The sequence below is a fragment of the Grampus griseus genome (assembly GCF_964374135.1).
Source record: "Grampus griseus genome assembly, chromosome: 14".
NCBI lineage: Eukaryota > Metazoa > Chordata > Mammalia > Artiodactyla > Delphinidae > Grampus > Grampus griseus.
The window spans coordinates 41,479,069-42,632,501 of record NC_139008.1 but is presented as its reverse complement, the minus strand read 5'-3'; the positions used below and the strand labels follow the sequence as shown (position 1 = coordinate 42,632,501).

At 45.2% G+C, this 1,153,433-nt stretch overlaps 7 protein-coding genes and 2 pseudogenes across 12 annotated transcripts; 4 read left to right on the top strand and 5 right to left on the bottom strand.

The window, feature by feature from the left end:
- The first annotated feature begins 274,786 nt into the window (after positions 1 to 274,786).
- RALGAPA2 (Ral GTPase activating protein catalytic subunit alpha 2) lies at positions 274,787 to 556,245 on the top strand. Of its 2 annotated transcripts, XM_082670095.1 has the most exons (40): positions 274,787 to 274,911; positions 297,266 to 297,376; positions 302,548 to 302,600; positions 321,736 to 321,793; positions 331,569 to 331,612; positions 334,142 to 334,319; positions 335,178 to 335,293; positions 338,470 to 338,608; positions 340,269 to 340,468; positions 347,534 to 347,764; positions 355,439 to 355,606; positions 356,605 to 356,742; positions 360,066 to 360,214; positions 364,360 to 364,471; positions 371,050 to 371,287; positions 374,506 to 374,670; positions 384,865 to 385,002; positions 386,477 to 386,574; positions 391,349 to 391,439; positions 392,785 to 392,961; positions 402,036 to 402,229; positions 403,037 to 403,135; positions 403,366 to 403,521; positions 425,558 to 425,686; positions 429,432 to 429,560; positions 430,658 to 430,716; positions 435,929 to 436,037; positions 440,201 to 440,311; positions 441,610 to 441,678; positions 442,453 to 442,590; positions 443,070 to 443,253; positions 447,915 to 448,686; positions 449,523 to 449,594; positions 454,110 to 454,233; positions 456,576 to 456,731; positions 462,245 to 462,403; positions 479,957 to 480,084; positions 534,812 to 534,933; positions 550,042 to 550,075; positions 553,017 to 556,245. In XM_082670095.1, the coding sequence occupies exons 1-39, from the start codon at positions 274,806 to 274,808 to the stop codon at positions 550,047 to 550,049; spliced, it is 5,628 nt and encodes a 1,875-aa protein (XP_082526221.1). In that variant the 5' UTR covers positions 274,787 to 274,805; the 3' UTR covers positions 550,050 to 550,075; positions 553,017 to 556,245. The 2 variants fall into 2 exon arrangements, with proteins under 2 accessions (XP_082526221.1, XP_082526222.1); XM_082670096.1 differs by lacking the exon at positions 384,865 to 385,002.
- A 17,264-nt stretch (positions 556,246 to 573,509) lies between these two features.
- On the bottom strand, positions 573,510 to 575,054 carry INSM1 (INSM transcriptional repressor 1; the record flags this gene model as incomplete). The annotated part of the gene is made up of 1 exon (XM_082670636.1): positions 573,510 to 575,054. One exon carries the CDS (start codon positions 575,052 to 575,054, stop codon positions 573,510 to 573,512), a length of 1,545 nt encoding a protein of 514 aa, XP_082526762.1.
- A 7,723-nt stretch (positions 575,055 to 582,777) lies between these two features.
- Positions 582,778 to 835,202, bottom strand: CFAP61 (cilia and flagella associated protein 61; the record flags this gene model as incomplete). The annotated part of the gene is made up of 26 exons (XM_082670561.1): positions 582,778 to 582,978; positions 590,289 to 590,379; positions 628,237 to 628,442; positions 634,297 to 634,388; positions 635,727 to 636,054; positions 640,588 to 640,880; positions 651,335 to 651,509; positions 660,872 to 661,040; positions 666,598 to 666,696; positions 680,935 to 681,062; positions 718,410 to 718,544; positions 721,405 to 721,611; positions 723,756 to 723,833; positions 728,236 to 728,362; positions 754,182 to 754,321; positions 758,011 to 758,050; positions 759,504 to 759,682; positions 762,006 to 762,080; positions 767,846 to 767,937; positions 796,379 to 796,538; positions 810,047 to 810,179; positions 823,498 to 823,624; positions 823,861 to 823,928; positions 824,724 to 824,800; positions 827,750 to 827,900; positions 835,060 to 835,202. The coding sequence occupies 26 exons, from the start codon at positions 835,200 to 835,202 to the stop codon at positions 582,778 to 582,780; spliced, it is 3,714 nt and encodes a 1,237-aa protein (XP_082526687.1).
- Positions 773,120 to 773,422, top strand: LOC309832615 (apoptosis inducing factor BLCAP-like; the record flags this gene model as incomplete). Its single annotated transcript, XM_082670562.1, has 1 exon — positions 773,120 to 773,422. One exon carries the CDS (start codon positions 773,120 to 773,122, stop codon positions 773,381 to 773,383), a length of 264 nt encoding a protein of 87 aa, XP_082526688.1. The 3' UTR covers positions 773,384 to 773,422.
- On the top strand, positions 814,311 to 815,280 carry LOC309832212 (3-hydroxyisobutyrate dehydrogenase, mitochondrial-like; annotated as a pseudogene). Its single transcript has one exon. The product of its transcript is annotated as a 3-hydroxyisobutyrate dehydrogenase, mitochondrial-like (transcript).
- A 3,730-nt stretch (positions 835,203 to 838,932) lies between the features above and the next one.
- CRNKL1 (crooked neck pre-mRNA splicing factor 1) lies at positions 838,933 to 863,515 on the top strand. The gene is made up of 14 exons (XM_082669763.1): positions 838,933 to 839,069; positions 840,662 to 840,814; positions 841,658 to 841,749; positions 842,570 to 842,728; positions 843,190 to 843,356; positions 852,135 to 852,313; positions 853,474 to 853,644; positions 855,047 to 855,238; positions 856,222 to 856,281; positions 856,944 to 857,024; positions 857,769 to 858,008; positions 859,409 to 859,510; positions 859,966 to 860,214; positions 861,115 to 863,515. The coding sequence occupies exons 1-14, from the start codon at positions 839,019 to 839,021 to the stop codon at positions 861,298 to 861,300; spliced, it is 2,082 nt and encodes a 693-aa protein (XP_082525889.1). The 5' UTR covers positions 838,933 to 839,018; the 3' UTR covers positions 861,301 to 863,515.
- Positions 863,516 to 863,655: 140 nt separating this feature from the next.
- Positions 863,656 to 889,636, bottom strand: NAA20 (N-alpha-acetyltransferase 20, NatB catalytic subunit). Its single transcript, XM_082669764.1, has 6 exons — positions 889,528 to 889,636; positions 885,124 to 885,148; positions 870,094 to 870,184; positions 869,475 to 869,610; positions 864,609 to 864,754; positions 863,656 to 864,178 (listed from the first exon to the last, which is right to left on the bottom strand). The coding sequence occupies exons 1-6, from the start codon at positions 889,578 to 889,580 to the stop codon at positions 864,093 to 864,095; spliced, it is 537 nt and encodes a 178-aa protein (XP_082525890.1). The 5' UTR covers positions 889,581 to 889,636; the 3' UTR covers positions 863,656 to 864,092.
- Positions 889,637 to 903,518: 13,882 nt separating this feature from the next.
- RIN2 (Ras and Rab interactor 2) lies at positions 903,519 to 1,123,173 on the bottom strand. Of its 3 annotated transcripts, XM_082670024.1 has the most exons (13): positions 1,123,048 to 1,123,173; positions 1,081,925 to 1,082,034; positions 1,001,271 to 1,001,363; positions 965,841 to 965,941; positions 944,478 to 944,670; positions 940,916 to 941,027; positions 937,531 to 937,603; positions 933,400 to 933,491; positions 928,941 to 930,095; positions 914,335 to 914,640; positions 912,439 to 912,570; positions 908,166 to 908,329; positions 903,519 to 905,375 (listed from the first exon to the last, which is right to left on the bottom strand). In XM_082670024.1, exons 3-13 carry the CDS (start codon positions 1,001,325 to 1,001,327, stop codon positions 905,052 to 905,054), a joined length of 2,709 nt encoding a protein of 902 aa, XP_082526150.1. In that variant the 5' UTR covers positions 1,001,328 to 1,001,363; positions 1,081,925 to 1,082,034; positions 1,123,048 to 1,123,173; the 3' UTR covers positions 903,519 to 905,051. The 3 variants fall into 3 exon arrangements, with proteins under 3 accessions (XP_082526150.1, XP_082526151.1, XP_082526152.1); XM_082670025.1 differs by lacking the exons at positions 1,081,925 to 1,082,034; positions 1,123,048 to 1,123,173 and adding an exon at positions 1,003,807 to 1,003,930; XM_082670026.1 differs by lacking the exons at positions 1,081,925 to 1,082,034; positions 1,123,048 to 1,123,173 and adding an exon at positions 1,001,495 to 1,001,512.
- Positions 981,722 to 981,967, bottom strand: LOC309832353 (short coiled-coil protein-like; annotated as a pseudogene). The gene has a single exon. The product of its transcript is annotated as a short coiled-coil protein-like (transcript).
- Positions 1,123,174 to 1,153,433: the final 30,260 nt, after the last annotated feature.

Here is a 1,153,433-nt window from a genome sequence, read left to right as displayed (position 1 = left end):
CACAAAGTTATATTTAATAAATGACTTTTAAAACAAGGTTCTTTTTTGTCACTTACCATCTGATCATTTCGCCACGCCACTGTGCTTGCAGCCTGTGTCTGCATTTTCTATTAACCATCAGAAAATATATGTAGGCATGTGTGATTCCTAAAGATGGGGGAAATATTCAGAGGATCTAGGATTACTGGCCATTCTGTTAACTGAAGAGAATCTTTTGATGCCCACTTGAGGGATTCATAAAGATGATGAGGGGTTAAAACCGTAACAGGAAGGAATTCTTTTTTATGGTGGAAATAAGAAATGAACTGATTATAAAAACTGGCAGAAGCCCCTGGATGGAACTGTTCCATCTGTCTAAGAACATTCAACCCCCAATTGCCCATTGACTGGGCACTCACACTGCTTCCTTGTTACAACCTCATCTAAGTGAGCAAAGAAACCCTTTCCTTGTGGATAACCCCTGGTTATTGAGAGCCATCCTTTCCGGCATTCTCTGAATCCCAACCACACTGAGGTTTGCTCTTCAGATGGGAACCTTGGTAAACAGCCCTGCTTGTTACCTTTATCCCTTCACCAAACTCCTCCACACACAATCACGTCTCCAAAAATAAATCCAGAGAAATCCTTCCCATCATCTTCTTCTCTTCCAAAGGCTATTTGTTGGTTGATGACTCTACAGAATTTGCAGTGTCCTTAAACACTTGGTGGAGCAAACATCTCTCCATTGACTCTTTGAGCTAAAGCACCCTGACCAGGGGCCTTTGCTCAGCCTTTTCAGTTACTCTTTGTCAGGAAGCCAGGACCCAGAGGTTTCAGAAAGAAAACAAAGAACTTGATAACTTTCCCAAAAGCCTTTCCACAGATTTGAAAGAGGGAAAAAATGTAGGAAATATATTTAAAGACAAATACCAGAGAAATCTGGGAAACTGCTGGAAATGAACGGATTTACAGATGTCACCTTTCTGAAGGCAGTTGGATCCTTGAGTTTCATTTCACTCATTGTAGTCTGTGCCCATTGCCAAGGATTTATTCTTCCAGGAAATGGGAAGGCAAATTTCTTGGCATTTGTTTTGCTATATTCCCCGGACTAGAAAACTCATTAAGTAGCCATTCCTGATGGCAACTGGAGATGTAAATGAAATGCCCTCCCTGCTCACTTTAGTATTTGGTTGAGACAGCCCAAATGTTTGGCAGTCATTAAAACTTTCCCAAGCAATATGCATAGCGATAAACCAAAGTTGTCAATACACGACATCATTAAAGGGAAGACAGTAGTCACCATCGGGGGGGGGGGCGGGGGGGAAAGGAAATCAAGTTTGCATGGTGGAATACACTCCATTCCAAACTAGGGCTTCGTCTCCACTTTTTGGGGCGGAGGGAGGTTGCACAATCTTCTTATGGAGTTTTTAATCGAGTTGCTATTCCACTCTTTCTTTTATGGAGCCATAGAAGTGCCTGTAATGAAAGATAACAATGGTGGTTTGCAGTGGCTATGCCCAAATAAAATATGACAGGTCTCTCGTAGGGCCTGTATGTACAAGCAGAGGGAGCTCCGTAACAAGCCGCATTATGCTCTCTGTCGTGCATGCTGGTTGCAAATTGTGTGGGTTATCCTCGATGCCATAAGAAAAAGGTGTGTGTGTGTGTTAGAGAGAGAGAATTTCTTTCTCCCAACTAATTATGAACCTCGTGCATAGCAAGCATCGGAGAAACGACACTCAGATTTCCTACAGCAGAGTGTGCGGGTGCGCGCGCGCGCGCGCACACACACACACACACACACACACACTCTTATACACTGACAGGCTAATGGCTACTTTCCCAAAGAGTGGTTAGAAAGAAGTAGTAAATGGGACTGTGTTGATGCTGGGAGAAGACCCGGGCAAAGATCAAGATACCCTGCAACGTATCGGATAACACATAATTGGCGGGTCACAGCCAAATGAGTGCAGTCACGCATCACCGGGCGGCCTTTGCCGGTGATAAAGACACTTGTAAACAATTCAGTCGCAGAACATGGCAATAATATGTTGATCCGGCGTGTAATGAGGTGTCCCTGGAATCAGTAAGCAGTCCTGGAGAGCAGGGAGCAAGGGCAGTGGCTGTCTTTTTGATGACCTTTCCTCACCACCGAGGACCCCAGCTCCCCTGAAGAGGACTTTTCTCATTTTGCAGTCGGCTCCGAGTGTCAGAACTTCCATTCGCAGCCAGCAAATGAACAGCCGGGCCCTGCATGCTAATGAAGTCCAGGCTATTTTGCACCTTTTCATCCGCACATTATGCTCTTGACTCTGGAGAAGGTGGGAATTAGGCCGGACCCCGGTGTCAGACTGCCTGATGGCTCGGCTCCGGAAAACTGGTAATTGAAGCTGATGAGTGATGCGAGGGAAGCCGGAATTTGGAAATAAACAGTTTCAAGCACTGCATGTCATTTCTAGAGAGACTGCTGAGAGAATGGAAATGAGCTCCGTTTCTTGAATCTCATGCAGTTTCTCAGCAGGAAAAACATCGTCTTTTAGACAACAATGCCAGTCATTAAGATTTAAATGTTCTGGCGATAATAGAACTGGCCTCCTGGTTCACAAACAGCACTTTTGTAAATGTCTTTCAACACCCAGATCTACATTTAATCCACGCCCAAGAAGATAACTGTGTCGGAAAGCGGAACCAACTGCGATTCTTAGTCTATAAATATCATTCATAAGGAGAGAGAGGAAAACAGTCAAATTGTTTGCCAACCTGTCACATAGCATTGCCTATCAGCACCAGCAAAAATGGCAACTCCCTGTTCAAACAATGAAAGGACATTCAGAAGTCTGCAATAAAACACCCGGAAGCCACAATTTTCATGCTTATTTTTGCACTGCTGTATTTCTTTGCAGCAGAAATATACCAGATAATATACCATGCTAGCCTTTTATGCAGAAATGGCACGAACGTTCCCTCCCTTATATGCAGGATCTCTGCTTGGAGAATGATCTGTATATTTAATGTTGCAACACAAGGTCAAATCTGGACGCATTCGCTTTTAGTCTTTTAAAAGAAGTTCAGTCATTGCATGTTTATTTCACCTTCTTTTACATTACTAGGCTGTCACAGAACCTGGGACCAAACATGACATACTGTGTTGGTGTCCTCTCCTCAATCTGCCGAGATGATTTGGACCCCATGTTGATGTACGCAAAAAGAAGGGCTTGTAGCCCATACACAGACTTCTGCGGTTTAAGAGGCTTTAAAAATCAGGTTTACTAGACATCTCCCCCAGCCCAGTTCTTCCTGGGCAGGTGAAACACCTTCAGGGAGAGAATTACGAGCCTGGAGAAGAAGAGAACAAGGCGAGTGGTATTTATCATGGCAGGCCCGAGTGATTCATGAATAACCATCACTTTGCCCTTTTCTCGTTTCTCTTTCCTACCAGAAGTGAGAGTTCGCTATTTCGGGCCTTTTTCAATTTAATGGTGACATGCAGGATTCTCACAGGCAGTCTCTGGTTTGTTAGCGACATCAAGGATATCAGCACAACTCGAGAGAAACCGAAGACAGCTGGGGTGTTATTGTCACTTCAGTTTAAAGGTAGCAAACCTATCTTGCAAAGGATCAACAATGAATTACTTCAACATTTCAAAAATATAGATAAGCAATGCATTTCTAATAGCGTACTTGTGGATCCTGGATAGATCAATGAATATTCAGCAATCCTTTGCACGAAATGTATGAAAGAGAAAAGGGATAAATCTTTAACACACACACGCACGCGCACACACACGCAGGCACACACACCCCTCACTGTGACAATGTCACCCCATTCTGTCATTATTTCTGTGTCTCGTGGGGTCTCCCACGACATAATGTAAAAGACAGGGAGAAAATTGGGGTCACTGCAATGCAATGATGATAACTACAAAGCTCTCCGTGCTCGGTGTACACGTACGCTGGGAATTCAATATTTATACGGTGATTCCTCTGTGTCCAGAGCAGTGTTGGTTTTTTGAAAAGCTTTTATGTGTATTTCCTCACTGGACTCTCATTGCAAGCCTATGGCACTAAAGCCCATTTTATTAACATGTAAGAAAAGGGAAGTGAGAGAAATGATGTGATTTTCTAAGGTCACACAGCAAATCCAGTGGTGAAGCTAGATTCGGAGCGTTCTGTTTTAAACATTTGCTTTGTTCTTGTCTATAAATCTGCGCTCTCCTGTGTAGGTATTCTCAATAAAGAAAGTTATGCAGTATTAGGCTATTTCTACTTTTATCTTTCACAAGCACCATGTCTCCGGTTGGTGTTATGAAGTTGAAATTGTTGTGACTTGGAAGGGGGATGGGCAACTCCAACTGCTCTGAGGGAGAATAGCAAAAGCAGGATTTTTCCAGGCTCTCCTGGCCACTGTTGGTGACTACTATAGTAATAGCATCCCTTTTGTGTGGATAAGAGTGATTCAGCATTGTTTGAGGGTCAAATACATGGGTTTGGCTTTGGTTCAAATCCTGGCTCCATCACGGTCTCAGTAGTCACAGAAAAGCAGAGTGGGTTGTTTTTCGATCATGTAACAGGAATTGCAGAAGTAGGTAGTCTAGGGAGGAACTGAATGGGCCCCATGATGCTGTCAATGTCCCAGGTTCCTTTTGTCTTTCTACTCCACCTTTTTTAGAACATTGTTTCCATCTCAAGGATGCCTCATGCTCATACCGCACAGCTGCAGCCATCTCATCTGAAGGAGGGCAAGGCAAAGGGCCCTATTAGTAGGTCCTTCCAAGGAGCTTTGCAGGAGGCGGCTCTACCTTGTGTTTGTAGCTCTTTGCTAGGGTATGTTGCTGTATACTGTACTCCAGATCACTTTCTCTGTCTCTCTCTCTCTGTCTCTCTCTGTTTCTGTCCTCTGTGTCTCTGTCTCTCTGTTTCTCTCTGTCTCTCTCTCTCTGTATATATATTTGTAATTGTACAGCTGACGGTCTGGAAAGGAATGCACCCAACAAATAATGATCGCTCAGAGCAGAAGAACTGTCAAAGGAACTTAATCTTTGACCTCTGTAATGATTTATTTAATGATTTTATAAATGTACATCTTTATTGCCATATTGTGATGAGGCAATTCTCTGTGGGTATCTCATATTGATACTGCATGTCTTATGAGGAGAGGCACTGACGTCTTTTGTTCCAGACTATCTGTTCAAGGATGTCTGTACAGCAAATAGCCTTGGAAGACAGAGAGAGGGTTTTCCTCTGAGGCCAGGGCAGGTTTGTTTGCTGCCCAGTATAATAAAGATGATGGTTGCCTCTGGGACAAAAGTTGAGCAGTGTTTGCTTGCGGCTCCTTTCAAAGACTGAGATTTCCTAAGCTCGGTGTTCCTTGGGTCTGATGCCAACCCAGTGTGTGTACAGCACCCACCTGGGCCCCCCTCCATGTCACCCCATGATACTTGGGGGTCAAAGGCAGCTGATGTAAACATGAACCTCATGGTTCCTGTGAATAATAAAGTCCTTTGTCTCTGACCCTGGAGTCTCATATCTTCTGCTGGCATCCATGAGATCAAGGCAGGCTAAAATCTCAGCCCCTTCACAGTTCTCATAAATGTAACGTAAGTATTGAAAAGCACGCATATCACAAGTGCACAGTTTGATAAATTTTCACAAAGTAGATTCACATGTGTAACTGACACCAGATCTGGAAAAAGAACGTTACCAGCATCACAGAATCTCCTTCATGCCCCGTCAGCCAATACCCTCCCAAAGGTAACGCACGTCTATCTATCAGCACAGATTAGTTTTGCCTGTTTTTGAACTTTACATAAATTGAAACATATGATATGTATGTACTTTTTTGTGTCTAGATTCGTTCTTGCAACATTATGTTTATAAGATTCATCCATATTATTACAGGTATTTGTAGTTCATCATAATAGTTGTGGTATCAATAAACCATAATTTATAGATCTGTTCTATTGGTTATGGACATTTGCATTATTCCTAGATTGTTTGCTATGTAATTATTTCTTTTTTCATTTTTATTGAGGTATAATTGACATATATCCTGTATAACTTTAAGGTGTACAGCATAATGGTTTGACTTACATATATTGTGAAATGATTACTGCAATAAATTTAGTTAGCATCCATCATCTTATATAGATACAATAAAAAGAAAAAGAAAAAGATTTTTCTTGTGATGAGAACTCTTAGGATCTTCTCTCTTAACTTTTCTACATATCATAGAGCAGGGTTAACTACAGTCATCATGTATATTCACAGAGTTGTGCAACCATTAGTGCTATTTAATTCCAGAACATTTTCATCACCCCAAAAAGAAACCCTCCACCATTAGCAGTCACTCTCCATTCTTCCCTTCCCCAGTCTCTGGTAACAACTAATCTACTTTCTGTCTCTGTGGATTTGCCTTTTCTGGAAATGGAATACAATATGTGGCCTTCTGGGTCTGACTTTTTTCACTTACCATAATGTTTTCAAGGTTCATCATGTTACAGCCTTTTTATGGCCAGATATTATTTTAGTGTATGGATATATCACAGCTTGTTTAGCCATTCATCAGTTGGTAGACATTTGGGTTATTTTCACGTTTTGAATTATGAATAATGTTGCTACGGACATTTGTGTGCAGATATTTTGTACGGACATATATTTTCATTTCTCTTGGATATATACCTAGGAGTAGAATTGATGGTCATATAGTAATTCTATGTTAACTTTTCCAGAAATTGCCAGATTGATTTCCAACTTGGAAATGTACTATTACCATTATTTTACATTACCATTTTGTGAATGGTATGAGGTAGGGGTCAAAGTTCATTTTTAAAAATAGATTTCTTGGGGTGATATATTCAAACTTCTGCGAGAAAGAAACTGCTAACCAAGAACAATTTACCCAGCAAATGTGTACTTCAAAAATTAAGGAGATAAAGATTTTCCCAGACAAACAAAAGCTGAGGGAGCTCATCACTGCTAGACTTGCTTTATAAGAAACACTGAAAGAAGTGTTTCAAGTTGAAAATGAAAGGATCCTAACCAGTAACAAAAAAACATATAAAAATAAACAACACACTGGTAAAGGCAAGTGTGCAGACAGATTCAGAATACTGCAATACTGCAATACAGTGAAGTGTTAACCATTTAACTTTAGTATAAAAGTTGAGAGACAAAATAATTAAAAATAACTATCACTATAATAATTTGTTAATAAATACACAACATAAAAAGATGTAAAGTGTGACATCAGAGCATAAAATGTGTATGTTGTGGGGGGAATAAAAGGTTAGATTTTTTTGTGTGATCAAACTTAAGATGTTATTAGCTTAAAATAGACTGCTATATCTATAAGATGTTTCAAATAAGCCTCAGGACAACTACAAAATCAAAACCTATAATAGATATGCACAAGATTAAGAAAAGGAATAAAAGTATACCACTATGAAAAATCACCAGTTCACAAAGGAAGACAGTAAGAGAGGAAGAAAGGAAAACAACAACAAAACAACCAGAAAAGAATGAATGGGATGACAATAGTAAGTCCTTACCTATCAATAATTGCTTTAAGTGTGAATAGATTAAATGCTCCAAACAAAAGACATAGAGTGGCTGAATGAATAACAAACAAACAAGACCCAACTATATGCTGCCTACAAGAGACTCACTTCAGTTTGAAGGACACATATACCTTCAAAGTGTAGGGATGGAAAAAGATATTCCAAGCAAATGGAAACCAAAAGAGAGCAGAGGTAGCTATATTTATATCAGCAAAATAGACTTTAAGTAAAAAAGAGACAAAGAAGGACATTATATAACGATAAAGGGGTCAATTCATTGAGAGGATATATAATTGTAAATATATACGCACCCAACATTGGAGCACCTAAATATGTTAAGCAAATACTAATGGATCTGAAGGGAGAAATAGACAATAAAATAATAGTAGGGAACTTCAATGCTGCGCTTTCAACAATGAATAGATCATCCAGATAGAAAATCAATAAGGAAACATTGAACTTAAATGATACTTTAGACCAAAAGAATCTAACAGACATATATAGAACATTCCATCTACCAACAGTAGACTACATATTCTTTTTATGTGCACATGGAACATTCTCCAGGATAGATTGTATGTTAGGTCACAAAAGAAGTTTCAGCCAATTTAAAAAGATTAAAATTATACCAAGTATCTTTTCTGATCACAATGGTATGAACCTAGAAATCAATAACAGGAGGAAAACTGTAAAATTCTCAAATATGGGGGTACTAAACAACATACTCCTGAATAACCAATGGGTCAAAGAATTTTAAAACAATTTTCTGTCTTCCAGTAATTTCCTCTATAACTCTAATTAACATGGCCTCCCAATGTTCTTGATTTTTTTTTTTTTTTTTGCGGTACGCGGGCCTCTCACTGCTGTGGCTTTTCCCGTTGCGGAACAACAGGCTCCGGACGCGCAGGTCCAGTGGCCATGGCTCACGGGCCCAGCCGCTCCGCGGCATGTGGGATCTTCCCGGACTGGGGCACGAACCCGTGTCGCCTGCATCAGCAGGCGGACGCTCAACCACTGTGCCACCAGGGAAGCCCTGTCCTTGATTTTTTATCTTCCCATATTTTCTGCTGAACTTCTATCACATCACATGAGGATCTGACTGATGTCTATCCTTTTCTATCTTGCCCTCCTTAGTGTTGGTAGGTAGATCTTTTGTACTCGTCTGCTGATTGTCTTTACCAACCTTTCTTTGCCTTGTATTTTCTAATTTAAGCCACTCTACCATGTATTGCTGATACTACGTACACGAAAAAATGTTTTCTTAATGTATATGAGGCCAGACACTTTTATGTCACTTTTCTGGCTGTAAATATTTTCTCCCTTTTGGATCGGAATGCATTTTTGTCTTTGATTCAATCTGCATCACTTCAATTAAAGGACAGGAAAATAAAACTCACATGGGAATCCTTGTGTATGTGAAATGGAAGCTTCATCAAATATTAAACCACACACACACACACACACACACACACAAACACACACACAACCGAACTCAACACCTGACTCTTCCTTTTATCTGAGCAACAAGGGTGAGAGACTCTGAAATCCTCCCTGGGATCCATGTAAACTACCAAGGCAGTTAGGTAGCAAATGATCCTCAAAGTGGGCATCCTTCCAACAAATGTTTGCATTGATTTCGTTATTTCTAAAGGCTGACTGAGCCAGAGAGAGCAAAAGAATAAGGCAAAACCCATCTCTTTTACTGCCCCCTGTCCTGTATTTCAGGATGAGAATGTGATATTGGATGAATTCTGTGATCATTTGGGGAATTGTAGATGGTCTTTCTTGGAGGTGAGACATGCTGGTGGCTGGGTAAGACCAAACTGAGCCATGGAGTCAGGCGTCCAGAAGTTCCGTCTGCTGCCTGTTAGTTGTTCTTTACGACATTTGGGGATTAAGCTGCTTAAAATGGGTTAGAGACAACCAACCCACTTACGTTGACATAGTATCAAACATTTATTTTGTTTGAATTTTTAACTTGTAATTCTTCCACTTTTCATGCTGTGAAATGCAGTATGTCTCTTCCATATTTCAGATGAAGAAATGAGAGTGGGTTTTCAGCGTGTGTTAAATAGAAATAAGGAAAGAATGCCTTATCTAAGAATTTCCTGGTGACTGAGGGAGGAGGACAGAAAAAAAGGGTGAGAAGAATCGGGGGATGAATGCAGTCAGGGTGTCCTGAGAAAAAGCCAGAGGCACAAGGAGACCAGGATGAACTCATAAGGAAGCACCTTTTCATTATGAAGAGAATTACTCTTGACTCCTAAATGTAGGTAGCTATGTGTTAACAAGATTTTAATGTTGAAAATATTATTGAAAAAACTTACAAATATGGCTAGTAATGGGAGATTTAATAATATATTATCCAAGAAGAAATGGTTGATTTTGCTTATCTTAATCTTAGTAAAAGAAGACACAAAGGACCTGGAACTTTAATCATTTTGGCAAAAGGAATTAATCTTTTTGTTTACCTAGGGACTTTGGTGAGCAATGGGATACTGGGGGATGAAAATTTTAACCTGATGCTGTCTGATAGAAATAGGGTGCCAACCAGACACGTAATTTAAAATTTTATTGTACCCACATTATAAAAAGTAGAAAGAAACAGGTGAAATTAAGTTTTTTAATTTTTTTCTTCCAGTTTTATTGAGGTATAATTGACGTATACCTTAATATATATACAGTGCTGTATAGTTTAAGGTGTACAGCATAATGATTAGACTTACATACATCATGAAATTATCACAGTGAGTTTAGTAAACATGCACCGTCTCATATACATACAAAATTAAAGAATAGAAAAAAATACTTTTCCTCGTGATGAGAACTCTCAGGACTTATTCTCTTAACAACTTTCATATATAACATACAGCAGTGTTAACTATATGTGTCATGTTGTACATCACATCTCTAGTACTTATTTATCTTATAACTGAAAATTTGTACTTTTGACCACTTTCTTCTGATTCCCCATACCCACACCCACCTTCACTAACCACAAATTCGATCTCTTATTCTGTTTGTTTGTTTTTGAAGTATAATTGACCTACAACACTGTTAGTCCCCATTACACAAGACAGTGATTTGATATTTCTATACATTTCAAAAGGATCACCAGGATAAATCTAGCCACAATACGTCAGTGTAAAGACATTACATAGTTATTGACTGTATTCCCCACACTGTACACATCATACCGGTGACATTTACTTTGCAACTGCAAGTTTGTACCTCTTAATCTCCCTCACCCATTTCTTTCCTCCCCCCGAGTCCTCCCCCCTTCTCTGTATCTATAACTCTGTTTCTGAAACAGGTAACTTAATTTTAATAATGTATTTCATTTAACCTAATGTATTTTAAATGGCCTCATTTCAAACATAATCAACATATGTTTTGTTGATTATCAACATAAAAATTATTAAAGAGATAGTGTACATATTTTTCATTCTAAGTTTTGAATGTCAGTGTATTTTTCACACTGATCAGCCATCACATTTGAGACACAACATTTTTCATAGTTCAAGTGATTTGCAGACAATTAACCTGACCATGCTCTTTTCCCCATGGGGGCCTGATGTGCAATGGCTGCAAACAGTAGCCTCGTCGGTAGTGTATGCAGCCTGTTGCCTGTGTGGGTTGCCCTAAGGGGCCTTGGAGAGAGCCCTTGCCCGTGGACATCGTGACTGGCATGCTGTCCCCAATCTAGGCTCAAGACAGGTATGCACGGCGCCTTTGGAAAGCCCCAGGGCACAGTGGCCAGGGTCCACATTGGCCAAGTCATAATGTCCATCCGCAGCAGGCTGCAGAACAAGGAGCATGTGATCGAGGCCCTCCACAGGGCCAAGATCAAGTTCCCTGGCAGCCAGAAGATCCACATCTCCAAGAAGTGGGGATTTACTAAGCTTAATGCAGATGAATTTGAAGACATGGTGGCAGAAAAGCATCATCCTGGATAGCTCTGGAGTCAAATACATCCCTAATCGTGTTCCTTGGACAGATGGTGGACAGTGCAGTTCCCTGAACTCATGAGAGCCTTGGTGCTGTCCCTTCTTTACACACACCCACCAATAAATTCTACTTTCCTGTCCAAAAAAAAAAAAAAAGTTCAAGTGAAAGGTATCTCTACTCAAACAATAAAGTTGTGTTTCACAGGAAAACATATTTACTCTCCTTTAGTTTGAAGACTAAAGGAGAGTAAATATGTTTTCCTGTGAAACACAAATTGAAATGAAACAAAATTAAGGTTTCACTTCCTCAGTGGCAGTAGCCCTATTTCAAGTACTCAGCAGTCACACGTGGCCGTGGCCTGCTGTTATGGACTGGACAGCTCTCACCCAAGGGGGCCCCTGGGATGTTCATGCAGTCCAAGTCTGCTGCCAATCTTCCAGCAAGAACTTATTGGGTTAGAATAGACATAGTTTGTGCACATCCTGGCTTTATGGGCTGAATTGTGTGCCTCCAAATTCATGCATTGAAGCCCTAACTCTGAGGTAATCACGTTACAATGAGGTCACTAAGGTGGGCCCTAATCCAATATGACTGGTGTCCTCATAAGGGGAGGGGAGGGAATTTGGGCACAAGGAGAGACATGATACCAGCACGCACACAGAGGAAAGGCCACGCAAGGACACAGCGAGAAGGTGGCCATCTGCAAACGAGGGAGCTGGGCTTCAGAAAAACCAACCCTACCAACACCTCGATCTTGGACTTCCAGCCTCCAGAAGTGAGAAAATAAATTACCTCCACTAATATTTGCTATTATCTAGAACACTGCACATATTTTCAATAACTTAAAAATGAATGCCTAGGGCTTCCCTGGTGGCGCAGTGGTTGAGAGTCCGCCTGCCAATGCAGGGGACACGGGTTCGTGCCCCGGTCCGGGAGGATCCCACATGCCGTGGAGCGGCTGGGCCCATGAGCCATGGCCGCTGAGTCTGCACGTCTGGAGCCTGTGCTTCGCAACGGGAGAGGCCACAACAGTGAGAGGCCCGCGTAACGCAAAAAAAAAAAAAAAAAGAATGCCTATTCTTCACATCTACTAATCCCCCTAGGAAGTACAACTTTTTCCCACTAGATTTAAATAATAAATCCACTCATGGTAGGAGATTCTGAAGCTGCCCAGTCTGTGGTATTTTGTTACGGGAGCCCAAGCAGCTAATAAGGCCCAACACACAGAGGGTTAAGAAAAATCTGGTAAGGTCTTCACCATTTCAGATGTGCTCTTCCCATTTTGTCACAGGCTTCATACTTGAATGTCCCACAAATCCTTAGAGCTTGGATCTCTGAAAATCAATTTAAGAAACACACACGTCCAAGGGTGTGTGTGTGTGTGTGTGTCTTTAGCTGGCTTTGTGCACAAGTTTTTTAGTGGCTGTTTGGCCAGGATGTTGCGTGTGTTTTCCATTTGGAAGGTGGGAAGTGAATAAGTCACACTGACAAACCACAGACACGTGGCTTTGAGGTTCAAAATGAAGTGTTGGTGGCCATCCTCTTGCCTTTGTCCATCACAGACGTGGAGCCTCTTCATCATCACCCACGTTCGTTAACAGCGTCTGTGTCTATGCTAATACAATCAGGAAACGAGGCAGCCCATCTCTTCCTTCCCAGAGAGAACAGGGTGCTCAGCCATTAGTGATTCACACTGATGAGCCTCCACTAATTGAGCAGAATGTAATTAGTGATTACATAATATTTGAGCTCTTGCAACTGTCATTAATGTCCACGATTCACCAGAGATGAGCCCTCCTGAATGGAGTGTGATTGCCGCGGCTAAATCTAGTTAATCTGGGGTATCTTAATCAACACAGGATGCACTTTAGGCAGCAGTTAAAAGCCCTGGTGACCTCGGAGAAAACCCTGCCATCCACCAAGGTCTGGACTGCTTGCGATAGGGATCCCTTTCCAAAGAGAAATTTAATAATTAAATGGCCTGGAAAACTTGAGGGCAGAGTTATTGGATGATATTAACACATTTAGATTTTTCTGTAACAGATATGGTGACCAAAACGTACTGGTGCTGGCATTAATTTATGACACATCTGATATTGACTCAGGGTATTATCTGCTGAAGTTATAGTAGTTTTTGTAATGTGGCTAGGAGAACAGGATTAAGAAATAGTTCTTTATAAGAGGAAAGGTAACTATTTATAATGGCCCTCTCAGAGCACACTTTTGAAAGTTCGTTTTATGGAACAAAACTTTAGAAGCAATAACATTAGAGTGATATTTTGCTTCCTGTAATAAGGAAAAGTTGGGTTCATGAGATATTACATTTCACTGTGTCCTGAAGTCAAGATGGATTTTCAAGGCATTTGTAGCAGGAGCTCTTGGTGCCCGACCCCGTGTTCCTCAGTCAATGAGTTCACCTGCAGCTGCATTGGACAGCTCTCACGTATACTGTAAACGTCCTACCCCAAGCATCTTTATCACCTTGTTTTTCTTCTCAAAGGCTTTCTTCAGCACCCCGTGAAATTGGTCAACCCACTTGTAGGACAACCTGTAAGTGTCAAGGATTCAACAACTCTGGGGTAAGTCTCAACAAAAGGGGGCTGGGAGTTGGTGGATCAATACCCCAGCTCCCCACTCTGAGGATGTGTTCCACAGGGTTTCTCAGAGGGCTTCCAGCACCATGGAGTCTATAGTGATAACCTGCTTGTAAGTACTGTTCTCCCTCCCCTGCCTCACTTCCTGACTCCCTCCCTGTGTTTCCTGGGGTCACCTCCCGTGATGGTTAATTTTATGTGTCAACTGGGCTGGCCGTGCGGTGCCCAGATTAAACATTACTTCTGTGTGATCTGTAAGGGTGTTTCCAGAGATTAGCATTTGAACTTGTAGACTCAGTAAAGTAGATTGCCTTTCCCAGTGTGGGTAGGCATCATCCAATCCAGAGAGGGCCTGAAGAGAACAAAATGCAGAAAAAGAAATTTGCCCCCTTTTTTTCCTGCCTCACTGTTGCGCTGGGAGCCTTCCTAAGTCTCCAGGAAGGAGACAGCAGATCATGGGAATTTTCAGTCTCCATAATTGTGTGAGCCAATTCCTCATTATGTATAATCTCCTATTGAATCTGTTCCTCTGGGGAACCTTGACTAATCACCTCGCAAATAAACTACATGCACTCAAGCCCTTGCGCAGGGTCTGCTTTTGAAGAAACCCAACTAAAAAATCCTTCCCTTCTTACCCTCCTCCCAATCCCAATACGTCATCACCCTAAGAGAATGTAACCAACTGTGATAACTTCCAGTAGCCTCACTGTAGGTGTGGCAAGCCCTCTTGGTATGAAGTTTTTACCACTGAATTTATGTGAATTAAAACCTTTTATACCAACCATAATTTGTGCTTTAAGTGACAGTACACATAAATGGTTGTTTCCAATGTGAAATTTACACAGGTTTACAAATTTCAAAGGTCCGAGCAACTTAATATGGTCCAGTTTTTCATAAAATAATACGACTATTGAAGATCCAAGGAAAACAGCAACTCATGATTTATGGGATTTTCTCCTGTTTACATATTTTATATAAATAATAAATATACTGGCATCTTTGCTTTGTAAGGTGCTTTCTGGTGGTTGTTTAAACAGCTCAGCCTTTCAGATATTGTTTTAGAAAAGTTCTGCTGAGTAATCATCATTGACACGAACTTAGATCACCACTTACTCTGTGCCAGGCACTGTGCTAAGCTTTCTGCTATAAGAGCTATTATCATCCCCACTTACAGGTGAGGAAAATGTGGCTTAAAAAGGTAGTGATGTCTTGCCTAAGGCCACATGACCTCTAAGCGGAGCAGGCAAGAGTCAGCCTAGGCACTCCTTACCTTAAAGGCCGTCATTAATTTTGAGATTAGAAAACTGCCCTTAGGGCTCTTCTACTCTGAGGGGCAGCAGGGGTGCTGGGATTTATGGCTCCTTGGGAAGAGACGTTATGGATTTATGTCTCTTTGAATGGCCCACACAATGTTAGATGGGAGCAGCATCTTGCCCTGGTCAGGACATGCACAGGAGGGACCTGTACTGTCCCCATAACTCCCCTGTTAGATCAAACCAAAGTCATTTCCCAGCTGATTTGCTAGATACTGCACCTGGCCTGGCCTCCTTTCCTGTCCTTCTTCCCCACTCTCCCATGGGTTTTTCCTGGGCTGAGGACTCAGTAAGCCATTTCACAGGAATGCTCATCTCAGGGACCATTTCTGGAAAACCCAGTCTAAGACAGAACTTAAGAAAGAGTCTATCAGTTCTAGGAGCCAACATCACCCAGGAAGGTAAACCTGCAAGACCAACTTGAATTGGGAAGCATGAACAAGGTTTTTCATTATTTGAAATAAAATATGATTGAAATACAGTTGGAAAAGATTTGAATAAATTACAGCACATTCATACAATGGAATAATATGCAACCATAAAAAAGAATGAAGAGACTTCATTTTAAATTAGTAGAAGTAAATTCTATCTACTGAATAGGAGGGAAAAAAAAGAAAAAAAATGCACTGAAGAGAAAATGTAAAATAAGAAGGTAGAGTAACATCTAGTATATTACTAATTGTAATAAATATATGTGGCTTAAAAACCAGACTCTTGGACTGTATTTTATTTTATTTATTTTATATTTATTTTTTATTTATTTTATTTATTTGGTTGTGCTGGGTCCTAGTTGCATCGGGCAGGCTCCTTAGTTGTGGCCGGTGGGCTCCTTAGTTGTGGTTGGTGGGCTCCTTTATTGTGGCATGTGAACTCTTAGTTGTGGCAGGCATGTGGGATCTAGTTCCCTGACCAGGGATCAAACACAGGTCCCCTGCACTGGGAGCGTGGAGTCTTAACCACTGCGTCACCAGGAAAGTCCCCAGACTGAATTTTAAAATCCAATGATATATGCAAGAGACACTCTTAAAGTGGAAAGGTAAAGAAAATTTGAAACTAATGGGATGAAAATGCTACACCAGGAAAATACAAATCAAAGTAAAGCTGGTGTAGCAAACTTAACATTCAACAAAATAAAATTCAAGGCAAAATATCGTTAATAACGAAATGTTATTTAACTGCAGAGGAAAAGTAAGACAAAAAATATATATCTGTCCTAACTACATATAGCCCTTCTATACCAAGCAACAGCTGATAGAACAGCAGGGAGAATTGGATAAAGCATTAGTTGTTTTTGAGGCTTTAATATAGCCCTTTCAGAAACTATTAGACCAAGTAGATTAGAAATAAGATATAAAAACCAGAATAGTACAGTATAGCTTGAGCTCAGACATATATAGAGCTCTATATTGAGAAACAGAGAGATTGATTTTTCTTGATCACCAAGGAACTTTTTAATTTAAATTTATTTATTTATTTATGGCTGCGTTGGGTCTTCCTTGCCGCGCAAAGGCTTTCTCTAGTTGCGGTGAGCAGGGGCTACTCCTTGTTGCGGTGCGTGGGTTTCTCATTGCGGTAGCTTCTCTTGTTGTGGACCATGGCCTCTAGGTACGTGGGCTTCAGTGGTTGTGGTACACGGGCTCAGTAGCTGTGGCTCGCAGGCTCTAGAGTGCAGGCTCAGTAGTTGTGGTGCACAGGCTTAGTTGCTCCACGGCATGTGGGATCTTCCTGGACCAGGGATCAAACCCATGTCCCCTGCATTGGCAGGCGGATTCCTAACCACTGCACCACCAGGGAAGTCCCCACCAAGGAACATTGTTGAAAAAAAATGTTGTACTAGGCCTAAAAGTAAACCTCAGTACATTCCAAATAACCAAATATTATATTTTCTCTATTTGGCTATTTTCTCTGACATAATGGGATCAATTAGAAATGAATACCATTTTTAGAAATTATAGCTAAAAACCTGATATATTTATAAATTAAAATATATATTACTAATTAACCCCTGAGCTAAAAATGAAATAAATAAGGAACAAAGGAATATTTAGAACTGAATGATAATTAAGCCCTCCTTTTCAAAATTTATGGTTCATAGCTAAATATAGCACTTACAAGGAATTTTTTTCACCTTGAAATATTATTTAGGAAACCAGAAATATTAATAATAAATATTCAACAAAAAAAATCTGGAAAAAGCATAACAAGGTAAGTACAAAAGAAGAAAGGAATAAAGAGCAGACATTCATGAAAGAGAGAAAAAATAAATGAGTTCTGAAACCAAAAATGCATTCTTTGAAAAGATGGAAAAGATAGTCTGACTTCTGACCTCTGCAAATAATGACAAAGAGTAAACAACTACAGACACACCAGAAACTTAAAGGAAAATAATATTATTATATACGTATGCAAGTGATTAAAAATCCTACATGAAATGGTTAAATTCCTAGATAATGATATAAAATCCCCAAATTTGTATACAAATAATAGATAACTTGAATAACTAATAACTATTAAATAAGTTGAAATTATGGTCAAAGACCTGTTTTTCTCCAAACCTCACATGCCTAGATGGTTCAGATAAATTCTTAAAAAGGTTTTGAAGGAGCAGCTAATTCTTGTCTTAAATAAGGTGTTCCAGAAGATAGTGGAAAAAATGTCTGCTTGAACGCTTTTATGGCATCATCTTGGGTCTAAGACTTGATGAGAACAATACAAAGACAGAAGATCTTAGGTCCATTTCATTAATGAACATAAATACAGAAACCCTATATAAAATATCAGTTAACTGAACCCAACAGCATATAGAAATATTTCAGATTCAAGTAAGATTTATCCCAGGAAAGTAAGAATGGTACATTCTCCATAATAATTAACTGAAGGAGAAAGTCATGGGATTTTCTTAATTAACACAGAAAAAGTATTTGATATGGTTCAATACCTATTCATGACCAATTTAGCAAATCAAGAACAGAAGGGAACTTCTTTTAGTTGATAAAAGTTTTATACCAAAAGTTGCAGAAATAATTATACTTAATCGAAAATTCATTCCTTTTAATATAAAGACATTGTTTGAAAGTGTATAATGGGGTCATTGGCTGGAGGACACCAGGTAGAATTAATACAATAACACAATAATGAAAGCAGAGGGACTAACTGACCAAATGCCTAGATGAACACTACTGCTGAAATTCTCATTCCTTTTTTGGAGATTCCCAGAAAGCTAGAATTCTCTTCCATCCAGATACAAGACCGGAAGACTCCATTCCTGGAAATCTGAACATCCCCAAAGGAAAAATCCAAAAACTTTTTTCTTCTTCAATATTGCCTTGGCTATTCTTGGCTCTTTTCATTTCCATATGAATTTCAGAATCAATTTTTGTTAGTCATTATTAGGAATATAATGGTTTAGTGGCTCATAAAAAATGGCCCTTGGTGTATTTTGTTATTCAAATTGAATCTAGCGAACAACAGAGTGAGACAAGTAGGAAATATCCGTACTTTCATTCAGCTCAACGGCAAAGCTCTGTAAAGCATAATTTGTTCTAATGCATATATCTTTAAATCTTCGGCATTGCTGGCTATGCATTTGCAGTCGTGTCGCTCATAAAGGGAGGCGTTTCACCTTCAAGTTCTCTTCATGTTACTGTAGCCACCTCTACTTGGCGTATAGAAAAGGGCTTGCCCAACAACTGTTGGTAGCTTTTGGTTTTTCTTTATTGAGAAACTTCAATATTTTTCTTAAGCTGAGTGAAACTTTGATAACTTACCGGGTTGAGTATTTTAAAACTTCAAACACTACTGAAAAAAACTGTAGACGCTTTGCTTTTACACCCTGGATGCTGGCTGTATCCACATCCTGGTTATCACCGGGGCTTCATGCTACCATCTGCTGCTGTTTTCAAACCACAACATAAACATAGGGTCAGGTTCATTGTCATCGATAATGATTGTATATCCTCATTTCCAGTACTTTTTCTTTTTTGCGGTATGCGGGCCTCTCACTGTTGTGGCCTCTCCAGTTGCGGAGCACAGGCTCCGGATGCGCAGGCTCATGGGCCATGGCTCACGGGCCCAGCCGCTCCGCGGCATGTGGGATCTTCCCAGACCGGGGCACAAACCCATGTCCCCTGCATCGGCAGGCGGGCTCTCAACCACTGCGCCACCAGGGAAACCCTATAAGCATCTTTTAAAACTTTTTCTCAGTTACAAAAAACTCTATATAATGTTGAAAATGCCAGTATCTTTCTTTATATTTGGTTAATTTAACTAATGTTGTCGTGAGGAAGTCTTCCCCTCATGACTTAGAAGTTTCCAAACAGGTGATCACTACACCAGCTGAAGCACCAACTGTGCATCTTGGATAAATCAAATCTCAGCCTTAGGATATGTATTCAATGCACAGAGATGAGCAAAAGGTTAACTATTGAGAAATCTGAGTATTTTTCTAAAGGTATTTATTTAGGATTTTAAATGGACTTTCAACTGTGTTTCTGAAAGGATCTGCAAAAATATCCTCACCATTTTCTACACTGGCTCAGCTCACTTTCCTTTCCTTACATGAAAACCTGGTGTCATTGGCTCATTCCTAGAGTTTTTCTACCTGTCAGATGAGACACTGTTGATCTCAGTCTCATGACTTTCTGCTAAATTGAGTTGGCTTGACTGCTTGACGCTAACTCAGGAAGTTTTATACAATGGAATATGACTCAGCCATAAAAAGAATCAAATACTGCCATTTGCAGCAATGCAGATGGACCTAGAGAATATCATGCTTAGTGAAACATCAGACAGAGAAAGATATACTGTACGATATCACTTATATGTGGAATCTAAAAAATAACGTACGTGAATGTATATGCAAAACAGAAACGTTTTCCTTTTCCTTCTCGCGCCCTCCAGGGACTTGCGCGTGGCTCGCCATGGTTGCAGACCCTGCATTGCAATTCTCTTCTGATCCTCAATAAACCTATCTTTCCTGGAGAAATATCTGACAGTCTGTTTGCTTCATGTCAACAAAGAACATTCAGCTGTCTCAGACTTCAAGAGAAAAGATATAGCTGTGAACGGAAGAAATGCCAGGAACTGTGGCAGCCATCCCAAGACCTGGAACGCTAAGGCCTGAGAACCAATATCCTGAGGATGGTCGTACAGAAAGATGGTGTGAAAGATGTACCCAGTGAGAACTGCTGTGTGCAGACCTCCTGGCTGAGAGTGTCTCGGGCACTCAAGAAACATTCTCTCAATCAGAAATATCCCTTCCTGGCAGAGTCAAGATGGCGAACGAGGAGGATGCAGAATTCTCATCTCCTCACAACTAGGGCCCCTACCAGGCACCGGTGGGGGACCACAGACACCTAAGGGGACAGGAGGAACCCCCAGCGACCAGGTAGGATGTGGGGTGTGGGGGGAGAGTGAAGGGGGAGGAGAAGTGGAGGCGGGACGGTACTGGTGCCCCTGAGGGGCAGCTAGGGGAGGGGAAGGGATCCCACGCCCAAATGGGGAAAATTGGGGAGCCACTGGGAGGGCAGAGGATCAAAAGGGAGCCCACTTGGGCCCCCAGGAACCTGCTGAGATCCTGGGCCTGATCCTCTGCCCACCGAGGCCCCCTCCAGCCACGCGGGTCCTAAGGGAGTGGGAGGGAGGGAAGGGGGAGCAAAAGTAAAGGCCAGACCTCCGGTAGGGGACCCCTGAGGGGTGGCTGGGGGAGGGGAGGAGTTCCTCCACCCAGAGGGACCCACCCACGGTTAGGGGTCCAGCGGCAACTGGGGAGACCCTGGGGGAGATGGTGGGGGAGGGGCACTAAGGAGCGGAAGGGAACGTGGCCAGTGCCTCCTTCCCTGTCCACGTAGGCATCGGGGAGCCTGCTGGGCTCCCGGGCCTAATCTTCTGCCCTTGGATCCTCCCTCCTGCCACTCTGAACCCAAGCCCTGTCCCTACATCCCGACCCAGGGCCCCACCTCTACACTCGGAGAGCCCCTCTGAGACCCCCTCCAACTGCACTGGGCCTAAACCCCACCCACATACCCTCACTCAGAGCCCTACAGCTAAACTCTGGAACTCCACACTTCAGAGGCCTACCTTTTGGCCTCTCCCCTTCCACGCAGGTCCTAAGTAGAGGCCCCGCCCCACGCTCAAACGCAACCCCACACCCGCCTAGGTCCCACCCCACCCGAAACCCTGCCCCCGTCTAAGTTCCACACGTGCCTAAACTCCGCCCCCAGAGCCAAGGCTTTTTCTTTTTCCTCTTTTAGATTGGGGTTCTGTTTTACCTTGTTGATTCATTGCTGTTGATTCTTTTATATTTTTATTTTTCCTAATAAATCTTTTATTTTTCTAATTTTATTTTATTCTTTGTACTTTGTTATTGTTCTCTCCTTTTGGTTTGTTACCTCGACCCATTTTTTTTTCTTTTTTCTGTTGTGGTTTTATTTTACCTTGCTGCAATTGTTTCAAGTATAGTTTTATTATTCCTAATATATTTTTTGTCTTTCTAATTTTATTTTGTTTTTTATTCTTTGATATTGTACTGCTCCTTTTTTTCTTTCTTTCTTCCTTTTTTTTTTTTAACTTTGCCATGAAGTTTGCAGGATCTTGGTTCCCAGCCCAGAGGTCAGGCCTGAGCTCCTGTGGTGGGAGCCAGGAGTCCAAACTGCAGGACTAACAGAGAACCTCAGACCCCCAAGGGAATATCAATTGGAGTGAGGCCTCCTGGAGGTCCTCATCTCAGCACCAAGACCCGGCTCTATCCAACTGCGTGCAAACTCCAGTGCTGGACGTCTCGGGCCAAGCAACCAGTAAGACAGGAATACAGCAGCACCCATTAAAAAAAAAAAAAAAAGAAACGACAAAAAAATATGTTACAGACGAAGGAGCAAGGTAAAAACCTACAAGACCAAATAAATGAGGACGAAATAGGCAACCTACCTGAAGAAGAATTCAGAGTAATGATAGTAAAGATGATCCAAAATCTCAGAAACAGAATGGAGAAAATACAAGAAACATTTAACAAGGATCTAGAAGAACTAAAGAACAAACAAACAGTGATGAACAACACAATTACTGAAATTAAAAATACTCTAGAAGGAATCAATAGCAGAATAACTGAGGAAGAAGAACGGATAAGTGACCTGGAAGATATAATGGTGGAAATAACTGCCAGGGAGCAGAATAAGGAAAAAAGAAAGAAAAGAATTGAGGACTGTCTCAGAGACCTCTGGGACAACATAAATGCACCAACATTCAAATTATAGGGGTCCCAGAAGAAGAAAAGAAAAAGGGGCTGAGAAAATATTTGAGAAGATTATAGTTGAAAACTTCCCTAACATAGGAAAGGAAATAGTCAATCAAGTCCAGGAAGCACAGAGAGTCCCATACAGGATAAACTCAAAGAGAAACACACCAAGACACGTATTAATGAAACTATCAAAAATTAAATACCAAGAAAAAATATTAAAAGCATCAAGAGAAAAGCAACAAATAACATACAAGGGAATCCCCATAAGGTTAACAGCTGATCTATCAGCAGAAACTCTGCAAGCCAGAATGGAGTGGCAGGACATATTTAAAGTGAGGAAAGGGAAAAACCTACAACCAAGATTACTCTACCCAGCAAGGATCTCATTCAGATTCGATGGAGAAATTAAAAACTTTACCGACAAGCAAAAGCAAAGAGAATTCAGCACCATCAAACCAGTTTTACAACAATTGCTAAAGGAACTTCTCTAGGCAGGAAACTCAAGAGAAGGAAAAGACCTACAATAACAAACGAAAAACAATTAAGAAAATGGTAATAGGAACATACATATCGATAATTACCTTAAATGTAAATGGATTAAATGCTCCAGCCAAAGACATAGACTAGCTGAATGGATACAAAAACGAGACCCATATATATGCTGTCTACAAGAGACCCAGTTCAGACCTAGGGACACATACAGACTGAAAGTGAGGGGATGGAAAAAGATAGTCCATGCAAATGGAAATCAAAAGAAAGCTGGAAGAGCAATTCTCATATCAGACAAAATAGACTTTATTAAAATAAAATAAAGACTATTACAAGAGACAAAGAAGGACACTACATAATGATCAAGGGGTCTTTCTAAGAAGAAGATATAACAGTTGTAAATATTTATGCACCCAGCATAGGAGCACCTCAATACTTAAGGCAAATGCTAACAGCCATAAAAGGGGAAATCAACAGTAACACAATCATAGTAGGGGACTTTAACACCCCACTTTCACCAATGGACAGATCATCCAAAATGAAAATAAATAAGGAAACATAAGTTTTAAATGACACGTTAAACAAGATGGACTTAACTGATATAGGACATTCCATCCCAAAACAACAGAATAGATTTTGTTTTGAGCCTGGGTCAGCACAAATGCCTTGACTAATGAGCTATGCAGAACTGTCCAAGTTTGGTGCATGTCTGAGGCTGCCCACGTGAAGCCACTGCCCCGAGCTGTCAGTGGAGCTGTTATGCTTCTCAGCCAGCTGGAGTGTGTGTGTGTGTTTGTGTACATGCATGTGCATCCTTAGATGAGGCGGTATTGGCTAATGATTATCAGCAACTGCAGAAATGAAGGAAATCAGTGACACAATAAAAACTCTAATTGCTTGGCAACAGTTTTTAGGCCTCATTAGGTAGATTTGTAACAGCTTCAAGAGAAATAAACTCCTGTGTCATTAGATAACAAGGCAAGAAATAGGTTATTTCCTTTTTGAAAGGTATGAAAGCTTCCAATTGCCTGATATATTCACTTAGTAGATTATTTTCTGTCATCTCAGTAAATTGAATTTTATCCCTTGCTCTTAAAATGCTTTCCTTTAAAATAAGGTTACAAAGTTCAGAAAAGGCATATTTTAAATTATAGTCATCGAAAGCAGAAATCAACCTTGTCTAGAAGAAGTGCTCCAGGAGGAAATAAAAAACCCAAACCTGGGCTTCCCTGGTGGTGCAGTGGTTAAGAATCCGCCTGCCAATGCAGGGGACATGGGTTTGAGCCCTGGTCTGGGAAGATCCCATATGCCACAGAGCAGCTAAGCCCGTGTGCCACAACTACTAAGCCTGCACTCTAGAGCCCGCGAACCACAACTACTGAGCCGGCGAGCCACAGCTACTGAGCCCACGTGCAGCAGCTACTGAAGCTCGCGCACCTAGAGCCTGTGCTCTGCAACAAGAGAAGCCCCTGCTCGCTGCAACTAGAGAAAGCCTGCGTGCAGCAACGAAGACACAACACAGCCAAAAAGAAAATAAGTAAAAGAAATAAATTTTTAAAATACTTAAAAAATACTTAAAACCCCCCCAAAACCCAAACCTTTAGAAGATCATCTTTCTCCCATATTCTTGGGTGACTTGGCATTCAAATACTATTTTGTAGAACACATCTTTGCAATATAGTGCCCAATTTAGATTTTAAAAGAAAACCCCAAATTATATATGGTTCCATATACGTTCTTTCTATGGAAATTCCATCAAAGCTTTCCTTGTTGAAAAGTTTTAATTTCAGTTAAAAAGGACAAAAGCAGAACTCAGGCTTGGCTCCAATATAAATTTGGCTTTCAATATGTTTGGTAATATCATGCTTTCAATCTGTCTGTGACATATTTCAAGCCTGTCCTTTTGTTCCTTGTAAACTCTCGAATCTTTCCAGATAATACACACCATACAGGCACACCCCCCTTCACACACATGGTCAGGTACAATATGGTACATTAGCAAGGTCAGTCATCTTTTCCTTGTAGATGCTTGAAAGTGGACCAAATCAATGTAGCAAAAATATTCACAGTGTCTCACATCTGATTTCCAAGGCTTAACTGTCCTTGCCTATACTGTTTATCACTTTTACTCATTCACTACCAATTTTAAAATCCATTCTCCCTTAGGCAAAAGGCATTTGGGTGTTTAACAGTTTCCCTGGTTTGTTCTACTCAAAGCCCCAGTCCCTCGGAACGTTCAGACCACGGATGGGAGAAGCAGGCAGAAGTCAGTGCTTTGGAAATTCTCCAGCGTATTCTTTGGTGCCAAATAATGTCTCATAGGGGGGATGGTGTCTAATATCTTCCCTCTCTCACAGTGAAAACCTGGAAGGGTCTAGGAAAAGAATATTCTATCCTCAGCCGTCATAATTCTAAGCCCTGGGCCAGAACAGTTTTCTTAGAATCATGCCCCTGTGAGAAGAAGTGATTGTAAGTTTCAGCTAAGAATATCCTTGGCTGGAGAAACATACATGAGGTCAACACTGTCGGTGCCCACCCGCATCCCCGTCCCCTGGCCCTCACCACTCCGTCCATGCCAATGCCTGGGTCAGTCCTGGAACCTGCCCAGCTCAGACGAAGAACAGGCCAAAGTGCCAGAAATGGATGCTTCGGGAGGAGCCCTCAACCAATGTCAGTTAGGAGTTGGTGGACACAGAGCCCAGCCTCCTTGGCCCCTGTGTGGGACAACTCTGGAGAAGTCCACATAGTCACCCAGATGTCCCCTGTGGGATTGGGTCCCAGCTGCCCACCGCGGTGACACACTCACCTCAGATTGGCTTCCCTCTCTCACTTCCCCATCCCCCCCCACCATCCTTCCTGGAATCACCTCCCACATAACATACTTGTCCCCAGATTCTTGTCTCAGGGTCTGTTTTGGGGGGCTCCTAGTGTAATTCCAGCGGCCAGGGCAGTGAAGTCTAATATTAGATGCTTCCACTGGACACAGGTGAGGCTGGTCCACGTGGCACTGACTAGGGTTGGCCGTGCAATTCCTAGTCTCTCACTCCCCACCATGCACTGGACCCACCTGGTTCCTCCGTGTGCCAAGAGTCCATACTCTGAAGTGAGATCATCGTGTGCTTGATCCAGCCCCAGCTACCTGTTGCTGGGTAACCCTGCCCAAGTTACTTACCCTCTCTGGTCCCAGCTTCCTCACCTGGGACTGGAGATCAAACTAGTTCTTACATCAGTGGGTTGTTGTACGGAACGGATGAGAAAATGTTCATCAAGGGATTAGTACAGTGCCGGGTACACAGAAAGGGCTTAATAAATGTTAACTATCATGACTATTATTATCGCTACCACTGTTATTGTTACTATTAGGTCTAACTTACTTCCTAGAATGCGCTTCTGCATGTAATTTAGAAGTTTGCCATCTATTTCTTTGGCTCTGTGTTAAGGTAGATATGAGACAAAGAATCCACATTGGTCATGAATTTTGATTCAAGACATTTCTATGGCATAAAATGCCTGAATTCCGGAGCTTGGCGTTCGCAGATGCTAAATTGTATAGTGACAAGCTGCTTACTGTATCTTGAAAGGAGAAAGCTTCATCCGACATTCTCTCTAGATTTTCTCTCCCTCATTGCAACTTCATCTCCTGGAATGTTTCTAATTGTGTTTACAATTTGGTAGGAGTATAATTTGGAAAAACTACCCATTGAAAAGGTATTTTAGCTTAAAAATCTTCTTCAACTACAACTTTTCTCTCTTCTACCTCCAAATTATGTTCTCATCTAACACAGTTCAGGGCAACTGTTCCAGAAAGTGACAAGGTACTGCATCTTAGGGTGGAAAATTGACTACATTGATTTTACCATGACCCAGACAAGTAACTGTATAAAAAAGAAAAGCAGAATTATCTGGGGAGCCCCTCTGTGTCCTCCCCAGCCGAACATTTCTAACCTCCTCTGTCTTTCTTCCTAAGAAACTTTTCCTTCCTCAACCTTTTCCTCTCCTGCCCACCAAATATCCTGGGTCTCTTAACAGGTTTCAACGTGGAAGCTTCCATCAATGAGAATTCTTTAATGAGGGATTTCTAGCCTCCCCCGAGAAAGGGGACTCTCTGGTGATCTCATCACAGGACAGAGTGTGCAAGGCTGGAGGGAGCGTTCCTGTCGCCGGTGATCACACGAGGTGGGTGGCACATGAAACGTGCAGCGGCCTGAGGCTTTGCCGGCGGTCTCTGTCTGGATGTGGCCTTCAATGTCACCTCACCCTTTCAGGTGCTTGATCTCTTCCTTATTGTTTCTTCCATTTTGGCCCCCTCTCGGCCCCCAAAGTTCAGGGAGCCTCTGTGATAGGTTGTTGACACCCTAATGCTGTTAAGCAGAATGATGGGGTTGGAGCATACTTTAGGATGGCCTAGGGGACCGGATAGCAGGCATTTCTCAATCCGACCCTGGGCTACAGCTGTTTCCCCTCAAGGATTCCAGTAGAGGTAGAGACAGGGATGGCTGTCAGTCATGTTGAGCTGCCAACATGCAGAGCCCAGGGCTCTGGGAGCTGAGCTGGGGAGATGGCCCCGCCCAGCACTGACCCCCCAGAGCAGACCCCTGGCCTTGAAATGCTTCACACACTGGTGAGCCCCCCGGAGGGCCGGGGACCCACAGAAGGACACCAGAACGCCTTAGGGAGAAAAGGATGGAACGCAAGACATCCATGCCTCCTCCCAAATGTGAAAAAAACCTTGGCCCTTTCCCATGCTGGCTCTGTGGAAGGAAGAAGCAGAGAAAGAGATGGAGAGGAAGATGGACAGAGAGACAGAGACGGACCGAGAGACAGAGACAGACCAGCAAGATGAAGCAAGAGGGTCAGGCCTCCTCCTTGTGGGCAAGGCCTTGGGCTGGCTTCCGGCTGAAAGAGGACCACACGAATAAACTTGTCCTAACTGATGTCTTGGAAACTGACCAATTTTAGTGGGGTCCCCCCTTTGGGGGAAGAAGATGTAGAGCCAGGAGGGATTGGGGTGAAAACTCCCCATCTTTGGAGAGCTCAATGAATATAAATTCCTGAATTCCCTTTCACAAGATTATTTGTGTTTCTGAGCCTCTGTTAAAGGAATTTCAGGCATCACTACAGAGGTAAGGAGGAGGAATTTGGGCGCGTTTGGTAGAGACTTCCACTCCGTCCTGGGAGCGTAACCCAGCTTGAGTGGATAAGGCCCCTTTAGTGACTCACAAAGTGGTGTCAGCCCGGAATGGCCTGGGAGGCTGGAGAGATTAGCGCCTCTTATCTCAGCCTTGAATTGAAGGTCAATACCCTGGATTCTCCTGCAGTAAGCAGGTGTCTAGAGAGCATAGATTTTCTGCTCTGTGAGCTCAACTCTCCCTTATTGTTGGCCCCTATCAGGCCAATTTCAAACCCATCAAAACACATGATGGAGACGCCAGCCTCTAACAAACGCTGTGTGAGGTGTTTCTGGAATTCAGGGCTGGGGCTGTGCAGCATTTCCCCTCCTCCCCAGTCTTCAGCACCTGTGCCCCCCCAACCCCCGCCACGCCTTGTTTCCAGATGACAGTGGACCCTGCCTGGAAGCCGCAGGGCCAAGATGCCACGCTCTAGAACAGTTCACACTTAGGTTTTGTGTTCATCCATTGGTAGAGCTGTTCTGGGAAACGATGGATGGTGGGTGAGCCATCTCCGCCCTGGGGACTTGCCACATGAAGTGAGTACATTTAAAGCACGTTGATGAGCCCAAAACCAGTGTGACGGTTAGTCTTTTGTGTCAACTTGACTGGGCCACAGGGTCCCAGATATTTGGCAAAAATTATTCCAAGAGTTTCTGTGAGGGTGTTTTTTGATGAGATTAACATGGAAGTCAGTAGATTGCGTAAAGCAGATGGCCCTCCCCCGGAGTGGGTGGGTCTCATGCAATCTGCTGCAGGCTTGAATAGAACGAAAAAGGCTGACCCTCCTCTGAGTAGAGAGAATTCCTCCTGCCCAATGGCCTTTGAACCGGGGCATCAGCTTTTTCCTGCCTGTGGACTGGAACTGAAAACATTGGCTTTTCCTGAGTCTTGAGACTGTGGGCCTTTGGGCTGGAACTGCACCATTGGGTCTCCTGGTTCTAAGGCCTTTGGACTCAGACCGAAACCAAACCATTGGCTCTCCTGGGCCTCCAGCTTCCTGACTCACCTGCAGACCGTGTGTGAGCCAGTTCCTTATAGTAAATCTCTTTATACAGACATACCTCGGAGATATTGTGGGTTTAGTTGCAGACTACCATAATAAAGCAAATATCATAATAAAGTGAGTCAAGTCATGTTTTTTTGGTTTCCCAATGCATTTAAAGTTATGTTTATACTATACTGCAGTCTATTAATTGTGCGATAGCATTATGTCTAAGGAAACAATGTACATACCTTAAGTCAAAAATACTTTATTGTTGGTACAAATGAACTTATTCACAAAATAGAAATAGAGTCACAGACATAGAAAGCAAACTTATGGTCACCAGGGGGGAAGTGGGGGAGGGATAAATTAGGAGATTGGGAGTGACATATATACACTACTATATATAAAATAAGACCTCATGAGACCTACTGTATAGCACAGGGAACTCAACTCAATAATCTGTAATGGCCTATATGGGAAAAGAATCTAAAAAAGAGTGGATATAGGTATACGTATAACTGATTCACTTTGCTGTACACCTGAAACTAACACAATGTTATAAATCAACTATACTCCCATAAAAATTATTAAAAAAACACTTTATTGCTAAAAAAAAAACCTTCAGCAAGTCCTGAGAGTAACATCAAAGATCTCTGATCACAGATCACTATAACAAACATAATAATAATGGAAAAGTTTGAAATATTGTAAGAAATAGCGAAATATGATACAGAGACATGAAACAAGGGAATGCTGTTGGAAAAATGACACTGATATATTTGCTTGATGCAGGGTTGCTACAAACCTTCAATTTGTAAAAGACACAATATCTGCAAAGCACAATAAAGCAAAGTGCAATAAAATGAGCTATGCCTGCGTATAGAGTTGGCCTTCCCTACCTGTAGGTTTTGCATCCGCAGACTCAACTAACCGCAAATTAAAAATATTCGGAAAAAAAATCCCAGAAATTTCCAAAAGGCAAAACTTGAATTTGCTGTGCATACACAGCATTTACATTGTATTTACAATTTATATAGCACTGACATTGTATTAGGTACTATTAGCAATCTAGAGACGATTTAAAGTTTATGGGAGGATGTGTGTAGCTTACATGCAAATATTTCACTATTCTATATGAGACTTGAACATCTGTGGATTTTGATATCCCCTGGGGGGGCAGCGTAGGGTGGGCAGGGGTCCTGGAACCAATTCCCTGCAGATACCGAGGGACGGCAATATATACGTTCTACTGGTTTTGTTTCTCTGGAGAAAACCCTGACTAATACAACCAGCAACTCAGAATAGGCATTGCATGCTAGTTCTTCCAGTGTTTTCCCTTAGTTTTCATGCATTCATTAATTTATTCATTTTTCTGTTCACTCAACAATTACTCCTTAAGCAGCAGCATCTGGCAGACATTAATCACCCCACCATGTAGGCCAGGCTGAGAACCACAGCTTCCGTCCCCCCTGCTCACCCACTTCTCACCCCTGCCCTGCCAGGCCCGCCATCTCCCGTCCCAGCCTTGTCTGTCAGGCGTGGGGGGGGGGGCCTCCACCTCAGCCCCACCTGCAGGGTTTTTGCCTGCTTCCTTTCTTTCACTAACCCTCTTCCACCTTTTCCTGTCTTCTGGAAATGTCTTGAAGTCTCCCTGGCTGCGAATGCCTCCTTTATTCCATTTGTTTTGCTCTTACTGGGTTTTATCTTTTTAATCCATTATTACGATTTTAACAGGGTCTCAGATGGATGTAGAGGCAAAAAGCACGTGCTCAATTCACCATCTTGAACTTCAAAAGCCCAGGATATTTAAAAAGATTTTTAATAGTTTTTTTGTTTGTTTTTTGTTTTTTAAACTATCCGTATGATAGTAACTCACAGCCATGAGCACACTTGTAACCATTAGGGAACAATGGATACAGTTAATTTCTTTTTTAAGCCCCAGTTATATGGCAGTGTATTTGACATATAACATTGTGTAAGTTTAAGGGGTACAACAAACTGATTTGATACATGTATATATTGTAAAATGATCACCACAGTAGGTTAACATCCATTGCCTCTCATGGTTACACATTTTTATTTTTCTTGTGATGAGAACTTTTAGGATCTACGCTCTCTGCGACTTTCAAATATACGATATAGGACTGTTGACTGTGGTCATTGTGTTCTATAGTACATCCCCAGGACTTATTTACCTTATAATTGGAAGTTTGTGCCTTTTGACCATCTTCACCCAGTTCTCCTACCTCCTATTCCCTGCTTCTGGCAACCACTAACCTTACAACGGATTTCTTGAGAAATTTGTTGATGGTACCTGGTATCTACCTGATGGCTCAAGTGGTTATTTAATCACAGGGTGCTGTAGTAAGAATACGGTCTTGGAATCACATAGATGTGGGTCCCAATGCCTTATCTAACTTTTCCAAGGCTCAGTTGCATTCTCTCTAAACGGGATAATTACACTTGCCTTGCAGGGCTGGTGTGAGAATTTAATTTAATCTCCCATGTGGATGCTCCTGGTACAGTGCCTGAAACAGGTTATTTTCCTTCCTACTCCAAAACTGCCCCTCAGATTGTGCAAGGGGACCTGGGCTTTCTGCCTAAATCAAATGTCTCCCTATTTTATTCTGTGATGATGCCAGGTATACCAATGCAGGAAGCTGTCTGCATTTTTCAGAGGAATTTAATGGGCAGATGCAAATGTAAGAAGAAGTTGTTATTTCTTCATGGGAGGATCCGAACAGCCCTCTCCTGTTTTAAGGTATGCTCGGTCATGCACCAATTTTGTTAGCAATGTGATTTCTTTCCTTCGCGGGCAGACCTGAGCAGCTGTTTTTACCTTCTTGGTTATCTCCAGCATATGTCGCTTCTTCTATTATTTGGTCTTCAGCTATTCTAAAGCATTCTCTCCCCCATCGCACATCATTATAAAGAAAAGGCTCGAAGCAAACTTAAGGGAATTTCTAACTGACTTCCATATTTCATGAGGACTCAGCTATTGCTCCTTGGTGATACGTTGATGAGAGCAGTGAAAGTTTCACAGGAGAAATGACGCTGAGATTTCAACCTAAGCAAGTTGACGTCTGTCTATTCTTTCAGCGAGGGTCCGTCTAGCTAGGACAGTGAGGCAGGGGTTGGGGCTTACGCAGACAGACCAAACTTTACTTTTCCTATCCTCCTTCCTCTTTTGCTACCTGGTAGCATTGCAGAGTGTTTTGGCCCAAAGTCTTTGGAGAAACAAATGTTGATTTCAAGCCAGATGGGCTTCTTAGGGCCAGGTGCATCTGAGCCTCCGTCCCCACCTCTGCAGCCTGGACAAGGGCATCCTTGTCTCGCACAGGTGAATGAGGATTACAGCCCAGGGCATCACACATAGTACTGGGCAGTGGCCAGCATCACTACATTGCTGAGTGGGGCCAGAGATGAAAAGGAGAGGGAAACGCGCATCAGATCACTTTCCCATTAGTGATGCTGGAGAAATGGCTGAAGGAGAAGATGGGACGTAACAGTCAGCATGAGGTGTGGGCATGGTCTGCTAGTTTTGGGAGCTGTGTAAGTGCGGTGTACGGGAAGATGGTAGCACGTCATATCTGTAATTAATGATGCTGTGAACTTTCTTGTATACGGTGCCACTTAATCCTTGCCCATCCCCACAGAGCCAGGATGGCAGGTCCTCTCTGTATTGGCTTCAGAATTTTACTGGTGTCAATGGCAGCTGACCTCGCCCTTGGAAAATGCAGAGCCGCAGAGAACTGGAATCCTCGTGTCGGAATCAAATACAACTTACATCCAAGTCGATCTTCACAGCTAATGAAATGCATTGTCATCGTCCCCGGGCTAGGTGGGGATCAGGCCCAGGGTAAGTCATGGGGACAATTTTGGTGGATATTGAGTTTCATAGTATGTAGTTGGTGAAACTATTTGTCCTGGAAGATGTCTCTGCTCATGGAGGAAGGGGGATCAGACAGGGCAGTTGAGACTAAGAGCTATTGAGTGGCTGCCTCATGCATTCAGTAGGGGAAAGAGTTTGTTGGGGAAATAAGTGTGTGTGTGTATATGTGTGTATGTGTGTTTGTGGTGGTGAACCCTTCCTATTCAGACCAAAGGGAAGCTGAGTGTCGTGAATTGTGGAGAGATTACTGACAGTGTACACAGACCCTTTCCTTCCATGGCTTGAGATACTACTGATTAAAAATTCATTTTAGCCAACACGTATCTCTCTGTGAAAAGATAATGGCTGTAGCAAGTCATTCCCTACCTAGTATGAATTAGTTTAATGAACTTGTTTTCCCAGAGCCTCACAGAAACACAGAAAGGGAGCCGGGGTTTTTTGAAGCCTGCAGCAGAAGCAGGACCATGAGGTTGGTACCTGTGAGGAGCTGTGGGACCTGCCAGGACAGGGCTGCTGGGTGGATGCCACATGTGACCGCAGGCGTCTCAAGCCAAGACAGGGAGGTTGAATTGTTGCTAACGTGTCTGTGTGTGTGAGATGTGCGTGTGCTTGCATGTGTGCCTGATGACTGCTGGTGGAAGTGGAAGCCTTGGGGAGTGGCAGAGATGAGTAAGCAAGTAGAGAAGACCAGGAAGCAGAAGTAAGGGAAGACAAAAAAGAGATGGGAAGGAAGCCCATTTATTCAAGACATTAATCGTCTTCTACCATCCACTATGTGCCAAAGAGCATTTCAGGTCCTGTAGGGAAGTGGTGCTCACACTTTTTAGGTAAAGGCATCTCTTTTGTATGAAAATATGTTACATAACCAAGAAGGACCTACTGTATAGCACAGGGAACTATATTCAATATCTTGTAATAATCTATAAGGGAAAAGAATCTGAAAAAAATATATGTATAACTGAATCACCTTGCTGTACACCTGAAACTAACACAACATTGTAAATCAACTATACTACAATATAAAACAAAAATTAAATTAAAAAAAAAGAATTATGGAGTTGGTCCATAACATACTTTTTTTACTTTTTTCCCCTTTAATTTTTTAGTTATTGTAGGGTGGGGCTGGCTGCCTAAGTCCCTTCACTTGGCAGGATGCAAGCTGCCTTATTTGTTAAGTCGGGAGAAGAATGGAGCTAGGAACAGCAGGAGGAGGTCTGGACTAGCACATCTGAGGACCAGACCCAGCTCCACCACGTAGAAGCTGTGGGATGATTGACAAACCACGTGGACTCTGAATTTCCATTCTCTCATCCGTGAGAGAGAGAAATGGGCACATTACTGACAGCACGAGTAAGTTCATGGATGTGAATGCATCGTATAAACCAGGACACCTCTTACACATATGAGGAGTTTCTCCTATTAAGGAAGTGAGGTGAAGGATGAGTGTGATTTGCCCAGGGCCCCAGCATCCCTTTGGAGAAATCCAGATTGTCAAAAGAAGCAACCAAGAGAAAGAATCGGAAAGACTCCTTTTCCCCCTCCCTCTTCCAGATCCACGTGGTCCATTTGTCTCTCAGGCAGCAGTGGAATGAAGCCTGTCTTCTTGGGCGTGTGGTTAGGGGTTTCGGTCCAGAATATCAACAGGAAACCCGGGGCCTGCAGCTGCCCTTGGAGGCTTCCTGAGGCCTTCCGGCTGCCATGGCACTGCAGGGCGCTGGTCACCCAGAGCCCAGGCTGGCTGGCTTTGGTGTCCCGCGGAGGTGGCCGGCCTTCCTCCCTGTCAGGGTTCTGACTTCTCCCCCATCGGCCCACCACGCTCCACAGGCTGCCGCACAAGGTCAGACGCACCATCGCCTGAGCGTCAGGGCTTGGTAATCTCCCTGGGCTCTGGGGCTGCACAATGGGGACCACCAGGGAGAAGGCCAGCCTGGCCTCCAGGGCTGACCCCAAAGGCCTTCTCAGCAGGATCAGGCCATATGTCCTTGTTAATGCAACATTTGGGTCACAGGGTGGAGAAGCCTATAGAGCCTGGCTAACCCCGCGGCTTCCCTCCCTTCCCAAATTCTAATTCTCAGATCCAACGACAGAGGAAACTTAGTTATTGAGAGATGGCTTCGGGGAAGGCAGAAACAAAGCAGATTTTGGAAAACAAACACATTTAATTTGCATGTGGAGTTCTTGAGAGCATAATGAGTTAAGTTTTAACATCTCTCCCTTCCCTCCCCCTTCCAAAGATTAAACTGGAAGTAGTGGGGGTGGGGAGAGAGAGGACAGAGTTCTTTATGGAACTTCAGACTGTGATGTGGGATTTTGCTGCTTTCTCATTAACCTTTCTTGAACCCAAGTTACACGCACGCCCCACTCCCAGTTGTATTTTTTTCTTGTTTCGAAAGTGAAATTTAAGCTTGACATCGTTAAACACCCTCCCAATGTTCACAACACAGCCCTGGGGAGCTGGTACACTCAAGGGACTCCAAAAAAATCTGTCCGTGCAAATTAAAAAGATAATCAGGAGGACAAATAAGAGGACAAGTGATTGAGTGAGGGTTTTCAGATCTAGTAATTTTAATCATGTAGTCACCCTCCATCATCACATTTTCAAGTTCATTTTACATTTTACTTTCCAGAAAGGACACTTTCCTCCCTTGATTTAACAGACATAGGTGAACTGGCCAAAAACCAGTTGGTGTTTTTTACTCCCAGATTTTTTTTACACGCATCATGCGTGTAAACATCTGAGTGTAAACACATATTGCTCTCTGTGTCTGCCCTGAAATCACAAGAAAACAAGCTTTGAGCTACTTGGGCGTGTATCTCTATTTAAACCCCAGGATTTCCACTTAATTATAATGACCACTGTTCCATCGTAAGAAAGGCAGCATCCCCTTTGTGGCCCAGGAGGCTGCTTTGCAGAACTGCCTGGTGGTCCCCGAAGGCTCCCACTGGGCCACCCAAGATTCCTGGGGACCCCAGATGGCTTGGGAGTGGGGAAGTTTCCCCACTTTTGAAAAGGCAAGCTCGATTTTCTGCTTTGGTGACTAACAATTGTCCACCAGGCACCTTAGAATAAATCGCACAGCAGGTATGACATGGTTACAAAGTTCCCAACTATTACAGAATAGTATCTGCCCGGGTACTTTTTCTACACCACCCTCCCCCCGGCCCATGGGGTGGAAAGATGTGGAAAAAACACTGTGGGGGGGTGGTCATAAGCAGCCTCCTGGCTTCGTGCCCGCCGTGGCGGCGGCTCAAGTTTATGCGGGTAACTTCGGGGCCTGTGTTTAAAGGATGAAAAGGGAAAAGCATTCAAAGGTGGTTAGAGACACCACCACACTGAAAGCCAGGGAAGCGGCTGAACAGTGGGAAAAGACATCTTCACCCCCCGCTGAAGTTTGCCCAATTATAGGGGGAAAGGCTTAGCCGGTGGCACTTTTAAAACATCCTCTCTGAGAACATGTTGGATGTTGGTTCTTCTGTGTCTGAAATGTCAGATTGGTAGCTTTGGGTCCTTATTAAAAAATTCTGAGCCACAAAGTGGCTCACATACTAGTGTGAACAAACACATCGACTAAAAGAATCATTAAAGGAGCATCCTTAGAACTAAGCTGATGTGCCAAACATTTCATGAAATAGGATAAGGTGACTTGGGAGGAAGATTTAATTGGGAGAAAAACTTGGCTACCCACCAAACTAGCGTGGGGTGCAGGCGAGGGTCTCCCTCTATCTGAGGGAGAACACTCCTGCCTTTAGACATGTAACTATCATTGGAAAGGCCATGGCAAGAAACACAACTTAATTTATTATTCATTTGTTTGCTTTTCTGAGGGCTCACCATGTGGCATAAGGTACCACGTGATACCCAGATTAAAACATGGCCTTGATGGTTGGGGCTTGTCAGTAAGAATAGAAAATCCATCATTGTCATCATACAGAACGATTATCGGCCATTCGTATGTGGAGTGCGGTTTGCACCACTTTATTTGTTTTAATTCAGTTGATTCTCACAGCAAGCCTCTGAGGCAGGCACTGTTACTGATCCCATTTCCGAGATGGGGAAAATGAGACCTAGAGAGGGGCCTTGCCCAAAGGTACAGAGCGAGCGGGCGGCAGAGCTCGGATATGTAGATACATGTCCACAAATCTCTAGGCAGGCTGTGGCAGGGACTGTTGGAGACCCATGTGTCGAATGCACTGCTGGTGGAGAAGGGACAGGTCACATGTGGTGAAGGACCAGTGCAGGCTTCAAGGAGGAGGTGGCTGTTCAATGAGGCTTGGGAAGGTAAGAGGGATTTCATCAGGTGGAGACCAGGGGCTGGAAATAGGAGGGCATTCATGGGAGGGAGACACTTGCCAGGGTGAACACTCAGGCTGGGAGTTCAGCTCCTGTAACTGAGGTCGTGTCCCAATGCTCAGGGTTGGGGCTTTTGTACCATATGTCCTTATGTTACCAAACAGGGATCACTCGATCCAAAAAGAGTGGGTTTCTGTAACTTAAAAAATGTTCATCAGACAATGTGTACAATGTGTACATGAAAGAAAAGGTAAGCAGAAAGTTCCAGGGATGGCAGGGTTGGGGAAAGGGGGGCATAAGTTTCTCTGTGGGTGAATAGCTGACAATAAGGATGGAAAGCGAGAGGGAACCAGCAATGCTGGGGGCCTGTGGGGCAGACCTACCGCGTGCCAAGCATCTTTACACATCTTACCTCCTTTGGTCCTAAAACCACCCTACAAGATCGGTATCAGTATCAGCTCTTTACTGGTGAACACATTCAGTATCTAAAGAGGAGGTAGCTTACTCAAGACCACATGGCTGGTCCAGTACAAGCACCGGAACATTTGAGTCCAGGCTTCTGTGATTTCGAAGACTGAACTCATTTCATTGCACCAGAGAAGGCTAAAGCCACTCACAGAGGATCTCAAATGTCTGGCCACGGTTGTTTTTAGGTGGAGCAGTACAGTGGTGTGCTTTAGAAGAGTAACCCAGCAGAGATGGTGGGACGGATTGAGGAGGTGCAGGGAGAGGGGAGTCAGGTAGGACAGGGGGGAGTCTGATGTCAGGAGAAAGAAAAGAAGAGGTCTAATTCTAGGCAGAGTTTAGACTGAAGATCAATAGGTCAATGATTCTCAAAGAGTGTTCCCAGCATTAGCAGCTCCTGGGAACTTGCTAGAAATACAAATCTACCTACTGAATCAGAAATTTTAGTGGTGGGGCCCAGAAATCTGTGTGTTAACAAGATCCCCAGGGAATTCTGATGCTTCTTTATGTTTGAGAGACTCTGTCACAGACCAAATTGGTGGACTGGATCTGAGAGGTTAAGAGGGGACTCATGAGTGTAGACTAGGGGTAGATATATAATCTCTAAACCAGTTATTTTCCTGTGGTACTCCCCACCCCACCCCCAGCCCCTGGCACCTGACATGTACTTTCTGTCTCTATGAATTTGACTGTTCTAGGGACCACATATAAGTGGGATCTTACAGTATCTGCCCATTTGTGACTGGCTTATTTCACTTAGCAGAATGACCTCAAGTTTATCCATATTGTAGCATGTGTCAGAATCTCCTTCCTTTTAAAGGCTGAATAATATTCCATTGTATGTATACACCACATTTTGTTTATCCATTCATCTGCCAGTGGACACTTGGGCTGCTTCCACCTTTTGGCTGTTATGAATAAACGCACTATAAACATGGGTGTACAAATATCTCTTCGAGACTCTGCTTTCAATTCTTTTGGTTATTTACCCAGAAGTGGGATTGCTGGATCATACAGTAACTCTATTTTTAATTTTTTTTGTGTTATTGCCATACTAGTTTCCACTGCGTTTGCTCATTTTACATTCCCAACAGTGCACAAGGGTTCCCGTTTCTCCACGTCCTCCCCAACACTTGTTCTTTTCTTTTCTTCCGTTGATTTTTTTTTTTTTTGTGATAGAGGCCATCTTAAAGGATATGAGGTGGTATATCATGGTGATTGGCTTTTCCCTAATGGTTAGTGATGTTAAGTATCTTTTCATGTACTTGTTGGCCATTCGTATATCTTTTTTGGAGAAATGCCTATTCAGGTCCTTGGCCATTTTTGATTGGGTTCTTTGGAGAGTTCTTGTTTTTAACCCTCTTTCAAAGACAATGATCAGAGAGGTCTGGAAGGGACCCAGGTGTCCGTAGGTTATAGAAGCTTCACAGGTGTTTCTGAAGCAAGTCAGGCTTGGAACACACTCTGTTACACGGCAAGATCTTACCCTCTGTCAACTTAATTAAACCTGCCGACGTTCATTTGAATGATCCAAAGAAAAGTCTAGAACTCCCCCAAGTTGTCCAATTTCTCTCTATGTCAAATAGAGTCACTGTGATTTTATTGTGACTCATGAATGACCTAGCTCCCTTCCTCCTTTACCTTTAGATAAACTCAAGGAGGTTAAGGCTGGCCACCAGTGCCTGAGGAGCATGAGGAAAGAAGAGGGAAGCAAAGTCTAACAACGCGAGCGGTCTGGCTGGGGACGAGGCCGAAGCCGTCCTCCGTGGTGCAGTGAATTTCCTCGTTTTGTTCTTCTCTGGATCACACTCCACCAGCAAACAAAGAACAGACTTTGATAACCCCCAAGAGGAAACACCACACCCAACATGTGACCAAGAAGGATCAGCCAGAGTGTGGCTCTCTTGGGTGGGTTCTGCCACTGGATTTCACCCAGGACCGTGGGTGATGGGAAGCTTGAGATATGCTGTATGTTGGTTGCAAGTGACAGAAACACACCTCAAACTGACATGGGGTAAAAGGACACATTGGTGTCTCATGTAGGGACACCCCATGACACATTGTCTATTCGTCTCTTTTCTCTCTGAATATCAGACTGGAAGGAAACACAGACGCTGAGAGGTTCCTGGTCTAACCACCTGTCTTTCTTCAGGTCCAGGCTGAAAAATTCCAGGATAAGTTTCCAACTGGTCTGATGGGTCACTGCCTATGGATGGACCAGTCAACTGTGGCTGGGATAGGGATAGCTAAGACTGTCAGTCCATGAGCATTCCATGCTTGGGTTGGGTGAGGAACAGTTTCTCCTAAAGAAGGGAATCTGCCTGCAGAAGGAAGGATGGCTACAGGGAAAATAAGAGAGAGAGAGAGAGAGAGAGAGCGAGAGAGAGAGCTGTCAATTCTCTCCCATCAGACCTGGGCTGAGGAGTCTGTATTTTTGGTTAGTAATGCGCCAGGATTGGACATGGGCAGGAGAGCGTGGGTGTCAGGACATCTTGTCCAAGCAGAGAACACCCTCAACACCCATGGAGTTCCCAGGCCAGCTAGAAGCTTCTCTCAGGGACTGGAGGGGGATAATTTTGGCCTGGAGGAGAAAGCAGCTAAGTTAGATTGGTTTTCTGGAAGAAGTCTCTGAAGCAAAATATAAGAGATTCATTAAAAAGTGATTCCAGGAAAATTCAGTCCAGGAGTGGGGAAGCAGGGCCAGAAAGGCTGAGCAAAGACTTGGTATCCAGCAGAACCTCATGTAGGATAACTTCGGCTCAGTCCTCCGGGAGCTCGGGGGTCAGGGTCACACCGCAAATTTGCTCTGCTCACGGGATGGGATGTAAGCTCCTCAGTCACCTCCTGCTCTCTGTGGTCTCAAGCAAAGCCGGCTCTAGCAGCTCAAGTGCCATTTTCCAGCAAACAGATGCAGAAGATGGTGTTGGGAGTGAATGCACACGGGGGGCGGTTGCATAAAAGTGACAAGGAATTGTAGGGGACCCGGGCAGAGCACCGACAGCATCTGCTATCCTCACACGCTGTCATTCCCTCTTCAAAATATTAAAAAGGGTCATTTCTAATACAGCTGCATATATGGTTAGGGGCCAGTTTTGTCAGATGATCTGCTGTAATTGGTGACAGGAACACCAAGAGAGTCATAAATATGACATCAAGACTCAGTGGCACCCATAACAGTGTGCTTACTACAGTTTGGATGGTTCTTGAAAACGGGCGTAGGTCACATACTTTGCACGTATATCATGTATCATACTTAGCTGGTGACTTTGCAGGTTGGTGGGTGGCTCTTCTGGGCTGGGCTGGCTTGGCTGACCCCTGCTGGACTCTTGCATAGGTCTGTGGCTGTCTGGCGACTGGATGATGGAAGATGGCCTCATGCACAGGTCAGATGGTTGGCAGATGTCGGGTCTTCTCCGTGTGTGTCTCTTCCTCCAACAGGATAGCTCAGGCTTCTTCACATGGTCTCCAAGTGCAGCAAGAGGGTGGGTGCTAAATGCTTTTCAAGTTTTCTGTGTATGTCACATTTTTTGATGTTCATTGGCCAAAGCAAGTCAATCAAAGCAATGGACAATCTCAGAATCAGGTTCGGAGGCCACTATCAAAGGCCAAGTGTGGGTGGAGGGAGGGGAAGAATGTGCCACCTATCTTGGTCATATTTTGTGGGTGCTTGTACTTGTACATAGTTTCTCAGAAAACTTACCGAATTTTCAAGAAATAGAAAAAAGGGAAAAGCCTACATCCCTTTAGGTAAAATTATTTATTTGGAGCCTTGAAATATACGTGCTATTTTAAAATTGTAAATGCATAAATAGATTGTCAGGATTTTGAGACCTAAATGCAGGTGAATATGTATGTTAAAAGGGCAGATTTAAAAATGGCTTTGGACATTAGAGCCTTTCTAGACACATCAGTGTTTATATATTTCTAAAAAGGATAACAATTAGCTAAGACACTGGAAATCCTTTTTCAATACTCCTCTGTGTGTACGTGTGTGTGTGCACATGTGCATGTGAGCCACTGGTGAGAATAAATCCATAACTTCATAAGGGCTTTATAACCTCCCTTAATATAGGCGGTCATGGCCCATATTCAACAACCTTTCTCCACTTTTCCATTTGACTTTTGATTCAGTTATGGGATTAACTGATTTGAGGAATTTATTTGTTTATTTAGTTATATTAAAAAAAATAATGTTGGCAACATTCGGATACCAACTGGATTAAGGACCCTTTTCTCACCTGGCATCTGGTCCCCCCATTCTCCACTCAGGGGGGTCCTTGGCGAGGCATTTCCTTTCTCTCCTCCTTGCCTGGGGATGTGTGAAGTGCTCACCTTTCATGAGCTTTGCTCATCGCTTGTGGCAAATCCGTGTGCTTCTTGTTCTGTCAATGAACGAACCACAGGCTGCAAAACAAAACCTTCGGGAAGCAAGGTCATCGGCATTTGGGAACGTTGCTTCACTCTCTTGGGTGTCCCCTGTATTTCCCCTGATTACTCCTAAATTTTTTTGATCAAAAAATAATCTGCACATTTCAACAAATGTGTGACCGGCAACATTCAATAGAAAAGTGACCCCCCTCCCAAAAGCTCTTTATGATGCCAAACGCAAACCTCGAGTAATAGCGATCTTCCTTCATTTCTCCCTGATTTAGCACGAATATTTTTCAAGTCTCCTCTTGGGGCCTAGCAATGTTCTGGTACCTTCTTCATGCTGGGAGCAACCGTTTCTACCTAGTTGCCCTAGTCCCAAACTGGAGCACACAGTTTTAAAATGAGATACCCCCTTCCCCCCCGCCCCAAACCCTCAGAACCTACCTTTTTCCATTTTGTTTCTCTGTGTTGAACTGAGTCACCTGCCATCGGTGGAACCTGTGTCCAGGAAGGGTTGACACCCGGGCGGTATCCTCAGCCAGCCTGGGTCAGAACCGATTCAGGCTGCCCAGCCTCAGCAGTGAGGATCCCGGGGTGGGGTGGGCCCAGGCCACCTGCACACAGTGACACAGTTATCCCAGTTTGGTTCTGCCTGGAGCAGGACTCCACCTGGTTCTGGAAAGATGGCCCGACATGGGAGCCCTGTCTATACTGAAGGCCTCACTTGGAAGTCGGGAAAAAGCTGAAGCGATGCTAGGACGACGGAGAGGCGGGGCGGGGGCGGGGGAACGTGGACCAGATCGCCCTCAGCTGTCCTAGCAGAAATGCTGGCGTAGACTGCAGCCCGTGACAGACAGCTCCTTATTTGTAAGTAGTTAATGTTTCTTAGCAAGCACTTCTGAAAAAAATAGGTATGTAATGACTGCACTCACTGGAAAACAGGCCGATTAGAAAATGCACTAACTTATCTGGTATTCATTTGAAAAGTAAATGGCTGCGCGGCAAGGTGAGAGTTCACTATCAATTCAAATATTTTCCCCGTCACAGGCTCTAGCACTCCTGCTTTAATTCAAGCAGAAACAGAAGTATGAATAATCAAACTAGATGACGCTCATCAAGAACCTTTGTGCCTTGCACCATTTCAAATGGTCATTGAAGCTTAATGGCAAAAAATTTACATTCTTCCTTTAATTTGTATTCTATTCCTTCCTTCTGAGTGATGTGATTGTGGCTTGCCGCTGCCCCTCGTATTATTTTGATGCAAATGCCTGTTGTGTGTGCCTGGGTCCAATTTCCTGGTTTTTGCCGGGAAGGGGAGTGCCTGCGAGAATAGTTCAAAATCAGGGTTATTTAAAGAGTTTATAACTACTGCTCCTAATGAGTGAAACAAGACAATTGATGAGCCGCCATCTGGAGACATCTTGATGGCCCCAGGTGCACAGATGCCCACAAATGGAAATAAAATCAACAGGAAAATCACTGTTTTCTTGTCTCCCTGTCTTCGGCTCGAAAATTGACTTTATTCTGGTTGCCATCTACAAAAGAATTAAAAAATTTGTAATTCAAGCAAAACTCCCTTTGCTGCGCCAAGCTCGCTGGGGAGGAACGCTTTACGCAGACACTGGGCGTTGTTGGCCAAACACTGCAAACGGAGGGCCCCCAGGGCTATCCTGGAATGTAATGTATGCACTGACTAATTTATGATGCGGTGACTAATTTCCATGTCTTGTGCTTAGAGTTGCCTGGCTAATTACATGGATGTTTTCTTAACTTTGGTAATTACGCTCTGTGCCTTCACCGGGCGCCCAGTGAATGAGCAAGGGCGGATCACGGTCCTCCGAGCCAGGCGGGTCCAGGCTTGTCGGGAGCGCGCGCCCGCGCCGCGGGGCCATCATCCCTGATCAGAAGCCTCGTCAGCTTTGACCAGCGCCCACAGGCTGCCAAGTAAGCATCTGGAGAAATATTTGATGGAACGCTCCGTAATTAGATGGACTGGCTTCATTAGGAGAACTTTGCGGGCAAAGGGAAGCCGGCGTGTCTGTGCGGGGATCTGAAGGTTTGCAGCCTCCTCCCGGGAGGCCCGAGCACAAAGCTCTGCCCGCTGTGCGCGCCCACGCTAGGGCGGCTGTGCTTCCAAAGCGGCTCCGTGGGGTCTGCGAGTCCAGGGCTGGGGTCCAGAGGCCAGCCCCCCTGCAGCAGCCTTGCCAGGACGACCTCAGTCCCACTCATCTGGTCCCCTCCAGCCCCCTCCAGCCCCGATAAGACAAACAGGAGAACTCAGATGCGGTGGCCCTGTGCGAGCTGGCCCTTGGAAGCATTTCTGGAGGTTGGGAGGAGGCTGGGGACTGTGGACCACTGTATTTCTCGCATTCCAGGGCCTGCTACCCCAGCACAAAATTCAAACATCCCAAGCAAACACTTAGCTCTTTAGGAACCAAGGTCTTAATTGTCCAATCCCATCAGTCAGAGCTTTCAAATGAAAACTGGCCCTGGTCATTAGCATTAGGCTGCCCGGCATGGCAGAGGGATGATGTGGGGCTGGAATGTGGGCACAGCACACATCTGGGAGGCATGTACCCCCCACCAGACGGAACCTTTCCATAATCAGGGACCATGGTGGGCAAAAGGAGAAAGGAGGGGTAATAGTCACCAATGCATCACAAACTCATCATTTCACTCACTCTGCTCGCAGCTGGGGGACATCTCATCTTTCTCCCGCATGGGGAAGCAAGGGAGAGGCTGAGGTATATGTGGGTTTGTTTGTGCGCGTGGTAGCTCAGTCATTTTGGGCTTTCTGCGACTTTAATTTTGACATACGATCAGAAAAACGTGAAAAGATTCCAATAATCTGTTCCCAGTCTACCAAATTAAAATGGTTCCCTCTGCTTTATAGAAATGATTTGTGCATCAGACCAGTCAAGATATAAAAAATGATCTGTCCCCGAAATATCTCATTAGATACAAACATTCGGTGAAATGCACTTCAAGCCACTCATGATATCAATTTTAAACCCAGCCAACCAGGTAACCTCACTCAAAACAGACCACGCTGAGGATATGTTGCTGTTGAATTTTTAACAGACCATTGAAAAGCATCAACAGGCTTTATTTTGAAATTCTAAAAATGGATTTCAAATGCATTGGAAAAGACTTCTTTGCAGAATGATGAAATCTATATTGGAGCTACTACTTTTTTTTTAAAGTTTAGCCTCCCAGTTAAAGAATTTTTTAAAGTTTAGCCTCCCAGTTAAAGAATTAACGTTGCAATGGACATTACCTTCAGTTGCATAAAAAGCAAAAGAAATGAGTAGAGAGAACGCTGGAGATATTCACATCTCAGACATCAAACAGGACATTTGTGGGGTAAATGTTCCTGCCAGCATGGCTTCCCAATCAACCAAGAAAGGAGACGCACAAACAAATCCCAAACATTGGGTAGAATCAACTCGCGCCGTGTCTGGAATCCCAGGCAGCCCTGATGGGAGGAACCCTTCCTTGCCTGGGTATGTTTTGCTGTCAGAACAGCCCTCTCTGAAAAAAAATAGTCCTCCTTTCATCCATTCAAGGGAGGCCGATGTGCTTGCTCATGTGATGTCGAAGAAAGGAAAGCAACAAGAAATGTAATTATTTTGGCACATTCTTTTTTAAAAGGTTATTATTCTTACTTAATGCAAAGTGGTTTACACCGCCATTATGAAAGGGGGCCCACGTCCTTGGTCTCTAAACTGTGACCACTCTGAAGATTCAATGCCAGACACGGAGGCGGGAGGCACAGAGGCCGTCACGAAGAGTTGGATGACAAACTGCAGGGAGGAATCATCTCAGAGCTGTGAGAAATGCAGAGCTTTCCCTCTTCTTTCCAGCATTTTCTCTGCCCTACATTTCACTCCATTTTACCTTGTGAGAAGGAGAAAACAGTTTTGGGGGGTGTCCCTCATTCATCCATCGTTTTCTCCCCCAGATGACTTTGATTTATCCTGAAATTCTGTGTACAGACACATGACCTGGACTGTGTCATTCCTCTGCAATGAGTTCTGGAGAATTATCCATTTGAATCATCATCACGCTGCCCTGCCTGCTGGGAGAGCAGTTCTGGGTACCTGTTAATTGTTGTGCGTGAACAGTCCCTGGTTTGGGGGAGAAGTGTGCCCGTTCCTGTCCCCGCTCCATTGTGTCTTAAGGACGGTTTGATGCCAGGAAATGGAAAGAACCCCCAAACTCTGCTCTCTTTCCATCCACACTGCGGCTACGGAGGGGGCCGAGATGTTCCACCACAAAATGTCATTTGCAAGCAGATCAAAGCCCCCCCCCCCCCCATAACTCACGGGCCTTATCATGCTCCTTGTGGCATCCAGGGGAAGGAAAGGATCAAAGTCATAAATAGAGGCCGAATCACTGAGGAATAATTTACATGCACAGTAGGTGGGAGTGAGTTAGTACATAAAGGTCTCTTTGAAGAGGAAAAAAATTGCTGCCTTTCTAGCAAATTTGGGAGAAGCTCAAGAGAGGAAGCCTTTCCACGGGAGGGCTTGGCTTTGCTTTGACAGTGACCACGGTGCTCTGACAGTCACACGTGTGCTCGAGGGCAGACCTTAAAGGCTGCAGAGGGTTTGTAAACACACGGTTGTTCATTCACTGCCCGCGTGGCAAAAGGGCTCAAACTTAGCATCGGAGTTAATAACTCCAACCAGAAGCCTGCCTTGAAAGAATTTCACCATGCCCTGGCTTTTCTTATCATGAAAACTACGTTTCCCTACTGTGTCCACTCCTATCACTGATAAATTTATCTGAAATTAAAGATAGGCTTAAAACTCCACCAGACTGAGAGATTTGCACCATATTTTCCTGCAGAGTAATAATTATATTGGAAAGAAAAGTGCTTTTATGTACATGTGTGTGTCTCTGGATTAAGTGAGGTGCTGGTATTCTACTACAAATGGAAGTGTCTTCTCTCTTTTCAGGATGTAGGCAAAAGAGCTGGCTTTTTTTTTTTTTTTTTGTGGTACACAGGCCTCTCACTGTTGGGGCCTCTCCCGTTGCGGAGCACAGGCTCCGGATGCGCAGGCTCAGCGGCCATGGCTCACGGGCCCAGCCACTCCGCGGCATGTGGGATCTTCCTGGATCGGGGCATGAACCCGTGTCCCCTGCATCGGCAGGCGGACTCTCAACCTCTGTGCCACCAGGGAAGCCCAAGAACTGGCTTTTGAAAGCAGCCAAATTCATGTTTGTGAAAAGAAAAAAAAAAAAAAAAACCTCAGAAAGAAATAAAGATGAATTTAGCCTTTTATTTAAGACCAAGCATGGGGTTCTCTCACTCTGTCTGAATTTTAGATGCTGACATCATTCATGTGATTTAAATAATTAGGCTGATCATCACTTCCTTAAAATAATTTCAGCACTCAACTAAAAAAAAAAAAAGATTTCTTTCAAAGCCCCCTTCCTTAAATGTGCTCAGTGCTTTCTGTATCATGCAGGCCAGTTTAATTCGGCTCTGCTCTGTCTGCCCAGCTAAACAATTTCCCCCAAATTGCTTTTCAGTTTCTGGAGAGTGTGGTCAATGCAGCAAAGAATACCCATCTAGAGACAGAGATGGCCTTGGACGCTTTTGCTCAGCAAGACTTGACATCTGAAGTCTCACTCTTTATTAATCTCTTGTCAAAGAGTGAGTCAAGATTTCTGAAAAAAGGTCAGTGTGGTATAAATCATTATTAATGATTCAATAATGAGTGAGATTAAAAATGGAAGAATGAAACATTTAAGAATGGTGACCAGGCATCCCGTTTATAAATAGTCCATCTCTCGATGGCCATGCCTCTCCACCTGCAGCCTGCTTTTCTCTGCAGTTCCGGACCCTGTGGACAACTCTTGTACTTGACGGTTTAAGAGAGTGACCTGAGATTACAACCTCATGTAGTAGAGACTAGTATTATCTATTTTAACAGATTAGAAGCAGAAGCATGGAGAGATTAAGTCACTTGCCCAGGATGACACAGCTAGTACCAGGTGCAGCCAGGGTTGAACCCATCTACGAGTTCAGGGAAGTCTGTTGTTCGTGTCGATTCACCTCGGCTGAGGGCCCCAGGCCTCACTACACTCAGAACAGGTCCCAGTCAACAGCGTTTTTTGAACAGGGGCCTCAGCAGACTGAGTCACACCAGCTTGGACTCTGAATTTGTCCTGTTGTATTCACATGGTTACAGGTTGCAAAAACAACACCCTCTAAGTATGTGCACGGAGGCCCAGCACCATTTCCATGCCTAGCCTTAGAGTTCCATTTGACTGTATTCCTCTGCTGCTCCGTGCTTATTCTAACAGAAAGTTGCCCTCTGCATCCCTCTAATTGGAGACAGCCTCACTGGGTCCCGTTCCTTGTAATCAAAGAGCAAAAGTGAAACACAAACCAGAGATGCACTGAATATGAGGTCTCCGCAACCGTCTTCCAGCTCTTTGCCTACGTCTGGCCTTGACCCTGTGGGCACCATCCCCAGATGGTGTTGTCCCACTGTCGAATGGCATTTGCTGGATACATTCTGAGACAGTCACCAGGAACCCAGTCACTCATTTGCCTTGGGTGGGCTGGTTATCTTCTGCTGCAGATCAAACCATTGCAAGCCTTAGTGGCTCAAAACAGTTACATCTGTTTTGCTCAAGAATCTGTACTTCGAGCAGGTTTGGCAGATGTCATGGGGTGCGCAGTGTTCCCCCAAATAAATTCATGTTGGAATCTTACCTCCAGTAGCTCAGAATATGACTGAGGGTCTTTTTAGTGATGAAGTTAAAACAAGGTCATTAGGGTGCACCCTTATTCCATATGACTGGTGTCCTTATAAGAAGAGGAAATTTGGTTGCAGACACGGACAGAGGAGAGGTGATGGGAAGGTCCAGCAGGGAGAAGACACCCTTTCAAGTCAGGGAGAGAGACCTGGTACACATCCTTCCTTCTAGCCCTCAGAAAGAACCAACCCTGCGGACGCCTTGATCGTGGACCTCCAGCCTCCAGAACTTTGAGAAAATAAATCTCTGTTGTTTAAGCCACCTGGTCTGTGATACTTTGTTCTTGCAGACTAATAGGGCAGGGCTCACCCATCCATGCTCTACATGGTGTTGACTGGGCATCTTGAAGGCTGGGGGCTGGATTCACCCCAAGGCTCTTCACTCATATATCTGACGGTTGATGCTGGTTTTTGGCTAGACCTCAGCCTGGGGCTGTGACACCTCCACGTGGCCTCCCTGCCTGCCTGGGCTTCCTCATGACATGGTGTTTGAGTTCTGAGCCAGCCAGGTAGAAGCTACTCCTTTTATGACTTAGGTCACAAGTCACTCAGAGACACGTCTGCTGCATCCTGTCCATTAGAAGTGAGTCATAAAGCCCATATCATATTCCACAGGAGGGGAACTAGACACCCTACCTTTTGGTGAGATGACAGCAAAAACATTTGTAGACATGTTTTAAATCACGACATCAGGCAAACCAATCAACAACCTTGTTTGAACAAGGGCTTCAGCAGACTGAGTCACACCAGCTTGGACTCTGAATTTGTCCTGTTGTATTCACATGAGTAAAGTTTGTAGAAGTGACACACTCTAAGTGTGTGCGTGGGGGCCTCACTGTATGTGGTCAGCAGAATTCATTGAACTGGACATTGTCAGATACTTAAAGCTAATACCAACTACAGAAAACACAAAAGTCTTAGCACCGTCCTTTCATTGAATACTGGTTACCCTACCCTGCCCTGTTGTAAAAGTGCATCCCCATGTGGCGCTTGAACTAAAGGGCCACAGGAAATTTAGCCAGGCAGAGGTTGGAAGTACTCTGATCCCACCCCAGTGGATTGGTTGTTGATTTCTGCTGTCATACAGTGATAATTAAATCAAAGATTGAAGTAGATGTGGCATTTTATAGCCACTAGGGATGATGACTAATGATATTTTCACTAAGGTTTTATGCATTGAAGAAAAGTTTATGAGTAGGAGACAACACATCAGGGGCAGAGAATGGAATCTGGGTGTGCAAGGAGGCCAAATCAGACCTGGGGTTTGTGCAACTTGCCACCGGGAGAACTTCTGTCTCTGACCTCACAGCAATAGGGAAACTTCCAGCTGGGGAAAGACAAAGGAACTCTCTTCTCTCCACTGGGAGCATCAGCTACCTCTCCACCATTTCTCTAAACTTTTCCACAAGAGTAGCCCAAGTTAGCCAATTGGATAGTTGGAGATTACGACAGGAAGGCTGTGGCTATTTCTTTCACCAACCCAAATTCTTCTTTTCTATTACAGGAAGACTGAAAGCTGCTGTCCCCCAAGAAAAGACTCTTACTTAGTCATCCATTAGGGGCACCTGCTCATGCCTGCAAATCACCGGGACACCCCATCACTCTCAGGAAGCATAAATATTAATGGGTGCATGGCCTGGGCACTGAGGGCCACATAGCATTTACTATAACAGAGAGGAGGTTGCAGCATGACCAGGGGAAACATCATTAGTGAGGCAGGTGGTGTGTGCATTAAGCAGTGTCTTCACCATAGAGATAGATGCCTGGGAGGGCAAGCTTGAGAGCTGAGAGCCTCGTAGGCATTCAACTGGCTTTGGACCCATGATTCCCAGTTGCAAAAATCTTTCACCTGGTGCAACTGTGACCTCTCTGATCAACTTAGCAGTGGCATAAAAATGGTAGCATCTTTGCTCTCTCCCACGTTTGAACTCCATCTAAATTAGCAAAAGTGAAAAAAGATAGAAGGAACACAAACCATCGTCGATGAAGTAGGAACCTGTAACCACATCACACCACAAACTATGAAACATTCCTGGCAAATGCCGAGAAATCTAGATTGAGATCAGGGAGTAAGCACACTGCTGACACATGCGGCCTCAAACTCTCATAAGGGTCTGTATTTCTTTAAAAGTATCTGTTAACACCAAGAAGAACACACCCAAGGATTCTTACAGAGTTGAGATACAGTTTCATGGGCAGCCCAAGTAGGGAATGTCTTTATTTCTACCAGAAGGTATCCACTGCTCACAGTGAGGTCAGGGGTGAAGGGGTAGCTAAAAAAGATATTGGTATGATGGTAGTCTGTTTCTGTTGCCTGTGACCTGGACTTCTACCCAGGGAAACCCCCCAGAGAGAGAGCTAGGGGAGGGGTGGGAAGTGGACAGCCAGAACCTGACCACAACCCAGAGGGCGGGTGCCCTAATGAGCTTGCCATGAGTGACGCCAGCCCAGGAACATAAGACTTGAGGAAAGATGTACCCTTAAGGCAAGGAACTTAAAAGTACAGGGAAAAAACACTAGAAAATAGAGAGATGGTATGTAGGCTTGAGATCACTGCACAAAATGAAATGGAAAAGTCAACTATAAATAATGATTACAAATAAGATGATAGACATGGAGACAAAAGAGACCTACATATCCATAATTACTGTTTCTGAAGAAGAAAATAGGAAAATGGAACAATAGACTCAAGAATATAATAGAAGAAAACTTTATTAAGATAAGAAAACGTTGGGACTTCCCTGGTGGTACAGTGGTTAAGAATCTGCCTGCCAATGCAGGGGACAGGGGTTCGATTCCTGGTCTGGGAAGATCTCACATGTTGCAGAGCAACTAAACCCATGTGCCACAACTACTGAAGCCCAAGCGTCTAGAGCCCATGTTCCGCAAAAAGAGAAGCCACCGCAATGAGAAGCCCGTGCACCGCAACGGAGTAGCCCCCGCTCACTGCAACTAGAGAAAGCCCACGCACAGCAATGAAGACCCAACACAACAACAACAACAACAAAAAGTGTTAATAGAACAAAATGTCCCAGAATAAAGGATGTGCAATGATCAACCTAAGGTACATGCTGGGGAAGCCACTGACCTCCAAGGTGAAAGAATCATAAAGACATCCATGTAGAAATATTTCAACATTCAACATAAATTTTGAGTCTACCATGTGCCAGACACTGTACTTTGAGGATTCCGTGGTGAACAAGATAATCGAAGTTCCTGCCCTCATGGACTTTTCCAGTTTAGGCTGTGGGGTGGGAGGGTTAGAAAACAGAAAATAAATATGTAAACAAATAGAATATTCCATATAATCTCCCCCCCCAATAGACCACCTCTCCTATTTTTTTTGACAATTTATAAAATTTTATAATAAAGGAACATCTGAGACCACAGTCTTCCACTTTTGCATACATCGTTTCTTTGTATTTCATTACCTTAACTGCTCTTCCTGATAATGTAGACTTTATTTATAAATAAATTTTATTTATTTATTTATTTATTTATTTTTGGCTGTGTTGGGTCTTCACTGTTGCACGCAGGCTTTCTCTAGTTGCGGCGAGCGGGAGTTCCTCTTCATTGCAGTGCTCGGGCTTTTCATTGTGGTGTCTTCTTTTGTTGTGGAGCACAGGCTGTAGATGCATGGGTTTCAGTAGCTGTGGCACACGGGCTCAGTACTTCTCCTACTTTGAACGTTTGAGTTGCATAAATGTTTGGAGAGATGTCCAGGATGGTGTTCACCAAATGTTGAAAATTTCATTGAAAATGTTCAATGAAATGTTGAAAGTCAGGCTCCCTGACTTCAGACTATACTACAAAGCTACAGTAATCAAGACAGTATGGTACTGGCACAAAAACACAAATATAGATCAATGGAACAGGATAGAAAGCCCAAAGATAAACCCACACACATATGGTCAACTTATCTTTGATAAAGGAGGCAAGCATATACAATGGAGAAAAGACAGCTTCTTCAATAAGTGGTGCTGGGAAAACTGGACAGCTACATGTAAAAGAATGAAATTAGAACACTCCCTAACACTGTATACAAAAATAAACTCAAAATGGATTAAAGACCTAAATGTAAGGTCAGACACTATAAAACTCTTAGAGGAAAACATAGGCAGAACACTCTATGACATAAATCACAGCAAGATCCTTTTTGACCCACCTCCTAGAGAAATGGAACTAAAAACAAAAATAAACAAATGGGACCTAATGAAACTTAAAAGCTTTTGCACAACAAAGGAAACCATAAACAAGATGAAAAGACAACCCTCAGAATGGGAAAAATATTTGCAAATGAAGCAACTGACAAAGGATTAATCTCCAAAATATACAAGCAGCTCTTGCAGCTCAATATCAAAAAAACAAACAACCCAATCCAAAAATAGGCAGAAGACCTAAATAGACATTTCTCCAAAGAAGATATACAGATTGCCAACAAACACATGAAGGGTTGTTCAACATCGTTAATCAGTATGAGGTATCACCTCATACCGGTCAGAATGGCCATCATCAAAAAATCTACAAACAATAAATGCTGGAGAGGGTGTGGACAAAAGGGAACCCTCTTGCACTGTTGGTGGGAATGTAAATTGATACAGCCACTATGGAAAACAGTGTGGAGGTTCCTTAAAAAACTAAAAATAGAACTACCATATGACCCAGCAATCCCACTACGAGGCATATACCCTGAGAAAACCATAATTCAAAAAGTGTCATGTACCACAATGTTCATCGCAGCACTATTTACAATACCCAGGACATGGAAGTAACCTAAGTGTCCATCAACAGATGAATGGATAAAGAAGCTGTGGCACATATATATAATGGAATATTACTCAGCCATAAAAGAAACAAACTTGAGTTATTTATAGTGAGGTGGATGGACCTAGAGTCTGTCATACAGAGTGAAGTAAGTCAGAAAGAGAAAAACAAATACTGTATGCTAACACATATATATGGAATCTAAAAAAAAAGAAAATGGTTCTGAAGAACCTAGGGGCAGGACAGGAATAAAGACGCAGACATAGAGAATGGACTTGAGGACACAGGGAGGGGGAGGGGGAAGGGTAAGCTGGGATGAAGTGAGAGAGTGGCATGGACATATACACACTACCAGATGTAAAATAGATAGCTAGTGGGAAGCAGCTACATAGCACAGGGAGATCAGCTCGGTGCTTTGCAACCACCTAGAGGGGTGGGATAGGGAGGGTGGGAGGCAGGTGCAAGAGGGAGGGGATATGGGGATATATGTGTATATATAGCTGATTCACTTTGTTATACAGCAGAAACTAACACACCATCGTAAAGCAATTATACTCCAATAAAGATGTTAAAAAAATAATAAAATAAAATAAAAATAAAAAGGAGAAACATTTCCCAATGAATCTTAAAAGAGCATTACAAGAGATGAAAATTGCAGGCCAATCTCACTCTCATGAACATAGGTGCAAAAACACTAAACAAAATATTAGAAAATCAAATCCAGTGATATGCAAAATGGATAGTGCATCACAACATAATATGGCTCATTGCAGAAAGGCAATAGTGATAAAAAAATTCTAATGTGAGAATTGAAGTATATTTACTCTTTAATTTTGAGAATATTTTAAGCAAGAAGGATCATTTAACCAAAGCATGTCCCACTTTACTGACGATGGGAACAGATGGTTAAAATGGAAGGAGGAAGCCAACTCTGCATATACCTGCCTCTCTCCTTTAGTTATCCCTCTCCTGTGGTATGAACCTCTTCCAACCCTCTGATTTTTTTTTTGAAAGAAGAAGATATGATGCACGATGACCATCAACACTACCCACACTGTCCAAACAGACCTCCGAGAGAAAATATGGTTTTGATTCAGTGATTTTGTTGGATCATAAAGATGATCCTATGGCTCAATTATGTCAGCTGATAAATTCATCTCTTGAGAATGTTTGGTCATCACAGAAAGGCTGGGATACTTTTAACATAAATGAAGGCGACTTCAGAAGCATAGCTATCCTCAGATAGAATTCTAGCCCTGGAAAGGATAGTAGCAATGGTGGATTAATTACGGTAATTGTCCCAGTTTGATCCTGTCTCCCTATTACCTGCCTTTTGGTAGTTTTTATCACACTGACTCTAGGTTTGGTTGTGTAACTTGCTTTGGCCAATGGGACGGTAGTAAACATGATGTAAGTAGAGACAGGAAAGGCACTTGAGCTCTGGTCCATGTTCTGCTCCTGAGGTCCTGCTGAGCTGCCATGTTGAATAAGCTGGAGGTTGAGAGACCACGTGGGGCTGAGATGAGCACCCCCAGCTGAGCCACCTCATACCAGGCAGACCCCAGCAGACCCGGCAGCGGACAGCAGACACGTGAGTGCGCCCAGCCAACGTCAACTGCATCCAGTCCAGAGAGGCAGAGTCACCCAGCTGAGCCCAGTCCCAACTACGATTCTTTAGAATCATGATTAAATAAATAAATGATGGTTGTTTTAAGCCATTATATCCTGGGACACTTTATTATATAAAAATATCCATCTTTTAAAATATTTGAGATCAAAAATACAAAAAAAATAGACTTCTTTTTATCTCCCCAGAAGTGACGTTTTACTTAATCCAGCCAACTCTTGAATATCTAAATAAACGAGGGATAGGGACATGATGGAAAACCCCAATTCACAGACAATCCCGAAGTCTACCATGTGTTGAAAAAGTTCTGGTGATAGATGGTGGTGACGGTTGCACAACGATGTGAATGTACTTAATGCTACTGAGCTGCACTCTTAAAAATAGTTGAAGGGGAAAGTTTATGTGATGTATATTTTACTACAATAAAAAAAAAAGAAAAAAAATGATAGCATCTGTTACTAGGTTCAACTTTGTTCTTCATTTTGGCCTGAATCAAGGGGGAAAAAAGGAGGCCTCCTGTGGTTCTGATCTCACCCAAGGCTCCTCTGCCACCAGACGCTAATGAGCCCTGAAACGAAACAAGGCAGGTGGCTGGGGAACGGGGGTGGGGGTGGGGTGCGGGGTGGGGGGGAGTTGGTGATCTGGGTAATCAGCTTCTGGTAACGAGTCAGCCGCCCCAGGGGTCTGTAGGTGAGCACTTTTCTCTCCATCCTCTTTTGATCAGCGTGAATCGTAATCAGCCAGGTCATGCTGTGGCTCCCCACTGATGCGCGTCCGAAGCTCGCGTGGTCCCCACACTCCAGAATAATAGGTGACCGACCCTAATGCATGAATCTCGTGTTTGAAAAATAACGTGTACTCTGCCTACTTCTAAAAGAGAATTTGATGCAGTGACAAGTCTGCTATGTTTATAACAGGAGCTGGTTGTTAGGCTCCCGCGGGCCTGCGCTCCCCTGCCTACCGTGGAGGGTTCCTCTGCACAGTGCCTGGACCGGCCTGTGGCTTTCTGTGTCTCTCCAGAGTGGGCAGCCCACAGGTTAGGGAGTCAGCGTCCCCAGAAGTCACCTCCAACCCATGAGGGACAGGAGATGGTGGACCAAGACCCAAGTTCCTTGACCCTTAGTGGGGCAGCTAGTCATGGCTCTGCACGGTCCATTGGGGGCCCTCAGCTGTCCTCGGTGAAAACCGTTCATTGCCACATTTCCTGCTGGCTTTTCTCTCTTCCCTGTCTCCCTTCCCTGCTCCCTCACGGGGCTTCCTGGGGATCACAAATAGGGCAACTGCACCCAGTTCCTCATTTCACTGTATGCTTTCTGGAGGGGGAACCCAAATTCAATAGAGTTACCGCAACCGGTATTTGTGAATGAAAAGTATTGTATGCCATCAGGAGACAAAGCCAAGCATCACATTATCCCCGATGGTGCTGTAGGAACTCAGGATACTGGCCCCAGGTAGCTGAGGTGCATATCAAAGGAACGATTTTGGTGAGCCCAGACTCTTTAATCTTCCCATATACAGAAAAGTGCTAAATTCCTTAACTTGAGATGTCTGGTTTTCTTTAATTAACAGTAATCTTTTGATGTTTTGACTGCCTGGTCTTTATTGCAAAAACTCCTGTGTATCCTGACTTCCTCCCATTCCCCCTTGCCTCTTTGGAACAGTCCCTCAGAGCATCTGAAAGTCCTGTCTCCCGGGCTTGAAGTCCTCAGAATGTTTGCCAAATAAAATGTAACCCTCAACTTTTAAGTTGTGCATTTTTTTCAGTCGACATATTCAATATAAATTTTAGCTTCTTAGCAAGTAAGGTTAAGAAAAACACAAACCCTACTCTTCAACAGAGCCACGTAAAATATTCTGCCTTTTCAATTCATCACCATTATAGGGACTGTTCATTCCTCCTCCAGGTAACTGTCTAGGAAGACGTATCCCGCTACCTGGAGTGAGTCACCCCAGGGTCGGGGCCCATCTTGGCTCTGGAGGAACTTAATAAGGGTTGTTAAGGATAGAATGGTTGATAAGTGTTCTGAGGGACCAGTTTTCCCAACAAGGATGGTGTGAGAAGTCTTGGGAGTTTCCCTCCCAGGTGGTCCCACAGAAGGATGAACAGAGATACTGTACTTCTCTGGAGTCATCAGTGGAACCCAGATGTACCAGTTAGGGTAGTTTTGGCAGTTTGAAAACACATCTGAAAGTTACTTGAAGCTTCTCCCATCAGGAGGTGGAGTCTGTGCCTCCTCCCCTTGAATTAAGGGCCTGCCGCTGTGACTCTGTGATGAGTAGAATGTGATGAAAACAAGTAGAATGTGTGAGCTGCGAGGCTGGGTTAGAAAAGGCTTTACTTTCCTCTTGGTTTCTCTTGGAACATTCTCCACGGGCCTTGGGCTACCATGTAAGAGATCTGACCTGACTACTCTGAGGCCACCAGATAGAGAGAAAGAGAGAGAGAGAGAAAGGGGGAGAGAGAGAGGGATAGAAAGAGAGAGAGAGACAGAGAGAGAAGGATGCATGGGGAGCCCCAGCCCCAGCTGTTAAGTCTTTCAGCCCAGGGGCCAGACATAGAAGTAAAAATACCTTCAAAACGACCCCAGCCTCAGCCCCCAACAAACCCACTGGATCCGTGAGCCAAATCCTTGTTTTTCTTTTAAGTCACAATTTGTGGATGTCTTTGCTACGTAGCATCAGATTGAATTTGTGGCACGTAGCAGAATACCCAGCTAAAACACTGAGCCTCGTTTTCTTACTGACATGAAGTGTGGAGGTAGTTGGTTCTGGGGTTCATTCCTTCACGTGCTCAGTGAGGTCAGGGATCTGAGTGAGTTTCTTTCTTTTTTTATTTTAATTAATTAATTAATTAATTTTTGGCTGTGTTGGGTCTTCGTTTCTGTGCGAGGGCTTTCTCTAGTTGTGGCAAGCGGGGGCCACTCTTCATCGCGGTGCGCAGGCCTCTCACTATCGCGGCCTCTCTTGTTATGGAGCACAGGCTCCAGACACGCAGGCTCAGTAGTTGTGGCTCACAGACCTAGTTGCTCCGCGGCATGTGGGATGTTCCCAGACCAGGGCTCGAACCCGTGTCCCCTGCATTAGCAGGCAGATTCTCAACCACTGTGCCACCGGGGAAGCCCCCTGAGTGAGTTTCTTCGTGAACATTTTGGCTTTATCCTCAATACAGCAATACTGTGGCTGCAGATCCAAGTAACAAATTCTCACACAAGATCTAAAGGTGGGCAGGAAGGGGCATTTCTGCCCTGTGTGTCTTTCTTTTTATGGAAGACCTTTCCAAAAATCTCTTCTGCAGAATGCCTTGGGTCCCATTGGCTGAGACCCAGCTGCCAGGGAGGCTGGGAAAGTGCGTATCTCATCACTGTAGCCTCTGAGTGGCTCTGCCACCATGGAAAAGAGGGTTGAGGTGGCCGTTGAGTAGAGAACCAAAAGGCTTCTCTAAAAATGAGTTTCCACAGGCTTCCCTGGTGGCGCAGTGGTTGAGAGTCCGCCTGCCGATGCAGGGGTCGCAGGTTCAGTGCTCCGGTCCGGGAAGATCTCACATGCCGCGGAGCGGCTGGGCCCGTGAGCCATGGCCGCTGAGCCTGACCGTCCGGAGCCTGTGCTCCGCAGCGGGAGAGGCCACAACAGTGAGAGGCCCGCGTACCGCAAAATAAATAAATAAATGAGTTTCCACAGAACTGAAGTTTCCTTGCTGGGTGGAAAAGTTTTATTTTATTTTAATCATGACGAAAATCATTCTAACATACTCCTGTGATACCTTTCCTTCTGGCTCCTTTACCGGGAACTTGCTCTTGTCCGCGTTCGAGGCACTGATTCTAAATCTGGAGCAGCGATTTGTCACCAGCGTGGGAGAGGCGCCTCGTCCCCTCAAAGCTGCTTTGCTGTCATTGCCATCCATGGGGACCACTGTGTTCTTACCCTGGCCCAGTTCTGGACTCTCCTCTTGGTTTGGTGTCTGGAGGTGTTTGCATTTGGTACCACCCGTAAGGGCACAGAGCATGCTTTGAATATATGCTTCACGTGTTAGTTGTCTATTGCTATGTAACAAACTACTCCCAGACGTAGCAGTTTAAAACAGCCAACATTTATCATCTCACGCAGTTTTTGAAGACCAGGGATTTAGGAGCGGCTGAGATGGGTAATTCTGGCTCAGGGTCTCTCGGAGATTGCGGTCCAGATGTCGGCAAGGGCTGCAGCCATGTGAAGGCTGGAGAGGGGGGGTCTTTCCCACAGCTTCATCTCGTGGCTTCTCCACAGGGCTCCTGGGTTCCTCTGTGTGGCAGCTGGCTTCCCACAGAGCAGGTGGCCCAGGAGAGAACCAGTGTGTCTTGTATAGCCTAGTGGAGTGACATACCATCACTTCTCTGTATTCTATTGGTCACACGGACCAGCCACGATCCAGTGTGGGAGGGGCTGCACCAGGGCTTGAAAACCAGGAGGGGAGGCTCTTTGGGGGCCACTTTGGAGGCTGACAACCATGCTTCTTTTTTTAAAATTGAAATATAGTTGAAGTACAATATTATATATAAATTACATGTGTACAATATAGCGATTCACAATTTTTAAAGGTTATACTCCTTTTATACTTATTATAAAATACTTGATATATTTCCCATGTTGTACAACATATCCTTGTAGCTTATTTTATTTACTTTATTTTATTTTTGGCCACACCTCGCTGCTTGCAGGATCTTAGTTCCCCGACCAGGAATCGAACCCGGGTCGTGGCAGTGGAAGCACTGAGTCCTAACCACTGGACCGCCAGGGAATCCCCTTGCAGCTTATTTTATACCTAATAGTGTGTACCTCTTTATCACCTATGCCTGTATTGCCCCTCCCCCTTCCCTCTCCCCACTGGTAACCACTAGTTTGTTCTCTAGATCTGTGAGTCTGCCTCTTTTTTGTTAGTCACTAGTGTTGTATTTTTTAGATTCCACATATAAGTGATATCACACAGTATTTGTCTTTCTCTGACTTATTTCACTCAGCGTAATGCCCTCCGCACCCATCTACACAACCACACTTCATAAACTGTGCCGTTCTGAGTTTCTGCTCTGATTTGTGAAGAGAACATCTAATTGTTTTTTTCCCACTCCCACTTTCTCCCATTTTTCGATAACTATACCCCCTCAGATGCCTTTTTACCTTTACCGTGTGGGCTTCCCCAGGTTTGGGTGCTCTGAACACCTGCCCCAGGCTGGGATAACCTGTGCTCCTGAGCACCCTGCGAGGTCGGCCCTTGCTGTCCTCTGCGGGCCTCTGCCTGCGACCACACCTGGGCTTGGCGTCCTTGCTTCCTTTTCCAGCTTCTCCGAGCCCTTCTCTGTTTCCCCTGAGAGCACCTGCTTAAGAAAACATGTGCTTCAGAATCCTCGTCCCAGGATCTGCTTCTGGGGACGTGCCTGAGAGCTGGGGTTACTAGAGTTGATGACATCTTCAATTTTTTTTCCTTTTTTTTTTTGTGTTACACGGGCCTCTCACTGTTGTGGCCTATCCCGTTGTGGAGCACAGGCTCCAGATGCACAGGCTCAGCAGCCATGGCTCATGGGCCCAGCCGCTCCGCGGCATGTGGGATCTTCCCAGACCGGGGCATGAACCCATGTCCCCTGCATCGGCAGGTGGACTCTCAACCACTGTGCCACCAGGGAAGCCCAACATCCTCAATTTTGAAGCTATGCCCGTGCTTGCAAACTCCCTCTGAAAAGGAATAAGAGAGAATTTCCTCTTAAGATTACTCAAGATTTTAAAATCAATAAAGAAACATTTAAAATAGACATAGCTGTATGATAAAATACTAAAAAGTTTACCCAACTTATATCCAGACAAAACTATAATTCAAAAAGATACATGCACCCCTATGTTCATAGCAGCACTATTTACTATAGCCAAGACATGGAAACAACCTAAATGTCCATTGACAAATGAATGGATAAAGAAGATGTGGTACATATACACAATGGAATATTACTCAGCCATAAAAAAGAATGAAATAATGCCATTTGCAGCTACATGGTTGCAACTAGAGATTATCATACTAAGCAGAGTAAGTCAGATAAAGAAAGACAAATAGCATATGATATCACTTATATGTGGAATCTAAAATATGACACAAATGAACCTATCTATGAAACAAACAGAACCATGAACATAGAGAACAGACTGGTGGTTGCCAAGGGGGAGGATGTTGGAGGAGGGATCGACTGGAAGGTTGGGGTTAGTAGATGTAAGCTATTATATATAGAATGGATAAACAACAAGGTTCTACAGTATAGCACAGAGAACTATACACAATATCCCATGATAAACCATAATGGAAAAGTATATATAAAAAAAGAATGTATATATATGTATAACTGAATCACTTCGCTGTACAGCAGTAATTAACACAACATTGTAAATCAATTAAACGTCAATAAAATAAATAAAAGGAAAAAGTGTGCCCAAATAACAGAAAATGTGCTGTACATTAATTTTCCTGTTAAACCACCCTTTCCTCTCTGCTTTGTTTGGGCTCCCACGACCCTGAGAACCTAGAGAGTCAGAGAGCCCGACATCATATGTCAAGGACATGTCTGGGGGCTCTGGCTTTTGAAGGGCATGTGTTGAACCCACTCTGCCATAAGGAGCTATTAAGCTCACTTCAAACCTTTCTCTAGGAGGCTCTTGGCTGTTCCCAAGTCTCTGGAAATGTGAAGAAGTCAAAACAACTTCCTCCGAAAATAGCCATGCATTTGGCTGACGATGGAGGAGCCTTGATTATGTAGCACATGTTGATACTGAGCTCCCAGCTTCTCATCCAAGCGAGGCACAAGGTAAGGCTCAGAAGACATCCTCATTAGCTCCAGAACGGAGTAGAACTGAGCTCTGTTCCCTCTTCAGATACCTGCAGTTTCTAGTGTTTCCATCATGATCCTGAATCATTTGTGGGCTGTTTAAGGAGCAGCAACCTCATAGACACCCCGTTCACCAGCCGCCAGCCCAACCTGCTGCCTTGGCCCATGGTTGGTTTACAGCCATTTCTAGTCTGCAAAGACACGAGTCCCACTCCTGCAGTGACCACTGTGGACTTTGTGGTGTGTATCTCTTAATCTTGTGGTTTGTTCTGGGAGCCATATTTTCTCCATGGACTCTCGGGAACTCCCTTTGGGACCCATTTAGAACCCCAGACTGGGGAACTTCCCCCAGCAATGGGGCAGTTCATCTGGAATGCATGTCTATGCAGAAGCGGCTGCCTGACACCTTGGCATCATTTATTCCCAACGGAGCTCTTCTCTGCAAAGGTGTGGAGAAACCTGGAAACAACAGGCTTTTATTCAGCCCTGCTGTGGAAACCCCTCTATGCAAACCTCCTGGGAAACCCCTTTCTCCTCGTTCAGAATTGACCCCGCACTATTCTCCCCACCCTCTTGAATCCCCTGTCCCACCTTTCATAGTAAATGTCAGAATGCACGAAATCCTCACAAACGCTTGTTTCTTCTGTGTTGATTGCTTCAGTGATATCTGGAAATTTAAGTTCCCGGGCCCAGCATCTTTTTATGTTTGTCTCATCTCTTTTTTTCCCTAAGACCTTTCCCAAGACCTTTCTTTAGTGTCTTGTTCAAACTAAATCTCTTTGAATTTTGCCAAATTAATGCCTTGTTTTCTTTAGGAGTTTCTTAGACCAAGATTTTGACTGGATCCACAGTTTGTCCACAAAATAAATAAATTTACCGTCAATTCAGTCAAACTGGGGCATTTTCTTTTCTATTTTTCATTTTTTCCTTTGTCAAGTGAGACAAAATGATCAGACTAGAGTAGGGCTGTCTAAAGACTCTGAAACATTCTCACTGGATTGTTTTGAAATTTAAATGAAAGCCTGGTTATCATTACAGGTGATTATTTTATGTATAAAGAGGTTAGTAGTTGCGAGCGGTAAAGAACAGATTTAAATAAAGCAAAGGTACACAAGTGTCTCCTGTGTTGCAGGAATTTCCCTTGCTTTCTTTGAATCACCTGCACAAAGAGGTGGTAGCTCCATGGCCCCAACGTCAGGGCGCCATGATGCTATGGGCTCTGATAGAAATCCATCATCTGTACACATTTAACCAGCATACATGTTGATTCACTAATGAAGGGAATTACACACACACACACACACACACACACACACACACACACAGCTATTCCAGGGAGGGCTGCTTTCAGAGAAACATGCCGCCATTTGCCTATTCAAATTCACAAACATGCCACAAACCATTGTCCTTGGTGACTTCCAGCTCAACCAGTGAGGCTGGGAACAGTCTCTGATGAGAAGGAGACTGGTACCTCGTGGAACTGTGATGATGCTTCACATCAAAATGGCTTGGAACCCTCTTGGTGGGGTGGGGTGGGGGTTCTTTTATTGAAAAGGAAGATGTCCCCCAAGTGGGAGAATGATCATTTACTACTATGTTTAGGGAAAAATGTCCTCACTTAAAGCTGTGCCTTTGACCCATTTGGACTTTGTCTTAATTCAGAAATAAAGGGAAGCATGATGAATTCAACAAATATTTCTGAATGTGTTCTATGTTCCAGCACCTGGTAGGCACCATAGGATAGTCAAAGATGAAGCTGACTTGACCTCTGAATTCCAGGAGGGCACCGCCTTCCAGGAAGAAATTTCATGTGTGTATATGCGTGCGCGCACACACACACACACACACACACCCCCAGTACCATACAATGCCTGTTAAGATATAGATTCTGAGGATCTAAGAGCACAGAGGAGGAAGACACAGCAGCAAACTACCTTCCGCAGTTCACACAACAAAGGTCTGGGTATCCCATCCTGGGTCCTGGCGAGCTGTCCTCACTCACTCAGGGGCTGGGCTGCTGGAATTGCCCGTCTTCTGTAGCTGCCTCCTCTGGATCATGTGGCTTCTGAGGTTGCTGTGGTGGGAGGAGGGAAGGACTTGAGAGCTGTGCTCTTCCTGGAAGTGTCCCCATCACTTCCATTCACCATCACTTCATTGTCAGAGCAAGGTACGCTGGGAGGGAGGCTGGAGAGTGACAGGGATCGCACGGATAACAGCAGAGCGGTAACTGCTCTGCCCCAAAACTAAAACTCGTGAGGTCCTGCTGTGTTGTCTGCCTCCCGACCCCCCGAAGGAAAGTGCTTCTTGTCTGTGCCTTGAAGAAACAGTAGGTTCTAAAGTGGAAAAAATACATGAAGAGAAAGGAAGAAATTCTATCACAGATGCTTGTGGGGAAAGGGTTGGAAAGAAAGAATAGGGCCGCAGCAGGTACAAACTTCCAGTAATAAGACAGAGGAATCCTGGGGATGGAATATACAGCACGGTGACTATCGTTAACAATACTGTATTGTAGACTTGAAATTTGCCAACAGTAGATCTTTTTAAAAAATTAATTTATTTTTAAAAGTTTATTTATTTTTATTTTATTGGAGTATAGTTGATTTGCAATGTTGTGTTAGTTTTAGGTGTATAGCAAAGTGATTCATTTATACATATACATATATTCATTCTTTTTTAGATTCTTTTCTCACATAGGTTATCACAGAATATTGACTAGAGTTCCCTGTGCTATAGAGTAGGTCCTTGTTGGTTATCTATCTTATATATAGTAGTGTCTGTATGCTCACCTCAAGCTCCTGATTTATTCCGTCTTCCTACATTTCCCCTTTGGTAACCATAAGTTTGTTTTTTATGTCTGTAAGTCTGCTTACAGTACATCTTAAAAGTCCTCATCACAAGAAAAAAAAATTGTGACAATGTGTGATGATGGATGTTAACTAGGCTTATTGTGGTGAGCTTATTGCAAAATATGTTTAAATATTGAATTATTATGTTGTACACCTGAAACTAATAATGTTATATGTCAATTACATCTCAGTTGAAGAAAAAATGAAAGAAACTCAGAGCAGGTTTGGGAAATGGGGAGGGATCCAATCTTTAGAGACGTCAGGGCTGAGCAGCAGGTTAGAGCCGGGCCGTGAAGGGCTTGGGTGCCATAGTCAACTGTAGGTTTTGTCTTCCAGGCAATGGAAGCCTGTTGATGAGCTTCGCTCAAGTAAAGAGCATCTTAATTGTCATCGTTACAGGGGCCGCCATTTATCCAGACCGTCCAATGCAGGGGGCACCATGCTACATGCATTATCTACGTGTATTATCTACATGCATTATCTCATTTGATTCTCATCGTAACCCTGAGGGGCAGGTGCTTTTCTTATCCCTACTGTACAGGTGAGGAAACTGAAGTTCAGAGAGGATAAAGAACTTTCCCAAGATGTCACATTGCAAGCAGGTGGTCGAGAAAACCCTATTTTCTTGAAAATAATTTAAAACTGGGTGGAATCATTGCTATTATTATGATTATAGGTATTTTAAAAAAACCACTGTTCTAGTTCCAATTTTAAGAAAGACCAAGAGCCTGCTAAGAGTCTTGTGTAATAAGATTAAAATGTGTATGCAGTTTACTTTTATTGCAACCATCAACCAGTGACCAGTAACTTAAATGAACCCTGCATCTGGACAGAGGAGATGAACAAAACGGACTGCCAGGAGAAACACATGAAGGTAGAGAGTGAATGTGGAGACTATTTAATCAGCCAGGGGCACCTCCATTTCACTCTGGAAACAAGCCAAGCAATTTACATTACAAAGCCCTGTCCAATAGCACGTGATTTTGCTTACTGAATTATGGCTCCTTCTTGCAAACCTTTTTTTTTTTTTTCACTTTAACAGGGAGCTTGGGAGCTGCCCTTCTAGAAGGATCAGCGTTCCTTGTGCTGCTACCCCTCTGGGATATGATTACCAGAGATAAGAATGCTTTGCTTGAGCTTTATTGTCCAAATAGGGAAGTCACGTATAAGCAGTAGTTCCAAAAGGGAGCACTTTTCGTTTACATGACTTATAGGTGGTGGCTGCGTCAGAAAGGCTATGATTTGAAGCAGGGCAGGAAGAGTTTGTAGGGGACGTAGCTAGGAAGCAGCCCTGGGCTCCTGATTGATTCTCCACCCTATGGACTGCCTACTGTTCCGCCTCCTGAAGAGTATAGCAGACACACGTCCTGTGGCTTCCAGTACCTTCTCCGTGCTCTTGACCAAAGACAAGGGATCCACAGGGGACCACTTTGGCAAGGTGGCTCAGCACTTTCCCCCTCCAGTTTTCAGTAACCAGCCTTTGAGACAGGACTACTCTTGCTTCTCATCAGTAAGCCCCCTTCCCAGATCCCATCCATGCAGAGCAGGTGTTTGGTGAGGGAGGCTGGGGGCAAGCTACAAAGTAGTGTTTCTGTCCTTGTTCCCCTTATGCTATAGAGGCAGAGAGAATGCACAGGTGCCTCCTACGTTACCTTAAAAATGTTCAATTAAAATGACACCTTATTAAAATCGTACTGTACATACAGAGGCGTACACAAATGAAGCTCCCCCTGGTGTCCTCTTCCAGTTATTGCTGCCACCCAGGCAACCATGATCTCAACTTCTCATACCGTAGAGCAATTTTTCCTGCCTCCAAATGCTTAACAATGGAATCCTTTTTGTACTGACCCTTGGAGTTTGGCTTCTTTCACTCAGCATCCTGTTTGTGAGATTCACCTGCATAGTTGTGGTTCAGTCGTTCTGATGGCTGTATACTATTCCACTGTAAACCAATTCCCAACCGCTTTATCCATTCTACTGTTGATGGGTATTTGATGATTTTCAGCTGGGCGCCACTCAGAACGGATGATGCTATGAATGTTCTAGTTCACGTCTTTTGTTAAACACATACGTGCATGTCTGTTGAGAATCTACCTAGGGGTAAAATTGCTGGTGTGTACATGTCTGGTTTTCCAAAGTGGTTTTAGAAATTGACACCAGCAGTGGTTAAGGATTCTGGTTGCTCTAGATTTCATTAACACCTGGTATTTTCCAAATTATATATTTTGGCTCTGCAGCAGAATTACTCTCAAAGAGCAAGGATCTTTGATCTCAAAGAACAAGGCCTGGGGTAAGAATGATTTGGTTAATGTCCTGGAGAAGTACTCAACAACCCATCTCTGGCTGCCCTGCTCAGACCCAGCCAATGGTGCTGGTAGTGTGACCGTGATGATTTCTAAGCTCCAGCCCTCCCTGCTTCCTTGAACACCACAGAGGGTCCTGGAGAATCCTTGTAGAGGCAAATTTGTGCGGATAACTGAGAGACTAGTCAATGGCTCTGCTTCTGCCAGAGTGGTCCCACCTCTTCCCCTCCCTGTCCTTCCCTCCAAGGCCAGCCCAGAAGGCTCTCGAGGAAGCCAACGGCTACGCCTCTCTTCCAATAACTCAGCATCTCCACTACCTGCCCGAAAGCCAGAGCCTGCTCTCCTGGCGTGCTCTGTGCCCCGGCTTGCTCGTCAAGACAGAGCACGGCGAAGCCGCCACATAATCATTTCCAAACATTAAAATGGTCCCATTGTCATTATAGCAGGGAGATTGAATTCGTCTCATCAAAGCGGAGTGTGACAGGTGACTCAATAGGACAGTGCCAAGCGCGGAGGCAAGAAGATTAACAGGGCACTGATATCATTATTTCCGCCTATCACAGATTCGGCAGGGAGGCAATTGTAATTTCTGGGCTTATTAGTCTACATTCGGAGGGAAAAACCGAGTGATAAAACTCACGGTGACAGCCAGGCATTTGTGCAGCAAGTACCATTAGAAAATGCCAGTGTGCCTACGTCCTCATAATCCTCACTAATAGAGGTTAAAGCCGGGCACAAAGGTACCTTTATCAGCCATCAGTCCACTGATAGCATTTGCATTTTTAAGTTAAATATAGTAAGTAAAGGAGTAAAGTCGTTCTTTGCAGTTGGGACAGTTAATTTCACACTGGAATTAGAAAGCAAAGCGAAAAATTTCCAGTGTCTTCTATCTCTTCCATCGCTTGCAGGAATCCTCCAAGTAAAGAGATGAGTGAACGGCATTGAGAACAATGTTACCAGTGGTATCTGTTGCCCGTGAAACCGTGGATATGAGCACATCACTAAACTCCTGAAATTAGATCTCTGTCCCCCCACTCCAGTCAACAGACAATGCAGCTCAAGGACTTAAAAACTAACAAATGCAGTGGAAAATATCTTCCCATGTTTAACAAACTCCCGTCTTAACCCTCTTGATGCCATCCAGAGCTATATTAAATCACATAAGGAGACTCCAAAGAGCTGGGGCCGGCGGGGAGCGGGGGAGACGGTATAACTATTGGTGACGACATGCAGTACCGCCTATTCTGAGGGCCACTTCCCAGAAAAACCTTCCTAGCCCCGCTGATTTCCAGAAATCTCCTCTAATTAACACGTTTCTATATCAGCATTTTTCAGGGCTTTGGCAATGAAAGAGAAAATTAAGAGATTCTTTTTGGAGATAGTAGCAGAACTAGAGTTTCATAGCTAAATATATATTCATAGCTAGATGATTGAAAACATCATCTAGGTTGGGGGAAAATATTCGAATTCTGATTTTATTTTGTTGGAAAAATATTACAGGTGGCAAGCCATTACTTTTTCACATTTAAATAAATGAGACCAATTAAGAAGACTATGTAATTCAATTCTTGAATGAGTGCCACTGAATTCAATTTGTTTCAGGTCAATGAATATAATGCAAAGTTATTAATAAAAAGGTCAGGGGCTGCGTAGAAAGCCCTGTACATCAGGGGTAATTAGTACACATTTCCAGTGTACTGTTGTGCTGGTATATTGTGGAGAAAATCTTAGCAGGATTAGATGTTGATACATTTTCAAGTCCGTTTTTCCTCCCTTACCCCTCTTTAATAAAAAAGCCTTAAATTGCTCTCTCCAGCCATCTCTGTCTCTGTCTGTTCTTTCATCGTGCCCTGGAGACGGTTTAGGAAACCACCCATACCAGCGGGCAGGGCTGAGCGCACGCTCTGAGGAACCCCCTGGGCGGAGCGGCGTCTGACTCGGGAGAATGCAGGCACCCACTCGCCCCCATCCTGAGTTACAGAATCTGATCCAAGTTCACCGAACGAGACGAATGGGAGGAGCGGGCCAGGCACTTTCCTATCTTGTTTCGCGAAGGAGGAAGGAGAAACGTGGGGAGGAAGATTTGCGGCCCCAGACATTCAGGATATTGCTCAAATACCTCTGGGAGGGGGACGCACCTCATCTTCCATCCAACGTAATGCGAGGCCGCGCCCTCGTCACACACCTGAGCCCTGAGCCTGGCGGTGCTCTCCCGAGCTTCCGGAATCCACTGTGGCTTCAGAGGCAGATGCGGACAAGTTCTCACAAGTCCCCACCTTGGCCCAAAGCCATTCCTGCTCAGCACTCTGCAGGCAGGGAGAGCCTGACTCTGGCTGAGTCCGGTGGGCCCGCTGTGGGCAGGTGGCGTCCAGTAGAATCTGATGTTCATTTTCCCAAGTCACCTTCCTTAGGAATAAGGTAGAAGAGGACGCTGGGGAGCCCACCACCGCGGTCCAACATCGCGCCAGCCCCGAAAGGGCTGACGGAGTTGACATCTGCCTTCCACAGCAAGTCAGGGGAGCTGAACACACCCGAGGGTCCCCCCTGGGCCCTGGCCTGCCTCACTGCCAGGACTGCCTGGCCTCACCTCCCACATAGCCCCCTGCGCTTTCCTTGTCTCGGGGTTTACTTCTGGGGGAAACCAATCCCAGACAAGGGACGAGCAGCAAGTGGAGGGAAGGGGGGCAAGGTTGTGCTGACCCTCAGCCTGGGGGGGGGCTTGCTGGCCTGAGTACAGCATGTGCTCAACCCACAGTGACTGCATCTGACGGCCTGTCGCCCGAAAGCTCCAGGGGTCCTCAGCGGTAACTGCCTTGACGGCCCATGGGCTGCCCTGCATGGGCTGTATCCCTTCCCTGTGTCCCCGCCCCCTCCTCTGCTGGGGTTTCCTGGGGTCCCCTGCCAAGGGATCATCTGCTTGCACCTGACTCCCCATCTCAGGATCTGCTTCTGGGAGAAGGCAACCCAAGACAGCCGTCAAGACACGGTCTGCAGTGTAGCCTCAAGAACTAGAACACTCCATGTCCTTCCCTGGAATATGCCAGTAGGCGCTTTTTATAACAGTTTCATAAACCAGTGTCGCATACAGGTATGAAATATTAATCGGCCTCAGTGTGTGAATAATGAAAAATAAAAACAAGCCCAGCCCATTTTCCCTCCCAGAGATAGTAGAGGGAAGCAGAATAACAGGAACAGAAATTCCCCGTCCCCTCTGACAAGATGCAAATAGGAAACCAGAATATGAGGCTGGCGCTGCTGCTGACACATGGCTGAGACATTACTTTAGAAAAATGACTTGCTTTTCGTGCTTTTAGAGAATATTTAAAGATATCCTGTCACTCAAGATTGCTTTAATAAAATGGCTAACATTTTATTTAAAAATTTGTAAAAAACTGCATATTTGAAAGTAAATGAAACTGCCTTTTTTTAATGTTTAAATTTTTAATGTTTAAAAATTTTAGGATTTAAATTTTTTTTAATTTTCTTTTCTTTTTTTTTTAACATCTTTATTGGAGTATAATTGCTTTACAGTGGTGTGTTAGTTTCTGCTTTATAACAAAGTGAATCAGTTATACATATACATATGTTCCCATATCTCTTCCCTCTTGCATCTCCCTCCCTCCCACCTTCTCTATCCCACCCCTCTAGGTGGTCACAGAGCACCGAGCTGATCTCCCTGTGCTATGCGGCTGCTTCCCACTAGCTATCTATTTTACGTTTGTTTAGTAGCGTATATATGTCCATGCCACTCCCTCACTTTGTCCCAGCTTACCCTTCCCCCTCCCCAGGTCCTCAAACTCCCTTCTTAAGTGTTTTTAAGCAAGAACTTAAAAGTTTGAGTTCTTTTTTTTTCTCCTCTCGGTTTCCATTCTCATTGTGGCCTGTTTATACGTCAATAATTTGAAGGGTATGTATGTTTTATAGGTGGTTTATATCCTTTGTAAGTGTGGTAGAGGTAGCTAGCTGTTGACCAAAATCAATACTTTCTGCCCATAAGATTTTGTTGTAGTTGGGAAGTGGCTGCCCAGGAAGGGACTATGTTTCTCAGTTTTCCTTGCAAACAAGTGTGAGCATGTGACTGGCTTCACAATGGAATGTGGGTGGAGGTGATGTGTGCAACTTCCCTGCTAAGGCTGTGAAGAGAGGGGGCTGCTCCCACTGGGCTCTCTCTCTCCGGCTGTCGACTTAGTAAAAACAGGTGAGGTCTTAGGAGATGATGGGGCCACAGGTGGAAGGAACCAGAGTCCTTGGTTCCTTGGTTCCTATGACATGGAGTGGAGGTGTCAGCCAACCGCCAGATGAATAAGAAACAGTTTCCTATCGCATTTCAGTCCTAATATACATTTTTGGAGTGTGTGTGTTATAGTAGTTTGACTTACCCTAAGTAATACAGTAAGGAAAGTTGCAAGGATAATTAAAATCTGACATGAGAAACGCACGATTCCTTGCAGCAGAATTCCTCGTCAGGTAACTGGTTTGATGATGTCCTTGGTGAGATGCCTCTGATTTTTGGGAAACCCCATTAATGTGATCGGTTTTGATGTATCTCTTCTTCTGTGTTACCCTGGGAAACTCCTTATTCCTATAGAACTGCTTCAAGTATCACCTCCCTGATGAATTCTTCTCTGAGTCTCCTCCCTCTTTTTTTCAGTATAGTTAATAATTCTCTTAATTTTTAAAATTATTGCTCATCACTCTGTTTTTGCATCTTTAATATACTATTACAAATACTTGCCTACATCTGTTTCTCTAACAGACGTGCTATGGATTGAATGTCTCCCCTAAATGTGTACGTTAAAACCCTAATCCCCAGTGTGATAGTATTTGGAGAAGGGGCCCTTGGGAGCTAACAAGGCCATGAAGGTTGATCCTGCGTGATGGAATTAGTACTCTTTTAAGAAGAGACATGGGAGAGCTTGCTTTCTCTCTATCTCCCTCTCTCTCCACCATGAGCAGAATCCAGGAAGAGGGCTATCACCAGAACCTGACTTTGCTGGTACCCTCATCTCAAACTTCTAGCCTCCAGAAATGTGAGAAATAAATAAACATTCATTGTTTCAGCTCCCGAGTCTAGAATATTTTTGTCACAGCAGCCTGAACTGACTGAGACAAGATGTAAAGAGACAAATGAGTTCCATGAATGCAGAAATGACACAGTATTCAGTTTTGTACCACTTCAATCTATATGGTGCCTTGCCCATAGTAGGGATGTAATATAGACTTTTAGAATGAATAAATAAATGGATCCAATATTTGCTAAAAATTGTTGATTTGATAATAATCAGAAGGTAAAGAGGATAATTCTGCAGTGGTGACTTGGAGTTTTAAATACTCTTGACCCCCATGATTCCTTGCTTGGGGGCACTGGTTTCTGACTCAGGCAGGCTATTCAGTTGGGTATCACAATGTACCCAAGCCGAGATGTGTAAGGGCTCACAGAACGGAAGGCCCAGGGACAGAAGGGACCTGGCAGGATTGGTAACTGGGGATGCTTTCATCTCCATGACAGCAGGTTCAGCCCTTGGCTAGAGCAGATTTCCACCTTTGTTTGAGAAACACACAATCATGGGCTCCCTTGAATTGAGAGTCTGCTTAAGTCAAGCAGAGAATGCAAAGCGGGCTATTAATGCTGGAAAGACCCTTAGGAATCGTTGGGTCCAACCCCTTTGCTAAGAGAGAATTATGGTTTGGCAATCTCTCATCTCTTTTCTGAGGTGTCTCTCTACAGTCCCCGCAGTTATAGAGGGATCTGTCCTGTTACTTGTGAATGGAATCTTGACTATAGTTGATTGGTGCAAAGTGAGCCAATTAGAGTCTTTCTCTGGGAATTTTGGAGCTGAAGTGTGTGTCTTCCTCTTGGGGTCTGGGTTTTATGACATACTAGTTGGAAATTATCCAGAGCTGTACAGTTTTACCTCCTGGGCCAGAGGGACGGAAGAAGTAAATCCGTATCTATAGAGAGAAGAATGCTGCGGATGTAGAGAGGGACGTATCCAGGAGATGCAGAGAGTCTCCTGGGACTGAGCTATTGCTCCTGAAGCCAGGAGTATTCCTCTCACAGCTCTAGATGGTGGCCCTTGTTCCTGCAGAACAGGGGTCGCTCTGTATTTATGCCAGTTCCAGTTGGAACTGGAATAGGGGCCGCTCTGTATTTATGCCAGTTCCAGTTGAGTTTCTGTCCCTTGCAATCAAAACAGTCCTAACAAATAGGCTCCAAGTTTTAAAGAGGAGGAAGAAGAGCTGAGGAGGAAGGATGTATTTCATCACGTGACATTGGCTGTAGATTCCATCCTGAGAAAAAGAGCATTCTTTAAATTACAAAAGTCTGTACCAAGCCACGGCTCAGAATATTAATGGCTTCTTCAAAGGGACTTTACAATAGAAAAATTTCCATCTCTTTTGTCTTTTTTTGAGGGAGAAGGTGATCATGGGGAACCTCGGCTGACATGGAGGCCTCAACCTCCTATCTGTCCATCAGTCTTCCATGGTCATCCCACAGACCCAGGCTTCCAAGGAAGTGGTGTGGACTCATGGCATTGTGTAGGGTCACCAGGAAGCTGACAGCCAATCCCCAGACACCTCCTTCACCTCTTGAGGTGTGAGCCCAAGCCAAAGAGTGATTATAATTCTCTCCAACATCTATTGAAAGAAAGCCGTTTCCATTGTACATGGGCCCAAAATGGGAAATTGGAAAGAGTTCTGAGGTACAGCCAAGTGAATTTTCACATAAGCTTTGGAGTATATTCATATAATACAAGGCACCTTCTTATCAGCTACAGGAAAGTAGGCACAGCTCTCCTCTTAAAATAAAGAGAAATTTATGGACAAAGGATTATAGCTGCCCAAGCTGCCAAAAATGCTATGTTTGTAGAATCCAAGTCCTTTAGACACTCTTCCAAATCCAAGAACTAAATTTTGCTTTTGATATTTGTGTTGGACCTGTTACCCTATGCTTCCTGCCATGTGTGGTGACTGTGCATCAGGAAAGACCATAACGTTAAAAGATGCTCGAGGAATTTCTTCTCTGTACTTCTACTTCTGAGGTCGGCATCCTCAGAAATAAATGCCGTATAACACATGAAAATCATGGTGGTCTTCCATGAGACCACTGTAGGTGGGTAAACAAGTTAATGAAAAATGAAACAAAACACCTCAGTGGCTTAGCCATGGAATAATGGAGCAATCTGAAGCTGTAGAGTACATGAGCCCATTTTCTACCCTGAAATACACGCCCTAAGCCTGCCTCTCATTTTAGCTAAGGTAGGTTTCTCCTAAGTACGTTTCAGTGTCTTGTGTCAAGGGCCAATCAAACAGCTCTGCATGCCTCGTTAGGGTTCTTAGAGCCATGGGAGCTCGCTCAGCCATGGGTGCCCCCAAGTAGGCTAGAACCAGGGATAACCCTCCAGCGGTGGCTGATAGGACTTAAAAGATAAATTTCTCAACTTCTAGTCTTTAGAAAAGACAATACAGAAGTACAATCTGCATGATTCCCCGGCAGAACTGAGCCTCAGTGGCCTGCAGCAATAACAATCTCAGCACACAATTTACAGAATTTTTCTCTCCTATAAGGTTCTCCCCTTTCCCTCCCTGGAATCACCTCCCAAATAAACTACCAGCACCCAAGTCCCTAACTCAGGCTCTGCTTTTGCAGGAGCCAAACTAAGGCAGTGTATAAATCTATCTCCTTGTTTTCATTATCATATTGTCTCAGGCTAAATTCCTGCTCCTTGGTAAAATCGAGCTGCCCCAAAGACACATGGTCTTTATTATATGCTGGTGCTCTTTATTCTTCTGCCCCAGAGTTTCAGGTGAAACCATTCCATTCTCATAAAGCTCTCAAAATCCGAGTTGCTAAGACTGTGCCACATGGACTTTCATGGGCCGTATGAACTATGAACCATGGCCAGTGGGACATCCCATTGGTAACATTAATAGAAATGGCTACTTATTTAACGGCAGCCTGCTCTGTGTCATGCCCTTCTGCTCTGTGTATTTATTTGGAATGTTTTTGCAATGTAGGCATTAACAATCCCACCGCACAGAAGATGTTGAGCCTTGCCCCACCCAGATATGTGTGGATCCAAAGTCCATGTTCTTTCTATGGGTCTGTAATGTTTGAGTTTCCTCCACATTCTTCTACAAATTTTCCTGTGTCCTATTTGGTTTTCAGTCAATTAGACCACATTGGCCATTTGCCATAATAACATGCACTAGAGAAAAGGAAATATCCAGAACTTTAGATTGATAGAAATCTGAGCTGACATGCACACCAAGGGATCCCACCCCTATTGGAGTGGGATTTATGCAGATCAGGTGACCATATGAATTCTGGCCCACAGCCTTAACACTATGTTTCCAGTGGGTCCTCCCACGCATCTTAAGGTTATTTTCCCAGTACTCACGTGCATAATCAGGATGGAGATCCTTACCAGCTGGCAGAATCTTAATTGATTCCCCATTACACAGATGGAAATATTATGAAATGGTGGACCAAGTGGAAGGCCCTGAAATGATTCCTCCCCTGTCCTGGCCAAGATAGTGAATCAGAACACACCCCAGGAGGAATTGCATCAACTCTCAGAGACTTAAGAATACAGGGGTGGTTGTCCCCACCAAATCCTCATCTAATTTACCTATATGAGCTTCTGCAAAAACCAGGTGTATTATGGCAAATGACAATGAATACCGTGAACTTAACCAAATGATAGCTCTGATCACAGCTGCAGTGCTGAACATGGTATCTATGGGAACAGATAAATGTAGCCTTTGGTACTTGGTATGAATTGATTGCACTTGAGTATGTGTTATTTTCAATCCCCATCAGGAAGGAGCTTCAAAAGCAGTTCACTTTTACACGGGAAGGACAGCAGTACACATTTCCCTGTATTAGTCTAGTTATTAACTTCTTATAACTGAGGCTGGATAAATGATTTTTTTGAGAGAATGAATGGAAATACTGAACCCAGGAAGCATCCAGATTTCTAAAACTCAGGTCACTAGGTTTGCTCTTATCCTCAGGATCTATTTTTTCATTTATTAGCTCAGTTTAAGTGAAAGCTAGGACCTTCCCCAGAGTCCTTCATTACCAAGTAATTATGGTACAGAACATTTTTCTTTTAATTTTTTATCTTGATGTAATTTTAGACTTATAGGAAAGTTTTAAGATTAGTGCAAAGAATCAAAACTACAGTGAGCTACCGCTTCACATCTACTAGGATGGCTAGGATAAAAAAAGACAGAAAGTAACAAGTGTTGGTAAGGATGTGGAGAAATTGGAACCCTCATATGCGGTTGGTGGGAATGGGAAATGGTGCAGCCATTTTTGGAAAACAGATTGACAACACCTCAAAAGGTTAAACAAAGAGTTAGCATACGACCCAGCAATTCCACTCCTAGGTATACACCCAGGGGGAATGAAAGCTTTGTCCATGCAAAAACTTGTATATGGAGGTTTATAGCAGGATTAATCATAAGAGCCAAAAAGTGGAAATAATCCAAATGCCCATCAAATGAAGAATGGCTAAACAAAGTGTGGTATATCCATGTAACAGAGTATTTGGCAATAAAAAGAAGCGAAGAACTGATATATGCTACAAGCCTTGAAAACATCATGCTAAGGACAGAAGCTAGTCACAAAAGACTACATATTGTGTGATCCCATTTATATCAAATATCCAGAATCAGCAACTCTATAGAGACAAAAAGCAGATTTATATTTTGTGATATTAATACTTTTGAAGGATGCTGATCAGCTGTATTGTAGAAAGTCCCTTGCCCTTTTTAGGAAATAACACAAACATTGAGGCACACTCAGAACAGGGACCCGGACTTTGACCCCAGCAGAATAAAACTCATTGTCACTGCAATCAAATGCTTCTCCTCTACATTGACCATTATTTGAGGCTCGGATGGTCATTTAGTCTTTGTGGTTTTCTCACCTTTCCCCAGCCTCTCCCCTTAGTGAATTCCTACACCTCCCTCAGCTCCTGGCTTAAACGTCATTTTCTCAGGGAAGACTTTCAGGACACCAGGTGCCACCCTGGCTGGATTAGCTCTAGCTGCCCCACTGTCTGATCCCTGAACTGTTCCTTTCCTAATCACACCCCAACACTAATGAACTGACATTCGGTGTGATCGTTCTGTGGATGGTGAGCTCACTCCCTAGATCTCAGGCTCCACTGTCCTGTCCCCGCTGCAGCCCTGGTGCCCCCAGCACGGTGCCCACGAATCAAGATTGTCGATGGACAAACGAGTGAACAAATGGGTGATTGACAAGCGCTTTGCCAGAATGTCCTGCATGTTGTGATAGCTGAATCACGGCCCCTCTATGGATGCCTGAGTCCTAATCCCCGGAACCTGTGTATGTTACTTTATACAGCAAAAGGGACTTTTCAGATGGGATCAAGTTAAGGATCTTGAGATGGGGAGATTATCGTGGATTGTCTGGGTGGGCCCTGTGTATTCACAAGGATCGTTAAAAGAGGGAGAGATGGGGCCATGAGGACAGAAGCAGAGTGGGAGTGAGACAGCCTGTTGTCACTAAAAACTGCAGGAGGCATGGAATGGGTTCTCCCCTGGAGCATCCAGAAGGAGCCAGCTAAGCTGACCCCTTGATTTTAGCCCGTTAAGCTATGTTTTGGATTCTGACCTCCAGAACTGCAAAAGAATAAATTTGTACCATTTTAAGCCACTAAGTTTGTGGTAATTAGTTACAGCAGCAATAGGAAACTGATCCACCTGTCGAATATAACTGAGCATTTCACGGGCATTCACAAGTATTGAGATAGATGCTAATGTTGATGACCCTCACCTCTGTCTCTGAGATGCTCTTACTGGAGATTCCGAAAATATGTTTGGCATTGCGATGACACATCACATTATTTGAGACTCAATGAGCCCAGTAGAATTGCTGGAAAGAGACAATTATCTGCTAGTGAATAAATATAGAATTCAAAGAAACATTGTTTTTTAAAAAAGAATCTGTTGCAGCTTTCTTACCTCTGCTATTCATAGGGAAGGTAGGTCTAATTTACTAAAAGATAATATCAGGAATTCATAACTGTAGGTTTGTTAACACTCCCACACAGGTACAGTGATCCTGTGATATAAAGCGATACAAAGACGCCTGGCATTGCCTGGGAGAGGAAGGAGCCAGATAACTCGGCGCCATGGGCTAGAGCTCTGGACTAGGACGGCTCTGTGTCTATGCTGTGCTCCGTGATTGGCTCCATCTGCTCCTTCTGGGAATGAATCGGGAGCCACAGCTCATTTCGGGGACCCAGGGGAGGTTGCCTTTCAGCAGAGCGAGGGTTAGGGGTCCATTCGTGGGCATTGTCTGCCATCCAGATAAGTTGCAGGGATGTGACTCCTGGGGGTGACCCTTGGGGGCTCGAGGCTCAAGTGTTGCAGTGGTCGGAGGGCCAAGAGGAGGCTTGGATGATGGAAATTTCTGTCCCTCCTTCTGTGAAAAGCTGCCATGAGGATGGAATGGATGGTGCTATTGAAAACACTAGATCAGTGGGGCCGTGTGCAGGGGACGCACACACCACTTCTGCATTGTCGTGGACGTGGGCTTTTTGGGATGGGGGACAGCAGTCATCCGCCGGAAAGAAGGACTCTGGTGGGCACTTAGGCAAGGAGGTGCGTAGGGGCAACGTTTCAGGAGGCACTGCCCTGGCTGTCTGGCCCAGGCCTGGACTCTGGGGCCCAGCCGTGATGAAGAGCTAGAGGCAGATGCCCGGATTCCAGGCGTGGCTCTGCAGCCACAGGCTGAGTGACCTTGGGCGAGTTCTTTTCGGGGTCTCGTGAGAGCCGCTATCTCAGGGGATCTGGGGGAAATCAAACGTCAGATGCTTAGAACAATATCTGGTGTGTAGCGATGCTCACATCCTGTTAGCTGTGATGACTTTGATGATCACGACCGTTCAAGGCCATCTGAGAGTGTTTCAGATGTTGAACCTTTGCAACCAATGATAGGCAACAAAAGCAAGAGAAGACCCACACCCTCCCCACCCCCGCAACCAGGATTGTAACCAGTGGAGCTTCCTGGGAAACTGGAGGAGGAAGACCCTGGCGGAAAGGACGGCCTATCTCTCCATCCTTTTGTTCTACATTTTCCCATATTTGAAACCCGGTCACAAATGCCTTGTGATTCGATGGGCTTCCTCCCGGGCCACCAAGGGTTCTCCTTGGCTCTCCTGTCCAGTGACCTTAGACCTTTAAAAGCCCTTGACTCTCCAGCCAGTGCTCTGGCCTCTGAGATGCCAATTCCCCTGCCGACGGCGACTACGGCGCCTGCCCTTGCGAGAAGCGGTCCAGAGCTCACGGGCGCACAGGGCTGCCAACTCCGTGCGCTCAACAGGTCCTCTCTGCGGACTATTAGGGCCAAAGGATAAATATTGACACATTAGACTATTTCCTCATTTATATTCTGTTGATTGTCTGGGCAATCTGATGGGGCAAAATTCCACTTTTCTGATAACCGATTCTCGACTAATAGAAACAAATAAAGTAAAAGCTTCTGTCCACAATGGGTTGGGCAGACCCATTGTGCAGAACTGCTAATCGGATTAAAGCAACTCCTAGCTCTGTTTGCAGCCACCAGACTCCCCGGAACATTTGCCACTTCCCAAGCCTACCCATCATGGTGGTTCTCTTGCCCTTGAAACCAAATGGAAAGAGGCAAGCAAAGGCTTGACATTGCAGCAAATCCTCTCTTTAAGCAAACAAAGTGCAGGATGAGGAAATATACGTGCCTACCCCTTGCCATTAAGTGGACAGGCAGAGAGAGTGGATCTGGCCAACGAGCACAAACCAGTTTTCATTCTTGTAAAAAATTGATTTTTTTCTAATTTTCTTAAAAAAAAAGCGAACAAGAAGGAGAGGAGTGAACATGGTCTGTGCATCTACAAGAAAACTAGAAGGCTTGCAAGAGTCCTTCTGATCCAGCATTCGGGGGCAATGCATCTTTCTGATTTTGCCAATTTATCTAGAAAATATTACAATTTAATCTGTGTTAATGAAAGACCAACAGAGTAACAACGCCTGGGGTTTTATGTGTCTGGCTGGCTTCTATTAGCATTTAAATCTGCATCCGTTACATTAGTCCCTTAAAATAAACACAAACATTTATGCGAGTGACGATTCGAGTTAGCCTTAGTCAGTCTTAAATAATGTCACTCAACTCGGCATTTGGACCGAAGCCTGTGAATCATGAGGTATATTTTTGCCTACAGTCTGATAATTTTCAAAGCTATTGGCAACCTGGGAATTTTCCTTCCTTATCACCAGGGCTCAGCTAACTTCACTAAGACTAATCAGGCCGGGAATCATTCATTCAAGGATTGCGTGATCATGTTTTTCTTTAGCTGTGACAGCTGCCTCGGCCCTATTAGCAATGCAGATTAGGCAGCCTAATAGGTTAATGCAGAGCACGCGAAAATTAGGTTTAATCCCCAGTGAAATAATCTAACATTTTCACATTTCTTGATGTTGGGATAGAGACATTGCTGGTGACTCAATTAGGTGTAATGTAGATCAAAGCAAATTTACCTTCTGGCTGAACCCTCCCAATAGTTTAGACAGAAGAATGTAGCAAGGGCCCTTTACTAATTGGTGAATAGCCGTAGGGAAAATTGCACGGGGAACATGGAGGACGTGAGCCGAACTCTTCGAGCCTGGGACAGACGAGGGATGCATTTTGCAAGCATCCGCATTTATCCCTTGACTAGGCCTCCAAATGATGCTGCAGCTCGGCGCCCATGCAAGCACCTTGGACCAACCCATTCATCCTTCAGGCATAACTGCCAAACGTGGGACCACACACTCTCTCTTCCTCTGCACCTTTTGCATGGCCTGTCTAGGAGCATCACGACCGTGTTCTGAGTGGGCCTGCATTGTGAGGGGCACAGAAAGAGAAGGAGTGTGTCTAATGTTTCCATTCTGTCACATAGCACATCAAATGCTCATCTCTTTCCATCATAAAGGGAAGGAAACAAAAAATTACATGCCCTCAGTTGACAAATTATTTTTTTGCCCTGACATCTTAATTCTTAATCCTTGTGTGTGGTCAAATCAGTCTACTATAAGCAACCAATCAAGCAATTATTTCTAAATTATATTTGCCCAACTCACATTGATTGGCCATTCTTTTCTTATTGGGTTAGCTCATTAATTCTGAGCAGCTTACTTATTATGCCTTCCACATCATTTTCCTCCTGAGCCTATCTGCTCCAACCAGCCTGCTGATGTTTCAAGATGCCATACAGGGGGGAAAAAAAAAAAACAAAAACCCGACCAGTGATCTATGCATTGTCTCCTCTAGCAATTACAATTCACATTGCTGATTAACTTTGATGTGAGAACTAATGAGATAAGACAAGTTATCAAGGCGGGCCTGATCGTCATTTCATTTATGCAGCATTTGCCATCGGTGAGTGACAAAAAACTAATGAAGACGTATCTGACAGCAGGCTGAGCCCAGGCGGATTTCGGTTCCCCATCAGCAAGAGTTGTGTTCCCTTCTCCTGGTCTATCTGAGACACGTTGGAATTAGCTTAATAATGAAAACACTTCATCTAAATAGACACATGTTTACATTAAAATAACTACATGATAAATAGATGGCAGAGATTTTATGCCTTCTTGAGTCTAAACAACAAAGTAAAAATGTGTTCTAGGATTCACTAAATCATTCGGAGGGAAATTCAATTTCAGCTATTATACTTATCACTGAGTGAGTGTCCCCCTGTTTATGGGTAACAAATGTTGTTTTTCGGAGGGTTGGGGGGAAGGGATGCGATCTAGGCAGAATAGGAATGATTTACTTTTGTTAAGATGGTAATGGGCAGATAAACAGAAGCATAATATTAGTAAAGCTAATGAACGATGTTGACATGGTAATAACTTAGGGTTGAGAAGATCCCAAGGAATGACATTTCCAGCTGGACATTTTTATACTTTGTCTTCATTTTCTGAACCGAGACCTCGGGGTCTCTGCTTTTTTACACATGTAAATGTAGTTCCAACGTTCTCTACATGTAACATGTATGACTTTAGGAGAATAAATCCAAAGCATTTCTCTGGATATATTCATGTGTTTTTTTTTGTTTGTTTGTTTTTGTTTTTACTAACAAATACAAGGAAAGGCAGATACTAGGCAGGAAATGTAAATTTTCCTTGGACACAATTTTTTGGGCTGAGCATTAAATAATATGAGAAAACACACACTTTATTAAATTGGTTAAATAAAGTGGTTACATGTGAACTTCAATAAAATTCACAAGTATTCATATGGTGAAAAGGATTCCAGTGCATTTTTTTGTCTCTGTAATATTTTACCTTGTAAGTATGAAAGGAAGTAAAACGCTGTTTTTACAGATGACACGGCTTTCCCAATGAGTCTTTTGTTATTTTGATAAATCAATTCTAAAAATGGAAAAAAAGGAAAAATGTTCACTTTCCTAGAAAAAGGCTTTCTTCCCTAAAACATGAATACAGAATACATGCAAGTGTATTCTGGTTTTCACATATAAACATCATGGCATAATATTACACACAAATATCATGGGAAAAGCCGGAATAAAAAAGCAAAAACAAATTGTGGCATGTTAAAACATATTTTTAAAGTCTCCTTTTTAAAAAATTGGTGGTAGTTCTTATTTCCTTTAGTCAAATATGATCCAGAATATTTGCAGGCTACTGCTCATAAATATCATTTCCAGTTATATTTTTTTGGACTTAAAAAAAGAAGAAATACATGAATGATGTTGGCATCTATACTCAAAATTTCTCCCCCTCCCCCAGCCACTGTCCCCATCCCCAGTCATCACAGACAACAACAACAGCAACAAAACAAAACCCGGCAGGAACACAACCCTATGTTTCTTGAGGGGCTATACTAAAAATCTACCGAATCTGATGAAAATTAATCGCAAGTACTGTTTTAAGGGCGAAAAACAAATTAGGGCTCCAGTGAGGGATTAAGTGTAACAGCTCTTCTCAGAACCGCAGATAAATCCTATATATTAGAAGACACTATAAAAGTACTTTCGTAAGAGCTAAAGGCACAAGTGGAAAGTTGACCCCCAAGATGGTTTGATGATGGTGTGTGCTCAGTTTATAAAATTCTCCCTCTATAAAAGGAGCCTGTAAGTACAGTGCCCACTAAACACAGAAGCAATTGTCCTAGAAAAAGGGTTTCCAATTGTGACTCAAGTGACAAAATTAAACGCATCTGAACAAGGGCTGACAGATTTCTTCTCTGGAACCCGCCTCCTCGCCCTCCCCCCCATACACTAGCTTCTCTGGTAGCCCATCTCTCTCTCTCTCTCTCTCTCTCTCTCTCTCTCTCTCTCTCTCTCTCTCTCTCTCTCTCTCTCTCTCTCGAATTCTCCCCTGGTTGTGTTTACCACTCAATTCTAATGTTAATTAGAGACACACATCCGTATTAGTAACCCCCGTTTTCATCGGCACAGCCCAGCCTGAGGAATGAAAGCCCCGGAGTGTGTCTTCCTGGGAGCCAACAATGCAGGGGAGGCTGTATTCTTGCACACATATATGTGACATTCTTTCCTCCTTGGTGTTAATTTTCCCTTTCTGTGTACTCTTATTATGCTATCTCTAACATGAGTGGCGGATTCCTTTTTAGCCTATTTCTTTAATCTATTTTAATAAATAATTACAGGCTGCAACAGAATTTATTCATTCCAGAGGGCCACCTCCTTCACATTTTTTCCTGGAGGCTCAGCTCAAGGAGACGTGGTGATAATCAAGGGGGCCTGGAATTCCTTCTATACAATGTCGCTGGGAGCTCCCATTTAAAATGAAAACTGTATATTACACTTAAAAGCCACACAAGGTGAGCGCCTCTTCCCTGGGGATACGTAATAACAAGGGATGCTCTGGTCCCGTCCTCAGGAAAGGAACCGAAGGGAAAAAAATGAAAGAGAACAGAAATCACTACAAAATATTTTAAAGCTATGAAACAAACCCCCTCCTTGAGTGGAAGAAAAAGACTCACACCCTTTGTCTTTCTTACAATCGGGACTCTTTCCCTGGGTTGTTTGAGAATTTTATTCTTAAATTAATCTGTTTTGTTAGTGTAATATTTGGGTTTTATTTTTTTCCTTTTATTCAAAATAAAAAGAGATCTTCTATTTTTTCACAATGTCTTCCATGTTCCCTAAGATGTATTGATTTAAATGCTCACAAAATAGGGTTTCCATCCCAGGGCTGGAGTCCCAGTCACCCAGCCTTTGTGACCCTCATACTACAAACTGGGTTTTATGGTGCTGAGCCCAGAGCTGAGCGTTTTTCTTCATTCCTTCAAAATGCCCCCGCAGACAAACACACTGGGTACATTTCTCTGATCAACTTCACTTCTTCAAAATCAAGCTTTCCCCCGTCTTGTTCATGCATACTTAGGAGTGTCTGAAATAGGAAACTAACTTCATCGTTTTGCTGCTTAGCTGTCGAGTGGATTTGTAATATTTATCTTTGGAGGATTGAAAGTAAATTCCTTTATTAAGTGCCTGCTTGAAGTGTGTTGCTAAACAGTTCCCCCAGTATGTATCCTAAAATTTGCTAACTGTGCTCCCTTCCCATAAATGATTTGATAACGGGAAAAAAAGCCTTGCTTTGAATTTATATATATTTCAGTCCTGACAAATGTTTTATTTAAAACCATTACGGTGCACCTTTTGATTTGGCGTTTAAAGTAAATAATATTTGTACATCTGAAACATACTTAAGACAAATGAAAAGCCTCTAGATGCTTTTGTGTGAGGTGTTGAAGGGGCTCTACAAACTTAAAAGGACAACCTCGGTGAAGCTCATCTTCATCTGGAAAAAAGTAGCAACTGAAAGCTGAATATATTAGATAATACACACTTGCCGAAGAGCATTCTCTTAGTGATTTAAAAAAAATTTTTTTTAAAGGAAAAAAAGAGAGAGAGAGAGAAATATTCTTGATAACCAACCCGAAGCTGGCCCGAGGGTCGCTCCATGCTAATTTTGTTTGAAACTGTTCAACTAACTCTGAATAGAGATCCATATTCAACAAAGACATAATTAATGGCAACATTTTCTTCAGCCCTGAGACATCATAACAAGATGCAAAGTACAAAAAGATTTTTATGGGAACTAATTTAAGGACAAAGGGTTGACCTCTCCCATTTCATTAACCAACTGAGAGAGGAAGAGAGAAGGCAGTGCTCATCCGCGGTTATTTCAAGCAGCCAATTTCAAAATGCAAATCGCAATCTGCAGATGTTGGAGGCTGATACAGATATTTTAAAATATCATTTGTTCAATTTAAGGACATCAGACATTTGAATTTTAAATAAAAATCAAAACCAATTTTAGGATTCATTTTTAGCCGGGGAATGAATGTATTCATGGTGCGTCCAAGGTCTTTAGGTTAGCTATGTTTTCAAGTGTCTAAAACTATTCTTGTAAACCATTAATTTTATATATTATTTCCAAAACCTTTTAATGGAGAAGCTCCATTAAACTACACATTATTTCTGATTATTGTACCCAGTGAGAAGTAGTGTATTTTGAGTACAGAGTTGAGAAGGATGAAAGCCACCGTCCTAATCAGACACTTAATTCATGGATGTATTAAATAAAAAGCAAAGCTGTGCTCTGGACTCTACAGTTTGCTTTAGGCGGGACCTAAAATAAAATCTGAGAGATTAGCCTTTACAAAACATGCCTTGGGCATGAAAAATGGTTAAGTGCGTTACTCTTTTTAGAATTTTGACCTTTCCTAACTCCATTTTGGCTTTGATTTTTTTCTACAGCACTTTTCACTATCTGACTTACTATGTGTTTTGCTTGTCTATCTTTTTGTGTGTTCTCACTCCACTCACTGGGGTGTAAGTGTCAAGAAAGCAGGAACTTTTCGCTGTCCTGTTCATTGCTGAATCTCCAGTGTCTAGGCTTGCCCTGTCCAATATAGTAGCTGCTGGTCACATGCTGCCATTAAAATTTTTTTTCTTCCAGTTTTATTAAGATACAATTGACATCCAGCACTGTATAAGTTTAAGGTGTACAACATAATGATCTGACTTACATACATCATGAAATGATGACCACAAAGTTTAATGAACATCCATCTTCTCATATAGATACAGCATTAAAAAAAAATTTTTTTCCCCTGTGATAACTCTTAAGATTTATATTTTAGCAATTTTCGTTTATAATGTACACCAGTGTGAATTATATTTCTTGTGTTGTACATTACGTCCCTAGTACTTATTTATCTTCCAACTGAAAGTTTGTACCTTTTGACTAACTTCATCCATTTGTCCCTTGGCCATTTAAACGTAATTTAAAATTCGCTAATATTAAACAAAATTAAAAATTCAGTTCCTCAGTCACACTAGCCACATTTTATGCACTCAATAATTGCACGGGCCAGCAGGTCCCATATCGGACCCTGCAGATACACAGTGCTCTCATTGTCCATAATTCTATTGGAATGTGCTGGTCTAACAGTGCTTGGCACATAGCAGGCACTTAATAAATATTTGTTGAAATTGAATCTGAAGGTCTAGAAAAGGCTATTTCCAGGGATAAGGGATGTCTGATAACGTTCCCCTTGTGGTCATGTGCTTAGACCGAGCGAGGAAAGCATGGTTTACCAGCAAGCTCTTCCCGTGTTGTCCTATATAGTTTCATATATTCCATCAGTGAAGGTAGATGCCTGCTTCATGACCTCGCTTTTTTTCGTTTAGATTAGAAAAGACCATTCAATTCCTTTTTCATTTCTTCATGTAGGGCTTATGAGGTTGATTAGGGAAGATATTGTCCATCCCATTTTCAGATGGGAACAAGGGTTCCAGGGGGTTAACCCCCCTCCCTGCGAGACAGTGACCACTGTGGGGCTCATGCCTCCTCCAGAGTTTTCCCAATAGTGCATCCTCCGCATGTGCACCCACAGGAGTTTTGGGGAGGAACTTAATAAATGCTTCGGGACTTCCCTGGTGGCGCAGTGGTTAAGAATCGCCTGCCAGTGCAGGGGCCATGGGTTTGATCCCTGGTCCGGGAAGATCCCACATGCTGCGGAGCAACAAAGTCCGTGCGCCACAACTACTGAGCCTGTGCTCTACAGCCTGTGAGCCACAACTACTGAAGCACATGCACCTAGAGCCCATGCTCCTCAACAACAGAAGCCACCACAATGAGAAGCCTGCGCACTGCAACGAAGAGTAGCCCTGGCTTGCAGCAAGTAGAGAAAGCCTGTGCGCAGCAACGAAGACCCAGTGCAGCCAAAACCAAATAAATAATAAATAAATAAATAAAAAAGTGCTTCATTGAGTTGAATTAAGCAATAACAGTAAAAATAATGAAAATGGGTTTCCACTCATTAATTATCATCACCACCACAACCATGTATTAAATTTGACTAACTGGTGAGCACTGAGTGAGAACACATATTCTCTCATTAATCCTGACAGTAGTCAAATAATGTAGATAACGCTTTCTCAGACTGACCCCGGAGGAAGTGGAGATTGTAGGGAGGGAGGGGTGAGATGCAGGGAAGCATCTAGAAGAACAGTCCCGGGACTTGGACCAGAACCGTTGGAGCTGTTAGTCACTTTCTGCATGAGTGTTGAGGATCTGAGGTCAGATTTACTCTGGTTGACATTTTCACTTCCTTTCACCTTAGAACATCTTGTCTTCCTTTCCCCTCATAGATGGGGCCATGTTAGGGTGCAATCAGTCCTCCTGATATTGGGTATGAGGAAAGACAACATAGACTTTTTGGTGCCAAGATAGGGAGAAGAGTGTGTATTCATTGGGACCCGCCAAGGTCGGGGGGTGGTGCTGTCCAGAGTGATGCTGAGAGCACAGGAGAAGGGGGACCACGTGGGAAGGACCGTGTCCTCCAGTCCTACCTGCACCCCTGCTGCTCATCAGTGCAGCTGGTTGTTATGATGATGGGGGACCCTGAACGGGGACAGTGGCCCTGGCAATGGGAGAGGGCTTTTTGTTTATATAACCCTGGACAAAATATGTTCCCTTTGAGCCAGGCTCAAACTGTCCACACTGCCTCATGCTGGAAGGCATTCTCACACCACTGGCCCGATGAGTCTCTTGTTTCTCTGTTTTCTTCACCTTATCCTTGGTACCACAGGGAAATGGCTATAAAAATGGGGGAGGGTAAAAATACGGTTGGAACCCATGTAGAAATAGAACTCTGAGGTCTTGAACATATCAATACACAATCTTGACCAATGAACTGGCCTTTTGGAGAGATGTGGACTAAATATATATCTATGGATAGATTTGGAATGAATGTAGTAAAAATTACTAAGGAATGCTTTCTACTTATACTGCAAGGGAAGATTCTATCAGCAAAGGACAAGGGCTTGTGAATTCATGGGAATTCATGATTCTGGGGACCAAATCTCACCACCTGGAGATATTAGCCTTTGGGATTGTTTCCAAGTAAGGGGAAGTAGGAGGCTGAAAGATTCTTGAAGACTCACAAAGAGGACAAACTCTACAGTGAACAAACATCTCTCTCCATGGCCACATATTTTAAGCCCCAAATTAGGACATCTGGTCACAACTGGTTAGCAACCAATTTCCAGGCCGCTTGAGTGACAGGCTGGGAGATAAAGTTTGAATTTCTAGGTTGTAATAATGTTGCTGGGAGCACAATTTTTAAATCAAGGCGATCCCCGAAAATTGGGGATTTACGGATTTCGCAGATCCTATCCGTTTTGGGGTTTATTTATACCCTGTTTTATTTCTAATGAACTTGTTGTGACTTCATAAATAGAGCAACCGACCACATTTTGCCAAGAAAACATCTTAATAAGAAGTATAGTTAATACGAAGTGTAATGACCCAATGGTCAAAATGAAATAAGCCTGAAAAAAGAAAAATAAAATTTAAAAGGTATCACAAGAGGTAGACTGAGCCCTGGAGACAGTCAGCTGTAAAATACAATCCAATCGGGCTTCCCTGGTGGCGCAGTGGTTGAGGGTCCGCCTGCCGATGCAGGGGACACGGGTTCATGCCCCGGTCTGGGAGGATCCCACATGCCGCGGAGCGGCTGCGCCCGTGAGCCATGGCCGCTGGGCCTGCGCGTCCGGAGCCTGTGCTCTGCAACGGGAGAGGCCGCGACAGTGAGAGGCCCGCGTATCGCAAAAAAAAAAAAATACAATCCAATCAGTAAGCAACAGAAACAAAACAGCCCGGTATCGAAAGACTCATTTGGGGATTGATTTGGGTGACATTCTGAAGTGGAAGGAATCTGCTTTGCTTGAGGGTCCCACTGCTGTCCTTGTCAGCTTGTCACATGCTTCTGTCTCGTTCTGTTTTGATCACCATCAGGGCTTCCTCAGCCTCCCTCTGGCCGTGTGCTGGGTTGTCCGAAGGTGGTGGCTGTCACATAATGGGTACTGGAGGACCGAAGAGAATCGGGGGGACGCAGGCAAGTTTCGTTCCAAGGTAGGCCGTGGATGGCTGTCTAGTGGAAACACGGCTGTCGCTGGACAGCCGTGAGGACCCGAGAGGGACACACCTGGCCCATCCCCTGACTCTTTCATGTCTTGAGTGCAACCTGGCTTAGTGGTCACTGTCACGGTGCCAATTATGACTCCCAACCCACTTCGGTCTCTCCGCTCGCCCTACTTGTCTTTTATTCTTGGCATGTTTTACCCTCTACGGGACTGTGTGCTTGATTTATTTCGGTTTACTGTTTACTGTCTGCTTTCCCTGCTGGGATGGAAGCTTTATGGGGGTAGAGATTGTTTTCTGTTTGGTTCGTAGAGACATCCTAAGTGCCTAGAACTGTAGCTGGCATATCCTAGGTACTCAGTAAATATCTGTGGAATGAACGGTTGAATGGATTCCTTATGACTCCCCAGCTTGGCTGTGGACAGCAGTCTGTTCTGGACTTCTCTCTTGGCTTCTGGGTCTCACCATGGCTTGTCCTTCCCTTCCTCGTGTGATCGGATCAAGGCAACTTTCATCTTTTCTCCTAGAGCGGGAAAACTCTGCGAGTTATGCCTCTGAATCTTCTGCCACAGACCACACCCGTCAGCTCCCATCTCTCCCTTCCTTCCTGTTACCCAGGAGGCAATATTAGTAGATCTGGTTTCTGATTTAGAAAGACATGAGGCCCCCCTAGAAGCTGGAAAAAGCCCCTGGGTTTCAAGTAAAAGATTTCAGTTATTGATATTACAGACTATGATCTCATCGCATGAGCTTCAGGCCAAGACGCCCTCCTTGCTGGGGGGCCCAGGCTCAGCGTCTCGCCCTTTGTCTCCCCAGGGTGCTACCTTCTCCTGGGTGCCTCTCCTTGATCCCCATCATAATCATCCTCCACCCCACTATCATCATTGCATCCCTACTGCATATTTCAACAGGCTGTTTCTCTATCCCCCATCCCCTCCCTTGAGTGTGCTCTGTAAAAGCCTGAACGGATCCAGCTCTATTGGGCATGATTCTCGTGCCATACTCCAGTTCTTCCTCCTCAGCCATTCAAACACCTCCCCTGGGTCCTCAGCAGGGCTGGTCCCTGTTACAACTATACAGGAGGCCAAGCCAGGCTTCCGAGTTCTCTTGCCAACATCCAGCCCTAGATGACATTCTCATGCTTTTTCTTCCTTCCTTCCTATCAAGCTGCTATGGTGACCAGAGATGCCCGCTGAACTCTAAGCAACTCCAAGAGTATCTGGATGCCCAATAAGCCTGCTAGGAAAGGGCATTGCTTACCACCCCCTAAGTTCTAAGGTTGGCATTGCAGGGCGTGGGATGATGGTGGGGGGTCAGAGGGGCTTTCCTACATCCTTCATTCCGTATCTGGAGCACCGGTGCCCATTCTCAGCAAGGCACAGTGCAACAGTTTAGCCTGTGACCTAGGGGCGTGACCTAGTCTCAGATGTTCTCTTTCTTTGTGAAAACAGAGGAAGAATCTCTCGCTGGCATCGTTTACGGATGCTCTTTGCCTCCCCAAAGCGCCCAGCTCTGTGCTCCCGATACGTTCTCCCCAGGGTGTGCTGAAATACGGGAAAAGAATCTGAAAAAAAAAAGAAGTGGGTCTATGTATATATATAACTGATTCACTTTGCTGTACACCTGAAACTAACACAACATTGTAAATCAATGTTTTGTAAATCAACTATACTCCAATAAAAATAAAAAAAACAAACAAACAGACCCAAAGGTGTGCTGGAGGTGGATTCCCAAGCGCTTCTTCTGACCAATGAGAATACAAAGGGGCCGAGCAGCCAGCACATGGAGTCATTTTAAAATGATAACTTTGTCGATGTTACATATCTCCTCACCCATACATATATACATACCCACCTACAAAAAGACATCTTGTGTTCAGGCCCATTAGAATGAAATCCCATTAGAAAGAGAGCTGAGCCAGACGTTTTCCTTTTAGGTCTCAAAATGAAACGTTCATTTTAGCAACATAAATTCCTTTTTCTCCGTGAAGGCATTTTAAGCATTATTTGTCTGGCTCTTTAATTGGTAAACGAGCCCGCATCACCCAGTGGGAAGGCGAGTTCTGCTCTTGCCTCCAACAAAGCCAGGCCTCACGGGGAGCGAGGATGGCCACGGTCTGGCCAGGTTGCCAGCGCCCCTGTCTCTGTCATATGTCAGCAGCTCCTGCAGATGTCTCAGAGCAAAATAAATGACTTCCAGATGTGCAGAAAAGAACTGAACGCATTCACGCAGAAGTGAAGGGGGCATTGTTTTCCCCATGTTGGGGTCTCTTGGAAGGTATCAATGAACAACCGCTTCATTCTTAATATGTCACAGGAAATCTAAAATGGAATGCATTAGCCAGCAAATAATTTCCTATTTTCCATGCTGAGAACCCCAAACTCAATTTCTTGTGAAGTATGAAGACTTATATTCTCCAGGAAAACATTTGACGGCTTACCCACTAGCCTGATTTAACAGCTCATTATTCCAATTTAAATTTCAAAACAAATGCAAAGGTTGGCAGGAATGGCTTTATATGAATTTCATAAACCGATATCCCTTTTTTAGGTCTGCTGAATTCATGGAGGAAGGTCTGTTACCTTCTTGAAAAGACTTTCAAAGTGGAAGTCCAGATACACACCATCTGCCTGTGTCATAAATAGATCATGTAATTTTCAGCGTTCGGGAGAAAACAAATGACTTTTTCTTCCTTCCAAGGTGCTACCATCTACAAGTTTTCATTTGGAGATGTGTGTGTGTGTGATGACGACAATGATGATGATGACGGATGTGTATTTTTAAAGTAGAAATCATGAGAACAACCAGGAAGCAAGACACAGTGAGGACGAAGCCAGCCCCAAGACAAGGTACCCAATCGTTGGCTTACGATCCATTATCTCTATAGACAGCACCAGACTCTCTTACACACACTTCCTCAGGATGGGATGATAATTAGATTCTGAAGGGCTTGTATTTCATGTGTCTAAACGAGGCATCTGAACTTGGCCTTATCCAGGTCCCCTCCGAAGTCAGAGCTCCGCTGTGCGCCTGTGGGCAGCACTGCTGGATCTTCTTTTCCTCAAGAGTCAGGGCAGGAGGATGAAAAGCCAAGTGAAATACTGGCTGGAGGACAGCCCTCTGTGGTCCTCAAACCAGTTCCTGGTCTGAAATGAATTTGTTTATTGCTTCCTTACTCTCGGTGTCCCCACCTTCCATGGGATTGGAAACCCGGGGCAGCTGGGTCTTCCTTTCCTTCACAAATGTGTCCCTGGTTCCTGAAGTGGTTTCGGGCGCATTGTAGGTACTTCATATCTTTGCAGAATGAACGGATGTGGGCGGGTGTGACCCCTTCCTTGTGGACATCTGGAAAATCCAGGTGTCCTTTGAAAACATTATTTGGCACAAATATTTGGAAATATTGGCCAACATATATTGGGATGGGCGTGGTGCGTTCACTCATATCGATTTAGTGGACTAGAGAAGAAATTAATGTCTTCTTAAATAGAGACACAGACATAGAGGACAAATGTATGGATACCAAGGGGGGAAGGGGAGGTGGGATGGATTGGAAGATGGGAATTGACATATATACACTATTGATACTATGTATAAAATAGATTGCTAATGAGAACCTACTGTATTGCACAGGGAACTCTACTCAGTGCTCTGTGGTGACCTCAATGGGAAGGAAATCCAAAGAAGACGGGATACATGTATACGTGTGGCTGATTCACTCTGCTGTACACCAGAAACTCACACAACATTGTAAAGCAACTCTACTCCAATTAAAAAAAAAGAAATTAATGTCTTCTCGCAAAGGACATCCTCAAAAGATAAGGTGGGGGAACCCTAGCATGTGCCACGTTATTAATACTGGAACGCTCACACAAATAAATGTTCTTTAAAACCAACTGGGCCCTTTAAAGACAACAACATCTAACTATGTTCTGCAAATTAATTCCGATCACATCTTGAGGTCCATTGACAGCCAAGCTCAGAGTCCTCCCCTTCCGTCAGCTGTTGACTTTCTAAGTGTCCCGGGCAGCTGCGTGTCTGTCTGTGGTTCCCTGTGATGACTGGCAAACCTCGCTTTCTTAAGTCTGCTGGCTTCTACGGGACACCTTGACAAAGCCTCTGCTCTGTGGACGCCTCGAGGCCCCGGCATCCAGTCAGCCGGCTGCAGGGGTTCAGGGAGTCCCGAAGGCCTCTTTGAAACCACGTCACGCTCGTGGGATCACTGATCCTCTGTGCGTATTTGAACTGTCCCTCCCAATTAGTGGTAATAAGTGACTCTGTAAAGATGAGCCACCACAGCGGCTTCATTAGTCCGCACCAGCTCTGCACGCCCCCTCCCAAGCCTGCATTCCCTGCCCCGTGCCAATCAGCCCCAGAAAATCCCCAGAGCGTTCCTCCAATAGTGTTTGGAGAAAGCTAAACGCATCTTATTCCGAGAGAAACACGGACCGGCAAAAGGCAAATTAATGACAACCCATTTGAAGAGTTTGCTTGCAATTATTGTGTTCTGCCCATCCACCGCAAAATTGATTACTCCCAGGGTAGGGGGAGAAAAGCCAAATCAATAGACTACAGCAAAATGGTCCAAAGCCATGCACCGAGCCCATTTGTTTTATCTGTTTACTGTTCCTCACTGCCCCCCTTTCCTGGTCTCCTCCCAGGCATCTGTCTGCCCCTTCTCCATCCACACACATTTTTTAAAGAAATGAGATACAATTTCCAGGGCAGGAGCTGTTTGGCCTTTCCAGATAAAGCGCTAATGGCAGACCAGGGAGAGCTGCGTGGTTGTACATCTCCCAGATGGACTGGGGCCTCTGAATTCCTCCACCCCAACTCTGCCAGAATGGAGTCTGGGTGACGTGGATGCCTCTCTCCGTGCCGGCCAGAGAGATGCGCAGATGAGCCTTTGCCTTGGGATTCCAGGCAGTGCGTGGTGCTAGCCATCCTCTTCCCCAGGCACCTGCCCAACAGGAACAGAAGAGCAGTCCCCTCGTGCCCAAGGGGGCCGGAAGCAGGTATGGCTTCTCCACGCCGGTTTCAATTGCCCCGTGATCTTGGGCGATGTCTCTGAATCTCACCTTCCTTAATGAAAAAACAAGAACGATGATAACAAATTTGGATTTTGTGCCCCCTTCCCATCTCATTAAAGAGCAGAGGGTCTCTCCAACTCTATTTCAGAATAGAGTGCCACCTCCCTTACCTGGGATTCTAGCCCTCACAGTGACCTGGTGGCTTACGGCCTTCTGCACCCTCTACCCTCCTCACTCCAGCATCTCCGGCTGGCCATCCCCCTGCCTGGGCTCGCCGAGCCCTTGACCTGGCAGGTCCTCACCCCACTTCTCTCTCTCTTAAGATCTTTGCAATCATTTAAGGCCCAACTCATATTTAATAGTATCAGATGCTTCTCTGCCTGTCCTTGAATCGTCCATCAGCCCCGTCACCTGCTTGCACCCACATCTCTGTTATATCTTCCAACCTGCTTGAGCTCTCGACACATCCAAAACCTGTGATGGTATTTCTGCCCCTACCCCCAGCTCCATCTTGCGGGCTAGGGGACTGTGGGGTCAGCGCTACTGGACTCCCTGGACGGAAGTCAGATCACATCTTCCTTTTCATCAGTTGGAGCAATGCCCGAACCCATTTTAAAGGGAAACATATCTTTTTTTTTTTTTTTTTTTTTTTCCTGGTACGCGGGCCTCTCACCGTTGTGGCCTCTCCCGTTGCGGAGCACAGGCTCCGGATGTGCAGGCTCAGCGGCCATGGCTCACGGGCCAGCCTCTCCGCGGCATGTGGGATCTTCCCGGACCGGGGCGTGAACCCGTGTCCCCTGCATCGGCAGGCAGACTCTCAACCACTGCGCCACCAGGGAAGCCCAAAGGGAAACATAACTTGAGGACCCTCAGAAGTCACTTATTTTTATTAAAATGAAATTACTTAAGTCTGTATGGATACATATTAATTAACCTTCTTGGATTATAGCTCTTGTGCAACTATTAAATATTTCGCAAATTCAAAGCAAAAGAAGCCCTGCAAAGCCAATACTGTTCAAATTGTCAAGGCTAATTTCACATCAAGGATTGTTTGGCAAAAATCTAAATCTCCACTCACAGTGCGAGCGGGGTCCTGGCCACTGGAACATTCCTTCTTCCAGTTCCAGAACGGCTGCAAATCCTCTCCCCACCGCATACTCTTCCCCGATGGAATTACTCTCAGTCCTTCATCGGTCCTGCATTTGGGTGTCACTTGGGGCAGTGAGGATGGAGGATGCATTGGAAAATGAAGAGTGCAAAGGGACTGCTTAGGAAACCAGTGCATGCGATCTTGTCTCTCAGTGCCAAGCTGCTCCTTTCCACTCTGCTCTGTGATGCGAGGGCTGAGAATCGCAAAGCTCATTTCTGCTTCTCCTGGGCTCTGACAATTTGGGGGGGCTCAGAGGAGCCTGCCAGGCTAAGCAAGAAGGGACTTGCTCCTTCTGTCTTCTCACATGAACAGCACCTTCGCCACACTTCCTGTCTTCCATTCCTGATTACTTCCTGTTCTTTTTTTTTAAATTGAAGTATAGTTGATTTACAATGTTGTGTTAATTTCTGCAGTACAGAAAAGTGACTCAGTTATACATATATATATGTATATATATATTCTTTTCCATTATGGTTTATTCCAGGATATTGAATAGAGTTCCCTGTGCTCTACAGTAGGAACTTATTGTCTGATTACTTCCTGTTCTTGACAGCATCTCCCAGCCTCACGTCATCCCAGCAGTGGTCGCTCACCTTCCACTCAAGCAATTTGCAGATGACGTGACATTTGCAGAGCCACTCTCCTTGCTTCTGCTGGGAGACACCACCCCAAGCAGCTCTGCAGCCCCGTGGAGCCCCTTCTCCATGCTTCTAAGGTTTGGTATTTCCACCTCTTCTCTTGTATCCCTCAGCCCCAGAATGGTAGCTGTTTCTTGTGGTTGCTACTTCAGAGACTCCTTAGAGTTTACTTTTTATTGTTTCCGTTACAGAATTTATAACTATTTCATTCCATTTCCACGAAAATATTACGTGAAGTTTCTGTCTTCTAACCACGACTGAAGCCAAGGGGGTGTCCTGGGCGAAGGAAAGAATTAGCAAGGGGAATGGTGGGAGGTGGGTGGATTGGAAGAATATTCAGGAGGCTGATGAATAAAAAGCTCGTGGAAATTGGGGGATAGAGAAGAAAAGAAGACGAAGGCCTCAAGCTGAGCACTGTGGACTGAGCACCGGCTGGAAGAAAGTGTCAGAAACTACGGCAGGTGAGGGCTACTCTCTCCGGTACATTCATTTCCCTTTGCTTGCAAGTTGCACCCCTACTTTTGTTCCCGTATCCATCTTTAAGCTTCATTAAGATGGCACAGTCATCCTGAGGGTGGGGTGGGTGGTCCTGTCATTAGCTGGTCAGCACTTTCCTTCCCCTCAGCCATTGATTGGCTCAGGGATGAGTGGGTGGACTACATTGGTCCAATCAGGATAAAGCCCAGGAATTGATTTCATGTGGAAGAGATCCCACTGGCACCCGGCAGGAATGACCGTGTATTCAGTACTGGCCCACGAGGGTGTATCTGCCACAAATGAGACCAGCACTGAGAAGGCAGAGCCAGGAAATGGAAAGAATTATCCCGGATGCAAAGGTGGCATCAGTTTCCAGCCCATCAGGGAACAGCCGGCTTAGCCCGACTGTTATCTCTGGGGCGGAAGCACAGCTTTCACCGTTAGCCCAGTCCAGCCATCCCCTTGCACCCCAAACTCGCTCTCCTCTGTATAGACTTGTGGTTGGATTGGAGGGTGGTGGTGAGGGAAGAGCATCTTTCACTGAATGACTTTTATCACACTCCTGCAGCTATAATAGTGTGGATCATGGGCTCAAATTAGGAACCAGTGGTCTACATGAGGCAAAGCGCCAAAGTGTTTCCAAGCTTATTTGAATGTTTTCATTTACAAGATACAAACGTATGATATTTCACACTATTGGTATGTTTTCCCCCTTTCTTCCTTTTACATCCGGACATTTTCATCCTCAGTGGCTAAGCCACAGCTCCCCCACTGAGCCAATTCTCACTCTTGGTATTTTCTCTCTAAAGGAACATGCATGGCGCAAATTGTACTTCCCCAAATTGGCCAAAGCGATATTTTTGGTCCCATGCACTTTTCCTGAACTTTGCCACTCTCACACCAAGAGATGGTGTCCATTTCCCCTCCCCTCCAAACCGGGCACAAAGAGACAGCAGGTAGGTTGTGGGGAAGTGACACCGTGTGACTTCTGAGGCCAGGTCATAGAAGACCATTGAGCTTCCACTGGCTCTGTCTGAGTCCCAACACTGGCCTTTGGAACCCGGCTACCATGCTGTGAGGAAACCCAGGCCATGGGAGGGGCCATGAGGAAGCGTTTGGGTCACATCTCCGGCTGAGGTCTCAGCTGACAGCCGGCATCGAATGCCGTGTGTGGGTGACCAAGCTGTTAAATCTTCCAGCCCCCAGCCTTGGGGTCTTCCAGCAGAGGCTGTAGACCTTTGGGGTAGAGGCAAGCTGGCCCTGCTCTGCTCTCTCTGAATGTGTCACCCACAGAATCCATGAGTAAATTCAACGATTGTTTCATGCCTCTGAGATTTGGGGTCGTTTTTTATGCAGCTGGGCAGCAAGTCTTTCCTTGAAGGGGAGCTGGGTGGTGGATCTCTGCTCTCTACCACATCTCTGCAGGTTGAAGTCTCTAAAGTTACGGTAGGGATTTATGGCCTTTTGACCTTTTCTCTTTCTGAATAATGTGCCAGAGAAAATCAATCAGGGACCTTGAATCAAAGACAAAGATTGCAGTGTTCCCAGTGTTGCGGGGTTGGCCGGGCTGCTTTGTTTATAAACAATGGAAACAGATCTGAGTAACTCAGCAAACAGGGAGGTGCTGGAAGGCCATGGGACCTCTCCTGGGGCCCAAAGGGGGAACCAGAGCGCCTGGTCTTGGGAAGGACGGGGACCCAGACATCCAGGGAGTGGGGAGGTAATCACCGTGGGCAGCATCCTCACGCATCCTGGGGGACGGTGACTCCATGAATTTCTCTGTCCTTTTGCCTGGTTCAAGAATCAAATTCCCAGGAGAAAGGGTCTGACTGGCCAAGTGTGGGTCACACGCCCATCCCCTGGAATGGTCAGGACACATGGACTTACGTTCCTACCAGGACTACAAGGACGGGGTGCGTGGTACTGCTCAGTTCTAACCCCAATTCAGCCCTGAGTGTGTGCCAGGCACATAGACTCAGTCACTTAACACTCAGCAGGAAGCAGTGTGTTATTATCTTTATTTTGTAGACGAGGAAACTCCAGCTCAGAGAGGGTAAGCGGCTTACCCAAGGCCGCTCAGCTGGGAAGTGGTATCGCCAGGGCTCAAACACAGAAGCTTCATCTCCTGGACTCAGAATTCCTCATTCACAGCCTCTGTATAGGCCTTGTAGCTATAACACTGCTCATCGCCACAGTTCCCCAAGATAAATCAAGGAGGTACTTACTGCAGAAAGAGGAATGGGTGCTGGGTCAAGAAAAGGTACCACCGTAGACCCTAACTGCCCAGTGAGGGAGAGGAGGAGGTTTGGAGCCAAGGTCTGCGACTTAGGGCAGAGCCAGGACAGACCCCGTCCTGAAGATGTGTGTGTTTATTTCACGTAGATTTCCTGAGTAATTCCTCACAAAGGGATGCCTACTCACCTTAGGGCCATAGGCATGAGAACTGTAGGTGGGTTGGTGTCCGTGGCTACCTGGGACCCCTGGCCTGACTCCTACACACAGCTGGATTCATCCAGATCCCCACACGTGCTGCTCTGCCTGTATCTCTTTGTCCGCTAGATTTGCACATCCTCAGCAGTTCAACGGCTTTTCTTCCAACGGCCTTGGAAAGCACTTACAGGTGAATTCCTCCTTCAGTAGACATTAAAAGCATGTCTGGCACACAATTCAGTGAGACACGTAACACATGCTCGATGCTCGATTCAGTGAGACACGTAACACATGCTCGATGCTCGATTCAGTGAGACACGTAACACATGCTCGATGCTCTATAGAGGGGGTGTCTCACCCCCTCAATTTATAAAGTGATTTCACCGAGAAGGGTCCTTCCAGTAGAACTTGCTGCTTTAAGCTACGCCTGTGCCACTCAGCTTAATTACAATGGGATTCAAGAATTCGTTCTAATCCAAATGAAAGAGAATTTTGTTTTAAAAATGATAATCTCGACTCTCTATGTGCTGGTGGCACCCCTAACTCTGCATGCCCACCTGCCCGTCCTTGTTCCAAAAGGACCAGACTTGAGAGATCCTGAGAAGAGGTCCTCATCTGAATGGGTGTGAAGATAATTATGAGTGATTTTCTGATATTCCATACAGGCATCTTTTTATCAAAGACCAATGAAAACACGTTTTAAATACCTTTTTAATTTAATAAGAGGCAAGCGTTAAAACATTTTAAGTATATACAGAAATTCCCCCATCCCCCATTTTTCTTTTTCCTTCTTAAAGTTTTGGGGCACCTGGCAAATGCTTTGTGATCCCGCACAGAGGCTCTGCCTTCTGAGCCAGACCAGGGAGACACATCTGTGAATCTTCCTGCAAAGGTGGTGCCTCTGGATTCCCAGTCTTGCCTGCTCAACCCCTGTAAATCGTCTACTCATGGAATTATGGGATTTTATAACCAAAATATGCCACAGTGGTTTCAAAAATGTCAATCGGGCCTTTTTCTGTGGACAGGATAAGGCGTTGGACCACGTTTGATCCACCTTCCACATAGGTGCGAGTGCTTTTGTTCAGATCCTTTGTTTTATGAACTGAAAACTAAAATCTGAAGGAGTGAAGGGAGGATGCTCATTCTAGATGTGCTTGTCCTGGATCTGAAAGTGGTGCATGTCAGGAACTAAGGCAGTTCTGGGGCTGTGTGCTTTTCCCCCAAGATCAAACCAGCGACCATGCTTTGTCAAGCTTGCTCTCCCACGGTCCACACTGCCCCCATCCCTCCACACTCCCCTGTTGGATAAGTACCTGTGATCCCTACATCCTACAGAGATTTACCTTACTTGGCACCTGTTGCCCACCCTGCTTGCTTCCACACCCACTTATTCTGCCTTATGTCTGGTTCCCTAGAGGGCGACTCGGAAATCAAGACGTGTGCAGGTGGTTGATTACGAACATGTTGCTGAGGGATCCTGGGGCGTGGGGGGATGCAGGATGGGGACAGGACAAAATCCCGGGGATGCTCCTCAGGCAAAGTCATGCGAAGGGCACTGTGAGCCTGTGAGTGTTATCATAAAGCGTATGTATAATTGATCTTGGCCTTGTTTCTGGCACAGAGCTCCTAAAACCCTGGGAATTTCCTAAATGATGAAAGGGATACCGGTGTCTTCTGTTATGTTAAGGAGGTGATTTTTGGACCCCACCTAAGGATGGGGCTGGTTGCCATGTGATTAGAGGGCTGGAACTTTCATCCCTACCCCTGACCTCCGGGGAGGGGAGAACGGCTGGAGACTAAGTTCAACAGACAATGGCCAATGATTGAATCCATTAGACCTTTGTAATGAAGCCTCCAAAAAACCCCCGAAGTTCTGGGTTGATAATCATGTGACGATTTGGAAAGAGGGGTGTCCTGGGAGAGAGCACGGAAGCTCCGCGCCCTTTCCCCACACCTCGCCTTGTGCATCTCCTCCATCTGGCCGTTTCTGAGTTGTATCCTTTTATAATAAACAGGTCATCTGGTAAGTAAAATATTTCTCTGAGTTCTGTGAACCGCTCTAGCAAATTAATAAAACCCGCGGAGGCGTCGTTGGCGCCTCCGATATCCCGCCAGTTGGTGGAAGCACAGGTGACCACCTGGACTTGTGACTGGTGTGGGCAGCCGTGTAGCACCAAGCCCCTAACCCCTGAGATCTGACCCCGTCTCCAGGTAGACAGTGTCAGAATTGAGTTTGATGGTAGGACACCCAGCTCGTGTCAGAGAACCGCTTGGTGGTGGATACTGCCCATCCCCCCAACACACACACACACACACACACACACACACACACACACACACTCTGGAATGGGGTGCAAAATCTTGGGTCCATTTCTAGACACTCCCAAAGCAGGGTCCAGTAGCCAGAGGGCAGTTGTCTGAGAAAGAGACAAGGGTGCAAGCTCTTGTTAGGAAAAGCACATCAAAGCCAGGAACCCCGCCTTCCCCCCAAAATGGTAAACAGTGATCTGAGGGGACCTGGGAGAAGCACCAGAGTTGCCACCACCCATTCTCAATGGAGAGAGAGAAGCTTGTGTGAGGGCGGGTGGGTGAGTGGCGGGGGCTCTAAAGTGGGAAGTCTTCAGGAAAAGGGTAAGGTGCAAGGGCTCTCCAAATCTTTGGGTGTCTTCCAGATAGCCCCATACTTACTGGCAAAGTCTCATTCTCTACCAATCAGATACTTAGCCTGGATCGTGGAAAATGTTAATACTGGGAATTTGGCCCATGCTGCAATTCAGCAGTGCATACGACATTTTCAGGCTTACTCTTCAATGGACCCGTTGTGTCACCTCCAGGCAGGAAGGGCATCGTTCAGTAGGGTCACAATGTGTTCCCAAACAGCTGCACAACCCAGAGGCAGAACTCACTCTTCAGTGACTGGCAATACCTCACTGCTCTTTTGAGCACTCCTCTGACACCTGCAGCCCTGCACAGTGTATCCCCAAACCCCCAAAGCCTCACCTGCAAGGTGGTCTGAGTTATAAGAAACCACAAACTGTAGCCTGATGTACCATTGCATTGCTGTTTGAAATGGCATCTTCCCCTTCTGCCCCAGGTTATGAAGAATTTCTCACAGCCCTGGTTGCCTGTTTCAAATACCCTGCATTTCTTATGAGTGTCTGGCTCCAACAAACCCCCTCCCAGCACTAATTCTTTTTATAGCAAATCTCTTTGGTTACAGGGAACAGAGGTTCACTTGAGTGACTTAGGAATAAGGGAACTTACTGTAATTTATTATAATGTAAAGTTGAACTTGGCATGATACTGAAAGCTGCCAGGACTTCTTGAACTCTCTTGGAATCCCCGCTCTTTTTTATTATCTCTCCTCTGTTTTTCTCCGGTTGGTTGCTTCTGCTTGTTTATTTTCTCTATATTTTTCTCAGTCTCACTGGTTTCTGCCTATTCACACTTTCTGCTCTCTTATGACTTCAGCTTGAATTGGACCATCATGACCGCAAATTTTCTGTTTCCACTGGTGTCTGGCAAATTCTTGCCATTCTTTTACAGAGATGAGCAGAGGTTTGAAAAGTGCTTGCATATTAGGACTTGTCTTTTTTTGTTGCTCTTGGAACTCTTTGACCACCCTGACGTGAGTTAGCCTCCTGGAGAGGCATGTGGAAGATAACCAAGGTGCCTTTGTAATGGCCTGCCAACCTATGTCATGGGAGCGAGGCCATCCCCTATCACCCAGAACAGCTGAGCCCCAGCTGACTACAGTCATAAGAGTGAGCTCAGGCGGGAGTAGCCGGAGAACCACACGGCTGAGCTCAGCTCAGAGGACCAACCCACAGAACCATGAGCTGATACGTGATTACTGTCTTAAGCCGCTAAGTTTTGGAGTTACTTGTTATGCTGCAGGAGCAAACTGATACACCAAGCAAGTCAATGGATCAAGCCTAGTGTCAGTGGATATAATCCTATTACAGGAAGGGGAAACACGTGGTGAAGCTTGTGTCTTGGTTTTTTAATAGTCCCATCACCCCGCACAATATTGGCATCTAGTGTGTGTGATCAAATATTGGCAAGTAAGTGTACAACACAATGAACAAAGGACATTCTCTGCCCTCAAGTTTCTTATTGTCTAGATAAGGAGATAAGGCACACATTCAAATAATGATCTCGGGAAGTTGAGAATCAATGGTGCCATGGAAATTCTGTAGGAGACTCGTTTGCCCTCCGACTTCTCTGTGAAGGCTACTCCCTTGGCTTGAGATGAACAGGGGGACACCCAGCTCTTTCTCGACTGCGGGAGTGCAGGACTCAAAGCAGCAACTACTCTTCAAACTTCCTCTCCTTCCTTCTTCAGTAGCCTCCAACCCCTTTATTCTACTTCTGTGGGTGAACAATTAAGAGTCACATAACCAGCGTCAACCACCTCTTTTGTAAAACCTACATCATGGTCTTGCAACTCACTTAGAATGAGCATCGATTGTCTTGAGCTGAGACCCACCTGAATATCTTGTGACCCCATGTTAAAGTTGAGGCGCCAGTGGCAGAGAAGGATGAAGTAGCTTCTTAAAAGTAAGTGGTAGAAGTGGAATCCAATCAGGAAAGACTGGCGTCAGATCCCAGACTCTAAATTCCTCTACTGAACCATCTCATACACGTTTGCAGGAAAAGGACAAGTCTGGGAATAAACTCACCAAGATATTAAATAGATATTTTTAAGCAGAGGGATTAATTTTTATTTACTTCTGAGTGTTTGTGCATTATACCTTTTTTCAAAATATGTGTATGTATATCTCTCTGTATTTATAATAAGTTATTTTTAAAGATTAGTAAAAGCATTCAGAGGCAGTTTGGTGTGATAGGAAATTGGAGACAAAGATAGTAGCTAAGACGATGTTGAAATAGTCAAGAAATAAGATCTACAACAAAATCAATTATAATAAAGCTCACCGAGTGTTTGCTGAGGACCAGACACTCTATTTACGTCATTCTAACTTGATCCCTCAACAGGCCATCATGCAGATACTCCTGTTATTACAAATTCATAGTGAGAACAGAGATGTAAGTACCTAATCCCTGTCCAATCTCCTCAATTGATTGCAAGTCCCTTGAGGGCAAGAGCCAACCATGTTCATATTTTTTTCTCAGTGCCTGGGATAGAGTTGGCACATCGTGTGTGCTCAGCACATTTGCTGAGCTAAAGAGGACAAAGTGTTTTCAATAGCCAAGACATGGAAGCAACCTAAGTGTCTATCGACAGAGGAATGGATATAGAAGGTGTGATACATATATACAATGGAATATTACTCAACCATAAAAAAGAATGAAATAATACCATTTGCAGCAACATGGATGGGCCTAGAGATTATCATAGTAAGTGAAGTAAGTCAGAGAAAGGCAAATATCATATCATATCACTTACATGTAGAATCTAAAAAAAATGATACAATGAAGTTATTTACAAAACAGAAACAGACTCACAGACTTCGAAAACAAACTTATGGTCACCAAAGGGGAAACATGGGGGAGGGATAAACTGGGAGCTTGGAATGAACAAATACACACTACTATATGTAAAATAGATACCAATGACGACCTACTGTATAGCACAGGGAACTCTACTCAATATTCTGTAATAACCTATATGGGAAAAGAATTTGAAAAAGAATGGATATATCAATATGTATATGTATGACTGAATCACTTTGTTGTATACCTGAAACTAACACGACATTGTAAATCAACTATACTATAATATAGAATAAAAAATTAAATTAAAAAAATAAATTAATTAAAAAAATAAGAAAAATAAAGAAGACAAAGTGATGGAACTTGGAAGTGAAGTAGATGAGAGTAATGAAGTGGGAGGACCCATCATGAAAACAGGCAGTTGGGTGGCTGGCAGAAGCAGGGATGGACACCACAACATTCTGTAACCAAATCCCGTCATACAGAGGACTAAACACAATTTTAAATTACTTGAGTGAGAATATTAGAGAGTAGCCAAGAGCGAAGATAATCTTTAAAATGCATGTTCAAAGGTTAAGTACAGTGGGCCACAAATCTGACCTGAATTTTCTGATGGCCAGTGCAAGGAGAACAACTGGACCAGGCTCATGATTTGTGTTGTAATACAAACTCGGAGTTCTTCAGGAGATTCCAGATGTCCCAGGTATTGAAACTAGAAATGATTTCCCACTCCTGGCATTTCATACAGCAATGTCCTTACAGCAGATACAAGCACACCTGTCATAAAGTTTAACATGTAATTGTCTCCAAGATACCTTGATGGGGTAACACCAAAGCATGATCTTGTAGCAACTGCCCTGGGAGAATGAAAACAATCCAGTCTTAGGATACAGCTCTGCCACCTGGGATTAATGCACAGACATCTTAGAGAATTCGGGCAATGGATGGCATAACTTTCAGGGAGTCCTCTGTAAATATTTTAATCAAGCTTTTGTTAAATATTGAGTGGCGGGAGTTCAAGGTTGCCTGGAATAATTAGAATGCAGCCATTCACTAGCCTGGCTCAATTCAGACTTTAGCAGTGAGTTTAGCTGCGAGCAGGACAGCTATGCTTCTAGGAAGTTTGACGAGCTTGACAAGGACGCCTGTCTCTATGGTGGCAATCCATCACTGCCATGGTAATGCCATGTAACAAGGCTTCCCACCACCCAGTGGCCTAAAACAGCGCTCGTTGATTCTCCACGTGTCCAAGGTGGCTGCTTCACGCTGTGTTCAGCTCCGAGAGCAGGTTGGGTCTCACTCTTCTCCACATCTCCCCTCCTTATTGCATCAGTGGATCAGCTAAGACACGTTCTTCTCAGGGTGCTGGCAGAAGTGCCGGAAGGCAAGGCTCAGGGCATGAGGACGTTACATGCTTTTGCTTCTATCACGTCCATTAACCGTCCATTGGCCCAATCGTTTCACCTGGCTGATGGGCGGGGACATGTACGCAGTGCACCATGAGAGGGAAGCTGGTAATGGTCAAGCCAAGTAATAATCTAAACAGCCATCTTCTCCTTAAAAAGCAATTAGGCCACCCTGGTGAGAGTGGTCAAAATTACAAAGGCTGATAAAACCAGATATTGGCAGGGAAGTGGGCTACCTACCTCTTGCACAGATGTAAAATGGGGCAACCACTTTGGAAAACAGGGTTTGTTTGTTTGTTTGTATATAATGCGTATTTGTAGTTCTAGAACACCTTTAATACATCAGAATATGTTAATAAATGTTGTCACAATTAGTTTCTATGTGAGAGAGTATGAAAAAAATTTCTGGATTATTTTATGTATTCTCCTCTCTCTTACCATCTCCCTATTGAGAAACCCAATCTCCCCCTCTTCACTCTCCTTCCACAACTTGAATATTGATGGTCATCACCCATTCAAAGTACTCCAGAGGCCAACATTCTTCATACACTTTACTTTTTGAACCATTTCAGCACTCTACCACTTTCTGTGATCTCCAGCTAAATGAAGTATGCTTAATGTCGTAGTTTAAGGCATTGTTTATTTCCAGAAATCTCTTGAGATCTTTACACAGAAACACGGCTACCCTCATTCTCCATCTTTGAAATCGACTCCAAGTCTCTTCTTTAGAGGGTTTATTATTAAGATATTTGTCTGCATGATGTAGTCACCTAAAGACAAAATAATTTCCCGTTCCCTTTTTCCCTTTGCTTGTCCCTTAAAAGTTCCTCTTGTTTTCTTTCGATTCTCCTCTTTTCAGGCTTTACTTTTTGGAAAAGAGTTTTTAAAAGTTAAGCTATCGGCCATCCACTCCTAGGTATTTACCCAAGAGAAATGAAGATGTATATCCACGCAAAGACTTGTGCATGAATGTTCATAGCAGCTTAGTCATAAGAGCCCCCAAATATCTATCAGCAGGTGAATGCGTATCAAATTGTGGTAGATTCATCCAATGAGATACCACTCAACCATGAAAGAAACAAACTCTTGATACAGCCAACGAAATGGATACGTCTCAAAACATATTATGTTGAGCAAAAAACAAAACAAAACAAAACTAGACACGAAAGATACATACTATGTGAATACGTTTATATCAAGTTCAAGAACAGACAGAACTCATCCAAAGCAATGAAACCAGCTCAGTGGTTGCCTTTGACTGAAAGTGATATAAAGGAACTCTTTGGGGTATGGAAAATGCTCTATAGCTTGACTGGGTTGCTGGTTATATGGGTGTATATATTTGTCAATATTCATTTAAAACTAAGCATTGCACTGTATGTACATTTACCTCACTTAAAAGAAACCCCTTCCCCCAGTTTTGTGTTGATCTGGCACATGCAGAAGATTGGACTACCAAGGTCACATTTTTCATGTCACTGAGCCCGGCTAACCCGTATGTCAGCCACGTGGGAACTTCTCAGAAGGCACCCAATGGCTGGTGGACCTTGAGTAAGATACACTCTTCCAAGAAAACTGCTGTAGAACGTCCTTGTTGGCAGCTGTCTTACGGTGGGGTTCTGCAAAAGTTGAGCCTGAGACAAGGACTTGGATGCAGGTGGTTTATCTGGGAGGTGTGCCCAGGGAGCTGGGAGAGTGGGCAGGGAAGGAGGGGATGCCAGCACAGCAAGACCACGCCAGAGTTGGCCAGGCCTGGATTCCATCAGGAGCTCTGAAAAGGACACAGTGTTCCTCCCAGAACTGTCCAGAAAGGAAGAGTGGCTGGCACTCTACCACCAACTCCTGTCTGCGTTAGTTGGAATCCTCCCTCCCCTGGAAGTGCGTTTCCAGGCTGCGCTTGTGGATTTGGATGGAGCTCTCCTGCCATTTTAGGCTCCAGGACACAAAGCAGACAGTCATGGAGCACGTTCTTGAAGGCGAGATGCTGTCAGCGTGACTCTGAGCTCACAAGGGGATGGTCCATCCTGGCTGCAGCTGACATGGGGGTAGGCTCAGGGGATGAGACGTGGGGCACCAAAGTGTCTGCCATTGTCACTGCATGGGCTGGATTGCTGCAAGGATCTGTCAGGTAAACTTGGGGGACCCACTGGTGTATTCACTTTGTGAAAATTCACTGAGCCATTTCTAATTTGTACACTTTTCTCCATATTTTTTAAATCAATTAAAAGTTTCCCCAAAAAGCAAGTGGAATTTTTTTATCCTACTTTTGAACACACACACATGCGTGTGCACACACACACACAGATCTTTATATGACTGTAAAACATGCTGGAAGTGATTTAAAGAATACAAGTCAATATCTTCTAACTTCCCATCTTTCACAAAAGAATTACAAATGCAAGCTGGGAAATACACCTGCATTCAAATTGTTACATTACACTCTGATTCAGTACCAAGTCTCAGAATAATCTGGCAGATTTTTTCTTCCAGTAGATGTTATAAACCTTTGTCCCCACTTAAAAAATCACCTCCAAAACAGAAGCAGCAGAAAAACATCTAACTTTATCATTTAAGGATATTTAGAAAGCTGAACCAGAGAGGAATCTCAGATTGACTTTCTTAAGAGTTTGATATTATCTGATATTATCCTTGAGGTTTGCAGAGCAAAGTCATCTACCTTAAGAGCAAAAGGGAGTTTTTTTTTGTTTTTTTTTGCGGTACGCGGGACTCTCACTGTTGTGGCCTCTCCCGTTGCGGTGCTCCGGACGCGCAGGCTCAGCAGCCATGGCTCACGGGCGCAGCCGCTCCGCAGCATGTGGGATCTTCCCGGACCGGGGCACGAACCCGTGCCCCCTGCATCGGCAGGCGGACTCTCAACCACTGCGCCACCAGGAAAGCCCAAAAGGGAGTTTTATACTTATTCTTTTGATGAGGATTTTGATGGTAAAATAGACAAATTCTGAAAACTCACATCAAACGAATTTTCCATTCCCCAAAACCAACAGGCATGCCTTCTATTCCCTCATCGCATCTCAACAATTACCTGCTTTAGACCCTGCTGAGTATCAGCTAAGGTTTGCCAAACTATTTGACCCGCAGAGGGGTTGGAGAGGACCTTATTGGCTAATGCTCCCTGCTCTAGCTGTGAGTGTCTCACACTCAGAAGGCAGACTGCTCTGTGAAATGGACATACAAATAAAATATCAAAACTATGATTCTTTGCATCAAGGAAAAGCAGAATGCATTCCACAAAGAACGAAATGTCTCTGGTTTCTAGGTATGGAAGTCTAAGGAAGCTGTAGGGAAGATGTTCTAGAAACCCGGTCAGAAAAATGAGATAAATCCCCAGGAATGAAAAAGTAAAAAATGTAAATAAAACAAAAGCTGGGAAACAGCGAGGAGTGTCTCGTGCCAAGCTGGTGGTGGCAAATCTTCCTAACAGGATGTTCCGTCCAGGGCGTTTCTTGTCCCTGTATTCCTTGCTGTCGTCATGGTCAAAGTTCCTTTTCAGGGAGCTGACCTTAGCAGAGCTTCTAAACCTCCTGCACAGATTTCGTTCAGCCAGGTGTCCTACCCACCCAAGACCACGCAGCTAGTTGGCAACTCAGCAGAGCACGCAGTGAAGTCAAAGGGACTTTCCTTCCACGTTCCTTTTGTCACCTTATGCTCTCAATGTCCTTCCATGAGTGGCCCTAAGTCAGTTCCTGGTGAGGAACTGGATTTCTCTTACAAATGGTGTTTGACCGTCAATTCTGAGGGTTTAAAAAGACACTTTCTTTAGTTATGTTTTCAAAAACCCTTTTTCTTAGCCAAGGAAAACCTACCTAAAGAGCCCACAGCACTGTATCGATCTGATGAATTTGTCCAAAATGAAGGCTGCCATGCGACCAGCTTCCAGGTGGAGAAGTAAAACATGACCACCCTCTTGTGCGCCCTCCCAGGCATCAGCCCCTGCCCAGGGGAGCCACTATCCGGGTTTCTGACACCAGAGACAGCTTTCCTGTTCCTGACCTTTCGGTGGACACATACAGTGCATGTTCTTTTCTGTTGGCCATCCCTCTCTCCACACCTGATCTGTGGTTCACCCCTGGGCATAAGTTGTGCTGAATCTCCTGCTGTTGAATATGCCTCCATCTGTCCACTTTCCGGTTGATGGAGGTGTAGGTGAGCTCCAGTTCGGGGTTATTACGGAATAGTGCCGCTGTTACGAACAGTCTGGGGCACGATACGCTTCTGAAAGGAAGGTCCTTAATGTTCAAATCTTGGTTGGTGTGAAATCAAGGTCCCTGGGAGACTGGACTTGTAGTGGTCAAAGATGTAATTTCTGAGCCCAACTGGCTTGGTTTGACTCCTGGATGTGTTGTCTGCTGTCCGATACTGGACATTTCACTTACCCATCCTGTGCCTCAGTCTCCACGTTTGTAATAGGGAATAATAACAGCTGCTCATAGGGTTTTCGTGAGGACTGGGTGAGTCAGTGCCAGAGAAGGCCGGACACATCCCAGGCACCTGCTGAGAGTTTTCTAATGAGTTTTCAGTTATCCTGATGCTGCCAACTTGACCTCTCATCCACCGATGTGGGATGGTCCCGGGTAGAAAGTGATGTGAAGTAAGGGGATTGGAAAGGACCACAGTAGCGCGTGTCTCAGAGCTCGGCTGGGCACCACGACTGCTTGCACGTGGGCGCCAGCCTGTGGAAGTCATCCAAGCTCCCAGCTTGCCGCCTTCCTGGGGGCGCATCTGGGGTCCAGCATCCTCCCCTCCACTGCCTGCTGCCGCTGCCTGGGACCCTTCTAATGTTCTCCTAATTCCTTACCCACTGGGGAGGTTTCCACCCTGCCTAGAATACAGATTCTTTCCGGCATGACGCCATTAGCAGAAAGCAAGCCAGACCTGTAATAACTGACTGATTAAACCAGCCCAGCTGCTTCCATCGGGGGTCATAACACAGACCAAAAAACAAGGCAGCCGTTTTCTAAAATATAGTTTTATTTGAATAAGACCCGTCCACATGGGATTAATTAAATACATCCACAGTGAGTGAGTGGATGCATGCTGGTGGATTTGCTTGTCCGCCTTTCCTATCACGGCTCTGGACGGTTTAGCTTCTACTGCTTTTGTCTGCACGAGATTAAGAAGGAAGAGGTTGCACGGGGTTATTAAAAGAAAAAAGAGCATGCCTAGTGACCTAATTCCCTTCTGCATCTTTATCATGTACCGAGATGTACAAATCCCCATACGGGACAGCAATGCAAATGAGTTTTACTGGAGAATAAAACATTTGAGACAAAAAAGAAACATGAGTTTGTCATACAACATCACCACAACTCACAACGCTCAGACTTTTAAAAAATGACATTCTATTATGGCGTTTTATTTCCTGTCCCAGTGGGCGGCCAACCATGTATAGCAATTCAGAATTCAAATACTGTACGAGGATATACAGTAACTACGGTTCTCTGAGGATTTGAGCAAATGTCAGAAATCCAAGCCTGAAGTGAAATTTATTAGTTGGTGCTGATACCTAACAATTTTACGTAGCGGCTGATAAGGCCATCTGGGAATCCCTCACGCCATTAAGTGATTTAGGGGCTCTGCGGAAATTTCCTCGTCTGCTGCATTTCACGAAGCGTCACATCCCCCGTCCTGCACTGGCAAACCAGGCAAAATCAACAGCTCTAGTTATCGAGTCTTTCCAACGGACGTATTTTTATTTAAATGCTTATTTCTATAAGACCCACAGATAGAGGGATTTCTCATGAAATCAGCCAAACCCAGAACGAATACAATTTTTCAATTTCACCACAGGGCTGAAAAAGAACGGTTCTGTGTCAGACCTACCTTCCTCCCCAGCTCACGTTTCCTGTTCGTTCCTAGGGTTCTGCCAGAAAGAAGTTGTTCCTGGTGGATGGAGGTTTCTGGCTTCATCTGGACTAGGCTTAGCTCTTGAAGGCAGCAGGAAAAAAGGCTGGGTGTCGGTGATCAGGGTTCTAGTCTGGACTGACCACTGACAGGTGAATGTACTCAGGCCAGGGGCGAATCCGCGCAGGCCTTCAAGCTCTCAGCATGCAATTAATGCCTGGACCACCTGAGCCATGACATCTCCTTCTGGGTCTGAAACAGGGTTTCTAACCTGCGGTCCACTGTTCCACCCCCGTGCTCTCGATTTCTCGTCTCCCTCCGGCTGTCATCCCCACCCCTCTTGCTTCCTTCAGAGAAATCGTCCACTCTATCATGACTCTACAATTATCTCCACCCTATAACTGCCAAAGTGTTCCTCAACGCACCCCGGTCACGTCAAGTAAACGACGAAATGTGGGGCTTTTTTCTGCTCTACATGCCTTGCATATTTGTTGAACTCGGAAACGATCTCAGAACTTAGGAATAAGTTTGAAAAGTCGGTTCAACAGCCTTTGGATTGGCAGGAGGGACAGAATAGGTTCTGGAATGTAAAGCAGAGATCTCCGCCTTCAGGACGCAGGGTGGGCAGGGAGAGGGATCAGGAAGTAGGTGGTTCCACGCCTCATGGACAGAAGCCCCCGAGGAAGGTTCTAGTGCAGCCTGGGGGGCGTCCAGAGGTGGCTTCTTGTCCAAGCTAAGTCTTAAAGGACCAGTAGGAACCATTGAGACAAATGCAAGAAAGGACTGGGCAGGCGTGAGTAAAAGAGAAGATGCTTTCATGGAGATATAAGTAGGCAGGCACTTCTGGAGAGGAAATTACAAGGCCAAAACTGGTGGGAGAGGAAATAACAGTCATGGGGCTCTCTTATGATGCCAGGGAACTTGACCTTTATTCTGTACTTAACAGGGCATGGGTCGGCTCAAGAACTTTAAAGAGCAGAGGATGTGCAGGGTGGGATTTTCATTTCCATTAGGTTGCTGTATTCAGGTGAACAGGTAAAGAGCAGATGTGTGAGGGGTTTGGAGGATGGAGGCCAGGTCAGGAACTAATGCAGTAATAGCAGAGATGAGCCCCACAGGATCTGTGTAATAATCAAGGGCACACTGGCAGCCATAACAAATAACCCCCCAAATTTCAGTGGGCTTTGTACCAGGAAAGCTTATTTCTTACTCATGTCACAGTTCAACAGGGTGTGTCCTGGTCAGCTGGAGGGCTTTCCAGGTCCTTTCCCTCCTGGAGCTCCACAGTCCTGAGGACCTCAGGGTCCTCTGCACCGAGGCAGGGGGAGCAAGGGAGGATCGAAGTGGCCCACCTGCTTCTTGGAAACCTGGGTCTGGAAGAGACTCGTCACTTCTGTTTCCACAGTTGAGAACGGGTCACATGACCCCCTGAGATGCAGGGAAGGACTGTGGTCGTGACTGTGCTGCTGCCTATCAGGGCTGGAAAGTATGAAGTCTTAGAGGACAGTTAGGTGTCCCTGAGACAAATGGAGGGGGAGGCGTGGTGACGAGACACATGAACGAGTTGTCTCATCAGGATTTGGGGAGCATTTCTGTTTGGCTGAAATAGCACATAAATGGGGAAGGATATGACATCTTCTTTTCTGACCTAGACAGGTGAAATGATACCAATTGCGAATTGAAATATGAAAGGAGGAACTATGGTTTTTGTTGGGGGGAGAGGGTGCATTTTGCTGGGTGTCTGTCTTAGGACAGGTTTGCCGGAAATGGACCTTGAGAAGAGGCTTCCTGTGCACGTGACTCATTAAGGATGGGCTCCCAGGGGCGAGGGGAGGAAGAGGCAGGACAGTGAAGGCAGTAGGTAAGCAGGGGCAAGACTCCAGGTCAGGTCCCAGCCTCAGCCTGGTCCCTCCTACAGCTCTCCGGGTGTGGAGGCAAAGTTCTAGCAGCCGGTTGTGGGCAGGCAGAGTCTGAACCACACAGAAACTGGAGAAGGAGAACCCAGAAATAATACAAGGGATCCAAGGGTGTCTGGGCAGAGCAGCAAATAATGTCTGCTACAAATTCCCCATGGGTTGGTCCAGTAGGAAACGTGAGCAGACAATGGGATGTTTGAGGCCGGAGCCTGAAGGTTCAGGACCTGGGACGCAGACCCAAGACTCTGCACGCAGGTGGAGGTTAAAGCCGCTGCTCGGAGGAGACTGTCATGGGCCAGAATGTGTGATACGAGAAGGTGAAAGGGCTAGACGTCTGGGGAGCACCAACACTTGAGAGTTGGGAGAGAGATGAGACAATGAGCAAAATCAAGAATGAGCATCCGGGCTTCCCTGGTGGGGCAGTGGTTGAGAGTCCGCCTGCCGATGCAGGGGACACAGGTTCGTGCCCCGGTCTGGGAAGATCCCACATGCCGCGGAGCGGCTGGGCCCGTGAGCCATGGCCGCTGAGCCTGCGCGTCCGGAGCCTGTGCTCCGCAACGGGAGAGGTCACAACAGTGAGAGGCCCATGTACCGCAAAAAACAAAAAAAAAGAATGAGTATCCAAAGAAGCAGAAGAACCAGGAAAACAGGAGTCGCCTGTCTCAGAGGCGTTTTAGAAAGACAAGGACCAAAATTAAATCTGGGCATCAGGAACCTGTTCCCTGTTTGGGCAAGAGAAGATTTCCTTTCATTCTGCCAAACATCTCCTGTTCCTTTATTTAAAAAAAATTTTTAGTTTTTGGTTCTGATGAACCTAGGGGCAGGACAGGAATAAAGACGCAGATGTAGAGAATGGACTTGAGGACATGGGGGTGGGGAAGGGTAAGCTGGGACGAAGTTAGAGCAGCATGGACATATATACACTACCAAATGTAAAATAGCTAGCTAGTGGGAAGCAGCCGCATAGCACAGGGAGATCAGCTCGGTGCTCTGTGACCACCTAGAGGGGTGGGATAAGGAGGGTGGGAGGGAGACACAAGAGGGAGGGACATGGGGATATATGTATACATAGAGCTGATTCACTTTGTTATACAGCAGAAACTAACACAACACTGTAAAGCAATTATACTCCAATAAAGATGTTAAATAAAAAAATAAAATAAAATGTTAAAAAAATTTTTTTTATAACTTTGTATTTTATTTGGCAATGAATACCAACTTTGTTGTGACTTTGTAGGAAAATACCCTAAGGAAAGGGTTAAATAAATATTTTGGCTTATTATTAATACTCAAAGGAGCTCACTCTCTTGCACACCTAAGATATTTTATCATCCCGCAAGATAAGGGCTCCTCATTTCAATTAGTGGAAAGCTCGCCATTAGCTAACTAATTAATGCTATTCCCTTACATCTATTTTCTAATTACAGTCACCACTGAGACTTTTTTACCCAAGTGGCCAGTGATGCTGTGGATTTATTTTAAATTTAGTTTGACAATAACAAACACCTAATTAATGTTTATAAATATAATACAATCCCTCCTGACGAGTTGTGGGTATTGCATACACTAGCAACTGGTTTATTAAAACATTAATTGCATTTGGATTTGTTTTGGGATTCACACATAATCCATTTAATACATAGCGGGACTAACTCATTTTGAAGGGATTATGAATGAAATCCTCCACAAAGTCTATCGTTTAATTCACATTGTAGTCAAGGAAGGGGAAAGTTTGCCTTCAGAAAATTCTGTGGCTCTTCTGGGATCTTCAGTGTGGTCCTCCCTCCCTTCCCTCCTTTCTTCCTTCCTTCTTTCCTTCCTTCCTCCACTCAGTATTTATCCAGCATCTGTTGTGTACATAACTCTAGGAAGGTAGCCAAAATGTGTTCATGCGGTGTACAGATGAAAACTGCAAAACTCAATCAAACTTACACTCCTGGTTGTATTGGAAATTGGCACCCCCATGTTGGAAAAGTGAAAGCATTTCTTAAAGCCGAATACATGCCTACCTTATGACAGCAATTCTACTGCCAGGTACACACAGAAACGTGCCCACATGTTCACCCACAAGACACTTATTAGAATGTTGGTTGCAGCACTATTTGTAATAGCACTAAAGTGGAAACTACCTGAATACCCACCACCAGTTGAATGGGTAAGTAAATTATAGCATATTCCCATAAAGGAATACTGTATGGTATAGCAACGAGAAGGAACAATCCACAAAGCTCAGAAACAAGCAAGACCAATGCACGATGCTAGAGTTCAGAAGAGCAGCTATCCTTGGGATGGCGAGTGAATGGAGCTTTTGGGGTCTGGTAATGTTGCCTCGATCTGGCTTCTGGTTATGTAAGTGTGCTCAGTTCGTGAAAATTCATTGATTGATTATGATGGATGCATTTTTACACGTGTTATATACATTTTTTAAAATTAATTAATTAATTTTTGGCCGCTTTGGATCTCTGTAGCTGCACACCGGCTTCCTTTAGTTGCGGCAAGCAGGGGCTACTCTTCATTGCGGTGCTCGGGCTTCTCATTGTGGTGGCTTCTCTTGTTGCAGAGCGCGGGCTCTAGGTACGCAGGCTTCAGTAGTTGTGGCACGCAGGCTCAGTAGTTGTGGTGCATGGGCTTAGTTGCTCTGCGGCATGTGGGGTCTTCCCGGACCAGGGATTGAACCTGTGTCCCCTGCATTGGCAGGCGGATTCTTAACCACTGAGCCACCAAGGAAGACCCACACGTGTTACATTTTAATAAAATTTGCAAAACAAACGAAAACTCAACACATTAGCTAGAGACTAGCCTTTGTTTTTGTGTGTTTGTGCTTATCCTAAAATAAGTGGCTACATGGTATTTTAAGTCTGATTATTCATTCATTCCACAAGCATTGATGGAGTACTTAATTATTTGTAATGCTGGTGGGGGGGATGTGTGAAGATACAAAAGCACATCAATCATGGTCTCTGTCCCCAAGGTTTTTACAAGGCATTGGAGGAGACAATCATGTCATCAACTATAACCACACAATGTGGTGAATGCTAAGGTCACAGTGGAAGGGCATTTAGTCCAAGCTGGGTGGGTGTAGGTGAGATGGCTAGGACAGGAGTAGAGGATGCTTCTGCCTGAGTCTCTCAGCATCCCCTGGCTCTGTTTAGGCAGCAGCCCTGAGTTTTACCTGTGGCCCAATCCATCCCATCAGCCATTGTTTCAGATGAAGCCCAAGCCCCAGGCTCCAGGGCCAAAGCATATGACCCAGGCCAAAGGCAGTGGAATATTCCTTCCTCTGGCTACACTTATTGGTTCAGAGATGAGCATGTAACCTAAGCTGGTTTGATGCTAGCAAATTGCAGGAACTGTTTGAGAGCTGCTGGGAAAAATACCTCTTTGTTCTCCCTTGAAACTGAGAAGAGGGTAGTAGGTTAGAGCAGTAGCAGCCATCTGCCATTATCTGGAGCCTGAGAATGAAGTCAGTACATGGAGGTGAGCAGGGCTGAATCCAGAGGCCAAGAGAAATTACCGTCTGGTGACATCAACTGAGCCTTGATCAAGCTGAGCCTGAAGCCTGAAAACTACAGGACTTTGCACTTTAATGAGTCATAATTTCTCTTCTGTTCAAGCCCATTATTGTAGTCTTGTGTGTGTGTGTGTGTGTGTGTGTGTGTGCGTGTTTTAATGTGTAACTGAAAGGGATTTAACTGATACTGAGAGTTTCCAGTAGGAGGTAATGTTCAAGCTGATCTTAGAAGGTAAGAGGAGTTAGAATGATGAAAGGGGAAGCAGTACCCCCCCAAAATGCTACACTATGCCAGAAGGAAAGGGAAAAAACCAAGAAATTTGATACGGTTGTGGGTTTGATCAGAGAAAAGCATTAGGAGCTGCACACTGGGGCTGGAACACGTAGCCTGTGGCTACTGCTGTCCTGCTCAGAGCCCCGGGCGTCACCTTTCCTGTGCACGTGACAACTTCCTCCGACGAGCACCAGCCAGTCTGGCTGTGGGCGCAGCACTGCTCTCACGCGGGGATGGAGTTCACACCCCAAGGAGCAGCCCTTCACCCAGGATGATGGCTGTTAATGAATAAACACCTCTCAAGTCAGACCACTCCCGGTCAAATTCGACCACCTCCTAGAGGCCCCGACGGACTGATCCCAGGTACCCAAACAGGACCTGCTCATCCGTGCATCTGGAGCTGAATCCTTTAGCCAGCGATCTCCGTACAAGTGCACCGCCTCCGAACGCCGGGGCTTCCAACAACGCTTAGGCACTATTTCTCCCGATTCTGGGCTCGGGAATGTGTGGACTCAACTGGTTCTGCAACAGCAGGCGGGTTGGCTGGGGTCCTCACGGGGCTGTGCTCTGCTGAGCTGGAAGGTCCAGCGGGTTTCAGTCCTGCCCGGCTCTGCCGCCCTGCTGCTCCACGTGGCCTCTCGCCCCTGTGATGCTGCGTTGTCAGTGGTCCAGCCAGAGGGGCCTTAGAGCTGGGCGGCAAGACTCCCCAGGTGGAGAGGAAGCAGACACTGCCAGACCTCTACACCCTTGGCTGGGTGGCATTCCTGCCATATCAGGTGGCTGGGCAGTTACAGAGCCCGCCCAGGTCCAGAAGCGGGGCACAGACTCCACCAGTGAGAGGAGCGGCGTGCTGCCCAGGCAGGGGAGCGTGGTGGTGGCCGTCCTTGGAGATGACACAAAGGCCTCTGCCACAACCCACCCCCGACTCCTCCGCCAGCACTACGTGGGGCTTCCTTCCAACCCACTAAAAGCGTTGCCTCGGGGGACCCCAACCTAAGGTAGCCCAGTGTTGGTTTTAGACCTAATCTTTATTTTGCATCTTTAATCTCAACCTTGGAAGGCATGTGTTTATATATAAAACTGATTCTAGTGTGATGTCGGAACTCTAAGGTGGAGAATTTGCCATGAATAGTCACCAGTCACCAGGAGGCTGGTGGGATGACAGGTCGCCTCTGGGCTCCTGACCACTGACCTGCCTGAAATGTCTCTCTAAGGCAGCTCCCCTGCCAAGAGCATTTAACACAGTCTAACTTCCTTTTTTTTTAGGCCACACTGCGCAGCATGCAGTATCTTAGTTCCCCAGCCAGTGATCTTAACCACTGGGCTGCCAGGGGATTCCGTCGTCTAACTTCCTGATGGTGGCAATGCATCTTCACTTCTCTTTTTCTTGATCAGTTTTGCTCAAGGTTAATGAATTTATTCAGTCTTCAAATAGCCCCCTTTTGGCTTTATGGATTTTCTCTACTGTACATTTATTTCCTGTTTCGTTGATTACTGCGCTTTTATTTCTTTTCCTGTACTTTGTGGTTCTTCTGGCTTCTAGACGTGGTAGCTTAAATCATGGAGTTTCAGCCTTTCTTCTTTTCTAATCTATGAACTAAAGCCTTCAGCTGCATCCTCCAAGTTTGATATTTCTTGGCTTATCTTAAATGCCACCAAAAGGTATCTCAGTTTCCCCCAAGTATTGATATTTCGTGGCATAATTTTACCCACACGTAGTCCTACAGGCTCAGATCTGGAGGACCTCAGAGGAGGTCTCCTTGCTTTCAGAATGGTGGTGTGTGGTCTAGACCACAGCTCACTCGTGAGACCCACTTACTTGAACAGAAACGATACCACAGAACTTCAGTTTTCAGGTTGTTTTCCTGCTGACTTATTTGATTCTATTCCAATTGTTCTTTTTTTAAAAAACACCTTTATTGGAATATAATTGCTTTCCGGTGGTGTGTTAGTTTCTGCTGTATAGCAAAGTGACTCAGCTATATGCATAAGTATATCCCCATATCCCCTCCCTCTTGGGTCTCCTTCCCACCCTCCTTATCCCACCCCTCTAGGTGGTGGCAAAGCGCCGAGCTGATCTCCCTGTGCTATGCAGCTGCTCTTTTTGATGGTCTGGCCCAGCCTGACCACCAACCAACCGCCTGGTTCATGCCTCAGCTGAGCTACTCTCTTGGAGGGTTTTGTTCCACCCTCTCGGGCCCTTATAACTTGGGTGTGTCATAACCTCACCTCCGACTACAGCTGGCTTGTGTCCACTCTTGACTTCTTTCCTTGGCAACAACCCCTCTTTACTTGGGATGACTTGAGCCCCACTGCCCTTTCAATACCCTGCCTGGCCCCGCCCCGCCCAGCCCCGCGGCCCCCGGCCCCCCCGCAAAGGTCGCCGTGGCTCACAGCAGGACTCAGTTCAACCTGGTCTTGCTAGCTGGTCTCAAACAATGGCAACCCTGTAAAACTGACAGACCAGGAAGGAAAACTCTCTTTTAAACTGGGTCCTCCAGAAGCGGAGCCCAGGGATGCTGGTACACGTGAATTGTTGAGGGAGGGGGTGAAGCAGGATGGGGCAGAGGGAGGAGGCCCCAAGGACGTGGTCCCAGCGGTAGCCTGATCCATGTGGTAGCAATGGGGTATTCAAACACGAGCTAGGCTGCACAGTTGCCCTCCCCCGGGGCCAGGAATCCAGCCTTTTCTATGGCAGTCTGTCATAGCGGGGGCTGTGTGGGGTGGGCGAAAGGGGGCTGTAACTTCCCAGGTGAGGCAGAGCCGTAGCTGAGGGCTGGTCCCCGCTTCCAACAGCGCTAAGGATGGGTGGGCTGGGCCAGCGCCGGGATCTCATCTACTGCTTGAGCCTGTTTTGCTGAAGACAAATCCAAGGTTCAACAACTGTCGTGATCACAAGGCTAGTAACTTCTGAGGCAGAACCCATGCCTTCCAGTTCATGTTGTATCGCACTGCTCTTCCCATAACACCTTGTCAGCACCATGGGACTGTGGGTCCCTCAGCTGGTCTCATCTGCTCTGAAAACATAGCCTCACCCTCCTACTGGTATGCATTTCAAGCTAGTTTGGTATTTGTGATGCAAAATATCACCCTCAATCCATCATTAACTGTAACCCGGATGTCCCTAGGTCTCGGAGGCTGTAGGTACAAATGAGGTCACGCTGACGTTAGCAGCCAATGAAAGCAGCTCCTTAGGCCTGTGTCTTTAGTGGCACCACTCTCCCTGGGGCTCCCGGTGGAGGGGGGCGGGTCTCATACGTGCTTGTCAAAAACTCCAGCTCACTCTGTGACTTATGGTCAATGACCCCACTGCCATTGGTACCACCATCCGTGGGTTGCTGTGGATTAAAGTGTTGATATTTGAGGGTAATTCAAGATGAGAGTGAAACAACTTATGTTGGGACTTTGCTCATTCGTCAGGGACACGAGCGACTTCTTCCTGAGTCAGATAATAGTTTTTGAACGATGGAAGGATACCTCCTCAAGTTTTTACCCAATGTCATGGCTACAGACACAGAAGAAGTTCCATGTGCGTTATTCACATTTTCTCGACCACTTTTCAAAGTTTAAGCCCCAATATGAGCCGCAAACATTTTTTTCCCTTTTGACTTATTTTGTCATGCAGATGTTTTTCATTATGGTCATTTCAGTCTTTTCCTTTATAGCATCTGGGTGTTGCGTCACCATTAGAAATGTCTCATCTCTTCTAAGTTTATTTTAAAAATCCTCTAGTGTTTTTTTTTAGTATTTGAAGGTAAAAGTTTTTTCAAAACGTTTACATCTTTGACCCATTTGGAATGAATGCTGTTGTAGGCAAGGTGAGGGATGGATTAAGCTTTATTTATTTTCAGATGGCTACTTGGATAGCCCAGCTATAGAATAGTCTGCCTATTCTCCACTGATTTGAAGTGCCTCCCTTACCGTAGGTCTCTTTCTTTTACATTTTGGGGTCTAGTACTAGATTTTATATTCTGTTCTATTGGTCTGTGTGCCAGTGCCACACAACTTTAATCATTGAGGCTTCATAAGATATCATCTTTGGCTCTAATCCCCCACTAATACAATACTTTATAAGATTCTTCCAATTTTAAAGCTGTCTTTCCATGTAAACTTAAGAATTAGCAGGATAATCCAGTTTTTAAAACCTGAATATTTTGATTTGCTTAGTGTTAAATTTCTAAATTAATTTGAACAGAAATGACATCTTTATAATATTGACATTTCCTGCCCAATGACATGGTGTGTCTTTCTTTAAGTTTTCTGCAGTGATATTTTAGGGTTTTCTTCATATAGGTCATGCACAGTTCCTGTGTAGGTGCTTCACCTGTACTGATGTTTTCACAAGCAGGGCCTGCTGTCATGTCTTTGATCTGGTTGGTATTTGTATTTATGAAAGTTGTTGGTTTCTATGTAGTATCAATTTTGCATCGCACTCCTTTGCTGAATTTTTGTATTGTTTGTTGTAATTTTTCAAGTGGTTCTCTTAAGTCCCTTAGGGAAACAATAATGTCATCGGCTAAAGAGTTTTACATAAGAGTAAAAGCAAAGCCGCTTGGAAATGGCAGCAGGGAGCTGCGTAAAGCCCCAGCCACCTCCCAGGTCCCAGCCTGGGGATGCTGGGAGAAAGCTTGGTGGTAGGCAGTATCTTTGGAGGAAAAGCAGTTATCTGTTCAGGCAGGAGGTGGGGCTGCCTTGGGGCGGTAGTCAGAGTTTCTCTGGGGGAGACTGAGGTTATAGGAGAGTTTCCTTAAAATCGAAGGGACATTTAAGGGGTCCAGGGAAGTTGTCAGCGGACAGTGGCTGTGGGCTTGGGAAGCCTGGAGCATCATGGGAATGAGAAGATGGGCACCTGGGGAGCTTGTGTCTTGGCTGCGGACACAGTGGATGAAGCGCAAAGATTCAGCTGGTCCCAGAGCGTTGAACAAAATGTTCGCTTAAGTGCGTCCTCATTTTTTCTCTAAGTTTTTTGGTTAATCTACTGTTTGTCTCCACTGTCATCCGGTAGTCAGCTGTGAGGTTAAAACATCTGGCAAATACCACCCTCCTCTGCTTCTCTCTCAGAGGTGTTTCATCACTGGGTGAGTTCAAGAGAGGTCAAACAAAGACAAGTCTTTTGAGTGGGGTCTTCCAGTGAAACACTAAAACATATGATGACAGTTACTTGGAACTGAGGCCCATTCTTCTCCCTCTTTTATTTTTCAAGGCTACCATTGAAAGCAAGAAATTGGACTAAAGTACTAGAAATGCCACAAGCTTTCTGTTTTTACCAAGTTTCAGCCACATTTCTAAATGCTCCCAAGGATGCTAGAAGCATTTGGTTAATTTTCAGAGTTCTGAAAAAGTTGGTTCTGACCATTTTGGGCCATTTTCCACGCTTTAATGGAGGGCTGAATTTTCAGAGGTCCTCGCTCCACCATTTTCACTGATGTCATTCTTGTCTCTACTTCCCAGTATACATCTGCCCACTTTCCTGTTGTATGTGCCCACGTTACTGTCATGATTTTATAATTCTCAGGCCAGTCATTCCCTGAACGGACTCTCTGAGTCTCTTAGTTCAAATTCCTGTGGGAGAAAATCTGATTGGATCCAGCAGCCAACAGAATGATGCACCCTGCACCAGCCATCTGGATCTGGGCTGGAAGACCAGGTGGCGTAGACATGGCCACCTGGCACCTTCTCCTAAGCAGGGGCTGTGTTGGGAGAAAATGCAAGAGAAAGGGAGACAAGTAGCTTTGTATCGATATTTCTAGAACAGACTTCACAGTAAATTTCTCCCTCTGTGCCAGTGACCCCGTTCTCTCCTGCCTACTCTGGAAACTTGTTTCCAGCAATGCGACTCTCAAAGGCACTGCCCTCAGGGCTAGGCCGGCTCTCCTCTCCCATCTTTCCATCTTCCCCCAGGCCTCAGAAATGTGGCTTTTCCCTTCTTTTATTCTGCCTCCCTGCAGACCTGCTGAGGACCAAGAGAAGCACTTCCCCCTTCACTGTAGGGCTGCTTCTGAAACAAGCATACAAAGCCCTCCTTATTTATTTTTTTTGCGGTATGCGGGCCTCTCACTGTTGTGGCCTCTCCCGCTGCGGAGCACAGGCTCTGGACGCGCAGGCTCAGCGGCCATGGCTCACGGGCCCAGCCGCTCCGCGGCATGTGGGATCTTCCCGGACCGGGGCACGAACCCGTGTCCCCTGCATCGGCAGGCGGACTCTCAACCACTGCGCCACCAGGGAAGCCCCGCCCTCCTTATTTTTTAAGAATGTTTACGCTTTTCAGCAGAAGGAGACAGTTTAATAAAAATTAAAAATTCAGGCAATTTTCTTCTCCACCTGCATGTTTCTTCCCCAGTGTTGTCCTGATCTTTGGGTGCTGGATACACTTTCGCTCCCATCTGCTTTGTGTCTTATTTTTCACCTTGGTCTTCGATTCATGTGGCCTCCCAGCTCTCCAGTGGGTGGTCGATTCCTTTTGGCTTTGCATCATGTCCTCGTTTTTCTAAAGTTCTGTTCTAAGGGTAACATCTGCTGCTGCCTCCAGGGTCTAAGGTTACACATTGACGCATCCAATCTTTCACAATCAAGCCATTCAGTTATCAGAAGGGTCATCTGAGAGGCAAAGTGAACGGTTATCTCAGTGTTGGCTGTTGGTTTGTATAGCATGTGATGTCACATCCCACTGGCCCACAGCAGAAGTCACCTGTATCTTGAGTAAACTCTTCCTGTACAAGTGGATGGCTTTCTACTTCAAACACCTGAGTTTCTCTCTTCCTGAGGCTGATGTCTGATCATAGGACATGCTTGGCTACCAGATGGCCAGGCTGGAAGTGCTGGGGAGCGAATGCTCCCAGGAGCGGCACCCACCAATGATAGATGGAGGTTGATGAAAAAGTGCCGCGGCTTCCTCTGCTGGAAAGGTCAACTCTGAAGTGTGTGTTGGAGACAGTCTCCCAGAGATCCCCCCGGGACTGAGCCCCCATTGCTCACAGCATTATCCTCCTCATGAATACCCTGAATTGGTGCTTTCCCCTCCCTCCCTTCTTTGCTTCCTCACAGTATTTCTTGGAATTGCCTCCCAGGTAAGTTACTTGTTCCTAAGTTCTTGTTCCTGGGTTGGCTTTTGGAAGAACCCAAACAAAGACAGTTGGGTAAATGGCTTCACTCAAAGTCACTGAAGACCTGATGCTTGTCAAGAGAGCCATGGTGGAGAAAAGGAGGCTGTGATTACGCCTTTGCCCAGGTACAACTCTGTCTGAAAGTGTTGCCCATATTCTAGTATGGGACTGAGTTGGGGAGAAAACCCGAAGTTTGGAGAGAACTCAGGGGACCAAGATGGAGCTCTAAGTGCCTCATGAAGCCACGAAGATCTTGGCAGGGGAGGACTGCATCTCATCCAAGCCTGCAAAGGGGTTTTCACAAGGCATAAACTGCAGGCGTGCCAACCTCATGCAAGAACCCTGCTGTACAAAGAGAAAATATGTCTCTCCTTTTAGGACAACGTAAGGGACACTGATGTGGTCTCACCATAAGCCAATAATTATCACATTCAAGTCAACAGCCACTGAAGAGTCCCATGTTTTTGTAAGAGCTTGAAGTTTGGAAGGTGTTGATGAGAACAACTCTTACTGCCATGGTGAGTTGTAAGTCCAGTCGGGGGTGCCCCCTTGGACACGATGGCTGATTAAGTAGTTGAAGAGGGAAGAGTATCATGGGTGCCCATCCAGGTGGATAATGGGGTTAGAACAAGCACCAGCTGCTGGGGAGTTAGAGACGCTTTGGAGGAAATGATCTGGGCCCTCAGACACACTCGTGGAGGAGCAAATGGAAAGTTACTGACGCATTTATGGGTTCGGCTCCTTCCTGCTATCTTTAAAGGAGAGATTCTGCAAGCACATGCTGGTGTTTCTGGAGAAAGAACCATGGGTAGGACTGAAAAGAGAAAAGGCACTGCAGTGCTACAACTAGTGTCCAAGAAGTAGAGAAATACATAACAAGAAGAGAAACTCTTTTGTCGTATGTCTTACGTACAACCCTGATTTTGAAATTTCAACCAGTTATTGCCTCATGTCAGGAAGGCACCCTATTAGAGAAGATAGAGGGTGATCTGATATGCAGTTTCACATGGGTTTTCTCTAATATAATGAGTATAAGCTATTATCCCCTATTTATTGATAAGGGAATTGAGGCTCAGAGAGAAGGCATGACAGCCAAGATGTGAGGAGTAACAAGTACTGGTCCCCTCTGGTTCTATCCAGTCCTGAAGTGCACTATAATTTCCCAGAGCTTGGATTTCCTGGTAAAGCAAGAAGACATGTGGCCTGTTCAGGAGTGGCTGACTTCACAGGTGTGATGGTGATGATGGAGGTCAGCGCTGGCCTCCCGGCTCCAGTGCTGAGTCCTCCTCTCAGCCGGGGTCCCCAGTCTCCATTTCAGCCCAGCTATCTCACCCAGTCCTGGTTCTGCCTGTGCTCTCACAACACAGATTGACTGATCTTCATGCCCTGTGTTACCTCCATCTCCTCTAAAATGAAAATTTGCTTATTTTCTAAAGGAGATTTGGAACAAAGTGTTTCAATTTGTAGATATGAAAACGGAAAACCTGAATTAATCTGGTCCTCCTCCCACCTCCAAGAGGAGAAGGAACTCCCTTCCTCCAAGTTTTTGACTTTAGTCTAATTCTATGTCCCACCTTCCACCGTATTATAGAAACTAGAAGTATAAAGACTAGACTCCCTTGCCTTTCCCGGCTTCCTTGCAGCTAGGATCCTAGACTCAGGTATTACCAGTCAAATGTGTTCATGCAGAATTTGGAGGATGGAAGGGAAGTAGAGGCCACCTTTCTGCACAGGTGGTGGCTGACGGACAGCCTCTGATTGGCCTCTGTGTTTGCAGTGATGTGTCTAAGAGGGCCGTCCTGGTGGCACTTGTGAGTACAAAGCCAACATAATTTCCTGACCTGCTGCTGCAGTGGTTTGGTGCAGCCGCAGCCCCTGACTCCTGTGCTTCCAGCTCCTCCCGAGATTTTGTAGGCACTAAAGTCCCTTTATTAAATGTATTTTTACTTAAAGTACCTGGAGTGCTGTCCAGCACAGAAAGTGGCCTAGGGAAGGAATGGGGTGGTCACGGAATAGCAGATTCACAGTCTGTGTCTGGGAGTTCTTCAGCTACCTATGAATTAATTAGCTTGCTGGTATACCTTCCCTCACCTCCCTCAACCCCAGGCTCAGCCCTACCCCTCTCAGCACTTCTAGGAATATCTGTTTACCAGTCCTCCTACTGGCCCTCTGTCCTGGTTGCTGTTTCTTTATAACAAACCACACCCAAACTTAGTGTCATGAGATAATTTTATTATGCCCACAATCAAGGCATAGTGAGTATGCCCTGTCTCTGCTCCACGATGTCTGGAGTTCTACCTGCAAAGACATAATGGACAAGGGTGACCTCACAGCTGGGGGTGTGGGAATCATCTAGAAGCCTCATTGCTCACAGGTTTGGGAGTTGATGCGGGGTTGGAATGTCAGCTGGGATTTTCCATCAAAGCACCTACAGGGGCTACCCCACAGAGTCAGGGCTTCCTCACAGCTCAGCCATGCAGGGCTCCCAAAGTGAACTCCCCAGAGAAACAGGGGAAACTGCTTGGCCTTTTCTGAGCCTAGAAGTCACGCATCGCCACTTCCACTGTATTCTTTAGATTGAATCAGTCACAAGCTGGCCCAGAATCAAGAGAAGGGAACATCTCGGGGTACGAGGCACTTCAAAGAATAAATAGACATAATGTAAAATCCCTTGACCCTCTCTTCACAAGGTATTTTAGTAATTGTTTAATGATGGTGTGGATATATTCAGACACTGAGGTTTTATTAGGATAATGACATCCTTGGATCTGCGTCTGTTTCCCACTCAAACCAACAAATTTCAAGTTAGAAAGGAAGATAAGCACCTCTAGAAGTAAGAAGAAAAATACACCTGCATAGTATTATATCTTTGAAGAGTTTTCTACCAAAAAAAAAAAAAAAAGAAAAATGGCTTTAATAATGCATTGCCAAAAACGATATTTTAAGTAAAAATAATCAATACAAAAAAGTATACACCCTTCAAGGAAGTGGAGAAAAAGGAACCCTGATACACTGTTGGTGGGAATATAAATTGGTGCAACCACTGTGGAAAACTGTGGAAAACAGTATGGAGGTTTCTCAAAAAATTAAAAATAGGGCTGCCCTGCCGATGCAGGGGACACGGGTTTGTGCCCCGGTCCGGGAAGATCCCACATGCCGCGGAGCGGCTGGGCCCGTGAGCCATGGCCGCTGAGCCTGCGCGTTCAGAGCCTGTGCTCCGCAGCGGGAGAGGCCACAACAGTGAGAGGCCCGCGTACCGCAAACAAACAAACAAACAAAAAAACCCCTAAAAGTAGAACTACTGTATGACCCAGAAATTCCACTCCTGGGAATATACCTGAAAAAAATGAAAACACTAATTTGAAAAGGTACACGCACCTCAATGTTCATAGCAACATTATTACAAATGCCAAGATATAGAACCAACTTCAGTGCCCGTTGACAGATGAATGAATAAAGATGTGGCATGTAAATATACACACACACACACACACACACACACACACACACAATGGAATATTACTCAGCCATAAATAGAATGAAATTTTGCCATTTGCAGCAACATGGATGGACTTGGAGGGCATTATGCTAAGTGAAATAAGTCAGAGAAAGACAAATACTATATGATATCATTTCTTTGTGGAATCTAAAAAACACAACAAACTAGTGAATATAACAAAAAAGGAACAAACTCACAAATACAGAGAACAAACTAGTGGTTACCAGTGGGGAGAGGGAAGGGGGGAGGGGGTTACAGGTGTACAATACAGTAGTGATTCACAATTTTTAAAGGTTATACTCCACTATAGTTATTATAAGATATTGGTTCTATTCCTTGTGTTGTACAATAGATCCTTGTAGCTTATTTTATACAAACTAGTTTGTACTTCTTAATCAGCTGATTTCTCAGATAACAACAATCTGGAAGGGTCCCCAGTGGCCTGTGGAAGCACAGCAGCCGTTTGTGACAGCTGAGGGAGACCTTGGGGTCACTTCAACCTGGATTAGGGTCCTAATGCCATCATTGGCTGACTGAGTGACCCTGGGCAGGTAGTTTAAACTCTCATAGACTCAGTTCCCTCATCTGTGAAATGGGATCCCACTGCTGGCTCTGTGGGGATGGTGTGAGGGTGTGGCCGACTCTTTTGGTGCTCTGATCCTTTCACCTTAGCCTGTTCCTGTGTCTTTCTGTCTGAGGGCTTTGTCTGGCCCAGCTAAGATGCAGACCTACAGTGCTAAAGGTCTGACCTCCACCCTCCCAGCTGCAAGAATCCTCAAACAGGGGACACAAGAAGGATACTAGTTGGTGAATAAATCCTCTCAGTAGGACAGTAATAAGGTGTGTTCCCCACTGTGTCTCCAAGGGTCCTGATGAGATACCGAGTTCCCATTGCCCATACATCCTGCTGCTCTATTTTCCCTCCCTCCTTCCACACACCCTCACTCTGCTTCTGGGGACCACCTCCCAGGGAACCATGTTCACCCAGCACTGTACTCGGGCTCCACTTTGAGATGGAGCGTCAAATGAAATGAGGGATGAACAGTATTCAGGAGACAGGGCAAGGGCCAATAGGTATATTATTTATAAAGGATGGCCAAAGTGAGAGACGTGGCAGACATTTGCAAATTAGAAAGGAATTCAGAATCACCAAGATTGGTGAAGATGCAAAGTCGAGGCAAACTTCCCCAGATGGGGGGCTGAAATAAGTCACAACTCCAGAACTGTACTCAGAACTATAGCCAGAGCTGCACTCCAAGTCATCAGGAATTGCTTGTATTATGATCACTGTATTTTCTTTGAGAAGGAGGAGATTGTGAAATCCATTTAGGAAAGAGTTCTCTCAAAAATGGTTACATCTTTTTTTTTTTTTTTTTTAAGTGGGCCCTTGAAACAGATGGTGAGCTCCTATTATTTTGGAAAATTCACCAGTGCGGATGGGCTCCTTTCTGGACAATGGCAGATAAATGAGCCGTGGTTGTTTCAGCACCTGTGCGGTTTGTCTTGCCTCTGACGCAGCGTGGAAGCATTGTCAATGAAGTGGGTTCCTCATTATCCTGGCTATTGTTCCCGGAATCAAAGCTATTATCAGTGCCCACGCTTCATCCTGCATAGCTCAGCCACAATAAGGGGAGAAGTGAGAAAATAGGTGATGGAGTGAGTAACACATTCTCAGGACCACATTTCCTGCGAACCACCGCCTTCCCCAGCTGATTCTTTTTATTTTAACGTTTTCATTACCAAGGTAATACATGATCATCATACAACCGTGAACAATGAGAAGTGTATCAGGTGACAGCCCCTCTCCCGTTCTCCAGCCCCACTTCTGGGATGAACCACGATTTCATTGTGTGAAACAGCCAGAGAGCTGTACCTGGGCACACACGTGTATTTAAAAATGACACTCGAGCATCTTGTTTTGCCTTTTCCACTCTCTCATCTATCCCTGCACTCTTCCTGTCACCAACATTCTATTCTTTGGAGGGTCTCCCAGAATTCCATTGTCTGGATGTCTCATATATTATCCATTCCCCTTTCAGAGAGTTCGCCTGTACAGGTATTTAAACAGTGGACATCTTTGTACATAACTGTGCATTTGTGACACAATCACTGCAAAAATGAATTGCTAGGATAGGAATGACCAGGTGCAAGGGCATGCACGTTCTTCCCTTTGGCTTAAATATTTTCAAACCGCCCTCCAAATCAAGCCAAAAAATATATTTCATTGTTATTTTAATTTGCATTTCTTTTAGAATTAGTTAGTTAAGCTTTTCCCCTCCCACATTTATTGGTGCTTTGTATGTCTCTATGGACTATGTGGAAATAAACAAAAACTAGCTGAATGAGAACAAGTAAAGCCTATTTATTCAGAGCTTTCAATAGCAAGGGAGTTGGCCACCATTATTTGCATTTGTCAGAGACTTGAAGGCAGGTAAGAAGATGGGAAAACATTACAGTGAAGAGAAGAGCCAGCTTCAGTTCAGGTGTGCCCGGACCAGGGCTGCTGGGCTGGGGAAGCAGGAGACGGGCTGACTAGCCATGAGCATCCTGTGTGGCTTGTTCGGTAGTGTGTTCAACTCCTCTGCTTGGTCCCGTGTTGGATTCAGGGGCATAAATCAGGGAAGCTGTCTGTCAGTGACTTGCTCTTTCTTCCCGGCAGTTTGTAAACTGCGAGCAGGGATGCCAGCGTGTGGCTTCAGTCTTTGGGATTTTGCTGTATAATTAAAGCAAAGCCCATTTCTGTTGGCTCAGGGGAGACTTTTCAACCCTAGGGAGCACGTGTCACTCCTGCAAGGCAGTTCTGCGTTACTCGGGAGGAAAGGGGGAATTTCAACCCTGTAAAATGAAATGCTCTGCAGAACGAAGCCAAGCTGCCTGGTGCTCCTAGGAGGTGTGTGTAAGGTTGGGGTGGGACTAGGGACGGTTTATGATGGCTTTACGAATTGGGACAGGATGGAATCCCCAGAACACTGTGCCTTGTGGTGACTCCAGGATGAAGATGCCACATGACCTTTCTTCTTGTCGTTGATTCTGCTGTGCACAAGGCTTGGAGGTGGAGGTCTGGGAACACTCATCACGCCTTCAGACTAGAATTGAACATAAATATCACACATCCATGAATCTTTCATCTTGGAATAGTGAGCACTGAGTCATTCACTGAAAAATCTACGTGCATCTCTTTTTTGGGGCAGCAGCAAGGGGTCAGAAAGGGTTGGGTCTGTCACATCAGCTGCCTTCTACCTGGCAGCCTGGAAAGTCCCCTTTGACCAACATCTGCTGTTCTTTTGTTTGTTTTTTTTTGGAGGACTGCCTTTGGGCGACTGGTTTCTGGGAGTTCACTGCCCCATCCCTCTCAACTAACGGTGAAGGGTGTGCAGATATGGAAGCTGCCAACCCGCTCTTCGGGTGGGGCTTAACTCCAGGTCCCTGTGGAATCCCCCCACAGGTGTCTGCCTGAGAGGACACCCCGCTTGACCCCCTCCTCTTCTCTTTCCTGCCACCTCCACTCCCTTCTGATACCCCTGGGATCACCTCCTTCTTACGTCACCTTCCCACCTATCATTGTTCAGGGTCAGCTTCTGATGAAGTAGACATCGATACCATCCAAATCCCTAACTCTGTCACAAATTTGTTGCGTGGCTTTCGGCAAGTATTACTGTCTCCTGACCTCTGCCCGCATCTAGAAAATGAGAGTGAGGACTAAATTATTTCTAAGGACTTTTAAAGAGTTAAAACACCACAATTTCCTTTAAATCATGACTCCATGTTATATTTCCTGTAGGGAAGGGCTTCTTAATGCGGGACTCATGCATAACTTTCAGATGGTCAGTGAACCCCTGGAAAGTGTATGCAAAATTGTGGATGTGATTTTTTTTCTGGGGAGAGGGTTCACAGCTTTCGTTAGATTTCTAAAGAGTCCATACCCCCCACCAAACGTTGGCGAGCACTCTTTACAGTTTGTTGTTTATAAACATCAGAAGGGATACGGCAAGAGCATTGTCACATGAATCTGTTCAGAGGAATAATGATCTCATTAAGACCACTTAATTCTTATTTTAAAAGGGTATGAAGAAGTATGTGCTAAGTGTATTTTTACGACTAACTCCATCCCCCTTGCTCAGTCTTCAACAGCTTTGTCTCTCAAGCCCAGTCTTTTGTAGGTTCAGGCTTTTTTGACCTTGCAGCGGGGATTTAATATAAACCACAACTTTTTTTTTTTTTTCAGACAGTGTTGAAGCAACCAGCTGGGCTTTGCTAGAGAAGAAAATATGTTTTGTCTGTGATTAGCAAAGACTATGAAATGCACTTACTTGAGTTTCTCCCCACGTTCCTCTCTTTTCATTGACAGACAGACAGGTACACACACAATCTTGTGTGTCAGAAAATCATCCTTGAAGCTTTCCCCAAGGGCAGGACTCCATATCTGATAGCAACAAAAATACTCCCAGCTGATCATAGCTCTGTCCCACTTGTTACGCACACAGTAGGTCAGTAAATTATGAGCCGAGCAGCTGCTTCGGTTTTTAGAACCATCAGGTCCCACGAGTAAAGCACACGGAGGAGGGAGGTGTCAGGAGGCACAGACGGCTTTTCTTGAGAAATGAAACATTTCCTCTTGTGCATCTGGGTCAGCCATGGGTAGTTTCTCTCATAAAGGATATTTTATGAATCCGAATGATAAGAATTTATATAAATAAACACACACAAACTCACACAATGTATATGGAGGTCAAAAAGAACAAGTAAGTAATGGGGAATTAGATGCATTGAAGGGTTCAGCCAGACTTATCATAAACCAAGAGAGAGGAAGGCTTGAGTATGTGTTATGTCCCCTTGATACTGAAGGGTATTTATGTGTTTCAACAAGCTTCTATGGGCTGGACGTAAGAGTTGAAAGCTTTGGAAGGGGGCCGGACCCTAACACTCTGCTATAGCCGAACTGCATACATACCTTCGTGATTTCACTCACCCTCTCTTGAGTTTGTTCATTAATTTATTGAATATGTATTAAGTAGATGCCAGGACCCAGACTCGCTGCTGTTCAAATGCTGATTACTGCCTCATGGGACTTACAGTTCGGAAATGAGGACTGAAATAAACCAGTATTTATTTCTCATGAATATCTAACTACTGATTGTGAAGAGAGTGATTTATGAGGGTGGTGGTGCCTGGAGAAATCAGCAAGGATGAGAGAAGTAGGACAGGGAGGGAGAGGGAGCCACCACGGGGCCGTCAGGTAAAGTCTCCCAGAGGATGGCTGTGCCCCATCCCGCCAGGGACTCCGGAGTGTTAGCTGTGGCTGGAGTTTGTGCTGCCCAGGGAGAGGGGCTGGGCTTTCACACAGGTCCATGCGGATGTCAATTCCCAGGCACACTGGCTCTTGGGGGACAAAGTGCTCCCGTAGCTCGATGGTTATCCTCTGAAGAAGAGTCCCAGGCATGAGCCATGGGTAGAAGAGCTCATCCAGGCTGGGGAGAGACATACGGACACCGTGGAAGGGCTGGAGGGAATCTGTTGTGAGTGCTGACTGTGTCCACCCCAGGAGTGAGTGATGCTCAGATACGAAGGTGGTGAGAATCAAACATATAAGGCAATGCTGTAGGTTGAGGGTGGGGTGGGTAAGAGCATTTGAAGTGGAGAATAAAGCCTGTGCTGGTGCCTGAGGCAGGAGGAGACCCAAGCAGCCCTGGAACGGGTGGCTGGGTGAAGAACAGGCACTGACGGAGGTGAAGTGAGGTTGACGATGCAGGTGAGTCTTCTGTTCAAGTTGGGCATGGAGTCCCAGCTTCAGTAATCCCCCTTCCTGCATATACAAGGCAGTGATGCACGAGGTATGAGGAAACAAGCCATTGGCTGGGCTCAGAAAGGGATCGTCATCTCTGCAAACAAGAAATGGAAACAGAAAACAGCACACATAGAGAGCGAGCCTCCGGCTTGCTGGGCTGCTGTCCTGACAAAGGCAGCGACAGCTGGGACTCCAGTTCCTGGGAGGCCTATAAGTGGCCCCTTGAACGACCCAGACCTGATGCAGGCTCACTGCTTGAATAGAGAATTCTATATCCCGAGAAATAAGGGCAGGAACCAAATAAGACAAAAATCTGAGTGGTTACGTTGTATGCCAGGCAGAAATCAACAAAGTTACAAACATCTGGCTTCCTCCTGGCAAGCATTTTGCACCACAGGGAAGGGAAGGCACTGTAGTCAGTGAGCCTGTGCTGTGGGTAGGCACGTTTATTGTTTAATACTCACAGAGACGGTGTGAAGTAGATTTTCATATGAGATCACTGAGGCTCGGAGAAGTGAAGTAACTTGCCCGAGGTCAGAAGTCATAACTGGAATCTTCCAGAACCCATGTTGTTAATCGCTTTGTGATCTCCTTCAACCATCCAGACGGGGAGCAAAAGACCTCGTGCCAGAGAGGTTCTACCAAAGGTTGAGGGAATAAGCTGTGATTCACTCACGTCTTCCTTCACAAGGAAGTCAAAGAAAGGGACTGTCCACCACACGTGCAAGGATAAGAACAAGTCCAATGTCCTCTTCTCCAAGGACTACTTGAAAAAATGTGCTGTGGGCAACGAAGAGAGGGAAGGTAGAAAAGGAAGAAAACGGAAGGGAGGGAGGTTGGTGGGTTTCAGGATTTAATTTGTGTCTTTCACTAGATTCTCAGGTTGAAGCAGTTTTCTCAACCAGGGCACTATCAAATACTTATCAATCAACTTGTAAGATGCACTTTCTCGCTTTCTAGACACCCGTCACGTGAACATGTACACCGTGACTCAGAAAGCCAAATTCTCATGCTTGGTGTCATCTGCGACCCTAGCATCACCTTATTCTCTCTACCAAAATGATCTATTAACTTAACAAATATGTATTTTTAAGTGAATAATACGGTTGATTTCAGGAAGATTATTGAGCACCCGCTCCAGCTTGGGTGTTGTACTAGGTGCTGGGAATTTCACAGCGAAGAAGCCAAAGTCCCTGCCCTCATAGAAATCACATGCCTGCAGGGAATAGGTCAACAATGGACAAACAGGCACATTGATCACAAGATCCTTGTTGGTTTCAGCAACTTGGTGGCTGGCAGTGCCATTTACTAAGATGAAAAAGACCTGGAAATTCTCAAATTAGGGAAGCCAGAAGTTTCTCATTGGACATGTTGAGTAGGTAGGAATAGATGCATCTAGAGCTCCAGGGAGAGGGGTCTGTTTGAGCTGGAAACAAAATGGGAGGAGCATCAACATATACTTGGTGTTGGGATTTGTGGGCGATATTATACTGAAGCTATATAAGATGTCACCATTGCAAGAAACAGGGTAAAGGGTCCATGGGACTCGCTACTGTTTTTGCAACTGCCTGTAACCCTATAATTATTTCAAAACTAAAAGTTAAAAATAAAACCACAGGGCCGGATAAGATTCCCTAGGGATAAATAAAGAAGGGATCACATGATAAAAGACTTAAAATCTACCCCATCCTGGAGTATCCAGAAATGTAGATACACAGTATCTCTGGTCTGTGTTAGCTCAGGTCTTCCAAGAAGTGGACGCCAAGATGACATGAGATGAGCAGGACATCTGGGGAGAACACCTGAGAAGGATGAAGGGGAGCCAGCCCAGGATGCGGAGAGCGGGTTTGGACCCCGATACAGGTCTGAGGGGTGAATGAGGTGGGGGAGGGAGGAGGGCCGGCCAGGAGAGGTTCAGACTGAAGCATGCGGCTCAGGAAATGTCAGCCATGCCCATGGGGAGGCCTTGAGCCAACATTACGGTGAAACACATCTCACTGGAAGGAGCCTGAATTAGCACCCCACAGTGCTCTGTCTTTGGGAGAAGCCCTGGGAAGCATGGCGTCTTGGGGATGTGCCTGGAGCCTTCCCCCAAGACCATGCTCAGGATAACAGGATTCCAGAATTTGCTGTCTACACAGCCCCGAGTCTGCTTCCAGGGTCTGTGCAGGCCCATACCAGTCCTGTCCTGCTGAGGGGACACTGGGCTGTGATGCACCACTCAGGACTCAGAGGTACCCAAGGAGCAGCTGTTTTCAGGGGGTCCATGTCCACATCTGGGCATTTCTCAGTGAAGGGAGGTTGGAGGCAGAAAGAGGAGATGGCCTGGTACTGAGACTGGGGACCAGCTCCCCCTGCATCACCATGTGCCTGGGGGAACGCAGAGGGTCAAGGATCCTACATGCAAACCTGGCCTTCCAGGTCATTTCACAAAGAATATTTTCAAGGTAGGAGGATAAACATGTTTTATCAAAAACCTGATGGGTAAGTTTTAAATATTTAGACAATGATACTGGCTTTCATTTGTACCTTGAGTTCGGCCCAGCCAATGTTAGGACCACTTAACAGATGCCCTGGTTATACTTTCCTGAAAAATCCATATATAGACAGAAGATGACGTTCAAAAGATTTAAGAATTTTAAGAAATGGCAAGTAACAAAAGTGTGTGTGCATATATATATACACACACATAATACACATACATAAATCTTTTTAAAGTTCTAAATAAGATATATATGTGTACCTTATATATATCATATATAATTATATAATATATTCTATATCTTATAATAAAATTGCTCACCAAGTAACATAATTGTCATTAGTCAAGTTATTCTAATAATTCTGGATTAATTTTAGAAATGGTTAATATGACCTTTTGTCTAACTCAGCTGTCACGAGCTAGGTGACGCCTTGACTGCGTGGCTTAACACAGGAGAGCTCATCAAACTCTCCTTATTAAATTGGAGGTCATTAGGTTCCCAGCTCCTGGGCCATTTTCTTCAGCTACAAGGAGCACCGCATTGTAGCCTGCATATCCGGCATGGCAAGGACCTGGAGCTGCAGCTCCTGACAATGAGACTACTGACTTCTGAATCCCCCAGGATAAAAACCCCAGTAGAAAGAGTCAGTGACAAGCTAGTCCGTATGGGGCATGGGTGGAACTCATCTGTGCTGTCCGAGTTGCCCTGATTTCCACAGCCTGGCATGGCACTGGTGCTCAACACACGTTGACTGATTGACACAGCTCTCGCTCTACCAATTCAATGGCATCAAAAGGATGATTTAGCTACAGGTCTGCCCAAATCCTCAAGTTCACCCAGCTCTGGGAACATAAACAAAAGGACTTCATGTGGGTGAGGCTGCCAATACTCAATGGATTGGATTATACTTCTCTTTTTTCCTTTTGGACGCCCCCCCTTCTTTTAAAAATTCTTGCGTTTGTTGGATTAAAACTTTCAAGTTCCAATGAAAGCTCTAGAGATGCAGACTGAAAGGAAGTAATACAGCTGAGTTTACAATTTCAGAAAGGAATGGAGCTGAGATGGGGATTTGATACAAATATTTCTTCCCCCTCTCTTTGTCAGAGAGCACCATCTTGGCAAAATCCTCAGGTTAGGTGGGTTTGGGTCTTAGCTTGTCTCGAATGTGGCCCGTAGCCCTATGAGTTGAATGTTTTCGGTAATCTATCCTACTCACAAATTAGATGCAATAATGTTAAGGTTGGTGGATCAACTAATCAAGCATGAGAAACGGTTCCTAGTTAGGCAAAAAAAAAATTAAAGAAAGGAGAGATCATAAGGATGCTTCAAAAGCTCAGGGACAATGAATTTTCAGCTGAGGTGTCGTAAATGTATCAGACGTTGGGACCCAGGGAGGCCCAAGATGGGAGGGGTGGGAGAGAGCAGAGCGTCCGTCCACTACAGCAAAGCCCAGAGACCTCTTCCAAATCAAAGGCGGCAGATCAGATAACACACAAAGGAGGATAGGAAAGCAAACGACCCCTTCTATTGTTCACTGCTCAGCCTGCATTATTCAAAGACAGAGTTTTAAATATGTATCAGCATTCCAGTAAACAGGGTAAGCTTGCTAATAACACTGCAATTCAGCCATCCATCGCTAACCCAAATAAATACATTATAAATGTCGCTACTCTAATCAGATTAACCGTTGTCCTTCATGTTATGCTTTGAATAATCACCAAGATTATTCTTAGTGAATTTGGTAAGTACATTGTCTGGAAATGAACTGAAGAAATAGTGTTTCTCTAGTATTTTTCCTCCTTAAATACATTTCTTAAGCGCTTTTAAATGCATTGATTTTTCTTCCTGTAAAGGCGACTTAATTTGGTAAGACCAACTGTGTTCAGTTTCACAATTTCTAGCACCAAGATGTAATTTTTATGCTGGTTTTATTATTCATTACAGTAGTTCATGCCTTTTATGAGAACAATTGCTATGATAGGTTAAATGCCATTATTTTCAAAACTACCCTCAGAGATTAGCTGCAATGTCACCTTCTGGACACTTATACTTGAATATCTGAACCATAGCCCATAATTGTATTATTCACTAGACTGATTCTTCCTGCTAATAACGCCTGTAAATGCTTTTTTCAATAGCTAAGGATCCACTCCTGTGAAGCAAAACGTCTCTACCCATTTTGGCTTTGGGTGACAGCTGGGATCTTTTATAAGTAAATTGAGATCTAGTGATGAGTTTATTTTCTATTGCAGTTAATTCGTGATGTGAAGGCCATTAAAATTCAGACTTGTGCTGTCAGATGTTCAACATTTTTTAACTCATAGGATTTAAGAGGGAGAAGTACTGTAATCATTCATTAAAATAATTTTTCTTACCAAAAAGAAAGTGCTCTTTTATGCTAAGAAAATGTTAAGGAGCATTGATACTTAATAAATAGTTATATTGAACTAAGCTTCAACAAACATCTAATGAATTCTTACCCTCTTCCAGAGTGGAGGTAGGAACTTGCACACATGCTAATAATCCGTCTAAGAGGTGGACCTTTAGCTCTAACTTGACTTTTATTTATTGGGCTGGCCAAAAATTTCTTTCAGGTTTTCCTGTAACATCTTATGGAAAAAACCCCAACGAACTTTTTGGCCAACCCAATATTTCGCTTTGTCTGTTTGTTTCTTTCTTTCTTACGCAGGCCTCTCACTGCTGTGGCCTCTCCCATTGTGGAGCACAAGCTCCGGACATGCAGGCTCAGTGGCCATGGCTCACGGGCCCAGCCGCTCCGCAGCATGTGGGATCTTCCCGGACCGGGGCACGAACTCGAGTCCCCTGCATCGGCTGACATCCTCTCAACCACTAGCGCCACCAGGGAAGCCCCTGTTTCTTTCTTTTTTTGTAATCACTTGACCTTTTTTTCCATCATTCTTTTCTATCCTGAAAATATCAAAAGTCATGATCTATCTATATATATCTATATATGGGGAAATGGAAGGAAATAGTTGGATATTCAGCCAATAGCAGTTGCCCCAAAGTAGCGATAGAACAAATCACACAGTCCTGCATGGATTGTCTATTTCCTTCTGCCTCCTTCACCTCTCTCCCCCATGCACTGTCTATTCCTCAGCTTCAATGATGCCATTTCTTAGTAACTGACTTTCTCAGGTACTTTTGCCTCTGGTGGTCACACCTGTTCCCAATAGGAGTTCCTGCCATCCCACAATGTCTTGAAATGCATAGGCTTTTCAAGGACAGGCTTCTCTTTCAAGAGAAACTGGTGTGGATTTAGAACCAAAGCTGTGGCCAAATTTGCAAAATGAAGTGGGGGAGCACAACTTGGTCCCTAGCGTGAGTTTCTGACTGTGGAAATGTGCAGAGAAGCATAGAGCCATACCTTACTTTTTGTAACTTACAGCGCCATAAAAAGGAAACATTGACTCTGCTTTTTGGAATGTTTAAGATTTCTTTGAATGGACTATCCATTTTCCCAGATTGGCTAAGATAAAAGAATTATAGGTGGGAAGGAAAATTTTAGTTCATCCAGTTCCTTAATTTTGCACATAAGACAGTGCCACATAGGGACTTCCCTGGTGGCCCAGTGGTAAAGAATCCGCCTTCCAATGCAGGGGATGCGGGTTCGATCCCTGGTCAGGGAACTAAGATTCCCACATGCTGCAGGGCAACTAAGCCCACGCACCACAACTACTGAGCTCGTGCGCCTCAGTGAGAGAGCCTGCGTGCTGCAAACTACAGTGCCCACGCGCCCTGGAGCCTGCACACCACAACTAGAGAAGAGAAAAAACCCGCACACCACACTAGAGAGAAGCTCGCACGCTGCAACGAAGAACCCGTGATACAACGAAAGATCCCGTATGCCTCAACGAAGATCCCACATGCTGCAACTGAGACCCAACGCAGCCAAAAATAAAAATAAATGAATAAATATTTAAAAGAAAAAAATAAAGTGCTGCATGGTTCAGCAGAGGCAGACCTCAACCAAAACCAGGTGCATCCTTGAATGCAGTTCTGTGCTCTTCATCCCACTATTGTCTGTGATTCTCTACTACATCAACTCCCCCATTCTCTCTTCCTCTTGAAGTCTGCAAAAATGTACCCTCAAAACATAATTAACACATCCCAGGCGGGTTTCCTAAGTGGTTGGGCCCCCCAAGCAGACGGCCCAAGCTCTCAGCAGCCGGAGCCAGGAAGTCAAACGGAATTAAAGTGGAGGCAAGGGCCACGCCGGCCACAATCTGTGCTGCTCCGGCCACTTCCCAACGAGAGGGTGGCAGACCTCCATTCCTCGTCTTTCCCTGCCAAGCCAATCGAGTTTGTTGCTCCTTTTCTTAATTGGAGGCAAGCAGCAGCATTCCTGGATTCCTTAAGCTTGTTCCTGGAATGCATTCTTTCCTTTTCCGGGATTGTCTAGTCAAGTGGGTTCTCATAGCTGCCAAAAGCAACTTTTCCGAAACACTGGTCTCAGGCGATGTTTGTATTCCCCTTATTTTCAAGGCAAGTATTTCCTGCTCCTAAGGGGTAGCCTCCCACTTTTCCCAAAGCTTTGAGTTTTCCTAATTGATTCTCCCAGGCTCTAAAGCCAGGCTCTGTCCATCCAATCCTCATTCCATGACCTTAGAACAAAGAGGAATCGTTGAACCAGAATTGCAACTCTGTCAAACCAGGATGTTCAACTAAATCTAAAGACATACTCTGCATGTGAGCTAAACTAGCATATATGTGTCATTTATATATATATATACACTACTGTATGTAAAACGTGGTGTCCTCTGGTTGAAGTATTCTTATGTTCAGTGGCAATTTATAGACCATCCATTACTTGGGGCTCTGAGCCGCGAGCTAGGGCTGCAGCAGGGAAGACCGTGGTCTCTGACCTCCCAGAGCTCACAGTCCAGCAGAAAAGTGGGTATAAACCTCAAGAATCCTGCTGAGTAGAAACTATCCACGCAGTAAATAACTGATGTTAAAAGTACTTCATTGGTCAAAATGTCAACTCCTCTGAATTCAGTGGAAGCCACTCAAAGAAGGACTTTCTTGAAGTGTGTTTATTGCCATGAAAAAAGAAATAGCATATAGAATTAGCATGGGATTCATTTTATTGCTTTGTGTTGAATTCAAAGACTGTGTATGGGGAGAGTCAAATGATAAGATGAAAACCAGGAGAATTGTAAATTATCTAAGAGAACAAGGTGGACTCAACATATACAGGAAAACGAACATAAACAGCATTTATTTGCAACTAATTATTGCGAGATTGGGAGATTCATCAGAACTAGCTACAAAGATCACCTTGTGGGCTTCCCTGGTGGCACAGTGGTTGAGAGTCCGCCTGCCGATGCACGGGACACGGGTTCGTGCCCCGGTCCGGGAGGATCCCACATGCCGCGGAGCGGCTGGGCCCGTGAGCCATGGCCGCTGAGCCTGCGCATCCGGAGCCTGTGCTCCGCAGCGGAAGAGGCCACAACAGTGAGAGGCCCGCGTACCACAAAAAAAAAAAAAAAAATCACCTCTCATATTTTAACCTTGGACCTCAGTACATGAATTTTGCTGAAGGCCCACTTTGAGCATGACCCCGTCATGCTGACACCGCCGACGTGACCCTCAACTCAGTTTGTAATAAATGGCATCATATCACACCTGTGAAAGGCCATCCTGGTGTGATTCCTCTTACAAAGTAGAGAATCCTTTTTGAAAGTAAATCTGCAGCCCTGTCTCGGTTAGAGGAGGCTCTCTGCTGCAACAAACCATCCTCACATTTCAGCAGCTTAACCAGTGGAATTGCTTTCTCGCTCAGGTAATGGTTCCATGTGGTTATTCTGAGGCCAGTCTTCTCCAGCTGGAGGTCCCACCATCTCTTGGAACCTGGAGGTCCTTCCTGAGACCTCTGTTCCCACTGGCACGTGTGGGGAGGGAGAGATCATGCGACGGACCCAGCAGGCTGGGAGGTATGGTCCAGCTACTTGTCAGAGAGAGGGAAACTGAGTCAGTGAAAAACTCACCTGTCTGCCAGAAGTCCTGAATGTCTCTGGTATGGCTTTCATAAGAGGAGAAAATGTATCTGCATATTAAAATCATAACAGGACAGATTTGTTTATTAAGTATGTGCTATTGAATGTTATCTTAATCTTTAAAGGTCTTCATTGATTTGATCTTCAAACCAATAAACCAGCTAATAAAAATAGAAAGATTGGGAAATAATTTTGGCCAAATTACTTTTGCATCATTTAGTTGACAGCCCAAGTCCATCAGCAAGTATTGCTGGTACTGAACTTTGATCCATGAAACATAACCTTCTTTAGAAAAGAACTCAATGGATCAAACATCGAATAGTGTTCATAAGCAGGGCTAAAGGGGACATACTGATTTAGAGTTATCTCCAAGATGGACATTTAAGTGGAAAAAAGCTACAAAGCAGTATATATAGTACACGACTTGCATTAGTTGTTGTTTTTTTTTAAAAAATATAGTTGATTTACAATGTTGTGTTAGTTTCAGGTATACAGCAAAGTGATTCAGTTATACATATATATATATATTTTCTTTTTCAGATTCTTTTCCATTATAGGTTATTACAAGATATTGAATGTCATTCCCTGTACTATACAGTAGGTTCTTGTTTATTTTATATACAGTAGTGTTGCATTAGCTTTCCATCACTGTGTAATAAATGACCACAAATGTAGTGGCTTAAAACAACACAACTTTATTATTTCACAGTTTCTGGGGTCAGGAGTCCAGATACTGGCCAGCTGGCTTCTCTGCTCAGGGTCCCACAAGACTGAGATCAGGGGCTCAGGGCAGGGGTTGCGGATCTCACCCGAGGTTGGGGGCTCACTGGTTGTTGGCTGAGCCCGGTTCCTTGCTGACTCTCAGCCTGGAATCGCCCTTGGCCCCTGTGGACCACACTCAGCCTTAGCAGCGTGGCCCTCCCACGCACGGCAGCACTTCTTCAAAGCCAGCAGGGGCACCTTCCTCCAGCCCGTGGTGGCGAGTCTTAGGTGAGGAGACTTACCTAATCACGGGAGTGACACCCCAGCGTCTTCACTGTCCGCCACACTCCAGGGGGCATTTCAGAGGAAGCAGGAATCTCAGGGACCTCCCACACTGCTGGTGATTTTTAACAAATAGGACAAGCAGACGTGAGTGCAGGAGGAACTCACCCCGGGCGTGGCTCTTTGTATTATGCTTGTTTGAATAGTTGTATCTACTGATTAGTTGTATGTTGTATCATATTCATGAATTACCTGTTCCCTTGAAGCAGTCAGTGAGAATAAGAATAGCTGGCTGGTGCTTCTCTGGAGGAAAGCTGTCCTCCCTGGAGCCCACAAAGCAACATCAAACTGCCCCAGAGAAGATATTGCAGGAGGCTGGCCTGGCCTCGGCCTCTCCCGGTGGAGGGACTCCTGCCTGAGCCTGGAAACGCCAGCCCCCGGGGAAAGGAAGGAAGCCTCTTGTCAGGTGAAGGCTCCCCTCTGAAAAGTCCTTCCGAGTCCTCACATGTGGAGCCTTCAATACAGACCGAAGTAGTAAACTATACGTCCATATGCCTCAGCTCACCAAAGCTGGCTGGGAGATACCTTAGATGATCAGGTGACTCATTTAAAAGAGACCATCTTGCAAGACACCCATCGTTTCATCCAGTTCTTTTTTCAGTATCTATTTTAAAAATGTTAAGGTCCTTGATCCAACTAGGGTACACCTAGGAAACTATATACTGACGATGCTCTGCCGCTGTTTATTCAGTTTCACCTCTGGCCTTACAGTGGTTTTGCCGACGATGAGGTGAGCCAGAACATGGTCATGCAGGTAATGCCACCCTTGGGTGTCTTTCTGTAGCTCAAAAATCGCCCACAAAGTAGGAGCGTAGTCTCCCTACATTGTAAATCTAATCACTCTTAAGAAACAAGGATTTCTAACAACTCTGCCCTAAAAGGCCTGTAGGCATTCTCATCTCAGTAAATTAGCATCCGATAGAAGGATCTAACATTATTGGAGGATGGGTGCCATGTGTCTGAGGATACCTAGTCAAGAAGCACATGTGACTCTGCTTTTGGTTTCCATCATATGTGGTGGGAGATGGGATCCAGCAAACAGAAATGCTCACCTGCGTCTGCTTTCCTCCCAGATGCTGATGGGAGTGGGAGACGGTCATTGGCAGTGAATGAAAGAAACATTGGGAGACGCTGTGAACCAAGGAAAGGAAAGGATTCGACAAAGGGAGCCTTAACAAGCAGGTTCCCCCCGTGGGCAATGGATCTTCATCCCCCGGGGGCCCTGGGGGACAGGGCAGATCACACGGAGCCCCTGCCCCGGGGACGTGGAGCTGGCATTCCTGTACCAACACCTCTCAGCCATTATTTGAGGGCTGATCCCCGAGAAGGGGTGCTGGCTTCCTAGTGTTTCTGCCTGCCCCCCAACTGTGGACCAGAAAATGCCCCAGCAAAGTGGAGAAGTCACAGGGTGGGCGGGTAAGCTGTGGAGAACGCAGGGGTGGGGTGGGGTGGGGATTACAGGCAGATGGTAGTGGTGTGCGCTGCACCTGTGTCTACAAATTAAAAACAAATGCTCCACCTTGGCTGCAATTCAACCCCATGCTTTTTGTTTGTTTGCTTTTATTTATTTTAACTGGATTCGCTTTATGTATTTATTTATTTTTGGCCATGCTGCGTGTAGCATCTTAGTTCCCCAACCAGGGATTGAACCTGTGCCCGCTGCAGTGGAAACACAGAGTCTTAACCACTGGACGACCACCACCACCAGGGAAGTCCCTCTTTGCATTTAAATTAATAGATTTATTTTTAAAGAGACTTTTACAGACAGGTTTACAGAATCTTTACAGAAATTTAGCAAGCTTATAGAAAAAAATACTATACTTCCGAAAGTATTATTACTGTATCCTACAGAGTTCCCAATGCTTTTTAAAAACCTGTCGTTTTTAGCAATTCATGAAGGAAAACCCCCATGCACATTTGAAAGCCTTATTACAAATTCAATTCTGATTTGTCAAAGAAGAAATCAATAAGGCAATTATTTTGGTTGAAGAAGATGAAAGTACCCTCAATTCTTCTAGGATTGCCAGGATGTGCCTGGTTCAAACCTTTGTGGACAAGGGTCTGTTATGGATGGAATTGTCCCCCCTCACCCGCTCCCCTGCCCAAATGTATATATTGAAGCCCTAACCCCCAATGTGACTGTATTTGGAAATGAAGCCTTTAAGGAGGTAATTATGGTTAAATGAGGTCATAAGGGTGGGCATGACAGTTGGATGGTGTCCTTAAAAGAAGAGGAAGGGGCACCAGAGCTCTCTCTCCCCAGGTACCCACAGAGGAAAGGTCACGTGGGAACCCAGTAAAAAGGCAGCGTTTACAAGACAAGGAGAGAGGCCTCACTGGAACACAACCCTGCTGGCACCTTGATCATGGACATCCAGCCTCCAGAACCGTGAGAAGATTAATTTTTGTTGTTTAAGCCCCCAGTCCATTATGGCAGCCCGAGCTTTGGGAAAAAACTCCAAGCAAAAGTTGGGGGGCTGCACATCCTGCTTTTCTGTTTGAATCAGGAGGAGATTGCCAGGGGCCCAAGGCGAGGCCTAGAGCTAGGCATTTCTGAAGTGACATGGAGACACTGAGAGCACCGCACAGGCCCCTGGGCTCTCTGCAGCTGCCGGTCCTGGAGGCGGCCCATCAACCAGTTGTCATGACAAATCCGCAGCTGCGAAGTGAATCGCGGAATAAGGCTGTCAGTCATCCTGACTGGATGACACGTGGCCCCAAAAGTACGACATTGGAGAAATGTCACCGTGCGATGGCCAATGAGCCCCACCGAGCCCCCTGTCAAGTCCCCGCACCTCCTCCCGCGCCCCCATCACCGGCACTGCTCTGGTCTCCGTCCCGGTGTGGGTGCTGTTCTTTTACAGACATGTTACCTAAGCAACAATTTGGGTGACAAGAGCTCACCCCCCCTGCACCTCCTCACCAGAGCACCCTGTGGTGTGGGGTTCCTCCCCACCCAGAGCTCGTCCCTCCCCCTCTCCACGGTTTCACTGCAAACACGCTCTATGAACCCCAGACCCATTTTGCAAACTCCCGAGAGGAATTTTGTGGGGCTCTGTTTTTAAAGTGAAAAGACATTTGCGAGAAGAAACCGTGGGCCGTCTGGCTTGGAAGCAGCATTATTGACTAGTTAGGGGTGAAGTAAGATTAACAATATGCCAGGAGCTGCTTGCAAGGGGCGTTGAGGTTTTTTACCTGAATCAGTCGAGGGGGCAGAAATCAGCATCGTCTAAGTAAAAACTGGACCAGGAGATTCAGGTTCAGACATAGAGCTTACAAGCGGCTGGGAACACATCCCACCCAGGCAATTCTCAGTTTATTTCGTCATTTCCTAGGGTCTTGGTCAGTCATTAAGTGTCTCCGAATCAAACAAGTCTCCCCATCATGATGGTCCCGTAAAACCAACCTCCTGCTGCTCTGAGAACGGTGGAGAATGGCCCCATACTCGGAAGTCTGAATACACGCTGATAAAAATCAGAGTTTCCGCATTTGATGGATATTAAAAATACCAAACTTTTATGACGTTTGAATGTTAAACAGCGTCCACGGGGCCAAGGTGACCCCGAGGTGTGCAATACGGTAAGAAGAAAGACGGGGCAGACGGCCTCGCATCTCTCATATCGAATAATTTCCCTGTTCAGCCTCCAACCACTATGGTGTCTGAATACAGAGGCTGCCTGGCCACAGCTGTTTTTTTGTAAATATTCCTTAAAGCCGCTGCTTTCCTGGGGCCTCGTGGAGCCCAGTCAACTTGCCTGCATCACAGAGGCCCAGCCAGACCACCTTCCATTCTGGTTTCCCTCCTGACACCAAGTTAATCTAAATTCAAGGAGACCAAAGCCTTCCTAGTGGTCCTGGTACGTTAAGGATTACCACCACTGAAAGGGTTTTCTATGATCAGCTTGTTACTGTCTTTGCTACTTAATCTCTTTCTTTCTGTAGCTCAATGGCATCTTCGTACTTTCTCTCTGACTGAAGAAACAGGAGGGTTTTTTTGTTTTTTGTTTTTAATCTCTCTCTCTTCCCTTTTTAACAACTTAGGAAGTTAAAAGCCCAGCTCAGCCTGACCACCTGGCAGGGCGGGAGGTGCCAGCAGCCAGCTGTGACATTGTGCCCGGCCAGCTGTGTTAGGGCCCAGCCCGTGCGATTGTCCCGGCTCCCTCAGCAACCCCCCAGCCAGGGTCCCATCCCCATTGTCCTCAGCATCCCTTGTTTAATGCTGTTTTGCATATTATGGACACTGGAGTCCGTTAATCAAGTTCACGTCCCGTGTAAGGCCACACAGGAGAGGCCGCGCTGGGTGGACAGCCCACTGGCAGGGCCGACTGTCTTGGCCGTGGCCCTTTCACATGCCTAATGAGATCATCGTGGATCACTAAATACAAGCCCAACCTCGTGACCCTCTGCGGAATCACAGACCCGTGTAGGACACCAGTATTGTCCCTCAGCCCCTGCTCCGCTGCCTTCACACCCCAGAAGCTCAACCTGTGCTCAAAGGCCTCTAAACCTGCTCTGGTCCCCAGTCCCCAAGCCTCAGGCACCCAAGTGAGACCCCCCCACCCAGCCTCAAGCGCTTGGGAACCGGCAGGGCAGCACATCGGCCAACCTGACCACCACCTATCCAGCCCACGTTCTCCTCGCCCTCCCGTGAATTTAAGCCCACATCCTCTGAGCATCTCACTGCCAACGCTGGCTCTGACCATAAAAAGGAGAGGGGGAAGCTCATGCCCAAAATGTCTCTGGGGTCTACCCTCTGGGAGGAGAACGGCAGAGGGCCAGGCCTTCCCACCTGAAACATTGGATGGTGGCGGATGGAACCGCTGTCCCTTCAGGCCCCGGAAGGTCCCCAGCACCGCTCACCCATTTACCCTCGCACCTCGCCTCCCACGCCGCCCACACCGCACGGTTTTCACGCGGATGACCAAACTGGACAGAACCTAAAACTGAAACCCTTCCTTCCCAGAACTTGAGCAAATGAGCCTCACTCTCTCAGGTTACGACAGGGCCTTCTCGGCAGCTCAGACCATGAAATCGCCCTGTCGCCTGGGCCTCTCCACTCTGCCGTGTGGGATCGCAGGAAGCCTCTCCCAGCAGAGAGTCACACGTGCTTTATATCATTATTTCTTAAGTAAAAACCAAGGTTTTCACCACCCAAGAGCAGCTTTCCCCCCATGACTTAGCAAAGCAGTGTCCCTCTTCCCAGAGACCTGACGTTTTTAAAACATTAGTTTTGCTTCCCCTGCTTGCCTGACAACTCCGAGGGCACGACTAAACCTGGACAGATAAGGAAAGCAGGAAAGGTTTTTCATTAGATCCTTTTCAACTTTTATCTCAGGAGCAGGAAGTTTCATGAAACACCGATTTCAGGTTCAGGGAGCCGGAATATTTGGGTCTGTCTTTGAAGAATGTGGCTTCGTCTAAGAGGCTTTACTGTTTGTTGATGACATATTCCTGCTTAGTACTGGGCTCTTCCTCGTTCATTTTGCTGTAGCCACACAGCCTTCCTTCGGGCTCCTAAACACCCCAGGGCTGATCCCGCCCCAGGCCCCTTGCACATGCTGCTTCCGCTGCCTGGCTCTCTTTTCCCTGTGCCTCTTTCTCTCCCTCAGATCTCAGCTCAAATGCCTTCTATTTGAAAAGGGCTCTGACTATCTTAGTACAAGCAGTTCCTAAACCCACTCTGTTGTCTTAGAGGCGTCTTTTCCTCTTTGCATTTGTCTCATCTGACTGTCTTCTGTTTGATTGCCTGCCTGTATGTGGACCTTGCCCCTTGCTCTCCTGGAACAAAAGGCCTGGTACACAGTAGGCACTCAATGAATGTCTATTGGAGGAATTCTGCTTGGAAGATAAGGGAAAGCCACATGATATTCTTGTTGGGACCCATTTGGATATTTCTTGCTTCTCTTATTTTTTTTTAATTAAAAAAAATTATTTACTTAATTGAAGTATAGTTGATTTATAATGTTCCAGGTGTACAGCAAAGTGATTCAGAATATATATATATATATATATATATTCTTTTTCAGATTCTTTTCCATTATAGGTTATTACAAGATATTGAATATAGTTCCCTGTGCTATACAGTAGGTCCTTGTTGTTTATCTATTTTATATATAGCAGTATGTACCTGTTAATCTCAAATTCCCAATTGATCCCTCCCTCCCCCGTCTTTCCCTTTGGTATAACCATAAGTTTGTTTTCTATGTCTGCGAGTCTATTTCTATTTTGTAAATAAATTCATTTGTATCTTGCTTCTCTTTTAAGGTTATATTTTATGATAGCACCAAGCAAACTGGTCCACTGGATTTGCCCCCATTAAAAAAAATATACATATACATATAGATCTTGTTATCACTCACCTTTAGTAACCAAATGTCGGCTGTGATCTTTATCCTCATGGTTATTATCTATAAAACTAAATCCACTTCAAATTGCTACTACGTGGAGAAACCATGAAAACATGTGCTATAAGAGCTTTGAAGGATCATTTCAAAAATCCATTCTACCAAGTTTCCCCTTCTCTCCTTCAGAGCTCTTTTTGCACAGAAGCACCATCTCCCGAACTGCGGAGGCTTCTTGGGAAGAAAACACTTCAGACCATAAGATGTTTGGACCAACACTTTCCTCCTTCACTGTGGTTATTCTATTCATAAAATACAGTAAAGTTTACTCATCTCTGTTTATATTTTGATGGGGTCCAGGGCAGGCCACCCCCAAATATGCCACATTGGCATGTTGATTATTTTGAATTAAAGTTACTTAAGAAGCAGCCGGTGCAGAAAGGGCACGCTGACCTTCCTCTGTCCCCATGAAAGGGAGAAATATTTCTCCCAGGTGAAAGGTGCCCTCCTGCACCAGGAGGTGGAGAGACACCCTTGTCACCAGAGACGGGGTTCGCAGGCACTAGAGGCTACATAAACTAACCTTGTTACTTCTTTGCTAATTTTTCACTGCCCCAGCCCAAACATCTCTGTCTGGTCAATTCCTCACAAATTTATTGTTTCTTTGTCTAAGAGGTATAAAAGCTGCCTGCTTTGGTCACTTCTTTGAGTCATATTTCTGTGAGCGCCTGTACATGTGAAATTAAATTGTTTTTTTTTTTCTCCTGTTAATCTTTTTTGTGTCAACTTAATTATTTGGCCAGCCAAAGAACCAAGAAGGGAAGAAGGAAACGTCTTCCTCCCCTACAATTTCATGGTACTGTTTTTCCATATTGTTGTTCATTTAATTTTTTCTGAGTATGTGAAAATTAACATGGTTCAAGACCTGTGGTTGCCAAAGGGGATGGGGGGGCGGTGGGAGAGGGAAGGATTGGGAGTATGGGATTAGCAGATGTAAGCTAGTATATATAGGATGGATAAACAACAAGATCCTACTGTATAGCACAGGGAACTATATTCAATATCTTGTGATGAACCATAATGGAAAAGAATTTGAAAAAGAATGTACATAGATGGATAATGGAATCATTTTGCTATACAGTAGAAATGAACACACTATAAATCAACTATATTTCAATAAAATAAATTAAAAAAAAAAGAAAAGTCACACGGTTCACAAGTCAAATCTACACCAAAAGGTGTTCTAAGAAAAGTGGTTCCCCCCCCCGCCCCCATCCTCACCTCTCCATTTTCACCCCACTTTCTCTCCACCCTGTTCTAACACGTTCCCTATAGTAACTAATCTTGTTACTTTCTGGTTTACCCTCCCTGTATTTCTTCCTAAAAAAAAAAAAAAGTTGCCCATAAATGCACACTTTCTTATTTTCCACTTTTTCTTACACCAAAGGAGGGAGGCTGCAGAGACTCCTTTGCACTTGTCTTTCTTCACTCAACAGCATATCCTGGAAATTGCTCCATGGCAGGTCACAGGCATCTTCCTCAATGTTTTCTATAGCTGCTCCTCTGCAGAGACGTATATCCTTTATTCAAATACTCTCCTGTGATTGGGCCCCCAGGAAGGTTTCAGCACTTTGCAACGCTAAACAATGCTGCAGTGAGTAATCTCACGTACGTGTGGTTTTGCATTGTTCAAGCTGCGTCTTTAGCGTAAATTCCTTGAATTGGTGTTGCTGGGTCAAAGGCAGGTGCCTGTGTAGTTTTGTTCGCCGTTGCCAGGTTCCCCTCCTCCAGAGCGGCAGCAACTCGGATTCTCCCTGGCGTGTCTCAGAGGGTCTATTTGCACCACAGCCTCATTAACAGAGCGTGCCGTGGAGCTATTTAATGTTCTCCGATTTCACAGATGAGAAATGGGGTCAGCGTCATTTTAACTTGCATTTCTCTTTGTATGAATAAGATTGAGCATCTCTTCTCATATTTAAGGGTCTTTTTTATATCCTCTCGTTGTGAGTTGTCTGTTCATATCTTTTGTCCATTTTTCTATTCAATTTTTGCTCTTTTTTCCTTTATGTGTGAAGAAGCCTCCCTATGTGAGTGACATTAGCCCTTTGTCTTGATATATGTTGAAAATATTTTCTCCCAGTTTATCTTTTGACTTTGCTGCTGGTACATTCTGTCAGGCAAACTTCAAAATTTCTTTTACATAGTCACACTTGTCAATCTTTTCCTTTATCACCTTTGGATCATGAGGCACAGTTAGCCTTTTCAAAATTGCAGGTTATATAGGAATTCACCGCATTTTCTGCAAATGCTTGTATAGCTTCATTGTTTTACATTCAGATCTCTAATTCTTTTGGATATTATTCTTGTATACAGTGTGAGATCCCCAAACTATTCAGTTGTCAGAGCATCATTGATTAAAAGTCCCATCTTGAGAGGAGCCCTTGGGAGCGAGGAGGGATAAGAAAAAGGAGGGCAGGAAGGGGCAGGAGGACGCACCTTTACATCTGTCCTCTGCACGTTTCTCATCGCAGACAAACCCAATGCCCAGCACACCCAGCAAGGGTGTGTCTGATTCTCAAGGGGCCTGGGCTCTGCCCCCACCACTGAGCTGTTCCTACGCAGGCCTGAGCTTGAGTCCAGGACCTGGAGGTGGCTAAAACCCAAGTTCAAGTGTCCAGTTGTTTGTGGGGAAGAGAGGCCTGGGGGCAGCGGCTCAGAAGTGACAAAGTTCCCTGCAGACTCTGTAATGTCCGGCCTGTCAGAGCCCGCATGTCTGATTTGCTGGCCCCAGCTGGTCGCCAGTTTTACCCACACAATTGGAAGAGTCAGAAAAAGCCCCCGGGCCCCCAGACTCTGGGCTGGAAGGCTGCGGACGATGAGACGCTGCTGATGAAGAGATGGTAGGAGGCAGTGGGTCCCCTGTCCTTCTTGGTGCCTCTTCTCTCTTCCTCTCTCTCTCTGATCCGTTTTGGCATGGAAGTCTCTGCAAGCTTTGACAGTGGGGGCTTCCACACTGAACTGTCCTCCAGAACAATAACAGTGCCAAGAGCATCCCCCTGCCCTGGGGACTCGCCCTGGTCTCATATTTTGACACTGCCTCCTGGGTCTTCCCACAGCCTCCTGAGGTTTGATTTATTATTATAACCATGTTGCAGATGGGGAAACTGAGGCTCAGACAGGTTGTCGTTCTTGCTGAGGTCATTCAGTGGCCAGTAAAGTCGACGGAGAAGCTGGATTTAAATCCAGCTCCCACCTTCGCAATGCCCGAGACTGCTCCTAGGGAGACCGGTTTCTCATTGTCACCGTGGTTTTTTTTTAAAAATAAATTTATTTATTTATTTTTGGCTGCATTGGGTCTTCGTTGCTGTGCGCAGGCTTTCTCTAGTTGCGGCAAATGGGGGCTACTCTTCATTGCGGTGCACGGGCTTCTCATTGCGGTGGCTTCTCTTGTTGCAGAGCACAGGCTCGAGGCGTGTGGGCTCAGTAGCTGTGGCACATGGGCTTCGGTAGTTGTGGCTCGCGGGCTCTAGAGCACAGGCTCAGTAGTTGTGGTGTACGGGATTAGTGGCTCTGCTGCATGTGGGATCTTCCCAGACCAGGGCTCGAGCCCGTGTCCCTTGCATTGGCAGGTGGATTCTTAACCACTGCACCACCAGGGAAGCCCCATGTCACTGTGTTTAATAAGCAAAAAAATATCTCATGGGTTTAAGATGCTGACCTTTTCATTGCTCATTTCACTACGTGCAAGAAGTCAATTATGTCCCAATTTGCACCCCAGCTCTGGGTTGTTACAACCAACCCCAGGCCCAGCCAGCAGGAAAGTCTAAAAGAAATTGACAGGCTGAACTGTCCAAATGACATCTTCAAAATAACTAAGTGCTTTCCAAAGGTGATACAATATTAAGTAAAAAAAAAAAGATTTCCTGGGTAGACCAGGTGCCAGTTGTACATTTAAAATGCAAATGGTCTGAGCTAGGCACACTTAAAAAGTCCAGAGGTACGACTGACTAACGTCAAATACAGAATGTCCTCCCATCCTCGGCATTCATCTGCCGGTCACATTGTCGGTTAAAAGTAGTCATTTTGAAAGCAGTAATTCACTCTCTACAGTCCTTCCTTAACACAATTTCAGCCTGCAATTTAGATGATAGGAAAATTACAACCTCTGTGCACTATATTATGTGGTATAAATGTTATTACAATTAAGCCTGCTATGAACACACACATACACACACACACACACACACACGCACACACACAGACCCCAAAACAACTGGTATTTGATTTAGTCTAAATAACCATTTCCTATAAACCAAGGGGTTTCTGTTAGTTCAGTGGAAAATGGGGCCCAAAGAGGTCTCAAACAAGAGACCAAGTGTCCTGGTTTGGATAAAAACTGGACTGGAATGGGACCAAGCAGGAGATGATCTGAGAAGGTCTGAGTTTTACCTTTGTTGGTCAGGAAATGAGTATTGGTCTCACCTAACATGGTGAGTGTTACCAGCCAGCATTAATGCCAGAACTTCAGGGTGATCCAAGAACCTTCTCCTTCAGCTCCAAAGCCACTCGGGAGCGGTGATTTCAACCTCCCAGATCTCTTGATCCTGCCCTGTCATTTACACCCCAGAGCCACTTTATTGGAATCAGCAGGTCACATTTTGTTCTAGATTATCACAGCTGCTCCCTAACTGTCCTCTTAGCCAATGATATATTTGCTCCCCAGTTTATCCTTAAGACTGTTGTTCAAATGATGACTATCAATTGCAAATCGAGTTAAGTTACTCTGTTCTAAATCCTCGAAGGCTCTCCGAATACTGTTCCATGCCACAGCGTCGTTCTTTGTCAGGAATGCCACTCCCCGACTCCCCTCCCACCTTGGACGTTCCTTGTCATCCCTGACAGCTGGGTCAGGACCCTCCCTTCCAGGAGATCTACTCCACTAACCTCCCCAATGGAATACATCTCTCTCTTCACCCATCTGTGCTCCTTCTGTATCTGTGATATACATTTATTGTAGCACTTAATGGAACTGTGTGTGTTCATGGCTGGACACTTCTTGGGAGCAGCGACTGTGAGACAATCAGTACTATTCCATTTCCGGGCCTTCCTCATATGGTTAAAAAATGAAAATAAATTAGGGAGTATCAATACAAGGTTTCAAAGCCTGTTGGGTGTTGTATGGTTACCGTCTTCTTTTAATCTTGTTGGGTTAATTCTGTGATTGTGTGCAGAGCCTCATTTGGAGTTAACCTCACGGGGCCAAATCTAAAGCTTTGTAACATGTGAGTTTCGGCCAAATGGTCTCCCGCTGCCTACCTGGATTTCCCATATACGATAGGTGCTATTCATCCTCCATGTACTTCGTCCCACCTCCGAAGAGCAGAAGCCATCAATAAATGTTGTTGAAATTGAATTTGAAAGAGCAAAGATTCCTTCAAATTCAGGTAAATGAAAAGGAGCTGTTCTTTTCATACATTTTAAAAAATATATATTTTTATCACGGCTTTTCTCTCTAGACAAATTAGACAAACCTAGCTGCTATAATAAGGAAATTAAAAGATGAAAAGTGGCTCAAAGACTACAGGAGTTTGTCCCCCTCATGCACAAAGTCCAAAGAGAGTCTCTGACCATCAAGGCATCTCTCCTTCAAGCATTAATCCTAAGGCCCAGGATCCTTCAATCCCTTGGCTTTGCTATCTTCCACACGTGGCTTCCAAAGTTTCACCAAGTTAGAAAAAGAAGAAAAAGCATGGCTGTTTATAGTGGGAGGTTTCCACTCTCATCCCGTTGGCAGAATGTGTGCATGTAACTGCAAGGGATGCTGGGAAATGAAGGATAGCTGTGCTCAGGAAGAAGAAAAAACTGGCTTAGTGAGCTTGCAGTTAGCCTTACCAGTGTTTTTACATAAGATTTGTACAGTTAGGGCAAAAGGCAATGGCAAGTCTTAGCCAAGAAAATAATAACAATAGTAATACCTATGATCTCCTGAGTGTTTACTACATACAAGGCACTGATCTTTACATACATTGCCCCATTTTTGTTCTTGAATAAACTGCAAGGTAGATATTATTATCTCTTTCCTGAAGAGGAAAAAACTGAAGCTCAGAGTGGGACAGTAATTTGCTTGAGGTCACACAGCAGAGTAGGAATTCAAATTTGTGTCTGACTGAGCTCAGAGTTCAGGGTTTTTATTTGCTATCATGTAGTGCTTCCTTTAAAAGATTAGCCTTCAAAATGGAGGAGAAGTTTCAACCTACAACAGAGTGAATTTTAGAGAGCAACAACGTGTAACTTGTTAGAGAGAAAAGGAACTTTGGGAAGACATTGACTTAACCTCCTTACTTTACAGGTGAGAAAATTATGGTTCAGAGAGATCAGACATTTAATTAGTGGTAGAAGCATGGCCAGCCCCCAGAGTTCCTGATTCCCAAGCTTTACAAGCCCAGGGTCTTGTCCAAAAGAATCATGAGACCAGGAGATTAAGCAATAAATGTACTGTTTGTGGTGATTCTCAGCACCACCTTTTGAATCGGCAGGTGCGTATATCTTGGTAGACATGAAACAAGGTGTCCCTTCTAGTATTGGATCCTAATATAAACTACCATCAAGAACGGCTAAAAGAGGGCTTCCCTGTGGCGCAGTGGTTGAGAGTCCATCTGCCGATGCAGGAGACACGGGTTCGTGCCCCGGTCCGGGAAGATCCCACATGCCGCGGAGCGGCTGGGAGCGTGAGCCATGGCCACTGAGCCTGCGCGTCTGGAGCCTGTGCTCCGCAACGGGAGAGAGGCCACAACAGTGAGAGGCCCGCGTACCGCAAAAAAAAAAAAAAAAAAAAAAAAAAAAGAACGGCTAAGAGAAGATGATGTGGAATGGCCTCAAATTCTCAGGCTCCTTGATTACAGTTGTTCAACTAAGGGACAACCAGAACCTCTGTTTTCTAAGATTGCAATGAGCTTGGATCTCTTTGTTTGAGTTTCGGAAGCAGATGTGTCTTAACCTACCAAGGAACATGGCGGCTTGATTCCCTGGGATGCCTTCAGTTTCTTGTGCCTGGAGGGCAGAGAACAGGAGTTTTCCCTGCTCGGCTGCTTCTTACCACCCACCCTCAACCCTCCACCAAAACACACGATATTAGATACTTCATGCAGGTGACTGAGTTTGAGAGGAGGGAATAGAGAGGCCGGTGCTGAGCCACAAGTGAACCAGAACTTCTGGCATAAATACAAGAGTCTCTAAATTTTTTCAGTGTCTCCGTACCCAAATACATACATTTCTTATTCTTCTGATACAGATGAAATGGTATTTCCCTGCCCCAATTTGCTTGTAATGTTGTCAGCTCTGCTTCACTGTGTTTGCAAAAATAATAGCTAGTTTTGATGATCTTTTTCTAACTCTTTGAGTTTTATTACTTTTTCAGCCTGATGTATTAAGGAACACATTTTTATTGTGGCCAAATATGAAAGTTCAATACCTTTCGCTCTGCATTCTATATGTTATATAAATAGAACGTATTTAAATAGGAAAATGGCAACAAAGAAAAAATCGTGGCATCAGAGAGGATTCTACTTTGTGTCCTGTCTTACTGTCTTCTCCTGACCCAAGAACCACTTTTGACCTGACTTAAAGTTAAGGAGATTTCCAAAGCTGTAAGAAAGGCTGCTGATTCAGAAAATCAATCCTGACTTACCTGGTTTTCAATTAGTCCTTAGGAACTGAGCTAATTTGCATTCTGTTCAGACTTGTAAACGTTTCGCTGCAAATAGAGCCCCAGCACACCGCTGGAAGGACAGCCGTGCTGAGGTTTACTAGTCACCTAGGAAAGGTTTTCTAAGCGAGCCTAGGGTGTGAGAAGGCCTAATTTTGATAGTGGATGTGCCCTTCTGGGCTTTTAATTCTGTGTTTAATTGGGCACAAAATTCAGGCTCTCAGATTGAGCGTGGGTGCTGGCCACGCTGGTCAAACGGCATGGCAAGGGACTACCAACTTTGATTCAACAGCACCAAGAGAGCTCTCAAGTGAAGTCTGTGATGTTAAAGTCTCTAAGGACCAGAAGACTGAGAGAGATCGTCCTGACTGGGCTAAGAGCCTCGCTGACATGAAGAAGGTTCAATAATAAACAAGGAACTTTCCGACTCTGACTGTGGCAACAGCTGCCACATCCCAGGCCACCAAATGCGGCCAATAGTGCTCGCCTAGCTGGACCCGCATGAGCAAACCAGGCCGGTGCCAGAGCCGCCAGCCTCCCTGCCCTCCACCTTTACCTGAGATCTTGACATCATGACAGGTGAGAGGCGGTCCGCCTACAACGTGGGCTCAGCACAACTTCTTTCTGATTGAACAAACTGAAATGTTGTCCGTTTTGAAAAGACACTGTTAGTGGTTTGAACATGTGTTTTTAAATAAAGTGTTTATCATAAACCATCGGTGGGTAACCAAAATTTCCATAGAAAAATGAGTCATTTTCTGTTTTCTTCCGTTTTATTAATCGCTCTTTCTACTGTAATTCTTTACCTTCATGCCGTTCTTTCTCTTACGACTTACGTCTTCCTCCCTTCTTTCCTTCTTACGTCTTCCTCCCTTCTTCCTTTCTTCCTCCCTTCTTTCCTTCCTCCCTAAAACAACAAAATTTTATTTCTCACAGTTCCAGAGGCTGGGAAGTCCAAGAGCCAGACAACAGCATGGTTGTGTTCTGGTGGGAGCCCTTTTCCTAGTTCTTAGTTGGTGTCTTCTCACTGTGTCCTCACATGGTGGACTTACTTCCTCATTTTCTTTTTTATTTAAAAAATATTTATTTATTTGGCTGCACCGGGTCTTAGTTACGGCATGTGGAATCTTTAGCTGTGGCGTGTGGGATCTAGTACCCTGACCAGGGTTTGAACCCGGGCCCCCTGCATTGGGAGTGCAGAGTCTTAGCCACTGGACCACCAGGGAAGTCCCCCTCATTTTCTAATAACTGCATTGAAGATTACAATTTTTCTTCTCAGTATAATTTAGCTCTGCCACACATATGTTGACCTGTAGTGTTTTGGTCATTTGGGTCTAGATATTTTTGGGAAATTTTTCACTATTTTTTTTTCTTTAACCCATGAATTTTTCAGGTGGGTGTTTTCAGTTTCCAAAAAGTGTAAGGTGTTTTGGCTGTCTTTTTAGTATTAATTTCTAACTAAGTTTCATTTTAATCAGAGAACAGGCTTCTAACCTATCAACTCTTTGAGGTTAGCTAAGAATTTCTTCACTTAAATATTTTGTGAATGGGGCTTCCCTGGTGGCACAGTGGTTAAGAATCCACCTGCCGATGCAGGGGGCGTGGGTTCGTGCCCCGGTCCGGGAAGATCCCACATGCCGCGGAGCAGCTAGGCCCATGCACCACAACTACTGAGCCTGCGCATCTGGAGCCTGTGCTCTGCAAGGGGAGAGGCCGAGACAGTGAGAGGCCTGCGCACCGCGATGAAGAGTGGCCCCCCCGCTCACCACAACTGGAGATAGCCCTTGCACAGAAACGAAGACCCAACACAGCCAAAAATAAATATAAAAAATAAACAAATAAATTAAAAAAAGAAAATATTCTGTGAATGTTTTTTTAAAAAAATCTTCTCCATAGGATCAAGGTCAAGACATCTAAATACATCTCTTAGATCAAGTGGATGGGCACTATTCTTCTGTGTTATCCTGAAGAATTTTCAGTTTGCTTTAATTTCTCTGCTTCTGAGACTTGGGTTACAATCTCCCATTATATTTGTAAATTTATTTACCCATGCTCCTTGGTCAGCCTCTGCTTATATACATCAAGGTGAAATGGTTAGGTTTATGAATGCTTTATCATACGTAAGGATATTTCCTTTACGAAATCTGTCATGTCTCTTTTCCTGTATTACCTCTTTTTACCCTAAATTCTACTTTTGTCCGCTATGAATACAGCTACCAGCTCTCTTTGGCTTAGTACTTACCCAGAATATCTTTTCCAGTCCTTTATTTTCAACCTTTCTGTGTCGTTTTGGAGCAATTTATAAGTACTCTTGGACTTATTTTGTTTTTCAAAAAACACAAAGAGCTTTAAGATCACTCAGTAATAAATCTAGCCTAAGGCTCAGAGATAAAAAGAACTGTCCTCAGAACGAGGTTCTTCAAATACTTAAAACAACTTGAAAATCTATAGGAATTACAGAAACAAAATTAGTTCCCTTCTTTATTTGTCCATCTCGACTTGGGAGTTTTTGAAACCTGAAGCTGCTGGCTTTTTTTTTTTCCCTCCTCATCTTTCAGGGAAATCTTGGACAACAGCCCTCGGAAGCTGAATCCTAAAGATCATTTCCCCAATAGGAAGGCAATAATGGTGAAACAGCCCTCCACGCCCTTTGGGGAGTGTTATGTTTAGAAGAGAAAAACATCCCTAGAAGCATTTGTGAGAGATGACTGAGTGTTTTTATCATCAGTGATAGGGACTTTTTCCCCATAAATATACGGCATTCAGTAACACAATCTCCTTTCGCAGCTATATGCACTCGTCCTTCAAAGCCACTCTTCCTTCAACCATGTGACCATTCAGCAGAGAAAAATCAGCCCGTTTACATAACAGCTGTTAGTGCGAGAGTTGACATATTACTTCAGGGCCTTCTGCCTATAATGGGTTTTTCAAATGTGCTGCCATGTTCAGTTGATTAGTTGTGGGTGATCTGAAATGTCAAACTATTAGCCTTGACAACTACTGCCAAGGTTACTATCTTCGGAAAATATCTTTTTAATAATATAACTGTTTGTAAGTGGAAAAGGTGGTGCTCAAAATACAAAATAACAATAAGTGTGGATTACCGAACCACTGATGGCTTCGGTTTTTCATTCTCCTTGGTGAGGCATGGTCTGGGGGCTTCTTTTTAATGAGAGAGCACCACCAACCCAGCCCTGAGCTGCACACATGGGGATTGCAGGATGGGAAATAGACCACAGGGAAGAAAGGGAGAGCAGACAAAAACAAAAATTCTGGATTAAAGAGTTCTACCTTCTCCTGTGGGAACGACATCTGTAAAGTCACTTCCAAGCCCACCCACAGGTGAAGGTTTGCAAATTCTGGCTCCAGTATGGAAGGGGGTCTTAAAATCAGAGTTTGCACATTTCGATCATCAAGGTGGTCCTGGCCGTCAGGGAACCTGGGAGGGAGTCCAGTTAGTTTTGGTCCCTCCTCTTTTTTTGTCCTTCACTCTCACCTGAACGGCACCCACCCAAGGGCACCCGGCGTTTTTATCAACTGTCTTCTAATCAGTGATACCTCTAATTATAGTCAACTCTTTCCTGGCCCTTTGCTCCACATGCACTAAGTTTCTGTCACTGTCCACTTCTGTTCCATCCTTAAACTGGCCTGCGTGACAGTCATTACCAACAACTGAACATACGACACAGGGACATCGAGTGGGCTGTGACTCTGCCAGGCATCCAGGATGTACCGTCACCCTGTCAGTAAGGGATCAATGCATCTGCCCCTCTTGGGAAAGATATTTCCATTATAATCCAGGCTTCCTGGAAATTGCACATTAGCCCAGGGATCTCTGCTGGGCTGGGAAATGCTGGTAGAATAAACCAACAAACCATTCTGATCTTCCTTTCTGATCAGAGTGACACCGAAACTTACCCAGGAAGAGGAAATCCACAAGGAGAATGACCACCACCAGGAGTTCATAGGCTGGGGCCTGGACTGAGCCACAGAATCAGGGATTCAGCAAAAGGAGAAAAAAAAACCCACACATCACGACATCGCCATGTGAACGAGCACAGAGAAGCTGTGATGTTTTCTATTTCTTGCTCTTCACAGCAAGGCCGATTGACCTCTTCCGCAGGAATCTGTCTTACTCAGTGGGTGAAGGGGGGAAGGATTTATACAAGAAGAGAGGAGGATTGAAGAAGCATTTTATAATCTATAAAAATACGAGAAACAGTACATCTTTCCTGCGTTTGGTTTTTTGAAGCCAAGGCTCTAAAACCACGATACCTGGATCCCAAGTCAGATTGATAGTGGAGATTTCAGGCAATGTGTCAGGCTGGTGGGGAGGCTATTTGGGGGTTATTTTGGGGATCACTTGCTATTACAGTTTGAGGGACCCTAAAGAAGGATGCCAGCTCTCCAGGAGGGCTGGGATCACAACATCGCGTGAAGACCCGCGCAGGGTAACTCTGCCTCAGCACGACTCTGCCTTTTCACGTGTGCCCCGCACCCCAGCCCTCTTTCCAGAATACCTGGAGATGTGGAGAACTCACTGTGACAAAGAAAATTTTTTCTGTAAGATAGATGCAAATGTCAAAATGTTGTTTATTTAATCATCACAATACAAAATAGTGATTAATGAAAAAAATTTAATGGACACAGATTCTGAAATTTGTTACAGATTTTAGTTAAAACAGGTACATGGGTGGAACTTGAAGAAATGCTGAGTTAAAATGAATGCAGTCCAAAGATGGCCAAACAAATTGTGTCAAGGGAGTTATTTTAAACGTGTATTTTTGTTACTTGTTTCTAAAGCTGAGATCTCTACTTCATTTTATTGAAAACCATCTCATTTAAAACATGAAAACTATGTTTTAAATGCATAAAATAAAACTCAGAGAATTAGGAAGGGATCCAATACCTTAAAATACAGTATCAAAATATTTTAAAAACCAAATGTGTTTTATGATCATGCGTGAAAGTAATGCTTAGGGCATTCAATCACGGGATCTAGGGTTGATCTGTAATCCCTGTAATTTTAAGGTAGTCATGAGCATAAATGGTAGTTTGTTATCTCTGCAACAAGTGTAACATGGTGTGAAAATATCTGATTTCTATTGATGACAAAGTCATGGTTACTATTGATACCATTGTGGTTTGTTGTCTGTATTCGGAAATGCCAAATTTTAGTCAGAGATTTGCAAAAAATGATAGAATTTTTTTTCTCATTCAAGTTCATAGATGCTCTGAATTCCAACTGTGGACCTCACGGGGGTCCACAGACCCCTGATCGCGGACCAACATAATTCTAATAAGTCACATCACTTACTGCGTTCAGGGTCTAGCTTTTTTAAGAAAGGCACCGCCCCCTTCCTGTTCCAGCACAAACCCAAGCCCTGCCCTTTAAGGCTCACAGAGGTCGTCTTGGAAACACTGCCCTTGCCGTCACGGGCCCTCGGTGTCCAATCACAGACCTTGAGACACTTCTTCGAGTCACAGATGGCTTACCTACGGGAAATCTCAAACGTTTAACCATTTCACTGTGACAGTGGAGTGAAACATTGTTCACATCTACAATTCCTTCTGGAATAACTGTTGAGCCTGGAAGTTCCACAATTTCCCCACTCCTGATCAGAAGCTCCAGCAGAAAAGACTTCTTGGCTGCTGAGTTACTGAAAGAGAAAGAAATGGATATTTTTTTTCTCAAAATTTCTTTGACTCAAAAAATTTTAATTAATGCCATTAATTAAACCATCCAATAATATCCAATATCTAGTAAATATCCAATTAAACCCAAATTGGACTATACGAGAGGTAATGTAACATGGTGGATGTGTCTTCAGGGTCAAACCGATCTGGGTTCAAATTCCAGTCAGATGTTTAATAAATATGACCCCGAGTATTTAATCTCCCTGAGCCTCAATTTCCATAGAAGTAAACTATAGAGAGTAGCACATACCCCAGAGCAGCGTTGGGAGCACGAAATGAAGTAGTGAGATGCATGCAGACACTTAGAGCCTTAAACATCAAGGTCAATAAAGCAAATGTCGTTATCACTCTCTCCAAACACGATTATTCCTGCCACCTCCCTTTTTTGTTGTGTGGCTCCTTCTAACAACGGTATAGGTGTCAATTTCCTTATCAGAAAATGCTGTGCTCTACTCCTGAGATTTTTTATGAAAAGGTTAATTGGAGAAACATATTTTTATAGCATATGTCAACTCCCCCACAAGGAATAAATGCCAAGTTTCTGGCACAGAGAAAGAATTGCAAATATGGGGGTGGAAGAGGAATTGGAGCAAGAAACTTTCAAAACACACAAATATTACATTGATGGTCTAATAACAAAATTGCAAGGAGGTAAACTGCGTTCTGAATACCAGACAAAAAGTTGGCTCTACATGGGAACAGGGCTATTGATTCAAATAACAAAGAGCGCTATGTAAATTGCTGTTTCTCTTTTATTTTCAGTCTGGTAAAATCAATTCCTTTAAACATTGCCTCAAATCCACGGCAGCTGCCGATTTAAATGCAACCCACTATTTTAAGCTCCCTCAATTTTAAAAAATTCAGTTTTGGGTACCTATTTGAGCCAATGATTAAAATATAACCTAAAAGGATCGATGCTGGTGAGAGACCAAAAGAGTTGTACCACATCATGGGTCGTTCTTGCTGTTTCTCAGGTCCATTTAGGAAATTTGGGTCAAATCGTGAGAATTTAAATGTAAGGTGATCACCTATAAAGTAAGCAACGAAAAGTAACCTCCTTCAGAAAGGATGCTTCTTTCCTGCAACTGTTGTTCAGTATCAAACCCCCCTAAATCGATAGTAATGATAACAACCAACATTTCTTGAGCATTTACTTACTACATGCTGGTCACATGAATTGCCTCATTTATCCTCCACAAAACCCTAGCAGGCAGGTCCCATTATCATCTCATTTTACAGATCTGAAACTGGCTTATGGAGGTGCAGTTAATGCAGAACAGAAAGCAGAAGGGAAAGTTAATGTATATGTTAAGGTGTGTCCGTGGGCAAAGACCATTCAACACAGGCTTATTCTTGCATCACCAACTAAACATGTCACAACTAGCCATCTTTCCACAGCTCTTCTTCTTTTTTTTAAATTAATTAATTAATTTTATTTTTGTCTGTGCTGGGTCTTCGTTGCTGCACGTGGGCTTTCTCTAGTTGCAGCGAGCGGGGGCTACTCTTCGTTGCGGTGTGCGGGCTTCTCATTGCGGTGGCTTCTCTTGTTGCGGAGCACGGGCTCTAGGCGTGTGGGCTCAGCAGTTGTGGCTCGGGGGCTCTAGAGCTCAGGCTCAGTAGTTGTGGTGCACGAGCTTAGTTGTTCTGCAGCATGCGGAACCTTATTGGACCAGGGCTCAAACCCGTGTCCCCTCATTGGCAGGCAGATTCTTAACCACTGTGCCACCAGGGAAGTCCCTCTATAGCTCTTCTTTAATGAAACTGCAAACTCCCCCAAATAGAGTGGTCCATCAGCTTTGCCCATCCCTGGCAATATTTGTGTGGAAATCTTCAGTCCAGGAGATGGAATTTCTGGCATCAGAACTTGCCTAACAGACCCAGAAGATGAGGGCTCCGTGGCTCCCCGAGGAAATGGGGAGGATCCACGGGGGCCAGGGCATGGGAGGAAAAACCCCAGCGATAAATAGCTGGACATCTCCCCTCCCCCTTAGCAACACTGAAATGACGGTAAATCATTTTGCTCTTCAAAATGTTTGCTGTGAGGGGTGTGAGCACTGCCACAGAAAGACTTCTGGAAGAGATGCAAAGTAACAAGCATTGTCGGAACGTTGACTATGACAGCGCGAAAGCACTTTTCCCAGAGACGCCTAGAGGTTCTGGGGCTCGTTACTCCTCCTCTCCCCACATGTGATCTCCTACACAGTTTTTCTCCTAGAAATGCTGGTATCCGGTGAAAAATCTAGCTTTGGAATCCTGGCATTCTCACCAAGAGGCAAGGTGCTTGCCGGACAATGCTACCAAAGACAGGTCTCTCTTCTAGATTATTGAGTGTAAGAGTTTCATTTTTAAAATCGTGTCTCTTTGCTGAGATGAAGCATTCAGGACATTGCTATTGTTTTTTCCTCTGGATTAAATCAGGCTTAGATATGTAAATTGATGAAATTGAGGAGTTTTAAATCAACGTCCTACCCCGGTTGTCTTTATTTTGGCTTTGTGATGTTAACAACGAAGAGAGCAAAGTTTAATATTTAATTTACCAAGAATCTTCCCAACCCACTAAAGAAAACTATACATTTTCATTATACACTTTCATCCACCTTACTTTATAGAAATGGGCACAAAGGTCAATGAAGGAAAGATCAAGGTTGTTAACGCCATGGAAGGACCATTGTACTCAAATCACTAAGCATTGCTTGTTACCTTCCAAGTTCCTGGTGTTTCTATAGGCACCGAGGAATGAACGAGAAAGGAAATTCATAGTTACCTTTACTGAGTACTTTTACACGCCAGGCACTGTACTGCTCACGTTGCACAGACATTGATTTGATTCTTACTTTTTCTCCGGGAGGTAAGCATAGTAATTTCTATTTGAGACACAAGGACACTTCAAGTCAGAGAGGTGAGTGACTTTCCAAGCTCCCACAGCTGGTAAGTGGTTGGGCATCCCATAACCTCTGCCCTGAAGAAACGTATGTGCAACCTAGGGAATAAAACGCAAGTGCGCAAAGGCAGGCCATGCAACCTACTTGGGAAAACACTTAGGCGAAGGTCTGGAGGTATAGGAAATCCGCTGGCTACAAAATAGGCAGATCTGTTATATGGCTTGCGTTCAGGATCATCTCAGCAGGATTGTAAAGCCCAAATTTCTCACATTCTGCCAAATCCCCAACGTATGGGGTAACGACGGTAACGACGTATGTATTAGAGTTATACTAATTTATTGGGGCAGCTTTTCCCATGTAGACCATAACAAATAGGCTTTAAAAACTTCCAAAGTAATGGCACTCCTTTTATATTCAGATGAACTTCTTACAGTATTCTGGGGAATTACTCAATAATAACTCATACAGCATCTTGATGAAAAGATAATGGTATATCCATTGCATATGGGTTTTTTTGGGGCCATGGATGAAAAATGAAGGCATCTGAAGGCTAATCACGTTATCTAAGGTCTAACAGCAAATCAAATGAAATTACACTGGCGTGAAAGAGTTTGCCGGAGTGGAGAGCACGACCAAATATAAGGTGTTATCATGAAGAAGCCCGATCCTCCGTAACGTCTGGACCACCACACTCGACATGCATTTTCCTGACTATGATCTGGGACTTGCTGTCAGTGTGATCTTCTAGTTCTTTCACTTCTTTAACAAATACTCAAATGCCAGACACCATGCTCTTGAACTAGGAAGCAGAGGACACCTCGGGGAAAGGAGAGAAGAAGAGAGGAGCTTTTCTAAGTGCGAGGAAGAATCAGAGTTTAGGCTATCGGAGATTTTATACCCATGACATCCTGAGCTGAGAAACATTGGTTCCATTTGGCATCTACCAGGCACTCAATAAAGGGGTATTGATTAATTGCCTAGCTGAACCAGAGTCCATGAGGCAAATTGGAAGAGCTAGATCATTTAAAGCGGCCAAAGGAAGTTTTGGCTATAAATCACTCATGATTTTCTAATGCAATGTATCAAGAGGTGTAAATCGTTTATAAAACAGATTTTTGCCAAATAGCTTCTTTATAACTCTCCCCTCAGAGCAATGTCTCCATCATCTTGGAATGTGGTTTATCCATTCTAAGAATTTGAATGAGTACTTTTTTAAAGAAAGTGTTACCTACCGCTATCTCACGATCCAGCCAGCAACACAGGGCCTTTCTATCTTTACTTGGGAGATTGAATTTATGGAAAGGCTGGGCCTCCCCTGATCACAGCCACGGAGCCCATCCAAGCTCCAACATCTCCACCTTCAGGAAATAATGCAAAACTCAGCTCGGTTCCCAGCCCTTTTTGGATATAGGATCAAACGGTACATCTTACAGCACCCTCATCTGTATTTCTTTTTTCCTTTTTTCCATTCCCAACCCTCCACCTCACTCCCCATAGAAACACCCTGATTCTTAAGGCCGATCTCAGACACCTGCTCCCCACCAGTCATGAGAAGACAGTGGGACGAAGGGAACATTCCAGCCTCCTCCTTGTCTAAACAGCAGGCCTCCTTCAAGGGTCCTTCCAGACGACTCAGCAGACACTCAACACCCGAGTCAGAGACATCCCTCCAACCACGGTTCTGGAGGAAAAGGGGAACACAAAGAAACATTCCAGGATTCCACCCGTTTCTCTGACTGTGTACAAAGTATTGGCTAGAGTTTCCGAGAGTTGGGAAATTAACAACTGAACGATCTCAGAAGAGCGCAGGCCAGCAGAGGTGTTCCCATGGTGCACATTTCTTTCTGTCCCATAATCGAGGGCTGTTGGCTTCAGCTGGAACCAGAGCACGATTCTCCCCTGACGCTAAGCTCCACCAAGGTCGGGAACAACCATCACTTCAGAGATGTCACACTGCCAGGGCGCCCTGTTCCTCCTCCCAGCACTTACATCCACGCCAGACAGTGCTGTCCAATAGAATTTTCTGTCAGGATGGAAATGTCCTTTACCTGCTTGTTCAATGCAGTAGCCACTGATGACGTGGCTCAGGGAGTACTTGAAATGTGGCGGGTGGAACCGAGCAACCAAATTTGCAGTTTCCTTTCATTTAAATTAATTTACATTTCAATAGCCTCCTGAGACCAGCTGTTAGTGTCTGGGCCAAAATACTTGAAGCAAAGTACAGTTAGAGTTAGGAATTTGTCAGGGTGAAGCCTGAGATGGTTTCTACCAGCTGTATCTCGACACCCACGGCTTCTCTCCTTCCCTCTCTCTGCTTCCACGTGCGGGTCCATTTTTGATTTTCATTTTCTCAAATGGTCATCCTTCACCAACGGCCCCCTTGCCAAAAACCAGTCTCCAGCAGAAAAGTAGGCAAACTTCCCAGAGAGAATCTTGGGCTTTGCAATGAAAGTTTGTTTGTTTGTTTTTTTCAGAAGTTACACTTCGTTTCCACACCTTCTACGTTATAGAACTAGAGTCAAGCTAGATAAATACTCCATGATATAATTTGTCACTTGGGCCTCTACTGCCAGGTGGCAGGTTTTCCAGAGCTGCAGACACTCCGTCTACAGCTGCAGCCTAGAGCCCTTCTAGGGGATGTGGGCAAAGCCATCACCTGTGGCTTCCCGAATTGCCTGATGGTCAGAGCCCCCCGTGAGCTCCTTCCGGGAACTTTCCAGGGCCCCTTCTGGACCCGAGGAGTCAGAATACACAGAGGTGGCTCCCCCCTTTAGATTTTATGAGTTCTCCAGCGCCTGGGCAGCTCTGGGGAAACCCTGGCCTGTCCAATACTGAGCATGAAACCCTCAATGGCATTGTCCACCCCACTCCATCCCCCAGCAGGTCCAGTCGGGGGTTGAGCGGAAGAGAATTTCTATGGTGTTACATTGAAAATGCTGTGATTTCAGGGGAGAAAACCATTTTCAACCTAAACTTTTATCAGGAAGTTCTTTCACCCCTAAGGATTTTGAAATACCCATCTTTCCATGGAGGTGCAGCAGCAATTGCTGCAGAGACAACCAAGGAGCACAGACAGATGCTTACCCGGGATGCAAGGTAGCAGAAAACCAGCTACCACACTGGCCGCCATTCCTAGGGTTGTAAGTAGAGCAAGAAGCCAGCTGCGCAGGAGACCAAGAAGAGAACAACACAGGCCCTCGGAAGACACCAGGAGAAGAATTCCTCCAAGCCTCTACAATTCTGCCAATTCCTTTATGAGGAGGAACTAGCTGTATATAATCAAAATCTTTTAGTTTGTTATATTTCCAGTTTAGTTTCCGTGCGGTAAAATGCACATAGCGCTGACTTTCTGGGCGTGGGTCCAGTGATCTACGAGTGCATTTGTCATCTTCATAGAGACTCCAAGCTAATCAGTCTTGCAAGAGGGGACTAGGTGTGGTGGCCAGAACTACATGGACCACGTCCTGTCGATACAGTCAGGATTCTGGGGTGCAAACAGCTGCCCACACGGAATGGTGCCCTCGCTCAGGATCATTTCTATGATGGGATTTGAAGGCATAATCTTAACATTTTGAGGACTAGAGTCCGAACGTTTTTCTATTGCGCCTTCCCTTTCCTCCCCATTATATTTCTACGCCCCAAACTAAAATATCTGCCCAAATTGTGGGTCCATCTTTCCCCTCCTCTTCAAGAACTCTCTGGAGGGAGTGCTGAGCTGAGTTTTCCAGAGCTTTCTCCTACAAGTGTGGACAGGGAGAAAATGCATGACATCAGCCACATCGACGGAGCGGGAGGGGACACACAAGCTAGTTCGATGGGGCCATGCTGTAAGCCACACCTATCTGGTTTAGATTTTCTTTGGTCTCTAAGAATTGAGGCTGAAATAGATAAATGTGTCATTTCCCCTGAATTTGGGTAGATATTAGGGCCTCACTCTCCAGATGCCTTTCAGTGCCCTAGAATTCAAGAGCTTTCTCTGTATGCCTCCACTAGAAATTTCTTGGGGTTTTCTGGAAGTGGAGGCCTGAAACCCAAGAAGGTTTCCCTTTCACTGGTTGTGACTCTGACCTTTGGAAGAGTTGGCTGCGCCGGACATGGCAATGTGGGCAAGACGGTCAGATGGCTGCATCCTTTCCCTGCATGACCACACACTAACTGCTCATCGAGATGCCCTGGGCTCTTGTTTTCTACTGTTGAACATTTCTGTTCCTGCCATATTATGCCTCTATGCCTCTGTTATTAGCTGCATCTGCTCAGACAAGTTTGCTTTCATTTATCTTATTTACAGTAACATCGAGCGCACCATTAGTATAACTGAGAATTACCCTGGCTCCATGAAGATGCCCTAATAGTTTTGAAGGAAAGCCACCCAAATTACAGTTTGTAGGGGAGAGAGTTCACACCAGTCTATAAACGTGAAGATCTTCAAGCACTGTGCTGGATTCTTTTTTAGCTGTTTTCCCTGGAGTAGGTTAAACCTCTTGAATTAAGAGCCACACTCAGATGCCAACGGGGAACGGAGTGTGTACCAAAACAGATACGTTTACTTGAAAGTGTTTATTGCTTAAGTGCCATTTTTGCCTTCTCATCTCTTTCATTGCCTTTTCAAGCGTTCAGAAAGGAATCTGGTATTTACGATTATTTTATCATCTCTCCCAAATGTGTGCTCTTTGAGTCGGCTGGGAGCCATAGCAAATATTTTCTTTCTTTTTTTTCTTTCTTCCTTTTTAAAGTTATTTCTCTGGTCAACTTGTAAAATAGTGGTTCTGGAAGCTTTAGGTGATTTCTGATTTTTTTTTTTTTAACAATTAAGAGGTGCTATATTATTGCGTTCAGTTCCAAGAGTGAAAAGGACTTGTATTGCTTTTTAGGATTCTGTACATTTTGCTAAGTCCATGTACAACCTAACTCCACTGTCCTTCTCCCCTGAATTTGTATCTTGCAGAGGCGGGAGAGAATTGTGGCCAAAAGTGAAATTGCAAGCGGTATGTTTACCTGCGCGATGGTTGCGCTTGTGTGCCCCCTGCTGGCCTAGTTTATGGCAACCGCTGTTGAAGAACCAGGTCTTTGGAAACAGGTGCTTGGGTAGAAAAGTAGATGAAAATGAAGACGACGAAAATATCTTCTGTTATCTAAACATGGAGGGGCTTAGGCTCTCCCCCAAGTGGATAAGAATAAATATTTCTAGAAACTTTCTGACTTTCAATGGACCGTCCCAGGAGATTAGGTTCCCATGCTTTTAAAGCAACTGTTGAGTGCTATTTAATTAATTAATTAATTAATTTTATTTGTCATTTTTATTAATTATCTGTTTTATACATATTAGTGTATATATGTCAATACCAGTCTCCTAATTCATCCCACCTCCCCTCCCCCACTTCCCCCTTGGTGTCCGTACGTTTCAGAGAGCTATTTTAGCATTTATTATCATAGGGTCCCAGGCAGGACGACTGGGCACGGGGAAGGGGTGTGTGTGTGTGTGTGTGTGTGTGTGTGTGTGTGTGTATGCGCCCGTGTTTCAGTCCAGCTCCGGCATTTCCATCAGCTTCTCCATTTAAAAAAATAATATGGGCAACTGGCATTTCCTCAAACTTCTATATAAAGTGTTACACAAATATACCATCAGACCCTTCCAGCCAGATGACTGCTTCCAGGCAGAAACTGTGGGCCACCACCCCACTTGTAGTGTCCTGCAATGTATCTGCTTAACTGTCTAGTTATATGTAATGGAAAGGTTACCAAATGGTGATTCTGAAATTTTCTTGTGCCCCCAAAACATGGCTTATTTTCCCTCACAGTCACTCTCTGGTAACAGCCAATTCCTTAAGTATGAGCATCCCACCTGGAGGGAGCTGGCTGAAGCCCGGACTCTGTTCATGTCTGGATCCCAGCCTTCCTGGGCACATCTGGAGGCTGGTGGGCTGGAAGGCACACACTGGAATGAGACGTTTGTAGTGGAGGTCAGAGCTCCTTTGGGGCTGAGACCTCAGACAACAAAATGGCGACAACAGGGAAATAGAATCTCCTTGGATTGGGACCGAACATATGTGGCTTCTGGTGCTTGGTCAACATGGGCTCCACTGAAGTGCTTGCTGCCCTGGCAGGGGTGGCCTCCTGCCTCCCCATCATGGCCACAGTCCCGTCCCTGCCCCCACTGTGTCTCCTGCACCCCGCAACAGCCTCCCTACCGCTCTCTCCATTTCCATTTGTCTTTCTTGTAACCTGCAATTCCGCTCTGAGTCAGAATGTCATTTACACGTCATGCCAGAGTGTTCATCTAAAACTCCAAACTGGTCACCTCACCCTCTGGATTAAAACTTTCCAAAGATTTCCACTGCTTTTAGAATAAAGACTAAAATCTTCCATGCAGCTTGTGGAGCCCCTTATCTATCTTTCCAATCAACCCCAATTCCAAAAATCTTCTTTTGTTCGCATTGCTTACTTCCGGAGAACATCTAACGTCAGAGTCTAAGCTCCATAAGGGCGAGGTGAGAGCCAGAGTTTGAACCAATCACTGTATCCCAGTGCCCAGCACAGAGCCTGGTATAGAGTCGGTTATCAGTGATTATAGCTATTCACTGAATAAACAAATGAATAACTAACTCAGATGTTGGCATGGAGAGCTTCAGCAGTGCCAGGAACAAGCGGCACCAGCCCCTCTAGGAAAGAGCTCCGTTGGCAGGAATATTGGTGACAGCAGCCAGGCTTCCCACTCTCGTGTCTTCACTGGCAACACAACAATCAACCCCAGACATCGCCCAGTAGGGTCAGAGCAGACAGGAAGGAAGATGGCAGGCACCACGCTTTAACTGGGAGAACTTGGTGGGGAGCAGAGCTGAGATGCCTTCTGGCCACGTGTTGACAAATGTTGGGAGGACTGGGGTTCCAGAAACTTCTCTGGCAAGGGACCCCCGAACTCCAAGAAATATGTGTTCTCTTCTTGTTATCACTTGCCAAGATTTCAGAAGCAGGCATCTCAAGTTACCAAGCAACAGGTATCTTCCTGGTACTGGGACGTAAGGAGATGAGTAGAGTAGCTCAAAGAAAGAACAACAAAGACTCGATGAACTTCAAGGGTTTTAGCCAACACTGAACCACGGGATCCCACCACAGAAGCCCGCTTTGGTCGTTGAGATGTGGTCTCATCTGACTGCACTGCCTCTAATCACATACCAGAGGCATAAAAATGCTCACAACTTCAAAACACGATCTAAATGTATCTCAACACTCTTTATAAACCTATGTTTCTGGCCTATTATGGGGTCTTTAAAATGTGTTTTCTTAGATCTCTTTTGTCACTTAATTGTCACGTCAACCTTGGGGGGTGGGGAGACCTCTGGATTCACGTCACATAGGTCATGGCAGCAATAACTCACTTGTGCCCCTAGTAACCTTGTAAAAGTCAAGTGTACACGGTTAAATCATATTAAGCTCATTCAGATTGCCTAGAGTTATTGAGTCTCTGTGACATAATCGGAGGCAACAGAAAGAGGGTGATCTGGATTCCTCCAACTGCAAACACCACCAGTGTAGACACTAGACAATACCAGGTCTCTGCTCCTAGAACATCCCTGGGTGAACCCCTGGGAACGGGACCTGCTGGAGCCTTTCCTTCTTCTCCTCGGCAAAGCTGACGGCCTCAGTATCCTCTCCTGCACTGCTTAGAGCCTCTTAGAGAGAGTAGCCACCTCTCTAATCCTGCTTCCAACTCCAGTGATTTTCCAAAATAGCTTGAGTCAGTAAGTGTGCTCTGGGCACCAAAGGTCCATTTATCTGCACCCACAGAAAACTCTAGATGACCGTGAAGCTCCAGGCTCTCGCACCAATCTAAACAAACTAAGAGAAAAACAGAAAGAGAAACAAAAGATGAACAATCAGAAGGTCCTTTCAATCTTAGGGAGGAGGGTTCTGTACACTCTAAAGTGTTATAGTGATATTGTTTCTATTAACAAGCACCCCTGTGAGACAACAGTAATAAAAATAATAATTTATAAACATTACATATTTTATATCCATAAATTTATATGTACTTATGTATTTTACACATACATGAAATGATTTATAAACATTATAAATATTCCCTTAGAACATCACATTCAACATGTCCAAACACTCATGACCTTCCTCTTCCAAACACAGGCTCCACCCTCACCTCTCTGATTTCGGTCAATGGCAAGAAGGTTGGAAAATTATATTTGATTTGTTTCTTGCCTCATTCATCCCATCAGTCCTCTGGATAATTCCTGCAGGTTCACTCACATCCACTTCCTTTGCCCCATTCCCACTGCTACCTCCTGGGAATGTGAAGGAGGAGGTGGAATTTAAAGCAAATCTGTTAAAAACACACCCCAATGGATCTTTGAATTCAGCCCTCCCCCTCTTGCAATGTGTCTGCACAAAACCAGCACATTAATTTAGCACAGCTCCTCGGGGCTGGGTCAGGACCCCAGCTCAAAAACTTTCAGCACCTGCCCATTGTCGACTCATTCAACTCCAATCCCTTTGCAGATGGGGTTGCAGGACTCTGCAGACTGGCCACAACCTGTCTTTCTAATCCCCACTCTCAGAATGAGTCTTGTTATTTCCCATTTGTACCCCTTGCCCTCTGCACACCCGTCTCCCCCGATGGTGGACACCATGGTGTAACTGCGGGCACTATGCTTGAGCGCCTCCGTATACCTCCTGGCCGGGAGGTTCTTTCAATTCAGCTAAAGGAACCAGTCCAAGCAGCTCCCCTGGTGTCTCAGCACGAATCGCTCTCTTTGGCTTCCTCCCCCAACTCCTCCGCGGTGCCTTCTGAGGGTCTTTGTGTACCTGCCTTAGAGGGGAGTCACCTTCCCCTCTAAGGTTAGGGGCCACGTTTTTATATATTCCCACCCCTCCCCCATAGCATCTTACTTGGGAGGCACTCGCACAGATATGGAGCTGAGCAAAATGGTTGAATTAAGTTAAAAAAAGTAAAGAAAAACAAAATATATATACCTATAAAGAGAGAGGCAGAAAGAATATGAGGGACGTTGAGACTTACAGATCTGTGCAGCTGTGAACGCTAAGCAAAGTCAATCTGTGACGAAGAAACCCACCCACCCAGACAAAACCTTTAGGCTATAGCGTTTCTCAAACTGGAATCCCCGGGAACTCTCGTTTGAATACAGATTCTGACTCAGGACATATAGGGGGGAAATGCCCCCAAATCTGCATTTCCAACCAGGTTGGAGGACGTTGCTATTGCTGGTCTGTGGACCACATTTGGAGTAGTGAGGGAGTGGACAACCAAACGATATTTCAAATAACCGAATCCCTTATTTTGTCATGAGGGCAGAACACTGACCAGATAACAAAGTTGGGACTTGCTTATTTTTGTTCTTTTTGCCAGATATCCTAACCCCAGAAAGTACACAAACATATTATCACAACAGAAATGAATTCCAAATAGGAAGTAAGCAGCTTGGTAGTTGGCAGGCTACTTCATACACTGGGGAAAAAGTCGGGTTTGAAAAATTATATGGAAGCAATTTCATTCCCATTAGATGTTTTAACTGATTTCTTTATGACTGCTGATGTAAAACAAATATACTCAGATGGATCCGGGAGCAATCTTGAGTCTTCACACATATTATTTCATTGCTTCACAGATGATGGAAGAAGGGGAGGAAAGCAATCCGTAAACCAGGGATAACTGCTCCAGATTCAGTCTGCACAGAGATGCTCCAGTTCCTCCGTGGGTGCAGCCCGAGCACCATTTTGCCTCTTCGTGGGGAAATATAAGATGTATTCTTCCTTCAAGCTATTGACTATGGCTCAGATGTTACTCGGCCCTCCAGATGTTTACGGAACAGAGCGCTAAAGACAGACAGACAGAAGGAGGGTAGTTGTGCATCAGAGACACCGAGGGCTCCGTTCATCTGAGAAGACCCGCTGCCATCCCGTCCAGCCTGGAGATTTGTGTTAAAGTCACCCAGCTGCTGAAGGTTGTTTCCCCACTGCGGGATGGTCCAGGCAGGAGACATCAGAACGGAAGTGGAGGTACACCTCTTGCCAGGATGCAGAAGCCACACTCCTGAATCTGCAGTCACTCAACGCTCAGGCTCAATTTTTGAGCCTGAACCCCTGATGGCCATGGTCCTATTTGCTTCCCCTGCGCAGCCCCTTTTTCTGAAGGATGGAGACCCTCACTCTCCCAGGGTCTTGAAAACTCAGAAGCCCCAGAAGGATGAAAACAAATGCAAAACCTCTTCTTGTTTCCCTCTCTGGAGCATTCTGTTCAGAATGAAGAAAGTTATTTTGTCAGAGCTCACCTATCAGTTTCATCTGGCAGGTGGAAATTGAAGATGGTTGGTAGCTTCTGAGAAAATGAAAGTGGCCTCCAATCCCTGTCTGATAAGCACAGGCTACCGCTGGATGTCACACGTGGGGTTATTGCTCCAAAGAGGGACACCTAAGCCACTCCTTCACGTTTACACACACACACACACTCACAGCCCTGCAAACACACATTCCTTACACATTCACACACAGACTGTGGAGTAACAATCACCCCGTACTTTTAAATCCAATAATGTCCTACCAGGGGCCCCAACACAAAAATGCCCTGACTGGTTCCCCATGTCCGATTCCCCACGTCCGGGGTCTGCCGTTTTCATATTTAGGACCACACAATAGGCCTTCCTAGGATGGAAACTTAAGAAGCCTGAGGAAACTCTGAAACAACTCCATAGTTCCGCAGCACTTAAGCTACCCTGGCTTCTGTTTGCCCTCAAGAATCCTGTGCCACCTGCAGCCCAAATTCACATCCAAGTTCATGCCCTTGCACCCGCATCTATTTCCCCTGTGTCCGCCTCCTTCTTGGTAACTGTCACGTTCTGGGGACACCGCCTCACACTTGCTCTGCCCGTGGACTGGCGCCTGGTCTCTGCAGCGGGCGGAGGTCCCCAGTGCTGACCCCCTGCCAGCTCCCTGCCCCAGTGTCTGAATAGAGCCTGCCTGCATGGCCTGTCTCTGTGTGCACAACAGTCCCATCCTCTGGACCCACGGTCTCCCCTAGGTGGACGTCCCCCAGCCCCACTCGTTGCCTGGGTGACCCCTGGTTGCCTAGCATTGTATTTGATCAGCCAGATGGGCTTCCTGTCATTGGGGATCTGGGTCCATCACTACCCTTCAACATATGGATCACCAAGCTCTATCTCCCAGCCACCCCAAGCCCCATTCTAGCATCGATCTAAGTCAAGAGATAAAATTCTTAGATAAAGAAAAATAAGACAATCCATTCTAACAACCTACTCAGCTATGTACAATAACACTGCCGTGTTATTTGAACCAAATGACACCACCTACCCAGAGATGGGTCACAAAAGGTGCCCCTCAATCTCCTTTTGCAAATTTGTATTCTTTCCCCAATATCCACCTGCATCAGAGCTCATAGGCCTCACCTTGACAACGTGGATGTGACAAAAGGCACACAGGGTGTTCCCAAGGAAATAAAAAGAATTCAAACTTCTTAACTAAGCAAACGGAGAACATGTTTTAAATCAATCTGATAGTGTTCAAGGAAACAACCCTCAAAACCCAAGTTATGTCACATCACGAAACAGATGGTAGCCGCTAAAAATAAACGTTTATTGGAGGAAAAGTGTATATTTACAAAGTAGAAAAACAAAACTAGCAACAGCTTCTACTGGGAGACACTCGGTTTGTGGGTCTGTGTCTGTGAATTTGAGCTGTTTCCTGAAGCGGATGGTTTGAAATTTCTACAGAATCCTTTGTTTTTTTAAAAGATAATACTTAACATTTATTGAAGGTCTTTTTTTTTTTTTTTAGGGAAGGATTATTTATTTATTTATTTATATTGGGTCTTTGTTTTGTGCGAGGGCTTTCTCTAGTTGCGGCAAGCGGGGGCCACTCTTCATCGCGGTGCGCGGGCCTCTCACTGTCGCGGCCTCTCTTGTTGCGGAGCACAGGCTCCAGACGCGCAGGCTCAGTAGTTGTGGCTCACGGGTCTAGTTGCTCCGCGGCATGGGAGATCCTCCCAGACCGGGGCTCGAACCTGTGTCCGCTGCATTGGCAGGCGGATTCTCAACCATTGCGCCACCAGGGAAGCCCCATCTACAGAATCCTTTGAATCCACACTTTATCTTCACCACGAAAAGGACAAGTTCGGGTCCCCAGAAAGGATGTGCATGTTTGGGTCACTTGCATCAGAAAGAAGTGACTTCTTTGGAGAGAAGGAAGGGAGCTGGGTGATGTCAACAACTTGAGACCTGGAGGAGAGGGAGAAACCGCAGTGGGAAAGAGAGAGGAGCTTCTCCCTATGACACTGGGGGCTTCTCCTCCCCAGCTCCTTCCTCCTGCTCCGGGCTGGGAGGTCACTGAATACACAGCCGTGAATCAAGAATGTCAGCCCCACCGGGGCAGGCAGTACAAGCTGTCAAGGAATTTTACATGTAAGACATTATAAATGTACATTCTCCTGTGAAACGCTTCACTATTTCTAGACTGAGTAGAGAGACTACTGCACTAAACGTTGTTTAAACAAAAAAACCTCTGAACTCCCTGGCCCTGGTGGACATTGACCAGGCAGCAGATATGGTTACAGTCATGACTGCTCTTCCCCGCCAGCTGTTCTCACCCCTCTCGACCCCCTGCTGCCCGCAGCCCAGAAAGCACAGAAACTGTCAGAGGAAAGGGGCGTGTGTCTGTCCATGATAAAACAGAAATGAGGTTTATTCCTTTAAGGTGCAAAATGGACATGAAATGTAAGCTGTAACCCACATCCTCAGAGTCCGCTGACACCCCTGCTCCACCTGCAAAGATCCTGGGTGAGCCCACCCTTCCCTGCCCACCCGAAAGTATGACACTAGCCTCCCAGGGGGCATGGGGCTGTGCACTCCTTAGCTCACCACTCAACTGTTTCCACTGTACGCATCTTCCCTCCGAGCCACGGCATAAGCCCCTCAGACGGAGGGGCTCTCTTTTGTCTTTTCTTATATCTTCGGAGCATTAGGCATTGTTTTCGTCTGTCATAATATAGTCTCATCCTTAGTGATATGTTCTTGTAAGATGGTTCTACTCGGAGATGACCGTGCTCTGACTGTGGAACCCCACCCCTGCAGGTGGGTTTGAAGGGGAAAAAATGAGAGTTTGGGACCACGCCCCCTCTGCCAGGGGTTCGCATTCTTCTCTCTCTCCAAGGAAGATGGGTTTGGAATCAGAAGAGCCGAGTTCAGTTCGCAGATCTATTGCCTACAAGTTGTGTGATCTCAGGCCTCAGTTTGCCCACCTGTGGGATGGAAATATTGATCACAGTTCTATGAACCTCTTAGGACTATAGCAAAACTCAGATAATTTCACATGAAAAGTGCTCTGTTATGGTGACACTGCCCACCCATCACCCATTTTTATTTACCAAGAGGAAATAAAGCGCCCTGGGCTGTGAGAGCCTTATAGGGTGATTTGAATGAGCTCGTCTCCACCTTGCTCATCATGGACTCTCCGTGGGTGAACTATTTAATATCCCAAACATTAACCACTGAAGAGCCAGGGAGGAGGGAGCAAGGTGCTCCCTGGAAGGTGGAGCTCAACGTCAGGACTCCAGGAAGGTCTGGATTCCCACCCTGGAGGGACTTGGGTGTGAAGTTTGGATTTAAGTCTAGTCCACTAGCTGGATTGGTGACGAGAAAGGAGACCTGTGTTGGGGCAACGGGTGCCCTAACCCTGTCGCTTAGGGATCCTTGTTCCTGAGTCACTGGTATCGACGGGGCCTTGGGGACCAGGGTCTGATGGGGGAGGGGGGACTTTACACAGAACTCAGATGATTAAGGCAGCTCATCATACCTGCTTCCCAGAGGGTTTGGTCTGGGACTGAAGGCAGGGCTGGACACTTTGGACTGGGGGGTGGGTTGAGAAGTAGATTTATTGAAGAAACTCGAGACAGGGCATCTGACGAGTGACGTTAACAAGAAATTGTCCACTAGAAATTTCCAAGCAACGTGCATTTCCCAAGAGGATGCAATGATTTAAAGATCACTTGAGGGCTTCCCTGGTGGCGCAGTGGTTGAGAGTCCGCCTGCCGATGCAGGGGACACGGGTTCGTGCCTCGGTCCGGGAAGATCCCACATGCCGCAGAGCGGCTGGGCCCGTGAGCCATGGCCGCTGAGCCTGTGCGTCCGGAGCCTGTGCTCCACAACGGGAGAGGCCACAACAGTGAGAGGCCCGCGTACCTCAAAAAAAAAAAAAAAAAAGATCACTTGACCACAGAAACTGAACTGCAGCCTTGCACTGCGAAATCTTTGATCCTGAGAGCTCCCAGCAAGTGAAAGATGCTATTAAGGGTAAGGAAACTATGTTAATTTTTTATTTGCATATGAATGTAATTGTGCCAATTTGTTTCATAACGGTTAATGGTACTGAATGGACTGCACGTCCATCCACTGGAGCTATTCCCATCAGCGTGGTTCTAGGTGAAGAACGCTCTCGCCAGAACTGTAGGTCAGCCACATCCTGCTTCTGCCACCTAACAAGTCATCCCTAACTTGGTGGTGAGCACAGCCTCGGGGGTACCTGGACCACACATCCCTTACCCTTCAGTGGCTGCACCAGGCTTTCCTGTGGAGGTTGGGCTCCAGGAGGGAGAAGAGAGGCAGGCAAGACCTCCTGAGACTTAGGCTCTGCCACATTCTATTGACCAGAGCAAGTCACAAGGCCAGTCAGACTTCAGGGGTGGGAAAACAGACCCCACATTTTGAAGGGGGAGCAGCAAAGTCACATTGAAAAGGACTTGGATACAGTGGGGGGGTGGTGGAGAATTGCAGCCATTTGGGGAAGCACTTGACGAGATCCTCATCCCAGGGCAGATCCCAAGTTCCAGTCCAGACTCCGGACTCTGCTCCCACCCTGTAATGAAGAACTCCACCTCCCTCGCCCACACTTCCCCGAGCCCTCCAGGGGCTGGGTTGGAAGCTTCTGGCCCAACTAGCCTTCCTGTGGCATTCAGTGGGTCACGGTCCTCTGCAGGCGGACTTCTGGCTTGGGACACTTTATCAGAGGAGAGGACCATGAGCTGGGGGGCCTTCTACTCCCCAAAGCCACACCCGTGGCCGATCTCCCAGCCCAGTGTCCTGTGCTCTCTGCCATGTTGTTCTGGGCAAAGTCTCCTGCCTGATGTGAGCGAATACGGAAAGTGCCTACTCATCCCAAGCTCGCTCTGTGCATTCAGGAAATGCTTTCAGGAGGAAAAAATTAGAGGTTCTGATGGTTCATTTTATGGGTCAACTTGGCAGGGCCACAGCGTCCAGGTGTTTGGTCAGACATTATCCTGGATGTTTCTGAGAAGGTGTTTTTTGGATGAGATTGACATTTAAATCAGTGGACTTTGAGTCAAGCAGATTGCACCCCATAATGTGGGTGAGCCCCATCCAATCAGGTGTCTTAAAAGAAAAGACTCACCTTCTCATAAAAGAGGGAATTCCTCCAACAGAGCACCTTCGGACAAAAACTGCAACTCTTCCTTGGTCCACCCTGCAGATTTTGGATTTTCCAAGGCTCCATAACCATGGGAGCCAATTTCTGGAAATCAATCCATCTCTCTGTCTCTCCACATCCTGTTGGTGCTGTTTCTCTGGAGAACCCTAGGCTAGAGATGAAAACACTCCTCGAAAGAGCCAACCCCAACCTGGTACTCAAGATTCTGAATTACATGAGAAGTTTAACAACCGAAACTAAAAACTGGAACATTTATAGTATCCTGGGTTAAATATCAATACTATTTTGTTTTATCAGTGGGTTAAGGGGAGAAAGAAAATTTGCACATGAAAGGAAGGAGGGAAGGAAGAAAGCATTTGTAAATCCTCTTCTCATATTATTCCAGGGAAATTACTAGAGTGAATTGAAGTGAATTACACTGATGGTCACGCAGATAGGCCCTACTTATATTTTCCCTTTTTTTTTCTTTTTTTTTGCGGTATGCAGGCCTCTCACTGCTGTGGCCTCTCCCTTCGCGGAGCACAGGCTCCGGACGCACAGGCTCAGCGGCCATGGCTCACGGGCCCAGCCGCTCCGTGGCACGTGGGATCCTCCCGGACTGGGGCACGAACCCGCATCCGCAGGCGGACTCCCAACCACTGCGCCACCAGAGAAGCCCCTATTTTCACTTTTATTTCCATTATTTTCTGTTTGCTTCATTATGACTGGAAGATTGTTTAAAGAGGATTCCTTATGACATGTCCCCCAAAGGTCTCAAGCGTCTTTTACTTACATCTAAGTCAGCTGTTTTGCCAAGAACGGGGAGCCAAAGATGAATATTTTAAAAAACAATATGACCTTTTTTTTCATTTTAACCATCCTGGGAACAAGATTTAGAAACAAATGCTTTTAAAAAAATAATGTAAACTGGCCCTTAAATTGAAGATTTTTTTTTCCCCATTGGGTTGCAGTAAAGTTGCCAAAAATCTTTGGGTTTAGACAAAGTACAACAAGGCTGTCCGAAAGGAAGAAGCAGAACCCAGAACGAGCTACCTAAGTCCAGTGAAGTTAAGGAACTCGGGGAGATCACCCTGGTAACACCAGGCCTTCTGAGCAGAGCATCTCCCCGGAGCTTCTGGGCTGGTTGGTCTTTCCAGACGGGAGAGCCTCACATATAACGCGACTCTCTTGAGCCCCTTATCAGAGGCCTTCTGCTAGAGAACTGGAAGGCGTTTTACCCCAAAAAGCCTGAGCTCTGGAAAGACACATTTATTTTCTGGTCCACACTGCCACCTGCTGGTCTGACCATCTCACTACATTAAGCATTTGCTGTTTCTGGGTAGATGCCGCGGTTGACATTTTATTCTAAAATTCATGTACTTGACATGTTACGTCACTCTATTTCCAACACAGTCAAGGGAAGCACTTGATTAAACCAACTCATCAAACAGAAGTTACTCATGTTGACCACGACGTGAAGCAAAACAACAGTCAAGAAGTGAATAATAACTTCCCCGTCTCATTTGGATAATTAGTACCTACACGTGTCGGTGGTTAGATGGCCCGGTAATTATAGTGTGAGTTAAACAGGTAAATCTGATGAATCCACAAACGCCGTTGATGAAGCATCTCCTCGGCACCCTGTCAGAGCCCCATGGCAATTAGTGAGCTGTTACGGGGTTTTTATATATGCAAATAAGTATTTAACAAGAAAATGTCTCTAGAAGACAGACAGCAGGTTCATGAGAAGTGGCGATTTACCACCAGCGTGGACTTCAGTGATGCAGGTAGTCAGGAAACTGTCAACATGCATTTGGAAAGCCATTTCAGGGGGGTTTCAGAACCGGGATATTCATTTAACTGCCACACACATAACAAGTTTGCAGAGTCCTTCAGAGGTTAATCATTCTCGTCCTCCCCCTTTAGCCTGAATTTTATTCTCTTCTCATCACCTCTCACCGATACATAAATAAAAGGAAAGGAAAAGAAGGAAGGGTGAGGGGCTGGAAGAAGAGAGAAAAGGGGATGAAGAAAAACACACAGGAAGTTCCCAAGGAACAGTCATACAGCTGATGCATTTAGGTGAAACTCCTATTCCCTCTATAATATATTCTGAGACAAAGGGAGAAGCCTGCATTTTCTCTTCTCAAAAAAGAAAAACCGCAGGAAATGTTTGCAATAAATGTCTGCAATAAATGGAGAGCGTCTCCAACCTGGCCCAGCGAACCTGGACCCTCCCCCGCTCCTACTAAGGTGATCGACAGGCCACCACAAGGTTCTGAAATAGCACGACTTCAGCAGTGGCCTCGTCCCGCTGTCTCAAACTCCCAGCCCCGCTGGGCAGCAGGATGCCGTGTGCAGTATAGTCCCCTCCCAGCTCAGACTCCCAGGAGTGTGTGACTTTGCAGCGGCCGTGCAGGCCAATCGGCTGGAATTATTACCACGTCCTTTGCTCTCAAGCCTAAGGAGCTTCGCCGCCTTTTAAATGCCAGAAGCTTATGAAGAGGACCATTTTGATATTTCTTTTTTCTTTCCCAAAGATAAAAGAAATGCATGAGGATGGGAAAAGAAAGGAGAGAAGAAAAGAGGGAAAAAAAGTGGAAACACCACGACTCGTCTTCCACCTCCCCATCCAGTGGCAGCCACGCCCCTCAGCCACAGAGGCCCCCCCATGGCCTCTGGTTTCCTCTTGCTCTTCCGGCCACCTCTCCATCCTTATTTGGAAGGCTCGTCCCTCTCCACCTGGCCTTCATCTGGTGGACCATTTTCTTCTCATGTGATACTTTCTCCCTAGGCCTGAAGTTCCAACCCTGTCCGTAGTTACACTTGCCTGGGGGCTTTTGTTATCTACCAATCCCTGGGCTCCATCCCAGGCCAGGTAAACCCAAATCTCTGAAGAGGGGGTCTGGGGAACCCAATAGTTTTAAAGGTGTCCCAGGTGATTCTTCCATTCAGCCAGGATGAACTCCTGGATCCTTCCCCACTTAAACTAAGATGATCAGCAGACCCCTGTCAGTTTCTGAAATAAGCAGGACTTCAGTAGTGGCCAGGTGTGGCATCCAGCAGGGGAACCAAAGTCACAGCTCCTTTGGGCAGGGCCACTGGTTCTCAGATTTGGCCGCACAGGTGGAATCGGGGGGGGATGGTAAAAGCTTCTGAGGGCTGGATCCAGAGTGCCCAGGTCTGACAGGTCTCCGGGGATGCAAGACTTTCAGTATAAAACCAGGAAAGTCCTAGACATCTTGGGCAAACTGGGACAAATCACCCTACCTGGATCCTGGCCCCAGAGATTCTGAAGTAATGGTATGGGACGGACGTTGAGGATTTTGAAAGCTCCCAGAGCGATTCTAGTGTGCAGCAAAGCTTGAACCTTCCTGTGCATCGGAATCCCCTGGAGGGCGTATTAAAACACAGACCCCCAGCCTCCCTGACAGCGTTTCTGACTCAGTAGGTCTGGGATGGGACCAGAGATTCTGCTTTTCTAACGAGCTTCCAGACATTGCCGCCACTGTCCAAAGACCACCCCTGGGGGCTCTCGAGTTACCAGCCTCACGGGCACAGGGGCAGCATCTCTGTCCAGCCCCTTCCTCCAGCTCCGCAAACGCGTAACCAGCTGTGCACTTGGCGTCTCCCCCCCACCCGGACGGCACCTCCAATTCAAAATGACCACAGTGGGGTTCGTGGTCGTCTTCCCCGAGCCTGGTTTCTTCTGACGGTCTTCATCTGCCACAACTCAGAACTAGGAGTTTCCCGGGGCAGAAATCACCCTGCCCTCTGTCCATCTCCACACCCGAGTCATCTCCAAATTCTGTTGGTTTTACTACTTCAGGACTCTGCGATTCCACCTATTTCTCTCTTTCTGCCCCTCTTACCCCTCACCCCTGCCCTGTCTAAGCCCCAGCACGGCCTTCTCCCTTGGGTGCTGGGTTTCCTAATCTCCCCCTCGTCCTGCAGGTGCGCCCTCCCCCCTGTTGTCCACACCTCTTTCCAACAGCCAGATTCAGTCGTGCCCTCCCCTGCGCAGACCCCTTCCAGGCACCCTTCTCTCCGGGCCCTTCCGCGGGGCCCCTGCCCTCCCTGCTCTCAGGCCAGGTTGCCCCACGCACTGGCTCATTCTCACTCCGCCTTGTCCCACACCCCCATGGCCCCTGTCTTCTCTCCTGGTCCTCAGATGTTCCCTCCTCATGGTGGATGTGAAGCTGGAAGGCTCGCGTCCACCTGGCCGAGCCGAGTGGGGGCGGGGTTCTGCGCCCCCAAAGCCCTTCCGTGCGGAGCCAGGTCAGCGCCCCCAGGGAGGGGAGGGGGTGGCCGTGCAGGTGATCGCCGTGGGAGCCTCCTTCCTCTGTTGGCCCTCACCTGCTGACCAGCTACTCCGCAGGGGAGCCCTGCCGGGACCCGGCTCCCCACGCGCTCCCCAGCGACCACCACGGCCTCCCAAGCCCCCACCACCACGAACCCCCCCAGGAGCCTCCCCACGGCCCCGCCTTCTCCCCGAGATGCCACCTGAGACCCTCCGCAGGAGCTCCCCTTAAGGACGCCACAGCCCGAGGCTCCACGTGAACCGGGCGGTGTCTGCGTGGCTCCTCCCACGCCGCCTTCGTGCCCCTGCGTGCCCGGCTCCCCATCTGTGAAGCTGTTACCCCCTTATCTACCTCTTGGTCCCCTTGGCTCGCGGGGCTCTGCTTCCTTACGTGAGCCCGACTGATACGGCACTGGGCCCAGTTCCCGTACATGCTGGTCTCTCAGGCATGCGGCCATCACTACAGTTTAGTTGACCTTGGGGGTCAGATAACTGTTTGTTGGGAGAGCTGTCCTTTGTGTCAGCTGCATCCCTGGCTCTACCTACTAGATGCCAGCAGCACCCCCTTCCCCAATCATGACAACCAAAGACATCTCCAGGCACTGCCAGGTGGCCCCTGGGGCACAGCCTGCCCTGTTGAGAGCCAGTGCCTGGACTGTAAGCTCTGAGCAGGCGGGACCCAAATATGTGTCCTGGGAGCTCCTGGTGATGATGCAAAAGGACAAAAGGGGTCCTTTGGTGTGCAGAGAACACGGCACAGGAAAGGTGAGGAAGGGAGATAGGGTGGGAGTTTGGCAAATAAAAGGTACAGTTATTAGGTCACATCACTTTGGACCCCAGAGTGCCGTGCTGTGGGGCAGCATAGCGACTGTCCCCAGAACGATGCCACCAGCAGGGCAGGCGGTGGGAGGAGGCCAGTTAACTCCCTGGCATTTCCATCCTGCTGGGTGAGCACAGAGATGCCCGCTGAGGCTCTAAGGAAAGTCCCCCCGGGGCTGGGGTGCCCTGACCCGCAGGATGTGGACCACTGGCCCAGCAGTGTCTGCTGCAACCTGCTCCCAAACTCTCGAATATCTGGTTCCCAACCCAGGTGAGCTTTCTCATAAATGCCTGTCACCAGCCACCAGAGGGACCAGACAGAAGAAGACAGGTGGCTCCAGGTAAAACCATCCACCCCGGTGAAAAACAGGCCAGCAATGAAATATCGCTCTGCTTTCCCCATAGATGGATTAGGTAGACCTCACTGGGTATCACCTAACGGTCCTGAGATTTTTCTCTGTAAGTGGAAATTCTTGCAAATCCAGTACTTTCCTTAGAGGTTTTTGAAAGGACTCCCTTGTGACAACTTTTGACAAGCAAATGGCCCTGCCTGTTGTTCTGGGGTGGGTGGGACAGCATTTGGGTTTTGCATAGAGTTACAGGCAGACCGATTAAGTAAAAGTCCATTAACTTCGAAGAATGACAGGTGCAGAGCAGAATGTGGGTTCCTGGAAGTGCAGGCTCTGGAGAGAAGGGACACAGTGTGTGAGGGACCAGGGCGTGCTGAGGGGACACTTAGCATGGAGTCTGCGTCCCCGGCTGAGATAAAGGCCATCCCAGCTCCAGGGAGACTGCGGTTCAGCGGTTCACTTTCAGGGCGCCCTGACTCCATGTCCATACCCCCACCTCCCAGTCGCCTGGGACGGGCCGACTGCCCCACCATGGGGCATTTCCTGAGGCTCTTCCGCTCTGCCCCACTGGATGACAGCTCTCCAGCGGCCCTCTCAGGTTCAGACTCTCTTCTGTAGGACCTGACCCAGCGTGAGAGCTGTTTACCTAACATCGGCCGTCGACCCTTGTTCGTAACGAGAGCACGCGTAAACTGCTTTTTCTAGCGGGAAACGCTCCTAAGAGGACCATGCTCCACGTACCTCCCCTTCCCTCGGCCCCCTCTCAAATTCCCACAATTCAACAAATCTCGGGGTTTGGAAGAAAGCAGTTCTGCTAACTAAGGAGGAGCCAGGATGCAGAGACAGAAGGAAAGAGAAGGACGAGGAGTTCAGGCTCAGCTGAGTCCAGGAACTAGCTCACCACAACCCTGTGGACGGAGGGGTCACAGAAGAGGAACTGTGGCCCAGGTTTCCTGGGTTTTTGCCTGAAGTCCCACAGCTGGACGCTGGGGATGAGCCTACGTGACGACACTGGTCTTTCCAAACTGCGAACAGCTAACGGGCTCAACTCTCCCAAGGAACTGAACCTGCGGCCAGAGGTTCCCATAATGAGAGGAACCTAATGGGCTTCATGAGTTCAATGTGACAGGCAGACTGTGCTAAGTAGGTGTTATACTTTCAGTTCTCCAAAGAACTCAAGGGAAAAGGCAGCTCTCGTTTGAATTTATACACACATTACGAGGGGGAGAGCCAGAGGGCTTAGAGGACGGAGTGCTGGATCGGGGCTGTGGTTTGGTTGCTGTCTTGGTGACTCAGGTGGTGTGGCAGCCGTGACAACGTGCCTCTCAGGGGTCCTGCTGCAGGGAGCAGAGGGCGCAGCTGACCAAAGGCTCCAGGTGCTGGACTGACTTCCTGCCCTGCGGCTGCTGTCAGCCAGGGACTTAGTACAGCAGGTCATCAAGACAGGTCTGTTCCTTGAGACCCAGGCAGTTTGGGCTGAAGGACTCCCTGTCAGACGTGCTGGTGCTTTTTGGAGAACTGCAGTGCAGAGACTTTCCTCCCCAACCTTCCCGCCGTCCCTCTCTCCTCCGCAGGGGTCAGCCCTGCATCCCAGTAAATCTCCTAAAAATCTAATTCATCTTGACACCTGTTTCTTGGAGGGCCTGGACTTATACAATCAGTGAGAGGAATTTGTTAGAAGAGCACGGGGCGGTCCATGAACTCTAAGGAAAACCTCAGCCAGTGCCCAGGGATCTAGGCAGTGAGAACTGGTGGGTGGTCAGTCAAGGCCCCACCACCAGCAAGAGGCAGTCCCAGTCCCCTTCTGCCTCACAGGACAGGATTTCACTGGCCTCACGTAGGTCATGAACCCACACTTGGCTGGGTTTGCCAGGCCCTCCAAGGCTGCCTATAATGGGAAAGCAGAGTCCCCTAAGGAGAAGTGGAAAAGAAGGAATGGCAGCTGGAAGGACAAGGATGACAAGTGTCCTCACCATGCCTGGTCCAGGATGTTCTCTGCTGAGTCCTGAAGCTTCAGCATAGAACCAAGCTCCACCGTGTCTACAGAAGAGGCTGGCAGCACCCTGCCCAAGTCCCCACGCCCTCCCCTCTTTGCCTGCCTGAGTGCCAGCAGGCTTCACCTGCTTTTCTTCGTCTCAAAACTTTCTCTGGCACTAGAGCTCCTTTGCCTGTCCCTCTGCAGGCCGGGAGAGCCTGGGAATGACCAGCAGCCCTCAGCCAATGACTAAAGGGAGTTGGCGTATAAACACCCCAGCCCCTCATCCTTCCAGGGAATCTCTCCACTGTCTGCCAGAGGTACTAGTGGGGTTGAACACCAGTGGCCCATGGTAATAACTTGCTCGACAGCACACCCATTACCGGCTGCCTTCCTTTCCTGGGCTCATTTGCTCATTCACCCACCAGGGTTTCCTTCATCTCCCAAATACGCTACTTACTCGGATCCTTGATTAGGGTACGTTCTGGGAGAACCCAATCTGAATTGTGGTGCATTGATACAATGGGAGACCGTACTGCAATGATAATGAATGGTCCACAACTGCATGCCACCATGCAGGTGGATCACACACATGTGATACAGAGTGAGTGAGGCCAGACACAGGGGACCCTCCCACCAAAGGAGGACCCACTGACATAAGAAGGAGGAAGAAACGTAAATACATAATAATTCTAAAACAAACAAAAAAAGAGAGAGAGAGAGAACACACTGAACGAGTCTACTTTAAGTACAAAAGGAGGCAAGTGAAACCATGCTGTCAGTGGTCACCTTTAGGGGTGAGTAGTGACTGGGTGACTGGTGAGGGAACAAGGAAGGCATCTGGAAATGTTCTACCTGTGGATCTGGGCGCTGTTTACAAAGGTGAGTTTAATCTGAGAAAATTCATCAAGCTTAACAACGACTATTTTTTCACATTTCTGTACATAAAGAAGTCTTAAAATGTTTTCAAAAGATACAGTGAGAAGAAAAAAGATTGTGTCCTTGGTTTGTCTACCTGTCTGTCCATTCATCCATCACATCATTAAATCTGAGCTCCATGGAGGCATGGGTCTCCCTTCCTCGAGAAAACTACAGTCTCATGAGCGAGGCTGGCCAGTAAACACAGGAGGAGGGTTATGTTTCAATGTGGAAATATGTTGTTCTGGGCAAAAGTTTCCACATGCGTAATACTGAGTGAGTGCCCTGGAGAATAACACTTCTCTGTCACTTGAGAAGGCAGATATAAAAATAAATTCTGCATTTGATGGAACATCCTTAACCCCTTCGACTGCCAGAATCAATGTCTCTACCCCCCACCCCCGCCAAGCAAGATGGGGCTGGAGAGGCAGATCCCCCAAGCGGTGGCAGAAGCTGTAATTGATGACTAATTTATCACTGGCCGACAGCTCAGCACCCTCCCAGCAGGCAGAGCCCAGCACCTGGCGTCCCTCTGCTCCCAGTGTCAGGCTGGGTGATTCTTATCTTGTGCCCCTCCTGACACCAGACTGGAGGCAGAGCTCCACCCTACAGAATGTCACCTGACAGCTCACAGCCTGCGCCTTGGGGGGAACGTGCTGGGCTTTGGAGAGATTGCTGTAGATTCACCACCAGAAAAGACCAAAAACTTGAAAACTACTTATGACTCATCTTTAATAAACAGTTGCATTTGTTCTCCAGCAGAGGGCACTAGAAAGGAGCTGGCCCAGACTGAGGAACACTGACCACAGGAGTTCGGGAGTAACATATACATACTACAATGTATAAAACAGATAATCCACAAGGACCTACTGTATAGCACAGGGAACTCTACTCAATATTCTGTAATAAGCTGTATGGGAAAAGAATGAAGATATATATATAATACACACACACACACACACACACACACACACACACACACAATTGAATCATTTTGCTGTACACCTGAAACTAACACAACATTGTAAATCAACTATAGTCTAATATAAGATAAAAATTGAAGTAAAAAAACACAGCCGTTCACCGTTCAGTCTGGCTTCCCTAAGGACTCTCCCCACCAACTTAGCCCCTCCCGATTTCCACTTGAGAATGCAGCCCCCATCCTGCCATGCTCCTGCACATCTGCTGACAGAGTAGGAAACAGAGCTTGGAACATTTTCCTAATCAAAAAAAAAAAAAGAAAGTTGTTTATAAACGATGGTCATTGTCTCATGGGTGAGATTTATGGGATGCTTGGTGCCCAGACAACTTTATGGTGACCCTTGGGGTCACACATTTGTCTGCAAAGCTCAGAGGGGGCCTTCCTTTACCAGCTCAGTCTTTTTTCTCCTTTGAGGGAAAATAGGGGGTCAAGGCAAAGGGTAGTTCTGCAAGACAACCCAAAACTCTACCACTAGAAGGGTCACTCGGATCTTCCCTTAACAAACTGAGTTGTTTTGATATCTCTGGAGACCATTATTACTATTATCTTAAGTAGTATTATTCTTTGAATTGATTTCTTAACCTAAGTGTATCTAAATGATGAGTGATTTTAGCAAACGTTTACAAAAGGTAGGAATTTTTAAGAAATTAGGCCCTGTTTTCTAATTTTATTTTTTCTAACTTGTCTTTTTGTCTCTGGGGGCCTGTAGAGTCTTCTATCTATTCTTGGGGGTTGGAGGGAGCGCTGGGGTGCACCGCACAGGTCCCCTTTGGGAACAAAGTGTTCGTGTCCCCAGCAGCAGGGAGAATCGGTATTCACAACTGACACCCTCTCTGGAACTGACCTTGTGGCCACGTGCATCCAATGTCTGGACAATATGGAGGTACAAGGCTGAGTGCCCTTGCCTCAGCTGAGGATGATGCTAAAGGGACATCCTGGCTCCAGGGCTCCCAGGAGGATCAGCTGAGGCTCTGCCTTGCCAGACGACACATGCCCCCCTCCTCCTAGGATCTGGCCCCACCTTCCTGCCTGGAGCAAGAACTAGGGTCGTGTCACAACATACCCCAGTGGGGGGAAGGGCTGGTTCTGCTAGGTGAGGAGGGGGACTATTTGGTGATGGAGATAGAGGAGCCAGCCATCAGGTACCAGCAGGAGCCGGAAGGGTGGTCACGACTGCGCCCTGAGGGCACTGGACCAAAGCGGGTAGAACGAGAAGTTGGATAGTGGAGACTCCATTAATATGGGAACACTTGCTCATGATGGGGAATTTAGCAAGGATCCCAAAAGGAGGTGCTAACATACTGGTAGGGTGACTTGGAAGCCTATAAAAAGTGGTGGCCACGTTGAAGGCAGTAGAAATGCTGGAATGGGGTCAAATGCTCAGGGTCGAAGCATGCTCGAGTGTATGTACTGTGTAAAGTCAGAAACCCACTAGGTGACCAGGGGCCGTGGACCAGCCCAGAGGACACGCCATTTACCAAAGCAATGAGGAGTGTGCTGCTGAGAAGGACCCCAAATCTTCGAGACGCTTAGTGGTGGCTGTTCCCTGTAGGGCAGGGCTGGTGGTAGGAAATGGCATTACAGAACTGGGCTCCCTGATAACAAAGACGATGAGAGGATCTGGAACTAACAGAAGTCAGGTGGCAGCCCTTGTTAGCAGCAAGGTGGGCACAAGTATTACAATGAGTGGCAAGATTGGAGGGGCAGCCAGGGTCCCTTGACCTCTAGAGAGCTAAGGGGATGACCAGTAAAACATGGTGGTCTGGCAGCCAAATAGGTGGTCAGTTGTGTCAGTGGTCCACAAGACCACCCTTAGGTTCAGTGATTCACTAGGACTCACAGAACGTGGAAGGGCTATTGTTCTCATGGTTATAGTTTATTACAGGAAAAAGGTACAGCTTAAAATCAAAAGCAAAGGCAAGTGGAAAGAGTGCAAGAGAGACCAGGTATGACCTTCTGGTTGTCCTCTCCCAGGGGAGTCATACGGACAGTGCTTCAGTCTCCCAGCAATGGTGTGTGACCACACACATGGAGTTCTGACAACCAGAGAAGCTTAGCTGAGCCTTGATGTCTAGGTTTGGGGTTGGTTGCATAGACACGGAGTCCCGTGTGGCTGACCTTAGTTGCTTAGTCCTCAGCTCCTCCAGCGTGGCCTAAGGCTCCCCCCATAAGTCACAATGTTAGCATTAACTATCTGTGACCCAAGGCCCCAGGTATAAAGTCATTCTTATCAGGCAGGATATTCCAAGGGCTTAGAGGTTATCTCCTAGGAGCCAGTGGAGGGCCAGTTTCTTTGGACTGTGCATGGTTTGAACACCCCAAACCTGCTGAGTTAACCCCTTCACTGCACATCAGTCTTGCGTTTTTATACAACCAGAAAGAAATCAAGGATGGATGGTGAAGAGTCCAAAAGCAGTTTCTCCCAAGAAGGGTCACAATCCCTTGCCCAGTTTCAGGACTTGCAGTTCTGAGTCCTGGAGCCCACTGAGGAAAGGAGAGGCTGGGCCTCTAGGAAGGAGGACCCTGCCCCCTGTGGCAAAGTGTATGGTGGTCCTTTCCCCCAGACCTTCCCTAAAGGGGTCTATAGCTACTTACTCAGCTAACTGTACACTGGGGTCAAGGGAACACCCAAGCTCGTCAAGGGCTATTAAACACGTGGACTGAGTTGGCACTGATACCTGGGGGCCAAACATCATCCCAGCCCCTCGCCAGAGAGGGCGCCCATGGGGGCCATGCAGCAGATGGAGTCCTGGGTCAGTCCAGCTCCCAGTGGGTCCACCGGGCCCACTGACCCAGGTGGTGGTCACTTTCAAGTCCCTGAAAGTATCACTGGAGCACACACTTGATAGTTGCCAGAATTTTCACACTCTTTCCTTGAACTGCGGGGTGAGAGCTATGCTGTGAGGACCAGTGATGCCCTGGAAACTACCCCCTCCCAAGCTGATAAAATACATTTTTACAAAGTCACATTCAACACACTGCTATATTTAAGATAGATAACCAACAAGGACCTACTGTACAGCACAGGGAACTCTGCTCAATACTCTGTAATAAACTAAATGTGAAAATAATTTGAAAAAGAATAGATACATGTATATGTATAACTAAATCACTTTGCTCTATACCTAAACTGACACAACATTGTTAATCAACTATACTCCAATATAAAATAAAATTTTCTTAAAATCCACTTTTTACCTATCGCTTTGTCTCTCACTGAATTCTTTCTGCAATGAGACATAAAGAACCTGAGCTTCAGTAAGTCCTGAGACCAGGAACTAAGGCCCCTCCCAGGTGGAGGATGGAACGATGGTGCTGACCCTCCTTCCTTCAATCAACTAAAGCTTGGACTCTGTAGACCTTTGCCCCAATTCTATGCTGAATTCTGCCCTGCTCAAGCCCCCTCTTGAGTATGCAGGTACCCTTAGTTTAAAACTTCCCGATTTTGCAGTTTGGGGAGACACTGCTTTGGGAAAAGATCCCCAGTGTTCTCCTTACTTGCTGCAAGTAATAAATCCTTCATTCTCCCCCCACCATGCCCCACAAAAAAAAAAGAATTTGTGAATCACTATATTGTACACCTGTAACATATAATGTTGTACATCAATTACGCTTCAATAAAAGTGACTTTCAGTGATAATGGCAGAGACTCAAGCCATCCTTAGAGATTAAAAGGATGTAGTGCTGGTGGTCCTAATGACGTCGTCATTTAATTCCTTAGTCTATCGCTTGCAAAAGTGGATCAGCCCTGGTGGATGACAGTGGACTAACATAAAACTAACCAAAGAATACCACGATTAGAGTTCTGTGCCAGGTGTGGTATTTTTCCTAGAGCAGATTAACCCAGCCTAAGGGGCAAGGTATTCACCTTTGATATGGGGAATGTTCCTCGTCATTCCTGTTCTAAGAAGGGTCAGAAATGCTTTGTATTCACGTGGGATGGACAATCATACACACTTACAGCCTTGCCCTAGGGCATTGTGTTAATTCTCCTGCTCTCAGTCGTGGCTGTCTTTGAAGAACATGGGAAATCCGGACATTCTGCAGAATATCACCTCTGCCTATTATATTGAGGGTGTTAATCAGACCACGCGAGCAAGAAAGACGGTGTGGTAAGACAGGTACACGCCAGAGGGTGGTTGATAAACAGTTTGAAGAGTAAGGCTCCTGGCACGTCAGTCAAACTGTTCATGGCCAATGATCTAGGGCATGTCTGGACCACCCTTTTAAATAAAAGATAAACTATTACCTCTTAAACCCCCTACCACTAAGATAAAATCACAATACCCTGCGGGCCAATTTGGGTTCTGGAGGCAGCATATTCCATAACTGGTAACTTTCTCTGATCCATTTATAGAGTGACATGAAAAGATACCAGCTTTGCATGTGACCCAGAAGAGGAAGGTCTGATCTACAATGCCAGCAGCTCTGCAGCTTGGACCATACAAACCTCATTATTCTACAGGTGCTGGTGATGAGAAAGATGCCATGCAAAATCCACGTGAAGATCCAATAGGATGATCACAGTGTAGACCTTAAGGTTCTGAAGCAAGGCCATCTCACCTGCAGCAGAGACCTGCGCACCACTGAAGTAGAGATCTTGGGGTAATAATTGGCCCTGGTAAAAGTCGGGAGACATGTAGCCTGAGCTCCTAACCATGAGCTGGAGTCTGTGGAACCCACTAAATCGCAGGGTAGGGTAATTGTAAGATGGGAGGGGTACATATATGATGGGGCACAGCAAACTGTAGAGTGTGGTGTCCCCTCGCCCACGTCACACATTGCTGTTGCACCAGCACCTCTCCCTCAGCTCACACAGAAGGGGAGAGTCCTGGCAGGTGGTCAGGGGCTGGAGGAGGCAGGCTGGGCACAGGGAGGTCTGGGGAAGAGACCTGGAGATGGACCCATGGGAGTGCATCCAAGTATGAAGATCTTTCCATCACATGTTAATACCCACCAGAGCCCTCTGTCTACTCAGCTGTTCAGTGCCTTTTCCAGGTTAGAGGCTTTGTGGCGGAGAGGGGTTTTCTCAGCAGACAGGAGCCCAGATAGACCAAGGGGAGCTGGGAGAGCCTCACTCTTGTGACCGGGTGATTTCTGGAGAAGTCATTCCAATCATGGCAATGTTTGGGAAAGATCGTCCTCTTCCAGGGAGGTGAGGTCATACCGTCAAGATATCTCATCTGTAAAATAAAGTTCATAAGTCTGGAAGGAAGTTGACACGACCACCTCATCCAAGGGCTCCATCACCTGGGCTCAGAGCCTCGGAGTGACTCGGTGGGCATCCAGTGGCAGCTGAGGTCGGACCGTGCCTCCCAGCTCGGCTCAGTGTCTGTCCATCTCCCCGCCCACCCACCTGGGGCTGGTACTTTGAAGATCATTAAAGAGCGTTTGAAAAGCCATCTAATGAAAATATATTGCCGCCCCCTTGTTTATCTGCTCTTGTGTTAGGGCAAATGGAGAGCATGAATTGGGGCATTCAAAAGTGCAATCAATTTGCTAGACGCTGGCAACGTTCACAAAGGTAGGTGTTATTGTTTCAGTCCAGGCCAGAGGGAGCGAGATATTCATTTTAACAGGAAAATTATAGGCTAGCATCTGTGACTGCATGTGAGTTTATGTTCTCTTATCAGTTCCCGGTTGGTTTTCAGTGCATTCATCATCATGTGTTCTGTTGGGCTGAAACAAACATTTCTAAAGATCAAAATGTTCTCTTTTTCTCTCCCATCATTCCCAAATCTTGATAAACCACTGCTCTCTAACTTTGTGGAAAGGAAACCCCGAGAGGAGAGATGGATTATGTCTCCTAAAACTTTCAAACAAAGTCAACCTTTTCTGGAAATGAGGTTATTAAGAGCCTGATGTGGGTTACTCATCTCAGACCACTGTCTACCCTCCACATTTGTGTCAGGATTTCTTTCCTTGCAGTGAGTTTGATCCTTTCATTGCCCAAGGTCTCCCAGGTAGTAAGAGGTAGAACCAGGCAGCTGGACACCTGAACCCACATCCTTAACTATGTTAACAGGCTGGGTGGGAGGAGCAAGCACTCCTCGAGGGCAAACCGTCTTTGGAGGAAGCAGAAGTTGCAGATGGGAGAGGGATAAATTAGGAGGTTGAGCTTAACATACACACACTACTATATATAAAATAGATACCTAACAAGGACCTACTGTGTAGCACTGGGAACTCTACTCAGTATTCTGTAATAACCCATAAGGGAAAAGAACCCGAAAAAGAATGGATATATGTATGTGTATAACTGAATTACTTTGCTGTATAGCAGAGACTAACACGACATTGTAAATCAGCTGTACTACAATAACATTTAAAAAAGGAAGATGTGGGTTGCTGGAATTGGCGTAGTGGGAAACCTGGGTGGGAATCCGGAACAAGTGCCTGTTTAGTAGTACCTCAACTAGAACCGAGAAAGACGTGATGCAACAGCTGAAAGAAGATGGGACGCACGTTTGGAGAGGCTTCAAGGCCAAACGCAGCCCTGAGTAGTTGAGTCAGCAGCTGTGACAGAGACTCAGAGTCTGCGGCTTCAGTACCTTGGGTGGCGATTGTCTCATGGATAAGAGGGTAGGAGGTCGGCTCTCCAGGGCTGGTGTGGCGGCTTCCAGGACCCAGACTCTGTCTATCTTCCTGCTTCTCCATCCTCAAGGCCACGCACTGGCAGCAGGAACTTCAGCCAACTTGTCCGTGTTCTAGCTCCAGTCCTGGGGAGGGGGGGAAGAGCTAAGGGGAACAGGTCACAGCCTTCCAACTGAGTCGGCTCCCCACAACGAGCTTTCTTATGGAAGTTCTAGTCACCTCCATGTACAGCACAGAGGCTGCAAGGGAGGCTGCCAATACCATCTTTTTAAAAAAATTGTTTTATTGGAGTATAGTTGATTTACGTTTTGTTAGTTTCAGGTGTACAGCAAAGTGATTCAGTTATACATACACGTATATCTATTCTTTTTCAGACTCTTTTCCCTTATAGGTTGTTACAAAATATTGAATATAGTTCTCTGTGCTATGCAGTGGGTCCTTGCTGTTTATCTATTTTACATATAGTAGTGTGTATATGTTAATTCCAAACTCCTAATTTATTCCTCCCCCCTTCCTCTTTGGTAACCATAAGTTTGTTTTCTATGTTTGTGGGTCTATTTCTGTTTTGTATATAAATTCATCTGTATCATTTTTTTTTTAGATTCCACCTATAAGCGATATCGTATAATATTTGTCTTTGTCTGACTTGCTTCACTCAGTATGATCACCTCTAGATCCATCTATGTTGCTGCAAAGGGCAATGCCATCTTTTAACGGCTATTGCTTCCTGGAAACAAATCAGTGTTCTAAGACCTAAGTGGAAAATGGATATTGGGCAGGCAAAGCAGGTGAGTGGCTGTCAGGAATCTCAGCAGACTATTTTCTTAGTCCTTGGGAGACATTGGAGGATTCTGAGGACTGAGGTGATTAGGTCGAGAAGATGAACTCGGCAGAACTGTGGGAGAAACAGAGGGATGAGCAGAGGCTTGTGCTGTGTGACCTTTCCGTAAAGGGAAGGAGGCAAACACACGTGGTCCTCTCTCGATCCCCTGGGAAACCCAGGCAGCGGGACGGCACTGCACTGAGAGATGCCGTCCCTGCAGCACTAGAAGGAACAGGCCTGATGGTCATGAGAGGTAGTGTCAGCTGTCACGTGATTAGTAACTTTATCTCATCACACTGAATATCTCGTTTCTTCTTTACTCCTGGAAAGCCACCTGAAAACACTTTCTCTTCTGTCTTTTGCGCTCATTCTGACACTAATGCCAGGTTTTGTTTTGTTTTGTTTTGTTTTTTGCGGTACGTGGGCCTCTCACTGTTGTGGCCTTTCCCGTTGCGGAGCACAGGCTCCGGACACGCAGGCTCAGCGGCCATGGCTCACGGGCCCAGCCGCTCCACGGCATGTGGGATCTTCCCGGACCGGGGCACGAACCCGTGTCCCCTGCATCAGCAGGCAGACTCTCAACCACTGTGCCACCAGGGAAGCCCAATGCCACGTTTTATAATTGAATAGTATTTCAAACCCTGTTCAATTTGAACCATGTTCAGCTGCCCTTGGAGTTTTTGCCCTTGGGGAATTTGTCATCACATTAGCCCCTACTCATGGACTTTGTAGTCACAATCGAATAGGCATTTACATCAGGGAGGTGGTCAGGAACTTTATGACTCAAAAAACTAAGCCCAGGGGCTTCCCTGGTGGCGCAGTGGTTGGGAGTCCGCCTGCCGATGCAGGGGACACGGGTTCGTGTCCCGGTCTGGGAGGATCCCACGTGCCGCCGAGTGGCTGGGCCCGTGAGCCATGGCCGCTGAGCCTGCGCGTCCGGAGCCTGTGCTCCGCGGCGCGAGAGGCCACGGCGGTGAGAGGCCCGCGTACCGGAAAAAAAAAAAAAAAAAAAAAAAAAACTAAGCCCAGATACACAGAACAAACACGGCAGTCCTAAATAAAGAATATGGGCTAGTGTGCACAGGATTTATAATAATTGTAGTGGAATCCGTTGTCGAGCTGATGGGACTTTGAATTTAATCATTACAATACTTAGGGACCTCTTTCAATAGTTTACTACCTGGATTTGGAATATTGGGATTTCTGAGATGTTTCAGAGGTTTATGGGGACAGTAGGATGGAGTATTTGAAGTTGGAATTGTTCTGTACAGGGCCTTGGCTCCCTGCCTCGGCTTTCCACACTGTGCATCTTCAAAACTGTAGGGCTTGTGTTTGAACTGCAGTTTCTTTGATAAAGGGACCCACAAATGGCAGGATGTAGTTCATTGCCATCAGCACTAAAAGTCAAAAGACTGGCACTAGTGTAAGGAACGGGATGAAAGGGCCGGTTTTCAGGCCACAGACTCTTCGAGGACTTTCAGGGACTAAGCTATATAAAAGCAAGCATCGCCACGCCGGCTGCTTGGAGACGGCATAAATCGAGTCAATCCTCGGGGCACCTCATGTTCGCCCCGACTCATACCTCACGTAAGGGGCGACCTGTATGCTTGAAACCCCATAAAGATATATTTTCACTTTTGTGTTTTAAAACTTAGGTCTCTTATGAAAGAACATGATTCTGCTTCCAAAAAGCAGATGTAGAAGTAGAAAAGGGATGTCCCTGGCCGTCCAGTGGTTAAGACTTTGCCTTCCAATGCAGGGGGTGTGGGTTCAATCCTTGGTTGGAGAACTAAGATCCCACATGCCTCGTGGCTAAAAAACCAAAACATAAAAAAGAGAAGCAATATTGTAACAAATTCAATAAAGACTTTAAAAATGGTCCACATCAGAAAAAAAAAGTCTTAAAAAAAAAAGAAGTAGAAAAAATTCCATTCGTTACATCACCAAATTGCATTTATCCTGTGGGGAAGAATTTTGGTTTGAGTTGGGCACTTTGGCCTCTTTTTTTGGCTAATCACCAACATTAAATGTTTCTTTTTGACAATGGGTTTCTAGCAAAATGTCTGTTTTCATTTAGTGAACTACTGAGAATTATGAATTCCAATATCTGGGCAGATCGGTTAACAACGTGATAAACATGGTTTCACAGCTACAAAGATGGAGACAGGGTCTGCATTGCAGGGCCTGGTCCAGAGGATTTATAAAAAATTATAACAGGGCTTCCCTGGTGGCGCAGTGGTTGAGAGTCCACCTGCCGATGCAGGGGACACGGGTTCGTGCCCCGGTCCGGGAAGATCCCACATGCCGCGGAGCGGCTGGGCCCGTGAGCCATGGCCGCTGAGCCTGCGCGTCCGGAGCCTGTACTCCGCAGCAGGAGAGGCCACAACAGTGAGAGGCCCGCGTACCGCAAAAAAAAAAAAAAAAAATTATAACAATAAAAACAGCAGATCTTCATCTGAGTTCAAGAGTGAGAGTTATTCTTGCTAACAGAGATATCACCTGATTTGCCTACAAAAACATATTCATGAATAAGGGCAAAACTAGCAGAGTGCAGGTGAATTTTTGGTGGCTGAAGGTCAAGGTCTCCTCTGGCTTTGCTCGGCTCCTCCCCCATCACATTCCTGCCATATTCTACCTGTAGGGTAATCTTCCCTTTAGTTTCTAATATCTACCAATCCCTCATGAAGGCATCCCAAACTAACATACAGGTGATGTCGAGGTGCTTGCTATGCTACGGTAGCTCTCATACAGGTACCCTAATCCCCTTCCAACCAGATGGCTGCCCCTAAGCCCTGCCTGTATGAAATTTTGGATCAACTGCTGCTTAGAGAATTTAGTGTATCCCAAGCCGACAGAAGAGGCTTCTCTCTATATCGCTGCAAAGCTGGTGAATGAACCTGCCTGAGGACCAGGCACCAGCCAGACACCTGGAGAGCAGTGAGTCTGCTCATCTTTGGAAACCCAGAGAGATCCAACCAGACCTTGAGACCTTTATGATGGCAAAAGTGAGAGAGAACCTTTGTCTGGAGCGTGAGCAAGGCCCTTGCTGACTCTGACACCTAAACTATGGGGTTGCTTCCTGCCAGGAGGGCGCAAAGCAGAACAATGGCTCAGCCCAGCTTCCCAGGGCCTCCTGCCTCAGCATCCAGAGAGGGAGGTAGGAGTGCTTAACGCAGGGACCCCTGGCCAAGCTCCCCATCACCACGGTCAGCTGTGGCAGGACACTGTCATCTTGTCTTTGGAGAACGACGGGCGTAAAACATGCAGGGAGAAGCCCAAACGAGGACAGTGGTATTTGCTCATTTGGTAAATATTTGGTAATTTGGTAAATATTTGGTAATTTGGTAAATATTATACCAACTGTATGCTGATCTGACCCAGCCGTCAAGCGAGGCGCCGGGGATCCAGCCAGGAGGGGAAACAGTGCCTCCCCTCAGGGAGCTCTCTGGCGGAAAAAGAAGAGAGAGAGGTAGTTGATGGAGATGAGCCAGTGTTGGGTGGAGGTCTTAGGGGGGGTCCCTGAAGACGACGCCACGCCCCACATCCTCAGGCTCACTTGCAGCTGGTGGGCAGTTTCCAGGCGCACCGACAGCTTCGCACCTCTAGCACCTGCCCGTCCCTCCCTCTTCTCTACCTGGGGATGCAGGGCAGCTGATGCCCCTAGGGCGACACTCCACCAGGTGGTGGACACTGCCCTGGCTTCCTCCCCAGCCTCTGTGGGGCGGGGCCAGGCCGAGGCAGGGCCCACCCCTCACCCAGGGGCCCAGCAGGAGGGAGCCCTGGTCACCCACACACCAGCTCACTCATTGACATGGACTTTGTCGACTCCCCTGCCTGTCAACCCCCTACCTCACAGGGCCTCCTGGGCCACCTCCCAATTAGCCCCTTGGCTCAAACCCTTGCCTCGGGCTCTGCCTTTAGCAGGGACCCAGGCCAAGGGTCAGCACATTGCACTTTTGTGACCCTCCGAGGAGAAGGCAGCTGGCCCCAGGTGCACGCTCGGCCGAGCAGAGTGGCCCACCTTGGACGACACCCCAGCTGCTTTTATGACCAAGCAAATTTGTGCAGGTCACAGTCTGACCAGTTTTACACAGCCATCCTGCAGAGGTGACTGCAAGAGGGTTTATAAAGGACTTGGGAAAGCTTGCTCATCTGAAGCACTTAAGGTGGCCCATCTTTTCCCAGCTCCCCACATGATGTGTACCTTTCAAGTGGTACCCATGGGGTCACTGGACACCCATCCTACTCCTGGTGTCCAGGCCTAAAGAAACACAACCCCTCCCTTTCCTGAGACAGGAAGCACAGGTGCACGATCTCCCAGGCAAATTCCTTAGGGCCAGATGTGTTTCAGCATGTTGGAAGGATAAAACCCTACGTATACCATGTAAGACATCTTACCCCTGGTAGGGTCTCCGGCCACATCCCCTGATCAAACAGTTTAAAATTTCTGCAGCTTTGTGTTGAACACGAGTTTGTCCCAACCCTACAGAAACTTTTGGTTCTCAGCACGTTTCAGATTTCAAATTGCAGTTTAGAGATGGTGGAGCTGTCCCACATCCAACCCATCCAAGTCCTATCACCTCAAGGCCCACTGCCTGCCCCTTCTCTGACTTCTGACGGACTCACAGGATCCATAGTCTATAATATAAAACACAGCCCTTGGGCTTCCCTGGTGGCGCAGTGGTTGAGAGTCCGCCTGCCGATGCAGGGTTCGTGCCCCGGTCCAGGAAGATCCCACATTGCTGCGGAGCGGCTGGGCCCGTGAGCCATGGCCACTGAGCCTGCGCGTCCGGAGCCTGTGCTCCGCAATGGGAGAGGCCACAACAGTGAGAGGCCCGCGTAATGCAAAAAAAAAAAAAAAAAAAAAAAACAGCCCTTGATACTACTTTACCTTATATTGTTCTCTCATTGTTTTCATGCGCTGATCTTATCTTCCACTGCAGTTATAAAAATCCTTGAAGGCAGCAATTATGTTTTAGGCACCATCCTGCATTTAGCGGGACTTTTTTGGTTGCAGGAAAAATGAATTCATATTCAACTTTTAAAAATTGAATTTTTGCTCTCATAACTGAAGAGTGCAGGAATAACCCCTGATTCAGGTCCAGCTGCATCCAGGGGCCCTACCAGTCCATCAGGATTCTATCTTAGAGCTCTCTGTGTCTCCGGGTGCTGCTCCTTCTTTGTTGATGTCATTCCTGACCAGGCTTTCTTTACGTGGCAGCCCCCAGAGGCTTGAGGTTTACAACTAGCTGAGCAGTTTCCAGGGAGAGACAGCTTCTCTGTCCTAATGTTTTCACAAAAATTCCCACCACTCATTCCCATTGGCCAGCTTGGTCCTGAACCTATCTCCATAGCCAAGGGCAACAGTGCTTTCCTTGACCAATCTGGCCACCTGTTTCCCCATGGAACAAATGCTTCCAGACATGGCTGGTAGAAGACAAAATGGGACAGCTCCTCAGGAGGGGAAATTACATATACATTTACCTTTTGACCCAGAAATCCCACCTCTAGGGAGCCGTCCCACCAACGCAGTGGCAAACAAATGCGATATGTGCACACAAATTATTCATCGTAGAGCTACTCATGATTGGAAATAATCCAATGTTCATCAGCAGGAGACTGATTTAATAAACTAAGGCACATCCATGCTAAAAGGAGTAAGGAGTATTGTGATGGTTCATTTTACGTGTCAACCTTTTTGGGTCATAGTGTGCCCTGATAGTTGGTCAAACATTATTCTGGGTGTGTCTGGGAGGGTGTTTCTGGATGAGATTAATGTTTAGATTGCTAGACTGAGAGCTGAGGGAAGCAGATGACCCTCCCTAGTGTGGGTGGGCTACACCCAATCAGTTGAAGGCCTGAAGAGAACAAAAAGGCTGACACTCTTATGAGTAAGCGAGAATCCCTCCTGTCTGACGGGCTTTGAGCTGGGACATTAGTCTTTTCCTGCCTTTGGACTGGAGTGTTCAACGTCAGACAGTGCATGTAAACATCGGGCCTTACGGTTGCTGAGACTCCTAATACTGGTCCCATTGATACACTCAGCAACGCTTCCTCCGTAAATGGATGTGTCAGTCAATTAATCCACACGGGAAGGTTGATACTGCAGAGGTTATTTAGCCTGGAAAACAAGAAACTACTCAGACTTGTATCAATCTACACCATGGCTATTCGGGGTCTTCTGTGTCTCCATACAAATTAAAAATTTTTGGTTCTAGTTTTGTGAAAAATGCCATTGGTAGTTTGATAGGGGTTGCATTGAATCTGTAGATTGCTTTGGGTGGTATAGTCATTTTGACAATATTGATTCTTCCAATCCAAGAACATGGTCTATCTCTCCATCTGTGTCATCTTTGATTTCTTTCATCAGTGTCTTATAGTTTTTGGAGTACAGGTCTTTTGCCTCCTTAGGTAGGTTTATCCATAGTATTTTATTCTTTTTGATTCAATGGTAAGTGAATAGTCAATAAATTGAGAGTTTGGGACTGACATATACACACTACTATATTTAAAATAGATAACCAACAAGGACCTACCGTATAGCCCAGGGAACTCTACCCAATATTCTGTAATAACCTAATCGGGAAAAGAATTTGAAAAAGAATAGATACATGTATATGTATAACTGAATCACTTTGCTGTACACCTGAAACTAACACAACATTGTTAATCAACTATAGTCCAATATAAAATTAAAATTTTTTTTAATAAATAAATCTATACCATGGATCATAAGCATTGCTGGTTGTAGGCAGGAGGGGGGACCAAAGCAAGCAAAACAGTGGTCTGACTCAACCTTGCAAGATGGTGAAAATATGAAAGGCAGGAAAACGTGCAGGTCCAGAATCATTTAGCCACAGGGTCTGGGAAAGAATCTAAGGATCTGAAACGGGGACTTGTCACAACTCACACTTCATCTTCGGAGCAGAGCGAGCCCAGAAGCCACGTTGTGGGAGCTTTGACACAATATCTTCTGAGAAATTGGGCCATTTTAAACTCTTCCTACTGTTAAGCTAGCTTGCATCCAACTGCTTAAACTCCTTTGTGGACTTTCTAATCAAGCGCCTGCAAGGGATTACTCTAACGCTCTGCGGTAATCCGTCATTCCGTGTAACAAGACGTTTCATGATAAATCACTAAAAATGTCCACTGCGCCATGAAAAGCAGATCTCTGTTTGGTGGTGCATGCACGGATGAAGGAGAGGTGGTTTGTGCTGGACATCCCACCCTGCTGATCCCCAGCAAAGCTGTAACAGGTGCAGCCACCGCCCTGACTGGCACAATTGGCTGAGCCCTTGAATGCAAGATTCCATCCTCCTTGGCCCCTCAAAAGTGGCTTTGGATGATGACGCTCCAGGAGAAAAAGAGACCAGATTTTCTTCTGGTACTATCTGAGTCCATTCGTAGTCTGTGCTTGCCCACCAGGCCCCCGGACAGGGCGAACATCACCTACTTGTTGTGGATTTGAAATAGGTAAATGGAAACCTAGGTGACTAGACTAAACCCAGCCTGGGGCCAGGGTCCCTCTGCAGTGAAGCCTGGAGGTAGAAACCTTGGAGCAAAGACCCAACAAAGGAGGAATGGGGCTCACCCAGGACTCACCCGGAGGATCCTCGTCCCAGCAAAAGTTCCGATCTTTGTCCCTTGGGTGGGACAACATGGGGACCGTGCCGTTTCCCACAGTGGTAGCCTCATCATGATCACACCCTGTATTGGCTGCCTCCCCATCCTTCCCCACTTCTCAAATCCCTGGGATGAGCTGATTACACAGAAATGTTTTCTTCAGGGTCTGCTTCCTGGGGGACCAAGTCAGGACAGTCCCAGAGGCCCACAAACCCCTCTGAGCCCAACAGCACGTGGAAGGGAGTCCAGACTCTTACCAGAGAATCATGCCAGAGGCAGTGTTAGTGCTGTGAGGAGTTGACTGAGAACCATGGAGACAGATCAGCAGGGCCAGTGGTAACACAGGGGCTGAATTCTGTAGAAACAATGCAGGCAGAGACTGATATTCCTTCTGTACGATGTGGGTATTAGAGTGAATCCAGACGAGCCCAGCCAAGGCTGGTTCATATCAGCAGAACTGTCTACTCCTGAGCAAGAACAAATGGTGGTTTTTAGACCTGGAAGGTTTGGGGTCATTTGTTATGTAGCAATAGTAACTGCTACATGATATTGAGGTGTAATTGACAAATACAATTGTATATATTTAAAGGGTACAATGTGATGATTTGATATACAAGGAAAAAATTGCTCCGGCTGTTACCAAGTAAGGAAGAAAATTGTAGGAGAGTGCCACTGCCTCAAATGAGGTAGAGAGTGAGGTGAGAGATCACAGCTGGCCTGAAATTTTTAACTAGTGGCATAAAAGGACTCCAAACACTTCCTTCCTTTAATGTGTTGTTGGTTGTACTGGTAGAGGCTCAACTGTAGGTACCTTCTCTGTCATCTACCCCAAATATTTGCTCTGGGGGCTGGGGCTGTTTAGATAACTGTTACCCACTTCCAGGCAGAGGGTGAGAAGGTGTGTGTAGTAGCCAGGTGTTGCTTCACACTGCATGGTGAGATATATAAAGGCCCTGAAACCCTAGGGGTGAGATTCAACTGAGACGTTTCCAGCTCACGGTGGTGGGAAAGAACCAAAGGCAGGTCTGGTAAGAGAAGCAGCTCCTAAAACACCAGGGGCTCCAGAATGAAACACAGCAGTCTAGGAGCACCGTCTGCCCTCCTCAGTTCTCAAAACGCCTCCACGGGGTGTAAAAATGGGAGAAAATATTTGCAATACCTATATCCAAAGAGAACTTGTATTTAGAATATATAAAAAATTCTTTTTTTTAAATATAAATTTATTTATTTTTGGCTGCGTTGGGTCTTCACTGCTGCACGTGGGTTTTGTCTAGTTGTGGTTAGCGGGGCTACTCTTCATTGCAGTGCTCAGGCTTCTCATTGTGGTGGCTTCTCTTGTTGCGGAGCACGGGCTCTAGGCATGCGGGCTCTAGAGTGCAGGCTCAGTAGTTGTGGCACACAAGCTTAGTTGCTCCGTGGCATCTTCCCGGACTAGGGCTTGAACCCACGTCCCCTGCATTGGCAGGCGGGTTCTTAACCCCTGCACCACCAGGGAAGTCCAAGCATATATAAACAATTCTTGCAACTCCATATTAAGACAACTCAATTTTTTAAAAAAACAGGCAAAAGATTTGAACAGGTACTTTCACCAAAGAAGATTTTAAAACGGCAAACAAATTCATGCAAAGATGTTCCACATCGCTAATCATCAGGGAAATGCAAGTTAAAATCTTACTGAGATACCACTACTAATCCACTAGAACAGCTAAAATTTAAAAGGCTGACCATACCAAGTGTTGGCAAGGATGTGAAACAATTAGAACCCTCTCACTCTGCTGATAAAAAGAGAAAATTGTGCAGCCTCTTTGGAAAATAATTCGGCAGTTTCTTTAAAAAGTTAGAAGACTTCCCATATGAACTAGGTATTTCATTCCTGGAGAGAGGAAAGCACTTGTCCAGGTAAACACGTGAACATGAATGATCATAGCGGCTTTAAGTGGAAAAACCGCAAGCTGGACAAAGCCCAGATATTCCTCAGCAGGTCAACGGATAAACAGACTGCATCCATACAGTGGAATACTACTCAACAATAAAAAGGAACAAACTACTGAGACGCACAACAGGGATGAATCTGACAATCATCGCGGTGAGTGAAAGAGGCCATATTGTGTACAGTGTATATTCTGTTTCCATGTATATAAAATTCTAGGGGTTACAAAATTAATCTAAAGTGACAGAAGGCAGATCAGTGTTACCTGGTACTGGTAGGGTTGAGGGAGGGAAAGATTATAAGGACATAAAGGAACTTTTAAGAATGATGTCTCTGTTTCTTGCCATAATCGTGTTGTTTCCGTGGGCATACGCATGTGTCAGAACTCATCAAATTGTATGTGTTAAAAAAATATATATATAGGAAAATGTGAAGGCAGATAAAGGCATATGGCACCTGGCACATTTGGTGCTCCCGCTCTGGAAAAATTCATAAGCCAAGTGGAATGGGGTAAGGTCTTTGAGCCGCATTCTGCAGGGGGCCTGGTGACTTCGGAGCCCAGAGCCAACCTCTGTCCCCAGCAGACGAGGCACATGAAATCTGTGTGACTTGTCCAAGGTCATTATTCAAGTCACAGCCAAGCCAGTGATTTGCCCTCTCAGATCCCAGCTGTGGACCTGTGCTCAGGTCACCCGGTCAACCCGGCTTCTCAAGCCCTTCGCAGCCGCCCGTTGTTTCTCTGGCGTTGTGTTTTCTCTCCGAGTGTTGGACCGAGAGCGTTTTTCTCTGAAGTTCAGAGTTTTTAAAGGCGCTCTTGGAAACCAGTCACGATCTTCAGTGAAATGGTATTCCTCATTCCATTGTATCCCCAGGTCACAGATAAACAGCTCTTTAGTCCCCCTGAGTCACTTTGATCACTGGTGCCTTTATCCCAGATCTGCACCCAGCCGGCCTCACCCCCCTAGACCCTGCATGGGCCCAGACTCCGTCAGGGTAATCTGTGGATCAGTGCGACATGTATATGCGGAGCCGGAGTCATAAATGCCTTCATTATCCGGACCACCCAGCTCATATTTTATCTTCAATATGAATGCCCTGGCCCACAATGGCCCTGTTGTTCTGCACCCTTAGGCTGCAGCCAGGCCCCGCCGTAATCTCCCCGTTCAGAAAGGACCCCCAGGGCTCAGGTTATCCTTTCTACTTTTGTGAGCACTTGCAAAAGCCTTTGGGAAACCGGTGCCGTTGACAGCAGTGTCTCATGCCACTTGTCTCCCCAGCTCCTCCCGGCCATTCAGGGGGGATTTCCAAGGGCCCCGAGCACCACACACAGAGTGGCCGCCCACCCGCCCGCGCCCACGTGCCGGGACCGCTCAGGCTCCACCCGATGCTGGATGCTGGGGAGGCCGCCCGGTCCCCTCTGCCAGGCTCTCGCCTCCCACTTTCTGCTTCTGCCATCTCTCTTGAAAGGAGCTTGGGCTCCGCACACAGAACAGAAATGCAGGGGGGCACGAGAAAGAAAAGCCACTGGCCAAACAAAATTCATTTCATCTGCGTCCGTATACCCTGGAGGAGATGCCTGTCTGTGTGGACAAAACCTCCTCCTGTCTGCTTATTATTCCAGCGGTAAAAGTGACTCTTTGCTGCTTCCAAACTGTGGCTGGAAATCTTCAGTTTTAGGTGCTGAAAAAGACACCCTTTTGCAGAATTGTCCGCTAGCATCTTGACTCTCCGCGTGGTCCATAGACCCGCGGCATCAGCGTCACCAGGGAGCCTGCCAGAAACGCTGACTCTCAAGGCCCTTCCCAGTTTTACTGAATCAGCATCTGTACTTTCATGAGATTCCCAGGTGATCAGAGCCGATAAGATCTTCTCTCCAAACCACTGTTGAATATTCTAAAAAGGGAAAGTTAATTGGTCACCTTGATACAAAAAAATGGGGAGAGGGTGGTTTTTTCCCAGGCCTTTTGTGCAACTTTTAGCAATCAAGAATTCCCTGAAGGGTTGATTCCCCAGTGGCCCTGGTGAGAATGCTTCTGGAAGAAAATAAAGAACACAGCCCAGGGTGGGACACAAAGGACGTATTTGGGGTGGGGCTGGGGGGCAAAGAGAAAGCCACGGGAGATGTAATCTCACCACGGCCTTGCTCAAAAGCCACCCGAGGGTCACCATCTCAAACAACTCCTGCAGATGACAGCTATTTTTACTAATCTTCAGAAATCTCAGTCACATGCCACGAAAACATGTCTATTTACGATGGTGCCCCTTTGTGGAGGTAGTGTTTGTTCCTTCTCTTTTTAGATCCCTTTTTCCATAACGCACACACCACACACATATCCAAATAAACGTGTTCAACGTGGACTACCGGAAAAAGAGAAGGGGAAAAGTTGTCTCTGCCTAGCTAAATCTCTCTCCAGGAAAAGTCAAGTTAACGCCGCTGCCCTGGGGTATTCTTCGCTCTGTATCAGCTTGTTCCCTCTGGACCAGGGTTTCTCAACTGATGGGGATTTTGTTCCCCAGCAGACATTTGGCAATGTCTGGGCACATTTTAGGTTGTCACAGCTAGAGAGACGGGATGCTACTGGCATCTGATGGGCAGAGGCCAGGGATGATGCCAAACACCCCACAATGCAAGGAACAGCCCCAGGATAGAGAAGGGTCTGACCCACAGTGTCAAGTGCTTCTTGGAGAAACCCTGCTCTTGGCCACTCCTGGTCCAACCACATCCATGGCCACTTAATGTTTATCCCACCAAGAGTTGCTTCTTCCTGCTCTGCCCAGACAGGGCCATCTCTCTCCCTCCTTAGGGAAGACACAAGGGATTTAATAAGAATCTCAAATCACATTTATTAAATGCTGCATCTATTCCAGGCATTGCTCTGGGTGCTTTCCATGTTCTTTCCAGCAAATCATTTACTCTTTTCAACAAATTTGGGGGCTACTATTATTATTATATCATTATTATTATCATCCCCCCCATCAACAGAGGAGGAAACTGAGGCCCAGAGAGGAACACTTTGCCTGAGGCCTCCCAGCTGGTTAGGGGCAGAGCCAGCATCTTCACGCGAGTGGATTGTCTCCAGAACCCATACTTTTAACCAGAACACAATTTCAGGAAGTAAATACTTGCCAAGGAACTGAGGGTGATGGACAGAAAGCGTGCTGCACGCCAGCCAGGACTTCAGGAGACCCAGCCCTTCCTTCTCAGGAGACCCAGCCCACCCTTCCTTCTCAGAAGAACATGCTCTATATACACATTGATTTCCTCCTGGAGCCAGGCTGATCATGGGAAATTGGAGGGAAAAGCGGCAGCGTTCATTATAGGAAACCCCAGGGTGAAGAAATTTACAATGTTTCTGGGAGAAGGCATCCCATTTCCCTGACATTTATTATGGAGTAATGAGGGAGAGGAACAGAGTTGGGTCCTCAGGGCTTGTGGCTGCTGATGGAAAAGATGAGGAAGTCGACTGCAACCTGGCCACCTGGCTTGTAAAAGGAGAGGACAAGTGAGCCATGGTGATTCCGTTCTTAGGGTCTGAGGAACAAAATGCAGTGTTGGCTGATTTGACCTGAGGAGTTCCAGTCTTTCTAGGAGAAAAGCTTATTCACCCTCAAGGAAAAGGTTCAAGAGAAGCAAACGTTTTATTCTGGAATCGTGATTTACAAAAGTACCAGCCCCTTTGAGTGTTTCACCAGCCGTGTGGCTCAATGGGTCCTTCCTTACTGGTCCACCTGGCATCTACAAGCTCCCCAGCCCACATGGCAGCCAGGACAGTGCTGGGTGGTTCACAAAAGACAGTCAAAAACCAGTGTGTGGTAAGTACAGCCATCCACCAGGTTTTATGGAGAGAAATTGAAGTTCCAACACTTAAGTTGTATTGAATCGTACAGCTTACTTCATTGGCACAGGCAGAATCTTTTTAGATCTTTTTAGATCTTTAGATCTTTATTCCCTTGGAATAAAGAAGACAACACAGACCAGGCTTCTTTGCCTTCGGGGAGAAGGAGTTTAAAACAAAAGTACCAGGAAGAATACATTGATGGAGGAAAGGGAAGAACTCGCCATGGTTACTTTGGTGCATCTTTCTTGGGATGCTTTACTTCTCTCAATCTGTTGAGCTGCCGTAACAAAATAGCAGAGACTGGGTGTCTTCTAAACAATAGAAACTTATTTCTCACAGTTCTGGAGGCTGGACATCTGAGATCAGGTGCCAGCAGGGCCAGATGATGGCCGTCTTCGGGGTCTCTGACTTCTTGCTGTGTCCTCACATGGTTGAAGGGGGCAAGGGCACGAATCCTATTCATGAGGACCCCACCCTCATGACCTAGTCACCTCCAAGGCCCACCCCCTCATTGAGGGTTAGGCTTCAACATATGAATTTGGGGGAAACACATTCATACCACAGCAACATCTGTGTCCGTGGTTCTCAACTAGGGTATAATGTTTTGGCAATGTCTGGGGACATTTGGGTCACAGCTAAGGGGTGAGGGGTGGTGATATTGACATGTAGCTGGTAAGGCCAGGGATGCTGCTAAACGTCCTACAACGCACAGGACAGCTGCCCACCACAAGGAATTACCTGGCCCCTGACAACAGTGCCAAAGTTGAGAAACTCTGCTCTAAGTAGTAAAACATGGGCTTTCCAAACCCAGATCAAGGGCAGGATAGTTGGGCCAAAACTGCAAATTACCATCAGCTTTGAGAAACACATCCTTCACTCTTACCTGCCCCCATTTCTCTCTCTGTCAACAAATGAATGGGATTCAGAAATTTTCAGATTCTCCATTCCCCACCCCTGAATCTGGACACAAAAGAAAATGATTCCCAGGGCTCACATGCTCACAGGCCTGACGTGCATGACAATCATCCGTGAGGCTGTGACCCGTGTACTTTTCCTTATGGAAGTGGGGTATGTAAAACAGTCAGCCTGGCAAATTGTGGGGAAAATATGGAAATGGAGACATGCCAGAAACACATTTCACAGGGACCTTCTCACTCCAAGGTAGCTAAGGTGGAATGTATAATTTTAAAAAAGAAAAGTAAATCTAGCAAACACCCAATGAACAACAGAAGTCAGAGGTGCTATCTTTGCAGCCTGAGATGTTTGCAGCTGGCTCTGCAAGTTTGGGAAAGAGCATCACTGTGCCAGCCCAGCCGGGAGCTCTGGGACCAGGGCTGCCCCTTCCAGGAGGCCCAGGCTGGAAGGAAGGGGCCAAGCCCTGTCCCTCCACCTTGCTCAGTCTTTGGCCATCAACCACCCACATTCCGGGCACCCAGCACCTCCTTTCCTAAAGGGGGAACTGAGCTGTGTCTCCCCAGAAGCAGAGATTTGTGGGAAAGGGATTTCTGAGGAAGCGCTCCCACCCCGGGAAGAACCTGGGGTGGGATAGTGGTCCAGAGAAGGGAGGGAGGCTAAGCCAGGTGAGACCTTGGGCAAGATCCCACTGAGAGACTTTGGCTCAGCCCTGGTGAAGGGCAGGCTGGAGCTGACCAATCAGGGCGGCCGCCACTGTCTCCATCCTTGTACCTGTCCCCCAACTCCCCACCCCCACCCCTGACACAGCGAGTCACAGGGCGGGGCCCTAAATTCCCAGACACTTCCGGTCTCTGTGCAGCAGGCAAAGTGAGTTCCGGCAGTTTAGGGACAGCCCCGCAGAGACACTCAGGTGCCTGCTGTGGGTTTGGAAACATACCTGGGCAGGTGTGCTTGAAAATGCCAAGAGCCCAAGGGCACAGAGTAGAGCTCTGGCAGCACCCAGTCCAACCTGAAACCCAAATTTATAATGATTGTGGCAGAGAAGGAAAACTGAAAATAGAACCAATGATTTTAAAAGTTTGTAAAACTACTCACTTAAAGTCAACCTGCACTTTTTTTCTTTAATAAATTAGGGTCTGAGTGTAGGGGGAGGGGAGGTAAGGAGAGGTTGGTAAAAGGGTACAAACTTTCGCTATGGGATGAATAAGCTATAAGGATCTAATATGAACTATGGTGACATAGTTGACAACACTATATTTATTGTATGATTCAAATTTACTACGAGAGTAGAACATAAATGTTCTAATAAGAAAAAGGTACGTATGTGAGGTGATGGATATGTTAATTAACTAGATGGTACGAATTCTTTCCCAGTGTGTGTACATGTATCAAGTCATCACAATGTGCGTTTTAAATATCTTACAATCTTATTTATCAATTATACCTCAATAAAACTGACAAAAGAATCAGGGAGCTATTAAGAGGCTTCGGGCTTGCTGAGAGAGTGCAAGGAAGCACAGATAATGGTGTCATTTATTGAAGGGAGACGGCTGGGGGCCTGGGTCTGGGCGATCCTGAAAGTAGAGCCTGCCACAGGAACTTGGGTGCCTGAACTGTATTTGGAAGGTGGTCCCAGGAAGCTGAGTCAGGGGTGGTGATCGGGAATAAGAATCAGTAAAGGATGTGCCTCCAGGCTGGGCATCACCGTGGACCACTGGACTCAGCCCCACTCTGGACCCTCTTTGTGGGACGTGCTTCCAGGTTGTTCCTCTGAAGGACGAGAGGTTAGGATGTCTTCCCACCAGCCCCCATCATTCCCTTTAGTGGAGAGTCTCCCCAGGCCCCCCACCCCAGGCATGAACTCCCCTTACCTCCTGCCCTTCCTGCACCTGCTGAGGACTGTGGACTCCCGCAGCTTTGGAGGCAGCGCTGGGGCAGGAAAGTGAGGAGGCCGTGGCGACGGCGGGGGGATGCGTGCGTGCCCTACAGATGCAGGACCGTCAGAGGTGAGCAGAGGCACCAGAAAAGCGGCTGTAACGAGAAAGATCGGGTTTCCAAGGGTGGGGTGGAATTAGGCTTTTTCATTTTCAATTTAATAATTATTTATTGAGCATGTAATATACCATAGTGCATTCCGCCCAGGTGCATGGGAGGTAGACATGGAATAGACGCCAGAGGGAGTAAATACATGGTCCCTTCTCTCAGGGAATTACATCTAGTGATAAAATATAATATAATATGTAATGTAACATAATATAATATGATGAAATATAATGTAACATGTAATAGAAAATATAACAATGTAATATGTAATATAATGTAATATATAATATAATGTAATATGCACTATAATATGTAATATAATCTAATGTAATATATAATATATGTAATATATAATATAATATAATATGTAACAAAATATAATGTAATCTGTATTATAATATGATGTAATATAACATGATAAATAGCACTGGCTATGGAGTCATGCGCATCAAATTGAAGTCGGCTATTTTCTACCTACGCAAAGTTAAGACACATCACTTGGCCTTTCTGAGACTATTTCTTCATTTGTAAAATGGGATAACATTAGTTCCTCCCTCAGAAGTCTGTGTTGAGTATTACATGAAACCATGCACGTGAGGTACCACGCACAGGGTCTGGCATCAGCAAAACACTCAGTCACTATTCCGCGCTATTGTTGTTGCTGTGGTTAAGAAGAGAGATGAGATATTTGCCACGATCCTTATAAGGCAAAGAGATTTTCCATATCAGGCAAAGATTTTATTTATCAACCTTCTTCTAGTTCCTTCTAGAATTTTTAGGGGAAAAAATTCCTAATACATGATTATCTAATAAATTCCTTATGGCTACAGAATGAAGAGTCAGCCCAAAAGAATCATTTAAGAATATTTTGCTCACACTCAGCCTTACCTCTTTCCAACTTCAGAATTTAGCCAGTGTAGCTTTAGGACTCCCCATTTGTATCAAGAAGTGGCCTGACAAGAGCATTTCTTTTCCACAAAAACTGTAACCCACGCCACCATTATTTAATTGCCCTGATAGCATTACGGCTTATCACTATCATTTTTAGTCTTTCTTTTATAGATTGAAATCAGTGACTCTCAATTTGGAGAATGTGTATCTGTGGATGTATATGTATGTGTGTGGGTGGAAGGAGGGGGCTGTATCAGTTATCTTCTGACACGATAATGCTGCATAAATAACACAAAACTTCGTGCCTTAGAACAAGAAGCTTTAGTTAGCTCACGTGTCTGTGGGTCAGTGATTCAAGCGTGGTGAGGCTGGGCAGTTCTGGTTTTAGCAAGACCCACTGACGTGTCTGGGAGACAGCTGGCGTTGGCTGATCAGGATGGGCATGGACTTGGCTGGAATGGCTGGGGCAGCTGGACTTGACTTCATAAGCTAAGACCTGGCTTTTGATATGATGCCCCAGGACATCAGTCCTGAACTGCCGACCCCAGGGATGCAGTGACACAGAGAACGATGAACCACCCTTTCCTGCAAGAGAACCCCCTTGCCTACCTCCTGGTTTCTCTAAAGTGCTTCTTCCTGACAAGCATGTGAGTTCAGCTTTGCGAGGGATGAGAAATCAGCCTATGAAAGCTGCAGGTGGTCTCACTTGGAGCCCAGTCTAGAAGCCGAGGATCACCTCATGTGGAAGCTGAAAAGTAGCGGGGAGGTATCTCCGGTAGCTTTTAAACGTGTAAATTCATCGCTCTTGTCTAGCTGGCTTAGCCACGAAGGCCTTCAACAGAGGCTTGACGTGATTCGTGTAGTATCTGGACTTCTGATTCTGGGATACAAATGCAGGGGTCTTCAGGAAGTGGGCAGGTAACGTCTAGGAGTAAAGTGGCCAGACCAGTGTATTTCATGTTAAGCAGGCATGGCCTTTGCTTCTAAAAGAATCATGCATTCTCCCATTTTTCTTGAAACACATGGCTTTCTGTATCTATCATTTTGCCTCTTTGAGAGAGATGGGAGCATAAAAATTATTTGATTTCCCTCTTCCCTGTATGTGAAATAATAGAGCAAGTGAGTTGATAATTGACAACTTATATCAGCTTAGACACAAGGAAGGGGGTGAAGTGGGGTGGGGGCTGGGATAAACTGGGGACAGCGTATGACATCTTATCAAAGATAAACAAAGCTGGATCCCGGTTAAAGTGGTAAGGACAGGTTCTAATCAGTAATAACTATTTGTCCAGAGGTGACTAGGGGTTTTAAAGGGAGAATGAGGGAATTGGGAGAGGGGATGGGCAGGGTTCCAATAGAGCCAGGGAAGTGAAAAATTACAAAATCAGGAAAGGGAGTGTTGGTCCGTGTGACAGCCATCTGGGTTTGCTCACTGGCACTTGTGGAAGTTAGGCTCCTGCCCTCCCACAGAGGCTGGGAGACGGGGCCTTATCCTCAGGTGTCGCTGGAACAAAAAGGAACTTCTTCTGGCAGCCCTGAGCTTTCTCGGGCAGGCACTTTAAGGGGGTCTTGGGTCATTCTAGGGATGTGGCCTTGAGCTGTTAGGAACTGTTAGTGTTTCTTCACATCTTTTCAGGCCAAGTTTCAGGCCTAGTCGAGAAGAGGCTCAGAGGAGCCTGGCCAGAATTTGGTCAAGGACAGAATCTCCATCAGTCTCCATGGTGTGTCCTCTGCTCAGCTCAAATGGGTCATAGCCATTTGGGACCCAACATTGCTAAGACTTTCAATTTCTGAAAGAGAGCCAGAAATGCAGATACTTACATGAAATCTCCCAATATTTAAATTTTGGTAACCTATTCCAATACATATATTTTTAATATGGTGCAGTACAAGCTAACAAAACCTGCCTGTGGCTGGGCTCTGGCCCTTGGGCCACGAGTGCGCAGCTGTTGCATAAGCTCATGGGGGGAAAGTTAATCCTTGACCTTCCTTCTTGCCTCTTAAAAATGTCACCCTTTGGCAATAGCACTTTCCCAAATCTTTATTTTGTGTTCACTTTGATTTACAATGCACAAATAAAAATACTTCCGGACATGTGACCTTTTACCTCCCAGGAAGGTAGATAGGGACATTTTCCTATTTCATTGCTAATTCTAAGGCTGATGAATCCTTTTCCTTTAAGAACTTGCCTTTATCTCATTCCTTTGGGCAACACGGCTACTTTGCTGAAAAACTTGGCAAAAGATTCTATTTAGAAAAGTGTGGAGCCAAGCAGATTCCCCTATCAGCTGCACCGAAGCCCATGACCCCACGGGAGGAGAGCCTGCATCCTGCTATTTCTGCCTGTCCTCTGGAGGACCTGTTATTAAACACAGAATTGGGTACTTCTGGCTTGTAGCCCTAAGAGAAGTTTATAAGCACAGATTTAAAGGGACATAATAAATACCTCCCTGCAATCATTGGAATTGCCTGACGTTATTGTTACCTTAAATGCCAGAACTTTAAAAAGAAAAGTTCTTGTGAAGGAAGAGTCAAACTCCTTCCCTCCTCCCCCATCTAGGCCAGGAGTTCATTTCTGAACCCCTTCTGCCTGCATCCACCTCCTTGGAAGCAGCTCCATTGATAAGGTGCTTGAGCACCAGCCTGCAGGAGGACTTCACCGACCCCTCACGCTCATGGTGTGCTATGGACTGAATTGTGTCCCTCCTCAAGTTCACACGTTGGAGTCCTAATCCCTGGTACCTCAGAACACGACCTTATTTAGAGATAGGGCTTTTAAAAAGGGAACTAAGTTAAAATGAGGTCAATAGGGTGGGCCTTGATCCAATATGACTGATGTCCTTAATAGAAGAGGAGATTAGGACACTGACACACACAGAGGGACCACCACATGGGAACACAAGGAGACGACAGCCACCTGAAAGCCAAGGAGAGAGCCCAGAAGAAATCAGCCCCCCTGACACCTTGATCTTGGTCCTTCCAGTCTCCGGAACTGTGAGAAAATGCGTTTCCGTTGTTGAAGCCTCCGGCCTATGGTACGTCGGCACCCCTGGCAGACTCACGTATGGGGGCCTGGCTGCTTTGGCCCCTGTGCTGCTACCAACACTCACAAACTTACCCCTGAGTATCCTAGACCATGGCTTGTGCTGACCCAAAGCTTCTGTTTACGGAGCGATTCTGTGTCCTCATGCTTCCTCCTGTTGGGCAAAGCACACAGACCAGCCCTGCTCTCAGGTTGCTGGGTCAAGGTTTGCTGCCCTTTTCCATCTCTGTGGCCAGGAGGTCACAGAGTATGCTTGGAAGAGACCTAAGGCCGTCTGCCTTGGCGTGAGGCTGTGGGAAGAGACTCCCCTTCGAAAGGCGTGTGTGTGCACGGGTGTGCGTGTGTCTGTGCATGTGCGTTCATGCATGTGTATGTGCACGTGTGCTTGTGCCCGTACGTGTGTGTATGAAGCATGCTTATAGTCGGCCCATGGCCACACTCATTTATGCAAAAGCCACTTTATTCTAGAAAATTCAAACTAGTCTGCAGTGACAATGAGGTGGGGGAGGGGGAGGGGTAGAAGGCAATGAGGTTTGAGGATGAAGAGAATGCTTTGTGTTCTGACTGTAGCCATGATGTCATGAACTTACCTTTCAAAAGCTCATGAAATCCTATCCTTTACAACATGGAGGCTGTTGATTGTACTAAATCAAACCTAAAAAATAACTTCAAAAAAACGTTGTTGTTTTTAAAAGCCAATGTCTGAGGTTAGTTTCTAGATATTTGGCACCTTGGGGTGTGACAACGAAGCCTGAAGGCTTAGGCCAAGCTTTAGAGAGAGCTCTGTGGAAACCTCCTTCTGTGACCCAAGAGTGTGATTTCTCCACCTTCCTGGCCTGGCAAACCGTGGAGTCGGTTGGCAAGGGCCGCCTGCGTTGGGAAGAGAGTGACTGAATGGGGAAGTCTCAGTGGACGACAGGGAGGGAGTACAGTTTGCACAATGTTCCCGAAACCTCTGATTCAGGGAGAGTCGCAAGAAAAGACCCTCTGGTCCGAGTCCTACTTTTGTTCAACCCCTCCTTGTTCCAGAACCAGGTTTTCTCAAATTTCTACAGCAAATCTAGCTCAGTTTCCACTTTGATGTGCAGGCTTTGATACCCGCCCCATCAGCATGAGTATTTATGAGGCGGTGTTGATTTCAGCATAACCTGGAGTGAATCCTGTTAGCGTCGGGAAGGGATGTGCCCAGACCATGCCCAAGGCCTGGCTTCACTCGCCGTGGTCTCATTTTAAATTCTCAGGCTGGCAAGGGTAGATGGAACCAGTATATCGCTGCTAAACCAAAAACAGTAGAGTTCAAGGATACAGTCAAAATTGAAGGAAAGTGTTTAAAAAGCAGAGAAAGAGATTTTCACCAGATGCTCCTTCTTACAAACACTGTATTGAGCTCCAGGAATTGTCACAAATGGCAAACGCCTGGGTGAGCATCGGATCAAGAGAGAGAACATCACCAGCAATGCTGAAGCCCCCTCATGTCTCCCCCTCCCCCCCAACCCAAAGATGACCACTACCCAGACTTCTGACAACATTAAATAATTTTACCTCTTCTTGACATTCATATAAATGGAATCTTACAAGATGAATTCCTTTGTGTCTAGCTATTTTGTTTAAAATCATGTTTGCAAAATTTATCTGTATTGCTTAAAATCATGTTGGCAAAATTTATCTGTATTTATCTGTACTTACGGTCATAGATGTTTACTCCCATTGCTGTATAATGCTACTCTCTGTGATTACACCACAATTTATTTATCCATCTACTTTTGCTGGGCATTTGGATAATTCCAGATTGGGGGCTAATATGAGTAGTGCTGTTTTGAATATTTTAGTACATTCTTTAGATGAATACATGTTCAGAATTCTGCTGAGTATATATCTAGAAGTTGAATGGTTGTCTTGGATGATCAGTTTTAGTAGATTCTACCAAATAATTTTCTAAAATGGCTGTAGTAATGTTCACTTCCACCACCAGTGTGTGTGGAACAATTCCTGTTGGTCCTTGTCAACACTGCTTTTTTTAAATCATTTTTTTCATTATCACCATTCCAGTGGGAATCCAGAAATTCCCGAATTCCAGAATTTTCCAGTGGGATTTATAAGTGTAAATCTTCCTAACTTTGGATTAAAGAATGGTTTCTTAGACCTGACACCAAAACCACAACCAAGATAAATAAATAAATAAATAGGACTTCATCAAAACCAAAAGCTTTTGTACTTCAAAGGAACTCTCAAGAAAGTGAAAATACAACGCACAAAATGGGAGAAAATATTTGCAAACCATATATCTGATAAGGGACTTGCATCCAGAATATACAAAAAGCTTCTGCAAATCAACAATAAAAAACAAAGCACTGATTTTCAAAATGAGCAAGGAGTTTGAACAGATATTTCTCCAAAGAAAATATACAATGGCCAATAAATACATAAAAAGATGCTCAACATCTTTAATAATAGAGATATGTAAATCAAAACCGCAATGAGATACTACTTCACATCCACTAGGATGGCTATTGTCAAAAGACCAACTATAATAACTGTTCATGAGAGTGTGAAAAATTGGAACCTTCATACATTGCTGATGGGAATGTAAAATGGTGCAGCCACTTTGGAAAGCAGTTTGGCAGCTCCTTTAAAAAGCTAAACATAGAATTACCACAGGCTCCAGCAATTCTACTCCTAGGAATAACCCCAAGAGAACTGAAGGCATAGGTCCACACAAAAACTTGTACATAAATGTTCATAGCAGCATTATTCATAATAGCCAAGAAGTTGAAACAACCCAAATGTCGATCAATGGACGAATGGATAAAGAAAATGTGGCACGTATATCCAATGGAATATTATTCAGCCAAGTACCAACATGTGTGCTAAAAGTTGAATGAACCTTAAAAACGTGCTAAGTGAAAGAAGCCAGACACAGAAGGTCACACATTGTATGATTCCATTTATGTGAAATGACCAGACTAGGCAAATCCACCAAAACGCAAGTAGATTAGTATTTTCCAGGGTTTGGGGGTAGGTGTACAATGGAGGAGTGAGTACTGATGCAAGCAGGGTTTCTTTATGGGGTGGTGGGAATGCTCTGGAATAAGGTACTGGTGATAGTTGCACAACTTTGTGGATATACTAAAAAGCACTGAATCATACATTTTAAAAAGGGTGCATTTTATGGTATGTGAATTATGTCAGTTTAAAAAAGTTCATCTCTACTTCCACATTGCATCATGTGTGCATGCAAAGTCATGTTGTGTTGATTGACCCTCCTGATGACACTTTCATTTTCTATATAAATTCTGGAAAATTCCCATTCTTCCACCTTCCAGCTCTATTTACTTACAGCATTTTAGCTTTGGCACAAAGATATTATTCTGTTGGAAGGTTTTTTGTAGCTTAAGAACTAAATAAACTACAGTCACCGCGACTCAGTTTGAATTCAGGTCAACTGAATTTTTTTCTTTCCTGCTAAGTAAAATTCTGTGAGTTATTTCTCTTCGTCTGTGGTTAATCAAACTTCTTAGATATCAAAAGTACGATCTCGGCCGACCGTTCATGTCAACTCTCACTTCGGAAAATATAAATTTACACATTTTCTTCAGTATCATTTCCAGTATCCTCTATCACGCCATGCTTACACGCCGTCAATTAACAAATACAGCCTTCATTAACAGACAAAAGTCTTTGAATAAATCATATATCTCATTCATGAAAATCATTTTTAAGTTAAATTGAACTTTGTTGAAAGATTGTGTTTTATAGCTTAACTGGACATTTTTTAAAAAGGAAATGAAAAGCAATTATTCCAATCCAGTTTTTATTAAAGTCTTGTCAGATATGTTCCTATTTCCAAATGTTTCTCAAACTGTGTTATGAGTTGAATTGTGTCTCCCCCAAAAGATAAGTTGGAGTCCTGTACCTCAAAACACACCCTTATTTGCAAATAGGATCTTTCCAGAGGTAATCAAGTTACAATGAGGTCATTAGGGGGGACCCTACTCCATCTGACTGGAGAAATTTGGAAACATGGACAGACACACATGGAGGGAAGAGAGCATGAAGAGACACAGGGAGAACCCCATGTAGAGGCAGAGGAGTGATGTACCTAAAGACAGAGGAAACCAAGGTGGCCAGCAAACCACCAGACACTAGGAAGAGACAAGGAAGAGGCCTTCCCTGTAGGTTTCAGAGGAAGTGTGGGCCTGGCCACACCTTGATTTTGGACTTCTAGGCTCCAGAACTATGAGACAACAAATTTCTGGGGTTTTATGTTTGTTTGTTTGGTTAGTTGGTTGGTTGGTTTGGGGCCTTGCTGTGTGGCTCATGGGATCTCAGTTCCCTGACCAGGGATTGAACCCAGGCCACGGCACTGAAAGCTCAGAATCCTTACCCCTAGGTCACCAGGGAACTCCCAAATTTCTGCTGTTTTAAACCACCCAGTTTGTGGTACTGTGTTAGGGTAGCACTAGGAAACTAATACGAACTACGTAATTTCTTTCCTAAGGATAGTAAATGTGTGTGTGTGTGTGTGTGTGTGTGTGTGTGTGTGTGTGTGTGTGTGTTTGTGTGTGTTTTAAACAAATCCGGACTATTTCATTGTTTCTCATTCAAATTCCCTTCTGCTATTTTTCAGCTCAGTTACACGTCCAGACAACATGGTGAAGTTAGTCTCATGAGCAGAGTCAACGGCCTTCTGTAGTGATGTAAGTAATAAGACACCATATCTGTCCATAAGTGTCTCCAGAGGTGTGTACAGTGGTTGAGATGACCCTTTAGGGGTAATGGCACTGTCTTTGGTTGAAATCACCTCTGTCAAAGGCATAAGGACTCACATCCAGGGGACAGACAGCAGGATATCCTAACCTGGATTCTGTAGGCAGTGGGCCCAAGATGAGGCTTGCATGCCGGGCTCTATTGGAGGTGCGGTCACAGGGCAGCAGGAGTGAGGGGAGAAAGGGAGCCAGGGTGCAGCACGCAGCTGAGCTGACCTTCGCTGCTCTAGAAAGTGCAGCTGATTGCTCAGCCTTTCCTCTGGTTTCCCAGAGAGGCCATGAAGAACACATAACCTCGGAACAGCCTGTCAGGGAAAGGAAGGGAGAAGCATCTATTGTGAACCCTTCCTGTTTTCCACTCATCGGCTTCCCTCACGAGGTGTTAATATCTCTGTGCTTCAGGGCGGTCTTACACTGACCCTCCAGTAGCTACTGAGAAAGAGAAATCCCATGTCCAATGGTGTTTCAATGATCTGTTGCTTCATAGCAAACTACCCTCAAGCTTAGTAGCTTCAAATAAGAACAACTTGATAAGTTTTACAGTTGTAGGTTGATGCGCAGGTTTTATGCTGGCTTCACCTGGGCTTACTCTCGAGGCCAGATTCAGCCAGCAGGTTGCCCAGGGCAGGGCTCTGCTGGGGCAGCTGGTCTGACTCAGGTTCCCCCTCTGGTGTCTTTTATCCTCAGCTTCATCCCAGCACAATGCTCTCAGGTGAGGCCATGAGAGGTGGTGAGGGCAGCAGCAGGCCAGGCTCCTGACACATCACTTCCACCACATGCTACGGTCTAAGTGGGTCACATGGCCAGCCCAGAATCAAGGAGAGGGAAACAGACGCTAGCTCTTGGTACTTAGATATTTCATCTACTGTATATGGTCTGGTACTTCCTCGGAGTCCACTTGTGTGGGGTGGAGCCAGGTCAGGCTGTCCCCGGGTGCCAGACCTGCTGGGGCTCCCGCTCTGATGGGTGCCCTAAGGCTCAGATGAGGACCCTCTCACCCAGGGGCACCGAAACAACAGCAGTTGTTGTTAGGAGACCAGGGAACGGCAGCTGTGGCCAGACCTCCCATGTCTCAAGGGCGGCACGAGGGGGTGAATCCTGAGACTCACATATTACGTCCTGTCCATAGGACTCACGGATACAGGATGACAGATGCTGTTGGGGTCAGAGGGAGTGTTGAGAAGACCCAGAGTAGGACTTAGGAACTGGAGTGAGGGGTCTGGGAAGGGAGGAGGGTCCATGGGTGGCGTTCAGCACAACCTGAGGGTCGCCCAGAGCAAGGTGAGGACGCTGGACACCTGGCACATCATCGGAGGGCAAGGCCACCTGGTAAACAAACTTTCCTCTGGCCTCACCTCTTTGCCTGGTGCTGCCCCTGAACAGAATATATCTGAGCTCAAACCAGAGTATCAGTGAAAACATTCTTTAATTCATTCCATCATTAGACTTTCAGTTGTTCACATAATTTCAGTGTTAAAGAGACCTCTAGGTACTGTGTCAATCATAGTCTCTGTTCCCCTAGAAGAGACCCTAAGACAATGACGAGGGTGCAAGTGTTTATTTTTGAGGTGACTTTAGGAAATGGTGGTGGGGAGAGGGGACAAGAGTCAAGGAGAGGAAGCAGCCAGTAAAGGCTGCCTAGTTGACAAGTTACTGAAGGCCTCACGGGGGCGCTCCTATGGGGCAACTTTGGGGCACCTCGTGGAGCCCACCTCTGAGTGACCTTCACCAGTGGGCAAGTTTGTTGGGGTCTTTTAAAAAATTTTTATTTTATATTCACTTACAGTTGATTTACAACATTGTGTTAGTTTCAGGTGTACAGCAGTGAATCAGTTACGCATATAACTATATCCACTGTTTTGGGTTTTTTTAGATTCTTTTCCCATTAGGCTATTACAGAGTATTGAGTAGAGTTCCCTGTGCTATCCAGTAGATCCGTTTTGGTTATCTGTTTTGTATATAGTAGTGTGTATATGTTAATCCTGAACTCCTAATTTCTCCCTCCCCCTCCCTACCTTTCCTTGGGTAACCATAAGTTTGTTTCCAAAGTCTGTGAGTCTGTTTCTGTTTTGTAAGCTAAGTTCATCTGCATCATTTTTTAAGATTCCACATATAAGTGACATCATATGATATTTGTCTTTATTAAGCAATTCCCACCATCTGTGGGTGGAGGGCCACTCCTGAGGATGGAGGGTCTCCAGAGTCCCAGGAGGTCCTGGGGGTCCACAGCTGGGAGCTTTTGGGTGGCATGCCCAGAGATGGGGGACACTGAGGGGACATGGGAGGTATTGGGTGTTGCTCTGGTGACCATCCATGTCTTTAGAAACATACAGTTTATGAAATCAACATATGAAAGATCAAATCCACACTTTTGACAAATACTAGCACCTTCCAATAATTTCTTTCCATTGATTTCCACCCTTCCCACATCTGAGTCTCAGAAAACACAAGTTACCAAAGAGTGGCTGTAAAAGCAGGGCCACTGCAGGGCAGTGAACAGAAGCCACAGGCCGCAGGGATAGGTCATAGTTTGCTCTAGGCTGAAAGGACTTACGTCTTGCTCAGTAATACAGAGTTCACGGAGCAGTTGGCTCATAACTTCCCTTTTTAGGGTCAAACTTCCTGGTTGGGCAATCCTAGCTTCTTGGGCACCACCTGCAAACCGAAGCCCGCAGGGTAAGGATCGTCAGGTTCCTTGACGATGTGCAGAGGATGGTCGCTCCCTAAGTGGGAGGGGTCTGGCTCTGGTTTCATGGACTTTCTAACTGAGCTGCCTGCCGTACGCGTGTCTGAAAGTCAGTTGTGCCGTTTCTGGAGGCTGCCCTGGCCTGGTTCTTGGTGAGCTCAGGCTCCCGCAGGCAAGGAGATCACATTTTACCTTGTCTGACTCTGTTAATAATATCCTGATCCTCCCAAGGCCTTCCCGACGGCCAGAGGTGCCCTTCCATAAAAATAACCACCAGCAGCAACACGGGGATTGCCATCAGCTCAGTGAGCTGTCATCTCACAGCACGAAAGAAAGAGACAGGTGACGGGGTGGTGGGGGGAGAAGAGTGTGGGGTGTTAAAAAAGCAGGAGAGAAGAAGGAAAAAGGAGAGAGAGAGAGAAGGAAAGGGGTTGAAAAAGGGGACAAGCATTGGAGTGCAAAGAGCTTCTGTGAGGAGTGAAGGCCGGCCAGCACGGAAGGGACCCAGGGCGGAGGCTGCCATCAAAGCTGTGATCAAGCCAGCTTCCACGGCGGGCAGTGGAGCTTAGCCCCAGTGTGGACGATGCCCCTCGAGTTACCCCCGAGGGGGAGGAGTTGGCACCTGTATACACCAATCTATGGCAGCCGTTGTGTGCGGGCTGCTCCTGAGGGGTCTGAATTCCCTGGTGCTTCCACCCTGTCACAGGAAGTGCTCGATGGCAATGCAGGGAGTGCCAGCTGGAAATGAGGCCCCTGGGCACAGCAGGGAGGCAGAGAGGGTAGAGGGCAGGGCGGCCAGTGCGCGCCACAGGTTTCTGCCCAGTTTCTTGAAGCTTCTCGTCTTATAAACCTCTGTCATTGACATTTCAAAGGAAAACAGTGATACTATCTCTGCTTGACTTGAATTTGATTCCAACACTTTCTTATAATGTCCCAGACCGAGGGGACCTGGTGAATCCTCCCCCTGGGAAGCTATACTCCTCCTGGGAGAGCAGAGCAGGGAGGAGCACCTCTGGGGACACAGCCGTGGAGTTGCCTTCTGACTTGTGGTAAACTGGTCTCAGTTTCAATTCTTGAGAAAGGGAAAAACAGAGATATGTACTTTATGTGAAAGCCTTTCAGAAAAAATTCTCATTGCTTGAGGTGACTCACGGCAGGTTGTCTTAAGCAAATAAGAAAAGAGCAAAGAATGGGAGCTTTGGAAAAACCCTTTTGAGTCACAGCCAACGAAGTTCCTTTACTGAAATAATCAGAGCATCTTGTATGGTGGTCTCACAAGACGGTTTGATGGCATGGATTTCAAGGGCAAGTTTAATGTGTCTCTAAGTAACATCTGACCCAATGGAAGTCTCAAAATAATGACTAAATCACTTGTTTAAAATACTCATTCATTTAACAAATACCTGTTGAGAATCCCATAAGAGCTGGGCTCTGTTCTCCATGCTGGGAGAACAGCAGTGAACCACACTCACAAAGACCCCTCCCCTGGGGGAATTTCTTATCTTGTGCAAAACCGACAATGAATAAATAAGCGAAATACAGAAGAGGTCAGATGGTGATAGATGCAACAGAAAAGGACAAAGCAAGGCAAAGAGTGAGGTGGAGAAAATCTGGGAGCTGCAGCTTTAAGCAGAGTAGGTGGGCAATACCTAAGCTGAGTCTGGAAGGAGGGAGGGAGGGAGCCACTGGCACCAGTGGGGAAGGGCCTTCCAGGCAGAGGAAACCTCAGGTGTGAAGTCCTGAGCTGGGAGTGTGCCTGGTGTGTTAGAGCTGCAGCTGCAGGCTGGGGTGGCCAGGACAGACCACTGAGGGGCTTGGACAGAGGAGTAGTGTAGTATGAATTCGTTTTCAACACAGTCCCTTGGGCAACTGAGGTGAGATCAGGCTGGTGGGGGGTGGGGGTGGGGGTGGGGAGGGCGGGGCAAAGATGGGAATAACTTAATCTCCATCCTTGGTGTCAGTATCTGACTGTGGTCACTTTAGGGGTGCTAATCATGGAAGGAAATTTTGAGAGCTGGCAGAGGAGCAATTTGGAAAGAGTCAAGGGCTCCTTTATGCCAGGAAAATTTCCCACAAAAACTTCTTTACGTTTGATGATTCTAGTCCACATATATGGCCAAAGAGAGTGAGACACTAACTTTAAAAGGCAGGCTGAACCTCATATAAAAATGAGCCAAAGGGGCTTCCCTGGTGGTGCAGTGGTTGAGAGTCCGCCTGCTGATTCAGGGGACACGGGTTTGTGACCCAGTCCGGGAAGATCCCACATGCCGCGGAGCGGCTGGGCCCGTGAGCCATGGCCGCTGAGCCTGCACGTCCGCAACAGGAGAGGCCACAACAGTGAGAGGCCCACATACCGCAAAAAAAAAAAAAAAAAGAGTCAAAGGCCTTAACAGACACCTCACCAAAAAAGGATACAAATGGCAAAGAGCATATGAAAAGATGCACCACATCTCCTGTTATCAGGGAAATGCAAATTGAAACAACAAAAGATATGACTGCACACCTCCTAGAATGGCCCAAATCCAGAACACTGACAACACCAAATGCTGAGGAGGATGTGGAGCAACAGGAACGCTCATTCGTTGCTGGAGGGAATGCAAAATGGTTCAGCCGCTTTGGAAGACAGTTTGGTGGTTTCTTACAAAGGTAAACATACTCTTACCATATGATCCAGCAATCACTATTTGCTCAAGAGTTGATGAAAACTTACGTCCACACAAAAACCTGCACACAGATGTTTACAGAAGCTTTATTCACCATTACTAAAACTTGGAAGCAACCAAGCTATCCTTCAGTAGATGAATGGGTAAATAAGCAGTGTTACATCCAGATAATGGAATATTATTCAATGGTAAAAAAGAAATGAGCTATCGAGCCATGGAAAGACATAAATACATATTACTGGGTGAAAGAAGCCAAACTGAAAAGTCTACATACTCTCTGGTTCCAACTATACAACATTCTGGACAAGGCAAAACTATGGAGACAGTGAAAAGACCCATGGTTGCCAGGGTTTGAGGGGAAGGAAAGGATGAACAGGCAGAGCACAGAGGATTCTTAGGGCAGAGAAACTACTCTTGTATGATCCTGTCATGGTGGATACAGGTCAGTATACATTTGTCCAAACCCATACAGTGTACAATTGTCAAGAGTAAACTATAAACTCTCAGCAATAATGTGTCAGTGTAAGCTCATCAATTGTAGCAAATGTCCCACTTCGGTGGGGGATGTTGATAATGGAGGAAGCTATGCTTTGGGGGAGATATAAGGGGAATCTTGGTACCTTCTGCTCAATTTTGCTGTGAACTTATAACTGCTCTAAAAATGAAAGCCTATAAAATAAAATAGGTTGATATAAAGTACTTGCATATAAATTGTTCTCATTAATTAACACGAAAGGGGAAATTAGCATTTGATGACCTGCCCTAGGCTGGGCATCCACCGCACCTGCTGTTTCGCTGTCACCAAAGCCCTTCAGGGTGGGATGTAAAGCTATGCATCCTCTGTGATTCATCTCCACCTATCCTACCCAGCACTCTCCAGGCCTCGGGGAGTGGGGAGGGGTGCAAAATCCAGCTGGTTCCAAGGAGAACTTTTCTTTGGACTTTATTTCCATGAGTTTGGCTCTCTCTGGCCAACTACAGTCAAGTTCTCTGGTGGAGACCAAGGCAGATAGAAAGATATGCCCAGAATGGAGCGTTCTGGTACCCACTCGATGAAGATTTTTTGTGGCTGTTTAAAATAATGGTTCTGGTGACTATGCAACAATATACGAAATGTTTGGGGGAAAGGTAAAACAAAATACACAGTTGAATTCATGCCACAATTACCAGTATACATTTTAAGAAAATTGACAAGAAAAAGAAAGAGAGTGGGAAGAGCATGAGTATGAAGTGCCACAGGGTCACGTGACTAAAGCGTCACAGGGCTATGATCCCTGTGAGTGCATTTTCTTTTCTCAGTTGTTTCGAACTCCTTGCTTCCTGGTCTCTCCTTTGCTACCAAAGAAAGTCTGCTTTCCGTGAACTGACAGTTTTAAAGCGTTTGAACATCAGACTCTAGATGGCTAAGTGGGTCTGCTTTCTCCTCTCCTGAGTCTGGAAGCTGAGACGCAAATCTTATTCCGAGGGCTCCTGTGTCCCACGCGGGAGGCCAACCTTTGAGTCACTCTGTCCCTTTCAAAGTTCCGGGGACAATCTAACAATTTCCTGGCAGTAATCGTTTGTCATCATCAAATTAAAGGAACAACGATACCTGATACTGTCTTTCCTCCTTCCTTCTCTCTTTTCACAAATTTAGTCCAACAGGAACTTCTCAGGTCACCTTTCTTGCCATGTGACTTTAATACCCTTCCGACAACCTCAGACACTTCGCTGCAACTTTATGAATGAACGATCCCTGCTAACAAATGTCAAAGGAGGAAGATTCAACTCTTGAGCTTTAACTAGAAAAGGGGGTAAAAATATGATTTATAAAGAAGTCTGTTCAGACTAAAAGGTTCAGAATAAAAGGTTTAAGGTACTAAGTCCACATGTTTATGCCTATAGGAAGGCTGCCATTTACTTCCATCAATGCATATTTTGTGTGTGTGTGAAGCAATTTATAGAATCACTCAGGACCTTAATTTTTACTTCTATGGGAAGTTTTTAAAACTTGCTGTCCAAAATGCCCTCTGGTAGTACTACAGTGATAGTCATTGAGTATTTATACTACCCGAAGATTTTTGATTTGTGAAACTAGTTGTCACACTGTTTCGAATGCATTTAAAAAGGATTCGATTTATCAAGTCTTTATTTTCTAGATTAACCCCTAGTAAGACGCTCCCATGTAACAATCATGTATTTTTATGGCCATTTCTTTCTCCTCCCTGCGCCCCCTTCCTTTCCTCCCTCTCTGCCTTCTGAATTAATCATTTGTCACTTGTGCTCCTACTGCTGTATTTCTCGTAATACTTAAATTATTCAGAGTATTTAACAGGCAAACATTTTTTTTTTTACTTTTTATTAGGTAAAAATGCAATTAGTGACACTCTCCAGTATATTTCCTCTTGTTCTCCTCTCCTGCCTTGTTTTTCTTACTTTGCCTTTGTTCTCTTGCAAATAGGAATGTGGGAAAGCCCAAGATATGGGGGGAGATGTAGTAAGGCTCCATCGCGCATTAATGCTCTAATTAACGTGGTAGTTGGCAGCGCTCTGCTAATAAACTGCTGCATCCCAGTTCCTCTGCTGTGACCTCACTCTTTGATGTAGCTGCTGTGTGGCTCTGGTTCCAACCTTAGCTGTAAAAGGTAGACCCCGGCATAAGTTGGCACATGCGCGTGGTTGCCATCATCTCCTGGCCCTCCTACAGACGCTGCATAGTTCCTGCTCTGCTCTGAGCCAAGCTGGCTTGTCCTTCCTCTCTTTCTTCCCTGGTTCTGCAGTGGGACGTGGCTGGCACATAGATGACTGTGATTCGAAGTGAACATTTCTAAGAGTTGTCTTTGACAAGATTAGGTGTCTCAGTGGCTCCCCCGTAGCCTGGCTTCCCTGCAATCGGGAACCTGACCCTCTCACTATTGTAACCTCAGTCTGACTCTGAGCCCCAACACCACTTCTCTCAGGTTTCCTCCCGTCCAAACAATGACCCAAATCTGCTGAAGAAAGAGTCCAGATATTTAGACCAAAACTCTTAACACTTCTTCTAAAAACAGCTATCAGGACCCACTTTGTATACAATTAGCACAGCAGGAATTGTATAGGCCCATGCAATGTCCAAATAACTCCATTTATTCTGGTGGCGGACATCCAGAATTTACAAATAGTGCACACATGTTATAACTGGATTTGTTCCCAATAATATACTGGTCCCAGTGTAGCCATTTACTTGCAGCAATGTTTACTACAGGATTTGAAATAGCCACATGTTTGTGAGAGAGACAATCCGGTGCCTCTGTTTTTGAGTAATTTGCCAGCATAGGGAAAGCTTCTGGGTCATAGAGTATGTACTGGGTTGGCCAAAAAGGTCGTTCCGGTTTTTCCATAGGATGTTACGGAAAAACCTGAATGAACTTTTTGGCCAGCCCGATACATATCAACCCTCTTAGGGTCCCTGGCTGGGTCTGAAAACTAGATTGATGAAGATGAGCAGGAGAAAAGCAGACAAGTTTATTTATTATAAGTTTTACATGACATGGGACACTTTATAAGGAAATGAAGCTCCAAAGAAACAGATCTATGTACCTTAGTGCTGGGTTTGATGAAGTGTGGACTGCCGCGGAAGAACATGATAGGTTAAAGAGTACGAGGAATTGTAATAACTGCAGGAACTTAGCAAGGCCTGTTTGCTAGGAGTCTTTTCAGTGTCCCTTTATTTTTGGAGAAAAGGATGTTGCTTTCTTGGGGGCCGGGCACACCTCTCACAGGAAGGTTTTATAGCCTGTTCCAGGGAAGGGTTAGGTGGGAGGAGGTCCGAGTGACCGTCTTGGTTTTGTCTTTTTCTCAAATTCCTTCAGCTTAAAATATTCAATATGCCAAGGTGACATTGTTTGGGGTGGCATGTCCGAAATCCCATCAAAACACAACAGTGAGTTTTAAAATATCATCTTTTGACATTGCATTTTGCTTAAAACTACTTAAGGTGACATTTCTGCAGGACCTGAGCACCATTTTCAGTTCGAACTTGTGTGTTAGGTTGATTCAGGTGGTTGCCGGTGTAGAGATTTGAAGAGGAAAGAGGGTTTTCTTGAAGTATAAAAACATTTATTGAAGTATATTAAAAAAAAAAAGAGTATGAGGTATATAAACAAAAGAGTATACATGTCAAGAGTATACAGTTCAAACTGAACACACCCTTGGAACCAGGACCCAGATCGAGAATCAGCACCTTCCCCATCCCCAGACACAACTCTCCAGCAAGGGTAGCCATACCCTGACTTCTAACAGCACAGATGAATTTTTTCTATTTTTGTACTTCTTTCTATTTTGTACTTTCACTCCACATCATATTTGTGATATTTACACGGTTGCATGTAGTTGTAGTTCATTCATTTTTATTGCCGCAGAGATTTGCATTTCCATGATGTGAATAGACCTAGCATCCATTCTACTATTGCTGGGAATTTGGTTGTCTTGTTTTAGCTGTGACAAAGAGCTCTGCTGTGAATGAGCATCCTGGCATATGTCTTTTGGGGCATTTCTAACGGGTGTGCTAAAGTGACATTGCTGGATCATAGAGTATGGACATGGCGGCTTTATTTGACATGGCCAAGCTGTTTTCCAGGGTCGTGGTGTGTCAGTTCACACTTCCATCAGCAGGCCACACGTGGTCAAGTTTCTCCACATCCTCACCCACACTTGGCATTATCTGTGTTCTTCATTTTAGCCATTCTGAGGGTGGCTGTAATTTGCATTTCCCTAATGACTAATTAAATGGGGCAAGGCCCGTATATTCACTGACCATTTGAATATACCTTGGGAGAAAGACTTTTAATATTTCCAAGGAGTGTTTGCTTGTGCCATACAAAATGAAGTAGAAGAAACATTTTGCATGAAAAAATAAAAATGTAAAACTAACTTTTCACCCTCACTTAACTTTCCATCCAGGTATACAAGCACAGGTGGACATCACTTTCCTGGCGGGTAACCATCTAACTTAGATGGATTCATGAAGAGCCTTCCACAGTGGTACAGGCGGGATTCACCGGAGAGTAAGAAGCACTCAGGGACACACAACAGTGGGAGCCATTAACACCCCAGACCTAAAGAGGCAAAGGGAACAGTCCCAGGAGACAGGTGAGAACCGCTCCAGGGAGGAGGACCTCCTGGCAGAAGCCGTGGTTGTGACAGGATACAACCACTGCCAGGAAACATTGCCCAGAGCAGAGAGGAAATGGGGAGGAGATACCGTAACCCCTCGCTTCCCCTGCCCTACATTCCTCGGGTCGTGCTGGCCACTGGCCAAATCCAACCAAAGTCCAAAGAACAAAGGAGCCCCGAAGAGGTGACCCAGGGCTCAGAGCAGGAGAACAGGAGAGTGGAATGGCCCTGCGGGGGATGGAAGTGAAGCAAGGAGATTAACCAGCACACGCAGGTGCTGCAGAGTGATGGGAAGGGTACTAGAAGCTCTGGACTCTTGTCACTCACTGCTGTGTCATTGAGAAGATAAATCATCTTTCTGAGCCTCAATATCCTAGTCTGTAAAAGAGGTTTGCCTCAACGGTCTGTGAGGTTCCTTTCTGTCCCCTGACTGTGTTTTTCGAAAATCGTTGAGTCACTGCCATCTTCATCAGGATGGGCTAGCCAGGTCCCCAAGGTCCGCACCCATCCTATACAGCACCCATTGGCTTTTGGGTTTACAAACCATGGCCTAAGCTGTCTAGGTGGAAAGAATCTCAATGAAAATCTGCTCCTGGGTAAATCTTATATTGCCACCTATAAATAGATTCCTGCTTCATTAAAGTAGTGCCCAGTGAGAAAGAAATGATGCAGCTAGTCTGGGTTTCAGACGCTCCATCCTTCTCCAGCAGAGAGCAGTCTAGATGCAGGGCAGGCCCATTGGGGAAGATGATGTGGCATAAAGCACAGGGTGGCACTAAAGCCACCAATATAAGGTAAAGTAGAGGTCCAGCCCCATATGCTAACCAAATACAAGGAAGGGGGAACGGAAGTTCTCAAAAGCACCCCTGCAAAATGTACCAGTAGCTTTTAAAATCTGAAAAAACACCCCCCCTATGCTCCAGCAATTTCACTTCTGGATATATCCCCTAAAGAAAGCCTCGAGCATGGTTTGCTGAAGCTAACTTGAATTGGAGTTTACCCCTTATTACCTCCTTATCGCCTAGCCTGTGTGGTTAGAGTGTATTAATTGACTAATAATTTATCTTGACACTATTTGTGGAGATTGTTCTTTGAACTTCTGTTATAAGCTTGGTTTCTGCTGTGTATTGGAGTGTTTCTGTTAAGAGTTATGCCATCCAGAGAAACTCAATGCCAGGAAGTGTTGCCCAATAGATAGAGGGCCAAAGGGAAAGCCGGAGGGCCAGCTGTCCTAGCCAGCTCCTCTGCTATTGCTGGCCGACCTTGGGTGACCTTTTCACTGCTCCTGTTCCCCTTATCTGGCGCTGGCAGGTCTTCGCCCCAGATCATGAGGTAACTTTCATTTATGAAGAACCTCAGGAAAACCTTAGGTCTTTCTCTGCTTCACGACGACGAATACCTCTGTGACCGTCTAAGGTGGATGCCTATCCTTTCTTTGGCCATACTTGCAGGATCTTAACTCACCGACCAGGGATGGAACCCAGGCCCTGGCAGTGAGAGCACAGAGTCCCAACCACTGGACCACCAGGGAATTCCAGGATACCTATTCTTTTATCAGCTGCATTTGCATTGTTGATGTACAAAATAGCTGTTCAGACATCATCCCATGGACGTTGTTTATTAAATGAGACTAAAGTCAAATTGGCATTTATGGCCTCAAGAAGTCAGTGAACTTATGCGATGAAAATTTTATCATCAGCCATGTAGATTTTCATCTGTCTTCTAGCTTGGAAGTGGACATGCCACTGAATTTAATAATTGATGAATAAAGAGTTCTACTGAAATTATGAGTCGAATTATTCAAAATTTACACGGTATTGCAAAACATTATGTTTCCTCTAACGATGTGAGATGGTGGGATTTTTTTGATTGAGTCACTGAAGGCATGGAGTTTTAGCTTAGTTTCAACTCTCCAATTTTGTCTCCTACAAAAGATGAGCCTTAATCATCAAGGTTTTTGAGTTCTTTAAGAGGAAATTGTATAGTTAAAAAAGTAAGAAACACACCAAGATGGTTTTCACAGACATAATGTTGGGCAAAAGAAATTGAACACAAAAGGCAATAGACTGTAGGATTTCACTTGTGTGAGGTTCACAAACAGACCAAACTGGTCCAGGCTGACAGAAGTCAGAGTCGTGGTTACTTCCGAGGGTTGTAGGGGAGGACATGAGACAGTCCTCTGAGTGCTCAAAATAGTCTATATTTTGATGATTTCACGAGTGTCGACATATGTAAAATTTATCAAGCTGTATCCTTGCTATTTTTGCCCTTTGCTGTATAGGTTATAGCTAAAAATAAATTAATTACAATAACTTTTAAAGAATTGAGAAAAAAAAAAACACCTGGAACACAGTGGTAGATTAAGATGAGTATTTTGCAAATCATCCGTCTATAATCTAGACTTACTCTGGTACTATTTTAAGGAACTATGAAAACGAAGAAAGCCAATCCACAGATAGTTTGAGCTATATTTAGAAAACAATTGATTTAGGTAATTAATAAATCAGTTTGTTGTGTATGAATCTCTCAGAATGAAAAGGCATCATCTTTCCTAAACCTGATTTATTTCTCAGCCATACAGAGAGCAATCTCACTGCCCAAGTTATCTGATATCAATGCTCTGGGTCCCATAGAAGTTTCCACGATATCACATATTTTAATTACCTTATTGTCCATAACGTCCATATCTAATTACAAATAATTTTCCTGTAATATTTGCTTGTATGTATTTGCTTGTATGTATTTGTAATATTTGCTTGTATGTATTTGCTCAGATAATATCTTGTGATAAACATTTTTCCTTTAATATGTTTTCAGAATTGTACACAGTTTTCTGCAAAGCGTCAGCTGTGTTGCTAAAAATGAATCTATTTCTTGTGTTCTGCTGGCTGTTGGATGGAAAAAATGTTGACAAATTATTAAATTAATCTTGAAGCTCTAATTATTGTAATTTCTTTTGCAGCAATCCATTTGAAGGAAAAGAAGTGTCAAGTCCCTAAATTATCAGCGAGCCAAGAACACTTGTTAATAAATCCTGTACACAGAGCTTGCTGGACAGTTTTATGTTTATTTTCAATTGCATGCACAATGACTGTTCCCAGTTTATTTTTTCTAACTTCTGCCCTAGAGACCTGGCACTAGATAAAGCTCAGACGTACAAGAAAACAAGGAAGTGACTGATAAAAATCATGACATGGAGTCTAGAACTAAACTGCTTATTCTGTCCACAGAGATCATAAAAATTCTTGCTCGTGGTCATTTCTGGATGATTTCCACCACAGGGATTGGACAAGTCCCCATCTTCCTAAGCCACAAAGTTGGGCTGCCTGAGGCTGGGGTGACCTACAGCAGACACTGTTAGCACCCTGCCCAGATTTCTTTGTACGCTCCTCACTGTGTTTACATGCCACCCTCACCAGTCCTCAAGGACCCCTCCAACTTCGGTGTGTTTTTCCTTCCAACAACCTGAGGCATGTTCTCTAGCTACCACCTTGCCCAAATGTGCAGACAGCCTGGAGAACTGGGAAGTTACTCCCCTCCAGTGACTGTTGGGTGTGGGACTTCGAAAGCCCAGCTCCCTTGTCTCAGGTTGGAACAAATTTTCGGATTAACTTACCCCCCAGAGTTCTTCGTGGGATCAAGCAGCAGTCACCTTCTGCAGGACTTTGCAAGACCCTGTATCCTTGCTTCGTGCCCTTCCTCCCTCCTTCTGCTCCCCGCGCTGTTTCCCCATTTCCTTAGTGTCTCCCCGGGGGTACTTCCTTAATCAATTGCTCTCACATAAATCTTCATCTTAGGGCTTACTTCTGGGGAACTTGAACATGACCCTGAACCCTCATATGCAATCTGCAACGTGGGTTTCACAAATGCTGCATCATTACTGAGACTGGAAGGGGCTCAGGAGCTGAAGACTGCTCACCGTGACTGCTTTTTCACTGCTTTCTTTTTACTATTGCAAGAATTCAGTTCTAACTTACCCCCCACCCCCCATACACACACTCCCTTTTACACATTCAGCACCTTTGGGATGTCAACTCGATGTTGCATACAACACCAAACTGTATGCAATTAGCATAGGCAATTGTATATAACTTCAAAATGACCTTGAGTGCAAAAATGTTGGACCCATCACCTACGTACCTAATTCACCTCTAATAGGTTGGGGGCAAAAACATAAATCCTTCCAATCAAGGTCTTATAAGTTCAGTGTTATTACGAAACATTGTCATTACAAAGCAGCATACCTAGTTGAAATATAAGGCAAATATTCACAACTCATGAATTTAAAATATATGCAGTAAAGTAATACACAGAATCTGTTACGCATTTTTCACTCCATGTGCATGATTGTAAATGTAATAGTGAAAAACACTTCAACTCTTTTGGAGAAATACAGTCAAACATTCACTCATGAGGACTGATCCTGAATTCACAATATTCCTTACTATAGATGATTGGCTACCAATTTGCACTTTGTTAAGCCCAGGAGACCTTATTCAGCAATCTTGTTTGTAATTTCTAACATCAAAGAGAATTCTTCCTTTTCTAGTTACCTTTAAAATCTCCCTGAAACAATAGAGGGGAATAATTGGATGTGTTAGTGTAAATAATTCGGTGTCTATTTTTGTGAATATGTTTTAAAATAATCAACCAATCAAGTAATTGTTAAGTCCCTGAGATCACAGCAGATGTAGCATGCCTAAAAATAGAATACAAAAACAGAACCATTCTTCTCAATTTAGTACTTTTTTCTCACAACTCAAGGATTAAAACAGAACTAGTTAGTTGGGTTATTAATCTCTGTTACAAATTATTTTTCTGAAGAGTAAGTTCTGGGTAATTCAGGGGGCAGTTCTTGTCCCCTATTTCCCAACACTGAAATGAAAATAGGGTAACAGTGATGTCAAAGCATGGAAATAATTGACCCGATAAGTGGCCCCTCGTTCTTGATCTTTATGGAACTGGGTGTTTACCCAAGGGCTTTGGACATAGGAATTCAAGAATGGCTGTCAGAACCCCACTATGGGCCTCAAGTTCTTTTTTTAAAAATTAATTAATTTATTTATTATTTATTTTTGGCTGCATTGGGTCTTCGTTGCTGCGTGCGACTTTCTCTAGTTGTGGCGAGCGGGGGCTACGCTTGCGGGGGCTACGTTGCGGTGCATGGGCTTCTCATTGTGGTGGCTTCTCTTGTTGCGGAGCACGGGCTCTAGGTGCGCAGCCCAGGCATCAGGCATGTGAGTGAATGAACCTCAGTTGATTCCAGCCCTTGGCCTTGGAGCCTCCCCAGCTGATAGAGAGTGACATAGAAATGAATTGTGCCCACCAAGCCCTATCCAGTTTACAGATTTCTGAGCAAAATAATTGTATACATTGTTTTAAGTTGCTAAGTTTTGAGATAATTTGTTATGCTGTCCTAGCAAGGGAAACACCAAGTGAAGACAGAGTTTCAAGCTCTCCCTCCTGTCAAAGCCTGCTGGGGTCAAAATAAGATGATGGCTGAGACCTCACCGCTGGGTTGATCATGTAAAAGGCTCTGGGAACACTGAAAGGGGGTGAGGGTAGAGCTGGAATGGAGTGGGTTTAAGAAAGCAGTGGCATGGAATTGTAAACAGCCAGTAAGGACAACCCATTCAAGGAGTTTTGCTACAAAGTAGATTTAAGAAATGGGGCAGTGGCTGGAGAGAAAGTGGGATCAGGAGAGAGGTTTTGCTTCGTATGGCAAACATAATGGTACATATGTCGACAGGAATCAGCCAGTAAAAAGGGGCAAGTGGATGATGTAAAAGCGAAAGGAGAACATTGCTGGAGCCCATTCCACAAGAGATAAGAAGGTCTGGGGTCTATGACTCTGTGACACAGCTGGAGAAGTTGGCTTTAGCTGGAGATGGGCAGTTCATTCATAGTTACAGAGGGAAGGGCACAGATGCAGACAAGTGGGTAAACACGGTGGGGGGAAAGATGAGCAGGTACTTGTCTGCTCACTTCCATTTTCTTAGTGGGAGAGTAGGGGGCTGAGGCAGTGTATGGGCTCACCGAGGAGTATTGGGGGCTCACTGGAGGCCCCTCATCATGAATTGAAAGGGAGACCAGGTAGTGTGGTCATGTTCTTGGCCAGCCACATTCAGTGGCCTGGGTGCAAGCACAAAGGTAGGGCATCAGACTTAACCAGGGGTATGGTGTTGCCAAGAGGAAACCAATAAGAGAGAGGGGCAAGGAAGCCGAGGGTCTTTGCAAGGGAGTGATTATACTGACTGGCTGTGGAATTTAAGCTGCATAAAGAGGAGAGGAGAGATGTGTGGGGCTCAGGGGCAGCAAAGACGCAGTAGGATCCACGGATTGTCGGTCACAGTAAAGTTCAAGAATTGCTTGAGTTCATACACCTTAATTACCCCCATTCTGAGAACGAGGAACTTCTGCTTAGAGAGATGAAATTACCTTGCAAGTGAAGTAGCCAGGGAGTGGCCAAGCTGGGGTTCATTCCCAGGCTGCCCAGCTCCTGTAATAGTGAGAACACTTTTCACAACCCAGCTTCTGGTCAGAAAGAAAGGAGAGGAAAAAAGAGCAATCAGCATTGATGGTCACCAAAGGCTCCAAACACCAGATCTGGAAAACACCGGATCTGGAAAAGTCTCCAGGAGAGATCCCTGGGGTCCTGAAAGCTTGGTTTTAAGTCCTGAGTGAAATTATATTATGTGCTTTTTGAAAGATCTGAGCTTATTTTTTGTGGAAGTCAGTTCTTAATTGAGTTCTCTTTAGAACAGGGATGCAGCAGAAAGGTTGGCATGTGGGTATAGAAACTACAACTGGTCATTTCAGTCTATCTTGTGTGACTGGTACATGCATCCTTCCCCACCGAGGTATTTCCTGCAGCCCATGGAAGATTTCATCAAAGGAAGCCTGTGTTGGAATTACATCATGATTCCGATTGTTTCAAGTTTCTATTACAGCCAATTACTTATAATGAGAACCAGGGGACTCTCTGTTTCGTCCCTGATGAGATGCTTTCGTGGGTGGTTATCACGCCACAGTTATGAGAGGATGTTTGCAAGAGGAAGTTTTGTAAGAGGAATTTGACAAGGGCCTCATGTGTATTCTGCCCACCATTGCATTTGCAATAACATCTCCTATAGTTGACTGTCCTGTAATTCTAGTCCGGCGGCAGCTCTGACGTTGGTAATGTTTATTTCCAGAAGAGGTGGCTTGGCTGGGAAAAGGCGATAGCTAAGAGGTTGTTCGTGTGTGTTTAAAAAGGGCAGGTTAGCCTCAAGGTAATTATCTTCTCTTTCTTTTTGCTTGTAGGGAGGGGGGGGGAAAAACAAAAGAAAACAAAACATGGCTAAGTTCTATGATTTAGGAGATGAGCACATTAAAATAATTTGAAGAAAATTAGGTCATTCAAAACAAAAGTTGTAGGGAAGGAAGGATTTTCTCTGCCCCTTGCTTGGACCACATTTCTCCTACTTCACTCCACAAGCCCACCCCTAACCTCACCCCCACTGGGACTTTTGGGACCTCCCGTTACTTTATAAATACTGATCCAAGGTGCAGGGAAAAGAACATAAGTTTTAGCCTCAGAAAGACCTGAGTTTTCATCTAAATTCCATCTATGAATGAGTAGCCTTGAGCCAGATACAGCTGTCTGAGCCTCAGTTTTGTCCTCCATAAAGTGGGGGTGATAATGCCTACGTGGTAAGGTGGTTTGTGAGGCTTACATGAGATAAAGCATGAAAAGCATCTAGTTGCTCACAACTGGCACATTTTGTTGCTTTCTTCTCCTCGGCATGTCCTTTGATTCCCCCCACCATCTCGTCTTGACCTTGGTATGTAGTGCTTGAAATTATTTGGCGTGCCCTCTCTCCCTTTCACCCATTCATCCTCCCTTCCTTCCTTCTTTCCTTCCTTTGAGGCCCCCAAATTCCAGTTCTCTGATAAAGCCTTTCCAACTATCAGAAGCTACAGTTTACATATCAAGTTTCCCTTGACATTATATGTAAATTTCCATGACTCACATGATTTACTGTGATATCAATCACACATTCATTATTTCATCCCAGCATCTGATTTACAAGATGGTTCAACATTTCCCTTCTTGTTTATTGCCTCCCCACATTTATATCATACCTGAAATCTTACATTTTTACAGTGTTTAATACTTTGTTTCCAGCATGCTTTATCATATATTATCTCAGTTGAGCTTTATAACATCCTGGGAGGTAAGCAAGACAGATATTATCATTTTCTACGTTGATAAATGTGGAAACAGGTTGAGCAGGCTTATCTACCCACCCAAGGTCAGAACTCTGGTTTCCAGAAGCTTGTTGTAGCCATCTTGACCCAAAGCATATGCATGACCTTCACAAGTCACCTCCTACCTGGTCCAATCTCTCTTACACTGTACGTGACCCTAATTCCATCAGTGGAACTCTCTGGCTGCAGAACCCCGGGAATGTGGGTCACTGTGTACCCAGTCAGTTTTCCAGGCTGCACAAGGACATGTTTGAGGTGTCCTTGATATTACATAAATCCTCATTTTTCTTTAATCTGAGATTTCCTTAAGTGCTGAGATAGACTTTGGTTTTGATTTTCTAACAGTTTAGGGCCATCAGAAGCAATATCTTAATCCTTATGGTGAGGACAGAAGATTCCCAGCAAAGCATTAGGTTCTGGCCTAAAGATTTGGCAAGTATTTGACCAAACAGGTTCAGCCATTCCTAATCATAATTCGTAAGTTCAAAAGTACCTGCCTGGTCACCATATCACATCCCCATAAACCAAAAATCAGAACACTCCCATTCTGACACTACAATAACCCTCTAATTATATTTTGACTCCAGGAGAGGCTGTGTTCCAAGGGATTTGAATGGCCGCAGACAGGCCTGTGGAATCTTGATGACCTCATTTGTGTTGCATATGGCCCCATTTCAAACTCGAACCCCACCACGAAGTGCGTGAGCCTAGGATACAAACACAATGCTGAAAAATACAGTCAATGTTTGAAGCTTTTTAAAATGAACATGCCGGCAGTATAGCATGTTTCTGATTCCTCTCGGAACCAGCTTTGGACTCATATGTCGCTGGCTGTTATCCATTTTCACCCCCGTTTTCTTTCAAATTTATCTTGACAAATTGTTATTATTTTGAGTATGTATTTGTGGTTTTCTGTTTTACCCTCCAAGGAAGCTTTAAATGATTAACCTGTTACACATAAGACCGAATTAAGGCAGCTATTGTCTCTTGGTCTCCGGAGCTAGATTGAAAAGACAATCCTACATGCAGGAAGGAATATTCGTAAATGAACTTTCAATTCAACAATATGTTGCGTGTTTACTTTGCAATAAGTGATGGGGGAAGGAAAAAGAAAGATTTAAACACGGGCTTGTTTTTGGAGTACATGAGATTTGTCCATAAAATAATTAGAGAAATATTACATATAATTTAAAATAAAATGCTAAAATGGAATATAACCAATGGATAGATGAGCTTATTTGTGCTACACCTAGAAGAAAAGAGAATTATCAATATGAACCCAAGTTGTTGAGGAATTGGTGCCCGCTAGGGCATGCCAAGCACCTTGCCTTCTGGGTTCTCAGCATATTAGGTGTCTTGAACGATGGTTAAGGAAAGTACTCATTAGAAGCCTATTTGCAGAGTGAGAATAGAGACGTAGAGGTAGAGAACGGACATGTGGACACAGCGGGGGAAGGGGAGGGTGGGACGAATTGGGAGAGTAGGATTGACATATATACACTACCAGGCGTAAAACAGATAGCTATTTGGGAACCTGCTCTAAAGCACAGGGAGCTCAGCTCAGTGACGACCTAGATGGGTGGGATGCGGGGGCAGGTGGGAGGGAGGTCCAAGAGGGAGGGGATATAGGTATGCATATGGCTGATTCACTTCATTGTACAGCAGAAGCTAGCAGAGCATTGGAAAGCAATTATACTCCAATTAAAAAAAAAAAAGCCAAGACATTTATTGAGTCTGTTTTGGTTATACTGGAGAAAAAACACTCCCAAACTTAGGACCTTGGAAACAACCAGCATTTTATTATCTTTCCAACTCTGTGGGTTGACTTGGGCTCCACTGGCTGCTTTTCTGCTCCATGTGCTGTTGGCTGGGCCTCTAGTCGAAAATCTGGAGACTTTTCTGAACTGTGTATCTGCCATGGAGAGCTCACATGGCCGGTGGTTGACGCTGGCTGTCGACTGGGAGCTGAGCTGGGGCCAGACACTGAGTGTCTCTGTTCTCCTCTCCTCCAAGGAGCCTTGGGCTCCTCAGAGCATGGTGACTGTGTTCCAAGAAGGAGTGGAAGCTGCCAGGCTTCTTAAGGCTCAGGACAGAAGTCCCAGAACGTCACGTGCCATATAGTCTATTGACCAAAGCAGCCACAAGGCCAGCCCAGAGGCAAGGAGAGGAAAAGTAAAGGCCACCTGTCAATGGCAGAGGGACGTGTGCATAAAGGTGAGGGAAAGAATTTCGTTGGAGACTGTGTACCACAGGGCTTAAGCAAACACACAAGACATGCACTCGAAGGTAAGAACTTTGCGTTGGTCCGCCTGCCAGATCCATCCACTGCTACCAGTGCTGCCACCAGCCTCTTGTCTTCCTCTTCCTCCCACCTTTTTCCCTTGAGTGAACTGAACCTACGACTTCTGAGTGCATTCCAAACGCAGATGCCTGCGCCTTTCTGGGGACTGACGGTCTTCTGTCATAGACTCACGTCCCAGGCTTGATGCTACTTCCTGCACCCCAGCCCCTCACAACTACCCTTAGTGTGACGGGTTCTCGCTCGGGCCTCTGCTTTGGGCCCTGATGCCTAATTGTCTCCACAGGGGTTTCATAGACTCTTAGTCCCACCTTGCCCTTGTCGAATCTCATCTATTGCTCCCAACACTCTGGTTCTAATATTGCTAGAACATGGGATGGGAGTGGATGGATAGCCATGAAAGATCCCATAGATCTTAACACTTTAGACAGGTTTTGACTGAACAGAGGATGAAAAGTCTGAGCAAAGCTGTACGCTTAGGACCAAGCATAGGATGTTTACAGAACAGAGAGGGTGGAGGAAACTTGGCTTGGAAGAGGAAAAAGGTGTGTGTGGGGGGGAAACTGGGGTATTAGGGCTGGATGATGACAGTCAGGCAAAGAACGTTAGATTTGCTGTGATAAGGAGCAGTAAGCCACTGTGCATTCTTTTTTTTTTTTTTTTTTTTTTTTTTTGCGGTATGTGGGCCTCTCACTGTTGTGGCCTCTCCCGTTGCGGAGCACAGGCTCCAGACACGCAGGCTCAGCGGCCATGGCTCACGGGCCCAGGCGCTCCGCGGCATGTGGGATCCTCCCGGACCGGGGCACGAACCCGTGTCCCCTGCATCGGCAGGCGGACCCTCAACCACTGCGCCACCAGGGAAGCCCCACTGTGCATTCTTGAGCAGAGTTTTGGCCTGGTGAAATGATGCTGAAGCGAGATTAGTGCAGTGGTGGAATGTCAGGGAGAGTGGAGAAATCGCAGTCAAGGAGGCCAGTGGTTACTGGGTTCATGGGTGTTGAGTGCTAGGATTAAGGGGGCTGCAATGGAAATGATGAAAAAAGATGGATATGAGACAATTTCAAGGAAAAAAATGTATAGGGCAGTGACTTCTTGGATATGAGAAATTAAACTAAAGATGACCAGGAAGTGGACAAATGAGATGGACAATGGGAGGCTGCTGTGGGGTGGGGGAGGGGCTGGAATGATTGACAGCAGTGTGCAGAAAGCAATGGACAGGGAGAGACCAGAGTGAAGGAAAAGTCAGACAGGAATGGCTCCCCATCTGGGCTGGTGGATGCAGAAATGAAGAAAGGTTGAGTCAGGAAATGTCAAAGGCAGAAGAGATGGTCCTTAATGAAAGTTTCAATTGAGAAGAAAAGGAGAAAGGATAAAATAAAAGCGACTTATCTGGATTTCAAAAATTTTGGAGCCATTGGCAGAAAGAGGGACACGGTGAAGGAAGGTTAGTTGGAAGGGAAAGTGAATATCATACAGGGCGAGAGGAAGGTAGCAGTTGGTACTCTGGTAGGAATATCTAGAAAGGCCAAGATGTGGGGTTAGAATTAGGTGAGGCAACATTAAAGATTAAGTCCCTTGTTCAGAGTTGAGATCCCGTCCCAGTGTAGTTGTGGTGTTCACCTATACTCCTGGACCACCTTGGGTTTGCTCTTCACCATCTTGAGTCAAGGCTAAAATGTTAGGGTAAGAAGGCAGATGGTACAGGGATGGGACCGGGAGCCCCGAGATTCCAGCTCTTGCATTTATTCTTCTGAGTTCTCCATTGGGCTCCCCTATTGCATACCTGACCTCCATCACCCGGCATGAACTGTTCTGCTCACCAGGTCTGAGGGAATATGCGTACATTACTGAGGTATCCCCCAAGTGTGATTCACACCACTCAGCCTCAAATGAATTTGAAGCCATGGATCCCAGCCATAAGTCACAGGTGGAGGGCCAGGCTGAAAGCCTCACAACCCCTTATGCAAACACACATTGATAGCCCCGGACCTGAGGTGCTCCTACATCCTCCTGCTTCTCCCCCACCTCACAGGGAGCCTGCTGCCTCCCAAGATGCCTGGGTGGAGCGAGCCCTTCCCCACCTCTTCTCTCCTCTCCTTTTGACTTGGAACATAGATGCTGCTCCTAGCTTGTCTCTTTGCCTGCTCGGTGGAATCTGGGGATCTGTCTTTTTCAGTCCTGTTCTCTCAATTAGCAGCCTGCATCTAAAGGAACTCCATGAACTTCAAACTTTTAATCAGTTAGAAGCATCCTTCCTTTCCTCATCAGCTGATATCAGGATTTTCCAATATCTTCTCTCTTCTCTCTCTTAAATCTTCTGAAGGTAAGTTGAATACGTCATAGCTTTTTCTCCTAAAGACTCCAGTGTATATTATTGAAGAATAGGGAGATTCTCTCAATGACCAAAGCAATTATCAACTTCATCTACCGCCTTTGTAAACGTGATTTTCGAGTACACACATTAAGACAGAAATCCACTGTTTTCTTTTCAGCGATAGCACTACCCATAAAGCTACGTCTTTGCCCCGCCCCACCTCCAACCCTGGCTCCCTCCACCCTCCTAGATCTCGTCACTGCTGTAAGTCTGGTTTCTATCTTTGCAAAAGTTTATTTTATTTAAACAGTGTTACATACATAACAGCCCAAGAACAGTGTTAAACAGTGTTACATACATAACAGCCCAAGAAAAAGGCAACATATTTGAACAATAAAAAGGAACTACTGATATCCAACAACATGGATGAATCTCAAATGCATCACGCTAAGTGAAAAAAGCCAGTCTCAAAAGACTACATACGGTAAGACTTCAATCATACAACATTTTGGAAAAGGCAAAACTATCAGGAGGGAAAACTTATCAGTGGTTGCTAGTTGCTTTTTCTTTCGACTATTTACTTTAGATCTATCCAGGTTGATATGCAGAGCTTTAGTTCATTCCTTTTTAATGGCTATACAGTTACTCTATCATATAAATACATAATTTTTCATTTATCTAGGGACATTTAACAATATTTTGCTAATATAACAAACAGCAGTGAATATCATTGTGCACATTTGAATGAGTTTCTCTAGGATGGATATGAAAAAGTAGTATTGTCAGGTGGTAAAAAGTCTGTGCACTTTCAGTTTCAATAATTACTGTCAAGATGCCCTCTGATAACGGCCATACAAAATTGGACTCCCATCAAAATGGTGTGAGAAGACTCACCTCCTTTAATGCCTTACAACACTTAATATTATCATAAAACATAAAAGTTCAAACATAAAAATTCACCCAGCTGCTTTTACTACACTTTCTAAAACATTTGAAATGACAATTTTTTTTTTTAACAGGGACTGCTGCTGTCGCCTGATGGGGGTAGGATGGAATGGAGACCGAGGGGGGATTCGCTATGGATCAGTGTTTGAAGGGGCTTGAGTATTTCTTTCCTATTAACTTTGGATGTGGAGGTAGTCATTCGGCAGGAAGAGAGTGGAAAACTTGGGCTGGACCTTGGGAAATACTTGCTTCAGTTCAGGGAGTGAAAATAAAAGAGGGTGAGGAACAGAAAGAAGGGATCAAAGATAAGGACAAAACCAAGAGACAAAGAAGTGCTGGAAGGAGCTGGTCAGCAGCACCTGGGGTCAGAGGGCTGGTGGGAAGCAGGCTGTGCTCATGTCTACTGAGCCTTTATTAGGTGCCGGGTTCCGCACTGTTTTGCATGAACTTTGTGTCATCTTCACAATTCGCTTTATAAGTTATTCACTCTGAGGCCTGTTCTGCATTGTTTCTTAGCTTCCCCAGGGGGATTAAGCCCCAGTTGCCCACAGTGGCAATTTGCTTAATAACGCAAGCTTTCCTGGTTTGTCTTTTCCCTGTTTACTCCCTCACTCCCTACAGTGATTCCCAGTGTCACCTCCCAAGTGAACTATTTGCACTCACATGCTTGTGTCAGGGTCTCAGCGGAGTTGCTGTGGGTAGCAGGCCCTGAAATGTAGCTTTCCCAGGCCCTCAGGGGCTGATGCACTGAGACCTCTGGGTGCAGTCCGGGGGGCAGGTAAGGGGTCCGCAGAAGCCGGGTGGATGTTTAGCAGCTGGGGGACTCGGCATGATTTGAGGGTCTGCATCAGGGAGAGCGAAGGCGATGTTAACCAGCCAGAGGACAATGGCTGACGGTCCTCGTGGGCATGGGAGGACAGACCCCGAGTCCTCCAGTGGCCGACTTTGTCCCCCAAAGGCCAGCCAGGTGCTCAAGAACCAGGGGCACAACGGGCTGTCGCCCCAGGAAGGAGTGAGAGGACACCATCCCCAATGACCCTAAATCTTCCTCCCAAACATCCAAAAAGTCATTTTGCAAAAGATTCTGGGAAAGAAGCAGAAGAGACAGAAATTGGAAAGACCGAGCATTGCTTCATACGACAGTGAAACGATCAGATGGGCAGAATTAAAAGTCAGCTGTTTTCTCTCGCTCGTGGGTATGGGAGGCTCAGGATCAAGGTCAGACCGTAGGAGGAGCTCCCTCTTCTCTGCACATATGAGCCACGTGGTGCGTTCAAGTGGGCGACTCCCCTGGAGCAGCCGGTGGGTCTGAGCTGGGGGCATCCACACTGGGAGCCAGTCCCCTCAGGGTTCAAATATCTTGGAGAAATGTCATGTGCCCCACCGAGGGGCAGAAACAGGAAACACACTTCACCACCTCTTGTGGACACGCTCAGATGTGAATTGGTCTCTTTCAGGGGCTTTCTTTGTTTGCATTAAAGCCCTTCTCCACCCAGGAGTTGTGGCCCTCCGTGAAGAGGATGTTATGCAATTAGGCCAAGTTCTCCAGTGCTCCCTTTCCAGGAGGGCATCAACGTGCAAAGGGCACTTGTTGGCCCTCTGTTTTGTGTTCCGCTGAAGTGGCTCCTCCTGCCGTCTGCTGAGATGGGAGCTGGCCTCCCTCAGTGGTGCGGGACCCGCTCCAGCCCCTCCTGGCCAGGGCTGGGGGACCACGGGCTTCCCAGTGAGACTGACCCAGAACTGCTACTGACAAAGTGCCCACGAGGGAAAGGGCAGCATCGAAGGCTTAGAGCTTCTGGCTAAATCACAACACAGATGTGATGGTCTTGGGGGACGGGGGGACATGCTGTTATAGAGAAAACTGGAGGCTGCTCTGAGGCAGGCACAGGGCACTTTGTGTTTAATTATTAATTCCCAGGCAGCCGGGTCACAAACGCTCAGCTGACAAAGCTTCGGCCCTTCCCTGTGGCCCTTCGAGGAAGCAGTTTGAACCCCCTGGCTTGAGTAAACACACAGTGAACTCTGCTTCCTATGTCCTGGGTATTATCTGTGAATAGGGCTCCAGACCATTTCCTTTCCTGGCAGAAGAGTGACTTTTCATGAGGACAGCTCCAAATGTAAGGGACAGAGGCCCATCTGCAGCTCACATCCGGGGAGTGGGGGGTGGGGTGGGGTGGGGTAACCATAGCAACAACAACAAACTGCCTCCAATAGAAGCAATTATGCCTTGAGCCCCTTCCACACGCCAGGCATCTTGGGCAACCTCCCTGCTCCAGAGCCACCCTTGATGATCACAGGCCCCACGTTACATTTGAGGAAACTTGGGCTCAGAGAAGGAATTTGCCTCAAATTTTAATCCTACCACTGCTAAGTGATTGAACCAAGAAGCCAACGTGACAGTCCAGGTCTAGTCACTAAACTGCCTTCCGTCGATATATCATCCTCTGTCTTTGCCTCTGTCTCTCTCACTTTTCTATGAAACTATCTTCAAAACCTTTGGTTTTACAAATCAAACACTGAGACGTATGGTTGGCAATTCCCCCTCCAAAGGTCTAAAATCAAGTCACTTCACTCAGAAATTTAAAGATTAAAGAATACCCCAAAATTCCATACTGGCTCAGAAAACTGGGTGTCGGTCACCTGCCACGGGTTTCGTTTCCTGCATGATGCGAGGTTAAGCAGGGTGGGTGGCTAAATTTCATGTACCTTTATGTACATGACGTTTTCGGTAGAAATTTTGTGCACAATCCCATGTTCCCCTCATGTTGGCGGACAAGCATGGTGACCTCTCCTTCAAGTCTCTGAGTGTCTGAATCTTCCTTTCTAGAACTTTTCCTCTTACCTCTCAGGTCCAGAAACACGGCTGAGAAACAAGGTCTTTGGAGGCGTTCCATGGAGTGCACTTTCCCCGTCACATCCCAGACAAGGTTAACCAACGCTCGGTTGTCTGTATCCATTTTAAAACCGTTAAATTAGCGAGTTCAAATTATACTTCAGACCCTATAAGATGTACCCGCGGTTTGGGTTCAATCACATCAATTTTATCTCACAGGGCAATCATACTGCAAATATATACACGTTCCATATCAAGTAGTGAAAAAAGACAAAGACGGCAGCAAGGTCACTGCATGGGAGTGTTTTCCTCAGCCCATCATTCACGGAGGTGAGCCACACCCTGGCTGTGTCACACCTCTTCTTTCTATGTGCCCACTGTCACCATGGCTGCAGGACAACCCCCCAAAACTGGTTCTGGGAGACCAGGTTGATCTAGCAAGGTATTACTTAAGTGTTTTTATATTTGGGGAGCAGAAGCCACTACTTGGTGGATTTCTGCTGGATTTCTCACTGCTCCAGGGTAAAAAGACAGACAAAATCACTGTTAGATATTTGTTAAAAGGTGACGTTTTAATGATCCCAGTCGGGCTTTTCTTCGTACATCAGGTCGTGTCATATCACCGTGAAGGCTCCCCTGTCCGAGACAAACTCTATTTGCAACAATTGTTCTTGACACAGCGTCCCGTTCAAGAAAGTAATTTCAACAGTAATTTCCACACTGTAGATTAGTCCGAAACTGTCAAACTACAGACTTGATTTAGGTTCCATCTGTTATCTTCCCAGGAGGACACCTCACATAAAATTCCCCCTGACAGTCCATGTGCGTTCGGTGACTATAAGACTGAGCACTGCCCGCCCTCCCACACCGGGTGGGGTGGTCCCACGCCACTGTCACCTCTGAATACCCCAAGCCTTGTGTGTAGAGCAGGAGCGCGATGTCTTTCGTTCCTGCTCAAGAGATACTCCGACTGGGTCAGAACGCCACTGTCAAAGGCAAGGGAAGCATAGAGGTAAAAACGCAAACAAACAAGTGTTCCTATAAAACTTACTCCTGCCAAATCTTGCTTTAGAGTTTGAAAGAATACAGCTGTTCTGCCTGATAGCTTACCTTGTCTCAACCATCCTAGTGGCTCATTACTTCAAACTTTCAGGGACTTGCTTCTTTTTGTAAACCACAGGAAACCTGGAAAGATGTCGCACAGCTTTTTGTGGCAAATATACATTACAAACCTGGTTCTTAGGCCTGGAACGTTTTGAGTGACAAAATAAATAATGATAACAATGGACCATAACCCATAGAATACAATCAACATCCAGGACTCCATACTGATATAAATAAATAATTGAATAAACAAATAAAGAGGGGAGAAGGGGGACTTCCCTGGTGGCGCAGTGGTTGAGAGTCCGCCTGCTGATGCAGGGGACACAGGTTCGTGCCCCAGTCCGGGAAGATCCCACATGCTGCGGAGCGGCTGGGCCTGTGAGCCGTGGCCTCTGGGCCTGCGCATCTGGAGCCTGTGCTCCGCAACGGAAGAGGCCACAACAGTGAGAGGCCCGCGTACCACAAAAAAAAAAAAAAAAAAAAAAAAAGAGGGGAGAAGGGAAAGCTTTTCATTACAGCAGACTTCCAATTACTAAATGAAGAAGGAATGATGGAATGAGAAAATCACCATTTAGCAAACACCACAGTCATAATGATTCCAGATAAGAAACATCAATGGAAAAACAGGTGGTAATGAAAGTATGAAAACAAATTATTTGCATAGTCTCAAAGTATCTTCCCACAAAATAATGATTAATTTCAAAGGGCAAAGGTAGTAACTTTGGGGAAACCTGGAGACACCACCTTAATGAAATGAGCAAAGTTGACAGCACCATCATGAAACACGTTGGCATTTGGTACTTCCTGATCCGATGCACAGAGAAGGACACAACATCACTTCTGTATGTATTTCCCCCCAAATGCAAGACCTGAATTTAATCATGGAGAAACATCAGGCAATCTCAGATTGATGGACAGTCTCCCCCAAAATGGACTAGAACTCCTCAGAAGTGTCAAAGTCATGAAAGATAAGGGTTGAGGACGAAAGATTGCAGGAGACTAAGGAGAAACAACACCTGGGTGCAATATAGGGTCTCTGACTGGAGAACAAAGGACATTAGTGGGACAATTGGCAAAATTTGAGTAAGGTCTGTAGGTTAGTGAACAGCATTGTATGCATGTTAATTTGCTGACTTTGAACAATGGTTATGTGAGACCTTAACATGAGTGGAAGCTGAGTGAAAGGTATAAGAGAAATCCCATACTTACTGATTTTGTAACTTTTTTGTAATTATTTGAAAATGAAAAGTTAAAAAATTAAAGTAAACTGACTCTTCCACTAAATAGTTTCCCTATACATTTAAAACATGGTTAGAATTAAGAAGTGGATTTACCTAAATTAAAAACACTTCTATTGCACTTCTTATGCATTTCTTTTTGTCCGTTCTCTATATGATCAGTCTCTTCATTCCAATTTGCTATATGCAAGCAGATTTCAAAACCATTTGCATGGTAATATCTTGAAGACTCTCCCTCTCTGCTTCTCTGTCTCTCTCAGACGTATGGCCCTGCACTATTTTTTCTTTCCCATACCTCTCCTGTCCTTCCCAATCAAAACAGATGGATGAGTGGGTAGATTGGTGGATGGATAAGGCCAAAGAGCATGCTCAGCTAGCTCTCGGGGACAGAGCTGAGGCCCAGATAGGGAAACTATGTCTGGGAATGAAGCTGTTTGGGAGGAAGACTCCAGAAGTCAAAGAGGAAGGCTGGGAGGACCCATCGCCATTTGGAAGCAAAGCAGGGCCATCTCAAGGAGTTCAGAGCACATGTTACAGCTCTGGAGAGAGGAAAGTCAGGGGTCGTGCCCCCGTGGAAGCACCGTGAGGTGGCAGAGGTGTGGCCTGATGTAGGGAGGTGACCTCCAGGTCACCCTGCAGACAGTTCTCCTCATTGCTCCCTGCATCTTGGTGTCCAAGGCTTTTTCTGGCCAGGAGGGTGGTGAACCAGCACAGGGTGGTATGAAAGTGCCCAGCTGGAGTCCATGCCACTGAGTGATGGGAATTGGTGGGTAAATATCTCAGCTTCCCTGCCGTATAGGACAACAGTGAGTGTGTTCCACACATTTCCCCAGAGGGTCTCCAGTGGGATTGAGCTCCCATCGCCTATCCCACATGCCCTACCTTCCCTGATCACGCTCCCATTCCTTCACTGAGCTTCCCGAATCACCTTCCAGATCAACCACATGCATCCAAATCCTTGTCTCAGAGTCTGCCTTTGGGGAGACCCCCAGCTAAGACACTGGGGAGAGGGGTCTTTCCCTAACTGCACAGACACCGATGCTGCAGGCTCTGTCTGTCTCCGATGGAATGGCCCTGCTAATTCCATGTCTTCTGTCAGGCTCATGCTTCATGCCCTTTGAGAATGGCCCAGAGCACTTGACCTTGTTTACCTCCACCACTCCCTAACTTTGAGAAACAGGAGATTAGATTCTCCCTATGATTCTGGTCCAGCCTGGCTAAGCTGTCCAGGTCCACACACCTCAGATGCTATATAGGTGATCATGTCACCAAACCCAGTTGAGAGAGACCTAAGGATCGACTCCGGACAGTATTCATGATGGTGAACTTCTTCACTTCCCCGGGATCAAAGCACAACCAGACCATCCTGAACTACTGGGGCGATCCCTGAGGAGGAGGAGGTTCTAATTACCCTGTTGGAAGGTAGTCAGGACACCTCCTGTCAGTAGCAATTAGTATAAATCTCTTAGTGTCCACTTAGTTTCTCTATTAGGTTGTTGGAAATGTTTCATTTTCTTTATGGACCTGTATAGGCTTGAAAAGGAAAATATTTTAGCAAAGAAGCTGAATGATCCAGGCAGAAAGTTGCCATGCTTAACTCTTACAATTAATTTGTTTCTTGAAGAGAATGCCATTCAATCCTCATCTGTTTTAAGTGATGTCTTTTTCTGATTGTCAAAAGGAGTATATCCTCATGTAATGAATCTGGAAAGGCACAGCTCTGAAAATAAAAATCAGTGTCTGCATAAAATCTAGGTTAACATTTTGGGGTCTTGTGTTTCCTTTTGTTGGCATTATATAGAATTGTAGATGCTTGCATGTACTTACACAGAATTAGGAAATCTGTATTATATTGCACTTACAAAATTCTACTCTCTCTGTTTTAATCTGGCATTATAATATTAACATTTTACCTTGCCATGATTCATTTGTAAAGTAAGTTTAGTGGTTGCATTCCATTGAATGAATACACTATAACCTATTTATTTTCCCTATTTATTTTATTTTAACCTCTTTTAACCTATTTATTTTATTAACTGTACACTTAAGTTAATTATAATTTTTGGTATTATTAAACAGTGCTTTGATATCTGTACATAAATGATGCTGCGATAGATATCTATGTACATATTTTGACTTTCCTATTATTTCCTAAGGCTGGTTTCCACATGGAGAATTATAAGGCCAAGAGTACAGACTTATTTAAGACCAAATTTCTTATTAAAAGGGCTGTCCCAACTTATGACCACCAGTGTATTAGTGTGCTCATTTAGCTGTTAATTTAAAAACAACTTTACTAACTTGATAGGAGAAAAATGGCTTCCCAGTTTTGTTTAATTTGTTGTTCTTTGCTTGGTAGTGAAGCTAATATTCTCTTCTGTGAATTTTTTGTTTATATTCTTTGCCTATTTTCCTATTAGAATTTTGGTGTATATAAATTTCAAGTAGTATGAAGTTTATATGCAATAAAAATAGAAACATTTGTTCTATCACATTTATTGCAAATATTTTTCAAGTCTTTCATCAGACTGTAAACTTACTGTGCTTTCAGAAAGTTTGTTGATGTGTATTTCTAGTTTTTAAAAAATGATTTTAACTTTTATAGTTAATTCCAGGATTTATTTTGATATAAATGGCCTACTTCTGTTTTATAAGAAAATTATTTTACATTTAAAACTATTTAGTTAAGTATTTTAAGTAAAGATCACTAGAATTTTTCTTTTTTAAGCTGATAGTTAAAGTTACACTTTGTCCAAGCTGGAGGTATGACACTCCCTGACTTCAGACTATACTACAAAGCTACAGTCATCAAAATGGCATGGTACTGGCATTAAAAACAGACACATAGATCAATGGATGTGTGACCCAGAAATAAACCCAAACACCTATGGTCAATTAATCTACAACAAAGGAGGCAAGAATATACAGGGAAAAAACAGTCTCTTTGATAAGTGGTGCAGGGAAAACGGACAGCTACATATAAAAGAATAAAATTAGAACATTTCCTCACACTATATATAAAAATAAACTCACAAAGGATTAAAGACCTAAATGTAAAATCTGAAACCTCAAAACTCCTAGAAGAGAACATACACAGAGCACGCTGCCATAAAACATAGCAATATTTTTAAAAAATCTGCCTCCTAAGGCAAAAGAAGTAAAAGCAAAAATAAGCAAAATTTGACCCACTTAAACTTAAAAGCATTTGCACAGCAAGGGAAAACATTGACAAAATGAAAAGACAATGGGAGAAAATATTTGCAAATGCTATGACCAACAAGGGGTTAATATCCAAAATATATCAACAGCTTATACAACTCAGTATCAAAAAAACAAACAACCCAATGAAAAAAATGGGCAGAAGTCCTGAAAAGACATTTCTCTGAAGAAGACATACAGATGGCCAACAGGCACATGAAAAGATGCTCAACATCACTAATTATTAGAGATATGCAAATCAAAACTACAATGAGGTATCACCTCACACTAGTCAGAATGGCCATTATAAAAAAAATCTAGAAACAATAAATGCTGGAAAGGGTGTGGTGAAAAGGGAACCCTCCTTCACTGTTGGTGGGAATGTAAATTGATACAACCACTATGGAAAACAGTATGGAGGTTCCTTAAAAAACTAAAAATAGAACAACCATATGACCCAGCAATCCCATTCCTGTGCATATACCCTGAGAAAACTATAAGTCAAAGAGATACATGTACCACAATATTCATTGAAGCACTATTTACAATAGCCAGGACATGGAACCAACCTAAATGTCCATCGACAGATGAATGGATAAAGAAGATGTGGCACATATATACAATGGAATGTTACTCAGCCATAAAAAGTAATGAAATTGAGTTATTTGTAGTGAGGTGGATGGACCTAGAGTTTGTCATACAGAGTGAAGTAAGTCAGAAATAGAAAAACAAATACCGTATGTTAATACATATATATGGAATCTAAAAAAAAAGAATGGTACTGATGAACCTAGTTACAGGGCAGGAATAAAGAGGTAGACATAGAAAATGGACTTGAGAACACGGGGTGAGAGGGCGAAGCTGGGGCGAAGTGAGAGTAGCGTCGACTTATATACACACTACCGAATGTAAAGTAGTTGGCTGGTGGGAAGCAGCAGCATAGCACAGGGAGATCAGCTCAGTGCTTTGTGATGACCTAGAGGAGTGGGATAGGGAGGGTGGTAGGGTGGCTCAAGAGGGAGGGGATATTAGGACATGTGTATGCATATGGCTGACTCGCTTTGTTGTGCAATAGAAATTAACACAGTATTGTGAAGCAATTATACTCCAATAAAGATCTATTAAAAAAAGTCTACAAATAATAAATGTTGGTGAGGATATGGAGAAAAGGGATCTCTCATACACTGTTGGTAGGAATGTAAATTGGTACAACCACTATGGAAAACACTATGGAGATTCCTTAAAAAACTAAAAATAGAACTATCATATGATCCAACAATCCCACTTCTGGGTATAAATCTAGAAAATATGGAAACACTAATTTGAAAAGATACATGCACCACATTGTTCATAGCAGCACTATTTATAATTGTCAAGATAAGGAAGCAACCCAAGTGTCTATCAACAAATGAATGGATAAAGATGTGGTACATACATACAGTGGAATACTACTCTGTCATAAAAAGAATGAAATTCTGCCATTTGAAGCAGAATGGACCTAGAGATTATTATGCTTAGTGAAATGTCAGAGAAAGACAAATACTATATGATATCACTTACATGTGGAATCTACAAAATAAAACAAATGAATGAATATAACAAAACAAAAACGAACTCACAGATACAGAAAACAAACTAGTGGTTACCATTGTGAGAGGGAAGAGGGGGACGGGGAAGACAGCAGAAGGGTTTAAGAGATACAGCCTACTGTGTGTAAAATAGATAAGCAACAAGGATATATTGTACAACACAGGGAATTATAACTATTACCTTGTAATCACTTTTAATGGAGTATAATCTGTAAAAATACTGAGTCACTATGTTGTACACCTGAAACTACTATAATATTGTAAATCAACTATACTTCAAATACGTACATACATATATACATACATAACAAGTAAGTTACACTTTGTCCAAAACTGGAAAAGAAAAAAATCTGCAAATGCTCTTTGCTTCCTTGGAATTGTAGATTCAGATGTTGGAAAATGAATGACCAAAAAGCATTTCAGAGGCTTAAACTTTTCTAAAAAACTATGATGGGGAGGTAGAAAGGCTTGTTTGCCTCTTGGGGAAGCAGAGACAATCCAAGGCTTTGGTCCTGGGATTTTCTGAGCGCATGAAAACTCTCGGGCAGGCATTCAAATGCTGCTTCTTCACCTCCTTTCCGTAGGTCACACTCAGTTATAATTCTGCCAGCAGGTTAGGGACTGGAGGAAGCCACTTGTTACCAGGCAATTGTCTAATACAGAGGTGTTTGCCCTTCCTGGAATAAAGTGATGATATTTGTGTGAAAAAGGAAACACCAGGCACAATGATCTCTTGTTTGCTATCCATCTCTGGCAGGTTTTAGATTTAGTTTCAGCAAGAAAAGAAAAGGAAAAACATTCCTTACACAAACAAGTCCCCAGCCCACCAAACTGGAGGTCGCTAGCTGATATCAGTACATTTATCTTCTTGGCAAATTGCTGAGTGAGGGGTTGCATTTAAGTAGTTCATGAGGAGGGGGACTCTCCTCCATCATTTTGTCCTAACGCTGCAGCGGCCTCGTGGGTGTTGGACTCCCCTCCACAAGCATTTGCTGTATTTCGCGTGACAGCCCCTCATTTTCTTTGGGGAGCTCTCATTTCTCATCCTCTCACAGGTGGCGTGGTTTTTCTCCATGGTCCAGCCATGGTGATGGGCAGGGGGCCCAACGAGGGCCTATCCAGGGCTTTTGCATGAGCCCCTGACCTGCGGTGGCTACCCTACTATGGCGGGGTGCCTGCAAAGGAGCCAGCCGAGGGGGAGGACAGACAGCTGAGAGCCGGGAGGCCGGTCACACGTGAACCTTGAACCCTGAAGCCAACTCCACGCTTGACTTCTCACTTACGTGAAATAACAAATGTCCTTTTCTTTCTTCTCCCAGCTTGTGTTGGGCTTCCTCAGACTTATATCAGAAAAAGTCTTCTCATATCATTTTGCTGTTTTACTCCACATTCTGGCAGTTTTAATTCCTCCTTACAATTAACCACACGGCTTTATCTCACTGTTTCACCTTGGGATTGTGGGGAGAGGGTTTTTTTAAATAACTTTTTTTTTTTTTAAGATACAACAAAATAAAACAGTTCTGAAATATTCAGTTTGATGATTCTTGACAAATGTATGCAACTGTGTAATAACTGTCCCAAACAAAATACTTTTCCCATGTCACCTGAAAGTTCTCTCATTCTCTTTCTGGTCAATCTCCACACCCTATATGAAGAAACCATGCTCTGATTTCTGTAACTAGAGAGTAGCTTTGCCTCTTCTAGAACTTTATATAAGAGGAATCATACAAGATGTGTTCTTCTGTGTCTGCTTTTTCACTCAAAATAATGTTTTTGAGATTCACTAATACCATTGCCTGAATCACTTGTTCTTTCCTCTTTATTGCTGAGTCATGTTCTGTAGTTTCGATGGGTAGTTTGTCTATTGTTTTTCCCGTTGGACATTTGCATTGTTTCAGAGATTAGATGTTTTTTCAAATTCATGTCACACAAAACTCAGGAGCCCAGTGTGAACCCCAGAATATCACAGACATGAAAACTCACCCGCCATGAGTTTTCTCAGCTAGGTGCTCATCAGAGAGGGTGGACAGGAGAACTAAAGGAATTGTGAAGACAACGGCCTTCTCTGCCCGAAACAGGCAGACAGAATTCATCTGTTCAACACACACTTATTAAATGCCCATTGTGCGCCAGGCATTCTTTTTTTTTTAATTGAAATATAGTTGATTTACAACGTTGTGTTAATTTCTGGTGTACATATTCTTTTCCATTATGGCTTATTACAGGATATTGAATATAGTTCCCTGTGCTATCCAGTAGGTCCTTGTTGTTTATCTATTTTATTTATAGTAGTGTGTATCTCCAAACTCCTAATTTATCCCTCCCTGACCCCTTTTCCCTTTTGATAACCATAAGTTTGTTTTCTGTGTCTGTGAGTCTGTTTTATGTTTTGAAAATAAATTAATTTGCCTCATTATTTTAGATTCCACATATAAGCGATGTCATATGATATTTGTCTTTGTCGGACACTATCTTTTCTTTTTAACATCTTTATTGGAGTACAATTGCTTTACAATGGTGTGTTAGTTTCTGCTTTATAACGAAGTGAATCAGCTATACATATACATATATCCCCATATCTCCTCCCTCTCGCGTGTCGGACACTCTTGACGGCAGTAATACAGCAGAATCCCGGCCGTCACGGAGCTCACGTTCTAGAGGGAGCTTTCATTATGCACAGCTGCCTGCACACACTTGAACAAGATCATTTTGGCTTATGAAAGTGTCCTGGGGAAAACGAAGCCAGTTGATGCTGACGGCGTGCAGGAGGGCTGGGTCCTGTTTTTATCTGGGGTCCGGGATGGGACAGGACCCCAGGGGTGGTGATGTTGGGGTGAGGGCGGGTCCACCAGTCACCCTGCGCAGAGCCAGGATCAGCTTCCATCCAAGGTGACAGCAAGTGTAAAACCATGAGGCCGGAACATCCAAGGGAAAGAGAACCAACGGGACCAAGCGGGACGGCGGAGGGATTGGGGGTGGAGAAGAGGTCTGGGCAGTTAGAGCAGGCCAGACGGGCAGGACTTTGCAGGCCCTCGTGTGATGATGCCTGCTTAGAAGCTGGTCATGAGCAGAAGGACAACGTCTGGGATGTGCGGCCCACTTGGTGGGCCCCTCCCCTTCTCCTCCTCCCTCCTGGGGCATCCATCTTCACAGGCCCATTTGGGGTGAACAGGAGATGCTGGTGCGCCTTGTACCGACACCGCCACCAGGCACTCAGCTTCTCTCCAGCTCGGTTCTGTTTGTTCCTGCTCACCTCTGACTGAGCACCCAGGAAAACTGCCCTTTGCCTGGACTTAAGGGTCAGACTTGGAAAAACTATGCAAGCTCGGTTCTGTGCAGGTCGGCACTGTGTGGCCCCAAGAGTGAAGGCCCCCTAAATCTCGTGTCCTAGGTGCCTCCCCCAGGCCAATTTCCTCTTTGTCGCCCCACACTGGGACTTCACCCAGGACTCATCCTCTGCTCTGAATCACACTGGGTCATGTTCAGAGAGCTGGTGATTTTGCTAGAGAAGAAGTATCCTTTGAAAATTTAGCTTCTTATCGCATCTTACTTACAGCATCCTCTCCAGGGCTCCTCACGGAGCTGCTCTTTGGTGTTTTTGCTCTAAAGGAGTCTGGATCATTCCTAACTCCAAGCCACCCAAGAACAGCTGGTAATTTTTGTCTTTTCTATTTCTTGGGAGCAAAAGGCCATCGTTTACCTCCTTCTTCTAACTTTTGATCTTTAGATGGGCCTTATCTCTGCTCCTGGGGCAGGGCTTTCACATACATAACATCCATGCCCTATAATATTTATCATTTGCAACTGTTGGCTAGCACTCCAGAGGCGGCTTGGTAATTGAGAGAAATGAGATTCTTGTATAAATTGACAATAAACTGAAGAAGGACCTTGACTCCCCCTTTTATTTTTTTGTAGAAAAGTAGTAATTAATATCTTGGGCTTCACAAGAAGATGATCTGGATTAAAACCTTGGCTCTGCCCTTAGATAGCTGTGTGATTATTTGCAAGTGGTGTAGCTCCCGTGAGCCTCAGGATGGCAAAGGGATCAAGAACAGGAAGCGAAGAGCCAGGCTGCCTGTTTCGAATCCTGGCTCTAGCATTTACTAGCTGTGCACGTTTAGGTGAGTTACTTGGCCTCTCTCTACCTCAGCCCCTGCATCTGTACAAAGGGGATAATAGTAATCTCTACCTCATAAAGAGACTATGTGGATTAAATGAGATAGTGTAAAAAAAAAAACAGTTACCGTATCTCACACATATTAGATGCTTTATGAATTTTAGCTATGAGTATTTTGAAGTCTTATTTCTATGGACTAGTTAAGGTAAGGTATTGATGGCCTGATAGCTGCTAGCATGGAAGTGCCCTAAAGGGAACACTCAAAATGAGGAGGTTTCCATTATCCAAGGTATCACCTCTAAATAGCAGCAGAGTCCTTGCTGACTTGATTAGTTAATCAGTGCCGGCAAAACAGCTGAATCATAGCCCCAATTCCTCCCAGTGGAAACTCACATGGTCATTGCGCTCACTTTCTATTTTTGAACTATACCTTCATGGGTGGAATTTTTGGTGAGGAAGTGAGGGAAAACCTGGGCTACCTAATTCAGAAAACTTGTGTGCCATCACATCAATTTGGCGAAAAGATTTTTTTATCAAAATCAACTGATTGGAGGTGGGAAAGGAATAAGGGCCATTTAATCTCATTTCTAGTAAGAATAAAGAGGTGAAAAGGAATGAATAAGCCAAATCAACCTATTATCTTAATCAAGTAAGCCAGAGCAAACCAACTCCTGAGTCACCTTCCTGGCCAACTTTTTTATTGACTTGAAATAACAAAGGATGAAAGCCTGAAATGACCTAGATGGCTTTTCTCACAGAGCTGCCCACGGATAAAGCTATCCTGGAATTCCCCCAGAGGTGAGGACTGTTTACCTAAGTCAATATTCCGAAAATAGATTTTTTTTTAAGTTGGGGGAAGAAGTTAAAGTCAAAGAAAAATTTCCTGTCAGTCACAGATTTAAGAATTCCTTTTTTTAATGATTGCTTTACTAACTTTGCACAAAACTGATTCTCTGTTTCTTTAGTACATGCTTCTTGGAGACATCAGTGCTTGAGAGGAAGTTTTAACAAATAAAGGCAACAAGGTAAAGCCAAGAAAGAGTTGTCTCTGGGTCAATTCAAAACCAGAGTAGATTTGTGTATTTTTAAATTTTGAGCAATGTACTTCAGGTAGGAATGATGAGACCAACATCCCTTGAACAATCACTCTCCTTCCAAGGACCCACTCTTGCTAAGCCCACCACCAGAGGTGACCACTGTTGCAGATTTGTTGTTTTCTACCCGTGTACATAACCTAGCAACCCTGCATGGACATACCCACACAGGCACACACACACGCGCGCACACACACATGTGCACACATACTGGGGCACAGACAGGAACGTTTGTCAAAGCATGGGCTGCGATCATGAAATTTTAGAACAGTTTGAATATCCATCTCCAGGAGAATGAACCGACACATTGTGCAGTATTCGTGCCCTTGGACTATGATGAAGCAACTAAAATAAGAGCATATATATCCAAACTGAAAAAAAGTCTCAGATACATAATATTGAGCGAGCAGAGCAAGCTGCAGGAGGGGAGCCATAGAGAACGATGCTGTCTTTCTATCAGGCTTCATGCAGTGTCTCAGAGTTAGGTGGGCAAGACTGGAGCCTCTTTCCTCAAGTTTGCAGTTTGCCCTACTGCCCCAGGCTAAGGTCTAGACTAATAGGTCATGTGGATGGCTGGAGCCATCCTTTCTCCATCTGTCTATCTGTCTATCTGATATCTGTCATCCATCTAGAAGCCCTGAGATTTGTCTTGTTTGAATCTCATCAACGTAATTCACTTTCTTTTAACTTATAACATTGGTTTCTCCTTCACGGAACACAACACTGGCAAAGAAAAACTGGTATCCTAGGTATTGTTCTGTTAACAACCACGGCCGCTTATTAACCTGACTGTGTTCTCTTGTGAGACTGAGTGCTCTCTTGGGTTGAAACGGATTTGAGAGCAAGTAGTTGATTTGGGAGGGGATCCCAGGAAACACTGGGGGAAGTGAAGAAGGGAGACAGAGAGGGGAAGGTAGCCCATATGGGGTTCATGACCAAGCAGGTAAGCACGACATTCCCATTCCCGTCATTCTACTCCCAAGGCGAGGGAGCTGGGCTCCTTATCCAGCACCTCCCTGTCTGGTATTGCTGAGGGCTGCTTCTGAGAGCACGAACTCTCCTGTGTTAGTGCTGTGCACGGACCAAGCATGCTCCCACAATGAAAAAAAAGCCTTCGGACAGAGAGTCACAGTTTTTGGTCGTACGTGGCCTTTAGGCAGAGGTGAGTGCCAAGGGTTTGGGTGGAACACCAAGAATCTCTACTCATTCCTGAACCTTGACCTTGAGGGCATTGTGATAAGTGAAATGTAAGTCAGACAGAAAAAGACAAATATTGTATGATCTCTCTTATATGGAGAACCTAAAGAAAGAAAGAAAGAAAGAACCCCCAAAAAACCAAACTCATGGAAAAAGAGATCAGATTTGTGGTTACCAGAGGTGGGACATGGGAGGAGGAAGAATTGGATCAAAGTGGTCAAAAGGTACAAATTCCCAGTTATAAGATAAATAAATATTAGGGATGTAATGTACAACATGACAGCTATAGTTATATAGTTATGACACTGCTGTAGGATATATTAGAAAGTTATGAGAGTAGATTCTAAGAGTTCTCATCACAAAGGGAAAATTTTTTTTTCATCCTTTTTCGTATCTGTATGAGACGATGAATGTTAAGTAAACTTACTGTGGTAGTTACTTCACCATTTAAATCAAATCTTTATGCTGAACACCTTAAACTTATGTGCTATGTGTCAATTATATCTCAATAAAACTGGAAAAAACTCTGAAGAAAAGAATCTCTGTTCAGCTTCTTGAGTGAATATCATCGGGGAAGTTTTACGTCTGCCAGTATTTTCTAATCAAGTTTAACTTATCCTGTGGTATAGCAGATCCAGTTAAATACAAGTTGCTGTTTGCTAGGATTTCACTGTCCAAAGCAAGAGACATATAAACCATATAAACATTGCATTGAATGCCACACTTTAAAAAAAATTCCTTTGTGTCAGGACACTGAACATACGTCCGGGGGTCAGGGCTTCTAGAAGGTGGGACTTCTCATTAGAGACTCACCTAACGTAGGTCCTGCAGCGTGAGAATTGTTAACCTGGGAGGAAAGCTAGTGTTCCCAAGGGCCTCACGAGGTCTGCACGTATCGGTAGGATCACTGTGAATCTGTGTCTGGGGTTTGGTGATGCAGGTCCAGAAGCTCAGGGTTACAATGTCTGCTTGTGGTTTTCAAGCTCTGGGTGACTAGCATGGGCCAAGCAAGCCAATTTGTAAAAGGCTTTATCAAGTCAGGCAGAGTAAGAGCCATGGGGATGGGCAGTTCTCAAACAACACTTCCCGCCTTCCAGAAGTTTCCACTAGAGTATGATTGACACCTGTACTCTTCCTCTCCTGGGAGTCCTCGGTCAACACTGGCAATGTCTTACAACCAAATCTGCCTTCTGATTAATCAATCATCCAAGTCACCTTTCCTTTGTCATCTGAAAAGTATAATGTAATTAAATCTGCTGCAACCGTCTCATTTTAGCAATTCCTTCCTGAGATTACACCTGGGTCTCTTAGCAGAGACTGGGAAAGCCCACTAGCCTTGCAACCAATGCATTTATTCCCTGTCTCCTGGTGTTACTGAACCAAACTTGGGTCCACTCACTCACTCGCAGTAAAGCCAATCTACCGACACTGGATTGTGGTGAAGGAAAGTGCAGTGTTTATTGTAAGGTACCTTACGAGGAGTCTGGGATACCTAGTGCTCTAAACACACGAACTCCCTGATGGGTGTCGGCATAGCATTTTTAGAGGCCAGGTGAGGGAGGGGTGTCCCAGGGTCTGTGATCAGCTTGTATACAATTCTCTGATTGGTTGATGGTGAGGTCACAGGGGTTAACATGATCAATCCTTAGGCTCCAGTAGGCTTGGGGACTATGTACTCTTGGTTATCAAGTAGTTAACGTCTTTCATTGGGTGGTGGTTTTAGCACCTGTAAAGCAGCTCAGAAATGTGCATCAGATACCATTACCTGGGTACTTCAGCGAGGAGCTAAAGCAGAAGATGGGGGGAGGGGTCTGTCCCCGGAAGGCCCAATAAGGTCCTGTTCCTTTACATCAGGGCAGCCTCCTTCTCAGACTCCAAAGTCCAGTGGTCTATCTGGTGGGGGATTTTGAAGGATGGTCATAAAAGGACAGTCACGTGAATGGCCAGGCTGAAATACGAGCTCCTTCAATGTGGATAAAGGACTTCAGGGTAGGCAGGATAGCAGGCACTCCTTAGCGAAGGGGAAAGATTCCTTTGTTTCAAGTCCCCGGGGTTAGGAACACCGCCTAACAGACAGAAGTCCCTGATAGATCCTTCGAAAATCTCCCTTTGTCCATTTTCAAGGTTGATTTTTACAAAATACCTTCTTCGGCAGATTGATCAATGGCCATAATTCTTAATCCCTCTCTCTATCCATTCGTTCCCAAGACACTCCTCCCCTGACTCTCAGCTCAGCCACAGGAGTTGCTTTGGCCAATAGGATAATAGCAAATATATCACAATTAGAGGCTTATAACTGCTGTGCAATGAGGCTTGCTCACACCTGCCCTTTGTCATTATCATGAGAAGGACATGCCCAGGCTGGTCCACTGGGCTCTGGACGAGGTTGAGAAAAATATGGACCAGAGCCAGGATACCCTAGTCATTCCAACCAAGGCCACCCTGGATCAACCAATAGGTAGCGAACTCCCAGACATGGAAGGAGTCCCAGCCAAGAAGAGCCAAGTCCAACCCAGATCAGATGAACCCCATAGACTCTTGAGCTGAACAAATACTTAACTGGTGTATGCCACTGACTCTTGTGGTTGGTCGCCATACAACATTTTAGTGGCATAGCTAATTGATACGCCCTCTTCCCAACTCTTCTGGAAATTTCATCTATGTTCTCGTCTGCTTACCTGCTGCAAGTAACTAGTTACAAACCCAGCACATTTTTAAGTGATTCCTATAATACTGGATGAATCAAAAGTCAATTTCTCAGGTCAATTTCTGTTGCCCTGCCTGTTTCAGGTGTGCCCCATGCTTTTTCTATGAGTATTCTACTATTTACTCTGTAAATACCCTAATATCCTCTATGGAGACAAACTCTGGGTTTCTCTCCTTGCTGCCAGCAGCCAAATTCTTGAAGCTGCTTCTTTTGTCTGCCTCTACCTCTGGATGACCTTTTGTCCTCCCTTCTTGCCACTGACATTCCTGCTCTTTGATGGGTAAAGCAATCCCTGTCAAGCCAGTCACTTTCTGGGAACAAAAATCTAAATTATTATGTGGATACCAGGCTAGTCTGAGGTCATAGGGACGAGCCATGGAGAAAGTCATAGGCTCAAAGAATTTGAGCACCAGGAAGATGCTGGAGATAAGCCATCAGAGATAGTGTCTGGCTTTGTCCAGCTGAGGAAACGAGTCTTTGAGACTTGTTAGTTCCAGATCCTTGGGGCTGCAAGCAGATAACCTCCTTGTTTACCACTCTGTAACAATCTCCAAACTCAGTGGCTGAATGCATTTTGTTTATTTTTTCGGAATCCTGAAATTTGAGTTAGGCTTGGCTGGGACAGTTCGCCTCAGCTCTGATGGAGAAAAATGTCATTTGGTACCTTTTGGATACATTACGTAAGCCAAAATTTTTAGTCTCTGAGGTGTTACTTTGTTGTTTTTATGATTATAAATGAGTTGTTAATCTCATTTATAATAACCTGAATTATTAATTTAGCTTTGCAAAGACCCATAAACCATTCTTGGGTTTGGTCTTAACGTAACCAGTAAAATATACCCAGGACAAACTGCTGGGTCACATTATTTAGGTCCATGAGCCTTTGGCCAGCATTCTTAACCCAGCATCATTTAAGGTCCAAAAAGATGCAGCTATTTCACCTGGTGTGATGGAGATGTCAGTGAAAATACCCCTCCTTGCCAAGGGGTGCACATAACAAAAGCGGGGTATAAAAGATTCTGGGACACTGCTTTGACCTATTTTGATGGTGTCCAGTGTAAACCACGGAAAGCCATGGAAAACCATAGCTGTGTAAAGCCCTCCTATTAAACACGTTTAGAAATAAAATGTGCACACAAATGGACAATCTTAGTAAGCAGGAATTTCGTCGTTTGTATTTTCTGGGAGTGGGAGAGAAGGGAGAAACAAAATAATCTTTATTGAACGTTTTGGTACGAGGCATTGTCCTCGTTCTTTTTATGCTGATTTACTCCTTAGAATAAATAGCCCAATGTAAGTTTGTCTCCATTTTCTAGATGAGGAAAACTGAGGCTTGGAGAATTAAGTCACCCACTTAAGATCGCACAGCAAGTAAGCGGGGAAAACTGGGAGTCAGAGCATTTGCCTTTGCTGTCATCTCATCCTGCCTTCCACAGATCCGGAAGAAGTTCACTTGTCTCTTCTCACTTTGGCATCGCCACCCTTTACTTTCATTTGGTCCTGCTGTTTTTACAAGGCTACGAGAACACACACATTTCTGCAATCCCAAGAGTATGCTGAATACTATCGCAGCACAAATAGCAACCATACAGAACCAAACTGCTTCTGGTGTTCTTCACACAGCCCTTTGCATCTTACCTCCTAGCCTTGCCTGGGGTGTGTTCAGCTTCTTTCCCAGTTCAGGTGTCACCTCCTCCAGGAAGCCTTCTCTGAGCCCTCCACTCATGGCCACTCCCCAGTCCTTCCCGCCATCTCCCATAATGCCTTTCATGTATCACTGCTGTGAATTACTACTATCTAGTTAGGTGTCTGTCTCTTCCATTAGACTGTGACTTCTCAGGGAGTTGAGGCTGCGTCCTCATTATCTTTGTAACTCCCAGAGCTGCATCAGTATCTGTTTTCCTAGTTACTTTCTAAGCCTGGTTTTCCAACCTCCCTTTGATTTTGACAGCCAACATTCTTCGAATGAATTTTCTTTTGCTTAAACAGCCTGTCAATTTCTGTTGCTTGAAACTAAGAATCCCATCTGAAATACCAGGTAAAAATAGTCTCAGTTTAAGACATAGGTTTATATGTATATTAGGAAAAGGATTTGTATTCTTGTATTGTTTTTCCCAAGGATGGTTATGCTCTCCAATAATTATTTTGAGATTCAGTTTTTCCCAGAAAATTTCAAAAACTTGCAAGTAAAACAAACTATATGATGATGTTCTCCATTTTGAATGCATAATTTTTGTTGACATTTCATAATCTGCATTCATTTTTAGAAAATCTAACACTCAGTTCAAAATTAAGGTGTATATCTGATCTAATATTAAACCGAATGGTGGTACTTTGTATACTGGGGGCAGATGTGAGGTAATGAACAAATTTTTGCAGACTTCTTACCTTATGTAACTCTGTCTCTCCAGCCTCTGTACATCACCTTTTATTCAAGTTTTATTTACTGTTTAGATAGTTTCCATGATTCTTGATTTTTTTTTATCATTATCATGCGAAGATATGTTTTTTTTACTTATAGATGTTCTCATGTGCTTACATCTGTGCTTATTTTTTCTAATGTTGATGTATATCCATGATTTAATACTGAAATGTTATTACTGTTTTGATGATAAAAAAAATGAAAATATATCCCAAGCAGATGACATCGTGGTTGAGATGCACAGCTGTGAAAACATCTGCTTGAGTACATTGAGAAAAACGATTCTGTTTCTTTCCCTTCGGGCATTACTTCGTTATCAGGAAGCCATCAGACATATCAAAATGAGTAGAACATTTTCAAAAACTTTTTCTGAGTCTTTTCTGAATTGAAATTCTCATATAAAATGATTTATAGTCAAGTTTAAAGTTAAGTATTAAATCTCCTTGCTTGACAGATATTTGGAAAGAAAAGAAACTAATGGGAAATATTTTTGGAGGAGAAAATAATATATATTTTTAGGGTAACAGTAATACATCATCTGGAAAACAGAGACCTTAGGTTTCTCGTTTCTTAAGGACTGGGTTTTGCATTTCATTCTTATGAAGTGTCGTCATCTCTTCTTTTCTGGGAATTTTAGGTAGGAGTAGAGTCTCAGGAGCACAAGATACATGTTGAATATCTTAAGTCAATGTTTCAGGGTGAAAGCTGATACAAGAAAAAAAACCTGAATTTATTAGGTTGTAGCTTTTTGTAAGGAAATAAGCATGCAAAGTGTCCGATGATCAATAAAACAGACAACCTGGGGTTGATGTTTGCAGCAATAACATTCAAATGAAGATCCACAGTATGTCTGACCCACTAAAACATCTTACGCTGGAGGATAGGCACAACGAACATAACTGACAGGAATATTTGAGGCGGAAAGTTGATTTTTTCCAGATATTAAAATTAACATAATATTCATGACTATCAGGATTAACACGCAGGCATGAGGTATTTTAGTCAATCTAAAAAAACTTCTTCCAATCTGAAAAATTCTGATGCATGAAATATTTGGAAATAAAATACATTAATGTGTAGGTTACCTGGAAACCACAGAGCTGGCAGATCTAAGTATTTGGAATGATTCCAACTGTGGAAGTTAAGAAGACGAACAAATTGTCTCTGATAGCAATGACTGAGTTTTGGGGCAAGATGTGGTTAAAATTAGATGGGGGAAGACTACGAGGTATTTCTCCTTTGTTGCTAGTAGGAACACCAATGAAGGAAGAGATGCAGGGGGCCAGAGTGGTGGTGGGAGATAAATGATGGTTTCATAAACAATGAACAGTCTGTTTAAGGAGATGTGGAATATAGTCAATAATATTGGAATAACTGTGTCTGATGACAATCTAGATGGTGACTAGATTATTATGGTGATCATTTCGTAATGCATAAAGATATTGAATCACTATGTTGTACACCTGAAACTAATAGAATATTGTGTGTCAATTATAACGCAATAAAAAGTAAGATGGGGAAAACTGAGGTATATTTTAGAAAGATTTCCGAGAAAAGAAGGGTAGAATTCTTTTAAAATAAATTTTATGTATTTATGGCTGAGTTGGGTCTTTGTTGCTGCACGTGGGCTTTCTCTAGTTGCGGTGAGCAGGGGCCACTCTTTGTTGCGGTGCGTGGGCTTCTCATTGCGGTGGCTTCTCTTGTTGCGGAGCATGGGCTCTAGGTGTGCAGGCTTCAGTAGTTGTGGCACGTGGGCTCAGTAGTTGCGGCACACGGGCTTAGCTGCTCCATGGCATGTGGGATTGTCCCGGACCATGGCTCGAACCCGTATCCCCTACATTGGCAGGTGGATTCTTAACCACTGCACCACCAGGGAAGCCCAAGAAGGTTAGAATTTTAAAATATGGGTGCACGATATGTTAATTAAATCAAACCCATTGTACTGAACAATATTCTCTAATTATGCTGACTGAGATATTAACGAATGAATGAATGAATGAAGTAAAATGAGAACATAGGACATTTTCTCATTACTTCTTATGGTGGCACAGCTCTGCATAGCACTGCCTTATGTGGATGGGCTGGGTTCAGTCAGCTACTCTCCGGTGTGCGCGTATGTGCAGAAATTTATTTTCACACAGTTCTGGAGTCCAGAAGTCTGAAATCAAAGTCAAGGTTAGGCTCCCTCTGGAAAACCCCTAGGGAGACTCCTTCCTGGCTCCTTCCAGCTTCTGGTGACTGCAGGGGTCACTTGGCTGTGGTCACATGACTCCAATCTCTGCCTCTGTTTTCACCTTCTTCTTTCTTTGTGTGCCTTCTCTTCTGTGTCTTATAAGGACACTCATTAGATTTAGGGCCCAGCCAGATAATCCAAGATGATTTCACCTTGAGATCCTTGACTTGACTACATCTGCAAAGATCCTTTTTCCAAAAAAAGTCACTATCACACATTCTGGGGATTAGGACATGGACATATCTGTTCACCCTGCTATACTGGTTATTATAAATAATGCTAAAGGAATAACCGTCCACATGTGGTTTTATATATTTGTGGAGGTATATCTTCAGAGTAGATTCGTAGAAGTAGGATTTGTGTCAAAGAGCAAGTTTCTGTAATTTGGCTAAATTCTCCCCCATAGGAGTTGTACTATTTTACACTCCTATTAGCTGTGTTTCTCTACAGCTTTGTTACCAGAGTGTGTTGTCAAATCATGTTTTTGTTTTTGCTTTTTTTTTGAAAACCCAAATAGCATTTCAGGGTAGTCTTAGTTTACATTGTAAATTTTTAACTCTTGATTTCATTATCTGTATTTATTGATGACAGCAGGACACTTTTTCAACAGTACTCAAGAGTCTACAAAATACTTGGCACTCTGAACCTCCAGGGATAAAAATCGATTGCAAAGCAGGTGATGTTCTCAAGAAGTTCAAAGTCTAGCAGGAATGATTTTGTGGAGCAACAGAGAATAAGAAGTGTTTTTATTTATTTTTATTTCACATGGAATATATATACATGGTGGGTGGGTGAAAAACCTCAAAATAATAACTTATGTTTCTTGATTATTTTAGAGAAGACCTGGAGTTCTACATTTTCATCAGTGAGTAAAGGCTAGATACGATGGATGAGATGAACCTGTATGCATGAATGCCTATTTCTGTTACTACCAAGTTTTGACCATGTCATGTGTTCACTGAACACTGTTGTTTATCTCTTCATTTATCTAGCTGCTCTGCCTCTCAACTAAATTGGAAGCTTTGGAGGTAAGGAGGCTGCATCTTATACAGCTTTTTATCCCCAAGGTTTAAACTCATGCCTTGCACATAGCAGGTGCTCAACAAATGTTTGACTTTGATGATAGGTTGACCTGCGATAGATAAATTGAATTCCCTAAGACAAGTGCATCCTATTTTTTTTCCATCAATGCAATGAAAGTTATCTTCCCCTAAAAGAATGGTGCGGTGAATATTGCGACTTACCATGTGTAGCCAGGTACAGGCTAAATTTCTGCAACAAAGACACCCAGAATGCTTTGACTTAAGAGAGAAGGTTATTTCACTCTTGTGACAGTCTTGGAGGGTTTGTGGTCCTGATGGAGAGGTCATCAAGGAACCCAGGCTGGTAGGACAGTTCTGTCATCCTGAGTGTGGGGCTTCCATCTCTGGGTCTGAGATTCATCCATGCCATTGGGTTTATTGGTTGTCTATTCCTTTTTACTGCTGAGTAACATTCCTTTGTATGAATATATCCCAGTTCTATCAATGCTATTTGATAACTTGAAAAATAGAGGATCTAACAACCAATGGATATTTTTTGCATGCCTGGATTAAATATGTAGGATTATTTTAGCTTTTTATCCCATTTTATTTAACGAACTTTTATTGAGTGCTTCGAGGTCAAATACAGTGCCCAGCGATGAGGCTGGAAGGCTGTGTAAATCGCTGGCTCTTCCCCCAAGTTACAGTTTAGCCGAATGAGGAAAAGACAGTTGTGCTGTCCCAATTTGATGGAGATCACGTGATTTTAAACAGCCAGCTTAAGTGTTTGCTAAAATGTTGTCAAAATTTGAAGCATCAAAGGATCCAGATGCCAATAAATAACCCTGCAGATCTCCAGACCATCTTCCATCTCAAAGTCTTGCCTCAGGTTACAGGCACCTGGCCTTAAAAAGCATCCCAGCCTGAGAGTAAGGTCCCTCAGGTTCTATTTCTGGTTCTGCTACTGTATTGCTAGGTGGCCTTGCACAACACAGAGAACATGCACTTCCTACAAAGCAAGAGGCAAGACGTTGAGGAACCTGCCAGTGAGGCACTCTCACATCCCAAGTGAAGACGGGTCCCCGGAACCAAGGGGAGTGGGGCTGGCCTCCTCTCCCAGAGACTAGGCATGCCCTTCCCTACTGCCAAAGCCATTCATTTTAGTGTGTAATTGGAGCTCCGATTTTGGTATGATCAACGGGATTTCCACTCGCTCCCTCACTCCCTGTTGTGAGTTTCTGTGGTTCACGTTGCACTAGAGGGAACTGGGTGGGCGCACAGGCCGGAGACTACAGATACAGAAGCCTTGGGCCTCCTGGGGTAGGGGGCGGGCGGATGCTGCCCAGTGACCGGGACCCTGGAAATGTGGTCTCAGGGTCTCGCCTCCTGGAGAACTACCTTTCCCAGGAGCACTTGCGGCCCACGGAGGGGCGGAGAGGGGGCACGTGCTCAGAGCCGGCCCACTGACTCTCATCGCGCCGAAAGCGCGCCAGCCTGATTGGAGGGCTCTGTCGCGGTGCATCCCGGGACTTGGAGTACAGCGTGTGCGCGGGGCCCGCTTCTTTGTGATTCGCGGCGCCTCCTCGGAGCCCGGGCGCGCCCCCGCGAGGCGGGTCCAGACGACGCGCGCGTGCGCTGCGCCCAGGGGCCGGACGGCACCTCCCGTGGGGCGGGGCGATGGGTTTAGCGTCGACACCGCCTTCCTGCTCCGCCCCTCGCCGGCCAGGCCCGCCCCTCCTTCCTGGAGCCACAGCCGTAGCGGCGGCGGGCGGCGGCGGGCGGCCCGGGAGACACGCGCCGGCCTGACCCTATGCGGTGACTCGCGCGGCGCAGGCGCCTCCTGCCCCGCCGGCGGGGCTCGGGCTCCCCGCGGCGGGATGTTCTCCCGAAGGAGCCACGGGGATGTGAAGAAGTCCACGCAGAAGGTGCTGGACCCCAAGAAGGACGTGCTGACCCGCCTGAAGCACCTGCGGGCGCTGCTGGGTGAGGCGCGGCGCGGGCGGGGGTCGGGGCGGGATGCCGGGGCGGGGGGCGCAGACCCTCTGCCCGGGCCCCGGCGTTGTTCCCGGGAAGCGGGCAGCCTGGCCCGCGGGCTTGCCCGTCGCCCTCTAGTGTAAACTTACCCCAGATTCTCGCCGGGTGGCCTCGGGGCCGGGCGCGGCCGGGACGGTCCCCTCCCAGCAAACCCTGGACGCCCGGGGGTCCTCTCACGCACACATCGAACTGTCATCTTCCCTCCCAGTTTTTAGTTTTTATTTTTAAGTCCGAGACCCTAAGTAGACTGAGACCCCAAGTGGTCCCAGCACGGACTTAATTGAACTGTCATCTCCTCCTCCCCCTCCACTTTAATTTTATTTTTACTTTTGAGTCCGATCCCCGAACAGACTGAGCCCCCAAGTGGCCCCGGGTTAAATTTAAGTGCCGTCTCTCTTCCCATGGGTCTGGCTGCTTCATTTTCTTTGTGTTCTTGGTGTGAAGGGGGCTCCTCGTGTCTGCTTGGAGGGAGGGGTGACTTTCCTGGGTTCAAGGAGGCTGCTTCTCCTTTATTGTCAGGATGACACTGATGGTTATGTGCCTTCTTCCGTTTTTATGAGCCCTCTGGGTGGAGATTCTGCAGAGCCCAGGTCGGCCTGCACTTGACCTGGGATGAAACTCACCCCTGTGGGTGTGAAGTGTTCCCAAGGCTTCCTCTCCCCTGCCACCTGTGATCTGTAGCTGGTTTGCTATGCTGTTTTGTTTTCTCTTCTTACCTCCTTAGTCTTAACTTGTGTTTAAGGTGGAAACACCTTTGCTGTCTATAGACAGGCTTGTCTTTGTGTTATTTGCGGGCTGAGAAAAAGATACTTTATGTTTCTTCTAGATGTCTTTTTTTTATTCTTAAAATGAGCAAAATCACCTGATTTAGGGCACAGAGTCTTAATGTGTCTGTCACTTGAGGAAATACGGTATAACAGAATTCATCATATAGGTGAGAATTTTAAATAAAGATCTTGTTCATGAGATTAAAATTTGCAGATGATTTCTATTTATACTCCGTGAAGTACCTCTAAGGAAAACAACAAATCCACACACCTGGTTTTGCCAGGTGAAGTTTTTTACATTCTCGGATTCCTTGAGATTCCGCCCGTCTGGGTCAGCTTGGAATGAAATGTAAATTAAGTACTGTTAGAGGGATTAGTTTTCAAGACTTTTGAAAGTGAAATTTGGTGTTCTTGGTAAACTGAACTTTCTACTTCCTGTACTAAAATACCAGGAGCACACAGGACGCATTGTGTGGGGTTCTCTTAGTAGTGACTGATTAACACCTCCTGCAGGGACATTTTTTGATAAAGGAGAGTAGAGTGGTATTTTAAAGCAGTTGATACTTGGGACTTTTTCTGTGGTAGAGAGCTTGAACTTTTGTTCTGTCCAAGTCTACAGGATTAAGTTGGCTACATTTTGCAAAGGCAGACGCAATTAAACCTAGATGTTCGTTTTCTTAGAGACACACAGTACATTGTTACTGTTCTGAGAAAGTAGTTAGTTTTCAAGGCTCTGTGGTTTCAGTTGAAGATGTGTGTCTTATTTTGAGGAACTTTCTTTTGTCCTTTCATTGAGCCATCTGACCTCAGTTTTGCAGCGTGGAGAGGCTCTGTGATATTTCCTTATGTATGTTGGTTTTTGTTGATGCATCGCTGGTGGACTGGCCCAGTTTACTTCATTTATTACTGTAATCTTATCTGTAGGTACTAGATTTTTGTAAATGTGTCTGAGGAGTTCTAGTTCATAATGTTTCATGTAAACTTTCACTTACGACTGTGGTTGAAAGGCTTTAAAGAAAAATAGTACAGCAACGTACTAGTCCCACCACGTCGCATATCCTACTGGTTTGCTACTTTAAGGAAAAGTCTACTAGGAAAAAAGTCCTTTTCATCTGAAAAATAGGATTTAGCCAAGATCAAGAAACTATTTGAATTGGGGTTGACATATACACACTACTATATGTAGAATAGATAACTAATGAGGACCTACTGTATAGCACAGGGAACTCTACTCAATACTCCGGAATGACTTATATGGGAAAAGAATCTAAAAAAGAGGGGATATATGTATATGTATATGTATAACTGATTCATTTTGCTGTACAGCAGAAACTAACACAACATTGTAAATCAACCATACACAAATAAAAATTAAAAAGAAAAAGAAGAAGAGACCAGATTTGTGGTTACCAGAGGCAGGGTGTGGGGGGATGATTGAATGAAGTTAGTCAAAAGGTACACACTTCCAGTTATAAAATAAGTCCTAGGAATGTAATGTACAGCATGGTAACTGTAATTAACACTCCTGTATGTTGCATATGGAAGTTGTTAAACGAGTAAATCCTAAGCATTCTCATCCCAAGGAAAAACATTTTTTTTCCTATTTCATTCGTTTTGTATCTATACGAGATGATGGATGTTCACTAGACTTTCTGTGATAATCATTTCATGGTGTATGTAAGTCAAATCATTATGCTGTGCACCTTAAACTTATACAGTGCTACATGTCAGTTATGTCTCCATAAAACTGGGAGAAAAAAAAGTATATTTGCAAAAAAAAAAAGAAACTATTTGAAGGAAATGAATAGAAATTATTATTGTATTTTTATTTGTATATTTTGATAATACTCTTGCTTTTCATATATTTTCCAGTGATAATAACGATGTTATTTTTTATTACATACAAAGTTAATAGCACTTGACCTAGATTTGTAGCCTGCAGCTGCATGAGTTTGGACCAATTACTCAGCCTGTCTTTGAATCTGTTTCTTTACTCTGTAAATGGGTATGGTGATGTCTGCCTCATAAAGGTTATTGGGAGTGTGATGTATAAGCCACTTCAGCTTGGAGTGGACATGTAACAGTTTCCTCTGTCATTACTGTTTTCCTGTCGTTAGTAGGATGGGACAAGCGTTTTGGTAGGTTGTCCCTTCTCCTTTCTTATTTTAATAATTGTGATGGATTTGCTCCCTCTTCATAAAAATTAGTCTGTATTTAAGACAGCTGGCTGAGAAAGATACCGTTAGCTGTGAAAGGTAGAGTATTTCTTCATATCATGGTAATGACTCCAGTTAGAACTTGCTTAGCTACTTTGACCTGCCTATATATTGTAGATTGGCCTGGTATTATTAACTTTATTTTATTTAATTTTAATTTAATTTAATTTTATTTTTTTGTGGTATGTGGACCTCTCACTGTTGTGGCCTCTCCCATTGTGGAGCACAGGCTCAGCGGCCATGGCTCACGGGCCCAGCCGCTCTGCGGCATGTGAGATCTTCCCGGACCGGGGCACGAACCCGTGTCCCCTGCCTCAGCAGGCGGACTCTCAACCACTGTGCCACCAGGGAAGCCCTTAACTTTATTTTAAAGGGGGAGGGGAAACTGAGACACAGGCAGGGCTTACTGGGGGCCAAACCATGCACTCAATGTTGTGTATGTATTATGTAATTTAGAGGAAGAACAAAGAGCTGATAGGTCCCCTGACTCCCAGGTCTCCTTACATTGTTGAAATCATCCTTGGGAAAATAAATAAGTAAACAAAACAAAACTAAAAAAACATTCTGTAAACTGCTGTCTTGCTGCAGCAAAGATTCCATGTCTAATTACAAGTTGAGTGCCTACTGTGAGTCCCAAAATAGGATTTAGAAATGGTATTGATGTGGCAGGAAGAATAGATGTAAAATACCAGTAAGCACGTAGTGTGCTATGTAATTAGATAGTGGCTTATATACGGTGGACTCCATTATAGGATTTCTAGGGGCAGAAAAGATCATTAAGAACAAAGATAGGGGCATCTTGAAGGAGACCCTGAAGAATGGTTAGACTTGTTCTGTCCAATAGAAATAGATGTCAGCCACAGGTGTGATTAAAAATGCTCTGGTAGCCACATCTAAAAAAGTAAAAAGAAACAGGTGAAATTAATTTTACTAATATCTATATATTTTTAACCCCATACATCTAATATGTGTTAAATCAACAGGTAATGAAAGTAAAATGTTCAGTTTTTTCCATCATTTTTTGATAGCAAGTCTTTGAAATCCCATGTGTACTGTACGTGTGCAGCACGTCTCCGGTCGGGCCAGTGGCATTTCGAGAGCTCAGGAGCCACAGGTAGCCAGCGGCATGCTGGACAGAGCAGGGTTAGACTTGGGGAGAGTCGAGGGGGAGAGCATTTCAGGCCGAGGTGGGGAGGAGCTGGTGGTGGAAATACACAGTGATGATGCGGGAGGTTGAGGAACCTCGGGCACTGAGGATTGGGTGCTGGAACTCTGGCCCTGAGGGTGTCCACAGTGTCAGAGCGGTCACCAAAGTGGTGTGTAGGCCAGGGGTAAGGGCAGGACAGCGAGTTGGACTTCGGGGTCATGGGGGAGGGGAGGAGAGGTGGCCTGACCGGTAGGAGCTGAGGCAGGTTGGGGCCAGATCAGAAAGGGCCTTGTTTGCCGCAGTTAGAAGCTCAGATCTTATCCTGCAGGTGAGAGGGCCCATTGGAGAATTCTTAGCAGGTCGAATGGTAATATTCAAGCACTGCCTCTCTGCCGGCAGGGCCAGGATAAATGGACGGGGCCAGTGGGAAGGCAGGGAGACACTGAGAAGACTGGTGACGAAGGAACAGACAGGGGCTGGGGCCTGGAGAGGAGGGGCGGGGCCACGAAGGACCCTGTGGCAGGACAAGCGATTCTCAGGGAGGAATGAACATGAGGTTTGCAGAAGCTGGGCGAGGAGTGATTAATCTGAAGGAGAAGAGGTTTGGGGTCAGGGGCCACAGGCCAGTCAAATCTAGTGACACCAGGGTTCAGACCAAATATCTGGAACCAGAGAGGAGAGAACAGTTGCTCACAGAGGCTCTATATGCCCATAGAGCAAAACTCAACATTTTGACATGTTTCCTTTTGTGCATCTGTTGCTTTAAGTAGGGACAAGTTCACTTACAATTTTAAACGTTGCCTTTTAAGCTTACTTTTAGCATTTCCCCATGTTTTGTTCCTTTTATTTTTATTAACTACAGATGTTTGTTGAGGCGATGTACCATAATTTAGCTTAAATAGTAGTTAAATAGTTTCCTTCCTTCATCTCTCCCTCTTTTTTTCCTCTCTCGCTTTTTCTCTCTTTTTCTTTCTTTCTCTGGTGTAAATAATAACTACTCTGAACATCTTGGGAGGCGGCTTCTCCTGCATTTTGCATTATTTTCTTGGATTAGATTCCATGGAGGTCAGACTGCTGCGTTTCTGCCTCAACCCACAGTGCTGTCCCACAGTGCTGTCCTCAGTGTCGCTCCCATTGCCCTGCAGGCAGCGAGGGTTGAGGCGGCCACTTCCTTTGCAATCTGACTAGCAATAAACTGCGTTGTTAGAATTTGATAATTGGTGTTAGGTATTTGGGGGAGTGGAGGTGTCTTGGATAGAGCCAGAAGAGTTGGGAGGAGACTCTGGCTAACGACAGAGCAAGATGAGTTTGGTGCTGATGTGTGTTGAGTTTGAGAAGAAGGTGAGATACAAATGGAACTGTCTGGGAGGTGCTGGATGTGGTGTCTGGAGCTTAATGAGGGGTTAGAAAGCTATGGCATGGTTATTAGCATTGTGATCTCACTGGATCGTCCTACAACCTGTGATGAAGGTAGTGTTCCCACCCCCGACCTCGAGATGGGGAGACTGAGGCTCCCGGCGGTGGGCTCCTTGTCTGCCAGCTCCCTGTCTCTGAGGGGCAGAGCTGGGGGTCATAGGATTATACAGCCCGTGTCGAGCTTTTGCTAGTTACCTGACGCAAGCATATTTACGTACCAGAAAATATATTTACCCACCAGAGTGAGTGTTAACTTGTAAACAAAAGCCAAGCAGTTTTTGCGCGTCTCCCAGAAATGTTGCTTTGAGTTTTGCTGCTCTCTGCCTAGTCTGCTTTACCGTATTCTTCTAGGGAGACTTGAGGCCATATTTGACTTGAACATGACAGAAGATAAAAAGACTCCTTCTGTGTTTTCGTGTTCACTGACCTCTCCGTGCCCTTGGCAGGCCTTACAGGTGGTAAAATATTTGCATGGACATTAGTGCCACATGGACATTCTGCAACCAGAGCAAAGCTGGGGGTATAACTCCAGGCCCTTCAGACAGTCTTGGGATGGTTTCTCTCAGTTGACCTCGTCTTAATTAAAGCGATTTTGCCCTAATGCTCCCTTTGCTCATTTTTCACCGGTTAGTAACATTTTATATCTGTAACTTCTGGAATGTAAAATGAACTTTGGACACATATATGTCACACAAATACGCCGTCCCTGCTCCTAGTGCTTGAAATTGTCTAGCCTTCTGAAGTGAGAAAGGTGGACCTAGGATAAAAGTCTGACTGAGCTCAGATGTTTTGTTTGAGATAACTAGAAAAGGTTGCCTTTGACCTTTTATTCTGGGAAGAGAGATAATTGGTAGGTCTGGAATATTTTGATGTAAACTTTTATAATTTGTACTTTTATTTTGTTTGTAAGTGCTTTATTTGCAGATGGACATAAATACTTTTACTAGCTGTTTAGAGCACTGATCTTTGGTCTCTAAGTGCCACAGATGAAACTAGAGAACAGTTTATTGCTTTCAAAATAGCAAATTGATTCAATTTAAATTTTAAAATTATTTTTAAAAGAAGGAATATGTTACTCTACTGTAAAATCAAGAATAATTAATATATAAATGTAGTAAGCAACTATCTTGTTCTTGGATTTTTAAAAAATTCAGTTTCACGTACATTTTTTCGAGTCCGTATGTGTGTGTGTGTGTGTGTGTGTCTGCTTGGTAGGGCTGTGTCTTCAGAGATCAATAAGGCACAAGCCCAGGATTTACTGTTTGTTAGGGGAGACAGACAGGTAAACAGCTGCATTTACCACGAGGATGTTAGTGCTGGGGTGTGGGGATGGGGTAGGGGTGGGGGAGTGCGTGTGGTGGGTGGGACTGTACAGGTGGCTGCAGGTGTAGAGGAGGCACAGCAGAAGGGCCCCTTGGAGAGGCTGCCAGTGCTTCCTTAGGGGTGCGGGGCTGAGGTGGGTCTGGAGTAATGAACACGGGTTTCCCAGGTGGGCAGGCTGGGGGCAAGGGGACTGCCGAGAGAGGAGCTTGTGCAGAGGTGATGGTGTGGCCACCACGTGGCTAAGTGCACACTGTCCTTTACCCTGTGCCATGGGTGGACGTTTGGAATCCGGGGAAGAGTTTTAAGCAGAGGAGCCACCAAATCCAGTGCCTTCCCTCGGTGATAGTCCAGGAGTCCCAGTCTCGCTGAGGTTTGAAACATGGATTCCTGGTGGGTGAGAGCTCCCATGCATTTGGATTACAGACCAGGAGGATGTAGCCTGGGCTGCCAGTGTTCATCTTTCCCTCCATGTGGGGAGCACACACCTCAAATTGAATTCACAGTCAGAGGGAAGCAGAGCGGAGAGATGGAGAGTGAGGAGTGTCCGTGGACCCTGTGTGAGCTGAGGGGCTCAGCCCTGTCTGTGCCATCCCCACCCTGAGCTTCTCAGTTGTAGGAGCCTGGAGCACCCTGTTTTTGCTCTAGCCGGCTTGAGTCATATAAGATTTCTGGGCCTTGCAATGGGAAGAGTACACATTAATATGCCAGGAAGAGACTGGGAAATTACAGATTGAGGATGGATGGGTCTGTGTGTGTATGTGTATATATATTTATATATATAAATATATATGATGTGTATCTATATAAATAAAATGGGCACAGTTTAAGTGATGTGGATGCTGCCTGCCCTTCCACTCAGCGACCATGTGCCTGCCTGGCGGCATGAGGAGGGACAAGGGACTTCGCTGTGTCCTCAGAGGTCTTCTTTCCTTCATGTCTGTCACTGTGGGAACATCTTCCCTGCTGGGTGTGCCGCTCATGTTTAAGGGTAATTGTGATTTTCTCCATTTTTACCTTTCACGTGACTTAACCCCACCTAAGACGTAACTTGACTGTATCCATAGCTCAAATTCATGTAGCACTTCACGCTTTTGCAAATGTTTTCTCGTATTCTCATTTGATCAAATTGCTGTCTTAAGGATTTATTACCCTCTAGGTTCTTAGCAGAGCTTTGTTTTTGCATTAGTTCTGAATCCTCATTCCAGAATTTTAACTTTGATATTTAGCAAAGAGATGTTTCATAACGATTTAATGTCCTTTATGTTGTTTTAGAAACTGAAACCACGTCTGAAAGATACTGAACACTATTTTAAAAGTAGTTGTAATCTTTAACAGTAAATATGTACTTTGATTTTGCAACTGTGGTTTAGTTAAAAAAAAATTCCTTTTGAAAAAGATAAGGAACCCGTTGATGTTGTCTTGTGTTTGAGTTTCAGTGATGTCATTTATTTATTGAGGCTCAACCTGGCTTTCAAGGGCACAGGAGGTACTAGGGACGATGCTTGTGCCCAGCTGTGGGAGCTGTGAGGGTGAGCATTCAGATCAGCTGTGCTCCGGGGAGCGCCACTGGCCGTTGCTCCCAATGCTGCCCTTGGATTCACCACCACTGTGTAGCCAAAGCTGAGCTCCTCCTGGGCTCCTCCCAGCCAGTTACTGAACACGCGGGGGTACTGATGTGGCCGTTCCTTTGAGACCCAGATGCCTCTGAAGGGAGACTTTGTCTCAAGGGCTCCCTGTTGGCCTGGCCGGCAGCTTTTCAGACCTGTGCTGCCTCTTCCTCCTCAGCCCTCCTCCCCTCCCCTCTTCTGTGCAGGGGTCAGACCTCCCTTCTCAGGTCCTCCCCTTCATCCTTCACAGACAGCTCCCTCAGTAAACCTCCTGCGTGTCCACTCCTGTCTTGGTGTCTGCTTTTCGGAGAACCCAAACTAATATGCCGTCCCTTTTCCCAGAGGTGTCATCCAACCTGTCACGTAAAATTCTTCCAGGAGCCGGCAGAGGTATATTACATCTTCACACAAAGTGTCTTCGTCCCTTTTCGCTGAAATGATCTTTCCTCAGAATTCCCATAGCATTTTGTGCCTTCCATTTGGCATTTATAGCCTTTGGTTTTGTATTCTACTTATCTGCGTTCTGCCTAATCTCTCTCACTAAGTGATATTGATACTAAATAACGTTGAGAACACCAGCAGCTTTTTGTACATCTTGATTCCTTTTGGTGACATACTTTCTTATTTGTAATAATAATAAGTAGCATTTAATCAGCGCTTTCCATGTGCCAAGTACCGCAGAAACACTTCACATGTGTTAATGCATTTAATCCTCTCCCAAGTGGGATAGGGAATGTTATTATCCCCATTTTACCAATAAGACCCAGAGAAGTTGAGAACGTTGCCTACGGTTGCACAGCTAGTAAGTGACAGAGTCAGGATTTGAACCCAGGCAGCTGGCTCCAGAGTCCCTTTATTCGTTTAACAGTTATTTTTTATCCAACCCCAACCATGTGCCAGGCATTGTACACAGCACTGGGCACGCCTGAGCTTGCATTCTGAAAAACCAAGAATGTGATTTCCACATAGATGGATCTCAGTCTGGGGGAGAGTAGCGGCCACCGCTATGGATGTTTAGAAAAATTTCTAGAAGCCTTCCTACCCCAGCCAGAAGTTCCCATCATTAAAGTAATGATTCAAGGGACTTCCCTGGCGGTCCAGTGGCTAAGACTCTGCGCTTCCAGTGCAGGGGGCGTGGGTTCGATCCCTGGTTGGGGAACTAAGATGCTATATGGTGCGTGGCACAGCCAGAAAAAAAAAAAAAAGATTCAAGACCACGAATTAAGTTCTCCTGACAGAGCCCTCTCTCCTCCCATGTGTGCGTGCACTGTCAGACCCACCCCCTGGATCCAAGGGGAAGAGCTTTAAGAAAGGACGATTTCTGTGGACAAAAGGGAGAAGAGGTTGGGGAAACCTTGACTGGGGTGGAGGCTGAGGGCCAGCGGGGCCAGAGGGCTGTGGGTAAGGACAGGCTTGGGTGAGGCTTAGGCAAGTACCCCAGATATTTTTTCATGGAAACAAAATGGGAGAGACACTGTTGTCAAATTTTAAATTTACAAAAACCAAAACTGAATTACCATCCCCCGAAAAGGGCCTGTTATAACTAGTGGTGAACATTCTTCCAGTGAAATCTTGATAGTATTTTCAGGACTGCATGGAAGAGAGGGGAGCTGAGGACACATGTTGCTTCCTTACAGCTTTCTAAAGGGGTTAGCGTGTTTTCATTCTGTCTGGTCATATTTCCGGTGCCGACAGTGTAAACCTCTTTATTCCATGGGTTCTGTATCTGATAAGATGAGGATGTGTTTGGGCCAGAGAGGCTTGGTAGAGTAGAGCTTATGCTGAGCTCCCAGAGTGGGAGTAAAGTATTACATAGTCTTTCTGTGTATGTGTGTGCACGTGTGTGTATGCATGTGTGTGTATGTGTGTGCGTGTGTCATGTTGCAGATACTTACTTTTGAGAGAATCGTTCCATTCCTTTCTTCCTGCTCCTAAAATAAATACATATACAAACATATCATCTTTAACTGAAGCAAAAAGTAAATAATGAACTGGAAAAATAACTTGAAACTTAGAGGAGAGGAAATAGTTATATCCCCCAAACATAAAGAGCTCCTACATATTAATAGGAAAAATTATAATAAATAGATATTCAAAATGTATGTGTATACATAAGTCACAAATGAAGAAATGACACCTAGGGAGATGGCCTTTGCCCCCAAACGGAACAGTGACTGCAGACAGAAAAGAGAAGAGGGGAGAGAAAGAAGCAGTGCTGGAGAGGAGAAGCCAGCCGTGGCCGGGGAGCCCTAGCTGGCACACGTGGCTGGTCCTTCCTTGTTGCAGCAGTGGGTCCTGATAAGAAGACAGGCCAGGACCACCGTGGCCAGTGGGGCAGGAATGCTTGAGTGCGCCAGACGTGAGATGGGGCCACACAGCAGACCGAGCTTGTGATAGTGTGTAGATGCGCTTACTACGTCGCCCCAAATTCTAGTAAGAGCCAAAGAGTAGGTATCTTTGAAAGTGCCCTGATGCTGACAAGAAATGGAGATCAGCCAGTGGCTGGAAATGAATGAGCACAGGAAAACGTTGATGGGTCAGTGCAATGTTAATTAATCTCTGAATGGTGACAAAGGCAGCAGACGGGCTCAGTTTCAGGTACCTGCTAAATTAGAACGCTGTTTGTGCTCTAAGTTGTGTTTCTTTTTTAAGAACTTGAGCCATTTCAAAATAAATTTTGTTTGTTTGTTTTGGCTACCCCCCCACAGCTTGGAGGATCTCAGTTCCCTGACCCGGGATTGAACCTGGGCCTTAGGTAGTGAAAGCCCGAATCCTAACCACTAGACCACCACGGGACTCCCTCTAGGTTGTTTCTTAATGCAAAGGCCTGAGGGAGTCTTGGTCTTTGGCTCAGTGTTAATTGAAAAGACGTGTGGTTTCTAGGACCTGGTGTTGCTGCTGAGCGTGCGCCGAAGGGGAGTCTGCTCCGCGGTCGGTGATCAGTCCAGGTTTAAACAGGACTTGACGTGTGCTAAGGCCACCAGGTCTTGTAAGTGAACCTGCCGGTGATTGGAAATTTCATCACCTTTTTGCATTCAGAGGTGTCACACCTTTGCTTGTTCCTATTCAGTTCAAGCTGTTGAGTGGCTGGACAGAGACCGTTTCTTCCTGCCCGACCTATCATTTTTCTACCCTTTCCAGTAAATGACAATTAGAGAAACATAGCTTTCTCTAAAGACAGCAGAAGTCCTCTACACCTAGATCATTACAAGGCATTATGTACAACGTACGTGTTATTACAGAAGAGGTCTAACGCCAATGTTGGGCAGAGGAAATTTAAATTATTTTCTGTTTTTAGGGCATTTTAGTCTTGGCAAAGATACTACTGTACGTATTGTTTAGGTCTTCAATGTTCTTCAAGTTTCAAAAGTAAGACACGTTTGGAGGAAACTATGGCCGATGTCATGTCTGCTGTTCTTTTTTATGGTACATAGTCAGGCTTTGAAAACAAGTTCTTTCTAAATACTCTGGCAGCTTTTTTTTTCTGAAATGAATAATAGTTTTTTCTGAAAAATAGTAGTTGTTTTCTGGTTATAAAATTTTACATACTCATTATAAACATTTGAATAATACGAATAAGCAAAAAATAATTTAAGTATGAAAAACTCTTCACATTCTGCAGTCCTCTGATAACCATTGTTAAAATTTTGGTAAACATGCTTTCTGTTCTTGTTGTTGCTTACGTGCAACCTCTCTCTGTGTCTTGTAGGTACACACATAAACACAGTCTTACATGAATAGTTGTTATACGTGGGCTGACACTGTATTTTTGACCTAACACGCCTTGGACATTTTTCACATGAGTAAGTGAAGGCTTACATGATACTTAAATGGCCCTATCGGGTCCCACTGGACTCACGCAACAAATTATCCACTGCCCATTCTTCAGGTTGGCAGTGCCAGGCCCTTCCATGCTGTCAGCAGACCCCGGTTTGGGGGGAGCAGGGTGACTGCCCGGTGGCCAGAGGGGCGTTTGGTTTCTTATATGAGGATGAGTGGGGCTGACGGTGTTGCAGCTGCTGATGCGGCAGGGGACAGTGGGATGATTTTCTGGAAGTAAAGAGAGCTCCTTGGGGAGGGCCGTCTCAGTCTCTGCGGAATTAGCTTCATAGAAAGGCCGCCCTTTTAACCTATCATGGAGGAAGGCCATTCCCCTTGCAAGCTGGCTCTGGTGTCCTAAATAAACCAACTTCTGGGTCCTCCCTGGGGTTTAGTATCTATTTAGTTCCGGGACATCTACCAGCTCTCTCTTATGGACTTAAAAATCTTGTGTTTCCAGGTGTACTTCCCTGCCCCTCCTCCATCACTTTCAGCTAACGTTAGACGTACTTAGGTAAGCGGTGCGGGAGCCGGACTGCCTGGGTTCGAGTCCTGGCGGGGACCTAACCTCTCTGACCCTCACCTGGTGGTGGGACAGTACCTGCTTCCTAGGGCTGTTAGAGGTTTAATTGAGTTAATATATACAAAGCCCTTTTGTAAGCCGTTATTATGCTTATTAATAATAATTATTTGACGTAAGTAAGACGGCTCTCTGCCCTCAGCACCACTTTTCTGCTGCCTTACTTGTTAGAAATGGAGCGGGAGAGGTTACCATTTAGCTCCTGTTTTATCTATTTCTATCTCCAGCTCTTTCCCTAGTGAGTGGTTTTGACTGTAATATAGGCCAGTTCAGATCAAGAAAAGTAGAAGTAGTTATGCATCGCCTCAAAAAATCGGATGAAACTTGATTCCTACAAAAGAAATAGATATATGAAAATATAAACTGTTATGTATAAGTTAAACTACAAGGATATATTGTACAACACAGGGAATGTAGCCAATATTTTATAATAAAGTATAACCTTTAAAAACTGTGAAATACTATATTGTATACCTGTAACATAATACTGTACATCAACTATACTTCATAAAAAATACATGTATATAGGCTTCCCTGGTGGCGCAGTGGTTGAGAGTCCGCCTGCCGATGCAGGGGACACGGGTTCGTGCCCCGGTCCGGGAGGATCCCACATGCCGCGGAGCGGCTGGGCCCGTGAGCCATGGCCACTGAGCCTGCGCATCCGGAGCCTGTGCTCCGCAACGGGAGAGGCCACAACAGTGGCCCACATACCGCAAAAAAAAAAAAAAAACATGTATATAAAACACATTAGATTTGAACATTATATTTCATTGGTGTATATATTTTTGTTTTATTGTGTTGGCACTTGATATCCGTTAAAAAATAATGTTTGAGTCCTGCTTTTGAGACAGGTGTGTCAAAAATGTTTAAGATAAAAGTAGCTCTACTTTTAAAAATTAGAGCTCTGGGTACGTGGAGTATATCGTCATCAGAATCACTTTTACATGGGGACTATCAATCCAGGATAACAAAGTGTTAACATCTTTCTGACTTCTAAGAATTTTACTTTCTGCACCTAGCTACCATATAGGTATAAAGAAATGAAAATAATACATCTTAGGAAACAAAGTGGGATGAATATAACTTCTACAACCTTTCAATTATACTAGGATTTGTTTCCTGTTCTACTGTCAGATTTTACTTCAGTATCTACAAGGATGTTTTTGGATATAGGTAACAGAAAACCCAAATATAAACATAAATGATGAAGAATTTTTTCTCCTATAGAAAGCGGTCCCAAAGCAGGTGGCCCCCCGAGCCAGCTGGCACGGCAGCTCCGTGACGTGCCCATCCGCACGCTCTCCCCTCCCTGCTTTGCCCTCTTTAGTGTCCTCTGCATGGCAGAGGTTTGTCCCCTCAGTGGCAAAATGAACTGCAGGCATCGCACCCGGACGGAACAGCGTCCAGAGGCAGGAGGAAAGAAGCACTTCTGCTTTGTGTCCCTTTAAGAACAATGACCCGTTTCCAGGCATCTCCACCAGAATTCTTCCCCTTGCTTGTTGGCCAGCACTGGGTCACAGGCTTGAGTCTAAACTCATAGCTGGCAGGGGACTAATGCCACAGTAATTGGCTCAGCAGCATCAGGTCCCACCCCCACGAAGGGCACACGGATTTGCGGGGTGGATGGTCCCTGAACAAACAGGGGCTCCATTAGGAAGAGGAAGGGTCTGCCGTGGGAGTGGCTGGGCGAGGGGGCAGGAGGGAAACCGGGAGCGTTTGCTCCAGGCCACTCTCGCTTTCAGTTTAAATTCTACAGAGATAGAACAGTCCAACATGGCTGTAATAATGTATGTAGGAAACACAGTTATCAGCAGAGCTAAAATGCGAGTTCATTTCATTTCCTACAAACAGGAATATGTGGTTTAGGCCTCCAAGTGCTTCCAAAAGTATTATGTCGGCGTTCTAGGCTCCTCTTCCTTCCGTGGCGCTTGGGCACAGAGGTGCATGCGCACCAGCTATTGGCCCCAGAGAGGGCTGAGAACTGGATGAATGGTGTGGAGCCCCGAAAAGTGGGGGTTGGGGATGCTTGGTTGAGTTGGTGAGTGGGTTTAAAGTGCTTGTTTTATTATACAGCATCAGTTGCACAGGTACAAAACATTCTTTCACATCTATTCAAGTACTTAAACCAACAACTTAAAAAAATCTTTGCTATCTGGCACATGACCTGTGCTCAAATAAATACTTTCGGTTGAATTAAGGGTGAAACTGACTGGGTTTTTTTTTTTTTTTTTTTTTTTTTTGCGGTACACGGGCCTCTCACTGTTGTGGCCTCTCCCGTTGCGGAGCACAGGCTCCGGACGCGCAGGCTCAGCGGCCATGGCTCACGGGCCCCGCCGCTCCGCGGCATGTGGGATCCTCCCGGACCGGGGCACGAACCCATGTCCCCTGCATCGGCAGGCGGACTCTCAACCACTGCGCCACCAGGGAAGCCCTGACTGGGGTTTTATGGAGTGAATATGATGCAGGGGGAAGGGAGGTGATTGAGGGACAATGACAGGGCTGATTAAAAAGGTGGATCGTGGAAACCAAATTAGGAAGAAAAAAAGAAGTGAAGACTTCAGAGGGGTCATAGATCATGACAGAGTGGTGAGATCATTGGATTGAAGGACCCAGGAAGGTCGAAGAGTTGTTGGAATTAGGTTTCCAGAAGGAGGGAGCAGGGGAGGTAGGGAGAATGGGTTCAGAATTGGGAGGCAGGGAGGTTAGAGGGATGCCCGGGCGGGCCTGGGGGCAGAGGTTGCGGAGGGGGCATGGAGGACAACCTCAGTGGAGATAAGGAAGTTGGGCATCACCTGTGTAAATGTGGCAATCAGTGCTGGCTATGAGGGCAAAGACAGTGAGCCAGGCCCTGAAATCTTCTGGAGAGCGTCCTGGGGGCGGGTGAGCGGGTGTAGACTGTAGCCACTGAAGCCGGAGCCTCCATCTGCCATGCAGGTTAGCGCCCCCATCCACACGAGGATTTTGTATTTGCATGTAATCAGCACAAGGACGCTTTTAGGTCTGCACATAGATGCATTTTCAGATGTGAATTTCTCTTTAATAATAATGATGACCATAAAAGTATTGCATTACCACTGAAGCATAGTCAGCATACCTGCTGTCTTATGACCCGAATACCTGCTGAGTCTTGAAAGGGCTTCATTATGAGGACTTTACCTCCTCACCAGGTGAGTTCCAGGTCAGTTACCTGCCCTTGGAACAGCATTGCACACAGGAGGTTCTAAAACCTACCGGCTGGTGTCAGAAAAAGGAGTCCCTGCCTGCACTCTAGTTAGTGTTGCAGAAACTTTCTGTTGAGGAAAGCGTGTATCAGCTGGCAGCTCTTGTTATTCAGACCCATATTGTCTCCTTTTCCTTCTTTGACGGAGGTGACAATGTGTCGTACTTGGGGCACCTCTTCACGGGCTTGCCGGCTCTCATGGCCGGTGAAACTTCTTGGTGATGAGTTGCTTTTTCTTCCCCACCAACATTTTCACAGCAACGGTGCAAGACAACCCATCCCAAACCTCAGGCTTACAGAGACCTTACGGCAACAAGCATCTGTTTTATTCCCTCACCTATCTGCATTGCTGCGTGCTACTGCCCTGGCTGCAGGTTGCCTGGGGTTGGGTCCTGCTCTGCTCCATGAGTTTCCTCATTTCCTTTGTTTTTGTTTTTTAACTTTTTATTGGAGTATAGTTGATTTACAGTGTTGTGTTAGTTTCAGGTGTACAGGAAAGTGAATCAGTTATACATATACATATATCCACTCTTTTAAGATTCTTTTCCCATACAGGTTATTACAGAGTATTGAGTAGAGTTCTCTGTGCTGTTACAGTAGGTCCTTATTAATTATCTATTTTGTATATAGTAGTGTGTATATGTCAATCCCAGTCTCTTTGAACCAGAGACTACTCGACACTCTCCAGCCACTGCTGCGTCGGGCTTCTAATGACAGGTTGTCCACAGCAGGTCGGGAGATCAGCCCCAGATCAGTGTGGGTGGGCATTTTCTAAAGGAGTGGATGGAGGGCGGGAATAGTTCGTGGCATTATTATAAAGTACTTAACGCAAGAGGGAAGGAGGGCAGGGAGCTAGGCAGTTGTGAAAAGGTGGAATCACCAAAATCTCATTAGCCCTTAAGTAAAGGCGCCATACTCATGACATTTTTCCTTGTCAGTGTTTTCTGTCTTGTGTCTGACTCATTTATTTTCCTTGTTCTCACTGTTTCTAAATTACGTTTTATTAAGTCGCCACATTCGCCTTGAATTTTTCACTCACCCCTTTTCCCTTTCACCGGCATGTGATCTTGAGCATCGTGCTTCAGTGCCAGTATCTAGGGAATCTGAGTAAAATAGCAAATGACACCGTCTTCATCTACGTGCAGATGTGTAGGCAGCACTGGGATGGTTCTTGGCCCTGGGGAGGGTGGGGGACGGAGGACAGGAGGATTGGGGGTCACTCCCTACTCCAGAGGAGCTGGTCTGAACCCCTTCTTCCTCTTGACAGTGTCCACCAGGGCCCCCAGGTCTGAGAAGGACATTCCCTCCTCCTTTGGTGCTTTCAGGGTCTGCAGCAGGTTTTTATGAGGCTGGGCTATGATCCTCCCAACTAAAAAGGAGTAAGATTGCTATTGGGAAGGGTTATATGTGGGAGGAAGTGGAGGGACAGTCCCACTAGTTTTGGAGCATCTGCTGCTGAATTGGGATTAAGTGCTGTGCCTTTTCGAAAGGTCTCATTAAGTGGGTGAGTTTCACGTATCATTGAGTTTTATGGCTCCACAGGTGAAGCTGGGTTATTCCCACCTCGTGAGATGGCCTTTGCCAGGAGCTAGGTAATTGGAAAACAACTAACATTTATTTACGTAATGCTGACTACACACTTAGGAGCACTTTGCTTATGTTCATTTTATGGGCCAGGAACCATCGTTGGCCACATTTCTCAGGTGAGGAAATTGAGGCACAAAGTGTTTTAAATAACTCGCCAAGGTCTTGTAGCTTCTGGACTTGAACCCAGGCAGTCTGCTCCAAAGGGTCTGCCTTCAAGCTTTGCTATTGTCTTCCAGCTAGATGTGGGGAAATCATTGTCAGCAGGAGGCTTAGCTGGACAAAAGGCCAGGGGAGGGTAGCTTCTGGTGTGGAATATAGATTATTTTTCAGATATAATGGGAAAATAGTAGAAACAGTTGATTGGCTGTTGGTTGGTGGTAAAGGAGATTGCTTTACAAATCCCAGAATGACCCCCAGCTCTGTAAAGCTGGCTGCTGGTTGCTTCTCTGTGGTCAGTGTGAATGCACTTGCCTGGGTTTTGTGATGCCAGCCAGGCAGTGTGCTAGCGTCGGTGCCAAACACACCCAGACTCATCACCTCAAAGGTGGTCTACAGCCTGGGCTCTGTACCTGGGGACTTCCCCTCCTTCCCGCTTCCTTGCTGGCCCCACGAGGCCACGGGAAGGTTGCTGTGAGGTCATTGTGGGGAGCCGGGCTGCGTCTCCCCTCGTGTCTTACCTGTCCTCTCATCCCCCTGCTCTTCTCCCTCAGGCTCTCCTGCACATCCCATCCCCGAGGGGACGACGTATTTCTCTATATTCCTGACCCAATTTCTGGTTTTGACTTCTTCCGTCTGTTTCTGAGGCCTTTGTGTAGCTCAGGTTTGAGCTGGAGACCCGGACAGGAGTCTCTGACTGGCCTGATACCTTGGGCAGGTTACAGACGATTCTGAACCTGGGGTTTCTTTGTCTTAACCACACCTGCCCCATCCCCCTCACAGGGTTGTGGTGAGGGTCAAATAAAATACAGTCATGAAAGTGTGTCTTTCAAAGCATAAATGTACGGTGTTTTTAATGTTCCCAACCCCCCCAGGTGGCCTTGTCACTCCCTGCTTTGATGCCCTGCCTGAGCTTCAGGCACGCTGCCGTCTCCGTTACTCGCTTGTGTTCCTGTACCCTGGAGGGCCCTGCACTGTATTCTCTTGGAATTTCCCAGCATTTGGCGCAGGGCTATTTGGCAGGGCTCAGGACTCAGTCTTGTTTGAATGAACAGATGAAGAGTGTCTTTCGAAAGGAAGTTTGTGGTCATAGGCTTTTTTTTGTTATTTTCCTGAGCAGTCTTCCTCCTATATATCTTTGGTTCTCGAAGTTACCTTGTTACAAAGTAGACCTGTGATACTCCCTTGTGTTCCCTTCTGCAGGACGCTAACTCCCAGTGCCCGCCTTCTCCAAGATCTATGCTTTGTAAATATTCATCTGATGAGTCTTGTTTTTCAAAAACAAGACAGATCGTGGAAACAGTCTAGGTTTTGAAGTAGAGATAGAAAATATTTGATATTTATTTTTTGTTTGTTCATTTAACAAATGTGTGTCAAGTACCTTTCAGGTACCAAACTCTATTCCTGGGGCTGGAAGTACAGCAGGGAACAAAACAGATGTGATTCCTGCCCATATGTGGCTTCCATTCTAGTGGAGTGCCGGTCGGTGGAGAAGTAAATGAATAAATGAGACAGTCTCCACTAATCTTAAGTGCTGTGGGCAGGGATCACGTGAAGGGGACTCCCAGACCAGTGAGGAGTCCTCACATGGGTAAATAAACTAGTAGTTAGACAGATGTTACACCCTTCGTTCACTGTGTGCTGGGTGACCTGGAGGGCGTCTGCTTGTCTTGTCCTGAGGACTTTAAGCTCCATCCACTGCTAACCCACAAGGAAGACAGTGAATGGCTGAGGAGGAAGGTGGCTGCCGCCTGGACTCTGGCCTCATGAGGGGGTCTCTGTCTGCATGAAGCCCCTCAGCCTTGACGAGGACCCTCTTTGCTCAGGTCGCTGACACTCGAGTATTTCTGAGGGACCGGGGAGGCGAGGGAAGGTAGACTGTTCGTGGCCCATAACCTTTCTGTGCTGTCTTGCCATACCTGTGTACCCATGTCCTCAGCATGGGGATGCTTTGCTCGCTGCGGCCCATTCACAGGCGAGCAGTTGGCCGCCCACCCGCCAGACTCCGTGAAGGAGGAGGTGGGTGATGGAGGCCATGCTTGGGGACACGGGGGCTCCTTAGATTTCTCTGTGGAGGTTGTGTGGGGTCCCAGCTCTGAAGGATGAGAAGGAATGAGCTGGATGAAGATCAGGGAGGGGAACACGTGTGGGAAGCTTGGGAGATGGAAAGAAGCCACGGCGGCCAGAGTGCAGGGCGCAGAGAGAGTGGTGTGGGACGGACTTGGCCTTGAGTGGAGGAAAGCCCACAGGGCCGCCAGGCTATGGTAAAGGGTTTGGATTTTATTGTAAGCAGAACTGGAGGCCGTTGGAAGGTTTTGAGTAAAAGAATGGTCTGATTTGGTTTATTCCATTTTACTGTTGACGGCAGTGTGGAGAGGGGACCGTGGAGGGGAAGTGGGGATGCGGGGACCCTGGGCGGGGATGGGTGGCGGGCAGGGATGGGGTACAGTGCCCGGTGGGTCTGTGGAGGAGCCCACACCCCGGACACGGGCTGGGAAGGAGCTGGGAGGAGCCGGGATGGGGACTAGGTTTCGGCTTGAGCATCGCAGTGGGTGGTTCCTGCGGGAAGAGCAGAAAGTGAGGGTGAGAACGAGAAGCCTTTAGACCCTCACTTGGAACAGGGGCCGCGAGAGCTGGGGCTGCAGAGCGGAATCGGGCGTCCTCAGCAGAGGGTTGACATTTCTCTCCTAATAACCCCAAGGATCTGAAGAAGGTCAGGCCACTTTTTCCCATTGGCATGAGATCTGATGGGTTACAAGCTGTGGTCACTGTCCTGTGATTGTATATTATAGGCTGTTTCTTTTATTTAGTTCGTTCAAGAAAATATTGAGCTAAATGCTATATTCCCTGCAGGGTGCCTGATGATGCAGAGACACACAGGAGGTCTGTGAGGGTGGGGACTGTCTCTAACAGAGGAGACAGACCCTTCCATCAGAACTAAGTCAGGAGCTGCACCAAGAGTGGAGTACAGTGTGACACCGTCTAGGATGGGGAGGAACAGGGCTGTGGGCCCCAGAGCAGAGGCCCTGACCTGGCCTGGGGGGCGGGGGAGGTTTCAGCGGTCCCGGGAGCAGTTGGTGTTGGCATGAACATGAACAAAGCCCTCTCTTGGAAGTGACACATCCCGCAGAAGGCACTTGAGCATTCCTTGGCAGGGTTGTGTAGCTCGTGAGAATGGTGATATTCACATGGGTTAAGGGTCCTGATGTCATTGTTACCTGCTTGGGTGAAGGTAAACTGGTTAGTTGCTAGGAACTTCCACTGCTCTGTGCTCAGTGTTAATTTGTGGCAAGAAACAGAAAGTGAAATTGGCAGTTCCTATGACTTTACCAACACCTTATGTGCATTGTTTCAAAGAACCAGGGCAGATTTTTGCATGAAAGGCGCTGTGTAGTTATCAGAGGGAGACAACTCTAGACTCACCAGCAAGAGTGTTAACTTTATGGAATGTAAGCATAGCAGTGGGTGTGTTCATACATATTCACATTAGGACCTTCCAAAGCTGATACGACTCTGTTATAGATTGAATAGCAACACACTTTATTTTCTTGAGTAATCTTATAGAACTTTAAGGAAGCTGTTTTTAATTTTCCTGAGGTTTCCTAAGGTGTATTCTTCCAAAGAGCTAACACCTTGGTCAGGACACTGCTGTAAACGCACAGACAACCTTGTTTGCTAAGGAACCTGTACAGAGGTGTGTTGACAGTGGGCGACTGACCGGAGCTGCGAGGGATGCTGGCTGTGTTGTCGCTCAGCCCCTGCGGGGGCCAGGGCTGGTGGTGGGAGTGCGGGGAAGCTGTTCTTGGGCTAAGTTCCCTGCACCACCTGCCGATCCACCCGCAGCCCTGGTTTAGCAACACTGGTGCAGCTGGGAGACACACTGCTGGGACGAGGCTAGGAGCACGTGGCGGGTCCGCCGTGTCCACGCAGGGGTGGGGCGGGTCACGTAGAAGCTGGAGGGACGCGGTGGCAAGTGGCCCAGGTGGATGTGGGCAGGTGTCGGGGGAGGGCCTGCTGTCCTCTGGGCGGTGGCACGGGAGCCAGGAGGGAGGGAGGAGATTCTGGGTCATGCCGGGCTCCTGGCAGAGTTGTTTCTCAGCCGTACAGACTCATCCCTCCTTATGGTCTGGGTCAGCAGCCACCTCTTCCATGAACTTTTACTTCCCCACCCCTAACAGGAAGTCATCTTGTCCCTCCCTGGACCCTCACTTACCCCTGGCCTTCTAGCTGCTCGTAGGTGCTGTGCCCCCAGGCTCTGACCTTGAGGTCTGGGATGGGGAGGGGAGGTGCCCCAGGCCACCTCAGAGCTCTCCTTAGGTGGAGAAAGAAGTGGACTGGAATACACTTTGCTTTGTTTTGTCTTATAAGGGGATATGGCTCGTTTTTACATTCCTTCATTTCTGAAAAGATTGTGAACTCTGATAGTTGTGTAAGTTTGTCATAAATGGGAACTTTTTCTTTGCAGATAACGTGGATGCAAGTGATCTTAAGCAGTTTTTTGAGACCAACTATTCTCAGATATATTTCATCTTCTATGAAAATTTTATAACACTGGAAAATAGTTTGAAATTAAAAGGTAAGAATTTCTACAAAATGTTTTTGATATACAAAGTTTTTTGTTTTTTTAAATAAACATTCAGGAAGTTCTGAGAGGTTATGTGTGTCATGTGCCACAAGTTACATGCTTTTTTTTTTTGCGGTACGCGGGCCTCTCACTGCTGTGGCCTCTCCCGTTGTGGAGCACAGGCTCCGGATGCGCAGGCTCAGCGGCCAATGCATAATTTACTCAAAAAGAAAGAAAGAAAAGTAATGTATGCACATCATTAAAAAAATTCAGATTCCACTAAAGGGTTTGGAATGAAAACTGATGTGTCTGTTTGCCCAGATACCCAGTCTTGCTGTGCAGAGGCAACCACTATCAAAGTGTCCTGTATATGTTATTAATATACTGTGTTTATATATGTTTATGGTTATGCCCATACATATTGGGTTGGCTAAAAAGTGCCTTTGGTTTTTTAAGTAAAAATAAAAGACACGTTTTTCATTTTCACCAAGAACTTTATTGAACAAGGTATTCACCCTTTAGTTCCACTACCTTCTGCCATTTTTCAGGCAACTTCATAATTCCATCTTCCCAAAACTTTTTATCTTTTTGAGCAAAGAACTTTTCCAGGTGCCTTTTACGGTCTTCCACGGAATTGAAATTTTTTCCATTAAGAGAATTTTGTAAAAACCGAATAAATGGAAATCCGAAGGTGCAATATCTGGTGAATACGGCGGATGAATCAGAACTTCCCAGCCAAGCTGTAACAGTTTTTGCCTGGTCATCAAAGAAACATGCGGTCTTGCGTTATCCTGATGGAAGATCATATTGACTAACCTTGGATGCTTTTCGTCGAGTGCTGCTTTCATTTGGTCTAATTGGGAGCAGTACTTGTTGGAATTAATTGTTTGGTTTTCCAGAAGGAGCTCGTAATAGAGGACTCCCGATCCTACCATATACACAATATCGCCTTCTTTGGATGAAGACTGGCCTTTGGTGTGGTTGGTGGCGGTTCATTTCACTTTCCCCATGATCTCTTCCATTCCACATTATTGTACAGTATCCACTTTTCATCTCCCATCACAATTTGCTGTTTTCCTTACGTTTAAGTAGGGAATCTCATGCGGAAATACGGTCAAGAAGGTTTTTTTCACATAACTTATGTGGAACCCAAACATCAAAGCGATTGACATAACCAAGCTGGTACAGATGATTTTCAACACTTGATTTGGATATTTTGAGTATGTTGGCTATCTCCCAGGTGGTATAACATTGACTGTTCTCGATTAATGTTTCGATTTGATCTCTGTCGACTTCAGCTGGTCTACCCAACAGTGGAGCGTCGTCCAGCGAGAAATCTCCAGCATGAAACTTTGCAAACCACTTTTCACACATTCGATCAGTCACAGCACCATCTCCATACACTGCACAAATCTTTTTTTTGTGTTTCAGTTGGGTTTTTACCTTTCTTGAAATAATAAAGCATAATATGCTAAAAATGTTGCTTTTTTCTTCCATCTTCAATAATAAAATGGCTACACAAAAATTCACCCATTTTGATGTCTTTTTTTAAATGCATGCTGATGTGACCTGTCACAATACAATCTAGCAAAATTGTTTCGAATGAAGTTTAAGACAATTAAGTGCTATTAGACCACCTTACGGAAAAAACCGAATGAAACTTTTGGCCACCCCAATACTTACATGAAATATTCTTTGAAAACCAAGCCAATAAAGTCACGCTGCACATTCTGCTCTGTATTTATGTGGCAGGATAGAGTAGCCCGGGGAGCCAGACAGGTTTGGGTCCTTGCCCTACCCTTCTAGCTGTTTCTCCTTGGACAAGTTACTTCATCTGTGACTCAGTTTCCTTCTGTCAGCATTAAGTGGGTTGACACGTGTCCTGGGATTCCAGGACAAAGCATGGCACGTGGTCCGTGGTAACTGTTGGCTGTCATTATCATCATCATCTTTCACTTTTATGTAATGTGTTTTGGAAATCCTTGCACGTTAGCACCTGTATATCCACCACAGTTTTAAACAGTTGCAGCACTGCGTTGGGCAGAAGTGCCATTGTTCTGGGTGACTGACTGCTGAGTGACTGAGTCAGGACCACAGAGTTTTAAGGTTGGAAGGGGCTCAGGAGATTGGGTTTTTCAGAGTCATCATTCTAGAGTTGAGAAAACCGTGTCCAGAGAGGTTATATCACTGGCCTGAGGCCACACAGATTGTTTAGTTAACTGTATAGCCGGAATTGCAACCAGGCTTCTTGATGCCATGTTCAGAGCACCTTCCCTGTACCAGTGGCTCTCAGAGCGCCTTGTGGTTTTTAGACTAGCAGCACGGGTATCACCTGGGCACTCGTTAAGCCTCCTGAATCAGAAACTCTGCAGGTGGAAAGTCAGCAATTGGTGTTTTAAGAAGCCCTCCGCTGATACTCATGTGCTCTCAAGTTTGAGAAGCACTGTTCTATTTCATATTTCTCCCATTAAATAAACAACACAGATGATAGGTTGATGGATAGACATTGAAATGTCATCTGTGTTGCTCACCCACAGGCAAGAGCATCTTCTACCTGGGGCCTAGACCATCCATGCTTTAGCATCCTGAAGGGTGCCTTTCGCCCTTGTGGACCCTGGCCTTTTGGACCCTGGCCCTGGCAGCTCTGTCTCCCTCTCCTGTTTAATTCTTCATTTATTCACCCATCCAGGATTTGAAGCTGACGATGAGCAAGGCACTGGGCTAGATTCCTGAGAGGAATCCGGAGATGTATCAGATGCTGAACATGCGTCATAGGTGGTGGTAGTTGCGGATGGGTCAGGGAATAAGCCATAGGCATGGTTCACCGTGGACTAGGTCAGAAAGTAGATGTGTTGTCAGATATAGACACCCCGTCTGTGGCTGCTGATTTCCCGTAGAGTGCATGAGGGAGGTTTGGGGACGAGGTGGCCTTGGGGACGGAGGGTAGAGAATGAGCGACGGCAGGGAGGCCATCTCTGGGGCATGTCTGGGGAAAGCATTTCTTTCTCTCTCGACATCAGATGTATGAAAGAGGTTTATGCTTGCCTCGTGGGGAGCCTGCAATTCCAGGTTAAGGCATCTGAACTTCGTTCTTTGAGTGGTCAGGGCTCTCGAAAACATTGGCTACTAAGACAGTGTCTTATAATGTGGTGAGTGAACCGGAGGGAGGAAGACCAGTTAGGAGGCTGATGTTGTCATCCGTGTGAAGTCTGGGGACGCCTGCTCCAGGGACGTGGCAGTTGAGGGCAGAGAAAGTGTTAGGGGTCTGTGGGTGCACCGACCGATCGTGAGACGTGGATATGGGAAAAGGGATCCCAGAGGGGGAAGCCAGAGATGCTTTCAGGATGTTGAGTCTGGTTCCTCTGCTGCCCTTGCAGCAGAGGGAGCCCTGCAGGGGAGTCAGGTGTGAGGGACGAGAGGGTGAGCCCGGTTTTTGGCAGTCTGTGTCTGCGGTGCCCGGGGCACACCTGGGCTTAGGTGGGCTGTTAAATTATAGAGACTGGAGCTTGGGAGAAGGGAGGTGCAGTCATCCTGTTGCCAAGGGAGAGAGTGTATGCAGAGCGAGAGAGTGGCAGTCAGGGATTTGGGGGAATTCCTTCTTTTATTGGGCAGACAGAGGAAAATAAGGGGGGTAGCCGGGAGGGTGCCAGGAAGCCTGAGAATAGAGGAGTTCAAGGGATGAAAGGTCAGCAGCGCCCGCCAGTGCAGAGAGTTGAGTACCAGCAGGACGGGGAAGGGTGTTGTCATTGAAAGGAATGTTCTGAGCGGCCAGCGGGATCAGAAGGCAGACAGACAGGGATGGAGCAACGGGCAGTGAGACAGTGAGCTGCACGGGAGGTGGTCTTTGCGAAGCTGTGAGGATGAAGCCAGAGGAGCTGCGCAGTCCTGGGAAGGTTTTAGGGGCGCGTTTCCCTGGTCGCAGGCTGAGGAACAGGAGGCAGCAAATGGTGCCCGGTGTGGGGATGGGCTGAGACAGGGTCATATGGAAAGAAGAGGCCGTGGAGAGGAGCGTGTGGACCCCTGGCTGTTCCTGTGAGACTGAGGCGGAGGCCGAGCATGGAGGGGGGCTGGGGGAGGCCACACAGCTGATGCTCAGGCCCTGCAAGGGGCGCTGCTCCAGCCTCTAGTAGGTCAGGTCACATGTGGGCATGTACCCAGCATGCCAACATGTGTTCTTTTTAAATGAATTTCTCAGTTTTTTCCCCTGTGATTTATAAATTGGTATAAATCTTGAACTTAAATTTTTTTTCTTGCCAAATGTGGTAGATATTTCAAATATGAAATTATGTGATTTTTATTTTGCTTCCTAGCTCTGTTCCACTTCACTATTTTTCACAGGTGTGTGGAGGAGACAAATGTGATATTACGTATGATCAATAACAAGGAAAAAAATTAAAATCCATATCTGAAAAACCCCCTACAACCTAGAATCCTGTTTTTAAAAGGCCACCCCCTCCCCCCCTTTGCTCCTTCTATCCTTAGGAACATGTAGCGGTTCAAGACCATCAGTCAGTTTGTGCTGTGTAACAAATTGCACAACAGACCATCCCAACACTGAGCACCTTAAAACAACTACCAGTCATTTAGCTTGTGATTTTCTGGGTCTGTTGGACAGTTCCTCTGGTTTGGGCTGGCTCACGCCTCTGACCAGTTGGTGGCGGGTGGCCTCATTCACATGTGTCCTGGTTAGCAAGCCATGCCCAGGGTGCCTTAGTGCTCCTCCATGTGGCCCCTCTTCCCCAGCTGGCAGGCTCTCTTGGGCTCCTTCACACGGTGGCCTTAGGGCTCCACACTCACAGGTGCGGAAGGCTTTTCAAGCTCACTTCACATTTGTTGTCATCAGGGAGCAGAGCAGGTCACAGGGCCTCTCAGATTCAAGGGCTGGAGAAGTGGACCCCTCTTGTTGTGGGGGAAGCTGCTCCACTGTTGATTAAAACTTAGAAAGCCTGGAAGCTGTGTGTCACCAGCTAGCAAGGAGCAGCTCTGCTGAACGTGGCCCTGGGCAGTCTGGCTCCGCCACGCATCTGCATCCGTAATGCAGGCTGCACAGCACCTCCCGGGATCTTTGACTGAATGTCTGTATGTTGAGGCTTGAATGTTTTAAGATACCTTTTAGCAGAATTTTTAATATCCTAAAATTTGTACATTGTCATGATAACTGATTTTTTTTTTATATATTCCAGGGAATAATAAGTCACAAAGGGAGGAGCTGGACTCTATCCTCTTTCTTTTTGAAGTAAGTTTTTATTAATTCATTTAGCTTTTAAGATTCTTGTCAAAAATATGGTATTTTAGATCTTTAATTTTACTTGAAGAGAAGTAAAAATGATGGACATATATACCCTTCCTTCCTCTTTTACAAACAATGCTGCTAAGAATGTTCTTCTGACTTATTTTCCTTGTGGGAGAATTTTTCCTGTATGGGTACCTAGATGGGAAGTTGTATGCACATTTTAAATATCGATATTGCCAAATTGCTCTTCGAAAAGGTCATATAAACTTACTTATTTTTTAAAATATTTATTTGGCTGCACCCGGTCTTAGTTGCTGCACGCAGGATCTTCATTGCCACGTGTGGGATCTTAGTTGCGGCATGTGTGTGGGATCTAGTTCCCTGACCAGGGATCGAACCCAGGCCCCCTGCATTGGGAGTGCGGAGTCTCACCCACTGGACCACCAGGGAAGTCCCCATATGCAAGTTCTGAAGCGTGAGGGTAAAGCTTGCGTGCTTGTCCCCCCCCTTGCCCTCCCCCCAGTTTAAGATCCAGAAACGGCAGTTGCCTCTCCCCTGACCCCATCCCTTCTCTGCTCCAAAGGCAGCCATGCCATGCCCTTTGTGCCATTCCCTTTCTTTTCAAAGATGATTTTCCACAAGCATTTGTACCCCTAAACAATGCACCATGGGGTTTTGTTTGGTTTTGAGTGTCATAAACATGGTCTCATCTGGTGCACAGTCAACGTTATTTCTAACCTTTATCTGTGTGTTTGAATCTAGTGCTGGTTCGTTCATTCCATTCCCACTGCCGGGTCAGGTGGATGTATGATTTAATTCCAGCATCTCGCCTGTAGATGGTTTTGGTTTTCTTGGTAGGTAGGCAGATGGTCTGGGAATAAAGGTGACTCTGGTCTCCTTGTCTTCCTCCACTGGCTCGGCCCTGCAGTGCGCTGGTAAATGGGAATGATAAAGGTGGTCTTCCTGTTTCTGATTTAAAGAGAGTTTTGTTAATGTTTCATCATTACGAATAATGTTTTCTGTAAAGTTTTGGTAGATATTCTTTATCATAATAAGGAAGATTGTTTCTATTCCTAGGTTGGTAAGATTTATAAAAAATCATAGATGAGTTTTGAAGTTTTCAAAAGTTTTTTTCTGCATTGATTAAGACGATTCTTCATGAATATTAATGTGGTGAATTCCAGTTCTGAGTTTTGGGAAGGCTAGTATTATGTTTGCATTTTTGGATGTATGTTCACAACTGAGGTTGGTCTGGATTTCCTTTCCTCATACTGTTTTGAATGATTCTGTTACAAAGGTTACAGGACCTGTTGTCAAGTGTCTGTTCTTTTTCTATTATAGAAAATAGTTTGTATAAGATTGGACTCATCTGCTCCTGGAAATTTTTTTAGTCTTCCCTGTAAAAACCATCTGAAACTGGTGCTTCTTTGGTTATGCTTTTTTTTAGTGGGAGGACTTTAACTACTCCTTCCATTTCTTTAATAGTTTTTGGATTACTGTATGATGATTCAGGTTTAATATTTCTTCTTGATTCTGGTTTGGTAAATTATATATTTTTCTAAGAATTCAAGGAATATGGTCTTATCACCAGTTTTAGAACTTATGGGCACGGTCCTTCTTTTAAGAGCCATACATAATCCCTTCAATTTTATCTGCTTTCGATTAATCTTTGCTGTCTCCACACTGTTGCTATTTCTTATTACTAGAAGTAGTAGTAGTAATAAAAGCATTTATGTTACACTTTACAGGTATGATTTTACTATCTTTCAGTTGCCGTCGCAGCAGTTTTAAGCTCTGTTCTCAGTCTAATTGCTGTTCCTTTAAACGCCTTTTCTCTCTGGCTTAACAATCTTGTCTTAATTTACCCTTTGGTTCTGCAGTCTCACCACGAAATGTCTAGTTGAAAATTTCTTGCTTTGTATCTGTGTGCTTCCTATATTTCTGGATTCAAATCTTTTATAATGTCTGTAAAATTCTCTGCTGCTTTCTTCTCAAATATTGACTCTTTCCTTTTCTTTCTGGCCGTACTTTCTAGGATTCCCATGCAAACTTCTTGGTCTGTCCTCCGCATCCCTCAGGCTCACCTCTGTCCTCCCCACCCTGTCTCCTGGCCTTGTGCTCTGCCAGGCGGCCTCGGCTGTCTCTCCCCAGGGCACTTTCTCCATTTGGGTCTAATCTGCTTCACTGTGCTATTGAGCTTTTAATTTCTATGTTTTAACTTCTTTTGGTTTGATATTCATATGTGGCTGGTTGCTTTTGATGGTCTCTTGATCCTTGTTCATTTTTAGACATCTTTTATTTTCTGAAACATTTATAATGGAAGAGTTCGTGCTCTGTATCTGATCATTCTTCTATCTGAAGTATGTCTTTGGTTGTCGAAAGCTGTTGGTTATTTCTGCCATCTCTCACGATGGCTTCTTTTCTTGTATGTTTTGTGATATGATTTTGAGATCAGATTTCATTGGATGCAGATTTACTCTGCTTGAATCCTGTTTTTCCAGAGGGTTTGTCTTTGCTTTTGCAGGGGGTCTGGGAGTGCTCTCGTTTGGGATCACTTTGGCTCCACTTGAGGGTCCTGGTTCATTACTGGCATCCCTGGTTCAGTTCCTCACACCCACCTTGGGATGGGCACAGGTGTCTGGAGTGCGCAGATGTCCATAAGTCCTCCTGTGTACTTGGTGTTCCCTCCCCTCCTGCTTCCTCTCACACTGCTTTTTAAGTCCCTTGCTAGTTTCCCTGTGTCCTCCGAAGCCCAATAACAGTTACCTTTGCTGTCACTGTCCTGCAACAGGAAAGCCCATCAGAGCCTGTGGTCCTGTACCCACACAGAGGGGGTTTCAACACCTTCTCCTCGTGTCCAGAAAGTCTAGATTAAGGAGGGTGTTACTCCCCATACATTACCATCTACAGGGGATGTGTTGCCTATGTAAGAGAACAAATATATATTACTCAAAGCTTCATAAAACCTTCATTTGGCACAGTAAATATGAATGAAAAATGAACTTGCATTGCTTTTGTTTTTGTTTATGTTCTCTCTCTGTCTCTCGCTTCAGAAGGTAGGTTGTAATTTGTATGGTTCGTTCTGAGAATTAAGTAACTTCATCGCTACCTTCTACAAGTTAGTGCCACGTAAAGAGATGGTTTATGAGGATTTGAAGGTAACTACTTATCAAGGTGTAAATAATTGGGAAAGGCTTCCTTTAGAAGAAGTGGTATTATTAAGACATGTTAAATCACAGAAGGGATACCATGTAAAGACTGTCTATAAATAAGAAATGGATTGAAAGAAAGCGCAGAGGTAAGGGAGTTAAGAAGGCAGGAAAGAGGAGTCTTAGGAGAGCTGCTGCCTGCTTTGTGAGTCAGGGCTGGTTGGAAGGGAACCTTTGAGAAAGGAAGCAGTCATTTGTTCAATGTAGTGAGCTACCGAAGACATCACACTGCTTGGATGAAGCAAGTGGCGACAGTCAAGGCTGCCAGCCCAGGCCGAGTCTCCTTCAGGCAGCGGGTGGACCTTCCCATCCTTATGTTGGGTGGCAGCACTGTACCCCTCAGAAGCTGACCTCCAGCTACCGTTGCCTGTGGCTTCAAATCTCTGTACCACTTGGAGTTTCTCTTGTTGCTGGTTCATGGAGATGTGTGTCACGTCTAATTGAGGTTACGGCTCCTTAATTTTACTCTTCTTTTAAAAAGATATTTCATCTGTCATTGCCATATGTTTCAGATGGGCCTGCAGGATGATGGTGTGGGACCCCATCAAATGAATCAACGTTGCTGACTTGACCAGAATATAAATATTTTACTCAGGCCATCCTGTTTAATCCTTTCCCTCGGAAATAGGTTCAGTCTTTCCAGTTTTTATCAATGGAAGGTTGGGGGCTTGGTTGTGTCAGGTGACTTGCCCAAGATTGCACATCTGTCCAGTGGTAGATAGAGATTTAACCTCTGGTCTCACTCTAGAACCCATTCCTTAACTCAGCGCCAGGCTGCTCACCACTTAGAAGTCTCGATATTCAAGCTGTATTCCATGGGCCACCTATACCAACACATGCCTATTCTTGTACAGGTCATTCATTCATTAGACACATTTATTGGGTACCTACTGTGTGTCAGGCACACTTCTAGGTGTTGGAGGTATGGCAGTGGGCAGTGGGATGGATGGAACGCCCTGCTCTCATGGAGCACGTCCTAACGTTTCATGGTAAACTGAAGAGTCCAGTGGTGAGAATGGATATGTCAGTGCTCCAGTAACCACCTTATGAGTCAGAAAATTCTGAAAGGCCCTTTTCAGAAATGACACTTAGATGGTGGCCCTTGAGGTGGCTGCCTACATAGGGGAAAAGGAGGGTTGGTGTAACAGTGTAAGGCACCTGGTGAATGGGTTTCAAGATCAAATAATTCACTTGACTTTGAGCAGCGTCTGCATTCAGCAGTTGAGAGCTGTTCATGGTTCCTGGGATTTGTTTTAATCAGGTATGGTAAGACACACAGACCTGAAAATGATTGGCATGAAGGAAGACGTTATTACAGTGCATCCAGTGCCTTAGAAGCAGGAGGCATGGCGCGTCAGGTAGGGCCATAAAGAGAAGCTCCAAGGTGAAAAGAGCAGGCAGAGAGGGAATCCAGGGCTCTAGTGGAATCTCTGTCTGAGAGGTGGTTTCTGCAGGAAGGAATGGGCCAGGCGAGGTCGCCAGCAGGCTGAGCAGGTTAGGATTGGATAGTGTGAATAATTGCTGCGGCCCCCAGCTTTCAGTACCTGGTCGCCAGGCGATGCGGGCAGGGGATAGTGTCCCAGAGTGTGAGATCCCATTAAAGGAGGTGGCTGAGGTGTGGATTTGGGCTTGGCTGCTTTGCATATCAAAGGTGTGCTGGCAGGTACTCCCAGGAATTCACTAACCTGGGAGGGCAGCTCCTGCCAGGGCAGCGGGACCCCAGGTGTCAGAGCATCGACAAAGTGAGAGAGTGGCATGGACATATACACACTACCAAACGTAAAATAGATAGCTACTGGGAAGCAGCCGCATAGCACAGGGAGGTCAGCTCGGTGCTTTGTGTCCACCTAGAGGGGTGGGATAGGGAGGGTGGGAGGGAGGGAGACGCAAGAGGGAGGAGATATGGGGATATATGTATATGTATACGTATAACTGATTCAATTTGTTATAAAGCAGAAACTAACACACCATTGTAAAGCAATTATACTCCAATAAAGATGTTAAAAAAAAAAGAATACAGAAAACAAGAAGATACAGTTCTTAGATGGTGTTTCAGGCCGTCTGCCATGCTGTATGTCATCCCCCCTTTGGTAGAGAAATCGGGGAGTTTGGATAGAGTTTGATAGCAGGGCATTTCCCCAGCCTCCCAGTCCCCAATTAAAATGTACATCAGCAGAAGAGATTTCATATTAAAACTTACACATATCCTGGCCTCAGAATGCTACTTATTCATCTGTTTTTCAAATATCACAGAGTTAGAAATCACAGATACACGGACATTTAATATCTAGATCCCTTGTTTTTGAATTTATCTAAATTAGCCCACCAGATTAAATAAACCCTGTTTTTTTCCCTTCCTAGAGGCTGAACGGGTTCTTGTTATCCTGTGAAGTGTGGCGGGAGCTGGTCTCGCACTCGGAGTCCCTGGGGCTCCCTGTTTGGCTGTTGGGGTCACTCTATGAGAGCACTGTCACCCGCACTTGGCTTGTTGCCCCCTGGCCTCTTTGCGCACAGTTTCACTCCTACCTCTTGGTGTATGCAGCTCTCTTTTCAGGGCCTGCCCTTTGCTCTCCTGCTCTTCCGGCCCAGTCTTTCAGGCTGTGTTCAGACCCCTCGTTTCTCCTGGCAGCTCCAGCTAGAGGTGCCCATTCTCTTCTGTCAGCTTGTATAATGCACTCCCACTTGGTACCGTTGCATTACAGCCGGATGTTCTTGGTTTTCCCTCCAGGTGTCTTAGATTCCTACGGAGACTAGGAAGTTCCTGGGGCCCCTTGTAATCCTTTGTGTGCCCCACACCGATTGGCACTTGTTAATATTTATTGTTGGATTAAAGCCTCTTAAATTCTCGACTTATCTCCCATGGGGTTTATGTGGTATTTTTCTATTAAAACTATTTTCTTTCCTTGCCTATAACTCCCTGGACAAAGGGGATGAGAGAAAGGTAGCAGAAGGGCTGGCGAGGTTTGGATCTGGCTTTGGCACAGCGCGCCGTGCGGCCCTGACTGAGGCAATGAACCTTCCTTTGCCTTGGGGTCCGCGTTCCTGCGGCAGGGGTGGGACCAGATGAGGTCTGGGGGCTCTTCAGCTCTGCCAGCAGCCTAGGGTCCCACAAAGGTAGCTTTGATGGAAGTCTCCAAACAAAGACGTCTTCAAAATAAGAAGTTCACGGGGGAGTCTTTTTCAGCATGAAATTTAGTTTCATGCTTTTATTTAGTTTTAATATCAAATCACTTTGATCAGCCTTTGAGTATCTAAACACCTCAGTTGCTGTCTTCTCTCGAGCAGCTCTGTTCACTAGAACTTTCTGGGACGATGGGAATATTCTACATGCAGCTAGGTGACCACTCGCTACATGGGCTACTTTGTGCTGGGAATGTGGCTGGTGTGACTGGGCAACATAAATTTTAATTGTAAGTAGTTTGATTTGATTTAATTTTTTTTTTTTTTTTGTGGTATGCTGGCCTCTCACTGTTGTGGCCTCTCCCATTGTGGAGCACAGGCTCCAGACGCGCAGGCTCAGCGGCCATGGCTCACGGGCCTAGCCGCTCCACGGCATGTGGGATCCTCCCAGACCGGGGCACGAACCCATGTCGCCTGCATCGGCAGGCGGACTCTCAACCACTGCGCCACCGGGGAAGCCCCCTTTTCATGCTTATTTTAAGATGAAAATAATAGTATAAACCAGGGACAGTCAAATAGGTTTGTACTTCATCTTGCCCCTTCCCTCCAGCCACCCATCGAGATAAAGAAAACACTGTCAGTGTCCTCCCAGGGCAGTGCCCACTGGTCCTCACCCTTCCTGTGGTGGGAGGTTCTGGTTGGAGAGGACTTGACATCAGAGCCATCGGTGAGCTGCCCAGAGAGCGCAGGTGACATGGGGCTTCTTCAGGGGCCAGCAGAGGAGGAGGGGTGATGCTGGGGTCCTTAGGTTTTATTTTTCCGTTACCAGCAAAGATGACAGTTTGTCTGACAAGCCTCCTACCTAGTGTCTGTGGGAGTGATGCTGGCTTGGAGGGCACTCGGGGGTGGCAGCCTTGCTGGGCACGCTGATGTTGGGGAATTGTTACTGACCGGCTGGGAATCCAGGGCTCTAGTGGAATCTCTGTCTGACGTTAATGGAATTCAACCCAGCCTCTCCGGTTCTTCAGTGTTCCAAGGGAGCTTATACAGAAGTGGGTTCAGCCTCAGATTCTTTTCCTCAAAATAGGGGAAAGGACTTTTAGTAGCTTCCCAGATGATGATAATTCAGCTGGACTGGTTAGGTGCCTGGGGTTGTGCGAGAGGAGGTGACATGATGTGCTGGTCTTCACTCTGTGCAGTTGCTTTCCCTGTGCCAGCCAGCGATTTGAGGATTAACTGTATTTACCACACACACACATTTATTTATCTTTTCACTCTTAATTACCTCATTCTGCTCCAGATATTAACAGTGAAGAAGAATTGCCTGAAGAGAAACTAGAATTATGGATATAATAGGATTATAAGCAATGCTGAGATGTTTGTCCTCCCAACTTCTCTCCTCCTCCCCCACCATCTTTCTTCTTTTGGTGGAACTGTTTATCTTTTCCAACTGTTTGAAAATGAAAACAAATTAGAAGCTCCTGTGGAGGTTCAGGGGAAACGCTTGGACTGAATCATGGCCAGGTCTGTGCATTCAGGGCAGATGACCTGCAGGATATTAAGTCACGACCCTCTTTTCTTCTGAGCAAATAACACAGAGCAAGGCAGCAGAATTGTATTTTTACAATTAACTAGTTTCCACAGCCCTGCTCTCCCCTGCTTTATTTGTCATTAGTTATTCCAGACTGTCCAGCGTGCAGAAAACCTCCAGGGCTGCTGCCCTCCCCACGCTGAGGGGAAGGACTTCGCGGGCCTCTCACACTGTTAGTGCTTTTTATTTCTTTTTCCCGTAAGGACCACTTTACTGCTGGTGAGTGGAGGAGGGACAAGAACAAATAAAATGCACACGAAAAACAGATTCCTCTTAAATTCTTGGAATTTAAGTACTTACTGAGAATTTCAAAGATTTGGATGCTTCAATGGACTTTTTTGCTTGTTTGTTTAAAGGAATGATTCCAACTTTGAATGCGGCTCCTCGGTCATTGCCGTAATTCTCAATGACTGATTGCAGCTGAGAGAAGTCAGGGTCAGCTCACAGTTCCCGGAGAACTGGGCCGACAGATACTCCTCTCCATCCCCAAAGCTGCCCTGAGGTCCGGTTGGCAAGCATGACCAGGATACTTGGTCATCTTTCTGACATCGGGGTTTACTTTAATGTGTGACATATATTTAAAGTGATCATATAGAGACATAGAATTGCTCTGGCTTTCTACATAGCATTAGTCATGTTTGCTGTTTTTATCAACATTGGGCCCTTGGTTGGGGGCAACTCCAGGTGGTGACGTTCCTGTCACGGCAGAGTGTGACCTGCTCCCCGACAGCCCCTGAGACTTCCTCGGCCGGAGTTGCAGTGGAGGCTGGGTGGCTCGTCGTGCCCTTTCTCCCTGGTCTCAGATGTTGTTTGTGGTGGTGAGTTAGCTCAGTAATCGCCCCTCAGTGCCGGGTCCTGTACGGGATGCTGGGGACATAACAGAACACAGGACCCGGGTCTTCTGTTTCTGTAGCACATGGTTATCCTGGTGTCTGCTTTTGATCATGAAATGTTTATGATCTCCGCAGACTGGAAGATGGAAGCAAAGCATAAACATCGAGTCCTTTCTAGAATTCTGTGAATGCATTGTTTGCAGTTACAATTTGATTATCTTATTACAGCGTGTTAATAATTTGAGATGAGTGTCTGTGTTGAAAGGAGCCATTTTCAATGGACATTTTAACCCCTAATTTAATACCAAGACTACAGTTTTCCTTATGCCTTGTGACTTCCAGGTGAGAAACTTGGGATTGACCCAACAGGATATACTGAATTACTCAGTTTACCTCGGAGGAAGGGAAACTGGAGATGTCTGGAGCTGTTTGCGGCTGTGTGAAATTACATTCCCCCTTTTCTCTGCCGCAGCCCGGGTGCCCTGGCCCCGCTCTCCTGGGTAGCTGACACCTTCAGGAGTGGGTCGCCCAAAGGCAGCACCAGCAGATGCTTCCAGGAACCCTGCAAGGGCAAAGGGTAGAAACTGCATCAGGACTACACGTATGGAAACCTCACAGTGAAACGAGCACGTTGTATTTACTGTTAGAACAGCAGGAGATACGTAAACAGCTTTTTCTCTCCCTTTAAATTGATTGGAATTCATATGGGAACACAGTTTGGATGAGTTGGTTTCTTTGTCTGTCAGTTTAGGCGGTAGTTGTACACAGACTTGCTGTGTTGTCAGTTTTCTGTGGCTTGTTTTGCTTGGATATGGCGTGGTGGCTGTCACAGTGACACCCGGTGTGTGATGTGCTCCCGACACAGGATAGGCTGTAAACCTGCTGAGCACCAGCTGCTCCCACAGACCCTGGCATTCGCCCGGTGAACTTGGCAGAGGGGCTAGTCGTGAGCCAACTGCAGGTCTGCGACACTTTGTAACTGTGGGGAAGCGGGCGTTTAAATCCTCAAAGGTTCTGGGAGGGTGGGGACCACGTGCTGGCATCTCACTGTGGGGGGGCTGTTATTTCTCTACTTTCCACTTACCTGGAAACGCTCTGGGAGTGATTTTTTTTTTCCATTTTGTGAAAAATGACACAGAAAAGACAGACAACTGGTTGTGTTGGTATCAAAATTGAAAAGATCTGAAAAATACAGTTTTTAGCCAGAAAATAGAAGCTGGAAATGAAGAAGAGCTCAGCAGATTTGATTGTGACTGAGGTTTCCTGTGTCAGATCCTTGTGTGAAAAGAAGACTCCTCTTGGGTGTGTTCCAGTGGGTGTGTTAATTCAGGGCAAGACCACATATTATGGGTAGAATTACCTGCTACTCTGTCATTTTCTGTATTTTATTGTTCATCTTTCTGTGTTTGAAAGCCAGTTCTGATTGACTTGGTCTTTGGTAGAGGAATTTAACTTATTTATATTTATTATTTTTATGTGATAATTAACATTACACTTTTTTTTTCTACTTTTGTTTTTTGTGGGAGAGGTTACTGACTTTCAATGCTTTGCAATTTGGGAGATATACTTTCACTTTTCTGTCATTCCAATAATTGTCTTTAAATTAACAAAATGCTATTTGAACCTTTTTCTTTCTGTTATCCATATCAAGAATAAAGCAGTGTTTGGTGGTACTTTTACTCTAACACCACATATCTTTTGTACTTCTTACTTTTCACCTATTTTAAGCATTTTATATCCAGATTATTTTAATGTTTTTTAGAATTTATTTCTCTTATGTTAATGATTTTGAGGATTTACTCTATTTTTCATACCCACATTAATTCCAATTATATAAATATAGCTCATTGTTCATAGTGTTTATGCACCTGCATCCTTGTTTTTGGATTGTTTATTTTAACTAATCTCTTTATTTGCTGGAACATGACTCACTTAGTATGTTGAGGAAGTGAGGTGTGTGTCTGATAAACTCCCAGCTCTAGAATATCTTGTTTTTTTAAACTTCAAACACATACAGCTGGCTCTACGCTTTTTGAATCATATTTTTTTCTCAATACTTTGAATCTTATTTGCTTTTCAAAAGAGCTGTAGTTTACTCTAGTTCTCTGTATCACATGCTGGATTCACATGTCGGCATCTGGTTTGCTGTGGGACTCCTGTCCTCCATGTGTGTGTGTTCTGGTGCCCCTTCTTCTTGGCCTGGCCTGCAGTGAGCAGCTGACCACGCTGTCTTCTGAAGCTTAATGTTGCAGAGAGAAAGACTGAGGTCAGCCCGGGTTTTGTTACTTTGTGGATAATCCATTTGTCCTTTTTAGATTTGTGTAGGATTTTTAATTATATTTTCAATTTGCAGCTTGGAACGTGCTGCGTCTAGACATTTATCTACGTTCAGCTTATTTAGTTCTAGGGAGGCCTCGGGATGTTCATCGTCTCAGCGCAAGGTTATGGTGGGAAACCGCGGCAGACTCTAGATACGTGTTTTCCAGGTTTTCATATGCACGTGATATTTTCTGATTTCAAATGTCACTTACTTGTGCATCTGCTGCTTTTATTTACCTAGGTCTTTAAAAAGATTCAGCATCCTCTTGGGTTTCTTAAGAATGTGAATCAGAATTTCTAAAAACGTATCCTCCTCTTGCAGCAAATCTATTTCAGGAGGAACCCGTTCCTCTTGAGGGTGGTCTCCTCCTTTGCTGCGTATTCTAGGTATGTTCGGCTTTCACGGGAAGGGGCCCCCACCCACCACGCCTCTTTGCAGTTCCCTTTATGCTTTAAGCAGTAATTCCTCTGAGTGTTTTGCTTGTAGATGGGATCCTTTACCCTTTCTGGGTTTTCATTATTTAATGAGGTTTTCTAACATTTTTATATTGGTCGATTTCTAGAATACAGGAGGATGAAATTAGATGCCCCCTTCTCTTTTTTTTTTTACATTCTGTATTTCCTTTAGATGTCTTTGCCTTGTGTTTTAAGTCTTTTGAAATATTTTTTTTCCTCCTTAAACGTGGGCATTTTCTTGTGTCTGCTTGTACACATGCACAAAATTAGAATCCCCTTTGTCTTCCTTTCTTTTTTTTTTTTCATTTTCCATTCATTCATCTATTTGTGCATGCAGTGCTCATTAAGAAACATTATTGCCAGCCACTGTTCTGGGTGTTAGGGGTACCAGGTGGCTCATAGGGGGTCTCTTCTCTCAAGGAATCCAGGAGCTGCTGGTGGAGCAGGCCCAGTGCCTGTCTCACTGGGGTGGGATGTGTTGGAGGGGAGGTTGCAGTGGGCCCTTCTCAAGAGGTGAAGTTTGAGTTCGGTCCTAAAGACTGAAAGGGATGTAGGAAGATGGAGCTGTGTTTTCCCAGCTCAGTAACAGCATGGCGAGTGATTAGCTAGAAGGGGACGTGGGATAAGAAAAAAAGCATTACTTTTTTACCTAAAAATATAGTCACCTTATTTTTAAGATTATGCAGTTCGTTATTTTAGCTCTATTTCTCTTACATTTTGAAGTCCCAAATGTTGACACTCAAAATTCAATGAAAAGGTTTTGTCCGCATTAGATAGTTGGGTCATTTTTAGTGAGAGAGGAGTGGCCAGGCCCAGGACAGCTGAAGGACACGTTGCTGTGTCCAGAGGTCACCCCGGGAGTGTCCAGGCCGGCGGACTCCTGCTCACAGGGGTCCTTCTGAGACCACCTCACACGTGGCCCAGGCATTCACAGGATGTTTCCTGTGAAACCATCTGCCCTGTCTCATCATAAGTTTTTCAAACATTTATTACTCAAACGGCCAAGCGACTAAGACTTCCGTTCTTCCAAACTGAACTTTCTGTTTTCTCCCTGGTCAGTGTTTTCTGCACCTAGCACCCTTGTGCCACGTGGCTGGTTTCAGGGAGAGTTGCTCCCATGTTCTGTACTTGTGGGCATAACAGGTTTAGTTGGTCATCGTTTACAGACGTTACCTTGCGTCAGTGAGTATGTCATATTTTCCTTCTTCTTCACTGACCTACCCTTCTAAGTGGAATCGAAATCAAATGTGAATCTACTGGGATATGTTGCAATCATCTGGGAATAATTTGAAAAAAAAACAAGTTGCCCACACAAATTAAATGAAGATCAACAGTTTTAAAGTACACGATAGCATCTTGTATAAACTACAGCTTCCATTTCACATTATTCCTGGTCATGCAGTAGGTTCTGGAGAAAAAAGGACTATGGATAATCAGTTAAAAGAATGACAGATTCCCCGATGTGCTGAGCAGTAGTAATACCTAATTTCGATTTCGAGTGTGCTATAATGGATTACCATATAGATGCAGCTGATCACTGAGCATTAACTACAGCCATGTGCTTTTCAGAAAAGTAATATTTATTCACACTGTGTGGCCTTCCTGCACTTTTAAAATTTTACTCTCCAGCGAAACTACAAACAAGATGTCAGTAGCTTATGTGGCATTCGCAGTAGTGTAGCTTGGAATGTGGGCTGCAGTAGCAATACCTTATTGTGTTTGCCTCCGTAGAGGTAGGCTTCATCTGGGGCTTTCTGAGGGACAGAGTTAGCATTTAGACACAGATGGTTGTTTGGGGCTTCATTTTTATTGACCTCATAGACTTTAATGCATAAAAAAGGGCCCTTGCCATGTTTGAGTGCAGAAAGCATCTGTGTGGGTAGTTTCAGCCTTCTAGTTGTTGTATAATATTACATCCACTTGGGAATAGTCTTAGTAGCTCAGATATCGGGCATGGTGTTTCCTATCCAAACCTTACTGAGTTTATTTTTGAGTATCTTTAAAGTCCATCCATTTTGTAAATCTGAAAACTTTTATCCAGAAGTGGTGATGATGATATAGACCCGTCCTCAGAACAAGTTGAGTCTACTTGTGGCCAACTGAGGGCATCCAGGCATCCAGATGCACGCCACCTTGCTGTATCCTTTGTCCTTCTTTATATTAAAAAGACACTTGTCTTTGTCGCATACTAAGAAAAGAAACCTAAATCAAGAAGACCCATGTGTATTTTGGAAAGCTGCAGAGCGTGATTCAGTGCCCACTTGGTTTCCTGACTACAGTGAATATCTGAAGAGCCAGTGGGCATGCCAGGCATTCGTCTTGTCCAAGATGAGCTCTCTCCTAACTCTTCAGAGTAATTTTCTCAGCCTCAGCTGTACGAAATTTTTAGATTAAGTAGCAAGATGGGCGCAGGGGATGATCCCAGAATGTAGGTGGGGTGCCAAATCCCCCTGGAGGAAAGCATGACAGAGGAGGACACCGAGTGCTGCTGTCTCGCTCACTCTGGGAGAGCGGGCTGGATGCAAGGAGGCAGGAGATGTGCAGGGATGACGCAGCTGTCCAGCTCCCATCGCCTTGAGGCTGCAGCCAGCAGAGACCCCGTCCCCGAAGTAGGGTGCACTTCTTTAGGACTTCAGCCTCTTGATATGAGAATGTCCTGATTAGTCATTGGAAGATGACCGTGGCAGACAGAGACGAGTGCAACTCGAATCCCCTCCAGTCTGGCTGCAAGGAGTGGGGTCACCCCAGCCCCCGGCTGTCAGCGCCGTCTTCAGCTTTCCAGCCACGGCCATGCTCTTCCCATCACGACCCCAGCCAGTGACTGAGCGAGGCAGTGGTACAGTGGCCTGGCCATCGTCAGGCACGTGGGGCTCCTCTAACATACTGTGAGCTCTGTGTGGGGGTCTGTTTCTCTTTCACAGATGCTATTCCCCATAAACCACTAGGGCTTCTAACTGCACACAGGGTCTGTTTCCCAGAGAACTCAACCTGCAACCATGATTATTCATTTGGTAGCAAACATATTGAAATAGACTCTGTAGTAAATTTTTCGGTAAAGAGAAAGGATGAGTTAAAGAATCCTAAAACTTAACAGCATTATTTACAGTTGCCAAGGTATGGAAGCAACCTAAATGTCCACCGACAGATGATGGATAAAGAAGATGTGGAATATATAAACAATGGAATACTACTCAGCCATAAAAAAGAATGAAATATTGCCGTTTGCAGCAGCATGGATGAACTTGGAGGGCATTATGCTGAGCGAAATAAGTCAGACAGAGAAAGACAAATGCTGTATGATATCACTTATATGTGGGATCTAAAAAATACAACCAACTAGTGAATAAAACCAAAAAGAAGCAGACTCACAGATATAGAGAACAAACTAGTGGTTACCAGTGGGGAGAGGGAAGGGGGGAGGGGCAATATGGGAGTTGGGGGGAAAAAGGGTTATTATGAGATTGTATGAAATCATGTGTGTGAAACTTTTGAAAATTGTTAACGTACTATAGAATTTAAAGACTCATTTAATAAAAATTAAAAATAAATAAATAAATGAATGAATAAATATTGACTGAAAAAAAAGAATCATAAAACTTAGGCACAAATGGAAGCTGTCTTTCTCTCTTGAGTCTGGAGAGCCCCCAGCCCACCTCCAGATGTGCTTGTTCTGGGCTCCAGAGCTGCTTGTTTGGCTGGACAGCAGCCCAACTGCTGATACCCTCATCCATAACCTTGGTTCCAGAGTAGGTGGTTTTCTTGTACTCACCTCCTTGCTTGTGATATTCTCCCGCAATCCATAGACCTCTCTCTGGGTTTTCTCTGCTGTCGTGTCTTCTGCAGCTCATGGGGACATTCAGGTTTACATTCTGATGGTAGGACAATGCTTGGTTCCTGTTAAACAATTGGTTCCTGTTAAAATGTTCTGTAGAAATCTGACTTTCTTCTTCTTCTTCTTCTTGTGATTCCCTTTTAATGTAATGGAACTTAACAAGACATAACCGAGTTTTTACATTTAGTTCCTTTTGTGTGTTATCCATCTAAAATGCATGTTGGTATAATTGCAGAGTGAAGACCTTTTTTGATTTTTTCCCCCCAGAGAGCCACTTGCCTTCATAGAGTTTATAGACTGATAGATCCATCCTGCCTGGCACTTGGTGTTTGGCCGACAAAGGTTGTGGGTTCTCTGGGCAAGGGAAACCATCGAGCTCACTTGATTTAACGCTGAAGTCACTTTGTTATGTGGCATCGATTTCCCCACATTTCCAGCATCTTTAGCTTTTTCTAACTAGTTGTCATATCAATTAGTCATACGTATTTCTAACCTTTAACACAATAAGCCTACAAACACCTGGCACATCCAGAGTTTCTCCTTTGACTTGTGCACGCTTGCTTCTAACTTCTGTTCCCCCGTCCGGCCCCCCGCGTCCTTACCTCCTTAGCAGAACTTCAGGAAACTGTTAGTGCTTGGGTTTTACCTCATTTCATTTCAGGCTCTCTCCCTGAAGGGTCTCATATACACGCACCTTTAACTGCTGCCTGTTTTCTGTTACCATCCAGATCCCATTTCTATATTCTAGACCCATATACCCGATTGCCTATCAGAACATCTTCAGTAAGGTGGTCCACTGACACCTCAAATTCCAGGATGTCCAGAGCCAAAGCTGACATGCTTCAATTATGGAATTCCTTCTGGATTTGACATCTTGGATTAAATTATTGCCATCTACCGAGCCCTCTGGTGGGTGGGGGTGGGGTCATTCTTGAGTCCTCCATTTACCCCAGCTACTCAACCTGTCCACCTTGACAGTTTCCCCTTCTGAATGTCACTGTGCCAGCTTCTCCTCTTACCCTGCTGCCCCTGGTCCAGGCCATTTCACTCTGTCTGAAATACTACCACTGCTTCTTCCTGCACGCCCCTGCCTTTCTTCTCAGCCGTCTTACGGAACCTGCTCCAGGGAGAGCATCAACCCCAGCCTCGCCTGCCTCTCCAGGCCCGTCTCCTCCCTTCTCAGCCGCCTGCCTGCTACGCTTACTGCCTGCTGCTGTCTGCCTCTGAACCTTCACACACGCTACTCCTCTGTTCCTGCCCTCCACTTGGCAATTTAATTAATCTCTAAGTCTTAGCCCAAGTGTCCTTTTTTCCAGGAAGCAATCCATGAAGTCCCCACTGATGGGAGGCGCTTTCCCCTCACCCGTGTAACACGTCATACAAATTTCTGTCAGGCTTCTTTTTTTCCCTGAATGATATTTTCCTTACCGTCTCTCTTGGCCATGAATCATGAAACCCTTGGAAGTAAAGACAAAGTATTTTATTCATAGTTATTTTATTTCTGCATTTCAAATACCAAGTCTTGTAGATATTTTTCACTAAGTGGGATCTGGCGCGCGCGTGTGTGTGTGTGTGTGTGTGTGTGTGTGTGTGTAGATCTGCCGTGTGTGTGTGTGTGGTGTGTGTGTGTAGGTATGTTTGAGTGTATGTCATTATTATCACATAGTAAAACAGATTTAAGATACCCTTTAGAATTATGGGGTTAAAAGATAACAAACCAACATGTTCTAGGGGAAGTCTGAAGTGGAAAAATGGAGGAGAGAATTTAGTGATTTTCAGCATGTGGTCAGCTATGTACAGCTTTTAATATATAATCAGAAATAATCTTTGATGGTCTGTGTAGCATTTTCATCTTGTGTAGTGTGTAGAATTCATGACAAATTATGTAACTTAATACATTTATATTTTATGTTTATCAGATTTTGAAAAACTTAGTTCTTTTAAATGATACAGCTTTTATTTTTGGTTTGGGTTTTCTTTACTAGGTTCAGGGCTAAAAAACACCCACACATTTTAATGTATTTTAATGTAAATGACATCACTAATTCAGTGATGCTTAAGGAAGTACAAGGTACATATTATGTCAACGTGAATATAAGACCATAGCAAAGATCAGGATTACCTATAAAATTCACAATTTCACAAGTAAAAAACATTCAGAATTCTTTTACTGAATATTTATTGAGCACCGACTGTGTGCCAGGCATGCTTCAGGCCCTGGGGATATTTCAGGGTGTTCTGGCCTTCATGAGGCTTCCAGTCAGCCAGGGTGAGGACTGTGCCAGGGACGATGGGACAGGTGATGGAGGAGGTGACGTTTACAGTGAGGCCCAGCTGCTGGGAAAGACGTCCAAGCCGGGACAAGTCGTGCCCTTGATAGTCACCCACATTGGATCAGGTTTACCTGTGGTGGCTTTCCCAGTAGACGTTCTTACACATTGCTTTATTGTCAGGTGGGAACAAATGAGGTAAATGAGGTAAACACACTTGTATGTTGCTGACTCAGTTGGAAAGTTACGACAAGAAAACCAAACCAAACCCCAAGCTGGCTTGAATGGAAGAGGTGGTGTGTCGATAGCTGCCTGGAAATATACTTATTCTGGAGGTCTGAATATATCAATAAGTTTTTTACCTTAATTTTTTTTTCAATTTTTTAATCATAGGAATCTGATATATTTTTTAAAATATTTGTTTATGTATTTATTTGGCTGTGCCAGATCTTAGTTGCGGCACTTGGGATCTTTGTTGCAGCGTGTGAGATCTTTAGTTGCGGCATTCGGGGTCTAGTTCCCTGACTGGGGATCGAACCCGGGCGCCCTGCATTGGGAGCGCGCAGAGTCTTAGCCACTGGACCACCAGGGAAGTCCCTACCTTAATCTTTCAAAATGTTAGACTGTTAGGCTAGATAAACCTAGAATGAGGATTTTCATAGTAAAATAGAAATATATTATCAATACCAAGGAATGAATTTTAACCAGTGTTTGGATTTTCTACATTTTTTAAAAAGGCAGTTACAGATAGAATACAAGGACTTTTATTGCCCAAGAGTAACTTGCCAATACTTGTTGTAGAGTGAAAAAAAAGTCATTCTCGTTTGTTTGGGTCTTTCGGGAACAGCTGCTTTCATTTTCCAAATACTCTTGTATATTGTAAATTTTGTTCTTTATTGTATCTACCAGAGGCAGCGGTGGGGAGATTCATGACTACAATCCTAAAATTAATTTTTAGCTATTAATTTCAAGAAATTCTTGCCACCAATTTCATTTCCTTATTCCACTGAGTAAGGTCGTATCCTCTTTGTCGTTCATCTTTCTTCCCAATTCCGTTTCTTGTCCAGAGACCAGTGAGGATTTTAATGAAAATGGGAAGTGGAAGGTGAAAAAGAAGACACCTAGAGAATCTGGCATTTGAGAGCTTATTCTTGTAATATTTAAGCAATGGCTGTGATTTAATTAAGATAAAATGATCACTTCAGGTTTTTTTTTTTTTTTTTCTTTTCTTTCTTATAGGGAGAATTCAAGTTGGGACAGTAATCTCTTTAAAACATTCAGGGAAGGAAGTTTGCTTGGGGCAAAGTAAAAGAGACTGTCCCATTGGGGTCCAAGATAAAGTGCAATATTTATGTTATTACGAAGTTTTTTTTTCTTTTCTGAAATATATCTATATAGATATATATAGATATACAGCATGTACTATGGGCTAACATGAAAATGTGTAATTTCATTTGTTGTTTATTTTCTCTTTATATCCTCTGAATTTTCGTTTGTTTGTTTTATAGAAAATACTGCAGTTTCTACCTGAACGAATTTTCTTTCGATGGCATTACCAGAGTATAGGTAAGAACAGTTACAAAAATTTTAAGTAATACAGATTTCTTCCAATCGTATTTTCAGTATTGTTTTGTATAATCAGCACCATCAAGATAGGTTACAGCAGGGAATATTAATAAGTGTGCCAGTTAAAGCTGAGACAGTCCCACCTGGCCTTCAGAGGGAAGTGCATCGTCTGTCTCCTGCTCTAAAAGGGGTTCACAGACCAGCAGCCTCAACCTCACCTGAGAGCTTGTTAGAAAATGCAGAATCTCAGGCCCCAGCCAGACCTCTTGAATTACAGCCTGCTTTTCCAACAAGCGTCCCAGGGGATTCCTGTGCACGTAAAGCTGATCTGGAGTATTTTACTTAAATAATTTTACATTTTTTTCTTGCAAGAATATCTTGTTCTTCAGGCCTTTATCATGGACTCAGAATTATTTTGTTTGACCGTTTTAGAATGTGGCAGCAAGAGGGAACTTGAAATAAAGCAAGTTACCGTGGCTGCCCTTCTGTCCTGTTCTCGACATCTCACAGTTTACTCTCAATTTACTATTCACAGTACAACAAGAGTAATTTGTGGCATCGATTGTGAATTCTACCTTATCTTTAAATAGAGTGTCTGGTTCAGTCCTCCTGCCTTAGAGGACTCTGACATTTCCTGTAACTCTTCTGCCTTACCAGGTGGTCATATTTGAGGAGAGCATGACCTTATAGTGGAATCTTAACTATTAGATCATTCATTCATTGAAATATTTATTGAGGGAGAGACTTTTATTGAGGGAGAGACTTTTCAAATATTTATTGAGGGAGAGAGGCAAAAACAGAGCATCTCACCATGCTGTATTATGTAAGCTGATTGCCTAATGGGGATTAGGTGAGAAAAAACGAGTACAGTATGATCGTTGCTCTACAAGAAGTGTAATGGGAGCAAAGAAGAAAAGTTGAATAATCCTATTCAGAGGGATTGAGGAAGCCTTTGAAAGAGGTCATTTCAATCTGAGCCTTGAAAGATGAGTGTGGGAAGGGCTTTCCAGGTAAGAGATCAATAGGAAAACGATAGGGAACCTGAAAGAATGTGGCACAGTCAGGGGATGTTCCAAAATTCAGGGTCCTAAACTTAATTTAGGATTATTTATGTGAAAACTGTAACCGATCTTTATATAAACTGAATTATTTAAAGTTATATGTTATAAATGTTATAAGTGTAAAGAAGGTAAAGTATATATACTAAGCACACTATTGAACTGAATGAATAAATCGTTATCTTAAGATTGTGCCTTGGTCTTTCAAGCTTTCAAACACACAAAGAAAGTTTTTCTTTAAATTTTAGAGTTGTTGATAGCCTTTCTGTTTAACTGATGCTTTGACCTTCTGTATTTAAATTAAGGTAAAAATTAAAAAAAAATTAAACATTAAGTATAAGAGTGACATCACGGGGATTTGTGATGCTCTGCGGTACAGCAGGAATGGATGACAGTGAAAAATACCTGCATGCAGTGTTTATCTGTGCTCCCTATAATCCTTCAATGTTGTTTATGTCGTCTGTGTGAAAACCACCCTCATTTTCTTCAGATAATACTTTACAATGTCTGAAGACTAGTAGGCTCCCCTCAGCATGAATGAACTTACTAGAACTATGTGTGGAAATTAACTTGCCACTTGTGTTGTGAAACTTTAGGTACCCATTAGGCAGTGTGTAGTATCACTTCAACTCTGCGCAGGACCTCGTGGGCTGGTTACAATTGCTGGTACAAGTAGCGTTGGTACCCAGTTTAAGAGTATCTCTCTGAGAACAGTGACTTCTGGCTCGGGGGACTGCAGAGCGTCAGGTCTCCTGAGCCCCTGGGAGAGCAGGTGTTATCTTTGTCCATTGTGTAGAATAAGCCAGCTCTGTAACTCAGTCAGAATGCATCATGTCTAAGGACGTTCAAGAATGAGCATTTGTGTATCAAATCATCCTTATTGTTGACACTTGTATACTTAATGCTTGAATCAAACAGGCTTTTTTCAGATAAGTAAATTTTTGCGCGATTTATCGAACTGGGTAGAAGTTGGTGTTGCGATGGGCCCACATCCCTTTTCTGATGCTCTCCAGGCTAGATGTGGGTTGAATCAGAGTTTCTCAGATTTCAGAATGGCAGTGTGGTGCGTGGGTGTATAACGACCATCGAGTCAACATTAGTGTCTGTAAGTAACCCCCAGGGGCCTGGGCAGCACCCTGTAACCCAGTGTCAGGTTTTCTGTAGCCTGAGGTGTAAGTACTCATCATTGTGAGATAACTACACCCCAAATAGCCTCAGGCTAGCCCGGTGTTGCCACCGCATGAGTTCAGGTCACATCAGGTCTTTTCCACTAAAGAATTACACAGAAAGAGAAAAACAAATCTCGAATATAATGCATATATGTGGAATCTAAAAAAATGGTATAAATGATCTTATTTGCAAAGCAGAAATAGAGACAGGCATAGAGAACAAACGTATGGATATCAAGGGGGTAAGGGGCGGGTGGGATGAATTGGAAGATGGGGATTGATATCTATACACTATTGATACTATGTATAAAATAGATATCTAATGAGAACCTACTGTACCACACAGCACAGGGGACTCTACTCAGTGCCCTGTGGTGACCTAAATGGGAAGGAAATCCAAAAAAGAGGGGATATATGTATACCTGTAGCTGATCCACTTTGCTGTACGGTGGAAACTAACACAGCATTGTAAAGCAACTATACTCCAATAAAAAAATGAAAATGTAAAACCAAAAAAGAGTTACACAGGAAAGTTTCTGTTTTCATAGCGTTTTGGATTTTGAAATCGCCAGTAAGCGACTGTGGATTTGTAATTCTACACATGTTTTTTTTTTTTTTTTTTTAATACCTCAGCTGTACCTCTTGCATTCTTCCCAGTTTGTTTGGACCTGTTAAAACTGTTGCTATTCGTCACTCAAGATCTTGACCAAGTTCGTTATAGAAAGTAAGAAACTGTAGGGAAATACCAGATATCAAAGGGAAGGAATGTGCCTTGGATCTCTCCTTAGCACTGGCGTCTTGACGTGTGCAAAACCTCTGGGGTCAGGGCAGGAGGCTTTTCCCAGCGCCCGGCAGTTTAGGGACCTAAGCTCCCTTATTGCAGGCTTTCGCATTCTATATAGATATTTGGTATTCCTTACCTAATAGGAAGAACACTGCTGTGTAAACCTCTTAATTAAATGTTAATTGGGCCTGGTAGGGGCCAAGGTACTCTGAAATATTGGGTTAGCACCTTGGAGTTTGGTTTTCACAGCACTGACACAGCATGCTTCCTGCCCCACAGCACGAATGACAATGTTACTAGCACAGAAGCCGCAAATATGAGCAACTCCTGCATCTGCAAGTCTTAGAAGCTCTCAGACCCACCCGATAGCCACATTTTACCCTGAGAAGGAAGGAGATAATTGGAAACATCAGTTGCCACAGTGTTTGAAGTCGGCTTCTTATCTTGTCATCATGTTTTGTCCGTAGCAAAGAGAGACATTCTATTTCTCTTAAAAGTGTTTTTAGAGGGAAAAAATACGGTGTAAGGTTGTTTTTTTTTGTTTGTTTGTTTTTGCGATACGCGGGCCTCTCACTGTTGTGGCCTCTCCCGTTGCGGAGCACAGGCTCTGGACGCGCAGGCTCAGTGGCCATGGGTCACGGGCCTAGCCGCTTCGCGGCATGTGGGATCTTCCCGGACCGGGGCACGAACCTGTGTCCCCTGCATCGGCAGGCGGACTCTCAACCACTGCGCCACCAGGGAAGCCTATCTGTAAGGTTTTTAAGGCTGGCTCCTTGCTGTAAATCTGTGAACAAGGAACATATTTGAACTCTAAGGCTTGCAGTGTGAAATGAACACTGGCTCATTATTCTGAGCATCTGGAGATACTGATTCAAGTGATGTTTGGAGAGTAAGGAGATTAGGGAAGTGGCTGACACAGCACTTATGAACTCTGCGATATATGCTGGCCTGTTACTCAACTATTTGCAAATTTCCATTACTAATTACAAATGGAAAAAAATTTGTTTATTAGATTTTTCTTGAAGTCCATTTTAGGCCAGTAGTAAATCATGGTGGGTAAACGTGGCTGCTTGAAGCCTTATCTGAGAGTAATACTGAGAACTGACAGGGAGTGAGATGATGACAAAGAATGGCACAGCAGCAAACCAGGGATATTTGGTACAAGGGCAGGCTGTGGCACCCCTTCATGTGCCCATGTGTCTTAGTACAGGACTCAAGTTATACATGTGTTCGCTTTAAGAAGGTTTACTACTCCCGAGCTTCTATAAAGATTTTCTGTCCCATTCAGTGTATAGTGCTGCGTCTGTCCTCAGTAAATGTTTGCCGAGTGGATGAAAGTATATATTTCATATTAGAGATGTTTTATATTAAAAATGTTAAAAAAATAAATAACCTTTGGGCTTAAAGGAGCAGGCTCAATTAATGAAAGTTCACACATGTACAAAACTTCATACATGGTTTTTATATATGAGTCACTGAATCTAGTTTGTTCAACTAGGTTTTTCTTATACGTAGTATAAAAACCAGGGGCATAACTAAACTGCAAATATGTTTATGGCTTTTAAAGAGTATCCTTGCGTTGGGTATACCTCAGGCTACCCAGGGCTCACATTGCCTGGGATGTGAACACACTCTCTGAGGCTCATTTCTCATAGTTTCTGCTGCTCACTCTTTGGGAGTCTGAGTCTGACAGCCCTCCCAGGGCCCCTCCCAGGGCCCCGCCCCGTCAGCCCACTCTTCCCGAGGGAGCGGGGGCTCCCCAGGCACTTCACACCAGGACTCCCTCAGGGTGCATCACAGCCAGGCTGGGCTAAGTCCGGGGCCCTGTGTGCCTCGTGTCCACCGAGGGCTGGCTGGGCCTGATGCCCTGTCAGCTCACTTGGTGTCCTCCCAGCATCCTCCTTCGGGTGCTTCCCCCATCACTGCTCTGCGTTTCTTCCCCTCCTTCGCCTTTGTGCTCTGCCCTCCGGAAGCCCTCTTCTTGGGTTAAGCGACAGCCCTACAGCCTCGGCCTCTTGCTTTCACCTCCTTGGCTGCAGAAACCTGGGTTTTCTCTGATGCTTCTCTGTCTCCCTCAGGGGTATGGGGGTGAGACCACGGTCTTTTTTCCTTCAAGGCCCACTCCAGACCTCATCCACCACCCCCTCTACGGAAACCTCTCTCCCTTGACGATGCTGCCTTCTTCCCCTTGTTGTTGCCATGTCCTCTGATCTTCTGCTCACTTGCTTTTCTTTTTTAACGGCTTTACTCTCTCTCAGTCCTTTTCCTTCATGACAGCCATAGCTACCCATCAGCCCCTTGACCCCCTCGCCTTCTGTGGCTTCCTGACTTCTCTTCCAACCCATGTCATGATGCAGATCTCTGTCTGACCACGATCTCCATCTCTGATCTTTCACTCAGTCATTTCCAGGCTACCTGCTCTGTTTTTATTTTTTAAATACAGCTTTTTAAAAGTATAATTGACATAAAACAAATTGTACATGTTTAAAATATACATTTTCATAAGTTTAAGCATAGGTGTACACCTATGCAGCCATTGCTGCAATCAAGATAATGAACATAGCCATCACTCCCAAAGTTTCCTCCTGCCCCATTCCACCCTTCCCCAGCTCACCCCCCAGTCCCCAGGCAACCACTGATCTGCTTTTTGCCCTTATAGTTTGATTTTTTAGAGTCTTATAGAAATAGAATCATGCAGTGTACTCTTTTTTGTTTGGCTTCTTTCACTCAATACAATTATTTTGAGAGTCATCTGTGTTGGTGCACGTATTAATAGTTCATTCCTTTTTATTTCTAAGTTGTACAGTAGTCCATTGAATGGATATACCATAGTTTTTTTATCCATTCATTTGATGATGGGCCTTTGGGTTGTTTCTAGTATGTGGCTACAAATAAAGCTACTGTAAACATTTGTGTACAAGTCTTTGTGTGTGGACATGTTCTTTCCAGTCTCTTGAGAATGGAATGGCTGAATCAAATAAAGACATATGTTTAACTGCCAGACTATTTTCCCAAGTGGTTGTACCATTTTACATTCCTGCCAGCAGTGTGAGAGTTCCGATTACTCCACATTCTCATCAACACTTAGTCTTATCAGTCTTTTAATTTTAGCGGTAGTGGTATCTCGTTGTGGTTGTAATTTGCATTTCTCTAACGACTAATGATCTTGAGCATCTTTTCATGCGCTATTTGCCACCTGTATGTCTTTGGTGAAATGTATCTTTGAATCTATTGCCTATTTTTAAATTGAGAGTTTTCCCCCCTAATACTGAATTTTAAGAATTCTTCACATATTCTAGTTATAAGTGTTTCAGTCAAATATATGATTTGAAAATACTGTCTTCCCGGCTCTGGCTCATCTTTTCATTTCTTTAATAGTGTCCTTCAAAGAGTAGAAGTTTCTACTTTTGATGAAATCCAGTTTATCAGTTTTGCTTTTATGGATTGTGCTTTTGGTGTCATGTCTAAGGAATCTTTGCCTAACCCAAGATCACAAAGATCTCCTGTGTTTCCTTCTAGAAGTTTTATAGTTATATATTTCACATTTAGGCCCTTGATTCATTTTGAGATAATCATTGTTAATTTCAGCTTCCCCCGGTAGACTGCTGCTCCCCTGTGCTTAGATGTTGTAGTGCCAGAAAGTCCTGTGCTTCTGCTCCACTGGCACTTTCAGCACAGCTTGTACACCAGCACCCACTTGGCATTCCTCCATGTTCTTGCCCCTTCTCTGATGTCATACTGCCATCGCTTATTAATTGGCTTGAGGCACGATGCATACACAGAGGGAGGTTTTTTTTTAAATTAAAAATAAATAAGAAAGAGTTTTATAATGTTAAAGTTAGATTTGACACGTCTTTGTGAAATTGTGGCCTTAAAAATATCTTTAAAAGATCTTGAAAAGATTGCCACTTTATCAGGAGAAATCTTCAAGCACTGCAGTTCTTATCAGTGAGATAAGCAAAGAAGTAGACTTTGAAAACATTGATTAATTTGCTTCCATTAAAGCCAGGAAAGTAAAATTATAATACATTCTGTGTTATAAATATTTAAACTAGTGTGATTTTTCATAATACTTTTTCATTTTTCAATATTGAGCTTTTTGATTTTTCAGTATTTTTCAACTACTTTACTGTACTCATTCATTTATTCTTTTTTCACATGAGTCAATATAGTGGTAATCGGTAGGCTTGAAGAGGCACATAAAAGAGATGGAGGTGGGTATAATCACAGTTTGGTTGAGGAGTTTAAAAATACACACAGGAATGATATATACAGAGAGAAACTTTTTGAAATTAAAATGAAACTGATTTCATAATGGTAAAGTAAAAGTAGAAATATCTTTGTGAACTTAGGGTCTTTAAGAAATACCTAACGTGACCAGGGAAGTCTCTCAGGTACTCATCACCAATTCTCATGTTGAAACCCTCTGACATGTGCCTGCACTGCACACATTTTTCTTTCTAACGTTGATCTTATTTAAAAAGAGGTCCTTAGAGAATAGCTGATGCCCTGTCTTCCGGGGGGAATGTGCTTCGCATGTACCAGACACTGTTCTAAGCATGTATATAAACTCATTTAAACCTCATTACAGTGCTCTCTGGTAGGCGCTGTTATTATCCCATTTTACAGATGAGAAAACTCAGGCATGGTGAAAGTAAGTAAGTGACCCAGGTTACACAGTAAGCACAGAACCTAGGTTTGAACCCTAGCAGTCTGGCTCCTGAATCTGGCTTGCAACTGCTAAGCTGCACTGCCTCACACATCTGAGAGTTTCTGAATACAGCAGGATGGAATAGATCAAATATATATATATTAGTTTTCTATTGCTGCTGTGACGAATTAACAGAATCATTTCAAAAAGTAGGGTACTGTTGACAGATATGGGCCATAGATTCTCTATGTCTCTTTGTAAAGTCTGTCCTTTTCCTATGTATTTTCTCCTCCCTGTGTAGGGAAGTGTGGATATAGGCAACTATGGGTAGGCTGAGAGTTTAAAATAAAAATGTTGAGCCCATTTCAAGAAGGGGAAGGAAGGACTGACAGCCCCCCCGTGGTCACACACAACGAGCAGGAGAAAGTGTTTCTGAGAATGTGTTGCAAGATGATGGATTTGCCAGATGTCTGGGAAGAGAGCTGTGCAGACTTTATCCCGAGTCTCCCGGGAGGTGAGGTTCTGCCGGCTCTGCCAAGCCTTGGGAGGTCCTCATGGGCATAACGGAGCAAATACTAAGCTGAGGCAGAGTGGACTTGGTCCAAGAATGGATGAACAGGGAGGCGAGGGACGAGGAGCAGGTGGAGGACAGGTGTGGGATAAGTAGTCCCGTGAGCACAAGCACTCAGGGCTCGGCTGTGAGAGAGCCCAGCCTAGTCAATGCTGACTCTGGACCCCAAATCACTAGATGTGCTTTGGTGACAGATGTGGAGGGAAGTGGGCGTTTTAACTTCCTACTTCATCACAAACCATTAGTAATTCAGTGCTGCAACCTAGTCACGACGATGGTGAGTTCCCACCGAGCCCAGCGTTAGGTGTTATCAACAGTACAGCAGATAGCTGTACAAGGTTCCTTCAGAAAGCCAATGATTTCATTCCAGGTAATGAATTCCTAGAGTGTATGCATTTAACTGCCATACGTGTATCTGTCCACATAGATACAACCTGTAGCAGTTGTCGAGGCACTGGCTCTATTTCTTCAAAATATGTTGGTGGTGTAAAGTGACTTGATATCCAGTTTTAAAATATTGCACAAAACTTTCCATCAGGAAATCTAAATAATTTTTTTTTCTCAAAAAAATTGGGAAAAAAGGTTCTCTCGCTTAAGACTTCCAATTTATTTTTATTTTAAAAGATTACTTCCAGGGCTTCCCTGGTGGCGCAGTGGTTGAGAGTCCGCCTGCCGATGCAGGGGACACGGGTTCGTGCCCCGGTCCAGGAAGATCCCACATGCCGCGGAGCGGCTGGGCCCGTGAGCCATGGCCGCTGAGCCTGTGCGTCCAGAGCCTATGCTCCGCAATAGGAGAGGCCACAACAGTGAGAGGCCCGCGTACTGCAAAAAGAAAGAAAAAAAAAAAGATTACTTCCTTTTTGAGGTTGAGATCTCATTTAGGGGCTACATGTGATACTGAGGTGTGGTTGCCAAGCCATCTCTATGCTAAAGGCATGAACACATCTAGCGAGTAATAGGTGCTATGTCTCCGTCCTCATGAGGGGCACTTCTCCCCCAAGTGGGCTGCAGCACCAGCTGGTGTAGTTCTGTGGAAACCTTGAATTCCTCTCCTCAACAGTGACCTAAGTGCTCTGCTAGATGATTTATTGATGGACAGAACCCATAAATGTGGTTGTCATTGCAAAGAGAGAGACATGCTGTCCTGAATATTTGCAAAATGGTCTTGTAAAAATGTTTTGTGAGTGGTAGTTTTATATTATGTTTTCCTTTAGAGATTTAAAGAAATCATTCATTTTGTGCCTGACAGAGACATTTGCACATAATCCACTGTGGGCATTTGGGTTACCTTAATATCAATCACTTTGACTCTTTTAAAAGAATTTTGAAGAGGTTCATACTTAAAGTATTTTTATCCTAACAACATCTCTCCTTCTATGACATTGCTTTGCTTCTGAAGGTCAGCCTTCTTTCCTTTTATTTTTTAAAAATGATATCTTTTGTCATAAGTACATTTTTTCTTTCTAAAACTAATTTTTAAAAAATAGGTCTTAGATATGCATTCACATACTCCATTTCTAATTCATTGTTTTAAACTTTCAGGCTCAACGTTAAAGAAGCTTCTACACACTGGAAATTCTATTAAGGTATTTATTTTAGATGAAAGTGTAATGGCTTTTTTCATTACTCTTAAACTTATTCATGCCATAAAGTGACAAAATTAGGCCATTTTGAAAAAAAAATCTTTAAAAGCCATTTAACTTAATTTTTATTTTAATTGAGAAATGATATGACAAATATTGTTAGAGTTTTTATACTTACATCATAATTTATTGTGCTAGACATTTTAAACATTAGTAGGAGAAAGTGGCTTGGCATTCGGAGTTTGGAATCCTGCGTTCTAATTTCGATTCTGCCGTGTGCAGCCGGGGCACCACCGGCGAGGTGCTGACTGCTTCAGCTGTATCATCAGAAAAGAGAAGTTGAACCAGATCCTCCCTAAGCTTCAGAGCTAATGTGCCTGATTCTGTTCACCCCAGTAATCTTGTTGTTAAAAATTATAGTTGTCTCTCAATTATTTTTTGCTATTTTTTTTTTGCGGTACGCGGGCCTGTCACTGTTGTGGCCTCTCCCGTTGCGGAGCACAGGCTCCGGACGTGCAGGCTCAGCGGCCATGGCTCACGGGCCCAGCCGCTCCGCGGCATGTGGGATCTTCCCGGACTGGGGCACGAACCTGTGTCTCCTACATCGACAGGCGGACTCTCAACCACTGCGCCACCAGGGAAGCCCTATATTTTGCTCTTTTTGAGAACACTTGTGGGGAAAAAGAGCAGCAGAGGCTGACTCTTGAATGTTTATTTGCAGCGGATTGATCTTGTAATTTAGGTTAAAATTGGCTTATTTTATAATGAATGTGCCTTTTATAAAAGTATACCATTTGATGCTGGAATAAGATGACCCTAAAACGTAAGTGGCAAAAGAAGCCAGCCTGGGATGTATGTTTTATGGAAGATAATTCACTTCATAGCTATTTAATTTATGTGCGTGCCTTTAATAAGCTAATACATTTTTGGTTTTATATCAGTTTAAACAATCCTAGCCACTCAAACTGGATAGGTTCACTCTCTCTTACCTGTTGGAAAAAAGAGATGAGCTGTCCCTAGTTTCGTGACTGTTCCATATTTTGTCCCTCCTATTTTAATGAATGGTCTTATAGCTAAAACTTACCAGCTTATCTTCTGTTTATTATTGGACTTATTTATATTTAATTATCTTAATGCAGTTAACATAAAAAATTGGAGATTTGTTATCGGAGTATGTAGAAAATTTTCTCTTGTTAAATTTGATATAATTTGGTTAGCTATACATAGAGCCCTGTCATTTTTTGTTGGGTGCTGAATAGCATTATGTATTCAGCATCGTCACCGCTCATCTTACCTGCTGGGCAGGTGTGAGCGGCTGAGCAGAGCAGAGCAGAGCAGTGCTGAGTCCAGGGCATGTCTGGAAGGGTGTCATGGGATCAGTGTTGATGGGGTATCTGTCTTGGTGTATTTGATTTCTCTGGGGGGTCAGCCAAGCTTTTCTCTCTCCCTCTCTCCCTCTCTCCCTCTCTCCCTCTCTCCCTCTCTCCCTCTCTCCCTCTCTCCCTCTCTCCCTCTCTCCCTCTCTCCCTCCCTCCCTCCCTCCTTCCCTCCCTCCCTCCCTCTCTTCCTTCCTGTCTCTCCTCCTCCTCTTACCTTTCCTGCAGAGCCTGGGGCTTGGCTTGAACACTTGCTGTGGAGGAATCAGCACCACTTTGGTGTCACTGAAAGGAGATCAGGCAGCCCCTCAGTTACCTGTATTTGGAGCTCACTACGTCTTTCAGCTGCGTCTGACATTTTTTTCATCTCCTTTGCTTATTTAACCTCTTTTATTGACATCATCTTCCCAGCCATTTAGGAATATAAAAATGGAGTTACCTGTGTTTATGAATTCTAGGAATGGGAAGTTGAAAGTAAGTGCAGAGGAGGAAAAAGGGCACGTCTGCCTATATTGATATTTTCTACAGATGATGCCAACGATTTGGCGCATGTCAAATCGGGACACAGACAGGGGAGCCAGGTCTTCAGGGTCTATTCAGCTCTAAGTGTTCTGATTTTCAAGAACATCATACATGTGCATAATGTAGTGACATGACAAAAATTCTATCCAAAGCACAGTGTAAGTTTGGAGGACGATTCTCTTTGCATTGTTTTCATGAGTATTCAAGCATTGACGGTATGGGTGCTGTTGCCATGAAGAATGAAATACTGCTTATAGGAAATGCTTAGGTAGCACTTATGTGAGCTGGGCAGTTCTAACTCACTTCACCCCATACCAGCACTTTGTGGTAAACTCTGTTATCATCCCTGTTTTACAGATGGGGGCGACGAGGCACAGAGGAGTTAAGTGGTCCTCCACGGCTCACAGCTAAAGCTAGAAAGTGGCTGAGGCTGCACTGGGGCTCAGGCACTCTGGCCCTCGTGCTGGGTTGCAGTGCCCTTGCTTCCTGGTCACTCAGGGAAGGACTTGGTGCAGGACTTCAGTAATGCTTTTAGCTTCTAGTTTATTTTCCCCCAGAACCAATGCTACACTGCAATGCATTCCTACAAATACATGTACGTATTCACTTTTGTTGCCTTTGATATTGTTTCTAGATAAGATGTGAAGGAATCAGGCTGTTTCTCCTGTGGCTCCAAGCACTTCAGACAAACTGTGCAGAAGAGCAGGTGCTGATCTTTGCTTGCCTGGTGCCCGGTTTCCCAGCCATCATGTCGTCCAGGGGCCCCTGTACACTGGAGACACTCATCAATCCCGGCCCCAGCGCAGCTGACGGTGAGCGATGGTGGCACATCTTACAGGTGGAAACAACCCTCCAAGTTGCGTTGAGGAATTCCTTGGTCTGTCCTCTTCCTGAATAGAAACCTTGGTTTCATAGATGGGTAGTCATGTTTTGTACTCACAGTAGATTCTTACAAACATTAGAACTGACAGAGTTGGAGCCTGTTTTATATGAAATGATGACAGGAGAAATTTACTGGAGTGGTGGAAACAGGAACGGAAGGGAGGGGACGGCTGTTGGCAGGAGCAGAGACGCATGGTACGTCCGGAGTGAGTGCTTTTGTTGCTGTTAATGAGATTTAAATCCGCCTCCCAAACTGCTGCCTGTTGCCCTCATCGCGATTGTTCTATAAGTGGGCGTTCATCTGCTCCCCCAGGCTCTTCGTTGCCAGCTGTGTATTTTCATGCAGCATTCATGGAAGGGCAGTGGTGGCCTCACCGGACTATTAATGCCAGCCGTTTGTGCCCAGTGAGTTTTCAAGGAACTTGCTCATTAGGGCCACTGATTTATTACTGCCTATCACTTTATTGCCCAGTGACAGGTATTTGATCTTGGGCTGGCCAGAGCAGAATGTGAAAGGGAAAAGAATGGTCCAGTGAGGGAGGTGGCTTCATGGGCCTCTGTCCCCTGTGTCAGATGGGCCTGGCCTGAAGTGTGAGCAGTTCCAGTGGTTGGTACATATATTTTATTTTATTTTTTTGAAATTTTTATTGGAATGTAGTTGATTTACAATGTTGTGTTAGTTTCTGCTGTACTGCAAAGTGAGGTACATGTATTTTAATAGAGCTTTTTCAAGTCCTGTTTGAAATTTAACTTTGGTGAAAGAGGTTTCCTTATTTTCCACTCTGCAGCAAAGATATATCCAGAAGAAATCACGCCACTCCTGCCAGCCATATCAGGGGAAAAGATCACTGAGGACCAAACATGCTTTTTTCTTCAAATACTGTTGAAATATATGGTTACTCAGGTATGAGTAAAATTGTGGATAATTCAGTGATGGTCGGATTCTCAGTAGGAAAGAGAAAACATTGCCTCTTTTCTTCCTCTTTGTTCATATTTTATATTTTTGCTTTTTCTTTGAGGTGATTTTATTTGGTATTTCACTAAACATAGAATGCGTGCCAGGACACTTCAGCAGAGACCAGGCCTACATACTAGTATGTGTGTGTATGTGTGCGTAAAGGACGCAATTCCATCCTCCATCCGTCTCCTTTACTTTCATATGGTTTCACATTATTCACACAGAACACTTCACTTATGACACTTCTGCTCACCAAACGTGTGGGATTTGAATCACCTAGTAATTCTCTGCGACACTAGCCGGGTGTCTTAACAATTTAACTCACTTCCGACACTCTCTACCTGGAGGTGGCCTCAGGTCTCACAGGAAAGGACTCAGTCCTCTAATGTGCCCCCACCCCCTCAGATGCCAGTCGCAGGGAGTCGGTCCCCAGGTTGCCCACGACTTCTGTCCAATCTGCCTACAAATCAGAGGTTCACATGACTCACTCCTCAGGTTCAATTCATTTTCTGAGTGGCTCACAGAACTCCGGGAAACATTGATTTACATTTCCCAGTTTATGAAAGGATATGATAGAGGACACGGGTGAACAACCAGATGAAGACACACACAGGGTGAGGTCTGGGGGCATCCGGGGTGCAGGGGCTTCTGTCCCTGTGGATGGGGGTGCGTTCCCCTCCTGGAGTGTCCATGTGTTCAGCCTGGACACTCCCTGAAACCCAGGCTGTTGGGATTTTTCTGGCAGCTTCTTCACGGGGACATGATCAATTATTAACTCCATTTCCAGCCCCCCTCCCGCCTCTGGAACAATGGGGCAGGGGGCGGGGAGAGGTTGAAAATTCCAAGCTTCAGACCGAGGCTTGTCCTCCTGGTGACCAGCCCCGTCCAGGAGCCCCTTCAGAGTTTCCTAGAGCTCTTGTCACTTAGAAGTGACCAGGGTGTTAGGGCCTCTGGGCCAGGAGCCAGGGGCAGAGACCAGTATAGGTATTTCTGTTATCTCAGAGTATCTGACAATTTTTGTCTGTTTGCTCCTTTCCTGCCCCTGTTGGTGGGAGGATGGGGGAGGAGCAAGCCTGAGGCTGACCGGGCGGGTCCGGAATGATTGGGCAGAGCGGGCAGGGGTCCTGGAAGGAAACCCGTGGAATGATCTCATCCTGCCGTCAGCACAGCCTGCTTTATGGCGCGTGGTCCTTTCTCTGAAATTTACCAGCTGAACACAGAACTAAACTAGGGGATTTATGTCTCTTGGTCTGTATTTCTGAACAGTGATGAGGTTTGGAAAAAGCTACTGCTTCTTTTCTCTCAGCGAACACGTCCCTGGTCCCTGAGCTCCTCCGGGGTGTCGTCCAGGCTCTGCCCTTCCCGTCACAACCTGGTTTGTTGACGTGTAATCTCTGCCATGTCCGCTTCCTCACCCAATGGGCCTTTGACACCCGCTGTCGCCTGCCTCTGCCCCGTCACCGCGAAATCAGGGACCCGGGATGCCAGGGTTCTAGTGTCAGGTCCAGAGAAGGACACTTGAGTGTTTGTCGTCCTTGACCTTCCGGGTGATTCCAGGGGACCCCCTTCTTTGTCAGGGTCTCTCCTCCTGTGATGCTTCCCCTCCCATCCTTTCCTCCTTTCCACCTTTCTCTAGGAGACTGTGTTTCTCACTGCCCTTTCTGCCCACCATGTCCCACGGGGCGGCCTTGTGTGCTCTCCTCTCCCCGATTCCTTTAGCAGCACCGCAGGCACAGGACTCCCACATCCTGAGCGCCTGGCCTGGGTTCTGTCGCCGTCGGGGAGCCCCATGTCCTAGCTGTGCGGCCCCTCCTGCACGCCTCTCAGCCCCATATGTCAGGAGTGGTTGGGTCGGGCTTTCCATCCATCCCAGGAGAGCAGCAGAGTAGCCAGAACCCGGATGTGCTGGGGGACTTGGGTTTCATTCTAGATGTGTGACCTCAGATGAGTCCTGTAGCCCCTGGGACCCCATCAGAGGAAGGATTGGTAGAGGGTGGAGGTGACCCCCCTCCACTGTGTGCAGGATTGTGTGTGCGTGTCCGCCCGCCCCCTCCCTCCCTCGGCCTGTTGGGTGGGTGGGTCCTCGGAGCAGAGCTTCGCCCTTGCCTCACCCCGGGGGGCTTCTGACAGGTGGGAGACATGGGCCCCTCTGCCCCAGGTCGGCCACGGCCCCTCCTCCCTGGACCGCAGGTGCCCTGGGGGGGCCGAGTCAGGAAGGTGTCGGGAAGCTCTGCTGTAGAGCGCGCTGTGGTCTCACAAGCGTGACGGCCAGTGGCAAGCATTCTCTAAGGGCCTGTCACGCCACGTTTCCCTCAGTCGTGGGAGGACCCCCACCCCGCTCCGTCACCATCTGGGCTCCTGGCCTGTGTGGGCCCCTCCCTGCGGGGGAGCTGTTGGCAGTGCTCCCACTGGGGGATGCGGCACTGGTTATTTGAGGGGGAAACAGTGTCTTGACACTGTGAAAGGGTTAAACTTAATCAGTAGCTGGGCTGGCAGGCCAGGTTTATCCCAGCCTGTGGATTGCTCTATTTTTTTTACTTGAAATACAGTTGCTTTACGATACTGTGTTAGTTTCACAGTAGTGCTGTGAAGTGATTCAGTTATACGTGTAGCCTATGGATTGCTTTTCATGCCCTTTCCAAGATTCCATAGCTTTGTGTTTTGATAATGATTTTGCATGTAGGTAACATTGGATGAAATTCTTGCAAGGGATTGTTTCCTTAATTCTTGTTTACTGTAAGTGGCCTTTTTTGAATTAAAAAAAAACACCTGATTACTTCTGACAGAACATTTTAAGGGCGCAAAGAACATTAAATCATTACAGACAACATGTAGAAAAAAATATGGGCATGATGTAGTAGGACAAGTTTAAAAAGATAGGTATTATTGTTTTATTTTTTTGAATATCCGGTAAAAATTCTGTTTTTAACCTAGTTACTGTTTTGTTTTGAAGTATTCCTTCTTGTCATCTTTTGAGTTTTAAGATGTTATTACATAATTGTCACTATTTCTCACGTTTTTTATTTAGGATAGGGATTTTAATAACATAGCAGCATTTCAGTTGAGTGTTCACTAACCTGAAATGTAACTATATATATGTTTTTCCCATGTGTTATCTGAAGGCCGCAAGCTTGGAGTGGAAGCACAAGGAGAATCAAGAGACTGGTTTTAAATTTCTTTTTACATTGTTTAGAAAGTATTACCTTCCTCATTTGTTTCCATCATTTACCAAGTTAACGAACATCTACAAGCCTGTGCTTGGTAAGTACTGAGTGGGCTGTGTGTCCCGCCTCTTCCAAAGTGGACTTCGATTATTTTTAAATAAAATAATCATTCTTTCTCATGTTTAGTGATAACTTTGTTGTAAGAAGTTTACGGTTTCCTAATGAATGATTTTAACTATTTGTACAAACTAAGATTTACCTCAGTTCACAGCAATAAAGGGAATCTGTGGCTCCGGTACTTAGAAGTAATTTGATATATATCCTGGTATTTTTGGTGTCATTACATTTAATAAAATTTTTAACGTAAAAAAATCCTGAATTTCCTGAAGTGTACTCTTACGGGTGGTGGGGTGTGGAGACCCCAGACCTTGCCCAGGGATGAGGCCAGCACAGGCCACAGAGCTGCCCTCAGTATGGCTTTTTCAGCACTGGATCCTTCATCCAGCAGGTGCTACTCACAGCTTCTAACGGAGGGACAGATGTTTGGGTGACTGGGGAACCGAGGGACGGTGAGCCCCCGAGAGATAGGAAACGTAAGGGATTTCTAATTTAGCTTCCAGGGTTTTCCTTCTATAAGAGGTGAGGACGCATAGGACAGAAGCATCCCTTGCAGTGGTGGCGGAGGGAGTGGGGTGGTGGACAAATCTTTCTCTCCCTATTATTTCAAAATGAGTGAAAATAGTTCAAATAAATGATCAAGAACAGTTTTGGAAGAGAAAAGGTCACAACAGCCGTTAACACATCTGGGGAGTGTGGACAGCTAATTCAGTTACCTTTGGGTGTCTCTGTTCACCCACACACCTGGGCAAGGAGAAGCAGCTGAAGCTCGGCTCACTTGGAAAGTGGTAGAAGTGCTGACTTTTAGTGGTACCAGGGTATGTATTTTGTTAGCTATATATTTGTGGGTAACTTTTTCAAAAATTGTTTCTGATTTTATAAGTCCTCCATTTCATTGTAGAAAACATAGTGTATTGTTACTATCCTTAGATTAAAAGGGATTTGTTGAGAACTTTTCTGCCGCAGGTATTTCCGTAAGAGAGTTGAACTTAGAGCAAATGGTATCTCAGATTCAATACCATATCATTTTCATATTAATTATGGTATTTAAAGAATAAGAAGTGGACTTCTTATTAATTCTTCGGAAATGGTGGTGTCTGATATCTCCAAGATGAAACATGACTGTCTGAATTCTTTTAGACATAAAGTAGATTATACTAATTCTATGTCTTTGGATGCATCTAAAGGGAGAAGGATATAAAACTAAAGATTGATAGATTTGATCAGTGTAACGTTAGGTGATAAAATACCTAATGCAATAAAAAATGTCTATATATGCTTTTACATCTATTCTAGTCATAAAATAAGATTAAATTAGTTATATGTGAAAAGATTTTCATGATTGTAATCTCATGTAATCTCTCAAATTCGTTAAAAAGAGTTATGACCTTTGTTTTTCCACAGCTGTATACATAGTTGTATGTAGATAATAGCAACCACCACCCCGCGTTGGTCAGACTGCAAGGCAGACCCAGAGACGAGCCTACCAGAAGATGCCATTTTTAATCACTTGGGTTTTTAAATCTCAGCTGCTGTTAAACAACCAGATAGATGTCTATTTAATTAGAAACTGAAACATTTGTAAGGGTTACATGATGTTAAGACTCACTAACCTGATCATGTGTTCTTTTGTCTTGCAGACATCCCCCACTTGAGACCAAAGCCCGTGTATGTTGCTACAACTCGAGACAGTGAGAACACTTACAGCACAAAAACCCCATACATGGCAGCTCGCGTTGTTTTTATTAAGTGGATCGTGACTTTCTTTTTGGAAAAAAAGTATCTAACTGCAACACAAAACGCTAAGAATGGAGTTGATGTATTGCCCAAAATCATTCAGGTATGTCATTCATCACTTTTTTATCTTTCAATTCTGGTGTCATAACCTATACTAACACCAAAGTAATTGACTGTCAGGGTTATTGGCTCTCACAGGTTGTTGGTCATAGGGACTCAATTTACTGGTTCCTCTGTCTGTACTGCTGAGATCTCAGAGGAAGCCGTGAATTGGAAGCAGTTGCCGTGCTCTGTTGGTGTTGCCATGACAAGGCGACCCTGGGGCCGAGGGAGGCCTTCTGAGCAGGTGGCTGACCTGTGCGCTTCTGGCTCCCTCTCACCTCCTGTGCTTCACTCGGGCCCCAGTGACCTTGAGCATGACGCCGAGGGCCTCTCTTGCCTTGTTCCTCCCAGCCCCAGCAGGATCCTCAGGAATTGTGAGGTGGTCCATGGAGAGGACCCCTGAGACTGCCAGGTGCCCTCTGGGATCCCAGGGAGGGAAGGGGTGGGTCAGCAGCTCAGGATTTTGGGTGGTTGTTGAGCCACTGTGGGGTCCCCAGAAGAGAGGGCTGTGTCTCCCTGAGGCCTGGGTGAAGCCGTCTTCTCACCTGGGGGCTGCGGTGCTTCCCTCTCTCAGTGGCATTGGTCAGACACGTGGGGCTTTCCCGGCAGGCTGTGTGGCTTCAGGCCTTTGTGCAGGCAGAGCAGGACCACTTGTGGAAGTCAGAGAGGCCGCTGTGTGGAGGAGTCATGGTTTCGTGTGCTTTGTTTCACTGGCGCCAAGAACAGGGGCAGGAAGTGTGGTCCACTTAGTGCCGGTTGGCTGCTGCTCTGCAGTTCCCAGATGTGTGATGTCGGCCTGGGCTGGAGGGTGCGCTCCCCGAGGGGCACTCAGTACCCTGATGGCAGCGCACCGAGCCGGTCCAGAGCACAGGCTCCGTAATAAGAACAACAAAAGACTCACCAAAAGAAAGTTTTAAAAACCCTTCAATTTCTGAATTTAAAAATTTAGTAGGTAAACTCTAAATGGTAATGATCACTGCTGAGAACAAAATTGGTTTTCTGACGAAATATCCCACAACACTGATAAAAAAATCAGAGATGGAAATAGAAACTAATAGATAAAACCTTAGGTGCAGACCTACCTTGCAGATATTGTGAGGACAGAAGGAGAAAAGAATGAGAAGTAATAATTGAACGAACAGTAAGAAAAGTTTACCTAAGCTAAAAAAAAAAGTCATGCCTTAAACTGAAAGGGCTTTTGAGTCCCAGGAAGAATTAGCAAAACAGACACCAACCTAAGCAGACATTTGACATCCAGGGATTAAGGAAAAATGCTAGACTTCCAAACAGGAACTGCAGTTATTTCAAAAGAATGACACTGAGATTAGCACCAAATATCTAATGAAATCTGCAGTGCTGGAAGCCAGAGGAAACTGTCTGTCTGTCCCTCGGTCTGTCCCTTTCTCAGAATCTCACTTCATATCACGTACATAAGTACTTGGTCACATTGGTTTAAGGCCTAAGTTGACTTAAGGTCTAAATATAAAAACAAAGTGATAAAGAACTTAGGAAAAAATCTAGGAGAATGTATAAATTTGGGAAGTGGGAGACCACCTTTGGTAGAGATGAAACCCGCAAACCAAAGACTAATCGAGGTTTGACTTTATTTTAAAAAATAGGGCTTCCCTGGTGGCGCAGTGGTTGAGAGTCCACCTGCCGATGCAGGGGACACGGGTTCGTGCCCTGGTCCGGGAAGATCCCACATGCCGTAGAGCGGCTGGGCCCGTGAGCCATGGCCGCTGAGCCTGCGCGTCCGGAGCCTGTGCTCCGCAACGGGAGAGGCCACAACAGTGAGAGGCCCACGTACCGCAAAATAAATAAATAAATAAATAATAAATAGAAAAAGATTTCTAATTGTCAAAAGATAACATAAAGCCAGGCCCAAACAATAGACTGTGAAAACATTGGTCACATCATGCCTGTTCATAGTCTCTGCTGTATAAAGAGCACCTATGAATAGACATGAAGACAAATAAGTTAACTGAAAATGGACAAAGGAGGTGAAAGGCAATTCACAGAAGAGGAAATAAAAATGGCCCTGGATCTCTCCAGCAGTCAGGAAAACACAGTTAGTTCTGAGCCACAATGAGAGGCCTTTATTCACCCATCAGGTAGACAAAAGCTAAAAATCCTCAGGTAGACAAAAATCTGTAGGAAATATAAGAAACTCAGTCACACTCTGATAAATTTTTCATGGCGTCTTAATGTGGTTATGCAGGCAATTCAAAACGCTATCGTAGAAAGGATGTAATTTTTCCTGCCTAGTTTCAAAATTTCAGAAAATCATCACCTGTATTTATTGAAAATAAGTTGCTCATTCTTGAAAAATACATTTGGAGGATGAGAAGTAGCAAGACTAGCAAATTAACCACTGCCTCCAGGTTCTAATTTTTTTCCTGTTGACTCTTCACACTTGTGACTCATTTCCTTTTATTATATAGCTAAAAGTGTCATAAGGTTCTGACCTCCTGAGTCGGTTAGGAGAGTTTTAGCACCCTAACAGGAAAAAGGCACCAGAACTCAAACTGTCATATCCATAAAAGAAATGTTTCAGTCTCATAAAAGAGCAGCTCGAGGTGAGGCTGGCCGAGGCTGTGGCTGGTGCCTGCCCTCTCCCTTGTTCTCTCCTTCGCCCTTTCCCTCTGCTCCTCCCTGAAGGTTGCAGCAGCAGCTGGGACCCTGCTTTCCTAGTTCATGTTTAAAGACAGTCCAGAAGTGCAGAGCCCTTCCCTTTTGTCTTTGGGGAACAATTTAGGTTACCTGTGCGCTCTGAGGACAAAAATAAGTTGCTGATTGGTTCAGATCTGGGGGTGTGAACAGCCCAGGGGGGCGGTGACCAGCTTCCAGGAAGCAGAAGGCTCCCCTGGTGCCGGGGCTCAGCTTCCTGTGAGGCAGGTGCGCTGCATGCGAGGGGTGAGGTGCCGAGCACTGGGGTTCCATGAGGGGGGAAGGGATGCTGGGCAGACACCATCCAGGCCCACGGCTACTGTGCCCTGAAGGTGGCCATGCCCAAACATGGCCACTGCCGTGGTCCAGGCTGTTAATACACCTTGCAGTCAGTTGTTATGTTAGTTTCCTGCTGCTACTGTAGCTAATCACCACAAATGTGTTGTCTTACAGCTCTGGAAGCCAGAAAGCCAGAACCGGTCTCAGTGGGCTAAAATCAAGGTGTGGGCAGCTCTGTGTTCCCTCTGGAGGTTCTGGGGCGGGGAGGGGGTCCATGCTCTTGCCTTACCTGGCCTCCAGAGGCTGCTGCATTCCCCAGCTCACCGCCCCTCCTCACATCATTTCTCCCTCTATTTCCATCTTCACATCACCTTCTCTGTGTCTGCTCCTCCTGCCTCCTTGTGGGTCCTTGTGGTTACATTGGGACCACCCAAGTAATTCAGGGTCCTCTCCCTATCTCAGAATCCCTAATTTAGTCACATCTGCTCAGGCCCTTCTGCCACGTAAGGCAGCGCAGTCAGAGGTTCCGGGATTCCGGGCGCGTAGACATCTTGGTCATTATTCAGCCGACCTGTCTCCTTGTGTTTCCGTTTCTGCCTTACAATTCTGTTTTCCCTCTCATCTCACGTGTGTCTACTGTATGTTCTGCTCCTCATTTACATCATACAGGAGAAAAAGCAGTTTAAACAACTGAATATTAAATTTTGGAAATGGAGTTGCAGGAATAAAAGCACATGTAATTGTATTTATCTCCTGAAAGTTTTTGTTTGGAGTTTCAAGTTTAATATAATTTTACCCGTGTAAAGTGAACATCACTGTCTAAGTCAGGTGATCCAGAATCTCTTTTCAAAGAAAGTACTGCTCTATAAAAGCCCTTTAAAACAATATTTTAAATGCTGCTTCCAAATAGAGTTCACACTTTTGCCACTATTACTGTGTTAAAGGTCACGTATGGGGGTTTTTGTGTGTGTGTTTTTCCAAAGTGAATTTACTTCCTTTTGATCTAGAACTAATAACTTTGAAAGTATTTTTCACCAGGGAGGAAAGGAATTAGCTCACTTAGCCCTCGGAGAATGTGGTTTGACAGATATTCTTGTTTGGTGGCATCATTCATGGGAGAGCGAGAATACGGTTACCTGGAAATCTGGTACCATGTTGGCAACAATGACCACAAATCCCCCTTTCAAACCTGAACATTCTTGGTGCTTCATCTCAGCCGAAAGTGTTTTCAGTGAACTATTATTTATTCCTTTGTAATTCATTTTTGTATGATATAGAAGTACTCCAGCACGTATTAGAGGAAGCGGAGTCGTGATTTTAAAATTTCAGTAGCACATTAATTAAGCATTAAAACCCAAAGAAGTCCATGAGGGAATGAAAAAGAGTGTCCGATACTAAGACAGTTGATCGCACTTATTTGTATGATAACTCTTTAGTTACAGTGTTAAAGTACCACTTTTACTAATTCTGAGCCAGCCCTTCAGTAATGATTCATGGGCTATGGGTTTCCCGAAATTGTTGTATCTTATGGGGTGAACAGTTAGAAAAGGTGAATCACACAACTTGACACCCCTGGGGAAGCTTGTGTATCACACAGACCCACCTGTCTGTTGACTGCCACTCTAGTGCTCTGTGTTCTTACTTCTATCAAGGCAAGCGTAGGCTGCCTCCAACCCCGTGGGCAAATCATGACGGGGAATTGAGTGGCATCAGGCATCACCAGCAGAACGGCAGCTGCATCCTCGTTTCACACCTGCTTTGTGGGTGTCCTCATCTGGCCTGACCCTGAGGGTGAGCAAGTCTCAGTATGAGCCATGGGTTGAGAGGAAACCAGGGTGGGGAGGGGAGGGATTAAGTGGAGCCTGTATCATGCAATTTCCTGAGCCCTAACAGCACAGACCTAGTCCAAGCAGATATGTCTGCTTCACTGGCTAAGCCTTCATCATATGGCAAAGAGGTAAAAAGCATCTTTATATTTACCACCAGAATCAACTAATACTAAATTATAGTTGAGAATTCCAGCTTGATTGTAGTGGGCAGAAAATGGACCTCTGTCTGTAGTTAATTCGTATTCATGCTTTTATTGTTAATCTTCAGAAAAGAGGCAAGAAATGATTAAGCTTGAATTACCAGTTTGTTTCCACTCTCATCACTTACTATAATTATAAATGTCTGTTAAATCATACAGATGTTTTTGGAAAGCAGCCTTTTGCTGGTGTGAACTAGTGGAGGCTGAGAAAAGCACTGTTTTATCAAGAGTAGTTTTCAATTTATGACATGATGGGAAGTTCATCTGTGTTATCATTATGTTCTATTTGGATCACAGAGCTCACTTTTTAAAAACAATTTGGTGCCTTTAAACATAATTCTTTATGTACATGATTTTAGTTATCTAATTGCTGTGTTATCTAATTCGTTATCTAATGACCTCAAAATGGAGTGGCTTAAAACAACCACCCTTTAATCATATTACTTATTTCCCTTTCTGGGTCAGGAATTTGGGTGGGATTTGGTTGGACAATTTGTGTACTTCATGTGGCATTAGCTGAGGTCAGTGGGCGGTGGTCAGTGGCTGGCTGGTCCGGAGGGTCCAGGATGACTTCATTCCCGTGCCTGTTACTCTGGTGGGTGCAGCTGGAAGGCTGGGCTCTACTGGGCCTCCCTTTCCACGTAGCCCCTCTAGCGAGGCAGTTGGACTTCTTCCCTGGCCGCTTAGGGCTCCGAGAGCAAAAGTTCACAGAGATGCCAAGCGGGAGTGGTCAGCCTCCTGGGCCCGGGGCCCGAGAAGGCACAGGTCCCCGCCACCCTTCCGTTCTGCTGGTTAACTCTGTCCCCCAGCCAGTGGGGATCCAAAGGAGGGGATGCATATTTCCCCCTTCTGCAGAGGGAGTGCCAAAGAATTTGTGGCCATTTAAAATTTTCTATGTAAGTATGTGTGTACTTTTTTTTTTTTTGGCCTGTTGGGAAAATGAAAGTTATTGATCAAAAAGTCACAGTTTATTAAACCATAAAGGACATTAGATTTAATCCAGCCTCCATGCTTTACAGATTAAAAATGTGTGTATATCAGTAAAAATGAGTAAAATTTTATTTTTCTCTGCAAGGTAGTTGACCCATCGAAAAGATGAAATAATTTCTATAGGGTAGCTCACTGCACAGTGTGGCAGTGCCTTTGATAAGCCACACAGGCTTAATATCCCAGGCATGAAGAGAAAAGTTACTATCAATATAATTTTCTATTAATTTTCTCTAGAGATTATTTTTTGGATATCTGCTTTGCTTTCAAACTATCCTTGGTAGTTACTGAAGTTATTTTGTACGACTCATTTCTTGTCACTTCTTGTAAAAAATATTCACAGTAGGTAGAATTTTAGTGGTATTTGGGTTATATATTTTTGACACAAAAGAATAATACTACTGTCATTTACAAAGATTGAAGCAAAATTACATGTATCTTGTGTTTGGAGGAAATCTTTAATTCTAGGGGAAATGAGAGCAAAAAACAAATTAAACTTTGTGAATGCTTACATAGATTATATTATTTCTTTGTGCTCCTAAAGCCTCTGAATATTTAAAGTTTTATAAATATTTTAGTTAAGTTTGATCCGAGATTCTGAACATAAAACTCAGATCAAGGTCCTTCTCATAAAATACTCTTTAAAGACATGGACGCTCCTCCGATCAAGGTGTCACTTACTCATGTGAATCAGATGAAGCTTCCCAGCACTGTGGCTGCAAAAAGTCCACCAAATTTTCAAATCTCTGTGACGGTAGATTAAGTGCTGAAGGGTGGAGACCAGAGGTGAATTCATTTACACGTTAATTTATTCTGTGATTTCACAGATATAAACCAAACGTTTTAGGCTGATAACATTTCGCAGCCTCCCTCCCTGCAATGCTTTTCCCATTAAAATAACTTAGTTGGGGAGGAGGTTAGTTGGTGAATTAGAAAGTGGGTAAGTGCAGGTCCTGGAGTCCCTTGTGCTCCGAGCAGGGCTGCGTTTCAGCAGCTCTTCAACTGCATGGTAACCGGAGTCCCTGAAAACAAGGCAAGCCTTCAGTCTTGCCAGGTGTTCTGGAGTCTGGGAGGATCACTCAGGAGCGGGTGCCTTTCTTGCAGACCGTCGGGGGTGGAGGTGTGGTGCCGGAGCGGGCGCCAGAGCTGGACAGCGGCGGGGCGACCGAGCAGGACAGAAGCCACTCGGACAGCGGCACCTTGTCCGAGCGCCGGCTCAGCAGCTGCAGCGTCTGTGGCGTTGAGGAGGAGCACCGCGCCGTGTACGAGATGGTCCAGCGCATCCTCCTGTCCACGCGTGGCTACATCAACTTCGTGAACGAAGTGTTCCGCCAGGTGAGAGTGTGTGTATGTGTGTGTGTGTGTGTGGTCACGAAGCTGAAGAGGTTTTTGTTCTTGTTCTTTCACTCACACTACTCCAAGAAATATAATCGATAAGTTGGGCTCCATCACACAACTCCATAATGATTTCTCTAATCCCGCATTTAATGTGTCATGTGGAGGGGTATGATTTGGGCTTTTTGGTAATTTTTAATTTTGTTTTTATGACTTTGGTTTTTGTAAAATTCCTACACGGAGTGGGAAGATTTTATATTTGAACAAAATCATCCTGCAACTACCTCGTGTTTCCAAAACAAACTTTAAACCCAGAGGGAGGCAGGGAGAAAGCCGTTCCTGAACCCCCCGCAGCGGGCGCGCGAGCACAGCCGAGACGGCCCGAGGCTGGGTTGTTCCAGGGCTGTAGGAGCTCACGAGCTGCAGGTTCCTGCACAGCTGGACTTTGCCCACAGAGGCATATATATGGCAGGCACCTCTAGTAGAGGTATTTATGGCCTGAGGGGAAAAAGGAGGCTGGGGAGGGGATTCAGAGGAAGGAAAGGAGCCGAGGCCAAGACTTTGAAATAATTGACCTTTGGTGGAAACTGGCAGGTGAGAAGGTGTCGGGATGAGCAGAAGTGCAGACAAGAAAACAGGTGCAGCAAGGGAGGATGCTGGAGAGGTCAGAGCAGCCGGCGAGCTGCCTGCCCACCGCTGCAGCTGATTCACTGTCTGGACATGTGTGTGACTGGACACGTGTGTGACTGTCACAGTGGGGAGGGAGGTGCTGCTACTGGCATCTAGTGGGAGGGAGCCTGGATGACTTTAAGCATCTGTGGTGCACAGGACAGCATCCCCTCAACCCCCCCGCCCATGACACGTGTGCCCACAAGGCAGTAGTGCTGCTGGGCAGAAACCCTCAGCTGCAGCTTCGGACATAGGAAGCAGGACCTTGATGGGGTAAGACAATGGCCTGGCACATCGGAGCAGCCGTTGGCCACCTGTGTCTTGGAACCGGTGCCCCGGGAAATGGAGAGCTTGTATGTGATGAGCGGATAGTCACTTAGTCTGTGCCCCGAGCAGAGGGGGAGGCCCTCGGATGGCAGAAACCTGTTGGGGGGAGAAGAGGAGGAGCCTGTTCACACATGAGCGATGCACGTGGACCGCCAAGAGCTTCCCGCGGAGGCGAGACCCGCGTGGGGAATGAGGAAACCTTCACCTGAGACTTATAGGAAAGAAACATCCACCGAGAGTGACAGTCCCAGCACAATCCACAGCAGTCTGGAGGTTTTACTGTATTTTGTATTTTAATCAATAAAACATTTCTACTTAAGACAATGGTGAGAAAGTGGCCACGGACAACATGGAACAAGCAAGCATGGCTGTTTTCCCGTAAAACCTTACTTACAGAAATTAAGTGGCAGGCTGCATTTGCATGTGGATCATAGTTTGCTGATCCTGATCTAGAGTAATGTTTTAAACCCTTGGATACAAATACTTAAAATCAGATATCATTAACAAAGCTTTTCAATTTTGCACAAGAGAGAAGTGCTAAATTGATGTGGTTCTACCTGTATTGCGTATTTATTTATTTATTATACACAAAGTTCCATTTGCATCCATTATTGGCATTCCACCCCTGGCAATAGTGTGTTCTAAGTTCTAGATTCAATCAAAATCCTAACTCCAGTGTAAATTCAGATTTGAAGTAGAAACTGCATCATTGAGGTAACTGCAGACTACTTATGCCTGAAGTTATGAGCCATCTTTGTATCATGAAATTCAAAAACGTTTACATTTTATAATTATTCTTTTTTTTCTTTTTTTTTTACGGTATGCGGGCCTCTCACTGTTGTGGCCTCTCCCGTTGCGGAGCACAGGCTCCGGACGCGCAGGCTCAGCGGCCATGGCTCACGGGCCCAGCCGCTCCGCGGCATGTGGGATCCTCCCGGACCGGGGCACAAACCCGTGTCCCCTGCATCGGCAGGTGGACTCTCAACCACTGCGCCATCAGGGAAGCCCTATAATTATTCTTAATCAAATATAATTTGAAAGCTTATATGAAATTTCAAATATGATTATTATGCATTATTAAAATACTGAAATAGAGACATTTGGGAAAAGGGGCATGGGTTTGAACATTGCGTTTTATTGCCCTCTCTTGGTCAGTGATGAAGTTTTCTTTTATGGAAGACAAAATGTGACTTCTTTTATAATAATTTCTTTTTTAATTTTAAATTCTTCAGAGACTAAGCCTAAAGGCTGTTAAAGTTTAAAAATGTGCATTCATTCAAGAAGTGCACGTTTTCAGTGTGGAGTTAAGATGTGTGTGTACGTAACAGAGAACAGCGCAAGAGGCAGGTCAGATGTCCACACGTATGATGTGGGAACAAAGGCCCACGAGGACCACTGGGGGCTGGGCGGCTCAGGGCAGGGCTGATGGAGCAGTCACCTCAGACTGGATGGTTCAGTGAGTTGAAGGCGGTGGCCGTAGATGGTTCCTGAGGGAGATGAGGTTTGGCAAGTTTCAAGGCAGTCTCCAGCAGGCAGGCTGGGCGGGTGGAGTGTGTCAGGAGTGCGGTTCTGATCCCTGGGTCACTCCACCAGAAACTTGTCTCCTAACTGCTGTTTTTCAGGCTACCTTATATGATCATTTGTTGGTCATGAAATCAATGTAGTGGGTCAAGAGCCAGTATTTTTTTAAAAATTAATGAAATAGAGTAAAATAGAACAGACCAAAAAAACTCACAGCACAGTGCATATTGTAAGAATTAGTATTTCCTTGTGAAACTTCTGACTTATTTTTGTGTATACTACATACACAAATGCATATATCCTTATGGAAAATGTCTTACTTAGGTTATGATCTGAAATGAAAGTACTGCTCTAAAGGATGTTTGTTCACTAGGTTGTTTTGTTGGTGGTTTGGTTTTATTTTAAAGAGCAACTTTATTTTTATTAAAAAAAAGATGAATTCATTAGATAAAGATAGTATCTTTCTATAGATATAAGTATAGTGTAGAAAGCCAAAAACAAATCACTCAAACACTGCCATCCAAGTAACTGTTATCAGTGTTAGAAGAGCATCATTCTCGGTATTTCTCTGTGTGTATAGATGGCTGCTGGCCTGGCAGCATGAGAGACCAGCAGAGAGGACAGGGTGAGACAGGATATGAACAGACAGGAAGCAGCCTGGTGGACAGTTAGACAGGAGGGCTTACAGATGAGCTGATAGACATAAACGAACTGGCAGGCAGGCGTAGAACAGACAGGAAGGTGCAGACTGGCCAGCCAGCAGAGGTGGAGATAAGCAGGAAGGTGTACCCAGACAGGTGGGTGGGTGCAGGTAGACGGGCAGACAGAGGTAGAATTTGGCTGGCAGGGATGGGTAGACAGGCAGGCAGGCAGTCGTGGACAGAAACAGGCGAATTAGACAGAGGTTGACCAAGGTGAAGGCAGGGGCCACGACAGGTGTGTGGAAGTGGCAGGGTTGGGGTGGGGGACCTCAGAATAGCTTTATGACAATGGAACCTTTAATTCTGAATGAATCTTTAATGCAGTTTTAATGAGTAGTTCTGAATTTTATTTTTACCTGAATTTAACAGAAGAGAAGACAGCAAACCCGAAGGAATTGTTGAAATTCCAGTAAATATTCCTTTACCACAAGAAATATTAATTGCTAGAAGACGTGTCTATAATAAAAAGATTATAATAGCATTAAAATATTGGAATCACTTTTTACCTGCATGTTTTAATGTTAGGTGGCACTTGATTTCTTGTTATGAAACGTGAAGAGCTTAGCAGCCTTGTATTTTTTTGAGCCTCCTCTCCCCATCTGCTGATTTCATTATATTATAAATTTATAATATAATGAATATATAAATATGCATTATATTGTAAATTTACATTTGCAGTTGATTTTGGAATCCTGATGGGCAGAGGCATTTAATCTTGGTTCTGTATTTTGACAGATTCGTTCCTCCTGGTGTCCACAGCCCTAAAATACTTGCTTTGATTGACTTCTTGGTTGGTCTCGTTTTGTCACTGAGTGGTGTTTTCAAGAAGTTGTATTGGCAGCTCTATTCCCTGAGTCCTACTTATTTATTTATTGAACTATAGTTGATTTACAATATTGTGTTAGTTTCAGGTATACAGCAAAGTGACTCAGTTATTTTTATATATATATATATATATAAAAAACATATTACATAGAATATAGAATATAACATATAGAATATAACACATGGAATATAGAATATATATGACATACAGAATATAGAATAGAGAAGATATATATATATTCTTTTTCAGATTCATTTCCATTATAGGTTATTATCAATACAAGATACTGAATGTAGTTCCCTGTGCTATATAGTAAATCCTTGTTGTTTATCTACCTTGAGTCCTTTTGTGATGGGTAATGTTTTCTTTTTGCCTTTGCACATGAACAGTAGTTTAGCTGGGTATAATAATTTCAGGTCACTTTCTTCCTCTTAGGAATTTATACATCAAAACTTTTCTAGATAAACAAATCAGAAGAGGCAAGAAAACCTCACAAGGATTTCAGTTATACAATTGAGACTTTAGAATGAATATGTTTAACACGTTTAAAGAAATAAAAGACAAGCTTGAAAATGTTTGCAGAAAACAAGAAACCATAACAGATGACTAAGCAGATATGAATAAGAAGAAAATAGAACTTCTAATGATGAAAAAAATGTAATAATTGAAATATTAAAGGAAAATTTCAATGGGTAGGTTTAATAGCAGATTAGATACAGCTGAAGAGGGAATGCATTTGATGACAGGTCTGAAGAAATTATCCTGAATGCACCTTGGAGAGACAAAGAGAGGAAGAGTATGAGAGATTGAGACGTGGAGGAGAGTGAGAAGGTCTGATGTATGTGTTCAGCTCTCTTCTATCCTTGTTATTTTTATTTTTTTGCGGTACGCGGGCCTCTCACTGTCGTGGCCTCTCCCGTTGCGGAGCACAGGCTCTGGACGCGCAGGCTCAGCGGCCATGGCTCACGGGCCCAGCCGCTCCGCGGCATGTGGGATCTTCCCGGACTGGGGCACGAACCCGTGTCCCCTGCATCGGCAGGCGGACTCTCAACCACTGCGCCACCAGGGAAGCCCTATCCTTGTTATTTTTGTCTGCTCTTTTCTCAGCTGAGAAATATCCTACTCTGACTGTGGGTTTGTCTATGTTCACAGTTTATCAGTATTTGATATATATGAGTATGAATTTTACTAAGTAAAATTCTTAGTTGCAATACAGATTTAGAATTATTATATGTTCCTTTGAATTGAATCTTTTATCATTAAGAACTTTTTTTTTCTCTAATAATGCCTTTTTTTTTTTTTGCCTCAAAATTGTTCTTGCCTGTTCTGAATATAGCTCTCCAGTTTTCTTTTGGTTAGTATTTTCATGGTGATCTTTTTCTAACTTTTTGCTTTCAACGTCCCCTTTTCATATGTTTTGGATGTCCTCTTATAAATGGCATGTGGTCTTTTTAATAGTTTTTAAAATCCAACCTTATAATCTCCATCTTTTGATTGGAGCATTATTGCATTTACATTTAATGTAACAACTGCTCTAATTGTGTTTACATCTACTATCTTTCTACTTTCTGTCTTAATTTTTTCAGACTGATTACATTTAGCATCCTATTTTTCTCCTCTAGATAAGTATTTTTACACTCATTTGTAATACTTTAAGCATTAACGATATGCATCCCTAACTTAAAATCTAGCTAATTTCAACTTTTACCTCTCGGTATGCATTTTAGTTCCATTTACTCCTTCTCAGTTTATATACCACTGTTATGTATGTGTATGCCATTTAATGCCATATTATGAATATATAATATGTATTGTATATACACAAATATATATATACATATACATATATATCATCTCTTTCAGAACTACTATAATTATTTTATCCAGTTTTATTCTTTTTATTCATATATATTCATATATATATATTATTCATTCAGATTTATCCAAATAATTACCATTTTTATTGCACTTTATTTCTTCCCAAATCTCTGACCTGGAATTATTTTCCTTCTGCTTAAAGAATAACTTTTAGTATTTCCCTTAGATTAGGTCTCTTGGTAAAAATGTTCTCATTTTCTTATCTGAAAAAGTCTTTGTTTTGCTTTTATTTTTGAACTCTTTCTTTATGGATGTCAGATTCTACTTCAGCAGCTGTTTTCTTTCTGCACATTGAATATTTTGTTCCATTGGTTTTCGGCTTTCATTGTTTCTTTGAGAAGTTATGCTAAGTTATGTGGTTATTCCTTTGGAAGAAATGTGTCTTTTTTCCCCCTGGCTCCTTTTAAGGTTTTCAGATTGTCTTTGGTTTTCAGCAGTCTTAGTGCAATATACTTTGAATGTATCCTGCTTGTGTTTCTTTGTGATTCTTGAATCTGTGGCTTGATGTGTTTTATTATTTTGGGTAAAATTCTCAGCCATTCTATCTTCAGATATTGTTTCTGCTGCTTTTGACTCATTCTTTCCTTCTGCATCTCCAGCCATGGAAAGGATAACCTTTGCATTGAGTTCTCTCTCACCTCTCTTCTGATGGAGCCATCCTTTGTGCTTCATTCTGTATATTTTCATCGGATTTTTTTTTCCAGTTTACTCTTCAGCTATGTCCATCCTACTGTCAGCCATTTACACTGGGCTTTTAATTTGGGTTATTTTATTTTTCAATTTCATATACATCTTTTTCTGATACTTTACCTAGATCTCTTATATGTTTAAATTATTATCTATTTTTAATGTGATTTTATTAATGTTGACTTCTTTTCTCACATTTCTGATTTTTTTATTAATGTGCTATATATCATATTAATCAGACTGTGCAAATAATTTTGGTTTTACTGTGCTTTTATTTTCCTCCAGAGGGGATTTATATTTGCTTTCTGGGAGGAAGGTAATATTGAATTTGGGTTACATAGTTGTCTATGTTTGGATTCTGATCACCTTAAACAAAAATTCTGTGTGCAGATGTGTAAGGGGATTCTTTAATGTTAAAAAGTTCACATAAGTATGCATAATGCTACAACTGGCCAGTTGGACAACTGACTCTCAAGAAAAGAAGGGAGGGAAGGAAGGAGGAAAGAAAGAAGAAAGGGAAAGGAAGAAAGAGAAAGGAAAGGACAGGGAAAGGCAAAAAAAGACAAAAGAAAGAAAACAAAAGCCCTGGTTGGTAACATTTGCCAACTTCTCTGTTGCCACTACTCCCACTATGGCCAATTCAAGTTACCAAAACAGTGTCACTGAATGTGAACTTGGGAAGAGACATGACAACTGGCTGTACTATAATCTCTACCATCTCATCATCTATTTCTCATTTGTGGGGAAAAGTTCTCAGTTGTACAATTATTATTGTTCATACAGCAAATTAATATATCTCTATAGGTATGCATTTTGGTTATTTTGTGGGAAAAAAAATTGCATTTTGTTTTCTGGCCCAGTTACACAATTGGCCCAATTGAAGCAACTGCCGTAAACACAATTGTCTTTTTTCCTCAGGTAAGTTTGGTGTGCACAGGAACATGTGGCCCTGTGTAGTCTGTGTTTCAAAGGAAAGTCTGAGATTGGTGCTGGGTGTTGAAAATGTCTGTTGGGCTCTTTGGTGACCTGAACTTGTGTTAAAGGGAGTTTCTCTTATCATTTTAGGCATTTTTGCTGCCTTCCTGTGACATAGCTGTAACCAGAAAAGTAGTTCAAGTGTACAGAAACTGGATCCTCCAGGACAAACCTGTGTTCATGGAGGAACCAGACATAAAAGAAGTTGCCCAAGAAGATGCTGAAAAATTAGAATTTTCAGAGACTGATAAGAAGCAGGTAATATTTTATCACTTAGTGTTTGAGTTGGGAACACCTGTATTAAAATATAAAGCAAAGTATTCTGCTCCGTCAAAGGTCGCAGTCAGGCCACCTCTTTGTTGTCAGCTCTGTTGCTCTCGGGTTGCTGAGTTCCATGATGAGCGCCTGCCTCAGGGAGGCTGCTTCTGTTCTCTGTTCAAGGTCCTCTGTCACATCCTAAGCTCAGGCTTGGCCACATGTGCGTGGCAGCTTCTTTATTCACTACTGCATGAGAGTCTTTGAATAAGCCAATATACTTTGCATGTCTCTGTATGAGACTAAAAATGTCACTGCCATATCATTGATATGCTTAAATAAGTAATATTCACTTAACTAAATTTAGAATGTTTTGGCAGACTTTCCTTGTACAGTGGCCATACCAGCAACAGTCCAATGTGACACACAATATTAATAAGCGAAGTGAGCCTCGCTTCAGGGCTGGGTGCTGTTCTCAGAGAGGGGTGCTATCAGGATGGACCTTTCATTCCATGTTAGATAAAGCCACAGGTGCGAGTGGGCCTCTACTTGACGCACAAAAAAAACTTAGGTCGTATTTATATTTCTGGCATGCTATTTTGACATCTAGTCTGAGAATTCTTTCTAAAAGTGGGTGTCTGTCATGGCAATTAACACCAAACATTAAAAAATACTTGTAACCAAAGGTATATCACTTTTAAATATCTACATTAATTCCCTAATTTGATTTTTCAATATTGAAGTCATCTTAATAACTAGTCATGAGATCAAAACAAATCAACAGTCATGTTCACTGGGTCACTGGACAAACGTTATCTATTTCTTCAGCACATACTAAGTGCTAAGCACCATTTTAGGTGATGGAGGTAGAATGGTGAACACAATAGAAGAGAGGCTTGCCTTCTAGAACCTGTAATCTCATGAATTCTGGTGAGCGTAAGGAACTAAATACACAACATGTGCTTCTCCCCACTCTGTTGACTGATTGTTATTTTCTAAAGACCTCATCTGAAAGTTCTGGTCACAAGCGATCTTCCAGTTGGGGACGAACTTATTCCTTCACGAGTGCTGTGAGCAGAGGGTGTGTGACCGAAGAGGAGAATAAAAACGTGAAGGCTGGGGCCCAGGCTATGCTGCAGGTATGCTCTGGCCACAGACGGGAAGGTTCCCGGATGGAGTCAGCTTGAACATTTTGTTTATTGGGGGTGACATCGTATAAAGTATGGTGATGTTTTTAGCTATCCATCAGTAAACAGCCCTTAAATTCTCATGCTAAGTTTTCTTTCTGCTTTCCCACCTTCAATTTATAAAGATTTTTTTTTTTTTAGTCAGAGAAGCATCTGAACTGGTTGCAGTTTTTTGAGAGGGATTGTTAAACAGTGAATATATGACTGAGATTTCAACCTTAAAAGTATCTTCTTTTTATTTATTTATTTAACATCTTTATTGGAGTATAATTACTTTACAATGGTGTGTTAGTTTCTGCTTTATAACAAAGTGAATCAGCTGTACATATACATATGTTCCCATATCCCCTCCCTCTTGCATCTCCCTCCCACCCTCCCTATCCCACCCCTCTAGGTGGTCACAAAGCACTGAGCTGATTTCCCTGTGCTATGCGGCTGCTTCCCACTAGCTATCTATTTTACGTTTGGTAGTGTATATATGTCAATGCTACTCTCTCACTTCTTCCCAGCTTACCCTTCCCCCTCCCCGTGTCCTCAAGTCCATTCTCTACGTCTGCGTCTTTATTCCTGTCCTGCCCCTAGGTTCTTCAGAACCATTTTTTTTCTTTTTTTAGATTCCATGTATATGTGTTAGCATACGGTATTTGTTTTTCTCTCTCTGACTGACTTCACTCTGTATGACAGACTCTAGGTCCATCCACCTCATTACAAATAACTCAATTTCTTTTCTTTTTACGGCTGAGTAATATTCCATTGTATATATGTGCCACATTCTGAACACATATGGGTAGTGAGTTACCTGGATTCTAATTTGTAAGACAAACTTGGTGATTATATAATCGTATAAGTAATATTCCTCTTAAAACTTGCCTGTGTTTATGAAGAATGATGATTAATGCAGTAATTTTTAGATATTTATCTGAATGAATATATGAAATACCATTTGGGAACATTGGGAAAAGCAGCTTTGGCTTATCACTCAGTCTCCCCAGATCTCAGGATTTGATCTCAAAAATGGAGATTTATCTCAAAAAAAAAGATTACCTCTTGGGTTGCACCCAGTGTGAAGGTTGTTAGAAGTATAAGTGAAAACACAGGGTCCCTCTCTTTCCCCTGATCCCTGGCACTCCACCCTCCTCCCCATATCCATATGCACGTTCCTCTGTGTCCAGTTAGGCCTCCCACACAGAGGCTGGGCGTAGGGTCTGGGGCAGGAAGGCATGGTACCCAGTTTTCAGTGATACCGTGTTTCTGTCATCTGTCTCTTGAGAGGATTCCTTATCGTGGGATCCTTTTTGTTTTTAAATTAATTGGCAGTTTAATATACTGTAATTAATGAATTTTCTCATTTTTCATTGAAAATCAGCAAATAATTTGAAAATCAGCAAATAATATTAGCTTTAAAAAACTCAAGATGATTTTACTTGAATAGCTTCAGAGAATTTTGGCGCAGCTCCTAAATGTCACCTGTGTGCCCACCAGAGCAGTGGTTGCAGGAGTCCCCACCCCGCCCCCTCCCCGCAGAGCATCCCGTAGTCGGCCAGTTGGGGTTGCGGGTGCCTGTTATTTCCCTGAGTTCAGGTGAGTTATTTATTCTCTAGAAGGAGAACTTAATCCCCTTGGCTGAGCTAAGAAAGAGAATTTCTACTTGATTATAGCTCTACAGTTTTTAAAAATATTTTGTTTGGATTTAGATAGCTGTTTTTGTTCTCATTTTATCGAGTACCTTGGTCCTTGATTTGGTTAATGAGAAAAACGTGGCCAAATGAAGGTTTGATAAGATAGTACTGTTTTATAATTGCTTCTGACAGGTACAGTTTGGACATACTCATTTTGTTGATCTATTTTTATCCTAACTGATACTAACATGGTAATAAATAGTCATGGAGTCAACATTTTTGATGTTGTTTTGAAAGTAAAGTGAAAGAAATATAATATATGAAGACTCCTCACTTTTACTTTGGAGTATGCAAAGGTTTAAAATTAAATCAAGGAGCCAAGTACATTGAATTAAAAAGAATCTGTATTGTAGTATATCATCTATGGCGTACTTCTTTAAAAGACATAGTCACTAAAGCTATAGTTCGCTAGTCAAAAGGTTCTTTATTTTCATTTTTCTTACTCGAAGCTTAGTAAATCTTCACAAGTGCTGTTATCATCTGTTATCAACTATTACAGTGCTGATTTTGTGATTCTTCCTAGAAAATTGGGACACGATACATTTTTAATCTTGCATAAAATTATCTCAGAGGCTGTCAGCATTTTAGTTCGCCCACTTGACTTTTGAGTGTGCTCATTTCAGTTCCTCTGGTCAGTTTGTGCATCTGTTTTGAGATGCTGTGTTAATGGATTTCGTCCACAAGTGAGCCAGCTCTGTTTGTCCCCAGATCATTGGTGTCTGTGCTGTTGAATAGAGAGGAGAACTAAGAGGGACTGTAGGTCTAGAAGGTGGAGAAGCTCCACCCTTGGCACCAGGTTGACAGCTCAGAATGTCCTGACTCTGTGTAAATGATGACACGTTGTTATGCCGCAGCAGTGCCCCTGGGCAATAACTCCCTACAGGGTAGCCTGGATCCGTGCTCCCCACAACTCTCTAAGGATGGTACAGGACAGGGGACTTGTATCCTAAAGGCAGAGTGTAGAGCAGTTGGCGTACTTTCTAAATTTTGTTGGGAATCTCAGTTTTTATCCTAAGAATTTCCTTAGGTTTTGTGTTCTGCTGCATATTGTATTTCTCATATTGAAAACCCATGCTCCTGGAAGGTGTGCAGTGTTGGCCACACGCCTTTGCCCCTTTGCTGGCTGCCCTTTGGGTGGTACTGGCTGCCTCCTGTCAGCAAGGCCTTCATGTCAGCAAGGCTGGAGACTCAACAAGAGCCAGGTCTTTCTTTCCAGCCGCTGTCTGACCCAGGGCCCCTACCCTCTCTGCCGGCCCCCCAAGGTTCCTCACCCACAGGCAATGATCCTGTCTTATCTTTTTAAAAAATTTTTGAGGGGGTGTCAAAAAGAAATCTGCAGAAGCCTTTCTGATTCATAAATTTCCAAATCTGCAATATTAATATGTAATAGCAAGTATTTTTCTAGAAAAGATCTTTCAAGGATCAGTATTTAAGTAATTCTAGGGGGTGAACTAGAATAAATTTGAGTATGTGTTGGTACCACTTGTCTTATTGAAATAGCTCAAAGGTGAAATTAATATCATTCCCTTTAAACAAAATTTGTTCAGGTTTATCTGTTTAATTATATCTTCTCATGTAAAATGTGTTGATTCTAAGGTATTTTTGACAAACGCTGCAAACGTCTTCTTGCTGGAACCGTGTGTGGAAGTTCCCATGCTCTTGAAGGAGCAAGTTGATGCGTGTAAAGCTGTTCTGATGTTTTTTAGGCGCATGATAATGGAACTTACAATGAATAAGAAGACATGGTGAGTATCTTTTCAGTAAATTAACACTGTAAAACAGATGTTTCTGTTTTCAACGAAATAATTAAAATGCTAAAGGCTTCGTTTATTAAATAGCTCTACAAAGTGAACGATGAGATGATAATCAGTCTTTTGTAACAGAATTATGAAGGTAAGTATCCAGTACTTTGACAGTTCATTTATTTTCATTATTGGTTTTAAAAAAAGTTCTCAAATTAAGAGAAAGCAGTCATATTACTTAATAGTAGATTTTTCCATTTTAAACTGTCGTCAAGCAGTTTGTGGAAAAGCAGTAACTGACGTTTCATAATGTCATTCTTCATAATCCCAGGAGGGTTGGTTAATTGCTCCAGAATACTTTTAACTGATTTGATTGTTTTAAACTTGAAGTTTTAAATTCATTTTAGAAAAACAGTTATTTTAAGTGATAAATTGTCAGAGTGCAGTGAAAAATATAGTGGCGTCATTAAAATACACGTATGTGAAGTGTTTTCCTCCTGGTCGTTCATTTTTGTTTGGTGTCTTTGTGTCTATAATGTCCCAGAGGTAAGCAGTGCATTAGAGTTTCCCGTGATGAGTGTCTGCACATCCCTCCAGCTCCTAAGGTTTGGGGGGTGGGGGGCAGCCTTTCCCTTCTACTTGTCCAGTCCGGTCCTTGCAGGTTCCTCCCACCCAGGGAGCACCCTCCCTACCTGCCTGGCAGTGGTCAGCACCTTCAGACCCGGGCTGGTGGCACCTGCCTCCCAGAAATGCTCGGGGTCCCTGTTCCCAGGCCTGTGCTCTGGAGGCTGGAGCCGTTGCTCAGGGAGCCATGGGGGTGAGATGGGACTGAGCCCGCAGGGCCTCCAGGGCCTTGCATCCAGCCCTTTTCTTTCTCAGATGAGGGGGAGCGGGCCCAGAGGAAGCCGGCGGGCCGAAGGTGCACAAATACAGGAACCACAGATGCCAAAATGGTCACTTGAAGCTGTCCCTTCCGGTGTCATCTTTCCCAGACTTTTACACTTAGCACTGTTTGCCGAGAAGCTGTTGCTAAAGCGTCACAGGGATGAACAAGGCAATTTAAACAAAGTTAAAAGCTGTGTCAGTGATGCTGAAAGCAATGAGAAATGCTGGAAGCTTTCAACTGAAATATCTGCTCCACATACCAGTTGTATCAAGTGTTTTTGATGCTTTTTTTTTCCTTTGAAAACTCTATGAATTCTGTATACCAGTGTATCAGTAATATTTTGATATTTTTGATAATCTTTTTTGGGGTGAAAATTCTAGGAAATAAAATTAAACAATGCTTCTCTGTTTCTTTAATAATTCAGAGATTTCCAGGTAAAACTATAAAAAAATCAAAATATAGGAATAGATGAAAATACTCACCGAAAAAAAAAAACTAAAGTCAGTAGAGCATAGACCAGGGATGTGATCTATTTGCCTAGCAGATTTTCCTGTGTATTGAAGTACCGGACGATCAGTGAATTCCCTCCCTCCCTCCCTCCCTTCTTTCGTCTGGTAAATAACTAGGGAGCTTCTACTATGAGGACAGAGGGTAAACTAGACAGGGTCCCTGCCCTCCCGAGGCATCCGTCCTCATAGGCCTGAGAGACGCGATGAACACAAAAGTGGGGTCAGGTGGGGTTCAGCGCTAAGAACCGTGGAGCTGGTTGTGGGGGGCAGTGTGGAGGGTGGGAAGGCCTCTCTGAGCAGAGCCCAGAGGGAAGAGCATCCCCACGAGGAGGAACTGCAGGTCACAGCTGCTGGGTTCCGGGCAGGATGAGATGGCGGCCAGTGCAGTGGGGGGCACCCCAGGCCAGGGGGCACAGGGCCCCGCGGGCTGCAGGAAGGTCCCCGCTACCTCTGCTTGAGCGCGAGAGTGTGACACGACCCGATTTATGTTTCCAAAAGATCTCTGGCTGCTGCGTGGAGAGAGACAGTGCCTGGAGTGCAGACTCTGTGGCGGTGGATGACGGTGGCTGAGAGCAGGCTGTAGCCCGGCAGGTGCCGAGTAGTGGCCCCCAAAGAGGGCATAGCCGGTGTTAGTGAGTAGGTGTGCAAGGAGATGGGGGCAAAGTAGAGAACAAAGAGGCAGCAAGAGCCGCTCCTCCGCCACTTGGGCAGCACACATGGGCCGTCCTGGTCTCGCTCTTCAGGCAGGTCCCCTTTGAGAGGAGCGACCAGAGTTAATGTTTCTCAAAACACAAAGGAACAAACAGAGATCAGAACTGTTAGCAAAGATTTTTCCAAACTGGAGGTAGTTTTCCACCCCCATTCTCTTCCAGAAGACTCCGTGTGGGAATGTTGTGGTTCCCAAGCTTTCTTAGGTTCAGAAGTTAAACCTGCCTTGTGTCTGTGTCGGTCTTTGCCTCCATCAGGTCTGCATCTTTGGTAACAGTTCCCATGACTGAGGTTTTGGCTGAAAGTTACTACGTTTCTTGTTCTCACGTTCGCACGATGGGTGTGGAAGGGGCTGTTTTTCCTTGTCTTGAGCATCACACAAGGTGCGCAGCAGAGGCGACCCTGGGTGCAGCCCTCCCTTCCCCCTGTGACAGGGCCCGGGGGACGCTGGCCGGGGCGAGCGCAGGCTGTCCCAGCCCTGGGCCATTTCTCCCCTCATCCTCCTCAAAGTCGCCAGCTGCTCCAGGCATGCATGCCCCGATCCTCTAGTCCTGAGCCTGCAGGGTCCGTGGGTAGGGGGCCGGGCGGGCAGGCAGAGCAGAGCACAGTGGGAACGGGCACCTGCAGAAACCAGGACGGAAGTCGGACAGGGTCAGCCACGAGGAGGGCAGGAGACCCTGGAGAAGTTTAATGAGATCCAGCATCGTGTTAAGAGAAAACATTGTTCTCAGAAATGTGAGAAAACTATAAAGGAACCATGATTTGAGATCTTATTATCCAACCTGGACCAGATTACTTTGTCCACTTGGTTTTATCACTGAAGAGCCAGGCCAAGGAGGAAGTTACAGAGATGAAAGAACGGTTCGTGCTCAAGACCTCGAAGTAGTTAAAGGGACCGGGGTGATTTCCCTCCATTAACAGAAAATAATGTGTTCTCCGTTTCCATGGCATCTGGGGGAAGATGTGAAGAATGTAACTCAGCTGTGAGAGAGAAGAATGCCCTTTGGCTGTGCTAGAGAACTTACCATCATCATCACAATTAGCGGTGCTATTTTGTGTCTCTAGTGTTTTATACTCTTCAAAGACTTTTTACATAAAATGCCATCTCCGGGACTTCCCTGGTGGCGCAGTGGTTAAGAATCCGCCTGCCAATGCAGGGGACATGGGTTCGAGCCCTGGTCCGGGAAGATCCCATATGCTGGGGAGCAACTAAGCCCGTGTGCCACAACTACTGGGCCCACGTGCCACAGCTACCTAAGCCCGTGCGCCTAGACTCGTGCTCTGCAACAAGAGAAGCCACCTCAATGAAAAGCCCACGGACCGCAACAAAGAGTAGCCCCTGCTCGCCACAAATAGAGAAAGCCCACACGCAGTAACGAAGACCCAAAACAGCCAAAAAAAAAAAAAAAACACCGTGCGAGGAGTGCTGTGATGGAGACATTGTGACCGCGGTTCTGAGGGGTGCCCTGTTTGCAGAGTCAGGATCTTCCAGGCACAAAGCTCTGTACCCTAAGCGTCCAGTGGTGACCTTTCCCAGCCCTCCTACCTGTGGGAGTTCTGTGGAGCGTGGCCACCCACCACTGCCGACGGAAGACCTCCCCAGGACGAGGACCAGAAAGTCCATGTTGTTTACTGTCACACAGAGAGATAGGGATAGGTTTAAGTAAAATAATGGATGTGAAAGTTTGAGAGTGCTGCGTAAGTTCAGTAGGCACGTTCTCCCCGTGTGCCGTAGGTGCTGGCACAGGTGGAGAAAACGCGTCGCCTCCATTTTTACAACCGGGGGGTGGTGGTCAAGCTGGGATGAGACCTGGGTTGTCCTGTCTACTGATGTGGGCACAAGAGGCGTATTTTTAGAACTGTGGTAACATAAGCTAGCTTATTTTGATAAGTATGGTATTCATTATGTAATGGGCATTGAGATACTTCTGAATGATATGTGATTATCAATTTTGCTGAATCCTTAAGAGAATTTCATGTACCTATAAATGTAAGTGCTTTGGAGATGTGATTAATAATATGAGCTTTTATTTTGGGTGGCCCAGGGAACAGATGTTGCAAATACTACTCAGGATAACAGAAGCTGTCATGCAGAAGCCAAAGGATAAACAAATAAAGGACTTGTTTGCCCAGAGCTTGGCAGGGTTACTGTTTAGGGTAAGTTTTTTTTATTAAAACACTGCAAATGCAAGAAATGAATTAGATTTTACAGCAAATTAGTTTTAATCACAGAATTTCAAGAGTAAAATTAAACTAACTTTAAATTTCTAAAAATTTAATTAGAAAATTTCCTTCTTAGCTTTGTCTTGAAGGTTGTAATCTTGTCTTTACAATTAGTGCTGCTCTTCTCTTAGGCCTTCCCACCTTTCTGCCATCTACTTCCTCTTTTGATTTGCTGAAGGTTGCTAGAAATTAGGAAGATGACAAGAGCTGATGCCCTTGGTGTCGGGCCAGGTAGATTTGAAGAGATGAAGGATGGACAGAGCATGGGAATAGGAATAGGATGGGAGAGGTTCGGTCTAGAGATAAACGTGTGAGGGCCATTGATGTGCTGAGCGATTGTGTTTAAAGCCACAGGGCTGGGTGGGATCACCTGGGGAGGGAGAGTGTGTCAGAGAGAAGAGGGCCATCTGCCGATGGTCAGATGGAGAGGGCCAGCCAGAGATGCTGAGGAATGGTGGCCAGTGACCTGGGAGGGTCACTGGGGGCGCATGTGTCCTGGATGCCCTGAGAGCAGTGTTGAGTAAGAGGAGACAGCCAGTCGACTGTTGGCTTTGCCAAGATGTTGGTGGCTGAGAATGTTCTAGGGGAATGAGGCCCACCTGGAGTGGATGGAGGAGAAAGTGAGAGCTGGGCAGTGGAGGTCCCAGCTAGAGTCACAGCTTTGCAGAGGGAATGGTGTGGAAGGGAGGGGGGAGGAGGGGGTGAGCTGGAGCCAGCGGGGATGTGGGGAGCAGGGTTTCAGGAAGGTGGCGGTAAAGTATGCTCGGTCACCAGTGGGGATGATCCAGGGAGGGAGAGCAGCATCGTCTGGGGCAGAGAGAACCTCAGAGGTGAAGTTCTGGACCAGGTGAGGAGCCGGGTTGGCCTCCAATGGGAGCGGAGAGCCAAGGAGATGGCTGCGGTTCCTGCATCTCATGGCAAGAAGGGTCTAGCGCAGGAGTCTCTGACGTCACCCTAAGGGGCAGAGAGGAGAAGGCAGGTGAGGAACTGACGGCCTGGAAGGAAGTTGAAAGGGTCCTGAGGGCGGCAGCCTGTTGCAGCATTTCTCTTTTCTAGAATCACTAGTATTTATGGAATGCATGGTTGTTATGAAATATTTCTGACAGAGAGCAGTGTGAAAGAATGTGACGTTCTATCCAATAAAGGCTGTGGTCCAGTGGATGGGCCTGACTTTGAGTAATCCAACAGGAGAACGAGGGTGGACCATCAGCTGGGGTGACACTGCAGGGACAGAGGTGGCTGCCCTCCTCGGGGACTGGAAGGTGGTTTTGGAGGTTATGTGTTAAGAGCATATCCAGAATACAGGTAGGTTCTGTGGGTGAAAGTGACAAAAAAGAGAAGTTAGTACTCTAAATAAAGCCAAATATTCCCTTTGTAACGCAAGAGAAGCCAGCTGTTCATACTAATTTTGAATAGTTTACTATGACTGAATGATCCTGACCTGACGAGAAACGTAGGAAAGGCTGCAGGAGTAATTGGCATGAACTCAGTTAACCCCTCATGGTATAATCACCTTTAGTCTGATAACCTTGCCTTCACTGGATGGGTGAAGTGCTCTGCACACCCTTCTGTGTGTCCCACTTTGCTGTGCTCTCGCCTGTAAGGTGGCACTGACCACCTGCCCTGCGGTCTGCCTGGGCAGACAGACCCTCTGCTCACCTTGCTCTGACTCTGGGGCATCTCACTGTTCGACCTTCCTGACCTCCCCTTCTTTTTTTTTTTTTTTAACATCTTTATTGGGGTATAATTGCTTTACAATGGTGTGTTAGTTTCTGCTTTATAACAAAGTGAACCAGTTATACATATACATATGTTCCCATATCCTGACCTCCCCTTCTTGATGGGACTGGAGCTGCCATGTGACATGGATGGGGGCCGGGCTTAGGCGGCGGGTGCCTGAGCCCCACTCCTCACCAGTTGTCTAGTCCCATATCTATTGTGGGTCTTGGAATTAGAGTGAGAACTTGTCACTAAACTAAGCAAGAGTGTATTGTGGAGTGTGGTTTCTGTTTGTTTGGTTTGGGTTTGGGGAGGAGGGCAGAATCCTCCTCATTAATGGAGAAGTCTTGTCAGATCTTACTCGAAGATGAGTTTGGAGTCCATGATTATTAATGATTTTGATGTCGTTGTTGTTATTATTTTGGCAGTGGTTCAGCGCATCCAGAGGAATGCTTACATTAATTAAGAGCTAACCATAAAGTAGCAGAGAGAAGATGTGCTTTTTAGACTTAGACAGATTCTGGGTTCTGACCCCAGCTCTGGTACTTCCTGGCTTGTGTGGCCTTGAGCAAATCACTTCATCTTTCTGAGTCTTGTCCCTCATCTGCCACAGTCAGGAAAGGGCTCCTTCCTACCTTCCAGGGTTGTTGGAAGAATCAGAGAGGATGCACCTGGATTTATGATCATCTGTTGGCCTCCCAAGTCCTTTTGTGAGACCCCAGGAGGAGGGAAATGTGAAAGGTCAGGGCAGATCTGCCAGGCAGTCAGGCGGCTCCATCTTAGTCCCATCCTACAATTAAAATGTGCTCTCTGGATTCCCTGGTGGCGCAGTGGTTGAGAGTTCGCCTGCCGATGCAGGGGACACGGGTTCGTGCCCCGGTCCGGGAGGATCCCACATGCCGCGGAGCGGCTGGGCCCATGAGCCATGGCCGCTGAGCCTGCGCGTCCGGAGCCTGTGCTCCGCGACGGGAGAGGCCACGACAGTGAGAGGCCCACGTACCGCAAAAAAAAAAAAAAAAAAAAAAAAAAAAAAAAGTGCTGTCTGATCATTATTTGTGTGGTCATGCAGCCTGTCTACAATTGCCAGATACTTGATTTTTAAAATTTTGAATAAAGAGACTATTAAAGGGGACGGGGAATTTTAAGTTGCCATTATCCTTTTATCTTTTTCTAATTTTTCCTTTAGCGTTTAGTTTTTTCTCTGTCAGTAAATAAGTTGGGTTGACAAATTTTCTTGAAAGGATAGTTGAGTTTTACTTAGTTTTAAATACTTACCAAGTCATGCTGATTGCCATAAATGATGCTTTTACATACTTCCATCAGTGCTAACTGTGCCTCCTGCTTGAAGCTCAGAAGTATATCAGGAAACTTGGACTTCGGTCCTTCTGTTTATAGCCTGAGCCAATACCTTAAAATTATGTCATCCCCTAAGTGAGGTGGGTAGAGAGACATAGAAAGTGGTTGGTTAGGAAACTTTGTAAGAAAAGGAGTGATTTACCAGTGAAGGTGTCTTTTATACGTCTTGTGTGCCAAGACATACTTGATAAAACATGACTTTCAGTGCCGAAGGATGAAATTAGGGATGCCCTTATTCAGCTTTTTATCTTTAGAGAGAAATAGGACTCCAGAAAAGCCATGTAAATTGTCCAGGTCACAAACCAGGTTAGTGACAACCGAGTCTGAGGCCCTCTCTTCCCCTCTTCCTGTTAGAAAAGGGGGCCCTGGGCTTACGTCTGCTGACTGTCCTTAGCTGTGAATGAGAATGAGGTGTGATGTGTGATGATGCACATGTTTGTGAGATTTGCGGAGGTGAAGCCTATAAGCTGCAGGAAGTCATGGTTCTGTCCTTGTCTAATAATTAGTCAATAAAGCGAGGCCGGTGCAGGACCCAGGGGGCATCTTATACACACTCCTCTGCTTTTAAACCTGAAGCCAGCGCCGTGACGACATGTGAGGCTGAGTCCTGGCGACTTGGCCAGTCTCTGCATTCTCCTACTCTGGAAGATTATATGTATATTTTAAAATTTATTTTATTTTATTTCTGGCTGTGTTGGGTCTTCATTGCTGTGTGCGGGCTTTCTCTAACTGCGTCGAGCGGGGGCTACTCTTTGTTGCCGTGTGCGGGCTTCTCATTGCGGTGGCTTCTCTTGTCACGGAGCATGGGCTCTAGGTGCGCGGGCTTCAGTAGTTGTGGCTCACGGACTCTAGAGCGCAGGCTCAGTAGTTGTGGCGCACAGGCTTAATTGCTCCGCGGTACATGGGATCTTCCCGGATCAGGGCTTGAACCCGTGTCCCCTGCATTGGCAGGCGGATTCTTAACCAGTGCACCACTAGGGAAACCCCTGGAAGATTATATTTGTGATCTACCATTTATTAATTTTATTGTGTATATGCACTTTATGGTAATGACCTCAAACTCATTTTGAAAACAGGAGTGTAAAAACTGAATAAACAGAAGCTGGCATTTTAGTCAGAATAACAATGTATACTAAAGTACTAATAACAATAAATGGTAACATTATTTTACTTTTTCCTTTTGCATTGTCCTTAATTTTTAAAAAATTCATTCATCTTAGAACCAGATTTTAAATATGAGTGTTTAGAACCTTGTTTTCAATATACTCAACCATTTTAGCTCAACTTTAACATTTTTACCCCTTTAAAAAGTGTAGTTAACATGAATTAAAACAGAGAACAGGTACATTGTCATGAGGGTCACTTTATATATGATTTTTCAGGTGGTCAGAGCAGGCTTGTCTAGGTACAGACTCCTTTCTTTTTCTCAAAGTTTTCCTAGGTCTATATTAGAAAAATTTCTTTTAATTAAAAAGCAGTCTATGGCCATACGACCCTGAACCCGTCTAATCTAATCTAAATTAAAAAGCAAATTCACCCCCATCCCATGCACAGTACAACTCCTGACAGCAGTGGGAGCCTATTTGCATCTGGGTTGGGCAGAGATATTGGCAAGTTGGCACCTTACCTGGTACATTTTAGCTCTGACAATAGATCAGGGAAGTTACCCAGACTTTGGCTATAAAGATTCCCTCTACTAAGATTAGGAAAGCATCTGGGGCTCATCTGAGATGGACTTGGCACTTCTTTCAAGGGAGATACATTTTGGTTTTTTGTTGTTGTTTGTTTTTTATTTATTTTAGTTTTAGGCTGTGTCGGGTCTTAGTTGAGGCATGCGGGATCTTTCGTTGTGGTGTGAGGTCTTCTTTCTGGTTGTGGTGTGCGGGTTTTCTCTTCTCTAGTTGTGGCGTGCAGGCTCCAGGGTGCGTGGGCTCTGTAGTTTGCGGCACGTGGGCTCTCTAGTTGAGGCGCACGAGCTCAGTAGTTGTGGCACGCGGGCTTAGTTCCCCAACCACGGATTGAACCCTCGTCCCCTGCGTTGGAAGGCGGATTCTTTACCACTGGACCACCAGGGAAGTCCCGGGAGATACATTTTGAGTTGAATTTTAAAGGATGCGGAATATTTTGGCAGAGGTAAGGAGCTGGGCACCTTGGAGGTAAGGAAATACCCAGAATACATGCATAATTGTCTTGTTGTAGGGTTGCCCCTGCGAGCAGCTGTAGTACTGTGGACCGTGAGACCAGGGGGACTGAGGGACTCTTAGGGAAACGAACTCCGATGGGGGAAATGCAGGCTGCTTCCTGGAGGCTGGGGGTGGGTGACATCAGGGACACCCAGGAGGAAGTGACGTCCAAGTTGTGACCTGAAGAGTGGGCGGAAGTTAAAGAAGCAAAATGAGGAAAGAGAGGGAGGGAAGGGTATGTGCCGAGGCCGGGAGAGGAGAGGCCAGGTGGAGGGCCTGGAGGGCTCTCAGTGGAGGAAACTGAGTTCTTTTCACAACTACGCTGCGTGGCAGGTGCCTGCAGGACGTGGCATGTGGGCTACGAGTGAGCAGAGAGAAGGGTCAGGAAACCAGCATCTCGAGAGGTCTGGGTTGAATGTGGGCAGCGAGCAGATGGTCATTGGAGCCATGAGAACGGGGACCAAAACCTAGGCAGAAGGTGGGGTGGCAGAGGATGGAGTGAGTGTGGAAGATGGAGTGAGTGTGGGCCATTCTTTCAAGAAATTTGGCTTTGAAAGGGGAAGAAGGGGCTGTAGCTCGAAAGGGACATCAGGGCTCAAGGGAACTTCTGTGGGGTTTTTTTGAGATAAGGAAGAATTGGATCATGTTTACATGCTGATGGGTAGGAGCTGGGGAAGTAGGATGGGCAGGGGGTCAAGGTGAGGTGGGGTTAACAGAAATGCAGAGTCTGAGGAGGAGGCCGGGAGCAGGGGTCAGGGTCGGGGGGCACGCAGGAGAGCAGGGCCCCCTCCCTGCACGGCCTGCAGTGGGGGAGGAGCTGGGCAGATGCAGGCCTAGTGGGCGGAGGTCCAGGGCATTGTTTCCTGGGGTCTGTGCTCTGAAGTCTGCTTTGAGCTCATCTGCTGCCAGTCAGGCAGGAGCTGGTGGAGGTGGAGGTTTACCTGCAGAATACAAGGCTCAGAGTGGCCCCTGCAGGGAGTGAGGGGGCGAATAGGCTCCCCAGGTCCCGCCAGGACCAACCACAGACACTAGGATCATTTTGATCAGTGTCTGTTCAGAATGATAACTAATTTCACAGTAGCTCAAATCTTGATTACAGTGGATCAGATGCATTTTGAGAAATTAAACACAGTATCCCCAAGCACTTTTTATGTTAAAATTCATTTTATTAATAGTGATTTTCAATGTTTTGTCGAAAGTACACTTCTTCCAAATGGAGATGATTGAATTCTCCTGTTGATTGGTCGTTTTCAGACGCTCATGGTGGCCTGGATCCGCGCAAACCTCTGCGTGTACATCTCTCGGGAGCTCTGGGACGACTTCCTCGGGGTGCTGTCCTCCCTCACAGACTGGGAAGAACTCATCTACGAGTGGGCCAGCATCATGGACTCCTTGACGGTGGTGCTTGCCAGGACCGTGTACGGAGTTGAGATGACAAACCTACCTCTGGACAAATTAAGTGAACAGAAGGAGAAGAAGCAGCGAGGCAAAGGTATTTCCTGCCTGGCTGGGTGGCACCGGGCGTCTGAGTCTGGGGAGGAGTGTGTATTAAACAGCAGGCAGTCGACGCATGGAATTTCATAGTCAGCTGAACCAGCTGTACGGACAGTATCTTTTTTTTTTTTGTGGTACGCGGGCCTCTCACTGCTGTGGCCTCTTCCGTTGCGGAGCACAGGCTCCAGACGTGCAGGCTCAGCGGCCATGGCTCACGGGCCCAGCTGCTCCGCAGCATGTGGGATCTTCCCGGACCAGGGCACGAACCCATGTCACCTGCATCGGCAGGCGGACTCTCAACCACTGCGCCACCAGGGAAGCCCCGGACAGTATCTTTTAACGGTGGTGTTCAATCGCGTCTCCTAGCACTGTGTCCCCTTAGTGAGGATGACGGACAGGCTGGGAAGAAGGAAGAAGGAGGATTGGGAACAGTAGTGATAGCGGTGGGGGCCGGGTGCACCTTCTCTGCCTTCACCCTCAGGGGAGCCTGTGATGTCCGTGCCACTCTCCCCACATCACAGACCAAGAAACTCAAGGACAGAGTCCACAGGGATTGGCTCACTCGGGGTCACACAGCTAAGAAGCGGTAAAGCCGGAAATCAAAGCCAGGCAAGTCCCACACAAGGCGCCCCACTATTTATCATCTATTCTGCTGCGCCCCACCCCCGGGAAGGTGGAGAAGTTCTGAATGCTTCACATGGAGTCATTCTGGCTTTTTTGTGTTTCTGGGTGAAAATTGTTTTGAGACCTGGAGTCAGATCAAGGCGGGAAACCTCAGTACTGATCTCTGTTGGGGATGACACTGCAGCCCGTCTTCATTACTGTTTTTAAGGCTGTGACGCAGTCCTTGGATTAGTTCCCTGTACTCCAGCTTATTGTGTAAAGATTTTGAGGCCGCTCATAGAAATACACATAATACAATGGATAAAATACATAAGGACACTGGGGCGGAATGAACAGGGGTGGAGCTCCAGGCATGGATAAAATGCCAGGATGCACAGTGAAGAGCCTCGGTGCTGCTGGGGAGGTGGGAAGGGGGCCACCACAGATTCAACTCCGATCATCACAGAGTAACACGGGAGAATCACAGAGTGCAAAAGGTGTAAACAAGCTGGTTGCTTGGCTTGTCCTGGTCCTGGGGCCTGTGAGGAATTTTTCCTCCAGAGACTTACAAAAAGCATGTTACTTGCTTACTAGGCTGTGGTCAACTACAGCCTCGACAGTGGTCTTAGTGTAGATGGTGTCAGTTAGCTTTGCTGTGTGACAAAGCACCCCAAAATATAGCGACTTCAAATAACACCATTTATTCAGATCATGATTTTATGGGTTGGCAGTTGTGTTGGCCTCACAGCTGCGTTCGCAGTCAGCCGGGCTGTGACATGCTCAGCGAGCGGCAGTTCCACTGCCAGGGGTTAGCCGGCTGTCAGCTGTGCAGTAGAGGTGACGAGGCCGTACATCTTTCATCACCCAGCAGGCTAGCTCAGGCTGTTCACCTAATGGCTTAGGGTTCCAGGAGCAGGGGAGGACACACTCAGATTTTCAGGTACATTTCAAATCTCTGCTTGCTCAGTTTTGCAACCAAAAGTCATGTGCTGAAGCCCAGAGTTGATGTGGGAGAGGATGACAGAGGATGTGGATACGGGGAAGTGTGAACCAATTATGATTAGTTAACTTCAGAGCCATGTAGTTAATGTGACTGATTCCTAGAATGTCTTCATTGCAGTCTGTGAGTGGCTTGCCAAGGCACCAATTAGTAAGAGCAAGTCAGTGAGAAAGCAAAACTAACTAGTTGAAGTATGGGGCATTCCAGTGGAATTGTCTAATCCCAGTTTGGATTTAGACTGTCTAATGCAATGTTCTCACATACTTTAGCAGAAGATCCTTTTTTCTCCCTAGTTGAAGTTGTAAGGAGCCCCTTCCTAAAAAAAATATATTAGTTGGAGATTTGGGATTGAAGTCAGGGCAGGGAGCCCAGAGCCTGAGCCCTGGGCCTCTGTAGTGTCCTCCATAGCAGCTCTGGGGGCCTCTCTGTAAACCCAGAGTCTGGGAGGGTCTAGGTGCTTCCAGCCAGGAACTTGGCTCCCTGGACTGTGGCTCTCAGTCCCGAAGAGTCTACCTGACTGGGGCACCTTTCAGGATGGAGGGGAGTGGCTGAGACAGAAAGTAAGGACTTTCTCAAACTAACCGTGTTCCCTGCCTCCTGGAATTCTTATAATCCACCCTCCCCTTCAGCCCCCAAAATATTCTCTTCCCTCCCACTATGTGAACACAGATTCATAGGGAGAGATAGGCTTGTCTTAGGAAGGTAAACAACTTCAAAAAATGCTATTTTCAGGAAAGATACAGAACAAATTTTACTGTTTAATTAATGACCATGGCAAATATTTCTGATTTATTTATTATATTGCCTTGTTCTTAAAACACATTTAAATATCCATTATGGAAATACTTGCTGTACAAGCACTAGATTTGTGGAAACAAAGTACACTCTCAGAAGAATCTGGATGTGACAGCGAGCCACAGGTGGCAGCCACCAGCCACGTCGCACGTGTGCAGAAACCTCTAAGTGGCTGATCCTCTTTTCTTCTGTCTTTCTTTTGATCCTTGACCACTTACTTAAAATACTCGTCCAGAGCAGTATGAGAGGAGAAAAAAGGTGATTCACAGATCTGCAGTATTTTACTATTTGGAGCTTCGCTTAAAATAGGATTTTGTATTGTTTGTAGAATTTCATTAACTTTGCTTATTTGAGTATAATTAGAGTTTATGGGCATAAATTTCTTTCAGGGATTCATGGAGAGGTTGGCGTCTACAGGATGGAATACTGTTCTCAAATCAGGATCTCTAATTTACTGGTTTATAGAAGCAGTTTTTGGAGTATCCTGAGAGCCGTGGTGTAACTTCCTTTGACATTGTTCTTATGTTGAGGAAGATTTATTAATTTTTTTTGTATATTGGAATGAGTACCGTGAAGATATGTGAATTTTCATGAGACCATTGAAGATGCTTGAAAAATACTTTGGCAACAGGAATTTTCAGATTCCTGATATATGAATAACTCCCTAAATTGTAATATAAGGAAGTGGCACCTAATCTGCAGCAAGAGAATCTGCTGACTTATATACATCATTCTATGTATGACATTTGCTGAGCAGCACAGGCTATGAAAGAAATAATAATGAATTCAGTCTCTGGATTATTTTCCTTGTCTCGTAGGCTGTGTTCCAGATTCTCAGAAAGGAACCACCGTGGGGAGATCCTTTTCTCTGAGCTGGCGGAGCCACCCCGATGTGGCCGAGCCCATGAGATTTAGGAGTGCCACCACATCCGGGGCGCCGGGAGTCGAGAAAGCGAGAAACATCGTCCGCCAGAAAGCAACCGGTAAGCACGTGTTCTAGTATTTCTCAAAGGAATGGATTTATAGGAATCAAATGTTTTTAAAGTTTTAAAGTTCCACTCAGGACTTAAAACACCAGGCCTTTTATTAACTGAGATGTCTCTGTATCTTTTCAACTTTCTGTCTGACTACTTTCCGAATCAGTTTGTGACATTTATTTCTAAATCCTTCATTGTGAAAAAGAACTTGAGATGTTAATATTGAGTGAGATATTTGTGCAAAAGAGAGAAAATAGATGTTTTGTTTGACCCTTGAAGAAAATAGATTCTTAGTAATCACACAACCAGTTGCATTGTTGTTGCTGTTGAACAATGCTGATCTGAAGAGAGGGTGGAAACTTATTCCAGCAAAGAAAAGGAGAATAAGGGCTTAGTTTTCAGGACTGGAAGGAGACATTTACATTTTTTGCTTCTTTGGAAAATGGAGCTTTACATGCCTGTAGATGTTGACCTTACAGGCTGTTAGAATTAACAAGAACTTGACCGGGAACCTCCAGTTAATCAAACTGTTGCTACAGTTTACTCTTAAAAAGAGAGAACTCTTTAATAAGTAAGCTTGTATACAGTTTTTAATAAGAACAAATAAAGCCCCGAACCTTCCCAGTGACTTTGAGGCTGTAACTTAAGTTTAAAACAGATTCCTATGAGTTTTTCTCAGATTCCTGTAGTTTTTCACATCAATAATACCATGCAATTGTCATTGATATTCAGCATGTTGACCGCAGAGAGAAGGTCACAGTTTCCTCTGGTCATAAATCAAGGATTCATGGACACTCAACATTTTTTCCAATGCTTAGTAAAGGCTTACTACAGACGGCTTAGAATCCTGTTGGAGTTTTAATGAAAATATATTACGCCTCAACCCTAACTCCTCCTTGTTTTCACCATAGTATTTGTTTGTCATTGTCACCTTATTTATACCCTCCTTCTTGCTTCCTCCTCTCCCTGAGGAGAGACCTAGTTTCTGGTAACAGGCAGCTTTGGGGGAGGCTTATTCACGCATTTCCTTTCTCATCCCAGCTCCCAAAATACCTTTCTTCCATCACTGGATCCTTAAAAGGGATCAGAAGAGAAGTTTGTGACAAAGGTGGCATCATGCCTGAGCCGCCCAGACTTCCTGCTGCCTCTCACAACCCCTGAATTACAGAGGTGATAAAAGTGTTCATTCAAAGCACTTTTTAAAATTTTATTCTCACATTTTAACGAGCAGCAAATGATTGTATATTGCATGTTCCATATGCCACTACTTGGCCAAAACACAGCCATAGGAGAGATTGCATCTTCCTTTTTCAAGAGGTATTCTAGACCAACAATATGGTAGAGGCGCCAGTTTAGGGTTTTAGAAAATCTTCTGTGCCTTTACGCCCGTGCGGTCCTGTTTATCAGTGTTCTCAGGGGCCTGAAAAGTCATACAAAGCTAAGAGCTTTTATTGGGTTGGCCAGAAAGTAACATCTTACAGAAAAACCCAAATGAAGTTTCTGGCCAACCCAATACAAAGTCATGTAAAGGTCCTTGTAGAGTATGTCACTTCAGCACCATAAACCTGGCCTTTGTAGGATTCATTCAGTTAAAAACACTTGGAAGCATAACCTTTAAAAGAGAATGAAGATGAGAGCTATTGAGTAGGACAGATCTATTATCTTCATGTATTCTACACACATACATGTATGGATACGTATATATGTATTTCCTATTTTATACTTTTTAATATTATAAAATATTATGATTCTTGTTGCCTGTGAAAACAATGGTTTTTGAGTATTTTATTACATCCTGCTGTTTTATAAATGTAATCTGCATAGACTACACGAGCTTTTACTCACTTCTATTATTTTTACGTATTTTTAGTCTTTTAAGAAGGCCCAGAACATTTTTATGGTAGATTTTGGTTGTGTAGAGGCCACCTTTTAATGAGAGAACAGGAAGCAGCTCATGACATTAGTTTGTGCACTGTTATCATGAAGATTTTTTATTATGGAAGACCCATTTGAAAGTGACTTTTTTTTCTAATCCCAGTAAGAGAATATTTTAAGATTATTCTATTATAATTTGCCCCACAGACTACACTTAGACTGAGAAACTGTCAGTGATGGTGGCAAGAGGGAAATATAAAATCAGCAGGTGTGGAGTAGGGGCGTGACAATTAATTTAACAGAGAATGTACTCGTTTGCACCTTAAAAGGACTGGCAGGGGGAGTCTTAAGAATGACAGAGTCAGCCTCCATTCCTGAGTATGAATGATGCTAAAACTTTACATGTCTAAAGTGAATGGTTAAAGCAAGTCAATTAATTTTCACACAAAATAATCTATATTTTATTATCTCTAAAATATCTAGTGATCAATTTTAGAAAAATGCACAATTATTTGAATTATAAGAGGAAAACCTTTTTTCTTTTTTTTTTTTCTTTTTTTTTTTTGCGGTACACGGGCCTCTCACTCCCGCTGTGGAGCACAGGCTCCGGATGCGCAGGCCCAGTGGCCATGACCCACAGGCCCAGCCGCTCCGTGGCATGTGGGATCCTCCTGGACCGGGGCACGAACCCGTGTCCACTGCATCGGCAGGCGGACTCCCAACCACTGCGCCACCAGGAAAGCCCAAGAGGAAAACGTTTCAAAAGCAACACTCAAATGAAATGTCCCTGACATTGAGCATTAGACAAATCTTTTAGGAAATTTGAAGTCAGTCAGTTTGATGTTTACACAGAAGTCGTTTTCACCTAAATAGTATCTTATACGTTTGTGATTATGCTGTAGTCAGTTCTGCAGACAGTTCTGTAGAGCTGGGAATTCTGATAGAGAGTGGGGGAAGACAGGAAAGTAAAAAGTTTGTTTTGCTTTTTGCAAATGTGTCACTACCGTTTGTAGTTGTATTCCGTTAATGTTAAATAAAATCATGTGAAAATAGTACAGCAAGTAAACCTCCATATTTTTGTTTTAAGGATAAAACTGGTTTTACTAATGGTGGTTTCATATGTATGAGGCCTATTCTCTTCCTGTGTCTATCCATTTTCTCAAATGGTTTTGACTAGCAGTACATAGAAACTTAAGAACACCATAAATTTTGTACTAAGAAATTGTGGATTTAATAAGCACGAAATGTGATTTAAAAGGATGGGTTTCATGGAGATTTTTTTACCTTTTACCCAAATATCAGACCCTTGAATGTTCAACTTGACTTTTATGTGTTCTGAAGCTTTTAGGCTCTTCAGTTTACTAAACGATTTGCTTCTGAATACAGTCATCTCTCAGTAAACCAATTTTTGAATTATTGATTATTTATGAAACCATTTTAATCTTAGGTTAGATTTTCCGTCCCTCACCGTGGCCTTTTTTTTTTTTACTCTTTTTTTTTTCGGTACGTGGGCCTCTCACTGCTGTGGCCTCTCCCGTTGCGGAGCACAGGCTCCAGACGTGCAGGCTCAGCGGCCATGGCTCACGGGCCCAGCCGCTCCCCGGCATGTGGGATCCTCCCGGACTGGGGCACGAACCCGCGTCCCCTGCATCGGCAGGCGCACTCTCAACCACTGTGCCACCAGGGAAGCCCCTCACCATGGCCTTTTTGTTTGGACCCATTAGGAAGAGAAAACTGGTTGTAATGTCTGCCCAAGTAAACAAACAAGCTAAATGTGAATCTGATACACAGCAGAAAAAAAGGAAAGGCTCAACATACAAAGCATTATAAAATGAGATTGATTATTTGTGAAAGTCCTGTGCTCCCATGCCATCGGAATGACTGAAAGTTGGCTGTATTTAGAGACTATCATTAAATACTGTGCTTTGTGCTAACTTCCTTCAAAGTTTGAAATGACCTCCTTTGAATATTTAAAGAGAGACCAGAAAAATAATAATAATGAAAAGGAAGTGAAAGATCCTGCGGTTCTTCTGACATGATTGTTGCTTTATCTCTCCTGGAAGCTAAGCGAAGCCAGTCTGTCAGCAGCTGTGCCCACCTCTCTGAGGCTTTGCCCGCCACTAAAAGCGTCCCGCTTCTCCTCCACACCGTGAGCGCTCTCTTCCCTGGTCTATCTTACACCTCTTGCTCTCACAGGCTGTCAGGTACTGTAATGCTGTCTCATGTGGCACCCCCACGTCCCTGGGCTGCTCCCGCTCGCCTCTGCGCCTGGCTTCCTTTGTTAATTTCCCCACGTCACGCATGCCTACCTGGCCATTGCACTTTGCCTTTATTTTCAACGAATATCAATTGTTTCTATGCAGTTAAGATGCTTAGTAGCAATTGGATAGTCAGGCAGAATTTCTGTAACACCACTGGTCTTTGCATTCCCAGCTGAGCACGATAGTTTTTACGAGGGGAAAACAGTGATGCCTGCCTCGTGTGCCTTCGACAGGGAGCCCACAGAGAGGAGGGAAGTCTTCATAACATTCTGCAATACTTACGAGTGTGCCGATGTTAGCCTGTTTGCTGGGCCTCCCCCGCAAAATGAATAAACTGGAAAAATTCTGCAGGCTAGACTTCCTTGGAGTTAGTAAATCATGTAATAATTCATGTTTAAAGTAATGATCAGTTTATACAGATTCATACTGATTATTGAGCTTAGAGTCAAAAAAAAATGAAAAAAATGGCTAATTTCCAAAACAAAGAAATGTTATTCCTGGCCTTCAGCCAGTTGAAATTGAGTTTAGCTACCTGTTGTTTATATACAGAGCACTTTCTGGTTTATTAAGATGTTACAGCACCAGAAGAAATTTTTGGCGTGGACACCTCAACAAAAGGATTTACTTTGCTCTACTGTGAATAATTAGGTCTATGTGTACTTATTTTTCAATGATCCTAAAATGAACTGAATCTTCTTGCGAAAGCGGGAAATATTTCCGTGTTCTTTTTATTTTCCAAAAGATGGTATTATAGACTAGTACTTATTTAATACTGGAGATAGCTTACTTGTGGCTTTGAGTGGCACTAAATCATGTCATATTGTGGTTTAGCAAAGCAAAATTAGCTTCATTCCCCTGATGAGAATCTAAAATATCATATTATTTAATTTCTAGAATATGAGGGAAGACTAAGAACTGTGTTTCTCAGAAAGCTCTTTTTCCCTAGTAAATACTGAAGTTGGAAAATAGTAAGAATGGTACAGAAGAAGATGGCCACCAGTCAGTTAAATTACCGATGAGCATTAACTGCTTCATAATTTGGTTTTCCAAAAAATACTCCTGCCTGGAGATGATTAATAAAGTATTTAAAATACTTTGGCTTTCTATTTGGCTGATATACATCCATAAGGAACTTTTTGCATGGTGAAAAGTTTTCTTTTTTCACAACCCACTTTTTCCCATTTTGTTTAAGTTTCTTTAACTAGTTTGTCCAGAATGTGTTCTCACAAGAAATCTTTTCCTGTTAGTAATTTCATTTTGGAAGCTTTTTTCTCATTCATTATTATATTTTAGTTTACTCAGATTCTTGATTCCTATATTTACATACACAGAAGCAGAAGCAGAATATGATTTAGAGCAGGAGTTCTCAACTGGGGACGATTTGCCCCCCGGGGAACATGTGGCAATGTCCAGAGACATCTGTGGTTGTCACAGCTGGGGTCGTGCCACCGGCATCCAGTGGATGGATACTGCTAACCATCCTACAGTGGAGAAGACAGCCGCCACAGAGAACCGTCTGACCCAAAATACCAGTGATCTGAGGTTTGAGAGACCCCGACTTAGCGTGGCGTGAAGCAGGCCATGCTTGCTCCGTGCTTTCCGGCCTCTGCCATCCTCACTACCGGTTTTACAGCACAAAGGGTGAAGGGACCTAGCCCTATGGTGACTTTGAGGACGATCTGCTGATCTGTTTCCTCTGAAAACCACAGTCGCAAGCTCCTCCCTCATCTGAAGCCATTTCTTCTTTACCAGAAAAGTGAGCCACGGTCCCGTGTAACTGTCCTGTCAAGAGTCTGGGCCCAGAGTGATGCGCGTCAGTCCCCAGTCTGAGATTGTACATCTGCCACTGACTGGCACACGAGAGAATTAAACGTGTGCTCCAGTTTGAATTCTGGTGTTGGCGTATCTTGCTAACCTTTTGCTGAATACAGATGTAGTAGGCACACATCGCATGTGCATCATACACAGGCAATTTTAATGTTGACCTTCTGGACACACGTTCTTTACTAGAGGATGATTGCTAATTTTGTTTTCATTTAAGTTAACATTTCTTGGTTTTGTCCCTTGTCTATATGATTATTCAACCCACCAAAATTGTTTTAATAACTGAAACTACAGAGAGTTACTTACCTTCACCCACTGTGATGTCTTATTCTGATCCCTTTGGGGCTCTCTATTTGGTGGCAGCAGAACTTTGGGACAGTCACAACCACCTATATTCCGTTAATTAGTATGAATAGCTGCATAAGCGAACACGCGGGGGTGGAACTGGCAGTTTCAGTGATTTCCTTTTTTTCTCCTTTGTGGACACAATTCTTTCTAGCTGTTTTGCAATTTTACCTGCTTTTATGTTGGGACATTTATCGATCTGTAGCCCTTACAGGCCATGCAGACGGTAGATTTTATTTTACTTTGGGGGATATTGTAATAGTCGTAATTAGAGGATCAGTGATCTTCCCTCATTCCAAAAGAGGCTTCATGGGACCTGATTGAAAGTCTCACTCTGCGGCGTCTGCATCTGGTTCTCTGGCTTCCAGGTAGCGCTCAGTTATCAGGATGTGCTTGTGGGCAGGGTTCGGGCTGATTCACCTGTGGTCCTTGTGGGACACGTCAAGATGCTGAGTTGATTTATGTCTCTTGTGCTTTTCATAGGGTCAGCTTGGTTTGTGCCCAGTGCTTTAAAAGTTAGGAAATGGCACAATTAATTGTGCTTGTGCAACCTCATATGAGGGGTAAATGGAACCCAGAATTTTGGTGATTGAAGAAATGAGTCTCAGTATGTTTAATAAGATGGATTAAGGAAGGCTTAGATTAAAGAGTGAATTAAATTTCTTTTGAAAAGTAGTCAGATTCTTGAATAAATAGAAGTTTCTGAAGAGTTTACACACTTAATTTAATCATGCCAATTCTTCTCTCAGTGTGGGAAAAAATGAAATTAATCCTTATTCGATCATTTTTCTGGTGCTTTGAATGAGCTTTAGAAAGCAATGATTTAGTAATGGTGTTGGTGTTGTGTAACGTACACTATCAAGAAGCTAGAAAGTTGGTGCTTTCAGAGTTTGGGTTATTGCGTTAGCTCTGCTTGAGAGAAAGTAAATGATTCGGTGAATCTGACATAGAATTCAGCTCTTTGGAGTGATTCAAATTGTGTGATAGTCAAAACAGAGAATGCATTAGACCTCCCAAAATTTATAACGCAATTTTTATGTAACCTAGACTGTCCTTTTTATATTTTTCATATCAGATAATCCTCTACCTTGGTATTTGCATATCAGTGTTAAATGGTTTTAATCTGTTATGAAAGAGCATTTGCTACAGCTGATCCTGTAGAAGGGGTGCAGCCTTAACAAAAATAAAAAGCCAGCAGAGGGAGCTCGAGAACTGTTTAGAAAAGAAAGGAAAAAGGTATTAAGAAAATGTTTCTGATATTCATTTGTTCATCTATACAAAACAAATCTTGAGTATATACTTAGTACAAAGTATGAGAAAAGGCCAAAAAGTGTACATATGTATAACTTGTGGGATAAGGAGAATTTATATCCTTTTTTTCACACTCTGTCAACATAACAGCCAAGTATAGGGACAGCTCAGGGCACCGTCCCCACACAGCCTGACAGATCCCTGGACCCATGGTTCTCCCCTTCCCTCCCACTCTTCTCGGCGGTTCCCGTCCCACCTCTTCCCATGGTTTCTTCAGGCTTGGACTTCCTCCATCTGAGAAGGCCCTACCAACAGGTTTACAAAAACAGAGCATTAAAGCCACATCAGGCCAGCCTGTTGGGAAGGCAGACCAGCTGGCCATGGCAGGCTCTTCGTCTGTCTGTTGTCTGAGGACCAGTGGGGACACTCGAGTTTGGAAGCCGTGGTTCTGTGGCTCTGTTGCATCCCACCAGATGGCGTCATTCTTTATCTTGAAAATGATGCTGCCACTGTTGGCCCCGCTCTTATTTGTTTCTGCTCAGAGGCCAGAAACCAACATCTACCAGTTCTTGGCATCACGTTTAAGGGAATAAAACCCACTCTTCCCACTGTCCATAAAGACCAGCGGGTGCCAATTATCTTTTAGAGAAGTAGGAAGCTCTTGGGCTCCCTCTGCTGACCTGCTGACTGGGATTTACAAGCAGGTTCATTAACAAGTAGAAACCCTTCCCAGAAGGTGTCAGTATCTTGCATAACTAGAATAAACAATGAAAGAAGACAGTGGGAAGGATGGTCCGCGGGGTCATCTGGCTTCTGTTGCCCACTGCTGAGGAGCCTGGGAGTAGAGCCGAGGGGGCTGGTTTCTGCTCCGGGATGCTGGGCGGAGCGTCCCAGAGCACTTAGGATGTCCGGTGTTTCTCGTGGCTGTTCAGGAGCAGGGAAGAGCAGAGACAGCCTGGAAAGACGAGGCTGTAACGGGTCTGTCTGCTCCTGCCACCTTCCCTTACTCTGCTTGTCCCCTAAGCCCAGCTTCCCATCAGTATCTGAATGGAGAATGTGGCCCAGGACTTTGCATTATAAGCGAGGGATCACACACATCTCACGGTTTTGAGGCCTGGTAACTTGTATCAGTGTACTTAAAAATGGAGCTTTTATGTGGATAGTAAAAGTAAAAGCAGCAGTCCTTCGGTGAAATCCTCCGTGTTATATTCAGAACCTTCCTACATACACCTTCCTGGTTGGGGCCGACCAGCCCTTTGGATTGTGGCTCTGGTGAAAGGGTTACACAGAATGGGGGCACCTTGGGGGTAAGTTGCATTTCAGATGAGGAAGCAGGTGACACTTCCAGGTAAGGCTGAATTTTGATGAGTCCCTTTTTAAAAGGACTGAAACTTCAGCTAATGAAAATTTGGGGAAAATCTGGGTGTAGAGTGCCGTGACTGCACGGGGGAGTGTGGAGCCTGGGGTGCAGGCAGCGGTGGGGGTCACACGCAAGGACACGTGGCAAGTCCTACAGGAGGGGTGCCTGGGCGGCCTGGGGGAGGTCAGCCTCGAGGGGGGAGCTGCAGGGGCTGTGTGGGCGGGGCCTGCTCAAGACTAAAGTGAGGGAGAGCTCCTGGTGGGGGATCAAGCCTGTGGGGTGACCTCTAGGGGCCCTGGAGTGCAAGCCTGACGGACAGTGATGGGGGCCTGGGGCCTCTGCAGGAGGAGTGGCGCGGTCGCATCTCTCTTGTAGCGGGACCTCTCTGAGGCCACAAGTTAGGAGTCTGATGGTAATGCCAGAGCAGAGGGATGCTAGAACCCCAGAGCTGCAGAGAGGTGATGGGGTGACTTTTCAGCACCTTGGGTTGTCTTTGGAGATTAAAATGAACCGTGAAGTTTAGAAATGAGCTCGGAGGGACTTCCCTTCTTTAGGGGAATATGGTTCATAGATATCCTAGCTGGGATCACCCAGTGGTCAGTGCTCAGCTGTGGTTTTCTATTTTATGACATATATTTATTGATTCTCTAAAAACACCAATGGGTCGTTTTTGTACTTTAGTGATTAATTCAACCTTGCATTTGGTGAAATGTCATTAAATAATTACAGTATTTTATTTTAGACAGTTGTACATTTATCTCTTAAAAAGAATAATCAAGTTGAAATTCCCATTTCTTTTTATCTTCCTTTAGGGTGTGTGTGTGTGTGTGTGTGTGTGTGTGTGTGTGTGTGTGTGTGTGTGTGTGTGTGTGTGTGTGTGTGTGTGTGTGTGTGTGCGCGCGTGATGTCCCACTCTTGCACATGTAAGTGACCTTCCCTCGCATCTCCCGGCTCCCTCTTCCCTTGACATGCCTGTCCCTGAAACGCCAATGACTTTCACAGTTCTCAACCATTCTGCTCGCTCTCCCTTCTTGTTTTCTTCACTTTGATTGAAAGAAAATGTTTTGTAGAACTGAAAAAGCAGATGTACACTTGGAGTGGAATATTACTGTTAACAAGTGTAGAAAACTTTATGTTGTGAAAGACAATGATCTTACTGCACAATTTTTGTGGAAAAAAATAGTATCTAAAACTATGATTTTGAGAATCAGTTGTTTTAAGTAGTGAAATTATTTTTTAAAATCTTGAAATACATCCCTGCATGTTCTGTGTCAATGCCCACAGAAGTGGAAGAATGCCCGCAGCCGGAAAATGCAGCTGCAGCCGAATCCGGCCCCCTGGCAGCAGCCGAGCAGCAGCCAATGGTTCGGAGCAGCAGCAGCCCTGACGTCACGGAGCCACTGTGCTCAGAGGCCCCTCCGGGTACCAGCAGCTTCCCTTACTCACACGGGACCGTAGATTCTGGCCGGGAAGGGGCTGCATGTCGTGTGGCTTTCTACATTTATCCTAACTCTACTCTATTTATTTCAAGGGAATTTATAAGTTGATTTGCAAGGATGTGATTTCTGGCAATGAAATATTTTAACTGCTTATTTTAATCTATCCAAATTGTGTGTGTGTGTGTGTGTGTGTGTGTGTGTGTGTGTGTACTTTTTTCAAGTGTGGCATGTTTGAGGACTAGAAAAAAGTCCAGAGTGGCTGGAGTGGGCGGGAGGTAGAGAATGTTCACCACGGGTGAGGGAGGGCAGCAAGTTAGGGCGGAGGCAGGGAGGAGAGGTGTGAGGGGTGAGGAAAGGGCTGCGAAGAGAAACGTCGACAGTGAGAATGGAAGGCTGACCAGACTCGTGAAGGAGTTTATTAGCAGTGTGCAGAGTCTGCCGAGGTTGAAGATGATAACTTGTAATAGCATTAACCCACACAGTTTCTCCAACAGCTTTTAGCAGCAACTGGTGTGGAGGGCAAAGAGGCAGATGGTTAGACCTGTAAACAGTGACTAATGTATTTTACAGTGAAAGCACATGTTTAAACGTATCTTGCAACAGTGAACACGCTTATTTAGTTTCACGGGTTAGAGAAGAAATCAACCCAGCCATCCCCTAGTCCTTAAAGTCAGCGTCATGCCAGCCTCATCAAATGCGTAGGAAGTATCCCCTCTTAGAAATCCTCTTGAAATAAGAAAATACGGTAAAAATAATTTGAGAAATGTATTATCTGAAAGACTTTCTCTTCTCCAAAAGTTTTTGTGTAAGATCATTATGACTTTTTTTCCCCCTTAAATACTTGGTAGAATCCATCAGTTGCTTGGAGTTTTCTTCTAGGAAGATTTTAAAGTACTATTCAAATTTTTAAATCACTGTAAGACTATTCATATTTTCTTTTTCCTGTTTTCTTTTGGATAAGTTGTGTTTTTTTTCCTAGGAATTTGTTCAATTCATGTAATTTTTTTTCAAATTTATTGGCCCCAGACTACTCATAGAATGTGATCTTTTAAATTACCTTTTGCAGGCTTGGTGGTGATATTCCCTTTTTTATTACTGACACTGGTTATTTCTCTCGCCAGCAACGCTGAGCCACCTCACTGCTTCCTTTCCCCTTCAGCTTGCCTGGCTGACTCAGGCAGCTCTTGTCTGAGACCCCTTCCCCGAGGCTCCGGGACAGGCCTTGTTGCCTGCCCCCTGGGTAACGTAACCCAAGACAGTGAAGCTGTCTGTGCGTCAGAGACCAGGTCTATGGAGCAGACGTGATCCATAGGCTACCAGTGTGCTGGGCCCAGATCTCTCTCTTTTGTATATCTTAGGATACTTAAATTTAATAATTACCTACGTATAAAAACCTTTTCCAGTTTTACCATCTGAAGTATTCCTGCTGTTGATTCCCCCCTCTCCCAAATCTCTAGGTCAAAAGGTAGAAAATGCACAGAATGCGAGTTCTTCAGAGCCCAGGCCTGTTCAGGAGAACAAAGGACATGAGAAGAAAGAACATGAAGGAATAACAGTAAGATCTTTTCAGAATATATCCATTTGTCATTAAAAATAAACATACAAATTATTGGCACAATACATAAATTTATTAGTGGTGTGATGCTATCTTTTAACACATTTGGATGTGTTTTAGGGCCAAATGACCTTGAGGCCTTTTAAAGCCTTGCCTACTTTCTATGTAAAATTACAGTCAAATTACAAAAATAGGGAAAAAATAAACATGAAAACAGAATTTACCATCTGGTCTGTATGTGCCCTTTCTATTTTTAAGGAGCATCCTTACCTTCAAACAAACGTTCACATTCCCTATTCCTGATATCACTTTAGGTTGTAGCCTCCACCTGACACGAGTTCCTAGATAAGTGAGATGCTGCAAAGATCTGTTACAGTTTCTTTTTTTTTTTAATCTAAAATAGCATTTATTATTTTTTTAAAACACAACTTTAAAGTATAAAGAAGAAAATTAGAAAGTAACCCTAACTCATTCATGCAGATAATTCCTATTTATTCATTTTCTAAAATTAGTATATATGAATAGAAAACTCAGATATCACTGAAAGGTACAAAATAAACAAAGAAAGTCTCTCCCTACTCTGCCCTGCCTGGAAGCTAATGAGTGTTAAATTTCCTCTGTCTTCATTTCTGTAAAGGACATATACCAGTTTGCACATTCCATATGCAATGTATATTATATGTGTATATTTCAATAATCAGATAAACACCCAGAGGCTCACCACCAGCTTAGGAACTAGAATATCTGCAGTGTTGTTGCCGTGGCCTGTGGGCTTCATCCTGGTCCCTCAGAGAGCAGCTTTCTGTTGGCTTTGTGTTTATCGTGTCCTTGCTTTGCTCTATAGTTTTGCGCAAAATGTGTGTATCTCCAAACAATATGTCCTTTAGTTTTCCTTATTTTTAAACTTTACAAAAGTGGTATTATTGCTTTGTTCACTCATTATTATGTATTTCTAAGTCCACATTGCAGCACGTAGCCCTAGTTCATTGCTTTCTTTGCTGTATGATACTCCACTGGGAATAGACCACAGCCTACTTTCCCATTCTCTTGTTGACAGACATTTAGATTGTTTCACTTTTTTTTTAAAATGAAAAATGAAGCTATGTACATTCTTCATCAAGAATGTGAGTGGAATTGATGAGTCACAGAGCAGCATAATGTTGTTCTTTACAAAAGAATGTGTCTTTTTCCAAAGTGAAAGTTGTACCACTTATGTACCAGCGGTGTGTAGAGTTACCATTCATCCACATTCTTGTCAACACTTACTATTGTCAGATTTTAAATCTTTTGAGTCAGGTGGGTGGAAATGGGATCTCATTTTATTTTGCATTTCTCAAATTACTAATAAAGTTTAAAATCTTTCCTTATGTTGATTGGCCGTATGTCTTTCATCTGTTGAATGCCTACTGATGTCTTTTCCATTTTCCTATTGACTTCTTTGTCTTTTTCTCTTTTATTTGTACTAATTCTTTATATAATCTGAATACTGATCCTATGTTGGTTATGTTTCTGGCAGATATCTTCTTCCAGTGTCTGGCATATATTTTCACTTTCTCTATGTTGTCTTTTGATGAACAGAAGTTCTTAATTTTGATATTCTTGGTTATCATTTTTGTGGTTATGTTTTATGAAAACTTTAGAATATCAACTGCACAGGGATAAAAGTATTTACCTTGTATTTATAAGTGTTTCAGTTTTGCTTTATACATTTAAGTCTTTCAGCTACCTAGAGTTGATATTTATGGAGTGAGGTGGGGATCCAATTTCATTTTTCTTTCCCCACATGTATATCCACTTCTGGGTCCCATATATTGAATTCATTTTTCCTTTATTAATCTGAATGCTACCTTTTTCTCATATATACTGCTTCCCAGATGTGTAAGGCTTTATTTTGGTGCTTCTTGAATCATTGGTTTCTTTGTCTCTCTGTCTTAATTACCATAGTCCCCCCACTTCCTTCTTCCTTCCTCCCACCCCTTCTAATGGAAGCTATTTTTCTACTATCTTTTGTCTTTCATTGTTGCTGTTGAGAGGTCTTCTGTTCATCTTGTCTATTTGTTGTTCCTTGTTGTTCTTCCTCCTTGTCCTTTAGTTTCACCACAGTATATTTAGGTGCATTTTCTTTTGGTCTATACGTTTGTCCTGTTTTGGATATGGTATATGTGACATGTGTCTTTGAATACTTGTTCTTCCATTGCTTCTGGAAAATTCTTGGTAACCATTTCTTCAAATATTGCCTCTTTTTTGTTCTCTCTGGCTCTTTCCTTCTGGAATTCTGGGTAGAAATATATTTAGACCTTCTCATTCTGTCTTCCATGTCTCTCAAGCCCCCTTTCATATTTTCCATTCTCCTTGGCTATGTGGGTGCATTCTGGGTAGTTCATCAGATCTTCACTCAGTTCAATAATTCTCTCCTTACTCATAAATAGTCTGCTGTTTAATACTTTCATTCAGTATTTTGGTTCAACACTTATACCTTTTGCTTCTGCAAGTTGAGGTTAATTCTTTTCAAGTATATCTTGCAGTCTCTCATAATCTCTTGTCGCTTGCTCATTTTTGTGATTGCCATCTTTTATTCCTTTAAAATAATCACAGATTATTTTATTCTAAATTCTAAACTCTTTATCATTATCTGAAATCAGCCTGATATTTGTTGTTTCTGAGACTCTTGTGCGTGGTGGTTTATTTATTTCCCTTGCTGTTTGGTGATCTTTGATTGTGAGTTCCCACCTGGCTCATCTGAATCTACAGAAACCCTGGGTATCTGAAGTGATGAAGTTCACCAGGGCAACATTTTCATTTGTTTCCTCCAGGAAACAGGGAGTGCTATTGATCCTGGACTCTTGGTCCTTTTGCCACAGGGAGTGGAAACATGAGATTTACCCCTAAAGTAGCCGCATTTCACTGCCCTGGTTTCAGTTTGCTTTGTGGGGTAGGGAGAGGGTGTGGATCACTTGGAGGTTTATTTTACTTCCTGTGAGACCCAAATTTTTATGTAGGTTCTAGTTCTGTAGTGGGAGGATATTTCATCTCTCAGAGAATCAGAAGCAGAAGAGCCCACATTCTGCTTTTCAATTAAGGAAGTATCCTGGGTATATTTCCACTGTCATATTAGACCTATATTATCCTTCCTTAAGGCTGAGTAATATTTTTTTCATATACTGTTAATCTTCTAAATATCTTATTTATGACCTACTTCTGTGTTTTAGCTTAATAATTATTCTGTCCTTTAATTATACATCTTAGTCCCCCCTTTTCATGTGTTTGCTTGTTTAATATTCATTCCTTTAGTTGGCTCATTGAATCCCATGTTTTTTGTATACTCTGAACTGGAGGGCCTTAAATATATATCTTCATTTTTGGCTGTATCCTCCATCTCACCAGCCGTGGATTTTTATTGCACACTTATAGCACATTCTCTTTAGATATTCAGCCCAAAGATGAAAATTAAAATATCAGAAACTTTCTCAAGTTCCTCTATCCATTGTCTGTCCATCCGTCCGTCCTCCCTCCCTTCCTTTCTCCCTCCCTCCCTCCCTCTCTCCCTTCTTTCCTTCTTTCCTTCATCACCATCATTCTCATGGTCCCCTAGATTCATATCCTTTTGTGATTAAACTTCCACTCCCATGTACAACTCTTATATAAGCTCTCATATAAGCTCTTGACTGTCATTCTGCAGCATTTTTAAATTTATCTTTTCTTCTCCTTTTCTACCATCAAAAGCCTTATCTCCTCACTCCTGAGTCACTGTAACAGTTCCATAGCAACTTCTTAACTCTGTCCTGCAGATAGCTACTCGACTTAACCTTTCTCGTTTTGTTTTTAATCACAATAAGCTATTGTCTGGAACAGACAGTTGCTCATTTTGTCAATACTGGGTTGAAATTCCTAAGCCTGATGTTGGCAGCCCCCTGGCAGCTGCCTCTTGTAGAAGGTGGTCGCATTTTCTTCCTACCATTTTCACCTGACTGCCCTGCATGGCCTGCTATAATCGGCTTCTTTTCCTGCACATAGAACTTGCTGATTCCTCAGTGCTTCCTGCCCTGAGTCCCCTCCTGCCTTCTCTCTACCACCTCATGTCTGTTGCTTCTTGAACAGCTACTGTCACTGTGAGCCGATCAAGGTAATGCTTTATTCTGCAAACCTTTTAGAGAGAGTTGACTCGCATATTTTGCTACTCTGCATTGTAACCGTTTTGTGTAATTTGTGTATGTTTTGTCTTTCCAAGCCAGTTATGTAAATTTTAGAGGATGCGAATTGCCTCACAGTGTTCTAGTCCCCTGTTTTTAAACCACGGTCCAGTGCTGAGCGGTGCTCAGGAAAGCCTGCTGCACACGTAACAAGGGAAGCACTGAATGACCTTTGGGAGTCTGGGTGGAGTTTCTGCCTTCCCTGCCAGCACCCTGGCCATCCACGGGGACTTAGGCTTCCTGGAGGATTGTATCCGTTATCCATGTGTGCCAGAGCAGAGGTACAAGTAGAATTTCAAAATAAACGATTTCCATATAACTTGGCACCCCTCCTCAGTAGACCATTTTAATTGGATGTCAACTGAGAAAGTAGAAGCCTTAAATTTCAGATCTTGTGTAATTTATAATTCAGTTATGGTAATTTGTGAACCCGTATCCTTCCAATGCAAAACGTCATTCAGTTTTTTTGTTGCCCGTTATTATTGTTTGTTTCTTTTTCTTTAGAAATGTGGACTAGAAACTTACCGGTCTTATAAAAATGAAAACTTCCCTGTACCAAATGCAATATTTCTTTCTGTCTGAAGATCTCAGTACGAAGAAGCAGCAGCCCCGCTGAATTGGATTTGAAAGATGATTTGCAGCAGACGCAAGGGAGATACAGGGGGAGACAGAAGAGTGAGTGCCAGCAAATGTGGTCTGTGTTCCTCCAGCTTTGGCGAGGCTGCATTTTGTTCCCTTTTGACTTTCTAACTCGAATGATATCTTGTCATCTGAAGGCACGTGGTTGTGAAATGGGACATCTTTATTCCTGGGATCCCAGGATTGATGGGTGGTTAGTGTGCACATACAGTTGAATAGATCCAGTCAGTTACCTATACCTTCGAGGCCTGTCTTTCCAGCCCTGGGACTTTCTCCAGGTGAGAAGCACAACCAAGGTTGATGTCTGGGTGAGCAGACAGACCCAGAAGGAAAAACAGCCTTCCCCAGAAAGTTTCCCCAGGTTAGGAGCAAAAGCTTCAGAAGTACCTTGAAGTCAACGGCATAAGTATTTAAAAAATAAAATCTGACTGGGATGCTGAGATGTACCATCACATACTGTGAAATGCAGTCCCTGATACTCCGCTTCCCTGAGGTCCACTGCCAGGGCCCCTCCTTCCTGGCGGATCCTGGTGGAGGGCGGAGCAGGGCCTCTTAGGCTCCACCTTCTAGAGTCCTGGGGCAGTCAAAGTTAGGGACCTAGCAGGTTGGGGACTGGGACAGCTGTCAGTTCTCTGCAGGTGAAGAGCGGACAGCAGATTAGAAGCGGCAGGGCTGGGGGACTGTCAGCGGCAGATCGAAACGCAGCCGGCAGAGCTGCAGGCAGAGAGGGCGGACACCCCGAGTCCTTGTGGAGCAGACGGGATTTGGGGGGCAGGCTGGCTGGGTCTGTTCTGCGTCAGACTGAATAGTCCTGGGAGGCTTCACAGCCTTTGAAAGCATCCTTGTATCATGACAAATTAGAACTTTTTAGTGTTTAAAGGGGAGAGTATTGAAGAAAACCTTTTGTGTGGGACACCTCATCCCCCGGTAATCCTGGGTGATTCACCCCAGGTTCAAGTCTAGACATCAGGCACGAGGTGGAAGGCATCCTCGGGCTCTTCAGCCTGCCAGCATAAACTCGCTTCTGTGGTGGAATCGATTCCCCTCCCCTCCTCCACCCACCCCCGTTTTGTAGTTGAATAAGTCAGGGTAGAAAGCGTAAGAACTCGAGGTGATCTTCTCCGTACCTGGGGGAACTCAGTTAAGACCCCTGAATAGGGTGCGGCTTGGGCTGTAGGTGGCACGGCCCATAAGGACTGCTTGTGCCCCACGCCTGGAACCTCTGTTTCATTGACCAGGAGCCCCACACAGGCCCCTTTTGAGCCTCTGTCCTGAGAACGATTCCTGCTGGGACAGCTGCTTAGTTCCCTGTGTGCTGGGATTGTGGACATGCTGGTTCCCTGCCCTTGGCTGTCTCAGACTGTGTCTCCCATTGTGCCAGGTGACAGTGTCAGCAGTGACCCTGCTCTGGGCTGCAACACCGAGGCAGAGCTGTCCCTGAGCCCGTGGCAGATCTGCGAGGAAGACCCGGAACTGAGCACGCCCACGGATGCTGTGACTGACTCCGATGCCCGCCACTGGTTACAACTCAGTCCCACGGATGCTTCCAACCTCACAGGTAACCAACTGCGTCTTTGAAAAGAGGCGCCGGTGCTAACACTGGTTGGGAGATCCCAGGGTTTGCCAGTTGCAAGAACTCTAGGGGTCCCTCAGCACAGTGATAATGGGGGCTCCCTCCTCCCACATGGGTGCGCCGGCCCCAACCCCCTGTTCATAATCAGTTGTGAATTCGCAGAGTCCTATGTGGAGAGGGTGCTGAAACAGTGGCCAAAAAGGGAGGAGGCCTGCCATGCCGACACCCACTGTCCACCATGGGAGGAGGTCTCTGATATTCATGCCAAGGCTTTGCGATCCGTGACCAAATGTGATTTACTCTGGAAACAGAGAAGAGTGATTTTTCCAACTGGCATGTGTCCTAAATCCAGGATAAGTTAAAGAATTTGGATAGCTTATTGATTACTATTTTCTTTAACTTTACTGTAGAATGTTTGATATATACAAGATAAGTTGTGAGGCATGTGTAAGTTAGGGACTATAGTAATCAAATGAACACCAGCAAACCTGCACCCCGTGTAAGAAGTAGAACAGCTGCCCCACCAGTGAGGCCCCAGCAGGCCCTTCTCAAGTCCTTCCCCTCCCGTCATCCTGTGACCCTGTCCCCAATTCTTCCTAAAATCATGCCCTTAACTTCTTTATAATTTTACCACAATATCTGTCTCCTCAAACACTACATCATTTAATTCTGGTTTTAAGCTCTTGAAAAATGTTGTCATATTCTGTATTTTTGCAACTTTTTTCCCTTGAGTGTCTGTATTTCTAAGATTCATGAATAGATTACAGAGCCGAACTTTCTGGGTCTGCATCCAGGCTCTGCCAGGGAATGGCAGGGTGGCCTTGAGCCAGTGAATCTCTCTGTCCTTCAGTTTCCTTTCTGTAGAGCGGGGATAGGAATCGTCTGTATTATGGGTTGTTGCAGGAATCAGTGAGTGAGCACCTGAATCGAGAGCGCAGAGCAGTGTGTGTGGAAGCACTCTGCAGTCTTGGCTGTTCACACGCACACACACACGTCCTGTGACCCTGGGCAAGTGAACCTCTAAAGGCTCAGTTCCCTTACCTTGTGACAGGGGAGGACGGGGACACCAAGAGAAGTTGGGTTTTTGTTTTGCTTTGTTTTGCTAAGTGTCAGGAGAGACTAGTGTTCTGAGGAGCTCAGCGAGGGCGATGCCGACCATGGCCACGTCCCTCCTGGCCCACTGCATTCCTGCATCCATAGACGTCCTCGATGAGAACAGCAACAGCAAACCACGAAGCGCATGTTGAGTAAAAAGTGGTATTAAAATGCTAAAAGTCATTTTAAAATTAGAAGTCAAGGCAAAACTTTGAACTTCATTTTTTCTTTTTGTTTTTTTTAACCAGGCAAACTGGTTTTCACTAATTACAATATAAAATTTAACCAGCCCCTGATGTTTTTGGAAGTTCCTAACGGAGTAACATAAAAACTTCGTAAAATTTAGTTTTTGGTAAAACTTAGTGTTGGATAAAATCTTTTATCTGTGAGGTAGATAAGACCAAGGAGAATAATCTTCATGTGTATTTAATGTGTATCTTAATTAAGACTAGAAAAACGAGCAGAGAAAAACAAACCAGGTAACTGTAAATGAGTAACGCATTGCCCTATAATGCTGTATATGCCGTCCTTCAGAGATAGTGGACATTTTTGGTCTAAGTATTCACATCTGCCAATGGTAGAAGCCTTGCAAAATCAATGAGAGAATGATTGGCAAAGCCATGTGCTGACTTTTATAAATTATTGGGTAGTATTGATAACTTGTGCTTCTCAAAGGTGTGGTTCTTTTGGAAATGATTTAAAATTCTTCATATATATAGTGATACATAGACATGTATAATGATTTTGAATAATAATACCATAAACTTTTAAGGGATTTGACAGTTTGCAAGGAACTTTGAGGCATCCTCTTTGATTTTTATGGTAAGCAGGCCAGGTCATACAAATTCTGTTCTAGGGATGGAGAAGCTGAGACCCAGAGAAATTGTGTTGTCTCGCTGGGGAGTAAGTGCCAGAGTTGGAACTGGCATCCAGAGTGTTCTGACTCCAGATGCAGCGCTGTGCCTACTCCTTTCTTCTACGCTGCTGTTAAAATTACAGCTGCAAACCCCTCTGAACTATTTGGGAATTATTAACACATTTATGGAATAAATGGCTTCTTTGGGTCCAATATACAGATTGTCCAACGGAAATCATCTTCGTGGTACTATCAAAGGCAATACTGAATTTTCAGTAAGTTGAATTTACTTAAACAAGGACTAGTTTTAATTAGTTTTATTGAAAGGAAAGAAAATTGGGTGATTATGTCTTTTGTCTGTCCTCTGGGAAGATTAGTTCTGATCCCATCTCAGAGTGTGCATGGGACCGCTTAATTTAATAAACTCGTGTGAGGTAATTTTATATGATGCACTCTCTGTTGTGATTAACTCCTCCAAATACTTAGTTCTTCTTTGAAATTCTAATATCGAGAATCAGTACACTCAGTTCAATAGTTCATCTTGTCATCTGTGAAAAGGACAAACCGTAATATGATAAGGTTTAAGGATTATCGCAGTTCTGAATTTAACTTTCTGTTCTTAGGAGAACAATTTCTTCATAAATGGACAAAATAAAACTCATGTTACCCTGATCTCCAGGACACACAAAGAGAGTGACCCAACAATTTGAGTGTGTCTCTGTTTCTCGTTGAATAATCCTACCAGTTATCAAATGCTTAGAATAATAAACTGCTCCCAAAATCTGAAATTCCTTTATCATTGGCAAGCTAACAGTTCAGTTTTATATTTGCTTTCTTATTTAAATCATTTCATGTTTTCTGAGACTAACAGCTAAATTTATGGTGCATTGTTTCACAGTGTGTCTGGGATTTGTATGGCAAGACATGGAGACATAGAGATGATTGTCATGAAGGAAGAAGTTTATAGAAATAGGGGCATGACATGCCATGCAGGGGGGCACATGAGGAGGCACAAGGGTTAGGGGCAGGAAGACAGGGGAAAACGTGGGCAACAGCTTTTACTGTCGTTTACATGGGAAACGGAAGGCAAGGCAGGCTATGCAGACTCAGGAGCGGCTAGTTGGGATAATTTCAGCAGACCCTAGAGCACAGACACTGGCCCTGGTTGCCTGGTGCCGGACCCCATGGTGATGAGGGCACAGGGACATCCCCTTGATGGCAAGAGCTGGACAGAGGAGGTAGGTGGGAGGCCTGGGTTTGGGATTGTGGGGTTCGCATGTGGAAGACACACTCCCTGGGGAGTTGTTTGCTATCTCTAGGAATTAGCTAACCCTGGGACGGGCAGTCCCTTCCTGGTCAAGGAGGCCCCAGATGCCAGAGCGTCAAGAATACTGAAAATAAGAAATTAGAGTTGACTCGTGCGTAAGTTTTGTTCTGTTGAGCTTATGATTTTCTAGGGGGGAGTATTTTTGACTCTATAGGTAAGAACCAGTATTGCTGTTGACCTCATCTCTTATTTAGCAAATAAGCTTATAGTCTAGAAATACTGAATTTGATGCTATAAGAAATAAAAAGATGAATAAGTCATAGCCATGACTGACTTACGAGCTTACCAAAAATAAGACATTTATCCTGATAAGGACAAATAATGCAATAAGTGCTATGTGATTTATTTAAAAGGAGTTTTAATCACAGGGATAGACGAATAGACTAAGGGAATGGAGTATAAAATACATACTGGATCCACACAGGCACGGAGTCCTGATACACGAAAGAGACAGCATTCCAGGTCTGACAAGGGAAGAATGGACTGCCCCCACAAAGGCCTGCGGGACAATATTTAGCCACAGGGCAGAAAATGGGACAGATTCCCTACCTCCCACCTTGCCCACAGCCAGGTCCCTATGGATAAAATGCTTAAATGTGGAAAGGAAAACTTAAGAACTTTTGGAAGAAAATATCCTCTAAAAATATGTCTAAGACCTTGGGGTAGGGAAGGCTTTCTTAAATGGGATGGAAAAAAAAAAAAAAGCTAACCATAAGAAACGTGTCAGTCATTAATTCAACTTCAGCATAAGGAAAAGTTTCTTTTCATTGTCAGAGAAACTTTAAGAACTCAGGGTTAGCAGAACGCTGCAGGTAAGGGCCAGCTCTGTTGCTCCTTCCAGGTGCCTGTCAATTGTCATTGGTCATTGCTCACTGGTCATGTTCACAGCTGATTCTTGGCTCCCAGGACACTACATAGCAGGAGAGGAATAGTCAGTAAATACTTGAATCAGTGAATGAATAAGCTTTAAGCTGCAGGCTGTTGTTTGAGTTAGCTAAAAACAGCAGTGAAATTTTAACCTTTTTTGATCATAAAAAATATGTACGATTGAGTTTCCAAGTCTCTTGTTTAGTATATTTATCACAGCTCTGCCTCTAGATGTTGTTATCAAAATCCTTTGACCATTTCTGCTTTTAACTATAACTTCTGCTTTTAATTATCACTGTTACCTGCCACCAAAACCATTCACAGGAATGGTGTGTCAGCATCCTCTGCCGTTGCAGACATTTTTGGCATTTCCACCAGGCTTTGATCTATTTTGAAAACATAAAACTTTCTAAAGAAAAATAACGATGAGAAGTACCGTGGAGTTGCTTGCTCTCCTTTGTAATCTTTAACATGAATGTTGCGTGTGCCTGGGAAGCAGATGAGGAAGGAGAAAGAGGGTCAGACGGCAGTGACGGTCAGCAGAGTGCCAACCTGTGTCTTCTCCACTTTTAATCAAAAGTCTAGGCCTAATTTTTCTGGTCCCAGAACTAAGGTGTTTCTGTTGAGCCTTTGGTTTGTGCCTTTGGTTAAGTTTTCAACTCAAAAGGGAAAATCATTGGGCTTCCCTGGTGGTGCAGTGGTTGAGAGTCCACCTGCCGATGCAGGGGACACGGGTTCGTGCCCCGGTCCGGGAAGATCCCACATGCTGCGGAGTGGCTGGGTCCGTGAGCCATGGCCGCTGAGCCTGTGCGTCCGGAGCCTGTGCTCCGCAACAGGAGAGGCCACAACAGTGAGAGGCCCGCGTACCGCAAAAAAAAAAAAAAAAGGAAAATCATTTCCAAAGCACCAGCTATGTTTCATCAACCCTCCACCAAACCTACACGAGACTGCTGCTGTGTGAAGCCGCCCTTGGGTCCTAAGTGCCTGTTTTACTGATTAGCAAGCCTTAACTCACGGCTAAAATCCCTTGCATGTTTGCAAAGTTCTGAACTTTAGATTGCTCCTGTATTAAAGTCCTGTATGTGTTGGGAGAAAGATGATATAACTTGTATTTGTTTGCAAGACTTCCTACTTTAACAACAACAAAAAAATGTTAATGTCTCTATAGCATTTAATAATAATGGAACAAAAAGATGCTAGGCTAGCATACTAGCTTGCTCATGAAAAAGAAAATGAACTAAGTGTTTGGTGTTTTTAAGGTGAACATGAAATTTTCAGAAATCTCTCAAATCCCGATTCTTAATTAAGTGCTGCTTCACTGAGGAACCATCTACATGCAAAATGTCAGCATCTGTTCTGTTACTTATGCCATGCATGGAATAATTTTGGGTAAAAACATTTCAACTCATTAAAAAATTTTTTTCACAGTAATATTGAGCATGCAATCGTTTCAAATACCTCGAAAAGACTCCCTGTATTTTGATAATGTGATGGGGGATGCTACCTAGAATTTTATCATTGAGGAATACATTTTTCTGAGAGCAAAGCAGTATTGAAACAGATTCTTTTTTTGGAGGGGGGGATCCTTCCATAACTGAGAATGTGTTTGCTGGCAGGTAGCAGGGAGGTGTAGGTGATAAGACACCTGAACTCTGTTTACTTGGAGCTGTCACTCAAGGGAAGTCCCAGCCTGACTAGAAGGCTGGGGGCTAATCTCCACCTCAGATGGCTGCATTTTGGGGGTGATGGTTGGGGATGGAGCAAAGCTCTAAGTCACTGAGTTCCCTTACTTTTTTCACCCCTCAAGGAATTAAAGACTCATGGATGAGAATTTTTCTCATTCTTGAGAAAAATACATGCTGTATCATGCTGCTTGTTCACTTGGGAGCTTAGGTTGGTTTGTAAGGTTCATTTGAAGCTTCAGCAAGCCTTCTTGGACTGTCAGATGCTACTGCACGCATTTTACAGAGTAAATGTGAGGAGGTCGAGCCTGTCTTCTGAGGTTTTGTAAAAGGCAGTCTGAGAGCCCAGAAGGGCCGTAGTCAGGCTTTTGCTGTCTGCAGGCACACTGTGTGGGATTCCGGCTCGGATTATCTGTGTCACCTCAGTTGATTGTATGATACGGATGTGGGAAATACAGATGTGTTTTGCTCTAAGAAGGAACAGTGCTCCTGGATTTGGGAAGATCTGTCCATGACAACATGTACCATCCGTATCAAATCCTCTGTTTCAGGGTCTTGGCATCTTTCCATAACGAATATATTGATAATAAGCTGTCAGCAGCTGTCTCGGGCACAGTGCGGGAAGCGCACGGAGCCCGCCCTGGATTTGCCCTGGTCCCTCCTCCACCCACTCCTCCTGGTCCTTGCCGGCTCTGCTCATCCCTCTACTTGAGCTCCTTGCATCCGAAGACTGTGCTCCCATTTCTATGGTTAGGCCCCAGCAATATATGCACCCAAGATGATGCTCAGCGGTGGTTAATGGTTGCCACCGTGTCTGGGTGGGACACAGCTCTTTAAACCCCCTCCAAAGATTCGAAAGAGAAGCAAAGCAGAGGTGACTTAAACAGAAAGCCAAAAGTAAGATGTGAGAGATAAAAATCAAATAAATCAGCAGCTACAATAAAAATAAACAATTTAAACTTGCAATTCAATTCAGAAACTCTTGGGTTAGGTTGAAGACATAAAATCCAGCCATATGATGTTTACCAGAGGTACTCCTAATACATAATGTACAGGGAGATCCTAAGTAAATAAATAAACACATTGGTACATAGGAAGAAAGGTGGACCAGGGGTGTAGCTCTGTGTGTGTCAGTCACGTAAACTTTAAAGCAGAAGTCATTTATTAGTGACAGCAATAATTCTGAATTTATATGAACTTCATAGCCTCCAGATATATGAAGCGAAATTTGACAGAATTACTAGGAACTACTGATAAAACCATAATCATAGTAGGAAATTTTAATATCAGCTCTCGTTAATAGATGAGTTAAGCAGAAAAAATATTAAAAGAGAAGATTTACACAATACAATTAATCTTGATTGAATGTAGATCTATATGTGTAAAATTGTTTGAACTTAATTTTAAAATACCTGAGATTTTTTTTTTCAAACACATGGAACATTTACAGAAATTGACCAGTTAGATCATTAAGCAAGCCTCAACGAACGTCCATGATTTGAAACTGTATTACATTCCATGAATATGATGAAAGAAATTCAGAAGAACAAAAAGGAAAGAGAAGAAAACGACATTAAGAAACTGAAACTGCATTTCAAATAAATTAAGTCCAAAAAGAAATCAAATTTTGAACTGGAAAATATTTCAAATTGACTACAGCGAAATGTAGCTGAGTACTGATATGGAGGAAAATATGTGGCCTTAGGTGTGTACACTAGAAGCAAAAAACACTAATTTATTCAATGTCTTATTCAAAAAATTAGGAAAAGAATGGCAGCAGAATAATATACAGAAGTTGACAAAAAAGGAACTAATAAAGCTAAGTACATAACATATACTAGAAAGCAATAGAGAAAACAAAGACCACTCTTTAAAGACATGAATAAAATAGACAAATAGGCAAGATAAATCAAGGAAAAAATATTGGGAGTGAAAAAGGGAACAGAGCTGCAAAAACAATATCAAATTAAAAAATAATACAATAGGTTAATTCTAATAGAGTTATTTAAAATTAAGAGGACAATTCCTAGCTTTACTGAAGCTTCAAATAAAAGAGAAACTGTCTTTTTCAACCTGTTTCAGACAGGTTGAAACTCTCCAGAGTTAATAATTTTTCACCCCCAAAAATTTCAAGAATTGGAACGCTGCTGACTCTAAAATTACAAAGGAAACTACGGGAAAGTGAGCACTTTTCCAACACAGAATTCTGTACCCAGCCAAACTATGAATTACAAGTCAGGGACCCAAGACTTTCAGACATGAGGACGTGCGCCTTCCTCAGGCAGCCACAGGAAGACGTGGTCCACTAAAGGCGAGAAGCAAGCAGAGAAATACCGTGTGCCGTTTGTGATTCTGGTCTTACAAAGAAGAAATGTAAACGTGTTCACACAAAAGCCTGTATGCAATTGTAGCTTTATTTATAATCACCAAAACCAGGAAACTCTCCAATGTCCTTCATCAGGTCAGTGGATAAACTATCATACCTGTGGATACACAACCCCATGGATGAATCTCTCAAATAAACGCATTATGCTAAGTGAAAGGAACCAGACAGAAAAGCTGCTTGCTATAGGGTTCCATTTATCGGACATTCTGGAAACTGCAGGATGTAGGGACACTGTAGGGCCAAAAAACAGCAGGGGTTGTCTGGAACAGAGGTTCGGGAAGGGGACTGACTGTGAAGGGGCACTTGTGGAGTGAAGGGGCTATTTCGTATCAATTATGGTGGCAGTGTGTGGTGACAGTTACACCATCGTATACCTTTCTTACAAGTCCTTGAATCCAAGGAGGGTAAAATTTATTATAAGCAAATTATATAACCCGCCCCATAAACCTGAGTGAATAGTAACAGCCACCACAAATGTCACTCCAGCCATGAGGCCTCCCCGGCCACCTTTTTTCATGGCCCTGTTCCCTACCTATCATGCTCAAGTTCTCCTCCCCACCCCCCTGCTGCTTTATAAAGCCCTTCACAGGGTCTCCAGGAACTGTTCTGTCACCTCTGGGCTGTTGTCCTTTTAGTTGGAAAGGAGCAGAATCATCTAACCTTTCCTCATGGAGCCCACTTTTCTGTCCTTCTGTCCTTCCAAGTTGTCCGCCATTTCATACTTCATCTTATTTTACTCTGAACACGTACATTTTCAAGCACAGGTAATTTGCATGACAGAAAAAAAGGCTGTAACAATGAAATCAAAATTGCATTTACAGGGTTAACACACATCTTTCCCCACAGATAGCAGCGAATGCCTTGCTGATGACTGTAGCATAATCGCTGGGGGGACCCTCACGGGTTGGCACCCAGACTCGGCCGCCGTGTTATGGCGAAGAATCTTGGGAATCCTCGGAGACGTGAATAATATCCAGTCACCCAAGATCCATGCCAGAGTGTTTGGCTATCTCTATGAACTCTGGTACAAGCTAGCGAAGGTAAGTCCTGCCATCACCTTTTATTCTAATACGGGAACATTGCCTTATCACTTGACATAAAAACTGTGTTGCACGTAACTTCTGAACAGAAGTTTAGATGTTTAGACAAAGTACATTTGACGATCCAAGAATAAATAATAATACTTATAGTTTGGTCATTTTATAAATGCCTAAGAGTTATTTCGTTTAATGTGCAAGTAGACTGTTACTCTAGGATATTAAAGAATGGGATATTATACACTAGTTTTAGTTACTCTCTTTATCAAGTGATACTGGTTTTATGGTACAAAATTGGAAGAATGTAGAAAAATGCTAAGAAGACAATCTCACCATCCACAGAGAAAACCAATATTAATATATAATCTTATTTCTGTGGATAAACATATTTTTATAAAAGAACTGTCTTAGAGTGCATACAATTTTCATTCTGGTTTTTGTTTTTGTTTACAACATACATTTTCCCCATGCTAGTACTTTTTTTTTTTTTTTTCCAAAAACACAGTTCGTGTTTATACAGTATAACCTGTGAAACCATTCCTTATCATTTGGAGTTCAGGGAGGCCTCTCCAGGCATTAAGATTGAAGGAAAAACAATGCCCTTGTTTTGTATTAGATCTAAAACCACCACACAGTTCAAAAAGACAGTAGACCTCGTGATAAAAGAAACACTTGTAAATGTTGTAGCTTTTCACTCAACTTACAGAAATTTAATTGGGAGCAGCTGTTTGACCATGGAGCACGTTTCTGAAGTATCATTGGGATAAACTGTGTGTTGCCTTCCCTAAAAGTCTCCTCTTTGTGAATTAGATACGGGATAACCTAGCAATAAGCCTGGATAACCAGTCTTCTCCGTCTCCTCCCGCCTTGATCCCACCCCTCAGAATGTTTGCATCATGGCTATTTAAGGCAAGTGAACATGTGTTTATTCCTTTATTGTAATTTCCTCTTCCTTCCTAAATTGAGTTTAAAAAATGTAATTGCCCAAGACTGCATGTTTTGAGGACAGGCTGGATCTCACTCCAGCCAGCACATCCCACATCTCCATAAACAACTTTATGGAAAACTGAAAAGTAAGTGAATGGACAAAATGCATCTGCATCTGGAGTTGATTAAATCTCTAAACGTCTCCTTGGCAGGCGACAACGCTGCCCGATGCATATAAGGAAGGCAAACTCCAAGCCTACAAGCTGATCTGCGCCATGATGACCCGACGCCAGGACGTGCTGCCCAACTCGGACTTCCTGGTGCATTTTTACCTCGTCATGCACCTGGGACTAACCAGCGAGGACCAGGTATCTGGGACTCCGCCATCGCGGTGGCCTGTCGTTCGGAAAGTGCATGTCACTCTTTGCAGGTGAAATTGGGGTTTATGAAAGTACCTCCAAAATGTTGAAATCCTCATTAGTTCCGCGTCTTCTACACCCAGCAGCACCAGCGGCCTTTCAGAAATGTAAGTCTGACTTGTCTCACCGGAGCTGCTTCTCCCCACTGACTCTGCATTTCACCAGCCAAATTTGAATTTTACCCCTTGGCCTGTCCAGTTATGTATCATTTAACGTCTGCCTGTTGTCAGCCTCAAAAATACTTATCTCACCCACTTTTTGTTGGGGTTCTACATTAGCTATTGTATGAAGAAAATGATTTTGGTCATTTAAAAATGTTCGAAAGCTACTGTCTTAGGAGTTAGGATGTTTTTGTGAACAACCTCACCTATAGATTAGGGATCCTGACATCTCTTGATAAGGAGTCTCTCAAAGAAATGTGATTGGTAGTTAAGTTGAAACAGAAGGGCCAAAGGAGCCACTAGCAATCAGCCTGTAGCCCTCGGCCTTCCTCCCTCTGGAAGTCCCCTGGTGGTGGGCAGAGGACCTGGACCGGCAGGAACACTGACTTTTGACTTGCTGTCTGAATATCAAGCAGGCGAGTGAAGAGGTTGATTTGTGAAGCCTGAGGTTATTCTGGACACTATCTGGAGGATGGATTTAGAGATGTGACAGTGGTGGGGTAGAGTAGGAGTCTGGGCCTGGAGGTTAATTAGGAAGTGATTAAACAAATATAGATTTTTTTTTAAATGGCGAGAACTAAGATGGTAGCACTGGAGATGGGAAGAAGGAAAGGGAAAGGTTTAAGAGGTTTGAAGGCATTTAATTTTATCACTGAGTCTTCTTGACTGATTAGAGATTTGAGGAGTGTTTCAGAATTTACCCTTTAAATTGTAGATACTTACCAGTGAACTTGAATCATTCGTGAACTACCAAGTAGCCATCCTTTGTGTCTTTATTTGATGCTTTGAATATATGATGCAGACACACGGACATTTTGATACATGGAAGAGGTCATTCTTTGGATTTGCCAGCCTTACCTTGGGCCCTGTTTAAAACTCTTGTAAAATATTCCCTGATAAACACTTCAAGCTTCAGTCACTGAACTTTTCTTCTGAAGTAATAGCCATTCTGTCCTATTGAGCTGTCTCTGTCATATTCGCTCCAATTCCAGCAGTGTGCAATGGACATCTGTAGAGCAGAGACTGGACTTAGATGCACAGGCTCGTTTATTTCCTAAACAAATGTAGAAATAGAGACACATAAGTAGACCTGTTTGTACTCCTTGCTCAGATATTTTGCAGCCATCATTGCGGACGGAAGCATGTTTTACAGAATGATGCAACTCAGGGCATGTGGAAGATTAAGGGGTAGAAATAGGGAAGAGAATTAACTCACAGATAATAATGAGATCCCTCAGTGACAGAACCAAGAGAGGAAGGTTTAGTTAACAACGCTGTACTTTAAAGCAGTATTTTGCTAAGATTTGCAGGAAAAACTTCTACTTGGAAATGATAATCAACTGTAGAATCTTCTTATTTAATAAAAACAAATTTGAAGTCAGAATTGGAAGATTGGGATTGACATACAGTAATATGTATAATAGATAACTAATAAGAACCTGCTGTATAAAAAATAAATTAAATTAAATTTAAAAAAAAATTAGAAGTCAGCTGTAAGCAGTATTTCTAGAATGAGCTTTCCAGAAACTCACATAAGGAGGTGTGTTTAGAATCCTCTTTCTATTTTAAATTGTGTTGTAGTGAAAATGAAACAATAAAATGAGATGAAATCTGTATAACATTTGAGTACCCAAAACATTATTTCAAAAATGGGATTTTGGGACATCCCTGGCAGTCCACTGGTTAAGATTTCGCCTTCCAATGCAGGGGGTGCGGGTTTGATCCCTGGTTGGGGAGCTAAGATCCCACATGCCTCATGGCCAAAAACCCAAAACTTAGAAAAAACAGAAGCAATATTGTAACAAATTAAATAAAGACCTAAACAAATTTTTTTTTAAAAAATGGGATTTTACAGTGTAGAAAAAGGAGTTTTCAAATTTTATACTTAAAATAATTTTCACGTTTAATGTATCCCTTATTTTTGGTTAAGTTTGATCTTTTGTAGTTCACTGTAAAATGTGTCAATCTTAAATGATGGCCCATTGCTAGCAGTAATCCCAACATTCAGACTTCTAAGAGAAAACGGGGATATCATAAATCTCTATTTTCTAGTCAGCCTACTGTTTCGACCATTAGAAGCTTGAGTTGTTACGTGTTTCATAGAATTGACTGTTTTGCTTTAACCTTAACAATTATTGGTATATGTTTTAGAAGCCCTGACTGTCTGCCAAACAGAACTACTCTAAATAAACTTTATTCCTTTGCCAGAAGAAAATTACACAGAAGGCTTTCTAATGAAAGAAACTTTTCTCATTTAAGTAAGAAATGTCTCCGGTAATTAGTTTAACTTTTGGTCCACATGTCTAAACAGGTCATAGTGGTTGCTCCAGAACTTACATGACTTCTGGAAGCACATGTTATATTAATTATAAGAAAAGAAAGCATTTGCTCTAGAGAATAGAGTTAAATTCAATGTTTTAGTTGACGCACTGTGCACCTGCAACTCGGACCATCTCAGGGCTGTTTCCATCTTGTGAGAGTTTTCAAAGAGCTACACTTCTACGTAGCCTGGCACTAAGAGCCTTCGTTCCTGCAGAGAGAACCTTGTTAAAATGTTCCTTATTTTTTAATAAGTAATAGCAAATCATTTTTAGATTTTTAATATTTATAATTTTGTCTTGCAACAAAATCCAAAGTGAATTTCCTCCTTTGGCCTCTGGGTGGCACCCTTGTCTGCAGGACTCTCGGCTGCCTGGTTCATGGACCACACTGAGCCTTAGAACTGCTGGGAGACCCAGCGCTGTGGGAGCTCGGTGCTGTGGCCTGGCCGCTTTACAGATGCTTTCGTAGATCTGAGAGTAGCAAAATCATGCCAGTGGTGACTAATAAAGTGTTGAATTAGAAGTAAGATCTAAAATGTGAAATATCTTTATTCCAAACCTAAGAGTGCTTATAGTAATTGAAGATTTCTTTTCGTTAAAAGAAAAAAATTGTAAAACAGGTATGATTGTGTTGTGTTACAATCATATAAAATCACAATTGCATCTAATATAATAGCACATTAATTATTTAAATAAATACAGTTATTTCTGTATTTTAGAAAGTAATAATACGTATAGCAAACAGCCAGAATTCAAAATGTAGCATATTCCAAACCAACTGTTCTCATTGTTGCTTGGACCAGTTTTTTTTGTTTTGTTTTGTTTTGTTTTTTTGCGGTACATGGGCCCCTCACTGTTGTGGCCTCTCCCGTTGCGGAGCACAGGCTCTGGACGCGCAGGCTTAGCGGCCATGGCTCACGGGCCCAGCCGCTCCGCGGCATGTGGGATCTTCCCGGACCGGGCACGAACCCGTGTCCCCTGCATCGGCAGGCAGACTCTCAACCACTGCGCCACCAGGGAAGCCCGACTGGACCAGTTATAGCTATTCCAGTCACTCAACAATGTCATAGATAAAACAGGGGCCTTACCGAGTAGTATTTCCCACAGTACGTGTACAGTGGAAGTTTACAGTTTATTAGTATGATTGAGAAAACGCTTTGAAATGGCTTTATTCTTCCTTGACTATGAACTTTTAAAAATTTCATTCTGTTACTGATTTAGAAAATATTTAGGATCATAAAAACTTTCGGAAATAACTATAAATTATGAATAAGATTCAGGATGACGTGCAGGACTGCCCAGACTGCCTGTGAAGGGGTCTTCCAGCTGGCTTCATTCTGTCCTGCTGCTTTGTGTCTGGGGGGGGACTGGGCAGGGGGGTGCGCGGAGGGTCTTAATTTCTCCAGCACCCCAGCACCAGACTGTGTGCTGGGAACTCATGATGTTGTCCCATCAATTCTTCTCTGCAGTTCAGTTAGATAAATATCACAACCCGCTGTATAAATAGCTAAGGCTCAAAAGGTATTGAGGACGTCTGCCCAGTGCCACACATAAAAGGGCTGTGAGAATTCACAGGCAGCCCGGCTTATTCCACACGGTCTGCCTTGCCCATTGACTCACACCAAACAGATAAGCTCACCCGACTCACATTGTGCAAACAAACAGGCCCTGGTCGTATTCCTTCTCCTTGTCTCCGCTGGGCTTTGGCCTCCGTCCTGCCCCACCTCCGAATCCTCCTTACCAGACTTTCCTCCCACCCCAGCCTGCAAACACCTTCCCCAGTGGCCCGCCCGGCTCCCCACTGCCTTCTGCTTCTCTTCCAAAGCTGTTCCCGGTTTCTCCTAATACTTAAGCAGCTTTTTCACCTCAGTCTCCCCCAAAATATTTGGACATGAAAGGATTTGGATTTATTAAATACAGGTCCTATTAATTTCATCGTTATTTAAAACATATGGAAAGATCAATATGTGTGAAATGGAAAAGGACAGCTGAGGAAAGAAATTTTATTTTTATGTTTCTGAGAACATATATCAAAGACTGGAAAGTTTTCTTTGCTTAAAATAAGTAAACTATTTTTTAACAATGACTTACAGATTTAATGTCTTAATGCGATTTGTCTGTTAAATACATCAAAGTTAAATTCACTTTTAAGTGCAAAGTTTACATCAATGCAAAATTATTGTTGCAAATTTGCATATAGAAATTTTGGGAAATGTGGGTCTATGTCGTTTTCATCTATGATGTTGTATTATCGTGACTTGCAACAAACCAAAAAGCACGAGGCCTCTCTCAGGTGGGGAAATAGGTTTTGTTCCACCCCGAGGTGACCATCCAGCTACAGACTTGAGCCCTCACCACGTGAAGTCATGATACTGTCAGGTGACAGTTAAGAGCGTGGGCTTCCAGAGATAAACCCATGCACCTATGGTCAACTAATCTATGACAAAGGAGGCAAGGATATAGAATGGAGAAAAGACAATCTCTTCAATAAATGGTGCTGGGAAAACTGGACAGCTACATGTAAAAGAATGAAATTAGAACACTCCCTAACACCATACACAAAAATAAACTCAAAATGGATTAGAGACCTAAATGTAAGACAACACTATAAAACTCTTAGAGGAAAACATAGGAAGAACACTCTTTGACATAAATCACAGCAAGATCTTTTTTTATCCACCTTCTAGAGAAATGGAAATAAAAACAAAAATAAACAAATGGGACCTATTGAAACTTAAAAGCTTTTGCAAAGCAAAGGAAACTACAAACAAGACGAAAAGACAGTCCTCAGAAAGGGAGAAAATATTTGCAAACAAATCAACGGACAAAGTATTAATCTCCAAAATATATAAACAGCTCATGCAGCTCAACATTAAAAAAAAAAACAACCCAATCCAAAAAATGGGCAGAAGACCTAAATAGACATTTCTCCAAAGAAGACATACAGATGGCCAAGAAGCACATGAAAAGCTGCTCAACATCACTAATTATTAGAGAAATTCAAATCAAGACTACAATGAGGTATCACCTCACACCAGCTAGAATGGGCATCATCAGAAAATCTACAAACAACAAATGCAGGAGAGGGTGTGGAGAAAAGGGAACCCTCTTGCACTATTGGTGGGAATGAAAATTGATACAGCCACTATGAAGAACAGTATGGAGGTTCCTTAAAAAACTAAAAATAGAATTACCATATGACCCAGCAATCCCACTCCTGGGCATATACCCAGAGAAAACCATAATTCAGAAAGACACATGCACCCCAATGTTCATCGCAGCACTATTTACAATAGCCAGGCCATGGAAGCAACCTAAATGCCCATCAACAGATGAATGGATAAAGAAGATGTGGTACATATATACAATGGAATATTACTCAGCCATAAAAAGGAATGAAATTGGGTCATTTGTAGAGACATGGATGGACCTAGAGACTGTCATACAGAGTGACGTAAATCAGAAAGAGAAAAACAAATGTCGTATACTAACGCATATATGTGGAATCTAGAAAAATGGTACAGATGAACCGGTTTGCAGGTCAGAAATAGAAACACAGGTGTAGAGAACAAATGTATGGACACCAAGGGGGGAAAGTGACGGGGGGGGTGGTGTGATGAATTGGGAGATTGGGATTGACATATGTATGAAATGGATAACTAATAAGAACCTGCTCTTTAAAAATAAATAAATAAAATTTAAAAAAAAAAAAAAAGAGCCTGGGCTTTGAGCCTTTCTGAGCACCAGGCTTGGTGTCCCTCTGATGAGCCAGGTGATCTGACCTCACTGTGCCTGGGCTCCCTTATCTGCAAATGTAGGTAATTAGAGTGCCGCCTTGGAGGGCCGTTGGGAGACTTTGAGGGGGCAGAGCGTGTAACGCACTCAGTTCAGGGCCTGGATGCGACAGCGCTCAGTGAGCACAAGCCCTCGCAGTAACACTGAGGACAGGGATGGGACAGCAGCCCCTCGACCAACCAAGCCCGTTTTATTTTTCCGATATCTTAGGGTGTTGATGTTTTTCCCCTTCCCCATATATTTTCTTACTTTTAAACATAATAATTTGAGTAAAAAAATGTAACTAGGCATCGTGGAATCTCAGACCATGGGGAGAAGTAACCCCTCCCCCTGCCATGGGTCAGACACAAGGAATGACATCTCCAGTTACCCTTTTGTGACTCGGTCGTTTCTTGTGTGTCCTTGGCTGTTGGCTCCGTTTCCACCTGCTCCCCGCCCCAGGCAGCGTGCCCTCTGTGGGATGGATGCCGGAAAGCTGGACCTTTGCGGCCCAGTCGACATCCAGCCAGGTTCCGGCCCAGCAGGGTCCCCGGTGTGGCTCTGGACAGCGGGCGGGGGCGGGACAGTTGTGCTGGGGCTGCTGCTCGGGCACCTGCGTCACTGGCAGCCGAGACCCCGTGGGAACCACTCCCGGTGGCTGGGTGCCTGGCTGTGCAGGGTTCCCGAGTGGGTCCTCCAGCATCCTGTGAACCCTCTAACACCCTGGTAGAAACCCCCCTCATCTCAGTCTCAGCAAGGGGAATCTGTCGTCTGCAAGTAAGGACCTGGCTTTACCGGTGATGCCCTGCAAGGCACCGGTGGTACGGGTTCCACACAGCTCCATGTTTCAGGCGCTAAAGGCACTTGCAGCATTTCTTGTTTTCCCCTTTAATTTGTTTTGTAGCCAAGAGTATTTAACTTGTTTTAGGAACATTTTGCTTTCACTCAACTTTACATTTCAATTCAACTTTTCATTCAACTTCACATTTTAATGAACCTTTTCCACACCAATGTTAAAGAAAACATAATTCTAAACATCACGTATAGAGTGATATTCTATCACAGAAGTCAAAATAGTTTGTGATTTTCTTAGCGGATGTTACAACCTCCTCTCATGAGGTATATGATGGAATAATATAATAATAAACATACATTTGTAAAAAAAATCCCAAAGGGGCCCTCAGTGAGCATAAGACTCAGCGGTGAGCCATGAAAGCAAGGTGCAGGGGTGACACTCGTAAATTGGCCATACCTGACTCTTTTAATAACCCCAGACAGCCTGTATTATGCAGTGATACGTAATAATTGCATCACCTTTTCTCAGACAGAGAGTTGTTCTTTGCTGGAAATTTAGATATAACTAGAACCATGTATGTTAGATATACATAAATTTATAAATATATTTAAGGCTAAACATAAATGAGCATTCAGCTTCAGAAAAAGTGAAGAATTACATGTCCAATTAAGGACCTGATTTGTCTCCTATCCAAGGAAATAATTCTAATACATCTCTGAAGTACTTCTGTACAGTGAGTGATTTTTACCAAGGTTTGAATTCATGGGATTTTAATTCAATGCTAGCAGGACAAAGTGCATATTTATAAATTTAAAGGTCCAACTGATATTTAGAGGATTAAATAATAACCTTAATGTGTATCAGTAGAGGAACTTTAGAAGTCTACCTTAAAAGCTTTACTGAAATACAATTTTTAAAAACTGTAGGGTTGTACAATGAGTAAAAAAAAGACTAATTCCAGGCCTTATTCCTAAGGTTTTTAAGAATGGGGAAATGTATATTCCAAGACTTCAGGATATCCTATGGCTTCAGAATATATTCAACTTTGACTTTAATGGAGGACAAGCCTCGTACTGGCAACTCACAGACCTGGGCACTAGATTCAGCTCTGTCCCCTGCCGACCATGGGGACCTTGCCTGACCACAGGTGGTCAAGTGGATGAGATGGACTGGAGGACCTCGGAGGCCCTCTCTTGAGCATTATTGGGTCCTCTGATTTATTGTTAGGCATTTTATTATTAGGGTCACATTGTCCTTTCCCAAATACAGTAAAAACTTGAATAATCTTTTCCTGTTGAATATTTTTCCCCACCACAATAAAGATCTAGTCCAGTTCTGAGGGCATATCCAGTGGTATGAGACCCACAAATAATGAGTATCCGTGATATCCATCCACTTGTGAAAAGGGCCAAGTGAGTGACACACACACACTGTAGGGAGGGAACTGTGCTCAACACCCCTCGAGCTCAGTTGGCTTGAAGGCAGCTCACAGGGGAGATGGGATTTGAGTAGGATTTTCAACGATGGTTAGGATGACAGGAAGCAGGGTGGGATTTCACGGGCTGTGTTGAAGGAACAGTGACCAGAGTGGTTTTGATTTAGTGCCACATACGTATGTGGACATAATGCATGGACGAGGATCCAGGCAGCACTGGAGAGAGCCTTGGTTCAGAGCCATGTTCGTCCCACAGATAATGGGGAGCTGAGCACAACACTCAACACGACCAAAAGGCATGTTAAGAAGTTTAAGGCACAGTGGTTCTGTGGGACGGATTAGGGTTAGGAGAGAGTGATGGCAACAGGCATAGAAAGGGACCAGGTAACACGGGCCCAACAAGGGTTTGTGTGTGTGTGTGTGAATTTATTTATGTGTGTGTATACCTGTCTGTGTGCATATATATATACTTGTGTGCATGTGCGTTTTGTGTATTTTGTGTGTGGAATATCGTGGACCAGTGGGGTGTCGGACTGAGTGGTAAGTGCCCCGAGAAGACAAGGTCTCCTGACACTATTCTCATGATCTCTCAAAACATACGTTGGTTCAGAAAGGCAAGGTGATGAATTGAGAAAAGGTGAGGGCAGGGTAGGATGGGACCCCCTCCTCAGCATGGACATCGCAGCACCAGGGCAGGCTCCACAGGTGTGTCAGGATACAGCCAGGGGTGTCCCCAAAGAATTCTCGCCTGTTGGGAAGTAGACATGTACGGGAAAGATTTCCAGGCACATTTTCTCTCCACGTAAGAGAACGTGTTCTCTAATCCTGTCGGAATTCAGATGGATGATGTGCAAACTGTAGATTTATTTACAGTTATTAAACTAGAACTTCTAAAAGTCTCAGTTATTTTGTGTTATGTTAGCCAGTTTTGCTACTGTTTGGTTTTGAAAGTAATTAGACACTTAAAAACAAACTCTTTTATTTTTCTAAAAATATAATTCCTATTAGTTTGAATTTACTTTAGTCAAATTAAATGATCTTTTATTGAAATAAGAGTTTACTGTAGCAATAAACAAACCTTTCAAGTTTGACTTAGGTTTGACGGAAGAAGACCGTATTATAAGGATAGGCAGTGTATGTCAGTCCTCTCTTGACATGTATCGTTAAGTGAATAATAATTCTTATCATGTGCTTGTTGTACAAACTCAGAGTGATGAAATGTAGCCTGTATCATAGAGTTAGTCTTCTATCATCAAGTAACATCCACTGGTTCCTGAGTGTTTCCCCAGAAGGTTTCGTGAGAATGGACAAGCCATAGATTAGTCAAGTTTCATCAAAGATTTTATTATAACTTTGTTCAGCTTTCAGTGGCCATGGAGACTTAAGATAGATGACTGCACCAAAATAACAGGCTGGAGAGCTTTTTCCTTTTCTTTTCAGTTGTAAAACCAGTAATTATTTTCATTAAGCTGCAGACCAAGCCCACTGACACCTAAGTAAGGAAAGTGGAAATATGTGAAAGGTAACAGATGGCGGAGACTTCGGTTATGAGGGTAACACGTGTGCAGCGAACTTGTTCCACAGCTTTAAAAGGTGTAAGGTGATAGCATGGGGGGTGGCCCGGAGAGGAGAAGTCCACCGGAGAGGCGGACACTAGAGTTTTGTTTGATTTCCCTTTCGGAGCTGAAGATGTCAAGACTTTCTTTCAAGTAAATGCTATCAGTGAAGGATTCGAGTTATCTCTATTTAGCCATCAGAGTCTAATAAGCACGTACTGCGTGAAATACATTAAATAAAAATGCAATATAATAGCAACTCAATATATGTGAAAAATTAAAAGGTTTTATTCCTACTAAATACACTTACCATGTAATGTATAAGCTGGCCTGCATTTTTCAGCAGAGAAAACGTTCTTTGGCCCTGAAGTCTCTCTGGAAGAGACTCTGCTGTGGTCTCTTGCAGCCCAAGTCACCAAAATCTTCCTTCGGAGACTCTTCCCAGACAGAGTGGGCACTCCATCAATGTGTCAATTGACAGAGCGTCGAAGGACTAACAGGAGAGCTCCTTAACCCACATGCGTCCCGGGGAGGAGCGGTGACCGTGGCAGCTGAGCTGGACCTTTCGGTTGAGCTTTCGGCTCCGTCAGTTTCAAAGCAGGCGTTGACCTTGCGCAATGGGGAGCTCACCCACATTGATGGGAGAACAGTGATTCCTGAGATGCGTGGGGACTCCGGGGACATTGGGCGTGTCTGGAGACGTTCTGTTTGTCACAGTGGGCGGGGGCTGCACTGGCATCTAGTGGGTAGAGCCTGGGGATGTCACACACCCTAAGGCACCCAGGACCACAGCAGAGACTTCACAGCCTGAAGTGTCAGCAGTGCTGAGGTTGGGAAACCCTGTCCTCGAAGAGAAGTTGTTCAGGTGCCACCAGGCCCTGTGAATTAACCCACAAAGCTTGGCAGCCATCAGAGGATGAAAGGCAGCTCTCAGTGTAACCAAGGACGTGAAAGCACACGAAGGTTTAACCAGGGAGACTAAAGCAAGAGAGGCAAGTGTTTTAGGTTGAACTGTATGGAAATTGCCAACATGAGACTGTTTCTCCAAAAAGGGGGGTGCAGTTTCCTACGGTTGAGCTGGTAAAGTTCCCCATTTATTTAGTTTTTCATTAATTAATTAATTTATATTTGGCTGTGTTGGGTCTTCGTTGCGGTGCACGGGCTTCTCATTGCAGTGGCTTCTCTCGTTGCAAGCATGGGCTCTAGGCATGCAGGCTTCAGTAGTTGTGGCACGTGGGCTTCAGTAGTTGTGGCTCGCAGGCTGTAGAGCGCAGGCTCAGTAGTTGCGGCGCACGGGCTTAGCTGCTTCACGGCATGTGGGATCTTCCCGGACCAGGGCTCGAACCTGTGTCCCCTGCCTTGGCAGATGGATTCTTAACCACTGTGCCATCAGGGAAGCCCCCCCATTTATTTTTTACTTTGAAGAAGTACAACATGGAGTGAGCTGATTAATTCAGAGTCAACGAAAAATATCTGCAATGTGTTTTGCCCAGAGCCCAGTCTGAATGAGGGGTGGCGCTGCAGGCGTGAGTGGAGGGGCTGGGGGCTCAGTGGGGTCCTCTGCTCACCCACGCAGGCCACCCGGGAGCCGACAGGGAACAGGTGACCAGAGCGCAGACTGCGTGGCGCAGAGTCAGCCCACAGGCACAGATGATCGCTCTCTCCAAATGTCTGGGGCCCCAGTTCCGTCAGGGCAGGTGGCCGATTTGGGGTTTGCAAGCCTCTCACACTCTGGGGAGTCTTTCCAAGGCCACCTGGCCTGGCCGCCACACGGGCAGCCTGGGGAGAGGGACGTCCACTGTGGAGCTTGAGCCCTGACCTTGCGTGTAGGTCCCTGTTTCCTTGCGTCGGTGACCACATGGGCTTTTCTAGCTTGAGGTTCTTGTCCTGTGAAGTGGGGTCCTTACGACTCTCTCAGGGGCCTTGGAAAAGTGAGCACGGTGAGGCTCTGGTGCTGGATGGCAGAAGGGGTTCCCTGTGGCTGGAATATCGCTTGTTGACCTAGAAGATCATCTTTTCCCATTTAGAATTTGACGAAGATTTTTAAGAAAATTCACATTTTTTCTTTAGGCAGAAAAGAAATCAGAGGTCGAGAAAGAGATGGTTTCTACCATTTCAAGTACTAAATGGTTACTTCCCGCGAGGAATGCTTTAACTCCCATTTGGAAGGGAGTGATTTTTGAATGTAAGAGATTTTCAGTCATGACTGTCATTTATGATCCATCAGGGTTGGGTTTGGATACGATGAAATAACATCAAGAAGAGCATTTTAAACGGCAAGTTTTGTTTCTTTGAGAAAGTGCTCTCCTTGTGGGGAATAATCTCTTTTTGTCTGTTGATTTCTTTTTAACACATAACAATAAGTGGCAGGGTAATAATTGCAGATTGTTCAGCTATTAACGCTATTTACTGGAACACATTTCAGAGAGAACATTGTTTTCTGAAGACAATCAACAACAGTTTTCTTTTGTTCTTCCATGGAAAAATATCCTTTGGTAGGTATATGTGGGCTAGAGGAATATTAACACGAGAGACCCTTTTAGTAATAAGACATTAAAATAAAATACCTACCTTTTTTTTTTTTTCCCCTTCCCTTACTTGAGCCTTGGGTTGAGTGTGTGCAGTGTGGTGCTCCTGTCAAGACCCAGTGCCTTTGTGTCACCCATTTGCCTCCCCTGCTGGGTCCCCCTGGAGTACTGGCTGTTCCCCAGAGGATCCCTGTGCTCTTGGTCTGGCCTCACTCTCAACGGTACATCACTGTTCCCTGCCTCTTAGAGGACATTGCTGGGAGGCGGGGGCCCTGCTTTACTCTGCCTCAGACCCCTCAGAGAGGCTGCCGTGTACCTTCAAGCCCAGTGTGCACTGGAGAAATTTGTCAACTTACTGTTAGCTGTTTCTGTCTGGAATTATCAGAATGACTTGGCTTTCATTTCAGACTCTTTTTTTAATGAATAGATTTTTAATCCAGTCTACTTCAAGTCAATTTTCAATCAATCCTTCAAAAATTAATATTTTAATGAGATTACGATTCAAAATGCTGCTGTAATTTAATAATAGCCATGATGTATGGGGCTTTAGAATTTACAAAATGCTTTCTCTTCGTACATTAATTTTTAAATGTTGATCGGGTATTCCTGGAATTTGAAGCGATGAGTCCTGTGTCGACTCCTTAGAGGTCAGTTAATTATTCCGGGTGGCCTGATTCCCTCCCGTTCTGCTCTGCTGGGATTTGTGCCAAATGGTCTCCGTCGCAGGATGGACAGCCGGGCTGGGTCTCAGGGTCGCTGATACTGCTTCTTTGTCAGTGGTTCTGGCCTGAGGTTTCTTCAGAATCGGGTTGACGGAGCTGGCTCGTCTGGTGATTTTTCTCTCAAATCTCAGCTATTCTTGGGAGCTCTATGTCCAGAAGGAGTAGCAGTTGTACTTCTGTTGCCCAAGCGGAAACCGAAAATGGTACCAATTTGGACAGCTCTTGTCCTCTGTCCAACGCTGGCGGGATGGTCTGTAGGCTCCCGGAATTGAATGACCACCGGGTTGTCCTCTTTTTTTTTTTTTTAACAGAACACAAAAATGTTGAAAGCCTCATTTGTGCTCCTATGTGCATGTGGAATAATTTTACTTTTAAGGAAGCAAATTAAAGAAACATGCATTTTGTGTTACCATAGAATGAAAAGAGTGAGTAATCATCACATTCCAAAGTTATTTTATTTTCTGGTGTGAGAACACACCAGAAGACATGGAAGCTCCAACAGAAATAGTTTTTCGTCTTTAACTTGTTCCTGGCCATGGGCTGGGAGACAGACAGCAGATCTCAGCAGCACCAGGCGGGCCTGAGAACCAGGCATCTCGTCTCCAGCAGGTGAGGAGGGGGTGGGGGTAGACGCACTGGACGCTGGGCTTTAACAGCGTCAGAAGCCCTGGGTCTTGCAAGCAGAGTTGAAGCTACAGGTAAATGAACACAGAAGCCACACCTGTTGTAGCTTCTCTGCATTTTCAGGGAAAAATACAAATCTCGATTTCTTGTTGCAACCCTAGGCAATTTCTTGGTGTCTTTCCACCGAATATTTCCAACCACCCGCTCCCCACACCCGTGCCTGTGCACGCACACACACGCACACACACGCACAGAGTTCGTTTCTAGCAGTTTCCTAGGAAGAATGCTTGGCAAAGTCTCCTTCTTATTCAGAAGGTCGTACTCTCTGAGCCGGTTCCATCCTGTGATTGCACTTCCGTGCCAGTCAGGGCTGCATGTCTACTGTATACATTCCAGAAGCACATTTTTAAGCCACAGCAGCCATTTGTTGATTTCACTTGAAAGTATAGCTTTAAAAATACATGTGCGTTTTTCGGCGATTCGTGGGCAAAGTGAATGAGTTGAAAGAATAATCTGCACTGGAGAGCCCTGCACGTGGTGCTGTGCTCCACGTGTGAGTCTCGCTGCTTACGGGTGTCCACTGGTGCCTCATGGACCACAGGCTCACAGTTTCTCTTCCAGTAAAGACAAGGAGCGCACCTGGATTTGTGTCCAAACCTTGGGCCCTTTCTGGCCTTGATCGACCTCCTACTCCATGTCTGTGAAATGGAAAGATCGAATGATGACCTTTTAGATCTTCTCTAAGTTTTTATGGTCCCAAAGGAACAAGGTAAACACACTGCCACCCAGATTCATTAGAGATGTGTTTTCCCTCCTGGATTTCTGTACTTTGTCCTAAGATAACAGGAGTGTGGGTTGGGTTCTAGTGGGTCCCAGCGTGAGGGTGAGGAACTATTCTGCTTGGCATCAGGGGGGACGTCGATTATACCTGCCCTGCACCTTTGCCACGGCCTTGGGTGGTGCCTGAGTGTGTTAAGCCTATGGTTTCCTCCAAGAATTTCTTTTCAGTATCCTAAGAAGAATATATTTCTAGCTGATGTAGTCCTGAGACAGGATGAACAGTGAATCTGGGAACAGTATGGCTGCCCGACTCTTTGGTATCTACATGAATTAGACGTGTGCATGGTTCACTCAATGGGGTAATTACTACCTTAATGATTCTGTAGGTACTCGCGTGATTAGGCGCCGTCTGTACGTTGCTAACCATCTTGTTATTGATGATGCCGTGACTCCCTACTTCTGCTTCTGCTGCAGAACATGGTCAGAGCTGTAGAGGATGGGGCGGAGGAGACAGTGGAGAGACCTGATTCAGTTTGGCCTCTTCTGAAACGAGCAGCCAGTTGCCACAGAGAAAGCAGAGTTTAGTATCCTCCAGCCCCCTCCTGTACCCCACCCCCGTCCCCTGGTAAATTCTTGGAAGGCACAGATGCCTTTCTACGCAGACTTGGCTGTCAGGGGCGGTGGACCCTCTTCCAGAGTATGGAGTCCATGTCCGGCGAGCTGAGCGCGTGGTCTGTGCGCACGCGAGTCTAACGCAGCCTCCAGGCCGCCCCCCCACCAAGCCCCCGCCACTTACCAGCAGCAGCTCCTTGAAGCCCTCACTTGCTAAAGTCTCGTCGCGAGGGGTTAATCACTGCTCTGGAGCATCTGCACCAGCCTCATTAGGCCGGCCTGTTGTGCAAACTGTCATGTTTCAGATTTGAAGCTTATCAGGGTCACGGCTAAGACAGTCCTTACAGAGGCAGGTCGAGGCATCTCCAGGGCCTGGGGCAGCGGGGGGCGGGTGGCAGCTGGCAAGTCACTTCTGTCTATGACCCTGTGACAGTGTCCCTCGTCTTGTGGAATCATAAATGTGCCAGGATTTCCTGATGGGTTTGCCACCTCCCTGCCTGTCTCCCCTAGATCGTGGTGACAGCGCACAATTCTATGAATACGTTAAAAACTACCAAGCTGTACACTTTAAAGCGTGAATTTTATTAAAGGTAAATTACATCTAAAGCTTTTACAAATAACAAAAAGAAAAAGAAGCAGTTATGACAACGCAGTAACATATCAACTCCAGTATCAGATAAAATTCATATAGTGTTTCTTAAAATCAGTTAACCAATCAGTCTCCCCCTTTTCCTGAAGCAGTCAGTCTTCATCAGTTTAAAGGCGAGCTGAGTTTTTCTTCACAGATGAGGGATTAATTGTAGAACAATCATAAAAAAATATTTGAGGCTCTCCTTTAGGGCTTGAGGGTTGCAGTGATTTTCTCTGCCATCTGCCCGCTTGTTCTGTCACTGATCCCATGCACAAGGTCAAAGCAGCAGCTCCTGCGACCCTCAGAAGTTTGTTTTGTGTTTGTCACTCCCTCCTTTGCATGCTGCCATGTCTTCTCCGGAGCATTCCTCATGGCGAGAAGTGCGAGGTGATTTTGTTTCTCCAGCTGCAGAACCCAATTACTCTGTCCTGTCATATTTCTTCCGGCCTTGGTAACAAAGTTACACCCAGAGAAGTGACATTTGTCCAGCATGTATAAAAATCTCCGCCTCTTCTCCAAACGGATTACACCACACTTAGCCTTTTGAACAGAGAATGTATCGCAGGTACCACGTATGCCTTGGCCCAGACCTTGAAAGTAATTTTTACGCTTGTCCTGCTATGTTTTTATTTCCAGTGACTTTTCTGGAAGGGCAGTGCCTGTGACATGATCTGTTGTGCTTTTCTTAAGGGCTATAATCATAAAGCCTTTCTTTTTATCAACAAAAACCCCTCCCTGAACCAGTGTAGAGCCTGGACAGGCCAGGTCGCAGCTCATGCTGTGTAGAGGAGGTCTGTGCTGCTTCTGAAGGAGCAGAGACCCAGCAGCAGAAGAGAGAACACCAGGCCTTGGACTTGGAGGGCTCTTCAGATCTGTCCTTCCTGTAACTAAGACTTTTTTGCCACTCAGCATATCTGAGCCTCGCCAATAAGGCGATAACTGATACTTACAAATTTGTCTTCGAGGTCCTGCAGGATCACGTCTGCCTATTTAATTGTTAAAGAAAGCTTCAGTTATATCCAGGGGTAGTGTTAAAAGTATCCCTCTGCCTTCACATCTTCTGCTAATTAGTAATTCCACTTGGGTGTGGAATGAACGGGATCTTTCTATTAACTAGATTAATGGGATAACCAGATCCGAACAGTCCCCATCTTCCCAAACAAAAGAACTTCCTGTAGAATATTCTAGATACAAGGTATCTTCTGAAAAATAGCAATGAAATCATTAATTGTTTAACATTTTCGTTTTCTTCAAAGTGAAAGGAGGAGTCCAGTGACTTTGCACACAGGGGTTCTATTTCTGAACAATTCCGTTTGGCCTCCTGGAAGGTCTGAGTGACTTTCGGTGGAATAACCGGATCTGTTTGCTCCGAGGAGAGGGCGCAAGTCCTCTGAGGAAGCAGGGAGACAGATGGCCAGCTATTGTGTTACCACCATCATCTGCTGGGCCGTGAGCAAATATTAAGTGAATAATATATATGTAATTGGTGTGAAAGTACAGTCGCAACATTTCTAATTCCGTCTGAAGGATGGCTACTTCTTGAACATTTGTATTTCATAGAATACTATATTGAAATGTTTCTGTTTACAGGGTTAATCCATTTTAAACCGCTTTAAAGTGAACATTTTCCCCCATTTTTGACACCACTGTGCAATATTTTGAATTGAAATGGCCCGTAATGGCCCTTTTTTATTTTCCATAACAACGTGAGCACTGAATTATAGCTGTGCAATTATGTAAACAATGGAAATGCTTCCAGAATGAATCCTTCCTTTTAAATTTTCATTTTGTGTAATTGTTGGAAGGTTTGGAACCATAATAAACAAAATTATTTTACACATTTATCGTTCTAAAGGTCAATTATAAGAGAACTAAAGAAACAACACTATGCAAAATGAATAAACCAATTTCTGTTGCCATCGCCATATGTTTTTCTTATCACTTATGGTTTTTCCAGTTACTGTGTACATAGCATTCAATTAAAGCGATTCATTTACTAGGCTGAATGTGGTTTGTGTTTATAGAACTGTGCTTTGGAGGGGAGGAAACAACATGCCTCTATTTGAATTACCTGATTTTTTTTGTAAGATCAGTGATAAGAGACAGATGTTCTCACCAGTTACTTTCTCATAAACCTGAATCTCTGGATAAGCTGCAAATTCACAGCTATCATCTTACAATCCAGTTTTCACACTCAGTGTGTAGCATGCGTGTGGACTTGTAACCAAAAATGAGAGGAAAATACTAGTTTGGTGGTCCGTTCCTCATATTACAGCATTTTGCGGATTGAATTTTATTTCCTCTGAACAAAAAGCATGCGAAAGAGTTTCATGCTGGTCAATTTTCAAGAATAAGCTTAATTCCTATTTTAGAGTCCATCTTTTCATTGAGCTTATAGTTTTGCTTATTATTTTCAGTCTGTTTAGAACGTGGAAAAGAAACTAATTTTTGCTACCAGACTCACTTGATTGGGTATCTTCTAGAACTCCTTAGAAGCATGGACTCTTGAATATCTAAAAACAGAGCATTTTCCGGTTTTTATTTCATTATTTGCCCTATAGATTATATACACTATGGCTAATTGCTGTAACACTTTGCTAAGGATGTTATTGGAGAGAATTAGTTTTTAGGGTTTTTTAACTTTTGGGAGAATGTAATCTAAGAGGCTTTGGGGACCACCTTTGAAATGTTTTAAAAAGCTCTTTCTGAGTATCAGCAAAATAGTAGTTCACGGAATTCTACAAAGTAAATTCTAGAAAGTAAAAATCCTTCATAGTCCTTCCCTTTTATTTTTACTCTGTTTACTTCTGTGTGACCCTCTTCAGTTTACAAGGCATGTGTTCACATCTCTCCCGTTACCCACAAGTCCAGGGGGAATCAGTCCCTTCTGTGGAAGAGAAACGAGAAGCTCTAAGCTCGACGTGACCTGTCCACGGTCACATACACGAGGTCTTGACCCCAGGCCTGGGGCTCTTTTCACTCTGCCAGAGTCTGACGAGTACAGAGGCATTTTCCACCATGATCACAAAGGAGGGGGCACTGAATAGCCCTGAGTCGAACCCGGGGTGCCATGGCCCTGGCTCTGCCAGCCCTGTGACTCCCGGACAGGTGGCTGGAGCGGGCACAGAACTTCTCTCTCCACCCAGGATGCAAACCACGCTGTTAACAAGGAGAGCCTCCATCTGACGGGGACGTTTAGCAAAAACTCAGTCGCCTTGGTTTACCATAATTGTACTGATTTAAGGGTTATTTTCTACTTATGACAGGATACGAGTTTTCCAGAATACTCTTATTTACATGAAAAAAAAGTGAGTTACTTTGAGAAACAGACAAATCATGTTCACTTTGGACTTGAATAGGACAAAAAGCCTAAGGGTTGTACATGAATAATTTGTGTTTGGGAAGCACCATCCTGTTCGGTCTCCCTGAAACCCCAGGGACCCAGGAGAAAGCTTCAGTCTCAAGATTTTCATTTTCGCAAGGATTCCGGCTATCGCCATGGTCTCAGTGTGTGGACAGGAAGGCTCCTACCAGAAGTGCCGGCAGCCCTTTGTGGACGCCCCTCTGCTGGGAAGATGCAGCTGCTCTCCTTCGAGCACCACAGTTATTCCTAATTTCAAAATGTTGTCATAAAGATTGTCATCTTTGGGTTGTTCCATTTCAGTGTGGATAAGCAAAATAAGCAAGCATATGGCCCTAACTTGGCCGACTGGCCATACAGCCCCCTCTTTAACCCCCATATTAACCCCAGCCCAGAGCTGCTGTAACTGGCGGCCTCACTTCTCCTGGGGGCCGCCTTCCGTGGGTGGCGGGCAGGCTAGGCCAGCCATCTGTTATTTTGCCTTCTCTTTCCAACCTTCTCGCCCGTAGAAACAGGTTCTGTTCAAGAGACTGGCCGGGGTCCAGGGGGTGGGGAGCCTGTGACTTTCTCTTGCTGCACACATTTCTGCTTCCTTCAGCATCAGTGGCAACTTAGTCATTTCTGGGAATGCCCCACTTCCAGCTCACCTTGACGCATCTGCATCTTGTGAAGCCAAATGGATTTCATGTATAAATTCTGGCTTTAGCTTGTTAAAGGATTTAGTTCAGAATTCCCGTAAACGTATCCCAGAAAACCCTTTTTTAAAATTAAACCTCTCAATTCCAGTGGTGAAAAATCTGTGATTTAAGTACGTGCTAAAGGTGTTAAAAACCCACACGGTTCAAGGCTCGGTTCCTCCTCTCAACAGATGGAATTAACACAAACCGAACAAAGTTAACATCATGGTTGTTTGCATTATTAATCTTCCCACGCACGGCATTCTACTACCTTGCGAGCCAGGTTTGCACGAATCCTTTCGTGGCAGCAGATGTCAACAGAAGCGTGCTTCCATCTGCTGCCCGAGACCTTGATGCCTGATACCCCGAGACGAGGCCCAGCACAGAGCGTACCTCTGTGAGTAATTACAGGTGTGTGGTGAGGAGTCCAGGGCATTAATCAGAGGCTTCATTATGAAAAAGGTGGATCTTTTGTTCTGCGCTCAGAGCGGGAGTTGACCACACACTTTCTAAACTGCAGTGTCCATCTGCTCAGCCCCTAGAATGTTTGCCTTGGTTGATGTGGACACTGAAATGTATCAAAGGACGTGATTACAGCGGGTTTAAACATTAACCCGGGGGAAGCGTGGTTCGGGTTTTTCTTTCCTTTCCTCCTTCCTTCCTCCCTTTTATCTGTCTATTTATCTGTTTGTCTCTCTGTTTATTTTTGGTATAGGAAAAAGTCTGCTGCAATGCTAAAACCTTAAGTTAGTACTTGCTAAATAATTTACCATATAAGAGTTCTAATAAAGCACTGCGCCATCATTTTAAGGACACACGCAGCATGATTTGTAGATGCTAAATGAGCCTGCTATGTGAGGAAGAAGTCTTAGAAAAAATGTTTTGTGAACACCTAAAGGTTCTCTTTTAAGATACAAGTTCTTCAATAAGGTTATTTTTATGAAAAAGGACTTAAGGTGTTAGAATCGAGCACACTGCTATCCCTTGCTCGAATTTAATCAAGTTAAATCAGGATTATTTTAAAGGATTTTCAAATAGCTACACTGAAATTTGAGAAAACAAACCAGAGGTTTTGGGGGGCTTTTTGTCGTTGTTGTTTTGGTATTTTGCTTCTTGTATTTTGCGACTAACTCTAGGTTATATAACTACAAGTCCCATAGCTACAGCCCTTCAGTGCATTTGATGAATGCATTTGGCCTAGAACTGCATAAAAGCAGTTTGTGGTTTTCTTACTAATCCCCTTTGCACACACTCGCACAGATGGCTTCAGAGACGCGGCCTGGCCGTGGATGGCACGAACGCCGTCCAGGAGAAGAGCCCTGGTCTGCCACGGGCTGGAATGAGGCAACGCCTCAGAACAGAGCTGGCGGGCAGGGGCCAGCCGGCCACCCACCAGTGAAAGGCCCTTCCAGACCCAGGGACACCAGGTGTCTGGGGGCAGATGGTCCACACGCAGCACTGGGCACACGTGCCTTGCCACCCACTTCTACCCGGAGCCCCACCGACCACCTGACTTTGGCGTGTGACCCATCCCAGCGGGACCCCCACTCCCATTGTTTCACACGGGAGTTGCCCGAAGAATGCAAGTTTCCATCTCTGCCTACTTCAGGAGTTTGTAATAGACCAGTGTGCTTTGACTTTTGAAAATTGAAGAAGATAAGAAGTGATAGCTGCTTGCAGGTTTAATTTATTTATTTACCTCAGCACTCCTGTAGCTTGTCCGAGGAGCCCACCTCTACATGGAAGATGGAAGAGTGTCTAGTCCCAATGCCACAATTCAGGTCTTGGACAAGTCACCTCACAGTGTCGGGTCTCCATCCTCTTACGTGTAAAATGAGTACAATAGCCCCTGGACTAGCTCATCTCCTGGAACGCTTTTCACTGAAAAAGTTCCGTGGTCTGCGTTCTTTCAGATAAGCTCACAGTAGTCATATGTACAGACGAACTGATGACTTTGGAATTTTGGTCTGGAAACTTACAGTTGTGTTTTCTTTTCTCCCCTTCTAGGATATTTTAAATACCATTGTAAGGCACTGCCCACCCCGCTTTTTCTCCCTGGGTTTGCCCGGCTTCTCCATGCTGGTGGGGGACTTCATCACGGCCGCCGTCAGGGTCCTCAGTGCAGACACGCTGGCGGTGAGTGTGACAATGCTCAGCATCCCAACTCCCAGGAGGCTTCACAGCGGCTAACAAGGTTCAGATTTCTCCACTCCTAACAGGTGTTGACTCATTAGTGCAACGTGAAACCGGGCTCTCGGGTAGATGCCCTGGCAGCTGACGTGTGAAATTGTAGGATAAGGTGACACACTGGGAGTGGAAAGGCGTTTCATCAAAAGGCCAGAGTGTGAGAAATCATGTGCTCACTAATAGTGCAGCACATTTACATAGTCAGAGGCAGGACTGGTCTCCTAGAATCTTACTAGCATTTTTCAGTAAATGGTGGCACAGACACTAACGTCTGTGGTCAAGAGAGATTTTTTTTTTTTTTTTTTTGCGGTACACGGGCCTCTCACCATTGTGGCCTCTCCCGTTGCGGAGCACAGGCTCCGGACGCGCAGGCTCAGCGGCCATGGCTCACGGGTGCAGCCGCTCTGCGGCATGTGGGATCTTCCCGGACCGGGGCACGAACCCGCGTCCCCTGCATCGGCAGGCGGACTCTCAACCACTGCGCCACCAGGGAAGCCCAAGAGAGAATTTTAAGTGTACATCATCAATAAGGTTTTTTTCTATTATTAAGTCTTAGTTATAAGTCTAATAGAAAATAGTTTCTTAAAATGTTAGAACACTAAAATTTTTAACCGGAAAATTAATATATATCGTTGTATTCATACGCCATAAAACTCTGGCAGAATTCTTGTACTAAGAAATGAGAAGCAAGTGGACTAAGTGAGCGCTAAGGGCTACGAAAAGAATTGATCTGTAGTCTCCACCTTTACCTCCACTATTAGGGCGATGTATTAACGCCTTTGAGAGGACACTCTCACCCATTTCAATTTAAAGGCCTCTCACAGTTGTGCTCTGTACAGCTGTTACCTGTTCAGAGCCAGTTTTCCCTTCTTTAAATGGTGTAAATAAAACTAGCTTTACTGTTTGCCAGGCACTTCTATTGAAATCAGTGTGAGTATCTAGCTACCTAAATTCTGTTTGACACGTTGTTACTTTCTTAGTCTACTTATTTCTTCACTGCAGGGCGAATTCAAACTCCAACCCTGGGTTTTGAATTAAATTGTTTTTTGAATGCTTTGTATAGCTGGTATTTCATGCGCTTTTTCTTCTAGGGGTAAATTAAAAAGCAAAGGGGAGGGAAGAGAGGCAGGAGCAAAAGGGATGGATGAGTGAAAAGAAGGAAGAAAGAAGGAAAATGTTGACTTTGTTCATCCGTTTTTCTTTTTTGTAAAGACTATGACAACTTTTCATACTTATTTCTGAAAAACTTTTTGTAGGATAATCATTCTCAAGGAACCTTCTAATTTACTTTTAACCATTCAAATCAACATTGAAAAAACTTTGGGAAAAAAATTGAAAAACTGGAAAAATCATTGAAAAAACAGGATATAGGAAGGAAAATACTTTATTGCAATTTTCCTTACTTGCTCTGAGAGTTTCCTGTGAAAATGCGGGCGCCCTTTCTAGTGATAATATCATGCACGGTGGTCATTCTCTGTGAAAATTTATCTTTCGGCTAGATGAGCTATTAAAGTGGCCTTCCAAAACATTTGTTTAAAGAGAAAGAGAGAGAGAGAAAATATGAGAATGTGAGTGTAAGATTTATGTTACATAAAGGAACAATAACTCTGAATTACTTTGAATCACTCTCTGAGTTTAAACTTGAGGTTTAAAATTGTAGGAGAACTAGTGAGAGGTGTTCGGATAGGGACACACCTGCTCAGTCAGAATTTTCTGTTAATTACAAGCCTGGAGGACTCCTGCTACGTAGATCTGCCTGCTGAGGCCATGAGGGAAAGTGAAACGCGTGCACAAGTACCCAGGAGGTGGGGGAAGATCGTGCTCAGCAAACATTGTTATCACATCTCCAAACTAGAGACGATCCGAAAGTCCACCAGCGGCAGAGTGGATGCATCCTGATGTGCACACAGCGTGGGATATTACATGTAATTCTCTTCCCATTCTCCATCCTGCAGCCCTGCCCAGCCAGGCCCAGGGTCCTTCCCAGCATTGTGGGTACTAGTCATCCACCCTGGGGCAACAGACGCACAGGCCTCACTCTTCTGTGTGTAAATTGGGTCTCACCACAGGCCCAGTACCCAGGCAAAAAAATTGTCTAGATTTACTCCGTTCTTTGAATAAAGCTGCGTAACAGCTCTTTATTTTATGTAGGAGCTGTTGTTTTGTATCCAGTGGTTACAGGGTCACACACGACTCAGGGGAAAAAATCAGCCTCAGCGAGGTTCAAACCAAGACTATATGGTGGGTCAAGGGAACCGTTAGTGAAGGCCGAAAGAACAAGTCTGTGCGAGAAACACTGACTGCGGATGTACTATATGCCAGGACCTGGCCTGCGTAAATGTGACAGGGAACCCATCCTCCGGGAATCGGACAGGTAAACTAAGCGTTAATATTTGCACATAAGTTTCTAGCAGCCACAATAGAAGCACCTCCAGAACCCAGAGGGGTGCCAGTGTGGGACCAATTAATTCTGCGTGATGAGAGCTGGAAGGGAAGGCATCTGTTAGAAAAGTCTTCATGGAAGAAGCAAAGCTGACGCGGAGACCTGCAGGGTGGGCCCTGTCCGTCCGTGAATGAGAACCACAGCCACCACCTTGTCCCCAGGTGGTGCTTACTGGGCATCCTCGGGGGAGAGAAGTGACGAAGACTGTCTGCCCCCTGTCTTCGTGGGGAATACAAACATCAAATGAATACATAACGCGTCGTCAGGAAGTGATGAATACCAAGGAAAAACCCAAAGCAGGGATGCTGGAGGACACAGAGGTGCAATGACACAATGTCTTGAATTTGCTTTAAAACTGAAAGTGGAAAACTTTTAAACATTTTAAATATTGAAATGAAAAAAACGGAAAGGAGATAAATGAGGCAAGAGTGGTAACATCTTGAGTCTAGGCATTGGGTGCATGGATATAACATTCTGTCTACTTTTACATTTAGAGATTTTCTTAACAGGAAAATAGAGGAAGGTACAGGTAGCAGGTAAGGGGGCAGTGATGGAGGCTGGGTGGTGTCACACAGAACCATAGCACCCTGTGGCGAGGGGGCGCTTGTCAGGGGAGATGGCTTCTGGACCCCGAGTGGAGATGGCAAACAGGTAGTCGGATCTGCAGATCTGGACTCAGGAAGGAAGCCAGGGCTACCGAGAGGTGCTGAGGGGTCGGCGACACGTAGGAGGCATTTAAACCCTCGGGTCTGGACATCCCAGACGAGTTGAGTGTCGATCTCGGAGGGAAGAGGGCCGAGAATTGCACTCAGCACCCTGGAGTCTATATCCTGAGGAGGCGAGGGGTCCCAGCAAGGAGACTGTCAGGTCCCCTCGGGAACCAAGAAAGGTGTCCAAGCGATGGAAGGGCTCCCAGGTGTGCGGGAGCTGTCAGCTGCATCCCCTGCCGTGCGGGGTCGGGTGAGACCAGGCCTGGATGGGAACTGGTGGGTCTTGTGTTGTGGGGGTCATGTAACGAGAAGCTGTGTGCTCACTGACCAACTTTGAAAAACCTGAACATTTTGGTGTTAGTAGTTTCATATCTTTCTATTTAAAAAATGAAGTAAAACAGGAAACAGTAAACTTCACCCCTGATGCCGTTGCCCCAGCAGGGCTGCCTCAAAATCATGAAAAAGTAAAACACATTGTTGCTTATCTAACGTTTATAACCAGAAGGAAAATGTGTGTCTCATTTCCCTTTGCCATGTGCAGGCCCCTCGTTTGGAAGCTCTCACCATTCTCGGGTCTCTGGTCTGCTTTCCCAACACGTACCGCGAGATCCCTCTGTGGCAGCCGGTGCCCGAAGTTACTGAAGTCACCAGGGGAACGGAAGATGTCAAGGTACGTGATGCAATGACCGAATCTCAGGTTAGCATCTTCTATAAATTTATTTATTTAGTTAGTTATTTTTTATTTTTGACTGTGTTGGGTCTTCGCTGCTGTGCACGGGCTTCCTCTAGTTGAGGTGAGCGGGGGCTAATCTTCGTTGTGGTACGCGGGCTTCTCATTGCAGTGGCTTCTCTTGTTGCAGAGCACGGGCTCTAGGTGTGCAGGCTTCAGTAGCTGCTCCGCGGCATGTGGGATCTTCCCGGGCCAGGGATCGAACCCATGTCCTCCTGCATTGGCAGGCGGATTCTTAACCACTGCGCCACCAGGGAAGCCCTGGTTAGCATCTTCTAGCTCGAGCTGTGTGGTTCTCTCTTCCATTATTATGCATTGAGCTGCTTATCCCTGAAAGTTTGGCTATATCGTTTAGATGTATCAGTTGTTTTTTTAGAAGGCTGGTTTTGGGGGGATTAAATGAACTAGATGGAGAGCGATGGTTAGGTTCCTCAGGTGTTTTTTATTAGATCTGTTTATCATGCCTACGGATCATGATTATGTAATGAATCATTCTTTGTAATAATTTTATTAGTGTAACTATGCTGCATTAGTGCATCTAATGAATTTATAAGAAATAATTGAAATAAGCAAAACATTCAATCCCATTGTTGGCCTGATTAAATACTACTACTATTTGAGGTTCTAAATTAATCCTTGGAGAATAAAATTAAACAGTCTCTCCTCAGCTGACGTTGGGGCAAAGAAAAATGCTTTTCAAATCAATCAATTAATTTATCTATCTATAGTACACAAGTACGACGTGTAATTCAGTGTACGATGTATAATCCAGTTGAAGTAAAAGAAAACCGAGATTTTTCCTATGACGAAGAGTCATTTGCTCTGCTTGGTTTTTATCGTATACACAGGAAAGCTCTTCCCTAGGCAGGCTCCAAGCCCTGCGAGCCCCCGGCTGAGACCACCATGCTGCTCCCCTGAGCCCCTTGTGTCCTTCCCCCAGTCCTTCAGTGGCCCCTCACTGCCTAGAATGAGGACAGAACATGTGGGAAATCGACTACTAAACAAGGTTTTTATTTTACGTCATTTTGTGTTTTTAGCACTACCTCATAAGTATTTTACTGAAGAATGCCACAGAGGAACCAAATGAGAGTGCAAGGTAAATGCTAAATAAAAGGTAAACTAGTTTAGAATTTTAAGATACACATTCATGTGTAATCAGTTAATGTTAAAAATACTTATTCTTTCACATTACTCTTACACTAAAAAGTACAGTAAGAATTATGTGGGGAAAAGGCTTTATTAATTTTTTCAGAGGTGCCATTATTAAGTGAAAAGCACAAGGTGTGGATGGTTGTGTGTAGCACATGCTACCTGTTGTGTAAGAAAAAGCAAGATTGCGAATACATAGGTGTATTCCCTGATATTTTTAACATGAAGAAAATGGAAGGATAAACCGAAATGTATAAAAATGATGTACTTACAGGATAGTGATTCTCAATCGGCAGTGCTTTTGTATCCCGGGAAACATTCAGCAATGTCTGGAAACATTTTGGTTGCTTCCACCAGGCATCTGAGGTTGCTGGCAGTCTGTGGCCAAGATAGGAGGTTTTCTGGGGCACGTACAGAGTGAAAAGTTCCTATCTGTTCTCCCCAGGTGAGGCCCGGAGCTGGGAGCACTGGTGGCGGGCACAGCAGTTTCTGATCCTCAACCTCCAAGCTTGTAAGGTCACCAGAACCCCAGCTCCGCCTCTTGCTCGTGTCCTGCTCCCTCCGGGCCGGTTCCAAGCGAGCGGCGAGCACTTGCACTGTCTTATTAGCTCTCCGATCATTTTCAAGGGTTTTTTCTTTTGTATTTTGTCTAACTTCTTCACTTACCTTCAGTGGACGGTTTAGTCACAATTTTCTAGTCTGCCATTACCAGAAGCTGTAAATTCATGATCAATTTGATAATATTAAATAACCTTGCATTTGGGGATAAACACAACTTGGTTTACACAGCACTGGATCTGATTTGACTAACATTTTGTTCAGGAAAGTTGCATTTATATTCATGGCCTTTAATTTTCTCTCCCCATCCTGTCCTTGTCAGGTTTGATTACAAGGTTATATAGTCTCACAAAATGAGCAAAGTGCTGTTTCATTCTGTTCAGTCAGCAAGAGTTTTTGTAAAATTGGACTTGATAGTCTTGTGTATTTATTTAATAGACCTTGATAGTAAAACTATCAAGGTATTTTCTTTATAAGAAGGTTCACCACGGACTCATTTTCTTCAATGATTTTAAGGAAAAGGTTTTTTTTGACAGTTTAGATAAACTAAAATTTTCTAAAAACTTGTCCATTCCAAGTTTTGAAACATTGTGGCATCCACGGTGTTTCCATTATCCCTTTGCTATCTTTTATCTCTTTCACTTCTATAGCTATAAGCACTTTTTAATCTCTGACACTTTTTGTGTGTTCTCTGATTTTTCTCACTAGTCTTACCAAATATCTGTCAATTTTATTGGTCTTTTCAAAGAAGAGACTTTTGTCTTTGTTCAACCTCTCTATTCTATATTTTAATTTCCTACTCTCTGCTCTTTTTTTAATGTTCATTCTACTTTCTTTACATTCTATAATTCTTTTTCTCACTCTTGAAGTTGTATACTCAGTATATTAATGCTCAGCCTTTCTTTTATGCAAATATGAACAGTTAAGTCCATATGTTTATTTCTAGGTGCTACTTTGTCTGAGTTCTTTAAGTTTTGATATGTAATATTTTTGCACTACAAAGCTTTTCCAATTTCCATTATGATTCCTTCATTGAGTCATGATTTATTGAGCAATATATTTCTTAATTTCCAAAAATATCGTTCTTTCTATTTATCTTTATGCTGCTGATGCCTTAGTTAATTGCATTGTGGATCAAAAATGTTGTTGGTCTTTGGAATTGTTGAGATGTGCTTTATGGTCCAATATGTAGTCAGTTTTTGCAAATGTCCCGTATATGCTTGAAAGAATGTATATACTATTCTTCAGTTGTTGGGTGTAGTGTTCTAGATGTGTCCATTAGATTAATTTTTTAACTCATGTGTTTCAAATATTACACATTCTTTCTATTTTTTTCATCATCTAGATCATTTACTGAGAAAGATATGTTAAAAATCTCCCAATTTTATGGTGCATTTATATATTTCTCTTCGTATTTCTGTCAATTTTTGTTTTATATATTTTGAAGCTATGTTATTAGCTGCACAGAAGTGTAAAATTATCCTATCTCTATAGTTAATCAAATCTTTTATATTTATGTAGTGACCTCTTCATCTTTAAGGGTGATTTTTTTTTATCTTAAAGACCAGTTGTCTGATATTGATTCACCTATATTTTTAAATAATATTTTCTTTTAAATTTAACCTTTCTATATTCTTCTCTTTTAAATGTCTTTGCAAAAGCTGTACATACTTGATTTTATGTGTTTTTCCTGTCTGATCTTTAGCTTTTAACTGAAGCTTTAGTTCATTTGCATTTACTGTAGTTACTGATATATTTGGATGTAAATCTTTCATCTTATTTTATACTTTGCTATTTGTCTTTTTCAATATTTCTTTCATTTTCTCCTGTTTTTTTACCTTCATTTTTTTTCACTCACCTTTTCTTCCTTCCTTCCTTCCTGTTTTTGGGAGTGATTGTGTTTTTTTCACATTCCGTTTATCACCTCTATTTTTTTAGAAGTCATAGACTTTCAGTTCTTTTAGAGGCTGCCTTAGAAATTTTAATATGCATACTTATCTTGCTAGTTCCTAGTCTGTCTTTATCCTCCTCCTGAACAATGCCAGTTCCTTAGAATGTAATATTCTGATTTTGCTCCTCTGTCACTGTAGCTGTTCCTCTCCTGTCTGCCTTCTCTACCTACCTCTGGGGGTTAGAGTGACTCAGGGTTTAGGGCTGGCTGTCTTTCCCTCTGCATGACGTTCCTAGGTGCTCTTATTCATTTCACCAGACTTTTTTAACACCATCTGCTTGCTGATGGTACTGAATTTATTTTCCTGGCCCCTTCTGTCAACCCCTTAAATATTCAGGCTTTTATATTAAACTGCCTACTTGATATCTCAACTTGGGTGTCTTAACACGTGTAAACTTAACACAACCATAACTGAAGCCTTGAGTCTGCTGTCTGCCCCAGAGCCTAACTGTCCTCAGACATCATCTCAGTACTTGTCACCATCATCTGCCCAGACTGTCAATTCAGAAACTTGGGAAAATCCTTGATTTCTCCTTTACCTGCACCTGCTACATTCAGACCTTCAACAAGTCTTGGCAGTATCTTTCTTCCCTCTTTTCCTTTAGTGTAGAAAGCCAAATTCCTGTGGAGTTGAAAGTGGAATAGAAATATGTATAATATGGTCAGTCTTTCTTAGTTGTGTGTAAAAGGAGTTAGGCAATGAAATTAAGGTCATATGAGTGTAGGTAAGCAAGCAGACTGAAATATGATCAAGATTCAAATAAATGGAGGAGAACTGAGAGAGAATATAGTTATAATTGTGAGTGATAGTGATTCAGAAAAATTAAGAAAAAACAAGAAGTTTTTGTTATATAAATTGGAGTGGTATGAGGTGGCATAGTAGCAAACAGTATTAAGAGAGTGTATTGGAATACAGAGTGAGAGCAAGGTAATACTGCCATTAGCTTAAAAAAGTCTTGATAGATAAAACTCATTCACAATCACAAAGGACATCCTGGGGATATAGAGAACATGAGGAGTCACTGGGAGTGTAAGAATAGGAAGATGCTAAATGAGGATGCTAAATGAATTTCAAAGAGAGAAAATAGCAGGAAGAGCTGTTATAAGCGAGTGTGGCTTAAAACTCAAGGCAGGTGAGAGTAGCTTAGGTTATAAAACCATTTTACAGGTCACAGTATTCTCCATAGTGCAAGGCTAATAGTTACAGAGAAATGCAGGTGTTCCTAGAAACGAGCGCTCTTAACAAATTACACTTAACAAATAGGTTAATGGGTCATAAAAAAAAAATAGAATATACACACATATATATACACACATGCACTCAAAGGAAGAGCAGCTCTTAAAACGGTAACAGTATGATTTGGGGCATAATTCCAAGTGGTATAGTTTTCATGGGTCAAACAATCAGTCTGAGTTTGGCTGAGGGAAGATAAAGGGGCTTTGGGAAAGAATATAGAGTTCTTGGGAATGACTATAGACTAAGATGCAAGGGGCAATTTCTAGGAATTGGGCAAGAGAAGAGAGACATGTAGACAATTCTAGACGGTCAGGAAGGTGTGGCGTCTAATGCCGGCGCCGGAGAAACAAGAAAGGCCCGGCACACACCTTGTAACCGAGGCAAAAGCACAGCTGTTACCGAGGGCGTTTTGGTAGAAGGTGACATGGTCGCCAAAGGGGTTTTAATTAACTGGTTCGGAAGCGCTTAGTCCATTCTGATCGAAAGAGGTGAGAATCCAGTGAAGTATGGTGGTTTTAAAACCTCAAAATAGCTTGATTTTAATTGCTGAATTATACTGATGGCCTTTAAGGGACGTTCAGTGTGGAGCGATGGGCAGTGTGTCCGGTTTGACTGGCCCTGGATGTGACCTCCTGCTACAGAGAACAGCATATTACATATTACAGCAAGCATCTGGTTCCAAGTAGTGGTTTGAAGCCCCTTTTTGTTCAGAAAGTGAGCAGGTTGGGGGGCAAGCATTTAAATTTCATATACATGCATTCAGGAAACGTTCAGAAGAATGTGACTTTTTGATCATTGCAAAAGATATTGAGTGTATCAATTCCAAAGAGAATTACCATCCAATCTTGATTTATAATTGAGAAAGGTAATTTTTAAAGGAGTATGCAACTTAAAGAGTATTTTGTCTTAACACATTGTTTAAAAGAAGTAACAGTGAAACTTGTTTTGAAAGTTGTACTCAGGTATTCTTTACGATAAAATACAGGATTTGTCCTCTGTTTTTGGTAAGTGTTGTGTATCTTATTGTAAGGAAAACAATTACAAACTCAATTTCCAACAATCTTCTAAGATTCATGTTTTTGATTCTTCCTCAAAAATATCCTGAAGCAAGAAATTGTAATAAAAAAATTAGTTTCAGCAAAAATAAGTGATAATGTGCTGTGACAATTAACAGAAAATATACCATTTATTTCATTAAATATTTAATTACTAACCATTATGAATATTTCTATTTGTCCTGAAAACTGGTCTGTTGAGGGTACCTTATCTTTTTTCTCAAGAAGACATTTTGTTAATATGTCTGTAACTTTTGTACTTTATAAACAAGGCTTAAAATATTTTGTCATTTGAAAATACCAAGAAAATTCATCTCTTCGTGAGAGTTTTCCTCCTTGTCTCCTTCTTTTTCAAAAGGTGCATTGCCATTTGCTCCCTGGGCGTCTGGATCTGTGAAGAGCTTGCACAGGGCACGAACCATCCTCAGCTGAGAGAGGCCGTCAACGTGATAGGCGTCACTTTGAAGGTATTGCCAGTTCGTCATGTGTATTTGACATTAAGCTGTTTCCCAGGTATTCAACCCATTTTAGTTTGAATTAGCCCCATTTCTGTTTCCCCCTACATTACAGAGAAGTTTTGATTCAGAAATCTTTTCTCTCAGAGCCACGTTGAACGTTCTGTGAGGGGTCCTGGCAAAGCCACCCATGGCTGCTTACCCACTGGCGGCTGCAGCCTGGCTGTCCATAGCCTGAGCTTCGTGGACCGGCCCAGTGGGTTCCTCTGGTGGCTGGGCAGCTCCTGGGGCAGGATGCCTGTCACCTGTGGGTTGGAGTGACAAGAAAGTGGGGTTTCATGCCCTGGCCTCCTCGGCAGGACCAGGAGAGACCAGACAGCTCCTGGGCAACAGCCTGAGTGCTTCACGTCAGTGGGGCCTTGGGCACTTTGAGGATGTCTGTCTTCCTTGGCTTTGTTAGTAAGAAGGGCTGCCATGTGCTGCGTGCTCACCTCATGCTGGGCCAGATTTTTCTTAGTATTTCTGTAAATTTTCAAAAAGTTCTTTAATTTTTCTATTATTATGAGGAGAAACATTAAGGCAGCAGAAGAGAATGTACCTGCCGTGTCGAGCCCTTGCCCTGTCAGGGGCGTCCCAGCGCAGTGCACGGACTGAGCCATGGAATCCCGCCACCCCTGTGGACACTGCTGCTTCCCCCATTTTAGAAATAAAAGAGAAGGCGACTAAGGGGAAGGCCAGGGAACCTGCTCCAGCTTGAATTGCTGAGAAATCAGAGGGCCAGGATCAGTCAGATTGGCCTCCCTTTAAACATTGTAAATAACAGAGGAGAACTCCTGGACAGAAGTCCTGGGCCCTGGGGCAGCTCCCTCACCTTTCAGTGCCTGTGTCGCCGTGCTGGTTGGAAGGGGGAGCACATCAATATAAGAGAACCGAGGGCCAGAGAGGAAAGAGCAGCCTCAAGGAGCACGGGGGACGGTGAGCGGCCACTCTGGGAAGAGGGCCTTAGGGGGCTTGGGGCTCTACCAGGTGGAGGAGAGCGCAGGGGAGGGGAGGGGGAGGAGGGGGAGGGGAGAGGAGGAGGGGGAGGGGAGGGGAGGAGGGGGAAGAGGAGGAGGGGGAGAAGGGGGGAGGAAGAGGAGGGAAGAGTGCCTTAGGGGGCTTGGGGCTCTACCAGGGGGAGGAGAGTGCAGGGGAGAGGAGGGGGAAGAGGGGGTGGGGAGGGGGAAGAGGGGGAGGGGAGGGGGAAGAGGGGGGAGAAGGAGGGAGGGGGAGGAGGGGGAGAAGGAGGGAGGAGGAGGAGGGAAGAGGGCCTTAGGGGGCTTGGGGCTCTACCAGGGGGAGGAGAGCGCAGGGGAGAGGAGGGGGAAGAGGGGGAGGGGAGGGGGAAGAGGGGGAGGGGAGGGGGAGAAGGGGAGGAGAAGGAACAGGGGTGGGGGTGGGGGGGGAGGAGGAGGCTCGGCCCTACCTGCCCGGTTGGCAGCAGGGAGCACGAGTTCTGCCTGTGGGCTTTGCATGGCTCCGTCTCCGGGCTCTGCTCTGCTGGAAACGTGCCCTCCAGGAGCGCTTGGCGAGGTTGACATAGGTGTCCCCTCAGGCACGGGAAGGGCATGGGCAGCAAAGGTAGGGAAGCGCCCGCCAGGGGGTGTCGATAAAAACCAGCCTCTGGCCGTGACAGCGATGGGAACAAAGGGCTGTGCAGCCTCTGGAGAAGTCCACTCGGCTACTCGTTTGTTGCGGGCGGGAGCTCGTGTGGGCAGCGGGGTGGGACTCTGCTAAGCCAGAGCCAGACTTACAGACTCCGGCATCCTCATGGGCGAGTGGCAGCATCGGCGCTCGGGCCCTGCGTTCCTGCCCTCAGCCCCACTGTCCTCCTTCCCTTGCCCATCTTAGGAGCCATAGTCGCCTCTCCCTTCCTCACCACCATGGTCCTGGTCACCGGGTCCTGAACGGCCTTCGATCACTCCCGCCTGCTGCCCGGGGCCACCCCTACCAGAGCTGGCTCCCTCGGCCTCCTCCCCAGCCCACCCCCACCCCGACCCCCATGGCCCGAGCCTGGACCTGCAGATCTGCCCTCCGTGCTGCTGCCAGAGAGGGACGTCCGTGAGCGGGCCCCTGTCTGCTGCACCAAGCTGCCAGTTCCTTCAGAGCAGGGACCTTGTCACCCTGTACCTGTGTCCTCTGTGCTGCTCATTCAGTGCCGGGTACATTGTTGGTACCCCGTGGGCATGTGCTGGTGAGCAAGTGGGTGATACGTTTCATCCCCACATCCCGCAGCCCTCCACGTGTCAGGAACACCACCGCCCTCGCAGACCTCCACAGCGACTCTTCTTGACTCTTCTTGCCTTGGTGCCTGCACCCTGGGCCCTGGGCCCACTGCCTGGAAGGAAACTGGCCCCTGCCCGACCCCACGTTCTTCCCGGCTCAGCACAGCTCTCCCCCTCCCTTCCCCCGCCCCCCCCCCGGCCCCAGTGGCTTCTCTCTGTCATCTGCCCCCACCTCTCACGCCTCATCCCTCTCTGCCCTCTTGTCTGCCATGTCCCTCATTTCACCATTGTCACCTCGTCTGTCTCCGGCCATAATGCAAGAGCCATGCCAACCTTATGTTTCTACCATGTGACCCGACCAGCGGGACGCAGCAGAAATGCCCCCAGTGCCCACTCTTACTCTTCCTCTCCCTCCACATTCCGACGTCCCCTCAGACCTCCTTGGGGCTGTGCTCAGCATTAGGAATACGACAGAGAATAAGATGCAAGAAGATAAACACACAAAACAACAAGCAAACAAACACAGAGGATCAGCTCTGATAGCCCTTAATGCCATCTAGAAATTACAGCAGGGGAGGAGGATGGAACGGAAGAGCTGGAGGGGGTGGGCTCCATGCCTTTGGACAGTCTTGGTGGCCTCATGGGGGAGATGACATCTTGAGTCGTGATCTGAAAAATGTGGCAGCACCTGCCGAGTGCAGACCTGGGGAATGAGTGTCCCAGGCAGAGCAAGGAGCAGGTGCAAAGGCCCTGGGGCAGAAATAAGTCAGAGTGTTTGAGGAGTGGACAGAGGCCATGAGGGTCAGGGGGCGGGAGATCTGGGTGGCCGGAGGAGGCTGTGCAGAGCCCCTTGGGGCAGATGCTCTCACCCCAGGTTTCCTTGTGCCTGTCAGGAGGGGAGCAGTCAGTAACTGTTCTGTAGAAGTAAAACTGACCACCTTTCCCATCTCATACTGTGATTTGTCACTGAGCTGCTAAATGTTGACTTCTCTCTGTTGTTTTTGTGGCCCTCTGGTCAGTTGGCATCTGCTTCCTGCAACCTGGAGCTCCTGAGGTGGAAATAGCTGAGACGCAAGTCCAGAGGTCTCCCTAGACAGGGACACAGATTTGGTGACAAAGCGTTCTGCCCTAGATGGTGGGGTGTGGATGGCAGTGTGGCCCAGGGTCTGGCCAGGGAGGGAGCACTGGGAGTCTTCATCCCTCCCCCACACCCCCCCCAGCCCACAGTCCCTGCGAGAACTGCCCCATTGCTGTGCCATCTCCCAAGAAACAGGGGCACCTAGAGGACCCTGAGCACACGCCAGACGCAGAAAACAGACTCAATAATAACCGAATATCCCATAACTTTGAATTATGTTCTCCTAGCTCACATTTTTCACATTTCTTAGAATGTCATATGTGCAGGTTAAGTTTAATTTCATCGGATAGAAAGGCTTTTGATCAATCCTTGTTTCCCCAAGTGTAAAATGAAGATAGCGACTGCCTTATGGAGCTGTTAATGAAGAGTTATCAAGGCGAAAATGAGCACAATTCTCGTTAGAGGTTCAGTACACAGGGGGTACTCAATAATGTACTACATTTCAGTTTCCTCCAGTTGGCAAAACTATCATTTGTGTGATCTGAATAAGGCATTTGAATTTATGCTTTTAATTTCCAAATGATTAAATGACAACTACTTGTTTCTATAGAATGTTATGTAAATTAGTACAGCTAGTCTAGCAGAAGGCAGTTACAGGACAGTGACCGCATACAAACTGTCTGGTGATAAGATACATTTTTCATATATTTAATGCACAACAGGGACATGGATCCCCAAATGGAGCTGGAAAGAAGTCGTTGTGGGTTCTCCTTTAGGAGTACTGCACACGTGAAGTGAGGTTATTTCGTTTGGGGTTTTGTTTTCTTTTCTAGTTTCCTAACAAAATCGTGGCCCAGGTAGCTTGTGATGTGCTTCAGTTGCTGGTTTCCTACTGGGAAAAGCTTCAGATGTTTGAAACCTCTCTGCCTCGGAAAATTGCAGAAGTAAGTCTTTTTCCCATAATGCTCAAACATCAGCGTGTCCCTTTTATTACATTGGATATTTAATTAATTCTAGATACTCAAATAATGGTTGGAGAACCAACCATTAAACTGCCGTGTGAGTCACCCATTTTCAGAGTAAATTGCGCTGGTTCTTCTCAGCTGCGATTTCAGGCACCACGTAGAAGCCACCAGTGTTCCAGGGCAGCCTTACACTTGGGGAGTTTGAAAGGCAAACACGGCCACAACAAAGAGACCTTTTGTTGATTGGGCTTCATTCATCCAGAGTAATTTGGATGGTGCCAACAAGGAGTCGGCAGCTGGTTGTGATGCCCTGTGTGTGTGGGCGGGGGTGGGGTGTGGGGGCCTCTCCCAGACTGAAGACCCGGACCGAGCTTTCTGCCATAGCGTGATCGCCCGGCTGTAATGAGATTACGACTGTAATACCCTCCGTGGGGTCACTGGTGGAGGACGGGGGCGAGAGGAACAGGAAGAACCTTCTCCACGAAAACACCCCGGATGTCAGTGGCACGTGAAGGTGCCGGCTGGCACAGGGGCAGGTACCCTCACCCTGTAGGTGTGGTTGGTAAGGCTCGGCCGTTCCTGCCAGGTTTTGTCGCTGCCCTTCTTTAAACATGCCCTGTTCTGTACACACCCAGTGCAGAGGAAGGGATGTGATTTATTTTCTCTCAGCCCTAGACAAATTTCACCCGTGAGGTCACTTTGTTCTCTCAGAGATACAGCAGAAATCACAAGCGATTTTCAACCTCAAGGGACCTAGAGTGAAACAGAACTTTGGACGATAGGCATATAAGCTGCTGCAAAATGTATAGTTGGGTTATAGTTGGGTTTTAGGGCGACCATATAATTTATCACCTAAACTGGAATACCTTTGAGAATGAAAGTGGTGCTGTTACCCTGCAGCCGCAGGTGTGGGGAGACCTGGGGTAATTTATAAGAAAAGTAAATGGGAGCATCTTCAGAATTACTTTTGCAAGTATTTGTTGCTTTCCTTGTGAGAAGTGTGGAGATGGAAAATGGAGATTGTGTGACTGCAGAGAGAAATACTCCTTCCTCTGGGCCCCCGATTTCACTGCCAGCAGAGTGGAAACAGGCATGGCCATCGCCTTCTGGTTTTCAGGTCACACAAATCTCTGAGGTGACTCTTCGCTTGATGTCACCTTCCTCTGGGGGTTGGCACCAGGCTGGCTTTAGTGGCAAGGCCGTCCTGGGCCTCCTTTCACACGGCTTCCAGAACTGTTACTGGGGTCTGTTTGATTGGGAATTTGTCTTCTCTGCAGATCCTCGTGGCCACGATTGCTTTTCTTTTACCAAGTGCAGAGCACTCCTCAGTGGAAGCAGACAAGAAGGTAAGTGGCACATCGGCCAGGTCCTCCCTAGACTTTGTTTTTTTTACAGAATGGCACTTTTTTTTTTTAGAATTTTATTTATTTTTTTATACAGCAGGTTCTTACTAGTTATCCATTTTATACATATTAGTGTATATATGTCAATCCCAATCTCTAGAGGGTTTTTTTTTTTTTTGCGGTACGCGGGCCTCTCACTGTTGTGGCCCCTCCCGTTGCGGAGCACAGGCTCCAGACGCGCAGGTTCAGTGGCCATGGCTCACGGGCCCAGCCACCCCGCGGCATGTGGGATCTTCCCAGACCGGGGCACGAACCCGTGTCCCCTGCATCGGCAGGCGGACTTTCAACCACTGCGCCACCAGGGAGGCCCTCTAGAGTTTGTTTTTTAAGAATGTAATAAAACAGATGGCAAATACTATCACATACAGGGCTATCCTTTATAATATCCCCTGTTAGGAGCTGCCGCGGAGCGGCTGGGCCCGTGAGCCATGGCCGCTGAGCCTGCGCGTCCGGAGCCTGTGCTCCGCAATGGGAGAGGCCACAGCAGTGAGAGGCCTGAGTACCGCAAAAAAATAAAAAACAACAAACAAGGATATCTATAATATCCCCTGTTAGGACGGGCCCTAACAGCCTCTCTGTGAAAACCTCATTCATTTCTGTGTCCCTGAACAATGGCTGCGATGCCGGGAAGGTTCTGCTTCACTGAAGGTTTGCTGTCACTTGGGGTGGAGTCTGCGAGGCTGCAGCCTGAGGCTCTGGGTCTGCTTCGTCTTCCAGTTCCTCGTGTCCCTGCTGCTCTGCCTCCTGGACTGGTGCATGGCGCTGCCGGCGGGCACCCTCCTCCACCCCGTGTCCACGGCGGCCCTGGACGAGCAGCCCGCGGCCCGGACCCCCTTGCTGGATTACATCTACAGGGTGAGTCTCCCCTAGGCCTCGGGGCACGGAGCGTGGACTGCAGCATCAGAGAATCACCAAAACAGGTTTTAGGCATTCACATACTTATCTGTGCCCTTTTGACAAGGATTTATGGGGGTTCAGCATTTTAAAAGAAATGAATGACTTAAGGAGTGAGAGCAGAACAGTTATCCTAGAGAAGCAGTGGTTACCCAGTTCACGATGCGCGCACTTTACCCAACTGCTATCGTCAAACAACTGCAGTTTGGTCAGAATCCCCCAGTGTTCATGGGACGTGGTCTGTATCTGCTTCGTTATGAAAAGAACTGTTTCTGTTGTAGGAATATCCACAGCCTTAGTTGGACAAAATCTGTTTATCAAAGGAAGAAAAAGTATAATGGTCCCAGTTAGCCTCCTAAGTGCTGTTGTAGTTTGACAGGTCGTCAGGGGGCAGGAGGTTGGGGGCATCCCTGGCACACAATCCCTTCCATGCTTCACAGGTTCTGCACTGCTGTGTTTGCGGCTCAAGCACTTACACCCAGCAGAGCCGCTACACCCTGACCCTGGCTGACCTGTCATCCGCGGATTACGACCCCTTCCTCCCACTGGCAAACGTGAAGAATTCTGAGCCGGTCCAATTTCATTCATCAGCAGAACTGGGCAACCTGCTTACTGTCGAAGAGGGTAAGATTCTTCAGAATAGTCATCCCAGTTGACAGGAAAAGGAAAGACGGTAGCCATTTGTTAATACTCGCTGTGTTACTTTTTAAGAATCTGGTGGTTGAAATCCAGGTTTCTAGAGTGCTCTGTGATAGCAAGTCCTTCCTTCCTCGTTTCCTCTCTTTTTCTGTTCTCCTCGCCTTTCTTTTCCCATCTTAGTTAAATTTTGTATTATCGAGGACGCACGGGACCCACAAACCCACAAACACAGTCCATTTTCTGTCCCCAAGGAGCTTTTCATCTCATGGTGGCGGGGGGTGGGGGTGGCGACAGGATTCAGGCAGAAGGACTCGTGTGTGGCCCGGCAGCACCATAGGGGCTTCCCACAGAGAAGGACCTAAGCCAGACTTGGAAGGACGGGCTGACTTTGCGAGGAGCTGGTAGAGCGTCGGGACCAGGCGGGCATCACAAAGGGATGGTGTGAGGCCACTCTGCTCCCGGCGGAGGTCCCCTCGTAGACATGTGGGTGTGTCAGGACCTCGGGGCTGTGCTTACCCCCCTAACCACCTTCTCCCCAAATGACAAGAGCCCATCTCTAGGCCTTGGAATATGAGTCAGCATGTGGATGTGTCATCTGTATGTGTGATAGATGCCATCTATATGCCTAGACTCACATACACACACGCACTGAAACTAGTGAACTCTGAAGACTGATGAATTCTTTCGATGACAAATGTGATATTATAATATTGTTACTCAAGATGTTACCATTCGGGTGAAGGATATCTGGGCTCTCTCTGTATTATTTCTTACAAGTGCGTGTGAATCTTCAGTTGTCTCAAAAATTAAAAGTTAAGGGGCTTCCCTGGCGGCGCAGTGGTTGAGAGTCCGCCTGCCGATGCAGGGGACACGGGCTCGTGCCCCGGTCCGGGAGGATCCCACGTGTCGTGGAGCGGCTGCGCCTGCGAGCCATGGCCGCTGAGCCTGCGTGTCCAGAGCCTGTGCTCCGCAACGGGAGAGGCCACAACAGTGAGAGGCCCATGTACCGCAAAAAAAAAAAAAAAAGTTAAAAAAAAATGTGGGTATAGAGTGTTAGATCATCCATGAAAATGTTATGGACTTTACAAGTTAAAAACATAGGCCTAAGAACAGAACCTTGCAGGTAAAACTTCCTTAAAGAAAAAGGAGCGAGGGCGTGTCACCAGGAAAACAAAGTCAGGGAAATGGACAAAGAACCAAAAGGAGTCATTTCTAGGAGGTCAAGGGAAGAAAGCAGACAAGGAGCTGAAGAAGGTCAGCAGGGTCACAGGCTTCCAGAAGCTCGGGGAGGGTGAGACCAGAACAGCAGCTGTTTTATTTCCCAACCAAGTGTCTGGTGGTGGGTTTTGCTGAATACTTTGCACAGCGTGGTTGGTCTGCAGCCAGACAGCATGAGCAGGTGACCTGGGGCGTGACTGTTTGGAGCCCCAAGACAGTCCCCTGTGGGGCCTCCTGGGAAGGGAGGAAGGACACAGCGGCATTAGCCAGTGAGGGTTCAGGTCCAGGGCTGTGTTTGCAAGACTGCAGAGTCCAGGGTGTGCTTCTGGCTGGGAGTGGGGCGCCAGTCGGGAGCGAGGCCTCATTTTAGCTCCTTTTATAGACGAGCAGACCAAGGCAAAGGGATTTTCCCAAGGGTGTACAGGTCAGAAGTAACAGAGGTGGAATGTGGATTTAAGGTTTATCCACAGGGTCGTGGAACAGTGAATTCTTCACTCGGGGTTTTGCGTAGTGGAGACAGAAGACTGATCGGGGTTGTGTTGCTGGCTGGCAGCACGAGACACCTCGTCACGTTGTGTCGCCCATTTGCTTCGTCATTTGTGGGTCTCCTTCTGGAGTCCCCTGTTCTTTCCAGTTGCAATCTTTTCTTGACACTTTTTTCCCACAGTTGTAAATTCAAAACATTTTTTTTTCAGTAAAATGACCTTTGATCTATTTCTTTTTGCTGTTTCCTACCTTGTAGTCCAAAAACAGGTTCCCTGCTGATTATGACTCTTCACAGAAAAATGGCAGAAGATTAATAGGGTAATGAAAAAGGATAAACCTAAAATTGCACATTTAAATTTTTGTACCACTTTCTTTCAATGTCCAACACTCTTTGACTTGACCATTCATTCTCCAGAAAACCTCAGGACCTTATGCAAACTTGTCCTAACACAGCTCTGTGTTACTCAAAATGAGGTTTAAACTTCTATGGCAAAGGAGTTTTAAAATTCTCTAACATATTTACTAAGTTAAAAAACAAGGCTTAAAAACGTACTAGCACCCACAGCCTCTCTAGCCAAATAAGTACATCCGTGTTAAGAATGAAGAGGAAACATAAAGATATAGGTATTTCAGGTTAAACAAAACGTGCCCATATTTGAGGGATGTTTTCATTCAGTGTCATTAATTCATCATTTATAACCACACTGCTTCTACTCAGATAATGTTTCTGATAAGCAATGTTATATTTTTATCTGTTATTGTCAGATGATTCTTTCATAGACCATTTCCCACATTTGATGTAATTACTACTTTCAAATAGAGTTACAAGCGGGAGAGACCCAAGGGGAGGAACCATCAATGTCATGACACCTGCTCACTTTTCTCATCATTAATACCTAAGTGCTTAAGAAGAAGGGAAGGGAGGAGCTTTAAAAAAAATGAAAGTTAAAGGACAACCTAACATTACTGTTTTTATATTTCATCTCTAAATTTAGAAAAATAAATATTTGGAATATATTTTTGCATACTTTTTGGACGTCACAAGCTTGTTTTCTCATAGATGGAGTCTAGACTTCCTCTTTATTTTTCAGGGCAGCCCCGGGCAGTTGATGCAGCTGAAGTCTGCCAGGGAAGAGCAGTTCTTATTTCACAAATACTCCCTTCCTTACTTTTCAGTACCAGAGATATTTGGGGTTTTTATTGGGTGTGTCATGGTTTATGACTTGATTAACGTGACTCCAGGTTAATTTCCCATTGTAGAATTCAAGCACATTCATTAAGATACAAATTTGTATTTACTGCAAGTTGAAAGTACAACCTTATGTAAGTAAAAGTAGAGGAAAGTCGCTTTTCCAGTTGTTGTTTTCTGCCATGGCCTTTATCCAGTTGGACCTTTCTTGTTAGTTTCGTAGCCTGTGCTACTGTGTCATCACCATGCGGTGTCTTACATTATGGACTTCTGAGCCCCCAGCTGGCTGCACCTTTGTTGTTGGAGCATTAACATTTCTGATGGAGCGTGTATTCATATGGGATGATAAGCATGAATAAAAAGCATCTGTAACTTTTGAAAAAGTTAATATGGACACAAAAGCAAAGGCATTCATAACTGTGATTTCAAGGGAATGAGTTGAGGTGTTTAAATTTCTCAGCTGTATGGAAATCATGAGCACTTCAGAAGGGTCGGGAAGAAGCATTTCATTTCAGAGACAGATGTAGATGACCTCCTCTGCTTCTAAAAAGTTACGATTTTTAAATGAAGTTTTATTTTTCATTGTTGAATACACGTGATTTCCTGTTCCTCAAAAAGAAAAAATTCAGAAGAAATCCAAGAAAAGTGAGGACAGTCTGGTTCTCACTCATCACACAGAATTTCCTAGATTCTAGGATTTGATCGTTTCTAGGATTTTTACATCATAATATTGATGATGTATAAATAAGTCAGTTAGATTTCTGCTGTCTGAGAGGGAGGATGGTTAGCATGAGAAAGCATATTTATAGTTATTGATGTTTTAATTAATATTTGATTTTTCATGCTGTGAATTTAGAAATCAAGTATTTCCTAAACTTTAAGCCCAAATTAGAAATCTTAGTTTGTTTAAATGTCTAGTGATTTTTTTTATTAAAAGGTTTTATTTTGACCTGTTCTTAGATTAATGCGCAGTTCCCTTGTAAATTTGGTGGATTAAGATTTCCCTAACTGTTCTCAGGCTTAAGTAACCGTTTCAGTCCCTACTTGTGGATTTCATCTGCTTCTCCTTCATATCGCAAACATTTCACACAGCCCCCTTTCACATGATATTGTCCAAGTCCTTCTATACATCTGAAGTCTTAAAAATTTTATAAATTAGTTGCTCCTGGGCATTTAATCATCAACTACAAATTCAGTGAAAGCCTTCTAAGTAATTCCATGAATTATTAATATATCAGATTCTGTTAAATATTTAAAATGACCTCACAGCAAAACATAAATAGCCACAATAATCCTAAAGCAAATTGCTTCAGATATATTTCAACAGTCCCAGGCTCAGTTCATCCCTTATGAATGTCTCCCGTCACCCACTGAGGGGAGCGAGGCCACCTCCCCAGCCCCCAGCCCTGTGCGCTGCCGTCCTGTCCAACGGCAGATGTCCACCTCCTGGAGCTCCTAGAACTGTCACCCCTTCAGGATCGGGATCTGTCTCTGGTTTATGTCTGTATCTACACATTTTTAAATATCCCTTTCCGAATGAGATCTTCACGTAAGTTGGTTCTTTCAGCCATCTATCTAACTTGTGCTTTTAAATTCAAGTAGAATGAATGTCAAAAAGAGAAAACAGGTGGAAAAAATCCCCAGACTAAAAAAAAACAATCCACCGTGCTAGGGACCGATTGCAATCCGGCGGTGGTCCTTTTTCACTTTTATTCTCCACTGTCTCTCGGTGTCCCTGTCCTGCTGTCGGCAGAGAGGAGGCGAAGGAGCGTGGAGCTGATCCCGCTGACTGCGCGCATGGTGATGGCACACCTGGTGAACCACCTGGGACACTTCCCCCTGCACGGGGGCCCCGCCGTGCTGCACAGCTTGGTCAGTGAGCACCACGACAACACACATGCTGACGCTGCCGAGCTCTCCCCCGACGTGTTCAGGAGCCCGAACCTGCAATTGTTTGTGTTCAACGATAGCACCCTCATCTCCTACCTGCAGACACCCGCGGCGGGTCCTCCCGGCGGGTCGCCAGAGGGCGCCCCCTCGGACGTGAGAGTGATCGTGAGGGACATCTCGGGGAAGTACTCCTGGGACGGGAAGGTGCTCTATGGACCTCTGGAAGGCTGCTTAGCCCCAAAGGGCAGAAGTCCCTCGTTCCTGATCTCGGGCTGGCATCACCAAACACCTGGACCTCAGAGGGATCTTTCTCAGACTGAGGAGGGGGAGGACGTCCTCAACAAATTACTTGAAAACATTGGCCACACAAGTCCCGAATGCCTTTTACCGTCACAGCTCCATCTCAACGAGCCTTCCCCACCCCCGTGTGGAATGAACCGTGCCCAAGAGAAGGAAATCACCGAGATCCTCCTGCGCCAGAGCGCACAGGAAGATGAGTATGTCCAGAGGTGCGACTTGGACGTGGCCATGAAGGTTGCCAGCCAGGAGCCGCCATCACCGGTGGAGCCCCGGGGAGCCTTTTACTTCTGCAGGTTGCTGCTCGATGACTTGGGAATGAATTCTTGGGACAGAAGGTAACGATCCACTCTAGACCTTCAACTGTCTTCTTATTTTTGTGTGACAGTTCTTATCAGTTTTGGGTTTGGGAAGCAGAACAGAAGTGGAGATTTTTCTCTATTTCAGGATTTATAGCTTATTTTCTGCTAAATTAAAGCTAGAAATGAAATTAAGTGGGCTGTACTGATGCACAGATGGAATTCCCAACATCGGTTGTGTATTTTAAAGGGTATCGAGCATTTACTCTGTGTGTGTGTTTAAATTACTGCTCTGTCCATTGTTGCTTCTGCCATCATTAAAGATGCCAGTGGACTACAGAGGTGAATAAGCCACAGTCTCTCCTTAGCTCTGGTGAGGGAAGAAGACTTAATATTGAGTTGGCCAAAAAGTTTGTTCGGGTTTTTCTGTACCACAGTACCCGACACAACTCTGATGAAAGACAGTGTGACTCAGGACCTCTAGAAGAACCGCCAGGCCATCCAGAAGTAGGGGGCAGTGGAGAAGACTCTGCGGAAGGGGTGGGTTTGAGCTGCAGAGATGGAGAAGAGTCTCATGGCAGAGCTGACAGTGGAAACAGAGATACAGGCACACACACAAGTCACACACTCATGGACCACAGCCACCCGTTGTCCCTGGACAGTAAACCGGATGCAGTGGAGTCATGATGCCTTCGAATATCTTAAGAATGAAGTTCATTCTATAGGCTTCGGCCACAAATCTTTGGTGAATGATGTAGTTGTGGATGGGTAGACAGATGGATGGATGAATAGGTAGGTTTGTTCATTGACTGATTGGAAAGGGCAGAATTGATCTGTGATCACACGACTTTTCTTCCATTCCTTTTCCTTTATAGGAAGAATTTCCATCTGTTGAAGAAAAATTCAAAATTATTGAGAGAGCTAAAAAATCTGGACTCCCGACAGTGGTATGTGAAAGTATATCAAACCACCTTATTCCTGTCTGTCTTTGTGTGGGGGGGATGTCGGAGATGGCTGCAGAAGTGATACCCCTGCAGAGACCTGGCAGCTGGTGGCATTTGCACAGGCCATGCCTTTGGTAGTTTTACTCTGTGCGGTAAACTTACATGTTTACTACACAAGGAAGAGGTCCCCTAACCTCTGCCTTGATTGAGAGCCTTTCAGCCAGTGGGCACTTGTTCTCATTTCATCTCTGCAGCCCCTCTTGTCCCGCCGGCCCAGGTCACAGAGCCGCCCATGTTCACGGACCTCGTGGTTGGGAGCCTGTGAGTCTGACTCCATGGGCTGGCGTGCAGTGGTCTCTGCTCTGTGGGGTAGGCAAGGTTAAGACCCCGGTGCTGTAATCAGGCGCTCTCTCGCCCTAAACCTCGTTCTCCAAAGCAGGTCAGATCTCAGATCTACCTCTTTTCTGTACAATCTTAGAAGCAGTTCCAAAGATAAGCTCCAACCAGTGTTTGATCTGGGGAAATGTGTGCTTCCGAAAACATCTTAGTCCGGAGCTGGTGTTGTACCGGGTACATAATGGGTGCTTGGAAGAAATGAATACACTGCTGCCTTAATCTTGAGTTTTTACAAACTGATTTAAAAAAAAAATAGCTTTCTGCTCCTCCTGTATTCCCTTTAGGAGCATCATTAGACATCTCATTAGAGAAGAAGACCTGAAGCCGTTACTCCTCACACTGTCCTTCCCCACATTCAATTTCCTAATAGTTGTTGTGCTGCTTTTTCTCCAGAGGAAGAGACTGAGTTCTCTGTGGAAGTTTGGGGGGTTGGATTTTTGCTGAAGGGCTCGGGGATTCACTGCCCCTTCCCTCTTGTCCTCCAGTAGGAAACAAGCGGTCACTTGGGTTCCAAACTCAGCTTTTCAAATGTACGCTGAATTATTTCATGCTCCTTCGTATTAAGTGAAGACATTGGTATCTTGTGATTGTGGCCAATTTGTTGAGTGTTAATGCACTTTAGTTGCATGAGGTACAATCGAAGTAGCTCCCTGGCGGGGCTGTTGCAGTATAATACGGCTTCGGAGAGCTGATTGGCAAGTCCTCTCCCCCCCGATTAACCTTCACCTAAAACCCCAACTCCTGGATTGAGTGTCTTCTCAACATCTAAAAAGGTATCCACTTACTTTATGGTAAAGGGTGTTTTCAAGGTTCTTTTTAGGAAAAAAAAACCCAGAAATAAGTTGAGGGCTCTTTAGCTCTGAGATCCCGCGTACCAGTAAGTTAGCAGGTAAGAACATAACCTCGGCCCTCAATTTCCAGTCAAGATGTTTCTATTTATTTCTGGTGTCAATTTATTTCCCTGCTGTCAAGGCAGAGTTTCTGCTTAGCATGTTCTTAGGAAAAGGAGAGACCACCTCACAGCTACGATTTGTATACTGTGAAGTTAGCAAAGCTGTAAATAATGTGATGAACGTACATACAGATTAAAGAAGGCTCCCCTTTTCAATATTAACACCTCTTGCCACCACATGGTAAAGTGAAAGTTACAGTCGTGTTTCTTTGTTTGGCTTTTTAATGTGACAGCACAAGGAAACTGAGCGATTCTGGTCTATTCTTAATAAGAAAGAAAACTGCGTTCTAATGAGGAAGAGGAAATGGTTGCTTTTCTGTACGTGTGGCCCTGAATTACCTGCTCCTTCGAGCACTGGCCCAGCAGCTTGTGGATATGAAGTGCTGTTGATGTTGCTAATTGTCATTGCAAAAGCCTGGCTCTAATAAGGCCAGACACAGCGTCTGCATCCTCCCAGGCTCTCTGCGGCGCTAACATTTTGGAGGCTGTGAAATTTGATGAGTGTTTACAGCTAAAGGTCACCTTTGCTCACACCTCCATCAGTCACACAGTCACCGGGCCGAGCTCTCTCTGCTCCACATTGAGTTGATGAGGACCTGTAAGCAGCTACAACATAAAAAGCTTGGACTTTAAGGAGAACAAACAAAATCATTTCAGATAAACCTGAGACTGCTTTATGTATGTCAAGTGTATAGAATAGAGAAAAATTAAATGCTGAGGACTTTTAAATATATAGACAGAGCTGCAGAAAGGAATTGAGTGACTATCCTTTTCTCTCCATTTGTTGAAAGAGACTGTCTTTTAGTTCATAGGTTATGACCTCTCTTACCATCCAAGCCCCCACATGACTACAGCTCTTAGAATAAGCTAGTCAGAGTCCAGACTGCTGGCCAGCCCTGCCTGCAGTCTGGAAGGAAATGATGTCACAGTTTTGGGCTCCACGTGCCTGAGGACAAGCTTTCCGACAGGCTGAGAGCACAAGGTCTCTGCTAGAGCACCGCCCACTAGCATCCATCACCCCCTATGTCTGTTCCCCTGAGAGCAGCACCCCACCAGCGTGTCCGTCAGGGCCTTCAGGACACCCACCTTCCCCACTGGCAGCAGGACAGTACACTTCAAAAGCCTTAAAAGTGGGCAATGACCGAGGCTCCACATCCATGAATTTATTTTAAGGACATACCAAAGATAATGTGAAAACGTCTTTCAAATGGAAGCAACCTAAATGTCCAATAACAAGGACTGAGGATATGGAATATTAATATAATGGAATATTACACAACCATTATTAGTAACTTTGTTATACAAGCACACGGTATAGAAATGTTCACACTCCAACACGGTTTAAATGGTGACTTTTCGGTTATGTATATTTTATACAATTAAAAAAAGTGTTCACAGATATTTTAAGTGAAAAAATTAGTGGCAGAACACAAGATAGACTTCTCATTTTGTATGCAAAAATGCATCCTGAAGTAGTAACAATTGTGATTTCAACATAGAAGCAAAGGACATTAGTGGGTTTTTTTTGGGGGGGGGTTTGTTTTGTTTTGTTTTTTGTGGTACGCGGGCCTCTCACTGCTGTGGCCTCTCCTGTTGTGGAGCACAGGCTCCGGACGCGCAGGCTTAGCGGCCATGGCTCACTGGCCCAGCCGCTCCGCGGCATGTGGGATCTTCCCAGACCGGGGCACGAACCCGTGTCTCCTGCATCGGTAGACAGACTCTCAACCACTGTGCCACCAGACAAGCCCATTAGTGGTTTTTTTTAATTCTTCTTTTTCCTTTCTATATTTTCTAATTTCTTCTCTAAGTATGATAATTTCATGTAAATTATGGAGGGACATGAATAAGCTATCTAGACAAATAAAAGGAGCGTACTCTCCTCCTTGATTTATTTTTATGACTTTCCAGTTGAGTTTCAATTCATTCTGCTAATTAAGTAGAAAAATAACATTCCTGCAGAAGGAGATATTGGGAGATATGTTAAAATACAGAGCCCAGATTCCACCACCATTGATGTCCCATCGGATTATAATGTTGAGGTATTGAACGATAAGACAACAGAAACATTTCCATGTTGTTGAAGTGCTTGGTAGTTTTTCCTATGAGATTTTTTCAAAGTGTATGGTAGAAATCAGGAGAAGCGTGGAACTGCTCTGGAAATGATAATCTAAAATTTTAGAACATAGAGACTGGAGTCAAGGTCTTGGGTGATGGAGCTGCGGAATGGTTCTTGATTAAAGCTCTGGTCCAATAAGAGCGGTGTCTTTGCCTCTGAACTGTCTCCAGATCACTTGGTGTAGGTCTAGTGACTTTGACACTTTACTCCAGGGTATAGTTTATAGAAATGGTTATTGATATGTTCAAATATATCATCGTATCTCTGGTCAATTCAACAGAGTTTTAACTGAGCAACTTCTATGCACCAAGGACCATGCTGGATGCACAAAAGGTTAAGAAACAGGGCTGCTTTCCTCAAAGTGGTGTCACATTTACCTGATTTAACAGCAAAGTGCCCCAAATCCATCATGGAGGAAGTGGACGAACAGTTTGTATGTCCAAAGAAGTTTCCCTGGGCAGCTGTCCACCCTGAGGGTGCCACCCCTCACAAAGAAAGTACCTAAGTGTGTTCTGCTTTGAAGAAGTAGTTTCCATTTCTCACAAAGTCTCGGCCAATTTTACAGTTCCAATCAGGGAGCTCCCCGGTTTCCTTATCTCAAAGTGTGGGAAGTGAAGTATGTGTGGTCACAAGGATCTGTTCACAACTGAGATCTATCTGAAATGCTTTCAGAGGTATATTTTTACCGAAGTTGGAGAGAATTTGTCAAGCCATGTGCTCTTACATGCTGTTCGTACATCATACCTGTGAGAGAGTGGTGTCAGGAGCCCAGGCTGCCCTGTCTCAGCTCCCGGTGTCCTGCTTGCTACAAGTGCTTTTCTGTCACTTTCTGTGCCTCCTTTCCACCGTGTCCATGAGGAGGTGATGATAAGACCTGTCTCATTAGGGCGTCTGCAAGGATAGATGAGACGTGTGTTGAGCCTTCTTGGAACAGTGCCTGACCCCTTGTAAGTTCTCAGCAAGTGTAAGCTGTGTAGTAGAAGCATAGGTGGTGGCAGTAAAACAAAACTTTGTACGTAAGTATTCTAACTCCTTTAAATCTAAAAATTTACAGCCGTGAAACGCACAAAATCGCCGTGTTTTACGTTGCTGACGGCCAAGAAGACAAGTGCTCGATCCTTTCCAATGAAAGAGGAAGCCGAGCGTACGAAGACTTTGTTGCTGGACTGGGATGGGAGGTAATTCATTTCATTCAGGAGGCGTTTATCGATCAGCACTTTTTAAGGATGTATGTAAACTAGTCATTGATGGTCTAAATTTTTACTTAGGTTTTTACATTCAAATATAGCATGGGTAGAGTTCTGGAGTTGAAGAATATATCGAATTTGACATCTTCTATCAGTTATTTTTGTACTTTATACACAAACTTTTGTTTCCCCTTAACTTTCTTCTTAATATGATTTCATTTGCTTTTCATCAGAACTGAATAGTCAGGTCGGCTCTCCCAGCCATAGACAGTGTGTAGTAAGAGAGGACAGTGGGCAGGGAAGCAATGGCTTTGGTCCCTACATGGAGGCTGGAAAAGAAATCAATGGTGAAAAATGAAGAGTTGGATGAAGTTAAAAGTTGACTTGACGGTAGCCATGATGGTTTAGCTCTCAACCTGTTTCCCTAAGGTAGATCCCAGGATGGTTGATATTTTAAAATTTTGTTTTCTCTTTACTAAGTCATACTCTGACCAAAAGACATCTATACATTTATACACATGCACACATACACACACATATATCGGTCTCCAGAACATATTCCCAGAATCTAAAAGAATTCAGAGTAGTTAAAATGGAAATCAGCATATCTGAAATAATTTTCTTACTTTTTCTTACTTTTGTTTTGGTTTCTTGGTTATCTGTGTTGTGGGAAACTCTCTGGGTGCCTAAGCGAGACTTACCTCTGAGAGCTGAGTGTTAGCGAAGGGACGGACGTGGAGGTGGGGACAGGGTAAGGGTACTTCAAGGTCAAGACCATATACTTTCTGAAATGTCAAGTCGGTTTTAGTCTAAAAGAGTTACTGAACTTTCAATAAACTGTTCTTCTTACCAATAAGATGACTTCTTGTCATAGAATATACTTACTATTTAACCAACATTTTTTTTTTAATTAGTTAATTATTTATTTTTATTTTTGGCTGCCTTGGGTCTTCGTTGCTGCGCGCGGGCTTTCTCTAGTTGCGGCGAGCGGAGGCTACTCTTCGTCATAGTGTGCGGGCTTCTCATTGCAGTGGCTTCTCTTATTGCGGAGCATGGACTCTAGTCGCACGGGCTTCAGTAGTTGTGGCACACGGGCTTAGTTGCTCCGCAGCATGTGGGATCTTCCCGGACCAGGACTCGAACCCGTGTCGCCTGCATTGACAGGTGGATTCTTAACCACTGTGCCACCCCGGAAGTCCTAACCAACATTTTTAAACCGTACATTTCTTTTTTGTTTGTTTTTTGTTTTTTGGGTTTTTTTTTTTTGCAGTATGTGGGCCTCTCACTGTTGTGGCCTCTCCCGTTGAGGAGCACAGGCTCCGGACGCACAGGCTCAACGGCCATGGCTCACGGGCCCAGCCGCTCCGCGGCATGTGGGATCTTCCCGGACCAGGGCACGAACCCGTGTCCCCTGCATCGGCAGGCGGACTCTCAACCACTGCGCCACCAGGGAAGCCCAACCGTACATTGCTTAACTAGAGTTTTAAGAAAAGATTAGAACATTAATTCAGTGTATGTATTGATTGTCTTTAGCACAGAAGAAATTCTTCCATTTCTTTTTCTTTTTCCAGTTGTGTTACCACAGGTGCTTTACTGAAAGAATAGTAGTTTATGAAAAGTAAAACAACAAAAAAAGAAAATACCAAAATGGAATCTAAGCACTGACTAAGTGAACATTCACACATAGCTTGAAAAAGAATTATAACTCAGAGACTTTTGGCAGTGGTATAAATTGGAACAACCCTTTTGAAAGGCAGTTTAGGAATGGCTGTTAAGTTTGGAAACTTTTGTACCCCTTGACCTGAAACACTGCTTTGAATGCTCCTTCTGGTTTGAGAAAACAGAAAATCCCACAAATCCAGCGATAGGGGAGCTCCGTGTGTGTCTATACATATATACATATTTATGTATAGGAGGGGATAAAGTTGGAGAAATATGCACCAAACTTTTTTTTGTTTTGTTTTGGTTTGGTTTGGTTTGGTTTTTTCTTTTTGCGGTACGCGGGCCTCTCACTGTTGTGGCCTCTCCCGCTGCAGAGCACAGGCTCCGGACACGCAGGCCCAGCGGCCATGGCCCATGGGCCCAGCCGCTCCGCGGCACACGGGATCCTCCTAGACCGGGGCACAAACCCACGTCCCCTGCATCGGCAGGCGGACCCCCAACCACTGTGCCACCAGGGAGGCCCAATGTCATCTAACTTTGTATTACGTTTGCTTATAATCAGAAAACTATAAATGAACATACTTAGATTTTTAAAAAACTCTGCATTCCTGCTAAGTAAATAAGAACGGCTCCCGTTTGACCTCCACTTCTTTCCCTCGTGCCTGTGTCAGGTGGACCTCTCAACCCACTGCGGGTTCATGGGCGGACTTCAACGCAACGGCAGCACAGGCCAGACTGCCCCCTACTACGCTACCTCGACCGTGGAAGTGATTTTCCACGTTTCAACTCGGATGCCATCAGACTCAGATGATTCGCTCACCAAAAAGGTAAAGGGCCTCCTTGGGGACCATGCTTGGCGGCCCCAGTTTGTAGGTGAGGCACACCTGGGACAGAGTGAAGTCCGTGGCCTGATGTACATGGAGACTGGTTTCCTTTGGATGCGACCTTGGGGTCGCTCTCCTCAAGCTGCACTTGTCATGAGTCTGAAATATCCAGCTTGGCACAAACTAGGTAAAGAAATGCATGAAAAGCAATCAGTCGTTTAAGTCTTAAATCCTGAGATTAAGATTTAGGAAAAGGAAGGGTCTTAAATGTTGTTAACTTTAGATCTTCTCTCACATGACTGTTAACTGAGAGAAAATGATGCTGTCAACCTCTTGGGTTGGCCGAGGTCATCTGACGTAAGGACCCTGTACTGATGGGGTCAGAGAAAGCAGGCACCCCCCCAACCAGGGCTGCTGGGGGGCAGCTTAGCAAACGACTGTCAAAATGGCAAGCGCAGGTGCGCTGCTGCCTGGCTGCCCTCCTCTCGGGCCCCCACCTCTTGTTCTCCAGAGTTCAAAGGAGACCTCCTCCACCTCTGAGAAAGCTCTGCAGGGTTCCCCCTATGCTTTCTAACCTGCAGGATGTCCACCTCAGGTAACTTGCAGGAAGTGAGGGACATCCTAAGAGAAGAGGACTTTTTACTCTGGGGAGAAAGCCTAGGAATCTGACCTACGTCTCTGTTTGCAGATGAGAACATCTGGGCCTCGCCTGCTGGTGGGTGGCAGAGCCCGGAATCCCTGTCTCACACCCACTCTCTTCCTGCAAGGATGCCAGGAACCTAGGGCAGTAACTGGTGGGTGGAAAGCAGACCATTCCCATGCCTGATGGGCGGTGGCAGGGGGGTGGGGGGGGGCGTCTAGCATGGTGGCTGTAGCCAAGGTTCAAGTGTGTCTCAAGGTACTTCACCAGCCTGTGCCTCAGTTTTCTGATCTATTAAATGAGATTAAAAACACAGCCCACGTCCCAGGGTTGCTGGGCAGTAGGTGAACAAGGCCTGTGAAATGGCTGAGTGTGGTGCTGGTAGCATCCCTACCCGTCAGCCCCCGTTGTTGCTGACCGGTCTGATGGACTCTTTCCTCCTGGCCTGTTAGGCAGGTGATTGATACTGGCCAGAGGGCCTCACTGCACCTGCCTCATTTCTCTCCTCCGTGGTTTTGCTCTTTCATCGCTGCAGCCACAGACATCTGGACCATGTACATGGTGGGCAGCAGAGCTAGTGGGATCTGAGAAGTTGGGTCACAGCATGAGCAGATCCCTGTCACAGCGACCAAGGGTATCGGATGGACAGAGCATGACAGGCTTTCACTCGGTGGCCACGTGCTGGCTCCCGAGGGCCTGGGGAGCTGCCTCCACATCTTAGGTTTTGGTGGCGGCGGTGTTCTTAGCGAAGGGGACTCTGCCCGCAGGGATGCCACCTCAGATTACCAAGACCCTAGGCAAGACTCACACCTCCTTTTTATTGGCTGTACCTTGTAAATCGCTGCTACTCTGCAAATGTGTCACCATATTCTATGATTTTCATATGACTGAAAACTATTTTGTTAAAAGACAGGTTTGTATTTTAAACATTTAAAAAATTATTTCCTAAGTAAGATTGTCTTTTTTTTTTTTTTTTTGAGAAAAGACAGTGTTTTCTTGATAAAACACCATGTTATGAATACTTTTTCGGGGCTTGGCCGGGTTGTAAGGTTCCCTACTGTAATAATCAAAATGCAGCTGATACCTTTTGCAGCTCCAAGATTTAGCATCATTAGTGGCAAACTCTGTCAGGATGTCTCACAGCTCAACTAAAAATCAGTCACAGGAAAAGCAGCCCCACAGTTCCTTGACTTATTCTGACTAAATTGCCCCTAACAGCTTAAAAATGAGCTGCAAAATTCTAAAGTGATGCATGCTCTCCCCTGCCCCCATCACGGGGGCACTTTTTCAACCCTGCAATCTGGTTGCAACCCCATACTGAACTTTTGATCCTTCACTGCAGAAATTTGTTAGCTCCAGCTAGATTAGATTTTTCACAGCTAATCTAACTGCTGTAGGGGTTTGCAGAGTAGGGACAGAGCTGTGCTATTGGATTTGTCCAATTCATTTGACTCCAGGACTATAATTGCACTTATGTCTTACAAGGCTTTTATAGCCTCAGGCTGCCCAGCCACATAAAAAACAAATTGGCAGTGATACAGTGCGAGTGGATGGGATGAAAGGCCCACATTATCAGACTGCAGGCAGCACTGTTCTGGCAGGAAGTTTCTTGGTTAATTTACAAATAAAACTTAGATTTTAGGATGGGCACACTGTCAGCTGAACAATGGGGATGTCAGGCCTGCCTGTTACTTAGTTAAAAGTAGCAGCCGGGCCCACTGAGGAGCAGGAATTCTTCAATCACACAGACGACTCCTTCTGGAGCCAGCTGGCGCCGTAATGCAATTAGTCGGGGAAGGAGGTCAGCCCATTAGGTGTGTCCCAGGGCCAGTGTCACAGTGCGCGCCGCCTGGCAGCGGCGGGCAGAAAGTCCCAGGCAGAGGGACTGCAAAACTCTGTCAGGATGAGAAGTGGCAGCACACGAGCTGATTTCTTAAGGCTTAAGCCCTGGGCGCTCGTTCCGAGCCTCTTGTGCGTTTGAAGTAGTAGCTGGCGTGAAGGACGGCTCTGTCCAGATGACACACGACTCTGGTCAACGTGACTTGTGTGCACGGGTTTCTCACTTGAGGGCCTGTCGTCAGAATTCTCCAAAACTCACAAAACAACGTCTCCGTAATGAAACCCCCTTTAAATCGAGTGACACTTGGAAGCTTCCAGAGTATTTCCGTGTGTTCTGACATGGTTGACAATTTGGCCGGGTTGATCTTACTTGTTTTACCTGCCTCTGTTCTTGTCATGGGCAGAAGAGGGTGTGTCCTTGCTCTTTGTTCAACGACCGGTCCCGTGGCCTCAGCTCTTAGTTCTGTGCGTTGCCTAATTAAACTGACGCGTGCGGAGGTCTGAGGCACATGACCCTGAAAGCAGCTTTCAGATGATGAATCTCGTGTTATCACCACCTGCAGAATCGCCACACTGGGAGGGTGAGCCCATTCCTGTGTGATGTCCTCCCTTGCCCCCGTCCTGAGGATATAGTTGCAAACAGAATTAGGAGAGACTTCATTGGGTTATGTAATCGAGTTACCTAATTTAGAAAAGGGAGGGTAACTGCAACATTTCAATAGTCACCGTATTACCTCAGAGCTAATGCCTTGCAACTTACACGTCTGGCCGGGGAGCTGTCCCAGGTTCTGGGGTGCTGACCTGTGGCGGGACAGCCACACAGGAAGGCTGTTCTGTAGGTGTGTTGGTCCCATTCAGAAGTTCATGCCAGCCCTGCATCAAGGGGCACAAAACTACCCAGAAGGTTGGCTCTCTCTGTGGGGCGAGGAGAGTGGGTTTGCACCCTGGGGCGGCCCCGGCTCTCACAGTCCCCTTCTGCTGCTCTAAATTCCTCCCAAAGTTTCCATCTGAAACTACTCCTATTTCCCTCAAAAACATGCCTTTATTGTGCTGCTGGTGAGCTGCTACCACGTGTTTGACTCCAAAAGGATTGAATTTCAGGAGTGCGTTGTGAACTCCTTGCATGCTTTACTGAAAAGGAAAAAGAAAGAAAAATGGAAATAGAGAAAGAGAGAGATAGATGCCTAGTATTACTGTGAAAATCCGGGGTCTTCTTTTTTAACTATTTATGTAACAGGTTGGTACACCTTTTGCCTGCTACCCTTTTAGTGTTTATATGTAAGAGAGGAGGAGAAGGAAAAAGACATGTACTGGGTGATTTTGCATTTAGAAAGTTGTAGACGCCGTTGAATTTTTCTGCACTGTCGTGCCATGCTCAACGCCTGCAGTGGCATGTGTCGCAGAGCCCAGGTTCAGACGCAGCTGAATAGAGCGCCTCACCTAGGAGCCACCTGAGCTCGCACCTCACCGTAGGTGCAGAGGTACAGTGGTCCCCAGAGGTGTGACAGAGGGAGGGAGAAGCAGGCATTGCAGCAAACCAGCCTCCTTTGTGACCTTGTAAACAGAAAGGAGACCTATTGGGGTGATCTCAGGTTTTCCCTTTGTGGTCAGAGAGTCTATAAAGAAATTGTATTTATATTAAAGTGTTTTAAATACATAGTACTTCAGAGCATCCTTTTTTATACTTTAAGACAAAACCAAAGCATTAGCTTTGACATAACATCTCTGCTGTACTAAAGTGCCTCCGAATCTAGTCACTTTTAGGGTTCACCTGTTAAATAAGCTAGGAAGCAGGACACACTTTGTCATGGTGGTAGATGGCCTCCTTCTGCAGTGTGTGCAGGGCCGGGACCTCACATCCTTAGGAGGCGTCCAAGGGCCTTCACCAGTCAGCCTCGGTGGGTTTAGGACTTCAATTTCAGCCAGGATTTTAACCTTTACAATCGAGTTTGCTTGAGTCACACTGCCAGGCCTGCCCAAATGACCTCACCTGCACTTTCTCCAGCCTGGGACACGCAGTCACTGTGCAGGACCTTTGTCGAGGGTGTTCTTGCATTGGACCCAGCTGGGCCCTGAGGGATGCTCACAGGTTCCCTTCCTTGGAGGCATGGGAAGCCCTCCTCGAGAGGCCAGGAGTCTCAGACTTGGTTTTGGACCACGTGACCTCTTGTGTATAAAGTGATACACGAGAGGGCTGGGGGAGTTGAGCTGTGACAGCGCAGTTGCCCTGGCTACAGCTTAGATGGCCATGGGCAGTGGAGGCCAGGTGGGTCAGAAGCCCCAGCCAGCTTCCAGGCCGCCCTGCCTCCTACACCGTGGCAGGGGTGTGCCCCGCCTTCCTGAGCCCCCTCCCCTCCTTATCAGACAGCATAAAGATAACGTGGCCTACCTCAGAGAGTTAGTGGAAAGACTGAACAAAATGTATGTGTGAACAGACTTTCTCTACAGTAAGGCACTCTTCAAATGCTAGGTACTAGTGCTTGGTATTAGTCTCTTATGAAATTTAAGTAACACATTAGTTTCTTAACAAAGGTAGTGTTATACATACTTAATGGTTTGTCATAAATCTAGTTTTTATGCATTTGGTAAGGATTGTATTATAATGGCTTCTGTTCTCTTACACTCATCTTCTGTTTTTCTTAATAACCATTGAATTCAGAGCCTACTGAAGCTCTACTGTAATGTGGAATAAAAGTCTCACACCATCCACTGTGTAGAAACATGCTCAGCCACATACTGCGTCAGGCTTTGCTGCAGGAGTAAAATTAAATTTTTAACAAATCCTGGAAAAGGTCTTGCACCTGCGATGCTTCATGCCTCTCTCTCTCGGTTCCAATGTGTTTCATAGCAGGGCGAGCTGTGTTTTTTTCGTGTACCTGTGCTTTTTTAAAATCCCCACAGAAGGCATCGGTGTTGTAGCCTTTTTTGGTGGTGAATTATTTTTGCCTCTGTGTATAATAATTCAATTTGTAAGCCACGACCCCTCCTAAAGTGCTGTTATCGCTCTGATTAATAAGGAGCCAATTTGCCGTTGCAGCTCCGTCACTTGGGGAATGACGAGGTCCACATCATCTGGTCTGAACACTCCCGGGACTACCGCAGGGGGATCATCCCCACCGCCTTCGGAGACGTTTCAATCATCATCTACCCCATGAAGAATCACATGTTCTTTATCGCGATAACGAAGAAACCCGAGGTACGTTTTCACCGCGTTATTCTTCTGGCTCGTACAGGCGTTTGCCGTATGATTCGCTGTTACTGAAAAACAGTGATACCAGTATGCTAAAGGGGCCACTTTACATGTATGTGACTTACACATGCTAAACAGGAATTAAATATGAATTGGGATTTTCAAAGAATCTTTCATCAGGAGCACAGAATTCTGTATTTTATTACTGAGACTCTGAAAATTATAATGTAAAGACACGTATGGTTTTTTAAATGTTTTTAATTTTTAAGATTTTATAATTTAAAGAAATTGTCATTTAGAACTTGGGGCATGTTGATGAATAACAATAAGAGTTGAATGAGCCCCTTGTCACATCTAGCATTTTGTGGGTAGCTGTGGGTACGGGATCCAGCCTTGCCTCTGCCGCTGCTAACGGGGGTCAGTCCTGAAGGATCGTGGAAAAGTCCTAAAGAGCTGGGCCTCCATGGCTCGGCCCATGTCGGGGCTTCTAACAATGGACGTGCCTTGCCACCCGTCAGTTCAGCCGGGTCCATTGGCATCGATCATGGGAACAGCCGGAACCATCCAGGGCCTGAGTGCCGGGACCTGGATTGGCTTCCGTTTCTGTCTTTGCCCTGCCTTTAGTGGTGGTTTAACAGTGCTTGATACAGTGACTTGATTTTATTTGCAACTACTAATACAAGGTGAGTTTTTTGGGGTTTTTTTTTTTTAGTTTTTTAATTAGACATTTAGTGTATTAATTCTCTCCTTCTCAAGAAAATGACTTGATATTAAATGCAACCTTCATTCCAAATTGTCCTCCTGCAGGAGCTAAAAGTTACTGTTCTAAATACTCGCTATTTTTAAGCTTTAAAAATAGTAGGTAAAGATTTCCTGGGATTTATAACCTAATCTAGTGTTCAAGTTGTGAGGATTAAACGAGCTAAGAAATGGAAGGTGCTTCAAACAGTGCCTGGTCCAGAGGAAAAGCTACTTAAGTGTTAATGATAATAATAATTATTATTATTGCTATTATTTTCTTTGTTATTGTTACTACCATGAAAATAGAATAAATAATGACAGTGCTAGTCAACTCCTGAACTCAGAAAAGCCCCTACTCTGGCTGGTGAGAAGCCTGACATAAAGGGAACCCTCTTTTCTATTCAGGGAGCAAAGATGCCAAAGTTCTTCGTGTTAAATATTTGTGTTATCTTTGGTTCAAGTCTCTGTGCGTGCGAAGTGTTCACGTTTGTATAAGAAAATGGCTCTTAGTGCTAATAACATTTGCGTGTGTCCGTGAAGGACATTAATTTAAAAAATTAAACTGAAAATTTTAATATTAGACAACCAATAAATTCAGTATCCTGTAGCTTTCAAAACTGGAGAATGTGTTTCTTTAATATTTAGTATGGATTAACTGGCTTTATTAGTTCATTTTCAACACGGCCCTCTAAAATGTCATTTAATGTCCTAAAAATGTCACTTTTATTTTTATAGTAAATTAAGAACATAAAAGGCATTTGAGTTCACTTCATAGTGTCAAAGTGATTTTTGAAAAGGTACTATAATGCATGAAAACAAGTTTCTTTAAAAAATGTGTAAGTTTTATAAATTTGGCCATAAATTCTGACAAGATGAATCGAGCAAATCGTTTTCTTAATATTTCAATTCAAAAAGCCTAAAGGGAAGAAGAGAATAATGGCCAACTGGAAATTTAGTGTTATCCCCACATTTAAAGGACAAACCATTACAATGTAATAAAATTAATCCAGACATTTCCAGGGCAAGTGTGGCTGACCTTTTGTTCACCAACCACTGACCCCAGGGTGAATGCGAGAGGCTTGTGGAGGGAAAGTCTGTTTGTTTGGCTTCGGTCCCTGGTATTTAAATTGCATTCCCTAATCAAATGAAAAGGCTGTCCTCTCTATCAGGTTACAGAATCCATGGCAACATTTGGCCTTTTATATCCATAATGTTAGCCTTTTTGTTCGCATCTAAGTAGAGACACCTGGAGCAATGTTAACATTAACCGATTTAGCATTAATAGCTTCATTATATAAGAATTTCTGATCAGATAGCTGTTACTTTTGTTATATTGCTTCAGCTTGTATTGTTGTCATTTTTTATCTCCCTGCTTGGCAACCAGGCAATGATTTGCAAATTTTTTTTGTCTTGATTAATTAAGCAATATAATTATCAGTAACCACGATGCAGCCTTTGCTCAACAAAGCTTCAGAGAGAAAACAATGGTAAGTCTGTTAGTATGAATGCATTCCACGCGTCCCAGATGCATGAGGATATTATGAACAATGAGGGGAAAGGCCGCCTGGGAGCGGGGACAAAGGGTGCCACGCAGACTCGACACACTGCGCATACCGCCAGGGACGCGCCGCGGGCTCCCGGGGACACAGACGCCTCGTTAGATTACAGCTAGTCAGCAGAGATTAATTCTCAGCCATTTGGTGCAATAATTTACCCATTCCCCAGTATTTTAACCAGAGCGCCTTACCACGGAAGGGAAGGCTTTGTACTTGAAAGGTTTATTTAACCTTGCCTACTTTTAGGGATCGCCACCAAAATCAGTATTTTTGCTTAGAAATTGTCATGACGCAGCTGTTTGAAGTTGAGGAAGCTCCTTCTCGGGAGGGCAGGCTGTGCACGAGTTTCCAAAATGATAGGTAGCATCAGAGCTGTCTGTGGAGGACCTGTATCTTTTATCTGAACGTGGTATGACTTTGTGGTCTGAGTACACTTTACCAGCCTCTGGGTAGCCATACTTCTCTAAGAATAATTTTAATCCTTCTTTAGGAGGGAAAAAAAAAAAAAAAAAACCTCATCAGTACACAAAAGTCCTGCTCACTGGATAGAGTCATGCATATTCAAATTGTACTTTCATTCACTGGGCCTCATTAATAGCCTGTGTAATAATGTGAGGCTGTTTGTAATACAAGCTCACAGACAGCACTGCTTCCAAGGCCTTTGAAATTTAACATATTTCGCTTTTTCATCCATACACCTCCCTTAAATATACAAATTATGTGCCTGGCAGAATCCGCCTCCTCTTCATAATACAGCCTTTGCAAAACGGTATGTCGAAGGACCACGGCTGTGTTCGTGTCAGGCAGGCATCTGAGAGGGTCTGCTCCCTTCTTGAGCTTTTCATTGAACTTTTTAAAAGATACATTTAAAAAAAATCAGTGTGCTGAGAAATGTAATACCATTGTTAGGTTACTTTCAAGATACGTCTGTCTCCATAAATGTGGATACCGTAGCCTTTGGTCACGGAAAAGAAATGTGCTGTTGTCAGACTTGTGGTTTTTCCTACTTGTATTACTAAGTCGGTAGTCAGAGAAGACGTACACATGGGGCAGAAGGTGAGTGATATACAGGGTTTGTTAAAGCGCCCAGTCTGTCCTGCAGAAAAGTGATTCATAAAGTCTCCAAACTGCAGGAGGTACCCGTGTTACTTTCCTTCTTCCAGTAATTGGAAACAGTACGGGTACTCAGCACATTGGCTTGTATGAATTCGTGAAGGTACGTTTTAGCATTTTTGTCATGTTTCTCTCCAGGCACATGAGTGACTGGCTGGTGACTATCTGACCAAAGGGTAGATGAGCGGAAGAAGCCTTGACCAGGAGCAGTTAAGACAAGAGGAAGCTGTGGGAAAGCGTCCTCTTTGTCACCCCAACCAGTGTCCATTTTGTAAATGAAAAACATGTTAACATCCTCTAGACTCTCCTTACTTGGCCATGGTAGTTATGGGCCTGGGAGGAAAACAGGTGATGATTCAGTCCTTTCTAAGAAGCACAGGCAGGAGAGAGTAATAGGATAGGAGCTGGGGACCGCAAAGTTCCAGTTCCTGTGCTGCCACAGTGGGGGGTATCTTGGGCAAGTCTCTTAATGTCTTTGGACCTTAACTTCCTCAGGTGTAACATTCAGGTTGGGGACCAGGGTGTCTACAGTCCTTCCGGGGATTCTAAGCACACTTTAAAGAGGATGGGCCCTCCTTGGGTCCTCGTGTTCCTAGATGCCCATCCTTTCCCTAAGTTGCCCTGAAGCTGCCGTTGAGGTAGTTTCTGGCTCCCTTGCAGGCTCAGCAGCTGTTGTGTGTGTGTGTGTGTGTGTGTGTGTGTGTGTGTGTGTGTGTGTCTCCAGAATGACACCTAGCCCAGGACCTTTCCCTGGAGTAAGTGCTCAAAATGCTAGTTAGGGCTGATGCACCAGAAGCCACAAGAGCACCTGCACATGTGAGACCAAGAGGAGCCAGTGTTGGCACCTGTGTTTGGAAGGAAATCTTTTCCTAGCGTGGCTTTATTATAAAGGGAATGTGTTTGACTGCAACATGGTTATGTAAATTTCCTCTTATTTCAAATGTTCAATTTTCTTATTTATCTCAACCCCAACCAAATAACCTTTTTGAGATTAAGTCATACATTTTAAAATACTTTGGGACATTCTCAGGGAAAGTAAGTTGTTAGTTTCTGAATATGTAAAGAATCATTTATTTTGAAAAGATAACTGAGAATACTGAATAACCAGAATTCACTAAATATGTTATTAAGTGGATTACTGCAATATGTTCTGTTTTGGTAATTTATTATTATCGTTATTGGGAGTTTTTAAAGTAGAGGAATGACACTGGGAACTTTGTGAAAAGGCAGCTGTCATTTGCAGATGTTATATCAAAATCAAATTTCTTCTCTAATTCATGGCCACTCCTAATCTGAGGAATTCCCTGGATACAAGAGATCTATATTATTCCTTTTGTCCAGTTTTGAAAGACTATCTGAGTCACCCACAAACAGTTGCCAAAGAATAATAAGGAACATTTATTTATAAGATAAGCCTCAGTACAGATGGAAAAAAAATCTGTAGCCTATTATTAACTCATAGCTCCTGTTTTATCTTTCACAACAATTTGGCTATTAAGAATTCCTTCTCAATTGATTTTCCTCAAAAGTTGCCATTGTTTTCCCTTTTTTTCAGTTGGTCTTTGATAATACATCTTCCTGCTTTTGCCTTATCCTCCTCCTTTGGCCAGAGCCAGCCTGTGTAAATGTATCCTGAGTGGCCAGTGGAAGAGCCCGCTTTGTGTCAGAAAGTAGGACAGTTCTCATCCTCTGCCCCAAGTGACCTCAGCAGGAAAGGCCTTCGGGCCCACGATGCCCACTCTCTGACCCCTCGGCAGACACGCATGTGCCTTTCAAATCTCCTGCACGCGGCTGCACACACCCTCGGCCAAAGCTGGGCAAAGCAGGCTGGGGTGTCAGGAGTGTAGAGAACACCTCCATAAGCAGGACACTGGCCCAGCGCCCCCAGAACAAGAGGCGTACTTTCTGTGCTGTACTTGAAGTTCATTAGTTTGTTGTATTGGGTTTTTTGTTGTCTAGTTTTCTTCATGAATTCTTTTATCACAGCTCCATCTCACTGATTACGGGACTGCTTTTTAGGGTTAGGATTAGGGTTAGGGACCTCATGACAGGTCCGTGGAGCACTTCTCCCCCACACCTCACCATGGCATCAGCCAGACTTTTGTATAGTAATAGGAAACAACCAAAAGAGCTGCACATCTGAGACCTTATCCATGAAGTCTCTAGAGAAACCCAGACACAACAGGGGAGTCAGAAACGGAGGCATCCAAGGAAGCTTTAGCCTCTGACACCTTCATCTACAACTTCAGCAAACCATAAACACAGCCTGACTCCTAGCCAGACAAACATAAAGCCTTACACTAAAGGCCTATTTACTTCAATTCCTTTTACCTGGTATATCATGTCCAGCTTTCAACAAAAAAATTACAAGGCATACTAAAAGGCAAAACAACCCCCACAGTTTGAAGAGACAGAGCAAGCATCAAAATCAGACTCAGATATGGCAAAGATTTTGAAATGATCAAATCACGAATTTAAAAGAACTATGATTAATATGCTAAAGGCTCTAATAGAAAAAATGGACAACATGCAAGAAGAGATGAGTAATGGAAGCAGAGAGATGCAAACTCCAAGAAAGAATTAAAAGGAAATGCTAGAAATCAAAAACACTGTAGCAGAAATGAAGAATGCCTTTGATGGATTCACCAATAAACTGGACGGGTGAGGAAAGGAACTATGAGCTTGAAGACATGTCAATAGAAATATCAAAACTGAAATGCAAAGGGAAAAAATGATCAGAAAACTGAACAGAGCATTCAAAACCTGTGGGATAATTATAAAGTGTTATATACCCCTAATGGGAATACTAGAAGGAAAAGAAAGAGAAAGAAACAGAAGAAATATTTGAAATTATAACTTAAAGATATTTTTATATAACGTATTTTAATACAATTATGTGAAAAATTTCCAAGTTGATGACAGATACCAAACCACAGATCCAGGAAGTGTAGACAACACCCAGGAGGATAATACCAAAGTATCTACACCTAGACATATCACATTCAAACTGCACGTGGCAGACTGAATGTTTGTGTCCCCCCCCACCCCCCAGAATTCATATTTTGAAATCTAACCATCACTGTGATGGTATTTAGGGGTAGGGGTAGAAAGATGATTAGGTCATAAGGGTGGGGCCCTCAGGAGTAGGATTGGTGACCTTATAAAAGAGGCCCCAGAGGGCTCCCTTACCCCTTACTGCGTGTGAGAACACAGAGAGAAGACAGCCGTCCATGTACCAGCCATCTTCTGACGTCTTGTTCTGGGACTTTCCAGCCTCCAGAACTGTGAGAAATAAATTTCTGTTGTTTATAAGCCAACCAGTCTATAGTACTCTGTTAAAGCAGCCCAAACAGACACTACCAAAAATCAAAAACAATGGGAAAATCTTAAAAGAAGCCAGAGGAAAAAAAATAACAACTGTAGAGGTTCAAGGATAGGTATTACATTGGACTTCTAGCCAGAAATCATTCAAGTTAGAAGCAAATGAAGTAAAATATTTCAAGTGTTGAAAGATAAAAACGACCAGCATGGAATTCTGTATTCTTCAAAAGTGAAAGAAGAAATGAAGACTTTCTCAAACAAAAATTAGGAAATTTGTAGCCAGGAGACCTGCCTTGCAAGAAATATTACAATAAGTTCATAAAAAAGAGAGAAAATATTACAGAACAGAAACACAGATCTACTTTAAAAAGGAAGAGCTTTAGAGAAGGAATAAATGAAGGTAAAATGAAATGTTTTATCTTCTTATTCTTAATTGATCTAACAAATAACATTTTGTTCCAAACAATAATAGCAACAATGTATTCAGTGATTATAACTTATGGATAAGTAATGAATGACAGCAGTGTTATAAGGATGGGAGGGAAGAATTAGAAATATTCTGTTATATGGTACTTGCACTACCTGTGAAGCAGTAAGTGTTATTTGAAAGAGGACTTGGATTAGTTATAAATGTATATGTCAAACTCAAGGGCAAACACTAAAAGAAGTAAAGTGTATATAAAATATACACACACATACACGTATGTGCATGTCTGGAGGACAGGGCCATGCCTCCCCCTCCACATCCCACCCTGGACCATGGAGCACATGAGAAGTGCTTGGAATTTAACACATTTTAACTTTTTATAAAGTTTTCACTCCATGGACTTCTCAGTCTTTCTGACAAATAACGTAACTGATATTTCTTTTTTCCAACGGAAAAGTTGTTATACTTAAATGCAATTTTTTAACCAATGTATCTGTCACCCACTTTGGCATCTCAGGCACAAATGCAGGGCCAGAACACACCCTCTCAGTTCAGAAGTTCATATCGTGGGATCATGAGCTTCCCAGAGGGGGAAACTGGCAGGTCCTGGAATCCTAGACACGGAGGGTAGAAGCGCCCTGAGAAACCACCGGTTCTGACCTCACTCACGCACGGATGACCCTGTGAGGGTCAGCCTCTCTGTGCAGCCAGCATCCCTGGTGCCTACAGCCCTGTGAATAACCACGCCCAGAAATCACTCCTTTCCCTTCGGCCTCTCATTTTGGCCCTTCGTTATTTCCAGTCTGGCACTTGATTCTCTCATTGTTCATTATAACTTTTTGGTTGTTTTAGGTTGACTTTGGGGATCTGGTCAGAAACGTGAGAAACTGTGTTGTTTGCAGTTTTCATGAAACGCCCCCAAATAGGTTCTCTTCTCCTCGGTTCATAGGCAGGATTTGGGGCAAGGCACGTGGTGTCCCCGGTGGTGGGGCTGCTCTGCCCTGGTGCCTTGGTTGGTAGACGTGAAGGCCTGCCCCTCAATGTGAGCCTTGTAGGACCACATCTCCAGGGATGGCCCCCGTCCCCATGGGTGATGAGGCGGTTCTGGCTTCGGGGTAGGTAACCAGACGGCTTCTCTGGGGGGGTGGGCATCTCCCCGCATGCCTAGTCGCCCGTGTGTAGGAGCTCTTTTCTTCCGTGTCTTTCCTTCCTGACCCCTTATTCTAACATTATTTTCCAGCTCACAAAGTTCTGTTCATAGAGATTGTGGTCATTATTGCCATTACTCTTCACTTCACAGGCCCTTGCTTTACTCCCATCTTTTTGTAATGTGGCTTTTCCCTCCGAGTATAAAAACATGCATTCTTCCCTGCCTGACTTCTGCGTTTGGTTCCTGACCACTTAGTTTGCAAAGACCATCTCCAGGTTAGCTCTGTGGCCTCTGCCAGGTTGTATCTCCTAGCGACACGCACAGACTTGAAGAGCACGCTTTCATCGTGGCCTTTTCATCTCATGAATAAATGTAGAAAATTTACCTGGGGCTCTGTGTTGCCTGCATTTGGTTTCCCAGGACATTAGGTGGGTGGAGAGGCTGCAGGTGGGCAAATATAGCAGCAGCGAGTTGTGAAAACGAGCTGGTTATTTCTGCTGGGCGTTCGCGGAGTCTGCTGTCAGCTGGGCCCCCGGCTGTTCTTCAGTATTTTCCTGAATCTCTCAGTGATTCTGATGCGCCGTGCATTTCCCAAGGTACCAATTCCAGAGCTTTTCAGTCTTCTCAAGTCCACAGTCTAGGCTTCCCTCCTGCCTTACCTCCTTTAGTGCCCAACCTCTGACTTACCCAGGAAGCCCCTCGGCAGCAGCGTGCGGGCTCTTGCCCGGTTCTGTCGACACCCTTGCTCTTTATTTATCTGTAACCTTTTAGTCACGTCTGTTCACACAACACCAACTAATGCTCAACTGGATTAACACCTCCTGACGTACGCGGTGGGGAAGCTGCCTTAGCAAAAGAGCCAGTGCCCCCTCACCCTTTCCTTCCCGTCCTACACTGTTTGCCTGGGGTGTACCTCCCCTCCCACCACCAGTCTCTGCTGACACCCACGGTCATGACCGCCTCCTACAGGAAGGTTTCCGAGGCTTCTCTCAGCTAGAAGAAGACTCTCTCTGGCTACAGAACGTTATGTCTGTACTCACCCTAAAGCTCTTTTTTTCTCTTCATCTTTTTGCCTTCTTGAATACGTATTTTTATCTTCCGTGCAAACTGCCTGTGGGCAAGAGCCGTGATTTATTTTTCTGCATTCCTCCATAGCCCTCAAAGCAGGCAAATACGTAACTATGAAACAGATGAAATCTGATCTCCCTGCCCCTTTCAGCCTAGAAAGATTCTGTGTGCTCTTCAGAAGTTTCAGGCAAAATTTGAGAGTCCTCTGATTATCCACTTTTTCCAAAAATTACCTTCTGATATTTAGAGAACATATTTATACATATACAGAGATGAAAATATTTGGGAATAAACATTCTCCTTCTCAGAAACACACCTTATATTTCTGTTAAAGTTTTCACCCTTATCTCAAGCGTATATGATTCTTCTGCATTCCCTCTCACTAGGACAGTACTGTTTGCACCGCACTTATTAATATAGCATTTGAACCTTTCAGCCAGTCTGTGAGGGCAGTGGGGCGGACCACACTGCCCCTGGGCTCCAAATACGTCCACAGTTGGCGCAAGTGTAGCAAACTTGGTTTCCGGGTAGCCAAACCAAGTCCAGAATTTGAATCCCAGTAGCACTGATCTCTTTCTGAGCAGAAGAGTGTTAGTTTTCACACCTGTGGGCAGCGGCTTATTAATGAAGGACTGTACACTTTACAGGCATACGTGCGGAATCCTAGACCTTTGATTAAGTCACCCACCTCTTACATGAGAAAAGCAGTGTCAAAGAGCTGGGCACAAAAATCATGGCCATATCTTTGTTATGAACAGATGCCTTTAGTTTTAAAGGGAGGCATAACTGACCAAACTGGGTAAGTCACACCACCCAGACTCTGCATTTACAGCTTCCAGCACAGCCTGGGGCTCAGCAGGCCTGGATCTCGAGGCAGTGTTCCAGTTCTGGAAGCTAGAGGTCATCCATGAGGAACTGGAACAGACCTCAGTTGTTGATTATCCAAAATGTCTCGACTGAGTCCTTGAAAGATTAATTCCCACAAATCAAATGGAGATTTCCAATCACTTTGTGTGTCCCAAGGATTCTCCCTTGTCCTTGCTCCAGCAACTGGGTGCACCCCTGTGCTGTTAGGCTGCACAGTGTTGCAGCAGGAACTTCTCTGCGAGTCTTCTCTGCTTTCACGGTATCTGGCTGTGAAAGTGCCTTGGACTAGACCCGGGCCTGATGAGGAGAAAATCATTGGGGCTCTACTTTCTAGCTTTGTGCCTCATCTCACAGCTGTTCTTCCTTTCAATGCGGAGCACGTGAGAGGGGCTCCACATGCATCTCCTAATTTGCAGCTGGAAAGGAAATCTAGTTTGTCAGCAGTCTTGGAAAATCTTATTAATCTCCAGGATTTGGTCATCATGCAGAAGCTTTAGTTGGTTGTGAATATACGTGCTCAACAGGGACGAAGTGATGAATTGAGGTTGTGATTAGGCCTAACACTTGATGTAGTCTTCCAATAAATTTCCCGTTGGGCGTGGGAGCAGGACGGGGTGCGCAGGAGATTCCCTTTTCCCCGTCCCCGTTGTGTAGCAGAGCCACTCACCCAGGCCACCCCAGAATTCCCTGTACTACCTTGCTGTCCAGCGATCTGGGGAGCCTGATAACCAGGGGCAGTTTCCCCTTCCAACTGAGGGGACCACAGTGCCTTCTTCTGGTAGGGTTGCTGCTCCCTTCCATACTAAAAACTAACAGCAGAGACCAGCATTGTAGGAGCAAAAGAAAAAACTCACATGTGGGTCAGGAGGAGTAAAGGGAGCAGCACTCTCCTTCCCCCGCTATACCTAGATGTGAGTATTCTGATTATGGAAGAAAGGCCACCATGTATTGGTTCCTGGTTCCAAGGACATACCATATCTTATAAGTCAGTATCCCACCCTCACATGGCAGTATGTCCCAGTGAGCATGGGAAATGAGTTTTCAACAATCTTCTTGCATGTAGGCCCCTCCACTCAGCTCCACTGGGTCCAGTGGACCTCTGTCACACTGTCTTGCTTCCTACACCTTGTGGTGTAACTTGCTATAAAATGAGGCCAGCCCCTACCCTGTTCTCCCTCAAGAATGTCTTAGCTTTTCCTGGCCTCTCTGATTCCCATATACATTTTAGAATCAGCTCATCAGATACGGTGTGTTGAATCCACAGATCAGTCTGGGATGGGAAGTAACAAATGCTGAGTCTTCTAGTCCATGGACAGATACATCCTTCCATTTATTATATTTAGACTACTGGAACGTCTCTCAGTGAAGTTTTACAGATTTCTGTATACTTTCCTTGTTAGATCTATTCCTGTGGACTTCATATTCTTATGCAGTTGTAAATAGTATCTCTTCATTTCATTTTCTAATCATTGGTTGCTGGTAGATAGAAATGCAGTAGGATTTTTCTGTTTATGCTGTGTCCATTGACCTTGATAAACCCTCTTATGAATTTGAAGTGTTTTCTGTAGATTCTTTTGGAGATTCTGTGAATATAATCGTGTCATCTGAAATAATGACCGTTTTGCCTCTTCATTTCTAATTCATAATCTCCTATTTCTATTTCTTGCATCTATTTCTTGCATCTCCTGCACAGATGTTGATAGATGTGATCAAGGGGACACTCTTCTCTCTTACATACGTAAAGCTTTTAATGTTTTACCCTTAAGTTTAGTGGTTTCTGTAGGGTTTAGTAGATATTCTTTAACAGATTAAGGAAGTTCCCATCTATTCCAAGATGGCTAAGAATTTTTCTTTATCATAAATGAATTTTGAATTTTATGAAACACCGTTTTCAACATCTGTTGAGGTGATCCTCTGACTTCTCTCATTTCTACTACTAATGTCGTTAAGTATATAGATTGATTTTTAATGAAAACCCACACATATTCCTGGGATATACTCAACTTGGTCATGATGTTTTATTATTTTTTGCATGTTATTGAATTGGTTGGCTAGAATTTTGCCGGGATTTTTGCCTGCATGTTCATGAGTGAGATTGGCTCCTGGAGTGAGATTGGCTCCTGGTTTGTTATTAAGATTACACTAGCCTAATAAAATGAATGGGTTTGGTTTCCCTTTTCCTATACACTGGAATTGTCTCTAAAATAATAATTTGTCCTTTAAAGGTTTTGTAGAATTTGCCAGTAAAGCTATCTGGGATGGCTTTTCCTCTTTAAAATAGTTTTTTTTCACTGTGATTCAATTACTTTAAAGCTTATAGAATTATGGTTTTTATGTATCATCTTGTATCTATATTAGCTAAGTTGTATGTTACTGGAAATTTAGCAATTTCGTCTAAATTTCCAAATGAAGAGGCATAAAAAGCTATACACGTTTTCTAAACATCTGTGGTCGTGTCCCCCTTTTATTTTTAATATTATTTATTTGTACTTTCTTCTTTTCTTGATTCATCTTGCCAAAGACCTATCAATTAATTGTATTAGACTTCCTTCAAAGAACCAACTTTTGATCTTGGTTATTCTCTCTATTGTGTTTCTATTTCATTAATGGCTAGTTCTGCCTTTTTTTCTTTCCCTTTACTCTTCGAGTTTATTTTATTCTTTTGGCTTTCCAGTATTTCTTGAGATGGGTGCCTGTCTCACTCAGTTGCAGCCTTTGTTCCTTCTAATATAAGCATTTAATCTTACACATTTCCTCTGAGTACTGTTTCAACATGTAAGTTATAATATCCACTATTTTCATTGTTATTCAGCTTAACATATTTTAAAATATTCATTTCAGTATTTTTGTTGGCCCCTGAGTTATTTTGAAGTATTTCTTCATTTCTAAACATAGAGATTTGTTCTGGTTTTCCTTTTGCTGTGGATTTTTAACTAATAGCTCTTTGGGCACACAATACGGATCGTATGAGTTCAACCCCTTGACGTTTTTTGAGACTTGCTCTGTGACCTAGAACAGGGCCCAGCTAACTTTTTCTTTAAAGGACCAGGTAGTAAACATTTTGGGGTTTGTTGCCCATGCAGTGTCTGTCACAACTGCTCGGCTCTGCCGTTGCTGTGTGAAAGCAGACACAGGTGAAGAGGGTGGCCATGTTCCAGTAAGACTGTATTTTGGGCTGATTTTGAGTTTCATATCACAAACTATTTTTTTCCAACCATTTGAAAACGTAAAAACCATTCTTAAGGTTGCAGGCCATTCAAAAAAGGCACCAGGCTGGAATTAGGCCCCACGGGCTATATCCTTGGCCTAGAATATGATCAATTAAAAAAAAAATTCTGCGCACACTTGAAGAGAATATGTCTTCTGCAACTGTATTTTGTATGTATCCATTAGGATGAGTTTGTCAGCTGTGTTGTTGGAATCGTCTATATTCTTACTTGTCTTTTAAAAAATATTTTCTTTGAAATGTAACATAAAGAAAAGGGCACACATTGTAAATGCACAGCTTGATGAGTGTCTTCAGAGCAGACGATTGATTTATTTATTTGTTTTGGCCACGCCGTGCAGCATGCGGAACTTCCTCAACCAGGGATCGAACCCACGCCCCCTGCATTGGGAGCATGGAGTCTTAACCACTGGACCACCAGGGAAGCCCCTCAAAGTAGACAATTTAATACTACCCAGATGTAAACACAGGATATCACCAACCCCCAGAAATCACCAGTCCTCCCCAAAAGTGGCCACTATTCTGATTTCTGTCAACGTTGATTAGTTCTACCTGTTTTTGAACAGTATTATATAGCATGAACTTCTTTGTGTCTGTTTCTTTCACTCAGCATTATATTGGGGCATTCCCATGATGTTATAGATTTGTTCCTTTCATTACTGTGGACTATTCTTTTGAGTCAACATGCCACAAATTTTGATTCATGCTCTTATTGATGAACATTTAGGATATATACACTTTGGTGGAATATGTGTGCCTTGCCTTTTCACTTTCATGATGAGCAGAATTTTTAAAATTTTTATTGTCCAATTAATTTTTTTCTTTCATGATTGGTACTTTTATTTTTTATTTTTATTTTTTTGGGCTGCGCCAGGTCTTAGTTGCAGCATGTGGGATCTTTTAGTTGTGGCCTGCGGACTTCTTAGTTGCAGCATGTGGGATCTAGTTCCCTGACCAGGGATCGAACCTGGGCCCCCTGCATTGGGAGCCTAGAGTGTTACCCACCGGACCACCAGGGAAGTCCCTGGTTGGTACCTTTTGTACCCTAAAAAATCCTTGCCTCACCCAAGGTTGCAAAGATTTTTTCATGTTTCCTTCTAGAAACTTTTGGTTTTAGCTTTAATATTTCAACCTATAATCCATCTCAGTTTTGTGTGTAGTATGAGGTAGAGGTCAAGGTTCACTTTTTAATATGTCTATGCAGTTGTTTCAGTGTCTTTATTGAAACAGACTTTCCTTCCCCATAAAATTGGTATGTTGCCTTTATTGCAAATCAATTATCATATATGTGTGATTCTATTCTTGGACTCTATATTTTGTTCTGTTGATATATTTGTCTATCCTGGTTCCAATATTATGTTATAGGCATTATTATGGTTTTATAGTATTTCTTGAAATCAGGTAATATGTCTTATTATTATTGTCTTGGCTAATCTATGTATTTTCATTTCCATGTAAATTTAAAATCAGCTTGTCCATATCTATAACAGCAGCTTGTTGGAATTTTTATTTGTTTTGTACTGAATCTATAATTCAGTTTCAGAAGACTTGACATTTTTATAATATGGAAACTTCCAATCGATGAACATTGTACATCTTTCTGTTTGTTTTGGTTGCCTTTAATTTATCTCAGCAATGTTTGGTAGTTTTAAGTACAGTTGTTTTGCATATCTTTTGTCAAGTTTATTTCTAGGTATTTGACGTTTTTGGTGCCATTATGAATAGTATTTTTAAATGTCATTTTCCAATTATTGGTTGCTAACATTCAAAAATACAGTTATTTGGAGGGTATATTGTATACAGTGACCTTTCACAATTCACTTACTAGTTCTAGTTAAAGTCCTTTGGATTTCTCATGGACATAATCATGTTATCTGTGAATAAAAATTACTTTACTTCTTTCTAATCTTTATGCTCCTTTCGTTTTTCTTCCTCTCTTTTATTTTTCTTTGTTGTAATGACTAGGACCTTTAAAAATGTTGACTAAAAGGGGTGAGGGTAGACATCCTTGCCTTTTCAGGTCTTTAGGTAGAAAACATTTATTGTTTTACCATGAATTATGCCATAATTTTTTTTCCCTCGAAGCTTTCATCAAATCGAGGAAGTTCCCTTCTATTCCCAGTTTGCTGGGAATTACTTTTTTTTATCATGAATGAGAGTTGAATTTTATCTATGCTTTTCGTGTTTCTATAAGAAGGTCATATGGTTTTTCTTCTTTATTCTACTAATGTAGTAAATTGCATTGATGGATTTATGGGTATTGAACCAACCTTGGTTTTTTTTTTTTATGGAAAGTACCCTTTGGCCAAGATACAGTGTCCTTTTTATATATTGCTGGATTTAATTTGCTAAAAATTTGTAAAGGGTTCTTACATTTTTGTTGAAGGTTATTAGTGCATAGTTTTCTTGTGTCAGCTCCTCATGTCAGTTCCTACGGGCAAAGATATTCTTTCATTCACTGTGTATGCCAAGCCCCTCCCCCAATTCTAACCACAGAAAAGGTGTTCTACAGATAAATAGTCTTTGACATGAGTCAAAAGACCTAGGCTGGAGATCCACATTTATTAGTTTATTTAAATTATTTCAAATATTAATGAATTTTACTCATTTGCATTCCAGCCGTGTACCAGGGTCAGTGCTGCTCATTGGAGATTTTCCTCCTCCACGTGCAGCCACTCCTCAGCGTTATTCGATAATTCTTCCTCATGTCTCTAACCTCTAAACATTGGAGGGCCACAGGATGTAGTTCTTGAACCCCTTTTCTTGATCATCTGAATACCCAGCCTGGGCTATGGCCATACCACCCTGTACGTGCCTATTTTGTCTGAACATCCAGCCTCATGGCTGTGAGCACCAGGTGTCAGTGAATAACTCTTACAAATCTGCAGCCTGAGCCTTCCCCCTGGCTTGCCACTCGATGTGTCCACTGCCGCCCTCGAGCATCACCACTGGGCAGTTAAAAGGCATCTCAAGCTTAGCACGTGTAACACTGAGCTCATGGCCCTCCCCGCCAGTCTTTCAGGACAAGGTGGCTCCAACCTTCCGGTCATCAGGCCACACACCGTGGCATCATCCATACCTCTTTTTCTCTCCCACTTCATTAGTAATTCTCTGCAAATCCTCTCAGCTCTACCTCCCCACTTCCCCTGCTACCACTGGCATCCAAGCCAGCATCACCCCTCGCCTGGATCACACAGTAGTTCCCTAACTGGTTTCCATAATGCTCACTCTTCGCAGTTTTCCCAACATAGCAGCCAGAGCAATACCTTTAAAGTGCAGGTTTGGGACTTCCCTGGTGGTCCAGCGGTTAGGACTCCACGCTTTCACAGCCAAGGGTGTGGGTTCAATCCCTGGTCGGGGAACTAAGATCTCGTAAGCTGTGCAGCGCGACCAAAAAAAAAAAAAAAGCAGGTTAGATCATATCCCTCACTTCCTAAACCCTCCAGAAGGTATTTGCCTCACTCAGAGCGGAAATCCAGATCTATAAAATTCCCCTCACAGCCCCTCTTACTACCTGTCTGACTTTATCTCCTTCCGTGCTTTCTCTCGCTCACTCGACTTCAGCACCGTGGCTTCCTTACTGTTGCTGAAGCATACGGATTCTGCTCCCACCCAGGGCATCGTACTTGCTGTTGCCCTGCCTGGGATGCTCTCCCGTCAGCCGTCCTCGAAGCTTGAGGTCACCCCTCCCTCTGTCCAGTCCTCTGCTTGCAGCGCCCCTGGCTGTGCGACCTCTAACTGGAGGACCCCCCCCCCGAGAAAGAGCCCTATTGCTCTTCCCTTTCTTTTTCACCTTAGCACTTTACTACCTGACATATTACATATTATATGTATTTAAACTGTGACAATCTGTCATGAGAAGTTTAGCCAAAGAGTTCGCAATAGAGGAGCGTCGTGGAACAATCCTGCTTGGCTTGATCCGAAAGCCCTGGAACTGGGTCCAGGTCTAGCATCCAGTCTGTGGGTGGCAGCCTGTGCAGTTGTGACAGGTCCGAGACATCAAGCAGCTGTTCTCATGTCTTTGGTTTGACTTTTACTGGTTTTTTTTTTTTTTTAAATTAAGTGGTTTTGTTTTGTCTTGAATCAACAGGTTCCGTTTTTTGGGCCCCTGTTTGATGGAGCAATCGTGAGTGGGCAGCTCCTGCCAAGCCTTATCTGTGCCACTTGCATCAACGCCAGCAGGGCCGTGAAGTGCCTCATCCCCCTCTACCAGAGCTTGTATCTTTTTGCGCTAAGTGTGTAATGTATTAACCGTCCCAGCATCCAGCTTCCAGGCACCTTCTCGTGAGAGGTAAGTCTTAACAACTGGATGGAAGAGGGAAGAGGGAATTTTTTTCAATCTGGGTTGAAGAAAACTATGATTTTCACACCATTCCTTAGTTTATATTAAATATAATAATTTTGTGCTACATCAAACTTAGAAGAGTTGATTTTCATAATCAAGTCACATATGTTTATGCTAAGAAGTGGTGCCTATGACAAGATGCTCATTCCTCCTGGGGTATTTCTCCCCGAGTTCGGTCTCCTCCTCCCTCCCTGTTTGCTGCAGTCTGTTGTGTGTAAGGTGGGGTGCTGAGAAAATGCAACGGGGTCACTCCACGTGCCTACCAGAAACGACGCTAATTAATCAAAGAACGTGGCAGGTGCCACCAGAGAAGCACAAATGGTGTTCCAGGAGGTCGGGGGAGGGGAACATTGCGTCTGCTCGGGAGGACGGAAAGTTGTACTTGAACTCATCAGTAAGAATGGCTGGAATTCCTTTTGTCATTTTCCCAAATCATTAATATCTCCTTCTCTCATTTCTGGTCTTCTCTCTAAAAACAGAAGAAATTTCACTAGCGTAATTGTTTTTTCTGCAACGTTAGTTGGCATGCTGTCATCTTTAAATTCAGGCCTGACCCCTGACCATAAGAAAAAGAAATTAAGGCAACTTCATAAAATCACTGCAAAAAAAAAAAAAAAAAAAAATCACTGCGAAAGGCATCTGACCTCCTAATAAAACTCAGGATCTCTGTTTCTAATTAGTATTGGTAATGATGATAAGCGTATTGTGTTTGACCTCTGTCTCTGTACTTCTCGCAACCTTACCATCAGTGACATGTTGCTGGAGAGTGGGGGTGAGGGGTGGGTGAGAAATATAATGTGTGAATAGATACAGTTCATGAAAAATACCTTTCATTAAAATCCTGGTCACTTCATTGACAGATATTCTGTCTTTAGGTTAAAAAAAAAAATACATATGCCATGTGGCAACTCGGAATTATCATAGAAATTAGTAGTAGAAAAGAGCTATTAGGTCCCATCTGGTCCCTCCCCGGGGGCCTGGGCAGCATTATCCCCTCGGCCTGTTCCCTCCTGCTTTGTCCGGTGGTGGTGGTGTTTGGGAGAAGGCGTTCTGTGCAGTGATCTCCACGGCACTCTGGACTTAATCTTACGGCTGGTGTCGATTCAGCCTTCCGCGTGGCGTTTTTATTTCACAGACTCAGAGAGAGGTTCTTGGCAGAAATGAGAAAGACCTTTTTAGCAATTGGCTTGTCGGTTTGCATGATGAACTGGACACTTATCAGTCAAGGACATTGGACCAAGGCATGAAAAAGCCATTTGCAAACAGGAAAATTCCGTCTTGTGTAAGTCCATTGTGATTTTTGTCACCCCACCTTCTCCACTTACGGAACTGCTTGTTACGAGAGCCACGCTTTGCTGTGTTGTTGGACGCTGCTTTCTCAAGTCAGAATTAACGTGTCTTCAGAATAATCAGGTTCAAGGGAAAACGATATTTTTAAAAGTTCAAAGGATAGGATTCAGCATCACTTTAAAAACTCTCCAAGCAACCACACTTGACTAAAGTGGGTGCCAGCTTAGGGCTACTGATGCCAACGTGAGTTAGAAAATGCTGTATTCCAAAGTCACTCATAAAATAGCCAGGTCGACATCTTGGAGGATGACTTAGTACAGAAATTAGGAAAAAGAAAGTAACAAAACTTACTATGTTGATCATTATAAAATGTTAAACATTTTTCTTTTGCGTTATGCCTTGAGAAGATGTAATTGGTACTAATAAATTATTTGAAACAAGAAATAAAATATTATAAATATTTATAGAGATGTAATTAATGGGGAAAGCTTTGCAATCACTTAACTACTCTATTCTTTAATTTCTGCTTGCAAAAGAGCTAATATTCAGGCTAGAAACCAAAGGTATGAGAAGAAGAAAAGTTAGGAGAAGTGGAAAAAATAAGAGAAAATGAAGGTGGGGCTGTTTGTATTTTTGTTCTTTAAAAAATTACTAATTTAAAAATTTTTAAATATTTATAGATATCTGCCTAGGCTATTAATAATGAATTGCTCTTTTAACATTTTATTAAAACATCCTGGTCCTCACATGCTTTAGCAAAAGTCTAAGCTTGTTGATGTCACAGCTAATGTCTGGAATTCACTGCTTCACTGAGATAAGCCCTAGATTTGAATTTTGAAAAACACTGAATAACCTAACACATCCTAACATGGGTGTCTCCTTGCACTGATTCATTTATCAAACAAATAGTCAGTGTGGACTCAGAATCTGCCCAGCCCAGTGCCGGGCTCGAGATCCACGGGGAGCAGGCAGGCACGGTCCTGGCCCCGCGCTACCCTGAGAAGAGAGGCAGACTAATCAAGTTCCAGGGCAACTGGGGAACGGGGCTGAGATGGCCAGGGAGAGAGCTGGTGGCCGAGCTGGGGGGATGCGAGCGGCTCTGTCCCCCAGGAAGCAGGGGCGGGTCCCAGGCGGAGGGCACAAGAGCAAACACAGGGACTCAGAGTGTTCTCAAGTGGTCAGCCGTAGGAGTGAGCTTCCAGCAGAGATGGTCTTCTGAGCGGGACCAGGGGAGCTGAGGGGACCCTAACTTTCACCTCATGGCCACCTTGAAAGTTCACATCCTAGGACAGATCACTGCCACCTGACGCCAGGGGAAGAGGTCAAGAGTGGGTGTAGGGTCCACTACCCCAAGCCCCTGCAAGCCCTCTCAAGGGCTGAGAAGATCAGTGATACCTGGGACACCCCTGAAACCATGGCTGGCTGTATAACCTCTGGGTCCCAGTGCAGATTGAAAATGTGGGGTCCTTTATTCAAAAAGCAGGGAAAGTGCCTTTAAAGATGCTAAAATAGAAAGCTTTTTCCATTCTCCTGCAGTTTTTCTCTGACTTGTCATGGTGTTTTTTAATTTGCTATTTATTATCAGTTTAAGTAAAGAAATACAAAAAATTTAGATTATTAGCATTAATTTTATCATTCTTTATATTGTGCAGTGCCAGTTTAATATGCAAATATAAAAGCATTTAACTCATGTATGAAGTCACCCGTTCGTACTTCATAACTTGTATGTGGATATATTTTGTTTTGACTAGGACGGTGGAAACACGGCACAAAACACGGCAAAAACTGGTTTTATTTCACTCTCCCTATGCTCTAAAACTTACCCTCAGTTTACGGATGAGTCAGGAAGGACTGACCGGAAAGGGAACCACGGTGCCATTTTCCCCTTTCCTTCTATGTCATCATTCTTAGAGTAAATTGTTGGCTAATACAGGGAAGTAACACAGCTGAGGACACACAGCGTTCCTTGGCTGTTCACGTTTCTTAGGACACCGTAGCCGCCTTTCTGCGTTCACTGCAAGTTCTGGTTCAGATGGGGAGCGTGGCCTCCCCAGGGAGCCAGCCCCCCACCCCAGCTAGCAACTGATACTCAACTGCCTTCATATACTGTCCACTGAGATTCAGTTCTGTATAATATTTAACTACTTCTATATCAACTTTGTTCAGTAATGTTCAAGAAAATACGATGTTTGTTATTAAGCTGAGGACTGGGGGTGTTGTTGGAACAAATTTGCCTTTTGGAGATCTTTTCTCAAACAGTAACTCCAGCTTAAAGTCAGTATCAGAGGAGTTCTCGTTTGGGGTACCCTCGGCTAAGTGATCACACAGTTGCAAGTGTGTGTTGAAGGCTCATAGGAGACTGAAAAATACCATTGTCTTATGTGATTCAAAAAGAAAGTGAAGGTGGTAGGGATGTTTGGAAAGCGCCCTCAGTGACGTCTCAGCCGGGCCCCTGTGCCTCCCAGGTCCCTGGTCACCTCCTCCATGGGGGCTTCCTAGTCACCCACTCCGGGGGCCAAGTCCAGTCCAACGAGTGGAGCCTTCATCTTGCGGCCCCCGCCCTCCCGAGCGATGAGGGCCAGCTCACCTGCCATCAGCTTTCGCTGCCCACCGTGGGCAATCAGAGGGCCCAGGCCTGTGTCTGGAGGGCTTGGATGGGGAACTTGCTACACGTGGTGTGTACAGGTCCCAAGCCAACTCAAGATTCCAAAATCAGACCATGGACCGCTGAGAGAGGTTTCCAGAACCATCGGGCCAGGGCTCCATGCTCCTGCTTGGAGAGCTTGTATCACAAGAGGTTGCCATGGCCCGCAGTGTGCCCATTAGGAGAGGTTCTCCCAGAACCACACAGATGGTGGCCTTTGAAAGTGCACGTCCCCTCCGGGGACACAGTGGTCTCAATGACGTCCCCCGCTTCCTCCCTGGAACTGTCTTCATTGATGGGGAGGACCCAGCTGCCTCAAGAAGGTAGTTGGCCTCCACTCTTTCGCAGGTGAAAGTTAGTTTCATTTTCAATTAGCAGATAGACTTGATGATTCCAGAGCATCTCTCTTAGACTCATGACTTCTTTGTATCTTTGCTCAGTTGTGTTCTCAATTTACACACTTTCAAAAGTGGCCCCTCTTCCTAAAGCTGACACCATCCTGTTTCTTCCCTCTCCCCTGGACTTTTGGTTCTTTCTCCTGGGAAGACCTTATGTTCCTCCATGTGTCTTCACACACTTAAGTGTAGGAGAAGGACTCTGACGCAACAGCACAGAGCGAGTTACGCATCTGTCAGCATTTACTGTGCTCTTCCACATGCCGGGCACTGTCCTGGCCGCCCAGAATAGGAACATGAACACGATATTCCAAGTGAGGAGACGGCATTTGCTCGGACCAAGCTCTGGGAGAACGCATCATGTTTGAGAACCACGGATGCTTCTGTACGGCAGCGTGTGGGACAGACACGCAGACACGCACACAAACACACACGTGTATACGCATATGCACGCATACACACAAACACATGTGCATACAATACACACGCATACACACAAACACACGTGCATATGCATACACACGCGCACGTGCGTACTCATACACACAAGCACACGTGTGCACGCGCGCACAACAAAACACACGTGTATGCGCCTGCACGGGCACACACGTGTGTATGCGCATGCACACATATACGCATGCGTGCGCGCACACATACGCACATGCATGCACGCACGCATGTACACATATATACACACACGTGCACATGCACACACACTCCTGGGAAAGATCGAGGTGATGAAGGCATTGCAGGGGCAGTAGAAGGGTCCTGAGGAGAAGTGAGGGCCTGGTCTGTGGCCTCATCAGGGGAGGATGGGCGCCTCCACCAGGCAGGTGGACTGATTGGGGTGGGGTCTGCTAGATGTGCGGATGTGGGGGACAATGGGAAGAGGATTAAGGCCAGACTCCCTGGAGCATCACCTTTGAAGAGGAGGCTTGGGAGGAGGGGGAGAGAGAGAGGTCTGTGGAGGAAAAGGAGAGAACAGTTTTCCAGAAAATCAAGGCGTAGGGAAGGGGAGGGCGGTCACCTCGGCAGGGCAGTCAGGCAGGACGCGTGTCCCCGAGGGGCTCAGCCATGGCTGGTACCCGAGTGCCCAGTCTTCACCTGGAGAACTGGGTAAAACAGGACCCAGAGCAGAATCACTTCAGGAAAGAGGCAAAAACATACCAGATAACAGCAGTACCTCCGAGGAAGAAGATGCTCCCGGGTGGGGTCAGAGTGCCGGGGATGGAGAATGCGCCGGGTGGGGAGTGGCAGTCCACGTGGGGCGTGCGCCGAGCTGCCCGAAGGTAAACCAGAGCTGTGATAGGGAGTTCGGCTACTCGATACCGGCTCCAAGGTACATCCTAATAAAGGCAGCAAGCGTTTGATAAATTCTTGGCTATCAGACCCTCTCTCAGAAGACAGAGGAAAACTTTCTGTGGGATAGAAAAGGGGGAGGCCCCAGGCGAGCAGCCAGTGGAGCCGCAGGGCGTGCGGTCTGCGGAACATCGGGTTAAGAGGGTCGCTCCGAGCGGTGCTGCGTGAGGCCCTCACCGTGGACCCCATCCCACTTGTCCTCCAGCTTCTTCCTCTGGGAGGTGGCAGAAAAGTGTCACTGTGTATCAGTTAAAACTCAAAGTACTGAGAACACAATAATAATAATAATAATAAACCAGATTGGCCCCTGCAAGTAACCATACCCCAGGTTGTAGAACAAATTTACAACAGCGATCTCAGAACCATAAGAACTGTTTCATCAGAAGTCATGTAAATTAAGGAGGCACCCAGAACTGAAAACAGGAAAAGATTTTCCTTGTTTTCAAATAGAATTAAGGGTGAATTTTGGAATGTTGCCTGGGTCCCTTGTAAAACTGTTAGACTTGATAAATATTAAATAGCTTGTGAGCCTTAAGAAAAGAATGAGTTCACATAGAATAAAGTCTCTCAAACACACTCATGGTGTTTGATAAGATCACTATTTTCAGAGATTAGAGAAAGCTTGTAAATATAAATCTTAATTTTGGTAAAACACAAGATAAAGTATCATAATCAGCTGGCAGATGGGAGAGGGTTTGGGCCCCTGGGAGCTGGGTGACTTCACTGCAGCCAAACCTAAATGCATTCATTCACAGACACCGATCAACTGGGGCCCGCGCCTCTGGTCCCGTGTGGGCCAAGGCTTGGCTCAAACCCTCTTCCATCTAGCAACTTTCACAAAGGTCTAGAGCACCTGTTTATCAAAATAAATACCATTTTTAAGGAGAGCTGAGAGGGCTAACTACCTTGACCCAAGGCAAAACCAGAAATGAGATTATCCCAACAGACGAGACTTCCAGGCCCAAACCAACCAGATGAGACCAAGGCCGTAGCCTGAAGAGCCACACCTTGGGTTTAGCTGGGTCCCTACATGCCGAGGGCGCTCAGCGTGGCAGCAGGCGGTGTCTGCAACAAACACCCGAGGATCGCGGTGGAGCATAGATTGGAGATGAGGGACGCGACCAGGAGGGGCAAAGGCACGGTCCCTGTGCCCCTACAGCCTCGAGTCACGTCTTAAACGGGGTGCCACTCCAGGCCCACATCATAAGAGAGCCCCACCCACCTGCAGCAGGTACAGAGGGGCCTTACAGCTCAGGGAACCCATAAAACCAGGAAGGTGTGGTCTCAGGAGCTTCGGGGGTTCAAAGAGGAGACAAGACTGCAGAATGGGGAGCAGTGAACAGACACAGCCGGGAATCAGGTTTTAGCTCAATGTCAAAACAAACATGCAAAACCAGAGCCCACAAACGAGCTGCCTGCAGGCTGAATCCAGCCCCCAGATGGGTTTCCTTTAAGCTGTGCTGGCCTCCAGCATTGCTCATAAAAATTGAGTTTGTCAGCCACGTCGAAATCTAGATTTCTGATATTTCTTGAAGAGTCAGAACCTCTGACCCCACTAGGCCTCCTTTGCTGTTGGCAACAAAGGCAGCAGTCAGCCTCCTGACCCGCTGGCCATGGGCCCCCCCTGTTCACCACAGCCCCCTGGACCACGGCTCCCCGGCGCTGGGGTCCGGAGCCCCAGCTGGTCCCCCTCGGAGGGAGAGGAGGTGGTTAGTGGGCCACGCAGGGGGAATAGTGCCCGGTCCTGGGTGAGAGCCCAGTAAGTGTCACCGCAGTTGTTACTGTCACGCTGCCAGCCTGGCGCCCGTAAATATCAGAGTTTCAGACCTCTGTTGTAAAATGTGGAAGCGCCCATCTGTGGAGTTAGGTCTCGGAAGTACTTTTCAGCATCGCAGGTGCTCAGATGAAGGCTGGAGACCGCTCCGCCCTCCCAAGTGTAGAAGGTGCCCCCTGGGCAGGGGGGGGGGAGGGGGGGTGCTGCCTCCACCCTTGGGGCCTGGGAACCAGGCCTGTGAGAAGCACGTGTTTGTGCAGGGGAAGCTTCAAGGAGGGAGAGGAAGACACCACTTTGCTTTAACGTTTTTGCTGCAGATTTGTGACTTATCACTGTTAGACAAAAAGCCATCCCTTCAGGAAAAGTCAGCGTAAATCTAACAATCTGTGCAGAAAGCAGGCTGCAGCTTTGCTTCTCACTCAGATCCGTGGCTAGGCTGCCCCATCTCATCCCATCCTTTGCGGGGGTTGCTCCTCCCTACTGCAGGGCCTTTGGGCATGGGACTGCCCCCCAGGATTCCCCTCCTGGCCACGCTGGTGGCCTCCGCCCCCAGCGGCTGCCCCCGGGTCTCTGCTGTGACCCAGTTGCTTCCCCTCCCACAGCCGTGCACGCCCTCCACGCGCTCCCTGCCAGACCCGGCCGCCTCCTGCCTCTTCTCTCTCCTGATTGTTCCAGAAGCTCCCCATCCTGTTGCTGTCCCTCCCACGTATTCCTGCTAGGACATTATGAATATGTATGTGTGTGAAGGGAGAGACAGAGGGAAAGAGATTGATTTGGTTTAAAAACAACAACAAGGACTTCCCTAGTGGCGCAGTGGTTAAGAATCCACCTGCCAATGCAGGGGACACAGGTTCTATCCCTGGTCTTGGAAGATCCCACATGCCGCGGAGCAGCTAAGCCCGTGCGCCTAGAGCCTACCAGCCACAGCTGCTGAGCCCACATGCCACAACTAATGAGCCCACATGCCACAACTACTGAAGCCCGCTCACCTAGAACCCGTGCTCCACAACAAGAGAAGCCACCACGATGAGGAGCCTGCACACCGCAGCAAAGAGCAAGCCCCCGCTCGCCACAACTAGAGAAAGTCTGTGCACGGCAATGAAGACCCAACGTAGCCAAAAAATAATTAATTAATTAATTAAAAAAACATTTTGGAAAGCAGAAGGCAAAAACAACTCATATTTGGTAAAACTGCATTTTTTTTTCAAAATTGAAAACCTTTATTATCCAAGAAATATAGCTCTACAAACAGAGTATGTATCTCTTTATGTATAGATAGATACATTTTTAAGTCCTTTTTGCTCATTTTTGAGTGTTTAGTTTACAGCCGGATCCCCAACACTTGGAACAGCGTGCCTGGCACATAGTAGGTGCTCAATGCACAGTTCCTGAGTGAATCTCGTTGGCAAAAACACATAGATGGTAGTAGTCAAGAGAAAAACACGTTAGCATTTTTACTGAAAAATTGGATTTTGTGTGTATTTTTCTTTATGTTGAACGATAGAGTATTTGGGGCATCTTGCTTTTCTTTTGCGTTCTAAATAATAATGCTTCCATCACCACCCCAAAAAGTTATTGAAGGACGTTTAGGTGGAAATCCCGACAATTAGAATGACGACTTCATTCATATTTGATTTTTCAATTAATAGAATTTTATTGAGAGCCATGAAATGTAAGTGACGGCTATTCAGTAATCCCACATTCTTAGAGCTGTAAGTTTGGTTAGTTAGAGGGAGAGATGGATTCAAACAGTGTTAAGGTCAGAGAACGGCAGCTGGGAAGGAAGTAGGAAGGAAAGGAGGAAAGGCACAGTCAGGAAAGCCCGGGTCTCCGGGGAGGGGAGTGGCCCTTCAGTCTGGAGACCTTAAATAACACAGGCCTCAGAGTCTGTTTCTAAATCCTAGCGACAGGGACGTAGTCGTAGGGTTGTTGTGAGCCCTGGGGAAGCCCTTGCAGTCCAGCCTCAGCCACTGGCCAGGCCGCGTGGGCAAGGCTGTCAGTTGAAGTCACTTGTTGGGGAGTCTGCAAACTCTGGTTACAGCTGCGTGTGTCAGTAGCTTTAAGGGAAGTGTAATCAGCCAGAGAGATTAATTTGCATCTCAATTAGAAAAGAGTCGGGAGGAAGCACTAGGGTCTGGTGCTGGAAGGTTGTGGAAGAAATCTCACCAAGCACAAAAGCCTGGCCGCCTGTCCTCCAGCTGAGTGGAGGACAATATTGAGTTGCGTTTCCATAGGGACCAGAAGCCTGCTGGGCCCCGCAACAACCTCGGTTTGCACCGTAATCATTTGGTCATGATGACACAAATTCCACTGTTGTTCCCAAATACATTTTGCTATTAGAAAGATGTTAGAAAAGTGGAAATGGTCATCCTGGCAAAAGCAGGCGAGAAGGTATTTGCTGACCCCTACCCACCTTTTTTCATAGTGCCGCTAGGATTTCTGGGCATTTCACATTTATTAATGTCGGAATATCCAAAGAGCGAAAGGTCATTCCATAGATGACGAGGTTTCCTTAGCATCCGGATGGTTATTTTGGGACTGGCACAGTTTCAAGGGAGCCATTATTCCTGATTCTGCCACACTCTTCAGCAGTAGGCAAACAAGAGTATGAATTTTAAAATGCAGGTGAGGAAGAAATATGGACTCTTCTTGCCATGGAGCATGGAAAAAATTTTGGCCGTTACAGGTCTTTTTATAATCCTAGCAAAACAATAAGAGGTATCCCTAACCTTAACTGTAAAGAGCACAAAGTGGTATTAATTTAAAATTTTTCCTTCATGTATTATCCAGTAGTCATTTTCATAGCCTTTGATATCTGTACCTTTCAGAGAAGGTCTCCTGGGTCTCAGAATTCTGTGCTTGAGCTCGGTGAGAGCTGAGCCCGCCTGAGCCATCTAACACGTCAAGTCCCTCTGCCAGAACCAGGGGGCTCACCCTTGGCGTTTTGGGAGGAAGACTATTTATTTTTTTAATTAAAAAAATTTTTTTGGCCTCACCATGCAGCATCTGGGATCTTAGTACCCCGACCAGGGATCGAACCCATACTCCCTGCACTGGAAGTGCAGAGTCTTAACCACTGGACCTCCAGGGAAGTCCCTGGAGGAAGACTTTTATTTCTAGTCAATCTTGTTCTCTCTCAAATAGTTAATTCATTGGTTTCAGCTTCAAAGTGAGAAAACAACAGAGTGAGAAAAAACTGAATCCGACATTATAAACTGTTGCATCCAAACTGAACTTCTTAAAAAATCAGGGTTTTAATTTCATCCTCCCATCTTGGAGAGGGGAAGACAGGAGCTTCCTAAGGACAGTCTCTTCCAGTGCCCGCAGACTGAAATAATACATCACGGCGAGACATCAGAACCTCTTAATCCAACATTAATCAGATTTCAGTTTACTAATTATCGGTCCCATTTTAAAAGGAACATCATGCCATAAACAGCATCCCAGAACGTTAAGTTGACTCTGCAGTTGTAAGCAATATATTCGAAAGTGAGACTTTCTGTTATTTACATCTCCACAAAGGATAATAACACATGTCTTGTTATAATAAGAGATGGAGCAAAGCCGAAGAAGGACAGAGCAGCAAGTCCAAATGGTGACCCCTTCTGGGCCCGTCTGCCTTAGTGTCTGCAGTGAGGTCCCAGCAGGTTGCAGCGCTGGAGTAATTTGCAACACACTCCAGTAAATTTTTTAATCAAAGGGGGATAGTCCTTTGGTAATCTGTGGGTGAGAACAACCTAAATGCCATCATGTTAGCCTTGAAACGGTGTCCTTTCTAGTTCACTCTGTGGAATGAGTACTTTGTTTTGTTTTTTTAAAATAAATAAATAAATAAATTTATTTATTTATGTCTGCATTGCGTCCCCATTGCTGTGCACGGGCTTCCTCTGGTTGCCGCAAACAGGGGCTACTCTTCATTGCAGTGTGCAAGCTTCTCGTTGTGGTGGCTTCTCTTGTTACGGAGCACGGGCTCTAGGCACGCGGGCTTCAGTAGTTGTGGCACACGGGCTTCAGTAGTTGTGGCCTGTGGGCTCAGTAGTTGTGGCTCGCAGGCTCTAGAGCACAGGCTCAGTAGTTGTGGCGCACGGGCTTAGTTGCTCCGCGGCATGTGGGATCTTCCCAGACCAGGGATTGAACCCGTGTCCTCAGCATTGGTGGGCAGATTCTTAACCACTGCGCCACCGGGAAAGTCCCTAAAATGAGTACTTTGAATGCTGTGCTTCGAATGTTTCTGGGGTCCTGTGCTTTGAAAGCCTTTTGACTTTATTCCCTGAGGCTTGACAGAGACCCCTGGGGCCAGTGGGGGGAGGTGGAAGCTCTGAGGATCAGCGCCAGTGCCTGCACCACTCCCTCCTCCACCGTGATCATGATGGACTCTGTGTTGTATTTTGCACATGCCTTTAACTTGAGAAATACACAGCTGCCTCAGTTCAAAACGCCACAGTATTTTAACGTGACACCTCCATGGACATTGCTCGTTATTACTTACAGACACACGTCTCGTATCACAGATGTCCAAATGACCTTCTCATCATTTTCATCAGAATCACAAAAATGAAACTGTACAGTATTTAGTGGTTTATGATATTTTTCTTTCTTCAGCTTATTTCTTCTAATGCTTCATTCCAGTCTCTGAGCTTCCTAATTCAGTCATAGGATGTAAAAGGGCACCAAACGTGCCCCTCTGCTGTGTCCACCCGTTTAAACTCTCCAGTGCAAAGCTTTCGTCCTTAATCCATCCGTGATCGATGTAGAGGCTGCCTCCTAAAAAACGGGGTCTGCTAGTCATCTTAAGCCAGCCCTTAAGATGCCAAGTCCCTTTGGTTCTGCCTTCATTTGCCTATGAAGTGGGATGTGAGTCTATGGGCACATCCTGGCTTGGAGGCAGCTGTGAGCCTGGAAGTGCAGGCTCATACCTCCACAAAGGGAAGCAGGCCTGAGCGCTGATGGGATTCTGAATTTATAAGCAGAGTTCCAGAACTCCCCCAGGGCCTACTTTTCAAAGGCAAATTAGTATGTTTGCAACTTGATCCCTGGGCAACTTTTGACAGTTGTTCTAAGAATAATAAAACAGATGGACAGAATAGATTTTGGGGTCTCCATCCAAACTGCCATCCTCAGTGGAATTTAAAGGAGGCAAAGACTCGATGGGAGCCTCTGCCACTCACCATTGTGTTCTGCCTTCGACACCCGAGAACCAGAACTTTCTCCCAGAAGGTGACAGTCGTCATCATGCTGTTCCTCCTGAGGAGAGTTCAGCTTGGCTGGGAGAAAATAAGTAGGATGTGTGTTTCCTTCACATTTTTAAAATGATAGGAACTGAACTGAGATAAATTGAATTCTTACTCCCAAGAAATCAATATGAGGTTTTAATATGAGGAAGAAATGGAAATTCGTTTTAAGTTTAAGGAATATTTTCAGAGGATTTTTGACCCCTTTAAGTAAAGGAGAGCCTCTTTCGAATGTCTTGGAAATACTGTCTACTCATTAGTTTGGGAAAATAGAATTTACGCCTCTCTGACAGGATAAACATTCTCTGCATATAACCACATATGTGCACATCAGAAGTCTACATCAGAAAACAGCATTTAAATTATCTTAATGAAGAAAACAGATTATTTCTGTGTTTTTGTGCTATAACTTTGTCCCCCAAATGCTTATATATTTGTGCATAAACACCGCACATAAACTGCTCTACCTTTTGTGGAATTTCAGACTTCTCTAACTGTTGGTTTTAGCTCAGATCAGGATGGGATGTGCTTTCCTTTTAATTTATTGGCTTCCTCTGAGATAAACGTCCATCCTCTTCAATCACTCCTTTTCCTGGATTCATTTGCCCCAAGTATTGCACTTTTGGCCGTCAAGAGTACACAGGGTGGCAGATCAGCTGTGATTTGGGGGGTCCCCAAGCTGCTTGAGCGACCGACCATGAGGTACACGTACTGGGGTCCCCCAATTTCCTCGGTGGGTTTGTCATTAGACCAATTGTTTAACCAAAGTTCCACTGATGACAGCTCAGTAGGAGAGTAAACTTTTTTTTTTTTTGAGAAGACACATTTAAAACCTGTTGCTAGCTCTCGTGTTGGACAGTATCCCTGAGCATCACAGTGGACCCTCCCGGTCAAGTCTTGATTCTGACTAAGAAGCTTTCTTTCGGGGACATTCTCTTCCCTCCTCAGCAGCGATGTTCCTACCAGGGCCAGGTGTATTGTCAAGTGCGTCTTTTTGATGTAGTGCTCAAACTAGCAGGTGATGCCTGGGGGCTGGCCTCACACAGACCCCGGGATTCGGTTTCAGTGGAAAGTTCTTTGGCTTTTAACAAGTATCTTTACCTCGATCAGTTTCCTTATCTGTAAAATGAGGGTAGTAATTCCTCACAGACAGATTATCGTAAGGATGTATGGAATGAAGTATATATAAAATGAATCAATCCACAAAACATAACCCCAGTCCGGCTGCCTCACCCCACCCCGGGTTGGGTGTCCTCATCACTCATCTCTCCCTGGGCTGGTGCCACAGCCAGTCCCTGTCTCCCTGGAAAACTCACCAGCAGCCAGAGTTTTCCTCTGAAATAGAAATGAGAGCGTGTCACAGTTCAGGAGCCTCCAATTACTTCCCCCTTTTCCCTGAGGTAACAGCTAAGGCTGTAGTGCCAAGCACAGCCTCCTGACTGTGTCTGGCTTCTGCCCCGCGTCTGCCCCGGTCTGCACTCGGCCAGCCTGCTAAAATGTGGGTCAGACCACAGTGGCGGCCCTGCCCACACTCTCCAGGGGCTCCGCCTCACTCAGAGTCAAGGCCAGAGTCCTCCCGCGAGGCCTGAGTGCCCAGTGCCCTGGGCCGAGAACGCTGTTCTCTAGATGTCCACTGGCTCAGCCTCCCCGTGTGCCAGGACCTCCTCCACTTGTGCACACACCTCCACCCCCCCCACCCCCGCTCACCTGCACCCTATTTACTATGTAAATTTACTAATTCACTTTACTTATTTGGACGTGAGGGCAGGGGTTTTGTCTTTTGTGTTCACTGAAGCTTCCGAGGGTTGAAATATCCAACCTCAGGGACCTCGAGGGCACCAGTGGGGCGCAGGCCAGGACGCCACCCATGCGGGCACTCTCCAGGTGAATACCAGCCCTGGGTGTGGCCTCTCCACCTGTCACAGCATCCACATTTTGTTCCGTAAATAATTGTTGAATGCATAAATTCAGTCCCTTGTCATCACAGAAAAGGTTGCCAAATTTAGAACATTTGTCTTTCCATCAAAAAGAAAGATGAGTAATTCATCTTTGTGTTCAAGAGCTTTTATAAGAACTTTCCTGGGAGATAAAGATCAAACCATCACATGGTACGAAAGATTTGCATCTCCTGCCCTGCCTCCACACACTAGATGGGAGGGGTGATACTCTGTAAGAATAAAATTCAAAACTTCGGGGGCTTCGGTCCCGTGGTTAGGACTCCGCACTTCCACTGCAGCGGGCGTGGGTTCGACCCCTGGTCGGAAAACTAAGATCCCGCATGCCGTGCAGCATGGCCAAAAAAAAAAAAAAAAAAAAATTCAAAACTTCAGCATGGAGGGTCGTGTGAACCTCGATACAGCCCCGTGTGGTGAATGAGGGAGCCGGGCTCAGCCCCGCCCAGCTCACCCTCAGGACCGGTCCTGACCCGGTCGACTGCAGATGACAGGGCAGGAAGAGTGCCTCACTCAGGACGTGTGTTAAATCTCAGTGAAGCTGAATTTCCTTATCAATTTTAGATCAAAATGTTTTAATTTTAGCAGAATTTTAGAGTTTTAATACAAGTCCTAGCCCGTCCTCTCGCTTTGGAGGCCTGCGGGATAAAGTCAGGTCACCTGCTGAGGCTTGAAAGGGTGGTAGTGGAGGGGAACTGGCGCGTCCGCCGGCCTGGCTGGGCTCAGCTGGGTGGTTCGCACACGGGCCTGGTGCCTGCGCTGGACCAGCTGCGGGCCGGCCAGGCGTCCTCGCTCTCTGGCAACCTCCCCACTTGGCAAGCTGGGATCGCCTCACAGCAAAGTGACCTCCCAGCAACCAGACTGAACACATGGCTGCCCAGGGCTCCCAGAGACCCAGGCAGGGGAAGGCACAAGGTTTTTCACCATCTAACTTTGGAAGTCCCAGAGCTGTTGGCCAAGGCAGGTCCCCAGGCCAGCCCAGACTCAAGGGAGGAGGGTCAAATGCCGAGGGCAGCAGTAGCCTGCCATGCAGGGAGGGGGGCGGCCAGCGGGCACCCCCTCCTGGCTTCCACAGAAAGTGTGGTCTGACCACCTGGGCCAGGGCGCGTCCTGATGCACCTGCCCCCCACGCTGGGCAAAGACCACATCTTCCTGGTCTTTTAGTCTCCAGCATCCGACCTGATAAGAACTCAGGAGGTGTTAGATCAATTAAAATCTGAAATGCAAACACTTTAAGGAATTTCTAATAGGGGAAAGTGGACTCTAGTACCATCTATTTCATGACACTCGATGTCTTTATGCTGACAAGGAGGAAATGACTTATAATGGATCCCAAAGAGAGATAAATGATTATAAATGACCTCTTGATCCAAAGAATTTAATCATGAAAGCAATAAAACTGAGTTCACTCTGCTTTCCTGTCCACAGAAACACACATTTAAAGGGTTCATTTTGTTCTTAGCATAATTTCTTTGGGTTCCTTATTTTCATTTTAATCTGCTCTCATTAATCCTTTATTTAATTTTATATTGCCTCCAAGAATCACGAGTTGTGAAGTACTTCATAATTTTACTTGACTTTTTTAGATAATTTTATGTGTTTATGCCTGTGGACGTTTGTCTTCACAAAAATATTTTGAAAGCCGTTTATATCATTGAGATGCCCTTAAGGAGAATGTCAGTTTGGGCCAATTTTTAAATGCTCTGCTCTAAATGGGGGGAGAGATCCACCTGGAGTGCGGAAGAGGTTTTTGTGTTTTCTAATAAGAGTTGTCCTCCTGGCTTTGGCGAACCTCTCAGACGTTGGAGGGATATTCTCGAGGAACGTGCACATTGCTCTCACAGCTTCTGGACGTGGCCTCTGGCAGTTCTCTGTGGCCCTGGTCTGTCTGCCTTGAAGGAATGCACAAATGCCCATCCTAGGCTTCCGTTGCCATGTTTTTTATAAATCCCAAGATTTTACTTGGCATCCTCGGCTTCTCTGAGAGGCACTGTGACAGCCGACACGAGAGGAGGTGGCCCCAGGCCCTGGCGTTTGGCCCGGCTCCCCGCACCCCCCCTCCGTGTGCCCCGATGCACACAGCACAGGAACCCTTCCAGGTGCTGTGAAGGAGCGCTGACCTTTGTCTGGAAGCGCAGCCCCGGGCTGCGCCGGTCAATACCGGAGCCGTCTGCTCTGCCGCTCACCTTCCTTGTGCACAGCGAGACCCTTCTGCGAGAGGGTCGATAGCTCTAATAAGAGGCAGCCTGCGGAAGGTCATGCGAGGAGGCGCTCAGGTGATGGTCCTGGGACTGTGGAGGCCACAGCTTGTGGCTCAGATTCACAGCATCCTTCCTAGGACCACATTCCACGTGGCATGTGCGCTCCGTACACGCTCGCCCATGGATCTGCATTCCGCTGAAGCTTATCAAGGTCGTGGGCTGCTGGGGGCATGTGTATGTGAATTTCAGACACACATTTCGCCCCCTTCCCAAACTCTGCCAGCTCTTTCTCTGCTGCTCTGGATCATAACTGCATCCTGGACTGTGTTGTCTGGTCCTGAGCCTTGTGCTGTAATTATTTGTATCGTGGGTATTTTTTTTTTTCTTTTTTGTTTTCCTTTGAAAAACACAGCTAAAGATTTTCTTTTCTTTTCTTTTCTTTTTTTTTTAATTTTGACTGTGTTGGGTCTTCGTTGCTGCACGCGGGCCTTCTCTAGTTACGGCAAGCGGGGGCTACTGTTCGTTGCAGTGCGCGGGCTTCTCATTACAGTGGCTTTTCTCGTTGTGCAGCACAGGCTCTAGGCGCATGGGCTTCAGTAGTTGTGGCACGTGGGCTCAGTAGTTGTGGCTGGCGGGCTCTAGAGCGCAGGCTCAGTAGTTGTGGCTCACGGGCTTAGTTGCTCCGCAGCATGCGGGATCTTCCCAGACCAGGGCTCAAACCCGTGTCCCCTGCATTGGCAGGCAGATTCTTAACCACTGCGCCACCAGGAAAGCCCTCTGGGTATTTTTTAAACGTTAAAGTTTTCTTTTTTTAATCTTTAAAATCCCAGTGAGTGAAGAGCATTCGTATTCCAGCAACTGCTTTCCCACAAAAGATCATTAGAAGATAATGAACACTGTGTGTCACTCCCATCTCTGAATGGCTGTGACCAAGAGAAAATCTGAGGGTTGAAGGCCCGGCTCTTCCAGGACCACTGATGCCTCAGGAGCCCCCGCCAGGGGACTGGCTGTTGACCTGCTGCTGACTGTGCATCCTCCGGAAGCAGCGGGAAGTCAGAAAGAGCCCCTTCCAGCCCTCACTTCCATATCTAGTTATCCTGATTTTGTCTGTGGAGTTCTGGATGCTACAGAAATTAAGGGCTGGATGTAAAGACAGCAAATAGACGGGAGATAACGAATTTGAACCAGGTACAGCACTGGCTGCTGTGCCAGCCCCGCCTTCGAGGAGTAGCCACGGTGGCGGGCAGAGCCCAGGGTCTCCTGCTGCTGCCACTCAGAGAGGACAGAGACTTCCTCCAGGAATGCAGCTTTCCAAATTAAAACATGCTTGAACTCATCAATGAGTTCCACACCGTATTTCACACAGAGTTCCCTAGGATATTTATCACTGTACTTCCTTAAATTTAACTCTCCTGGCGTGAATCCTTGTTTCAGTCTTTATAGCCTCTGAAACTCTGCGGCAGGTCTTGTCACAGATCTGCACGCCATGGGCAAACGCGTGCTTTCTATTTTTCAGAAAGTACCGACGTCACCTTGGGAGACCCCCTGAGCTGGCTGACTTGCAGGAAGACTCGGGGGAAACCAGGTTTGCTCTGAGTACCAGGCAGTTCCCTCATCGTATTTACACACCCCCAACCCTAGGAAATAGAGACGGAAGTGCATTTGCTGCTGGAGCTGATCTGTCCATTAAATGTCTTTTACTTAAGAGCTTTTAAAAAAAAAAAAATCTTGCTGAAAAAGTGATCAGCAGATTCTGAGCATCTCATTCACACTCCCAGGCCCCAAGTCTGAACATGACAAGTCTAAAACGCAGTTGTTTTCATCAGTTTACTCGTTCAACAAAATATCTGTTGGCCATTTCCTGTGCTCTTGCTGAAGGTCACAAGTGGAAGGCAGGGTACCAGGACCCACCCTCACGGCTCCTTGATGAGTGTGGAAAACATCAGGGAAGAGAGGGGTATAGCTTCCTAATGGCTCTGCCGGAATTCAGCCCGGAGCCCAAAGTGGAAGGCATCCCTAGGAGGGGCCCTGCACCTGGCATTTGGTGGGCAACTAGGAGTCAGGGGACTTGATCAAAGGAAGGAGTAAACGCCTCCAGCAGAACTGAGCTTTTAGGAAACCTGGAACCTTCAGGGAACTTAGTGGTCTGGGGACCCCACATGCCACTGGGAGCACATACCCACCCATCACCAGTCATCACACGGGGTCCCCAGGGCTCCACCCCTACTCCCCTCTTCACTGCCAACCCATCTTGCCGCGTCTGCCAGTTGCCTTCCAACCCCTGATAACGGGATGCGCTGCTGCATTAGACATCGGGAAAAACACAGCTAGGAGGGGAAGCAACTGCCGCCTTGGTTCCAGGAAGAGCTCCCCCGCCTTGCTCTGTCCCAGGCACTACCAACGTCACACATATGTACCATCATTTGGTCCTTACGGCAATGCTGTGCGGAAGGTACGGTTATCATCCTGCTTTAGCACGTTATGCAAACATAGTACAGTGTCTTACTTAGTAAAGTCTGTTACGTATCTGATTTTATTTGAAAATGTAGTTGAGGGCACCGAGGCCCAGAGAGGTTAACTAACACGCCCGAGGCCACGCAGTTGTGTTAGTGGTGAGCTAGGACCTGGACCCCACAGTGGCTGCCGCCACTCCCCGCGGTCCCTAAAGATGCCCGTGGAGTCATGCAGACATTTCAGTGCAACTTTGTAGAGCACGTCGGGTGCGCTGGGTGGATTTCTAAGCTGCGACTTACAACTGATTTTGATAAACCACAAACACCAGGATTACGTTTTAATGAGACTGAAGGCATGAGAGAGCAGACCCGCTCTCGAGGCTGTTGTGGAGACACAGGACGCCGCTGTCGCCCCTCTGAAGGCCGGCATTGTCGCCAGGCCAGGCTCATTAGCATCCGCGCGCGGCCGGCCGTGGAGCTGGCTGGCTTACCAGCTGTTCTGCTGCTCCGCACAATGTTGGATGTGTTCAGCTCACTGGGTCCCTGTCCTCGCTGCCGGAGGAGACAGCCTTTCCACTGGGGATACCCACGTGGCTGCCTGTCAGCGGTGGCACCGAATAAAGTAATAGGCCTTCGCATGGCATATGGTGTCTGGATTCGTACAAGATGCACAACTCTTCTGCTGCTAATGCACGATGACTCATAGCATTGCTAATTTTTCAGACAAAAGCTGACTTCCACACCCACGCTTTTAACCCCTGCGGCTAAAAAGTCTTCAGTTGCAAAGCTCTAGAAAGGTGGCTTCTGGACCGCTATGTAAAATGTGTTACACTTACTGAAAGCATCTGAATGTCTTGCTTTGCTTTGGGTTGAGGTTAATTTTATATTTCTGGACCTTTTTTTCTTTCCTCCAGAGAAAGGGAATTTTTAAGCTTAACTTTTGTTCCTTTCTCACAATGGAAGAGTCTAACAGTTTGGTTGATTGATTTTTTTTAAGCTGTTTATTAGAAAACCAGTCCGAAGGCACCATATTGGTAGAACACTAGAAACTGTTTCTAAATTAACTTTCTTGTTTAAAAGTTCCATAGAAACTACGGCCGATCCTGTATCGACCCTGTGTATGGAGCGTTCCACATTAGAATGTCTCTAAGTCACAAGAGAATGTTGGTTCTTTTGTCGAATATGGTGTTGCGGTCCCTAGGGTACAAAATGCCCAGCTCATTTAAATAATCAAATTCTACCAAAACAAATTTAGCTTGTAAGTTTACATTAGAACGGTTTTTCAAACTATCATATAAATATGTGGGGCTAGTCTAAAAAATGTTCCTACTAAATTATTTAGGATCAGTTGTGCTAATAGATGTCTAAATGTAATCTGAGATTTTATGTACTAAAATAAGGAAGTTATTTGCATTTATACAATCAGGACCCCCTTCGAATTCATGATCAAAATATTGGTTCTTTTACAAATAATCCTTCATGGAACATTTTATTTAAACATTTCAGAGTCAAGAATGGCCAACAGAAATGATTAGACAGTTTCTAATTATGGACTGAATCACTGAGTGTTTTGTAGTCAGTCTGGCACATGAGAGCTTTTGCAATCAGAATTTGGCGAATGCATGAATTTTTAAAGGAACTTCACCCTAGGAGGATAATACAGATTTTTTTTAATTGATTACTTTTTGCAACCCCAAAAGATTTCTTTGGGGGAGGGGACTGGAGACTCGTATTCTCTTTATTAATATTTCCTTTTGATTATATTTTGAAATCCAAAATTGGTGCTTTCTTTTCTACAGATGGGAATTCAGATGTGCATCTGACTTCCTACAAAAGGCATTCTGTTTTCAGAAAATGAAACAGAATATATAAACTTCCTAAATGTGCTTCGCTTTCTAGATCTTAGTATTTGATGTGGTTTTTCTAGCGTGTTTCTAGCATTCTTGCCCTCACCGTTGGAAATGAGCTGGTGTGTATTCTGTGAACCCAAAAATTCATTAGACACTTAAAATTCACCATGACAGTGAAATTAAAACTAAACAGGTACTGAAGTTTTAAAAATATTTCCCTTGAGTTTACCAAAGAAAGGATTTCCAGTTTTGTTTCTACTGCCTGGAGTTTGAGAGCTATGTTTGTCATTAATAGTGCCAGTACTTCAGTTTTTTTCCTGTTTCCACTCATTTTTATGAAATGTGGGTGCAATGCAATGGAATATGCAAATAATTGCATAGGCATAGAAACAGGGACACTGCTAAGACTGAACTGTTGGTCAGTAGTTTGTATCTGCAGGTGACCAATAAAACGTTCTCCCGTCAGCTGAGGGACCGGAAGCATATGCAGAACCAGAGGGCAGTTTGGGACGGCGGTAGGTAAAGTGCAGAAGCACAGCCTGATCAAAGGTGCATAAGATGAGGACCCCTGGCCCACTGCTCTGCTCTTAGTGACAGCCCTGCAGAATAGGGCCGTGTTCATCCAGCCACACAGATGGAGAGAGTGAAGCTGGAGATGCAGGAGTCTTGGCAAAGGCCCCACAGCCTGGGCAGGGCCAGGATGGGAGCCCAGACCAGCCTGGCTCTGAGGCCTCCCTGCTGTTTCTCAGTGGTCCACACTTTTGACCTAAGAACAAGAGGCCATCAAAATTATGTAGCTTTGATCTTCAAAAAATGAAAAATAGAACTACCGTATCATCTAGCAATTCTCCTTCTGGGAATACATCCAAAGGAAATAAAAGCCCTAACTCAAAAAGATACATGTACCCCCATGTTTATAGCAGCATTATTCACAACAGCCAAGGCATGGAAACAACCCAAGTGTCCATTGATGGATGAGTGGATAAAGAAGTGGTGGCATATCTGTATACACACACAGTGGAATGTTACTCAGCCTTTTTTTTAATATTTGTTTTAAATTTATTTTATTTATTTTATTTTGGCTGCGTTGGGTCTTCGTTGCTGCACGCGGGCTTTCTCTAGTTGCAGCGAGCGGGGGCTACTCTTTGCTGCGGTGCACAAGCTTCTCATTGCGGTGGCTTCTCTTGTTGCGGAGCACGGGCTCTAGGCGCGCGGGCTTCAGTAGTTGTGGCACGCAGGCTCAGTTATTGTGGCTCGTAGGCTCTAGAGCGCAGACTCAGTAGTTGTGGTGCACGGGCTTAGTTGCTCCGCAGCATGTGGGCTCTTCCTGGCCAGGGCTCAAACCCGTGTCCCCTGCGTTGGCAGGCAGATTCTTAACCACTGCGCCACCAGGGAAGTCCTACTCAGCCTTTTAAAAACAAAAAAATTCTACCATTTATGACAACACGGATGGACTTTGAAGGCATTATGCTAAGTGAAATAAGTTGGATAGAGAAAGACAAATACTATATGATCTCACTTTCAGGTGGAATCTTAAAAAAAAAAGAAAAAAAAACTCGTACAAAAAGAAATCAGACTTATTAACAAAGGCAGGGTGTGGGCGGAGGGGGAATTGGAGGAAGGTGGTCAAAGGAACAAACTTTCAGTTTTGAGATAATTAAGTTCCAGGGATGTAGTGTACAGCATGGTGACTATAGTTAAAAATATTATGTTGTATATTTGAAAGTTGCTAAGAGAGTAAATCTTAAAAGCTCTCATCACAAGGAGAAATTTTTTTCCTTTTTTCTTTTCCTTTTTTTCTTTTTCTTTTATCTATATAAAAAGATGGATGTTAGCTGGACCTTTGTGATAATCATTTCACAATACATGTAAATCAAACTGTCACACTGTGCCTTAAACTTGTGCCGTGATGTATACCAATTATTTCTCAGTAAAACTGGGGGGGAAAGTATATCGCTTTTAAAAAGCAAAGCAGTCCCACTAGTTTTAGCCTATTTCATCATTATGGTTAACGAGAGGTCTTAGCCCTTTAAATCTTGATTTTATGGAATAAAGATGACAACAAAACTATCATAAATTCGAATGGACCCATTCTGATACCATATGTACATCCCTTGAACCTAAGTACATGTGGCTTCCAAATTAAAAAGCAAAAAAAACATTAAGTGTACATATCCTCAATGACCTATCTCACAACAGAGTCTAGCTCAAAACAAGGACCTGATTGGCATGACTTATTGTGCTTTTGCCTTGATAAATGATTGAGAACACAGTTCTATCAAGGTGATATTGGGTCTTGCAACCAAGACATTTATTTCTATATGTTGACTCTATTTATATTCTACCTCTTTCCAAAATAGGTTTTAATTTGCAGTAAAGGTCATGTGTCCTGAGAAAGAGAAAATCAGCACCATGACATGGGGCATCCCAGTGGGGGCCGTGGTGACAGAAGCAGGGGTCCCCGTTAACTACTGTGACCTCTACAGCAGCACTATAATGTATAGTTTTCAGTTTCTGTTAATGAGATTATATTGTCTACATTGGAAAACATAATACTGTAGATCATTCTAAAGAAATATATTCTTAGTTTCAAAATGTTATGTTCCAGACAGTAACAATATATTTAGAGCAAATTTTTCCCATGAAAATAATTTCTATTCTACCCATGATTCCAACAAATATCTTTTGAATGATACACAAGTCCATGTGCAGCAAAGACTAATTAGGGCCCTAAAAGGAAAAAAAAAAGTTGAGAGTTTGACATAGCTGAAAAAGTAAAGAATTAATTAGTGATATGGAAAAAAGTATCATTAAAAAGATAATTTTAATGCCCACATTTTCTGGATAGCTGCTAGCCCAAGCACCTGACATTTTGCATCTGTGTTTTTCTGTAAAGATAAAAGGAAACTTGAGTGTCTCATTCTCAGTAATGCACTGAATATGTGACAGAAAGTGTTCTGTTCCCTTCATTGCCACGACCAGGCATTTTCGTAGTATTGCACCACTGTCATTTCGTGCTTAACCCTTTGTGGACCAGACTGCTTTCCTCAGCCTCCAGGGACAAGCTGGGCTGGAATGACCTCAGAGGTTTTGTGTATCAGATACTTGCGCTCACACTGGTCTTCTCGTTACCATGTTGCAGGACTTGTTGCCTGATAATCCGGCGCTTGGGCAGGCTTGTTTACTTGTGATTCCTATGTAATCATTCATTTTATGGAGCCTCATTAAGGACTACAAACCTCTGTCCCAATTTAGCGTCGTTGGAGCGTAGGTAGCATCCATCTGCTCCACCCGCACTGTTTAATTAATGAACTTCGTCACGTGCTCATTGCCTGTGAAAAGCTCTCTGTCTTCTCAGGTTGTTGAATGGGACCTACGTTCCAGGTTCCCCTGGTGAGATTCTAGAAAGCCCGCCGTGCTTGGTGCTGGCTGTGGACTCACTCACTTCTGTTGGTCTGGATTTGAAAGCACATTTACTTTTTCTTTCATTATATATTCATAAACCCAAAGGCAGATCGCTTTTTGAGTAAGTAAATTATTAATCAATTTGTATAGTTTCTTGCTCTTCGGTGAGAGTAAAAAAACACACATAAAAGCTCTATTTCCTTTCAGTGCAGTGAAAATATACTTGTTAGTTTGAGATTTCCCCTTCTGAGATTAAAGTTAGAGACATGCCCAAATACCAAAAATGACGATACTGTTTTCCAGTATCTCTGTTTTATGGAATTGCCTAAGAAACTTTGTAGCATAGATTTTATTAAAAGTAACAGAATAAAACCTGAATCCACTTCTTCTGGGAAAAAAAGAATCCACCTGCTAATGCAGGGGACACGGGTTCGAGCCCTGGTCCAGGAAGATCCCACATGCCGCGGAGCAACTAAGCCCGTGAGCCACAACTACTGAGCCTGCGCTCTAGAACCTGCGAGCCACAACTGCTGAAGCCCGTGCACCATAACTACTGAAGACCACGTGCCTAGAGCCCGTGCTCTGCAACAAGAGAAGCCACCACGATGAGAAGCCCACGCACTGCAACGAAGAGTAGTCCCTGCTCTCCGCAACTAGAGAAAGCCCACGTGCAGCAACGAAGACCAAACGCAGCCAAAAATAAAATAAATAAATTTATAAAAAAATAAAAAATTAAAACCATACCTGTGATTTGTGTGCCATTTCTTAAAGTCTATTTAATGTAGGGATTAAACTCCGTTCTACCCTGTCAAGAGCCCTCAAATCCTAGAATTTCTTTCCATCCTGAAATATGAGAGTCTCACATGCATACTGTATTCAGTTTTCTTCTTTACAGTATTAGCTCCTATTCCTATAATGGCAAAAAATATGTCTGAAGATTTATTTCTTCAAAAAAGCATTTTTACCTACCTCCACCAGAATTAGAGGGAAAACTATATTTGTGTTCTCACTTAATCATTATAAAGTTAATAAATTTGAAAATCAATGTTAAAGTTGTTCCAAACTAAGTACCCCTGTACATAAGCATAAAAGCAAAAGGGATTAAAGAGCTGCAAGAGTACATGGGACCAAGGCAGCTAGAACGGGAAACGCTCGCGTGTAGATGAAGTGGGATTATTATCCAGAAGGGGGCGCACTTGGCTCTCCCTCCCCCAGCGTCCGTTGAGCAACATGTGGTTGGGGGCATGGCACCCTCCTTGGCGATGTCCTTGACGGGGCTTGGGGTAGGCCCTGAGGCCCTGTCCACGTGACGACATCCAGAACCATCCCGCCTGGTCTCTCTAAAGGTACCTGGGAAAATAGCTGCATGATGACAAAGAGACAGGTTGCAAGGTGAGCTCCACACCTTATTTTAAATTGGGTTGAAATACATGAAATTGTTGACCTGTGACTTTTTTTGGCCTAGTGAAAAAAGGCATTGTCAAACAATTCGACCTGATTTTTTGATTCCCAAAACGTGTATTACACATGAACATCAACTCCATTAACTGTGCAGAGAATTCCGTGTGCGCGGGGGGCTGTGAGGAGGGTTTGACCGCCTGCCAGGACACCTCCCGGAGCCCAGGGCCGTGTCTGAGAGGCTGCTCGTTCCTGGAACCCCCAGTTGTTGAGGCAGCTACATCTTGAACCTTCTTGGTCTCTCTCTCTGAAACCATCATTTTCCTTTAACCTTCTATTTGTGTGGCTGGTTTTGGGGGGCCCTGTGCCCAATGAATGGTGTTTCATTATTGTTGTTGTATGCAGTGCCTCCAACCCTGTTGTGTGACAAGGGCTTTAAAAATCAGTTTACAGATGAAATACGTCTTCACCTGGGACACTTTCGAATGGCCTGCCGGGTTAGCGAACTCTCAAGACTGACAAAGACCCCGACAGCTAACCCCCTTCTGGTGCGGGGCAGTAGATAGTCCTCCTTCATTTACCAGCCCATAAAATGGGGACTCAAACCACCTGTATATCATTGCCATCAAAATTGTAAAGGGAAAAAAGTACCTCTGCTTTATACGCAATTTTTAGTAAAAATATTAAAAATCTACGAGTGAGATCATTAAAATACTATGCCTGCCAGTCAGCTGGGAGACCAGTTTAAGTGGATTTTGAATCATGGCAAATGGCCCATCGAACCAAAGTCCAGCAGAACCGTGGCAGCCAGAGGGCTCCAGAGCAGGATTCAGCCCCAGAGTGAGCAGTTGAGCACAGCCAGCCCAGCTGATCGGTGACTTGTTACTCCAGGGAGGTTACCCAGTGTTCCCAACCCCATCCTGGCCCAGGCGTTTTGAAGTCCCAGGACCTATAAGTCCAGTCTAATAAGTCACGTTATCATTTATACATAAAACCATCGGGCACTGTGACATGTTTGGCCTCTGCACTGTACCCATGGCAGCCCACGTCAGCTGCTTTCTGTGTCACCTGGGGCACAACGCAGCCTTGCTCCTTGCTGCATGAATTCAGGTAGTTTCCACAGTGGTCTTGTGACCTCACGGCGCTGTAACTGTCGATGCCGCTGCTCTCCCTTCTCTCTCCCCTCCCTCCTGCCCCTCCTCTCCCCCGTCTCATTAATTTCAAAACCTGGCTTGAAATGTGCATCTCTCACTGTCAGAAGATGTGATGCTTTCCAAAAACAGGTTGATAACCTGCCACCCTATGTGTCTAACTAATGTAGAATTCATTTAGAATTGTCTTCTATTTCTCTAAATGATTTTCACTTGTTTTTAAGTGAAACTCTCAACGTGGAGAAATTGAGAGGAGACAAATCCCAAATGTTTCTGTTTTATAACTTTCCGTTTTTAACTGTACACACCTACTAACTAGAAGCATATACATTCACTCGACAATCCAAAGAGGTCACAGTTTTGATCTCTATAAAGAACAGGTAGTTCGGTAAGTATAAAAAATGTTGCTGACCACGGCTTCTGTTAGAACGAGAGGAAAAGGTCATCCAGCAGAGGAAGTGATGTTTTTGGCTCTAAGAAGAAAATCGACTGTATTTATAAATTCAGTCATGAATGTTTTTTTCAAAACAGGCAGGCATTGTTGCATGCTAGCGACTGTGTTAGCATCGGCTAGGTTGTGATTTCAGCTTTTCAGGAAATGCTTACAAATTCAGATCTTAGAGTGCTTTCAGAGCAGTTGCTGGGTTTTGCTACTTTTCTTTTTAAGAGTATACTTCTTTACAGGCTGGTTCTCAGAAGGGTAAACACATTGGACAAGCTGATAAAGTCTGGTATAAATTAAGATCACTCGAACTGTGTGTCTTAAGGCCTGTTTGACAGTTCAAGGTCATGCGAGTGTTTGGTTCTAGGCAGGGGAGGCACTTTGGAGATCATCCCGGCCAGGTGGCCCTGGGGAAGATGGCCTTGTCTAGGGTGGCAGGGAGGAGGTGATTGGGCTTTTCTGCTTTTGGTTTGTTTTTAAAATAAGATACTGCAGGAGCAGTCCTTTCCGGGAGATGTTCGCCTGGCAAGGCCACAAGCTGAGCCAAAGCCAGAATGAGGTTAAAGGCTCCCCTGAGCTTCCGAATACAGTGGCTCAGCGAACCTCACTCAGCGGCCCTCATACCCGGAGCCAACCTGGGACCAATAGATTTGTCCTGACCTCTGCCCTCCCGCCATCCTGACTTCAGCCCTGTGGGCATGAAGCCTTCTCTGCCTTTAGGAATCTCCTTTCAAGACTCAGACACTCCTGGGATAGGCCGACGTTATGTTAGAATGTCTCCAGTTGGGAACCCGGCGGCGAGCCAGGGTGCAGGCAAGTCCAGCGAGAAGCTAAGCTGCCTTTGCAGACCAGCAGCAGTGCTTGGTGGTTAATCATTCACAACACTTTTTACTAAAGTAAACACAAGCCATGAATTTGCATTATCTTAAAGATAAGCAACCTTGCCTGCTTGCAGGCCTCTCGGGGCCCAGCTCCCAGGCCCCTGGAGGTCCTGCCCTCCAGTCCTATAACCTGTGCCAGAGAAGGGCTCAGGGCAAATGCTCATCTGCATTGCCCTTAGCCACGGTTCTCAACCCTAGACCCGCCGGGAGAATTGCAACATACCCTGATGCCCAGGACCCGCTCCCCTGATGCACAGGACCCGCTCCCCTGATGCCCAGGACCCGCTCTGGTTCCCTGGGCTTGGAGTGGGGATTAATCAATGCCCAGGTGATTGTAATGCACAGCCAGGCCTCAGGCAGCACCCTTCTCAGGAGTTCACGGATGCCTGAGGAATGGGAGGGAAGACGTGTACTGCCCGTGGGGGTTAGAGTCAGGAAGCTCCCCGCCCGCACCTCTTTGGGGCTCAGGGCTCAGTTTGTGCTGGGTGCCGGACTCACTCCTCCAATGGGACCGCTGCATTCACTCCTCACCCACAAGGAACCCGAGACCCGAAGCGGTGGCTGCCGTGCTGTGGAGCACGCGGCTGGCTGAGTGGCAGGGGCAGACCCGCGGCACGGGCAGTGTGACCGCAGAGAGAGACTCCACTGCACGAGGATGCCCCGCAGTGGGACTCAGAGTAGCAGCCCGGCCGGGAGGCAGGGACGCCGGGAAAGTGGCTGGAAACCGTGAAGGGCAAACAGCACCAGCTTCACAACTAGGCATCTGGTCTGGGGCACCCGAGGCTGGAGAGGGACCCAGAGGCACAAGGAGAGGAAGGTGAAGGACAGGAGGCATCCGGAGACACCCTTTCCTAGTCGCCCCAAAATAACGCAGCATTGGAAGACTCACTGCCTGGGTGGCCTCAGTTCTAGGCATCTGCTTGCTGGAGAACTGACTCCCCATCCCTGCCCAGAAAGGCGCTTCTGCACCCTTCCTCACCCAGGGGTCCAGTCTAATCCCCTTCAGATCACCTCCCTGTGCCACTGTAGTTGTGTAAGGCCATGCGATATCACCATCTCACCTTTTCAGACCTTTGACAATTGATCAAAGGGTTAAGGTATAAAAAGTATGCAGCTTTAAGGAAAATGTAGATCTTAATGCCTTTCTTTAATCTCTAACAATGACTGGTTTTAGTCAGAATGCTTCAAATGCAGCTATTGTCAAGTCCCTGCCCTTGTATCAGTGGTGAAGTGTCCTGGCCCATTGAAATAGCTTTAAAAAGGGCAAAGGCTATACTAGCGTGTCTTTGTCACCTCATCTTTTAACTGCAAAGGAAGAAATGTCCTTGTATCAAGCCTCAGCATTTATGTGAAAAATGAAGTTGGATTCAGTTTGTGCATAGATTTTTCAGAGATTGAAGTGGACATCACACAGTTTTTCTCCATAAAAGGCTGCCTTTGATGCGCTTTCTGTCTATTCACGCAGAAGTGTCAGCCATTGTTTTTGAGCTGCAAAAGAGCGTCTGCTTGTCACCGACACATCCTCATACCTTTGTGTGGGAGCCTCATTCCAGGTGGGTCTCATAATTCAGAGATAATGTCATGAGAGCCGTACACTGTGACCAGGCAGCAGGCTGCCTCGGGAAGATAAATGCCAAGGCAAAGCCAAAGCGCTTATCGAAAATGATCAGGAAGCAAAACTAAAACATTTATTTCTCAACGTCCGATTGTAGTCAGGGCTCTTGGTGTTTCATCAGCCACAAAGCAGAAAGTTGCTCTCTGGTGCTGGCTTTGTTCTGGCCCTGGGTTCCAGTTTGGTTTTGCCTTTGAGGTTTTACTGCAGAGGAAACGAGTGAAGTGGTTGCATGATGGGGCCCAGGGGCCGGAGCGCGTGCTCCCAGCCCGGCTCAGGCCAAGACCAGGGGAGCAGGGTGGAGATGCCGGGGGTTGGGCAGCTTCCGCAAAACATCCTCTGAGCATCCACCCTCGGCGAGACCTTGGGGTGTGGAGACACAGTCAGTCACGACTCACAGTGGGGTTGCTGCACAGAGGGTGTTGGGGTGGATTGGCTAAGCCTGTGGGCCATTGGCGGAGAGGAATCCATAATCTTAGCCCCCGTGCGCACCCCCGTCCTCAGCTCCCCAAGTGCACTGTCGCTAATTGCTAAAACTACTCACATGCAGGACTTTGACTTTGCCTATCAACTAAAATTGGCACCTGTCTTCCTAAATTTGTTTAAATTTGCTTAGACCTTCTTCATCTCTGAGAAAAGGCAGCGTTGTTTTCCTTAAATGAAAGTGAAATCCAATAGAAATTTTTATGTTCTTTTTGATAATGGATGTGTACTTTAGGATAATCTAACTTTCTGATGTTTTTGTTAATGCTACCTCCAAATTAAAAAAAAAAAAAATTCTGTTTTAAAACAACCTCCCAAACAGCTAAGGCTAAATCCTTAGGACAAGGTTATTTAACCAACTGTTGGATCTCTGTTCACCTTTGTTTCCTTTATGTTCCCTCCACTTTAAGCTTTGTCTGTACATTCAATCCGTGAGACCGGCCTGGACATCTAACCATAGGACACTAAAACCTGCTCGGGAAGGGAAGAGACGGCCCCTTCGGGGAACCCCACCCCTGTCAACTCCTGGAGGGGAGAAACAGAAGGGGAGGAGGGGAGGGGGCTCCTTTCTACCGCCGTCCCACTGTGACCCGCCGCTGCCCACTGAGGCCTCCGCGAGCAGCTCTAAGTGGGGCGGGAGGGGACGTCCAAGCCACCATCAAATTCCACCCACACTCACCTCCCCAGGACCACCTCCCACCTAAGCCCTTCCCCAACTTAGAGATTCTTGACCCTTCACACGTCCTACTTTTGTTTCCTTCTCTTCCGTTTTCTATCATGGAAACGGTGATCATATGAGAGACCCAAAAAAAAGAAAAAGAAAGAAAAAGCATCTGATGTAAATTCATGCCAATATATATGAAAGTCCTCCTGCAAAAAAAAAGGGGAATGTGAATTCTCTGTTAAAATGAGAGAGACTTCATTCTCTGGCCACTCAAATTCTGCTTTTGTTTGTTTTTTATTTGCGAGTGAGCATTAACCCACATTAAAATGAAGGCAAAGCTACACTGTTCTGTCCCGAAGAAGCATTTGGCCACTCAGTAAAAAGAGCCAGGATCCATGTATAAATTATTCAGAAATTTGGTAAATAAACGGGCAAACTTCTCACTGGGGCTATCGCTATTGCATTATTCAGTCCAATAAAGAGAATTTAATTTAATGGGTTTTCAGCAACATTGTTCAGCGATCAACAAAAGGCATAGTGTCCTTTATGAATAACTGATTTTCCCGGGGCGTTCTGAAGAAAGTGGGTCCTCGTTAACCCTAGAATGGCCAGCTCGTGTCATTGAAGCACGACCACCTGGCAGGGAGGTTGCCCGTCAGCTGTCAAGGGAGGGCCAGCCTGGAGGACCAGGTGCTCTGTCCGCGCCGTCTGATTGTTACAGTGGAATAAACAGTGTGATTGCACAGTGTGGCTGGGGGCGAGGATCCAAGACTCCTGCCAACTGGGGAGCCTGCTTTCTTCCCGGCTCGGCGACCAGGGGCCTGAGAGCGCCTCTATTGAGAGCAGGTAACGCTGACAAAGCTGCGATGCTGTCTGCTGTAATTAGGACGGAAAAAAAATCAGACCGTTGAGAACAAGGCAGCAGTGAGCCTCAAGTACCTGTCTCTGCCTCATAGGGAGCCTCCGCCTTTCAACCCAGGCTGGCGAGTTTCAGCATCAACATGTAGGAGGAATTCTGGAAAGGAACTTACGTCCTGAGTGACCCCTGTTTCTTAAGGCATGTTGGCTTGATGATGCTGCCTGTTTGCAAGTCTCACGCCAAGCCATCGCCAAATGATAAACTTTATTTAGGTCCGAATTCCATGGCAACCCCAAATCCCTGGTTCTTTGATTATCCTTAATAAACTGCTGGTCGTTTCTCTTTATCTTCCTTTATAGAGCCCTACGAGCATCTATGTTTAACCAACTGAAATAGTCCTCATTCTGTGCTGTTGTTTATCCTCAGTAATTTCTTTAAAGCACTGCTCCCTGCACGGAGGTATAAAAGAAAATTAGCATTATTGGACTTCAAAAAATTTAATTAAGAAATAAGCATTACGACCTTTCTAAGGGGTTGTGAATGTGAAACGGTTCATTAAGTTCATGCTAATAGACAAGTAAAGAGCACTTCCCCCAAATGGCAAGAAAAAAAAAAATCACTCTCTTAACACATTGATTTATTTCATTTGCTAAAGCACAGGAACCATGAAATGGTTCGTCCCCAGCAGCACGTTAAATATGTGCAGAAGTAAAATTACAGCCTGACGGTGCCTTGTACTTTGTACTCATGATGTGTACATTTCAATAGGCTGGGAGGAAAAAAACAAACTCTGGAAAGATCCTTTTATGAAATTAAATTACCTGTGTCGCGTTGCTCCGAAGCCGTGCGTGTGGCTGTTGATTCAGAGGGACTTTAACTGTGGCTGGTAGCTTTTCTGTGGGTTAATCCCCCACCCAGGTCAGTCTCTATCATTAGAAAACAGAAAGGAGAAAAATGTTTCCAGTCGGGCATCTAGTCTGGCCAGGGGCACCTAATTATAAAGAGTTATCAGGATTGCTTAAGGGCGAGTGCCAGCTCTGCAATGTTTTCAGCGCTTCTTAATCCAATGGTAGTCAGGCCTCTAAATCATAAATTGGGAGAGGGGCTTGAGCCACGTCAGGTCATGTGTCCTGGCTCAGTTGCCACATCTGTGAAAAGGGAGGGTCAGTGCAATGGTCCATAAAAGCTACCAGTGCAGCAGGGTCTGCAAGGACGCTGGCTTCATAAAAGTAATCCCCTTCCTCCTGCTCACACATGGGGTATTTTCCAGTGGAAAATGTCCCCGTATCATGCCTTTCTTTCCCAAAGGATGTATTTTTCAGGCCCCACTTTACAATAAGGACTCTGTAAGGACAAAGGGAATATATATGAATGCAGTTGTTGGAGAACAGCATTTGTTTAGCTACCTTTTCATTATAGGTATTACATATAACACGTGTACTAAAGGATGGGTTCTGTAATGCACCCATTTTACAGAGGCAACCACGTCTCAGGGAGGGCGAGAACTGGCCAGGGTCCTGCAGGCAGCATTGGATCTCTGAGAACCACCCCCGCAGTCATCCTGGAGCTGGGGGTCTGGTGCACCCAGGGCCCTGCCCAGTGCCGGCTGACGCACAGGCTTTGAGGCCGCGGGCTCCTGGCAGGATGGAGGTGGGGCAGGGCCGTCAGGATGGTAACTCTGCTCCCTGCCGTCCGGGTCGTTGAGCACGGCGTCTCCTTCCCCAGGACCCGATGGCCCTGACACAGCCAGGGCTCTGTTCCTTCTGTTTAGTTGGCTCTCCCGCCTCCACTTTTAGGGCGGCAGAGTCAACAGTGTCATCTTGTCACCTTGCAGAGCCATCCCAGTGCCTGCCTCCCGGCCCTCGCTGCCGTGCTGCTGTTTCTGTACCTCTGTGCCCAGGCCTGACGTGGCCCTGGCTGCCCGGCCGGGACACGGGCCTCATTACTTCCTTATGGCTGTAGCACCTAAGTACACCTTCTCCGTCAGCCACCAGTCTGTTCTTCCTTCCTGGTAGGAACTGTGTTAGGAGGGGGACTAGGTGACACCTTCGAGAAAGGAAAGATGTATTTCTAATATTTACAAATCCACTGAGATCTTCTCAGGAAACTCATGTGAAACCTATCTGTAAAGGCCTTGAGTTGTGGGGCTGGGACGTAACGGCACCAAGGGTTCAGTCTCTCAGTGGTTCCTTTGTGGGGTTTGTCTGAAGGGCTCTGAGAGCACTACGTGCTGCAGGCCGCCGAGTGCCCAGGCGAGCAAGTGGCCTGTGGCCTGAAAATGAAGAAGCGGCCACAGGTGAGACTGTGGCCAGGCCAGCTCAGGGGGAGCGTCGTGGGCCGTGGGCCTTCCAAAGCGATCCAAGACTGAATCAGGTTAGACCATGTGGAACTGCCACTTTTGTAGGTCGGAAGCCAGCAGTTTTGCATGATTCAACCAAATGCGTCATTCGACCCATTTTCAGCAGCTACCGTATTTCTAGGATTGTCCTTTTCAACAGAATTCGGAGCAAGGAATCTCTGAAAACTTCTACTAATCCTGTCCACAGACCTGATCTCGATTCCGGTCCGTGAGTGTTCAGCCTAGAACAGCCCCTGGAAACGGAATGGAATGCAGCCCCTGCCTTTTGGGCGGGGCGGGTGGGCTGCCACAGACGTGCCCCTCGTTGGGTCCCTCGCTCCCCTAATGGAGAGAACAGAGCCCCCTCGTTTCACCACAGGGCTCTGGGCGGGCTCCCCACAAGCCCACCGTCAGCCCAGCTCCTTCTTTGCTGAGAACGGAGCTGCCCGTCTCGGCTCCCCTGCCCTCCCCTCCCCCTGCCTGCGGGGGCAGCGTCCTCAGCTCTGCACTAACGACCTTTATATTAATAGTAAGAGGATGGCCCTGTTCCCTCCTCTTCTCCCTCAGATATAATTTAGTGAGCTTGCATTTGATTGCAGAGTATTCTTTACTCTCCTTCCTTTTTTGCTCCACATCAACTGCATCTGTGTATATTTTCCTCCGTCAAGGTGGAGCCGGGGGAAGCAGGAGCCCTTGTGCGCCCCTCTCTCCTCCCTCCCCAGCGGCACCCGCTCGGCTCAGGGATGACAGAACACGCTAAATTGACAATCTCACTGCCCGCCCCCGCCTTTCCATCGTGGAACTGAGTTTCGTATTTTTGCTTGGTTCTTCTCTCCCTCCCGCTGCCTCCCATGGCCATGCCCTTCACCGAGGGCTGAGCTGAGGCCCAGGGGTCTCCAGCAGCAGAAAGAGCATCTCATCGATACACAGCAGGCTGGCGTCAGCACGCAGGACACCGTGCAGGGCCTCCTGCACGGACGGGGGCTGCAGTGTCCCCGGCTCCTGGTATCAGGTGAGCCCCCTACACCTCAAGTGTTGGGACAGATCAGATTCTGGGACTGCAGGTGGAGATTCCCCCAAGGAGCCACCTCTCTGGGACATCCTATCTGATTTCAGGGCATAGGGGTGGAACACGTAAGAAAAACTTGTGTAATTGTTCCTAAGTTCCCCTCGGGTTTTTTTTTTTTTTAATTGAAGTATAGTTGATTTACAGCATTTCAGATGTACAGTAATGTGATTCAGTTATACATATAGTTTTTTCAGATTCTTTTCCATTATAGGTTATTACAAAATATTGAATATAGCCCCCTGTGCTATACAGCAGGTCCTGGTAGTTTCGCTATTTTATATAGAGTATACCTGTCCTAAGTTTACTTTGAATGTGTCTCTCTAGAAGGAATTTAAATACGGTCCTCTGACTCAAAGTGATAAAAGATGATGTCACACCGCTTCAAAACGAGCGTGCCCCATCAGGGAGACAGCCTTCCCCTGCCTTGTCTTCGCCTCAGAGCATTTAGCTGAAAACACCTCTGTGTTCTAGTGTTGGGATGTCCATGACTTGCCCTCAGCAGTTTCTGGGTACAGCTGAAACAGAGCCTGCAGAACCCGATGGGGTGCGGGGGGAGCATCTCCGCTCGTGGCTGAAATGCTCTTGCCGTTTCCCATCCACTCTGGCCTTGAACTTACTGCTTTCAAAGCCCAGGCCCTGTGGAGGTCAGTCTTAACCCAGCGTCTTCCCCAGAAGCATCACTAAGAGAAGATGCTGCTGCTTCTCCCAAATCCTCGCGCGAGGCTGGTGTGTGGGGACAACTTTTTTTTTTTTTCTTTAAAAATATATATATTTAATGTTCAGGATTGGAAAAAAAGACTCTTTGATAATAAACATATTCCATTCCAGGTAAACACAGGCTCCCTAAACTGATGAATATTTAATTGCAAATATTAATACCCTAAGTTACACTTCTATATAAAGGAGAAACTCCAAATTCTGTTCTTTAGGAAGATGTGGAAGGCAAGTAATACCTTAAGAGCAACTACTGCTGTTTCTCCCCTTTCCTTGGGTGATCTAACATTTTACACAGATTAGTTAAAAAAGGAAATATTAGACTCCATTGAATTTAAGCCCAAGACACAGCTAAAATTTATCACTGAGAGTACTAAATATTTGATGCTTATGAGTGTGAATAAATAAGTTAATTAAATATTAGGTACAAGGCAGATTCCAAAACTAACTGAAGTATGAAAAAATAATGGTATAAATACCTAATAGTCAGTTAATATAAACTTTGCTATTGGATATGTTCCAGGACAGCTGTGGATACGTTCCACAGCTAACCGTGTGATTAAAATTTGCTTTACTTTTTGCTTTCCTTGTGCTTATATACACCTCATTCCTCACTGCCTGGCCTGCTAAATGACTGAGGTTCCGTTCTCCAGGGTTTTTCTCAGATACCAAGTCACAGTCACCCCATGCATTCCCACTCCCCTTTGTTCTCTCTTCCTTCCACTGCAGATGCTCTGCGGCTATGTGCCGTGTCTCAGATGCTATGGTTGAAACCGAGGGCTTATGATGGTACAAAAATGTAATCAAAATCTTTATCTACATTTCTGTTAAGTGCACTTCTCTTCACTATATGCAATACACGTTACGGAATATTTTATTTCTTATTTGATCTACGTTCTGTTCTGGAAAGTGTCAGAATTCCATCACTGTGGACTGCATTTCTAAACCATCTTAGCCCTTAATCTGTTGCGCTTTGAAGCCGAGGTTCCCGGCCTAGTTCTGTGTGAATGTTGTCTTCATTCTCAAGAAAATATCCCGACTGTGTAATTTGTCAGGCAAGCTTGTCTCTGTAGTCGTTTGGGTGCACGATGCTGACGAAAGGGAGAACACGTTAATTTAAGAGCTTGCTTTAAGTGAGCTGAGTGTGTTTGTGCATGAATATTTACAGTTGTTAGACCTCATCAGAGAAATATTTCAATCTTGTGATACAAGTCAAACTGTTGGTGATACAGTTTTTCAGAAACGTACTACGTTTTTAAATTGAATTTGTGTTTATTACTTCCGTCAGAGGGCTTATTCCTGATTTGTCGTAGATGGGCAGCCTCCAGAGGTGCATGGCCCAGCCTCTGCAAACACTCCACCCCAAGCTGGGTTTAGGTCCCTTTCCTAGTTTCTTCCACCTCTTTCCAAATATTTTGTGGGAGGAATGCAGTACCCCCCAACCTCCCACCCACCCCGGCTCTGGGCAAATTATTACGTTGAACCATGAAAATACCAACGTTCAGCTAATATTTAACTTATTAGAGACTCAGTTTCTCCAGCTGTAAAGTGAAAATTGCAATACTTTCTCTTCATAGAATTTTCCAAGAATTATTCTAATAATCCTGGCTCATGGTTGGCACATAATAGGATTAATAATTATGTTTGTAGATGGACAGATGGATGGACAGATGGACGGAAGGATGGATGGATAAAAATGTTTGTGTTTGTGGCATGAAGTGACAATGGCTAACGGATTGTCAATAAATTTGAATGGTCTTTCTTAAATTAGCACGGGCAGGATACACCTAGGAGATGTGGGCATCCAGGGAGCTGGAGTGGAGATTCTGCCCTGATGGAGATGCCGGCAGAGAGCAGCTGCTTCTCATATGGGCAACTCCAAGATGGGCAATTTCAGGACTTCGTGTATTTAACAATGATAGAGAATCTCCCTGGCAAAAAGAGGAGGCCAGCTAGTTTTAAAACAACAACAACAACAAAAGCCAGAGACAAAGCTATTTGGAGGGAGATCAGAATTTTTTCTTTCAAAATAAATAATTTGAAGTAAAAAATAATTATTTGCCTTCTCATGTGCATACAACATGGCAGAATCTGTTTTCCCAACATTGAATTAGTCCGCTGGTCTCCCTTAAATAATTAACTTTACATAACTGTTTTCAAAAGGTATGCCATGGCCTTTACTTTTTTCTCTTATTTTTAAATTTAATTTATTTATTTTTTTTTACTGACGTATAATTGATTTACAATATTGTGTTAGTTTCAGGTGTATAGCAAAGTGATTCGGTTATACATATATATGTATATATCTATATTCTTTTTTCTTTTCTTTTCCATTATAGTCTGTTACAAGGTATTTAATATAGTTCCCTGTGCTATACAGTAAAAGATGTGGTGTGTGGGTGTGTGTGTGTGTATACACACACACACACACACACACACACACACCCCATATACACAGTGGAATATTACTCAACCATAAAAAAGAATGAAAAATGCCATTTGCAGCAACATGGATGGACCTAGAGATAATCATACTAAGTGAAGTAAGTCAGACAGAAAAAGACAAATATTATATGATATCACTTATATGTGGAATCTAAAAAATAGTACAAAGGAACTTACTTATAAGACAGAAACAGACTCACAGACATAGAAAACAAACTTTTGGGTACCAAAGGGGAAGGGGTGGTGGAATTAGGAGTATGGGATTAACAGATGCACACCACTATATATAAAATAGGGAAACAACAAGGATTTACTGTGGCCTTAATTTTTGATTCTCTCCAATCAAGGGAATTGTTTGGCATTACTAAGTGATTAAAAAGTCCAGGTAGGTGCCTCTAATTTGTCCTCCAAAAAGTCCAAAAGTAAAGCTCATTAGGTGACATCGCTCAACTCTAATAAGATTAGCGTTGTCACAAAGCTCGGGGGACCACCGCGGGGTAACTTCTGACCCTTCCCCCGGTTTTTGTCTCACACGATCACCTGGCTTGTGACACCAGGCAGCTAAGTCTATCACCAAAGGAAAGCCCTGGCAGTCACTCGTTACCAGGTTCAAGAGGACAGTCACATCCTCGGACCATCTCTGTAGAAAATGACCCAGCCATTTCCTTCTGTAGTGAAAACTGTCAGAAACCTCAGTTTACAAAGTAAATCCCCAGCACACTTGATGCGGTTCAGGATCCGCTGTAGGGGGGAACCAAGTTTCCATCATTTAAAATGACTGCTCCCCTAGTCCCTGGTCCTCCTGTTTCCATTTTTAATGGAGAAAAACATCTCCCCTGAAGTGTTTCCTTTTGCCTGTTGGAGGAAGCGATTTCAGGCTGAGGACGGAGGAGCTTTCCCACACACGGGGGACCTGCTGCCTCAGCCCTCGGCAGGGCTACGACTCTGGGCCAGTCGCCTGAGCACCAGCGGCCAGTAGGCGACGGATCAGCCTGCAGCTCCAAGCCCATCCTGCCTTCCACCCTCCGCTCCGAGACGCCGGGTTCCACACACCCCGGTGCTGCTTTGCCAGCTGTGCCGGTGGGTTCCACCTGTGGGCGCTGCAGGGGCCGTGCGCTCTCACAGGCAGGTACTCTGCCCGCCCAGACTCGGCACACACGGCCTCTGTTCCCACAGGTCACCCCGGGACCCCCTTTTCCGGAGGAAGGACCGAGATCCCAGGAGGCAGGCTGCTTGCCTGGGGCGACATCCCAGGGGGGGCTGACCTTGACCGTGCTGCCCAGCACCGCAGGGGATGCAGGGCCTGCGTTTCTAGTCCGAGTCATTGCACAGATGCTTTAAACCTCTCCAGTGTTTTCGAATGACACCAAATGGCACATAATTAAAAATAAGGATTTGCCAAGAAGCTTTATGACCCTTGGAAGATAGCAGTTGAGGAAGAACAATCCATTCTCATTGCGGCTCAGTGTTTTAATTGTGAAGCAGAAGCCAAGCGGACCTCCCAGCGGACAGAGCTGCCGTGTCCAGTGTCCTGACCTGTCACCCCTGCCCAACAGTGCTCAGCCATCCTCTCCTCGAAAATGTCCACTCGAAATAGCTAATTAATAAAACTTTAGAATTCCACACTGGTTATCTTCAAAATGTGACCAGAAATAAGCACAGTAAGATCAATTTGGCTTAAACAAACTCTGACGCATAAATGAAAGGATTGAATTAATATAATTTATCACTCTGTATCCTGGCTTCCTAAGTCAGTCCTACAGATAATAATTCGGCTAGGAAGTCACCATTTATGCCAGATTAGCTATAAAACTTGCCAGTTTCTTTTGTGCTACTCTTGGCTCTGGAGGGAGAGAGAAGGATCTAGTTTGTCTGTTCTTACCTTCATGTCAGCAGCAAACAACAGTATTTGTGAATTAACTTAGCATGAACATTGCAAACTCTTAACTAATATTCATACTAAACTGAGACAGTGTAAGAGAGAGGCAGAGACCAGCGCTGGGAACAGACTGGCCTGGGCTTGAGTTCGAGCCGCACTCACTGCTAGCTGGATGGTCTCGGAAGAATCATTTCTGTTCCATCTCCACCTTGGATGGTCTCGGAAGAATCATTTCTGTTCCATCTCCACCTTATCATTTGTGGATGGAGATTTCCAGGAGGATCCAGTGGCTCATGGCTACAAAAGGGCAGAGCCTTATACCAACACTGGGTAGGTTGTTCTTACTTATTACATAAAGAGTGTATCTTTTATTCTAAGAGAGCTATCATCCCAACAGAACTCAGGCTAATGGTAATGTAACCTCACCACGATGTGTTTTAGAATCCCCCCAGAATAATACTGTAACACTCAGTGTGATGGTCAGGTATTGTAGAAGCCAAGACTTAGAAGAGAGCTGAGCAGCAAGGAAGTAGTTTCCTTACAGCTGAAGGAAGAATAATGGATACATAGGAGGCCCTTAGTAAATATCGTATGGATGGATGGATGGACGGATGCGTGGATGGGTGGGTGGATGGATGGATGAATGGATGGGTGGGTGGCAGACACAATAATTGGAAGAAATAAGAAATTGAGGGAAGATAGACCTGGGCTCTCTGCTGTGCATGGCTCCCTCATGGGCATAATATTGGCCTCTTGGTCTGGGGACCTGTGATACAGTTCTGCTTCACGTTTGACTTGTGAGGAACATCTCCATCTCTCTTTAAATGAAGTACAAAATGGCTCCAAAGGACATTTTCCTCATCTGGGCCATGTCTCGTGCCATTAATATAAAACTGATGGCTTAATGGAGTTGCTTTTGATCTGTCAAGAAAGGACACACCTAATTCAATTTTGCTATTTTTCCAAGAGTAAGTGTCTTAATTTGCAAGAGAATGATTAGATTATAATTTTAAGTAATACTGCAGTTATATTTTTAGTCACGAAGATGATATCGAGTGACTCTATGAGACTCAAATGTGGAAAGTCCCAGAGAGTTGTGTGAGTTGGGAATTTTATCTTTAATGGCATTCTGGGTTGTTTCTGTGTGTAATGTGACGAATATATTTTAGTCAGAATGAACGGGCTCTCTGACAGGGAATTTTGAATATAAAATATAAAAACAGGCAGTTTTCATTTAAAGTATAAAGTAGAATTATCCCAACATATAAAACCATATAAAATCAAGAGGTAAACACCCATCCTTTTTCATCTGTATATCTTCTTTTTAAAGTGTATGTTATTGTGAGGGATTTTTCTAATTCTGATCTTTGTTCCCACTGGGACAGCCTTGTTTCTTTATTTCCTTCTGCATTACTCTTAAAAATGGGAAATTTCGGGCTTCCCTGGTGGTGCAGTGGTTGAGAGTCCGCCTGCCGATGCAGGGGACGCGGGTTTGTGCCCCGGTCTGGGAAGATCCCACATGCCGCGGAGCGGCTGGGCCCGTGAGCCACGGCCGCTGAGCCTGCACGTCCGGAGCCTGTGCTCCGTGACGGGAGAGGCCACAAAAGTGAGAGGCCCGCATACTGCAAAAAAAAAGAAATTTCTAGATACTCAAAGGTACCTTTTAAGATGTAGTGTAGATGTTGAATCTGTTGTCCTTCATGGATGGAACTGGGCCTTCTGTTGGCTGTGGCTACACCAGTCTCTTCTCTTCAGGGGAGAATTCTGAGGTCGAGAGGCAGGGCCGCGTCCGGGAGCTGGGGCCCTGAGTCAGGCGCTGGGTGGGAGTCCAGGCATTGGCATTTACCATCTCGGGGCCTGGAGCCAAACACTCTGCTTCCTGCTCTCCAACCTGCTCCTCTGGGAAAAGACAGTAACAGTACAGACCATACACGGGGTCGTGAGGATAAGTGAGGCACATACGGCCTCCAAAAGGCCTCACACAGTGCTGGACCCTGCAAAGCACTTGACCGTTTCCATCAGTCTCACCGTCTAAACAGAGCCTGTGACGGAGGAGCTCACACTCGGGGCACCTTTGGATTTCTGTGCCACCCACAGGCACCTCACCTGAAGGACTGTCTGAGTTAGTGAAAGCGCGTCCTGTACTCCGTGAGGTGCCCCCTGTCTCTGAGAACCTGCAGCATCTGTGCTGGATGCTGGCACTGGGCGTCCCCCAGGCCTCCTCGGCTTCATCAGACGGCGTGTCCCTCCCCCGCCAGGAACACACGGCCACAGGCGGGCCCTTACCCAGCGCTCCTCACTGGGGCCTCATGAGGAAGTGTCATTTCTCTCCTTTTTTTGGAAGGTGCTGGAAGGACCACTCAAGCACCTAGACTCTCCCCTAGACAAACTGTTTATGACAGAACTGTGTGTATGTATTTTTTTCTCTCTGCACAGCCTAGAACTAAGATAAGCAGAGGTCGTAGAACGCCACATCGAGTCCCTGTGAAACCAGAGTCATTCCAGTAACCCCTGGGGAGTCTGGCCAACCTTGAAGGCAAAGCACAGCAATTTCCCACTACATTATTTAGGTGACTTTGTATGCTTCCTGAGCATCACTTTGTTTTAACCTAACACTGATCCAAATGCTGAGACAGGTGTAAAAAGAGTAAAAGAGATGCTTTTTGCCCTCCAGCTGCTCAAAACCCCTTTCCCGGTCACAGAAGGAACAAGGCTGGGGTTCTCCGGGCTTCTCTGGCCCCTGTGGTCAGCTCGGGGCCCGGATCCATTGACAGGCCCGGCCGTGCCCACAGATGAGCAGCCCTTCAGAGGACTGTCTCCGGGGCCACTCGGCAGGACAGCTCAACGCTTGTGTCCGCTTTAGCGTAACCTACGTGAGCCCCTGGCATCACACACTGTTTCTAATTGCCAGAAATTAGTTGCTTTAATATTATGTGGCAAACACAGTTTTGCTACTGCTAACCACGGAGGAGTTTTGCATTATTAGAATTCCCCCAAATTTCCAGTTAGGTTTCAATCACTTGGGCAGTATTTTTTCGCTCTAAGTGATAAGTCTGTGGGTGTATTGAGTTTCAGGCACAGGTCAGCTGCTGTGGTTCAGGTGTGCTGTGAGTGACGCCCTGTTTTACCCACTAGAACTGAGTCTGGATGGGCCCCGGGAGGCCAGTTTGCCCCCTTCACAGGCGCTGCTGTCCTCAGTTTCCAGGTCGCTTGCATTTGGTAAACCCCTAACTTTTCTTGGAGTTACTTCTTGTCATTTGATAATTTGGTATTAAGATGAGTATCTTCCTGGAAAACTCAGATGCCATTAAGCTATAATTATTTCACAGAAATATAGAAATACTATTTTCTGTTTTCAGATACAGTCTTATTTATCGTTTTTAAATACAGCTCGAAGTTTTTAAACATCATAAAAAGGAGTATTTCCTCAAAATTGTTTTTGGAAATGAAAACTCAAGAAAATCTGTACAGAGCTTGGTGCAAATACTTGGGACTGCAGAATTTAATTCTGCCTGAGCCCACCCTAACTTCATCTGGGCCCAGTGGGTTGGTGATGGACTACAGTTGAGAACATTTCAAGAAAATTATAACCAGAACATCTGCCACAGAAGACTTTTTTTGTCCTTTTTGGTTTTGTTCTCTTATCTATCGTGTATCATCATGAATCCATTTTACTTTTAGAATCAACCCGGATAGAAACCAAGCCATAGGTCACATGGAGCTGGCTTTCTTCTCCATAGTGACAGTGGTTGAGGACTAAATATTGGATGATTTAGTTCAAATTACGTTGCACTAAATAATAACTGTCACATTTTTTTTTTCTTTGCGGTACTCGGGCCTCTCACTGTTGTGGCCTCTCCTGTTGCGGAGCACAGGCTCCAGACGCGCAGGCTCAGCGGCCTTGGCTCACGGGCCCAGCCGCTCCGCGGCATGTGGGATCCTCCCGGACCAGGGCACGAACCCGTGTCCCCTGCATCGGCAGGCGGACTCTCAACCACTGCGCCACCAGGGAAGCCCTCACATATATTATTTAATAACTTGTCCCTTACAGTCAGCGATGATAGAGTTTAAAATCCACATGTACTGCTATTTAGTTGTGACCCTTTTTATTCCTTGCCGCAAAGAGAGTCTAAGACAGAGACGGTTCCGCATTTCTAATTGTTTTCCATTTGGTCGTAACTTCGTGGATATTAAGCGCCAACAAATTGTCAGCAGTGGTCATTTCTGTAACTGACGTTGAGAGCACATTTGTTAGCTCCTAACACACCGTATCTCTGGGATGAGGGAGAACCTGTGAAAGAGAAACAGTTCAGGTGACACCGAGTCCCTTCCACCCAGAAACCAAGTTATTGGCATCCGCCTGGCCGACTGTGGTCCATACTGATCAGTCACTTCTTGGGTCGTTTCATCAGCGAAGCAGCCAGTGGGGTCTCTGCTGTCTCTGCTCATTCACTCGACAGTGCGGCCTCTAGATGGGAAAGAGGCCAAACGCCTGTTTTTCTCATCACTTACATTTTTACTGAGGTGAGGCTTGGAGGGACAGTGTCACAGGGCCCTTTCTTGCCTGGTGATTTACGGAAGGTGAGACACACGGGGCGCCGGGGAGGATGGAAATGGAAAGCGCGTGACTGAGGGTGTGCTCCTCCCACATCGGTCCCTGCGAAGAGCTGATGTGAACGTTCCTAATCAAACTGTACATCAGTCCCTCGCACCCTCGGAGCACCTCCCATCCTAAGAGCAAGACCTTCCTTTCCCTACGCCTATGAGAGCAGACCTTCTCCAAAAGTCTGTAATTTAATAGCCTGAAGAAAATCTATTTTTCCCCATTTCCATTTACTCTGGTCATTTCCTCAGAATTATTCTTAAACTTGGTTAAATGTGTCTTTTCTCCTTTCTTAGCAGTGGTGCACTGTTTCCTCTCCAGGAGTGTACCATTAGGGTCTGAAACCTAATCTAATATCTTATGTGTTTAATTTCCTTTTCCCAAACATCTATCTCTTCAGCTACATTGTTCAGTGAAGTCGTCCTCTTTAACCGTTTCCAGGCTGTGACATTTACTTTGAATGATTCATTTATTTGGGGTCTTAAAGAGTCCTAGAATTTCAATTTGCATTATATTTGAAAGACAAACAAAATCTTCGTAAAAATGATGTATGGCTTTAGGCTGTACCTGGCACCTGCTCCTGTCTTGATTTATTATGGAATTTCATCCATTTATTTCGGATTATCAAATGCCAGCCCAGCCCACCTGTGGAGCATCCCTCCCTCCGGGTGGCAGCTACCAGGGAAGAGGTTAAGGGAGCAGACCCGAGACGTGAGCGGTGGCCCCTCCCTCCAGAAACACATGGCCCCGGGCTCCTGCCCTCCCTCTCCCGTCGTCTTGTTCCCTCCTCCACGGGCTTCTGCCCCCACTCCGAAGTGGGGAGGAGGGAGATCCCAGCGTGCGTCCTCCCCTGGTCTCCTCCAGGACCGGCTCCAAGTCCGTGACTCCGGGCCGTTCATCCGCAGCCCAGGCCTCGGCCGAGCCTCTTCCCCAGCACTGCTTCCCCGACACCTTCAGGCCCTGCACACTCCCGTCCCCTCTCCATCCTCTGCATCAGCGTCTGCACCTAAGCCACTGCCCCGCGGTCTGGCCAGAGCGAGTGTCCCCACGCCCAGCAGAGCATCCTGTGGTCCACAGCACCTCCATTCCGCTCCACCTCTGCTCTCCAGAGGCCCACATCTCCTCCCTCTTTCTGACTAGTCGCCCTTCCTCTGGGCCCTTCCACACACATCCCTCCCCTTGTTCCATCCCCACCGCCCCGCCCAGCCCCATGACCTCTCAAGTACAGAGTAGACCTGGCTGCTGTTGCAGAACCTCCAGCGGTGGTTCTCCCAGGGGCTAGAGACCCTGCGCTCCTCCCATCACCACAGGCCCTCAGGGAGCCCTTCCACCCGCTGGGTCCCTGTGCCCTATGCAGGTCCTGCCCGCCTGGCAAGTGATGAGTTTGTGGCTGTCTTTTCAGATAAGCTGTGGGTACCGTGAGGGACAACACTGCCTCTTTTTGATCCTGGTCTCTCCAACTCCTAGAAGAACCCCTGGCACACGGTTCAGGGATCTTCCGTGAATAAACGCCACCATTTAGCGTGGCCAGGCCACCTTTCCACTTGTTCTGCATTGTGGTCAGTGAGGACCTTTTATCAGAAGACCTTCCCCACAATGCATCGCATGTACCGTGTACTCAGAGGCATTTGGGGGGACAGTTTTTCATTGAGGTATAATTCACATACCCTAAAATTCAGTGGTTTTTAGTGTCTTCACCAGATTGCCCGATTCCAGAGCATTTTTGTGCCCCCATCCCCATCAGGAGTCACCTCATCCCCTCTCCCCCGAGTCCCTGGCAATCGCTGATTTCTTTTCTGTCTGTGGGTTTTCTTATTCTGGACATTTATAGGAACGGGTTCACACAGTGCGAGGCCTTGTGTATCTGGCTTCTTTCGCGTAGCATAGTTCCCTTCTCAAGTTTCACTCGTGTTGTAGCATGTTCAGTATTTTATTCCTTTTTTATGAATATACGAACAAGATTACATTGTCGTCAGTTTATGGACAGTTGGGCTGTTTCCACTTAGGGGCTATCACGAATAATACTATTGTGAACGTTTGTGTCCACATTTTTGTGTGAAGGTACGTTTTCAGTTCTCTTGGGTACATTCCTGGAAGTGGATTTCCTGGATCATATGTGTAACTTGATGGGAAACTTCCAAACTTTTCTACAGTGGCTGCACCCTTCTACTGTCCCTCCAGTGTCTCCGCACCCTCACCAACACTTGTTCATTCTTGTCCTTTTGATCATAACCATCCCAGTAGGTGTGAGGTGCTATCTCACTGTGGTTTGATTTCCGTTGCCCCGATGACTAAAGGGTGCTGAGCACCTTTACATGTGTTTGTCGGTCATGTAGATATCTTCTTTGGAGAAATATCTATTTAATTGTGCTGTATTTTATTATTGAGTTATAAGTATTTTTATATATTCTGAATATGAGATGCCTATCGGGTAAACGATTTGCAAATACATTCCGTCATTCTGTGGGTTGTGTCTTCACTCACTTTTCAGAGTCCTTTGAAGCACAGAAGTTTTTATTTTGATAAAGTCTAATTTTCCTATTTGTATTTTGGTTGCTTGTGCTTTTGCTGTCATACCTAAGACCAGTAGCATTTTAAAGCTTTATCCTTTGGTCAATATTCAAAACATCACCTGAGAAATGAAAATGTGTTATTATCATCCTCTGCATCTATTCCAGAAGCTCCTGGTCGTGGGCCCAGCAGAAGACATCAGCTCATTCATTTCTTAGTTTTGTAAACTATCCTTAGCCATTCCTTCTCAGAGCTCAGAGCCTGCCACTGTGGGCTCATCATCGTCCTAGGTTTAAAGTATATCTGTGGATATATTCAGGGACGCTTTCCTGCACCCACAGCTGTCCTAAGTAATCTCCTTCTCCCCGGGTTTCTGTGAGCCCGGGGTCTGTCCTCATGTGAGGAGTGTCCACTCTCTCACCTGTACCTCTTCCTCCCGCGGTCACCTGGTTAGGCTACTTCCTCCCCTGCCTCTGCCTAACACCCTCTTCCTTCCAAGTCAGGGACATCCACCAACCTGACCATATATATGTCATTCACTTCTGAAATTAGGCGAAGAATAAGTCTAAAATATTGAGACGTTTGTAGAAGCCCGTTGCTTGAACATAGAGATGCAAGTCAGCCTCAGCCTCTACAAACCTTGAGGGTGCTCTGGACTTGCCTCAGTGCTGGCAGATCTTCTAAGGGTGAGCAAAACACCTTGGGAAGACACTACTGCTCCCGTGCCTCAGACCGTGCAGGCCTCCAGTGACCCAACCAAGCCTTTCAGCTGCACCTTCCGCCCTTCCTGCTGCCCTGTGGCTCCCGCCTCCTTCCCCTGAAACTCCCCGCTTCCAGCTCCTGATTCCTGGTGCCAGAGATGCTCTTATCATCCCCGCTCCCGGCCCTCACAGTGGTTAACCCCTTCCCTGCCACCTCTTCAGAGAGCCTGCCCCTCTTGTCGCTATGTCCTACCTGGCTCTAACGTGAGGACAGTGGGCCTTAGCCTGCAGGCTTGTCCCTGCTGGAACGCAGGCTTGGGGAGGGCGGGGACAGCATCTCTGACCTTCTCCCAGTTGCGTGCCCATCACCGGGCTCACGTGGGCGCTCAGTACTCATTTCTTGAATAGGTGAACACTTGTGTGAAGGTGGACTTGCTTTTTGGAAAGGGCAAAGTCACTCGAGATCAGGTTTTCGAAACAGAGCGAGATAGTACGCAGAAATCATACGCATGGGTCCACGGATATCTGTAAGATTTTGACCACTCTCTAGTTCAGCCCATTCTGTCATCCTTGGTGCATAGCAATTCTAGCAAAGAATTTCTGTAGGAAAATGTATTTGTTTTGCAGTCGTACCCCCAGCCCCCTGAATGGCGTGTGTATCCATGTTTGACGCAAGCTCTTTAAATCCCACCTGTCAAAGTTCTCCGTGACATTCTGAAAATTTTGAGCTCTAATATTTTGGCCTATTTCTGGAACTAATAAAAATAGCTAGGCCCTGGTGGCCTAATGGTTAGGATTCTGGGCTTTCACTGCCATGGCCCGGGTTCAGTCCCTGGTCAGGGAACTGAGATCCCGCAAGCCACACACTGCAGCCAAAGAACAACAACAACAAAAATAGCTGATATTTTTAGCTAATATCAAAAAACTAAAAATGGCACTGGCTGTTTTCTGCTTTCCCCGTGTCTGAATCAAATGGACTTTTCTACCATCATTATCCCTAACAACCAACATACCTTCCCTATCCCCCCGCCCCTTTGGCTTAAAGAAGCTCATTCTGTCCTTTCAGAGGGTAAGAAAGGATCCACTTGATTTGTGCTATATTCCATTGTCACCAGATGCTTATTTTTATTATGAACTGTTTTATACATACTAGAAAACATGTAATATTTACCCCCTCATGTGCACCAACCGTTGTGTTTGAGACCCTCCCATGTGCCACCTCCACCCCCACCCCTGAGATAACGCTGGTTAGAGTTTCACTGCGTATGTGTGCATCCCTCAGCAATATGTTTCACTTTGCCTGTTTTTTGTTTTTTTTGGTTTTTTGTGGGTTTTTTTGCGGTACACGGGCCTCTCACCGCTGTGGCCTCTCCTGCTGCGGAGCACAGGCTCCGAACATGCAAGCTCAGCGGCCATGGCCCGCGGGCCCAGCCGCTCTGCGGTACGTGGGATCCTCCCGGACCGGGGCACAAACCCGTGTCCCCCACATCAGCAGGCGGACTCCCAACCACTGCGCCACCAGGGAAGCCCTGCCTGTTTTTAAATTTTATGTAAATAGAGTTTCACCATGTGTGTTCTTCAGTAACTTGCTTTTTTCATTGAATGTTGTTTTGAGTTTCATTCATGCTAATACACAGACCTGTAGTTTATTTTCAGTGCTGTATAGTATTCCACCATGCAGCTGCATTTATCAGTGGGTGTCCAGAGGCCCCCTCCTCCACGGCCCTGTCCACTCTTGGGAAGTACAGAGAAGGTCCAGGCAAGAAGGGTTTCAAGGTTTGGGAAAAAATACAATCTGCAACATAACCTCTTTCAAACAGTTCTCTTTACTCCTTGAATTTAAAAAAAAAAAAAAATGGAGTTATCCCAAGATTTATTCCCAGATAACTTTTTGGCTTTGAATAAGCCAAAAACTGAAGTAATTGTTATTTTTATGAATGTATAAAGTCAGCATGGTCTGTGGATATCAATGCAGCTTAAACCTATATACTCAAGTTTCAGTTATAGGTTGACTTCTATGCCCATATATATTTAAATCAGTTGATTTATTCTCACTTGGAGTTTAATTCCCAACCTTGCATAAGATCATGAACTTAGAATTTATGTGTTTTAGAATTTACGATATTAGCTGAAAGCAGTAAAGTTAGAAGACCCGAGTTCTAGTCCCAGTTGCACCCCTGAGTGACTGTGACTCTAGAGAAATCACTTGAGCTCTTCGAGCATCCATTCTTGATCAGTAACATGGAGACCACAGGACTCACCCCAGCTCATGTGGGTCTAGCATAAAGGAGGCTGTCGCCTAAAGCCTGACGCAGAAGACCCCCTCATGTAACCACCATGTTCTTTCTGGAAGACAAACTCATAAACCCACATTGGGGATGAGGGGGAACAGGCAATCCACATTTATGGTGCTTCTCTTGTGTGCTGGGACTTGGTCAATGCTTCCTCCGATGATTCTATCCAATCTATCTAATCCTCCCACAGCCCCGAGAGCTGATGTCAGCATCCCCACCGTACACAGAAGGCAGCCGAGGCTGGAGACTGGGGAGGAGTTGGCGGGTGGGGTTCAAGCTCCAGCCCATCCTCCTGCGAAGAGCAAGCTCCTTTCTCACTGTCGTGCTGCTACTGTCATTGCTAAAAATTAAAACAAAACTAATCAGAATAAATTTGGGGGCTTGGCTTTGGATTCTCAGGCTTTTGCAGCCCAGCAGAGTTTATCTTGAGGGTTCAGGAAAGTTCTCTTGGAGGTTTGGGGGAAAATGTAACCAGTGAAGACATATGGCCTCTTTATTCAAGTGGAGGAATATTGAGTAGACAGAGTAGGTCATTAAAAAACCCAAAAATATCCGGAAACCGAGATGGATTTCTAGTTAGTAATTTGAATGTTCTCTGAATTGAGGAATCAAGGGGACATTTTCTCTTTAAAAAGTACTGTGTGTGGTATTTAATGAGGTAATAATTCAGGACAGAATATAAGTTTCACATTTGTTAGTGGACTTGCTGACAGCAGAAGGGCAAAGGCTGGTATTGAAACAGGTATTGGATGTGTGACCAGGTGCCTCCGTAGCCACCTGCTTCTGGTCAGAGGTCACTAATCATCCACTGCCTGGCATTACTTCAGCATTCAGTTCATGTCTTGTTTTGTTTTTGTTTGTTTGTTTTTGCGGTACGCGGGCCTCTCACTGCCGTGGCCTCTCCTGCTGCGGAGCACAGGCTCCGGACGCACAGGCTCAGCGGCCATGGCTCACGGGCCTAGCCGCTCCGCGGCATGTGGGATCTTCCCGGACCGGGGCACGAACCCATGTCCCCTGCATCGGCAGGCGGACTCTCAACCACTGCGCCACCAGGGAAGCCCATCAGTTCACGTCTTAACATGTCTTACGCGTGAAGAGACAAACCTTATAAAGCCTTTGATGTCTAAATTATAAATGCCTTTTTGAATAGAAAGCAGCCAGCATTGAAGCCCTAAGGATGTTAGGTAAGAAAATGATGGAAGACACTGCTCCTGGTTAGTTGCCCTTACTAGTAGTGCTACTAACAAATTCCGTTAAGATCCCAGAGCTACATTTTCTTAAAGCTACTTAACAAAAAAAAAGATTTTGGCACGCATGAGCTCCTTGGCTGTTTCTAAATGGTGCCAGAGTTGGGGTGACGTTTGTTTTCTCTTTGTCATGGCGTTTACATGCCCTGGCTTGGGCTGTGAGTGCAGACGCATTTCATGCTCTCCGGGTCTCACCCCATTCCCTAACAGATGTTTGTCTGAGAGACGACACCCAGTTCAGCACTGCGTAGCCCAGCCTGGGGTGGGGAGTGTCTGCTCCACGTGACAGCCAGGGAACCTTCTAGGAAGCAACCCTTCCTCGAGGACCCTGTTCTGGACACACCTTCTGTGCTCTCCCATGGTACCTGCATTGAGGAGTCAGACCATAAATATTTACTGCACCTGAGAATCTCAAAACTGGATTATTAACCCGATAGTCCAGTGCTGGATTTGCCCTCAGGAGCCCAGATCTCTCAGCCTTGACAAGGGACAAATTTATGGACAATAGGAGAGTGTCGCTCAGGACGGGGCTGCCAGGCCACCCTGTGGGTCCTGTAGGTGGTGGTGTACACGGCGTCCCGTTGTGGTGGATGGTGAGCTCGGTCAGCGTCACGGCCGCCCCTCCAGATGTGTGGCCTCCGCCGTGTCTTCAGCCCAGCGCATCCTCACGTCCGAGCACTGTGTGTGGGTGTCTGGGCGCAGCGGGGCCTCGGGACCCAGCAGGACAGGCCTGCAGAGGCCGAGAGCAGGCTGCACTGAGAGGGGGCCGGGAAAGGGCACTGACAGGGCCACAGGCTCAGGTGGTCTTCAGCCGTAAGTTGAGCTCAGCTTTTTGAGTAATTTGTCACGCCTGGCTTGGCCCCTGCTGGGCCCGCACGTGCCAGTTCAGTGTCACAGTGCCTGTCCGCCAGCCGGCCGTCCAGGCCTAGCGTCCTGCTGTTCGCGGCCCAGCGGCTCGGAGGGCCGCACTCAGTGACAGCCAAGTGCTGTGCAGAATAAGCGTGTTCATAATGAGACGTGAATGGCATTAGCGGGTCCCTCCAGGCCTGGGCAGCCTGTCCGGGAAGGCGAGTCACCCGGAGTTCAGCCCGCCATGCAGGCTCACGCAGCCAGGCCTCAGGATGCCGTGACCATCTCTGTAAACCTTCATATATCATCAGAGGGGCCACTTTTGAACCTTTAAACTCATGTTCCTCTTTAAAAGTTGCATAGAGCCAACCTGCAGAGAAATTCTGGAATAGCGCAGCCCAGGAAAGCTTTCCCCAGCGATGGGCGTGTCCTGTATCTGCACAATGCAGGCCGGTGGCCCCTGGCCACATGTGGCTGTGCATGCTTGAAATACGGCGAGTGGGACAGAAGAACCGAATTTCTATTTCTTTGTATTTATTAATTTAAATTTCAGTGTAGCTAGGCACCTACGGCTCGTGGCTACCACGTTTGCACAGCCAGCCCTAGAATGTCTCTGGTCTCCTCCCGGGGAGAAAACCTTTCCCTGAATGTAATTAAAGGAAGAGGGGAAGAGCCTATCCCAGGAAACTCGTGAGCATCCTCTGCCGAAAGAATAGAAAAATATTCTCCTCTTTTAAAGCACATGCTTATCGACAGCTTATTGGAAGGGCATCATTTTCCCCAACTTACATTTTTAAAAGAGGCCATTTTGAAAAGAGCGCTTTAAAATATGGTGAGAAAGGCTAGAATTATTTTTGCCCTTCTGGAGCTGCAAATAATAAACTGGCGGTGACCCGCATTCCCCCTGTTCCTGGAGAATTAGCACGATTTTCAAAAGACTAAAACGTGTCTCTTAACTTTTGCGTTGATCACGGGAAGGCGGGGTACGACATCACGCCGACTCCCCCGAGTGTTAATTCATAAAACCCTACGTGTGGCACCGCCATCCGCTGTCAGATTGTCCTGACGTTATCCTGTTATTGGGAGGCATGATTCACCTTCCGAGGAAACAGAAGCCACACACAAAAGGGGAAGATTTGCTTTCTGCCCTGTGAAAGGCTGCCACACGCAGGGGTCCTATTAAGACAGCTGGAAAGTTGCTTCAGCGTGTTACGCTTCTAAGTTTTATTGGTGACTGGTTTATGATTACACATTTGAATGTGTGTGTTCCAGACTGCAGTTTTAATTAAAAGGCAATAGTCTTCTTTTTTAATATTGCATTGTGCACTCCCTGCTAGACTCTCCCCACTTATCCTTATTTTCTAATGCTCGTGGCTTATCTCGGCTTGAGGCTCTGGTGTCCTTCAGAGCATACCTTCCTGGCCTTCCCTCTCCCCAGTGGTCTTATTTTTTAAGTGTGTGTCAGCAATTATTGCTTGGAGTATCGATTCATTTTATCAGTAGGCTGAGAAGAACATTTCATCCACAGAACTAAGAAGGGGCGATCCAGCGCTGTCCCACGGTTGTGGATAGAAAGGGATGAGGCCGCTACCAATGTCTCTGTTTTTGTTTGTTCCAATCCAGTTGATGACCTTTTGCTGTGATTCTGGAACTATTGGTTTATATATTTTTTCAGTGATACTAGTTTGGGTGCAGTTGAAATCTAAGGGAAACTTAGGCCTCCAAATTGGAATGTTCTCATGAATTATGACTAATATTTAATTCTCCAACAGGATGTTCACTTGCAAGGTACCTCTTCCCACACAAGTGTAAAAAATGCGTGATTGTATTTAAAACAAAGTGAACGCTGTCACTGTTCTGCGTGTCATTCTGCATGAGCACTTGTTTCCTTAACCGACTCCTGCAGCTACGAGGAGAGAGCTCTGTATCTCGAAGCAGTAATCCAGAACCATCGCGAAGTCATGACGTTTGAGGATTTCACAGCCCAGGTCTTCTCCCCGTCTTCCAGCTACTCCGTCAGCGGAACTGGTGAGTGGCCGCTTTATTCTCCCCTCGTGCCCTCCAAACGCTCGAACCGCAGATGTACACCTGTTTTTCACAGATAAATGCTTTCAAATTTACGAAGCAGCGCATTCGTCCCCTGAATCCACTAATGAATATCAAAAGGAGTGATGACATTCATTCTGATTTGTTTTGTATCCAAGCTGTTCGCCAGTCCTTTTCTCCCGCCGTTCTGTTAACCTCCGCATCCAGCAAGGTTAATGCACTTGTTGTCAGTCATGTGCTCCGGTTCACTTGGGGGTGTGGGTTGTTGAAGAGCGATGCCCGAATCAGTGCTTACTTGTCAAAAAAGAGTTCCTCGCCGTTGAAGCCGTTGCCACTGATGCTTAATGGGGATTATGCTGCTGAGATGCTCGGGTCAGGGATTAACGCGGGAGCAATGAGAGGACAGTGTCCCTTGGCCATGGTGACAGCAGCGCGACGAGCTCGCTTTCTGGAGCGGTCTGCGTCCCCGGGACCATCCGCCGAGAGCAGCACCTGGTGTGGACCTGCTCCGACACTGGCTCACAATCACTTTCACTTATTAGGCCAGTGGAAATTTTCAAAAATGTTGTTTCTAGGTTTTACCCTTTTTATATTTCCAATTTAGGAAAGAAAAAAAATATGTGCTGGCACTTAAACTGATGATATGATTACTGTGGGGTTTTTTTTTCCCAAAGAGTAGAATGACTTGTAAATTTCTGTATGTAATTACAGATTAATTGCCTTTCAGAAAGCAAATAGGATATGGAGTCAATGCACGCTGAAATCCTTGATGAGGGGCTTCCTTCCTCTTCCACTAGGGCGGGCACAACTGTTAGAGGGCCTAATAGATTTCTACCCCGTGTCCGTTGCCTCTGATCGCTGCCTGGCTTCTCCCATCCTGACTTGTTAACAAATATCTTACACACAAAGTGAAAAAAATTAAATTCGGTGAAATAAATCACTTACAAATAAAATCAGCCATGCATCATTGTTGAGCATCGCTGGCTCCAGTCCTGGCCTCCCCGAGCTTTGTCGGGAGATAAGAGGGAGAGGCTGGCCCCGCACGGGGAGCCAGGAGCAGCAGGCAGAAGGCCTGGGAGATAAGCGGCCACGGAGGTGCGGGAGCCGCGAGATTAACATAATCACGCCTCTGCTTCCCTGGCGAGGCGTCCAGAAACACAGGGATGGCCTCTATTGATCTTTGTTGAACTGGAATACTAAGCAACATGAGAAAAGCTTATAACTTAAAGCTTTGATTAATGTTTCTTACATTAAAAAAGTAGAACAGCTGTGAATTGAATTCTTTTATACACTCTGCCAACATTCTATCTAAAACCAAAAAAAACAAAAATCGGTTTCAAGGGGAATGAAGATTTCATACCCAGTCTGGCTAGAGGTTTAAAATCACTTCAATTTATAGGTGAGAGAACATGAAGGATCTACAGCAAAGCTAGTTTTTTAAAGATCTCATTCAGCTTTTTCCCATCCTCATGAAGTACTGGGACTGAAGTTTTTAGTGCAGCGTAGTTATTTTTTTTTTAATCTCGAGAAGTCTTTTTGTTTTTTAAAATTAAAAGAAATTAAGTCATAACTAGATGTTTCCACTTCTTAACTGTTATGTTCTTAAGGCTCTTGATTAAGATGTTATTGAAACCAATATTGAGGAACTTTATTTTCTATGTATATTTTAGTCTCTATGTAAATTAATTTGCTCTTTCCCAGAAGTTCATAATTATTTAAAGCAGTTCAAATGAGTCCACGTGTAGGCAACATCTTAAGTGAGCCTCTAGGAGTGATTTGGGGTTTTTAAGACTTGCCGTTTGGAGACAGGCTGCTATAAGAATGTCACTGAACAGATAAAGGTTCTGACACCTCGTTAAGAGTGGGCATGGGAACCTGTATGAAAGGAACATGAGACCAAAGATGAGATATCAAGACAAATGCCAGTCCTTCCTCTTTTCAAGTTATTGACAACAGCGTCACATGTCATAACACACAGGGTTCGGGGTATTCTGTGTGGCGTGATAACATTTTCTACGCATACAGCACCAACCCACGAGCGCGATTATAAGTCTGGGCTTAATGTTCTCTTTCAACGCTTTGCGTATCTGCCCACGACACCCATCAGGAAAGAGCTAGAAATGAACTTGGTTTGCCCAGGAATCTGAGGGGTACATTTCTGTCCCATTTACAGGTCCACTTTCAGAACCACATCCTCATTTTCAGACCAGTTTTGCTTTTGAGGAATCCCTATTCCCTGTCGGTTACCACTTTGACAGATGAAAACATTTTTCACTGTGTTTTATTTTCCTGGGACAAGTACAGTCAAACCCAGATGAGCCAGGCAGCTTAAACTAAGAAATTGAGGTGAGGCCTGCTCTTCCAAGCGACAAGCCAGCTGGAAAAATTGACCCTGAGCGGCTTAAGCTCCCACAGCGTTCTTAGGATCCGATCACACCATCTCAGTAGCGGTGTCTTCAGAGCAGGGCCTCGGGCCCCCGCTCACAGGCACAGTCTGAGGAACTCGGGGCTCAGATCTTCTTTGTGTCCTTGCAGCAGGGCCCTGTGGTCAAGCACAGGGACAGTGGCCTGAACACTGTGTTCGGCCCACACTGTACCCTGGGAAATGCCTCCCCTGCTCCCCGGGCTCCCCTACCTCAGCACTGCCGCCTGTCACCCAGGGCAGCCCAGAGGGGCATCTGGACTCACTGTCGACACCAAGACGTAGGACCTTCTATTGTTAGGCTAACAGGTGGGTGCTCAGCTTATTAAAAGAGGTTCAAAACAGCTATTTCCCAGTCAGAAAAATGTTATTTTAAACACCTCCTGCCCTGTATCTCTTCTGCCCATTACTCATGTTGATAACGCCCAGAGCATAAAAGGCATTTGAGCTGACTTTCCCCCCAGCTCTGTAGTTTGCATCTCTTTTGACTCCTTCCTTATTGACCAGCAATTTCTAAAAGGTGACCAGTGATAAAATACGGGCTGCAGTGAACACACACACACACACACACACACATATAAGTACATATCTGTGTTTTATGCGTGTATTTATATGTGCATTTCACACACACACACACATACACGGGGGTGAGAGACTAAGTTTGTGTTTTCAAGCATGTTTCCAGGCAAGCGGGTGGCAGAGCAGAGAGGCCCTTAAAGAGTTAACTGGAAGGGGAGGGACTGATGTAATCACTGCAGCTCATAGCCAAGTGCATCTGTTCACCATGAGGTCATTCTTCTGCATGCTAATGATTTGGAAAATCAAGTCTAATGCTTGACATTATCGGAAAGGCTATAAATAGTACAGATCTTTACTTTTTGGAAGCTGCTCTTATAAACTAAAGGAGAAAAAAAAAAAAAGAGGGACTTTGGCGTGGACTTGAGATTTTTTTTTTCCAGAGCTGCTTTAAAGATCGTGTCTGGACCTTAAAGTCTTGGAGGAATCCACTTATGTCTGTTGATAAATGAATCCCCAAATCACTATTACAGTCACAGCTAGCAATTTGGGAGTGCAGGACTATTGGCATGTGTACTTTGACGTCTGATTGTAAGCATTTTCAAGTACCTTGCTCAGAAGTTGACAAAGATGGGTTTTTCTCAAAGAATGCCTAACACCAGGTTAAATGAGGGGTCCTTCTCCGGAAACGTGAATTGACTGCGTTTGCTGAAGATGGCTTTCTGCTTTAATGGTGCTGTCGAGAGCCAGCAGAGGGAGCACAGATCTTTGTTTATTTGTTAGCCCTGCATAAACACATCTGATTTCTCCAGATCTGGTCGGAAGCAATTCCTCCTTCACAAAAGGCTGGATTGTAAAGGCTCCAGGATTTAGAGCAAGTGGAAGGAAATTCCTCACCAGGCCCCATCAGACTCTCTGCCACTTTTCATGTAGGTCATACTTGGAGCTTAAACCAGATTAGCCTGAGTCGGTGTCAGGCTGCTGCCACCGCTGCAGCTACTGTGCAAGAACGGCAGACTTGCATCTGCACGCCCAGGAGGGTGCACTCCTGGAAAGCTTACTGTGCTCACCTACCTGACGAAAAAGACTTGTCATTCTTTTCTACGACAAAATCACTGTTTTAAGTTTGCAGAAGCTATCAGAGGACCCTGCCTGGGACCGCTGGGTCATTCTGGTGGCCAGTAAGTGTCCCCGTGAGACTGCAGATGTGTTACACATTGGCCCCAAAGTGAACCTGGCGTGTGGATGCTACACGGCCGGATAGCCCACCAGGCTTTGCCTCGAGGAAGAAGCTGCACCCAGCTCTCACTTGCTAAGAACCCCAATGGCAGGTGTCCTAGCCCTTCTGCAGTGACCCCGTCACGGCCATTTGCTGGGCGGTAAGCCTTCAAGTCAGTCAGCAGAAACAGCACAAGGTGGAACTAACTCTAACCCCCCAAAGAGGAAAGGATTTCCCTGTTCGGTGAGGGTGGTCACTTCACAGATTCATTCGATATGTCTCCCTCTTTCCCTCCCCCCCTCCCTGTAAAAGTGGTCTGAATAAGGTTTTGCCGGATAGCACTTCTTATGTGTTCGCCTTCCTCATAAATTTGCTGAAACCAGCCAAGAGCATTGTAGACCGTGAAGCTAGAAGGGGCTTCAGGAGACCCCACGTCCAGCCCCTCACATTCTGATAAGCTGCACCAGCAGTGAGGAACGACCCGGAGCACCGGCCTCGGCCCCTCCACTCTCTTCTCCTCCTCTCTGTGAGGTCAGCACGCGTGTCAGGACAGCATCCCAGGCTCAGAGGGTGACCGCTTCCCTCGGCCCCCGCTGCCCTGGGTAGTTTGTCACCTAACACTAGTTGTTGGTGACCTTGGTCACAGAGCTCCTGACCAGCCAGTGAGAAGGGAGTTTTTCAGTTTAAACAACCCGTGCAGCCTCTCTGGGAGGAGAGAAGCGAACACTGTCTCAGTGTGTCTTTTGGAACCGAGCCTGCTGGGGAAAGCTATTTCTCCTTTGTGGTCCTTCAGGAAGGCTTCATGAGATGAGAGTGGGGTTTGGGAAAGACGCTGACAGGACCGCAGGAACTGGGGCTCCCAGCGCATGCCCTGTGATGCTGTGGGTTCTGTTCCTTCCTGTCACGGTGGCAGTTTCTGCGTTTGTTGGCCAGTACGCCCGTGGGACCGTGAAGGTCTGTGGGGTCACCTAGCAGCTGTAGCTACAGAATCCTTCTAACCGACCACATCGAACAGATCAGGGAACTGAAGCCCAGAGTATGCCCCGACTTCATACAGTCAACAGACGCACATCAGATGCTCCCAGGTGCCCGGGTAGGTCAAGCTCTAGGGCTCCAGGGGGCTGTCCCAAGGCCGCGAGGGGCTTCAACGTTCTGGGGGTGCTAGGAACGCAGCAGGATCCGGGCCCCGAGTACTGGAGTGGAGGGAGAATGTGGAGCCGTCAGCAAGCCTCGGGCCACCCTTCGTGTCCCGGGGTTCGTATTTTCCTCCCTTGGTGCTGGATACAGTGCGGGCTGGCCTGCCCTTGCTCCATCCTCAGATCCCACTGTCTTCCTGTCCCCCGACCCCACGCTCAACACTGGCCAGAACCTTCCAGTTCCAGCCTGGAGCCAGCCTCCCCAGCTGCAAGGGGGATGTGTCCTATCAGAGGCCAGGCTCTGATGTCCCCTTTGTCCAGCCTGTGGCCTCAGTCAAGTTCACGTTGCTCTGCAGCCCGTAGTCCAATTCTGTAAAATGGGTCTAACGCAGTACCTTCTACATAGTGCCCAATAATACGAACTGAAGGGCATTCGTAAGGCTCAGCAAGTTAGTATGTGTAAGGGGCTGAGGATAGTGCCCGGCACGTAGGAGCCCTCCACAGACGTCCCCTGGGCGGTCCCCTCACCACCCCGCCAGTCTGGGTTTTTCCTCACTCCGTCCTGTGCCACCCTCTTCCCTCCTGTTTCCACATGGAACTTGTGCCTCCTGGTTCCTCCTCTTGTCCTGGAGTCCCCTCCACCTGCGTTGGCCCGTCTCTTGGGGGGGGGGGGGCGTGCAAACGGGGCCACTACCCATGAGATGCTGGCCAAACATCCCGCCTGTGGGGACCGTCCCAGACGTCAGAGCCACGGCTACAGAGCAGGACAGCCCAGAACTATACTCAGGCCATCCACAAGGGTCCCCCAAATACAGGTTCTCTGATGTTGCTGTCCGTTCAAGAGCTCGGGGCCACCCACTCTGCCCGCAGCGCGCTGGGCTGTATCTGAGCCGCGTTGCCACCTGGCCTGAGAACCACCGACCACCCCGCAGGGGCTGTGAGACCCAGCCGCTCCCTCCCTCCCACATCACCAGTCGGCTCAGCCTGACCCCTGTGCATAGGACGCTTCTTTAGAAACTTAAAATGCATCTTCTTGGACAGATGGTAAAGCATCCATGGGAATTGTTTTAACCCATGGTCCCATACCCGAACCCGGTGGTGCTGGCTCAGCTGTGCACTGGGCCACCCTTGAAGCCATACCGTGCAGATGGTCCCTCCACCAGAGATTTGGAGTTGGGTCTGGGCATGGCTGGGGACTTGCTTTTCAAAACTAAGCAGTGCTGAGAACCACCGTCCCGCACGAAGGCAGTTCTGTGATACTTCCATCCTCGGTCCAGCTCCCTTTAACTTATCTCACTTCTTGATTTTTCTCAGCACATGGAAGGCAGGCTTTGTCTTGTGTGTGTTTCTTCTATCTATAATGGGCTGTAATCTCTTTAAAGAATGATGCGTAAGTTTCTTTCTTACGTCATATGCAACAGGATTGCAGTAGAAATGCAGGCAGGAAGGAGTCTGGCTGTTGCTTTAAGGGGTCCAGGTGTCTCTAGACCACAGATGTGTGTGAGGCCTGATGCCGGAGCCAGACCAAACACCTGGAATCGGCTGTCATTCTCCGCCCCCCGACCCTCCTGGTCTCCTAGTGAAAGTGGACCAGTGAAGGGCAGCAGGGGTTCTCCGGGTGTGGAGCAGACAGGGCAGCCAGCAGCCTGGTTACTGCACAGACTGGGTACTGCAGCTGGAATAACTGAAACCTGGTTAGGATGCTTTCCTACGTGATATTGAGGGTTTTAAAGAGAATGTTCGACTACCCTGTTTCGCACCACATTTTGCCTCGTGCTTATTCATCCCTTTTTCCTCTAAAACTCCTTTACTCTCCCTGGTGTCAGCTCCGGAAGAGGGAAGCAAGAGATGAGACAAACATCTGTTCCAGTTGATCGGTTAGAAAACAATGTCACCCTCTTGCAGCCACCCCTGAGCAGGACTCTGCTGCGCGTTTCAGGGGAGCACAGAGGGCTCTGGAGACCCTGCACTCTGTCTCTCCCCTTCCCTCCCGGAGCTTGAACTCTTGTTAGGGAAAAGCAGACACTCGTGAATCACCAAAATTGGCTACTTATTAATAAGCACAGATCAGTTAGCTCCAAACCACAACTACGTGTCACAAAGGTTCATCAAAAAAAAACGACATTTAGTCAGTGGCTTGGGTCAGTTGTTGAGATTTCCCTGAGCCGGCCTTGCCGTCTGCTTCGTGAGCCTGGAACGAATGGAAACTTGCCTGATGTGTGTCAGTTGTCCCACTCGGCGTCCTGCTGGCCAGCCTGTAAGTTTCCCACGCTGGCAGAGATGGGGACTCTGAGAACTGGAAGGCCCGATGCACAAGAGAATGAGATGCAGAGAGGAAGAAACCAGTCCTTCAGAGCCAGCGGGGGGACCCTCCTGCCCCGGGCAGGCAGGTGCGGAGGCTGGTCCCAGGTTCCCGGGAAAAGGCGGTACCCGAGACGATTCATTCCAGAGTATCGACATGACATTTAATGTGTTCCTTTGGAAGAACTTGAAGCTGCTGCTTTTTCTGTGAAATGCTGCCTTAGGTTTGCTCTGGTTTCTCAGTCTTGCAGGGTTTTAAGTGCGAACGGCACCCTCCTCCTGCCTCACTGTTAAATACGGCCCCCGGGGAGACACAGCAGTTGCCAGGAGATGGTCGGCAGGTACCAAGAATTTTTCTCACAGTTTTTGGAAAAGACCCTTAAAGCTTATTTGAAATGACCTTGAGAAATTGTTTCGGAAGAGTCTGGAGCTCCTGACACCACAGGTTCACATGCCTTGTGAGCCATGGCTGGGGCCCTCACCTCCAGAAGGTTCTAGCAGGTGGAACACAGACAGCCTCAGCCGTCAGGGTGGGTTCCTGGAAGCCTCAATGGTTTTGCCTGAATTTCTATTTAGCAACAACCAAGGCAGAGGCCAAATGGGACCTCTCTTAGTAACGTTGCAGACAGCTGAAGAAAAAAAGGAAGAATATTTTATACCTTCCTTTTCCTGAAGAATATGTGATGATAACCAGGAAATAAACCTCTAAATAGCATAGTAGAGAGAAAAACTGGTTCCTCTTTTCCCATTGGCCTTTAAAGTCTCTCGAAAGGCTTTAAGGAAGTCCCTTAAAAATGGGAAACATACCAGTCAACTTTGTAAAAGATTTAAAAAAAAAAAAGATTGCATGAAGCAGACAGCATTGACGTGGCCAGAATTCGTTTCTCAGCACCTGAGAAACCTCGTAGCATCAGTGCAGAGAGTGTTGAGAATGAACAGGCAGAACCCTATCCTCTGACCGCTTCCAGAATATGAATCCCAGCTGCACAGGACACGCTCCACCTACCTGGGCCCCCACGCGGGCCACCCAGCATCTCTCCTCCTGAGCGGGATGGGCTGATTCATGTGGTCACCTGGGGGTGAGGGAAGCCGCCGGGTCTTCCAGGACCCTCTGGCAAGGTTCTGCCCCGCGGCCCCGATCCTGGGCGGGACCATGAAGCACACGCTGCCTTCCATGGCTGCAGAAGTGCACCCGGGCAGACGCTGCAGCTGGCGTGTTCCCAGCCCTGCAACCCTGCTCCCTAGCTGCGTCCCCAAGGCTGGGATCAGCCCGGTGCCATGTAACACCAGGGCCCTCCGTGACATCGGGCGTGACATGCGGCTCTCTGAGGCCGGGCATTCCTGACCAGGGGTGTCTGCTGACCCAGGAGCATCAGGGACGAGGGTCCCGGAGCATAGAGGTCACCACTGAAGAAAGGAAGCAGCCAGAAATAAGGGTTCTCAGGCCACTAGGCTGACTCTACTCTCGATCCCATTGCCCAGAGCTGGTGACTTGCTAGAGGCCATATTTAGATACTCGGGCCCAGCTTGGGTCCCGGGACCCGCACACCTTTGATGCAGCTTCAGTAGATGGGGCGACAGTTCCGCTTGATCGTCACACAAACCCCACGGGGCCGGGGCCTCCACACACATTCCATAAAGATTGGGGATAGTGAGGGGTGCTAAGGAGGAAAAGCACGAAGGAGGGCCAGGAGTGCTACGGACACATAAAACAGGGGTGGGGTGCACTTGAAATGGGGTGGCAGCGGCGGCCTCCCCGAGACGGTGACGTTTGCGGGAAGCCTTGAGGGAGACAAGGGAGAGGGAGCCATTTGGAATTTGGGGGAAGCAGTCCGGGCAGAGGGAACAGCACGAGCAAAGGCCCTGAGGCCCATGTGAGGAGCAGCGAGGAGCCCAGCAAGGTGGGGACGGAAGAGCAGGAGATGGTCAGAGTGGCCCTCGACCCAGGCACAGACCTCAGCTGTCACTCTGGTGAGACTGGCAGCTCCCTGGGGGTGTGAGGCAGTGGGTGACATGTTGTGATTCTTGTTCGAAAAGATCACTCTGGCTTCTGTGGGGCGTATTCCTCAGGAGGGGTGGGCGGAAGGCCAGCCAGGTAAAATGCACGCCCATCACCTGGCATGCGGCAGGCACATGGTTCATGTGTGACTAAGGAGTGAACGTGGGTGGTTCAAAAGCTGTTCTCCCCAGACCTTCACTGTGGGCCCACAAGAGAGACCCCCAGAGAAGCCCCCTCAGCCCGGTGCCACGGAACGCAGCCCTAACCCAGCCAGCACAGGTGGAGGGAGCGCAGTAACACCCCTCCTTCAGGGGAACTGGGCGGGATTCTGACCTGTGCTCACCCCTTTAAGACCCCCAGACTCACACCAGAACCCATGAGCTTGCATGAAGGACCACGGTGGGTACCTCTCCATCGTCTGGAGAGACTTAACATGACTCCCAGTTACCCAGAAGGGCTGGGACAGGGGGTGAGCTTCCCTGGCATTTCTGATACAAATTGTCTCTAGAACAATCCATGGACAGTAATTCTTTACATCCCCGTGGGGATTTGCAGCTTCCTGTCCATGCTTCCCACCGTCTGCCCTCAGCAGAGTAAGAGTGAGCCCTTCGAGAGTTTGGAGCTGTTCTCAGCCTTGGGTGTTTTTTGTTGTGTCAAGGCCAGGGTCACGGCTTAAGTTTCTCCCAAACGAGACTCATCACCCACCCCGCAAGGACCCCTGCTTGTGGGGAGCACGCTCACAGAAGTGAAAAGCAGGGTGCAGGGAGGAGGCCTGCCTTAGAGGCAAAGGCAAAATGTTCCTCCCCGGAGGCAGAAAGGACGATCTCGGAGCCTTTATGGTCTGTACAGGGTGTAAGGTGGCAAATGCACCCCCTCTTCGGCACGGATAACAGAAATCCAACTGAAAGCTAACCAAAGTATTTCCTACGTTAGAAGTGGGCAGCGCAGGAAGACTTCACATGTAGAAAACAGCTGTGGGCTAAAGCAGCTTCCTTCACATCTGAAGACCAAAGGACAGCTTTTATCCGTAGGACCCAGACAGCCCACTGCACCCTTACTGCTTCCTCAGAGCAATACGGAGAACTCACCGTCCTCCCGCGTGTCACCACAGACGTAACTTCTGTGTTTCCTGGAGCTGTTGATTACTGGGAAATTTAAAAAACAATGCCCAACAGCACACATAATCCCAGTGTAATCCCGCCTCACCGCCCAAGGCCACTCCTGAGTTGTTGTTGTTGGTTTTTTTTGCGGTACGCGGGCCTCTCACTGTTGTGGCCTCTCCCGTTGCGGAGCACAGGCTCCGGACACGCAGGCTCAGCGGCCGTGGCTCACGGGCCCAGCCGCTCCACGGCATGTGGGATCTTCCCGGACGGGGCACGAACCCGTGTCCCCTGCATCGGCAGGCGGACTCTCAACCACTGCACCACCAGAGAAGCCCTCACTCCTGAGTTTTTATAAAACAGACGAAGTTAGAATAAAGCTGGGAGACAACCTTGCAGGGAGAGCAGTGTGTCACCCGAGGGGTAGCGCCGTTTGCTCTGCTTTGAGGATGGTTCGCGGCGTGCGGCGAACTCAGTGCTTTTAGTATATTCACAAAGTTGTGCAACCATCACCACAATCTAATTTTAGAACCTTTTTATCCCTCCTGAAAAACAAAAACATAAACCCACTAGTAGTCAGTCCCCATTCCCCCCACCCCCAGCCCTAAGCAACCACTAGTCCACTTTCTGTCTGTCTGGATCTGCCTATTGTGGGCGTTGCGTGTACATGGAATCAGACAATACGTGGTCTTTACTGACTGGCGTCTTTCACTTAGCACGTTCTCAAGGGTCGTCCGCGTTGTAGCCTGTATCGGTATTTTACATGTTTTTGTTGCCAGATACTATTCCATTCCGACCACACTTCGGTTCCATTCATCATGTGGTGGACATTTGGCCTATTTCCACTTTTTAGCTATCGTGGTATTGCTGCTATCAACATTTCTGTACTGTTTTTCCATCTTGAGATGTGAAGAATTCAGTCTGGTAAAATGAGCCGTCTCTCCATGGCCGGGATAGACGGAGATCTCCGTGTTCACGCTCCGTGAGCTAGCTGGAGGGTCTGGAAGCATCTTTCTCCACGAGGGCCTAACAAGACATTAATTTTCAGTGTTTAGTTAAATTCAGTCATAGATGCATAAATGTACATTATAGTCATGGAAGGGGGAGAGAAAAATGCCAGACAAGCGTTTTCAAGAACGTTCCACCCGCCGGCCGGGCCCCCGCACAGGTGGGCGGGCACAGTGCACGCACTTTCTCTGCCCATCTGTCTCTCGGTCCAGCTGCCCTAGCTTTCTGCTTCAGAACCCAAGTTGATGGGCCAGACCAACGACCAAAAAAGAAGCCAAGCCCAGAGCCAGGTCCGGGGCCAGGACACAGCCCCTTCTGCTGGGTTGGAAATTCTGGAAGCCATCCTTGGGCCATTTGGCCATGGTAATTAGGCTGGCTAGTGCCCACTGGCCTTGGGTTGCCAGTGCTGCGTTGAGTGTGTAGGCTTACCCCGTTCCTGGTGCTCAGAGCCATTCCAAGGGGTCTGAGTAGCCCAGACAGCTCTCTGATCTCCCGCTCAGTCCGCCTTCCTGCTGGGAGGGTATTTAGCGCTCACCTAAAGCTGAAACCCCAGCCCACTGTTTCTCTCCCTCACCGTGGCAGCTCTCAAAACCATTCCCTTCGCTAATTATCCTGAACCAGCTCATCATTTCCCACACTGATGGCTCAGTAACAAGGACCCAGGGAGAGCAGCCACTTTTCTTCTCTGACCCTGCCCAGCGTTATCCCGGGGGACAGTCCTGGACGGCAGCCTTGCCTCAGAGATAAGACGCCTGGTGCAAATCCTTGCTCTTTTGCTCTCCGGTGAGTACAGCTAGAGAAAACAGGCCACAGAAAGGCCCACCGGTTTTCGGAAAGCCTCCGACAGAGCTGCATAGAACACAGCAAATCTCCAACCAAGACGGTGGTTTCCTGTGTCTCTTGAAACCCTTGTGGATATCCAGGTGTCAGAGGAGCCTCACGAAGCCCAAGAAGCAGGACATCTTTCTCTAAAAGCAACTTCTGGAGTCTCCAGACGCCCGCTCTGTGTCTGAGCCGCTGAGTGACCGCAGTTGGCCCGTTGGCATCCAAGTTACTCCTGAAAGGGTCTCCCCAGGGGCGTCTCGCTCAGCTGCTCTCAGATGTGAGTGGGGCTGACTCCTGATTCCCAGCACCACTCACGTGTAAGAAATCTCTGAATTTAAGATACATATTAACCCGTGCAATCAGTGTTTCTCCACCTTTTATTCTTCCTGCCGTACCAGGGAGGCTTCTAAGACATTTTTATTTCCTAATTTGTCTCCTCCCCTGAAACACCACAGAAATACCGTTTACCTGTATATTCTCTGTACTTCTATCTGCGCGTTATACAAATAAAGAGTAAGATATTTTTGCCCCCCGATGGCATGCCGTTAACTTTGCCACCAAAGCTTTCAAAGGCAGGGGTTTCATCTGCTCTGTTCACTGCTGTCACCTGGAGCCTAGAACAGTACCTGGCACATACCAGGCACCCGGTTGATGAAATAATTAGGGTTGGCGTCTCCCATGCCCCTGGGCATCACGCAGCTCCAAGCACCATGGTCTCTTCTGGTGTCTCCACCACTGCCCAGGGTGGTGGGTACCTCTTGCTGACCCCCAAGGAGGCGTCAGGAAGCTGACAGCCTGCTCCTCCGTGCCACGCACAGGGGCCCCGCCCTTTGGTAGCACTGTCTGTTTGTCAAGGGCAAGTGACATTTGAGCCCCATGGAATAATTACGGCAGCCCCCAACTGCCTCTGTGTTTGCATCTCCTTAACTCGCCCGTGGATTGGCAGTTCCTGAGACATTCTGTCTGGTCCAGCACAGCACACCGGGCTGCATCTGGGGACACACCGGGAGAGGGGCAGGCTGTCCTCATCAGCAATTACAAACAAGCCCTCCATTGTCAGACGCACCATCTGTTTGCTTGCTTCCACCAATCGGCTGCCTGTACGCCCAGCATCACCAGGGCCGAGGGGCTGCTGGGGAGGGGGATCGAGAAGCCCCTTCGTGGGGAGAGGGTCAGCAGCACGGGGCCCTGGGAAGCCCAGCCCCTCCACTGGAGGAAGACCCACCTAGAGATGTCCCACGACTGCCGTCTTCCAGGAGCACGTGGTGCATTGGGGGAGGACAGGCAATCTAGATCATCGCATTGTCTAAAGGTCCCTCAGAAAACATACCAGTCCAGCACCAGGAAGCAACGCTGCCCGAGAACTTCCTGTGCCCCTAGAGCTCGATCACCGTGTAAAGAAGGAGCCGTTAACAGTGGCTAGAAATCAAGTAAGACAGAGAAGCCTAGTGTATCATCACGATCAGTTATTTATCCTGAAGTTTCCAATCCCACATAATTTTGGAGGGTGGGGAGGAGTGAAATTTTCACTGATGGACTGTACAGTACAGCTTCAGAGAAGCCCAGATTTCTTCCGGAGAGCCCCACCTAAGATCTGTCGGTGGTCCCTCCTCCGACGGCATCCGTCTTAGAAACTGGCCCTGGTCACCGTGCCTGCCTTGCTGGTGAGGTCAGCAGACAATCCAAGTTTACAACGGCGGCCGGACAGACAGCGGTCCATGTCGTTGATAAATGTCCTTTGTCCAGATATGATGGTGGTCTAGTGACACTGAATTCAGGAGTACTGTGGCGGTTAGGGTGAGGAGCTGTCACCTGACGCGGAAAGAGGCTGCGTTTGCTAAGGAAACCCACGTGGGAAATAGGATGGCCGTGGTGAGGGGGGAGTTGGGGTAGTTAAGAAAAACTATCACAAAGCACGAAAGAGCTCAGAGCCTCTCTGGGGTCTGGCAGGACTGCTGGGGTCCTGCTACTCTGTGCGCGAGGGTCCGATGTCGTCTCTGCAGGGTCCCTTTCGCAGCCACACTCTGCACCGCACACTGCGTGCTTCCCCCCTGGGGACTGTTACATCGCAGGTGCCACCCGTACTGAACTGACACACTGCGTACCACTCAAAACCTGTAAAATGAAACTTGGAGACATGTAAACTTGTACACTTGGAGGGTGTCAGTTATTTTTTCAAGGCATCCATAGAATTCCAATTGCTGGTCTTGAAAACTCTTCTCTTTGACTGTATCTTAGACCAAATATTTAGGAAACATCAGGCAGCAGGGACAGGATACCAAGGTCAGTGCCACCCAGTGTCTGCGGGGCTCCCAAGAGCATCTGTCACACATCCTGGGAGAGCTAACGTTACCTTCGTTTCACACCTATCTGGGTGACACCAGCTAGAATTCTGTCCTGCCGAGGGACTTGTAGGGGAATTTCCAATTCGTAATGATCTCTGAAACTGCAAGAACACTCAGGCCGCCCAGGAATAAACGTATTTTTAGCACTGTGCTCATATCAAGTTGGGCTGTGCGTGTGCCAGGCTTGCATTCACTTCATTTTATGTTCTTTCCCTTCAGATACGTAAAGGCCTCGGCGCGGTACTTGTACAAGGTAAGACTGATATTTCAGCGGATTGGCCAACCACCCTGCTTATTCACTAACCCATCTCCCTCCGTGGCTGACTCAATGCTGAGATGCCCACAGGTTCCTGCCTCCTGCTCTCCTCCATAGGGGCTCTGCCCTGCGTGTCTGCGCTGCCTGCCCACCCGGGAAACCCAGGCTGGCCTTTCTTCGGCCCCTGTACTCTGGGTGGAATCTCACACCAAGACCTGCCATCCCAGAAAATGTCTTTGTCACCCGCCCTTTTGTGTGCGGGGCCTCGGGGAGCCAGTGGACCCGGGGCCGCCCCCTTTTTTGTCGCCGAGCCAGGAGGAGCAGGGTCTTGAGATGGGCTGATAAGACGCAGCACGTGCGGGCTGGCCTTTGACCGTTGGCCTTAATGGGGCCCCCGAGGCCTGGGCTGGGGAGGGCAGGTCGTCCCGGGTCTGCTGAATGGAACAGCTGGGAAAGGAAGAGCAGACAAAAGCTGGGGGAATCTCAGAGGGTGGAGAACCCCGGGATTGCTGTGGTTTAGGACCCAGAGGGCAGGCCAGCCACGGCAGGTGTGACCTCCGTGCGCCTCCCCTTTCTGCCCCGGTCTGGAGTCCAGGCCCTTCCTGTGCGCCCCAATGGATGGCAGACACCCCGCAGCAGTGCTGCAGAAAAGCCTCTTGGGGTGGCCTGGGCTGTACCCACTCATGGGCTCATAGGTGGAAGGGAGAGCAGATGATGAGGAAGATGATGGGGCAGGTCAGGGAGCGAGGTGTCATTTATCAGTCGCGTCACCCACAGTGGGGCCGCAGCACAGACGCCGCCACTGCCTGAGTAGATGTGGAGGGGAAGTTAGGGGCTAGAGTTCTTGGTTTAGCCGAAGCACTGCCCACCTCCCGCAGGCAGGGCCACTGCCACAAGGAGGTGACCCTCCAACCCAGCTGCCCTTTCTTAGCCCCTCAGCCACGGAATTGCCCCAACCCCGGGCTCACTGGGGCCAGCCCCCAGGGCGGCACAAGCCACAAAGCCCAGGTGCCCATGTCGGCCAGGCAGAGCAGCTGTACAGTCCCCTCCAGCAGTGGGGATGCGTGCAAAAGCCTTTATTTGCTGGGACCCCGTATCCACACGTGTCCTCCCGCCCCTCCACAAAGGTGGCCAAGTGGGGCTCCAGTGTCCTTTGAACAGACGCCCAGCTTCCAGCTCGAGGAAAGGCCGGGCGGGGGCAGTGGCTGTCAGCAGCCAGGAGTGGAATCGCCCCCTTTGCGGCTGGCCTGCTCGGTCCGCAGCTGCCGCCTCCCCATCAATCACGGGGTACAGTGGGCACAACGGGAGTCAGGGGACGGGCCAACAGAAAGGTGGGGACTGGAGGAATGCCGGGGGCGTGCAGGGCAGGCTCCTGCCCGGGCGTGACCTTCCCGGGGCACCCGGTGGTGGGTCCACTGCCCTCAGATGCACGAAAGCCGCTTTGCTGCAAGAGCTTCGCAGCTCGTCAAAGTTGGCATCACCCTGCCCACCCGCCACGCCGCGGTGCAGGACCGAGAGGGGCCCCCTCCTGCCTCCCTGGTAGGGGTGGAGGGTTAAATGTTTCCCTTCTGGCCCAGAAGTACTCTCACTTAATATCAGGTCTTTGAACATCACTTTATCTCTTTCATTTACTTGCTTTTTTTTGGGAAGGGGGGTCCCTCTCCCAATCGATCTGATTCCAAAGTGGGTGGGGTGAAGTCTTACACAATTCTAAGTGAAGGTATTCAAACTAGAATCGTACCTGGGATTCAGTCAGGGCTGTTCGCCCTGCGGCCCGCTCCCCTGGACTACATGCTGATGTGATGCCCACCTCTGGCTCCAGGGTGATGGGGCGATGTAACCAACACTGCCTCCGCCTCTGATGGCAGTACAGCTCTGCTGCTTTTAGCGAAAGCAGCCTGTTTTCAAAGACAAAAACAGCAGGAGAGAGACCCACAACTCTTCTCTCTGCCGCGACCTTCCTGGGATCAGAGGGAGGAGACAGAAGCCCGGGCTGGGGGACCTTAAAGCTGAATTTCGGAACAGCGCCGGGGAAGGTGGTCTCCTTGGCTCCAGGCGTGTTTGCAGGTATTGATTCCAGAGGCACTCCCTGGAAACAATGAGGTCAGATCCGAAAATGACAGAAGATGCTGTGAATAAGGTCACTGCGTACATTAATTTCAAAGGCCAGTAATGATGGAAATGGCAGTAGCGAAAGCCCCAGAAGTGAAGGATGTCGGGAGAAGGTTAGAAAGCCTGCTTTTGAGGAAGCTGGGGCGCAGCCCAGCAGGGTTTAAAAATAGGTTATTAGGAGGGTGACGAAACGGTCCTCCCTCGAAGCACTGCCCAGGGGACCTGCCTCAGCAACCGCGGCCCGCTGTTGCAGCAGCGGGCGCCGGGGTTCCTCCGAGCAGCCCTGGGGACTGGGGGCGCGGCGGGCACGCAGCCTTCAGCTTCATTCCTTTTTCCCTCTGGAGCTAAACAGCTGTAGGCTCTTCTGGACGCATTCAATTAGTCCTGACCTCCTGTCTCAGACCCCTTGGGGAATAATCGAGTTGTAACTCCTGGTGTAAAGTACCAGCATGTAGATCCGTGTAAATAACAACACCGACCGGTCCACAAGCTACCCCTGAAGTTTTCTTGCTCTTTCATTGACTCTGGGCCGTGCTGCTCCTTTGGCTTCCCCCGTTCCCCGCACTGTCATCAGCGCCTTTTCTCTTCATTCTTTATTGCAGATTGGACGGTAAGGCCCAGTGAATTTCAAAAAGATTCATAGCTCCCTTTATGCTGCAGGAAAGTCCAGAGCAAAGGCTGGGAAGAAAGACCTTGGTCTGTGGGTTCATTCAGCAAACACCCCTGCACGCACAGCTCCGGGCGGGGGTCCAGCCCTCTTCCAGGGGCCGTGGCACGTCCTCCCTCCAACCTGTGCCCACGTGGGCCTCCCTCTGCTTCCTTCCAGGGCCCTGGCCGCCAGGCTGAGCCTCCTACACGGTGCCTCTCGGGGAGTGTGAGACGGCTGAGAGTCCCCCACTTCCCACCCGAATCCCCAAACCCAGACTCCGGGAACATCGCTGCCCTGCTGGTGCCCTCAGCCGGTCTCCCCGTTCACCGTCTTCTGAAGTTGAAGAGGAATCCCACCGAAATGCTGTGGATCGGACTTTCAAACTAGGCGGTGGCATCTCAGGAACCCTGGGCTTCGAAAGAAGAAAAGAAAAAGTCGCCAACAACCGGAGACTCGCCCACTGTCACGCGGCGCCGGTGGGGCTGCCCTAGCAGAGGAAAAAGGAGAAGGTTCCGGGCTTTCCGTGAGGGCGGGGGGCAGCTGACTCTGTCTGCCGGTCGTTTATAAACCCATCATGTCTCACCGAGGGGCCGGTTGTTGGAGGAATGTTCCCTGCCTTGATTTTGCTCATTCTTCTTCTGTTAGGATTTATGGTTAGTCCAGAATTTCATCATCATGGAAATTGGCTTTCCCTAGAGTCTCGAGCCCGGGAGAAGTTTTATCTCCGTTGCTGTGTGTATTCCACCTGGTTCCTGATGCCCGCTAACTGGGGAGAGGTTTCCTGCCCCTGGCCCTGCTGGAGGCCCTCCAGGTGATGATGATGAAGCTTCTATCACAGAGCGCTCAGGTGATTCTAGAAACACAGGGTCCTGTCCCCGCAAAGCTCCCTTCCAGGCACCTCCGAAGGCTTTGCCCTGTGGTGCCCAGCCGGCAGGGGCCTCACACACGTTTCCTGACACACAGAGCTTTAGGGTGACAGATCCCGAGCGGAGGGTGTGTGATCCCTACTTTGTACCCATTTGCCTCCCCAAGGAAGGCCTGTTGCATCTTTTTTTAAAAAAAAAAAAAAAAAGAAAGCCCCACCTTCCGTCTGGGGTCGGTGTGTTGGGTGCAGGCCCTCTGCTTGTCATCTAGGCCCTCGGGCCATCTGCGGAGTAAGCCCAGGGCTCAACAGGGGAGCCGCCAGCTAAGGGCTTGGAAAGGTCTCCGTGCAGGTGCTTCCCCACCTCTCCACTCTTGCCCTCACCTGTGCACACCCCCAGCCTACCTTGGCCACCTTCCCGCTGAGCCCACTCTCCCGCAGAGCTGCCGTTTCCCCTGACCACCCAGGTCCAGGTGGCTGGGCTGGTACCCGACGTTGGCAGGAGTGGTGGGCAGACCCGGGAGCCAGCCTTGGTGTGGGGACAGTGGAGAAAGGCTTTCCTGGAAGGAGGGGACTTCTAATTCTCAAGGGAGCGTGTTCTTCTGTTTTACAGAGGATTGCAGGTAGGACTTGAGGCCAGGCCCACAGAAAGGGGGAGCTCGAGCACCGCTGGGACCCGAGAGAACCAGGTTCATTCCAAACAGAGGCCGTGCTCTGGGCCGGCCTGTAAACGGGGCCGATTTGTTGCTTTATTGGGGACTTAGTGGCAACATAAAGGGTGACCGGAAGTGACAGCCTTTTCTGCTGTGTTAGCAGCTGTCACGATTCTTATCTTCCTGGGCACCCCCTCCCCGACCTTAAGTGATGTGGGCTGTCTGCTTGGTGTGCTTTGGCCCACGTGGCTCTGGACTCAGCACGCTCACCGCTGCTCCGTGGTACCTCATTCCTGCGGGAAGGGCATCCCATGCGCCTGGGCTCCCGAGTGCCACGGAAGCTCTAGCTTCTGGGAGAATGTGTCACCTTCAGGCTCTAGAATACCCCTGTTGCAGAATTCTTGGATTTAGTCAGTGTCAGGATTCAGAATCGTATTGAACCCCCCCGGACTCTTGCACTGTGATTCCACTTCATCTCCAGGAACCAGTCCTGACCTGGAGTCCTGACCTGGAGTGGGAAATCCGGTTGTAGGTAGCAAATAGGTAGACCTTCCTATAATCCCTCATGATCTTTGGCAGCCCCGTGGCCCTAGAGGACAGCCAGAAGTTCTATGGCTCTTAGCAGTAACAGCTTTGGTTTGGAGATTTGGAACCGGGAGACAGGAACCCTAGCGACCAGTTTTGCTTGCACTCACATGCACTTGAATCGTTCATGTTATTTGGGGTGGAAAATTGAAATGATCAAGTTTTTTTTTTTTTCACTTAGAAAAGCAAATATCGAGCTTCTGTAATAAATGCCTTTCAGCAAAATTGCCGAGGATCACTCATCCGGTGGGGACCCCACCGGAGTCACAGTGCTGACTCGTCACTTCAGTAGGTCAGCCATCTGTAAACAGAAGTGGCCCTAAGCGGCCCAAAATAGATAAGACTTGCTGGCTTCCAGGCAGGGCCAGGCCAGTCCCCTCACTTCTCTGCACGCTGATTTCCATCTGAAGCAAAGATGTTGTTCTATAGTCTCACTGAGTAGGTTTTTGTCCTTAAAAAAATAGTAATTCCACAAAATGAGGACATTTGAAGTGGTAAAACCTTAAGTAGACAGCAGTGGGGACGTGTAGCTCGGGTAAGCGACTGTCACAGCGTCTTCCTGCGGTTAAGGCTGCAGTTCCCGACGGCCGCTGGGAAGGAGGGGGTTTCAGCCTGACTCTATGAGCGAGGCTGGCTTATGGGACCTTAGCCTTACCAACAAGATCCTGTGGCTCGGCAGACAATGCAAATCACGTCTTCCCGACCTTCCTCAGGTGTGACCACTTCGTTCACTGTCCTATCTGTATCATCTGGAGGTCTGAAGGACGCTTTCATGTTTACTGTGATGTCGTAGATGTAACTGTGCTACCTTCATAGCTACTGAAGGGGAATGTCCACATCCGAAGGGAAATTCAGCAGGAAACAACCATGTTTTAGTTGCACTCAGTACCTATGTATGACATACACATTAAGTGAATGTTTTCTTGTGTTTTCAGGTCTACAATATTTAGTACATGTAAATGAGGATGAAATTTGATAAACCTGGTAAATTAAGTTATAGGGTGTCATGTGATTTCTATCTTGCTGTCTCTTATTATTTAATTTTCCTGATGCTCCACACCTGGGCTTATACCGCCATCGGTGTAGACTTCGCCTGTAACCCACTTGGCAGGCACGGTGCCCCGTGGCGAGGGGTGACCCTCGCCCGGAGAAGCACACGGCCCACCGATGGCCACTACCTGACTCTCCAGTTTGCCCTCTGTCTTTAATTCTGATTTACTGTGACGACTTAATAAAGTAGAAACACAGTACTCACGTGCCACGTTTCTCTTATTTTCATTATAGTTTGTAGGAAAATAAAGTTTATCCTGGCATCTAACAAAAGATGGTTTACATTTTTGTCAGACGAAGTTGTTCAAAAGCATTTTTTTGAACCAAAGCCTTAATATGTATCCAGAATGGTAGCCAGTATGGATACAGGGAGGTTTGCCAATGTATTCATGTAAAAATTGACCTCTCAGTTCATACCCTGGAATGCCAAGACCAAGCATCATTGATCTCCTATATCCAAGTCCCTCCTGTTTTCGTGATTAAATAGCCAGGTGTGTATCAAAGCCCACAGTGAGCCCCAGCCTGGGCTCCCGTCTCTCCGGGGCAGCCTCTGCACCAGCCACCCTTCCAGAGGTCTGGAGTCCCTGACCCTGCTGAGCAAGAGGCCAGCTTTGAGGGTTTGTCTTGTGAAGAAGTGGTAGGAAGGATGTAATAATGCTTCCTGTTGGTGTGCTGAAGCCCGGCTGTGGCCCCAACTCAGGGCTCCAGCCACATTCGGACCACCTGGCCAGGTGGCCCCTGCCAGCATCCTGAGCTACTCCCATGCTCTGGACAGCAGGGGACTTCCAGGACATTAGACAGTCAAGCTTTGTAAAAAGCATCCGTTCGTCCATCTGCAAATATTTGTTGAGTACCTGTTACTTACAAGACATGTAGTGACCTCCACGGGGATCCAGCTGCCTTCCTGGGAGCCGAGTAGAGCCTGAATCCATTTGGCTTTTTTTAGCTTTTGACTGTTAGCGAGAGCTCGCTTGAAGGTATGTTGTGCCTTTAATACTTGGTCCCTCATAAAAGGAAGCTGGATGATTTTATTCGTTACAGAGGCTTCGTAAGATGCTAAGTCCTACCCAACCCCCCCCCCCCCACCTAGATTCCCATCATGAGGTCTCGGTAGAAACCCATCGTCTGTCTTTTTCAAGCCTCCCAAGCATTCTGATCTGCAGAAGGATTGGGGTTGAGGCGCTTGGACCAGCCCCATCGAGATGCATTGGGCAGCCCTCACCTGCAGTCCCTCTCGCATGTGCATCTTGGAGGGGCCGGGAGTGTGAGGCATTGGGGAGACCGAGAGCGGCTGCCTCAGGGCAGCACCCGCTCTCCTCTCTAGATGCAGATGTTTGTTCACTTCTGTACACCTCTGAGGTAGTGCTATGGTCCTGTGTCTGTGTATAAACTAAATCGGGGCCACTTGATTTGTTAAACAGTGTATGTCAAGGGGAACTATTATCGTTCACCTTCTTTCTATAGATGGCAATGGTTTTAATTGCCTTTCATTTTTCAAATCAAAAAGTGGAAGTCATGAATGTGGAGCCCAGTGGACGTGCTCTGATGCACCCAGCTCACCGAGGCCCAACTGTCTAGTCGGAAGGGCCATCCCTCCACTCCCACCACCTCCTTCTACAGCTGTTGAAACCCAGGCTCCCTGGAGCCCCGCAGCTGGAAAGTGGGGCTCCAGGCAGGGGCCCCATTTCTTGATGACACTTACCTCAGCAGCAGTCGCTGTTCTTAACCAGTGTACGCGTTCCTTTCGGCTTCGTGAAAATGTAGCTTCGTGTTCCTTTCAGCCACCAGGCACGTTTCCCCGAGGCCAAGTCTGAAGCCACCTGGCAGTCCTCACGCAGACCAGGCCCAACGAAGACCAGGGAACTTGTTTCCTGGGAGACCCTCCCTGTGGGCAGAGAAGAGGACGCTGGGCCTGGCCTTTCCCTTGGGCCCCAGGAACTGCTGGATGGTACCTCTCTGGAAAGATGAATTTGCTCACATCTTCAGATCTGAACAGTGGGCTTCTGGCGAAGAACCGGTGCGAGAGCAGGCTTCCCAAGCTTGGTGGCGGTGATGCCTGGGCAGCCCTGCCACCCTCTGGAAGGACCCTCTGCTCTCTGCACACACATATCCTCAGAGTCATTGAGCACTTGGGGAAGTTTGGCCAAAATTTTCTGTTCATTGTCTCCTGAAAAAAAGTTCTATGTTCAGGAGTTCAAGGGAAAGGAGGGAAAGACACATCAATGGTCTCACATGCCCTTAGGGTGGCCCTCGAGTGCAATGGAAAGAAGCCTGCTCCCAAGACCTACATCAGAGGTTCTTTGTACTCAGCTCCAGCCACACCTCCTGCCCCAGATAACAAAGCATGGCCAGCTGACACCCCAGGGAGTCAGGGGCATCTATAATCATAGGAATACTCTCTTCCCCAAATCAAATGCTCTCCAACTCGCCCTCCACTACAATCTAACAGCAGCAACAAAAGCATCTGAAATGATATCATCTGAAGTGATACTTTCTGAGCAATATTAAAGAACTTTCTGGAATTGGAGATTACATCCTTTTTGTCGTGAACATTTTAATTGAAAAATACTTCTGCTACCTAAGTCTCCACTAGCCTATGTTAAATTGGATGAGATGAAAGGGGTGAGAATTTATAACCAGCTGTCATGGTAAGAAATATTTGTCTGGAAGATTCTGCCTCTTACAGAACAAGGGAGAAATTAGGAATTCTCCCTGGCGGTCCAGTGGTTAGGACTCTGTGCTTTCACTGCCGAGGGCGCGGGTTCGATCCCTGGTCGGGGAACTAAGATCCCACAAGCTGCATGTTGCGGCCAAAAAAGAAAAGAAAAATTAGGAATTCTCAGCAGCCTCCCTTCTGGACCGTGTCAGATATAAAAACACTGACTAGATTCTTTTTCTAAACATTCAAACCAAAATATTCCCAGCACAAATATCAGACGACATTGTCTATGTGATCAAAATTCTATTTTTAACATTATTTTAGGAAATAAAGACAAAAATGAATAAATTCTGTCTGGGACAATAATACAGTTCCCTGTGCGTCCCGGTGTAATTTTCAATCTTCCACTTATATGTCCCACCTCAGCCTCTAGCAAGACACGTGTTGGGTTTGACGGAGAATCTTTTCTATAAAGAGGTCATGCTCACCAGCTCCCACCTTGAAGCGGGGTCCTGGGGGCCTGAAAATTGGAGTGTGGCTCTTGGGCGGGTGTGAAGTGGGCAGGGGCTTGCTATTAGAGCTCCTGAAAGGATCTTTCTGGCTTCGGAATAGAGCCTGGCAAAGAAAAGCTTTTTTCCATGAATACTCGGGGACTGCCCTCTGCTGCTCCGATGGCAGAGGTGAGCACTTGTGATCAATATTCCCTCAGAAAAGGCCGCTGGGCTAAGTGCAGGCAGAGGGGCTCCCAGCAGGCCTCCCTCCCTCCCAGCAGGCAGAGCACCCGCAGCAAAGCCCTCCCCCCGCCACGCGCCCCCAACACTTGGAAGCAGCGAGGGTGGCACGTGAATGGCATCACCTCCCCCTCCCTTTAAAAACTGTCACCTCGTCTTGTCCTCCATGTTGATGGCTGATTATGGGCCACTGGAAACAGCTACGTCCATCCCCTTCCTCCAGGGAAGTTGTGGCGTCTTCATTTTAGGCACCGGGAAAAGGAAGGCCTGCCGCTGTTTCCCCTGAAAGAGAGGGCAGTGCCGGGAAGAAAATGCAAAACCGTGGCTTCTCTTAATCAAGGAAGATTGATTACTGATCAGCATTGAGATTTAAATGAAATAGCCAAAGTACAGATTTGTACTTTACACTGTGGGTTCTATATTTTTTTCCTTCTAAAACTAAACATCTGCCCACCGCCCGTCAAACCCCCGATCAGTAAACAGATTCTCTGCAGATTAATGCAAAGACACGGGCTTTCCTTTTTTACCGAAATAGCATTTGACAACACACATCATTCTGTAGCTTTCTCTTTAAGCTTTGCAATATGTCATGGGCACCGCTCCCTTAATTTACCCTTTTAATAGTTGCGGGACTTTCCTGGTGGAGCAGTGGTTAAGAATCTGCCTGCCACTGCAGGGGACACACGTTTGAGCCCTGGTCCGGGAAGATCCCACATGCCACGGAGCAACTCAGCCTGTGCGCCACAACTACTGAGCCTGCACTCTAGAGCCCACAAGCCACAACTACTGGGCCCGTGTGCCACAACTACTGAAGCCCGCGCCCCTAGAGCCCGCATGCCACAGCTACTGAAGCCCACGCGCCTAGAGCCCGTGCTCCGCAACAAGAGAAGCCACCACAATGAGAAGCCCACGCACCGCAACGAAGAGTAGCCCCCGCTCGCTGCAACTAGAGAAAGCCCGCGCAGCAGTGAAGACCCAATGCAGCAAAAATAATAATAATAATAATAATTAATTAAGAACAAATAGTTGCATATTATTCCTTAGTGTAGACACACCTTTCTTTACTCAACCATCTGTGGACATGTGGGTCGTCTCCAATGTTTGTTATAACAAGTGCACCTGTGATCAACACCATCTCACCTTACAGTTAACATATAGCCACTGCTTTTATTTCTGTGAGTTAAATTCCCAAATGTGAAATTACTGAGGCAGAAGGTAGATGTAATTTCTTTGTGAATTTTATAAAATTATTTTATCTTTAGCTTCCTGTTGATTTTTAGTGGAGCTAAATATTTTCTCGCATTTCTTTACTAACTATAGGTCCATATTTGTGAATTGTGCGTTTACTTCTATTAATCTGTTACAATCTTTTATGTTTTTCTTCTCAGTTTTTATGAGCTTTTATGTAATTAAGTTTGTAGCAAAACATACTTTTTCATATTTAGCTCTTAGTGTTCACCATTTTTTCAAGTAAAAAATGTAAGGTATGCAAAAAATTAAAATTATTAAAGAAAGTAGACGTAATTTTAGCCCTAATAGACTATTTGGTCATTTTAGAATTCTATAACATCAGCTTTGGGGGTCTATAAAAAAGCGAAGCGGAGACCAGTGTCTTCCCACGTTTGCAGGAGGGAACTCATTAAGTTACCCACCTGCTTAAGAAAAGGAAACGTTGTTTTAAAGGGGGCACCCAGGTAAAAGGCAGGATTTCAGCCGCGGTAAAATGAGGCCTTTATTGACTAAAGAAAGTGAGGCCTCCCTTCGGCTTACTGCCCCCCACACGCCCCATGTTTCCTTCCATGATGGCGCGCCAAGGAATTTCCTGACTTGGAAGATGTTTCTGAAAATACTAACATATATGCATCAAAACACACCATGAATTCACCTTTTATTGTAGATGGAGAGGAACACGAGCCTGGGAGTCAGATAGCACTGCCTTCAAATTCCTGCTGCGTGCTCCCTGTGTGACCTCGAGCCCTTGAATCCCAGCCATTCTGACTCTTGTTTCCTCACCTGTGAATTAGGGTAATAATACTGACCGTGGGGGCCAGCCTCAAAGATGGCCCCAGGGACCATCACCGCTAGTGATCACACCCTGTGTGGTCCCTCCCACGCTGATTCAGAGTGGACCAGTGGGACCAAGAGAACACAGTACAAATGATGGTGTGAGTCTCCCAAGTTCAGCTCATAAAGTATTGCAGCTTCCACCTTGGCCCCTTGGATGGCTTACTCTGGAGAAAGGCACGGTGAGGGGAGGACACTCGGGCAGTGCTGGGGAGACTGGCAACCATGGAAGGTGGCCATTCTGGAAGTGAACCCTCCAGTCCATCGAGCCCTCACTTGACTACAGCCCCGGGCGACATCTAATGGTAACTTCCTGAGGGACCCCAAGCCAGAACCACCCAGCCGGGCTGCTTCTGAATTCCTGACCCACTGAAACAATGAAATATAATAAATGACTATTGTTGTTCTAAGCCACTAAGTTTTGGGGTGATTTGTTGTTCCACCCTTGTAGTGACTGGGACATTGACCTAGTGGGTGTTTGGAAGATGCTAATGTACAGAAGGCGCGTACATAGGACACATTCTGATGGTGCTTTAAATGGTGCGATGGGTGAGATGATGATAGCCCCATTCCTCTGGACCCTGACCACATCACTACACAGGGAGACTGCAGGACCAGGGAGCCAGAGACCGAGGTTCTGGTCTCCCTGCGTCTCAGACGATGAGCCTTGTGATATAGGGCAAGGCACTCAACATTCACAAGCGCTTTCCTCACGTCCAGATTAGTGAATCTGAATACTTTCCATACAGAGTTGATGTGAAGACCGAATAGAAACAACACATTCAAGCACCTGGAAACCAGACGATGCTCTAAAAATGAAAGGTGTATTCCAGTTACCTGCTGCTACACAACACATCACCTTAAAACTGAGTGACTTAAAACAACACTCACGGGCTTCCCTGGTGGCGCAGTGGTTGAGAGTCCGCCTGCCGATGCAGGGGACACGGGTTCATGCCCCGGTCTGGGAAGATCCCACATGCCGCGGAGCGGCTGGGCCCGTGAGCCATGGCCGCTGAGCCTGCGCGTCCGGAGCCTGTGCTCCGCAACGGGAGAGGCCACAACAGTGAGAGGCCCGCGTACCGCAAAAAAAACAAAACAAAACAACACTCACTTTATTCCTCTCTCATGGTTCTGGGGTGATGGGGCCCAGATGGGCTGCTCTGCCCTGGGCTCTCTCACGCAGGTGTTCCCAGGCGATGGAGGGACCAGAGTCAGGCGCTCACCTCCTCCCTGTGCGTCTGGGGTCGATCCTGGCTGTTGACTGGGATCTCATCTCGCGCCGTCAGCCCAGCACCTGCGTGTGGCCTCTGTGTGCAGCTTGGGCTTCCCCATGGCTTGGAGTCTGTGAGCACCAAGGGCTCCCCAGGGAGAAGCTGCTGCCCTTTCGTATCCTGGTCTCAGAGTCACACAGTGTCATTCCCACTGCATTCGATTCAAGGAAGCAGTCACAAAGGTCTACTCAGCTTCAAGGGAGGGACCCAGACTCACCTCTCAGTGGAAGGTGCATCAAAGAGTTTGCAGAGGGCTTTCCTGGTGGCGCAGTGGTTGAGAGTCCGCCTGCCGATGCAGGGGCCACGGGTTCCTGCCCCGGTCCGGGAAGATCCCACAATGCCGCGGAGCGGCTGGGCCCGTGAGCCATGGCCGCTGAGCCTGCGCGTCCGGAGCCTGTGCTCCGCAACGGGAGGGGCCACAACAGTGAGGGGCCCGCGTACCGCAAAAAAAAAAAAAAAAAAAAAAAGAGTTTGCAGAAATATTTTTAAAACCTACATCAGCGGGCATTAACATTCTATACAATTTTAAATCAGTATTCTCTCCCATCCAGCGGTTGGGGCTGATGGAGATCAAAGAACTTCTAATAACAATGATCATGAGCAAGTTCTCACCAGCACTTGACCTGAATAACACAAGCTCCACAGCAGCGTGGGCGGTACTTGGGTGCAGAGGGCCAGCTGAAGGGAATAATCTACTCAGGGCTCTTGACTATCTCGCAGACTGTGCTGGTGGGGCCGCACGATCAGACTTTGGGGCTAAAAGAGCCAGGAACAACACCCAAATCACCCTGCGAGACAAGTCCCACTGCAGCTCGCACCAGGGTGCTGGGCCTTCCCCACAGCCACCTCCGAGAAACAAGGGTCAAAGTAGGGGCCTGCCAGTGAGATCAGAATCCGCCACTTCACGGTGACTCAACTGTGAGTCTCAGATTCGGGGCTGGACTGGCCCCTCTGTCCCCAGCCTGGGCATCGCCCTGGCTTGAGGCTGAGCAGGGATGCCTGGCGCCCTGGGCTCCGGGATTTTTCCTTCTCTCGCTCTTGCCGGTTGCCATGGTTCTGGGCTGGCCTGTTAACTTGCCTGCAGGTGTCAACTAGTAAGTGGTTTCCACAACCAAGTGCTTTTAGAGCCGGAGTGGAGGCGGCTGGGGCGTGCTGGCGCTGGGTGATGTCTTTGCTGCGGTGCGGCTTCAGACTCCATCCTTCACAAGGGGCTCAGGCATTTCACTATCTTACGGTTTGCACCTGGAGCACGTTAAAGCACAGTGAAAATGGTCCAGAATCTGCGAATTTGGTACTGCGATCATGCCAGCGTGGTAGCCTTGGTTACCGTCGTGGAGGGAGGGCTACCTTAACCTGTGTCTCAGCAGTGTCAGTGATTTGAGCTCGCAGGTTGGGCAGTACAGAAATCAGCAATTTCTCCAATGGACAAGATAGGAGGTGACTTGAAAGGATGATATACTCGGCTTCTCTCCCTCTCACCGGGTGGAATTTTCAGGCTATTCTGGAGTCGGATTGCCAAAACACAAATCCGTTGTTTCCACGATTTGGGATTAGAACCATATATGTCCTTAAGCTGTCACATCACGCTCCATGCCTAGGTAGCCCCTTGACGAGGAGATGGAGTCAAGACTCTTGCATTTTACTCTCCAGTTGAATTCTCCCACACGGGCACATCTGCCCCCACCTCCCTACCCCCGAGGGTTTATATAAACCAGTGTCCTTGCTCTCGACTAAATTTCCCCACTTCCTGGTCATGTCACCTCTTAGGGCCTTCCGTTTCCCCATCAATACAGCCTCACAGAGTAATTGTGAGAAATCAGCGAGTAATTCATGTCAGTGATAAGGGCTCAATGACTTTTCACTGATAGGATTGTTACAGATCAGTCCATCATTAGTCAGGGTTAGTGGCCTCTGGTTAAGACTTCAAGCCGTCAACTCTTCTCAGGCCAAACTTCCTGTTGGCGGCAACAGCTGGGAACACTCTGTGTGTGATGGAGACCCCCAAACTCCACCAGCGCACATGAAACACCAGCAGGCACACAGGCCCCCGGGGATCCTGTGAAAATGCAGATTCTTCTCATCTGGTAGGTCTGCAGTGCAGTCTGCAATTCTGCATTTCTAACCAACCCCCAGGGATATAGATGCTACAGGTTGGTGGCCCACACTTTAACAAGGCTCTGAAAAATACATGCTAGGAAAGTACAAGTTCTCCACTATTGTTGCCATAATTGACTCACGTGTGAGACTGGGTCAGAAACCTGCCCTAGAAAAAATTTCAAGAAGAGATTGGGAACTTCTTTTTTAAATTTTTTTAAATTGAAGTATAGTTGATTTACAATATTGTGTTCATTACTGCTGTACAGCAAAGTGATTCAGTTATACATATGTATGCATACTTTTAAAATATATTCTTTTCCATTATGGTTTATCATAGGATATTGAATACAGTTCCCTGTGCTATGCAGTAGGACCTTGTTGTTTATCCATCTTATATATACTAGTTTTGCATCTGCTCATCCCAAACTCGCACTCCATCCCTGCCTGCCCCCACCCTTCGGCAAACACAAGTCTATTCTCTATGTCTGTGAGTCTGTTTCTGTTTTGTAGATAGGTTCATTTGGGTCAGACTTTAGATTCCACATATAAGTGATATTGTACAGTATTTGTCTTTCTTTTTCTGATTTACTTCGCTTAGTATGATAATCTCCAGGTCCATGCATGTTGCTGCAAATGGCATTAGTTTGTACTTTTTTATGGCTGAGTAATATTCCATTACTGTACAGCTTTTTTTCCGTTCATCTGTTGATGGACATTTAGGTTGTTTTCATGTCTTGGCTATTGTGAATAGTGCTGCTATGAACATAGGGAGTGCATGTATCTTTTTGAATTATAGTTTTGTCCAGATATATGCCCAGGAGAGGGATTGCTGGATCTTATGTTAATTCTATTTTCAGTTTTCTGAGGAACCTCCATACTGTTTCCACAGTGGCTACACCAACTTACGTTCTAGGTTGGAAACTTCAAATCAGAGCTGACTTCTCCCTGCTAGACATTGATCTACATGCCCCCAGTGCTCAAATATTTGCACAATTGAATGAGGTCGGGAGATGTCAGAAAGGTGCTTTTTGCTTTTGAATTCATATTATTTTAAAACTGATCAATGCTGCATTAAAGTTGTCTTCTCTTGAATTCAATTGTTAAGCTAATAGTTACCAAAAGTCCTTGAAAGGTTAGGTAGAACCATGCAAACTTGTTGATATTAAACTTTTCATTTTACCTATAAAAATGGCAATCTCTTACGATTCAGCTGAACAGTTGCGATTTCACTTGGTAAATGCAGCCACCGTTGCGGTGAAGAAAACAACGTTCAAACCAGGAGACGCTGCTTCTTCCATTTAGATTTCTGTGAGCCGCTGCAGCTGACATGACGAACAGCATGAATAACACCATTTGGAAGCAGCCTCCTACCTAGCTAACATTCTCATTTAAATGATCAGGGCTTTGAAAATGGTGCCTGAGAAGGTAACACCTGTGAAAATCCGTAGGACTCAGTTTTGCAATTTTCAGGCGCATGTGTGCTGAGTCCCGGAGTTCGTGGCACTCAACACACAACTGAGAAAAGCACAGGTTTTCCTAAGGACCAAGTTTCCATCTCATCAAGGGCAGGAATGTGGGCGGTCTATACAATATTTTCTTTAAATCTGCATGATCTATAAAACCACACGATTTTATTGTCTAGCCCTGAGGCTCGGTAAACTTTTTCTACAAAGGGCCCAACAATAAATATTTTAGGTTTTGTGGGCCATATAATTTCTACGTTCATGACTAACTTCTGCCACTTCGGTATGAAAGTAGCCATAGACAGTAAGTAAGTAAATGCGCGTGGCTATGCTCCAATAAAACTTTATTTACAAAATCAGGCTCAGGGCTAGATCTGGCCATGGGCCTTAGTTTGCCAACCTCTGGTTTAGCCTTTTCTGTTACAATGATAAGAGATGGTGAAATACTGCAATGGTGGCAATAATTCTGGATTCTCAGTATAAACTTAGAAGATAAAATCACAGTTGCTGGAACAAAGAAGGCCAGATGGTATAATATGTGGTTAATTATATTTTGGGTTCTCTTTAATATCGATGATCACATTTTGAAAATACAAAGGGGAAAGTTCATGATTTTCTCTGTGGTTAACAGAGCAAAAAGTTTTGGGTATGCAAATCTGAAATCTTAATTATGTAATAAGTGTTTCACTAAAATGATTTAAAATTTTCATGTGAAAACCTTCAAGAAGATATCAAGGATAATAATAGTGTTTAAAGGATCAATAAAGGCCTTCTTTTCAAGAGATGAGTGAAGAAAGAGTATGTTCCTTTGTGGTGTAAAATATCTGATGAGCTCTAAGATGATTCTGTCCAGATTTAGACACCCAGAGAAGGCGATTCGTCCATCTCCTTTTATGCCTGACAGTTCTCAATTACATCATTTTCATGTACCTTATTCCTGTAGGTTTCTATCACCTAATAATAACCCCTTTGTAGCTGTATTCTGAAATGGTAAAGACTCATCTTACATAATACAGTAGGACAGATCGCGGTAGAAAAGAATGGCCATCCATTGGTGTTACGAGCTTTTCAACCACAATATTGTACACGTGTGTTTCAGCCCAAGTTCCCCAGGCTTTTCTGTCCTTTGTGTTCAGAGGAAATTCTAGCCTAATTTTCTTTCTCCCGTAGAAAGAGCGTCCTGTGAAGCCTTCCGTGCCCTAACGCCTCCTCTGTCTCCTATCAGATCCCACAGACAATAACCTCCTGGCTCACTTGGTCCATCCCGTCACCATCAGGTGTGACCGTCACCTGACTGTGGTGTTTGAGAAGGGGCATTGCATCAAGGTTCCTATCCTCAACAACAGATGGAGCAGATGTTGTCTTCAAATACAAGGGCCTTCTTTGATGAGTGAAGGAGGAGAGGGGTGGATTCCGGGGGAAGTTTCTGCCATTACTGTTTCCCCTGGGGCAATGCTCAGTCTACTGGTTTAGGCCAAGTGGAGGGAACAGTGAACACCTGGGTTCTGATGAAAGGGAGGCACTACAGGCGAACCATGAACGCAAGTGGTGTGGACAAGCTTCTTATAGACGTTGGTGAAAATGCACAGCGTGAGTATGACGTGTGAAACGCTGGGTCTCCATCATCATGCTCTTGAATGAGCGCTGACTGGTGGTAAACACGTATAGGTGTCATTTCAATATGGAGAATATTCTAAGACCCGTTTATCTCAGGAGTGTGAGCTTGTGCGACGAGCTGAGGGAAAAAACATGGCTATTGATGCTTTGGGTGGAAATTCCACCAGGAAGACCATACAGTCTAGAAATCTTCAAACAAGGCAAATATGAACACGTTTACCCCCCAAGCCATCTGCTCACCATATATGCTGCCAGAGGAAGCATGCCTGTCCTCAACATTCCACTTTCCAGATGCGATAGAACAAGCCCGCAATAATAAAAAGTGTGTCGCAGACAAATGATGACAGCTGGGGTTTAAGAGATGAAGGGATGTGTATTTGGGTCAGTGAAAATATGGTAACTGACTTCAAATCAGAGGCTCAAAAATGTTCAGTGGTTCTAAGAAGCCTATCAGGCCTCCATGATGCCCCAAACCAGCGGGGAGTGGTCAACGTGGGAGCCAAGGTGTTTCTCTCACTCAACCCTGAGAAATCAGTTCCCCTTCACCAGGAAGGTCTGTCATACCTCCCATCAGGCTCGGTCACTTTCGAGACCCAGTCTGGCTCGTAGCAATTACCCCTGCAGTTCCTCCTAACTGTCCAGAGAAACAGGACGCATTTGTCTTCAGAAAATCCTCTCGAGTGGGAAATTGCCTTGATGACACCAAAACCTGTAGCTGGTTGTTTGCACAAGGCAAGGAGATGCTGATGAATCCACTGGAAATTCTTTAGGTTTCCTTAGCAACCTCAGGAGTTCCCTAGTGCTCCTGGTGAAAAAAGATTTCCCTCTTCCTGGAAATCCCTGGGCAGGTGGGTGCTCTCTTCTCTGGCCCCTTCTTCCTGTGGACCCAAGGTCCCTGGCCTCACCAGGGAGCCTTGGTCGACTGAGGGGCCGGGGGGATGGGAGAAAGTGCCCGGACGAGGAGCAGCCCTTCAGAGGGTGGCCTTCTCATCTGGGTGTCTGGGACCACTTCTTTCTCCTAGGGCCACTTGGTGGGGACATTCTTGTGAGTCCTGTGACCAGGCTTCACATCCGAACTGCTCTCTGGGATGCTGACGGGCCTGATAGAGCCGGTCGCCGTATTACAATGCAGGAGTGATGCATATCCCAGCCTTTCCCCGTGAGTATGGGCTGTTTGATGCTGCAGTTAGTCATAAAGACACTAAGCTTCACACTAAGATATGTATAACTTGAAGATGATTAGGCTGCTTCTCTCTCCACTCGATGGGATTCTCAGGCTCTTACTTTCGGGTTATGTTGCCAAAACATGATTTGGATGTTTCCAGGATTTAGGATTAGAATCCTAGTTGTCTCTGGACCGCCATATTGTACTCCATGCCTTGGTCCCACCTTGGCGGTCCAATGGAACCAACATCCTTGCTTGGTGCTATTCAGTTGATCCTCTCACTCTGGCGCGTTTCGCTACCTCGTGGGTCTCTCTCTGCAAGTCAGTCCCTTGCTTGATCTTTTCTAAATCCCACAGCATGGGCTTTTAACTGCCAAACACACAGCTTTCTCTAGCCTAGCCACCAAAAGACTGTAACTTAACCTGGTCCTGTAACAGGCTACATCGCTGGCACACACGCAGTATGTGTGGATGACAATCTGACCTCATACACTAGGGTCTATTTGCCAGAAAACTTCTCCACAAGACCAAAACGTCCCTTCTGCAAAAAGATAGCAAGTTCTGCTCAAAGCCTGCCTGCCCCAGGCCAGTGGGTTTATAACTAATTCTAAACACCATAGGATACACTCCCCGGTTGGAGTTTTTCTCCTACCTGCTCCCTTTGGCGTCCCGACTGCCTCTCCTCTCACAGTCTAGGAAGTCCTCTCCAGTGTCCCACCGTGTCTCCCAGAAGCTCATTCCCTCTGGTTTAGAGATGAGGAGACAGGCCTGCAGGAAGTCCTGGAGTTGCCCAAGCTGCTTCTAGACCTTTCCCTTCCACAAGATATCTGGCGGGTGAAGAATTCCTATGATGTCATATAGGACTGTTAAGAGAATCTTCTGCTTCCTTAGTTTTGGAGACGTTGCGGATGGCTGTGGAATGAAGTCCAAGGAGATGGAGGGGTGGCTGGTGGAAGGAGACGGCTGCCCCAGGGAGCCTCCTGCAGAGCAATGGTGGCGCGTGAGGACCAGGCCCCTCACCGGTGGCCTCTGGGCGCAGACACGCTGGGCAAGAGGAGCCCGGTGACTGGCATTGCCCGGCCCAACCTTGTGCACCCAGATCTCTACAGGGCACCCCAGTATACCTACATGTGCCACCGAGGGGCCAGAGTGCAGCCAGCCTCCAGCCTTCTTCTGCTCTGCACCACGACGCTGTCATCATGCACAGCTGTTCAGGTTGGGCCTCGCTCCATGTGGTCACGAGTCACCCTGGCGCGGCTGCCTCCACCGTGTGACCTGGGCTCCCAGAATGAAGTCAAAGGGCCCAGGGATCACCTGTAGTGATGGTGCTACACGGAAGGAACCCCGCCCCCCTTACCCAGGCTGAACTCTGTGCAACACGTCCCCGCGTGGCCGGTTTCCACCCGTGGGCATCCAAGTCTGGAGCAGCCTCAGACGCAGGGGCATGTCCGCCGCATCCTTCACACACTTGTGAAGAAGGTGGGTGCGTTTCCACTTGATATTTTATAAGTGGAGCTCTTGGGAACTTAGCCAAGGAGGGAGAAAAAAAGAGAGAGAATCTGATTTCTTTCCTGTGGAATATTCTGCTGACTCGCATTGCATTACTTTGAAACAAATTGACCAAGGTTTTCTATTTCTTCTATACTTTTTAGTCACCTTCAATGTGCTCCCTTCACTATATGATTTCACTTGGTATCTCACGTAAATGAAATTTTGGTTTCTTTTTGAGAAAAGGTATATTTGGTCAATCGAAATAAGTTTCCGCGGGGGGTGAAAGAGTACATTTGCAAACAACCACACCTTATTGACCATGATGAAGACGGACATTAGGGTGTTTGATTTATGATCCTGGACAAGAAAAAGTGAGCCAAACATAGATGCCAAGACGACATCCCTGCGGGCCAACCGCCAGGTTTTTAAGGATACTTTTCATTGGCATAGAGCACACGCTCACCCTCGGGATGCAGGATCTTCTATTGTGAGGTGTCATTCAGAGAGAACCTTTGAAAAGTCTCACATTATTGCTTAGAGGGAGCAATCATCAGGCCACAAATCTGAATTTTTCTTTGTTTCATTCCAACTTTTCAGGATGTTACAAACACAGCTTTGTCCCTATGCTTTCAGGTTGTGCTGCACCAAGCTTCTGTCTTCTTGTATTTTCCAAACTGGTAAATAATACAAACAATAAGAGGAGGGGCAGTTCGTCCTGGAGGCAACTTACCTGTGCTGGCTGCTCCTTCATTGTTACTGAGTCTATTTCAAGCCCTCACAAAGGGAGGAATACTCCACCGTCCTGACAGCTGAGCCTTTTAGTGAACCCTTTCCCACATAAAACTTTAGGTTCAAAATCTGAAAACGATCGCTTTCGTCACATTTTCCTTCCCAGTTTCTCACGTACTGCCCTTCCCACCATCACGCCAGCTACACGTTCTGGAAATGCAGCTCGTACTGTACAGATTTCTAACATCCCTTTGCTGGGCAAATCTTAGATTTAGTGTGCCACAGGAGAAAAGCAGCAAACACACATCAGGAAGGGAAGGGCGTGCACAATTGTGATGTTTAGCTCGGCTCCGTGGTCAAGTGTTCCAAAGGCAGAGGAAAACAACTCAAAATATTAACTGGTGAGTGTCAGGATTGTTCTTCAAAGAGCTTTGTGACACATAACGGAAAACAGTGTAATTACCGTTATTAAATTTAATACCCCAAACAGATGGTGTTCCAGTTTTTTCCCCCAAAATGGACTGCTACCTGATTGGAAAATTATTTCTGAGCCCTTACCCCAAACCCTGTTGCTTAACTTCTTTTGCATCCAAATGAGAATTGGTCTGCTTCCCTTATTTTGAAAATCTGACCATAAAATCGTTTCTACTTTCTCCTAGTTGTTACCTAAGGATCAGAAATTACCCATTTTACTTGAGGAATTACGGTTACACTGAGCCCCAAACTGTCAGGAAACGAAGGATCTGCTAAATTAAAGCGGTGTTCTTATATCCCCTTGGTTAAAAGGATAGGTTTGTGTGGACGTTTATCTAGATTTCTCTGGAAAAGGTTTGCACAGCTTCCCTTCTAACCCCCACCTTCCAGTACATTCCTAAGGACCCCTAACAAGCCTTTGGCTCCAGCTTAGCTGTTCTGAGCCTACACCCTTGAAGTGCCGGAAGGGGAGAATCTGGCAGCTCAGGCTCAGCTCTAAAAACCCACGATCCTAGTGACGGTGGTGGGTTTTCTTAATAAACAATAGACACACATATAAGAAATCATTGGAAGCTCTATTTTAAATCCTTGTGGAAACCACGTGATGCAGAAATAAGTCCACCTTACTTTGACTTTGAAAATATTTTATTTGAATAGTAAATAGTTATACAGTTGAAACAGTTCTATTGAAGCTTTCTATAAATAGCTAACAATTAAGAAAATAATGTATGTAGAAAAGAGATTGCATTTAAAAGTAAGAGTTGTCGTTTGTACGAGGGCCCTGGGGGCGCTCCAAGCAGAATAAAATGGTAGGTTGTCTGTAATTCGCTCAGATAGGTATAAAAGTTAAAACTTTTAACAGATCCCCTTAGAAAAAGGCTCTCTTCTAAAATGCACAGTGAAATGTCAAGAGTGGCGGGGGGGGGGGGGGAAGCGCACCAAAAAAAACCTGCAATCAAATAATATCATAATCTTCATAATTAATATAAATAAATAAAGAATAAATAACAATTACTCATAAATCAACATATACATTTAGAGGGAACTCATTATAGTCCTACCTCAACAAAGATGATCAAACCGAAAAGTCTTACGTGAAACATTGAGGCAGTTTCTACAGCATCTTCTGAAAATTCCCTTCCCTCCCCCCGAAAAACAATCCCAAACAGACAACAGTTCAAGGCATTTGTGGCTAGACTAAAGAGAACTCTTTTTTAAGCAATTTGATTTGTTCACATACAAAAAGGTAAAGCCAGACTCCAGCAGTTCACAAGCCATAATAAAGCTAATCGTGTGGGAAGTTCAATTTACAGCCTGTGAAATATAAAGGCATTTATTCCTCAAGATTCACCCAAAACAACCCGTACGCTACATACATAGAGAGCAGAGATTGGTAGGCGAGAGCAAACCGCGTTTCTAGACCGTGAGCACAGAGAATACTAGCAAGAAAAACATCTCCCCTCCAAGGGGAGGCTTCCAACCACGAGACAAACGCGTACAGCTTTTCTCCCTTGTACAGAAAGAGATTGGCTCCTGTTGCGCCATGGGGGGGAAGGGGACACAACGCAAAGGGGGCGAGGGGTCCAAAAGGAGTCACAACGAGAGGATCGGGGTTACCGTCACGCTACACCGAGAGAAGCGGAGACGACACTTTCACCGGGGGTGGGTGCCCCCGGCGCGGACGCGGGGTCGGGGCGCGCTCTCTTCGTGGGTCTCCAAGCGAAGGCACGGTTCGGGGGGCCGGGGTGGAGGGCGCGCTCTAGCAGGCCGGACGCACGGGCACCTGCAGGAGGATCACTTGTCTGTTCTCGGATGGGTGGCACTTGTTGATGTGCCGCGTGAGGCCGGGCGAGCTGTAGAAGGTGGCCGGGCAGTACTTGCAGGGGAACACCTGGGCGGCGTGCAGCAGGCGCAGGTGGCGCTCCTGGGCGCCCTTGCTGGGGAACGTCTCCCCGCACACTGGGCACAGGTGGCACTCGGCGGACGCACTCAGGCCCAGCACGCCGGCCGCCTCGCCGTCGCCGGCCGCCTCCTGGGGCGCCTTCTCGTCGGGCCCGGGGTACAAGGCCAGTAGGTCCTCGGCGGGGGGCGCCGGCGGCGCGCCCTTGGCCTGCAGCGCCTGGTGGTGCGCCAGCAGGTGCTTGCGCAGATAGGCCTGGCGGCGGAACTTCTTGGCGCAGTGGTGGCACTCGTAGAGCCCGTCCTCCGAGCCCGACTCGGACACGCCGCCGGGGCTCGGCGTGTCGCGGTCGCTGCCGCCGCCCGTCGCCTCCCGCACCTCAGCCCTGGCAACGGTTTCGGGCTCGGACGCGCGGGCGGCGGCGGGCGCAGGCCGCGGTTTGTGCCAGCGGCGGTGCGAGGCCAGGTTGGCCGGGCAGCTGAAGACCTTGGCGCACTCGGGGCAGCGGTACTCCACGCGCACGATGCGCGAGCACTTGTGCTGCGCCAGCGCAAACGGGTCGGCGTACTCCTCCTTGCAGAGCTGGCAGATGAACTCGCCCAGCGGCCGCGCCGCGCTTCCCGCGCGGCCCCGCGGCGCCTCCACCGGGCCTTCCTTGATCTTGAGCCCCAGCACGGGCGACGTGGTCACCTCGTCCTCGAAGTGCAGCTTGCGGATGGCTTTGGGCTTCTTGGCGCCTGGGGCCTTGGCTACCTTGGCGGGCGGCTCGGCGGCGGCGGCGGCGGGGGGCGCGGGTCGCTTGCCTGGGGGTCGCAGGGAGGCGGCGGGGGGTAGCGGGGGGCCGGGCCCCGGGCCGCGGGCCGCCTCGGCGCCTGCCGAGAACGCCGTGCCCATCTTGAGCTCGGCGGGCGCGAAGAGCAGCGGGTCGCCGCCGCAGGTGCCGCCGCCGCCCGCGCCATTGGCCCCGCCGCCGCCGCCGCCGCCGCCTCCAACGAGCAGCGCGGCGGGCGTGGGGAAGGACTCGGCCGAGACGGGCGAGCCGAGGTTGAAGCTGCGCTCGAAGTACTTGTGCTTCTCGTGCTCGCGGCTCACGGGCCGCGTGGGGCTGTAGAGCGGCGCGGGGTGCGCGGCCTCGGGGTTGCCGAAGTGCGCGGCCCGCGGCCCCGGCGGGGGTGGCGGCGGGCCCGGCGCGCAGGCGAGCGCGGCGGCGAGCGTCGCATGGGCGCGCTCGGCGGGCGGCGGCGGCAGAGGGCCCGGCCCGGGGCTCGGCGCCGGGGGCGACGCGCGGGCGCCCCCGCAGCCCGGCGAGAGCAGCAGCGCGCGGTCGCCGTCCTCGCCGCCGCGGACCCGGTAGGACACGGGCGTGGACTTCTTGCTGCGCTTCACCAGAAAGCCGCGGGGCATGTTGGCGCGGCGCGAGGGCGAGAGCGAGGCGCTGGCTCGGTCCCACCTTCGCGCTCGGCCCCGGCGGCCCTCAGTGCCCTCGGCCCATGGCCCGGGCGCGGCGGCGACGGCGGCGAGACTCGCGTGGCGCCGGCGGCGGCTCGGCCCGGCTCTGCGCCCTGCACGCGCGTCCCTATCCCCGGGCCCGGGAGCCGCTCCCTTTTAACTGGGGGAGGGGGCCATTGTTCTCGCCTCCCGCTTCCCCCGGAGCCAATCAGCGCGTCCGCAGCTCCTCCGCCCGGTCGGGTTGGGAGGGCGACGCGGCGGCCAAGAGGGGGCCGGGACTCGGGGGTCGCCCGGTAGGTGCGGCAGATGTACCTGAGGGCGCGGGGCCCCCGCGCGCGCCTCGCCGCCGCCCCGCCCGGCGCCACCGCCCCGCCCGGCCCAGGCACACGCCCGACCCCGCCTCCCTTCACGGTCGGCTGCTCCTCTATGGGGAGGCGCACGTGCCTGGGCTTTGTGTCTCTCCTCCCGGGGGCGCGGAGCCGCCAAATGGGCCCGTCCATCAGCACGACAATGCTCGCCCCCCTCCCGCGCTGGGATTACCCGCGGGTCGCGAGCAAAATAGCAACAAAGGAGAAGAATGGCCCCAAATATGTCAGGAGGGTTCAATCCGCGAGCCGAAGCGGAGGGGGAAGTTGTGCTCGCTGATTGGGTAGGGGCGGCGGTGGGCAGCAGCAGGCGCGGGGGAGATCTGAGTTAGGCGGCCGGGGCGGGAGTGGGGTTGGGGGAGGCGCAGGAACTCCTCCTGGTGTTTGGGAAATAATCCGGAATCGAAAATAGCTGCAAAGCCCGGGCCGCCCAGAGCCCCGCCCGGGCCTCGGACTGATGGGCCGGGGGACCCAGGGTCTAAACGAAAATGGGACCCTGGAGTTCCAAGTTTGGGTGGAGGGTCTGGCCTTCTGGCAGCAGCTGAGGGCGATGTTTGTGTCCGCAGCCGCTGCGCACTCTCGGGCCTCGGGAAGGTTCCTCTCGAGTTTGAGAAACAGTTGGCACCTCACTTCTTCAATCGCCAGCAGACGCAGCGCTGGATGGGGGAGGGGGCAGGCTGGGCTGTGTTCCAAAAACCTTGAATTTCTGAACTTTTTTTTTAAAGTTCCCGGAGGCTCCGGCATTGGCATCGTTGGAGGGGCCCGGTCCAGGCTGCTCGGAGCCTCCGCGCCGCCCAGGGCCGGGTTGATTCGGGTGGACTTGGCCAAAGCCCGAAACGCGCGGCTAGCCGCGTGCGCCCCAGTGAAGTTGGTTTCCGCTCTCCTTGCACGGCCTCATGCATTTTCATTCCGAGCGGGCATTTTGTCTGTCGGTTGACATCAGATGCTAAATCAAGGGCTCCAATCAAGGCGCCTCGGAATAAAGGGGCCGCCTGTCTGGGCGCGGGGCCCCCCGGAGCCGTGCCCCCTTCACCTTTGTGAAGGAAATTAACCTCCCGCTATTGAGCGCCGGTCGCGGCCAATCTGGACTCAAAAGAGGCGCGTGCTGCCGGCCGGGGGGAGAGGGGGGCAATCTGTCCTCTGAGGCAGGCTGCGGCCTCGGAGAGGACAGGCCGCCTCCCCCCGCCCCCCCCCGGTGCCACCAGGAAAAGACAACAGTGAAAATCCACCCCCCAGCCCCGCCACCCCGACTGGACCCCAGACCGGGCCCTTTGCCTCCAACCTCTTCCCAGCCCTGCCCCAAGGAAACACAAAAGGCAGAATCTCCGGGGGATGGGGGCAGAACCCCAAGAGTGCGTAGTGGCCCTGATCGCCCATCACTAGGGAACAAATTGCAAAACCACAGAAAATGTCATATGTTGTGAAGAAGATGTCACTTTATTGAAAGAGAAGGAAACGAACACTTTTCTGAAAAGCTCTGTGCACTCAGATAGACTTTGCTGAGTTTTGCTTACGTCTGATTCCACTGAAGGTATTTCATTGTTTTGGATTTTCCCTGTGAAAATACCCTGGCGTGGAAATGAAAGATTAAAAAAAAAAAAGTCCACATGAGTAATAAGTTGTAATGGGGACAGTTGTTAGAATTAGTTAATCAAGGGGTTAATCAAGTTGACTAATCAAGGGGAAAACATTTGGTGATTTTATGTTTGTAATTTCTTTTTTAACTCACAGACTGAAACGAGAAGAATACACATAATGGAAGATATTTTGAAAACTCTCATCGTTTTAAAAATGCTAACTACGATGAATGCTAGTCCTGAAAAAAGTTAGAAATTCTAAAACGAGTTTATCTAAAATTTATATATATATATCTTTCAGTCTAAAAGTAACTGACGTTATTTCCTTGCTCTTTTGAGCGCTGATTGATACTGCTGATGAAATTAGAAGTGGGAAGGGGATTCCGGGACAGCTTTGGCCAATTTTATTTTCTAATCACGAATCCCATCTGGATTGTGGAATAATAGGGCGGGGGCTCAGCCCGCCATCCCCAACTGACGGCGGGGTATTTGGTCTTACATGTGTAACACTCCTTTCATTCAACAGATAACAGGGAGAGTTAGTCACCTTGTGAATCCTTTAAAAATAACAACACCCATAATTGTAAAGAGGGCGGGGGTGGGAGGCTAAAAACAAAACAAAACAAAACCCCTGCCTGAATGCAGCAAATTCAAATAGGGCTCTGAATTAAGGCAAGAGCATCTATTGAACACTATTGAAATACTGAGATTCAATGGATCCATTTCTTTTTCTTTGTGGTTTCTAGTCTGGCCAGCGAAAATGAAATCTGCTTTCAGACAGGTACCGTCAAAAACAAATGGAAACTTGAAAGGTCCGAGTATTAGAAACTAATTTCATAACCCAGGGCTGAGGAAGAATTAGGCTGCGCTCACGCACACACCGGCAACCTCCAAGGACGTGCACCCTTGCACCCGGCCGTGGGTTTGCGTCTTCTGCGTGATTTTATTTCTCAGAACCTGCCCGCCCGCGGGCATTTGGACGGTGAGTCGAGATATTTTCCTTCCTCTTGGAAGAGAGCGAAGCGCTACCACGCTGCGCCGCGGCGGCGGGCCTTTGCGCATTGCGATTCCGGATAGGGGCCGCGTGGAGTTGGGCTGGGGAAACACTGAGCGCTGACTTGCCCCCTCCTGGGGAGTTTCACGGGAGAAGGCGAGCAGAGGGATCTCAGGCAGGGTCCCGAAGTGTCCTTCCCAGGCCCCAAGTGACTCCTCCCCTTCCTGTGGGGTCCTGGCCGGCGCTTGGGAAAAATCCAGAGGCCTCTTCGGCCCTCGTGCTTGCGGACCCCGCGGTGGATTCTTCCTCTGACCGCTGCAGAGCTGGAGGCCGCGGCCGCTCTAAGATCTCCTGTCCTGGAGTCCTAGGTTGCCGTCGGGGAACGCAGTGGGGTTCACTGTGACCCTCGGCTCCCGAGTTTAGCGCCAGGGAGTTGCTGGAAGCGCAAAGCTTGGAGATAAGCGCCAGAGCGAGGAATTTCGGCTCAGGAATTGCCCTGTGGGATGTCGCCGGGACTAGGCAGCTCCTAAGCTCCTAAGAGGAGAGGACAGGAGGGTCCGCAGTCTCACCCCGCGGCGCGCGGCGCGTTTGGAGACGCTCGGGAGGCGCGAGAGGGAGTGGTCAGCGCCCCCAGCGCCTTCCCGGGCCGGCTGCGGACGCCTCTGCCTGATTCGCAGAGGCCCTCCCGGCCCGCGAGCCACGGCCGGGCCTGGACCAAGCGTTCCAGGCGCAGAGCCCGCCGTCAGGTCCCGGAGGGGCCCAGTTCCCCGTGCGCCGCGCGCGCCGGCCCGAGCCGGAGAGGCTTTGTGTTTGCAGGAATGAGGGGCGGCCGTGTCTGGCCCCAGGGCACGCGAGAGCCACGCGCAGCCCGCTGCCTCCCCGCCCGTCCCGCTCCGGCCTCCAGGCACCTTCCGGGCCCCCGCCGGCGGGCCGTCGCCTTTGTTCGGCATATTAGCATAAAGCTGCCATGGATCTCCCGTTTAAATAATTCCACACAAAAGGAGAGCGCATGAAAGAGGGCAGACGACGGCGAATCCGCGAGGCTGCGCCGTCCGCCGGGCGCGGGGAGGGACCGCGCTCCAGCAGTTCCCTCCCCTCGAGTTTCAAGTGCCCCCGGCAATCTGCCGCGCGCCCATTATTCGCCGGGGCCCACGGGGTGGCCGGCCGCCCCCTTTCATCCTCCCGAGTGTGCCGTCGGGCCTCCGCACGCTCCTTGAAGTGCCCTCGGGGCTGTTTGTTTTCGCCTCGGGTGGGACTGTCGCGGGCCGGGCAGGGGAGGCGGGCCGGACAGTCCCCGGGCCGGGCGAAGGAAAGGGCGATGTTGGCCAAAGCGGGCGAAGGAGAAGCCAGGAAGTGTGGGAAAGTCCTAACCAGAAGATGAGGCCAGGAAGAGCTGGGAGGGCACCGAGCGGAGCGGGAGGGCCCCGAGCGTGGGGCGCGCAGGGGGCGGCTCCCACCTGTGAGGGGCGGCCCGGCTCCCCGCGCGCCCCAGTCTCAGGAAAGGCAGCGACGAAGCCCCAGCAAAACTGACCAGAAAGGCCACGGCGACTCGGAACGTCCCCAGTCCTCGCCAGCCCCGGGGGGCGGACAGAGAGGCAGCCAGACGCCCGGGGGCTGGAGAGTCGCGCTGTCCGCCTGGGCCTCTGTTCCCACCCCCACCCCCCAACTCCGTCCGTCCTGCTGCTGCTGTTGGGTTTAGGTGTCCGTGTTCCTCCTCTCGCCCTCCTTCTCTGCCGGCCCCCCCCCCCGCCCGCCTCCTTCTCTCTCCCACCTTCCCTCCCCCACCCTCCTCTCCTCCTTCCCGGGCGCTCCCTTCTTTCTCCCCTGCCCCTCTCTGCCCACCCCGTCCCACCTCTCCCTCTCTCTTCGCATGTTTCACTCCCCCATCTCTCTCCTCCTCACGGTCTCGCCCACCCCCGACCCTCTCCCCCTCGGACTGTCCCTCTCATTCTTTTCCCTGGTCTCCCTCCCTGCCCCCCATCACCTCGTCTCCCCTCCCCTCTCTCCCCGTCCATCCTCTCTCCTTCAGGGGCTCCCTCTCTCCCCTCCCCTCCCTCCCCCTCCCACCCTCTCCTCCCGCTCCTCTCCCCCTCTGGCTCTCCCCACTCCCCGCAGGCCAACGTGTGTTATTTTATTTGTCTAGAGAGAGCCTATTTGTTCAGTGATGTGTGGCCTCCTGGCCGCCTGCTTTAATGGGGGACGCGGAGGCTGGTTTCTGCGAGTATTAGCATACAGCTGTCGCTCCGCCCGGCCCGGCGCGCACTGTATCCCAGCCTTATCATCACCTCTTCTCTCAACCAGAAAACAATCAACAGCTCCTCGCTCACGACGACTTTCGAGCCCCTCTCCCTGCGCCTTGGCTAACACTCAGCCGTGCACCCGTGTGCGCGCGCTCTCTCTCTCACGCGCAGACACACACACACACACACACACACACACGCGCGCGCACACACCCTCTTCTGAGGGTAAATATTGATTGGCTGGCTTCACATTTTCTCCGTACAGTGTTCTCTTTCCTCTCCCACATCATCTTCTCTTTTTCTCTCGCCTTCCTGGGATATTTCGGTGGCATCTCAGGAGCCATTTTGGGGAAGGAGGTGGCCACGTGCTAGTAAAAACCGACTTATGTCAGAAGATCATTAGAGGCAACTGTGAGGCATGGTTGTGACATGTGATTTGGGGGGAATACAACGTGGGAAATTTAACTTTGGTGTTTTCCTGTCAGTAAGATTGGGCTTAGAGTTCAAGACTCCCTGCTGAGCAGCACACGCTGAAATGCCTGGGGACTTCCTGGCACTCATGTCTCTTACAGAAGCCATGCCAGGGCTCCCCAAGAGAAGTTCAAACTTGGTCTTTCTGAAGCCCTTTCTTCTGCCAGGATTCATCATCATCGAGGAATAAATATCTTTATTTTCCTAAAGCCCTTAAAACAGCCAGTTTCAAGCTATGATCAACAACTCTTGGGTTCGTCTCTTATTAGAAAAGTGGTTCCTCAGTGACAAAATGCTTGTCTGCACATATATGCTAAAATTCCTATCTAGATTCAGGAAACGACTCACTTTCTGAATATAGGACAATGGTCAGTAACTTCCTCCAATGCACCATGTAGACTAAATTATATTCTAGACATTTTCAAATCTGCCATGATACCTCTGGGGGCCCAAGACCACTTTTAAAAAGGCAGCAAAGGAAAACTTACTAGAAAGTGTATGCATGATTTGACATTAAGGTTGGCACTATCATATGGGGTCACTTTTATGTGACCAGAAGCTTTTTAATGGTAGTACTCAGTCACAGAAATCATAACTGTTGATCCTCTAACTGGTTGTACTGTTAATCTCCACCCAAGGTCCCAGGGCCTGTCAAAGAAACTCACTCCATTTGCTGATGAATTTAATCCAGGGCCTCTCAGAGGAAGGGGGTGAGGGAAGGAGAGTTTCTTGAGCTGACTCATTTGCAGGCCCTGAAATATGGTTCCATATGTGTTGGGCTTGCAGTTTGAAGAGGGGACCAGTAGCAATTGTTCTCCACAAGAGTTACACAGTTTGTACCATATGGTGGGAGCTGGGCCCTCCCTCTGAATGACCCATGTGCTTGTGAAAAACATACGTGTGCAGGAATTAATGGAGTTTATTGCTTGCTTTTGCCTGCCTTAGAAAAATCAGAGTCTAGGGTTCCAAAACCATTTTATTTCTGAGAGGTATCAGTTTGTTAATGGTGGATAATTCTGTAATGCCAGCTGTGACAGCCTCCAAATTACTGTGTAGTCATTGTAATTGAGCTAACTTTTGCTAAATATTAACATAAATGCCAAAAAAAAAAAAAAAAAAAGAACGAAAACTGTAATTCTGTCCATGAAAGCCACTTTTAAGCTCTACTGGTCAAAAATTCAGGCACAAATTGTGTCACACTATCTGCTTAAAAGAGATTCAAATAAATGAAAACAGTCTTATGTGTTGTTCTTGAATCCATATTTTGTGCTAGGCACTTAATTTGCTTTATTTACAAGAAAGAGGGCTACTGACCCACGTTACAGGTGACAGGTACCAGAGGGGGCCGATGCAAAGCAACAGCGCTGAGGGTCAAAGGAAATGACCGAGATTAGTTTCCCACCACCGTTTTCTAGTCTAAAACCTGTGTGTGAACCTGAATTGATCTTCCAGTTTTTCGGTGCATTTATGCTCCTGATCTGGGACAGGAAGTAGAAATACAGGGGCCGTGAGAGCAGCCTCCTCGTTTCAAAAGGTCCTGTAAACTTGTCTGTGCAATCAGTCCTTCTGATGTTAACTTACAGAGATAATTTCCTGTCATCTGTTTTACTCATTTTCCATCCTGGGCACACGATTTTCTTTTTTATTGCCCACGAGTATGACCGGGTAAACATGTAAAGGACTAGCAGCATTGGCGGCAGGACTTTTCAGGAAATCAAACAGAACCACGCCCAAGGTAAAAAACAAGTTTTACACAGTACGGTCTCATTTTATTGCTAAAATGGGTTATTCTGCCCAGGAACACGCCTGGTGTTGGTAAAGCGACTCCCTGCCCCAGAATCCAGACGCACCGCCGTGCGCCACCTACTGGGACGATAGGAAACCACAGGCATCGGTGGACACGGAAAAGAAAGGAGGGAACCACGACGGTGCCTGGCGGTCCAGCCAGGCTTCAGAGAGGTTTCCTGCTTCTGCGGAGCACTTCCCGGAACGATACGAGTGGAAGCAATCAAGTGGAGGCCGTGGCCACCGCTAAACGATGCCCTGCCACGCGTACATGGGCAGGTGGTAATGATTATAGCGCAGATAGTCAAGGATGCTCTTCTCCACCAGAGGCCTGTAGATGGTTTCCTGGAAAACTCTTCTGAGGTAATTCCTGGGCTTCTCGGGCAGGTTAATGCCCTCATCTTCGATCCGACGGGCTAATTCTTCTATGGAAGGAAGGTTTTCCTCCTGGAAAATACGGTAAGAGGCCAGATACTAAAATTACTTGGGCTTAGCTCCACAGTAAGAGGGCAGTTTCACTAAAACTCCCCAAGGTTGGTCATTTTGTTTTCTACATTAAAAAAAAAATTTTTTTTAACTGTGGCAAAACACACATAGCATAAAATTTACCACTTTAACCATTTTTAAGTGTAAGATTCAAAGGTGTTAGGGGCTTTCACACTGTCAGCCATGACCACCCTCATCTCCAGAATGTCCGCATCCTCCCAAATTGTAACTCTTTAATTTAACACCTGACTCCCCCTCCCTCTCCTCCCAGCCCCTGGCGACCACCCTTCTCCTTTCTCTATGGCATCTCGTGTAAATGGAATCAAACACTATTTGTCTTTTTGTGACTGTCTTACTTCACGTAGCATAATGTCTTCAAGGTTCAGCAAGGGTACTAATTTTAAGCTCTTAATTTTAAGCTCTTAATGTACAGATAGAAAAGATCTGTATATCAGGCTTGTTTTAAAAATAAGAAAGGAGGTGATTAAAGATTTTTACATGAAAACTCCTAGATGGTTACTTTACTTGGTTACAGTCCCCAAGAAATGGGATTTTTAAAACCCTGGAATAAATTCTGAGTAAAGGCAAATTTCATTGATATCTTTAAAGATGGGGCTCAGAGGGAATAAAGTTATTTGAAGTTGAGAAGCATATGCTGTGCAGGTTTACAGTACAGTAGAGATTTTTCCAACATTTTATTATAAAGTAAAAGGATTCAAACATAGAGGCAAGTTGACAGAACGGTGCGCTTGACACCTGCATACACACTACCTGGTTTCTACAGCTACCATACTTGCTCCATCACCTATCTGCGCATCTATAGGAGGGTTGTTATAAAAAGCACTTCACTCAAAAATTAAAAAACGTTTTTAAAAAGGGACTTCCCTGGTAGTCCAGTGGTTAAGACTCTGTGCTTCCAATGCAGGAGGCACAGGTTCGATCCCCAGTCAGGGGACTAAGATCCCACATGCCATGTGGCGTGGCCGAAATAAAATCACTTCACTGAGATTTGAGCTGTGTGCTTTCTGAACACCACAATAATTGAAAATTACCCTAAAGGAAGATGGACTTTGATGGTATATTTATTTGACCTTCCAATAATTCTTTTTTATTTTTAACAGCAAAAAACCACAAAAAAGCGGATAACTTGCAGAGTTCTATTGAATCATTAATTTATTAATAGTAAGAACTTAGAAAACTAGATTCAAACTATATGGAGACATAAGGTAATTATCACTTGGTTAAGTAAGTGAGACACTGCCAGGTGTGGCAGATTATACACACATCACTTGGAAGTACAGTCAGTGCGGGGCCAGGACTCCAAATGGGCTCAACAAAGACGGTAAGAGAGAAAATGGCAAGGGATGCCCAGAACTAAATATTAGAGGCACTGAAACATTTGAGTGCCCAAGCACGTATGCAGTACATCTGAGATTCTTTCTCCCTTAATTTTTCAGGAAAAATGTATCAAACATAAGCAGTGAATATACAAAAATTAGAGAAGATTTTGGGCTCGTGTTGCATGATGCTGTTCTAACATCAGGGTAAATGGTGTAAGGTCACATAATGGAGCTTTTAAATTTACGGAACACAAATACTGTTCTAGATCGTAAACTCATTTTTGTACATTTGCCTCTCCTGGTGTGACCTTTTCTCAGTGTGATCACCTCCCGCCGACACTGTGACCACCCCCGCCCAGGGTGACCACCCCCCCTCCCAACGTGCTCATCTGCGAGCAGCTCACCTCACAATGCCACAGACGACACTTGACCTTTTATGTCTGGCTTCTTTCAGTTAACTCAGTGTTTTGAGGTTCATCCACTTTCTAGAATGTATCAGCACTTCATGTCTTTTATGGCAGAATAACGTTCCATCGTGTGGATAGTCCACATTGGTTGATCCACCTGTCCCTTGATGGGCATTTGGGTTCTTTCTTCCATCTTGTAATTCTGAATAGTGCTGCTATGAGCGTTCATATACAAGTATTCCTTTGGGTATATACCTAGGAGTGCAATGGCTAGGTCACATAGTAATTCTGTTTGTAAGCTGTTAGGAGCCATCAAACCATTTTTTTCACAGCAACTGCATAATAATTTTACATTCCCACTAGCAATGTGTGAGTTCCAATTTTTCCACATCTTTGCCAACAATCATTATTTCCTCTTTTTTTTTTTTTTAACTATAGCCATCCCAGTGGGCGTGATGTGGTATTTCACTGGGGCCCTGGTTTGCATTTCCCTAATGATTAATGATGTGGTTTGCATTTCCCTAAAGATTAGTGATGTTAACATCTTTTCATATAAATGGGTTTACTCTGGCTCTTAATTTTACTCCATTGATCTATATGTCTATCCTTATGCAAGTACCATACTGTCTTGGTTACTGTTGATTTGTATTAAGTTTTGAAATTGCAAAGTGTGTATCCTTCAACTTTTTAAAAATTCCTCAAATTGTTTTAGCTTGCATTTCCATCTGAACTTTAGGATTGACTTTTCCATTTCTAAAAAAAAAGCCATGGGGATTTTTATAGGATTGCATTGAATCCGTAGATTGCTTTGCATAGTATTCCTATCTTAACAATATTCTTTTTTAGTTTAAAACTTGGCACTTTGGTTTTTAAAATTTTTATTTTATATTGGAGTATAGTTGACTTACAGTGTTGTGTTAGTTTCAGTATACAGCAAAGTGATTGTTATACATATACATATATCTATTCTTTTTTTTTTTATCATATATCTATTCTTTTTCAGATTCTTTTCCCATTTAGGTTATCCTATCTTAACAATATTAAATATTCAAATCCATGAACATAGATGTCTTTTCATTATTAAGGTCTTCTTTAATTTCTTTCAGAAATGTTTTGTGGTTTGCAGAGTACAAGTCTTATACCTCCTTGCTTAAATTTATTCCCAAGTATTTTAATATTTTTGATGCTATTGTAAATGGAATTGTTTTCTTAATTTCATTTTGGATTATTGATCGCTAATGCAGACAACTGATTATTGTATGTTGATCTTATATCCTGTAACTTTGCCAAGTCCATCTATTAGCTCTAATATTCTTTTGTGATTTTTTAAAATTTTCTTTATATAAGATCACGTCCTTTGAAAATAGAGGTAGTTTTCCTTTCAAATGTGGATGCCTTTTATTTCTTTTTCCTGCCTAATTGCTGGGGCTAGAACTTCCAGTACACTGTTGAATGTAAGTGGTGAAAGCAGGCATTCTTGTCTAGTTCCAGATCTCTGAGGTAAAACTTTCAGTCCTTCACTATTGAGTGTGATGTTAGCTGTAGGCTTTTCATAAATACTCTTTATCAGGTTGGGTCAGTTTCCTTCTGTTCCTGGCTTTTTAGTGTTTTTACTATGAAAGCATGTGTGATTTAGTCAAATGCTTTTTCTGCATCAATTGAGATTATAGCACTTCTCCCCCTCTTTCATTTTATTAATGTGGTGTATTACAAGGATTAATTTTCATATGTTGAACCACTCTTACATTCCTGGCGTAAATCTTGGTCGTGGTGTATAATCCTTTTAGTGTGCTACTGGATTTAGTTTGCTAGTATTCTGCTGAAGATTTTTGCATCATAACTTCATAAGGGATATTGTTCTGTAGTTTTCTTTTCTTTTGATGTCTTTGGCTCTGGTATCAGGGTAATGCTGGCCTCATAGAATGGGCTAGGAAGTGTTCCTTCCTCTCCTATTTGTCTGAGGAGTTTGAAAAGGATCAGTGTTAATTCTTATTCAAATGTCTGGTAGAATTCAGCAGTGAAACCCTCAGGTCTTGGGATTCCCTTTTTTGGGAGGTTTTAGGTTACTGATTCAATACCTTTACTTGTCATATAGGTCTCTTGAGATTTTCTGTTTCTTCTTGAGTCAGTTTTTGTAGTTTGTGTGTTTCTTGGAATTTCTCTGTTTCATCTAGGTTATCTGTTTAGTTGGCATACAATTGTTCGTAATATTCTCTTTTAACCTTTATTATTTAAGGTTGGTAAATGTCCCCATTTTCATTTCATTAGGGATTTGAGTCTTTTTTTTCTTGATTAATCTAGCTAAAGGTTTATTTTGTTGATCTTTTAAAAGAACCAGCTTTTGGTTTCATCAGTTTTCTCTGTTTTTTTTTTTAATTCTTTATTTCATTTATCTCCACTCTAATGTTTATTAAGTCCTTCCTTCTGCAGGCATTGGGTTTAGTTTGGTTTTCTTTTTCTAGTTTGGTTTTCTTTCTTCTAGTTCCTTAAGGAGTAGAATTAAGTTACTGATTTGAGGGCTTCCCTGTTTTCTAAATGTAAGCATTTACAGCTATAAATTTCTCTCTGAAAACTGTTTTCTCTTTGCATCCCATAAATTTTGGTCGGTTGTGTTTTCATTTTCATTTGTCTCTAAGTACTTCTAGCATCCCATTTGGTTTCTTCTTTGAAACCAAAGAAGTTGCTTAAGAATCTGTTGTTCACTTTCTAGTTGATTTCTAGTCTCATTTCATCGTGGTTGGAGAATATACTTTGTATGGTTTAAGTCTTTTACAATTTATTGACACTTGTTTGGTGGCCTGTCCTGGAGAATGTTCCACACGCACTTGAGAAGACCATGCATCCTGCTGTTGTTGGGTCGAGTGCTCTGTATGAATCTGTTAGGTCCGGTTGGTTTTTAGTGCTATTCAAGTATTCTATTATCTTGTTAATCTTCTACCTGGTTCTATCCATTACTGAAAGTGAGATATTAAAGTCTCTATTATTTTCAAACTATTTTTTCCCAACTCTATCAATACCCATCTTTCTGAAGGATGATTTTGACTATACAGCATTTCACCTTGGTCAGTGACGCTTTGGCTAGATGCATGACCAGAGGATTTATAAGCCGTTCCCCTTTTGACTTCCACAAAAGGATTTGAGATGTCTTATAATGATCTTGTTTTCAAAATAAATCATATACACGTTTAAAATCTACATATGACTTATGGAAGTCCTAGATAATAGTCATTTATTTCTTTCTCCACACGTGGAGGGAGGGGAAAGTTGATAAACTAAGTGCTAGGACATCATAGTTAATGGGATTGAACTTCTGTACTTCCCTGAAGACAAGGTAGAAAGTGAAATTAAGTGGGTTACATCATCTCAACATTTGATAAAAGGAATTACTGTTATTCTGTAGTGAAGGCTATCTGCTTTGTTTTCCTATTACCAGACTCCTCAGTGAAATTCCTGCATGTCTGTTTGTATGACTACCACTTCCACTGTTGGCCTGTCTCCACCATACCTGTCACAGTCACTCTGACTTTTGGTGGCCGGCACTTCCTTGGGGCCATTCTTCTGTGCCCCGTGCTCGCACACAAACCCTCCCTTTCTCCCCCCGAGCTCTCTGAGTCCCTGTTCCATGTGTATCTGAGCTACAGGCAGACACCACTGCAGGCCCCAACGCCTCCTGTGGCCCTTGCACTTGACAGATGTCAGAACAGTCCCCCAGTGGAGGCTCTTCTTGCAGAGGTTCCCCTTTCTGGAAATGTAGAGAACCCATGAGGATGGTTGGGGAAGCCTTAGAGCATCTTCTGCAAAGGCCACTTGCAGTCTCCCTGCTCTCCTGCCAGGGCCCACTGCCAGGCCGAGTTTACGCACTGCAGACTGACCCACGGCAAACATGTTCTCCTGCCTAAAAGGTTTCAGGAGTCTCAGCGGGCGCCATGAGAAGCAGCCACCATTGCGTTTGAGGATGCGTGCTTGGGAAAATGAAGGGAAAGTTTCCCTTTTAAACTTGACACCAAAAACCGCTTGGCTCTGTGCAAAAGGTTAACTGAGGAGTTCAGATCTGGGGTTTAGAAGGTTTAGGCATAGAATGTTGATGGAATAGCGAGAATACTGATGACTCCTTCTTATGGGGCAGTGGTGAGCTGCAGGTTGTCCTGGGAGGGAGCTTAGCCAAGCTCAGTGAGCACCAGGCTTCCAGCTCGGGGTCATGTTTTAATGTGGACCGACTTCCTCACAGCCCCGAACGAAGTGCAGGGACCTGGCTGACCTGTGACATCCTAAATCTCTCTATCTCATTACTATTCTCATTTCCAATTTGAATGACTCTTGCCGTGGCTGACCTGGGCCTTTAGCCGTCGGCCCCTCTGCTTCCCTTGGGTACGCTTCCCCGCCTGGTTCCTATCTTTGTGGGCATCAAAGAGAATTGAGTTTGGTTTAAACTTTAAACCTACGTTTCCCAATCTGAATCTACGTCTGATTAGTAAAATTACGTCAGTTTCCCAGCTTGGACCCCCCCCAGGGATGAAACTGAACAGGGGCGGGGCAATGAGGAGAGGGTACCAGCCACCGCTGTGGTCCAGGGCCGACAACCCTGGCTTTGGAGCGGGAGACCCTTGGGTTGCGTGAAGTCTCTCGTCTTCAGCTTCCTCATGGGTGAAGTGGAGGTGATGACAACAGTGCCTCCACCCACCTCGGAGGGTCCCTGTGTGGTTCGGTGAGGTGGGGCTTGCAGCGGCTAGAACGAGGGGCCTGGGGACCTGGGCTGCATCTGTGCCTCCGGTGTGGCAGCCCACACCCCGGGGACCCACGAGGAGGCGACACAGAGACGCAGAACCTGCCCGTCTAGACAGTCGGACGAGGCGGAAGGTCAGCTGAGCCCCAGCTCTCGTCCGAGTGAATCGAGGAGGAGTCTAGAATGCACGTTTGACCAAAGATGTAAACTCCCCACAACTCCGGTAAGGACTCTAGGTGTTGAAAAAGATAAATTTCCACAAATATTTCACTACGTACACGGCAGAGTCCAATTTCCTGCCGAGTACGGAGCCTGCGGGGTGTGCAGCCTCACTTCCAGTTAATCCTACGTTGCTTGGAGAAAGAAGTTTCGGTTATAAAAGGAGTGCATTTCGACACCTGTTGAGTCCCCTGACACCTTTGGAACAACACACGCACACGAATGGTTAGCGAACAGCTGGCAAACGCGGACAGAAACTATAGGAACGCAGCCTTCATGCTCGAGGGCAAGGAGATGCCACCCACACCGCGCTTTCAGCCCTCACTGTCCGCGGATAATGAAAGTACAGGTACTTGTAAAAGTGGAAAGCAAATCTGCCCCGCATAAAAGATTGGAACAATCCACATTCCCTGAAATATCACCATCTACGTTTACCTACTCCTTAGTTTGTTTCTGTGAGGGACAGTTGATTTTCAAAGTGAAACCGTCAAGTGGGAATGTAGGGAAAAGTCTAAATGATCAACAACTGTAACTGCTTCTAATTTGCAAGGAATAACCTACATATCTGTTAATCACTCTCACCTCCTTGGAGGATAAGATCTGGCGTAACTCTTTCCGGAGATCAATAAAACGATCGTGAAAGAGGGCCATGCACCACGGCTCCATGAAGTAGCTGGTGAGGGAAGAAAAAGGTTCAGTTAGTTGGAAACTTTCTCATTACCACTGATAAAGTATTTACCTGCTTTTTTTGCCTTTATAAATCACGGTTCTGGCCCTTTTGCGATCGTTTGCTCATGAAATGGCTCGCGGAACAGCATGGCCAATCAATTTTGTAAATGGATGTCCCTGATGTAAGGCCAGCTTCCATAATTACATTTAAAGTGGTTTAATTCAGAGCTGGGGCAAGACCCAGTGAAGAACCCTGATTTTATCAGAATTTAAAAGCCTGAAGACTTGTAAAGAACGGTGTCTCCATTATCTGCCCTCGTTTGAGAAAAACAGATTGCAGGATTAACTGAACTGCTGCATAAACAAATTAAATTTGGGGAGACAATAACACAAATGTTGTTCATCATTAAGGTTTCTGGATTAATAATGACCAGAAAAACAGGCCACCTCGGTGTTGCAACACGGCCTTCGTGCAACTGCACGGACGCCTAATTGAATCTTTCTTCAGAGAGCAGTTCTGTTGGTGGCCCTATTTGCTAACTTTGCCCTGAAAACTGTTTGAACACATGCTTTCTTATGTGGAAGACAGTATGGCCATCCTTTATTTACAGGGGATTGCTGAATATTTGATGCATTCTTGGAAGAGCCAGGAACATTTACTGGTATTTTAACTCTTACTTTGTCTTAATGTTCAGTGTCTCGGAACAGGAAACTTCGCTCCTTCATGGTTAGAGACACGTGGGTGATGTGAGCTCCTCTGGATGTGAGTTTGTTGTTCCTGGGACTGTTAGTGGATGTCACGTGTGTGTCCAGCGGAAGAAAAACTGGTGCCCACGTGCAGATGAGCACCTTCTGTTTTCCGAGACAAGTTAATTCTTGGGAAGGAGGTGACGAGCCCCAGGGACACCGAGGCATTAAAGGACCGGGGCAGTGACAAGCATGCGTACAATCAACCTGGCACTCAGCCACACGGCTCAGTACCTATCACCTGTTCGCCTGACCAGAATAGGACCTAATTTCATCCTTAACTACCTACTTTGTTGTTCAGGTCATATTTTCATCCAACTATGAATTCCACTAATGTGGGCTCCATACCCACTCTGTGACCAGCACTGTCCTGGGTACTGGGGAACCAGCAGGGACCAACACAAACAAACATCCCTGCCACCGCGGAGCTTATATCCAAGCGATAAATAGGTCCATGTTCAGTATGCAAATAAGAACTGCTTAGGAGGAAACATAAATCAAGCGAGGACGGGAGACACAGAGCAAGGCTCTCCCCTAAGACAGTGACTTAGTGAGTAAAGCCCGAGGGACAGAGACAGGAGAGAGTGAGCCACGTGGGGCTCTGGGGAAAGAGCCTTCCAGGAACAGCAGGTGCAAAGGCCCGGAGGCAGGAATGTGCCTGGCCCTCCAGGAGGCGGAGTAGAGATAAGCAGGGCGGGGGTGGGGGGTGGGGTGGGGTGGTAGGGGTTGAGCTTAGGAAGGTGATGGGCAGGAAGGATGATCCTGGAGGCAGAAATGCACTCACACGTGCTGTGTGATAGCTCCACGGCTGTCTAGCTCAGCACCTGTGTGCAACAGGCGTCCTATAGATGTTCACTGAACCAAGGAAGGAATAATGAATGCGTAAACGGCACACAGCGTGGTATACACTCCATGCTGCCTGGCCCTGATTGGTCTTTCATTAATATAGAGTAAAGTTCTGCTAAATACATAGGCGACAAAACACTGCAAAGTGCCCCAAGATGGGCAGTAGTACCAAAGAGCGAGCCTCATGGGAACAGGGGGAGAGCCGTGGGTGAGCCCAGGCTTGAAGGGTGGTCTGCCTGAGCCCTGAGGCCCGGAGGGAGGGCAGAGGGGGTCCGGGGGGCACTCGTGGAAACCTGTCAGAGGTCTGAGTGACTCAAGGCTGCTGAATCCTGAATGAATGGAGTTGATGGGGGTTCTGGCTGGGGTTCTGGGCCCCCACAGACCCAGGCCGACATCCAACACCCATCTAATTCCTGGAGCAAAGGCACTGATGCGGAGCCGGCCACCTTGGAAGGCATCAACTGAGAGGGGTGATGTTGATCTCCTCAGACGGTAGCTTTTTGGACCAAAGCATCAGTAATGCCTAAGCCCAGACTCTCAAGCGCAGCTGTGCCAGGATGGTCCCTGCCTCTTAGGTCTCAGCAGCTTCTAGAAAAGCTTCAGGGAGTTGTGGACTTGCAAATCTTGAAACCACTATAATGCCTGAGTTAGAGACCAGTGGGCGCTTTTATGTTTGTCGCCATCTTTCCTGCGTTGCTCAGACGCCCAATCCTCCCGTGTGTGTTTCCACGGCAGCATCCCTGTGGAGGGTCTGAGGCTCTCACCTCCTCCGGCCCCTCCAGACACCTTCCACCCTGGCCCTCCTGCCAGATGGGCAGCCCAGAGGACCCGTGTCCACGTCTGCACCTCCCCAGTGCCATCCATGCCCACATCCAGTGCAAACCTCCTCTGTGGAGCTAACTCGTGGCCTGAAGGCTTCCACCCACTTCAGTGCGTGGGACACTTCTGACCGTGCGGGAAAGCTGACGCAGGGAGTGTCTTAACCTCTAACGCATGGTGGGCAACGGGTCCCCAAGGCTTCCAGCACGGGCTGGTTCTCAGGAGACTGGAGGAGCCGGTGAGGATACCTGGGCCTGCTTCTCCCCGCTTTGTGGGGAGCTTCTGCGCTGGTGCGGTGACTCCGTTTAGGGTGGGCAAGAGGGGATTTTGAGTGGCATGGACCCCTGTGGGCCTCCCTGAAATCATCCTGGAAACATGGCAGCCTTCATTCTTAAAATTGGAAGAGCTTTGAATTTAACAGAACTCATTTTGCAATGGATGAGAACATTTCGTCAAGTGAAGATCGTCTCCTTTTGATATAATGTTAGAAAGAAGTTTTACTTTAGGAAAAGCTTTAGGTCTAGTTTTTCCCCCAAACTGAATGGCTCCTGTGCTTTAGTTTCTTTCCTTCTCCGTAGAAAGGAGAGGGGCTTCTGGAATCCTTGCTGAGGCTGGTGGGGTGGGGGCAGGTCTGCATTAACGGCCCCGGGGGCTTTGGATAGCTGGCATTAGTGCTGACCTCTGGGGAAATGTATAGTTCCGTGAACACCGTGAATTAAAAAAATAGAAAACAATCGCTTCTTTCCCAGTTTACATTCAAAATGGAAGACCTCCATCGTTGGCGGCCGCGCAATCTTCAGGAGACACTGTCTTGTAAGAGCACGGCCACGTGTGGTTTCTAAGTGGCTGTGTAGACTTGGGTGTTCGCATCATGAAATTCATTTCTAAACAGCCATGAGAAAAAGCTTACACGAACGCTCCAGGACCCAAACAGAAGGTGTGAATGTCTCTGTTCATTTTGCCACGGCTGGCCTGGTTTATTTGGGGGGACTTAGATTCTCCGTGACTTTTGCAAATGATACACTTTTCTCAGAAGGCCCAAGAAATGTCAACTTGTGGAACTGAATTAAGCATTCTGGTCGATGTGGTGCAATCGTGAAGGAATTGGTCAGACTTCTCCAGAGCTCGTCCTCGTCTGGTCATTCGGCCTAGTTGATGGACACCATCACACCAATGGGGTAGGGATCTGGTAACCAGCTCTGCCACTGGCCACGCCGGACGCTGAGAAAAGCAAATGGACAAGACACGCCAGTGAGGCTGCACTCGCCAGCCATGGGACAAGCAGGACGCGTCTGAGGGGAAAGATAGGTGGATAAATGCTGTTCTTTCAGATCCTGGATCTCAAGCCCAAGGCCAGGGCCCTTCAGCAGCAGGTAGGGAAGGAGAGAGCGTTTCAGAAGAGCAACTGGAAATGCTAAACTACACAACAGTTGGAAAAGGCAGAGAGTGGCAGAGAAGAAACACACCTTGCCCTCCAAGGTTTTTTTTTTTTTTTAATGAAAAGCATTCTCATTTTATCTTAGTGTGGTAATAGTCAGTTTTTGCTTTTGGACCCGATCAGAGGGTCCCCAGCTGCCCCTCACACCTGCACAGAGGTTTATTCAAGCTGGAAACTCACCCAAGAGTTGCCTTTTCTCCTGGGGGTTGGGGGGCACTGCAGCTGGGGGGCCCACAGACCTTCCCGGGATCATGATGTTCTCGTGGTCCAGGCCCTTTCTTGTACTGACAGCACCACAGACTCATGGTGGAGGACCGACATTCTCCTCCTGCCAGGCCTGGGAGTAGGTGACACCCAGCAGGAAGCCTCAGCCTTTGGGCTGCAGCGTGGCTGGGGCACCTCGGCCCTCCTGTGGACACTCCACATGCAGAAGAAAGGAAGTGACAGACGACAGGGTCCATCATCCAGGTTGCAGACACCCTGGGGGCCAGGTGTGACCTAGAGACGTCTTTGCTTTGGCCTGAACAGCATTTGGAAATTGGAGTTTCGGCCTTTCTCTAAAAGGTCAGATTTGGCCACGTTGGGTCCTCGTTGTTCTACGGCGGCAACCAACTCAATGGACAGATGCCCCTGCAGTCCCTTGTGGTCCATCCACCAGCCCGGCCAGCATCCCTCACCTTTGGGGCCATGGTGGGCATGTGGTGTGCCCACCAGTTCTGGTTAAGCAATTTGGGTGACACGGAGGTGTCACCAGCAAAGCCCACTGGGGTACCCAGGAAAAATGAGATGGAATCTGGGTGATAAGGTCTAACTCTTCTTTTGTGCTCAGTCTAGTTTCACTTGCCCGGAGGGGGACTGTGTGCAGATGCCTCGCACCTAACGTGTCGGATTAGAGTTCCCAGCTGTAGAACCGACACCCTAGCTGAGCTGGGCGTGTGCAGAGAGGCTGTGCCCAGCTCTGGGCCCGGGGCCGGAGCAGCACAGCTACCCCGCCACCCCCCAGAACCCCATCCCTCCCGCCGGTGAGACTCCTATAAAGCAGTCCCGTCCCCATCCCTGTCCCGCCCAAGGCCTGTCCCAGAGAGCCTGTGCTCTAGGGCAGGGGCTTGCACCCCTCCCTTCCGTGATCAGAGCAGAAAGCTTTCCTCTGCTCTGAGCCCATCTCCATCTTGTTCTATTGGCACAAGTAACACGGGGCCGGAGGACCCTTGTCGGGACTTGACTCGAAGGGGTGGTAACAGAAGCAGGTGTGTAAACATGTTCTCTGAAGCCACCTGCCCCCATCCCCTTCCCCAGGCCAGTATGTGTGCCCAAAACACATATGCTGTCCTGTCTTCCTTTCTTCTTCCATCCTCTGTCCATTCGTTCATCCTTCCTAACAGGTTCCATGAGGCCTTTCAAAGCCCTCTGTCTTTCCCTCCGACACCCATTTTGGTCTGGTCCTCTGTTCTCTGCCGCCTCTGCCCACCCCTCAGCGAATGCTTGCTCCTTCTCCGCCGTGCTCTCCCCTCCTCTCTGTCTGAGGCATCGGCCAGAGCTAACCTCAGTGGCTGCAAAGTGGCAACGAGGGGGACAACCTAGGGGGGCGATTCTTTGCTGTTACTCCATCACAGCCATTGGTGGCAGATGCTTTGCTGGGCACTGTGGTCCCCACCCCCAAAGTGCACACACGAGGGTGGATGTGGTAGAGTGGAGGGCCGGGGGTGGGGAGGAGGGCCAGGTGGGGCGGCTGCCCTCACATCTGCGTCCTTTCTGTCGCTGCATTTCTATGTCACCCCTCTCGGGCAAGTGTTTGCCAAAAAATTCAAAATAACCCTGGCTTTAAAAAGGCATAGCGGTACTTTGTTCATATAAAGAAAGTCTAGGTGGGGTGTCCAGGATTGGCACGGTGGTTCCATAGACATCAGATCACAGCACTAACCATAGGGCCCTTGGCCTCACAGAGCAAAATGGCTGCTGAGCTCCAGTCATCATAGATATGTTCTTGGATGGAAAAAGGGAAAATGAGGGTCCTTATTCTTTATTTTAGGAACAATTCCTAGAAATCTCACACAGTACTTCTATTTATATTTACTGGCTAAGTTCGGTCAAATGGCTTCCTTGGCTGCCGGGAGTCTGGGGATCATTGTCATTTATTTTAGGTACAAAATAACATCTTATAACTCAGGACTCTGAAGAGCAAAGAGAGAACATACATTGTCTGCCATGATACCCAATAGACGCCACAACATCTACTTAACAATCTTTTCTTACAGTTAAATCTACATAAATTGGGAGAGTGTGTTTAGTTGAAGTTCCCAGAATGAGAACATATCTTTAACTAGACTTAAACCTGTCCCCAAAGTAAGCCTTGTGAAAACACACACACACACACACACACACACACACACACACACTACTTTCTATATGTGACAGTCACCTCCAAGTCTATGGGAAAGCCCTGGTGTCGTCCACATCCCCATCTGGCCTGAGTTGGCTTAAATGCAGAGGACAGGGGAGAACAATTTGTGTTCCCACTGTGAGGTTGCATTCTGGTCATTTTATTCTGCCCATAAAAGAAAATGGATTCATGCATTTCAAAACAGTTTTCAAAAATAAGAATAGGAACAAATAAGCATTTCCAGTTAGCCCTAGGTTTGCTTGGAAATTAAATTACACATTTCTGGGGTGGTGGATTTGCTCAAGGATGCCACATATTACACAAGCAGACACAGCCCCGTGACACGCTGTGACAAGAAAACCCCGAAGACCAAAATGGAAGTTTGATGTGACTATTTCCGGTCCAGTTCAAGTTTGCCAGAATCGCTATCTAGTTCATTTATGGCTTCGAGGCAGATCTAGAAAGGTAAGATGAATGATTTTCAAAGCAAAACCGACTAGTTATTTGAGATCAGTTGTAATTGTCACCTGCACAAGATCTAGATAACAGAAAACCAAGTCTCCTCTGAATATAATTCGGCTACAGTGTTGTTGTCGCAATCTACAACAGGCATCACCAGATAAAGGATGTTTACTGCTCTAAGGAAAAATGCCTCTCGATGCCCTGGCGCTAAAAGCAAAATTCTGATCTTTGGCAGAAGTCACCATCTTCTGACTGGCTTGTAAGCAACCTCTCTCTTAGTGCTGGTCAGCTCGTGGCTCTGCAGAGCTGGTGTTTGGCCAGTTACCCTGGTGTGCCAGGAACCAGAAGCTGACACTGCCTGCGGCTGGGCACCCTGGGAGCCCCCGCCTGGCTGCAGAGGTGCCAGGAGAGACAGTCCCGAGCGGCTTGGAGTGTGAAGGCTGCTGTCTGCCGGATGCACTGGAACCAGTGTGATTTATTTGCCTGTGAGTGGACGCACCCTCGGCCCCGAGCCGAGGTGCCAGGAGGATGTGCTATCTCTCAAACACGAGTCTGTAAGAACACAGAATCCCAGAGCACATTTGTCCCGAGTCTGTGTCGGTGCCCAGATCGTGCTGAGGTTGGAGTCCTGCCTGACTGCCTCCGGAGTCTTGGTTTCTAGAAATGCTATTCCTACACGATTCTCTGAAAGATCTGTCTGCTGACCATTTGTTTTTCTGAATCCTGGACACTTAGCCCAGGAAAAGCTGTGCTTCATCTTAGGAAATGGAATACATTTCTCTCAGGCACCCTGCAAATCTAGCCACCGATACACATTTCCCTCCTTGCTTTGTCCTGGAAGGAACCCAAAGCTAAGTGTTCGAGTTCACTGCAGAAGCACCTGCGCTGTGAAGGGCACAGCCTCTCCACCTGGGCTCAGCTTTGCATTGCTGGCCTGCCCGTGGCTGCCCTTTTACTGATGGCCTTTCTTTTTATCCCAGCTCTGCCACTTGTTAGCTTATGTAATCTTGAGCTGGGCTGCTTTAACCTCCCAGCCTCAGTCTTCATAGCTGTAAAATGGGGATAATGCTGGTCCTTACCGCAAAGAATGACTATCAGAATTCTCGGAGACACTGCAGGAAAGGGGTCTGGCTGTGTGCCTGGCGCAGGGCGGAGGGCCTGTGTACTGTGTTCTTCTTCTTCTTGTTATTATTATTACTGCTGTTGTTGTTCTTAATTATCCTATTGCATATACTTTGTGTAAGCTGCCTCAGACCCTTTCTGGTGTGAGTTAGAGACCAAATAAATGATTAAAATAAACCCTTTTTGTTTGCCATGTAATCGAAAGTCTTTCTTTGGCATAATTCTGCAGTTCTTCTTCTTGGGGACTGCTTTTGCTCCACTCCAGGGTGTCTGCATAAACTCATGTAGCTGCAGTTTTAGACTATGAATTCGTTTTAGCTGAGATCCAGGTAAGAGGGGCTTCACGACAAGCCTTCATGGAGTTCTGTCGTGCCCTGGAGAGTTACGTGGGAGTAAATAAACTGTGGCCTTGACTGCTCATTTTGGTCTGAGCTGATGGAAGTTAAATAAAAGGTTTACGTGGAGTTCCCTCTTTTTGCCTGTTTATTATGAAGAGTGAGCCAATCAGTCACAATAGTGAACCCAGCCCTTGGTAGGATGTATGCAGAAACAGAGAGGAAACTAGTGGGGTGAGGACATGGGCCCCCCGCCCCAACGCCCAGCTGGACAAGATTATCTTCTGACCTGCTTTTTTGCCTGACTTGCCAGGGCAAAACAGTCTTCTCATAGAAATAGCATGATTTTCATATAGCTAAGAATTTTGTTTCTATTTAAGTTGACCTTTCCATTCTCATTGAAGTTGTGACATCACCTGCCCAGACCTTTGGCTGCAGTGGGCAGCTGGCCGGCCGCCCTCTAGGCCCAGAGCCCGGGGACCAGTTGACATCCAGCTCCACGTACCTGCCCTTTCAGCCCATCTGCGGTATTTCCTTGCATGTTGCTGGTTTCTCAGGGGCTGCATTAATTGAATTTTGATGAGAAATCTAGTGCCCTGGAAGTTGTCCAGCTATTTACATTGATTTGTTGGATACAGTCAGGACTCAAAGGAGGAGGCGAGGTTAGCGTTTAATTCCGTGGAGAAAGGCAAGCTCTTAGAGCTCAGCTTCCCTTCCTGTGCCCCCTCCTCCTATTCTGTGCCTCTCTTCATAGAAAGCACAACCATTTTCCTTTAATTAGGCTGCAGAGAGCACAGGCTAGCATTAGGCCACTCAGCCACTCAGCCGTGCTCACAACCATGGCCATTTCCTATCTATTTTCTGTAGGAAAAGAAAAAAAAAAAGTGTATATATGCACACATAACCCCCCAGAAGTCTTGGGGGGATGGAACAAAGGAATCAGTGGAATTACCTTTTGTGAGACCGAGGCCACGGGAGCTAGCAAACCCCAGAAAGCAAGGTATTTTGCTACCTCACGAGTCCTCTGGTTAGACGAACTGCTCTTTAAATTCTAAAGGACTGCTTAGTAGAAATATCATTCGCTAGTACAGAATATATACGGCATGTTTGATATATGTTTACAATGATTGTGATTAGTACATATTTAAAATAATTACCTTTCATAACAACAGTTTTTCTAATTAATATGTTTTTTTAACTGATAAAGCTTTTATAGAGACGATGACAAACTGCAAACTGTTCTTTCCCTTTCTTTGTTACGTTTATGCTTTCAGGTTTGTAGTTTCCAAAAATTATGTATTAAAATTCAACTAACATATTCCCAGTTCTTATTTCCCTACAGCATAATAATGAGGGGAATGGATACGACCATGTCTAGAAGAATCCGTAAGTGCATGCTGATATAGATAAGTGAATAAATAAACGGAGGAGAAGGGACAACTCTTCCTTACGGTCGAAAGCCAAGTAATAAATGTGGAGTGAATGCTGGAGCTAGACAAAAAGCACCCTTTGGCAAACAACACAGTAACAGTTGTTTCAGGCAAGAATTGTTTATGAATGCTAAAATAATTGGAAAAAAGGACGATTGCAAATAGGATATTTATAGTCTTAAAGTATCACTAATTGATTATGAAGGTAAAAACAGAGAAGCCTGCATCCTCCAGTTTACAAATGACCCCAGTTAACAACACAAGTAGAAGGACAAATCTGCACGCGTTGCACAGAGGGGGACAGAGCACCGCTCCCGCAGTTCCTGCCAAGAAGGCACAGCCCGAAATGAATGAGTGACTATCAGACAGACTGAAATGGGTAGACTTCTACAAAATGCCTGGCCAGGGCTTCCCTGGTGGCGCAGTGGTGGGGGGTCCGCATGCCGATGCAGGGGACGCAGGTTCGTGCCCTGGTCCGGGGAGATCCCACATGCCGCGGAGCGGCTGGGCCCGTGAGCCACGGCCGCTGAGCCTGCGCGTCCGGAGCCTGTGCTCCGCAACGGGAGAGGCCACAACAGTGAGAGGCCCGCGTACCGCAAAAAAAAAAAAAAAAATACCTGGCCTGTGTACTTCACAAGTGAAGGCTCCCGACAGAAAAGGGCTGAGGAGCCGTCCCAGATTGGAGGCAATGATGGAGACACAAGAAAGAGTTGACAAGAGGACTGATGAGAAGCCGGGGAAACACCAGTATCTCATGGGGACTGGTGGGGTGGGGGAGCAGAGGGAGAAGCTGGAGCAAAGCAGCATCATGAGTGACTGGGAGTGTAGGAGGGAACCGCGGATCCCCGCCAGGCACAGACCCAGGGGCCCAGGTGGTAAAGCAGAGTGAGTTTGTGCAGCTCTGCAGTAGGGGAGCAGGGAGTCTGGGGCTCTGGGTAAGATGGAGCTGGGAGGGTCCTAGAACAGGGTGTGGGCTTCGGCGGTGGTTTCGCAGAGGGCGGAGGTGAAGGGCAGCAGGTCTGTGTTAGCGGCGGGCAGTCTGATGACATGATAGTTTCTGTCCAGGAGGCGGGAGGATTAACACAGGGCCAGAGCCATCCCTGGTCACTCGTGTTTGCAGAAGAGGGGTGTCGCAGGGTTTTCGTCGCTGTGTCCCCTCCCTGTCCCGTCTCAGACCGGGTCACGGGGCGGGGGCGTGCTCTGATCACGGCTGCATTCCACGAGCACTGGGTATCACGGCCTCGCTGCTGGCTTCTGGGACCATTTTTCACTTTCTCGGAATGGACCCAGGAGGCTGAGATGGGGAAGGAAGAGAGAGTGCCTCCCATCAGCGGCTCCCTAGAGGTGAAGCTCCAGGAACCTCCCTTGCAAACACCCTCTCACCCCCCATTCAACCCAGCTGTCTGCCTACTTCTCTCCTGCACCCAAGCAGCAGAACATAGATGGAAGGAACCCCACATGACCATGCTGCCAGATTGGAGCTCATGCCCATTCATCCTCGCAGATTCTAACGGGCACGCAGTGTTGCCTGGCCATCCAGACGCTGCCTGAGTGAATATACTTTTCTGCTCTCTGAGATGACTTTTCCTCTCTCCTCAAACATCCAACGTCCCTTTCTGCTTTACTCTGCTTTCAGCCGATGACCTTGCCTCATGCTTTATTGAGAAAATAGGAGCGGTCAAGCACTGCCTTGTCTCCTCACCCCGAGACCTGATTTTCTCCCATGACCCTGCCCCTGCAGCTGTTAGGATAGAAAGTTGTCCCGGCTCTGCCACTGTCCTCTCTCTCTTGCATCTTTTATTTGTTTACAGACAAGACTCACCACCTCTCCTCTTTAACAAGCCCTCTCCTGACTCCGTTTCCCCCCTGCAAAGTATTCCCCGGATCTCTCTCCACGTCGCAGAAAGCTTCTCCAAGTTGGACTCTGCAGCATCTTCAGTTCCTCAGGTCATAAACTCTCTCCTGGGCTCTTTCCACCTCCCCACCTGCTCTGAAGCAGCTCTTATGAAAGCCAAATCCACCAACCAGCTCTCTGTCCTTGATGCAGCCCCTCTGTGGAAACGACACAGGTGACCGCTGCTGCACTTTGCAAACACGTCCTCCTCTTAGCTTCTGCCAAACCCCACGTCCTGTCCTCCTTTCTGAACCATATCTCTGGACATGGGAACATTGGGGTCCTCTTGGCCCTTTTCTCTAGGAGCTGAGCGGGAACGGATCTGAACTGGAGTCTGGCCCATGCCTCGGACCAGGCGGCTCTGGGTGTGAACTGCATCACAGGGTTGGCCGGACCTTGAGGCAGGGGCTTCTGGAGGCCGTGCCTGTCACTGGCCATGGGCTCCTCGGGACCAGGCAGATTGGAAGCTCCGGGCAAGGTGGCTCCCAGCTCGTTACCTCCAGGGGGCAGCTGTGAGTTATAAGCCCACATTCACCCCAGGGGGTGAGGGGGTGGGGGGGTGGATGGGAGGATGGGGGCACTGGACCAGTAAGGGCTGGGGAGGTGGGCCCCAGCAGTGCCCACGACAGAGGTGGAGGGCCACGAGTTCTCTTTGGGTAAGTCTGAGAGTCAAGCGAGCAGTTGGGTGTTTTGCCAGAGCTTAGGGCATGTCTCGCACACCCTGCCGCTAAAACACACCTCAAATCCAAATGCTTCACCCTGCATCCATCTGGTCCAACCCCCGCATCTCTCACACGTGGGAAACCAGCAAGAGCCTCCTAATAGCTGCTACTGTCCATTCTCTGTGGCAGCTGCGGTGAACTTTAAAGCGCGATTTGGCAGGTTACTGCCCTTCCTTTATGGAAATAAGCATCTCAGCCCAAACCTCCGCCTACAGAGATCTACACAATGTAGCTCCTCTGACCTTCATTCACTCCGCTACAGCTTTTGTTCCCCAGACGTACCAAGACCTCTCCCACTCACGGGCCTCTGCACCCACTGTTCCCTCTGGACTCCTCTCCCTCACATCTTGCAGGCCTGGCTGTGTCTCAGCGTCCAGGACTGGCTCAGAGTCTGCCCCGCACACCTTGACTCCTGCCCAGTGCTGCTTTGCCATATTTTCTTTTTGACTTTGTTTCGTAGCCTTTAGCACCATTTGAAATGGTCTTATTTCCGTATTTATTTACTTGCTTGTGGCCTGCCTTCCTTCTCTAGAATATAAAATCCAGAAGGGCTGGCTTTTTTCAGTCTTATTCTCAACTGTATCTTCAGAACATAGTACACAGCAGGTGCTTAATAAATGTTGATTGAATGAATGAGTAAATAAAAAGCATAGATCAAAAACTATGCTGGGTTTGCAATTAGGAGACCATCAAAATCTTAATTGGGAGGGGTGTGTTGCAGAGGAAATGAGCTGAGTGTAGTTTACTCCTTCAGAGACAGACAGATGGACAGTCACATGTCCATCTGACGTCTGTCCCTATGTGCCAAGCACCATGCCAAGTGCTGAGGATCCACAGGTGAAGATGTGCCTTGTTCTGAGGCGCTCAGCCACCGGGAAAACACAGTGGTGTGTGAGCTGGAACGTAGCCAGCTCAGGGGCCCAAGGTCAGGGTCACTTTGCTTCGCCTCATGACCACCATCAACAGAGAGCTGTTTCAGGCACACAGGCAATTTGGAATATTGTTTTGTAACATGGGTTCTATCAACATAAGCAAACTGGCTTTGATTATTCAGCAGGTTTAATCCAGCAAGTTAAAATATCAAGTGACTATTGAAAGCCCAGGTTTTAAAACAGGCTTGCTCACTTCTCAAAGTGAGGAAGCAGTGAAACCAGTCGGGTCTGCTTGTGTCAGCTGGACCATGGACGTGACTTCAGCGTGGCCTCTGGCAAGACGGGCGGTGCCTTGGAGCGGGGTGGGAGGACCACCCAAGACTGTGAGCTCTCTCTCCAGGCAGAGGAGACCTGACCTCCCCCCTGGCGACTGCCCAGCGACTCATGCTACACAGAGATCTGATCCATCAGGAAGAAAGATGTAGGAAACCTCGGGGAAGAGGGACCTTCAGGGGATGCAAGTGCTCCTGCATCTTCTGCTTTCCATTTTGGGAGGAAATTTAGTGATTCACTCATGAAGTATATTTGGTCATTTCCCTTCTTCCTTAAATTACCTTCCTAAGCTGGGATAGTTAACCCATTTCCTCTTTAGGGAAGGTCTTGGTTATAACATAAACTAAAAATGTTTCTCTTACCCAAAGTTGAAGATAATGGCAGTCCAAAGATATAAACATGTGACCTTGGCCACAGGAGAGTCCACTAAAATCAAGATGAGAGCCCACACCAACCATTCTGGAGACATACCATTATGTAAAATGGAGCATATCTATATTCACTGGGGACACTTTAATTTTTCTGAGGGAATAAAACTTATAATGAGAAGGTACATCAATGTTATTTGATCCCAATCTATGAAATATTGGACTAGCCTTCCAAGTCCTTGATTTAGTTTCTCTTAAAAAAAATATCACTTGTTCATTGTCTCTTTTTCATGAAAGGCAAGAGAAAGACAATAGTGGCAACTATCTCCACTATGATTTAATATTACACCAGTTATTCTAGGGAAGTCAATAAAACAAGAAAAATTAATAGGAAGTATAGCTATTGGAAAGGAAAGAAGAAAAGCTGTCATTATTTGCAGCTGATAATCATCTACCTAGAAATATGAAGATAACCTACTAAAACACATTTAAACAAAAAGAATTCAGGACTAGAGCAACTTACAAAAACCAATATTTTCCCTATCTACCAATATTTTTTAAATTAGAAAATGTAATAGAATAAAATTATCCCATTTACAATAGCAACAAAACAATAAACAATACTAAAATAAATCTAAAAGCAAATGTGCAAGCTCTGTGAAGAGACCTATCAGAAGAAAACAACCAAACTGAAGACAGCAAACAAAGATATGAATGGTAATATTCAATTTTATAAATATATTCCAAACTAACCTAAAAATTAAATTCAAAAACACAGTTAAAATCCCAAAATTAATTTTTAATGAAATTAGACATGGTATTCATTTGGAAAAGTATAAGAATAGCTAAGAAAACTGCACATCAAAGAGATCAAAACAAACTGTAATGCAACAGTAATTCAAAGAGTGTGGCAGAATCCAGAAACAGAAATGAAATAACATTTCATTTAACAGGATGGCAAATAACAGGATAGCAAGTCCAGAAATGGACTCATCTGTATGAAAGAATTTAGCTCAGTATATGATACTGGTAGCATATCAATTAAATAGGAAAAAAAACATAAACTATTTTAAAAGTTATTGGGAAAGTTGTTTCTTAGAAAAAGTAAAATTAGAGTCTCATGTTAAACTATACACAAGCATGAAAAAAATTCCAAATGAATTAAAGATGTCAATGTGAAAAAAAGCCAGAAAAGTGAAAAAATAAAATAGAATATAATTGTCAGTTGGAAGAGATTTTCCTAAGTAGGAGACAAAATTCAGAAGCTCTAAAGAAGATGAGATTAGGTAAAAATTAAAACATTTATATGAAAAAAATCATAAACAAATGGTATAAGAGAATGAAAAGACTAGTCAAAGAATTGGGAGAAAATCTTTGCAAAACACATGTCTGATAAAGGACTAATGTCCAAAATAACCAGAACTCTTAAAGTTCACCAATAAAAAACATACAACGCAATTAAAAGATGGACAAAAGATCTTAACAGACACCTCACCAAAGAAGATGGAGAGAGAGCAAATAAGCATAGAAAAAGATGCTCCACATCATTTGTCATCAGGGAAATGCAAATTAAAACAAAAATGAGATAGCACTACACACCTATTAGAATGGCTAAAATCGCAAACACCGACAATACCAAATGCTGGCGAGGATGTGGAGCGACAGGAACTCTCATTCATTGCTGATGGGAATGTAAAATGGTTCAGACACCTTGGAAGACAGTTTGGCAGTTTTTTCTTACAAAACAAAAAACATTGTTACCATAGGATCCCAAATCATGCCCCTTGGTTTACACCCAAATGAGTTGAAAACCTATGTCCATGCAAAAACCTGCACACAAATGTTTACGGCAGCTTTATTCTTAATTGCCAAAACTTGGAAGCAACCAAGATGTCCTTCAGTAGGTGAGTGGATAAACAATCTGTGGTCCATCCAGACAATAGAATATTATTCATCAATAAAAAGGAATGAGCTATCAAGCTTTGAAAAGACATGGACGAAACTTACACGGATATTGTTAAGTGAAAGAAACTAACCTGCAGGGCTACATACTGTATGAATCCAAGTATATGACAACTGGAAAAGGCCAAACTATTGAGGCAGTTAAAAGATCAGTGGTTGCCAGGGTTTTCTTATTTTTTTTTTTGGTGGGGGTGGGATGGGGTGGGGAGGGGTGAATAGGTGGAGCACAGGAGATTTTTAGGGCAGTGACACAATAATGATGGATACCTTATTATATGTTTGTCAAGACACCTACAGAACGTATAACACAAAGAATCAACGGTAACAAGCTACGGACTTTAGTTAATAATAAAGTAACAGTATTGGTTCACCAGTTGTAACAAATATACCACAGGAATTCAAGACGTAAATAGCAGGGAAAACTGTGTGTGTGGAGGGGAGGGTATGTAGGAATGCTGACCTTGCCCATCAGTTTTTCTGAAAACTTAGACCTGGTCTTAAAAAAAAAGTCTATTAACTAAAAAAAACGATATACAGGAAAATATTTGCCATGTGTACCATGAGAATTATTAGTCCTATTTTATCACAAATCAAAAAGAAAAAGGCAATCAGTAGAAAATTGGCAAAGGATAGAAACAAGGAATTTGAGGAAATGCAAGCTGAAAGTACAAGATAGTTTTCTTACTCTTTCTTCCTCCTGCAGATTGACAAAAATTAAAACGTGGACTATATCAGAGTTGGTGAGGGTGGGGATAAACACACACTCTCATAGCTATTGGGGGGTATACATTGGAGTAACCCTTTTTGAGGATAATTTAAGCTAATGTCTTTTTTTTAAAGATTTTTTGATGTGGACCATTTTTAAAGACTTTATTGAATTTGTTACAATATTGCCTCTGTTACATGTTTTTCGGTTTTTTGGCCGTGAGGTATGTGGGATCTTAGCTCCCTGACCAGGGATCAAACCTGCACCCCCTGCATCGGAAGGCGGAGTCTTAACCACTGGACCGCCAGGGAAGTCCCTAAGCTAATGTCTTGATCAAAAAGTAAATACGCATACCCTTCGATCCAGAAATTCCACTAGTGCCGATAAAGATGGGAATGTTACTTACAATAACAGAAAAATAATAGCAAATAATCTAAGTATTCATTAATAAGAAAATAGCTAAGTAAACTGGGATTTAGTCATTCTATGGGATATAAAGAAGCCATGAAAAAGAATGAGACTTATGTGTACTAACACGGAAAGACATTCAATATGTATTATTAATGGAAAAAAGAAAAATACATAAAGTATATTTGAGAAACACACATTCACGCCTCTACGATGTAGTCTATGCTGGGGAGAGGAGTGGGGCTGAGAAGGACAGACACTCATTTGGGTGATGGTAGAATTTTTTTAACCTCCATTGAAACATTTCTATCTTTGCTACTTAATTTCAAGCACTGTGAAGGAAAGAAGCCCGTCTGTCTTTCTGTTTGGTGGCTATGTCCCAAGTACCCAGCACACTGGTGTTCAATAAATATATGTTGAGTGAACACGAATTAGCAATGCTTAAAAAACTATAATGGAAATAATCACACATAGGGCCAAAAGATGTATCATTAAGGATGCTTATTGCAGTGTTAATGATCAAAAAGCCGGAAGCAACCTGATTAACAAAGGAAGACACATTCGTATGGTAGAACACTTTTCAGGCACTGAGAAGTCATGCCATTAAAATAATATTCCAAGAAGTGAAAAAATGTTCAGACTATCCTGATAAACCAAATTAGCAAGCTATAAATCAGCATTGAAAATATTATTAAATATATATAAATATTTATGTATTCATAGGATAAAATGTCCTGGAAGGACATACATCAGAAAATGTACCATGGCTGTCTCTGGGTGATTGCTTACGGACTTTTGGTTTCTTCTTCGCACTTCTCTGTTTTATATCCCTGTTTCCTTTGGGTTATGCAGCGATTATATATTACGTTTGTAAATAGAGGAAAAAAAGGTTTGTTAAAAAAATACTTCTAGAAATAGAGTGCTGCAGTTTAGAGTTTTGGAAGTTTTCTTTCCGGATGCCTTTAGAGGCTGTGCTTGGCTTATGGATGTCAGCTCCGTGTATTTGACTGTAATACCACTTGCCTGTGCACATCTTAGCCACTGATGCCCCCCAAACTCCTTCCTGAGTGCTGAGTTCAGAGCCTCATCTGCTAAAGGTAGTAAAGGACACTTTGAGCGATCGCCCTCTGACTCTATGGAAAGGGAATTCCCCTTATAAGATACTAGTCTATGACTGGCTTTTGCACATTTGAACTCCATTCTTGTTTTCTCAAGAGTAAATTGTGTTTGAAAGTAGGGGACTGTCTGTGTTATCCTCTGTTTAGTGCCTGGTATATTTAGGTTTTTTGTTATCATTTTTTAGAAAGAAGAGGATGGCTGAATAGATTCTGGTAGCTCCTTTCATGCTTACATGACGTGAGATCCATTTATTCACTGGAGCCTTCTTTAGGCCACAGGTGCTTCTTCAGTTCTCTGAGCTCCAAAGAAAGATGTGGATAGGCTGGAAAGTATACCGGCTCAAACCAGAATCCTCTCCTAGCTGAGGTTTCAACAGTAAGAAGTTGGGTGGCAGACAGTTAACTGGCAGTGGGGCTGGACCTCGGGGGAGGGGCCTTGGTCTGGGATGGTGATCACAGGGTTATAGGTGTGTAATCACATCATTAACAGCCATCTGATATGATTGAAAACAAAGTCATTATTATGATCTTTTGACAGTCTCAAGCTTAAAACCACTCACGGTCTAATTCAATAAATAAGCTACTTAAGTACAGAAAGTTACAAGCAAGAACAGATTTTGTGTCATATTAGCAAATCTGATTTTCATTAATTCAAGATGAATGTCTTCTATGAAACACTTTCATATCATATTAATGACATGATAGCAAACAGCATTCACGGGTTGCTAGGCAACATGAGGGCCCTCTAATGATCTCCTCTGTACTGGAGATGGAGGGAAGATGCCAGAGCTCTGAGGCTCTTCCCCACTTCTTGGAAACTGTTTCTGTTGGAAGACCACCATGCGGCCGGGAGGGGAAGGAACGAATGATACCATTTACCGTGTCACCGTGTCACATATAGCTTTACTGGTGGGAGAGCAAGAACTAGAAGTAGGCTCAAGAGAGGTCAATCTACCTCTGCTTAGGTAGGCAACAGGCTGCCGGGAGACCACGAAAGGCAATGGAGTGGACACCTTGAGGGGTTTCTGTCAAGCCATAATTTTCTGGACTCTGCTCTGCTCCTGGCATCCCTACCTCTTTGGGGGGTAGGTCCCCAGCAGTCATGTTGTGACTTCATGATTCCATGGATCCGAGATGGCATCTGATCTAAGCCTTCTAGTTCCATGCTGATGTGCAAAAACCACCCCCAAACTTAGTGGCGCAGAGGGAAAACCATTTTATTACGCTCACGGCGGCTTGGCTCTGCTTTATGACTGCAGGGGCTCCACATGGGAAGACAAATGCCTCGGGGCCACTCGGACGGCCGGGGCTGGAATCATCTGGAGGCTTCTTCCCCTACACATCTGGCACCTGTGCTAGGATGACTGGAAAGCTTGGCTCAGCTGGGACTCTTGCTGGAGTGTCTACCTGGTCCCTCCAAACAGCTTGGGCTTCTCCACAGCATGGCAGCCTCAGGATGCTTGGACTTCTTACCTGACAGGTCAGGACTCTAAGAGCAAATGTTCCAGCAAAGAAGCTGGAACTATGGGGCCTTCTAGAACTCAGCCTCCGAAGTCACACAGCCCCGCTTCTGCTGCACTCCACTGGTCAAAGCCATCACGAGCTCGCCCAGATTCAAGGGAGGGGGCACAGACCCCATCTCTCTTCGGGAAGAGTGCCAAATAATTTGAAGCTGCCCCCGCAAGCCATGCCCGTCACTCTGTGGGGAATCTGGAGCTGGGACTGAGATGCACCTGGTTATTCTCTGTGGGTTTGGGGCTGTGGCAGGGGCAAGCCGAGAAAGCCGACCTGCAGAGAGAGAGCAGCCGCCACTGCTTGGCTCCTGCTCGCTTTAGCCTTCCTGACTGTAGTCTCCGTCCTGAGATGGAGCCATCTCGACGCCCTTTGTTCCTATGAGATACAACCATGAATCCTTACGATGAATTCTCCTTTTTAGCTTACATCTAGCTTTGGTTGGTTTCTGCTGCTTGCAGCCAGAGTCCTAAGTGGCTCAGACAGAGCGAGCTGGTTTTTCCTGTGATTACTGATATAAATGTGATTGGTTATATGCATGATACAAATGATTACTTATGAATTTCAAGTATGCCTATCGACTCCTTGTTGTGGTAAATGACGATTTATCTTTTTAAGCACAAACCCCCCAGTTCTCCCTAATCCCAAACTCTCCCAACAGTTTGTATGGCAACTCTTGGTTAAATTAGTATCTGTGATTATGTTATTTTAACAATGCAAGTACTAACTATATTTCTTTCTTGTATAACTTTTTGCTTTTCTTAGAAATAATGATGGCGCTATTTTTTTTTCTTAGCTTTCAATGTATCTAGCGCAAGTTTTTTTTTTTTTTTTTCAAAATGCTCCAGCAGGTATGTAAAATGCCCTTCAATATTATTTTCCACATAAACATGTCAAATAATCAAAATTAATTCTTTTTTCCTCAGGATCCCTCTATGTTATTGTCTCTGTGCTCCTGTCTGGCCTGGCCTGGCCTGGTTGTCCCCTGGGCCCATGGGGACTTCTCCCCACTATTCTCCAGTGTTGGATCCTCTTCATTTACAACTTTGGTTGTTTCCTTTTTTTTTTTTTTTTTGATGGTAATATTCTTTTTACATTAAAAAAATTTTTTTTATTGAAATATAGCTGATTTACAATGTTAGTTTTAGGCGTACAACAAAGTGATTCAAATATGTATATCTATATATCTATATATCTATATCCACATACATAACACATATATACACATATGTATATTCTTTTTAAAAGTCTTTTCCATTATAGGTTATTACAAGATATTGAGTAGAGTTCCCTGTGCTATACAGTAGGTCCTTGGGTTGCTTCTTAAAAATAACCCTTATATACAGGAAAAATTAGTGGTTACCAGTGGGGAGAGGGAAGGGGGGAGAGGCAATATAGGGGCAGGGGAGTAACAGGTACAAGCTATTAGGTATAAAATAAGCTACAAGGATACATTGTACAGCACAGGGAATATAGCCAATATTTTATAATTAATATAAGTGGAGTATAATCTTTAAAAAATAACTCTTTATTATGCAGAATTTTAAAGTATTTTTTAACTTAGAAGGACACCCAGTTCCAACAGCTATCAACACATGGCCAATCTTGTGTCATTTCTAGCCCCATCTACTCTTCTCCCTCTGGGGTTATTTTGAAGAATATCCCAGATATTTCAATGTGTATCTCTGAAAGGTAAAGATACTTCTCTTAAAATTTGTGTAACTACAATATCATCTTCACATTTAAAAATGAATTAATTCCTTAACATCATCAAACATCCAGTGTTCAAATTTCCAATAATGTCATAAAGGGCATAATTTTTTTTACAGCCTATCTGAATCAGGATCCAAATCAGTTGATATGCTTATAAAGTCTATTTTACTCCACAGGCTCCCAACCCCATCTCTCTTTCATTTTTTGCAGTTTATTTGTGGAAGGAGTCAGGCTGTTTGCTCTGTACAGTTTCCTACACTCTGAATTTGGCGGACAGAAGCTCTGTGGTTTTAGTGAACATGCTCCTCTGTCTCCTCTATTTCCCATAAACTGGTGGTAGACCTAAGGTTCTGGACAGATTCATGTTCAATTTGTTTTTCAAGGTGGTGTGTTTTCCCGACAAGTAGCACAGGGTGTCTGGCTGTGTCTTTTTCTGTGTCAGCAGCCACATCCCCATGTCCTTTCATTCAGGAGGGGTTGCAAAATGGTGACATTCTAACCGTGCCATTCCTCCTTCATGTATGGGCAGGGACAGTTCTCTGTCCTTGGTACCTCCTTGAAGGATGGTCGTAGAATTACTGCTGGAAATATTTCCTTTCAGAAGGATGGGGACCTTGCCCATCGTTTGCTTGGTTCTGGGGTTGCTATTGAGAAACCTGGTGCTATTTTGACCCTTGTTCTTTTCTAAGTGACGTGTTTTCCTCACCAGACACTTGTAGGAGCTTCTCATTATCGCTGGTGTCTGGAATTTCATCACAGAGAGCCTCGGGCTGTTTATCATTTATTGTGCATTTTTCAATCTGGAGATTGATATCTTTCAGTTCTGGGCATTTTTTTTTACCTTCTGCCCAACTGAGTTTTCTCTGCTGTCTCAGGAATTCCTATTAGTCAGATAAAAGGCCTTGTTCTCTTTTTCCTGAAGTGTCCTTGACTTCGTCTTCCGATACCTCTGCTCCGACTACTGCCATGCTGGGGACAGGGCAGCAGAGGGGGACCAGGGACTCTACCGGTCAGTATCAGGACGTTCATCTGATTCCTTCTCTCTTCACACTTTTCCTCTCTTGGGTCTGCTGCCCTCCCGTCTCAGTCTCTCCAGTTCACATTTTCCAAAGAACAAGCCTCCAGTCTCTTACGGAGGGTGACAGGGAGGAGGGGGTTCCTGGCTGTTGCAGGAAGGGGAGGGGGTGCTTTGGGGGGGTGACATTACAGTCTCTTCTGGGGTTTCAGTTCTGTCACTTGCAGAGGTTCCCGACTAATGGTTATGACCAGGAAGAAAATCAACAACCACAAAAAATTTTAACATTTTATCCAACTTGAAATGACTGATTTTTTTAAAGAAAACCCTGAAATTAAAAATGCTTCTCTGCCTCAGCTATCTTCCTACTCCATGTGCTACAGCCTGACCCGGTGCAAAAAAAGCCCTAGTTTAGCACTTCGGTCCGGTTTGTAATTGGAGAGATCAGGGTGGGGTTATATACGTTCATATATTAAATCCTTGCCAGGACCCCAGGAGCCTCAGACCTGCAACCAGAAAGATCCACTTGCAGGTCCGTCCAGAGGGCAATAACTGACCCCATGGACACCCTTCAGGGTGCCCTGGAGAGGTTTCGATTCGGGGGCCTGACAAGCCTGGCAGATCCTTGGGCTTAACACGGTGAATCCGTGTTAACATCTTGAAGGCGGCCTAGCTTTGTTCAATTATCACGTGCAGAAAGCCTGCAGCTTGCAGGCGCCGCTTGTCAGCTGGGGCTGCTGGTGGCCGGGAGCGGATCGTTAAGCCCGCCACGGAGCAACCTCCCAGCAGCCTCACAGCCTCCAGCGTGGTGTATATCTTCCTATTTCACTTGGATTTGCTCCTAATGATTGAACTATAGATTATTAATGCTGCGAGCCTCCGAGATCCCAGCGTGACTGTGCTGGGCTCTATTCTGCCCTCAGAGCCTTCGGCACGTATCCTGGCCTGGCAAACAGTGCTCCGGCAGCTGTCAGAGCCGCTGGGGCCAAGACAGGACCGTGGGATGCAAACAGCGGCTCCTATTAGCAGCTGCGGGTGTGTCGCTGGTGGCATTTGGAGTTCTCTTCTCCCCAAATTACCAGATAGAGGGAATAATAAGTCACAAAACCCAGCTCGGAGTTCGCTGGGTGGGTGACAAAAAGTGTCTTTGGAGAGAAGGAACTTGGGGCTATGCCATCTGTCACTCTGCAAGGGATCCTGGGTGGGTGCCAGGTTCGGGGATGCACAGGGCCTGAGGCAGGGCGACCCCAGGGCAGCCACCAGCCCCGCCTGGAGCAGAAGTGCAGCAAAGAGAGTGTTTGTGCCGTGACTCCTCCAGGACAGGCTCTGAGCCGAATACTTCCTGCAGGTCATCTCGTTTAGTCTTCACGGCAGGGGCTGGAAGCTGGTATAAGCCCCACTTACAGGTAAGGGAAACGAAGCTTACAGAAACAGTTACCTGCCTAAGACAACACTGGTAAGTGAGGTCTGAGGGACTCCCAGGTGTGTTTTCTGAGATGTGCACTCTCCTTTTCACACCTTATCACCACCGAGTGAGAACCAAGTTCCTGATAAGGAACCTGAGGCTGGTATAATGTCAGAAGTAGGGGTCAAACCCAGGACAAGCTGACATGGAGGTCGTTCCCATGGTGGCTGAATGGGAGTGCCCGGGGGGTACCATGTGCCTTGTGCAGCACGGCGGGTGGCTGTTGGAAGCCGCAAAATACCCTCTGCCCTTGTGGGGAGATAAAGCAGCACCAAACTTGGGATGTAAATCTGGCCTAGCTCAGGCTGTCATAACAAAATACCCCAGACTGGGCGGCTTAAATAATAAACATTTATTTCACACAGTTCTGGAGGCTGCAAGTCCAAGATCAGGGTGCCAGTATGTTCAGGTTCTGGTGAGGACTCTCTTCCTGGCTTGTAGATGGCTGCCTTCTCACTGTGTCCTCAGATGGAGGAGAGAAACAGAGATGTTCCTCTCTCTCTTCCTGTTCTTATAAGGCTACAGTCCTACAGGATTAGGGCCCCACTTTTGTGATCTCATTTTACCTTAATTGCCTCCTAAAGACCCTATCTCCAGATATAGTCACACTGGGGATTAGTGATTCAACATATGAATTCTGGGGTCATGGTGGTGTTATCAATTGGGAGAACAAACCAATAGAGGAGTTAAACAGGGTAATGGGATAGAAAATGACTCAGATGTTGGTTGGGGGTAGGTAGGGTAATCTATGTAATATAAGGGGATGTTATGCTATGTATTAGGCTGGAGATGTTATATAATATGTAATAAACTTGTTCTCAAATTTGGAAAAAATTTCAGTATTTTAAAGATGTTAGTCCACTGACTTCTCACTTGCATTGTTTCTGATGAGGAATCTGTTGTCATTCTTATCTTTATTCCTCTGAAAACAATGTTTTCTCTTGTTCCTTCTTGACGTTCTCTTTATCACTGGTTTTGAGCAGTCTGATTATGATATGCCTTGGTGTAACTTTTTCTTTTTTTATTGTACAATATTATATGTTACAGGTATACAATATAGTGATTCACAATTTTTAAAGCTTATACTCTATTTATAGTTATTATAAAATATTGGCTATATCCCTGGGTTGTACAATATATCCTTGTAGCTTATTTTATAGTTAGTAGTTTGTACCTCTTACTCCCCTATCCCTATATTGCTCCCCCTTCCCTCCCCCTACTGGTAAACACTAGTTTCTTCTCTGTATCTGTGAGTCTGTTTCTTTTTTGTTATATTCACTAGTTATTTTTTGTTGGTTTTTTTTTTTTACATTACACATATAAGTGACATCATATAGTATTTGTCTTTCTCTGTCTGACTTATTTCACTTAGCATAATGCCCTCCAAGTTCATCCATGTTGTTACAAATAGGGAAAGTTCATTCCTTTTTATGGCTGAGTAGTATTCCATTGTATATATCTGTATATCACATCTTCTTTATCCATTCATCTGTTGATGGATACTCAGGTTGCTTCCATGTCTTGGTAATTGTAAATAATGCTGCTTTGAACATTGTGGTACATGTATCTTTTTGAATTAGTGGGTTTTTAAAAAATTTATTTATTTGGCTTCTCTGGGTCTTAGTTGCAGCACGTGAGATCTTTAGTTGCAGCATGTGGGATCTTTAGTTGTGGCGAACTCTTAGTTGTAGCATGTGGGATCTAGTTCCCTGACCAGGGATTGAACCCAGGGCCCCTGCACTGGGAGCATGGAATCTTTGCCACTGGACCAGCAGGGAAGTCCCTTGAATTAGTATTTTTGTTTCTTTCAGATATATATCCAAGAATAGAACTGCTGGGTCATATGGTGGTTCTATTTTTAGCTTTTTGAGAAACCTCCATACTGATTTCCTCTTCATGTTTTTTCATGCTTGACATTCACTGAGCTTCTTGGATCTGTGGGTTTATGGTTTACATCAAATTTGGAAAAAAAATTGGTCATAATTTCTTTAGGCTGTTTGAAGTTGCCTCGTAGCTCACTGACACTCTGCTCGTTGCTTTAAATTCTTTTTTTCTCTTTGTGTTTCATTTTGGGTAGTTTCAACTAGTATGTCTTCAAATTCACTAATATTTTCTTCAGCAAGGTCTAATCTTCCATTAATCCCATCCAGTGTATTTTTTCATCTCAGACGTTGTAGTTTCCATCTCTAGAAGTGTTATCTGGGTCTTTCATATACCTTCTACATCTCTACTTAATTTTTTGATCATGTGGAATACAGTTATAATAACTGTTTCAATATGCTTGTCTGCTAATTCTAACAACTGTGTCAGTTCTAGATTGGTTTCAATTGACTGATTCTTCTCCTCATTATGGGTTGTATTTTCTTGAGTCTTTGGATGCATGTTCATTTTTCTCACCACTGAGGGGAGACCATAAGTGTATACTCTACCCGCTGATGAATCTTGAGGTTCTCCAGGCTGGCTGGTGGAAATACACACTGTTCCCAGCCCTGTGTGAGTGCCAGGAAATATAACCTCTAGTCCTTTGAGTGATTCTTTCCCAGACTTGGGGGGTTTCCTCTCCTGCATGCACTGAGCAGGACTAGACTGAATTTTCAAGGGGGACCTCCTGCTGATCCCCACGCTCCTCTCTCTGAGCAGCGACCTCCCCTCCAGTTCCTTGTCTTGAGAACACTAGCTGCCTTGGCCTCTGCACACTCACAGTTCCAGTCCTCAACTCAGGGAGTCTGCTGGGTTCCTGTCCCTTTGCCACAGCTTGGAAATTCTAAGGCAGCAAGCTGGAGTAATTTCAGGGTTCACCTTCTTTCTTTCCAGATTCTCAGAGATCACTGTCCTTCATTGTCTTATGTCCAATATTTATTTTTGAATGTTTTTTCACATTTTCTAAAGTTTTTTAGTTATTTCAGGTGAGAGGATAAATCTACTCCCCAAACAACTTTTTTTAAAAAATGTAGTATCTGCTCCTAGGATGTTGGATAAGGGTTTGTCAACCTATAAATAATTAGGACAAAGTTCAAGTTTATTGAGATGTAAATTCAAATTTCAAGTGTCCTTCTTGATGGTTTTGCATTTGGGTGGGGTGCTGGTTTCTGGTCAGATTTGATTAGTTAGTTATGGGAGATATTACAGACTAGTTCATCCAGCTGCATTCCAGACCCCTGGTAGCATGACTTACCCAAAATACCAGGTAGGAAAGGGAAAGACTACATTTTCCAGGCAGTGGAAATGTGGGTTCTACCTGGGACCGAGTCTCTGGTGTAGGTTCTACATGAGACCAAGCATCCTCCAAAGAGACATCCTCATGGAGGACTTGGAAGGTGGGCATGAGTACCATGAGGCGGAGACCATGTTTCCACTGTTTTTCTTCCTTTGCTGGCAAGCCTGGTCCTGGTAGTGTTTGGTGTTGGCTGCACCAGAATCCCATGGGCAGTGAGAGGCAGGGCTTAGGGGACCCATTCTGCTGGTGTGGACTGTGGCAGAGAAGGTGTGGTTGTGGACTGGCAGTTTCCTGACTCCACACATTCCTCAATGTGGCAGAGGTTGGCCAGGTCTGTAGAGCTGATTTCTGAATTTTCCCTGGAAGCCAGTTTAAAGCTTGCTCCTCCAGCCCATTCAAGGAATTTATTTTTATTTTTATTTTTTTTGCAGTAAGCAGGGCTGTCACTCTTGTGGCCTCTCCCATTGCGGAGCACAGGCTCCGGACGCGCAGGCTTAGAGGCCATGGCTCACGGGCCCAGCCGCTCCGCGGCATGTGGGATCTTCCCGGACCAGGGCATGGTCCCGTGTCCCCTGCATCGGCAGGCGGACTCTCAACCACTGAGTCACCAGGGAAGCCCCATTCAAGGAATTTTATAAACCACCTATCACTGGCAGTACATCACATTCTGTTTGAACTAGCCAGAGAGGATTCTGTTGTCTGCAACTGAACCCTGACTGAGGATTCATTGTTGTGCTTACTCATAATACGGCCGGTAAAGATCCCGTCTGAGGACTTGGAGACAGGTCAGCTCTGCCTTTTCCTGGTTTATGCATGCATGCTTTCCCAGGATTTTCAATCTGTGGTTTCTTTGGAGGAGTCCTTTAAATGATCTTGCCCATGCTGTGGAGGTTAGTTTAGCTAAAACCAGATCATTATTTATAAATCCACAAAACCAGACACACAAAAACTGCAGTAATTCCAAGTTCACTAATAAGGTTGACCCCTCTAAGCTGTGACATCCCCCCGTAACACTCGATGTGTTGAGTCCATGTAGAACACACATCTGTCTTTCATCTGGCCCAAGAGGGTGCCAGTATCTGTGCTTCAAATACGAATAAAGCCTGATTGCTCTCCTTTTTTCTTAAAATAAAAGTACAAACAGAAGTTCTAATGTTTTCTTCCTCCACATCATGTGAATCATCCTGGTCATTCCCTGAGGTATTTTGTCAGAGAAGCAAAATTATTCTCATGTTCCAAGCAGGTGCTTTCTCTAAATGATGTCACTGCACAACGGGAAACGTGCTCCTCTGGTCCTGTATGAAGGGAACTGGACTTGGAGGCAGGGGACTCTGATTCTTATGTTCCTGATGCCACCCTCGTGGCTGTGAGCCACGGCCAGCCCTGCCGCTTTCGTTTTCTCATCTCCGAGGTGAGCGTGCTGGACCACAGTTAAGGTCCTTCCTAGCACCTGGTCACAAGAGAGGGTCTGTGGACCGTCCACAAGCTTGTTGCAGGTCTTAATTCTGGGAGCCGATAGCAGTGACTCTTCAACTCTTCTCATCTCGTATAGCTCAGTCATCTGAAATAGGTTCTGGGTAGTGGGATTAGGTATGGACTTTGTATTCTACTTAGCTTTTAAAATATTTTTCTAAATTTTATATAACAAACATGTATTGCTTTTGTAATGGAAAATGCTAAAGGATAAAAAAATGTACAAAAGAATCCTCAAAAAGAAACATATAAAGATCCAGGCCTGGGGGGAGGGGGCTGAAAGCATCGCGTGCGTGACACTCCACTCTGCCCAGGTGGCTCTGGAGCATCTTTTTGCGTTATTGGGCCATAAAAAATGTAGGCAGGCAGGCCAGTTTCTTCTCACAGTTCAGTAGACTGAAAGATTTCTGAAATGTGTTTATGCTGACAATTCCAATAACAATAGAACAATTCTGTTGTTTCTTGGAGCTTGGTAAAGAGGTATTTATATTAAAGCAACTTGGTAGCCTTGGAGATAACCATTGGCTCATCAGCTATTATTTTAGACTCATAAATAACACCTTTGACCCACAGGCCGCCAGGTGGAAAGGAGGAAGAAAATCTATAAAGGACTTTAGTTCCTGCAGCAAAAGCTTGAAAAGATGCTCAGAGGGCATCTAGTCAGTTCTGAACATACCAGTCAGATCTGCTGAGCCCCAGATCAAGACCTGGGGTCTGACAAGGGCTAGAATGCTAGCAACTGAGTCTGCTGAGGATAACTGGTGAGGAAGTGCGGGCTGGCTGGGGTGGGGTCAGCTGAACGGTACACAAGGAAGCCCCTCGTGTGACCAAGGGCCCCAGGGAGCTCGACTGCCTCGCCACTTCTCCCACGCTGTCCTTGCTCCCCCTCTGTCCACCCTTGGCATGTGATCTGGGGAGAATCTCCTTTCCAGTTGACCCCACAAAAGCAGGTAGAGAGAGATATCACTTCCTCCTTCTCCCCCTGGGGCTTTCACTGAGCACCCATCTCTGAGCTACCACATCTGCAAGTCAGGGATTCAGAACCAAATGGGCCTGGTGATTGGCACTTTAGGAGATGATTGTCCAGAGATGCTCTGCTCCACACCACTCACTACCACGTCCATGAATGTGACTGGCTTACACCATCACGGCCCAGTAGAACTTTCTGCCATGATGGATGTCATCTATCCTGCGCTATCCAATATGGTAGCCACCAGCCACGTGTGGCTGTTGAGTACGCAGGCCATGGCAAGTGTGACCAAGGAGCTGAGCTTTTAATTTTTTTTAATCCTAATTAAAATTTAAAAGTCACACCTGGCAATTGGCTGTCATATGGGACAGTGCAGATCTAAGGTGTTGGTAACTCTTCACAATGCGTGAAACAATTTTCCGAAGCAATTTTTAAAACTATATGATATTAGATTCTAGATGTACTTTATAACTCAAACAGCTCATGATTCCAAATTTTAGATGCTATTCAGAGCCTACGTGGTTGCTTTTGGTGGCAGTGTCTTGAAATGAAATCGTCTTTAAGTGTTGCTTATACAGAAATGTGTGACCCATTCCTTTGCTCTTAGCGCCCTGGGAGGTACAGTCTTCATACATCACTAACTCTGAATAAAGCACCTGATTTCGCACATATTTAATTCTTGATAATGACCTCTCCCCAAGTTTTTTTTTCCTCAGAGCATGACTCTGAAAAAAAAAAGCACGTGAAATTTCATGAGTACCTCCAATAAGATAATTTTTAAAACAGGACATAGCAAGCACATATATAAATGCAATTTTAAAACATTTGCTTACTTGATTTTAAAAGAAGCACTGTATTTCCTTAAATTTGTATTAACTTGGGAGGGAGAAGGAAAACTGTGTAAAAGGCTGAAAGAGTGCCTCTCCATGAAGGCTAGTATGGACTTAGAGGGAACGTGAACACTTGAGCTAAAGTAATGACGAAACTTGGCGTTTGTATATTACTTTACGTCTTTTAAATACTTCCGCATCATCATCTGCTTTTATCCTGTGATGTGGGCAGTTTGATCATTGGTGATATCTCCACTTCAGAAATGAGGAAGAGGATGCTCAGTGAGATTAAATGTCTTGCCCAAGTTTGCAAGGCTAGTAAACAACAGCGCAGAAATTGAACCCATCTCAGTCTAGCGTCCTTTCCACTCTAGGATGGAGAAGTAAGGATTCACTCTTACGCACTGTTGGGTTTTCACACCAAATTACCTTAGGATATATACCACGAGTGTACGGGCAAGCGTGACAGAAACGTGGCTGGTTCGGCAGCTGTGGAGATGGGGGGCTATCTAGAGCTTACAGATGGCAGTGGTGGTTTCGCCATGAAGTGTTTGTTTATTTTTATACAGCTAGGTGAAAAGTTCGAAATTTTTCATAATATTGTAGATGTGGTCCAACAGACGCATATGTGAGTTATGTGTCCCACATCACGTGAACTGTCCCGCGTACGGGTCACACTGCAGCACGGTGTCTAGGATGCTGGATCCCTGCGCTGCAGGTATCTCCCCCAGGTACTAAGATGTGATTTAAATATCCCTGTTTCCTTCAGATACTGAAAGCAATCATTTTCTTTTATAGTAGGGAGACTGTCAAGCTCCTCCGTTTCAGGAGATGGTGATGCCTGCTCAGAGGTGGTGACATAAGGTCAGGGGCATTCACAAGGAACCAGGCGGGTGAAGAAACGTGCATTCCTGTCCCTCATCCTTCACTTTATTTATTTTTTTAAAGTAATTTATTTACTTATTTATTTCTGGCTGCATTGGGTCTTTGTTGCTGTGCGGGCTTTCTCTAGTTGCGGCGAGCAGAGGCTACCGTTCACTGTGGTGCGCAGGCTTTTCATTGCGGTGGCTTCTCTTGTTGCAGAGCACGGGCTCTAGGCATGTGGGCTTCAGTAGTTGTGGCACGCGGGCTCAGTAGTTGTGGCTCACGGGCTTAGTTTCTCCGCGGCATGTGGGATCTTCCCGGACCAGGGCTTGAACCCATGTCCCCTGCATTGGCAGGTGGATTCTTAACCACTGCACCACCAAGGAAGCCCCCATCCTTCACTTTAGACTGATGGGAATGGGCACTGCGTGTGCTTGATGAGTCTTTACACATTCTCATTAATAAAGGCCTTTAACGTTGAAATGAATCTTGGCTGTGAGTTGGGATACGCACTTTTCTTTCACTCACTTATGGGCACTGTCCTCAAGGCAAAGATTCTCACTAACACGAATGAGACTGAGGCAGTTGAAATAAGAAAATGTACCTTCCAGATACCTCAAAACCATAAAAATATCTCAATCCAGGCCTTTCTGATAAATGTTGAGATAATATGCCAAACTATAATTTCATGACGAATGAGGCAAATTATTGGAACATATCGGATAAGAGATGAAAAAGCAAAGCTCCAGACTCCAAGCACTGCTCCAGGGTCATTACCTTAACATTCAGCCCTGACCGTGTGCACGCCTGCGTTTGTTTTTCCTGCATGTTATCATCTTGGGATGAATGTCTGAAGGGACACGTTCTGGCCATGACTTCAGAACCGCTTAAAACAATCTTGCCCTTCATCCCAGGAAAGGTTAATGCCATACAATGGCACTGTGGGAAGGAAGGAGATGACATATACTAGGAAAAAAGAATCCTAGTCTTTTAGTCAGAGCAATATTACAAATAAAAATGGACATAGGTTGTGTTAAATGGAATTTGGCCCCTTCATTGGTCTATACTTTGAGACCTAAGGTTGACCGTCTCAGTAATGAGGGATGTTCCAAAACATGGGTTCAGCCTCACACGCAACGTGATCGTATGAGAAAACCAGTGGGCAAGGAGATGCCTCTTGGATCAACGAGGCCAGGGAATGACCAGTGAGGAGCCCCAGGTGAAAGTGTGTGAACATGCACAAGGGTGGAGAAACAGAGTTAAATAACGGGGAAGCAAAATGAAGAGGATGGATTTTTAAAAATATTTATCTATTTATTTACTTATTTATTTGGCTGTGCCAGGTCTTAGTCGTGGCACGAGGGATCTTCATTGTGGCATGTGGGATCTTTAGCTGTGGCATGAAGGATCTAGTTCCCCAAACAAGGATCGAAACTGGGCCCCCTGCATTGGGAGCACGGAGTCTTAACCACTGGACCACCAGGGACATCCCAAGAGGATGGATTTTGATTTTAGCAAATCACTTGAAAAAGGATTCTTGGCATTATCTGAAATGAATGATGGACAGGAACACTGATCTAAAGGGTCTCCAGAAAGGCAGGTGGGTGACTCGGTAAGCAGCCAACAGGGAAAGTTGCATCTTGGGAGAACTATTATCCAACAAATTTTAGGCGTGCACCAAAAAATTGACAAGTTGGAGTGGGCAGCCATAGTTCAATAAAATTTTGATAAGTCTGGAAAAATGGGCACCTAGTATTTAGTGTGTGATATCCTACCGGGCATAGCACAAGGTCACTGACTACAGGGGAACTGAAAAACACGTTAAGTCATGATTAAATGATTCCAGTTGAGTCTAATAAGGGAATTAGGAGGCTGCGCGGGCTGGCAGCGTCCTACTTGGCTTCTCTGAAGACAGAGATAGCGCACGGCAGCTTTCCTGAGGGAGTCAATCCTTGGGCTACGTGGTTCAAAAAGGTAACGGCAGCCTTTTAAAGGGCCTGCTCAAATCCCATTTAGAACACTGTGCACAGCAGCACTTAGCCATTAAAAATAGGCATCCGAGCATTTGGGAAGCATGGAGGGGGACGCAGCGCTCGCAGGAGGAGAGGGCCGGGGGAGGGCAGCCTTTGAGAGCTGAGCACGTTAAGATGTGAGAAGAGGTGATTTAATCAAGGTTTATGAGTATCTGATGGGCTCACACAAAGAAGCCAGGGCAAGACCTATTCACGCCGTGAGGATAAAGGATGCTACAGACTGTTAATTAAGGCCATGGTGTGGGGGAAGTCGGTAGGCAGGAGCTTTTCTTTGCAGGGTCACCGCTAAGCGGCGTACATGAAGATGAGGCAGAGGTAAGGAAGCAGGGAGGACAGGGGACAGGCCGTGTTAGAGCCCCGTGATGGGGACTTCGCAGGGCCCCGCCTCCACCTCCCCTTCCTCTCCACGCACGGTTCCCATCTCCGACTTCCTGGCACCCCCATGGAAGCTGCTTCTGCCCCAGTGTCTGAGGGCGAAGCAGCCCAGCAGGTGGAGGGAAGGAGCGGCCCCTTCTAGACATCGTCAGAGGGGGTGGGCGAGAGCTGCAGGGGCTGTGACAGGCGTGTGCACGCGTACGTGGGACACCGCAGGGCACAGGTGCTCTGAGGGGAAGATTGCGGAAAAGTCCATTTTGTAACACATTTGTTATGTGACTTTCAAATGCTGGTTGGTTCAGAAAGGAACAGATAAATTACGGGGACTCCATTCTTTTTCCAAAGTGATAAATCCGTCAACCCATCCATTTATTTCTCTCTTTCACACACACTAACAGACACACTCACACACAAAGGCACACACATTCACAGGCACACACTCACATGCATGCACACACACAGTCACCAGGGGTGAATTTATTCTCTCCATCACCAGTGGTTTGCACTGGAGCGCCAAGGGGAAAACAAAGGATGAAACAGAGGTAGAATCCAAGCCAGCCTGGCTCCAGACCCTCAGCGGCACTGCTGTCCTGTGACAGCTGTCGGCCTGGGTGTCACAGCGGCTGACTGCTCGGCAGCCACCACGTGTCCCCAAATGGCTCCAAGTGAGCCTGTCCGCAGGCAGCCAGAGACACGGCTGGGGAGGCCTTGGCTGCTACAGCGTCTGCCTGAGTGGCTGCCACAACTCCCACTGGGGCCACCAGCACCTCCTCTGTCCTGGCCCTGGATGGGGTGAGAATAGATTGAGGGAAGTGGAGAGAAAGGATCCAGAGGGTTTCTTTGAACCCGGAGAGGAACTTGACCTTGAGGTCATGTCTGTCTTGCAGAAGACAGAGCGGCTGGTTAACGGTCAGCCCTCCCAGCCTGGAGGAAGGTACCCCCAGACGCAACAGATGGAAATGCGCCCAGATTTGAACAAGAGATGTTACTGGTGCTGCCGAGGTCAGGGAAACAATCGGTAATCATATCTCGGCCAAAATCAGCTAAACCATTCACCCTGCCTGCTTGGAAAGAGCCTTGCCAGTTGGTCTGACAACAGACAGGGCGAGCAGTGCTGGGCCAAGAGTCAGCACGGGCCCTGGCAGCATTTCGTGGCACTTGAAAAGAACGTGGCCGCAGCTGCTCGTGCACTAACAGGCATCCGGGAGGGACGGACGGGGCCTGGAAGCGCCCTGGGTACCACACTAGAACGTGATCAGCCACCATCCCCCTGTCCCCTTTCTTACAGATGTCAGTTGGCACGTCCTAATAGCCAGTGCTGTCCCATTTTGCCATACCAAATATTCACTCCTAGCAAATCAAATTCACTTTTAAACTTATTACTGTCCTCAGTTAACAGCTGTGCCCAGACCAGTGGTCTCGAGCTCACAAAGTCTGTCTCTTTCAGCATCTCTTCTCAGGAAAAACAAACTGAATTTGGTCAAATGTGAAAATATTTTCTTTTCAGAGAAGACTCTTAATACATAGCTCCCATAAAAATGTTCTTTGACGAACAACTGATTCCCCTCTAACTCAAATATTTTGTGTAAGGTTGAGAGCCACAATAAAATCCTACCCACAAGCTGAGGAACAAATGAATTCACTTTCTAAATACTTGTAATTTTCTTTATTTTAAATAAATGTTGGAGTCATGTCTACAAAGACCTGAGGAGGGGAAGCCTATGATTAAGGAATTTGATACTTTATCAAAATGTAGTTTATAATGGGAAACATATAGGAAGATATCCTCACACATAAAAGGTTTCAAAAGTTAAGTATTCTTTCTTGGGCTTCCCTGGTGGCGCAGTGGTTGGGAGTCCACCTGCTGATGCAGGGGACACGGGTTCGTGCCCCGGTCCGGGAAGATCCCACATGCCGCAGAGCGGCTGGGCCCATGAGCCATGGTCGCTGAGCCTGCGCGTCCGGAGCCTGTGCTCCACAATGGGAGAAGCCACAACAGTGAGAGGCCCGCGTACAGCAAAAAAAAAAAAAAAAAAAGTTAAGCACTCTTTCTGGGAAAAAATAAAAATCCATGCATGATAAAAATGCTTAGCAAGCCAGTAATAAAAACAAACTTCCTTATCCTGATAAAGGGTGTCTACAAAAATATGTATGGCAAACGTCACACACTTAATATTGAACGAATTCCCTTTAAAATTAAGAATGAGGCCAGGGTGTCATCCCTCACTACTTCTATCCCAAATTTTACCACAAATCTTAGCCAGTGAAGTAAGACAGGAAAAAGAAATAAAAGTTACAAAGATTTAAAAAGAAGAAACAAACAAAACCGTCATTATTTGCAGATGACATAATTTTTTTGTGTGGAAAATCTAAAAGAATCTACAGGTAAATTATCTGAATGAATGAGGGAGTTTAGCAAAGTTGCAGAATCCAAAACCATAAAAAAGCACATTTCTATACACTATATAGAAGCAATCAGTAAGAAAATGATATTTACAACAGCAATAAAAATATAAAGAACTTTGGATCATATCAAACAAAAATTAAGCAAGCCATTGATGGAGAAAATGATAAATCTTTACTGAAAGATATTAAACAGACCCACATAAATCAAGATCTACACAGTTGACCCTTGAACAATTGTGGTTTGAACTGCGTGGGTCCACTTACGCACAAATTTTTTTCAGTAGTAAATACTATAGTACTACACGATCCATGCTTGGTTGATCGGCCCTTAGCTGAATCCGAGGAGGTGGAACCACAGGCACAGAGGGCAGAAGGTGAGTTATACTCAGACTTTCGACTTTTGACTATATTGACACTATAGTTCAAGGGTTAACTAGTATGTTATGAGACTAAAATTAATATCAAAGATGTCAACTCTTATGTAATTGATCTAAGGTTTAATGCATTTCCTATCAAATCCAGTGGGGCTTTTCACGGAGCGTCACAAGGTTACTGTAAAACTATTAGAAGAGCACAGGGACGAAAATATCCAAGACATCGGGAAAAAGACAGATGATTTTAAAATGAAGAATATCTGTTAATTGACACTATAAAGAAAGTGAAAAGACAAGCCTCAGAATGCAAGAAGACGTATGAAGGAAATGTAAACAACCAAGTTTGTATCCAGAATATACGAACAATTCCTGTGAGTTAGTAAGAGAAGACGCCCCCCGCCCCCCAAAAAGGGACAAATGTCATAAACAGGCATTTCCCCAGAAACTACCATGAGTGGCTCACAAACAAATGAAAAGGCACTGAACTGCATTAGAAATCAGGAAAGGGGGGGAGTCCCTGGTGGCGCAGTGGTCGAGAGTCCGCCTGCTGATGCAGGGGACACAGGTTCGTGCCCCGGTCTGGGAGGATCCCACATGCCGCGGAGTGGCTGGGCCCGTGAGCCATGGCCACTGAGCCTGCACGTCCGGAGCCTGTGCTCCGCAGCGGGAGAGGCCACAACAGTGAGAGGCCCGTGTACCACACACACAAAAAATAAAATAAATCAGGAAAGGGAACACTGAAACCCTGGGTAGACACCTTTCCACACCACCAGGGTGGCCAAATGTTCAAGCTGAACGGTGCCGAGGACTGCCAGGGCTGCGGAGGGCTCTCATGGCTGGCTGGAGGGAGGGTAACAGACACCACTACCGTGGGGAACATTTGGGCGTCACCTAGTACACCCGAGAGAAATTCCTGCACAGGTGTGCCCACGATGCCAATGGCACCAAACTGGAACAATATGAACATCGATCGACAGGAAAATGGACGGATGAGCTGTGACACAGTTATCTTACACACGGAATACCATACAGCAGGGAAAACACACAAACTCCAGCTACACGCATTGCCATGAGCAGGCTCGCAAACAGGGCCCCAAATGGAGTGCTGACTTGCTCCGTTTGGGGATCTAGAGCCCCCAGTCTAACCAACCTGCTGGAGCAGAATTCCTTCCCAACGTCTTAGGCAAACGGTCGCCCCCTCTGCTTGAGCACGTGCCGTGAGGAGGCGGCTGGGGTCACAGACAGCCTGTCCGTGGTGCTGGAACTCCCCCCAGGACCAGGTACCTCCATCCTGCCCCCAAATCGACCTCTTACATTTCTGACCACTGCTCTTAGCAGCCTGTGTCTCGAGAGAGACTTGAATATCATCTGTGGCGTGGAGGCCGTGCACGGATGCGTCTGGGACCCAGGCCTGCACGTGGCCGTGCGGCCACTTGTGGACACACCAAGAGCCTGTGCTCTTCTCCGTGGGCCTCTCCAGTGCTGGTGGGTCTGATACTCTTCACTGTTGAGAAGCTCTAGCTTCTCCCAGGGGTTCCCGTGTACTTTCTGGCGCATCACAAAACCCCTCCCTCATTCACAAGACATCCATGGCTTGTGTCTGCATTCCCCCCACCCCATAACCCCCCGGGAAAGGGCAACGCCCAGCTCACCTGTAGAGGTCTGGGACCAGCCCGTCCTTGTATCGAGTGCACAGGTTGTTGAGGACTTGCTCGTGCTGGCCGAACAGGCGGATGTAGTTGGAGGCAGGGAAAGGCACTTTGGAAAGGCACGTGATGGTTTCCACCATCTTGTACTTGTTGGTGTGGATTCGGAAGTAAGTCCCGTTCTTCACGTTACCTGTTACTATTTCTGAACCCTGGCGGAGGAGTGCATCAGAAAAACAACGTTAGAAACATTTCTGGACTTTGGGAACTTTATCATAGCAATTTATTTTTCAAATATAATGGACGGATTAGAGCTTATCGCCTGTTGCAAATCACAGTAGTAGATATTGACCAAACTCGACTGAAGATAAGTGCGTGTCAGAAACCATGTGTTTGAATTTGATGACTGAAAGTTCCTCAGGGTATTTGACACTGTGATTATATCGCTCCACGTTTCTAAATTAGTTGCTAGGTTACGGTCAATTCTCCGTTATTCAATACCTGGCACAGCCAGTAGGTGGAACTGGGTCTATTCTCTCCTGCGCGGTGTCATAAGACTGTTAACTTTAATTTTTTCACAGCACCATTTTGAGAAAAACCTCCTAGTCAAAGGTGCGCAAAAGGAATTTCAGTTTTTAAAGTTCTACTCGAACAAAGGAAAGAAGGAAAAAGGTGAATCCCTGACAGCTGGGTTTGCAGAGGTTCACCTGTTTGGTAGGGTCTGTTCCTGGGAAGAAGGTTCAAGTTCATGGAAAATATATACACCGTTCTGTGGGCTACCTGTTAGTTTGTAAATTGTGAAAGGTGTAGATTCATGGCTTTATGTCCCCTAGAAACTGGCTGAACCACCATGTGAACCCAGATGACAAGGAAAGATGCCCCTCTACCCCAGTCATGACCACTTTTTCTATTTCAGCCCCTGATGGCCACTGACTGACCAGCCAGAGACATGCTTCCCACCGGCTCCAGCAACAAACAGAAACTCCGTGGACAAACCTGGGTTTGGCTGGTGGTGGCTGAACCCACAGACTTTGCCTCTGGACTCTGAACTCAGTACACAGTAGCACTCAGTAAATCTCTCCTGAGTGCATATAGATTTAAGCTTTTGTTCTGAACTTGAATGTGGCATTTAGAAATCCAGGGCAAGTTGAACTGCACTGATCCCAAACATTTACTGAGTCCCGGACATCCCCTGGGGACTTTATCTAAACAAGGACACACGGATTAACTGGATTTTTAAGTAAATTGAAGCAACTGGTGGGTGTTTGTGTATCACATGACTAAGCCCTGAGGAGGAACCAGCCAACTATAAAGGCACAAGGTGAGAAATACAGGAGGGATGCCAGGTAAGTCCTGGGCCAGCCCCAAGGATATGCACGAGATTGGGGGACAGAACAAACACAGCTTAGGATGGGGGTGGGGGACAGCGCCCCAGGGAGGTGCACGAGGTCCCGCATCATAGAGATGGATGGATACAGAGAGGAAATCTACCTCCATAGCGAAGTGTTTAAAAAAACACCGAGTAAGGTATTATCTAACGCAACAATGGTATATGCACACATCTGGATGCAATGCATCCAATAGAAATTATTGGTGAGTTATTTCATAACAGGAAAATATGTTCCCAGTACATTTTATACTATAGAAGTATAGTATAAAAATTTATAATGTTTTATAATTTGTAGAGAATCATTCTATTTTCATAAAAATAAGCGGTATCATTTATTTGTTTCTGTGTCAATATTTTAACAAAATGTTAATGGAAGGGGCTAAGACTAAAGCTGCTGGTGCCAAACTCAAATGGTTTTTAAAGTCTTGTATTTATTCTTAGAGATGCTCGCAACGGGCGCGTTCATCACTTTCATAGCTCTGTGTGTATTTAATTCAGAAATAGCGTTTGCTATGACGAGCCACCAAGTAAAGTTGACCCTGGGGAGGCCTCTTCGCAGTCAGGGGTGCCTTGGTGAAGTTGAATGAGTGTCTGGGGGAGGGGCTGCTCCCTGGCCTTGCTGGTAGGGCGGCTGGGGGTCCAGGAGAGGGGGCACTGGCCACAGCTCTGGCATACTTTTAGCACCAGGTTTCCCTGGCCTCAGTGGACAGCAGATCCCACAAGGTCGTGGACTCTCCTCTTCCTCTTTGAAATTTCTTTATGCTGAGTGATTAAGGAAGGGAACTCAGGCCTCAGAGGGGTACATCTCGTGATCCACCCACGTGGCTGACAATATTTTTGACTTGGCAAAGAGTTTCACTGAACATCCCACCCTCTGCTCGCAAGCACTTGTATTTGGGGGCTGATTCAGTGGATTCTGAGCACCTCAACTCGAGGGCCACGGTGACTCCGTGGCTGGTGTCTCAGCATCACACGCCCTCTGAGGTCACCCTGTTCTACAAGGGCTGTGTCGTCAGCATCGTTTCCAGTGATGTGTCATCGTGGGTCTGTTTATTTGGTGGAGGGGAGTTGGCCTTACTTTTTAATTTAAAGGCACACGGAGGAAAGAAATGCCCAGTGGTGCAAAGACAGCACATCTTGACTCTGGAAGTGACCGTGACCATCGTTAATGAGATCTGGCACTGCGATCACAGAACCAGGGGGCCGTCCTAGGCATGCGGCATCAAAATAGTTTGCATTGACATGAAAGGCAAGTCGCCTACAGATGGGTTTCTCAGACACAAGTTACCCCTGTGGGGCTGGGCAGACTTATCTAAATTTCTGAGGTCATTCCTAGTCACTGTTGCTGACAGATGGGAAAATCCAGTGAAGTCCAGGACCCTTTCTGCTTATCCTTCCAGAAAATCACTCCACTAAACAAGGACTTAAGGCAGCTTCCAGCCCTGCCACCCGGTGAGGGATTCTGGGCTAACGACGATGATGATTTCATACACTTTCCAATTCTGTGGGATGTGGCTAGTTTCTTCCTTTAAGTATATGAATAAATTGTTAGGAGATTTGGGTGTTGAGTTTAAAATTTTGACAGAGTAACGGGTTCTGATGTGTTGTTTTTTTTGTCTCTTCCTTTTTTCCTGAATATAATTATCCTTTTGAGCTCCTTTATGATTTTGACAAAGATTGGAATATGGCTCTGGAATTCATGCCAAACGAAAGACCCAGGGGTAATCAGACTCGGCATGCAAGAAACCAGGTTCCCAGCTCCCACGATGAATACACAATTTTAAATTTAATGGTACCCAGGCAGAGTTTGTTGTGACAAATTTGTTTATTCTGTGGAGTATAAGCCAACAAAGCATGTGGACTGGAATCTGCGGATCAGTTCATTATGTAGACGACTTGGGGTCCCCTGTCTTCCTTTTGTCGGGTTACCTCATGAATTACTAAAGCATCTCCTTACTTACATATCCCGATGCATGACTGCTACAAGAGTCTGATGAGATTCATCTGTACTACATTTGCTGTAAGAACAGTAATTTAGTTTCTCTAGTGAAATACTGCTCCGTGGGCTCCATTCTCGATCCACTGGCCATATTTAGGCGACTGCCTGACCATTTTGGCAACAATTTTACTTAATCAAATTAATTCCAAATCCAAAAGATTGCCATGGAACCATCCTACATTTTTTTTCTTGGTGAATAAAATGGGGGAAAAAAATCTGTTTAGATCTTCTGTACTAATTAAAAAGGAGGCCCACCTGGCAAAATGGTTAATTACAGTCAGGGTTCCTGCTCAAATACTGTCACAGCACCAGCCAAAGAAGCTAGTCAAGTTCCATTCTTATGAAAACCCTCATTATCTAAAACTCCCTTTCGCTCCTCCTCTGACTTTATTCTGAGAGAGAACCAGTGGTTGATAAATAAATGACACTGCATGTCAGAAATCACACACTGTCCTTGAAGAATCTGGTTCAGTGTGAAACCAAGTCCAGTATTTCCTAGCTTTTGAACCCATTCCCACCGTGTACTGTCCGAATTCCTAACCCACAGAATCTGTGAGCGGAATCCAATGGCTGCTTCATGTCCCTAAGTTTTGTTACACAGCAGTACAGACTGGAGCACCATTCACTACGGTCCTTTCTTTACTTGTAAGAACATTTTGCATCAGACTGTGGATACAGGACACACCTGAAAGAATCTGGGAAAGGCCCAAGGGAAATAAGTTTTAAACACACAGCATCCATCCTTTCCTTGGAAGAACCAGGTTTCATTATTTTTCTGGAACTATAATTAACAACATCTACCACTGACGGGTCACTGTTTTATTCCTTGAAGGCAGTGTTACTTTATATGGGATCCCTAATAACCCCAGAAATGCAGAGGAGTTGATAACTCGTCCAAAGTCCATGGGAAGTCGACGGAAGAGCTGGGATTCTGACTTCCCGAAGAGAGAGGGTGAGGGGCCAGGAGCCTGCGACATCCGGAGTCTGCTCCCCCTTACGGAATTTTCCAGCAGCTTCTGCTACATCTCATTGGCCGGGACCTGCCACATGGCTGACCTCATTCTCAAGGAAATCTGGGAGATGTGCTTATTTTAACTTAGTCAGATCATTAACCCTCAAAAAAAATTCAGGATGAGAAAATGGGAGTGGAAGCAGGCAACCTCCAGTGTCTTCCTCACTGACGAGAAAGCAAACGTGAAGCACCAGAAAGGAAACCCCAGTTGACAACAAACACCGGTTGGGACCAACTGTCCGATAGTCTTACCTGAGAAGCTCACCAACCGACCAACCATGTTGTGTCCTTTCTAGTTACCTTGAACACAGGGAACGCCCCTCCCAACCCCCAAGCACACGCAGCTTCAGCTTCACCTCGCTGGCCCTTCCTGTGTCATCCAGGGAGGGCAGGGGAACAGGGGGGCCTGGACAGACATCCCAGACCCTAAGCAATTTACTATTGCCACAGAGGTGGTTATTTTAATTATCTATGGATTCATCACAGGCTACCTCAAAACTTAGTGGCTTAATGTCCTTCAGGAGGTGGATGGATAAACTGTGGTCCATCCAGCCAGTGGAATACTATTCAGGGCTAAAAAGAAATGGGTTATCACACCATGAAAAGACATGGAGGGAACTGAAATGCAAATTATTAAGTGAAGGAGCCAATCTGAAAAGGCCACATGCTGTATGATTCCAACTCTATGACATTCTGGGAAAGGCAAAAGTATGGAGACAGTAAAAAGATCAGTGGTTACCAGGAGTTGCAGGGGAGGGAGGGAGGGATGAATAGGTGGAACAGAGGGATTTTTAGGGCAGTGACACTACTCTGCATGATACCGTAATAGTGGGTACATGTCATTACACATTCGTCCAAACCCACAGAATGTACAACACCAAGAGTGGACCGTCATGGAAACTGTGGGCTTTAGGTGATAATGATGTACCAATGTAGGTTCATCAATGGTAAAAAATGTACCACCCTGGTGGGGATGTTGACAATGCGGGAGGCTGTGCATGAATGGGGGCAGGGGGTATATGGGAAATCTCTGTACTTTCCTCTCACTTTTGATGTGAACCTAAAACTTCTCTAAAAAATAAATGGTTTAAAATGACAACACACTTTTATAACCTCAGTCTTTGGCAGTCAGAAATTGGGAATAGCTTATCTGGGGGATTCTGGCTCACGGTCTCCTGTACGTTTTAGTCAAGATGTTGGCCAGGGCTGCATCATCGGAAGGCTGGACTAGGGCTGGAGGACCACTTCCACGGTGGCTTCATCACACGACTGGCTGGCGCAGAAATCCTCAGTCCCTCTCCACGCGCACCTCCCGAAGGGCCACCTGGGTGACCTTACAATATGGCAGCAGTGACCCAGGAGGGTGCAAGTTGGAAGCTGTATTATCTTTCAGGACCTGGCCTTGGAAGTCACACACTGTCATTTCCACAATATTCTGCTGGCCACACAGGTCAGCCCTAGTCAGTGTGGGAGGGGACCATACAAGGACATGAATACCAAGGGGTGGGAGTCAGTGGGGGCCGTTTTGGGGGCCAAACTGCCACATGGCTTTCTGATGCGTGAACCAATACATTACACTAAAGACTGAATTAAGAATTTCACCCCTACCCCCATAAACAAAGTGTTATATTTGAAAGTAAAATGAAATTCAGGAATAATACTTACAAAATCAGACTGGGCCATTTGTACCTCCAATAGGGTTGGGATGGCAGGCTTGGCGATATGCAGATAATGGTACGACCCAGGGAGGATGCCTCCTGGTGGAAATGGCAAGTTTTCCACATTTTAATTCAGTCGGGTAACAACTGGGTAACAGGGCTTACATCTGTACCACAGGACAACCAGAGATGCCTGCCGTGGTGTATGCTACTCAAACTTTCCCACTCAAGTACCTCTATTAGCAAGGAACACCCTGCGATTTATTTTATTTAATAAAATCAACATGAATGTGCCGTTATAACCCATAATATAGCCACCAATGTTCCAAGATGTGCCAAGCTGATCCCGTGCATCCTGATTTCCCATAACTTGTGGCATTCTCATCTCTGCCTGCTAAAGCCAGCCAAGACTCTGGTCTACAAATGTTGCCATGGTGTTCCCATTCTCCATCCTCCTCCACTATGTAACCAAAATACTAAGTAAATGTTATAAGGAAAATCAACAAAGTTCTTGTTCAATGCTTTAGAAAACTCGTATTATGAAACTGTTACTATTTCTAGCTTGCCCTAGAAGCCCGAGCCTGGTCTAGCTCTGATCAGCCTCTGACACCCATGCCTTGTCTTCCTTTCCCACATCCACCACCTTCCTTAAGGTCTCATCCAGAGTGAGAAGGAGATCACGACCTCTCGGAGGCCATTTAGTTGGGCAGATAAACACAAGGACTGCAATACAGGGCTTTTGTCTCTTTAGCCTGATGTTTTGTTTACTGGATTAGGGCTCACAGACCCCCTAGGGGTCCACGGGTGACTATGGGGGTTGGTCCATCAACCTTCTGGAAGTAAACGTACAGTTTTGTAAACATGTGCATTTTTCTGGTAGAAGATCCACAACATTCAAAGATACTGTTTTCAGGGGTAACTCCCACCTCCCCAATATAAGAAAGTTCCGTGTCACTCATATGATGATCTCCTTAGGGGTCAATAAAGCTGAGGGGATAAAACTGGACCGTTTTACAGCTGCTAATGGTCTAGCTTATCCATCCAGACAGCAGACCAAAGCCTGGGAGGCTTGGAAGTTCTCCTTACCTCTCAACTTATATTGAGAATGAAAGTTTGGTAAGATGTCAGGGCATCGAACCCTACACCAGTTGTGAGGGACCTCTGGGCAAGTTACTCATCATCCCCTAGTCTCAGTTTCCTTATATGCAAAGTGAGCATCACATTCTGATGTGAAAAATGTTATCACATCAGTTCTGATGTGATAAAATCAAGTCCATAATAAACAGTTAAACATAAAAGAGAGCCCTCCCGTGTCTCTGTGCAAACCCACTGAGGGACACAGGCGCCTCCTCACCAAACCTACAGGAAACGGAGGGCTGGCTGGTCCAGATCCAACCAGTGGCTCCGTCACAGGGATGAAGGTGGCCCACTACCTACCTTTGATCTTGGCTCCCCTGTACATGGGGATGAGGCGGTCAAGGTCAGCCGGCGGCTCAGTCACAGGCTCGAGGGTCGGGTCAAAGAGGTTGAGCATCACGGCTGCCAGCTGGAAGCCAACTTCCTTGGAATTGAAGTTGCTGTGAGTCCACTCATTCGAGTAATACCTGTTGGAGAACTTGGTGAGGGAGCCGGCAGCTCTGATGGCTATGTCATTGGTGTGGAAGTTGGTGTCTATCACAAGGCGGCCGTCGTAGACAAGGCACGCGTCGTTGAAGGCTCTGAATGTTTCGTAATCCACGTTCTTCTCACAGAAGCTGAAGAACATCTACAAAGTGAACAATCACATTATTTCTAGTTATCACTCTTCACTGTACCTTCCCAACAGGGTGAAGAGTCTCTATTTTATTACTTGGGGCACACAAGAAAACCTAAATCTACAAACAGTATGTCATAATGGTGTGTGTATCTTTGGTACACAGAAGAAATTAAGATCATTCAATGTCACTCTTCTTTTTTTAAATTGCTCAGTCTAGACATCCAGGGGCGAGGGTGCCACGTGGTGGAATATCTCCCACAACAGCACGTTCTTCCCCGTAAGGAGGTTTACATTCATAAACACCACTTTCCTCTCATTCTCGGACATTTCGAATCGTTCCTTCTCAGCCTCCTACCATTTTCCTCTCCTGCGTCTGACACTTAGGTCTCTCCAGGTTCCTTCTTGGGGTCACTTCGTCCAGTTTTGAGTCTTCAGGCTGCCCCATTCCTGCCCCTTTAAACCCAGAAAGCCTGTCTCTCCCTGCAGGACGCCCCAGAGAGGACGCAAGCCCCGTCCGCCTTGGTCCCCCCGAGGCTTGGGCTCCTGCCTTGTTACTTCCTGCCCTGGGATGGCAGGTGCTGATTCAGTGAAGATTTACAAGGTACCTGCAGGCCCCTCCATTCTCTGCCCAAATTTTAATGCGTTCTCGTACTTATCTGGAGATCATCTTCCATATTGATGTTAAGTCATTAAAGCAGTCCAAGTTAGCTGTGTTTAAGTCTTCAGTTGTCATTGAAGTAGCTAAGCTGAATCATTTTTATCTTTACCTAAACACGGTTTGCCACCTTATTAAAAGCATGCTAAGAAATGAACATATGACCTGGGTCCTCATCATACTGGTGGATACCACACTCCCTGCTTCCTTCACACGCCAGCTCTACCCACCTCACTTGCCTCATTACGTACAGAAATCAGCTGTCCTGAGCCAGAGGTAACCCCCTTCCATGCCCTTCCCTACATCTGGGAATGGCGTGCCAATGAGGAATGAGCCACGAATGAGCCTGCAGTAGCCACTAGTCATGGGTGACTATATACTTTTAAATCTGAATTAATTACAATTAAACAAAATTTAAAATCCAGACCCTCAGTTGTGGTGGCCTATTTCAAATGCCCCAAAGCTACAGGTGGCAGTGGCTGCCATGTTAGACTGCACAGCCATGGACCATTTCCACCATTGCAGACAGTTCTATTGGACAGCACTGGACTCAGATCCACCATCCCTATGACGTCCTTTCTTCTCCCTCAGGGAAGCGGCAGGGCCTTTGCCCTTTTCCCTATCTCTGTTCACTCAGATGTCTAATCCTATCCCAATTACTCCCATCCAGGCAGCTTCTTTCCTCCAAACCTCTTTAAAATTTTTTCTGTTTTATAACCTTGCTCAGTGACCACAGGAAAATATATTTCTCTGAGTCCGTGACTCTGAAACTTTCTGTCTCTCTACTCCTCTTTTTTTCCCCTCCTCTACTCGTTTCCCATCTCTATAGAAACAGACTTCCCACTCACAGAAAAATAGGAAAGACGTTTGATTTGAATTGAAATTATGCATGAAAAACAGGACCGTTAATGCTCAGCAGCTCCCTTCAGCATCCCTGCAAAGTTCTACCTACCCAGTTTTTCTCCTACTTAAAACGACTCTTGTATTAACGGGGCATATACCTATACTAGCCCTTGTTTTACTGCGTTTTAAAGACTATCAGTACCTCTATCATATTATTTTATATGGTTTTGGCGTAGGCATTGACGCTACGGTTACATTTGGGACATAGGCGTTTGTGGAATAGAGTGAACGCCGGATCAGCAAATCCAACACTGTCCATGGGAGCACGTGTTCTGAGTTACAGACCTCTCAGACCTCTCAAACACAACTCACGTGCTCCTGTAATGCCAACTGAATAAATAGTACATAGTGGATGAAAATATGAAGTAGGAACATCTGCTTTAAATGCTTCTACAAATAATGACCTAAGGGTCTACCTTAAGGAACTAGAAAAAGAAAGCCAAAGTAGATCCAAAGCAAGCAGAAAAAAGAACATAATTGTTAAGAGTGGAAATCAATGAGAGAGAAAACTGACAGATGACGGAGATAATTAAAAACTCAAAAGCCGTTTCTCTGGGGGGAAAAAAAATCAATAAAATTGACAAATGTCTAGCTAGACAGAGAACTTCAGAGAGGTCCTCATCTCTCCTTAGCTGCTGGTGGGCGCTGGCCATCCCTGCTGCTCCAGGACCTGTGGCTGCCATCACTCCATCTCTGCCTCCGTCAGCATGGGGCCTTCTTCCTCATGGGCCTCCTCTCTGTCATCAAGTCTCTCTCTCCATGTAAGGGCACCAATCATTAGAGTTCGAACCCACCCCAAACCAGGATGACCTTCTCTGTACTTGACTACAACTGCAAAGATCCTATTTCCAAATAAGGTCACATCCACAGGTACTGGTTCTTAGGACCGTATCTCCTCTCTGGGGGCACATAATTCAGCCCACGACACCATGACCACATGGCCACAGTGAAGATCGTGAATATATTCGTGCCCATCAAAAGTCTCCTAATTCCCTGGCAGAGATGCCACCCAAAGCTGACGATCAGGAGGGATAAATACCCTGACTGTTCCCTTCTTCCAGTTTCTAATCTCCTGCCAGGTTGGCCAACCTACTGAGAGTCAGGGGAAACGGGCTGGGCGGGTCCTCTGTAGAGGCCCCTCGTCATGGTGCAGAACAGAGCAGGGGAAGCTGGAGACAGGACCTGAGGACAGCAGGCCAATGTCCGACTCATCCATTTAGGGTGCAGTTTGGGCAGGAAGGTGTGTTGGATCAAGGCAGCTGAGAGTATCTGCAAGATGTCCTTGCCATGATTCCAATTCTGACCTGGACAGCAGAGTGAAGGCCAGCAGGGGCTGCTACAGAATCTGTATTCAGTTGGATACTGGGGGAGGTTTTCCTGCACCCATGCGCCCTAAGCAGGGTATATGTTCACCCCCAGAGTTGCCCAGGATAACCTGGGCATACATCTTCCACGATCATCATTTTGGGAGGAAACTTTTGGTGAAAAGATGTTGATTTTCCCTGTCTTATACAGGTATTGTGACATACATGTGTAGATGGTGTCACTTTTATGTTAAAATAAAATGAACTTTTTCTGTCTTTTTCACTGCTATATCCCTCACACTTAGGACTAAGCCTGAGACCTAGTAGGTGTCCAATAAATGTTTGTGGAGTGAAGGAGTAAATGAAGGTACTGAGAGCAGAATGTGAAATCTCCCTGGGTTATCAGAATGAAATGACAGGTGGCAGGGAAACCCCCTCTGTGCAGGTGGTCTGCCTTGAGCTCCAGTCCAGACTCTGGGGGGATGAGGGTGGCCCATAGGGGCCCTTGGGTGAGAAACCCTGACTTAGGCTGACCCACCCCTACTGCCAGGTGAGGAACTGCTATGAGCCCCCACGGGGTTCCCCAGCTGGCTTGCCCACTAGATGCTGCTGGCATCCTTTATCCCAACCGCCAACACAGCCCTTGACCCCCATAGCTCCAGCACTCACTCGGACCGCAGCCCCCTCTCTCTCAGGGATCTCCTGCTTCTCCATCACATCAACTGGCCCCTTTCCCCTCTTCCTCCCTCCTGGCTTCTGCTCATCTCCTGAACAGGGTGTGAGCTGAGCTGTGACAAGCCCCAAAGCAAAGTACTCTCTCCATACATCATGGGGGAAGATCCCCTATTGCTGTTTCCAGAATCTTAGGAGGTCGACACAGCATGGACTTTGAGGCCCTGCTGGCCTGGGTTGGGATCTCAGCTGACGCGGAGCCACGGTGTTCTCGTCTGTAAGGTGGGGATGCTTCCCTTGAAAGAGCTGTTGTGAGGAGGGGACAGAATACACTGCCAGTGTGCAGCATGGTACCCGGGACACGGGGAGCGCTCAGTGGGGCTGGCCCTCTTCAAAGCCGCCCCCCTGACACTCTGCCCAGGAACAGGCGGGGTCCAGTTCCCTTCCCCTTGAGTGTGGGCTGCCTTAGTGACCTGCTTCTAGGGCACAGAATGCGGTGGAAGGGTGCAGCTTGACTTCTGAGGCTAGGTCACGAAAGGAGATATGCTGTCTCTCTCTCTTTCTCTCTGCGTCTCTCTCTCTGTCTCTGTCCCATTGCTTTCGGAACCCAGCCACCATGCAGAGGGGAAGCTCAGTCCCATGAAGGGGCCACTTGTAAGTGTTCAGGTCAAAATCTCACCTGAAGCTGAGCTGACACCAGCAGACGGACAAGTGGGTGAACACACCTTCTAGACGATTCCAGCCCCAGCCCCAGTCTGACGTCAGCCCCAGGAGACACCTCCAGGGAGAGCTGCTGGGGGAGCCCGGTCCAGCCCCAGGACCACGGGAGAGAATATGGAATGGCTGTTGTTGTTTTAGGCCACTCGGTTTGGGTGGCTCATTTCTCAGCAATAGAAAATCTGAACGTTTAGGGGAAAAAGAACCCTGTGACTATAAATTCACCACCTACCACTTTTCAGACCCCAAGTCCCCCAAAGGCGGTGTGTGAGGTTCTGGGGACCTACTTACGGAGCAAGGGAGCTGGAAGGGCTTGGTGGGTGTGGTGAAGCTGGCGCTGTGGATGGGGTCTGGGTTCAGGCCATCGTTCCACTGAGCTAGGACCGCATCCCGGTAGACGGTCACCCCCGCGGCTCGGAGCGCATCCTCCACTGCGCCCTCCACTGCGTAGTTGTTGATGCAGGTGACGATGGAGGTGGGTGGGTGCTGCACCAGGTGGATGTAGGAGCCCCTCACACCCAAGTTCAAGAGCGTCTCCACCGTGGTGTATGTGTCAATTGTGTTCCCATAGATGATGACATTCCCTACAGAAGGGGACAGATGCTTAGATACATAGTTTAAAAAAAAAAAACCCAACAACCTTATTAGTCAAATGCTAATAATGCCGAATTGCTCCCTCCAACCCTCTCATTTTTTTTCAGCTGTGGGAGGTCAGCGGTGTTACCTAGCAACAGCGACCAAGAAAATTTAGTAAAGAATGGGCACACAACGTCCCACAAAGTAGTCAAGTACTTTTAACACAGAAGTAGGACATTCATTTATGTTCCTATAATTTGAAAGTTGAAATTATGCTAAATGAAACTGGTGAGAATAAAACCTTTTGCCTTGTTTTTGCTCCCTATTTGCTAGACTTATTAAGAGGAAAAATGGCTGAAGTTTGCAATAAATGCAAGTTCTTCCTGAGTGATGAAAAGGACAATGGTGAAAATAATTGTCATGTGCGTGATGGTACGGATATTTTAATACTTAGTTGTTGAATCATGTTGATTTCAAGGACATTTTTCCTTCTTTGAGAACTAAAGACTAGAACATTCTGCTTGCAACAGATAATCTTATATTCAAATTCTGATTTTTAGGATTTAATGTGTCAAGACCTAGCAAAAGAGATTGACAGGTATTCTTTTGGTGAGGAAAAATAAAATCACAAAATGACTTTGAGAGATTTCCCCTGTGTAAGAGCATTTTGATGGTAACAGTCTATATGATTTATTTATATTTCTTAAAAATATTATAGAAGTAATTACATATGCTCTTCTACTAATGATATAAGTTTTAAGACCAATGATCCTATTACATGAGTGAGATGTATTACATGCTATTTATATGCTGTTTTTGACACTGAATTGGCATTATTACCTCTTCACAAAGACAGAAACTTCTGTAGGCTCACGTTTCGGGTGAGCTGTAACAATTTTACCACAAAATGATAGGTTTGTCAATCTACCTCTCTTTTTCCTCCTGTTTATAAAATGATCTGAAGAGGAATTTTATGAGACAAAATAAATGGCAAGTGTACTTACTCAATTTGGTGGAATAAATTATGCAAAAATCTATTTCTATCCAAAATTGAGAGGACGTATAACGGCTTGTCTTACTTGTTTAGAAGGAAAGGAACTAGAATAGCTTTCAGATGGCTTCCCTACGGTTAAGAGCTTCTGGAAAGTCCTCCCCTACTTCCTGTTGCTCAAACGTGGAATGCCAAGGGGGCAAGGCAGCCAGGGGCAGGGTCCTTCCTTCCCGGCTTCCCTAGGATGCTCCGATTTGGGGGCTCTGATTGCCGCCCTATTCAGACGCACTAGTGCAGCATTCTTGGGTGAGCTGCCTTTTCCTTGGCTGAAAGAGCCAACATTTTGCTTAAATTATTGAGGCTCCCACCTGCTGTGCAACATGAATCCTGGCGGTCTGACACAACAAAGAACTAGCCTGCCAGGAGAGCCAAAACTTGAACCTCAAACTGTCATAGGTTTGAGGTCTTCTGCCCCTTTAAAATATGCATGCAAAAACAATATTCATTTTCCGTGAAACAGATTTAAGTGCTTAGGCCCCATGCAACTCAGAGTTGAATATTTTTCCAGTCTCTCCTTCATGTTGGCTTTTAGTAACTATTCTGTGAGATGGGCTTTTTCATTACAGGCTCATGGAAGCCCCAGCAATGCAGGGTTATTTAGCCAGGGTTGCCCACAGATTGTAGGCGGCTGGAGAGGATGAGGACTTCCATACATTTCATAAAAGCTCTACTATTTAAATTAGACGTTTATTTATAGATATGCTAACTTCTAAATAGTTTTGTCTATCTTTTAGTTTAATTCGAAACGCCTCCCCCAAATATGAGACTTCAGTTATTGTAACTGTCAGCTATTGTCACGATAATGCTGCATGACAAACTACCCCCAAACTCAATGCCAAACAACAATAAGCCTGTTGCAGGTTGGCCTACATGTCTGTGGGCTGACTGATGTTGGCTGATGTGGCTCCAAGCTGTGGTTGGAGTCAGATCTGCACCACGTCTCTCTCATCCTCTCTGGACCAACAGTGACCTGAGGCATATTCTCTTTCAGGAGCTGTGCAGGAGCACAGGCGGGCAAGCACAACTGCTCAGACACTTTCTAAGCCTCTCCTTGCAAGACATCCACTAATGTTCCATTGACCAAAGCAAGTCATGCGGCCACACCCGCACCCGCCCAAGGGGGTGAAGCAAACTCTGCCCACAGCGGGGATGTGTGTGTCTACGTATTTGCTGAACAACGGTCCAATATCACAGTTGTATTGGGCACATAGTAAATCATGCCTATGTGATGTCATCTAAAATTTTTCACCTAAACGTGTTTTATATGATTATTTACTTACATTGTCTCATTACCCACAAAACAATAAAATCTCATTATAATTTTTTTACTACCTAAATAAGAACATGTCACAGGTCAAATCACATTCCTCCACATACATAAGACCCAATGTTACAAAGTCAGCCTGTTATTCTTTGCTAGTTTGATCCCTTGCCTTTTACATGTTTCCACTCTGGGGGGGATTATTCTTTCCATTATCTTTGTGCAATTGTGAGTTCTTTCTACATCATTTCCCACTTTTTCTTTGTAAAGAATTTTTAGATTCAATTCCTGTTTATCTCGTGACTCTTATATACCTGGCCTAAAGCCAGGCACTTTAATACACAATCCCAGGAACTCCCTGGTGGTCCAGTGGTTAGGACTCCAAGCTCTCACTGCTAGGGACCTGAGTTCCAGCCCTGGTCGGGGATCCAGCAAGCTGTGCAGCATGGCCAAAAGAAAATAAAAAGTTATCTCTGGTATCAGCTCTCTTTCTGGGCCTGGCCTCCTATCTAAATTCTTAAAAAAAAATACACAATCCATTATTATTATTATTACCAGTAACAGTAACATTTAGAACTGTTACCAATAACCTTGGCTTCACGCAAATGCGCGTAATTTTTTCATAAGCTAACAGTAAAAATATAAGCACGAAGATAATTCATAGGATAAGCAAAGACATATTTGGGGGAGTCCCCAGGACAAAAGCTAGCAGACAAAGATTCTGATTAGTAATGTATGCGTTTCAGGACAAATCAATCTAGATATAAAAATATGATTACTTATAATTATCAGAGTAAGTTTACTAGCAGGGATGGGGTGGAACTAGGGCCTTTGAAGCCCCCTGGACTGGCCTATGCTTGTGGTTATACCTGGGCCCCAGCAGAAGGTCCAGCCCCAGGCAGGTGAGGTCCCTGCAGGCCCGAGGCCGTCTCTGCCTTGCCTTCCTTGCATCGGCCGTCTACACGCCCTGGCTTACCTGGGGGAGGAGAGGACTTCAGGCCCCCCCTGCCCACCCTGGGGCCTCACACAGAGCCTGGCCTGCAATGGGTGTGACAAAACGTTTCCCGACCAGATGCGCGGATGAGTGTTTGAGCTTCATCAGCTTTTGCTGATCCGAAACTAACTGGGCTTTCCCTTTGTGGCCTGTCGATATTTGCTGCAGAACACCCTCACTCTGGCCAGGTTCTCCTACTACGTATTTCGACCTGGTGTTCACTATTAAGTTGGCACTACATACCAGCCCAGCCACAGGATGGGCTGTGTACCTGAGATTTGTAACACAGAAACATGTTAGATCTGGCTATTAGGTTTCCCTTCTAGCCCACGAAATCCTACACGATCCTAAATGTAACCAAAACTGTGTGTGCCTCCAACACGACAGTAGAAAATAATACTGCTGCCATGTTGGTGCAGTTTAAACCGAGGGACCAAGGATGTTTCACAGGGAGGTTAGCCCTTGGGTAACTATCACGCTGCGGACAGTTGGGTGAATTTGGGGCCAAATCAAAGAGGGAAGATGGAGAGGGAAGGAAACAGAGAAAGAAAGGGAGGGGGCAGAGAGAGAGAAGAACCCAGAATGCCTCAGAGAAGTAGATTTTCTTCCATCGCTGGCTGAGTTAGAAGCAAGCAAGAGTTTAAAAGCAGGTGAGAAAAGTGGTTGTGAGGTGGGGGAGGGGTGGGGGAACTGAGCCGTGAATAACAACACTGCAAAGGGCTTTGTAAGGGCGATGCTGGGTCTGACAGCGTGTCCCAGTCCAAGTGGACCAGGCGGGTGGCTGGGGTCCTGCTGGCGCAGAACATCCTGACGGCTGGTGGAGGAGAGGGGGGCAGCCTCAGGGTATGTGGAACCCACGGCATCTGTCATCTACAGCGGGCTTAAGAGGTCAGACAACCCCAGTTCATTAAAGATTCATTCAGCTCATGCATTTCCACCACTTTGGTGCTCTGTAACTCACGGAGTCTTTGCAAATATTTTGAAGGAGGTGACACATTGCAGGGGCTTCCTTTATCTTGTTGGGATTTCGCATATATTCTTTGGAAGTTTCTATGCATATGTGGAAGAAACAGAGTGGCAAAGCTGAGGATTTCCCCCTGGATATCAGTTTTATGCTAAGAGATCTGGTCACTGTCTTCTTCACAGCAGCTCAGTTTACTTAACAGACAAGAAACAGCCAGTCTTTGCACTTGACCTGATGGGTGACAGAGGGGAAGTGGTGGGCGGCCCTACTTTGAACTGGCAAATGATAACTCAGGATTCGAACAGTCTGGGTGGATTTTCAATAGGGGGCAACGGAATATAACTATACCAGTTTTCATGGGAGGCCGATCTTTGTTGCTCCTTCTAGGGGATAAATTATGCATTACTGAGAGTACAGAGCAGAATCGGGAGGCATAGTACAAGGAGGGCACGGTGGTGAAAAGACGACCTTGTGAAAGCCCCTGGAATTGAAGTTGGCAGGAAGGAGCACCCAGTCTCTCTCTCACGCTCGCCTGCAACGACCTTTGGGACAGAATGTGCAAGGGAGCTTCCAAAGGAATGAGGGGCCCAGCTGGGGAGGAAGCGGGGGCTTGATGATTCCCATCACCACCTGGGTGAGCTGTCACTTCTCCACCTCAGGCTGCAAAAGCACTAAGACCAGCCGTCTGAAGTGTTGGCATGAACGTAAAGGTGATGCTTGTGCTTTCTGATACACTCTTGTTGAAGGTGTAAATGAATACACCAGCAACTCTGATTGTGTGACCACCAAAATGAGGCAAGCCCACACGAGAGGTAAAGATGAAGGATTCTCCAGGAAGGAAACCATCACTTGGAAAGGAGAAAAGGGAAGGATTTTCCGATCTGGCATTCTGGCCAGGAACTCACATCTCAAGAGGATAAGAAGTAAATTCAAGATTTATGCACATAGATATTAATAAGAATTTTTCTTTACAGTTATTGCATTTTAAGACCAGAGAAAATAAGAATTATATACTACATTTTATAATTTATGTATTTTAAGTTATTTTATTATTGTATGTATATTTACATATTCCATTGTATTTTAATGAAGAATTATGGTTCCTTTCCACTTCAAAAGAAACAGAGATTATGTAAGATCAGAACAGGCCCATGAGAAAAGTTTTATTATGCTCTCCAGAAAACTGAGGACAGAGGGGTTAAGTAACAAGCTCCAGGTCACACAGCAGTAGATGGTTCATCAGAACTCAGACCTGCCAGATCTGATTTCAGAACCAGTGCTCACACCACTGCACTATATTTGCAGATGGAGATATATAACATGTTCCTTAAAAACTCCTCTAATCGGCATTGTATCTGTATTATTAACTTTAGGGAATAACCAGATAATGAAAGAATTTTAAATAGATACCCTAGGATATTAATAAATTGTGAAATAAACACATACTTAAAAAACATATTATGTTCATGAATAGACCAGAAAATACTCTTTTTACTTTTTAGAAGTCAAAGCATAAGATTTCTATGACACGTCTCATTTTGCTCTGTCAAATAAAAAGGGAAGAATATATTAGATATAGCATAACAAAGGCTTTGTTCGGTGATTCATGCACTGGAATTTTAATGTTATACTTTTCTTACAAACATGCTTTTAATAAGGCAGTAAACTGTATTTAGCTAAAGATGAAAATAATTGATCCATTTTGGGCCATCAAGGCGGTGTATTTTTTTGTGCTTTACTTTCATCCTACTTTTCATTTTCATGGAAAGTAGAGAGGTAATAGCAGATGAATTTCAATTAGTTTCAATTAATGCCATAAATTGTTATAATGTATTAGGTTGCTGGGTTCTATCTGAAACACCCCCCCGCTCCCGCCGGCTAAACCCTCCAGGTTTTTTTTGCAGTTGAAAGCCAGTGATGTCAGCTATTCTCCAGGATAGTGGAGCAGTTCTAATAGTTTACGATAATTTACATCTATAAACTCATCCAACTGCAGAGACCAATAAACAATTTCCTTCAGACTGGACAAATTCCATCACAGAACAACTGTTTCTCCTTTGGAAGCAGAGGAAGACATGATAAAACAGAGACAGGGGCAGGGGAGAGTGGTGATGCTTTGGGGGAGATATCTGTGCTTTTTCAAGGGGCAGAAATTCAGAGGAAAGCTAACCTCCTCCTATTAAAAAAAAAAAATCCATTGTTTCTGCTATGTAGCATCCTTCTGTCCTTCTAGAACAATCCCTCCACCGTGCTCAGCAAACAAGCCCCTCCTCTCGAGTCTGTTTGCTTCAAAGTTAGGCCTGGAGTTTCCCAGGATTCGGGGTGTGATTCCTGGAAGGACATTCGACCCAATCACAGCCCATGAGACACAGGAGTTTTTTTCGCAGGCTCTTGGGAGAAGGGCCCTATCCTCAGCTCCCACCCTCCAACCCCAGCCTGAACTATTGAGAAAAAGGAAAATTAGCACTGAGGGAGCAAAAGCTAACTATCATGAAAAATGTCCACATTCTTTCTGGTGTTATTAGAAACCAAGGGCTGACAGGCGGAGTGACGGTAATGGATGCGGGAACAAAGCCTTGCTCCTCGTTTTCATGAAGTGCCAACTTCCAGTTTCCAGCTTCAAATACCATCAGCCCATAACTGACTTGGAAATAAGCTAGATGCAGCTGTGCCAGCAGGACCTCAAATGGATCAGAGATGGCTGCTTCCAGCCCGCCCCTGCCTGAACGGCTGCCCCGCTCCAGCCCTGACCCATCCTTCCCCGAGGGCTTTCTCTCTGCCGCCGTGGGCGCCAGAGATGGGAGTTCACCTTCCTGCAGTGCTGTTTTGTACACAGCATCACCCCTGGTTCCCCAGCCTCTAAAAAGTAACCACTTAAACCTGGACTCCCCTGGATCCTCCACCTTCTCCTTCCACTGCTGCCCTTCACGGAGTCTGCCCGGCCTGAGTTGTTGGGTCATGGTCTTTGAATACAAATCAAACTCCCCCAACCTCTCTCTTCCTTGCTTATCCTGCCCTTCTTTTTTTTTCAGCAATTTCAGTCTTTTTAAAATTTTTTTATTTTTGGCTGTGTTGGGTATTCGTTGCTGCGCGAAGGCTCTCTCCAGTTGCGTCAAGCGGGGGCTATTCTTCATTACAGTGCACGGGCTTCTCATTGCGGTGGCTTCTCTTGTTGTGGAGCATGGGCTCTAGGCACACGGGCTTCAGTAGTCGTGGCACATGGGCTCAGTAGTTGTGGCTCACGGGCTCTAGAGCGCAGGCTCAGTAGTTGTGGCGCACGGGCTTGGTTGCTCCGCAGCATGTGGGATCTTCCCGGACCAGGGCTCGAACCCGTGTCCCCTGCATTGGCAGGCGGATTCTTAAACACTGCGCCACCAGAGAAGCCCCTATCCTGCCTTTCTTTAAGGCTGAGCTCAAATCCTCCTTTCTTGAGGAAACCTTCTCTAAACTTCACAGCCTCCAGGGCTCTCACGAAGGTCACGATGCCTCTCTACAACCAGACTGGTACCTGGTGTACACGGCTCCCCATCTTTTGTGTAGAGACTATGCTAGGCTGCACCATCACCAGGATGGCAGTGGCTGAGACCTACACCCTGGAGAAACAACCCTATCACATGTAGCGGTAGTAGTAGTAACAAGGCTAACAACAGCCCATATGATTGAACTCCTACTGTGCTGCCCTGAGCTGGACATGTAATATCTTATCTCGTTTAATCCTCATAGCAGCCCATGTGAGGAAGATATCTGGAATGGCACTAATTAAATTCAAGTCTGAATATGACTCTAATTATGGAAAAACTACAAAGAGAAAGAGCTTCCTCAAGGCAGGAGGTTAACATTTTTCTTTCCAACTTTTCTTATAGTCATTTGAAAAGGGTCACTACCCTAAGTTGAATGAACTTGTCTGGTCTGTTTCTCAGATGCCTCCCAGAGCCTGGGCCCAGCATCTGAGTGTTTGGACCACCTACCTGGGAGATGCCCTGCCCTGGGGGTGTCATTAATCACTGGACCTGGGGAAAATAGCCTACTTTTAGGACAAGAAACTAATGTCTATAAACTCCCTAACCTGGCTGTTCAGTGGACAAAAGCGGGCACGCAGGGGTTTTATGAAACAGTTAATGGGAGACATTCTTAACTCTTGCAAAAGCATTTATTTCCCTTTAGGTGGGCACCAGAGTATCACCATCTTCAACAGCTAGTCAAGGCAACACGATAGCTGGATGCTATTCCCCCATCTGAAAACCAAGAGCTTCTTACATTGGAATTTCTAAGTTCTCTGCCATAAGCATTCAACCTTAAGGACTTGCATTGCCATGTTCAAAGGCCCTTTTCTTGGTCAAAAGGCTCCTGAACCCTAACATTCAAAACAGCCAACAGTTCAATTAAAACACTGCATTATAACAGGACTGGGCACATTCCTAAGACATAATGTATATTTTGTATTGAACCATTGGCTTTTGTGCTTTCAGCAAGCTTAAGTTACATTTTGAGGTCTGGACTTGAAGAAATGGTAATGAGTTGTCACAAATTGTATGGATAAAAGCAGGGTTCTGCAAACTATGACTCATCCCCTAGTTTTGTAAATAAAGTTTTATTGGAACACAGCCATGCCTATTCACTGACATATTGTCTGTGGCTGCCTTCTTGCCATAGCAGCAAAGTTGGGTTGTTGGGACAGAGACCATATGGCCTGCTAAATCTAAAAGTTTTACTATCTGGCCCTTTACAGTAAAAGTTTGCTGACCCCCAGATCAGAGAACTCCCTAAGTGTACTTAGGTCATAGGGCAATGATTAAAGAATGACTAAAATATTGAAACAGGTTTAAACACATACAGATGCAAAACTGAAAATAATAGTGAGTTTTAATGCAAAAATTAAAATATTGAATACTTTGACAAGTTTTTATTCTGGGTCCCCAGTATATATCTATATATACCACCTCTGCCCAAAGGTTCCAGACCCAGTTGATTTTATGGGTGATTCCTGTCCAATTTTTAGGTTATACAAAGTATTTCTGACCCACCAAAAATATGGAAAGCTTCCCCAAAACACTTTGTGAGACTAGCATACCCTTGATTCCAAAAACTTGCCAAGTAAAGCATAAAAGAGAAAACAGGCCAATCTTACTCATGAGTTTAGATGCAAATAGCCTCTAAGTACTAACAAATTGAATTCAGCAATGTATCGAATATCCTTTGATACCTATTTTTGATTTTTAATGAAGTAAATGTAGAAACTTGACAAAAAGTTAACTAACACCTAAATCTTCCACCAAAAATCGGAAGAAACTATATTTAATTTTAATAATTATATTAACTAACATAATGAAATTATATTTAAACAAATACATTCAATAAACTAATATATTTAATTTTATATACTGATCTCCACACTCCAGTAACTTACTGATTTTTCCATCCCGGGACTGAATCAAAGGTCTGGGTTAGAAGCCTAGCCCATCACAGGTGGTTGTATAACCCAACCAAGTCCCTGATCCTCCCTGTGCTTTCGGTAAAATGAAGGAGCTGCAGTAAGTCATCTCTAAAACTTGACTCCCCAGGTTTCAATTAAAGACAAATAGGCAGCCAGGCCCTGTTCTAGTTATTCTACTAGTCAAACAATTTCCATTAACCCAAGCAATAGAGAGGAAGATGCTTGAGAAAACAATTTGTACAAATGTTTTACTCTCTCATTTGGCTTCAGGAAGTGGCAGGCAACTCGAATATGTTCATTTGTGGGAAGGACTGTGCAGGCAACCACGAAGGAGAACAATGGGTTGTGAAAGAGAAGAGCCCTTCCAACTCAGACCTTTCCTTTTCTTCCGAGGTCTTTTCAGCTTCACAAAAGGAGTCATATTTTCCATATAATTGCTAAACATGTTTGCTTATTAAATTATTCTTTAATTAGTTAATGATTTTAGCCATGCTTTGCTCTTTGGATATTCATTTTTGTGTAATAAAATAATTATAGATAATTAAACTATCTCAAGCCTTTTTCTTTCCCCCAGAAAACATGCTGGGTATCCAAAAATGACAAGTTGTAAATTAATCTGGAAAACAAAGCACAGCAGATGAATGATTTGGTTGGAATTAATTAGGCACTAATTATATACTGGAACTAGACGAAGAATAAGACTCATTATAAAGATAAAATGCTGTTCTGAAAAGATGCACAGTTACCAGCATCCTTACCTTCTGCAGCAATGGAGTTGTTCCTGATCCAAGACAGGGCCTTCAAGCAATCTTCTTCGTCGTTGAGGGTGAAATGATTGCAGGGAACCGGGCCCGTGTACTGCTGCAGACCGCTGTTCGGAACTTCTCTGTTTGTCGGGTGTTGACTAATGTCGGCCCCTGTAGGGCGTGGGACCTGAGATACGTTAGAGAGATGCTTATTTCAGTGGTAACAGGTGAAGCGCTCACAAGTAATGAGTTAATTCATTGATTGATTGATTAATTAATTAAAATAAACAGAGCAATACCCAGTACAGGTGTGCCTTTTGCTGTCTCAAGATATAATCAGGTCTTAATTAAAAAAAAAAAAAAAAAAAAACGGGTGAAATGATCCCTTGGAGCTAATTCTCAGAAGGAGCTGCCCTGGTCATCTGATGCTGCGTAACAAGTTATTCCAAGGCTCGGTAGTGCAAAACCCCCATTCAGTAGGCTCACAGATTCTGTAGGTCAGCCATGCAGCCAGGGAATGGTGGGGCACAGTTTGTCTGTTTAGCAATGTTGGAGGCCTCAGCTGGGAAGACCGAAAGGCTGGGGGTGGTGACCTGATGGCCGGGGGCTGGAATCACCTGGAGATAAACTCTCTCAATCCTTTTTCTTTCCCCAAGAAAACATGGTGGGTATTTAAAAAGATGACAAGTCATCACTCTATGTCTAGCAGTTGGTGCTGGCTGTGATCCCAGCTGGCGTTGTCGGCCGGAACTCCACGTGGGGCCTCTCCCTGTGGCCTGAGCTTCCTCACAGCTGGGGGGCTGGGGGGTTGAGTTCCAGGGCACATGTCCTGGGAGAGGGTAGCAGTCCAGAGAGCTCCACATTATTCTCTTCTCGGTCCTGGGAGCCCAGCAGGGCCTCTCTTGCCATGTTCAGTCACGGAGGTCTTCACAGAGGCCTGGCCAGGGTCAAGGGGAGGGAACCCAGGACCCGCTTGTTCCTGCAAGGGGGGCAGGGCCACGGAAGAGCACATGGTACTGGATTTGATGTCACTGTTTTTGGTAAAAACAATCTGCACTGAGGCAATTATATCAAGGATTGAAATTCAAGCACATAGACGGTCTACCCACAAAATGAGGGAAGTGGGCTACTACTTACTTGTGAAAATTATAGGATTATCTTTCACTTTGTCAAAGAAGTGCTCTCTCTCTCTCTCTCTCTCTCTCAACACTGAGCCCTCCCAGTACAGCTCCTGTTCCCTCGCTTTTGACATAGAGGTGGGTGAAGACAGACGCTTTCCTCTGCTGTAGGAAACCCAATAACGGATGATGGCCAACTCTTGTCCTTGGTGTCCAGGATGCTGTGACAAGCTGGACGCCCAGGCCCTGGCCAGAGCGTTCAGCCATGACTCAACTCCATCTGGGCATTGTCAGGGTAGAGTAGGGGTTCAGGGTGGCCAGATCTGATCGCTCAAGAAATGCCAGATACTTGGGTATTTTATATGGACTCCTGATATGTTCATTACTTTGGTTCAATTAAAATCGAGCAAACAGACGCCATTGTAGAAGCCAAGTCAAATGGCACAGTGGGGCGGGTGTGCCCAGTGGGCCCCCATGCTGCCCCTCCGAGGTTCATTTGGCGGCAGGTGGAGATTATGGGAGATAACGAGGCCGGAGCCTAGGGCAAGACTCCCAGGCAGCTCGGCTGCTGTTAGATGCCCCGCAGCAGCCGTCCTGCACATTTGTGGCGTGAGGCCTAAGGATGTGAGGCCAGACTCCTACAGCTACAAAGGGCAAAACATTCACTGGCAGCAGAGACTAACACGGGCTCTCGGGAGGCTCTTCCTCCCTGACAACCGCGGGCAATGCCTGCTGTGCTGGGGGATGTGAATGCTGGCTGGTGCCGGGACACGTGGGGCTCCACTAAACCCCAGATGACATTTAGGAAACTTTCGGGTATATCCTTCCTCAAGAGAAGTATTAAAGCCTTGGCACATTGCTGTGATGTATTTAATTCAATTTCAGGCTGGACTAAAACAAAAAACAAAAAAAACAGAATCTATTTTTAAAGCTGGATGTCCTTTCTCCACAAAGAGGCTGCAGTAAAATGATACTTAGTAAAAAGGAACAACCCAATAAGTAGTGGTCATTGACTACAACGAAAATTGTGGAGGAAAGCTCTTATTAGCAATATAATTTATTTAGCAATATCACACTACAATTTTGGCATTAGTATATTCATAGTTATCATAAAGCAGTCCACTGAGGGCTGCACAATACTGAATACTGTGCTTTGGAGGTTTGAAACTTTACCAGAACTACAACAAGCATTATAGTATAAGAGAAAATGAAATTGGGGTAACATTATACCAGTTTAGTAAATCATGCTTTAACAAGTCAGGAAAAATCCTTGGCAGGAAAAGGCAGGGCTGAAGAACAAATTGAGAGCCATTCAATTTATAAAACTTTCAATGACTTATCATTCCAAATAGTGGGTGTTCATATGAAAAAACAAGGAAAAGAGGGGTGGAAAGAAAGAAGGTCAAAAACGAGAATTAGTTTGCTACAGTCCTGAGAGGCAACTGCATTCTGATAATCTATATAATTCTTCCACACACGTAACTGGATGGAGTTGTTTTTGCACATTTTTAACTATAAAGAATTAGAGAAATTAAAGGGATAATATATTTTCATGTTCGCACGGTGGCATTTCACAAAATAGGTAAAACTGGAGCTAGAATTTTAAATCCCAAAGCTAATTAATTTGTCCACAAAGAGTTTAGCAAAACTCAGTATATCAAGAAGGATCTATGGGGAAAAATCATATTATGTCATCAACAAAAGGAGGGAGTAGAGTTCAATTGGAGGGAGTAGAGTTCGACAGGAGGGAGTAGAGTTCAACAAGAGGTGTGGGCACATTTACTGAAGACGCACCATCAGCGCTGGCTCCCCAAAGCAGAGCTTCTCTACCACCACTGAACTGGCACTGACTCGTGATTGGAGAGAAGCAGACACTTCTCAATCATTCCAGATGATTTGGGATGGAGCATCACCTGCTGGTGGGAGCCCCTTGGCCACCCTGTTCTCCTCAGCAATTTAACATGGCAGTAGGGGATGCTGGTGGCCTACCCAATATCCTGTCTCCCTTTCTTTCTTAGTAACAGACTCCTGGGACATATGCCCAGTTGGAACATTTCCCAACTCATGACCTGAGAGGTCAAGAGAGATAAGCAGGTGTCCTTTGGGGGCAGGGGGAGGGCAACTCGAAAAGTCATTCTGCTCTAGTCTTTCCTCCTTCCTGCTTCTTGCACATGAAATGGCTGGAACCACAGCAGTCACCACAAGGTGCTGAGGATGGAAGGCACATTCCAAAGATGGAAGAACAAAAGACAGAAGGGCCTGGGTTCTTGAGGACACCAGGAAGCCACCTTACCAGAACTGAGGTTGCTTTTCTCCAGATATATATATATATATATATATATATATATATATATATATATATATATTAAGATGTTTGGGGTAGGAGTTTATTAATTAATTAATTAATTTTTGCTGTGTTGGGTCTTTGTTTCTGTGCGAGGGTTTTCTCTAGTGTGGCAAGCGGGGGCCACTCTTCATTGTGGTGTGCAGGCCCCTCACTATCGCGGCCTCTCTTGTTGCAGAGCACAGGCTCAGTAGTTGTGGCTCATGGGCCCAGTTGCTCCGTGGCATGTGGGATCCTCCCAGACCAGGGCTCGAACCCGTGTCCCCTGCATTGGCAGGCAGATTCTCAACCACTGCACCACCAGGGAAGCCCCACATAGTTTTAAAGAGAGGTGAAAAAAAAACTTAAAAAAAAAACTGTTTATTTGACTCTAGCTATAAACGGTTAGTTCTAGAATTTGTGAGTTGTGAAGACTTTTAAAGCCATCCAGTGTAACCTCTGCAGCACATGGATGGGAGAGGGCAGGAGGGAAGGAGGAGGTACAGGGAAGGAGACAGGGAGAGAGGGAGGGAGGAGAGAGACAGGCAGCGGCGAAGAACTGGAGCCAGACCACCTGCGCTCAAACACTTACCCCTAGTCTGCCACCCTTGTGCGACCTTGGACAAGTTGTCTTGTCTGACTTTTAACCTCAGCCCCACTGCAGCTTGGTTCCCTCACCTGCGAAATGGGGGTGGGAGTGGCAGGGAGCTCAGGGTGTTACCACAAGGGTGACTTCAGGGAGCACTGGTGTGGTGCAAGGCCAGTGCTCGATCTAGGTCAGGTGCTCTGACCCCTCCTGCCGGCTGCCCGCTGTATCCGGGGGTTGGACAGTCCCTCTTGGCAGAGGCTCTGACCCTTAGGAGGTAGTTTCTTAGGATGGATGCGCGCTGTAGTCCCCTGGCTTCTGATGTCTGTCGTTATCTGCTCCCCGGGCCACACTGAGTCGAATTCATTTCTACACGAACACTCCCAGCCATCGGACTCTTTGCCCCTCTGGCTAAACATCCGGGATGACCTCTTATCTCTGGAGGTGCTTCAGCTGGTTCCTTCCCTTACGTGTGACACCAAGAAATGCACGTCATGCTGCAGGTGCACTTCTGTCCTGTGATACACTCTGTGACACAACCACATTGTGCCATGTAACGGGCTCGTGACCTCCACGTCGTCGTCACGAATTTCACACTTTGTCAGGATCAGTGCTCTTATTTCTCCAGCTGATTCTGCTTCGCCGGATATGACTATTGCTGCTGCTCGTAACAGCTGTTTGAATTTGCTTGACATCTTTGGCTGGTGCCCCTGGAACTATCTTTTCACTCTTAAACTCTGAGTGTGGTTCGTTTTGTATTCCTCTTGTATTTCGACGTCCACGTAAAAACAGATCCTTGATCTTGTAATGGGGGCAATTTAAAACCATGACACTCGCTGTTACAACTGTTAGGTTTTTTTTCCTTATGCCATTCTGGTTCATACTTTCAAGTGTAAGCACCATGGCTATTTTCTTTCTTTTCTTGCCTCTGGTTACATGAAGGATGTTTTCTTCCTTTTTATCTTCTCCGGTTTTTGGAAGGTGAATTTATTTAGGCTGCTCAAAAGCATTCTTTAACCTTATTTCCTCTAAATATAAGAGTCAAGAATGAAACATTGCCTTTGTGCTTCCCCATTTAAGACACTGCATCGTCCTTGGCCACCTCTCTCCCTATTTTCAAGAACTCGGTTTTTTTTTGTTTTTTGTTTTTTAAGAACTCAGTTTTGATTAGATTACTTTAGAGTAAGATTCATTATTGCCCATCTTGGATTTATTGTCAGATTTATAAAAATGATTTGGATTACCTTTGTTTGTGGCGTTGCCATGTGTCCTTTTATACTACTGTGTCCAGTTCTTTTCTGTCTCCGTTATCCAGAGTGCGAATTAAAGACCACGGAAGATCTTCTTTCTCAGGCCTGGCCCATAAAGAACACATTTTGCCATCCTCCAATAGGATACACTTAGGCGAGCATGTGATGACTGAATTGCCCATTTTCTTCAAAATTCTGAGCAGCCAGTTTCATTTTCTTAAACCACTGAAGGCTGGAGAGGTAATTTTTTGCCTTATTTGCCTTGCCTTATTTTTGTTCCTTTTGAGGCAGGGTGGGGGGAGGTAATCTGCTATTTTTCTCTTGAAGTTTGTTCATTGTTTTCCCTATCGTTCTCATAGAACCAAAATTTCATCAGAATGTAACTAGCTGAGAAAATTCTTCCTTGATTTTGCCAAGAATGTGGTCAACTCGATGATGTTTTCAGGTAAGGAAAGTTTTCTTCTAGCATATCTTTATTGTCTCTATTCCATGTATTTGGGCCTCTTCTTTGGGAGAAGCACTGTCCAGGAATGGCCTCCACCTCTAGCATATCTTCTTGTCTCTGGCACCCAGTGTATCCCTTTGCCCTTTGCCTCCACCCTCCAGGGGAGTTTTGTGATTGGTCTCCAGCTGACTTCACCAACTTACACAGAAGCAGGTCTGTCTCTTGATGGAGATTTAACATCAATCCTTTCTTACTCCATCTCCCTTTTCATCTCACCCTGTGGCCTTCTCAGCTCAGCCTCTGCTCTTCGAATGTCTTTGGCTCCTGTGATGGAGACCGTAATGAGGATGATGCACAGTGTCCTGGGGAGAGAGACAGAGACAGAGACAGAGAAGGAGGGGCAGGGAGAGACAGAGAGAGAGAGACAGAGAGAGAGAGAGGGAGAGGATCCTTCTGGAATATTTTCAAAAGTATGTCCTTGCTCTGATTTTTCTAGATGTTGTTCTCTTTTCTCTTATTCTGTTCTCTTTTTGTTCCAGTTGTTTCTTGCTCTGCAACAAGCTCACACCAAAACGTAGTGGTTTAAACCACCATTTTATCACCTTTCATGACTTTGTGGCCAGAAGTTCCAGTAGAGCTTGGCTGGGCAATCCTTTTATTCCACGTGTTATGGATAGAGGGCACTTGGTGACATTCAGTGTATGGATGGTCTGGTCTGGAGGGTCCATGATGGCTTCACTCACATGTCTGGGGCCTTGGCAGGGATGGCTGAGAGCCTGGGCTTGGCTGGAACCCTCAACTGGAGAACCCATGTATGGCATTTCCAGCATGGCGGTCATAGGGTATCTGGAATCCTTATGTGGCAGCTCAGGGCTCCAGGAGCCACTGTTCCCACAGACAAAGAGAAGCTGCCTAGCCTTTGACTTGGACTTAAATTCATGCCATGTCACTTCCTTCATAGTCTGCCGGTCAAGGCTGCCACAGATTCAAGGGGAGGAGATGTTGGCTCTGATGGGAGAAGCCTCAGGGAATCTGAAGTCTTGATTTAAAACGGACTCTTTTCTTTGGCCTCATGCTGTTATTTTCCCCTTTAATCTGCCCCAACACAGGGAGGTCTCTTCATGCTGGGTGCTGCCGAACGACAAGGGGTGGCACCTTGATGCATGCAGCTCTGTCCACCCTCTGCAGCAGGCTCTCGCCCGGGCCTGCACTGTCCCGATGCCACGTTCTTCTATCTCCCATCTGAGACATAACTCGCCTCCTTGGAGACCACATCCGTTGCTCACCCACACCAAGCTCACCAGAGCTCACACCCCACTTGCCCTCACCCGGCTGCATGCTCTCGCCCCACCCCCTGCTGGCTTTCCCCGAGCGTCACCCCGTGGGAGTCCCAGCCACGGTTTTCTCATGGCCCACACCAACTCATCTGACTTCAGGCTGACACATTTTTATCCCTCCTCTCTCTGAGATGACCCACACCCAGGCGTGGGAGTGGGCATCTCTCCGTCTCTGCTCAATGCTCCATGAGCCAGCGAGGGGGCTCGGGGACCCTGGTTATAAGGTCTTGCAGACGGCTTTTCAGAACCGGCATGTGCTCACCAATAAAAATAATCAAATCCATCCGTGGGGCTGGGGAGGGGCTTAGAGGGTACTGGACGTGAGCTAGAAAAACCTTCATCGTCCAAAGCGGAAAGGTCATAGGTAATGTCGGAAGTTGACCGATCAAGGGGAAAACTTCTATAAACACATTGTAGTTCTGGCAGGTAACCAATGAAGAACAAACAACAGAAATGCCTCAGAATGGCTGACCCTGGCGAGAGGGCTTGGAAGTAGAGACCAGGGCCCCTCACACGCAGCCCTGCAGCACACTGTATCTTGTGCATGGATCTTCTGATTAAAAAAATAAGTGCTATGGATTTGGATATCAAAAATATTGCACAATATTTTAGACTGGTACATGCCATTTACAGGTCAGATTAGAGGTTAAGATTTGTAATTATATTTTATAACAGGTAGTCTTCTTGCTTATTTTCATCATTTTAACTTGTTGGTATTTTTTTAAATCACAAAATTGGGGCAAAACCGTGAGAGTGGCGGAGAAGGGAAATAGGGAAAGAAATTCGAGCCGGAAGCTCCTAGTGAATCCAGCTGCCTTTTTTATATCAGTCTACGTACTTTTAATCTTTATGTCCTTCTGGAAAAATTAAATTGAAACTCTCTTTATCACTTCATTTCGTGTTTCCCATTGTTAAAAGGGCAAGAGCTTAATGTACCACAGACTAAAGCCGCAGGGGCAGCTGGGCACACATGGGCAGACGCCTGAGTCTCTGGACAGCTGGCCGGGCCTTCCTGTCACATTTTCCCAAGTCCACAGTCGCAGGCAGCAGTTGGAACTCGGAGGGGTAGGTGAGGGGGGACAAAGGGGTGCTTGGTGGTTTCTTCTGGTTTCACGTTTGAAAAAGAGGAGTACTTAAGTAACCAGTTTATTTTTCTCCTTTATCCAGAAAAAAAAAAATCCTTTCCTACACTTTGAGAATGGATTGCTTTAAAAGAAGAAGAAGGAGAAGGAGAAGAGGAAGAAGGGGAGGAGGAAGGGGAAGAAAGAAAAGAAAAGAAATCACTCAGACGCTGATCCAAGCTGGGTCCTCAGGTGGTCCCCTCACTAGCGGCCTTGGCCTTACCCAGAAACGTGTTAGAACCGAGGCATCTCAGCCACAGCCCCCCCACCCCCACCCCCTGCTCAGCATCTACATTTTAACGAGATGCACAGGGGATGTGTGTGCACATGGCAGTTTGAGAAGTGCTGCTCTAAGGTACAGATGAGGTTCTAGGTCGAGAAAGTTCAAGTCTGTGTTTCTCCACCTTAGCTTAGAATCACCTGGGAGCTTCAAAAAAATACTGATGACTGGACCCCACTCATCCCCAGAATAATTAAAACAGAGCCTCTGGGGGCAGGGCCCTGGCCTGGGTTTATTTCAAAAGTGCCCCAGGTGCTCTCAGTGGGTAGCCCAGGTTCAGCGCTGGAAGTCAGTGATGTGCGCAGTTGCTGGGCTGTCTATCCCCCCCAGGCCGGCCACCCGTGGCTCATCTGTGGGAAGCAGGCCTGAGCACATCTCCAAGGTGGCCTAGGACAGGAGCAGAAAATCATGACCAGTGCCTGGGGTGGAGAGTGGATAACTCCCTACAAACCCAACTTGGAGGCCTATCCAGTCCCTGAGAGAAAATGTAATGAAAGGACTCCATCATCTAAATCTCTTTTCATCAAAGAGATGCCCTATTTCTGTGGCATTTCTGCATGAAATGCTCCAGCGTTGCAAAGCAAGAATGTTCAAATTCGCTTCTGTCGGATGTTGGATAGGTAACATCCTGCAACACTTCCCTGGAATGTGGCTTGAGAATCTAATCGAGTTGGAAAGCACGGTCACCAGGTAAGCAACCAGCACACTTCCTAGCTTTGTACCGAGAGACAAAATAAAATAAGGCTGACAGAAGGTGCACATGTTTGAAATACTTTCTCGCAAGCCCATCACCACCGCCAAATGTTAGCCTCTTGAAGCATAAATTAATTTTCCACAGACGCACGCCGGGCTGCGTCTGGATTCTGCTCTGGTGAGCAGTACGTGTTAGACTTTTGGACAACAGCTTCAAGGATGACATTTCTCCAACTTGCTGTGATTCTTATCCTTGGGCAGAATGTTTTTCTTGGAATGGGTTTCCAGGAGGATTTTGGACCCAGTTCCGGTCACATGTGCAGGTGGGAGGCACGCTCTTGACCCTGAGACGTGGGCCTGGTCAGCACGTGACCCCTGCCATCCCCGAGGGCTCACCTGGTACTGCTGCCCGGTGCAGAGGACAAGGTGGTCGTAGAGCACGACTTCTTCTCTGGAAACAATGACCTGCTTAGCTGCTCGGTCTATGGCCGTCATTTTACCGACCACCACGTTGACCCAGGAGCACAGCGACATCAACGCGTGATCTCTGTCATTATAACAGTGGCTGCGGAGAGAGAGGCTCCATCAGTGACATTTGAGCAGCTGACAGTGGGCATTAATTAGACATCTGCTGAGCTGGTTCAAGTCCCCTGGTTGGCTGAGCCTGTGCTCTTGCTGGGAGTTTACCGGGACCCAGGCTAGCCAGGAGATTTGTCCTTATGAGACACTTAGTCGCAAATTGACATCTTCCCATTAAAGCTAAATTGTTCTGCCTGGGGTAGACCAGTCCACAACAGGGAGGGTGTGTGTGTGTGTGTGTGTGTGTGTGTGTGTGTGTGTGTGTGTGTGTGTGTGTGTGTGTGTGTGTGTGTGTGTGTGTGTGTGTGCGTGTAATCATTCATATATACTCTTGCTTCCATTTCAAGAGTATATATGTAAATTTACCTTAGCGGTTGATCTGTCATACTGACAACTGTCATATTGACCACAGACTCGGAGCAAATGAGGATGAAGAAAGTGACATCTGAGGATTCCCACAGGCAGGGGTCAAGGTCCAGCATATTGAGAACGCTGTCTATTTGCTAAGGCTTTTCAATAAATGATTCATTCTTAGAATTAGTGTATGGATTCATGCCAAAACAACAAAACACATTTTATTTAGAGAAAGTGTCCATTAGGGAATTATGTCTGCATCCAGTACAATCCCTGGGGACTCTGGGGGGTGGGGTCACTTCTCAGGGTAAAGGTGATTTACGGGGACCGCTGCTTCCATAAGAGCAGGCCCAGGGTAGACGGGTTTTGTTCTCTGGGTTCTATTCGAGGGTGAACACAATACTGTAATGGGAGAAAAGTGGGTTTCCTGTGGCTTTGGGTTTATTTAGAGTTCTGTGAGCGTTGTTTCCAGAATTTTCTGGAAGGTTTGACCTCATGTACATGACGTTTTAATAACCCTGTTCTGAAGACGCAGAGTGTAGGGCAGCAGAACAGTGAGAGTCTGTTTAAATCTAGGCTTCCCGGTGCCAGGGTCTGTGTCCCTGCTCTGTCGCCAATGCAAATGGACCCTGGGGACTCTGCATCCCTTTTTAGAACTTCAGTTTCCTCACCTCTCAGCAGGAGATAACGACCCCTCCTCACATGCCTCGAGCATTGCAAGGGATGGACCCAAGAATGTAAGAGATGCTGTCTGTCAAGTGGGATGCATATGTGAAGGGTATTATTCCAAATAGTATTAATGGTACACAATCCTGTTTACTCTCCTTGGAGGCAAACAGGATTCTGAAGTGGTAATGGGAGAACATTTTTTCTTTTTGATCCACGCATGAGTCTGCTCTCACCACACAAAAAGAATCCTGGTAATGGATGCACATTAGACCCTGTTATAGGGCCTGTGAAAGAGAACGGAGTCTGGGCTTTGTATCTCTCCACACAATGACACTTAAAAACAAGAAAATTTCTTCTTAATAAGAAAGGAAAATCGGGGGCTGGTCTGCCACAGGAAAATAACAGATAGTGAGATGAAATTCTCTAATAAAAAGCCATTTTGGTAGCTTTACAGGAAAACAGGAGGCTTCACTGATTTCATACATCTGTGAGAGACCCACAAGGGATTGTTCTTACTTGGGATGTGATCCATTCCTAACAGAAGCAGTACTGTCAGCCGTCCAAGATGAGGAAAAATTAAATATAGTTAATGCACAGAGATTCGTCATACGAGGGTTTGCTCGAAGATGAAAGTTCTCAGGGGAAGTTTGGGGAAGGCTAAGACAGTGTTATTTCTAATGACAGTAGGCCAGCGGTGTTGATAATTTCAGAATGCATACTTCAGAGATAAAATCTGAAGCTCTGTCCCGTGGGAACTGGCCCTCGGGAACGCTGGGGTTGTAGGGACCTTAGGAAGCACTGAAAAATGTGGGCTGCTTGCTTTTCCAGCCTGTGACCACACGGAATGACATTTCTCAGTTTCGAAACTGAGAAATGTACACTGCGTGTAGCTGATGCCTATCTGTTTCGGATATTAGAATACATTCTGGACCTTCTTTAATTTACCCATGAGGCAGTGAGACTAGATATTGGAGACTGTAAATGATATTTCTCCAAAATTATTTCCTAAGCAGAGTTAATGAGCATTAAGATTCCCACAGGGCAGGGACCATCTCCAGGCTCGAGGACAAGAGAAATATCTCCACTAGAGTCCTCTGGAAGAGAGAGAAGGAACCAAAGAAGGTAGGTCAATGAAACTTCGTGTTTCTCAAGTGACCTTGACTCTGACGCAAAAATAATGTGGAAGCTTGTCTTCACAGAACATTCTGGAGACAGGTAATAAGGAGGGGAAAAAAAGGAGAAATGCAGGATGGGGGAATTGCTGGAACAGGACATATGTGGAGAGGGGCCAGCTTGCTCAAAGTTGCAGTGACCCCAAATCTAGTGATGGGAAGACTTAGCCTAAAGTTCCAGGTACAAAATTAAGAGCAAACTCCAGAGGAATAAACGTAAGTGTGGTGAGGACCTGCATTTCATGCAATCAGAACCCTGCAGGACCGGAAAGAACCTCAGAGGTTTCCAGCAAGGGTTTATCATGACGCTCCCAGAAGAAGGAGCATCATAATTAACCTTCAGTTATTCAGAGCTGATTGTCCAATTAGTGGATTTCTCCCACTGCCGGTTCCTCCTCTCCTCCCTCCGCCCTCCTTTCTGCTGCATCCCGGGCACATCATTAGCACGTCCACCAGAGGCTGGACAGGGCGGGATTTGGGCAGGGGAGGTGGGGAGACAAAACATGGCTTTTCAAAAACTAGTAACAGCAATAATAAATCAAAACACTGGTTATGGAAAAGTTCAGAATTTGTATTTGGCGTGAGGAATTTGAATCATTAAATTTTTGGATATCAATGCACTTGTTCTTTCTAAACTCCATGACCAGACATAATTTCCTGTATTGGGGTCTGAGGAACATTTGAAAGCCAACATCTTGTTGATGTTTCAATTTGTGGTTTCTAAGAGGATGACATGCAGGTACCCATCCAGAGACGTCTTATATGGCTGTGTTATTTAGTCCCTGTCTACACCCTGATGGAGAGGACTTCTTCAGGTACTTTCGGAGGTAACTGTCATCTATTTGACATTATTTACTGAGCACCTGCTAAGTGCCAAGCATTGTCCCAGATGCTGGGAACCCATCAGTGAACAAAAGGCAAAAAATTCCTGCCCTTGTGGAGTTTACATCATAGTTGAAGGATTCAGAATAAACAATTTAAAAAGGCAAATTGTATAATATTTACAAGGATTTCAGTAGCAAGAAAGAGAGCAGAGAAGGAGGATAGAGTGTGTTGGAGAGTTTGCTGCAGACGACTGGATGGTCAGAGTAGGTCTCATGGAAAAGCTGACATTTCAGCAAAGACCTGAAGAGAGAAAAGCAAAGACCCCCAAGGTGAGGACTTGCCTGTTGTGTTCGAGGGACATCAAGTAGGCCGGTGTGGTGACAGCAGAGAGAACAAGGGCAAAAACAGTAAAAGAGGGGGTCGGAGGAGCCAGCAGAACAGGGGCAGATTTCGGATCGGAGCATCTGGAAATTTCTGTGACTACAGAATCCTTCTGCAGCTGGGCTGTCTGATAGGGCTGCGAGCCACACGTGGCTGGCCTCCCGCTCCAAATGTGGCTCATGTAATCAACGAGCTGAATTTTAATCCCGTTTAACTGTAATTAATTGAAATTTAAGCAGCCACATGTGGCTCACTGCCGCCACACTGGACAGAGCAGCTCCAGGCTGCTCGGGAGTTGATGGGATCTGATTCACGTTTCTGCAGCCTTGCTCTGGCTACTGGGTTGGGAGTGTGGAGGGGGAAGGACAGAGGCAGAGACCCCAGGTGACCATGCACCCACCCACACGCAGGTCCCCACAGAATCAGGCCAGCAGAGCATCACTTGCTAGCTGGTCTCTCCTGGAACACACCTGACCTGGACTGACAGAACCTTTGCCAGGTCGACTGAATGAAATTCCTCATGAGACATTTATCAGGAACACCAGCATTTCCTGGGAATTATGTCATTTGGAAAGAAGGGAAAGTGAGGGAAGGGGGGTGTACGTGGGCTGATCCTCCATGCTCAGCCAGAACTTGGTGTTAGGCTAATTTTAACCAAAAACTCCAGCAAGGCTGGCTTATCATACACATTTCCAGTCAAAACCCCCAAAGCTCAGAGAGATGAAATCCCCTTTGTGGTGGCAGCAGGATCTGAATTCATCAACCTGGCTCAAAACCCACGTCTTGGGGCTTCCCTGGTGGCGCAGTGGTTGAGAATCCGCCTGCCGATGCAGGGGACATGGGTTTGAGCCCTGGTCTGGGAAGATCCCACATGCCGCGGAGCAACTAGGCCCGTGAGCCACAAGTACTGAGCCTGCGCGTCTGGAGCCTGTGCTCCGCAACAAGAGAGGCCGCGATAGTGAGAGGCCCGCGCACCACGATGAAGAGTGGCCCCCCCCTCGCTGCAACCAGAGAAAGCCCTTGCACAGAAATGAAGACCCAACACAGCCAAAAATAAATAAATAAATAAATAAATAATTTTTTAAAAAAGAAAAAACCACATCTTTTTGACTGCACCCTAATGATGTCCTTCCCCAAACCTCAGAGTTTATAGTCTGATCAAAGTATTAGGTCAAAATGAGCCTAGTTCTGCTGGCAAGGAGACTGCCGTTTCTCTCACCGTTTGAAGGCAAAGTCAGCCTTCTTCACAGAGGAAAGAGGGTCCTTCGTTGTGGATCTAAAATGAAACCCCCCCGAGAGAGAACAATTTCCTCCCTCCTTGTTGGAAAAATTGGGACATTGTTTCTAGAGGCAGGGAGCCTAATCATTCTTGTACTCATGCTTTGCTACAGGAAATTAAAATGAATGGAAGCTGTGTGACAATGAAGTGGCATTTTCTAGAAGGGGTGTTGTCAAAGACTGATTCTACTGGGACAGGAACAGTGACAGGCTCAGGGGACTCAGAAGGCCTCTGCCTCATCAGCCCTGATGACAAAGGGCCAGGTGGGCCTGAGACCCTCACCCCACGGAGGTGCCCAGACTTTAGCTCCCTCTGGCAAGTTGCCTGGTCTGATGCAAATATAGTCACCAAGCTCCCATGCCCTGGAGTGTCACTCAGAACCCAAAAGCAGGTGGTGTCTGGGTCACAGACCCGTCCCAGTTGTTTGGAACAGGGCCGGCATCCTCCCAGACCTGCTATTCACTCTTAACTTGCATTTGTATCTCTTAAGGAATCTCTGAACTCAGGAGAAAAGGCTGCCACTTCCCTTTTCTACCATTTAGCAGAAAAAGGACTGCACACAAATTAGGACATTCAGCCTTCAGAATGAAAAAGCAGGGGAGGGATAAATTAGGAGATTGGGATTAACATACACACACTACTATATATTAAATAATCAACAAGGACCTACTATATAGGACTGGGAACTCTACTCAATATTCTGTAATAACCTATATGGGAAAAGAATCTGAAAAAGAGGAGATATATGTATATGTATAACTGAGTCAGTTTGCTGTACACCTGAAACTAACACAACATTGTAAATCAACTATAATCCAATATAAAATAAAATTAAAAAAAAAAAAAGAAAATAGAATACATACTCGCTTGCTAAAAACTTCCTTTGTTCAGTGCCCAGAAGGTTTTTTCCTGGGAGTCCGTGGGTTGAAATCAGGGTGAGATTACTGAACTTCAGGTGAGAGCTAAGGAGAAAGAAAAAAAAAAAAAAAGAGGTAAAGCACAATTCAGTGAAAGTTTATTACAATTCAATTTAACCTTATTTCACGTGTCTTCCAATTGTTGAGTCTTTCTTTGAACGCAGCAAATCTTTTTGCACAAACCTTCCAAGAGAACCGACCATTTAAATGAAAGAAGCGAGAGGGTGACGGAGCAGCTAATGGCAGAAACTTCCAAAAGCTGTGACCTTGTGAAGGCAGGTGCCATTTAACTTTCTAAAATTTGCTTCTCAGAGTAAAACAAAATAAAACCCCAAACGGGGAGGAAGCAGGTAAATTTAGTATAAGTCAACGCCAAGTTTGAGTTTCAGACTCCTTCTGAGAGATGGCCTGGAATTCTAACCACCACGGTGAAACTTGCTGAGTGCTTACACTCCAGTGCTCTGCAAGGCCCTCACTGAGTCCTGGAAGCAGTACGATGAGGTCAGTACTATTATTACCCCGATGTTATTATGCGGAACAGAGGCAAAGTGATTTGCCTAAGACAGTGCAGCCAGGTAATCTGGAGGCTGGGTGTGAACCCAGGCCATCTGGCTTTAGCATCTCCTCATCTAACCTTGGCCTTCACTGCCCTGTAGACCCCAAACTGTGGACAGGGATGCAAAGCTCATCTAATTCCCATAGTCAGCATTAGCTTTATGACTTTCAGATATATGTAACTACTCAGATCAGGAGAGCACAGAGGAGAGAATTCTAGAAGATTCCTTTCAAGAGCAAAGCTGCCTCATATTTATTTGCATCAGGCTTTCCAGGGCCCGAGGCATGATTATGGGTGTCGTCATAGAGATTAATCTTCAGGACAATTTCTGCGGGGGGTGGTGGCAGGGGGGCGGTGCAGGTTTGTATTCTCTGTATTTCAGACAGAAGAAAATCGAGGTTGGAAACGGTAGGTAATTTGTCCACGGTCACGAAGCTCAGAAGCAGCAGGGCCGGAAATGAAAGCCACATCTTCTGACCCCAAGTAGTGCCCTCTGCACTCACCCAGGCGGCCCAGGGACCAGTCCCCCAGGTATAGTAGGCAGCACGCCCAGCACACTAAGCGGACGCTCCTCAGCGCTCCCGCCGTATCTCCCTGAAATAGTTAAGATACTCCTGCTGCAGATCTGCCTTCCAGCTACAGTCAGCAACGTCTTATGGGTGGGCTGATCTCCCGCGCTTCAGCAGGATGAGAAAAACATTTTTTTTTTCTAAAAATCTCTTCTTGGTTCACCCCTCCCCTTAGACCAACCAAATGCAGAAAAAGAAACCTTCTCCAAGTTAGAGGAAAACACCTGCCCTCTTTTCCCAGGAGAAAACTGGAAAATTTCCAAACGTGGAAATGCTATCAATTTGCGGACAATCCGTTAAGTACCATTAAAAGCAGGAGATTTCTGGGGATGGCACGGCAGGCAATGGAAGAAACTCAACTGCACCTGACATTTAAAAATAGCTAAATATTAGGAAGGGTTTTGCTTTAAAGTCTCTAAGGATGTGTGTCATTTAAGAATGAATATTCTTATTTGATACAAAGAAAAGCAAGCACATTTTATCCCCTAATAATAAGAATAAAATTTTGAATACGTTCAAATAACATAAAGGTCACAATTAACCCTGACTACTTATGGCTGCAGTCTGCAAACACACCAATTACCATTTAACGGAAAATGCAAATAATAATACGTGTTTATACTTACACGCGGTCAAAATTTATTTGGGCTTTGGAGCCTATGTGGCTAAAATGTGGTTTATGTTGTACTAATAATACAATTATATGCAGGCTTCTTTTACGTCTCTATGTGAATAAGTGGATTAGTAATTATCCAGCAGTATTTTTTACTAAAGAAACAATCTCTTTGGCACTGAACAGTTTGAACTATCTAACAATGTGTTAGATAGTTTGAACTATCTAACAATCTAACAATGTGGATCACTTGTAAAATGACTTGTAAATTGCCGAATTACCACACTGTATTACCCTGAATTATGCTATTGTACAATTAAAGATTTCGCCAAAAGATTGGGGGAGGGGCCTTTTCTTACTTTTTATCTATTAAGGAACCAGCTTCCCACCCTTCTTCTCTAGCCTTAGCCAAATTCCTTTTGCATTCTTCATTGTGGCTGTTCTGGTTCTATATCCAATCTTCAAGGTCCCTACTTCACCCTTTCTTGTTCTCCCTACTGTCCCCCTTTCTCATTCTCAAGTGAGAACATCTCCCACGTCATAAGGAAAACAGAAACTAGTCCCCTGGCAAGACCCCTCCCTCCATTTCCCTTCTTGCCACCTCCAGATACAGCTACAAGAGCCATCTTCCATTCCCCCCATTCAGAAGGGAGGGGTGTCCCATTAACCCTGTCTCCTCTTCAAGTTCCTCTCCTGTCTCTCCCTCTCCCTATCCCAGCAAGTTTCTCTTACAACTGCACTTAAGAAACCTGGAAGTGACCTGTCTAGTGCTGACAGGTGGAGCCACGCTGTCAGTAGGCCCTGCTTCTCCACTTCTCAATGTGTGCCTTCCATTCGCAAGGTCACCTCAGGTCCAAGGTGGCTCCTGGAGCTCCAGCCATCACAACCCACATCCACATTACAGGCAGAAGGGAGGAGGAATGGGTAGAAAAGGATGCCCATTAAAGAGCTTCCCTGAATGTCTCACATGACATTTCTGTTGACGTGGGAGAACTTAGTGACATGGCCATATATAGCAGCAAGGGAGGCTGAGAAATGTGGCTTTTCAAAGAGAAACACAATGGGTTTTCCAAGAACCACACTGCCCAGGGTTCTGTTGTCAAGGAAAAAGAACAGAATAAACACTGGAAAGGAACTAGAAATCTCTATGTATTGACTCCTAAAGGAAAGGTGGGGGGGTGATGAGGGAAGATGCTTGTATCAGTCAGGGTCTGAGCAGGAAGTAGACAGCCGACTCCACGGTGTTTGACTGAGTGAAGGCAGAGGTGTGGGCAGGGTTCTGGGGCTCATCCAGGGACTAGCAATGGTGGGTGGGGTGCCACTGCTGGTGGGAATCCTGAGGAACAAGGGCTGGAGGACATGTGGACAGCTGGGACCATGCAGGAGGCCACACCCAGGAGCTACCGCCATAGAACACGTGGTCTGAGACAGCACTGTCTTAAGGTTCTCTTTGAAGACCGCTTTCCTCGCCAGCTCCTCCTCCATGCCCCATTTATCCTTTGCCAAACTTCCCAGTCTCCATGCCCAGCTCCCTGGGTGATGTGATTGACACCACAACTTCATCTTACATCTTTACATTATAGTTTTCTTCTGAGCTAGAAACCTAATTTCCAGATGCCCATCAGTCCTAATGTGGCCCCTCCACAGGTATCCCAAATTCAATACGTGTCCAAACAAAGGTCCATGTGGCCCAGTCCCACTCCTCTTTTAACTTCATCAAAGGCACGGTCAACAGACTGCCTCTCAAGTTAGGAATTTGGGAGCCAACCTCAAACTCCTACCCTCTCTCTCCCTTTCCACAATTGGTCACCATGTCCAGTCATGTCTACGTCGTCCACATCTCTTGAATGCCCAACACCTGCCATTCCCAGGATACACTGCTTTTCTCACCTTCTTGCCCAGAGAAAACAGTCTCAGGGTTAGTCGTCCCGGCACAAGCCTCTCTCCTGCCCATCTTCCACACGGCTACTGGAAACCTCTTTTTAAATTAAATCCCATCTCATGTCTATGTCTGCTCACCGCTTTGGTAGATACAGAGCAGAGCAGCTAAGACCATGGGCTCAGGGGTCAGATTGCCTCACTGGACTCCTGGCCCGAGCACTTTCTAACTCTTTGACTTTGAGCAAGTTATTCAACCTCTCTGTGGCTCAGTTGCTAGCTGGTAAAATGGGAATAATAGAACCCAGCTCCTCACAGTGGTGCTGTGAGGATGAGATGAAATAATATCTGTAAAATGCTTAGACTATTGCCTGCTGCACAAAACATTTTCAATGAATGTTACCTATTTTTATAACCAAAATACTAAGTCCAAATTCATGAGCATGGTATCTCAGGCCCTTATGGTTGGGGCCTAACCTAGCCTCTTCACCCTTCTTTGTAACATCAACCTTTTTGCTATTCCATGAAGGTTCCCTGTCTCTTTCATGACTTTATATGAACTTACCATCAGCATTTCCATTTTATCTTCAACCTCATATTTTTCTGTGATAGTTATCTCTGTCATCTGATTTAGAAACATCCAATATTTGATTTCTTAAATTTATAACTATCTAAGAGTATCAGTCCAAAGTCATTATACTATTTATAATGTACAAATAGATCTTAGCTCTTCTGAGGATGAAATATGGATATAAAACATTTAAGGCTTTTATTCTGATTACCTATGAATATTCAAAAAGTTCCTGCAGGGAGTTCCCTGGTGGTGCAGTGGTTAGGAATCTGCCTGCCAATGCAGGGGACACGGGTTCGAGCCCTGGTCTGGGAAGATCCCACATGCCGCGGAGCAACTAAGCCCGTGCGCCACAACAAGAGAAGCCCCGCAATGAGAAGCCTGTGCACCACAACGAAGAGTAGCCCCTGCTCGCTGCAACTAGAGAAAGCCCGCGCACAGCAACGAAGACCCAACGCAGCCAAAAATAAATTAATTAATGAATTTCTTTTAAAAAGTTCCTGTACATGGAAGTGGGTCACGAGGTGCATCCTGGTTTGGACACGTGTTAGACGAGATGGCAGAAGCAGCAGCACATCGGGAAAAGCACGATCTCGGGTCTAATGGTATCGGCTTAACGTATAGAAACGAAACCTAGCATCATTGTGAGCCCTCTGCTCCAAAATCAAAGGTCACCATGCTGTGGAAGCAAAAAAAGTTCAAGTGAAGCGCTCGGGCCAATGAAACATTAAACAAGTGCACCTGCATTTCCACAGCAGATAATTCCGGTGGGATTTCACGTTGCTGTGGATACAGAGGGAGGAACAGCTCACAGATACTTGTAAAGCAGGGAGGGATTAGAGTATCCAGGGAAATAAGTAAAAGCTATTGTGTTTCATCCCATGCTTCGGGAGGACAGCTACAAAATTAGGTCTGAGCATTCTTATCCCTCAAATAAAGAGGGTCACATTGCCAATTTATGGTGAACATGGTAAAAGAAACATAACACTTCTCATGTGGCTTACCCTTCTGAACGGTAGAAACCTGTCAACCTGCCAGGTGAATGCTTATTATTTTTTATTTTTATGTTTTTGCTGATTTCCTATTTTTTGGGGGGGGCACATAACAAGGACAACCAAAGCAAGGGATTTAATTAACTGTTTTCATTAATGCTTTTATTTGAACAAATAATATAGAGGGAAACTAATTATCCCATATCGATCTAAACGTTACAATTTAATTTACTAAAATTTCTGCTTCCTGAATTGCTCAAGCAATGACAAAAATATCTGCTGACAGTAGGTTCCAGCTCAAGACAGATATTTAACCTAACTGCACGTGTGACTTGTCAGAGAATAACTCCGACTTAATGATACCACATAATTCCACAAAATTAATGATAAAATGATGGGATTTAAAAGCTCGGAGTTCTATGAACTTCCAGTAGGAGAGGAAAAATAGGGACAAAACAAATCAAAACAAAATATTTATCCTGAGAACCAGTTAAGAGAATCTACAGTTTTTCCTTGAAAAATGTTTAATTTCAGCAATATTTTTTCCACTTAGATCACAAAAGAGACTTTTGGACAATGTCCTTGGCTACTGACTTCGTTTTTGTTATGTGAGTAAAAATGACACAGCAGCTGCACGCGTGGCCACAAAGCTGTCAGTAACAGCACACCCTGACCTCTGGGGGAGACCAGAGGCGTAGGGGCGTGTGGTCAAGGATTCCGAGCTCTCTATCGATAGAAGGGATGCAGTCAGTGTTCATGGGGCGGGTGCCATCTTCCACGGCTCCCCCCGCTCATGGAAGCCCCTGTAGGAACCGGGATACAGCCCAGCGGAAGGGGCCAAGGAGCAAGTCTCTTCAGCCTGCCTGAGTCCAGCCTTGTGTCCCGGGGCAAGGATCTCTGATCAGCACTGGATCCAACAATAAGTAAAAACGCTTGCCTGGCGGGACCTCAGTGCTCTGTGGATTCTCCAGGGACCTGGCAGGGGAGGGGGCTGGTGGCCGGGGTAAAGGGGTTTGGGGGAGGGAGATTTGGGGCTTCAGGATTTCAGATGAAAAGCTTATGTATCTCTGCATGAAAGGAAAACATAAATCCTTACTGAAAAAGAGAAAATGAGTGTAATGTTTGAAATGTCCACTGAACAAATAAGAATAAAATGTGGGAGTTCTGGCAAAAAAGACCAAAATGAAATTGAGTTTTGCTTTATGATTTAGGGGAAATGATTTATGATGTTTTCATCTCTATATACATGAAGTAAAAATGTCATACATTTATCCTTTGAGCATATAAATGTAAGATGTAAATACCAAGATGGAAGGTATGAAAGACAAGCCGGAAAGCCTTCGCACACAAGAGGCGGCCAAGTACAAGACAAAATCGGTCGTCCCATGGGACTGGAAAAACCAAGCATTATGGGAATTCAAAAGCAAGTGAGATCACTTCTAGTCTCGAAGGATGAGGAAAGGTTTTATGCTTTGGGCAAATGCTGGCAGTTACGAAGGCTTTATTGACACCATCAGGGCAGGTTTCCTCATGCTTGGCAGGTGTATCTCCTTGGACCTGCATTCTCAATGGTGAATAGTTGAAGCATGAAGCTTTGTGAAATGCTTTCTACTAGGTCCGATGCAGCATGTAAATACTATGAACTTAGGGTAATGACTTCAGCTATGCAATGTTTAATGATACATTAATAATTATGCCTGGTAAGCCCTGAAGTAATGATGTGACTTAGAAGTGCTATGATTTGTTGAGAATTTAAAAATATGGTTTGGAAAACACGGCCCATGAAAACAGCTCAGTTACAATGAGCAATCCGAGGGGGAAATAGGTTTCCTCATAGATAAGACTGCCAATTTGAGGAAATGTCTATATAAATGTTACTAAACCCGGCTGCATGTCAGAATTACCTGGAGAGTCTTAAAAATACAAATTCCTGGAGCCCAGTCCAACCTGGTGAATTGTAACCACAGGAACAGGGGCCCAGGAAGCTGTCTTTTTACAACTACCACCTCCCCACCCTTACCTGCACCCCAAAAGTAGCTCTGATGTACCGGATGGTAGAGTCTGGAATTTCCACAAACTGTTGCTTATATGGAAAGTTACTCCACCTTAACCCCGAGGTCTAGGAAGCTGATCCACAACGTTTTTCTTCACCACAGTTCTTAAAATCAAAAGGGAAATGCAGGGCTTCCCTGGTGGCGCAGTGGTTGAGAGTCTGCCTGCCGATGCAGGGGACACGGGTTCGTGCCCCGGTCCGGGAGGATCCCACATGCCGCAGAGCGGCTGGGCCCATGAGCCATGGCCACTGAGCCTGCGTGTCCAGAGCCTGTGCTTCGCAACGGGAGAGGCCGCGACGGTGAGAGGCCCGCGTACCGCAGGAAAAACAAAAAAAGAAGGGAAATGCAAGCAGTTTTTTCCAAGCCCTAGCATCTTACCATGTGGCGAGTGTTCCTTTGAAAGGAACGCTCTTCAGAGAACTACACTTAGAGATAAAGTCTCTGCTCAGCGGGCGGCCTTGCCTGGTCTGGGTCTCATACAATGGTTCCGGGTGCTCCCTTTCTCCAAAGATCACGGCTACGGGCACCTCTACGGAAGGGTCCTGGCCTATGTTTCCACCTAACATCAGATGCTGTAAGGCAGAAGGGTGAGGGGTTTGACACCCCCTGACTCCCTCAGTGCGGGGAAGCAGGCGCGGACGCCTCAGGAAACGCCCCTGGTTCATCCCCAGTCCTTGGGGAAGAGAGCACCTCCCACATCATGACTCTCCAGGCAATTCCCTCACAACGCTCAGCTCCCACCCGGATCTGGACATGCAAATGGCATTAGCGGGGAGGTGTCAGTCTAGCAAGAATTGAGTGCTAGGTCTTTCTAGGTGCTTTGCCTTCTTGCCAGTGGAGGAGGAGAGATCCTGGGTGCTTTCCCTGTTGTACAGCTGTGGAAACGACGGAGGTTCAGAGAGGTCAGATGGTCCACGTGGTGCCCAGCAGTAATGGCAGAGAGCTGACTCTACCCCAACTCAGCGGTTCTCGTGCTCCCAAAAGCGGTGTGAAAACACGGGTCCCAGCCTCCGGCCCCGGGTTTCCGATTCAGTCCTTACAGGGGGGCCTGTATCGGCACCTGCAACAGGTTCCCAGGCAGCGCTAAAGGTGAAAACTGCTGATCTAATTTCATCTCCATCCCAAAGGAGAAATCGAGTATTTGCCAAGACAGGCCCACTCTCCCTCTTTGTTCCAGCAGAGGTTGCTGGTGGAGCAGAGTACATGGGTTCTCTCTAGAGCTGCCAGGACGCCCGGGGAGAGAGGTGGAAGGAGTTCAGGAGATGCTCCCGACACAGTTTTCCCGTCTGGCCTTGCTTCCCTCTGCCTTTGTCTAGACCCACGCCTTCGTTAAAGGGCAATTGTATGAGCATCAAGAAAGGAGAACAAATGAAAGAAACCGGGCCGGCAGCGGGCCCACCCGCATCACCTGCAAATGGTCCTCCTGTCCCAGTGCTTTCCTGCCTTCTCTGCCCGGGGTCTCCCCCTGACTGTGGCAGCTTGAGGGACAGGCTGGAAGCACAGCCCAGGGTGACCAGATGGACAGGAATTGTTGGGTAAATACCCCACTTCCTCGGGCACGGAGGGACTGGTCCCAGCCGTGTCCTCGGAGGGGGTCCCGGCGGGACTGAGCCTCGTTGCCCATGGTGAGCCAAAGGCACATGATTTGGGGGCTTTGCTGGCATTCCTGCCGGTCCCATCTCACCTGCTCGCTCGGGTAGTTCCCAGGGATCACCCCCAAATAAACTACTCGCACCAAATTCTTTGTTTTCAGCTTTTGCAGGACCTCAAACCAAGACGGAGCCAATGTCGTCATTTGAAAATGACCTGATAGTAGAGAACAGAGGCTGAAGTTACTGGTCCGTGTTTGCGGTTTGTGTTTTGTGCGATCGTGAAGACAATTTGTAAAAAACGCAGTATCTGTGAAACACAATAAAACCAGGTATGCCTGTACATTTAAATACCGGAATCAGGTTAGGAAATGGGATGGTGATTAGGAACCAGGGACAGCTCCAGGTCAGTATTTTCTGGAGGCAGGATGTCAGGTCCTTCTGCCTGGGGAGGCTGAGCCTTTGAACCTGACATACTGCCCCACCCCTATTTTCCCCCTACCAGGCCATCAGAGGGGCCTCTGTATCAGTCCCGACAGGCCCCACTGTAATGCCAACATAACAAGATGGTGAGATGTGACCTGCCCCGTGGATCTCCACCTGTGCCCCGGGCACATGCCCCGGGCCTGGCCGCCACCCTGCATTTCCCTGGTACCCAAAGGGGTATTGGGGAGAGCACACAGCCCTCAGTTCGTGTGGCAGAGGCCGACGGCATGGACAGCCACCAACCTGTTCGTGGGGTTCATCGCTGAGATCAGCACGTAAGCACTGACTACTTAATTAGTCACCTAATTAATGACAACCACAACGAAGCCTTCAGATGTCCTCAAAGGTAAAGATAAGAAGCTCATTAATCTGCAAGTGCTCGGCTGCTGCCGCCAGACCCCACAGCTGGGCCGGAGGCTGTGTGGTCCTGTGCGGCCCGATAACATGTGTTCCGGTCATCCAGCCACAATTGCAGCTTCACAAACGTGCCCTGTCGTTCCCAGCTAGTCTTAGTTGTTCTCGACACACCCCACCAGATGAGGGATCAATGCCCAGGTCGAAAACCAGAAACTTCACCCTTTGGTGAGATGACTCGGTGGGTGTTTTGAGACATCTCTTCCCGGGGTGGAAGTGGAAGCCGAGGTGATGGTGGGTGGTTCCCGTGAACCAAAGTGCATCTTCTTCTAACCACCCAGCCTCGGCGGGATGCCACCCAGGGCTGCCTTCATTCACTGTCATCCCAGGAGTCATACATGAATTTTTCTAGCCCTGTTATAGGCTGCTTGAGAGATTCTTTACATCAGAACTGAATTAGGTAAGATTTTAAAATAATGGATTAAAAGGAACTGCTCCATAATTGGGAGTAAATAATATAATACACAAAGCACAGAGACGTACGAGCTGAAACAGAATCAAATAGTAACTGCTTCAGCTCAGTGACTTGACGCCCAAGACATAGGGAAGAAGCTGTTGTGAATAATTCTGGAAAATAAAATGTCTGTTTGGGACACTGACTGCAGCAGGGCCTGAGATTCTGTGTTTCTAATCAGCTCCCAGGCGATACCAATCCTGCTGGACTCCAGACCAAACTTTTGAGTAGAAAGGACATAAGACGTAGGATGAGTCCATAGACCCGGTTCCTACTCCTTTTTTGGTAGAGCATATCCATATTTCTTTTTTTTAAAAATGATTTTGGAGTACTACTGTGGAAAGTAGCATTACTTTGGGGAGTTCATCAGGTCCAGGCCTGGTACACAAAGGGACTGCTAAAAATATGGCCAGCTAAGCTGCGTGAAAAGAGGCCCCTTGCTTTCTGGAAAGAGCTTTCAGACTTCATTGCAAAGTTCTCCTTCGGGAAATAGCATTTCCTTGACAGATGACAGAAGCTCCCCTCTGGCCTTGGCTGTTGACCCAAGAATAGGGAGTTCCCTTTAGACCTCTGATACGGTCGGTGGAGTTCCTAGTGTGACAGCGCCCAGGGCTGGCAGGGCCAGGGGAGCCCTGCCGTGACCCTCCCTCAGCAGAGGAGGAGGGCAGGACCACAGCACTGGTTGGTAGCAGAGGTGGGCTGATGACCGAGGCCAAGATCTTTCTGCCAAAAACCAATGTTTGGGGTTTTAAAGAGGTTTTATTAATAGAAGTACCAAGAAGGATAATGTACATGAAACACCTACGGTGCCCAAGCCAACACCTTTCCGTCCGGAAGAGCCAGGCAAACGAACAAACACATGAGAACCACAATTTAAAAATAGCTCAGGTTCGTCACCTGAATGTCTTGGGCATGATGAGAAACACAGATAATTCACAGCAAAGTGTCTTAAGAGTGGCCTTTCCCCTCCAATTCACTGCCCTCTATTCCATAGGATGAGTGAGGGTTTCCTCCTCTATGCCCCCCACCCCAAGAAAGCTCCCCGGCCCTGGTTCTGTGCCTGCTGTCCTTCCCCCTGCCAGCCCCTGGTCCCCACCCAGGGGGCACACAGCCCGGCAAGGCAGGTGATGAGGGGAAAGGAGGCCAGGACGTGTGTGCCCGCAGGGTGGGGCCTGGGAGCCTGAACATGCTCCCTCCTCTGCCCTCCATGGAGTTACCTGGGCACAGCACCCTCAGAAGACAGATGCACAAGACGCGGGGAGGGGGGACAAATTAGCCAAATCTCACCTCCACCCTGAATCACCCTGCACCCTCGCCCTTCTGCATCAGCTAGCCAGGGGCCTCAGGAGTGTCCATGGAGATTGCAGGAAGTCTAAGGGCAGGGCTGCCACTCAGCCCAGCGCTGGAATATTCACCAGGACCAGGAGGACACAGAGAACCACGGGGGGGGGGGTTTGGTGTGTGTCCCTAGAAAACGCCTGTCACTCATGTCACCAGGTACTGGAGGGCCCAGGAGGTCTTGCCCTTGTAAGGACAAGAAGAAGATGCAGGGTGACCCACAGGCCTCACAACCAGAAAAGAAAGTGTGTCCTCCGTGCAGGTGTAACTGTGGACTGGTGGCAGCTGAGGACCAGACAGAAGGTTGTACTAAAAACCAAAACCCCAAATATCCCCTCAACATTCACACCTCGCATGGAGCTTCTATCCTGGTGTCTGTATTAGTTGGTGACTTTGGGCAAGTCACGTCAGCACCCCTAGTAGCACCGTGGCACTTGTGGAAAGAAGAGAATTTCTGCAAGGACTGCTTTTGGTGTCTTTGAAGAGGAGACCAAAGGTGCTTTGCAATTTGTTTTGCATGTAAATAATATAAGAACAAAGAGTTGTGCTTGTTTTGTCACCAGATGACAGGATGACCAGATTTTCTGGAAAAAGAGGCGGCTGTACTGGGCCTCAAATGGATTTTCCAGGAACTACAGTGCCCCAACTGAGTTTAATAATGCAGGGCATGAGCGTGGGAGGGCGATTTTCCTAAATCTTGCCTCCAAAATGTGGATTTAATCCTCACTGGAGGTCAGTGTTTGGTGAAAACTCTGTTTCTTCAATTCCATCCCAACTCAAATCATTTACAAAGTTTAGTTCAAATGGCAGTTAAATTGGTAAAGTAAAATCTGCAGCAGGTTACTATGGTGACTGCTGATATGAAGTAATTAGAGAAAATAATGAGAGAACTACTTCCTCTCTCCGGATTTGATATCCGTAAACTGATCCCGGTCTCTTTTTAGTGCACGTAATCTGTATAACGATGATAGAGAATTATGAGTACTTTAAAATGCTTTAAAAAGCTCTGTCTGATTGACGAATTTAATCAACCAAGTACTTATATCAAAATTTATACCTTTCTTTATTAAATCTAAGTTGATTCCACAAAAAAAAATTATATGTGTATATCTTAATGTAATCATTTTAAAGAAGACATAATGACAAGATATATAGCTAAACTAAGATTTAAGATCTGTTTATGGTAACTTCTTGACTACTGTAATTTCACAACTCCACCCTGATGGTTCATCTTTCAAAAGTGGCTGTACAGATTGCTGTTCAGAGTCTGAGGTGAAGAGACCTGTCAGAATAGGGAAAGCCCTCAAACTACAGAGTGGAACAGGCAGGAAAATGGAGATTCCTGGGTGCTTCTCATGATTTCTTTCTTGCAATGAGAGATTGCTGTAGACTGACCACAGTATTTAAAGCCTGTGAACTTGGTTGCTAATTTCAATAAAGACAGGCGACTTATTTCTGGTTAACTAAGGGTGTGTTCCGGATAACTGAACAAATTGGCTAGAAAGTGAAAAAATCTTCGGTTACGTATGATGTCAAATGAGCAAAATAACCATCTGGGTTACTTCGTCTCCATATCCACCAGGGACAAACACCTTCTAGGGGTCATTTCCTCCACCCTTTTCCTTGTCTAGACCCTCACCACTTATCTGGCCTCCGGAGGAGTCATGGTGGGGATGCCTTTCCCCATCTGCCACTCTCCTCTTAGCACCTACAGCTTTGAACAGTAGCTAAAGTTTCTCATGCGATCCTGAGCAAAAGGTCTGGGAAAAACTGGATTCTCCTAACTTAGGAGTCTGTGGTTCTCCAAAGCCTGGGTCTTTGAAAACATCTAGAGACTTTTTACGAAATGAATGAGGAAGCTAGGTCTGAGAGAAGTCAGGCACACATCGAAGGTTCCATGCCAGTGGTGGCAATGCCAGGCCATGAATCCAAGTTCTTGGACAATAACCCAGGGCTCTTCCTGTTAAAGAGAGGCTGAAATTCGCTGAGCAGATGAAGAGCTAACTGGGGGAGCTGAGAACCCTCAGGAATCACCTATCGGGAAAATGGGCTCTGCAAGGAAACTGTGCAGTGCTTTGAGGATAATAGAAAACACATCAAACAGCTGCACAGACCTCAGTTGTCCTGGGGAAATGTACTCTGTTCCCTGGCACCTGAAATGCAGGTGTTGAAGGAAAGGTCCTGGACTGTCTGCCACTTCTGAAGCCTATTTGTGATGTATACAGTCAAAACTGGTCCCCAAACCTGCTTGATCACACAGAGCACCTGTTAAAATACAGGTTCCCAGGGCCCTCCATAGGAGTTTCTGCTTCTCTGTGTCTGTGAGGTCTGGGAATCTACATCTTTAACAAATGCTCTAGGTGATTCTTATAATCCAGCCAAGAGAGGGGAGCACCAGTATAGAATAGGGGCTGGAAAACTTCTTCTGGAAAGGGTCAGAGTGACATATACTAGGCACTGTCAGCCAAACGGTCTCTGTCACGGCTACTCAAAGCTGCCGCTGTATCAACAAAACAGAGACAACACATAAATAAATGAGCGCGACTGTGTTCCCATAAAGCTTTATTTACAAAAGCAGGTGGACCTGTTTTGACCTGGGGGGCTAGAGTTTGCCAACCCCTGATCTAGAATATTCCACTGATTCATTAATCCACATAGACAACGTATGTGAGGTAGCAGAAAGCTCAGGTCTGTCCTTTCAAGGGACCCTCTCAGGTGTAGGAAGAGAAAGGCCCTTTAAAAACAAAAAAATAAAGTAAAACAACTCACCAAAATATCAGTGTCTCTAGGAAGGAAATTCCAACATTGGACGCACCAACCACAACAATCTTGGCATTGACAGTTATTTTAGGTTCCAACGTTAGTTTTCTGTTTATATGGTTCAAGGCATAACTCAACTGGAAAAAAATACAAAGAGAAAAAGGGACTTGAGGAAAATGTAGTTGAGTCTGCATTCCCAAATTGGCAATTACTTAACCAGTAATTACCAGCAAATCAAACTGAAAAATGCCCCTGTGCAGCCCTGAGGAAATTTATGGGAAGTAATTTTTAAGAAATTAATGTAAGAATATGGCAATATACCTAACACCTAGGCTGGTTCACATCAAAATACTTGATTTAGATCATTTTCGTCTTATTGTTGACAGATGTTTCGTATAGAACCCAGGCCATCTATGACTAGAGATGATAAGGTAAATAATTCCCCAAGAAGACAGGCAAGTTGCTGCTTGAGAATCTGTAGTTTCATCAAAGGTCCCAATCTTTCCTTCTGTCCATGGTTTGAACAATTATATTACAGTAGCTGGGTGCCTGATGGAAGGTATTAGCTCTCATTCAATTCTGCATTCCTCACACAACACCTGGAGCACAGTAGGTGTTCAGTAATATTTATAGAAGGACAAATGTGTTGAATGACAGAAGCATATTGGATGATAAGGATTGTTCAGTCTTTCAAATAACTTAGGGTCAGGGAGGACTCTTAGAAGCACAGAAAGTAACAGGTGATCGTTTTAATGTCCACGTTTGAAAAAATCACCTGGATTGATTTGTTTGGTTACTTTCCTGCAGAGGCTTCAGTGGGAACATGAAATGTACAAAGGAAGGTTTTACAAAGAGGTGGTGGGGTCTGTTTGTTTGTTTGTTTTTTGCCCACAAGGCACAGCATGTGGGATCTGAGTTTCCCGACCAGGGATCGAACCCATGCCCCTTGCATTGGGAGCGTGGACTCTTAACAACTGGACTGCCAGGGAAGTTGGGGTACTCTTAAAAGAACGTTGGATTGGCTCAGAAGACCTTGATTCTCTTTTTTAATTCATAAATTCAACACACATTTTTATTTGATGCTTCCTGTGTGTCTGGACAATAACAGGGTTTACAGCCAACTTCTCATCATAGGCAATGGAGGACAGGAGTCAGTGGAATGACATCCACACCAATGTGTCCCACTCGTTCAAGTTCTCATTACATTAGCATTAACTCACCCTCTAGGTCAGAGACCTTCAAATTCTAGTAGAACAAACCTATTTTTAATTTTCTTAAAATCCTGAGATACCAGGAGCTGGAAGTCCAGCAGGCTAATGGTAAAGTCCTATGGAAAGCTAGGCTCCCACCCACCTTCCAGTGCCTAAGGCAGCATGGGTGGGGTCACATGCTTCGCAATTTACCTGGCAACATGTGTGACCTAGATGATAAATCCCCTCTCTTTTGCTCGAGCTAGCCCAGCAATATGCAGGTAAAAAAATGTCTTGAGCCAAATAAGGTATTAATAGAAATTCAAAACAAAGTCTGGAGGTTTTAGACTCTCTCCATAATTAACATTGCTGGTGCCTCTCAGCATCTGTCCCACCCCCACTCCCACCTCTAATGAGACACACCAGGGATTCTGGAAAAGACTGAACCCACTCCCATCTTTAAGAGGGGGCTCTGGCTGACATAAACCAAGTTGCATAATCCCACCCTCCTTGCTCAACAATTGGCCCAGGATAGACACATGACCTATGCTGGCTTAATCAGAGTGAAGTCCAGGACTTTTGTGTGATGGTTTAAGAAGAAAAGCCTCTTGCCTTCCAGATGGTACGAGGTGTAGATTGTGAAGCCTGAAATAGTACAGTCATCATGCCACCAAGAGGGAAACCATTCTGGGATGAAGCCCCAAGAGAATCACAAAGAAATAGAACAGGAATTCCTTTCAAATCCTACCTGAAGCCCATGCTAACTTTGGACTCTTCAGTTACATGAGCGATAAATATCAGTCAGCTATCGCCAAACAGTGCTGCATAACAAACCACCCCAAAATGCATTGGCATAAAAAATTGCCATCTATCCTGACCCATGTAACTCTGAGTCAGCTGGAAGAAGGCTGATGTCAGCGGGATTCAGCTGGCTTTGGCTCCACTCTGCAGATTTCAGCTTAGCCTCACATCTCTCCTATGTTTGTTTTTTTTTTTTTGCGGTATGCAGGGCTTTCACTGTTGTGGCCTCTCCTGTTGCAGAGCACAGGCTCCAGACACGCAGGCCCAGTGGCCATGGCTCACGGACCCAGCCACTCCGCGGCATGTGGGATCTTCCCGGACCGGGGCACGAACCTGCGTCCCCTGCATCAGCAGGCGGACTCCCAACCACTGCGCCACCAGGGAAGCCCTCTCCTATCTTTTTTGATGAGAAAGAGCTGGGTCTGTTCTTCTCATGGCAATGCAGAAGTACAAGAAGGTAAGTGAAAATAAGAAATACTTCTTCAGCCTGGACAAAGCAAGTCACACGGTGGAGCCCAACACCAATGAGGTGGGGAAGCCGACTCCCCTGTAGTGGGAGGAACCTCAAAGTCACACAGTAAGGGCACAACCCAGGGAGGGAGGAAGAACTGGGGAGAAAGACTGCAACCCACTGTGTTTCCTTGATTGTTTAGCTCAGTTTGATCCTTTTACATGCAACTAAAAACTTCCTAAACTGATAGACTTTCTAAATGACAATAATGAATATATCATTTGGGTGAAAGAGTATCTGTTCTTCAAATAAATGTCATTCTGATCTGCCCTATGAAAATTTCCCAGCACAGGCCAGTGAGGAATTCTGGGAGAAAACTAGTTAACACTGGTACATCTGGCTGCCAGTGTGTACTGTGTTCCCATTAACTTGCAAGACAAGCCTGGTAGCAGCAGGCTGGGTCTGGTGGTTTAGAGTGAGGAAGATAGGAAGCATAAATGGTGGTATGAAGGCATGTAGTCACAGGTCTAATTAAGAGACTTAAGATGCAAGCATCTTCACAGAGGTCAGAACCCAAGATTCCTTCCATAGGAGGTATGTTCAGACATTCCCCTCTGCTGTCCGGAAGCATATACTAAAACATGGGCAGTAATGAAATTCCCTGGTAAAGAATTGTACCCCATTTATGAAACAGTTCCTGAATCAATGATTCAAAGGCACCTGGGGAACAGAACAGAATGGCTTTTGTTTCCCACACAATAGCTTTAACACCAACAGCTGCCAGGCCTCAGAAATCACCTTTCTAACCTCTGAATACACAAAGTGGCCTCGGGTGTCAAGAGTTAGCATCAGTACCAACGGTGGTGGGTGTCTCAGGAGAGTGCTCAGGCACCACAACGGTTCTCACGAAACCCAATTTGTACCCAGGTTTTAATTAAAAACATATTCATCACTGGGTATGAAGAAGTGACCTGAAAAAGCCACATTTTTCTTTTGTTAGGATAGATGGTTTTTAAATACCTTGAAAAGAAATTCTTTCCAGCCTGGAAATATCTTTCAGTGACAACTGCAAATGAAGAGGGCTTCTTCGGCTTTCAAAGGGTTTGTTTTGCCCATAAGCTGAAAGCTCGAGGCATTTTTGGAAGAAAGCAGAATATGTCCTTCCTTTATGTTCCTTCAAACTACAGGTTTTCCCAGTAAAGAAAAACAGGTACGGAAGACCCTCTGAGCCAAGCCAGCTTTTCCTTTTCTTTGTCTGAGCATCTACCAAAAATGTCCCGTGCACTAGAGATCCTGTTTTAGATGTTTGTTTTTGTTTTTTATTTCCTTAACAGCAAAGTAAAAATAAAAGCTGTACCTACTGATTCATATTTTATAGACAGAAATTAAATGTGCCTTGTAATAGTGAATTATCAAAGATGAAACAGAGGAGTCTCTGTAAGCTATTTAACTACGTATCATACCAGTGATAATATGGGTGAGAAATCAGATTCTTACCTCCATATTCTTTGGAGACATTTATGCTTCTATTCTCCTAATGACACTAAGTTAGTATTTTTAGACAAACGGATGATTTTAAATAGATCAACAGGCACCCCAGCAAGAAGGAATAGGCCATATATCATGTATAAGCTGACCTTTCAAGGCTGAAAGAAATGTTCCTTAAAATTGATTACGGCTTTCATAATAAGTTTAAAACACAAGCATTAAGTTCCATCCCTGAGATGGAAGAAGAAAGAATGATAAAATGGGACTCCCTATTTGGAAATTCTAGAGCCAGGCTTGAGGTGTGGGGAGGGGAGGGAGTGTGGACGGTTCAGAGGGAAGTGACAATAAAGGTCAGGTGAGGGGGTTGTTGAGATGAGAAAACAGGGAACAGAAACGAGCACATGTTTAAATTTTAAGCTATTTATCTGTAATTTCCTATGAGCTTCTGAATTGGCACACCTTGTGCAAGCGAGTCATTGAGCAGTTTGGTCCCTTTATTAATTCATCTGGTTTGTCTGCTGCCCTCCACCTAGACTGTTTGCTTTCTGAGGTCAGGGGCTATGTCTTTGTTTTTTTGAGGCATTCGTTTAGTTTTAGTTTAGTTTTGTTTTATCTGAACAATTCCTGCCACACATTTTTGGACGTTTGGTAAATGATGAAAGGACAGATATGCTGACTTTGCGTTCCGCGAGCCCTTCTTAAAGGGTGTTGACGTAATTTCTACTGATTCAGGTTATTTCTGTTGGTGCTTTTCCAGTTGCTTACATGACAAACAAATGATTTATATATGATGAGAAGAACTTGGATTAAATTTGATCTTTTTAGTGAAAGTGATACTGACGTACATGCTCAGGTGAGTTTATGCTGTCATTCGCATACATTTATCAAGAGACCTTAAAGACACAGTTCTGAATTTCATGCATGTTTGTTAACTGTTCTGTGTGTACAAAAAGAAAAATTTGTCAAAGTATAATTTTATCTGATACGCACAGACCTGAGTTCTGTGTTTCTATATCTGGTTTAGTTTTTCTCATGCACTTAGAATGAGTTAGAATGACAACAAAAACAGTATTAAAACTCGGTTTCGATGATAGATCCCAAATCAGAAGTTGCTAAAATAACAAATAGGCCATTGAACTAGAAAGCAGTCAAAATAACTACAAATGATCCTACATAATAAACCCAATTCATACTAAAATGGGACATGACAGCGTCTACGGTGAATTTTTTCTAATGATACCCTTTCGTTTGGGGGTCACATTCAACCTCCAGGATCACTGGACTGGGCATCATTAGCCCAGTCCAAACAAGGGACTGTTTTCTTAACTCTGCTACTGGTTGAAATTCTGAGCCTCTTTTTCTTAAACATCAGTTTCCTCAGGTGTAAAATGGAAGTAAATTACACAAACCTCTGCTTCCTCAGCAGGCAAACACGGGAACTATTCATTAAAAAACGTCTACAAATACTTGGAGCTTTTCAGGCAAAGATGTTACACAAGGTAAAATTGCACATCCTCTCTCGCATCTGTAATATGAAAGGCAAATCTTCGAAAAACACGTTTTAAAAGGGCGAAACAAGGAGCTCCATTTTCAGCTCCACACCCATGTGTATATACATTTTTTCTTCTAGAAAGCTTCCAAAGACTTCAAAGGGAGCTCTGTCCAGGCAAGAAAATGGAAGATGGAGAGATTCAAAGCCATTAGAAATAGAATTTCTGAAATTCTTAATAAGCCTATTTTTGCTTTATAAATGTAATTTTTTCTCCTTACACTTTTCCATTCTCTCTCTTCTTTTTGAGAAGCTCCCCTTTCCCCAATTTGATCAAAACAAATAATGACAGGTTGACAGAGCTATAAATATCAGTGTCAGTTTCAGAGTTCAAAGTAAACGAATTGACCTCTTGGGGTCAAAGTATTGCAATATTTACCAAATACATAAAGAGTAGGGAGATACAGACATGTAAACTAGAACCAATAAGTCGGGCATCTCTTCCACAGACAAAATGCAATTTTGAAAAACCTTTCTGCTAAGATCATTAAAAGGGCTCAAAACTACGATAGGGGGCTTCCCTGGTGGCACAGTGGTTGAGAGTCTGCCTGCCGATGCAGGGGACACGGGTTCATGTCCCGGTCCGGGAAGATCCCACATGCCGCAGAGCGGCTGGGCCCATGAGCCATGGCCGCTGAGCCTGCGCGTCCGGCTCCGCAACGGGACAGGCCCAACAGTAAGAGGCGCGCGTACCGCAAAACAAAAACAAAAACAAAAACAAAAACAACTATGATAGGAACGCCATCACCTCTGTCCGAGCAGAACATGAGGAGGCTGTCAAGACAACGCCATGGTTTTGAGCCTCGTTTTCTGAAGGATTCCCTTAACCTTCCTCTTTGTTAGGGTATGGGGAGCTTCTAACACTTCTTGCAGCTCCAGCATGTGGGGAAAATGCACACTGTTCTGTCTCTGGCATCTGCTGAGAGTGACAATGACTCAAAGACCCTTTCTGGCTTGCTCTCCTATCACGGGGAGGAGTGTACTCAAAACCGTGCAACGTGGGCCAAAGGGTGGGCTGGGGTTCCTGTAGCATCCCCACCACTGCACCAGGCACAAGCTAGGCACACAGTAAAGTTTGGGAAGTGAATGAGGCACTAATTTGGCCTCTGCAAAATTATTAGTAACCCTACCCATGAAGAATTCTCATTTCTTTAAAGAACTATAATACCTTTAATTCCTTTACATTCTTCACATTATCCCAGGCAAACAGTGGGAGCTTGAACCCGAGCTAAAGAAGAGGGTCCTGTTTCAGTTAGGATTGGGCTTGGCTGCATACAACAGAAAATGCAGCTTAAACAGAAAACGGAGGTTTTGACAGGATAGAAGATAATTTCTCACTTATGCAAAAGAAATCTGGAAATACATAATCCAGGGCTAGACTTAATAATCCAGGCAGAGCCAGACTTCTACCTGCCTAACTCCCCATCCTAGTGCATGGCTTCAATCCTCAAGGATGGCCTAGGATGGCTGCCGGACATCCAGATATCACGTCCTCATTCCAGGGAGCAGGAAGGAGAAGGAAGGAAAGAAAAAAGGCCCTTCCTTCCAGTGAGCCACACCCTTTAAGCAGCCATCTCAGAATTCCCATTCCAACTACTGCTACTTCCAGCTCAGTGGCCAAAATTGAGTCATATGGTCATGCCAGATGCAAGGGAGGCTGGGAAACATATTCTCTTAGTTGGGTGCATTGCTGCCTTGCACAAAATTGAGATCTCTTTACTAAGGCTAAAGGGAGGAATGGATATTGGGGGCAACTCATGGTCTTTGCTGTTGTTCCTTAAGCCTCTATAATTCAATGAGTAAATTTCTTTTACTTGCATTTTTCTTATATTTTTCTTATCAACTCCATCTGTCCCAATCCCTCCTACACCCATATTCCCAACCTGGCTATTATCATTATTTTGCAAATGTTTTTAAAAGTTCAAATTATTGCCACCCCATGACAATCACTGGCAACCATTCTTATACATTTATATGTGGGGAAAAAAAGTGTTTTGGAAGTTGAGTGACTTTACTGAATTTCGCCAGTTCTAGGATGCACGTTTTTTCCACATTAGCATCCCTGAAATCAGCCTCATGGTCAATGTCACCTTAGCCGTTGGGATTGGCCAGGTAGCAGCAGTGACACAGCTGTCCTTTCCTGGGAACAGGTGACTTGGTCAAGGCTGTTCACTGTCATCATTTCCGGAGAGTCATGTGCGTTATGGGACAACATGTGTTGAGTTTAACTGCTGCTGACAACGCCTTCAAAAAGATTACAGCATGATTTGGCATCGAAATGAACACTTAATATGTTCGCATGCAGGCCCAGAAACCGAGCGGCAGGGTGCAAATTTGATATTAATGAAGCAAATATTAGTCATCGGAGGGAATGGCTGCAATTCCGTATTTTCTTGCAATGAAACAATTGAATGCTTTACAGGAACAAATCAGGGATGATAGATACCTACAAGCAGACGAAGCTGTGTCTCATTTTGTTACCAAGACACATGCAAAAGTTTTTTTCCCATCATGCAGCAAACAATGCAATTGAAGGGTACGTAAATTGGCTCTCCTCTCTGAATAGATAAAAGAAATTTCAAAGCACTAAGACTTATATGACTGATTCATATTCTGTTCAGGGCTCTTATTAAGACATTGTGTCACAGTTTAATTGGCCATGTTTTTTTCTTAATGGTACATAAAGTAAGGGTCCATCTAGTAATAATGGCATCTTAGATTTGATAAGGGTGATGAAATTCACTTGTTTATAATTAGATAACAGCCTGAACAAGTAGTTATATAATCATTGAAAATATGGTTATTTGATGCAATACTCGAGCATGGGCAAGGGAGACCCACTGTTGGCTTTTCAGGGACACAGTGACTCACTGATTCCCAATGTGGGGATGCTAGCACAGGTGCCAGGATAACCTCAAGTGGCTCCACGTCCCTCCTCTTCCCACCTGGAGTGGTACCAAGTGTTTAGAAATGTCCTCTGTGCCCCACATCACTTCCAGGAAATCCTGTCTGTTAGGGTTCAGCTACTTGGCTACCTCCAGGTATCACTGTCAATACAGAGTCAGCCACAAACCGGAGAAATGACCTCTCTGGGGTGAACAGACAGCAAAAGGCAGGGAGAAAGCAAATCCATGGCAGGGAAATGGTTTGCAGAATCAATGACAAATTACTATTATGTTATATCTGTGTCTCTTAAGAAAAGCTCATTGACTTAGCATGTAGTTGCCTAATCATTCTCAACTTCTATAGCCCTATGAAAGACCCATTTTTAATGAAATAAAATGAAGGTGTGGCCTCAAAGGTTTTGAAAATAATCAAATTCAAGAGCGATGAAAGGCATTCTTCCTGTTAAATAATGCTCTTCCAAAATGATGGCACTTTCCTACAGGTATCCAAGGATAAAAATGGTCCTGTATATATTAAATACAAAATGCATATATGGCCGGGGGGATCTTCAAGATGGCGGAGGAGTAAGACATGGAGATCACCTTCCTCCCCACAAATACATCAGAAATACATCTACATGTGGAACAACTCCTACAGAACACGTACTGAACGCTGGCAGAAGACCTCAGACTTCCCAAAAGGCAAGAAACTCCCCACATACCTGGGTAGGGCAAAAGAAAAAAGAAAAAACAGAGACAAAAGAATAGGGACAGGATGGGGCTTCCCTGGTGGCGCAGTGGTTGAGAGTCCACCTGCCGACGCAGGGCACACGGGTTCGTGCCCTGGTCCGGGAAGATCCCACATGCCGCAGAGCGGCTGGGCCCGTGAGCCATGGCTGCTGAGCCTGCGCATCCGGAGCCTGTGCTCCGCAACAGGAGAGGCCACAACAGTGAGAGGCCCGCGTACCGCAAAAAAAAAAAGAATAGGGACAGGACCTGCTCCTCTGGGAGGGAGCTGTGAAGGAGGAAAGGTTTCCACACACTAGGAAGCCCCTTCACTGGCAGAGACAGGGGATGGGCGGGGGGAAGCTTTGGAGCCGTGGAGGAGAGCGCAGCCACAGAGGTGAAGAGGGCAAAGTGGAGAGATTCCCGCACAGAGGATCGGTGCCGACCAGCACTCACCAGCCTGAGAGGCTTGTCTGCTTACCCACTGGGGCAGGCGGGGGCTGGGAGCTGAGGCTCGGGCTTTGGAGGTGAGATCCCAGGGAGAGGAGTGGGGTGGGCGGCATGAACACAGCCTGAAGGGGGATAGTGCACCACGGCTAGCCGGTAGGCAGTCCGGGAAAAAGTCTGGAACTGCCTAAGAGGCAAGAGACCATTATTTCAGGGTGAATGAGGAGAGGGGATTCAGAGCACCGCCTAAACGAGCTCCAGAGATGGGCGCGAGCTGCAGCTATCAGCACGGACACCAGAGATGGGCATGAAACGCTAAGGCTGCTGCTGCAGCCACCAAGAATCCTGTGCACAAGCACAGGTCACTATCCACACCTCCCCTCCTGGGAGCCCGTGCAGCCCGCCACTGCCAGGGTCCCATGATCCAGGGACATCTTCCCCGGGAGAACACACGGCGCGCCTCAGACTTTTGCAACGTCACATTGGCCTCTACCACTGCAGGCTCGCTCCGCATTCCATACCCCTCCCTCCCCCAAGGCCTGAGTGAGCCAGAGCCCCCTAATCAGCCGTTCCTTTAACCCCCTCCTGTCTGGGCAAAGAACAGACACCAGAGGGTGACCTACACCAGAGGCGGGGCCAAATCCAGAGCTGAACCCCAGGAGCTGTACGAACAAAGAAGAGAAAGGGAAATCTCTCCCAGCAGCCTCAGGAGCAGTGGGTTAAATCTCTACAATCAACTTGATATACCCTGCATCTGTGGAAGACCTGAATCGACAATGAAGCATCCCACAATTTGAGGTGGTGGACTTTGGGAGCACCTGTAGACTTGGGGTTTGTTTTCTGCATATAATTTGTTTCTGGTTTTATGTTTATCTCAGTTTAGTATTTAGAGCTTACTATCATTGGTAGATTTGTTTATTAATTTAGTTGCTCTCTTCCTTTATTTTTATATATATATATATTTTTTCCTTTTTCTTCTTTTGTGAGTGTGTATATGTATGCTTCTTTGTGTGATTTTGTCTATATAGTTTTGCTTTTACCATTTATCCCTGGGTTCTGTCTGTCCAGTTTTTTTTGTGTGTTTTGTTTTGTTTTGTTTGGTTTTAGTATAGTTTTTAGCACTTGTTATCATTGGTGGTTTTGTTTATTGGTTTGGTTGCTCTCTTCTTTCCTTTCTTTTTTGAAATTACTTTTTAATTTTAATAATTATTTTTTATTTTAATAAGTTTATTTTATTTATTTCTTCTTTCTCTTTCTTTCTTTTTTTTCCTCCCTTTTCTTCTGAGTCGTGTGGCTGACAGGGTCTTGGTGCTCTGGCCGGGTGTGAGGCCTTAGTCTCTGAGGCGGGAGAGCCAAGTTCAGGACATTGGTCCACCAGAGACCTCCCAGCCCCACATAATATTAATTGGCAAGAGGTCTTCCAGAGATCTCCATCTCAGTGCTAAGACCCAGCTCCACTCAACGAACAGCAAGCTACAGTGCTGGACACCCTATGCCAAACAACTAGCAAAACAGGAACACAACCCCACCCATTAGCAGAGAGGCTGCCTAAAATCATAGTAAGTTCACAGACACCCCCAAACACACCATCGGACGTGGTCCTGCCCACCAGAAAGACAAGATCCAGCCTCATCCACCAGAACACAGGCACCATCCCCTCCACCAGGAAGCCTACACAACCCACTGAACCAACCTTAGCCACTGGGGGCAGACACCAAAAACAATGGGAACTATAAACCTGCAGCCTGCAAAAAGGAGACCCCAAACACAGTAAGATAAGCAAAGTGAGAAGGCAGAAAAACACACAGCAGATGAAGGAGCAAGGTAAAAACCCAGCAGACCAAACAAATGAAGAGGAAATAGGTAGTCTACCTGAAAAAGAATTCAGAGTAATGATAGTAAAGATGATCCAAAATCTTGGAAATAGAATGGAGGAAGTACAAGAAATGTTTAACGAGGACCTAGAAGAACTACAGAGCAAACAAACAATGATGAACAACACAATAAATGAAATTAAAAATTCTCTAGAAGAAACCAATAGAAGGATAACTGAGGCAGAAGAATGGATAAGTGACCTGGAAGATAAAATAGTGGAAATACCTACCACAGACCAGAATAAAGAAAATAAAATGAAAAGAATTGAGGACAGTCTCAGACACCTCTGAGACAACATTAAACGCACCAACATTCGAATTATAGGGGTCCCAGAAGAAGAAGAGAAAAAGAAAGGGACTGAGAAAATATTTGAAGAGATTATAGTTGAAAACTTCCTTAACATGGGAAAGGAAATAATCAATCAAGTCCAGGAGGCACAGAGGCCCATTCAGGAGAAACACACCAAGACACATATTAATCAAACTATCAAAAATTAAATACAAAGAAAAAATATTAAAAGCAGCAAGGGAAAAGCAACAAATAACATACAAGGGAATCCCCATAAGGTCAAAAGCTGATCTTTCAGCAGAAACTCTGCAAGCCAGAAGGGTGTGGCAGGACATATTTAAAGTGATGAAAGGTAAAACCTACAACCAAGATTACTCTACCCAGCAAGGATCTCATTCAGATTCGACAGAGAAATTAAAACCTTTACAGACAAGCAAAAGCTAAGAGAATTCAGCACCACCAAACCAGCTTTACAACAAATGCTAAAGGAACTACTTTAGGCAGGAAACACAAGACAAGGAAGAGACCTACAATAATAAACCCAAGACAATAAAGAAAATGGTAATAGGAACATACATTTCGATAATTACCTTAAATGTAAATGGATTAAATGCTCCAACAAACAGACATAGACTGGCTGAATGCATACAAAAACAAGACCTGTATGTATGCTGTCTACAAGAGACCCATCTCAGACCTAGGGACACATACAGACTGAAAGTGAGGGGAAGGAAAAACATACTCCATGCAAATAGAAATCAAAAGAAAGCTGGAGTAGTAATTCTTATATCAGACAAATTAGACTTTAAAATAAAGACTATTACAAGAGACAAAGAAGGACACTACATAATGATCAAGGGATCAATCCAAGAAGATATAACAATTGTAAATATTTATGCACCCAACATAGGAGCACCTCAATACATAAGGCAAATACTAACAGCCATAAAAGGGGAAATCGAGAGTAACACAATAATAGTAGGGGACGTAAACACCCCACTTTCACCAATGGACAGATCATCCAAAATGAAAATAAATAAGGAAACACAGTCTTTAAATGATACATTAAACAAGATGGACTTAATTGATTTTATAGGACATTCCATTCAAAAACAACAGAATACACTTTCTTCTCAAGTGTTCATGGAGGATTCTCCAGGATAGATCATATCTTCATTCACAAATCAAGCCTTTGTAAATTTAAGAAAATTGAAATCATATCAAGTATCTTTTCTGACCAAACGCTATGAGCCTAGATATCAATTACAGGAAAAAAAAAATCTCTAAAAAATACAAACACATAGAGGCTAAACAATACACTACTAAATAACCAAGAGATCACTGAAGAAATCAAAGAGGAAATCAAAAAACACCTAGAAACAAATGACAATGAAAACACGATGACCCAAAACCTATGGGATGCAGCAAAAGCAGTTCTAAGAGAGAAGTTTATAGCAATACAATCCTACCTCAAGAAACAAGAAACATCTCAAATAAACAACCTAACCTTACACCCAAAGCAACTGGAGAAAGAACAACAACAACAAAACCCCTCCCGCAAAGTTAGCAGAAGGAAAGAAATCATAAAGATCAGATCAGAAATAAATGAAAAAGAAATGAAGGAAACGATAGCAAAGATCAATAAAACTAAAAGCTGGTTCTTTGAGAAGATAAACAAAATTGATAAACCATTAGCCAGACTCATCAAGAAAAAAAGGGAGAAGACTCAAATCAATAGAATTAGTAATGAAAAAGGAGAAGTAACAACTGACACTGCAGAAATACAAAGGATCATGAGAGAGTACTACAAGCAACTATATGCCAATAAAATGGACAACCTGGAAGAAATGGACAAATTCTTAGAAAAGCACAAACTTCCGAGACTGAACCAGGAAGAAATAGAAAATATAAACAGACCAATCACAAGCACTGAAATTGAAACTGGGATTAAAAATCTTCCAACATACAAAAGCTCAGGACCAGATGGCTTCACAGGTGAACTCCAGCAAACATTTAGAAAAGAGCTAACACCTATCCTTCTCAACCTCTTCCAAAATATAGAAGAGGTAGGAACACTCCCAAACTCATTCTACAAGGCCACCATCACTCTGATACCAAAACCAGACAAAGATGTCACAAAAAAAGAAAAGTACAGGCCAATATCACTGATGAACACAGATGCAAAAATCCTCAACAAAATTCTAGCAAACAGAATCCAACAGCACATTAAACGGACCATACACCATGATCAAGTGGAGTTTATCCCAGGAATGCAAGCATTCTTCAATATACACAAATCAATCAATGTGATAAACCATATTAACAAATTAAAGGAGAAAAATCATATGATCATCTCAATAGATGCAGAAAACCCTTTCGACAAAATTCAACACCGATTTATGATAAAAGCCCTCCAGAAAGCAGGCATAGAGGGAACTCGCCTCAACATAATAAAGGCCATATATGACAAACCCACAGCCAACATCTTTATCAATGATGAAAAATTGAAACCATTTCCACTAAGATCATGAACAAGACAAGGCTGCCCACTCTCACCACTATTATTCAACATAGTTTTGGAAGTTTTAGCCACAGCAAACAGAGAAGAAAAAGAAATAAAAGGAATCCAAGTCAGAAAAGAAGTAGTAAAACTGTCACTGTTTGCAGATGACATGATACTATACATAGAGAATCTTAAAGATGCCAGAAAACTACCAGAGCTAATCAATGAATTTGGTAAAGTAGCAGGATACAAAATTAATGCACAGAAATCTCTTGCATTCACTAATGATGAAAAATCTGAAAGAGCAATTAAGGAAACACTCCCATTTATGATTGCAACAAAAAGAATAAAACACCTAGGAATAAACCTACCTACGGAGACAAAAGACCTGTATGCAGAAAACTATAAGACACTGATGAAAGAAATTAAAGATGATACAAACAGATGGAGAGATGTACCATGTTCTTGGATCAGAAAATCAACATAGTGATAATGACTACACTACCCAAAGCAATCTACAGATTTAATGCAATCCCTATCAAACTACCACTGGCATTTTTCACAGAACTAGAACAAAAAATTTCACAATTTGTATGGAAACACAAAAGACACCGAATAGCCAAAGCAATCTTGAGAAAGAAAAACCGAGCTGGAGGAATCAGGCTCCCTGACTTCAGACTATACTACAAAGCTACAGTAATCAAGATAGTATGGTACTGGCACAAAAACAGAAATATAGATCAATGGTACAGTATCGAAAGCCCAGAGATAAACCCACACACCTATGGTTAACTAATCTATGACAAAGGAGGCAAGGATATTCAATGGGGAAAAGACAGTCTCTTCAATAAGTGGTGCTGGGAAAACTGGACAGCTACATGTAAAAGAATGAAATTAGAACATTTCCTAACACCATACCCAAAAATAAACTCAAAATGGATTAAAGATATAAATGTAAGGCCAGACACTATCAAACGCTTAGAGGAAAACATAGGCAGAACACTCTATGACATAAATCACAGCAAGATCCTTTTTGACCCACCTCCTAGAGAAATGGAAATAAAAACAAAAATAAACAGATGGGACCTAATGAAACTTAAAAGCTTTTGCACAGCAAACGAAACCATAAACAAGACGAAAAGACAACCCTCAGAATGGGAGAAAATATTTGCAAATGATTCAGCTGACAAAGTATTAATCTCCAAAATATGCAAGCAGCTCGTGCATCTCAATATCAAAAAAACCAAACAACCCTATCCAAAAATGGGCAGAAGACCTAAATCAACATTTCTCCAAAGAACATATACAGATTGCCAACAAACACATGAAAGAATGCTCAACATCACTGATCATTAGAGAAATGCACATCAAAATTACAATGAGGTATCACCTCACACCAGTCAGAATGGCCATCATCAAAAAATCTACAAACAATAAATGCTGGACAGGGTGTGGAGAAAAGGGAACCCTCTTGCACTGTTGGTGGTAATGTAAATTGATACAGCCACTATGGAAAACAGTGTGGAGGTTCCTTCAAAACTAAAAATAGAACTACCATACGACCCAGCAATCCCACTACTGGGCATATACCCTGAGAAAACCATAATTCAAAAAGAGTCATGTACCACAATGTTCACTGCAGCTCTATTTACAATAGCCAGGACATGGAAGCAACCTAAGTGTCCAACGACAGATGAATGGATAAAAAAGATGTGGCATATATATATATATATATATATATATATATATATATATATACAGTGAAATAATACTCAGCCATAAAAAGAAACGAAATTGAGTTACTTGTAGTGAGGTGGATGGACCTAGAGTCTGTCATACAGAGTGAAGTAAGTCAGAAAGAGAAAAACAAATACCGTATGCTAACACATATATATGGAATCTAAAAAAAAAAAAAATGGTTTTGAAGAAGCTAGGGGCAGGACAGGAATAGAGACGCAGACATAGAGAATGGACTTGAGGACACGGGGAGGGGGAAGGGTAAGCTGGGACAAAGTGAGAGACTGGCATGGACTTATATACACTACCAAATGTAAAACAGGTAGCTAGTGGGAAGCAGCCACATAGCACGGGGAGATCAGCTCGGTGCTTTGTGTCCACCTAGAGGGGTGGGATAGGGAGGGTGGGAGGGAGACGCAAGAGGGAGGGGATATGGGGGTATATGTATATGTATAGCTGATTCGCTTTGTTATACAGCAGAAACTAACACAGCATTGTAAAGCAATTATACTTCAATAAAGATGTTAAAAATATACATATATGTATGTTTATAATATAGAATTTGAATGTCTTAATAATTAGGTAAGGAATCAGAGAAATATACAAAATGATCGGTGATAAGTTTATTCTCTCAGGACTTTTGTTAAGTGAAAAAAGTTGTACTGCTAATTGTTTCTGCTTGCTAAAAAAAAGAAGGTTTAAAGAAAATGTGTCAGGTGTCATATGTCTGAACACTATTTGATTCAAGAAAGAGGACTTCAGGCCATCCTTCCATTTCCATCCCAGATCTGGGATGTGTGCTTTATCAGGATGCACGTACAGTTGATATTTAGCCACAGGCTTAAAAATATTTTGCATTTAATATCCCAGAAGTAGACTGGAATCCACCCTTATTCCCATAGAGCAACTTACAAATATATAGCAAAGAGTTTCTATGGCATAGAGTCATTTCCTCAGCGTGAGAAGCAACTCTGGGAAAAACTGTTTGTATGAAATCAACATTCTAGCAACAAGGTCAGTCTGACTTGTTGGCAGAGAAGGCAGTTGGATACATGGAGTGATTCTGAGGGCACCGGGATTATCCATCCAGAATCCCGATGCCTGATATTCTTCCATCAAAACTTTAACACAGACCTTAATTCAACAATTTCAATCCAACAGATACTCATTGAGCATCTCCCATGTGCCAAGCACTGGCCTCAGCACTGAGGTAAGAATGAGGCACAGCTCCTGTCTTTAAGGAATTCTCATTAAGTCAGGAGACAGACATGTAAACAAATAAAATGCAGTAGTGTATCAGGAAGCTATGGCTGTGTAACAAACCAGTCCAAGATTGAGTGGATTAAAAGAACAAGTGTTCACTGAACTCATGATGGCAGGGAAGTCAGGAAGGTCTTCTTGGAGAAAATGATAGCTGAGCTGGGTTTAGAAGGATCCTTCCCAGGTGGGCGAGGGAGAGAACAGCCTTCTGGATGGGAGGAAAAGCCAGTGCAAGCGTCTGGAAGGGTGACACGTCCCACTGAAGAACAAATAAGCCTCTACACGTGCATTTTCAGATGATGTCCTGAGAAGGCAGAGTGGTCCTGCGTGGGCCACATGGGAGGCAGACATAGAGGGGCTGCATGGGGAGGAACAGGGTCAGGAGAGACCCTGGCATCTCTGGGCACAGAGCACGATGGGAACTTTCTGTTCCCCCCAGGAACAAGCTGTTTGCTCAGGTCAGGTCCCTGGCTATTTGCACTGCTGGTTTAGGCCTCGGGTTCATTTGCCAGGAAAATGACAGCAGTGGAAAAGGAACTCATTTTCCTGAGAACTCCGGTCCACCCGAGTGCCATTCTATAGATACAACTTTTCAATCTGGCTGTCTCCCCGCAGCCGTTTCTTTATTTTCACTCCTGGATCTTTTCAACACACACTTGCACGTCCTGTAAGCAGGGCTCCACTGTTCACGTCTAAGGTGTGCCTTCATGCACACTTTTAGTCTTTCAATCAGGCTAGTTATTTCCGTTGACATCCAACTGTATCTCAGAGCTGCTCTGAAGAAATTAAGCACATCATCTCTTTCACCTCGATGCAAACATTTGTACTCTCTTGCACACGACTTGACATTTCTGCACACCTAAATGAAAGGTTCACTCGGCTTTTGTGTGAGCAACACACAACGACTCTTGTGAAAGAATAAGCCTTTCTGAAAATTCCTATGGAGAACGCTAAGGCTGAAAACAGAGCTCAAAGGACCTTGATCAGAATCCGTGGGCCAGCCACTTAGTTCGAGGGAAGGACGTGCAGGGGGGAAAGAAACAAAACCAGCTTATTTTTAAATTGAAATTAAAAGAGAGCTTGGTAGAGAGTGAAGCAGGAACCACAACAGTAAGGAAGCTGGCCACCAGAAACGGGGGTGGCTAGAGCTGAACAAAGGTGGGGACACGTGTGAATAAAACACGGAGGCTAACTTCAGCCACGCAGATATTTCACGTCAGATCAGGGAAAGCAAAAGCCTTGTTCCGCTCCTCGTTCTTATGAAAAGATCTCATTGCACAGAGGACATCGGTATAGAAGATTTCTACTTCGCTCCTTCCCCTCCTTCTTTGAATCCATTCCTGATGATTTTGACAGCACTTTTGAGAGACACTAATTCCACGCTCGCAACGGGAACTTTCCCATCATAGTAAGATAGTAAGTATTTTAAATATCTGAAGTTACAACACACATACACACAAACGCACACATACACACACACGCACAGCAATAACAATCCTGCTGTAATTAATTAGCACAAAAGGCCAGGCCAGGCCTGGAGGGCTTAAAAGGGAAGCTGGCTTGCCGCTCCTGTGGGAACCACCCATGGGATGGCAGGTGTCACTGGCAGGGTGTCTGAGTCTCCACGTATCAAATCAAGCAGAAGACCTGGGGAAAATGTCCCCCTTTGCTCACTCTGCTGTGTATTCAAACACAAAGTGTAACAACAACAACAACTAAAATGGCTCTTGGTGGGGCGGAAGGGCAGAGGCAAGCGTATTGCTCTGTCTTTACACCTGTGCACGGCTGACATCATGCTTCAGTGCAAAGACAGGCCCAGAACTTTTCATTTGTCGCATGCACGTCAGCGGTAAACAGCCCCAGCGTTCGTGTTAATGACACCATCTGTCGGCTCCCATAACTGTGTAGCGTTCGGCTTCCAAACAAGATGTAATGGCAGCAACACATGAAACCCACTGACATTTACAGTAAGGAAATTTATTATCCGCCGTCGGTTTGTATAAATGTGTTTGCATGACTGCTGGGGCTATAAAATCATCACCTTTGCCAGGCAAGAGAAGGTGCAATAAATAATGGATTTTAAGCCATGCATGTACTACCAAATCATTAAACATTTATCACTCAGGCACAATAGCATCTTAAGCAACAGTTACCACTTGAAAAATTAATGTCACTTTTGCGGGTTAAATGAAAACCATTTAGTGTAAGCTTTAATGATGTTCAATATGGTTTGGTATAGAATACAGGGATTTTTAAATTTTTTAGTTGAGCATGATATATGCATGTAAATAACTCTTTTATAATAATTTTCTCTTGAGAAACAACCAGTCTATGCTCTTTTGTTAAAAAAAATACTCAAAAATATAAACTGAAATGTTTCTTGAAAAAGGAAGTCAATGTTAAAACCTTTTCAAAACTAGAAATGACAAAAGAAAGGTTCAAATGGCATTCTTCCCTTTGAAATCCTTAATGGATTGCTCAGTTATGGTTGCAATTAAATCATTTTAACTTAGAATTAAGGAAACAAGTAAATATAAAGTCAAAACCAACCAAATCCCTTGAGTAATCGAGCCACATTTGTCCCCATTACTTAGTCCTTTAAAGTACTCTCCCCACAGGGTGCCCAGTAATTTTTTCCTTTTTTCTTGTTCTATGGGTATCCACGGCTTTAAAAAAAAATCCATGGAAATAACAATTCAAAATACAGATAGACTGGGCGATGGTTACTGGCTTTATGGAGGACTCATCAAAGAATACTGTTGGATTCAAAGGAACAAAGAGAGACAAAGGTGGGAACAAGTTACTTGTTTTCTTCCTAGACACAGAACAGTGAAGGTGGGGAGCCCCTGGCTGCCCTGACACAAGCCTCCCGGCAGGCGGGAGGGGTACCAGCAGACCCAGCCTGGACCGAGGCTCTGTCACGGGATACTCCGAGGAGGATGTATCCTTGAAATAACACCATATCGACACGTAAAAGGATCACTTATCAAGAGGAAACAGAGGAAGCTCTGTTTTTAGTGAACAGCACTGTTTTGTTTTGTTTTTTTAAATAGTTTTAGGCAGAAGTCAAGAGATGACTGAACTAGAGATTTCTAGCTCAGTTTGTGAGTCCGGCTTAAGTCCTTGGTGAGAACTGACATGTAGGTTTACAGGCCTGCGTGACAGGCGGGTTTCCCTGTCCACTATCCCCCGCCCCTGCAGGCACAGCCCCAGCACAGGAGGCAGAGGAGGGCATCCCTGTAGCAGGGGAACCGGGCCGGGCAGGAGAGTCAGGACGCCCTCGTGGCAGCCCTGCTCCCATCACTGGATCCGTGGAAGGACTTCAATGTCAGGATTTCAACGCCTTCATCCCCAGGGCTGACTGTCATCTCAGTGGCTCCTGGGGTCGCCCCTCTGTGCACTCTAGGATTGAAATCCCAGGTTTTGTCAAGTGAGTCTGGGAGGACGGCTTCCTCGATTGCCAGGGAGAGCCACCCGTCCTTCGATGGAGGACTTCAGAGCCCAGTTTGGGCAGACAGAGGGGCGGGGGTGCCACTCGACGTCCCCTGCCGTCCTGAGTACCTGGCAAGGCGCACCACGTGTGGAAGCAGCCCAATTCCATGCACACGCCCACGAGTCTCTCCCGCACAAAGGAGCCACTCCAGCGACTAACTCTGATGAGCTTATGTGGACATGAACCTCAACCACAGGGACTGTTGTCCTATTATGATGTAACATGTATTGCTTAAGCCTTGACGTTCAGACAAAAGCACCAAGTGGGGGATTCTTCTCAAGCAGTGTTCCTATCCAATATCCTGTGAAAGCACCACACACTCGCCCTGTCCTTCCATCTGTCACTAATTAATTTAAATACTTCCTTGAGTTCTAGCTGTTATATGGCATGTTCTGGAAATGATTCTCAGGGCTCTCTCAGGGGCTGAGGATGGATGAAAGACCAAGAAGGCCTTGCTCTTTTCTTTCAAAGTGGCGTTGGTGCCTCTAGTTCTTGATTAATCACTCTGCCTTTGCACACGTGTGTGCATGTGTACGTGTGTGTGTATGTGTGTGTGTGTGTGATGGACAGAGAGAGAGACAGAGAGACACAGGGAGAGCGTGCAGCATGACAAAAACAGCTCTCCTGAGGGTGTGACACAAGGTGACAGCCTGAATGCAACTGTGAAATGAAAAAAAACAGTTAACAATGAAGAAAGAGAAACAAAAAGCAATTCAACAGATGCATGTCATTTTTACTCTGCAGCGAGGATCAGTTTTTTTTGTTAATTATATCACCTATTCTTTCCTTATATTGATAATTACATAATTACATGAAACAGATGGGTGACAGAATGCACCCAGATGGTGAGAATGTAAACAAGCTTACCAATTGCTTATGCTTGAGCATATTATAAAGAATTATTTAATAATACATAGATTTCTATACTCTGCACATCTGTTAAATAGAGCCTTCAAAATAGCAGCTACTTTGTCATTTTTTCATACCCAGATACAACGCCCTCCTAGGAATCCATGGGAGGCCAACTGCCATCCAGGTAAAATAGTTAACCTTTTCCAAACAGTTGGCCGTGTGAAATTCTAAACTCTTATCTGAGTCCATGGGTTTCCCCTGCTCCTTTTAAAAATAGAAATAATCATTTCAAGGGGAGTTACAATCCCACATAGCTCTAGTTCTGCTTTGAGCAAGCTATGGAAGATTGAAAAGGCACGGGGGGAACATAATTTGAAATGTTTCCACTGCATCTGATGGATTTCTGGAACTAAATTCTTTTAAAATAACCATGAACTAGAAGTCAAAGCATCAGCGCTGCATCGTTGGCCGTGTGTCCACAGGGCTCAGGGCCAGGCTGCATTCTGTGGGTGCAAAGAAAGAAGAGAAACCTTCCTGGCCCTCACACCATGCCTCTGCCCCATCAGTTCAGGCCTCTGCTTAAATGGCCCTCACCGGCGTCACCCTCCAGCCCCGCCTGGGTTTTCTTCTTGCCCCACCTGGCACAGAGCATCCTTTTCCGTCTGTCCCTTGTCTACCTCCCCGCTGGACACAGGCACCAGGGCAGCAGGGATTTGTCCACTTTCTTATTGCTGCAGCCCCAGTGCCCAGAACAGGCCCTCCATGTGGTCAGCACACAATAAGCACTGATGGAACAAATGACATAAATTAACTGTCCACCTCCAAGCTTCCCAACCATCCATGCAGGATGGACCCGGGCCCGAGGTTCAGACAGGACCTCGGGCACTGGGGCCTGTCCACGCAGGGGCAGGGGTGACTCTGGGAAAGGTGGGTCCACACTGTGGTGTGCATCAGAGTCCGGGCAAAGAACACAACACTGGGACCAGTGTTGCCGTGGGGAGAGAAGCGGGCTCAGGCTCCAAGTGGGGAGGACCTGGACGGGGGAGTCTGGTGAAGAACAGAACTCAGAATCAGGCCGTGGTCACCCACTGCTCTCTAGGAGTTGCCTAGGTGTAGACGTGCTTGGAATTCGGGCACTTCTCTAGGGATGGTGATTGTGGGGTGTGTGTGTGTGTGTGTGTGAGAAAGAGAGAGAGAGAGAGAGAATGAGAATGAGAGAGAGGGAGGTTGGTTGATAAGCAGCATTTGAGAAGACTTGGGTTTGAAACCTAACTATGTGCTTTATCAATAAGGAGAGTTTCTAGACCATGGGTGGTTGTTGGGATTAAATGTACTAATTCTTATAAGGAATATAGAAGAGTGCCTTTCACACATAACACATGACAAATGTTAACTATTATTGACATTTCTCTTGACTTTACTTGGTTGTTCTTACTTTTAGCATATTTTTTTATTTTGAAAAGAAATATAATGAGACTAATTGAATAGTCTCATTCAATTACACAGTGCTTTGTTATGTTTTATTTTGCAAAGTCAATAATATTCAGAAAAAAACTTTAATTCTCCAACGCAAGCACTAAACACAACTAGTTTTGTTTGTATATATTTCCTGTTCTTGTCCTATGCATGCATATCTCTAGAAAGTTGAAATAAACCCATAGTTAAATAACACACACACACGTGCACGCGCGCACACACACACACACACACACACACACACACACACAAATGCATTTGATTACTCAGGGTCTGGAGAGTCTTTTGGAATCTGGGCTTGGTGAGGTGCATCCCCCATCTGCTCTCCAGTGGGGGTGAGTCCCCAGAGGGCAGCCCAGCTGGGAAGGAGAAGCCTGGTCATCTCTCCTGGTGCTCAGGGGAACCCGGGTCTCAGTGTGGCTGCCCTGAGTGGAGTCAAGGATTCTCGGGCTCCAAGCAGCATCCCCCAGAGCACACAGCTCTCAGGGAGCAGGACACAGAGAGAGGGGAGATGGCGGGGACAACCCCATGAGGGGTACGTCAGGCGCCTCCACCTGAAAAGTCAAAGAGGAGGGACAGCCAAGGGCGGGGGCAGACGTGAGCCCAGCCGCCGAAACTCCTTCCGCCTCTGGCACTTGCTCCCCTCTTTGGGGTGAATCAGATCACCGGTGTAGGTACTTGTCTGTCTGTGTGACTGTCTGTAGCCTCGGTCCTACCAACCCAGAGTGACCCAAGACCCAGCGGGTGGGGAGGGAGGCCGTCTAGTAACAAATTAAAATAGTTGTCAATTGTACATAATTCCGTGGGACAGACCATCAGGTCAGACAGCAGGTCAGACCAGCTTTGTGACCTGCTCACAGATTGTAACTTGTGAAAAGATAATAATACCCCGCTCACTTTTTAAAATCAGCAATCACCTCTGGTTTCACGGAGGCACCATACTGAGGGGAAATCGGGGTGCTTTTGGCCAGCAGAGCTTCACTATGGTGACCAGAAAGTGCTCCCTGAGCCTGACTCCCTGGAAGCACGGCTCCTTTTGGTTAAATATATAAACTACCATAAAACCCTCGATTATAACAACTACCGTGGTGATTATTTCAATGCACTGAATTATATTTTTTAAAAAACAAAACAAACAAAAGCTAGGACATGATTGAAGATCGCCAAGGTGGGAGCCAGGGTATAGTGTGTAATTCTCGGTTATCACCACAGATGCCCAGCCCTGGAGGGCGGGAGCCGGCAGCACAGTGGCTGAATCATGTTTGATATCGCGAAGAAGCAGCCGTAAAATCCTTTCTGGCTCCCACGCTTCTTCCACACCTTATTTATTCTCTTTTTTTTTCTCCCCTGTTTTTAAGTCATGCTTTTTGTTTTCTTCTTGCTTATTAAGTTGGTTACTATGGAGATCATGACATCAGTAATCTTGACTAAGCTTAATGGTCTTGAGGCAACATACAGGGTAAAGGGTTTTATTCTTCCTGAAAGAGGTTCAACCCCAGACAAGAGCAGCAGCCTGAGGTCTGAGGCCTTCGAGCTGCTTCTCTGACTGGGGAGGCACATGGGGGAGGGCACACGGTGGCGGAGGGCACAGCAGCTCCCCAGCCATGTGGCCAGAATGGGCAGGGAGGCCACACCCCCAGATACCCGGCACTTCAGTTTCCAAGGCTCATTTAATCCTTTGCCTCTGACGAACACAAATGCCATTTCCCTTCAGATTCACCGAGTGTGTAAATAATGATAAATAAACTCGGACAGCTTCATGAAAATTACTAAAATGTGGAAGATTTTAATGCACCTGTGCTCAATTTGAATGTAAAGCCTCCCTAGACTCTTGGTCTGTTTGGTGTTTTTCCTAGTCTTTCACATCTTTCAAGAAAGCATGTCCTACATTGCTTCCACTAGAATTTATTAACAAGATGTACCATCTAAAAACGTTCACAAAAAGACCTAAAAGTTAGACTTACGCACTTTCTAGTACAGGCATCTATTGACATAAAATCACGTCGTGACCGAGGGGCTATGCTTGTATAACTCCTCCAGGGGATAGAGGGAGTCGGCCAGCCCCGCGAGGAGCCTGCTGCGTCTGCAGTCCGTGTGTACATCACTGCCATCATCATAGTCAGCTACTGTTTTATATTAACAGATGCAATTCATTCCTGCCAAGTGCCCAGCCCCTCCTGACCCCCAAGCAGCAGCCAGGAGACACCAGCCGTCGTACACACGCGCCTCCTCATTTCGAGGCAGAGAGCAGGTTGAGAGGCTTTGGGGCCTCAAGAGAGCCTGACTTCTGAGTCCCAAAAATCAGAGTTGATGCTTCAAACAACAGATTTCAGAAGAACACATGGTGACGGCAGAGTCTGCTGTCCCAAGACCAGATGAGGAGGCCAATTGGAGGGAGGGAGAGAGAGATAAATGCAGCCCACCCTCTCCTTCCCTCAGTTAAGGCCGCAAAGCGGAAGGAGGGGGCAGGATCCCCAAGGGGGTTCTGAAGAACACAGAGGGTAGAGAGGCCTGAGCTGCATGGGGACGCCCGGCTGCCTCTCCCGAGAAGGTGGAGCTGCTTGAGGGTGGAGCCAGGGCAAGAGAGGATGAGGCCGGCCAGGAGCTTTCCAAAGAGGGAGGAAGGGAGGGAGGGAGGGAGAGGGTGCGCATGCTCCAGAACCTGAGTCCTGACCCGAAGAGGGGACCCCACTGCGAGCCCTGAGGGCCATCTGGGAGCCTGGATACCAAAATGAGGGAAGGCTGAAGACAGGCTGAAGCTCTGAAAATGAGCAGATGCCTGTGAGGAGGGAACACTCCTGAATGGACTCCATTTAAATGGTAAATGTCTAAATGTGCCTGGAATCAGTGGAGATTCCTTGTCCTCCCATCAGGTGGAATGGAGGCTCCAAGCAGAGATCCAGCTGAGTTAAAGGAAAACGGGGAAATGAAAGGCTGTTGGCCACTTGCACACCCGATTATCTGCTTAAAAATCTACGTCTCACTGTAGTATATGTATATACAATGGAATACTACTCGGCCATAAAAAAGAATGAAATGATGCCATTTGCAGCAACATGGATGGACCTAGAGATTCTCATACTAAGTGAAGTAACTCAGAAAGAGAAAGACAAATACCATATGATATCAGTTATATATGGAATCTAAAACATGACACAAATGAACTTATCTAAGACACAGAAACAGACTCACAGACATAGAGAATAGACTTGTGGTTGCCAAGAGGGAGGGGGTGGGGAAGGGATGGATTGGGAGTTTGGGACTGGCAGATGCAAAGTATTATATATACAACGGATAAACAACAAGGTCCTACCGTATAGCACAGGGAACTATATTCAATATCCTGGGACAAACCAGGATGGAAAAGAAAAAAAATGAATTAAAAAAATCTACATCTCACAATAAAAGAGAGTGTTCCTCATGCTGGCGGCTTACTTAGATAATGCAAACACACTGCAAGGAGAAATCATCTTTTAAAGCTGGGAATCACAAGCTTCCATTTTCAAATTCTACAACGTTATCCCTTTTGATTAAAGAGATAGTAGCTTTACCTTTGACCTAGCAAACCGTTTCTAGGAATTTACTGAAATGAACTCATGATGAATGTACTCAAAAAAAATAAGGATGGACATGGTGGCATTGTTTATAATGATAAAAATTTGTCAAGTACATTAGGGAACTGGCTACAAGCAGCAGTGGTGGCTCTCGGGATCTGGCATCCCTACACTGTGTCCCGGCGCCTCAGCCCAGCAGCTGCTCGGCCTGGGGAAGCTGATGTCACTGAGGACATGTGAAGCAGGAAGACAAAGCATGCTGCATTCCACAGGAGCTGCTCTCGTGAAAATGCAAAAGCAGGTGGGCAAGCACTGGTTAAATGACTTTTAAACCCCTCATTCACAATGAAGATACAAAAGCGTTGGAAGAATGAACAGAAGAGGATTTTTCTGGAAATTTCCTCTATGAGAACTGTTGATGTGCTGTGGGCCGCATGCCACTCCACCCCTAGGAGGAGGGCTGGGGGGGTGTCTCGTCCTTCAAGTCACAAGATGAGGGTTTGGGAGCCTCAGAGACCCTGGAGTGAGTTCCCACAGTTAGTGGACACAGCACAGTGGCATGTGGTTCCCACCCATATTGACGAAACTGATGAGCCGGCCAGCTGCTGGAAGGCCGGAGGGAAGGTGGCCGTGCTGGGCGCATCTGCTGACCAGACAGCCTGGCTTTTATCGGAGGCCCTTCCTGTAGGGCCGCCTCCAGGGGCAAATCAGATTCCGGCCGCAGAGTTGGAGGGTGCATTGCCTGCATTACGGGATGCAGGTGGGACGTTGAGGCACAGGAATCTCTAAAGAAGCTCCAAGCACACGCATGAGAAGAGCCGCCCGGCCCCCGGGGCAGGAGCCACCCTCTGACACATGCCTGCTCTCCCAACTGTCCTTCCCTGCCCTGGTCCCAATTCCAGAAGGACCGGAAATACAGCTAAACAAGATCGAGAAACCAACAGGCTTTCTTTCCGAAAGCTAAATAATAATAAGCTAAATAGATGCTAAGCGGAGGGCATAGTGAGTTAGAGAGAGCAAGGAGGCCCCACCCTCCTTCCCCAGCTACCAGCTTCAGTGGAGATATGGGGAGGACAGACTCCAGTCTTTAGATGACAACTGAGTTTGAGTTTTGATTATTACACAAAATAAAACTGGACATTTTACAGAATTAAGACCATGTTTTGTGATTTGGAGTGACCCACTGTAACTACCTAAAACTGACCAGAAAAGTAACAGGACTTGCCCACTCTCTGTCCGGGCCCATGGGAAACCCGGCCCCGGGGAACGTATTCTCAGGGGGACTGATGGGAGACAGAGATCAAGGGGACTCATGATTATTCCCACAAGTCCTGCTGGATTAATGTTCAGTTACATAACCAAACCTCTCCTAACCTCAGTTTCCCCCACTGCAAAATGGAGAAAATAACACATAAACTTCTCTGAGAACGTGGCAAGATAATCCAAGTGGGCACATAACACAGAGCCTGGCACAGAGGACAAGGAGGCCACCCAAACGACGCTCTAGAATACACAGTGACACGCGAGATGTTCACAACATCGGAAGTGAAAAGGCTTGTTTCAAAACACTATGTGCTGCAAAGATGCTCAACATCACTAATTATTAGAGACATGCAAATCAAAACTACAATGAGGTATCACCTCACACCAGTTAGAATGGGCATCATCAGAAAATCTACAAAGGGAATCCTCTTGCACTGCTGGTGGGAATGTAAATTGATAGAGCCACTATGCAGAACAGTATGGATGTTCCTTAAAAAACTAAAAATAGAACTACTATATGACCCAGCAATCCCACTACTGGGCACATATCCAGAGAAAACCATAATTCAAAAAGACACATGCTGGGCTTGCCTGGTGGCGCAGTGGTTGAGAGTCCGTCTGCCGATGCAGGGGACGCAGGTTTGTGCCCCAGTCTGGGAAGATCCCACATGCTGCAGAGCGGCTGGGCCCGTGAGCCATGGCCGCTGAGCCTGTGCATCCGGAGCCTGTGCTCCACAACGGGAGAGGCCACAACAGTGAGAGGCCCGCGTACCGCAAAAAAAAAAAAAGAAGACACATGCACCCCAATGTTCATTGCAGCACTATTTACAATAGCCAGGTCATGGAAGCAACCTAAATGCCCGTCGACAGACGAATGGATAAAGAAGTTGTGGTACATGTATACAATGGAATATTGCTTAGCCATAAAAAGGAATGAAATTGAGTCATTTGTTGAGATGTGGATGGATCTAGAGACTGTCATACAGAGTGAAGTAAGTCAGAAAGAGAAAAATAAATATCGTATTTTAACGCATGTATGTGGAACCTAGAAAAATGGTACAGATGAACCAGTTTGCAGGGCAGAAGTTGAGACACAGATGTAGAGAACAAACGTATGGACACCAAGGGGGGAAAACCGTGGTGGGGTGGGGATGGTGGTAAAAAAAAAAAAAAAAAAAACCCCACTATGTGCGTATAACTCCGTATTTAATTGCATGTATTTTTTTTCACAGAAAATAATCTAGAAGTGAAAACACCAAAGTATTAAGAAAGGTAATCTATAGCGGATTGCAGGTTTCATCCATTTTCTCTTTAGTTTTTTTTCCCCTAAAATTTCTCCTATCAATATGCACTGCTTTTGTAACCACATATATTATTTTAATCAAAGGGAAAGATGTAACTTCCCTAGTGGGCATCTGCAGCTCTAATTGTCCCCTTTGTCGTTTTATATCCCCAGCTCCTTTAAAATACACAAAGCAAAGCTTCCTGTTGGCGGGCGTGCTTTTCCTCCCTGAAGGCGGATTCTGAAGAAGCCACTTAGCTGCGAAGGCCAGCTCCTGCCTGGTAGCTCGGGTCCACTCAGGAGCCTTGCTGGGCCGTGGCGTCCAGAGCTCTGCAGCCGGCAGCTGGCGCATCCCGAGGCCCTTCTGGACCTCCGCGGCCTTCATTACCCTGGCTCTGCAGGGAACAGAATGCATTTTCCCCCTACTGGGTTGTGGCGAGAACCCCATCAGCATCTAAGAAAGCCTCAGAATTTTTTTTTTTTTCTGTTGGTAGCTGTTTTAAAAGCAATAACATTATTAAAGGTGGGCTGAAGTGCTGGACGTGCTGGTGTGAACAACAGAAAGTCCTCCACGTCACTCCTGGGGTCTGGATGGGCATTCCCTGTGCTGCAGGAGCTCTCTGAAACATTTGTGCAGGCCCCTGGGAGGCTGATGGGCCAGAGAGGGTGAGGCAGGGAAGATGAGTGCAGGAGAGATTTTATTTTAGAAAAAATCTCTGCTTTCCAAAGAAATGAAGCTTAGATTGGTGGTGTACTGCCAAATATGTGTATGGTGCTCTCCCAAAGCGGTGAGAAAGCTCCACTCCTGAAACTGAAGGAACGGTCAGGTTCACGGCTCAACCATGGCCTTGAGTTGGCCAGCACCTCGCCACCTACTAGCAGTGATGCTGAGCCTGATCTACGAATGAGAGTACAAAGTGGTGCCGTCACTTGGGAACATGGTCTGGAAGTTCCTCAAAACCTAGACTTACCACATGACCAAGCAATTCTACGCCTAGGCATAGTACCCAAGAGAAATTAAAACATACATGCACATAGAAACTTGTGCACAAATGTCCATAGCAACATCATTCATAGTCGCCAAACAGTGGAAACAACTCAAATGTCCATTAACTGATGAATGGACAAGTAAAATGGTGTATGTACACACAACAGAGTATTATTCAGCCATAAAAAGCAATTAATGGGAACTTCTCTGGCGGTGGTCTGGTGGTTAAGACTCTGTGCTTCCATGCGCTCGATCTCTGGTTGGGGAACTAAGATCGCCCATGCCGTGCAGCACGGCCAAAAACAAAGGAATCAAATACTGATACGTACTGCAAATTGCTTGAACCTTGAAAAAATGCTCAATGAAAAAAGACAGTCACAAATACCATGTATTGTAGAGTTCAGTTATACGAAATGCCCAGAAAAGGCAGATTCATAGAAACAGAAACTAAAATAGTAGTTGCCTAGGGCTTGGGGTGGGGGGACAGGGAGTGACTACTAATGGGTTTCTTTTGGGGAGAGGTGACAAAAATGTTCTAAAATTAGATGGTGATTGTTGCCCAACTCTGTGAATATATTAAGAACCAATAAATTGTTCAATTTAAGTGGGTGAATTGTATGGTAGGTGATTTATATGTCAATAAAGCTGTTAAGGGGGGGAGGGAAGACGGTGTGGGGGGGGGAGAGAGAAAGAGATCAACTCTCCTATTATATCTATCCTAGAAAACGATGATAAGATACAGGATTGATTTTGGACAATACTGAGATGTTAAGAAGTAACTTTACTTTTCACAATTTCTTATCACACCCTAGAGACATCCTTTTGCTACTCTACCACAACTCAATTTCTAAACAGCGTCCAGGCGGGTCCATCACGCCACCAGCGCACCCCCACCCACCCCTCACCTCCTGAGTAAACCTTCAGTTGCTCATCCTGGGCATTTACTCGAGGGTTTTCTAACAACACCGTGAAGCCACACATAGCATGGAAGTGAATCTTGAAAAACGGATAATGTGACCCACATACGGGGTTATTATTTTTTTCCACCTTTCCCAGCAGCTGCCACTATAATTTTGAAAGGTTTATAACAACGAGCTGACACAGCAAAGAGAGACATGGAGATAGCCTGGATCAGCTGCTGTCCAAAAACTGACCCCAGGGCTCTATCCTGGACCCCTGTGTCTGCTCCCAGCCCATCCAGGGTCAGGCTGGCACAGGAACAAACCCAAGGCTGGATGGCTCAGCCAGGAGGAAAATCCAGCTGTTCGGGAGGAAAGCCAATTATCCGTGGGTCACCTTTTGATTATGTAGCTGGTGCCAAAGATCTGGGAGATTCCAAAAGGTCTCTGTCAAGCCATCTTCCTTTTCTGCGGTTTGGTTTTCCTACAATAAGCCATGATATCACTGCTTTAACTTTTTAGATAAGAGAGCATATATAATGGTATGAGTTTTGGCATCCAACTGCCTGGGTTTGAAGCTCTGTCAAGAATTCGCCTTTGGACAAGTCACTTACTCTCCCTCCTGCAAGCCTGTTTTCTTTATGTACATTGAAGACGACAGTAGCAGTAACTATTTACAAGGGTTGATATGAGGATTAAACAAGATAACTCATGGGAAGCCTTTAGCGACAGCATGTTAGTAATAGTAGTAGTAGTTGTTGTTTATTACCCTGTAACCTTTCTAAGAGGGAGGAATTTGATAACAAGGAGAATAAATCACTGATTCATAAGTCATTTTGATGTACACATACACTATGTACAATACTAAACTAGATAGTATTCAAAGAATTGGAAAGAAATGACCATACAACTTGTATTCGTTTGAAAAAGAAAAAACCTCACAAAGGAATTTATGTAAATTATTCTAAGAATGTCAGAGAAAAGAGTTCATCATTAATAGGAGGAAATGCATTTCCCACAGGTAGGGTAACTGTAGGAAATGGCGGGGAAGTGGCTTGAAAAAGCAAACTGGACTCATGGCGGTGATTTGAAGTGGGTTAATTTCATTTCAGGAAAATATCACCATGGTCACATTAATAATGTTCAGTGCATATATGATGTTGAAAAATATGGGTTTGCATTTTTAGAAACTTCTACCAAGGAGATTCTAAAGGGCTAATTTAAACACACACACACACACACACACACACACACACACACACAAGTACAACCAAGGAAAGTCTAACGCGGGCAGTGAAAGTTTCCAAGTTTAAGGAAGGGGTTGGAGAAACAATTAAGCTGGGGAAAATCTAGCAGGTGCTGGGAGAATAATGCAATTTCCTAGGGCAGCAGATGTACAAGTGAAACAGTATCCAGCAACAGTCCATCAGATGGTAATTATAGCTGAACTGGGGAAGAACAGCCCAGATGAAAGGGGCGATTCAAAGGGTAACCGAATGCCAGAGCGTGACATCTTCCTGAGAGATCACACACTAGGAAAAATCGGGCCAGCACTTAGCTCCGAGAAGGGGGGTTAAACAAACCGTCATTTTTCTTTTGTAGAAGGACAAAGGGAAAACAGAGGCTTCAAATAATTCATTAGTCGAGATTTAAACAGACCGTCACCAATAAACAACCACAAAAAAAATAACAGGTGTTGATCACTCTGAAAGTCTGATTCCTGAGATGATTCTGTCATCTGAAAGAAGATGGATTGATCTGGTACAAAAAAATTTTGGAAAAAAAAAAAGAGAGGTGAGTTGACACTGTAATTCTATGAATACTAGAAATCAACATAGAGAACTAAAGTGATTGAAGTGGATAATGGGGAGCATCTCTTAATACTGAAGCAAAGGTAGGAGCTTTTTAAGTTCCAAGCAGATTTTCTGGTGTCTAATATGACAAGAGTCATTTAAAACCCCAGTCCTGGAAAGGAAACCATGCCTCCGACCAGACACATTCCCTCCCAAAGGATTCCACAGAACAGGTCTAACCCCGGCGGGGCTCAGGGACCCATGCAGCCCTCTCCCATCCCCGGTTTAACCAGCCCTGAGCAGTCCCGCGTTAATACTGACACGGGGCTGTACGCTCCCCGAGGACAGGGCCCCTGTCACGGTCATGTTTGAATCCCTACGGCGAGGCAGGAAGGACAGCAAGCCAGCTTGCCCAAGGAACCACCCGAAAGTAAGCGTGGGTCAAATTGGTCCACAGTCTGTAATTAATATGGCCATCAGTTCATTCAGCCAAATTCTGAGCACTTCCCAGATCATAGTTCGCATGCAAGTGGGCCACACTGATTCATTTCATTAAAAATTCCCATGATAATAATTCTCAGAGGGCAAATGCCCAGGCCAAGACTGCCCATTCAAGCTAAGAAACGAAATCTTCTCGGTCCATGCCACGTGGATTACGGTTAGGAAAAAGCCTTCTCTTATCCACGTATCTCTGCTGGTTGACTGTGGCGACATAATGAACCTTCCGGGCCTACCTCGGTGATGTGTGATGAAAACCATTCACATGTTTTCCAGGTCCTTTCTTGTGACCTGACACGGGGCACACTGTCAATTGATACGAATGACAGGGACAGTTTGGTGGCAGGGACACCGACTCATCTAAACCAGGCAGCAGCTACCTGACCTTGGGGCGAGGGGAGCACACTACCCTGCCACGCAGTGATGAATTTCAATCTCTGCTGGCTTGTGCCAGAGTCAGATTGGCAACCCACTGAGATGAAACGCTTTCTATCCCATTACTCATGCCTGAAGTGATCTGTTCCCTTGAAGACTGGCTTCCTAGGTGAAAGCCAGGGAACGGATGGTCAGTCTGAGATGCGATAAAAAGTATGAAAGGCCAGTGCCCAGCGAGAGCAGTGTGCGGACACGTGAGGGCACTGAGGGTTGCTCGTAGCTCCGGGCAGAGGGGGGTGTAAAACTTAAAGGGACAAAGAGAGATTCATTTAGTAAGACAATCGCTCAACTTCAACGGCTGCAGTACTATTTGCTCTGCTAAGAAATCAACGTGCTTAGGACCCTGTAGAAAGTCCTCCAAAAAATTTTCCATCTGGCTCACCTTGACTCAGATAATCAGCCTAAAACATTAAATCCGCCTACAACGTTTTTTAAAATTTAAAGTAATGTAATGTAGTATTTTAACGTTTGAATGTCTAGGCTCATCCCATGTGGATTATGCTCTCGATAATCCTCTGGTCCAACTTTAAGATTTCTAACATTTTCACTAAACCTTGTTTACTAAATCTAAATCTTTACTAAACCCTTCTCAAGAATAAGTATAACAAGCAGCGGTAAAGTACTTCTTAAAAAGTCAGAATTCACCAATACAGTAAACAACACAGCACAAAGTGGCGGATACGAGCACCAGCCCCACCCATCTGGTAAGTGGTTGTCTTCCTGGAGCAGGGATTTAAAAACCCATCCTTGGGGACTTCTCTGGTGGTCCAGTGGGTAAGACTCCGTGCTCCCTGGGCTTCCCTGGTGGCGCAGTGGTTGAGAGTCCACCTGCCGATGCAGGGGACACGGGTTCGTGCCCCGGTCCGGGAAGATCCCACATGCCGCGGAGCGGCTGGGCCCGTGAGCCATGGCCACTGAGCCTGCGCGTCCGGAGCCTGTGCTCCGCAACGGGAGAGGCCACAACAGTGAGAGGTCTGCGTACCGAAAAAAAAAAAAAAAAAAGACTCCGTGCTCCCAAAGCAGGGGGCCTGGGTTTGATCCGTGGTCGGGGAACTAGATCCGACATGCATGCCGCAACAAAGATCCTGCGTACCGCAACTAAGACCCGGCGCAGCCAAAATCAATCCATCAATTAATTAATTAATTAATTAAACAAAATCCATCCTCTGCTAGGTCTTGAAATAAGCCAGGGGCTCTGTGGGGACACAGCACAGAGAGATGGCCATGGAAAAGCTTATTAAATGTAAGCAATGATTTCAACTCATAACAACCTGGGAAGTCATGATAGGATCATTTTATTTATTTATTTATTTATTACAAATTTATTTATTTGTGGCCGCGCTGGGTCTTCGCTGTTGTGCGCGGGCCTTCTCCAGTTGCAGCGAGCGGGGGTCACTCTTCGGTGCAGTGCGCGGGCCTCTCACTACAGATGCCCTTCCTGTTGTGGATCATGGGCTCCGGGCACGCGGGCCTCAGCAGTTGTGGCACGCGAGCTCAGCAGTTGTGGCTCGTGGGGCTCTAGAGCGCAGGCTCAGTAGTTGTGGCGCACGGGCCTAGCTGGTCCGTGGCATGCGGGATCCTCCCGGACCAGGGCTCGAACCCATGTCCCCTGCATTGGCAGGTGGACTCCCAACCACTGCGCCACCAGGGAAGTCCCGGTAGGGTTGTTTTAAGTGAAATAAAATGTTTTCTCTGGCTTTTTCCCCACCAGGAGCTCCAGCTCAACTCAAAGTCATCCAGGTCTGTAGATTCCCAGGGTTGGGGGTGGGGTGAGGATGGGGAAGCTCCAGAGGTTCAGGAACACGGCTCTTGATACCAGATGGCAGCCCCGTGCTGCGCCCCGTCTTCCCAGCCATACCACTCACGCCCCCTGGGGACCAGCTGAAGGTGCTGGGGCTGCGGGCTGCCGCCGACGTGTGAGGGCTTCTCTTGGCCTGGCCACGTGGTCTATCCCAACTCAAAGGCATCTCAGCAGTGGCTGCAAAAGGGCAGCACCTCTCACACAGAAGCTACATCTCTGTACTTTGTACCTGTGGCCCCTTCTCCTGGGATCAGGAGGATGTCACATTAGCTGTGTTTCAGTGACAGATATAGATGAGGCCACCCTTCCTGACCCCGACACACTCTCTTGGCTCTCATTCCAAAAGAATCCAATCCCAGGATCTCCACACACCAGCAGACCACCTGGTGGTCAACCCCACAGTCCTACAGATTTGCCCGGGGCCCCTTCCTCTCTAGAGTGTGATGCTGGGGCCCTGCTACCTAAGGACACACCTGTGGTCTTGGATGAAGTGATGACATGCATCTGTTGCAAGATGATAAGGGAGGAAGGAGAAGTGGGTGAGGCTGTAGAAGATGCAAAACTGGCCAAGAGTTGAACCCTGTTGGAGCTGTTTCTGCGCAGCCCATCGTGTGGGCTGAAACACGTGCTCGTCTGCCTTCAGAAGCTTTTAGAGCAAGTGGGCAGAGTAATTCTGTGTCTGTTAAACCTAGTGATAAAATAATAGGACCTGAATTTGGTCTCTGTTTTTAATCTCCTTCTAGGAATTCACATTTCACAAAACTATCAGTCTATGAGGGACTGTACATTAAGAAAAGAAGACGAGGTCCCTCAGCACAGACAGAAGGAGAATCCCTGCTTCGTAGAACTTGCTCTACTTTTGTACATGCTTCACATTTTCCATAATGAAGATTTGAGCAAAAGAATTGCTATTCGTTTTTAGTCTCTACTCAAATACAAAGTTAGAACTTAGAAAATAAATACAAATTTATTTTTTATTTTACAAATATAAAGACTTAGGACTTTACATAGGACTTAGAGCAGCCTGCCTCTAAGATGGGTCTTGGTGGACCCACCCCCCCATACGTAAAGCAGGAGCTGGGGGCCGTGAGGTGACGCATGTCCTGCAAAACTGGGGTGTTGATTTGAGCACCATTTCCAGCACCATTTTTAGCTCCTTTGCTAAACGTTCGGAGAGTTTAAACTTTCCACTTTCCTCCTTTCTCACAAAGAACAAGTGTCGGCCCACTGCGGGGCGTTTTGCTACCGTATTTAAGTGGAAGTGTGCACATACAGTACAAGCTTACATGTAAGTCAGCCCGACAAAGTCACGCTTCCAGCCAAGTTCCTGAACACGGCTCTGTGTATGGTTGTTTACGCGTCCACTTCCACTGAAAGCGAAATCTAGGTTCTGTTTGGTCCCTTTTCCTGTTCTGGTACTAAGAGTGTCCCAGGGCTGTGCACTCTAAGCTCAAAGCCCCCGCCACCCAGGACAGCTGAGACGTTCCTGTTCATCACGCGGACTCCCCCAGGAGGAGGGAACAAACCTAGCTCAGGACTCAGCCCCAAACGTGCTCATGCAGCCAGACCTAGGTTCTCAAACCGAGAAAGCAGAGCATGAAGGAAAGGGGAGTCTGCTTTGAAGCAAGGGGGCTAAACCCAGAAAGATGCTGGGAGGTGGACCCCAAGCCACTGGTACTGAGGCGCAGCAGCCCGCGGCGGCGTCCCCCGTGTGAGGGGGGGTGGCGCGTTACGAGGGACCACATGGCGTCCGCTCTGCTCCGGGCTCGCTGCGGAGGCACCACCCTAGGGCAGGGGCCGGTGGGAGGGAGCCTGGGCTCCTGGATGAAGGAGCAGCCGTTGGGCTCGGTCTCCGGTATGCAGCGCCGCCCCATCTGCCACGCCCGCCCGCCCGCCCGCTCGCTCGCCCGCGCTGGCACTGCGCCCCGCCTGCTGCCGCCGGCTACCCACCGCGTCCCTGGAGACCTCCTTTGATGGGGCGTTGATGCCAAGCTTTTCCAGGGGATAGACAATCTGTCGTCGGGGCCGCACAGGAACCAAGTAGTGGAGGGCGGACGTCAGCGAGTGGGCACTGGAGCTCTGAAACTGGGAGACAGCGACCTCGATGTTAGGGGGAAGGGCGTGGGAGCCGCGCGCACATTTGCCGGCACGCGCCTCGACAAATACAAAACTCCCAACCCGGCCAAACCGGAGGGGGGGGGAACCAGCAAATAAACAAACATACTCTTCGACCAGAGGAATGAATTGTAGATAATGCCTGACACTAATGAAGATAATTACGGGAGTAATTGCATTACTATCTCTGTGGGAATGACAGATAAACAAGTGGTTTGGTTTATGGGATTTTTCAGCACAAGTATTTTCCCCAGGAGGATATTCTTCTCCGTAGTGATCATGAATCAGCTCGATTTGACCCCATTAAGCTGTGTTATCTGCGTCCTGGTAACCTTTGCGTGTTTCACACAAGCTGCTTTAAGAAGGCACATAGATAAAAATGTCATCTGAGGGGCAATAGGGCGCAGATGTGAAAATCCTCATGTTTGTGAAAGTCACTGCTACTTCAGCTGGACGTCTGTTGATCAGATAAGTGTTTTAAAACAAAAGGATAAAACCGGAGAGTGGGGGAGTGGAGGGGGGAGGGGGCTGGACCAGATTATTCTGCTTTATATTAATACTAAATTGTGAGCTGGATTTATGGTTACTGAAACAGGCTACAATAAATCATGTTTTAGGTGAATGCTTTAAATATTAACTTTATCCAAGTTTTAGACTTGGCAGAGAAAACTGAACATGGTGATCTTTATTTCTTTCACATTTATGAAATCTTAGGGGTTTTGGTGAAACCCCTAAGCTTTGGGTATTTCAACTGTGTAAACCTCAAACTGTCAAACCAAAAATTTTTAATGAGACATTTACCGAATTTAACCTGGAAAGCAAAGAAAGTAAAACGGAACTGTAGCTGTAGTTTAATAAATGACGTGGTTTACACATGACTTATTTGTGGTTCTAAAAATAGCCCCTAGGCCTTTCTAAGAGCTTCTGGAAGGGATTTCTAAAATCCTTCACTATTGAACTTCACTGCCTGATTTTACACACTGAGAAACAGAAGCCACGGATCTCTAGCCAAAGCTGTGTTTTTAAGCCTGGAAGAGCTCTCAGTACATGTTCTGGCAGGAGGGTGTGGAGAAAACCGTCTTCATCGTGTCAGCCGAAAGCTCACTTGTACTGCAGTCAACTGGGGATTTATAGCAGAATTTGGAGATTCTTACCTGTACTATTTGGTATTGCTTCTTGCACTTATTTAAATGTACGTGTATAAATCAACTAGAGGTGCAGACAGAGAGGAAATCTGTTTCCAAGTGTGTTTCTATGTTATATATACAATAGCGCGTAACATGGTCCTAATTCCACACCATGGAGGGAAATACGTGAACACTCAATGAGTTCAGTTCAAGTCACCATTTTTTAGGATGCATGCAAAAGGACTTTCTACCAACTGGGCACTGGCAGGAAACACTGGGAATAAAAACTGAGAATGTAACATCCCATCCTTAAAGGTCACCAAATTGGCACTTGGCCAAATGTGAAGTACAAAGAAATTGTGCAGGACCAGGATTTTCAGGCAAAACTGTTAAACTTCCCATGTCCCAGGTTCAAATCTGGGGCATTCACATTGCTGTAGGGCTGCATTTTGATAGGAAAAAAATCATCACTAGAGCATATTCTACATTCGCTACCTATCTTTTCCATGTTTTTTCTTCTTTCTCCTCCATTCCTTCTGTTTTTCCCCAAAAGGCATTTGTCAAATAAGATACATTGGTAAAATTACTGTTATGTGTATGTACCCATATACCTTAGCTTGTTTTTAAGTTTAATAATTCAGAGCATTTAAAAAACCCACTTAGCTCACCATGGTAACTAAGAAGAAACGTGACAATGTCAGACTCTAGGCAGAGCCTAAGAAAGTTTTTGGTCACGAATGGGATCTTATGGGACAATTTCTACCTAGGGGGGGTAGAAATTTCTACCTGGGGGTTCAGTTCTCAACACCCCTCAAGTCTGCATCAACACTGTCAGTGACAGAGGGACCATCTTGCAGGAAAGAACTGCTTGGGGATCCAGCTCCAAGAAGCCCTTGCCTGTGAGCAAGCGGGACACTGCGTGTGAGCACGTGTGAGCACGTGTGAGTGTGTGGGACCCTCCTACGTAACAGGGCTGCAGCTCTGAACAGGGCAAACAGCTCCAGCTTTACGGCACAAGACAGAATGTGAGCGAGTGAGAAGTGCTATGAAGGAGACGGAAGCAGGATACACGGAAGCAGGAAGCAAGAGCTTGCTATCTGTGCACAGTATACATAATGTATACACAGCAGACACGTGTTTGTTATAGAAGTATTGCTCTATGTAAGTACAAGTATTATGCAGACATAGTGGTATCTACTACATAAAGGTTACATCAATAACACATATCTCCACTTTTTATCCATCACTTTTATGGGGATGTTATACTGCTGTTTTGCAATACCGTGATAGCACACCAGTATTAAGGACTGAGCTAATTTATTCTATGGGTTCACTACTAGAACATTCTTTGCTTGAAGAACATCATAGGACATTCTGGCCTTCACTAATTCACATGAGAAATAATTTGATTTTCACATCCCTTAGAGTGTTTTTCCATAGCTTTCAGTGTCTGCTTTGTAGATATGGAAAAGCCAACAATTTGTTCTACTAATTATATGGGTTGTGATGGTTTCAGAAATTCAAAGCCTTCTGGGTTTTCACTGTAGTGTAAGAAAAGGACCAAACTCAATATGGCCATTTGAAATTCAGAGCCACATTACAATCAAAATACATGGAGTGAAGAAGAAATAAAATATGGCACATGACACAAATGACACCGTGACACAGATCTGCTGGAAAAGTGACTTAAGACATTCTTTTACCTTGCCTTCCTTGGCTCGCGGGTAAACAGGGTAGTAGAGACAGGACTTATATCCTAAACGGAGGATCTCCTTCAGAAAAAACTTGGTGTAGTGCTGAAAAATGGGGTTCAGGGCAAAGTGATACAGGTGGCCATGCTCTTCGCGCTGGTGGTGACTAAAGTATATGAAGTCTTCAATATTGTAGTGGGATCGTATGTACTCTATATCCTAAAAAGAGATGTGAGAAAAGACACCTAAGAAGGTTTTAAACAAACGGCATACGCTTTCTGAGAAACATCATTTAAAAATGACTTTAGGTACAATAATGAGAGACGAGTTTTTCCCTCCTATTATTTACGATCTCATTTTCATTGTTAATTTTTTTAAAGCTAAAACTTATGTTTCCTGAAAGTCACTTGTTTTGATGGCTTACTTCTGGAGGGTGGCTCAGAGCTTTGGGATTTGCTCCTCACAGCCGTGCTAAAAACCTGGAGAGCCTTGAGTCCCTGCTCATGGACAGCCTCCCAGTGGCCAGAGCAATGCAATGGAGAAGCAGATATACACTACCGTCAAAGAGCCCCTGCCAACCATCCACACTGATACTCTCATTCATGACATGGAGAGACTTTTGGGGAAAACTGACGAATGCAAAAGACCAGTTAGAGAAACATACAACTCACTCCAGAGGAAACAGAGGTTATCCAGCAAATGGAGGAGAATTTTTTAAAAATTCTACTCAATGTCCTCAGAGATACCAAAAAAGGATCTCACATAAAACATAACAAACAAGCTCCTACAAAAAAGGAACAATAAGAGAACAAGGAAGAGACTTGGAAGTTAAACACATGAACTCTGAAATTAAAATTCCAATAGAAGGCCTGGATAATAGACTAGATGTGGCTGAACAGTAAATTAGGAATCTGGAAGATAAAATCAAGAACAACTCCTAGAATGAAGAGTAAGAAGTACAAGAGATTAAAAAGTACAAGAAGAAAGGTAAAAGACAGTGAAGGGTCACTTCCATCCAAAAAGGAATGGAGAATAGAGAAAAATGGAAGGGAAGAAATCATTAGTGAAATCATAGAAGAAAGATGTTCCCAAGCTCAAAAGAGGCATAAGGTACTTCATAAGAATTTTTGGAATAAAAGGGAAAAACTAATTCTCAAGAGAGAAAGCAGACATACATACATTTATTTACATCAGACTGTATTTTGTCTGTAACATTGGATACTGGAAGATAATGAGAGTAAAAACATCAACACTCTGATGAGAAATAATTTGCATATGAATTCTATTCACAGCTGAATGAGTGTTCAAGTGTGAGGACAGATGAAAACTTGTATGTGTGTGTGGACTCAGAGACCCTACCCTCTTCCACTCACACTCCAAGAATTCTTAAAGATATATTGAATCAAAAGAGAAATGAATCCAAGAATAAGGATAGTTTGAACACATTAGAGAAATAAAGTCATACGAACATCTCCATAAATGCCGAAACACATTTAATAAAATTCAACACCCATGCGTAACAAAAACTTTTAGTAAATTAGAAATAGGAGAGAAGTTCCTTAACATGATAAAGGGTATCTTCCAGAAGCCATGTTCCCAGAAGGGAAGTCTCAATATTACAATTATCAGTTCTGCCTAAATTGTTCTGTAAAATCTACATAGGCACAAATAAATTCATAGTAAGTATTACAAGGTTTATCTGGAAAAGAAAACACCCAAGTTTAACCAAGAAACTTTAGGCAAAAAATATAAATAAGAGAAGACTTCCCCACCAGATACCAAAGCACGTGATAGTACAATAGATATCAACAAATAAATCCATGGAACAGAACAGAGAGTAAAAATAGACACAGACACATGGAAATTTAATAATATAAAGGCAGCATTTTAAATCAGTAGGGAAAGAATGGACTACTCAGTACTAAATACTTTGGAATAATTGGCTGTGCACTGGGACAAAATAAAATTAGATGTCCACTTACACACGCACGCACGCACGCACGCACACGATGCATGAAAATAAGTGCAAGGAAGAACGCTGGAAGGGATAAATGCCTAACTCTCAATAGTGGTAATCCTTTGGGGAGGGAGCTGGGACTTGTTTTTGGTGGTGGAAGGTTATTTGAATTTTTAGATGGTGAATGTTTTCATGTACTCTTCGTAATATTTTAAACATTTTGAACCGAAAAAAAAATGGAGACTTGAAAGGCTGCCCAGTGGGATGCAAGCAGATCTACAGCCTTCAGAAAAAGAAGATATTCATCCTAAATAAGTAAAAATGAAACTTCAAAAGAGGCATTGTGTACTAATTCACGAGAGGAAAAGGCACGATCAAGGGAAGTAGTATCCACTTCACAATTTACCATTTCATCTCTGATCACTGCAATGCCAACTACTTGTTCTGCAACTTCGGCTACAAATGCCTTCAGTGGTGTTCCATCCTGACAAGAGAAGCAGATATTTTAAGACCCTAAAAAATATTGCTATTAGTGTTTCCGTAAGCTGTCAATAAAGGGTTTCAACCGTGATCACATAACGACAATGATAAAGCCACCATCCTATCACCACTTACCTCTGGGCCAGGTAATAGGTTAAATGCCCTCTTTGTATGCGTTTAACCCTCACTTCAACCCCTCTGAAGTAAGTATTACCATTACATCTCTACTTCATTTACGAGAAAATAAGGCCTGGGAGGCTGCCTTGCCAAGATCTCCAGCTGGTACGGGATGGATCTATTGATTCGAACCACATTCCTTTGACTGGGAATCTGTTTTCTTTAGCATAACATCAGTGGTTCTCAAACACTGTCTGTCATCCCAGGCCCCCTGTGTCCTGAGGATGCTAAAGAGCTTTGGTTCACGTATGTAATGTCTACCACTATTTTCTATATTAGAAATTAAAACTGAGAAAATTTTGAATTCTTTGATTAATTTTTGTTGAACTTATTAATTAAAGCACATGTTTTAGTTTGATAAAAATATTTAGAGAGAAGAGTAGCATTGTTTCATATTTTTGCAAATCTCCTGAATATCTGGCTCAATGGAAGACGGCTGGATTCTCACACCTACTTCTGTATTGTATTCAATCTGTTGTAACATGTTATTTTGGTTGAAATATATGCCAAAAAATCTGTCTTCACAAAGATACGTAGTTGGAAAAGGGAGAAGTATTTAAATAATATTTTCAGATAATGATGGATATTCTCCTTTGATGCGCCACCAAAACTCAGCATGTAGTAAGTAGTGTTTTAAAGATAAGTTGCAATGTGGCTCTGAAGCCATGTCGGCGACCTTTGTATACCCTACTACATTAAAATGTATCGGTCTCTTTTGCACTTTGAATCTTTTACCCATGCATGATTTTTGTAACATCGTGTACTGTCTATCTGGAAAATATTGATTCACCAAGCTTATGCAGGTTTTCCAAACGTTGACCTATTTCATTACAAAATATCAAAACATTGCGTGTGGTAATATCACCGCCAGTCTCATCAGAAAAAGTTTTTTTTAAGTTTTGGGAAGCTGTCAAGCTCATGATGGCAGATACTGACTTTCTGAAAGTCTAATTTTTTTGTGAAAGCGTGGACTTTATCATGGGGGAACACATGCTGTCAGTTGTTTCTTTGGAGTGACACTCTCACCTCACTCATTTTTAAGAAAAAGTCTGCCAACTCCCCAGGACTGAATTACCATATTTTGTCTGCCAGCTGTTCTGTGACAATGGTGCTGCTTCAGCCTGCAATTCAAACAACTGCAGAAACATTTTTCTTGAAACAACCAATATACTTCAGCCTGCAGCCAAGAGCAGTATGCGCACGTCTCATTTTGCTACACAGAATACTGCAAATACATGTACTCAAGGGCTAAGACTTAGTAAGTTAATGTTTACAGCTTCAAGGGAAACTGGCTTTCCCTTTTGTTTGAATTTTAATTAAAATGTCTATGGAGATAGTTGCAGATTCACCAGCAGTTGTAAAAAACAATACAGAGAGATTCCTTCTACACTTTGCCCAGTATCCCATAATGGTAACCTTTGCAAAACACTAGTATCATATGACAAGCAGGGAACCCACACTGATGCCATTTCGCGTGCACGTGCGTGTGCCCATGTGTGTGCGTATTAAGATCTATGCAATTTTATCCCCTGTGTAGGTTCATATGTCCACCACTGCAGTCAAGATACTGAACAGTTCCAACACAAGGATTTCATGGGTTGCCTATTATACCACACCTATCTGCCTCCTGTCCCACTTCCATCCTTAACCCTGGCAACAAACGATCTGTTCTCCAGTTCTAAAATGTTGTCATTTCAAAAATGTCATATAAGTGAAATCATACAGTATGTAACCTCTAGGGACTGGCTTATTTTTCCATTTAGCATAATTCTCTGGACATCCACCCAAGCTGATATATGAATCAACAGCGCATTCCTGAATAGTATGGAGGGTCCCTAAAAAAATAAAGTAGAACTACCATATGATCCAGCAATCCCACTTCTGGGCATATATCCAGAAAAGATGAAAACTCTAATTTGAAAACATACATTCACCCCGATGTTCATAGCAGCACTATTGACAATAGCCACGACATGGAAGCAACCTAAATGTCCACCAACAGATGAATGGATAAAGAAGATGTGGTACATATATACAATGGAATATTACTCAGCCATAAAAAAGAATGAAATTTTGCCATTTGCAGCAACATGGATGGACCTAGAGATTACCATAGTAAGTGAAGTAAATCAGAGAAAGACAAATACCATATGATATCACTTATTTGTGGAATCTAAAAAAAATGATACAGATGAACTTATTTACAAAACAGAAACAGACTCACAGACATAGAAAACAATCTTATGGTTACCGAAGGGGAAAGGGGAGGGAGGGATAAATTAAGAGTCTGGGATTAACAGGTACACACTACTTACTATATATAAAATATATAAACAACAAGGACTGACTGTATAGATACACATATATTTATCTGAATCACTTTGCTGTACCTGAAACTAACACAACATTATAAATCAACTATACTTAAACAAACAAACAAAAAAACTGGTGCATCCCTTTGCACTGCTGAGCACTATTCCATGGCATGGAATTGCCACAGCTCACCCTACCCATTCCCCTGTTGGAGGACATCTGGGCTGATTCCAGCTGCTATGAACATTTGTGACCAAGTCTTCATTTCTCTGCGATAAATGCTCAGAGATAACTGTTGCATTTTTTTTTGTTTTTTAAGAAACAGCCAAAATGTTCTCCAGAGCAGGGGTACCATTTCACATTCCCACCAGCAGCATAGGAGTGATTCAATTTCCCCGCACCTTCGCCACACCTGAGTGGTGTCACTCTTCTTTGTTTTAGCCATTCTCCTGGTGCACAGTGACATCCCGTTGTGGATTTTCTGTTCCTGTTGTTGCTGTGAGTGCATCGCAGCAAACTCGAAGGCCACTGGGAAGTTTGGTGACACTGCTTCAATCCACATTGAGGTCCCTGAGGTTTTGCCCACCATTGCCTTTCCGCTGAATATCAATTCAGTGGAAAAGGAAAATAATTTCTTACTCTTATTTTGAGCATAGTTTTTACCTCATAGACTCCCTGCATGTGTCTTGGAGACCCCTGTGTCAGCGAGCCAGGAGGGAAGGAACAAACAAAAAAAGAAACAAAGAGACCAAGACAAACCAAAACAAACAAAAAAAACATGTGCTGGAGGGAAGTTTTACTTTAATTCAATGCCTTTATAAATATTAAACATCTCACCACGTTTGGTGTTTGTTGTCTCCCTCTTGATGAGTTTAAAATTAACTGAGAGGTTTATCCAAAAGAGCCCATAACTGGGAACTCGCCAGATGACCCCAGAGGCGGAATGAAGAAATACATTGAGGTATATTCATGCAATGAAGCATCAATACTTTACAGCACAATGTGGATGAATCTCACAATCATTGCTGAGCAAAAGAGGCTAGATGTCAGAAAACACACTGTATGATCCCTTTAAATAAAGCTCAGAAGCCAGGCATCTATGATCTTAGAAGTCAAGGTGGTACTAACTGGGGGAAGAGTGACTAAATGAGAGCTTGAAAGGGACTTCCAGTGGGCTGAGGTCAGTCTGTTTCCTGAAACAGGCACTCGTTATGTGGCGTATTCAAACAGTGAAAGCCATCAAACTTTTTATTGGTTAAACTTTTTAATATAATTCATCAAGAAGTAATTAAGCATTTCCCTAGCTACATGCATTGTTCCATGTCTGGTGAAGTTAACTGGCCTGGTCCTTAAGAAAGCAGCGATGATGTAAGGACCACTGCTAGCTTGCCCTCTGCAATGGCAAAAGTACAGTACAGTTACTGTACTAGAAAGAGAACCCAGCATTGGTCATACAGGATCTTCCCAGCCAATCCGATCCTTGAGGATGCAGCCAGCGTCCTCAAGGGTATGGACAGACCCATCACCCAGAAGGGCAAAATGGGGTGCTGCTGGGATGGGCACCAGGCACCCCAAGGATCCACTAACCTTGGTCAGATTTGCCTATTCCAAGCACTGAGATCTAATTTTGTTATATTTGTCTAGATCAAGTTCAAATTTTCTAGCCCCGTGATAAGAATTTAGGGCATCTGATCAGCCCTCATAGGGCAACTAGTGAGAAGAACAGCCCCACTTCCTTAAACCTCAGTTTCCTTGTTCTTTTCTTCTCCCTCCCACCTTCCAACCCCACCTCTGCCACTCCCCACCACACGATTCTCCAACTAGGCCCAAGGAGACTTCTGGGTTGAACATACATGAGTCATAATGGTCCCAAAACATGAGGAAAAGAAGCCAGTCTGGTCATAGCAGGTACTTACAGGGTCCCTGCGAGCCTCGTTGTACTGCTGTAAATCTTCCAATATGCTTTTACTCAGCATGAGGGTGCTGACAAGATTTTCAACACCAGGAGTATCCGAGAGAGTGGCTAATCTTATTTTAATGGTCCTGGGTAAGGAGAGACACATTTTCTTTTTCAGGTTAACGTACTAAAATATGTATTCCGTCCTCCACCCAAATGGAGACAAAATTGTAACAGATCACACTTACATAAAATAATATCTGGTAAAATATTTTTTATATAACATTGGGGTTTGATTAACTACAAAAGTAATTCTTCATTCTAGAAAACCTGGAAAACACACATTTTAAAAAGTGCAAACATTGTAAATCAACTATACTTCAGTTTTTTTAAATTTTAAAATAATTTAAAAATAAAAATTTAAAAAAGAGAAAGAAGAACAAAGAAAACCCAAAGTCAGCAGAAGGAAGGAAATCATAAAGTTCAGAGCAGAAATAAGTGAAATAGAAATGAAGAAAACAATAGCAAATATCAATAAAACTAAAAGTTTGTTCTTTGAGAAGATAAAATTGATAAACCTTTAGCTATACTCATCAAGAAAAAAAGGGAGAGGACTCAAATCAATAAAATTATAAATGAAAAAGGAGAAATCACAACTGACACCGCAGAAATACAAAGGATTATAAGAGACTACTACAAACGATTATATGCCAATAAAATGGACAACCTGGAAGAAATGGACAAATTCTTGGAAAGGTACAATTTTCCAAGACTGAACCAGGAAGAATTAGAAAATAGAAGCCGAACTATCACAACTAATGAAACTGAAACTGTGATTAAAACTCTTCCGACAGGGCTTCCCTGGTGGCGCAGTGGTTGAGAGTCCGCCTGCCGACGCAGGGGACACAGGTTCGTGCCCCGGTCTGGGAAGATCCCACATGCCGCGGAGCAGCTGGGCCCGTGAGCCATGGCTGCTGAGCCTGCGCATCCGGAGCCTGTACTCCACGACGGGAGAGGCCACAACAGTGAGAGGCCCACGTACCACAAAAAACAAACAAAAAAACAAACAAAAAACTCTTCCAGCAAACAAAAGCCCAGGACCAGATGGCTTCACAGATAATTCTATCAAACATTTAGAGAAGAGCTAAAATCCATCCTTCCCAAATTCTTCCCAAAAATTACAGAGGGAGGAACACTCCCAAATTTGTTCTACAAAGTCACCATCACCCTGATACCAAAACCAGACAAAGATATCACAAAAAATGAAAATTACAGGTCAATATCACTGATGAATATAGATGCAAAAATCGTGAACAGAATACTAGCAAACAGAATCCAACAACACATTAAAAGGATCATACACCATGATCAAGTGGGATTTATTCCAGGAACGCAACGATTCTTCAATATATGCAAACCAACCAACATGATACACAATATTATCAAATTAAGGAATAAAACCATATGATCATCTAAATAGACAAGGAAAAAGCTTTTGACAAAATACAACACCCATTTATGATAAAAACTCTCCAGAAAATGGGCATAGAGGGAATCTACCTCAACATAATAAAGGCCATATATGACAAACCCACAGCAAACATCATACTCAATGGTGAAAACCTGAAAGCATTTCCACTAAGATCAGGAACAGCACAAGGCTGTCTACTCTTGCCACTCTTATTCAACATAGTTTTGGAAGTCCTAGCCACGGAAATCAGAGAAGAAAAAGAAATAAAAGGAATACAAATTGGAAAAGAAGAAGTAAAACTGTCACTGTTTGCAGATGACATGATACTATACATAGAAAATCCTAAAGATGCCATTATAAAACTATTAGAACTAATCAACGAAATTTGGTAAGGTTGTGGGATACAAAGTTAATGCACAGAAATCTCTTGCATTGCTATACACTAACAATGAAAAATCAGAAAGAGAAATTAAGGAAACAATCCCATTTACCACTGCAAAAAAAATAAATAAATAAAATACCTAGGAATAACCGACCTAAAGAGGCAAAAGACTTTTACTCAGAAAACTATAAAAAACTGATGAAAGAAATCTGAGATGACATAAACAGATGGAGAAATATGCCATATTCTTGAATTGGAAGGAAGAATCAATATTGTGGAAATGACTATACTACCCATAGCAATCTACAGATTCAATGCAATCCCTACTAAACTACCAATGGCATTCTTCACAGAATTAGAACAAAAAATGTTACAATTTGTATGGAAACACAAAAGACCCCAAATAGCCAAAACAATCTTGAGAAAGAAAAACGGAGCTGGAGGAATCAGGCTCCCCAACTTTAAACTATACTACAAAGCTACAGTAATCAAGACAGTATGGTACTGGCACAAAAACAGAAATACAGATTAATGGTATGGGACAGAAAGCCCAGAGATAAACCCATGCACATATGGTCACAGAATTTATGACTAAGGAGGCAAGAACATACAATGGAGAAAATCAGCCTCTTCAATAAGTAGTGCTGGGAAAACTGGACAGCTACATGTAAAAGAACGAAATTAGAACACTACCTAACACCATACACAAAAATAAACTCCAAATGGATTAAAGACCTAAATGTAAGACCAGAGACTATAAAACCCTTAGAGGAAACATAGGAAAAACACTCTTTGACATAAATTACAGCAAGATCTTTTTTGACCCACCTCCTAGAGTAATGAAAATAAAAACAAAAATAAAAAAATGGAACCTAATTAAACTTAAAAGCTTTGCACAGCAAAGGAAACCATAAGCAAGACGAAAAGACAACCCTCAGAATGGGAGAAAATATTTGCAAATGAAGCAATGAACAAAGGATTAATCTCCAAAATATACAAACAGCTCATGGAGCTCAGTATCAAAAAAGCAAACCCAATTAATAAATGGGCAGAAGACCTAAATAGACATTTCACCAAAGAAGACATACAGATGGCCAAGAGGCACATGAAAAGATGCTCAACATCACTTAGTTATTAGAGAAATGCAAATCAAAACTACAATGAGGTATCACCTCACACCAGTCAGAATGGCCATCTTCAAAAAATCTACAAACAATAAATGCTGGAGAGGGTGTGGAGAAAAGGGAACCCTTTTGCACTGTTGGTGGGAATGTAAATTGGTATAGCCACTATGGAGAACAGTATGGAGGTTCCTTAAAAATCTAAAACTAGAACTACCATATGACCCAGCAATCCCAATAATGGACATACACCCTAAGAAAACCATAATTCAAAAGGACACATGTACCCCAGTGTTCATTGCAGCACTATTTACAATAGCCAGGACATGAAACAACCTAAGTGTCCAATGATAGATGAATGGATAAAGAAGATGTGGTACATATATACAATGGAGTATTACTCAGCCATATAAAGGAAAAAAGTCGGGTGATTTGTAGAGATGTGGATAGACCTAGAGACGGCCATACAGAGTGAAGTAAGCCAGAAAGAGAACAACAAATATTGTATATTAACGCATATATGTGGAATCTAGAAAAATGGTACAGATGAACCTATTTGTAGGGCAGGAATACAGATGTAGACGTAGAGAACAGACATGTGGACAGTGGGGAAGCAGGGGGGGACGAACTGGGAGATTAGGTTTGACATAAATACACTACCATGTGTAAAATAGATAGCTAGTGGGAACCTGCTGTACGGTGCAGGGAGCTCAGCTTGGTGCTCTGTGATAACCTAGATGGGTGGGAGGGAGGTCTAGTAGGGAGGGGATATAGGTATACACATAGCTGATTCATTTCATTGTACAGGAGAAACTAACACAACATTGTAAAGCAATTTTATTACAATTTAAAAAAATAAAATTAAAAATAATTTTAAAAGTACAAAGAATAAGGTTAAAAAAAATCACTGATTATACCCATTAACCAGACAACACAATGTCACACTTTAAATTTATTTAATTTAAAATGTTCAGCACCATGTTTTATGTCATATTTACATTGTACATAAAGCCAAATTCTTCCCCCAGTTTTCAAAGTATGTTAAGAAGTTAAAAAAATTAAACTGAACCCAGGCGGGCTTCATGAGTCTCAAAATTCTTACTAATTTTATTTTTGATTTCATGTTTTTACGTGAAGTCAAGTAGGACAGTGGAGCACGTCCGGGGCTTGGAGCCTTGGTTCACACGTGGTACCCACCTCGCACCAGCACCCGTGATGGTTTCTCCCCCATCTGTACCTTGCCCCTGGCACCTCCCCGACCCTGCCCTGTGACTGCTGCCACCCCCTGCCAGGGGTGACGACTGGGTTGCATCGGGGAGCCCCATGTTGAACCATCCCGCTCCACCCTCACTGGGGTCCTGGACACGGGCATGGGGAGGATCGAGGTCAGGTGTGTGCTCCTGGAGTCTAATCAGAGCAGGGTGGTGGCCGTCCTCACCGAGGGTCCCCACCCAGGGCAGGCAGTGCCATGCTGTGTTCGGCAGGCAACTCAGTGTGGAACTCTAGCCCACCCCGTGCCCAGGTATGTAGGGCATGCCGGTGCCTGTTTGCCACGGGATGGAGCCGTGGGCCTATGTGAGGGGGAGATGACCTCTCCACCTTAGGCTGGAGTCCCACATTTTCGTTTTGTAATGGGCCCTGCATACGATGTAGGGTTCATATAATGCATGCTCTCCAGTCATTGGGGTGTTATTACCAAATAGAGCAGGGCTACTCCTCCTACTATTAATAAAGTGAAATACTCTAACCTACTTAGCTTTCACTTGTAGTGAATATTTGTGCTTACATTTTAGTGCATGCTTCCGTTCTATGGACAACGCGGCATATTTGCCAAGGACAATCTACATCTATAATTAACTGATAGAAAGATGATCAATTTACTATCACATTAATAATACAAATAGTATGAGCAATTTTTAAGTGTAAGGTAAGAACTTGATTCTGATATGGCCACCTGATGCCAAAATCTAGTTCAGATGAATTAAAGATATAAATGTAAAAAACAAGACCACAAAAGTACTAGGAAAATACCCAAGGGAATTAAGACCATATGTTCACAGGAAACCTTGTTCGTAGCAACATTATCCATAATAGTTCCCAAAATGGAAAGAACCCAAATGTTCATCAACTTCTGAAGGGATAAACAATATGTGGTCTATCCATACACTGGAATATTATTCAGCCACAAAAGGGAATGAAGTACTGACACAGGCTACAGCAGGGATGAACCTTGAAAAGTGAAAGAAGGCCACATAGTTTCATTCCATTTATATGAGATGCCCATAATAGGCAAGTGTACAGAGACAGGATGTAGATTAGCTGCTGGGGGCTGGGGGGGGACAAGGGGACAGGGGTGATTGCAGCATGGGTAAGGGGTATCCTTTGGGGTGATGAATTGAGAATGTACTAAAAACAACAGAACTGTACACTCTGAGTGGGTGAATTGTATAGTGTGAATTATACCTCAATAAAGCAGTTACAAAATACACATATATACAATACCAAAGAAAGATGAAGGGAAAAGGACAGGGGAATGGCAATGAAGAGTCAAAAGAATAAGCTGGGGCAGCACATAATATCAGGTAAGTTAGACCCCAAGGCAAAAAGCATTATGAGGAAAAGAGGGTCTTTAACTATAAAAGTAAAAGTTCACTAGGAAGATATAACAATATCAAATCTGTAGAGATCTAACAATATAATTTCAGAATACTGAATTTAAAAACTGACATACTATGACAAGAATAAGACGAATTCCACCATCACATTGCTAGAGTTGGGGACACTTTGCTCACAAATTGGTATCGGGCAAAAGATTTAAAACACTGTTGAAGATCTGGATAAAGTTAATCTAAAGGATCTTGCTTCTCCCAAATGAAAACACCTGGCCCTCTACCCGTCCTCTCGCTCTTACCATCCCGGAGCCTCTGGCAGCTTAGTCAATGGCTGCTCCATCCTTCCTGTGGTTCAGGCCCAAACCCTTGGCTTAGTCTTGGCTCTCTTTCTTGCACGCCTCACTTCCCGGCAGCACGTCAGCTGGCTCACCCTGAAAATGCGCCCAGAACCAACCACTTCTCATGACCTCGGATGCTGGCGCAGCCACCAGTACCTCTTGCCTGGCTGTTGCAGCAGCACCTTGATGGCTCTTCCTCACTCCCACCTCTCCCGCCCGACACTCATCCTCAACAAAGCAGGTAGAGTGATGCTTACAAAATGCTAAGTCGGTACTTCCCTGGTGGTGCAGTGGTTAAGAACCCGCCTGCCAAGGCAGGGGACACGGGTTCGATCCCTGGTCTGGGAAGATCCCACATGTCATGGAGCAGCTAAGCCCGTGCGCCACAACTACTGAGCCTGTGCTCTAGAGCCTGCGAGCCACAACTACTGAGCCCGTGCACCACAACTACTGAAGGCCACACACCCCAGAGCCCGCGAGCTGCAACTACTGAAGCCTGTGAGCTCTAGGGCCTGCATGCCACAACTACTGAGCCTGCATGCTGCAACTATAGAAGCCCATGTGCCTAGAACCCGTGGTCCACAACAAGAGAAGCCACCGCAATGAGAAGCCCATGCACTGCAATGAAGAGTAGCCCCCGCTTGCCGCAACTAGAGAAAGCCCCAGGGCAGCAACGAAGACCCAACGCAGGCAAAAGTAAATAAATAAATAAAAAGCTAAGTCAGATCATACCACTCTTCTACTCAAATCTCAGTAAATGCAGGGTTTTTAAGCTCTTTCCTGCCGAGGACCCCTCTCAGAAAAGTGTTTTTAAATGCACAAAATAAAATATGTAGGATTACTCTCTATGGCCTCATTAAACGACATGACTCAGCAGTGATCTAATAATCTCCATACTTTTGCTGCATAAATGAGCATAGGCCTTAAGCAACATTTGCAGATATCTGCAAATCCCATGATATGACAGGATAGGAAAATACCTGTTGTTTCAATGGAAGAGAAAGTTACAGGTGCTACTGATACTATTGTGGTTGGTTGCCTACTTTTACAATGGAAGGAAATGCTAGATTTTAGTTAAGCCTTAATAAAAATAAAGATGCGGTTTTCTCCTGAATTCTCCCCGTGGACCAAGGTTAAGGGCCTCAGCAATGATTCCCAAAGTCCCAGGATGGCTGAGCACCCCTCCTCTGACTCATCTCGTATTTTTCTCCATAGTACTTCCTACCTTCTATTTATTTTGTTCATTGCTTGTCCCCTCTCACTAAAGTAAAACTTCATGAGGATAAGAATTTGGGTCTGTTTGCTCACTGCTGCCTCCCCTTGGCCAGAGCAACACCTGGCACATAGTAGGTGCTCAAGCAACATCTGTTGAATGAGTGAATTATACAGCTTGCATGTAGACGGCCAGAGCATTTCCCCCAGGCTTCTGTGCATGACAAACGCTTCAACTGAGTTATTAAGAGTGTTGGGGGAGCCACTGTGCTGGCCTTTGCTCTCTGGGTTGTGGGCATCGTCCCCCTCCACCCTACCCTCCCCAAGCCAGGCTCACAGCTCAGACCACATCATGGTCCACTCTGAAAGCCCAGGGCTCTTCCTAGCGCACAGCAGTGCTCACATGTTCAAAGGGAAAGGGGCCATTTTACTGCCAAGTATCACAAAAACTCAAACGTTATTTCGTTAGTTTGTACTTGAAAATCTACTGTCGATTAGGGAACACAACCATTTTGTGTTATATTGTGAAGCTCTCACCTCTGCTACTTACATTTGCCAAAGAAGAGTATTTCACAATTTACATGAAAGTTCCTGGACTTTCAGGGGAGGACTGAGCAGCAGCGGCATGTCTGTGCCCTGCTCTAAGGCCATGCCGTCCAGTCTGGAGGCCACAAGCCACACGTGGCTGCTGAGCGTTGAAAGGTAGCATCTCTGAATCCAGATGTGCTGTCCATGCAAGATACCCACTGAATTCTGCAGACTTGGCCCCAAACGAGAATGCAGACAATCTCATTGAAACTTTTTTATACTGATTATACTTGAAAGCAATAATATTTTGACTACAAAGCGTTAACTGATAAATATTACAATTAGTTTTGCCTACTTCTTTTTGATTTTTAAATTACTGAGGCTATTAGAACACTTAAAATCACATACTCTGCGGCTCACTCCGTAGTTCCATTGGAAAAGGCTGCTCTCTATTGCTTCGTGTTTGCCTCTGAACGCTATTTTTCAATTGTTTTCTGCTTAGCTCAAAAAGCAGAATGTAGTTTTGCTCCACAAGTGACCTCTTCACCAGGACTCTAAGGCAAGTGGCTGGTGTGGATACGACCTGCTTACACATCAGGAGCCTGTTAGTTCTGCTTTTACCAGGAATAAGATGATGAGGACCTAGAGACGGCAAAAGGGAAACTGTGGCAATAGGTATGCGTCCTAATTGCTTTTATGTGGCAATTGACAGGAGCACCCAGAAAAAGAGAAAAATTAATATGCATAAGAAACAGATCCTCAATTAAAATGCATGCCTTAAAAATCAACGATTCGAGCAGCTTTACTGAGAATGACTCAGTCAGTCATTCTGACTGAGTCAGCCAGACGCTGTCTCAACATTCGCTCGTGCCCAGCATGTCCTGGGTGTTGGGAACAAGACAGTCCACAAGGCCTGCCCTCGTGGAGCTGACCTACTATTGATTCCAGAACTATCTTCAGAGAAGTAATTCTGAAATCCCTTCAAATTTTAAATGATGAGAATGAGGTTAGAAATGGACGGGTGTTACGCAGACCTCAGTCTGTGTTTTAGCCATAGAGGGCCTCTGGAAAAATAAAATGACTTCAAAAGAAAGTTGTAGCACAAACTAACTCAACATTGTAAAGCAATTATACTCCAATAAAGATGTTAAAAAAAAAGTTGTAAGGATGCTTAGTATTTTATTCTCAACATGTGTGATCCTTAATTAAAATGAAATTTTCTTGAATATACATGGATGTCACACACACACGCACACACCAAAAGGAGACTGCATTTATTGTCAAATTATCGAGCAGCTATCTTTATTTCTTGCCATATTTTCAGATAAATCATAAAGATTAAGAATAGTCAATTGAGGGTTTACAAAATGATGTCAAGACCTTCTGTGGAATGAACTTTTAATGTGCTAAATAAATATCCAAAGAGACAAAGTTCGTTTTGATGTTTACATATCAGAATTGGGGCCTGGCGGGACTGAAACAGATGGCGGGCCCACCAGATATACCTAAACGTGGTCCCACTTTCATCTCTCCACAAGTTTGGAATGAGGAGTTTCTGATATTCATTCTTTCATTATAACCTCTATACTGAGCCCCTTCCCCTGTCCCAACACCAGGTGCGGAACCAGGAAGGAAACCACGCCCCCAGCTCCCACCTGTTATACAGGTCGCCTTGCACGACCTTCCTGGAAGTGAACACGTGCTCAGTCGCCAGGATGGTTTAGCCATTCTTTCCTCAAGGGCTCACACGTGGTTCTAAAGCCACCTTGAATCAGAGAGGCACTTTGCTGTGGCTGTCCTCATCCATCCACAGGGCTTCCTCCAGCCACAGAATAAGCAAGGTCTCCTGAGGGGTCCTGCGTGGGGCTCCCATGTTTCCTGACCCTTCCCCGTGGTCCTTCACCTCCCCACGGCACTACTCTCTCACACGTCCTCCCTCTGATGTGCTTGGATGCCTGGGGAAATCTAGCCTCTCCAGGAAGAAATGATGTCGCCCTTGCCCACTGGTCCCTTCTTGGGTCTGGAAAGTTTTGATTCCCAGGAGTTTTTCTTCTCCTGCTTTTGGCAGACTCTGGCCTCAAAGGTCAGAATTTATAGCATTTAATCAGACTACATGCATAACAAAACATAAAATCATACACAAAAATAGAAGGGAAAAGATTTAACAGTTGATTTTTCGACCCTAAGTTGAACGAATGCATGATTTTAGACACCTAGCAGTCTATGTGTGTATCGTCCCTCGGCCTTGCAGAATATAGGGCAATTTTTTGATGCCAGTAAATTAAAACTAAATGATGGAAAGAATAAAAAGTAATTTGAGTCTTTCTGAATTCCAAAGGAGTGATCTATGTAACAGAAACATAAAATAATTCGACAGCCATCAGCATTTCAGTTTAATCCGAACAACAAAACAAAACAATAACCACAAAATAAAGTTTCTCTTGCCTTCTCTTCAAGGAAGCTGATTAAAAGCACAAGAAAGACTGATATCCCTAAAACACCCTCCGTGACAACATGAGCCCAAAATAGGTATAACGGTGACGTCCTAGAAAAAGGTGACAACCAGGCATGAGTGAGTCACCCACGGAAAAACACATAAAACAAAAATACTGAGGGAAGGAAACATTTAAAAGCCAACTACCTAAGGGCATTTTTATTTGCTGAGCAAAGTTGACAATTGGTGGTATGACTCAACTTAGCTGTCAATATTTATTCACAGAAAATCATTTCTGGCACAGTAAATATCAGTTGGATGAGTAAGTTCTAAACATAGTCCCCTAAATTAAAAACGGCAAATTTCAGAAAAACATGGTTTGGAAGGGCAGGAAGATGGAATAAGTGGCTGGTTCACCCAAATGTGTCCTCTGCTCATGAATAAAGAAGGAGGAGAGCCGGGGTGATGATGAAGGACGGGCAGCAGAAGGAAAAGGAAAGAGGTTCTTGTACCACACTCCAGCCTCAGGTTACATGAGGAAACATCCCAGAGATCACTCAGTGAAGTCCAGTGTTAAAAAGCATTTAGTTTATGCACATTCCAAATGAAAGCTAACATAAATATTGAGAACCGTCCTCTCAAAGACCAGCAGCCATAAAGGAAACGAGAGGGGCCCTAGTGTGGAATCTGTTGACCAGAGAGGTGGCATTACTAGCGACTGAGTTAGTGATTCGTCCCCGTGCTCAGCAGCATGGCCAAAGGGCAGGTGACAGACACAAATATAACTTCCCAAGAGAAGAGGAATGCGATCGGGTGGGAGACCAGGACACGAGGTCATGAAATTTAGAGTAACCAAACTTAAGGGCATGAACGATCCATCCCAAATGTCAAGAGAAGTGAAACAAAAACAACGGAAGAACGTAATGCATTTTAAAGCCACGGCAGGAAAAGCGTGGGTGTGGAGGGCCGTGCCCACCTGGCTGTTCCCCTGCCTCCCTCCCCCCCACCCCGCCGCGCACCTGCATCTCTCATCCCTCTTCGCGGTCACCCTCATGCTTACACACACTGTATCTTCTCGCTCTTCTTTCTTTATGTCTTTCTCTTCCACCTGGAGTGCAGGCACCATAAGGGCGAGGGTTTTTGTCGGTTTGGGTCACTTTTGCTTTCCCAGCACCTAGGATGGGGGCAGGCACACCCTGCACACTCAACGTCAAGAACAGGGTGAATGAGGGGGGCGTGGGCCTGGGGCCTCTGGGAAAGAAAGCCCACCTGCTGCCAGCTCCCCCCTGTGGTGATCACAGGTGTCAGCCATCAGGCCGACATGAGGGACGCCAACTTCATGCTGGGGGACACGGGGGAAGCAGAGTGGACACGGAAAGAAGCCAGGACCCCGAAGGTTCAAACCCCAAAGCCCTGCCCATCTCCAGACCTCCCAGCTATGGAGGCCAATGACTGCCCTATGGCTGAAGCCATTCTGAGTTGGGGTTTCTTTTATTTCCAACTGAAAACGTTTCCACTGATAGTCTAAGTTTTAAAATTTCAAAAGATGGTTTTAGAAGAACTCATGCTGTGAGAAGCATGTTTACGAAAAGACAAGAATTAGATGCAATGTACAGCACAGGGGATATAGCCAATATTTTATAACTTTTATGGGGTATAATCTATAAAAATATTGAATCACTATGTTGTATACCTGATACTAATGTAATATTGTAAGTCACCTATACTTCAATTTTAAAAAAAGAATTAGAAAAAGATAAGAGAAATTAAAGCATTACTTTGTATTAGATAAAAATCCACAAGACTGCCGTTGTTCAAATATTCTTATAAAATCTAGCCCAGGGGTCTATTTATACAATATAGAAGGGCCTTAAGAGCTCAACAGGAACTTGATTTAGATTCTTTCCGATACCAGAGTCTCTGGAGGGTTGCAGCCTTAAAGACAATGAAGGCTGACAGTGAAGGCAGACAACGAAGGAAAACAATGCCTTTCCAGGCGGACATTTGATTTTCCTCCCAGGTGCAGAATGGGGTTTGGCAGCGCATGGACTTCCGAGCCCGCTAGCGGCGCCTGCCTCCCGGGTGGGACCTGCCATAACCCGACTGCGACCGGCTCTGCTTAATTTACTCCACGGAAGGCCGCACGTGGGAACCGGCCACCTGCCTCCAGTGCAGGTTGGGGAAGAGAAAAGGCCTCGGGCCTTGTGCCCCGACCCTGGGTACCGTGGGCTTGTCCTTAGACCCAAGGTTGTCACTTTCAGCACCAAGTCTGTCAGGTAGACGGCAGTCCAGCCGCCCACTAGCGCCGCCACCACCAGCTGCATCCCGGCCTTGGTGGAGGCAGCAGAGGGAAGGCGAGCCCCAGCCAGCCCACTGCAGCAGCACCTATAGCCCCAGTGTTTGGTGTTCTGGATTTCTGACCTCCATAGCTCCTTTTTTTCTTAGTCATTAAGACACCTGTACTGTCTACTAAAAATCACACTGATTGACAGAGCTTCAAGATGGCGGAAGAGTAAGACGTGGAGATCGCTTTCCTCCCCACAAATACACCAGAAATACATCTACACGTGGAAAAACTCCTACAGAACACCTACTGGACGCTGGCAGAAGACCTCAGACTTCCCAAAAGGCAAGAAACTCCCCACGTACCTGGGTAGGGCAAAATAAAAAAGAAAAAACAGACAAAAGAATAGGGACGGGACCTGCATCAGTGGGAGGGAGCCATGAAGGAGGAAAGGTTTCCACACACTAGGAAGCCCCTTCGCGGGCGGAGACTGCAGGTGGTGGAGGGGAAAGCTTCGAAACCGCGGAGGAGTGCACAGCGACAGGGGTGCGGACGGCAAAGCGGGGAGATTCCCGCACAGAGGATCAGTGCCGACCAACACTCACCAGCCCGAGAGGCTTGTCTGCTCACCCGCCAGGGCGGGCGGGGCTGGGAGTGGAGCCTTGGGCTTCGGGTCGGAGCGCAGGGAGAGGACTGGGGTTGGCGGCATGAACACAGCCTGAAGGAGGCGAGTGCACCACGGCTAGCCGGGAGGGGGTCCGGGAAAAAGTCTAGAGCTGCCGAAGAGGCAAGAAACTTTTTCTTGCCTCTTTGTTTCCTGGTGCGCGAGGAGAGGGGATTAAGAGCGCTGCTTAAAGGACAACTTCCCTGGGAGAACGCATGGCGCACCTCAGGCTGATGCAACATCACGTAGGCCTCTGCCACCGCAGGCTCGCCCCGCATCCGCACCCCTCCCTCCCCGCGGCCTGAGTGAGCCAGAGCCCCCGAAGCAGCTGCTCCTTTAACCCCGTCCTGTCTGAGCGAAGAAGAGACGCCCTCAGGCGACCTACACGCAGAGGCGGGGCCAAATCCAAGCTGAACCCCAGGAGCTGTGCGAACAAAGAAGAGAAAGGGAAATCTCTCCCAGCAGCCTCAGGACCAGCAGATTAAATCTCCACAATCAACTTGATGTACCTTGCATCTGTGGAATACCTGAATAGACAACAAATCATCCCAAATTGAGGTGGTGGAATTTGGGAGCAACGATATATATATATTTTTTTACCTTTTTCTCTTTTTGTGACCGTGTATGTGTATGCTCTGTGTGTGATTTTGTTTGTATAGCTTTGCTTTTAGCATTTGTCCTAGGGTTCTGTCTGTCCGTTTTTTTTGTTTTTTCCTAGTATAGTTTTTAACACCTGTTATCATTGGTGGATTTTTTTGGTTTTGTTGCTCTCTTCTTTCTTTCTTTCTTTTTTAAAATTTTTTATTACTTAAAAAAATTTTTTTAATAATTATTTTTTATTTCAGTAACTTTATTTTATTTTACTTTATTTTATTTTATCTTCTTTCTTTCTTTCTTTTTTTTCTCCCTTTTATTTTGAGCCGTGTGGATGACAGGCTTTTGGTGCTCCAGCCAGGCGTCAGGGCTGTGCCTCTGAGGTGGGAGAGCCAAGTTCAGGACACTGGTCCACAAGAGATCTCCCAGCTCTACATAATATCAAATGGTGAAAATCTCTCAGAGATCTCACCTCAACGTCAAGACCCAGCTCCACTCAATGACCAGCAAGCTACAGTACAGGACACCCTATGCCAAACAACTAGCAAGACAGGAACACAACCCCATCCATTAGCAGAGAGTCTGCCTAAAATCACAATAAGGCCACAGACACCCCAAAACACACCACCAGACGTGGACCTGCCCACCAGAAAGACAAGATCCAGCCTCATCCACCAGAACACAGGCACCATCCCCTCCACCAGGAAGTCTACACAACCCACTGAACTAACCTTAGCCACTGGGGACAGACACCAAAAACAACAGGAACTACGAACCTGCAGCCTGCGGAAAGGAGACCCCAAACACAGTAGGTTAAGCAAAATGAGAAGACAGAGAAACACACAGCAGATGAAGGAGCAAGGTAAAAACCCACCAGTCCTAACAAATGAAGAGGAAATAGGCAGTCTACCTGAAAAAGGAATTCAGAATAATGATAATAAAGATAATCCAAAATCTTGGAAATAGAATGGAGAAAACACAAGAAACGTTTAACAAGGACCTAGAAGAACTAAAGAGCAAACGAACAGTGATGAACAACACAATAAATGAAATTAAAAATTCTCTAGAAGGGATCAATAGCAGAATAACTGAGGCAGAAGAACGGATAAGTGACCTGGAAGATAAAATAGTGGAAATAACTACTGCAGAGCAGAATAAAGAAAAAAGAATGAGAAGAATTGAGGACAGTCTAAGAGACCTCTGGGACAACATTAAACACACCAACATTCGACTTATAGGGGTCCCAGAAGAAAAAGAGAAAAAGAAAGGGACTGAGAAAATATTTGAAGAGATTATAGTTGAAAACTTCCCTAATATGGGAAAGGAAATAGTTAATCAAGTCCAGGAAGCACAGAAAGTCCCATACAGGATAAATCCAAGGAGAAACATGCCAGGACACATATTAATCAAACTACCAAAAATTAAATACAAAGAAAAAATATTAAAAGCAGCAAGGGAAAAACAACAAATAACATACAAGGGGATCCCCATAAGGTTAACAGCTGATCTTTCAGCAGAAACTCTGCAAGCCAGAAGGGAGTGGCAGGACATATTTAGAGAGATGAAGGAGAAAAACCTACGACCAAGATTACGCTACCCAGCAAGGATCTCATTTACATTTGATGGAGAAATTAAAACCTTTACAGACAAGCACAAGCTGAGAGAGTTCAGCACCACCAAACCAGCTTTACAAAAAATGCTAAAGGAACTTCTCTAGGCAGGAAACACAAGAGAAGGAAAAGACCTACAATAACAAACCCAAAACAATTAAGAAAATGGTAATAGGAACATACATATTGATAATTGCCTTAAATGTAAATGGATTAAATGCTCCAACCAACAGACATAGACTGGCTGAATGCATACAAAAACAAGACCCGTATATATGCTGTCTAAAAGAGACCCACCTCAGACCTAGGGACACATACAGACTGAAAGTGAGGGGACGGAAAAAGATATTCCATGCAAATGGAAATCAAAAGAAAGCTGGAGTAGCAATACTCGTATCAGACAAAATAGACTTTAAAACAAAGACTATTACAAGAGACAAAGAAGGACACTACATGATGATCAAGGGATCAATCCAAGAAGAAGATATAACAATTATAAATATTTATGCGCTCAACATAGGAGCACCTCAATACATAAGGAAAAAAAAAATACATAAGGCAAATGCTAACAGCCACAAAAGCGGAAATAGACAGTAACACAATCATAGAAGGGGACTTTAACACCACACTTTCACCAATGGACAGATCATCCAAAATGAAAATAAATAAGGAAACACAATCTTTAAATGATACATTAAATAAGATGGACTTAACTGATATTTACAGGACATTCCATTCAAAAACAACAGAATACACATTCTTCTCAAGTGCTCATGGAACATTCTCCAAGATAGATCATATCTTGGGTCACAAATCAAGCCTTGGTAAATTTAGGAAAATTGAAATCATATCAAATATCTTTTCCAACCACAATGCTATGAGACTAGATATCAATTACAGGAAAATATCTGTAAGAAATACAAACACATGGAGGCTAAACAATACACTACTTAATAACCAAGAGATCACTGAAGAAAGCAAAGAGGAAATTTTAAAATACCTAGAAACAAATGACAATGAAAACACGACGACCCAAAACCTATGGGATGCAGCAAAAGCAGTTCTAAGAGAGAAGTTTATAGTACTACAACCCTACCTTAAGAAACAAGAAACATCTCAAATAAACAACCTAAACTTACACCTAAAGCAATATAGAAAGAAGAACAAAAATACCCCAAAGTTAGCAGAAGGAAAGAAATCATAAAGATCAGATCAGAAATAAATGAAAAAGAAATGAAGGAAACGATAGCAAAGATCAATAAAACTAAAAGCTGGTTTTCTGAGAAGATAAACAAAAATTGATAAACCATTAGCCAGACTCAACAAGAAAAAAAAAAAGGGAGAAGACTCAAATCAATAGAACTAGTAATGAAAAAGGAGAAGTAACAACTGACACTGCAGAAATACAAAGGATCATGAGAGATTACTACAAGCAGCTATATGCCAATAAAATGGACAACCTGGAAGAAATGGACAAATTCTTAGAAATACACAACCTTCTGACACTGAACCAGGAAGAAATAGAAAATATGAACAGACCAGTCACAAGCACTGAAATTGAAACTGGGATTAAAAATCTTCCAACAAACAAAAGCCCAGAACCAGATGGCTTCACAGGAGAATTCTATCAAACATTTAGAGAAGAGCTAACACCTATCCTTCTCAAACTCTTCCAAAATATAGCAGAGGGAGGAACACTCCCAAACTCATTCTACGAGGCCACCATCACCCTGATACCAAAACCAGATAAAGATGTCACAAAGAAAGAAAACTACAGGCCAATATCACTGATGAACACAGATGCAAAAATCCTCAACAAAATACTAGCAAACAGAATCCAACAGCACATTAAAAGGATCATACACCATGATCAAGTGGGGTTTATCCCAGGATATGCAAGTATTCTTCAATATACGCAAATCAATCAATGTGATACACCATATTAACAAATTGAAGGAGAAAAACCATATGATCATCTCAATAGATGCAGAGAAAGCTTTCAACAAAATTCAACACCCATTTATGATAAAAAACCCTCCAGAAAGCAGGCATAGAGGGAACTTGCCTCAACATAATAAAGGCCATATATGACAAACCCAAAGCCAACATCGTCCTCAATGGTGAAAAAGTGAAACCATTTCCACTAAGATCAGGAAGAAGACAAGGTTGCCCACCCTCACCACTATTATTCAACATAGTTTTGAAAGTTTTAGCCACAGCAAACAGAGAAGAAAAAGAAATAAAAGGAATCCAAATCAGAAAAGAAGAAGTAAAGCTGTCACTGTTTGCAGATGACATGATACTATACATAGAGAATCCTAAAGATGCCAGAAAACTACTAGAGCTAATCAATGAATTTGGTAAAGTAGCAGGATACAAAATTAATGCACAGAAATCTCTTGCATCCCTATACACTAATGATGAAAAATATGAAAGTGAAATAAAGAAAACACTCCCATTTACCATTGCAACAAAAAGACTAAAATATCTAGGAATAAACCTACCTAAGGAGACAAAAGAGCTGTATGCAGAAAATTACACTGATGAAAGAAATTAAAGATGATACAAATAGATGGAGAGATATACCATGTTTTTGGATTGGAAGAATCAACACTGTGAAAATGACTGTACTACCCAAAGCAATCTACAGACGCAATGCAATCCCTATCAAACTACCACTGGCATTTTTCACAGAACTAGAACAAAAAATTTCACAATTGTATGGAAACACAAAAGACCCCAAACAGCCAAAGCAATCTTGAGGAGGAAAAACCGAGCTGGAGGAATCAGGCTCCCTGACTTCAGACTATACTACAAAGCTACAGTAATCAAGACAGTATGGTACTGGCACAAAAACAGAAATATAGATCAATGGAACAACATAGAAAGTCCAAAGATAAACCCACACACATATGGTCACCTTATCTTTGATAAAGGAGACAAGAATATACAATGGAGAAAAGACAGTCTCTTCAATAAGTGGTGCTGGGAAACTGGACAGCTACATGTAAAAAAATGAAATTAAAACATTTCCTAACACCATACACAAAAATTAACTCAAAATGGATTAAAGACCTAAATATAAGGCCAGACACTATCAAACGCTTAGAGGAAAACATAGGCAGAACACTCTATGACATAAAACACAGCAAGATCCTTTTTGACCCACCTCCTAGAGAAACGTAAATAAAAACAAAAATAAACAGATGGGACCTAATGAAACTTAAAAGCTTTTGCACAGCAAACGAAACCATAAGCAAGATGAAAAGACAACCCTCAGAGTGGGAGAAAATATTTGCAAATGAAGCAACTGACAAAGGATTAATCTCCAAAATTTACAAGCAGCTCCATGCAGCTCCACATCAAAAAAACAAACAACCCAATCCAAAAATGGGCAGAAGACCTAAATAGACATTTCTCCAAAGAAGATATATAGATTGCCAACAAACACATAAAAGAATTCTTAGCATCATTAATCGTTAGAGAAATGCAAATCAAAACTACATTGAGATATCATCTCACACTGGTCAGAATGGCCATCATCAAAAAATCTACAAACAATAAATGCTGGACAGGGTGTGGAGAAAAGGGAACCCTCTTGCACTGTTGGTGGGAATGTAAATTGATACAGCCACTATGGACAACAGTATGGAGGTTCCTTAAAATCTAAAAATAGAACTACCATACCACCCAGCAATCCCACTACTAGGCATATACCCTGAGAAAACCATAATTCAAAAAGAGTCATGTACCAAAATGTTCATTGCAGCTCTATTTACAATAGCCAGGACATGGAAGCAACCTAAGTGTCCATCAATAGATGAACGGATAAAGAAGATGTGGTACATATATACAATGGAGTATTACCCAGCCATAATAGGAAACGAAATTGAGTTATTTGTAGTGAGGTGGATGGACCTAGAGTCTGTCTTACAGAGTGAAGTAAGTCAGAAAGAGAAAGACAAATACCGTATGCTAACACATATATATGGAATCTAGAAAAAAAAAAAAAAGTCATGAAGAACCTAGGGGTAAGACGGGAATAAAGACGCAGACCTGCTAGAGAATGGACTTATGGACTTGAGGATATCGGGAGGGGGAAGGGTAAGCAGGGACAAAGTGAGAGAGTGGCATGGACATATATACACTACCAAATGTAAAATAGATAGCTAGTGGGAAGCAGCCGCATAGCACAGGGAGATCAGCTCAGTGCTTTGTGACCACCTAGAGGGATGGGATAGGGAGGGTGGGAGGGAGGGAGACGCAAGAGGGAAGAGATATGGGGATATATGTATATGTATAACTGATTCACTTTGTTATAAAGGAGAAACTAACACACCATTGTATAGCAATTATACTCCAATAAAGATGTTAAATATAATAATAATTTTTATAGATTTTCAAAAAAAAAAAAAAAGAGCATAGGGAAGAAGCCGGTTCTGATATCGTGTTCCCATTATGAGCTGAACGATCCTACAGGCAAAACTACCATTCCTAACATTTGTAAAGCTCTTTGTGTTTAGAACTTAAAGAATTAAAAATCTAAGCTTGCTCTAGAGAACAGTGACCTGCTGCCATGGCCACAAGAGAGACAGGAACAAGAGTAAAAGTGCAAAGACTGGACACGCTGAGAACCGGGTGTGCAGTTGTCACTGGGCTGGCGACAAAACTCACAGCAACAAAGGAAAGCTCCCAATGAGGGTTCAGATGGGAATGGTGACAAAGGTCATGATCTTCTAAAGGCACAGAAACTACTTCGGTTTGTAAGTCTTTAATTTTTCAGAAAAGAACCCAGGTGTACATGATTTGCTCCAACTTTATACGTAAGTGATTAAAACAAAACAAAAACGAAGCTGACACTGCAAATGGTTGCAAAGAAAAACTAGGGCCATGCTGCAACCAGGACTAATTTCCAGACAAGTGTTGAAAGCCTCATCGCTTTAAAAGCTTAAACTTAATTGTTAATAAAAGCAATACACGTACATAGTAAATAAGAGAGAGAGTGTACAAGAAAAGAATATGACTGTGAATTAAGTAATTAAGCCACTAAGAACAAGACCACTACCTCAGGCAGACCCATGGCCCGATCCTGATCCCTTCATCTGGTTGCTCTCATCAGCGTGTATTTATTCATAAAGAGAAGCCCAAGTCGTAAGAAAATGCCACCAATACACTCTATGTAAGAATGCAGAGAGCATAAAGAACATTCTAATGAAAGTTTCACCTGAGTCATAGTAAAATTTAAAATCTCAGTGATTAAAAATTAACTACACTTTCTATTATGGAAGTAATGCATGCTCATAATTTTTTAAAAATCAAACATAAATGAACAACCCAATCTTAAAAAAGGGCAGAAGATATGAACAGACACCTCTCCAAAGTAGACATACACATGGCAAATAGCAAATGAAAAGATGCTCAACACCATAAGTCAGTATGGAAACGCGAATTAAAACAAGATACCACTACCCACCTATGAGAATGGCGAAAATTCAAAACACTGACAAATGCTGGCGAGGATGTGAGGAAACAGGAACTCTCCTTCGTTGCTGGCGGGAATGCAAAATGGTGGAGGACTTTGGAAGACAGTGAGACAGTTTCTTACAAAACTCAATATTCTTACCATACAATCTAAAGTTGTGCTCTTTGGTATATACCCAAATGAGCTGAAAACCTACACCCATACAAAATCCTGCACATAGATTCATAATTGCTGAAATTCATAACTGCCAAAACTTGGAAGCAACCAAGCTGTCCTTCAGTAGGTGACTGGATAAATAAAATGTGGTCCATCCAGACAATGGAATATTATTCAGGGCTAAAAAGAAATAAGCTATCAAGCCACGAAGAGACATGGAGGAACATTAAAATATTCATTACTAACTGAAAGAGGCCAATCTGTAAAGGCCACGTACTGTAGGATTCCAACTATGACATTCTAGAAAAGGCAAAACTATGGGGACAGGAGAAAGACCAGTGGTTGCCAGAGGCTGTGGGGAAGGAGAGAGGGATGGATAGGGGGAGCAGAGGGCATTTTTAGAAACTACTCTGTATGATAGTATGGTGGTGGCTACGTCATTGCACATTTGTCCAGACCCAGAGAGTGTACGACAGAAGAGTGAGCCCTCATGTAAACTGTGGACTCCGGTTGATAATGGTGAGTCCCTGTAGGTTCCTTGATGGTACAAATGGTGTCGCTCTGGTGTGGGATGTTAACTGTGGGAGAGTCTTTGGGGGGACTGGGGAAGGGGTCTGTAGGAACCCTCTGCACTTTCTGCTCAGTTGTACTGTGAGCCTAAAACTGCTCTAAAAAATAAAGTGTATTAATGAAAAAAATCAAACGGAACCGACAGACAGAAAGCAAAGAGTACGTCGCCATCTACACCCCTCACGCCTCTGTCCTGCTCCTCAGAAGCACAAAAGGTTAATAAAGTCCCGTGGACCCTTCTAGAACATCTTTACATATGCAAGATAAAAACTAGATACGATGGTCCCCCAGTTTCCCTCTCGCCTTCTCCCTTTTAATAACTGAGTCAACTGAGTTTTTGCCGGGCGCACATCTGACCCTCCAGCAACTTGTCCCCCGGCCTCCCCCGCGGCTCGGCAGGGCCATGCAACCAACTTCCCGAGCACAGACTGTGACAAGAAGTGATGTAACTTCCGTAAGAGGACAGGCTTCCCCTCCCTTTCTCTTTGCACCCTTCCCCGTGGCTAACATGTGACTACGGTGCCCCAAGCCGGCTCACAGCACCAAGAGGAAAAGAGCTCACTCTGACGGCGGTCTAACACTTGTGTGCCCCATGGGCCCCTCTGACAGTCTGGGGATGCTCGGGACCCCTTCTCAGACTGATGCTTTTCAACGTGTAAAATCAAAGACAACAAATTATATCGAGTAGAGCTATCAAAATGTTTTTTAAAATGTGTGTTTTGGTAATATCTGTGCCTCCTCATCAATGCATCAAGTAACAAGTTTTGGTTGAGAATAAATTTACTGAAATGTCAAAGTATGATGGGCATCCATGTTTTGAGACATGTGCGACAACCGTAAGGTGGCAGGAGAATATCCGTGACTTCCACGGGCTACAAAGTCACGGCTTCGCTGACACTTCTGAGGTTTGTTGCCTCCATTCACAGTGGAAGGACACGTCAAACTTCAATCAGAGGTTAATAACAGAAAGATGTAATTTTTTTTCCCATCCGAATTCGCAGACCCCTGACTCTCCACACAGACAGTAGGTGAGACCCTTGCTCTATGAGACGGAGGAGCAATGAGAGAAGTAACTGGGTCCCTGGACAGCTTTGTGGCGAAAAGCCATGACTCTCCTTAGACCACCTGTTCCTGTCTGGACCACTGTGTGGTAGAGGCGGAACTGTCCTCTGGCTCAAGCCACTGTGCTTTAGGGTCTCTCTGCTACAACAGCCTTACGCTGAAAACACAGCATAGGAAGCAATACGTGAGGCAGTTATGAGTTGGCTCTGGAAGCCGGCTGCCTTCGTTCCAGTTCCAGCTCTGCTACTTTCTGCTATGTGCATTTTGGACTAGTTACTTAACCTCTCTGTGTCTCAGTTTCCTTACCTGTAAGATGGGGATAATAATAATGGTATCTAGCTAATAAGGTCACTGTGCGTAAAGACACATGGAAAGTGATTAAGAAAGTCCTTGAAACACTACAAACCTTCCATAAATGTAAGCTGTCATTACGATTATTACTATTATCATCTGACCCTTGCTTTTCTCACCATCCCAGCTATTATTCCATATAGTATGATATAGATCTGTTTTTATTTTTTCAAAATCTGCATAATAATGTACTGAATGAATATGCCAAAATTCATTTAACCATTCCCCAATTATAAAGTGATCATTTAGAAGGTTCCTCAAAGTTTCACTTAAAAGGCTAATATATCAATTATAGAGAAAGCTCTCTGAAACTACTCTACCAATCCCTTTGTCACAAGATTTTGTAACAGCTTTACTGAGGCATAATTTACATACAATTAAATATACCCATTTTAAATGCACAGTTTGATGAGCTCCATAATATTTTGTAAGAATGAGACTATGTGAATAAGACAGCTTGAAAAAGTTAAATTATAGAAAATGGACGGTATTGACATTGTTCCTGTAATAGATCTACTGTTCACTTTCTATTGATCGAGTTGGTCCTATTCCAAGATGGAAGTGTGGGGAGCAGCTCCATTGCCCATTTCTCCAGAAAAGCCTCCACATTTGTATAGGTGATGCACCCTTCCCCCACCCAGCCCTGAGCTTTGGGACCAGACCCAAGGACGCCAACCAGCAGCCTCTGACCCGGTGATGGGTTCAAAGTCAGCCAGCAGAGGGCCAATCTGAGCCACTGAGATGCAGTAAGACTGCTGTGTTGGGGCTTCTGAACAGAAGCATCCCCACCACTCTTCACCTGGTGGACTTAAGTGATAAAGGGTCTCATCCCGCAACCACTGTGTCTGAGAAGGGGTCAACTCGGAAGAGAGAGATCCAACAGGGCTAATAATCCACGTATGGAACCTGACTTGCCCTCGGAGTCTTCCCTTGCTTCTGTGTAGTAATAAATTCTCCAGTTACTTAAGCCTATTTGATGGGTTTCAACCACTTGCTATATCCAAGGTTGGTATAGGAAAATTCCAAAATTTAGGCAATGTGAGAAAGGAAATTAAAAATCACCCATGACAGTCCTCCTACCACCCCGAGGCAACCACAGGCCATCTCTAGCGCCTAGCGCCGCTAGCCGGGTTCCCCAGGAGGCAGCCTCACACAGAGATCTGCATGCTGGGGGTGATGAGGGTGGCTCCTGGGACCCTCCACACCTCTGGGGAGGGGCAGGGCAGGTCAGGGAAGAGGTGAAGACGGACTGCAAGCCACGGGGTCACAACAAATGCCCAGCTGACACCTCGGGGCGTCCTGGCCCTGGGAAGACCCTTCACAGGTGTCCCTCCCCTCGCTCCACACACACAGACTAGTTGCTGGATGCAGGCTGCCCTCAGGAGGGTGGACCTTGGGCAAAGCCCTCTCTTCTGTCCAGGGCAGTCTCCTCAGCGGGGGACCCAGCTTTGAGCTGGTGGTGCCCACACATCCCGCAGGTGCGAAATTAGTCCTGAACGAGGGGGCCTGGGCGGCATGAACTACATCTGCACGTGCCCTTTTAGTCTACTTTGTTCATGCATTTTCTCCTTCTTTAGAAATTTTGGTCATATTTAAATGCTGTTTTATTTGATAGGTTTTCTACCCTAACATTACATTCTGAGCATTTTCTAATCATTAGATCGTCTTAAAATGAACTGTAAGCATAGTTATAGATTACTTCCTATAGGTACCATAAAGTATTTAAACATTCTCTTACTACTGGATGTTTGGAGTATTTCCAATGTTCTTTAATCCTCAGATGTAAATTTTTGTTTGCATCTCTGCAACAAGTTTCCTAGGATATGTTTCTAGGAGTGGAAGTAAAGAGTGAAAAAATATAAACTACCTTAATGTTCTGGCCAAATTGCCTTTGAAATTTTATGTCTATTTACATTCTGACAAGAGTTACATTTTTCTCATTAGAATTGAATGTTTCTATATTCTAATTCTCGCCAACTGACCAAAAATGATGTCTCATTCTTGCTTTTGTTTCTTTTCCCTTATTAGCAATAAGTTTGAAGATTTTTTAATACCCACTGATTTTTTGTTTCTTTCATATGCAAACAGTCTGGCCATTTGTGTGTGGGGGTTAGTTTTTCTATTTTGGTGTTAAATAGTCTTCTAATTGATTTATTAAAGCTCTTTATATATAAAATATACCAACCTTGTGTCTGTTATATTTGTTAAAAATATCCTTCCACTAGTCAGCTGCATTTTAATTAAATTAGAGTGGTTCTGAAGTTTCATATAGTAAAAAAAAAAAAAAAAAAAAATCTTAATTTTTTTCTTCCATGTTCTAAAAAGACCTTCCCATCCTGAGGCACAATCAAGTTCAATCTTCACGCACACTCCTTGTCTAGAACTCAGGAAAGCTTCCTCTGACTGGGCTGAATCTCCCAATGATACGTCTCCATAGTCCCACAGACCCACTGCTGGTACACCCATCGCAGATGCAGTTTTACTTTTACAGGAGTGTTTATAAGCTTTGAAAGGATGTGGGACAACCAGTAGGCTGTTCACTGCTGTATTCTCAGAATCTGGCCCAGAACCTAGCACTGTAGGTAACAGTTTCTAATTTTTAACTATTGCAATATCTACATTTAACTCTTGGATCACTTGGGAATCTATTTTACTGTAGAATATGAAGAACATTTCTGTCTTTATTTTGTCCCACCATTTACAAAATAATCCTTCCTTTTCTCACTGTAACAAAAATGCCATCATATACATCAGTCTATAATAGCTTTACACACAGACACACGTTCAATTCTTACTCTATTGGGGTCTGCGGTGGGACTCTTTCTTGTGTTACCTTGTTCCAGCCATAGAAATGTCAACATGGCTATTGTTCTGACTATTTTGGAGTTAGATTATGCTCTAATATCTGACTAGACCAGCAACTTTCACCATGACTCTTCCCGTAAATGGACTGGTTAAAATCACTTGATCAAGTCCTCCGCCAATAAGACAATTTTAAAAATAAATCATTAAATTAAAATGTCACGGAGCTCCTGTTCCATTCTCTTTTTTAAATTTCATGGACTATCTTCTGGCCAAACGCGCATCTGCTTACTTGAGCAATCCTGCCCGATGGAAGACGTAGAGGTCCTGGTCCAGGGTGCAGTTGTTGAAGGGGACAATCTTCACGAAGTTCTGCATGAGGGCAAACTCAGGGGTGAGATGTGGCAGAGAAATGATGCAGAAGTTCTTGTCCTGGCGTGATTGGAGACCAGATACAAATCATTTATCACTAAACAAATTCCTGCCATAAAACACTAAATAGGAGTAAAATGTGTAAAGGAGATGGTATTCAAGTTAAAGATTCCTATCATTTGGAAAGTAATCAGAAAATTCAGGGGATAAGCAATTGCAAGAATATGGAGAAGGGCTTCCCTGGTGGCGCAGTGGTTGAGGGTCTGCCTGCTGATTCAGGGGACATGGGTTCGTGCCCCGGTTCGGGAAGATTCCACATTCCGTGGAGCAGCTGGGCCCATGAGCCATGGCCACTGAGTCTGCGCGTATGGAGCCTGTGCTCCGCAACGGGAGAGGCCACAATAGTGAGAGGAACGCATACCGCAAAAAAATAAATAAATAAAGAATATGGAGAAAATATCTGTTTGACTGAAACCTGAATAAAGGCATATTGTGAATCATAGGACCCATTCAGCACAGCTCTTTTCCAGAAGTAGAGTTTTAAACTAAGGACGTTTGCATTTGCAAATTCACTTGTATCCAGGAGTGATGAGGCTGCTCAGTATCATGGCAAAGGCCCTGGGTTTACCAAGTAATGCTGCACCAGCCGCCAGCCGTGGGCCCCACCTCTGTGAGATGAGAGCGTGGTGCTCCAGGCCTTTTCTGCTCTAAAGTCCTGTGATTACACATCAATGGATGTCTGTGTATTTTATCAGGGCACAGTCCCACTTGGGTGATGAGATCTAAGGGCTGGTTAACCTGGGCAGTGGGATCTGCGTGTCCTGACCTGTATCTGTGCTGTCCAATATGCTGGCCAGGAGCTGAGTCTGGCCACCGAGCATTTGGAATGCGGCTAGTGAGACTGGGGAACCGAATTTTTAATTTTATTTCATTTGATTAAATTTACATTTCAAAACTGATACTTGGGAACCCTCCTACATTGTTGGTGGGGATGTAAATTGGTGCAGCCACTATGGAGAACATTATGGAGATTCCTCAAAAAAGTAAACAAACATAGAGCTACCATATGATCCAGCAATCCCACTCCTGGACACATACCCAGACAAAACTCTAATTCAAAAAGACACATGCACCTCAATGTTCACTGCAGCACTATTCACAATAGCCAAGACATAGAAAAAATCGAAATGTCCATTGACAGATGAATGGATAAAGGAGATGTGGTATATATACACAGTGGAATACTACTCAGCCATAAAAAAGAACAAAATAATGCCATTTGCAGCTACATGGATTGACCTAGATATTATCATACTAAGCGAAGTAAGTCAAAAAGAGAAAGACAAATATCAAGTGATATCACTTATACGTGGAATCTAAAACGTGACACAAATGAACCTATGTATGAAACAGAAACAGACTCACAGACATGGAGAACAGGCTTATGGTTGCCACAGGGAAGGGGGTGTGGGGGAAGGTTGGACAGGGAGTTTGGGGTTAGTAGATGCAAACTATTACATATGGAATGGATAAACAACAAGGTCCTACTGTATAGCACAGGGAACTACATTCAATATCCTATAATAAACCATAGTGGAAAAGAAAAAAATAATAAAATAAAAACTGATACTCAGTTCAGTTATTGGAAAAGTTTTATGTATGTTTAGAACAATTTGGGTATGTGAATCTACTCATTCAACTGTAAATTTTACAAAATCTAGAAGCAGAGTGAGGATTTCTGATGACAGTTTAGTGCTCGTATAGAGATGTGCCCTAAGTGTAAAATACACATTGGATTTTAAAAACTGAGAAAATGGATGTACAAGATCTCATTAATACTTTGCATACTGATTACATATTAAAATCATTAAATTTTGGACATATTGCATTAAGTAAAATATATTATTAAAACTGATTTCACCTGTGTCTTTTTACTTTTTTTTTATAATGTGGCTGCTGGAACATTTAGAGTTTGTTGTCTATGGGACAGTGCTGCCATGGACTGTCTGTGCTCCTCACGTCCACCGTGACCCTCTGCCAGGTGCCTGCAGAAGCAGCTTGCTCTTCTCAGAGCTAATTTGTCCCTTTGGCATCTCATCTCCTCCTGAACCCTGTGAAGGCCTTGCCTGGGCGAATCCAAAACCCTGGACACATGTGCAACCCAAAGGAGTGAATCACTCTTTCACCTGATCTTCCTTCTTTCTAGCAAAACAACACAGCTCCTTCTGGGGAACTTGCGAGTCACGTTGTCAAAATACTCAAGCTGAAAATAAGGACCAAGTGCCAAGCCCTGGGGGGCTTCCTCTGGGAGAAATGAGTAATTCCTACCATATGATCCAGCAATCCCACTCCTGGACATATACCCAGACAAAACTCTAATTCAAAAAGACACATGCACCTCAATGTTCATCGCAGCACTATTCACAATAGCCAAGACATAGAAACAACCAAAATGTCCATTGAGAGATGAATGGATAAAGGAGATGTGGTATATATACACAATGGAATACTATTCAGCCATAAAAGAGAATGAACGTAATGAGTTGCTTCAACATGGATGGGAAGGATTAAGGATGAAGTAACGAAGGTATTTTGTTTCTGTCTCCCCATATCCTGAAATAATTAATTAAAAAGTAAACATGTCTTTTACTACCTTAAAGCCAGCATTGCTTTTGTAATAATACTGAAGATCTGTCTCTGCATGGACTTCAAAATAGGAATGAATTGAACTTACTGAATTTACTTTGGGGCATCTCGGAGGGAAGCCGGCTTTGCAAACCCTCCCTCAGGGTCATCTACAGTGTTTTATGAGCTTCAAAATTAATTCAAAAAAATTACGATGGAAAACATCATTGCCAAGTCTTCATCATCTTAACAAAATGAGGAAATACAATCTATGATCACATAGCTTTCAGGCAACAGAATTAAACCTATTTTGTTTTTTAGCCTTGGTATAAAGAACATCGAGGAAAAATAAAAAAATAGATAATTTGCCTGTAATTAGCTAACTGAAGAAGCATGGTTTTTGACTTGACTAAACTGATAGACCAGCCATGGAAAAAGTCATAAAACTCCAATTAAGGAACCTAAATTGTCTTCTTGCCCCACTTTCTTCCCTCCAATAAAGTGATGAGAGGTTGGTCAGAATCTCTATCCCTTGACGACCATGAAACAAAAGTGGAGGAGGTGGCCTGGACAACCTGAGATGGAGAACCTTGTTTGCACTTGTGTGCCTGCCTGGGGCCATCCACCAACCAACCGTAGAGGGTCAAGTCAATCCCATGTGTCAGGCGACACCAACCAGAAGATCAACTGCAAGTTCCCACTTTCCTACCCTCAGAAAAGCAATCTAATGGTGTCAGCATTCTTTGAGCCAAAGCAAACTATAAAGTAATACAACCGTCTAACTCACTTTAGAGTAATTCCTGACATTTTCATGTACTACCAGCATTCTATTCATGATTTGATTGTAATAAGACACTGATGAAGCAATCTCTAAAATAAATTATGCATTGAAAGAAAACTATTACAACAGCGTGACTGAAAAATTATTGAAAATGACAATCTTTTCTACTTTTAAGAGTTCAGGACATGTCATTCAACCTTTTTTTTCAGAACAGAGAAGTGGTTCCAACCTTAACATTCATAGCAGATTAAATGTTTGGACAATGAATATGGCATCCTACTATTTTATCATTTTTCTAGCTTATAAAATCAATTATATTACTCAAAATTCAACATGTACTTACAGGAAAAAGACTGAAAACAAAATTCATAAAGTCCAGTGACCTGTAAACAAGACAGTAAAAACTGTCAGTGCACATTTAAAAAGACCTATGGCTCTCCCCGCTTAGGCAGTGATTAGCCAACCAGTAACCAGAATTTGTGTCTAACTGAATAGTAATCAGCTGCAGAAGGCATAAGCTTCAAATGTCAGTAATGAAGTGTTTTTCTAGAACCAAAAGTACTATTATAGCAATTAAAAATCTCTACACATTCAAAAAGCAAGATAGTCATTCTGTGGACACGATCCCTCCCTTCCTTTTAGGAGGTGCTGCGGAGGAGACATGGGCATATTATAAGCTACTCTGATCTTTTTCTCTTTTATATGCAAAAGATTTTCTGACCAGCTGCAGGTGTATATTTATAGGCGAACCATAATGGGTCATCAAATGTTTGTTTGAAAATTCAAAAAGCACAATCTTATCCGAATGCACAGGGGAAAATAAATATACACGACAGATCTAGAAGGGTTTACAGGCTTTTTAGATGTCTACAATATAATTAGAATAAAAAGATTTCCCTTTTCAACCTTTCAATTGAATTTCAATTCCAAAGAAATCGAAAACTTGAAAGGATAAAAGTCCAAGAAAAGCATGGTTCTAAGGAAAGCTAGGAGAACGGGAATGTGATTAAATACATCCTCTAAAACGGGAGTGTCCAGCGGTGCTCTTGGTCATCTTAAAGATACTCTGGAAGCTTCCAGTCTATCAAAATGGGCCAGTCTTTCCTTTTCAACATTGTTCTGTGGACGGAATGGTGGACTATGTGGGCATCCCAAAGGGGCTGTGGAATCTCGGCACCGAGGGCAGGGGTCCAATCCAGACCACAGGGCGCAGCGAGCACTGAACACGGGGTTGTTCTGGAGGGACAGGAAACCTCGTCTGCCCGGGACCAGACCTCCTACCTCTGGCAGCTGCCCTGGATTGTTGATGGGTGTCCTGCTAACACCCCTCTCAGATTGAGACTACAGCCCCGATTCAGTGGGGAGCATAAAGCAAGGGACAAAGCCATCATTGTGGCGTGGCCTGGCCCCCCGCCGTCAGCTCAGGAATAGGGTAGAGGGTAGAGTGAGAAGCCTGGCCTGTGACTGGGGTATCTACTAAGTCCTAGATCAAGCCACACTGAAAATCGGTCCCACCACTGGATTATCCTTTCTTACGTGAGGCAATTATTCCATTTTTCCAAAGCCAGTTTCAGCTGGATTTTCTATTGCTTGCAACTAAAAGACTCCAGACAAGCAGCAACCTAAACCCAAAGTCCCCCCAAAATGCGAACTCTAGAGAATGGGGAACAGCATGTGGCTGAGGAAGGGATGATTTTCCAGACGCTGGGCAGCCCAGTTCTGTGGGTCTGACCCAAATTTTATGGGCTGGAGTCTGGAAGTGGGGCTTCCAGTGTTGGGCCACCAAGGCCAGGAGAAGGTCTTCGCGTGGCAGACACACTGGAGACCAGTGCTTACCTTGCTTCGTACTTCTCGTCAATACAAAACAGCTGGATGCAGAAGGCAGTGGAGGCGCCCTTGTAGATGGGGCGGAAGTTGCTCGTCTCTTCGGGCAGAGAGATGGATACTGAGCTCGTGTTGCTGATGCAGTAATCCGTGTAATCCACACTGTACTTCTGACTGAGTTTTTCTGCGTCCTACAGCAAGGAGAGAGGAGGAACTGAACTGGGAATCCTATTTATTTTCTACCATTTAATGGGCTAGTGGCTGCCTTGTCTCCACAGGACACTGTTCCCAGGACAGATGTGACTGCCTCACCTGAAACAAACCGCCCCGAGCCAGGCCCGGTTTTAAGGAGGTGTTCTTAGTGAGATTTCAAAATTGTTGAGGATGGAAACAAGTTCTCGCGCGAAGGTCAGAAAATGAACGGTCTCAGTTGGTCTTTGATACAGGATCCATATTTTAACTGCATCCCTGGATAGAGGTTAGAGCATGGGACTACTACATGCGTATTAATTCCATATAAGCAAAACACCTCTGTCCCCAGTTTTCCTTGTGATTTTGTGCTACAAGAATTTTTGGATCTTGGGACTGTTCCGGTGGTTTGCTAGTGAGGGGGAGCCCCGGGAGCCAAGTGCCCGGAGCCACCTGGAGAGTCAGTGCTGAGTCCTGTCAGGTCTCATTCATCGAAGGAGGTGTTACAGCTCAGTGAGAGGAACATGATTCACTCCGAGATCCTCTCGGAGTTCTTTGAAATTGAAGTAATGCGTGCGTATGGTAAAAAGTAAACTAATATTAGCATTACAAGGTTATAAAGAAAGTCAGGAGCCTCCTACTCCCCCATTGACGAGCATTTTCAACTTTTTCCTTTCTTTTGGCCTTTACCTCTATATTTCTGAGTACTATTATGCTGGTGTCTGTATTTGGAGAACAGGGCGGGAGGACAGGGCAGGGGTTCCTCCACGTGAAATGGAGAAACCCACTGATCCGTCTGTTCTCTGTATTTCCCCATCGCACAGCCTCGCACCGTGCACTGGATTTGGAGCTGCTTCTGCTTGACCCTTCAGAGAACGATCACCTGGTCCTTTCACTTGGGGGGTAGTTGACAAGCTAAATGTCCTCTGCAGGGAATCTATTGTCCCCAACACCACCTGGCAGACTGTCACACAGAGCCCTCGCCCCACCTTCTGCAGAAGCCCCAGGGCCCGGGCTCTTTGTGGGCACACGTGGAGAATCCCTCCTCATCACGGTGCCTGGCCTCCACCTTCCCCAGCTGTGAAGAGCCAGTGCAGACCCCGCCATCGATTTCCTTCTTTCTAAACACCTTTAAAGTGCTCGTGTTCCAATATCTCCTCTCCCAGTCTTCTTGTCTGTGTGGATTTGTGCCCTTATTCTTCCCTTATGGTTATTTCAGTGGTTTTTTCCAGAAAGGAGAGGAGATAAACATGGGAGATCAATCCTCCTTGTTGACCCGGATACCCTCTGGGATGCCAGTGCATCTAATGCAGTATGGACCATCCTGACCCCCTCCACATCCTTGTTTGGGTCCCTAAAGGAATGGCTACCCTCTTAGAAATACTGGAGAGAGATTGCTCCCCTCTGCTGCGTGCCCTGAGGAGTGGACACCCTAATGTGGGTTCCCCAGAAGCAAAAGGAGCTAAGTTCACACAGGGAGCGATGCCAGGAAATTCTGTGAGGCTAGTGGGCGAGTGAGGAGGGAAGAGAAGGACCCCAACGCGGCACAATGAACAAGTGGGTTATTGTCAATCCCGCCAAGACCTCGGGGAGATGTGGAGAGCACTCCTGGGAGCCATCCTACCCAAAAGGCAGAGGAGCTGGGGGCTGATTCTCCAACTGCCCCTGGAGGTGGCGACCTGCCTGCAGGAATAGCCCCAGGGAAAGAGCAGGCACTGAAACCCCCATCCTCAGGGTGCTGGGGGGTGAGCAGTGCCAGAGGAGCTGGTAGGGGACCTGCAGCACATGCCAATGTGAGGCTCAGAAAGCGGACCTGTGCCCGCCTGGGGCCCACTCCTTCCAGAAGCATGTCCCGCTCCTGGCAGCTGGTGGAAGATGCTACCACCCCTTGGCCTGAATCTGTAACAGGAGGAAGCAGTTCCTGGAACCAGAGATGCGTGTGAATGACACATCAGACACATAAGTGTGTACATGGACGTACTCTACGTAGAGCAGGAGAAAACTCCTACAGACATTTGCCCCTCCAAAATGTTTTCTCTCTAGACGATGGGAAGAACAGAAAGATTCTATTTACTGAAATGGTTGCAAATTATTGATGTAGAAAGTGTAACTTCTAGGACCAAGCTGTGCAAGGGATATAGAATAAAGGTCTCATGACAGTGGAGTGAGAGTTCACCGAGGAAGGCTTTGTGGAGCGGGTTCTGAGTAAGGAGGTGGCTCTGAACTGGGAAAGAAGGCGGGAGGCCTGGCGAGGAAAGCGCACGAAGACGCACGTGGAGAGGAGTGAGCCGCACTGGCCCCCTGAAGGGCCCTCGCAAGCCCTACCTCCGCTTCACTAGCGTTTCCACTTTGGACTGGTGATAAAGCTTCCTCCATTGTGGCTTCTTCTGTGCTTTTTCTCTGCAAAAGACAAAGGCAAGACATGAGAATAAATCAACACCCACAGTGGTTCAGAGCTCGAGCTCTGTATGAGCTGCCTGGGTCAGATCCTGGCCTCCCTTCTTACAGGGCATGTGGCGTTGGGAAAGTGAGGGATCCCCAGTTTCCTCATCTGTACAAAGGGGCTAAGAGCAGCACCTACCTCATAAGGTTGTCCTGAGGATAAAATAAGGACAGGTGGATGGAGAGATGCTTAGCATCTCCTGACTCTCTGTAGATGTTAGTTATTCCTCCTTTATTCTTATTCTTCTGTGTAACTTAAAAGATGCACTAGGGCTTTTTAAAAAACTGCTTTATTGAGGTATAGTTGACATACAGTAAACAGCATATATTTAAAGTGTAGCTTCTGAAAAGTTTTGACCCATAGGTACCTATAAAAATATCACCACGATAAAAATAATGAACATATACATCACTCCCCAAAGCTTCTGTGTTTCTGTATGGCTCTTCCTCCCACCCGGGGCCACTCTGCCAACCACAGGCAAACAATGATCTGCTCTTTGTCACTGTAGATTATATGCTGAGTATCCAGAAAGATCTAGATCTTTCTAGATCTAGAAATAGAAAGATAAATAGAAAGATAAACAGAAAGATCTATTTCTGGATCTTCTATTCTGTTCCGTTCATCTATTTGTTGACCTTGACATCATTACCACACTGTCTCAGTTACAAAAACCTTATAATAAATCTTGAAGTCAGTAGCATTAGACCTACAACCTTGTTCTCTTTCCATAGTTTCTTTGTGCTAGGTCCTTCCCACTTCCTCATGAATTTTGAAATCACTTTTTCAATTTCTCTAAAAATTCCTCCTGAAATTTTGACTGTATTTCATTGATCAATCAACAACTTGACAATATCGAGTCCTCGAAATTATGTACAGGGGATATCTCTCCATTTATTTAGGTCTTATTTCATTTCTCTCAGAAATGTTTTGTAGTTTTTAGCATACACAAAATACTTAAATCTGACAACATCTTTTGTCAGATTTAAGTATTCTGTGTATTTGTACTGTTGTAAATGGTAGTTATTTAAATTTCTGATTGTTCATTGCCATTATACAGAGATAAAATTGAACTTTGCATGTTAATTTTGTGTATATTCTTTTGATTCTTTTCTTGTCTTTTTTCACTGGCTTGAACCGCCAGAATAATTCTGAATAGAAGTGGTGAGAACTGACATTCTTGTTTTGTTTCTGACCTTGGCGGAAAAGCACTCAGTCTTTTACCAAGGATGATGTTAGCTATAGGTTTTTCAACGATAACCTCTATCAAATTGAAGAAGTTCTCTTCTACTCCTAATTTTCTGAGAGTTTTTATGAGGAATGAATGTGAATTTTCAGACACCTTTCCTGCATTTATGAGATAAACATATAAGTACTCTTTTTTAGAATGTTAATGTGGTGAATTACATTGATTTTCTTATGTTAAACCAACCTTGCATTCTCAGAATAAAGCCTACTTGATCACGACATTGTCCTTTTAATATATTGGTTCAATTTATTAAAGGTTTTATTTGAATTTTTCCATCGATGTTTATGAGAGCTGTTGATTTGAAGTTTTATTTCCCTGTGATGTCTTTTGTTGGGAAAGAACATACTTTAGATGACCTGAATCCTTTTAAATTTATTGAGACTTCTTTTCTAGCTTGAAATATGATCTAACTTGGTAACTATTCCATGTGGATGTGGGAAAGTGTATTCTGCCGTTGTTGGGTAGAGTTAGGTCAAATTGGTCAATAGTATTCTTAAAATCTTCTACATTCTTACTGATTTACTGTCTACTCGTTCTATCAATGATTAAGGGAGGGATATTGAAATCTCCAAATATAGTTGTTTGTTTATTTATTTATTTATTTGTCTTTGCAGTTCTATCAATTTTTGCTTCATGTGTTTTGAAGTTCTACTATTAGGTGCATAAATATTTAGGATTGTTATGTCCTCTTGACCTTTGTTATCCCTGGTAATATTCCCTTTTCTGAAATCCACTTTGTCTGAAATGAATAAAGCTACTCCAGCTTTCTTTTGATTAGTGTTACCATGATGTATCTATTTGCATGTTTTTCATCTGAACCTATTGTATCTACTCAAAGTGCATTTTTTTTTGTAATTCACATGTAACTGTTTTGCTTTTTAATCCAAACTATATCTGATTTATACATTCTTTAATTGGGATATTTAGACCATTTTACATTTAATGTAATCATTGATGTGGTTAGGTTTAAGTCTGTTATCTTGCTGTTTGTTTTCTATTTGTCCTATCTGTTCTTTATTCCCCTTTTCCTCTCTTTTTGCCTTCTTTTGGAGTCATTGTATACTTTTATGATTCCACTTCACCTCTTTGTAGGCTTATTAGATATAACTTTCTGAATTTGACTTGTAACTTTCATGTTCTTCTAGTTTATAGTATACATCTTTAAGTCTATCTTCAGGTGATATAATATCACTTCAGGTGTAGTATAAGGACCCTAAAATAGGGTTCTTACATTGTGCCCTCTGGCCTTTGTGCTGTTCTTGTCAGATGTTTTTACACATGTTGAAAGCGCCACACTATGTTGTTTTTATTTTATTTAGGCCGTCAACTATCTTTTAAAGAGATATAAATAATAAAAGCAAAATCTTACACATTTACCCATTTAGTTACCATTTCCAGTGTTCATCACCCTCTGTGTAGATCCAGATTTCCATCTGGCATCATTTTCCTTCTGCCTGAAGGACTTCCTTTCACATTTCTTGTAGTTGGGTCTACTGGTAATGAATTCTTTCCCCTTTTCTGCGTAGGCAGAGTCTTTATTTCACCTTTATTTTTGAAAGATATTCAATGGGTGTAAAGTTCTCGGTTGACAGTTTATTTTCTTCCAGTTCCTTAAAGATGTGACTCCACCGTCTTTTTTGCTCACATTGTTTCCAACAAGAAATCTGCTGCCATCCTTATCTTTGGGTCTCTGTTCCCAACTTGTCCTTTTTTCTTCTCCCTCTGGGTACTTTTAAGATTTTCTTTTTATGGCTGGTTTTCCACTATTTGATTATGATGGGCTTTGGTATAGTTTTCTTCATGTTTCTTGTGCTTGTTATTGGTTGAGCTTGTGTCTGTGGGTTTACTGTTTTCATAAAATTTGGAATTTTTAAGTCATTATTTCTTCAAATATTTTTTCCAACCTCTTTCTCCTCTTCTTTATGAATTCCAATTACACGCATATTAGGTACTTAAAGTTATCCCACAGCTCATTGATACATTGATTTTTTTTTTTAATTCTCATTTCTGTTTCACTAATCCCTTTCTCTGCAATGTCTAATCTGTGGTTAATCCTTCCAGTGTATTTTTCATCTCATGAATTGTAGTTTTAATCTCTAAAAGGTTTATTTGGGGTGTTTTTACAGGCATACGTTGGAGGTATTGCAGGTTCATATTCCAGGTTCATTCACCACAATAAAGTGAATATTGCAATAAAGCAAGTCATATGAATTTTTGGTTTCCCAGTACATATAAAAGTTATGTTATACTATACTGTAGGACATTAAGTGTGCAAAAGCATTATGTCTTTAAGAAAAAAAAAAAAATCCAAACATTGTGGATTTAATCTACTTGGGTGTTGGATAATTTTGTATTCCTACAAATATTCTTGAACTTTGTTCTGGGACTCAAATGACTTGGAAGCAGTTTGTTGCTTTTGGATCTTGCTCTAAAGATTTGTTAGATAGGACTGGAGCAGTGCTCTCTCCAGAGCTAATTATTCCTCGCTACTGATGCAGTACCCTTCTGTGCATTCTCCCAATGCCTCGTGAGTCACAGGGTTCCCTGGTCTGGCTGATGGAACACGCACTATTCCCAGCCTTGTATGAGCTCTGTGCACTGTTAATGCTAATCCTTTTAGGAAGTTCTTTCCTCAGCCTGATCTTCAGTAGTTTTGAAGATCAGGTTGATGTGCATGTGCACACCAGTACTCAGCACGTGCAGATCAGTACTCAGCTGAATACCCAAGAGTGACCCTCGCTGGCGTCAACCATCTCTCTGTACAGCTCTCTCCTCTCTGGTACTCTGTCCTGCAAAACTTAGTGGCTTTAGTCTCCATGGACATACCACTTGGCTTCTGTGGTTCCTCCTGTCCTGTGCCGTGGTCAGGGACTCTCTCAAAGGAGGAGGCCACGATGTTTGGAGGGCTTACTTGGCTTGTTTCCCACCTCCCAGGCATCACTCTCCTTTGTTACCTGATGAGAAGTGTCTTAAAAACTTATTTCATATACTTTGGCCATTTTTTTTGTTTTTTTTCAGGCAGGAAAGTAAATCTAGCCATCTTTGCCAGAAGCAGAAATCCCTCACGCTAAGTTCTTTCTATTAATTCCATTCATCAGCTTCATTTCCCGCAATCTAGTCCATGCCAAACAACCTTCTTTAAAAGCTTCAGGTGTCCCTCGTGCCCTCTTCTGGGATGTTTTCCACCCTCATTTCCACATACTGAATTAGGAGGCTTTCCTCTTCCCACCGTGCACCACCTCCTGAAGGCTGTGGCTGTGTTTTGGTCTCGCGAACGCCCTCAGCACCTAGCAGAGAGCCTGGCCATTGTGAGCGTCCAACCCCTGTGCAGAGAATAAATCAGCCCTCGAAATACAAGAGCCACCCAGCTACAGGTTGGGTCCTTTTGTGGTTTGGGGTATAAGAAGGCATTTTCCATAGAGACAATGTGAAAATGCAGCAGGACGAGCCATGTGGCCTAATGCTAAGATAAAGGTGTTCCCTGACTCCTCTTCTTCCCAAGATCTTCTTTGTATGAGCTGATGGGCAGGGGGAATGTTATTTTGTCCAAGATTGGAAAGGAGAAAAAAAGAAGAGCTGGGGGCTGGAGTCCAAGAAGCAATGGCACTGCACCAGCCCCCGTCCTGGCCTCAGGTGGACGGAACAGTCAGGAGGACCAGAAGCAGAAGGGCCCATGCAGTGAAACGCGTGCTGGGACTCTTGGCCACACGCAGTGCTGATGCAGGGCCAGGCCGCCAATGGTGGCCTAGAGGTAAGCCCGTTCATTCTCTCAGCCCCCTTGGTGAGGCCAGTTCCAGAGGACACAAGGGACATGCGCTGAGGTCCTGCAGGAGCAGGTGAGGACCCAGAGCCCAGTCAATATGGGCGTTTGTATTTCTGTGAACCATCAGTGGTCAGAGGGTGGCAGAGATGGAACAATGGTTGGATCCCCAGGCCCATCCCCCAAATCCTATGTCCTCTATTACATGGCTGACTGTGGCCTCCTTCAGTGGGGGTATGCCCCCCTTTAGGTCAGGGTGGCAGCACTCACAGAGCAGGAGGGTGTGAGAGGGGCCCCTGCTGAAGCCAGGCTGGGCCAGTGGGCCAGGCGCAATCCAGGGAGCTGTGGCAGGTGGTTCTAGAGCCTGCAGGGCCCAGTGGGGCAGGAAGGAAAATGCGGCCTCATTTGAGTCTGTGGACAGGGTGAGCTTTCTAACCGCCTTTAAGCGAGCTGCTTTACCCACATCAGCCTCCTGAAGCCAGGGGATGAGTGAGAAGGCAGGGGGAGAAGGGATGGGGCTCCATCCTGAGCTGGATTCTTGAGGGTGCTGTGAGGCTGATTTGTTACAAACACGCAGCCTGTTTCCTCCCCGCCCTTGTCCCCCAGATCTTAATGTCAGTGAGACCTTTCCCTTCTCGGGAGTGACTCCAGTGCCAGGAACACCCCTGACCCCGATGGCACAAGCAGCACCAGGCTGGGGGGATGATCTCCGTTACCTGGATGCTCTCCTCGGCCTCCGGGGAGACAGCTTCCTGCGGCTCCTTGACTATTTGCTGGCATTCCTGGCTGCTGCTCCTGAGCTCGGCGCCTTTCAGAGAAAAAGGGACAAGAGGACAGAAAAGAGATGGTGAATATCTGCAGAGCACAGGACATTGGAGGCAGCGTGGTCACGTGTTTCTAAGCTGCAGCATATCTGAAGGATTATATTGCTGAGGGCAGAGCCGCGAGGTGGGGAGAACAGGGTCTTTGCAGCCCACTCGGATTCTGACCTCTCTGTGCCTCCATCCGCACAGGATGGGGGTCCAGTGATACGTGGCCCGACGGAGCTGTAGACATAAACCGAGGCCAGGATGGGGCTGGGCTGGGCTGCCCCCCAGGAGGCCCTCGAACCTGCCAGAGACCGAGCTCCGTGATCCTTTCATGGGAGCCCCTTTGAAGTTTGTAAACAACTGATTATCAACCTCCTGGATGGCAGGCTTTGAAATGATTTTAAGGCAGAATATGGAAAAGACCACATCGGCTATGTCAGTGCTCTCAGAACACAGAGATTAGCACAAGGGTTGCTTTCCCCGTGCTGGGAAATACTGTGAACAGGCATCTGACAGAGGCCACGATGTTAACTTTTCTACTTTCTAAGCAAGACCTGGAGCTAACTTTGCATTATTGTTTTAATATGTTCTGGAAAGTCAATAATCGGAGTAGTGTTCATATATTTACCATTCACCAAAAACTAAAGTAGAAAAAACTTTTTTCCCATTTTGTCTGAAAAGTTCTTTTGCCCCTCCCTTTCTTCCTTCTCCTTCTGCTGTCTTTTCTTTTCCTTGTTCCTGTCTGTCTTTCTCCCCACCCACCCCCTTCCACTGTCTCACTCTCTCCCTCCCACCCTCCCCCGCTCTCTCGCCACCCCCGGCCCCTCCTTTCTTGTTCACTCTGTGTCTGCTCCACTGGGACTCTTAGCCCTCACACCTGCTTGCAGCCTTTCGGCCTTAGCTCAGAGCAGCCCTAGGATGCTCTTGCCCAGGGGCTGCCCCTCCTCAGAACTGTCCACACATACACAGGAGGGACCCAGGACCTGCTGGAGGTCCCAGATACTGGGCTGCCAGTGGGGCCTGCTGCCCTGTCTTTTTGTTTCTAAGCATCACAGCAGACGTGGTGGCGTCAGAGGCAGCCTATCCTCTCCGCATCCTCCTCTCCCACTGCATTCGTTCCTGCAGCAACAGCCAGTGCAACGGCCCCTGCAGATGCCTCTCAACCCCAAATTCCCACTTACTCATGCCTTATACCTGCTTCTGGAAAAGATGCAGGCAAATGAAGTAGAATGAAATTCTAAGAGAAGAATCAGATGCCCAGGGAGGTGTAAAGGGCAGAGACGAAGAGGCATATAACGTTGAAGGTACAATGAGAGAATGGCACCCCAGCAGAGCAAGTGGCTCTTCTGGGTGGAGAGCAAATGACATGAGAGGGGACAAAGCACTCAGAATCGCTCTTCTGAAGAAAGACGCTTTGGGGAGAATGAAACCTAGCGAGTCTCTAGCACCTGGATACGTCCTGCTCCCTGCAAAACTTTCCAGGTCGTTTGTACAGTGTTTCCAGTGTTCTCACAACAGCAAGACTAGAGTGCTTTTCAGGTTAATTCAGCTTGTTATTAAGATACAACATGTAGGGCTTCCCTGGTGGCACAGTGGTTGAGAGTCCGCCTGCGGATGCAGGGGACACGGGTTCGTGCCCCGGTCCGGGAAGATCCAACATGCCGCAGAGCGGCTGGGCCCGTGAGCCATGGCCACTGGGCCTGCGCGTCTGGAGCCTGTGCTCTGCAATGGGAGAGGCCACAACAGTGAGAGGCCCGTGTACCGCAAAAAAAAAAAAAAAGACACAACATGTATACGGCACAGTGCATGAATCTCTACCTGTATGTACCGCACGTTAACAACCCCTTAAATGAATATTAAAGCTTTTCCAGGGCCCAGAAGTTTCCCTCACCTGCTGTCCAGCCAACACACCTCTTAAAGGTAGCTGCTGGCCTGACTTCTACCATCACTGATTCGTTTTGCTCAGCAGCAAAGTTTTTGAATCAAAAACAAACAAACGTTATCAATAACTCCCTATTAAGTTGCACTATTTTAAAAATAATCTTTTCTTATATTAAGTTTTAAATTTGAAGAACTACCAAAACCACTGTTGAGTTTAAAAGAAAACTAGACTTTCCCTGTGCATTTATTTTATTGAAGTATAGTTGATTTGTAATGTTGTGTTAGTTTCAGGTGTGCAGCAAAGTGATTCAGTTTTATGTATATATGTATATGTATATGTGTGTGTGTGTGTATATATATATATTCTTTTTCAGATTCTTTTCCATTATAGGTTATCACAAAATACTGAGTATAATTTCCAGGGCTATACAGTAGGTCCTTGTTGTTTATGTATTTAATATACTTTATGATTAGGACAAAATTACTAAAAAGCCAGAAATTTCAGAGACTGAATTAGATTTGCAGTGAACAGTTCATCCTGGAGCCCTCACCGTCTGACAGGCTGATGTTCACAAGACAATTACCAACGACAACGACTAACTGTCTGGGCTAAAGTGTCGTGGGCGTTGCCATTTATTAAGAAGCAGCTGCCCTGCTTGTCCCCAGAGGTGGCTGCATTTCAGAACTGGGCAAGGTGATGCCACGTCCCTCCTTCCTGTGTCTCTAGGGTTTTGTGGGGTTTAATTAATTAATTAATGTTCTTAATGTGCCCTGAGATCCTCAGATGTGAGGTGCTGTCCTAGCAAAAACTCAAGGCAGCGGTATTATATAACACACAGCTAGAAACACGACTGAGGTTGCAAATTTAAGTGTTTTTTTTTTTTTTTATTTGCGGTACGCGGGCCTCTCACTGTTGTGGCCTCTCCCGTTGCGGAGCACAGGCTCCGGACACGCAGGCCCAGCGGCCATGGCTCACGGGCCCAGCCACTCCGCAGCATGTGGGATCTTCCTGAACCGGGGCACGAACCCATGTCCCCTGCACCGGCAGGCGGACTCTCAACCACTGCGCCACCAGGGAAGCCCCTTAACTGTTATTTTATTGCTTACACCACCTAAATAGCTTGGTAGTCACGAACTAGGGCTTTATTCTAGTGGGAGCGAAGGCATCGTTTACTAGCACTTCCTCTCTCAGTCAGATTGCTACCCTGAGGCGGGGTTACCATGAAGCAAATAAAGCTGGAGGTCCAGGTTCCTCCCAAGGCACAGCACCCACTATTGCATTCCTAATTTTGTATTATTTTTCTTAAAGAGAGCTCCCAAATTGTATAGGCCCAAGATCTGTGTCTGCCTTGCTCTTTAACAGAAATAATACAGAGGAAAAGCTAAATAATACATTGTGAAGGCTTTAGGAAAAAGTAGCAGTATACAATCTGGTGGGTTTTGACATTTTTTAAAAATAGTGATCAAAAATTCTAACAAGGTTTTTTTGTGAAATGAAATAAAGTGATTCTAAAAGAGCAAATATGGAAGAACAGCTAGTCAACAAAATTTTAAGAAATAACAACAAAGAGTGGGCCATATTTTCTAATGAATATTAAGACATATTATATTATTGATACTATGTATAAAATGGACAACTGATGGGAACATACTGTATAGCACAGGGAACTCTACCTAATGCACTGTGGTAACCTAAATGTGAGGGAAGTCCAAAAGGGAGGGGATATCTGTATGTGTATGGCTGATGCATTTTGTTGTGTAGTGGAGGCTAACACAATGTTGTAAAGCAACCATACTCCAATAAAAATTAATTTAAAAAATAACTATTGGGCTTCCCTGGTGGCGCAGTGGTTGAGAGTCCGCCTGCCGATGCAGGGGACACGGGTTCGTGCCCCGGTCCGGGAAGATCCCGCATGCCGCGGAGCGGCTGGGCCCGTGAGCCATGGCCGCTGAGCCTGTGCGTCCGGAGCCTGTGCTCCGCAACGGGAGAGGCCACAACAGCGAGAGGCCCGCGTACCGCAAAAAAAAAAAAAAAACAAACAAACAGAAAAACAAAAAACTATTTAATCACATAATCCCAAAATAAAAATGGAGATACTTTTCTTAAAAAAATAAGACATATTATAAAGCCATAGTTATTAAAACAGAGGGTTATTGGGAGTAGGAACAGAACAGAAGGCAATCCAGAAAAGAGCCAGATAATTATGAAATGTTCATATATGTTAAAGGTAGCATTGGTGCGGGAAGAATAAACTGTACAATAAGTAGTGCTAACCATAAGGAAAACAATTCATTTGGGCCCCTATTTCATACAATACACAAAGATCATTTGCAGATATATTAACAGCTTAAAGTTTTTTAAATACTTTTAAGTTACGAGAAGAAAATATAGGAGAACATCTCTATCTTGGGGGCGGAGAAACCCTTCCTTAAAAATGTAGAAGGCAGAAGTCATAAAAAAAATATTGACATGCTAGACACCATCAGAATTTAAAAGTTCTGTCTGTCAAAAGAACCCCCTATTTTTTAAATAAGTAGATACATGGAGAAGATATTTGCAACACACATGATAGACCAACAATTGAATTCTAGGGAAAGAGGAAAAAAACCACAATAGGCAGAGGAAATGAATGGACAGAAAATGCAAATGACCAATAAACACACAGAAAGTGTCCAACCTCAGTAATAGAGAAATGATGTTAAAACAGTATCTCCTTTCACAGCTATCATACTGGCAAAAGTTAAAAATGCTGACAACACTAAATCCTGGAAACTAGGAGAGGCTCTGGAGGAAGGCCACTGCTATGGCCATGTTTGGTGGCAATGTATTTCCAGGCCCAACAAGAACGATTCTGGGAATATAGCCTGTGGAAACTCTTGCAAGGGGCCCAGGGATACGTGTGCAAGGATAGTTATTGCAGCACAGTTTGCAATAACAAAATAGTGGAAACAATTTAAATTTCCATCTAGGGACAAATGTGGCCCATTCCATACAGTGGAATCCTACCCAGAAGATAAAAGGAGGGTCGCAGCTTCCTGCGGCGTCGGAGGCGAGTTGAGGTGGAGGCAGGCTGCGGCTGCGAAGGCGTCAGCAGTGGCGGCGGCGCCATGGCAGGACTCGCAGGATCCCTGCTGCCTTGGTGATCCCAGGCAGACAGCCAGAGACCACAGCGGCTCAGCTCCTGGAGAGCGAGGGTTGAAGAAAGCAGAGGGCAGCCGCCCGCACCCACTGGCTCCCATTAGGTCGGTTCCTGCAGCAGTGCCCGGTGGCCTTGGCAAAGGCCCTGTCCAGCAGAGATCATGTATTGCCTCCAGTGGCTGCTGCCCGTCTTCCTCATCCCCAAGCCCCTCAACCCTGCCCTGTGGTTCAGCCACTCCATGTTCATGGGCTTCTACCTGCTCAGCTTCCTCCTGGAACGGCAGCCTTGCACAATTTGTGCCTTGGTTTTCCTGGCAGCCCTGTTCCTCATCTGCTATAGCTGCTGGGGAAACTGTTTCCTGTACCACTGCTCCGATTCCCCGCTTCCGGAATCGGCACATGACCCTGGCGTTGTGGGCACCTAACAGCCAGCCCGGTTAGCTTTCCAAGGAAGCAGAAGACGGGAGGGGAGGCATTGACATAAGTCATAAAGCATTGGAGTTTCAAATCCCGCGGCCCTGCGGGAGCCACATTCCTAATGGCGCCTTTTTGGCCTGTGACGTTTTATCCTTATAATGTGAATAATAGCACTGACCGGTGCTTTTATCGTAGAGTCCTGTAGTCGTGGGTGGTCTTGTGGTTGTGTGTGTTCTGTCCCCATCTTGGCCCCTGACTGGCAGGATGGCCACCCCCCTCGCCTCATTCCCACGAGGAGCCTGCACCCATCCTGGTCAACTGCCCCAGCATGATCCGGGCAGATAAAATGCCAGTCTCATTGTCACCTCTGTGACCCTTCCTTGTCAGAGTGTTACTGACTCCTCCGTCCCTCTCTTGGCTTCCTGTTAGTTCTCTTTAGCCCTTTCCTTTTTTGGGGAGCACCTGTCCAAGACAGGGCTCAGTTTTGCACTTATCTCGAATATAAAGAGATTGCTGATGCCCGAGAGCCTCGCTTTTTCATTCTTCTTCCCTGGCCGGCAGGCTAGACAGAATTGTGTCTTGACTGCTGTCCACAAATCTTCAGTATTTTCCCCACTTCATTTTGAAGGAAGAAGTAACAGATACATGTTGCTCTTTCACCTGGGGGTCTGGGCTCTGGCTCAGCAGCCCAGCTTCGCTTCCTCTGCCCTTCCTCCTGCCTTTCTCAACTGTCGCAAGGAGGGGGCCTCATTTTGTCTCCCATGCATGCTCTGCAGGATTGATGTGTTTACGTAGATCTAGCAGTCCCCAGCCGAGTGAATGGGAGAGTACTTGTGTGTTTCATAACAGCCACGATCCCCTGATAGGTGTTTGGATATTTTTTGGTGTGGTGTGCCGTGCACGTGCGTGTGTGTATACGTACGTGTACAAGTACATGTGTAAATCCTTTTTAAAGAAGCTTTATCGAACGTATTGTGATTTTGAGGTGTAGCAATAGCTAGCTTGTAGGGGCCGCTACAGTTGGTATTTAGTCTGGGGATTGCAGAGTGACCAGCACACTGGACTCCGAGGTGGTTCAGACGAGACAGAGGGGAGCGGTGGCCATCGTGCCAGGAGCTTCTCCAGTCCTGCGCGTATAGACTGTATACGTTACGAAGAATACACGGGAAGACTTTGTGACTGTCACTTGCTTTTTTCTTTTTCTGCACTTCAGTAAAAGTGTTGGCAAATGAGACTGTCTCCTGGCCCCTGCCCGCTGGGGATCAGCATGGTTGTCCTTCCAGTCTAAACCATCCATCTTTCTCTTGCCTGAAGGGGGAGGGAGGTGGGCCAGGCAGAGGACAGAACTGGAGGCAGTCCATCTATGTAATGGGACTGCGGGGCCACACTTGTGGAACATTTGGACTGCTATTCTGGAGCTTTTATTTCTGGTGTGTTCATTGCACAGCGTTTGAAATGTTTAATAAACCTTTATAAACTTAAAAAAAAAAGGAGGGTCGCAGACCTAGGCTTATCAACGTTATTAGATCTCAAAGAGCTGAGTGAAGAAGCAAATTTCAGAACGTCCCATACCCAAAAGGTGCCATTTATGTAAAAAATACTGCCACGGGCTTCCCTGGTGGCGCAGTGGTTGAGAATCCACCTGCCAATGCAGGGGACACGGGTTCGATCCCCGGTCCGGGAAGATCCCACATGCCGCGGAGCAACTAAGCCCATGCACCACAACTACTGAGCCTGTGCTCTAGAGCCCACGAGCCACAACGGCTGAGCCCACGTGCTGCAACTACTGAAAGCCCACGCGCCTAGAGCCTGTGCTCTGCAACAAGAGAAGCCACTGCAATGAGAAGCCCACGCATCACATGGAAGAGTAGCCCCTGCTTGCTGCAAATAGAGAACGCATGTGCACAGCAATGAAGACACAACGCAGCCAAAATAAATAAATAAATAAAATTAATTTTAAAAACAAAAAAACCCTCAAAAAACAAAAACACTGCCACAAGATGGTAGTGGTTTTTTTCTGTGAATACGTGCATAAAAAGAGGTCTGGATGGATGCATGCTAACAACAATGGCCACTTCTGGGGATGAGAGAGAGAACCAGGCTTGGCCACTGACCAAAGGGAATTCAACTTTTACTGCATTACCCTAACTTTTTAAAGGAGGACAGTTTCGTGTATTATTAACACAATTAAGATTCCCCCCAAAATGTCTAATTATAGAAGTAAATTTCTATCTTCAGAATATTACAAAATGATCATTTTGTTTAGTATTTTAATATTATGATTTCAGAAAAGACTGACAAATGAATTTAAGCCACTCAGCTCTAAGAAGAGGAAAGATTAGAGGTTCGCGTTAAATCATTCATTCAACGGAAGTTCAGTGGAGAACGGGGAGTTGAGGGCACTCTAGAGGTACTGCGAAGTACATAATGAATCAGGTGTAGTCCTTACTCTAAGAGGCTCACAAGTAATTAGGGTGTGAGTGCACCCCCCAACCCCCCCCACCTCTAATGATCTTGCAGTGTAAAAGTTGCTAAAGCAGAGGTAGGAACAAAGCACGGTGTGTGTTCACTTATTTATTCATTCTTTCATTTAAACATTTATATTTTACACCTACCATCTGGTAGACATTAACACACTAGACGTTGAAGATTCAGCAACGAACAAGACTAACTTGCACTCCCAAAGCAAGTCAGTGAGAGAAGGAGGAAACATTAAGCTCTGCTAGATGCAGAAAATAAGAGCACGGGAGCTGCTTCAAGGTTGAGTGGTCAGAGACGTCCCCCTGGACATTTAAGCTGAGATCTGAAGGATAAGAAGTAGCCTCGAGACAGTAAGAGGATGGAAACAGTGAGCAGACAGTGCTATCAAGCATTTCTGCTGAAGAGTGGAGATGTCCTTATTTCCTGACCTGTTTCCTTCCTTGGTTTGCCTCTGACCCTTTGGTCTTCTTCGTAACTGTGCTAGTTTCCTGTGGCCACTGTAACAAATTACCACTCACTCGGTGGCTTAAAACAACAGAAATGTATACTCCCACAGTGCTGGAAGCCAGAAGTCCTAAATCAGTACAGAATCCCTGGGCAGAAATCAAGGTGTTGGCAGGGGCAGGCTCCTTCTGTCTTGGATAATTTCATCTCAAGATCCTTCATCACACGTACAAAGACCTTTTACCAAAACTAAGGTAACATTTGCACGTTCCAGGGATTGGGATGTGAACATCTTTCGGGAAGTCACGTTTCAGTCTAACCTCGGGAGCACCTGGGTGCTGTGTATCCACCCAAGTGCTTCCTAGGAAGGTAAACTCAACTTGTCCGAATCCGAAGTCAGAGCACCTCCACCAAATGATTCACTCACTCTTCTTATTCCCATCTTGCAAAACGGCTCCACCATCCACCTAGTTTCTGAAGTCACCCTGGAGGTTTCCCTCTTCCACAGTCTTCCTTCCCCATATGCAGTAAAACATCCAGTTCCATTAAGTCTCCAAAATATCTCCCAGGTTCATCCACAGTCACGCTTCTGGTTCAGCCCCTCATCTCCTTCCAGCACAGTCCAGTGGCCCTTGGAAAGTCTTCCTAGAAACTAGAAGTTGACGGTGTATCCCTTTCTAGTTTAAGGTTCCTGATGGTTGCTCATTAGTTATGTTGTGATTAAACAGAATCTAGACTCTTTCGTGAGGGCTCATAAGACCTCAGCTGCCTCTCCTCCATCTCCTGTCCTGCTTCCTATTTCCCACCACCCCCTCACTTCCCGCTTCAGCAACACTGAGCTGGTGCTTTCCCCTCATACGCCCTGGTCTCTAACACCTCCTTATTTTGCACATGCACATTGTTTTTCCTCTGCCAGGAAAATCTTTATGAAAGCTCCAATTTGTTTTTGAAGTTTTGACTCAAAAGTTTTCTTTTCTATGAAGTCTATGTTAATGTTCCCAAGATGACTTAGGTATAACTCTGCTGTGGTCCCACCACAATTTTCTATCCTTCAAAACACATCTCTGATTATAAATTCATTTGTCTTGTATGTTTATCCTGTCATTAGACCATGCAAGGCTCACCAGGTGCTAGACCAGGCTCCCGAAGGTTAGTATATGGGATGTATTAGCTGAATGAACAGCAAGAGGCTGATGATGAAGTTTACAATGATACAAAGGAAAACACTCGCAGGCCGCATGAAAGCAGGACAATGAGCTTTTCCATATTGTTCAAGGAAACTCCTCCCTCCTGGACTGCAGTGCAGACTCCAAGCCATAGAGTACGGTGAACTTGAGCTCAGTGCACTGGTAATTCCCAGATCACTGTCCTGACATGAGACTGTAGGTTTTATCCTCCAACAGGCTAAACTGGAGTTTGTGTCTCCTGAGGACAGGAGAAAGGAGGCCATGACAAAAATCACCAGCGTTCTTCTTTTTTTGGGAACATGGGTTGTAATCATGATGCTGATTTTTCAGCCTCGCTTTGTTTAGGCCCTTTGTCATGTAGTGGCCTCCACTCCAATTCTGGGCTCAGCCTGGGACCTGCTTTGGATAAGTGACATGTGTTAGCTCTAAGCCTAGACCTCAAGAGGCCTTGTGTATTTCCACTTGGTCTCCTGCAGCTGTGCCGTCACCATGAGAACATGCCCCATCCAGCCTGCTACAGGACGAGAGGCACACGGGGCAGAGCCAAGGCCAGCCTAGATCTGCCAAGAGGCAACTGACCCCAAGACACGTGAGAAGACCCAGCCAAGATCAGCAGAGCTGCCTAGCTGACCCCAGCTGCATGAGCAAAACACACTTATTGTGGGACACCACTGTGGTTTTGCAGTTGTTTGTTAGCAGCATTATTGTGGTAATGGACTACTGATGCAGTGACAAAATATAACAGTGAGAATCAAGTAAGTACTGAAGCTGGTTCTTTGAAAAATACCAATTAAATTAACACTGGTGAGACTAATGGAAAAAAAGACACAAATACAAAATACCAGGAATAAAACACAGAAACATAGGGGACATCTATAAAGTAAGACGGTAGATATAAACCCATAAGAACATTAAATGTAAATGAATGAAATACTATAATTAAAAGACAACAGTTGTCACACTAGATAAAAATAACAACAACCAAACTTATGTTGTTTGTAAGAGACACATCTAACATGTAAGGAAATAGGAAGGATGAAAATAAAAGAGTGGATAGAGATATAACATGCAAGTATGAATCAAAGAAAGCAGGTGTGGCCATATTAAAATCAGAAAAAGTAGGCTTTAAGGCAAAAAATTTTCACTAGAGATAAAGAAGGACACTTCATAACTGATTTATTTTAAGTTCAGGGAAGACATAATGACTTAAAAATTATGCACCTAATAACATAGACTCAAAATACATAATTAAAAATTATAGACTATGAATGGAAATTGGTACATCCACAATCAAAGCAGGAGACTTTAACAGACCTCTCATGAATTGATGAAACAACTGATGAAGTCAAAAGGATAAAATATTTGACATTATTATCAAACATGACTGATTCATATAGAACCCTGTACCTAACAACTAAGGATATACACTTTTTTCATGGACTCCAGGAACATTTACCAAAATAGACCATATGCTGAACAAAATTTAAAGGGTCAAAATCACACAGAGTAGGTTCTCTGACTTTAGTGCAATTAAGCTAAAAGCTAGTGATAAAAAGATAACGAGACTATCCAAATAGACAGAGAAAACGTGGTATGTACAAACAATGGAATATTAATCAGTCTTAAAGAGAAGGAACTCCTGCAACATGTGACGATATGGATAAACCTTGAACATATTATGCTAGGTGAAATAAGTCAGTCACAGGAGGGCAAATACTACATGATTTCACTTATATGTGGTATCTAAAAGTCAAACCCATAGAAGCAGTAAAATGGTAGTTGCCAGGGGTTGGGGGGCGGGGGAAATAAGGAGATGCTATTCAAAAGTGTAAAGTGTCAGTAACGCAAGATGAATAAGTTCTAGATCTGCTGAAAACACTGTGACTGTAGTTAACACAAATCCAGTATACACTTAAAAATTTAAGAAAGTAATTCTCATGTTAGGTGTTCTTACCATAATAAAAAAATATTTTAAAAAGATAAATAGGATATCCCCATATGTTTGGGAGTAAATATTCTTTTAAATAACTTATGAGCCAAAGAATAAATAAAATGAAATTTCAAAAATGTTGATAATGAGTACATTATAAAACAAAACTTGTAAGGTGCAGCTAAATCCAAGCATAGAGGAATACTTATAGTTTAAACACTCATTTTAGAAAAGAACAACAACTGAAAATCAATGAGGGGACTTCCCTGGTGGCGCAGTGGTTAAGAATCCACCTGCAAATGCAGGGGACACAGGTTTGAGCCCTGGTCCAGGAAGATCCCACACGCCGTGGAGCAACTAACCCCGTGTGCCACAACTACTGAGTCTGCGCTCTAGAGCCTCAGAGACACAACTACTGAGACCACGCACCACAATTGCTGAAGCCCGCACGCCTAGAGCCCATGCTCCGCAACAAGCCACCACAATGAGAAGCCAGCGCACTGCAATGAAGAGTAGTCCCTGCTCTCCACAAATGGAGAAAGCCTGCGTGCAGCAACAAAAACCCAACTCAGCCCAAAATAAATAAATTTAAAAATAAAAAAAAAGTAGTGAAGAATCCCAAAACTCAACCCACAAATACAATATGGGCAATTGATTTACGCAAAGGTGGCACTATAACAAGGGAAATGATGACCTTTTCAGTAAATGGTGCTTGGTCAATTGGCTATCCATACTCTTTAAATGAAACAATTCCTCTGCCACAGCATGCATGAAAATCAATTCCGTGTGGATGGTAGATCTAAATGTGAAAGGCACACCAACATGAAGTGAGGAATTGAGCAAAGTTGTCTAGGACCCATTCTTCACTACCACACCCCAAGACTGTCTACAACCCGAGTTATGCTAAATTAAGTAATAAACACTTAGCAAACTTCTAAATCATTTCTAAAGAAGATAAAACATTAAAATATTCACTACTAAGTTTAAGTTTATATACTTTTGGCTTCTTTTTTTTTTTTTTTACAGAGGGGTTAAAGATATTTGGATCTATTAATGAAGCTATTTGGATATGCCACATCAAAAAATTGTGCTGTAAAGAAGTATATACCTCTAAAAATTATGAAATTCATGAAATTTGCTAGTCTGCTAGGAAATGCTAGCATATGACAGACAATCCACAATTGTCTACGTCCTCATTTTCTCTGTAAAATGAAGGCTATAATGGTTAAAAATTATAATCAACATATATAATTGAAATTACTAGAAATATTAAGGATAAAGGGAAACAATTTTGTATGAAAAATATGCAAGGAATGTAGAATGTGTTTTTGTTAAGGTGAAAAAGAAAGAAATTGACTCATTTCAGAATAAGAAAGGGAAGGAATAGGACAAAACCTGAATGATACAGAAAGCTGTAGAAGGTTTATGGAAAGAAATTTTATGTTAAGTGGTTGGTCAAAGCTGGTAAAGGTTGGACGGATTTACTTATAAGGTTTCTTTTTTTAATGAGCTTTTAGTATCAATAACACTTGAATGCAAAACTAGAGTTTGGCTTTTCCTCTTTTAAAACAACAAAGTCTTCTTGGGTTATTGGTCTACTATAATGAGACATCGCAAAGATTTTTATTTACCTTTTAAGTAATCTGCCTAGGAAACAAAGACTCTATGTCTTATTAGAATAATTTCCTGTGCTTTATGTGGACCTTTATTATGTCCTTGACTAAGAGAACTAAGTCTTCTTGCTTTTAAAAGAGCTAAGGTTTGTTTGTTTTTACAACCATCTCACCTCCTATAGTTACTTTTAGATTCTTTATTGTTACCTTGATTAAATAGGTAACTAGGTATTTTTTCATAGTGACTTGTGGTCCTATAAAATCAGGTGTTCAAACCTTTTAAGGTGTTTGACAACCTTTGGTATTTTGTCTTCCCCAAATCAAATCCTAAATAAAAGCTTGATCCTGAATTGATTTTCCAGAGAGCTCCCTTGGAAAATCTCAAAGGATTTGTTCTTTTAGCTTGTAAAAGACAGATATCAGAAATTAATAGATGTGTGAAGACCTAAATGTAAGGCCAGACACTATCAAACTCTTAGAGGAAAACATAGGCAGAACACTCTATGAGACAAATCACAGCAAGATCCTTTTTGACCCACCTCCTAGAGAAATGGAAATAAAAACAAAAATAAACGAATGGGACCTAATGAAACTTAAAAACTTTTGCACAGCAAAGGAAACCATAAACAAGATGAAAAGACAACCCTCAGAATGGGAGAAAAGATTTGCAAATGAAGCAACTGACAAAGGATTAATCTCCAAAATTTATAAGCAGCTTATGTAGCTCAACATCAAAAAACAAACAACCCAATCCAAAAATGGGCAGAAGACCTAAATAGGCATTTCTCCAAAGAAGATACACAGATGGCCAAAAAACACATGAAAGAATGCTTAACATCATTAAGCATTGCATTAGAGAAATGCAAATCAAAACTACAATGAGATATCATCTCACACTAGTCAGAATAGCCATCATCAAAAAATCTACAAACAATAAATGCTGGACAGGGTGTGGAGAAAAGGGAACCCTCTTGCACTGTTGGTGGGAATGTAAATTGATACAGCCACTATGGACAACAGTATGGAGGTTCCTTAAAAAACTAAAAATAGAACTACCATACCACCCAGCAATCCCACTACTGGGCATATACCCTGAGAAAACCATAATTCAAAAAGAGTCATGTACCAAAATGTTCACTGCAGCTCTATTTACAATAGCCAGGACATGGAAGCAACCTAAGTGTCCATCAACAGATGAATGGATAAAGAAGATGTGGTACATATACACAATGGAATATTACTCAGCCATAAAAAGAAAAGAAATTGAGCTATTTGTAGTAAGGTGGATGGACCTAGAGTCTGTCATACAGAGTGAAGTAAGTCAGAGAGAGAAAAACAAATACCATATGCTAACACATATATATGGAATCTAAAAAAAAAAAAAATTGGTCATGAAAAACCTAGGGGCAAGATGGGAATAAAGACACAGACCTACTAGAGAATGGACTTGAGGATATGGGGAGGGGGAAGGGTAAGCTGAGACAAAGCGAGAGAGTGGCATGGCCATATATACACTACCAAACGTAAAATAGATAGCTAGTGGAAAGCAGTCGCATAGCATGGGGAGATCAGCTCGGCGCTTGGTGACCACCTAGAGGGGTGGGATAGGGAGGGTGGGAGGGAGGGAGACGCAAGAGGGAAGAGATATGGGGACATATGTATATGTATAACTGATTCACTTTGTTATAAAGCAGAAACTAACACACCATTGTAAAGCAATTATACTCCAATAAAGATGTTAAAAAAAAAAAAAGAGAACAGAATGAACATAACTATGGCACACCCATATGCTGCCACCAAACAAAATGAGGAAAGAAAAAAATAGATGTGTGGAGTTGCATGAAAAGTTCCTGTCAAACAGGAACAGATGCTTAACTTTCCCTAGGTTATATTTGTATGGGCAAGTGTTATTAATATAAATATTTCAGGAATTATATGAAGTGCCTAGGAATTTGTCAATGTCCTTGCAGTCCATATGTCCCAGTACTGCTTTGCCTGATATTAAATAAGAAAAACATAATGTTACCAATATGCCAGTTATTATTTTAAAATGTAGTATGCCACAGAAACAACCACATTTCCTTTTCAACTGAGTAATTTTTAAATGAACTCTCATAAGATCTTTAGCCACAGCCATTTAAGTCTTTTGTCATCCACAAATAGTTATTGCTTTACTCTGATGATTTCCTGAAAGCTCTTGCAATCAGCTACAAGCCAGAAGGTTTGTCTTCAACAAAAGGAACTGTCTTGGAGACCTAGGGTAAAGGAACTATGCAAGGTACTATGGAGGACAGGTTCTGGTGGCATTGTTTAAATAACTCTGAGATAATATCAGTGGACAGAGTAAGGATTTACAAAACTCTCATGAGGAAGCCGATGGGTTCATGAAACTGCAAACCCAAGATCAAGCAGGACAAGAATTAATTACATGGTACTAAATGAACTGATGAAGGATAATTAAGTTTTTGTTTAAAATTTTGTTCCTGGATTTGGGGACTTCCCTGGTGGTCCAGTGGTTAAGAATCTGCCTTCCAATGCAGGGGATGTGGGTTTGATCCCTGGTCCGGGAACTAAGACCCCACGTGCTGCAGGGCAACTAAGCCTGCGTGCTGCAACTACTGAGCCAGTGTGCTCTGGAGCCCGTGTGCCACAACTAGAGAGCCCACGCACCACAATGAAAGACCCTGCATACCGCAACAAAGATCCTGAGTGCCGCAACTAAGACCTAACGCAGCCAAATAATAAAACAAAACACAAACAAACCAAAAAAAAAAGAGAAGGCAGAGAAAGAGTGGAAGACAAGAAAAGAAACAAAGAACAAGGGCAATGAATAGAACCAACAGTTACAAATAAGGGAAATATTGATTGAACTATACCACTAAAAAAATAATAAAATAAAATAAAATAATAAAATAAAATTTTTTCCTGGATTTAAGGAACCACTTTCTTTTTCTCTTAAGCTATTTTTTAAGGTTTTTTTTTTTAATTTATTTGATTACACCGGGTCTTATCTGCAGCAGGCGGGCTTCTTAGTTGCAGCTTGCCAGCTCCTTAGCTGTAGCATGAGAACTCTTAGGTGTGGCATGTGTGTGGGATCTGGTTCCCTGACCAGGGATAGCACCCAGGCCCCCTGCATTGGGAGCTTGGAATCTTAACCACTGTGCCACCAGAGAAGTCCCTCTTAAGCTATTTTTAACTTACAACAATTTAATAAATTATACTTTGTTTTAGTTTTTCATTTCTGGTTTATTGAAGTATAGTTGATTTACAATATTTTATTAGTTCAGGTTTACAACAGTGATTCAATATTTTTATAGATTATACTCCATTTAAAGTTGTTACCAAGTAATGACTATATTTCTCCATACTATACAGTATATCCTTGTTACTTAAACACAATTCATACGTCTTAATCCCATAGCCCTATCTTGCCCCTCTACTTCCCTTTTCTCACTGGTAAACACTAGTTTAAATTATACTCTTATAAACAGAAATGAAATATTTATATTTTTCTCTCTGCCTGATCCCTCCAGAAATCAGAAACTCTTATTTAGTATTCTCATTCTCATGACAATATAGCTGTTATCACAGGTTTAATAAGAATCTGTCCTCCTTGTAATAGAACATAACTGGGAACGTTGGTTATATGACCAAGGCTTTGATTAAAATGTCATATTTGAGAATGATGTGTATAGAATCTAATATGACCAGACAGTTTTAAGGAACTAGGTTGATTTACGGAGCTAAGGCTTACAAATCCCTCTTGGGTATCTAGTGCCTGGCTTACAGGTTTCCCAGCATTACAAGTGAGTAAAGAAGGATATTTTGGGGGACCTTGAGAAGACGGAAATTCACCCAAATCTATAGGTATTGCAAGTGAAATCTGGTGGTGAGTTCTTGGCTTGGCCTCCTAGCCTTGAGAAGCTTTTAAAAGTCCAATGTAAGCCTCCTCAAAATTCCAGCAAAGCAGGCTTTCTGCTCCTCCCCAGTCAATACTGCGTTTTCTTCTGCAGTGCCAGCATGTTCCTGAGTCACAGTGGTGAAGCTGAGAGAAAACAGATTTGGCCATATTGGGTACCTGGTCACCAGAGCTCCTTTTAACTCTGGCAAAATGGATATGGTCACCATCAATGATCCCTTCATTGACCTCAACTATATAGTCCACATTTCCAGTATGATTCTGCCCATGGCAGCAAGTTCAATGGTTTAATGGCACAATCCCATTAGCATTAAAAACCCTATAGAACCTTCCATATTTTCCCATTGAAGCCCTAACTAACCCTCCCCCACCCCTTTGATTAAGTTGGTACATACACCTTTACTCCTGGCTATTCAGTGAGTTACACACCACTACAGAGTACTCCTGCATGTGTAATTAACTTTTCTCCTGTTAATCTGTTTACTGTCAGTTAATTTGCAGGTGCCTGACCACTTGGACCTGAGTTGACAGAGGAGAAGTTTTTCTTTCCAACAAATGCTTTTATATCAAACAAGAGAGAAATGAAAATAAATTAATCAAGCAGCTAGAATAGGAAGAACAAAACAAGGCCAAATTAAGGGAAAGGAGGTCATAGGATTAAAAGCAGATATTAATAAATTCAAAAAGAAATAAACCCACAAACTTGACAGATAAATTGAAAAGCAAGCTCTTTGAAAAAGCCAATCAAGGAAAAGAAACTTTAAAAAAAAGCAAGAAAGAAAGGTTAAAAAGCAAAAACAACCTTAGGGAGAAGAAAGAGCTATAACCAGCTACAGCAGAGAAAAAATTGTAGGTAGAGCTCCAGCCTGGGCCCTTGGAAGCTGGGTCCATGCAGTTTGCAAGCATCCTAGTTAGAGGCTGCAGCAGAGCCTGCCTGTGTGAAGGCTATTTTGGTTGCAAGGAGAGTCTGGAACCATTTCCTTGACATGAACCATGCAGCAGCGATTATGAGGCTGAAGCTGGATCAGGCACAGATGTGCTGACTCTCTGAGAAACCACGCGGTGTCATTAATCCGGGGGGACAGCAACAGCACCTGTGGTGGGAAGCCAAGCTGAATCTCCCAGGTGGGGTTAAAATAGGACCAGCAAATTGAAGTTGCTGATTCCGAGTGAGAATCAAGAGAGAGCCAAACAGAGAGGTCAGGAATAAAGGAGTTATTATAGAACTCTGCACAGGCTGGGGTAAGCGAAAATAATTTTCATTTTTTACCTACAAGAGTCACTTTAATCAAGTGATCCAAGTGACACACATCAGCAGTGGAACAGGCTGAAAATGTGTAACACCAGAGAGGATGCAATGAGAACCCATCTCTCCCACCATAGTCCTGCCAAATGTGCACAACATGAATCCCATCATGGGAAACATCAGACAAACACAAACGGAAGCACATTCTACAAAATTAGGGGCCGATAATCTTCAAAAGTGTTTAGGTCGTGAAAGTTAAGGGAAGACAGGAACTGCTCCAAAATGAAAGGTAATACAACAACTAAATGCAGCTTGTCATTCTGGACTGGACATTTTTGCTAGCAAGGGCATTATTGGAACAAATGGAGAAACCTGAATGAGGTCTGGGATTGTGGATTAGATGGTAGTAACATATTCAAGTTAATTGCTTGACTTTGATGGATGTCTGAGGCTCACTGAAGTAGTGACTACTACACTCACTGAGGTAGTCACAGGTGAGTCAGCATCATGTCAGCAACTCACTTGCAAATGGTTCAGGAAGGAAAAAAAGTACCCGCAACTTTTCTGTAAAGTTAAGATTGTTTTCATATTTTAAAAAACAGAAACGAAAGAAAAGCCTTGCCTTAGTGTCACTTCTGTGACTAGGTCCATGTTGTCATTTTCTTAGACAGTTTTACCCACACTTCAATTCACGTCGCGTTTATTTTTTTCACGTAAGATTATATCGTACCCATTTCCCTTCACTGTCTGTAAACTTTTTAAAGGCTACTGCACAGCCGTACAGTGAATACTCACAAGTTTAGCCATCCCTCTGTTAAGGGAGATTTGGGTTTTTTTAATTTGTCTGTTTATTTGGATATTTTCTGTTCGTTCATTTTTAGTATTATGATTAAGCTTAGGGAAAAGTCTTGAATGTGTATCTTTTTACAGATTCAGGATTATTTCCTCAGACTTGTTACAGTTGAGGTCAAAGAATATGAGCACTTAATGGATTCTGGTAGCCATTTCTGGACCGTATTCCAGAAATACAACCTTCACAGCTGTCAGAAACCGAGGACTAGTTGCCAAGCTTCTTGCCTAGAACCGAGCATCTTAATTACAACACATATTTAAAACTTAGTAGGCAACAGCGGGGAGAAAAAGGTCTTGGGTTTTAACGTGCATTTTAGTTTTATGGAAGCTGAATATTTTCCCACACTTAGTATGAATAATTTTTTGTATAGTTAGTTTTGTGATTTACTTATGTTTCTCTTTTCTCTAAAATATTTTATGTAGATTGAAATCAGCACTCAATAAAAAAAGACAAGTTTTTTTCCAAACGGAGTTGGAGACATAATATATAGAAAGCTGAAATAACTTTCTAGGCCCAAGGTGGAGCCACTCCTGCCCAGGGTGGGGATGAGGGCGTGCCAGGTCAGCAAACCAAAACTTGGGTCACTTTCGTGTCCCGGTAAAATGCAACACGACCAGAAATGCAGTCGATCCTTCAGTCAATCCCCAACCGCCGACCCAACCCTGGATCTTCTCACCCCAAACAAGGGTGACTGCAGGACCCCAGCCAATCAGGTATTTTCTCTTCCTTGTTCTTTATTCTTTATCCTATAAAAGCTTCCTGCTTTCTCGCCCATTTTGCAGTTCTCTGAAAAGAGACTGTCTACTTAATGAAGTGTTAAATAAAGTTTGTTTATATCACCTAAATTGTCTTCTTTAATCATTTTAACAGTATATATATATATACTGCTATATACATATGTGTTTGTGTATGTATATATACATATACAAACATACACACTGGAGATACATATATATGTAGACCCACCACTGTACACTAATCATTTTTTAACCTTCGTATACTAAATGATGCTTTTCTAGAAATATCTAATTTCCTAAAGTTGATTCAAAAGAAATAGAAAATCTGAATGTATGAGTAACCTTGAGGGGAAATGGAACATCGTGAAACATGAACCTAAAGTTGGAACCAGCGTCCAAGGTGACTGTCCCTGGTCTTCCACTGAGTGAGCCCACGTGCTCCTGGAAGTCTGAAAACACCCAAAGCCAGAGCGCTATGCAGAGGAGAAAAGGTTTGCAACCCCTTAATGAAATTAACCGGCTTCATGTTGAGCTTAGAATTAATACGTTTTCCTTTGTTGCCACGTGCAAAGACTGATTTTTAGCAATTGCCTCTTCAGTTGCTTCGCTTGCTTGGATTAAACTTGCTCCGTGATATTTTAAGAGTCGTCAAAACCCCTGTGTAAACAGACACAGAACTCACAGTGACCCAAGTGCAATGGGTGCAGCCCACCGAGAGCCAATTTAATCAAGGGGGAATTCAGAGTATTCATCACAAGCAATTGATTTTCAAGAGAAAAGTCAGCAGGATCAAACAGCCTGTTGGGATGAAAACCCTCTGAATCACCCCTACCACCGTATTTTCTAGCAACTAACTCCTGACTCCATATAGTGTAAGAGCCAAATTACTATAATTATCCTGCAACACAAGTGCCATATCAACATTATTTTAAACATGGATTTTTTGCATAATCTTTCATTATTATCATTCAGTCTCCCATTTGGAAATATAAAACAACAACAAAGCGCGATCTACCCCCAAAAGAAGAAAGGTCACCAGAGAGAACAAATAAAAGGGCTATTTACATGTGAATGTACTAAGAGAGGGGTGTTTTACAGTCAAATACACTCTTGAAATTCATTAAATGCCTTCTCCCCTGCTTCATAAATATGGGCAAAAGACACATCGCCTACTGAGAAAATAATCCCAGTACATAATGATCATAACGAATATAAATAATGCCACTTTTCTTTCAAAGACCTCCAGGTCCTATATACAAATGCATTTGTATTTCGACCACTGAGAAACGAATCTGCTTGGTGACGAGCGCAGCAGAATCATCACTTAACCAGTGGCTCCCAGTGCTGAGGAGAGTAGGAACATGGCTCCTAGTCATCCTGTGCTCTGCGTAATAACAGAGTCTTCAGAGGGTACCCTCATTTGTTGCTGCTGTTTTTAAAGACATTCAAAAGGGCTTAGAAACCAGTATCTGAATGAAGGTGGAAAATCAGCACTAGGTTTTATTAAATAATCAAAAGGCTTCCGGGGCAATGACCCTGACAAGATTGATTTCAAGTCTGGATGGCCTCCTTCCTGGTATGTTACCAGCCCAAGGGTTCCACCCAGGGAACCCATGCAAGAGTTTATACTGTTGATGAAGTAAAAATTCGTATTCTAAGGCAAGTCATGGAAAATTTAAACATAAACATTTTTCTCTGCCCCTTGTTCTCCTCTCTCCCCTCTGCTGTGTATCGACATTATGCATGGACCAGACCTCCCCATTGGCAGAAGTACCTGCTCAACCATAAAGAGTGACATTCTCCCCGCACCCACAAGACAACTCCTTAAAAGGTAACATTCCTTCTTGACCTTGTAAGGGATCACAGTGACCCACCACTTTGTACTTAAAGATCTGGACTGTGCAAACTCTCTACATCATTTAACGTACAGCCCCTCTGTCTCAAAAACCTGTGTAATTGTGCTTTGACCTCTAAGGGGTAAAACAGTTCTCAGAGCTTTCTGAGAGGTTGTTCCTGGGTTATAATCCTCAGTTTGGCTCCAATAAAATTTCCCATTTCTTTCTTAGATTGACTGATTAATTTTTCGTTGACACCGCCAACCTTGGAGATAATCATGTCAGCCTGGGCATAAGTCTGGAATTATTTATTTGTTTTGTCAACATCTTTAACAAAGCGTTAGAACTCACACAGTTACTTCTAGAAAACCAAAGTTGGCAAGAGTGGCTTAAGTTTTAGAAGGACGCAATTTTGTTACCTTCATATACTAAAAAGACATTTGGTGGTTAAAAAAGATGCAATTTAAATTGTGGCAAACGTGAGTCAGTGTATCAGGCTTTCATGAGCATGGGTAGAAGCAAGCAAGTAGAAGGGACCTTGTTGCCACGATCGGCATTATCACCATACAGCCTTGACCGCAGGGCTCCAGAGAACCGCTGACACAGGATTCTAGGTGCTGCACATTGAATCGTGTCCCCACAAAACTCGTGTTTAACCCCCACCCCCTGATACCTCAGAATGTGACTAAATGTGGAGAAAGGGCCTTTAAAGAGATAAAGTAATATGAGGTCAGATGGCTGGGCCCTTAAGCCAATGTGACCGGTGTCCTTGTAAGAAGAGGAGATTAGGACACAGACAGGAACAAAAGGGAAAACCACGTGAAGACGCAAGGAAAAGAATCTCCAAGCCATGGAGAGCGACCTCAGAAGAAACCAACCCTGCTGACACCTTGATCTCAGATTTCTATATTTCCAGAACTGTGAGAAAGTGAATTTATGTTGTTTAAGCCCCCTGGTCTGTGGTACTCTGCTAAAACAGCCCGAGCAAACGTATACAGAGTCCTAGTGGGTCACTAGTTCAATAACTACTGAACGTACCAGGTGGTAAATACATGGTCTGAGATACAGAATGCAAACCTCTTGGCAGAAATACTACTATGCTCTGTAGATGAGTATTTCATCCACATTTGGAATCCAAGTTAAAAGAAGAATAAACTAAAACAGAAGGCCACCCAGGCATATAAAATCTAACCTTAGGAAGAGAGGCTAGAAGACCTGGGCTATCACTATTCAATAAATCAGACTCGGTTTAGCCATTGTTTCTTAGCCCTGCCATCTTTGTTCCAGACATTTCCTCGCCCTGCGGAGGAGAGACCCTGAGGTAAGAAGCAAGTGTAAGTTCCATGAAAGAAATTTAAACAAGACACAAAGAAACATTTCCTGACAGCAAGAGTGATTTTCTTTCATTTAAAAGGCAACATTGCTATGTTTTTGGATGGAAATGTTATGAAAATTATATTTCAAAGGGCCTTTTAACTGTAGAGTAAGGGACTTGCCTGGTGGCGCAGTGGTTAAGAATCTGCCTGCTAATGCAGGGGACACAGGTTCGAGCCCTGGTCCGGGAAGATCCCACATGCCACAGAGCAACAAAGCCCGTGCACCACAACTACTGAGCCTGCGCTCTAGAGCCCACGAGCCACCACTACTGAGCCCGTGCGCCTAGAGCCTGCACTCTGCAACAAGAGAAGCCACCACAATGAGAAGCCCTCGCACCACAACAAAGAGGAGCCCCCGCTTGTCACAACTAGAGAAAGCCCACGTGCGCAACAAAGACCCAAGCAGCCAAGAATAAATAAACTTAAAAAAATTAAAAAATAATAAAATAAAATAAATGTAGAGTAAGCAGCACTTTTCCTGGGTGGGTTGGTTATAAGGAGCTGCCCTGGATGTTCTTCGGGACACCCATGATTCTGTTGTATGAAATTGTATTTCTCCCTGCCAAGGGCACGTCGAGGTCACAGAGACTCTGTGTGGTGGACCCCATGTACGTACTGAGATGCACCTTTCAGGGCTCTTTCAAAACCGAGACTCCCACTCCCCAGGTCACACCAGCCGTGTGACAAACAAAAGTTTTGTCTTTCACTTGCTTTCAGTTTTTTCATTTTAACTGGTAAATGTGTCGATGCCAATACAGCTGTGGAAATGCAGGCTGTGCCCTATTTTGCCTTCTGCATCATCAAGAAAATGGCCAGCTCACTCTGGTTCCAAAGTCTTTATTGTGATGATGCAGTCAACAGAAGACAGCCTGATGTGCCGTCGCTGGGCAGGGCCAGTGGTGGACCCAACTATTGTCTTGAACCACTGTATTGTCGCTGAAGGAAAATATGCATAAACTACCAGCATACGGTCGCCACTGCGTGTTCACTAAGCTTTCAGACTCTTGCCATTTGCGGGATCTTGGATTTCATTTCGCACAATCTCCCACACAAGCAGAAAGCCCTTTCCTGAGCAGCTATGACTCTTTATGAATTCTTCCAATATTTGGGGAACTTGCTACTTCTAAACTAGGTACTCTGCTTAATAAAAAATAAACTTTTACTAGATTTTCCTTATACTGGGACAAAATCTGCATCCTTATGAGGCAGGAGATAGATGGGTCCCAGGCTGAGCAGCTGGAGTTTGTCCCCTGTGGACAGATACTCCAAGATAGAGATAATAGCAGGAGGCTAACAGGAGAGGCTGAGCCCCGCCCAGATAAGAGATAGGGACCACATATTTCTCATTCTCAAGGTCAAGGAGAACTTCCGGACTATACATGTGCAGAAAGCCTCCTTGGAAGTCAAAAGGGGAGTGATATCAACCTACCCATAGGCCTCCCCACTAGAATCCATCTTGACTAAGAGATGCGCATGCACACATGGGAGGACCCTGAGATAAACCAAATATGGACTCAGAACCAGGCAAAGCAAGATGATTGGCCAAAGGAAACCCAGAAGAAATGCCCCACGTAAGTGACTTAAACTACCACCCTCTCTCTCAGTCTGCCCGTGTGTCTATTCACACGTACTCTCTTTCCTCCTAATAAACACTTTTTTTTTTACTACTTTCCATCTTTGTGGGAATTCATTTCTGCAAAGCCAAAGGGGCAGGGTCTTGTCACTGGATATTGGTCTAGTGGCTAGGATTCAGAGCTCTCACTGCTGTGGCCCAACCTTGATTCCCGGTCAGGGAATCAAAATCCTGCTTCAAGCCGCTGCAGGCCGAGGCCACCCGAGATCACTTTGACTTTGTTCACATTGGTTCCAGTTTAGTCCCAAGGTTTAGTAGATAAAAACCCAAATTTACAAGTGTGTGTAATAGTTTGTATATGGCGAATAGGTGACTAAAAAAATGGGATCACTTAAAAATTATTCAAGTAAAATGCAAAATGAATGTGTATGGTTACACTTTTTAGATCCAATGGAAACTTCTGATACGGCTGAAATGATGAGATAGCAAGCCAATCACAATGTATGCAGTAGCTAAAGAAGGGGGACCACTGTGTGAGCTCAGGAATGTCGAGCCGTGACATTGTTATTCTGCTTGGAAGGGTGGAGGTTCATGTGAAATAGCAAGTCTCACGGCTGGTGGGAAAAGAGCAGACCTTGAGTTCAGGATTTGAGAACAAGAGTTTATTTGGGAAGTGACTCCAGGAAGCACAGTAGGGTGGTGAGGAAGAGAGAATGGGAAAGGAAGGCAGCTAACAAAACACATGTCATCACACGGATCACCAGCTGGAGGTGATCCTGGAGGAACGTTGAGAAACAGCAAAAAACTCGTGTCTCAGAGCTATCCCACCCTAGGGGTGAGGGAGCTGGGGTATTTATACCCCGACTCCTGTCAGTTGTGTGTAAATAAATGTTTTCACAGCTGGTGGGAAAAGACTAGACCAGCAGTGTCTTGGGGTGTGTTCTCTCAGAGGCACAGTCTGAGTCAAGGATTCAAGCACAACTGTTTACTTGGGAGTTGGTGGAGAAAGTAGCAGTAGGGGTGCAGGGACAAGAAATAGGGAAGCAGAGGTTGCTCCTGGGGTGTCAATGTCCTGGCACTTCCAGCCTGCCTCTGGAGCAGGGCAGAGTGGCCTCACACGGTTCTGGCAAATCCCACAGACACAGAGGTGGAGATTCCAGAAGTTGGAAGTTTTCAAAGCACTCACGTGCACGCGCATACACATAGACGTCACCTAGAACTCCTAAAAGTGATAACTCATTAAATAACTCATTGAAGTGAAAAAATTGATCATGTATTTGTGTAGTAGGCCCACCATTGGAGTTTTCAATCACAGCCACCCTAGATAAGAAGTCACCTTGCCAAGCTGAAGCCTCAGTTGGGTTCTGGGTCAGCCCCTGTTGAGCTGTAACACCTTTTGGGAGTGTGGGCAGGTGTTACCTTTCCTAGCTCTCCTACATCAAGTTATGAGGATAAAATGAGATGATATATAAAGAAATCCTTTGAAAAGTAAAAAGCATAAACAAAATTGAAGGCATAGGGCATAATGGTGTGTGCCCAATGAAACAAGCATTTTAGTTCATATTTTAGAGAAATTATATTTCCTTTAACTTGAGACTTTCATCAGAAAAAGAAAATGGACAGATCATAGGACATTTCAGATTTTCTCTGGAGTCTCATTCTTTGCTGCTGTTGATGGGAAGATCGCAGCAAAATGTGCTGATGACTCTTTTCTTAGATATAATGAGCTGCTGACGATTTGTGAATCCATTCCTGAGTTATTCGGAAGTCTACAATAGTGCTCCCTAGTGACAACTTCGTAATCACCTTTGCATCAGTGAAAATAAAGCTGGATTTTCAGAAATAAACAAGGCACACAAAATAACAAGAGAAGTTTTCCTATCTCCTTTACTTACCATCCTGTTCTAGATCAACTAATTTTAAGTAAAAATATTAAAGGTGGTAGAGAGAAGTAAGACTTCTTTCAGCTTCCATATCTCTGGGGCTTTTTGCTAGACAGAGGTACTAGATAGATTATGTGTGTTTTGAAGTCCAGGGTTCAGCCTAAATTTTGAATTTTGTTCCTGCCCATAAAGTTTCTAAGATGGGAACTTCCCAGTCATTCTATGTAACCTCAGAGCCACTCAGAAACATACTGGAAAGGACTATATCTTTTCAATTTATTTTTAATAATGACAACAGTCATGGGAGGAGGAAAAACGACTTCAATTTTTTCAAAACTTACTCTGTGTTTGGCACACAGACCTAAGGACATCATGTAGATTCTAACGTTTAATCTTCCCAACAACTCTTTGGGTTCGATACTATTTTTATCTCCATCTTAGACATGAGAAAACTGAGCCATAAAACTTATTTAATGGTGCCTTCAAGAAGAATTTATATTGTGTTGATACATTCGAAAGTGACAGTGATAACTTTTTGTTCAGGACTGTCTCATGCTGAAAAGTCCTTCAGAACTCTCCTGTGTCTCTGCTGAGAAGCAAGGGCTAGCCAGCCTTCACCATTAGACAATAAAGACCTCAAAAGCTCTCTTTCGGGAAGAGCACCATCATCAGTACAAAAGGGAATCACCTCTCCAGCTTCAGCTCTGCAAGCTCTTTGTAACGACTGTGAACATTCAGACGAGCTCCCTGCACTTGGTTTCCCATCCAGAGGATAAGATCTGCCAAACCCACACCTGCCGTTGTTTAGATCAACAAGTCTCCTGCTTGTCAATCGTGTCCCCAACACGCTCCTCTTCCTGTTTTTTGAACAGTCTTGGTAGAATCTCTCAGACACAAGAAAGCAGAGCAATTCAAAATGCCCCGATTTTAACCTGGGAAGACTCAACTAGGTGAAAGGCCAATCACAAAGTGATAATAATGACCGCTCAAGATGATGGTCCATGCTGACTGAGTGCTAACTTTGCCCGAGACACTGAATAAAGCCCTGGACGTGAGTGATCTCGGCGAGACCCCATGTGGGAGGTATTACTACTATTCCTATTTTACAAATGAGGAAACCCACATTTGGAGAACTGAATTTACATGCTCTCCTTGCATCTGCCTGATTTAAGAACCAAAACACTTAACCTCAAAGATACTCATGGATGCAGGAAGACCTCATTAAAATACCAAAATTTGAGATGACCTAGTTTCACTTGGTGAAAACCCTAATACAGACATTATTTTAGAATCAGTGCAAGTATTGACTACTTGCAATAGACCTGTATTACATAATAATTTGTTGAAGACATAAACACAGAAGCTCTAACTGCTGGGATTAAAACTTAAAGGCATATATGAAAAAGAAAATATATGTATATATATACACATATATGTATAACTGAATATATATGTATATGTATAACTGAATCACTTTGCTGTACACCTGAAACTAACACAACATTGTAAATCAGCTATATATTTCCATTTTTTTAAAATTTAGAAAAGAAAAAACTTAATATAATTTCTCGAGTTCTTGACTTGAAAAATTCACTCATCATATTCAGGTTTTGTGTTGTACGTGTGTGTCTGAGTAAACTCCTGAAATGCTATCAGTTATTTCCCCACAGCTTACCTCTAACAATGAACATCCTGAAGGTAGATGTTCTGAATTCAGGAAACCTTCAGTGGCAAGGCCGCAGTGCACCCTTGACTCCCTGTGCTCACAGATACATGCACAAGGATGAGATGGACCAGGAACTACTCCTCAGAGGGGACTGGAGACAGAGCTATAGTAGGTGCCACCTAGTTCCGGCACTTAGCCAGGAGCACAGCACAGCATGTAAAGCTTGAATTCCTGACACGCTCCTTTGACGGCCACTGTACCTGAACTTCCTTGAACGCTTAGCTCTTGGGGTGGCTCCAGGACGTCATCGGGATGCGGGATGCAGAGTCCGTGGAAGGGCCCCAAGTCAAAGCACTCATGCAGGAGCTGCATGTTCACTCTCGAGCACACGCTCATGAACCCGACGGCTACACCTTCCACCTGAAACGTCCAAAACATCTCATGACCGTCTGACCTCAGGTGAATGCTCATCACGAAACTCCCAGGAGCCCCAGCCCATGGGCACCTGGAGATGTCTGAGGGAGGGAGCAGCCCTAGTGTCCAAAGCAATGCACGGCATACAGGACAGGCTCGAAAAACGATGCCGTGGACGACCACTGTGGGCACTCCCAGAGGTGGGTATATAACTTAGGGAGGCCACCAGGATGTTCTTTAGGGAAAACTCTTTGGAACTTTGCCCAGACAACGCCCCTGCCTGCCCCATATTCCTTTATTGCCCCACTGCAAGCCCAGCCCTCCCATCCACTCTCCTCCCCTCCACAATGCGGTTCTCAGGAAGACTGGCCATTGTTCCAGTGGCCATCTGGTTGATCCTCGGTTCAGAGAAAGTTCATGGTCTTTCACTCCTCATCAGGTAGGAATGCTTCGATCTTCTTAAACTCATTTAATTTTTTGATTGGATGGTCTCACGGGGAGGAGACGTGAGGAAGGAGGTTTGGTGGGAAGCTTTGAGTGAAATAAACTCATTGCACCTGTTCACCAGATGTGTCTGACCTACAACTGCATCACCTCCCAGCACCCTACCTGATTCTGAACCTCTTGCAACGGCCCTCATCATTTTAGGCCTTTGATGAGGAATACATAAGTGGGAAGATGAGGGTGACAGTGTGACATAATATTCAGTCTTCATCCCTCACTCCTGTCACAAAGCTCCTAAAACACCTGTAATTTCCTGAGAGGAGCATCTTTTGTTTTTCATAATTAAGTCCCTTTCAATCACACCTGAGTTTACACTAAAGAGGTGACTTTCGGAGCATGGGAGCTAGTTACCAGAGGAATCAACCTTGTGATTAGAAGGTTGGAACTTTCAGCCCCGTCCCCTTGACCTCTGGGAAGGGGAAGGGGGCTGGAGATTGAGTTCAACCACCAGTGGCCAATGATTTAATCAGTTGTTAATGGAACCACCAGAGAAACCCCTAAACGATGGGGTTCAGGATCTTCCGGGCTGGTGAACACACTGAGGTGCTGGGCAGCGGTGAGCCCAGAGAGGGCATGGAAGCTCCCCGCCCCCTCCTCCCCACCTCCCCCCACGCACTTCTTCCATTTGGGCTGTTCCTGAATTGTATCCTTTACAACGAATCGATGATGGCAAGTAAAGTGTTCTCCTAAGTTCTGGGAGCCCTTTCCAGCAGATTGTCACACCCGAGGAGGGGGTCATGGGAAACCCTGATTTATAGTCGGTCAGTTCAAAGTACAGGTGACAACCTGGGTCTTGTAACTGGCATCTGACAGGGGCAGGGGACAGTCTTGTGGGCCTGAGTCCTTAAACTGTAGGGCCTGTGCTAAGTCTGGGCAGTGTCAGAAGTGAATCAAACTGCAGGACACCCAGCTGGTGTCTAGGAAGCTGGAGAGTTGGCTGGTATGGGGAAATGCAACACATTTGGGGTCATAAGTATTGCGAGTAGAGGAAACAACTTATCTTTCTGTGAGTAACTAGCTGAGCTGAGCCTATTACTGGTACTGAAATATTATAAATTAACAACGAATTTCAATTCTATCAAATTTTAATACCACATTGAGAGATGACTGTGATTGAAATTCTTTATTATGTTCCATCGGCAATTCTGTATTTCATTCTTCTCTGCAAGGAAAGCATTTAGAATTTTAAAAGAGGCGAGAGAGAATGCAGAGTTCTTACGTTAACTAATCTTATTTGGTGGTAATTATTTTGTGATATGTACATAAATCAAAATGTTAGGTTGGACACCTTAAACTTATACAATGTTATGTGTCAATTATATCTTAATAAAACTGGAAAAAAAGGAAAATAAATAAATTTCACATAAATAATTCATTTGATCATTATGTGGGTTTTAAGCAAATTCTGGTGACTGATTTGACTCTGACAGCTCTTATAAGAAACCAGCATTTACTGGGCAGGTGCGATCCCACCAGAATTCACACTTTATTTCTCGAGACAGCCATTCCATCCAAGAAGGAGAACGCAACAGGACTTCCCTAGTGGTGCAGTGGTTAAAAATTCGCCTGCCAATGCAGGGGATATGGGTTCAATCCCTGGTCTGGGAAGATCCCACATGCCACAAAGCAACTAAGCCCATGTGCCACAACTACTGAGCCTGCGCTCTAGAGCCCACGAGCAACAACTACTGAGCCTGTGCTCCACAACTACTGAAGCCTGCGCACCTAGAGCCTGTGCTCTGCAACAAGAGAAGCCACTGCAATGAGAAGCCCGTGCACCACAACAAAGAGTAGCCCCCGCTCATCGCAACTAGAGAAAGCCCAAGTGCAGCAACGAAGACCCAACACAGCCAAAAATAAATAATAAATTTAAAAAAACCCTCAACAATCACCAGCATTCCCTGTTCCTAAGAAGGCAGCATCATTCCATAAATGCCCAGTCAGAGAAAATGGTTAATACTTGAACTTCCTAAAGTAGAGAAAGAAGCTACAACACTCCTTTAAACAACAGAGAAAAAAATGAGGTATTTAACTGTTTGTTCTCAAATGTTCTCTTCTGGTTTAAAACCACTTGTTCTCAAAGATGTGTTTGAAAAGTAAAGACTCCCTGTACTTTCTCCCAAATACTGGAATACAAAAAGACTTTTTAAAAAATTGATTTTTTCCATGCATATTCTTTTCTTTACACGCTCCCCAAAATACTAGCTGTAAAAGGCTGGATTTACACAGCTGTTTTATAAAGCCATCGACACTTTAATAAAAGTCCAAAATACACGTTTTAATTTTTTTCCCAAATAACAAGTGATCGTTTGTCTTGTTTGCGCGTTTGAACAAAGGCTGTGTAGCCACAGTTGTCTGGCTTCTCTGTAATTTTAGGCCCAAGACTCAGCAGACGCTGATTAACCAATCCCTCTACCATATGTGCAGAGAGAGCCGGCCAGCCTCCCTCTCGGCAGGGAAAATTGGCATCCATCTTTGGTTCACATGGAGATGTCCTTCTCATCTAGAGCCACGCTGGCGCGATGCAACTTCCATGGCCTGAAATACCTTTTGCTGGCTTCATGGCGAGCTGCATGTGCATGATAAGAATGCATTATTTATAAGACCGCTGTTAGTAATGAGCTATTATACTAATGGCTCGTCATGTTTGGAATTTGATTCAAATGGCATGGATCACACATTCTGATGAAAATGAGAAAAACACGTTTCACTATTAGGAACAAAGATTTCACGTTCTCCAATTCTGCAACCTGTTATATTCCCATCTTTCATCTCGGGACTGTGACAATTCACAAAAGTTAAGAATGATCGACTCAACAGAGCGAGGACGTATTGTGAAAGTGTCTGCTTTTTCCTTTGGGTTTCTTTGGGATGACTGTTCCGATTTGAGAAACACTGTTCTTAAATATGAATTTGTAGGAGTATTCAAATGCATCTTTGTGTGTGTGTGTGTGTGTGTGTGTGTGTGTGTGTGTGTGTTTTCTGGAAAAATAAATTGATTTGATGGACTTTTTTTTCTTCTACAGTGAAAAGGCACTGATTGCTGGCTGCTGTCTGTCTTCCAGGTAACCAATACTTTCCACCACAAAGGTGCCTTTAATTATCTCACATTGGAGAGCAAACTGGGAGTTTGTTGTCGTCCTTGGTTTTCCCTGAGGATCCATATGATGAGGCATAAGGCTCAGGTCGCTATAAACCACGTGTGCAGTGGCCACACCTTCACAAGCAGGACCATTTACAGGCCCGTATGCACTGCATCGTTCATGCTTCCATCTAAAAAGCCCTACGTCACCTGCCCCTTCTGGGTGCCCTCATCGTGACCACTTCCAGCTCTGATCCTTCCTGCCTGATGTCAAAGGCATGGCTGCGCTGGCAGGCTCTGCCCCAGTGCCTCCTCGGACCACTACTGCCCACGCCACAGATGCTGCCAAGGCAGACGCTCTGCCCATCTGTCTCTAGGAGCTGCCCTTGGCCTCCAACCGCCCTGCCCTGAAATCGCAGTTTGGAGTAAACACCAGATGTCAAGGTCAGCCAGGATAAAGTTATGAAAAGCAACTTGCAGCAAAGTGATGACTCAGAACTCCTCCAAAGTTGCGATTAAGACAAAGAAAGTGCTCGCAGTTAAAAACCTTTAGTTGAGGGCCCCCCAACGGTGCAGACATGGCTCTCAGGGCATCCACATCCATGGCCTGTGACTGCCATGGACGGGTTTGGGAAGGGACAGGCTTGGTGTACTATGTCCCGTTATCTCTGGTCACCTAAAAGTATAGTGTGCTGGTTAATGCCTAATCAGCATTGAAGGGGAAAGCTTAATTTTAACACTTGCCAATTTCTGTGGTGTAAATATTCCCGTTGCAGCCCATTGTAAGCTCTTGGTGTGATGTCACTGAGTAGAGAATTGGGAGAAGATGCACAGTAGCTGTAGTTACAGTATTTCCACTCTGCAGAGACCACAGATATAAATGACCCCAAGAGGACAAATAAAACAATTAAAAAGTAATGAATTTTGAGGATTTATTAATTTTGTTTTTAGTATAATTTACTACACTGTTAGTTGATATAACTTAATTTTTGACAATGGCCGTGTTTAACAAGCAGCTTGCCAGTTCCTAAAGATTTAGCACCTGGCTCTCGTGAGCCAAGGTGAGCGAGCTCCAGCACACTGCTGCCAAAAGGCAGGTCTGAGGAAGCCCAGGTCGTTGGGAGGAGGGTCCTGGCAGGTAGGTGGTAGGGTGGTGACTGCACTGATCTTGAACCCAAAAAGGCTTAAGACACCTGCGGGTGTCTTAAGGGCTTGGTGAAGACCAGAGTTTCACTCCCAGATCCTAGGCTGGTTTACTCACTGTTGACAGGTCCTGTTCCTGCCCTTCCATTTAAGGTTGAGGCCCGTGGTCACATCTCCATGGGGCATGCCTCTCAGAGATCAGGCTGGACTCCGTTTGTGTCTTTGGAGACACCAAAGGATCCCTGCGGGGTTGGGACTGCAATTTTCAGCCTACAACTTTCCTCTGATATTTACACACTCTGAAAGTTTGTAACACATGACAAGAGAGGGAAGGAACTGAGGGAAGAGGTCACTGCAGCTGCTCTTCACAAGAACTAACTCAAGAGATTTGGGTTCAAACTCGCACCTTGAAACCAAAGAATTAAAAGCCTTCTCCAGAGTGAGGTCGGCATCATGGTGGTAAAAGACATCCCTTGTTTTTGTCCCCTGCTCAACAGCAAATATTCGGCATCCATCCATGAACAAAAGTGCCTTTGAAGGAGCCGTGGGATCCAGCACCATCCACCAAGGGGCCTGGGAGGAGTCTTGCCCACCTTTGCATCAGGAAATAGGCAGACAGACCTCGGTCACAGCTGTGGACCCTGCAGAGGCCGCTGAACTGGCTCTAGCCTCTCTCAGCCTCAGTCCAGGAGCCCCTGAGAACAGTGACTTAGACGATCACTCATGGATGAGAGAGCCTTTGATGAAGTTCAGATTTCCCGAGGAGAAGTTTCAGCTCCATTGGAGCAAAAAAATACCAGTTTGGATGCCCTGGAGTGGGTAAGACAAACAGTCTGCCTTTCCCCACAACACCCATCCTCCAAGGCAGCACAGCTTAGGGCCAAGAATTATCCCCCTAATTTATCCCGTGGCAGGTAAGAGGGAGACTGTGTAAGTGAGCACCTGGCTTCCCTAGCTATGCAGGATGCTGCCAGAGGGGCTCATTTCTCTCTTGCCAGATCCAGAGTACTAAATTGGGAGCTCACGACTGGGGGGTGGAAGGGGTCTGGGACAGCAGCAGGTAGGACCCCCAGAGGACATTACCAGGCCTCATGGATTCTATCAAGAAGCCCACCCACGGGCTACTGGGAATATTTCACCCATGGATCCTGCCAGCCTGCCCACGAGCACCCCCAGTGCTCCACATGCCTTACGCGCACACCAGCCCACCTTGTGGCAGCTCCCTGTGTGTACTCCTAATGGTGCCATGAGCAGACTTTGGCAGATGGCTAAGGAGCATATGGAGAAAGTCAGCCCAATCTGTGGGCCAGGAAGAGACCACAAATTTGAGCTGCAGTGGCACCTTTGGGAATACAGAAGCACTCGACCTGGTGCTTTGCAGGGTCCAGAGAAGACATAGAAGCTTAAGAATTCTGCCACAAGAGAGAGCAAGAAGCATGGAGCAGGCATACCCATAGACGGTCTGAGGAAGCCTCAGAGTCGCCAGCAGAGCTGAGAGAAGTTATTTCTCCTCCAAAGACCAGAGGAGGTGACTGCGATTCAAATGTGAAGACAGCAATGCAAAACTCAATGACCATGAAAAATCAAGGAAGTATGACACCACCAAAGGGTCACAATAATCTTCTGGTAACTGAACCCAAAGACAAGAGTAAATGGTAAATCTCCAATTTACCAAATAAAGAATTCAAAATAGCTGTGTTAAGGAGACTCAGTGAGCTACAAGAAAACAAAGACAATTCAACAAAATCAGGAAAACAACACACAAACAAAATGAGAAGTTGAACAAAGAGAGTGAAACCATAAAAAGAACCAACCAGAAATTCTGGAGCTGAAGAATCAACAAATGACATGAAAATGCAACAGAGAGCATCAACAGCAGACTTGATCAATCAGAAGAAAGAATCAATGAGACTGAATACGGGAACTTTAAACGTATCAAGTCAGAGGAGAACATAGTAAAAAGAATGAAAAGGGTCATAGGATGGTATCCTATGATTTATAGGATACCATCCAAAGGACCAATTTGTGAATCACCAGAGTTCCAAACTGAGAAGAGAGGGAGAAGGGGGCAGAGAGTTTATTTAAAGAGATAATGGCCAAGAACATCCCAAATCTGGGGAGAGATATAGATATCCAAGTTCATGAAGCTCATTGGTCACCACATAAAATCAACTTAATGAGATCCTCTCTCAGCTCAGTGCTTTGTGACCACATAGAGGGGTGGGATAGGGAGGGTGGGAGGGAGGGAGACGCAAGAGGGAAGAGATATGGGGACATATGTATATGTATAACTGATTCACTTTGTTATAAAGCAGAAACTAACACACCGTTGTAAAGCAATTATACTCCAATAAAGATGTTAAAAAAAGAGATCCTCTCAAAGACACATTATAATAAAACTCAAAAATCAAAGACAAGAGGAGAATCTTAAAAGCAGTGGGAGAAAAACATCTTGGGACTTACAAGGTAACCCCCCATAACACCGTCAGCAGATTTCTCAGCAGAAACCTTACAGGCCAGGAGTTAGCAGGATGACATATTCAAAGCGCTGAGAGAAAAAAACTGCTAACCAAGAATACTTTACTCAGCAAAGCTGTCCCTCAGAAATTAAGGAGAAAGACTTTCCGAGACAGACAAAAGCTGAGGAAATTCATCACGACTAGACCTGCCCCCCAAGAAATGCTTAAAGGAGTTCTTCAAGATGAAATGAAAGGATGCTAATTAATAACATGAAAATATAGAAAAATATACAACACAATAGTAAAGGTAAGTATACAGTCAAGTTCAGGATATCCTAAAACTTTAATATGCTGAAGCATTAACCATGTAACTCTAATGTAGGTATTAAAGGACAAGAATTTTAATATTTTAATAACTATAGCTACAATAATTTAGTAATGAATATGTAATATAAAAAGAGATAAATTGTGACATTAAAAACATAACAGGGGAAGTAAAAGGGTAAAATTTTTGTGTGCAATTGAAATTAAGTCTTTAGTGTAAAACAGACTGTTATATCCGTAAGATGTTTTATGTAAGCCTCAATGGTAACCACACAGCAAACATCTACAGTAGATTCACAAAAGATAAAGAAAAAGGAATCAAAGCATCTCGTTACAGAAAATCATCAATTCATAAAGGAAGGCAGCAAGAAAGGAATAAAGGAACAAGGGTACTACACAACAGCCAGAACACAATAAGGTGGCATTAGTAAGTCCTTACCTATAATTACTCTAAATGTAAATGAATTTTATTCTCCAATCAAAATATACAGAGTGGCTAGATGGATAAAAAGCAAGACCCAACAATACACTGCCTACAAGAGACTCACTTCAGCTTTAAGGACACATATAGGTTCGAAGTGAAGAGATGGAAAAAATATTCCACGCAAGTGGAAACAGAAAGAGAACAGGGGTAGCTATGCTTATACCAGACAAAACCGACTAAGCCAAAAACACTAACAAGAGACAAAGAAGGTTATTATATAATGATAAAGGAGTCAACTCATCAAGAAGATATAACAATCATAAATATATATACAGTCAACATTGGAGCGCCTAAATATATTAAGCAAATACTAACAGGTATAGAGGGAGAAATAGACAACAGTACAATAATAGCAGGGGACTTCAACACCTTACTTGCAACAATGGATAGACCATCCAGAGGGAAAATGAACAAGAAAATGTTAGACTTGGTTCATACTTTAGATAAAATCAACCTAACAGACGTGTACAGAACATCCCATTCAAGAGCAGCAGAGTACAAATGCTTCTCAAGAACACATGGAACATTTTCCATGATACATCATATGACAGATCACAAAATGAGTCTTAGCAAATTTAAGAAGATTTAAATCATACCAAGTATTTTTCCCAACTACAGTGGTATTAAACTAGAAATCAATAACAGGAGGAAAGCTGGAAAATTCACAGTATGTGGAAATTTTAAAATACACTCCTGAAAGACCAAGAGGTCAAAAAAGAAACAAAAGGGAATCAAAAAATATCTTGAAACAAGCAAAAATGGAAATACAATAAACCAATTTGGGGATGCTGCAAAAGCAGTTCTAAGAGGTAAGTTTATAGTGGTAAATGCCTACATTGAGAAAAAAGAAAGATCTCAATAAACAACCTAACTGTATGCCTCAAAGATCTAGAAAAAGAAGAACAAATTAAGCCCAAAGTTAGCAGAAGGAAGAAAATAACAAAGATCAGAGCAGAAATAAATGAAATAGAGACCAGAAAAATAATAGAAAAACTAAGAGCTGTTTTTTTAAAAGGTAAACAAAATTGATAACCTGTTAGCTAGACTAAGAAAAAGAGAGAAGGCTGAAATAAAATCAGAAAGGAAAGAGTAGACATTACAACTGATGCCATAAATACAAAGGGTAAAAGATTACTAAGAAAAATTATATACCCAAAAATTGGATAACCTAGAAGAAACAGATAAATTCCTAGAAATAGACAAGCTACCTAGACCGAATTATGAAGAAATAGAAAATATTGACAGACAAATAACAAGTAAAGAGATTGAATCAGTAATCAAAAACTTCCCAATAAAGAAAAGCCCAGGATCAGAGGGTTTCACTGGTGAATTCTAGCGAACATTTAAGGAAGAATTAATGCCAATCCTTCTTGAACTCCTCCAGAAAATTAAGGAGGAGGGATCATTCCTATCTCATTTTATAAGGCAAGCATTACCCTGATATCAAAGCCAAATAAGAACATTACAAGAAAAGAAAACTACAGATAAATATTCCTGATAAATACAGATGCAAAAATTCTCAACAAAATATTGATATTAGCAAACTGAATTCAACAGCACATTAAAAGGATCATTCATCATGATCAAGCAGTACTTATCCCTGGGATGCAAGGAGGTTCGATACATGCAAATCAATAAATGTGATACACCACATTAATAGAGTGAAAGATTAGAATCATATGATCATCTCAATAGATGTAGAAAAAGCATTTGACAAAATATAACACCCTTTCATGACTAAAATGCTCAACAAATTGAGTATAGAAGAAACATACTTCAACATAACAAAGGCCAATAATAACAAGCCCACAGTTATCATCATACTCAATGGTTCAAGATTGAAAGCTTTTCCTCCAATCAGGAACAAGATGAGGGTGCTCACTCTCGCCATTCCTCTTCACCAAAGTACTAGAATCCTAGCCAGAGAAATCAGGCAAGGAAAAGAAATAAACTGCATCCAAATCGGAAAGGAACATGCAAAATTGTCTTTGTTTGTAGATGATATGATCTTACATACAGAAAATCCTAGAGACTCTACCTAAACACTGTTAAAACTAATCAACAAATTCAGTAAGGTTGTAGGACGCAAAATCAACACACAGAAATCAGTTGCACTTCTATACACTAGAAATACAATCTCTGAAAAAGAAATACTGAAAACAGTCCCATTCACAATAGCATCAAAAACAATAAAATACCTAGGAATAAATTTAACTAAGGAGGTGAAAGATCTGTACACTGAAAACTACAAGACTCTGATGAAAGAAAATGAAGAAGACAGAAATAGAAAAATACCCTGTGACCCTGTGTTCATGGACCAGAAGAATTATATGCTGTCAAAATGTCCATACTGCTCAAAGCCATCCATAGATTCAATTAATCCCTATCAAAATTCCAAAGGCATTTTCATGGAAACAGAAAAAAAAATCATAAAATTTGTATGGAACAACAAAAGGCCCCCAAAAGCCAAAGCAACAGTGAGAAAGAAAAACAAAGCCAGAGGCATCACACTTCTGATTTCAAGCAATATTATAAAGCTATGGTAATCAAAACACTACATGGGGGCTTCCCTGGTGACACAGTGGTTGAGAATCCACCTGCCAATGCAGGGGACATGGGTTCGATCCCTGGTCTGGGAAGATCCGACATGCCGTGGAGCAACTAAGCCCGTGAGCCACAACTACTGAGCCTGCGCTCTAGAGCCCACGAGCCACAACTTCTGAGCCCACGTGCCACAATTACTGAAGCCCATGTGCCTAGAACCCATGCTCCGCAACAAGAGAAGCCACCACAATGAGAAGCCTGCACACCGCAATGAAGAGTAGCCCCTGCTCACCGCAACTAGAGAAAGCCCGCACGCAGCAATGAAGACCCAACGCAGCCAAAAATAAATAAATTTAAAATAAATTTTAAAAAAAGTACACTACTGGAATAACAGACACATAGACCAGTGTAACAGAATAGAGAGTCCAGAAATAAACTCCCACATTTACAGTCAACTAAAATTTGACAAGGGAGCCAAGAAGACTCAATGGAGAAAGGGTAGTCTCTTCAATAAATGGTGCTGGGAAAACGAGATAATCGTACGGTGAAGAATGAAATTGTACCCTTATCTTATGCCACTGACAAAAATGAACTGGAAATGGATTAAATACTTAAACATAAGACCTGAAACTATAAAAGTCCTACAAGAAAACATAGGGGAAAGCTTCTTGACATTAGTCTTGGCAACAATTTTTTTGATATAACACCGAAAGCACAAGCAACAAAAGCAAAAATTAGTGAGACTATATCAAACAAAAAAAACTTCTACACAGCAAGAGACACAACAAAATGAAAAGGCAAAGGCAAAGAACCCATACAACTCAATAGCAAAAAACCACACAACCCAATTTTAAAATGGGCAGAGGAACTAAATAGACATTTTTCTAAGAAGACATCCAAATGGCCAACAGGTACATGAAAAGATGCTCAATATCACTAATCATCAGGGACATGCAAATCAAAATCACAATAAGATTATCACCTCACACCTGTCAGAATGGCCACCATCAAAAGACAAGAAATGGGACCTCCCTGGTGGTTCAGTGGTTAAGACTCTGAGCTCCCAATGCAGGGGGTGCAGGTTCTAACCCTGGTTGGGGAACTAAGATCCCATGTGGTACACAGTGCGGCCAAAAAAAAAAAAAAAACCTACTAAAGACAAGAGATAACAAATGTTAGCAAGGATGCAGGGAACTCTTGTGCACTGTTGGTGGGGATGTAAATTAGTGCAGACACTATGGAAAACAACATGGAGGTTCCTCAAAAAATTGAAAATAGAACTACCATATGATTCAGCAATTCCACTTCTGGGTATATATCCAAAGGAAATGAAAACAGGGTATTGAAAAGATCTCTGCACTCCCATGTTTACTGCAGTATTATACACAATAGGCAAGATATGGAAACAACCTAAGTGGCCATCAACAGATGAACGGATAAAGAAGATGTGGTACGTATGTATGTATGTACATATGTATGTATACATATATATGTGCACATATATGTAATAGATATTATTCAGCCATGAGAAAGAAGGAAATCCTGCCATTTGTGACAACAAGGATGGACCCTGAGGATATTATATAAGTGAAATAGGTCAGACAGAGAAAAACAAATACTGTATGATACTGCTTTTATGTAGAATCTAAAAGGGTTGAACTCAAAGAAACAGAGAGTTGAATGGCGGCTATGAGGGGTTAGGTGCAGGGCAAAGGGGAGGTGTTGATCAAAGGATACAAATTTCCAGTTATAAGATGAATACGTTCTGGGGATCTAATGTACAGTGTGTTGATTATAGCTAATAATACTCTCTGATATACCTGGAAGTTGTTAAGATAGTAGACTTTAAATGTTTTCACCACAAAAGAAAGTGGTAATTATGTGCCATGATGGAGATGTTAGCTAATGCTATGGTGGTGATCATTTTGCAATATATAAGTGTGTCAAACTAACGCATTGTCCACCTTAATCTTATACAATGTTATATGTCAATTATATCTCAATAAAGCTGGAAAAATAAATAAAGGCCTTCTCCAAAAAACAAAGACCTGACAAAACTGAATAGGTACAGTTGCGTCATTAAAAGCCCTTATTTGGGTCTGTATGAATCATTTTAATTATCAGCAGTTTTTGTTTCATCGAGTAAGACATGGTTTTTCAAAATGGTGCTGCTGGGCCCAAGTATTTCCTGACCCTTCCTTCTGTCACCAGCGTGGAGCTAAAGGTCAAATGACAATATTTGAAAGCAAGTCCTTAAAAGACAATGCAGAAACCTAAATATGAAAGAATAAAAATGTAGCTGAAATGTAGAAGAAACAGCTATCATGGACTAGTATGTCAGAATCTAATTTTCAGGGCCAGTTCTCACCTTAAGAAACTAACGCCCATGTATATTTAAATTAATCCTGTTCTTCACCTGATGTGTTTTCCATCATGTAGATAAATGTTTTACCACCTGGGCTGCACATTGGAATTATGTGGAGAGCTTTTTAAATATACTGATGTACTCTACCCCAAAAGATTCTTTCATTGGTCTCAGTGCATCCTGGCATCAGAAATTTTTTCTGAGATAGAATTCACCTACTGAAATCAAGGGTAATCATCAGTTAAATCCATCACACCTGAAGCCCACCTTTAACTGTTGCTACCAAAGACTGGCATATCCTCCAAGGGGCACATAGCCCAAACGATAAGATGTTTGCCCAAGTTGTTTTTCAGGAACTTGGAGTCAGCTGCATCTAGTTCGAGCTGGAGCCTGTTAAGACTGGGCATCTGGAAGGACCTCGTAAGACCTGAAAACCTAAAGTGGGAACCCTGGGGAGGTGGGTGATGGCACAGCTGGGAGGAGGGCCGGGCACACCACCTAGAAGGAGGAAGGGAGGCAGCTCCCGGGATGCTCAGCAAACCGGGACCAGGGCTGCTCACTTCTGTCATCCCTCTCCCTCAGCGGGCTCCCAGGTGGTTTATCACGCACCTCACACACGATGGCATGATTCTCTTCATCTTGGGCCTCTATGAGTTCAGCCAGGAAGTATTCGCCATAAGTCTCCTTCAGGATGGTGTCATGGTGCAGGAATATTGGCACGAGGTCATCGTGATCTTCCACCCTGTTTACCGGAAAGGCTTAAATTCAGTGCTGGTTCCTCTGCTTGCTCCTGCCACCCTGTTCTAAATGCCAGGGATAGAGCAACACACCCACGAAATGAACTTACATTCTAACGGGGGGAACAGACAACAAAAATGTAACACACAAACCACCTGGAACATTTCAAAGAGTGGTAAGTTGCTTTGGGATGGAGAGTGATGGGGTCAGGGAGTGACACTTGAGTGAGACCTGAGTGGAGACGGGAAGGAAGCTGTGTCGAGAATTGGAGGTGGGATGTCCCAGGCAGAGGGGACACGCTCGGCCCTGCTGGGCGTGGACTGCAGGGCAGCATCGCTCACGAGCCAGAGGACAGCAAGGTGGGCACAGCACCTCCCAAAAGTGCTCCAAGGAGCACTGCTTCTATGATATTGCTCCCAGCAGCCCTTCCTCCCCTTAGAAGAAATCCACTGTCTAAAAACACTTTTCTGCTATAGTGTCCCTCATGGATCGTCACAGTTATAAAGACTCTGGGAATTACTAAGGTAAAGAATATTTAAGCTTGTTTATGCATTCCTCCCAACAGGCCCATGGTACCCTTTACTCCTAAAATGTCTCTCTACTTCCATGGAGGGGGAGATGCTGGCTTGAAGGTAACGAAGCTCTGCTCACCATCTTGGGCACGTCTACCTCAAGCCTCCTTCTCAGGACCTCTACCGTGACCTCGACCACCAGTGTGCGTGGGGAGAGGAAGACCCAAGAACCAGGTTTACAGCAGCATGAGGATGCTGGTCCTTGGTCTCCATTTTGCTGCCATATTCCACATTCCTTTCTTCTTTTTAGCAGATTCGTGATTAAGTCTACTCTATTTTACCTGTCTGGGATGTTCTTATACATTTTCCTGGTCCTTTTCTTTTAAAATGTTCCATGTTCATATTATATTTTTCTAGTGTAACTGATTTAGCTACTACCTTTATCCTCCCTCCCCCTTATTTCATTACTCTGACATCTTCATCATCCCACTTTATCTTCCAATATGTTCTCTTTGATGTTAATAGCAGCTCCATCTAATGAGTGACAAAGACTCCGTGACCAGACCCTAGCCTAGTACACCCTGAGCCTCTTTTCCACTAGGCCTGAAAAGACATGAACAAACACTAACAGTTCCTAACAGCTCAAGGCCACATCCCTAGAAGGACCTGAGACCCCCTTAAAGTGCCTGCTTGAGAAAGCTCAGGGCTGCCAGAAGAAGTTCCTGTTTGTTCCAGCGACACCTGAGGATAAGGCCCCATCTCCCAGCCTCTTTGGGAGGGCAGGAGCCTAATTTCCATCAGGGCTAGTGAGTGACTCAGATGGGTCTCACAGGGACCAACCCTGCCTTCCCATTTTTTGTAATTTGTCACTTCCCTGACTCTACTGAGACCCTGCTCACTGCCCACCCAGCTCCCTCATTTTCTCTTTATTTTATTTAATTTTATTTATTTATTTATGTTTTATTTATGTTTTATTTTCCCTCCTTTTCTCTTCAAAAGGCCCAGTCACCGTGGAGCAACTAAGCCCGTGAGCCACAACTACTGAGCCCGCATGCCACAACTACTGAAGACCGCGCACCACAACTACTGAAGCCCGCACGCTGCAACAAAGAGTAGCCCCCACTCGACGCAACTAGAGAAAGCTGGCGTGCAGCAATGAAGACCCAATGCAGCCAAAAATACATAAATTAAAATTAAAAAGAAAAAAAGGCCCAGTCACCTCTGTACAAATCAGAGTTCAGTCCACCCTGGATGTTTCCCCCTATCGCAACGGTTATTACGGATTAAAATCTGTCCTTACCAGCATCCAGCTTTGTCAACCTTTGACATCTGCACACCCTGGAGCCCACAGCCCAGGGGCAACAGTGACAGCCAACATGGATGGGGCCCTACCTCACGCACTGACAGCGCTGGGGTGCCGTCGCTCGGCCTGTTTGCAGGTACGGACGTGTGGCCCAAGGGGGCGCCTCTGGGGAGTGACCCCTGCTCCACGCTGGCAACTCCCAGCCCTCTAATCAGCCTCTGCCTCTCCTGGTTGAGAAATTGGTCCAGTCCCCTCGCTGCTGAGCCTTGGTGTCTCACCTGCACAAGGGCAGGTATGAGGAGAGCGGGAGGGTACAGTGTGGGGACGCCCTCAAGGTCACTCTCAGGCAGGCAGTCAGCCCCTGGCAGCATCTGCTGTGGGAAACTTCACAGTCCCCCCACCATCTGATATGCTCCGAAACCCCCATCAGCAGCCTCCACCTGAGAGCCCCGGACCTCAGCTGGAAGGGCCGAGAAGGCCCCAGTGCATTCCAGAAACCCCTCATTTCCCCGCAAAACCACCCTCAAAAAGGTGCTGCTAATGGAGATGGCTTTTCTCTGTAAAAAGAGTCCTGGACGATATTGGTTAAGAAAAAACAAAACAAGAAGATTCTAGGAGAGAACAGCCAACAAATCTACTTTCAAATATCCTGCCAAAACACAAAGTCCACATCAGTATTTATTAACAGAGATAATTATTTTAAATTATGTGAAAGTAATTCAATATCCTAATCTTCTTAAGTGGATCAAGACAGCTATCACTGTGTACCATGGGCTTTTATCTATATGATGGACACAAAAATACTACTTTGTGGTATAAAAATCAGGAATAAAGGTTCAGAGAGACCCGGGGCCGTAAGCCTAGTCATGAGCCCTCGGCAGCCCGTGGACAAAGTGATCCATAATCACACCTCAACACTTACTCTTCTGGGAATAAGAAGAAAACATCCACATCGTGGAGCTCTGAAGAGTCTCTCCCTTCAGCCCTTCCCCAAAATGGATAAAGAGGAACTTGTTCTCAGAAACGCATTCCTTGGGGTAATCGATGATTTATGATCTTGCATTAGCCCCGGTGCTAATGATGAAGTATGACATCAGCCTCGCAGAGTCTCAAATGGCATATGACAAAGTCCAGCCCCATGGAAACAGACACCCTGGCTACTGAAAACAATTCATTCAGTAAAATGTTTAAATTTGAGCACTGCCTGCCGCTCGGATAGGAGAGCCACAGCTTCCTGTGGAGCCGCTGGGCACAGCAGGGCCACGTGCCCAGCACTTCCGTGACCCCCAGAGTTTAGGTGGTGATGATTGTGAAGGTCAGGGTTGACCAACACAAAGTACAATGAGGCTGACACCGCTGAATAAGGATCAGCCTTCCTTTGGAGCTTCCAGCCAGCACGTGCTTGGAGAAGGCGACCACGTGCGTGTTAATGGAATTGATTATAGACTATTTTATTTGAACTTGTTTGGAGGAAACAAAAGGTCCATCCCATAGAAACGGGTTTGATCATCCAGGCCCTTAAATGTCCACTAAACTCTGAAAAACGTGCTAGTGAAAATGGGGCGGGATCCAAAGCTGAAGAAAATCAACAGCCTCTCAGGACATCTCACTTGGGGCTTGGGTGTCCTGTAAACCCAGGAGAAGGCAAGGTGAAGGATGACAGGGCCCTGGTGGCTGTTGCTGGCTTCCTCAGAGGTGGGGAGAAGGGAGGACAAACTCACTCACCACTTCCACTACATCAGTGAACCGGGCTTTCAAGGAGCAGCGCAATGCCAGACCCCAGGGCACTTGCCCGGCCGGCTGACACTGTCCTGTGGTGGCAGGTGGACCTCTCAGTATCCGGACCACTCTTCTGTAGCATCACAAGCCTAGAGGAGAACCTACAGGTGGCTTCCCTGGATGCGGGAGGTGTGCGTTGTTTCCTTGCCAGCAAAGAAACTACTGCGAACTCACAGATGGTAAGTTCCTGCTTAGGGGCCGTAAGGACGGCCGCAGCCTATCTTTGCGTTCAGAATACTGGCATGGCCTCCTCTCTCCTGTCTGATGGCAACTTCCACAACCAGAGAGGATCCGAATTTCATTAGCTAGACTTAAAAATGTACCATTGGAAAAGTGATTCTGATATTTAAATGCCATAAATATTGTATTTATTTAAGCCTGAGAGAGTGTGTATATATGTGTGCATGTTTTTTAAGAAATCGATGAATAGCTGCAGCTGATCCCACCCGCTGCACTGCGCACCCTAGCAGTCAGTGGGTGAGCTGGGAGCCGCAGACGTCACCACGGGGAGGCGGGGTGGGGGCAGCATGGCAGCCTCGTTATGGCTCCGTGGAGCCGCCGGCAGCAACCAGCAGTGGCCAGCCTTGCAGCAGTGTGTTCTAGGTCAGTGGCTTCTAAGACTCAAGTTGGATTCACTGGAGTAGGCAACATGGGGAATCCAATGGCAAAAAATGTCATGAAACATGGCTATCCACTCATTATTTATGATGTGTTCCCTGATGCATGCAAAGAGTTTCTAGATGCACGTGAACAGGTAGTGTCTTCCCCAGCAGATGTAGCTGAAAAAGCTGACAGAATTATCACAGTGTTGCCCACCAGCATCAATGCGATAGAAGCTTATTCTGGAGCAAACGGATTCTAAAGAAAGTGAAGAAAGGCTCACTGTTAATAGATTCCAGCACTATTGATCCTATGGTTTTGAAAGAATTGGCCAAAGAAGTTGAGAAAATGGGAGCAGTTTTCATGGATGCCCGTTTCTGGTGGTGTGGGAGCTGCTCGGTCTGCGAACCTCACGTTTATGGTGGGAGGAGTCGCAGACAAATTTGCTGCTGCTGCCCAACAGCTGCTGGGATGCGTGGGCTCCAATGCGGCGTGTTGTGGAGCTGCTGGGAGTGGGCAGGCTGCAAAGATCTGCAACAACTTGCTGTTAGCTTAGTATGACCCGAACTGCTGAAGCTATGAATCTGGGAATCAGGTTGGGGCTTGACCCAAAACTCCTGGCTAAAATCCTAAATATGAGCTCAGGACGATGTTGGTCAAGTGACACTTATAATCCTGGACCTGGGGTGACGGATGGAGTTCCCTCGGCTGACAACTATTAGGGTGGATTCGGAACAACACTCATGGCTAAGGATCTGGGATTAACACAAGACTCTGCTACCAGCACGAACAGCTCAATCCTTCTGGGCACTCAGGCCCACCAGATCTACAGGATGATATGCGTGAAAGGCTACTCCAAAAAAGACTTCTCATCCGTGTTCCAGTTTCTACGAGAGGAGGAGACGTTCTGAGTTTGCCCTTTGGCTGTGGACGCTGTTGGAAACCACACTCTATCTTGGAGCCCCTTATAGCTCACTCCACAAGTAAATGGGCTTAATCAAAGGTCACCTGTCTGCTTTTGATTGTCTAGGTCACAGTAAACCCTGGGATTTTTTCACCCATATTTATTTAACTGCTTATTCTTTTTATCTATTTAGCAAGGACATATTATCTGAATTTGTGGTTTTTTCCGCAAGCCACTGATGGTCTTTGCTAGCTAGCTGATTGACCTTTTCCAAAAGTTTGATTCCTGAGCACTGTCAGCTAAAACGCTGCCTACTCCAATCAGGATATTATTTACTCCACTTTACAAATAAAAGCAAATTTTTTTCCCACAGGATAAAACCTATCCTGGAGGAAAGAAAAGAAATTGGTGTGAGGAAAGGAGTTAGAGAAAGGGGAAGTATAGTGAATAACTCCTTGTGTCCCTCAGAAAGTTTGTCCTGTTAAGCCAGTGGTGGTATTCTTGCATTCTGAGGTTACCGGTTCACTTTCCAGGAGCTGATAAGGCGAGAACTCCTTGCTGCATGCTATGTAATCTGGACTCTGTTACATTACCCTGGTGTGCCCCTCTTGTAACAACTCCCAATACTCAGCAAACTTATTTTTTATATTTTTGTACATTTGTACAGTACATTCTTACTACATAATTTTTGACTTCAAAAGAATAACATCTTTAGAACTGTTTCAGAGCCAATGATGATATGTGCTTTACATAATTATTATATTATCCTAAATATAACCATATTATTTTGAATTCAAATAAATTTCTATGTTGATAAAAAAAGAAATCAGTGAATAAAGAAAAATTCAGAGAATCCAGTTTAGTGGTAGTGCTAAAAAGTGCAATGTATTTGGCTTAAACCAACCCTTACCACGAACAGTTTCAACTTGGGGTTGGAGAACCTACAGTGGGCGCCAGCTAAGCAACTAGATTTTTCTTTTTATTCAGCTGTGTGAAGCAAAGCACCTTTTTCTTTCCAAGATCTCTTGTGACCTCTAGTGGTCTTCTTTAGGAGAATCAAATCCATCATTTCTAAACCGTATATTCCATTCAAAACTTTAACATGGGTCTTGGAGCCATTTAGCTTCTACTCATTGGAAAATGTCATGATTTTACAAGTTATGGAGGACTTCGGAATGAAGTGCTTCAAAGCACATTCAGGGCCAATTAGAGGCCCCTGCACTTACACCACTGGGATCTGATCCAAAAGTCGGTGTTGGCACACCATAGTTCCAGTTGGATTGTGAACCAAATTCTATTTGCTGGGTTACTTATCAGGACTCAAGAAGACTAGCGGTGAAATTCCTAGCTGCCCTACAACTTCTTTCGAATGCTTTACGATATTTATCACTTAAGCATCAGAATGTTCATTTACATGAAATTGCTCAGAAGTCAAGCTTAAGTGGATTCCTAATAATTGAGACTACCAAACGCTTAATAAAAATAACTGCTTTAAAAGGTGAGAAGTTAGCATTTAAAGAACACCACATCTTACATTTTAAAGTCCTAAATTGACCTAACGTCCTAAATGTTGACCTAACTTAATTTTTATTATTAGCAAAAAAGCAGTACTATATAAAGGAAACTTTAAATTACTTTACAACACTGACTGACAGCACACACAATCCTTTCCTTTGTGAGTCCTCTCCTATCCCTGTGAGGACTTGAAAAAGGTAGGTTTCCCCCCAGAAAGGCCATTCCAATAGCTTCTAAATCTGAGAACATCTCAAATCCACCACCAATGATTAATCAAGCCCATTACAGATTATAAAGATGTGTCTAGAAGCACCTATGCTTTACTTCATATATTATGCAAAATACAGAACAGGAACTTCAGTAATTTGTGTCTAAGTAGAGGGGCACATTACAGCACAATTTTCCACATGGGTAAATCAAAGAAAACGGGACTGGGGATTACAGCGTTAATTTGCTGGCTCTGAATGCGTTGCTAGGTAAATGGCAGAAGGATAATTACATCCCCAAACTCTTCACTGGTTTAGTGTCTTAAGAACTGTGTTCTTCACCATTAATTATCAGTGCAAGTAACAACTGATGAAACAGATGTTGAGAAATAAATGCGGGGGAAACAAGAGAAATGAGGCAGCCTAAGCGGACGCATGGCCACGCCCATCTGACTCTGAAGTGTCCTTTTTTCCTGTATCCTTAAAGAGGGAGATCATCCACATAAGTACATTTTCCAGATACCTGCAGTCCTACACCTGTAAGTATCAAAAGTCTAATATGAACGCTGTGGACAGAGGGCCTCTTAAAATGTGTTACACTTCCCCTTCTGCAAGCAAAAGCATCAACTCTCATAATGTCAGTTATCTCTGTATTTCACGACTATATACTAAAAAGTTCTCTTTTTCTAAACATCCCTTCCTCATTACAAAGTACCCTCTGTCATCGCTTTGCCACCAGCACTATGTTCCTCTCGTGAATTGCTTCTTGCAGATTTTCTGGACCAGCAGGACATTTCACCCTCAGAGGCTGAATAAGCATGACCTCAGGGAAAGGAATTGTGAGGTTTAGTTCAGGCCAGGACAGCCTGTTCACATGAAGGTTAGCACTCATAACACTCAAGTTTTCAAGGGTAGAAGGAAGAAAGGAAGGAGGGGGTGGGAAGGAGGGACCTGGGAGACCAGCTCATAACCACCAGTTACCACGTGCTTCTAGGAGCCAGCACTGGGCGAGGCACACTCTACACCTGACTTCTCCAGCGCCCTACATCCTTGAAATGACAAGTGGGGATCTGTGAGTAAGTTAGCAAAGATGCCACTTACTTTTCAAAAAGTGAAAGAAATAGGTGATTTTTCCCCCTGTGACTCATTTATTTTGTAACTGGAAGTTTTTACCTCTTAATCTCCCTCACCTATTCCACTCATGCCCCACGCCAGAAATAGGGGATTTTGAGATAGGCTGCCTCCGCATATGTCAGTTTCAGTATTAGATTTATATATAATTTTCTATTACAATCATGTCTTGCTGAATATCTATGTCGAAAGTATATAAGCTTTAAAATGCCTCAAGAAAATGACAATTCCCATGACCCAAAGTTTGTATACTGCCTACACTTTAAGAAAATTAGGAGCTTCCAGGTTGGTGAACACGTGGAAGTTTGGGGAGACTGGTGAGCCTGGAGGGGGCACGGAGGTTCTGAGCCCCGTCCCCACACCTTGCCCTGTGCACTTCTTCCATCTGACTGTTCCTAAGTTATATCCTTTTATAATAAACTGGTGACCTACTAAGTGAAAAAAAAACAAAAAAGACCTGGAAATGTGTCTACCTCAACTGTAACCATTCCCCTCTACCCTCCCCCAAAGAACTGTCTGCTTTGCATGCACATGTTTAATCATCCATCTGGATAATTTCTAAACTGGAAATTATTTTAAATGCAACTATTTTCTACACTTAAAAAGGAACCTGTAAAATCGCACTGAAACCCACAAGTATTTGGATAAATGCAAATTAAAACAACAAATTACTATTGTATTGGAGACAGTTTTTTTTGTTTGTTTTTTTGCGGTACGCAGGCCTCTCACTGTTACGGCCTCTCCCGTTGTGGAGCACAGGCTACGGATGCGCAGGCTCAGCGGCCGTGGCTCACGGGCCTAGCCGCTCTGCGGCATGTGGGATCTTTCCCGGACCGGGGCACGAACCTGTGTCCCCTGCATCGGCAGGCGGACTCTCAACCACTGCGCCACCAGGGAAGCCCTGGAGACAGTTTTAATAACTGAAACATCCAGCATAAATGAAGGTGCAAGAAAATGAGACTCTATTGGTTAGGATACAAATTGACATGATTATTTTGGTTGAATAATTTGGTAGTATCTATTTTTAAATGTTAGTGTTTAATGCAACCTTACCCAGAAATTCCACTTGTAGGTATCTATACTACAGAGAAAAATAGCATGAATGCTTAAAAATATATGTACAAGGCTGTTTACCACAGCATTTCTTGTTATAGAAAAAAAAAAGAGGACAAATTTCCATAAATAAGGAATACTTAAATGAATTATAGTAGAACCACACGATGAAATACCACACAGCCAAGAAAAAGAACAAAATTGATCTGGAAGGTGGATGAGCTGGTACCTTAAGTGGAAAATACAATTAACAGAACATATTATCATGACTATAGACATATATGTGCATATATATATATATAGAGAGAGAGAGAGAGAGAGAGAAAGAGAGAGAGAGAGAGAGAGGGAGAGAATACACACATATACTTGCATTTGCATGTATGGTTACATACTCACATAGAAGACTGAAACAATGAGTAATTTTTTCTTTAAAATGTTTTCTGATTTGAAAATATAATTCATTTTATTAAATAAGCCCATGTCTCAAATTAATTAGCAAATGGCAGGAAAAAAATGAGAGATTTCTAAATGAAATGAAGACAAAATTACAGCAATTGTGAGACTACTTACAAGATCCTAAGAAATTAATTATCAGAAATTTGTCAAAACATAATTTAAAAAACTGCCAAGTGGCCAGAGGTAGAGCACTGGACTGAATGGCCAAGACTGGTGCAGAGGAGCCAAAGGGATGAGCCTGGGAGAAAGCTGAGGCCCAAATCCTGGAAGGGGCAGAGTTCAGAGCCACAACAACAAGAGGAAAGAAAAGAGAAGAAGCAAGTCAGGATGGGTGGGGGCTGGGGGAGGGGTCAGCGTCAGGGCAGGCAGTCACCCTCCCTCTCACCCAAAGTTCACTGGACTTTTCTTTAATAGGTATAGAATTACTCAAGTTATTCTTTTTTTTTAAGTAAATTTAATTAATTAATTAATTATTTTTGGCTGCATTGGGTCTTCCTTGCTGCGTGCAGGCTTTCTCTAGTTGTGGTGAGCAGGGGCTTCTCTTCGTTGTGGTGCGTGGGCTTCTCACTGCGGTGGCTTCTCTTGTTGCAGAGCATGGGCTCTAGGCGCACAGGGCTTAGTAGTTGTGGCTCGCAGGCTCTAGAGCGCAGGCTCAGTAGTTGTGGTGCGTGGGCTTGGTTGTTCCATGGCATGTGGGATCTTCCCGGACCAGGGCTCGAACCCGTGTCCCTGCATTGGCAGGCGGATTCTTAACCACTGCACCACCAGGGAAGTCCTATTCTTATTTCTAAAATGAGTTTTGGTAGTTTGTGTTTGAACACAAATTGTTGAATTTATAGAGTTGTTGCAGTCTTCCCTTCTCCTTTCAATGTCTATAGGATCTGTAATATCACCTCTTTCAATACTGATATCGGTGATATATTTTCTCTCTTTTTTTTCTTGGTCAGTTTAGCTAGTAGTTCATCAATTTTATTCATCTCATCTGTGTCTTTTAAATTACCAAATCCAACGGTCTCTTCTTTGTATTCAAATTATTTGATTTCCCTACGAATTATTTGATTTGCCACTTTAAGAGTCTTTGACTTCTACAATACCCCTCTTCCAATTTTTCTTTACAATCATTAACGGCTCACTTTCATCTTTCAAAATTGTGCTCTAATCCTCTGCTTTCCACTTTAAAATCTCCCCCTCAACTAGACCATCTCCGTTATTCTCATGATCTCCTCATTCATGAGAAGCCCTGTATTTCCAACTGTCTCCTGTCCATCTAGTGCTATTACTTCCACTTTCAGTTAATGAATCCACCATCCCCCCTAAAGTTGAAACCCCGAGTCACCATTAACTCATTCTCATCCTTCAACTTCTCTAACCAATTGGTAATCAAACTGCACCTTCCCTCTCAAACATTTCTTTGCATCTATGCACCTGCCTTGATCCATTCCCCAACCTGGACCTCTTTGATTCGTCACTGCCTGAATTCCAGCCGGCATCATTCTTGGCCAGACTGTTCTGTGCTCCTCCCCTGCAAGCCACTGGCCACACGAAAAGCAGTTCTTTTTAACATACAGTCCATACCATGCCTTTCTTCAGTGCTTCCTGCTGGCTCCAAGTTACAGCCTGCTCATCACACTTTTTCTGCTCTTCCTCACATCTGCCCACCTGCCTGGTAGCAGACATTCCGGGTGCTTTCCTGCCTCCACGCCTTTGCCCATCTGTCCATCTGGCTGAACTCTGACTCACCCTTCCTGACCAGATTCAGAGGCTACCTTCTCTATGAAGCCTCTTTTCTTTTACATTTTTCCCACTGAGGTATAATAATATAGTGTACAGTGCACAGATATTAAGAGTGCAGCTCGATGACCTTTGACAGCCGCGTGCGCCGCGTGCACCCCGATCAATGCACAGAGCACTGTCTCCCCACCGTATCCCTCCCACCATCACTCTTCCCTCCGCCAGAGGCAACCACTGATCTGACCTCTCCTGTTTTGTACATCTTACAAGTGAAATCAACAGTATATGGTCTTTGTTTCTATGTCTGCCTTCTTTCATTCAGCATAAGCTTTCTGAGACTGATCCATGCTATTGTGTGTACACGTAGTTTATTCCATTTCATTGCTGAGTAGTGTCCATTGTACAGAGGTACCACAGTTTGTGAACATTTACACGTTGATGAACATTTAGATTTTGGGGGGCCTGGGGGGTTGAAGCTGTCTTCATCCCTCTCTGCCCTTCCCTCCTTCAAGCTACACAGCATCACAGTTTATCATAGATGGGTCTCTCTTCCCCAGATAACTCTAATAATATTTATAATAATATTTAATTTCCTTGGGCACCTACATGTGACTGGCAGTGTGCTAAGTACTTGATTTTTATCAGCTCATCCCATCACTACAACAGTCCCATACAGCAGACAATATGCTCACACCCAGGGACAGAGAGGAAACTGAGGCCTGCGGAGGCCCAGTTCCTTCTTTAAGTTAACCCATCTGGTGAGTAGTAAAACCAAGATCAGGATCAAGATCTACCTGATGTCATTACTGCAAATTCTTCACAATTATGCCATAACACTACATGCCTGGTAAACATTAGGCTCTTGCTTTTTAAAAAATTTAGTTTCCATACTTTCTAAAGAAATGCAGCACTCATCAAATATGGCAATGGTGGGAAGTCCCTGGCGGTCCAGTGGTTAGGACTCCACGCTTCCACTGCCAGGGGCACGGGTTCAATCCCTGGTCGGGGAACTAAGATCCCCGCATGCCACGTGGTGCAGCCCAAAATAAAAACAAACAAACAAAAACAAATATGGCAATGGTTACCCCCAAAAGATACAGCTTACTCTTCACTGATAAAGGAAACAACCACCCTTGTGAAATGATTTTATAGGCCCTCTTATTTCAAAACAGCCGTTCTATTTTGCTCACAGTTTTGTGCATCAGAAACCTGGGAGGACTCAGCTGGGCAGTGTGTGCTTGAGGTCTCTCATGTGGCTACAGTCAGATGTCAGCGGGGATGCAGACACTGGGGGTTCTCCTGGGCGGCACATCCACATGGTGAATGCTGTCAGCGGTAGCCCCTTGGGGCTGCAGGCCCAGCACTGACTTGTGGCCTCTCCAGCACGGTGGTCTCAGGGCAGTCAGACTTCTGCCCCTCGTCTCCTCCACAGCGAGCATCCCAAGAGAACCAGGCAGAAGCCTCCCAACCTCCCACGTCACAGAGCATCCCTTCCGCCATGCTGTGTGGGTCACAGCAGCCATAAAACACCCAGACTCAAAAAGAGCGGACACGGAGCCCACCTCTTGATGAGAAGAGTGGCCAGGCCACATTATAGGAGAGCATGCAGGACGGAAGATGGCCTTCTTTGGAAAACAGAATCTGCCACAGCCATTGCCTTGAGATTGCTGACCTTCAAGGCATGTCATGTGGGCCGTGGATGGTAAAGACTTTCAGCTTGGAAAACTCCCCTTTGGGGTCAACAGAATCCTCATTCACTGAATGCTGGAAAATAGGTGGGCTTTACTGGGGAAACTAAATAGGCAGAATCATTTCTATGTTTGTTTTATTTGAGAGTTATTTCACTCAGTGTGGAGCCAAGGATTGTGTGTCTTCAGAAACCCTTAAGTAGGAAATGCACAGCTTTGCTGACCACACGGCACCAAATGGGTCTCATCAGATATTCAGTCCTGCAAGTTATGTCATCAAGGGGAATTGTAAACATCTCCAGATGAAGTAATGCTTCTGGGTATTATAAAGCGATTTCATTCAAGCTATAATCACTTACTGTAAGAAGTGGCAATTTTTAAACTCTTTGTAAGGTAACCGTCAGGGTAAAGCTTAGGTAGCAAAAGACACGGCTCCACACTTACCTGGCTTTGCGGATGTGTAGCTGAGGGTAGTGGCTGTGCCTGTGACATATGTGCACGGCAAAGTCCTCATCATATGTCAGGCTTGGAATGTTCCCCACTTGGTCGAACACAGTTATGAGAGTCGAGCCTAAATCCCAGAGACAAAGAAGTGAGGCCTCGATTTACCAAGGAATAACTTTAGGACTTCAGGGCAAATGTAGTTTCCATTCTAATGTGTGTTTTAATTGTTACAGTCGAATGGGCACATTATACATTGAGGACCTGGAGACCCGTGGTTCTTATGTCCCATCCCCAAAGCCCCATTTTAAGCACAAATTTCCTACGTTAGCGACTGGGGTCAGGAGGTGGTGGAGGAGGACTTACCGAGGCTCATGTAGGACGGCACGATGAGGAATATGAAGTGCAGGTCTGGCACCGCCTTGAACACGGTCCTGGCGAGGGAATGGGAGGGGACGGGGTGTCAACAATCCTATTAGCCAGCACCTGGCGAGACGAACGCCTTCACTACAAAAATGAGGCGTTCATAGATCCACCTGGGTGCCCTGCTCCCTGCCTGCAAAGGCAAGAACGTCTTCGAGGCAATTCCTTTTTCTTCTCTGCTTTTCCCTGGATTCCAAATGCCCCCTCTTCTATCTGTTCCACGGAGGCAGCGAGAACCGAGGCACCATGTCCACGCGGTGCACCAGGTTTCTGCTGAGATTAACCTTTGCCCTGGCATCTGGATGGTCTGGTGTGACACTGCAAAGTGACTTGAGAGCCGAGGCCACCACCCCCAAGTGTCTATGCAGCCTGTCAGAGACCCGTTGTGGCGGAAGCCCTGCGGGTCAGGTTTCTGCAGGCGGTCCTGTTAATAACATGTCTAAGGATGAGATTGAGGAAAACTATTTTTAGAAACATCCAAGCCTGTGACCTCTTCTCTTCCCCTCCTCCCCCCAAATCCATTTTTTTCAAATGACCGTGTGACCTGTTTGCCTCCAACAGTGGTAGTTAAAGGCGTCCATTCAAAGGAAGGATTGTATTCTTTCAGAAACATCACCACCGTTCAGAGTAAATGCTTGACTAGAGCCAGAAAGTACAAGCAAATTGAACACCTCAAAGAATTTCCTTTAAAAATATTTTTTTGACTATCCAGATAGTTAAAGACATGATAAAGACATGAACGTGTCTCGTCTACGATGCTGCTGCCACTGCCCCATGTCACTGTCTGCCATGCCATGGCCACTCACCGAATAATCTCTTTGCAGCAGCCGACAGAATACTCGTCCACGGCCACAAAGAGGTGCATGAACAACGTGTTCAGAGGCTGCAGAAGAAAAGAGGACATGATTAGAGGCTGAGTCAGAGCAAGGGGAGGGGTGGGAGATAGGGGGAGGGTCTGGGGGCAGCCATGGCACAGAGCTGCCTGGTGTCGATGGAAGATATTTTATGTCTAAAATAAGGAGACACCCAGGCAGAGTTCGAGCCACTTTCTGTCCTCCTAGCTTGGAATTATTCAAGGAAAGGGGGGGTCGTAAATGAGTCCAGCGTGTCGGGCCCTTCCTCCCGCCTCACTACGGCCGCGGGCAGGGGGGCGCCTGCGGGGGACTGAAGTCGATTCTGAACTCAGTGGTCTTGTCCCCAGGGCGCCTCAGCCCAAGTGAAAGACAATCCTCCTCCCCCGGGGCTCTGGAGTCAGCAGCTGCTGCTCTATTCAAGTGACACCAGGGAAAGCGCCTCTCATGAATTTGGAGGATGGAAGGCAGATGCCCCACTAGGAATCCAACGGCTTGTTTTGTTCAACATTCCCAGAGTCAGAAGCAAATACTATGCTCGGGACCCAGAAAACCTGGGAGCGGAAAACAAAGTAGCAAGATTCTAATATGGCTTTCGGGTCACATCTTCAGGGGTTTTAAAGAATGCTGCCCCGTAACTTTTTTTTTAATTTTATCGAAGTATAGTTGATTTACGACACTATTAATTTCTTCCGTACAGCAATGTGACTCAGTTGTACTGAAGACTTTCTAAGTGGCTGGTCATGAGGAGTTGCTCTACACATCCCCACATCCCTCTGTTCAGCTCAGTACCCCTGTGTTTATGGACAGATCCTCAAATTCTAGAGACAATGCAAATGGGAGGGGGCTGAGTGGTGAGGTGAGGGCAGTGCTTGCACCTCGATCTGGACAACAGGAGCACTTCTGTGTCTCTTGTTTCCTGAGCAATTTCATAGACGGCCTTGGGTGACCACCTGCACATCCGTGTGCCTCGGTCTCCCCTCCTGTTGGTTGGCACGTGCCCTAAGAACACTCAGAAGGTGTTTATCAGACATAAAATGGCGAGAGAAGAATCATGAGTTTAGTTCATGAGCTTGAAAACTCCCCAGAGGCAAGCAACACGAACTCCAGAGTCCAGATAACAACAGCGACAGTGAGAGTTCAATGTCGCAATGTGAGCACTTCCCATGCATGGACTCACCTAACCCCATGGCATCTGCTTTACATTCTGGTCAGGACTCGCCTTGCTAGCTCATGGTTTATTACTTGGCTGATTTATCCCCCAAATTCTCTCTTCCACCAAAAATATTACAGTTCAATATTTATTCCTTAGCTTTAAGATAAAAATCATTATTTTAGTTGCAGATACCCCCGGGGTAGGTAAGCCATTAAGTCATAAGCCTCTATACCCATGCTGTCCAATGGGAAAATAATTCAAGCCACAAATGCTGGGAACATATGTAATTTTCAAGTTTCTAGTAGATATATTTTTAAAAAGAAGTAAACAGGTGAAATAAATGTTAATATGTTTTATTTAACCTAATATATTCACATTATTATCCTTTTAAGAAGTAGTAAATATAAAAATTCTCAACAAGGTATTTTATACTCTTTTTTTTCCTACTGAGTGTTTGATGTCCAGTGCATATTTTATACTCAGAGCTCATCTCAGTTCAAACTAGCCACATTTCAAGTGCCCAAATAGCTACATATGGCTGATGTACCCTCCAGGACTGGCCCAGCTCTACACTATTGAAGGAAGTAGTTTAAAAAGAAACAATTTTAAAAGAACAAGAAAAGGAACAAAAGGGGAAAGAATTTAGGAAGAATGGTGTTAATTTATAATTCTCAAAAAGATAAAATCATGACCCTAATGCAAATACAAAATGCACGTATCAGAGATTGATTCAACCCATCAATCCATGAGGTGACCAGTGAGATGATACAAAACGATTCATTGCACTTGAGACGCTGGCTTCAGGCAGTTTTAATGAGGAAATGTTAGAAGATTGCCCAGCTAGATACAAAAGAGTTCAGGTCCCACTGGGCCAGAAACTGTAACCTTTGAGGTTATCTCTTCCACCACACTGAAGTTATTTACATCTCAAATGAACAAAAATCTACCAGTTCATCACTGTTCCTGCGGAACTGTAAAATAGCTCAGTCAATAGAAAATCAATCAAAAGTACAAGCACAATGGAAAGAATCTTGTTGGTCTATTTCCAAGCTTGAGATAATTTTTCTGACAGTGGTGACTGCGAGCGCAGAGGACCAGGGGGAGGCAGCCTCTAGCTGAACAGATGCTGGGTAACTAAGTGCTGGGCTGTGCGTGTTTGCGTGTGTGCGCACGCACGAGTCCACTCGTTCACACAGTTGCCGTTCCCCAGGGCTCCGGGACGCACTCTTGAACTCCACCGACAGGGCAAGTGTGCTGCCCGCAGTTGCAGCCTCAGCTCTGGCTCTCTGCAGCAACTGGCCCGGATGCTAGCCTGGCTCTGGCAGCCGAGGGACAGCTCAGGCTACCAAAGCCCAACTCCCCGAGACCCGATGACCTGGCTTCTCTGGGTCGACAGGGTGTCCTGTGTCCGCAGCTGGGAGACATCAAATAAGCCAGAGCCCATGAGGGCACTTTGAAAATTACAGAGCATGACTTGAATCTGAGGCCCTGTTGTCATTATTTCAGGGGCAGATGTGTAAATGGCAGGTCCCTCCCAGCAGGTCAAAGACTTGGGAGCACAGCGTGGAGGCCTGGGAAGCGCAGTCCTGATGCTCCACTAATTCCTTGCCGTGCCCCACCCCCAGTCCTCCTCTGAGGCTTCCTGCTCTCAGACTCCCCTTCCCTCTCCACCAGATAAGTTCATTTCTGTCTGTCATGATGTCACACACTTTCTGTTGTGACTTTTGAACTGCTCAGTCTAAAAACTGAGAAGACCTATATGCAAACATAGGACTTCCCTTCCAAATTCAAGCTGTTCTCATAAGCAACGTGCATGGTTACTCACTGTGCATGGGATTTCACTGTCCATCTCCCGGAACACGGACACCCAGTCGTCCTGTGGGGCGACATTCCAGCTGGGATAGTCTAGGAAGGTGGCCTGGGCCATGATCTCCTCCTGGTCATTGTGGAGGGTGATGGCAAGGTTTGCCTTCTCCCTGCGGAAACGATTCCAATTGCACACATGAGGAAGGTACCAGAAGTGAGATGAAGAGGTGTCGTTTTCTCCCACCTTTGGCTACTGGATCTTGGCAACCACTGCACGAGATATGATAGCCTGTGGAAGAGGTGGGAGCGATGTGGCAGCAAGTATGGAAGTGCACCTTTCAGGACATCTGGTGCTACCAACCCCATCTTTACAGAAAATTACACTTCATTAGAAAGGTGTCACGTCTATGATATAACGTGTCCAATACCCCTCCCTTGGAGACAGGCTGGGGAAACCGTTGACCGTAGTCTTCCCCATCCTCTCCATGTTGCCAGCTCCACTGTGTTGCCCTAAACACATACATTTAGGATGGCCAACTGGCCCACGTACGTGTCCCTCACACACATGCACTTCCAGTACTTAATTATTTTCTTTAAGCCAGTTCACTTTTGGCTGAAATAAGTCTATTTCAATAAAAAAATTTTACATCGCTATCATAAATGGAAAACCATTATACCTTCCTATAAACAGAAGGTAACTATAAAAATGAAGAGATGACACTTAAAACAAAAATTGCTCTGGGGCTTTCCTGGTGGCGCAGTGGTTGAGAGTCCGCCTGCCGATGCAGGGGACACAGGTTCATGCCCCGGTCCAGGAAGATCCCACATGCCGCGGAGCGGCTGGTCTCATGAGCCATGGCCGCTGAGCCTGCGTGTCCGGAGCCTGTGCTCCGCAACGGGAGAGGCCACAACAGTGAGAGGCCCGCGTACCACTAAAAAAAAAAAAAAAAAAAAAAAAAATTTCTTGCATGGTTTGAGTCAAATCACTTGGGTCCCACCAGAGCTGTGGGCACCTTTGGGAAACACTGTGCTTAGGACAGCAATCTCAGCACCTCCAGCCACCATCCCCTCTCACAGGAAGTCACAGTCCTCAGCCACCGGGGACTCCACCAGGGGTGCCCCTGGCCCAGGCACTGCAGCTGGCTGCCCTCTGGTACCAAGAACAGGGGATCCACACAGGGCGCTCATTAGCGGGAGGAGGTAGCCCCCCAGCTCCTCCCGTCTGATTCACTGAAGCCCCTACCCCTCATTCCACTCCCGCAGGGCTCCCTCCAGCTCCTGGTCCTCTGGGGTCCCTTGCTCCGGGCTCCCAGAGCCACGACCTATGGCTTCACACTGACAGTCCTCGCTCTAATCCAGATGAGAAAAGGCCCAGGGCACGGGACCACGGAGCATCAGCAATGATAGTGATAGACGTGGTGGAGGAGGAAGTGGGCAAGAGCTGGGACCAGGCAGCTGCCATCCCCTCAGGGAAGCAAGGGAAATGTGTTCCTGGAATCCCAATTTGAACTTGAAATGCATTTATCCATGGGAACCTAGGGTGGCGGTTGTGTTCTGTAGTACAATTAGCATGGTACTATATGGCACAGACATTGTAGATTAAATAGGCTTTTGTGGGCAGCCAGTCACCAATAACATTGTTTCAATGGGAAAATGCACTGCAATTTCCAGAGAGCCTGACTACAAAAAGTAACTTTGGCAGCATATCCTTTTGTATGTACAATTTCACTTCTTATTACCTCTCAGCCAGTAGGTCCTCTACAGGACAGATAAAAATCATCATGGGAGCAAAAGAGGGAGAGGAGGGAAAAAGGTAGAGGGAGAAGGTGTGTTTCTTTAAAGCTGGTTTAAAATTATTCTTTGTAATAAGCCAAATCCAAACCAAAGGAGCCCTTAAAAATATATAGACACAAGCACGAGCACAGGTATGTATTTCACAGAAAATATATTAAAGCTCGAAGATATTATCCAGCAATAGAAATTAGAGTTCTTTTCATTAGAGCAGTGCTTCATTTATTCAATTGGTTTAAGGAGTTTTCCAAGTTCAGCCAACACTCGCTTTACTTAATCGTACTCGGTGGAAATCTTGGTGAAACAGTGTCTCCATTTTCTGCCTCATTAAGCAGTGTGAGTGAAACAGGGCTCAGAGTCCCTTTACGTGCCCCTCCTCATGCTCTGAACCGTGGAGCTTCCGCCCCCCCTGACTGCACTGTGCCATCTGCACACCAAGTGGCCACTCTTGTGGCCCTTTCCCCACTCACCCGCTCTGCCCAATCCGCTCATGTCCTCCCCTAAAACTGAGCAGGGTTTTTAGGTGAGACCACTGTTACTCATTCCTGTATCTCTGTGACTGAGCCAGCAGTCAATAAAAGGAAACTGAATAAACGAGAAAAGAAACCGCCAGTTTTAGAAATGCCCGTAAGATGGGTCTGGAAGCTTGAGGCTGGCCGGCGAGGGGATGGGAGTTAGTTACCTAATGTGAAAACGAAAGGCTACAAGGGCTGGGTAGCAAGGGAGCTGTTTGGGGAGCTCCAGGACACTAATGAAAATGTAAATTTACTTTTACTTCTGAAAATAGGCTGGCTTCTAAGGCAGGTCTCAACATTATAAGGGCCCCATTTTCACATTAAAAAAACTTTCACTACTCCCCTCCCACATGATGTAAGTTATGCTTTTTGTACCTGCCAATTCAGAAAATACATAAACACGTCAGACACATGGATTCCAGGAACCTTACAGCCACTCCAAGGTCCAGCAGGGGTAGGGTGCTCAGGGACCAGGGACCAGGGACCGGCACAGCACATGTCCAACACATTCTATTGGATGAGTCACAGCTCCAGGCTGATTTCAGAGGCAGAGACTACAGTGCAGGGAGGAACACAGAAGCCCAGAGAATAGGGGAGGCATGGGAGCCTCCAATGTCATCAACGCCCACACCTGCTTTAGCTGCAACACCAGAATTAACTTGATTTCACGTATTGTATGTATTTACATTTACATACGTATAATTATATATCTAACATATATTTTTATTTTCATTCAACTCATGTATTCTAATTTTTCTTTTTTGACGCATGATTATTTATTATTGCATTTAAAATTTTTCAAATATATGGGCGTTCCTTAATTATCTTTTTGTTATTGATCTCTAACTCCATTGCATTGTTGTCAAAGAACTTGCTTTGTGGTACTAACCACTGCTGGGGTTGCTTCATGGTCTAAGAGGAAGTTAGTTTTTATACATGTTTCCATGTCTACTTGACAAGATTATGTATGTTCTAACACTGGCTACAGTGTTCTACATATATCCGTTAGATCAAGTTCTTTAATTGGGTTCTTGTTGAAATCTTTTCTGTTGTAACTGATTTTCAGTTTGCTTGACCTTTCATTTATTTTGTATTTATTTATTTATTTTGCGGTCCACGGGCCTCTCACTGTTGTGGCCTCTCCCGTTGTGGAGCGCAGGCTCTGGACGCGCAGGCTCAGCGGCCATGGCTCGCGGGCCCAGCCGCTCCGCGGCATGTGGGATCTTCCCGGACCGGGCACGAACCCACGTCCCCTGCATCGGCAGGCAGACTCTCAACCACTGCGCCACCAGGGAATCCCGACCTTTCATTTATTAACAGAGGTATATTAAATCTCCAATTATGATGGTGGGTATGTCTATTTCATCCTTTGGTTCTATTGACTTTTTGCTTTATATATTTTATGATTGTCATTAGGAGCATGCAAGTTTAAATTGTCACACCTCCCTCAAGCACAAAACCTTTTATCATTATATTGCTATAATGACCCTCTTTATCTGCAATGATCCTTTCTGCCAAAAGTATATTTTGTCTGCTATTTATAGAGCAACAGTAGCCTTTTTTTGGATGAGATTTTGGCTGGCATCTTTTTTTTCCCAAATACTTTGACTTTAAATCCTTCTGTGACTTTATATATTAGGTGTGTCTCTTACATGTAAAATATGACTGCTGTTTGTTTTGTTCTGTTTTTAGCCAATCTGCCCATCTTTCTCTTTAAACTGAAAAATTTTGTTCAAATACATTTATTTTGATTACTGATATAACTGAACTGTTTTCTATCTTCCTATTACATGATTTTAACATGTTCTATGTCTTCTGTTTCTTTTTTCTTCCTTTCTTGCCTTCTTTGAGATTCAGTTTGTTATAAATTTCTTGTTCCATTTTCCCTCTATAGATCAGAAGCTATAATCTCTACACCTATCTTTAAATGATTATTCTAGCCACGTTAACATATATTTCTAACAAGGTCTTTACCCTCTGCTCCAGTTATCAACTGACATGTACCAAACCACCCCTAAGCTTAGTGGCTTAAAACAATTCATTATTATCCCTCATGGTTCTGTGGGCTGGCTGGGCTTGACTGAGAAGTTTTTGGTTGGGATCTCTCAGGTGATGGCAGTCAAGTGGTGCTGGTGGCCGGAGTCACCTGACTATCCAATGTCTAGAACAGCTCCACTCATACTGTTAGCAGTTGATGCTGGTTGTTGGCTGGGAGCTCGGCCGAGGATGCCAAGTAAAGCACCTGCGTGTGGCCACATGACTTGAGCGTTTAACAGTATGGCATCTGGGTTCCAAGAGGGAGCATTCCAGAGCCCAGTGGAAGCTGCAGACTTCTTATGATCTAGACTTGAAGTCATAAAACATCACTTTTACTGACTTCTATTGGTTACACAGGGCCAACCCTGATTCAGGACAAGAAGGGACTACAAAAGGACTGAATGCAGGACATGTGGCTCATGGGAGGGAGGGGGAGCACCTCTGAATACTAGCTACCAACCCTCCCCCTGAACAATATCTTAAGAGTACTTTCAATCTAATCACATGACTCCCAATTTATCTGCTATTTTTGTCCTGTATTTTAGCTAACTTATTATTCATATCTTATAACTTACCATTTACATTTAATACCTATATTAAATTAGTCATTATTAATGTTATTATTTCATACAAGCTAGATTTTTCTCATATTTGTACATATTTTTGTTTACATTCCTTCTTTTATCTTGGGTTTTCCAGCTGGGATATTCTTCCGTCTGCCTAGAGTATATTCTGAGGAATTTCCTTAATTCAGAGTTCACTGGTAAACTAGCTTTTGTTTGTCTAAAAAATGCATTCATTTTCCCCTAGGTATTGAAAAATTGTTTCTCTAGGTATACAATTCTAGTTCAATGTTATTTTCTCTCCAATATTAAAGACAGTCCACTATCTTCTGGGTACCATTGTTGCTAGTGAGAAATCATCATTGGTCTAATTTTTAGTTGTTTGCAGGTAATTTGTCTTTTCTTTATAGTTACTTTTCAGATCTTCTCTTTAGCTTTGGTGTTTTGCTGTTTCATTATGATGTGGTTAGTTGTAGAATTCTCTGTGTATTTTTCCTATTTGGGATCCACTGAGTTTTCTAGAAGAATTGGTGCTTCTCAACAATTCTGGGCCATTATCTCTTCAAATATTGACTCTTGCACTTCCTATTATCTCCCTTTAGAAGTCTGATTAGACCTATTTGTTAAATATTCCATTCTTACTTTTTGTCTCTGTCTCTTTGTGCTGAATTCTAGGTGATTTATTGGTATTGATGCCCCAGTTCACTACTTCTGTCTTTAGCTGTGTCTATTACAATGTTTAATTCATCCACAGAGCTTTTAATATTAACTCTATTTTTTTCTAGATGGTCTATTAGACTTTTTTTAATTCTCATTTTTCATTTTTATGGTCTTTTAAAACATATCTTCTCACTTTAGACAAAGTAAGCATAGTTATTTTATATTCTTTGACTTAATATCTGAAGTCTTTGAGAGTCTGATTCTGCTGTATAGTTTTTTGTTGTTGGTTCTCACTAATGGTGAATGTCTCCTTATATATTTTTGATTTTTGACTGTGAGCTCATGTTCCTTGGAATTTTATCTGTGAGTATTATTTGAAGTCTGAGCTGAAGCTCCACCCCTTCAGACCTGAGCTGTACTTATTTCAGTGGGTCTCCTGGACACACTACTAACGTGCAACCACTTTTAATCAAATTCTCCACTTCCTCTACTTTATTCAGTCTATGAAACTAGTTTAGGTGGTCTAAAAATGCATTCATTACTTGGGAAGTTTTGAAGCTTTTGGGGACCATGCAGATAATTAACACAGACTTTGAATCAACACGTGCTTATGAATTCTTGGGGAAGGATTTATCCCCCTTCATTCATGCTGAGGTTGAAACAGGCTAGTTTCCTTACTTTTATGCAGTGGGTTTGTCTCCTTCATCCTTACAAAGAACTGCACAGTTTTATACAAAGAAATCTAATACTTCCCTCCTTAAGTGGATGGAGTATTCATCTTCTGTTCTTTGTGAACCTGTCAAAACAAAACTGTGAGGTTTCTAGAATGCAGCAAAAATCCTCAAGGAGAAAGTGGTGTGGGTTCCTGCTATTGTCCTGAAGTTTCTGATTTCATTTTGACAATGTTCTCTGCACAGTCCATACGTGTGTGTGTGTGTGTGTGTGTGTGTGTGTGTGTGTGTGTATGTATCAACATGTTTCCATCCAGAGGACATCATTAAGGTGTTTAATTCACCATAATGTCAAAAAAAATGAAATCATTTCATTGTTATACATATTTTTAAAGATTTTTATACACATATTGTTCTCCAACAAAACTGTGCCAAATTTACGTTACATTCATCAGTGTGGTGATCAGAAATTGCAAATTTTAATGTCTTAGGCTGGCCTAGTTTAAACATTTCAATTGTATTTAACCTGAAGCTTTATGAAATCCAAAACACTGTGCTCTCCCTTATCATTTTCAATAAAAATAATGAGGAACAGCATATAGGATATTCATATTCTGGTGTCCAAAAAAAACAAAACAGGGAGAAAAAAGATTTAAAAAAAAAACCTAGGCATATTTTGAAGATTAGAAGAACATTTCAACAGGAGTGGCTAAGAGCACATCCAGGCTTTGTCACTTACTAACTGCTGGACCTTGGGCGAGCCTCCACTCTCTCATCTGTAAAATGGGCATGACAGTGGCTACCTCAGAGTTAAACAAGACGATGTTGGCAAAGCACAGAGTCTGAAAGAAAATAAATTCTCAAAACGGGTAGCTAAGTGACTCTACTAGTGGGTGGGGCAGTTGAGATTTGAACCCTAGTTTGCCTGAATCCAGAAGTCATGAGAAGTCTTTTCAATTTACATGTTGTTACAGGACTTAGCGATGGTTGTTCCCAGAGATCTCCCGCTCAATAGGGCAGATTTTCCTGCTGCCCTTTCCTCACCAAGCCCCACAAGGACAAAGGAGTGGAGCCCCTTTGCTATGTACTTACAGAAGAGAGATGATATTAAGACTCCCAAACAGCTTCTGGGTAAATTTTCTAATGAGGTTTTTGATGCAATAAATATCCTGTGACTCTGTTCTTCGGCAGTGAACCACCTCCACCTTTCCTCTTGGAGAAGTGAGTACTGACATTTTTGATCCTGTCCCCGAAAGAGAGAAAAACAGCCCACAGTTAGCCTGAGATGACAAGCCAGTCTGGCTTCAGTACTTACGAAACAGGACATTCCTCCAATTTCCGTGTGGTCAGAGTGAGCGTGGCTGGTGGGACGCATCTCCCCTGGGGGTAGGCTGTGACGACTGTCCCCAAAAACCAGTTGACACGTGTCTCTCCAGGAGAATGATGTTTCTGAGGACTGGCCTGTCTAGAAATGTCTGCAACTGTATTCTTTGTTTCCCACAAAGCTGCTTTAAAATATTCAAACAATAGGACTGAAGAACATTGAAAGGAATTATTTACTGATTCAGGCTCTTCATATTTAATCAGCTGCCATGGCACGTGGTCAGGAGTTACAGGGGAAAAACAGTTGCCGCCCATGGTCCATACAGAGCTCCCCAAACTGGAGCCCTGAGAGGCAGCAGTCCTGAGAGGTATTTTGAAGGGAAAAGAGTACTGTGGTCAAATAAGTGTAAGAGGCACTGCTTGCAAAGGCCTTCTGCAGGGGCCGCTATGCCCATGAAAGTCTCTGGGAAGCTCCAGGATACAGTACCTGCTTTCTTTGTAGAACTCAGCCTTTCCCACAGCCAATCTGAGGAGAATCTCTAATGACAGCAATGGTGGAGAGTCTCATGTTCAGAGAGACACGGTGGGGATGCTGCTGACAGAACAGCAGGCAGCAAATGAGCTCAATCTCTCTCTCTCGATGTCTCGAGGCCTCAATGTGTGTGTCTCTCCCTCCCTCTCTGTCTCCTTTCCTCCCTTCCTACCTCCATCTCTCCCTCCCTTCCTTTCTGTTTCCTCTCTTCTTTTTGCCTAAGGAAAAACATCTTATTTTAGCCATTGGGAAGTTCACTTCCGCCATTGCACTGACTCTAAGAGCAGTGTGGGGACTTCCCTGGTGGCACACTGGTTAAGAATCCACCTGCCAATGCAGGGGACACAGGTTCGAGCCCTGGTCCGGGAAGAACCCACATTCCATGGAGCAACTAAGCCAGTGCGCCACAACTACTGAGCCTGCGCTCTAGAGCCCGCGAGCCAAAACTACTGAGCCCGTGTGCCACAACTACTGAGCCCACGTGCCTGGAGCCCGTGCTCTGCAACAAGAGAAGCCACTGCAATAAGAAGCCCACAAACTGCAACAAAGAGTAGCCCCCGCTCACCGCAACTAGAGAAAGCCCGCGCGCAGCAACGACGACCCAACACAGTCAAAAATAAATAAATAAATATTAAAAAAATAAAAAGAGCAGCGTGGAGCGTTCCCAGTGCCCTGGAAGGCTGCCCCATCCCAAGGTAAGCACCATTCTGACTTCTATCACACAGATGCCCTTGGCCACTTTTTGAATACCCTATAAATGGAATTATACAGTGTGTATGGTTTTCTTTCAGAACACAGCATTATATCATTTGCCCTTTTGATGTTGTTTAGATATATTCTTGCACAAATTTCATGATGACTGTATTCCAATAAAATTTTACTTTATGGACACTGAAATTTGACTTTTATAATAGTGAGTGTATCCTGAAATATTCTTTTGGGTTTTTTTCAATTGTTTAAAAATGTTTTAAAAAAATTCTTAGCTCATGGGCCACACAAAAAATAGATAATGTGCTGAATTTGGCCTATGGGCTATCATTTCCCGACCACCAGAACAGTATTTTAAAAATACAGAGGTAAAAATAATCATTAACCTAGAATTCTATACCTACCTGAATGATTATTCAAAAATGAAAGTGAAATAAGACAGTTACTACAAAGACTGAGAGAAATTACCATTCAAAGAACCCAGTTGAAAGGACGAGTAAAAGATGTATCTCAGGAAGAAGAAAATTAAACTCAGAAAGGAGCGGAATACAGATGAAACGCTGGGGAGAGACTAGTAAACATGCATGTGCATCTAAATAAGCACTGATGGCCAGAAAAAAAAAAAGTAATAATGATGATAAATTTTGCTCTAAAAACAATAGCTGAATTGAATTACCAGACAATTAAAAATTTGTGAGATGGAAGGAAGGCAATCAGAAATAAAACATTCTAAGGTGTTTGAATCTTTTAGAGGCAGCTACAGATGATTAAACTTTGTCAAATCAATTGCGTTGAGTTACAAATTTAAGGGAACTCAAGGGAAATACCTTTTTATTTTAATAGCTATGTATTTATTTACTTCTCTTTATCGCAGTTATATAAAATCTCATTCAATTTATCCAAGATTTGAAAAATGAGATAACTTTAAAATGTTTAAATAATAATACGGTGGTACAGAGCTATGGCAAATGTTTTTATATCAGTTACGAATGACTTCCGTTTGAGAAATCAGCATAAAAATTTTTTTGAAAGCACTATTATTTTGAAAGCAGAGGTAGATGTGATAGTTCTATGTACATAAATATATAAATAAGTGACTTGTAACTGTCAAAAATTACCAATGAGCCATCAAGCCATGAAAAGACATGGAGGAATCTTAAATGCATATTACTAAGTGAAAGAAGCCAATCTGAAAAGGTTACACACTATATAATTCTAATGATATGACATTCTGAAAAAGACTCATTGAAGACAAAAAGTCAGTGGTTGCAGAAGCAAAAGGGGAGGGAGGGATGAATAGGTGGAGCACAAGGATTTTTAGGGCAGTGAAGCTATTCTTTACCATTCTATTATGATGGATACATGGCAATGTATTATTTGTCAAATCCCATACACTGTTCAACACCACGAGTGAACCCTCTGTTAACTATGAACACTGGGTGATGATGATGTGTGATGTGTCAATGTGGGTCCAAGGAATGTGACAAATGTACTACTATTGATGGTGGGGGGGTTGGAAGGGTCGGGAGAAATAGGAATTTTCTGTACCTTTCATTCAATTTTTCTGTGAACCTAAAACTGCTCTGTAAAAATAAAGTCTATTATTTAAAAATTCTCTTAGCCATTTGCGTGCACATAATTAATTTTTCTGTTTCCGAAGACAGGTCAAGAACTATACCAGCTAACATTTACTGGGCACTTTACATAGATTTTCTCTTTAAACCTGGTGAAATAGATATTATTTTTGTCGTATAGTTAAGGACACTGGGGCTAAGAGAATTGACGAAATTAAGACAGTCACAGAAACTTTAAATATCTGCTTATCTGATCACAAGGCTGGCTTATTTACTAGTACTCTGATGACTTATTTTCACTTTTTTCTAGTATCTGGCCTTAAAATACCTTCAGTTGCTTTTAGTTACAAGCCTTAGAGTTAATTATTGGGTCACAACTGTCCAGAAACCAAGTGGGAGTAGACCTCAGGGACTACAAAGCCTAGAATGCACCGCGGCGCCGGGCTGCCGAGCCGCCAAGCCGCCGAGGAGCGCAGCTGCTCGCGCTCTGGCCTGCCTCTCTTCCCCCGCCCTCGAGCGTCCGGACCGGAGCCTGGTTCCTGTCCCCTTGCCCGGTGCCGCGGCTCCACAGAGCCACCCGTCCTCGCACGGTCATCCCAGTCCCTGAGGCGACCTGGGAATGCGCCCCGGACGCCCCGGAACCTACCCACCTCCCTGCCGGGCAGCCAGCACTCCCCACCTCACCTGCAACTCCAGACGCCGTGCTCCAACCGCGGCTCCGAGTAGGACGCGCAGCCCGGTTACCACAGAAACGACGTTGCCTCCGTCACGGCGCGAGAGGGAGGTCAAAGGTCACTCCAGCCATTTCCGCTTCCCGTTCCGGGATCCAGCTTGTTGGAAAGCTTTGCGGTGCGGGCGAGTACCCTGGGCCCATTTTTGGGGTCTAGGGGTCGCCTGAGTCGGCTGTTGCAGCCATGGCGGCCTCCACCGCGGCCGGGAAGCAGAGGATCCCCAAAGTGGCCAAGGTAGGCGGCGGCGCGGGGCTTCGTGGAAGGAGGCCTGGAAGAGGGTTTGGCCCCCGCCTGAGTGGTTCCCGGGGCGGGAGGCGTGTGGTCCCGGGAGCCGGGACACCCCGTGCGGGACCGCGGGGGAGCGGGAGGGAAGGGCCAGCCGGTGGGGGGCGGGGGGCGGGGAGACACACCAGTGTCCGCGGGGCCGTAGTGTGGGGAGGTGTTTTGCGAGGGAAGGAGTGGGGTCCTTCAATACAGACCAGCTGAGCCGGATAAGCGCTAGGCGCTGGGGAGCTCCAACGAGGGCGGGCGACGAGCAGCCCTCCAGTAAGATACCTTAAGTGTAAAATTGCAACCTTGCAAAGGCTACTGAGGCCGAGTGGAATATGCCGTGGCATCTGGGCTTGTGAGGGGTTTCCAGCGTAAACTTTGCTGAGGAAGAGATAGATAAGCTGACCCTTGAAGGCGGAATAGGAGTTACCCAGCTGAGAGTGGAGGGAATGAGAGTAGATGAGAAGAGCTGTGTGTTGGCATAATTTAAGCAATTAAACAAAACATCTGAAACGCGCTGATATTTCCGTCGGCGGCTAATACTTAGCGAGTGCTTAATATATGTGACAGGCTTTGTTCTAAAGCATTTACAGCTACTCTCCCTCCACTCTGTTTCTGGAGCCTGTCCTTTACATACCCATGTAGATGACCCCCTGAGATAATGCGTAGAAAGCACATAGCACAGCTTCTGGTAGTTAATACTCATTAGGTATGAGCCATCGTCATTTTCATTAGCATCATTCTACACATGGCATTAAATACTTAATATTTCTTATAATTCAGTTCCATAAACTTCTATTGGGCTCCATGGGTCCCATAGAAATATAACACGAGCCACATAGGTAATTGTACGTTTTCTCATAGCTATGTTAAAACAGGTGACGTGAATTTTAATTTATATATTATATTTAGCTGGTGTAGCCAAGATAGTGTCATTCCAACATGTAAGGAATATAAAAAGTTTAATTAGGTAGTTTATTCTCTTTTTCATATTAAGTCTTCAAAATCCCGTGTGTGTTTTACACTTGCAGCCTAGTTTGGACTCACCAAATGTGATTCATGGCTGCTGTGTTGGACAGCACAGCTCTGAGACCTCAAGAAGCTTACAGTCTAATGATGGGAACTTACTGAATATGTCTTTGAAATGCCATGAAAAGTCAAACGCAGTTATCCACCTGGGGCAGAAGTTGAAGACTTCTGTAAATAGAGGTTGAAATGCCAGATAAGAAATGGCACACATCTTGATAAAACCTTCTGTGAGAATTTTACCAAGGCAGCCTCCAAGTTTATTATTACACTATTCTAAAAGGGAAAACTTGATGGTTTTGCTATCTTGTCTCTTGAGGCTTTTACCTATGGCTTTGTAACAGATAACCTGCATAAGATAGAAAATACTTTTTTTACCTTGTTTCATAGAGAAATGGGAGCATGTCATGCAAAGAGGGCATCTTGTAGTAATGTTTATAAAGTTCACATCCAAAAATATGTTCATTTGTTTCTTAAACCTTGTTGTGAAGAGCACTTGCTAAAAATAGAAATGTTTCCTGTCTTAAAAGGTGAAAAACAAAGCCCCAGCTGAGGTGCAGATAACTGCAGAGCAACTGCTAAGAGAAGCTAAGGAAAGAGAACTTGAGCTTCTTCCACCTCCCCCTCAACAGAAGATCACAGATGAAGAAGAGTTAAATGATTACAAACTAAGGAAGAGGAAGGTGGGTCCATGTGATATCTTTTAGTCTGTTGATGTTGTTAAGAATTTATAGGTCAGAGTTTGAAAAGTTCCTCACTGGTTAGAGAGACTAGAAGCTAAGAAGAGGTGAGTGTTTCTAGCCACATGAATAGTATAACTTCTGGTTACCAGGTGATTGCATTGTGCTGAGCTCTATGAAATATGCCATGAGTTGTCTGTCTTAAAGAAATTAAATCCATCAGAGACAGAATGTTTGGTGCTGAAACAAAGATGAGTGGAAGTTTAACAGGCAGAACAACAGACAGCTGGAGGAGGGGTGGAATTAGCGAGATTGCATTATGTTCTTCTGTCTGTACTGCCTTGTGTGTTAAGAGGTAACACCTGGGATAGAGCCGCGAGAAGACTTGGGGAATCTGATCCAACCTTCTCACCCTAGGATGTGGGATCATTTTAAACTGCTAATCTTACTGTATCTACTTATTAGTTATCCTCAATGAGCTGTGTATGAAATTCTGAGACATTGAGAGGACTTAAGTAGGTAAAAAACGTTTTCTTATTAGGAAAAGTGTAGAGTATATTAAAGTACCAGTTAGTTGTCATGAGCAATAAGAGAAAATATCAACAATTCTACTAATAATTCTTTTTATCTGAAGTTTTTCTCTCTGTTTGCATGTAAGACTTTAAGGAAATACTTGTAACCATAACCTTCTTTAGTAGGTTTCTTATTTCTTGAGGCTTCCAGGATGTAATTTCTCTTAAATAAGAGCAAAATGAATAAACTTCTTAGTACAAAGATCAATAGACAAAAGACGATATCATTTTTAGTTATTTTCCCTTTAATTTGACCCTTTTTGCCTTTTGCCAGACTTTTGAAGATAACATAAGAAAAAACAGGACTGTGATTAGTAACTGGATAAAATATGCACAATGGGAAGAGAGTCTAAAGGAGATTCAAAGGTAAAAATCACTGAGCATGTAATTGTATAAATAAAAATTCATAAATTACCAGATACTAAAACAGAAAAAGTTAAAGCACGAGTAAAAGCGTGTGTCTCTGGTAGTAGTTTTCAAAGTCTGTTCCATGGGACCCTAGGGTTCCTTTGAGGGGCATGAGGGCCACTGTGGTGGAACAGTCCTGGGGGGAGCAGTGGAGGCTCTCCAAGGTGGGTCTTGCCATGGGCACACACTTTATAGCCAGAGAAGTGCAGTTCCATCTGCTGTCTCCATATTGGGATTTTTTTTTTTTTAAATAAAAATTATTCCACTGAAAACCAGTGGCCAAAAAGATGACATCACAGCCTGAGCCTTCCTGTTGTTCCCTTTTCTGTGTTCTCCCAGCATGACCCCTGCTCTGGCTGGGCCCGAGCACCTGTCGCTCCCTGGACACATCTTGCCTCCTCAACCTGACATCTGGCTGTTCTCTCTGCCCGCACTGAGCATCCTCCCTACCCACCTTGGCCTCTGGAACTTTTCCCAAGTTCTTACCTACTGCCTGGCCTTTTCCACCAGACGTTTTCATTTCTTTCCCCTCTACTTCCTTGTGCAGACCTTGACTATAACATTTGTCACATTGCGTTGCAATTACACACGCATGTCAGTCTTTCTCTGAGTCTTGTTAAGGTTCCTGAGAACATCAGATCTTTTCACCTTTTTATGCCCAGAACGTGGCTCATGGTAAACACCTGACAGAATAGCAGAGCACTGCAGACGGTTTCAAATGCTTGCCATGTGTGTTGCGTGTACTGTTTCTGATACCCTCCAAATCTTGCTTCTCTAGGGCTCGATCCATATACGAACGTGCTTTGGATGTGGACTATCGAAATATTACACTCTGGCTGAAATATGCAGAAATGGAAATGAAGAATCGCCAGGTCAACCATGCCCGAAATATCTGGGACCGGGCCATAACGACTCTGCCTCGCGTCAACCAGTTCTGGTAAGTTTCTGATCTATTGAAATGGCTTTTTGTAGACTACAAATATCCACATTTTTGTGTATTTATTTTATTTATAGTTGTAATCGTATATATATTTAATCTTACATCTTATTTTTTCTTTAAACATACTATCAGTACTTTTTAATGTCCTTTAGTCTGCTAAGTTATCTCAATGTATAATAGCTGTGTAATCAAAACAAATTTTGGTTGTAATCTTTTATGCATAAAAATCATCTTGTCAAACTAAGCAACTTTTGAGGAGAAAAATCCTTTTTTCCAATGGTTGATCCTTTTCAGATTTACATTTTAATAAGAAAACATGTTTGACTTAACCTTTAGGGAAGATAAAGCCCTAAATCTTCTTCATGTTTAACAAAGTTAGAGCTAGAAATTGCCAGAGACTGTTTTTTTCCCTAAGTCATTTTGACCATGACAGATAATTTGGGATGATTTTGTTAAAGGTACAAGTACACATACATGGAGGAGATGCTGGGGAACATGGCGGGTGCCCGGCAGGTGTTCGAGCGCTGGATGGAGTGGCAGCCAGAGGAGCAGGCCTGGCACTCCTACATCAACTTCGAGCTGAGATACAAAGAGGTGGATCGGGCCCGCACCATTTATGAACGCTATATCCTTTGGACGGGTCTGCGTGGTGCCCTTTTCCCAGGTGCTGCACTCCCGTGGGGCTGTGGTCTGGTTGAGACATGTGGTCATTGATGTTGGCCTAGAAGTCAATATCTGCTGCATAGACTTCGTTTATATTTTCTAGGGACACAGGTTGGTCAGAAAAAAAGTTTGTGGTCTGGATAATTGAATCTTTTCCGGTGAGACTTTGGTCTGTTTATACTTTGGCATTAACACTGTGGTTCCTTGTGGAAGGTGACATCCTAAGGCCCTGGCCGCTGCATTGGGTCCTGGTTTGTTCTGGGGTGTATGTTGGTCATTAGCACTGGTACTGGAGTCGATCTAGAGGGTTACCATTTACTAGCCATGTGACCTCAATGCATCGGGTAACTCCTTGGAGCCCTGGTGTCCTCATCTTTAAAAGGAAGGTAAAAGTTCCCGCTGTGGGCTGACTGTGAACAGGAGATGGTAACACGGGAAAGCACTCTGAGGAACTTGAAATAGTTGATTCTACTTTTTCACTGTTCTTGTACTTGTGAATTCTCCTACTTGCTAAAGTTTATTTGTAAACCCAAAATCAGTATTTGTGGTACTTTGGCAGTCAGTTGCAGACAAGCCCAGAGTGATGAAAACTTTGAATCACCCAAGGCACATGGTCCCAGTTGAGGACAAACAAGACAGTCATCTGCCTTCTGTCTCTGCTGTCCTGCAAGGATGACTGGGGCAAGGGATGGGGGGGGCGGTACAGGGGAGAGAGAGAGACACTTCAGCTCTGGGGCCAGCTGCATGGGGCTGAATCCTTTCTCTGGCACCAGTTAGTGGGCAGCCTCAGGCAAGTCACTTAACACTTCTGAGACTTGTTTTCTCTTTCATAAAATAAAGAAAATAGAATCTACCAACATTAGTTGTTTTTAGGATTTAAAATCACAATCTGTGTGAGATGTGTGTGTGTGTATATATTTGTGTGTGTGTATTTCCCCTAGGAGCAGTGATTTGGTATTTGCTAGGCAGAATGACTTCATAGAACATAACTACTGCGAGATACAAGACTCAACTTTATTATGCAATTTTAACATCTTAATTATGACTACTCATTTTGATATTACTAGTTTAACAACAGCATTTATAGTGACTGCTTTGTGCCATGCATTATTCTAAGCACTTTAAAGATATTGTCCTTTAATTCCCACCATAGCCCTGTGACTCAGGAAATTGCTTCATTCTACAGATGAGGAAACAGGCAGGAGAGGGTCTCTCGGGTAGTGATGGAGATGGGATTTGAACCCAGTAGCCGCTTTAGAGCCTGCACTCTTTACATCGTTGCCCTATTTGAATGTATTACTACTTAAGTAATTAACGATTTCTTCACGGAAGGTAGATTAAAAATACATATGTCCTGTGAAGAAGTAAATGGTAATTCAGAACTTTCTCTTTTGGCTCTGGTTAGAAGTTTTCCTTTTGTGACATGTTTTTTTCTTTCTTCCTTTCTTTTTTTTTAAGATTTTTTTTTTTTTGTCTGCGCCACGAACCTTGCAGAATCTAAGTTGTCTGACCAGGGATTGAACCTGGACCATGGCAGTGAAAGCGCCAAGTCCTAACCACTGGACTGCTAGGGAACTTCCTTTTTTTTTTTCCTTAAATTTTTATTGGAGTATAGTTGATTTACAGTGTTGTGTTAGTTTCACATGTACAGAAAAGTGAATCAGTTATACATATATATGTATCCATTCTTTTTCAGATTCTTTCCCCATATAGGTTACCACAGAACATTGAGTAGAGTTCCCTGTGCTATACAGTAGGTCCCTGTTACCTATCTTATATATAGTAGTGTGTATATGTTAATCCCAATCTCCCAATCGATCACTTCCCCTGACATTTCCCCTTTGGTAACCATAAGTTTGATTTCAAGATCGATGAGTCTGTTTCTCTCTGCAAAAAAGTTCATTTGTATCATTTTTTAAATTAAATTCCACATATAAATGATATATATTTGTCTTTCTCTGCCTGACTTACTTCACTTAGTAAGATAATTTCTAGATTTATCCATGTTACTGCACATGGCATTATTTCGTTCTTTTTTATGGCTGAGTAGTATTCCATTGTATATATGTACAATATCTCATTTATCCATTCCTTTGTAAATGGACATTTAGGTTGTTTCCATGTCTTCACTATCGTAAATGCTGCTACAATGAACATGGGATGCATGTATCGTTTCAAATTACAGTTTTCTGCAGATGTATGCTCAGATTGCTGGATCATATGGTAGTTCTATATGTAGTTTGTGTTTTTTTTCAAACATCTTTATTGGAGTATAATTGCTTTACAGTGGTGTGTTAGTTTCTGCTGTATCACAAAGTGAATCAGCTATACGTATACATATATTCCCATATCCCCTCCCTCTTGCAACTCCCTCCCACCCTCCCTATCCCACCCCTCTAGGTGGTCACAAAGCACCGAGCTGATCTCCCCATGCTATGCGGCTGCTTCCCACTAGCTACCTGTTTTACATTTGGTAGTGTATATATGTCCATGCCACTCTCTCACTTCGTCCCAGCTTACCCTTCCCCTCTCCCTGTGTCCTCAAGTCCATTCTCTATGCCATTCTCTATGTCTGCGTCTTTATTCCTGTCCTACCCCTAGGTTCATCAGAACCTTTTTTTTTTTAAATTCCATATATATGTGTTAGCATATGTTATTTGTTTTTCTCTTTCTGACTTACTTCAGTCTCTATAACAGACTCTAGGTCCATCCACCTCACTACAAATAACTCACTTTAGATTCTTTTATGGCTGAGTAATATTCCATTGTATATATGTGCCACGTCTTCTTTATCTGTTCATCTGTCAATGGACACTTAGGTTGCTTCCATGTCCTGGCTATTGTAAATGGTGCTGCAGTGAACATTGTGGTACATGACTCTTTGAATTATGGTTTTCTCAGGGTATGTGCCCAGTAGTGGGATTGCTGGGTCGTATGGTAGTTCTATTTTTAGTTTTTTAAGGAACCTCCATACTGTTGTCCATAGTGGCTGTATCAATTTACATTCCCACCAACAGTGCAAGAGAGTTCCCTTTTCTCCACACCCTCTCCAGCATTTATTATTTGTAGACTTTTTTTTTTTTTTTGCAGTACACGGGCCTCTCACTGTTGTGGTCTCTCCCGTTGCGGCACAGGCTCTAGATGCACAGGCTCAGCGGCTGTGGCTCACGGGCCCGGCCGCTCCGCAGCATGTGGGATCTTCCCGGACCGGGGCACGAACCCGTGTCCCCTGCATCAGCAGGCGGACTCTCAACCACTGCGCCACCAGGGAAGCCCTGTTTGTAGACATTTTGATGATGACCATTCTGACTGGTGTGAGGTGATACCTCATTGGTTTTGGAAGTTGGAAGTTTTGATGTGCATTTCTCTAATAATTAGTGATGTTGAGCATCTTTTCAAGTGCATTTTGACCATCTCTCTGTCCTCTTTGGAGAAATGTCTGTTTAGATCTTCTGACCATTTGTTGATTGGGTTGTTTGTTTTTTTGATATAGAGCTGCATGAGCTATTTGTATATTTTGGAGATTAATCACTTGTTGGTTGCTTCATTTGCAAATATTTTCTCCCATTCTGTGGGTTATCTTTTCATTTTGTTTATGGTTTCCTTTGATGTGCAAGGGCTTTTAAGTTTAATTAGGTCCCATTTATTTTTGTTTTTAATTTCATTATTCTAGGAGGTGGAACCAAAAAGATGTTGCTGTGATTTATGTCAGTGTTCTGCCTGTTTTCCTCTCAGAGTATCTGGCTTTACATTTAGTTCTTTAATGTATTTTGAGCTTATTTTTATATATGGTGTTAGGGAGTGTTCTAATTTCATTCTTTTACATGTAACTGTCCAGTTTTCTCAGCACCCCTTATTAAAGAGGTTATCTTTGCTCCATTTTATATTCTGGCCTCTTTTGTCATAGATTAGTTGACCATAGGTGTGTGGGTTTATCGCTGAGCTTTCTATCCTGTTCTCTAGATCTATATTTCTGTTTTTGTGCCAATACCATACTGTTTTGATGACTGTAGCTTTGTAGTGTAGTCTGAAGCCAGGGAGCCTAATTCCTCCAACTCTGTTTTTTTTCCTCAAGATTGCCTTGGCTGTTTGGGGTCTTTTGTGTTTCCATACAGATTAAAACTTTTTTTCTTTTAGTTCTGTGAAAAATGCCATTGATAGGGATTGCATTGAATCTCTAGGTTGCCTTGGGTAGTGTAGTAATTTTGACAATGCTGATTCTTCCAATCCAAGAACATGTTATATCTTTCCATCTGTTTGTGTTGTCTTTGATTTCTTTCATTAGCATTTTATAGTTTTCTAAGTACAAGTGTTTTGCCTTCTTACATAATAGGTTTACTCCCAGGTATTTTATTCTTTTTGATGTGATGGTAAATGGGATTGCTTCCTTAATTTCTCTTTCTGATCGTTCGTTGTTAGTGTATAGGAATGCAAGAGATTTCTGTGTATTTTGTATCCTTCAGCTTTACCAGATTGAGCTCTAGTAGTTTTCTGGTAGTATCTTTGGGATTTTCTAAGTATAATATCATGTCGTCTGCAAACAGTGACAGTTACTTTCTCTCCAACTTGGATTCCTTTTATTTTTATTCTCTGATTGCCATGCCTAGGACTTCCAAAACTATGTTGAATAAAAGTGGTGACAGTGGACATCCTTGCCTTGTTCCTGATCTTAGAGTAAATGCTTTCAGTTTTTCACCATTGAGTATGATGTTAGCTGTGGGTTTGTCATATATGGCCTTTATTATGTTGAGGTATGTCCCCTCTGTGCCCACTTTTTGGAGAGTTTTTATCATAAATGGGTGTTGAATTTTGTCAAAAGCTTTTTCTGCATCTATTGAGATGATCATATGGTTTTTATTCTTCAGTTAACATGGTGTATCACACTGATTGATTTGCAGATATTGAAGCATCCTTGCATCCCTTGGATAAATCCCACTTGATCATGGTGTATGATCCTTTTAATGTATTGTTTGATTAGGTTTGCTAGTATTTTGTTGAGGATTTTTGCATCTGTTCATTAGTGATATTGACCTGTAATTTTCTTTTTTGTGGTACCTTTTACTGGTTTTGGTATTGGGATGATGGTGGCCTTGTAGAATGAACTTGGGAGTATTCCTTCCTCTGCAATTTTTTGGAAAAGTTTCAGAAGAATCGGTGTTAACGCTTCTCTAAGTGTTCAATAGAATTCACCTGTGAAGCCGTCTAGTCCTGGACTTTCGTTTGTTGGAAGTTTTTAATCACAGTTTCAACTTCAGTACTTGAGATTGGTCGGTTCATGTTTTCTATTTCTTCCTGGTTCAGTCTTGGAAGGTTGTATCTTTCTAAGAATTTGCTAAGAATTTGTCCATTTCTTCTAGGTTGTCCATTTTATTGGCGTATGGTTGCTTTAGTAGTCCCTTATGATCCTTGGTTTTTCTGTGGTGTCAGTTGTACCTTCTCCTTTTTCATTTCTAATTTTATTGATTTGAGGCATCTCCCTTTTTATTCTTGATGAGTCTGGCTAAAGGTTTATCAGTTTTGTTTATCTTTTCAAAGAACCAGCTTTTCATTGATTTTTTTTTCCTATTGTTTTTTTCTATTTCATTTATTTCTGCCCTGAATTTGATGATTACTTTCCTTCTACTAACTTTGGGGTTTTTGTTGTTCTTCTTTCTCTTGTTGCTTTAGGTGTAAGGTTAGGTTGTTTACTTGAGATTTTTCTTGTTTTCTGATGTAAGATTGTATTGCTGTAAACTTCCCTCTTAGAACTGCTTTTGCTGCATCCAGTAGGTTTTGGACTGTTGTGTTTTTGTTGTCATTTGTTTCTAGGTATTTTATGATTTCCTCTTTGAGTTCTTCAGTGATCCCTTGGTTGTTTAGTAACATATTGTTCAGCTTCCAAGTGTTTGTGTTTTTTAGTTTTTTTCCTGTAATTGATTTCTAATCTCACAACGTTGTGGTTAGAAAAGATGCTTGTTATGATCTCAATTTTCTTAAATTTACCGAGGCTTGACTTGTGGCCCAATATGTGATCTATCCTGGAGAATGTTCCATATGCACTTGAAGAAAGTGTATTCTGCTGCTTTCGAATGGAATGTTCTGTAAATACCAATTAGGTCTATCTGGTCTAATGTGTCATTTAAAGGCCTGTGTTTCCTGATTGATTTTCTGTCTGGATGATCTGTCCGTTGATGAAAGTGGGGTGTTGAAGTCCCCCACTATTATTGTGTTACTGTCGATTTCCCCTTTTATGGCTGTTAGCATTTGCCTTATGTATCGAGGTGCTCCTATGTTGGGTGCATCTATATTTACAATTGTTACATCTTCTTGAATTGATCCCTTGATCATTATGTAGTGTCCGTCCTTGTCTTTTGTAAAAGTCTTTATTTTAAAGGCTGTTTTGTCTGATATGAGTATTGCTACTCCAGCTTTGATTTCCATTTGCATGGAATACCTTTTTCCATCCCCTCACTTTCAGTCTGTGTCCCTAGATCTGAAGTGGGTCTCTTGTAGACAGCATATATATGGGTCTTGTTTTTGTATCCATTTAGCCAGTCTGTGTCCTTTGATTGGAGCATTTAATCCATTTACATTTAAGGTAGTTATCGATATGTATGTCCTTGTTGCCATTTCCTTAATTGTTTTGGATTTGTTTTTGTAGGTTTTTTTTCTTCCCTTCCTCTTTTGTTCTCTTGTCTTGTGATTTGATGACTGTCTTTAGTGTTGTGTTTGGATTGCTTTTGTGTGTGTGTGTGTATCTATTGTAGTTTTTTGGTTTGCAGGTTCCATGAGGTTCTGATATAGCAGTCTATGTATATATATACACAAGGTTGTTTTAAGTTGTTCGTCTCTTAATTTCAGGTGCACTTCCCATTTCCTGCATTTGTATTCTCCTCTTCTCACGGTTGCTGGTTTTGATAACATGTGTGTGGATAATTTCCTGCCTTTACTTTATGTTTGCCTTTACCAGTGAGCTTTCCCATTTCTTGTTTCTAGTCGTGGCCTTTTCTTTTCCACCTAAAGAAGTACCTTTAGCATTTGTTGTAAAGCTGGTTTTGTGGTGCTGAATTCTCTTAGCTTTCGCTTGTCTGTAAATCTTTTGATTTCTCCATTGAATCTGAATGAGAGCCTTGCTGGGTAGAGTATTCTCGGTTGTACGTTTTTCCCTTTCATCACTTTAAATATATGGTGCCACGCCATTCTGGCCTGCAGTTTCAGCTGAAAAATCAGCTGATAACCTCATGGGGATTCTCTTGTATGTTATTTGTTGCTTTTCCCTTGTTGCTTTGATATTTTTTCTTTGTATTTAATTTTTGTCACTTTGATTAATATGTGTCTTGGGGGCTTCCCTGGTGGCGCAGTGGTTGAGAGTCCGCCTGCCAATGCAGCAAACACAGGTTCATGCCCCGGTCCGGGAGGATCCCACATGCTGCAGAGCAGCTGGGTCCGTGAGCCATGGCCGCTGGGCCTGCATGTCCAGAGCCTGTGCTCCGCAACGGGAGAGGCTACAACAGTGAGAAGACTGCATACCGCAAAAAAAAAAAAAAAAAAAAAAACAATATGTGTCCTGGGCTGTTCCTCCTTGGGTTCAGGTCAGAGGGGGCTGGGCCAGGAATTGGGGTGTTCAAGCCCACCCACGTGGGAGTCCTTCCCAGTGCATGTGGAGGCAGGGCCTGGTACGTGGAGAAGGAGGCTGCAATGGCAGCCCCAGCTTCCTCCACAAACGTTCCTGGTTGCCGGAGCTCCACACTCCTGTCCCTCCAGGCTGTCTCTGTGCAGCCAACGGCAGTCTTCTCCCCAGATCTGCTCTCCAACGCCATGTTCCAGCACCCAGCCCCTTCTGCACCGGCAGACACACATCTCAGGTTGGGGTGTGCAGGGCTGAGGCAGGGACCATCTGTGTAGGTCACACTCTGTCCTGCCTGCCACAGACCAGTTGCTGTGCTCTTCTGCAAGCCCCTGAAGCTCCCCTTCTGTCCCAGCTGATCTCCCCACCAGGGATGGGGCTTCCCTGGGTGCGGGAGCCTCCCCACTCCTTAAGCTCCCCCAAAGGGGCGCAGGTCCCATCCCCCTTCCTCTTCTTTTTGTTTCTTTTGTCCTACCTGGTTACGCAGGGATCTTTCTTGCCCTTTCAGGTGTCTGAGGTCTTCTGCAAGTGTTCAGCAGGTGCTCTGTGAGAACTGTTCCATTTGTAGATGTATTTTTAATGTATTTGTGGGGTGAGGTGAGCTCCATGTACTCCTATTCAGCTATCTTGACTCCTCCCACATGTTTTTTTGCTTAATCAGTAATTCAAATATTAATGTTATTGAGCAGATACTACAAAAAGTGCCATTTGTTGAGCACATTCTTTTGGCCTGAAATTGCTAAGAGCTTTACACACATTTTTTTCATTTAAAGTTGGCAATCATCAAATGAGGTTGGTTGGTATTATTTTCCTCTATTTATAGATGATAAAACTGAGGCTTAGATAAGATTAATGACTTGTCCAGATCACGTGCCTAGTCATAGGCTTCAGCTTTTTCGTGGCTCCAAACTCCTGTTTGTACCACTCCTGAAATACTGAATAAGAGTTGGAGGAGGCCACACAAACAAGACACGGCCTCTTGGGTGGTCACAGGTTAGTGGGTCTCCACTTCGTACATGTGTTATCACCCCTGTAGCCACCCATAGTGTGTGGTGTTGAGGTTCTGGGTTTGGGTTTGGGTTTTTGTTTTTTAAGCCACGTTGTTCTGCCTGGTTTTTCTTTAATCCCGCTCACTTGTTCTTGTGCATCCTGATGTGAAGAACTGGATCAAGTACGCCCGCTTTGAAGAAAAGCATGGTTACTTTGCCCATGCGCGGAAGGTGTATGAGAGAGCTGTCGAATTCTTTGGGGATGAACATATGGATGAACACCTTTATGTTGCCTTTGCCAAATTTGAGGAAAATCAGAAAGAAGTAAGTAAACTTAAAGGAACTTGATTATGTTGCAAAACAGCTTAGAAAAGATTACTTTTTGTGCACATTGAGTTCATTTACATTTTCTTATTCACTTATTCTTGGAGAAAATGCTTTCAAGATATGAAAACGTGATTTCTCAAGGAAAACAGCATATATCTGGCTAAGCTGCAGATTGGGAGTGAGTGATTATGGATTATATTATAACTGTCTTAATTTTGTTGTGCTCTGCTTCAAAATTAAGTCTTTAAACCTAAATGAGAATATTATCTGTAAACTGAGAGTCATTTGATACTCTGATTAAAGGGCTTTACAGGTAATGAACCTGGGAAACAAAAAGCCCCAGAGCCCTCAGTACAGAGAACAGAATATGAAATGGAAACAGAGATTGTCCCACGAGAAGTCAGTTATTTTCTCCCATAGTATGTATGGAAAATAATCCTGAAATGTAGCTCAGATAATACAGGATGGGGAGGGGTTGGCTGGGATCTGAATGCAGGGTCTTGCACAGGTCCCAGAGGTGAGTTCAGATTCTGTCCTCAGGCCGGTGGGAAGTGTGGAGGGTCTTAAGCAGGAAGTGGTCGGATGTCATCTGTGCTGTGAGGGGAGCCTCTGGCTGGTTCATGCAGAGTGTATTGGGAAGAGGGCGGCAGAGTGGGCATGGGGGCGCTTTTCACATGGTCAAGGGAGAAATGGAGGTGGGTCGGCAGAGGCCTGGGGAGAAGTGAAAGGCTGTGTTGAGGAGGTAGAAAGGGCAGGGCTGTGGAAGCAGCCAGTGTGAGGAATGCAGGAGAGAGGAGTTGGGGAGGCCCCTGACAGAGCAGGTGTGTGATCAGGGTGGTGGGTGTGACTGCCCAGGACGGGGAGTCTGACAACGACCCAGCTGGGTGGGAGGAGCGAGCTTGGGTGAGTCTGAGATGCATGGACGACATCCAGCTGGCAGCATTAGGTACACTGTTAAATGTGGGGCTCAGAGGAGAGTGTCAGTCCATCCTGGCTAAAAGTACCTCAACAAAAGGGAGAAGAAAAGTCGTACTTCGGGCATTTTGAGGCCTCATAATCTAACTTACAAGTAATGTTTTATGTCATAATTACTTTTCAAGTTGTGGCTAGAATGAGAATACTGTGTTCTGGAAGATAATCATCCTGTCTGCTTTCAGTTTGAGAGGGTACGAGTGATCTATAAGTACGCTCTGGATCGAATTTCAAAGCAGGAAGCCCAGGAACTCTTTAAAAATTACACCATCTTTGAGAAGAAGTTTGGTGACAGGCGGGGCATTGAAGACATCATCGTGAGCAAACGGAGGTTCCAGTACGAGGAGGAGGTGAAGGTGAGCACTGGCGGTGAGTGGTTGTGCTGGCAGGGACCTGCTGGCTAGTCCTGGGCCACAGCATCGCTCTCCGTCCTGTGTGTGCAGTAAATTGGCATTCCAGATGGGGAGGTAAACGGGGCTGGTAGAAAAGGCAAGCAGACAGCGCTTGGATTTGCTCTGCCACTCGCATGTTGGAAGTCACTTTGTTGGTTGCTGATTATACACAAAGAACTTGAGCAAAAGCAATCTGAAATCCATTTGAGCTCATTTTTTAAAGAAGATGGAAGAGTCAGAGATTGATCGAAAAAACCCATTTTTATACATTACCTTTTGGCTTAATTGCTTGAACAAAAGACATATTGTAGTTAGGGTTCCATTCTCATCTCTGTCTGTAAGGTACTATTTTGATTTGAATTCAAAGGTAGTAGTGTTTTCCTTTACTGCTCTGCTCTGTATTTTAAAATACTTCTGCTTGGCCAAATTAATTAAGATATCTCCAAACAAAGGACTAAGTCTGGTGTTAAATGGGGTCAGCAAGATAATATTCAAGACATATTGCTGTTAATTGAAAAGGCAGGTTTGCAGTTGTGAGCATGGTATAATTCCATCGTAATTTTAAATCTAGGCATAGTGCTATGGAGTCACATATATAAACAAAGACACATAAAAAAATAGATGTCTATTTTCATAGCTATAGATACTGGGAGGTTTACAGAATCAATAGGAAGCTGGAGGAGCAGGCTTGGATAATGGGCGGGAATCAGGGCAGTTGCAGAAAGTCCTGGAGCAGGAGATGAGACAGTCACATTTCAGTCTGGCCAGGGATGACTGACCCACCAATGGATACTACTTCCAGAAACCAGTTCTCAGTGTGCTTCATCTCCACGTCACCCACTCATGTGCCCCAGACCCTCAATCAGGGGTCTTTACTCAGCCAAGTGCGGTGGCTGCCAGGGTGGGAAGACGGGGAGCTGGCACCCTTCACCTCTGTGGAGGAGAGGCATCCAGGGCACCACCAGAGCAGGGGTCTACTCTGATTACCATTTGCTGCTGCATTAAAAAAAACAAAAAAGGAAAAAACATCAGTTGTTATTGATCTTTATGTATTTGTCTCTAAGTCATTTTTCCACTTACACCTTCTTGAAAAAAAATGAAAAATTGGTATAGTCCAAAAAAATAAGCTGTTGTAGATAAAAGGGGCTTTGCTGGGGGAACCTCTGGCTAATAGTCTGTCTTCTATAGTCCTTTTCCTTTTCTATTATAAAACCTCAAGAATGGTATTTTTAAATGAAATAGCCTGTAAAGTCTAGAAAAAAGTTGCTAGAGTACAGAAAGTCAGTCTGCTGCCTTCTTTCACCTCACATAGTCCCGCAGGTGCAGCTCTGGGTTTGGTTTCTAATTATTAACCTTATCTTTCTAGGCTAACCCGCACAACTACGATGCATGGTTCGATTACTTGCGCTTGGTTGAAAGCGACGCAGAGGCAGAGACGGTGCGGGAAGTCTACGAGCGAGCCATCGCCAACGTGCCGCCTGTGCAGGAGAAGAGGCACTGGAAGCGCTACATCTACCTGTGGATCAACTACGCCCTCTACGAGGAGCTGGAGGCGAAGGTGCAGAGCCTAGTCCTGGGGTGGCTGGGGGCGGGCTCCTCCCCCTGCGCGTTGGCCCTGCTGGCGCGGCTGGGAACTGATACCACATTTTATAAGGTTGTTTGTTTTTTGGGGTTTTTTTGGCTGCGTTGGGTCTTCGTTGCTGCACATGGGTTTTCTCTAGTTGCAGGGAGCGGGGGCTACTCTTCGTTGCAGTGCACGGGCTTCTCATTGCGGTGGCTTCTGTTGTTGTGGAGCATGGGCTCTAGGTGCATGGGCTTCAGTAGTTGTGGCTCGTGGGCTCAGTAGTTGCGGTACACGGGCTTCAGTAGTTGTGGCTCGTGGGCTCTAGGAACGCAGGCTCAGTAGTTGTGGTGCACGGGCTTAGTTGCTCTGCAGCATGTGGGATCTTCCTGGACCAGGGATCAAACCCACGTCCCCTGCGTTGGCAGGCGGGTTCTTAACCACTATGCCACCAGGGAAGTCCCCTCTGCCACGTTTTAAACTCTACACCTGTAGTGGACATAGGTGAGGTGGTTTTTAGTTTTGCTGTATTTTTTTTTAAACCTTGAGATGCAACAAGATTATTACTTGGAACTTGAAAGGGAACAATGAACTAGCCCTTAGTTTCATTATCTATAGTTTCCTGGGTTTTCTCATGAAGAGGGATCACAGCTGGATTGCACATTCTTACTTTTAGCAAATTTTCAGAAATTGGTTGTGTGTAAGTTAATAGGAAAATGTTAACTTTCTGCTGCTGATCCGAGACTGTAGAACATCTTTGTTTCTGCTGTCAGGCGAAAGAGTTTGAGGGCTGTATTGTGGGTGATTCTGTGATCAAAGTTTGATGGCCAGAGGCAGTTCAATTTTGATCATAAATGCAATCAGGGTTTGAAAATAACTTGTAGGAACATATTCAATGTTAGGGGTATATATTAGTAATAGTAAAATTAGTATTAGTAATAGACGTAAATATTTTGTGCAAATTTCTTATCCTAATGCAGGATCCGGAGAGGACAAGACAAGTTTACCAAGCCTCTTTGGAACTCATTCCTCATAAAAAGGTATGTTTGCTCTAAATGTTCTGTTCCAGACACATCAAACTCCTGCATCTGTTACTTGTGAAATAATTCAGTGAAATCATATTTATTGATTGGCTCTTCCCTGTGCTAGGCTCTATGGAAAACATAAATAAGAATAAGATATACTCTTTGCCTCTGAAAACAGCTTACAGTCTAGTTGAGCAGGCAGCCTGTGTTAAGTGACCAATGACTGATATATATGCTAATGGAAAAATTCCAGGAGGATGGTAATCAGAAGAGACTGAGCTCAGCATGAGAGGGGACAGCCAACCGGCTGCTGGCACCTGTGTGGTCGTCTGCAGGCGCAGGGAACAGGCGTGTTCTGGGGATGGTTGACACATGATCTCTGTGTATTTCCCAGCATGAGAGACACAGGTGTTGACCGAGTTGCCTTCTAGAATAGAGGGCCATGTTCTGCCTGATTACAGCACACCCACAAACCAAGCTGCCTCTCAGTAGGGGCTGCAGAGCCCTGCGTTAGAGTGAAGTGCCTAGATTACTGTTCCTAATTTCTGTCAAATATTGTCTTAGCTTATAAATGAAAAGATACATTTGTCCTAGCTCTGTAGCTTTAGGGAAGTTCGTCTGTGGCCCTTGTTAATTTAAATTTAACTTATGTGAGTTTTTGCGCTTTTGTTTTCTAGTTCACATTTGCCAAAATGTGGTTACTGTATGCACAGTTTGAAATAAGACAGAAAAATTTACCATTTGCCAGAAGAGCTTTGGTGAGTAAAGAAAGGCTCAAGATGCATCATTAAGTCCTTCGAGAAGGAAATTAAAATCTTAATGCTTACAGGTTATGTGATTCCTCTTGAGAAGGCAGCAGAAATACTGTGCCTTTATAACCTGAGACTTGTTCGAAAGCACGGCCTTTGAAGAAAGATTGGGTGATGATGCTTAAGTTATTCTGTGTCAACATTGGACAGTTAGAGATGTTTCAGATCTTTCCTCCGGCTAGAGACATCGGATCTTAGCTCTTTAGTATTCTGATCCTGTACAAGATTTTTGGTGTATTAAGTGCACCTTCCTCTTAACAAGTGTTCTACAATTTCTTAATAGGATCAGATGCAGCTATCCTTCTGGTAAGCTACTCTCACCCTGGCTGTGGGCAGCAGGGTTCGTCCCTTGATTATCCTTTTACTCATGGGAGGTGTTGTCCATCTGACATCCGCATTCACTAGGACATCCTGAGAAACCAGGTGAAATTCAAAATAGTTTTCCGAACAGTTCTGGAACACTATATCTCTTGCAAAACAGGCCGACTTGACAGCTGAGTGAATTGGAGGGTTTCCTTTGGTCTCTGTCGAGCCAGTTTGAGCAGTGCGTTACTGCAGAGGGAGAGGGTGGTGCGCCGTGTTGATGTGCCAAGGCTGTTGCTCAGCAGAGAACAGCTTCTAGGCCAGGCTGAGGATGTCTGCACAAGTCAGACCCACTCAGACATCACAGCGGTCGGTTATCTTTTTTTCCAGGGAACTTCCATAGGCAAGTGTCCGAAGAACAAGTTATTTAAAGGTTACATAGAACTGGAGCTACAGCTTCGAGAATTTGACAGATGCCGGAAGCTTTATGAAAAGTTCCTGGAATTTGGGCCTGAAAATTGTACCTCTTGGATTAAATTTGCAGAATTAGAGACAATCCTTGGCGATATCGAGAGAGCCCGGGCCATCTACGAGTTAGCCATCAGTCAGCCACGCTTGGACATGCCGGAGGTGAGGCCCGCGGGGTGACTATGGCTTTATCTTAGACGCTTGCCCAGTGTTACCTCAGATGACCTTGTGAATATGTGTGCCTCTTAGAGTATAAAGACCATCTCACCTATAGTCTTTTTCACTCAGATTAGGACTTCCTGTTTTAGAGACAGGAAGGCGGGGGAAGCAGCCCTCTCTAGTCGGGTAGCACAGCACAACACAGCCCCACTGTGACGCCAGGATGAATTGGGATCTTATGGGTGGGATCTTCCTCCCTTTCTCTTTTTCGTGGATTTTTTTTTTTTTTTGGCGGTACGCGGGCCTCTCACTGCTGTGGCCTCTCCCGTTGCGGAGCACAGGCTCCGAACGTGCAGGCTCAGCGGTCACGGCTCACGGGCCCAGCCGCTCCGCGGCATGTGGGATCCTCCCGGACCGGGGCACGAACCCGCGTCCCCTGCATCGGGAGGCAGACTCCCAACCACTGCGCCACCAGGGAAGCCCTCCTCCCTTTCTCTTAACAGAAGGCTAAAGAGGATGAGCCAGGGCAGCGCAGTCAAGGCCACCTGGAGAACAAGGGAGGTAAAGGTTGAGACTGCACAGCCCCAGATCCCTCTGGTGCAGTTTTGCCTGGATTAGGCTCTCACTAAACCAGGATGTTCCTGGAGGTACCACTGCCCCTGTCCAGGCTGGCCTGGCTGGCCACAGGGCCTGAAATCATCCCATCAGGATCTAAGCTTGAGCCGCGAGGTGGCACCAGACAACAGCTAGGACAGCGTGAACCTCTCAGGAACCACTGAGCTCGCTCAGTGACTCTCGCTCTGGTGTGACCCTGCACTGAGCGGTTCACCAGGCCCTGCTGACTGCACTGGGCAGGGCTCTATGTGTCACTGGTCCCATCACTTGGCCTCAGCCGCTCCACAGACTGCGGCCTCCAGGCGTCTGGGCCACATCTTCCTGGTCCCTGTGCCCTGACGGGCTGTGCCAGGCGGGTGGGCAGCTGTGCCCTGGATGCTTGTTGAGTTGGACTCAGGCATATCAGGGAACTTAGAGTGGAGACAAAAAGGGTGTGCACTGGCTGATCTAGGCCTGTTTTCTCCCCGCAAGTCCGTGGTTTGTGGCAGCCTCATGACAGTGCCTGGGAGGTTTGGCAAGTTACCCTGCTCTTTTGATAAGTCTAGAAGAGAATCCAAAAGTGAACCCAAGGTCTTTTTTTCTCATAATGTAGACACTTAGCCAAATTTTGGCCAGTCTGTAAACACCAGTATTATTTCTTGTATCCACATACAGTCTGTTCCTTAATTGGTCATGAAAGTTCTAGGTTCCTAGATTTCCTAGGTTAGAATGCTAGTTAGGCTGTACTTTGGATAGGGGCATGTTGCTTCTTAAATGTCAAGACTGACCTATGAGGTTATCTTTCTTAGGTGCTTTGGAAATCATATATTGATTTTGAAATTGAGCAGGAAGAAACTGAAAGAACACGAAATCTTTACCGACGATTGCTTCAACGGACACAACATGTCAAGGTATCCTGTGCAGTGTGGGTTATCTTTAATTTTGCTTGAATCAGCAGTCCAGAAGAAATAGTGTATTTCTATATTTTAAGTGTGTGGGATTTTTTAATATATTTATTTTATATGATTTCCTTACTTTTACAGAGAGCTTGTGAGTCTCAGAGGACTTTGGAATGTTAAGCTTATACCAGGTCAATATTTATACTGCGTGTAAATAACTTGGATATCGTAGGGTTGAATAAAAAATTAAACTTCAGGATTTTGAGACTATTTCAGACACCTAATTGGATGTAGAAGCAGACTGCTTCACCATTCCTATATAGAAGCATCTAGTCAGTCTGTTGTATTGAAATACTACAGATGAACACGTTACTATGCTCAGATGTCACTAACAAGAAATTAGCTTTATTATTACATTGTTTTCTGGGTGACATGGTTAATTTGGTTCTTTAATAATATTTTTTAAGGTATGGATCAGCTTTGCACAGTTTGAGTTGTCCTCAGGGAAGGAAGGAAGTTTGGCTAAATGCAGACAAATTTATGAAGAGGCTAACAAAACCATGCGGAACTGTGAAGAAAAGGAAGAGAGACTTATGTTGCTGGAATCTTGGCGAAGCTTTGAAGATGAATTTGGAACAGTATCAGATAAGGAGAGAGTAGACCAACTCATGCCAGAGAAAGTCAAGAAGAGAAGAAAGGTCCAAGCTGATGATGGGGTAAGAACTGAGCCCCTGAGCTGGTCCTTTCCTGCCAGCTGAGCAGAAATGCACCCGACTTTGAAATGCATACTTTGAAGTGGCGTGTATACAATCTGAGAAAGGGGGTTGACAGCTGGAGGAGGAGACAGTTACAGTCTGGCTACCATGGCAACACAGCAGGGTGTATGGTCCACCCAGGGCTGGAGAACGGTGGGGGGTGGGGGGTGGCAAAGGTTCTTCCTGGTGCTTGGTTCCAGAAACTGCATGAAATGTATTTCCGGAGCATTAAGCAGGAGGTCAGGGTGGAGGCTTTGTAGGCTGTAGTAAAGCTCTGACACAGTTGGTGTCTCCTGCGGGTTGATTTGAGGGGCTTCGTTGGAGGAGGGTCTGTTGGGAGGCTATTGTAAGCAAAGCAAGGTGGTGTTGGGAGCTGGGACCAGGGCGACCTTTAGGAAGTGAAATCAGTGCCCGATTGGAGGTGGGATTCAAAGGCAGGGTGTCAGGATAATCACAGATTTATGGCTTTCACTATTGGGTAAATACTAAGTAAATCTTTAAAAATTTAAAGACTCACGTAAGACTGCAAGATGGGGTTGAAGACACTGACTGTCTTTTCGATTGACCATACAGGAGCTATGCTTAGATTTTTAGGGCATTTTCCACCAGGTTGTAGCTCTCAGTGAGCTACAGCTGCAGCAACACCCATCCAACAGCAATTACTCCCACTCTACCAGGCCAGGCCCTTCTAATTTCTCTTTGAAAATTCTGCTTTCCAAGTAGACTTTGATGTTGTTTTGCACAATGAAGGTAAGTTGAATTTGAACCCTGGGTTTCCCAGTGAGAATTCTCCACTTTAACTGAAACGTATTCCAGCCTTGTGTTAGCTTATCTTTTAACTGTTTTACTTTTTTCCTGTAGTCGGATGCAGGCTGGGAAGAATACTATGATTACATCTTTCCAGAAGATGCTGCCAACCAGCCCAACCTCAAGCTCCTGGCCATGGCCAAACTGTGGAAGAAACAGCAGCAGGAGAAGGAGCCTGGCGAGGAAGACCCAGATGCGGACGCTGCCGAGCAGGAGTCCGGGCCTTCCTGTTCCTGTTGAGAGATGTTTTATTATTTTTATAGATGTATAGTTTGGAACTCTTGCAACTCCTGTAAGTTTTTGGATATTTCACCAGTGATGAATCGATGGGAATCTTTGGCAGCTACTTTTGAATTATTTTTAAAAGGTTCTTGGGTTAGTTACGGGTGGGTTGCAAGTAAAGGAATCTTTTTAACTGTTGGATTTCTTTGAGTCTCAACATTTTGTGTTGTCCTAATGCATCATGCATTAGGAAATCCTTAAGGTAACACTTAGCGTGTCTTTTAGATCGAACTGCAAAATTTTGAAAGAGTCTTTTTTTAGAAGTTCTCAGTCACATCTCACAGTAACTTTTCAGGTGAAGTTTTCTCATGCTTGCCTTCTTCATAAAGATGTTTTATGCATTCATCTGAATCCTGTAACTTATTTACATCTTAAGAGTCACACTGACTTGAGTTCCATTCCCAGCTCTGCCACTTGGTGATACATAACGTTTATTTTCAGTTTCTTCACTCATAAAATGGGCTTTTGCCAGCTCATTTTGAAGATTAAATTAGAAAGGGAGTATTCCTGGCACAGAGTAAGTGCTCAATAAAATGTTCATTCCTGGCCACTTTCTTAAATAACGTTCATTCCTTGTGGAATTGAATGTGCTTAGATTAACTTCTAAATAGCTATACCTTCTTAATGGCCATTTATACTAAGTGTTTTTGAAAACACCAGTTAGAAAATAATTTGCAGTTACTGTATTACTGAACAAGGTCTTTTTTTTTTACCAAAAACATTTTAGTTGAATTTCAGTTATGCTGTAATCAGTCTCCCAAACTAGTTGAGCTCTGCAGCGGCTTGTTTAAAGAATAGTAATGCAAGAGCTGTGAAAAACAATGTCCCATGCTCCAGTGAGTTTGGGAAACCCTAGGTTAAGGGTTAAGCCTTGTTGACAAATCTCTTCATAGTTAGGCTTCTCAGGGCCCTTGATAACACTCCCTATACATTGTGAATCCCCAGGTGCAATGCTGGCTGTGCTTCCCAAACTTAATGGACAAGGGAATCATCTCTACCTAGAGCACCAGTAAATGTTGCCCGGCGTGCTGCAGTAGACTGTCTACCTGTAAAACCTGACACGTTCAACTTAGCCTCGATTTAGAACGTGAAAAACAGCTGAGGTAACTATATGCTAAGTCATGAAACAAAGCAGCACAAGATGATAATGTACTTGCTGGCTGATATGCTGCTTATATTCTCAGGCAAAAAATACTTGCCTTAATTAACTCATCTGAGAGATTGTTTCCTTTAATCCAGCCTGTATTTCTCAAGCCTATTTTTTTTTTGTTCACTACACAAGCTGTTTGACTAGAACCGTATCTGTGTTTTTTTCACCTATAAGGCCAATTAGCAAATATACTGTTTGCAAATTTATTATTACATTTTCAAGTGTATTATTCACCCAAGGGAATAAAAGCTAATCAATACAGTGTTAAATTGTATCTTGAAAATTGGGGGCAGAAGGAAATAGGACTAGCAGGTGAAAGGAACCTGCTCTTAGCCTCGCTACTTCAGTCACCTGACTAGCTTCAGCTGCTGGGATCAGAGGCTCTGACTGTTGAGTTCCAAGGTCTGTCCAGTCAGCGAAGAGGAGCACTGCTCTGAGTTGGCTAAGTACACAGGGCCACGGGGTGAGATGAAAACAGGCCAGATGCTACTCTAAGTAAGTGACTAATCATAATCATGTTCTGTTTGTGTCACATGTGTGTGTCAGGAAAAAAACTAGCAGTCAGGTTCTCATGTAAACTCCTAAGGCCACTTTCGGGCAGGTAATGTGCCAGTGTGAAATGCATGAAAGAAAAAATTACTCTCTTGGGAGAACCTCACTTCTCTCTCACCCTCAACTCCGCCAAAATAAGTCCTTTCAAAAGTAACAGGGTTTTAATAATCATTTCTGTGATTTATTTCGTTTTCTTTAGCTACTGTTACTCACTGGATATTTTCAGATACTGCATGCGATGAAAACTACACATGAAAATATGTGGTTAGCCTGTGATCTAATTACGTGGCCTTTCTTTGGGAATTAGGTTCTTTTTCCCCTTTATTTTAGCATCTTTTTGTATTTTGTTGAAAGGCAGGATTTAAGCAAAGCACTGTGAGACTAGACAAAGAAAAGACCTGAGACCAGCAGTATGGAAACAAGTATCTGGGAAGAACTTTGCAATAAGAAGGACGCTTAAGTGTGCTGGGCAGGGACTGTCCAAGTAAGCAATTAAACAATGCTTTGTATATAAATGAAAAATGTAAGGGAAACAACATACCCTAAATGATGACCTTCTTCAATCCTGATAACCTGACGTTTATAAATGACCAAAAACCTTCCAGAAAACACTCGAGTCAACAGTGCATTTTATTATACATCTTAGATTTACACATTCCATATATGCTTTTAAAGCTTCAATTAACAGTTCAATACAAAATAAAAAATATATATGCAGCAGTGGTTCTCAGGCACAGAATTGAGGAGGAGATTGGAGCAAGCTTTTTCCCTAGCATACCATGAATATTACATTATGAACCATAACAGTGGAATGTTTCCTTTTGACCTAGCTGCCTTTTTTGGCTGAATTTTATTACAGTGGACAGCTTTAGAAGGTATGATATTGCTAATAGGAAACAAGACAAGTTTATAACCTGTTTTTTTCTTGAAGTCTTTAAGATCTAAACAATTCCCTTTTCTCCTAATAGAGCTCCAGGATCATCTAATGAAAATAATATTGTCCATAAAATATCTGGAGCATCATCAGCCTAAGAACCACTGCTCATGGTTATTCAATGTCTTCCGGCCTCACAGGATGAGGTAATGGTATGATGGATTTCTTCTCAGTGTCCCTGGAAAGTGCTTTCCTCATATCTGTTAGGAAGCAAAGTTTAATGTAAGTACCCAAATGTCAGAATATTTTATATCAAATTTAAAGTGTATAGGTTAAGAGGTTTTGTCCCCTACCCCCACTTCTACCATATTCTAAGAGAAATGTATTTGTAAGTGATTCTCAATCACAAGTACACCAAACCCCAGCTGGGATCCAGCTCTTCCTACAAATGTTCTTTTGACAGAACCTTAGTAAAAATGTGTCTGTACCAGTAAAACAATAATTGACAGTAATTAACCAATGGTTAGTTAATGTAAGTTAATCAGTGGTAGGTTCTTAAGGGCAGGTTAAAGCAGATTTAATTATAGCCCAGATTTTAAATATGATTCTCTTAAGTGTATTAAAATAGCCGAGTATTTCAGTCTGTAGGATGAATGTAGACATTTGGCTTCCTCTCAGGGGGGAGCTCACCGTAAGCATCCTCATCGGGCTCCCCGTTGCTGGCCGAATAGTACTCTATGACTGTCCTGTACACACTGTAGCCTAACTGCTTGTACATGTTGACTGCAACTTGGTTAGACACTCTTACAAAGAGATCAACAAAAAATCCACCCTTTCTGTAATTAAAAAAAAAAAAAAATTAGAAGTCCTTGAAAATAATACATAATTTTTAAAACTACTTTGACTATTCATAGGATGCTACTATGAAACCCTGCAGTCAATTACATCATGTTATCAATTTTTACTGCTGAGGATTTTGCAGTACAAAAGATAACTATAACATTTCAAAACCTACAGGTTTTCTTAAAAGATAAACTTTAAATTTTTACCACAATTCTGTTACCTGGCTTTAAAAATCATTTTACCAATTAGTCATATAATAGTTTCACCCAAGGTTTTGAAGAAAGCACCAATGTGGCCTTGTATAACTACAGGACACTGGTCACAGCTCTGAAGCCCTTGGGTCCCTCTGGTCAGTGACAGCCCCTTTCTTACCCAGGTCTCCATGTCCTGACTCGTGTGGTCATCAGCGCCTTGCTTTATGCAGTAGACTTACCACCTGTTCTGGTTTATGTTCTGGTTTAATTTCTCCTGTTTGTGAACATCACCTGAATGGAGTGAAACTTACTTTACTCTTTAGTGACTCGCCTCCCAGTCGGTACTGAGTCAGTCCCAGGGCAGCTGGAGCTTGTCCGTCCTCCCTGTGTTTAGTGTGTCCCTGTATGGACACACTATGAGATGTGAGATGTCTGTGTTCCTATACATTATCAACTATGCTGCTACGAGTATTTTGTTGTGTGTCTTGTGGTACATCCAGGATATCTAAGGTCTGCAGTTAGTGTCACTGCTGGCTCACAGGGACACCTTCAACTTTATCAGATAATGCCTGTCTCCCAGCCCACATGTGCCACCTGACACTCCCACAGGAGGGGGTAGACTCCTGATGGCATCTCAGGGCAATTTTAGCTGGCATTTCTGATTACTAACAAGGCTGATTATATTTGTGTCCACCATTAGATTTCTCATTCTGTATGGTCTTTATTGGTTGTTCTCCCCCACATGTAGTTCTCTATGTATTCTGGATATTCAGCCTTGTGTAAAGGATGGTGCAAGTCTTCTCCCCAATTTGCAAATCTTTTTCCAATTTGTGACTTGTCATCATCCTTATGTATCGTTTGATGAACAAAGTTACCGCACTCTAGTGAAGTTGAATATATGACTTCCTTGCACTTTTTAGGGCTTGAGAAGTTCTTTTCTACCCTGAGGTCATGGAGACACTCTCCTTTGAAGGGCTTTTTAGTTTTGCTCTTCACATATAGGTTTTTAATAAATATGGAATTGATCTGTGCATGATAAGGTACTAATGTGGGAAAATCTTTTCCCATATGGATATCCAGTGGTGCCACCACGTTTATTGGAAAGTGTATCCTTCCCCACCACTGATCTGCAGTTGCCTCCTCCAAGGTGTGTCTAAAGTCCATGTGTTCCTGAGTCTGTGTCTCAAATTCTGTTCCACTAGCCTAGACAATTACTCCACTCACTTTTTTGCTGTTCAAGAGTGTCTTACCTCTTTTTGGCTCCTTCCATTCCCTGTAAGTTTCAGAATCAACAAGTTGCACGGAAAAGACTTGTGATTTGGGTTGCAGTTACGCTGACTGTGGATCAGTTACCTGTCTACTGTAGAGACGGCTAACTCTATGCTGCAGCGGTAGTTCCTCCCTCCACTTAGGTAGGTCATCTGTTCTGTCTCTGGGTAAAGTTGTATAAACTTCAGAGAGGTCTTGCACAGCTTTTGTTAGATTTCTCCTAAGGGCTTAATGTACTGATGCCAATGCAAATCACATCCTCTTCTAAATGTTACTGTTTGTATAGAAAAGCAATTTAATTTATACTAACTTTATATCCAACAACTTAGCTTAACTTTTATTAAAATTCTAAATATTTGTAGATTCCTTCCTGTAGGTTTTCTATTTGTACAATCTTACCTATCCAAAATAACGGTTTTGTTTCTTCTCAAACCTTTTATTTTTCTTGCTTGCTTCACTTGTATGGTAGAGGATGATTTCCAGTAAATTACTGAAGAGAAGCCGACTTTAGGCATCCTGTCCTGTCCCAGAAATCATTCAGTGCATCACCACTCATATTTACTACAGGTTTTCAGTTTTTCAGGTTAAGTAAGTTTTCCTATTGCTAACAGTTTTTATCAAGAGTGAACTCTGGATTGTATCAAAGCATTTTCTACATTTACTGAGATAAATATTCTTCAGCCTATTAACTGGTAGGATACATTCTAATATTAAAACAAACTTCCCCCGATATGTCATCCTTTTCATGAATTGCTGAATCCATTTTGCTAAGAATTTTCTGGGACTTTGCATCTGTCATGAGATTTTCCTTCCTCTTGTCAGGTTTTGTGATTGTTCCCTTTTTGTGTATAAAAGTAAACTTAGTGTCATTATTTCTTAAATTGTTGGTGAAATTTGCAAATTTGCCAGAGAAGCCATAGCTTTCTTTGTGGAAAGATTCTGGCTAACTGACTGAAATTAGTTAAGGCAGGGGTCAGCTTTCAACCTATTTTTATGCTGCTCTCAAGCAAAGAATGGTTTTTTACAATTTTGAAGAAGCAATAGAGACCTTGGGTGGCCTGTGAAGCCTTAACGTTTACTATCTGGCCCAGAAAAAGTTTGTTGACCCCTGTTCTGTACCCTTAATCAATTTCTGACTGTCCTAACAATTAGGATGAGGCATGCTCATATCTCTAATTATGATGATTTGTCTATTTCTTCTTGTAGTTTTGTCAACTGTTGCATTTTTACTTTGAATTTGTCACTGGGTACGTACAGTTTTTAATTATTACATCTCCCTGATTAACTCTTTTCAGTATGCAGACCCTTTTTTCGTAATTATTGAACTATAATGTGACTGTTGTTAATTTAAGCACACCCTGTTAGAATTTGCATAATTAAAAAAAATTTCTTTACTTTCGATCTTTAACCTTTATACATATTTCCTGTAAATAGAATACAGTTCTGACAGTCCATCATTTTTTAATGTTACTGTCCTAAGAATACATGAGATCTACCCTCTCAATAAATTTTAAATGTACACTATCTTCAAGTGTAGGTATACAACGTTATATATCAAACTCTAGAGCTTATTCTTCTTGCTGAACTGAAACTTTAGTAACTTGACATTTCCCCCGTCCCCAGCCACCACCATTCCACTCTTCATGAATTTAACTACTTTAGGTATCTAAGTGGAATCACACAATATTTGTCTTCCTGTGCCTGGTTCACTTGGCATAATAACGTCTTTTAACTGGAGTCATTAGTCCATTAACATTTGCTGTTGTATTTATCAATTACTACATTTATCAATTATATTTGGATTCACTGCTACCGCCTTATTTCATGCGTTTTATTTGTTTTGCTACTTTAGTTTCCTTTTTTTCTTTGGAATTGACTTTTATTATCCTATTTTTCTCTCTGGATATTATATACTGTTTCTATTTTTAGTGTACACATTTAATGTATACATTAAAAATATATGTGTGTGTGTGTATATATACGTATACACACACACACACCCCCTACACAAATATAGGCCACTTAAATCTTAGCAACTATTGTAAAGTAAATGAACGTTTAGACCCTGTAAGGGAAGGGAGCATAGTGGTTTTCTACTCTAAGAGATGGTCTATCCTCTAAATACATTAAATCTGATGTGCAATTAGAACAGTTCCTAACTCCCTGTCACTATACGTGATAATGCCAAATACTTGTTTTCAACAAGATATGCCATTAACCAATGTGTGTAAACTACAATCTTGCTAAAGATTTTCCCTCTTCTGTATTCACTCTAGGAAGAATTTTTTAAGTTCTTAAGGACTAGACTTTTTCAGCTAAATTAAGAATGAGCTCAGGTTCCTCTTGCCCTTGACTTGGCTCAGTGTTTTCAGGCCATGGTTACTTCTTTAAAATGTTCCACTTTAATGGATTTAATAAAAGTAACACATAGTGAGTGAGTGTTTGACACATAAAACAGGTCTGAAAAAAAAGCTACAATATTTGCAGTTCTCAAACTCATGGAGGTGCATATTTCAAATGTTTGGGGAAAACGTAGGCAAACCTTACATGTTGTACACTGGCAAACTACTAGCTTTATATAGTTCACAAATACACGTCATATCACATTATATTCCTTTTGGTGACATAGTATCTTTATGAAGCCAGGCTTCTGGCAATTCCTGTGATTACATGAAAATCAACATGGAACAAGAATGCTGGCAGTTCTGCAGACTCTGGTTCCAAGGTTTGAGAAGCATGCAATGCCCAGCAGGTACACACATCTCATTAGGAGGTAACCACAGTTATTTAACAATGAAATGAAAATATTTTTTTCTTCCTAATAGCTACTAGCTTGCTGGGACACAACTGCTTAAGACTACACTTCTGTTTAGCCTAGGGCACTATGAGAAAATGACTGAGATGCCAAGGACAGTGTTAACGAAGAATTTGGAAACACCTGCTGCAGTGGCAAGAACACTAACAGAAACCTTGAGGGCTAGATTTTGATTCCACCAGTTACCCAGCTCATAAGCCTATGGCAGGTCACTCACACTGCCGTAATTTTCCCCAGTGGCCAAACAGGAACAATAATATCACTCTGAATATGTGACAGAATTGGTATAAGGACTATTAGAGGCTGAAAATGAAATTCCTATGAAACTGCATCATGACAGATGTTCAATCTGAAGGAAAAAATCTGATAAAACATTCACCAAGAGAAAACTCAAATGGTTAGAGTTCAAAAATCATTTGCAAAGCAGGTGCCTACCTTTCTGAAATCTCCTCTAATAACTCCATAAGCTTAGCAGCCAGACCAAGGCGTCGGAATTCCGGGGCAACAGACAGAGCTGTGACGTGCCCGTGCCACTCTTCCCTCGCCACCGAGCCTTCTGCTTTGCCCATGACTGCCAATGAAGATCACATCCAGTAACTAACATGAGGATTTACACATACAGAAATGCTGTTTAGTACATTTTTATTATAAAGGAAACTAATGACCAAGTTCTGATCTTTAAGCAATACTTAAAAGTCATCTAGCTAATTGTTATTAATGCTTTTACTTGATAAGTATTTTTTTAAATATCTACATTTCATGTGGGTATGTATGTGTGTCATGTACACATAACAGAAAATCTACAGCTCAAATTTTTGTTAGCAATGCAACCAGGTCTGTCTGGGTCACTGCTCTATCCCCTGGGCCTAGCATAGTACCTAAAATACAACGGATCAGAAGGGATCAGTGAGCTGTCAAATGGTTGAAAAGGAAATAAAATTATGGGCATCACGATTAGACTTCCAGTTCTGTGATCAATATAAAATAATCAGTTAAAACCTATATTTTAGTCTCAACTGCCTATCCAAAAAAGTACTAGTGGTATTATACTTACTATAACCCATTAACTCTCCACCAGGGGCCTCTGCAACAATGAAGTACTCTGGCCAGTGGGCGAGGTACTGTAAGTAAAAAGGAATCCCATACTAGAGTCTTGTTAAGGAGGATGCAAAGTAATGGACAGTCAGATTTCTTCATGAAAGGGGTATTTTCAAGTTTCCTTTAAAAAGTATATTTTTTATCCCCAGCCATATGTATGACTTCCATAATCAATTTATTGGATGAAATATTTAGGTTAAGCACTAATTTTTAAGAAAATTGACTGAATATATATAAACTCAAATGTGACTGGAGACAGTAGCATCCAATAGACAGCAAAGAACCAGGCTCCCAAGTTCTACAGTCGTCTCCCCCGCTGCTCACACTGTGTCTAGATCCCTGCACAGCACTTTATCCATAATCACCTGATACTCTACTTGTTTACTGTCTCCCCTTGGAACATGTATGCCATGTTCCCTCTATCCCTGGTGCTTGGCAAACAGCACATGCTCAGTATGTTTATTTTTCATAATTGCACTGGGAAATTAACGACTAGTTCCTACATTAGCTTCAGCCATGGGACAGTGAAAATAACTTTAAACTTAAGTATTTCCAAAGGCTACTTAACAAACCTAGTTTTTCCCCTCCACCAATTCAAGGTCTCCATTTCTAGTAATGCAAAAAAAAAAAAAAAAGCTGACTTAAAAGTGAATGCCTGAGTACTGCTCATTACTTAACTCTTCAACCCTGGTGTCCTTGCTGACTTGTACTCAATTCCTGTCCTCCTCCTTAGTATAAGCTTGCTGATGCAGTTCTATAAGGGGACACCATCAATCATTTTTTTTTAAACTTCCTGGAAAATCTGTTCAGTGTAAATTCTTCAAACTCTCCTCTGAAGAACAGCCTTTATTCTGTCTCTTCAAACATAACCCTTAACATGGCAGTCGTCAAGTCCTTCTGCCATCCAGCCACTGACATCATAACCATCTCTTCTCTGGCTACTGGAGGAGCCCCTGGCTCAAGCTCATGGACCAAGAAGCCCTGGCAGGTTACTCTGAAACATGGCCTCACCTGGATTATGGGACTTTCACCAAAAACTTTTAAGTGTAACAGGAAGCACACCACATAAATTGATTTGCATCCTAATACTTTCCCTTATATACAGTGAAAATTTTTTGCCATTCAGAATTCTTCAAACTCCTTTTACTTTTTTATAAACATGGAGAAGTCTTTAATAGGTCAATGTTTTAAATACAAATGAAAATTATGGAGTCTTTTTCCATTCAACTTTGTTTCTGATATGTAGCCCTGTTGCTGCATGTATCTATAGTTGATTTTTACTGCTGTTACTGACATTAACTCAGGGGCTAACAAAATAACAAACATTTTCTCTAAAGAGCCAGACTGGAGGGTGGGGGGAGTGGGTGATGAATTGGGAAATTGGGATTGACATATACACTATTGATACTATGTATAAAATAGATAACTAACAAGAACCTAAAGTAAAGCACAGGGAACTCAATGCTTTGTGGTAACCTAAATGGGAAGGAAATCGAAAAAAGAGGAAATATATGTATAACTGATTCACTTTGCTCTACACCTGAAACTAACAAAACACTATAAAGCAACTATACTCCAATAAAAATCAGAAAACAAAAAAGGAGACAGACAGTAAATATTCAAGGCTGTGTGGACCATATTGGCCTCTGTTGCAGCTACTCAAACTGTGAAAACCACAACAAAAACTAAAGGAACTTCTCTGTGGAAAAGGCCACAACTAGAGTCAAGAAAATTACAAATGGGAAAGCTCACTGGTAAAGGCAAACATAAAGGTAAGAAACCATCCACACATAAATATGATATCAAAATCAGCAACCATGAGAAGAGTACAAATGCAGGATACTGGAAATGCACTGGAAATTGAGACCAGCAACTTAAAACAATCTTGTAGTTATACAGACTGCTCTATCAAAACCTCATGGGAACCACAAACCAAAAGTCTACCATAGATACACACACAAAAAAGAAAAAGCAATCCAAACAACACTAAAGATAGACATCAAATCACAAGAGAACAAGAGGAAAGGAAGAAAAAAGACCTTCAAAAACAAACCCCAATTAACAAAACAGCAGTAAGAACACATTGATAATTACCTTAAATGTAAATGGATTAAATGCTCCAACCAACAGACACAGACTGGCTAAATGGATACAAAAACAAGACCCATATATATGCCATCTACAAGAGACCTACTTCTTATCTAGGGACACATACAGACAAAGTGAGGGGATGGAAAAAGGTATTCCATGCAAATGGAATTCAAAAGAAAGCAGGAGTAGCAATACTCATATCAGACAAAACAAACTTTAAAGACTTACAAAAGATCAGGAAGGACACTACATAATGATCAAGGGATCAATCCAAGAAAAGGATGTAACAATTGTAAATATACAGACACCCAACATAGGAGCATCTCAATACATAAGGCAAATGGTAACAGCTACAAAAAGAGAAGTTGACAGTAACACAATAATAGGGGGGGACTTTAACACACCACTTTCATCAGTGGACAGATCGTTCAGACAGAAAATCAATCAGGAAACACAGGCCTTAAATGACACATCAGACCAGATGGCCTTAACTGATATTTATAGATCATTCCATCCAAAAGCAGAATACACTGTCTTCTCAAGTGCACATGGAACATTCTCCAGGACAGATCACATATTGGGCCACAAATCAAGCCTCAGTAAATTTAAGAAAATTGAAATCACATCAAGCATCTTTTTCTGACCACAATGCTATGAGATTAGAAATCAATTACAGGCAAAAAAAATTGTAAAAAAACACAAACACATGGAGGCTAAACAATATGTTACTAAACAACCAATGGATCACTGAAGAAATCAAAGAAGAAATCAAGTACCTAAAGACAAATGACATCAAAAACACAGCAATCCAAAACCTATGGGACACAGCAAAAGCAGTTCTAAGAGGGAAGTTTATAGCAATACAGTCTTACCTCAGAAAACAAAAATCTCAAGTAAACAACCTACCCTTACACCTAAAGCAACCAGAGAGAGTACAAAAAAAGAAAAAAAAAAAACCCCCCGAAGTTAGTAAAAGTAAAGAAATCATAAAGATCAGAGCAGAAATAAATGAAATAGAGACAAAACAAAAAAGATCAATGAAACTAAAAGCTGGGTCTTTGAGAAGATAAGCAAAATGGATAAACCTTTAGCCAGACTCAAAAACAAAGGGAGAGGGCTCAAATCAATAAGATCAGAAATGAAGAAGTTACAACTGACATCACAGAAAAACAATCATAATAGACTACTACAAACAACTGTATACCAATAAAACAGACAACCTAGAAGAAATGGACAAATTCTTAGAAAGATACAACCTTCCAAGACTGAACCAGAAAAAAATACAAAATATGAACGGACTAATCACAAGTACTGAAATTGAAACAGTGTTTAAGAAACTTTCAACAAAGAAAAGTCCAGGACCACATGGCTTCACAGGCAAATTCTATCAACATTCAGAGAAGAGTTAACACCTATCCTTCTGAAACTCTTCCAACAAACTGCAGAGGAAAGAATACTCCCAAGCTCATTCTGTGAGGCCATCATCACCCTGATATCAAAACCAGACAAAGATACCACAAAAAAAATTACAGGTCAATATCACTGATGAACATAAGTGCAAAAATCCTCAACCAAATATTAGTTAACTGAATCAAACAATACATTAAAAGGATCATACACCATGATCAAGTGGGCTTTATCCAAGGGATGCAAGGATGCTTCAATATCTGCAAATCAGTGTGATACACCACAACAACAAACTGAAGAATAAAAACCATATGATCATCTCAATAGATGCAGAAAAAGCTTTTGACAAAATTCAACACTGATTTATGATAAGAACTCTCCAGAAAGTGGGCATAGAGGGAACTTACCTAAACATAATAAAGGCCATATATGACAAACCCACAGCTAACATCATTCTCAACAGTGAAAAGCTGAGGGCATTCCATCTAAGATCAGGAACAAGGCAAAGATGTCCACTGTCACCACTTTTATTCAACATAGTTTTGGAAGTCCTAGCCATGGCAATCAGAGAAAAAGAAATAAAAGGAATCCAAATTGGAAAAGAAGTACTATCATCACTGCAGATAAAATGATACCACACATAGAAAATCCTGAAGATTCTACCAGAAAACTACTAGAGCTCATCAATGATTCTGGTAAAGTTGCAGGATGCAAAATTAAGACACAGAAATCTCTTCCCTTCCTGTACACTAACAATGAAAGACCAAAAAAGAGAAATTAAGGAAATAATCCCACTTACCATCACATCAAAAAGAATAAAACACCTAGGAATAAACTTACCAAGGGGACAAAAGACCTGTACTCTGAAAACTATAAGATGCTGATGAAAGAAATCGAAGATGACACAAACGGAAAGACATACCATGCTCTTTGATTGAAAGAATCAATACTGTCAAAATGACTATACTACCCAAGGCAATCAGATTCAACTACAATCCCTATCAATTAGCAATGGCATTTTTCACAGAACTAGAACCAAAAAAATTTTAAATTTGTATGGAAACACAAAAGACCCCTAATAGCAAAAGCAATCCTGAGAATGAGAAACAGAGCTGGAGCAATCAGGCTCGCTGACTTCAGGCTATATTACAATGCTACAGTCATCAAAACAGTATGGTACTGGCACAAAAACAAATACAACTCAATGGAACAGGATAGAAAGCCGAGAGATAAACCCACACACCTATGGTCAACTAATCTATGACAAAGGAGGCAAGAATATACAATGGAGAAAAGACAGTCTCTTCAATAAGTGAGGCTGTGAAAATTGGACAGCTACAAGTAAAAGAATGAAGTTAGCACACTCCCTAACACCATACACAAAAATAAACTCAAAACAGATTAAAGACTTAAATGAAGGCCAGACACTATAAAACTTAGAGGAAAACACAGGTAAAACACTCTTTGACATAAATTGCAGCAGTATCTTCTTTGATCCACCTCCTAGAGTAATGAAAATAAAAACAAAAATAAATGGGACCTAATTAAACTTAAAAGCTTCTACACAGCAAAAGAAACCATAAACAAAATGAAAACACAGCCCACAGAATGGGAGAAAATATTTGCAAATGAAGCAACTGACAAGGGATTAATCTCCAAAATATACAAATAGCTCATGCATCTATATATCAAAAAAACAACCCAATCAAAAGATGGGCAGAAGATCTAAATAGACATTTCTCCAAAAAAAAAAGATGGCTAAAAAGCACATTAAAAAAATGCTCTACATCACTAATTATCAGAGAAATGCAAATCAAAACTACAATGAGGGAGGGAGGAACCAAAATGGCAGAGTAGAAGGACGTGCTCTCACTCCCTCTGCAGAGAACACCAGAATCACAACTAGCTGCTGGACAATCATCAACAGGAAGACACTGGAACTCACCAAAAAAGATAACCCACATCCAAAGACAAAGGAGAAGCCACAATGAGATGGTAGAAGGGGCTCAATCACAGTAAAATCAAATCCCGTAACTGCTGGGTGGGTGACTCACAGACTGGAGAACACTTATACTACAGAAATCCACCCACTAGAGTGAAGGTTCTGAGCCCCACATCAGGCTTCCCAATCTGGGGGTCCAGCAACGGGAGGAAGAATTCCTAGAGAATGAAACTTTGAAACCTAGTGGGATTTGACTGCAGAACTTCAACAGGACTGGGGGAAACAGAGACTCCACTCTTGGAGGGAACACACAAAGTAGTGTGCACATTGGGACTCAGCAGGAGCAGTGACCCCAGGGGAGACTGAACCAGACCTGCTAGTGTTAGAGGGTCTCCTGCAGAGGTGGGAGATGGCTGCGGCTCACTGTGGGGACAAGGACACTGACAAAAGTTCTGGGAAGTACTCCTTGGCGTGAGCCCTCCCAGAGTCTGTCATTACCCCAGCAAAGAGCCCAGGTAGGCTCCAGTGTTGGGTTGCCTCAGGCCAAACAACCAACAGGGAGGGAACCCAGCCCCACCCATCAGCAGTAAGGCTGATTAAAGTTTTACTGAGCTCTTCGGAACAGAGCAACAGTCAGCTCTACGAACCACCAGTCCCTCCCATCAGGAAACTCACACAAGCCTCTTAAGATAGCCTCATCCACCAGAGGGCAGACAAAAGAAGCAAGAACTACAATCCTGAAGCCTGTGGAACAAAAACCACATTCACAGAAAGACAGACAAGATGAAAAGGCAGAGGGCTATGTACCAGATGAAGGAACAAGATAAAACCCCAGAAAAACATCTAAATGAAGTGGAGATAGGCAACTTTCCAGGAAAATAATTCAGAATAATGATAGTGAAGATGATCCAGAACCTTGGAAAAAGAATGGAGGCTGAGATCAAGAAGATGCAAGAAATGTTTAACAAAGACCTAAAAGAATTAAAGAACAAACAAACAGAGATGAACAATACAATAACTGAAATGAAAACTACACTAGAAGGAATCAATAGCAGAATAACTGAGGCAGAAGAATGGATAAGTGACCTGGAAGACAGAATGGTGGAATTCACTGCTGTGGAACAGAATAAAGAAAAACGAATGAAAAGAAATGAAGACAGCCTAAGAGACCTCTGGGACAACATTAAACGCAACAACATTCACATTACAGGGGTCCCAGAAGAAGAGAGAGAGAAAGGACCTGAGAAAAGATTTGAAGAGATTATAGTCAAAAACTTCCCTAACATGGGAAAAGAAATAGCCACGAAGTCCAGGAAGTGCAGCGAGTTCCATACAGGATAAACCCAAGGTGAAACATGCCGAGACACATAGTAATCAAATTGGCAAAAACTAAAGACAAAGAAAAATTATTGAAAGTAGCAAGGGAAAAACAACAAATAACATACAAGGGAACTCCCATAAGGTTAACAGCTGATTTCTCAGCAGAAACTCTACAAGCCAGAAGGGAGTGGCATGATATACTTAAAGTGATGAAAGGGAAGAACCTACAACCACAAGGATCTCATTCAGATCCAATGGAGAAATCAAAAGCTTTACAGACAAGCAAAAGCTAAGAGAAGTCAGCACCACCAAACCAGCTCTACAACAAATGCTAAAGGAATTTCTCTAAGTGGGAAGCACAAGAGGAGAAAAGGACCTACAAAAACAAACCCAAAACAAAACAATTAAGAAAATGATCATAGGAACATACATACTGATAATTACCTTAAACGTGAATGGATTAAATGCTCCAACCAAAAGACACAGGCTTGCTGAATGGATACAAAAATAAGACCCATATATATGCTGTCTATAAAAGAACCACTTCAGACCTAGGGACACATACAGACTGCAAGTGAGAGGATGTTAAAAGATATTCCATGCAAATGGAAATCAAAAGAAAACTGGAGTAGCAATACTCATATCAGATAAAATAGACTTTAAAATATAGAATGTTATAAGAGACAAGGAAGGACATTACATAATGATCAAGGGATCAATCCAGGAAGAATATATAACAATTATATATGCACCCAACATAGGAGCACCTTAATACATAAGGCAACTGCTAACAGCTATAAAAAAGGAAATCAACAGTAACACAATAATACTGGGGGACTTTAACACCTCACTTACACCAATGGACAGATCATCCAAAATGAAAATAAATAAGGAAACAAGCTTTAAGTGACACAATAGACCAGATAGATTTAACTGATATTTATAGGACATTCCAACCAAAAACAGCGGATTACACTTTTTTCTCAAGTGCGCATGGAACATTCTCCAGGATAGATCACATCTTGGGTCACAAATCAAGCCTCAGTAAATTTAAGAAAATTGAAATCGTATCAAGCATCTTTTCTGACAACGCTATGAGATTAGAAATAAATTACAGGGAAAACAACGTAAAAAACACAAACACATGGAGGCTAAACAATACATTACTAAGTAACCAAGAGATCACTGAAGAAATCAAAGAGGAAATTAAAAAATACGTAGAGACAAATGACAATGAAAACACGATGATCCAAAACCTATGGGATGCAGCAAAAGCAGTCCTAAGAGGGAAGTTTATAGCTATACAAGCCTACCTAAAGAAACAAGAAAAATCTCAAACAATCTAACCTTATATCTAAAGGAACTAGAGAAAGAAGAAGAAAACTCAAAGTTAGCAGAAGGAAAGAAATCATGAAGATCAGAGCACACATAAATGAAACAGAAACAAAGAAAACAAGAGCTAAGATCAATAAAACTAAAAGCTGGTTCTCTGAGAAGATAAAATTGATAAACCATTAGCCAGACTCATCAAGAAAAAGAGTGAGAGGACTCAAATCAATAAAATTAGAAATGAAAAAGGAGAAGTTACAACAGACACCACAGAAATACAAAGCATCCTAAGAGACTACTACAAGCAGCTCTATGCCAATAACATGGACAACCTGGAAGAAATGGACAAATTCTTAGAAAGGTATAACCTTCCAAGATTGAACCAGGAAGAAACAGAAAATATGAACAGACCAATCACAAGTAATGAAATTGAAACTGTGATTAAAAATCTTGCAACAAACAAAAGCCCTAGACCAGACGGCTTCACAGGTGAATTCTATCCAACATTTAGAGAAGAGCTAACACCCATCCTTCTCAAACTCTTCCAAAAATTGCAGAGGAAGGAACACTCCCAAACTCATTCTATGAGGTCACCATCACCCTGATACCAAAACCAGACAAAGATACTATAAAAAAAGAAAATTACAGACCAGTATCACTCATGAATATAGATTAAAAACTCAACAAAATACTAGCAAACAGAATCCAACAACACATTAAAAGGATCATCCACCATGATCAAGTGGGCTTTATCCCAGGGATGCAAGGATTCTTCAATATATGCAAATCAATCAATGTGATATACCATATTAACAAACTGAAGAATAAAAACCATATGATCATCTCAATAGATGCAGATGATAAAAAGTCTCCAGAAAATGGGCATAGAGGGAACCTACCTCAACATAATAAAGGCCATATATGACAAACCCACAGCAAACATCATTCTCAATGGTGAAAAACTGAAAGCATTTCCTCTAAGATCAGGAGCAAGACAAGGTTGTCCACCCTCACCACTATTATTCAACATAGTTTTGGAAGTCCTAGCCACGGCAAGCAGAGAAGAAAAAGAAATAAAAGGAATGCAAATTGGAAAAGAAGAAGTAAAACTGTCACTGTTTGCAGATGACATGATACTATACATAGAGAATCCTAAAAATGCCACCAGAAAACTACTAGAGCTAATCAATAAATTTGGTAAAGTTGCAGGACACAAAATTAATGCACAGAAATCTCTTGCATTCCTATACGCTAATGATGAAAAATCTGAAAGAGAAATTAAGGAATTGGTAAACTCCAATTTACCATTGCAACAAAAAGAAAAAAATACCTAGGAATAAACCTACCTAGGGAGACAAAAGACTTGTATGCAGAAAACTATAAAACACTGATGAAAGAAATTAAAGATGATACCAACAGACGAAGAGATATACCATGTTCTTGGACTGGAAGAATCAATATGGTGAAAATGACTATACTACCCAAAGCAATCTACAGATTCAATGCAATCCCTATCAAATTACCAATGGCATTTTTTACAGAACTAGAACAAAAAATCTTAAAATTTGTATGGAGACACAAAAGACCCCGAATAGCCAAAGCAGTCTTGAGGGTAAAAAACAGAGCTGGAGGAATCAGACTCCCTGACTGCAGACTATACTACAAAGCTACAGTAATCAAGACAATATGGTACTGGCACAAAAACAGAAACACAGATCAATGAAACAAGATAGAAAGCCTAGAGATAAACCCACGCACCTATGGTCAACTAATCTATGACAGAAGAGGCAAGGATATACAATGGATAAAAGACAGTCTCTTCAATAACTGGTACCAGGAAAACTGGACAGTTACATGTAAAACAATGAGATTAGAACACTCCCTAAAACCATACACAAAAATAAACTCAAAATGGATTAGAGATCTAAATTTAAGACTGGACACTATAAAACTCTTAGAGGAAAACATAGGAAGAACACTCTTTGATATAAATCACAGGAAGATCTGTTTTGATCCACCTCCTAGAGTAATGGAAATAACAAAAATAAACAAATGGGACCTAATGAAACTTCAAAGCTCTTGCACAGCAAAGGAAACCATAAACAAGACGAAAAGACAACCCTCAGAATGGGAGAAAATATTTGCAAACCAATCAACAGACAAAGGATTAATCTCTAAAATATATAAACAGCTCATGCAGCTCAATATTTAAAAAACAAACAACCAGGGCTTCCCTGATGGCGCAGTGGTTGAGAGTCCGCCTGCCGATGCAGGGGACAGGGGTTCGTGCCCTGTTCCGGGAAGATCCCACATGCCGCGGTGTGGCTGGTCCTGTGAGCCATGGCTGCTGAGCCTGCGCGTCTGGAGCCTGTGCTCCGCAACGGGAGAGGCCACAACAGTGAGAGGCCCGCGTACCACAAAAACAAACAACCAACCCAATCCAAAAATGGGCAGGCCTAAATAGACATTTCTCCAAAGGCATCCAGATGGCCAAGAAGCACATGAAAAGCTGCTCAACATCACTAATTATTAGAGAAATGCAAATCAAAACTACAATGAGCTATCACCTCACACCAGTTAGAATCATCAGAAATGATGGGCATAATTCAGAAAGACACATGCACCCCAATGTTCACTGCAGCACAATTTACAATAGCCAGGTCGTGGAAGCAACCTAAATGCCCATTGACAGACGAATGGGTAAAGAAGTTTTGGTACATATATACAATGGAATATTACTCAGCCATAAAAAGGAACAAAATTGGGTAATTTGTTGAGACGTGGATGGATCTAGAGACTGTCATACAGAGTGAAGTAAGTCAGAAAGAGAAAAACAAATATTGTATATTAATGCATGTATGTGGAACCTAGAAAAATGGTACAGATGAACCGGTTTGCAGGGCAGAAGTTGAGACACAGATGTAGAGAACAAACGTATGGACACCAAGGGGGGGAAAGCTATGGTGGGGTGGGGATGGTGGTGTGATGAATTGGGCGATTTGGACTGACATGTATACACTGATGTGTATAAAGCTGATGACTAATAAGAACCTGCTGTATAAAAAAATAAAATAAAATTCAAAAATTAAAAATAACAACTAGTACTAAAACTTTCTTTGGGTTATTTGTATGGAAATATGTTAATATAAACGTTTCAGACATTACAAGAAATTCCTAAAAATCTTATATGTTCTGGTATAATGTTATAAGTCATAATTCTAGTTATTATTTTTAAATGTATATCTCAGAAATAACTAAATTTCCTTGTCAAGTGCATTATTATGAACTTTCATCAAATCTTTAACTGTGGTCATTTTTAAGTCTTTTGTCATTTACAGACAGTTCTGGGTGTACTCTGTTGCTTTTGCAAAAATGTTCCTATAAAGGGTTTTATCTTCAAGTAATTCATGGAAAAGACTGACAAGTACAGGTTTCTGGTAAGTGACTATACTGCTGAACTGAATGAATAAGCATTTTCAGAACTCTAATGGAAAACTGATGAATTCAAAAAAGTGCTAACAAAAGATCAAGATGAAAAATAATTACATGGGACTGAGTGAACTGATGATGATGATTACAATTTTTGTGACTTTCTGTTTGAAACATTGTTGGTTCTTCTGTGCTTTGTTTTTCCAGATTTAAGAAAACTTTTTTTCTCTTAAAAAAAAAAAAAAACCTACAATGAGATATCATCTCACACCGGTCAGAATGGCCATCATCAAAAAATCTACAAACAATAAATGCTGGAGAGGGTGTGGAGAAAAGGGAACCCTCTTGCACTGTTGGTGGGAATGTAAATTGATACAGCCAATATGGAGAACAGTATGGAGGTTCCTTAAAAAACTAAAAATAGAACTATCATACCACCCAGCAATCCCACTACTGGGCATATACCCTGAGAAAACCATAATTCGAAATGAGTCATGTACCACAATGTTCATTGCAGCTCTATTTACAATAGCCAGGACATGGAAGCAACCTAAGTGTCCATCAATAGATGAATGGATAAAGAAGATGTGGCACATATATACAATGGAATATTACTCAGTCATAAAAAGAAAAGAAATTGAGTTATTTGTAGTGAGGTGGATGGACCTAGGGTCTGTCATACAGACTGAGGTAAGTCAGAAAGAGAAAAACAAATACCATATGCTAACACATATATACGGAATCTAAAAAAAAAAAAAAAAAACCTACAATGAGATATCATCTCACACTGGTCAGAATGGCCATCATCAAAAAGTCTACAAACAAATGCTGGATAGAGTGTGGACAAAAGGGAACCCTCCTACACTGTTGGTGGGAATGTAAATTGGTACAACCACTATGAGAACAGTATGGAGGTTCCTTAAAAAACTAAAAATAGAACTACCATATGACCCAGCAATCCCACTACTGGGCATTTATCAGGAGAAAACTATAATTTGAAAAGATACATGCACCCCAATGTTCACTGCAGCACTGTTTACAACAGCCAAGACATGGAAGCAACCTAAATGTCCATCGACAAAGGAACGGATAAAGAAGATATGGTATACATATATACAGTGGAATACTACTCAGCCAAAAAAAAAGAAAAGAATGCCATTTGCAGCAACATGGATGGACCCAGAGATTATCAGACTAAGTCAGACAAAGACAAATATCATATATCACTGATATGTGGAGTCTAATTTAAAAACTGATACAAATGAACTTATTTACAAAACAGAAACAGGCTTACAAATATCAAAAACAAACTTATGGTTACCAAAGAGGAAACGTGGAGGGGAGGGGGGGGATAAATCAGGAGTTTAGGGTTAACATACACACACTACTATATATAAGATAGGTAACCAATAAGGACCTACTGTATAGCACAGGGAACTTTACTCAATATTCTGTGATAACCTGTAGGAGAAAAGACTGAAAAATAATGAATATATGTATAACTGAATCACTCTGCTGTACACCTGAAACACAACACTGTAAATCAATTATACTCCAATAAAATTTTAAAAAAACGGCACAGAACAGAAAAAAAACTCGTTATATATTCTAGCTATTCACTTCCTGTCAGTTTTAGATATTAAAAAAAATCTGCTTCCATTCTTTCAACTTTTTAGTTTTATGCATGATGTTCTTTAAGTAGATATTCATGTTTTAAGTATTCAATTAAAAATATTTTCTTGATTTCTACTGCTAGTGTACAGAAATGCTATTGATTTTTCAAAACTTGATCTTGGTTCTAACATTGCTGAACTCGCTTATTATTAATAGGTTGTTCTTTTTTCTAGATAGATGACTGTATTATCAATTATAAATAATGACAGTTTTATTTCTACTTTTCTTATCCTTATACTTTCTTTCACTTCTTTCTTCTTTCCAATACCTTTGGTCAGTTCCTCTGGAACTATGTTAACGTGCAGTAGTGACAGCAGGCATTCTCATCTTACACCAATCTTAAAGGAACGAATCTAATTTCTCACTTACCTATAATGCTTACTGAAGGTTTTTAGTATCAAACCTTTACCAAATTAAGAAAGGTTCTTCTACTTCTACCTTGTTGTGCATTCTTACCATAAAAAACTACTGAACTTATACAACATTGTAAATCAACTCTATTTCCATTTAAAAGAAAAAACTGTGAAAACCAAGGAGAAGAGCACAGACAATATGTACATTATTCACCATGGTTGTGTCCAATAAAGCTTTATTTACAAAAAAAGGCAGTGGGCCAAACCTGGCCCATGCACATTACTGTGCCAACCCGACATAATTGACTCTATTTCTTATTATCTTCAGCTTCCAGGAAATTGAATTACTAGGTATTACATTACCAAAGTGCCTTCCAGAAAGACTAGCATTTACTCTGTCACTCGCAGTTTATGAGACTGCTCCCCTCACCTCACCTTCATCAGCCTTGAGTTTTATCACTGCTTGAAATCCTTCATAATTTGATAGATAAAACATGGTATCTCATTTTGGTTTTAATCTGCATGTCTTTTAACTGGTGAGACCGAACTCTTTTTAATATTTTCATAGCATCCTATATGCCCTCTTTGTTAAATTATCAATTAATACTACCCTCCTACCCTGCAGTGGACATGGCACATAACCCCAAAGTGCAGCTCTGTTTCACGCTCCTGAGCGTGTGGGGATTGTCTGCTAGGGTCAGAGGACCCTCACTTCACACATCTTTGCCCGTATCTCTAGTGGGGAGCATGAGAAGTACTGCTGATGTTAGCCAAAGTCCTTCTTTCACTTTAGCAACATGCCCCAATATAAATCAGGCTCATTCCAGACTCTGTTCTAGATAGGCAGGTATGGCACGAGGCAGGGGTCCACAGGATGCAGAAGGCTGTGTGGCACCTCCCAGAGGTACCCCTGGGAGTCTGGGAAGGACGCACTCACCTTCCCCTCTGTTGATCGATCCTCCTGCCAAGAACATGGCTGAGATGCGGTACGCTCTGGGAGCCACCTGGACAGGAAGCCAGGAACACCCGGGAACGGGAGAGTGGTTCCACTGCAGAGCCCGGTCGCTGGGGATGTCACAGAGCCACCAGGACTGCTCGTCCACTCTAGACTCATTCACATCAGGCAGGAATAGCCCCTCCTGCTGAAGTCACCACTTTCTGCTGCTCACAGCTATGCTTACTACTGAGGGGCAGGGTGGGCAGGGAACTGTACTGTTCTTGATTTATGAGGTCATTATATTAGCGGCTTGTCAACAGGTGTAAGATAACTCTTGTTCCCAGGTTTTTAGTGTTTTTTATTTTCAACTGCTTTCAATGTTGCTTATGTTTCCTGACCTCCAAGTTTTAAACATTTTCGGTACTCAAGTCTATTTTTTTCCTTTTGATCCTCTATTTTCCTTATTCTTAGTAAGCCTTCATTTAACTTTTTAAAAAAGGATACAGTTTCTGTAAGTGGATCCAAGTTACTAAAAGAAACAAGAAAAATGTCAACAGTAAGCAGTGTTTACAAAACCAGTTTAAATAAGGAGACTACAACTAAAAATAACATGCACAGGGAAAACAAAACATGTTAAATCCACAACTTTAAAACCAACTTTACAGCTAAGAAAGATGGTTTAATTTACCTAATGACCATAATGAGCTATCATCACAGCCACTATAAAGACATCTGTACATTTTCATTTAACTGCTGCTTCTTTACAAATTATAGTTAATACATCATCAAAACCTTCCTTTTTGCTTTTTCCTTTGGCTGCACCAAGTGGCTCGTGGGATCTTAGTTCTGGACCAGGGACTGGACCCAGGCCCGAAGCAGTGAGAGCACCGAGTCTTCACCACCGGACTGCCAGGGAAGTCCCTAAAACCTTCCATTTTCTAAATGGCAATAAACTGTTACCGGAACTGGGGACCAAGCTGGCATGTCAATCACAGATGGGGGTAATAACCCTAGCCCTGCAGCATCTGACAAGCACCCCCTCTCTGCCAATTCCTCCTCCTCCCTCCCTCCTCCCCCAAAATGTGGGCCATCTCACCACTCAGGCTTCTGCTCGCCACTCTTCTACATTTCTGCCCCCCACCGCCCCCATTCCCATACTTTCAATTTTGTTCTCAGAGGGAAGCTCCTGATCTGGCTCTGGAGCTGCTGAGCGCCTGCCACGCCAGCATATCCGATCACAACACTCCCGACAGCATTTCTTAAATGCACACCTGCCTCTGTCTACAAAGAACTCTGCCCCTTATTTTCCTATTCAATTAATGGAACCAATATTTTGCCAGACCCCAAAACAGCTACCTTCAACTCTTCCTCTTGCACAGTCAAACTCTGCTTTTGGACCCTTAACAATGCAAACAGTCACACTGCATTTCTGAAGACCAGCAGTTCTTAGGATCCCTTTACACTCAAAAATTACTGAAAACTCCAAGAACTTCTGTTTATGTGGATTACATCTATTGACATTTAAATGTTTAAAACATTCATTTAAAAAATAAATAATACATTAATATGAATAACTTTTTTTAAACCAAAAACGTCACTATTTTCGAAAACAAAAATTTAGTGACAAGAATGGCATTATTTTAACAATTTTACAGATCTTTTTAATGTCTGGTTTAATAGAAGGCAGCTGATTTCTCATTTCTGTGCCTGTTATGCTTACTATTACATGATCACAAACCTTGAAAACTCCACTGTGCACTTGTGAGAGAATGAAAATGAAAAAGGCAAAAGAAAAACCACCCCAAACAAAACCATTATTATCATGAAAATGGCTTGCAGAACCCCCAAAACAATCTTGAGGCGCCCCTGGCCACACCTGGAGACTCACTAATCCATGTGGACTCACTCTCCCCTGCTTCTCAGGACTACTCTATACCCTCTCCTGTCTCCTCAACACTCCCCCTTCCACCTCAGCTGCTTCCAATTTCAAGAAGAAAACAGCAGTAAGGAGAAAGCTTCACCAAGGTCCCACCCCCGCCCCACCCCCCCTACACCTCTGCGCCCACACTCCACCTGCACTCCTAGACCCAGGCCTGGAGGCCTGGTGAGCAGATGCCCCCACCTCTCGGGACCCAGGACTCTGCTCCCCTGAAAGAAATGTATAAACGTGCTGCACACCTAGCCACAGGCAGACCTGACACAGTTCAGGGCTCCGTCCTCCTGAAATGCTGTCCTCTCTCAGACTCCAGACCCACCATCAGGTTTTCCTCCCACCTCACAGGGCCACTGTGTCTCCTTTAACATGTGATGCCCTGGGGCACATTCCTGGAACCTCGTTTTTCCTGTCCGCACTCACTCATCACTGATGTCACCTAGCCACGTGGTTTTTTGTGTTTGTTTTTATTTGGCTGCACTGGGTGTTAGCTGCAGCACCACGGGATCTCAGTTGCCGCGTGTGGGATCTCAGTTGCGGCATGCAGGATCTAGTTCCCTGACCAGGGGTCAAACCCGGGCCCCCTGCATTGGGAGCGTGGAGTCTTAACCACTGGACCGCCAGAGAAGTCCCTAGCCACCTGGTTTTAATGCCATCCACATAGTGTTGACCCCGAAATTTCTATCTTTAGCCCAGACCTAAACTTGAGACTCCCACATCCGGATGCCCAGCTGACTTCTCCACCTGGGTGTCTGAGCGCCCTTGGCGGAGACCCACGTTCTATGCCTCTCCGAGGTCGAGCCCTTTGACTCCGATCGGACCTGGTGTTCTCACACTCCCACACTCACTGTTCCAGCACAGCTGCCGCTGCCTCCTCCGAAACAGGAATCTGTGCCCGTGCCACTCCCTCTGCCTGGAAGTCTCCCGCCCACAGTGCCCACAGACTCCCTCCCCTCCAGGTCTTTCTGCAGTGACACCTTCCCTGAACACCTCACCCAAAGCCGAATCCCCACTCACTCCCTATTTCCCTTTCCAGCTCACATTTTTTCCTTTGTACTGAATGCTAAGTTCTATCTTACTCTTCCTTCTAAACTGTAAATTCTGGGAATTCCCTGGCGGTTCAGTGGTTATGACTATGACTCCCCCAACTTGGTTCTCACTGCCAAGGGTCTAAGTTCAATCCCTGGTCAGGGAACTAAGATTCCACAAGCCACACAGCACAGCCAATTTAAATAAGTAAACTGTAAATTCCATAAAGATAACATTTTTTTTCTGTTTTGTTCACTACTGTCTCTTCAGCACTGGTGCACAATAGGCATAAAACATTTTGCCAAGAATAAAATATTTGTTAAATTAACTGCAACGTTGCTACATCCACTGCTTCTTTCAGTTACTACTGCAACACCCTACTCCAGTGATTCTCGGAGTTCTTGATGGAAGTGCCCTAATCAAAGTGAGAAGTAGGAGAAAACGAGGAGGGAGAGGAGCTCCCCTATTGGCATATTCTGAAGAAGACTTCACAAGCTACATGATTCTCGGAAATCAAATGTTTTGTTATAAATAAATGGTCATGCTTATTTTCCTTCTACTCTATTCATTTTCGTATAAAAAATATTGGCCCTTCCTAGGTCTTCGGTTATAACTGGTTCTCCAGCAGGCTTTGCCTCATCTATTCTTGAAACTTCAAGGCATACTGTCACCTCCAGAGCCTGGGCTTCCCAAACCCAAGCCTTTGTCAAGTCATCATCTCCCGGCCATTGCCAAGACCACCTAAATGGCTCACACCTGCCTGGTATACCTCCTCCAGCAGGCCCGCGGTGGCGAGCTCAGGCTCCTGGGCGGCCAGGAACGTGCATTTCCAAAAAGCTCCCGGTGCTCACGGACCACTGTAAGAACCACCCGCCTGGAGCCAATCTCGTTGATCAGTCTCCTTGCTCTGCCCACTCCCACGCAGGGCTCTACCACCTGGGCCATTCCCCTGCGCTCTCAGGACCTTAGTTTACTCACACCAAAACTGGGGATGAGAAGGGCAGCTACTTCAGAGTTGTCAGGAGGAAATGGGTTACTCCAGTGCCAGGCACAGCGAGCCCTCAACAGTCGCCTTAGTTACACTGCTCCTACTGGGAGAGGCCCCACAGAAAGTTCCCCCAATAGTGGAGCAGAAGTCCAGTCTCACCAGTTTCTCTGACCACTGAGTTACAGAAACCCTCTCCTACCATCACTCACCTCCCAGGTGTCGGCCACGCCCGCACCTGCTTCCTCCTCCAGAACCTCCTTCCTCAACCCTGTCAACACTTACCCATTTTCCAAGGCTCAGCCCCTCTTTGAATGTTTCTAGCCACCTCATCTCAAGTTCTTTCCATCCTCCTGACACTTGAATATGTACTCTCTGGTCCTTAGTTTTCACATAACTGCCCCGGGGTGTTTAAACTGGGTCTGGGATTGGTGGGTGCATGGATAGATGGGTGGGTGGACAGAAGTGTGATGAAGCCAATGTAGCGAAATGTTAACGGTAGAGTCCAGCTAATAGTCTACACGTGTTCACGGTAAAATTCCACCAACTTTTTAAGTGTTCAGGAACTTTCATAAAACTTAAAAAAAAAATGGCACCTGCAAGTCACAGTTCTTGACTTAACTCGGACGGAGGAACGTGCATACCCTGGGCCTGCCGCAGCAGTGCTCCCGCCGGGATGCGCAGCAACAGTAACGAGACGCGCAAACCCGCCGGGCCCTGGACGGGGCCACAGTGTTAACCCGCCCGGAGAGGAACGCGGGCCGGAGCCGGGGGCCAGAGCCGGGCTGGCGCCCCCCGCCCCGCCCGGCGCCCCGAGAAGCGCCCACACCGCGCGCAGGGCTGCGAGGGGACTACCGCCCGGCCAAGGTCAGCGGGGCGTCCGCACGTCCTCCCGGCCCCCCCCCCTTCACGGCCCCAGGGACGCGCCGGCGGCAGGTGGGCCCGGGCGCGCCTCACTCACATGTTGTTGAAGCGGAACAGGTCGTCGCACGTGAAGGCCCGGAGAGTGGTCATCGCGTCGCCACCGCAGGAGCCTGCTCTCCGCAACTCAGCGCACTCCCCACCGGAAATTATCTGGCGCGCGGCAGTCACGGGGCGGGGCGGGATGGGAAACTGCTTCCGGGCCAAGACTTGCTTAGCAACGGCGGCGGCGACGCAGCGCCCTCTGGCGGCCAGATCCGGGAAAGCCTGTAAAGTCTGGGGTCTTCCCTCTTAGAACCTCAAAACCCCTCCTTGGAGTGACAGGGGAAAGCAGGCAGAGTGATCCTCCGGGGAAGAAGACAAGACGCTGCCAGGGGTTAGGAACCCAAAGCAGAAAAGCGGGGATCAGGACCACTTGGTGCCGCCTGGCAAATGAGGAAGGAAGCGGAGAGGGATGGGAGAATTCACGGTCCAAAGTGGCCTGTCCCAGTGATGACAGCCATGCATGTGATCGCAAATTTTCTAGTATCATGTTTCACAACATAAGAGAAAGGTGAAATTAATTGCAATTATATATATATATTATTTTACCCAGTATATCAAAAATATACTGGGTAATTTATTTAAAAAAAATAAAATTTAAAAAAAAAATTTTTTTTAAATATATTTTACCCAGTATATCAAATATATACAAAAATATACAAACACGTAATCAGTAGGAAAAAAAAAAAACTAATGTAATGTTTTGCTTTTTTTTTTTTTTTTTGGTGCTAAGTCTTTGAAATCTTGTGTGTATTTTACATTTGCAGCACATTTCAATCCAGGAGCTAAACTGTCATAGGAAATTCTTGTTCTGTATTTAGAGTTCATAAAATGTATGGTTAAAAAGTGGATACCCAAATGGTTCCAGTCATGCTGTTTTCAAATAACTGAATGGAATATCACTTTTCAAATGTAAATTTAAGTTATTTAAATAAAGTTAAAGTCCTGGGGGACAGGTTGCGGAGGTCAAACCAACCCACATAACTGAAGTCTAAATTCAAAGCCCTCACAGCTCTTAACTGCCCTGGGGCCCTACTTGCCCCACAGGAATCTCAGCAGCCCCTGCCCAGATGTGTGGCCCAGGCAGGGCAGGTAGAGAGAGCGATGACAGAGGAAGTAGGCAGGCCCCCCAAGAAAGATGCCCCCCACCAAAGTCCAAGCTCAGCTCCAGGCCTTGTCTCCAAAAGCCCAATAACAGAGGCATGTGACAGTCCCTGGGGAACAAACTCATGTCCAAGGTTTCTACAAATGCTCCAGGAGGGGAGACTGACCTCATAAGCTCACCTGCCTGCCAGGTGTTTCAACAGGGTGAAATTTCAGAGACAATTTCCTATCAGGAAAACCCAATGTGCTACATTATTTTGTTTTGAATTTTATTTTATTTAGTTTTTTATACAGCAGGTTCTTATTAGCTATCCATTTAATACATATTAGTGTATACATGTCAATCCCAATCTCCCAATTCATCCCACCACCACCAACTGCCCCTAATGTGCTACATTAAATGAATGCTAAAAGATAATTTTTAGAAAAGGTAAAATTGTGATTCTCATACAAATATGAAATGAACACATGACAAAGATTTCAACTCATTCATTATGAAAGAACCAGTAAGATGTTGCAATCAGTTCAAAGGAGAATTTAAACTGCACAAGGCAATCAGGAATGCTGAAATGTATTTATAAATAGATGTACAGCTGGTTAGTATTGACCGTGCAGTATATCTGGCAGGACACCCAGTCTTTTTTTTTTTGGTTATTTCCAAATGAACTGAGTTAAAACTAAATAGATTACTGACTACCAAAGAAATAAGGGTACCTAAAAGTTTCCTTTAATGCCTAAGATATATATTATATTATGTCATATAATCTATGTGTTTTCAACATCTTAATGAAAATCGTTGAGATCCAAGTATTTTTTATCATAAGTTTCCATTTAGGGCACTATTGTCTCTTTGTAATGAAAGCTATAATGATCTCTGTAATGATCTTTGTCTGCTCTGCCCTAGTCTCCTGATTATTTTGCTTGTATTATTGTTATTTTTCAGAACTTTTATATACATCTGTGTTACAACTATGCATCCTCCAGTTGTTTGATTTCCGTCTATAATTGAGTGGATGTAATGTGCACTGCCATTTTTTTATTACAATTTTCTCGTTCCACTCTTCATTTCGATTCATTTATGGGTTGGCTGGATTTCATTATAGTATTTTCTTTTTGTTTTGCTTTGCTTTGCTTTGTTTTCCAGGGGCCCCACGGGGCTGCTGCTCTTTTCCCAGAGCTCCTTAGTCTGAGATGCCTGATTAGAATATTGGCTGGATATTCATGGATCCCATGTTCTCTCCCTGCCAAGAACTTTGTAAACATCATTATTCTATTTTTTCCCTGGGGTTTAAAGTTTCTGGGGGAAAAGAGTAAGGCCAGCATGATTTTTGTTTTCCCTTTTGGGAGTGACTTAGGTTTTTTTTATTGCAGTGAGATTAGTCATGACACTTCGAGAAAGAAAACATTCTTAAAAGTGCATACATTTTAACCTGAGTAAATCTTTGACAGTTTCAGCAGTTTAACACAAATTTACAAAAAAAAAAAAAATCAAAGCTGAATCACTTCCACATAACCAGTGGGAATGTAAAGTGGCACAGCCTCTCTGGAAAACAGTTTGGTGGTTTCTTTAAAAACTAAATATGCAACTACCATTTAAGCCCAGCTTGCACTCCTGGGCATTTATCCCAGAGAAATGAAAACTTATGTTCCCACAAAAACCTGTACAGAAATATTTAAGCCAGAATAAAAATTCTGTCTACTGTATGATTCCATTTATAAGATAAACTGGAAAGGAGAGAATTTCGGGAACAGAAAACAGATCATTGGTTGCAGGGGCTGGGGTTGGGGAACAGAAGGAAATTAGGGGAGAGTTTTATGGGACTGATCACAGCGGTGACTCCCTCACTGAATGGATCTGTCAAAATTCATAGAACGTACGCTGAAAAGAGTGAATTTCACTGTATGTAAGTTATATCTTAATAAACCTGACTCTAAAGAAAATAGAACCACCATGGTTTACCTCAGTGTCCCCACCACTCAGTAACTTTAAAAAGCACGAACTACATTTAAATGCCTTGGAGTCCCATAGTTACTTGGGCTCCTAGGCCATGCTGTTATTGCTTTCTGTTTCAGCACGTTCAATCTTATTTTTACCCTGCCCATTGTCCTATGTTACTGATGACTCAGAGCTTCTCATTGATCATTTTACATTGTGTACTTCCTTTTACTGCTTAGTTGGAAAAAATGACAAGCTTTTACCACATTTTATCACAAAACATCTTCCTGCTCATTGAGACAAAACATCATGTGCTCTTCTGTAAACAGTGCTGACCCAGGCTCTCCTGCATCATTCACTGTGGCAACATTCTGACATTTAAACAAGCAAAGAGCTTGACGTTTCATCCCTTGCTACTCTGTTTCTTTTCCTTCAGATCAAGTGGAAAAGACAAAGTGCCCAGTAAGTATATATTCTGATAAATCCTTAGCAATGTGCTTGACAATGAAACAGCTGGGATGGGTAGTCGCCTTCAGATAAAAAATTTATTTCTTTATAAAATAAGTGGGTCAGATAGATGCATTGACTCCAACCACCCATGTAATCAATTATTTTTAGTTTGGGTAACTAGCTTGTACAAAAAGCACTCACCATTCGTATGAAAAGCTGACTACAGGTTTCAGTGAAACAAGATGAGCTGAACACATGAGCTTCCTATCAACACCTCACTTAAGATGAGAAGAAAAGAGAATGAAAAAACTTTTTAAAGGCATAAAGTCATAAAAACAAAGAGAATGGAGAAGGAGACAATAGCCGATGAGAGCTAGCCGCACAGTTACAGATGCTAGTAAACTCATTTAGCAGACAGACGCAAGCTGGGAGTTCAGCAACTACAGGACGAAAAGCCAAGGGGCAAGGCAATGGATTCCCAGTGCAGAATCTGCTGAGGCTCAGGATTCAGACAAGGCAGGGACAACGGCAGGGAGAAGAGGACAGCCTTACTCCCTGGAGAGGCACAGGAAGCTGTGTTCCCAAGTTCCCAGAGCACAGTCCATACTACAGAAGGTGAAGATTTAATCTTCTTATACCATATACATAGACATGCAATTTTTCTTCGCCAATCTCCCCAAATAATTATATAACATTTTGGATAAACTAATGTTTTTTATTATGATTTTTTTCATAAATTTATTTATTTTTGGCTGCATTGGGTCTTCGTTGCTGCAGACGGGCTTTCTCTAGTTGCGGCGAGTGGGGGCTACTCTTCGCTGTGGTGCGCGGGCTTCTCATTGCAGTGGCCTCTCTTGCTGCAGAGCAAGGGTTCTAGGTGCGTGGGCTTCAGCAGTTGTGGCACACGGGCTGAGTAGCTGTGGCGCACAGGCTTAGTTGCTCCGTGGCATGTGGGGTCTTCCCGGGCCAGGGATCGAACCCGTGTCCCCTACATTCCAGACCACCGCATTGGAAATCGGGGTTAAGTAAGAGCTGGCACATTCACCCTGCCCTACGTAGGTCCCAGAATGCTGGCAGTGAGATTTAATCCCACCCTGCAACCCCCAGTAGGGTACTGGAGAACTTTTCCTGGGGAAATCGCCTGACCCAAGAGAAAAGCCCCAAAGATATTCACATTTTTCATCCTTCCAATAAAATGACCAGGTTGCGACATGGTCACCCTAAAGGGAGGGCCGCCAGTTCACAAACTCTGCCAATATACACAGCTTCCAAGAAGCTTTGTGGTGCTTTACATTTAATTATGAATAATCGGGACTTCCCTGGTGGTACAGCGGATAAGACCCCATGCTCCCAATGCAGGGGGCCCAGGTTTGATCCCTGGTCAGGGAACTAGATCCCACATGTGTACTGTAACTAAGGAGCCTGCCTGCCGCAACTACAGAACCTGCCTGCTGCAGCTAAGGAGCTGGCAAGCCGCAACAAAGGAGGCTGCCTGCCACAACTAAGACCCGGTGCAACCAAAATAAATAAATAAATAAATATTAACCAAAAAACCCCACAACCCGCCACCCAAAACTATGAATAATCAAAAGCCACTGAACATCTGAGTACAGCCGCTAATCCAAAAGACAGAATAAAACAAACAGAAAAAGAAAAGTGGGATGAACAGAGATTTTTTTTAAAAAAATAATGCTATAACTAAGATCCACAGACAGACAAGATATTTCATCCAGGGAAAAAAAGAACTAAATATTATAAAAATGACATTCAGAAACAAAGTATGTTATTATTATAAATTAAAAATTCAATCATTGAAGCAATACCCCAGAAAGTATAAGAAAAAGACATAGAGACAAGAAGTAGGAATTAAAGCTTGAAAAAAACAAATAGGAGTGCAATCTAGTAGGTCTGTTACCAAGCCAGGTTTATTTGCCTGACCTGAAGCAAGCCAAACGTTAAGACATGGAGGTTTGTCACACAGAAAAGGTTCCTTTGCAAGGCAGCCAAAGAAGGAGAATGGAGAACAAATTTCAAATCTGCCTCCCTGAAGGCGAGGGCTTGAGATATTTATGGGATAAAGGAGTAGGGTGGTCTTAGGTGTGGGAAAAGGTGACTGGAGGTAGGGAAAAAGTGAGGTAACCGGTGTTGTGCGCAGGTGTATCTGGGTTACACGCTTTTCCACGGGATGCCTGTTTAAAAAAAAATGGAGGCATTTAGCACGATCTGAGGGTGGAGTTTTTCAGCCCTCTGGTGTCAAGATGTATGTCACTGGACACCTGCGCAAGCCAAATTTTAGGGTGGGCATTCCTAATCAGTCTTACTCAGCTTCAACTGCACTGGAGCTGACTCCAAGTTCCTGGAAAACAACTTAAGCCCCCATTACTATAGCAACCCCTACTTCAAAGGTGTTATCTATAGGGGGCAGTTAGGGAGCCAAAAAATAATTAAGGTGAGCTTGGTCAGTGAAGGCAGGTCACAAGTGAAGGGTTTCTTAACAAGCTGTTCCCTTATCTGGTGTTCTGTAAGACAAGATCAAGAATTTCTGTTAGTCACCAGTTTCTGTTAACCCAATGGGGCACGTTTTCAGGTCCAATATTTAAATAATAGGAACTCCGGAAAGAGAAAATAGATGGGAAGAAATAATAATTTTGAAAATATGAGAAATGTTCTCAGAATTAAAGAATATCAGCTTCCAGAGAGTGAAAGAGATCTGAGTCTCCAACACAACTGATGAAAAAAAAAATCCACATCGAGGCACATCTTTGAAATTTGAGAACAGTAGGGATAAGGAGACTCTTCTAACAGCTTCTGGAAAATGGAAGGGAAGTGTATCAGTTAGCTTTCGCTGTGTAACGAATCACCCAAACCTAGCGACTTAAGTTGTGGGTTGGTTGGGTGGTTCTTCTGGTCTGAGCTGGAGGCTTGTTAGTTGTATCATCCCAGACGGCCTCGCTCACGTGTCTGGGATGTCCTGGGATGGCTGGGACTTCTCTCTACACAATCTCTTATCTTCTAGGAAACTAGTTTGTTCTGTTCACAAGGGTGATGGAAGGGTTCTCAGCAGCAAGAAGGGGTCAGCCCAATGCACAAGCACTTTTCAAACCTCCACTTGCACCCTGTTTACTAGAGTCCTTTTGACCAAGGTGAGTCCTCTGGCTGGGCCTACAGTCAAGGTGGAAGGAGATGATTCAATGGTATAAAATGAGATGAGATTCATATATGCATGGATTAGAAATCAAGTGATGTCAGACACCAGCATCTCTGAAAGCTAGATGACAAGAGAAAAAAACATTATTTCTAACCTTCAAGAGTCTGAGAGGAGGGCTTCCCTGGTGGCGCAGTGGTTACGAATCTGCCTGCCAATGCAGGGGACACGGGTTCGAGCCCTGGCCCGGGAAGATCCCACATGCTGTGGAACAGCTAGGCCCATGTGCCACAACCACTGTGCCTGAGCTCTAGAGCCCACAAGCCACAAATACTGAGCCCACATGCCACAACTGCTGAAGCCTGCGTGCCTGGAACCAGTGCTCCGCAACAAGAGAAGCCACCATAATGAGAAGCCCGTGAACCACAATGAAGAGTAGCCCCCGCTCACTGCAACTAGAGAAAGCCTGCACACAGCAATAAAGACCCAACACAGCCAAAAATTAATTAATTAATTAATTTTTAAAAAAAAGATTCTGAGAGGAAATTTCTAACAGGGTTCTCGACCTAGTCAAACTATCAAGCACTAGGAATGATAGAAGAATCAGAAGAATATGTAAAAGCCTCAAACGTTTCACCTTCAATTCTTCTAAATAATGTGCTCCAGTAAAAAAAGAAGTGAGTGAAGAAAGAGAAAAAAAGGATCCAAGAAATAGGATATAGGACATTTAACTCTGTAGAATGGTAAGGAGAATTTCCAGGAAGACAGTTCTATCACAGTCCTAGAAACCAACTGGCCCACCCACATTACAACAGGGGGACAGCTCTAGGAAAGATATCTCAATGAAAAAAATAAAAGGAAATGATAGATTATTCTGAATTATTAGAGCATGTTGAAAGGAATTTCTCGGCTGTGGAATAGAGGTTGAGAATGAATTAGTGATGGGTACATTAAAGGTAAACCATAAAAATGGAAGCAGTCATTAACTCCAAGAAAAACAAAAAGTTGTACAAAAAGGAAATACAATTGCATTATAGTTTAGCTCTGAACAATATTTACATTGCCATCATAATAAAAAACATGAATTTATCCAAAATGTTATATAATTATTTGGGGAGACTGGCAGAGAAAAATTGCATGTCTATGTATATGGTATAAGAAGATTAAATCCTCACCTTCCATAGTACGGACTCAGTAAATAATGTCTAATATTGGAAAAGAAATCAATAAGCAACAGTATAAGCATTTTTTAAAGAAATATGCAGATAAATAATGGCAGATGGAGCTGGAGAAGTTGTTTAGAGGGGGAGGCATCAGAAATGGGATTTGGGGACTTCCCTGGCAGTCCAGTGGTTAAGAATCCGCCTTCCAGTATAGGGGATGGGAGTTCAATACCTGGTAGGGAACTAAGATCCCACATGCCATGGGGCAACTAAGCCCCCGCGCCGCAACTACTGAGCCTGTGAGCTCTAGAGCCCACGCGCCACAACTAGAGAGCCCACACACTGCAACAGCAAGATCCCGCATGCCGCAACGAAGATCCTGCATGCTGCAACTAAGACCTGACATAGCCAAATAAATAAATAATTTTTAAAAAGGATTGTACATTAAGTGAAAAATATTTTTAAAAATAGAAATGGGATTGGGGGAGGGGACAGGAACTGCTGCTTCATTATACACCTGGGAATATTTGATGTGGTGTTTATTTTGTAAAAACAAATCCTCCCTTCCCCCACAAAAAAAGAGCAAAACCACATGCATGAAACAACATTGCAAGCATAGGAGTGTTCAGGATTGTTTGGAATCACTGTCCGGAGGAATGCAAGCGTTCTGCAGGGTCCACAGCACTTTCCCTTTGCAGCCGCCGCCTGCTGAGTCCAAAGATGTTTTAAACAATTCACTCCTTCGTCACCAAATACATTTTAAATACATCTATCTTCCCTGCTTTTCAAAATCGATGAGCAAAATGGCCCTGTAGATAATAGATTCTCAGGGAATGAAATGCCTTTAAAAGAAAGTTGGCTGTCCTTTCAGAAAATAAAAAAGCCCATAAACTTCCGATATCACGTGCAGACAGTGTGACTAGTTAATTATCCAGATTACATAATGATGTCCCTGCACACACATGCACACACACGCACACACACACACACACACGAGTACACATGTGAGAGCAGCTGGCCCAGACAGAAAGAACCTTCTGACTCAGCTTCTGTTTGCCTCACATAGTTGGAGGTAAAAGAAGATGCCTGGCAAAACCACTGTATTTGTCTTCAACCCCACCTCATTTTGAGTCTTTCCCCCTACGTTTCAGGTCTCTTTTCCCTATGAAAGCAAGAAGACTAAATCATCATCAGAAAAGCACGTGTTTCCTGACATCTGCATTTTAAGCCTTTTGTGATCATGTACGTGGTTTGAAGTGAGGTTATGCCTTTTTTTTAGTTAGTGTCACAAGCTCCATCCCTCCAGAGATTTAACAGCAGCAGTTTAAGTTTAATTGTATCAGCTGCACAAATGCCCTCAACACAAACAGGCCTTGAACTAATACTGCTCAAACTGTAACGTGCAGGTGGATCATCTGGGAATTTTGTTAAAATGTAGATTCTGTTTCAGTAGGTCTGGGAGGGTCCTGAGACTCTGAGGAGCTCCTGGAAGATACTATGCTTGGTCCATGGATTGCATTTTCACCAGCAAAATCTTCAACTATCTGTGAAATGAGATTTTGCAATTTGCCAAGTATTGTATTTCCACATGCTTGTGAAAAGCAGAAGCTTTCCAGTGTCCTAGCTAGTTCACGTGTATTTAATTTTGATTGGTTAAAGAGTCTTGGGCAGTTTATTTTTCTTTGCAATTTTTCATTCTTTCAGTTCATTGTCGATGCATTTCTGTTCTGTGCGTGATTGTATATCAGTAGACTGAAGAAACAGAGTGAAAAAGATAAAATTGACTAAAACTGCAATCTGAGTCCATTCTCTCAAAATTTGTAGAACTGGCAGGAAAGAGGAAGCACAGACATCAGAGATAAGGAAAATCGCATCAAATCACACCTTATTCTTTTTGGTAAAGCCTATTGTATTTAAGAGTAATCCAGTTAAATAATAGACATGTATATATAAATATCTAAATGAATAAGTGAATGTAAAAAATAAAATTAAAAGAGGAAAAGCTGTGGCAATAACCACTGACTGTAGTTACACTTTTACTTAAGTAATCATTCTGTTCTGGGAAGCGCTACTGTAGCCACCCTCGGGGCAGAGCCGGTTCCTCCCAGGATGTCACTCTGGTCATCCCTGCAATCTCCCTCCCTCCTCCCCTTTCCCCCTCTTGGCAATAGTCACCACTGGCCAGGGCCCTGCTGATGTTCTTGGCCAGTAGGGAACACTGGGAATATCCTCCCAGTTCACACCTGTACTCCTCCATCACCACCATCATCAACAACAAAGTTAACGGATGGCATTCACTTTATTTTTAATCCTCCCACACTGGGCATCTCATCCCTATATATATATAAATATAAATATATATATATATATATATGTGTGTGTGTGTGTATATATATGTATGTATATATATATAAAATATATATATACATACATATATAAACATATATAGTTAATATATATAATATATACATTAACACATATAGTTAATATAAATAATATATACATTATATAGTTTATATATAATATATACATTGATATATAGTTAATATATAATATATATTAACATAGTTAATATATAATATACACATAATATATATAGTTAATATATAATATATACATTGATATATATAGTTAATATATATAATATGTATATTGATATATATAGTTTATATATAATATATATAGATATATAGTTAATATATATTTATATTGATATATAGTTAATATAGATAGTTAATATATATAATATATATAGTTAATATATGTATATTGATATATAGTTAATATATATAATATATATAGATATATAGTTAATATATATAATATATAGATTTATATAGTTAATATATATAATATATAGCGATATATATATAATATGTATATTGATATATATAGTTTATCTATATTAAACCTTAGTACCTGTTATTGTCTTTCTTTTTTTCACAAGAAACTTGCCAGCAGATAAAAACGTGAATGGGTCCGTAGAAACAAACAACGGCAGTGGAAAATTTTCTTTCGAAGAGGTTGATTGTCTCATGATAATAGTGACAAATATTCAATGTGCCTGTGGAGTACCGGGTTCTAAGACGTCACATGGATTAATTCAGTGCCTCATGGCTCTCGCAGGAGCCAAGAGGGAGATGCCGCCAGCACCTCGGCTGGTAAGGGGTGCCTGTTTGACAGTGCGCATGTGTGTGTTTTGTGGTTTTATTTTACATGCACCGATGACTGTATTTTTTCAGTCTTAAGTCATTCCTAGTTAGTTTGCTAGAACTGCACTCTCCAACACTGCAGCCACCCGTCATCCGTGGCTGCTGAGCGTTCGACATCTGGCTACTGAGACGTGCCATAAGTGCCCAATACACACAAGATTTTGGAGGTGATGAAAAAAAATTAGTGTAAAATACCTCTAATGTTTTTGATTGATTAATTGTTGAAATATTATATTTGGGATAGCATGGGTTAAATAATAAAATAGATTACTAAAATAAAATAAATTATTAGTAATACTGTAATATGGTGCTATTGATTTCACCCATTTGTTTTTCTTCTTTTTTTTAACGTGGCTACTAGAAAATTTAAACTCATCTGTGTGGCTTGCTTCCTGTTTCCATGGAACAGTGCCATGCTACAAGTACATTTTCCATGGTCTTTTGCTGAAGTCAGCCGACTAAGACCAAGAACCTGTAATTGATTAGGCATTAGGGGCTGTAGACAAAGTCTTACCTCTCTCAGGTGTGTTTCTCTCCTAAGACCTGTGTCTTGATCTATCCTGGTATTTCTCAGCCCCGATTTCACAGTAGAATCACCTTGGAAGTTTCAGTAGAAGTCGCTGCCTGGGTCCCATGTGCAGAGATTCTGATGGTCTGGGCAGCCTGGCCTTCAGGGTTTTAAAGGCCTGCAGGTGAGCTGAAGAAGCGGCCGAAGCTGAGAACCTGATGGGAATAGGACCAGCGGACACTGAGCCCTGGGGACAGACCAGGTGGGCGGGTGTAGGTGGTGGCACCTGGCTCACCCTGCGTCTCAGGTAGAATTGGAGAAGCGTGTGTTGTGGACAGGCCTCAGGGAAAGGCCAGAGCCCGCCCCGCTCATTAAAACCTAAAACCTGCCCCCTAGGGTCCTGGGGGAGGGAAGGGAAGGAATGGAGCTAAATGGGGGGGAACTGCCTTCAGCTGTGTGAGGTGATGTATTCCCCAGGGGACCGAGGGCGGGCCGCGGGGGCGATAGACACCAGGGAGGAAACCTTAGCCCAGAGCTGAGCCCTGCCTGGTCCCCACTACCCACCCACCCCAGCCACTGTCCCTCTCCCCGCCATGGGCCCTGAGCGCCTCCCCCTCCAGGCTGACAGAGTCCAGGATCCACCCCAGCAGATCTGCGTTCGGTGGAAGGAAATACTCAGATTCATTCTTATGATGATATTCTAAATGTCTATTACGTACAGAACTTTCAAGCAACTTCCACTCTGGAAGGTTAGGTTATTAGCATCGAGAGACAAGAAGCTGTCCGGCCCCCGGCCCCCCACCCTCCAGACCAATCCAAGCTGCCGCCCTGCACACATGCCTGCTGGGTGGGGGTCTGAGGGCAGACCCTTGGTACTACTTCATTAAATGTATCGGCCCAGACCTTTCTGAATAATTTTTTATAAACTTCCCCTGCATACCTTCCTGACAAAAGTCACTGTCCATGGGGGAAATGTTTGTGCCAAATGCCACCCATCCTTCCACGTTGGAGGGAAACATCTTTTTCAAATAAGAGCGTGTTCTCCAGATCTTCCTCCCTCCACCTCTTCTATTTTTTTACGATCCCTTTAGGATTCTGCCATGTTATGTGAATTTTCTCCCATTTCCAACTTGATCAGGGTTCACTAAATGACCAACAATACTTTTGGTCTCAAATTCACCATCACAAGCATGGTTTGAAAGATGATGATTTTTAGTATTTTATCATCAGATACTGCCAGGCGATTAGAATGCCCGTGTCCCATGTACGTAGCCCTTCCTCTCAGACTTTAGCGAGTAAGCAGGCAGTGCTGTTGATAATCAGAGTGCTGTCTCATTTCCAGTCTCTTAAAGATGGAGGTAAGAGATGCCCGGCAGACGTGAAGCCACATTTATGAATGAAAGCATTCATGGTTGGGTTTCCTGCCTTCTGTGTTTCCTTACAGATCTAAAGTTGTAACTTCCACACGATACTGATCTGCTCGAATAGTTTCTATTTCTATTCTGCGTCTCGAGGAGAGAATATTTGGCACTGCATATAACATTAAAAAAAAAAAAAAAGAAATCCTTTCCTCTGGCTGGCATTCAACTTTTATATTTTTAGATTTGGAAATACATTTTCCTCTCCCTCCACCCAGCATGTATATTTTTATTCTCCTCTTATTCCTTCAAACTGCCCCAAAATCTGTTTCCTGGCAATTTGAGAAGTGAGAAATGTTGGCGTGGGGAAAAAAGTGAAGACGCATGTGAAGCTGTAATTTTAGCATGGAAACATTGCCCAACGACAAAACCAGGGGCTGTCTTGTGATGTTTTCTTCTGCTCACACTAGCGTCCTATTTTGATCTCACTGAAGTTTACTCCGGCTGTCTCCCATTCAGGCACAGTGACCTGCTTTAAGTCAGCAGTGTACTGACTTCGGAGGACAAGGAGAGCGTGACGACCTTAAACTACAGGGACTGAATTGTCACTCTGAATTCATTGTAAATATGCAAAGCAGGCAGTCGGCTCAGCCACAGTTCTGATCTTTAAGCATCCATCCTACTGACGGGTTAGAAAGTTCGTTCAGTCAACAAGGACCTATCAAGCCATTGCCAAGCACCAGGAATAGGCCAGCCTCTGCCGTGCTGATTTTGAAACAGCCCTGAACTTTCAGCTGGGGCACTTCAGAGGTTACATAAAAAAAAAGACCAGGGCGGGGTGTCTGCAGGGCTCTTCTGATTAGCTGTGATGTTCTCTTGGTCCAACTAAGCGAAGGACTGTCCCAGATAACACCAAATCCTTTCAGGTTAGAACACGTTCTTTTCCTTCTGCTCCTGTCAGAACATGAGCTTGGTGAAAAAATGTCAACTTTTCTGTTTCCTCTCTATGGATTATCTAACCACAAACACTGGCGTGGGTTCCAGATTTACATAACGTTCTCTGGTGCATAATCACATTCTGCTTCTCAAAGGAAAAAGACAACTGAAGAATATTTCAAGAATTATTTTCACATATGATTATCGCACAGTATTACAATGTATTATGTGCAAAATTCCATTAAAAAAATCATTTACAAAAGGAAGTACAACACAGTATGTGTTGAGGGTTCCAGATGTACAGCAAAAGCTTAAAAAGGTACAAGGTACAAAGCCAACAAAATTAGATGACTACGCATCCTTACACAGTACAATAACATGTTTTTGTAACTACCTTTGTTATGTTGATACGAGACCCTCATCCTCTGTGCAAACCGCCCCTCCCCAGGCCCCGCCGAAACAGGTTTCGTAAAACAGAAATTTAACTTCCGCCACACATTCTACAACACAGATGGGCTTTTTGGTGCATTTGCAAACTCCTTTCCAAATGGCATTTATTTAACTCAATGAAACTCACAATACATGGTTTCTGCCCAAAATAATCTGACGCTGTTAGTTTTGATTTATGTGGAAAAGGAAAAAAAAAGTGGTGTTCTTATTTTTTTTTTTTTTCCTCGTGGGGTTTTCAAAATTGCTTCCGAAAGCAAATAACATGGGACAGATTTTGCAAATCTCACTGCACATTTACAGTATTTTCAGCATAGGTGGTTCCTTTTATCTCCTTTTCCCACTTCCTTCAAGGAGTCTGAACCAGCAGACTCCACCCCTTAGTCCTCTGTTAGAGTCTGTATTTCCCTCTCGACCTCTCTCTACATTCGTTTCTTTCCTGATCCCCAGCACCACTTGGTGAAAGCACAAAACAACGCGATACCACTGAGCGTGAACAAGGTAATAACAGTACGTTGGATTTCCAAAGGCATTCTGTGGCCAGTGTCAGTAATACATCGCTGTAAGAAACCCAGCAGTCTCTCCCCACAAAGTTGCTCAAACATCCAGTTACAGAAGAGAGACTTTTAAAATGCAATACTCTCAAATCCAGCAAGAGATTTCTTTTTGCATATTAAATGTTAAAATCACATGCATAATTATAGAATATCTTAAAGTTACAAAAATATTTTAAAAACCAATCCTGACAGTTTACCTGCAACTGCTATAAAAATTTCTATGAAATATATAAAAACGCAAAGGCTCTTCGTAAAAAAAAGAAGAAGAAAGGAAGGAAAGGATGAAGGCACCCACTGAACTGAGAGGTCCCTGATGCACTGCATCGGACAGTCTTGTCAAACGCCTGCTGTTGAACTCAAGAGAAGAGCTTGTACCTTAAATGTTCATTCAGTACGAATACATACACGTGAGCCAACCCTGTACCTGGCTGGGGGTAGGCAGCAAACTATCTCGGGACACCTGAACCATCAGATGCAGTTCTCCATCTCTGAAGGACGGATCCTACTGTTTCATGAACCTCAGCTACTGTGCTTGGGCGTCGTGGCTAAAGGTGCCCTTGGCCAAGTCGGCCTGTGGATGGCTCCGTCACTGAACCGAGCGGACCCCAAGGAGGTGACTGCTTTGCAAGCACAAGCACGTGGAAGCCAGAGGCCAGGTTCCTAACTCCGCTCTTCGGATGCACCACTGGGAAGCCTCGCGTGTCTCCTAGGAGGCGGTGAGCTCTTCTTCCCCGTTCTGGAAGATGACGCCGTAAGGATCCTTCTTGATGCGCTTGTAGACAAAGTGGAAGACGTGGAACTGTGGCCGGCTGTGCAGCTCGGCCTTGATTTTCTGAGGGTATGTGTCCTCTGCCAGCTGCTGCCACGTTTCATCCACAAAGAGGAAGAGGCTGTACTCCTCGGGGTCAGCCACCTTGAACTTCTCGGCACAGAGCTGACACACGTCCTCCGTGGTGACGTAAGGCCTCACAAGGAGGGTCTTTCCCGTGCAGCCACTGTTGACATCCTGGAATGCAACCCGGAGGTAATTCTGCAGGTGGAAAGAGAGGTGCAGGGGCGGCGTCAGAAGAGGAAGTGAGATGGTGCAGGTGAGCTGGGGGACACCAGGGAGAGGCCTCACAGGTGAGCCTCGCCGGGACGTCCAGGGTCAGGAGACGAGGCCCCCAAGTACAGGGAAAGAGGCTGATGTGAAACGGGATGGTGGGGAGCACAACTGTATGGACTTTAATTCATCCCCAATACAAGAAGCGGGAGGAAGTCCGTTCAGCCCTGCTCTCACCCTTCAGTCTCTCTCATAAAGCTGGGCTGAGAAATCCCTGGTTAAGAGTGTCAACCAGATCTGACGGGTTTATTTTATTCCCAGCTTGAAAAACCAACCAAATGTCAGAAGAGCCAGGAGTCAGCAGCAGGAGACACATTAACGTATGTCGACACAAGAGCGCACGTTCTATTCGCTTTGGACTCCTTTTTATGAAGCCTAGGCAGGGGCGATGGCGTTAGGCTGCACCACGAAATACTGCGGACGGTTGACCGTCCTTCCCCTCCCCCACTGGCAATTTCACATGGTTCAACCCAACACAAGGTGGCTCTGAGTGCTGTGTGGGAAAGTCGGCGGGGGTTGTGGATTCTGTGGAAAGGCCTGGGAGATGCAGGGCGCCTCTGGGTGCAGGGCGGTGCCGTGGAGATGGGGGCTGCAGGCTGGGGGGTGTCTGCAGGCCCTGCATCGTGAGCAGTACCAGGCGAGCGGCTCCACGGAACAGAACAGACCTGGGGCCCGGACGAGGTGCGGGGCATCCTAGGCTCCCGCCCGGCTCTCTGAGATTCTGTGGCCCTGGGTCATTCTGCAGTTCTACTTCCTCAGGAGTGGGGTTACCAGGTAAAATAGGGAACGCCCAGTTAAATCTGATTTTCAGACAGAAGACAAATACATCTTCCTTTTCGAAATCTGGCTGCCCTACTCAGGAGTAATGGGGAGTGGGGCTCTCTGCCGGGGGCCCTACACGGTTACCCTGAGGGTTTCCTCAGGTGATAGAAAAGAGAGCTCTTGGGCAGGCCAGTGCACCCTGCACACGGATGAGAACACCGACGCTCTTGAACTGGAACATAGAGGGCCCCTTCGGGTACACACACGCCCGGCTTCACCAACCCCTCGTCTCCCATACCGCCCCCCAGCACATGGCCTGCACATGGTATGCATTTACTTACTGACTCCTAAAAAAAAACCTTGTGAAGGAGGCCTACACTATCCCTGTTTGACCAGTGAAGAAACTGAGGCACAGAGAGGTTAAGGAACTTGCCCAAGGCCACAGAGCGAGTGAGTGGCAGGGCCAGTGTTCTGGTGTCTCGACCACTGAGGTGAGGTGTGCTGCCTCTCCAGGGTGAGCAGATGTGTGTGTCTGTGACCCTGACTTAGGAGTTCCAAGTGCAGCTTTGCTTCCTGGCTTTGGCTTCTATAGCCAAGCTGAGTGCTGACAATTCCCATCTTGGGTCTGTTATTAGAAGATGTGCCTCTCTGAGGTGAGTGAAGCCAGTGGGGAGGGGCGTGCACAAGGCATGGACTCTGGGGGTTCTAGGTTAGAAGCTCCAGATGGAGAGAGGGGACCGGGGGAAGGGGCTAATGGCAGGTGGGGATGTGGAAGGATGCGTTTTTATCCCTTCTTATTTCCCTTCCTCCGTTCTTCTCCCCAGAGGCTGTGTGGCCTTAGGAACCCCGTCCCCAGATGGCCAATAGTCGCCACATTCCAAGGGCCTGCAGATGCTAAATCGCTCAGCACGTGGACGGTTCTTCAACAATCCACGGGGTGGGGGGCGCACAGGATGCCTTCTCGCCCCTTAGGTTTACGTACCGGGGAAGGAATTTCTGGGAACACTCCTATCTTGGAGAAAACCTTGCTGACTTTGCCTTTCCACGATGGGTGGCTTTAAACCAAATGTACCTTTTGAGTGTTTTCAGAGCATTAAGAAGGCAAAAAGGGCAAGGAAGGTGAATCTGGACGTGGAGCAAATCTGTCCTGCTTGGAAATTCACCACGTGGCACGTGGACACAAAGCACGGTTGGGGTTTACAATTCTATTTGAAACTTTTGAAATATTATCTGAAGACATTTGCAGACTTACTCATCGTTTCACAGACTGTGAGCAAATCAAGCGTTCCTGTGTTGGGTCAAGATTTCTATAGCCTCAACCTGCCTCTCCTCTCTAGGAAGCGAGCTCTGTGGGAACCCGCCTTCCCAGGGACCAGCTCAGGGGCACAGAAAATTCTGGAAGGGGATCCAGGCAGGACCTGGCCCAGATGCTCACTCTTCAACTCTGGCCCTGACCAGCTGCCAGAGCTGACGCTGCTGATGAGATGCTGGGGTCTTCTGTTTTGGGGGGTGGCGAGATGAAAGAGGAGAGGTGTCCCTCTTCTCAGAGAGACCAGGTCAAGTGCAGGGCCTCACACGGCTGCTTCCACCTCCCAGTCTCCCATCTGCCACCTGTGCTGAGAGCATCCTTCCTTCTGGCTTCCTGTGCGCTCAGGTGGGCAGTATCCACGCTGGACCTTCTGGAGGAAATCCTGCCCTAACTTGACTCTGATTTCTTAAGGGCAGCAAAACTTGGGCCAAATCCACACACACATATATATATTCTGTTAATTTAAGGAAAACAGAGAAGTGAAACAACAAGGTCAGAGGGTGGTTTAAAATATCCCTCTTCCACCAGATGGTCCGACGAAGGGAGGCCCTCGGGTGTCCTGAGCTGCGTGCGCCATGAGCCAGCTCTGCTTCCCAAGGACAAAGGAAGCAGCAGGAGTCTGTCCCCACCGCCGGCCGGCCACATACCTGAAAGTCGTCCACTGAGGGGATGGTCCGGTTGGTGGTCCTCCGCTTGTGCCACTGCCTCAGGGTGTCCCTGGCCTCAGAGCTCAGCAGTCTCGCTGCCTGCTCTTCCTGGAAATTCTTTATCAGGGAAAGTGCTCCGTAGGCGCTGGTCAGGTAGTAGCCTCCTGGAAAGGGTGGAAAGAATGAGTTCTCCAGGGGTTTACCAGTTGGACAACAGTTGGGGGGCCCACCGTGTTGGAGGTCCGGTTCGGCATTTTCTCCTTCTCTTCCGCATGCATTTCCTTGAGGGACCGCATGAGAGCACATCCTAACCCATCCATTCCTGCATCCGTCTCCGTGGATGTACGGCTGACCCAGGCCTGGGCCACTGCCCACCGCGGACCACACCCTGCTTTCCCTGATGGAATTTCCATTCCAACGGGTGAGACACACAGAATCTCTATTATCTAAACACAATTGTGAAAATGCTTTGCCAGAAAAGGTCAGGGTGCTGGGGCCTGAGGCAGGTGGGGAGGTGCGTGAGGACGGCAGGGTCCACCTTTCTGAGGCCAGAACCCTTTAGTACAGGAACAGGAATCCACCTACTTCTGGCAACACCTGCTTTGGGGCTTTTCCTTTAGGAATTACTCTTTTCTAAAGTTTAAGTAAACTATACACTTTGAAAGGAATACACAGTATACATGCGTGCTCACGACAATATGGATTCTTCAAAATAACTTCTCCCTCCTGATTCCCTTTCTTACCCTTCCCTGGGGACTCTCATAACATGACATTTAGGAAAGAGTAATTTACAAGGAAAAGCAAGTGATGCCCCTTTGCTGGTGCATTTGGTAACGATGTCTTATGTTTGGGGGAGTGTTAAAAAGATTTACAACACTCTGAGAGACATAAGTGTGTTCACAGTTTGGTCTTAAACTATGATTAGGTGCCTTCCTGAAACTTGTAAGCTGTGTGCTAGAGAAACACTAGGGGGCGCCCCAAACACTTATTACAAATTCCCTAATTGGGCACAGCACATCATCGAGAGACATTTCTTTGTCCAAATACCTATTGAATCTCCACCGTGAGCCAGGTACAGAGCGGGGGTGGGTTTGTAAAAATTAGAATCAGAGTCCTTGCTTTATAAATGTATTAAAGAAAACGGACATTGGCGGTTTATTCATGCAGGGACCGGAAGTTAGTTGTGGTTTAATAAGTTTTGTCTGCAAGTATCTCTTTCATGGCCAAAGTATTTAGCTGCTAACACAAGACCCTGGAGAACTTTCTCTCTGGTCAACAGGTGACAACATTCAAGATGGCAACTGGTCCACCATCTAGGAAACGAGCTGAACGCCCCCCTGTGACTCATACTGAGAAAGAAACACACTTTTGTGGCTTTCAGGTCGCTGGCAGAGATTTGGAGTACAGCGCTTTGAGTGGCTGATTTTTACTAAATATTTTCCCCATGAACAAATCACATGATTGAGTGGGAAACTCAGTAGTATGGAATTTAAATGCCACACAGAGGATTTCAGGAGAAACCAATATGGACTTAATACTTAAGAGAGGCTTGTGGAGGTGTCAGGATTGGAGCTCGGACTTGGAGGGACTATGACAGTTTAGTTTGGGAGGGGACTGTTTCCTCTGAACGCCAAATTTTAGACTCCACGGCTCAAAGTTCAGGCCGCTATGGAGAAAACTCCAAATGCTGGAAGCACAAAACTGACCACACTTTGAAACATGTGGATGCAATTAGGGGAAGGTTTAAATTTCTGCAAAACTCTAACCCTGCCAGCAGGGCTGTGCACGTAAAAGGGATTCCATGACGCTTTTTCCGCAAATGAAACTACCTGCTTAAACAGCAGAAAACAGATGTGGGCTGTCGTCCCGCAAACCAAAGAGGGCTTTGGGCAGTAGGGCAGGATGCAGGGCTGGACCAGCAGTGCATCTCTGCTTGGCTGCCTCTTCCTCCCAGACTGCAGAGCTCTGGTCTGAGAGGAGGGCCTGGTCTGCAACCATGGCCACCCGACGGGGCCGCCCTGCTCTCCCAGGAAGCAGGCTGAGAAACCAGGACACGGCTGAGTGGAGGCAGGCTCTAGTGAAAACCCGAGCTTGCTGGCTGAGCTGTAGTTTTGCTAGCTGGGTCCTTGTCTCTCTCTGTGATTCCTGGAGTTGAGCACTGCCACCCGCCCCATCCGTCACCGACATAGTGGCCAGGGCAGTGCCTCGCTCCGGGGAAACGATGGGAAAGGTGGCAGGAAGTGGCTGTCTCGACCCTCAGGCCACATGATGTAAGTGTATGTTTGTCCTAAGCACACTCTGTCAGCAGCAGAACGGTAATTTTCTGAGGGAAACTGGCATGCCCTTCCCCCAAAGCCCCAAGAGTTCAGCACACTTTTTACTAGAATTAAATATGACTGAAGCTCAAAAAAATCCCAGATGCATATAAAATTATAATAATAACGCAGTGGAAGAAAGGAAAGCATGGGACAGAGACAGATGTATGTTTCCTCTTAGTCCCTGGACAGAGCCACATGCTTCTCCCCTTCTGGAAATCCCAGGGCAGAGCAGGGGAGGAATGCTCCTGGCAGGGTCTGGCCAGAGGGTCTGGCCTCAGCGTCGTGAATATGGATGAGGGGAGATAAATGGGGGAGAGGTAAAGGGATGGACAGGCTCATTCACAGGATGAAGATATTCATCACTGGTCCAGAGTCAGCGTTGTCCCTACAGGGACGGAAGGGGGACCCTCAGGGCTCCCTGGAGGTCAGACACTCTGAACGAAAGCCAGGCACTGGGGCCTTAGTGAATGAATGTACACACTCAGGGGGGGTGACACTGCACTGCAGTTTCCTCCAGGGAAAATCCTGGGATGATGCATTCCCTGGGGAATCCCATGAGCACGTGGATGGACCTTTTTACTCAAGCCCAGACTAAAGCTCACTGGAGAGAAAACATGTTATGCAACAATTCATCACTCAGGGTCTATCTGGGCTCCAACAGGGACACATGGAAATGGACTGTCAGAATGCACCAGGATGAATAGGCTCCGATCTGCTCCCCTTTAAGAAGACAAGGTCACACAAGAGTCCTAGTTATTCCAAGCCTGTGCATCACAGTGACAAACGCCCCAATTATTTCTGTGATAAATGTGTAAGGAGAGGAATTCCTGCGAAGACATGTGGATACAAGAAGGAGACTGGAATAAAGACAAAGACCTACTAGAGAATGGACTTGAGGATATGGGGAGAGGGAAGGGTAAGCTGTGACAAAGCGAGAGAGTGGCATGGACATATATACACTACCAAACGTAAAATAGATAGCTAGTGGGAAGCAGCCGCATAGCACAGGGAGATCAGCTCCGTGCTTTGTGACCGCCTGGAGGGGTGGGATAGGGAGGGTGGGAGGGAGGGAGATGCAAGAGGGAAGAGATATGGGAACATATGTATATGTATAACTGATTCACTTTGTTATAAAGGAAAAATTAACACACCATTGTAAAGCAATTATACTCTAACAAAGATGTAAAAAAAAAGTCATATACCACAATGTTCATTGCAGCACTATAAAAAAAAAAAAAAAAAGGAGACTGAACGGACAAAGTAAATCGAAAGCAAATCGCCCAGATTTTACTCCTCTGTAGTTTCATGTTAATGATGAGCAGATTCTATTTTTTTAATAGAAAAGGAAATTAATGCTGTTTTCGTCTTGAAAACCAAATTTAAAAAATAAAGATGAAACAAAAGACAGGGCTTTGTCCGATTCGCTGACAGCGGGCGGTTGTGCCAGCAGTGGAATTATTCTCCAACAAAAGTTTATAGCTTCCCTTTGGAATCAAAGAAATCATTTCTTCTAAAAAATCGCATTTATTCTACTGAAAGTTATTTTTTATTGCACTTAACCAATCTCAGTGAAGTATAACTATGGCAGGGTTGCATTTTTTTGTGTTTTTCTAACTTTTCCAAATTTTCTGCGATGAACATGTATTACTCTTGTAATCTGAAAAAAAAAAGTCAGCACATTCTTATAAATGAACAAAACTAAAACGGCCGTTACCCCTGAAGATGTCAAAAAAGCACCCATATAAGTGCCAAATGGGCCTGGGGTTTTATTTTGGGGGATGAAAATGTTTTGGAGCTGGAAAGATGTGGAGGATTGCCCCAGATTGTGAATGTATTAAATGCTACTGAATTGTTCCTTTTAAAATGGTAATTCTATGTCACGTGAACTTCAATTTAAAGAAAATGAAACCGAAGAAAAGCACCCAGATCCTCCCACTTCTTCAAAAGCCTGTTACCTTCTCCGTGTAACAGGGATGGGTCCAGGAGTTCCATCATGTACTCAATCTCTGTGTCCAGTTCCAACATGTCGCACTGGGCTATGACATAGGTCAGGACCGGTAAAAAGTCATCAGCTCCATACATCCTCCCTGGAGCAGGAAGAAAGGGGGAGACAGACGGGGATATTTTTATCAACATTTCTTCCTTTCATATCCTACTTGCTGCTTTTATTAGACAGCGAGGAGTCATGCTGGGGAAGTGAGCTATTCATAAAGAGAGATGGGTGTTTCTGGAATCCTACAGGGCCTGGGCCTCTCCCCACTGCCCACGTCAGAGACCAACCCTAACTCACAATTTCAGAATGAATGTCTGAGTCAATGAACACAGGGAAGATTTTCTCCCCATTTCCATGATTTGCATCAACCTCCGCAATAGAACAGAGTACTTTGAAAGAGTTTAAACTTTTTAGCAAGTGACACGATAAACCATTTGCGGAAGTGTCTACTTAATGCTGTTACTCCTTTGTGTCTTGTTTCCGGTTGCTTTCTGTGCAAAGTAATCAAAACTCAGTGACAGAACCAAACTCGAGCAAGGAATAACTTGTTCCTTCTCTGTCTTCAATGTGAGCTAAATGTACTCATTCAGTGTACACTGAATACATATATACGATTAATATCTGGCGAAAAATGTTTAGTCTTTACTCCTACTTTTTATGACAATGCAGATTCTCAACTAGGGGTGATTTTGCCCGCCCCCCCATCCCCACCAGGGGAGTCTGGCTTTGTCTGGAGACATTTTTCATGGCATCCGGATGCTGATAAACTTCCTACAGGAAGCAAGATGGCCTCACAATGAAGAATTCTCCAGATGTAATGGCATTAGTGCTGGGATTGAGAAACTGTGCCTGAGAAGAGCAGAACCCTGTGCAGATATAATTCGGGGGACGTTTTATAAACGATTTCACGGACTCCAGAAAATACATTTCTTGCGTGTGAAGTATCTTCAAAACTGCAGAGGTGCTGTTCGTCAGCATCACCAGCTCTGGAGCGCATGTGGTAACGTTTCTGCCTAACAATCTGCAAAGTGCTTGCACACGGCAACCTCCTCCGGCCATGGGTAACAGAGCCTGTGTTTTCTCTCCGCTGCTTCTGCATCGAGCGATTACACTCAGAGGAAAAGTTGTGACCATCCACGGAATTAAAAAGGCTCACCCAAGACCTGGAGCACTGTAGGGCTCATCGCTACCCACGAATCAGGGTCACTCCTGCACCTACAAGAAGCAGCGCAGGGGAAACCCGAGGGCTGACTTATATGAATTCCTACTACACTGCATCAGTATGGAGCAAAGAAGGGAGAGCCGATGAAATGGCTATGATGAAGCCACATTATAGCCGAATGCTCCAAGTTTGCTGTAAATCACTGACACAAACCGTCACTGGCCAAAATGTAGTAACAACAGGAATAATCATAAATATTTCCACCATGCTTGGGGCTATGCATGCGTTGTCCCATCTAATCTGCACCTTTGGAGGAAGGATGGGGTCATACCCACGACAGGTGCAGAACCGCAGCTTGGAAGGTTGATTATGGTGGCCAAAGCCCCACAGTTAATGAACCCATTCGCAGAGCTAGGATCTGAACTCAGACTCCCAAGACTGACTCTGTATCCACTACCCTGAACTAAATCTTTTATCATCTGGCATCGTACAAAAATCTCGTTACCCTCCTCCGCTTACTTTTTCGGTGCTGTCTGCTGCACGTGGACTAATTTGCCAGACACCAGAGCAACACTTGTATTTTTGTGAGCCACTTGGTGAAGTCAAGAAACTGAAAGGAAGAGCAGTTGGGAATCAGAAAGCCCGACGTGTCCCAGCCCCATCGCGAGGCCAAGAGCCCGGGCGGTGTGGCCTCACCTGAGTTGTTCTCCATGACGGTGTAGATGAGTTTGCAGACCCTCAGCAGCAGCATGACTTTCTTTTCTGGTGAATACATCTTCTGCATGGTCATGAACTTGACTTTGATTTTCTCCACGTCCACAAAGTCAGGGGTGGGGGCGAAGACGCCCAGCTCCTGTGGATTCCTCTGCCGCACGAGCTGCAAGTTCTCCTTGAGTTGTTTCCATGAGCCGTCGGTCACGTGGAAGTGCTTCAGCATGGCCTCGACGTGGCCCTTCAGGGGCTTCAAGATGCACTTGTGCATGGCTTTTTCCAATACCACATCTGCCAAAGAAAGCACAGCTACTGTGACCATTGACTGAAGAACGAAGGAGTGCAAGGTCTGCTTTCTGGGAATGGACAACTGCAACCTAGTGCATTGGTTATCGGGCAGACGCGTCCGAACTACACACCCAACCAGCCAAAATTTAGCGCCACGTCACTCACGCGCCAACCTTTTCTCTTCAGTAGAGCCAGGAAGAATGCATCTTCCCTAATAGTCTTACAGTCTCTCTTGCATGCAGTCCATACATTGAATATACTTGGCTTTAACTGCTTTTACACCTCCTCACCCATAAGCACAGGTGAATATTCTAGAAGACATTCTTTCGACCCAGTCCTTCCACTGAGCGTCCAGTGGACAGTTAAGCAAATGTGTTATGTTAAAGGAAGGATTTGCTAATAGCAAGGGTTCCAGCTCCCTTAAAATATTTCCTGATGAAAAAACATTCAGTCAAATACACATGGTATCTTGGATTGGATTCTGGACCATAAAAAGTCTTTATGTCATTTGTTATATATAAAGGACATGAGTGGGGCATTAGTCGAGATTTGAATAAAGTCTGCAGATTAGATAATATTGTTAACAGTGAATCTGGCTTCTTTCACACAGATTGACTCTTGGAGACTCAGCCAGCTGTGTCTGGAGCAGAAGTGTGCTCTTTTTCACAGAATGAATCTTCCACGAAAGTTAATGAAAGTTAATTTCACTGCAGTTTTGTAACACAATGTCCCTGTTTTTAGAAAATACCCAGTGAGTATTTTGGGATCAAGGGACACAATGCCTACAGCCCGCTCTTGTGGTTTAGATAAAAGAGAATGTGTGCATGTGTGTGCGTGTTTGTGTGTGTATACACACGCGCGTGTGTAAACAGAGAGAGATGCAGGGAATGAGGCAAGTGTGGCAAAGCATTAACACTGGGGAATTCGGGTGAAGGGCAGACGTGATTTCTTCATACCCTTTTTGCAACTTTTCTGTACGTCTGAAATGACTTCAAAATAAAAATTTTTTAAGTCTTGAAGTGTGTTTCCGTTCAGAGTTAGGAAACATCTTTAGGTGTGGGAGGCATTAGTTTTCCCTCTTTCTTGGAATGGTTTTGCCCAGTGGAGTAGCTTTCTTGGCTGACAGGACAATGACCAGGACCATGAATCTGGAGGTCTGGTTTGAAGATGGTCTGTACTGTGAGAAGCTCTCTGCTTCTCCCACACCCGCTTTTCCATCTCAAATGTTTCACGTTCTCATCAAAGCTCCACGGGTAGCAACCACATCTAATATATGACACTAGGATGTGATTTCATCTTGGAAGCCCACAGATCCATGGAAATAGCCGAGTAACCTCCCTGGCCTTTGGAATTCCTGACATAGTTCAGATCACATTGAATCCAAATGATCACCTATTATTAGAAGATCAGGGACAGAGAGAAATCTAAACCAGACATACCCACAGAAATCAAGGTTGAAGCAAAAGAGGTTATGAAGTAAGAAGAAAAACAGAACAGCATTTTCACTTCACATCTGGCATTATAACAAATTACTTGGTTTGCACTGGTTACATTGTGTTAATAAACTTATATAAAGTCATACAGCATCTTTGACTTCACCTCAAATGGTCACTATGATGAAAAGTCAATCACAGCAATTAACATTGAGTGCTAGGCTTAATGTTAGGCTAGGCTCAGCTGGGCTAGGCTCTATCTAAGTACTTTTTTTTTTTTTTTTCCAGTACGCGGGCCTCTCACTGCTGTGACCTTTCCCGTTGCGGAGCACAGGCTCCGGACGCACAGGCTCAGCGGCCATGGGTCACAGGCCCAGCCACTCCACGGCATGTGGGATCTTCCAGGACCAGGGCATGAACCCGTGTCCCCTACATCGGCAGGCGGACTCTCAACCACTGCGCCACCAGGGAAGCCCTTATCTAAGTACTTTATATCATTATCTCATCTAATTTTTACAATACCTCTATTATTTTTGCATAATACGACAATTATGCCCTTTTTACAGATGAGGAAACTGAGGCTTGGAGATGCCTAATGGCTCGCTCGAGGCCATACAACCAATCATCCTGCTTTTCAAAGTCAATGATTTCTTAGTTCTAAAGTTCATGGTGTTTCATAAACATTCACCAGTTTATTCCTCTATCCAAAGGTTCTGAAGCTACATTCCTGGTGACCTCTCTGCAGGAACGAGGTCACCAAGGGGGTTGAAAATCACGTCAATCCTTAACCAGGATGCACGTGAATGTTGGCAGCAGTGTTACTCGTAACAGTCCCAAACTGGAAACCACCCAAGGCCCATCCCAGTGGCATGGATGCAAGGATATATTCACACAATGGAATGCAGAAAATGGAATTCAGACAACAGAAGATTCATTCCGTGAGAAAGAGCACACTGCTGCTCCAGACACAACCGGTTGAGTCTGCAAGATACCATCTCTGTGTGAAAGAAGCCAGACACAGAAGGGTGTCTCCTTTAGCACGTCATGTATACATAAAGTTCAAGAGCAGGCAAAACCGATCTGCGATGACAGGTCAGGATGGCAGTCGGCCTTAGGAATAACCAGGGCCGAGGGGGGCACTTCCGGGGGGAAGGAGATGGTTGATGTCTGGATCCGGGTGGTGGCTACAGGTGTGAAAATTGTCAAGCTGAGCACTCGAGATTCGCACACTTTGTGGATATAAGTTAAACCTCAAGAACCATGTGGATAAATCAAACCAACAGAAAACACCTGGAGACCTTGAACCCCCAAGGGCAACTTTTAACTTCCGAGCAAGGTTGGTCACCTCTGGGCCAGGGCATGCATACAAGTCATCTCCAAAAGGTTGTGTGCTGTTCCAGGGACGAGAGCAGAAAGCTCGTCATCGGCAGGCTGAGTGGGTCCCCTGAGCAACGCATCCTCGTCCCCAGGGAAGGGACGTTGGCCTTTGTGCCATAAACTCCGCCCTTAGGAGCAAATGGGGCTGTGGAAATCTGCTAGGAGGGTTGAAACCTACAACCCATTGCCATGTGCCCACTCCCTTAAAACCCCAAATGAACAAAAACAAACTTAGTACGTTTTTTAAAGGCCGTAATTTAGAAATAAGGAAGACTGGTCCCTTTGCATTCTTTTTCAGGACTTTATTCCTAACTACCTCTCTACCCCCACAAATCCTTAATAAACGTGATGAATAGAAAAAAAGGCCAAGTGACAGGAACCCAGTACCCAACTGGTTCTCTCCAATAGGAAAAAAAAGGTTCTGCTCATGTAGCAAGAGGGAAAAATGATTTTAGGAAACAAAAGGAACAGAAAATCTTTCAGAATGTGGGCTAGCTCAGAACAAAAGGTAAGAACACATCGGTCAACGTGGCTTATAAATTACTACTGTCTTTTTTTTTCTACCGTCTCCAGTTGCTTTAAACCCAAGAATAATGCTGTGGTAGGCACTTTACATGCACTGACTTTTCAGATCCTCCAACAAACCCACGGTGGAAGGACGATGATTTATTTTATAGATGAGGAAACTGATCCCCAGGGAGATTGATGCCACACAGGTAGCAAGAGGGGTAGCGACGATTCAAACCCAAGAACTCTGGTTATGTCACCTGTGTTTAATTACAAACATAGAAACAAGAAGATACTGGAGAACTGTCTGAGCTACAACAGTTTGAATATTAGAAACCAATTGCTAACTGAATCACCAACTGGAAATACATTCTCTGAAAATATTTATAGAGAGCCTATCAACTGGCCCCAAAGCTCAGCCACAGAAGGGAAGAGTAAGGAGCGTCGGCTTGGAGATCCCTGCCCTGGTGTGACCCAACACCGTGATTTACAGGAAGAGTTAAATGTGTCGGTTTCTGGTGCTGTGAAGGGATCGCCCCCCTCTTAGGAATGAGGACAGAGATTCCAGAGAAAGTCAGACTTGAGACAAGGAACCATCACAGGACAGGATCACTCAGCAGCTCGTCTGAACACTTTCTGCTCACCCACTGCTGCCGTAGGGGACGCGAGAGCCCAGAAGATGAAGTCCAGAGAAGGCGCGTGTCTTAGAAAGGGTGCGAGGAAGCGGCCTGGCAGCCCAACCGTCTCCATCTTTCTCAGTGACTCTGGCCATGTGACCTCACCTCACCTCTCTCACCGTCACCGCCTGGAACTTCTGAACCGCCATCGACTCCTCACCCATGGCAGGCAAGACAGAAGGAGCACTCTGAACCTGACCGGTTGTCAAAATAAAACAAAATAATATTCAACATTCTCCGGGGACTCTAACCGAACCCAGAGTCTAAACAACATGATGTCCAAAAGGAGTGGGTCGCAACCTGCTTGACAAAAGATCAAAGACGAAGTTCGGGCTTCCCTGGTGGCGCAGTGGTTGAGAGTCTGCCTGCCGATGCAGGGGACGCGGGTTCGTGCCCCGGTCCGGGAAGATCCCACATGCCGCGGAGCAGCTGGGCCCGTGAGCCATGGCCGCTGAGCCTGTGCGGCCTGTGCTCCGCAACTGGAGAGGCCACAACAGTGAGAGGCCCGCGTAACGCAAAAAAAAAAAAAATAAAAAGATGAAGTTAGGTCATACCACCTCTTGGTGTATTCAAGTTCTAGCATTCTGATTATCCTTTCGAGAAAGTAAAGTAGAAGAAATAGAAGCTAATGTTTTTTGGCAAGAGGTGGGCCTTTTTTGTAGGGAACTCAAACTGTGAAATGCAAACGTTTGCCGTCTCTAATACTGATGGGTGTCTGTTTGCACAGTTCCTGTTACAAGGGGCTGTACGGATGCCCGAGCTCTATCTTAGCCCTTGCTCCAGCCCTTTGATGAGGAACAAGCACCATCCTCATTTTGCAGATGGACACGAGGCTTAGCAGGCAAATGACTTTCCCTGGACGGTGGAGAACCTGGTCATTCCTACTGCAAAGAAGCCAGGAGGTGGCACAACGGGCCTTGCTCTGTACAAGAAGGGCAAAACGAGCTGGTTCTTTCTTTCTGTGCTCACAGTTTCCTTTGGCTACACAGCTGGATTAAAGATCAGGGCTGATGTCGACTCAGTGCTTTCTAAACACTTTTATGTACTTTACGCGTTTTTAAACTACCCTTCCACTGACATGAGTACATAACCCCTATTTGTCTTCATTTGAGGTCTTCCAGAAGCCCACCCAGACACAAAAGGACTTGAGTGGTTCCCCTGGGAGGGGAGTCCAGGAAGCATTGGTACCAGATGGGGGGAGGCGGCCAACGCCAAGCGCTTTGTTAACCAGTTACCCCTGGGAGGAGATGCAGCGCAGGGGTGCCTCAGAGCTGGACCCCCAGGGGAGGAGGCTGGGGGACTCACACACCTGCTCCCTTCAGTCCCTGCCTGAGGGTGGCTTCCCCAGGGTGGGGTGGGCTTTAATCCCCCAGCCTTTCCATCCGCCCTGGACTAGGGCTCTGGTGGCATCAGAAAGTGTCGGGAAAATGCTGCAGGTGCTGGCAGCTGGAAATCCAGCAGGGGAGTGAGTGTCAGTGGGGCGGGCACAACAGTGTCTGGTAACCCTACTGCAGGTGAAGAAGCAGAGGCACAGAGAGGTTAAGACACGTGACCAAGCACACACAGCTCAGCAGCAGCCGAACTGGGACTTAAGACCACAGTCCTGGGCTTCCCTGGTGGCGCAGTGGTTGAGAGTCTGCCTGTCGATGCAGGGGACACGGGTTCGTGCCCCGGTCCGGGAAGATCCCACATGCCGCGGAGCGGCTGGGCCTGTGAGCCATGGCCACTGAGCCTGCGCATCCGGAGCCTGTGCTCCGCAACGGGAGAGGCCACAACAGTGAGAGGCCCGCGTACCGCAAAAAAAAAATAAAACCACAGTCCAGCCTGCACTTACTCTAAACCACCCCCTGTCCCCTCCACCCCCGACCTTTCATCTGGGAAATGTATTCACCCTTCTTAGCGAGCTGAGATGTGACACCCAGGTGGCCACAGGAACACCTGTCTAACCCTCTGCACAAACTAATTATGAAAAGCAGACAGACCACCTTGTGTCCCAGTGGCCCTCGGGTCAGATGTGAACTCCAAACGAGCGGTTTTCTACTTTGCGGCCTGGAGGGAAGAAGATGAGCTTTTCAGGCCTCAGCTTCCTCATCTGTAAAATGGGACCACTCACAGCTTCCTGATAGGACTGTCGGGAGGACTGGGGGAGACCTACATAATGAACACCTCGTACGCACCTGACACCTAGTAAGTGAGCAAAAGTCACTGGTTCCCTCTGTTCCTTTCCACGGTGAAGTGTATGTCTTTGATAAAGGACACCAGGATTACTGATTCAGGCCTGTTTGGTTTGGTTTGGGTTTTTTCTGTATTAACTGTGGTTTACTTGGTTTGATGAATAGAAAAGTCGCCTGGCTTCCTGTACAGTCAGTCCCCTGGTATTTGCAGGTTCCACATCAGTGGATTCAACCAACTGTGGATGGAAATATTCTGGAAAAAATAATTCGGAAAGTTCCAAAAGACAGAGCTTGAATTTGCTGTACGTGGTCAACTATTTACATAGCATTTACACTGTTTTGGGTATTAAAAGCAATCTGGAGATGATTTAAAGCATAGGGAGCATGTGTGTGGGTTCTGTGCAAATACCACACCATTTCATATAAGGGACCTGAGCATCCTCGAACTTTGGTATTCACGGGGGTCCTAGAACCAACCCCCTCAGATACCAAAGGACAAGTGTACACCTTTCTCTCTCCTGTCTTCCGACTCTTCTGCAGCCCCTCCCATCCACAGGTACAAGGACAGAGGATCTGAAGTCTGGCCCTCGGGGTCTTCCTGCCCTGAAACTCCCAGTGTTTTGTCACTACCTCATTCCGACCCCATCTCACAGCTCAAGACCACAGATGAGCTGAGTGTCTTGGGCAGCTGTGTGTCTCAGAGCGATGGGAACAGACAGCCCCGAGCCCCATTGCAGATGAGCTGGCGTGTGGGATGAAGGGTGGGTTTAATTCATCACCAACACTTTTTGGTCAACTAGCTGCAGAGGGCCTGGGTCACGCTGCTGCCCCTGCCCTGTGTGTGCCCACTCCAGGCCCCTGGCACCCGGCCTGTCACACGGATCCTCAGGTGTTTTTGGCCAGTGTCTGATTTGACTGGCGGGTACCTGGGCTGGAGCGACTATTGAAGAGTGTGACTCTTACCCTGCCTGGGGCGATCTCTCTAAAATGCTCTCCAGCACCTTTAAGGCTCAGGCAGCTCTAGGGATGGACCCTGACTCGTCCTCCATCCCTTCCTCCTGCCACATCCCCACGAATGAGCAGCCCACGCTCTCGCTGAAGCCAACAGCCCTCTGCGCCTTTCCTCACACTGTTCCCTGTGCCCGGCAGGCTCCTCATGTCCCCCGATGACAGGGATTCCCAGGAAGCCTTGCCTGCCTACCTGCCTCCCCACACAGCTCCCCCTTGCTGCATCCTCGGAGCTCTTTGCTGCGTCTGCAATGCGTGGCACAGAGCAAACTTGACCCCCCTCCTGGAGAAGCCCTCCGCACACCAGACCTGGGGTGAGCCGCCTGCAGCCCTGAGCCCAAGGCCCGCATGTAGCGTGTGTTCCACAAGTGACCTCTGAATGGAACTGAAAATCCTTCCTTGGGGTGGCTACATGAAAACTATGTTTCTTCTCCTTAGCCCTGCAGAATCCAGAAAGTGTGATTCTAGTGAGGAGCCCCTTGCTCGGGTGTGGGGCAGCCACCAGAGGCCCCTGCAGGGATGTCTTGTAACCGGGGTTTGCTTTAAGGATTGTCAGTAATGCATCCTTCGGCGCTTAAATAATGAATGATAAAGGATGCTTTATCACTTAAAGGAAGATCCCATCAGCCCAGCAGAGACGACCAAAATAAAAATGACAAGCACTGGGGTGGTGGTCGATCATTCACGTTCGTTTTGGTGGGCTTCTAGGAAGGGCATTCTGTAAACGTATAGGCTACTCTTCGTTGCGGTGCGCGAGCTCTAGGTACGCGGGCTACAGTAGCTGTGGTTCGTGGGCTTAGTTGCTCCACGGCATGGGGGATCTTCCCGGACCAGAGCTCGAACCCGTGTCCCCTGTATTGGCAGGGGGATTCTTAACCACTGTGCCACCAGGGAAGTCCCAGGGGGGGACGTTTTTATACGGCAGAGATCTGGCAAGCTCGGCCTTGGGCTGGTGATCCAGGCTGACACCATCACTGAGGAGTCACGTGGACGGGAGGACCCTCTGGTGTGGTGACCACCACAGAAGGGGCAGGAAGGCCTCCACAGGAGTTGGCTTTGGCCCTACATGCATCCTGGCTTGAGGGCACTAGGCTCTGTTTCCTTATCTATAAACCTGAGGATATTAAACGGGGCCTCCCGAGGCAGTAAGGGGGGTTAAGGGATCCTCTGCATAAAAGTGTTCTTAAACTATTGTGGAGGCTGTCACTTGGTTCTACTAAAAACACACTCTCTACTCAACAGAGGGCTGTGACTTCCGGTTTCTCAAAGAAGCCCCTGGGCCTGGATGATAAGTGAGAACCTCCCGCATGGACGCCGTGTCCGTGGCGGGAGCAGGGCTGGCCCTGCAGGATGTAGTCCCTGTTGGGAGGCTGGGCCAACCAGGCAAGGCTGGGATGAGGCCAGGAGGATGAGGGCTCCTCTGTGGGGGTCTGGCCTCACCAAGACAGCCAATCAGAGCCATCCTTTCTGTGGAGCAGAGTCATGGAAACAGTGTCAAAGATTCTGCTGCTTCCCTTTCAGTCCGCCTGGCCCTTCAAGTGTGCCTGGGCTCCCCCTCTCAGTTCCCATGTGGAGTCCTCTCTTGCCTGGGGGCGTTCCCTGCCAGGGAGGTGCTTCTCTCTCTGGAGATGGCAGATTCCAGGGATAGAGTCAGGAAACACACCAGCACAGACACCTCCGTGTGCCTCACACTCTGTGACGCCGTCCCCCTTCCCCACCTCAAGAGCAGAGCTCTCTGATGGTTCCCTTGCTCAGAGCATCACAGAGACAGCGACTACTGGGCAGAGATTCTTAACTCCAGGGCCGTGGACCTTCTTTTACTTGATATGACATAATGAACCCAATGTTGACGCCCTGAAGTAAAAATTATACAACAAATGATGCTCCATGGAGAATAAGAGGGGCTTCTTGCTGCGGTCTTCTATCTATTTAAACTAATTTTCAAAAATACTATAGGCATTCTTTTTCTATGCTGCAAGAGGTCAGTCTTTCTCCTTCTCTCTACCCTTTGTTAACGTACAAAGAGACTGACTCCTTGCAGGTGATATGGACACAAGGACTAGATCAGAAGTCAGAGTCAAGGTTTTAATCTCAACTTGGCACCAATATGCCTCTCTGGCCACAACTTTCATTTAAAAAAAAAAAAGAAGATCTGAAGCAAAGTAGTTTTAATTGTTTAACGTCCAAGGAATGATTTCAGATCTCCTTTCTTATTCATGCTATGCTCTCTGGTGATTAACCACATTTCAGTATCATTTCTCTATTAAACACACACACACACACACATAAGTAAATTGATGTTCTCTTTGAAATATGTTGGAATCGTGTTTAAGGAAATTTTTTCTTCAAATAATTGAAATGCTCTTCAGAGAAAATACACATTTTGACAGCTATTAAAGAAAGTAAAACAATATATTGTCTTGTTTTTCATTATTGACTTTTAGGAATACAGTTGGCTTATTTGTATCTTTGTTGATCACCTATGGGCAATTTGAATGAAATAGAAAATTTGGGATTACTAACATTTTTGGAGTTGGAAAAATTTTGTTTTTCTTGAAACAAGACTTGAAAACAGAGGGATTCCCCAAGATTAACATCAAATCAGAAGTAAGACTTCTTTTGCTTGAATAAAATCAAAACACTAACCACAAAAATGCAACAAGTTCTGCAAAGTGTAGATTTCACGACCAGCAAGTTTGGACTAGGTTCTCCCATTGGTTGAAAGAGACTGAAGCAAGAGTGGTGTGATGTGAAAACCCACCAATGAGCAGCACGTGTTGGGATAATACGTGATGTCGCACCTGTCAGTACCTTACAGGGCTGGACACACTGGTGGCGAGTACACCTCACTCTGTCCATGAAGTCACCGATCCTGGGCTTTTGAGGAAGATGCCAAGCAGTGTACACACTTTGTTAAAGCAGTTGTTTGTCCCTCCATGTACCACTTTTGTAGAGTCGGGGGTGGAGTGGTCCCCACAAGGGAAACACAGTAAGTGGCCCTGGAATCAAGAAAGAGCTGGCTCTCATGGGAACTCATCTCATCCTCCAATCAGAAGAGCAAAGCTGATGTCAATCAACCAAGAGGTTCTTACTGAAGAACCTCTAAATGTCAGGGCTTTGCGTGGCAGTGCTTTAAAGAGTGGTCTAAACAGAATTCAAATTCTCCACGATAGGGCACAACCGTTTAGACTGGCAGTTTTTCATCTTTGAGATTGTTTATCATTTTATTCTCACCTAGAAAGTGCTGACTTACAGGGCTGTGACAAGAGCACATGGACAAAGTGGCAGTGGGGGAGGGCGATTCAGTTTTTTCATTGGCTTTTCTCTATGCAACTGAAGAACCACTCTCTGAAGAAGATTAGCACTGTATCGAAACACTAAACGCATATATACGTGCATTCACATGGTTATTTTTCGCAGATGAATGATGGTTCTAATTCTACGTGGGTTAAACCAGTGAAATACCTCCTCCAACTTCCTTGTTTTCAGGATGGAATTCTGTAAATCTAGGCTTTAAAATCCCACCTCCTAGTTCAGAGCTCTCTCCCTCAGAAGCTGTGGGAAAGGAGGACAGGACTAGATTTTTTCTGAAGCAGAGAAACCCAAGTGGCATTCTTGAAAAGACTTCTGAGCATCAGTGGACACCTGTTCTGAACAAATCTGAGGCTTAGAATTCTGGGGGTGGCATTCAAGTGAATCCATTCAAAGTGAATTACAACCTCCCAGGAAGTGAGATTGGTGGGAATGAGCAGACAAGCGAGAGGAGATGGGGGTTGAATCCAAGCTCCCCTACCTACCAGCAGCATAACCCTCTGCAAGTCACTTTATGCATCTCGGCCTCCATTCCTGAATCTGCAAAATGTGAACAAAATCTACACAAATGTACCAACCTTGAGTTGGTTACGAGGCTTAAAGGAATCACTGTATTAGTAGGTTTTTAGTAAACTAGTGAGCCCTTCATTTAGGAATATGTAAAGCAGACAATTAGACTAAGTCCATTTTCTTGCCAGGGTCCTAATCTAAACGTGCACATTTAAAGGGACTGGTTTTCTAATAATTAGGGTCACATCCTTCCCTCCAGCTGGGCACATGATGAGTTCTTCGGGTCACTGTCTGCTCTGGCTCGCCTTCCTCTTAATTTCAAAAGCCCAGCACGTTCACTGCACTTTTCAAAACAGAATAATGATTTCATTGGGGAAGCAACAGATACGATGAAGTGTCTGCTTTAATGCAAAAGCTTAGAAAACCAAAACGAACCAATAAAAAAGTGAGGCAGTGCTCGGGCTGGGCACACCTACACCTCCATAGGCAGCTTCGGTCTGAGCTGCCTCCACTGAGGGTAAGCCTGTATTCTAATTCCCCTTTAAATTAAATTTTAAATTAATTTTTATTGAGATACAATTGACATATACCATATTCATTTTAGGTGTATAACATAATTAAACAATTTTCCAATCCTCTTAATTTCTTTTCTTTTTCCCTTGTAGAACATTTGATGTTCTTGTTATTTTTTTATCTTTATTAAAAGAAACATTTTTTAACTTTTTATTTTATATTGGAGTACAGTTGATTAACAGTGCTGTGATAGTTTCAGGTGTACAGCAAAGTGATTCAGTTATACATATACATGTATCTATTCTTTTTCAAATTCTTCTCCCATTTAGGTTGATACGTAATATTGGGCAGAGTTCCCTGTGCTATATAGTAGGTCCTTGTGGGTTATCCATTGTAAATACAGCAGCGTGTACCTGTCAATCCCACCTTATCCCCCTTAATTTCTGATGAGAAAATATGAACATAGGCCGCAGCAGGGGAGAGGGGTGAGGTTCAAAAACCATGGCCTTTGAATCCGACAGAAGGAAGTTCAGAAGCTGCACGGGCTAATTCCTGGCCGGCGTGGCCCTGGGACACCCCGCTCCACCTGGCAGAGCCCTGCCTTGCTACATGGCACACGGATGCCTGCTTCACTGGGCTGAGGCCAGGACCCACTGCCATCGCTTGGACAGGCGGCCTGGCTCAAATTAGGGGCGCCCTAGACGTCAGCTTCCCTTCTCCTTACGACCTTAGATTTTAAATTGAAAGCTGCATCCTTCCGGAGCAGCAAAGTGTTTGCAGCAAAGACTGCTGGCCAAATTCAAATTTGTTTTTGGAGAAAAGGAGATTTGGTGCTCCAAGAGCAAGTACCCTCTCTGAACTTCACTCACAAAGAAGCTGGCAGGAGAGCTTCCTGGGACGGGCGCTTCTGTTGGTGATCACAGCATCGGCGGAGAAGGAAGGGAAGGCCTGGTTCCCCAGGGAGGAGCCTCCTCTCCGTGGGCTGGTTGGCGCTGCCGGCCACATAACCCAGGGCTGACATCAGCGCCCGCAGAGGAAGCTGCTCCTGCCGGTTCGGGGTCTGAGTGGGTCTCCTCTGAGAGGCAGGCTCTGGGGGGCGGGGACAGAGGGGGCCTGGGTGGCTATTCTGTTGTCCCGAAGGCGTTTCCATCTCTAAGGCATATCCTGGGGCACATTCCTTCCAGCGTTCTCTCCAGCAGCCCAGCTCTAACCACGCCCCATCAACCCAGGCACAAGCCATAGGAAAACAAACAAGGCTTTGATTCCTTTGTGAGAAAATCAAAAAGCTGCTGAAACCCAAAGGAGAGAGAGGGAGAAGGAAGGAGAGAGAGACAGAGAGACAGCACTTGCTACCACACACTGTTTACTCCTTTCGTCAAACGGACCCAATCAGAAAGAGAAATTGGGGTTTTGCTTTATGAACTGCCTGCAAATGTTTGGGAGCCCTTCTGGCTGCTGTGCCCAGTCAATGAGGTCTCTGAAACTAGCCTTTCAGAGTCAATCTTCTGAAGTTAAAAAAAAAAAAAAAAAATCCCTTAACACTCTCGCCCTGGAAAAAAAAGATGGCTTGCCAAATTCAATTTTCCCTTGGCCAAAGTAACCACTAGCAATTCAGCCCTCCAACAAGGTTATAAAGAAAGTATTTCCCCTTGACTTTGGAGAAAACACCTTTCATGTGACCTCCAAATATGTGACTTAGTTTAAAGGTACACAAACCAACTTGTCCATTTGATTTTTTTTTTTTTTTTTTTGCTTACTCCCTCACAGTGCTACTTACTGAATTCTGCGATGAGAAGCCGGCAAGGCGGTTACCCTCTGGGGAGAAGGGGGACAAGGCGGGGATCCCAGGGGGCTCTGGATGCTGTCATGTTCTGCTGGGCTGGGGCTTGTTCCCTGTGGAAACTCACCCAGCTGCACACCGTGGGCTCTGCCCTCTTCTGAGGGTAAAAAGGGCACTTCCCAACCAAAGCAGCGCAAACCCCCCGCCTCTCAGAAGACAGCAAAAAACGCCTTTTCCTCGCACACAACCTGCAGAGACGCACCTTCAGGAGACCCTCAACAGGCGTGTCACACACACAGCACAAAATCAGGTGGGCTAACGGACCCTCAGAAGGCAAGCTCCGTCCCTGAACAGACCCATCTGCTGCCCCATCGGTCACCCCCACCCCAAACACGTCCAAGCCTGGCGCACAGCAGCCAAGTCGGGTATAACGTGAAGTCTCCTTCAAGAAGCTGTGTTTCCAGTTCAAATCAGCCCAGGGGCTGCGGTGCGTTGCTGTTTTGAACTCCAGAGAAAACTCCATCCAAGAGAACTAGCACAGGATGCGCTGTCCTGCCAGGCTACAGATATATATCTATATATAGATATATATAGATATCTATCTATATATATATATATTTGTTGTAGTTTTATTGAAGTAGAGTTGATTTACAATGTCATGTTAGTTTCAGGTGTCTAGCAAAGTGATTCAGATACACAGATATATATATTTTTTTCTTTTTCAGCCTCCTTTCCCATATAGGTTATTATGAAATATTAAGTATAGTTTCCTGGGCTATACAGTAAGTTCTTGTTGGTTATCTATTTTATATAGAGCAATGTGCCTCTGTTAACCCCAACCTCCTAATCTATCTCTACCCCCCTTTCCCTTTGGTAACCGTAAGTTTGTTTTCTATGTCTGTGAGTCTCTTTCTGTTTTGTAAATAAGTTCACCTGGGTCTTTTTTTGTTTTGATTCCACATATAATCGATTATATATATATATTTTTTTTTAAGGCAAGGTGGGTACTCACCTATTTGGTCTTCGGGGATCAGCGACTCGATGGGGGGGTCCAGCTCCGAGCTCTGGGACAAGTAGTTCTTCACCTGGGTCATGAACTGCCGGACGGTCTGCAACAGGTCCGTGCTGGACACGTGGCACTCCTTGTTCTCCTGCAGGAAGCTCACGTAGTCCTGCACCAGGCAGCCGAAGTAGGTGCGCTTGTCGCGGGCCAGCTCGGCGATCCTGCGCACCATGCGCTTCTCGGGGGTCAGGAAGGAGCTGAACACCCCGCTCATCTTGCGGAGCTGGGACTTGACGAGCTTGGGCAGCACGAAGGAGCTGTTCCTCTTCTTCTTGGACTTGATGGGGGGGGCCATGGTCTCCTGGTCGCTCTCCACGTCGTAGTCCTCCAGGCTGCTGTTGGTGTCCGCCTCGTAGCCAAACAGGGGCATGCTGCGGTCCAGGTCCAGCGAGTCGGAGGAGGAAGTGGAAATGCTCATGTCACTCAGCCTCTGTCGGCCTCCGCGCCACGGGGCCCGGGATGGGGATGCAGGGGCGGCGGCCGGCCGGGCCCTTGTGCAATCCCGCGGGGCCTCCTCCTCCACCGCCTCCACCGCCGCCGGGGCTCCACCTGCGCCGCCGGCCGGGCCCGCCGCGGGCTCCGGGCGAGGCCGGCCGCCGATCAAGGTCTTGGCGCCGCCCTCCGCCTCGAGAAAAGACGCCTGCTTCTTGAGCCGGGGCGGAGGGACGGGGGTTGGTTTCGCTCCAAGCCGAGCTCCGTCGCCGTGTTGGTGATGGGCCACGGTTTCCGGCATGCTCGCGGCGGCCGCGGGCCCGGACAGCTGGGGGCTGCCGTGCACACTATTAATAGCGGGGGGCGGGGGCCGGGGTGGGGGGGACCGAGGCCTGTCCGTGCCATTCGCGTCGGGGGGAGTCCGGGTGCAGGGCCGCTTCGGGCCTCCGCCGAGCTCCTGGCTGTGCACTTTGAAGAACAGAGGATTAATAAAGCACAGGGCTCCGTTGGTCTGGCTGCACTCCAGCTCCGAGGGCGTCCTGGTTTTTATAGAATGCACTCCATTTATAAGGCAGAGCTGACGCGAGGCAGGACCCACACCGTCGGAGGAGAGAGGCCTATGGGGAGGTGGAGGGTTTGGGGGTTTGTTGTCAGCTGGAGAGCTCCAAAAATCTGAAAGTCATTATCAGTGAACACAAGAATGTAAATACAGTGCACTCGGCCAGTCCTTCACAAAAAATCACACTTGCCTGGCAATGCACAGCTTTGGAAGGGGAGGCGCTGCTATACTGGAGTGTGGTGTTTTTCTTTCTTTCTTTCTTTCTCTGTCTCTCTCTCTCTCTCTTTTTTTGTTTTTGTTTTCACTGCATTCCTTTACTGGAAAGGGTGGAAATGCTGCCAGGCCCAGCTGCCGGCTCATGGGAAGGCTCCGGAGGCTTTTCACCTTCAAAGCCCTTGTGGGATGGTTTGGCTGTGGCACTGAGCCGGCCAGGCCTTTCCCCAGGTGAGGAAAAAGGAACTGGGGTGGTTACAGTACGAGCTTGGAAAAGGCCGTGGGACTCCCTACTTGCTCCACAAAGACCAAGTCCTCCCACTAAGCAGCAGCATCCTTTCCGATTCCTTCTCCCGGGGTGCCCTCCGCAGGGGGCCCGCAGTTCCCCTTTAATAGGCAGGACCAGCAGCTGGGCCTGGCGGACGTTACACAATCTGCCTTGGGTTTGACACATTCAGCATTAAAACCCAAAAGGAGGAAAAATACACTCATGGGTCCCATCAGCAAAAAACAGGACAGCCAGCTCATGCAAAGGTTAAGTGCAAGTTCGCCTGTCCATCTTTGTGGTTTGCTGCCCATCCTTCCCAAATCCTACAACCTCCTGGCCTTGACTATCGGTGCTCAGCACTCTGGAGTGGTGCACGTCGCTGACTGCAGCCGTACTGCCTGGGCGCCCTTTGACAGACGGGTCCGTTTTCCACACAAATCGAGGGAGGCAGTGGTGGTGCTGAACACCTGTTGTAATTTCCATCTGGAATAGGTTCTTGTCTCTACAGTTCTGCCTTGTTGTGTTTGCTGAAACTGTGTTTCTTTCCCGAGGGCCCCGAATGGCTGGTCACAGGGGCCTGGGGAGAGGCTGAGGCTGGGAGCCCTGGCCCTGTCCTGTCTGTGCTGTGAACATGCCTGACCTTGACTTGTGTTGCCCGCTTTCTCTCATCCTTCCTTCCCTCTAGGTCTGTGCTGTCCAATAGGGGAGCCAGCAGCCACCTGTGGCCAGTGAGCGCTTGAAATCCAGCTCGTAAACGGAGGGGCTCCATTTTCCATTTATTTCAGGTGAATCAATTTAAATGTAAAAACTGACACAATTCAGTTACTGGGAAACTCTAAAGTATGTGAAACTTTATATGAAACTACTTTTTCAATTGTAGATGTAACGAAATCTAAATACAGATCCATGTACTTCTGACAAAAATTTAGTGCCTGAATAGAGATGTGCTATAAGGATAAAATACATACTGGATTTCAAACACTTAGCATGAAAAAAAGAAGGTAAAATATTTGATCAATACTTTAAAAAATAGGGATGATATATTGAAATAACATTGCAGATATCACATTAAGTAAATTGTAAAAATTAATTGCACCTTTAATTTTCTTTCATGCGGCTACTAGAAAATTTAAAGGTACACACTGGCTTGCCTTACATCTATTTCTACTGGCCAGTGTAGAGCAGCTCTCGCCTCCTTTGCGTCCTCCTTAGACTCCCCCTGCCACCGTTGTAAGACTTTACAAACTTAGAACACTTAGTTCCCATGTTATGTATTCCTCCCATGCAGACTAAACCTGGGGAGTGGGGGAGAGGGAGGGACCCTATGCATCTTTGAACCCTTGTTATGGGACATAGCGTCTGCCACATAGCGGACCCTCCAGAAAGACTTGTTGGACAAACAAATAAATTAGGTACAGAATTTTTTAAAGTGCTGTCTCTTCACGAAATGGATAAGGTGCACGTTGACCATTACACATGGAATATCTATGAATGAGACCTTATTTGCCTCCGGTGAGCGGCCACCAGAGCGAGCTCTTTCTGCTTGGATCTCTGCAGGGCACGAGTGCTGTCCCTGATACTGCGGTCCTGGAGCCCTGGCACGAGGCACACACAGCAGGCTGACCCCTGAACCAGGAGTCCTGGGGATGGAGGTCACCAGAGGAAACGGAGACCTGGCGCCTGTCCTCAAGAGGCCTATAATCTAGTGGAGGATCTGATCTTAAATTCAGGAAATATTTTAAACTCTCTCCAAAGGTGTGTAAAGCTCGGGGGCAGAGTTGGTGTGACTTTTCAGCAGGAACATTTATGCGGCCCTGATATGTTTACCTGGATTCTATTTCCCAATCCTGAAACCCAGCTGCCCATCAGACAGGCCTCGGATGCACGTGGCAATTCTTTGGAAACCAAGTTTCGGAGGGGAATGTGAATCCACCTCCGGGCTTCTCTATGCGTTTTGGAGGCTCTCTTGGCAACGGTACCCGCTTCAGAACAAGTTCTTGAGATTTACGGGCAAACTGGCCAAAGGAGGGACACATATATTTCTTATTTGCTGGGTCAAGTATCACAGTTTCTTAGGTCCTTGGAATCCTGGTAGTTGCACTTCAGAATCCCAAACTCAAATACTATATACTGGTATATAAACTCAAATACTATGGCCTGGTTGTTCATCTATCTGAAGACTGAAGCCCCAAAATCTTAAGAGAATTCCCCCTTCCCATCGAGGAGGAAAACATTTTTTGTGAAAGTTAAACCCACACGGGTTCCCCAGGGCAACAGAACCAAGAAGTGACACTGGGAGAGTGGTGTGTCCTGAGCCCCTGCCATCCACCGTCCACCACGGGGCTGGGTTGAGGGGCATTAGCAAAGGGCAGGAGGGGAAGCGAGCGCCCAGCTGGCCGGAGTGAGGATACACGGCGGCGTAAGGGACATGGCCCAGAACACCAGGGCCGGAACCGAGCAAGAGAGGAACTGAGACAGATGTTACTCTGGAAGCCTGCGCTGTCAAATTCCTCAAAGCACAGAAATGCCATCAATACCGTGTGTTCCTCTAGAATAAAACTCATGCACACGAGGTGCCTGCACTGGCTTTCCCCGTCCGTCAGGCACGGCCTTTCCCCAGCAAGATGCCACAGAAGGGCAGGACCCATGACAGAGGTTCACCTTATCTTAAGACTTGGACATTTTGGGGAGCTCAAACTCATCGACGGGAGATGCTGGGGAGAATTCGTGGGCTACTCAGGCAAACTCGGCACCTGCCTCTGAGAGCGGGTTGGACGTTTGACTTAGAAAAAGACTCTCAGAAGGTGTGACTCAGGGCCTCATGGAGTTCTACCATGGAGATGAGGGTTGCTTTTTGATGCAACGATGTATCGTCTGCCATTGGCTCTGCTCCATGCTTTCACATCAAGAGAAACCGGGCAGGGGCCCCCACTTACTTAGTCCCAGTTGGGCTAGTTCTTCAAGCTGAGCCTCAGTCTTGGCTGTTGAAATGGCATAAGGCAACTTCAAGGTAAACGGCAGGACGTCCCTGATTTTTCAAAAGAGAGAATACATGTAATTACATGTCTTGTTCTGTCTCTTGCTTTCATTTCCATCCTAGAGATGTTTTAGCTTAAACTATTTATTTTTGTTTTATTTTTTAATTGAAGTATAGTTGACTTACAGTGTTTCAGGTATACAGCAAAGTGATTCAGTTTTATACATATATATTCTTTTCCATTATAGGTTATTACAAGACACTGAATATAGTTCCCTGTGCTACACAGTAGGTCCCTGTTGTTTGTCTATAGCTTAAACTATTTCAGATGGCCCAGACATCACAGCATACCCAACCAGACTCGTCTTTACTGATAGGACTGTGGGATCACTACTCCTGCCTGTGTTAACACACGCAGGACAGGCTGAGAGACAAGCCCGCATGGTTTCAGTATTTGCAGCGAGGACCAAATTGCCTTCCTGGGCAGCTAAGCCGTATCTAGAGTTAATATCAGAATCGCTAACTATGTTGGTGGATCCATCACATAAATAACACATTAGGTACTGATTTGCTAGATGCTCTGAATGTTGGGCCCCGACTCCCCGGGCAGGAATGTGTGATCCTAAACCAAAATGTATTACCCCACTGCCTTAGGCACGGCAGATTCTCAATGAATGTCTGTTGGTTTTATTTGCGACGTGTTCCGGCTACAGCCCATGTATTGTCCTTTGTGTGCTGGGGACAAAACTCCCTCTTGAGTCTTAAGGTAGTGCTTCTCTAACTATAATGTGCACCTGAATCTCTGGGGGGTCTTGTGAGTCTGCACTCTGACTCAGCAGGTCTGGGGGAGGCCGGAGGTTGGGCGTTTCTGTCAAGCCCCCTGACCCTGGGCCATGCTTTGAGCAGAAAGGCAAATCTAAAGGACCTCATGTGACAACATTTCCCCCAAGCAGCATCATGCCATGTGTAGACCAGGAAACAAATCACTGCAGCATCACAGACCAGCAGCCCCAAGAGGAAGGAGCTGGGCTGGCACCAGGGTCCTGCTGCGGCCAGGGCATAGCGTCGCCACCATGACCTCCTGCTTTCTCCGAAAGGGCAGAGGCAGACTTCAAAAGCACTTGTTCATCTTCATGCACAAGGGTTAGGATCATGCTCTAAGCACTGATGAAATCCTCACGGGGCTCAGCACAGGGCCTTGCCTGACACAGATAGGGAGAGAATGTGTTTTGAATAAATGGATGAATGAATATGCAATGACAAGGGTGACTTATCAGAAAAGGACTTATTTTTTTCAGTGGTGGTACTGGTGTTACAAAGAAAGAATTCATTCATCCATCCAGCAAAGTCTATGGTCATCTATGATGTGCCAGGTGCTGGGAACAAAACAGACAAAGTCCCCACCTGCACAGAGCTTCACTCCAGCGGACGCCAGCAGACAGAGAACAATAAAGCAATTCATAGAATACACGGGAAGGGGATGTGCCCCATGGATAAAAGTAAAGCACAAAAGGGGAAAAATAAAGAGGGTTCAAGTGTGAGAGTTGGCCAGGGAAGGCCCCCTGAGCAGGTAGCATTTGACTGAAGATCTAAAGGTGGCCAGGAAGTAAACTATGAGGGAAAGAACATTCCAGGCAGAAGGAGCAGCAGGTGCAAAGGCCCTGGGGTGGGAGAGGGTCTGGCATGTATGAAGAACAGCAAGGAGACCCCACCCCCGCGCCCCCGTGGCTGGGGTGGAGAAAGTGAGGACAAAGTTCGGAGCTCCTGCCTGTGTTATGTCAACACAAGATGACCTGAACGTTTCCACTGAAGAAAATAACTATACCAAACAACTAGTCGTTTACAGTAACATTGGGCAACGCCGTAGGCTGAATCAGATTAAATCTGGATGACTGGAGACTTTTGGAACCCTTGAGGCTGTTGGCAATGAATAACAAATTAGTAAGGTCGATGGAAAGAGCAAAACACGAGGGCTCACATAAATGCTAGGAGTTGGCAGTCGGGAGGCTCCTCTTTCCTGGGGTATTAAGCCCGGGTCGCCTCCTGCTTCCAGGAGACCCTTTCATCTGTCCCCGTTGTGAGCACCTCGTCCACTTGCATCTGTTCTGGATGAAGCAGGTGGAGCGTCAGGGGATGCAGCGTTTGTATAAGAGCTGCTGCCGGACCCAGGAGAGGCCATGGCCCTGATTATGATGTTAAATGAAGACTATTGAGACCAGAATTTTGTAACGTCAAAGCATCATGCAAATCTGTATTTCCATGGCTGTACCCACTTAATGAAAACCTACTTTCTTTAGGCAATTGGGAGGAAAGCCACACATAATAAAACCAACCTACGTTTATTTTAAGGTTTTACTTTGCCCAATGCAGTACCTAGAGCCTAAATATTGCATAATTGGTTTGGGTTTTCCTTAATGACAGAGATGACAGGAAACCACACCCGTCATTCACTAATGGGTGGTTTTAGGTTTTGATCTACTAGAAAATTAGATGTTGTGCGTGAGTACTCTCCCGCCGTGCCAGCCAAGGGCATGATACAGCCTCTCCTCTCTCTCTCTCTCTCTCTCTCTCTCACTCACTCTCTCTCTCACACACACACACACACACACACACACACACACAAGAGGGGGCGCCTCCTTCTCACCTAACCCTGGTTCTAAAACTTGCATAACAGACAAAATAAAGCCATCTTCTGTATAAACGTTTCACTCAAGAGTTTTAATGCATGTATAAGTTAATTTATTTTTTTAATATTTTTTTACTCTACATGTCATATCTCTAAAGAGGAGGAGACTGACTATTAATCTCAAAATGTCAACGTAGGGCTTTGCCTGGGAGCATCTTGTGTTGGCATCATGCTTTGTGGGTCACCAAGCCTTCTAGGTACTCGGTCCCCTTCAGTCACCAAGCGACTCCAGACAGCGACACTTAGTTGACAGTGACCACTGAGGGGAGAGATGGTACCTTTCGTGCATGGCTGCCAAATCCTGTTTTATAGGTGGGATGATCTTTCACAACAACAGCAGGTTCATCAAGGAGCAAACTATAACGTGTAAATGCCGGCCAGCCTCACCTCTGACCGACATACCAGGGTTGACAGTCACTCCCAGGGGCTGCCGGGCTCATGCCAGTGCAGGTGTGCATCCCTGGGGATGTGAGGGCTTCTGCACTGGCCTCCTCGATTTGGGCAGACTTCCTCACACAGGTGAGGGCTCCTGCCCACACCCTGGCAGGTGGCGGCCCCTGCAGGGCACTCACAGGGCTCTGGTCCCATTCTGGAGGAAGCCCCCCACTTCTTCCCGCTGGGCTCCCCCTCTGGAAGTGCCCTCCCCCATCAGGCCACTGACTGCAGCTTCGGCTGGCCTGGCCTGGGGACCTCCAGGAGTGGACAGCTTGGTGCCTACCTTCCCCCCAACCCCCAAGGATCTAGCCCGTCTCTGCTCTATCGGCTGTGACGGATGCACAAGAAAAACCAAGGAGGCCAACTGAGCCAGGCGACCTGAGGGGAGGCAACATCGACCTCTGCAGACGATGAGTTTTGAGCCCCATTCGTGGAAAGAACCCTTGACTTGAGAAACTGGGATGGCTCACAGAAAAGAAAGAAGAAAGCCTTCCCCAGCTTGCACTCCCCTGACACTTTTTAACATCGGGATTTGGGGCTTGGCTTCATGTAGACTGAAACAGTCCCTTTAGTTACAAAAAAGCCAGGGGTACCCAGCAGGCCTGAAGGAGAGCGATGCAAGATTTATGGACTGGTTGAAGGAACCACATTTCTAGATGAACTGCATCCACTGGGGGTTTTTCAGAAACATTATCAGGGACCTTTAAATGTTACACGCTTGCATCACGGGCCCCTTTCTGCATGTGTGTGTTATTTTACACTTAGAGGGGCTGGGCTAGTTATTCTGATCTTAAGCCTGGTACAGGGGGCCTGGTGACCCTTTCACCTCAGGGGCCAATCCTTCCAGGGACATTCAATAGGTGACAAGCCTTCCAGAGCCCTGCGCCTGGGACGCATCAAGAAACCCGGGGGCCGGTGATAGCGCACACGCCAAGCAGGGGCTTGAAATCGGGAGACGAAGAGCCTTACCTGCTGATGCAGTAGAAAGCAATGAGCCGGAATAAATCTGCAAAACTGATTCCTGAGCCTTCCAGGGAAAAGGCTGGAAAAGAGAGAGTTTGGAAACCAGCTGAGTGTCCCTGAGCATCCTGGGAAAGGAAAGGCCCTCAGTGCTGGATGTTGCCTGCTGCGAGGGCAGGAGCATCCCTGTGCTCCCTGACCGACTCTCACACGGCTGACGGGAACCAGCTGTGCGGCCGCCAGACACAGGCCAGGGGAGGGGCTGGGGGCCTAGAAGTCTGGCCCCTGACTCATTGGAACACGTGCTCCAGTGCCTGGTAAACAGACCAGCGCAGACTCAAATGACACAGCTAAAGTTTGGGATGCAAAGCTGGGCAGGGTCCAGGGGCCAGACTGGCAGGAGTGAGAGGCCATCAGGAGACAGGGCTTGGGGGACGCCAAGGCCCCACCGGCCCTTGACCCTCCCGGGCTGGACCTCCTGGGTCACAATCCTCTTTGCCAAAACGGGCCACTTCTGGTACAGACACAAGGCAGAGAAGGAGCTCGAGGCTTGGAGGATAACACGTGGTTCTCATAAATCAGCTTTGAGGTCAACTCTGTAGGAAAGATTCTAAAATTAATTTAGCCCCTACCCACTCCCACCACCACCACCAAGCGTGCAAGCGTGCAAGAAATATTCTGTCAAGTCGGTGCGCCATTTCATACATCTTCTAGTTGATGGAACAGAGAGTGGCTTGACTTCAAAAATTCATGTATTTGCCAACCACTCCTCAGTCCCTCTTTGCTGAAATGCCACCCCTGCAGCCATTCTTCCAGCAACATTCCAAAGAGCCTCAGCTGTGTGAAGATTTCCTCATTTCCTCAATCAGACGAGTTTCTCTCCCTTCCATAGCCTCATTTATTTTGCTTATTACTTGCTTACATTGTATTATTTCATTTACTATTTCTGTAGCACCCAAAACACATCTATACCTCCACACATATACCATGAGCGACAGACAGACAGACACAGAAACAGAAACACACACACATGTGCACCACAGTTTTGTGAGTTAAGTAAAAGGGAATGGACTTGGGGTAGGTTAACCTCTCTGAGCCTCGGTTTTCTCATCTGTAAAATGGACAATAACTGTACTTCCCTTGTCTCCCAGAAGGATAGTAGTGGGAAGTGCAATTTTTTAACAAATGTAGTAACTTAGGGTCTTCCCTGGTGGTCCAGTGGGTAAGACTCCACGTTCCCAATGCAGGGGGCCCAGGTTCAATCCCTGGTCAGGGAATTAGATCCCACACACATGCCGCAACTAAGAGTCCGCATACCACAACTAAGGAGCCAACGCAACCAAATAAGTAAATAAATGAACATTAAAAAAAAATGGAGTAACGTGTGAAAGAAATCTACACAGATATGAGGTGGTACTTATTATGAAACACACTGTCCAGATGTTATGATAAAATATCTATGTTTTTAAAGCCAGCCCTTCCTCTCTCAGTGCACCTCAATTTGCAGAGAAGGTAGACCCTGGCCAGGAAGGGGCCATCCTGGTGTGACTGAGGCCTTGTGGTAATCAGTTATAGGCAGGTTAATTCTTTGCTCAGACTAGCTCTTTCAGCCACTTTAAGTCACCTGGAGAGGACTAGGGAAGTGATAAAAGTCTTTACAAAATAGGGAGGAAATTGTTCAGCCAGGGAGGGACCTCAGGTGAACAACAAGTAAAGTTTAAAGTACAAACACTAACTGTACTTATTGCAGGAGGGGAAGGAGGGATTTGCAGGCTAACTTATCATGGTTAACTTTGGCTGTTAGAAGGTATTTAAAAACCACTTAGGGGACTTCCTTGGTGGTGCAGTGGTTAAGAATCCTCCTGCCAATGCAGGGAACATGGGTCCGGGAAGATCCCACATGCCATGGAGCCACTAAGCCCGTGCGCCACAACTACTGAACCTGCACCCTAGAGCCCGTGAGCAACAACTACTGAGCCCGTGTGCCACAACTAACTGAAGCCCGCGCGCCTAGCGCCCATGCTCTGCAACAAGAGAAGCCACCGCAATAAGAAGCCCGCGCACCGCAACGAAGAGTAGGCCCTGCTCGCCGCAACTAGAGAAAGCCCGCGCGCAGCAACGAAGACGCAACGCAGCCAAAAGTAAATATATAATTAAAAAAAAAAAAAAAACACTTAGATGTATCACTTCTTGGCTAGCTGAGCTTCAAAAGCCAACTCAGAACCACCTTTCTTCATTTAATATTTAATTCATTGCCTTTCAGATGGTGGGTTTGAAATCTACCTTCTGATTCCCTCCTAACGTAAATAAACCAGGGATCATTAGCCAGGTTCAGTGACGGCTCAGATGATTTTGCACGTGGAAGCTTTTCCCTGAAGCCAGGGGCCTTGGGAGAGGCCTGGAGGGAAAACATCATGGGACCTGAGGCCAGTCATACATCACAGAGGCTGCTCCAGAAACACCTCCTCCAGACCCAGTTAACGACTCTTGGGCTCAGCAAGACTATGAACTCTGGGCTGAGTGGAAGCCAGGATCTGCCCTGAAATTGGTCTCAGGACCTTCGGCTCCTTCCAAGGCAGGGACTGAGGCTCGCTCAGGTTATAACGAGAACCTGGTCTCCGTCATCTTATTGGACAGTTGACCAGCATCCAAACTCGCCTTCACACCTCAGCTGCTCACCTGTGGCTCAGTGAAGCCTCCCCCTTGGGGGTGTAGGTCCATCTTCTGATGGCGGCTGGGAGCCTGTCAGGACATCAGGACTGTTTGCTCCCTTTCCCATTGAAAACTTGGCCCTCCAAGATTTCAGATTTCCAATGACCATGGTTCGGCAGAAAGAAACCGACACTCCTGACCACGATCCCTCCAAAACTTCAGCCGGTCCATTTTTTCCAAAGGGCTAGATTCTGCCTACGATCAGCTGCCTTTCATAGCACACTGAACAGTGATGGCCTAGAGGGAACATATCCCCTCAAGGACTATTCACAGAGCTGTGCAGACACACTCTTTGGCGTGAGAGCCCATAAAAAGGCTCAGCGGTGCAGCCCACCCTGCAGCTCAGTCATCAGCAAACCTGGGGACTGTGCCCTGCATAACTGGGAAGAGGGCAAGGAAACCAGCCTCTGTTAGGCCCCTGCTGTATGCCAGGCAGCAGAATGCGAACCTTGCACACAAGTTGTTTAACTGAACTGTTAACACCGTATAGATGTCGCTATACAGATAAGAAAACCGAGGCTCCTAGGGTAGGTTACCTGCCCAGTCATCCTGGGACAAGCGATAGCGCTGGGACACAGACCCACGTCTGTTCGTCTCAAAGTGCAGGCTCTCTCCTATTCTACTGGCTCAAAGACCCCAGGCCCCCGTGTCACCGGGACCCAACCACCCGATGACCACTTACTGTATGTGCTTTCCTTGATGGCAAATTCCTTGAGTGGGGCTCCAAATTCACAGGGCAGGCGAAGGGAGAGGACTTTCTTCTGCATTTTGGTGGATTTACGAACCAGGAAGATCTAGGGGAGGGAAAAAAAAATTCAAGCTTAGGAAACATCTCAAAGGCTGGGACCTGGGCATGTGATAACCTGCACACCCAGCACCCATGAGTGGAGCCCCTGTTGTAGCCGAGCTACACGGCTTAAGGCAGAACACTACTGCCATGGAAAGGGGTGATGAGCAGACAGGCCACAGGTGCCCTTCTTGGGTAACTGGCCTCAGGAGAATCCCACTTTCCCTTTGCCAGAACCTTCTCCGTGAGGCTAAGTCTGCAACAGCATTTTCAGCCTGGTGACTGCTTTACAGCTCACGGTACATATTCTCTAGCCCGTGTCTGATAAAGGCATCCTGGTTGACGAACCCTAAATTTCTAGACACAGGTAACACGGCTAAGCCATAGGTGGTGAATTAGAGGTTCTTTGGCTAATTTGGCTTATGGGTGTATTTAAGATAGAAATCTGAATTTGCTGCCAACAGTGAAAAAGCACAAGGTGTTTTGTTTTTCACATTAAAATCCGAATGTCTAGCTTCTCTTGGAGAATGGGATGATAAGGCAAGACCAGGCATGGCCACATCCGCTGGAGCTGAAAAGGGCAACTTCCCCTGGGAGACAGGTAGCTGGGCTCTGAGGTTCGCCACAGCCAACACTGAGGTGGCGGTCCTAACTTTACTCCTGACTCGCTTCACTTTGTGACAGCTCCCTCCAGTTCCAAATAATGTCTTTAGATGTATGTTTTTTTTTTTGTTTTTTTTTTTGCGTTACACGGGCCTCTCACTGTTGTGGCCTCTCCCGTTGCGGAGCACAGGCTCCGGACGCGCAGGCTCAGCGGCCATGGCTCACGGGCCCAGCCGCTCCGCGGCATGTGGGATCTTCCCAGACCGGGGCACGAACCCGCGTCCCCTGCATCGGCAGGCGGACTCCCAACCACTGCGCCACCAGGGAAGCCCTAGATGTATGTTTAAACCCACCCAACCCCCGGTGCTGATCTCAGGAGACCATCCTAGCCTCTGTCACTGCAGAGGTGAGTATGCCGTGTACTGCTCTGTGCAGGCCATGCACTGCACAACTGCAGGGGGCGCCACCTATTTAGACAACAAATCAAATGGCACTCCTTGGAGCTTGCAGTGTGGTGATCCGCTGCGTCCTTGTTCCTTCCTGGGGTACATGAGCCTTCTCCAAGGATCCCATCCTGTCCTGTTTCTTTACCTACATCTCTTTCCTCTGCATTTGGATACCTACTCTCTCCTGCTTTTCTAAAGCCTTTTATTTTTTCCACCTAATCTTCATTTCTTTCTCAATGTCCAGTCAATAGCTCCTAAGATGATTTTTGGGGGAGGAGGGGTAATGGGAATTGGGTATCTGGTAAGGAGACAGGAAGATCTTAAGTTCCCTCTTTTTTCCCAGCACCCATAGGGAGGCAGCCAAAGAATTTGCCAGCTCTGGGAGTCAATGACTCTGGGTCACCCTGAAGCTTAAGCAGGTGTTTCCTCAGTGCTATCGGGTTGAGTAAAAGCCCCAAAGTACTGGTGGGAGGTAGCTGCTGGTGGGTGGAAAGAAGTATCGCTCCCTTAGGGAGGTGGGATCTCCTTGAGCCTTGGGGTCAGGGAGGGCACAACCTCTAAGCTGTATCTCCTGAACGTCTGAAACCTTAGGTCAACAGTTGGTAAAGCTTGGCCTAAAGACCAAATCCATCCTGCTGCTTGCTTTCACGAACACAGTGTTACTGACATACAGCCTTGCTTCTTGGTTTACGTACTGTCTATGGCTATGGCTGCCCTACGATGGCAGAGTTGAGTGGCTGTGACAGAGACTGTATGCACTACAAAGCCCCAAATAGTGATACTCCGACTCTTTATAGAAACAGTTTGCCAGCCACTGTCTTAGGCTGTAGATGAGTCAGGGATGGTGGCAGCCCAAGGACCAGATGCCACCAGAGCTGCTCTTGTAAATCTCTCTCCTTCACACACCTGCCCTTCTTTCTCTTCAGCAGCCTCACTTCTCCTGGTGAACCGTGGCCTCTCGCGTCCTCACCCCACCCTCGGCCTGCCCCACCCCGTCAGGCAGGTCCTGCCCAGGGCTCAGGTAGGTGGAGAACCTTCTGCCTGACTCGTTCCCCATCAGGTCTCAGCAGGAATGGACGTGCCTGACTCCAGGAACTGGGACGGGCAGGGAGGGGAATTGTTGCCTAGCAACATGGCAACCTCCCTCTTTAGAATTTTTTGCAGAAATACAGGAGCAGACAACTCAGCCTGAAAAAAGTGGAGGCCTCACAGAAGGGGGTCCTGATCATATAGACCAAAACCAAGGGCAACAACCCGGCACGCTGGCCAAGGAATTCTCTGCAGAGATGATCCAATACTGCGCTTGTCACCCTGAGTGTGTCCCAACAGAGGACTTAGTCCTGTCTGCTTCTGTCAGATGAGAAACTTACAAGTCAAAAAGTGATCACTGACAAGCTCTGGCTGATAGGAAACTTAAAAGTTTATTTTTGTGCCCAACTGTTACAACATTCTTCAGCCAGCTACGGAAGGAATTTTCTCCTTGCCTCTCCATCTATTTCTTAGTTTCTATCTCTTGTTATGTGTTGTTTCCAGTATTATTTTATCTGTGATTTACTGTATTTATCCTTGTTTTGGAAGTAGACATTGTACACAAGCGCTGTCCAGTAGAACTTTCTATGATGGTGGAAATGTTCACTACTTTGAGCTATCCATCCAATATGGGAGCCACCAACCCCTGGGACTAGGGAGCCCTGTGGCTAATGCCACAGAGGAACCGAATTTTTTATTCTATTTTATTAATGTAATTTAAATAGCTACATGAGGCAAGCGGCTACCATGACAGACAGCACAGGAAATACCTACCCATCACTGAATAACATTTTCTGAGAAACTTCTCTAGCGTCATGGAGTGGGCTTGAGTAAGATGAGACTGGTCTTGGGTAGGGGGGAGCTGAAAAAACCCAACTGGACTTTGATTTGTCCCTGAGACAATCCAAGGAAAGGAGGATCACATTGACAGCCAGAGCAGACAAGACTATGGACATGGAACTTTTGAAGACTGGGTCCCATGTTGGATGGTTGGGCCCTGGCAGGGTTCCCAGGCTCATGCTGAAAGGAAAACCACAGGGGCAACTGAGGACCCCACAACCAGACTCATCCCCAACGTCATATCTCCAGAAGGCAGGCCCAGGGCCTCCAGCCAACGGCCCCTCCTCAGGACCCCGGCGCCCGGTTACCCTGCAGACCTGGGTACACATGGTCACCGGGCAGAGGAAGGCAGAAAGGCAAATCACGAAGGGCTCTGTTCCTGGGAGCTGCCTCCAGAACTTCTCTGCAGTGTAACGAGGTACACACTGGGAACCGTGCTCCCTGCAGGCTGGGAAGAGCTCTCTGAAGTCCACGTCTTTCTCTTTAAGGAAGCGGCAGCCCTGCCCACCTCCACTTGCTTTCCCGCTTCTGAGTCTTACCCCAGGAGGCTGTGCCCGTAGGACTCCTGCCGCCTCGTCTTCGCTCAGACCCAGCTGCAGCCATATGGGGTGGGTGTGCAGGAGCCGGTCCAAGATGCTGAGCCTGTTGGACAGGCTGTCGTAGCCAGAGTCCCGGGGACAGGTCTTCACATCCTTTTCCTCGGAGTAGCCATCGTCCTTGTGTCTCACCATGCTAGGAGAGAGAATTGGCAGGGGTCAAACGGCTGCGGCACAATCCCCCACACAAGGACAGCATCTCTCGGTCTCCTTGATGGGGCTGTCCTGTCATCACCACCTCCTTTGCCTTCCCCTCCAGACTGAAAGCTTTCCGGGGGCAGACACAAAGTTCTAGTTCACTCTTTATCTCTAACGTTACAGACAGTACTCAACAACACTCAACACACCCAACCTTCTACTTCTAACCCAGTTTTCACAAGGTTCTAAACATCCTAAATGCTGTTTACTCTGTCTTCTGCCATAGAACATTTCTAACTTTGAGCCAAACACGCTAAATTCCGTATGGTAACCGTGAAATCAAGAGCATGACCAGGCAAGCGCTAAAAGCAAAGACAAACACTCACACTCACACACACTCATTTTGAACCCAAAGAACTGCATTTCATTTCTTGCCAGGCACTTTCGTTTTCCTTACTATATTATTTCCAATAGAAAACCACAGGTGAATGGTGTGTTGTGCTATTCATAAAACCATATGAACATTATTCATAATTGCCATACATACAGTGGAAACATCCCGAATCTCCATCAACTAGAGAATGGATAAATAAAATGTGGTCTATCCATACAATGGAATTTGATTCAGCCATTAGAGTCATTCATTCTTTTTATGAATGAGGCACTGGTCCATGCTACGAAATGAATAAACCTTGAAGACCCCACGCTAAGTGAAAGAAGCCCGACACAATAGTGTACTGATTCTACTTATATGAAATATCTGGATTAGGGAAAAACATAGGGACAGAAAGATTAGTGGCTGCTGGGGGATGGGGAGTGGCGTGGGGTATCTCATGACCGCTCATAGGAGTGGAGGTTCTTTCGAGGTAACGAAACTGCTCTGGAATGAAGTGAGCTCATGGCTGTACAACTTCATGAAATACTGAAAACCACAGAACTGCATGGCATGTGATGAAATCTCAAAAAAAAAAAAGAAAAAAAATTGGACTTCCCTGGTGGTGCAGTGGTTAAGAATCCGCCTGCCAATGCAGGGGACACGGGTTCGAGCCCTGGTCCGGGAAGATCCCACATGCCACGGAGCAGCTTAAGCCCGTGCGCCACAACTACTGAGCCTGCGCTCTAGAGCCCGCGAGCCACAACTACTGAAGCCCGCGCGCCTAGAGCCCGTGCTCCGCAACAAGAGAAGCCACCGCAGTGAGAAGCCCGTGCACCGCGGCCAAGAGTAGCCCCCGCTCGCCACAACTAGAGAAAGGCCGCATGCAGCAGCAAAGACCCAATGCAGCCAAAACTAAATAAATTTATAAAAAAAGATACCATATTGCTGTCCATCATTTCCCTTGGCACCCAACCCTACCCCTGCTATTGAGTATTTAATCCCCATTCTACAAATGAGGAAACTGAGCCCCAAGAAGCTCCCGAGCTGTCCAGAGTAATAAACAACCATGAAATGGCAGAGGTAGAAATTCCAGAGGTCTGGTGTTCCTCCAACTTTGCAAGTAACAGCTGAGATCATGCACACGGGAAGGCTTGTATCAAGTGGTGCCTACTGTTGGCCCAACCTTTATCAATATTTTCTCATCCCTTCCTCACGGTAGCCCTGAAAGGAGGGGCCAGGATCCCAGTTTTCTAAAAGAGGACCAGAGGAGGCTCTTTCCTTCCTTGAGGAGCCTGCCCAAGGGCAGGCCTCTGTCAAGAGAGGGTGGAGACCCCTGCCCAAGGCTGCTTAAGCTCTGGGGTGTCTTCCCCTCTACCACGCTCAGAGCTCTCCATGAGCTGGTCATCAACATGGCCCTGGAACAGCCAGTGGGACCACCAGGCCTGACCATCCATGTCTGCACAGCCTGTCTGCACAGGTGGGGTACACACCATCTTCAAATGTCTGCACCCAAAGAGACACAAATGTATGGCCTGGAGGAAGGCTTTACCAGTGAGGAAGACAGGTGGTGGGTCTGAATGAAGGGGAGGGAGGGAAAGGAAGTGTGTCACCCCCACGTGGACCACTCCACCCCTAAGAGGAAGCCCACCTAAGTGAACATTTTGGGGCATGCAGGCTCAGAAACAGCCCCCCACGATGACAGCACGAGGGCCGCCAGAGACCCCCCCTCCCCACACCCTCTCCATCACCTCTTGACTCGCTCCAGATCTAAAGAATCTCGTGTTCCCATTCAAGATTTACATTCCTCTGCTCTCAGATATGTGAGTGTTTTTCTTTACCGCTGCTGCAGTTTTCCAGATGGGACCATCTGTGCCCAGAGAGGGCAGTTCCTCATTCTGGAAATGCCATTCCAGGGCCTCCAGGTATTTTGAAGTGAATCTTTGCAGCTCTAGGAACAAACTCTTCAAAATGAAGCTGGTGTTAAAATTCCTTTCCCATGAGGTAAGGCAGGCAACTTTATGGCAGTGATTTTCACCCCTGGCTGCCCATGAAAATCGCCTGGGGAGTTTAAAGTTTTGTGATGGCTAGACTGCACCCCCAGATCCAATAAATCAGACACTTTGGGGCAGAACGCAGACATCAGAATGGTTTAGGTTCCCCAGGGTACAGCCAAGTTTACAACCATTGCTTTGCATCAGCACTTGAGCCTGGGTGAGAAATCTCCTGGGGAGTGTGAAGCCACACTTCCTGGTTTCAGCCCCAGATATTCTGATTGTGCAGGTCCGGAGTAGGCCTAGGATTCTGCATTTGTAGCAGGTTCTGGGGTAACGCTGATGCTGCCAGTCCCAGAACCTGAGGAGCACGTGCTTGAGACCTAAGAGCAAAATATGCACTTGAACTCAGACCCAATTAGGTTTTTTTTTTTTGGAGGGGAGGGGAGACAGGTAACAAGCCATTGAAAGAGTTCTGGGAACTCTAATAAAGATATATTTCAGGCCTGTCATCTCAAGTTGGCGATATTTTACCAAGACCAAATTCTACCACCTGTAACACGGCAATCCTGACACTCACGTGCTGAGAGTTGACACTTCTTCCTTCCTTAGAAGGGCCCACCCTGCTCATCCAGTTGTTAAGAAGCTACACAGCAGAAACTAACACAACACTGTAAAGCAATTACACTCCAATAAAGATGGTAAAAAAAAAAAAAGAAAAGAAATATAAGAGTGAGAGAGATCCACCCCCCCCCCAAAAAAAAGAAGCTATAAAGACTTTGTTCTGACAACAGACCTCACCTTTAAAAACCACGGCCCAGGGCTTCCCTGGTGGTGCAGTGGTTGGGAATCCGCCTGCCGATGCGGGACACGGCTTCGTGCCCCAGTCCGGGAAGATCCCACATGCCGCAGAGCAGCTGGGCCCGTGAGCCATGGCCGCTGAGCCTACGCGTCCGGAGCCTGTGCTCCGCAACGGGAGAGGCCACAACAGTGAGAGGTCCGTGTACCGCAAAAGAAAAAAATATAAAAACCACGGCCCAGACAGGAAGGCGGTGAATAAGATTCATGGGGTCTCATAAAGGAGCAACCATAAATTAGACCTTGTCTTTGCAAATGACTAAGCTCACGCTTGTCCTGCTTATGGGGACAAGCCTTGGGAAAGAACTAATGAGGGAGATACTAAAACTGTAGTGGATGCTGTTGGCGCCCTGCCCGCCTAGACCGCCTTTACCAACCAGGCATCCATGCCCCTGCTGCTATGAGTGGGACGCGTCTGGGGTGCTAGTCCCACTTCAGAGCTCCCTGCGGGGTCAGGCAGAGGCGACACCCCTGCTGACCCCACATCTTTGCCTGGCTTCCTCCCCATCCCATCCTATAAGCCCCGTCTCTGGCTCTGTTTCTAGAGAATCCAACCCAAGAAAGAACCTGATGAGATGAATAGAACCATGATTTCTAAGACAGATGTCTGCATGCAGATGTGAGGGTGGGCAAAGGATGAGTGGCTTATAAAAGATAAACCACCGAGTAGGAGACTCAGGAGATGGTCACAGTGGGAAGACTGGAGCCTGAGACCTGGCCAGCTCCCTTTTTAAGCTTTGTCTGAAAGTGGCAAATAACATCTCATGAATGGATGCTAATGAAAGACTTAGGAAACAGAACGTTCAGAGCCTTAAAATATCATCCCACGGATTCCTTATCCTGAAGAGGAGAAGATGCCCTGACAGTGGAGGAACCTGGGAGACATCTCCCTGACCAAGCGATCAGGGTCAACATCTCCAGCACCTGACATGGTACCTCTGACCTCTGATGCTCTGAGAAGGTTATAACACCACCAAGTCCTCCTGCCCCCAAATGTATTTAACCTGAATCCACATGGGAGGGAACAGACAAATCCAAATTCAGGGACTTCTGCAAAACCACTGGCCTGAACTCTTCAAAATGTCAGTGTGGTGAAAGATTATTTAAAGAAAAGAAACTGTGGGTTATTGTAGATAAAAGGAGACTAAACAGATGTAATAACCATGTTGAGTGCACAGAATTGATCACATATGGCCTCAGAATAAAAAGCAGCTATACGGTTTCCCTGGTGGCACAGTGGTTGAGAGTCCGCCTGCCGATGCAGGGGACACGGGTTCGTGCCCCGGTCCGGGAAGATCCCACATGCCGCGAAGCGGCTGGGCCCGTGAGCCATGGCCGCTGAGCCTGCGCGTCCGGAGCCTGTGCTCCACAACGGGAGAGGCCACAGCAGTGAGAGGTCCGCGTACCGCCAAAAAAAAAAAAAAAAAAAAAAAAAGCAGCTATAAAGAACAACTGGGAATAACTGAAAAGGGTAGATATTAGATAACATTTTATTGATAGTTAATCTCCTGACTGTGCTAGCTTTATTATGGTTATGTAGGAAAATGTTCTTGTTCTTAAAAGATGCATGAGAGAGGCAAAGTGTGAAAATGTTAGAAATTAAGTACCAAATGATCAGCCCCTCATGCCCTTCCACCCCCTCAAAAAAAGGGGAAAATACAGAGGTAAGGAAAATGTGGTAACATTTCAACAACTGGTGAGTATGGGTGAATAGTACTCTTCTTGCTGCTTTTCTGCAATTTGAAATTTCTTAAAATAATAGGTTGGGGGAAATGGGATGGGAAAATATATAGCATCTCACTGGGCTTTTATGAGCATAGGATTCATTTATTTATTCAACTATTACTACTATTGCCAAGTGTCTAGGCCCACTTTCATGGGGAGATGAAGTTCAATTATGGATTCAGTGAGACCCGCACCTACATGTGAAAATACTGGGCAAAGCACAGAATGCCCCACACACCTAAGGTGCCTCCAGGGGCAGAGAGAAAAGCACTGGAAAACTCAGACAGTATGTGCTCCCATTCCAACCAACCCGGGCCTCAGGGCTCTACGGCAGATGGGTGGCAACTACACCGGCTCTGGCGGGAGCCGCGCTCTCTAACATTCTGGTCACACTCAATTTAAGACTCTTCAGAGTGTGGGATGTGAGTGGCCTTTCCACTTGGCTGTATTCCCGTCATTCCCGGCACCAGGCGTTGGTAGCCTAGGCAGGTGCAAGAAAAAGTGATGGCAGCCCGCACATCCTAATGCAGGACGGGCGGAAAGACCTGATCACAGAATCAGATTCAGCTCAGAGAAAGCACAAACTTGCAGCAGTGTTCCCAAGGGATGCTTTCTTTTCCTCCTAATCCAGAACCCCACAGGATGGCACAGTTCATTGAGGCAGCTTCTAAGGTCCAGGGTCTAAACCAAAGTATATTCAGAAAGGCTCCCTTGTCCCTCCCAACACACCACTCCCTCTCCCCAGCTCCAGCCCCAACAACACATTACTTTACAGCTAAGTCTTTTTTTTTTTTCAAATAAAGACAGGCAATTAAGAAAGCAATACATAAAATACGGGAAACTTTGACGTGAAGTTGTTTCAGTGCAGTCGATACCCTCGACAGCCTTCTGTATACAAGAATCCTAGCTCAGCTGTCGAATAGCAGATATGAACTTTAAGGGAACTAGATACAAGGCAAAATGCCCAACTGTGACTCTCAACAAGGGTGGCACACGTCCATCTGGCGAATGGGTCTCAGCACGAGTGCAGTGCTCTGGAGGGCTCTGTCCTCAGTCAGGACACGGGGACAAAACAAGTATACAGAAGAAAACAGAAAGCCCTCCAAACCTTTCCTATGTGCATTAGAAACACAGCATGAAGCTGAACAATTACATTTTTTAAATGGATAATTTATATCAACACCTATGATAAGATGTACTTGATTATTTTTTAAGGACAAAAGCTATTTCAATTAAATATTTTAAATGTGCTAAGACTTTTCCTATCTAGAGCAGAGTGTTATATCCCAGTTCAATGAAAAAAGAGACAGGTTTAGTCAATCAACAACTTGAGAAAACCTCTCGTAGAATGAATGGCAAGTGCTCTGAGGAATTATATCTATGTAATTATATGATATATATATAAGGTGGGCTCCCAAACCAGATTCCATGGCTCCCTGGCTCACTCTGTGTGTTTGCACGGAGGAGAGCAATGCACCTTTGCACAAACCCTATCCCATCTACCTTGGAATTCGCTACCTTTGCAATCTCCTTCATGGAAAAGCCGTCCTTATATTTTAGTTTATATTTAGTTTATATTTTTTAGTTTTCTGCTTTGCCTCTACTAACAGAACTAGTGGGCCCTGTAAGTTGAGTCATGTGGAGACATGTGGATGACTAAGTCTGCAGGATTATTTGGAGGAAGGATTATCAAAACCCCCTAAAGTACACCTTGGCTTTCGGCCTTTGTCTCCTTCTTCCCTACTCCTCGATTCCTTGCCCCACGCACCACCCTTGATCTCCTCTATCAGGCTTTACAAAAGGCAGTTCTCTTCGTGGAAGCAGTACCCTGCCCGCCGTGCCTGCTCTTTTCAGGCCAATCCTGGCGTTGGATGTGGGACTGAGTAATTTACAAGGGCCGCCTCGTGGGATCTGAAGGGGTGAGAGACAGGCTCTACCTGGGTCTTACCTCCCAGGCCCTACCTGGATTTCCAGCAAAGATAACTCTCAGGGAAGACAGAGCTCTTCCTGCAGCCCAAGGGCTGGTTCCCTGAAGGTCACCAGTGGACCTTCCAGACCTTTAAGAAAACTAATCGTTTTTCCTTACTTACACTGTAAAGGCCTAATAAACAGCCAGAGGATGAATTAAGAGAAGCAGATGGGGCTGATTATTATCAATAAGATGCTAACGTCGTCATTAAAACAAAACAAAAACAAACAAGAGAAGAGCCCAAGGTTCCAAGTTGCTTTTGTCTAGGACTTAATTATGGCTTAAGATTCATCTCATTGCCTATTTGCCTGACATAGAGAGCTGCAGTCCTGCTACAAAGCGAAGAACTCAAAAACAAAACAAAATCCTACCTGGTAGGATAGAACAGATTAATTTTGATATTTTATAACTTTTCAGTGGTTTATTAAAAGTTGACAGTAATTCCCAAAGAGTGCTGGATACACTAAGGTAGTTCATGGAAGCACAATTTTTATTTTAATGTCCAGTATTTAATATAATAGTTACATGTATTTAGTGTAATTCCCAATTATGGTGGGGATATTTACTTTTTTCCCCATTTTTTATTGTGGAAAAATACACATGACATAAAACTTACTATCCTAACCATTTTTAAGTGGTATTAAATACATTCGTATTGTTGTACAACCATCAGTACTGTTCAAAAAGAAACAACAGGTCCCAAATGGAGTCACTTGTGCTGAGCTCATCAAAACTTACTACCTAACCTAAGTATGGTTTCAACCTTCCCCAGGAATGTGCCCTTTAACCAGCCAGCTTGAAATTTCCTTGCAAGCACTAATAAGATATTCAGCCTGAGAGACCCCTTCCTTTCCCTTAGGAGGGTGACCTTGCCAAAAACAACGAATTCTTTGCTAATAATTTCATGTTTCCATTTCCTCTCTACCTTAAAAAACCTTTCCTTTTCTGCAGCTCTAGGGAGTTCCTTTCTCCTGGCTAGATGGGATGCTTCCTGATTTGAGAATCGTCCAATAAAGCCATTCATGTTCAGAACTGTTTTCCTCTTGCAAACCTGAAGCTCTATACCTGTTAAACAGTAACTCACATTCCTCCCTCCCCCTAGTCCCTGGAAACCACCCTCTACTTTCTGTCCCTATGAATTTCACGACTCTAAATACCTCATATAGGGACCTCCCTGGTGGCGCAGTGGTTAAGAATCCACCTGCCAATGCAGGGGACACGGGTTCAAGCCCTGGTCCGGGAGGATCCCGCGTGCCACGGAGCAGCTGAGCTCGTGCGCCACAACTACTGAGCCTGAGCTCTAAGTAGAATCACGTGGCACTTGTCTTTTCATGACTGACTTATTAAATTGATTTTAAAATAAATGTAACAAGTGAGTCAATTTAAAGAAAAACATGAGGTAAATGAAGAGTAAAGATGGTACATGAATAAGTGAAAAATCATGGCACAATCAATGAAGCTTGGGCCGAGACAGTTCAAATGAGAAGAGAATATTTTTCCCGTATTCATCTTCACAAACCCTTCTCTTAGTTTCAAGGGGGAAGGTCATCCTGAGACAAGCATCTATTTGCCCCTGCTCAGCCCCCTCCTTGCTCACGTTCAAGCTGTTCTTGAGTGTCCATAACTGACTCCGACCCGCCTGTCAAAACCAGGCTCAAATCCTGTCCCCAGCGCCCCCCCACCTCGCCCCGGGCCCCTGCAGCTGCGCTGAATTCCTTCACCCACTGTTTATATGCCTCCGGGGCGCTCACCCCATTTTACTCTGTATCACACGTATCTCTTTCTAGCCTTACTTCATCCCTTGGCCATACTCAGGCCTAATCCTGGGCAGGCGTGGAATAAATGCCTGCTCTGGGCATGACAGGGATGGGGTAGGAGGTTGATTCCTTGTGACGGAGAAAGGGGAGAAGCTCAGTGGGCAAAGAGAAGTGGGGGACCCTGGGTCTCCATAGCTTCTGCCTGGGTCCCCACTGCACATCCTCTGACTCAGGCCTGTCCCTAGCCAGGCCCCGACAATAGAATCTGGCCACTGGTTCCTGTCTCAGGAGACAAAGGGTTCTTGTCTCTGTGTTTACCAGGAAATGGGTGGGGAGGGGAAGCAGATACGCCACCCCAAAATACGCCACTTTGGCAAGTGGATTGTTTCAAGTTGAAGACTCAGCCCAGCTGACTCAGAGAGAGCCACCTTCCCCTTAACTGCTTGAAAGAACTCGGATAGAGCCCTGGCCAGGAAAAGAGCTACTGGCAAAGATGACCTTCCATAACAGAAAGACTTCTCTGCATCGCAGACACCTGTTTACCAACACCTGCTCCTCTCACCTTCCTGTGAACTGTCTTCTCCTCTTTGAAGGAGATCCTGAGCCCTGTCTTAGCTCAGGATGGCACAGAAGCCTTGTCTGCTGACCGTCTTTGGGCTTCACGCCTTTAGGGCCCTGTTACGTACAAAATTTGTTTTTCTCCTGTTAAGGTATTATGTCAATTTAATTACTAGATCAATATAGAAGCTAGAGGGTAGAAAGGAAAGTTTTCCTCCCCTACAGTGGCAAAAATCACCAGAGCCAGCAAGAGCCCCCTGGCCTCTGGCCATCTCAGGGTCTGGGGCAAGAAAAGAAGCAGCCCAAATCCTTCCAGGGCAACAAATCCAAACTTTTAGCGGCTCTGTCCTCACTGCTCGTGTGTTTCCCTCATGGACACCCCCTCCAGCCTCCCTTGAGCAACAAGGGGTAGACTTTGAGTGTAAAAGTCATTGCTGAGTTTTGGTCTAGAATTGCCCTTCCACGCCTGCCAGACAAAGGGCATTGGTGCTAAGCTCTCCAATCAAGGCCCCCCGACACAGAATGCCTTCCCCACCGCTGGGGATGAGACTTAGCATTCCAACCAAAGTGGCCTGATGTGCCCCAGCTGGTTGAGCACAGGAGGCCTCGGGAGACCCTCCTGGCAGGAAAGCTACCTTTGGTGAAGGAAAGGAAAAACCCCAAGTGGGAACCTCACGCACACACCTCCTGGGGATGTACCATTCATTTATCAGTGGATTCTCATTTACTCAGAATCAAACCCCCCCACTTCCCACACATGTGAACGAGGCAATATCAAGACGCAATGTTTTGGAAGGCACGTGGACCCCGATCCTAGGGTCCGCTAAGCCTCATGATCCTCAGTGGTTTGGGGGGAAGAGCATTTGTAGTCAGACCTGGATCAAAGCCTCAGTTGACTCTTTCTAACTGTGAGGCTTGGGCCCATTACTGCCTGTCCTCCAGTCTCAGTTGCCCCGTCTCTAGAGACGGATTCTTGTTGAAAAAAGGAATCTGTTACTAAAACAAACAAAATCCGAAAAGAGCTGAGTAGAAGAGCCTGGAGCTTCTTGAGAACTACGAGTAGATTCTGTTCAGTAGTTTCCAGGATGTCTCTTATTCTCTCCTAATTTTTAGAAATTCAGAAAAAGAAACAAGGCAATGTCTTTTCACTCTAGACTATACAAATACTATTCTACAGGGAATTCTGTGGCGGCCCAGTGGTTAGGACTCTGCGCTGCTACAGCAGGGGGCCCGGGTTCCGTCCCTGGTCGGGTAACTAAGATCCCGCAAGCCACGTGGTGTGGCCAAAAAAAAAAAAAAGTGAGTCTTCCTGAGGATGGCTCCCAGCAGGTGCCTCTAGCTGGGGTGCCCTCCGTCCATCATCAGGGTCGAGTCCCAACCTGGACTCTGGTGCTCGCCATCCTCAACCTCCAGATGGAAAACAGTAAGGATGGAAAGCTACTTCTCCTGATGTTTCTGTGTCGAAATTTCCAGGCATATCCTCCCTCTCGGGGAGACTCCCTTCCTCGTTCTGCCCGTGTTGAGCCTTCAGCGGCCCCCCAGCCTAACAGAACCTCTTCACATGATGAACCAGCTGCAATGGCAAGGAAGATGCACTTGGACACGGCCCTCCAGAGGGCTCAGCCTTCCGGCTACAAGAGGCCAGTGCAGAGTTGTCTTCAGAATTAAGGACCAGACAGAAGTCGGAGCCCTGAGTCCACCCTGGCCTTGCTCTTGGAGCAGTAGATCCTTGCCGATGTATCAGAAGGAATCCAAACACACCCCAAATACCAAGAAGTGGCTAAGATGCCAGGCTTGGTGGGAGATGAATCAGGACATCAATAGGTTCTAGAAAAATGTTAGCAGAAAAAGACTCCTCTGTAGAGAGACAGAGAAAACAACAGCTCATCCCAAACAGATCCATCTAATAAAAATTTCTGGCAAAAGGACCAGTTCCAAATTTTTTTTTTTTTTTTTTTTTTTTTGCGGTACGCGGGCCTCTCACTGTTGTGACCTCTCCCGTTGCAGAGCACAGGCTTTATTTATTTAGTTTATTGCCTTCTTTGAAGTCAAAATGCTAGAAATTGATAGAACTGGGCCCAGTCCTGACTTGTGCAGTTTCCCTATACCATGAAAATGGATATTTTCATTCCTCAAGGCCTTTTTGTACCCTTAAACTCTGCAAGGAAAAAGATGAACAGATTTTGGGTCACGGGCTTCATTCCTCAAGGGCTGCTGCTTTCTGGGGGAGGAGGCCTCAACTTCCTCAAAGAGATTTCTAAAAGCACGTGGTAGGAGGATTTTTGTGAAAAGGCTTCATCTACTGAGGACCAGTTGGAGAGAACAGCACAGAAAAGGGAACATTTCCCCTTCGGGGAGGAGGCCCTGCCATTTTCACGAGAGGAGAAGGATTTGGTGACTTTTTTTGCTTATGAACTTCCTGCCGTCATCTCTCCAGTGAGAGATGAAAAGGGCAGATATGGGCCAGAGCTGGCAGGGGCCTTCACTCGTTCCTGTAAAACTAAGAAAGGAACAAAGAACCTGTTGTCCTGGGAACGCTTGGAGCTGAAAGCAGGAGCAGGGGCCAGGCCGGCTGGGTCTCGCCCACTGACCCTGGAGCCCGGGCTGCGGCCAGTGCGGGGTTTCACGGAAAGGCAGCTCTCCTTTGGGTCACACCGCTGTTGTCTCCGAGCTGAACTAAATCACCACTGCATCTAACCGAGCAGATGTTTTGCGGCAGAGTCAACTACCAATGTAGCAGCCAGCCAGGGTGTGTAAAGGCCGAGATGGATCCAACTCCAAAGGATGCCACTGTCAAAATTGTGTGCCCAAGTGCAGTGTGGGCAGGGATGCCAGCCCCCCGACAAAGATGGAATCAACTTCTAGGACACACTGTGCATTTCCAGGATGATCCAAAACGCCCTCGTAAATCAGCGAAAATCATGCACGATCTACCACTTGGACGCACAGAAAACACTGGCAGGACACGCACTCAGGCAAAGAAATAAAATAGCCAACAAGCAATCAGAAGTGGCTCTATCTCAGGCGGTGGTTCATGGCAATACTTATTTTTATTTTTTGCACTGTGCTTTCTCCACAATGTACATGTTCTACTTTGCTAATCAAAAAAGAAATCCTTATACACACTACTATATGTAAAATAGATAACTAATAAGGACCTACTGTATAGCACAGGGAACTCTTCTCAACACCATGTAATGATCTATATGGGAAAATGATTTTAAAAAGAGTGGATATATGTATAATTGATTCACTTTGCTGTACAGCAGAAACTAACATAACATTTAAAATCAACTATACTCCAATAAAAATTTTTTTAAAAAAAGAAATCTTACATGTTCTTTTTAAAAACCTTCCTCAATATCTCCAATCAAGATGGGCAAAACAGCTGTTTGGGGAACTTGTACTTACACTTGCTCACCTCATTCTTTAAGGCTGAGTCTCATCTTTCCTAAAACCACCTCCTACCTGGAATTACCTGCATTGTCTCCGAGGCCCCCAGGACATCTGGCATAGTCCCCTATTACGTCCTCATTCCATTATTCAATACTTGTTTACAATTCTTTCTCCCTTAGGTTGGGTAACTCTTCAGGCTCCCCTGAAGAGTTATAGGTATTTTAGCAAATAGCACCCACTCAAGAAATAGTTTCTGTAAATTGGACTTAATTGTTGCTACATTGGTAACAGTGTGAGCAAGGAGTTGGTCAATCCTCATAGAATTCCTTGACACACTGTTCCAGACACTCGTGGTGCCTTGAAATCAGGAAACACCTTAAGGAACTGGGGGCAAATTGATCAAGCTAGTCATAGCAGAATATCCTCGGGACTTCCCTGGTGGCCCAGTGGTAAAGAATCCTCCTTCCAATGCAGGGTATGCAGGTTCGATCCGTGGTCAGGGAAATAAGATCCCACATGCCGCAGGGCAATTAAGCCCGCGCACCACAACTACTGAGCTCACCACCTCAACTACAGAGCCCACGCGCCGCAACTAGAGAGAAGCCCACGCACCGCAACAAAAGATCCCACATGCGTCATCGAAAAATCTGCGTGCCACAACTAAGACCCGACACAGCCAAAAAAAAAAGAAAAGAAAAGAACATCCTCGATGAGCGTGATAGGTAAATGTCTTACTGCAAAACCGTTACTGCTAATTATGAACAGAGCTATGTCCCTCCAAAGCACCCCACCTGTCCTGCTTCCATTGAAGGCAAGAGGGGCTGTGTCTATGGTGTCCCTTGGGGTGTTTCAGACAAATGGAGTTTCAACTGTTTTCAACCCAAGCAAAGAGCTTCTCTATCCTGTTTGCCATCAGATATTCTTTGAGAGAGAATGTGAACAGGCAAGCACTGACAAATTAGAATTAGTGGAAATGTGCATTAACAATTCTTAGCAATAGATCATGTGTAAGACAAAGCCATAAACTTTGATAACAGCAAACAGTTTTTAGAAGGGACCTAAGATACTGAAAGATACACCTAATATTCTGTAGCAAATGATTATTCTGAGCTTCCTGTGTCTGCTGCAGGAAGCAAACCAACCTTTCTGACAGGTGTGGCTGGTTCTAGGTGTGGCCTGCCCTCAGATGCCACAGCATCTGAACGTATGGCCTGAGGTACAGGCAGGTTTCCAGATACGGCAAAAGAGGAAAATGTTTGTTCTTCTGGCTAACACTGCACACAACACAGACACTATGCAAGGAGACAAAATGCAAAGCGAGTTTTGCCTCCAATGACTTGAACTTGCTTCCAAATGACCTCATGAATACATTCTCCAAGATCTTCAGAAGAGCAGAAGTAGCCATAAATCAGAGAAGAATAGTCACTCTGTATGTGACGTTCCAAGAGAAAAAAAATGGAAAGGAATAATATGAAGTCACATTAAATTCTGCGTTTGAAGTTACCGACGTTGAGGACATGTATTTATTAAATATGGGAAACTGTACTGGAGGCAGATGTATTCTGAGTTTAAAAGAAGAATTTAAACGCCCATAGTAGCTGTATCAGATTTGGGCACATTCAGTTCTTAGTTATGATGCAGCCAATGGCCTTGGTCAAATCAATTCACGCGATGCTAAATATTTCTGCATATAAGTACTGAGCAAAGTAAAGGAGAAGAAGTTAAGAGGTGGAGAGAATTTTGTTGGCAGTTCTTTTCTGCTGCAGGTTTATGATCTAAGATTCACAAGCAGAAATAGAAATAATAAAAGGTACATATTTTTTCTCATTATTTCTGGATTATTGTCTCTTTTCATCCCCTCCCCCAAATAATCCTTTCCATAACTTCACAGGTTTCATAAATATCACCCAATGAATAGGCTGTCAGCTCAGAACTCCCCAGGACTTTAGCCTTGAATCTAGACATATGAAAATGGTAAAAGGGTGCTCTGTTAAAACTGGAGAGTCAGGGCTTCCCTGGTGGTGCAGTGGTTAAGAATCCACCTGCCAGTGCAGGGGACACGGGTTCGAGCCCTGGTCCGGGAAGATCCCACATGCCGCGGAGCAACTAAGCCCGTGCGCCACAACTACTGAGCCCATGTGTCATAACTACTGAGCCCGCATGCCTAGAGCCCGTGCTCCTCAACAACAGAGGCCAACTCAATAAGAAGCCCACACACCACAACAAAGAGTAGTCCCTGCTAGCCGCAACTAGAGAAAGCCCGCGCACAGCAACGAAGACCCAACGCAGCCAGAAATAAAATAAAAAACAAAACAGAAAAACTGGAAAGTCCCTAATTCCTGACTCCCAGAGCACTGAGATAAGCACTGAGTCACAACATACAGGTAATCACACCTGCGTTCATCCGTCATGGTTTCAGAAGCTCTACACCCACACATCCATCCAAATGGTTAGATTGAAAAAGTAGCCGATAGCAAGTATAGATGAGAACAGAGCATTCAGAACTCCCACACACTGTTGGTGGAAGTGCAAATTGACAAAATGACTTTGGAAAACTGGGCACCGTTTACTAATGTGGAATATATAAGCATCCTACAACTAAACAATTCACTCCCATACCCCTAATTGAAGCATGTCACATGTGTTCCCCAAAAGACACGCACAAGAAATTTCACTGCAGCATTACTCAAAATGGTCCCACGCTGGAAACAACGCAAATATCCATCAACAGTAGAACAGATACACAACTTGTGTTGTAGTCACAGAACGGAATACGTGCTGTATGATTCCAGTAACATAAAGTTCAAAAAGAGGCAAAACTAATCGATGGCAATAGAAGGTGGTTACCTTGCCGTGCAGTGTTCAGAAGGGAGCCCCTGGGGGGCACTGAGAATGTTCTGTGTCTTGATCTAGGTGCTGTGCTGTGTTTACTTTGTGACAACTCATCAAACTGCGAACTGATGTGTGTGCTTTTTCTTCATCTTGTTTTACTCTGGTGGGACTTTCTGAAATGCAGCACTAAATGCGAGAGGGTTTCATTCAGAAGCCACAGGGCAGCTAACAGGTCCTGGCTGTGCCTCTTCCCCAGACTGTAAGCCACCACTCTCCTCTTCCAATCTCGTGTTCCAACCTCTAGCCAAGTGAAGAAGTGAAGGGCTGTACCAGGGGCGGGCAGTCTGAGTGTCTTGTGGTTTTGCTATCAATGCTGTTGCACAGCTGCTAAGAAGCTTGCAACTTCCCCAGGGACACAGACCCTTCCAGAAGTGGCCAGTGGTGGGGAACGCCTGCTACCCCGTGGCATTGGGCAGGGCTGGCCAAGGGAGTTTTGAATTCTGTGTGTCTGAACTGGGGGGTGGAGTGATGGGGGTGGAGTTTCAGGAGCCTGGGCACCCCCAGCCATCCACTTGGGCTGTACAGAGGGGCAGTGACAGCCATCATGACCTGGTCCAGCCGGGATCCCCAGGGGGCCTGCACACCCAGCCGGAGCCTCTTTTAGTGAAGTCGTTTTGCTGGATCCCTCTTTCTACCTGAGGACAAAGGGGTCTTTGGAGATGGGCCTCAGTCCAGAGGTGATGAGTCCAGGTGGGGATGTGGGGGGAGCACTGATGACGTGCCTGCCCAGAGACACCCTTCCCCCAACTGCAAAGGGATTGGGAAATCGCGGGGGAAGGAGGGGAAAGTAAAAAGCCTTTATTTTCCCAGACTCTAGTCTTTGGGGGAAAGGGGTGGGGAGAGAGGGAACAAGCTGCAGCATTTGGAGAGAGCATCGACAAGAAACCCGTCAGCCTCCTCCGGGCTTCCCAGCTTCTCTTCAGTAAACCACCAGCAGAGGGCCTGGGGCGGAGCTAATCAGCTGCTCCTTTATTGGTAAACAGTACAACAGCCTGTAACTCAGAACTGATGGAGGAAGCATGGCTGGAACATAGCGGGAAGGGGTTCTGGGCCCTCCCTACGCTTTGCTAGGGAGGAAGCTTAAGGCCTATCACACATCTTCAACTTTTTTTTTTTTTTTTGCGGTACGCGGGCCTCTCACTGTAGTGGCCTCTCCCGTTGTGGAGCACAGGCTCCGGACGCGCAGGCTCAGCGGCCATGGCTCACGGACCCAGCCGCTCTGCGGCATGTGGGATCTTCCCAGACCGGGGCACGAACCCGCGTCCCCTGCATCGGCAGGCGGACTCTCAACCAGTGCGCCACCAGGGAAGGCCCTTTTTATTTTTTACGCACTAGCTGGGATCCCCTAATGGCTTTACGAGCGTGACGTCTTGTTTCTGCAAGAGGCTTCTGGTGCTTGAATACTTTTAGAATCTCCAAGGGGCTGGCATCTGTCATTTGTCCATTCACCAAACATTTACTGAGTGTATGCCACATGCCAGACACCATTCTGGGCACTGAAAACACAGCACTGAACAGAGACCAAATCCCTGCTCTCACAGAGCTTACTTTCTAGTGCTGGGAGTCAGAAGACACATGATTAGGCAAGTGAATCTATGTCAGGTCTGTACAAGTTCTACAAATTAAGATAAAGCCAGGGGCTTCCCTGGTGGCGCAGTGGTTGAGAATCCACCTGCCAATGCAGGGGACATGGGTTTGAGCCCCGGTCTGGGAAGATCCCACATGCCGTGGAGCAACTAAGCCCATGCACCACAACTACTGAGCCTGTGCTCTAGAGCCCATGAGTCACAACTACTGAGCCCGCGTGCCGCAACTACTGAAGCCCACGTGCCTAGAGCCCATGCTCTGCAACAAGAGAAGCCACTGCAACGAGAAGCCCGTGCTCTGCAACGAAGAGTAGCCCCCGCTCACCGCAACTAGAGAAAGCCCACGCACAGCAACGAAGACCCAACACAGCCAAAAATAAATAAATTAAATAAATAAATTTATTTAAAAAAAAAAGATAAAGCCAGCTAAGGGGACAGAAGAAGGGAAGGTCCGTGGGTGATTGCTTCCTGGAGGAGAGGCATTCCAGGCAGAGGGAACAGTAGGTACAAAGGCCGGATGGGAGGAGCCTGCTTGGCCAGGAGCCGGGGTGCTGGAGCAGACAGATAGAAGGGAAGACACTGTAAGAGCCAGCGAGGACGGGGAGGGATCAGATCCCATAGGGCTGAAGGATTTTGGTTTTAAATGGAAAACTACTAAAGGGCTTTGAACGGGAGTGCCATGACTTGGATTCAGAGGAACTAAAGTCAGAGCATCCTCTCTGCTGCTTAGATAACAGCCCAGAGAAGGTGGGTCGGTGATGATGAAGCAGAGGCACCAGGCAGGGGTCTACTGCAGTGGTGGTGAGGGGTGGTCCGACCCTGGGTCTATCTTACGGGTAGAGCTGCAAGGATCTGGAGGGAAGGGGAAGGCGGTTATGAGAGAAGAGGCATCAGGGTTGATGCAAGGCCCAAACACCTGGAGGCAGGTTACTGGGATGGGGAAGACCAGGGAAGAAGCAGGTTTGTGAAGGGAAACCGAGGGCTCAGTCTCGGTCTTTGTAAGTTTGAGATGCCGAAGGTCAGGCTGAGTGGGCAGCTGGATGCAAACATCTGGATTCCAAGAGAGGACCAACGTAGGGATAGATACAAGTTGGGAATCACCAACATATAGATAGGATCAAAGCCACAAGCCTGGATGAGATCGCACACAAAGTTACTCTAGAGATCTCTCTGTAGACAACATATTGTACTTACCACGTGCCAACACTGTGCTAACAATAAGTCCTTTACAGCTATTGACTCAATCGTCCTGACAACTTGGAGGTAAAGCTCCGCTATTATCCCCATCTTACTGATATGGACACTAAGGCACTTCCTCAGAGAGACAAGGGGACAGTGCAGAGGCCTCTGGGTACTCCAGGGTCAGGAGGGCAGGGAGACCAGGAGGAACCAGCCGGGACACTAGAGGCGGTGGCAGGTGAGGTGAGAGGAAACCAGGGAGCATGGTGTCCCCAAAGCCCACAGGTGTCCCTGCAGGGGACAGGAGGTGGAAGCTGACCACTGGATGGAAGAAAGGGACAGCTTTGCTTTCACTAAACTGGTTCTGAAATTACTTTTCTCCCATTTCGAATGCAGGCAACAAATCCCAGTAGTTCTCTCAGCCCCTGAGACTCTGTCACCAGCAGCAGCCCTAGGTGCTTTCACCGTCGGTGCAGAAGTACCCTGTGTGCTCATCTCTGCTTCCAGATGACAGCAGTTCCTAGACCCACAGCCTCACTTGGCTTTTTAATGTGTCAGTAAAGAAGTACCTATGCTGTGAAATCACACATGTTAAAATTCTGCTCCTTGTATCCCAATACAACTCTTTCCCCTGTCAGCCTACATATTTTATACCATGCATTTAAAATACCCTGAGAAGGGGTCATGACACCAGGAAAGGTTTAAAGATCTCCAGCTCATCTCAATATTAACCACAGGTGAACAACCAAAAGCCACCGCAGGTTGGGGAACGGCAACCTAACCTAGGGCGCCAGCTTGGCACTTAACCTCGGATTCCACAAGCTAAGGAAGCCCAGACACTTCCTGATGACTGTGTCTGGGGCAGGTAAGGTTAGATCACAGCTCACAGGCACCCCCACCGAGGACAATGCCACGAAGACGACTGTGATGCCTCCCTGCGGCCCCCAGAACGTGCCCAGCCCAGGTATGGGGGATGGGCGGGGAATTGCTTCTTCTCTCTCCCGGGGTCTCACTTGAGACGACTCTGCTACCCCTACTCCTTCTCCTTCCCTCTCGTCTGCCCTTTGGGCTGCTCGGTGCCAGGCTGACCTGCTGTTTCCCTGTGACCACAGCTCTGCTCTGCCTTCACTTTGGAAGCAACTCAGAGTGTTCCTCATCATACCCTGCCCCCGTCATCTGGCTCTCCTGACTTCTCTGCTGGGCAAAGTGGAGGGGTTAAAACAAAGTCACTGTTCCACGCTTCCGAACAATCAATGAGAGACCCCAGCACAGGAGCCACAGCCTCCTCAGGCTGGCTTTTTTTCCATGTCACGTGGGTCCCACACCAGCAGAACGAGGGTCATGACGGAGCTTTCCTTTATAGGGTCATTAGGAGATTCAATGAGTTGGCAGCTGTAAGGCACTTACAACAGTGGCTGGCACGTGGTAAACACCATATACATCGTTAAATAAAGACAATTTTGACTTTTCTGATTCCCATTTAAAAAAAAAAAACAATTCATAAATTCAGTGTTAACCAACAGAGCATTCAAGAATAACTGACATTAACCTGGGGAAAAAAAGGTATGGTGGAATGCTTACAGTCACTCTTAAATTTGAAAAGCTTAAAGGAGATGTTAAGGGTGAAGAGAGATCCTCTGGCTAAAAGTTCCACAGAGTTTGGAACTACTCTGAACATGGAGCAGAAAATCTCTAATCAAAGATCCTTGTGCATTTGTCTAGTTTATGGGGAAAAAAATGAAACCACCAAAGCTGTTCACACCGAGATCAAGGGGAATCACACAATACCACGGCGAGGACCACCTGGTCTACCTCCGTCGTTTCTGTAGGAAGGAGAGGAAATGGAAGGCACGAGAATTTTCCACGGCTAAGGGGGAAATTCTCCAGAGACGCAGGGTGTGGAAGTACCATCTCCCAGCTGCAGGGTGCCTCGCGGGGACTGCCAGCTCTCCCCTCCTCCAGGGCAGGAACAAGTCTGGCTGGTTTGAAACTTGCCTGGATAACCAGAACCTGGTTCCTCTGCCTCTGCAGGACCCCTCCTGCCCGTCTCATGACTTGCAAGCAAAACCAACTCTGCAGATCTCACCCTTGCCCTGCACCCACCAGGCAACCTCGACTCCGTTTCCCGAGAAAAGGGGGAAGCTGACAATGAATCTGGCCTCCGGGGCAGCAAGTGTCCATGCCGTTTCTGTACTGCTTATACTCTGCTGTCCTTGCTAGAAATGAACTAGAGCCTCCAAGAGCTGGAAGAGGTTTGGGGGAATCTCCTCCGCCTGCCCCCCACCCTGACCTCTGCACCCCCATTCTGCAGAAAAAGCCAGTCCCTAACTACCTACCTAGACCACGTGCAATGTGAACACATTGTAACACATCTAACCAGTGCCTTCCTTAATCACTCACAACCACATCCGATTTCCAACACGCTGGGCTGGATCGCATTTCAGGTTAAGGGCCACGGAAGGGGCTGGGGTGTTTTCTGACCTGAGAATGCAAAACGAGTCCATCCTCTTTAGTGCTCCCTTTAAACCTTCTGGAGACTGACACGGGCTACACTGAATTCTACTTTGCACACGGAGGATCCCACTGCGTTACTGTTTCCATCACTGTGAGTAGGTGGATGTGACAGACAGAACTTTAGCTTTCCAGGTTCTGACGCCAGGAGGAATGGAGAAGGTGTAAAATTCAAGTGCCTTCACGGGGATTACCGGGAACCCGGACAACTGGTTCCTAGGCCACGCCCACCTCCTACAGAGAGCTTCTTCTGGAGCGGCTACCGCACCCCCAGCTCCCAAACCTGAGGGGTGACCGGAACGGCAGTCCTCGTGGCTAACAGGCTCACGTCGCCCCCATCACGCGCCCGACGCCTAATCGCCTCGGTCACCTGTGGGCTTCTGTGGGTCCCAGGCCATTTTCCAGGCTGACATCTGTCTGCACCATCTCCTGTTTCAGTTCTCCAATCTCCGAGGCGATTGTGTCAATGAGCTATTCAAAGACAAAAATAGTGTGACGTCAGGAAGTGGAAGAGGCGTGTGCAGAGCTGGGCAGCTCCAGCCGCTGCAATAGGAGCACAGAGATGACCACCTTTTTTTTTTTTTTTAAAATCCTGGCTTTGTGAATTTCCTTTACCCAGCTGCGGGGGGGGGGGGGCAAAAAATAGAGAGGGAGGGAGCAGCTTCTTAGAAACAGGAAGAACTTAGGTTTCGGTATCACCCTAAGAAAAAAATATTGACACCCAGTTTGGCTTCTCAACATGACTACAAAGAGGAATAAGTAAATCTTGGCAAAACCAGGCAGGCCTCAAAATTCCTATTGCCAAAGTGAAAACTCCTAAAGGATGCCCTGGGTTAAAATGTATACCATCCTTATTCTGGTTACAGAAAGAAGCCTATTTCAAAGATATATACACTTGGCAAATCAATTTCCAATGACTTTAATTTATTTCTCGTCTTATTCTTTGCTTTCTTTCTTTCTTTTCTTTCTTTCTTTTTTTTTTTTTTTGATGAGAAGATTGATAGGGGAAAGGGAAGAGAGAGGGTTGTGTGGGGCTGGGAGCAGGTGTGTGGGCAGTCAGGGAGCCACAGGGGGAAGAGATGGGTAAATGTGTCCTCTTCTTGGAAAAGACTTGTGTGGGCTCGCATTCCCCGCCCACATGCCTGGAAGAGGCTACGTCTGACCCTGAAGTTTGGTGTGAATTCTTGAGCACCCCCAACTGCTCATTCAAAAGCATCTTCACTGGTGCTAACCCGGCTCTGCGTGTGTGGAACAGAGGCTCTCAAAGTGTCACTGCTCATCCATTTTTTTAAAATGTAGTTAATTATTTCACATAAATGTTACTTATGTCAACATGTAATCAATCACTGTTTTAAAATAAATATTTAAAATTTTTTCTTCATTTATTTCGTAATACAGCAAGTCCGCTACATACGAATGAGTTCCATTCCGAGAGCGTGTTGGTAAGTCCAATTTGTTCGCTAAGTCCAACAAAGTTAGCCTAGGTACCCAACTAACACAATTGGCTATATACCGCTGCTTTTACGCTTGCTTCCGGACATCCTGGGCTTGAAATAAAGATACTGTACTACTGTACTCTATACAGTACTGTACAGTAAAGTACACAAAAGCACAACCACTTCTAGAGGATGCATGCACGTGACAGTGTACGCCAGACACGTGAACTAACGTATGTGACTGGACGTGCGAACGCACGTTTGCATCTTTGAAAGTTCGCAACTTGAAGGTTCGTATGTAGGGGACTTACGGTACAGCAGGTATCTATAGATATAATACACATGAACACAAGCAGTTTGTAGGGCCCTTCATAATTTTTAACAGTGTGAAGGGGTCCTGGGGTTTATAAAACGCTTGAGAATCACTGTTTTGGCTAAAGACAGGTGTCGTCTTGCCTCAAGCAGCTTTCATCCCACCCAGACTCTGGGAGCAATTTCATTTTGAGCCTAGAGACTGTTCCAAAATGTTGACGTCCATCTATTCATTCATTCATTCATAACTTTATGGCTACCCACTTCCTGCCATGCACTGCAAGTGTAGAGTAGGGTTGACAGTCCTCACGGAGATGATATTCTGGTGGGACACAGACCAGAGCACTGAGCACTGAGACGTTCCAGAATGAAAAGAGAGTCACGTGATGCTGCAGGGAGCAGCTAAAGGGCCACCCTAGCTATGACGGGGTGGTCAGGACAGGTCTTCCGGGAAGTGATGGAGCCCTGAATGACAAGGGAGCCATGAAAGATCAAGGGAAGAGCCACCCACACAGAGTCCCAGAGGTTAGGGAGGCATGTGGAAGGGTGCAGTCTGCCTGCGACCAGACCTTGTCCGCCTTCTACATCATGGTACCCTCGGATTTGAGTTTTCCACTGAGAACCATTGGAGGGCTTTAGTGGGGGAATGGCATTTTACCCGTTTTATGTTCTAAAAAGAACCCCTTGACCGTGGGTTAGAGACGGTTTGTAAGGAGAAGCAGCAAAACTAGTTAGGAGGCAACTGCAATGGTCCAGCCAAGAGGTGATGGTGGCTTTGGTCAAAGTGGTAGCAGAGGAATTAGAAAGAAGGGGGGAAATCCAGGAACAACTGGACACGGAAATTAATGTACGTTGATGGGCTGAACGTGGCGGTGGGGAAAGAGAAGAATCAAGGACAACTCCTAAGTTGTTGGCTTGAGCAATTAGAGAGATGACAGTGCCCTTGACTGAGATGGGAAAATATGGGGAAGGATTAGATTTGAGGAGGAAATCAAGCTGGACACTGCGCAGGTTAAGGTTTTTTTGTTTTTTGGGTTTTTTTTTTTGCGGTACACGGGCCTCTTACTGTTGTGGCCTCTCCCGTTGCGGAGCACAGGCTCCAGACGCGCAGGCTCCGGATGCGCAGGCTCAGTGGCCATGGCTCACGGGCCCAGCCGCTCCGCGGCATGTGGGATCCTCCCGGACCGGGGCACGAACCCGCATCCCCCGCATCGGCAGGCGGACTCTCACCTACCGCGCCACCAGGGAAGCCCCAGGTTAAGTTTTAACTGAGTTGCTTATCGGCCATCAATTAAATGTATTAAGTGGCTTTTGATATGAAGGGTGGAACAACCGGTACGTTTGGAAGTCACTGGAATAGGTGTTACTGTTTCAAAGTCCTGTGACAAGGAGAGATTACCTAAGGGGGTGGGGAAGTTAGAGAAGGAGCCCCCGCAAACAGCTCTGTGCACTCCCAATACTTAGAGGTCAGGGGACAGGAGACCAGCCAAATCCATCCCCTTCGTGTGTGACTGGGGTGCAGGCTGTAGGTGGAGCTTCTGGAAGCACTGGGGCCTTGGGAGAGAAGACCAGGAGACCTTTTACACACAGTCCAGTGGCACAGATTAAAGAGTCTGACAATGCCAGACACTCGAGGACGTGGGAAAACAAACACCCACGTGTTGCTGGAGGAGCGTTTGGCGAGCACTTTGGAGAGTGACGTGCAGTTTCTTGTAGAGCTGGAGATACACAGACCTGCATACGTACTACGTACGAGAGAAATTCGTGCACATGGGTACAGGGAGACCTTGAAAAGAATATTGGCTGTACCGCCATTTGTAAGAAAACCAGATTATAAGCACCTAGATGTCCATCAATTGGAGAATGGATAAACGGAGGGATAGAATACTACGTGGCAGTTAAAATTAACGAACCAGATTATATGGATCAACACATATATAGACGCAAAAGCTCAAACAAGTTTTCATAAAAGCGAAAACAAAAAAGGTTGAAAAGGATTACATTCAGTACATGAGGTTTAAAACCAGGCAAAATTGTACTATTGAGGGTTTGTAGATGTACACATAAATAAAGACAACTGCAAGATGCAGTACAGGGTTATCTTCCTAAACCTCAGGAAGAGAAGTGGATGGAGGTGAGCACAGGTAGAGGGGCTCAACCTCTGGCAATTTTTCATTTCTGAAAGCAAAATGACAAAATGATGAGATTTGACGGAGCTAGTGATGTGTGTTTTAGTATCATGTGTGATCTTCTGTATGTTTAAACGACTTCATCATCAAAATTATTAGGAAAATAAGAAAAAGGGTGGATGTGTATGAAAATGGAAAAAGGACGAACTAAAACGGTGGGAGGAGTGGGGTGAGCTTGGTAGGTCCCCCCTCCCATTCTAGGCCGTGGCTGGGGTCCTGGACAGGAGCGCCACACACAGCCCATGAGGGACACACAGGACAGACAGGTCTGCCCTGGGGAGGCCCAGCCTCGGGCTCGGGCAAGCCTCGGCCTCCGGCAAACCTCGGAGGAAAGAGTCCCACTGCAGCACATTCAGCCTCTCCGCCCTCAGTCCCCTTCACGGCCACAACTGTGATCTGAATGTCAAAATCCCAAATGGCTTTCCCCAGGAAAAGCAGCTGGCCCGCTCCGGCCAGCCTGTTTTTTCCCAAACACACACTACAAACTGTGGTTGCCACTCAGCCGCACTTGGATGGCAAGTCACAGGTAATACTGCTTATCTGTAAGGCAGAGGGAGGCGTAGTGCTCCCAAGACACAAAGGTGGGTGATGACAGAGGTTGCCCCTGGCTGGATGGCTATGGGACTCTTCAGGCCGGATGAGGGCTTTTTCAGCCCCTCCATCCCTTTCGACCCCAACTCATCCACCTGATGGCACAGATTTACCCGACAAATGGAGCAGAGGCTAGGGGTCCAGAGCCAGGCCTGCCTCTGAGTGACCTGTTTATATGCCAGCCAGGCCCCTCCAAAAGTAAGAGTCATCCTGAAATCTCTGCCACCCCCTGAGGTCGGCCCAGATGTCACTGATGGGATTTGAGATATTCCCCACGTTGTCCCCAGATACACGTCTGTGTGTGTGTGTGATTGGTTTTAATTCCTGCAGATGTTTGACCTCAACCCTGTGCTCTCATGTTCTTCCAGATTTGAGGCCTTGAGGGCAAACAGAGATAACTTACCACCCACCAAAGGGGACCAGTTTGAACCTAAGTTTTAGCCTTTTCCCATGTTAAAGCCAACAGTGGTTTCAATGTATACGCTTTATCCAAGTCAGTGCTGCCTCATCAAAATTTCTCCAAACCCACTTACACAACCCAAAACCCCAACACATCCTGGTCCCTGTCGAGAATTCCTTCAAGGGGGAAGGGGCTGCCTAAGCACGTGCCAAGCTGGGAAGCCAGCGCTTCTGTCCACAACCCTGATTGGCCGCCCAGGACATGCCGTGGACACCTGGGAAGGAGGCAACAGAGCCAAAGGGCTGTTCTTCAGTGAATCTTCTCCAGAGATGGGCCATCAGGTTTCAGGGCACTGAGCTGGTGAGACAGTAGTTCTTGCACCAAAACACAGCAGGTGTGATCCGTCTCTCCAGAAAGCTCCACAGGCAGTGACACAGTCAGGGCACGGCAGAGCCCGCCTTGATAGAGCCAGGGCACTGCCTGTGTCCGCCACGCCCCTTGGGGAGACGGGGCTGGTGTGTTGGACCTACCAGCAGGACGAGCCCTTCTGCAGCCGCCACAGGGGTACCAAGCCAGGGGTTGGGTCTCTGGGTCCCTCCCTCATTCTGCTCAGAAAGCCAGCACCCCGGGGCCCCAAAACAAAGCACAGGAAGTGCTCACCTAGGCGATTTTCACACTCTCCCGGCAGCCAGGCCAAGGGCAGGAGAAGAATTCGGGAAGTCCCAGGTTCTTTCCCGACATCACACCCAGGACTCACACCCTGGACAAGGCGGGACCTGCCGGGCTCTAGCCTGGCACAGGAGTCTACACTGATGTGGACCAATCTGTAATCATTCTGGGTAACGTCCCAGTCGGCGGGAACCTCACCTTCGGGGCCACACTTCCAGCAGCAGGCGGGCACAGTGTGGAGGCAGCCAGCTTCCAGCCACTCCCGGGTGGTCTGGCAGCAAGGAGGGGTGGTGAGCGCCCCAGCTTGGGCTCGGAAAGACCTGCCTTCAAATCCCACCTCGGCCTCCTGTCAGCTGGGTCCTGAACCCATCTGGGCCCACTCATCCCTGGACCTTGGATGCTTTGGGGGAGAGAGTTGGATGTTTAAATAGGATGATGACATTAAAACATTCTGCAGCATGCCCCTAAATGCTCTCGCATTCTCTTCCTAGTCAAATCCTCTCTTTATATCAATGGTGACCTGCTAGGAAGCAGAGAGCTGATAAAGCTGACACTTAAAACGGACTCACACACCTCCCAGCCTGCAAAGAGGCCATTTCATCCCCAGCAGCCGACAGGATCTACAAAAGACCAGTGTTCGCAGACTCCAACCCTCCTTCTGCCTGTCTGCCCAGAAGTCTCTCATCTCAAGATCTGCCCACTAGATGTCAATTTCCACCACCGACCGGGAGAGAAGCTGCTGTCTGCCACCCCTGCTTGCAGGGCAGGCTGGAGGGAGGGAAAAGGGAGGGACTCCAAACCTTGTTTTCTTTCTTTCAGGGTTAGATAAAAGGAGAAAAATTCTCTTGAAGGTCAAGTAAAAATAAAACGAGAAAGTACTTATAGAGCAAGTTCTGATACAGTGCTCTTGGAATTCCAGGACCAACTCAGGAATGTTACCCGTGGTTCTGAAAAGGATGTACCACTGAAAGATGAAGACTTGAAACCTAGGGTGTGGGAAAAGTCAAGTGCTTGGCCCTTAGCCATGGAATTTCTATTCCCCAAGTGCCTCAACTTGGCCTTGGGGTGTGATTGGCCTTTACAATCCTATCAGCTTTGTGGGATTAGACCCAGCTCCAGGTCACGAACAACCACTGACCCTGACAACTGCCTTTCCTGTCTGCTTCTGCTGAGCTGGAGAAGGCTCCCGGTGTTGCGGACACACCCCATGCTGGAGTTTTTCTGAAGCAGTCTGGAAAATAATGGACTTCCTACAAACTTTCAAATGATCTTTGCCCCCAGGAACCGTCACCATGGAAACAAAGAAGTAACGAAAGCTGCTTCCCTTCACCTGCAGAGGAGTGTCTGGGGAATAATGTTGGAGCATCTCGGAAACTTGCCCTTTTCTTTGTTTTGCTTTTACTCTGTGTGTGTCACGTCTCCCAAGAGTGTTTGCATTTACATTTTTGAAATTTAATTAAAATTACAAACATAATACATTCCCATGAAAAACACAGATTATTGTAGTTGTAGATGAAGAGCGTTGCCTGTCACATCAGTAAACAAAGGATGTCAGGGCCATCAGGCCAGCAGCCACTGCAGTTCCCTGACGCTGCACCCTGAGGGGACTCAAAACAGGATAGTGTCCCTAGATCGCTACGGCGCATACCGAGGAATGATGTCAAGGAGCCCAGACTCTTGCATCTTTCCCAGAGGAAAGTGCTAAATTCATTAATTTGCGATGTCTGTTTTTTCTTTAATGAACAGTAATCTTTTGATGTTCAGACTGCTTGTTCTTTTTTGTAAAAACTCCTATATATCTGGCTCCTCCCTGACCTCTCTGGAACAGTCCCTCAGAGTTATCGCCTCAGGATGTCCACCGAATAAAATATAATTCTCAACTTTTAGGTTGTGCATTTTTTTCAGTCCACATAATTAAAACTAATCTCCCTCAGGACTTCCCTGGCAGTCCAGTGGTTAAGACTCCACGCTCCCAATGCAGGGGGCATGGGTTCGATCCCTGGCCGGGGAACTAAGATCCTGCATGTCGCATGGCGCAGCCACAAACAAACAAAACTAACCTCCCTGGACTAACACCTATAATCCCACCTACTCAGAAGGAACCACAACGATCAGTTTTGTACGTATCGCTCTTGAATATTATCACTGTGTGCTTTTTCTACCAGATGGAATCGTACTGACGTATTGTCCTATACCTTGTCTACACTCATTTCACCCAAGGAAATCTTGTAGGATTTATCCATGTTGATACACGAAACCTTGGTTCATTCATTTTAAGTGGGAGTGGTTTTCCACCAGAGGGATAAACCACGCAGGAGGAATATACTATGTATCCATTCTATCTTTTTTTTTTTTTTTTGGCTGCGTTGGTCTTCGTTGCTCCGCACAGCCTTCTCGGGGCGGTGGCTTCTCTTGTGGAGCATGGGCTCTAGAGTGAAGCCTCAGTAGTTGTGGCGTGTGGGCTCAGTAGTTGTGGCTCACGGGCTCAGTAGTTGTGGCTCACGGGCTCTAGAGTGTAGGCTCAGTAGTTGTGGCGTATGGGCTTAGTTGCTCCGTGGCATGTGGGATCTTCCCAGACCAGGGATTGAACCCGTGTCCCCTGCATTGGCGGGCAGATTCTTAACCATTGCGCCACCAGGGGAGTCCTATCCATTCTATCTTGATAGACGCTTAGGTCGTTTCCAATACGTTGCTGTCACAATCCTTACCATAATGAACAGCCCTGTGTATTGTGTGAAACCTCAGAGAAAATGCCAGGTTCTAGGCACGTGATAGGTTGAGGTGGTACCACGTGGCTCTCCCCGGGTCCGTGTCCAGCTACAGTGCCTCCACCTTCTTTGAAAACATCCACCTCACTTAGTGTTTGCTGGTATCAGACTTCTAAGCTTTGGCTAATCTGATGAGTACAAGTGGCTTTTTATTGTCTTAATGTGCTTTGCCCAGATTAGATGTGTCAGGGAGGAATAAACTTTCCTCTACCCTTCTAGGTTCTTCTGGCTGGTCTAAGAGTTAAGAACTAAAATAAATTAAATAAATTAAAAGGAGACAGATTCACAGCAGAAAATCAAACAGAAGTTTAATAACATGTACACATGGGAGAGACCCAGGAGAACTGAGTAACTGGCCAAATGGCCAAAACCTTTATATACCACCTTCAGCTCAAGACAAAAGAGGATGTTGGGATAGTGGTTTGGGGTTTCAAAGGGGAGGAAGGCAGTTCACATGAGATGGAACAGCAGATGTTTGGGAAACAAAGGTTTGCTGGGCCCTGCAGAGACAATGGGACCCAGAGAGGAGTATGAACAGACTTCCTGTCCGCCACCTCGTTCATATTAGAGGTATTTATGGTGACGGCTCCCTTCCTGGAACAGGTCCTCTATCTGCATTCTTTTAGGCAGTTTAGGGGGAAGGTCAAAGGTTCCTCCTGAGTTGTTTTTTTTTTAATATTTATTTTGGCTGTGCCGGGTCTTAGTTGCGGCATGGAGACTCCTTAGTTGCGGCATGCATGCAGTATCTAGTTCCCCAACCAGGGATCAAACCCGGGCCCCCTGCATTGGAAGTGCAGATTCTTACCCACTGGACCACCAGGGAAGTCCCCTTCCTGAGTCTTCTGGGTGATTGTTTTCAACTCCAAATAATCTGCGTGCCAAAGAGATATTTTGGGGTGGCAACTTTTTCTCCCCTACCTATTTTTGTTGTCTATTTGTATTTCTTCCTCGGAAGGACTGCCTGTTCATTTATTTGTTGCCGTTTTGGGGTTTCTTGATTTTTCTTAAGTTGTGTAAGTTGTGGATATGAATCCATTGTCTCAAATATTTAAAAGATTTTCTCTCATCCTGCGTCTCTGTCTTTTACGTTTCGTTAAACTTTCAATGTTGATAGAATCAAAAGTTCCTTACGGTTCTTGCTGACTAAACTTTGCTAGGAAGACATACCTTATCTTGAAGTAATAAAGTCTCCTCTGTTTTATGCTAAGACACACATAGTTTTCCTATGTACATATGATGTATTTGTTTATTTGTAGGCCTTTCATCCATCTGGACTTAATTCTGAGTGTGCTGTGAAGTCAGGACGAGGAGGTGAAGAGATGTCTATAGTAAGGCCAGGGCTGGTTACCCATGCCCCCCGGTCCCCCACCCCTAAACCCTGGCCCTGGGATGCCTACATCTGCCCCAAGGTGCCTTCTGCAGACCAAAGAATGTGCCCAGAAGGCTGCTTTTCCTCAATCTGCCCAAAGGCTGGGGGTGGCCCACAAGGCATGAGCTCTGCCCTGGATTTTTCATTCCAAATGGAAAGCAAACTGCCACAGTATTTATGCCACAGTCCCTACTAGCCCTGCTGATCCAAAACGGCCCCTTAACCACAATCAGAACCTTCCCATTTACCAAAAAATAACACACACTACCTTTTTATTCCACTTTCTCCTTTGTAATTAAAAAAAATACAGCCTATCTCCAACACACTCACACAGAGGAAAAGCTGACGAGCAACCCACCCCTCCCCGTCCTCTGGGTTAAGTGAATGGTTCGACACGAGTAACTTTCTGTTTTTAGCACAAAGCAGTAAATAGCAGTATTTAGAAGAAACAAACACAAGTGAATAACTGAATATTTAAAAGCAGAATTTTGGCTAAAGGCCCAGCTTCAAATTCCTTTGGCTCTGCTAATTCAAGCAAGGCATCCTTGAGGAAATAATTTGACCCCTTAAATGTTCTCATCCACGAACTGAGGACACTCTGAGGCCTGCTTCTCAGGGCTGTTTAAGAGTCCCAGGAGGTGCTGCAGGCCAAGTCCGCAGCAGACGGGCACCTTTAGTGTTTGCCCGTGGGGAGAGGGCTTAGCGATGTACACCACCACCGTTGGAGGACAGAAAAGTGAGAGTCTGGTTTCAGGCGTGCCAGAAGTATGGGCTGGGGTTAAGGATGCAGTATGTGCTGGCTGATTGCATCTGCTGGGGACGCAGGTCCTGCGACAATGCCCATGAGGGAGCCCTCCACGTGCTATGTCCTCCCGGCACCTGAATTCCACAGGGCTTGTTAGGGGCCTGATAAGCATGGATGTACTTTGTTTTTGTTTTTTTAAAATAAATTTATTTATCTTTGGCTGCGTTGGGTCTTCGTTGTGGCGCACGGGCTTCTCTCTTGTTGCAGAGCACGGGCTCTAGGTGTGGGGGCTTCAGTAGTTGTGGCTCGTGGGCTCAGTAGTTATGGTGCACAGACTTAGTTGCTCTGCAGCATGTGGGATCTTCCCCAGACCAGGTCTCGAAGCCATGTCCTCTGTATTCGCAGGCAGATTCTTAACCACTGAGCCACCAGGGAAGTCCAGCATGGATGTACTTTGAACGGGTAGAAATATTTGAAATTCGGGGAGACCCAATCAGTACTGGTGCCCCTTACGTGCACTGGTACTCCTTGCAGGACCTCATCGAGGGACCAGGCTTCGGTAGCGCTTAGCCTCTTGGGCCTTCCCCACATCTGAAGAGCCCTGCTGCACAGTGGCCTCCCCCGAGACTGGTGCTTCTGCCAGACACGTTAGGTGCTTCCCCAATGCCTTCAGGGGAAGGGAACTGGCCCTCCACGGCCAGCCCCAAGTCCCTTGTCGGAGGACGGAACCTGATTTGTCTGGTGCACAGAGACCCAGAAGGGCCCTCAGAGTCAGTTCTGGACCACTGACTGATGGGCGCTGGGGTGTAAATACTCCAGATCCCTCACCTCTGTTCCTTTAAGATGGAGCCAAAGTTACCCTCAGGGGACTGTGCTTGAACTTGGACCCTTGCTGACCTTCTCTGCCCCACTCCGCTATGAGTTTCTCTCGGGAGCACTTCTTGATAAGCCACTTTCATGAAAATCTTTAGCTCTGGGTTTGTTTCTGGAGATACTGACCCAAGATGCCCTCAACCTTCCCACTTGGCCGCCCTCTTTCACCACTTGAGGTTGATGGTCCTGCACCTGGGACCCTCCTGGAGCCAGAGGCTCTCTCGAATGGCTGCCACCTGGATGTAAATTCTGTACAGCAGCAACGGTGTCCTTCTGCTCTGTGGAGACCTCTGAACTCAGCAAAGTCCGGGGCCCAGGAGTTGTTGAATGAATGGGTGCTCTCCCCTCTTCCGCCTTCCTCTTGGTAACTTCCCTGTTCATTTCCTTCTAGACCAGGGGTAAATCAGGACACAGATTGGGTGGCGCTCCAGCCCGACCATTAGAGCCTCAGCTGGACACCATGGGGAAGTAGCTGACATTGCGGCAGCCACTGCAAAGGTGCCGCTTAAGAGTTTTCCATTATTCACCAGCAAACACACCGATGTGGTTGCACATGCAGAGCGCAGAGCTCTCTTCTGAGCCATGATTAAGCGCTCACTGAGCGGAAGCCTTTGGCTTTAAAACACGGCCTCTTTAATGACTCAATTGTAAACTGCTTCTGTCGACTTGTAAGAGAGACCCACACTGGCTCTACCCTGCCAGACACTTGCCACCAAACATGGGGAGGCCCAAATATGGGGAATAAATCGGTGTCACTTCTAGAGGCCCAGCCCAAAGCTGTCTGTTAGTTTAACCATATTTGAAATGATCCTCCACAGCAAACACTGATATAACTTTAAATTTAGTTACATTGGAAAAAAAAAATTTTTTTTAAGATACAGAGTGGGGCTTCCCTGGTGGCACAGTGGTTAAGAATCCGCCTGCCAATGCAGGGGACACGGGTTTGAGCCCTGGTCCAGGAAGATCCCACATGCCGTGGAGCAACTAAGCCAGTGAGCCACAACTACTGAAGCCTGCGCTCTAGAACCCGTGCTCCGCAACAAGAGAAGCCACCGCAATGAGAAGCGCGCGCACCGCAACGAAGAGTAGCCCTCGCTCACCACAACTAGAAAAAGCCTGTGCGCAGCAACAAAGACCCAACGCAGCCAAAAATAAATAAATTAAATAAATAAATTGATTAAAAAATAAAGATACACAGAGTGTCTGTAGTTCTACATACGAAACATGGAAGCAGCCAGTGTGGTGTACCTTGAAACAGTCATTTGGCTGAGGTCCTGGTTTACTCTGTCAGTTGTCTGAGGCCAGTGTTGCGTTAGATTCTTCAATGACCTCAGATGTCACAGATATCGCCATATCACTGCCCGTGGCTTTGTGTTTTAAGGTGAAATAATAAGCTAACCGACAGAAGCACAAAGCTCTTTCTAAGAGTTGGCACTAATGTTTCTACAGCCCTGGCTTCAGCATTTGTGTCTGAAGTCTTGATTTTGCATATTTTAAAAAGATTTTAAAGAAATGTTTACAGTGGTGATCATTTTGTAACGTACAGAAATACTGAATCACCATGTTGTGCACCAGAAATTAACTTAGTCTTGTAGCTCAATTATACTTCAAAAACAAACAAACTGATAGAAAAAGAGATCAGATTTGTGGTTACCAGAGGTGGGAGTGGAGGGTTGGGGAGGGGAAATTGGATGAAGGTGGTCAAAAGGTATAAACTTTCAGTTATAAGATAAGTAAGTACTGGGATGTAATGTAAGAGAGTAAATCCTAAGAGTTCTCATCACAAGGAAAAAAAATCTTTTTTCTTTTTCTTTTCTTTTGTATCTATATGAGATGATGGATGTTCATTCAACTTCGTGTGATCATCATTTCATGATGTATGCAAGTCAGATCATTATGCTGAACAGTGCTGGATGTCAATTATATCTCAATAAAGCCGGGGGAAAATAAGCAAAAAAAAGAAACATATATAGAGTACTCTAGGTCAACAATAGAGAAGAAAGACATACAATGTGCTCCATCAAATTTAAGATAGTATCATTATAAGACACCATCAAGAAAAAAAAAAGATCTGCCAGTTATAACACACCCTTGACTATAGGATACAAATAACTTCAGAGATGGTAAAGTTTGAAAATCAGTACATCTTAGAATCGAAATGCGCTGTCAATTGTCTTCATGGAGCTCAAGTGGAAGGGCCTGAGGTTGTGTTGGTTGATTGTTAGTGCCTTGTTTTGCTGTCTTCTTAGTAACAAACGTGCTGCGTGTGACTAACATCCTGGAACTTACAAAACGGGTGCGGTCGGATGACCAGCCAGCCTTCCAGCTTCCTGGGCTCCAGCTGGCACCCCCTCCAGGTGTGACAGTCTCCCGAGAGGTGTTCCACAAAGTCAGAGGCTGGAACACTGGCCAGAGCAGATTCCCACACAGCGAGCAGGCATCTCTGCTCAGGTCCTGGGAAAAAGGAAACTGGGAGGCCGATCGCATGGGAAACTAGAGCTAAAGCCCGAATGTGCTGCCCTTTCAGCCTTCGAGCATTCAGAGGAATCCCAATGTGGGTAGGTTCACCACTACAATCAGCCTTGCCCACCCACTCACCGGTTCAGCCACAAAAGTTGTTCCTACAGTTAAGAAAACTATGCAAAACTTGAAGTGAAAAAGCTCCCTTCAGGGTTTCCCTGGTGGCGCAGTGGTTGAGAGTCCGCCTGCCGATGCAGGGGACGCAGGTTCGTGCCCCGGTCCGGGAAGATCCCACATGCCGCGGAGCGGCTGGGCCCGTGAGCCATGGCCGCTGAGCCTGCGCGTCCGGAGCCTGTGCTCCGCAACGGGAGAGGCCACAGCAGTGAGAGGCCCGCTTCAAAAGTTCCCTTCAAAGTCCTAGTTGGGCACCATCTAACAAGCCTGCCTAAGGGTCGCCTGGGATCACATTTTGTTCAACTCTTCTTTTTTTTATTTTTCTGTCTGAATCGCATGGCTTGCGGGATCTTAGTTCCCCGACCAGGGATTGAACCCGGGACCCCGGCAGTGAGAGCGCAGAGTCCTAACCACTGAACAGCCAGGAATTCCCTCAACTCTTTTCTTTGGATGAAGGCTCAGATTCTGTAAAGTCAGATGCAGAACTTATGGAAGATTGATACGGTGCAAATGATATTTGTTTGGCAGAAAAGATAACCCCAAAGGTTTTGGTTTTATTGCCCTGTCCACGTTGAGCCAGTTTTGTGTTAGGCTGAATTATATAAAATTGCAGTGTTGGAAGTGCAAAAAATGGTTGCATATTGGCAATATCAAGCCCATATCTAACTTTGCAAAGTTAGATACACGAAGCTGGCCAGTGGCAGATGTTAAAGCTGGTTCAAGATAAAATACTTCTGTCCGCTCTTTATTTATTTATTTAGTTTTTTGAAACAGCTTTTTATTAAACAGCAAAGCATAACGGCAACACAACTTTAAATGTTTGAAAACTTTAAATGTTTGAAAATTAGGTCACAAAGGGATGCAAAATGTTTGCAGTATGACTATCATATATTCATACAGCTAAAGTCATCAGATCTTACACCAATACGAACATTAAGATTATTCTATGATTAGCCTAAATTTAATAACCATAAACTATATTAGTGGATCTCTCTTCCTATTTAATATTTTAACATTACTTCTGATACTGATTTCTTTACCAAATGGAATCTACAAACTAATTTTTTTTTTTTTTTTTTTTACTAACTAAATTTTAAAAAACTGTTAAATGACTAAAACTCTGCAAACCAGTAGCTGGGTTTACAGAAAATTCTGGGAGAAGTAGATAAAATACTGAGAAAGCATCAGTTCGTATACATGTAAAACTCTCCCATTTTATTCATGATTCTGATACTGAAACACTTTTAAGGGACTTTGCAAAGTTGATCATCTGGCTACTGCAAATAAACCTGAGACCAAACTTTATTCCCTTCTAGGTGTGGTTACATAAGGTTAGCCAAACTTAATCCATTTTCTTATATATTCCCCCCCAAATCTAATCTGTGCCAGAGATACCACAAATCTGGACTAAAAACAAGTACTTACCAAGTACTTGGTTACAAGTACTTACCAAGTATTGAATACTTCTCCTACCCTATTTCTGTTTTCCTCAAAATTTTCTATTTCAAACACACACACAACCAGAGCTCGTCTTTTCAGATATCAAGTGGATTATTTTGTGCAAAGGAAGTTTTTAATGACAAATCTTCCCAATATGATAATTCAGTTTCAAAGAAAAATCTTCATCCTTATAGCCCCCGTTTTCAATTGATTAAACAGAAACCAACTATCTTATCTTATTACTAAATATAACAAATAAGCCCTAAACTGAGAAAGTATCTTACTTTGGTTAAGTTTCAACAGAGTTCGGGCTACTCTCTTAGATGATTAACTAAAATTACTTTTTACAAATGTGAAACCAATTTTTTCCTTAGGGGAAGGAAAATGGGAAGAAAGCAAATGGAGAAGAGACACACGATGGTGGACAGGGTGTATAAAGCTGTGCGTTCAGTACATGATTTTGGTCACTTTTTCACAACACGGTGGTTATCTTCTTGTGTCTCTAACTATGCCTATAATAAAAGACAATGCTAAACCTATAGATCAAAGCAAATTTGATATAACATTCATTTTCAAGTTTCACAAATATATGCATTTCTAATTATAAAGTCTCTACAATACGTCTGCACATTTTTGTAGACTAACATAATACACAAACTCATGGAAGTCTCCTGTTATGCTCTTAATTTTGCTTAGATCTGACATTATCTTCGTAAGTACTCAGTGAAGCCACAAACAAAAGTACTATAACTATTGCAATCTATCCAAGTTTTAAAGAAAAAAAGGTCAGCAGCAATTCCATAAGACATAAGGGATATCAATCCCTTATTTTCTTTGGCTTTTTGTGTCAGTTGTTTGAAAAACACTAGAAGCTGACATGAGGTTTTCTATCTACTGTCCAAGAACTTGGTTTTCTGATTTTAGCTTCAGATTTTCTTCCTTAACTGCATCTACTCTTGCAGAGAGATCTTCAAGTGTGTGTTGGAGTTCCAACACTTGATTAATAAGTCATGTTTTTTCCTCCAGTTCCACCTGATTTTCAGCATCGACTGCATCCATGTCAGCATTCATTACCTTCAGTAACAAAACTTCTGGGCTTTGGATACAAAATCCTTGGTGAATGGTCTGCCGTTTGAGGCACCGGCAGGGGGAGGGACCCAGAGGATAACTCAGGTCTGGACACTTGGACCAACTGGCCCACTCTTTATTTGCTAGTCTCTGCCATCTATGATTGGCTCTAATAACTTGTTGATTTTCTCCTTAATGAGTTAAATCAATCTCTGACACACGCTCACTACGTATTTGTATGAGAATTATGTTTTTCACGTCTATCCATTCTGAGAGACTTGACGACTGTGGGTCCTTGGCCCTGTGTGTGTATAGGGTGAGGGGTGTGGGTCGCTTAACCTCTCTGGACTTCAGTTTCCTCAAGCATTCAATACATCAATGGATTTCTAACGCCTCTTCTGGCTCAAACTCTTGGTGACGGCCAGCTGCCCCCCTTAGCCTTTCCGGAATGCAGTGGCATAAATATCTAAGTCACATTCACTTCCCTTTTTACCACCTCCAGCTTCCTACCGAGCAGCTGCCTGCACAGGGCTTTCAATAAGCCCTGGTGGAGAAATAATGACTCCCTCTTTCTGGAAGTCAATCTGAATGTATATATCTGCAACTCAGTATGCAAACTATCGAATTCAGCATTTCCAATTCTAGGAATTGATCCAAAGAAGCAGTCAGGTATATGTTAAAGAAGGTTCTTGGGAACATCATTTATAATCATGAACAATAGAAAAAGGACTAAGTGTCTAATAACAGTGGCCTCCTTAAAAGCGTGGTACAGCAAGGTACTGGAATATTACACAACCCTTAAAATGGTGATTCTGTCATATATATACATACACATATATATGTTTATTGATATGTCAGTATATACATACAGAGACCTGTTATTCAGTGGGAAAAAAAGTTGTATGTATTCTCTGAGCCCATTTATGTAATATATTTATCTATGGATTAATATAATACACTAGAATTACAAACAGAGAAAGCAAAATTCTGTACTCATCAGCATCAAGATTCTCACAGGGCTCATTTCCAGGTGGTGCAATTAAAGAGGGTACAATATAGGTGATATTCTCGTTCTTCTTTACGTTAAGAATTTTTTCTGCAATAGCTTTTTTTTTCCATAGGAAAAATAGCTATCTTCTTTGGGAAAAAGAGAAGTAAAAGAACAGTTCAACGGGTGGAATTCATACAGAGCCTGGAGTTAACAGCCTAGCAGTTAGATCAGTCTTCAGAGCTCCTGGGTTTGGCAATATGATAGTCGGCCAGTAGGTGCTCAAAGTTGCCAAATGGAAGTACCAGCAATATACCACTTGGTTGGTGCAGGCCTTGATAAAACTAAGGAAATGGGATGCTCTGCCACTTGTCATGGCCTGAGCTAATGAATTATGTTCCTCTCCCCTCGAGGCCAGGTTGACACTCAGAGCTGTACCTCACCCACACAGCCCCCCTTTTTTTTTTGACAAGTCTACTCAATTACAGGCCAGGGGTTAACTTCAGCATGGAATCAGAGTCACTCCTCATTCCAAAACCTCAGTTACACGTAAGGAAGTTTTCTCTCTCTCTTTTTTTTTCCTAGCTACAAAAAGCAGTGCAAACTCGGAGCTGTAATTTTCCTGTGCCCACTGTCTCTGCTCAGCCCACCCCAGTGCTACTAATTTCAAATGCACTGGGAGTGTTTCAAGTGGCATTTCTTCAAATGTTTTCACCCAACACTAGCAGTGTGGGATGTGAACAGGCATGATTTCAAAACAAGAGTTACTGCTCCAGTAACATTGGAAATAGCCAATGAAACTGGGTTAAACATTCAATTAAACAAGTTCACGTGGACTCCTCAGAACCTTTTAAGAAGCCGGTGTAAGTGAGGGTCTCCAGGAAGAGAACAGAGTGTGTAGGATTCCACAGCCTTCTTGATCTTTTTTTTTCTTTTAATTTTTATTTTATATTGGAGTATAGTTGATTAACAATGTTTTGTTAGTTTCAGGTGTACAGCAAAGTGAGTGAGTTATACATATACATATATCCTCTCTTTTTTTAGATATTTTCTCATATAGTCCATTACAGAGTACTGAGTAGAGTTCCCTGTGCTATACAGTAGGTCCTTATTAGTTATCTATTTTATATATAGTGGTGTGTATATATCAATCTCAAACTCTCAATCTATCCATCCCCCAACTCTCCCCCCACTGGTAACCGTAAGTTCATTCTCTAAGTCTGTGAGTCTGTTTCTGTTTTATAAATAAGTTCATGTGTCTTATTAGTTTTTTAGATTCCCCTTATAAGCCCTTCTGATCGTTAAGACTCTGTTGAGGACACTTTCCGAGGAGCAGTGTTCTACAGAAACTCTTAAGGAAATGCTGACTTGAGGAGATGCTGACATGGCCCCTAGGAATAGTAACTGCCGTATTTGGAATTTCAATTTTAATTTTTTTTTTTAAAAAGAGAAATGGAGTAAGGATTCAAGGGGAAAGTAACAGGAGAGGAGACATGAATCTCCAACTTGCAACATGAAGATGAAAAATTTAGAATCGATCATCAAAAATGTTTTTTTCTGTAAGTTGAGTATGACAACATCCTCTGAGCACATATATTTAATTTAGGGAAGGAAGAAAGCAGAGGGATTATGAAAAGGGACTTTGGATTGTAAGACAATGTAAAGTCTGGTCATTTTCAGTCTTGTGAAGATGATTAGTAACTGGCAGGCAATGAATCATTGAGGCTTTGAAACTGACTAAAATGCAAACGCTTTGTTTCTAATCAGGACCTGGAGCTCTGATGTAGATGTCGGCCGAGGCACCCCAGAACTTCAGATGGGATACAGGCAGCACCCCGCCCGTACCTCCCGGGGTCGCTGCTCCCTCAGGCTCCACTGCAAGCACGTGGACGCCTCTGCCCAAGGCTGTAGATGCTCTGTGGGCGGATGAGGTCAGAGCAGGAGGGGCTCCATGCACGGATACCCCAGCTTCCCCTCACCCAGGAGGGACAGTTCTGATGCTCACTATACAGTCTCCCCAAGGCCCCCAGCGGGACTGAGCCCCAGTGGCTGTTCTCCCTTCTCTGTCTCACCTCCCTATGCCCCGACCTGAGCTTCTGGTGGTCACCTCCCAAACAGACTGCTGGTGTTCATAACCTGTCTTTGAACCTGCGTCTGGGGACCCCAACCAGTGTGGTTCTTTTCGCTATAAATTCAGAGCAAGGCCTCTCAGGTTACCTCCTCTACCTGAGGCAGCTGGGTGCCTTGGTCCCTCCCTAACGTTCCCAGGTAACAGGTATACGCGGGACTATTCCTGCAACTCTGCTTACGTAAAGTGACCAGAACGGGGCACAGCGTTCCAGCGCTAGCTTGGCCTCGTCTCTCCTCTACACAAACAGGACAAGTTTGATAAAGAGGGTTTCAACCCTCTTTATCATTCAGAATGAAACTAGCAGAATAATATTCCCCAGACTAGTATTTCCCAAACTGGGATGCACACGCGCATCACTTGGGGATCCTGTCAAAAACGCAGGTCTTGGTTCCTAGGTCTGGGGTAGGGCCTGAGATTCTGCATTTCAACAAACTCCTCGGCTGACGTGGAACAAGGTTCTAGGGGTCCAAGAGCCCTGAGGACAAAACCAATATATATGTATATATATATAGGTTAATCAACTCGAATTGTTTTAAGACTTCCATTCACTAATTTAATTCAGCTGCTCAGCTGCAAACACGAGAACAGCTGTTGAAAAGTCCTTCTGATGGTGGGAAAGTACATATTTGGCATATCCGGACACCAAAGATGTCCATGCACAGCACGGGGAGATAGCAGATTTGGAATGAGAGCCACTGTCAACACACATTTATTGAAGATCGGCCACCTTTGGGGAACTGGGCTCAATGGACACTGAAAGATGTAGAAGACATTGTCCCTGTCCCTAAAAAGGCTTACAATGTGACCGGAAAGGTAAGACAGAGAAAAGTAACAGGAAACACATGCCTGGTGAGTGGCCACAGCCGGTAGTGACTTGGACAACTTTAATTGGTCCTAAGTCACAGTGCCGCCCCTCTGCTCACCGAGCAGACTGCATGGCCCCCGCCCCAGCGGGCAGACACCAGGAGCTGCATTTTGCAAGAGACTCAGGCTTAACTTCAGCCGTAGCACACACTCCCCACAACACACATGCTCATGTACCTTGTGGGTGATGTTCCTCTATTAGAGACGTTTTAATGTCCGTACTCAGGGCAAGAGAACTAAAAACTTTTAGAGGGGCTTCCCTGGTGGTGCAGTGGTTGAGAGTCCGCCTGCCGACGCAGGGGACGCGGGTTCGTGCCCCGGACCGGGAAGATCCCACATGCCGCGGAGCGGCTGGGCCCGTGAGCCATGGCCGCTGAGTCTGCGCGTCCGGAGCCTGTGCTCCGCAACAGGAGAGGCCACAACAGTGAGAGGCCCGCATACCACAAAAAAAAAAACTTTTAGAAGCAGAATCCATCCCACGTTCATAGCTGCATTACTCACAATAGGTGGAAGGGGGAAGCAGCCCACATGTTCATCAACAGATGAATGGATAAACAAGATGCGGTTTATACACATAATCAAATACTGTTCTGCCTTAAAAAGGAAGGAAATTCTGATACATGCTCCATCATGGGTGAACCTGGAGGACATGATGCTGAGTGAAATAAGCCAGTCACAAAAGGACAAACATTGTACGATTCCACGGATGTGAGGTTCCTAGAGTATAATCAAGTTCATAGAGACAGGCAGTAGAATGGTGGCTGCCAGGGGCTGGGGGGGAGAAAGGAAGGAGAAGTGAGTGTTTCATGGGTACGGAGTTTCAGTTTGGGAAGATGTAAAGGTTCTGAAGATGGATGGTTGGGACGGGGGCACAATAATGTGAATGTACTTAAGGCAACAGAAATGCACACTTAAATATGGTTAAAACGGTAAATTTTAGGTATGTTTTACCACAGTTAAAAACCAGAATCCACAAAAGTCAGAAAACAGGGCTTCAGAGTTTTTTGTTTTGTCTTTTTTACAGATCTATGCTACAGGGACTGTCTTTGGAGGAAATAAGCTACAATGGCCCTGCTCCAGCTTCTAAACCCTGGGGTCCCCTAAGAAGGTAACGGTCGTCTGAAGCGAAGCCCCAGAGGGTCCGAGATGTGACCTCTGGAGAGCCTGTCCATCGATTCCACACCTACGGACCCAGGGCCTCTTGATGCCGGGATAAAATGCAGCCCCCGCGGCCATGTGTTCCTACACCTCGGCGTCTCCTGTCTCCTGATGACAACAAACACTCAGGATGGAGAACAGCCTGATGTTCACACACCAAGATGGTTAGGAGTGACCAGCCCAGCCCAGGATACTGGGAATCTTCCCAATGCTGGACAAGCCTCCTGGAACCAGGCGGCTGGGCTGAGACCCTCCAGGAGGGAAGAGCTGATCTTACAACAGGTGCATCGACCTGCAGGCCTGAGGTCGGGGCCGGAGCTAGAGAGCTGGGTCCAACCCCACATGCCTTCCTTTGGTGCCTACAAGCGATGCCCGAAAGCTCTAGCCTGGTTTTGGATCTGAGCATTTTGGTTCAGACAAGAAACTTGTCTATGGCCAGATGACTTCTGTGAGCATACGGAAGGCCCTTGAACTCTTTTTGCAACTTTATATGGAGATTTGAAATTGTATAGCATGTATATGTGATATTATATAGCATACATGATAGTATATAATACAAAGAATCCTCTGTGCCATTGTCACAACTCTGCTGTAAATTTGAAATGATATCACTCAAAACCCTCACCCCCTACCCCCGGGGCGGCGTGGGGGGGAATTAAAACAACGTACTTAAGAATGAAAACCAGGCTGCCAGATGTAGAGAATGGACTTGAGGACACAGGGGGTAAGGGGAAGCTGGGACGAAGTGAGAGAGTAGCACTGACATATATACACTACCAAATGTAAAATAGCTAGCTAGTGGGAAGCAGCCGCATAGCACAGGGAGCTCAGCTCGGTGCTTTGTGACCCCCTAGAGGGGTGGGATAGGGAGGGTGGGAGGGAGACGCAGGAGGGAGGGGATATGGGGATATATGTATATGTATAGCTGATTCACTTTGTTATACAGCAGAAACTAACACAACACTGTAAAGCAATCATATGCCAGTAAAGATGAAAAAAACCCAAAAAACAAAACAGGCTGCCGGGAATCACTTCCCTAATTTCTCCCAGCTCATCTTCAAAGCTCACTTTGCACACTCTTCTTGCTGGGAAATCTCTGCTTTGGAAAGTTCAGGCAGCTCTGTTCCTCACCCTCAAAATCTGCGTCTAAGTATGCTTGGACCCCTAGTCAGAGGAAGTGTGGCCGACACACCTCTTCCTGCACAGGCCACTGGGCTCCAAGGCCTGGTTGTGCCATGGCCCCTGGGCACCCTGACCACACCGAGCTGAGCCCCTTCACCGGGGCTCCTGCTTAGTCCCCTGGCGAGCCAAGGTTCAGGGGTCCCCAGGCAGACCCGCCGAGCTTCCTGATGAGCCCCAGAACCACACAGCCCCGGTTGGAAGGCCAGCTTGGGCTCCTGCCGCCTGGGGGACCCGTGGGGGAAGACCGTAACCTCCCTGAGCCTCAGTCTTCTCATCTGTAAAAGGGGTGATGATCACTTGGTGGGGGGATGAATGGGAACCAGCATAGGGAAGGTGCCTGCACATCTGTGGCCGTAAGAGCCCCAGCCGGTGGTGGGTGGAGGCGGCTGAGCCCAGCACTTGGCTGTCAAACGTTTCCAGGAAGGAAGCATTTTAATTTCATCATATAGTTAACTTGCGTGCCACGTGGGAAAGATAAAAAAATATTTTAAATTATATACAAATGGTGGTGGTGGGACAGAATTTTTCAGGCTTTGGGAAACTCTAAAGGCATTTAGTGTGGTCTTGGGGTAGGGCAGGAAAGCACCGTAGGGCGAGTGGCAGGGGTGAAGGAGACAGGGAGGGGGGCTCGGGGGGAGATTATGAAATGGGCTGCACTGGGGACAGGTGTTTTACGTCCTTTAGTAGATTACTAGCAAAAACTTGAGAGCAGGCCTAGTGTTCCCTGTGGGGATATTATTCCGCCACTCAAGCCCGAAATACAGCTCCTTCAAACAGGAGATGCTCATCAAATGACCACGAATCTCTCCGAATGGAAATGAAGCGTTACCTTCTTCGGCCTGGCAGTCATTTCTCTCTCTCCAGTCTGATTCTGAAAAACTCTGAACTTTTGAACTTGAAGCCTTAGTTATAAATGATGATGTCTTTGCGCTCCTCGAATTATCCCCAACTCTCATTCACTTGTATGCCCCGCGATGAGAGATTCCTTCCGCACCATGATTCTAGTTACCAGTGGGTTAGTCTCCCCCTCTCTCTGATGTCCAAAGTCTTTCTGAAGCTCTTATGGACAGAACGTAACGTGACGCTTCTTAGATGAGTCTTGTCAGGCCTTGAGGCGGTAGCTCTATGGATGTGACGGGTGAAGGACAGACAGAAGCTGTCCTAACTGGGGAAGTCTCAGGACATCCACGTCACGTGTCACAGGACAGGTAAAGAAATATGCTTTGTCAACCAGCTTCAGCCAATGGCAGCTACCACTTAATGGGTACCACCCATCATGTCATTTATTTAATGCTCACATCATCCTGGTGTGATAGGTCTGGGGCTTTTCGTAACCCTATTTCACAGATGAGGAAACTGAGGTTTGGACAGTTTGTCCCACATCAAGCAGGTGGTAACGGAGCAACAGGGCTTGGCAGACAGGGTTCTTAGACCTGTAGAGCCATGACCTTCCCACGAGTCTTTTCTTTTGTGTAAGGATGCACATCTTTGAGGCACTGAAGGTAATACTGGGCTTTGCTACAGTGGAGAAGGCTCACATGTGCACCCCTGGGAAGCTCCTGTTGGCTGTCCCCAGGATGAACTTACCAGCTTCATCTCAGACCCTGGGGCTCCCCAGGACATCCTGAGCTCAGCCTTCCTGCATCTGTCTCCTTTTTGGCTCCTGGGCATTTCCTTTCCTCTGCGGATAAGTGGAGTCTGAAGCTGCTCTCATGCCCAGCTGAAGGCTTGCCCAGAAGCCAGGGCTAAAGGCTGGTACGGAAGCTCCCCTGGTTAGAGCCCAGGGCAACTCCCAGCTGCCTGGCATCTCGTTAGGGACCCGCCCTTCCCGAGGACGGCTTTGACAGTCCCTCCAACGTGGATGTCATATATCAGAGGTCCTTGGAGGCCTCAGGACACACTCAGCTATGTTTTGTCTGACTCGCCCCACGTGGGCTTGTCCCGTCTTTTATAACTAAAATGGTTTCAGCATTTAAACATATGATGTTTCCTACAAAAAAATCAGGAGGTTTCCATAAAAATCTAGGTTTCTAGCTTCTTGAAACTGAAAAACTCTGGGCCGTGGTGATGCTGACCTCTTTATACGGGATATCTGCTTCTGGTTTGCCTCAGTCCCCACCACTCCCTACTGTTCGCCAATACTGAGGCCAAAGGTCAGTGCTCAATTACCAACTTGCACCTGGGAGGGCTCGACTGGTTTAGGTTATGCGCCTGGCCCCTGTAGGCACCAGGGGTCGAGAGCTCTGGTATATTCACTCTGGCTACTTCTGATGATCTATAGGAGGCAGAGAATGTGGTTCGGGAAAGCGCATGGGCCACGCCCTTGGAGACCAGGCCCTTAGTGGCCCTGTCATGTGTTCATCTGTAAACTGGAGGCGCTGCTACCCACACTCAGATTGCCTTTGAGAATTCAGTTTCAAAATGCAATTATCTCCCAAGTCAGGGCTCAGCAAACTCTTCCTACAGAGGGCCAGAGGGTCAATATGTTAAGCTCCAGAGGCCGTATGGTCTCTGGAGCAACTTGGTTCCACCACCGTGGGATGGAAGCAGCCGTGCACAGCACCTCAGTGACCAGGTGTGTCTGTGTCCCCACCATGGAGACAGGTGCTGGCCGGGTCTGGCCTGAGCGTGGCAGTTTGCTGACTCTGCCCTAAGTGACTGTCCGGTTGCCTGGGTGTCTGCCCTCCGGTCTACTCCGCATATTTCAGGTAGAGAAGTTATTTCAAAAACTCTGGGGCGGGCCTGAGCAACAAATACACACCGAGACCTCACAACATTCCTAAACGCCTTGCCTTCAAGTGGCTCTGGTTCAGCGTTCCCAGGGCCGATTCTGAGAAGGTTCAGAGAAGGAAAACACGAAGTCCACGGCTCCAGACGGGCCAAGATGACATGCGCAATAAAGATGAGAAGGTGGAGGGTGAGGCAGAGTGAACCGGAGGTGATGGGGAGACTCGGGAGGCATTTTGGGAGAGGGGAGAAGGGATGTTTCTGGAGGGAGCGGCCAGGCACGGGGACACGGATGGGTTGACCAGCAAGCTGAGCTGTGCTGGGTGGGAGGCCCACTCTGCACCCTATGAGGGGTGGGGGCCAGGGAAGATGTGAATTGCACTCTGGTTTTCTTGGTTGATGGATTAAAGACAGGGTGCTGTTGCCAAGCTTTCCGAGGGCTGCTCGTGTTGGATCATGTCACTCCCTCTCCCCCAAATGCTCATGACTTCACTGCACTAAGAATGATTCCCAGGTCCTCACCCAGTCAGCACGATGGCCCTGGCTACTCCCCCCGCACCGGGCCCTTACCTCATGCCCACCCCCGTCTCCCACCACCCAGACACTGGCCACCCCGTTCTTTCAGAGTCTCAGGCCCTGCTCCCCGGCTTGTGTGCTTCCCCCTTGTCTGGGAATAATTTTCTCCCTGCCTCTTTCTCTCCTGCAGGGTTCAGCTTAAACACCACCTCCTCAACGAGCCCTCCCCCCTCAGGCCTTCCTACCTGTCTGTCCTTCAAGCTCAAGTTTCTCTGATCGTTATCTGCTTCCCCATCACCGCACACTCAGTGCCCAGGGCTGGCCCTGCCACCATAGGTGCTGAATCAATACAGGTTGAAGAAATGAACGATATATGGGTAATACACACATACATGCATTACACGCGTTTTCATTCATTCAGCATATTTACTGAACACCTACTATTAATGGCCAGAACAGTGGGCGCTAACTACACTCACACTTTCCTTGCTTTCTTTACTTCTGGAAGACCTGCCCCAGAGATAGAGAAACCCCAGGAATGGGTTATTTCCTAATTGACATTGCAGACCAGGAGTTTTCAACTTCAGCACAGTGGAAATTTAGGGTCAGATGATTCTTTGTTCTGGGGGCTGCCTGTGTGTGATAGGAAGCCCGCCAGCTGCACACCCACCCAAGCTATAACAACCAAAAGTATGTCCAGAGAACCAGCGGCCTAGACTGGACTGGCTGTCCTGGACCAGAACCCGGAGGATCTGCATCTTCAGCCATCAGCTTCTCGGGAAACAAGCCCCGAACTGGGAAGTTCAACGAGAACTGGCCTGTTTCCACCTGAACTTAAGTAACACACACAGAATGTCAACACACCAATTCGACAAGGCTGCCAGGGGCCAGGTCTGAAACAAGACAGAACACAGACACTCAAACCACAAAAATGACTAAACGGCCCCCTCTTCTGACACACAGCGTCGCTGCTTCTTAGCATTGGCGCCTTGACTCCCTCCATTCCTCCTGCCTCTGGATAAAACTCACTGCGCTGCCCAATCACGGGATTGCCCTCACTTCCTGATGACACTCCAAGCCTCCTTCAGGGTTGCCAGATGAAAGACAGGGTGCCCAGTTAAATCTGAATTTTAGATAAACAGTGAATACTTATTTTAATGTAAGTATGTCCCCAATATTGCATAGGATGTACTTATGCTGTATCTGAAATTCAAATTCAGCTGGTGTCCGGTATTTTTATTTGCCACTCTGCAACCTAATTCCTTAGAATTAGCCCAAATCCTATACTATGCGCCTCCGGGTGCCCTCTTGCTGAGAGTCCTCTGCTTGAGGGTTCTTCTAGTATGTTCTCAGCAGTTGCAGCAGCTAGTAAACCCTGACTCTGATGCAGGTTGTGTTCCTGGGTGTCTTTAGAAAGAACAATCCCCACTTTTTGAGGCAGGAAACTCTGAGAGGCGGTCGTCCGAAAGGGATATCTGTGAGTGGCCAGCAGAGGACAGGCTGGGGGTGACAAGCAGGGAAAGTGGAGTCAGGCTCACATCTTAGTTAACCAGCGTCCAATACAGGGGCTGCAACCTGGAAAGACGTGTGGGGGGAGTATCTCATTTCAGCACTGGACGAGGCACAAGGTCAACAATTTAAGGCCCCGAGGGTGCTAGGTCCCAGCTCTACAAAATTCCTTCCAAGTTGAAGTACAGTCACCAGGGAACCACCACAGAATTGACAAGTGGTGTGACCCTGGGCAAGTTTTGTAACCTCTCCCGGTCTCAGTTTTCCCACCTGTAAAATGGGCATAACGATAGTGTGAGGATTAAATAACTCAATGGGTTGAAAGTTCTTGGAACAGGCCTGGGAGAGTGTGAAACTAAGAATAAATTTTTAAAAGTAGTTGAATAAGGAGGAAGGTGGGCTGTGCATGTGAAGTGGCACCAGGATGGTAGTTGTTGCCAAAATGCCAGGCATCCAGCAAAGGACATGCTGCTTCTGTTTGTTCTTCGGTTCCTTTGGCTAACGGCCATGTAGACCAACAACAGAGTTAAAAAATTAACCTCCCCCAAGCCTTCCCGGGAGAGGGGAGGAGCCCACGTCTCTGAACCTCAGCTTAGAGAATATCAGAGCACCGGTGGGCAGGTGTCGGAGGCCTGGTGGGCGATTTGGCTTCTGGTTTACAGGGGCTGGGGCAGGTGCCTCAGTGTCTGTGTGCAGCCGCTCTTGAGAGAGTGAATGAAACATGGGCGTGGGGTGAGGGCACAGACAGAATAAAACAGAAGATCTTATCAGACGGTGGCAATTATTCCAAGGCTTGTAGAGAGTGAGTGGGCACAATCATCAAAGTACCATGTGTGAGCTCACAACTCCACTGGGAAGGTGATGTCACTGCATTTTCCAGACGGGGACATGGAGACAAGCCCAGAATGCAGCCATTTCTATGTTTTTTTTCTATCAGTCTGTTTAGTCATTCAAATCTAAGACATAGAGCAGTGATTCTCCAGCCTGACGCCCCCCGGCGAGCCTGTTAAAACGCAGACCACGGGCCCCAACCCCATCATCTGATTCCCACATTCCACAATCCAAGAACCTGCATTTCTAAGACGTCTCCAGGTAAGCTGACGCGGGGAGCTGGCATCACACTTTGAGAACCACTAGTCGAGGCTGCCTCGGTAACAAACTCCGGGTGATGCCGACACTGCCCGTCTGTCCGGGGACCACATTTCACGTGTCAATTACTTCCTAAAATGCAGGCAAATGCAGAGACACAGACTCGGGCATCTCACCTTGACAGGTTTACCTGGTGAATCGGTGTCTTCTGGTGGCTCCAAAAACAGGAATCACCAGGGCCCTTGTTAATGCCAGAGGCTTCCGTTCCCTCCCTTGGAGGTTCTGATTTATGGATATGAGACGGGCCTGGGAGTTTCTATGTTAATAAGAACCCACAGGGAGTACATCCTTTCATTGTCATGCTCTGGCACTGTTTAACTAGGTCACCTAAAGATTATTTAATTATCTAAGGGGTGCACCTGTGTTTGACTTTGTGCTGTTAATGAAGGACTCAGGCACTGTGAAGATACAAGTCAGCCTGCAGATTTCGGTTCAGAAAAAAAAAAGATTACCCCAAAGGACACAGTTTTATTGCCCTGTAGTACTACTACCAGTTTTGACTTGAACTTAGCAAACTCATTACAGAATGACTTTTTAAGTCAACTACAAATACATCATCTGTCCAAGTGTTATTTGAACCAGCCTTACACTGGCCTCCTGGATTCATGCATGGTTTGAATAAAGCTTTGACAGATGTTCCTTTTATACTGTGTGAGGTGTTCATTTTATATTGCATGATTTAATTTTTCGAAAATCATACATTGAAACAAGAGTCCTTCAAACCTACATCTTCTTCCTTGGTATCCTCCTAATTATAAAAACTCAGAGTTACAAGTAAGCCTGTGGAAATAACGTGGTTGAGGGGACCTGGGGGAATCTATTTCACTCCCGATGTTTAAAAGGCAGAAGCAAGTGAGAACGTGTTGTGGCCTAACATGCAACATTTAATATCAGAAATGGATGGCCAACATGTGCTGGGAAACTACCCTCTAAAACCATGAAATCCACTGTTTTTGGAAACACGAACAGGAACCGCTGTCCAAAATGTTCAGGGCATTCCTAGAAAGTCAGGCCCTGGGTGGGGGTAGGGGTGCAGGGTGTGCGGCCTGTGTCCTGGAAGCATTTGGAGCAGATGGTGAAAGATATGCATGTGTGTCCAAAAAAAAAGCCAACCAATGCTCCAGAAAGAGGCCACTGTCCCCATGACCTCTTCAGATGGAGTTTCCTGGGGGATCTCTCTGGAGAAGGGTGAAGCGACCAGAGTGGAACCGTCAGGAAGGCTACGTGGGATGGGGGTGCCACATGAGAAAGTCAGGCCAGGTGCAATTCCCACCCCTGCTGGGGACTAATAACCAGCCCCTGGCACTCCAACCTCCCTGGGTCTTAGTTTCACTATCTGTGAAAGGAGGAGGTATAGAGTCCACAAAACATAAGCCTTCACTCTCCAATACGGAAGCCACATGCCACGTGTGGCTGTGGAACCTTTGAAATGCTGCTAGCCTGAATCAAGATGCACTCGGTGTAAAATACACACTGGATTTCAAAGGCGTGGTGCTAAAATAAAATGTAAAATATCCAATTAATATTTTTATATTGTTACATGTTGACATGACAATATTTTAGATATACTAAGTTAAATAAAATATATTATTAAAAATCAATGTCGCTCCTTTGTTTCCTTAAATGTGGCTACTAGAACATTTAAAATGACATCTGCAGTTCACTTTGTATTTCTATGGGGCAGCACTCCTCTAAGGCCTCTCCAGGTGTAAGCATCTAGGAAGAAGGAAAAGACACACCGAATACTGATGTCAGGTATGCTTTGCAATATTATTATGACGAATTAGCAAAACACTCTCTGACATAGATCGCAGCAAGATCTTTTTGATCCACCTCCTAGAGTAATGAAAATAAAAACAAAAATAAAATGGGACCGAATTAAAAGTTTTTGCACAGCAAAGGAAACCATCAACGAAATGAAAAGACAAACGACAGAATGGGAGAAAATATTTGCAAATGAAGCGACCAACAATGGATTAATCTCCAAAACATAGAAACATCTCATGAAGCTCTATAACAAAACAGCAAACAACCCAATCAAAAAATGGGCAGAAGATCTAAATAGACATTTCTCCAAAGAAGACATACAGATGGCCAAGGGGCACATGAAAAGATGCTCAACATCATTAATTATTAGAGAAATGCAAATCAAAACTACAATGAGGTATCACCTCACACCGGTCAGAATGGCCATCATCAAAAAAAATCTACAAACAGTAAATGCTGGAGAGGGTGTGGAGAAAAGGGAACCCTCCTACACTATTGGTGGGAATGTAAACTGGTGCAGCCACTATGGAGAACAGTATGGAGATTCCTTAAAAAAATAAAAATAGAACTACCATATGACCCCAGCAATCCCACTACTGGGCATATACCCAGAGAAAACCATAATTCAAAAAGACACATGCACCCCAATGTTCATTGCAGCACTATTTACAATAGCCAGGACATGGAAGCAACCTAAATGTCTATCGACAGAGGAACGGATAAAGAAGATGTGGTATATATATACAATGGAATATTACTCAGCCATAAAAAAGAACAAGATAATGCCATTTGCGGCAAGGTGGATGGACCTAGAGATTGTCATACTGAGTGAAATAAGTCAGACAGAGAAAGACAAATATCATATGATATTGCTTATATGTGGAATCTAAAGAAATGGTACAAACAAACCTATTTACAAAACAGAAGTTGAGTCACAGATGTAGAAAACAAACTTGTGGTTACCGGGGGGAAGGGGGGGGGAAGGGATAAATTGGGAAATTGGGATTGACATATACACACTACTATATATAGAATAGATAACTAATAAGAACCTACTGTATAGCACAGGGAACTCTACTCAATACTCTGTAATGACCTATATGGGAACAGAATCTAAAAAAGAATGGTATAGGTATATGTAGAACTGCTCAGGGGGGCAATCACACCAGTCCTCTTCCCGCACCATTCTCTGCTCCAAGAGGATCCCCCTCGGGGTCACGGACATGGCGACGAAAGACAGAACGAATCTCTCATGGCAGTGCTCGAGCTGTGAATTGAGGATGACTTCCTGGCACTACGCCAGAGCCACGGCTAGGCCTACGTGACATTTCTACCACCAGGCAGACACCCGCTCAGCCCACATGAGCTCCGTTGTCAATGGATAAAGGGGGTTGACACCAGCTTGGAAGGGCAGCTGGGAGCCTGATGGGGAGGGGTGGAAGGTGGGCAGGAGGAGGGAGGGACACAGCAGGTTTGGGCTACAGAGGCAGACCCGTGAGGGCACAGGGACAAGACCGGTGGAGAAAGAGCTGGGAGAAGGTGGAAGCACCATCTGAAAGTCCTCGAATGTCAAGGTGAAGAGTACAGACCTGGTCCAGGGTGCAGCACGGAGCCGGGGTCTGCAAGCAGGCAACTCAGATGGATGGAATGATTGACAAGAAACAACCAACCAACCACATTCAGAGGTGGTGCAGATGGATTCCGGGCATCATCTGCAGTGCCCGCAAAGAGAAGAACGAGACCCTAAGCAGGGAGTTGGATGTAGGGAAGGGAAGGAGGGGTGGATCCTGAAGACTCGAGGGGGATCTGCCAGCACTGGGCGCCTGGATGGGGTTGGGGAGGGGTGGCTTTGGAAGCCAGGCAATCCAGGAAAAGGAGGGTTCCAAGATGATGCTGAGTTTCTCGGCCCTCAGCCAGGACCACTTAGAACTCTTCCAGCCCAGATGACGCCTTTCTTACTGTCTCTTTCACACAACACAGCCTTGCAATCTGACAGCTCTCTGTGTCCACATCTATGACTAGGTGCAGATAACTTTGCTGCCTTGTCTGGGGCATCACCTGTCTGCCTCCACATGTTTTCACAGAGACCTTGCAGGGCAGGAAGACACTTTTCTCACGGGTGGTTGAGGAACATTAGCAATGATGCTGGGAAGGGCTGTGGACCATGTGTTTGTCCGGCACAGGATTTCTGTGGCCAGGCTTCCAGGAAGAGACTCCACGAGCACCACAACCCCGGGGCTTTGTCAATTACACCAGAATGCTCAGACCATCCACCTTACCCAAGACCCTTGCGTCCTGCAACTCATCTGGGTCACTTCCAGGAGCCAGGACAGATGCGAAACCACAAATCAAGGCTCGCTGCTCGTGGTTAGCAGCTCTGGCTTAAAAGCACACACAGGATAGGGGAAGATGACACTGCAAAAGAGGTCTGCTGATTGTCTTTCAATGACCCACGCTTTGCACAAAATCACGTGAGGCCTAATAATCAAGAAAGGGATAATGAACATGTGGAATCCAGCTGTGAGCCAAGAATGTAACCACGAATCCCCACCTTATGAAGTGGTCCTACCTGGATGTAGGGCATCGCTGGTGTGGTGGAGGGCAGCCCTGCAGGGACACAAGAGGTTCACTGAGTCCCTAGATTCACCCCCGGCTCTACAGCAGAGGCCACTTCCTAGCAAAGACTGCGCTGGGGCCCCACTCAGGTCATCTGTCCTCAGAGTCCCTCTAACTTCTTTCACGAAGCATTGTTTTCTCTTATAATTCGTTATTATGGGTTTAATATTATATTTGAGCAATATCCTTCTTTGGTACCAGACTGAAAGCCCCATGAAGTGGGATGGCTTCTGGCTTTTCTCTCCCTGGTGCCTAGAACAGAGCCTGGCTGATCACAGGTGCTCCATCAAGGTGAGTCAAAAAAAAGCATGACGAGTAAACGAAGAGCCAGTGGGTCCAGGGCTGTGCGGAGGGACAGCCCATCTCAGCGACCGAGGGCTACCCTGGTAACCATTTTTACAACGAACCTCCAAGGAGTCAGTATGAAATGTCCAAGGGGCAGTTGTCTTCATCCTATGGGTAACTGCATGCCTAAATTGTGGAATAATTCATAATAACTAACAGTATTATTTATCTAATATTATAATAATGAATGATATTATTATTCCATAATAACTATGAAATAGCCATAGTAAAGAGTAACAACGTCTATAAAGAAGAGAGAAAGAAGTATAAGGTAACTAGATCATCCACTTGGACAATCTAATGAATAAACGAAACAATTTAAGCTCTGCAGAAAAAAAAAAAAAAAACACCAAGTTATATAGTTCCAGCCACTTCCACATGTTTTCCTCAAGGGCATTTGACTCAGGAGAGAAGCAGACTTGCCCTCAGTGGGTTCAGGCAGCCTCTCACCTCTTGTCTGATGGATTCTTTCATAGGACATGGCCCAGAAATACAAGTTAACTACTTTACCTGTTATATAACTTAAAAAAAAAAAAAAGATTTTTCCCAGGACTGCAGGAAAACCTGGCTACATTGGACCTAACAGTAGGTAGTATTGGGTCCAACAAATTCCTCAGGAATTTTCAAAGGCAATTTGGACTCTATTCAATTTTCTCCTTTTGCTGGGACTTTAAAACCTAACTACTAGGTGAGATTCAGCCCCACTGCATTTCCTGAGCATAAGGTGGTGATTACGGACGATCCAATATTTAGGCTGATGTAGGCGGTGCCTTGGGAGAAGGGGGGTTTGGGTCCACCCTGTCCACCAGGAGGAAATGAATATCTCAGCGTAAGACAGAATCCAGGAACCAAAGAGGAGTCAGGAGCCTGGTCCACTGGGGGCTTGAGGGGCCCCTCTTGTGCCTCCAGTGGTGGATTTTACACAGGTTTGATTGAAATCAAGTAAATGGGCTGCGAACTAAGATGGCTGCGTCCACAAAACTTAACTCTTAGGACTGAGAATCGAGACCATCTGTGTCAACACAACTTAAGCATTTCTTCCAGGAAGTTATTGTAAACCAATAAATAACTCTGCTGTTCACGGCAGGAAATTCCTACGAAACAATCTGTCCTGGCACAGTTTGCTCACCTGGGAAAACAGCCTGCTGATCAATGGTTTACTCGCCAAGATTCCCTTTAAGGCCCTCGTCCTGCTGTATCCACCCATCCTGAACCATATTACGTCACAAACTTTGCTGAAACCCAGTCGATTCTCTGCCTTGAGAAGCACAGCTTAAAGGGTTTGGGCCTGGACCTCTAAACTCTATAAAGATGCCTCCTGACCTTAGACACCAATAGGCCTGTGCCCTGGCGACGCCCTCCTTGACAGCAGCTGCTTGAATGAACTTGGCTTTGCTTTACCAACAGCCTCTTCTGATGGATTTTTTTGAGCCCACAACTGACAGAATAAATCAGGTTTGGCCTCTTGGAAACAGGAAGCATATAAAAGCTATGACTAGCCTATGACAGATTTCAAACGCACATTTCACCTCCACTTCCCTCCTCTTTTACATGATTCTGTATTTTCCAAATTTTCCACAATGAGTTTGCATTATTTTGAGGGTGAGTGAGAGGATGCAAAGCAAACACCATAGGAAGAAAATCAATTCCCAAGTGTACGTTAGAAACGATTGTCAGGTCTTAATTTAACACACACACACACACACACACACACACACACACACACACACACACAGAGTATATAAAATACCCATTGAGCAGCTCATCTCATTAAGCTAGCAAGGTCTCCCATTGACATCAAAAGGCATGGAGAAAAGTGGTCCAGTTTTAATCAGGCTGCCTTGGTTCTCTCAGGCCTCTGGGGTGTTGATAAAATACACCAGCAAAAACATTCAGTCAGTTTAGGGTAAGGCCCAGGGATCTGTGTGTCGTTCTCTTTTTTTAATGAGCACTTAAGTGATTCACAGAATCAAGCCACGTGCAAAAGCACAGGAGCCTACAACCGACTCATTAGAATGCCAAGTCCAGCTTCCATCAAAAACTGTCCAGATGAAAAAGGGCCAGGTTGGCGGTTGACAAAGGAAGGATGCCTCAACTGTCTCACTCAGGTGGCATTTCCCCATGCCTGGGTCCTGGGCCTGTCTGGAAGCACACTGACTCACAAAAGCCCCGACCTCCTGTAAAATCTGGGAATAGCTCACAGCTGGGCTCAGGCAGGGTTCCCCCCCACCCCAGCCAGAGCTGGCTCAGAGAGCAGGCTTCCCCCACCGTTCTCTGCAGCCCTGCAGCTCTCCGTGCAGCCAGCACAGGGAGTGAGATGCCCGTTAGCAGCCCCAATCAAGGCCTCCTTTTACCTTAAAGAAACTTCCTCGCTTCTCTGGACTGCGGGCGCCCATGGTCCAAGCTGACATTTCCCGCGGCGAGGCTCTACTGCACGCCTGGGACTCCTGAAGGTAGAGACATTTGTAATGGTTAGTCCAGCCTGTAGGAAATTCCTTTCTAAGCCACAGAACACTCACAACAACAGTCCTGCCAAGATCTTTTTCCATCAACAACAGAGTGCCATTTTATTTCCCACCAAAGCCCTTCCATCTCCTTTCAGGCTGATTTCCTGCTACAGACAGCACAGTTCCTAGACTCAGCCCCACCTCGCTGCCCGCTGCCCCCCCGCCCGCTCCTCCAGCTGACGCCGAAGCCCCCTGGGACTGCAGAAAGCATAATGATTGCTCTGTGTGTTTGCTTGACCTCACGCTCAAGTCCTAAAGGGACTATGTTAGATGTCACTGTAATCTGCTCCAAAGCTCATGGACTTAATGTGGTTGATCACACAAGGCCAGCGGAAGAGTGAGGGCCTGCATGTCCCAGGAAATCCTGCAGGAATGGGATGAGGTCATTATGAGCTGGGCTGGCCCTCTCCCTCCGGCAAGGTCAACACATGGGCACTGGGAATAAATCCCTCTATTTTCTCCAAAGAAATCAAAGACTGGGATGAAATCCTGTGCCCCTGTTTTCAGAGATCAGTTTGTGTAAGAAACAGCTCCAGGATAACCGGGGAAGAGGGGAGTGGACTTTGGAACGCGGAGAGGAATTTAAGGGCATGATATGATTCTGAATCACAACTGTGGCTATTTGAGCTTGGAATTTCCCTCACTGGAGCATCAAAACCCAATAATCTTCTCTCCTGGCTGCAACGCCTTCCGTGTCCACTTGTAAATAAAACACACACACACACACACCCCCTCCCACGCAGCGGGCCCCGCCCCGGCCAGCATGCATGGAGAGGATACCTGGGGGAGCATCCCCAAACCATCTCCTGGACCAGCAGCAATTATGAAACCAACTCCCGCTCACATAACTTGCACAAGATGTGGCTGGTCCTAACCACAACCAGCCTGGTGGAAGGACGATAAAGGAAACATTAAATGAAAACATGTCTGGGGATCTTAAAAGGGGTTCAGCTGCAGGGGTAGAGCGGGAAGGCACCAAAGCCACAGTAGCCGCTGCCAGTTTGCTGAGGCTCTTTCATTATTAGCTGGGGAACAGAGAGGCAGCTGCACTCAAGGGCATTTCAACAAGTGGAAAAGCATAATGACTTTGCAGAGAACTGCATACGTTAGGAAGCAAGGATCTTTGGAGACAGGCACATTTCTGCCCCAAGATCGGCCCCTCCCTTCACATCCGCGGTGCGCTGTGATGACCCGTAGAATTCCATCTCGGAAAATGAGAACGCAGCGCACACCCACCCCTCCTCTGGGGCCGTCACCTATGTTAGTCGTTTCTCCGTGGTTCGGTCCCTTTAAAGGTTCAGAGGTATCTTCCCTGCGATTCTTCTCACTTGGAATCCCATTGGGATGAAGGTCAACCTTCCAAAAGCCTCCTGAGATGACTGGTGAGCTTTCTATTGCGATTCTACTGACTCTGAGTTTCACATTCTTGGGCTCAGCCCCTGAATGCAGCCCCAGCTCTAAGCCCTTTGAAGTTCATCATTTAACAGCGAAGTCCACGGATTGGAGTGACTCCAGAAGGAAAGTAGGGTGCTGTCTTCAGAACAAGAAGCAGAACCACAACCACACTGTAACCTTGGGGAACAAATGATTAACTGTTTCAACCCAGAAGTACACAAAGAAAAAAGTACACTTCTTGAAACCAAGCCTAATGCCTGTAATTCTTTTTCTTCCAGACGCTTTCTCTGCAAGGAATCTGGCATGGCATAGCAGTGAAGGAAGAGCTTGGGGAGTGCCAAGCCGTTCATTCCTCATCCAGACCTAAGTCCTTTTGTTTTGTTCAGAAAGTTTCCTAGTACAAACCCTTTCTGATGATCCAGGACAGGGAGGGAATTTTGCCTATAACAATGGAGCAGTCTGGATTCCGCACGTTTACTACGTTAATTAGCTGCCTGAAAACTGCACACGAACACTTCCACCTCAAGTGGTCCTCAAGGAAACACCCAGTTTGGATTCTGTGCGAGAGCGGCAGAGCCATCACATTTCTTCCAGAGGATGCAGGTTGCATCCCCGCTTCTTCAGAAGGCTGCTCCAGGATAGAGATGAGAGCAGGTGACAAAGACAGGCAGCCAGGGGCCACGGCAGGCCCTTCCCACAGAATGGAATCCAAGTGGACAGAACATCACACCTTGTTCTAATTCTTAAAGTTCTTAAGGGCCCCAAAGAAGTTTGGGTTTCAGGTCTTTCCTGTCGTAGCAATAGTCCTTCCCAAAGCATAGCCTCTGACACCCCAACTCAACACAGACAGACATTTAATACAATTTATAAGGAGACATTCTTTCCACTTGTGGTTCCTACCCTTCCCCCCAAAGGGTTAGGTTACACTGGTAGTTTCATCCGAAAACCACCCCCAGGAACAGACTGGACCAAGAAACAGAAAAGGTACCGTAGTTGGAGAGGCTGTAAAATTCCTCCAGACTTATACAGTGGAAGCTTGCTTCTTGCTTGGTTTCCCTGAATGGCGGAGCGGAGTCTCGAAAAAGGAGCCTAGCACATCCAGTGGATCTTTCCAGATGCTAGCTGAAAGCTAGCAAAAAAAAAAAAAAAATAGAGAGAGAAAAAAAAGCCCTAATGGGACTAAAGGACACTGCAAGCACTTTGGAGCTGCCAAGCCTCTTCAATAACAGCACTGAAGGAATGTAAACGAAGCTGGTCGCTGCGGTCTGGCTAAAAGACAAAGGCAGGAAGTGAATATTCCTGACTCTCCCCCAACACCGGGCTCGGCCACTTTGGAGGGAGGCTTGCAGTGGCTTCCATGTGGCCCCAAGAGCGAGTGCTGAGGTGAAGTCTGTCCTGAGATTTCAGCCTCCAGGACTCACTGAGTCGTCCGGCTGGGCGCCAGGCTGCATGGACTGCCGCTAAGCAGGATGGCTCCCGGCCGGCTTTCCAGCCCATTCCGCTGGGAGCGCTGGGGCACCGCCACCTGGCCCTGGGCTGTGGGCTGGCCGACGGGGCTGGAACACCCAGAGCCTGGTTTTCAGTTCACTGAGCCACGGAGCTAAGTCACTGGCAAAATTCCAGCTGTTGCTCGAAATTCCAGCTTGCCAAATCGGGGCAAGACAGGTTTACATCTGAGAGGGACCTCGTCCTCCCCCTGTCCACCCGGATTTATTTAGTCAGCCCATACCCTTCCCATTCCATCCGCCTCAGGTCACAAGTGCAAAGCCACAAAGCAGCAGCAGTAACACTGACACTGGCAACCACGACCCCCAAGTCTGATTTAAAAGAGACTCGTCTTGTCCAAGTCACGGGGGTTCTCATCACCTGCTGCTGTGAAAGTCGGCCACAGAAGCTTTCTAATCACTCCGTTCTCCCTTCTTCTTTCTAGCAGTTGAATAAAGCGAGGCAAAGCGGACTTCGCTTCTTGGTAAACAAGAGCTCATAATCATTTTACAGCCAAACTGACTGAAGTAAAAGAAAGTGACTCACCCCTGGGGACCTGTCAGGTCGAGGCCAGTCCTGAGACAGGCAGGTCACCTTTTTGCCTGGTTCCTTGAGTGGCTCCGAGGATGGCAGGTCCTCCCTCTTTTGAATGCTTTTCGTCTTTACTAAGAGGTAAAAGCCAGTGGGGCGGTTCTGTGTCTGGATCCAGGCAAGGTCTCTGAATATTTCCATAATTATCTTTGTATGATCACAGATTTTACAAGTGGAATAGAAAATCTCTATTCCAGCCTCTGCCTTGACAATTCAAGTTATGTAAATTTAAAATTTGTTCTTTGAGCATCTTGTATCACTGCCCAGCACCGATTATCTCTCAATCGTTAAACTTCTTTTTTTTTATTTTTTTTGCGGTACGCGGGCCTCTCACTGTTGTGGCCTCTCCCGTTGCGGAGCACAGGCTCCGGACGCGCAGGCTCAGCGGCCATGGCTCACGGGCCCAGCCGCTCCGCGGCATGTGGGATCCTCCCGGACCGGGGCACGAACCCGTGTCCCCTGCATCAGCAGGCGGACTCTCAACCACTGCGCCACCAGGGAAGCCCTCGATTACTGCTTTTAAATAGAACTAGGAACAATGCTCTTTGTCCTGACTTTCACAAGAGTAACCAAGGATAATAAAATAATTTTTCTTCTTTTTTTAGGAAGGTGCTCACGGGTGAGACTGTGCATTCCTGCCACTCACAGGACTGGCCTGTAACAAATTCCAGGGGAGGTCCATCCCTTTCGTCCTTGGAAAACAGATGTCTCACAGAGACGCTGCAGAAGCTCTGCCACTGCCCAGGAAGCCCAGGTGTGGACATCTCCACCAAAGGCAATGAACGTGCCCTGGACACAGGTGGGCAGCTCTGCTGTCGGAAGTTCCCCCTTCCCTCGGATGGGAAACTGCCTCTCTTACCTCCCACCCGATGCCCTCATTTTACCCCTCCAGCCATCCAAGAGTTAGCCTCCCGCCTCCTTCTCCTTGCCCCTTGTCCCTGCAGGGCGACAGCTTCTCAGGCCTCAGGGCTGCTGCACCCTACCCTCCTGGAACAGGGCTGAGAAGGGAGGGGGGTGACCCCCCCACAAGGTCGTTCTCAGAAGTATGTGTCTTTTAACCTCCTCACTTGAAAAGCGGCCCGTAGTCAGCGGTCACACCCGGCACGCATGCGCAGAGACCACACGTACAATGAAGCCCCATAAGCCACATCGGCCCTGAACCTGAAGGACAGCACAGAGGGAAGCCACACCCTCCAGGGCTCCCCCAGGTTTACCATCAACACGTGAGCACCTGAGTTTAGAGCTTTGCTTCCCAACGTTCTCTGGCCACGATGGTAAAAGGGTCTACACTGGTGGTTAATTTTAACTGGAGGTTTATAACCAGGCGGCTCTTGGATGGAGTCTACGCTGCAGATACAATAGACGAAGTAACACACTTTTTAACAATTTGAATGAACAGTCTCCAGAGACCCCGAGTCAAAAATTCATGTCCCAGTCGTTTATGAGAGGTGACTTCAGGACACACTGGTCGGGCAGAGGGGATGTGACACAGGGGAGGAAGGGCAGCAGTACAAAGGGCATCACCAAGCAAGCAATCAGCGTGGGTGACTGGGTTGGGAACTCTGAGAGCCAGTGTAGACCATGGCTCAGGTGGTCCCAACTGAGGGGTATTTTTCTGACTCCCCCCAGGGGGTCTTGGGTCACCAGCACCTCCAAAATATGCCTGGTGCCGGCAAAGTGGGCTCTTGGGGCGAAGAGAGCCCTTGGGCAAAGCTGGCAGTTGGAAATCAGGGCACCATGCGTGGAAACGCCAAACACCCAAGGGATACGGGAAGGTCTTGACAGTGTCTGCTACACCTGGCGGCTCAAAAATATCAGGACATTTTGCCTAAAATGTGGGTGTCTAGCTTCTCTGTCACAGTGAGCTGTCATCCCAGAATGGCCATGGCTGGCTGGCTTGGAGGGTTCTCTCTGGCTAGGATGTGAGCTCCTCCAGTTCAACAGTGCCCACAGGTTTGCTCTCTGTACGCAGACACCCTGCCTGACCTACCACACCCCTCGTAAAGCACCTGCCATGCCCAGCTCCTGCCTGACGTGCAGAGGGCGGTGATTCTGCCCATTCGGTTCTCTCGGCTGACTGGATGACCTAGTGATGTCATATGACCCAGGCTAGTAATTCACTGGCTGTTCTCAGATGAGGGAGAACCTTCTGAGCTGAGAATCACAGGGTACGTGCTTACCCATGAAACCTGGATTGTGAGCCACATGCCAGCTTAATTAATGAGGAGCAGATACCCTGAGTGAGCAGATATGAGAAGCCTTTGGACCACGGGGGTGGGGGGGATGGGGGAGGGGAGAGTCTTGAATCTCAGCCTCAGGCTGATGGCTTTCTACTTCCCACCAGGCCTGGCAGTGCCAGGGTCCAGGGCATCTTGTATCCTGACAATAAGGGTCCCCTCTTCTTGAGCAGGTGGATAGATGTATATTCCCTTCCATCACATATGCTTTGACCAGAAGAGCTTCTTCAAGCTGTTTATCATCGTCTTATCAAATGTTTAATTCAAAGGTCTTGGGGGAACCCTCCTACACTGTTGGTAGGAATGTAAATTGGTGTAGCCACTGTGGAGAACAGTATGGAAGCTCCTTAAAAAACTAAAAATATAGTTACCATATGATCCAGCAATCCCATGCCTGGGCACATATCCAGAAAAGATGAAAATTCCAATTCGAAAAGACACATGCAGCCCTATGCTCATAAGCACTATTTACAATAGCCAAGACATGGAAGCAACCTAAATTTCCATTGACAGATGAATGCATAAAGACACACACACACACACACACACACACACACACACACACACACACAATGGAATACTACTCGTCCGTAAAAAAGAATGAAATGATGCCATTTGCAGCAACATGGATGGACCTAGAGATTATCATACCAAGTGAAGTAAGCCAGATAAAGACAAGATATCATATGATATAACTTATATGTGGAATCTAAAATATGATGCAATGAACTTATTTACAAAACAAATAGACTCACAGACATAGAAAACAAACTTATGGTTACCAAAGGAGGGGGGGAGGGATAAATTAATCCACAAATTATCTGTGGATTAACAGATATACATTACTATATATAAAAGATAACCAACAAGGACCGGCTGTACAGCACAGGGAACTATATTCAATATCTTGTAATAACCTAAAATGGAAAAGAACCTGAAGAAGAACATATACATGTATATGTATAACTGAATCACTTTGCTGTGCACCTAAAACTAACACAACATTGTAAATCAACTATGCTTCAATTAAAAAAGCGAAGATCTTGGAATAAAGCACACACTGATAAAGGAAAAGCTCCATTAAACCAGAACAGAACTTGCAGATGTCTCCACTGGTGGGGGTTTCCTAAGTGAGTATGAGAGAGGGAGGCCTTTGGACCATCCGAGGGAAGATGCTTCAGTTGTGGGGTGAGGAGGACGGGCAAAAGACACATTTCCCCGTCTTCTATCACGATCCCAAAGGTGTGTGTGGGCTCTGCTGCCTGGGTGGACCTCTTCTCTTTGAAAAAAATTAAGTTTCTGGGACTTCCCCGGCAGTTCAGTGGTTAGGACTCCGCGCTTCCACTGCAGGGGGCACGGGCTCCACCCCTGGTCAGGGAACTAAGATCCGGCAAGCTGCGCGGTGAGGTCAAAGAAAAAAAAAATTTAAGTTTCTGACTTAAAAGAAATGGAATTGAGTCGGCTTTTCTGATAAGAGTTGTGGACTGTTGTAAAGATGTTTTTACCTTATTTTAATCTGGTCTCTGTGTCTTCAAGGAAGTTTTAACTCAGTGGTTAATAAGCACAAATATTTTCATTGGAATTATACCAATATCGATCATTTTCATGGAGAAAATATTTTCTGGAGCAAACTCCATTAAGCCATCTTAATTCCTTAATCAGTTTCTTATACAGTGCAGACAACTGTTTAAAACTTTCTTCTGTCCTATTTTAATTTTGTACCTTCTTTTCTAACATAAGAAATTAAAGCTATTGAATATTCTGTGTTTTATTCTGAAAGCTTTATAGTTTTAGCTTCTTTTAAAAAAATTATTTTATTTTATTTTAGGCTGTGTTGGGTCTTCGTTGCTGCACGTGGGCTTTCTCTAGTTGCAGTGAGCAGGGGCTACTCTTCGTTGTGGTGCTCTAGCTTCTCATTGCGGTGACTTCTCTTGTTGGGAGCACAGGCCCTAGGTGCGCGGGCTTCAGTAGTTGTGGCGCATGGGCTTAGTTGCTCCGCGGCATGTGGGATCTTCCCGGACCAGGGCTTGAACCCGTGTCCCCTGCATTGGCAGGCGGATTCTTAACCACTGTGCCACCAGGGAAGCCCCTATAGTTTTAGCTTTAATGCATAGATCTATGATCCATCTCAAATTAATTTTTGTGTATGGTGTAAAGCAGGGGTTTTTTTTCTTTCTTTTTTTTTTAATCTGTGATTGCCTTTCTCTGCGGAAAGCAGGGGTTTAAAAGTCCTTATTTTTCCATATGGATACCCATTTAATTTTAAATTTATGGAAACTAGTTTTTAGGGAATTCTGTTCCTTGTAAACTTTATATCAGAGCTGTGATTGATCGAACAGAATTTTGTCTTCATGAAATGCTACTGATTAAAGTCCCTGCCCTGTAAGGTGGCTGTGGTTATTGTCATTATTTCTATGAAGTTGTCCCAATTTTCCTGTGTTAAATTTTGACTACATATCTTGCAAGATTATTTGATGCTTCCGTAAAATCTTCGTCAATAACAAACATGACTGTGCAGTTTTAGCTGTTGTCAGGTTTTCGTCTACCAGCATAAAATATTTCTCAGACCAAGTATTTTTCACTTTCAAAAACTACACACAAATGTAACGTCAGGTTTGGATCTATCACAAACTATGTCCAGTGCAGCTTTATCTATTTCATTATGAACTGGCTACATTACTGGATAGTTTGTATTTCTTAGAAAATCAGTGAGAAAAGTGAAAGCGATTCTCCTCAGGGCCTCTGAGAGTACTCAAGCAACACCACAGCGAAGGCAAGTGGGTCATTTGCAGAGACGTGGATGGACCTAGAGAGTGTCATACAGAGGGAAGTAAGTCTGAAACAGAGAGCAAATATATAATAATACATATATGTGGAATCTAGAAAAATGGTATAGATGATCTTATTTGCAAAGCAGAAACAGAGACACAGACTTAGAGAACAAATGTATGGATACCAAGGGGGGAAGGGGTGGGAGGGAGGAATTGGGGGACTTGGATTGACACATATACATTATTGATACTATGTATAAAATAGACAACTGATGGGAACATACTGTATGGCACAGGGCACTCTACCTAATGCACTGGGGTAACCTAAACGGGAGGGAAGTCCAAAAGGGAGGGGATATCTGTATGTGCATGGCTGATTCATTTTGTTGTGCGGTGAAGGCTAACACAACATTGTAAAGCAACCATACTCCAATAAAAATTAATATAAAAAAGGAATACCCCAGCAATGGGTTATTATAATTCCAAACTCCATACCATTTATTCTTTTAATATTTTTTGGTTTGTTTACTAACAACCTATGTCATTAGCTGACAAAAGAGTAAAGAACGTACACCAGGTCCAAACGGCCACAGAAAAATGTCCTCTTTAACAGAGCATAACTCATGTTCAGCGTTCTTACTGAAACGAAATAAAATGAAATAAAACAGTCCCAGGTTAAAATGTCATGACAACCACCTCTATGAAGGAAAAAAAAACGACGTCATCACTATGTAATAAACTAGGGTGGAGAGTGCCTGGAATTTCATGGACTAATTTGCTTCTTTCTCCTTCATTTTGATCCTGCACATGTTGACATCTTTCCAAACTTTCCACTTCATCATTAGAATATTTATCTTCCCCTTTAATCAGTGATATGCTGGAAAATGTCCAACAACTGGCTTCCTGGGAAATAAAAGCTCCAAGGTTTATCATTTGCCTCCTTTGTCGGGTAAATACTCCCATCGGGGCCAATTTCAAGCTACCAACGTGACAGCAGCGGGCTTGTAGAATTCACGAAAATTTAACAATCAGCTCTAGTGAGCAGAGAGAACTGGCTTCAGCTCCCACTGCACCCACTTCACCCATTCTCCACCACAAGGTCTCTGAAGAGGTTGCTTTTATTTGATTCTTCATACACGGAAGTCATACAAGAGAGCAAAAGTAAGAAACGGGATCTCCAGACTGAAACCAGTGCTTTCTCCATGAAAACACATTATTTGTCCCTAGTAAGACATGAAATATTTCTGGCTATCACCTTCACCACGTTAAATGGTACCATCAGGAACACTGAAGGAAGCTATACACTCAGTCTGTTCTTTTAGATTTAGAAGGTGCCGTGTTTTAAAGGTTGAAGAAGAGAAGAGCTTCGTTTAGCCCACAGACACCGGGGATTCACATGCCTTATTCGGAGTAGTCTCTCCCATACCGTACACAGTGCCTGGCACGTATGTGCTCAATAAGTGTTGGAAAAGTAAGTGCATGAGATCTTACACACACGTCATTGAGGCTGAAAGGGAGGGTTTTAAAGGAATGGTTTCATCCAAGCAGAAGACGATAGGAAGAACACAGCTTCAGGAACGGCAAGGCAAGCTCAAATGCCAGGAACGTGCATTCCATGCTGTCGACCCACACAACATGCTGGAAGAAACGTTCTTTATACCACCCTGAAACACAAGAACATTGGCTTATGGAGCCCATGTGTTCTCCCTGCGACTGGATTTTTCCTGTGGAGTCTGTGATCTGGAAGCCTCTCCTCTCTCTATAACATACAGACCCACTGTTCTCTCCGCATCCTCAGCCACTCATGTTCCTCAGCTCTTTCATTTCTGCACCAACAGAATCCTCAAGAGGTCTCCAGGTGTGTGTCCAAGCTAGCACAGCTTCACTTGAGACCACAAAACAGAAGAAATCCACAGAAAAGATGCCAAACTCCCAATGAAACATAACTAACCGAGCAAGTGGGCTTCTCCGTGTGTTTGTGCACGCACTTGCATCATGTGTTACGGGGATTAGACCCTTAAAATTCCCATCCTTCCTCTTAAGAAGTGGGATGGAGAACAACTGAGCCTCCTCTGGAGATACCCTCCTTCTAAGCCCGCAGATTCCACGTGGGGTGCTAAGCAGAAGCGCACCGTCCAACACCAAAGTAACGAAATACCACAATACCTTCTGTACAGAGTAAGTGCCCCATTAACATGTATTAATACTATCTCACAGCCAGAATCCGTGTTATCAAGGGAGGTGCATATAGGTATAAACAGTTGCTCTCCAAAATAATTTATTACTTTATGTGTCTGCAAAAGAGTCATGGAAACCCACAGAGGTCAGTAAGGTTCTCAGTGATGTCTGCTGCCATCACCAAAAAGGTGGTTTTTGTCTGAAATGGTGCCTCCGAAGTTCGGGCGTGTTTAAAAAGTCTGTCTCTCAGCTGGCCAAGGGCACTTGCAGCTTTTGCTGGGAGAGACAAGCACAGACGACTGGGGCATTTCACAAATCCAGTTTCATGTTACTCGGTTTGGCACAAGCTACAAGTACCAAACAGTTTCTGCCGGCTCTGCAGGCTGTCTTTAAAGCTCAGGGCTTTCCTCTCAGTGGTCTACCCCTTCTATCCTCTTGGTCAGGTGTCTGACCCAGGCTTAGGGCACAGAGGCCAGACAGGCAGGCACAGTTAGCGTGGAGGCCAAGGGGGCAGGGGGGCAGCTGGATCACCCCTTTCCATCGGGAGTCCTGGCGGGTGGGGACACACTCACATCTGAGGAGAGAGCTTTGGGTCATAATGACAGCGTTGGAGTCAGAGTCCTGGAAAAAGAAATCAAAGGCAATGGGGTCAAATGGACTCACGGACGGATGGTCTGAGTGGACAGGGCAGTCAGTGTGCCATTGACCGTGTCCGGGCTCTCATGCCTTCAAGGGCATGCTGGGCAGACACCAGTATTTTCAGGGCAAGAGGACAAATGGAGACTCAGATACTTTATGTCTGAATTTTTTAAAGTTATACATCAAGACGACAAGACGTTGTTAACTAAAATGTATTCTATTCTTCCACCACAACAAATTGAAATTAGAAGGACTTGGGAAGCCTGGTTGCAATTTAAAATGTTCAGACTCTTCAGTATTCTGTGTTGACTGTGGGGACACGGGCCATCCTGAACCTACTCCCTGGCTTGTCATCCTTCTTTTCCCTGGAGCAGCTTGGTGGACACCCCAGCCTTCCCGTCCAAGCCCTGTCCATCTCGCATTCCCTCCCAAACCCGCAGCCTACGGAAGTGTAATAACTACGTCTCCAGAAGCAGAGCCAGCCCTCGGGTGGAGGGATGTGGGGGAAGTCTGCACAGGCAGGGCAAGCAGGTGTGGGGCGTGAGGACAGGGATTCCAAGGAACGTGTATCTGAAGCAAGAGGCATCGGGGGATGCGGGCTCTGGGTCAGCACAGCCTTTGACCCTGTAGACTTCTCCTTCCATGGGGAGGGATGAGGCTAGAGTGGGGCTAAGGACACTACCAGAGGGCAGACTGGGTCATTCCATGGGCCACGAAAGGATGCACACGGGTTCCACCACTGCTTCGGGGCTTCTCCCACCCTCACCTGACCTTCATTTGCAGGTGTGTAAGGCTCAGTCCCAAGTGACCTGAGTTACACCCTTGTGGCACTTGGAGAAAACAGACAAGCTTGGATGCAATAGCCCTAAGGCCTCCTAATCTCTCTCTAGCTTCTAATTCCAGTTTACAAGGTCATGTTCTCTCCTTCAAAGCAGCCCAGCCATCATGCTTCTCCTCTGCCTTCTCTCCTTCCCCAGCTATCCTGAAACACTGTAGCCCCTTCACTATGGGTCTACCACCCTGGGCTTCTCCCCCAATCCTGTCTTCATCCTAAACCAGCTGCCCTTCTCCTCCCAGCATCCTCACTGCCGAGGTCCAAACACTCCCAGTACGCACTGACAAATACCTCTGCCCTGTGTCTGAGATCAAGGCCCTATACGCACACTTGCTTAGGGTTTGGGGATATTCTATGACCCTCTGTAATCAGCTTCTACTGACCTCGAGTTACTGTAGATAACAGAACACTGGATAACATGCCTGAGAATCCACCCGAGCTGCTTATCTTGGTAAAACAAGGCCTCCCTCTCTTTGGGTGGCTGTAACAGGTCCCCAACAAAGGGGAAGATTAGAGGTGAATGCTTTCATCTTCCCGAAGGCCTTATCCTTTTGCTTTTCTCCACGAGGCCGAAAGTGTTTTCATCAAAGCCGGGAAGAGAGTCTATGTCTGCTTCAGTGCAGGGCCAGACCGTGCTACTCACAATCCCCTTTGGCCTAACCCAGATCGTAGGGGGAGGAGTCTGGCTATACCAGAGCTATCGTCCCAGCGCTGTCAGGACAGCGACCCAATTGGTGTGTGGTATTTTGCTCTACAGAGGGATTTTACCCAAACAGCCTCATCTCACCTGCCTGCTACGGCATCACAGGCTCCTCCATCTACAAACACGAGGCTCCCCTACAGCCGGAAGCTTCTATTTTAACCGCGTCTTCTCCAGGGACCCTGTTCTCAGTGCTCGAGTGCTTCCTTTTCCTTCCTGCTCCCTACTTTTTTTTTAAATTTTTATTTATTTATTTTATGGCTGTGTTGGGTCTTCGTTTCTGTGCGACGGCTTTTCTCTAGTTGCGGCAAGCGGGGGCCGCTCTTCATCGTGGTGCGCGGGCCTCTCACTATCGTGGCCTCTCTTTGCGGAGCACAGGCTGCGGACTCGCAGGCTCAGCGGCCATGGCTCACCGGCCCAGCCGCTCCGCGGCACGTGGGATTTTCCCAGACCGGGGCACGAACTCGCGTCCCCTGCATCGGCAGGCGAACTCTCAACCACTGCACCACCAGGGAAGCCCTCGCGGTCTCTCTTGTTGCGGAGCACAGGCTCCAGACGCGCAGGCTCAGTAGTTGTGGCTCATGGGCCTAGTTGCTCCGCGGCATGTGGGATCTTCTGGGACCGGAACTCGAACCCGTGTCCCCTGCATTGGCAGGCAGACTCTCAACCACTGCGCCACCAGGGAAGCTCCCTGCTCCCTATTTTTGATTATTTTCTATCCCTCTATGATTTCACTGAGGTGTACAAAGAGAGTGGGCAGAAGTCAATCACTCAGCTGGCAGGCTCACGCGTGATCTCTGGATCACAGCTCTTTGTTTTGTCCGCTTCCAATTTAGGAATAAAAAAAAGCAAAACCAAACCAAAAAGTGTTTGTCGGATCCTCTTACTCCTCCCCCACCTCCTTTTCTGAACTCAGAAAGATCTGCCTACAAAAAATTACAAAAAGAAGCACTCCTTTTTGGTTTCTGTCTCTGAAACGCTGACTTTCCACTCAGCATTCCTTTCCCCTGAAGTCCGCGCTCCCGTCTCTTAACGACAACACCAGGCTTGAATTCCCACTTCACCGTTCCCATCAATCACCTCCAGTCCTGCGGGGTCTCTTGTCCAAACCTCAGTCATCTTCCTCCCCACTCCCCACATCCACTCAGGCCCTGGACCGAGGCATCCTCAATGTTTTGGGCATCTTGTTGCTATCTGTGGTCCCCACTGTGTGTCTGCTACCCTTCATCCCGCGGGTCCACCTCAAGGGAACGGCCCTTTCCAGCATCCCGCTTCCTGTTGCTGCACTGCAGCCCGTTTTTAGGAACCTAATGTCCATGTTCCCTGGGTGAGTATTCACGGCCCCTTTTCAATCTGTTTCCAGCCTGATGTTCCAACCTCAGCAGTGATGTGTGTGCAGACCGGCCCTGTCCCCTCCAGAATGGAGCTCCCACAAGAGTAGAGAAGGAGAACATTCCTCACTGGCACCCCCATCCTCGTGGTGTTTCACACCTGACATTTGCACACTGTCACTTCCGGCCACACCGCAAACCTGGACCAGCAAGGTGACGTGGCCTAAGTGGGCAGCCGCTGGCAGGTGAGATTCTGAAGGCATGTGATGCCTGGCGCAACAGCGATGCCTCCCCGGACCCGGCTCCCGGACCGCCCAGATCGGGCAGCTCCCAGGCGCTATCTGCGCTGTCTCCCAGGGTCCCCGTGAGATCAGGCTCTAGTCGTCCAAGGGTGGGAGCTTGCTTGATGACACACCCCTTCACCTTTCCTTTCTCACTTCACATCCTCTGACCAGAGGACGGGCTCAGAGCTCACGCAGAGATGTTGGCCGGGGTGAGCATCGCTGCCTAAACCTCACCCCTCTCTCCTTGCTTGGCCTCCTTGTGACAAGTAACCAAAGGTTCTCTTTGCTGTGAGATCCAGCCACAGGAGATCTAAACCTCGGTTTCCTCTGACTAGCTGTAATGAGAATTAACCCAAAGCCATGCCTGCACTTCTTTTTGACTGTTTCTGGGCCTGTGAGCTCCAGGACCTCCCCTGCCCTCTTGTTAGGACAATTAGCCCGCTGCTTGTTTCTGCTCTGCTGAATGCCTCCTTATTTGTACTCTGTGACCCACTTTAATATGCTGCTTTTATGTATCCAAAGAGGTAACTGCTCTAACTTTCAGAGTTCTTGATTCTCGCCATGCTGGTGTGAATGGACGCTTCTGTGACGCCCACCAGTAATGCATTTGGGATGTCCTTGAAATATTAAAGTTTGGTCCTTAAAAAAAACCGTCCCCCCAAACTATCTGCACTTGAATCCTTATCTTAGAGTCTGCTTCTGGGGGCACCCAAACCAAGACAATCACAATCGCAGACTCACACACACACACATGCACAGCACACTTTAACGGCTGCTCGCCCTGCCCTGTGTCCTGTCCCCACTTTCCTGAGATCACCTCCCAGTTAATGACTTCTACACAAATCCTTGTCTCAGAGACTGGTTCACTAGTTCTCTTAGGAATCCTGCTCATCTGGTACGGAATTCACAATTAAAGGAAACATATTTGCCAATATAAAATCCAGAAAAAATACACAAACATATTTTGAATAAAATTTCTATGTCCCTGTAAATAACCAATATTCTTTGTGAGCATAACTTACAATTTCCAGGCAAAAATGGAAACAAAAGACTTACTTTGCAAACTGTTGCAAATTCGCAAAAAATTTGAAAGACTTATTTGCAAATAAGTTAAAATGTTATATTACTCAGTGCAACTAATGATAAATCTATTTTAAACGAGGATGTAATTTGTATTACTAGAGAATCTTTTCTTTGTCTAGCCCTTGCAAAATAAATTCAAAGACTAAGAAGTGTCACCGGAGGACAAGTCCTCTCAGGATACCCATGCACTTTGGTCCAGTTCTGCTCCCATCTGACCACAATTAGAGCTTTTAAGAAACTCCTCTGATTTTTCTCATCATAATCCCTTGCTTGTTTCCCCATGGTAATGAGCAATTAATCCCACAATATAAATAGGCCCTTGAATCAGTGAGGAGCTTTTATGTCGTAAGCAACAGAAAACCCAATTCAAATTGGCTTAAGAATAAACAGTCACGTCTCCTTATAGATGGTACATTAATTGCAAGAGGAATGATAGTAATCAAACAGTGGAGAAACTAGACCACACCAGGACCAGGTGAGCAAGATGAATACCCCGCTGAGGGCAGAGAGATGCTGTGTTCCTCCACACTCGAGATGAATACAACATCAATTACAGGGTATCCCAACAGGAGGCAGGGAACCTGAAACCAGTCATAAGGAAACATCACATGAACTCGATAAAGGACTGGCCTGGAGTTTGCAAAAATATCAATGTCATGAAGGACAAGGAAAGGCTGGGGAATCATTCCCAGATTAAAAGAGATTAAAGAGACCTGAACCTCCAAAAACACATGATGCTGGACTTAGAGAAAGAAACATGCTATAGAGCAGCGGTCCCAAACCTTTTTGGCACCAGGGACTGGTTTCGTGGACAACAATTTTTCCACGGACTGGGGGGCTGGGGGATGGTTTTGGGATGATTCAAGCACATTACATTTATTGTGCACTTTACTTCTATTATTATTACATTATAATATATAATGAAATAATTATACACCTCACCATAATGCTGACAAGAGGCGGAGCTCAGGCGGTAATGCGAGCGATGGCGAGCAGCTGTAAATACAGATGAAGCTTCACTTGCTCGCCCTCCCACCATTCACCTCCTGCTGTGTGGCTCCATTCCTAACAGGCTGTGGAACGCTACTGGTCCATGGCCCGGGGGTTGGGGACCCATGCTATAGAGGACGCAGTTGGGAAAATTGATTAAAATTGGTATCTGTGGTTTAGAGTAAACTATTGTATCAATGATTAAGCTCCAGTCCTGGATGATAGGACTGCAGGGATGTGAGAGAAGGTCCCTGTTCTGATGAACAACATACGGAAGTAGCACGTGCTCAAGGGGCGTGATGTCCGCTATCTGCTCTCAGTGGGTTCAGAGAGGATTCAGCCTGGGGATAAAATGGTACAAATTGGTGAATCTGCATAAGTGGTAAATGGGGGTTCTCTGAACCATTCTTGCAAATTTCTTGAAGTTTGAAAGTATTTCGAAATCAAAACTTAACAATCACTGAGCAGTGAAAGCCATTAGGGGACCCAGGGGGCCAAGCCAGTGGCTCCGTGACTTCAGCGAGGCCCTACTTTCCCTGGCTTTCTTCTGTCTCCCGGTTCTGCCCTCCTGGGGTCAGCGCTGCCCGTCCTGAGAGTGGCCGGGGTGAACGGGCTGGTGGGGGGCCCCGGCTTCCCACCCCCTCAGAAGGGCAAGTGAGGGCCTGTTCTTCCCTCACGTCTGAGAAACCCTGCTCCAACACACAGAATCTAATCAGGATGTCCCTGGTACTTCGGGCATAAATTCCCTAAACGCTTTGATGCAGCAGATACCCCAGGTCTTCTCCAATTTCACTCGAACCTTCATTCCCATTTCCGACACCCCCATGAGCCAACCCTCACCTGCCACCCCCCGACTCTCTGCAACAGTCCCTCTGTTTCAAATGTCCCCACCCCCCACCACTTGGTAAACACTTTCTGTCCCTCAAGACTCGGCTCAGGGAGCACCTCCTCTACATGACCTTTCCCCACCCCCCCAACAAGGCCTTCCCTTTCCTGGTGTCCTCGGCCCCTCTGACAGCCTCCCACGATGTATGAGTCCATGTTTCTATTTGCTACCCACAGGCCTTATGCTTCTGGAGGGCAAAGCCCAGCTATGGTCTAAGGTTCAGAAAGTGCTCACATACCCACAAACCATGGACCCGAGCATCACGTCTGCCCTGCCGACACCACGCGCTCCCTGCCCAGTAAAACTCTGTGGAATGATTTGCATAAGTGAATCTGTGAACATGCTTACAATAGTGCTAGACACTAAATAACTCACTAAAATAAACCATTACTCAATAAAATACATCTTAATTAGGTTGGGTATTTTACTCTGGGAAGGAAAATTACCGTTATTCAAGCCACATGGAACCACTGAGAAACGCAAGATTTAGCCGAGACGTGGCCACTGCATATGTTCTAATTTCCTGTTTTTCTCCGAGAGGCCACTGTCCCAGTCTGGGTTGGGCAATGCATGATGGGCAGCCCGGCCCTGGCTTAGGAGAAAGACTGCCTTCATTTCATACGGGAAAAAGGGAAATCTCAGAAAAGCCACAAATCACAAATATCACATCATCAAACGAGAACCGGGGACAAACAGCCACACTCCGCAATCATCCCGGTGGCCTGGTGGGTGTTAGCTCTTCATGCCCCAGGGGGCACCACGCCAGACACACGGACATGATGGCTTTTGCAGCTCCTGCCACCGAGCAGAGTCCCTTTCCGGGGCACCAAAGTGCCTCACAGCTGAAAGAGCAGGCCCGCTCACCCAGCGAGATGACTTCTTCAGAGCAACTTGGGACGCATCACCCTGAAAGATCTAAATAATCTCCGTTTGATTCATCCCTCATTTTTAGTCAGATCATGGCTCTCAAAAACCTCCCACTGGAGGACACAGCTGCAGCCCCCCATGCCTCCCGAAACTGGGCACGGAGGAGGATACAGCATGTCTTCTGGGCCCAAGAGCATGTGACCTGAATCCACTTGTCAGAAGCAATGGACAAACCAAACTGAGGGTCACTCTGCAAAAACAACTGGCCTGAGGTCTTCAGAAATGTCGGGGTCTTGGAAGAGAAAGGCTGAAGACCCATTTCAGATTGAGGGAGAAAGGACAGATCTAAAAGGAAATGACAAATAAATGCAACACATGATCCTGGACTGGATCTAAATCTAAAGAAAATTGCTCTAAGTGGCATTACTGGGATAACTGCTGAAACTGGAATATGGACTGTATTGCATCAATGTTAAATTTCCTGAATTTGGTAACTGTATTCTGGTGACATAAGAACATCCTTGTTCTCAAGAAATAAACACTGAAGTGTTAAGTAGTACAGAGATAGGATGCATGCAAGTGACTCTCAAAACCTCTAGGAAAAGGGCTGTGTGTGTGTGTGTGTGTGTGTGTGTGTGTGTTTGTAGGAGAGAGAATGATAAAACAGATGTGGGAATATGTTAAAAATTTATTAATCCAGGGCTTCCCTGCTGGTGCAGTGGCTGGGAATCCACCTGCCAGTGCAGGGGACACGGGTTCGAGCCCTGGTCCGGGAAGATCCCACATGCCACGGAGCAACAAAGCCCATGCACCACAGCTACTGAGCCTGTGCTCTAGAGCCTGTGAGCCACAACTACTGAGCCCGCGTGCCACAGCAACTGAAGCCCGCGTGCCTAGAGCCCCAACTCTGCAACGAGAGGCCACTGCAATGAGACGTCCGCGCACTGCAATGAAAAGTAGCCCCCACTCGCAGCAACTAGAGAAAGCCCGTGTGCAGCAACAAAGACCCAACGCAGCCAAAATAAATAAACTAAATCTAAAAAAATTTATTAATCTGGGTAAATAAATGGCATACTAGTATTCTTTGTACTACACTTGCAACATGTATTAAGTTTGAAATTGCTTTAAAATCTGAAAGTACATTCCACTGCCTCGTTTTATAAAATAATATAAAGCAAGATTTTTAGTGACAGTTTAATATTTTTGAACAGCCCACCATACAACACTGGAAAACATTCAATTAAACAGAGAGGGCGGGGGAAAGCTTTATGCCATCGCTTATACAAAATAAGTTAGTCTGGCAGCACAATTTGATGGGTGAGTGGTTTTTAAAGGTTTGAAATTTGATATAAAATGCATTTGTGGGTGTGTGTTTTATTATTTCTTATGCAGTATTTCAGAGATGCAAAAAAGTTTTAAGATAGTATCACACACCTCACCACCCCTGAGCACTCCCTTCGTTATATCCTCTTCTCCCTTTCAGAAGTTACCAGAATTCTACTGTGGCTGTACCAATTTACATTCCCACCAACAGTGTACAAGGATGGAGGTTTCTCAAAAAGTTAAAAATAGAACTACCATATGACCCAGCAATTCCACTCCTGGATGTATATACAACCCCTCCCCCACTAATTCAAAAAGATACATGCGCCCCAATGTTCATAGTGCATTAGTTACAATTGCCAAGATATGGAAGTAACCTGAGTGTCCAACAACAGATGAATGGATAAAGAAGATGTGATACATACACACACACACACACACACACACACACACACAATGGAATCCTACTCAGCCATTAAAAAAAAAAAAGAAAAGAATGAGGGACTTCTCTGGTGGTGCAGTGGTTAAGAATCTGCCTGCCAATGCAGGGGACATGGGTTCGAGCCCTAGTCCGGGAAGATCCCACATGCCGCGGAGCAACTAAGCCTGTGCACCACAACTACTGAGCCTGCGCTTTACAGCCTGCGAGCCACAATTACTGAAGCCCGTGTGCCACAACTACTGAAGCCCGCATGCCATAACTACTGAGCCTGTGCTCCACAACAAAAGAAGCCACCCCAATGAGAAGCCTGTGCACCACAAAGAAGAACAGCCCACACTCTCCGCAACTAGAGAAAGCCCGCGTGCAGCAACGGAGACACAACACAGCCAAAATTAAGTAAATAAATTTAATTTAATTTAAAAAGAAACAAAATATATCTTAACCTGGGTGATGATAAAATGGGTATATACATATGTAAATGGTATTTACATCTCTGAGGTGCACTTTAAGTTATGTATATTGCACCTCAATTAAAAAAACAAGAGGGGGGAGACCTTCTAGATGGCGAGGGAGTAGGACGTGGAGATTACCTTCCTCCAGACAAATACATCAAAAATACATCTACATGTGGAACAACTCCTACAGAACACCTACTGAACGCTGGCAGAAGACCTCAAACTTCCCAAAAGGCAAGAGATTCACCACATACCTGATTAGGGCAAAAGAAAAAAGAGACAAAAGTATAGGGATGGGAACTGCACCTCTGGGAGGGAGTTGTGAAGGAGGAAAAGTTTCCACACACTAGGAAGCCCCTTTATTGGCAGAGACATGGGGTGGCGAGGGGGAAGCTTCGGAGCCGCGGAGGAGAGCACAGCAACAGAGGTGCGGAGGGCAAAGAGGAGAGATTCCCGCACAGAGGATTGGCGCCGACCAGCACTCACCAGACTGAGAGGCTTGTCTGCTCACCCGCTGGGGAGGGCAGGGCTGGGAGCTGAGGTTTGGGCTTCGGAGGTGAGAGCCCAGGGAGAGGACTGGAGTGGGCGGCATGAACACAGCCTGAAGGGGGATAGTGCGCCAGAGCTAACCAGGAGGGAGTCCGGGAAAAAGTCTGGAACTGCCTAAGAGACCATTGTTTAGGGGTGCGCAAGGAGAGGGGATTCAGAGCACCGCCTAAAGCTCCATAGACGGGCGTGAGCCGCAGCTATTAGTGCAGACACCAGAGACGGGCATGAAACGCTAAGGCTGCTGCTGCCGCCACCAAGAAGCCTGTGTGTGAGCACAGGTCACTATCCACCCCTCCCCTCCCGGGAGGCTGTGCAGCCCGCCACTGCCAGGGTCCCATGATCCAGGGACAACTTGCCCAGGAGAACACACGCGCAGCTCAGGCTGTTGCAATGTCACACGGGCCTCTGCCGCCACAGGCTCACCCCGCATTCCAGTTATAACTACCGTACCCCTCCCTTGGCCCAGCCTGAATGAGCAAGAGCCCCCTAATCAGCTGCTGCTTTAACCCCGTCCTTTCTGGCTGGGAACAGAAGCCTGAGGGCAAACTACATGCAGAGGTGGCACCAAACCCAAAGCTGAGCCCCGGGAGCTGTGCGAAAAAAGAAGAGAAAGGGAAATCTCTCTATGAAGCCTCAGGAGCAGCGGATCAAATCCCCACAGTCAACTTGATGTACCTGCATCTGTGAAATACCTGAAGAGACAGTGAATCAACTCAAAATCGAGGCAGTGGACTTTGGGAGCAACTGTAGACTGGGGGTTTGCTGTCTGCAACTGACTTGTTTCTCAATTTTATGTTTATCTTAGTATAGTTTTTAACGCTTGTTATCATTGGTGGATTTGTTTATTGGTTTGGTTGCTCTCTTCTTTTATTACTTTTTTATTTTAATAATTTTAAAATTTTAATTATTTTATCTTTTCTTTCTTTTTTTTCCCCTTTTCTTCTGAGCCATGTGGCTGACAGGGTCTTGGTGCTCCAGCCTGGTGTTAGGCCTGAGCCTCTGAGGTGGGAGAGTCAAGTTCAGGACATTGCACCACCAGAGACTTCCTGGCTCCACGTAATATCAATTGGCGAGAGTTTTCTCAGAGACCTCCGTCTCAATGCTAAGACCCAGCTCCACCCAATGGCCAGCAAGCTTCAGTGCTGGAAGCCCCATGCCAAACAACTAGCAAAACAGGAACACAACCCCACTCATTAGCAGAGAGGCTGCCTAAAATCATAATAAGTTCACAGACACCCAAAACACACCACTGGATGCGGCCCTGCCCACCAAAAAGAAAAGATCCAGCCTCATCCACCAGAACACAGGCACCAGTCCCCTCCACCAGGAAGCCTACACAACCCACTGAACCAACCTCCCCCACTGGGGGCAGATGCCAAAAACAATGGGAACTACGAACCTGCAGCCTGAGAAAAGGAGACCCCAAACACAGTAAGTTAAGCAAAATGAGAAGACAGAGAAATATTCAGCAGATGAAGGAGCAAGGTGAAAACCCAGCAGACCAAACAAATGAAGAGGAAATAGGCAGTCTACCTGAAAAAGAATTCAGAGTAATGATAGTAAAGATGATCCAAAATCTTGGAAATAGAATGGAGAAAATACAAGAAACGTTGAACAAGGACCTAGAAGAACAAAAGAGCAAACAAACAATGATGAACAACACCATAAATGAAATTAAAAATTCTCTAGAAGGAATCAATAGCAGAATAGCTGAGGCAGAAGAACGGATAAGTGACCTGGAAGATAAAACAGTGGAAATAACTAGCACAGAGCAGAATAAAGAAAAAAGAATGAAAAGAATTGGGGACAGTGTCAGAGACCTCTGGGACAATATTAAATGCACCAACATTCGAATTATAGGGGTCCCAGAAGAAGAAGAGAAAAAGAAAGGGACTGAGAAAATATTTGAAGAGATTATAGTTGAAAACTTCCCTAACATGGGAAAGGAAATAGTCAATTAAGTCCAGGAAGTGCAGAGAATCCCATACAGGATAAATCCAAGGAGAAACATGCCAAGACATATTAATCAAACTATCAAAAATTAAATACAAAGAAAAGATATCAAAAGCAGCAAGGGAAAAGCAACAAATAACATACAAGGGAATCTCCATAATGTTAACAGCTGATTTTTCAGCAGAAACTCTGCAAGCCAGAAGCGAGTGTCAGGACATATTTAAAGTGATGAAAGGGAAAAACCTACAAACAAGATTACTCTATCCAGCAAGGATCTCATTCAGATTCGACAGAGAAATTAAAACCTTTACAGACAAGCAAAAGTTAAGAGAATTCAGCACCACCAAACCAGCTTTACAACAAATGCTAAAGGAACTTCTCTAGGCAAGAAACACAAGAGAAGGAAAACAAAAGAGACCTACAAAAACAAACCCCAAAAAATTAATAAAATGGTAACAGGAACATACACATCGATAATTACCTTAAATGTAAATGGTTTAAATGCTCCAACCAAAAGACATAGACTGGCTGAATGGATACAGAAAGAAGACCCATATATATGCTGTCTAAAAGAGACCCACTTCAGACCTAGGGACACATACAGACTGAAAGTGAGGGGATGGAAAAAGATATTCCATACAAATGGAAATCAAAAGAAAGCTGGGATAGCAATTCTCATATCAGACAAAATAGACTCTAAAATAAAGACTATTACAAGAGACAAAGAAGAACACTACATAATGATCAAGGGATCAATCCAAGAAGAAGATCTAACAATTGTAAATATTTATGCAACATAGGAGCACCTCAATACATAAGGCAAATGCTAACAGCCATAAAAGGGGAAATTGACAGTAATTCAATAATAGTGGGGGACTTTAACACCCCACTTTCATCAATGGACAGATCATCCAAAATGAAAATAAATAAGGAAACACAAGCTTTAAATGATACATTAAATAAGATGGACTTAATTGATATTTATAGGACATTCCATCCAAAAACAAGAGAATACACTTTCTTCTCAAGTGCTCATGGAACATTCTCCAGGATTGATCATATCTTGGGTCACAAACCAAGCCTTGGTAAATTTAAGAAAATTGAAATCATATCAAGTACCTTTTCTGACCACAATGTTATGAGACTAGATATCAATTACCAGAAAAAAACTGTAAAAAATACAAACACACAGGGGCTAAACAATACACTACTAAATAACCAAGAGATAACTGAAGAAATCAAAGAGGAAATCAAAAAATACCTAGAAACAAATGACAATGAAAACACAACGACCCAAAACCTATGGGATGCAGCAAAAGCAGTTCTAAGAGAGAAGTTTATAGCAATACAATCCTACCTCAAGAAACAAGAAAAATTTCAAAAAAACAACCTGACCTTACACCTAAAGCAATTAGAGAAAGAAGAACAAAAAAACCCCAGAGTTAGCAGAATTTAATAGAATATGACTAGAGCTAATCAATGAATTTGTTAAGTAGCAGGATACAAAATTAATGCACAGAAATCTCTTGCATTCCTATACGCTAATGATGAAAAATCTGAAAGAGAAATAAAGGAAACACTCCCATTTACCATTGCAACAGAAAGGATAAAATACCTAGGGGTAAACTTACCTAAGGAGACAAAAGACCTGTATGCAGAAAATTATAAGACACTGATGAAAGAAATTAAAGATAATACAAATAGATGGAGAGATATACCATGTTCTTGGATTGGAAGAAACAACATAGTGAAAATGACTATACTACCCAAAGTAATCTACAGATTCAATGCAATCCCTATCAAACTACCACTGGTATTTTTCACAGAACTAGAAGAAAAATTTTACAATTTGTATGGAAACACAAAAATCCTGAATAGCCAAAGCAATCTTGAGAAAGAAAAATGGAGCTGGAGAAATCAGGCTCCCTGACTTCAGACTATACTACAAAGCTACAGTAATCAAGACAGTATGGTACTGGCACAAAAACAGAAATATAAATCAATGGAACAGGATAGGAAGCCCAGAGATAAACCCACACACATATGGTCACCTTATCTTTGATAAAGGAGGCAATGGATACAATGGAGAAAAGACAGCCTCTTCAATAAGTGGTGCTGGGAAAACTGGACAGCTACATGTAAAAGAATGAAATTAGATCACTTCCTAACACCATACACAAAAAAAAAAACTCAAAATGGATTAAAGACCTAAATGTAAGGCTAGACACTATAAAACCCTCAGAGGAAAACATAGGAAGAACACTCTGACATAAATCACAGCAAGATCCTTTTTGACCCACCTCCTAGAGAAATAGAAATAAAAACAAAAATAAACAAATGGGACCTAATGAAACTTAAAAGTTTTTTCACAGCAAATGAAACCATAAACAAGACGAAAAGACAAGCCTCAGAATGGGAGAAAATATTTGCAAACGAAGCAATTGACAAAGGATTAATCTCCAAAATATACAAGCAGCTCATGCAGCTCAACATCATAAAAACAAACAACTCAATCCAAAAATGGGCAGAAGACCTAAATAGACATTTCTCCAAAGAAGATATACTGATTGCCAACAAACACATGAAAGGATGCTCAACATTACTAATCATTAGAGAAATGCAAATCAAAACTACAATGAGGGCTTCCCAGATGGTGCAGTGGTGAGAGTCCGCCTGCCGATGCAGGGGACATGGGTTCGTGCCCCGGTCCGGGAAGATCCCACATGCAGTGGAGTGGCTGGGTCTGTGAGCCATGGCCACTGAGCTTGCGCATCCGGAGCCTGTGCTCCGCAACGGGAGAGGCCACAGCAGTGAGAGGCCCAGGTACCACAAAAAAAAAAAAAAAAACAACTACAATGAGGTATCACCTCACACTGGTCAGAATGGCCATCATCAAAAAATCTACAAACAATAAATGCTGGAGAGGGTGTGGAGAAAAGGGAACCCTCTTGCACTGTTGGTGGGAATGTAAATTGATACAACCACTATGGAAAACAGTATGGAGGTTCCTTGAAAAACTAAAAATAGAACTACCTTATGACCCAGCAATCCCACTACTGGGCATATACTCTGAGAAAACCATAATTCAAAAAGAGTCATGTACCACAATGTTCATTGCAGCACTATTTACAATAGCCAGGACATGGAAGCAACCTAAGTGTCCATCGACAGATGAATGGATAAAAGGACGTGGCACATATACACAATGGAATATTACTCAGCCATAAAAAGAAACGAAATTGAGTTATTTGTAGTGAGGTGGATGGACCTAGAGTCTGTCATACAGAGTGAAGTAAGTCAGAAAGAGAAAAACAAATACCATATGCTAACACATATATATGGAATCTTAAAAAAAAAAAAGGTCCTGATGTACCTAGGGGCAGGACAGGAATAAAGATGCAGACGTAGAGAATGGACTTGAGGACACGGGGAGGGGGAAGGGGAAGCTGGGACGAAGTGAGAGAGTAGCATTGACATATATACACTACCAAATGTAAAATAGATAGCTAGTGGGAAGCAGCTGCATCACACGGGGAGATCAACTCGGTGCTTTGTGACCACCTAGAGGGGTGGGATCGGGAGGGTGGGAGGGAGACGCAAGAGGGAGGGGATATGGAGATATATGTATACATATTGCTGATTCACTTTGTTATACAGCAGAAACTAACACACCATTGTAAAGCAATTATACTCCAATAAAGATGTTAATAAAAAAAAAAAGAATGAAATTTTGCCATCTGCAGCAACATGGATGGACTAGGAGGGTATTATGCTAAATGAAATAAGCCAGACAGAGAAAGACATATACTGTATGATATTACTTATACATGGAATCTAAAAAATACAATAAACTAGTGAATATAACAAAAAAGAAGCAGACTCACAGATACAGAGAACAAACTAGCAGTTACCAGTGGGGAGATGGGAGGGGGGAGGGGCAACATAGGGGAGGGGATTAAGAGGTACAAACTATTAGGTATAAAATAAGCTACAAAGATATATTGTACAACACAGGGAATATAGCCAATATTTTATAATACCTATAAATGGAGGATAATCTTTAAAAATGGTGATTATATTGTACACCTGTGACATATATAATATTGTACCTCAACTATACTTCAGTTAAAAAATAAAAACAAATTAAATTAAAAAGCAGTTACAAGAATTCTAAACTTAGTGCTCATCAGTCCCCTATATTTCTTTTTTTTTTTACGGTATGCAGGCCTCTCACCGTTGTGGCCTCTCCCGCTGCAGAGCACAGGCTCCAGACGCGCAGGCCCAACGGCCACGGCTCACGGGCCCAGCCGCTCCGCAGCATGTGGAATCTTCCCGGACCGGGGCATGATCCCGCGTCCCCTGCATCAGCAGGCGGACTCCCAACAACTGCGCCACCAGGGAAGCCCCCCTATATTTCTTTTTATGTTTGTTACATATACGTATATGTGTATATTTTCATCATATTTTTAAAAATAAAACTTTTTTTTTTTTGGAAACCACTAGAACATCCCAGTGTAGCTGTACCACTTTCCTATCACATTATGTACATGTCACAGTGCTACATGGTTGGTTGGTTTGTTTGTTTTTTGGCTGTGTTGGGTCTTTGTTGCTGCACGCAGGCTTTCTCTAGTTGTGGCGAGCAGGGTCTACTCTTTGTTGCGGTGTGCGGGCTTCTCACTGCAGTGGCTTCTCTTGCTGCGGAGCACGGGCTCTCGGCAGGCAGGCTTCAGTAGTTGTGGCTCGTGGGCTTAGTTGTTCCACCGCGTGTGGGATCTTCCTGGACCAGGGATCAAACCCGTGTCCCCTGTATTCGCAGCCGGATTCTTATCCCCTGAGCCACCAGGGAAGCCCAAACTTTTAAAAAGAAATCTGAATTAAGTCTGTGTAACTCCTGAGGTACTCTCAAGGAATATTATAGTTCCAAGGATTATAATCTTAGAACAACTGGATGAGCTAATCTCTCAGGCTCTTCAAAGATAGTTACCCAGTGACCTTGATTCCACACCCTTGGAAAGTAACTTGAACATCGTGGCAATAATCCATAAAATGTACGTCACAACACACAACCAATGATGTGCTGGGACCAGAAAATACTGGCACGTAGTAGTGACTGTATAAATCTCTTCCCCACTCTGTCTTCAATGCCTTAGTCGGCCGAAATTCACCCTGACTGGAGTATTTACACCACGAAAATAGGCAAGTACTACATACTGGGGTGCTATAAACATTTACAGCAAACTAGTGGAGGCACCTAGCTACTAGGTGCCTTTGATGTAAAAGTTTTTCAGATAGCCTTTCAGATACTCCAAAGGGAAGATGAAGAACTAAAGCTTGTTAAGATTTCATAGCCCAGACAGACTGGTATAGAAAGTGTTAAGGTGAATCCAAATGACAATTTTAGAAAAATTGTCCAAAATATCCAGATATAATCATCCAAATACAATTTACAAATTAAATTTGTCCAGTAGAGGAGAACTCCAAAGATTATAGTTTGACTGCCCTGTAGGACAATAACTAGTTGGGTCTCTAAGTTGCGAGCCTATTTTAGCAGCCTTGCTTTGAGTTGACGATATATGCATCAGTCTCCTGTAACCTATTTGGAATTAGCTTGGCCTTTCTGCTGATGCTTTCTTAAGGGGTGAAGAAAATCTTTAGGTCATGTACCTTTGACGTCTGCAGGAGAGCTATATTTTAAAAACTCTTTAACGATCATACTTTGACAAAGGAAATACGGGCTGGAACTAAAGAATCTGGTCTTTTTTCTTCTTGTCAAATTCAGTTCTGTCAGCCAAGAGGAGGAGAAGCTTTAGAGAAGTGAGGAAGGAAAGATTCAAAAGACACCGTCTTTGATGAACTGGCCCCTTGTTTACCAGAGCCAAGCTTCATGGTTCTTGAAATGTACCAAGTCTTGTTGTAATAAGAACCAGGAAAATCTTAACCACAAACAGACAGATGTTTTGCCAAAAAGCCTGGTGCCTCTCAGACCAAACTTAACCAAACAACTTTATGAAAGTTCAGCTGTTAACTCCCAACTCCAGAAAAGAGGACATGAACCCGGCAAACTAAATAGTGCCACCAAGATGGTCCAAAGCCAGGGTAATGTCAATAGTAACTTTTCCTGCCTGTTATAAGCCGTTGGGGTTTTGTTATTATTGTTATTGCCTGACCCCTCTTCCAGGAGACTTTTAGACAATGTTTTCCAATTGATTCCTTTCATTAAAAATTTTTTTCTTTTTTCTTTTTTTTTTTTTGGCTGTGCCACACAGCATGCGGGATCTTAGTTCCCAACCAGGGATCGACCCCATGCTCCCTGCAGTGGAAGTATGGAGTCCTAACAACTGGACTGTCAGGGAATTCCCTCATTAAATTTTTTTTTCAAAGATTTTTTTTTTTTGATGTGGACCATTTTTTAAAGTCTTTATTGAATTTGTTACAATATTGCTTCTGTTTTATGTTTTGGTTTTTTGACCCCGAGGCATGTGGGATCTAGTTCCCCGACCAGGGATTGAACCCGTACCCACTGCACTGGAAGGCAAAGTCCCAACCACTGGACCACCAGGGAAGTCCCCCTCATTAAATTTGAATACCACAGACATACTGTATATTTGTTTATACGTTGTCAGATGTATCTCTGTGATTTTTAAAATTAATTTTAATTAATTTTTTTTTTTTTTTTGCGGTACGCGGGCCTCTCACTGTTGTGGCCTCTCCCGTTGTGGAGCACAGGCTCCAGACGCGCAGGCTCAGCGGCCATGGCTCACGGGCCCAGCCGCTCTGCAGCATGTGGGATCTTCCCAGACTGGGGCACGAACCCGTGTCCCCTGCATCGGCAGGCGGACTCTCAACCACTGTGCCACCAGGGAAGCCCTAATTTTAATTAATTTTTAAATTAATTAATTAATTTATTTATTTTTAGCTGCATTGGGTCTTCGTTGCTCGCACGGGCTTTCTCTAGTTGTGGCGGGCGGGGGCTACTCTTCGTTGCGGTGTGTGGGCTTCTCATTGCAGTGGCTTCTCGTTGCGGAGCATGGGATCTAGGCACGCAGGCTTCAGTAGTTGTGGCTCACGGGCTTAGTTGCTCCGAGGCATGTGGGATCTTCCCGGACCAGGGCTCGAACCCGTGTCCCCTGCATTGGCAGGTGGATTCTTAACCACTGCGCCACCAGGGAAGCCCTATCTCTGTGATTTATATACAAAAACAGTAGGATTTTTTGAACCCCCCCCCCACCTCAAAACCCAGTCTTGGCTTCATGAATTTGAGAACTGCTGAGTTTGAGCTGTCAGTAGGGAAGTTCAGGAGGCAGGTCCAGCCACTGACCTGGCTCTTGATGGGGGGACACGTGCTGGAGATAGAAACATGGGAGTTGTCAGCATGTACACGTGTGATGGACTGAAGTTCACTCCCAAAATTCAAATGTTGAAGCCCTAACCCCAAGTACCTCAGAACGTGACTGTATTTATGGACAGGACCTTTACAGAGGTAACTGGGTTAAAATGAGGCTGTTAGGGTGGCTGCCCCACGGCAATATGACTGGTGTCCTTGTAAGAAGAGGAGATTAGGATACACAGGGAGAGACACCAGGGATGCACACACACAGAGGAAAGACCATGTGAAGAAGCAGTAAGAGGGTGGCCATCTGCACACCAAGGAGAGAGGCCTCAGAGGAATCTGACCCACCAGCACCTTGATCTTGAACATCCAGCCCCCAGAACTGTGAGGAAATTAATTCATGTTGTTTAAACCACCCACTCCATCTATGGCAGCCCTCGCTGACTAATACAACATGGTAGCCATGGTCATGGAACAGAGGGATCTACGTAGGAGCCAAGGGCAGGTTTTATTTCAAGACATTGTGACTGTTCAATGGAGCCAGTGTGGAAAGTGGGCAGAAAAGACAAGGCCTGGAAGCTTCCTGTTGGGTGTAGCAACAGGAAGGAAGGGCTAAAAAAATGGGAGGAAAATAGGAAAGTCAGCGTTTTATACTTACTATTCTATTTGATCTCCTTGTCAGTCTCGGGATGGAGGTACCATCTTGCCCAGTGTCCTACAATTAGTGAGCGGTAGAGCTGGGACCAAGAGCCCTCCCCTTCTGCGGCACCATCTCCATCCATCCTGCTCCTGAGGGTGAAGGCCCAAGGGCACCACTGTGGCCTCAGCCAGCTCACCCTCCTGGAAGCTGAGTGGCTACTCCCCATCTTGTTCCTGCCGACTTACTGTCCCCTAGGACACTCAGCTCCATTGCTGTTGTCCCAGCATTCTAAGGATGAACTCCTGGGATGGCCTGGTGTGCAGCTGAACCACACTGACTCCGTTCGCCAGCTCCCTCCTAGGCCCACAGTCCCCCCACCCCCCTCTCCTCGTGGCTGAGCTTCAGCTTCCTCGCGAGGAATGTATCCAAGCCAGATGAGCTCCCTATCAACGTGCACCCCTGCCGTCATCTGATATAAAACTGGAAGCGTGCCTTTTGCTGACACAGATGGTTAAGGGTCATGAGACCCCTGGGTGGAGGAAAACCCCCAGCTGCAGTCAGTGTGGACGTGCTTCTCACTCGGTAGTCAGATTCTGTTTTTACCTTTGGCCCCTTTAATCCCGCTGTCCCCCTTTCGGCCGCACAGAGGCAGCTTCGAAGGCCTCTGGATCATCTGTCTGCCCCATCTTTCCTGCCTCTATGTAAGTTCCCCACAACAGACTTCACAATTGCACCTTATGGAGTTGTCTGCTCCACTTTTCATTCTCAAAGTTCCTCCTCAGTTCGGAGGATATTATTCAACAGCTCCACCTCCCAACACCTGGCATGGAGGGACCTCCTACTATCTTCCCAGGAAAGCCTTGCCGCCCCCATGGCCTCCGGAGTCCCCCTCCCAGCTCTGGGGTCTCAGCTCAGCTGCTTGGACCTGAGCTCAACCCACTTTGGGACACGGAGTTGACAGTGGTCCTGCCTTCTCCCCACATGTCCTGTGCCTCCCGCCAACTTCCACTTGGCTCTGTCCCCAAGCCTGGGCAGTTCCATCCCAGTCCTGCCAGGGTCTCACTATGAAAAGCAGACCCAAACATTTACCCTGGACTGCAGGAAAACAGATGAGATCATGGAACTATTGACATTGATTTTTTTTCGGGAAAACTTATGGAGAACAGGAGAGGAGTGAGCGAGGGTTGGGTAGATGTTATTTCAAGGGGAAATTTTATTTCCTGAATATGGTTATGAAAGAATTGTTAAGAGGGTGGGTTCTGAGCACTTAGGAAAACAAGGATGGCTGGTAGACATGAGCATGATTTCTCTAAAACATGAATTCCTTGACTTTTTAAGGTTTCTGAGCAATAGGTCAGGGGCTGTGAACATCTAAGTGTTTGACTTTATGAAGGAGTTTGACAAGCCTTTCAAAATACTCTTAAGAAATACAACATGGGCCAGACAGCAATACAGACAATTGTCTGGTAACCCAACCACAAAGCCTCTAGAATACATTTTTCCTTTCAGTCCTTGGACCAAAACCTAACAGCGCTGGGCCTCTTTCTGCTTCAATTCTACAAATCAGCTGAATTCATCTTGCTGACAACCTCTGGCATAATTCCCAGCTCACCCAGTTGTAGCCTGATCTGACTTCTGTCCTTCCTAATCAAGAAAATATGTTGACTTTGGCATGCAACTGAATTGTCAAGAGAAATTATCTCTAATTGACCCCCTCAACGACAGGTGGGCGAAGATTTTTTTAATAGGACGTAAAAAGCAAGAACCACATCAGTAAAACATTTAAAAGGGGCAAACCATTAAAAAGGGATAGACTTCATTAAAATTAAAAACTTTGTTCAACAAAACACATCATTAAAAAGTGAATATATAGGGCTTCCCTGGTGGCGCAGTGGTTGAGAGCCCGCCTGTCGATGCAGGGGGCGCGGGTTCGTGCCCCGGTCCGGGAGGATCCCACGTGCCGCGGAGCGGCTGGGCCTGTGGGCCATGGCCACTGAGCCTGCACGTCCGGAGCCTGTGCTCCACAACGGGAGAGGCCACAGCAGTGAGAGGCCCACGTACCGCAAAAAAAAAAAAAAAAAGTGAATATATAAAGAACTTATACCCAGAATATATATTTTTAGAAACCCTGAAAACCAGTAAGAAAAAAGACAAAACAAATTTTTTAAAGGAGCAAAAGACTTGAATGTACCCTACAGTAAAGAGAATATGCAAATCTAAAGCACATGAAAAGGTGTTCAATGCTATTACTCATCAGGAAAATCAGAATTAAAACCACAATGAGATACATCCCTGTAAGCAGCTGATAAAATTTAAAATACCGATCACATCAAGTGTCGGCAATGACGTAGAGCAACTGGAACTCTCTTTCACTGCTGGTGGGAGCAAAATTTGGTTCAACCACGCTGGAAAACTAGAATATCTACTAATATCTATGCTTATTCTGTAACAAGGAGTTCCACATCTAGGTATACGTCTAGGATAAATGAGTGTATGTGTCTACAGAAAGACAAGAATATCCAAAGCAACCTAATTCATAAAAGGTCAAACTGAAAACAACTTAAATATCCATGAACAGGAAAATGGATACAAAAATGATGCTATAGGGCTTCCCTGGTGGCGCAGTGGTTGAGAGTCCGCCTGCCGATGCAGGGGACACGGGTTCGTGCCCCCGTCCGGGAAGATCCCACATGCTGCGGAGCGGCTGGGCCCGTGAGCCATGGCCGCTGAGCCTGCACGTCTGGAGCCTGTGCTCTGCAACGGAAGAGGCCACAACAGTGAGAGGCCCGCGTACCGCAAAAAAAAAAAAAAAAAAAAAAATGATGCTATATTCATACTAAGAATAAGTACCCAGGAATTAAAAGGAACAAATTATTGATATATATCACAACACAAATGAATTTAAAAACATTACATTGAGCAAAAGGAGGCAATCACAGAAGTATATATACTTTATGTCACTTTATGTGACAGCTATAAGAATAGTGGCCACTCTTATTCAGAAATAATGTTGACAAAAACCAGCTGCGGTGATGAAGAGGTTCTATACCTTGATCTGAGTGCTGGCTACAGGGGTGTGACGCAAAAAGTTCACTGACCTGTACATGTAAGATTTTACTTTTACTGTACGAAAATCATCTCAATAAAAATAATTTTTAAAATAATGAGGGCAGATAGAGGCTAAGATATGCCAGTAAAGGCCTTAAAAATCAATACAGAAAGCGGTCTCCCTTCCTTTTTCTTCCTTACTAGCCATGCTGCAGAGTCTAGAATCACTCCACTCAGGGTTCTAGATCCATTTCTTTTTTTTTAATATCACTCCCAACTATGAATCTTTCATTCTAGCTCTATCAAATTTCTTGTCACTATACAAAATGTGAAAATACCATGTGTCCACCTTTTTTTTCTTACTGAGATTGCCTGTCTCTTTTTTTTTAATTTTTTACTTTATATTGGAGTATAATTGATTTACAATGTTGTGTTAGTTTCAGGTGTACAGCAAAGTGGTTCAGTTATACATATACATATATTCACTCTTTTTTCAGATTCTTTTCCCATATAGGTTATTACAGAATATTGAGTAGAGTTCCCTATTTCTGGTGACCAATCACTGGAATGCTTCAGTGGAGAAATACTAAATTTGAAAGCTGCTAAGTCACCGGTGACAGCAAAAGGCCCATATTCTACACACCACCCAGCATAGGCTAAACATTGGCAATTAAACCATGACATGATGCTTTCTAATCCCTCAGAATTTACCTCAGTCTTACTGAAAGAGGTCTCAAAAGCCAGAAGGTTTATCTAGACATACAGTGCTATCATATATAATTTTTCTGCACACATTGAAAGGAAAATAAAATATAAGCAAAATAAATTGATTAATATAGTCTTGAAACTCCTCCATAGACAGAGTCTGGTCTTAACCACTGCGCCACCAGAAAAGTCCCATGATGCCGGTATTTTCTTGATCTCACAGAAGGGGTCAATGGAAGGTTTTCAGATGACAACCTAGATTCTTATTCCTTCCTCAAACGGTCCTGAAATGCTTTGTGGACTGAAACGTTGAGGCTACACATGTGCAGTCAGGTCCCCAAGAATAGCAAGCACGTCTGCACACACACAGGAAAGAACCACCACCACATGACCATGTGGCTGGCAGGGACTGCACCATGCCACCAGATGTGATACCCACAGTTTCAGAGACACGAATACAAAGCACCTTGTCCTAAGTCACAGTCAATAACTTGAGTGGCTGCGGAATTCTGCATATGCCTTAATTCTCAACAGGATGGTCGGCCTGAGGTCAGAGAAGAATAATTCCGTTTGTATCTCTAAAACTATACTTGAGTCGTACCTAAAGAAAGAATGGAGATTCAGAAGGATCTGAGGTTAGAAAAGAGTAGTGCAACAAGTTGACATGGTCCCCACCTAAATGGGGATGGCCTGCCCAGTCCCCCTGTGGTGGATATTTTCCTGTAGAGGAGGTGGGAGCCTTCAGCAACCAGACCTGGATCCTTCAGGCCATTCAGATCATCCAACCATGCCCCTTGCTCTGTCTCCATGTTCATAAGCAAAATTTGAAGCATGATTAGGTGCTCTCAGTAGGCTTCCTAGGAGAAAAGAATACACAGAGTAGATGGTAAGAATTACCAATACACAGAGTGGATGATAAGAATTACCGATCCACAGCATATTCCGGTTTCTCATTGCAAATCAATCCACTGGCATCCTGGCTTACGGGACAGCTGCATGAGTTTAGCTAGCGGGAGTCCATCTGAGCCGTGACCACCACCTGGACACGCTGGCAGAAATCAACTTGTTCATGCTACCCACCTCCAACTCTTCACACCTCCCTTGGTCCATGCCCTTTGCCACATGACCTTGCAGTTCCCCTCAAGAGAGGCAGAGCATATCTCCCTGCACCCTCGACACTGGGCTTGGTTGTACGACCTGCTTTGGCCAACAGAAGCAGTGATGCGGGCACTGGCCTTAAAAGTGCTTGTGCAGTGGGATTTGTGTCCTAACGCACCTCTGTCACCGCATGAGAAAGACACATCCCAGAGAGCTCAGAAGGCTGAGAGGCACGTGCACACCTGAACCAGCCCAGGCCTGGGAGCCACGTCCAGATGAACTCCAGCCAACCTGCAGACGTGACCGCGAGAAGGAAACACTTGTGGTTGTATGCCTCTGAGTTTGGGGGCGCTTTGTTAAGCAGCACCATTTAGATGACAGCTGATACACCTTCCCAGCCAGTCTCACTTGGGCTGCCACAGTGCCACCACCAACATGCAGTCACCCCACCTGGAGCTCTCGGGAGCCCAGGGTTCTCTGTCCCTCTGGGTCTCGGGCAGCTGGGTAGGCCTCGCCGGAGCTGGAAACTTTTCCCAATCCCCTTTGACTGTCCCTGTCTCCAAGCTTCACCTTGTCTGGGACTCCAGAAACTGAAAATCCTTCTTCCCCCTTGGACTGGATCCTCCAGTGTCACCTCTGCACCACCTGGACTCCTTCCTCCACCTCCATCTCGTACTTCTCAAGGCTGTCTCTCTGCTGCCTTGCTGCACTGTCCTCTCCCCCTGCCCCAGTTCCCAGCAGGCTTGGAGGTCATTGTCAGAGTCCAGGGTCACTAGGCAGCCTCCCTTCTGGGGGCCATTTCTAACCCCTACACACACTCCCTTAGAAGTTGATCTCAGAACTGGATATACACCACCAGGAGCGAGCACCGGGTGAGAAAAGTGCAGGTGGAATTTTTGCTGAATTCAGGGTACCCCACACCCAGCCTCCTAGTAGCCTGTGCTGTGCTTTCAGCCGCACCTATGACTGTGACGGCTGCAAACAGAAGGTAAGATGACCACGGTGGCCAAAAGGTCTGTGAGAACCATAGACTACATCACTCGCGAACTGACTGATCCATGTGCTATGTCCCATCTGGAGTCCAGCCAGAGTCCACACCAATGACGGGATGCACAGCATTTCTCCTTACAAACCATCTCTCTTAGGAGAAATGACAGCCTCCCCGAGCCAGACGGATGTGCAGGGACAGTGAACCATCCCCTCGTCCTCGGGGGGCCTCAGTCGATTCTGCATCCGGCAAAAGGAGAGCTGGGGGGTGGGGTTAGCTACACAAGACCTGCTCAGAAAACAGAAACCGAGTGAGGGTTCTCTTAATGTTAGTTTAAAGATGATGTGGGATGAAGCAAATGTCAGTGGCCTTTGTCCCTGGGCACATTTTTCCACAGGGCCAGGCTCAAAGCTCCCCAGGGGAGGCTGTGCCCACAGCATAGCCACTTTCAGAGAACTTTGAAATTTACTTTAATGACAACAGTCGCTTGTGTAAAACTCAAAATAGAGGCAGGAGGAGATTCAGGAAGAAGGAACTTGTTCCTTTCTGATAAATCACAAGGATCAAAGAGGGAAAACTTGGATCTTTAAAAAACTGTTTTCTAGCCTCATCGATAAAACTTCACATTTTCTGGAGGCTGCTGTTTTGAGGCATTAAGAGACTTGTATTTTAATATAAAAACCGCACAACCCTTGCTTTTTCTGTGCTGTGCCATTATCTGACTCTTGGCAGACTTAAAATTCTTCCTTTTAAAACGATTTCCTTTTGGAGGTCAGCTGAAAGGCCGGTTCAAGCACCACATTGATAGAACTGAACTCTTAAAAGCAGCCATTATGGGTCCCAGTAGAAAAACACTCCGTGGTGCCAGGCTTCCGAGACATCAGGCTCAAACGTGGCTTTGTGTCAACGCAGCTGGATCCACAGGCGAAAAGTTAAAAGACTGATTTAAAAATGTTTCCACTTCTGGAGGCTCCTCTCCCTGCAACTTCGACGCCGAGCAGAAGCAAAGATCTGGGGTAGAAGGATGCTCCCTGTGTCCCGGGATGCCTGCGGACGGAGTTCCTTTGCCCAGACCTCGCCCGTTTCCCAGGCTCTCTCCGTAGATCCCAGCGGGCAGGCACCCACAAGTGCCCTGAGAGCTGGTAAGCATCGAGGTCCAGAAGGGAAAGTCATACCTTTCTGGCTGTTTATACTTCATTGAGAAAATCTTAAAACCGTTTATTCATTCTACAGACAAGATGAGCTCATAGGGAATCAGAATTTTTTTTTTTTAATTGGCAAAATCTGGTGCTTTAAGGCCATGCAGCTTTAATACAGCTTAAGATTTTAACATCCACTGAATTCTGTCCCCTTAAAACTCCCCCACGTGGCCGGGAGCTTGACTTTTCTCCCTGCACGATACTCCCAAAGGTAGTGACCATTGTACAGAACGAATGGACAGTAAGATAGGAGTTACAGATGCTTGGGGCAAAAGCCAAATGATTTGGATGATTTAAATGGTTGACCACTGGTGGAGAACTAAAAAACTGGTTTCACTCTTGTTAAAAGATAAACTGAAGCATATCAAAGCGTTTACGAGTTTATTGGAGCAAAAATCGATCCAAGTCGGGCAGCACCCGATCTAGCAGGTACAAAGGGGCTCCGAGGAGCTGTACAAAAATGAAAGACTTCCCCAGGCAGAGGGAGCAGGAACAAGGAAGTTACACCAGGTAAAAAAGTGGGTTGTTTATTGTAAGATCACTTTCCTTTAGGGGATGGTAGGGGTCGATCAGGTAGGTGACCTCACTAGCGCTGATCACGCAACTCCGTGACTGGTTTAAGATTCCATTTCTGGGAGAGCTGAAACTGTCATTAACTCGGTTTGGTGGTGTTGGGCTTCATTTGGGGGCCTGTTGTCTTGTTTTTAATACTCTTAAAGTGGGAAGAGGATGGTCACTGATTGACAAGAGCAGACGCACATCTTTGGCTCTTTTTAAGACAGCTCTTTAGTGTACATATGCACAAATATGCCAGTTATACATAAAGAGCCTGATGTATTTTCAAAAATTAGCACACTAACTTATTTTACAAAATAGAAATAGACTCACAGACATAGAACGGTGACCAAAGGAGAAGGGGTGAGGGAGGGATAAATTAGGAGTTTGGGATTAACAGATATACACGACTACATATAAAATAGACAAAAAACAGGATTTACTATATAGCACAAGGAACTATATTCAATATCTTGTAATAACCTATAATGGAAAAGAATCTGGAAAAAATGTATGTATAACTGAATATACATACAGAATATACATACTGAATAAGTGTACTTTGCTGTACGCTTGAAACTATATTGTAAATCAACTATACTTTAATAAACAAAAAAAGAAAAAAGTAAAAAATAAATAGGTAAAATTAATCTCTATTTACCCAACACATCTAAAATAGTATCATTTCAGCATGTAATCAATATAAAAAATGAGACATTTTCTCTCTCTTCTATACCGTTTCCAAAGCCTGTGTGTTTCACATCTCAATTCACTGTAGTCACACTCAAGTGCCGGACAGTCCTATTTGGCCAGGGCCCACTATGTTGGACAGCACAGTTCTGGAACACCCTCTGGCTCTCGGAACCCGGAGCTCCTGCACCTCTACCCCCTGGCTCACCCCCCTGCCAGCCTGGGCTCCTCCCCTTCAACTGCATGTGCCATGCGGCATAAGCTTCCCTGATTCTTTAAAAATGTGAATAAAAGGGCTTCCCCGGTGGCGCAGTGGTTGAGAGTCCGCCTGCCGATGCAGGGGACACGGGTTCGTGCCCCGGTCCGTGAAGATCCCACATGCTGCGGAGCGGCTGGACCCGTGAGCCATGGCTGCTGAGTCTGCGTGTCCGGAGCCTGTGCTCCGCAACGGGAGAGGCCACAACAGTGAGAGGCCCGCGTACCGCAAAAAAAAAAGAAAAAAAAAATGTGACTAGAAGAATCACATTCAGAATTCTTACAAGTTTTATTTGTAACACATCCCTGGGACAAAAAGTGAAAGAACTGCTTATACTCACAGCTTTACAAGAAAAGGCAGAATGAGTTGATGGGGAGTATTAGAACCCTTTAAACTTTGTCAGGGGGAAACGATGCTAATAAACAAGCTAAAATAAACAAACGCTAAAGGCGTCAGAAGAAGGACAGAAGGAAAAGAGGACTTGATGAACATCCCTTCAGAATATCTTTGGCAATTCAGCCGTGTGATTATTCTATTTAGCAATAAAAGAATGTTGACTGCAGGGCAAAGCATGAATTCAATTTTGGTTTGCCTAGTGTTACAGAAACAAACAAACAAAACTAAATAGCTGCCACTATTTAAAAATTAAGACATACCGCTTACCAATGAATTTCTGGCATCTTTCGAAAAATGACAAGGGCTGAGAACCCAGGTTGGGTGGACGCAACGGCAGGTGCCTCTCGCCCACAGATGGCATGTGTGCTCTCTAGCGGGCCACAGTCCCCATCCTTCCGGGTCATCACACACCAGCCATGCACCTGTTTATACGAGTCCCTGTTTTTGAGTCTGTACCTCTTCAGTAGACATAACTTTGAGACACCAAGATAACTTTTTGGAAGTATGACAGGCTAACGTTGAAAGCAATGCAGTTACATCTTATTGGCAATGGGGAAAATTTTAGCAGGAGTAAAAACTATTATTTATCAGGTTTATATTCTAGTGGTTTCAGTCTTGAGGGGCTTTGATCCTTTAGCTTATATATTGGTAGAATAGTTGGTCCCAGATTCAGAGGCAAGTGATTTTTTTTTTTTATCCTTTAATTATCCGAGATGATATAGTATCTACAGGCAGCTCCCAAGGGCACACAATTGCGATCACAAACTCTTTCCAATATCACTGGCCAAACTGGAAAAACACTCCACCAGCATCATTTTTAGAGTTATTCTCTCTTAAATTATTATGGCCTTGGAGTCTGACACACTTGAGGATTTAAATATGTTTGACAATCAGGAAACAAGCAGTTTTGTCTTTTGGCATCCCCAGTTCAGCTATCTGTTCCCTGAATCTTGTTTATGTACCTCTGTCATGTTGTATTAAGTTATAGTTTATGAGCCACGGCATTGCATGTTTTACAGAACTATGAAATGTGTTCTTTATAAAGTCAACATCTTTTACGTGAAAACATTTTGAGGGCTGAAAGTTACTTTGTCAGAATAATTTTCTACTTCTAACCAGAAGTTCCTCTCAAAAGAATTCAAAGAAAGTGGCTACGCTTCAACATGGCTTGCCATTTTGCTTTGGACATGCTGGTGGGGTGTGGTAGCATAAGGCTGACTGAATCTGTCTTTGACTAGCTGGACAGTCTACAAAGGAACAGCCTCACCCCTCTGAGCCTCAGTTTCCCTGTATTTAGCACGGGGTAAGGCCTGGAGTGGCCAATTCCTACATTACTTATTTACCAGATTTCCTTTCTTCAATTCACCAGAAAAGGGCAGAGCTGCCTTGCTGATGGGGGCGGGTGTGAGGTTGTTGGCTGGGATCCCCAACCCCCCCTCCTCACAGGCAGCCATGGCTGTGGCTAGTGGCCGAGTGACACGCTCATTCCTCTTCCAGGCAGCAGAGTTTCTGAACCAATCATCAAAATGGCCTAGGGCAGCACAGCAGCCCCGCAAAGATTCCCCATCACCTCTGTCAGGTGCTTGAACAGCCCTGGACCATCTGGTGAGCCACTCTCCCTCCCGCCTTTCTGCTGTCTGAACTTCACCCGTCAAGAGCTTCTCAAGCCCCACCTCCCTCCAGAGAGCTTCCTCAGACACCTGGGGCTATCCTACCCCCATCTTACTTCTCCCCAGGTCCCTTCTCCACCACGGAGCACTGACGTTACTGGGACCTTAGTGCAGAATCGACCAACGCCCCTGACAGAACCCCACACGGAGGAGGGACGGGGGCCAGCCGCGCACCTCCACGGTGGACCCAGAGCCTCCCCTTGATTTTAGACTGTGGGAGGCTCTCAAAGGTTTTGACCTTTGAAAAGGTCCCTTTCATCACACAATAAGCCCCTTTACAATGAGGAAACATCATTGTACCATCGGATCATCTTCCAAAATGAATATGAACACTTATAGACGACAAAGAGGAAGCTCTGCCTCTATGGGTCAAATCATCCTTTCAACAGTGGCCTTTTTATTCCGTAAGCCGGCACGCCCTATGAGCTGCACTGGTTACTCCCAACTCTAGGTTAAGTTATAGATTCACTTCGCTTCAGTGGAGCTGAAAGAACAAAGGCCAACTCATGTTCAAGGCAGTGATGCCAAACAATCATAATAAAGTCCTTTTGAAAAAGTCCTTACGTGTTATGAATGAGGGACTGGATATAGCCCGTTTGATCAAATGCCCCCAAAAGAACAGACATCTTTTAGGGAATGAGAGGACCCAGAGAAGAAAGGAGAAAGTGGTGCACAATCTCCACATCGGGATGATGGGAACACTCCTGAATCTGACTTACCTTTCAACAAAATACCTTGACCAAATTTTAAGATTTTTAACCTGTGAGTTCCTAGAAAGAAAAGCCATCTGTTGCTCTATTGCTTTGGACAAGTCCAGGCACGAGAAGATGTCCAGGACAGGACCTTGGAAAATGTGCACGGAAAAGGCTCGGTCAGGCCCCAGGACAGTGTGCATTTGAGGCTGGTCACTCGCTACCTATCATGGCCAGAGATGCTCTCCCAGCAATTCAGGGCATGACTGGACGTGTAAAGACACCTCCTTAATTATCAGAAGGATTTTTGGGTTGGATTCAGGGGCATGGAGACTTAGCCTTGAGAGGGACCTGTGAATACACTGTGTCAACAACTACAAAACATTCCTGGGGACTTCCCTGGTGGTCCAGTAGTTAAGACTTTGTGCTTCCATTGCAGGGGGCATGCGTTGCATCCCTGGTTGGGGAACTAAGATCCCACATACCTCGCAGCGTGGTCAAAAATGAAGTAAATAAATAAATAAAACATTGCTGTAAACTGTGGGGAGGGCTCTCTGTGGAGAGGGAATGATGATGTCTGTATGCTAAAAATCAAAACAGAACAGGGCCATCTCTTTGTTTCAGTTTGTGTCTCTCTAGACATTGCCTGCTCTGAGTCACATCAGGGAAACTCAGGCACCTGCTGAGGAACAGACAAACACCAAACCGCAAACTCCTGCCCAAGTAAGTGAGAAGTAAGTGAGAAGTAAGTAAGTGAGAAGTAAGTGAGAAGAAGTAAGAAGTGAGAAGACTGACCACTCTCTTCTGACGGGTGGCGCCAGGGGAAAGCCACGGAGACAGGAGCTATGAGACCTGGATCTGGCCGGTTCCACTGTTGCGACCTTGGACCAGGCACGTTCTCTATGAGTTTTTGTCCCTTTGTTCAAGAAATTTGAGGTTGAAACTGCTAGTACTGAAAAACTAGCTTTTAGTGTTTTTATTCCCTTGATTATAGAAAGAATACATGCCCACTGTAATAATCCATGATTCATTCAGAGGATGGGTGGAAAGAGGAAAACCCTGCGGACCGCATCACACCCGAGGTGGGGAGGGGCAGGGGGACAGGGAAACAGAGATACGAGAAGAAAGCCTAGGGGAGCAGCCAGGGCCGAGGACTGAACTACAGCCTCCAGGAGAAGGTTGGAGGGAGAAAACGGACCAGGGCTTTCTCTCCTCAAACACTGCTCATGACACAGCAGACTGAGTAGCTGAGCAGCCACTGGTAGAGGAAAAGCATTAGGCCAGGAGACATGTCTGGCTCCATTGTGGAACTGGTTTTGTGACTTTGGGTGGGTGACTGAACCTCCCCTGAGTTTCCATTTCCTCATCTGTAAAATGTAGGCAATGGTTCCTACTGCAAAGTGTGGCCGGGAGGGTAAAATGGATGAGCTCATGAAAGCTGCAGGCAAGCTCTGAGCGTCTACACGGCAAGTCATTCTCACCACGATGGGAAGGAGGCTTTCCCCCACTTTGGCCTTTATTTCCTTCATAAGTATTTGGGCAGCTACAGACCCACAAAAGGGCCTGTGTGCACAGAGCTTTTCTCACTGGTTATTGTGTTCCTCCCGTGGAGACTGCGTGGTGATGAAGCCAAGGTTAAAGCAGACCTGGGGTGAGAACGAGCGGCATGACACAGCGAGGTGGCAAGCACAGGCCAGCGCAGGATGGGACTCGGGCCCTTCCCACTGAGAAAACAACCTCAGCCCACAGTTCCTGCTGGACTCCTGCTCTTAATAAACAGGTTGGTCCACCTACGTACAGATTAAAAAGGATCGCAGAGGCCTGCCAAGCTGAGCAGCGTGTGCTGTCAGGCCACTGGGAGGAGTTACAGGGACTAGCAGAGGATTGGGTGAGGTCTCCAGCGGTCCGGTGTATGGCGTTGGGTGGCATCCCTGGCGTCAGCGCTCCACCCAGAGCCACAGCCCACATTGGGGAAACAGGCGCTGGCAGCTCGGTGTGCCCAGATGTGCCGGGTCATCCAGCCCACTGTGGCCACAAACAGTGCCAAACTTCCTCAATAGACTTACCCAGGCCTTTGGTTTAGATCTTACCACATTTGGGACTGTGATTTCCCCAGACAAGAAAGAGACGGGAAGGGAACAGCCAGCAGCGGACCCCAGGGTGATGCCCCCGGGGAAGGGAGTGGCCTCAATGACAATCTGACCCAAGTGCTGTGAAACTCCCTGCGCTTTGCAACCACCCACTGTCCCAAAGGCCCCCACTCCATCTTCATCTCCTTCCAGTGCTAAATTGCCCATAGATGCATTCCCCGCCACACTGCTCATTTACTCAATTTTTGCTCAAAACATCTTTTTTCTCCTATCTGATTTAAAAGGCAACTGCATAAAACTGTAATTATAAAACTGTGTTGGTGGGCTTACAGTATATAAAGATGTAATTTGTATGAGAATATTAGCACAAAGGAGAGGAAATAACTATACAGAAGCAAATCTGTTATATATATATATATATATATATATATATATATATATATAAATAATTTATTTTTGGCTGTGCCACTTGGCATGTGGAATCTTAGTTCCCCAGTCAGGGATCAAACCCACACCCTCTGCAGTGGAAGCACAGCATCCTAATCACTGGACAGCCAGGGAAGTCCCAAAGTTGTTATACATTATTTAAATTAAGTTGGTATTAGTCCAAACTTAATTGTTACAAATTAATATGTTAATTGTAATCCCCAGGGCAAACACTAAGAAAATAACTAAAAAAGAAACATAACAAGGGAATTAAAATGGTACACTAAAAAGTCTCTATTTAATATAAAAGAAGTCAACAGTGTAGGAATAGAGAAACAAAAAGGCATAAGACATATAGAAAACACATAGCAAAATGGCAGATGTAAACCCTACCTTACCAGTAATTATATTAAATGTAAATGGACTAAACACGCCAATAAAGCAGAGATGGGCAGAAGAAAAAATTTTTCATTGATCCAGCTATATGCTCTCTGTGATGGTTAATTTTGTATGTAACTTGACTGGGTTAAGGCATGTCCAGAGAGCTGGTAAAATATCATTTCTGGGTCTGTCTGTACAGATGTCTCCAGAAGAGATTAGCATTTGAATATGCAGACTGAGTAAAGAAGATCGCCTTTACCAGTGGGGATAAACACCATCCAATCTGCTAAAGGCTTGAACAGAACAAAAAGGTGGAGGAAAGGCAAATTTGCTCTCTGTTTGAGTCAAGACATTCATCTTCTTCTGCCCTCAGAGATTGTTGCTTCTAGTCTAAAGTTCTTGGGACTTCAGACTCACACTGGTACTTATACCCCCACCCCCCAATCTCCTGATTATAGGGCCTTTGGACTTGGGCTTACGTCACTGGCTCCCCTGATTCTCAGACTTTTGAGCTTGGACTGAACTGAACCACTTGCTTTCCTGGTTCCCCAGCTTACAGACTGAAGATTGTGAGACTACCTGGTCTCCAAAATAATGTGAGTCAATTTGCTATAATAAATCTTTTCATATATTTATATCTCTGTCTCTGTATCTTATTGGTTCTGTTTCTTTGGAGAACCCTGACTGATACCCTATCTGTAACAGATTCACTTTCTCTTCAAAGACACAAACAGCTTGAAAGTAAAAGAATGGAAAAAGTTATACCATGCAAACAGTACCCATAAGAGAGATGGAGGGGCTATCCTAATATCAGACAAAATGGACTTTACGACACAAATTGTTACTAGACAAAGAACGTTTATAAGGATAACAGGATCAATCCATCTAGCAACAGAGTCTCCAAATACATGTAGTAAAATTGAAGGGAGAAACAGAAATTCAACAAAAATAGCTGCAGATTTCAGTGCCCACTTTTAATAATGAACAGAAGAATTAGAAGATGAGCAAGGAAATAGAAGACTGAATGGCACTAGGAACCAACAAGACCTAACAGGTATCCATAGAACGTCCCACCCAACAGCAGCAGAATACACATGCTTCTTAAGTACACGTGAATATTTTCCGAGACAGATCATATCTTAGGTCATAAAACAAGTCTCAACAAATTCAAAAGGATTAAAATTACACACAGCATGTTCTCTGACAACAATAGATGAAATTATAAATCAACTGCCGGAGAATTAGGAAATTTCCATGTATGTGGAAATTAAACTATGCACTCAAATAACCAATGGATCAAAGAAGAAATTAAAAAGGAAATTAGAAAATACTTTGAGATGAATGAAAACAAAAACACAACATACCAAAATTTATGGGATGCAGCTAAGGTAGTGCTTAGAGGGAAATTTACAGTTGTAAAATGGTTATATTTAAAAGACATTAAGACTTCAAATCAATAACATAACCTTTCACCTTAGGACATTTTTTAAAATAGAAAATTAAACCCAAAGCAGACAGAAGGAAGGAAATAATAAAGATCAGAGTGGAAATAAATAAATTAAAGAATAGAAAAGTTGAGAAAGTTGTTTCTTTAAAACATAAACAAAATTGATAAACCTTTAAGTAGACTGAATTAGAAAAAGGAAAGAAGCCTCAAATTACTAACATCAGGAATGAAAGAGAAGACATTACTATCTACTTTACATTATTAAAAAGAATAAAAAGAATTATAGGAGAATACTATGAACAACTATATGCCAACAAGTTAAATAACCTAGATGAAAGGACAAATTCCTAGAAAGACACAAACTACTGAAACTGACTCAAAAGAGATAGAGGTAGAATTAGTTTTAAAAAGACAAAAAAGGGCTTCCCTGGTGGCGCAGTGGTTGAGAGTCCGCCTGCCGATGCAGGGGACACGGGTTCGTGCCCTGGTCCAGGAAGATCCCACATGCCGCGGAGCGGCTGGGCCCGTGAGCCATGGCTGCTGAGCCTGCGCGTCCGGAGCCTGTGCTCCGCAACGGGAGAGGCTACAACAGTGAGAGGCCCGCGTAACGCAAAAAAAAAAAAAAAAAAAAAAGACAAAAAAAATTCCCACAATGAAAAGCCCAGGACTAGATGACTTCACTCATGAATCCCACCAATTGTTAAAAAATTAATACCAATACTTCACAAACTCTTCCAAAATACAGAAGAGGAGGAAACACTACCTAACTTATTCCATAAGGTCATATTATATGATACCCAAACCAGACAAAGTCATCACAAGAAAAGAAAACTACAATCCAATATGCATTGTGAATATAGGTGCAAAATTCTCAGCAAAATACAAGCAAACCAAATCCAGCAACATATACAAAGGTTTAAACATCATGACCAACTGGGATTTATCTCCAGAATGCAAGGTTAATTCAACATATAAAATCAATCAGTGTACAAGTATTGGCAAGGATGTGGAGAAATGGTAACCCTTATACATTGCTGATGGGAATGTAATTGGTGTAGCCACTATGAAAAACAGTATAAAGTTTCCTTAAAAAAAAAATAGAACTACTGTATGATCCAGCAATCCCATTTTTGGGCATGAATCTGAAGGAAATGAAAACAGGATATTGAAGAAATATCTGCACTCCCATGTTCATTGCAGCATTATTCACAATAGCCAGGACATGACCACAACCTAGGTGTCCACTGATGGATGAATCGATAAAGGAGATATTATTCAGTCACAAGAAGGAAAGGAATCCTGCTGTTTGCAACAACACCTTAAGGGCACTATGGTATGTGAAATAAGCCAGACAGAGAATGACAAATACTGCATGGTATCACTTATATGTGGGATCTTAAAGAAGTCAAACTCATAGAAACAGAGAGTAGAAAATTAGTTTCCAGAGGCTGGGGGGTGGAGGAAATAGGGAGCAGTTGGTAAAAGGGTACAAATTTTCAGCTACAAGATGAATCAGGGGGAATTCTTTGGTGGCACAGTGGTTAAGAATACACCTGCCAATGCAGGGGACACAGGTTCGAGCCCTGGTCCGGGAAGATCCCACATGCCGCGGAACAACTAAGCCCATGTGCCACAACTACTGAGCTTGCACTCTAGAGCCCGCGAGCCACAACTACTGAGCCCACGTGCCACAACTACTGAAGCCCACACGCCTAGAGCCCGCAACAAGAGAAGCCACGGCAATGAGAAGCCCACGCACTGCAACGAAGAGTAGCCCCCACTCGCTGCAACTAGAGAAAGCCCTCACACAGCAATGAAGACCCAACACAGCCAAAAATAAAAATACATAAATAAATACATTTATTTTTAAAAAAAGATGAATCAGGTCTGAGGAACTAACGTATAACCTGGTGACTATGGTTAATATCACTGTATTCTAGGATTGAAATCTGCTAAGAGAGTAGAACTTAAATGTTCTCATGCAAAGGAAGGGGAAAAAAGAAACGTGAGGTGATGGATGTGTTAATTAACTACATGGAAGGAATCTTTTCACAATGTATACATACGTCAAATCATCATGATGCACACTTTAAATATCTTACAATTTTATTTGTCAATTATACCTCAATAAAGTTGAAAAAAATCAGTCATATACCATATAAATAAAGGACAAAACCACATGATCATCTCAATAGATGCAGAAAAAAGCAATTGATAAAATCTAATCCATGATTAAAAAAACACTTAAAAAACTAGGACTCTAAGGGAACTTCCTCAACCTGATAAAGAGCAGCTATGAAAAATCCACAGCTATCATACTTAATGGTGAAAGACCGAAAGCTTTCCCCTTAAGATCAAGAACAAGACAAGGATGTCTGCTTTTGCCACTTTTATTCAACATTGTACTGGAGGTTGTAGCCAGGGCAATTAGGCAAGAAAAAGAAATAAAAAACTTACATTTCAGGAAGGAAGAAGTAAAATTATATTTATTCACAGATGACATGACCTTGTATACAGGAAATCCTAAGGAATCCACAAAAAAAACCAGAACCAATAAACAAGTTTAGCAGGACAGATGATCAGTGAACAGAAATTAATTGTATTTCTATACACTAGCAATTAAAATGAAATTAAGAAACAACTCAAGTTGCAATAGCATCAGAAAGAACAAAATACTTAGGAATAAACTGAACAAAAGAAGTATAAGACTTGAACAGTGAAAACCACAAAATATCATTGAGAGACATAAGGAAGATATAAATAAATGGAAAGACATTCCATGTTCATGGATTGGAAGATATTAGGATGGCCGTGCTCCCCAAATTGATCTACATATTCAACACGATTGCTTTCAAAACCTTTTTTTTTCAGAAATTGACAAGCTGATCCTAAAGTGAAAGAGACTGCAGAACGGCCAAAATACTCTCGAAGAGAACACAGTTGGAGGATTCAACTTTGAATTTGAAACTTCCCGGTTTCAAAACTTACTACAAAGCTACAATACAAATTATATATCTGATAATGGACTTGTACCCAGAATTTATAAAGAACTTGTTTTATTCTTACAACAATAAAGAGAGAACTACCCCAATGAAAAAATGGGGAAAGGATCGGAATAGATATCTCTCCAAAGAATATATATAAATAGCCAATAAGCACATGAAAAGATGTTCAGTATCGTTAGTCATTAGGGAAATGCAAATCAATATCACAATGAGATACCACTTCACACACACTGGGATGGCTATAATCAAAAAGAGGGGTAATAACAATTGTTGGTGAGGATATGGAGAAATTGGAACCCTCACATTGCCGGTGGGGTTGTAAAATGATGCCAATACTAAACAGTTTAGCAATTCCTCAGAAAGCTAAACAGAGTTATCCTCTGACCCATCAATTCCACTCCTGGGTATACCCCAGAGAACCGAAAACCCTGTGTGCATATCCACACAAAACCTTGTACGTGAATCTATATACCAGTATTATTCATAGTAGTCAAATAGTGGAAATAACCTAAATGTTCATCAGCTGATGAATGGATAAACAGGGTGGTATATCCATACACTGCAATATTATTTAGCTCTAAAAAAGAATGAAGTATTGATATATGCTACAACGTTGATGAACCTTGAAAATATTATGCTAAGTGAAAGAGGACAGACACAAAGGTCACATATTGTATGATTCCATTTATACAAAATGTCCAGAATAGGCAACTCCATAGAGAAAGACAGTAAATTAATGGTTGCTAGTGGCTGGGAGGAAGGAGGAGTGCGGGTGACTGCTCATGGTTATGGGGTTTCTTCTTAGGGTGATGCAAACATTGTGGAATTAGATAGGGGTCATGGTTGCAAAACTCTGAATATATTGAAGGCCACGGAATCGTAGGCTCTGAAAGGGTGAATTTTATGACATATGAATCATATCTCAATTTTTTAAGAGTAAAAAGAAAAGGAATGGTCTTATTAAAGTTAGGGCCACGGTTCAACTTGGTTGAAGAAACTAGTTAATTAACCATAGCATCTAGTCTATTTGTCCAGGGCAGACCTCTGCTCCTCAAGACACGGAGCAAAGGCCAGCTCATCTCACAACCTCTCACCCTGTGTCGTATGATAAGACCAGTCTTAGACTGACAATGCAGAATCTGTTTAAAAATAAGTTAGAAGGTAACTAACAAAAGTATCTTCACGCTAAAGGAAGAACAGAACAGCCTCCCAAATGAGAGAAGATGTGATTTTATTTTCAAGCTAAAATCTCTGAAAATTTTTTGAGTAAAAAAGAAAAAAAAAAAAAAAGACCTGATTTTTATGAAGTGACTGTGTTAGCAACTAAATAAAGTGCTTTCTTTTTCTTGCCCCCCCAACTCAAAATGCATTTCAGATGTATTATAGAATTAAATAAACGAGTAATAAAACTAGATGAAATTACAGGCATTCATCCATCTCATCTCTGGATGGGGAAGGCCATTCTCAGCATACACCCCAATCCAAGAAAAACAAACAAAGGAATCAAAAAGGAAAAGACTGATAAACGTAATTATATTTAAAAATAATTAAAGTATCTGTACATTAACACACATCATGAACACAATTAAATGGCAAAGTAAAAGGATGATTTAACATTTGCTAGGAATTTGACAAAAAATAATATATAATTAATTCAAATAAGTCAGTAAAAAGTCAAATTTCCCAATGGTGAAATTAGCAGAAGTTATGAACAGAAAAAAAAAAGGCATGAAAAAACACAGTTTAGAAAAGATATGTGGTTAATTGGAAAATGTTGAAACTTCCTAGGAATAAAAATGCAAATAAAACTGACAATGTAAGGCTGTTTCTCACTTATGAAATTAGCCAAAATTAGGAAAGAGACAAGGCACAAATTTGTTGATTTCTCAGAGCCTTTATTTTCCCCTGAGGTATTTTAATTTTCTTTGAACATTTCCCCATGTTAACTGAGTTAAATTCATTCCCAAGTGTTTCCTTTTTTGCTGCTATTAAATGTAAAGGCTTTTGACTCAGTCAGAACTGGGTTAAAACCCAGCACTGTAAGTTACGGTGTGAACGTGTCTGTGAGAGTGTGTGTGTTCAATGTTCTGTGTTACTCCACCTCTCTGAGGCTCAGTTTCCACATCCATAAAATGGGGACAAGTAGAGCTTTAAGGGAAGTACCTGCAAATGACAAGTGATAAGTGACAGCAATAACAATGGTGGGATGGCCATAATGATCCTCTTTTGATATCTTCCAATTCCTCTAAAATGAATATCTATTACTTGCATGGTTATGAGTCTAATAATTTGCTGTTGTTTTCATAATGGTATGATTTACATACCTTAGGGTTGCACAAAAATCAACAAAAAATTTCTTTGAGGAAATAGGTTCAGGAAAATTATAGGATGTTACCTATAAATGAAAAATCAATTGCATTATTTGATCTTAGTAACAGAGTAGAAACTCACTATCTTCCCCCATCATAATAGCTACAGAAATTAAATAGAAAAGAATTATATAATTCAATAAACAAGAACCATTTAAAATTATGTAACCCTAATGGGAAAAATGAAGAAAGATTTAAATAACGGGGAGAGAAATCATGGTCTCCTTGTTGGCAGTCCCAAAATACTACAGATGACAGTACTCCTGAATTTAATAGAGATTTAACGTAACTCCAGCTAAAACACTGACATAACTGTAAGGAATGAAGTTGAATTCAATCAGCTCAGTTTTTCCGAAGAACAAGCTGGTGATACACAACGAGAATTATAAATCTCTTCATAGCGTGATTTTTAACTTGTTGATTTGAGTGTTGAGGGTAAATCCTGTTAGCTTTGGTGTGATGCTCTGAGGAAACAGTCACTCAAGAATTCACTCTGATTTTATTCAACTGAAACTAGAAAGAAATGGGGAGGGAGGGTAGGAAATCTATTACGCTCAGCGTTATCATGGTGAGGAATTTAAATGCATTCACCATTTTCTTTTTTAGTGCTTATGGTCGAATTTATTGTGGTCTTTTAAAATTAAGGTCTAATTGACATATGACAACAGTTTCAGTTGTACAACATAAGGATTCAGTATTTGCTTATACTGCAGAATGATCACAGTAAGTCTAGTTCACATGCCTCACCATACATAGTTACAGAATGTTTTTCTTGTGATGAGAACTTCTAAGATCTACCCTCTTATCATCTTTCAAATGTGCAGTACAGTACTGTTAACTACAGTCGCCATGCAGTATATTATATCCCATGACTTACAGCTGGAGGTGTGTGCCTTTTGACTCCCTTCACCCGCTCCCCACACCCCACACCCCACCTCCAGCCTCGATCTGTCCTCTATGACCTTGGTTTTAGTTTCTGTTTTAGATTCCACATATGAGATCATACTGCACTTGCCTTTCTCTGTCTGACTTATTTCCCTAAGCATAATGCCCTCAAGTTCCACCCATGTGGTTGGGAATACATTCATTCTTTAATCCACTTTGCCCAGCAGAGCACAGGACAGATTGTGCGGGATGATGACATCATGGGATGACATCACAGAATGACATCACAGGAACAGGAAGTGGCCACGTTTCAACCCATGGTCTGTCCTGAACATGCTTGGTGTGGAGCTCAGATCTCCCTCTGGGTGTGCAGGATGAGGGGGCCTGTCTGTTGCCCTGGACAGCCAGACAGCCCGACCCAACCTGCCTGTTCCCAGCACGGTGCTCACACACAGATCAGTGATTGGCAAGGGCCGCCCTTGGCTTCCGTCACCATGGGGGCCACACGGGGAAGCACCATGGTTGGTGAGGAGGCAGAGGGAAGGGGGAAACTGTGGCAGGAGACTTTTTTCTAAAAATTAATTTTATTGGAGTATAGTTGCTTTACAATGCTGTGTTAGTTTCACTGTACAGCAAAGTGAATCAGCTACACGTAAACATATATCTCCCTTTTTTTGGATTTCCTTCCCATTTAGGTCACCACGGAGCACTGAGTAGAGTTCTCTGTGCTGTAAAGTTGGTTCTCATTAGTTATCTATTTTATATACAGTAGTGTGTCTATATTAATCCCAAGTTCCCAGTTCATCCCACCGCCCCGCTTTCCCCCTTGGTATTGTGACAAGAGCCTTCACTGTGGTTTCCACGGGGAAGACATGGGTGAGAAGGGCAGGCAGGCTTACATTTGGCTCAGTGGGCTCCGGGACACAGGCCTGTCCCAGGTGGTCTGCTGCCTGGTCCTGGGGTGATCAGGGCAGGGGGATAGTGGTCCAGGCTGGGAGAGGCCCATAAAGGGGGTGGTGGCGGTGTGGGTTCTGGATGGGTGGGTTTGCATTTGAAAGGTGCCCTCACTGGGGTGAGTGGTTGACTATTTCTAGGATGTTACTAAATCGAGGGTCAGCAAGGCCCCAGCTGTTAATACGTCAGAACGCAGAAAATACAGGACATGGTTGATGCACTGGCCCCAAACCTGAAGAAAGGGGCTGTACAACCAAGCCCAACGGTCCAGGGCACCTGAGCGGCCCAGGCAGCTTGTTATCTGGAGGGCCTGGTCAAACCCCAGTCCTGCCTCTGCTGCCCACCTGTCTTCTTCTGCATCCCCGGGGCCCCAGGCACCAAGTTTCTTACCTCGGTGAAGCAGAACTCCCCGTGAAAGCCCGGCCTTGCCCTCAAACACTATACACTGTACCTGTATCTTTCTGTAAGATCAGTGGCCCCCCCACCCCGCCCCCGTGCCACAAACCAAGCACACAGGGTGAGAGCTGCACATCCCCTCCAGCACTGTTCTCCTCCACGCCTTCTGTCTTAAAGGGGCAGGTTCTAAATACCAGATCTCTCCATAGCAGTGTGGCAGCACATCAAGTCAAGAATAAGACCCCAGACGTAGAGGATGGACTTGAGGACATGGGGAGGGGGAAGGGTAAGCTGGGACAAAGTGAGAGAGTGGCATGGACATACCTACACTACCAAACATAAAATAGATAGCTAGTGGGAAGCAGCCGCATAGCACAGGGAGATCAGCTCCGTGTTCTGTGACCACCTAGAGGGGTGGGATAGGGAAGGCGGGAGGGAGGAGATATGGGGATAGATGTATACGTATAACTGATTCACTTTGTTATAAAGCAGAAACTAACACACCATTGTAAAGCAATTATACTCCAATAAAGATGCCAAAAAAAAAAAAAAAAAGAGTAAGACCCCAAAGGAGAGTCACAGGGGAGGAGCCAGCTCTGCCTTTTAGCAGGTGCTTGATGTGGGTGGAGATAATACTACGCGCAAGGTTGCTGCGGATTAAACTGGATGAAGAGTGCCTGCACCATTCATACACGAGTTGTCATCATCACCATCACCATCCTCCTCCTCCTCCTCCTCAGTTATAACCTCTAGATGCTGCCTTCCCAACTTTTAACGTTCAAGACCCACCCTAGAGCATCATCTTCTTAGAAATAAGATGTTGCCAGAGACACGGGTCAGAATGCCAGCTCAGCTGTATGACCTTCGCAAGTTACTTCCCTCAGGTTCCTCGTATGTAAAATGAAGATAAAAACACTACTGCTCATAGGACAGAAGTGTTAGTGCAGGTCCTCTGAGATGAAGATACCCAGACAGGATCAACTGTGCAAAGACTGTCTTAGAGGGATGCCTGTGGGAGGCTGGGAGAGCCATCCGGCTGAGATGCAAGTCTCCTCCCTGTGAAGGAGGGAGGGGAGAAAGGGGGAGGGGAGAGGAACACCCTAGAACACTGTGCAGCCTGAGGAAGGCTGGGGAGGCCCCAGGGGTCACGGAGGCAGTGATGGCCATCAAAGGAGCCCCCCATCTCTCAGCAATGGGCCGGACTCAGTATCCCTGCTGAGGTGAGTCACTGGCTGGGAAATTCGGTGACAGATTACAGAGCACAGCGGCTGGGCCCTCAGTCAGTCATGTCCCCTTTAGTTGGAAATCTGCACACGTGAAGCCCTTGGAACGGGGCCGGGCACACAGTGAGCTCTGTGTAAGTGGCTGTCATTGTCATGATTAATTATTACCAATTGCCAGACATGGTATCTGACAGTGGAACTAATAAACACATTAAAACATCTATGTCAAGGATGATATGACATGAAAGATTATTATTTAACTTTCTTTATGTATTTGTTTTATCTACTGTAATAACAGTTGCAGAAAAAAGTGCTTATATTTCTTTATCCTCCCTGGAACATCTCCTCTATATACAAGTTCATAGTATACATTCAATGAATGTTTGCTGAATAAATAATGAATTCAAAATATCAGGGAATCTATACTGATATAATCTTCAGTACTAGATGGGCTTAACCTTATCTTTGAAATAAATTCATACAAGTTTCCCAGTCTGCCCTTCCTAGGAAGGTTATACATAGTTATTTTTCCAATATTTTATAATAAAAATATCAAACAAAGTCGAAAGAATTTTTCAGTGAACACCCATATACACACCGCCTAGATTCTACCATTAACATTTTACAATACTTATTTTATCACGTATTTATCCATCTATCCATTCCTTTCTCATCCATCAATCCATCTTATTTTTGGTGTATTTCAAAGGAAATTGTAGACATCTGTATTCTCCCCTAAATATATACTTCACCATGCATACAATTAACTAGAGTCCAGCCTTTTTCAGTTTTTATTCTTTTAACGTAAAGTTTACAATGAGATTTTAAATGAATGAAAACGACTTCCAAGCACCAGGACGTTACCTGGTTGAGAGTAGCTGGCAGCTCTTCATTTCTAAGGAGCATTTAATGCCCTGGGTGGGCACAGCATTTGCTTGGAATGTGGCACTCGGCCTCTGTTTACCTGCTTCTTACAGATGCTAGTCATTGCAAGAAGGATGGGGTCTCCAGGAGGCAAGAAGTTTATGAAGAAGCATCCATGGGACGAATGCCTGTGGCCTCCAGGGGGAGAAAGCAGGAGTCACAGAGGGAGAAGTGCAGCCGCGGTGCAGGTACGGCCAGCCCCACGGGGAGCGAGAATGGTGTGCAGAGCTGTCCTGAGTTGGGCTGAGATGGCTGGGCTTTTGTATCTCTGAGGCCATCAGTCCCTGGTCATGGTTATTCCCCTGACCATGGTGCTGTCTGCAGCTGAAGCACCCCTGCAGGGGCTGACATTGAGGGCTGCCGGTGGTGGGCACGCCCAACAGCTGGGGGACAAGTCCCTCCTGGAAGACGGTCTGGTGGCACACCACAGAGTCCACCACACTGTTGACACCTCACTCATTTTATTTTATTTATTGGGCTGCATCAGGTCTTAGTTGCTGCATGCGGGATCTTTGCTGCAGAGCGCAGGCTTAGAGCACACGGGCTTAGTTGCCCCGCAGCATGTGGGATCTCAGTTCCCTGACCAGGAATCGAACCCGCACCCCCTCCTGCAATGGAAGGCAGATTCTTTTCTTTTTTTTTTTAAACATCTTTATTGGAGTATAATTGCTTTACAATGGTGTGTTAGTTTCTGCTTTATAACAAAGTGAATCAGCTATACATATACACATATCCCCCTATCTCCTCCCTCTTGCGTCTCCCTCCCACCCTCCTTATCCCACCCCTCTAGGTGGTCACAAAGCACCGAGCTGATCTCCCTGTGCTATGTGGCTGCTTCCCACTAGCTATCTATTTTACATTTGGTAGCGTATATATGCCAATGCTACTCTCTCACTTTGTCCCAGCTTACCCTTCCCCCTCCCCGTGTCCTCAAGTCCATTCTCTACCGTCTGTTGGAAGGCAGATTCTTAACCACTGGACCACCAGGGAAGTCCCGACGCCTCACTCGTTTTAGAGACCCATCATGGGGCAACTGCACAAGCTTTATTCCACAGCAACAGGAAATTCCAGCCAAACCATGTTTAGGGTCCTGGAGTCTGAATTAGCGGCGTGGAGTAGGTTGTGATAAACAGTTGCTTGTATTTAACAGCCGGGTGGGAAATGACTCTGCAAAGGGCTGGAGTTCATGGCTGACTCTTCCATCACTAGAGTGTTCCCCATGTGCCATGGGAGGGCGCTGCACCTCAGGCAGCAGGTGGTACTCACCAAACTGTGCACCAGTGATGTAGCAGAGAGGGACCAGGAAAGGATTTCAGGCTTGTGCTATGTAAGTAAAAAATGATTTGAGACCTGGTGTAAAAACTAATGGACTGGGCTTCCCTGGTGGCACAGTGGTTGAGAGTCCACCTGCCGATGCAGGGGACACGGGTTCGTGCCCCAGTCCGGGAAGATTCCACATGCCACGGAGCAGCTGGGCCCGTGAGCCATGGCCGCTGAGCCTGCGCATCCGGAGCCTGTGCTCCGCAACAGGAGAGGCCACAACAGTGAGAGGCCCACGTACCGCAAAAAAAAAAAAAAAAAAAAAACTAATGGACTGCTAACCTAGATTCAGAGAACTAGTCAAAATAAAACGTGACGCTAGCTAAAGAAGCCAGCAGTCACAGACTTTATACACAATCGTTAGGATTAGCCTTGGCTGAAAAACCAAATGGTCTCATCAAAATGACATTTTACAATGAAAAATCTATCTCCAGTATCTGAATGTCTGTGCACCCCCCCTAAATTCATGCTGAAAACCTAACACCCAAGGTGGTGGAATTAGAAGATGGGACTCTTGGGAGGTGCTCAGGTCATGAGAGCACAGCCCACATGAGTAGGATTAGCGCCCTTTTCAAAGAGGCCTCAGAGAGCTCCCTAGTCCCTCCCACCACGTGAGGACACGAAAGAAATCTGCAACCAGGAAGAGCCTCACCTGACCACGCTGCCGCTGACCTCAGACTTCCAGCCTCCAGAACTGTGGGCAGTAAATTTCTGTTGTCTATAAGCCACCCAGTCCCTGGTGTTTTGCTGCAGCAGCTGGACATTACGCTCTACTCCTTCCTTTAAAACATTAAGTCCCTTCCTGAAGTGGACACCTGTCCTTTGTGGATGCCCCTCTGACCATACTACCCACATCGATAACACCTTACAAGATAATTCCTGTCTTTCCAATGGAGAATGCAGAAAATCAAACAACCAAACCCTCACTTCCTGGCCTCCGTGCTGCTGGGATGCAGTCGTGTGACCTAGGTTCTGCCAAGCAGAAGGGCTCCAGGGAGGCTTTGCTTGGAACGGAAGGGGGCAGGAGTAGAGGCAGGGCCAGGAGCCAGGCAGAGCTGGTGTGGCCTGAGTGGCAGCTGGGAAGGGGTCCCCTGACTCACCAGCTTCCTGACCCTTGGCAGGCTGATTCTGTCGTATCTTTCTGGGAGTCACCTGGGAAGCCCAACCCACTTCTTGATGGAGCGCAGGGGCCTGAGAGCTCTGTTCCTCAACATTTCTTCCTGTATCAACCAGCTAGGGGCGATTCAGTTGTATGCATCTAAAAACTCTGACCAATATACTTCCTGTCACCGACAACAGTGGAAAGGAAATTACAACCTCTTTTGGACCCAACCTGTTTTGTTCTACTTTATCCATCATGCCTCCTGTTCTAAGTCCTTCCCAGCAAATCCGCACTGCCTGCCCTACAACTCTGCGTCTCCAGACCTGTTTATCTACTCTTCCCGCTTCCTAGCATGTCTGGCATGATGTTATCTACCTGAGCACTCTTCCCAAAGCTCTTTCCAGTGGCTGCTTCGCATCCTCTGACGGGTCATTTCAACAGCCCTTAGCGTTCGTGGGCCTGCCATTTGCAGACATGACTATGCTGCAGTGATAACCGCAGGTAATCTGTAAGTTTGCGGAGGCACAAATCTGAATCACTAATACACCAAGGCTGGTGAATTGCCTTGGTTTTTCTCTTCCTTCCACCCCAATACCCACCAGTGCTCACATCGGCCAAACCCGGCGGGGAGCCAGTTAGCAAAGGGAGCCCGAGGAAATGTAGCTGGTTGGGTCAGTCCGGTTGCCACACGGAGCAGAGTCAGGGAAAAGCAAATTTGGATCTGGGGCAGTGGAGGCCACGACAGCTCGGCGAAAGGTCACAGAAGGCAGGAGGACCACAAGAAACAAGACTCTAATTAGAATACAACAAAAGGAGGGCGTGCTCTGTCATGTTCTGTTGATAAGGAACAGAGTTTTGTTGGGTTGGTTTGGAGAGTCAGTAAGCTGTCTCTGGAAGTCAAGAACAAATAAATCATGTGGTACATATATACAATGGAATATTACTCAGCCGTAAAAAGAAAAGAAATTGAGTTATTTTGTAGTGAGGTGGATGGACCTAGAGACTGTCATACAAAGTGAAGTTAAGTCAGAAAGGGAGAAACAAATATATATTAACACATATATGTGGAACCTAGAAAACTGGTACAGATGAACCGGTCTGCAAGGCAGAAATAGACACACAGACGTAGAGAACAAACGTATGGACACCAAGGGGGGATAGGAGGGGGTGGGATGAATTGGTAGATTGGGATTGACATATATACACTAACATGTATAAAATAGTTAACTAATAAGAAAAAAAAAAGAACAAATAAATCTATGCATCTATGTACCAGTTCTCACGCTGGATAAAAATGGGGATGAATCGAGAAAAGTGCTACTGTAGTAGCAGGATATTACAGCCACTGCCAAACACAGGAAATGAGTGAGTGTTTCTGCTACAGAAATCAGGAGGAAACATCAAAGACAGAACTGGTGGGGATTCACCTGTGCACACATATTCTCATAGTGTCATTGTGATCAAAACTGCGCCTGACACGTCCTTGACCCAACTCACTGACAGACCCAGGCCTCGGAAGTTAGAGAAAGTAGTGGGAGGGGCCACCGGTCTTGACTTACTTCCAATTAACGAGGAGGAAGTGATGGGAGAAGTGGAAGCGATGGGAGAAGTGGGAGCGATGAGAGAAATGGAAGTGACCAGCACCACAAGGGAAGACACTCACGTCACATTTATGTTCACGACGGCCAGGAATGAGAAACCTAGTCTGGCTGAGAACCCCGTAATTTCTTTTTTCTTTCTTTTTTTAAAAAATTAATTAATTAATTTAGTTCGTTTTTGGCTGCGTTGGGTCTTCTTTGCTGAGCGTGGGCTTTCTCTAGCTGCAGCGAGCAGGGGTCATCCTTTGTTGCGGTGCACGGGCTTTTCATTGCTGTGACTTCTCTTGTTGCGGAGCACAGGTTCTAGGTGTGCGGGCTTCAGTAGTTGCAGCACACGGGCCCTAGAGCACGCAGGCTTCAGTAGTTGTGGTGCACGGGCTTAGTTGCTCTGAGGCGTGTGGGATCTTCCCGGACTAGGGCTCAAACCCGTGTCCCCTGCATTGGCAGGCGGATTCTTAACCCCTGCGCCACCCGAATCCTGTCATTTCTGAGCAGAGATTCCAAAAAGTTGAAAGGTGAGTTGGAATCTTAAAAAAATGTCCTCCTTCTCAGTTAAGGGGAGACGTTCTTGAAAATGGGGTTCTGACGCCACAAACACAAATCATTAGTGAAGAGGCAGAAGAATCCCAACGAGCTGCTGTGTCTGCGCCGACACCTTTGCAGTGAACTCACGGCGAGAAAGGACAAACTACGAGGAACGGTTCCGGAGGCAGAGACGGGTCTAAATGAATGATGTCTACAAGCCTAAGACCCAGGGAAGGGAGTCTTGCAAATAAAGCTAAAGAAAACCATCAAAGAACTTTTTAAAGGTGTTTTTGGAACAAGATAAGGTTGACTGGTGGCAGAATAAAAGAAAACAAACCTACTCAACTCCTGTCCATTGGAGTGTTTAATACCCGTGACAGGAGCAAATAAAGAAAGAAGTAAGACTTCTGGGCTGGGAAGAGGAGGCCAGCATTAACAAGCAGGACTGGATCCTCAAGGCCACGGCACCACTGTAAGAGGGCATCTGGGTGTTCCATGGGCATCTCCATTTCCCAGCCTGGAGGGACCACCTGCCGGGCTCTGATTAAAACTAAAATACACGTGACATAATTTGTGGTCACCATCCAGCATTCACAGGGAATTGAAGAGGTGCTGAGACAAGGTGGGTACGTAATGTTGACCCCTGGTTTCAAAATCAGAGAAGGCACTGGACTCTTCCTTATGAAGATGTGGGCTTCAGGGCCATCTTACGCATGACTCTAACTGGGATTACTGGCAAAACGGTCTATCTTTGGCCAAAAGTGCTCATCCCCAGGGGGGGTCAGCTTGGGTTTCTAAAGACACGCTATGTCAGCTCAGGGGTGCTCAGAGCAGCTCATAGCTGTTCACACTTGCTATGTTTTTGGCAGGGCTGTTGGACTAGGAATGGTCAAAACCCGTTAGACGTGGATCTGAATTTCAAAAAAGGAGCTGACAAGTAACGATACCTTTTAAGCAAGATGGAAAATTGTGTGTAACAGGATGACAAAACAGCTGTTAAACGTCCACACACCCAGAGCCCCTAGTTGATAAATCACTATCACACGGGAGGAGGCCCCAAGTTTCTTCCCATGACCGTTCTGTTCAGGATGTTTTTTAAAAAGTTAAATTAGGATAAGGAGTACATCAAGGTTAAACTGACAAATGGCTTAAAGTTGAGAGAAATGGTAAATCTTCTAAGCCAGTGTTTTCTAAACATCAGTCCTGTGTGAACTGCCTTCATAATTCTCACCACATGGGCTTAAGGATTTTCTTTAAGTTGACTCATTTTAAACTTAAATTTTAAAAAAAAGAAGCTATGCATTTGATGTGTTAATTACATTTTTATATAATAAATTAAGTTCATAAGAATTAAAATGAACAATGAAATAAAAGTGTAAAAAATGCTCATCTCAGTACCACCTAAAAATCTTCTGGGCTATCTCTAGCGGTGTCTGTAACATGCTTTGGAAACATGGGACCAGGTGACATCACTGGGATACAAAATACCACTCAACTGGTTGAGACAACAGGTTCACAAAATGAAATTTGGTAGAAATAAATGTGAACTCCTGTGAGCAGGGGTACAGAAAGCATTAATGGAGCACATACTGGGGACGGTGCTGTGGGCCAGGAGCACACGTGAAAGGGACTCTGGATTGAATTGACTCTTCCTGCAAAATGATGGAGATGCCCGAGTCCCTGACGTGCATTTGGGCTCATGGGAGGCAGTTTCTACGTTGCGGCAAGTCCTGCTCCGTGAGTCCCCAGCTCTCACTGAGAATGCGGAGCTCAGCTTTGGTGGGCACCAAGGGTGGGATTCTGACACACTGGACTGAGGTGAGGTGAACAGAATCCTGGCCACAAAAAGATGAGCTGACAGCCTGGGAAGGTTTTCCCAGGGAAGACTGAGAAGCAGGGTAGGATGGGGCAGGCGGGCTGTCTTCTTACAAATAGGTTCAGCCTGCTGGGCTCAGTCTAGGAAGGACCCATCGGATGATCCGAGCTGCCTACAAACGGGATTGGCTGCCCTGGAAGGAGGGAGCCCCTGATTGCTGGGAAGGACAAGCACAGGCTGCTCAAGCATTTGGAGCTGAGAGAGGTTTAGTCCTGGACCAAGTTCCCCAGAAGCAGAGGTCGAGATGGGGATTCAGATGCACACGGCTTATTGAGAGTGTCTTTGGGAGCGAGAGAAGCAGAGGGGAAGGATAAAGACCCCAGCAAGCCTGTGTTCGCAGCTAAGTCTAGCCTTGGCCTGACCCCACGGGCAGCTCTGTAGCGTGAACGGAACCGCGCTTATCCCACAGGAGGCAGGGGCCTGCCTTTTACTGTCAGGCAGGTGGCTTGACCTGCCCTGTGAGGTGTGTCCTCCTAAGTGTCACTGAGAGCAGGTCTCCGGAGAAGGGGGCCCCTGTGATGCCATCAGAACCCAACACCCACCCCAGCCTGTGAGGAGACCTCGGTGCTTTAGGAAGGTGGCTTTTGCGTGTCCTCTCCACCTGGAAATGATTGGTGGCCCCTGAGTTTTTGTAACTAATGTCTGAGTTCAGTTTTAAAAAACTGTTAGAGACCATATTTGTCTTCTTCTTGGCCCCTACTGTGTCCCTGACAGCCAGAACTTGCAAAAATCTCTCTTCTGTAAGAGGCTCCTGTAATTGTTACCACGTCCAAGTCAGGCAGGGGCAGACCCAGGTTTTAGGGGGCCCGAGGCTTATTCTATTTTGGAAGCCCCCTTAATGGGAAAGAATACAAAATTACTAATGCAAGATGCCCACAGGCCAGTGGAAGGGCTGGGGGCAAGGCAAGGGCCTAGATGACCCTTGAGTGTTACTTGATACCCCAAAAATCTACGTCTGCCTGCAGTAATTTTTGCCATGTAAATGGAATAGTCTACTATTATTTATTTACCTTTTAAAATTAATTCACTTAAAACCAAATATATCTAAACTCATCCTAAATAATAATCATGGTGGTATCACAATTTGATGCACTAGTTACATGTATTTTAAATAAGCTTAAAACAAATCCCTAAGCTCAAAAAAGATTTATCTTTGGTCCATCTAAAATCATCTCATGTTCAACCAAAGGGAGACATAATCCCTTTGGATAAGTGGTGATAGGAAACAGTCTTAGATGCTTCGTTCTCTACCCCAGGTTTCATCCCGAAAGAGTCACCTGGAAGGAGCCTAGTTCAGGCCCCTAAAGCAGGACCCTGCTCAGGTCCAGCTTTCAAAGCATGTTTATACAATTACTAACTCAGTCAGTGCTCACCCAGCCGCTAGGAGGGAAGGGAACAAAGCAGGTTCATTCGCTTACCATCCACTCGCTTTTGTTCAGAGGTCAAACAGCTACGCAGGGGGGAAATCCAACTTAACTCAGTGTCCAGATTTCACAGCATGAACATTTTCACTACCTTTTGCTTCCTTACCATGTTCATTATCAGTCAGCTTTGATTTTAAGATAAGAAACTCCAACAATCAGCAACATCTCCTTGCTATGCGTCTGTGACTATTTAAACAGGGAAGGGTTCCCCCCTCCCAGGGACTCACTAAGTGGGAGGCTTTGAGCAGTGACTTAGTCTCCTTATGCCTTAGTTTCCTCATCAGTAAAGTGGGTATTCAATGAAATAACCTATGGAAAAGGACTTCTTAGTGCAATGCCTGGAATATAGTACATCTTTAATATATGTTAGCTATTTTAATGATTATTATCAATCACTAGAATTTTTTCTTTTAATTTTAAAGCACGGTTTACTAAGTTCCTAGGCCAAGCTAAGAAGTATCTGAGCAAACAGCTACTTCCTTTTACAATGTACATTGTGAAGAAAGAATACACTAAAGGCACACAAAGTACTTTCAAGTTAAATTATGTCAAAATTATGTAGCCATAAGAATGCATATATTAGCATGAGCAATAGTGACCATCAATAATTAAAACTTCATTCTTCTCATCCAAATAGATGTACGTGGTATTTTAGCATCCAGGATTTATAATTGTGTGTATGTGTCTCTCTCATTAGTGTTGATCAGTGGGCACAGTATCTGCTACAATAAAGGTACTTAGAGAGGGTCATGGAAGGATGGCCCCGAGCAAGACAGCTTCATAGATCAAATCAGAACATTAGTTTAGAATCTATTCTTGGCTTTTAAATTTCCTTATTCCCCAGGTCTCTTCGTACTAATATGGGCTCTTCCATCTATTCCATTGATCCAGCCCCTGAAAATTCTTGCCATTCTTTGGATTCACGATAAGAAACTCATCTGTAAGCTCTGAGAAAACACAGGAAGCCCAAGAGAAAAAAAAATAGTGCTGCTATCCCACCAGAGCTGCCAATAGTCAAATCTAGGCAGTTTCCACACCACCACCTCAGTCTTGGAGAACTGGTCGACTGGCCCCAGACATGTGCTGCACTATTTCTAGTCTGCAAATCTCCCAGGAAGCTCGGACCTCTGAGCCACCTTGAAATAAAATACACATGTGTCCATCTTAAAGGATGGAACACAGACTAGAATAAACTCCATGGGCCTAAAGGTTCTGGAGACCATACTCATGAGTAGTCTGAAAACATCCTCCGTAAACTTGCAGAAGAGGAATGAGCCTGCTCTAACCTTGCATCCACCTTGCCACTTCTCTCTTTCTCAATCCATGCACCGAGGATGGGTGTATCTTGGCCGATGGTTCATTCAACCATTCTTCTATTTAACAAACATGGTGGAGCATCTAGAAGGCACCAGGCTGTCAGCATGAGATAACAGACATATTAAAAAGCTACCCTTGGAAATTCCCTGGCAGTCCAGTGGTTAGGACCTGGCGCTTTTACTGCCATGGGTCCAGGTTCAATCCCTGGTCAGGGAACTAAGATCCTGCAAGCCACACATAGAGTGGCCAAAAAAAAAAAAAAAAGCTACCCTCTGCACCCAGACATGTACAGCAAGATCACTGTTAAAACTGAGATTTGTCTGGGATGAAGTGAGAGAGTGGCATGGACATATATACGCTACCAAATGTAAAATAGATAGCTAGTGGGAAGCAGCCGCATAGCTCAGGGAGATCAGCTCGGTGCTTTGTGTCCACCTAGAGGGATGGGATAGGGAGGGTGGGAGGGAGACACCAGAGGGAGGAGATATGGGGATGTATGTATATGTATAGCTGATTCACTTTGTTATACAGCAGAAACTAACACACCATTGTAAAGCAATTATACTCCAATAAAGATGTTAAAAAAAAAAAACCTGAGATTTGTGACCAGCACAATGACAACAGAAGACAGAAAGCGTAAGTTCTTCTGAGAAAGTCCAGGATTGCTTTACAAAGAAGGCAGTATCAGAGTTGAGCCTGGAAGGATGAGTAGGCAGTGGAAGGGATTCCAGGCAGAGAGAAGAGGGTGAGAAATGCCATTCAGAGGCGAGGGGTGAGCAAGTGCTTTGGGAAAACCATAAATCCAATCTTTCTCAGTATTGCTAGAGCCCCAAGGGTTCTGTGGAAGGGGAACTGGGGTTGCACAGAACAGATCACCTTGTAGGCCAAGCAAACAAACGTAGATTTGACCCTATGGGTGATGACAAGACACCAATGGATACCTCTGAGCAGCAGATGGACATTTTGGGGGGCCAACCAAGTGGGGGGGGTGGGAGGATGATCCATGCATATTAAGCGTGAGGCATATATAGGTGAGAAATATTTAAGGGGGTCAGGACTTGATACATGTGGGAGGTGGGTAGAAGATAGGGATTCCCAGAGAAGTTTCAGGTTTCAGCTGTAGGAAACTTGCGTAGAAGGTGGTAGAATTCACCAAATTATGGCATCCAGAAAAATGGCAGGTGTAGTGGGAGAAACAAAAACAGATGAACTTTAGAGCAGTGGAATGTGAAGAGACCGTGGGTCACCAAAGTGGAGATGACCGACAGAGCTGGGTATGAGTTTGGAGCTTGGGCACATGGCCAGGGGTTGGAGAGACAGCGTTAGCATAGGCGGGATGGCTAATGGATGCCACCAATGAAATCTGAGGTAAAGCCAGAGGGCTCGGCTAGATCAGAGGACAGCATCACCTGCAGAGATGTCCTGGGACCAGCTCACACCACATCCAGTTAAGTTCCCGAAATTAAGTCCTGTGAAGCGACTAAAATAGGAAGTAAAGAAAAGGCTAAAGAGAACAAACATTACTGGAATCACATTGACACCAACTGCTGTTCCTCACCGTACCAGCCAGGAGTGACACGATAATTGCAACTGAACATTCCCGCCTACACTGTTGGTGGGAAGGTACAATAAGTTGGTGCAGCCACTATGGAGAATGGTATGGAGGTTCCTTAAAAATGTAAAAATAGGGGCTTCCCTGGTGGCGCAGTAGTTGAGAGTCTGCCTGCCGATGCAGGGGACACGGGTTCGTGCCCCGGTCTGGGAAGATCCCACATGCCGCGGAGCGGCTGGGCCCGTGAGCCATGGCCGCTGAGCCTGCGTGTCCGGAGCCTGTGCTCTGCAATGGGAGAGGCCACAACAGTGAGAGGCCCGCGTACCACAAAAAAAAAAAAAAAAAAAAAAAGTAAAAATAGAGCTACCATGTGATCCAGCAATCCCACCACTGGGCATATATCTGGAGAAAACTCTAATTCGAAAAGATACCTGCACCTCAATGTTCATAGCAGTACTATTTACAACAGCCAGGACATGGAAGCAACCTAAATGTCCATTGACAGATGAGTGGATAAAGAAGATGAGCTACAAATATACAATGGAATATTACTCAGCCATTAAAAAGAATGAAATAACACCATTGCAGAGACATGGATGTACCTAGAGATTATCATCCTGAGGGAAGTAAGACAGACAGAGAAAGACTTAGTGTCTGTGCCTGCATCGCTTTCTGGCCAGCGCTCAGGCTAGCTAGTAATCCATGATGTGAGCAACAGGCAGGGCTTCTGGACCTGCTGCAAGTCACAGCTGAGAGCTCACTGAGCGTGTGGATGGTGGGTAGGGGCTGCTGCCTCTCTCCTGGACGCTGCAGACACTGGTAACAGCTGTGGTGCTACTTCCCAGTGGGGTCCCCAGCGTCCTCTTCCATCAGCACTCCCGGCCTTCAGGTAGAGAGGCCCTACTCTGATTCCACCAGGGAAGAAGGTGAGGTCCGAAGGCTGAGTTACCTCCCCAAGTCCTCACAGCTGGCCAGCGCCGGTGCCGGGGTAGAGCGTGGCTCTCGGGGTCGCCTCACCCGCGCGCCAACCCTTAACTCGTAACTGATCAGGAGGGTTACTGTGCTCTGTGTGCCCCTGAGCTCCAGAGGACCAACAGGACAGGCAACAGCAGAACCTCCAGACGAATGTTCCGCTGTCTCGGGAAACAGAGCTGGCGATCCTTTTTACTGTGAAGGTTAAGGGCTTACACTCCCTGTATGTCCACCTAATGTTTGGTCAGGCTTTTTGTTTGTGTGACCCCATTCTGACTGCAGGGCCACCGTGCCCGGTGCTCACTTGGCTACACTGTTCGGGGTTGGCCTTTCTGCCCCCTACAAGCTAACAGACTCAAAGAAACTGAGGCCGAGGGCGGCACACACAGTTCCCCAAAGCCACCCCCGGCTCAGACCAAAACGTGATCTCCTGACACCTTGGTCAGTTTATCTAACTGGTTAACCACTGGTCCCTGCCCTTCAGCTGCTCTAGTTCCTCAAACTGGAAGGGGCTTCACTCTGAATAGGAAAATTAAAGAGTTCTCCTGATCATGGAGACCACAGCCACAGCACCCTTAGGTCAGGTGATACCAAATGGAGGGAAGATGGCGACGACACCTGGGGACAGGGGGTCACAAGCTGTCAATCAATGATGCTAAATGGAAGCTGAAACCTAGCAACAGTTATTGATATGATTAAGGTGTGACCTTGGGAATGTCTTTCTAAGTCTGGCCTATAAAGAAAAATCCTTTGGCTTGAAATTTCTGAAATTAGACTCAAGTAGATTAGGTGAAAACATGTTGGAGATAAATAAACCTGGTCCAAGTTTTTCAAAATCACATCAGTATATTAAGATTCAGCCCATCCCCAAACATTATGCACGTGCCACAGGCAAGAGGTTCCGATCAACTCTGATGTCTGTTTCCTGGGGGCAGAAGTGTGCCTGAGAAGCTTCATAACCAAATGAGATCTCTGTCTTTCTTAATATCCTATCGCCTGTGTGTTATATCATAAAGATGAATCCAGGGAGTGTGACAAGCCATACACACCCCCAAACTGAGGCCTTATTCCTTCCCCAAAGGAAGACGCTACAGCAGTTTTCATCTTCCTCCTAAAGGCACGGTTGTTGGAGCTGATACCGACCGTAGAGGAAATAGCTCCAGAGGAAGTGGATGGCAATAATCAGTGCTCAGGAGTGGAAAACGCAATGTGATTCACATTAACTAAAAGAAAAGGTCGAGGGAGAAAAAACAACCAAAAATTAAAACCACAGGCACTCTTACGCATCAGCAAATGCCACACTGAGCATGTCACTGTGACATGCTTTTTAAAGTCCAAGGAAGAAAAAAAAAGGCAAAATTTCAAAACAAAGCCTAATAAAACCTAGTTATGGCAACACTGAACTAGTACAATGCAAAATGCAGTTATATAAAAACAAATGAATTCTTTTTAGTGAAGCTAGCATTTGTTATAAGAAAAAAGGAACCAATACATTATTTTTCACTCAATGTCAAATACTCCTTTATATACCTTCGTTAACTTTTGTTGAATATTATCAAACTTTAAAATGTTAACTTTTGGGCTTCCCTGGTGGCGCAGTGGTTGAGAATCCGCCTGCCGATGCAGGGGACACGGGTTTGTGTCCCGGTCCGAGAAGATCCCACATGCTGCGGAGCGGCTGGGCCCGTGGGCCATGGCCGCTGAGCCTGCGCGTCCCGGAGCCTGTGCTCCGCAACGGGAGAGGCCACAACAGTGAGAGGCCCGCGTACCGCAAAAAAAAAAAAAAAAAAAAAAAAAGTTAACTTTTGCTCAAAGTGTACTTTATCTTTGTAGCTAGAATTCTTGCCTCATTATAAGCCTTCTCTCAAGTAGCATCATTTAATTTCTCAATAATGAGTGATCTAGGAACGTAAAACAAAGGAGTGACAGTTGGGCTCCTTAGAATCCAATCAACAAGGAAGTAAAAAATAAATAAACAAAAAAGAAACCTCAAAGCTACTGGGATCAATCGCTCTGGAACAACGGAAACCACTGGAAACAGTGAGTAGAGCCACGGAACTCCGACTTAAAGTAAGAGCCAATTAAGAATCCATGTGGGGACTTCCCTGCTGGTTCAGTGGTTAAGAATCCACCTGCCAGTTCAGGGGACATGGGTTTGAGCCCTGGTCTGGGAAGATCCCACATGCCGTGGAGTAACTAAGCCCGTGCACCACAACTACTGAACCTGTGCTCTAGAGCCCGTGAGCCACAACTACTTAGCCCACGTGCCACAACTACTGAAGCCTGTGCGCCCTAGAGTCCACGCTCCACAACAAGAGAAGCCCCGCAATGAGAAGTCGGCGCACCGCAACGAAGAGTAGCCCCCACTCACCGCAACTAGAGAAAGCCTGCGTGCAGCAATGAAGACCGAACACAACCAAAAATAAATAATAATAATAATTCACGTGGACGCAGATTTTGAGTTTCTTTATCAGTGCGTACATGGATAACTATGAATTTGAATCAGTTATAAGAAACCATGACCAAGCTTGCAAACCATCCAATGAAGTTACTATTTGGATGGGATCTGATGTATTCCCAAGTGGATTTTAATGTCAGCCTAGACCAGAAACGGAATGACTTGACTGTGTAGCGTGGGAAGGTTTTGGGCGGATGTCTTGGGTGGGAGTGTTGTGTGACCACACGAGTTGTCGTGAGCGGTTGTTATAAGCAGTGGTGACTTTAGGAGACAAAGTGTCACCTTTTTTGGAAAGCGGCACCAATCAATGAAAAGGTAGACTTAGTCATATGGAAGCACGGAGGAGGGGAGAGAGAAGGAGGGAAGGAGGGAGGGGCAACGTAATCATACATGTATGCATGTTCCTGGGAGCTGAGCCCCAGGCAAAGAGTCTGGGTGGGGCCTTAAAATGTTTTATTTTTGTCTGACTTCACAAGTCTGGGAGTCTTCCTGGGCCAAGCTAACCCAATGACTGTATGTTCTGCTGTGTGAACTCCTGGACATACATTTGCAGTTCCCTTTGCCAGTGAAAACAAAACAATATTAGAAGCAGCATTTGGGGCTCAAATGGTTGGTCTCCGCATCTTGCATTTAATGCTACTATTTTCTATTCTGGCCAACTTAGAAACATTTGTAATTGACCAAGACTTGAAGAGACCATTCATCATTCCAAGTTACCCATCAGAAAGGCATTTCATAAACATGTCTGGTTTTCCATAATTTATTGATCTTGTATTTCCACATATCAAAATTCCTAAAACAGGCAGAAACCACACTGCAGACAATAAACACTATGTATTATTTTCCAGTTGATTTTTTTCAATATTTTTGGTTATAAAATTATGATACCAGTGACACAATGAATCATATGGATTTAAAATCTAATGTTTTTGGCAAATTTGGCATAACTTTTTTTACCAAAAAGAGCAATACAAGTTTGTTATAGAAAAATTAGAAAACAAATTACTAACGTAAATTTTTTAAAACTACAGGTCTATTTGTTAATCCTCTGGAGTACATCCTTCCAGAACTTTTATGAACCCATCTGTCTCAACCTCCTTATTGTGTTGTATTTCATTTTGTAATGCTTATTATAACCTGATATCTATGGTGTATTTATTTGCTTAATTATTTATTGTCTGTTTCTCCCACTTCCATCCATCTATTTCTTCCTTCCAAGAGAATGGAAGCCTCTTGAGGGAAAGCACTTTGCCCCTTTGCTTCACTACTAATCCCCCCTCCCATCCCTACCCCCAGCCTCAAACAGTGGCTGAGTTTGGAGTGGCATGTTAGGAGTTCATAAAGACTTAGTGAATGAATGAAACAATGAACAGTTGATACTCGCTAAATATTTGGAAAATTGAAAGCCGGTAAGTACAGGCCGATGTGGCCGGTGTCAGGGAGATGGCAAGTGGGTTGGAAGGTCTTCCTTCTCCACCTCATCATCCTTATTTCCTCTACTGTTGACTAAATCAGCCCATTAAGTTCTGTTTGAATTCAGTACATTTAGCTACAGGCGTGGATTTGGTTCACGTTCATGATGTGAGAAGTTACAGAAGAAGGAGGGGATTCGGTGGGGGGGCCTACTGCACACAGGTGTGTCTGTTCTCTCGTTGCCAGAACGGGGACCGCGCAGCCCTGCCCACCCCTCCAGACCCACCGTGTGACCTGCCCGCCAGGCGCCTCCTGACCACACGTGAAGGGGAAGGCTAAGGAGGCTGAGTAACTTCCACAGTAAAGAGAGGAAGGGAGATATTAATAAGCTCTATCATGCATTCCTTTATCCAACATCTGGACACGCTTTAATCACTGATTTCCCACTCATAGTGAAAAAGTGGTCAAGGAAGTATGTCTCGATTTAGTAAAGAGCCATTGTGTCGTTACCAGACAATGACTCCTTCTGGACAAAGATCCCTAGTCTGATCTCTCCCTTCCCTTGAATTATTTTAGCGAGCATGTCCACGCTGAAACAATTCCTGGGTGTACCATCCTGAAGGGGCATGGGGAGGGTGGTGGGGGGTTAGACTTTTTTTTTAACTTTTTATTTGGAAATAATTTCAGACTTATAGAAAAAATGGCAATAGTCCAGAACTCTTACTAGTGAATAAGAAGATAAAGAACCCAACACAAACATAAGAAAAGATCTGAACAGACGCTTCACCAAGGAAGATAACCCACTAGCAAATAAGCCCATGAAAAGATACTCAACATTCTTAGTCACCGGGAAATGCTAAACTCACGATAAGATGCGACTATACTTCTATCAGAGTGGCGAGCATCAAAAAAAACTGACCACACCAACTGTTCGTGAGGACAGGAAGAAATCAGGCTCCCATTGTTGGTGGGAATGCAGTAAAAGGGAGCAGCCTCTTTGGAAAACAGTTCGGCAGTGTCTTAAAGAACTAAACAAACACTCACCATACGACCGAGAAATTTCACTCCTAAGCACCTACTCAAGAGAAATAAAAATCCATGTCCATATAAAGACTTGTATGTGGATGTTCGTAGTAGCATCATTCATAATAATAAAACTAAAATCAATCCAAATGTCTATCCACTGTGGAATGGATAAACAAAAAGTGATATATCCAATCAATGAAATACTTTTCCACGGTAAAAAGGAAACAAACTATTGACATGCTACAGACTCGGACGACCGAGTGAAAGCAGCCAGACACAAAAGACCACACAGTGTATGATTCCATTTGCAAGAAAGTTCTAGAAAACTGTAAAAGTTTACTAAAGCACTCATACCTGTACACTTAAAAGGGATGAATTTTATGATATGTAAATTAGATCCCAATAAAGCGATTTCTATAATTAGGAACCTGTTCTAAAGATCGTTCTGTATTGTGCTTTTTCTCTACTCAGAACTGTAACTTGAAGACAGTTGCATATCATCACAGTAGTTCTACCTTTTTTAGTGGTGGTATAATGTTTCATTGTATGGCTGTGACAAAACAGAAATAAATTAAATAGCCACGCCAAAAAAAATGTTCTCCTTTCCCCATTCCGTCCAGAGGCCTCAGAGGGATTCAGTTTCCGCTGTGCTCAGATTTAAAAGCTATGCATTCCCTCCTTCCATTCCTCAAACTGTCTGGCACACCCCATAGCAGATGCTAAGGGTGCCTCACCCATGCCCCCTCAGCACCACCCTCCCATACGTGCCATTTTTTCGACTTTAAGAAAGGTCAATGTTACTTTTCTTTAAAAATATCACAAATTACCTAGCTCCTCCAAAATAATCATCCTCTGGTACCCACAGCTCTCTTTGATCTGAAGACTGATGGCAGGGGTACGCCTAGGTGGGCAGGGGTACGCCTAGGTGGGCTGGAAGACCAAAAAGCTATGGCCCCTTGGAATGGTCCTCACCAATGATGGATGGGGGTTGGTGGATAACGCCCCAGGGTCCTCACTCCCTGGGTGAAGTGACTCTGAGGTGAGGTCACTGCCATCTCCCAGAGCTCCCCGGCGGGCCTGACCCAGCTGCCCACAGTGGTCACATGCTTGTGAACACACCTGCTTCCGTTTCTCGTCTCACCTCTCCACTCCCCCACCATCCTTCCCACCCAGAAGTGACACGCGAATTGGCTCACACATCTGGTACTTTCTGCCTTATCCCTATGCATTCACGAAGACAGAGACAAGCCACTGAGTCCACAGGCATTTTAGCAGCATTCGTACGGCGCGTGCTTTGCACTGATCGGTTAATTAGAAAGCTCTGTCGGGCCAGATACGGTGCCGTCATTCAGCAAGGTCTTATTACTTGCTTGGCCAATGTGCAAACACAGTATGAATAACTTACAAGTGTTTGGAAAGACGTTCAGGGCCAAGAACACAACAGTCAAGCCACTCTCAGCAGAATGCTTTATGACTGAGAACTCACAAAAAGCATAAAGTGGCAAGTTTTTTCCATGCTCACTGGGAAAAAGTCCTGTAAATCTATTGCTGCTAATTCCAACCAACATAGAAGCATGGCCGCCTCTCCAGCTCAACTGTATCTGTGCCAGGCGGGAGAGCCAAGGTATTGATCGAGGCAAAGAAATGACATTTTCTCAGAACTCAGAGCATTCTCCCAAAACGGAGGACAACATACACATACATGTAATTGACAATTTATTCATCCCACTGGCTGCTCTTATTTCAGTCCGACACACTTGAGCAACCAGTACGCACTGATGCCAAGTCAAACCATTTTAGGCAGCTGCGGGGAGGCAGTGGGTTGTCACTGAGGGAGCCGGACAACGCCAGACACCTCCCAAGTCCACGAGGAGCAAAGCGGCGGGACCAGGTGGGGCAGCAGTCCCTGGCGAAGGTCTGAGCTACCAGAAGTTTCTGCAACCTGAGGCCGTGTAGCTTTTAATAACCACGTCATCGCTCATTAATAACAACTCAGACTATCATTAAAGGTTTGAGGCTTTGCCCAGAGTTATAACCAAAACTGCCATGGGTAAAGGCCTTTAAATTTCACCTTGTATTTGCCCAGTTAGGCAGAAGCAGTGGGCTTTCTGGGTCCTGACCAAGGCCAACAGGAGACAACTCCCAGGACAGGCAGAGTTCACCGCTCGGCCTCTTGACTTGGGCTTGACCGTGTGACTTGCGTTATCAATACGATAACATAGAAGCAGCAGTGCAGAGGCCTCTGGGTCTCCACCTGCACCCACTGCCTCTCCCCTGGTCATGAGAAGAGCTTCCCTGGGCTGCCGCTGTCTGTAAGGCTGGACTTAGAATGCACTCGGGTGGAGCAGGCTTGAGGCCAGACCTCAGCGAGAGGCCAAGCCTAGCTGGACCCAGGCTGGAAACAGACACCCAGCTGAACCCAGCCTGGATCAGCCACTCCCCCTGCCCTCCAATGTGCGTTGGCCCAACCAAGGTCAGCAGAGCTGCCCAGCTGAGCCCAGCCCAGATCAGCCAAGCCCCAGCCAACCTTCACTGCAGGAGCTACATAGACGCTTATTATTAGCTTTTCCACTGCATCTGGGGGCAGTTTCTTGCACAGGAAGAGTTGAGATGCAGAGAACCAAGGGGAAGTTCAGCAAGCCAGGGGAATCCTGCACAATAGGTTCTCCTTCCTTCCTTCCCTGGACAAATGGGGGCAACTTATAGGATATAATTATGAAATTCACAATTGCTTCAAAAGGTCCCCATGATTTCGCTAGGAACACCCCAGCTTCCGTGTCCCTTGGTGAGACAATTCCCAGATGCCCCCTACATGGTCTGTCACAGGTCCCCAGTGGGACTGAGCCCCGGTCACCCACAGCAGTCACCTGCTCAGGCCCCACCCTGAATGGCCTCTCCCCCTTCCCTGCCCCAGCTGCACCCCCTTATGCCCTTCTGTACTGCCCATAGAAACTGCCCATAGAAACCCTTGCACCTGAATTTTCGACTCAAACTAAGACATGGCTCATTTTACAAATAATATCAAGCACTTGAATGTGCCAGGCATCATGACACACAGGTGACTTCACCTCTCTGTACCTCAGTTTCCTCATCTGTAAAATGGGGACAAAACCAGTGCCCCTCAGGGCTGTTGTGAGAAAAGAAAGCGTAACGTGCCTAGAACAGGACCTGGCTTGTGGCAAAGCCTTTAATAAATGCTACTATTTTCAAGCAATTCCTGCTTCTCCTTATTACCGTCGGGCTTCCAAGCTGCATCCGCCTATTGGAAAGAATGGGTAGGACTGAGGAAAAGAAAAAGGAAAAAAAAGAATGAAGAAAAAGGAACACATTCCATCCTCATGAAACCACTTGAAAAGTCTCAGCCAGCTGATGGCAGCACTGCCTTTAACTAAACCACGAGCAGGGCCATAAACGAGCATCCTCCATTGACTATATTTGGTTCAGGGCATTCTTGTGCATGGAGAGCAGGGGAAGCCTGAGAACCAGAGATGGTACAAGAGCGGCGTCCGGGGGGAGATGCCAGCGGGGTCCCGCTCCTCGGAGCACGTGGCTGGGGCGCATGAGCCCTTCCCAGAGGAACTGGGAGGAACCGAGTGAGGAATATTTCAAACGGACTCAGCAGCGGCCCGAGGACTTGGGCAGAGGACCAGGCTTGCCCAGCCCCCACCAGAGCATTCCCAGGGCTGCTGTGAAGCAGGGTGCTCAGACCCAGCCTCGGGGGTGGGGTGGGGGCTCAGGACTCTGCCAGGGGAGGAGGCTGGAGATTCCCCATCCTGATTACCCAGGGCTCCTGATGACCTGGGGGAGGGCGGGGTTTCCCCCAGGTAGCTGCTTCTTGCTGCTGCTGAATTCTCTAGGGTGACACCTTCCTAAGCACAGTCCTCAGACCTCAGACCTCCTTCCAAGCAGCAGCCGGGGAGGGGAAGGGATGACACCCCGCTGTCCTGATTACACCTGGCTGGGCAGCCGTTTCTGTCTGACCTGCAGGCCATGTACCGTGGAACCCAAAGCATAGCCCAGCTTCGAACCCTGCTCTGGCCACCGCCCACCTGTGTGATCCAGGCAAGTTGCTGAACCTCTCAGCACTCGGTTTCCCCATCTGTAAAGCGATGATAACTCAGTCTCAGCCTTCTAGGGCCACTGTGACAAAGAGATGCAAAACAGATGTCAGGAGGCCGGGGCCCGGCGGTGCAAGGTGAAGCCTCCCTGAAATGCCATGGCAAAAGGGATGCAGCAGACAGACGATTCGACCCTTCCCCTCCCCCCAGCAAACAAACCCATCAGACGAACAGATGCACTTGAAGCCTCAGGGGCCGGAAGCAGGCGGCACTGAGGCTGCCCCCGGGTTGTCGGATTCCGCGCAGGGCGCCTTCTGCTAACTCAGACGTGAAGGCAGCTCCTTACTCTTCACCTGTGATCTGCTGCCACCCCCAGCAGACAGAGGGAGAGAAAACTGCAGCAAAGGAAAAGAAACCCTCTTTGCGACCAACTATCCACCCTGTGCTCTGCCTCTATCTCCCCTCCCCCCGACCTGTCTCAACACCCCCTTTTCCAGACTTGGGAGCTGGAGAACTGGGGGGAGGTGTGGCACCCAGGGCTCTTCTCTTCTGTGTCCATCTCAGCCTCTCCTGCTAGCCTCTCCTCTCAATCCAGTCCCATTTTCTCATAAGTTATAAAGCACATAAGGAGTTTCATTTCCACCACCTGCACTGTAGCGCTGCCAGTGTCCCCCGCGCAATGCCGCATCTCACTGGGTGTGTGCGTTTCCGCGGTGGCCACAGTCCTCCACCCTCTCTGCGAGCCTGCCCCTTGCAGGCTTTGCAAACCCTGCCACCAAGGGCTGGAGCCTACTGCTCATGTCTCGGATCTCAAGTGTCCTGTGACTTGCTCTGGCCAATAGAAAGCGGCAGAAGTAGCCCTGTGTCCCTCTCGAGCCCCAGCCTCAAGAAGCCATGCACGTGCGTCCTCTTGGAGTCCTGCTGGGGGGAGGGGAGCGGAGCAGAGGTGGGTCACCTGGGCCGAGGCTTCCTCCACCTGTCAGCTCCCAGCCAACCAGTTAGCCCGGAAAACCCAGCTAGACCAGCTGACCCAGGTGGCCTGAACTTCCCACCTGCAGAATCGTGAACTAAATCCATGACGATTATTTGAAGCTACTAAGTTTTGGGGGTTTGTTAGACGGCAAAAGCTGACAGATAGATTAGGCACTAAAAAAAGATGGGATTTAAACTTGCCTAACATTTTGCATGCATTCATTTCTCCTTCTTAAAAAACAAAATCCTCGGGGCTTCCCTGGCGGCCCAGTGGTTGGGACTCAGTGCTTTCACTGTCATGGCCAGGGTTTGATCCCTGGCCATGGAACTAGGAACTAGGAACTAGGAACTAGGATCCCAGAGGCCAAAATAAAAGAAACAAATAGCCTCATATTCTGGTCCTGCAGATCTTCCACCTACTGAGCATAGGATCCAGTGTTGGACACTGGACAACGTAGAGAGAAGAGCTGTCCCCAGTTCTGGAGCAGCTGCAATGCCACGCAGACATGGAACTAAATTCAAGTTGAAAGACACAAGGCCACCGATACTATGAGCAAAGGTCGACCGCGATGAGTGTGGACGTTACATGTCACATATCAACATTCATACCAAAGTCAATTCTCCAACGCTGCACATCTGAAAATATCTTCCACTTGAGTAACAACCCACCGAGAAATATTGTCTCAGAGCTCTGCCAGTTCCTGTTATTGTTTAGTTTACTGTTGCCTTTTGTGGAAGTTCTTTGTTTATAAAAGTGAAACCCAAAGATGTTTTATCTAACAGGAGAAACAGAGGAAATGACAAAGAAACCTTGACCTCAAAAGACAAACCTTTAGCACCAAGATAAGACTTCAGTATTTATACCTGGAATTTTGCACTTCCTTATATGCTACCATCATCCTTCTCGAGAAAATTCACACTTAACGGCTCTTTGGTATTTATTTAACTTGCATTTATTCACTGTCTACTACAGGTTAGAGTCTGTGCTAAAAACTGAATAGGAGACACAGGCCAGGCTCTGGCCTCACGGAGCCTGAAGTCAAACAGGGATGACACAGAAACATGATTATTACTTCACATGATCTGAATCTCGTGTAACACGAGCAGATACCACGAATCTAAGCTCTGGGAGGGAAAGCAGGCAGCTTCCCGAGAGGACTGTATGTTTAAGGCAGGATCCCAGGGTTTAACTAGGATTCAAATTAAGGAAAGAGAGTCAGAGCCAACTATGTAAAGCTAGTTCTCCAAAGCTGTATTCTCTGGACCTCCTATTCCAAATGGTTCGCCTTCTCTGAGAGGGCTGTGTTTGAGGGGCAGCAAAGGCCCCAGCTCCCAGTCCAGAAGGAACGGGCCCTGGGGTAGGGGGGGATCTCACAAGCTGGGGATCAGGGAGCCCTGGGTTCCAATCCCAGCTCCTCGTGTGGCCTTGGGTGAGTCACTTCATCTGACTTGGCCTCCCTCCTCTTATTTGTAAATCTGTGTAATGAATGACATCTACCTTCAACGGTGTCGTGGTGGGTTTAAATGAGAGAGCACCAAGCAGTGACGATGTTTATCCTCTCCTGAATCTGCTGTGGGGACAGGGCTCCGCGGGGACAGTTCACTTTGTCCTCACTCCACTCGTTAGTGGTGGGGCAGCTCCAAGGCTGGGGCCTGGCGCCATCGGAGTCTCCCTCACGTGTCAATGGGGCCCTGGAGGGGCTGTCGGCTGGAACCCCTACTCGGGGCCTTTCCATGGGGCCCAGCTGGTCTCACAGGCAGCCCTGCCCGGAGCGTTGAGCGCCGGCTGGGAGCCCCGTACGCTTCGCTGATCTCCGCTTTGAGGTCACTCAGTGTCATCTCTGCCGCCTTCCCTGTGCAGGTGGTTGCCGAGTCCCACCCAGACTCAAGAGGAGGGAAAGCAGACCTCCCAGCTTGAGGGGACCCGGCAAGGTTCTGGAAGAGCAGCGATACCACGGTGGCCATTTAGGGAAACTATGATCCGCCACGGTGACCTATGCTGATGTCCCTCTGGTGCTAAGTCCCTTTCATACAGAGATCTATGATTCCATGAAAAAAAAAAAAAAGATGAAAAGCGGGCATGGGGAGAAAGGCAAGCGGGGGATGTATGAGGAAGAGGAAGAGGCTTTTCCCTTGGGATGGGGCCACCATCAGGACCATATGCTCTCAGTAATCAACCAGGTTCCTTGCGCTCCCTGGTGGCCCAGCTCTAAGATGAGAACAAAATGAATTAATGCATTAAAGCACCGGGGCCTGCCACGCAGTTGGCACTCCATAAAGGTGCACGGTTAGTTTACGCTCTGGGGCTCTTGAGCTGTCCTCATCTTGGTTGGGCCCTGCAGCCACTGCATGATAACAGAATCCCTTAGGTACCAGGAAACAGGTAAGCATCCTCCCTGATCCTCTGTCAGAGAGAGGTCACATCCACAGCAGCACACCAAGCCAGAGCACACCATATCCCTGCACACTGAGGAACTTGGAAACCAGAGTCCAGGCCATGGCGCACTGGGCTTCAGTCGTCACTTACCCTTCACGCCAGCATCTCTCACTCCAGCCCCCACCTGCCCAGCATCCTGGAGGGCTTGAACTGTTATCTTCTCCGGCGGAAGCTCAAAAGTCCACAAGTCCTTTATCCATCTACAACACACAGAATTGGCCACTTAGCATTTGTACGCATTTTTTAAATGCCATGAAAACCACACGGGGACTTGCCCTTCACCTGGCTGGGAGGGGGTGCTGAGAGGTGAGGGCACAGTCATCCTTGGTGTCTGCGTGGGGTCGGTTCCAGGACCTGTGGATACCAAAACCCACGACGTCCAAGTTCCTTATTATTAAGCTCCATGCCTTGGGCTGGGTTACTCAATAAATATTTATATTTGACTGTCCTCGGAGGCCTTTAGTCAAATGCTAACAATCGTTCTCCCCTTTGCTAACACATTGGTGGCTGTGAAGTTTCTTCTCCCAATTAAAAAAATTTTTTTAATTAAAAAAATTTTTTATCTTCACTTTCCAAGGTTCCATGTCTTTTCTCCTGGTTCTCATATCTGGGAAATTTAGAAGCCAGCCTTTCCTTCATCAAGAATAGCATGCTTCGGGCTTCCCTGGTGGCGCAGTGGTTGAGAGTCCGCCTGCCGATGCAGGGGACACGGGTTCGTGTCCTGGTCCGGGAGGATCCCACATGCCGCGGAGCGGCTGGGCCCGTGAGCCATGGCCGCTGAGCCTGTGCGTCTGGAGCCTGCGCTCCGCAACGGGAGAGGCCACAGCAGTGAGAGGCCCACGTACCGAAAGAAAAAAAAAAAAAATAGCATGCCTGCAGGGGGATGAATTGGGAGATCAGGACTGACATATATACACTACTGTATGTAAAACAGATAACTAATGAGAACCTGCTGTATAGCACACAGAATGATGCTACTCAGTGCTCTGTGGTGACCTAAATGGGAAGGAAATCTAAAAAAGAGTGGCTATATGTGTACGTGTAGCTGATTCACTTTGCTGTACAGAGGAAACTAACACAACATTGTAAAGCAACTATACTCCAATAAAAATAAAACAAATAAAAAAATAAAAACGGAGGTGTACGTAGTACGTGAATACAATCGGCCTCCATATTGGAAGTTCCGCATCTGCAGATTCAACCTCCTCGGACAGAAATTTCGAGAAATTGAATCCACGGATGTGGAAGGCAGACTGTTACCTCAAAGGGTCTTTTCTGGGCATCCCTGGTGGCGCAGTGGTTGAGAGTCCGCCTGCCAATGCAGGGGACACGGGTTCGTGCCCCGGTCCGGGAAGATCCCACATGCCGCGGAGCGGCTGGGCCCGTGAGCCATGGCCGCTGAGCCTGTGCGTCCGGAGCCTGTGCTCCGCAGCGGGAGAGGCCACAGCAGTGAGAGGCCCGCGTACCGCAGAAAAAGAAAAAAAAAAAAAAAAAAAAAGGGTCTTTTCTTCCTATTTTGATCCCTATTCCCACCTCTGGGCCAGGTAACGCAAGAAGGGACTTGCTTTACCAGAACGTTCTCTACACCCCTATGCCAATGCTCAGATTTCTAAAACTCCAAATAGTCTTCCACGTTAAAAAAGGAACTAATCAGCAAGGATGCTGTCTTCGCCATGAATTCAGTGACAGTTTGTTCCTTTAGCCCTTGCATGACCTCAGCTCCAACAATGTGAACAGTCCTGAAATCTTCAAGCCTAGGACTTGGAGATGGTACAGAATATGAAATTCCCAAATGATTCCATTTCTTTTTCTTTTCTCCTAACAACACCCTCCACCTTTTCAGAATTACCTAAGTGCATGAATGCAGTCATCTTGCTTACAAACAAACAGAAAACAAAACATAAATGCTAGATCAATGCTCAAGTTTCCTTTAGCCATCTAAATGTCCACTGACAGAGGAATGGATAAAGAAGATGTGGTACATAACTACAATGGAACATCACTCAAGTCATAAAAAAGAATGAAATCATGCCATTTGCAGCAACGTGGAAGGACCTAGAGATTATCATACCAAGTGAAGTAAGTCAGACAGAGAAGACAAATATGATATGACCTCACTTATTTGTGGAATCTAAACTATGATACAAATGCACTTATTTACAAAACAGACTCACAGACTTTGAAAACAAACTTGTGGTTACCAAAGTGGGGGAGGGAAAAATTAGGAGTTTGGGATTAACATACACACACTACCACATACAGAACAGATAATCAACAAGGACCTACTGTATAGCACAGGGAACTCTACTCAATATTCCGTAATAACCTATAAGGGAAAAGAATCTGAAAAAGAATAGATACATGTATATGTATAACTGATTCACTTTGCTGTGCACCTAAAACTAACACAACATTGTAAATCAACTATACTCCAATATAAAATAAAAATTAAATTAAAAAAAGCTCAAGTTTCCTTTGACTGTCACCACTAATGCCTGCAGCCTGCATCCTTGGCACACATGGACACTGTCAGAACTTGGAAGGATATCTTTCCAGATCAATTCTGTGCAAACATTTACTCTCTCTCTCTCTCTCTCTCTCTCTCACACACACACACACACACACACGTGTTTCTTTTCTAAATAAATGTTTGTGTCGTCCTGCACATTGCTTATTCCATTCTCAGGATGTCTTATCAGGGTTCCTACAACAGTATAAAAGGATGAACTCATCCTTTTTTTTTAAAACTCTTTCATCAGTATTTCATAGTCTCACTGCTCTGCCAGGCTGTGTAACTGGACGCTGACCTCCTTGCCAGCACCTCCCCTGGTACCCTCCCTAGCACAGGCACACACACCCCCTCCATCATTCGCTGGGTTCATATTTTCTGGCCTGGAATAGCCTCCCTGCCCTCTCCATGTACTTAAGACTCAGCTCTAAGGCCTGGAGGCAACATATTTGATCTTGAATCCCAGTTGAATCTCTCAGACAAGTTACTTAATTGTTACTTACTTGGGTTCCTTCTGTGTAAAGTGGGGTGATTGTAATAGCACCTGCCTCAAAGGGTTGTTCTAAGGGTCAAGTAAAATAACCATGGAAAGCACAGGCCCATTTCAGATTACTTAGCAAATGCTTAATAAATGTTAACCGCCACCCACCATAACCAACATCAGTCGCTGTCATCATCATCCTCACCTTTTTTTTTTTGATAATAATTTAAATCCCACTTTCCTCCTTAATTCAGATTTTCCTCGGAACCCCTATTTCACGTGTAGATAGGGCTACTGAAAAATAATCCCAATAAGCTTCAAGCTCCATTTACATCACTTATAAAGTCTCCTCTTTTTAAAAGTTATTTTCTTTTTTCATGGAAAGGCATTTTATTATAAATATAGCAGTGTGTACATGTCAATCCCAAACTCCCAATCCATCCTTCCCCCACCCCTCCCCCTGGCAACCATAAGTTTGTTCTCTATGTCTGTGAGTCTGTTTCTGTTTTGTAAATAATTTCATTTGTATTATTATTATTTTTTTTAGATTTCACATATAAGGATATCATATGATATTTGTCTTTCTCTGTCTGACTTACTTCACTTGGTATTATAATCTCCAGGTCCATCCACATTGCTGCAAATGACATTGTTTCATTGTTTTTTATACTGAGTCATATTCCGTTGTATATATGTACCACGTCTTTATCCATTCATCTGCTGATGGGCATTTAGGTTGCTTCCACGTCTTGGCTATTGTAAATAGTGCTGCAATGAACATTGGGGTGCAGGTATCTTTTCGAATTAGAGTTTTCATCTTGTCCGGATATATGCCCAGGAGTGGGATTGCTGGATCATATAGTAGTTCTATTTTTAGTTTTCTGAGGAACCTCCATACTGTTCTCCATAGTGGCTGCACCAATTTACATTCCCGTCAACCGTGTAGGAGGGTTCCCTTTTTTCCACACCCTCTCCAGCATTTATTGTTTGTAGGTTTTTTGATGATGGCCATTCTGACTGGTGTGAGGTGATACCTTACTGTAGTTTTGATTTGCATTTCTCTAATAATTAGCGATGTTGAGCATCTTTTCAAGTACCTCTTGGCCATCTGTATGTCTTCTCTGGAGAAATGTCTCTGTAGGTCTTCTGCCCATTTTTTGATTGGGTTGATTGGTTTTTTTTGATAGTGAGCTGTTTGTAAATTTTGGAGACTAATCCCTTGTCAGTTGCATCGTTTGCAAATATTGATATTTTCTTCCATTCTGTGGGTTGTCTTTTCATTTTGTTTATGGTTTCCTTTGCTGTGCAGAAGCTTTTGAGTTTAATTAGGTCCCGTTTGTTTATTTTTGTTTTTATTTCCGTTACACTACACAACGTCTTCTGATCTTTGCTAATAGATCAATAAGAGGTCGGGTTAATTTACTGGCCACTGTATCCAGGTGGGCTGCACAGTCACACAGAGCAAAGGGGCCCAGCGAGGAAAGGAAGCTTATCCTTTCAAGGCACAAAAAATCCACTGCTTTCTCCATTATATTGTTTCTATTATATTAATTAAGTATAGACAAATAAAATAACTAGGTATCAATACCTTATTCTCATGAGCTTGTACAATTATAAAACCAAGCACAATGACAAATTATATAAGAACAAGAATGTAACCAATACGATTAGAAGTAACAAGATTAATTTAATGTAAGAGATGATGTTGTTTTGCTGAAACTCGTCCCTTGTGACGGGAGTATAGTGGAGTTGCATCTTCTGTGAGGGAAGGGCTAACGGAAGAGAATCAGTCAAGGGTCACCCTCCAAGGTAAGCTGCTGTATGGAGGCACCCACACACAGACCACCTGGGGAAATCGCAGACTCCGAGGGGAAGAGCAGGTGAAACTGCTCACACGATTCAAATGATACCAACCTCTCTTCCACTCTCTGTGTTCTCCTCACCCCAACCCACGTGTCTCTGCCTGAACCTCTGTGAACTTCATCCACTTGCCCCACTAGACTGCACTTGCCTTCACCTGGGGCAAAGCATCTATGCCCTCAGCCCCCCTGTTCCCTCCTCCCACACTCCAACAATTCCAGTCTGTGGGAAGACTTGGCCCCAAGGCAAATTAAAGAAACACAAACCAGAGGCAGGACTGAAGTTACCTGGCTACAAGGCTCAAACCCTGCCAGGGTCGCACCCCTGGCTGCACAGCTAAGAAGGTTTACGCAACAAAGCAAGCCTCATGGCCAGGTCACACCTGAAATCAATTACAGCAGAATTTCTGGGGGTGGACCCTCACAGTCTTAATTTTCAAAGCCCATTGGGTGATTCCAGTGTTGAGTGAAGGTTGAGAACCAGTGATCTAGTGATTAATGGCTTTCAATCTCTTTGGACATCTGCCCACAGTAATACAGTTCACATCATGACCCAGACCTACACGCACACATACAGCACAGAAACAAACATTTTATAAGACAGTACCTAACCCTTACATCTTGATGTTTTCCAGTCCATTCACTTTTACTGAAAGCAATGCCGGACATGCCTATTAAAGAGTCATAAGCCACTAGTCCACTAGAAGTTATGACCCATAGTTTGATAAACATTGCCTTAGATGACCCAGAATATAGTTAGATGAATTATGAACCATTATCCTTAAAATAAAAACACACTTCAAACATTCCCAAAGAGGATATATGAATCCCTGAGCATAAGTCCACACTTACAGATGCCCATTTTGAAAATCTTCATTATACTCCAATCTCTCATTTGACAAAACAGGAAAGGCCAAACTCGTATGTCTGTCCACTCAGTGTGCACGTATGTCTGTGTATGTTCTGCTTTGCCCACTACCCATGATTTCACAACTATATTATCAGGCAGCGTTTGGTCTACTTGAAATATCCTGAAATTATTACATTGTGGACCCCAAAGCTTAGAGCTTAATTACACTGTTTCAATGTGTGCAGAGGTGCTGGTCTTAAGTTTTCCTTTGTCCATACACCCTGGTGCATCGCACGGTATGGAGCATGAAGTAGGCATTTGCATTAATACCTGTTGACTGAGTTTTAGCATTCTGGCATAGATTTCCAACGTGGATTTAACAAAATAGTGTACTAGGGAGGCTGATAAACCTATCTGGCCTTACAGAAAAGGGGGTTTGCTATCCCCAGCCATATCTCAATAGTTACCGTGCTCCTAACATCAGGCTATAGTTGTAGGTATCCGGTGCTCTTGCCACACAAGCAAATTATAATTCAATGTTGCTTCCAGCACCCATTTTTCACTAATGTCGCTGCATGTTGAAATATTTTAATACATTGTATTAAATAAAATATATTATTAAAATTCATTTTACCTATTTCTTTCAACATTTTTTAATGTAACTCCTAGAAAATTTAGAATATGTGGCTCACATTATATTTCTACTGGACAGCATTTCTCTGTGGAACAGCCCTCAAAGTCTTACGGGCTCCTAGTACTACTGTCTCCTATGCCTTGGTTGGTGTACTTGCTGTATTCTAAACACACACACACACACACACACACACACACACAAAGACACAAACACACACACACACAAAGACACATACATACAAAGACGCACAGATGTACTCAAAGACACACACACAAACACACATACATATAAATACACACAGACGTACACAAAGACACACAAAGACACAGACACACACACAGACACACACAAAGACACATACAAAGACACAGACACACAAAGACACATACATATAAATACACGTACATATAAATACACACAGATGTACACAAAGACACACACAAACAAAGACACACACAAACAGACACACACACACAAAGACACATACATATAAATACACGTACATATAAATACACACAGATGTACACAAAGACACACACAAAGACACACACACACAGACACACACACACAAAGACACAGACATAGACACACACAAAGACACATACAAAGACACAGACACACAAAGACACAGACACACACACACACACAAAGACACACACACAAAGAGACACACACACACGCACACACACGCACACATGCACACAGGAGGATGCTCAGCCTGAAACCCCTCACCCTCTGCTGCCACCTCCTGCTCCAATCCAGGCTTTCCTTTAAGATCCATCTCAAAGTACAGCAGGTCACCGCGGCGCGGGACTGACGGCACGCCAGGCACTACGCCAATTGCTTTCCCCCGACGCCCTTACACCATCACAGCAGCCTCATGAGGCAAGCAGCATTAGAGTCTCAACTGAAAGCAGGACAAAGTGAAGTGAGCTGCTTAGCACCATGAGCTGGTCATGGCAAAACCCAGATCTGTCCCCACTGTCCCCACCTTTAACCCCCGTGGTGGCCCCTGCCCCCTCCCCAAGTCTGCTCTGGGTCCCGTGCATCATGTGTCCCTCACTCCTTTGAAGCCTCACTGAACTTGGTTAATACATCTCTGTTTACATGCCTTTCCACAGCGTGGATTACTATGTTGTACTGTCATGATCTTGATCTTGTCTGACCCACACAATTTCCTCTCAAGACCAGGATGAACTCTGCTCTTGCTTAAGTCTTCGTGGAACACGGCACTTTGGGACCTCAGTCAGTGTTTGACTAAAATACAGCATATTATATATTTGAATGTCCTCCTCTCACCACCTTTTACAAATAATAAACTTTGGCTGTTGAAAAGGGAATTGGGGAAATTGGTGTGGACGCCCGCTGCCGACAGGCGGAACCTAAAAGGGGCGGCAAAGGAGAGCAGCTGGGCGTCTAAGGTCCCCTCCGGCAGGGCCACCTGTGAGGACCTTCTTAGTTTCTCTCGTTCACCTCATGCTGTCAGGTTGACCCTGTCCTTGACCTTGCCCCTAGAGGGCATCCTGACCCCCACCTACCCAACCACAGAAAACTGCCTGAGAAGAAACTGATGGGGGAGGGAAGGAAGGAAATATGTAAGGAATTAGGAGAGTAATTACGGGTATTTCCAACACACGAACATTTCTGGTAAGTCTAGAAGACTCTAACCTTTAGCTATTTTATTGTCTGAGTGGGCACAAAAAAAAGTCAGAATGCAGACCCATAGTCATACCGATAGATAAATCATTCCAAATGCCGGCTTTGCATGAGAATAGGAACATTTCCCAAAACACATCTTCTGTTAACAGTTCTAGGAACATTTATCCCAAGAAATAATTTACTTTTTGGTAATATTAATAGAAGTTACAATACCTATGAAATAAGAATTCAAATTAGCTATATATGTTCTATTCCCTTTCCAAAGACTTTTGGGCAATTGAGGAATTTTAGATTACTTCCGATTACTTTAAAATAGACCTGTTAGTTAACTTTCCTTATGCAAATTTTTCTCACTTCCAGGGGAGGGGCATACCTCCTCTCCTGGTGGGTCATCTCTTACTCTGATATGTTTTCTTTCAAAGGACAAATCAAGAATTTTGTTGCCCTTTGACAATCCAAACCTTAGCACTGTACTAACTCACTAAATTAGATTCTTTGACCTTTGCTTAAACATGTACGATTAAATTAAATAAGATCTACAAGATTGTTTTAAAGAATTTTCTCGAATAAATAGGTTCACTATTATGGAAACGTCTTCTTAACTTCAGAAATGACCAGCATTTCTAGGAATGCAGATACATCCGTGGTAATTCTGCAACCATTCCTGTTTCTATTCTGCCAGTTAAGGAAAGGGCCAGCAGTTCATTTGTTTATTCACTTTAATAAATATTGGCTGGGTTTTGCTCAAGGTCTCAGCTGGACACTGCGGGGACACAGACAGGGCCCTGTTTTTAAATGTGAGCATCTGAAAGAGATGCAGAAGACGAGTGGAGTTTCAACGGGGGAGCGAGAGGAAAGGCATTTTAGAGAAAACCACTTGGCCAAAAGCAGGTGTGCCGAGGTCAAAGCATTAGAACACCAGTTGGCCTTGGGAGGCCTGGGGATGGGAGAGGACAGGCAGTCCAGGAAAGGGCCCGGACCAAGGGTGGGGCTTCCACTGTACAATGTAAACCTAGGGGAGCCCCCGAAGTCTGTGTCGGGGTGGGGTGCTGGAGGTGGAAGGGCCACTTAGGGCAGATAATGAAGACCTGAACCATGAACTACAACCTTGACCTAGGAAAGACGGTACCGGACATGAGAGCTGTTACAGAAGGCAACTGCTGTACGTGAGGAAGCTCCAAAAGGGCCCCCAAGAGGAAAAGGATGCCGTGAGAAGGAGCTGGTGCAGGCAGGTGACGATTATTATATTTTTAGATAAGCTGAGTCTAAGTGGAAAAGTCCAACACTAGTTGAAAAATTAACAGGAATAAATATGTATTTCTGTTTCAGCATAGAAGTCCCCTCCCCACAAACCCACATACACAGATAGAGAATGAAGGACAAGTGGTTAACAGCCGCCCTTGTGATCGACAAGGCCAGGGGTCAAGTTTCCTGTGTGGGAAGCAGGCATCCTGACCGCTGGCCTTATTAAAACTAGAGGAATTGAGTGGGTGTGTTTCACTTTTGGATGAGTTGAGTCTGAGGCTCCAGGGGCAGGCCGGCTGGGATCCAGAGCATGGCCACTGCACCATTAGGAATGAAATCTCGTTCCAGCCCTCTGTCTGAGGTCACTTCTCTCCATTGTGACCTAGGGCATTAGGCAAGTTGCTTACCACCAGCCAGCGTGGGAGCCACCCAACCTTGGGCTTCATCGGAAAGCTTGAGGATGGTACCCATGTTCTCAGTTGCTGCGTTTTTGGAGGCTTACCCCATTTGAGGACAAGGTAAACAGATCTCTCCAGCATTCTCTCCTATCAGTTACTTTTGCCAAAAGCAGTAGATATTTAAAGCTCTAAAACTACAAAAAAGAAAACCTGAAAAGAACTCAATTCTTTACCAGTAGAAAGGTCAGTTTGTAAGCTACATCTAGAGACGTTCCGGTTAAAAATTATCCAAAACAAAACCACTACAAAAGGTATTAGGCATAGTTACTCCTCCATCAAAACAGTCCTTATTTGTTTAGTCACTGAGGCCCCATTCATTCTAGATACACATCACTGCATAACAAATCCCCACAGGGGTCAGTGGCTTGAAACAGCCATCATTTTATTCTCTCTCTGGTTTCTGAGGGTCTGGAATTCAGGCAGGGCCTGGCTGGGTGGTTCCGGATGAGCGTCCTCAATGTGACTGCAGCCACAGAGAAAGGAGCTGGGGCTGGAATAAAGGGCGGGAGTGGGGGTGGGGGGCGGAGAGACAGCTGGCACAGGTGGAGAGCGGCAGGGCATCTTCTCTTACTTCTTGCAGGTTCAGACCATGCAGTCTCTTCCCATGGACCAGTCTGGGCTTCCTCACAGCGTGGCAGCCTCAGCATGGTCCAGAGAGCAAGGTGGAGAATGCATCACCTTTTCCAACTCATCCTCAGAAGTAAGGCAGTGTTATTTTTGCCACATTCTACTGGTTACAAGTGAGACTCAAACCTAGCCAGATTCAAAGGGAAGAGATGAGACTGTATCTCTTGTTGGGGTGTGGGGTGCGGGTGGGCAAAGAGAACATGTGACGACGGTGCGTCCATCGTTAGAGAAGTGAGCCTCCCCCAGTCTAAGGTTAGCTGTGTACGGCAGACGTCACATACAAGGAAACCATCGCCATTCTCATTTCTGAGGTACGTAAACCAGGCAAAGCATTTCTAAGCTGCTTGTCACACAGAGGAGGGGAAGAAACCATCATATCCTTGTGTTTTAGCCCCTTTGCAACTTTAAAGATAATACAACATGTGGAAGGTACTCTGTGAACTTGAAGTTGTCGTGATCGTTCAATGCAATTTGGAAACATCTCTGAAAAGTTTGTTATCTCTGAAATTCTTACATATTATCAAGGGAGATGACACTCTCCTTGGCAAGTTTTATCTTCTTAACAAATAGCACTTGACTTGCCCTTAGAAAGTATTTGGGTATTTCCTAGAGTCTCATGTAACAGAGAACTTGGAAGGTAAAAACCATCACCAAGACTGGCCTTATAAACTGTTTCTCATTGGATGAGACAGTAAGTACAGCTGTGGGCAAGGCATGCTTGCCTTGGGCTGCAGTTTAGGAAAGAAAGTGCAACACAGCAGGTGCCAGGTGATTGGTCAGTCTGCTGTCCTCGGAAGGGACGGTCCCAAGGACAACATTACCGTCTGCAAACTGAAGCTCACTTCTCCTCCTGGGTCCAGCCAACTCTCATTTCACATCTTCCTGGGTTTTGTCCATTTTAGTTCTGATTTTTTAAATCTTTGATTCAAGGTTGCCGTACATAAACATATATATATACACATACACAAATATATATATGACAAATATATGTACGACAACCTTGAATCAAAAACTTTGAAAAGAAAATGCTTATCTCAGGATATTTAATTAACTAATGTTGGAACACTGCCATTTTCTTCTGCTTTGGGGTATATATGTGTGTTTAGAGAGGGGTGAACATTTAACCCCTGAAACGTTTTGATTCTCAAACTCTTCTTTTCTTCTGATTGCAGCTCTGCGTGCATGTGGCCTGCGGCATTCTGTTCCTTTTATAATAGATTTTCTTTCCTGGACCGGCAGTGAGCTTGGACACAGACAAGGGACGGGGCCTGGGGTGGCTAACGAGGTTTCTTGATTCAAGCTCGCCCCCTGCTGTTGGTTTGGTGAAGTGCAGTTTCTTTATTGCGTAGTGCATTTCTTGGCGAGGGGGATTCTGATCTCTTTCATCTCTGCAGGACTCCTCCACTGTTCTTTCTCCACATCTTCTCCAAGGGGCAACCTTCCAAGGTTCCCCTTCTGTCTCGAAGCCTCGGGTCCCACACGCATTCCAGTATTTCCACCCAGGATGGGGCTTGTCTTTCTAGGGGTGATGTTTTCTGGGCTAGGTCACCACAGGCTTCCCAGACTCCTGTTCTTTTCTCCACATTTTCTCTGCTATCTCTGCCCACTGCTCCGGACAGGGGTGGGCTCCAGAGCTGCCTGGCTGGACTTGGGTGTTTATCTCATTAATCACAGGTAACTTGGAAGTTTGTAGAATTCTGTCTCCTTGAAATATGCACGGCATCTGTAAACAATGGTTTTCTTTGCTCTATTTGTCGATTTGGGTTATTTTTGGGGAAGTTACGCAAAGATATTTGGACCTAAGCAACCAGCATTCTATTGTAACTCAGAGCTCTATATGTCGAAATGCCATTTACTGCATTAAATAGGTCCGTTCTACCCAAACCTACATACTCTTCACAATACAAGAATGTCTCAGCGCAGCAGTATAGGTAACTTTTTAAACAAGGAACACTTTGTCATCACTAGCATGCTTTCACACACGCACCCACAGAACCAATTGTTTAAAAGACTTTCTGACAACTAAAGCAGACTGGAGCAAAAATTCTTAAATACCATCAGCTGTCACCAAAACATCCCAACTTGCCCCGACCAGATCAGCAGAGGGCAGAGCCCCTGACACCACCTGCCGCCCTGAATGAAACCTCAGGTAGCAGAAGTCATGGGGAAAGCCACATCCGGTTCCAAGCTGCCCTGGGATATTCAAGTTTCCGCCTAAATTCAGATAATCCTCAGGGTTGGAGGAGGGCGCTCCTGGCCTCGGTGCCAGCCCGGCTCAGACACACCCTGTAGGAGACGCTGTCCCCCCGGCACCGGAGGATGTCTGTGGCTGGGGGAGAGGAGGACAGGCCCTTCCCGGGGGCACAGCAGGCCTGAGGGCTGGGAATTGCCCCCCCTCCCGCCAAACAGCCCCCATTCAGGCCTGCTGGGAGCAGGCGTCGGAATCCTGGGCCCCCCCAGCGCTCACCCTCAGCAGGGTGACCGAGTCAGGTTGTCACCGACCTTGTCCGCAGGCTGATTTGACAGATCACACACCCTGGATCAGCTGCCTCCCAGCACCCCCGCTCCCCTCCCGGTGTTTCCTAGGGTCCCCGGCCCCAACATCCCCCTCCCCCGATGAGTCACTCGGATCTCTGCTCAGGGCCTGCTTCTAGAGGCACCCGGAGTGAGGCAGCCTCCCGGGGGAGCCTCTCCTCCAGCCTCCCAGAGCCTCCAGTGGGACAGTCATCGCCCAGGTCAGAGCAAGGAAGGCGGCCCCAAACAGGGCGAGATGGACAGGGGTCGTGGATGCAACGCCCCCCGGTCTGGGAGGCTCCCGAGCTGGTCCCGATGGGAGTGCCGAGCAGAGTCTGGACCACTGGTGGGGCTGCGGCGGAGCATTTAAAGGGCGGGTGGTGAGGAGGACCCCCGCTTTCTCTGACCCGGGCCTGCGGACACAGCAACGTCTCTGTAAATATTTGTGGAAGGGAGGAGTTCAGCGTGAGGGAACCACACTAACGTAAACCCTGTTCACCACGGAAGCCTCTTCCGGTCAGCACTCGAACAACAGGGGAACATTTGTTGTTTCCTGATGCAACAGAGAAATCAGGGCAGCAGGCTGAGCTGGAGTTGAATTTGACAGAATCCCTCCCGCTGCCACCGTGGGGCTCTGAAAACCCGACACCGACCCCCAGCATCCTCTCTGCGGCGAATTCTTGGGTGAGGTCGCATGTGCAAGGAGCTGTCATGTGTGGAGACGTGGACACGGCTCACGGGCGCCTCCCCAGCCCCTCACTCTGCCACAAGGCTGGCGGGTGCCCCACGTTCCCACCCCACCCATTAGAGGCAGGAGCTGGCGTCCCAGCATCCAGGTGTGCAGTGGAGCCCACGAAATACCACTGAGTGGCTGAGATCAATGCACCTGTTCACCAGGTAGGGCCCCCACCTTAGTGATTCAGACAAGGACAATCCGCCTGAGTCCTGTTTCAGAAGAGGCCATGCAAAGCTCACGTCCTACCCAGGAGCAAGGGAAGCATTTTGAACGCAGGAGAGAAAGATGAACATTTACACACAAGATCACCGCTGTTTTCAATTCTTGGAGAGATCAGTTCATCAAATCAACAGTTATTTTTAAATTTCATTATTTTACAATAATCAACACTTTTTTTTTTAAAGATGTTGGGGGTAGGAGTTTGTTAATTAATTTATTTATTTTTGCTGTGTTGGGTCTTCGTTTCTGTGCGAGGGCTTTCTCTAGTTGCAGCGAGAGGGGGCCACTCTTCATCGCGGTGTGCAGGCCTCTCACTATCGCGGCCTCTCTTGTTGCGGAGCACAGGCCCCAGACGCGCAGGCTCAGTAGTTGTGGCTCACGGGCCTAGCTGCTCCCCGGCATGTGGGATCCTCCCAGACCAGGGCTCGAACCCGTGTCCCCTTTATTAGCAGGCAGAATTCTCAACCACTGCGCCACCAGGGAAGCTCAATCAACACTTTTTAATACACATTTCATGCCTGGCATGGGGTTAAATGCTGGGCACACGGCCAGGAACAGGCAGGCTCCAGCTTGACCCTCCCCTCAAGGAGCTTTGTGAGAAAGGCCACTCTAGTGCAATCAGTCCACTGAATATTTTATGACTAATTCTCCTGTAAATACCTACTTTGTCTAATGTGGGTCTGTGGGATCTGGTCACAGAGCCCAGATAAGGAACGCCTAACCATTCAGGCATTAAAACCTCAAAGAATTAAACAGGGCTTTATATAAAATGTGTTCTAAATCACTCTCCCTTAAGTAAGCAACCTGTCAGGAGAAACGTTAACATTTCTGTGATGCTCTGGGACCTTGATCATGGGACCTTTGATGGTCAACAACCTTCAGTGCATAGGTCTGCATGAAGGCTTTGCACCCTTCACTGTGAGGAGCATTGTAAGTACAAGCACAGGTTAGGGAGACTGGCCACAGACTTCCACCTGGATACACCTTTCCCGGAAAAAACAAAACCAAGTAGCACACCATCCTCCTCTGTTGGCATCGGCCTCTCGTCAAAGCGCGGTGAAGGGGATGTGGATGCAGGATTTCCAGGTGATGCAACACTGCTGCTTTTCTAAACAGACCCCCGAAGCCGGGACATGAGCTTCCCCAGCCTCACCTGTTCAAAGCCACAGTCGGTGCTCTCTCTCTTGCGCTCTATGATTATATCTAGCAGTATGATAAGCAGGTGATCCAACAGCGCTGCGTCCAGCACGGCAGCCCCTGCGGCAGAGGCCACGGCTGCTCCCCAAGCACCCATGTGCCCCTTCTATTTCTCAGACCTTCTTGCATCTGGGGAGTCTATGGGATTGGGTTCTGTACAGCCAAATAGGGGTGGTAGTTACGTGTGTCCCTCTTAGACGTGGGATTTAACCATCCCAGTCTGCAGCCCCTTCACCCCTCCTGCAGTGACCTTGTAACTGCGTGTTCCTGATGACTTGCTGCAGTAAAGGACAGCCCGGGGCACTGAGCCCCGACCTGCAGAAGAGCCATCCAACACGCACTGCCAGACGCACACCTTTATGTGTTAAGCTCCGAACGTTTGGGGTTTATTTACTAACCTCTCCAGACAAACGCAACCATCTGGTCAGACGTGCCCTGCGTCTCTCTGTTACTGGGAAACCTGGCATAAAATGCACGGAGGCCCTGCCCCCCATTCAGGACCTCCATTATCGTCCTCACTGCCCATCGGACTGAACTATTACGCACGCATAACTCTTTCTAATTCTCTCTTTTGTGACAGGGGCTGTTCTTAGCCCCATTTCACACATGAAGAAACTGGGGCTCAGAGACGTTCATTCATTTGCCTCGATACACACAGCTAGCGAGTGAGGCCCCGTGGCTTTACAGCACACGCTCTTGTTCACCACACAGCGCTGCCTCTCCGCCAGCCTCTTGCTTCCGCCCCAGCCATCTCCTGGAGGCTGCGTGCTTCACCTAACTGCATTGCTCCACGGGGGTCCCACGGTGATACCCCTGTCCACACTTGGTTTGACCTGAGATTTATGGCACCCTAGGTTCAGAGGAGGGCAGGGCACGGGATGTCTCAGCAAAGAATGAAACACCATGGCCCCTTGTGATTGGACTTTTTGGGAGACAGTGCTTCTTCAAAACCCAGAAATTCATGACCGTGATGGGAAGCTATCTCTGCAAACAGCCCTGGGAAACGACTGCTTCCAGGTTATTTTAATGCCTTCCTTTGAACAGAGCCCCAGGTATAGAGCTGCCTCCACGATGGATGAAGTTTCTCAAGAAATATCTTCTCCATTACCAACTCATGCTCTGAATCACATTCCACTCTGGCCCAAGAATTCCATCAATGAGCTTTGGTGTTTTATATTTTCGTCTCTGAATTTTTCGGAATTGTTCTAATTGTGTATAAGTAGATAGTACCTTTATAATCAGAAATGAAAGCTATTATCTATTAAAGAGGAACGCACAGGGAGGAGAAACGCTCAACTATTACACCAGCCGTAACAGCGGTTTTTTAGGGCAAACATTCGGACTCCCGGACTGGGGTGGGTTTTACTAGGCTTGGACTGACTTGAGATTTGGTGTCTTCTTTCCCTCGAGGCACAAAATATGCTGGTACCGATCGAAACCAAATCAATCGCACTGACTCGAGCTCTGTAAGCAACAGCTGTGATACTTTTAGAAGTGCGGTGTGGCGGCACGGTCTCGGCAGCAAAGGTTTTATTTTAGAAAGTCTCTTAAGTGTTCAGGTTTGTAAGTATACTCCCATTTCTAGCTTCTGGATCTGGGATACTTACTTATCTGAGGCTCTCGGCTTGGCTACAGTTTGACAAGAGCGGCCAAAATGAATGTTTTTCTTCCTGGAAGGCATCACGGGTCCTGGGATTTGGAATCACACTCCTCACTCAAATCCCGGCTTCCATATCTTCTCACCTTGGGACCCCAAGCCAGTGAATTACATCCGCCCGAAGTTCAGTTCTGCTGATCCATGAACAGTGGGAAGTAACAGCTCACCCCAGGATGTAGTAGGAATGGGATGAGCTGACATCGGTGGCACGTCCAGCCCAGGGCCTGGCCCAGAGAAGCTGCCCCACGAGCTGCTCACTCCGTCCCTCCTCCCTTCCACACTGGCTGGGGGCCGGCCGTGCTCAGAAGTGAGCCTCTGAAAACACAAGCCAGAAGTTTCCTTCAACACTGTTCCTCAGCATCTGGTTTTGCTGACTGTGTGCTTTTTTGATATCTATCACAATCCTTCAGCTTAATGACTGCAAGACTCAATAACATAACTGGAAGTGCCCTTAGCTGCAGGGCAGCACACGATGGAGAGTAACTACTGTTGTTATTATTATTGTGAAGGTCATTTTTATCTGGGCTTTGAATGCCTGCTCTCGCTTTGACACACAAGATGCAGCATTTATCTTGTAGAACTGGCTGATGTAGTGAGAATTGAGCCAGAAGTCAGACACCCTCCCCGTCCGCACTGCAATCCCCTCCCAGGCCTGACACCACTTCTTTGGACACAGAATTGCAAAGAACATCACCAGGCAGGTCTCCTCGTACCACTTTGCAGTGACCCAAGTGGATAGATCCTCCGAAACACTGCCATTAGCATTCTCACAGGGTCAGCTGCATGCTCTTTCTTTTCTTTTCTTTTCTTTTTTAATTAAAAAAATTTTTTTTGGCTCAGTTGGGTCTTCATTGCAGTGCGCAGGCTTCTCACTGCAGTGGCTGCAGAGCACGGGCACTAGGTGCGTGGGCTTCAGTAGTTGCAGCACATGGGCTCAGTAGTTGTGGCTCGTGGGCTCAGTAGTTGTGGCACACGGGCTTAGTTGCTCCATGGCATGTGGGATCTTCCCGGACCAGGGCTTGAACACGTGTCCCCTGCACCGGCAGGCAGATTCTTAACCACTGAGCCACCAGGGAAGTCCCCTGTCTTCTAAGTTACTTTTAATTTTCTCTTGGGTATTCATACCTTTTGACTTAATATGTTCCCCAATCCAAATTCTACTCATTGTAGTGTTCCCCAATTCAAGATCCAGCCTCTCCACTGCTGGTCTTTAAGGAACCCTGGAGTCGTGGGAAAGTCGGGAAGCTTGGGCCACCATCCCAGACACTAACGAGGCAGCTCTGTGGCTTCTCTGGGCCTCAGTTCCCTTCCTTGCACCCCAACGGGCTCGGGGCTCTCCCAGCATCTGCTCTGTGTTCGGGACGTGGCATGGGAAGTCCGCTCCTGGTTTCTAAATCTTGGCTCTGGCCCCACTTACGAACTCTGTGACTTGGGACAAGCTTACTTAACTTCTCAGAGCCTGTGTTTACCCATCTGTAAAATGGGATCAAGGAGCTTACTTCACAAACTATGTGGGGACCCTGAATGGTATGACGTAGAGAAGGTTCCCAGCACAGTGGGAACTACTTTTCTTTTAATCACAGACTTTAAAAAAATTCTCATCAAAAGAGCTCTATTCAAGTTAAGACACGTTTTTTATAAACCATAACCACTCTTGGACAAACCCATAAAAAGATAACTATGAGCAAATCAGTTGTTTAAGGTCTCAGAGTCCAGCTCCGCTGGATCACTGTTTCACTCAGGCTTTTTTCAGGTGACACTGTCCTCTGTAATGTCAAGAGCAAAGAGAGCAAAGATAATGCTGTTTTGTTTTCTGGTTTCTGGGTTGTTTTTTTTTTACTTATTTAATTTGAAAAAATTAGAAAAAGATAAGTTTGAAATTAGAGCAGGTAGCACACAGGAAGCAAAGAAACTAAAAAGAAAAATCCAAATAGGTAAAAACAACTCAGTCATAAAAGTACAATTTACAGTCTCACATATCTCATAAAAACAAACAAAAACACAAAATGTCTTTCCTGCTAGATTAGACTTCTTGATCTCTCCAGAAAGGGGACAAAAAGCAACTAGTGATGTGAGATTAAAATCAAACATAACTGTTATTCACCCCAGCAACATTTAAATAAATGGCCCACAGGCCCTCAAACGTGAAGTGTGTGTGCTGTGAGAACCCGGACACATAATTTAACTTTTCTAGGACTTGGTGTTCCCCTTCTGTAAAGTTAGGTGCTAGGATTCAACGATTTTTAGGGTCTTTTGTTACCTAAAGTTCTTTGTCTACGTAAATGCTTATGCAAATTTAATTCACCATCTTGTCTGAACACCGATACTGCACCTGTTTTATAACACCTGTCAAGGAAGCATGTTCGTGTAGATAATTTATAAATTTGTAAATGCCCAGGGGCAATAATACCCCTTGCATTTCTAAAGTTATCACTTCTGTATCAGGAGACTTTATTTTTCCTTTCCAAACAAATAAAAATCTATTCAGCTAGACCTCAAACAGAGACGTGATTGTTTTCTTTTCCATTGAAAATATAGCTTCTATAGCATTATTTGCCTTTCTGGGAATTTCATTAGATTTGGAGGAAAATCACACCCCGTAAGACTGAAGTGTAGCACGTGTCGATTGTAATCAGAGGTCCCAAGTCTCCCAATATTCAATTATGTTTTTGTTTCTAAGAGTGAAATCTGACTTTAAAAAACCACAGAGTAAAAGCCCAGGGATGCCACAAAGCAAGGCTTTGCTCCCCCTGAGCATTTTATTTGTTTTTTCACAGTATTTTTTAATTCTTGTGGAATGAAAACTGCACCAGAGCCATGAAAGAGTTCATGTGAACAGGAAATCCCCCTCATCACAAAGAAGGTTGATTCTCAGCTGGAAACAAATATAAAGTCAGAGAAAAATATTGGTGAAGTTTCTGCCATGAGTCAAGATGGCTCCAGTTGGCTTGAGGGTTTAGTTTAAAATCGTCATTTTCTGGAACCTCCAGGCTATTTGGGGGGCGGTGTCAAATCTAATCAACAATTTATAAAAGCCTGTTTAATCCCTGTGGTGTCATTTTATGGTAACTGGAGTGTGGGATTTAAAACTTCCTGTGTGGAGGAAAAAATGTGAAGAAAGCGAGCTCAGGTTCCAAACAATCTTTTCCTCAGTGTGGCTGGGGCTACCCTACCCTGGCTCTCCACTGCGGCAAAGACCCCAGCAGACAGGTGAGCACGGAGCCATAGGCAGAAGGGGCCCTGGTGGACTGGGGATGGGGAAGGGGTCCCCTGGGCTTAGAGGGGAAGGAGCTTGTATGGACCAGGCCACCAGTAGCTGGTGTAACCCCACTCCTGGGGGCACGGCTCAGCCACACACTTATTGCCCGTTTCCTTGTGTTTCCCCTAGCAATGCCCATCAGCATCCTTCCTTTCCCCGCCTCACCAGGATTTCCACAGCCTCTGCCTGCATCCTCAGCCCCTTTAAAGGCTTCACATTCAAACAGAATGAAAAAACAAACAAAAATCCAAAACACTTTGCTGTTAATGATGGAGAAGGATTAAAGGATGGAGGAGGATTAAAACACACTCCCTCCTGTTTTTAAGAGCAGAAATAAGACAAGGACGCCCACTTTCACCACTTCTATTCAACACAGTACTGGAAGCCCAAGCCAGAGCGTTAGGCAAGAAAGAGAAATAAAAGGTATCCAAATTGGAAAGAAAAGAAGAGTTATCCCTGTTTACAGATGACATGATCTTATATGTTAGAAAATCCTAAAGATTCTGCAAACAATTAGAACTAATAAAAGAATTCAGCAAAGTTGCAGGATACAAAATCAACACACAAAATCAGTTGCATTTCTATACATTTAGAATGAACAGTACAAAAAGGAAATTAAGAAAACAATTCCATTTATAATCACATTAAAAAGAATATAATACTTAGGAATAAATTTCAATTTTTCCAAGGAGGCAAAAGACATACACTGAACACTACAAAATGTTGCTGACAGAAATTAAAGAAGACACAAATAAATGGGAAGACATTCAGCATTTATGGATTGGAAGATTTATATTAAGATGTCAATACTAACCAGATGTAATGCAATCCCTAGCAAAATACCAACACCATATTTTCTTTTGCAAACATTGAAAAATTCATCCTAAAATTCATATAGAATCTCCAGAAACCCTGAATAGTCAAAACAATCTTGAAAAAGAAGAACAAATTTGGAAGGCTCACACTTCCTAATTTCAAAACTTACTGTAAAGCTACAGTAATCAAAACAATGTGGTATTGGCATAAAGACAGACAAAAAGACCCACAGATTAGAACATAAAGCCCAAAGATAAACCCATGCATATATGGTGAAATAATTTTCAATAAGAGTGCCAAGACCATTCAACGAGGAAAGGACAGTCTTTCCAACAAATGGTGCTAGGAAAAATGGATATCCACATGCAAAAGAATGCAGCTGGTCCCTTAACTCATACCATATACAAAAATTAAAACAGATCAAAAACCGAAGTGTAAAAGCTAAAACTATAAAACTCTTGCAAGAAAATATAGGAGAAAAACTTTAAGACATTGTATCTGGCAATGATTTCCTGGTACGACTCCAGAAGCAGACAACAGAAAAAAAAAAAAAGATAAATTGGACTACATCACAATTAAAAAACATGTGTGCCTGAAAGGACACAAGCAATTGAGTGAAAAGGCAGCCCACAGAATGGGAGAAAATATTTACAAAGCATGTATCTGATAAAGGATTAATATCCAGAATATAGACTGAACTTCTACAACTTGACAACAAAAACAAACAACTAGATTTAAAAATGGTCAAAAGACTTGAGTAAAAATTTCTCCAAAGAAGATATACAAGTGGCCAACAAGCAAATAAAAAGATGCTTCACGTAAGTAACCATTAGAGAAAGGCAAATCAAAACCACAATGAGATACTATGTTGTACCCATTAGGATGACTATTACCCAAAAAAACCACACACACACACACACACAAACCCCAAAATAACAAGTGTTAGTGAAGATGTGGAGAAATCGGAACCCTTGTGAACTCTTGGTGGGAATGCAAAATGGTGCAGCTGCTATGGAAAACAGTATGGCAGTTCCTCAAGAAATTAAAAATAGAATTACCATATGACCTAGCAATCCCACTTCTGGGTATACACCCCTAAAAACTGAAAACAAATATCTCTTTCAAAGAGATATTTGAACTTGCATGTTCGGAGAAGCATTATTTACCATAGTCAAAAGGCAGAAGCAGCCCAACTGTCCACTGACAGATTAACAGATAAACAAAATGTGGTATTACATGCAATAGACGATTATTCAGCCTTAAAAAGGAAGGAAATTCTGCCACGTGCTACAATATGGTTGAACCTTGAGGACATTATGCTAAGTGAAATAAGCCAGTATTTCATGTGGTAAATACATAGCATTTATGCTGTATGAAATAAGCCAATAAACAAGACAAATACTGTATGATTCTACCTATATGAAGCATCTAGAGTTGTGGAAATCAGAGACAGAGAGTGGAGTGGTGATTGCCAGGATCTGGAGAGAGAGGGATGGAGAGTTATTGTTTAGTGGGTATTTCCGTTCGGAAAGATGAGAAGAGTTCTGTGGATGGAAGGTGGGGATGGACGTACAGCAATCTGAATATACTTCATGTCGCTGAACTGTACCCTTAAAATGGTGAAGATGGTAAATTTTGTTATATTTTACAATTAAAAAAGAAGGGAAAAAAACTATAACCAATCTATTAGTTGAAATTCTTTCTTTGTTAAAGAATTTGATGGTCCACCAGCAATACAGGCTTACAAATAAGCGAGAAGATAGTTAAAGGTGGGGTGGGGTGGTACATGTGCGCCTTCACACCTCCACTGCCGCCCTTCACCCCTTTTCCTATTTCATCAACTCACTGCAAAGAAATTATTGGTAGACTTGAGGGCACAGAAAGGATGGAGGTTTGAGAATGCCTAGGAAAGTGAACTATAAACGAACTATAAACGTCACAAAAATGTTTGTGTTAAGTATTTCTATTTCAGAGGGAAATTGTGAAACCAGATTTCCTGAGCATTTCTCCACAGCTGTGGTGGGAGCCAAGCTGGAGGCTCGGACAAGGGAGGGTGGGGGGAACACAGGTTCCCGGATGCACCAACTGTCACACCCACCTGCACAACGGTGGGTCACGTGATGGAAAGTTCCTCGGCCTGCTGACTCGGAGAATCAGGCTCTGTCCATGGATACACCTGGGGCCAAACTGTTCCAGCCCTGATTAGCTTGACCTTGAGCAGGTCACTCATGCTGTCCAAGCTTCCATCTTCCCAGTGTCAAATGGGCATAAGAAGAGTACCCATCTTCAGGATTGGTGCAAGCACTTGAAAAGACAGTGCATGGTCTGTGCGGGGTACGAGACATGCACAGACTCAATAAAGGTCAGCTCTCACCATGATGCCCAGTTCAGCCAGTCCTCAGTACTCTATCAACAAAATCAAGTGGTCTCTTCAGCCCCAAGGCCCTTCTCCATCAGAGTCAGAAACCGTGTGTTAGAGGGCGCCAGATGAGTCCCAACTATCAGAGGGGCTCTGTCTGCGGGGAAGATAAGCAGTTAAGAGGAATGAACCAGCAGCAACCCTTGAGCTGCAACATTTTCAGACTCCTGTCACCAGATCAAGAAACATAAAATTCTGCACTTATGACCATCCTGCTCCATGAGCTAACCCTAGGACAACACCTCCATACCTCTGCTATAGACAATGTCACCCTCTCCTGGATTTAGATATACTAAAACGGCTAACTGTGGGGTTGCAGCTCAAAGCTCTCTTAAGCTCCAGACCCTGGAATCAGTCTCCTTGACACCTCCGCCTGAGTTCCCACTGTCACTGCAAACTTAACACATACAACAGGGGACTCTTCAGTGTCACGCCTTTTCCTCCCAGGTTTACCATCTCCTTCAATGGCACTCCCGCTAGCCCGAGTGGTCAATGCAGGAAGCCCGGGGCCATCCCGGATGATTTCCTCCTTTGCACACCTCACAGCAAATCCATCATTGAGCTCTGCTGGGTCTTCTCTAAACAGTGCCTCTGATTCTTCCTGAGAACCCACAGCCGCCCTCTGAAGGATTATAAGACTCTCCCATCTGGTCCCCTCGAGGCCACTCTTGCTTCACTGAAACCCTTTCTGTAACCAGCAGTCAGGGTGATCTTTTTAAGATAAAATCCTATTACAATTGGCTCCACTGAGTGCAGGTGTTGTCACTCGTCCTCTTGAACAATCCCAAGGTTCTCTCCTACTTCAGTGCCGGGCTTCGGGGGTTGGGAAGGGGCAGGCGTTGCTGGAGCCAGTTCAGATGCATTACGTAAGCTGAGTTCAGGAACCTGAGCTCTGCCCTCACCAGTTTTCTGTGAGAAAAAAGAGCGGAGCCTGCAGAGACCTGTGAATCCTGCCCCTGCGTGACAGCAGCGGTTCCACGGGACAGAACCTCAGGGTTTGAACGGAGGAAACTCCAAGGTCATGGTGTTGGTCAGGGGGAAAGCAAGGGCAGGACCATGAGTTTTCTACAAAGCTAAATCTATTCTTTTAATTACATGTATATATTATTTTATGGTATTTATGTAATATCATAGAATCTTTTTTATTATTTTTAGTGTCACACTCCATGATGTTATTTTTTTTTTCATGATGTTATTTTTAATAGGCTGTGATCAGAATCTGCATTTTTAGGAATTCGGAAGTTCTATTACTCATCTCCCAAATCCAGTCATTTGGTCTCTAGCACTCCCTGAGGCAGCAGAAGGAGAAGCTGTGGTTGGTTAAGGGCTGACTCTCCAGGGACCCCGGCACCCAGCGCTGCTGGTTTAACAGACAGCACACCTCCAAACCAGCAGTCGAGATCCACCCACTTCACCTGTCATTTCTTTAAGCCTTCGGCTCCCATTCTCGGCTTCCTCCACTTCTGGGCGGGTGGCGAGGACTCCCTGCCCTGAGAACAAGGCAGGAGGGCAGGAGTGAGGTGATTCCTATCGGGCGCTTTGACCACAGAATAACTACTCACCACCGAGAATGCCTGACTCTACTTCTGACCATGTGCACTGGTCACACTTCCTGCATATTTGATCATTTTCCAACTTTACATCCTGTTATGGGTTGAATTATGTGTCCTGCAAAAGATCAGTGGGGTTCTGATCCCCAGCGCCACACAGAATGGGCCCTTATTTGGAAATAGGGCCTCTGCTGATTTCATCAAGATGAGGTCTTTAAGCCCCTAATCCAGTGTGACCCGGGTCCTTATTAAAGGGGCAAATTTGGACACAGACACGTGCAGAGGGAAGGCCATGTGCGGACGGAGAGGGAGGACATCACCGGAGGACGCAGGTGGAGACTGGAGCCCTGCGTCCACAGGCTGAGGATTGCCCAAGGCCACCAGAAGGTAGGAGAGGGGCCCAGACCGGTTCTGTCCTTGGCACCTCCAGAGGGAGTTAACGGCAGCTCTAATACACCTTCGTATTTCCACAAAGAGATGCTCTGGAGATGTGATGGGTGTGGCTAAGGGTGTAGGTCCTGGCATTTGACAGAGCAGCTTTGAATTTCGGCTCTTCCATTTTCACGCTTTGTGACCACAGACAAGTTACTTAACCTCTCTGTGCCTTGGGTCTACGATCTGAAGAAAAGAGGGAAAATAAAACCACTTCCTGTGTCCCAAGGGACAACACAGGGGGTAACCACCTCAAAGGCGCTCGGTGCCCCTGGCTGGTGTGCTCCTCAGCTAGACCTTGAAGCCCTGGTCAGCGGACGCTCACGTCTCACGTGGCCTGTGGCGAGCTCGGTGGCGTGTGGCCCGTGTGGTCGCACAGGCCCTGCATTCAGGAAGGCCCTACTCTTGGTTTAACGCTCTGACACCTCCTTGAAATTTTTCATAATTTTTGACCAGGGCGCCCCCATTTTCATTTGGCATCGAGCCCTCCAAATTATGTAGCGGTCCTGCCTGGCCCCTCAAGTCACGCACGTGGGTTGAAACTTGTCTGTCACCGGGGTTTGCAGGGCGGCGCCCTCTTCCGGAGGACGGAAGCAACTCTCCCGGGTCTGGAGCCTTTATTAGCTGTAAGCATCCCAGTCCCTCGGCCCATCCCTCCCATCCTTCTGGAGGCTGCATTCAAATTTCCAAATGTCTTTATCTCTGTCTTAAAGTTGAGCACTGCATGTACTTAGACTTAAAAGAATCTCTCTTGCAGAAACTTTTTCCAGGGTTCGGGGAAAAGAATCAAGAGAAAGAGCTTCCAAGGCTCGTGCTCTTCCTGATTCCACAGCACGGCCCCCGCGCCCTGGGCTGGAGCAGCCAAGCGGGCAGCATCTCCTGCAGGAAGCTGGAAAGCTGCCTCACAACAGGCGTACTTTTATTTTTAGCCCAAAGGGATATTTTGGCCCTTTAGTCACCCCGCCCAAGCTTCACGATTCTTTGTGCCTTCATTATTTAATTCAACAAGTTTTTATTAAGTACCTGCTATAGATATGCCAGCACTACTCTGGGGACAAACCAGACGAACCCCCGACTTGCCCAGCGCGTGTCAGGTGCAAACTGATGCCGGGAGAACAGAGGAGGGCGTGGGTCGATTTGCTGTTTTTCACGGGGCGGTCAGGGACACCGTCTCTGCAGTGATGCTCGGGAGAGACCAGAAGCAGTGAGGGCGGGTCACGTGGGGATCTGGAGGGGGCCCATCCCTGGCTAAGGAGGAGCAGGACAGGGCTGGGACGGGGTCAGGCTTACCACCTCTTGGGAGGGCGGGAGGGGAGGGGAGACGGGTGCTGAGCCCTGGCCATAAAGGGACTTGCGGGCTGTAGAGAAGGCTGTGGGTTTTACTCTGAGTGAGATGAAAACTGGAAGGAGAGGCACTGACATGTTTTTAGAAGTCGGCTGTGAGTACCCCGTGGAGAGAAACACTGCAGGGAGGCAAGAACAGAGCAAGGCCATGCGTCAGGTGGACACTGCAGGACTCCACGTAAGAGACGATGGGGGCTTAGAGGTGGTGGCAGTGGGCGGGCGACATGTGGACAGCTCAGGGATACTGCTTGAAGGCAGAGCTGATCACACCTGCTGAGGCACTGGATGCAAGATATTGGGGTAGGGGGACAGTCCATGGTGTTGAGCCTGAAAATCTGGGAGAATGGCACTACTGGATACTGGGGAAATGAGAGGAGGGGGCAGGACCAGGCGGGCAGGACAAGGAGTCCGCTTGGGACACATCCAGTCTGAGATTCCTAGGAGCCCACCGAGCGGAGATACCCAAGAGACCACTGGGCACCCAAGAGTGGCTGCAGTTTCGGGGAGGCTTGACTTGGAAACCATCGCGCGCAGGTGGGATTGAGAGCAGCAAGGCTGGATGAGATCGCCTAGCGGAAGAATCAACTAGAAGAGACCAAGGACTAAGCCCCAAGGCACTCGATGGTCAGGAATTAAGGAAAAGGCAGGGGGGCTTGCAAAGGAGGCTGAGAAGGAGCCCCCAGAGAATCAGGAAAAGCGAGAGAAAGTGTGGCATTGAAAGCCAAGGATTTTTAAGAAGGAAGAGCGGGTACCTGTGTCTGATGCTACTGGAAGACGGAGGGAGATGGGGACCAAAAACTGGCCACAGGATGTGGCAACGTGGAGGTCACGGGTGCCCCTGACAAGGTCAGATGGGGTTACAAGACCTTGATGGGAGTGGGTCTAGGAAAGAATGGGCGGGGCAGTGGGGACAGAGAACACACCCCTGAGAAAAGGGAGGAGTGGGAGGCAGGTGTGGGGTCAGGGGAAGCTTCTCTAAAGATGGGTGATACGACGGTATGACTGTACCTGGACGGAAGTGAGTTGGGAGAGACGCCAGGAAACTGGTGATCCAGGACACAGAGGGAGCCACTGTGGGAGGGATGTCCTCGAGTATGGGGAAAACTTGGGGTCCACTGCACCAGCGCAGGGGTGGACCCCAGAGAGGAGGACAGATGATCTATCCATCGTGGCAGGAGGGGGACACAGAAGGTACATCCAGGTGCAGGTCTGTTGGTAGTTTCAGGGCAGGAGTCATGGAAGTTCTTCTAATTCTAGCATCTCAGTGAAATAAGAAGTAAGGTCATCAACTGAGAGTGAGGAGGGCGAGGAGTGCGTGGGAGGTTCTAGAAGGGAGGAATCAGCATGAAATAGTCCGGGGCTTCTTTTTTTCCAAGCCCATTAGTGGCCTGTGAAATCGATTTAGACGGTCACCATCAGCACACTTTAAGTAAATGAAATAGGATAGGATCAGAGAGAAGGGAAAAGGAAACATCAGAGCAGTGTTAGTTTCTGAAACTTTATCTCCCGTATATATGTGAATGTGATTTTTTTTTTTTTAAGTCTGTCAAATCTGATCTGAAGAGGACAGCGGACGGACTGATAAATGGAACAGGAGCCCTTGAGATCAATGGCCACAAACCCTCAACGCGCCCGTGGTTTTCCAGCCTGTCTGCCTGCCTGGTGCAGACACAGACCAGGGTTTGGATTCAGTCAGGGGAGTCCCCTGAGAGAGACAAGAAAATTAACGTTTATGCAAAGGAACAGCTATAACCCCAGACCCCGAGATCCAGGCTGAGAAGGACACAGGTGAGGATGTGACGTGGACGAGGGGCAGTGACCAGGTGGCAGGGTCAATGGATTGTAGAGCATGGTTGTGGCCAAGCCAAAGCAACGCTACAGGAAAAACAAGATTCCACATCCCCTCCTCGAGACAGAGGGCAAGGCGGATCGGGTCCCCTCACCGTCCATTCGAAGACCTTTTCTGTTAAACGTTAAGTTTATTGGAAAATGCTTTATCAGTCAGAGGGTTTTCTCCTTGCTTCTGTGCTGGGTTTTCACATGGTGTGTAAACGTGCTTGAAGTCAAATGGCTTAATAGCTTGGTCCATTTTCCTAGCACTCACCAAAAAATGTTTCCTCAAAGGCAGTTTTGCTAAATTACATAATACTTAATCATGCAGCTGTATAAGGACCTTCAGTTCAGTCAAACTTTAACGACTACTTTGCCATAATTCATTGATTTTTATCTCTGTTTCTAGAATGCTGTTTAATTTAGAAAAGCATCAAAATCTTTGAGAACTACGAAGTCTTGGTTCTTATGCCAGGCTCTTTTTCTCTCTCTGGAAGAACTGAGTACAGCTTACCCTGAAGCCTCCCATACTTTCACGGGATGTATCATCTTTCATGGGATGTATAGAGAATCCCACAGAACAGTAAACAACAACTAAGACCCAGGACTTTAAATGGACTTATGGAAAAACAGAAGTGAAAATGCTACATTTTCAAACTATTCATTTTCTTTTACCCTTACAGTTGATCATTTTTTTCTCTTGCAATTCTTATTTTAATGGTTTCTTGATACTTACACGAAATGAAAAATACCTTAGGAAAAAACTAAGAAATAGATATTTCTACCTTATATCGATAGTTAAAATTAGATCTGGTGATAGATCTCTTGAGAGCTTGAATCATAATGTTTAAAATCTCATCTCAGAAATACTTGAAAATGATGTGACCTACAAGGGCTTAATTTCCAAAATACAAATAGCTCATACAACTCAACAACAGAAAAACAAACAACCCAATCCAAAAATGGGCAGAAGACCTAAATAGACATTTCTCCAAAGAATACAGATGGCCAATATGCACATGAAAAGATGCTCAACAGCACTAATTACTAGAGAAATGCAAATCAAAACTACAATGAGGTATCACCTCACACCGGTCAGAATGGCCATCATTAAAAAGTGTACAAATAACAAAAGCTGGAGAGGGTGTGGAGAAAAGGGAACCCTCCAACGCTGTTGGTGGGAATGTAAGTTGGCGCACCCACTGTGGAAAACAGTACGGATGTTCCTCAGAAAACTAAAAATAGTTACCATATGATCCAGGAATCCCACTCCTGGGCATATATCCAGACAAAACTATAATCCAAAAAGATACACGCACCCCTACGTTCATAGCAGCATTACAGCCAAGACATGGAAACAACCTAAATGTCCACTGACAGATGAATGGATAAAGAAGATGTGGTATGTATATATATATATAAACACACACACACACACACACACACACACACACACACACACAATGGAATACTACTCAGCCATAAAAAACAAAATAATGCCATTTGCAGCAACATAGATGGACCTAGAGATTATCATACTACGTGAAGTCAGAAAGAGAAAGACAAATACCATATGATATAATTTATATGTGGAATCTAAAATATGACACAAATATCTATGAAACAGAAATAGAATCACGGACATAGAGAATAGACTTGTGGTTGCCAAGGGGGAGGGGGTTGGGGGAGGGATGGAGTGGGAGGTTGTGGTCAGCAGATATAAGCTAGCATATATAGGACGGATAAACAACAAGGTCCTACTGTATAGCACAGGGAACTATATTCAATACCCTACGATAAACCATAATGGAAAAGAATATTTTACAAAGTGCATATGTATGTATAACTGAGTCACTTTGCTGTACAGCAGTAATTAACACAACATTGTAAATCAACTGTACTCAATTAAAAAAAAAAATCTCATCTCAGACCACGTGGTACTGTCATGTAATTCTGGCTTCTCTGTCTCAACCCTTATTCCAGCTGCTGGGTTCTCAGAAGAGCAGATGAGTGGACTCCTTATCACGGGAGGGTCTGCAGGTTGAATTGCAGCCCCTGGTAGCCATGGGTTTCATTCATCTCTGAAGCCTCCTGTGATTGGCTAGTCTGAAGCAATTCACAAGTCCATGGTCTTACGCTTCCACTGCGGGGCTGGTGCAAACTACCAGAACCGGGGGGGGGGGGGGGGGGAGGGTGACTACAGCACAGAAAAGATGGAAGGTGCAGGTACGAATGCACTCAGATGCTTAGGTGTATTTAGTGACTGGCCGGGACAGTGAGGATTTATGTTGTCGTCTCCTGACAGGATTAAGAAGCTCTTCAGATCTTAAAGTTCCCTGAGGTTCTCAATGTCCCCTGTCCTACACCTCATCAGTCTTCAAGGAACTGGGAGCCAACAGTGGTAGAACCCAAGGGCTAACTATGTCCACGAAGGCTCTTTGCATAGTTACAGGCATCCTGTGATTATGTTGACTATTTCCAATAAGATCTGAGGGCATAAATACCTGCCGCAGAACTGAGGGAAATCAACATGGTGAGGAAGCTTCAGAGATGGCTTCTGGTGAGCCAGCGTGACCACCATGGGCCGGTAAGCCGCACACATTATCCCTCACAGCAGAGGGTTAGCAAGAAACTCCTGTGCCTCGCACCATCCCAAGAAATGGAGGAGGGACCACCTTCCAACCACCCACCCTGCCGGCTTCTGTGGGGCTGAGAACAAGCGTCCCAGGCCAGGTCTGCGCGGGTCCCTGTGCGACTTTCAAACACATCTTCCCTCCCACCGCCGGCGCCCCTGTCTCTGCGGGAGGACAGCCTTCAGGCTGACGGGCCCTGCTCGGACCGCGCGCAGGAGCCAGAAGCGCTTGGGGCGGCCGTCGGCCAAAGACTGACCCGCGAGGGGGCACAACGATGCCTGCGTCCAGTGAGCTGGCCTCGGATCCGGCCACTCTCCTGGGTCCCACACTGTCTCCAGCACTTTCCTGTGAAGATGCCCCCTTATCTCCTCTTATAGACAAAGGAAGCTGAGATTCTACTTAGATCAAAAATAGAGCGCAATTCCCCGCAGGGCCTGAGCCGTTCCACCCAGGGCAGCTGATGACAGCTTTCCCTCTGAGACCCTCTCCATCTTTCCACACGGTCTGGGTCTTCAGGACATGATGCTGCCCTAAGCCGGCCTCTGCTGGTCCCGCATGTGAAGCACCTGCCTCCCTGGTCTAGGAGCCCTCAGAGGGCCTGGACCACGGCCTCCCTCTCTCCACACTTCACAGGCGGGGAAGCTCGGGTCCATAGTGGAGCCACAGTGAACAGCGCATTCTTCCCCCAAACGTCCACACTCCTCCTGGTTCTTGTTCTTTGCACTGGACCCTCCTCTATCCCAAACCCAGCGGATACCAGCTAACACCCACCACCCCGTCCATCCAGCTAATCCCTTCCACTGTGCTCCTCTGTGACACCCAGGACAGGAGGAAATGCCCCTTCTATGTGCAGTCACAACACCCTTGGATGGAAGAAGGAGGTCGCTGCCCTCTGCCAGCCCCCTGCTCTTTGACATGACTCCACCCCCAGGAGGTACCACAGTCCCAGGGAAACAGAGTTCAAGAGAGGGGGATGGCTCTTTGGGACGCAAGTCCACCATCTTCTCAGTCAGCTGGCTTTCCAAATAAAGTCACCATTCCTTCCCCCAACAACTCGTCTCTCCATTTACTGGCCTGTCATGTGGCGAGCGGTATGAGCTTGGACTCAGTAACATGAGTGGAACACTGACCACCCTGGCCCGTCCTCACCAGTGTTTGTAAGTATCCCCTTCAAGGCCAGGGGCCCTTCAGGCCGGGAATTACAGAGGGATACCTGCAGAGGTCAGATCCCAAAGGAACCTTGGCGCCCATCCCGGAAGTCAGCCAGGACCCACACCTCCCAGCATCACTGAAACCAAAAGCAACCACATCCCTGCAGGACCAGCCCAGGTTTGTATCTTCTCCCCCAGGCATCCTGCTGCCTAGGAAATCAGTGAGGCCTGAATCTGCACAAGAAATGCCTACAGGCTCTAATTCAACTAATGGGGGAAGAGAATCAAAAACCATGTCTCAGGTCTTCCCAAACCGGTGGCTAGGCCTAATACAACTCCTAACTAACGCCATGGAATAAAACTAATGGGAAGAATTAAGGCGAACATTGCCAAGAAAATCTGGGGGACAAGAGGAAAGAAAGATAAAGAGGTGAAAAGTGGAGTGGGATTTGCTCAGCTAAATACAGCCTGTTTTACAGAGTTGGGGAGAGCTGGGTTCATTCACCAAATGACGCTGGGCCTTTGGGTAAACTAGTGGGGACCAAAAAGAATGAAGTTGCATCCTGACTTCACAGACCATCTGCCAAGTGATTCCAAGTGAATTTCAACAGTCACCTGTAAAACTGAAAGCATCAAAATAAGAAGAAACTGTACGTGGCTCGCTGACTGAGGATGCAGAAAGGACTTCTACGCACAGGAGCCAATTAAAGAAGTCCATAGGAAAAGTCCAGGCATTTGACTCCATGGAAAGTGAAAGTATTTGTGTGATAAAAAGTCACGAATGCACAGCACTTAGTTGAACAAAGTCTGGATCGTGAGACGAGGATGGTTGTTTAGATGACGTCTCACTTTCTGTCGCCACATGTTGAAGGCAGCCAAACCCCAGGCTGGTTACAGAGATACGGTCTCTGGTTTTGGCCCTGTGGGGTCATGGGGGGGGGTCTTGGCTGATTTCTGGGGACACAGGGTCCAGGAGCAATTTGACCTGTGAAGGTGCCCCTCCCTAACCATCCAGGAGAGACATCTGCCTCAATTCATTTTTCAAAAATGTTCTTGTACTCAAACCTGAGTTTAAATGCAATGGGGAGTTAGATATTTGTAATAAAACCTGTGGTGATATCTTCAATAAAGGGGGAAAAAAAAGCTTTTTAAAGCAAATAAAGTTCAACGAGCTAATATTTCAACTAGCTGAATGTTTGGATTTCTGTATTTTGCATGTCTGACCTAACATGAAATCATATACATGAAATCTAAAATACCTGTCGTTTATCTCATTTACTACTCAATTAAAATAGACTTAATTCAATTTTAACCTACTCAATTAGACTTAACCTACTCAATTAAAATAGACTTAACTCATTAAAAATGGTAAAATACAAATGTTTCACCCAAGCCTTATCTTTAAAATGCTCAACTTTCGAGAATTTCAAGCAAGTGGGGGAATTACATAATAACTCCGTTGACCGTCACTTGACCACAAGTCATGATCAAATACAAATGAGACAGAAGCTCACAGTAATTAGAACACCTGAAACCAAGCAGGGCCCTGCAGGGCCTTCAGAGGTATGAGACCTCAGAGTCCCGCACTTCTTGTCTGTAAAAAAATTTTAGTCTCCTAGGCCTTCCACGAGTTCCAAAGAGCAGAGTCAGGTAGTGAATAATTAGAGAAGTGAGAAAATGCAGAAACAAAGGAAAAGCAGTCCAACAAGAAAAGTAATAATAGCTTAAACAACAATTCAGCCATAAAACAGTCGCAGGACTCCTAGTTCCTCCTCAAGGGATATAGCTAACACCTGATGCATATCTTCCAGTTGTTTTGCAAAAACTAAGACCCCCACCCAGGTGGAGGACGGCAACTACATGATGTCTACATGGTCGTTGGAACCAGAAGACTGATGATTGAGATTCCAGAAACTTCACCTTGTCACCTCACCACCAATAAATCAGAAGAATGTCCACGAGCTGACCATGTAGCCTATGACCCCTACCCCTAATGTTGCCTTGAAAAACCCTTGTCTGAAGGTCATCAGGGAGTTCAGGTATTTTGAGCACAGGCATTCTCCTTGCTTGATGCCCTGCAAATAAACACCACACTTTCCTTCACCACAACTTGGTGTCAGTAGACTGGCTTTGCTGTGCAGTGGGCGAGTAGACCCAAGTTTGGTAATGCACTTCCTAAATTAGTTTCTCATTTGTACACTATGAAGCACAGCATCATCATTGAAATCACTGCTAAAAAGCCGGTAAAGCTGTTGGAGTGGACATGTGATTCTTTCCTTTAGGTTTTAAAATAAGGATTTTTGCCAAAAAAAAAAAAAAATGATGGCTTAAACGAATCGGCATACCTTCATAAACCCTCCTACAACTTTTGGGCTTATTCAAAGTTACTAATGGGGTTCCTTGCCACCAAAGATTCTTGACCAGAATAAGACATCTCACGTGGAGTGCCCATAACTTCATCCCCTGCTCCTCCTCAAATCCAACTTTAGCTTTTAAGAAACTTCTGCAAAATGGCTCTGTTTAGACTTTCACCATAGCATTAGCAAGTTTTAAAAGTTTCTACTACCAAAAACAGTGTCATTTAATCACTCATTCATTCAATATGTGATAATTCTTTAGAGTCAGTTTGCTAGTATTAACTGATGTGGATCTATTCACACTCTCAGCTGACACTCCACATTTCTCAGGGATTAAACAGAAAGATATTCTGTGCTCATGGACTGGAAAAACTAACATTGTTAAAAATGCCCATACTACCCAAAGCAATCTATAGGTTCAATGCAATCCCTACCAAAATTCCAATGGCATTTTTCACAGAAATATTTAGAACACTCCTAAAATTTGTATGGAGCCACAGAAGACCCCAAATAGCCAAAGCAATCTTGAGAAAGAAGAACAAAGCTGGAGGCATCAAGTTTGCTGATTTCAAACTATATTACAAAGCTATCATGATCAAACAGTACAGTATTGCCATAAAAACAGACACATTATATCAATGGAACAGAAAAGAGAGCCCCAAAATAAACCCACACATATATGGTCAATTAATTTACAACAAAGGAGCCAAGAATTTTAAAAACGGGTAAGGACGGTCTCCTCAATAAATGATGTCGGGAAAACTGGACAGCCACATACAAAACAATGAACCTAGACCACTATCTTACACCATACACAAAGATTAACTCAAAATGGATTAAAGCCTTGAACATAAGACCTGAAACCATAGCAATCCCAGAAGAAAACATAGGTGGCAAGCTCCTTGACATCAGTCTTGGCAATGATTTTTTGGATCTGACACCAAAAGCAAGGGCAACAAAAACAATAAACAAACAAACAAGGTGGCACTACATCAAACTAAAAAGCTTCTGCACAGCAAAGGAAACCATCAACAAAATGAAAAGGCAACCTACTGAATGGGAGGAAATATTTGCAAATCATATATCTGATAAGGGGTTAATATCCAAAATACATAAAGAACTCATACAACTCAATAGCAAAAAAATCATACAATCTGATTAAAAAATGGGCAGAGGATCTGAACATTTTTCCAAAGATGTACAGATGGCCAACAGGCATATGAAAGGATGGTCAACATCACTAATCATGAGGGAAATTCGATATCGCCTCACACCCATTAGAATGGCTATTATCAAAAAGACAAGAGTTAACAAATACTGGTGAGAATGTGGAGAAAAGAGAACACTTGTGTGCTATTTGTGGGAATGTAAATTGCTGCAACCACTATAGAAAACAGTATGGAGGTTCCTCAAAAAATTTAAACTAGAACTGCCATATGATCCTTCAATTCCACTTCTGGGTATTTATCCAAAGAAAATGAAAACACTAACTTGAAAAGATATCTGCACCCCATGTTCACTGCAGCATTATTTACAATAGCCGAGATATGGAAACAACCTAAGTGTCCACTGATGGATGAACAGATAAAGATGCGGTACATAGATATAATGGAACATTATCTAGCCATCAAAAAGAATGAAATCTTGCCATTTGCAGCAACATGAATGGACGTTGAGGGCATCATGCTAAGTGAAATAAGTCAGACAGAGAAAGGCAAACACCTTATGGTCTCACTTATATATGGAATCTTGAAAACACACACACACAACCAAGCTCATAGATACAGAGGACAGATTGCTGGTTGCCAGAGTTGCAGGTGCAGGGGGTAGGGATGGGGAAGAAATGGGTGAAGATGGTCAAAAGGTACAAACTTCCAGGTATAAAATAAATAAGTCATGGAATGTAATGAACAGCATGGTGACTATAGTTAATAATACTGTATTGCATATTTGAAAGTTGCTGAAAGCAGATAGGTCTTAAAGGTTCTCATCACAAGAAAAAAAATTCTGTAACTCAACAGTGACGGATGTTAACTAGACTTATGGTGATCATTTCACAATATATAGAAATATTGAATCATTAAGTTATATACCTGAAACTAATATGATGTCTGTTAAAAAAAAAATTCACAATCTGGGGTAAGCCTGGGCCCTGGTCAATCACAACACACGATGGCCAGGAACTAGTGAGTTGAAAGTTCTGGGTTGTCCGGCTCATCATCAATGCAGGCTCTTTCTCTTTCCTTCCCTGGATCTGGATGTGGGCTTCTAGGTTCTACCTTGACGCCATTCTGCTTGGCCCGTGGCCTCTCTCTGGGTGAGTTCACCAACTCCCCTGCTCCAGTCCCCCACAGCACCCCTGTGACCCCCTGACCCTGCCTGCTTATTGACAATTTCTATCAGGTAACATACAGGACTTCAAAACTCAGCGGGTTGGAAATCACACTCAGTATTTCCTCCCCACTCTCTTCCTTGGCCACACATGCAGAAGGACACACACACACACACACACACACACACACACACACACACACACACATCCTCCTCTCACGAACACCCATCCCATCTGATAGGTCCATTTTTCTCAAAATATTCCTTTCCTTGACCTCTGTGACACCACCCTATTCAATTACAGATTTCTAAATGAGCTGCTTAGATTCTGTGCTTTGGAAACATCTATGAAACAAATTGGAAGATAATTTGCTCAGCACTGGAAACCTAGAAATGTCCCCATCCAAAAGCAGACGGACGTTAAGTTCACCCAGCCTCTCTCTGATCCGGCATCACCTTTCCCAAGGCTAATCCAAACCCACCACTCTCCTCTGAATCCCTGAAATACGAACTCTGGAATCCACTGTTCATCTCCTCTCCTAAATGCAATAAAGCCTGAACAGCCAGGGTTACTGGTCTGTGAAAAGTACCTCACAGTGGATTGCAGGCCCGTTCTAATTCAAAACAATTTCAAACAATGCGCGTGTCTGAACTGGGGGCTGCACCTCCTGCAGTGGGGGACCTGGATGACGGATGACCGTCAGCAGCCCTTTGTTTCTGATCCCAGGCACTCAGACAGTGACCGCGGCTTCCTCTTCACGAGTAAATGTAGACATGGGTCCCCTACAGGATCCACAGCTCCCAGGGAGAGAAGAAGGGAGGCAACTGTATTTCCCACTCGATGGGTGCGGTCAACAAAGACGAGCCACCATCAGGACAAGAGGCCCTAAGCGGCCACTCCATAGAAACAGCTGCATCTGAGGGGTTCTCCGGGGAGGCTGGGTGAGCTCTGCCTGCTTCTGGCAGCATGAAGGGCCCATGCTCTCTAGGGCCTGTCTGCATTGTCTACCCAACTCCTCCAGTTCCCTCAGATCTGATCAAACCCGGGAGAACTGACTCGTGTTAATCAGATGCACAGAAGCTGGGGAACCAACAATTTACTCTAAATTTACAAGGGGGTTATTACTGTGCCTTTTAAATGTCCAGAACATACGTTTGTTTACTATTCTGCACACTAGTGGTCCTTGAACACTGCCTAGATGTCAGAAGGTTTTGAGTGAACTAAGCAACATTTCCCCAAGTGGACCCGTTAGAACACTGGATCCGGAAGATGTTCCATGGTTCTGTGGCCAAAAGAAGCTGGTAAACATTACATGTTATGGAGTCATCCTAAAGAGTCCCAATGTACATAATGATAATAAAGGCACTGAAAAGTCCTGCAGTGGAAAACCTGCTTAACGCTAGCATTTCTCTAAAGCATTTTACCCGAGTAACTCTAGTAATTCCTTAGTAAAATCGCCTCCTAAAACACCACTGTGTAAATTCTGCTCTGGACATACACTGCGTGGGATGTGCATCTGAGCAGGGCCACCTCTAGCAAGTCAGCAGTGGTTCAGCAAAATGATTACTGGGCCTGGAGCCCTGGTTCCAACTTTGGTGCTTTGACCTCTCCAGGCCTCTGTTTTCCCACCTACCAAATGGAATTGTTAGTATTGTTGTGAGAAACAACTGAGATATTATCTGGACAAGCATTTTATAAAGCACTATAAAAATATTATCTGCTGGGACTTCCCTCGTGGTCCAGCAGTTAAGACTCCGTGCTCCCAATGCAGGGGGCCCGGGTTCGATCCCTGGTTGGGGAACTAGAATCCTGCACGCCACAACTAAAAGATTCCGCATGCTGCAACTAAAGATCCCTCACGTGGCAACGAAGATCCCACGTGCCGCAACTAAGACCTGGTGCAGACAAATAAATAAATAAATATTAAAAAAATAAAATGTCAAGGGCAATAATAGTGATATTAAAAAAATATTATCTGCTAAGGATATACTTATTGCCCTGTAACTCCTCAAAATGCTTTTTACAGGGGGATACTTCTGTTCACTTGTTCAACACCCATTCCTTAAGTGTTAGAACTAGGAGCTGGCTCTCACCCTTAGGAAGTTCACCGTGGGCAAATGGCGGCCATTGCATACTGCTCATAAGTAATACACACCTAAAGAATTCTGGTGCCGTACCAGGGAATCCTTCCCAGCTGAAACCACTAGGAATCTTGAAGGATCATCAGGAGGACTGGATATACGAGGGGAATGGGACACAGAGCAAAATGATGGAATGCAGGCCGTGTGTGCTGCTTGGGCCCAGTTGAGGTTGACCTCCCAGTGGTGACTGCCCTTGGAGAGAGGAGAAATGAGTTATCTGTCTCCTCCAAGCAGAGGGGGAGGATTTACCTCTGAAAAGAGGTATTTCTGGAGAAGGAACTCCTCTTTGTTGTGGGTAGTGGCCCTTGAATTTGGCGAAGGGGAGGAGGACCTCATGGGGTGGGGCGGCTGCTGGGAAGTTATCTCTAAACAAGCGCAAACCACAGACCTGGGAGTCAAGCTGCTCCCATCTGCCCCTGCATTGGAGTGGGGAGTCAAGGGTGGACTATTTTAGGGCTACTTCTCTACTCAGATAACCTGTCTATGGGACAGTGTCTCCAGACAAAGAGGTCACGGTAGCAGGTTGGTCTTCTCACATCCCCTGTCTCCAAATGCTGAAGGCGGAGTCCCCAAACCCCAAAGCTCCTGTCAACCCCCAGCCTACTTTCTAGAGCCCCAAATGTGAGTCTCCCCCCAGGCCCCTCCCAACCCACGACCCCCGATGCCCTCTGTGAAGGTGCCAGAGCAGGGACTGCACGATTGTTCTAGAGACACGTTGGAAAAGAGAAAATGCCCACCTTTATGTCCACTCGTCAAAATACTCTCGCATATCTGACCTGAGTAAAAAGTTAGTAAGAGTTCCACAGTCAAAAAAATAAAAGGGATAAGAATCTGAAAAAAAATATATATATATGTGTGTGTGTGTGTGTGTGTGTGTGTGTGTGTGTGTGTGTAATTGATCACTTTGCTGTAACCTGAAAATAACACACTGTAAATCAACTATATACTTCAATTTAAAAAAATTTCATAGTAAAACCAAAAAAAACCCATGACTATATACGAAGTCGGCATTGCATAATCTGCTGCATGCCACTGTCAAGCCTCATAAACCCCCAGGTGGGGTCCAGATAAACTGAGGGCGATTGGAAACACTGCTTCCATTGAACAATGATGCAAGGTCATAACCACAACCCGGACTTGATGTAAAATGTTGATATTTTGTTCACTGTGGATTTTTTACATGAAATTTGATGTTTTTCAATATCGCATTAAAATACTATTTTTCTTAATGACCGAGTTCCGCCAGATGTTTGCTTTTGTTGCAATATTTACAAAGTCCTGTTGGTCCAAAGAGTGCTCTGGGGTTTCCTTGTTGATGACAGCATGTTCCTAAGAAATCCCACTGTGCCTGAAATCCTCAGGCCTGCAAGAAACTACCGCTCCACAGCGCTCGGGTTCGTGCGCGGCTTCCTCTGCTGACTTAGGAAAGCCCCCCAACTCCACCCCGCCCCAGGATCTGAAAGCTCGGAGGAGAAGCGAGGCGCCGGTTAGGGCCCAGGGGGTCGGTCGCGCCCTGTATTTCTTGGCAACACATCACAGGGTTTAAAGCTGAATTCTGCAAACTCCCCGCCGTCCCGCGGCCGTCGAGGGGCGCGGGTGGGTGGACGCTGCGCTGGTGGGAGCCGAGGCCAAGGGTGGAGGCCGAGCCCGGGGGTGGGGGTGGGGGGCTAGGAGGCCTCAAAGTGGGAAAGTGGCCCCATTGCTTCCCGGCAGGAACCCGGACTCCTCCTCCGCCTGCCATCAATCACCGCGAAAACCCCATTGCCCCCAGTCCGGCTTCTCCCCCCGGGGGAGGAAATCCCTAGCCCAAGCGTCCGCCCCGCTCCTGGGCTGAGCGCACGTACCCGGTCTTCGCCAGGCACCCAGGCATGCGACCCCGCTCCGGGCCGCGCGCGCCGGCGCGGGGCGCACTTGACACCCCGTAGGCGTCCCCGCAGGTAGAACTCGACCAAAGTCCCTACCTCCTCCGCCGCGCGCGCCCGCACCCGCACCCCGTGCGCCCGCACCCGCAGCCTCGGCGGCTCCTCACCACCCCCACCCCGGCAGAGGTCCGCTGAAGATCCTTGCCCGGAAGCCCACCCTGCCCCCGTCCCGGCACCCCCACTCCCTGTTCCCCCCTCCCCCGCCCGTCCCCAAAACCCCCGAGGCCGCTCGCTCGCTCTGCCCCCAGGCCTTAGGGGAGGAGCGTGCGAGGAGCGGCACCCGTGCCTCGAACCCCGCAACGCCCCCGCCCCAGTCTAGGAGTCTCCCGGCGCGCCGGGTGCGGGCACAGGGGGTGGGGTCTCCGCTGCCGCCGCCCCTTACCTCGCGCAGGCCCTCCCCGCAGGTCCTGGAGGCGGGGGCGACCGGTGGCCCCGCGGACTAGCGCGGGGCTGACTTTCCCCGCCCGGGAGGAGGAGGAGGAAGAGAAGGAGGGGAGGTGGAGGCGAGGGAAGGGCTTTGTGTCTGCCTCCCGCCCTCCCTCGGCTCCAGCTCTAGCCATCCCCCTCCCCCAACCGCCCTACAGAGCTCGGGAGGGATGGGGCGGGGGAATCCGAGGGGGCGAGGAAGGCGCCTGCGCGACCGGGGCCCCCAGCGCCCCCGGTACCGCCCACCCTCCGCTGCGGGGACGCGCAGCCTCTGCGCTCACCCGGGGACCAGGGACCCAGGCTGCAGGGAGGAGAGCTGGACCAGAAAGTTGATCTGACCCGGAGCGAACTTGGTTGGCCCGGCTCCCGCCCCGCCTCGGCGCCGCCGCCCGGCTCTTCTCAGTCCCCGGGGAGGACCGGACTTTTGTTCTCGGAGACTCGGCCCAGTCTCCTTTCTATCCGCCCATCACAGGGCAGCACACACGCTTGCACCCCCTTCCCGTGACGAGCCCCGCCGCCCCCCAGCGGACCCCGATCCGCCGCGCGGTCTGGGAGCCCCAGCTGGGGAGGCCCGCGTGGGCGCGGCCCTTTGTCCCGGGTTTGGCCGCGCCGTGTCCCCGCCGCGAGGTGTTTTGCTCGTCCTCGCTGGGTAGGGGACCGCCTGGGTTGGTTTCTGTGTGTTCAGGGCCACCCAGCCCCGGCCCCGCGGGAGCGAGAGCGGCGGAGAGGAGGGATGTGGTTTGGCTCCGCGCTGGGAGACCTTTATCACCCCTGGGGAGGCGACGCGGACAGGCGGGGAGCTGCTGGCCGGTTGTCGGCCAGGAACCAGCAGGCTTTCTTCCGAGTCGGGCGGGTCCCTGGTGAGCTGCTGAGTTTTCCCACTTCCGCGCTGGGGAGAGCACCTTTGCAGAGAAATACCTAACAGCGTTCGAGTTACCGAAGTAGCTGGTGTCGCAAAAAAAAAAAAAAACCAAAAACGCAAAGACACCTGTTTCGGACAGAGCAGAAAAAGGAAACAAACGGACAAAGACCTTATTTTTGCTGCTGTTCTGCTTCAGACCAGTAGCCAAAGAGGCGACTTAGATTTCACTGGTGTTGGCTCCTGTGAATCCTGCCTTCTAAAATCCCCAAATTTATTTTTCATTTGTAATCAGCTCAGCTCCCAGGAAAACATAGCCCACAGTGCTTCTCTTCTGCTCCAAGTCAACCATTCAATAAAGAATTGAGCACCTGCTATGTGCCTGGCACTGCTCTAATGTTTGGGATGAGCTGGGGAACAAAAGATGAAAAGATCTTTGTTATTGATTAGAAACAAAGATCTCCCTGCCCTGGTGGAGCTGGCCTTCTGGGGGGGCAGGGGCAGAGGGTGAACCATGAACATCAATGAGTTAATTATCTGGGATGGTAGAAGAGGTCAGTGATAGGGAACCAAAGAAAAAGTAGAATAAGGAGGCCAAATAAGGAGGTTGGGGAGTGCTAGTGTGTGGTGCAGTGTGTGGGATCCAACAGGTGGGGTAGGCAGAGGAGGCTTGCTTGAGAAGGTGGGATTTGGGCAGGTGAGGAAGGGAATACCTGGGGAGAGAACTAGGGGCAAAGGCTCTGAGCCGCTGGCTGGAAATCGTGAGGGTCTGAGTGGAGAGTGATGTGGTCTGGCTATATTGCTGAAAGATGGGCCTGATGCTGTATAGGAGCGTCTACTGTAAGGGGCAAAGGTGGAAACAAGTTAGGAGACTGTTGAGATAATCCTGGCTGGAGATGAAGGTGGCACAGAGCAGGGTGGTGGCACTGGAGCTGGAGGGAAGTATGGATTCTTATTTATTTTGCAGGTAGAACAGTCAGGAATTCCTCTGCGGTTGGATACGTTGGCAGAAGGGAGAAGTAGACAGAGACAGACCTGGTCCCACATCTCTCCTCCTTCTCTCCCTTCTTCCACCGGATTGATTGTGTTTTGTAGACAAAGTGCCCCAGGTAAATGCTGAACAGGTATGGCCTCTGCTCCTTTCTTCCTGTTCTTTTCCCTGTCTCCCTTTCCAGGCACCCTCCTGAAAACTTCCTTCGTCTTGTGGACACAGGCTCAATCTGTTCCAGAACTCGGGGCCCATTTGGCCCTGTCCCCTACCCCACCCCCCACCACCGGAAAACATCTTACTGTAGAGATGGATTTGGGGTTATTCATCAGAACTATTTATTGAGGAGCAACTGTGTATGTGCAAGCACTGTCGTAGGCTCTGGGGCGATAGCAGGGAACCAAAAGATAAAACATTGTGTTCTCCTGGAACCCACGGTCTCATGGGGAGGGAGGCCAGAAACCAGACGAGCAAGGAAAATATGTGACATGGTTGATGAAACGTACCATGGAAAAAAGTTAACCTGGTTGAGGGGGAAGAAAGGGTGCTAGGGAGGCTGCGATTTAAGGTAGGTGGTCAGAGAAAACTCCAGGAAAAAAAAAACAAACAACTCTAAAATAACAAGGCTTGGACCCTCTCCGGGACTTACACTCGGCAGGTTTGGCCTCCTGCTCTGGGTCCCTGGAGATGGCAACGTGCACTCCATCAGCCGCAGAGTTCACAAGTGCTCCAGGGGCACTTCTGTCAGCTGAGGGCCAGCCAGCCAAGAAAATGTCATTTCTAATGAAGTTATTTCCCTTCCAGAGTAAACCGAGCAGCACTGGTCTGGAAGCACTGCCCAGAGCTGGCAACTCAGCAATTTGTTTCTCTCCTCTGTCGAGCAGGGCACGTAGAGGTGAGTGTCCTGTGCACACAGAATGACCGCAAAAGAGTGGTTTTGTACTCCAGGGTCTGAGCTGTACCGTAATCATGATAATAATCATGGCCATTCTTTATTTTTTCATCTGCAGTGGTAATGGGTAACATTACCTTGCTCAATCCCCGTAGCCACCCTGAAATTAATTGGGGCTTTCTTTGTGACCTAGTATATGATCTATTTTGAAAAAAAAATTCTATATTTATCAAAAAAGAATGTTTATTAAACACCCCCCATAATCTAGTTCATACGTAGCATATAGTAGTTGTTCAAAACTTTTTATTACTGAACTTGAATACCAATTAATTAAATGTGAATTCATCTTTTATATTTATTTTAATTCTCCATGTCATTTATTTTTACTATTCTCTTTGCCAATCTCCTAATTGATACCCTGCCTTCTCCCCTACCCACCTTCTTGAATAAAATGGACTTAGGGCAGATGTGTTAACATCTTCCATTTCACTTGGAGTTTTGACATTTTTCGTTGAATGTTCTACCATTCATACTCTAGCATTTTCATGCTGTTACACAGTACATAAATATTTACGTGTACTGTGATTTCACCGTGGATGGCATAGCTATCAGTATAATAAACCTCCTTTGCCCCATTAAGTGTGTTTGTCCTGATTTATTCTGAAATTCATATCATGACCCCTGCTTTCTTTGTGTTTGTATTCATTTAATAAATTCTTTTGTCTATCCTCTATTTTAAATCTTTCTGCATCTTTTTATTTAGATGAGCCTTTCTGAAGCAACTGAATTTTCGGTTATACAAATGAATTTTCTTTTTAAACCCAACTGGTGAATTTGTTTCCATTTTTGCCATTTGTTTTATGGTTTGGGGGTTTTCTAAACCCCTGCCATTTCCTGAGTTCTATGCTTTTGGGTTAAGCTGACTGTACTCTATCTCTTCGTAGGTTCTCCAGTCATTTGAAAAGTGTAGTTCTTGTTTTACCCAGAGTAGTTCATTCAGTCCTGTATTCAATTATGATTCTGTTCTGGGTGGCAGGCACAGTTCCAGGCACTGTGGCTATATGATAAATATATGAGCCTCAGAAGAATCTGTACAAACACATGAAAAGAACTCTTATCTCCTCTTTGCTTCCTCGTATATTTCAATTGCTTTTTCACAATCACTCTTTGTTCAACCTAGTTTATAAGCACTTAGGCTTAACCACTTTGGGGGTTTTCCTGTGAAGGCCTCTCCCTGTTGCGGAGCACAGACTCTGGACGCGCAGGCTCAGCGGCCATGGCCCACGGGCCCAGCCGCTCCGTGGCATGTGGGATCTTCCCGGACCGGGGCACGAACCCGTGTCCCCTGCATTGGCAGGCGGACTCTCAACCACTGCACCACCAGGGAAGCCCTGCTTTTAGACTTTTTATTCATGTTTCTAATTTAAGCATTTTTGCCTCCTGACCCACCCTGGTGCTTCCCCACGAGGCCCCCTGTGGTGTGCTGTGCCCCCTTCCCTTGGAAATTGTGAGTGACAAACTGTCTTTTCAGTGGCAGTCCTCTCCTGAGCTGTTGCCTCGCCAAACCTGAATAATAATAAAACCTACATTTTAAACCATCATCTTCCTCACGAAGACTAAACTTTTCACCACCTGGCCATTTATTGAAAAGTCTGCTGTCCCCTGGACTGGGCCACCTGTAACTCTGAAATCACGCCACTCTTGTCCCAAGTCCGTGTCATCCTCACCCACCATTTGCTCTGATGTTAGGCTGAAATGGCTTTTGTCAGTCGCCATTGCCAGGATGTTGCCAATTCCGTGGGCACTTCCCTCTCTTCATTTTACCCCACACAAACTGATTTCCCTCATACAATTAAGCCCCATTTTCTCTTGGCTTCTATGCCAACAGCATGTTCTCTGGATCTGTGCCTCCTCCTGGGCTGCTTCCCTTTCTTCTCCTTTGCTGCCTCTTCCTGTGACACCAGACGCCAGCGAGTCCCCCCTCCCCCTCCCGTGCCCCATCTCTATACACATTCACTCTCTCTGGGGAATTAATTAAACACTTTATCTATACCAATGATCATGAATCTGTAACCCCAGCCCTGACCTCTCACGTGTTCGACAAACTTCTATACTCGACAATCCTCTTACATCTTCTATGCTTGGGAGGTAACAGCTACTCAGTGTTTTCATACCGAAGTTAGAACTCCTAATTTGCTCCCGTAAAACTCTCCCCAGACTTCCCTATCTCTGCATTTTCCTTAATTTCTTGCTTTTTCTTTTTCTCTTACCTTTTTTCTTCCAGTTTTATTGAGATATAATTGACATACAGCACTGTATATTGTACAGTATGCTGATTTGACTTACATACATCAATCTGATACAACAATCAGTTTAGTGAACATCCATCATCTCTTATAGATGCAAAGTTAGAGAAATAAAAAATGTTTTCCCTGTGATGGGAACTCTCAACAACTTTCATATATAACATGCAGCAGTGTTAATTATGTTTATCATGTTGTACGTTACATCCCTAGTGTTTATTTATCTTATAACTGGAGGTTGTACCTTTTGACTACTTTTAGCCAATTCCCCCCTCCCCCCAACCCCTGCCTCTGATAACCAGAAATCTGATCTCCTTTTTTATGAGCTTGTTTGAAGTATAATTGACCTACAGCACTACGTTAGTTCCTGTTGCACAACAAAGTGATTTGGTATTTCCATACATTTCAAAATGATCCCCACGATAAGTCTGTTTACAAATCTGTTAACCTACAAAGGCATAACTTTTGCTTTTTCTTTGGTTCCAACTACAGACACATCGATGACACCTTCCTGCTCTCCCCACAAAGCTAACCTGAATCTGTCCCCTTCTCTCCACCTCCATTGCCACCAGGCTAGGCTGAGCCACCACCACGTCACAAGCCCAGGAGCCTTCTCCCTGGAAAACTGCATCTACTCCTGCCCGCTACGGGGATTTTCTACACACAGCCGGCAGAATGATGTACTGCAGTTAGAGGGGAAATTGGATCACATTCCTTTCCTGCTCACCCGTCTGGCTTCTCATCATTCTTCAGGGAATCCAAAGTCTTTCTCAAGGCTCACGGAGTCCTCACACTCTGGCCTGTGCCCTGGCTTTAACCCCATCACCCCCCAGCCACCCAACTCTGGTCTTTCCTTTGTTCTTTGAACACACGGGGCTTATTCCAGCCTCAGAGCCTTTGCACGAGCTGTTTTCTCTGTGGTCCTTTGCATATCTGCACCACTGGCACAGAGCGCACTTTTGAAGACTTTATAGACCTGAGGATGTTTTTATTACACCCCCACAGTTCAATGACAGTTTGGCTAGTTATAAAGTTCTAGGTCCAGAGTCATATTTATTCAAAAATCTAACTTCCTGGTCTTCTTGATCAGAACACGGCTGTTGAGAAGCCTGAGGTCAGTTTCATTCCTGCTCCACTGTAGGTGGTCTGCTTCTGTCATCTGGAAGCTGAAGAATAATAGCTTTGTCTTCAATGTGTTTGAATTCCACTATGATGGGGTCTGAGCGTTTTCCCCATCCACAGTGAGGTGCCCTATGTACCCTTCCATCTGTAGACTTTCATCTTGTTTAATTCGGGGGAAGTTAAAGACACGCCTTTAAATTTCTCCTCCTCTCCTTCTGGATCTGCGCGTTGACTTCCGTCCTCCGAGCCCTTTAACTTCTCCACCTCTCATCTCCAGTCTCCCCCGAGGCCTCCTTGGAGAGGTCCTGGATCACATCTTCCTGCTCATCGGTTCTTTGCATCCATTTATTATTATTATTTTCTCGGCCACGCCGTGTGGCTTGTGGGATCTTAGCTCCCCGACCAGGGATCGAACCCGGGCTCTCAGCAGTGAAAGCATGGAGTAATAACCACTGGACTGCCAGGGAATTCCCGGTATCCATCTATTCCTTATTCCACCTATCATTTTCTGAATTATTCTTTTTCATATAATATTTCCACTTGCTTCCCTTTGGTGTGATGTCTGATTCTTGTTTCACATGGCTAATTTCTCCTTCTTAACATTTTTATCAGGCTTATTTGAAAATTTTGGTGTGGCCATTCCAGTAACTCTGCTTCAGGTGGTATATGTTGTTACATTTGCTGCCCCTTTCTGGCAGTGGTACCCCTCAGGCATGACATTCTGAAGGTACTGGCTATTCTAACTGGTATATGTACTGGGGGAGGGTCCAAGCCTGGCTCCAGGCTGTGTCACTCCTCGTGCGTGTAAAGATCTGTGTACTCGTTTTCTGTGGCTGCATGTCACATCGCCACACACGTAGCAGCCCGACATAGCACACCTGTATCATCTCACAGTTTCCGTGGGTCAAGAGTCTGGGTGCAGCTTAGCTGGGTTTCCCGTCCTGACGAGGCTTCAATCCGGGTGTTGGCGAGGGCTGCGACCTCAGCTGAGACCCCTGCTCCCTCCTCTGGATTCTCTAAGCTCATGTGTTTGTTGGCAGAATTCAGTCCCTTGCAGCTATGTGGCTGAGGCTCTTGGCTCAGTGGCAATAAATTAAGACCAACCAAATGACAAGGAAAGGCCATTTTTTCAGAGCTTTCAATAGCAAGGGAGTCGGCCACCATTATTTGAGTTTGGCAGAGACTCGAAGGCAGGTAGGGGGTTGGGAAAGCTTTACAGTGGAGAAAAGAGGCAGCTTCAGCTCAGGTGTGCCCGGACCAGGGCTACTGTGCTGGGGAAGCAGGAGGCAGCCTGACTTGCTGTGAGCATCCTGTGTGGCTTGTTCGGTAGCGTGTTTAGGTTTCTCTGCTTGGTCCCACGTTGGAAATCGGGACAAAATCAGGAGGCTGTCAGTTATTCATCAAGTTCTGGTTGTTTTGTCAAGGGGAGTGTTAACCTTCTCTCCCTTCATACAAAAGTTCTGGGCATTTTGAACCAACGGCTACAGAGGGCATTGTTTGTCTTCCTGGACCAGTGGCTAGAGACAGCGGTCTGATGTCCTACAAGTCTGACTTGTAAATGGGGTGGCCGCTTCCTGGTTACTGTAGATAACGGCTTGGTTTCCTGGGCTGGTTGCTGCAGGTTGTGGGTCAGAGTTCTCTTTCTACCTATGGCCTGGCCACTGTTTGTTGGTACAGCCGATCCTCAGCTCCTAGAGGCAGCCGCTGGCACATGGCCTTCTCCTTAGGACGTTCACAACACGGCAGTTGCTTCTTCGGGACCAGCAGAGAGCATCTGTCACTCTAATGCGTTCTAATGTCACCGAAAATTCCTCACTATCAAGTTAAGAAGAAATAAAAAGGAATTTTATTCAATCCAAACTGAAGTTTATAACCTGGGAAGCAGATTCTCAGAAAGCTCTGAGAACTGTTCTGCCTGTTAGAAGTGGAAGGCACAGTCATACACATTTTCGAGACAAAGGATTATACATCAAAGTGACATCAGATATTTTACATAAAGCTACGAAGGACACATAGTCCCGGTAAGCACCTACAAAGCGAGCAGCACGTCACCGTGACTCCCCACGGAGCTGGGAAAGAACACTTCTTTTAAGAAGTTGCATTGCGAGCATCAGAGGAAAGAAAAAAATCGATCTTTATGTTGGGCAGGCATTCCCATCTTTGAGGAGCTCTGGTTCATGTGTAATTCAGATGCATACTGCACAGTGGAGAAGGAGGGAGGAGGCCCAAACAAATGCAGAGAGAGAATTTTATGTTTCATTTTTCTTGTCCTGCCTTAAAATATAAATTTTAGGGGCTTCCCTGGTGGCGCAGTGGTTGAGAATCTGCCTGCCGATGCAGGGGACACGGGTTCGAGCCCTGGTCTGGGAAGATCCCACTTGCCGCGGAGCAACTGGGTCCGTGAGCCACAGCTACTGAGCCTGTGCGTCTGGAGCCTGTGCTCCACAACAAGAGAGGCCGCCATAGTGAGAGGCCTGCGCACCGCGATGAAGAGTGGCCCCCGCTCGCCACAACTAGAGAAAGACCTTACACAGAAACGAAGACGCAACACAGCAAAAATAAATAAATTAATTAATAAACTCCTACCCCCAACATCTTAAAAAAACAATATATATATATATATAAATTTTATTTCATCACTAGTAAGATGGGTTTTTTTTATATATGTCATTATGTATTCACAGGAGTGACAGCCATACCTTTGCCATGTTCTATAGGCTAGAAGTGAGTCACAGTCCTGTGCAAATGGGAGGAGAGGATTACAGGATGGAACTCCAGGGCTGGGGAGCATGAGGCCCTCTGACCCCATGTCAGACTCTGCCTACTGCAGTGGGGGAGGGGAGGGGCCCTTGAGCAGCGCCTCAAGCCCTGGAGAACATTTGTTGGTCACGCCCATTACTGGCTTCCACCGAAAACATCCCTGGTCCAGGTTTCATCTTTAAATTCGTAGAAGAAGCAACACTGGGAGAAAACCATTTCCCCCAGGCTCTGCCAGCCCCACCCTGGGGTCTCGAGGAAGGAATGCCCAGGGGCTGCTGGTCCTGGGAGCCTCCTTCCAGGGACAGTCACCACAGGATGCTGGCTGATTCCGGTGGGGAAAGGGCCCATGGCCGCTGTTGCAGGGTAGTGGGGTCCGGGGGGAGAGGCAAGAGCAGAAATTAGAAGCTTTCTTCTTATTAAAAGTGGGAACTGATCACCTAATCCACTACCCAGTTCTCTGTCTCTCTAATGATGTAAGTGAAAAACTCTATTCCCTCAAATACCATCACATGCGTCCGTAGCGTTACTTGTCTCTTCCATGGCTTCCTTCACATGCAGGATCCCCTGGCTCCTGCTACGGGGTTTCTCGCCCATTCCTCTCCACCATCAGTGCTCTGTTATACACGGGGCAGCGGGGCTCAACCTTGGCCATACATTACACGCACCTGGAGAGTCTGATAAAACCCTGAGGCCCAGGTCACAGCCCTGACCTATTAGTCTCTAGGGTGAGGTGCCGGCCACAGCAGCTTTATAGCTATCAGGTGATTTTAATATGTAGCCAAAGTCCTAGAAAAGTCTAGAAGCTGCAGCCTGCAAATCAGTTCTTAGTCTTGCTATACTTGGGGATCACCTGGAAAGCTTTTAAAAAAACACTGATGCCCGGGCCCCAGCACCAGAGGTTCTGAGGGAACTGGTCTGGAGTGAGGTCAGGATTTTCCAAAGCTCCCCAGGTGATGGCAGCATGCAGCCAACGGCGAGAACCGCTGGTCCTGCATCCAGATAGCAAGGTCCCCTCAGGGAACCGGCTTGGTCATCTGCTCTTTTCAGTAAGAAAAGGGGCATATGCAGTTTAAGTGTGATGGATAATGAGTGTGACGAGAACACAAGGGTGTGTTACTTTTGTCCTGAAAGTTGAAATGATCGAGAATATTAGCTCAAGGATAGATCAGGTTCCCAGCTGTAGGCTAGTTTTCTAAAGGAGCCACTGGAATTTCCCTTTGCTATCACATTCAGCACGCTTTTTGGTTTTATAAGTAGTGTTAAGAGAACATCCCCCATCTCCTACATCGGGTAGTCACCTTGAGCTTGAGAAGCCGTCCCCAAACGTGCAGTGAGAGGTCATCATCCACTGGGGTTGCCGAGGGAGCCGGCCGGAGCCTGAAGGGTAGATCCGCTCGGCTGGAAGGAGAGAGACAGAGCAGCCAGGCCCGAGGTGCAGAGCTGGGCCCTGCAAGGCGTGTTGAACAACAAACCCAACAGACCTGGGAGAGGAGACGTCGTGTAGAGGACAAACGTCATCTGACGGCCTCGGTGACACTGTCATTGTCAGCTACAGGTTTACTTTTACAGGTGCGTCCTGCTCTGTAATCATAAGTCAGTTTTCTAGACTTTGTTTAGAGGTTGATTCTACAGACTGAACACCAATGAACCACATTAACACTGATAACCGGTGCTAACTCTGCAGCCTCATCGTGAGCTAAGATGAATTCTCCTTCTCTGTGACTCCAGCGTCACTACTCCCATGACATTTAAAGGGAAATGTTTCTAGCATCAAGGTCAAATGAATTCTCTTCTCGTCCCCCTTCAATTGCTCAAAATTATGATTGTGCTGTATTTCAGCTCACTTCTTGTTTGAATCCTTATTTTCTTAAATGGTCCCTTCCTCAGGAGGTTTCTAATTGCCTTTCTTTTTCTTCCTTCTCCCTCCCTCCTTCCCTCCCTCTCTTCCATCTGTCCTTCCTTTTACAATTTTTTATTGTTTCTGCTGTCAACAGAGGACATTTACTACCACAGACCTTCAGAAATATCCAGACTTTCAATTCTACAAACTGCTGCAGAAAATCTGCTTTCTTTCTGAAAACGTGCTTCCAGAGACTTCTGCGTTTCTGCTCCAATCTGAATTTCTCATTTTCTAGATCTGCAGGGAATTCTAGTCCCAAGGCCGTTTTTTTTTTTTCTTGTCCCTGTATTTCCAGGGTAGATCCATTGTTTTCTATCAATAGATCTCAAATATTTTTCTTCCTTATTTTATCTCAAGAAGGGCGCCAAAAGGCTAACTTTCAGAGTCTGTATATGTCTGAAAACATTTATTTTGCCCTCATGCTTGATCGATATTTTGACTAACAGTGACATTTTAGGTTCAAAATACATTCCCTCTTAATTTGAAGACATTTCTCCATTGTGCTTCACTATATGATGTTGTTGAAAAGAGATCCAATCCATGCTGGTCTGAATCTCCTTCCCCTTATAATTGATCTGATTTTCTTTTCCTCTGGAAAGTTTTCTTAATCTTCCAAGTTGTAAAATTCACAGGGATATGTCTGGGACTGGAGCGTTCCTACATTGCTTTGTTGTATCCATCAGTATCCTCTTATCTGCTTTTATCTTCAATAAATTTATCATAGGTTCAAATTTCCTGACGAATTTCATGTAGATCTCATTGTTTTTATGGATTTAATTCCTCTTGTCCACCTTTACTTTCATTTTAAGAGGACTTGGGGAGGGGAGGGAGAGAAATGTGTATGATTAGTCTGCCATTTGGAACACGATTTCTAGAAACGTAGTATTTGGATATTAAAGGAAAGGAGGACCCCCGAAGGCAGAAAGAGGTGGAGATCCTTGACTTTCATCTCGGAGAAATGACTTGGAGAGTCTGTCCCATGCCTCTCCCTGAGTTGCTTGGTGGTTGTTGGCAGTCCTTGGCCTGTGGCAGAATAACTCCAGCCTCTGCCTCCGTGGCCATGTGGCATTCTCTCTGTGTGTCTCTGTCCAAATTTCCCTTTTATAAGGGCACTAGTCATTGGGTTAGGGCCCACCTGACTCCAGTATGGTCTCATCTTTACTTGAATATATCTGCAAAGGCTATTTCCAAATAGGGCCACTTTACAGGTTGCAGGGCGTAGGACTTGAACATACTGTGTGTGTGTGTGTGTGTGTGTGTGTGTGTGTGTGTGGCCAGGTGAGATACAATTCAATCTGTAACAATTATCAAAGTAAATTAAAAGATAATCAAAATAGTAAAATGTGACAAATCTTGTTATTCTTTGAACAATAGTATTGTGAAATTTTCCTAGCTTTACCAATAGCTCCAACTTTTTCAAGTACAGAAAGACTGGTTTATAAATACCTAGATTACTGAAAAATTGAAAAATACATGCTCTCACCTCTGTTAAGCTCCTAATTAATGCATGCAATTGGAAAAAAGAATGAGAAACACAAATAGCCCTCTACCACGAATGGCAAAACAAATATAGAGAAAGTGTGTTCATACAAGCATGAAAACAATCAGGGTATCACAGAGGAAGGAATGCTTCCAAACTCATTCTGCAAGGCCAGCATCACCCTGACACCAAAACCAGACCGATGTCACTGATGAACATAGATTCCTCAACAAAATATTAGCAAACCAAATCCAACAATACATTCAAAGGATCATGCACCGTGATCAAGTGGGCTTTATCCCAGAGACGCAAGGATTTTTCAATATCTGCAAATCAATCAGTGTGACGCACCACGTTAACAAATTGAAGAATAAAAACCATATGATCATCTCAACAGATGCAGAAAAACCTTTTGACAAAATTCAGCATCTACTTATGATAAAGTCAGTGTATCTCTTTTAAAAAGGAAGCCAAAGTTTGTCTCTTGCTTCATCTTTTTTTTTTTTTTTTTTTTTTGCGGTACGTAGGCCTCTCACTGTTGTGGTCTCTCCCGTTGCGGAACACAGGCTCCGGACGCGCAGGCTTAGCGGCCATGGCTCATGGGCCCAGCCACTCCGCAGCATGTGGGATCTTCCCGGACCGGGGCACGAACCCGTGTCCCCTGCATCGGCAGGCGGACTCTCAACCACTGCGCCACCGGGGAAGCCCGCTTCATCTTATTTTTTTTTTTTTATTTTTTTTAATTTTTTTTTAAACATCTTTCTTGGAGCATAATTGCTTTACAATGGTATGTTAGTTTCAGCTTCACAACAAAATGAATCAGTTATATATATACATATGTTCCCATATCTCTTCCCGCTTGCGTCACCCTCCCTCCCACCCTCCCTATCCCACCCCTCCAGGCGGTCACACAGCACCGAGCTGATCTCCCTGTGCTATGCGGCTGCTTCCCACTAGCTATCTACCTTACGTTTGGTAGTGTATACATGTCCATGCCTCTTTATTGCTTTCTCACCGTTTACCCTTCCCCCTCCCCATAGCCTCAAGTCCATTCTCTAGTAAGTCTGTGTCTTTATTCCTGTTTCACCCCTAGGTTTTTCATGACATTTTTTTTTTTCTTAAATTCCATATATATGTGTTAGCATACGGTATTTGTCTCTCTCTTTCTGACTTACTTCACTCTGTATGACAGACTCTAGGTCTATCCACCTCATTACAAATAGCTCAATTTCGTCTCTTTTTATGGCTGAGTAATATTCCATTGTATATATGTGCCACATCTTCTTTATCCATTCATCCGATGATGGACACTTAGGTTGTTTCCATCTCTGGGCTATTGTAAATAGAGCTGCAATGAACATTTTGGTACATGACTCTTTTTGAATTATGGTTTTCTCAGGGTATATGCCCAGTAGTGGGATTGCTGGGTCATATGGTAGTTCTATTTGTAGCTTTTTAAGGAACCTCCATACTGTTCTCCACAGTGGCTGTACCAATTTACATTCCCACCAACAGTGTAAGAGGGTTCCCTTTTCTCCACACCCTCTCCAGCATTTATTGTTTCTAGATTTTTTGATGATGGCCATTCTGACTGGTGTGAGATGATATCTCATTGTAGTTTTGATTTGCATTTCTCTAATGATTAGTGATGTTGAGCATTCTTTCATGTGTTTGTTGGCATTCTGTATATCTTCTTTGGAGAAATGTCTATTTAGGTCTTCTGCCCATTTTTGGATTGAGTTGTTTGTTCTTTTGTTATTAAGCTGCATGACCTGCTTATAAATTTTGGAGATTAATCCTTTGTCAGTTGCTTCATTTGCAAATATTTTCTCCCATTCTGAGGGTTGTCTTTTGGTCTTCTTTATGGTTTCCTTTGCTGCGCAAAAGCTTTTAAGTTTCATTAGGTCCCATTTGTTTATTTTTGTTTTTATTTCCATTTCTCTAGGAGGTGGGTCAAAAAGGATCTTGCTGTGATTTATGTCATAGAGTGTTCTGCCTATGTTTTCCTCTAAGAGTTTGATAGTTTCTGGCCTTACATTTAGGTCTTTAATCCATTTTGAGCTTATTTTTGTGTATGGTGTTAGGGAGTGATCTAATCTCATACTTTTACATGTACCTGTCCAGTTTTCCCAGCACCACTTATTGAATAGGCTGTCCTTTCTCCACTGTACATTTCTGCCTCCTTTGTCAAAGATAAGGTGACCATATGTGCGTGGGTTTATCTCTGGGCTTTCTATCCTGTTCCATTGATCTATATTTCTGTTTTTGTGCCAGTACCATACTGTCTTGATTACTGTAGCTTTGTAGTATAGTCTGAAGTCAGGAAGCCTGATTCCTCCAGCTCCATTTTTCATTCTCAAAATTGCTTTGGCTATTCGGGGTCTTTTGTGTTTCCATACAAATTGTGAGATTTTTTGTTCTAGTTCTGTGAAAAATGCCAGTGGTAGTTTCATAGGGATTGCATTGAATCTGTAGATTGCTTTGGGTAGTAGAGTCATTTTCACAATGTTGATTCTTCCAATCCAAGAACATGGTATATCTCTCCATCTATTTGTATCATTTTTAATTTCTTTCATCAGTGTCTTATAATTTTCTGCATACAGGTCTTTTGTCTCCTTAGGTAGGTTTATTCCTAGGTATTTTATTCTTTTTGTTGCAATGGTAAATGGGAGTGTTTTCTTGATTTCACTTTCAGATTTTTCATCCTTAGTGTATAGGAATGCCAGAGATTTCTGTGCATTAATTTTGTATCCTGCTACTTTACCAAATTCATTGATTAGCTCTAGTAGTTTTCTGGTAGCATCTTTAGGGTTCTGTATGTATAGTATCATGTCATCTGCAAACAGTGACAGCTTTACTTCTTCTTTTCCGATTTGGATTCCTTTTATTTCCTTTTCTTCTCTGATTGCTGTGGCTAAAACTTCCAAAACTATGTTGAATAAGAGTGGTGAGAGTGGGCAACCTTGTCTTGTTCCTGATCTTAGTGGAAATGCTTTCAGTTTTTCACCATTGAGGACAATGTTGGCTGTGGGTTTGTCATATATGGCCTTTATTATGTTGAGGAAAGTTCCCTCTATGCCTACTTTCTGCAGGGTTTTTATCATAAATGGGTGTTGAATTTTGTCAAAAGCTTTCTCTGCATCTATTGAGATGATCATATGGTTTTTCTCCTTCAATTTGTTAATATGGTGTATCACGTTGATTGATTTGCGTATATTGAAGAATCCTTGCATTCCTGGAATAAACCCCACTTGATCATGGTGTATGATCCGTTTAATGTGCTGTTGGATTCTGTTTGCTAGTATTTTGTTGAGGATCTTTGCATCTATGTTCATCAGTGATATTGGCCTGTAGTTTTCTTTCTTTGTGACATCCTTGTCTGGTTTTGGTATCAGGGTGATGGTGGCCTCGTAGAATGAGTTGGGGAGTGTTCCTCCCTCTGCTATATTTTGGAAGAGTCTGAGAAGGATAGGTGATAGCTCTTCTCTAAATGTTTGATAGAATTCGCCTGTGAAGCCATCTGGTCCTGGGCTTTTGCTTGTTGGAAGATTTTTAATCACAGTTTCAATTTCAGTGCTTGTGATTGGTCTGTTCATATTTTCTATTTCTTCCTGATTCAGTCTTGGCAGGTTGTGCCTTTCTAAGAATTTGTCCATTTCTTCCAGGTTGTCCATTTTATTGGCATAGAGTTGCTTGTAGTAATCTCTCATGATCTTTTGTATTTCTGCAGTGTCAGTCGTTACTTCTCCTTTTTCATTTCTAATTCTATTGATTTGAGTCTTCTCCCTTTTTTTCTTGATGAGTCTGGCTAATGGTTTATCAATTTTGTTTATCCTTTCAAAAAACCAGCTTTTAGTTTTATTGATCTTTGCTATCGTTTCCTTCATTTCTTTTTCATTTATTTCTGATCTGATTTTTATGATTTCTTTCCTCCTGCTAACTTTGGGGTTTTTTTGTTCTTCTTTCTCTAATTGCTTTAGGTGCAAGGTTAGGTTGTTTATTCGAGATGTTTCCTGTTTCTTAAGGTAAGATTGTATTGCTATAAACTTCCCTCTTAGAACTGCTTTTGCTGCATCCCATAGATTTTGAGTCGTCGTGTCTCCATTGTCATTTGTTTCTAGGTATTTTTTGATTTCCCCTTTGATTTCTTCAGTGATCACTTCGTTATTAAGTAGTGTATTGTTTAGCCTCCATGTGTTTGTATTTTTTACAGATCTTCTCCTGTGATTGATATCGAGTCTCATAGCGTTGTGGTCGGAAAAGATACTTGATACAATTTCAATTTTCTTAAATTTACCAAGGCTTGATTTGTGACCCAAGATATGATCTATCCTGGAGAATGTTCCATGAGCACTTGAGAAAAATGTGTATTCTGTTGTTTTTGGATGGAATGTCCTATAAATATCAATTAACTCCATCTCATTTAATGTATCATTTAAAGCTTGTGTTTCCTTATTTATTTTCATTTTGGATGATCTGTCCATTGGTGAAAGTGGGGTGTTAAAGTCCCCTACTATGAATGTGTTACTGTCGATTTCCCCTTTTATGGTTGTCAGTATTTGCCTTATGTATTGAGGTGCACCTATGTTGGGTGCATAAATATTTACAATTGTTATATCTTCCTCTTGGATCGATCCCTTGATCATTATGTAGTGTCCTTCTTTGTCTCTTCTAATAGTCTTTGTTTTAAAGTCTATTTTGTCTGATATGAGAATTGCTACTCCAGCTTTCTTTTGGTTTCCATTTGCATGAAATACCTTTTTCCATCCCCTTACTTTCAGTCTGTATGTGTCTCTAGGTCTGAAGTGGGTCTCTTGTAGACAGCAAATATATGGGTCTTGTTTTTGTATCCATTCAGCCAATCTGTGTCTTTTGGTGGGAGCATTTAGTCCATTTACATTTAAGGTAATTATCGATATGTGTGTTCCCATTCCCATTTTCTTAATTGTTTTGGGTTTGTTATTGTAGGTCTTTTCCTTCTTTTGTGTTTCTTGCCTAGAGAAGTTCCTTTAGCAGTTGTTGTAGAGTTGGTTTGGTGGTGCTGAACTCTCTCAGCTTTTGCTTGTCTCTAAAGGTTTTAATTTCTCCATCAAATCTGAATGAGATCCTTGCTGGGTAGAGTAATCTTGGTTGCAGGTTTTTCTCCTTCAACACTTTCAATATGTCCTGCCACTCCCTTCTGGCTTGCAGAGTTTCTGCTGAAAGATCAGCTGTTAACCTTATGGGGATTCCCTTGTGTGTTATTTGTTGTTTTTCCCTTGCTGCTTTTAATATGTTTTCTTTGTATTTAATTTTTGACAGTTTGATTAATATGTGTCTTGGCGTATTTCTCCTTGGATTTATCCTGTATGGGACTCTCTGTGCTTCCTGGACTTGATTAACTATTTCCTTTCCCATATTAGGGAAGTTTTCAACTATAATCTCTTCAAATATTTTCTCAGTCCCTTTCTTTTTCTCTTCTTCTTCTGGAACCCCTATAATTCGAATGTTGGTACGTTTAATGTTGTCCCAGAGGTCTCTGAGACTGTCCTCAGTTCTTTTCATTCTTTTTTCTTTATTCTGCTCTGCAGTAGTTATTTCCACTATTTTATCTTCCAAGTCACTTATCCGTTCTTCTGCCTCAGTTATTCTGCTATTGATCCCATCTAGAGTACTTTTAATTTCATTTATTGTGTTGTTCATCGTTGCTTGTTTCATCTTTAGTTCTTCTAGGTCCTTGTTAACTGATTCTTGCATTTTGTCCATTCTATTGTCCATTCTATCTCCAAGATTTCGGATCAACCTTACTATCATTATTCTGAATTCTTTTTCAGGTAGACTGCCTATTTCCTCTTCATTTGTTAGGTCTGATGGGTTTTTATCTTGCTCCTTCATCTGCGGTGTGTTTTTCTGTCTTTTCATTTTGCTTATCTTACTGTGTTTGGGGTCTCCTTTTTTGCAGGCTGAAGGTTCGTAGTTCCTGTTGTTTTTTGTGTCTGTCCCCAGTGGCTAAGGTTGGTTCAGTGGGTTGTGTAGGTTTCCTGGTGGAGGGTACTAGTGCCTGTGTTCTGGTGGATGAGGCTAGATCTTGTCTTTCTGGTGTGCAGGTCCACGTCTGGTGGTGTGTTTTGGGGTGTCTGTAGACTTATTATGATTTTGGGCCGCCTCTCTGCTAATGGGTGGGGTTGTGTTCCTGTCTTGCTAGTTGTTTGGCATAGGATGTCCAGCACTGTAGCTTGCTGGTCGTTGAGTGAAGCTGGGTGCTGGCCTTGAGATGGAGATCTCTCGGAAATTTTTGCTGTTTGATATTATGTGCAGCTGGGAGGTCTCTTGTGGATCAGTGTCCTGAAGTTGGCTCTCCCACCTCAGAGGCACAGCACTGACTCCTGGCTGCAGCCCCAAGAGCCTTTCATCCACAGGGCTCCTTAATTTGGGATGATTGGTTGTCTATTCAGGTATTCCACAGATGCAGGGTATATCAAGTTGATTGTGGAGCTTTAATCCGCTGCTTCTGAGGCTGCTGGGAGAGATTTCCCTTTCTCTTCTTTGTTCTCACAGCTCCCAGGGGCTCAGCTTTGGATTTAGCCCCGCCTGTGCGTGTAGGTCGCCGGAGGGCGTGTGTTCTTTGCTCAGACAGGACGGGGTTAAAGGAGCCGCTGATTCGGAGGCTCTGGCTCACTCAGGCCCGGGGGTAGGGAGGGGCACGGAGTGTGGGGCGGGCCTGCGGTGGCAGAGGCCGGCGAGACGTTGCAACCTGAGGCGCGCCTGTGCGTTCTCCCGGGGGAGTTGTCCCTGGATCCCGGGACCCCGGCAGTGGCGGGCTGCACAGGCTCCCCGGAAGGGCGCGTGGCCAGTGACCTGTGTTCGCACACAGGCCTCCCGGTGGCGGCAGCAGCGGCCCTAGCCGCTCTGGGCGGCCCTAGCCACGTCCGTCTCTGGGCTCCGCACCCCTAGCCGCGGCCCGCGCCCGTCCCTCGAGCTCTCTCAAGCAGCGTTCTTAATCCCCTCTCCTCGTGCACCAGGAAACAAAGAGGGACGTAAAAGTCTCTTGCCTCTTCGGCAGTTCCAGACTTCTCCCCGGACTCTCTCCCGGCCAGCCGCGGTGCACCAACGCCCCGCAGGCTGTGTTCACGCCGCCAACCTCAGTCCTCTCCCGGCGCTCCGACAAAAGCCGGAGCCTCAGCTCCCAGTCCCGCCCGCCCCGGCGGGCGAGCAGACAAGCCTCTCGGCTGGCAAGTTCCGGTCGGCCCGATCCTCTGCGCTGGAATCTGTCCGCTTTGTCCTCCGCACCCCTGTTGCTGTGCTCTCCTCCGCGGCTCCCAAGCTCCCCCACTCCGCCTCCCGAAGTCTCCACCCGCGAAGGGGCTTCCTAGTGTGTGGACACTTTTCCTCCTTCACAGCTCTCTCCCGCTGGTGCAGGACGCGTCCCTATCCTTTTGTCTCTGTTTAGTTTTTTCTTTTGCCCTACCCAGGTACGTGGGGGGTTTCTTGCCTTTTGGGAGGTCTGAGGTCTTCTGCCAGCGTTCAGTAGATGCTCTGTAGGAGTTGTTCCACGCGTAGATGTATTTCTGGTGTATCTGTGGGGAGGAACGTGATCTCCGCGTCTTACTCTTCCGCCATCTTCCCGGAAGTCCCCCATCTTATTTTTAAGGTGACGATAATATTTAAGAATGAGCTTCTTTCATAATGCTTTAATTTCTTTCTTTCTGTAGAATCCCTCCAAATAGAAATTAACACTATACTATGTTTCAGTTTTTCACTGTTTTGTGCATGTATCACACTTAGAGCGAGAAGCATCACAGAAGTTTTAATGCCGTATCCAGCACTTTTCTTTACTCAGCCCCTGTATGTACTTCCAAACCCCCAGATCCTCAAAGTGCCCCTGGGACCAGCTCTACCAAGTCACTGGTTCCTGCAATGATGAGTTAACAATTCTTAGACCTACACTTGTCCCCTTCTTTTATTTTTGCATGAGAGTTATCTCGAAAACCTTTTTGAATGTGTGCTTTGACTTACTCTGTACTTTGACATACTTAGGACTTTTTCTCTGTATCCTTGTTCTGGTGGTGGGATATAAGAAGTTATGTGTCAAAGCTCCAATGGTGTGCTTTCTTGTGCCAGGCCCTTGTAGGTCCCCCGGAGGAGGTGACTGACCGAATCCCCTCACTGCTTTGCACTTACGTGTGGGTAGAGTCACACAAAATGCCAGAATTAAATACCTCCTTTGTTTTCATCTTGTGCTTTTTTGCAAATGAAAGTCTATGATTGCTTTAAAAAATAGCTACTGTATAAGGGGAAGAGAGGAGATGAATATTGATAAGAAATCATTGAATCCGCTTTCTGGGGGCAGGATTTCGAATGGCCTGGACAGCTGTGAAAGAGGCATTAAAACCCATTCCCAGTTGTACTGTTTTATATTTGGGTTGGGGGTGCCACCTAGGGAAAGGAGTAGGGGGGCAGGAGGTCCCTAAGGAAGGAAAATTCAGAGGCTGTCGGGGCTAAACAGCCAGAATTTGGCATGCAGAGAGCTGTGATTAAATTACTCACATGAGCTGCCTGAGGAATGTTTTCCTTCTCACTCACACCAAGATGACTGCAGGATACCACCAACACCATGGATGACTGTTGGTGCTCCCCTGGGTGAAGAAATGATCCCAGCCCTCCCATGTTCTAGGGGCTGAGTCATCTGCTCCTCCACTCCCAGCTGTGTTTGCTTCTGGCTTCAAACCTGGGTCCCCATTATCATTTCAAAAATGATAGCTTAGGGGCCTCCCTGGTGGTGCAGTGGTTGAGAGTCCGCCTGCCGATGCAGGGGACACGGGTTCCTGCCCCGGTCCGGGAAGATCCCACATGCCGCGGAGTGGCTGGGCCCGTGAGCCATGGCTGCTGAGCCTGCGCGTCCGGAGCCTGTGCTCCGCAACGGGAGAGACCACAACAGTGAGAGGCCCGCGTAGCGCATTAAAAAAAAAAAAAAATGACAGCCTAAATGTCCTCCCGATGGGACCTGTCCCCACATTCACTACAAAAAATTGCTGTTATATAAGCCACTCCCCTCCTTTTTCTATTTTCTGCCCCCTTTTGCTACATGCAATGACTTTCTTTGCTGAGCTATTTTTTTCCTCCATAGGAAATCTCTCATCTTGCAAGTGAAGCAAAATCTTATGGGGCTTAAAAGGAAACATGTAGAATCAGTCCCGGCTTCATTACAGAAAGGAGACAGGCCTGTTTAGTTCATCAGTACCACACAGGAATTTCCAATATTAGCAATACACCTGGCAGCATATCCAAGGGGTCCACGTCTAAAGAGTGGGGTGAATCTGAAGATTGGGTGAGAGTCACCCTGAGTTAGATCCTGGCCCTTCAATTAAGTTCTCTGTAGTTATTCCTTTATCCAGTGAAAATGAGGGCTTATTAGAACAAAAAGATGACTCTCTTGCCTTCCAGATTCACCAATCCACCCCCAATTTCAAGTGTGTTGTTCCGCGTCATCTGTGCCTGTCCCCATTTGGTACTTCCTGTAGCATCCGCGATGCCAGCAACAACGCACGGTGACCTCCTAGAAAAGAGTGTGTGTGAATGGCCACGTGCCCCCTGGAGAGCAGAGCAGCATTTACTGGCAGAGCTTCTCAAACTCAGATGTTCGTACACGTGACCTGGGGACCTTGTTAAAATGCAGATTCTGATTCGGGAGGCCTGATTCGAGAGCCCGCAGGAGACGCTGCTGCTGCTGGTCTGGGAAGCACCCTGTGAGCACGGCTGCCCTGAGGCACCCCTCCTATTTCCAGGCAGCCGGCCTCAGGACCCAGGAGATGCTGGGGCAGAAGGGGCATCTTCTGGACACCATGGAAGAAGATGTACCATGTTTGTCCGCCCAGTCGGCCCCTTAATACTCTCTATCTGCTCTGCTCAGTACTGCAGCCACTAATCACACGTGGCTCTTTTAAAGCAAATTTAAATTAATTAAACAAGATTTAAAATGTTATTCTTAGTTGCCCGGAGCCACCTTTCAAGTGTTCAACAGCCACTCGTGCCTCACAGCTACCATATCAGACAGCACAGATGTAGGACATCCACATCATCTCCGAAAGTTCCAGCTGACGGTGCCATTCTACAGGAATTCCCCAAATCTCTCGTTCTAGCCAGAGCCGCCAGGTGCAGGCCTAACCACACTTCGAGTAGCAAAGACCTACAGGACACACAGCATTCCTTTTTGGATCTGCACAATAAAATATCCCAAATGGTCTGATCACAACTCCACGAGCTGTGATTCTGAACCAGGGACACAGGTAGAAACACCAGGTAGCCCGAAACCGGTAACCACATCGCCCAGCTGCGAATGATGGCAGGGGTGGGGATGGGTAATCGTAAATACACCCCAGGTGATTCTAATGTGGGACCAACGACCACTGCTTTAGGACTGAACTCAGTACCGTGAGCAGCACTGACACACAGTGGGGAGGCCTAGGATTTGTCTTCTGGGCTTGCTGTCAAAATAGACACTCTCCAGGGCGAGGGGTGGGTCTCCGAACAGTGAGCAGAAGACTTCTCGGTTTGGTCTACTTGCAGGTTTTTAGCGCCTGCATTTTCAGGTGAAGTCTGAGACACAAGATTGCAGCTTTAACAACTATTATTACTTTAAAATTCTAATTGGGACTAAGAAACTGAGGCCCCTGAGCTGCGATGTTCTCACACAAGAAGAGCTGTTTTGCAGACATTGAGGGTAAAACTGAAACCTGCCTCGTTTACACTAGTGGAGAAAGTAAAACATTTTTATGGTAACACATTTCTGACACCCATCAGTATCCCTCTGAAACTACTCTCAGTGTATCCATTGCCCCTGGAACGCCCGTCTCACTGGGAAACAGACACTGCCAAGCAGGCCCATGAAAACCACGCAAACGGTTACAATTGAGCTAGTTCATCTCTATGGGGTTTGTGTCTCCAATTGCCCTTGTGTCCAGACCTTGCTGGCTCCTCTGAATTATGCCTTTCACTAGAAGAAGGATGCTATTATGGCCACCATGTCATTATCCGAGAGCTTGAAAGTTGGGTTAGAAACGTTCCCTGTCTTTATTTCATGTATCACAGAACCTGGGTCTCCCGGTACCCCAGCCCTCCCTGTCTGGGGACTTGGTGTGTGTCAGCATCACTGCTCAGCTGGTAATGAGAGCCCTTGAGGAACCCAGCTCTGCCCACCTCCAGGCAAGCGGAAGGGAGAAGTCAGGTCAGGCTGTGACACGTGACAAAGTGCCAAGTGAGAATGATCAGGACCAGTGACGGATGACAAGCGGGCGGAGGAAACAGAGGGACCCGGTCTGCTTTCCAGACCACTGACTCACAACCAGGAACTCTCAGAAGAAACAGTGACACATGACGTCACCTCCCTGCAGGGTGTGCAGGGAAACTTACCACTCACCCCGAAAGGCTGTCTTGTCCCAGAATTCACACGTAGAAACTGTGAAACTTTCTGCGTAGCCAGCCCACCCAGGGTAAAACACCACCGGGCCACAATTCCTGCCTGAAACAGATACCAAAATGGCGTTTACAATTTGGAATTGGCTTAGATTCCTTTTGAGAGTCATACGAACAACGCTGTTACCTGGTCATCCAAGGCACGTGAAGATCTCTTTTATATCTTCGAACTTCTTGTTCTTCCTCCTAAGGCGTGTGCTTGGTTAACATCCAGTCGGAAGGTTAAATTCTGCCTCCGAGTGTAAAGAGCTGCCTCCATTACCAAGGGGGCTTGGAAAAAGAAGTGCCTCACATTCAATTAACTGTAACGCGACACACGTGAGCCTTCCAGTAGCAAAGCTGCCTGGGGAGCTAGCAGTTTACTTGATGGGTGATGCTGCCACTTCTTAGCGCAGGGAGAGATTTCCTTGCCTTCCAGGGACCACCCCTGTTCCGGCAGAGCTAAGTATAAAATGTTTTATTTCTGGAAGGGAAGGCTTTGCCTTTCCTCCTTGTCCTACCCGACCCCGGTTGGGCACAGCAATATCTAAACCCACTTCCTGCCTCTGAGCAAAGCTTTTAGTAGATATAAAAAATCTGGCTTTTACCATGTCATTCCAGAGCCCAGGGTGTCCACTGAGGGTCCCGTGGATCAGTCAGGAAGTCCAGGTTAAGGTCTGGCCGCAGGCACAGCCATGCCCGTGACGGTCTCACCTGGGAAAGGCAATCATTTCCGGGTGGGAGCTGATCCAGGCCGACTGTGGATGCAGGTTTCTGAGCCCCAGGCAGGATCTCGAGCTGGGGGTGTTCCGCTCCTGTTTTATAGGCAAGACCACGATGCAGACACGTGCGACAGTCTGAAGCACTTGGGCCATGACGGCCGACGCTGGTGCAAGCCTCTTATTTCTTTTTTGAGTCATGACATCTTTGTTGGGCGGATTTGCATCACAACAACATTTTTAGATTAGGAACTTATTTAGACATGGCTGTAATGTGCAAGCAGAAGTTTTTGTGTAGAAAATGTCTCCTCTATTCACCAATACTTTGTCTTGTTGGAGTTTAGAACAAAATCTTTTTCACCTGGAATGAAATTGGTGGTTGCCTGCTCACATCTCTCTCAATCTAATACACATGGTGGGTACATTTTCCCCAGAATCTTGGCTCTCCTGCATCTTCATCTTAAACCATTTGCTTTGATCTGCTTTAGTTTTAATTTAAAGGTTGTCTTTGGCTGGGAGCAGATGCACCCTGCCAGATGATAGAGAATGTGGGTTTTGAAGAACTGACCATATTTCTACTCCTACCTTCAGCCATTCATAAATCTTTGTGGAAGTAGAAAGAAAAAAGAATTTTGAAAGAAAGAAATCGTACACGTCTGTATGTGTGTGTTTTCCATAAGCTGTAAATCAATGATACTGGTAGACGCTGGTGTAGGAAAAATGTGGCTTAATGGGCAAAAGACATTATTTACACCAGTGGTTCTGAAAGTGGGACTGAGACCCAGCAGTGCTAGCATCTGGGAGTTGGTGAGAAATGCACATTCTTGGGCCTGTCCTTAGACCTACTGAACCAAAAAATCAGGGGCGGGGCCCCCACATCTGTATTTTAATATGTCTCCAGGTAATTCTGATGCATGCTTGAATTTGGGAAACACTGATTTAGACAATAAGGTGAGTAAATGCGGGTAAATGCATTATTTTCATATATGAAGTTGAATAATATTTAACTTTTAAGTAACTGGAGGGAACAATTCAACCTGATTGACAATGAATTTTTAGATATTATAGAACTAGTATTTCACAAACCTGTAACCAGTGGACAAAATAAATTCTCCTAACGATAAAGCAGCAGGCATCTGGGTTCAAACCCGTTGGTGGTTAGGGTAAAAGTGTCTGACCAGAGCATAGGCTTAGTACTGTATCTAGCATTTGAAGAATGAATCATCTTCACCAGTCATGGGACAGGGGGTAAATGTCTGACTTATGTATGAGAAAGAAAGATATGAAACTGAGTGGGTACATTTTTTTTTTCTGAAAAAATTTTAAAAGATTAGTTTTATTCTGAAAGCATGTTGCACATATGTGCATCTCTTTTTAAAAATAACCTGTAGGCGTGGCTCAGAAGTATCCAGAAAACAACTGTAGGCATCCGGAAATTCCTTGTCAAATTTCACTGCCAGTTTTGTATGCAGTTCTCTGGAATCAGCTACTGGATTAATTGTCCCAACAAACGGGAAGATATATCGCCAAATTCAGCTTTTGATAAACAGGATAAGATGGACGTTATGTAAAGAAGAAATGCGATTCATATCTATTTTCGTTTGCTTATGAAATGACTTCAGTTTATGCGTTGAATAGCATATGTGCTGAAACTGTCATCTTACATCTTCCCTCTCCTCCCACCTGTTGCGAAAAGAAAGACCAAAACCAGAATGAGTATTAACTACGATTATTCACCGTATTTAAAAACTCTACAACTTGGCAAGAGTGTTTGCTAAACTGAGGTTCAGTAAAAAAGTTAATGGGACTCCTGGGTATATTTTATTAGGGAAATAAATGTCCTGAGTGCAGCAGTAAGCCATCTGAAAGATTTGGTGGAGTTTTATTACCCTGCCCTGTGTTTTGAAATGAACCACAAAATTCAATGTGAAATCAGTCCTGAGGCATAATTTATCTTGTGTGCATTTTTGCTATTTCTCTGCTCGTCCATGGCCTCAGTCCCTGACTTTTCCAGCATCTCTGGAGTGCCCTGAATCTCTAGATGATGAGGCAATGGACACATGGCTTTTTATTTATCAGAGGAAAGTTGGCTGAATCCACCCCATTCCTGCAGCTGGATTGCAATAGACAGCTGGATAACTGGAAAACTTTCAAAGATTCACTGAATTGTTTTCATACAAAGTTTTGGTGTCAGAGAGATGGTGTGTGTGTGTGTGTGTGTGTGTGTGTGTGTGTGTGTGTGTGTGTATTGAGCAGCCACTGCAGAAAATATCAAAATAAATGAGACATTAATTAGTACGAGATTACACAAAATCCAACATGGAGATTTCCCATCTAAATACTTCAAAATAGTTGATCAAGATGGGTCAGAATAATTGGACAATTATCTATTAATGGGATAATCATCCTATTTTGAAAAGATTAAATCTCGGAAAGAGCAACACACCATCTCTAATTTCCTTCTATTTTTCCCTCAAATCTGACTATCTTCATGAACAATTAGGTAAAGTTCTAAGGCTACCCTTAATTATATTTATTGCAGGTTGACTGTTATTCTTATTTTATATACCACAACGGAAAACTGTCTGGACTTTGCATATCATCACCCCTAACCTCCCTTTTAAAAAAAATATTTAGGCTTTTCTTTGAAGCCTGGGTGCTTAAAATGAGTTCAGACTTGCCGTTTGAGCTATATAGAGTCTCAAACCCTAGCTTGTAAATTTAGGACTAAACTGCAAAGGTCAGAAGCAGCAGATTTAGGAAAACATAATAAGCAGCCCTCCAGGTCATTTTGGAGGTAAATGTTGTACAAACCATATACGTATAAAAGTGCACTCTCTCTAGAAAGATGGGGCCACAACTTTCCTTTGGGAAGCGGCAAAGCCATCTGGAAACTTCCCCCATCATGGCCTCTCAGTGTATCCCAGGCCACCTAAGGGCATGTGTGGGGACAGTGACCTTTGGCAGGCCCGGGCCACGTTGGGAACACACTTTCCAGAAAGAGGACATTCTGGCAGTACTCCCTGTGCGGTCAGCTAAGCTATTTAGGGGGAAGTGCAAGCTTCGGGGTGCACGCCCCCCGCCCCATTCAGGGCCACAGAGACGTCCCCTCGTGCATGAGATCACAGTCTGGGAGTTTACCAAAACGAGCAAATCCCAGAAAACGGCTGAAAGGGTTCCTCTGGCGATACCATCAGGTTTGAGACACTGAAAAAATGTTCTTCCCTCCAATCCATCCCAACCTCTCCCCAGTAAATCCCAGCACAGTGAAAATAGCAACATCAGCAGTTCTGCATTGCTGGACGGCCGGCCCAGTAAGAAGCACGCTCTCCATCGACAGGTCGAGACCCAAAGTGCATGGCTGAGATGTGGGCAGAAAGACGCCCGAGGCTCCTTTCAGAAAGGAAACCTCCCCAGTTCCTACATCAGCAATCGTGATGCATGAAACATGGAAACAACCTCACCCCAGAATTTCCTCTCTGAGAAACTTAGCGTGGAACTATGATTTCTCAAGATTTCACAGCAAATGAGTTAAAAAAAAATACAAAAAAACCCTCAGGCTTTGGATCAAATGTCTTTGCTAAAGACTGACTAAAACTAATTAAGACCAGTATGACAGAACATTTAACGTAAAAGCATCTTATGCTTTGTAAGCACCAATCTGCATAATGATAATACCCGCTCCACGTCTAGAGTGTATTTATAAAAAGCACAAATATGGGAGTAAAACATCTTTAGATGTAAACACTCAAAACAAAGCTAAGTTTCTAGTATTTTTCCACCACCTGGGAAGAGATTTTTTAACATAATTAAATAAAAGGTGGTGCTGTGAATTACCAGCTATGTTTCTTCTGATTCCTATAAATCAGCTAAATTGAGTTTCAGGTGGAAACTTGGCTTGTTTACTAATCTTGGTCTACTTTTAGATCCCGGTAATGATTTGTTTGTTGGTTTGGTTTTTGGCCGCACCTCACAGCATGCGGGATCTTAGTTCCCCGACCAGGGATCGAACACGTGCCCCCTGCAGTAGAAGCATGGAGTCCTAACCACTGGACCACCAGGGAAGTCCCCCATAATGATTTCTTGGGAGTCATCTAGAATATGGCTTATTACGATTACGTGTTACTGTCTTGCTTAAGGTATCCACTTTGGGGAAGTCTTAACTTTCACAGTTGAAAACTAGTAAAATCAGACAGGATGGTGACTTGAGCCCTGCTGGACATCACTGTCAGCTCTGGAACGCTCCTCCTCTCACGTCCAGTTGAAAGAATTCCTAACATAACATCGCATGTATTCTACAGGACAACAGGCCCAGAGTCCCTTCAAGATTCAGAGGGGACCCATGATTTGTCACCTCGTACCTGCAATCTGCCAGACACGGACCAGCTTTCCGTGTGCGTCAACCCAGAAACAGTAAACACGTGCTGACACCATCTTTTTACCTTCCCTGCATCCTCCTCACTCCAGGGGAGAAAGCAAAGGGCACAGCTCAAGGAAAGATACAGAACAGAGAAGTTTATTTTACACTATCCGTCCAAGAAAACAATCGCCGTAAACCAGTGCAAAATGTGTAACAGAATCCATGTGTGTCTTGGCTCTGAGAGCCCGAAGTGGTGATTTCCTCTCCCGCTCCTCCGGCTGGCAGGTGCCCCTCGGCGAACGCCGGCCTCAGTCTGCACCATCAGCAAATATTCAACCCATCTGTAGCAGGTTATTTTTACAATTCATACCAGAATGTGTACAAGGGACGGGGAAAACCATACCGAATGAATAAGTGATCAGTGCTTAAAGTAAATACATGGGGCGGCACGGGCAAGAATCCACAGTTTCAATAAATACAAGTATAACAAGCATGGGTGTGTCTCAACTCGGTGGAATTATCTGCGTAATAATCCAGCATCAGACAAAACCTAGCAGGGCTGCTGAGCAGTGATTGGCAACAACGTCCACAATAACTTATGCCCTTGAGCGAGTCTGCACTGAACACATTCTGCGGTTTCCAAGGTGTCCGTTCTCTTTTCTCCTTCCTGCGCCTCCCGCCCGCCCCACCCCCGCCGCCCCTCCCGGAAGGGAGCGGTGGAGCTGGGACTGCTGGGCGGCGGCGTCCCGAAGTTAGAACGCTGGCCCTAGAGCCAACGGTCAGGGTCCAGTGTACTCAGTACCGAGGGGCCACGTCTGTGCAAAGTGCGCGTCTCTCCATTTCCCAAGAAACCAGTGTCTGTACCTCCTGCGCGTAAAGCGGTGTTGGCCTCTGGGTCACTCCCTGTCACCCCAAACACCAAGCAAAGAGAACACATCTCAGGGACTCACAGGCGGGGAAGCTCCTGCCGTTGGCTGCCTAGCGCTCTCGGATGGAGAGGTTAACCGGGGCCCCGAGTCAAAGGCCTCTGGCAGGCAGGCAACAACTATTGCTTGAGAGGCTAGAAGGAACCTGGGGAGAGAGTGATGGTCAAAATGGACAGGTGGGCAGCTATCTCCTTCCCGTAAAACCCTGCGCCCCAGGGAAGGCCTGCAGGGCTTGGCGGAGACCCCCGGGTGTGACGTGTCACGCCTTTGTCCCAGGGCCTCGCCAGCCACTCCTCAGATCAGCACTAAATCCATACAAGCTCCAAAGCGCCTGGGACTCGACCCCAGAGGACGCAGCTGGGACACCCGTGGGTCATCGACGGACCCAGAGCCCAGTGAAAGAAGACGGAAGAAAAACTCTCAATCTCTGGAAGCAAAGGAAGAAAAAGGGGGATCCCCCAAAGCCAAACAGCCCCCCAGACCCAGTAACCTAGGAATCAGCGCCAAATATAAGGAAATCCCAAACACTCCCTACCATCAATGGACCCTCTCCTCTCTCTCCTTCCACAGTCTAGGGTCATAAATTAGGCTAGTCTTCCATCC

Excerpts from the sequence above, each read along its gene's own strand:
- RALGAPA2 (XM_082670095.1), top strand. The coding sequence starts at position 274,806 with ATGTTCTCCCGAAGGAGCCACGGGGATGTGAAGAAGTCCACGCAGAAG. Across the intron at positions 335,294-338,469 it reads TGAAATATATGGTTACTCAG|GCCGCAAGCTTGGAGTGGAA; the intron begins GTATGAGTAAAA and ends TGTTATCTGAAG. Across the intron at positions 425,687-429,431 it reads TCAGTGCAGACACGCTGGCG|GCCCCTCGTTTGGAAGCTCT; the intron begins GTGAGTGTGACA and ends TGCCATGTGCAG.
- CRNKL1 (XM_082669763.1), top strand. The coding sequence starts at position 839,019 with ATGGCGGCCTCCACCGCGGCCGGGAAGCAGAGGATCCCCAAAGTGGCC. Across the intron at positions 856,282-856,943 it reads AACTCATTCCTCATAAAAAG|TTCACATTTGCCAAAATGTG; the intron begins GTATGTTTGCTC and ends TTTGTTTTCTAG. Across the intron at positions 857,025-857,768 it reads CATTTGCCAGAAGAGCTTTG|GGAACTTCCATAGGCAAGTG; the intron begins GTGAGTAAAGAA and ends CTTTTTTTCCAG.
- NAA20 (XM_082669764.1), bottom strand. The coding sequence starts at position 889,580 with ATGACCACTCTCCGGGCCTTCACGTGCGACGACCTGTTCCGCTTCAAC. Across the intron at positions 869,611-870,093 it reads TGGAGAGTTAATGGGTTATA|TCATGGGCAAAGCAGAAGGC; the intron begins GTAAGTATAATA and ends CTTCATTGGCAG. Across the intron at positions 864,755-869,474 it reads TTAGAGGAGATTTCAGAAAG|AAAGGGTGGATTTTTTGTTG; the intron begins GTAGGCACCTGC and ends TTTTAATTACAG.
- RIN2 (XM_082670024.1), bottom strand. The coding sequence starts at position 1,001,327 with ATGTCAGCTTGGACCATGGGCGCCCGCAGTCCAGAGAAGCGAGGAAGT. Across the intron at positions 908,330-912,438 it reads ATCCCTGTTACACGGAGAAG|GAGGCTACTACCTGACCAGC; the intron begins GTAACAGGCTTT and ends CACCCTTTCCAG. Across the intron at positions 905,376-908,165 it reads CCTCAGTGGACGACTTTCAG|AATTACCTCCGGGTTGCATT; the intron begins GTATGTGGCCGG and ends TTCCACCTGCAG.